Source organism: Vulpes vulpes, chromosome 7 (assembly GCF_048418805.1).
Source record: "Vulpes vulpes isolate BD-2025 chromosome 7, VulVul3, whole genome shotgun sequence".
Lineage (NCBI taxonomy): Eukaryota > Metazoa > Chordata > Mammalia > Carnivora > Canidae > Vulpes > Vulpes vulpes.
The window spans coordinates 17,741,958-18,859,345 of record NC_132786.1 but is presented as its reverse complement, the minus strand read 5'-3'; the positions used below and the strand labels follow the sequence as shown (position 1 = coordinate 18,859,345).

The 1,117,388-nt window shown below is 47.4% G+C and overlaps 10 protein-coding genes, 3 long non-coding RNA genes, 2 other non-coding genes and 6 pseudogenes across 64 annotated transcripts; 7 read left to right on the top strand and 14 right to left on the bottom strand.

The window, feature by feature from the left end:
* Window positions 1–27,944: 27,944 nt before the first annotated feature.
* TRNAC-GCA (transfer RNA cysteine (anticodon GCA)) lies at window positions 27,945–28,016 on the bottom strand. Its single transcript has one exon. It is a non-coding gene; the product is annotated as a tRNA-Cys (tRNA).
* A 1,196-nt stretch (window positions 28,017–29,212) lies between these two features.
* Window positions 29,213–29,284, bottom strand: TRNAC-GCA (transfer RNA cysteine (anticodon GCA)). Its single transcript has one exon. It is a non-coding gene; the product is annotated as a tRNA-Cys (tRNA).
* A 3,928-nt stretch (window positions 29,285–33,212) lies between these two features.
* ZNF783 (zinc finger protein 783) lies at window positions 33,213–57,718 on the bottom strand. 2 transcript variants are annotated; one of them, XM_072764976.1, is made up of 8 exons: window positions 57,512–57,681; window positions 53,908–54,309; window positions 53,698–53,824; window positions 53,404–53,532; window positions 45,017–45,145; window positions 43,862–43,954; window positions 41,491–42,153; window positions 33,213–36,301 (listed from the first exon to the last, which is right to left on the bottom strand). In XM_072764976.1, the coding sequence occupies exons 1-8, from the start codon at window positions 57,533–57,535 to the stop codon at window positions 36,234–36,236; spliced, it is 1,635 nt and encodes a 544-aa protein (XP_072621077.1). In that variant the 5' UTR covers window positions 57,536–57,681; the 3' UTR covers window positions 33,213–36,233. The 2 variants fall into 2 exon arrangements, with proteins under 2 accessions (XP_072621077.1, XP_072621075.1); XM_072764974.1 differs by lacking the exon at window positions 33,213–36,301 and having other exon boundaries at window positions 38,889–42,153; window positions 57,512–57,718.
* A 6,564-nt stretch (window positions 57,719–64,282) lies between these two features.
* Window positions 64,283–125,479, bottom strand: LOC112916239 (zinc finger protein 212). Of its 9 annotated transcripts, none has more exons than XM_072764963.1 (14): window positions 125,360–125,479; window positions 116,353–116,528; window positions 114,694–115,493; window positions 112,285–112,704; window positions 103,789–103,915; window positions 103,142–103,261; window positions 101,327–101,446; window positions 98,503–98,619; window positions 97,270–97,383; window positions 80,116–80,479; window positions 70,068–70,455; window positions 69,818–69,944; window positions 67,702–67,791; window positions 64,283–66,852 (listed from the first exon to the last, which is right to left on the bottom strand). In XM_072764963.1, the coding sequence occupies exons 3-14, from the start codon at window positions 114,856–114,858 to the stop codon at window positions 65,990–65,992; spliced, it is 3,015 nt and encodes a 1,004-aa protein (XP_072621064.1). In that variant the 5' UTR covers window positions 114,859–115,493; window positions 116,353–116,528; window positions 125,360–125,479; the 3' UTR covers window positions 64,283–65,989. The 9 variants fall into 9 exon arrangements, with proteins under 9 accessions (XP_072621064.1, XP_072621067.1, XP_072621065.1 ...); XM_072764966.1 differs by having other exon boundaries at window positions 64,283–66,849; XM_072764964.1 differs by having other exon boundaries at window positions 70,071–70,455.
* ZNF398 (zinc finger protein 398) lies at window positions 122,842–160,351 on the bottom strand. Of its 2 annotated transcripts, XM_072764973.1 has the most exons (7): window positions 160,059–160,350; window positions 159,268–159,489; window positions 156,481–156,876; window positions 141,074–141,200; window positions 140,402–140,515; window positions 128,422–128,535; window positions 122,842–126,942 (listed from the first exon to the last, which is right to left on the bottom strand). In XM_072764973.1, the coding sequence occupies exons 4-7, from the start codon at window positions 141,105–141,107 to the stop codon at window positions 125,789–125,791; spliced, it is 1,416 nt and encodes a 471-aa protein (XP_072621074.1). In that variant the 5' UTR covers window positions 141,108–141,200; window positions 156,481–156,876; window positions 159,268–159,489; window positions 160,059–160,350; the 3' UTR covers window positions 122,842–125,788. The 2 variants fall into 2 exon arrangements, with proteins under 2 accessions (XP_072621074.1, XP_025849651.1); XM_025993866.2 differs by lacking the exon at window positions 159,268–159,489 and having other exon boundaries at window positions 160,059–160,351.
* An 18,880-nt stretch (window positions 160,352–179,231) lies between these two features.
* Window positions 179,232–194,343, top strand: ZNF425 (zinc finger protein 425). 2 transcript variants are annotated; one of them, XM_025993868.2, is made up of 4 exons: window positions 179,232–179,361; window positions 180,562–180,688; window positions 183,883–184,038; window positions 188,149–194,343. In XM_025993868.2, exons 1-4 carry the CDS (start codon window positions 179,344–179,346, stop codon window positions 190,146–190,148), a joined length of 2,301 nt encoding a protein of 766 aa, XP_025849653.1. In that variant the 5' UTR covers window positions 179,232–179,343; the 3' UTR covers window positions 190,149–194,343. The 2 variants fall into 2 exon arrangements, with proteins under 2 accessions (XP_025849653.1, XP_025849655.1); XM_025993870.2 differs by lacking the exon at window positions 183,883–184,038 and having other exon boundaries at window positions 179,250–179,361.
* ZNF786 (zinc finger protein 786) lies at window positions 180,615–220,640 on the top strand. 3 transcript variants are annotated; one of them, XM_072764972.1, is made up of 4 exons: window positions 180,615–180,688; window positions 202,906–203,032; window positions 213,295–213,447; window positions 216,504–220,640. In XM_072764972.1, exons 1-4 carry the CDS (start codon window positions 180,668–180,670, stop codon window positions 218,585–218,587), a joined length of 2,385 nt encoding a protein of 794 aa, XP_072621073.1. In that variant the 5' UTR covers window positions 180,615–180,667; the 3' UTR covers window positions 218,588–220,640. The 3 variants fall into 3 exon arrangements, with proteins under 3 accessions (XP_072621073.1, XP_072621072.1, XP_025849656.2); XM_072764971.1 differs by lacking the exon at window positions 180,615–180,688 and adding an exon at window positions 183,934–184,038; XM_025993871.2 differs by lacking the exon at window positions 180,615–180,688 and adding an exon at window positions 195,746–195,842.
* Window positions 220,641–271,340: 50,700 nt separating this feature from the next.
* On the top strand, window positions 271,341–802,421 carry LOC140599793 (adenylate cyclase type 1-like). 25 transcript variants are annotated; one of them, XM_072765016.1, is made up of 14 exons: window positions 298,624–298,704; window positions 299,117–299,175; window positions 300,881–300,957; window positions 345,506–345,633; window positions 350,025–350,183; window positions 351,806–351,895; window positions 352,624–352,879; window positions 363,196–363,272; window positions 451,659–451,735; window positions 491,884–492,011; window positions 504,649–504,725; window positions 505,268–505,380; window positions 510,480–510,633; window positions 514,448–515,409. In XM_072765016.1, the coding sequence occupies exons 1-5, from the start codon at window positions 298,694–298,696 to the stop codon at window positions 350,119–350,121; spliced, it is 372 nt and encodes a 123-aa protein (XP_072621117.1). In that variant the 5' UTR covers window positions 298,624–298,693; the 3' UTR covers window positions 350,122–350,183; window positions 351,806–351,895; window positions 352,624–352,879; window positions 363,196–363,272; window positions 451,659–451,735; window positions 491,884–492,011; window positions 504,649–504,725; window positions 505,268–505,380; window positions 510,480–510,633; window positions 514,448–515,409. The 25 variants fall into 25 exon arrangements, 15 of the variants coding, with proteins under 15 accessions (XP_072621120.1, XP_072621121.1, XP_072621117.1 ...); XM_072765019.1 differs by lacking the exons at window positions 298,624–298,704; window positions 299,117–299,175; window positions 351,806–351,895; window positions 352,624–352,879 and adding exons at window positions 271,354–271,652; window positions 292,053–292,129 and having other exon boundaries at window positions 514,448–515,404; XM_072765020.1 differs by lacking the exons at window positions 298,624–298,704; window positions 299,117–299,175; window positions 351,806–351,895; window positions 352,624–352,879 and adding exons at window positions 289,694–289,829; window positions 292,053–292,129 and having other exon boundaries at window positions 514,448–515,404.
* Window positions 303,052–306,318, top strand: LOC140599780 (integrator complex subunit 4 pseudogene; annotated as a pseudogene).
* On the top strand, window positions 326,422–337,526 carry LOC140599789 (uncharacterized). Of its 2 annotated transcripts, none has more exons than XM_072764978.1 (2): window positions 326,422–326,613; window positions 328,061–337,526. In XM_072764978.1, exon 2 carries the CDS (start codon window positions 334,036–334,038, stop codon window positions 335,122–335,124), a length of 1,089 nt encoding a protein of 362 aa, XP_072621079.1. In that variant the 5' UTR covers window positions 326,422–326,613; window positions 328,061–334,035; the 3' UTR covers window positions 335,125–337,526. The 2 variants fall into 2 exon arrangements, with proteins under 2 accessions (XP_072621079.1, XP_072621078.1); XM_072764977.1 differs by having other exon boundaries at window positions 326,422–327,005.
* LOC140599800 (uncharacterized) lies at window positions 430,005–435,439 on the bottom strand. Its single transcript, XR_012002802.1, has 3 exons — window positions 435,356–435,439; window positions 430,669–431,167; window positions 430,005–430,075 (listed from the first exon to the last, which is right to left on the bottom strand). It is a non-coding gene; the product is annotated as an uncharacterized lncRNA (long non-coding RNA).
* On the bottom strand, window positions 506,089–508,810 carry LOC112912754 (uncharacterized). 2 transcript variants are annotated; one of them, XR_012002794.1, is made up of 4 exons: window positions 508,580–508,810; window positions 507,809–507,987; window positions 506,743–507,019; window positions 506,089–506,586 (listed from the first exon to the last, which is right to left on the bottom strand). It is a non-coding gene; the product is annotated as an uncharacterized lncRNA (long non-coding RNA). The 2 variants fall into 2 exon arrangements; XR_012002795.1 differs by having other exon boundaries at window positions 506,099–506,586; window positions 507,928–507,987.
* Window positions 566,284–829,453, bottom strand: LOC140599530 (uncharacterized). The gene is made up of 15 exons (XM_072762686.1): window positions 829,405–829,453; window positions 823,964–824,075; window positions 790,890–791,344; window positions 770,777–770,853; window positions 761,924–762,000; window positions 662,051–662,127; window positions 617,386–617,544; window positions 592,995–593,077; window positions 580,193–580,259; window positions 578,213–579,824; window positions 574,530–577,598; window positions 573,945–574,088; window positions 568,491–568,660; window positions 567,698–567,826; window positions 566,284–567,316 (listed from the first exon to the last, which is right to left on the bottom strand). The coding sequence occupies exons 1-5, from the start codon at window positions 829,451–829,453 to the stop codon at window positions 761,995–761,997; spliced, it is 699 nt and encodes a 232-aa protein (XP_072618787.1). The 3' UTR covers window positions 566,284–567,316; window positions 567,698–567,826; window positions 568,491–568,660; window positions 573,945–574,088; window positions 574,530–577,598; window positions 578,213–579,824; window positions 580,193–580,259; window positions 592,995–593,077; window positions 617,386–617,544; window positions 662,051–662,127; window positions 761,924–761,994.
* On the bottom strand, window positions 657,071–659,918 carry LOC140599641 (integrator complex subunit 4 pseudogene; annotated as a pseudogene).
* On the top strand, window positions 669,161–673,169 carry LOC140599787 (elongation factor 1-alpha 1 pseudogene; annotated as a pseudogene).
* Window positions 756,550–759,902, bottom strand: LOC140599781 (integrator complex subunit 4 pseudogene; annotated as a pseudogene).
* An 11,071-nt stretch (window positions 829,454–840,524) lies between the features above and the next one.
* Window positions 840,525–845,198, top strand: LOC140599529 (adenylate cyclase type 1-like). The gene is made up of 4 exons (XM_072762685.1): window positions 840,525–840,715; window positions 840,854–840,951; window positions 844,338–844,943; window positions 845,090–845,198. The coding sequence occupies exons 1-4, from the start codon at window positions 840,647–840,649 to the stop codon at window positions 845,196–845,198; spliced, it is 882 nt and encodes a 293-aa protein (XP_072618786.1). The 5' UTR covers window positions 840,525–840,646.
* Window positions 840,948–1,112,563, bottom strand: LOC140599790 (adenylate cyclase type 1-like). Of its 11 annotated transcripts, none has more exons than XM_072764981.1 (8): window positions 1,057,297–1,057,692; window positions 1,056,025–1,056,241; window positions 985,922–985,998; window positions 948,510–948,637; window positions 943,969–944,126; window positions 887,545–887,621; window positions 876,653–876,828; window positions 840,948–841,287 (listed from the first exon to the last, which is right to left on the bottom strand). In XM_072764981.1, the coding sequence occupies exons 2-7, from the start codon at window positions 1,056,071–1,056,073 to the stop codon at window positions 876,787–876,789; spliced, it is 531 nt and encodes a 176-aa protein (XP_072621082.1). In that variant the 5' UTR covers window positions 1,056,074–1,056,241; window positions 1,057,297–1,057,692; the 3' UTR covers window positions 840,948–841,287; window positions 876,653–876,786. The 11 variants fall into 11 exon arrangements, with proteins under 11 accessions (XP_072621082.1, XP_072621085.1, XP_072621083.1 ...); XM_072764984.1 differs by lacking the exon at window positions 840,948–841,287 and adding an exon at window positions 877,641–877,818 and having other exon boundaries at window positions 875,400–876,828; XM_072764982.1 differs by lacking the exons at window positions 840,948–841,287; window positions 985,922–985,998; window positions 1,056,025–1,056,241; window positions 1,057,297–1,057,692 and adding exons at window positions 1,083,243–1,083,319; window positions 1,092,110–1,092,186; window positions 1,112,261–1,112,554 and having other exon boundaries at window positions 875,400–876,828.
* Window positions 967,840–976,981, bottom strand: LOC140599802 (uncharacterized). Its single transcript, XR_012002804.1, has 2 exons — window positions 976,356–976,981; window positions 967,840–976,048 (listed from the first exon to the last, which is right to left on the bottom strand). It is a non-coding gene; the product is annotated as an uncharacterized lncRNA (long non-coding RNA).
* LOC140599795 (integrator complex subunit 4-like) lies at window positions 980,505–984,876 on the bottom strand (annotated as a pseudogene).
* LOC140599779 (integrator complex subunit 4 pseudogene) lies at window positions 1,077,773–1,081,215 on the bottom strand (annotated as a pseudogene).
* Window positions 1,112,564–1,117,388: the final 4,825 nt, after the last annotated feature.

The window sequence follows — 1,117,388 nt, the reverse complement described above, 5'->3', positions numbered from 1 at the left end:
GAAAGAAGGGGCAGCCACATGCGTGTTGAAGCACCAACCCTAGGGAGGTACTGACCCACCTGCTCGGCCCTCCTCTAGCCCTGGGGCTGCAGGGTGTGTGTGTGTGGGGGGTAATCTCTGGTCACCCCTCTCCCTCACTGCAATCTCCAGTTCAATCCAAACTCTGTGTTTAATTGATCCAATGACACACCACATGCTTGTTTAGTTCTCTGATGGGACACTGGGTTCCTTAAGCTCATTTCTTCCTTTTAGGTTATATGCCGGTCTATCCTCTATAACCTCCACATTACCGGGCAGATGTTCTCATCAGGCAGTGGCAAGTCCCCGCAAAATCTAGCAAAGTGACACTCTCCAAGAATCCCTGGAAGGCGAGGGGGAAATAGCACAGATGTCCAGAAAAGCCCTGTCAGAAGCTACAAGGATCCCCAAAGTTATTTTTAGAGCACCCGCCTGCACTGTGAAGGCAAGAGGAGATCCAGGTGCACCGTGCACCTGCAGGCTCCTGGGCCACACAAGGTGGCAGTGGGCAGCTTTGAGGGTCACCCGGCTCCTCGGGGCTCCCCCCGGGGCCCTGTGCAGGCCTGCAGCTGGCGATCGGTGCACATGTACCCCATGTTCCCAGGGGTGAGCTGTTCTTCCCCAAACCAAGGCTGGCCCACGCGGGATACTCAATAAATGTAGAGTGATAGGGTGAAGGCGGCACAGGTGACTGCGGGCAGGCAGGAAACCCAGGTAAAACCCGCAGTCTCTGCTCCATCGGGCAGACCATTTTTGTTCATTGAAGCTAATCCAAGCCCTTTCAAAGATATCGTTTAAAAATGTATGTTATCATTCCCTCCGATATTTCAGCCCCAGTGTTAGGTAGGGCCCCCGGGTCACTGCCGCAGTCCCGGGGTGCCTAGGGCGACGACTGAAGTCCTCTGGGCCGCCCTGCCTTGGAAAGCGGGTCACCCCGCTCCCTCCCCCGCCCAAGGGCCCGCGGCAGCAGAGCCGGACTAGCGGGGAGAGGGGGCCGTCCGCGCCTCCCCGGCAGCCCGGGGCCCCCCAGCGTCCCGCGGCCGGCTGCGAGCCGACCCGGGCGTCCGTCCGTCTGCAGCGGCCCGCGGCCCCCCGAGGCTCTCCGGCTTGGATCCGGCGGGCTCTGCGATGCCGTCCCGTCGTCCGCGGCCTCAGCCCGGGGGAGCCGCCCCCGGCCCGCCGCGCTGCCCTCCGCCCCAGCCCCGGCCCCGGGCGCCGCCGCCCGCCCGGCCCCCGCGCCGGCCTCGGCTCCCGCCCTCCCCGCCGAGCCCTCCCGGCCCCCAGCAGGCCGGGCCCCGAGCGCGCCTGGGAAACCGGGCCCGGCGCTCCGGCCGCGCGGCGAGCTGTGGAGCAGCCGGAAGCCTACACTCTTTAACCTCACAACGTTATGTCTACGGATTCCCTTTAAATCAATGTATGTGCGTTTTGTACCCTTAATCTTTAATGACGTGAGTTTTTAAAATGGCTCGGCCGGGGCGGCCGCCCGCCCAGCGTCCCCCGAGGCCGGCCCGGGCCCTCGGCCTCGCTGCCCGCGCCCCCGCCACGTGGGGCGGCCGCGGCCGTGCTGCCCCCTGCCGGCTGGAGCCTGGGGCCTGGAGGCGGCGGCGCGCACCTGGCCGCCCGCGGCCGCTCTAGGAAGCCGGGCCTCTCGGTGGTGGCGCGGGCGGCCGGCCCCAGAAGCGCGGGGACCCTGCCTGCCGGGCGCCCCTGCCGCGGCCCGTCCCCTGGGGCCCAGCCCTGGCTCGCGCGCTCGTCTCCCCGCCCGCCCGGCCCCGGCCCCGGCCCCGACCCCCGAGCTTCGTGGGGCCCTTTCTTTGTGCAGAACACAAAGGGGCGGCCTCGGGGTTCGGCGCGCGGCGGCGGCGCAAACGCGGGCCCAGCTCCCCCGAGGCCTGCAGCTGCTGCGGGGAGAGCGGGAAGGGAGGCGCGGGGGGCCGCGGGGGAGGGCCGGGCCGAGCCGCAGCGACCCTGCCGCGGGCCGCATCCCTTGCCCGCTGTCCGCGAGCTCCAGTCGCTGCTGCAGCCGGTGTGCACCGCGCGGAGGTGGACCTGGAGAAGCGCCCTGACGATGGGCTGGACTTTTTGTTTGTTCTTTCATACGTTTTCAAGTATTTGTCTAGTTATTTCCAAGAGGTGGAATTGCCCTATCGAAGGCGATGGACTTTTTTTTTTTTTTTTTTTAAGACTTTCGATGCATATTGCCAAACCTTTTTTCCAGAATGCCCACCAGTTTCTGCTCGTTATCTGCGGGAAGTAGATCGGGTACCTGCAGGCGGGCACCTGCAGGCGGGGCTGGGCAGGGCGAGGCCGGCTCCTGCGGGGAGGGGAGGGAGGTTAACCGCCTGGCGTCGGAGGAACAGCCTGTGTGGTTCCGCGTAACCAAGCAAGGCTCTGGAGCCGTGACTGAGTCCTTGGGGGGCCGGACTCCCAATGCATTGAGCAGCTGGAGGGAATCTCTGACAATGCAGATTTGCCCATGGCCTGCCTTTGCACCCTAAGAGCAGTGGTTCCCCATTGCTCTTGGGGTAAAATCCAGAATCCCGACAGGGCCCACGAGGCCCTGCCTACTCTGCCGCCCTATCTGGGGCTGGGTATCAGCTTCCTAGAACTGCCATAACAAAGTACCACAAACTGGGTGGCTTTACACAACAGAAGTTGAGGGGGAATCTGTTCCTCACTTCTAGCTTCTGGGGGTTGCCAGCGTTCCTTGGCATCCCCTGGCTTATAGACGCTTTGCTCCAATGTCTGCCTCTGGGATCACATGGCATCCTGCATGGTTGTGTGTGTGTGTGTGTGTGTCTTCACGGGGTGTTCTCTCCGTGTCACTCTTTTTTATAGTCGGATTAGATTAAGGACCCACCCTAATCCAGTATGATCCCCTCTCAATTTAACTAATTATATATGCAATGACTGTATTTCTTTTTTTTTAAAGATTTTATTTATTTTATTTTTAAAGATTTTTATTTATCCATGAGAGACAGACAGAGACAGAGAGAGGCAGAGTCACAGGCAGAGGGAGAAGCAGGCTCCACACAGGGAGCCCGATGTGGGACTCCATCCCCGGTCTCCAGGATCACATCCTGGGCTGAAGGTGGAGTTAAACTGCTTAGCCACCCCGGCTGCCCAATGACGGTATTTCTAAATAATGCAACATCCGGAGGTCCCTGGAAGGACATGACTTTGCGGGGACGCTACTCACCCCACAGGAGGTGTTCTCCCCTGACTCAGGCAGGCATCCTGGCCTTCTCTCCACTCTTTGGCTCAGGCCTCCACCTGAGCCAGGCTCCTCCTGGATCACCCATTCCGCCTAACTTCCCTTTCTCCCACACAGTGTTATGGGGTTGTCACTGCCTCAGAGAAGCCCTTCGGAGCCCCTCCACAAACTAGGGTCACCCTGACCCATTTATGGGCTCATGGCAATCCTCATGGTCACCTGGGTGACAGTGTGTCTCCTGGGGACGTGTGTGGCTCCTCCACTGGAAAATCCCCTCCGAGAGAACAGGACCCAGGTGGACAGAACAATAACAAACTGAAATTCATGGACTGACCCAGGGAAGCCTATTCCAACAGGACAGGCCAGAGGCGCCAGGCCCTGTGTTGAGTCACTGCAGAGAGCCGGTGAGGGGCACAGTGGCTCCTGTGCACCGAGACAAACCGCATTCAGTGCAGGCCCACCTTGCCTCAGGTGGCCCAGGGAAACAAAGCCACCATCTGACCTGCCCTACCTCGCTGACCTCTCCTTGGACCCCCGTCTGTGTTCCCTGTCCCTGAGCTGCAGCCACACTGGCACTGTTCACACCGCTGCCTGCTGCCCAGCTAGTCCCTGTGGGTGGGTGTTGTACCCCCAGCACTGAGTGCTCAGCATCCACCGTTTACCCTCTGGCTTATTCGCACCTTGGCTCAAATTGTCACCTGACAACCTCCTTTCGTCTCCCATCATCTTCTATCACATCACCCTGCTTCGTGTTCCTGTGGTGCCTTCCATATCTGCCACAATCTTCCTTTGTCTGTGTTCTTGTCTGTCACCCCACACCTCTCAGGACCCATGTTCCTCCAGGGCAGGGACCATGTTTGCCTTGTTCACTGTTGAGCCCCGGTGCTAGCCTGGAACCTGGAACAGAGTGGGCGCTTACTAAGTATTCATTAAAGGATTGAAAGTTCTTTAAACCCCCCTAGTTTCTGCTTTTTCATCTCCAGAACGGGGGTAATCTTGGCTACTCACAGGAGATAATAACTGTACCCACCCTGAAGGGTCCTTGGAAGAATTAAATGGGAAAAGAGGTATGAGCAGTGCCTCTGACGTAGCAAACACTCCACATTACTAATATCTTAGATGGACACACAGCCTAACCACGGAGGAGGGCGAGATGGAGGAGAGGTGGTAAGTCTCCCAGACCCCCAGTGAGTCCACCCTCATGTTCTTCCAGTTGCCCAACCTTTACCACAAATAGATGGAAGCAGTGTGGTACTGTGGAACTAGCCATGGACTTGGACAGGGAGGCCTGGAAATTGAGTCTCTTGGAAACTTTCTGAAGCTGTGTCCTCCTCTTTAAAATGGAAGAACCTATTCCTAAAAAAGCTTAAATGAATTATATATAAATTTGTAATGCAAATTTCCCAAATGAATATTCCATTGATTTTTTTGATCTTAAAGCAATTACTTATTAATTATGTCAATAAGAAATGGTCTTATAATTACTAGAAGGAAATAATTTTTTTTTTGAGAGAGAGAGAGAGAGATCATGCAGAAGTGGTGATGGGGGGCAGGGGTAAGGAGCAAGAGGGAGAGAGTCCTAAGCAGGCTCCTACCCAAGCACAGAGCCCGACCCAGGGCTCGACCCCAGCACCCTGAGATCATGACCTCAGCTGAAATCAGGAGTTGGACACTTAACCAACTGAGCAACCAAGTGCCCCTAGAAGGGAATATTCTTTTTTTAAAAAAAGATTTTGGGGATCCCTGGGTGGCTCAATGGTTTAGCGCCTGCCTTTGGCCCAGGGCGTGATCCTGGAGTCGCGAGATTGAGTCCCGTGTCGGGCTCCCGGCATGGAGCCTTCTTCTCCCTCCTCCTGTGTCTCTGCCTCTCTCTCTCTCTCTCTCTCTCTCTCTGTCTGTCTATCATAAATAAATCTTTAAAATAAAATTTAAAAAGATTTTATTTATGTATTTATTTGGGAGGAGGTTGGGGGAGGAGCAGAGGGAAGGGGACAAGCAGACTCCATGCTGAGCACAGAGCCCAATGTGGGGCTCGATTCCACAACCCTGAGATTATGACCTCAGCTAAAATCAAGAGTCGGAGGCCAATCGAGCCACCCAGGTCCCTCTAGAAAGGAATATTCTTAAAATGTATATTATTTATTGGTTTGGGGGTGCCTGGGTGGCTCAGTCAGTTAAGTGTCTTGGGCTCAGGTGGTGATCTCCAGGTGGGATCCAAGCCCACATTGGGCTTCTTGCTCAGTGAGGAGTCTGCTTCTCTCTCTCTCTCTCTGCCCCTCCCCACTGCTCATTATGTCTCTCAAATAAATAAAATCTTTTTTAAAATATTGGTTTTTCTTATTTTGAAAGTAATACATTTTATTGCAGAAAATTTTTTCTAATTTGATAGCTGAAAAATATTATAATGTTTCAATTTGTATTTCTTTGGTTTTACCAAGATTTATTCTGATTTACTGAGATTGAACGCATCCTTGATGGCCTTTGTCATAATCTGTGGGCTCTTTACATGTAGAGGATATTAATTTGTAATATGGTGTCTATCATAAATTATGAGAATATTTTCCCAAGTTGCTGTTAACCTTTTGATTTTGTTCACATTTCTAACTTTTAATGCTTTTCTAGCCAAATATATTGCTATATTCTATTGCGATTTCTTTCACTGAAATGCTTTCCTTGCAGTTCCAAAATCAGTTAGATATTCATTTATATTCTTTTACTTTTATTTATTTAAGATTGATTGATTGATTGATTTGAAAGAGAAAGAGCAAGCACACCACAGTGAACACGGTTGAGGAGGTTAGGGGGGTAGAGGGAGAGGGGAAAGCAGATGCTGAGTCCCATGTGAGGCTCTATCCCAAGACCCCCCCCAGTCATGACCTGAGCCACCCAGGCACCCGCTTACTTTTATTTATTTATACACAATGCTTTAATCCACTTGGACTTTGTTTTGATGCACAAGGAGAAGTTCAGGGGCACCTGGGTTGTTCAGCGGTTGAGTGCCTGCCTTTGGCTCAGGTCCTGATCCTGGGGTCTCAGGATTGAGTCCCACATCCGGCTCCCCACAGAGAGCCTGCTTCTCCCTCTGCCTGTGTCTCTGCCTTTCTTTCTATCTCATGAATAAATAAATAAAATCTTAAAAAATAAAAATAAAAAAAATTTGAAGAAGTTTAGTTGCTACTTGAATACTTTTTCAGAAACAGCCAATTGAATTGTCCCAGTTCATAATTTACATAAATGGCTTTTTCTTTCTGAGCATCTATGACCCCTGTACTATCAGGCAGTAAAACCCAGTGGTTTGTTGTGTGGGCAAGCCAGACTGCTTGGGTTTGTGACCCCACTTTCTAATCATTGCAGGTTAGACTACTTATGTAAGATCTGGGTACCTCAGTTTTCTCATCTGTAAAATGGGCTTAACGATCATAGCCCCATGGTTTGGGGTTGTCACCAGTGGAATGACTGCTGATAAACCCTTGTGATTATTCTCCTACACTGGTCGATCTCCCCTGGCAGTTCCCCATGTCTGGCATTCGGGTGTTCTGTCTTTAGGCTGTTTACAGCTGTGTGTTTGAGTAAACGTCCTCAGATTTCCCAGGACAAGCCCTGCAACATAGCTCCTGTCGTTGTCACAATTCTCATGGCTTAGGGCACCTATTGTTTCATTCCCTGGGCCTGGTCTCGCAGGTACAGCGCAGGCCAGGAGAGGAGAGTGGAGCGAGGGCCCTGGGTGACACCGAGGAACAGGGGGAAGAGGAGGAGGAGGAGGGCGGAGGGGAGAAAGGGCCCCAGGGGGCAGATGAGAGTAGATGCTGGACGGAAAACCAGGTGGCGCATGCTCCAGAGCCAGTGTGCTGAGCAAGGCGAGGGGCTCCAGGAGGCTGGGTCGCCACGTCTAGGGAAGGAGAGGGTCCCCGCACCTCTGCTGCCTCTGCCTGTGGGCACCAGACCCAGCGATCCATCCAGCTTGGGTAAGGGAGCCAGCTGGCGTTCAGAACAGAAAGGCCAGTTCAGAAGGGAGCTGGAGGCACGGAGGCCACGGAGGCTGGCAGGCCCGGGTCGGTTGTGTGGGTAGAAGACTGTGCGAGAGACATAAAACAAGTGTACCTGGGGTATAGCTCAGGGTCAGAACACTTGACTGCAGATCTAGAGGTCCCTGGTTCAAGTCCAGGTGCTCCCTGCAAGGGCTGCATGTTTTAGCCCACATTCTGGCTGCAAAGCAGGTCAGAAAGCACCACCCTGGTCCATTCTGCCCTGTCCTGCCCCCACCCGTAAGGTCTAGCCCAGTAGCCACGTGAAATAAAGCAGAGCTCAAATGGCTGAAGAGAGTCAACAGGTACACACTTCAGCTATAAGTCGGTCCTGGGGTGTAAAGTAGAGCGTGGTGGCTGTAGAGAATAGAATTTCTTTTCCTCAAAGATTCTATTTATTTATTTATTTATTCATTCATTCATTTACAGAAAGCCTACAAGGGGGGGAGGGGCAGAGGAAGAGAGTGAGAGAATCCCAAGCAGACTGCACTCTAGGGGCTGGAGGAGGGTCTCCAACCACCACCAGATCATGACCTGAGATGAAATCTAGAGTTGGGAGCCCAACCAACTGAGCCATCCAGGCTCCCCTAAGAGAATAGATCTTAAAAGTACTCGCCACAAGGAAAAAGTGTATATAACTATATAGCTATATATTTTTATGGGTGATGGATGTTATAGTTGATGGATGGATAGTTACAGGAGCTGGATGTAACTAGACTTATTGTGGTGCTCATTTCACAGTATATACAAATATTTCATTATTATATCATACACCCTAAACTAACACAGTGTTATATCGATTATATTTCAACAAAAGTTGGAAAACTTTTAATTTTCAAATTTTAAAAATATAAATAAAACATGCATTTTAAAAATATAATAAATAAAAATATATAATTTTAAAAATATAAATAAAATGTATAAGTAAAATAAAATCTTTATAAATAAAATAAATTTAAGATAAAAATAATTTTTAAATGAAAATAAATTCAAAAACAAATAAAAATTTATAAATAAAAAGAAATTAGTGAAACTGATTTCCATATTTTATTTTTTAAAATTTTTATTTATTTATGATAGTCACAGAGAGAGAGAGAGAGAGAGGCAGAGACACAGGCAGAAGGAGAAGCAGGCTCCATGCACCAGGAGCCCGATGTGGGATTCGATCCCGGGTCTCCAGGATCGCACCCTGGGCCAAAGGCAGGCACCAAACCGCTGCGCCACCCAGGGATCCCTGATTTCCATATTTTAATGCAATATATCCAAAACACTATCATTTCAACATGTAATCAGTATAAACATTTATAAACATGTAATCAATATAAACATTTATAAACATTATAAATTTGATACTATATGTTTTGTGGAACTTTTGGACTCTTTGAAATCTGGTATTCAGTTTCTTCCTAAAGCACCTGTCAATCCAGACCAGCCACCTGTAGATGATAGGCAACCTCCTTGTCTTCTTGCAGTTTCGAGGGGACAGGTGGCTGTGGGTATGGGTGTGCTGGTCAGGGTACAAAGAGGCTCCTCTTGCTCCCCAGAGTGTGGTGGGCTGCTCCACCAATTACAGAAAAGAGATTGCAGTAGGCAGGTGGCTCTGGGAGGGGGTAGGAAAACCCAATGAAAATGCTTTGATACAACTGCTGAGGTGACTGGTAAGCTTGAAGCAAACTATGCTAATTAAAGAGTATTCTTTGTGCTAAATTTTTTTGTATTGCAATTTGTAAGTATTTTAGTCACAAGATTTTCATAGGTATTGTCTCTTTGCTTCCATTCAAAGTACATTTCTTCCACGCGATATTCATAAGACAAATATTTCCACAAAAATATTTATAATACAAAGCTCTTCAAATGAGTATGATGTAGGAGCATGAGTACAGTGGTGGCTAACTCTTATTCTATCACTTACTCTGGAATTTGGGACAAGTTGCTTAATCCCTTGTGTCACTGTCATGCTCCATGAGGATGGTGATACTGGTGGTGAGGATAGTACTGCCACAAATGGTTTTTAAATTACATATATAGGGATCTCTGGGTGGCTCAGCGGTTTAGTGCCTGCCTTTGGCCCAGGGCATGATCCTGGAGTCCCAAGACAGGCTCCTGGCATGGAGCCTGCTTCCCCCTCCTCCTGTGTCTCTGCCTCTCTCTCTCTCCCTATGTCTATCATAAATAAATGAATCTTTAAAAAATAAATAAATAAATTACATATATATGTGTGTATGTTATATATATAACATATATATATATATATATATATATAGAGAGAGAGAGAGAGAGAGAGAGAGAGAGAGAGAGCTCTTAGAATAGTTTAGTACATTAGAAGTGTTCAATGAACATTAAGTCTAGTTCTCCCAGGCGGCTTGGGTATAGCTACCAAAGTGAAAGTCCTGAGCAGGTCTGTTAGCCCAGGCAGGGAGCATAGCCCAGGGGTAGAGCACTTGCCTCTGGATTGCAAGGTCCCTGGTTCAAGTCCAGAAGCTCTCTATGATTATCCCAAAATTCCTTCTAGCCTGTTGTTGTCTAGCACACAGCCTGACATGTGTGCAGAGACTTTGGGTCTTGGGCTCCAGGATTGCCTTTCTCCAAGGACTGGGGGAGGAGAGTTCTCTTCTTATAGAGAGAAATGGTTGCAGGCAAGTAAATGCCATTATTTATATTAAATTACCTGAAAAAGCAAGTGTGTGTAGGTTATGCTACCATTTGTGTTAATAAAGTCTGAGAGAGCCTATGTGCTAATTACTCACGGGTACAGACTATGGAAGATCGTGAAAGAAACTGTTAGTCTGGCTTTCCTCCAAGCACCAGAAGAGGGAGGTTGTCAGATGAGTAAGCAGGAGAATCTTGACTGCCTACATTTTTCACATTTTATTCTTTCAATCTATTTATTTATCCTTTTGTATTTCTGGAGGGGGCTCCTGGGGGGCTCAGTTGGTTAAGCCGCAGCCTTCAGCTCAGGTCATGACCTCAGGGTCCTAGGATGGAGCCCTCCACGGTGGGGCTCTCTGCTCCTCGGATGTCTGCTTCTCCCCCTCCCTCTGTCCCTCTACCTGGCTCATTCTCTGTCTCTGTCTCTCTCTATCAAATAAATAAATAAAATCTTTAAATTATAAAATATATCTATTTTTTTAATATATCTATTTCTAGTTTTAGGTTCATAGCAAAATTGAGAGGAAGGTACAGGAATTTCCCACACACCCCTGCATTCTGCTCCTCCCCCAGACACCCCCACCATCCATATCCCCCACCAGCACCCCGCGTCTGTGAGAATGATGCCCATATGGTGACACGTCATAATCACCCATGGGTTTGGACAAACATACGATGACACACATCCGTGGTTACAGTACCATGCAGCGTACTTTCACCCCTTAAAAGTCCCCTCTCCCTGCTGATCTCTCCTCACCCCCAGATCCCCTGGGACCACTGAACTTTTTACCCACTCCATAGTTTTGCTTTTTTTGGGAAGCCATTCAGTTTGCAGCTTTTTCAGACTGGCATCTTCACTTAGTAATAGGCATGTAAGCTTTCTCCACATCTTTTCCTGGCCTGTGAGCTCATTTCTTTTTGGGACTGAGTAATAATCCCATTGTGTGGATGTACCACAGTTTATTTATCCACTCGCTTCCTGGGGGACAATTGCTTCCAACTGCATACTTTTTTTTTTTTTAAGACTTTATTTATTTATCCATGAGAGACACAGAGAGAGAGGCAGAGACACAAACAGAGGGAGAAGCAGGCTCCATGCCGGGAGCCCAACGTGGGACCCAATCCTGGGTCTCCAGGATCACGCCCTGGGCTGAAGGTGGACCTAAACCACCGAGCCATTCAAGCTGTCCCCAACTGCATACTTTTTGAACATTGCATCAAGTGAATTCTGCAACTTCAGTATTTATCTTTTTAAAATAAAATTTACAACTTAAAAAGAAATTATATGAGGTCTCACCCACCAACATCGGTGGTGAATCCAGCAGGGGTCTCTTGGAATGTCCTCCCTGTTTTTGCTGTGTTTTGCCAGGATCCCCAGTGTGGACAATCTGCACCGAGGTCGACTCCTCAGCCAGGTCTGCTCTGGCCTCTTCCAGGCAAGCAGCTCCTGTGGGGCTTCCCTCCCTAAGACCTGAGCCCTGGTGCTGCCCAGCTCTCACTAGTCAAATCCGGAGGTTGCTAAGGCATGGATTCGTTATTCTGAAAATTCATGAGGAAAAGGAAATAATCAAGCATTTGTTCTATACCTTTGCTATTAAATATGTTCCAACAGAACCAAATAGCTGATAAAAGATACCTTTCCTTACAGAAGAATTTGAGCTAAGAGGTAGAGAATTGGAATAAAATCACTTGCAGCTCCTAATGATATAGATGCTAAAACCATGAGATAGGGGTACCTGGGTGGCTCAGCGTTGAGCATCTGCCTTCCTCTCAGGGCATGATCTTAGGATCGAGTCCTATAGGGCTCCCCACAGGGAGCCTGCTTCTCCCTCTGCCTGTCTCTGCCTCTCTCTGTGTGTCTCTCATGAATAAATAAATAAAATCTTTTAAAATAAAACCATGAGATAAATGTTTGATGGGGAAATTGACAAGGTTAACAACACCTCAACACACCAGTTAATCCTGACTTCACAAATAGAGAAACAAGCAGACACAAGAGCATCCCTATACAAAGGAAGAATACAGTTCTTCCAGTGACATCTTCTTAGACTCCTATCAAGCCTCCATCTCTAAAGAGCTTGGCCATGTTGAAAATTGTTAAAGCTGAATACGATGGTCAGTTTTATGTCAACTGACTGGGTCACAAGGGACATAGATATTTAGATAGGTATTATTTTTGGGTGTGCTTGTGATGTATTTCCAGATGACATTAGCATTTGGATCAGTCAAACCCAAGTGAAGCCAACCCCCCACCCCCACCCCAGGGCCCATGAGCATCATGCGATCCGTTGGGGGCCTGAATAGAACAAAGAGGCAGAGGCAGGGCAAGTCATCCTCTCCCTATTTAAGCTGGAACACTGACTTCTCCTGCCTCAAACTAGAACTTACATCAGCAGCTCTCTAGTTCTACAAAGGCCTCACTTCCTCGCCTGTGGGCTTGGACTAGAACCCCATCACCAGCCTTCCTGTGTCTGTAGTTTGCAGATGGGCAATCATGGTTATCTCAGCCTCCCACATCACGTGAACCAATTCCTGATAATAAACCTCTCTCTCTCTCTCTACCTCCACACCCCCCACCCCATTGCTTCTGTTTCTCTGTCTCTGTGGAGACCCCTGACCAGTACATGGAATGATGGGTGTCCCTGCTTTTGTATATATTTGAGATTTTCCATAATAAAAAATTAAAAATTCCTCTCCATAGGAACCATAGGAAGATAAGTATTTTTAAATGACACAGAGGGAAATGAATTATGCTCCCCAATTTTAAAAAAATACTCTTTTCATCTTCTGGTTCTGGTTAGGTTTCGTATCTTCCATTAATAAACGGTGAACTGGCGTGTGAGGAGGGAGGACAACTATATTCCTCTTGGCACCATGGAGATAGGCTGACTTCTCAAAAGGAGCTTTGCTGAAAAGCAAGGGGAAGTGTGGAAGCATGTTTCTAGAACCAGTCACTATGGTTTCAGACTCATTAGCAGTGCCAGGAGCATCACTAGCAACGCAGGACGAGGTAACAAGTGGATGGACAGGTCGATGAGTGCTGGCCACTCTAAGTCCCCGCAGCCAGCTGGGCTCCTGCCTCGGGGGTGATGAAGTGACTCATCTTGCCCACAGATTAGGGGGGAAAGCACTTCCCTCCTGCTCCCAGGACCCATCCCACTTTGGTTTATACTTAGGATGGTGATACCCCTAAAACTTGAAGAGAGTATCACCCCAGGAAAGTGAAATTAGAATCAGTGCGCAATGGATGGGACTGGCCATGGGTAGAAGTGACCCCAAGAGACATGTTTTTGAGAAGGAACACTCGATGTGACTTCTTTTTTTTTTTAATTTTTATTTATTTATGATAGTCATCACAGAGAGAGAGAGAGGCAGAGACACAGGCAGAGGGAGAAGCAGGCTCCATGCACCAGGAGCCTGACGTGGGATTCGATTCCAGGTCTCCAGGATCACGCCCTGGGCCAAAGGCAGGTGCTAAACCGCTGCGCCACCCAGGGATCCCTCGATATGACTTCTTGAGACGGGAGGGAGTATCAGTAAAAGGGAGCTATGATCTCAGTAAGTGCATCAGAGCCTAGCAGCCTGCAGTAGCAGGTGATGAGCTGGTATCTCCCAAATATTTCAGGAGAGAAATCACACAGGAAGGAATGGCTGATGTTTTACCTAGCCCTGACATGCAGAGACACGATTCACTCTGTGCTTTAAAAAAAAAAAAAAAAAAAGAAAAAGAAAAATCTTGGGACACATAGGTGGCTCAGTGGTTGAGTATCTGTCTTTGGTCCAGGGAGTAATCCCAGGGTCCTGGGATCGAGTCCCGCATCGGGCTCCCTGCAGGGAGCCTGCCTCTCCCTCTGCCTGTGTCTCTGCCTCTCACTCTGTGTCTCTCATGAATAAGTAAATAAATAATCTTAAAAAAATAAAAAATTAAATTTAAAAACCTTGCAATGTGGTTAGAAGCTTTAGTCTCAGAGTTAGAGTGGCTGGACCCCTGAATTTCTCTAAGCTTTAGTTTCTTCATCTGCAGAATGGGGGTAATAATTGTACCTAGCTCAGAGTTGACATGAAGCCAAAAGACGACAATTCACAGAATCTATTCCCCTCTGAGTCACAGGAAGACCCCTGCCAGAGCTGTCTTGTCAGAATGAGGAGTCATGGGGTCAGTGGAGGGGAGACAGACAGCTCACAGTCTTCCTATGGTTCAGGTGTGGCTGGTCATAATGGAGATGGTAACCAGGATTTCCTGCCCCTCTGGCCCCTATCCCCCCCTGCTACCGCCCCCCTGCCCCAGGCAGCCAGGGAGAACTTGTGTCCTTTGTACCAGAGGGAAGGGATGAGCCCTACCTTTCTAATTCCAGCAGTCTGGGCCCTGGGGGATCCAGAGAAGAAAGATCAGCACTAGAGCAGCTGACTGTGTCCCAGCATGGGAGACCCACATGGCCATGGTGGCCAGGACCGGGGAACCAAGGAGAAGATGCAGAGGGGATCAGCATGGGATCAGAAGGTTCCTGTGCTCACCATACAGCCAAGACCATGGGGCAGACCAGATGGCCCTCCACCCCTGCCCCAAAGGCCAAAGTACTCTAAAAGCCCCTTCAGAAGGTAGGTTCAGCACAGGGGAAGTGGTCAGGGACCTCAGAGTCGAGGGGTTAAATTTCTGTCATTCAGCAGGATGGGACACAAAAGAGAGATCAAATTGTTTTGTAGAAAAATGCAGTTACGTATCCTGGAGCCCTCAGTGTGGACCAAGATGCACACACCCTTAGCAGGTCACAGGGTTGAGGCGCGAGATGGAGAAGGAGTGCATGTGTTCAGGGGATGGGGTGACAAGGACTCAGCCACCCAGTGAGGGTGACCAAGGACATGCCGAGATGCCCACTGCAATGGATGTGAGTATTCTGGCCTCTGGAGAAGGGACAGTACTCTGGACTCGGAATAGAACACGAAAATGTTCTGCGGCCTGCGCAAAAACCCTCCAGAGCATCCAATTCCATTTGCTTTGATTGCAGCCTCACTCAGCAACCTTCTGACAGTTCACTTGGTTTCCGGGGGAACCTGGAGGGCTTCTGGCTTACGGAGGGAGCACCCTTCTTTGAGAGTCTGATTCCAGAGGGCTCGGGAGCAGGTTAAATCAGGTTGCGTGTACAAGTTCAGGTCTCTGCTGTGCACGTCTGGGAGCCAAGCTGCGTACCTTGGTGGCCTCACTGAGGCCCACCAGTTGTCAGCGCTCAGGTGAGGGGCAGAGTCCCTGCCATGACCAGGCAGGACCAGGGGAAGGAAGCGAAGGGGGAACACATGACAGCTGCCTGCCGGGAGTGCTCCCGGGAAGGGCTGCCCTGGGCTGCTTCACCGAGCCACGTCCTTGAAGCCTGACATTTCACTTTTAGGAATCGTGAGAAGCAGGCAAATGTGTGCTTATGTGCATCAAAGCCTTGTTTATAATCCTGGGGGGAAACATCATCCGCTTAACAACACTCTTGACTCTTATTTCTTTTTAAAAAAGGCAGACTGCCGCAGGTAGCAGCTCACTTGTATGTGTCTGGAGTCCTGGGAGCTTGACTAGCCTACATCCTCCTACAGACGGAGCCGAGCCCTGGTTTGGGGGTTCTAGCACAGGGAGCTCGGATGCCCTCGAGCAAGGAGCCATCCTCCTCTATGGCGAAGGCCAGTCTCACTCCAGAATCATCTCAGTACAAGTGTAGAAAACCCCATCCAGTCGTACAGGACAATGTAACTGAGAAAGACTCAAACAGAAATGCAACGATGGCTCAATATTCGAAATGCATCAGCCATGGAGCAGGGGCTCTTTTTTTTTTTTTTTTTTTAAGATTGTATTTATTTATTCATGAGAGACAGAGAGACAGAGAGAGAGAGGAAGAGACACAGGCAGAGGGAGAAGCAGGCTCCACGCAGGGAGCCCGACTCGGGACTCGATCTGAGCAGGGGCTCTTTGGGAGTGAGCACCCTGTGCCCAACCCCAGGCCCTCCCGCCTGCTGACGACCAAACTTTGGGACTGCAGCTTTCTTGGCCAGGTGCCTCCCCTGGAGTAAGCCAAGCCCTGAGAGCCTCTGATTAGTCTCAGGTCTCAGTCCCTGGGAAACAAAAGCAAAACGGAGCGAGAGATGCAGAAAAAGAAAAGAAAGCAAGCATCTTAGATGTGGAGGGAATGGGTAGAACCCATCCTGTACCCAGTAATCACCACCAGCGTCATCGTCACTGTCATCACCCAGAAAGAGGGGTGGGTGTTCAAGTGGACACAGGTGCGCAGATGGAAGATGGGCAGCAGCATCTTTTTTTTTTTTTTAAGCTTTTATTTATTTATTCATGAGAGACAGAGAGAGAGAGAGAGGCAGAGACACAGAGGGAGAAGCAGGCTCCACGCAGGGAGCCCGATGCGGGACTCGATCCCAGGACCCTGGGATCACGCCCTGGGCCGAAGGCAGATGCTCAACTGCCGAGCCACCCAGGCGCCCCTGGGCAGCAGCCCCTGACAAGTGTGGAGGTGGGTGCCCAGAGAAGGTGCTCAGGCAGCTTCCCAGGAGACACGACAATGTGGGAGCACAGCTCAGGGTGGGAGTAGAGCTCAGGGGTGGAGCATTTGAGTGCAAACCAATAGGTGCTGGGTCCAGATCCCGGTGTCTCTACGCAGTGGACCGACCGCTCCGGCGGAAGGACAGCCTTGAGACCCGCCAGGCCCAGCCTCCTGGAGTCTACATTCCCAACAAGTAGTAGAGACTCCAGTGTGTTCTGTTTACCTCCTCAGCCACGCTCATTTCCTGAAGGGAGAGAGGAAATCTGCCGTAGGCTTTTTCGGTGCTTCCCTTGTGCCTAATTATTACCATCCTGGTTTTATTTGTTTACGCCAAGCTAGCTTCAAAAAAATTGAATCGGAGGCAGCTTGCAATAAAAGGTACCATAAAAGTCCAACCGGTCAAACAAGGATAAACAGGACTGGTTTCCATGAAGTAGCCAAAATCATGGTGACAAGAAGTGGAAGGATGGGTGTCAGGGGCAGGGGGTAAGGAGTCATTGATTAATGGGGTTTCAGCTTGGAAAGATGAAGGAGATCAGGAGATGGGTGGTGTTGCACAATCGTGTGAAGGTACTTGAGGCCCCTGAACGGTACACTTCAACATGGATAAGGCAATACATGTTATGTTATGTATCTTTTACCATGGATTTTTCAAATCGAAGGGGAGAAAAAGGCAAGGGCTGAACATTTAGGAGAGGAAGTAAGTGATTATTCCTGGGAGCCCAGGTTCGGAGAAGTGACTCTAGCTGAATATAAAACTCATCTCCAAGCTTCCTCTAATCAAACAGGAGTGGAAACAGACCAACTTACCAACAGGGTGAAATATTTCATTAGCTCTGAAAAAACAGCAGGTATTCATAGGATAGGTCTTGATAGATGGAACGCTGGAGAGATGGTTATTGACAGGGCAGCCACGTACGGACGCACAGGTTGTGTACTATACAACTCCGCCAATTACATAGGACCCTGCAGATATGCAATATAGTGACCTAGATATTGGCCACATTTTATCCCCTTTACAAAAAAGAAAAAAAAAAAGTAGAAACTGTGAAACACATACATATGTATAAATGTGCAAGTGTGTATGTATGCGTGTAAGTGTGCATGTGTGTGTGGAAGGGGGCAGAGCTCGCCAGTTAACTAGCCGATATACATCCTTCCCTCTTTTATACCTGGTTTTATACCAAGCAGTTATGTCCCACCCAAAAGACCACATTTCATGGCCTCTCTTTGGCTAAGGGAGACAAAGAGGGATAAAATACAGTCATTGGACAAGACTTCTGAGAAAATTTTAGAAAAGGACAAACAGGTCATGTCCCTTTTTTGACCTTTATTCCTGCTTCCTACTTGGAGCATAGATGTGATGACTGGAGCACCAGCTGCCAACATGTACCATGGATCAACCTTGAGGATGGGATCCACATTTTAAGAAAGGCTGACCAGAGAGAGCTAAAAGGAGCCTGTGTCCCTAAAGACACCCTGGAGTGGCCATGCCAGTCCTGGTCTGCTCATCTCCACACCCCCTTTACAAAAGAAAAGTGTGTGTGCCTAGCTTGTTTACACCACAAAGGAGATGTGTTTATACCACAAATCAAGATGAGTCAGAAGGCTCAGGCCCTTTCCCTATCAATGACCAACAAGACCAATGAGTACTAGCTCAGTGTAGGTCTGAGTTACTCATTAGAAGGAGGCTCTTCTAACGAGGCCATGTCCTTGACCAGGAACTACCCCTGGTGCAGTCACCCGGGTGCTCCCAAGGCCTTCCCAGTGCTCCCATGACAATGTATGGCAGCACAAGGAAATATCCTTCCAAGGGCGCACTTTCTGTGGTGCACCCGGCTCTGCCTGGTCCAAGCCCACCTCTCTATGGAATAGAGAGAGCTCAGGGGCACTGTGCATCGGGCTGCTTCCTTGCCTGTGAGCTCTCCCAGGAACTCCCTGTCTTTCCCACTAGAAATGCACGGTACTGTAGTGAGTCTATACCATCCGGCACAATGACACTCTTGTTTCTGGCCCGTTGCTAAGCCACTGAACGCAGCTGCTAACTGGTGGGGTAGGATTCTCCTGCCGGCTGGAAAAGGCAGCTGTACAGCGGGGCTCACATAACTATCATCACAGAGTCAGAAAGTCATCCCTGTATTCCGGAGGAGTTCATGGTCAGCACATCCTTGAGGCTAGTGCCCATCAGTATAAGAGCTGCCAAAGTGAGCAAGAGCCTGGTGCCCTTCAAAGTGTTGTCTGGGGCCTCTCCCTCTGCCTGTGTCTCTGACTCCTTCATGTGTCTCTCATGAATAAATAAATAAAATCTTAAAAAAAAATCGGGCATGCCTGGGTGGCTCAGTGGTTGAGCGTCTGCCTTGGGCTCAGGGAGTGATCCCGGGATCCTGAGATCGAGTCCTGCATTGGGCTCCCCACAGGGAACCTGCTTCTCCCTCTGCCTGTGTCTCCGCCTCTCTCTGTCTCTCGTGAATAAATAAAATCTTAAAAAAAAAAAAAGTGTCCATAAGCTCTCTGTTGCTGCTTGGAGATTCTTCAACAATCAAGTGTTCACCAGCTCTGGCACTGTGGGTCTCAATGTCCACAAGCCCAATGCACGGGTATTGAGCCACGATAGATTTTAAGAAAAGAAAAATACAACTGATCCCTCACTGCAGAGAGTAGGAAAAGCTTCACTCGGAGATGCATTTGTCAGCAGGGTGGGACAGAAGGCACTTCAGGATTTAGCTCCCTGTGTCAGTCAGAGCCCTTCAGGTCCAGCCACAGAAGCCAGATGGAGTCTCAGATGTTCGTTACAAATATATGTCACCGAGGAAGAGGCATGGAAAAGGAGTCTCCAAGCTCACCTTCTAGGAACAATGCCCCAAAGCAAGCTGCGCCCTTGGCAGACTGAGGAAACCACCATGACCCCTGGCACTGCCCAGCACTAGGCGCCAATCTGTTTCCACCACAAACCAGCACATGCACCAACATCTGTCCCAAATGCTCAAGGCCCGAAAGGCAGACACTGGCACATCCTGACACCATCCTGACACAGCCCCCAAATCATACACTATAAAGGATCAATCTGATTATATCAAAATGTAAACTTTAATATGACAAATTGAAAGGCTGGTGATGAACATTCTAGTCATTGCCCAGCAAGCACCAACTTACCCCTGAGCTTCATGTTCAGCCTGAAAACTAAGCCAGGTACAGATGTCATGGTCTCAGATGGAAACTTCAGTGATCTTCCGAGCTGATGCCAAGAAGCGATGGTGCCTTTCTGGGAAAGGAGGATAGTTATGGCATGAGAGGGTGCATTTATAGTTGCACAGAACCAGCAGTCCTGTGGAAGTGTAAGGAGTTTATTAATTACACACCCTTTTTAGCATGAGCAAGTATAGCTTAGTGGTAGAGCATCTGACTGTAGGTCAAGAGGTCCCTGGTTCAAGTCCAGGTGCCCCCTTTGAAAAACCTCCTTTTTCCTCCTTTATCCAAAATGACAAAATCGAGTTGTATAGACACCACCCTCTCGATCCCCAAACAGGTCGAGGCTGGCTTGGCCTATGAACCTGTACACACTTTCAGCCATTCTGTAGATCCAAGTTCCAATCGGGCCCTCAGCACCGCCTTGAAGATCAAGGACAAGACCGAATCCATCCCAAATGTCCTCTTTGAGGGTCTGTTTCCCCAGAGCCACAATGGTACCAATTCAGTATCATCCAGGGTCCAGTCCAGGGACAAAAGCTGCCTCTGTTATTTTAATAGAGAATTTAGTATAAATAATCATCAATGAGTGTATCAGTTTCTTAAAGCTGCTGTAACAAAGCACCACAAGCTGAGTGTTTAAAACAACAGAACTTTATTGTCGCAGAGCTCTGGGGAGTCTGAAATCAAGAGATGCACAGGGCAGTGCTCTCTCAGAAGAGGAGGGTCCTCCCTGTGCCTCTAGCTTCTGGTGTCCGGTGACAACCCTTGACTTCCCTTGTAGATGAGGCACCCGTGCAGCCTCTGCCTCTGTCTTCACAAGGCTGTCTCTCCCCGAGTGTGTCTCCTCTCCTCCTACCAGGACCCCATCACACTGTGTCCTGCCCAACGCCGCCGTGACCTCATCCCACCTCGCTGTCTCTCCAGTGACCCAATCCAAGTGCTACTGAGGGAGATTTCAGCAGATCTTTTTGGCGATTCAACCCTTCATAAAGACAAAAAGGAGGGACCAAGTCTCACGGGGGTAGTACCTGTGAAAAGTTGGGAGAACACAGGAGGAGGACGAACTTGGGAACTCTTGCAGGTTTGGGGAGTTCCTCTGTGGATCCCAGCCTCAGATCTCTAGGGAGGCACTGGTGTCCCCAAAGAGTTGTGACAAGGCTGGTCCTGTGAGCACCAAACCACAGGCGGCAATCGCTATTGCTCCTGGGACGAGCTGTTGCTGCTAGGTGACAGTGGCAGAAACCAGAGCAGGCAGAGCAGGTGCTTTGTCCCGCTCCGACCTTCCAGTCTCCTTCTGAGAGCCCTACTGGGAACCAACTAGGAAGCCACTTGGCAAAGGACAAACGTGGGGTACAGAGTCCCAGAGCCAGCATCACAGAGTGGAGCACAGAAAGGGGGACTTGGAGCCTAAGGACAATCATTTCTTCGGGTGGCTCATCTCACCCAGTGGGCTAAGGGTTGAAGTCATGGAGATCTGAGGCAATGAGAGCGGGCTCTGCTTGCATCCGAGGGTGCAGCAATGCGTACAGAGCTCTGACCCATCCCCAGTCTGTGCATCTTCTGCCTTTTAAGGGGTGCATCCTGGGCCAGCCACTGGGCCTTGTGAGTCTGTGTTTTCAGGTGCTGAGCACAAAAACCACAATACAGAGGTTACAATAGAGCCTTCCAGCCTTCAGGGAATGCATCCCAAGCTGCTGCCCTTACCTGGGAACTGAAGATGGAGACCTTGCAGAGCAGTGGTGAGAAAGCAACCTGTTGCTGCTTCTTCTGAGGCAGGGAGATGAGGTAGCTGTAAAGCAGGTCTGGCGACTCAGCCAACTGTGCTGAAGGGGCATCTAGGGTAGAAGCTCTGGGTGTGGCTGCTCAGGGAAAGGGTACTAATTGGATTTCACTGGTATAGCAGGGGTTATAGCTCAGGGGTAGAGTATTTGACTGCAGCTCAAGAGGTCCTTAGTTCAAATCTGGATGCCTCCTAGCATTTTAGCCACTAGAGATGATAAGGAAGTTCCAATGTCCTCTCCTCTTTGCTGAATCTGGTTTCTGAGTTTTCTTGTAAACTGCAGCAGGCAGCTCTGCTCAGGTGTTGTGTTTTTCCCCTCCTCTGATCTCCCCACACTCCCCTCCCCTGGTCCCTGCACTCACCAGTGTGTACTTAGTCTCCAGGTTGAGGGTGAGGACTCTGTCCCTTGAAGGTAGCCAGAAGGAAATCTGAGATCATCTATAAAAGGATGATATTTCAGCTGCCATATGACTTATCAACAGTTGCAAAGGAAGCCAGAAAGCAGTACAATATAATATTCCGTATGTTGAGAGGAAATCACAGACAGCTTTGAATTCTATTCCCAGCCAAACTCTTCTTCAAGAACAGACAAAAGTTGAGAGAGTTTTCTGCTAACAGACACTCACTAAAGCAATTTTTAAAAATATACTTTATTTTTTTTAAAGATTTTATTTATTTATTCATGAGAGAGAGAGAGAGAGAGAGAGAGAGAGGCAGAGACACAGGCAGAGAGACACATGGAGGCTCCCTCCATGCAGGGAGCCCAACGTGGGACTCCATCCTGGGTCTCCAGGATCACACCCTGGGCTGAAGGCCGCGCTCAACCGCTGAGCCACCCGGGGCTACCCTAAAAATATACTTTAGAGGAAAGAAAAATGATCCCAGAATGGGAGATCTGAGACACAAAAAGGAGCATTGAACAAAGAAAATATAGGATATGTAAATAAATCTAAAAATCATTGACAATATTCGTATCTAATTTATAAAGTTTTTTTAAAGATAAAACTAAAATACTAACAACAACATATAAGGAACAGAATGGTAAGAGTTGAGGTGTCTATGTAATTTGTGAGGAGGATAAAAATATCGATTAACATTAGAATTTTAAGATTTGAAAGTAGAAATTTCTACTGTATCACTTCAAAAGTTATGATTTTGTCATGCAAAAGGGGATAAGAGAATGGAGGGTATATGCTTGCCATCTCGCTAAACACCCATTAATTCTAATAATTTCTTTGTTGATTCTTTGGATTTCCTATGTGTATGCTCACACTAAGTAGTCGGCAAATTTTATTTCCCTTGTTCCAAATCGTATAGATTTTATCTTTTTCTTACCTTACTGTGCTGACTAGACCTCCATCGTAATGTTGAATGAGGGTGTTGATAGTAGATACCTTGACTCATTCTGATTTCAAATGAAAAGCTGTCAGCATTTCATCAGTAAGTACATATCATGAACTATGCTTTTTGTAAGTGGTTTTTATTAAATTAATGAAATTTTCTTCAATTTCTAGTTTGCAAAAATATTTTTTATCATGGATGGATGTGAAATTTTATCAAACCCCCTTTTTGCTTCTATTGAGAATCATATGGTTTTCCTCTTTTAGTCTAGTTACATGGTAAATTACACTCATTGCTTTTTGTAAAATTAAACATACTTTGCATTCCATTTACAAATCCAACTTGGTGATGTCCTATCCTTTATATATATTAGTGAATTCAGTTAGATAATAATTTATTTAATTTTTTCTACCTATGGGGACGCCTAGGTGGCTCAGTGGTTAAACATCTGCCTTTGGCTCAGGGCGTGATCCTTGGGTCCCAGGATTGAGTCCCGCATCAGACTCCCCACAGGGAGCCTGCTTCTCCCTCTGCCTATCTCTCTGCCTCTCTCACTGTGTCTCTCATGAATAAATAAACAAAATCTTCAAAAAAATTTTTTCTACCTATGTTTATGAGTGAGATTGGCCTTTGCATTCTTTATACTGTCTTTGTTGGGTTTTGGTATCAAGATGGTGCTAGTCTCACAAAAGGAGTTGTAGAAGATACATATCCTTTCTATTAGATTTTTATGTAAAAATACCTATTGCTTATTTAAAGTATGAGACAAAACTCACCAGTAAAACCATCCTGTCTCAATTTTTTTTGTGAAAATTTTCAAATAACAGTTTAAATAAAATAACTATTTAAAACTTAGAGGACTATTCAGCTTCTCTATTTTTCTTTTGTCAGTTTTGTTAAGTTATAGTATTTTTAAGTTCTTGCTCAATTTCAGGATAGCATGGTGACAAAGTCCTTGAACTCTTAAGACATAACGCAGGAGTTCAAATTATGGGTTCTAATTGAGTGGCCTCAGCGAAATTGATTAACTCCCTCAGCTTCAGTTTTGCCATATATAAAATGGGCATGATGATAGAAATGAGAACAAGGATAGTGCCTAGTTTGTAAAGACGCTACACAAATTAAATACATTAATATTTTTAAAGTATGTAAAATCATGCCTGCCACACAGTTAGTTCTTTGTTTGTTTGATTTTAAATTTTTTGTATATTAATTTTCATAATGTTAAATAATCGTTATTTTAAAGTCTAAAGAATCTATAGTTTTTCTTTTTGATTTCTGATATAGGTTTATTTGTTTCTCCTTTCTTATTTTTCTTATCAGTTTCACCAGATGTTAGTCAATAATTTCTTTTCAAAAACCAACTTTTGGCTTTGTTAATCCTCTCTATAGCATTTGTTTTCTATTTCTTTTTTTGTTTGTTTGTTTTGTTTTGTTTTCTATTTCATTAATTTCTGCTCTTTTTTCGTCTCTCATAGTATTCTTTTATCCAGTTTTTCTAACTTCTTGAGATGGATTCTTAGTTTATTTCTATTCTTCTTTTTCAGCATATTGTTCAAAGCTCTAAGTATTTCTCTAAATGCTGATTTACACATAGATCAATGGAACAGAATAGAGAATCCAGAAATGGGCCCTCAACTCTATGGTCAACTAATATTCGACAAAGCAGGAAAGACTATCCACTGGAAAAAGGACAGTCTCTTGAATAAATGGTGTTGAGAAGGGATCCCTGGATGGCTCAGTGGTTTAGTGCCTGCCTTTGGCCCAGGGTGTGATCCTGGAGTCCTGGGATCAAGTCCCATGTCAGGCTCCCAGCATGGAGCCTGCTTCTCCCTCTGCCTCTCTCTCTCTCTCTCTCTCTCTCTCTCTCTCTCTCATGTCTATCATAAATAAATAAATCTTTTTAAAAAATGAAGGCAAGAGAAACAAAAGCAAAAATGAACTATTGTGACTTAATCAAGATAAAAAGCTTCTGCACAGCAAAAGAAACCATCAACATAACTAAAGGACAGCCTAGAGATTGGGAGAAGATGTTTGTAAATGACATATCAGATAAAGGGCTAGTATCCAAGATCTATAAACAACTTATTCAACTCAACAGCAAAGAAACCAACAATCCAATCATGAAATGGGCGAAAGACATGAACAGAAATCTCACAGAGGAAGACATAGACATGGCCAAGAAGCACATGAGAAAATGCTCTGAAAAAAAAAAAAAAAAAAAGAAAATGCTCTGCATCACTTGCCATCAGGAAAATACAAATCAAAACCACAATGAGGTACCACCTCACACCAGTGAGAATGGGGAACATTAACAAGACAGGAAACAACAAATGTTGGAGAGGATGTGGAGAAAGGGGAACCCTCTTGCACTGTTAGTGGGAATGTGAACTGGTGCAGCCACTCTGGAAAACTCTGTTGGGGTTCCTCAAAGAGTTAAAAATAGAACTTCCCTATGACCCAGCAATTGCACTGCTGGGGATTTATCCCAAAGATACAGATGCAGTGAAACGCTGGGACACCTGCACCCCAATGTTTATAGCAGCAATGTCTACAACAGCCAAACTGTGGAAGGAGCCTCGGTGTCCATCAAAAGATGAATGGATAAAGAAGATGTGGTTTATGTATACAATGGAATATTACTCAGCCCTTAGAAACAACAAACACCCACCATTTGCTTCGACGTGATGGAACTGGAGGGTATTATGCTGAGTGAAATAAGTCAATCAGAGAAGGACAAACATTACATGGTCTCATTCATTTGGGGAATATAAAAAATAGTGAAAGGGAATAAAGGGGAAAGGAGAGAAAATGAGTGGGAAATACCAGAGAGGGTGACAGCACATGAGATTCCTAACTCTGGAAGGGAAGGTGGGTGGGGGGATGGGGTGACTGAGTGACAGGCACTGAGTGGGGCACTTGGCGGGATGAGCACTGGGTGTTATACTATGTGTTGGCAAATCGACTCTACTAAAAAAATACAAAATATACCAAAAAATGCTGATTTAGTGTCCATCAATGGATGAATAAAGAAAGTGGCACACACACACACACACACACACACACACACACACAGAGTGGAATATTATTCAGCCATTAGAAAGAAGGAAATTCTGCCATTGGTAACAACATGGGTGAAACTGGAGGGTATTATTAAATACCCAGGCACCCCTCATCCCAACGTTCTAATTCACCTATTTTCTCTTTGGCTGAAACCATTCACTGACTGTAACATGGAAATACTCTCTGAGTTTTAAATTTTAGCTATCATTTTTTAGATAACATAGATTCCTATGTTCTCTTTTCACATCTTCTTAGTTACTGCTTATGCTTTCCAGCTTCCTATTGAAATTTTCAAGTTTTTCTCTTATTTTCTTGAAAATAGCAAGCACTGTTTTCTTACAGTGTGTTTCTGGCAGCTCTAGTACAAAAGGTCCCTGTGTTTAGTTCTATGGTCTGTTGTTTCTATTGATTTTCATTGATGGTTTTTGCCTCCTTGTGTGCATAGTTATTTTGACTACATATTGAACATTGTATTTAAAAATGTATTTTTTAGGAGTAATTTGAAGGCCAGTCGAGATAATAATATCCTTTATTTGCTTTTTCCAATATCTGAGGGACTCTAGCAGTCAGGACACCTTGATATAATATAAAGGCTTGAGTTCTCTGGGCCATCCAAATATCACAGAGACCAGCCACAAATTCTTGCAGAGACTGTTTTCATTCAGTTCACCCTTTCTCCTCAGGGTCCTAGCCAAAAGCCAGAGATGGTTTTACCCATGTCCCTACTCTAGGTGAGCCCAGAATTCTGATTTCTATCCACCTGGTCCTGAGAGACTTCCAGAAAGTCACTTAGCCTCTCCACTGCCTCTTCTGGACTGAATATCATGGTCAGGGCCACAGCAGCCTCTCATGGGAGCTTTTATCTTTCTGTTTCCCATGTGTTTTAAATTTCCACCTTATTTCCTATCTAACTAGTTTGCTTTTTGAGAGCTATCTATCATCTATCTATCTATCTATCTATCTATCTATCTATCTATCATTTATTTATTTATTTATTTATTTATTTATTTATGAGAGACACAGAGGGAGAGAGGCAGAGACACAGTCAGAGGGAGAAGCAGACTCCCTGTGGGGAACCCGATGCAGGACTCCATCCCAGGACCCCGGGATCACACCACAAGACAAAGGCAAATGCTCAACCACTGAGCCACTCACATGTCCCTCTTTTAGGTTTTCTTTTTTTTTTTTTTTTTTTTTCCCTCTTTTAGGTTTTCAATGAGATGTTGTAATATTTTCCCAGCTTTTTTATTTGTCCACCTAGGAAAGATTAGTTCAAATTATCTTCTTCATTAAGGAACGTGGAGATTCCTCTGCAGGATTCTCTATACCCGTTTTATGTTTTAAATATTTTGACTAAATTAAAAAAAAATTTTATATAAATTAGGGTCTACTTCTAGGCATTCTCACCAAGGAGATACTGATGCAGGTTAAAAAACAAAGAGCAGGGATCCCTGGGTGGCGCAGCGGTTTGGCGCCTGCCTTTGGCCCAGGGCGCGATCCTGGAGACCTGGGATCGAATCCGTCGGGCTCCCGGTGCACGGAGCCTGCTTCTCCCTCTGCCTGTGTCTCTGCCTCTCTCTCTCTGTGTGTGACTATCATAAATAAATAAAAATTAAAAAAAAAACAAAAACAAAGAGCAGTAGGAGAGAAAAGGGAGAATCAAGTGGTCTAAGCCTGTGGTGGAGGCAGCCCCTCTGAGAGATTCCCAGGGAGAGGACAGAGGCTCTGCTTTTGATATGCATTCTGACTCCAATGGCCACTTCTGGGAACTAGGAAGATGCATATCCATACCTCACAAGTGGTAGCAGTAGGAACAAAGCAATAGCCTTCTCTCTGGAGATTATGAGAAGGTTGAGAAAATGAGACATTAAGAGAAAGGAAGTGAAGGCTCCCCGCAGGCCAAGGAAGGCAAGAGTCTCTCCACGGAAGGTAGGAGTGTACTGAGCCAACCTCTTAAGTGAAATGTGATCCCTGTAGCTATTGTCTAGATGATACTCAGGGAAAGATTCTTGGAACTGGTCCTGGTGCAGAGCCTAAATTTCTATCCCAAGGCAAAGAGCATTAATTTTAGTGATTATATGTGGGGAGAAGAGGCAGGATGCCAGGACCTGCTTCAGTAATTTAAAACATAAGGAAGGGGGCACCTGGATTTGAACCAGGGACCTCTTGATCTGCAGTCAAATGCTCTACCCCTGAGCTATACCCCCTACCTGCTTATAGCTTTGAATTATCACCTTTCACCCATGCATTGCACTCAGGCTCTCTCTGTCCATATTTTGCTGGGGTTTTTCTGCATGTCCAGGAGGTGGCAAGTCTCCTCCACTATATTCCACTTTTCCATCTTTCCCCTTTCAACCTTAAGGGGTCCTCTTCTCTCCTGATCTCTGCCTCAGGCTGTAGCAACGGCATCAACCTTTACACCTGAAAAGATCATTTAAGTCTGTACTAGTCTTTCTCCCTAGGCTGGCACATAGTCATCAGAACAGGAGTGGTCGTTTCTGGGTCTTAAGTGAACCTTACACTCAGCCCAAGGAGAGCCTCTTCCATACTCGAAGCCTCAGGAGCGTGCTCATCGTTTTGCTCATTCATTCATTCATTCATTCATTCATTCAACAAACACTCTTGGAGCATGATAGGTGCTAGGCTCTGTCATTCATGTTGAGGACACAGACTAGCAAAACATTATCCCTGTTCCTCAAAGAGTCCAAGTAGGAGACAAACCCACGAACCAAAGTATTTCCACAGAGTGGCAGTGGAAGTCCACTCGGAGAGCTGTGGGAGCAGGGAGTAAGAAGCTCTGCTGCTAGGAAGTCAGGAGGGGCTTTCTGGAGGAGATGGACAAGGAGGAGCCTGCTAAAACAAAGAAGCTGGGGAGGCCAAGGAGGGATAAGGCCAGGGAAGGAGTAAGAAGAAAAATGTTCTTAAAAAGTGGATCAGGGGGCAGTGGGTAGCCCAGTGGTTGAACATCTGCTTTTGGCTAGCCCAGTGGTTGAACATCTGCTTTTGGCTCAGGTCGTGATCCTGAAGTCCGGGGATCAAGTCCCCCATCAGGCTCCCTGCGGGGAGCCTGCCTTTCCCTCTGCCTGTGTCTCTGCCTCTCTCTGTGTCTCTCATGAATAAAGAATTATAATCTATTTTTTTAAAAAGTGGGTCAGGTGTGTCTGGAGATTGGTGAGGCTTAAGACGGAGGAAGGTGTGCTCAGCCGGCCAGGAAGCATCTTGGAAGTCTGGATTCCTGCTAATGTGTGGTTGGGGAAAGCTGTGACACAACACAGCATGACTAGCTGTGGCCTCAAGGAACCCTCACAACCACCCTCCCTGGTGTCCAAGTCCTAGAGAGGAGTGAGGACAGAATAGAACCCAGGCTTTACTACTTCCTGGCCAAAAGTGACATCAGCCAGCCAGGGGGCACCCGGATTTGAACCAGGGACCTCTTGATCTGCAGTCAAATGCTCTACCCCTGAGCTATACCCCCATACCTGCCTTTGAGCCTTAATTGCACCTCTTGAACCATGTCATTGGCTTGTCGCCTGGATTTCCAAGGCCATGTTCCTGGAAGCAGGCAGGCTGGTCCATGACAGCCCAGCCCTCCCTATCACCCTGCGCTCACTCGTCCCTGTCCTCGTATCAACACCTACTGAGCAGCTTCTCCATGCCAGGCTCAGCCTTCCTTCTCTTTCCACTTCTTCATCCCTCTGGCTCCTGACCATTGCCACCCTCGATCCATCTTGGCTGCGATGGCCCGTCATCGACTGGCCCATCTGAGCGGAACATGGGTCCTCTCCTCCCTCCCTGCACAGATCGAGGAGCAGGCCTGGGACAAGAACCTGGTCCTGACACCACACCCTGAGACCCAGAGGACCCCCCTTCTCCCTTTCCACCAGAGGCTCATCCACTCCACCTACTGAATACTGCAGAGGAACCCGGTGAACCAGTTCCAGATTCCCGCTCCAGGAGGAAAGGACTCTGGGGAGGTTGGGGAGCTTGCTCCTGAGCCCCCAGGGCATGGCAAGGCGGGGGCGGGGGGGGGGGGGGGTGTGAGTTCCAAGGCCGCAGAGCAGATGCAGGAAGCAGGAAGGAGGAGGCGGCCGGGATGGGCTGCCCTCTCATCTGAAGTCTGGGCGCTGGTGGAGGCCATGGCCAAAGAAGGTGCCTCCCACCCCACCCCCACCCGTTGATGGAGAAGCTGAAAGAGGGTCTGAGGCCCTGTCAACCCTCCCCGGTGCGCCCCCCACACACCGCCCCGTCCCATAGAGCACTCTTCCATACCATCTACGCTGCTCACAGGGCTTTGGGGAAGCAGCTCTTTTGTCCAGAAATACTGACAAAGGCCCTGGAGCCTGGGGTGCTGGGCCAAGGTACCTAGCACCTGAAGTGATGTCACACTTGCTGGGCTCTCCTTTTTTCTCCAGGCCTCCAGGACACACCAAAATTGACCACAACCCCTTCCGTTGGGCCCACTGGTCCACTGGCCTGAGGGGGTGATATTTTTAGTTCTGATGGTAGAGGACGGAGGTGGAGAGCAGTGAGCTGGTGCAGCTGATGGAGCGGGAACTGGTCCCTGACTGGGGGCCCTGGGGCCCAGCCTCCTGCCTCTGCCCAGCCTGTGTGCACCCTCCCCCCACCCCGAAGAAACCTGGCAGTGAGGGTGCTGGCTGGGCCCTGCTCCACATCCGACTCCCACCCTTCAGACCCCCTCCCACACCTGCGATGCTGAGAGCCACTCCTGTCCCCTCTGCGAGGAGGCTTGTTTGAGCAGCTGTGCCTGGAACCGGGCCTGAGGGGCTGAAGCAGCCAAGGGTGTGTGTCCTGGGGTCGGCAGGACAGGGACGCACAAGGAGCTAGTACCCATCCAGGGCAGAGAAGCTTCTTGTGGGCCTTGGCCCCTCGGGAGGTGGCCAGAAAGGGAGACAATCAGGGAGAGGCCGAGTTGCTGAGGCCCCGGGGCTGGGAAGGGACGGTTCTCTGACACTGTTTTCATGAACTGAGGTCACTTAGAAAGAAACTGTAAGTGGGGCGCCTGGGGGCCTCAGCAGTTGAGCATATGTCTTTGGCCCAGGGCGCGATCCTGGAGTCCTGGGATCGAGTTCTGCCTCGGGCTCCTGCGTGGAGCCTGCTTCTCCCTCTGCCTGTGTCTCTGCCTCTCTCTCTGTGTCTCGTGAATAATAAATAAAATCTTGAAAGAAACCATAAGTAAAAATAGCCAAAATGTTAAATTTATCAGGAAAGCAAAAAATGTAGGTTCTAAGCGGTGCAGGGCTGTGCAGTTTTCAACTTGATGAAGTGAATTCTGGCAGAACGGGGTCACAGCAGCAGCAGGGACAGAGGACAGGATGAGAGGCTCCCTGACCTGTTTGTTACACACAATGTTCAAATCCTGCTGCATCATGTTGAGAAGGAACTGGCAACTTTTACACTGTCAGACCCAAAATTAAAAATATTTGGCCTTTCACGTAGAAAATTTCATAACATTTTTACTGATATGTCATATTGCCAATCATTAAAGGAAACTGGTTTCTTTCTGAGATTGAGGGGTGGTAGCGTGACTTCAAGATAGGCAAAAATTTCTTAAATATGACACCAAAAGTTCACTTGATAAACTGGACTTCATCAAAATTAAGAACTTGTACTCTTTGAAAGACACTGTTAAGACAATGAAAAAGCAAGTCACAGACAGAGAGGAAGGATTTGCCAGCCGCATATCTGGTACAGGACTTGCACCTGTACACAGAAAGAACTTTCAAAAGTCAATCATAAGAAAACGAACAAGCCAAATGAAAAAAATAGACAAAGGATCCGAATAGATACTTCACCAAAGAAAACATCTGATGGCAGTAAGCACATACAAAATATCCTGGACATCATTAGTAATGAGAGAAATAATAAAAAAAATTAAAACCACAATGAGATTCTACATGATGTTAGAATTCAAATCAGAAAGACTGACTGTGGGACACCTGGATGGCTCATTGGTTGAGCATTTGCCTTTGGCTCACGTCCTGATCCCAGTGTTCTGGGATCGAGTCCCGCATCAGGCTCCCTGCATGGAGCCTGCTTCTCCCTCTGCCTGTGTCTCTGCCTCTCTGTGTGTCTCTCGTGAATAAATCAATAAAATATTAAAAAAGAAGAAGCTGCCAGACCAAAAACAAACAAAAAGAGGTGGGGAGGGGGGAGAGGACATATGCTATGATTCCATTTATATAAAATTCTGGAAAATGAAACCTAGTCTGCGAACACAGAAACCTGATCAGAGGTTGCCTGGGGTGGTGGCGATATTTTAAAGGCCTAGTGGCAGAGGGGTGTGGGTTCTGGGCTCTGGTCCTGTCCTGCCTTCCCCGCCTTCCCAGGGCTCTGCACCCCCTCAGCCCTCTGTGGGCCGCAGCCCCTTGCTCTCTCTCCATCAGGGGCACTAGCAGCAGAGCATTTACTTTCACACCTGAAAGGGGTGTTCGCTGCTCCTAGACCCCTCATCTTGTCTGGGGAAACAACTGATTCACTCGCACCCCAGGAGTCCAGGGTGGTTGTGTGATGCGTGGCCCCACCTCCCCGGGCCTCTCAGAAGTGCCCTGAGCAGTTGACATCCACAGCCCTCTCGTCTGACTGCTTGTTAAGTTTACGTGACAGTCTGTAGGCAGGTCCTTCTCACTCCCAGGACATGACCCCACCCGCCGTGCTCCCTCTGGCTGTGTTCCTCCTCCTTAAATCCTGGCGCTCCCCCTTGCACAACCTGCCTCCTAGCCTTGTGGCCCAGCCGCCTGCAGGATGCTTCCCCGATGATGGCTTAGGCCTCAGCTCCACTCTCTGCTTGTGCCCAGAGACCTGTGCCTCCACATTGATGAGCATCCCCCTCCCTGGTCCTCCAGCGCCTTGACCTCGGCTCCTCTTTGACCAGAGGATACAGCTGGGACCTGGCTGGTACTACAAAGCGCCCACCTCCAGAAGTCTGAACTCTGGAGTTCCTCATCCTCAGAGTAACGTCTAACCCCCCCTTCGCCACATCAACTCTCCCCTCTGTCCTCTCCTCCCCTCCCTCCCCCCCAACAGTTCAGCTCTTCCCCACCACCTTTCACCCTCCTCCCCAGTACTGATGCCACCGTGTGCAGCTTCCTTGGATGTTCTCATGGGGTCCCGCAGGGCTAGGGCAATGGGGACCAAGGCTGCTAAAAGTTCCAGACTCTGGGAGAGCCTGGATTAAACATATTTTTAAAAATTTTCCGGACAGGGATGCCTAGGTGGTTCAGTGGTTGAGCCTTCTGCCCAGGGCGTGATCCTGGAGACCCAGGATTTAGTCCCATGTCAGGTTCCCCGCATGGAGCCTGCTTCTCCCTCTGCCTGTGTCTCTCATGGGTAAATAAATAAAATCTTTGATTAATTAATTAATTAATTTTCTGTACAAGTCTGTCTCAGTTTATCGCACTTTGCTTTATAGTGCTTCACAGATACTGTTTTTTACAAAGTGATGATTCAGGACGTCAGTGGAGGAAGTCACTGCACGTGTGGTGGAAACAGCGAGAGAACCGGCGAGGAGTGGAGCCGAGGGACTGAACGGACGAGCAGGTGCTTCTCAGGGACGAGCCAAGAAAGTGGTTTCCCGAGTTGGCCTCTTCCTGGTGGACACACCGTGAAGACGGTTGACACGACAACCAAGGATTGGGAACAGGACAGCAGCTTAGCTGGTGGAGCCCCGCGGGCCCGAGGATGGACTGTTCTGAAGGCGGCTCTCCGGGGGGTGCAGTGCCACCGAGCAGCACCGCCGGCTGCAGGGAAACCGTTCGTGCCGGGAGAGCCATCGATGCGGCAAACTGCACGGTTGGCTTGTTTTAAGGAATAAAACGAGACACAGCCGCCCGGCCTCCAGCGCCCAACCACCCTGATGGGTCAGCCCCCGGCGGCGCCAAGACCCTCCACCAGCAGAAAGATCAGGACTCGCTGAGAGCTCAGATGGCGGTCAGCGGGTTTCAGCAATAAAGTGTCTTTCGATGAAGGCGTGTAGGTTGTTGTTTCAGACACGATGCTGTTGCACACCGCACAGACTGCGGCATCGTGTGCACGTGACCTACATGCACTGGGAAACCACAGCTTTCCTTTGACCCCCTTTATTGCAACATTAGCTCTACTGCAGTGGTCCGGACCCGAACCCGTAGTATATCCCAGGTGGGCCTGTCGTGGGGATTTCTGAGGACAGACATTGGTGTCGTGGTGGAAAGAGGCCTGAGCAAGTTGTCAGGAGAGCCAGGAGGGATGGGGAACCTGTGGTCCGGGACAGGGAGTGAGGCACGCGTGGGGTCAACTCTGCTTGCACACCCCACAGGGCAGACCTGCCACAGCTCTACCTCCCACAGGCACCGCTGTAACCCCGGAGCTTGGCATCCTCCCCCAGCCCGCGGCCTTGCAGCACACGGGGACCATCTTCTGGGAGAGGATAATCTGTGGCCAGGCAAAGGAAAGGAAGGTGCCCTGCTCTGGGCTTCAGCCTCCCAACTGGGGTGAGTGGACCAAAAAAATGAACTGCTTAGTGGGAGAACTCAGGTGTGCAAGTGGAGGCAGGATGGGAGTGTGGCAGCTACAAAATCTGTTAATCGTTCTCACACAAACACGCAAGCACACACACCCTGGCTCTTTATCTACAGCCTGAAGAACTTCATGGTCCGGGCCTCAACCTCGTTTTCTGGGCCTGGGGTATCCCTGAAAAGATGCTCACATATAGCCTTCATCCGGCAGTTTCTGGAGAACTCACAGTGTGCGGAGTACAGCTGAGTCCTAGAAGTGCAAATACAAATTAGGGGAGGCCTCAGCTCACCAGAAATAAACAGGCTGGCAGGTGAGAGAAGATGTGGGGGTAAGAGCTGCCCCTGGTGCCACAGGAAGGGCAGTACAGTGAGGAGCAGGTGCCAATTCACAATCAGTCTCCATGAGACCGTGGGCATGTCATTTACCCCCTGCATTTCATTTCATTTCAGTAAATCTAACATGGGCATTAAGTATATCTTCTTCCTGCTTGAAGACAGCTGATCAAATAATCTCAAAGCGCTTTCTGTTCTCAAATCCGAGAGGCTCATTTGATTCAATAAAGGAATAAAGCTGAGGACTTTGAGCCTGGCAGCCCCGAGGAGCCAGCCTCTTACCCAGGAGACCAGAGTCCCATGATTTCCCTTCATGTGCTTGCCAAGCCCCTTGTGCCAGTCCTCCAGGCTGCACCCCCACCCACCCACTCAGAGAGCCACACAGCCACACCTTCTGTCTTCACGACCTGGAAGTACAGGTCCCCCACGCTAATGTGAGTCAGAGCCATTTCAGAGAACAGTTAGGACCAGCTCCAGCCTCCTCTCCCCACCCCGAAACTTCTGGGAAAATGCAACCTCCATCACATCTGCTTCAGATCAGAGCAGGGACCAGTGGCCAGAAGGATTCAGGGTCAACGCTCCTGGGTTCTCGTCCCCTCTCCCAGGTTCACACATACCTTCTGTGATTTCCCGGCCTCTTGCTCAGAGCTCATTCTGGAGTAGCGAGCACAACCACAGCACTCCCAGCCAGCCCACGCCATCTGCCACACAGCCATCTCTGCTGGGTCACACTTTTCTTCTGAGATTTTTCTTTTTTTTTTTTTTTTTTGAAAGATTTTATTTATTCATGAGAGACACAGAGAGAGGCAGAGACACAGGCAGAGGGAGAAGTAGGCTCCATGCATGGAGCCCAGTGCAGAACTCGATCCTGGGACTCCAGGATCACGCCCTGGTCCTAAGGCAGGCACTAAACCGCTGAGCCACCTAGGCTTCCCTCTTCTGAGATGTTTCAAGCCCTTTAAAGTCAACTGGCGATTGGTATTAAGAGCCAAGAGGTCCAGGGCCACCTGGGTGGTATGGTCAGTTAGGCATCTGACTATTGGTTTCAGCTCAGGTCACGATCTCAGGGTCATGAGATGGAGCCCCACGTCAGGCTCCACATTTGACATGGAGTCTCTCTCCCTCTCCCTCTGCTCCACCACTGCCATGTTCTTTCTCTAAAATAAATAAATCTTAAAAAAAAAAAAAAAAAAAAGTGCCAAGAGGTCAAGTTTTGGCAGACATGGCGCTCCCTCCACTCTGGGTCTGAGGACCCTGCTGAAGCCACGCAAGCCCTCTCCACCTGCACCAAGTTCCTGTATCTTGGGGACCTTCCCCTTGCTGCCTGGTGGCAATCACAGCACCCAAAAGTTGCTGTTTCTCAGCAAGTTCTTTATGTTCTCCAGTCACCTCTGCAGCAACCTGTACTCCTGCAGCAGGGTCCCCAGCACGGCCCACTTGCCCTCCAGTTGGTTCCCGAACTCCACAGCCATCTTCTCACAGTTGTTTAACTTCTTCTCAGCTGTCTCTGCCTTTCCTAGCTCTGAGGTTGGCAGCCCTGGGACTCCATGATCTCCACAATCCAAATGGTAACCAAGATGGCTAGAAAAGAGATCTCTGCAGACTGAATTGGGGGCCTCTCATGGGAGGCCAGTCCCCATGGGCCATTCCTGCAACCAGACACAAGGAGATGAATCAGCCTCCATAAGAGAGGGTACCAGAGTCATTCCCAGCTACAGGGTCCCTTGGAATGGGGGAAACTTGTTCTGGGTACCAGAAGACCTCATTGGTCAGACCCGCAAACAGACCCTAGCTGGCAGACTTTCAAAGACAGCAGACACTGGACACCACAGAGCCCCCAAGGGAAGAATCTTGAACCAAGACCCAGGGGCAATGGAAAATGAATAACAAAGCTTTACCATCATGAATGGACAGAGTGCAATGGGTTTGAATCATAGCTCTACCACATAATAGTGATGTGAGCTTAGCCAATTAACTTTTTTCCTCAAGCTGGGAACACAGCTCAGCAGAAGTTAGGAAGTGAGTGGTCCGGAAAACTTCCCAGGGGACCAATGCACACTCAGAATGGTATTTCAGGCAAGTGTTGTAGAGCAAACCCACTCCCATTACTCTGGTCTCAGAGGTAAGGTTGTCGTTCTGGCTTTGGCATCTCTAATGCCCTCCCACCCTGACATTCACTGGCACGTGACTTCCTGACCTGTTAGGGCCCTGTGACCCAGGTGCCTTGTTCACCAGCCCCAGAGAGGCCTCCACACTAGGACGCCAGGTCCTAGCTGCCAGGAAGTGGAGCCAAAGAATTGAAAGCCAGCACTTAAGAGTAGTAAGCACAAGGAAATGTTTCAAAAAATATCTTGCCCCAGGACATGGAAAATTGATCATTTATTACTAGAAGTAATAAAACAAGAAATTCAGGAATGGCTCTCTGGAGACAGCCAAGGTATAATGGAAACATTCCTGGAAATGGAACTTTACTAGAACTTGACTCAATACCTCTCCTGCCATTTGAATCCTGCATGTTTTGGGGGTAGTTGTGAGGATGAAGTGAACTAAAAGCGTGGAAATGCACTTAGCATCTATTACTGGCACATGTTATTATTAAAACAAACATTAAAAAAAACAAATATAGTTTGGGCTGCCAATCAGAATGTGTTATGAACCAAAACCCGATTATCCCAATCTTGTGCAACTGAGGTTCCTCGAATACCTCCTCCAAAGCACTTCGCAAAATGTCCAACACATACTGGGTATTGGTCTTCAGATACCTGTCCTTCCCTCCTACTCTCAAGGGACAACTGTTCCATCTCTGACTCTGGCCCCTGATCAGTACAAGGTAAGCCTGGAGGAGGAAGATCTCATCTGTACAGATTAAGGATGAACATCTTCCCTTCCTGTAAGGCCCTGTGGCAAATCTGGTGCTCAGGAATGTATCTAAAACCATTTCAAAACTATTTCTACCAGGAGATGACACTTCTACCTTCAGAGACATGGAAAAGTCTGGTGTTGATAGTTCTTGTCACACAGGCCAGGGACAGACTAAGTCAAATCTGAGCCTGAAACACATAATCAAAAGTCCTCTATAATGTAGACCCCTCCCAACAGCAATAGGAAGGACTTCTTGGGGACTTTTGGAAGAGCAAGCAGGCACTCAAATGCATCCTGACAGAAATCAGAGTCCAGGCCCAGAAGAGTTTCAGGGGATCCTCACAGTCAGGTGCAAAACCACTGCACAGGAGAAAAGCGAGGGCCCAGACAGTAGTAACCTCTCAGCATGGAAAGGGGGTGACAGTAGGGTGATGGTCTCCCTAAGGTGTCAGTTTTGGGGGCGGGGTGGGTGAGCTGAAGGACAGGTACAAAAAGGAAAGCCCCGAGGGTCTCTAGAGTGAGGACGCTTAGGGTCCATCCTCCTCTCCCACCCCCAGGACCCACAGGGCTGGCTCCAATAAAGGTCAGGGCTGCCTGGGACCTGGGAAATCTTGCGGCTAAGTCTTCACACTGGCAAGGTGCGGCCAAGAAAGGAGAAGGGACTTTATCGTTGACCTCAGCACCCCTTGCCCACTGTGCCCTGGTGGACGTCATTGCTCCACTCAGGCTGTGCCTCCCCAATTCCTGGGCACCCTCCCAGAGGGCCGCCCTTACCGGCCCAGGCCCTGCAAGGCTTCCCGACTCTCCAGTGCCCGTCAGTCCCGACCTGCAAGAGGCACATGAGGCTGTGGAACACACGGGGCTGGGGACACGCAGAGCTACGGGACACAAGGGCTGGGGGGACAGGCGGGGCTGGGGGACACACAGGACTGGGAGGACACGCGGGAGTAGGGGGACACACGAGGCTGAGGGATTCGCAGGGCTGCGGGGACACGCGAGGCTGGGGGGACACGAAGGGCTGGAGACACACAAGTAGATGCAGGCACATGCAGCGGCCGAGCAGGGTTGCGGCGTCGTGGTAGGCCCGGCAGGCGGCAGCCCTGCAGGGAGTGGACCCGCCCCGCAAACAGGAGCCCATTCCCCATTGGTCAGCCCGGGAAAGCTCCGCCCCCAAACCGCGCACCGCACCCGCATCCAGGAGCCCTCGCCCATTGGCCGGCCCGAGACCCCGCCTCCGCAGCGGACGCGCAGGTGGGCGTGGCCGGCGGCCGAATGCAGCTGATGAGGACGCGGCCCAGGACCCCGGACTGTGCGGGGCGACAGCTCACTGGGACCACCTCCCGGAGGGCAGGAAGCAGGTCGCGCGCATACTCGTTCAGTCCAACATATTTATTGAGCACCGACGAAGGCTAAGGGCCGCCCCCGTCACAGTTCTTAGGAGCCTCTAGCACCAGGACCCCACCCTTTCTTGTTTACAAATGAGGAAGCCAAGACCCGGAGCTAGGAGCGAGTCTTTAAGGCCAAACCAGGTTCTAGCCTCCAGGGTGCCGGGGCACAGCTCTGCTCCTGCACCACGCTGCATCCGTGGAGTCATTTCAGTGTCAAGAATGTTCTTTTCCCCCTTCACCCTCTGCCTGTGTCTCTGCCTTTCTGTGTCGCTCATGAATAAATAAATTTTAAAAAAAATGTTCTTTGACCACTTGAGTGCCAAGCAAACTCACAAGCCCTAACTGGACCTGGCGCTTTGCCATAAAGCCGATGGCCTGTGCCGCCCTGCAATCACTCCTGGTTTGTGCTGTAGTACCTGTATTTACACAGGGCATTTAGCATTAGAAAGGTCTACGAACTTTGAGCCTTGAGGCCCCCCCACCCCCACCCCAGGAAACACCTGAAACTAGCTCTTGCAGCAAAGGGATAAGCACAGAGCAGCTACATTTGCACCACATCCTGTCTGAACACTTGCTGACAGCCGGGCCCTGCTTGTGGGGCCCCTGGTGAGGGCTGGGGATGCCAGAGCAGACAAGCAGAATGCACAGCTGGGGAGGATGGCACCTCTTCTCCCCAAGCCCAGGAGAGCTTGGCTGGGCTCTCACCAACTTGGATACTTAACTTTTGCCCCAGAGATAAGGGCCCATTTGCCCCCAACTCTGCCCCTGACTTTGGGAGAGGTGTGAGGGTCAGAGGGGGCAACAGGAAGTAGCACAGCCAGGCACCCAGCACCTGGAAGCAGGTCTGAACGCTGGCCACTTCACACAGTACCAAGGCAAGTAAGACAACAATCAAAACAGCTGAGGATCCAGTCCTCCAGTTTAAAATCACCCAAACCAAGGGTTGGTCTGCAGGCAGCACCCGAAGTGGTGTGACTAAGAGGCACAAGACGCTAGCTGCCAAAAAGGCTTCTCTAGAAGGCCTGATGCTACTGCCCGAATTTCCACGGTTTGAACCTCATTGCTTTGGTAAGAATTTGTTCCATTGAAGTACAAAGGGCTCCTTGGGGATGTGGCCCAATGGGAAAGTCTCACCTGGCTCTGCACCCAAGGGGTCTTCCATGTGCTCCAGAAAATAAAGGTCCTTCCTGAGGGATTGATGGGTGCGAAGGGCTGGAGATCAATGTGGAATAAAAAAGGAGGCCCTGAACTGGAAAAGGAGGACAAAACCTGGCTTTCTGTTTGTCCCACTGCCTCTGAATCATTTATGACCCTGAAAACCCTAAAGTGAGGTAGGATGCACTGGGGTCACTACCCCCTTTGACAGGTGAGGAACATGAGGCCCGAGGAAGTTAAAAAACTTCATTCACATCTCCTGGCCTATCTCTGCTACCAGCCCCGAGTTCTTGGACACACACCTCTCCTTTAACGTGAAACCTGAGGCCTTGGAGCCCAGGAGTCCTGGTTGGCTGGCCAGCCTCACTCACATCAGGATCTTCCTCTCTGGGAGGGGCTTCCTGGGCTGGGTCTGCATCTCCCTCACCCCCCAAGGTGTTCTATGGGGTCCAGTCCTGGAAGTGTGCATACCCATAATACTGAGACCCTGGGGAAAGGGTCATCCACCCCGGGCCTATTTCCCCCTCTCAACTAATAACCAAAATCAACCACGGATGTTGGGATATTGGGAATCACTCCAGGCCAAAGAAAGCATAACTGGGAAGAACCTGGTGTCCAGGGCAGCAGCCAAGCACCTCCACTAACTCCTAGGCTGTACTGGACAGCCTCTCTACCATCCCCACACACAAAGAGGTTAGCAGAGTACTTTCTGCCTCTCAGAGCTCCTGGTCCCCTTTGCAACCACATATAACACAAAAGCACTAGAAAAGCTCCAAAAAGAGAAAAAAATTTCAGAATAACACAGTAGGAAACTCGAATTTCCAGTGCCTACTCTCCAAACTGTCCATTCTGCTGTGACCTGTGTACAATGTCCAAACTGCGGGCCCTCAATGTCTCTATTGCCCCCTCCTGGAAGGGCCACTAACTCCAGGCCTCTTGCCTATCTCAGATACCTGCCAAAGACTCTCACCAAAATTTGGCATCCTCTAAGCCTTAAGGGATCCTTTATAAGTCAGGAATGTAGAGAAGGCAGCAAAGAGTGACAAACTTAGGAAACAGGAAATTGAGGCATCTGGTCACACACACACTGTCACCAAAAAGGCCACTGCTTCCCATCTGAATGAAAAAAAAGATCTCTCCAAAGCTATTCCAGAACGAAGAACCAGCATCAGGCACAAGTGGAAAGGCCTGAAGGTGGACAGAGGTCCTGCCGGGGTGCCCCAGGAGAGCTGGAGGGTACCCCTGCAGGTTCTTGCCCAGTCAGCCCTCCTCGGTGTGGCTGGGCCGTGGTAGGGGTGGACTCCCAGGGAGGGCAGAGGGAGCTGGGAAGTGTGGGCCCGCCTGGCCACGGGCGTGAGTCTGCATGTGGACAGCCAGGTGGTGGTTCCGGTTGAAGGCCCGGCCACACTGGGGACACTGGTAGGGCCGCTCACCAGTGTGGATGCGCTGGTGACGGAAGAGGTCAGAGGGCCGGCGGAAGGCCTTGCCGCAGTAGGGACAAGCTGGCCAGCCCTGGCTGTTGCCTGTGTGCAGGCGCTGGTGCAGCAGCAGGCTCTTCCGCTGCTGGAAGAAGCGCAGGCACTCACTGCAGTGGTACACCTTGGTGGCCGCTGGCCTCCGCCCCATGAAGGAGCGGCCTGCCAGGGAGCGGTGGCCTCCAGGCTCCTCAGGGAGCCAGCGGATGACAGGGCCAGGCACCACCACCTCCCCGGGCTCCAGAGTGGAGTGGGCCTCCCCCCAGCCAGGTGGGCTCCCTGAAGTCTCCCTGTGCTCCTCCTCCACATGGGTCCGCTGGTGAATGGTCAGGTTAATCTTCAAGCGGAAACTCTGCCCGCAGTCAGGGCAGGGGAAGGTCCGCTCTCGCCGTCGAGGGAGAACACGGGGTGGCTCTCCAACGGAACCTGGTGGCCGTGCGTCCCCTGCCCGCACACATGGCATTCCTGCAGCATGAAGCTGGCTGGGGCCCCCAGTCCCACTCCTCAGCCCCTTGGACATTCTGCACATGGTCTGGCTCCGGGACTCCTCCAGGAAGAGCTGCTCAGGCATCATCTGGTCCTCAGATTGTGCTTCTGTCTTGATGACCACACCACCACCACCTGGAGAAAGGAATCTCCATTGATTTCAAGTGGGCCACATTAACCCCCACCCAGGCCACTGCACCCAGTCCTGGCCTCCAGCACATCTCTAGTCGCATCTGCACCCACCCTCTGCTCCTGTCTTCCCAGAGTCCTTTCTCTTCTGAGCGCTCACAGCACAGATCAGGGACCCAATTCACTTGGCCCTACCAAGCAGACACTGCCTCCTAACATCATCCAGTCTGTTAATTGTCATGTGGCCCAGATGCTCCAATGGCCCATTCCTGGAGGTCAAGCTATGGACATCAGGATAGAGGAGACAAAGCTTCAAAAATAGGAGCCAAGGAGCCAGCGGGGTCAGAGGTCAGATGGAGTGAAAGACAACAGGTGGAAGGGTACAGGGGAGACCCTGGACCCTGAGATACTCTGGCTGCACAGGATCCCCGAGAGTTCTGACAACGTTAGTCCCTAATGAGCCCTGGAGTCGTCAGACTAGGTAAGAAACCTCAGGCCTGGAGGTGGTAGCGGTCTTAGCCATACTCTGAGCTGCTCATCCACATAACAAATCTACACTGAGCACCCCCATTATTGGTTTCTCTGACCTCCCCCGGTGTCCAGCAGCTCCGCTGTTGCAGCAGAAGGTTTGTTCAAAGACTGACAGTGGACCTTACCCTCTGCCTATTAAAACAGAACCTGTAGCCCTTTACAAGCAATTTCCAAGGTCTAGGGCAGAACGATTTCTATCTATTCTTGCTGAAGCATGAACTTAAATTCCCAGGAGACTGCTGCCGAGGAGTGAACCCCTACCTGCTGAACCCTCTGGGCCAGCACCTGATGTCAGGACCCCAGGGGTCTTTGCTCAGTGCAGCTGCCCGGCAACCCTCACAAATAACTCCTGACGGAACTTTATGTCTATGTTAGAAATGACCCAGCTATTTGTATTTGGTCCTAGAGTTACAGCATCAGTTAAGAGTCTATAAGAATCATCTAAACTTTCCATCTAAATTGTTGCACTTAAAAAATAATAAATAAATAAATAAATAAATAAATAAATAAATAAATAGTTGCACTTAATGGGCTCCCGTGCTATTCCTAAACTTAGGGAGGAGTGTGGGTCCTGGGCCGCACTCCATGGAAGACCAAGGTTCCCAGACCTCTCCGTGGGAGGCCCATCTCCAGCTTGGGACTCCCACCACACCACAACCCCACGGTGGGCCCACCCCTCACCTCTGCCTACCCTCAGAGCTGGTACCAGGATGGAACCAGGGGAGAACAGGATTCCTTTCTATGAGGACAGAAAAATACCCCAAAGCCAGAATGAGCAGTAACTGCTTTCTTTTTTCCTGCTCATCAGAGTGTGAGTCTGGTTTTATGAACTCCAGGCGGGGAAACTAAATTTAAATCACAGGCCACCACATACAAACTGCAAGACATTGGAGGCTGTGCACCTGGACCACTCCACAGGGTTGCTGTGAGGCCTGTCACCAGACCACAAACCTGGTGCATGCAGCTTGTTTTCAAGCAGCACCTTGCCACCAAGCCAGACATGACAGAGGAGGACCAGGACCTAGATGGTCTGGGCCTCCAAGAGCCCCAGGGAACAGTATCTGGGAATTCAGGAGGAAGCCCCTCCTCAGGGCCCCCTGAGCCACCTCCCAACCCGCTCCCAAGGGCCCCTGGGCTCCTTTGAAGTGCTGCTGTGGCCACAGGGCCTCCTCCCATTACTCACCTGGCCCCAAGCTGGGCAGGTTGTTCCTGAGAGAGGAGGTTGGAGACTCCTCACCTGAAGATTCTTCCTCCTGTTTAACTGAGGCTGGAGGCCCTGTGAGAGAGACTCTGTGAGGGCCTTTCCTGACACCAGGCTCTTGCAGGATGCCACCGGCATCTCTAAGCAGAGCCCAGGCATGCTCAAATGCCCACCAGGAAGAGGGGGCCCAGGGCTCTGCCCAGAGGACTGCCCACTCCCCGGCCTCCGCTTCGGAGGTGAGAGGAGAGCTGCGAAGGCCAAGCCCCCAGGTCCCATCTGGGCCAGTGCTGACCACTCCCATCACCCTGATGGATCTCAAAAGGACAGAGGGTTTGGGGAGGCCCCTGAGGAACAGCTCCAGGTCTGCAATGGAGCAGAGACAGTGAGAAGAAGGTCCTCTCTCCTTACAGACTGGGAAGGAGGGACAGGGGTGGGGACCAGGAGGATCATCCTCACCCTCAGGGAGCTCATGTTCACTGGGGGAGATTCACAGAAATAGCTGGAGAGAAAGACTGCAAAGTCAAGCCTCTAGGAAGGAGGAGAACAGGGGGCAGAAGAAGCCAAGCTAGCAGAGTGCAGACAAGGCTCTGTACCACGTGATGGGCTAAATGCTCTCGGAGTTATACTCTATTTTCATGACAGGATAGACAGGAACTTCCTTTACACACAAGCAGACAGAGCTCACTGGAAGGGAGGATTGAAGCCACAGAGCCCCTCACAGGCCTCCAGAAAGAGGACATTTACTGAGGAATGTACACGCCAGCACTGTTCGAGGCAAACAACACAGACTGTCCAGTTAACAGAACCATCGTAGGAAACCTGAGGAGGCCCAGTGCCTGGCCCCGTGTGCCTGGCCCCTCACTGCAGCCAGGCCAGAGTGCCTGGTTCCCAGCCTCAGGGACCCACACTTTTGCTCAGACCATTTTCTCCTGCTGAAAATGCCTTGTTCCCATGCAGCATCTACCATTCCTCTAAGGCCCATCTCAGGGGTCCCCTTCCCAGGAAGCCTGTCCAGCTCAGCCAAGCCTTGTCCCCAACCACCCCTTCCACCTTCAAGCTTTAGCACTTGCTCCAGTGGCACCTGCCTGCCACTGTTGTTGATGCTATTCACAATGCCGCCTGGCAGCTCTCACTTACCAGTGCTCGCTCCAGGTAGGGTTACCCTTGTTTCTGAATCTTGCTGATGCTTGGAGGCCTGCCCTTCTTTTGGCTCCTCCTGGGCAGGGATGATGGGGCTGAGGATGTGCTCTGGGTGTGGAGGGAGGCCTGGAAAATGCACATCAATGACACTAAGGACAACACAGAGATGCCCCCTGAGGCAGGAGCCTGTGAGGAATGGCCAACTGTAATCAATGGGACTGGGGTGGAGGCATCGGGTCAAAGACAAGTTTTGATACTTAAGTGAACTTCACTGATCCTTAGTGGATAAAAGAGAAGGAAAAGGTACAGCACAGAAACATCTGATCATACAGACAAGTCATGACATGGCAGGGCTAAGGATGTGGCTTTTTAGGGCTTCCCAACTCAGAACAACACAACAGTAGCTTCCAGTCCAAAGTCCTATACCAGGCTGATATATATAGATCCCCTTGGAAGCACCCCAAGATTCTCACTGTAGTTCTGGGTAGGCCTAGGAAGTATGCATTTTTTTAAAGATTTTAATTTTGGGGCACCTGGGTGGATCAGCAGTTGAATGTCTCTTTGGCTCAGGTCGTGATCCTGGGGTCCTGGGATCAAGTCCCACATCAGGCTCCCCACAGGGAGCCTGCTTCTCCCTCTGCCTATGTCTCTGCCTCTGTGCATCTCTCATGAATAAATAAAATCTTAAAAAAATTTTTTTTTTTTTATTTGAGAGAGAGAGGAAGATAGAGGTGGGGGGTGCAGAAATGGAGAAGCAAACACTCTGCTGAGCAAGTTGTTCAATCCCAGGACCCCAGGATCACAACCTAAGCTGCAGGCAGCCGCCTAACCAACTGAGCCACCCAGGCACCCATTAGTATACATTTCAAAAAAGCTTCCTAGGTCAAAGAGATGAACAAAGAATTCACAGAATAAGAAATTTAAATGGTCCATAAACAGAAAGATACTCAACCACACACATATAAGAGAGGTAATGTTAAAAAAAAAAAAACACTGTTGCCAGGGTGCCTGGGTGGCTCAGTTGGTTAAGCAGCTGCCTTTGGCTCAGGTCCTGGGATCAAGCCCCACCTCCAGGCTTCCTGCTTAGTGGCGAATTTGCCTCTTACACTCCCTCTGCCAGCAGGCCCCCTCATGCTCTCTCTCTAATAAACAAATGAAATATTAAAAAAAAAAAAAAAAAAAAAAAAAAAAAAAGCAGGGGAGGATTAAACACCATAACCAAGTGGAGTGTATTCTTGGAATGCAAGGCTGGTTCAACATATAAACTAGATCAATGGAATATACCACATTAACAGGATGAAGGAAAACACCCCCTGATCATCTCAATTGATGCAGAAAAAGCATCTGACAAAATTTAACACCCTTTCATGATAAAACCACTCAATAGACTAGACACAGAAAGAAACTATCTCAACATAATAAAAGCCATATTTGAAAAACCAACAGTGAACATAACATTCAATGGTCAAAGAATGAAAGCTTTTCCTCTAAGATTAGGAACAAGGCAAAGATATCCACTTTTAAAACTATCTATTCAACAAAGGACTCAAAGTCCTGGCCAGAGCAAGCAAGCAAGAAACAGAAATAAAAAACATCCAAATTGGAAAGGAAGTAAAATTATCTCTTCAAAGATGATATATGCAGAAAACCCTAGAGATTCCACAATGAACTGTAAGAACTAGCAAATGAGTTAAGCAAATAAGCAGGATAAACATCAACATACAAAAATCAGTTGTATACACTAATAATAAGCAATCTGAAAAGGAAATTACAAAAGCAATTCCACTTATAATAGTATCATAAAGAATGAAATACTCAGGAATTTAACCAAGGAGGTAAAAGACTTTTTTTTTTAATTTTTATTTATTTTTTATTTTATGATAGTCAGAGAGAGAGAGAGAGAGAGAGAGAGAGAGGGAGGCAGAGACATAGGCAGAGGGAGAAGCAGGCTCCATGCACCAGGAGCCCGACGTGGGATTCGATCCCGGGTCTCCAGGATCGCACCCTGGGCCAAAGGCAGGTGCCAAACCGCTGCGCCACCCAGGGATCCCGGTAAAAGACTTTTATAATGAAAACAAAACACTGGGATGCCTGGGGGCTCAGCAGCTGGGCATCTGCCTTTGGCTCAGGGCATGATCCTGGGTCTGGAGATCTAGTCCCACATCAGGTTCCCTGAGAGGAGCCTGCTTCTCTCTCTGCCTGTGTCTCTGTCTCTCTCTCATGAATGATAAATAAGTCTTTAAAAAAAAAAACTACAAAAAAATAATAAAAAATAAAAATAAAATAAAAATAAACTACAAAACACTACAGAAAGAAATTAAAGTAATAAATAAATGGAAATATAGCATGCTCATGAATTGGAAGGCTTAATATTGTTACGGTGTTGATACTACCAAACTGACCTACAGATTCAATGCAATTTCTATCAAAGTCTAAATGACATTTTTTTAGAGAAATAGAAAAACCCATCTTAAAATTCATATGGAATCTCAAGGGACCCCAAAGAGCAAAAATAGTAGAACAAAGTTGAAGGACTTCCTGATTTCAAAACTTACTATTAAAGGTCACCATAATCATAACAGTGTGGTAGTGCTGGCATAGATAGAATTAATAAATAGAACCAAGACATAAACTTTCACATATCTGGTCAAATGATATTTGAGAAGGGTCCCAAGACCACTTAATGAGGAAAGGACTGTCTTTTCCACAAATGGTGGTGGGAAAACTGCATATCCACATACAAAAGAATAAAGTTGGATCCTTATCTAACTCCATATACAAAAACGAACTCAAGGGGTGCCTGGATGGCTCAGCAGTTGAGCATCTGCCTCGGATCAGGTTGTGATCCCGGGGTCCTGGGATGGAGTCCCATATTGAGCTCCCCACAGGGAGCCTGCTTCTCCCTCTGCTTCTGTCTCTGCCTCTGTGTGTGTGTGTCTCTCATGAATGAATGAATAAATCTTTAAAAAAAAAAAGCCCAACTAACTCAAAATGAATCAAAGACCTATGCGTAAAACATAAAACTCTTAGACTAGATTTGACATGGATTTCTTGGATAGGACACCAAAGACACAGGTAACAGAAGAAAAAAATAGACAAACGGACTCCATGAAAACTTTAAATTTGTGCATCAAAACACACTATCATCAGTAAAGAGGCAATCCACAGAATGGGAGAGATATTTGTGAGTCACATATCTGATAAGGGATTAATACCCAGGATATGCAGAGAGCTACTAAAACTCAGTAACAGGAAAATGAACAACTCTACTCAAAAATGGGCAAAGGACTTGAATAAATGTTTCTCCAAACAAGATGTACACATGTGCCAAAAAGCACAGGTAAAGATGCTCAACGTCACTCATCATTAGGGAAATGCAACTCAAAACTACAATGAGATACCACTTCACACTCATTATGATGGTTACCATTAAAAAGAAACAACAGAAAATAGTAAGTGTTGGCAAAAATGTAGAGAAACTGGAACCCTTGTACACTGCTGGTGAGATTATAAAATGGTACAGTCACTGTGGAAAACAGCATAATGGTCCTCAAAAAATTAAAAATAGAATTACCATGATCCAGCAATTCCACTTATTTTTATTGTTTTTCCCCCCACTTCTAAGCCAAAAAGAAATGAAGGCAGTGTCTCTTAAGAGGTATTTGTGTGTCCATGATCATAAGCAGCGTTATTCACAACAGCTAAAACACAGAAACAACCCATGTATCCATTGACAAATGATGGATAAGCAAAATGTGGTATTCACATACAGTAGAATATTTAGACTAAAAAAGGAAAGAAGTTTTGACACCTGCTACAATACGGATGAAACTTAAGAACACTACGCTGAATGAAAGAAGCCAGTCATGAAAAGACAAATGCTGTGCGATTCCACTTCTATGAGGTACTTGGAGTAGGCAAAATCAGAGACAGAAAGAACTGTGGTTGTCAGGGGCTTTGGAATGGGGCAGATGAGGATTACCATTTAATGAGTATAGAGTTTCAGTTTTATAAGATGAAAAGAATTCTGGAGATGGATGGTGGTGATGGGAGGGGGGGACTGCAGGACATTATGATGTATCTAATACCACCAAACAGTACACCTAAAAATGGCTAAGATGGCAACTTTTATGTTATGTGTATTTGACTACGATAAGGAAAAGAGAAAACAAAACAGAAATGAAATATTGATACACACGGATGAACCCTGAAAACATTACGCTAAGGGAAAGAAGCCAGAGTCAAAAGACCATGTATTGTAAATTCCATTTCTATGAAGCATCCAGGCTCGGCAATTATATAGCCAGGAAGACTTGTTATCGCTTACAGCTGGAGAGTTAGGAAGGGGCTGGTGGTGACAGCCAGACGGTACAGCGTTTGTTTTGGAGGTGATGAAAGTGTTATAAAATTGACTGTGGGGTTTACTGGTTGCACGTATCGATGAATAAGCTAGAAACCACTCGACTGTACAGGTTAAATGGGAGAGTTGTACAGTGACTTAATTATAGCTAATAAAGCTGTTACTTAAAGCTACACAGAAATATTAAGCAGACATATTCTTACATATTAGGCAGACAAAAATTCCACAAGTTTGACCACATTCTCTTTGGCAAGGCCAGGCCTTCTTTCAGAACACTGAAGGAGATGCAAATGATATAACCTCCATGGAGGGGTATTTGGTGATAAATTTTCAAAAATTTACATATTTATCTCTGAACCTTAACTGTAGCTTCTAGAAATCTATCCCAAAGATACATTGGCAAAAATATGAACTGCCTTACGCACAAAGTAGTCACTACAACATTATTTATATCACCAAAATATTGGAAGTATGCCAAGTGTCCACCAGTAGGGACTGGTTAAACAAACTATGGTATACGACACCATGGAACAATTCTGCATCCACAAAAAAAGGGAGGAAGATCTCTACATACATGTATGAAGTGATCTCCAGGAGAAACTGTGTGAGACAGGGATGGGTGGAGACACATGTACCTGTGTTACTGATCTTTGCAAAAGGAAACACCAGAATTATAAAGAAGAAACTAATAAGAATGGTTATCCATAGGTACAAGAAGGGGATGAGAATGGAAATAAGACTTCCCTGAATGTATTCTGTTAAACCATTTTGACTTTGCAAACACAACATGGCTTATATATTCAAAATGTTAAATGAAAAGGTAAAAAGAGCCACTTCTAAGAATCTAAAAATAGAGGCACCTGAGTGGCTCAGTTGGTTAAGTGTCTGCCTTCAGCTTAGGTCATGCTCCCAGGGCCCCACGTGGGGCTCCCTGCTCAGCGGGGAGTCTGCTTCTCCCTCTCCCTCTGCCCCTCCCCCATCATGCAGGCTAAATAAATAACATCTTTTAAAAACAGATTTTTTTAAAAAACCGAAAAATACATAGAAACAAATAAACTTAACTGTATATTGAGTTGGTGACATAACCACATAGAGATAATAATTATTTCAAGTGACTTTAAGTGGTAGAATTTCGTCTGTAAGTCCTGAATGGAATGCATTCAGAGGACAAAAAGAGCTTGCAAAGAAACTCAGCCTTCAGTCAGAAGTCTAATTGTTTAAGATTTCCATGTAAAAGAAAAGAGATTGGGGGGTGGGGGTGACTGGGTGGCGGGCACTTGACAGGATGAGCACTGGGTGTTATTCTGTATGTTGACAAATTGAACACCAATAAAAAATAAATCTATTTTAAAAATAAATAAATAAAATAAAAGAGATATACAAGTATAAGATCAAAGAACATGGGACACCTGGGTGGCTCAACTTTGAGCATCTGCCTTCCACTCAGGGCGTGATCCTAGGGTCCTGGGATTGAGTCCCACATTGGGCTCCCTGCGTGGAACCTGCTTCTCCTTCTTGCCTGTGTCTCTGCCTCTCTCTCGCTCTCTGTGTCTCTCATGAATAAATAAAATCGTTAAAAAAATTAAATTTGAATGAGAAATAGCACTATGGACTCAATTTTTTCCTTTTCAAAAATACATATTTTCTAAAAAAATTTTTTTTTAATTCTGAAAAAACCCTAGAAGTAATGGCAAAAATGAGCAACTACCAGCACTCATATTGTGGTCTCCAAATAGCATTCGTTGCTGAAAGGAATCAAAACTCCTTGGAGAAATCTGTATTCTGGGTCTGGGGCAAGAACTATGCTAGATGATTCCAGAACATCTTATGGTATCTGAAAGCCACAGAAGTCACATCAAAATGGCCTACGGGCCAACTTGAAGGCGCTCCCATGAGCTAAACATGGGACAAGTTAAGCACAAAAAATAATGGCTGTGAAAGACTGGCATATATAAAATATTCAACAGTCTATGAAGTCATTAAAAAAAAGAAAAAAAAAAAAAAGCCCAAGTATCGGTCACCTTTGAAGGCTTCTAAGGTAGTAACTCTTCATTCTGAAAACTGATGAAGGAAAAGAATTAAGCTTTTATCCTGCCTTTTCTGTACAGACTGTATTTCAGGGTAACTAAGAGTTGATCAGGGAAATTCTTCTTTATAAAAGAATTTCAGCTATTCTGTGCGTAAGTAGGACAGACTCTTAACATTCTGCAACCCCTCATAGAGTAACAAATCTGGGCAACAATGTTCAATGACTATTACAATCATTAGGTGAGAAGGTGACAGGGAGCTTTGTAAGGACAGGGCTCAGGATCCAGAGAAGGCAGGCAGGCAGGGGCTAGCAGGGAGTACACAGCCCCACCTCTGAAGTCATCCTGCCCATAAAGTTCAGCCGAAATCTAAAGAAGCCTCTTGATCTACCAGTTTATAGGAAATGCAAGAAACAGAAGAATAAATGACACCACATCCAAAATATGGGAAGTAACGGCATTTAAAAAGATAAATGGTGTAAGAACGTCAACAAATAAAGGACATGGAAGGAGATCTGAGGATGGTCAATCACCTGAGGAGCGGAGCAACAAAATGTGGTGAATGCGGTGTACCCACACAGATATGGACGCAGGCACAATGTGCATAAACCTAAACACACATTCAGTGAAAAGAGGCTGACACAAAAGGTCACACACAGTATGACTCCATTTAAGTGAAATGTCTAGGGACACTCGGGTAGCTCAGTGGTTGAGCATCTGCCTTGGGCTCAGGTCATGATCCTGGAGACCTGGGATCAAGTCCTATGTCAGGCTCCCCGCAGGAAGCCTGTTTCTCCTTCTGCTTGTGTCTCTGACTCTGTGTGTCTCTCATGAATAAATAAAATCTTAAAAAAAAAAATAAGTGAAATGTCTAGAACAGGCAAAGCTAAGACACACGGAATAGATCAGTAGCTGCTTAGCTAGCTGCCTAGCTAGCTGCTACGGAGCAGGGGGAGGGAAAAGGGAAGTTAACTCCCGTGACTACAGGTTTCTCTCTGGTGGGCAAGAGAGGTTCTAAGAACAGCTTATGGTGATGGTCAAAAAACTGTGAATACAGTAAAACACCGAGCAGTATACTTTAATTATTGAATTGGATGGTCTGTTAACTAAATCTCAATAAAGCTGTTAAACCTGGCATTGGGGGGAGGTTTTCACAGGCTTCATAACAGACTTTTTATAAACCGAATACAACAGGTGGACTCTGGTATACTAGAATTAGGACCCAGCACCTGCAGAAAACAGTTTTGAGACAACTGGGGAAAAGAGAACGTGGGCTAGGGATTAGATGTTAATCTGCTGGGTGTGACAGTGATATCTGGGTTGTTTAGAGAAAGGGAAGAGACAGTGAAGCCAGTGTAGCCAACCCCTGGTCACTGTTGAATGTGTGTGACGATCACTTGGAGGCTCACTGTACTCTTCTACTTCCATTTATTTTTTAAAACTTAAAAAAAAAAAAAAAAAAACAGCCCAGAAGACTCTGATGGGCTGCCAACTTTGGAACCACTGTCCCATACCTTACTAGCTCTCAGGATGAAGTTGGCTTGGCTGCTCCCCTGAGAGGGCCATTTCCACAAAGGGAAGCCAGTACACAACAGGCCTTAGAGCTCCAGGTTCAAGTTGGGGAGCTGAGGTGGAAGGGGCAGGCAAGAGGGGCAGCAATAATGCTGCTGCTAGCAGTATCACTGTCAGTAATAAGCCCCCACTTACATAATGCTCAATAAGTATGAGCTTTACGTCTGCCGTGTCATGCAGTCCTCACAACAACCAACCACACGACACCAGGACTGCTGGCCACTCACTCAGAAGCAGAAACAGTACAGCTCAAAGACAAAAGCTCTGCACCCGCCCCGACCAGGCTGGCCTAAGACAGAGTGGGCCCCACTTTGGGTTAAGGGCTTGTGATCCCTTCCTGGCCTCACAGCACATCTGGAAAGCCCAGGAGAGCAGGACTACGATTCAGTGTGCCCCGCTCACTCCCCCACCTCACCCCCACTCACCAAGGCTTGGCCTCCTTGGGCATGCTGCCTCCCTCTTATTTCCCTCCTCCTGGCCCCATGGGCCTTCAGGACAAGGCTCCTCTCCCCTCTCCATCTGGGTCAGGATGTCTGGTTTGGAGATGGCATAATCTGCACACAGAATGGAAAGAGAGCTGGGTCAAGACTGGACACCTGCCACCCAGCTACTCAGAGAGATGGAGAGACACTGAGAAAAACAGCACTGAAAGCAAAGACACAGACTTCTGGAGGCCAATCTGTGGACGCAGACCCAGATCCCCACCTATGCAGCCTTACCCAGGGACACCAGCATCTCATAGTTGCCCCGCATCACGTGCTTGTAGAGCTCCTTCTGCCAATTATCCAGCTTGCCCCACTCCGGCTCAGAGAAATACACGGCCACATCATCAAAGGTCACGGGCACCTGGAACAGTGTCACGCACGCTCACCCACACACTTACAGGCACCACCCCTCAGGCCATCCCACCCCAAGTGCCCAAAAGATACCTTAGGGACCTCCCCTTTGCTGCCTGGCGGAAGCCGCAGGATCCAGAAATTTCGATTTTTCAGCAGGTTCTCCATGTTCTCCAGCCGCCTCTGCAGCAGCCCGTACTCCTGCAGCAGGGTCCCCAGCACAACCCACTTGCCCTCCAGCTGGTTCCCAAACTCCATGGCCGTCTTCTCACAGTCCGCCAGTTTCTTCTCGGCCGTCCCCGTCCGCCCCTCCAGGGTCAGCAAGCGGGCCAGGCAGGAGTCCACCTTCTTCTCCAAGGCCTGGATGGCGGCCACCACGGTCCACAGTGTGATCTCCGTGGAGTATAGGTATGAGTTCTTCTCAGCTGCTGGCTGGGGTGACAAAGAAGGCGTCGAAGGGCTTTCGTCCTCTGTTTGCTTGTCCCTCTCTGGAGCCTGTCCACAAGAAGAGAAAGGGGAGATATTATCAGAATGATACAATCAAAACACATACTTCAGAAAGAAGCCTCAGCTGTTCCGGCAAAGCCCCACGTGGGATCCTAAGGGCCAGTCAGGCAGCAGTGTGGGACGGGAGGCAGGGACATCAGTTAGGAGTGCAGCCTCAGGACCGGAAACACTGGCGGGACCAAGGTGTTAGCAAGTGGAAAGTGGGAGAAAATATCTGCAGTTCTCAGGTGGGCTTCCATGTTGGGTCCTAGTCTCCTGTCTCACACCCAGAGGCCGGGTTCAACCAGCAACTCTGCTGCTCCCAAGCTGGCTGGCTCGGGGAAGGTTTTTCACACACCCTTCAATTTCACTTCCACATCTAGAAAATGGTACTTACGTGGGAGGATTGTGAGAATTTCTTTTTTTAAGATTTTATTTATTCATGAGAGACACAGAGAGAGAGAAGAGAGGCAGACACAGGCAGAGGGAGAAGCAGGCTCCTTGCAGGGAGCCAATGTGGGACTTGATCCTGGGACTCCAGGATCACACCCTGGGCCGAAGGCAGGCGCTAAACCACTGAGCCACCCAGGGATCCCCAGGATTGTGAGAATTAATGACACAATCCTCACCAGTGTCTAGCGTGTGGGAAATACTCAATGCACACAAAGCCCCATGTTGATTTGATTAAGATGATAATGATGTTGACAATGCTGATGATGATGGTTCTGGCTCAGGGACTCAGCAAGAAAGAGTTCACATGGGCTTTTCTCCTCCACCTCTTTCATTCCCTCACCTTTAGGCACCTTGGAAAGAGCTTCTAAAGTGCCTCAGCTCACACCAGTGCCTGGTGCATGAGCCAGAGTGTGTGCAACGGCCTGGTCCCAAGTACCTTGTACTAAAAGCCTTTTTGGAAGAATGAAGTGACCTCTCACCTGTCCCCTTCACTCACTCTTCATGGTCAGACCACCTCAAGTTCTCTCTGACTTCCAAAATTATCTCAAATCCATCCTCTTCTCCACTGTCATCACTTGGTCCCAGCCGCAGCAATGCCCCCTAACTCCCCCACTTCACCTCCTCCTCCTCAGTACACTTTCCCAGAGCAGTCAGGAAGTGTTTAAAAATACAGGCTAGGGATCCCTGGGTGGTGCAGCGGTTTGGCGCCTGCCCAGGGCGCGATCCTGGAGACCCGGGATCGAATCCCACATCAGGGTCCCGGTGCATGGAGCCTGCTTCTCCCTCTGCCTATGTCTCTGCCTCTCTCTCTATGACTATCATAAATAAATAAAATAAAAATACAGGCTAGATCATTTTAGGCCCCTGCTTAAAACTCTTCAGTAGCTTGCCAGCATACTTCGAGCAGAATCCACACCACTTCTTGTACCTCCACCTGCCTCTCTAACCTTATATATACTACACTCCAGCCACCTCGGCCTCCCTGGATTCCTAACACGCACCTCACTCTCCTCCATGCATGTGTTAGTTCCACCCCACCCCACCTAGCTACCTACCTACCTCTCTGTGCATCTGGCTTCCTCTTATTTTTAAGGCTCCGGCAACTCAAAGCCTTCTAGAAACCTTCACTGACTGGCAAAGCTGAAAGAGGACCTTGTGAGTCCCTTCTTTGACAGCACTAAGGACTCAAGACAAGTCCATGTGTGGTTTGTTTCCTGCAAAACCCAAGTTCTCCAAGGGTCACTGTTGTATTCTCAGCTTCTAAAAGAGTGCCTCAATCACTGCAGATGCTCAATGAATACCTACTGAATGAATGAATAACCTCACAACATTCATTCAGTACCAACTACTGAACACCTGCCTTGTAAAGGTGCAATAGGGGAATGCAGAAAAAATTATGTGGTTCTTCCTTTTCCAGGAGAAAAATTCTGTATAGAAACAGTCATGATAAACCACAGTATGATATGATGGGCTGACAAGAGTTGGGGGCACATCTGTTCTGTTTGGGGAGTTTCTCGGGAATCTCAGGTACTCTAATTAAAGACCGCAGAAGGGAAGGAGTGTATGGATAGGAATAGCCAGAGAAAGTCCTGGGGAGTGGTCCTGGGCTAGGTGGAAGCTGATGATGTCACCAGTGCAGTTACAGAAATGGCTTGGGGGGTATTCCCCAGGGGACAGGGCCACAAACTGCAGTACTCCCCACCCCCCTTCTTTCCCTAGCACTCCGGGAATCCTAAGGGAAGGACACACCAAACTCATTAAAGGAAAGGGACGGGAAGTTCCTCCTTCAAAAGGATCCCCCAAGATCAAGGTTTCAGAAACTTCACTAAGATGTATTAATAATAACAGAAGGCACCTATTGAGCGTTGTATGCAAGTGATTTTCTATAGCCAAAGGATTCTTTTCTCCAAATTGGGCATACTGCCCATTACCGGCCAACATTATAAAGTCATCCAAATAATTCAATCCAACACGCTAATCTCAAAAAAAAAAAGGGGGGGGGGGACACCTGGGTGGCTTGGCGGTTGAGTGTCTGCCTTGGGCCCAGGGCGTGATCCCAGGATCCAGGATGGAGTCCCACATCGGGCTCCTTGCATGGAGCCTGCTCCTCCCTCTGCCTGTCTCTGCCTGTCTCTCTCTCTCTCTCTCTGTGTGACTATCATATATTTAAAAAAAAAAAAAAAAAGTCCCTACACTCCCTCTCGTAAGCAGCATTCAGCACCTTTCTCTTAGGTAAAAGTACAACACTGGGTACCTTCACCGGGATGCAATCCCGAAGTTCTGGCCTAGACGTCGGGCTGCTGGGCCGTGGCCCCGACCAGGTGAGCGACCTTGGGCCGGTCCCTTCCCCGAGCCCGACCGGCTGTCAGAACCGCAGGGGCCTGGCGACCTGTCCGCCCTGCGTGCCTCCAACGAGACAATGGACGGGGGCACAGCCGCTCTGCTCCAACCACGGCCTGTCATCGGAAGCGCCGCGGAGAAGCCTGGCCAGTCCCCCGCCGTCGGGGCCGCCTCCCCTGCCGTTTGGGCCGCCCGGTCGGTCGGTCGTCCCGAAAGCCGGGCCCGGACGCAAACCGGGGCGGCGGGGCGGACAGGGCAGGCGCGGCGGGGCGGGCGGCGGCCTGGGCGGAGGCGGCGGGCAGGGAGGCCGCGCGGCGGGGCCGCTCCACGCCGGCCGGGCGGAGACCCTCACGGGCCCTCGCGGCGGCTGAGGCGGCGGCCCTGGCCCGTCTGGGCGTCCGCGCGCCGGGGCGCTTACCCGGGCGGGCGCCGCTTCGGCCATGGCTGCTCGCGTCCCTCTGTCGGCGGCTCTGCTCGGCCGGGCCTGGCGGGCCTGGCGCAGCGCGCAGGCGGAGGCGGAGCGGAGCCGCCCAGCTTCGGAGCTCCTGCCGGGAGGCCGCGAGCTGCGTCCGAGCCACGTGCCCCGTCGGCCCTTTAAACAAGAGCTGCGCTCGCGGCCGGGCCCGAGGGTGCGCACAGCGCCCCCTGCAGCCCGAAGGACCGCACGCCCGCGGCCCGCGGCCCTCCGCGCGCCCCCGCGGGTCCTCGCGGCCTCGGGGGTCAGCCCGGGGGAGGCCGGCCGCCCACCCCGGCCTAGGCCGCGGGAGTGGACGCCGGTGGCAGACTCCCCGCGGGCCCCTCCAGCTGGGCCCCCGCCGGGAGGGGAGCAGGGGCAGCGTGGTAGGCTCACGGGGGCGGGGGGCAGCGGCCCACTGGGGGGAACTCGGTCAGGGAGCTCATGAAGCAGGGGTGCGGTTTCCCCGTGTAGGGGAGGGGCAGTCCTCGCCGGGGAATCGGAAGTTTACGTCGATTGACCGTTTTAACGCCTGCAATGGACCGAAAGTGACTTGGTTTGGTTATACACGTTATTCCCGGCAGTGGGGTAGGGCGGGACAGATAAAGGTCTGAAAGCTACTTGTTTAACTTTACAGAACACAGAGACATCAGGAAAAATTTATTTCATTAAAAAATAATAAAGCTCTCTCTCCCTTCCCCAAATCCCCGTTGGGACTCCTGGGTCTCCTCTACCTTCCCTGGGGCCTACTACCCCAGCAGACACTCCCCTCAAGCATGCTTTTGCAGAGCCCTCTGGAGCCTTCTATGCCACACCCAGTCTTCACTTGTCCATCAGCCACCAGTCAGGAATCTTCTGTGGCTTGGGCTCCAGGCTGGGCGAGCAGCAGGAGTAAAGGCAACACAATTCAGATCCTACACATTTGAATAAACTACTCATGCTCATACCCATCTTCCTTGACTGTAACCCAAGAACCTTACTTTGGAAAAATCAGAGTTAACCACTGAATATAAAGTAAAATGTGCTGTATGCAGGTTTTACCTTCTATCTTTTCTGCATTTCCCATTCATCCTAGTCTTTGTCCAACAAGCCTACAAACTCTTCCCGGTAGAAATTATTCTGCAGGGGTTTTTATTTTTAGTATTTTCTCTTTTTGGAGGGAGGGGAGATTATTTGCCCATATATTTGATCTAAGCGAAAGTGTGGTCAACTGACATATAATAAACAAACAGATACCTTCTCCAAGTAAGGTGCATCCCTAGACTTTGGGGGCAAGCTGAGGAAGTTCAGTAAGAAAATCAACATCTCACATCATTCATCGTGGAGATCTTTGTTGAAATAACCCAATAACTTGCAAATGTGTGATGAAACCTTTAACAAAATCCTTAGGATCTCATCAGGGGTTGATCAGACCCATATACTAAGGATTATAAAATACTGGTAAATTGTGAGCTTCTAAGATTTAATGCAAACACAAAGAGCCTGAGAAATGGATTGCAAAGGAAGAAAACATTACTATTTAACAAACTGTTCAAGGGTAGCCCAGGGGACTCAGCAGTTTAGCCCCACCTTCAGCCCAGAGCCTGATATTGGAGATCCTGGACTGAGTCCTAAATCGGGCTCCTTGCATGGAGCCTACTTCTCCCTCTGCCTGTGTCTCTCTCTCTCTCTCATAAATAAATAAAATCTTAAAAAAAAAAAAAAAAAAACTGTTCAGGGCAGAGTGCTCTAATTTTTGACAGCTTAGATTTTTTTTTAAATTTTTATTTATGATAGTCACAGAGAGAGAGAGAGAGAGAGAGGCAGAGACACAGGCAGAGGGAGAAGCAGGCTCCATGCACCGGGAGCCCGATGTGGGATTCGATCCCGGGTCTCCAGGATCGCGCCCTGGGCCAAAGGCAGGCGCCAAACCGCTGCGCCACCCAGGGATCCCGGTCTTAGATTTTTATAGAAACTTTTGGGATCCCTGGGTGGCGCAGCAATTTGGCACCTGCCTTTGGCCCAGGGTGCGATCCTGGAGACCTGGGATCGAATCCCACATCGGGCTCCCGGTGCATGGAGCCTGCTTCTCCCTCTGCCTGTGTCTCTGCCTCTCTCTCTCTCTCTCTCTCTCTCTGTGACTATCATAAATAAATAAAAATTTAAAAAAAAATTCTGTGATTTAAAAAAAAAGAAAAACTTTTGTAAATCGGTGGTACTCAGACTTTAGCATGCATCACAGTCTCGTGGTGTGCCTGTTAACAGACTGCTGGGCACCATTATCAGAGTGTCCAGGTCTGAGGCTGGATGGAGTGGCAGTGGCCAGGATTTGCATTTCTAACTAGTTCCCAGGTGATGCAGATTCTACCACATGGTGATCACAGTGAGAAACACTGCATGTTTATCAGGTTCCTACAGCTGCCTCCCATTCCCCTGCTCTGATTTTACAAATATATTAAACAAAAAGCACAAAACCTTTACACCACGACTTGGTTTGCTGAGCAGACCAGCCTGGTATAGCTTGAATATTAACTACAATTACCCACATTCTTAATTATTGTTTCCTGTGTTTGCTTTTTTTGGGATCAGACCTCTTGGACCTGAATCCCTCTTGGTGAGCTGGCACTGGATTTCCAAAATAGAGGGGCAACCCCTGGAGGAATGGGGTGGGGGGGGCCTCTGCCAAGGTGCAGGTCACTGAAACAGCCCATCAAGACTCTCCTGCAGGTAGATCATCTTAAGTTGAGGGCCAAGAAAATACCACCTAGGGTCACTCAAGTGGGGTCAAGATATTCAAGGGTTAGTGTCCCCACCAGCCCATTCTCAAGAGATAGAGGCACCTCAGAGAAAGAATCCCTATGACAAACACATCCCCAGTTTCCAAGCATGTAATTTAGATTAGAAAGTAGACCCAACCAGAATTATACAGCATTATGAAGAGAAGTATTGGCAGAGGGAGACCAGAAGTATAACCAAGTCCCCCTTCCTCCACAGAGCTTCCCCTAGTTCAGGCAATACTGAGCCACCTATTCTGTGAATACCCATTATACATGTTCATCCAACAAATGTGGTGAGCACCTATGGTGCTCAGAGCTGTGGAGTCTGGTCCCTGTCTTCAAAAAGCATCACATCCTGTTGATTTCTGCCTTGGCGGTATCGTCCATCCATCCTTGTCCATGGCTCTCTTCCTACTGCAGCTGCACCCAATCAGGTCCTCATTGGCTCGTTTGTCTCACCGGAATCCTCCTAACATCCCCCATCCCAACCAAAAACAAACCAAAAAACCCACATAACTCTCAGTAGGTTAATATTCCCAAATCCCAGCTAGAATCAGGTCACCCTTTGGCTCAAACTCTCAGCTCCCCATTACTAACTCAATAAAATCCAAAATCCTTAGTCTGAACCCAACCTACCTTTCCAAACACATCCTCCACTACTCCCCTTCTCACATCCTCCAGCCAAATTAAATGAATGATTTGTATATGCCCCATAACATCTCCCCTTTTGCTCCTGTTGATCCAACTACAATGTCCTTCTCATCTTTACAGGTCCAGTTCAAAAATCACCTCTAATAGTCTTCCCCAATGCCTCACAACGAAATATAAATTGTTCTCTTGAATTCTTAGACCTTCAACATCACTTGGGACATAGAATTCTCTAATTATAGTAGATTCCCTTAGCCTGTAAACCAAAGAGCAAGATCTCTGATTTAACCAAGTAGCCTCCGCAAATCTTGCACATGGAGGGTACTTAGATACTTGTAAGTGAACACTCAGGGCAGCCCCGGTGGTGCAGTGGTTTAGGGTCGCCTGCAGCCCAGGGTGTGATCCTGGAGACCCGGGATCGAGTCCCACGTCGGGCTCCCTGCATGGAGCCTGCTTCTCCCTCTGCCTGTGTCTCTGCCTCTCTATGAATAAATAAATAAAATCTTAAAAAAAACTATTGAGGCTTTTAATAATAATAATAATAAAAAATAAGTGACTCAACCAGAATGGAATCTTGCACTAGTCTGGGGAAGGGTTATGCAAACATGTAGCACAGGCAGGAGACAAGATTTTTATAGCGTGTAAATTCAACTAGAGCAAAGATGTTTTGTACACTTATGTATCCCAAGTATTTAAAACAGAGCCTAAGCACCTGTGGGGCTCAGTCAGTTAAGGGCCTGCCTTCAGCTCAGGTCATGATCCCAGGAGGATCCCAGGATTGAGCCCTGTAGAGGGAGGAAGGTCCCTGTTCAGCAAGGAGCCTGCTTCTCCCACTCCCCTGCTTGTGGTTTTCTCTAGGTGCTTAGGTACTATGTGTTTGATATATATATATATGTGTGTGTGTGTGTTAAAATAAAAATAAGGGAAGCGTTCATAGAAAGGGGCTTATAAACTGAGCAGTGAGAAGTAAATTTGGTTCAGAGAAGGGAATTCCTGGAAAACAGAAGACAGAAGACATGGCTTATTCACTAAATGGCAGGATGCCCAACGCAGTAGCAGCAGATAATTTAAAGTGAAAGGTGAAGAAACTCGGAGCAGGGATGCCTGGATGGCTCAGGGGTTGAGTGTCTGCCTTTGGCTTAGGGTGTGATCCCAAAGTCCTGGGATTGAGTCCCACATTGGGCTTCCTGCATGGAGCCTGCTTCTCCCTCTGCCTGTCTCTGTGTGTCTCTCATGAATAAATAAAATCTTAAAAAAAAAATAAGAAAGAAACTCGGAGCAGGTCTGTCAAAGCCTTACGTTCTATACTAAAAAGCTTGCTCTTTACCAGTAGCCAGTCACATCCTTACGAGTCTTAGAGGAAGGCCCATGACCAATTCATGTGCCAGGACAGTAACTCTGGTAGTAAAAAGGATATGGTTAAAGGACAGAGCAGTTAGGTTATTGGAAAGTTTAAGTGGGCAATGATCAGGACCCTACCTGCAGGAACAGGAAGGAAAGATAGATTAGTGACTAATGTTTGCCATTTAATTCTTATGTGTTGATTTAATCTAATTTCATGAACCCGGGATCCCTCGGTGGCGCAGCGGTTTGGCGCCTGCCTTTGGCCCAGGGCGCGATCCTGGAGACCCGGGATCGAATCCCATATCAGGCTCCCGGTGCATGGAGCCTGCTTCTCCCTCCGCCTGTGTCTCTGCCTCTCTCTCTCTCTCTCTCTCTGTGACTATCATAAATAAAAAAAAATAAAATAAAATAAAAATTAAAAATAAAAAAATTAATTTCATGAACCCTTCAGAGAGCTCTGTTTCTTATCTCCTTCTCAGAGCAAGCTTTTGATGGACAGTTGAAGCAGGTACAAGGTTGATACTCTATCACTCAAGAAGGTATTTCTGTGTACAGAGACTGACCTGAAGATCTTGTTAAAATCTCCAGATTCTGATTCAGTGGGTCTGAGTCTGCATTTCTACCAAGTTCCCAAGAGATACCGATACTGCTGGTACAGGGTTCCATACCTTCCATAACAAGGACTCAGAAACCAGCCTGGACCCAAAGTGCTTGATTTTGGTCAACCAGGAGAAAAAGCATCCATGGTCAAGTGTGTGGGATCTGAAGCAAGATGGCCTGGGTTCCTAGCTGCTACTTTCACCTCTCAGAAGGTTTCCCACATCTCCTGTGTAAAATGGAGTATAATCATACCCGTCACAGAGGGTTAAGTTCATTTATGAGTGCCTCACACACTGAGTGCCCAGGAATATTAATAATATTAGCCATTATTACCATAGTCCAACTGCTTCATATAATTATCCTCCTGTCTCAAGGAAAATTTAACATTACCAGAGAACCAGACTCCTATCCGGTACTTTTTTTTCCCACAATGCAAAACAAAAACTGGTCACACATTAAAACATTCAATTGAAGGGCACCATGGTAGCTCAATCGGCAGGGAAGTCTGCTTCTTCCTCTGCCCCTCTTCCACTGCTCTTACTCATTCACTCTCTCTCAAATAAATAAATCTGGGCAGCCCAGGTGGCTCAGCGGTTTAGTGCCGCCTTCAGCCCAGGGCGTGATCCTGGAGACCCGGGATCGAGTCCCACGTCAGGCTCCCTGCATGGAGCCTGCTTCTCCCTCTGCCAGAGTCTCTGCCTCTCTCTCTCTCCTTGTGTCTCTCATAAATAAACAAACAGGGCAGCCCCAGTGGCACAGCGGTTTGGTGCCGCCTACAGTCTGGGGTGTGATCCTGGAGACCTGGGATAGAGTCCCACATCAGGCTCCCTGCATGGAGCCTGCTTCTCCCTCTGTCTGTGTCCCTGCCCCTCTCTCTCTGTGTCTATGAATAAATAAATAAAATCTTAAATAAAATCTTTTAAATATATATATATCTTTAAAAAAATAAATAAATAAAAACTTCAACTGGGGGATCCCTGGTGGCTCAGTTGGTTGGGCATCTGGCTCTTTGGTTTTGGTTCAGGTAGTAAGATTGAGCCCCATAGCAGGCTCCACACTCAGCATGTAGTCTGCTTGAGATTCTTTCTCCCTCTTCCTCACCCTCTTTTCCCACTCATGCTCTCTACATACATACATACATACATACATTCATACATATACACATACACACCACTCAATCTGGAGGTAAAAATAATCAAGGATGGAGTATAAGGAAATCTATGATGCAAAAGCTTAAGGGCAAGGGAGACTAGAAAGAATTTAAGAGAGCAGCAGCTCCTGAGGTTTTCCTACATATAACAAAGCTGAGCACCTCAGTTGAGCATGGCGCCTGCTCTATGACAACTTCCACGTTGTTTCTACACCAAGACAATCCAAGACAATCCTATACTTTATAGTGAGCCAAGTTTATTTTTATCTATTTCTTTCTTTTTATCCCCATATCCCACTCATTGCTCCCACAAGCAGCTGTAATGCGTTTAAGGTATAAGTCTGCATTTCCAAGTGTTCTTGTCAAATGTTTTGTGTACATGCATTTTTAATGTACATAAACTGTACTGTTATAAACCTCATTCAATCTCTAACATCTTCCCACTCAGCATTATACGCTGCTCTAAGCCAATGTCCCTAAGTGCTACCCAGTAGAGGCTGGCACACCTATCTTACCTGCCCTGTCTTCCTGCCATCTCCAAAAATCAATATGCAGGTTGTCTCCAGCCCTCAACCACCACACAGGGTCCCATGGATATTCTCATACATGCCCTCTGTCTGTCCTAGGTTTAAGTAAAAATGCAGGCCAGGCTGTGACTTCAGGCCTCTGTCACTGCTCCAGGTCAGCCACCTCCTACCTTGATGTTCTTGACAAAGGGAGAAAAATATCCAACATGGGGTTTTTCTTTTTGTTTTTGTTCTTGTTTTTTTGCTAGTAGCAAGTTTTATTCTAGGCAACTGCAAATCATCAAAGGAGACATTCACATATAGGAACCCGGGAGCCCAGTCCCATCTCCCCAAACAACAGTGGGGCAGGCATTCAACACTCCTAAGAAGCATTTTTGTGCTTTTTCTCCATCATCTCTGAACAGTCAATCCCAGAACTAATTTGAAAAACGTGTAATCTACACAATCTCAAGAAACAACTGGTGTAATAAGAACAAACTCCAATTCCCACTGGAACAAGTCAGACAACTGTAAGTAACAAAATAGTCTTCTAACCTGGGTGGCTGCAGAAACCAGCAAGGACCATGTTGGAAGAGGATTATGGTGAAAAACCTAGATTCCCAAGCAGCATCATGCTCTGGGCTCCGTCACAAGACTCTTCATTCCCAGCAGGGATTCTGAGGTTTACCTCTACCACTCTCCTCCTCTTGCTCCTCTAGATTCAGTTAGCCCCTTATGAGCAAAGACTCCCCCCCCCAAAAGAGGGAGCTCAGCACTCTGCCACCTGATCTCTGACCTTACTAAGTGTGGGTGGGCTAAAAGACCCCCATAAACAAATCCCTCCTAGAGGGTAGGCCCAGTCCCCATGTTAGGAACAACTTCTACAACACTGGAAATTTTTTAAAAAACAAGGATCAAGACTTTTTTGTTTTTTAAATCAACTAAACTCTAATTCCAAAAAAGTTTCCTCAAAACTTCTACTTGTTTTTAACAAAGAGACTACAAAAGAAGAGGAAAGAGAAGGTTAGGTCCCAGAACTCTCCCACACACCTGGTTTCTCCACTGGCCCAACCCAACCTCACAGGGAAGACCTAAAATGCTGGGACAGGACCTGGAACCAGCCACCAGTCCCTGGGGGGTCAGAGCCCACCGCAGCTCGCCACAAGCATCAGCCATGATGGGAAAACCAGAGCTTTGAAGGTGCCAGAGACGACAAGCTCCACAGCAGGGAGAGATGGCAGGGAGAGGAGTGGCCCTGGACTCCTCCTCTTCCACAGTTTTCAGGAGAGCCTCTGGGCTTGGCCTGGTGCTTGGCCAAGGGAAGGCAATCAAAGCAACTCTTCTCAGGAAAAAGTCCCTGACTCTGCACAGTGTCTCTTTGGGGGGACCAATGCCAGCCCCTTCTGTACCCCCCGGGACCGACGAGGGGCTGGCACCCTTAAAGCAGGCCATTGGGTCTCCCAGGCTCCAGAGCCAGCCCTCCCCGCTCCCGCTGGTGGATCTTCTGGTGCTGCAGAAGGTGCTGCTTCTGGACAAAGCTCTTCTCACACTCTGAGCAGCTGTAGGGCCGTTCTCCCGTGTGGATACGCTGGTGCCGCACTAGATCAGATGGGTGGCTGAAGCTCTTGCCACAGTAACCGCAGATGAGGGAACTCCGGCTTTTCCTCCAAGGGATGTGGCCGGGCAGGGCAACCAGGCTGTTAGGTGAGAACCTCTCCTGGACATAGTGGCCAGCACTAGGCCCCTCCTGCAGGTGGCAGCGCTGGTGGGTTACCAGGCTCACCCTGCAGCTGAAGCTCCTCATGCACACATCACATTGATGAAGCTTTGTCCTCTTGGACTGGGGCTTCAGTTGTGGCCTGGGTCTAAGGCTCTCCTCTGGCTCCGAAGCTGTGTAAGTCCCCCACCCTGAGTGGGTCTGCAGATGCGTAGCTAGCTGCTGCTTATAATGGAAGCTGATCTCGCACTCAGAACATTCATAGGGACCAGAGGTGTCCCTCTTCAGCTTTAGGCCCTGCCCACATTCCTGACCCAGGTGCACCTGCCTACTAGATTTCTGCTTCGGGGGACAGCTCAGAGTTCTGCCACTGCTAGAATCTCTACTGCCCTCAGTGGGATCCTCCAGATTAGTGTCCCCGGAGCTCGAATCCAAGAGGATAGAACCACCCTGACCATCCCAGAGTTCAGCATGCTCTGGGCTCAGGAAAGCCTGCTCTTCAGCAATGCCTGAGAACTCTCCAGGAAGATCCGCAGAGCCTTCCTGAGTGTACTGTATCTCCTGCTTGATCAGAACCCCTTCTGCTGCCGAGAGAAAGACCAACAAAAAAGATCACATTCTAGCACCTTCGGTTTCTTCAGAGCTAAACAAACATATGTGAATTTCAGAAGGGCTCAAATCAAAGTACCCCAGGATTAAGGGGATCAGGACAATTTGGAGAAGACGACTGGGTTCTAAGACTGAAAAACCAAACCTATATTCAGGTAGAGAAATCTGAATAGATTACTTTTCTAGAACAATGTTATAAATGGTAATTCTCTAAGCTTGTTCATAAATTTATACTCCATTCCTGTGAAAAATGACAAAATATACTATAACTAATTTAAGAGTGTTAAAGTAATAAATATGAATTATTTTAAAAAATCAACCACTCTTAAACCTAATATTCATTCATGTACCCAGCCTGTTTTCCTGCACATTCCCCCCCAAATAGCTGACTTATAAATGCTCTGCATGCCTCTCACCCAGACAGCTCCACTCCTAATATCTGACCAATCCTATCCTCAACCTCGAGGGTTTTCACTAGAGCTATTATGTACTCTACTCTGTATAGTAGAGAGGCATGAGGTAGAATATAGTCACAACACTTAACACTTAAGGATTCTCCACAGCAGTAATAACTGAAGACGCACATCTAATTAGATGAACTAACGAAAATTATAAAGAAATCTAAAATAATATCAGATGAGGTTGCTGATAATCAGCATTTGGCAGTTTAGCAGTTGGAAAACTTGTTATATTCAATAAAAAGAATATATATATATATATATATATATATATATATATATATATATATATATATTTAAAAAAGAAAGAAAGAAAGCTCGTTATAGGCTGTAGGGAGAGGGATGGAATATTCTGGATCCACTTACCTGGGTGGATATCACCAGGGCCTTCCTCCTCCAAGTCACCCAGCATCCCTGCACCCAATTCTGCTTCTCCTTCTGGCTGGCCAAGGACCTCTGGGTTGGAATAAGCACAGTGTGAGCCCAGGAGAGAGTAAAAGCTCACTGCACACTGGTCAACTGCCAATGAACACGGTAATCAATGTCAGGGCTGATATTAAAAGTTCAAAAGATTAAAAGGCTACTGTTCTTCCCACTTTCCCATCAGTGGCAGCTTGGGACAACTGGAAAATTATAGCCAGTTTGAAAAATCTATTCAGTCAGCTGCCTTCAGTGCTCCTTCATTAGTCACTGTGGCTCAGGCAGTCAGGCTCCAGAAATCCACTCCCCTTCTTCCCCACCCTGCCCTCACTTGTACACGGTCTCAAGTGCTGCCTCCTTTCAGCATATCTAACTTCATCTAGGCTGACACACTGCAAGGCAAAGCGGGGCACCATTATCCCCAGCTGGGACAGACAAGCAAGCAGCCACTAGCAGAGCAGAGAACTCAGCCCAGGTCATGCAGTCCCCTCTCACCCATCTGCTCCACACTCTGCTCCAGTTACACTGGCCTTTTTGACACAACTCTATGGACTTCAGTTTGAAAATATTTTGTCAGGGGCACCTAGGTGGCGCAGTAGGTTGAGCGTCTGACTTTTGGTTTTGGTTCAGGTCATGATCTCAGGGTCATGAGATCAAGCCCCGAGTCAGGCTCTGCACTCAGCTAGGAGTCTGCTTGTCCCTCTCCCTTTGCTCCTCTTTCTGCTCTCTAATAAATGAATAAAATCTTAAAAAAAAAAAAAAAAAAAAAAGGGCAGCCCCGGTGGCGCAGTGGTTTAGCGCCGCATGCAGCCTGGGGTTTGATCCAGGGGATCCTGGATCGAGTCCCACATCAGGCTCCCTGCATGGAGCCTGCTTCTCTCTCTGCCTGTGCCTCTGCCTCTCTCTCAATCTCTGTGTTTCTATGAATAAATAAATAAAAGCTTTAGAAAAAAATTTTGTCTACCAAAACCTACTTAATAATAGCTAATATTTTATATATAAGAATGTGTATCTATTAAGCAGCACTTCTAATTAACACAAAATAGACACTGAGCTCACAGGGACTGAATAGAATTCCAGCCAAATGCCAAGAAAAAAATTTGGTTAGCCTATGCTGCCTGGCTCATCTCAGATAACAAAGGATTTCTTTGTCACAAAGTTTGAAGTATGAAAAATAGCATGAGGAACCCTGGCCACATTATACCATAATGATGAAATCTTCTCTATTGGTAAATATTATCAAGAACTATGTGACCATAGACAAGAAATATAAAATACTCAACACCAAGACCTTTCCAAAAATCTTTATGGACTCCCATTTCTTTTCTTTTTCATTTTTCAAATTTTTTATTTAAATTCGAGTTAGTAACATATAGCATAATACTGTTGTTGCTTTTTTTAGATTTATTTGTTTATTTATTAAGATTTTATTTATTCATGAAAGACAGAGAGAGAGAGAGAGAGAGGGAGAGAGGCAGAGACACAGGCAGAGGGAGAAGCAGGCTCCATGCAGGGAGCCCAACATGGGTGGTACTAAACCGCTGAACCAACCGGGCTGCCCATAATATTGTTTCTAGGAGTAGGATTTAGTGATTCATCACTTACATTTAACACTCAGTATTCAACACAAGTGCGCTCCTGGGCAGCCCCAGTGGCTCAGCGGTTTAGCACCGCCTTCAGCCCCGGGATCAAGTCCCACGTCAGGCTCCCTGCGTGGAGCCTGCTTCTCCCTCTGCCTGTGTCTCTGCCTCTCTCTCTCTATCTCTCATGAATAAATAAATAAAATATATATATATTTTAAAAAGTGTCCTCCTTAATGCCTGTCATACATCTAGCCTAACACCTAACCTATCTCCCTCCATCAACTCTATTTGTTCTCTACTGTTAAGTGTCTCTTACATTCTCTCTCTCTTTTTTGGAGACTCCCATTTCTCAACCCAGCATGGACCAACAGATGAGCCAAAGCCACCTAGAATTATAGGTGTAATCCGAGTCACAAGCTACTTGGCCAGGGATATAAAGATACCTGAAAGAGAATTCCCGGGAGAAAAGTGCTACTTACTCAGAGAGACCAGAGTCTCATAGTTGCTCTTCATCACATTTCTGTAGACCTCTTTCTGCCAGTCATCCAGATTCTCCCACTCCTGCTCTGAGAAACAGACTCCATCATTTTCAAGTGACCTGGACACCTGAAATCACAAATAGTACACAATGAATGCCTCCAGTCGTAGCCACAAGGGAAAAGCCAGCAATTCAGAATAAAGGGCTTGGATCCCCATCTAGTCTGACTCTTAACCCCCAAGGGGACTGACTACCTTTGGAACTTCTCCATTGCTGCCCGGCGGCAGCCGCAACACCCAAAAGTTGCTGTTCCTCAGCAGGTTCTCCATGTTCTCCAGCCGCCTCTGCAGCAGCCCGTACTCCTGCAGCAGGGTTCCCAGCACAGCCCACTTGCCCTCCAGTTGGTTCCCAAACTCCACGGCGGTCTTCTCACAGTTTGCCAGCTTCTTCTCGGCCGTCCCCGTCCGCCCCTCCAGACTCTGTAGCCGGGCAGACTGGGCCTCCATCTTCTTCTCCACAGCTTGGATGGCGGCCACCACAGTCCAGAGAGAGAGCTCTGTAGTCTGCGGGTAAGAGCTTTTCTCTGTCGCTTGTGGGGGTGGCGTGGAAGAAGTCAAAGGTGTGGAACGGCGTTTCCTCCTGTGCTGAATGAAGAATCAGACCCAGGGTCAGTCAGTGTCAGTTCCAAATGTAAGGAAAGAAAACAATGGGTCCAAGAGTCATTAGAGCTACCTAGTTTCTACCTTTAAAAAAAAAAAAAAAAAAAAAAGTTTGTCCCACAAAGGTGAAATCATATTACACATAACATCTTACTATCTGCACTTCACACTTGACATTATTCTATAGTCTCTAAAACCAACAAAGACAATTCCTCAGCAAGACCTACTACAGGGCTCAACTCATTTACCTTTGCACCTGAGCAGCTAGTACAATGGATGACACCGACTAAATCCTTCATAAATGTTTATGGGCGTGATTTGATGAAGCCTACTGACATATTCCTTATGTGGTTCATTTTCATGATCTGTCCCTAACCAGGAAAACCACTACAGCTGACGCTCAACATTACTAAAGTCAACATATGGGAAGTCTCCCCACAGCCCCTGCTGACCCCATTTATATGCCATACACTTTCTTCAAGGCAGCTGCTCTATCCACAAGGACGACACTGAGAAGAAATAGCTTTGAAAGAATTGCAGTGGCAAGGACTTAGGGTCTGGAAAAGAAGGGACAAAATGAACATAAGTATCACAGAAATGAACATGTAAGCTTGGCCATGACCGACTCTAGTTACTCAACTCAGTTCTGATTGAATATGTGGGTTTAAAGCCTAACTGTGCCCCCTAAAAAAAGACTTAAAAGCTTAATGTAAAAAATAAATACAAATGAAACAAACAGGACACGTGACCTTTGGAGAGGCTCATTTTGTCCCATATTCTGCTTTTCACTTTCAGTGGCTCATCTAGCTTTCTGGAGCCTCCCCCTGCCTTTCTGAGGTCTGGCATTTTCTTGCTTGCTTAGCACTCTGTGCAAACAGGAAGGTGAGTCAAGATCTGAGCACTGAATAATTCCTCTCCACTTCCACATAGCAAAAGGCTGAAAAGAGGTGGTTTTTGTTTTGAACCACCTATCGAGATGGAAACAATTCAAATGTCCATCGACTGGTGAATCGATAAACTATGTTCCATCCATATGCTTTGTGATGAATTTTGTTGCCCCCCCCCCGCCCAAAAAAAGTTGAAGTCTCTACCCCCACTATTTTAGAATATGATCTGATCTGGAGAGAAGAATCTTTACAGAGGCAATCAAATTAAATTAGGTCATCCGATGGGCTATAATCAAATATGATGTGGTATCCTTATAAAATAGGGGAGATCTGGACAGACACAGATGTACACTTAGGGGAAATGATGTAGAGACACACATAGGAAGAACCATCCCATGACAATGGAGGTAGAGGTCGGAGTTCTGTTGCCACAAGCCAAGAAAATGCACGAGGGGCCACCAGAATCTAAGAGAAAAGCCTGGAACAGATTCTCTGTCATGGTAGTCCTCAGAAGGCACCAAGTCTGTGGACACCTTGATTTCAGACTTCCAGACTCCAGAACTGTAAGACAATACACCTTTGTGTAAGCCCCAATTTGCAATACTTTGATAGAGAAGCCTTAGAGTACTAATACACCATATAATAAAATACCGTTATATTATTAACACATTAAAGCTAATTCTATGTTAGTGATAAAAAGGGAACAAACTACTGATTCACCTAACAACATGGATGTCAAAATCATGCTACATCAAGGAAGCAAGACACAAATGCCACTTGACATGACATTCAGGAAAGGCAAAACTCGGACGCCTGGGTGGCTCAGTGGTTGAGCACCTGCCTTCAGCTCAGGTCGTGATCCTGGAGTCCCAGGATCAAGTCCCAAATCCGGCTCCCCATGGGGAGCCTGCTTCTCCCTCTGCCTATGTCTCTGCCTATGTCTCTGCCTCTGTGTGTCTGTCATGAATAATTAAAATCTTAAAAAAAAAAAAACTTAAAAAAGGGGGGAGGGGGACACACCTGGGTGGCTCAGTGGCTGAGCATCTGCCTTTGACTTAGGGAGTGATCCTGGAGTTCTGGGATCAAGTCCTACATCGAGCTTCCAGCATGAAGCCTGCTTATCCCTCTGCCTATATCTCTGCCTCTCTCTCTCTCTCATGAATAAATAAAATCTTTAAAAAAAAAAAAAAAGGAAAGGCAAAACTCTAAGGACAGAAATCAGATCAGAGGTTGCTAAGGGCTCGGGTTGGAGCAAGGAGAGTGAATGCAAAGAACACTTTCTGGGATGATGGAAATATTCTCTAATCTGGTAACATGATGATGGTTGCACATTTGTCAAAACTCAATTATATGCCTGAAGACTGAATTTTATTCTATGTACAAAAATTATCTCAATAAGCACAACTTAATATAGATACAGAGTATAGATCGAAGAAAATGTTAGCTGCCATGAACGATGCCATAAGCGTAAGTACAAAAAAACATGAGAATAGAAATAGAGTATGAAGGGGAAGAAAAATAATAATCCCAAACAAAACTGCAAACTAAGTAATTATGAGAGCAGAAATGCAGGTGGTTGGGGCACCTGGGTGGCTCAGTTGGTTAAGCATCTGCCTTAGCTCAGATCAAGATCCCAGGGTCCTGGGATTGAGCTCCTTGATGACTGGGGGAGACTGCTTCTCTCTCCTCCCCACTCAAACTCTCTCTTGCTATCTCTCTCAAATAGAAGAAATGCAGGTGGTCAAGAAGCAGTCAGGAGTACAAATACAACAAAGGGAAACCACTTTTTACCCACCAGGTTGACACACTTGAAAAAGAGGGCTAAGGAAGTACATTTGGAGCTGTCTAGAATATAAAACTGGGTACTTTTTTTTTTTAACTGGGCAGTTTTATAACACTCCTAGAGGGAATGAAAAATACTACAAATTTTATGGAAGAAAATCTCAGGGACGCCCAGGTGGCTCAGCAGTTAAGCACCGGCCTTGAGCTCAGAGCATGATCCTGGAGTCCCGAGGTCGAGTCCCATTATCAGGCTTCCCGCATGAAGCCTGCTTCTCCTCTGCCTATGTCTCTGTCTCTGTGTGTGTCTCATGAATAAAGTCTTAAAAAAAAAAAAAAAAGAAAATCTCATAAAAGTCACTCAAAACCCTTTCACCAGGATCCCTGGGTGGCTCAGCAGTTTAGCGTCTACCTTCGGCCCAGGACATGATCCTGGAGTCCCAAAATCGAGTCTCACATCGGGCTCCCTGAGTGGAACCTGCTTCTCCCTCTGCCTGTGTCTCTGCCTGTCTCTCTCTCTGCATCACTCATGAATAAATAAAATCTTAAAAAAACAAAAACAAAAACTAGCAATCCCACTCATGGTATTCTCTTATAAAAGCAAGTGGTATTATTTACTGACATCCATACAAAGATGATTACTGGTAATAGTCTTTGGAATAGTTAAAGCCTGGAAATAATCTAGAGGACTATTCATAAAAGAATGGTTAAATAAACTATGGCACAATCAAAAATGACACTATACTACCTTTAAAAATGAGTTAGACCTATACATATGGTTTGGAAGAGTTTTTCATCATACCCTACTAGCTAAAAATCCAACTTTTAGGGAAATATATTTATTATGATCCCACTTTCCTAAACAGAAAATTTGTGAGTATATGTTTTGTTTCACCCCACAGAAAGGTCTAGAAAGATATTCACCAAACTAAATTGTTAATATGACATCCTCAGGGAGAGGAGAGGAAGAGATTTTAATCTTTCCTTGTAAACTATTGCTTGACTTCTTCAATAAACATGTATTTTTTCATAATTTATTTTTTACATAAATTCCATTATTTAAGAATATTCCTGATCGCAGTGAAAAATACAAAAAGTGCCTTACAATGCCCATGCTTCTGGATTTTCTGGGGCATTTCTGTTTGGGTATTCTATCATACTGTCAGATCAAGTATACAATGGGCCTGCATCTGAAACCTGTTGCCATTAAGTATAAGACCGGTCCCTGTACCTAAGGAAGCTTCAATCTGCTTGAGTGAAACACAAAACAAATAACATTGTTTTTAAAGATTTTATTTATTTATTCATCAGAAACAGAGAGAAAAGCAAAGACAAAGGCAGAGGGAGAAGCAGGGTCCCTGTGGAGCACCTGATGTGGGAATCAATCCCGGGACCCAGGGATCACAACCCAAGCCGAAGACCCAAGTCAAACACAGAAGCTCAACCACTGAGGCACCCAGGAGCCCCAGAACAAGTAACATTCTAAAGTAGCATCTATCTAAGGTTGACTAGATAATATTTAAGAGGTCACCTCCAACTGAGATACCATGACTTTTTTTTTTTAAGATTTTATTTATTTTTTCATGAGAATACACAGACAGGAGAGAGAGAGGTAGAGACACAGGCAAAGGGAGAGAAGCAGGCTCCATGCAGGGAAGGGAGCCTGATGTGGATTCGATTCCGGGTCTCAAGATCACGCCCTGGACTGAAGGTGGCACTAAACCGCTGAGCCACAGGGGCTGCCCAATACCAGGACTTTTTAATAATGAATAGTTTAAAAAGAAAAACTTGATACATAAGATGTATAAGGTACTGGCAACAAATCTCCAGTAACTACCACTCAGTTATATAAATATTGCCTCTGAGGTCCTTTGTATGACTCCCTAAAGTAACTACTATTCTGAATTTAAATTTTCACTAGTAATTGTCTTTTTTTACATTATCACCAATTTTTTTCCCCAAAACAATACATGTTCTTTAACTTTGCCTATCTTAGGACTTTATATAAATGGAATCCAGGGACGCCTGGGTGGCTCAACAGTTTAGCACCTGCCTTTGGCCCAGGGCATGATCCTGGAGTCCCAGGATCGAGTCCCGCATCTCTTCCTATGTCTCTGCCTCTCTGTTGTCTCTCATGAATAAATAAATAATATCTTTTAAAAAAAAAAGGAGAGATCCCTGGGTAGCTCAGCGGTTTAGCACTGCTTTCAGCCCAGGACATGATCCTGAAGACCCGGGATCAAATCCCACGTCAGGCTCCCTGCATGGAGCCTGCTTCGCCCTCTGCCTCTCTCTCTCTCCACGTCTGTCATGAATAAATAAATAAAATCCTAAAAAAAAAAAAAAAAAAAAAAAAGGAATCCTTATTCCACAACTCCTCGAAATATCCTATTGTAGCAGATGGCTGTAATTTTCACTTCATAATATTCCAGTGTGACCATACCATTTACTTTTCCATTCCATTAATGATGTGTCTCCACAAACAGAGCCACAAAAAAAAAAAAAAAAAAGGGGGGGGGGTGGGGATCCCTGGGTGGCGCAGCAGTTTGGCGCCTGCCTTTGGCCCAGGGCGCGATCCTGGAGACCCGGGATCGAATCCCATATCGGGCTCCCGGTGCATGGAGCCTGCTTCTCCCTCTGCCTGTGTCTCTGCCTCTCTGTCTCTCTCTCTGTGACTATCATAAATAAATAAAAATTAAAAAAAAAAAAAAAACCGGAGCCACAGTGAACAAGACTGTACGTGGCTCCTAGCAGCATGGGTAAGTTTCCCGAGGATATAGTCCCAGGAAGGAATTGCTGGCTAATAGGGTATATACATATCTTGGACTTCAATAAATAATACCAAATGTTTTCTAAAGTAGCTGTATCAATTTCCTCCTGTCAGAAGTATGTTAAGTATTCTGGATGTTCCCCAACTATATCAACACTTGGTACTGTCAGACTAAAATTGTTCCTCCTGTTGGTCTGAAATATGTCATCATGGTTTCCAGCTACACTTTCCTTGATTACAATGATAAAGGTAAGCATCTTTTCAATGTTTATTGTCCATTCAAATTCCTTCAGTGAATTACCTGCTCAAGTCTTCTAACCATTTATCTTTTGGGTTATCTGACTTCCTCACTATCTCAGAATTTCTCTGAAAATTCTAGGTACGAATCTTTATCCACACTATACACACTGTAAACATTTTCTCCTTACTTGTGCATTTTAAAAATTCACCTTATTGGGCAGCCCAGTGGCTCAGCGGTAGACACTCAGCTCAGAGAGAACGAGAGGCAGAGACACAGGCAGAGGGAGAAGCAGGGTCCATGCAGGGAGCCCGATGTAGGACGTGGGACTCAATCCCAGGTCTCCAGGATCACACCCTGGGCCAAAGGTGGCGCTAAACTGCCAAGCCACCCAGGCTGCCCAAGAATCTGCAATTGAAGAAGGGTTTGTTTAAAAAAAAAAAAAAAAAGAAGGGTTGTCAAGGACAGTTGTTTTTTTTTTTACTCTACTCCATGTCAAATGGAGCAAATAATTGGCAGGGGGCTCTGGAAAACACATGAGGGATCCCAAGCCCCATGGAGATATTCTGTTCAAGAGCCCTACCGAAGGTCCCAGTCAACAGTCACCATCAACTGCCAGAACACATTCTCATTTCTATCGAGACTCTTTTACTCTCTTCATTTTTTCTTCATTAATCTCTCTATAATGGCGTACCTTAGAAACATTGCAAATTTAGGGCAGCCAGGTGGCTCAGCGGTTTAGCGCTGCCTTTAGCCCAGGGTGTGATCCTGGAGACCTGGGATCGAGTCCCACATCAAGTTCCCTGCATGGAGCTTGCTTCTCCCTCTCCCTGTGTCTCTGCCTCTCTTTCTGTGTCTCTCATGAATAAATAAAACCTTTAAAAAAAATTGCAAATTTAGTTCCAGAATACCACAATAAAGCAAATATCATAATGAAGTAAAATTTTGGTTTCCCAGTGCATATAAATCTACACTATACTGTAATTTAAGTAAACAATAGCATTATTTCTAGTAGAACCATGAGAGACTCCTAACTCTGGGAAACAAAGGGTTGTAGAAGGGGAGGGGGGATGGCGGACGGGATAACTGGGTGATGGGCACTAAGGAGGGCACTTGAAGGGATGAGCACTGGGTGTTAGACTATATGTTGGCAAACTGAATTTAAATAAAATATTTTTGGGGATGCCTGGTGGCTTAGCAGTTGAGCGTCTGCTTTTGGCTCAGGGCATGATCCTGGAGTCCCAGGATCAAGTCCCACATCAGGCTCCCTGCATGGAGCCTGCTTCTCCCTCTGCCTGTATCTCTGCCTCTGTGTGTGTGTGTGTGTGTGTGTGTGTCTGTCTCATGAATAAATAAAGAAAATCTTAAAAAAAAAAAAACTGTATTGCAAAAAAAAAAAAAAAAAAAAAGGCTGTCACCTGAGTTTTTAGCAAATCATAATTACTGGTCACAGAACAACGTAACAAATACAACAATAATGAAAAACTTTAAAATACTGTAAGAATTACCATTGTGTGACACAAAGTGAGCAAATGCTGTTGGAAAAATGGAAGCTGAGGGATCCCTGGGTGGCTCAGCGGTTTAGCGCCTACCTTTGGCCCAGGGCATGATCCTGGAGTCCCTAGATCGAGTCCCATGTCGGGCTCCCTGCATGGAGCCTACTTCTCCCTCTGCCTGTGTCTTTGCCTCTCTGTGTGTGTCTCTCATGAATAAATAAATAAAATCTTAAAAAAAAAAAAAGAAAAAGAAAAATGGCAGCTGAGATGTGACACAGTTGCCACAAACCTTCAATTTGTAAGAAAATACAGTATTCTGCATTTAGTATTGAGCAAAGCTCAATTGAGGTATGCTATACCCTGGTATTATATGTTGACAGATATATGGATAAAAAAGTAACTAAAAAAAAAAAAAATCTGTATCTGTGCTGTCCAACAGCCACTAGAAACATATGGCTACTTAAATCTATATTAATTATAACTGAATTAAATTCAGTTCCTCAGCCATACTACCTACATTTCAAGTGCTTAATAGCCATAATAGCCATGTAGTTCTAGTGACTATTTGAACAGTGCAAAGCAGAATATTTCCATAACCTCAGAAAGTTCTATCAGATGCATTACAGCCTAATTACTTTTTGGTTTGATAAAAACTAAGGTTTTCTTACAGTCTTCTACTATGAGAGTTTTCCTTATAGTTCTTTCAGTTTCGCTTTACATATTTTTAAGCTATGTAATTAGTTGCAAAATATTAAAAATGTCGTATCAAGGTGGTTAACTGAGTCTCACTACTATTAAAAATAGTAGCCCTCCAACTCCAGCAATATTAATATAGGTGAGGAAATTTCAGATTCTTTTATGTTTAACTGTTTCTGTAGCTTAATCTTTTTTTTTTTTTTTTAATTTATTTATTTATTCATGAGAGACCTAGGCAGAGGGAAAAGCAGGCTTCCTACGGAGACTCCAATACAGGACTCAATCCCCAACCAGGTTCACACCTTGGAACCCTTGAGTGGAGCTGCGCGAAAAGGCAGACACTCAACCAGCCACCCAGGCATCCCTGTAGCTTTTGTCTTTTAGTTGTATCTCTTACAAACCATATAGCAGGATTTTTTTTTTCCATTCTGACAACCTTTTGCCTTTTACTTAGAACATTTAGTCCATTTACATTTATTGTAATTGTTGGTATATTTCAATTTACTTTTTACCTTTCTTGTACTATTTATTCTCTTTTCATTGTCTTTCTCGCCTTCTTTTAGGTGATTTCTCTTATTCTATTATTTCCCCTTCTAACTTGTAACTTTTCTTTTCTTTTTTTATGATAGTCACACACAGAGAGAGAGAAGCAGAGACACAGGCAGAGGGAGAAGCAGGCTCCATGCACCGGGAGCCCGACGTGGGATTCGATCCCGGGTCTCCAGGAACGCGCCCTGGGCCAAAGGCAGGCGCCAAACCGCTGCACCACCCAGGATCCCTCCCCTTCTAACTTGTAAGCTTTCTAGCCAAGACTAGAAAGTCTTTTAGCAAGTACCCCAGTATTACGGGAAACATACTTATAAAGACCTTCAAACAACTGAATTCTGATCTCCTGTTTTTACATCAACGCTGCATGTATTTTAATTTGCTTTTGTTTTTAACCTCACGAAAGATTATTAGTTTCCCTCAATGTTCAGATTTACCCATTTCCACAGATCGCCATACGTTCTTGCATTTTCAGACTTTCCATTGGGAATAGTTTCCGTTTACCCGAAGTATATCCTTTACATTTTCCAGCTCCTAAGTGGACCAGTCAGTTAAACCAGTAACCCTTTATTTAGGCTCAGGTCACGATCTCAGGGTCAGGAGCTGGAGCCCCGCTTCCGGCTCCATGGTGGGCGTGGAGCCTACTTAACGTTTTCCCTCTCCCTCTGCCCCTCCCCCACCCCCACCGCGCGCTCGCTCTCTCAAAAGACTTTCTGCCCCTCCCCCTCTCTTGGGCTCTTAAAAAATAAATCTCTCGCCCTCTCCCTCAACGCTCGCGCTCTCTCGCGTAAAAAAAAAAAGTCTCTCCCTCTCCTCCTGCCCCTCCTCCCGCCCTCTCTCACCTCTTTTTTTTTTTTCCTCTCACCTCTTAAAAAAAAAAAACCCACAACTCTCCCTCTGCCCCCTCCCCCAGCTCGTGCGCGCGCGCTCTCAAAAAAACAACAACCCCCCCCCACACACACACACACACAAACAAAACACGAAACAAGCCTCGGAGAAGTTTCTCGGCGACGGTGTGTGGCGCCGGCGCTCCGGCCCGAAGACGAAGGAGCCCGAGAAGGGGAAGACAGAGCTTTGAGGGCGTGGGAGGGGGGCGGCGTTCGTCAGGAGCAGCCGGGGAAGTCCCGAGCCCCCCAGCACCACGGGAGTCCGGACCTCGAAGCCCCGCCCTGGCCAGGAGCTCCGCCATCCCGAACGCGGCCGCGACCCGTGCCGGGGGGACCCTTACCCGAGCAGGCGCCGACTCCGCCATGGCTGCCAGTCGCCCCTCAACACCCGAGCCCCGCCTGATACCCCTCTCGCTGCGCCCCGGTCCGCTGGACACCCCCTACCCCACCTCCAAGGCACCACCAGTGCCGTGTTGATACAAGGTGCATTGTGGGAGTTCGGCCCTCCCGCGCCAAGAGCGGCTCCAGCGGCTCGTCCTAACCCCGCGGGATTTCGAGACCGCCCCCAAGCGGCAGGAGGATGAACAGCAGCTCGGCGCTCGGGCCAGAGGGCTTGGTTCCTCCAAGTCAAGGGCAGATTCAGACTCCCAAGGCAAACGCTGGCCTTTGTGTGTCTTCTAGGTGCGCAGCGCTCCGCGAGGTGCTCTAAAAGAATAAAAAATGTATACAAATCAGAGATTGCTCTGAGGGAAGAATAAATTTAGTTGGGGAAAGGAGATGTGGCCCCAACTGGCATGTCGTTTTATTCCACTAGGTCAGCTGTTACTTGGCTTTCTAGAAACTAGAAAGCCACATCAACTTTCCACATCAACAGCGGTGGTCAAGGTTCCCAGACCAACTCACTGTGTCCTTTGAATTAGGGTAATCAGGGCAGCCCGAGTGGCTCAGTGGTTTAGTGCTGCCTTCAGCCCAGGGTGTGATCCTGGAGACCTGGGATCCAGTCCCACATCCAGCTCCCTGCATGGAGCCTGCTTCTCCCTCTGCCTGTGTCTCTGCCTCTGTGTGTGTGTGTTTCTCATGAATAAATAAGTAAAAAGTCTTTTAAAAAAAAATCCAAGATAGCCCTGATTTCAAATGTTTAATCCAGCCCACATGTTACTGTTGGATGATGAGTTTGGAGTTTTGATTTAGAAAGCATGGTTGCATTTCCATTTGATCACCCGATACAAAACACTACTGCAACCATACTAGCCTAATTTGTACCACATGGTCTCTGTAGAGATAGGCAATGAACTTCCACTTTGAATAACAGTCTCAAAGCACTTCCTCAGAGAACTAAACCCAAGATCAACAGACTGGCTCCTTCTTAGCATGCAGGGCTCAGTTCAGACTTTTCCTCCTCAGAGAGACATTCCCTGTCCATCCCGGCTACCGCCCAACACCCTTCCCATCCCAACACTCAATCTTGACACCCTGATAGACATTTTCACAGCATTATCACTAACCAAAATGACTTCATTTTTTATTAGTTTATATGGTAATTATGTGTCTTTTTTTTAAAGGTTTTTTTAAAATTTATTTATTCATAGAGACACAGCTAGAGAGAGAGGCAGAGACACAGGCAGAGGGAGAAGCAGGCTCCATGCAGGGAGCCCGATGTGGGACTTGATCCTGGGACTCCAGGATCACGCCCTGGGCCGAGGCAGGCACCAAACTACTGGGCCACCGGGGCTGCCCAATTATGTGTCTTTTTTACTAAAAATGTCCCTCCATGGTATACACCATTTCTTGCACACAGAGGTGCCTATAAATATGTCTGAATGATTGAATGGCAAATCAGAGAATAAGGATAGGTAAAGTCACCTCCAAGAGAAGGCATGAATTCCACGGCAATCAGATCAGCAGGAAACTGACTGAATCATGAACACATCTAAAGAAAGGGTGGGTCAAGCTGAGGAAACCAATCAGCTATTGAGATATGTCTAGGGTCTGATTGACTTTCTCAGACCAATAAAAACTTACTGTCAGACACAGAAAAAAATGTATCATGACTGTGGGGACAGACATGTCGGGACACAGGATACTGGGCACAGATGTTACCAAGTGATTCAGTTCTAGAATCCTCTGTTCTGTTTCTGTGTTCATCAGGTAGTCTGATTATGCAGGTTCCCATATAGCTACTGGGAGGCAACATGCAGGTGAGGCTGATACAAATGTCCAGTCCACTTCTGGAAATTATTAAACTGATGCTCTAGGGGGAATCCCTGGGTGGCTCAGCGGTTTAGCACCGCCTTCAGCCCAGGGCGTGATCCTGGAGACCTGGGATCAAGTCCACGCATGGAGCCTGGTTCTCCCTCTGCCTGTATCTCTGCCTCTCTCTCTGTGTCTCTCATGAATAAATAAAAATCTTTAAAAAATAATAAATAAGTAAATAAAATAAACTGATGCTCTGGCTTATCCACCAGTCTCTTGAGAGTCACTATGGTTTGTTCAACACCCCTGACTCTGAGCCTGGAACAGTGGGAAAATATTTAGATCAAATTTCCAGAGTGCTGGGGTACCTAGGTGGCTAAGTCAGTTAAGTGTCTGCCATTAGCTCAGGTCATGATCTCCAAGTCCTGGGATCGAGGCCCATGTCGGGCTCCCTGCTTAGAGGGGAGTCTGCTTCTCCCTCTACCTGTCACCTGCCCACCCCCATGTGTGCCTGCTCTCTCTCTCAAATAAATAAATAACATTTTAGAAAAAAAAGCACCCTGATCACTATTATTCTTTGTATCCTGGCTCCTTCACTGGTGACATATTCTCACTATGCTTCAGTGTCTTCCCACTGAGAATATATCACATTCTAGCAGTGTTGATGGGATTAAAAGAAATAATATGTCTAAGTAAAGTGCTTGTGTACCCGAATGCTTGGCATATAACAAGCACTCAATGACAGGCGATTTCTCGTTTTTGTGTTTTTGCTGTGGCAACGTCCTCCAAGCTTGTGCTGGGATGAATCCACCAACATAAATGTCACTTTGTTATGTCCCTTAGAAGCTGCTCATTTGTCCTTTCCCAATGACACTCAGATCTTGATGCAGGCTTTTTTTTTTTTTTTAATTTTTATTTATTTATGATAGTCACACAGAGAGAGAGGCAGAGACACAGGCAGAGGGAGAAGCAGGCTCCATGCACCGGGAGCCCGACGAGGGATTCGATCCCAGGTCTCCAGGATCGCACCCTGGGCCAAAGGCAGGCGCCAAACCGCTGCGCCACCCAGGAATCCCTTGATGCAGGCCTTTAAATAAACTTTCCAATAAGGCTCATGATTATTCCAATTGGTGGCAGTGGTATTACAGGAATCAAGAAAATAGACTTAGTGCCTTTAATCTGTCATCTGTGTCTGTAAAATATTAACGTAACATGCAGAGCTGAAAGTGACCTTAGACATTATCTCACCCACATCCTCATTTCTAGTGACAAAGAAGTATCCTTTGAACCACATATATTACAAGTTTAAAATAATGCTTTAAAACTATCTTGTCCTTTAAATTTTCTATTGTGCATGATTTATAGCATACATATTAACATGTGTATATACATATATGTATGCCCAAACATATTTTTACTTGAAAAAGTTTATAGATCATGGCTTTATTCCACTTAGTTGAGACCCTTTCTATTCTGTTCCCCTTACTATCCCGAAATCTTTAGATGACAGAGACCAGGTCTTTTGTGCTCCTTCTCTCAAATAATCTTCTGGGGGAATGCCTGGGTGGCTCAGTGGTTGAGCATCTGCCTTTGGCTCAGGTCATGATCATGGGGTCCTGAGATCAAGTCCCACATCGGGCTCCCTGCATGTAACCTGCTTCTCCCTCTGCCTCTCTCTCTTTGCCTCTCATGAATAAATAAAATCTTCAGGGGCGCCTGGGTGGCTCAGTGGTTGAGCATCTGCCTTCAGCTCAGGGCATGATCCCAGAGTTCCAGGATAGAGCTCTGTACTGGGCACTGGGTGGGGGTCCCTGTGGGGAGCCTGCTTCAGTTTTGTTCATCCCCCATTTTTTGGAGTAAGTTGGTCTGAAAGAATGATCCCAACATACAGAAAGGAGCAGAAATGAGAGACACAGTTTTGCCTCTGTCCAGGATTGACTGTTCAACTGTTCCTTTGACTCTGTGAATGATTCCAGCTTCCTTCCAGAATCTTCTCCGTTCTCCAGTTGACTAGTCAGCTTCAGGTAGAGGAACCGGGTGACTGGGTGACGAGTTGTTTTCTGCACATCCTTTTATCCATTTTGAATTTTGCGTGTATTAAGATAAGATCTATTTGAAACTCCATAAATGGATTAAAACATAATGCAGAATTTCTTAGAGTGCAGTGTTTTGTTTCACAAATTTTGCCATTTTAATCGGGGAAAAATAGGCCCCAGGAATGGCTTGGAAGGGAGAAGGTGAGGAACAAAATTCAATTGGTCCCCTAATAAATGAGGATTTGGGTATTTCCTTGGATACTCTGGGAGGGGGGAATGAGAGATCTCAGAAAGGGGGAGAAGAGCTAGTCTTTAGAGGGGCAGGTAAGATACCAGATCAAGAATGGAAAATGGTGAATTCTGAGAAATTCCTGGCAAAAGTTCTCCAACATCTTAAGAACAGAGATAGTGGGGCACATGGGTGGCTCAGTGGCTGAGCGTCTGCCTTTGGTTCAGGTCGTGATCCCAGGGCCCTGGGATTGAGTACTGCATTAAGCTCCCCTCAGGGAGATTGCCTCTCTCTGTGGGTTTCTCAAGAGTAAATAAGTAAAACCTTAAAAAAAGAAGAGACAGTAAATACTTCAGGCCTAATTTTGGGTCGTTAGCTGTGCTGAGACCCTCTAAAATCTCCAAAGGATAAAAATCTACTACTGCACATAAAATCTGATCTGGCGGGCAGCCCCGGTGGCTCAGCAGTTTAAGCGCCGCCTTCAGTCCAGGGCATGATCCTGGAGACCTGGGATCAAGTCCCACATCAGGCTCCCTGCATGGAGCCTGCTTCTCCCTCTGCCAGTGTCTCTGCCTCTGTCTCTCTCTCTCTGTCTGTGTCTCTCATGAATAAATAAAACCTTAAAAAAAAAAAATCTGATCTGGGGAAAACTAAGAAAAGGCAAAAGAGCTGTCTGGGTTAATGCAGAGCTGAGAGCAGACACAAGCGAATTTGCAAATTCAGGAAGCAGGAGCCAACAAAGGACAAGGAACCAGTCCTCATCTCCACAGGGGAGATGTGGGGTGGGGGCTACTGCTTTTGACACTATTTGTAGGATGGGGACTCAAGTCCTTTTATGGTTAAAGGATATTGGCCCCATAGGGATGGAAGTTGTGGGGACACCCAGGTAACCAACACAGGCTTTCAGTTCTGACTGGGTAAGGATCTCCCTTGAATCTTGAATGGGATACAAACCAAGGTCAGTTTTCTCTTATAACAGGACAGCAAATCTATAGAAATTCCAATGCTGGAGGACGATGTTGATTTAAAGTACATCTCAAGAGATTTGACTAGAGGTTCTTAACCTTAGTGACACAGTGCCAGCATCATACTATTAGATTCTTGTGGAAGGGGACCTAGGGGTACCTCATGGGGTGGTGTGGGTAGGGAGAGGGGAGTGAGATTCTCACACCTAAGAATCCTCTTCTCAAGAATTACTTTTAGAATTATCTCTGCACAATGGCTCCCCGAATCAATGGCAGATGGAATGGCAGCCATGGCCTCCCCCAAATGGTCCTGCTCTCAGGGCCTCAGGCTGATAGGATGCCCCTATTGCACATTTTTCTAACAATCCAATAAACCAATACTGTTAAATAGTCATAAGCTGATTCATCTTGAGCCCAGTATGAGGTTTCCTCCTTCCCCTTACTCACCAACATCCAATATCCTTGGACCAGATCTCAGAGGGTCAATTATGGTGCCCAAAAGCTTGAATATAATTATTGTTCACTTGTCATTGTTTCCAGTGGTGTCTTATTTAAATTTGCTGTCTCAAGACTTCCATTTCTACGGTGTCTGACCTCTCAGAGCAATACACTCTAGGCTTCTAAAGATTTTTAAAGTAACCTTTACACCCAACATGGGGCTTGACTCCAAAATCAAGAGTCACATGCTCTATGGACTGACCCAGCAAGGTACCTCTGGGCTTCTAAAGGTTCTTACGGCACAGCGGATCCCAGGCTATGAAATAGTCTTGGCATACAAGGCCCTTTATGGTCCGGCCTTAATTTACCTTGAAACCTACAACTTCTTCACAACCTATGACCAGGCCAGTCTCCCCCCCTTATAATCCCAATTCCTGCCTCCCTGCCGAGTTTCATCCCCCATTGCCTCCCACATCCTCTCCCCCAGCTCCATCCATCTCATCCTCCAAGCCTTGACTTCTCAGGCTCTGGAAGGACATAAAAGCTCTTGGCAGTGGATATCTCTCACCAGGGAGTCTGGTAGGAAAGAGCTTTACTCTTTTTGTTGTTGTTTCTTTTTACCATTTAAATTTTTACTGCATGCATTTTTAAATTAAAATAGTTAATTTTAATTAACACATTATCAGAAGGAAAATAAAAATCCACCTTAAAAGCAAGACCTTTATCCTGCTTCAGTAAGTGGACTCCAAGAGTCCACAGTGAGGACCCCTGCTGCTTGGTAGAGGTCCACACTGAGCGTCACCTTTGATCAGCTCCAAGGAGTTCATTCTAGGACATGCCTGAGGCCAGTGCTAGGAGACTGTGGTGTCACCGAGGGGGGACTTGGTGCAGTGGCTTCCGTCAGACCAGGATGCGGGAACCAGACACCCCCTCTCACTGGCGTAGTCAGTAACCCTCTTTGGGAATCAGCTCCTTGAGTTTAAAATAGAGGGACTCCAGCTGTATATTCAGGTGTCCCAAACCCATGTCTCAAAAGTGATTTCTTCCCCTTCTTCACACTCTCAACAGCCAAAAAAAAAGAGAGAGAGAGAAAAAAGTTGGTCTTATTCTCCATGATTTAGATTATGAAAATACTGATTTTCTGCATGTACTTTTTAAAGCAGAACATTGCCTCCTCCCAACCAAAACACTGGACTAGAGTGTTCCCTTCTGTTCTAAAACAAACTCCTTTGAACTTGTCTGTTTAACTTCTCATCTCTTCTTAGAAAGCAGAAGGAAGGAAAAAAAAAAAATACCAGTTAGTTGGATTCCAGTTCAAGGCTTTACTGTATTAAGCCATGCTGCAGAATCCCCTGGCCTTGTGAAAATGCAGTCTGCAATCTGGACACCTTTTATTTAATTTTGAGAATTCCCTTTGCATGGCAAAAAGGGGTCTGAGGAAAGCAGAGTGGCACAGATGAGGGGAAGGGCGGAAGCAGAATGCTCACAAAGGTGGTGCCGGCTGTGGGCTGCCCACTGTGCTCCCCACTGGGAGAGAAGCCGGGTCAATGGGGGGAGCAGGAAAAGTCATTCTTGACACAAACAAGGGTCTTCCAGGGAAACCACCCCATCCCAGTGCCTGGTCATGCAAAACGCAGATATGGAGACTATGGCCCCTCAGGACCACGGAGCAGATGCACCAACTCAAGGGAGTCCTTTGGGTGCCTCCCGAGGCACCTGCAGGGTCTGGGGCAGAGTAGGGTCTGTGTCCATGTCCATGAGCATGGTCAGTTAACAGATAGCACCAGTTGGGAGGCTCAGGGCAGGAGACTGAGACTCTCAGACTCTAGCACCCACTTGCCCGGCTCTCCTGGGAAGAGACTCATTTTCTTGATGGCTGCTCCAGCAGCAGGAGCCTCTCCCTCACCCCTTTGCCCTGGGGAAACTGGAATAAATCAACAAAGTGAGGTCTGACTCAGGGCACCAGCTGCCTCTGGAGGGCCGGGTCACTACTGGGCAGTGAAAAGATGCTGCACCAGTTTGAAGGACTCAGGTGGGAAGGACAGGCTGGGGGAGGGGACCTAAGGCCCAGAAGAGCCTACACAGGAAGAGCCTTTCAGATGCACAACCCAGGGCATTGTGTAAGCTGATGGGTTCCCCACCCCCAGTAACCCTCCTTGCTTCTGAGTTTTGGTGGCTCGGGAAGGAGGCAGGAGAGAGACCAAGAGAGGCCAGGCGGGAGAAGTCTCTGGGACATGGGAGGTAGGCAGTGTGTGTGGTGGGGGACACTGCACTGGGGTCAGGAGAGCCCTGGTCCCAGCCCTACTGCTCTCTTCTTGTGTGATCCTGGTAAAGTATCCACCTGGGGCTCTCATCTCAGTGATCAAGTAGGAACAATCCTACCCCACGTACCTTCGAGGGACAGGCTAAGGGTGAAAACGGATAACGGATAGAAAACATGTTTAAAAAAGTATAAAGCGCTATTTAAACGCAAGGCAGTGCTGTCATCAGAGATGTTACCCCTTAGCTCATCCCTCATTTCCCGTCACACTTCCGCTTCCTTACTCATTATCTCTTAACCATAGGACCTTATTTCTTTATCTCAGAAGGCTTCTGAGACTCCCTAGTTGCTTCCCCTGATCACAAACTGTGACCTCAGTGGCCAAACGGGCATGCTAGGTGTCTGAGGGAGATGCCCGAAGGCTCTTGCCTCCTCACTGTGTTCTAGCACTTTCCCTGGGGGAAGACGCTCAGCCGGCCCCCTGGTCCACCCTATGAGATGAACTGGCCCAGTCCATTCAGGCAGGACAGATCTAGGAGCCCCCTGCCCAGCCCTTGGGGGACCCTGTGTGGAGTGCAATTCCTCTTCCCAATTTCCAACAGGAGGCAGGTCGAGGGAGGGAAGGCGCCCCGAGAACCCCGGGCAGGATCAGGGGCACTCTGGTCAACCCCCACCCCCTGCTCCTGCCGCCGGGCCCTCCCCTCCCCCAGCCCAGCCCTAGTCGTGCTCCGGCGGTGCCTGGAGCGGCCGAGGGGCGCCGAGCCCCGGGCCGCCGCTGTGCACGCGCAGGTGGTCCTTGAGCGACTCCTTGTAGCGGAAGCTCTTGCCGCACTCGCCGCACGTGTAGGGCCGCTCGCCCGTGTGGATGCGCTGGTGCTTGAGCAGGTTCTGCTTGCGGATGAAGCTCTTGCCGCAGAGCGCGCACTGGAAGGGCCGCTCGCCCGTGTGCAGCCGCTGGTGGTTCTGCAGGTGCTCCTTGCGGCTGTAGGTCTTCTCGCACTCGGAGCACTTGTAGGGCCGCTCGCCGCGGTGCGTCATCTGGTGGCGGATGAGGCCCGAGTGGCAGTTGAAGCTCTTCTCGCACTCGGCGCACTCGTACGGCCGCTCCTTGGTGTGGCTGCGGTGGTGGATGATGAGGCTCTTGCGCACGCCAAAGCTCTTGCCGCACTCGGGGCACGAGTAGGGCTTGCTGCGCGCGCCGTGCAGGAGCAAGTTCCGCCGCAGGCCGCCAGGGCAGCAGCTGCCGCAGCCTCCCCCGCCCCCTCCGGGCCCCCCCGCGCCACCCCCGGCCCCTCCCCCGCCGCTGCACGCGCCTCCAGCCTGCGACCCGGCCAGCGCGGGGAAACCCTCCTCCGGGGGCCCGCCGCCCGTGTTCTCAGCCGCCGGGAGCACCGGCAGGCTCTGCGGAGGCGGCTGCGGCTGCGGCTGCGGCTGAAGTTGCGGCTGCGGCTGCGGCTGCTGCGGGGCAGGGGGCGGGTTCTTCACTAGCAGCAGGCTGTCGCCTGGGGAGGAGAAGACACGGAGAAGTGACATGCTGACAGCGCTATGGTCGCTGCCCACCCCACCCCGTCCCCACAGGGACTTGAGTCCTTCACTGATTTGCTGAGTGGCAACGTGCGAGTTGCGGGCTATCTGGGCCTCAGTTTCTCTGAAAAAATGAGGGGATTGAGCAAGGCCAGAGGTCATGTTCCCTATGGCTCTGGGGCTCCTTGACCCTCTGACCTGCCCAAAGCCCCTGAAGCGGGTTGAGCAGGTATAGCAGCAGGTATAGCACGCAGTGAGGAGAGAAAATACCTCTGGAAAGCAGAAGCGGGTTTGGGGGGTGGGGGTGGGGTATGCAGAAACCGCGATGGAAGGCAGAACTGGCAGGAAATAATAAGGGTTAATTGCATTCTGATGTTCAATGCTGATTTATCTAAGGAGAGTCTCTCTCTCCTGTCTCTCTCTCTCTCTCTCTCTCTCTCTCTCTCTCTCTCTCTCTCTCGACTGGGGGGAAAGAATTTACCAGAAATTCTCCAAGGTAAAAGCCTATCTGGAGGCCTAGAGAAATGAAATGCAGGGAGTGGGGACCAGCACCATGCTATGATCTTCAGTTGTGTCTCCTATAAGTGAAGGGCCTTCAGACATAAACAGCAGCATGGTCCCTGGCACACTCTGGCATCAGACCCCACCTGGGCCCTGACTCCACGGCCGGGGCTCTCTGTGTCCTGTGTGGAAGCAGCTGCCCTGCCAGCCTCCCCAGAAAGTGCTGAGGCCTTCTCCTTGTACCCTTGGGTGCTCTGCCACTTTGGCAGTCAGTGAACCCTCAGGTCCAAGCTCTGAGCAGCACAGCAGCACACCCAGGCCCAGGTCTCTAGACTTCTGTTTGAAGAACTAGTTTGTATGCCCACAGGATTCAGGGCTCTTCTTGTTCAGTCACTTCCTCCCCACCCCCACCTCAGAGGCCCATTCAGTCCTCTCTCCCATGAGAGCACCCCCTCCCTGCAGGGCAGGTAGCTAGTGGAAGAACAGTACAGAATCCCTGTCCCCACCTCTTGCTGGCATCCTCTGCGCATGTCCCAATCTGCTCCCTGGTGGCCATTTCTCACATCTGCCACCCTTCTACCTGACCCATGCTCATCAATGTCTGACTGAGGCCTGTCTTCTTTACATGACACCCAAAAGCACCCCAGGCTGCCCTCTCCCTCCCCATGAACACTGAGCAGGCTGAGAGCCATCTCCATAGGACACTGGCCAGCAGCCCAGTATAAAGTGGTTCTCAGGCCTCAACCCAGGGTGCCAGGCCTTCAATCCTGGGGGACTGCTGGTGGGCCCTGTTGCTCCTTCTACCCAATCTGCTGCTCTCATCCCTTCATAGCTGTTATTCTCAGGAGAACCCCAAGGAAACATCACATGCACAGGAGCCTCTACCCCAGGGGCTGTTTCCCAGGAAACCTGGCCTGAAACTGTCCTAATTCTTTTTTTTTTTTTTTAAAGATGTTATTTAGGGATGCCTGGGTGGCTCAGTGGTTGAGCTTCTGCCTTTGGCTCAAGACATGATTCTGGAATCCGGCATCGAGTCCCACATCAGGCTCCCTGCAAGGAGCCTGCTTCTCCCTCTGTCTGTGCCTCTGCCTCTGTGTCTCTCTCATGAATAAATAAATAAAATCTTAAAAAAATAAATAAAGATGTTATTTATTCATGAGACACACAGAGAGAGGCAGACATAGGTAGAGGGAGAACCAGGCTCCCTGTGGGGAGCCTGATGTGGGGACTCCATCCCAGGATCGTAGGTTCACGACCTGAGCCAAAGGCAAATGCTCAATCACTGAGCCACCCAGGTGCCCCAAAACTGTCCTAATCCTACTGATAACTCTGCAAACTCAGTGTGCACATCGATCTGCTTTCCTTACCCTTTGTTTGTTCTCCCTTCCTGACCCAGCCTGGCTCCTGTGGTCAGCCCTGGGGTCATTAGCCATGAAACACCCTTTATGCCTCTGCTCCTGTTTCTGCCCTGCTTGCCCAACTGTACTCAAGTAGCTGAGGACAGCTGAAGAAAACTGCATGTATCTCAACCCCCCGCCCCCACAGCCTGGCACCCCTACCACACTCCTCAATGTCCCTACTTTTCCATCGTCTGTGAGAATGTCATCATTCTCCTCCAGCCTCCGACGTGAGGACTTCTACAGACCTCACAGATTCAGACATAAGCATATGACCTCAGTCTGGCTGATGACACGGGGGGAGGCTTCTGGGATCTGATGACACGGGAGGAGGCTTCTGGGAGTTTCCAGCAGGGAAGAGGATGGTCTTTCCCTTCCCTCTAGTCTGGATGTGACTGCTTAGATCAGCCACAGCAAAGCTGAGCTGAGAGCTGCAAAGAACCTGGGGCCTGGATAATGTAGCCTCCTCCTGCAATCTACTGAGGGTGAATCAACTGCCTCTGTTACATAAATGAATGTCTTTGTTCCTCAAGGCAGTCTGAATCAGGGTTTTTTTTTTTACAGATTTTATTAATTTGACAGGGAGAGAAGCGAGCTTGTGAGGGAGCCCAAGCAGGGGGAGGGGCAAAGGGAGAGGGAGAAGCAGACTCCCCACTTGAGCAAGGAGCTGGACAGGGGTCTGGATCCCAAGACCCCAGGATCATGACTTGAGCCAAAGGCAGACATGTAAACAACCGAGCCACCCAGGGGGCCCTGAATCAGGGTTCTAAAGCAGTGGAGAGGAGCCTACCAGACACAGTGGTCTACTTACCCCCCAACTTAAAAGAACACTCTTTTCGGCTCCAAGTACCCCAACACTCCTCTCTGTTCCTTTCATACCAATATTCTGGAGGAGTTCTCTATCCTGGGTTTTCCCGTTCGCTTTCAAACTCTGACATCAGGCAGGAGTCCCAGCACACCACCGAAACAACTTTTGTCGAGGTCATCAACAAGCCTCTGCCTTGTCTGGCACATCCAACCCCTCATTGTCTTTGATATAGCTGACCCCTCTTCTCTTGAGTCTCTTCTCTTTGCTTCAGTGAAGCTTTGCTCCTCTGCATTTCCTCCAGGCTCACACCCAGGCCTCTTTCATTTTTTTTTTTAAGATTTTATTTATGCATGAGAGAGAGAGAGAGAGAGAGAGAGAGAGACAGAGACACAGGCAGAGGGAGAAGCAGACTCCACGCAGGGAGCCTGACGTGAGACTTGATCATGGGTCTCCAGGATCAGGCATGGGGCTGAAGGCGGTGCTAAACCGCTGAGCCACTGGGGCTGCCCCTTTCATTCTTTACACAAAGATCTTGCCCCTAGATCTCAGAGTGAGATCTGTGTAATAACAGACCAGCCTTAAAACAGCCTATGTGTAATAAGGGAGCAGGCGGTTGTCCTTGGTTCCTAGGCTGTAGCCTCTACATCCTGGGGGAATTTCCAGGGCGATAAGAGTGTCTTTGTTATTCATGGTAGGCTCTGAGGTTTATGCTGATGAGGTAATTCATGGTCCTTGCTTCAACAGTTTAAGCTAACAAGAGGACTCCGGAAGGGAGCTGAGTGTGCCAGAAACACCATCCACATGATTAGAGGGTTGGGGCTTTGGGCCCAAACTCTGGAGAAGGGACAGGCTAAGAGGGTGAGTTCCACCTCATGGTCAGTAGGTTCAAGCAATCATAAGTATGTAAAGAAACTCCAGTAAAAGCTCTGGACACAGACAGAAGTTTGGCTGAGCTTCCCTTGGTGGGCAACACTCTGCGAATTGTCACACATCACTGTCCTGGCACAGTTTGACACTTCTGATCCCACAGGGAGCAGACAACCGAAGTTTCATGGTTAGGACTCTTCCAGAATTGGTCCCATGGAACTCTCCTTTTGGCTATTTCTGATTTGAATCCTTTTGCTCTGATAAAACTAATTATAAGTATAGATGCTTTCCTGAGCCCCGTGAGCTCTTCTAGTGGACAGCTGAACCCCCGGGATTAGTGGAAACCCCTGGATTTGTAACCAGCTGGTTACAAATGAGTGGGCAGGAGACCTGCGAACTTGCAGCTGGTGTCTGAAATGAGGGCAGTCTGGTGGAGGAGGGCCCTTCACCTGTGAAGTTCGGTCTAATTCCAGGTAGTTACTGTTAGGAGTCATCATAAATTAAGCTCCCACATTAACCCAGCCCCGAGCTCTCTCTTGAACCTCAGGCTCTTTGTTCATCTGCCCACGTGGATGCCATCTCAGATCTAACAGGACCAAAGGAGAGCACTTGGTTTATACAGTAAACTGGTTCTTTCCCAGGACTCGGCATTTCCAGTAAAGGGCACCATAGCTCTTCTGGTTCTTCAGGAGAGCCTAGGTGTCACTCTTGACCACTTGCCCATCACACTATCCCTCAGCTACATGTCCAGAGTCCGTCCTGAATCTGTCCCCTTCTCTCCCCGGGCACTGCGACCATCCCAACTCTGCCTGACTGTCCTCCTTTCACCTGGTCTGTACCAACTATGGTAGCTTCCTAAATGGCTTCCCTGCTTCCAGCTCATGGTCCCCACCCCACTCCATTCCATTCCTGAACTTATCTTTTCAAAATGTAAACTAGGGGGCGCCTGGATGGCTCAGTTGGTTAAGCGTCTAAGTTTTGACTTTGGATCAGGTCATGATTTCAGGGTTGTGAGCCCTGCTTTGGGCTCCATGATGGGCAGGGAGCCTGCTTAAAATTCTTTCTCTCCCTCTCCCTCTACTTCCCCCCACCCAGTAGCAAGTACAAGTGCTCTTGCGCTCTCTCTCTCAAAAAAAAAAAAAAAAAAAAGTAACCAGATCATGTCACTAACCTACTTTAAATCCTTTGTTGGTCAGCTTTCCTAGAATGAAATCCAAATGTCCCATAGATCATGTGGGCTGAGGATCCTCCACCCTCATCCCCCAAAGCCTCAAGGCCTCTGCCCCTACTCTTCCCTTCCCTGACATCTCCAAAATCAGCTCCTTCTCACTGTCTAGGACATACTCAAGTGTTTTCCTCCCCAGGGAGGCCTTTCCTACCTTAGCCCTCCTGTGGCCACTTCTACCCTCCTCCTTTCCCCAAGTCAGGGCATGGACTATCCCTGACTTTATCTTGTTTGCTTGTTGACTTGCTTACGTTCCATCACATTTCCACATAAGGAAAGGTCCCTGGTTCTTCTTTGCTGCTTTTCCCAAGTTCTTGTAATACTGCATAGCACAGAGTAGGCACTAAGTAAATATTTATTAAATGACAGAAACAAGTGGTGCCTGGGTGGCTCAAGAGGTTAAACGTCTGCCTTTGGCTCAGGTCATGATCTCAGGGTCCTGGGATGGAGCCCTGCATCAGGCTCCCTGCTCAGCGGGGAGTCTGCTTCTCCCTCTCCCTCTGCCCCTCTCCCCCTGCTCATGCTCTCTCGCTCTCTCAAATAAATAAAATCTTAAAAAAACAAAAACAAAAACAAAAACAAAAAACCCAGAGTCTTTAATATCTAACTGAGGAATCCCTTTGACTAAAATGTAATATCCAGTTGGGCTGATGTCAAACAAGACATCAGGTCTTTCATGCCTACCCCCAGGGCTGGGGGAGGAGTATGGCACAGACAGATACCCTATAGTTCTGTTTTACCCTCTACTCCCACTACCCTCTCCCCTTCCAAATGCTCTCCAGAGACATGAGAATCATGTCTTTAAACCTCAACGAAATCACAGGTGAGATACAAATTTCAACACTAACAAGCAGAAGGCAGGCCCACTTTGGGAGAAAGACAAGGGGCTCTGTTGACTGGGCCAGTAGGAGCATTTCCAGATGCTCCTATCTCCCCAGACTCTGGGCACAGCTTCCCAAATGCTAAGGTTGAAGGCCTCCCAGAGAAAAAACAACATGAAGCAAATCGTTCTATGACTCAGCATATCCCAACTGTGGAGGTAAGATGGTACGGTCATTCGTAAAACCTTGCGACCTTCGTACAGACTTCACTAGACCCGTTCCCACAACCACACAGGGCCTCCAGGGAAAGGCTTCATCCCCGCCCAAGTACTCCTAGCCAACATGGAAAATCAGACAGTAGCACCGAGGGACAAAGGTCTGGGCAGAATTTCTGGCACAAGAGTTGATGAACTAGTACCTATCAAGGTCAGAAATAGTGGCCTGAGTGCCATCAAGAATGAAGTGGAAATGGCTGGCACTTTTTCCTGTCCTCACGGATGGTGCCCTGGCTTGCCCTGTCCTATCCCACCCCAGCAGCAGGTCAGAAGAGGACCACTTTAAGTTCTATTTAAAACAAGGGCATACACTGGTCCTCTCCTACTCCCTCCCCATTCCTCCAGCCCCAGGTAGTCGTTCTAGACTGGATGAAATCTGTCTCAGACAGTGGGATCCACTTACCTGACTTTCATTTTTATTTTATTTTATTTTATTTTTTTTAATTTTTATTTATTTATGATAGTCACACACAGAGAGAGAGGCAGAGACATAGGCAGAGGGAGAAGCAGGCTCCATGCACTGGGAGCCCGACGTGGGATTCGATCCTGGGTCTCCAGGATTGCACCCTGGGCCAAAGGCAGGCGCCAAACCGCTGCGCCACCCAGGGATCCCCTATTTTTATTTTTTTTAAAGATTTTATTTATTTATTCATGAGAGACACAGACAGAGGCAAAGACACAGGCAGAGGGAGACGTAGGCTTCATGCAGGGAGCCTGATGCAGGACGCGATCCCGGGATTGCGGGATCACGACCTGAGCCAAAGACAGATGCTCAACTACTGAGCCATCCAGGCTTCCCCTTACTTGAGTATTTAATGGCCTTCCAGATTAGAAATAATCTATGTCCTCAGCTGTCACCTGGATTTTAAGCTCCTGGAGGGTCCCAGGAGTGTGGACAAGGAACGTACTGTCTAGGTGCTCCTCAAAACTCATCAGCAGACACTAAGTCAGCCGTTTTGAGAGCAAGGAGATGGTACTGGGTCTGGCAAGGAATGCCAGCCAGATGCTGAGTGTTTAATAACCTACGAACATGTGTCTAAGGTCACTGGCCAATAAGTGGAACTTCAAAAAAGACGCATAAGACCCAAGTCAGGTCAGACGTTCTGTCCCATACCTGTCGTGGAGGGAAAAAAAAAATCCCTTCTCCCTATTGGAGCATCAGTATCTTCACCAATTACTGTGTCAGCTCAGGGCTGGCTTGGGACTCTGGCCAGTGTTTTCTGATATGTGAACCACCTGCCGCCATCGATTCCTGCTCAGGCACCTGTGTTTCAGCTCTCTCCCAGCTGAACTACACTCCCCCTGAAAGATATGTTGAAATCCAGACCCCCAGTACTGCAGAAAGTGACCTTATTTGGAAATAGGCTCTTCTCAGATCTAAGTTCAGATGAGGTCATATTGGATGAGGGTGGGCCCCGATTCTGACTTATGTCTCTAAAGGAACACACACACACACACACACACACACACACACACACACACACACAGGCAAGCCACAGGTGAAGACAGAGATATGCAGGCAGAAGGCCATGGGAGACAAAAGCAGAGATGGAGCAATGCACCTACAAGCCAAGGAACACTAACTATTGCCACAAACCCTAGAAGCTAGGAATAGGCAAGAAAGGGTTCCCCTACAGCTTGCAGAGAGGGCACACCCCTGCCAACCCCTTATTTTTTGTACTGCTGGTCTCCAGAACTAAGAGACAATTCATTTCTATTGTTTTAAGCCACTCACTGTGGGCTACTCTTAAGACAGAACAAGGAAACAAACACCTGCCACCCCCCCAAAAGGGAAGGGGATAGTGCTTTGATACAGACGGGTGAAGGATACAGACGGGTGAAGGCTGCCACAACAGAACATCACCCTATGGGGGTGGGGTGTGGGAAGGGTGGCTGAGGCAAGCAATCATCACCATGGACGAAATACCCAGGGGCCCCAAGGGGTGCATTACTCACTGGGGCCAGAATCTAATCCGAGCTCTCCTTCCATTGAGTCTCGTGGGCCCCATGGGTATGGCTGCTCCTCCTGCTTGATCCATGACAAAATGTCATGTGCTGAGATCAGAGACTCTGTTCACAGAAAGAAGGCAGTCTTAGATGCTGTTCATTTCCACCAAGCCTGCCATCAAAGGTTAGAAAACCATCACATGCAAAGGCCATGGCTCGTGCTCATACAGCACACGGCAGCTGTGGTCTCTTTGTTTCATTACTGGCCATCCTCACCAACCCAATTCCCCTTAGGCTCACTTGTGTTCACTTCATCTGGAGTTGGCCAGGGAGGAGGAGGCTCGACCCAAAGTTTGTGCAGACACAGAACCAAGATCAGATCCTGCGTCTTCCAGCTCTGACCACTGAGCCCCAGACCCCAGAGGGAAGCCTGGTGTCTGACAGCCCAAGGGACCAAAGGATGAGTAGTAGGACTTAAGAACCAGCAGTGGCCGAAGCGGTAAACAAAGGTCTCTCAAGAACCGTACTACAGACTGCTGACTCTTTATCGGAAGGGTCAGCCTTCCCCTCTGGCCTGGATCCCTTCAATTTCTCCAGGGTTGAAACAAGAAGGAATGTTAGATTTTTATGTCTGCTCTTCTCTTTCTGGTATGCAGGGTAGGATGAGACTCTGGGGTCATAACCAAATGGGAGGATGCTGGACTTTGCCAGTATTGCAAGCACATGTGAACACACACACACACACACGTGCGCCTTGCACATGCGTGCACACACACACACACCCAGGCACACACATGTGTGCAGGCCCCAGACAGATGGAGCTTTTTCATTGTTTCATACGTCTGGACCCTACCCAGAAGTTTCTTGGAAGATATTTATCTAGTCTTCACCCACGAAAAATTGCAGAAAATGTAAATTCCTTTCTTTCTGTCACAGAAATATACAGAACTTTTAAAAGCCTTTCTCGTTATAGTTCTTGTTCAAAAACTGTCATTGCTCAAATAATTTTAGTATCAGTTATTGACATGATAAATTATCAATTTAATGATTCTCTTAGAAAAGTCCTCTGTACTTTACAAATGGTTAGACTGCAAATCTGTATGATGTTGCTGAGGAACACACTAGTTTATTCTCTGAGCCTTTCATTAGCCTTTAACCAAAAGTGACCAGATTGATTTCCCAGCAATTATACAACCCAATAAGGGTCCTTGTCCTTGACATTCATCCTGGTAACTTGCTCACCTGAATTGGGGTCCGTTGGAATATCTCTCTCTGCCAGATCCTGCTGATCCCATACACATGGGTGCTCCTCCTGTTTAATTCGGGACAAGAGGTCCTGGGCAGAGGCCGGTGAGTCTGCTTGTGGGAACAGAGCAATGACAGTGTCAGGGGACACAAAATGCCTGCAAGTTTGTGCTCTGAGTAAATCTCTCATTTCCTACTATTCTTTCTTTTCCCTAAAATTCAGGAATAATTAAATTATGCTAATTAATTAAAGGTTTAAGTTGGCTGGGCCCCAACTAATGGAGTTTTTGCTATAAATAAGTGTGTACTATAGGGGAGTGTTACTCATGGTGACACTTCAAGAGAGTCTTTCTTTTCCTTTCTATTTTTTTTAAGATTTTATTTATTTATTTGAGAGAGAGCATGAGAGAGAGAGAACATGAGCTAGGGAGGAGGAATAGTGGGAGAAGCTGACTCCCCTCTGAGCAAAGAGCCCGATGCAGAGATATGGCCCTTCAGGCGCCTGAAGGGCCTCAGGACCGAGATCACAAACCAAGTTGAAGGCAGATGCTTAGCTGACTGAGCCATCCAGGCGCCCCTACGAGGGTCTGTGCTACAGGCACTTCAGTCGTTAGAGTGAAACTCGGCTTGAGTATAGAGCACCACTACTGACAGAGATAGTCCTTCTGCGGGGATTTTCCAGGACACGATGCCTTCCATGAAGCCACTGAAATCCACCATTTTATTGGGATTTTTAGTTTTTTTTTTTTTTTTAGATTTATTTATTTAGAGAGAGAGAGAGAGCAAGTGAGCATGTGAGCAAAGGGAGGGTGGAGAGGGAGACAGATTCTTAAGCAGATTTCCTGTTGAGCACGGGAACCCCACACAGGGCTCGATCTCACAACCCTGAGATTGTGACCTGGGCCAGAACCAAGAGTCAGTCACTTCACTGACAGTGCCTCCCAGGAGCCTCTTACTGGGATTTTTCTAAGATGTGTGCTACATCTTCTTTCTTCTGTGGTCTATTAAACCTCATTTAACTTTATTGCCTTCTTATCTCTTACAGATTTCTTTGAAAACAGTTATATTGTGCCACTGTCCAGAGTACACCTGATGGACAGGGAGCGGCCTTTCCCCGGTCAGATGCTACTATCACTTACCTGAGGGTGGTAAGGCTCTGACTAAGGAGGGCTAAGATTTGGGGAGCTCTAAGCTGTAGATAAGTATGTTACTAGATCTGGTGAGGGGTAATTTTGTGACAGCCAGGCCACAGTACCTACATATTTGCCCAGACATTATTCTAGATGTTTCTGTAAAAGGATTTTTTTTCTTAAAGATTTATTTATTTATTTATGATAGACACAGACACAGAGAGAGGGGCAGAGACACAGGCAGAGGGAGAAGCAGGCTCCATGCTGGGAGCCTGATGCGGAACTCGATCCCGAGGTGGGACTCGATCCCGAGACTCCAGGACCGTGCCCTGGGCCAAAGGCAGGCGTCAAACCGCTGAGCCACCCAGGGATCCCCCAGGATTTTTTTTTTTCAAGAGAAGATTAATATTATTTATTTATTTATTTATTTTAAAAGATTTTATTTATTTATTCACAATAGACATAGAGAGAGAGAGAGAGAGAGAGAGGCAGAGACACAGGCAGAGGAAGAAGCAGGCTCCATGCCAAGAGCCTGACGTGGGACTCGATCCCGGGACTCCTGGATCGCACCCTGGGCCAAAGGCAGGCGCCAAACTGCTGAGCCACCCAGGGATCCCCCAATGTTTTTTTTTTTTTTTTTAAGATTTTATTTATTTATTCATGAGAGACACAGGCAGAGGGAGAAGGAGGCTCCATGCAGGGAGCTCAACATGGGACTCGATCCTGGGTCTCCAGGATCACACCCTGGGCTGAAGGCAGGTGCCAAACTGCTGTGCCACCTTGGCTGCCTGAGAAGATTAATATTTAAATCGGTAGCCCTGGGACACCTGGGTGGCTCAGTAGTTGAGCATCAGCCTTTGGCTCAGGTCATGATCCTGGGGTCCTGGGATCAAGTTCTGCACTGAGCTCCCTGCAGGGTTCTTGCTTCTCCCTCTGCCTATGTCTCTGCCTCTCTGTGTGTCTCTCATGAATAAATAAAATCTTATAAAATATATATATAAAAAAATTAATTGGTAGCCCTTGCCTTCCATAATGCAGGTGGGCCTCAGCCCAACAGGTGAAGGCTTCCATAGAAAAAGACAGACCACCCCCAAGGCAGAGGAAAACCAGCCAGAAGATTCCTGGGTCTCCAGCCTGCTGGCTTACCCTGCAGATCCTGGACACACGAGCCTCTACAACCACTGAAGCCAGTTCCTTAAAACCAGTCTGTCTGTGTCTCTCCACACGTGGGCACATAAACACGTTCTCTGGAGAACCCTAATGCTCTAAGAGGGTTCTCACACACAGAGTCCAGCGAAAGGGCCTTCAAGGAGGAGCCCCCCGGACCCTCCCCTCCCCAGCACAGAGGCAACAGACTGTGAATACTTGTATACTTGTTGAGAACAATGAAAGCTCTTCCTGCTCAGGAGCAGGTCCTGTGGAGTGATATATTTATTCCCTGACCATAGCCTCTCATCATGAGGTTTCTTTACACTTAGTACCTCTGCCCTGATGCTCCTTTTCAAGGGAAAGAAGGAATAGTTAAGAATGGATTTAAAAAAAGAGAGGAAACAAGACAAGCTACACCCAGATGTGTGGCAAATCATTAATGCCATTTTCAGTGCTGGTCCGTGGATATCAGCACGGGCCTGTAGGCCATGCTGGACCTTTCCTCTCCGTCCCTGGCTGGGGGAGCTCTGGGGCTCACTCACCAGTAATGGACTCCGCGGGGATGGCTCTTTCCTCCAAGCTCCGCTGATTCCGGACACACAGGGCTTCCTCTCGCTTCACCTGAGAGGACGAATCCTGTGCAGGCACCAGGGGCTCTGCTTCTGGGGAGAGAGAAGTATGGCCATTTGGTGTTTTTTTCTGAACAATCAATCATCACCCAGATGTTCTTTGGGTGATGAACGCAGCTGACAGCACCTGTCAGCACAGGGGCCTCGGGTTCTTGGCAGGGGGTCACCCCTAAGAGGCAGAAGGTCCTGGGAGCAGAGATATAATCAGAATTCAGGACAAAGGGGTAACTCAAGCTGTAGGATGAAGTGTAATAAGGCTGGGAGAGAGCTCCAGAAACTGCCCCACCTGGGTTTGGGGCTAATCAGGACTAGGCCAGAAGTTTGATCTCTGTGTACAAGATGTTCATTTTCATTTTTCACCCCAGTCAGAAAGAAATACACACATACAGACAGACACAGCAGACACACACATGCACACACACACACACACACACACACACACACACCACATATTATGAACAAGCTTTCCGACTGGCCCATTCTGGGTGGATAACGCACAGCACCCTTATGCACACGAGACAATGACATATCCTCTCTGGGATCCCAAGCTGTGACAAATTGGTGTACCCTTCTGAGGTTCCATGGTGATGCACTAGCCCTGGCAGTGGGAAGCTCAGGTGGCAGGGGGATGATTAGAGAAGGAACCGAAGGACTCGGATCCTGGTTTCCACTCTATTCTCAGCCCAGCAGGTGAGTCATCCGGCCTCTCTGGCTCTCAGCCTGCTCATTCCTCCCATAGCACGGACACAGCGGTCACTGTCCCAGCTCATGCACGGGGATGGATGACAACAAGGTGAAACTGCTGAGGGCTTCACACGTGAAAGGCCGCCACAGCACTGACCTCAGCACCTGTGGTGCTTGAAGACCAGGAAGGGGTCGTTCAGATGAAGCGTCCACAACAGGCAAATACACAGTAGAGAGAGTCCATCAATGGGGACCAGGGGGTGGGGCGTGGGAGTGCCTGCTCATGGGCCCAGGGTTTCCTGTGATGAAGATGTTCTGGAACTAGATTATAGGGGTGGTTGCACACCTTTGTGAACCACTGAATTATACACTTTAAAAGGGTGACTTTATTTATGGCACATGAATTACATCCCAATGAAGAGAAAACACTGGAAAGGAGGGGGCCGCCTCTGGACAACCTTCTAAGGAAGAGCAGAGTTTGTACAGTATGGCAGAGAACATGGCTCAGGCTCAGCTGTTCACAGGGCAGCATGACTCAGGAGAGCTGAGGCCCTGGGGAAAGGTGTCCAGGGCCCTCCCGGGACTAGAGCCTAGCACTTTCCATCCCAGGGAGAGCTGACCAGGTACAGCGCTGTCAGGAACTAGGTCTCCTCGGGGACTGAATGTCCCCTTCTTGAGAAAGGCCCGAGGGTGAGTCTGTCTGTGACGTGGCCCCAGCAGAACCAAGTATCCAGGCAGGCCCCACTGCCCATCCACCCTCCTGGGGCCAAGCCCGGGCCACTCCCAGGTCTTCAGCCCCCACTGCAGGCTGAGCTCAGGCCTGAGAGGCTATAAGCCTGCTCCTCCCCTCCTCTCTGTCCAGCTCACCTGGGCCTCCAGAGCTGTTGCCTGGTTCTGACCCAATAGATACACAAGCCCAGGGCGCTCCTGGGCAGAACCAGCCTCACAAACAACCCGACAGACCCCTCTCGAGCTCATGCAGGGATGGCAAGGCTCCTCTCCTGCCCGGCCCCCGGCCCCGGGGCTCTTTTCAACTGCCATCACCTGTGTCTGGGTCCATTAGGATTTCTCTCTCTTCTGGGTCACGCTGCTCCCACACACAAGGCTCTTCCCTGGGCTCAACCTGGGAAGGAGCATCTGGCTTGGGCCCTGCACCCTCAGGGTCTGCAACGAGTTGGAGGGGAAGGAAGGACACAGTGAGGATGAGCAATGGATCCCGATCAAGGGTAGCAGCAGAAGTCTCCCCCACCCCACCGGCCCTCCCCAGCAGAGCCCCTCTAGTTGCGAACCATGATATATGTCAGCTGATCTCTTCGGAGGAACCCTGAAAACAACAGATACCCAACTTCTGGTGTGGAAATAGCTGGACCCTGAAAGCCAACGACAGACTGTGGCTCATCCAAGGCTAGCGGGATGTCGCACGTAGTCCCGTGCCAATGACGCAGAGTGGCCGTGCTCCAGAACATAAGCAGCACAGCCCTCAATGCTATAATGACAGGCCCGTTACTGGGTTTTTATCTATCACCTTGTTAGAATCACTTTATCTTTAGAGCATTGGAAGCAGACAGTTTCTTGTGTTTCCATTAGGGATAAATATGACACTCTGCCCGGGTGGTGGGCACGCGGGTTGATGAGCATTTCACTGCCCTCTGCAAAAACTGCCCATCCCATAGGAGGAAAGGCACTCTTACCCAGGGACATCAGGGTTTTATAGTTCTCCTTCACAAGGTTGTTGTAAAGCTCCTTCTGCCATTCATCCAAGTTCTTCCACTCATCCTCAGAGAAGTAAACGGCAATGTCGACAAACGTCACGGGAACCTGGACCAACAGAAGTCATTGTCAGGCACCTGCTTGCTTCTCCCCACAGCTTCCCCTCGACAGGCCTCGGGCCCTTCCTGCCTCAGAGCTTGGCTTTGGCTCCCAGGGCTCCCCATCCCCCCCAGTCCCAGCCCAGTGTATTGCAGTGCAGTCAGCCCACTCTATTCTTATCTTTTGGTGCTTCTAAAACGAGGATAGTTGAGACTGCCTGCCTGCCTTTCTTTTTCTTTTCTTTCTTTCTTTCTTTCTTTCTTTCTTTCTTTCTTCCTTCCTTCCTTCCTTCCTTCCTTTTCTTTCCTTTTCTTTTCCTTCCTTCCTTCCTTCCTTCCTTCCTTCCTTCCTTCCTTCCTTCCTTCCTCTTTCTCTCTCTTTCCTTTCTTTTTCCTTTTCCTTTTCCTTTTCCCTTTCCCTTTCTCCTTTCCTCTCCTTTCCTTTCCTTCCGTCTCTCTCCCTCTCTCTTTCTTTCTAGCATTTAACCATATCCTCTGTATTGTTACTTTTAGGGAAACCAGGTACCTGAAGGTAAAGCCCAAGTCAATGTGCTGCTTTTGGCACTTGGGGTAACAGAGGTGTGGAAGGTTCTCTCAGCATGGGTATCGGTGAGCCAAGTACAGTAAAACGCGGTTATAAAACCTGTATTTGGGCAGCCTGGGTGGCTCAGCAGTTTAGCACCGCCTTCAGCCCAGGGCGTGATCCTGGAGACCCGGGATCGAGTCCCATGTCGGGCTTCCAGCACGGAGCCTGCTTCTCCCTCTGCCTGCCTCTCTCTCTCTGTCTCAAGAATAAATAAATAAAATCTTTAAAAAATTTATTTAAAAAAACCCCCTGTATTTCCAGTCAGGTTACCCCAGTAAGGCATACAGTTACATCTTTATCATTAGAACATGTAAATCTAAGGGCATGTGCTAACGCTCCAGGATAGCAATCTGTGTGGTTCCCCGCTATATCCAAGCATCTAGAGGCACAGAGCTCGGAGCCAGTAAATATTTGTTGATTGTACGGAATGGCTGTTGCCAATACTAGGAAGTTTCACCGCAGCCTGAGTCATCCGTCGCCAGATGCCAGTCCCTTATTATTCTAGGCAGTCTCGTCTGTTCTATGAAATTGTTGCTTTGGTTTGACAAGGGTCCTTGCCTGTACTCATCTCAGATGCTCACCAGCATGTCCTCGCCTTGGATCGAATCGTTCAAACTGGTTTCCCTTCATGGCTTTAATACCTGAACTACCCTTCTCAGACATACAGCCCTCCCACCCCATCCCCCACTCTCGCACCCATGGGACCAGCCCTCTGCTCGCATTCTCAAATCCAACCCCTCTATTCTCCTCGGTCCTAATTCCAGTCTTTGAACCTGTACACTAGGCCAAAGCTGGCCTATGTGGCCTCTTTGCACACGTTCCTTCGGGCACTGGGCCCATTGGTGCAGAGCTTGGTGAGTGGGCAGCGCCTTTGCATAAATTAGAAATGTCTGTTCTCACATCAGGTGCTCATATCCCCGAGGGCATCCTGTGCAGGTGTGCTGAGCACACCTGTCTGCCACCCACTGACAGCTTACCTACCACCCACTATTAAAGACAGAACTGAACTTTCAATTTCCTGGGCCTTACAAGAGCCTTGGGCAAACCCCCCCCTAACCTGCGAAAACTGATACAGACCACTTTCTTCTTTTCATGTCCTGCCCCTAGACAAAAGTCACAAGATTCTACAGGTGATATCCACCATACATTCCCACTACTAGTCCCAACGCTGGGACTAGTCTCAAGGCTGCTTTGGAAGCCTCTGGTGGATCTTGTTGAGCTTTCCTGTGCTCCTGGGGGCTTCTTTCAAACTCTTCTCTCTCCCCAGCCCTCCCCGTCCTCTCCATCTGGCCTGGATCCTGATCACAGGTAGAGTTGGCAAGCTCCCTTGCCCTTTTCACCAAGCCAACCCCCTGCTAATGTGCCCTTCATTTCTCCTCCATCTCCTGTCCATGAAACTCAACCCGAACAAACTTTTCTCTTTGGCATCTCAGGCTCTCCCTCTCCAATGGCTTTCCCCTAAGGGTCATCCGACCTAAGATGAACTGCCACTCAACTCTGCTGTATCAAGTGACTCTACTCTCCCTCTTCACTTGAAACACCCCAAGAGACCCGATTTATGTTTTCTTCTTCACAATCCATGCATCCCTCAACCTCTTAAAATCTGTCTATGACCCCCCAGCTGCCTCTCCCTCTCAAACCACATCCTGGAAGTCCGCCAGTGGCCTCTTGTTAACCCTTACTCTTTCAGTCCTCTTTGCAAAGTCAGATCACCTTTCTGGAATCATCTTCTGCTTGGTTTCCACGACTCTGCTTCCTCCTGTCACCCAGCTCACTGCTTTCTCTTCTTCCCCCAATCCCAAGGCTCTGCTCTTCCCCTTCTCTGTTCCTTCATTTTTTCCTTGGCAAGTTCATTCTTTGTACCACTTCAGTGGTTACCTCTTTGCAGATGATACTCTTCAGTTTTCCTTGCTTCCTTCAGAGTTCAGATTTCAACAGCCCTTTGAGTGACTCCATTTAATCACCTTTTAAGTACCTCAAACTAGATAAATCCAAAACCAAGTTCATCACCTTTTCCAACATGCCAACTCCTCTGCATCACCCTACCACTTCTACGCACAATTCTGGAATCATACTCTCACAGTTGGAAATAGACATCACTACATAAAAACTTCCCTGTGCCAGGATACAGCAGAAGTCTGAGACAGGCCAGAGACCGCAGGGAGCCTACAGCCTAGCTGGACAGAAAAGACTGCCTGTGAATTGTCTGTCAACCAATTAACAGACACAATGGAATCCAAGAGGCACGAAGGATCTGAGAGACAACAGCCTTCCTTGATTGCGACAAAGAGGATGCATTTAGAATGGTCAATAGTACACAAGGAGTTATAACTATCACAAGCAACGTTTATTAACTTTTTCATGGTGCTTCACGGCTTGGTTTTAAAATATGTCCACAGGGGAAAAAAAAAATGTCCACAGGGCACCTCAGTGGCTCAGTCATTTGGGTGTCTGCCTTCGGCTCAGGTCATGATCAAGCCCTGCATAGGGATCCCTACTCAGTGGAGATTCTGCTTCTGCTCCTCCCCACTGCTTGTGCTCTCTCTCTCTCTCTCTTTCTCTTTTGCTCTCTCTCAAAGAAATAAAAATCTTTTTATTTTTTAACTTAAAAAAATTATTTTTTAAAGATTTTTTAAAAAATTTATTTATTCATGAGTGAATAAAGAGAGAGAGTGAATAAGAGAGAGAGAGAGGCAGAGACACAGGCAGAGGGAGAAGCAGGCTCCATGCAGGGAGCCCAATGTGGGACTCGATCCCAGGACTCCAGGATCATGCCCCAGGCGAAGGCAGGAGCTAAACTGCTGAGCCACCCAGGCTACCCCCTAAAAATCTTTTTAAAAATAAAATAAAATATGTCCACAAATTCTCTGACAACCCCTTCAAAAAGTAGATCCTAATTCTTCTCCCCTTGAGTGTGGGCAGGATTTAGTGACTGGCTTCTTCTTCTTCTTCTTTTTTTTTTTTTTAAGATTTTATTTATTTATGAGAGACACAGAGAAAGAGAGAGGCATAGACACAGGCAGAGGGAGAAGCAGGCTCCATGCAGGGAGCCTGATGTGGGACTCCATCCCAGGTCTCCAGGATCATGCCCTGGGCTGAAGGTGGCGCTAAACTGCTGAGCCACCCGGGCTGCCCTAGTGACTGGCTTCTAACAAATAAATTACAGCTCCAACCTGATCTCTCTTGCATAACGCATTCCGCAAGATGCAAGGTGGCCAGCCACCATTTTGTGAGGACACTCAAGCGGCCATGCTGGGAGGTGGGGACTTGAGGCTTTGCCAACAGCCAACTTGAGGCTTTGCCAACAGCTGAGTGAGTGGGCCATGCTGGAGGCCAATCTTCAAGCCTCAGCCAAGCCTTCAGATGGCCATAAACTCAGCCAATAGCTTGCTTATAACTTCTTAAGACTGAGCCAGAACCACTCAGCCAAGCTGCTCCTGAATTCCTAACTCACAGAAACTGGAAGGTGGTAAATAATAACTTTTTTTAGGCTACTAAGTTTGGGGTAATTTGATATACAGCAATAGATAACTAAAACAACGGGCTAAAAAATAAATAAATAAAACAATGGGCTACTTAGTGCTGTTCATCAACAAAATCAGTGAATCCTCACAACCCATGTCCTAAATGTGTTACCATCTTCATCTTACAGAGGAGAACACAGAAACACAGAAGGGCCAGCTGGGTACTTACTCACGAAATTATTTACTTATACTTCACTTCTTTCAAAAGAGGGACTAAGGAGGTTCAGAGATGACCAAAAACATACTTGACCAGTTGTGGGAAGACAGTTCATGGCAAAGCCAAGATTCAAACCCTAGTCCTCGGGGCACCTGGGAGTCTCGGCGGTTGAGCATCTGCCTTTGGCTCAGGTTGTGATCTCGGGATCCTGGGATCAAGTATCACACTGGGCTCCCTGTAGGGAGCCTGCTTCTCTCTCTGCCTATGTCTCTGCTTCTCTCTGTCTCTCATGAATAAATAAAGTATTTATTTATTTATTTATTTATTTAAAAGATTTTATTTATTTATTCATGAAACAGAGAGAGGCAGAGACACAGGCAGAGGGAGAAGCAGGCTCCATGCAGGGAGCCTGACATAGGACTTGATCCCGGGTCTCCAGGATCACACCCTGGGCTGCAGGCGGCACTAAACCGCTGCACCACCAGGGCTGCCCCAAATAAAGTCTGTAAAACAAGCCAACCAACCCTAGTCCCCTGATTCCAGGTCCATAACTATTCTATCATTCCGTAAGGACTCATGTCAACTCAGAATTCCTAATGCCTGATCCTGTGCATGGGACACAAAGAAGTGCCACGTGAGGACACAGCACTGAATTAAAACATGCAGTACAGGGATCCCTGGGCGGCACAGCGGTTTGGCGCCTGCCTTTGGCCCAGGGAGCGATCCTGGAGACCTGGGATCGAATCCCATGTCAGGCTCCCGGTGCATGGAGCCTGCTTCTCCCTCTGCCTGTGTCTCTGCCTCTCTCTCTCTCTCTCTGTGTGTGACTATCATAAATAAATAAAAATAAAAAAATATAATAATAAAAAACATGCAGCACCGATAGGAGGAGAGGGCAGCATGTAAGGAGATGCTGATTGGGCCAGAGAACCAATATGCCAAACCATACCAAACAGGAATCTCTGTGGCTGCAGTGGGAGGGGAGGTTCTAGGGAGGAACCAGACCACTATTACAAGTCAATTCTATGAGGCCTCAATAAATCACCACCAAACAACTCTACTGGCCAAGTCACTGGCAGATAAAGAGACCTAGAAGATCTGGTCCCTCATGTGGAAGCGTGAGCTCTCCAGCTAGACAGTCACTCGGCAAATACTTTTTGGATACTAGCTAAAAGTCAGTACTGAGGGACACCTGGGTGGCTCAGCGGTTGGGCGTCTGCCTTCAGCTCAGGTTGTGATCCCAGGTCCCGGGATTGAGTCCCACATCAGGCTCTCTACAGGGAGCCTGCGTCTCTGCCTCTCTCTGTCTCTCATGAATAATAAATAATAAAATCTTAAAAAAAAAAAAAAAGTCAGTATTGACTAATCAAGTCAAGTATTTCTGCTTGGCTCAGTGGTGAGCCAAGCAGAAATTACATTCTGGTCAGGGAAAACCAACCAAGAAGACAAAACAAGAAGCAAATATTTAAGGTGCCCGATGGCACAGTGCCTTAGAGAAAATGAGAGCAGGGACGGGGAAAAGAGTGTGTTGGGATTGGGGGACGTGGTTCTTTTGTGGTGAGCGGCCATGGAAGGGCAGACCCCTAATGGAAGTGATGGGGAGGGAGCCGGGCAGGTACCCAGGGAGAGAGCTTAACAGCGAAGGGAAGTCCCTGAGGTTGAGACTGTGGCTGGAAAGGAGTGCATGAAAGGGGCAGAGGGGAGATGAGGTCAGAAAGAGTGGGCTGCAGATGAGGTCCCTAACGGAATAGGGGCATTTATGCTGCATGGGGTGGGAAGCCCTTTGGGGATTTTAAGCAGAGGTTAACTGATTTATATTTTTAAAGGACTGCTCTCTGGCTGCTCTGTTTCTCAACAGAGTTGAGAATCTCTATATAGGGTAAACTCTGTATACACTGTATAGGGTGAGGGACAAGGACAGAAACAAGGAGACCAGGCAAGAGGCCACGGCAATAGAGGTGAGGTGATGGTGGCTCTCATCAGATGATGGTGGGAGCGGTGTAGGTGGAAAGGAGTGGTCAGACTATGGACAGGATCTTGAAGAAAACTCAGTGTTTCCTAATATATTGGAAGGAGGGTTGAGAAAGAGAAGAAGCAAACATAACCCCAAAGGTTTCAGCTGGAGCAACTGGAAGGGTAGAGCTGTCTTCACAGAGACGAGGATGGAGAAGAACAGGTTTCAGGCAGAAGATGGGAGATCAATTTGGTAGTGTTAAACCTAAGATATTTACTGAATCCTGCTGCAGTAGCAGGTGAGCATGTGAATCTGGCATTCAAGAAGGGAATCTGGGCAAGAGAGAGAGAGTGGGCGGGGGAGACGAGACTGCTTTGGGAGCTGACAGCACATGGGCTGCATTTAAACTTGGTGCCTGAATGAAATCAGGAGGGAGCAAGTGTAGAGGATGAACCGAAGGTCAACACCCAGTGCTGGACCACTCCAAACCTAAGAGGTGAAACCAGTGAAGAAGATGGAGCAGGAGCTACTCACAGAGAGGTAACCTGGATCACACAGAAAGGTATTTCAAAGAGGGCGTGGCCACCTGCCTACAATGCCACCTGCAGGGCAGAGAGGATGAAGGCAGAACTAAGTGTGGACACCATGAGGACTCTGGTGAGACTAACAGGATGGAAAGGTGGGAACAAAAGCTTGATTGGCAGAAGTATCCAGGACAATGATCCAATCACCAATTTACTAGAATACTGAGAATAGGGGCACAAGTTCAATGAGACGATGGACACAAGGGCAGAATCCCGACAGCCAGAACGCCACGAGGACGCATGGCCTAGCTTCTTCTATAGACAGATTTCAAGGAGAAAGTGAAAGAAATGGAGGAGGAACCAAGAAATTCCACAAGACCTAAAACATATATCACCTTCTTAAAGTTCTGATTCAAACAAACTAACAGAAAACAAACTAAAACGTGTTTGGAAGAAAAGAACATTTGAACACTGACTGGCTACTTGAGTAGGCTACGGCTTTTTTGTGGTGATAGTGACATCAAAGTTTCACTTCAGAAAAAGGGTCTTTACCTTTTAGACCTATGCGCTGAAATATTACCAAAAAGAAATAAAGAAAAAAAGACTGATGTCTGGGGTTGGCTTCAAAATAAAATGGGAGAGGGATGCCTGAGTGGCTCAGTGGCTGAGCGTCTGCCTTCGGCTCAGGGTGTGATCCCAGGGTCCTGGGATCAAGTCCTGCATCGGGCTCCCTGCATGGAGCCTGCTTCTCTTCCCTCTGCCTATGTCTCTGCCCCTCTCTCTGTGAATAAATAATTAAAATCTTTAAAATAAAATAAATAAGTAAGTAAGTAAGTAAAATGGGATGTGGGTGGGGCCTTAGGGGAAACAAGACTAGCCGAGAGCCGACAGCTGTTGCAGCTAGATGATGGGCACATGATGGTCCATCACACTGTTCTACCTACTTGTGTGTTTGGGTTTTCTACAATAAAAAGGTTAAAAAGGAGAGGGAGGGAAGGAACTGGAGACAGCAACTATGACGTGTTTAAGGAAATCTGCTCTAAAGAGGAGCAGAGAGATGAGGCACTTGCTGGAAGAGGCAGAGCCTAGGGAGGTTTTCATCACAGAGATGGGTGATGTTCTAGAACACCTAGACCGATCGGTAGGGGGAAGAGTTGATGACACACAGAAGAAGAGAAGGCCAGGGTGAGCTGGGGGGGTCAGTGAAGGGTGAACTGGCGAGGCCGCAGGAATCTGGAAGGCAGCGTTGGGTGGATGTAGCAGCTGCACGAGTGCTTCTCACAGTGATGTCCATGTTCTCAGTGGATCACAAGGTTGTGTCATCAATGGACACTGTAGTGTTGATGATCCGGGGCTGGGGACTGGGGAATGGGGGCAGGTGCAGTAGAGGGAATGGAAGGGTGAAATGGAGCATGAATTCTGAGGTATAAGAAAGGCCCGCAGAGGCAATGGTCACAAATTTCTAGCAATTCCAGTTAGCATGGTTTGCCTCGACTGCATTCAGATGAGAGAGAGAAAGAGACGCTGAAATCCTGCAAGATGGAGAGAGAGTTTTCTGGCCAAATGAAATCAAGAGTTTTGTTCACATGTGCTGGTTCTCAATTCTACCCCTGTCCCTTGGGACCGCCACGTACCTTAGGGACTTCCCCTTTGCTGCCCGGTGGCAGCCGCAGCACCCAGAAGTTCCTATTCCTCAGCAGGTTCTCCATGTTCTCCAGCCGCCTCTGCAGCAGCCCATATTCCTGCAGCAGGGTCCCCAGCACGGCCCACTTGCTCTCCATGTGGTTCCCGAATTCCACGGCAGTCTTCTCGCAGTCCGCCAGCTTCTTCTCGGCTGTCCCTGTCCGCCCCTCCAGATTTAGCAGCTGGCTGGCCTGGGCATCCACCTTCCTCTCCACGGCCTGAATGGCAGCCACCACGGTCCAGAGAGAGATCTCTGCCGTAGGCAGCTGGGGCTCTCTCATCATGCGGTCAGGGAAGACAGGTGCCCTATCCGGAAAGGGCGGGAACTGAAAAGGCATCGGTCGCCGGGCATCCATGTCCCACTCTTGAGCCTGTGTGCAGAGGGAGAAAGTGACAGCCTGGGATGAGACCCTGTGTGAGAGGGGAGGGGGTTCTGAGGTCAGGGAACAACTAATCGGATGCCACAGATTCTTGCTCTCCTGCCATGCTCCCACGGCACCGGGCTCTGGTGTTCATTTCTGTTCCCAATAAGAGCCTAAGGAGCCACTGGCCAACCTTCCCATTTCCCGCCTGCAGGCGTCAAAATGGTCACTCATTTGCCCACCTGACCTTTTGCAGGTCTACAATGTCACATACCACTTTCACAGAACAGCCACTTTCTTCAGGGGCTAGACTCGATGATCAAATATCTCTAGAGTTGCCTAGTGCCTTCTGGTTCAACGTAAGAATTCTCTTGTAAGTCATCTGACCCTAATCTTCCCTGCAATCTCTAAGCAGGTTAGGGCAAGAATGATTATCTCTGCTTTAAAGATGATGGAATTGAGGCACAGAGACGTGGCTAGTCATTCTACAGCTCCTGGTTTCACTGGCAACTGGAGCAGCCCTAAGTGCTGCTACTAACAAAAACACAGTGCAGGTAAATGCTGCTGCCACCATACCTGGCAGAGCCGTGACCAAGGGAGACCCCAGAGAGCCTGAGTGAGCAGATGAGCAGCCTTTCTTCCATATACAAGTCCTTATTCCTATGTTCTAAAATGAAAACAGGTTGGCAGGGACAGGCCTGCCAACTGCCCTAACTCAGGGCAGCTGTGACAGCCACAGAGAAACACTCCACAGCTCCCAGGAAATCACTCTGCTCCGCAACATGGGGTCAAGGGGAGCAGGGCGCTGGGTGCCAGACCTGTTAAGTGAAGAGGTGATGTTTCTTCCATCGAAGCCATCCATCTGAGCTCATAGAGGCTTCACTCCTCCCCACCCACAGAAGTTTACAGAGCTGACACTGGAAGTTAAGAGAACCACTGGGCCCAAAAGACTTTTGTAAGGTTTGGAGATGTAAGGCTGAAAAATGATCTCACACAACACAGCACAGCAACTCCTGGCTAACTTCTCAGAGCCAGGGTGAGCAGCAGGCCGAGGGCAGGGGGGGTGGGGCTGCTTCTGCGGGGTCAGCCCCCGGCCCCACTCTCGGCCCCACTCTCCCGGGAGCGCTACTCAGGTCTCCTCCGCACCACCTCGGCCCTTCACACAGTACACAACCCCAAAGCACCGGCTCTCAAACTCGTGCACACTGGGATTCTCAGGGAGCTTCAAGAGCTGACTGGTGTCTACTCTCGACCCAGAGACGCCGATTGCACGGGTTGGGGACCAAGTGGAGCATCAGGAGTCTTAAACGCTGCTCGGGTGACTCCAAAGTGCAGCCAAGTTTGCCACCGGCTGAAAAGAAGGCAAAGTCACCTCTCAATGGCCCCTTTCCTCCGTCACAGCCGGTGCACGGGAAAAGTGAATTACTCGTTATACTCCGCGAGAGACGGCAATACGACACCGAAAAAAATCTTCTTGTCAAAGTGGCTACGGCGTCAAGCTGACGGGGTGCCCCGCTGCGTCCCCGGGGCGCGCACACCGCGGGCCGGGGCACGAGGGCCGCGGACGGGAGCCCGGGCCGGGGTAGGCGCGGCGGTCGCCGCTCCGCTGGGTCCCTGCCCCCCTCCCCGCGGGGCCTGCTCTGGGCGCCCGCACCGGGCCCGGCCCGCACGCGGCCTCGGGGCCTGCTGCTCGGCGGCGCGCGCGGGCCGGGCCTGCTCGGAGGACGCCGGGGGGCGCAGGACTCGCGGCCGGGCCTGCTCGGGGCCGCTGCGCCCCGCCGGCCGCGCCAGTCCGTCCGCGCCCCGGCCCACCCGCCCCCCGGGCCTGAGCTCCGGCGCCCGCACGCCCAGGGCCCTCCGGCCGCGAGGCGCCCCCGCCCCGCTCCCCTCGGCGCCCCGCGCCCGCACCCCGCGCCCGCACCCCGGGTCCCGCAGCCCCGCGCCCCGCCCCCACGGCCAGGCGGCGCGGCCATGGCGCTGGGCGGGGGCTGCACCCACCTGCATGGGCGGCATTCCCTCGGCCATTTCCCCGCGCAGCGCCGGCTCCTGGTGGCAGACCTCCTCCGGGGGCAGAGCCTGGGCCCAGCTCCAGCTCCCGCTGTCCAGCCCCAGGCCCTGGATGCCCAGCTGCTGAGGCTGCGGCCGTGTTGACACAAACTGCATCCTGGGAGTCCTGTTCCCCGCTCGGGCCGGCCAGGGAGAAGAAGAACGTTTTCCAGGCGCCTTCCCCCTCGCCGGGGCCGGACAGCTCCATCTACAGCCCGTAGGAGCAAACAGTCCCCTTCGGCGGCGCCCCCGCCCCTGCGCAGCCAGCTCGCCAGCCAATGGCCTCCGAGCTCCTGCCCGCCCGCCGGGACCGGCGGGGGCCACTTCGCGGCCCGGGCCACGCCCCCCCCCCCCCCCCCCCCCCCCGCCGAGGGTTCCTGGGAGGAGACGCTCGGCGGACCCTCGGTGTGGGATGGCCTGCCCTGAAGTCCCGAACAATGCCAGCTTCTGGTTTCTGCTAATCCTGCAAATATGTATTGGGCATCCCAAGGGAAAATGGGGCCTGACCTTTTTGGAAATTTTGCGAGATTAATAATTGTGTCCGCAGACTCCATCTTCTGGCCTTTGCCCTTCCCTCATGGCAGGCTCTACCTCCCACTCTCCCTCCCCAGTCCACATTTACCAGGACCAATTCCAGGCCTTTGCGTTGGTCTGGATGATGCAGAAGTGATCTGGGCTAATGTGTCAGAAGAGGGCCAAGCTCTTCCTCCCAGGTCAGGACACCGCACTTTAACAACAGCCTCTTCCAAAACCTTAAAACATAATGTCAACATTACTTTGAAACATCAAGCCAGGTCAGAGGAGGAATCAGGGGAAGGCCCAGGTAGGCAGATAGAGAAGACAGGATGAGGATGGGAAATTTACTTATTCCACAGATATTTACTGAGCAGCTACCATGTGCCAGATACTGCTTAGGCGGAGGGTGGGCTTTGCAGCTGGATATACCTGCGTTTAAGTTCCAAAAATCACAGCTCTCTAGCTATGAGCAATTTAACTTCTCTGAGCTTCCCTCAGTCTCTTCAAATAGAGATGAAGCAAATAATGTGTGCTCCACAGTTGTAAAGTCAAATGAGATCAGTACTTAGCACATAGTAGGCACCCAACAAAGATAACTCTTACAATTATCCTTAAATTATCCTATAATTATCCTTTTGTCTTCCTAAATAACTAGTTCCTATCTTCTTAAGACAGGGATCTCCAGAACTACTTACTCTCCTGTGTAGAGGCAGTCTTGCCACAGAATTATCCCAGACTGGTACCCTTTTGTCCCACTGCACTTAGTAAAATAAAGGGCATTATCGGCCCAAGTGACACATGTGCTTAGAGCATCATATTCAGAACAATTACCAAGTGCTTTCTCTGTTAGCTACCCTTTTCAGGTACAGAGTGAGTATCTGTGGACCAGCCTATCCTCCAGGAGCTTACAGGCTAGTGAAGATAATGTTCCTGGAAGTCTGTGATCTCTTTCCCTCCATTCCCTGGCCGCAAGCTGCCTCTTGATTGTAAATATGTCCACTGTTGTTAGAGGAACCAGACAAGCAGAGTCTGGAAAGCCACAGTAAACACATTTCCACTAGTGAGACATATTTCAGAGCACATATTCTGACCCACCAATCATTGATCATCAGGCCTCCTGGGTGGCTCAGTGGTTGAGCATCTGCCTTGGGCTCAGGGCATGATCCTGGGGTCCCAGGATGGAATCCCGTTGGGCTCCCTGTGGGGAGCCTGCTTTTTCCTCTGCCTATGTCTCTGCCTCTCTTTCTGTGTCTCTCAAGAGAAAATAAAATCTAAAAAAAAAAAAAAAAAAAAAAGAAAGCGGTTATCTTCCTGCCTTCCTAAAGGTGGGAAAGCGAGGCTGGGTTAGTCCCAAAGGTTTAAGCCATCTTTTCAGTAAAAACAGTTAAAACTACTTCCCTTAAGCATTAGACTAGTTACAATAACTGGCTTACACAATAAGTGACCATCATAGTACATCCACGTCATGTTTCTCCTTCACAGAGTGTAGATTTTCACAAAGCCAGCCACACTTTAGACCCTTGCAGCTGGGGTGGCTGCCCAGGGCCAAAAGTACAGTTCACTGCCCACTGTCATGATATGCGCAAAGCGACTCCATTCAAACAGAATTTAAACGCACAGGTTTCATTGTACTAGTGTTGTTTCCTAATGGCCATGCTTAGCCACCATAGGCCACAAAAACCTGGTAGTGGCTACAGCAGGGGGGAAGTGAAGGAGGGGCTCAGGGAGGGGATCCTCCCAGAAGACAAACAATAAGGGTGTGAGGAGGGGGCTGCTGTAGCAGCACTGGCCATGGACCCTCTGATGGGTACTCTAGGGAATGATGGGCCGACAGGGCTGGGAGCTCTGCTGGGGTGGGAGAGATCCTGTATTGGGAGAGCTGTTTGGTCACTAGGCTCGCATCTCTGAATCATTGGGTTAACTGTGAGGCAGTTATCTAAGTTACTGAGGAGCAGAGTGAGCAGCTGGGTAATGTGGATTCTAAAATGCCAAGTATGGGGCAGCCCCGGTGGCGCAGCGGTTTAGCGCCGCCTGCAGCCCAGGGTGTGATCCTGGAGACCTGGGATCGAGTCCCATGTCAGGCTCCCTGCGTGGAGCCTGCTTCTCCCTCTGCCTGTGTCTCTGCCTCTCTCTTCTCTGTGTATCTCATGAATAAATAAATAAAGTATTTAAAAAAATAAAATGTCAAGTATCGTTATTAATAAGCATCTCTTGAAAGAGAAGGACCCAGGACTGGCCCCACGGTCCCTTGGGTGGGAGCTGTTTTCATCTCCTCTCTAGGAATTCTATAGCTACTGTTCTGGACAGGGTATGATAGATGCCGAACCGGAAGATGTGGGAGAGGCCAAAGGAGAGGAGATGCATGTGTCGTGATGGTTAATTTTAAGCCTCACCTGAATGGGGCCAAGGAATGACCAGATAGCTGGTAAAAAACCTTTTTCTGGGTGTGCCTGTGAGGGTGTTTCCGGAAGAAATTAGCATTTGAATCAGTAGGCTGATTTGAGAGGATGCCCTTACAAATGTGCGTGAGCACCATCCAATCCCTTGAGGGTCTGAAGAGAAAAGTGGAGGAGGGGCAGATTAGCTCTTTCTTTGGGCTGGGACATATATCTTCTCCTATCCTCATATGTTGACTGTCCTGGTTCTTGGGCATTTGGACTGAGAATGAATTCCACCACTGGGCTTTCCTGGTTTTCCAGCTTGCAGATGGCAGATCATGGTTCTTCTTCTTTCTTCTTCTTCTTCTCTTCTTCTTTCTTCTTCTTTTTTAACATTTTATTATTTATTCATGAGAGATACAGGCAGAGGGAGAAGCAGGTCTCATGCAGAGAGCCTGATGTGGGACTCAATACCTGGACTCCAGGATCATGCCCTGGGCCAAAGGCAGGTGCTAAACCGCTGAGCCATCCAGGCATCCCAGATCATAGAACTTCTTGACCTCCACAATTACAGAAATTGATTCCTAGAATAAGCCTCTTTTCACATATCTCTCTATATCCTTCCAGGTCTGTTTCTCTGGAGAATCCCAATACATGTTTCCACCATTTCCAAGACATTGGTGGTTCTCCTGTGTGCTCCATGCCCCTTCAACAACTACCAGCTTTATTTGAGGAAGGAAACCTCCAGATTCCCTCAGCTAAGGTAACAGGGTAATCAGATTTGCACTTTTATCTTGGGGTCTCCCCACGCCCAATTCAACAAGCAGGCTTAAGGACGACAAAATAATCCATGGGAAGGAGAAAGGTGAGCACCCGCAGCTCCCCTCACCCACAGACAGGTCGGTGGTTACAACTTCCTGTCTTCACTTGAGGATCTAGCTATGCCAGCCTCCAAAGGAAGGGGAACCTGTAGGTGTCCAAATCACTGGTCACCTAAGTGTGACAAATCAGAGGTGGAGCTCATGGAGGAGAGCACACCATGTGAAAGAGTCAGAAAGTGGGATGCTTGAGTGGCTCAGTTAAGTGCCTGCCTTTCAGCCCAGGGCCTGATCCTGGAGTCCTTGGATCAATTCCCACATCAGGCTTCCTGCATGGAGCCTGCTTCTCCCTCTGCCTCTCTCTGTGTGTCTCATGAATAAAATAAATAAATAATCTTTAAAAAAAAAAAAAAAAGGCAGAAAGTGTTGCTGTGGGGATCACAGAAAAATATTTTCTAGCACCCAGTTTTAAGGTCGGCTGCCTCCTGTTTTCAGCATGTTTGCCTTTTCCAATCTACCTTTTGCCATTTTCATTCAAGCTTAAGCATGCACACACACACTTTCCCTCTTTTTCACTTACTTCTGAAAGATTCCTGCTTTTCAGAAAGTTTAGAGAAAATGCTTTTTCCCCTCCTTTCTCAGCCTACTTCAAATAGGCATTTATTTCATCACCTTCTTTACAAGTCTTGACACAGTAGACAGTGAAGTTGGTTGGCTTTTCTTCAGTACTTAATGACTGTGTGCTACTTTGCTCAGTCTTAATAAACATGTAATTGCTTGGGTGACTAAGTGAGTTAGCTACTCAACAGTTCGACTGCAACAGGTACCTACCTAGGGTTTAGAAAACCTGTAGATGCAGAAGACAGGTTTTGTGTCAGGAATTAACAATTGCAGTATGTTTCCTTGAATCTTCTCAGTGGGGTGTCCCTTTCATTTTTAAATGTGGATTTGATTACTAAAAATGGTCAAAATTCATTCCAAATGAAGTCCAGAGTGCATACAGAATAATACTGGTTTTTCTAAATGCAACAAATAGGGTGTGAAACCACCTGTTATGTTAAATCCGAGCTGGTAATGACATCACCATGGTCCCTTTTCATTCTTCAGCAAATGCTAGCGTCATAGCAGAAGTCTGGGTACAAGACAGGCACCCATCAGGTTCCCATCTGCGCTCATCTAGGATCCTGCCCATGTTTCATATACCAGGTCTCTGGACGGAGACTGCAGTGGGCACAGCTGAAGTGAATGCTGCTTTTCCCACAGCCTCTAGAGGTCCTAACCTACAGGGATCAGTCAATTTTTCCAACAATTCTCATAGCCTTATTTCCTACTAAATTATGACGTCCCCCATTATGGATTCATCTGCACTTTATTAATCTGCAGTCCACAGTACCTAGCTCCACTAAAGCAGGCTCACTGGTCATTTCCAGTCCAATAATTCACTTTCTCATTCTATGATCTTCTATTTTTTTTTTTTTACAAAGATTTTATTTATGAGAGACAGAGAGAGAGAGGCAGAGACAGAAGCAGGCTCCATGCAAGGAGCCCCATGTGGGACTCGATCCTGGGACTCTGGGATCACTCCCTGGGCCAAAGGCAGACGCTAAACCACTGAGGCACCCAGGGATCCCTCATTCTATGATCTTCTAAACTTGCAGGTACGTGGGGGAACTTCAAAAAACAAAACACCCAGGCTCCACCCCGCAAATTAGATCATGCCATTTATGCCTGGCATAAATATTTCTTTCAAGTACCCGAAGTTATTCTAATGTCCAGCCAAGAAGAAACCAGTGTAATAGTCTCCCTCCACATGTGCTTGTCTCAGCTCACAGAATCACCATGTGGAGATGAATGTCCTGAATTATTATTTAGTGGCTAATAAATACAGGATTGATTTAATTATTGTTCCCTGGTTACTCAGTGAGGTTGGCTTGCAGATCCTGTTTTTCCGACACAATTTTTTTAAACTTTAATTCAAAGCCAATAACTGACATATTTTTTTTTCTTTCCTATTTTCTGGTTGCTGAACCCAATATCTCCAGTAATGTACCTGCCTATAATTCCTCATGTACATAAAACTGGTTATCCTGTATAAATTGCTGGTAGAAGTCAACGCATTAAATAGGTCGACCTGACACTTTCTGCAGCAAACTTTGTCTTCAGCCTCTGCTCACACATACTGTTGTCCCACTGCTCCCCAAATGCAATCTCAGGCTAGCTTCTCCCCAGCACAGGCAAGCCAACCGCAAGCGAAGAAATGACTACCGCCCAGTCTTGAATGAAGAGAAGCACCAACAACATCCAGGAAATTGTTTAACTAGTCAACAAGTAATTCTGCATCTACTATGTCAACACTTTCTTAGGCCTGAAATGTTTCAAAGCACTTCTGAAGACCTTCCCTTGTCTGAGTATCCAACATCTATGTAAAGTTGGTAAAGTGGGTATTATCCTCATACTAGGATAGAGAAAACCAGGGCAAGATTAAAACTCTGGCCTCCTGACTTCCTTTCCAAGAACTTTTCCATTCCAATAATTCTTATTCTTATAAAAGCATTATAAATGCTGTATAAAAATATTTTACATTATAAACACTTGGAGGGAAAAATAACCACACTGAATGACCTGAGTACCCTAAAACCATCATTACTGTTTTGGTATGTCTTTTTATTTTCTTAGGTTTAAAAAAAATGCAATCAAATGCCTACTGTGTATTTAAAATTTTATAGTTTTGCTAGAACTTTGTCAGTTTGTATGGCTTTGGAGTAATTATATGGTTAGAATGAGATTCTAAGAACGCATACCTCTCGGAGGTGTTTGTTCTGCTGTGTCAAAGCAGTCTCTCAATAGGGCAGAATGTAGGGAGAAACCAGACAAGGAAAACAGGACCCATATGAAAAATTCTGTGGTCTTGGACTTGGAAGGGAGTTTATATTACCATTGTGTTCTGACTGAATTAGGAAAGTGAGATCTGCACAAATTAAGTGGCTTACTCCTTATCAAGTAGGTAGACAGTGTTTAGCTAGGACCAGACTCCAGTTTCTCACCCCTACCCAGGTGGTCTTACCCCTAGTAACTTCCCTATCCTAGTAGTACTAGAAGTGCATTTGCCATTCCCAAGTAAATCTACCAGGCCCACAGACTTTGGTGTTGGGAACACAGGATCTTTCCTCTGGAGTACAGCTGACAGAATCTAGATGAGCATGTAATCAAGGGCAGCCAATCCAAGGGTTGGCTGGAAACTTGCATGGCCTGGTATGGGAAGAGGAGCTGAGCCAGATCCCACACTTCAGAATCTGAAGGGCAAAAAGAATCAGAGCCACATGGTGTCACGGTACACAGAAACTTATGGGAGTCAAAAGGTACAGAAAAGATAGAATATGCGAACAGGTTAAATGGAAGCAAAAGATGGCAGGCAAAAAGCTGAGACATCAATCATGTGCTTCCATAGAACAGTGCAGGTTTGACCCTCCATTTCTGGTTGGTCCTGTACACCTTTCTTGGTAGTTGCTGTACTGATGCCTTTGGTGTGTCAGGCTCCGTGCTAAGACTCTCACACTGGCTTCCTTTCCCTCTGAGCCTGAACACCTCTGAAACACAGATATCATTCTATTTTACAGATAAGGAAACTAGGCTTATGATGGTTAAGTAACATATGTTCTGATGATGCCAGGACCCGAATACAGGTCTGACTCACAGTCTATGCCCATTAAGCTATACTCACCCACGTGTGTCCTTAAGTTAAGGTTCTGTGCACTCCCCCATCCTCCTCCCTCCTCCACTCCCTGCCAGTTTGACCTAACTTGAGGTCCTTTCGCTTGTAAGAGCCTGACACTTCCCTCTTCTAAGAATGTCTTGTATGTAGACTCTGTGAGAAGTGAATTCCGTTGTAGAGTGAACAGAATAGGGTCGAGGTATCCACCAAACATCTGATGATAAGGGTTCCTCATCTGTAAGCCATTATGGGAAAGACTGGCTTTTACTTATTGCTACTGATCAACCCTCAGACAGCTTTTTGTTGTCTAAGGGGCTACGATATAGGGAGGGGGAGGGGGGTGAGGGGATATGGGGAGGAGGGTGGCAGAGGACAGGGGTGTTCTGACTCTCCTCAGAGAAAATATGAGCACAAACTGGGTTCTCCATCCCATTTGGAGTGAATAAAGGAACTGAAACAATGAACATCTGTTATTCCCCAGTAAGCCAGAGGGTCTAGTTGAGATAGGCATGGTCACCTGGCTTTCTCCAAAATGCTCCAAAAAGAAGCCCAGCAGCCTCCAAGGAACTCTGCAATCCTTATTACTAATGATGAGAAAGTTATGTAAAGACTGCTCTAGCCAGAGCCTAGCTTTGGTGTTTCCAATATCAAATATCCAGCAAAAAGGATCAGAGACTTTTCTCACTTTCTAGACAAGCAATCAACTTCCATTTATTTTCACATCTGTGGCTGAAACAGAGGCTCATCTAATGGTGACAATGAAATACTTAGTAAGCAAAGAGTGAATCTGGTTATAGTCCATATCTCGATCTACTCCGAGGAGATATGCTTATTTGTGTGTGACAGATGTCTTAGCCCAGGGGGCAGACTGATGAAGAGCACACTTCTGGGTTCTCCTGTCTTGTCTGGTCATGACAACGAATCCTCAGGTACGTCAACTGCAGTTAAATGCACAGTTTCTCTCAGGAACCCTCGATGGACCAAGTTTCTCCACTCATTGAAACCTTCCCATTGGACTTAACTTTTCCACCGAGGGCATTTTATGGATCCACTCTTGAATCTTAAGCAAACAAAATCTAGAGCTGGCCTGGAGTTCTACCTTGTAGAGGATAGGTGGAGGGAAAGGAGACCAGAATGCACACTTGAAAACTCCTGGTGTGTTCTCCTGAGGATTAGGAGAACACCTACTTCCATCTCTCTGGCATGGCCCTGCCTGTTACCTTTCACTCAGATTCATGGCTCTTGCCTCATTGGTATTTGAACCGTGTTCACTTCTTGCTGAAGTTTGGGCTCCTGCTGGCTACAGTTCCTTGCAGAGAGGACCATGGGATCTATCTGCAGCATTTTAACCCACAGCTCTCCTTCATTAACAAGCTCTGTGTTCCCATTAAATCTTTGAGTAAAAAAAAGAATTTCTGATGTTATCTAGACCAACATCACACTTAATGTAGGAATCCCTTTCAAGCACACCCTGGCAAACGTTTAAATGCTACCAGAAAAGGGAGCTCACCACCTAAAGACAGTATTTTGATTCTTCTCCTTTTTAATTAGGAGGCCAAGGTGTAAACCAGGTCTCACACTAAGTTTCAACCAAGTCAGCGGTGAAGCTGGAACCTTGACTTTGGGAGCCCCAGAACCCCCACATTTACCCATAGTAAGGGTTTAGATTCTAGCTAGAAAGCTCTTAATCCCAATATGCCAGGGCTCTGTTCATCTGTTGTCTTGGTTTGTTCTATACTGGGTTTTTTTCATCGCCTTCAGACTACAAATTATGGCAGCAGACTAGGTCTTACATACATTTCTGAAGTCTCCCGTGACCCCTGATATTGTGAATGTCACAGAGCAGATGTTCCATAAATGCAATCATCCTAAAGAGCAGCATGTTCAAACAGAGCTTTCCCAGGAGCAAAGCTAGCTAGGGTAACACATTTTCCTAGTGTGCTTAGGTAAAGCTAGGCTGGGTTAAGTGATAAGGAAAAAATGGGTCTCTCCTTTATCATTTCATCAAGAAAGTGTTCTAAGTACTTGCAGACCTTGTTTCCAGGCATCTTGGAAAGATTCAGGGGGAAGAGAGTGTAGGAATAAACAGCCCTACTGCCCAAGACTTAGGGCAATCTCTATCTCCCACTTCAGTCACCCAGCAAGAGTAAAACAGATTGAGCTCAGTCAAGTTTCAACAAGAATGTCTCTGCTTTGATTTGGGGGATCTTATTTGGCTTTTCTTGGATAGAAGCCAGAGATATGACAAAAGAAATGTATCACAAGTTTTATGATTTTGTTTTGTTTTGAATTTCTAGAGGCTCACTTTTTTCCTTTCACTAGCCTCATCTTGCAGATGAAAATCTGCAATCTGTAAAGGGCAAGGGTCTTATGTCCAACTGCAAAGCCACTGAGGAGTAGGACCATGCTCAGATGCTCTCCCCGGACTGAATGTCCTCAATGAAAAGGACACATGGTAGCCAAGGTTCCTAAAAGCAGAACAAGCAGCAGGAGGCTGACCATGTCTGTATGCTCAGGGATCTACAAAGTTCCTCAACCTGCCCCTTGCCAATGGGACAGTCAGAGGGGTGAACATACAGGCTGATGGCTCAAGAAAGCTGCATTATAGCACCACTGTCTCACTACTGAAGAAAGGAAAGCTGAGATCCACTGGCAATTTCTGAAGCTCCATAATGCTTCTGGAAAGTGGTATGGTCTTTTCTGCTGAGGACTGTCAAGAATATGACACTAGGAATGGGAAAATCAGCCTATTGGCTTGAATGAAAATAAGGAAAAATTTGACGTGAATGACTCCTTATTGAGAAACATAGTTCAGGCACAAATTTTAGTCTGTTCTGTCATTTCTCTGGGTTCTCTAGATTTTAAAGCTAGGGCTGAGAACACTGCTCCCACTTTTTTTAGCCAGGACCTCGGCAAATGTTCCTAGTGGTTTAAATGCCATTAAGAGCTTGAATTCTTCAAATCAAACTATTCAAAGAACTGTTCTCCTTAAGAAGCTTTTAAAGTCAGACTTCTTGCTCCCCTAATATTAAACAAAATGTATTAGAATTAATCTAGGAAACCTAGGAAGGCAGTCTTGAGTTATCATTTTGGGAGAGGCAGAACATGAACACATGAGCAGACTTTAGTTCTTATCAGGGAGAAGCAGTACCACGGCCTGAGGCTCCAGCATTTTCTTCTAACAACCATCTTACCATCAAGGAATGAATGAGGTTCAATTAAACATCCCCAGGCCCCATGATGGGGTTCAAACTCTGGAGGCTCTTCCCATGCACCTGTCTCTACTTAGAGCATCAATCATTAACAACTTATCACCCTGTGATGGATTGACGGAGGCCAAATCTTGCTTTGCAACCTCTCTCTCTGCAACATTCTTATATAACTTCTGCTTAGGTAATACTTTTGTAAAGATTGGGATGCTGGGCTCCTTTCCAGGTCTCTCTGGGTTTCAAAATGTGGTGTTCTTGTGATGTTGCCAAGGTCCCAAATTCCAGCATGTCTTTAGTCAAGGGTATAAGATCCCAAACTCATCGACGTGCCACACGGTGACTGCTGCAGGGGGGTTGAGGGGTTCGCGGGCATAGATAACCGGAGAGCACAGATAACCATGAAACGAGCGAGGTTTACAAAACTCCTCCTCCACTCCCTTCCCCATACCACTGATTGGCCTCTAGACCTTCGGTGTTAACAGCTAGGCCAGAGGTTTCGAGCCCCGTTAGGAGGGGCCCCGGGGGGTCAGGCGGCTGTCCGGAGTGGTTGCTGTCACCCCCGCAGCCTCCACTGTGGCCGGAGCGCAGATGGTCCTTGAGTGTCTGTTTGTAGCGGAAGCTTCTGCCACAGTAGGCGCAGGGGTAGGGCCGCTCGCCCGTGTGGATGCGCTGGTGCTTCATGAGGTGGTGCTTGCGGATGAAGCTCTTGCCGCAGTGCGCGCAGCTGAAGGGCCGCTCGCCCGTGTGCAGCCGCCGGTGGTTCAGCAGGTGCTCCTTGCGCATGAAGCTCTTGCTGCAGTCAGTGCACGGGTATGGCCGCTCGCCCGTGTGGATCATCTGGTGGCGGATCAGAGCTGAGTGGCCATTGAAGTCAATGCCGCACTGCGGGCAGGAGAAGGGCCGCTCCTGTGCATGCCCCCGCTGGTGGAGCAGGAGGCTGATTTTCAGGCTGAAGCTCCGGCCGCACTGGGCGCAGCGGAAGGGCCGCTCGCTGGCGTGAGCTCGCCGGTGGCTGCTGAGCCGGGCCTGGTCGGCGAAGCGCTTGGGGCAGTCAGGGCAGGGGAAAGGGCGCTCGGTGCTGTTATGCACCCGAAGGTGGTAGGTGAGTCTGGAAGGGTGAGTGAAAGTTCTGGCGCAGTGTGGACAGGTGGGGGGCGTCTCGCTAGCATGGGGCTGGGAGCTGCTGCCCAGGTCGGCCTGCTGGGGGAAGTGTTTTGGGCACTGGGCACAGGGTAACGGGTTCTCACCCGTGTGGCTACACTGGTGGGTCAGCAGCATGTCTTGGCTGAGGCTCTTGCCACAGTGGTGGCATGAGAAGACCTGCTCTCCAGCTGGAGGTGGCAGGGGGTAGCTACCCAACTGAGTAAAAGTCACTTGTCCCTCAGAGGCTTCAGCCAGGTCGGCAGCCGGACGCCCGAAAGGTGCCATGGATGCAGAGGGCTGACCTTTGAAAGTCACATCTGAAAAAGTATCCTTTGCTGCTGGTGGTGGAGAAGAGAAGGTGACTGGAACCTCTGGGCACAAGGAGGCTCTGGCAAGGCTTTCAGCTTTGATGACAAGTTCTTCATCTGAAAGAAAGGACTCAGAGTCACACCTGTCAACAGCTGTCTCAGGGCAACTCCCAGTAATCCTACCCACGAGCTCTAGCAGACTGCTCTGAGCTCTTAATTGGCTCAGATAGGAAGCTCAGTGGAGGTCTGAGATAATCATCAAAGCACATACAGTCCCCGCGGCACATCATCAGAGAGCTCACTGCTGTGCCTCTTCAATGCTCCCTGTTCGGGAAAGGAGAAACCCTGCCATCAACCTTGCCAGCGCTACTTCCATTAGGTCTCTCCTCTGCTCCCGGACTTTGATTCTGTGGCCTTTTGTGACAGGTCCTAAAATTACACATTCATGTACTCCTATTTCTCTTCAGTCTGCTAGATGAATCCTTTCTGATAGCTCTCTTCACTTTCCTTGAAAATCAAGTCTGTGTTTCTGCCTCTGTGTCTCTGCTCATTCTGCACCCCCCTCTTGCCATCTTTCCAAATTATGCCCAACCTTATCACACGAGTCTTGTCAGGCTCAATTCTGGCTCCACAGTCTGCTGTGGGCCTTATCTAGACACCTAAGCTAAAACTGACATATGTATGTTCTCTAAACCCCTCATTTCTTTTATAGAAGTTGCCCATCCCACTCACCCTGGAGAGTTAACAGTAGGCATGCCCAGTACTGATGCATGTGTGCCTGATATAAATATCCCGAGGAGCAGAAATGGTTATTTTTTATTTCTGTTTCCTAGAGTCTAAAAGAACACAGGGAATAGAAGATGTTTAAAAATAGGTTGCATTGGGCAGCCCCGGTGGTGCAGCGGTTTAGCACCGCCTGCAGCCCAGGGCGTGATCCTGGAGACCCTGGATCGAGTCCCACGTCAGGCTCTCTGCGTGGAGCCTGCTTCTCCCTCTGCCTGTGTCTCTGCTACTCTCTCTCTCTCTGCATCTCTTTGAATGAATAAATAAATAAAATCTTTAAAAAAAAATAGGTTGCATTAAGTCATATAAATGACTGGGTTCCTTCAGGCCTTAAGCGTCTCTTCTACAATTCAGATGGCAAAATATAGAAGGTGCTAAGGATTTTGCAAGGAAGCTTTTTGCTTCTTCTGCCACCACTGTTTGTCCTGAGGGAGAGCTCTTGTCAACATTCTCGCCTTTCCAAGGACACTCTTGTCACTACGGCTTGTCTCCTCCTATTTCTGTTCTGTCCTTTCTACATGATCCTCAAATGCTTGTCTCCATTCTTATGCTTTGAGCACCCTGTGCGCACTTATTTTTCCTCCTCTAACAAATCTACTTTGTCTTTACACTTAAAAAGAATGTTTTCTCACTTAAACATTCATCCTTAGTTTGATTTCATTTTCATCTCTAACTTACTTGAGCCTGTCTTTTCTCCCTTTTCCCCATTCTTCTTCCACTTCTTGCCTCTACATCCCCTCTCATCTGTCGCTTCCTCTGTGAGTCATGGCTTAAATGTGTCCTGGGTGTGAGCATCTCCCATTCCTCACTCACCAGCATAGGTGCCCTTGTGCATGTCACTGTCCTTGGTCTCCTGTGGGGCCCCAACCTGGGGCTCTTCCTCTTGTTTGATCCAAGACAGAATATCTGATGTTGAAATGCCAGGCTCTATATGGGGGAAAAAAGAGAATGACCTTCAGGTCTTGACTCAGAAAGTGAAAATGATTGTGTTAGCTTGTTGAATAGTCTTGCCCAAATATTTCTAACTACAAAACCAAAACTGAACCAGTCTTAAAAAAAAAAAAAAAAAAAAAAAAAAAGCATACCACATCTAGAGAACCAGTTCCAAATGAAGCCTAATTTATGTTTTTTTATATGATATATTCTACTTGATTCACTATTTACATTTTATTTAAATTTTTTCTTATTTTTAAAGATTTTATTTATTCATGAGAGACATAGAGAGAGAGGCAGAGACATAGGCAGAGGGAGAAGCAGACTCCTCAAAGGGAGCCCGATTCGGGACTCAATCCCCAGCCTGGGATCACACCCTGAGCCAAAGGCAGACACTCAACTGCTGAGGCATCCCTCACTGTTTTCATTTTTTCTTTATTTTTATTTCATTTTTATTTTTTTAAGATTTATTTATTTACTTATGATAAACAGAGAGAGAGAGAGGCAGAGACACAGGCAGAGGGAGAAGCAGGCTCCATGCCGGGAGCCCAACGCGGGACTCGATCCTGGGACTCTAGGATCGTGCCCTGGGCCAAAGGCAGGCACCAAAACGCTGAGCCACCCAAGGATCCCCTCATTTTAAAACAACGCACAGGGGGATCCCTGGGTGGCTCAGCGGTTTAGCGCCTGCCTTCGTCCAGGGCATGATCCGGGAGTCCTGGGATCAAGTCCTGCGTCGGGCTCCCGGCATGGAGCCTGCTTCTCCCTCTGCCTGTGTCTCTGCCTCTCTCTCTCTCTCTCTCTCTCTCTCTCTCTATGTCTATCATGAATAAATAAATAAAATCTTTAAAAAAAAAATAAAACAACTCATAGGTTTTATTTTGGAGAGGACGATGCCCTGACATACATCTAGAATCAGCAGTGCCTTCCATTTTGTTAGCACTCTTACTTCCGAAATGTTTTTACTTTCACAGCTTTTTAAATTTTTATTTTATTAATTTTTTTCACAGCTTTTTTTTAAATGAAATAATGAAGCAGGGAATATTTTCTCCATTTTGGTAGAGAGGGCCCTCAGAGGGTTAAATACATTGTCAGTAAGGAAATATTTATGGTAAAATGCCATATTATCAAATGTTTGCTTTAAAACATAGCAGGAAAAAAGCAGAAGAAACCAAGATTGACCAAAAAAGTTTTTCTTAGAGGTTAACTAAAAAACATAATCCAAAAAAAAAAAAAAAAACAAAACAAAACATAATCCCAGAAGTACAAAGTCAGGTCCATTTAAACACAGGTCGGACTCCTCAGAAATATACTTTTCAGGTTTCTGGGCTCCAAAAGATCATACTACTTCTGCCTATTAAAGGATACAGCTCATTGTTTCCTGAGCCCCCAGGAGTGGGGAGAATAGTCTTTGGGAGTCCCTTAGGCCTGGAAGGGGCGGGGAGGTTCTTCTGGAAGGAAAGAAGAACAGCCTCTAAAAGCTGTGCACATAACATGGCTCATTTGGTCAGCACAGAAACAGCTGTACGTGCTAGCCCAGCCAAGGCCTAGATGGCCTTTTTTTTTTTGGCCTAAAGGGACAAGCTGACAAGCTGACAAGGTGCAGACAGTAAATTCTAACTATATTATTTCTCAAAAAAGCCTTGTAGGTAGGCTCTGGGTTTATGTGTAGCAAATAAGCAGAACTCACTGTTAGAGACCCCTGAAATCTGAAGGTGTGCCAGCAGAAATATGAGGTTGGAGAAGACCGAGGCCCAGAAGGTGGTCAGGTTATGCAGTGAGACTGGGAAGACACAGGCTTTAGCCTGTGGGGCAGGCTGCCTTTCCAACTCCCTAAACTACAGGATGAAATGTATTAAACATAGTCCTACTGTATCTTTCTTTTCCCTCATATTTTATACCCACACACATATATAAAGAGAAAAGCAGGGGGATCCCTGGGTGGCTCAGCAGTTCAGCACCTGCCTTTGGCCCAGGGCATGATCCTGGAAGATCCGGGATCGAGTCCTGCGTTGGGCTCCGGGCATGGAGACTGCTTCTCCCTCTGCCTGTGTCTCTGCCTCTCTCTCTCTCTCTCTCTCTCTCTCTATGCCTATCATGAATGAATAAAAAAAATCTTAAAAAAAAATAAATAAAGAGAAAAGCAGATGGAGACAGACTGGGTTTAAGGAATCCAGAGGATGAACTTTCTATTCATCAAAACTATAAGACTTTTATTTATTTATTTTTTAAAGATTTTATTTATTTATTCATGAGAGACACAGGCAGAGGGAGAAGCAAGCTCCATGCAGGGGAGCCCAATGCGGGACCGATCCCAGGACCCCAGGATCACACCCCGGGCCCAAGGCAGGTGCTAAACCGCTAAGCCACCCAGGAATCCTCACTATAATAAGACGTAAAATACTTAATTGCCCCTCTTCATCAATTTCCTGAAGGAGTTAGTGCTCTAGAAACCTCCAAGTGTCATTCAAGTGGTTTTGACTTTTTTTTTTTTTTTTTTTTGGTTTATCATTAAGAAGCCACAGGATGTTTCAGTCCATTGCTCAAATTGTCCCTTCTTTGGCCAGCAGGCCCTTCTTCAGAGAAGTTCTATGTCTTTTCATATCATCAAAATCTAGTTTCCTTTATTTCTGGTGTGACTGACTATCCCAGGTTCATCTTGTACATTTTTTTTTTAAAAGATTTTATTCATTCATTCATGAAAGACAGAGAGAGGCAGAGAAACAGCCAGAGGCAGAAGCAGGCTCCATGCAAGGAGCCTGACGCGAGACTTGATCCTGGGACTCCAGGATCATGCCCTGGGCCGAAGGCAGGCACCAAACTGCTGAGCCACCCAGGGATCCCCATCCTGTACATTTCCTGTTCCATGCATACAATCACTGATCTGAGAAATGGAATTTAGAGACTGCAATCTGGATGATAAGGATGCCAACTGCTCATAGGTTGTTGTTGCTTCTAGCTCTTTTCCATGGACAGTGCTATTAAAATACATACCTTTTAGAAAAAGTATCAAGACTTTATACTAATATTTATGATTCATATTTAAGATTACAGGGTTTTAATTAAATCCTTTGATGTTATACTTGTATCTTTTCTCCCTTACCGTGACAAGTTTGGTTCCTGATGACATTAATATAACTTTTTTTAAAGGATTTTATTTATTTATTCATGAGAGACAAAGAAAGAGAGAGGCAGAGACACAGGCAGAGGGAGAAGCAGGCTCCATGCAGGGAACCCGATGTGGGACTCAATCCAGGATCACACCCTGGGCCAAAGGCGACGCCAATCCACTGAGCCACCCAGGCTGCCCGACATTAATATAGCTTTATTTGAATACTTGTGTCAAAATAATACCAATATTATAAACAAAAATATGAACTCAATCTAAGATTATTTTGTGCTTCTTTTAGGCTTAAGGATATATCCTCTCTAGGGATATATAGTTAAAATACCTCCTCTAGGGATATATACTTAAAATATTATGTTTTAGTCACTTGGAAGAAATCTATGTATTTATGTTACACACATATATACAGTTTAATTATTTCAGCCTGATACTTTTTTATTTATTAAAGATTTATTTATTTATTCATGAGAGACACAGAGAGAGACAGAGGCAGAAACACAGGCAGAGGGAGAAGCAGGCTCCATGAAGGGAGCCTGACATGGGACTCGATCCCTGATCCCAGGATTATGCCCTGAGCCTAAGGCAGACACTCAACCATTGAGCCACTCAGACATCACTGATCTTTTTTTTTTAAGATTTTATTTATTCATGAGAGACACACAGAGAGAGGCAGAGACATAGGTAGAGGTAGAAGCAGGCTCCACGCAGGAGGCCCAATGTGGGACTTGATCCCGGGACTTTAGGATCACGCCCTAAGCCAAAGGCAGACACCCAACTGCTGAGCCACCCAGGCATCCCTGGTTTTTGTGTTAATCTTTCATTGTTTCTTTGTGAAAATACAAGCAAATATATATACATCTTCACTTTTATCCCTCTTTATATGGCATACTACTCAAACTGTTCTGGACTCCAATTTTTTACTTGACACTATATTCTGGGCATCTGCATATAACAGTATGCAGAGATCTTCTTTCTTTCTTTTTTTTCTTTTTAAAGAGATCTTTCTCATTCCTTTTTATAGCTGTACTATGTAGCGGTACCATTGTTTATTCAAGAGTGCCCTATTGATGGGAATTTGGATTCTTTCCAATCTTTTGTTACATTAGTCAGCAGCCAATCATAAAAGCTATGGAAGGGTAAAAAAAAAAAACCCCAGTTCTCCAGAAATGTAAGCGGCTGTTGGTATTAGAACCCACTGGCTAAGTATATCTTCACTGAACTTGGGAAATCCCAGGAAGCAGGAAGCTATAACCCCATCATTAATAATGATGCTGCTTAAAAAAAAAAAAAAAAAGTTCCTAAAAGTGCTAAAAGTTCCTCTGGTCTTTTTTTTTTTTTTTTTTTTTGTTCCTCTGGTCATTTAACTAGATTAGTGTAACTAAGGAAATTTTGATTTTATTAAGTAACTGGGTGTTGGCACTGTCATAGAAGACACAGAATATTGTAGTGTCTACTATAATTTGGTGGGAGTGGTGGCAGTACAGCCTGAGGACCTTTTGGATGTGAAATGAAAGGAGCAGGAGAACCTGAATACTGTGATGGCCTGATAAAGACACCTGCATGGTGACTATATGCCAACTGCTGGCCAGGCCACCACAACAGTTCCAAAAGCACATTCTTCACAGGCCTAAGAAATCCCAACAGTGGATACTTAAACATAGAATAAAAGTAAAATTATGGGTTCATGCTGGCAGTAGGCTTTGGAAAATGCCAGAGGACAGGGAAAAACTGAATACTAGTCAAGTAGGAGGAAATAGAAAAATGCTAAGGTTCTAGGTTTGAGAGGAAGTTAAAAATAGAAAAGCTGAGGGGCGCCTGGGTGGCTCAGTGGGTTTCGACTCTTGGTTTTGGCTCAGGTCATGACCTCAGGGTCATGAGATAAAGCCTCCTGTAGGAGGGTCTATGCTCAGTGGGGAGTCTGCTTGAGATTCTCTCCCTCTCCCTCTGCCCCTACCCCTGCTCTAGCTCTCTCTCTAAAATAAGTAAAAATCTTAAAAAAAAACAAACAAACAAAAAAAAAGAGGGCAGCCCTGGTGGCGCAGCAATTTAGCGCTGCCTGCAGCCTACAGCGTGATCCTGGAGACCCTGGATAGAGTCCCACGTCAGGCTCTCTGTATGATACCTGCTTCTCCCTCTGCCTGTGTCTCTGCCTCTCTCTCCTTTTCTATGAATAAATAAATAAAATCTTTAAAAAAATAAAAAATAGAAAAGCTGATCACAATATAAAAATTTAATGTCTACACTGGTTGAATGTTAGTTTAACCATGAGGAAATCTGATTTTTGTGTTTTATTTTTTAAAATTTTTTTTTTTAAATTTTTTTTTAAAGATTTTATTTATTTATTCATAGAGATGCAGAGAGAGAGAGAGAAAGAGAGAGGCAGAGGGAGAAGCAGGCTCCATGCAGAGAGCCTGACATGGGACTCGATCCTGGGACTCCAGGATCATGCCCTGGGTTGCAGGCGGCGCCAAACCGCTGCGCCACCGGGGCTGCCCTTTTTTTAAAATTTTTTAAAGATTTTATTTATTTATTCATGAGAGACCCAGAAAGAGAGGCAGAGATATAGACAGAGGGAGAAGCAGGCTCCATGCAGGGAGCCTGACATGGGACTCGATCCTGGGACTCCAGGATCATGCCCTGGGCCGAAGGCAGACACTCAACCGCTGAGCCACCCAGGCGTCCATATGTGTGTGTTTTAAACAGGGTAAGGACTCATGCTGTCTGAAAAGAAGCTGGAACCTTGAAGTTCTGAGATATGTATAAAGGTATTATAAACGAAGTTAAAATCGTCCTGAGATTGGACTTTTTAAGCAGACAACAAACAATACCTGAGAAATGAAACAATCATTGGTAAAAATATAAAAACTTTTTCTTTAAACCAAGTTAAAATTGTCCTGAGATTGGACTTTTTGAGCAGACTACAAACAATACCTAAGATATGAAACAACCATTGGTAAAAATATAAAAACTTTTTTTGAAAATTTCTGTGAAATAGGTGTGGGATTGAAACGTTGCCAGGTGACTGTGTTAAGTACTTGTGTAGTAAGTTAAAACCTTAAAGTTTTATCATTCCCAGGATGATTCTTGTTCTCACATAGGATAAACTAAAATAAAAGGGTTATCACATTGCCTTAATCACATGTTTGTTTGTTTTTTAAATCACATGCTCTTAATCACTGATTTAGTTTAGGAAAATATGGCTTTGCTGGACTAGAGAAAACAGGTGCAGACAGGGCATCATGGCAATGCACCTTAAACAATGACCATGAAGTCTCCCTGGGACTGCAAGATTTAGAAATGAATCTGCTTTGTTTTGGAGTCTTCTACAATCTTGGTTTGAATTCATGGCTTCTGAACTAGAAGAAGGGCAAAGATAATGGACTTTCAGTAATTATTCCATTTGAACTTCCTGGGTCAAATTTTTCTCCAAAGAATTCTAAAAAGTTGGGAGATCAATATTCAAACCATTAGCGAGTGACCAAATAGTGGCTGCACACACATAGCTGGTCTGCACTTGGCCCTAGTGATACAATTAAAGAAGAACTACAGAAAATCTCAAGATTATATTTTTGTCTTCTTTCATTCACTGCTATTCTCCACTAATTTTTTTTTATTTTCCACTAATTGTATGCAATTTTACCCAAGACAGTGGGCATCAATGACTATTCCCTCAAGAGATATGATAATTTCTCTTTTCCTTCATCGGATTCAGACGATGGTGATAAAGACAGAATGTAAAATTAATTCCCAGATATTTGGACATAAAAAGGAAGGGGTACCATAAAAAGGATGGTACCATTACCATCCTCAAATCCACTCTACCCATTCAAACTATATATTTAATTAAAATGCACAGCTCTTCTAAAGCTCTAAAATGAAATACAATAATAAACTATGGGCTTTATAAGAAATATGGATAAAATCCAATGGTACTTTAGAAAATTAAGGTTTCTAAAAGTACATCAATATTCCAATATAAACACATGGGGGCCTAAGAACAAATTACATGGTATACGAAAATTGACTTTTGAAAATATGATGTTGTTTTAGAGAAGTGAAGCTGCTTGCTGAAAAGTGAAGAAAATAAAAAGAGAGAGAGATTCTTTGGGTGTAAAGCTAAAAAAAAGAACCCTAAATGGAGAATAATCTATCGAAAAGATATTTTATTATATACATCAGTAAAGTGGCCTAAAATGAGTACCTCTGCCTAATATTTGTGTGGAACAATCTGTTTTGGCCTCTAATAACCAGACAGTTTATTATTCTCCATTGAAAGGAATAAGGATTTTTTCGTGTGTCTGAGGGTAAAGAAAATCTAAGATAGGTAGTCTGAGACCACCTATTCCCAGAAGGACTGCCTGTGAGCTTTCTTTCTCTCTCTCTCTCTCTTTTTAGATTTTATTTATTTATTTATTCATGAGAGACACAGGGAGAGAGAGGCAGAGACACAAGCAGAGGGAGAAGCAGGCTCCATGCAGGGAGCCCAACGCAGGACTCGATCCCGGGTCTCCAGGATCAGACCCTGGACTGAAGGCGGTGCTAAACTGCTAAGCCACCCAGGCTGCCTGCCTGTAAGCTTTCTATCCCTCTGCTGATAGAAAAATTCCCCTAAATGTCAGGACTGCTTCACCAGACCTAAACTGTGCAGTGCAGTTTATGCTGAACATTTGTCTTCCTTCCGGGAGTCCAGAATTTCGGTATGTGTGAGGCAAAGAATGGCTATGTGACCAGCTCACAGTGAAACCCCTGGATGCTAAGTCTTTCATGAGCTTCCCTGGGAGACAACACTCTGCACATATCACAACTCACTGCTGGAGGAACGGCATGTTTCTTGCGAGACTGTACTTTAAGAGGATTCTGAAAGGTAATCCCTGGTTCCCTCCAGACTTTGCCTGTGTGACTTTTATCTTTGCTAGTTTGGCTCTGTGTCCTTTTGCTGTAATAAACCTTAACCCTAAGCATGACTTTATGCTGAATCCTGTGTGTCCTTCTAGTGAAGGACCACATGTGGAGGTGGCCTTTGGGACCCCCAGCACAGCCTAGAGCGCGCACACGCACACAGTATACACACACACACACACACACACATACACACACACACACACTTTTAAGATTTTATTTATTTATTTGAGAGACAGAAAGCAAGAGACAGAACAGGAAGGGAGGGAGAGGAGACACAGGCTCCTTGTTGAGCACAGAGCTCAACTTGGGCTTGATCCCAGGATCCTGAGATCATGACCTAAGCCAAAGTCAGACACTTAACCAACTGAGCCACCCAGGTGCTCCTGGAGCATATTTTAAAAGAAAATAAGTACTGAGGGACTCCTGTATGGCACAGTCCATTTAGTGTCCAATTCTTGATTTTGGCTCAGGTGGTGATCTCAGGGAGGTGAGACTGTACCTTGTGTTGGGCTGTGCTCAGTGGGGAATCTGCCTGAGATTCTCTCTTTCCTTCTCCTACCCCTGCCCCCACCTCCTATCCTGGCACACTGTCTCTCAAATAAATAAATGTTTTAGAAAAAGAAATAAAATAGGAGTGCCTAGGTGGCTCAGTTGGTTAACTGTCTGACTCTTGATTTTGGCTCAGGTCATAATCTTGGAGTTGTGGGATCAAGTCCCACATCAGGCTCCTTCCTCAGCGCAAGGTCTGCTGTTCCTCCTCCTGCTGTCTCCCTCTCTCTCAAATAAGTATATAAAATCTTTTTAAAAATGCTATATATTGATTAGTCCAAATCATTTGAATCCTGTCCTCAACTTTTTTTTTTTTTTTTTTTTTTTATGATAGTCACAGAGAGAGAGAGAGAGAGAGGCAGAGACACAGGCAGAGGGAGAAGCAGGCTCCATGCACCGGGAGCCCGACGTGGGATTCGATCCCGGGTCTCCAGGATCACGCCCTGGGCCAAAGGCAGGCGCCAAACCGCTGCGCCACCCAGGGATCCCCTCTGTCCTCAAGTTCTAGTAAATATCTAGGCTGATAATGAGCAATGTAAACTAAAACTACACAGAATCAACCCAGAGCATTAAATAAATTCAGTGCTTACACTGCTTGCTTTAATTTTATATATTATATTATATTATATTATATTATATTATATTAACATATATTAACATATTTGGGAGCAGCCCCAGTGGCTTAGCGTTTTAGTGCCGCCTTCAGCCCAGGGTGTCTCTGCCTCTCTCTCTCATGAATAAATAAATAAATAAAATCTTAAAAACAAACAAACAAAAAAAGCCATATTTGGTTGACCAACCACAAAGGGAGTCTTAAAAGCCACAGTAAAAATAAAAAAATTAAAAAAAAAATAAAAAAAAAAGTAAAAGAAAAAAGCCACAGTAAAACTGAACTGTCAAGATGGCAGCTAAATGAAACTTTCATGTATCATACAAAAACAAGTTACTTTACATCTCTGCCATTTGTCCCCCAAAATAAAATGACACACTGATTTATATTAGCTGAAAAATATGTTAGATAACTGTTTTTTTTTTCAGATAACTAATTGTAAACCAAGGAGTAATTTCTTTTTTTTTTTTTTTTTGTTTTGTTTTTTTTTTTAGTAATTTCTAATAATTACTATAATCAAGTCACCTATCTTTGTGATATGATTTTAGATTATTTATATCTATGATATAAAAGTTAATTAATTATTATTATTATTAATTTTTTAAAGATTTTATTTAGTCATGAGAGTCACAGAGAGAGAGGCAGAGACATAGACAGAAGGAGAAGCAGGCCCCATGCAGGGAGCCTGATGTGGGACTCGATCCCGGGACTCTAGGATCATGCCCTGAGCCAAAGGCAGGTACTCAACTGCTGAGCCACCCAGGCGTCCCAAAGTTAATCAAACTAAACCTGTTATACTGCTTAATAGAATCACCCACACATTTTTTTTTTTTTTTAAAGATTTGTTTATTTATTCATGAGAGACACAGGGAGAGAGAGAGAGGCACAGACACAGGCAGAGAAGCAGGCTCCATGCAGGGAGCCTGATGTGGGACTTGATCCCAGGTCTCCAGGATCACACCCTGGGCTGAAGGTGGCGCTAAACCACTGAGCCACCTGGACTGCCCTCACCCACACATTCTTAAAATATGTTTAGGGGTGCCTGGGTCGCTCAGTCAGTTAAGCGCTTGCCTTCAGCTCAGGTCATAAAGTTTTGAGGTAGAGCCCCACCTTGGGCTCCCTACTCAGAAGGGAGTCTGCTTGTCCTCTCTCTCCCCCTGTCTGCCCCTGCCCCTCCCCTTCTGCTTATGCTCTGTCTCTTGCTTTCTTTCTCTCAAATAAATAAAACCTTTAAAAAATTATCTTTTTTTAAAAAATATTTTATTTATTTATTCATGAGAGCCACAGAGAGAAAGGCAGAGACACAAGCAGAGGGAGAAGCAGGCTCCATGCAGACAGCCCGATGTGGGACTTGATCCTGGGTCTCCAGGATCATGCCATGGGCTGAAGGCGGCACTAAACCGCTGAGCCACCCGGGCTGCCCTAAAAAATTATCTTTAAAAAATAATATGTTTGGCAAACACATGCATTCTTTGTAAGTAAGGGAATGTTAAGATCTGAGCAGTTCATTGTATGTTCAATTGACCTCAAAAGAAAAAATATTAAACTCTAGGTTAATGATATTCATATGGAACTATTTATGGGGAAGTATATTAATGTTTTGATTTGGAAATGAACTGAAAATAGGATGGATTCACAGGGATTCAGAGATGGGATAAATACATGATAACGAAGTAAAGTAAAATATTAGTGGTAGAATTTAGGTGGTTAGGTATCTAGGTGTTCATTGCAAAATTATTCCAACTTTTCTGTTTGGAAATTTTCATAATACATGTTAGAAGAAAAATAACAGTGTATGGGAGAGGGGATGGGTTGTAAGAAAAGTTTATCTAATAGAGCTGTCTGAAGGATGAACTTTCTGTGAGTTTTCTATCCAGCAAAGAACAAAATGATGAGCTTTTTCTGATAGCAGAAGGAAGACTTGAGAGAAACAGTACAACGAGACTTGGGTGAGCAGTGTTTCCCACACAATACCAAGTAGCTACCAACCAAATAAACTAAAGAGAGGTCATTAATGATAGTTGGCTCCCAAACCAGGCAAAGTCCACTTTGCCCAGGTAGACATCACTGGGCTCTGCTGGTTAAGTGTGTCTCTGAGGAACCAATGTCCCAAGCATTTCTTTTTTAAGATTTTATTTATTTATTCATGAGAGAGAGAGAGAGAGACAAAGACAGAGACAAAGACAGAGACACAGGCAGAGGGAGAAGCAGGCTCCATGTAGGGAGCCTGACATGGGACTTGATTCCGGGTCTCCAGGATCACGCCCTGGGCTGAAGGTGGCCCTAAACCACTGAGCCACTCAGGCTGCCCTGCCCCCAGCATTTCTGAACAGCAGTGTGTGTATTCACTGAAGCCACTTCCCCCCATATGAGCATAACTGCTTCCCCTGCCATCTAAGGACATGTTTATCTTACTAAAAACTTAAATCTCAAAACTTTTGTCATGGAATACCATTAATAGCCCTCAGATGCATGGTACTGATGGAAGAAGGTAAAGGACCAGCAATCTCTAAGTATTCTCTCCTATTTAAATGTTTGAGGATCCATTCACAGTCTAGCTGCTTTAGTATGGAGAAGCTCTAGGAGTCCCAAGCCCTGCTTACTCAGTTCTGAGCCACTGTCTCTGACCAGGAAAGGGAGATAACCAGTGGATAATCTCTTCTGTTACTTACCTTCACTGGGGTCTGTGGGAATCTCACTTTCCTCTGGTCCTGCCTGGTCCTCTGTAGTATGTTCTCTTTCTGGCTGAATCTGAGATAAGACATCAGGTTGATTCATGGCATAATCTAGGAGAGGAAGAAAGCAAAGACGGTATGAAAAAGAGATCAATGAAGATGACAACTAATTAACTGCCATTAAGGCTGAACTGTAGGTTTTAAGGTTCATGGTCCCAGAGGATTTCTATTAGCATCTTTATCACTTTGCCCCAACCATTCACTTCCGATAATATCTATCTGGAAAGCATGTAAGAGGAGAGGTAATGTGTGGGAATGGCATGTGTGCTACTGTAGCACTGCCCGCCTGCTACTTTCACTGAGTAACAGTAACAGTGTGCTTCAAGGGCGAGAGCAAGACCCTTTCAAAGTGAAGGATACCCACAGAAACCATCCCGCTGGCACACCCAGAACCCTGAGCTGTATTCTCTGTCCTGCGAATTGGCAGAAGGAGAGATGATGATTTCCCATTTAGCTAGAGTGAACTGGAAATCTTTGCTCGTGACCAGAATGTGAAGTGAGGATAGAGTAAAAATGAGGACTTCTGGTGGACAAGGGACTGTTCAAAGCCCCCTTGGAGCTGCGGTCACCCCTTGGAGCAATCAAAGAAAGGTGACAGCTTAGCCTCACCCATGGAGATGAGAGACTCGTAGTTGCCCTTCATGATATTCTTGTAAAGTTCTTTTTGCCATTCTTCCAATTTTTCCCACTCCGGAGTGGAAAAATAGATGGAGATATCATCAAATGTCACAGGCACCTGAAATTATAATCACACTGGGGTTAGTCCCTCCTGCTACAACTCAGGCATTCAGTAAATCTTACTGAGAACCTACTTGTCATAAAAAAAAAAAACTGTGTAAGTTGCTGGGAGGATACAGAAAAAAACTTAAGGCACAGATCCAACCTCCAGGAGTTGAAGATGGTTTCAAAGAGAAAGGCAATCAACTTTAGGGCTACGAGTTTTGGGAGGTTAGAGAATATTACTTGTAAACAAACAGTCTCGCATAGAGACAGGCACAAATGCAAAGCAGTACTTAATTCATGTAATACAAATATTCCGAATATCCATTAAGTACAAGGCTTATCCTAATTGCCAAGATTATTTTAAAAAATGGTTTCAAAAAAAAAAAAATGGTTTCTGCCCAAAATAAGCATATGATTATATTCAAAATGAGACATGGACAAGAAATTCTGGATATTGAGTTGTAATGGGGCTAGGATGAAATCTAGAAGAGGTAGGGCTCTGGTTAGTCCTAAAAGACAGGCAGGTTAAAAACAGGCCTGATGGGAATGGGAAAACACGTGGAAGGCATGGAAGACTGGACAGTACTTTCAGAGGACAATTATGAAGCCTGCCTAATTGGAGTTTAGGCTTCATATAGGGAACAGTCATATGCAGAACAGAATCCCCTTGCCCTCTGGCATTATTTGGTCTAAAGCTCAGTACTTTTCCCAGGGCAAAAACTGGAAGGTTCTTCTGTAAAGAAATAAAAGAGTTGCCTCCCCAGGAACCTAGCATAAAGCTCTCCTCATCCTGGTGTTTAGCTGTTCATCACATAAGGCTAGTTTACCCTCCTATCACTGGTCAGCTTTCTACAGTTCAACTTTTTTTTTTTTTTTTTTTTTAAGATTTATTTGTTCATGAGAAACACACACACAGAGAGAGAGAGAGAGAGAGAGAGAGCAAGAGAAGCAGAGGGAGAAGCAGGCTTCATGCAGGGAGCCTGACGTGGGACTCAATCCTGGGTCTCCAGGATCAGGCCCTGGACTGAAGGCGGCACTAAACCGCTGAGCCAACTGGGCTGCCCTACAGTTCAACTCTTAAACATGAGCTAAGCACGAACTATCAAGGACCATTTAGAAAACCCCGCCGCATGAATAAGAAAGACTAAAATAAGGGAAGAAACTGTGGAAAAAACAGAAATACCTTGGATTTTGAAAAACAAAACATACCATGATTACTTCCTAATTAGTACCCCCACAAAAATTTGAGATATTACACCATCCATAAAATAAAACAAGATTCTATGAAGAAAAGAAAATCAGAGAACAAGAAAGACTCTTGGAAACTACTATACACACACATACTCACACTTCTTCCCAAAAATTAAAAAATTCAATAAGAATACCCACTTGTTTTCATAAACTTAACATACCATTAAGAATCAAAGGTCTATACGATACTATGAGGCAACTGGCTTTATTTTCCAATTGCTTCATTTGTGGAATTTCTTTTTCCCTCCAACTAGGAACTTTGTTCTTAGGGGCCAGAACTATAAATTACTCATTTTACATTTTGCTCAGCATCTAAAGCCATGGTGGGGGCAAGTGTAGGCTCTCAACAGCATATTTTCATCTAATGTCACTACACAAGAGATTTGTGATATGTTACAACAGAAACATATGATACAATAATGATAAAAATAAAGGATCAGGATGGGTTTCTGGTTCAAGAATATGAACTAAGGGGATCCCTGGGTGGCGCAGCGGTTTGGCGCCTGCCTTTGGCCCAGGGCGCGATCCTGGGGACCCGGGATCGAATCCCACGTTGGGCTCCCGGTGCATGGAGCCTGCTTCTCTCTCTGCCTCTCTCTCTCACTGTGTGCCTATCATAAATAAATAAATTTAAAAAAAAAAAAAAAAAGAGTATGAACTAAAGCACATATATATTTCTCTTTCCTCCCAGAGCTCTACTGAAATGACTGTAAATAAGATCAGCAAGGACTAGAGAGGAGGGGCAAGATGGCGGAAGAGTAGGGTCCCCAAATCACCTGTCCCCACCAAATTACCTAGATAACCTTCAAATCATCCTGAAAATCTATGAATTCGGCCTGAGATTCAAAGAGGGAACAGCTGGGGATCCCTGGGTGGCGCAGCGGTTTGGCGCCTGCCTTTGGCCCAGGGCGCGATCCTGGAGACCCGGGATCGAATCCCACGTCAGGCTCCCGGTGCATGGAGCCGGCTTCTCCCTCCGCCTGTGTCTCTGCCTCTCTCTCTCTCTCTGTGACTATCATAAATAAAAAATAAAATAAAGTAGGCATGTGAATATACAAATCACAGATTTATAAAAAAAAACAAAACAAAACAAAAAAAAAACAAAGAGGGAACAGCTGAAATGCTACAGTGAGAAGAGTTTGTGCTTCTATCAAGGTAGGAAGACGGGGAAAAAGAAATAAAGAAACAAAAGGCCTCCAAGGGGGAGGGGCCCTGCGAGGAGCCCGGCTAAGGCGGGGGCGAGTGTCCCCAGGGCAGGAGAGCCCCGTCCCAGGAGAAGCAGGAGCTGCAGAAAGGCGCCCGCAGGGAGTTAGAGCAGGACCCCAAGAGGGCGGGGATGCCCTCAGGTTCCCTGGGACACTAACAGACACCTGTGCCCCCTGAGAGTGCGCCGAGCTCCCTAAGGGCTGCAGCGTGCACGGCGGGACCCGGAGCAGCTCCGAGGGGCTCGGGCGGCGGCTCCGCGGAGGGGGCTGCGGGGCGGGAGCGCGAATCCAACAGCGCAGACCGGGAGCACAGGGCGCCGGGACACAGCCCAGGATCCGGCCAACCCCGGGACAGGCAGAGGCCGGGAGGGCCCAGGACAGCAAGGACGCTCCTGCCCCGAGCTGAGCAGATCAGCGGCCCCGCCCCGGAGCCCCCAGGCCCTGCAGACCAAGAGCCCCAGAGTTACTGCGGGGGCTGAATCCAGGTTTCCAGAGCTGGCCCCGCCACTGGGGTTGTTCCTCCTGGGGCCTCACGGGTAAACAACCCCCACGGAGCCCTGCACCAGGCTGGGGCAGAGCAACTCCCGCAAGTGCTAACACCTGAAAATCAACCCCCAGAAGACCAGCTAGACGGACAAGTTCCAGGGGAAGCCAAGGGACTTAAAGTATACAGAATCAGAAGATATTCCCCCGTGTTTTTTTTTTTTTTTTGATTTCTGATTGCTTCCCCCACCCTTTTTTCCCCTTTCTTTTTTTCTTTCTTTTTGTTCTTTTTTCCTTCCTTTTATCTTTTTTCTTTTTCTCTTTTCTTTCCTTCTTTCTCTCTTTTTCTCCTTTTCCCAATATAACTTGTTTTTGGCCACTCTGCACTGAGCAAAATGACTAGAAGGAAAACCTCACCTCAAAAGAAAGAATCAGAAACAGTCCTCTCTCCCACAGTTACAAAATCTGGATTACAATTCAATGTCAGAAATCCAATTCAGAAGCACTATTATACAGCTACTGGTGGCTCTAGAAAAAAGCATAAAGGACTCAAGAGACTTCATGACTGCAGAATTTAGATCCAATCAGGCAGAAATTAAAAATCAATTGAATGGGATGCAATCCAAACTAGAAGTCCTAATGACGAGGGTTAACAAGGTGGAAGAACGAGTGAGTGACACAGAAGACAAGTTGATGGCAAAGAGGGAAACTGAGGAAAAAAGAGACAAACAATTAAAAGACCATGAAGACAGATTAAGGGAAATAAACGACAGCCTGAGGAAGAAAAAACTACGTTTAATTGGGGTTCCCGAGGGCGCCAAAAGGGACAGAGGTCCAGAATATGTATTTGAACAAATCATAGCTGAACACTTTCCTAATCTGGGAAGGGAAACAGGCATTCAGATCCAGGAAATAGAGAGATCCCCCCCGCCCCCCCTAAAATCAATAAAAACCGTTCAACACCTCGACATTTAATAGTGAAGCTTGCAAATTCCAAAGATAAAGAGAAGATCCTTAAAGCAGCAAGAGACAAGAAATCCCTGACTTTTATGGGGAGGAGTATTAGGGTAAGAGCAGACCTCTCCACAGAGACCTGGCAGGCCAGAAAGGGCTGGCAGGATATATTCAGGGTCCTAAATGAGAAGAACATGCAACCAAGAATACTTTATCCAGCAAGGCTCTCATTCAAAATGGAAGGAGAGATAAAGAGCTTCCAAGACAGGCAGGAACTGAAAGAATATGTGACCTCCAAACCAGATCTGCAAGAAATTTTAAGGGGACTCTTAAAATTCCCCTTTAAGAAGAAGTTCAGTGGAACAATCCACAAAAACAAGGACTGAATAGACATCATGATGACACTAAACTCATATCTGTCAATAGTAACTCTGAACGTGAACGGGTTTAATGACCCCATCAAAAGGCGCAGGGTTTCAGACTAGATAAAAAAGCAGGACCCATCTATTCGCTGTCTACAAGAGATTCATTTTAGACAGAAGGACACCTACAACCTGAAAATAAAAGGTTGGAGAACCATTTACCATTCAAATGGTCCTCAAAAGAAAGCAGGGGTAGCCATCCTTATATCAGATAAACTGAAATTTACCCCGAAGACTGTAGTGAGAGATGAAGAGGGACACTATATCATACTTAATGGATCTATCCAACAAGAGGCCTTAACAATCCTCAATATATATGCCCCGAAAGTGGGAGCTGCCAAATATTTAAACCAATTAATAACCAAAGTGAAGAAATACTTAGATAATAATACACTTATACTTGGTGACTTCAATCTAGCTCTTTCTACCTCAATAGGTCTTCTAAGCACAACATCTCCAAAGAAACGAGAGCTTTAAATGATACACTGGACCAGATGGATTTCACAGATATCTACAGAACTTTACATCCAAACTCAACTGAATACACATTCTTCTCAAGTGCACATGGAACTTTCTCCAGAATAGACCACATACTGGGTCACAAATCGGGTCTGAACCGATACCAAAAGATTGGGATCGTACCTTGCATATTCTCAGACCATAATGCCTTGAAATTAGAACTAAATCACAACAAGAAGTTTGGAAGGACCTCAAACACGTGGAGGTTAAGGACCATCCTGCTAAAAGATGAAAGGGTCAACCAGGAAATTAAGGAAGAATTAAAAAGATTCATGGAAACAAATGAGAATGAAGATACAACCATTCAAAATCTTTGGGATGCAGCAAAAGCAGTCCTAAGGGGGAAATACATCGCAATACAAGCATCCATTCAAAAACTGGAAAGAACTCAAATACAAAAGCTGTCCTTACACATAAAGGACCTAGAGAAAAAACAGCAGATGGACCCTACACCCAGCAGAAGAAGAGAGTTAATTAAGATTCGAGCAGAACTGAACGAAATCGAGACCAGAAGAACTGTGGAACAGATCAACAAAACCAGGAGTTGGTTCTTTGAAAGAATTAATAAGATAGATAAACCATTAGCCAGCCTTATTAAAAAGAAGAGAGAGAAGACTCAAATTAATAAAATCATGAATGAGAAAAGAGAGATCACTACCAACACCAAGGAAATACAAACTATTTTAAATACATATTATGAACAGCTATATGCCAATAAGTTAGGCAATCTAGAAGAAATGGACATATTCCTGGAAAGCCACTACCTACCAAAACTGGAACAGGAATAAATAGAAAACCTGAACAGGCCAATAACCAGGGAGGAAATTGAAGCAGTCCTCAAAAACCTCCCAAGACACAAGAGTCCAGGGCCAGATGGCTTCCCAGGGGAATTCTATCAAACGTTTAAAGAAGAAACCATACCTATCCTACTAAAGCTGTTTGGAAAGATAGAGAGAGATGGAGTACTTCCAAATTATTTCTATGAAGCCAGCATCACCTTAATTCCAAAACCAAAGACCCCACCAAAAAGGAGAATTACAGACCAATATCCCTGATGAACATGGATGCAAAAATTCCCAACAAGATACTAGCCAATAGGATCCAACAGCACATTAAGAAAATTATTCACCATGACCAAGTAGGATTTATCCCCGGGACACAAGGCTGGTTCAACACTCGTAAAACAATCAATATGATTCATCATATCAGCAAGAGAAAAACCAAGAACCATATGATCCTCTCATTAGATGCAGAGAAAGCATTTGACAAAATACAGCATCCATTCCTGATGAAAACTCTTCAGAGGGTAGGGATAGAGGGAACATTCCTCAACATCTTAAAAGCCATCTACAAAAAGCCCACAGCAAATATCATTCTCAATGGGGAAGCACTGGGAGCCTTTCCCCTAAGATCAGGAACAAGACAGGGATGTCCACTCTCACCACTGCTATTCAACATAGTACTGGAAGTCCTCGCCTCAGCAATCAGACAACAAAAAGACATTAAAGGCATTCAAATTGGCAAAGAAGAAGTCAAACTCTCCCTCTTCGCCGATGACATGATACTCTACATAGAAAACCCAAAAGCCTCCACCCCAAGATTGCTAGAACTCATACAGCAATTTGGTAGCGTGGCAGGATACAAAATCAATGCCCAGAAATCAGTGGCATTTCTATACACTAACAATGAGACTGAAGAAAGAGAAATTAAGGAGTCAATCCCATTTCCAATTGCACCCAAAAGCATAAGGTACTTAGGAATAAACCTAACCAAAGAGGTAAAGGATCTATACCCTAAAAACTATAGAACACTTCTGAAAGAAACTGAGGAAGACACAAAGAGAAGGAAAAATATTCCATGCTCATGGATTGGAAGAATTAATATTGTGAAAATGTCAATGTTACCCAGGGCAATTTACACGTTTAATGCAATCCCTATCAAAATACCATGGACTTTCTTCAGAGAGTTAGAACAAGTTATTTTAAGATCTGTGTGGAATCAGAAAAGACCCCGAGGGGATCCCTGGGTGGCGCAGCGGTTTAGCGCCTGCCTTTGGCTCAGGGCGCGATCCTGGAGACCCGGGATCAAATCCCACGGTGGGCTCCCGGTGCATGGAGCCTGCTTCTCCCTCTGCCTATGTCTCTGCCTCTCTCTCTCTCTCTGACTATCGTAAATAAATTAAAAAAAAAATAAATAAATAAATTAAAAAAAAAAAAAGAAAAGACCCCGAACAGCCAGGGGAAATTTAAAAAAGAAAACCATAGCTGGGGGCATCACAATGCCAGATTTCAGTTTGTACTACAAAGCTGTGGTCATCAAGACAGTGTGGTACTGGCACAAAAACAGACACATAGATCAATGGAACAGAATAGAGAACCCAGAAGTGGACCCTGAACTTTATGGTCAACTAATATTCGGTAAAGGAGGAAAGACTATCCATTGGAAGAAAGACAGTCTCTTCAATAAATGGTGCTGGGAAAATTGGACATCCACATGCAGAAGAATGAAACTAGACCACTCTCTTTCACCATACACAAAGATAAACTCAAAATGGATGAAAGATCTAAACGTGAGACAAGATTCCATCAAAATCCTAGAGGAGAACACAGGCAACACCCTTTTTGAACTCGGCCACAGTAACTTCTTGCAAGATACATCCACGAAGGCAAAAGAAACAAAAACAAAAATGAACTATTGGTTCTTCATCAAGATAAGAAGCTTTTGTACAGCAAAGGATACAGTCAATAAAACTCAAAGACAACCTACAGAATGGGAGAAGATATTTGCAAAGGATGTATCAGATAAAGGGCTAGTTTCCAAGACCTATAAGGAACTTCTGACGTATCGGATAAAGGGCTAGTTTCCAAGATCTATAAAGAACTTATTAAACTCAACACCAAAGAAACAAACAACCCAATCATGAAATGGGCAAAAGACATGAAGAGAAATCTCACAGAGGAAGACATAGACATGGCCAACATGCACATGAGAAAATGCTCTGCATCACTTGCCATCAGGGAAATACAAATCAAAACCACAATGAGACACCACCTCACACCCCTGAGAATGGGGAAAATTAACAAGGCGGGAAACCACAAATGTTGGAGAGGATGCGGAGAAAAGGGAACCTTCTTACACTGTTGGTGGGAATATGAACTGGTGCAGCCACTCTGGAAAACTGTGTGGAGGTTCCTCAAAGAGTTAAAAATAGACCTGCCCTACGACCCAGCAATTGCACTACTGGGGATTTACCCCAAAGATACAGATGCAATGATACGCCGGGACACCTGCACCCCGTGTTTATAGCAGCAATGTCCACAATAGCCAAACTGTGGAAGGAGCCTCGGTGTCCATCAAAAGATGAATGGATAAAAAAGATGTGGTTTATGTATACAATGGAATATTACTCAGCCATTAGAAACGACAAATACCCACCATTTGCTTCAACGTGGATGGAACTGGAGGATATTATGCTGAGTGAAGTAAGTCAATTGGAGAAGGACAAACATTATATGGTCTCATGCATTTAGGGAATATAAATAATAGTGAAAGGGAATATAAGGGAAGGGAGAAGAAATGTGTGGGAAATATCAGAAAGGAAGACAGAACATAAAGACTCCTAACTCTGGGAAATGAACTAGGGGTGGTAGAAGGGGAGGAGGGCGGGGGGTGGGGGGTGAATGGGTGATGGGCACTGAGGGGGGCACTTGATGGGATGAGCACTGGGTGTTATTCTGTATGTTGGTAAATTGAACACCAATAAAAAATAAATTTATTTAAAAAAAAAAAAGAAAAAAAAAAGATCAGCAAGGACTAAATCTAAAGTGGTGGCAAGAATGAGGAGTAGCCATCACTGGACCAGAATTTTTGATAAGTTTCTCACTGAGACACAGAGGACAGGCATGTGCTAGGGCCCAAGGCGTGTAAGGAAGCTGCAGCTCTGTGATACGCACAGGAGGGACTACAGTTGAGGAATCCAGAGAATTCCAAGCTCAAAGCTGGCAGACACATGGAGCAGGAATAAAAGTGATGACAGCTGCAGTTTGAAGGTCTGTCTTTGGAAGAGCAGGGATCCCTCTGCTGTCATCCCAGAAGCAGAGTGACGATTTACCCAAAAGCTGACACCATACATATCACCTCTAAGGAAATGGAATAGCTTCCTGGAGACGTTCTGTGAACCCAGGGTGGGTGTTGACAACACAGAACTGCCTTACTCTGGCATCTTGGTGGTCCTTGTGCTCCCTACTAGCTCGTTGCCACGGTAACTCAAAGCAAAGCCCACCTACATCTAGCATCAGTAGAGACAGCTCTCTCTTATTAAGAAAAGGTCTTTTGATTAAAGAGACTCACATGGTGGCAGAGAAAACAGGCCTCCTATAATTGACCTATTAATCAGTTGAATCCTTCACTTATCAATATACAATCTAACAATACTCAGTGTTTAAAAAAAAATTACAGCACCAAGATGAACAAACACTACAAACTATCCTAGAAGGAAAAAACCACAATGAACTAACAAATCAAACAGACCTCTAATATGTATTCCCAGAGAAATTCAAATATTGCATCCATTAAAAAAAACTCAGGCTACTCAAAAAAAAGGAGCTAGAAATATTCTTGAAAATTAAATATGTAAAAAAAAAGAGAAAAAAAAGAAAATTAAATATGTATTAAAATGATTAGAAAGACTGGAAAGAAAGATTAGGGAACTCTAAAAAGGTGAATAACAAGAAGAGAAAGTTAGAGACAAAGATGATGATCCATCTTTCCAGAAAGGGGAAATGAGGATGAAATACTATAAAAATGGAATTATGGAAGAAAAGTTCCCAGAGCTGGAAAGACCCATTTTCTGACTGAAAGATCATACCAAGCACCTGACACAAATATTAAAAAACCTACCTCCAGACACACCCTCAACACATTTTAGAAAAACAAGTACAAATGGAAGATGAAAACTTCTAGATGGGATCCCTGGGCGGCTCAGCAGTTTTAGTGCCTGCCTTTGGCCCAGGTCGTGATCCTGGAGTCCTGGGATCGAGTCCCACGTCAGGCTCCCTGCATGGAGCCTGCTTCTCCCTCTGCCTATGTCTCTGCCTCTCTCTCTGTGTCTTTCATGAATGGAAAAATAAAATCTTAAGAAAAGAAAGAAAAAAGAAAAGAAAAGGAAAAGAAAAGAAAGGAAACTTCTAGAGAGAAGAAAATTGATTTCTTACAAATGGGTTTGATATTCATTTGGAATACAAAAATATTAATTTGGAATTGATTTGGCATAAAGGTTTTTATCAATGGTATTTCATGTTATGAGACAAAGGATCAATCCCTTTCAAATTCTGCAAGAGGGATGCCTGGGTGGCTCAGGGCTTGATCCCACAATCCTGGGATCGAGTTCCACATCGGCTTCCCTGCATGGAGCCTGCTTCTCCTTCTTCTTGCCTGTATCTCTGCCTCTCTCTGTGTGTCTCTCATGAATAAATAAATAAAATCTTAAAAAAAAAAAAAATCTTAGAGGGCAGCCCCGGTGGCGCAGCAGTTTAGTGCCACCTGCAGCCCGGATGTGATCCTGGAAACCCGGGATCGAGTCCCATGTTGGGCTCCCTGCATGGAGCCTACTTCTCCCTCCGCCTTTGTCTCTGCCTCTCTCTCTCTCTCTCTGAATGAATAAGTTAAAAAGAAAAACAAAATTAAAAAAAAAAAGACCATAGGTCCTAAAATTTCTAAGATAAAAAAAAAAAAAATCTTAGAGAAATGGAGTATCATTCAGCCTTAAAATGGAAATGCTGACACACTGTAACACAGGTGAACCTGAAGGGTGTTATGCTGAGTGGAATAAGTCAGTCACAAAGGGACAAACAGTGTAGAATTTCACTCATATGAGGTCCCAAGAATAGTCAAATTCACAGAGATAGAAAGCAGAAGGTTGGCCCCAGGGGCTGGGGCAGGAGGCTTAGGACTCCTTAGGGCTGGGGCTTAGTGTTTGATGGGGATGGAGTTTCAGTCTGGGAAGTTCTGAAGATGGACAGTGGGGATGGTGGTCACACTTTACATGAATGTACTTAATGCCACTAAACTGTACATTAAACATTGCAAAAATGGTAACTTTTATGTTGTATTTATTTTACCACAATTTTTTTTTAAAGATTTTGTTTGAGGGGGGAGAGAGAGAGCACGAGCAGCAGGGAGGGGCAGATGGAGAGGGAGAGGAAAGGCAGGCTCCCCACCAAACAGGGAGATAGGTCCTCGGGCATGGGACGCAATCCCAGGATCCTGAGATCATCACCTGAGCCTTGGGCAGGCTTTTAACCAACTGAACCACCCAATTTTTTTTACCACAATTTAAAAAATTGAAACTGGGGTGTCTGGGTGGCTCAGCAGTCAAGCATCTGCCTTCGGCTCAGGGCCTGGTCCCGGGGTCCTAGGATGGAGTCCCACATCGGGGATGATCTCTACCAGCAGAGAGCCTGCTTCTCTGTCTGTGTCTCTGCCTCTTTTTCTGTGTCTCTCATGAACACATAAATAAAATCTTTAAAAAAAATTAAATTAAAAATTAAAAAATTGGGATCCCTGGGTGGCGCAGCGGTTTGGTGCCTGCCTTTGGCCAGGGCACGATCCTGGAGACCCGGGATCGAATCCCACGTCAGGCTCCCGGTGCATGGAGCCTGTTTCTCCCTCTATGTCTCTGCCTCTCTCTCTCTCTCTCTCTCTGTGTGACTATCATAAAAAAAAAAAAAAAAAATTGAAAATTGAAACTAAGAAGAAAGCTGTGGAAAAATTATTCTGATCTTGGCCCTCAAAAGGACAGAGTAAGAACATTTTCAACAAAGCAAAGACACAAACTTTACTTCCCACATTTAAAGCCAGTTAATCTTCAGTATATTCTAATTTCATGAAGAAATCTTTAAGAGGGACACTGGGTGGCTCAGTGTTGAGTGTCTGCCTTCAGCTCAGGGTGTGATCCTGGGGTCCTTGGATTCAATCTCTGCAGGGAACCTACTTCTCCTTCTGCCTATGTCTCTCTCTCTCCCTGGATCTCTCATGAATAAATAAATAAAATCTTTAAAAAACACCTTTAAAAAACATCACATTGGGGATCCCTGGGTGGCGCAGCGGTTTGGCGCCTGCCTTTGGCCCAGGGCGCGATCCTGGAGACCCGGGATCGAATCCCACATCGGGCTCCCCGTGCATGGAGCCTGCTTCTCCCTCTGCCTGTGTCTCTGCCTCTCTCTCTCTCTCTCTCTGTGACTATCATAAATAAATAAAAGTTTAAAAAAATTAAAAAAAAAAAAAACATCACATTATTTTATATATGATTTCGGAGTTTAAAATGGAGAGGTTACATATTTTTTTTTTTTAAGATTTTATTTATTTGGGATGCCTGGGTGGCTCGGTGGTTGAAAGTCTGCCTTTGGCTCAGGTTATGATTCTGGAGTCCTGGGATCAAGTCCCACATTGGGCTTCCTGCATGAAGTGTTTATCCCTCTGTCTATTTCTCTGCCCACCCCCCCACCCCCCCCGTGTGTGTGTCTCTCATGAATAAATAAATAAAATCTTAAAAAACAAAAAAAGATCTTATTTTTGGGGGGGAGGAGCAGAAGGGGAGGGAGAGAGGCAGACAGAGATGGGGAAGGAGACTTTCAAGCAGACTCCCCACCGAGCACAAAGCCTGACATGGGGCTCCATCTCATGACCTGAGCCAAAACCCGAGAATCTAAATGTTAAGACATTATTATGTCTTATTAAGGTAAGATAATGGATACACACTTTAACTTACCTTCTCTGCTAATTTTGTGGCAAATACTAGTCTAAATTGTCCCACAGAAGTCCCAGAGAGGCTGCAGACACACAAGTGAAACACACTGGGGAAGGTTCTCTGTCGGATGTGAGCTGATGTCCCTCCCTGCATGCCTGGACAGAGGCATCGGTCATCCTTCTCTCTTCCCACTCACTCTTCAATTTGCCCCCTTTCAGATTTCTATACCCCCCTCCCCCCCATCCTCACCCTCCCCACAGGGCAAGAGAACTCTTGGCAAGGTCACCAGCTAGGTCTCTGTTGCCAAATCATACTCTGTCCTCATCTTTCTAGACCTCTTAGTAACATGAACCAAAACGACAACTCTCTCCTCAAATGCTTTTCCTTGTTCTGTGACCCCACATACTTTCCAGTCTTGTTCCCACCTCAGTGACCATTCCTTTTCAGCCTTCTTTGCTGGCTCTTCCTGCTCCGGGGCATGGTCTTTGGACTCTTTCTCCTGCTTCTCCACTTTCTCGCCCGAGGCAATCACTTCCAGCCTCATGACTTACAACATGATCTGTGCACCAATGACTGCCAAATATTTCTCATCTTTGAGCGGCAGAGACCACTTACCATCATATGTCACAGTCATCTCAAACCTACTGCTGCCAAAAGAGAAGTCCTCATTCCCTCCCACTCCTCAAGACATATCCCATCTCAGTAAATGCCACCACATTCCAGCCGGTTCTTCAAGCCAAAAGCCTGAGTCAGTAAACTTGAGGTAGGAAAAGCATATGCTCTGGAGCCAAATGGGTAACGATATCACTCTATTATTTGTATTTCTGAACTATATGATCTTGGGCAAGTTAGGTTTCTTATGAAAATAACTAAAGCACTGAGAACATTAAGTTCTAGGTGCATTATCATAGAGTAAATTTACAAAGATCATTGTCCTTCGTTCCCCATTTGCTAATTCCCATCAGTAACTCCAAACCCATCAATTCCACCAAAGGTCCTGAACCTGTCCACTGCTCGTCTCTACCACTGCTACCCTCACCCAACCTACTCTCATCCCTCCCACTATTACAGCTGCCTACTGCTTCTGTTCTTACCACCTTGACCCACTCTCCACAGAGCAGCCAACGTGATTTGTTCAAAATATAAACCAGATAGAGCTCCTTTGCTTAAAACCTTCAATTTCTTAAAAAAAAAAAAAAAAAACCTTCAATTTCTTTTTTTTTTTTAAAGATTTTATTTATTTATTCATGAGAGAGACAGAGAGAGAGAGAGAGAGAGAGAGACACAGGCAGACCCTCTGCCTGTGTCTCTCATGAATAAATAAATAAAATCTTAAAAAAAACAAACAACACTTCACTTTCTTTCCATTACACCTACAATAAAACCAATTGTTCTCCTTGGCCTCCAGATCCTCTACACATCAGTGACTCACATCCCCAATCGCATATTAGACTCCACTATGGAGCTGTAAATACTATTAATGTTTAGGCCCCATCTGGGACCCACTAAATTCGAATCTCTAGTTGTGATACCCACCAAAATGTAAAGTCAGGGCTGAAAAACACTGCCCTGAATGACCTGACCCCTACCCACTTAAATAGGCATATGCCTATCTGTTCACTACATACCAGTTAATGGGCCTTTCCACATGCCCTTCAGGACTTTGCACTGGGCGTTTGTTCTGCCTAGAAAGCTTTTCCTAGATCTTCTCACAGCTGGGTCCTTCCTGTCATTCAGTCTCAGCCTAAATATTAGCATCTTTATGATAGCTTCTCTGAAATCCCACATAAAATAAATCACCAAATAGCACTTTTATTTTTTATCTACACACTTAAATGTATTTATTTTATCTTTCTTTCTCCACTAAAATACAAGCTCCAGGGACTCTTAAATGAATTGTTCAATGCTGTGCCTTTAGGATACAGATATGGAGCAAACAGTATGTGCTTAAGGAAACTAGCTGCCACAAAGCTGTACTCCATGGCTTAAGAATACATGGCTTAAGAATTCCATGGCTTTTGGTTTGTGGGCTACTCCCTCCAGCAGGGCCAGGCCCTAGCACCACAGCAAACTTCTGTAAAAGATGCTAAGGGACAGATCACGTTAATCCTAGATCTACAGAGAGCCCCAAACCCTTATATTTACTCTACAGCTCTTCCCTCTTCCTCCTTTTTTTCACCAGAACTAGAACAGATTCAGACAAGCTGATTTAAATGATACTTAGTTTCCACATCAAGGTTGTGGCAAGCAGGTTAACAAAGAAAAAAGTGACTCCGCAGTAAAGAGTAGGAAAAAACGTAAGAGGAAAAAATCTATCTGCCAGGTAGTCAACTTTGAGTTGGAAAGAGTTTTCCACTGGTGCCTGGGTGGCTCAGCCAGTTAAGCAATTGCCTTCAGCTCAGGTCATGATCTCAGGGTCCTGGATCGAGCCCCAAGTCAGCAGGGAACTTGCTTCTCCCTCCTCCTCCCCCCACCCCCACTCTCATGATCATATTTGTTCTCATTCTCTCTCTCAAATAAGTAAATTTTTTTTTTAAAGGAAAGAATTTGACACTTCAAATTATCGCTACACTGAATGCTACACAAAATGCTTCCCAAATCGGTAAACAAAAGCCACCTCACCTTTCCTTTAGCCAGATTGGCCAACACCGTCCCTTCCTCCCAGTCCAAGGACTAGGGGCACCACTTTCCATCAACAAGTGAGGGAATTACCTTCGGGATATCTCCTTTAATGCCGGGTGGCAGCCGCAGAATCCAGAAGTTCCTGTTCCTCAGCAGGTTCTCCAAGTTCTCCAGCCGCCTCTGCAGCAGTCCATACTCCTGCAGCAGGGTCCCCAGCACAGCCCACTTGCCCTCCAGTTGGTTTCCAAGGTCAGCCACCGTCTTTTCACAGCTGGCTAGCTTCTTCTCTGCTGTCCCCGTCCGTCCTTCTAGGTGCAAGAGTCGCCGGCTGTGGACCTCCACCTTTCTTTCGATAGCCTGCACAGCTGCCACCACTGTCCACAGGGAGATGGCCGCAGTCTGCAGGTGTGACTCATTTGCTGCTGGGGGCGTGGGAAGAGGAAGGGGCTGCAGCGACGTAAGGCATTCGGAGTCCCATTCAGAAGTCTACATGCAGTGGAGAGATGAGACAAGGCATTGAGTGTCGGAAGGAGCTCTAATGCAAACTGAAATCAAAGGAGGACTGGTTAACCGGTTAACCAACTGAGATTACTCTAAATATCGTTTTCGCACTGCCTCCATAAGCTTCATCTTAATGGGACTCATCAGCATCGAAAGCCAAGAGAACTGCTTTGGTGGTTCAGCGATGAATTAAGTAAGTAAATGAATGAAACTGGATCAAGAACCAGCCTGGCATATTCCCTGGGATGCCAGGCCCTAGAGCCAACTGTCTGGAGGCTCAGGTTGCTGCTGTACCCTCTATTTCTGGAAAAGGCCTAAGGGCACCAGATCTTTCCAGGTTTCACTGAACTCACTGCCCTCTGATAAGCCCTTTATTGATTTATGCTCTGGCCCTGTCCACCACCCTGCTTACAAACCACAATCATACCACTCAGTAATAGTTAATTAAGTTGAGAATGCTGGGTATGAAGAAAACATGATGGCTATTGTCAAATATTTGATGGCTATAAAACAGAAGGCAGAACAGACTTGTTTAATATTATACTGCCTTTACTCCAGAGGGCAGAACTAGAAACAACATGGAATTTTCAGGCAGGCAAACTCTGGCCTATATAAATAATTTTTGAAACTAGATCTCTCCAAGAACATTACAGGCTGTCCCGTCACTGAAAATGCTACTAAACAAAAAGTATATTAAAAATAAATTCCAACAACAAATAGGAGGTTGGACCAGAATGACCTCTACAGAGCCTTCCAACTCCATGCATCTGAGAACATCCTCCTGACCACAACCTCCCATCTCTCCAGCCCACTAGCTACTTGCTCTGACCATGTCTTTTGCTCCAGGCTGGCAAGCCTGTTCCAGGCTTTCTTTTCTTCCTCAGCTGATCATTTCAACCACCTTCAACCCCTTCTGTCTCACAGGCTCCAGCTCTGAAACGATCTAACTGTTCTTTCTCTCTTCCTGTAAGCAGGCTGCTAAACCGTACTAAAGAAAGTACCACAGCAGAGAGAACCAGTGTCACCAAACACCACTGGTTTCTGGGCTCAGCAGGAATTCAGTGCTGCCTGGTTCCCCCCAAGCTTCTCTTCCCATTCCATAACATGGCCACTACAAACCCCCAGCACACTCCTTAAACTTCTAGTACAGTGCTTCTCAAACTAATGTGCAATAAAAATCATCTGGAGATTTTGCTAAAAGGCAGACTTTGATCCAGGAGGTCTGGGAGGAGAATCGAGATTCTGTGTTTTGATGCTGCTGGTGTGGGGAGCATACATGAACACTCAGGCTCTGGTCCACTGCAGAATCCCTCAATTCTGGGGGGACAGGCCTCCTCCTTTGAGAAGAAAACTGGAGTAATGAGACTGAAACTCTTTTAACTTTCTCCATTTTCCCCCACACCCGTTCCCACTTCAAACTTGTCACTGACTTAATCCATGCTTTCTCCCTTCCCACAGGAACGTTTCACCCTGTTTATTTTTTTTTTATTTATGATAGTCACAGAGAGAGAGAGAGAGAGAGAGAGAGAGAGGCAGAGACACAGGCAGAGGGAGAAGCAGGCTCCATGCACCGGGAGCTGGACGTGGGATTCGATCCTGGGTCTCTAGGATCGCGCCCTGGGCCAAAGGCAGGTGCTAAACCACTGCGCCACCCAGGGATCCCGTTTCACCCTGTTTTAAAAAATTTTTTTTAAATTTTTATGGTAGTCACACACAGAGAGAGAGAGAGAGAGAGAGGCAGAGACAGACGCAGGCTCCATGCACCGGGAGCCCGACGTGGGATTCGATCCCGGGTCTCCAGGATCGCGCCCTGGGCCAAAGGCAGGCGCCAAACCGCCGCGCCACCCAGGGATCCCTCTCACCCTGTTTAAAACGAATCTCTCCACTTATGCTCTGAATGCCAACTCCTTCCACGTTTTTAGGGACATTGTTCTTTTCTCTTATTTTATGGTATTTCAATCTCTCCTGATTCTTGTAAGACAGACCAGCACTATTCATTAGGGTGGCCACGTGTGGCTACTGAGCACTTGAAATGTGGTTATTTTGATTGGGATGTGCAGTTAGGGTAAAGTACACACCAGATTTTGCACACTTAGTATGGGGGAAAATGTAAAATTTCATTAAGTTCTTCATATTGGTTACCCACTGAAATATTTCGTAACCATTGGGTTAAATAAAATACATTAAGACTAATTCCAACAATTCCTTACTTTTCGAATGTGACTACTAGAAAATTTAAAGTTCTATTTGTAGTTTCCATCATATTTCTTAGATAAGGTTGGTATAGAGACGTGATCATCTCTACCATATTAAAAATCGGAAAAAAAGGAAAACAGGTCCCAGGGCAAAGGCGGTGTTCCCCTCTGCTCTACTCACCTCACTGCTACTGTTCCCTCTTTTCCCTTCCTTCTCATTCCAGGCACTCCTCAACTGCCCATTCGGGCCCCTGACCCCCTGAAGCGGCTCTCCTTGGGGTGACCAAAGGCTTCCTTCCTAGCTGACAATCCCACGGCATGCTCCGTGGCTCCCGTGCGCAGGGCCTCTCTCGGGCGTCTGTGCGGCCCCAGCAGCTGGGAGACCGCCTGGCAGGCTGCGGGCCTGCGGGAAACAGCCGCGGAATGAATAAACACACGGAAGCTGCTCCCACCCTCGGAACCCGCGCCGCTCGGGCACAGCGGCCTCCGGCCTGGCGGGCACGGTCAGACCCCCGGCGCTCCCGCAGGCCCTCCTCCCGCCGGCGGCATCTGCGGCTGCGCGAGGCTCAGGTGCAGCACCCACCGGGATGTTCCGCCGGGACTCCGCGCCGAGTATGGCCGAGCCAAACACCAGACCGAGCGTCTGGCCCGGGCCGCGGCCGTAGGGGGGCCGAGCCCCTCTGCTCTCACTCCTTTTTGATGAGCGGAACATGCGCTCTCCGCCCCACACGTCCAAACGGGGAGGGGGCGCCCTGGGGCTCGCACCCGCCGCGCGGGGACTTGGCGATGGGGGAGGGGGCGCCCTCCCAGCCGCGAGCTCGGCGTCCGCGTCCCCCCCGGAGCCTCGGGCCCCTCCCGCTCAGCGGGACCCCGCAGCGCCGGTGCTCCGGGGCCCTGCGGGTCCGCGGCGCAGCGCCCTTAGCGCCCCGCCGGCCCCGGGCTCGCAGCGCTCGGCACCAGGGCCGCCCTTACCGGAGCCGGGGCCGCCTCGGCCATGGCCCCGCGCTGTCCCGCCCGGAGTCTCCGGAGTCGCTGGAGTCGTCGCCGCTGCCGCCGCGCGGCCCCACGCAGGCCGACCCCCGCCTCTCGGCCCTGCCTTCCCCGCCCGGGCTCGCGCGGCTGCTCGGGGCGCGGGGACGCAGCGGAGGCACGGCGGCGGCCGGTGGAACCAGGGGGCGGGCAGGCTTAGCGGCGCTCGGCCCGCAGCGGCCCCTCAGCTGGCGCTGTATGGGCACCGAGCGCGCCCTGGGAACGGCTCCGGCCTAGACGCCCCGCAGGCCCGCCCGCCCGCCGCCGCCGCAGCGCGCCCCCTGCCGGCCCGGCGGCCGCTTCCGCCCCGGCGGTGGTTGCGCCGCGCCCGAGGGCTGTTTGGTCACCCACCCGCCCCGCCTCCCCCAGCCTTGAGCGGAACGGGGCTTGGGGCCCAGCCCCCAACCCGGGCTCTTTCTGGGGGAGCGCGTTTCTTCCTGAAGGCCCGGTGAGCGGGCACCGCCCGAAGGGAGGCGCTCCGGCGGGAGGGCGCCCGGCTTGCAAAGGGGGCAATGGGCGGAGTGCGAGTGCTCAACCGGCGGGGGAGGGCTGGTGCATTGTGCTAGGGGCCCAGTCTGTGACGGAGAGACGTTCGTCTTTTGCAGAAGTAGCAAATGTGGCTAGCGAGGCGAAGACCCGCCTGGCCCGGTTGGGACCAAAACTTAAATCGACAGTCGTCTTCACCCCTCGGATTATTGAAGTTGTGGCTTGCTGGGTCTGTGCTAGTGCGCAGGAGAGAGCGAGCCGAGCGAGCGTTAAGTTACCTCTGGAGGTTGCGTGTTTCAGGTTGACAAAACCAGTGTGTGCTTGCAGCTACGATAACCACATAACCCTGAGTTTCTAGCACAGTCCTCCTTTCAGCTCAACAGGAGTGGAAATCCTCCCAAGCCTGTACTTCAACAAGTGAATCAAGCCCATGTCCATCACAGCCAAAGTAACAAATCACAAAAGTATGAGAACCATCCTGGTGGGGCACCTGCTCTGAGCACGCAAGCTGTTTCTTATTTTAGACTGCTAGCTATACCGGTAGTTTGAAGTCAGCCTGAAAATATATTTTGGCCAAATGATGAAAGTGTGCTAGTTAAAAATTGCTATTTTCTAAATGCAAATGTTACCATAACAAAATGAACTTGTAGAAAGAAAAGAAAAAAAACCCCACAAACCTTCTTAGAAAGCAAATTCATTTCTATGATTTTATTGTTAAAAACGCAGTAGTTAAAATATTAAAGTTTGACCTTCTAAGACAGGAACAGTGATGTCTCAACTCTGGCGACTACTGGAGGCTTTTAAGGCCATTAAACCGGCTCATTTGCATTACTAAATAAAATATTTTCAAAAAAATAAATAAATTAATTAAATAAATAAAATATTTTCAACTGAGCTTCATGGTAGTAAGGCTACTTCTGCTGGCATGATATGGTAGTGCTGCCACCAATTTATTGTGTTTCTTCCTCTAATAGGAAATTATGATACTTTGTTCCTTTTTAATTCTTTTTTTTTTTTTTTTTTTTTTTAAGATTTTACTTATTTATTCATAGACACAGAGAGAGAGGCAGAGACACAGGGAGAGGGAGAAGCAGGCTCCATGCAGGGAGCCTGATGTGGGACTTAATCCCGTGTCTCCAGGATCACACCCCAGGCTGCAGGCGGCACCAAACCGCTGCGCCACCAGGGCTACTCCCCTTTTTAATTCTTGACCTTGATAACTTCTTAGGCCATGACAAGATTCCATTGAAACAATTTCATCCACTGAAGTTTTGTGTACTTTCGAGAAGATACATGATATTTTCAGAAGCAGATTTAAGATGGTTGTATTTGTATTTTTAAATTCTAATATTCTGGTCTGTTCTTGATACACAATCACTACAGAAAAATTTGTCCTTAAAGTTTGGATCTAGAAATACAACACTGAAGCAATTTAAATTTACTTTTCAAGTTAAGAAAGTAACCAAAGTTTCCATCTGTATCTTAGCTTTCCTTGTATGCACACCAATTTCAGCGTCTTCCCTGGAGTAGAATCGAAGGAAGATGTTTTCAGCAGGAATAGTCTTGCAGGGCAGCCCTGGTGGCTCAGCGGTTTAGCGTCGCCTTCACCCCAGGGCCTGATCCTGGAGACCCAGGATTGAGTCCCATGTCGCGCCCCCTGCATGGAGCTTGCTTCTCCCTCTGCCTGTGTCTCTGCCGCTCTCTCTCTCTCTCTCTCATGCATTAAAAAAAAAAAAAAAAAAAAAAAGGAATAGTCTTGCAGGAAACACTCTTTTTAAAAACAAATATTTTAGGGTCCCTGGGTGGCGCAGCGGTTTGGCGCCTGCCTTTGGCCCAGGGCGCGATCCTCCTGGAGACTCGGGATCGAATCCCACGTCGGGCTCCCGGTGCATGGGGCCTGCTTCTCCCTCTGCCTATGTCTCTGCCTCTCTCTCTCTCTCTCTCTGTGTGACTATCATAAATAAATAAAAAAAAATAAAAACAAATATTTTATCGGACAGCCCCGTGGCTCAGCGGTTTAGCGCCATCTTCAGCCCAGGGCCTGATCCTGGAGACCCGGGATCCAGTCCCACGTTGGGCTCCCCACATGGAGCCTGCATTTTTTTTTTTTAAGCAAATTCTTAGCTTTATTTTTTTTTATTTTTAATAATAAATTTATTTTTTATTGGTGTTCAATTTGCCAACATATAGAATAACACCCAGTGGAGCCTGCACTTTTTAAATACTTTATTTATTTATTCACGAGAGACAGAGAGAGAGAGAGGCAGAGACACAGGCAGAGGGAGAAGCAGGCTCCATGCGGGGAGCCCGATGTGGGACTCTGGGATCTTGCCCTGAGCCGAATGCAGACGCTCAACCACTGAGCCACCCAGGCGTCCCAATACTTACACTCTTAAGGCACATCAATTTATTCAGCAAGTTCCAATAAACAAACCGCTTTCTATGTAACCAGCTATTGGTTATTAACAGGTCTTGTTATGTTGGTAATGTTCTCTGAGAAATACAAAATTAAGGCCTTATCGATCAACCTTTGAGAGATATAATAGCTACTTTCCACCTTGTTTAAATATCTTGTATATATATATATGCATGTGGCAATTTCACAATCTCTTGTGTATTGTATAATTTGACATTGGCTGTAGAAAAATTATGGAAGTAGTCTACAACCTTTCTGCTTGCAGCCCGTCATTTTTTTTTTTAATTTTTATTTATTTATGATAGTCACAGAGAGAGAGAGAGAGAGAGAGGCAGAGACACAGGCAGAGGAAGAAGCAGGCTCCATGCACCGGGAGCCCGACGTGGGATTCGATCCAGGGTCTCCCGGATCGCGCCCTGGGCCAAAGGCAGGCGCCAAACCGCTGCGCCACCCAGGGATCCCAGCCTGTCATTTTTTATTACAACTTTTTAAAAAAGGTTTTACTTATTTGACAGAGAGTGAGAGAGAGCACAAGCAGGGGGAGCAGGAGAGGGAGGAGCAGGCTTCCTGCTCGGTGCAGAGCTCCATCCCAGAATCTTGAGATCAGGACCTGAGTGGAAGGTAGATGCTTAACTGACTGACCCACCTAGGAGCCCCATTATTACAACTTTTAAAGCTATAGCCATTTTCTAAATATAAAACTGGGGATCCCTGGGTGGCGCAGCGGTTTGGCGCCTGCCTTTGGCCCGGGGCGCGATCCTGGAGACCCGGGATCGAATCCCACGTCGGGCTCCCGGTGCATGGAGCCTGCTTCTCCCTCTGCCTGTGTCTCTGCTTCTCTCTCTCTCACTGTGTGCCTATCATAAATAAATAAAAAATTAAAAAAAATAAATATAAAACTGAAGGATGTAAACAAACTACAACATGTTTGTGCTCATAGCCTTTACCATATTTGTTGTATAGTCAATGATAATTTTGTGCCTTTGTCTACTGATTTTATATTCCATAAATATTTCTCATGGTCAGATTCACTGTGTGAGACACAAGAATCTTTCATCAAGTAAGGAAGGTTATCTTCTGTATTGTTACACCTAAAAAATCAAGGTTAATTGTTCCAATCTTGTGTCCAAATGTCACACCGTATATTTTGGGAATACATTTAACATTTTCATGAATCTTTTTGTGCATAACAAAATATAAACCAGGAAAAAGGTTTTGGGAATGTTTTCTTAAATAAATCAATATTTAGAATCCATAGCTTAGGGCAACCCTCTCGGCTTTCCTCCCTCTTTGGGAACTTTGTACTATCACTCAATAAACTTTGCTTCACTATCATTCAATAATCCTTGCTTTGCTACCATTAACAGCAACAAAAAAATAGAATCCATAGCTTTGGCAAATTTCAAAAATCCTTTCTCTTCCACTACTGAAATGGTGGAAGATAATCTATTACAATCATTTCTAAAAGCTTTAAAAAGCATTAGCTTTCACAGATACCAAACTACGAGGTAGTTTTGTAAAAAGAATTCTTGAAAAGTTCATTGTTTTTTTTTTTTTTAATAATACCTTTTTAAAAAGGATTTTATTTATTTATTCATGAGAGAGAGAAAGAGAGAGAGAGAGGCAGAAACACAGGCAGAGGGAGAAGCAGGCTCTATGCAGAGGGCCTGATGTGGGACTCCATCCTGGGTCTCCAGGATCAGGCCCTAGACTGAAGGTGGTGCTAAACCACTGAGCCACCTGGCTGCCCTGTTTTTTGTTTTTTGTTTTTTTAAGACTTTATTTATTTATTCATGAGTGACACAGATAGAGAGAGGCAGAGACACAGGCAGAGGGAGAAGCAGGCCCCATGTAGGAAGCCTGATGTGGAACTCGATTCCGGGACTTGATGCCGGGACTCCAGGATTATGCCCTGGGCCGAAGGCAGGTGCCAAACCACTGCGCCACCCAGAAATCCCGGAAAAGTTCATTGTTTAGAGAGAAAAAAAATGTATTTTGGATGTCTCATGTTATCTAAATGTTCTTTTTTTTTATGCTGTCTCTATATTTTGAGTCATGATTCAAAGATGATTTATCATATATGTGTTGTACATGAGGTTTTTAAATTTATTTTTTAAATAAATTTATTTTTTATTGGTGTTCAATTTACCAACATACAGAATAACACCAGTGCTCATCCCATCAAGTGCCCCCCTCAGTGCCCGTCACCCAGTCATCCCCACCCCCCGTCCTCCTCCCCTTCCACCACCCCAGGTTCGTTTCCCAGAGTTAGGAGTCTTTATGTTCTGTCTCCCTTTCTGATATTTCCAACACATTTCTTCTCCCTTCCCTTATATTCCCTTTCACTATTACTTATATTCCCCAAATGAATGAGAACATACACTGTTTGTCCTTCTCCGATTGACTTACTTCACTCAGCATCATACCTTCCAGTTCCATCTACATTGAAGCAAATGGTGGGTATTTGTCATTCCTAATGGCTGAGTAATATTCCATTGTATACATAGACCACAGCTTCTTTATCCATTCATCTTTCGATGGACACCGAGGCTCCTTCCACAGTTTGGCTATTGTGGACATTGCTGCTATAAACATCGGGGTGCAGGTGTCCCGGCGTTTCATGGCATCTGAATCTTTGGGGTAAATCCCCGAGTTTTTAAAATATTTTTTTATTGAAGTTCAGTTTGCCAACATATAGTATAACATCCAGTGCTCATCTCATCAAGTGCCCACCTCAGTGCCCATCACCCAGTCACCCCATCCCCCTGCCTGCCTCCCCTTCCACTACCCCTTGTTCGTTTCCCAGAGTTAGGTGTCTCATGTTTTGTCACCCTCTCTAATTTTTCCTGCTCATTTTCCCTCCTTTCCCTTATAACCCCTTTCCCTATTTATTATAATGTACATGAGTTTGTCTTTGTGGAATTTTGAGGTAGTTATATTAACATCTGCTTTTTTTTCTTTTTTAATATTTATTTATTTGACAGAGACAGTACAAGCAGGGAAGCTGCAGGCAGAGGGCAGAGGGAGAAGCAGACTTCCCACTGAGCAGGGAGCCTGATGTGTGCTTGATCCCACAATGTCAGGATCATGATCTGAGCCGAAGGCAGACACTTAATGGACTAAGCCACCCTGGTGACCATCTTGTGTTTTTTATTTTAGCCATTCTCACTGGTGTGAAGCGATATCTTATTGTGGTTTTGATTTGCATTTCCCTGATGATGAGTGATGATGAGCATCTTTTCATTTGTCTGTTGTCTGTATGTCTTTTTTGGAGAGATGTCTGTGCATGTCTTCTGAGCATTTTTAATTGAATTATTTGCTTTGTGTTTTTGGGTGTTGAGTTTTATAGGTTCTTTATATATTTTGGATACTAACCATTTATTTGAAATATCATTTGCAAATCTCTTCTTCCATTCAGTAGGCTGCCTTTTGGTTTTGTTGATTGCTTTCCTTCTGTGTGGAATCTTTTTATTTTGATATAGTCCTAATATTTTTTCCCAATATTTATTTTTGATTGGGTAATATCAGAAAATTACTGCTTGTGTTCTTTTCCAGGATTTTGTGGCTTCAGGTATAACATGTAGGTCTTTAATCCATTTTGAATTTATTTTTGTGTATGGTGTAAGAAAATGGCCCAGTTATATTCTTTCGCATGTTGCTGTCTAGTTTTCCCAACATCATTTTTGGAGACTGTCTTTTTCCCGTGGGATATTCATTCCTGCTTTGTCAAAGATTAATTGACCATATAATTGTGGGTTTATTTCTGGGTTTTCTATTCTGTTCTATTGATCTATGTATCTATTTTTGTGCCAATGCCATACTGTTTTGATTACTCCAGTTTTGTAATATAATTTGAAGTATGGAATTGTGATGCCTCTAGCTTTTCTTTCTTTCTTTCTTTCTTTCTTTCTTTCTTTCTTTCTTTCTTTCTTTTTTTTAAGTTTTATTTATTTATTCATGAGACACACATAGAGAGAGAGGCAGAGACACAGGCAGAGGGAGAAGCAGGCTCCATGCAGGGAGCCCAACTTCGGACTTGATCCCGGGTCTCCACGATCACGCCCTGGGCTGAAGGTGGCACTACACCACTAAGCCACCGGGGCTCCCTGGCATATAGTTTTTCATACTATTCTTGTAACGATTGTTTGTATTTCTCTGGTATTGGTCATTATTTCTTCTCTTAATTGTGATTTTATTTAACTCTTTTTTCTTTTTTTCTTGATAAGTCTGACTAGAGGTTTATCAATTTTCTTGACTTTTTCAAAGAACCAGCTCCTGATTTCATTGATCTGCTCTATTGTTTTTGTTGTTGTTTTTATACCATTTATTTGTGCTCTAATCTTTATTATTTCCTTACTTCTGTTAGTTTTAGGTTTTAGTGTTCTTTTTCTAGCTCCTTTAGGTTAGTTTATTTGAGATTTTTCTTCTTGAGGGAGGCCTGTATTGCTATAAATTTCCTTCTTAGCACTGCTTTTGTTGCATCCCAGAGGTTTTGAACCATTCTGTTTTCATTTTCATTTGTTTCCATGTACTTAAAAAAAATTCTTCTTTTATTTCCTGCTTGACTCATTTATTATTTAATAGCATATTATTTATTTATAAAATATTTTATTTATTTATTCATGAGAGACACTGATAGAGAGAGAGAGAGGCAGAGACACAGGCAGAGTGAGAAGCAGGCTCCATGCAGGGAGCTTGACGTGGGACTCAATCCCGGGACTCCAGGATCATGCCTTGGGCTGAAGGCGGCACTAACTCATGAGCCACCCAGGCTGCCCCTAGCATATTATTTAACCACCATCTATTTGTGGTCTTTCCCAATTTTTTCTTGTAGTTGACTTCTAGTTTCATAGCATTGTGGTCAGAAAAGATGCATGGTATGACTTTGATCTTTCTTTAATTTATTGGGGCATGGGGATCCCTGGGTGGCGCAGCGGTTTGGCGCCTGCCTTTGGCCCAGGGCGCGATCTGGAGACCCGGGATCGAATCCCACGTCAGGCTCCCGGTGCATGGAGCCTGCTTCCCCTCTGTCTGTGTCTCTGCCTCTCTCTCTCTCTCTGTGACTATCATAAATAAATAAAAAATTAAAAAAAATTGGTACTCAGAAGCTATTTACATCAATAATAAAACATTTTAAAAATAAAAAATAAAAAAAATTTATTGGGGCATGATTGATAGCCTAATATATGATCTATTTGGAGAATGTTCCATGTGCACCTGAAAAGAATGTATATTCTTTTTTTGGATGGAATATTCTGAATACATCTGTTTTAAACATCTGGTTCATTGTGTCATTCAAAGCCATTGTTTCCTTGTTGATTTTCTGTTTAGATGATCTGTCCATTGATATAAATGGGGTATAAAGTCCACTACTATTACTATATTATTTTCGATCAGTTCCTTTATGTTTACTAACTTTTATGTATTTCAGTGCTTCCAAGTTGGTGCATAAATATTTACAATTGTTATATCTTCTTATTGGATTGTCCCCTTCATTATTGTATAGTGTCCTTTGTCTCTTGTAGTTTTTGTTTTGTTGTTTACTTATTTATTTACTTTTTTTTATTTTTTAAAACAATTTATTTATTTATTTTTTTATGATAGTCACAGAGAGAGGCGCAGAGACATAGGCAGAGGGAGAAGCAGGCTCCATGCACCGGGAGCCCGACGTGGGACTCGATCCCAGGTCTCCAAGATCGCGCCCTGGGCCAAAGGCAGGCGCGAAACCGCTGCGCCACCCAGGGATCCCCTATTTACTTTTATATTTAAAATAGGCTCCATGCACAGTGTGGAGCCCAACACAAGGCCTGAACTTAGAACTGTGAGATCAAGACCTGAGCTAATATCAAGAGTTGGATGCTTAACTAACTGAGCTGCGCAGGCACCCCTATAGTCTTTGTTTTATTTTTTTATTTTTTATTTTTATTTATTTATTTATTTTTAAGATTTTATTTATTTATTCATAGAAACACACAGAGAGAAGCAGAGACACAGGCAGAGGGAGAAGCAGGCTCCATGCAGGAAGCCTGACGCGGGACTCGATCCCAGGTCTCTGGGATCAGACCCTGGGCTGCAGGTGGCGCTAAACCGCTGCGCCACCGGGGCTGCCCTATTTTTTTATTTTTTAAAGATTTTACTTATTTATTCGTGAAAGACACAGAAGAGAGAGAGAAAGAGGCAGAGACACAGGCAGAGGAAGAAGCACGCTCCATACAGGGAGCTCGACGTGGGACTCGATCCCAGGGCTCCAGGATCACACCCTGGGCCAAAGGCTGGCGCTAAACCACTGAGCCACCCAGGGATTCCCTAGTCTTTGTTTTAAAGTCTATTTTGTCCAATAAAAGTATTTCTACTCCAGCTTTCTTTTGACATCCACTTGCATGATAAATAATTCTTTATTCCCTCACTATCTGCAGGTATGTTTAGGCCTCTAAATGATCTCTTGTACAAGGCAGCATATAGATGGATCTCGGTTGTTGTTGCTTTTTCCATCCTGTCATCCTATGTCTTTTGACTGGAGCATTTAGTCCATTTATTTATTTATTTAATTTTAAAAGATTTTATTTATTCATGAGAGAAACACACACACAGAGAGAGAGGGGCAGAGAGACACAGGCAGAGGGAGAAGCAGGCTCCATGCAGGGAGCCTGATGTGGGACTCAATCCCAGGTCTCCAGGATCAGGCCCTGGGCTGAAGGTGGCGCTAAACTGCTGAGCCACCTGGGCTGCCCCATTTAGTCCACTTATATTCAAAGTAATTATTTATAGATACATATTTTTTAAAGATTTTATTTATTTATTCATGAGAGACACACAGAGAGAGAAGCAGAGACATAGGCAGAGAGAGAAGGAGACTTCCCACAGGGAGCCTGATGCGGGATTTGATTCCACGACCCTGGGATCACAATCCAAGCCAAAGGCAGATGCTCAACCACTGAGCCCCCCAGGTGTCCCTGGTAGATACGTATTTATTGCCATTTTATTACTTGTTTTGTGGTTTCTGAAGATTTTCTCTGATCTTTTTTGTCTTTCTTTCATGGTTTGTTGGGTTTGTTAAGTGATATATTTGGATTTCTTTCTCTTTATTCTTTGCGTATTTATTAGTGGTTTTTGACTTGTGATTACCATTAGGTTTGTATATAACATCTGCATATAGCAGTCTCTATTAAGTTGATGATCATTTAAGTTCGAACCCATTCTTTACTTCTCCCCACATTTTAGGTATATGGTGTCATATATTACATCATTTTATTTTGTGAGTTCCCTGAATGATTTTTTCAGAAATATTCATTGTTACTGCTTCTGTGTTTCCTACCTTCATTTCTGTCATGTTGGTTTTTCCTTTCCACTCAAAGAGTCCCCTTTAATAATTCTTTCAGGGCTGGTTTTGTGGTCATGAACTCGTTTAGTTTTTGTTTGGGAAACCCTTTATCTCTCCATCTATCCTGAATGATAGCCTTGCTAAATATTATTGGCTGCAGATTTTTCTCATTCAGCACTTTGAATATATCATGCCACTCCTTTCTGGCTTGGAAGGATTATGCTGAAAAATCTGCTGATAGTCTTATGTGGTTCCTTTTATGTAATTGTTTTTTGTCTTGCTCCTTTTAGGACTTTTTATTACTATATTTTGTCATTTTAGTTACAATATGTCTTTAAAAAAAGATTTTCTTTATTTATTCATAAAAAACACAGAGAGAGTCAGAGACATAGAGGGAGAAGTAGGCTCCCTGCAGTGAGCTCGATGTGGAACTCATCCCAGGATCCTGGGATCACGCCCTGAGCCGAAGGCAGATACCCAGGTGTCCCGAGTTATAATATGTCTTGGTATGGATCTGCTTTTATCGATTTTGTTGGGGGTTCTCTGTGTCTCCTGAATCTGATTATCTGTTTCCTTCCCCCAGATGTGGGAAGTTTTCAGCTTTTATTTCTTCAAATAAATTCTCTGCTCCCTTTTTTCTCTTCTTCTGGGACTCCTATAATATGAATGTTTTTACAGTTGATGAAATCACTAAGTTCCCTAAATCTGTTCTCATTTTGCATAATTATTTTTTTCCTCTCTTTTGTTTTACTTTCCATTTCTCTGTCTTCTAGGTCATTAATTCATTCTCTGCTTCCTCCACTCTGCTGTTCATTCTATCAAGCATGTATTCATTTTTTTTTATTGAGCCCTTTATCTCTACTATTTTATTCCTTATCTCTATGTTAATGATCTGACTGATGTTCTCCTCTCTTTTCTCAAGTCCAGTGAGTATCCTTATGATCATTGCTTTAAGTTCTCCATCAGGCATGTTACTTATATCTGTTTTGCTCAGATCTCCTGCCATGGCCTTGTCCTATTCTTTCATTTGGGACAAATTCCTCTGTCTTTTCATTTTGTCTAAGTCTTTGTGCCTGTTTCTGTATGTTAGGAAAGTCTGCTATGTCTCCTGTTCTTTTTTTTTTTTTAATATTTTATTTATTTATTCATGAGAGACAGAGAGAGAGAAAGGCAGAGACACAGGCAGAGGGAGAAGCAGGCCCCATGCAGGGAGCCTGATGTGGGACTCGATCCTGGGTCTCCAGGATCACACCCTGGACTGAAGTTGGCGCTAAACCCCTGAGCCACTGGGGCTGCCCATGCCTCCTGTTCTTAAGGGTAATTTCTTATGAAGAAAAGGTCCTGGAGTGCCCTACTTTGTAGTGTTGTCTGTTCTTTGGGGCCTGGCACTTCTGGGAGAACCTCCAAAGGGTTCTGTGTACTCTCTCCTGTTGTGTCCTAGCCACTCTATCCTTCAGGACAGTCATCTGTAGAGGTTCTTTCTGCCTGTCATAGGCAAGTTTTGGTTCTTGGCCTGAATGTGGCATGTTTTGCACTAGATGTGCTTGTGAATTGAGACTCGTTGTACCACCACCAGAACTAAGGCCTTGTAAAATTCCTGGTTGTGAGACTCGGTGTTGGCAGGGGTTTGGGTTGCCTCAGCGGGCCCACTGCACTGGAACTGGGAAGAGTGGTTCCACCAGAGTTTGGAGAGGGTCAGGGTTTGGTATAGCAAGTTAAGTAGTGAGTGTTTGCCCTATGTTTATATGTAATGACGACCAGTGGAGGGAAATGGCTCCTGACAGTTTCTTTGTTCCTGGAGGGGTCTCTTGAGAATGCTGCCTCTTTGGGGCATGCTCTGAGATGAGTAACTAACATCCCCACTGTGTGCCCCATCCACTCTTCATATTGCTGTTTCCATTCTGTATGTCTGTGGGCTATTTACCCCGACTTCTCTCCAAAAGCAGCCCTAATGTCCTCCAAGCTCTCCCACAGCCAAGCATGCTGATCTTTAAAACTTCAGGCTTTTTTTTTTTTTTTTAATTATTTTATTTGAGAGAGAAGGAGAACACAACTAGGGGGAGGAGCGGAGGGAGAAGAACAGATTCCCCACTGGGCAGGGAGCCCAATGTAGGGCTTGATCCCAGAACTCTGGGATCATGACCTGAGCTCAACATACTTAACTAACTGAGCCACTTAGGCACCCCAAAATTCCAGGCTTTAATCCCCTCTCACTTTCCAAGCCAATTGCTATGTGGATTCATTTTCTCTATATACTTCCCTGTGTGCTAGTTTGTCTCTTGTGCTTCTCCAAGTGTGCAGCTGTCTCCTCATTGCAGCACCCAGGATCCATTTCTTTTCCTTTCTTTTTATTTTTAGATTTTATTTATTTATTCATGAGAGACAGAGAGCGAGAGAGAGAGGGAGAGACACAGGCAGAGGGAGAAGCAAGCTCCATGCAGGGAGCCCGATGTGGGACTCAATCCTTGGACTCCAGGATCACGCCCCAAGCCAAAGGCAGGCGCCAAAACGCTGAGCCACCCAGGCATCCCCCAGGATCCATTTCTTATCCCAAGTTACAACTCTTTTCCTATCTTCTATTTGGCCTCTTCTCTACCTTCAGTTGTGGAATTTGTTCTGTCTTCAGATCAATTCCTGGTGTATTTGGGATGATTTGATAGTTATCTAGTTGTATTGGTGTTATGAGAAGAGCCTAGAGTCCTCCTACTCCACCACCATTTCCCTTCCACTGAGTTGTTGATATTTTTAAGTTGCATGAGCTCTTTATATAGTACATAAATTAAACACTTGTTTTTTTTTTTTTAAACAATTTTTTAAAATTTATTTATGATAGTCACAGAGAGAGAGAGGCAGAGACACAGACAGAGGGAGAAGCAGGCTCCATGCACCGGGAGCCCGATGTGGGATTCGATCCCGGGTCTCCAGGATCGCGCCCTGGGCCAAAGGCAGGCGCCAAACCGCTGCGCCACCCAGGGATCCCAACACTTGTTTTTCACATAATATATACTTTACCTAGAAAGAATATCTGCCATTTAGCATCTTGCCAAATAGAAATTTAAAATTTTTATATGAACATGTTCAGTGTTTTATGACTTTTGGTTTTGGCATCTTGCTTAGAAAGGCTCTCCTCTCTCTGTTTTTTTTTTTTTTTTTTTTTTTAATCCTTCACAGTTTTTGAAGAAATCTTCATGAAAGAAACAATAATGCCTCAAAACTTCAGCCTGGCTTTGGAAGCATTTTGTATCTTTTTTTTTTTTTAAGATTTTATTTATTTATTCATTCATGATAGTCACACACAGAGAGAGAGAGAGGCAGAGACACAGGCAGAGGGAGAAGCAGGCTCCATGCACCAGGAGCCCGACGTGAGATTCGATCCCAGGTCTCCAGGATCGCGCCCTGGGCCAAAGGCAGGCGCTAAACTGCTGCGCCACCCAGGGATCCCATTTTGTATCATTTTTAAGATACTTTTGGTTCACTGGCATTTTCTTTTTTCTTTCTTTTTTATTTTTTTAAAGATTTTATTTATTTATTCATAGAGACAGAGAGAGAGAGAGAGAGAGAGAGAGGCAGAGGCACAGGCAGAGGGAGAAGCAGGCTCCATGCAGGGAGCCTGACATGGGACTCCATCCAGGGTCCCCAGGATCAAACCCCGGGCTACAGGCAGCGCTAAACTGCTGCTCCACCAGGGCTGCCCGGTTCACTGGCATTTTCACAGCACAAAGTACTTACTAAATTGGCACACTTGTGGAATTTCTCAGCATTGGCACAGTAGAGGCTGTTTTGAGATTTATCAGAGGAAACTTTTGACCATGTCTGGGGGGTTGCAAATCCCAAAGGAACACTCTCTGTTACTTCCAAAATGAGACTTTCACACTGGATTTCTCCAAGTTTCACTGTCCAAGAAATACAAATTTTCACACCATGAAAGCAAAAAATATAGCCAGGACAACAAAGGTCATTTAATTCGATAAGATGATGAGCAACAACAAGTTTCCAAGGCTTCCAATGATCACTTTTTTCAAATCCACATTTTACAAATTCGTATATGCCTCTAAGGGAGTTTTTTCAGGAACTCTCTATCTGGATTATTATTACATTTTCTCCAACAGTCACAGGCAGAGAGCTTTGAATTAACTTATTTTTTCTTATGTTCACTGTAACTGGAAAAGCTTCCTTGATGTAAGATTAGGAGGGCCAGATCTTTAGAAAGGAAAAGGTAATCTGACTACCAAGTGATGCATTTTTGCCCATTACAGCTGGTAGGCCTAACTAATACGGTTTCCAAACAAAACACTATGACAGAGATCTGTTAATGTGCAACCAGGGACCAAGCTGCCACATTCTCCCCAAATTCCTGCATTCAATATAGACTCCCCCATTCATTCCTGTTTGGAAAACAGGATTTTGTCTCCTGCTTATTAAGGAGAAAACAGCAATATTTGCCTCTATTTAGTGATGCAAATCAGACTTCAAACTTGATAAGTGTAACCATTACAGTCTTAACTGCAGCTTAGAGTGTTTTCTCTTTGGGAATTAATATACATCTATCTCCTTATTTCTAGCACCTACTGGACCTAAGAACAGTGAACAATGAATCCCAGTAACTTGAACAGATCCTGGCTTAGTAACCCCTGGAGAGAAAAAGTAGAAATAAAACATTAGAGTAGCATAGGTAAGTGTAGGTAAGATTCTCCCTCCTTATATGAGAGTATGTGTGATTTTTCAGAATCTTGGTTTCTCTCTTTTTTTTTAAAGACTTATTTATTTATTCATTCAGAGAGAGAGAGAGAGAGAGAGAGAGAGAGAGGCGGAGACACAGGCAGAGGGAGAAGCAGGCCCCATGCAGGAAGCCCGATGCGGACTCGATCCTGGGTTTCCAGGATCATACCCCAGGCTGCAGGCGGCACTAAACCTCTGCGCCACCAGGGCTGCCCAGAATCTTGGTTTCTCTTAACCACATATTTAAAAAGGGCTGGTCATATATATTTTCATTTCAGTGTAAACAGTGCTTCTCTCTCTCTATCTCTCTTTTTTTTATGGTGCTTCGCAGTGAAATGAGAAAGGCAGTTTTCCACCTGGTTCTGGGATTTGACATCCTTTATTTGCTTCTTTTCAAGAAGGTAATAAAAACAATTGTTAACTTATGTTAAATGCTTACTGTATGCCAAGCACTGTGTGAATAAACACAAACACAATAGCTTTTAGTTCTCATAGCGTTCCCTTGTGATAGATACTTCTTAAGTTACATCCTGTGTCAGTGGAGTAATCCTCTCACTGAAGAAGTTTACTGACTATGTTAAGGTTATAGAGATTTAACATTACTATGGAATGGAGTAAGCACAATAGGCAAGCAGCAACACTTTCTTCTACATTTGTTGATTCACTCACTACCTCCAGAGATTTGATGAATATTTTAGAGGCAGAATGGTTTGAATGTATAGATATCTACTAATGGAATTTCATTTTCTTCCTTTGATCTAAGCTAGTGGTTCTGAAACATTAGCATGTGTAAGAATTGCTGTACAGAGTTGCATAAAACCATTTTACCGTACTTTTTATACTTGAGGAGCAACTTAAGAGATGTTCAAGGTGATTTTGACTATATGTGGTTTTTGCCTAATATGTTGGCTTTATGCTGAATCATTTGCAGGGAAATAACATAGGACTAAGAGATTCAGGCTAGGAGAGAAAAGAAGACTCTGAGAGAAGAGAACCAAGGAGACTTCCAGGTAGGATGAAAGAATACCTATCAGTATACTGGACAATCAAAGATTGAGGGAGGTGGGAAGGAAGCAAGGCCAGGAGGAATGAATGCCTGATACTGTGGTAAAAGTTATTTATCTGTGTTATCTCAATTATTAGAGCAACCCTTCAGATATGGAAACTTAAGTTATGGGTGCTCAAATGACTTGCCTGGTGTCACAAAGATGGCAGATGGTTGAGTCAACATCCAAACCTGGGTCCTCTTACCATATTTGGCTTCCTTATGGGTTAGGATTTCCTGAAGTCAGCCAGAAAGAACTCTGGGGAATGGAGATATGTTGTCCTAAAGCTTGGGGCAAGATTCTTATAAGGCCATGTAGGGAAATATCTTCATTCCTCATGTAGAACAAAGAGGCTGACCTGGCATGGATAGTTAAGGAAACTAAGCAGAATTTTATGAAAATTCCTGCATCCTTGCCTATTCATAATTTCTTTCTTTCTGAAAATACGGAAGTGACATCAAAACACTGGGCTTTCATGTACACAGCAAGTGTGTAACATGTAATGGTGTTCTTAAAATGCTTACTTCTCTGGTCCCCTCAGAATATAATTTGAGTATCCCAGTAAAAGAAATTGTAAACCCAGAAGCCAGACCTTACTTAGGCTGAAAACTGTAATCACTCTAGAAAAAAAAACATGCCCCCAACTTTGAGGATCACTAGGAGCTTTAGAAGAAATAGCCACTGGCTCTCTTTCTCTCTCTGTGTGTCAAATAAATCAGTAAAATCTTTTTAAAATTTAAGAAAATTTAATCTTTTAAAAAAATTTAAAAATCCAGTGAGTCATGTTACTAAGTCAAGAAAATATGAGAAAAATCACTAGATTTTTGTGAGGTGACTGTGACATAATGTGATAGGAAGTTTGTATAAATATGTAAGATCTTTTTCTAGGATCCACCAGTGAATTATCAAATAAGAAATGAAAAAAGAGTTTACAGAGAAGAAAAAAAGAATTAATGCATAGAAAAGACTATAGCCTCATAAAACTAAATACACACACATAAACACACACACACGAGTACCAGTAAACATGGCTCTCTGTATTATTTCTTATAACTCCATGAGAATCTATACTTATATGACTACATTTTTCTATTTAGAAAAGTTTACAGCCTCAATAGTGATTGAATAAATACAAATCAAAACAAAATTAAGTTCTAGCTGCATAACATGGATTTCAGAGGAAATGAAAAATGTTGGCAGGGGTGCCTGGCTGGCTCAGTCAGTGAAGCATGCAACTCTTGATCTCGGGGTTGTGAGTTCAAGCCCCATGTTGGGTGTAGAGATTACTTAAAAATAAAATCTTTTTTTTTTAAATGTTGCAAAAAGTTGGGAAACATGTTATGCTCTTACATTGTTAATAACAGTACAAGTCAGTTCAAGTAGTTCTGAAACAATCAGAGTTTTGAGTTTTCTACAGTTTTATATAGGTCATTGTGCAATTCTTTTTCCTTGGATTTTTGTATTTTGAAAGTCCTGCATGCTTCTTTTAATACGGGGAAGTGAGGGAAGGTAAGGGAGTAATGAGAACTCTCTGTACTTAATATTCATTTCTCTGTACATTTAAAACTGATTTTAAAAAGTCTATTAATTAAAAAAGAATGGTGGCTCAGTAGTTGAGTATCTGCCTTTGTCTCAGGGCATGACCCTGGAGTCCCAGGATCAAGTCCCACATTGGGCTTCCTGCATGGAGCCTGCTTCTCCCTCTGCCTGTGTCTCTGCCTCTCTGTCTTTGTGTCTCTCACGAATAAATAAATAAAATCTAAAAAATAAATTAAAAAAGAAAAAAAAGCTGTGAATATACTAAAGTCACTCAACTGTATGCTTTAAATTGGGGAACTGTATGGTATATTCATTATATCCCCATAAAGGTGCTTTCTTTAAAAAATAAAAGAAAATGAAATGTGTATTTTGTAATTCCTAAAGCAACCAGAAAATAAAACATAAAAAGATACAGTGAAAATTATAATAAGTAAATTAAAGTGCAATACTAAAACAGGTTCAACTAACTCAGAAGAGGGAACAGAAATGAAAAACAGAGATAAGCAGAGGACTAATAATACAATGACTGATGTAAATCCAAATATATCAACAACTACATTTAGTGTAAATGACCTAAATACAAAATAAGAGATTATCAGAGTAATTGAGCAAATTGCTAGCAGCTCTACTGTTAAGAATGGGAATTCTGAGGTTTGAGTTCCTCACCTGTGACACAAACACATCATATGTGCAGCATTCTCCTGGGTCACCCCATATCGTTCCCATGGGACTTGGGGGCAAGTGAATGATGTGAACATATAGCTCATGCTGCCTGTGACCCATGAGTCACATCTATGAAACTATGGCAGGGTGATTTTTAGCCTGTTAGAGGGTCGGCATTTCAGACCCTCCATAGTTTCTGCTGTGAGGTTTATGGCAGGAATGCAAGGTTGGTTCAATGTTCAGAAATCAATCCCACCTAATCAGTCTGTTAATTGCTTAAGGGAAAAAACTATACAATAATAGAAATCTATGCATAAAAAGCATTGGAAAAAAACAAAACACTCACTCATAGTATAAATTCTCAGCAAACTAGTAATAGAATAGACCATCCTCAACCTCAGAAGATGTATCTACAAAAACCTGCAGTTAAACATCAACTCTGCCTGCATCCAAGGTAGACCAGAAGTGACTTCAGTGTAGAAGGGCAGGATTTGGTGGATGAATCCCGGCCCCTGGCGGGAGGATTCTGAGCGGGGTTCTGCACACTCTGGGTGCCCGGCGAGACAGACTCCCCAGAGCCCGTGGCAGGGACCTGCTCCTTGACCCCCTTGGCCGGCTCCCCTCCCTCGCTTTGCCCCCCGGGATGGCCTCACAGAAGATCCTATCCTGGGTTGGGGTCCCCTTCGGGTTGGAACTAATCCTCTCGCTCTCCCTGTCTCCAGCGCCTTTCAGCGTTTCTGGGTCTGGGTCTTCCTGGTTTGGAGACTCCCGCAGAGCGCGAGGACCCACCACCCACCTCGCTGTTGCTGCAGGTGCAGGAAGGCAAGCCTGGGCGGCGGCGGCGACTCAAGCAGCTCCTCCCGGGCGCAGGGGGCGCTGTGGGGCGGGGCCGCGATCGAGTCCCAGGGTGCCCCGCGCGGGGGCGGGGCCTGCGGGGCTGGGGGGTGCGGGAGGGCGCGCGCTAGGGGAGGTGCTGGCCGCCCTGGGGATCGGGGTTCGGTTTCTCCGGGCGGGAGCCAAGCGGGGGCGCGAAGGGCCATGGCCGAGGCAGTTCCGGTAAGGGGGACCCTGGGGGATGCGGGCCTTATCGCGATTCGTCCGTGTCGGGGTTTGGCGTGGGGTCCGAATCGGGGAGCGAGGCAGCGCGGGGATGCCCGTGATCCAGGATGGGCTCTGAGCCCCGGGCCGGTGGAGGCGCGGTTTAGGCTCGACTGATTCTGCGGTTGAGCCGCTGAGAGGGGCCACCTGGAGAAATCCAGGGTCTTGCTCGGGCTCTCGGGCTCTCGGGCTCTCGGGCTCTCGGGTCACCGGCCGTTCCCTCCCAGTGTCGGGGCCTTTGAACACCCTAATTTCTCTTCTGCGCTCTGCTGGTGAATGTAGCCTCGGAGGAGCTCGTCTGTATAAACGATGAAAAAAGTTAGGGGAAGAAAGACTGGAAATGGGAGGAACTGGAGATTGCTCCCTCCAGGAAGTGAGAGAAAACTTGAAACTAGTTGGGGTTATTATTATTATTATTTTTTTAATTTTTGATAGTCACAGAGAGAGAGAGAGAGAGAGGCAGAGACACAGGCAGAGGGAGAAGCAGGCTCCATGCACCAGGGGCCCGACGTGGGACTCGATTCCGGGTCCCCAGGATCGCGCCCTGGGCCAAAGGCAGGCGCCTAACCGCTGCGCCACCCAGGGATCCCCCAGTTGGGGTTATTAATGGAAAATTTGAACACTGGTTTTAGAGTTTAAAAGGCGTATCCTGAGCTTAATCCGGGAAACTGTTAAATTCAATGAAGTATAATCTGCCTACGTATGCAAGTTTTCCTTCTACTTTACTGAAATTCCATTTCTAATAATCTTACTAGTGGAATGCATTTTCTTCCCTTCTGCTGCTCACTCCCCCCCCCCCCCCCCCCAATAGGTTCAGGATACAGGGAAGCTTTCTGTACTGTACCATCTTTGCAACTTCCTATGAGTCCACAATTATTTCAAAATAAGTTTTTTTGAAAGTCTCACATAGCAATAATTGGTTGCTGCTAAGTAGAGGATCCCCCTCCAGATGGTGTATGTGCTCAAAGGTCTCCCCGTCATTCATTCACTATGTGGGTCCAGTAGACTTCTGTGACCCCTTAATTATGTCCTTCATGGCATCATCCAGAGAGATCGAGACTTTATAGTTTTTTTTTTTTTTTGACTTTTAAGGACATAGATGTTCAAAGACAGTAGCTTGAAAGTGAAAAAATATGTATGTGCTGTTTGTGATTCCAGGTAACGATGACATTTGATGATGTGGCCTTATATTTTTCTGAGCAAGAGTGGGAGATCCTGGAGAAGTGGCAGAAGGAAATGTATCAGCAAGTGATGAAGAACAATTATGAGACTCTTGATTCCCTGGGTAAGATGGGCTTCAAAGGAACCATTTGGGGAACCAACCTAATACCAATAGTCTTTCTGCTCTGTGTTACGTATTGACTGGTTGAACGTGATTCTGTGCCTAATTTACACTCAGAATATGTCCTTCCTGTTACAGTCTGGGAATATTTAACTTGTCCTTTTTTATGTAGTGGTATTTGCACTCCTCACTCTTACTAACTCTGCAGTCTTTCACCCAAACCTTCTCGTTTCTCCCACAGTTAGAATTACTAAATAACATTAAAAAAAAAAAGATTTTATTTATTTATTCATGAGAGACAGAGAGAGAGAGAGGCAGAGACACCGGCAGACGGGAAGCAGGCTCCCTGCAGGGTGCCTGATACAGGACTCAATCCCAGGACCCTGGGCAGCTCCCGTGGCTCAGCGGTTTAGTGCCACCTTCAGCCCAGGGCCTGATCCTGGAGATCCTGGATCGAGTCCCATGTCGGGCTCCCTTCATGGAGCCTGCTTCTCCCTCTGCCTGTGTCTCTGCCTCTCTCTGTGTTTCTCATGAATAAATAAATAAAATCTTTTAAAAAAAAAACAAAAAAACCAGGACCCTGAGGTCACGACTTGAGCCAAAGGCAGACTCTCAACCACTGAGCCACTTAAGGTGCCCTGAATTACTAAATAATCTAATTGTCTTTTTTTATTTATTTTATTTTATTTTTCTCAATTTTTTTTTTTTTTATTTATGATAGTCACAGAGAGAGAGAAAGGCAGAGACACAGGCGGAGGAAGAAGCAGGCTCCATGCACCGGGAGCCTGATGTGGGATTCGATCCTGGGTCTCCAGGATCGCGCCCTGGGCCAAAGGCAGGCGCCAAACCGCTGCGCCACCCAGGGATCCACCTAATTGTCTTTTTTTAAAAATGTACTCTTTTATTTTTTAAGTGATGCCTACTTATGTTGCCTAAATGAGATGAATTTTCTATTTTTATAAGAACTGGGATGAAAGTTCCCTGGTAGAGGGAGAAGGAGCAGTGGAATGGGACATTTAGGTTTTCCAGAGAAATACTCAGGGCCGACTTGAAGAGAAATTTGAGGAGATACACCTTGCTGTTTATCCCACTTGCTCTAATTCATTCTTGTATCATTAAAGCCATTTCTACTGTTATCACTTTAATGAGTGATCTCAGTATAGCCTGTGGCATTGTCTTCCTCCTTTGGGGTTTATAACTTCTCCCATCTGAGATATGAAGGACAAGATGAGTCAATTGTATGAAATCAGGGGGACGAGAATTCTAAGCAGAGGAGGGACTTGTGCAGAAGTTCAAGGGTTGTAATACAAGAGCTCAGTGTGTCAGTGTGTGGTGGGAGCCATGGGAAGACTACCGTAACACATGTGTAGAACTCTAGGAGAAGGAGACAGTGGTACCAGAAGAGGAATGGCCTCTAGGATTTTATTCTAGACAAAAGGAAGATCATGAGAGGATTTACGTAGGAGTAATATGTCAAAATTAGTTTTAACAATTAATTACTTGGGTTGCTATATGAATGGTAGTGCACAGCAATGGAGGGAGAGACACCAGCCAAGAACCTTAGCAGTGCCGGTGAGGCTTTATGGCAGCTGAACCAGGTAGTTAGTAATAAAAATAGAAATAAACAAGATCTGGATGTCTTCTGGAGGTAACATCCCAGATTTTGCTAGTGGATTGGATGTGGAGCCTCAAGGTAAAAGAAGAATCAATTCCCAGATTTTTGACTTGAGTATGTTGAAGGAAATGGTTTTATTTACTGACATGACAAAGGATTGGGGATGCTTATTAGACGTTTATATGGAAATATGTATAATTAGGCATGTGAGACTGAATTCCAAGTGAAGATCAGGACTGGATTCACAAATCTGCTGTTTTTGTTTTTTAAGATTTTATTTATTTATTTGACAGAGCACAGGCAGGGTGAACTGCGAGTAGAGGGAGAAGCCGACTCCTCACTGAGCAGTGAGACTGATGTGGGGCTTGATCCCAGAACCCTGGGATCATGGACTGAGCTTAAAGCAGCTGCTTAACCAACTGAGCTACCTGGGCAGCCCACAAATCTGGTGTTTTAAACCTCAGGGCTACACAGCATCATCTAGGGAGAATATGTAGATAGGATAGAGCACGAGGACACCTCAGCATTTGGAGGTCAAGCTAAGCAGTCTGAGGCCAGTAAGGTACACCAGAAACTAGAGCCATGTGCTGATCCATTGTTGAGTTTGGCATTATCACAGGTAGTGTCCACAGCTAGACTGGAAAAATCCAGTCTGATTTTCCCACATGGTAAAACCCAAAGGGCATTATTTACAGATGATTTTTTTTAATAGGACATCCAGGTATCAGCCCCCTAAATGAGATTAGGATTTAGCAGGTCCAGCCTCAGGTCATGAATCTACGTTTTTAACAAGCACTTCAGGTCCCTGCCAGATTACTTTTCTTAAGAGCAATAACTGGGAGGGACAGAGGGAGAGAAGAGAAATCTTAAGCAGGCTCCATGCCCTGTATAGATCCTGACACAAGGGGTCACAGGCTCGATCTCATGACCCTGAGATCATGACCTCATGATGCTGGTGATACTTAGCAGATGCTTTTTTTTTTTTTTTTAATGTATTTATTTATTTATTCATAGAGACACAGAGAGAGAGAGAGAGAGAGAGAGAGAGAGAGGCAGAGACACAGGCAGAGGGAGAAGCAGGCTCCATGCAGAGAGCCCGACGCGGGACTCGATCCTGGGTCTCCAGGATCAAGCCCCGGACTGAAGGTGGTGCTAAACCGCTGAGCCACCCGGGCTGCCCTCAAATTTTTTTTTTTTTTTAAATAATCTATTACTGATAGTTTTCCTTTCACAACAAGACTTTTTTTTTTTTTTTTAAAGATTTTATTTATTTATTCATGAGAGACACAGGGAGAGAGAGAGAGGCAGAGACACAGGCAGAGGGAGAAGCAGGCTCCATGCAGGGAGCCTGATGTGGGACTCGATCCTGGGTCTCCAGGATCGCGCCCTGGGCTGAAGGCGGTGCCAAACCGCTGAGCCACCCGAGCTGCCCTGCCCTCAATTTTTTTTAACTTAACTTTGATGTCCTATCTTAAGGAATTTTGATGTCCTATCTTCAGGAATCAAAGTTAACTGTGAAAAATCACATTTAGTGAAGTACTCAGGTAAACCCAAACTGAATCTATGTGGACTCTCTTTGTAGGTCGTGTTTTTTCCAAGCCAGATCTGATCATCTGGATAGAACAAGGGAGAATGCTGTTAATCAGAGACCAGGGACCCTTAGAGAAAAGAATGGCATGTAGCCCTTCTACTGATGAGCAGTGGGACTTGCAGGGGACTGGAAAGTTGCTGTATTTTGGTGAGTATGATGGATTTAGGGTCATAACTGATTTCATTTTCCTGAATCTGGATGGTCAGCTGGACATAGTGAATAAGAAGCATTATTTTGATGGAGAATGTTAGGTTTTTTTAGTCAAGTGGGAAGCAAATTTAGGACTGTATTAATTAAAAAAAAGAATATTATTTTTATAAAGAGGGATGTTGTGTATGTTTCATGAAAAAACAAAACAAAACAAAACAAAACCCTGGAAAGAATTACCTGTAAAAGAGCAAGTAAAGGACCCACTTGTGAAGTCCTGAGGAGCAAACTGCCTTCTCTGTCACAGTGTTGTGTCCATTTGAGTATGGAGAAATGGAAAACTAAAAAAAAAAAAAAAAAAAAAAAGGGAGAGAAATGGAAAACTGTCCAATTTGGTATTATAATGATTATTTTTTTATCGTACAGATTTTTAGAATGTGGGTGTTCGTTTCTTTTAATTCCTTTTGAAGAATTCCTTTTTATTTTATTTAATTAATTTTTTAAAGAATTTCTTTTTAAATTGCTTATATCATAAGAAAAACATTGGAAACGCTTTAATACTTAGGGAAAGTTTAATTTTTAGATTATGCTAATGTTTTATTAAATGGAGATCTTCTAAGTTCCTGGAAGTTAAAGGATTCTCCTGAAGAGGAGGGGATTTGGACTCGGGATGTTTGGCTAGGTCCATCAAAAGAGTAAAAGAATTCCCAAGGACTTCATTTCATTGCCACCGCCTCTTATTTCATTCATCTAACGAATATTTGAGTCCTATGTTCATAGGACGGTTAGTTATTACTTAGGCTAGGGGGTGGATCGAGATATCTATATATCTAGATGTACATATATTCTCCTGTAGGAGTTTATTGTCTTACTGACTTGACACGGCAGTTAAGTTAGTCGATTATATTGAACTGTGGGACTAGTCATCTATAAAACTGGACTGTATGCAATTTAATAAAATAATAAGTGGCAGTGGTAGTAGTATAGATATAAATATCTATAGATATTTAGAGGAGAATGAGTGGAGTAGAAATAGTAGTTTCCCAGGAGGACTTTTAAGGAATTAAGATTTGTTTATTTATTTAAAAAAAAAAAGATTTATTTATTTATTTATTTGATGGAGACAGAGAGCACGAGCAGGGCGGGAGAGGGAGAAACCTGCTCCCTGCTGAGCAGGGAGCCCAATGCCGGGCTCAATGCCAGGACCCTGAGATCATGACCTGAGCCCAGAGGCAGATGCCCAAAGGACTGAGCCCCCCAGGTGCTCCTAAGGAATTAGGATTGAAATAGCAAAGAATAGGCAGATTTGGTTAGAGAAGATCATCATGGGTTGTACGTGAATTGAGGCTCAGAGGTGGGAACAGGCCCATTGTATTTAGAAAATGTATAGCTGAATGTTATTCTTGAGATAGTATGGGAGATGGAGAAGAGGAAACAAATTAATGGCAGATTATCTGAGGCTAGGAATGCCAACGTGGATATGTGACTTCATCCCGTAGAAAGGGAGGACCTAAAGAGGTTTCTGAGTACCAAAGAATGAGCAACTTTAGTGACTAGCCTTGTGTGCCTGGTGGTACTTTCCCAATAATCACAACTGTTCTGCCTGGAATAATTAGTAAGTGATAAGAAATAGGATTCAAAGAGATAGGTAAGTATAATTGAGACATCAGCTATCAAACACGAACTTACTAAATGAGATCACTTGGTAGGAAACATAAATCTATATTGTTGTTAAGATGACCTCAGAGCAGGGACGCCTGGATGGCTCAGCGGTTGGGCGCCTGCCTTTGGCTCAGGGTGAGATCCTGGGGTCCTGGGATCGAGTCTTGCATCAGGTTCCCTGTGGGGAGTCTGCTTCTCCCTCTTTGTCTCTGCCTCTCTCTATGCCTTACATGAATGAATAAATAAAATCTTAAAAAAAAAAACAACAACAAAACAAAAACAAAACATGACCTCAGAGCCTAATCAGATTCCTCCTCTGGGGGAAGGCCTACCCTTCCTGACAGGTGATGTTTCTTCCTGTGTTAAGAGACTTAAAAAGGAGGGCCCTTAGGCCCAGTTCAACAGGTGGGAGAAAAAGCAGTTCTGAAATACAGAGGCTAAGGCTAGCTTCTGGAATTGTCCTCTCCAGTTTTTGTGGGTGAGAATAAGGAGCTAACTCAGTTTCCTGTCATCATGGTTTTACTTTGGGAACAACAGTGACTATACTTATATTAATGCCTTTCTTAAAATGCAGTTTCTCGGGAAAGGGAATTATCTTCATAGTATTCTTTGTGAATTTAGTAAATTGCCATTTGACATTCATAAGAAAGATACTTTCTATTAGCATTGCTTCCAGAAACCTTTTCCTGAAATCTGTGGTAGAAGGGGCAAGAATATGATCCAAAGCCTTCTTCTTTTTTTTTTTTTTAATTTATTTTTAATTTTTTTTTATTGGAGTTCAATTTGCCACCATATAGCATAACACCCGGGGCTCATCCCACCAAGTGCCCCCCTCAGTGCCCATCACCCAGTCACCCCAACCCCCCGCCCACCTCCCCTTCCACTACCCCTTGTTCATTTCCCAGAGTTAGGAGTCTCTCATGTTTTGTCACCCTCAATGATATTTTCACTCATTTTCTCTCCTTTCCCTTTATTCCCTTTCACTAATTTTTATATTACCCAAATGAATGAGACCATATAATGTTTGTCCTTTTCCGATTGACTTATTTCATTCAGCATAATACCCTTCAGGTCCCTCCACGTCGAAGCAAATGGTGGGTATTTGTCGTTTCTAATGGCTGAGTAATATTCCATTGTATACATAAACCACATCTTTATCCATTCATCTTTCGATAGACACCGAAGCTCCTTCCACAGTTTGGCTATTGTGGACATTGCTGCTATAAACATTGGGGTGCAGGTGTCTCGGCGTTTCACTGCATCTATATCTTTGGGGTAAACCCCCAGCAAAGCCTTCTTTTTTTTTTTAAATTTTTATTTATTTATGATAGTCACAGAGAGAGAGAGAGGCAGAGACATAGGCAGAGGGAGAAGCAGGCTCCATGCACCGGGAGCCCGACGTGGGATTCGATCCTGGGTCTCCAGGATCGTGCCCTGGGCCAAAGGCAGGCGCTAAACCACTGCGCCACTGCGCCACTGCGCCAGGGATCCCAAAGCCTTCTTTTTAAAAAGATTTTATTCATTTTTGTGACAGAACATGAAAGACTCCTAACTCTGGGAAACGAACAAGGGGTAGTGGAAGGGAGGTGGGTGGGGGGTTGGGGTGACAGTGTGACGGGCACTGAGGGGGGCACTTGATGGGATGAGCACTGGATGTTATGCTATATGTTGGCAAATTGAACTCCAATAAAAATAAATTAAAAAAAAGATTTTATTCATTATTTATGAGAGACACACAGAGAGAGGCAGAGACACAGGCAGGGGGAGAAGCAGGTTCCCTGTAGGGAGCCTGATGTGGGACCCGATTCTAGGACCCCAGGATCATGCCCTGAGCTGATGGCAGGCACTAAACCGCTGAGCCACCCAAGGATCCCTGATCCAAAGCCTTCATACTTAAATATGGTGCAATTTATGTCACAGATTTAAGGAAATAGAATAGAATGTTCATATTCCCAGACTAATTCATTTTTTAAAAAAAATTTATTCATGAGACACACAGAGAGAGAGAGAGAGGCAGAGACACAGCCAGGGGGGGAAGCAGGATCCCTGTGGGGAACCTGACATGGGACTCGATCCTGGGTCTCTAGGATCACACCCCCAGCCGGAGGCGGCACTAAACCACTGAGCCACTGGGTCTGGCCAGACTAATTCATTTTTATTTTCTTTCAACTTCTGCTTACCCTCTGAGGGTCATCCATAAGTTCACAAGATAAATTAGCCTGCAATTTTTTTCCCCACACTAAGCCATTTTTTCACAACATAATGGGCAGATTTGCATGTCAAAGTTAAACTTAAATATAATTTACCTGTGTTAGGCAGATGCACAAAAGTCATCAAAATCAATGAGATTCTTTTTTTGGTGCTATTAAAGATATAAAGACAATTCTTGACCCCATCATTGCACAGACACATTACTGGTAAGGGTGGGTCTTCTTTTTTTCTCTCCAGGTGACCAAGGAACTCTTGGGGCAAAAGAGGAAGAAGGCCATTTAGATGGTCTCCTAAAGCAGGGTTCGTGTGCTACCTTACCAGGGGAGGAAGGAAAGATCTTACCAGATCAAAGAGCCACCTTACAGCATCCAAGTCGTCAAGAAATGGGGAGTATACATAAAAACTTCGACCTCAGAGCATCTAATCAGGATAAGAACAATCCATGGCATAAGGTGATAGGTACCACCGGTCACTTGGAAATTCCCCCAGGACCAAGATTTTATTCCTGCTTTGTCTGTAGAAAGGTCTTTGAGCTAAAGAGCGACTTGGTCAAGCACACAAGAAACCACTCCAAGAGCCCGCCCTGTAAATACTTAAAGTACAAAAACAAATCCAGAGGAAACTCTGAATTCAGGTGGAACCGGATGATCCTGTGTAAGAAGAAGCGTTTCCAGTGTGGTAAGTGCGAGAAGAGCTACTATCTCAAATGCAGCCTGATCACTCACCGCCGGCTTGTTCACATGGGGCAGCGGCCCTTGCCATGCCCTGAATGTGACAAGACCTTCCAGTGTAAAGCCACTCTGAGGAAGCATCTGTGTTTGCACAAAAGGGAGAAACTATTTTCCTGCGAGCAGTGTGGCAAGGATTTCATCCAGCAGTGCAGGCTCACTAAGCACCTCAGGGTGCACACCGGGGAGAAGCCTTTCCAGTGTCCAGAGTGCAACAGAAGCTTCCGCCTGCAGAGCAGTTTGAAGGCCCACCTTTGCCAGCACAGTGGGAAGAAGCCCTTCCATTGTCCAGAATGTGGCAGAAGCTTCTCTCAGAAGGCTGCCGTGAAGGCCCACCAGAGGATACACAGTGGAGAAAAGCCGTTTTCTTGTGACCAGTGTGGGAGGAAATTCACACACAAGACAAAACTCACGGAACACATCAGAGTTCATACGGGAGAGAAGCCCTTCCAGTGCCCTGAGTGTAAGAAAAGTTTCCGCCTGAAGAGAAGCCTCAAAGCCCATCTGTTTCAGCACAGCGGGAAGAAGCCCTTCCAGTGTCCGCAGTGTGACAGGAGCTTCTCTTGGAAGAACGCCATGAAGGCCCACCAGCGTTTACATAGTGAGGAGAAGCCCTTCTCCTGTGCCGAGTGTGGCAAGAGGTTCACCCGGCCCTCGAAGCTCGCCCGTCACGGCCGAGTCCATAGCAGGCAGAAGGAATTCTCGTGTGGCGAGTGCACGAAGACCTTTCCCCGGCAGTCGAGGCTCACAGAGCACCTCAAGGTCCACACCAAAGAGAAGCCGTTCTCCTGTTCCGAGTGCAGCCGGAGCTTCAGCCGACACTCGCACCTCACCGAGCACAGGAGACTTCACAGCGGGGAGGAGCCTTTCCAGTGTCCCGACTGTGACAAGAGCTTCTTCTGGAAGGCCTCCATGAAGTTCCACCAGCGGATACACAGCGGAGAGAGGCCCTTTGCCTGCAGTGAGTGCGGTAAGACCTACACTCAGCAGTCTCAGCTCACGGAACATGAGAGAATCCACAGTGGGGAGAAACCCTTCCAGTGTCCTGAATGCAATAAAAGTTTCCGTCTCAAAGGGAATTTGAAGAGCCACCTGCTCCAGCACAGCGACAAAAAGCCATTCTCCTGTGCCAAATGTGGTAAAAGTTTCACTCAGCAGTACAGGCTCATGGAACACATTCGTGTCCATAGTGGTGAGAAGCCCTTCCAGTGTCCGGAGTGCGACAAGAGCTACTGCATAAGGGGGAGTTTGAAGGTCCATCTGCACACGCACAGTGGAGAGAAGCCCTTCAGGTGCTCCGAATGTGGCAAGGGGTTTCTCCAGAAGAGGAGCCTGAAGACCCACCTGCACCGTCACAGAGGGGAGAGGCCTTTCTCTTGTGATGAGTGTGGAAGGAGCTTTACATACATGGGGGCCCTCCACACTCACATTGCGGCGCACGCCAGAGAAAACCCTTCGGTGTCTAGGTCAAACCTTTCTGTGAGGAAAGGAAGCAGCGACAGCTTTTAGGTGGAGCTAGCCCTTCTTTTGGATCCATGGCGTAAGCTGGATGAAGAATTCACAAGACTCCGGCTTCGGATACGCCGGCCAGATGCACAAGCAGGCAGGGTGCACAAAGGTTCCAAATAATCCAGACACTAAGGAAGAGGCATCTCCCCTCTGTGATTCCCACGGGCAAGAGCTGCCCATCACGGAAGGAACATTTTCCTTCTGCTTCCTGTTACCAGGCCTCCTTATTTAAATTTTGTTTACATTTATCAGTTTTCTCTCAGAGCGAATTTTCGTTTTCTCTCACATGCTGAGAGAACATCTGGGTCTCAGGAGAATTTCTCTCTGTTGCCAAAAATAAACGTCGTCTCCCATCTCCTTTGTTAACAGTGATGCAATAACTGTCATTTCCCTCTGAGTTAATTTAAATCACCTAAAAATCCACCATGGTGAGTAACAAGCAATGATTTGTAACCCCCCTGCATTTTCAATAGTGTATGTCAGTTCTCCAAGAAACATACTTGCCTTAATGTTGGAGTCTCTTAGGTAAAATCCAAAGGAAAAACTATTGCTGGTCCACGGCATCACTCCCATTTTTTTGTTCTGTGGCTTAATCTGTCATTGTAAGGTGATTTTTCTAGCCTGTTCTAGCAAACCTTCCCCTGTCTCTCGGGCTGTCAATCTTTTAACATCATTCCTACAAAAATGTGTAGATTTGCTTCCTTAGGGAATTTTGGGGCCTATATAAGTTTTCCATTTTTGTTGTACATGGTATGGTGGTCACGGATGACCTGAATCAGCTGGAACCAAGGCTGCCCTACTAATCAGTGTTTATACAGATAGGAAAGGTGCCATGTCCAGTTGGTATGTTCCTGTGGGAACAAGCCTCTTGGTGAGTCAGTGGTGCTTTTGTGCAAGAAAAACTTTCCCTAACCTGTGCCAGGGTACCTGTGGGCTGCATGTCAACCTTGGCTGGCCTCTGTCTTCACCAGCGTACCTCAGGACAACTCCGTGCCTTTGCCTGGGATACATGTTGAAAATGTAGGCCCTGGGGACCCTCCCCAGGTGTACTGAGTGACGATCTTTTCAAGTGAAATTGTTTGGAAAGTTTTAGAACATTTCATCTAGTGAGCAGAGAAACTGGAAGAAGGAAAACAAAGCATTCTGGTCATCCTGTGAAATTGGAGTTAGAGCTTTTCTTTTAAACTTTTCTCTTCTCCATCTTGTAATAAAGCTTCCTGTGATAAAAGTTTCTTACATTATGGGTGTATTAGCTCAGGCTGCCTTAACAAAATGCTACAGACTGTGGAGCTTAAGCCACAGAAACTTATTTTCTTACAGTTCTAAAGGCTACAAGTCTAAGACCAAGGTGCCAGCAGGGTTGGTGTCTGATGAGAACTGGCTTCCCTGGTCCTCATATGACCTTTCCCCTGGGTACAAAGTGGGGGTGGGTGATCTCTGGTGTTTCTTCCTCTTATTAGGACACTGATCCTATGACCTCATTTAGCCTTAACTAAATATCGGAGAACCTGGTGATCTACACTAGACTTGAGCAAAGTGAATGAGGAAGCACAGAGATTGGGAGTGCTGTGCTGTGCTTTCCCAAATGGAAAAAAATACCAAGAATGGGGAAGAAGCACCACCCCCCACTGCCAAAACCAATAGCTAGCTGTATGTGTCTGCCCATCTCTCTCTTGCTACCCTCACCTGTTATCTCTTAGGTGCTGATAACTTCAAATCTACAAATCCATATCCATAGTCAAGTTTCTCCTGAATATTTCTGGCTTCCACAGGCATCTCAAACACAAAATGCCCAGAATAAGACTCCTCACTCTGTACCTCTTCCTTACACTCTCTTGTATTTCCCACCTCTAAAGTTATACTAACTAATCTCCAAAGCTGTAAATCTGATAATGATCTAGGTTTTCTTGTACCCAACTTGCCTCCCAAATTGCTCCCAAACAAATGCCCTTCTTTATCTCAGCTATCACCACTAACTTGAGCCAACTTAAAAAAAATTTTACAGTGTTCTTATTAACAGTTTTTCCTGCAGTGCATTTATCATTCTTGTAACAGAGTGCTTCTCCTAAAATGCAATTCTAATGTTATTCTCAAAAAATATTTTCAGTGGGACGCCTGGGTGGCTCAGTGGTTGGGCGTCTTTCATTGGCCCAGGGCATGATTCCGGGATTCCGGATCGAGTCCCACATTGGGCTCCTTGCAGGGAGCCTGCTTCTCCCTTTGCCTATGTCTTTGCCCCTCTGTGTCTCTCATGAGTAAATAAATAAAATCTTAAAAAGGATTTTTTTAGAAGTTCCCGATTTTTCTCAAACATTTATTTATTTATTCATGAGAGACACACACAGAGAGGCAGAGACATAGGCAGAGGGAGAAGCAGGCTGAGAAGGAGCCTGATTCAGGACTCAATCCCAAGACCCTAGGATCACGACCTGAGTCAAAGGCAGGTGCTCAAACATTGAGCCACCCAGGTGCCCCCCAAAGGCAGTTTTCAGTGAACTTTTCCTCTGGAGATAGCTAACTGATAACTTCCCTGGTGCTCTTGTAGTGCTTCATACTTTCCTCTGTTAATAGTATTATAAGGGCAGCCTGGGTGGCTCAGCGGTTTAGTGCCGCTTTCGGCCCAGGCTGTGATCCTGGAGACCCAGGATCAAGTCCCATCTCAGGCTCCCTGCATGGAGCCTGCTTCTCCCTCTGTGTCTCTGTGCCTCTCTCTCTCTGGAGCAAATTTAAAAAAATTACTGTTTTGACATTGTTTTTTTTACAGCCTGTGTCTTTCCCCATGAGATAGCAAAACTCAATGATGACTTTATTTATTTTTTATTTTTTGACTTAATTTATTTAAATGTATCTTGCAATGTTAAAGATACTCAGAAAGTGTAAAGAATGTTCACCTGTGAGCCCTTGGCTCAGTAATGTCATTAGCAGTACAGATCTGTAACTTAGATTGGGGTTACATCCCAGTAAACCTATTGTAAGTTGAAAATAATGTTTGAAACACCTAAACCTACTGAGCATCATAGCTTAACCCAGCCAACCTTGAATATACTCAAGGCACTTCATTAATCTACAATTGGGCAAACCACCAAACACAAGTCTAGTTTATAATAAAGTGTTGACTATCTCATGTAATGTATTGAATATTGTATGGAAAGTGACAAACAATGGCGGTGTGGGTACCAATGGTTGTAAGAGTATTGGGTTTTGCCCCTTAATGAATGCAGGGCTGATTGGGAACTGTAGCTCTCCAGCATCAAGAGAGAGGATCCTCCAGCATATCACCAGCCCAGGAAAAGATCAAAGAATAGTTTCTACTGAATGTATAGTGCTTTCACACCACCGTAAAGTTAAGAAATCCTAAGTGGTACCGTCACAAATTGGGGGTCATCTGTACTGGCAGAGCACCTGTATAGCCTTGGTTTTGATCTTCTCCTCCTCACTGCTTCCCCATCCCAGCTCCCACAGATTACTATTCCATTGAGTATTTGTTTCTGTACAAATGTCAGTATGCTTTTCCTATATATTACTTCTAAATATCTAGTGCTATTTTATATGTTCTAAAGTTTCTGTAAGAGGTACCATACTGTATGTAATCTGCAACATGCGTTTTTATTCAACATTATATTAATGCTATTCGTGTATGCTGTTTTTAGCTATAGTTCATTACTTTTGCTACTAGTTTGCAGTGTATGGGGAAAAACCCCCACAAGATACCCATCCTCTGGGTGATAGACATTTACATTGCTCACCTGTTTTTGCCCTTAAAACAGTGTTGCTGTAGAGTTTCTTAAATATGGCTCCTATGTAAATAATGCAAAAATAGCACCAAGGTAAGACTTGCTGGGTGATAGGATATGCACATCTTCCTAAGTAGATGCTGCATTTCCCTGACTAACAAGATAGAACATTTTTGTGTATTTATTGCCTATTCATTTTCCCCCTACTTGTGAATTCAGTGTTCGGTATTTTTCACATTTTCCTCCGGGTAGTCTTTTGATATTTAGAAGTTAATCTATATTCTCTGGATGCTTTTCCTTGTTGCAAATATCTTTTCCCAGTCTGACCTGATTTTGGCTATGCTATTGTGTTTTTTGATGTTAAAAAGTTTTAAATGTTAATCTAATTTAATGTATTGGTCTTTACTTTGTACTTTTGGTATTTTAAGACTTATGTATATGAAAGTATTCAAGCAGCATTATTTATGGCCACATTTCTTCTTAAACTGCCCCTAATAATTTCATACTACCTTACCTCCTATGGGCTATGTTCTCCCAAAACTCATATGTTGGAGTCAGGACAGGACTGTATTTGGACACAGGGCCTTTAGAGAGGCAATTGAGGTAAAATGAATTCATTATGGGTGGGCCCTAGTCCAATATGGAAAGATTAGTAGGGCACTGAACACCTAGAGAGAGGAACAACTTTGGGAGGACTCAGGAAGAAGGTGCCCATCTGCTAACCAAGGAGAGTCCTCCTAGGAAAGCAGCTCTGCTGACATCCTGATCTCAGACTTCTGGCCTCCAGAACTTAAGAAAGTTAATTTCTGTCTTTAACCTGCCCAGTCTGTGGTGCTTTGTTAGGGCAACGCTAGCAGATTAATGTTACCTTGAATTATATCCATTTAAGAATATAGTTGTAAAATAATGAGAAACACGGAACACTTTGATGTGGTAAGTGAAAAACAAAAAGTATGTGTGTCTCAGAACCATATAAAAAGTACATGTCTGTGGACAGGGACTGGAGATTTATATGAGGAAATAGAGCATTTCCATGAAAGTACCAGAATTATAAACAACTTTTATTTATTTTCAAATTTGCTTCATTGTTAAATTTCATACATTTTAAAAAAATTTATTAAAGAAAACCTGTAAGGTGGGGTAGCAATTACATATATCTCAGCACTTCAACCACGCAGGGTGCTTAAGAGTGAAAGACGGGTAAATTTAAGGTCCATTTCACATATAGATTATAAGACAATTTCTCTGATTTTAGAGACCGTAAATCCATGGGGTCAGCGATGCCAGGTGTCTGTCTGACTCCCTGAGAATGAATTCCCAACCTCCCGGGCCCCTGGCGGAAGGATTCTGAGACACACTCTGCACATTCAGCGTGCCCGGCAGGACAGACTCCCCATTCCGCACTGCGGGGAGCTGCTCCTTGACCCCCGTGGCCGGCTCCCCTCCCGCGCCTTGTCCCCGGGATGGCCTCACAGACCATCCTACCCTGGCCTGGGGTCCCCTTAGGGTAAGAACCAATCAATCCCCGCATCCCCTTTCCGTCCCGGGCTCAGGGAAGAGCAAGTCTCTTCCCCACTTGCAGCTCCCTCTGCACGTCCACCTGTCGCTCTCCCTCTCTCCAGAGCCTTTTAGCGCTTCTGGGTCTGGGTCTCTCTGGTTTGGAAACTCCCGCAGGGCGCCAGGACCCACCACCCACCTCGCTGCTGCTGCTGCTGCTGCAGGAAGCCGAGCCTAGGCGGCTGCGGCGGCAACCAAGGGCTCCTCCGGGGCGCTGGGGGCGCTGTGGGGCGGGGCCGCGCTCAAGTCCCGGCGTGCCCCGCGCAGGGGCGGGCCTGCGGGGCTGGGCGGGGCGAGAGGCCGCGCGCCGAGGGAAGGTGTCGCGGGCCGCCGGGGGTGTCGGTTGGGCGACTCGGAGCGGGAGCCGGGCGGGGCGCGGAGGGCCATGGCCGAGCCGGCTCCGGTAAGAAAGGCTACCCGCGCGGACGCCGGGGTCGGGGCGGGTCTTGGGGCTCCGGCTTGGCGGGCACCCATGGGGTCCTCGCAGGGCGGCAGCGGAGGGCGGGGGAACGGAGTCTGGGTGCCGCGCGAGGCTGCGCGTGTCAGGAGCTGGGGGCCCCCGCGTCTGGGGCTCGGCGGCGGACGGGGGACGGGGGAGAATCTGGCCAGAGCCCGCGGTGCGTGTCAGCGCTGCCACTTTTACATCGCAGTTACTGAATTCACAACGAATGTTTTGAAAGATTTAAGATTCTGAGGGTTGAGGTGATTGTCCGTCCGCGGCTCGAATAAGATAATTCAGCCGCTAACTTTGTGCTGAGTGTAAGCAGGAAGGAAGACGGCTTGGAGGGAGTAGGATAGGATGTAGAAACCTAGGCAGAGTGCGCGTACTTGATTATTTAATGTCTGTTGTACTCGAGGTTTACAGGGTTGGCCCTTACGGTTTTTGTTTTTTTTTTTTTTTTTTTAATTAGACACTTGTCTATTGACCATTTTTCCTGACTGCTAAACGAATTGCTAGTTATTTATTTCCAAATAGCGTTAACAGTCTCCACTAAGAAAACATAATATCTAGGATTGAATATTCAAAGGATATGCAACACCTTTGTGGAGAAATTCTAAATAAATGGGAAATAACCAGGCCTACAGATGGAAAGACTGAATACAGTAAAAATGATACTTTTCTTCCAAGTTAATATGTAGGTTTACTGCAGTTTTATTAAAATGGCAGATTTTTGTGAATTTAGACAAACGTTCTAAATTTCATCTGGAAAAATAAAGGTCAAAAGTATGATCCTGAAAAAAAGAACAATGAAAGGCGAATTGCCCTACCAGGTAATAAAACTTACTATAAGGCCATAGAATTATTACAGTGCTGTTTTGTGCAGGAGTAGACACACAGAGCAGTGGAAACCCAAAGAGAATCCAGATGCAGACTATACTGGGTTGAATAGTGTCTCCCCAAAATCCGTTCTTTCTGGAACTTCAGATTGTGACCTTATCAGAAGTAAGTTTGTTGCAGATTTAATTGGTTAAAATGAGACGATATCAGAATAGGGTTGGTTATTAATCCAGTGTGACTGGTATCTTTATAAGCAGGGATACAGAGACTCAGACATGCAAAGTGAGAATAGCCTGTTACAGTAGAGACAAAGATTGGAATTATGCACCTTTGAATCAAGAAATGCCAAGCATTGGGATCCCTGGGTGGCGCAGCGGTTTGGCGCCTGCCTTTGGCCCAGGGCGCGATCCTGGAGACCCAGGATCGAATCCCGCATCGGGCTCCCGGTGCATGGAGCCTGCTTCTCCCTCCGCCTGTGTCTCTGCCTCTCTCTCTGTCTCTCTCTGTGACTATCATAAATAAATAAAAATTAAAAAAACAAAAAAAAGAATTTCATTAAAAAAAAAAAAAAAGAAAGAAATGCCAAGGATGTGGCCAGCCACTACCAGAAGCTAAGGGAAAGCCTTGGAACAGATTCTCCCCTAGAGGCTTAGAGACAGCATGGGCCTGCTGACACCTTGATGACAGACTGCTAGCCACTAGAACTATAAGAGAATGTATTTTATTATTTTAAACCACCCAGTTGGGGTACTTTGTTACGGCAGCTTTCAGAAAGTAATACAGAGAACTTCAAAGCCAATGTTGGGACAACTGACTTTTCCAGTTGGAAAAAAGCATTAGGGGATCCCTGGGTGGCGCAGCGGTTTAGCGCCTGCCTTTGGCCCAGGGCGCGATCCTGGAGACCTGGGATCGAGTCCCACATCGGGCTCCCGGTGCATGGAGCCTGCTTCTCCCTCTGCCTGTGTCTCTGCCTCTCTCTCTCACTGTGTGCCTATCATAAATAAATAAAAAAATTAAAAAAAAAAAAAAGAAAAAAGCATTAAAGTAGATTACCACTGTATACCATAAAATATTATATTCTAGATAAATTTAAAATCTAAACATGAAAAGCAAAACTTAAGCCTATTGGAAGAAAATTGTAGAATATCTTTGTAACCTAGATAAAGAAAAATTTTTTAAAACAGAAAGCAAAATGACCTAAGGAAAGATTGATACCTTTGCATTGAAACCAAAAATTTATGTACAATATAAGCATAAGTAAACGGCTATACATAAGGAGAAAATATTTGTAACCTAGTTTGCTCAACAGTTAATCAGTATCAAATTACATAAAGGGGGAACCTGGGTGGTTCAGTTGGTTTGGCATCCAGCTCAGTTTCAGCTAAGGTCTTAATCCCAGGGTCATGAGATCAAGCCCCAAGTCAGGCTCTGAGCTTAGCACAGAGTCTGCTTAAGACTTTCGCTCCCTCTCTCCCCCCATCAAATAAATCATTTTAAAAAATTACATAAAGTAAGTCCCAGAAATGGAATGACAAGTGACCCATTAAAAACATAGGCAAAGGATCTGAACATGCAGTTAAGAGATCTGAAAACAAATGGTCAATCGGTAAAAGAATGGATTAAAAATTGTGACATATTCAGCCGATGGAACATGACACAAAGTTAAATCAGTTCTCTGTATATCAACATGAACAGATCTCAAAATGTTGAGTGAAAAATGCAAGCTGCAGTATAATAAAGGATTTGTGCATAAAAGACAAAGCAATACTTATTTATAGTTACTTAGGTGTATGTAAAAATTAAAAACACACACTGAAAAGTTACATGCATAATAATGTTTGCTTCTTGGAAGAAAAAATAGGACTGAGTATAAAAACTGTTGTGGGATCCCTGGGTGGTTCAGCAGTTTAGCGCCTGCCTTTGGCCCAGGGCGTGGTCCTGGAGTCCCGGGATCGAGTCCTGCGTTGGGCTCCCAGCATGGAGTCTGCTTCTCCCACTGCTGGTGTCTTTGCCTCTCTCTCACTAAGTCTATCATGAATAAATACATAAAATCTAAACAAACAAACAAACAAAAAAACAGTGTTGATGAGGGACTAAAATGAACTTGAGTTTCTTTTTTTTTTTTTTTAAGATTTTATTTATTTATTCATAAGAGAGAGAGAGAGGCAGAGACATAAGCAGAGGGAGAAGCAGGCACCCCGCGGTGAACCTGGGGCAAGACTCAATCCCAGGACCATGGGATCACCACCTGAGCCGAAGGCAGAAGCTCCAGCTACCCTCAGTTTGTCTCCTAGAGTTGAGTCTTATGGTTTGCCTCCATCTCTTTATCTTATTTTTTCTTCTGTCAGTGACATGTTACGAAGTAAAGAACTTAATTAAAGCACAGTTTTATGCATGTTAAATTATTAAAAAATAAACTATCTTGAAAACTACCTGAAATTTGCTAATGGAATTGGGTACAAGGAGTAGTGCTTGTGAATTATTGTGAAGTGGAAGGACCATTATCTGAAATCAGTTGGAAAGTTGTAACACCAGGTGTGGATAGGTAGGGTTTATAAAACAAGGTACTCTGAGGTAGCTCGGAGATTCTTCAAGAGTATGCATACGTATATTCCCACTTGGCTCTCTTTGTTCAGCTAGCACAGTTTGTTACCCTTGCCACTACTGGCATTCTGTACTGGATAATTTTGTGTTGTGGGGGGCTTATCTTGTGCATTGTAGGATGTTTATTGGCATCCTTGGCTTCTCCCTATTAGATGCAAGTAGCAGTCCCTACCCAATCATGACAAAAATGTCCCTAGATTTTGCCAAATGGCCCCTCAGGTAAAATTGTCCCTAGGTAGAACTGACCTCAAGTTTCTCACAGACAAAATTGCATATAAGCAAGTGAAAAATTTTGTGGCAAATTATTCCCTATGTTAATCAATCATGTTAGAGCAAATTCACATTTTTAAAAACAGTAGAAATGACTTTCACTAAACTTAAAATAATTTCTTTTTTTTCTTAAAATAATTTCTAATTTAAATGTAAAGGAATTATTTAAAAACATAAATCCAAGTTTCATATTGAATATAACAAAGTGAATAAAAATAAAAGTTAACACAGGCTGTACTTTAGTACCCAAGAAAAATAAACACATGGCAAAACATTTGGAGTTAAATCCGATTTAAAGAAAACAATAGGGGTGCCTGACTGGCTCAGTTGGTAGTGCATGTTACAACTCTTGATCTTGGAGTTGTGAGTTCAAGTCCCACATTGGGTGTAGAGATTACCTAAAAGAATGAAAAACTTTTTAAAAAGTGTATTTTGAAAAAAGCCAAGTAATTAGAGTACTTTAACAAATATATAGTTTACATATTTCTAGTTACATACCTTAGAAAGTGTTCAATTTATCCAAGGCCATCACAATAAAAAATAAAAATGTTTTATATTTATTTTTTTAAAGATTTTATTTATTCATGAGAGATACACAGAGAGGCAGAGACATAGGTAGAGGGAGAAGCAGGCTCCTCACAGGGATCCCAGTGTGGGTTTTTTTGTTTTGTTCTGTTTTAATGTTTTAAACACATTTGCATGCATTATTTTTTCTAATGCATTGTTTTGAAAAGTAGTGAAATTCAAAACCAATTCTTGATAAACTCTTAGTATTCTAGAAACAAGAGACATCGGGATGCCTGGGTGGCTCAGCAGTTGAGTATCTGCCTTTGGCTCGGGTTGTGATCCAGGAGTTCGGGGATTGAGTCCCACATTGGGCTCCCTGCATGGAGTCTGCTTCTCCTTTTGCCTATGTTTCTTCCTCCCTCTGTGTGTCTCTCATGAATAAATAAATAAAATCTTTAAAAGGGGGGGGCACCTGGATGGCTCAGTGGTTGGGTGTCTGCCTTCAGTTCAGGGCATGATCCCAGAATCTGGGATCAAGTCCCACATCAGGCTCCTTACGGGCAGCCTTCTTCTCCCTCTGCCTGTGTCTCTGCCTCTCTCTCTGTCTCTCATAAATATATAAATAAATAAAATATTTTTAAAAAGAGGCATCTTGGTGTTAATAAGTCAAAGGAAACCAAAAAATATTACTTGTAAACCACTACAAACACTTCCTTTGAAGAATAAGATGCATACTATCATCACTATTACTTGATATCATTCCAGCCAGTACAGTAAGAAAGTCAGGCTTAAATCATTAAAAGAAGTGTTAATTTGTAGATCTCCTTCTCTATGTAGACAATCCAAGGCAGTCAATTGAAAGTGTTAGCCAACAAGGGAATTCATTTCCAAAATAAACATAAAAATTAACTTTCCAAGCTTTCATAATTAGAAAATTTAGTGGGATAAACCCCTCAAACATGGTAACAACAACAAAACCCCTCTACAGTCCCTAGGAATTAACGTATCAATTATATAAGGTCTATATGAAGAAAGCTAAATTTAACTGAAGCACATAAAAATGTCTAATAAATGAGATGTCTCTGGGTGGAAAGATCCCATATTTTAGAGGTCCAGTTCTTCCAAAATTAACATGTTAGGCATATTCCTAAATCCCAATAGAATTTGTATACGTTTGACAAAATAATATCTTTGCTTATGTATATTGAAAACAGACAAATTCAAGACACTTTCCCTGTGGAAAATGATGGAGGTGATGGTGGATGACTGTGTCCTCTTAAATAGTAAAATATCTGATAAAACTATAAGAATTAAACTGTGCAGTACTGGAGCAAAAAATAGATGCATTCACCAGTAGAACAAGAATATATCCAAGTATAAATGGAAGTCTAGTTAATGAAAAACTATCCCAAATCAATGATAAAAGAATATTCAATGAATTTTATAACAAGCTGAATATCCACTTATGAAAAGAATTCTATCCTTTCTTGTTATGATATGCAGAAATAAGCTCCAGATGGAAAAAAGTCTAATTCTAATAAAAGTTGTACGAATGGTATGAAGAATTTAGGAGAATATTTTATAATTTTAGAATAAGAAGTCTTCCAAACAAGATACTAAACCCTGAAGCCACAAAAGAGGTTCTTCTGAAAAGTATAATACAAGAAAAAAGCAGTGTGAGGGGTGCCTGAGTAGACAGACATGCACAAAGATGTGGAATGCCCCCCCACTGAAAGTATGAAAAGGATGCTAGGCCTCACAAATTAATGCAAATTAAAATAATGAATACAGTTTTTTTACCCATCACATTGGCAAAAAAAAAAAAAAAAAGTGTAAGAACAACCTGTGCTGGCAAAGGTGTAAAGAGAGAAGTCTCATTAACAACAGCAGAAATGCCGAATTCTTTTTGGAAGGCAATCGGATGGTATTTATTAAACAACATGTTTAATACCTTTTGATTTAGTAGTTCTCCTTTTTAGGTTTTATCTTACAGAGGTGAAAGCATTAATATATCAGGGAGCATATCAGAGCATTGTTTGTAATTTATAAAGGAAATGGAAACAATGTATGTACCATCACAGGGTGGGGTGTGGGGTGGTGGTGGTGGTGTATATATACCCACCTCATGAAATATAATGCAATTTACAAAAACCTGGTTTTGCCTATACACATTGACCTGGAAAGATACCTGTAATATATTAAGTGAAGGAAGTTATGCAGTGATTTATTCACCCTTTTTAAATTTATTTTTTATTTTAAAGATTTTATTTATTCATGAGAGAGAGAGAGAGGCAGAGACACAGGCAGAGGGGGAAGCAGGCTCCATGCTGGGAGCCCGATGTGGGACTCAATCCCGGGTCTCCAGGATCACGCTCTGAAGATGGCACTAAACTGCTGAGCCACCCAAGCTGCCTTCAACCTTGTTTAAAAAAAAGAAAAGAAAAATTCTTTACTATCCATATGTGTATATAGTTTGAACAAGCATCAAGAGCTCTGGGCAGTGTAGTGGTTAACAGCAGAACCACATGGCTGCAGTGGGGGCAGGAGTAGTTCCCAAGGAAGAAGTTGCTAAATAGACAAAAACAGTGTCCACTACTAAAGTTATTTTTTTAAATTGAGGAGGAGGAGCACTTGGCTGGCTCAGGGATAGAGCATATGACTCGATCTCAAGGTTGTGAGTTCGAGCCTCACCTTGGAGATAAGAGTTTACCTTTAAACAAAAAGAAGCAAAAATAACTTGATGAGAAGGGGTTGAAGTCCTTTTGAAGTACTAATGCCTATATATGTATTATGTCTATAATTTCAGCTACCCCTGACTTTTGAGGATGTTGCTATTTATTTCTCTGAGCACGAATGGCCGAATCTAGATGCATGGCAGAAGGAGCTTTACAAGCATGTAATGAGAACCAATTATGAGATTCTTGTTTCTCTAGGTAAGAAGTGTTCAATTTTGTGGGTAAGTCCTAGAACTGGGTCTGGGAGAGGTGTCAGTCACTTGGTGCTACTGTTTGTTATGTCAGATTTCTCAGAAATTAACTCAGAAAGGTATTTTTTACCCGCTTTACCCGCGAGTCCTGTTTGTTAATACCTTGTAAGCACTGCTAATCCTACTCAGGGGTAGACATTGTGATGTGAGAATATTCAAGACTGTGTGATGTGTATTGTGGTCAGAAGTAACTAAGTCAGGGCTTTTAGTCACCAAGACTGGTTGCTGTGATTTCCATATGGGAGCACTCCTGGCTCATGTCCATAATGTGCCTGTATATCTTTACCCTAGGATGTCCCTACCTATCAGTTTTTACAGTGGGGTCTGTATAACTCAGGAAAGCTAGAATATTTCCCTGCAAAGAGATTTTGTAAGGCTATACCCTGAAATGTTTAACAGCAGTTGTCTCATCATGGTTATGGTAATAGGTTCTTTTTAGCTTTCTTGCTTACTTGGTCTTTGTGTGTGTGTGTGTGTGTGTGTGTGTGTGTGTGTATCTTATATATATAATATATATAATATATGTTATATATTATATGTGTATATAATATAATAATAATATATAGACAGAGGAGGGGCAAGATGGCGGAAGAGTAGGGTCCCCAAGTCACCTGTTCCCACCAGATTACCTAGATAACTCAAATCATCCTGAAAACCTATGAATTCAGTCTGAGATTTAAAGAGAGAACAGCTGGAATGCTATAATGAGAAGAGTTCACAATTCTATCAAGGTAGGAAGATGGAAAAAAATAAATAAAAAGCATCCAAGGGGGAGGGGCCCCGCCAGGAGCCGGGCTAAGGCCCTGTGCTAAGGCCGTGTGTTAAGTGCCCCCAGGACAGGAGAGCCCAGGCCTGCAGGAGCAGGAGCTTCACCAAACTTCCCAGACGGAAAGGCACAGGGAGCTCAGGCAGGACCCAGGAGGGGCGGGGATGCCCTCAGGCTCCCAGGGACACCAACAGAGGACCTGCACCCCAGGGAGAGCGCCCCACACCCTGCTGCCGAACTCCCTAAAGGGCTGCAGCACGTGCCCCGCAGGGCCTCGGGAGCAGCTCGGAGGGGCTCGGGTGGAGTCTCTGCCTGAAGGGGGCTGCGTGGCCAGTGAGTGGGATTCCAGCAACGCAGGCCGCAGAGCCCGGGGTGCTGGGGCCCAGGATTAGGCGCTCCCTCTGGGACATGAGGAGGCCAGGAGGACACAGGGCAGCAAGGACGCTCCTGCCGCAGGAGCGGGCCCTGAGCTATGCAGATCCTCGGCCCCGCCCCCGGAGCATCCAGGCCCCTGCAGACTGAGAGCTGTGGCAGTTACTACGGAAGCTGACTCCAGAGCTGGAGAGCTGGCCACTGTTTTTGTTCCTCCTGGGGCCTCACAGGATAAACAACCCCACTGAGCCTCACAGTGGCCTCACAGTATAAACAGGATAAACAACTCCCACTAAGCCTTGTACCAGGCAGGGGCTGAGCAGCTACCCCAGGTGCTCACACCTGAGAATCAGCACAGAGGCCCCTCCCCCAGAAGACCAGCTAGATGGACAGGGGAAAAGAAATTATTGACCAAGCAGCACTGGAAAGTTCCAGGGGAAGTCGAGGGATTTACAGTATATAGAATCAGAGGATACTCCACCTTTTTTGTTTTCTGTTTGCTCCTCCCCCCCTTTTTTTCTCTTCTTTTCTTTTTTCTCTTCTCCCTTTTTCTCCTTTTCCCAGTACAACTTGTTTTTGGCCACTCTGCACTGAGCAAAATGACTGGAAGGAAAAATTCACCTCAAAAGAAAGAATCAGAAACAGTCCTCTCTCCCACAGAGTTACAAAATTTGGATTATAATTCAGTGTCAGAAAGCCAATTCAGAAGCACAATTATAAAGCTACTGGTGGCTCTAGAAAAAATCATAAAGGACTCAAAGAGACTTAATGACTGCAGAATTTAGATCTAATCAGGCAGAAATTAAAAATCAGTTAAATGAGATGAAATCCAAACTAGAGGTCCTAACAACAAGGGTTAACGAGATAGAAGAACAAGTGAGTGACATAGAAGACAAATTGATGGCAAAGAGGGAAAATGAGGAAAAAAGAGGAAAACAAAAGATTGTGAAGATAGGTTAAGGGAAATAAATGACAGCCTCAGAAGGAAAAATCTATGTTTAATTGGGGTTCCCAAGGGTGCCAAAAGGGACAGAGGTCCAGAATATGTATTTGAACAAATCATAGCTGAACACTTTCCTAATCTGGGAAGGGAAACAGGCATTCAGATCCAGAAAATACAGCAATCCCCACCCCCCCCCCCAAAAAAAACGCTCAACACCTCGACATTTAATAGTGAAGCTTACAAATGCCAAAGATAAAGAAAAGATCCTTAAAGCAGCAAGAGACAAGAGATCTAACTTTTATGGGGAGAAATATTAGATTAACAGCAGACCTCTCCACAGAGACCTGGCAGGCCAGAAAGGGCTGGCAGGACATATTCAGGGTCCTAAAAGAGAAGAACATGCAGCCAAGAATACTTTATCCAGCAAGGCTCTCATTCAGAATAGAAGGAGAGATAAAGAGCTTCCAAGATAGGCAGAAACTGAAAGAATATGTGACCACAAAGCCAGCTCTGCAACAAATACTAAGGGGGATTCTGTAATAGAGGAAGTCCAAGGGAACAATCCACAAAAACAGAGACTGAATAGGTATCATGATGACACTAAATTCATATCTTTCAATAGTAACTCTGAACGTGAATTGGCTTAATGACCCCATCAAAAGGCACAGGGTTTCAGACTCAATAAAAAAGCAAGACCCATCTATTTGCTGTCTACAAGAGACTCATTTTAGACAGAAGGACACCTACAGCCTGAAAATAAAAGGTTGGAGAACCATTTACCATTCAAATGGCCCTCAAAGGAAAGCAGGGGTAGCCATCCTTACATCAGATAAACTAAAATTTATCCCGAAAACTGTAGTGAGAGATGAAGACACTATATCATACTTAAAGGATCTATCCCACAGGATGACATAACAATCATCAATATTTATGCCCTGAATGTGGGAGCTGCCAAGTATATCAATCAATTAATAACCAGTTAAGAGATAATTAGATAATAATACACTTTTACTTGGTGACTTGAACGTAGCGCTTTCTACAATTGACAGGTATTCTAAGCACAACATCTCCAAAGAAACAAGAGCTTTAAATGATACACTGGACCAGATGGATTTCACAGATATTTACAGAACTTTACATCCAAATGTAATTGAATACACATTCTTCTCAAGTGCACATGGAACTTTCGCCAGAATAGACTACATACTGGGTCACAAATCAGGTCTTTTTTTTTTTTTTTTTTTTTTTTTTTTTTTTAATAAATCAGGTCTTAACCGATACCAAAAGATTGGGATCGTCCCCTGCATATTTTCAGACCATAATGCTTTGAAATTAGAACTAAATCACAAGAAGAAGTTTGGAAGGATTTCAAGCACGTGGAAGTTAAGGACCATCCTGCTAAAAGATGAAAGGGTCAACCAGGAAATTAGAGAAGAATTAAAAAGATTCATGGAAACTAATGAGAATGAAGATACAACCATTCAAAATATTTGGGATACAGCAAAAGCAGTCCTGAGGAGGAAATACATCGCAATACAAGCATCTATCCAAACACTGGAAAGAAAAAGACAAAAGCTAACCTTGCACCTAAAGGAGCTGGAGAAAAAACAGCAAATAGATCCTACACCCAGGAGAAGAAGAGATTTAATAAAGATTTGCGGAGAACTCCATGAAATAGAGACCAGAAGAACTGTTGAACAGATCAACAAAACCAGGAGGTGGTTCTTTGAAAGAATTAATTAGATAAACCATTAGCCAGCCTTATTAAAAAGAAGAGAGAAAAGACTCAAATTAATAAAATCATGAATGAGAAAGGAGAGATCACCACGAACACCAAGGAAATACAAACGATTTAAAAAACATACTATGAGCAGCTATACGCCAATAAATTAGGCAAACTACCAAAACTGGAACAGGAAGATATAGAAAACCTGAACAGGCCAATAACCAGGGAGGAAATTGAAGCAGTCATCATCAAAAACCTCCCAAGAGGGGCATCCCTGGGTGGCTCAGCAGTTTGGCGCCTGCCTTTGGCCCAGGGTGCGATCCTGGAGTCCCGGGATCGAATCCCACGTCGGGCTCCCGGCATGGAGCCTGCTTCTTCCTCTGCCTCTCTCTCTCTCTCTCTCTTTCTCTCCTCTGTGTCTATCATAAATTAATAAATCTTAAAAAAAATAAGCAAGAATGACCAAAATATTAAAAACAAACAAACAAAAAAACTCCCAAGACACGAAAGTCCAGGGTCAGATGGCTTCCCTGGGGAATGCTGTCAAACGTTGAAAGAAGAAACCATACCTATTCTACTAAATCTCTTCCGAAAGATAGAAAGAGATGGAATACTTCCAAACTCGTTCTATGAGGCCAGCATCACCTGAATTCCAAAACCAGACAAAGACCCCACCAAAAAGGAGAATTATAGGCCAATATCCCTGATGAACATGGATGCAAAAATTCTCAACGAGATACTAGCCAATAGGATCCAATAGTACATTAAGAAGATTATTCACCATGACCAAGTGGGATTTATCCCCGATTTGCAAGGCTGGTTCAACACTTGTAAAGCAATCAATGTGATTGATCAGATCAGCAAGAGAAAAAGCAAGAACCATAGTATCCTCTCAATAGATTCAGAGAAAGCATTTGACAAAATATAGCATCCATTCCTGATCAAACTCTTCAGAGTGTAGGGATAGAGGGAACATTCCTCAACATCTTAAAAGCCATCTATGAAAAGCCCACAGTAAATATCATTCTCAGTGGGGAAGCACTGGGAGCCTTTCCCCTAAGATCAGGAACAATACAGGCATGTCCACTCTCACCACTGCTATTCAACATAGTACTGGAAGTCCTCGCCTCAGCAATCAGACAACAAAAAGACATTAAAGGCATTCAAATCGGCAAAGAAGAAGTCAAACTCTCCCTCTTTGCAGATGACATGATACTCTACATAGAAAACCCAAAAGCCTCCACCCCAAGATTGCTAGGACTCATACAGCAATTTGGCAGTGTGGCAGGATACAAAATCAATGCCCAGAAGTCAGTGGCATTTCTATACACTAACAATGAGACTGAAGAAAGAGAAATTAAGGAGTCAATCTCACAATTGCACCCAAAAGCATAAAATACCTAGGAATAAATCTAACCAAAGAAGTAAAGGATCTATACCCTAAAAACTACAGAACACTTTTGAAAGAAATTGAAGAAGATACAAAGAGAAGGAAAAATATTCCATGCTCATGGATTGGAAGAATTAATATTGTGAAAATGTCAATGTGACCTAGGGCAATTTACGCGTTTAATGCAATCCTATCAAAATACCATGGACTTTCTTCAGAGAGTTAGAACAAATTATTTTAAGATTTGTGTGGAATCAGAAAAGACCCCGAATAGCCAGGGGAATTTTAAAAAAGAAAACCATAGCTGGGGGCATCACAATGCCAGATTTCAGGTTGTACTACAAAGCTGTGGTCATCAAGACAGTGTGGTACTGGCACAAAAACAGACACATAGGTCAATGGAACAGAATAGAGAACCCAGAGGTGGACCCTGAACTTTATGGTCAACTAATATTCGATAAAGGAGGAAAGACTATCCATTGGAAGAAAGACAGTCTCTTCAATAAATGGTGCTGGGAATATTGGACAGCCACATGCAGAAGAATGAAACTAGACCACTCTTTTTCAGCATACACAAAGATAAACTCAGAATGGATGAAAGATCTAAATGTGGGACAAGATTCCATCAAAATCCTAGAGGAGAACACAGGCAACACCCTTTTTGAACTCAGCCACAGTAACTTCTTGCAAGATACATCCATGAGGCAAAAGAAACAAAAGCAAAAATGAACTATTGGGACTTCATCAAGATAAGAAGCTTTTGCACAGCAAAGGATACAGTCAACAAAACTCAAAGACAACCTACAGAATGGGAGAAGATATTTGCAAATGATGTATCAGATAAAGGGCTAGTTTCCAAGATCTATAAAGAACTTATGAAACTAAACAGCAAAGAAACAAACAATCCAATCATGAAATGGGCAAAAGACATGAAGAGAAATCTCACAGAGGAAGACATAGACATGGCCAACAAGCACATGAGGAAATGCTCTGCATCACTTGCCATCAGGGAAACACAAATCAAAACCACAATGAGATACCACCTCACACCAGTGATAATGGGGAAAATTAACAAAGCAGGAAACCACAAATGTTGGAGAGGATGTGGAGAAAGGGGAACCCTCCTGCACTGTTGGTGGGAATGTGAACTGGTGCAGTCACTCTGGAAAAATGTGTGGAGGTTCCTCAAATAGTTAAAAATAGACCTGCCCTACGACCCAGGAATTGCACTGCTGGGGATTTACCCAAAAGATACAGATGCAATGAAACACTGGGACACCTGCACCCCAATGTTTATAGCAGCAATGTCCACAATAGCCAAACAGTGGAAGGAGCCTCGGTGTCCATCGAAAGATGAATGGATAAAGAAGATGTGATTTATGTATACAATGGAATATTACTCAGCCATTAGAAATGACAAATACCCACCATTTCCTTTGACGTGGTTGGAACTGGAGGGTATTATGCTGAGTGAAATAAGTCAGTCGGAGAAGGACAAACATTATATGGTCTCATTCATTTGGGCCATATAGAAAATAGTGAAAGGGAATATAGGGGAAAGGAGGAAAAATGAGTGGGAAATATCAGAAAGGGAGACAGAACATGAGAGATTCCTAAGTCTGGGCAACGAACTAGGGGTGGTAGAAAGGGAGGTGGGTGGGGAGTTGGGGTGACTGGGTGACGGGCCCTGAGGGGGGCACTTGAGGGATGAGCACTTGGTGTTATTCTATATGTTGGCAAATTGAACACCAATAAAAACTAAATTTATAAAAAAGGTAAAAAAATATAATAATATATACATATATATTACATGTGTATATATACACATGTATATACAATATACACATATATACATATATGTATGTACATATATACTATATATACAAATATACAAATATATATATACATTTTATGTATCAATGAATGATAGTCTTTGCTTCCTTCTCACTCCTGCACTTGTTAATTGCCCAAGGCCACCATTGTTAACCTTTTTTGTTTTAGTTCTTACTGTGCTTGTCTCCAATCTATCATGCTTACATCCCTATTACTTGATTTATCAAGTTTAGCAGCATTACTTATTACTATGAAAAATGAGGCATTAACTCACTTAAACTTTCTGCTATCTCCTTTTTTCCATTTTTCCTTAATTTTGTTTTTTTTTTTCATGCCTCTATTGGATACATTTATAATTCAAATTTCTAGATCAAGTTCCATCAACTTTATATCTCTTGTTTCCTTCAGTGTATGAAGAGAATGCAGTTAGTTCTTCTGTGCTTCCTGCCACCTCTCTGGCTACCTCCTCGTGGCCATATGACTTCCTTTATATTGCAAGGTTTCTAATACTTTATATCTATTCCATTGCCATAAGTAAGTTTTCCAGTCTTTATGGATACAGTGTTGTTTCTAAAACACAATCCAAGACATTATGTATTTTTATTGTTGCCAAAGAACCAATTAAAGTAATTGAATCTGTAGAGAAAGAAATATAATCCTATATTGTTAATCCTGTTCCACCCCAATATTATGTCCCAAACATCAGGATCAAATGGATTCAAATTGGTATATCATTGTGGGTTTAATTTAAATTTCCTTAATAATTAATGATGGTGAGCATCTTTTCATTTAAATATTTTCTTAGGAGAAATGTCTATTCAAATACTTTGCCCATTTTTAAATTGGTATATTTGTCTTTTTGTTATTTTTAAGAGTTCTCTGTTTGTTCTGGATACCAGAACATTATCAGATATATGATTCACAGGTACTTTCTCCCATTCTGTGGGTTGTCTCTTCACTTTCTTGATGGGTATCCTTTGAAGCACAGAAGTTTTTAATTTTTATGAAGTCCAGTTTCTTTTCTCTTGTGTTGCTTGAGCTTTTGGTGTCATACTTAAGAAACCATTGCCTGATCCAGTTACAAAGATTTACTTTTATGTTTTCTTCTAAGAGACTTATTGTTTCAGTGCTTACATTTAGGTCTTTGATCCATTGTCAGTTAATTTTTATATATGGTGTGAGGTAGGGATCCAACTTCTTTTGTATATGGATATCTAGTTGTCCCAACAGCATTTGTTGAAAAAACTGTTCGTTTCCCCGTTGAATTCTCTTGGCATCCTTTGGGAAAATCAATTGACCATAAATGGAGAAGTTTTATTTCTGGATTCTCAATTCTGTTTCATTGATATGTGTGTTTATCTTCATGCCAATACCACACTGTTTTGATTACCATTATCAGTTTGTCAATTTCTGCAAAAAAAAAAAAAAAAAGTATGTTGGGTTTGGGGAATATTGTTATCTTAATAATGTTAAGCCTTCCTATTCATAAATGTTGAAATATCTATTTATTAATCACCTTTAAAATCTCTTTCAATAATATTTTAATTTTTACTGTATAAGTGTTACGTTTTTTTAATTTAGTTTATTCTTTAGTGTGTTATTCTTTCTGGTGTTAATGTAAATTGAATTATTTTCTTGGTTTTATTTATATATTTTTTATTTTTATTATTTTAAAAGATGCTGGGATTTCAACAGATGAAGACTGAGAATAGGTATATGGATTTAAATAAAAGATAGTGATTCCTTTTCTCATGAATTCTTGGAAATTGAAGGCAGATTTCAGAGGGCAAGGAGGAATCTAGAACAGTGATCAGTCTCCACATGTACTATATCACTTTGACATTTTAACCCTGAGGCATTACCTGGCTGACCCGCTTTCTCTGATATGAACTATACACTGATCTCCCTTTAACAATCTATGAAGCATACTTTAGGTTCTGTTAAATAGACATTATTTTTAAAAAGTTTTACTTGAAAATATGTAAAATAAACATTTCTTATAGGGAAATGGGGTCACATATTAGAGAATCTTGTAACTATTTTCATTTGCTTATTTCATTGTTTGCAACACTTCATTACAACACTTTTTTATTCTAACAGAACTCCACCATGTTTGTGGTTGTGATTAACACTGTAACCAGTGGACTTCTGACAATATTTCAGCTGTAAAGCTACCTACTTTGAAATTATCTAGGACAGGCATTCCAGTTTTTAAAAAAATTTTATTTATTTATTCATGAGAGACAGAGAAAGAGAGAGGCAGAGACACAGGCAGAGGGAGAAGGAGGCTCCCTGCAGGGAGCCCTATGGGACTTGATCCTGGGTCCCCAGGATCACGTCCTGGGCTGAAGCCAGTGCTAAACCACTAAGCCACCCAGGCATCCCAAGGCATTCCAGTTCTTATTTTCACAACCCCCCCCCCCCTTTTTTTTTCACAAACCTTTGGAGTTCAATTTGCCAACATATAGCATAACACCCAGTGCTCATCCTGCCAAGTGCCCCTCTCATTGCCCATCACCCAATCACCCCAGTCCCCCCCGCCCACTTCCCCTTCCACTACCCCTTGTTCATTTCCCAGAGTTAGGTGTCTCATGTTTTGTCACCCTCGCTGGTATTTTCACTCATTTTCTCTCCTTTCCCTTTATTCCCTTTCACTAATTTTTATATTCCCCAAATGAATGAGACCATATAATGACAAACACTCTTTCTTCCCATGGTATCTGCAGTACTATTCCACCATTCTCAAAGCATGCTAATAGTGAGTTTTATGAAACCCATGACAATACATACTGCTAGGCATATGGGGACCAAGACAGGATTTAAATAGTACAACTGATTTAACAGGTCCAGATAGATTAGGAAGTACAGTTAGGATGTGTGGGCAGTTTTGCTCCTCCTTGCATAAACCTGTAATCTATTTTTTGACATCTTGTCTCATACATTTTCCCAGGAGTATATTTTTTAATAAATTTATTTTTTATTGGTGTTCAATTTGCCAACATATGGAATAACACCCAGTGCTCATCCTGTCAAGTGCCCACCTCAGTGCCTGTCACCCAGTCACCCCCATCCCCTGCCCACCTCCCCAGGAGTACATTTTGAAACATAAAAGCAACTCCGTGTGTTTTAAACTTAGTGCTGAAAGAAACCAAAGTACCCTGTCTGACTTCTTTGTGCAGATGGCAGACTTCCCAAACCAGAACTAATATCCTGGATTGAACAGGGGAGAGAGTTCTTCAAGAACTGGGGAGAATCACAGAAATCAGGAAACATAATTTGCCCTTCTGCTGATTTGCAATTTGATCCAGTTATCGGGGGACATCTGCTTTGGGGTGAGTATTAAGAATGTAGGGCCCTATCCTTAAGACATCACAATGTGTATCTTTGTTCAGTTCTCTGATCTCATCTTCCTGCTTGGCTGGGCTGAAGCTTGACATCTGTGTATTCTAGAGAAACACAAAGTATAGTAGTTAGGAGTACGGGTTCTAGAGTCTGTGTCTGGATCTTGTCTTTTCTGGGTCACCTTGGACAAGTTGTTCAACCTGTCTATATTTCAATTTCCTGACCTATAAGATGAAGATAATAAATAAAAGTACCTATATTCTAGGACTATATACGTTACATATGTAAAGTGTTAAAGTGATACATGAAACACAGTAAGAGCTCAGTAAATGTAAGCTATTGCTAGTAGTAGGGAGGGCGAGGGGGACAGTGGCAGGAATCAGAGACTGGTTATCCAAATTCTAGGAAGCAAAATTGCTTCCTTCCTATCTGAAGACTGTTGACTCTACTTGAATACCTAAAATTAGGTCTCCTCTGTTTTTTCTTGGTATGATGGGAGAGTCTGGGATTTTTGGATTCTTTTAAAAAAAATATTTATGTTAGGGACACCTGAGTGGCTCGGTGGTTGGGCGCCTCCCTTCGGCCCGGGGAATGATCCTGGGGTCCCAGAATCAAGTCCTGCATTGGGCTCCCTGCATGGGGTCTGCTTCTCCCTCTGTCTGTGTCTCTCCCTCTCTGTGTGTGTCTCTCATGAATAAATAATTAAAATCTTTAAAAATATATTTATTTCATTTATTTGAGAGAGAGAGAGAGAGAGAGAGAGAACAAGCGGGGTGGGACACAGGGCAAAGGCAGAGGGAGAGAATCTCAAGCAGACTGCCTGCTGAGTGTAGAGCCTGACTCGGGGCTCGATCTTACAACCCCAAGATCATGACCTGAGCCAAAACCAAGAGTTGGTTGCTCAACCAACAGAGCCACCCAGGTGCCCCTGAGATTCTTGGATTCTTAAAAGTCAGCATTAAAGTATGGAATGACAAAGCCAATGGGAGCATCATTCCAAGAAATGTCAACAGTTTGTTTAGTTTTTTGCTGCTTCTTTCTGGAAATAATGGAGTTTTGCTCCACAAGTTATTTCAATTTTTACCCCCTGTTATCAGTTCTTCCAGAAAACCTTTTTAAAAGGTTTTTGGGGGATCCCTGGGTGGCGCAGCGGTTTGGCGCCTGCCTTTGGCCCAGGGCGTGATCCTGGAGACCTGGGATCGAATCCCACATCAGGCTCCCAGTGCATGGAGCCTGCTTCTCCCTCTGCCTGTGTCTCTGCCTCTCTCTCTCTCTCTCTCTGTGACTATCATAAATAAATAAAAATTAAAATATATTAAAAAAAAAAAAAAAAGGTTTTGGGCATAGGGATGAGGAGCAGAGACCAGAACCTAGGCCCTGCTGCCTGGCCTTAGGGACAGCCCTTTGGTCACATGAAACTGTGGTGGTAGGGCCTATTAGTGACAGTGCTGCCATGACTTCTTGACTCCAGGAATGTCTGCACATCCAAATGGCACAAGTCTGGGATCTCTGGGTGGCGCAGCGGTTTAGCGCCTGCCTTTGGCCCAGGGCGCGATCCTGGAGACCCGGGATTGAATCCCACGTTGGGCTCCCGGTGCATGGAGCCTGCTTCTCCCTCTGCCTGTGTCTCTGCTTCTCTCTCTGTGTGTGACTATCATAAATAAATAAAAATTTAAAAAAAATGGCACAAGTCTGATGGTCCTGTAGTCATGGTGGTGATGAGCACTTACAGGTGCTTGTGGTATGCCAGGCACATGCGCAGCACCATACATGCGGGAAGTCACTTTATAATCATGACCACCATTTGTCCTGTTGCTTCCCTGTGTCTGTCCCTGTGTCTACAGAAGAAGGAACGAAAGCCAAGAGAACTTAGCTTGACAAAGGCTACACAGTAGAGAGATGGGATTTGAACCCAGACAGTCTGATTCCAGAGCTTTGGCCCTATGTTTAGGCCCTGTATTTTCTTTTCTTTTCTTTCTTTTTTTTTTTTTTTTAAGATTTTATTTATTTATTCATGAGAAACAGAGAGACAGAGAGGTAGAGACACAGGCAGAGGGAGAAGCAGGCTCCGTGCAGGGAGCCCGATGTGGGACTCAATCCCAGGTCCCCAAGTTCATGCCCTGGGCCGAAGGTGGTGCTAAACTGCTGAGCCACCTAGGCTGTCCTTCTTTCCTTTTTTAAAGTCTTATTTATTTATTTATTTATTTATTTATTAAAATAAATTTATTTTTTATTGGTGTTCAATTTGTCAATATACAGAATAACACCCAGTGCTCATACCATCAAGTGCCCACCTCAGTGCCCGTCACCCAGTAACCCCCACCCCCCGCCCACCTCCCCTTCCATCACCCCTAGTTCATTTCCCAGAGTTAGAGTAAGAGTTACTTCTGATATTTCCCACTTATTTTTTCTCCTTTCCCCTTTATTCCCTTTCACTATTTTTTATATTCCCCAAATGAATGAGACCATAGAATGTTTGTCCTTCTCCGATTGACTTATTTCACTCAGCATAATACCCTCCAGTTCCATCCATGTCGAAGCAAATGGTGGGTATTTGTCGTTTCTAATGGCTGAGTAATATTCCATTGTATACATAAACCACATCTTCTTTATCCATTCATCTTTCGATGGGCACCGAGGCTCCTTCCACAGTTTGGCTATTGTGGACATTGCTGCTATAAACATCGGGGTGCAGGTATCCTGGCGTTTCATTGTAAAATTTTATTTAAGTAATCTCTACACCCAGTGTGGGGCTTGAACTCATGACTGTGACATAAGAGTCACATGCTCTTTCAACCTAGCCAGCCAGGTACCCCTATATTTTCTTCTTTAAAGATACATATTTTTTCAGTTTAGTTTTAGTGCTCTCACTAAACTCTCAGCCATGAAATAGAACCACATTGAAATGTCCCTGGTTGTGGAGCTCAGTGGGAGCTGGGTTCCCAGGTCCCCAGAGGTCACCATCACCTCTCCCTTTCCTGGTGACATAAGCCTTTAGTCATGCCACAGACAGGAATACTGACTGAATTTTTGTTTCCCATTTCAGGAAGCCAACAAGCTGTGAATTCAGTAGAAGCTAAGTGCCTTTTCCAAGTAGATCCACTAGAGGGCCAGTGCTTCTCTAAACCTTCAGAAGGAGTAGGAGGTATTTCCTTCAGGCCTGACCAAAGCATGGCCCTCATGAATCCACACAGACATGACACGCAGGCTCCATTTCCAGTAGTCCACAGTTCCAGGGAGCCTACCCAAGGAGAAGGAATCTCAAGTCCTAGAACTCTGGGTCTCACTGGCTTCCAGGAAGTTCCCTCCTGGGAGGGCACCCAGCACCCTTGCACTGTCTGTGGAGAAAGCTTTTGGAAGAAGGACCACTTAGAGAAGCACGAGGGGAGCCACCTGAAAGACCAGCCACGTAGGTCCTGGAAGAAGTTCCGCAAACAAGCTGAGCCACAGCAACAGCGGAGCCTCCCTCAGTGTCAGAGGCGCTTCCCGTGTCATGATTGTGGGAGGAGCTTCCGCCTGAAGCAGTATTTGCTTAGACATCTGGCTGTCCACGCAGGGAAGAGTCCCCTGCAGTGCCCTGAATGTAAAATGTGCCTCCCGCACAAGCAGACACTTCTCAGCCACCGCCTGTGGCACAAGGAGAGGCCTTCCCAGGGCCCCGGATATGACAAGAGCTTTCTCCCAAAGAGCAGCGTGCAGGCCCCGCCCAGCCAGCCCAGCGGGGAGAGGTTAGTCTGTGGTGGAGAAGGCGAGGGGGCCCTGTCCGGGGAGGCTAAGCTGGCCCGTGTGCCGTCGGGAGGGAAGCCAGACCCCGGGTGGGCCGGTGACGAGTGCCACCACGCTGAGAGGCCCGCGGAGGCCCTGCAGCGCCACCCCGAGAGGCCGTTCGTTTGCGTGGAGTGTGGTAAGCGCTTCACCGCACGGTCCAGGCTGGCCATCCACAGCAGGATACATACGGGAGAGAAGCCCTTCCAGTGCCCCGAGTGTGACAAGAGTTTCCGCCTGCGCGGCCTGCTGAGGGCCCACCAGCGTGCGCACGGTGGCGAGAGCCCTTTCTCCTGCAGGAAGTGTGGCAAGGGCTTTGCCAAGCAGTGTAAGCTCGCGGAGCACGCCCGCATGCATAGCGGGGAGAAGCCGTTCTGGTGTGCGGCGTGCGGCAGGAGCTTCCGCCAGAGGGGCCAGCTGCTAAGGCACGAGCGCCTGCACACAGACGAGAAGCCCTTCCAGTGCCCCGAGTGCGAACTGAGCTTCCGGCTGAAGAGCATGTTGAGGGCACACCGGCTGTGCCACGGCGGGCAGAGGCCATTCTCCTGCGCGGAGTGCGGCCGTGGCTTCACGCACCAGTGCAAGCTTCGCGAGCACCTGCGGGTGCACAGTGGCGAGAGGCCCTTCCAGTGCCCCGAGTGTGACAAGAGCTTCCGCCTGAAGGGCATCCTGCAGGCGCACCGGCGCACGCACAGCAAGGAGCGGCCCTTCTCGTGCGGGGAGTGCGGCAAGGGCTTCACCCGCCAGTCCAAGCTCACCGAGCACTTCCGCGTGCACAGTGGGGAGAGGCCGTTTCAGTGCCCTGCCTGCGACCGGAGCTTCCGCCTGAAGGGGCAGCTGCTGAGCCACCAGCGCCTACACACCGGGGAGAGACCCTTCCAGTGCCCTGAGTGCGGCAAGAGCTACCGAGTCAAGGCGGACATGAAGGCGCACCAGCTGCTGCACGGCGGGGAGATGCCCTTCTCCTGTGAGTGCGGCAAAGGCTTTGCCAAGCAGTCCAAGCTCATCGAACACGTCAGGACGCACACGGGGGAGAAGCCTTTCCAGTGTCCCAAATGTGACAAGAGCTTCCGCCTAAAGGCCCAGCTGCTCAGCCACCAAGGCCTGCACACCGGGGAGAGGCCTTTCCGCTGCCCCGAGTGTGGTAAGAACTTCCGGGAGAAGGGACACATGCTGCGGCACCAGCGCATCCATAGGCCTGAGAGGCCGTTTGCCTGTGGCGACTGTGGGAAGGGCTTCATTTATAAGTCCAAACTCGCGGAACATGTCAGAGTGCACACAAAATCCTACAGTGCTCCCAGTGAGCCTGACATTAAGAAAAGGCTTAGCCAGCTATTTGCAATGATAGAGGCTGACTGGAGTTGAGGCCAGGTAGGGCATCCAGAGCCTTCAGCAGAGTTGATGTTGCCGCCTGGGAAGCCACAGCAGCCATGGCCAGACCAACTAGGGGACAGAGTTTAGGAACAGAGGTCCTTTTTTTTTTTTTTCTTTTCTAATAATAAATTTATTTTTTATTGGTGTTCAATTTGCCAATATACAGAATAACACCCAGTGCTCATCCCGTCAAGTGCCCCCCTCAGTGCCCGTCACCCATTCACCCCCACCCCCCTGCCCTCCTCCCCTTCCACCACCCCTAGTTTGTTTCCCAGAGTTAGGAGTCTTTTTTTTTTTTTTGCATTCTTTTTTTAATTTTAATTTTAATTATTTTATTTATTTATGATAGTCACAGAGAGAGAGAGAGAGAGGCAGAGGAAGAAGCAGGTTCCATGCACTGGGAGCCCGACGTGGGATTCGATCCCAGGTTTCCAGGATCGCGCCCTGGGCCAAAGGCAGGCGCCAACCGCTGTGCCACCCAGGGATCCCGAGTTAGGAGTCTTTATGTTCTGTCTCCCTTTCTGATATTTCCCACTCATTTCTTCTCCCTTCCCTTATATTCCCTTTCACTATTATTTATATTCCTCAAATGAATGAGAACAGACAATGTTTGTCCTTCTTCGACTGACTTACTTCACTCAGCATAATATCCTCCAGTTCTGTCCACGTTGAAGCAAATGGTGGGTATTTGTCATTTCTAATGGCTGAGTAATATTCCATTGTATACATAAACCACATCTTCTTTATCCATCATCTTTCGATGTACACCGAGGCTCCTTCCACAGTTTGGCTATTGTGGCCATTGCTGCTAGAAACATCGGGTGCAGGTGTCTTGGCGTTTCATTGCATCTGAATCTTTGGGGTAAATCCCCAACAGTGCAATTGCTGGGTCATAGGGCAGGTCTATTTTTAACTCTTTGAGGAACCTCCACACAGTTTTCCAGAGTGGCTGCACCAGTTCACATTCCCACCAATAGCACACAGGATTTTCTCAAACGGATCACCAATTATACTTCCTACCCATTGATAAAAGAATTATCTATTCTTCCTACCATCCTGAGTGGTAAACACCCACCCCCACCCCCTCTCCCCCCGCCCGCCAAATGCTAAGCTAGCTCTGAAATCCCAGTTTGAACTAAGTCCCTCCAGTATTGTTCTCAGAGCTGAGTGGCTCTTAAATGCCCACTTGACTTTTTCACAGTATGGTCCTCAATTGGGGGATTTAAATCCAGTGAATTTTGTCGCAGGCCTGATATGATGTTGGGTTTGGTTTTCATTCATTTATTTTGAAACTGATAGCAATAAAATGAATTCTCTGAATCCCAGTCTGTGTGAATGCTGAGGTCTCACGGCACATCCATGGGGGTGCATAGCTCCCCCTAAGGAAAAGCTGATAATTTCAGCCAAGTTTTGGCTCAGCTGAGTTGAAGAAAAATAAAAGCAGGGGTGCTAAGATGTTTGGGACTAGAATTTAGATAAGAGAGGGATTGGGACAGGAAGTATGGGTTTGGGAACTGCAAAACAGAGACGCTGTTCAAAGCCAAGACAGTGAATGAGATGCCCAAGAGGGACTAAGTGGTGACTAAATCTGAGTGAAGAGAAAATAACAAAACCAAGGGGCGCCTGGCTGGCTCAGTGGGTAGGGCATGTGACTGTTGATCTCAGGGTTGTGAGTTCGAGCCCCACATTGGGTGTGGAGATTACTTAAAATCCTTGGGAAAACAAATTAATAAAACCAAACAGCTTTGTCATGCAGCTCTGCAGGCAACAACAGTTTAGGTGGAGAATTGTCAAGCGTATGTTAAAAGTAAACATAATAACAAGTGGAAGTCCAGGAAACTACCCTGTTTGTTACATGAGGTGAAGGTTGTATGAGCACAGAGTATTTGTACTTCAGGGACAGAAGTGTGCTTCATGACTTTGAGAGGGTTCATGTTTCATGTAAAAGACCTGAAATTCTGAGGGATGACAGAAAATGAGACTGTTGCTAAACTGTAACAGATGTTACAATAAAACAATGTCTTATGCATTGTGTCCTCTGGAACACTATCTCTAAAGATTCTTTTTTTAAAAAAGGAAAAGGGTCACCTGGGTGGCTCAGTTGGTTAGTGTCTGACTTGATTTTGTCTTGGGTCATGATCTCCAGGTTGTGAGATTGAGCCCTGCATCAGGCTCCATGCTGGGCAAAGAGCCTGTTTAAGATTCTCTCTCACACTCTCCCTCTCTAAAAAAAAAAAAAAAAAAAATTAGTGTTAAGGAAAGAAGTACAATTAAAGTAAAATAGTTATCCCCCATCATTACCCCCCCCTACACACAGTCTGTGGCTCACCTAAGAGGAAGACCTGATATGTCATATATTCTTATATTGGGAATATATTTGACCTTGGGGTTCTTTCTTTTTCGAAAACATTTACTATGATCTTGTAGACACAGAGTTCTGCAGGATTCACTTTGAAAAACATGACTGAAGAGCAAGCACGCTTGGCCCCAGCAAAGCTGCCTTTTGTCTGTTAAGAAGAATGAGAATCCAGGGCACCTGAGTGGCTCAGTAGTTGAGTGTCTGCCTTTGGCTTGGGTCATGATCCTGGGGTCCTGGGATCAAGTCCCACATCGGGCTCCCTGCAGAGAGCCTGCCTCTCCTTCTGCCTATATCTCTGCTTCTGAGTATCTCTCGTCAATAAATAAATAAAATCGTTAAAAAAGGAATGAGAATCCAAGGAAGTGGGGTCTTCAGTGTTAGGGGACAAAGAGAATGGACGTGTAAGGCACAGTAAATCCTTACTTGGTTTTAGAGCACCCTCTTTCCTAAGTGGTGGGACACTCACAAATGTGACAGATAACATCAAGGGATGATATCATTTAGACAGGTTTATGGTCACTCAGAGTCACAGGGACATCTGTGGCGTTCATGGGACAGCCAGCCTCACAAAGTGTGGAGTTGGGCTCAACACAAGAAAGGGATGGTGGCCATGTTGCAGGTGGGTGTGGTGGACAAGATGTGATCATGAACCCAGCAGGGGTTTCAAGGGAAACTGGAGGCCAGAGCTTCTAGTTCATTATTCTTATGTATTGCCTGGTACAACTGCAGGATCTCAGAGATGGTAAAAGATCCAGGGTGTTAAATGCTAAAAACTGACAGTGTTTTGGAGGAAGTGGAGAAGTGCCACATACCCTAGCCTGTTCACACTCAACATGAAAAACAGGTAGGGGTGGTACGTAAGGAACAGAGTGACTCCTGGAAAAGAAGGTATTATAAACACAGGTCCACAAACTTCCTTTTCTATCCTGCCCAAAATACTAAAAAGAGAAATCCTGCTGAGATATCTTGCAGAAATCCTTGAATTTCAAGAATAAGGAAAGATGCCCAGAAGTATCCAAAAAATAATCCTATCACCTCCAAAAGAATAATATATATGGCTGACTCAACAATGGAGATCATAATTTTTTTTTTTAATTCCCATTAGGGTCAAGAAAGCAATGGTCTCTGCTGAGCCATTAACTTGACATTATGGAATACACTCTATCATCATATACCTGGATCATCCAAGGGACTTACCCAAATATCTATTACAAATAAGAAAAATATCCTATTCACAAAAGCTCAGTCACTGTCTTGACTCAAGAACTCACATTGTATGCTCACATTGTCTTCCGCCCCTGGATATCCCATTAATATTACAGTAAAGGAATTTTTTAAGGCTATAAATCCACAACCATGAAGAGGATTCAGAGGAAATCATTAGTGGACAAGAAATTTAAACAGATTTGAGGAAGTTATTGGCAGATTGGTATCTAACAAAGGGAAGCAGAGCACCACAAGCAGGAAGAAGCAGACGGGACTGAGCGGCGTGACTCATTGAGCAGGTGCAGGAGCCATGCAGGAGCTGGGCAGGATGGATGCCCAAGACCAGGGCAATTGACTGAAAGTCTGTCAGCAACGAGTCAGGCCTTCCTTCCACTACTGTCCACTTCCAGCACCAGGAAGGCCTAGCAGCTGGTATTTACCTTGCACGAGAAAACAAGGAAAATTGAACAAATCATCTAGAAATAATTATTGTAGATGTTGTCTGGGAGAAAAGCCCTCCTCCTTCTGGCACTTAGAGGACTCCCAAACAACCAGTCACCCCAGAGGAAACTGTCACACAAGCCCCACCTGTATGCACAAAGACCTTGATTAAATTCTCCACTGCTGCATTCTTTTTTTTTTTTTTTTTTTAATTTATTTATGATAGTCACACAGAGAGAGAGAGAGAGAGGCAGAGACACAGGCAGAGGGAGAAGCAGGCTCCATGCACCGGGAGCCCGACGTGGGATTCGATCCTGGGTCTCCAGGATCGCGCCCTGGGCCAAAGGCAGGCGCCAAACCCCTGCGCCACCCAGGGATCCCTCCACTGCTGCATTCTTAAGTATGAACCTGCAAGGATTATCAAACACTTGGAAAAAAAAACTCATATGGGAAAGAGAGAGATCAAGATGAATAATAGTAACAAAAATATCCCAGACATCATGGATAATTCAGGAAATAAAAGCTAAAATTTAAAATCTCTAATTAAGGGGTGTCTGGGTGGCTCAGTTGGTTAAGCATCATTCTCTTGATCTCACTCAGGTCATATCGCACGGTTGTGAGATCGAGCCCTGGATCAGGCTCTATACCGGGCAATGGATTCTCTCTCTTTCTGCCCCACCCTCCACTCCAGCACATACTCTCTCTCTCTCAAAATATATACATAGATGTGTATCTTGCCTGATTATATCACTACCCTCACTGATCTTCCAGTTCCTCCCCTTACCTGCCATGGTCCGTTCTCTGAAGAGCAGTCAGATTGATCCTTTTTATAAAAAAGTCAGGGGTGCCTGGGTGGCTCAGTCTGTTAAGCATCTGCCTTCAGGTCATGATCCTGGAGTTCCAGGGTTGGGCCCCACATCACGCTCCCTGCTCAGTGGGGAGCCTGCTTCTGCTCATTCTCTCTCGCAAATAAATAAAATATTTTAAAAAAGAAAAGTCATATCATGTCATTTTCCTGTTCAAAACCTTCCTACAGTTTTCTTTATTCAAAGGCAAAGGCAAAGATGCAAGTGGAGTTGCTTAACAGATTTGTGAGTCTAGAGCTCAGAGCAATCGTCTGGACTGGAGAGAGAAACTTGGTCATCAGCATTAAATATTTAACTTCCCTGGCTGTGAGATCACCGAGGGTAGAGAACGGAGAACCACGTCCTCAGTAACCCTAGCAATTTCAGGGTCAACATATTTGGAGAAGTAGGGAAAGGGAACAAAAAGGAAGGAAGTATGAGACAGGAGGGACGGTAGGAGGGAGTGGTGCCCCAACAGCCAAGCGAGGAGAATACTGCAAGAAGCAGAACAACAGAGATGAGTGCTGCTGAGAAGTCAGGTGCTAAGAAAAGGCCAGAAGATTTGGCAGGATCGAGATAGATATTGACTTAGAGAACACTTTTCCTTTGTGTTTGAGCAGAAAGGCAGATCTTGGTTGGCTGGTGCACAGTGTGAATAGGGAATTGGACACAGGCTATACAGAGAACTCTTTCCACAGGTTTAAAGTGGAGCAGAGGGCAGCCCCGGTGGCGCAGCGGTTTGGCCCCGCCCACAGCCTGGGGTGTGATCATGGATGCCTGGGATCTAGTCCCACATCGGGCTCCCTGCATGGAGCCTGCTTCTCCCTCTGCCTGTGTCTCTGCTACTCTCTCTGTGTCTATGAATAAATAAATTAAAAAAAATAAAGTGGAGCAGAGAAGCTGACAGTAGCCAGTAAAGTCACTGTTACTGATACTAGAGCAAATCTGCCTGCTAATAGGGAAGGACTCTCAAAAAGGAGGACAGTGAAGATGTAGCAGAGAGAGGAAGCCAAACAAGTGGAGGAGTTGGCCTTTTCCCAAGTAACTAGAGGATAGGAGAGGGCTGCTGCTACAAATATTGACCTGGTTGTAGAACGGACAGTTCACATCTGATGGCTTTTTCATTAGCTAAGCTAGAATAGGGGAAATTAGAGGAAAAATATGAAAATAGGGGTCACCTGAATCCTTGCAAAATTGACCAGTTGGGACTACATTACTGCCAGAAGCACCTAGTAGGATGTCTGACATTGAGCACACTTGGTAAGTCTTTATGAGTATCTCAAGGCAATCTGGACCTTTCTGACTGGTGTGGAAATTTGAACAGAAATTTGCACAGCAAATGCCCAAAATTTATGAGAGAAGGGAGACAGTTTGAAAAGTTAGTATTTTAAGGACAAGAGGAAGTGTTTTGTTTTTACCAAAGTCTTTATCTTAGAGGCATAAGCAAAACATAGAAATGGAAATTTATGTGGCTGAATTGGTGAATGTCACAGTAGAAGGCTTCTAGGAGAAACTAGAATATGCCTAACTTCCAAAGTCTGTGACAAGTTAGGTAAGATGTTCCTCAAGGAACCCTTCCCTTTCTGTTGCCCAAGGCAGCCCAAACCTTTCCCAAAATGCCGAAGCAATAGAGACCAGCTTGGTGACCAGGTGAGTGGGGGAGGGGTGGACGCAGTAGTGAATGGCTGTGCGATGACTCACAATTTCATTTTGAAGAGATGCAATGGGGGCAGCAAAAATTGCAGTAGGAAAGGGAATGTTACACAAGATTCAATTCCCTGACTTATATGCTCATCAACTCTAGATCTAACCTTGGGTAGCCCTCAAAAGAGAAAGCGTCAGAGCTGTGGAGTCTGGTGCAATTCATGTTTTCCCAGTCCAGAGAGCAGGAGAGGGAGGTCCCGATGCTGGTAAAGGGTGCACACACCCGCCAGATGCCGCCAGAGCAATCTGCTCCTCCTGCCCGCAGGCGGCGCTGTGGGGGCCGAGTTCACGCGCTGGAAAGGCAACGTTCCCAGGATGCCCTGCGTATCTCCATGGCGACGGCTGCCGCGGGGCGGGGACTGCGGGGCGGGCTGCCGGGCGCAGGCCCTGCCGGCGGAGCGGCTCTTAGACCGCCGGGACCTCCCCAGCCGCACTACGCCGGCTCGCCCGGGGGAAGGGACAACACCCGCCCTGCCTCCCCACAGAAGCAGGACCGGCGGCCCAGCCCGGGGTCTTGGACTACGCGGACGCCGCAGGTGCCATCGGGTGTGAGCGGTCGAGGGGCGGCCCGCGGTCGCAGGTGACATCTGCGTCCTTGGTCCAGCGGGCCACCTGAGCTCGGGCTCTGGGGTCTGCAGGGGGCCGGGCAGGCACGCGCAGCCCTGGACTAAGCTCCAGGAAGCAGAGACGGATATTTTTCTCCGGTTCCCCACCCAGTGTGCGGCGGCAGTGGGCGCGCTCCGGACGCTTGTTGACTCAGCCCATGAATTAATAAATGAAAGAGTCCGCACTTAGCCACTGATTCTGCGGTCAGCCCCGGGCTTTCTGGCTGTTGCAGTTTCCCTGAAGCTCAGCTTGCATGTTGCTGAGTTGCAGAATGGGAGAAAGTAGAGCAGAGGAGGTTATGGCTGAGAAAAGGAAATAAGTCCCGCAGGGGGACAATTCTAAATTGCAGTCATAGGGACTGTCACTTTAACAGCAGTTGTTCAGAAAATGCTTATGATGGCCCCAACTCTTATTTTAAATTTTTTCAAAGACCCCCCCCCCCCCAGGGGTGACAGTAGCTCAGTTTCCTGATTCTTAGACTAATTTGAAACAGTGTTTCCCAAGAAATGTGATAATTTCTTACTGCCTTTTTTCACCAAGGCAAAACAAAAACAAAACAAGTTACAGAATTAGAAAAAAATTAGAATACATACACCAGATGAAAGAGTTGTATGCAAAGTATAGCACAACTCTTAAACCTCAGCAGAAAGGACACGCACAAAAAGAATATTTTAAAAATATGGGTGAAGGTCTGTACTGACTCCTCATCTGTGCAGATATGCAGATGGGAAGCCAGCTGGTAAGAAGTGTCCTCTGTCATTGTAAGCTGCATCATCAAGCAACAATGAGACACTACAACAAAACCATTTGAGGGGCTAAAACAAAAATAAGTAAACACACAAACCCCACCAAAACAGACACTACTGATTGCTGATGAGGCTGCAGAGCAACAACAACCATCTATTCATGGCTGGGGGTGTGAAGGAATGCAAAACGGCACCACCACTTGTAAGGTAGCTTCATCATTTAATCAAAGCTGAACCTAATACTGACCATCCAATCCTTCTATCACACTCCCAGAGATTTACCCAAATGAGTTGCAGACTTTTGTCCACGCAGAAAGCTGCACCCACATGTTTGTAGCTGCTATTCTCATAAAACTGCCACATTGGAAGCCACTAAGATGTTCTTCAAGAACTGGATGTGTGCATGGAACATCATACAACAGAACACCGATCAGTAGTAAAAAGAAATGAGCTACCATACCATGAAAAGACACAGAAAATGAAAGAAGTCCATGTGAAAGGCCACATACTGTGTGACTCCGACATGACACTGGAAAAGACAAGCCTATAGGGACAGTGAGAATGTCAGTGGTTGGCAGAGGTTGGGAGACAGAGGAGGAAAGAAAGAAAGAAAGAAAAGAAAGAAGAAAGAAAGAAAAGAAAGAAAAGAAAAAAGAAAGAAAGGAAAAGAAAGAAAGAAGAAAAGAAAAAAAAGGAAAGGAAAGGAAAGAAAAGAAAGAAAAGAAAAGAAAAAAGAAAAGAAAAGAAAAGAAAAGAAAGAAAAGAGGGATCCCTGGGTGGCGCAGTGGTTTGGTGCCTGCCTTTGGCCCAGGGCGCGATCCTGGAGACCCGGGATCGAATCCCACGTCGGGCTCCCGGTGCATGGAGCCTGCTTCTCTCTCTGCCTGTGTCTCTGCCTCTCTCTCTCTCCCTCTCTCTCTCTCTCTGTGACTATCATGAATAAATAAAAATTAAAAAGAAAAAAAAAGAAAAGGAAGAAAGAAAGAAAAAGATGAAAGAAAGAAGAAAGAAAAGAAGAAAGAAAAGAAGAAAGAAAGAAAGAAAGAAAGAAAGAAAGAAAGAAAGAAAGAAAGAAAGAAAACTGAACTGGACCCAAATGTATGAAGTGCATGAAGCCACATCTGTGAAGATGGCCTGTGTGTGGACCCAAGTAGTTTTCGAAATGACCAGAGAGGCCATTCTGTTCCCTGCCCTGCATGGCCAGCTGTCCCTGAACAGCTTAGCTGGCCCATCGGGTTCTGTGCTCCTCCTGGATTCCACCGAACAGCCCAATGTTGCTGGTCAGGGCACAAGGCACATAGGGCGCCAGGGCTGAGGCTTGCTTTAGAGGCTACACAGCAAGGCTTGGATCATAGTGGCCACGAGGTGCCTTCAAATGAGTAATATTCACTTCTAGTCAACCAGATAGCCTGTCATTCTCAAATGAGTATAGCAAAGGCCATTTATTTAGAGCTTGTCACAGTAAGATGAACAGTCCCCATTGCTGTGTTTCCCAAAGACTCAAAGATGGGCAGGGGATGGGGAGAGCTTTACAGAGGAGAGAAGGGGATGCTCGGAGGCCCTCGGGGAAGCCACAGGACTGAAGAAACTGGAATGTTACCAGAAGTGGAGGGTACCTCCTCAGTAGTTAGAGGAGCCTATTTGCCTTCTTTTTGTTGGTCCGAAATTGGAAGTCAGGACAAATTTTAGGAAGCTGTCAGCTACTAATCAAGACTTGATTGCTGGGTTGATTGGTACAGGGATAACGATCACTGTTTAGTTTCCTGGACTGTCACTCAAGACAGACTCCCTGCACATATGACTTAGAGATAACAGGCTGGTTTCCTGGCCTGGTGAGCTGAGAGACGGGGTGGGCCCTGGGCAGGCTGCAGCCGATTGTGGGGGTCAGAGGTCTATTTTTTTAAAGATTTTATTTATTTATTCAGAGAGAGAGAGAGAGAGAGGCAGAGACACAGGCAGAGGGAGAAGCAGCCTCCATGTAGGGAGCCTGATGTGGGACTCGATCTTAGGACTCCAGGATCACACCCTGGGCTGCAGGCGGCCCTAAACCGCTGCACCACCAGGGCTACCAGAGGTCTATTTTTTTTTCCAGAGTTCTATTTTTATATGTGGCCTCTCCATTGTCTATTTGTATAGTCTTATATCTCTGTATGACAGCATGTGGAGAGAGAGGAAGAGGAGAGAGAAAAAAAAGGGGAGGGGGAGGGATGGCAGGAGGCCCTCAGTGGCTGGCAGGCCCTCCCAGCCTTCTATGGGGACAGTGACCCGCATTCAAGGTCTCCAGCCCAGGACCCCAGGAAAAGTAGACGTGTTCTGAGTGCACGGACTTCATAACTGAATACAATAAAGGTCATTTCAGAAAACAACAGAAAAACTGTCCAACATTTTGTCTTTCCAGACAAATCTTTATCTTGTACACGTGAAACAATTCAACTTTAGAGTCTGTCCTCCGTCTCCGGGAGCATTTGGAGCCAGCAAGACACATGTCCCATCTCCGATGTGAGCAGAGGCCCTGGGCTGTCACACATGGAAGCATTTGAACCCCAAATATAGTGGCTGTCAGTGTGTATACATGGGGCGGCTGCCGGGGCCCTGGTGCACACAGTTTCTCATGGAATAATGCATGTTGCCTCAGGTCCGAAGTTCATCCACATTAATTTGTTGTTGCACGTTTGGGGGAAAAAACTCTGTAAATAATCAAATCTCTTGCAAAATGCCTCTGTATATTCAAGAGTCAGTTGTAAAATGTTTCTGTTTTGTGCTAAAAATATATGATTAAAGGCACTTCTACCATAAATGGACTTACGGTGGTGACATTTATACTATATCTAGATATTTTCTTTTTTTAAAGATTTTATTTATTTATTAGACAGAGAGAGAGAGAGATACAGAGACAGAGAGAGGCAGAGGGAGAAGCAGGCTCCATGCAGGAAGCCTGATGTGGGACTCAATCCCGGGTCTCCAGGATCACGCCCTGGACTGAAGTCGGCGCTAAACCGCTGAGCCACCTGGGCTGCCCCTATATCTAGATATTTTCTATAAAAAGTCTTTTGATCATGAAAATGAGCTTTATGCTATTCGTTGGTATATTTACTACCTAATGACCAACATCAACAATAGTTTTCTTTTTAATACTATTTTAAAATAAAAGGAAAAAATATCCTTGGCAGGGGGTGGGAAATAATTTCGAATCTGCATATGAATTACAAATTAGAGATAATTAAAAATGTTTTTGTGGCTGTATTTTGGGGACAGTGCTTGCCACTGGATGTCCAACTTGCGCCCGGATGCACGCAGGCCTCTGCTGGCTTTCCCAGGAATGAGAACTGACTTCCTGCCACCAGCCACACTCTCTGTCCAGAATCCTCCAAGACATTTTCCTCGCTCTTTCTGTGGCCCTTGAGAAGACTGACCCATGCCTCCATGTTGAGTACAGCCCAACACTGTTTCTGGGATTCCTTTCCAACCTGTGACCTCTCAGAAGCACTGGGTTTATATTTCTGGATTGTCTATAGCTGAATGGGTTTTCAAGACAAGTCTGTAGGGTTTCACAGGCCAGAAGATGGGTCCTGGCGCCCATGGTGGGTGCTGTGAGCCAAGTCGGGGTCCAGAGAGTAGAGGGTCTGGAGGCTGCACCCCCGAATGGTTTCAATTCAACAAATGAAGTGCCAGGTATGATAGAACATCATTCTCTTAGCGGAGGGCTCAGAAATATGGGGAGATACAGCCCGAGGACTTCCAGGCCAGCCCGGGGAGCAGAGGGTGTGAGACTGTCAGAGGGCTGCATGCACAATGGGTGGTGGAAGGTCCAGGGACAGATAATGGACATGTAGGAAGAGGTTGGCCTTCATGGAAGGCAGGTGCAGGAAGTGGAACTTCCATGGGTGGGATGGATGATTGGGTTGAAAGATTGGCTTCAGAACCATCCAGCTAACCATAGTAGAACCTAAAGATGCTGGATGAAAATCGGTTGGTCCCACTCATATTGCATTGGATGACTCTTTGGGGAAACATGACCTTCTCTGTTAACTATGTGTTTTGATGAATTCTTTCCTTTATTGCATGTTTGTCTGCAGAACACTCACCCTGAGTCAGATCCTGCTCCAGGCCTTAGGGGCACATAAGTGGATAAAACAAGACTTACCTGCTTTCTCAAGATGTGGATTCCAAGAGGGAAGTAGATATGTAAATAAAAGGTAATATAAAAATATCTTTGAGGGAGACCTGGGTGGCTCAGTGGTTGAGCATCCCAGGTCATGACCCCGGGGTCCCGGGATCGAGTCCCACATCGGGCTCCCTGCATGGAGCCTGCTTCTCCCTCTGCCTGTGTCTCTGCCTCTCTCTCTCTCTCTGTGTCTCTCATGAATAAATATTTAAAAAATATACCTTTGGACTTGTCTCCATCTTCACCTGGTGGAGATAGGAATTAAGAGAAATGCATTAACATCGGTCATGTGCTTGTTACATGCCCAGGACCCTGACTGTACACACCTTTGTGCAATTTACAGCTGGTGGAAATGGCAGATGCTGCTGTTCTGACTTGCTGTAGAGAAACCACACGAAGTGCAGCTCAGGCAAGGGTGTTAATCTAGAAACTGCTCATGAGGGTGACTGGAGATGGGACCAACATGAGAAGATGTGGGAACAGGAGAGGCACCACTTACCACGGGTGGACCCAGGAATCTTAGTAACAAAGTGTTTGCAAAAAACACTATGGAGAAAATTTACAGAATGTCTCTGGAGAATTTATAGGGTAAGTCGACCCTCCACCGTGGGGAGAGTCAAGGTCACAAACGTGTCACTGAGTCCTACATCGGTGTAGGATTCTAAACATTTCCAAATGAGTAGTGGGGATTAGAATGCATGCCTCTGGGATCGCGCTCAGAACAGAAACACTCAGAGAAGGAATGAGAAGTTTATGACAAAGATAAAGGAGAAGATGGACTGATGTACGTCAAGAGTCTTTCAAGGCTCTAATGAGATTAATCTGGAGGTTGACACATGCATCAACAAAACAGAGAAGCAAGGCCAAGATTGTGTGGATGTGTAAATATATATAATAAATATAGAAATAGATGTATTAATATGTTCATTTATGCCAAACTTCTCATAGAATGTTTAGAAATACACTTCACGATCTCTTGAAAAAGAAGGGCTGACTTGGACAACAATATGACAGACACACCTCAGAGAGAAAGAGAAGGAAAAATCAGTCCAGACCAAATCTAAAACTTCTCTTTGAGGAACACGCTGTAAAGAAAGCTGAGAGAGCCGTGGCAGGTTGCCGTTTGGGAAAAGACATCTGTGTCATACATGACGGAGGGATCAGTATCCAAAATACTGAAAGAACTTGAGGAAATTAATTGGAAAACAAGCAGCCCCATAGATAAATTGTCAAAGTGTGAACAAGAGTTTCACATGCCAGAAATCCTGAAGGAGTAACAGGAAGAGTCCCAGCCTCGCTGTGAGCAGCGGTGTGGGAGCGCGGCGGCCCCGAGAGTGTCCCCTTGTCATCAGACAGGCAGGAGGACAGCGAGGTGCTAATTCTGGGGCAGCTGAGTCCAGGGGCGGGTATGCCGCCGGCTCCAGGGCTGCACACGGTACAGCGGGGAGAAGCAGTGAGGAAATGGCCAGCAAGTTCGGAAGGGCACAGTCCCTCCACCGGGCACGTCCACCTGCAAAGTCACCCCCAGTGAGTCCAGCTGGTGGCAGTACCGACGCTGGGTGACGTCTCTGCGAGGGGAACCTTGGGAGCAATCCCAGCGCCCAACGCTGGAGAACAGGTCTGTGTGTGACCTTAGGAAGCAGTGTGCTTGTGCATCATGTGGCGTTTGTCTCCTTGTGACCGGGCCATGTCACTCATGGAAGGCACAGCTCCCGGCGACTGCACGTGGGGTGGGGGAAGGACCCAGTGTGCCGGAGTGGATGAGACTCCTCCGGGGCGAGGGCTCTGTCCACCGTGCGGCTGCCTGCCTGATGGTTTTGTGTTGGGGTTAACAGGTGATGGGCGGGTTAGGGATGCTCAGGGGAAGGTGATGAAGTCAGGTCCCAAGGGCTGCTCTTCAGAGACCCACGTGTCTCCTGGAGACTTCCAGCAGGCACTTGACTCTGTGGGTCTGGAGCTCAGCAGAAAGGCCGGACACACAGGTCAAGTGTGGGAATCTGTAGCTCGTGAGAGTGTACAGGTGGTCATTGGAGGTTCTGGATTGAAACGGTTGCAAGGTATATCAGCTTTCACGTCTGCGTCCTGGGGAGAGACCGTGCCGTCTTGATGGGTCTCCCAGCTTTGCCTTTTGGGCCCAGTTCCTAAGGCTTGATCCCTTTCCATCCTGGCTCCCTGCTCTCCGCCTCTGCAGGTGGCGGCCACGTAAAGGCCAAGCGTCCCGCTGTGCCCACACTGTGCAAAATGTGAACATGAGGGCTTTGAAGAGCAGTCACAGAAATGCCCGCTCAGCGGCCGCTCCAGCCTCCCCACACCCCACAGACTCAGCTCCAGAGGAGTGAGTTTGGGGACTTGAGTAATTAATTGAATGGAAAAGAACCCAAACTGGTTAGGGATGAATTTGAAGTTAGCTTCTAAGTTGTGGCCAGTTACTGGGCACGGGACGGGGGGTGCTGAGGGGGTGGTGGAAGAAATATCTTAAGCATGAAGTTTTATACAAAAAAAAAAAAATCCATACAAAGTCAAGTTTAACTTCTGAAAATGAAGGAAAAGGCAAGGGGTATGAGTGTGTCCCCTGCATGCTGAAGTCACCATGACACCTTGCAACTTTGAGGAAGAGCAATGTTTCATTATGGGTGAAAAGAAGCCACTTCAAACACCCCCTGGTTGAGCGCTGAGCCCAGAAGACTCGGCCGATGTAGCCCTGGGGGCTTACCTCCTGCAGAGTAAGGGCTTCCCTGGCGGAGGGTCTTGGGACAGGTGGGGCGGGGAGTCAGGAGGACTGGCTCTCAGGCTCAGCTCCACCCCACCTGGACAGGTGCTGTGCCCTTGGTTTGGTGTTTTCCGTGAGATTCACAGGCTGGGAGCGCGAGATGTCTGCATGTCAAGAACTGGATCTCGCTGAGCACCTGCAAAGCCGATGTGCGTCCTGTGGGGACGGACACTCAGCTCTGCCGTGGGCTGGGCACCGTCGTGCTGTTTCTGTTTCTTTCTATCCCTTCGCTGTCTGTGTGTTTGGGGACTAAGCACCACATGCAGAGCGGGTAGTGGCCCAGATGCTCTCCGGGGTAATCGGAGCTTCCAGAGGGTGGCCCTCAGATGGCTGCCAACCATCGGATCCCAGATGTCTGCCTGGCCTGAGGTCACTGACTGAAACAGCCCCGGGGCTGGACTGCTGCCTTCCCGGCACCCCAGCAGCCCAGGACAAGGAGGTTGTCACTGAGGCTAACTGTCCTAAATTAAGTGCTTGTGAGCTGTTCAAGTTGTATTCCATGAAAACAGGGTCATGAAATTAGGGCTTCCTCAGGGAAAGCCACATGAGCACAGACCGACTAACCGTGGGTGTGGAGCACACCAGGCCGCCACGTGTCTGCTGTCCAGCTCCCCGAGTCCTTGGGTAAGGGACACATGACCTGTGAGTCCACACATGTGGATTTTCATGACAAGACCCGGGGGGAGGACGCTTTGGGGACTGGCGAACGACGCAGTTGTGTTGGTAGGGCAGGGCAAATATATACAGTCTGTATTCCTTATTTGTAATATGTATTTTTATTTATTAATGCTTAAGTGCTGTTTGGTAAGTTTTCTTAATAAAATTATTCCTGATTTTACTTTAAAAAAAAAAAGATTTTATTTATTTATTTGAAAGGGAGAGAGAGAGAGCATGAGCAGGGGTGGGGGGTCAGAGGGAGAAGCAGACCCCTCGCTGACTGGGGAGCCCGACATGGGGCTTGATCCCAGGACCCTGTGATCATGACCTGAGTCGAAGGCCAAGGTTTCACGGACTGAGCCCCCCCAGACGCCCCTCACTTTGTATTTTAACAGTGGGAACATCCGGAGACCTAACATGTGATCCTCATTCTTACTGACATTAAAATAGAAATGAAGAGTCACCTTTGGGGCAGGTGCCCAGTGCCAGGCCCGGCGCTCACGGCTTGTCCCTGCCGTCACCGGCCCCACACGACCGTGCGGTGAAGTGAGTGCCTTGGGCCAGGTGTGCAAACAAGCACACAGGACAGCAGGTCAGAGGGGAGTTTCCAATGAACAGCACCTCACATTTGCGTAGGAGCACCCCGGGCTGTGTTAGCACGACTCAGAAACAGAGGTGCCTCAGGCCCCGGCCACCCGTCCTCCACCTCTGACGTCGGAAACTGCGCCCGTGAGCTTCATCTCATCTTCCTGCGTGTTGTCTACGAGCTCACTATCTCTCACACTCCAAGTTCATTCCACATGTCCTTTCTTCTTCCCTAAGCTATGAAATAATATTTTTTCCAATAGCCTTTGATGATTACATCAAAAACAATAGATGTTCTGAAAATAAGAAATTCCGTGCAAGGGTGGGTCAGCCTTGGCCCCAGGGTTTGTGGGCTGCAAATATTCATGCTGGGAGGGAGGTAGGGTCAGTGCAACCCCGAGGGGAGACCTGGACGCCAGTTTCCTGGAGTCTCGTGATGGGAGTTTTGAACCCTTTTGTAAAAATGTGTACTGGCAAGTTGTTTAACTAGATAGACTTCTCAAGCTTGATGTCTTCTTTCTTTTCAGCTATTTGCCTCCCATGGCCCAGTGTAGACCAGACACTTCTGAGAATTTTGCTTTGGGGGGAATGAGGTGGCATTGACAGAGGTGTTTTACTGGAGTGTTTTGTACGGCTTTGTGGCTGTGCCCCAAATCACCTCCCAACTCCCCAGCGAGATTGTGGAGAGGGGCCTTTGGGAGATGATGACGTCTAAGTGAGTCATACAGTGGGACCCCATCCACTAGGCCTGGTGTCCCCATAGGAAGCATCACCAGCAAGCTTTCCCTTCCTCTCTCACTCTCCCCACCGAGGAGGACGGTGTTGGGTCGGGGGAGCACTTACCAGGAACCAGACTGTCAGCATCTCCATCTGGACTTCACCAACCACCAGCAGGCTCCTGGCGCATCAGCCCGGGACCTGGCGGTGCGCCTTGGGGAGCCGGGCAGGCTCACATCTGCTGTCTTGTCCGCTGGCATCGCACAAGCCCTGTGAGAGTAGGTTCTCGACATTTTATCCTACTCATGACTCTATCTGCATCTGACAGTCTCATCCTTAGGCTGAGTCTCTGTGTGAAGACCACACAGATCTACTTCTTTACTCAGTTTTTTTTATCTGTGTCTTCTTGTCTCTGAGAGATGTCTGTTGGGCTCCACTCACTGTTAGGCACTGTGCTTCCTTGTGGCTTTAGCTACAAAGGGAATAAGGTCTGTCATTTGTGAAACACTACAAGGGCCACAGTCTGAGTTCTGTGTTCCACACATGGAGTTAATTAATCCTTCCCAATAACCAAGAAAGATCTCGGTATCGCAATTCCTTTTTATTGGTGATAAAACTGAGGTCTACTGACTCAAAAATAGCATTTATTGGAGCCAGGATGAGAACCCGATGTGAATGACTCCACGTTCTCCTATGGAAGAGACCAGCATCCAGATGTAAAGCAATGCCTCCCACAGAGGAGGGGACAGAGCGTGGACAGAGGAGAGGTTTCTGTAATTCCCTTTTATCTTCCTGCCAAGAGCCACCCTGACTAGCCCAAGAGGGCAGGACAGAGAGAGGGGAGCTTCGTGTCATCCTCCGGGGCCCCCATGCTCCCTGCGTGAGTCCTCCAGGGGTGGACACGGGAAGGCCCCGCAGGGCCAGCGCCACCATGCCCAGCTCCACCTCACATGCCCTTCTCAGGCTGCCTCCTCTGTCCATCTCCCAGGTTCTCTCCGTCCACTCAGATGTCCCTGCTGATCTTGGTTGCCCATCTCATCTGCAGTGTGAATCCATCCCCTTCCTTCCATGGCCCTACGGTGACCCACTGCCTGGCCCCCACATGCTTTCCAAATACACTTGGAGCATTTGGAAGGCGTGGAGCAGTGGGCAGGGGCTGCAGCAGGGGCCTGTCTGTGCCTGTGAACACCTCCACACCCACCACTCCTGCACTTTCCTGGCCCCTGACATCTAGTCAGCCCTCCCATGCCTGCCTGTTCTGGTCAGTCTGTGGCTCACTGGGGACCCTCTGATTTCCTCTTCCACTGGACAGGCCTCATCTCCATGGGACAGCCTCTGAGACCACCCTTGATGAGAGGAAAAGTGAATAATCTCAGTGATGTCGTACTTTGCATTGAAAGAACGTCAAATGCCAGATAAGTCTCTTAAAGTAACTCTTTGTATGACCTGTGCCTCATCCACACGCTGTCCTTTCCATTCTTGTACTGCCTTGTTGCATTAAATCTTCCCACATAGCACGCAATTGAAATTAAAATAATACCCATTTCTCAGATGAAGAGACTTAGGCATAAAGGAAATGCATTATTTTTTGTTTGTCTTATTTTTCCTTGTTTGTTTTGTTTCTTAAATTCCACACATGAGCAAAATTGTATGGTATTTGTCTTTCTCTGACTTGTTTCACTTAGCATAATACCCTCTAGATGCATCCATGTCATTGCAAACGGCAGGACTTCACTTTTTTTTATGACTGAGGAATATTCCACTGTATGTATAGACCACATCTTCTTTATCCATTCATCAGTCCGTGGACACCTGGGCTGCTTCCATAACTGGTGGCATGGCCCAGGTCCTGCCTTCACTCTGCATCCTTCCTCCCCTGTCCCGTATTTGGCTAAAATGAGGCTGGTAGCACTCTGTGCGCCTTCTGTTACCTCCTCCACTGCAGAGGGCACTGTCTTCTGTCCTGGTGGCTTCCATGACATCGCAAGTGTGGCTCACACAGCTTTCTCCCAACCAAGGCTCTGTGCTCCTCGATGGCACCAATGTCCCTCACTCCTCATTATCCCCAGGGCCTCAGACAGGGCCAGGCCCTGCAGTGACTCAGATGTTGCTAGCCACAGCCTCCCCTCCGCTCCCCCCATCTCCCCACCCAGGGACAAGCAGCCTGCCAGGTTTGCACCTGCTGAGTGCCGCCCGCTCTCCAAAACAGCGCCACCACAGCCGTGGGTGAGACAAAGCCCAGTTTATTTATTTTTTATCATGGAAAGGGAAACTCACCTCAACTGAGTAATTTTCTTTAAAGAGCTTATTTATTTATTTTGAGAGACACACAGAGAGAGGTAAAGACACAGGCAGGGGGAGAAGCAGGCTCCCTGCGGGGAGCCCGATGTGGGACTCGATCCCGGGACCGGGACCACGCCCAGAGCCAAAGGCAGACGCTCAACCACCGAGCCACCAGGCGTCCTTCCTCAACTGAGTCTTGAAGACACCTCAGAGGGGAAAAGTGAAGTCAGGATGTTTATTGAGATTTTGTGGTCTGGGCTGAGATGGGTCTTTCATGTTCGGGTTCGTTCAGATTTGGTCAATGACCACAGGATAATGGTTGAGGAGAGGCGGGCACAGCAGAAAGGGTCTAAGAGTCTTGGATAGAAACTCTCAGCCAACGCTTGTATTGAAGAGAGATCCTTCTGGAAGCTCCTGGAGTGGACAATCAAGTTATTCACACGTGAATCTTCTGCAGTAGGAGTTTTTTTTAAATTTTTTTATTCATTTATGATAGTCACAGAGAGAGAGAGAGAGAGAGAGAGGTAGAGACATAGGCAGAGGGAGAAGCAGGCTCCATGCACCAGGAGCCCGACTTGGGATTCGATCCCGGGTCTCCAGGATCGCACCCTGGGCCAAAGGCAGGCGCTAAACCGCTGCGCCACCCAGGGATCCCTGCAATAGGAGTTTTATCGAATAATGACGTTGTGCTGCTGAAGATGCCAGTGGTCCCCACCAGTCATGTTCTTATGGAGAGGATGCCACGTGGAGTTCTTGGTTCCAGCCCTCACGCTGAAAGTGTATCACAGAGGCACACTGCAAAGTGTCTTCCAGGGGTTCACATCGCTCATCTGATTGAAGAAATTATCAGGAAGTTATTAACATTTCCAGTAGGAATGGCCACATGGCCAACCTGTGACCACAATTTCTCTCATATTCAGTTCAGAAATGAAGGGGATAGGGCCAGCACAGGAAGAAGTAAGGTAAAAAGATCGTTGTGTTTTCCCTTACAATGGAATCCTTCCATATGGTAAACCCGGCCAGGTTGTTCCCATAAGTAAAAACCATGCCACACAGCTCACAACCATCACTGTCATGATAAGGGTAAAATCCAGGCTCTAGCAGGCACTGGTGCTCCTTCAGGCTTGGCTTTGCTGAGTGGGCCATGTGTCCTCCCCCATCCTCCCCAAAGGGAATATGTGCCTCTGTGCCTGTGGGCTGTAGGATGCAATGGGTCCCCTCTGCATTCCTGTCTCCTGTCCCTCCTGCAGGTGTCCATTTCAGCTGGATCCTTGCCATCTCTGTGGAGAGCAGCTCCCTCCCTCCCACTGCCATGCACTCCATATTTGTGCCTATCATCATCATCATCGTGACACGGTCACAGTGAGACAGCTGGGTATCTTCCCAGCCATGCCAGGGTGAGCTCACTCACTCAGGAGCCCTGGGTCAAAAGGAAATGATATCTGTTCTGGATCTCAAAGGATAAGCAGGAGTTGGCCATGACAATGAAAGGGTGGTGGATGAAATTTGAGGTAGATCCCTCTGTGTGTGCAGAGGAACGAGCATGGGCCCTTTGGGAAATGTGGGTTCCTTCTAGGGCCTTGAGTATGTGAGAAGAGTCCCTGATTTTGTAGGGCCCTGTAGTGACATGCTGAGACCTTAAGGCTTCTCATGTGAGAAGACAGAACTGCCACGAGTACACAGAAGGACAGCTCTGGGAGAGGATTTTGCTGGGCTAAGCATCATGAAGTGGCTTGTTCCACACCATTACCAGCAATACCCTGACTCAGGCTGGTGCAAGTCTGAGGGATGAAATCACAGTGGATCACAGGGTCACTCCCAGAATTTCTTGCCCCATAATCTTACAGTTGATCTTCACAATAATAACGCTAACTTCTGTCCCTGGGTCGCTCGCTCTGTGTGTCAGGTATCGTGTCAGACACCAATGTTACAAGGTGAGAAGTTCTGGGTCCCTGGCTGTGGTGTCTAACGTCGTTCACGGTCATGAAAGTAGCCCCCGGGGGACACACACAGAGGTCCTTCAACCCTGTGTGGAGGCCCCAGTCCATGTGCCCAGCTGCATCCTGAGGCCCAAGGGGCAAGGAAGTGTATGTAGAGGAAAGAGAGCTTTCCTGAAACGTGTAAAAGAGCACAGGCTGTTGTGTTAAGAAGTCCAGGCGTGCCTCTGTGGATCGGTATTTTTCGGTTGCTCTTGTTAACCCTCGCGGAGTCAAGAGGAGAGGTTAGTGGGCCAGGACAAGACTCAAAATAAAAGAGGCTGCGAGGGAATACAACACAGTGGAAGGGAAGAAGTCAAAGGGCTGCGCAAGGAGTAAGCTTGCAAGCATCGCTTTGTGAATGTCGTGTTTCGGTTTGCACGTCTGCGTGTTTCAGCGTCCACACCTACACGCCCCACGTCTGCCTGTCTGCACATGTTTGGCCTGGAGGTGGCAGGAAGAGCTGAGACAGGACTTGCATTTTCGGAAGATCACTTTCCAGGCTCTGTAGGCGTGGCAGAGATTTTGAAGATCATGTGATGTATTCTTGGTTTGAAGACAGATGTACGATCTAGAGGAAACCTTCCTGTAACCCAACTGGAGAGGGGCTCTTTCTTAGCAGTTGGCGGAGAGCAGTGAGTCCTACCTTGGACATGGCGGAGAGCAACATGATTCCTACCTTGATGCCTCCCTTAGGTCACAAAGGTGCTGCTATGAGCCACAGTACCATAACTTAATGTGGTAAAAGTCTGTTAAAAACACTGATTTCCATTTGGGATGGTCATGAAGTGTCGGTTTTAGAGTAGTTTTCCCAAATGATGACTCTGCTGGGTCTGCCCTGCCCTGTGCTGTCTGCCCCATGCAATTCTTTCTGCGAGACAGACACATTTAGTGGTCAAGGAGGGGAAACAGAGTCATCACTGCTTTCAAAGATATAAGATTCCCTCTCATGGTTAATTCCCATTATCCAGGAGCCCATTTGCCACTCTTAAAATTTTAGCATGCGTTGGAGTTACAGGAAAGTTTCAGTCTGGACCAGAAGAACTGTGACTCTCAGGGTCCAGAAGACGGGACGCTCACTGAGTCATTCAGGAGACAATCCATGAATGCCTCAAGGCACGAGGAGCTACTCGTGTGAAGAGATACAACAACAAAAAAAGAGAGGGCAGAAAACACAGTTTTTCTCAGAGGGGGTAAAGGCTCTAGGAAAGATACAGAAAAGCAGGTTCTAACAGCTGGAGAGAGCCAGATCTGGGGTGGGGTGGCCGCTCCAGGTAGTGAGGTCAGAGCTGTTCTTATTTTTAAGTGGACGTTGAAGCAGACGTCTGGGAGAGGGAGGGAAGCTTTCTGAGACCAAAATGATTCCAAAGGGATGCAAGTAGGAAGACCCTCTTTGCGGAGGTGGCACAGGCAGGGGTCTCTAGGGAGATGAAGTTGCAGGGGAGACTCAGGTGTCGTAGGGCCCCCTGGGAAGGCCAGGCCTCTGGGGTCCAGTGCCGAGAACGTGGCATGAGTAGGAGACTCTGCTTTTCCTTCTACCTCTGAAATCCTGGCAGGCTGTACTCTCATTCAGGCATCATATAACATCAATGTGGAAAATCTGAATGCACCAGTTCCTTGGGGACTATCCAGGTCTCCAGTTCCAGTACCGGGTGTGAAAAAATAAAGCCTTCTGTAATGCCCATGTCACGCAGGCCGAGTCTCACATGGATTCACGAGGGCAGATTCGACATTTTATCCTTAAAACCACAATAATCCTGTACAGTCCTATTCACTTTTTCCATGGAAACCATACAAAGTTCTGCACAAATACCCTTTATCCGAATCAACGGGCTCCATAACAGTTACCTCTGCTTCAGGAATCAAGGCAGATCAAGCAGTATTTACAAGAAAAAGATAAAGAGGGTGTGGTTTGCTGGTTTAAGTGAAACCTTCCTGCAACTGTTTACTTGCTCACGAGGTCTGTGGGTTAACGATGTTGTTCATAAGTTTTGGGGAACTATTCCTTTAAAATGATATGTACTTGGGGACGGTGGGATTCCAGGAAGCCATGGAGGCACCACTAAATCGCCTTGACCTTAACCCAACCCGGAGAGTTCAAAACAAAGCCTAGTACAGATCAGAGACTTCTCAGACCCCCGCGTCTCCAGTGGGAGGCAGGTCTAGAAACCCCTGTTGCAGTTGGTCCTCGAGTAGAGTAGAGGTTCCCACACTGGCCACAGAGTGGTCACGCAGGCTTCTTGAACCTTTGTCTAAAGGGAGAACCTCCTGAGAAATCCCATGTTTAGGGTGGCCTTTCTGAGGAGTCAGGGTGGAGTTGAGAAGAGCTGTGATTGCGCAGGTGTTTGGACTGGCTACCCAGGGACCAGCTCCGTCACGTCCAACAGGTTACAGAGCACTCGGCTCTCCTGAGAGCCACAGAGAAGGCATGTATCACCGCACACATACTTGTGCACACAAACATGCACATTCCTGAACACATAGGCACACTCATGCGCGTGCATATGCCACAGCACAGATGCACACTCCTGTACACACACATGCTACACACATGTACACATCACAAGTGCACACTCTTGTGCACATGTGCACACACTACACACATGTGCACACGTAGGCATCATGCATGCACACTCAGCATGTACATATACACACTTACACACATATGCACACACCACATAAACATCCATACACATGCACTCACACATATGCACATGCATATGTATCACTCTGCACATGCTTAGAATCATACATTACACTCAAACACATGCACACACATCCCACACATATGCACACATGTAATCAGACAGCACACACAGAAACATGGACTAGTTCCATGTTGTGTGTGCAGCGCGTACTTGACAAGGAGCTCACGTGCCAGGACGGTGTCTCTCTCCCCACGGGGTCTGCAGGGAGGGAGGAGGGTTTGGGACACAGGAGCACGTGGTGGCAGTATTGGGTATGGCCCTGGAGGAAGAAGCCCCATGGAGACTCCGTGCCCTGAGGCTGTTCTAACCTGGTCCTATGTCACTGTTGGTTTTATGAGCTGGGAAGTAAAGCCAGTTAATTCTACCACACAACTGTCACTAAGCTGTTAGATCACACAGTTGACAATACATGGAATGTGAAATAGGTTCCCACCCTCTCCAACAGCCTGTGGATGGGAAGAGTCTGGGTGGCTTCACTGCTCACCCTCTTATCTGTGTAACTATGTGACCCTTGCCCTCAATCTTGTGGCAGAAATGGTGCCTGGACACAGTGGTAAACAAGACAGATGTCTCCTGTGACCTCCTGGGCCGAGGTGACGGATGTTCTCTGTCTGACAGCGGGGTCTCTTCATAGTTCAACGATGTGTCCACTCCCATCACCTCCCCTTCTGGGCAGGGATTATTATGGCCTCTTAGGCTGGTGGGTTAGGATCAAGCCAGTCCATACAGGCACGGCTGGCCAGGCTGTATTACATTTCCAAATTCAGACATGCCACATCCTGAACCTTATGCTAAGAGGACCCAAGGGCTGAGTCTCACTTCTACCTGTGGGATTTGAATTTGAGGAGGTGCCTCTATGATGGCACAGAGAGCCTGATGCCAAGCCATGTGGGTGCTCTGGACATAGAGAAGCACTAGCGTTGGTTAGGAGCCAGAGGGACAAAGACTAGAGCGTAGACTAGAGTCTTTACTTGGGTTTCCTAGGAAAAGCAAGTCGGGCAAGAGTAAACAATTTGGTACTGGCTAGTTTGAATAATTCCAGTGGGCTTTGGGCCATAGGGGCAACCTCTAGTTGTCTGGATTTAGGGTAGGGGGTACTGGCTTGGTGTGTGAGGGTCAGATAAGGAGGTGAGTATGGGCTTGGCCTTGTATCTGCCAGCTTGCACAGGAAAGATGAATCCTAGGCAAGCTGACTACAGAAAACAAGTAAATACTCTGGCCTGTGATAAAGGATGCCCAGGAGTCATTAAAAAAATCTAAGAAAACACAGGAGAAATGAATTTAGAGAATATGTTTCAGATTGCAGCTACAGGTGGGCCATACAGAGGGTGGTGCCAGAAGGTCTCTGGAAGTGCAGGTCTGGGGTCTGAGCCGGGCGGAGATGCAGTGGGGATGAGCTGTGTGCTTGCACTGCACACAGTGGATGAGCTCTAGAACACGTGCACAGGAGGAGCTGCTGCTTTAGTGTGAACCTGCCCTGAAGGTGTCTCGGACCTTACACGGCATTGTGTGAAGTGACCACAGCTCTTCTGCAAAATGCCTCTGCTCTGGTTTATTGTCCTTGTCCAGCATAAATCATGCCACGGGGGCAGCAGTTATGGGCCTCAGAAAAAATTAGCAGAGTGCCTTAAAAATGTGTATTCTTGTTTGGTGTTTGGGCACACTGGGCACGTGTTGCCTACTTGTTCATGTTGGTCTTTCTGTAGATGATTGATTGCTTCTGTTGCTGAGGAAATGTCAGGCAGGGAAACCGAGGGCTAGTGCCACATGTGCCAGGCGCAGGCAGCCAGCAGGTGCAGACATGGTGCAGGAGAGGGGCACTCTCAGGCCCTGTCCTCTGGGTCCCTGAGGATGCTGCAGGGCGCGACCCCCTTTGTGGACGGCTTTGGGTCCATTCTGCTCCCTTCTTGTCCTGCAGCTCCTACAGGACACTGGGCTGGATCTCCCCACGCACTGGCTGCTCTCCCGGGGGACATAGGGCGGGCTCTCTTGCGGGACACAGGGCTGGGTGTCCCATGGGACATGGGGCTGGGTCTCCACACACAGGGGCTGGGGCTCCATGCGCACTGCTTACACTTCCCCGTCCTGATGGCAGGCTCCGCTTGACATGTTAAACCATTTTTGCTGCCCTTTCTTCAGAGGAAAAGGCATGACCACCCCAAGAAGTGCTGTGGGTTCCACACAATTTTCATATTTCTTGCTTTCCTCTTGCCTTTCTGCCTATTTCCATGTCCTCCCACGCAGGCTGTTCAACCCTAGGGATCTTCTCCCTCATATACGCAGGGGTGACTCCTCTATATTTGGTGACCCACCAGGACATTCTTTCAAGATCAAATGGCCACTCTACACTCTACTTCCACCTGCTAACTCCTGCCTGTTGTCCATTCTTCCGTTTCCTTCAGAATGGTGATTATAAAACAGTTTCTAGATACTACTGCGGTAGGCACACAAATTTCCCTGTAAATTGTTCATTTTACCCATCAGGTTATGATCTCTTTATGACTTTGGGAACTTAAGAAGATAACTTTAAAAATATATATACTCTTCCAATTTCTTCATATCTCTTAAATGTGCAATAGGCTTCTATAGACTAACCTCAAGTGCTATTTTTCAGTACTAAAAATTATCCTCCATGACCCTCAGTAAGATTCTGAGATTGTGAGTGTTAGCAATGTCATCACCAACTCCAATCAGGTGTTAGAATTATCTTACAGAGGTTTTAAAGATTTTATTTGTTTATTCATGAGAGACAAAGAGGGAGAGACAGAGAGAGAGACAGAGAGAGAGAGAGAGAGAGAGAGAGAGAAGCAGAGTTCCCACTGAGCAGGGAGCCCAATGTAGAACTTGATCCCAGGATGGTGGGATCATGACCTGGGCTGAAGGCAGGTGCTTAACAAGACTGAGCCACCAGGTGCTCTGATAGAGGTTTTTAAGCAGCTCTCAAAAATGCCTGACAATTTATCAGAGAGACTCTTCAAACAAATACACAAAGTAAAATAAAGAATTTAGCAAGGAAATAAAATAGGTAAAAAGACTCAAATGAAATTATAGGAATTAAACAAGCAATTACTGAAATAAAATAAAAGCCTCCCTTGCTGGTTCCAAGGTGAAGACAAGAGGGGCAGAATTGGTGAACTTAGGGCACTTTGTTAGGATCGAAGCAGTCTGAACAGCAGACTAGAATCTAAACAGAACCTCAGGGGCAGAGGGAAATCACAGAAGGGCCCCATCATTGGTGCCAGAAGGACAGGAAGTGGAGCAGGCCCAGGAGACTCTTGAGTCTTGAGTTTCTTGAAGCTGAACACCTCCCAAATTTTGCAAAGGAAACACACTTCTAAAAGCTGGAAGCTGAGTAAACCCCAAATTGGAAGAATCTAAAGAAATGTACACCAAAGCACTTCATAATTAAAATCCTAAAAGCTTGAAAGCAACCAAAGAGGATGCTGCCGCATGTGACCTACAGGGAACAGTGATTCAAAGGGTATCAGATTTTTCATGGAAAATGTTGAGGGGAGGAGGAAAGTGGCACAATATCCTCTGTTAAGTGTTGAAGGGAAAGGAGTATCAACTGTGATTCTATGTCCAGTAACCATTCTTCAGGAATGAAAGGGAAGGGAGCAATCTCAGGTGGAAGGAACTAAAGGAATCAGCAGCCCTGGCCTCCAAGATGGCTAAAGGACATTCTTCCACAGGGAGGACATGGGCCTGGAAGGCACGGGGAGCGTCAGCAAGCAGCAGGGCACAGTGGAGAGCATGCAATGCAGGCGAGTTGGGCAAACTGTCCTTAGGCGCTCATGCTCCCTCAACCACAGGATGATCTAAGCACCATCTGATACCCATGATGATGATATGTTGAATGGGGAAGGCAAAGGGAGCTAAATAGAAGTGAGTTGTCTCCACTTTCTTTGAAGTGGTAAAATACTGATTATCAATAGAATATTACAAGCTATATGCATATCTTACAATTCCCAGAGCAACCACTGTGACCACCCTGTGGAGCGATACACTCAAAAATTATAAATAAATCAAGGTCGATTCCTACAAATATTAAGTGACTTACAGGAGACCAAGGAAAGAGAAAGTGAGGAATGATAATGAGAGAAAATAGGTAATAAAATGCGAGACCTGAGCACTATCATATCAAAACTTAAGTGAAATGCAATTGGTCTAAATACACCAGCTAAAGGGCAGAGTAGATTAAACCATACAAGATCCTTGGGTGGCGCAGCGGTTTGGCGCCTGCCTTTGGCCCAGGGCTTGATCCTGGAGACCTGGGATCGAATCCCACGTCGGGCTCCTGGTGCTTGGAGCCTGCTTCTCTCTCTGCCTGTGTCTCTGCCTCTCTCTCTATCTCTCTGTGACTATCATAAATAAATAAAATTAAAAAAAAAACCATACAGAAACAACAACAACAAAAACAACTCACCTACAGGAGCCTTAAATTCACACCTAATTCAGCAACAGAGATCGTTGGAAAGTAATGCAACTTAGAACATGGACCTCGCAAGCATTAATCCGAAAAAAGCAGGGTGACTATGTGTAGAGCTGTTGGAGAAGAAAGTGACGGAGACAAAGCAGACATCACCTATGTCGATGCCAGGTGCGTACACATTCGCACCAACCACCAAAGCCTCACACAGGGAACAAGGCTGTCAGAAGTAACAGTAGAAATAGATCAATCTACAGCTGGGGAATCGAACATCTTCCTCTCAGCAATCAACAGAGCTACCAGCAAGAAGGTAGGGGAGTCGAACACATAACCAACCAACAGCACCTGACTGACCTACAGAGTGCTCCACACAACAAAGCAGGGCAGACATCTCCCTCTACTCCAGGGATTACCAAGATAGACCATATCTTGAACTGTTAAACAAATCTCAACACAATTTAAATAGCTGAAATCCTACATAATGTGTTTTTTGACCAAACTAGAAATCAATAGCAAAGCAAAAACAAAAATAAAAACACAAGAAAACCCCTAAACATGTGGAAAATAAACATCATACTTTTAAAGAACCCATGATTCATAAAATATGAAAAATAATTAAAAATACATCCAGTTGACGGGCACCTGGGTGGCTCAGTCAGTTAGGTGTCTGACTCCTGATTTCAGCTCAGGTCATGATCTCAGGGTTGTGAGATCAAGCCTCACGTTGGGCTCCATGCTCAATGGGGAGACTGCTTGGGATTCTCCTCCCTCTCTCTCTCTGCCCCTCTCACTAGTTCTCTCTTTCTTAAACAAACAAAACAAACAAACAAAAATACAAGGAGTTGAATGGAAATGAAGCTACACATATCATAATTTGTGGAATATGCAGGGCAGTATTGACAGATTTATTTTTTCTTTTTTTTATAAATTTATTTTTTTTTTATTTATTTATGATAGTCACAGAGAGAGAGAGAGGCGCAGAGACACAGGCGGAGGGAGAAGCAGGCTCCATGCACCGGGAGCCTGATGTGGGATTCGATCCTGGGTCTCCAGGATCGCGCCCTGGGCCAAAGGCAGGCGCCAAACCGCTGCGCCACCCAGGGATCCCTATAAATTTATTTTTTATTGGTGTTCAATTTGCCAATATACAGAATAATACCCAGTGCTCATCCCATCAAGTGCCCACCTCAGGGCCCGTCACCCAGTCACTCCCATCTCCCACCTCCCACCTCCCCTTCCACCACCTCTAGTTCGTTTCCCAGAGTTAGGAGTCTCTCATGTTCTGTCTCCCTTTCTGATATCCCCCACTTATTTTTTCTCCTTTCCCCTTTCACTATTCCCTTTCACTATTTTTTTTTATATTCCTCAAACGAATGAGACCATATAGTGTTTGTCCTCCTCCAATTGACTTATTTCACTCAGCATAATACCCTCCTGTTCCATCCACGTCGAAGCAAATGGTGGGTATTTCTTGTTTCTAATGGCTGAGGAATATTCCATTGTATACATATACCACATCTTCTTTAGACAGATAAATTTATAGCATTGAATGTTTACATAAGAAATGAGGAAAGTCTCAAATTAATAACTGAAGTTCTTACCTCGAGAAAGCAGGAAAAGAAGAACAAAATAAACGAAAAGCGAGCAGAAAAAAGGAAATAATAAAAATAAGAGCAGAGATTAGTAAATTTTAAAACAGAAACATGATAGAGAATAATCAATGAAGCAAAGAGCTGATTCTTCAATAATATTAATAAAATGGGGATCCCTGGGTGGCACAGCGGTTTGGCGCCTGCCTTTGGCCCAGGGCGCGATCCTGGAGACCCGGGATCGAATCCCATATCAGGCTCCCTGTGCATGGAGCCTGCTTCTCCCTCCGCCTGTGTCTCTGCCTCTCTCTCTCTCTCTCTGTGACTATCATAAATAAATAAAAATTAAAAAAATAATATTAATAAAATGGACACATCTCTAGCACAGTTGACAAAGGAGAAAGAGAAAAGACACAGATTATAGAAATCAGGAATGAAAGAGGACTATCATGAGAGATCATGTAGACATAATGAAGGCACACTCTGATGGACATCATATTTAAGTTTAATTGAAGACCCAGCTCTCAAGACTCACACAAGGAGGAACAGATAAATTAAATATGCCTACATCTATTAAAATTAAGTCAATAATTAATACAGTTTTAAAAAGCACTAAGGTGAAATGATTTCACTTGTGAATCCTCCCAAAGATACAAGGAAGAAATCATATGCATTCTACACAGTTGCTTCCAGAAAGTAAAAGTAGACAAAACGCTGTCTCATCCTAAAAGATCAGCATTATCCTAATCCAAACACAAGATAAAGACATTACAGAAATATAAAACTGCAGACCAAAGTTTCTCATAAACATAGATAAAAAATCAAAATAGTAGCAAATCAAATGCAATAATATATAAAAAGAATTACACACGACCAAGTGGAATTATTCCAAGCCTGTAAGGCTAGTTCAACACTAGAAACAGGTACTGTAATCCTACAGATCAATGAAAGAAGCAAAAATCGCATGATCCCATCAGTTGATACAGAAAGAGCATTTGACAAAATCTAAAATCCATCCATGGTGAAAACTGTCAGCAAGTAAGTTCTGGGGGCAGGGATTACCACAACTTGATAAAGTGTGCTTTACAAAATGCTACAGCAAATATCACACTTAATATCAAAGACAGAAGGCTTCTCTCTAAGACTGGAAACAAAACAACAATGTCTACTCTCGTCGCCTTTCCTCAATATAGTACTGGTATCAGTATAGTATTTTATCACCACAATAAGGTGATAAAAACATATCTTTATTTGCAGATGGCACAATTGTTTAAATAGAAAGTCACAAAAACTCTAAAAAAAATACTTGTAGGACTAGTGAGTGAATTTAGCAAAGTTGCAGGATACCAGATAAACATAAGAAAACCCATTGCATTTCTATGAAATGAACACATGGGTGCTGAGATATAAAAGAATATAACCATATTTATAATTACACAAAAAGCGAGGAATACTTAGATGCAAATATAATAAAACATGCTGACTTTTATGCTGAAAACTGCAACATCATGATGAAAGCAATCAAAGACCATCTAAAGAACATACTTATTGACTAGAAGACTCAACATAGTGAAGACGTAAATTCCTCCCGCAAATGGTCTATAGACAATGCTATTTCTATAAATATCCCAATCAGAACTTTTGTAGATGGAGATAAGCAATCTATTTTATATTGAAAGCCACAGGCAATCCTGACAAGAGAGATATAAGTGGGAGAGTCACCATACTCAGTATTAAGGCTTGTTGTCTCCCCGTAATACCTCAGACAGCGTGGTGGGGAACAATGCGGGGGAGGGAAGGAGGCACAGAGGAGACAGTGTTCAAGTAGAGAGACCAGGGGGGTTATAGGATAGATGTGGCAAATCCAGGTGTGGCCAAGTGTGGAGTGTAAGATGGGGGAGTCCTGCTAGAGCAGTAGACCAGAATTAAAAAGTATACCACTGGGGGCAACTGGCAAAAGTGTAATATAAAGGATCTTTCTGTATTATTTCTTAAAACTGCTGTGAATCTATAATCATCTCTACAAAAATTTTAATTAAACTACTACCACTTGATCCCAATATGTAGACACTAGCTAGATCCTGAAGTTGTAATGACCTAGCATGACATTCTGCATTTAACAGATGACCCTGACCTCCCTCGTCATTCTGCCTCTTGCCACCTGCTGTCCTGAGCCCTGGCTCAGATGTGGGGATCATACGTTTGTAGGTCTCAGGTGCACACAGCTTCCCTTCACCTCTGCTTCTACTTGGAGATTCATTCCTCACGGGTGAAACTGCAAGTCCTTCAAGGACCTACCCCAGATGGTGTCTCCTCTGTATACCCTCATTTTGAATGCCTTGGAAGGCATTCAGTGCTCTCAGTCAATCAGTGGAAACTCCTTGGTGAGTGTTTCTTATTGTCTTTGGAGCTGTTCGTGATTTAGAGGCAACACAGAGGTTCAGTGTGCAAAGAACATGCTGTCTGATAGACAGGCACCCAACTAAGCTGAAAATTTAGATGTGGAGGATGAGCAACACAAGAAGATAAGCTCAGAAGACCAAGGGAGCCACAGAATGTTTTTGCCATTGGTACAGAGGGTCGGAGAAGGCTGTGAAAATATTCCAGACCCTGAAGCAATGTGGTCCAATTATTTATTAATGTGGCTTCCTCTCCGTCTTTCCTGGGGAGCCCCTCAAGAATGTGGCTCTTCTTTTCTTCATGTGGGTGCCACTAATGCTTAGAATCTTTCTTGGAAGCTGGTAGGATTCCGGAAGAACTCAGGAATATTTGTTGAGGCAATGTGGAACCATTGGTAATTGGACATTTCAGAATAAAGACTCGATCGTCGGAGGCAGCATCTGGTGCCATTGCCATCAATTGTCCTGGGAAGTTTTAGCTTCTGATTCTCCAGTCTTTGCCAGAATCCCAGTATCCTGAAAATCATCACCTCCAGTGCTGATATCTCTACTGCGGGGCACTACTTATTTATACCGTCATCTCATGAAATCCGATAAGACCTTCTAGTAGGTTCTGGGGCTACACAACTCCAGTCTAGCTCTCTTCCATATAACAACCTTTAAACTATTTTAAGAAAACTATTTGGATCTTTGTCCTGACCAGGCTGTATTCCCAAAATCATTGTTTATAGGGACAGAAAGTAAAACAAAACAAAACAAAACAAAACCTAAAACAAAATAAAAGCATCAAGCCTTTGTTTTTTTTTTTCGTTTGACATATATCCAAAATACAAAATAGATTGGAACTGCTTATGTAGTGGGTCCATTTCCAGAGAAATCCTGCTAAGTTGCAGGAACGTCACCCTCCAGAAGCATTGTTGGTGGCTGAATAGTTAAACCTTCTTGCACAGAGCCAAGACAGTTATATACTGTTTTATTTTCTCCTTCTATGTTGTGACCCTAGATCCCAGAGCTGAACTAGGGCAGTGTTCCTTATTCTTGTCCTTGTTGTGTTGGAAAAAACCTCCAGAGACAATAGGACACGTTCTCTGATTTTACAAATGAGGAATACAAATTCCGGGAAGTGTCTTGAGGTAACTGTAGGAAGGCTCTGCTAATAATTTATAATATTGAATGACATGCTCATTATCTTCTCCCCAATAAGGAGTTCATCCTGATTCCACATACGTAACTGAAAACAATTAAATAACATTGGAAACGGTCATCAAGATGCTATTTTCTCAATTATCTCTGCTAATGTCAAATTAAGGAGTTTTCAGGTTTAGGCTATGAGATCGGACAATGGAAAAGCAATGTTGAAAGCTATATAAACTTTCTGACTGGGGAGATTTGTAGGGCAGGCTGCTCAGTATTGCAGTGCTGCTTTTCATGCAAAACGCTGCTGTTTCAGTCTAGCCAGATGGAGTCCCAGGATCTATTCCTACTGAAGTGAAGCACTTTGGCCATGATTACTTGCCTTCTTGCCAGTCTACTTTGTTTTGTTTTTAGCTTATTTCTTTTGGTAAAAATTAGAGTCTGTATTTATCTTAAAAACTCAAACTAAAACGGGTAGGAAATATCAGAAAGGGAGACAGAACACGAAGACTCCTAAATCTGGGAAACGAACTAGGGGTGGTGGAAGGGGAGGAGGGCGGGGGGGTGGGGGTGAATGGTGACGGGCACTGAGGGGGGCACTTGACGGGATGAGCACTGGGTGTTATTCTGTATGTTAGCAAATTGAACACCAATAAAAATAAATTTATTTTTTTTTAAAAAACAACTCACACCAGGGTTACGTTTTCATGATATAATTTGTACCTAACTGAAATATATTGAAGCTGAAATTCATACTGACTAATAAATCAAAACAATTGAAAACTGTTTGGAAATGTTACTATGGAAAAAGAGACAAAAAATTTTTTTCCCAAACCCCCTGTCTGCTGGGTTCGCCCTTTTTCCAGGGGCTAGGTGACACCTCTTGTCTGTGGGATGTCCTGAGCCCACCACATTGTTTCCTAGGGTCCCAGCCAGAACAGTTGTTTACATCCTCCTGTGTCCTCCAGCCCCACGGGCCAGGGCTGAATTGGAGCTCAGTGACCCAGCTCCTTCTGGCTGTCCCAGCAATCTCTAGTTACCTCCAAGTGAGGACATGACCTTAGTCTGTGCTCCAGGGGCTTTTACTAATTCAAAATTGTGTAGTTGCACAAAAATGTGCAAATAGCTTGTACATCACTTAAAAATGGAATTAAAGGGATCCCTGGGTGGCGCAGCGGTTTGGCGCCTGCCTTTGGCCCAGGGCGCGATACTAGAGACCCGGGATCGAATCCCACATCAGGCTCCCGGTGCATGGAGCCTGCTTCTCCCTCTGCCTGTGTCTCTGCCTCTCTCTCTTTCTCTCTGTATGACTATCATAAATAAATAAAAAAAATTTAAAAAAAATGAAATTAAATTAAAGTAACCATTATAATTTTGAGGGCAGACCTCACAGTGGCTACATTTGTCAGCCATGATCCCTGTAGGGGGCCGATTTCAACAGTGTTAGTCTATCTCCCTGTCTGCTCAGGCTCACTCACTGCCAATTACCAATGTAGAAGCCTCCCCCTACCTTTTTTCTTCATTCTCAAGTATTCTTAAATCTCCTCTCTGAGCGACTTATTTCACTTAGCATCATCCTCTTTAGCTCCACCCACATGGCTGCAAATGGCAGGATCTCATTCTTTCTGATGGCTGAGTAATATTCCATTCCGGACATGGACCCACATCCTCTTTATCCATTCATCTGTCAAAGGACATCTGAGCTCTTTCCATAATTTGGCTATTGTACATAATGCTGCAGTAAATGGCGGGGAGCATATAGCTTTTCAAATTAAGCATTATTGTATTGGGGGGCTAAATACCTAGTAGTGCAATTACTGGATCATCGGGTAATTCTATTTTAAAATGTTTGAGTACCCTCCATACTGTTTTCCACAGTGGCTGCCCCAGTGTTTGGACCCCACCAACAGTGCACCTGGGGTCCACATTCTCCTCATCCTCACCAACACCTGTTCTTTCCTGTTGTCATTTTAGCCATCCTGACAGGTGTGAGGTGATATGTCATTGTGGCTTTGATTTGCATTTCCCTGATGACAGGTGACGTTGAGCATCTTTTCAAGTGTCTCACGGCCGTCTGATATCTTCTCTGGAGAAATATCTGTTCATGCCTTCTGCTTATTTTTAAACTGGATTATTTGGTTTGAGGGTATTGTATAAGTTCTTTATAGATTCTGGATACTAACCCTTTATCAGTTATATCATTTGCAAATATCGTCTCCTACAGTGCATTGCCCTTTAGCTTTGTTGACTATTTCCTTTGCTGTGCAGAAGTTTTTTATTTTGATGAAGTCCTATTAGTTTATTTTTGTTTTTGTTTTCCTTGCCTCAGGAGACATATCTAGGAAAATATTGCTATGGCCAATGTCAGAGAAATTACTGCCTGTGCTCTCTTCCAGGAATCTTTTTGGTTTCAGGGCTCCTCATATTTAGGTCTTTATTCTCTTTTGAGTTTATTTCACCCATATGTGGAATTTATGTACTTTTTTTTTTTTTTTTTAGAATTCACAGAACAGAAGTCGTCACAGGAAACACCTTCTGCACTATGAGGGTGCAGAGAGGGTGGTCTGCCTTCGACAGGTGACTGGATGGAGACCACCAGCGATGGGGGGTGGGGTAGGATTAGCACATTTACCAGCAGGTACTAAATCTCTCTGATACCATCTTCCTTTTCTCGTGATCAAATAAATATGTGTTTGCCCTAAATCGAGGGGCAAGGATGGGGAGCCATGGGAACTGGGGGGGGGGTCACAGGGGAATCAGGCGTCGAGCAACACATGCCATCCACCACGGGGAGAGCAGAGGGTGGGGGGCCCAGAAAGGGGTGCTCAGACACCCTCCGTCCTTGGGGAAGTGGGGGCACAGCCTCAGCTATGGTCTCTGATGACCCTTTCTAGGGGGCTCACCCCACATCTCAGGAGGGCAGAGTGAGAAGCTCACCATTTGCTGGGATGGCACGGGGTACAGATTACTGGCCTGATGCTGCTTCCAAAAGGTGTGACCCTCACAGGGGACAACTTTCCTAGGATCCTGGACTGTCATTCTGCCCGTTACTGTTGCACGTTTTCACATCTCCCTGTGGAACAATCATGGCACCAGATGTCAAGCTGGCTGATTTCTATTGGTTGTGGCGATGTGCCAGAATCAGGCTGTTTGGGTCATGTAGACCCAGCCCCGTATGTGAGAGATGGCCCCCACACCCCCTGCCCTCACGCCTCCCCACATTGATATTCTGGAGAAAGGCTCTACTAGCTCTAGTTTTGGGTTCCTACCAATTGAATACGATCTACATTTAATCAGGTCATAGTCCTCTAAAATTACATTAAAGCACCCACCTGGTATTAAAATACGGTCCAGATTCCTCGGGGATACCTCCTAATCCCAAAGGCTGGTCCCTGGTTAGTGTCCTGTCCTCATTTCAACATGTGATGAATACACAGGTCCTAAATACCCGCCAGAACCAAGTTTCGTCCGTGCCCTCCCTGACCACTTGAGCCGTGCTACCTCCTCTCAGACTCCCAGAACACATGGTCTTCTTTATTTCAGACTCTGGCTTTCTGCTCTATGAGACGTCAGGATCCTGGAGACAGCAGAATCATCCCATATCGACTGGCGTTTACTGGATTTCACTGGATTCTACTCCTGCCAGCAGTGGCACAGTGAGCGCCGCCTGCAGAGCTGCTTGTCAGTGACTCTTGAACTTGACAGAGCATCGGACTCCGCGAGTGCCCAGTCCCTGCCAGAGGCCCCTATTCAGCAGGTTTGGAACAGACCCGGGGGTCTGCACATCTAACCAGCTTTCAGCAGATGCCGGAGCCCCAGGCTGTTGCAGTGAGGCCTTGGCTTTGGACCCCATCTGCCCAGGCACCTCCCACCTCTTCTGGTTTGTGTGTCCGGGTCGTTTACCCTTTCTCACATCATAATCAAGCCACATCACTATTTCCTGAACTCCCTCGTTTGCCATTTACTGGTTATCTGACTCGTGCTTCATGCTAGGCTACACTCCAGGAGACAAAGTCAAGGAGGAGCTTTGAGCCGTTCAGGAGCCGGTGTCTAGACAGATACACCACCGTGGAACAGCCTTGAGCTGCCTTGGGGCTGATGACTCCGGGAAGCCCATGTGTTGATGTTGATGGGATGTAGTTGGATGAAGACGAAGGGGATTAGGACACAAAATAAACACAAATATAAACTGCGTATTATTAATTAATCCCTTGCTTAATTAATTAATCCTGTGCTTAATTAACAAGCACGTTCACAGTGCCCGCTCTGTATGTAGGCCTTCACTAGGTGCTGGGATCTAAGGAAAGCAGTAGAGTGAAGCTCCGATCCCAGTGGGGCTCCTTAAAGCCAATGAGCGATTTCAATCAGTCTAGCAGGTGTCACCATCGACGCATGCCCCGGGAGCCCCGGGAGCCCTGGGAGCTGGACATTTGGGGTCCAGACAGTCCCGGGGCCAGTGGCTCCACTGCTGTGCTGACTTGCTGGGCTCCCCATCATCCTGGGCGGGCAAGGGTGAGGTAGGGGGTGTAGCTCTTAAGGGCACCCTCTCTGGCCTTTCCTGCTGCTCTCCCAAGTGACCCTGTTTGCTCATCTCTCTGGTGGGGAATAGGGAAGCGGCCCCCTCCATCCACTGGTGATGCAATGGCTGAGAAGCTCAGAAAATGAGGCCAAACTAAAAAACAATTATTTGGAAATTCATTTTTCCATAAAGGAGAAACAGACTGATAGCTGCTACTTTTTGGGTGGGAGGAAAAGAAAGGCGTGGGACCGGCAGGGGGTACAGAGAGGCCCTCACGAGGGCAGAGCAACACTGGTTCAGTGTTCTGCTCACCAGGTGACGTACTGGCGTCTGTTTCATCAGTGTTTAAACCGGAGCATATGATTTATGTGTTCTATAAGGCTTTTATACGCGGCTTATATATCACACAAGCTATATATTCCGTATAGTTTTGTGTGTGCGTTTCGTAATAAGGTAAAACAACCGAAGGCGCAGGAGATGTGAACTAGAGAACAGAGAACACGTACAGAACACAGAGGAAACTGAACACGGTGGCCCCCAAACCGATTGTGAAGGTTAATCAAGGATACACCTCTAGTCCCACAGAACCCGCTTTGTGGATCATTGGGTAAATGGTACCGTAGTATCACTGTTAGTAAGGGAGGTCACACACTCGTGGAAACGTGAATTTTCTCACCAAAGAACACAACCAAGCTGTCCCAGGGTATCTGGGAAGCTGGTGTTTGGGTGGCTGGAAGGATACGGGGTTTGGGCGGGCTCTCTGCCGAGCGCTGAGCATCAGGTGTGCACAGCACAGGCGGTCGGAAGCCCCTACCTGAGAAGCCCAGACGGGCACAAGCCAAGAACAGAAATGTGTATTTATGACTGCAGAGCATCGCACTGAGCAGCCTGTCTTACTCTGAGGTCCTTGTAAGGCATGGGAGAGGGGGGTTAATGAAAGCAGGTATTCAGTATATTTTAAGTTAAAATGACGATAATGACACATGCTGGCCTGGGAGAAACCCTGAAAATTTCTGAAACTGGAAATCAGAAATTCTTCTTTTCACGGAAAGTGATTCCTAGTCATGATCTCTATTTAGTTCTCCGCACACTGTCTGCTTTCCTGTTTTTGTCATCCTTTGTTGACTCAAGTATTTTTGTGCACATTTAGCCTAGGTTTAGCATCAGCTACTCCAAGAAAGAGGAAATTAGCTCGACTTTGTGCTTTTCAGGAGCCTTACACATGCCTGTCCATGTAAATAATTTTACTGTGCCACCTATGAAAAGACAACCTCCTGTGCTTAAATCCCAGGGAACAGATTAATGTAACAGCATGTGTCCCAAGCATTGCTTAACATTTAACATTCGCCATTTGGTTTAATCTCCACAGCCATGCTGTGGAAGCTATCATGGCCCTCATGTGAGAAACGAGGAAAAGATTAGCAGCTTTTAAAAGATATAGAAGCAGAGGCGCCTGGCTGGCTCAGTGGTTGAGCGTCTGCCATTGGCTCAGGGCGTGATCCTGGGGTCCTGGGATCAAGTCCCTCGTCACGCTACCTGCATGGAGCCTGCTGCTCCTCTGCCTGTCTCTGCCTCTCTCTCTGTGTCAGGAATAAATAAATAAAATCTTTAAACAAGACAGAGAGAGAGAGAACCAGTAGCTGAGACTGGATTTGAACCCAGGACCTCTTTGCTCTAAGGCAACACTTCTAACTAATTAGGCACTTAGGATTAAAAAGACAGGTCCGCACAGCTGTGTTCATTGTGCCTTGTTCTGAGTCCTGCCCCCTCGCCCCTGTTGCATGCTTCCTGACCCAGACCTCTAGAGCTGGGGCCCGTGCTAACTCGGTTTCCCTGGCATGAAGGGGGTCTTCCAAAGCCCTACACCTCTCTCCAGGTTTTTCTAGTAAGAGCTTCCACCATTTCCCACCAGCGGACAGAAGGCAGAGCAAGATTCCACGACACCAATAGGCTCAGCTCCCCTCCCCACGGCCCTTCCACCTGCTGCCCCTCCCACCAGAGGTCAGGGTGGGAGACCCACACTCCACAGCGCCCTGTGTGGGAAATAGCTGTGATATGGGCATAGAATTTCTTGTTGTGAACACGGTTATGGTTTTAGTCTCAGAAGGCTTTTCTTACCTTTTAAAAAATATGTTTGTATTGCAAATTATTGTACATAAAGATCAATACAAGTTCGTTGAATTATTATTACTCCATTGTTGCCAAGAAAACCATCTTTTCTCATTATCTGAGGGCTAGTTAGGAGTCCATACTCCTCTGAAAGCCGCGGAGGAGAATTCAGCATCTTTATTCCAAGAATAAAGTCATCCAAATGTGGCATTACTTGAACCCTTATCTGAGCCAGGACATCTATCATAATGCACAATTTATTTTTATTAAGTGTTTGTTGGGATCCCTGGGTGGCGCAGCGGTTTAGCGCCTGCCTTTGGCCCAGGGCGCGATCCTGGAGACCCGGGATCCAATCCCACGTCGGGCTCCCAGTGCATGGAGCCTGCTTATGTCTCTGCCTCTCTCTCTCTCTCTCTCTCTCTCTCTCTGTGACTATCATAAAAAAAAGTGTTTGTTGATTTTTAGTTGATTTTTTTAATTGAAGTAATTGGTTAGCCTTAAAAAATTAAATTAAAAATATATCCATTATACCACTGTATTAACAGGAAAAAAGTATCATTTACGTGTTACTCTGTCCACATATGTTCATAAATTTAGAATTATATATTTTACTTGATATTGTTCTATTGTTTTAGTACTGAAATAAAATACTACATAGTTTTGAATTTTCTACTATGTAATATATATATGTAATAGTACATGTATACTTATTAGTAATAGTATATGTAATATATATATTAATAACATTACATTATATATATATATGTAATAGTCTAGCTTATGGTGATGCCCCGTATTTTATACATTTCATATTATGTCAGAATATGTTTATTTTTCTTATTTAAATACATGGAGAACTCAGAACCCTCGTGCACTCTTGCTTGGAGTGTAAAACAGTGCAGCTACCAATGGTACAGAATTTCTCTAGAAATTAAAACTGTAGCTATCATAGGATCCAGTAGTCCCACTTCCAAGTATCTGTCCATAACAGATGAAATCAGGATCTCAAAGAGTTACCTTCTCTCTCACATCCACTGCAGCACTGTGCACAACAGACAAGATGTGGAAGGGTAGAGAAAATGTGGGGTAGATGTAGAGTGGAGTATGATTCACCCTTACACGAGAAGGAAATCCTGCCAATTGAGATATGCATATGCACAGATGCACACGCGGACGTACATGCACACAGAGACGTGCATACATACATGCACACACATGCACAACCATGTACATACACCTATGCATACTTATAGGCACATGCACACACGAGCACACACATACATACACAGATATGCGCACACACAGGCATGCATACACCATGAAATACATGCACATACAGACACAGACATTCATACATAAGGCATATATACATGCACATGCATATACACAGGCATGCACACACATATACAGAGATATGCACACAGAGACATGCATACATGCATGCACACATATGCACACAGGCATGCATGCACACATATACATGTGAGCATGCATGTGCACACACAGATATGCACACACTCACACAGACACACCCATACACAAATGCATACACACAAACATATACACATGCTGACTCCCAGCATGGAACCAACACAGGACTCCATCTCACAACACTGAGACCAGGACCTGAGCCGAAATCAAGAGTCAGACACTTAACTGACTGAGCCACCAGGTGCCCCAAGAATCTGTTTTGTGATGACAAGGAGCCATGCAAGTTTTGGGAGAGCATCCGTACCCTTCCAAAGAGCAGAAGAAACAGTGCAAGACACAGGACTTACAATTCTCCAAGTAAACAACTGGTTTATTAATGCCAGAAGAAGAAGAGTACAGCCCATGATTGACCAGTCAAATCAAGCAGTGAGCCAAGGAGCTGCATATAGTCCAGAGGGTCAGCCCATGGGGAGCTTTGTGTTGGATGGTCAGCAACACATGGGAATCCGGCCTGCAGGTTTGCAGAGCATGCCAGGGGACTACGTTTCTCAGGGTGGTCCTATGGGAATGAGTATGGCACAGCCAAGTTACCCTCCTCCCCAGCTGACCGCACACCCTACTCAATTAAGACATGGACCCCCAATGCATTCATATTTGCCAAGTCATCCCCACCACCCAGCCATGATGATGCACAGAGGACCCCCTACCCACCCTGGAATGACTATGTCAGCACAGAGTCCCACAGTGTTAAATTCTGTAGATCTCAATGTTGGTGGACAGGTCATGGACATTCATGCCCAGTAGTATAAGGGAACTCAAGGAAAAAGGAAACACACACAAAAACTATTTTAGGACCTTCTGAACTTTGACCAGATGTTGACACTTCATATGAAATCCAGACAGCTGTGATTATTTTTTACTTTTGTAATTTTTCATCAAGCAACAGAGGACCAAGGAGACCAGAACACAAATGTGAAACCATGGGCTCACTGAGACGATTCTGTCCATGTAAAGATCCTCTGGAAAAAGACTCCGAGAGTTATAACTACTGTAGTATAAATATAGGAACTAAGTTAAACCTTGTACATTTCTGTTGATCACTCTGTTACGTTGCCTCAAATAGTTTTAGAAGAGAAAAAAATATATATCCTTGTTTTCCACACTATGTGTGTTGTTCCCAAAAGAATGACTGTTTTGGTTCATCAGTGCATTCACTATCCAGGAGAGACTGTGGTCTGTTTTAAACCTGTTGGGCCAATGAGAAAAGAAGCACGCCGGAGACCATGGTGAATGTCTGGCTGAACCTCATCCCTTGGACTCCAGCTTCCAGAATGTGTTTTCATGCCCGGCCTTTGTTCCTCCAGAAATGTGTCCTTTAGTTTCCAACAGATCTTTATAGTTTGTGCTTCATAAGCCAATTCTTCTTATTATTTTGGGGGACTCTTCTTCAAAGAGCTTGCCAGTGAAGATTTAAAGATGGAGCAGGAGCTTCTTCCAAGAGTTCTAAGCCTTGGCTGTGGACAAAACAATCTCAAGTTGGGCAGCTTTCCTCAACACAAGAAAGTTATTAATGGTCATAGCACCACAACTAGGACTTTATCAGGAACTCAAAGCTTGGAGGAGAAAAAGGAGCAAGAGAATATTGTAACAAACTTCGTACAGAGTTTGGTCTATTGATTGTTTCATGTTAGATATTCTATGTGTTTACCTCAATTGAAAAAAAAAAAGAATGTTTTTGCTAGTATCAGATCGGCTGTGGAATTGGTATTGTATGTCCATGAATTCTTTTCTCAGCACGTGTTCCTCACTAGAAGAAAATGCTGTTACCTTTAAGCTTTGTCAAATTTACATTAACATACTTGTATGAGGACTGTGACGTTACGTAAAAAAAAAGGTGTTAAGTCACAAAATGCGGTAATAAATATTTCATTTTTGAAAAAAAATATACACATGCCTACACGGAGACATATATACACATACATATGCGCAGACATGCACACGAACATCCACAGACATGCACACACATCCACAGAGACACACAGAGCTATTCTCCTAGTAACTAAGATAATGCTGTTTTATAGTTTTGCATATCAAAAACAAATCAAAGTAACTTTCACACATACTGGATAATGTGTGATATGCAGTATTTGCTTAACAGTTTTCAGAGATCGTTGGATAAAAGCAAAACCAACAGTCCTCCTCCTTCCCCCCGATTGCCTCCCCTGGCTACTCATTATAGGAAGATAGGGGGACGAAATGTCCCCCGCTTTGAAAGGAGCCTGTTAAATTTGCCAAACATTGTGCATGTCTACAGCTAGCTAATTTACATGCCTCCGAACATTTCAGAGCATGAATGGAAGGTCACATTTTTCGAAACTCAGAACCTTGTTTCATAGAACAGCTAAGCTTTCGGGTCCACAAGATGAAAGGGTTTTTGGTTTTGGTTTTGTTCTTGTTTTTTTTATAATAAATTTATTTTTTATTGGTGTTCAATTTGCCAACATACAGAATAACACCCAGTGTTCATCCCATCAAGTGTCCCCCTCAGTGCCTGTCACCTATTCACCCCCAACCCCTGCCCTCCTCCCCTTCCACCACCCCTAGTTTGTTTCCCAGAGTTAGGAGTCTCTCAAGTTCTGTCTCCCTTTCTGATGTTTCCTACCCATTTCTTCTCCCTTCCCTTCTGTTCCCTTTCACTATTATTTATATTCCCCAAATGAATGAGACCATATAATGTTTGTCCTTCTCCGATTGACTTACTTCACTCAGCATAATACCCTCCAGTTCCATCCAAGTCGAAGCAAATGGTGGGTATTTGTCATTTCTAATGGCTGAGTAATATTCCATTGTATACATAAACCACATCTTCTTTATCCATTCATCTTTCGATGGACACCGAGGCTCCTTCCACAGTTTGGCTATTGTGGACATTGCTGCTATAAACATCGGGGTGCAGGTGTCCCGGCGTTTCATTGCATCTGTATTTTTGGGGTAAATCCCAAAGATACAGATTTTAAAGGCTCTTCACCACTGTCTTCCAGCTTTCCATGTGGTCTTTGAAAAGTTTGATTCCATCTAACTCTTAGTCTTTTATATCTGACTTGTTCAGCTTCTCTTTAGAGGTGTTAAGGATGGCTAGTTCCCTTGTATTCCTTTTTTTTTTTTGTTCCCTTGTATTCTACATAGCCGCCCCCTCTTCTCTCCTCTTGCTCCATTTCAAGTGTGCGCATGCACACTTCCTTCCATTCCCAATGATGGCAGCTAAGACTTGGCTGGAACATTTGATAAGACTTTCCTAAATGCTTAATGATTTCAGGATGGAATTTTAACACATCAGGCTAAATGTTTTGTATTTATCATTCTTGACCCGTAGTGTCAATTCAGTTTACAACTTTACACCACGATAACCATAATGTCACTTTTCTGACAAGTCATTTTTCCAGTATAGCATATTTTCACTCAAAAACATTAAACAAATATTCTATAAGCAGCAGTATTTTAATATTATCATTTTAGACAAAGACTCACTTGCCAATTCACTTGACACAATTTCTAGGTAAAGAGTATCATGTGGAACAGATCCTAAGTGTGTGCTATGTTTAACTTGTACTGTGTCTGTTTTTCACACGCATTAAGTGAGAGGAATTCTTCAGTGTGTTTGAAGTGATTTTCTGGTTAGCATTCATTTTGTCCTAAAGGGTTTTTTTTTTGTATTGTGACTTTATTTTTAAGAGCATCGCAAGTACAAAATAGTATGAGCCTCCAAAAGCTCAAGTATTGGTGGAAAGGAAATGGTACAGAAAGAAGAATGAGAAACCTAGGTATTCAAAAAAGATGGGTGTGATAAACAGAATGAAAAGGGAGAAAAAATAAGATACTTTGAATGTTTTAAAAGGAGAGTTCATCATATTGTATATAAAGTTTTTGCAAATTATGAGAAGATAAAGAAAAATTCTGAATCAGTCATATATTTTGGGAAATTGATCATGCCCACAAAAGAAGCTGCTTCTGGTTGTAGTCTCAAGAAAGAGAAAGTTATCAAGTGTGTCTCACTCTGACCCAGAATGTCTGGCTGAAAGTCCATTAGATTCCCCCCCTTCCTCCTCCTCCACCCACCACCAGGTCTTAATTCATCTTTGGCAAATACAGTTAACCTTCATTACATTAGGTTTTACATGCAAATCATGTTTGTTTATTTTCAAATTATCACTTGTTACTTAGACACATTTGTATTATTTAGTTGTTATATTTTTCTGCAAAAATTATATAAGATCTTGGGCTGGGATTTAAGGCATCATAATTCTTCCCATTAAAATTAGTGAAAATTATTTTTTTGAAAATGGATTTTTAATTAACACTGTATTTAGGAGAATGAATTAAAGATATTAAACAAGAGGATAGTTGAATGTGGTGTTTCTCAAACTCTGTAGGTCCAAATCTCAACTGGGGTCTTATACTAAGGAGTCCCTGAGCCTGACCACAAGCCAGAGGACAGTTTACTGCTCCATAAGAGTGCCCTTGAGCTAGAATAACCAAATATATATTGTGCAAAGTAGACACTTTCAGCAGTGAAAGCGGAGCTATTAATACCTACATCGGGAAAACTGCAGTCTAATGAGACTGTCCCAGGCAAATGAGGACTGTGTTTGACTCTTTTAGCTAGAGTCAGTAATGTGCCTGTAGATGATTAACAACTAGCTCTCTAGGGGGAGAGAGGCCCATTTCAGTGTTTGCTTCTACCTGCTAGAAAAAGCCCATTGCGACGTTTGCTTCTATCTGATAGATTTCCATAGTATAAATACTTCCACCAGGGCCAATTTTAAGCTACTAATAGTCTAACAACCAGCTTGGGAGATTCTTGAAAACTTGGTAATCAGTTTTTGCCAGCCAAGAACCAACATAACACAACAAGCCAGCTCCAGTCCAACAGTCCTGGAGTGTAGATATTAATTATTTGCAGTTCAGAGTAGAATTCGGCTTTCCTTCCTCAATATCCTATATTCCTGTTTCTTCTCTGTGGATAGAATTCTTCCCAGCAGACTAGAAATTCTACTACTGGGATGCCTGGGTGGCTCAGCAGTTTAGCGTCTGCCTTTGCACCCAGAACATGATCCTGGAGTTCCAGGGAGGAGTCCCACATCAGGCTCCATGCAGGGAGCTCCATGCTTCTCTCTCTGTGTCTCTGCCTCTTTCTCTCTGTGTCTCTCATGAATAAATAAATAAAATCTTTTAAAAAAGATTAAATAAAGTATGTTTGGAGGAATTAGGATTGGGATTCTTCTGAAGGTAGTAGAACTTTCTTTTAATATCTTATTTATTTAATCATGAGAGACAGAGAGAGAGAGAGAGAGAGGGGCAGAGAGACATAGGCAGAGGGAGAAGCAGGCTCTATGCAGGGAGCCTGATGTGGGACTCAATCCCGGGACTCCAGGATCCCACCCTTGGCAGAAGACAGATGCTCAACTGCTGAGCCCACCTAGGTGTGCCATATTTAATCTTCTCAAGAAATATTTCATGTGTTTTCAGCATGCTATGTATTGTGGTATACAAGAATACAGCCACCCAATATCACTAGTGTCGTTAGAGTCCAGGATAGTCCATCTTGAATAAAACCATGTGCTATCAACAGGCCAATCAGCGTCAAATAGCACCAAAATCAGCACAGTTCCATGAAGAGATGACCAGGCTTACATATTATTTCAGCAATCTTCAGGGTCTTTTAATTTCCCGTAGGCAACTAAGAGTATAAATGGTGTAACTACAGATATGGCCCAAGAATATGCAGATGTAATTACACAGGATGGTTGGAATCTAGGAAGCAAACATTTCTCTGAATGAGGATTTAGAGGAAACATAATATTCAGATACACAGTTCTTTCTAGCATGAAGACAAATGTCATAGAACTACGAAGAGTACTTTAGCTCCTAGACCACAGCTCCATTCCAAAAAGGTTATTTTGCATTTACACAACTAAAGCAGAGTTAGGTTTACCTGGAACTCAGGGATGGTTTGCCTCCACATATATCAAGTGTCTCCTTTTAGGAGGCAGATGCTTGTTTATATATTTTAAGTGATGATATTTTCAGTTTTCAGTGTCTACTCCTGCTAGATCCCAGTCTCAATATAGGTCACCTTCTTCTTTATCAAAATCAGCTTTTTCTCTCTCCTTAATGGTATCCCAAATTTTGGGCTGTATTCTTGACACCAAGCTGCAAAGAGAAGTGAACACAATACTGTCCCCAGGAAGTTCACATTTCAGTTGGGGAGAGATACAATTATATATACCATTAACTATAACAAAAATAAGAGATAGAGGTACAGACCAAAGACGGAATTAATCGTTAAACTAAGAACATAAGGATCATAAATTCATTTTCTAGTAGCCATTAGCATCTACGTGCTGTCTGCTTTGACTATTTTCCAGCGTGCCCACATACACTTTGAATTTTGCATCAGACCCATGTGTTTCCTGTTCAAAAATACTTAATTTCATTTTTACAAGTCACCATTAGATTTTTTTTAAAGAACTTGACAAACTGATCACAAAATATACATGGATAGTGATGCGGTATTTCTCTGTTTAAAGTTTACATTATAGATTCTGACTAGAATATATATGATCGTGCAAAAAAAAAAAGTACTTGTATTCCTATTCAAATTGCTTCTGAGAAGCAAATCTCTAAATATATTATGGAAGGCAATAAAGATATTTTGTTTCCTTATGAAAAAAAATATATAGAATAGTAAATATATAAGAATATTCTAAACAATTTGAAACGAGAAATAAAAGGGAAAGTAGACTTACACTTAGATAGCAAGACATAGAGATATAGAAATCAAAAGAATGTCAGAAAGAGACAAATCAATTAATTAAACAGTATCTGAAGCAGATCCATGCATATATGGAAATCTGGTAACAGTTACAGGTAGCATTTCAAATTGGGAAGAAATAGGTGAACCATTTAATGAAAGTTGTTGGTACCACTGATCATCCCTATGGAAACAAGAAAAAAAATTGGTTTTCCTTTCCTTCCTCCCTCTAAAAAACAAATGTTCACATCACAGAGCTGTTACTCTATTACGTGGTTGTTATCAGGAATGAAGTACATTTATGTGTAAAAATTTGAAATGATCTTCAGACTGTAAAGTAAAAAAAAGCAAGTTATAGAAACAATCTATACAGCATAATCTTATTCACGTGTGTTTGTGTAAGGGAGGGGAGTGAGAAACCGAAAATCCCAAATATTCATGTATATATGAATATGCATGAAACCCCCAATGTACATGTATGTATGAAGACACACAAAACCCCCAGTATACATGTATATGTGAATACACATGAACAGAAAAAGTATATACATGCCACAAACTGCTACCGTGGTGACCACGAGGAGGAGTGTTAGAGCCAGGTGGGAGTATATGTGGGAGTATATTAGTCTTCATTCCAAACTCCATAATTGCTTAATTCAAAAAGAAATAATACTATGGACAGTCACATGGAAAGGGTTGTAAAAATTATAAGTCACTAAATAAGTACATAATTATTTAATAAATGAATCTGTTCAGCGAGCTTTCATGAAGTCTTCTTCCTGCTAGTCATGGGCTGGCTCAGTGGTTTTCCAAATGTGGTCTGGGAACTCCTCAAGTTTTCTAATGCTATCTCAGGGGGTCCATGAGGTCAAAGGAATACTAATATGTTTGAGAAAAGCTGGTAGGAAAGGAATAACTTGGAAAAGGTAAGGAAGGGCCAGGTTGCCTAGAGTTTGCCCTTCCTCGTTGCCATTTTTTCTTCCAGGATCATTTCAATTTTAACAAGGCTTTTTCTGAACCCCCCACCCTCAATTCCACTTTCCTCAAAGGTCCAGCACTACTTCATTTGTTACTTAAAAATGCCACTTCCATAGAATTTTTTTTACACGTGTGTACAAAAGTCTTGTTTCCCCACCCCGTTTCTATACTTCAAGCTCCTTAAAAGTTTGGGTTTTGTTTTTATTTTTAAGTAGTCTCTACACTCAACATGGGGATTGAACTCACAATCCAGAGATCAAGAGTCACATGCTCCACCGACTGAGCCAGCCCGGCACCCCCAAGTCTGGCCATTTGTTTGAGTGAAAACTGTTGGGCTGGCGGGATCAAGGGGCATTGGGAGGCACCAACAAAGTGGCGGTGGACCCTCCGTCTTGTCACCCTCGCCTCGGGATTTTCCTGCCACCAGCAGACCCTCCGAGGACACATCCTCTCGGGAAAACAGGACCTATGCAGGAAACTGGAACCACACCTTATCCAAACCCCCATATAAGGGCATAAGCAGTTCTCGCCCCATACCGATTCCCCCCCAGTAACAGGCCCTAATACCTATCACCCCATTGGGACACAGCCTCTTACCCCTCCCCTTAAAAAGCTCGCCTTGGGCAGCCCCGGTGGCTCAGCAGTTTAGCGCTGCCTTCCACAGGGCGTGATCCTGGAGACCCAGGGGGTGATCCTGGAGACAGGGGTGGGGGTGTGGGGGTGTATGTGATCCTGGAGACCCCAGGCATGATCCTGGAGACTCCGGGTATGATCCTGGAGACCCAGGGGGTGATCTTGGAGGCCCGGGGTGGGGTGGGGGGGTCGGTGATCCTGGAGACCCCGGGCATGATCCTGAAGACCGGGGATGGAGTCCCAGGTCGCGCTCCGTGCTTGGAGCCTGCTTCTCCCTCTGCCTGTGTCTCTGCGCCTCTCTCTCTCATGAATAAATAGAAGAAATCTTAAAAAAAAAAAAAAAAAGCTCGCAGGTACTCCCTTTGGGCGCGACTTCCCCAGCTGTGCTGCCTTGTCTGAGAGCGCATCCCAGAGCGCTTGCCTCCACCCACCATTGCTGGGCCTGTTTCATTTCACTACCAACCAGATCAAACCTATTATGAAAAACACGTAACACGTGTGTACCTTCTACCTGGAAGCATGTGCACCTTGCGAGGGGGGGTGGGGGGTGGGGGGTGGGATGAGGGTGAGGGGGGGTTGGGGGATGGAAAAAGTCATTGAAGGAATTACTTGGACATCCTTAAGGCCTGACAATTCATTCGTTTCTCCAACTGCTGTCCTATTTATGCAATAAAGAAAACTTTCTGACAATCTTAACCTATTAGTCTCTCGGAGACAGAACTATCTCTCCTCGTTTAAAAAGTAAATCGCCGACTTTAAAAATCGATTTCACCTTTTTTTTTCCCCCACTGGTGGTGGTGGTGGAATTATTTAAACACTTCCAAGGCTCAAGAGAACATCAGTCCTTCCGCATCAGGTTCCATCATTCATGAGAGCGAGGAGCGAACTCAGGTGGCAAGCCCACGCTGCCCCCACGATGTCCCATCCACACGTTTCTCCACCTATAAAATTCCTCGCTTGCTAGCTCTTCACAGTCTCCATCCACTTGGTCATCCTTTGACCCTCCGCCGTATTCACCCTACCTACGGGACCCCGATCCTCTGCAGGAAAACGAGACTTCTGCAAGCAAGTTACTTAATTTTTTTTTGTAACAGCTTTATTGAGATATAATTCACATATCATATAATTCAGTATATAGTTCAATGACTTTTGGCATATTCACAGAGTTATGCATCCATCGCCATAATCAATTTTACAAATTTTCATCACCCTAAACAGAAATCCTGTATCCCGTAGTCATTACCTGACAATCTTCCATTGCCCATTCCCAGCCCTAAGCAATGACGAATCTAGTTTCTGGACATTTCATATAAATGGAATCACACAATATGTGGGCTTCTTTCACTTAGCATATGTTCTCAGGGTTCATCTATGTTGAGGTTTGTATCAGCATTTCATCCTTTTTTATGGCTGAGTAATATTACATTGTATAGACAAGCCATATCTTGTTTATGCACTCATCAGTTCATGGACATTGGGATCATTTCCATTTATTTTAGTTATTATGAATAATGCTGCAATGAACATTTGTTGTTTTAATAAATTTATTTTTTATTGGTGTTCAATTTGCCAAGATATAGAGTAACACCCAGTGCTCATCCCGTCAAGTGCCCCCCTCAGTGCCCATCACCCAGTCCCCCCCACCCCCCGCCCTCCTCCCTTTCCACCTCCCCTAGTTCCTTTCCCAGAGTTAGGAGTCTTCATGTTCTGTCTCCCTTTCTGATATTTCCCACACATTTCTTCTCCCTTCCCTTCTATTCCCTTTCACTATTATTTATATTCCCCAAATGAATCAGACCATATGTTTGTCCTTGTCCGATTGACTTACTCCACTCAGCATAATACCCTCCAGTTCCATCCATGTTGAAGCAAACGGTGGGTATTTGTCATTTCTAATGGCTGAGGAATAGTCCATTGTATACATAAACCACATCTTCTTTATCCATTCATCTTTCGATGGACACCGAGGCTCCTTCCACAGTTTGGCTATTGTGGACATTGCTGCTAGAAACATCGGGGTGCAGGTGTCCCGGCGTTTCATTGCATCTGTATCTTTGGGGTAAATCCCCAGCAGTGCAATTGCTGGGTCGTAGGGCAGGTCTATTTTTAACTCTTTGAGGAACCTCCACACAGTTTTCCAGAGTGGCTGCACCAGTTCACATTCCCACCAGCAGTGTAAGAGGGTTCCCTTTTCTCCGCATCCTCTCCAACATTTGTGGTTTCCTGCCTTGTTAATTTTCCCCATTCTCAAGGGTGTGAGGTGGTGTCTCATTGTGGTTTTGATTTGTATTTCCCTGATGGCGAGGGATGCAGAGCATTTTCTCGCGTGCATGTCGGCCATGTGTATGTCTTCCTCTGTGAGATTTCTCTTCATGTCTTTTGCCCATTTCATGATTGGATTGTTTGTTTCTTTGCTGTTGAGTTTCATAAGTTCTTTATAGATCTTGGAAACTAGCCCTTTATCTGATACGTCATTTGCAAATATCTTCTCCCATTCTGTAGGTTGTCTTCTAGTTTTGTTGACTGTATCCTTTGCTGTGCAAAAGCTTCTTATCTTGATGAAGTCCCAATAGTTCATTTTTGCTTTTGTTTCTTTTGCCTTCGTGGATGTATCTTGCAAGAAGTTACTGTGGCCGCGTTCAAAAAGGGTGTTGCCTGTGTTCTCTAGGATTTTGATGCCAGTTACTTAATTAACCGCGCTGAGCGCCCGGCGGCGGAGCTCCGCCCCCCGTGGGCGGGGCTAACGCAGGCGGACCGATTAGCCGGTCCGTCATTAACAAATGATCCCTGAATCTTCCTAGGGGAGCGCAACGCACAGCAAGGCCCAATCAGAGGCCGCGGCTGGGGAGGGGGCGGGGCTGGGCAAGCGCCTTCCCACCTCCCAGCCTCCCGCCGCGGCCGTGGGGCGGCGCGCTCCTCGCCGTCGCCTCAGTTGCTGGGAGAGGGAGGGCGGGGGCGGGGCCTGAGGTGGGCCGGGACCGGGGCGGGCGGGGCGGGGGGCACCGGAGAGAACGGCGGGGAGGCGAGGGCCGGCTGGGCGCCTTCGACGAGCGCCGAGGCGGTTGGCGAGGCGGACGGGGCGCAGCCTTCCCGGTGCGGGGAAGCTCCGGAGCCGGCGCCCAAGCTGCCGCCCCGCCCGCGCTTCTGCCAGCGCCACCTCATGCTGCCCCGCCCGTGCTGGGCTCGGCCGAGACCCCGCCGCCCGTCCCCGCCCCCGGCTCGCCGGTCAGCGGCTCTTCGCGGTTCGCCACGCAAGGTGAGAGGCGGCCAAGGTGGGCGCGCGGGGGGAGGGGAGCCTGAGGAGCCTGAGGAGCGGCCCCCCCCGGACCTGCTGTCGCGTCGCCGCCGCCGGGGGTGCGCGGCGGGGGAGGGGCGCGGAGGAGGGTCCGTGTCGGCGGCGGCGGCTCCGCGTTCTCCTCCGGGGCTGGAGGAGCGCGCCCCGCACTTTGGAAAACCTCGGCCGGAGCGGGCTGCGCTGTGTAGCTCGCGGCTGCTTGGCCCGCTGCATCCGGTTACCTGCTCCGCCCTCTGCCTCCCCCGGAGCTTCGTCCCGGGTCCGCACGGCCCGAATCACCCGGTTCGGACCCACGTTATTGGAGCCGGGGGTGGTGGGCGGTGGGTGAGGACGGAGCGACGGGGACTCTTCTGCGGGGAGGCGTGTGCAGATCCGGATGCTGTTTTCTGTCCTGCACGGAGGTTTCGGGCTCTAACGCGTTCCCCGATTTCTCTCCCTTCTGCTCGGGACAAAGAACCAAGAGACGGTATTTTGGTTGTGTGTGTGTGTGTGTGTGTGTGTGTGTGTGTGTTTGCATTGGAAGGTTTTCTTTCGCTACGGTAAAGGGTAAAGAGAAATAGAAGGGAGTGATTGTTTTGGGGGGGGGGCGCAGGATTTTCTTGTATTTTGTAGACGACGGCTGGATGATGTGGAAGTTGCTGTTCTCTTTGGTGGTGCATTTGTTACTGGGCAATGAGACTTTTGACAGGTAGTTCCCATTGCGAGCGTTAACAGGTTTGAGACCTTTAAAAAGTCCAAGTAAGCGCAGTAATCATCCTAGGAGAATGAGGATTGTAAATTGTGACTTTGCCAATACGGGAGCACCTCCTTTTTAAAAGTAGAAGGTAATTAGAAACGGGAATGATTCGTTTTTGATGGATACTTTCAGAGGGTCTGGTTGATGACGTTTGAGATAAAATGCTAATTAAGTAATTGAGCCTATGTAAGGGGTGTATGAAATCGGTGCTATAGATAGACAGTAGTGTTAGACTCTTCATTTGGTTCTGTGTTTGGAACAGTATCTGGCCTAGGGAGCCAGTTTTCCAGCGGTCTCTCAGTTTCTGCAGGTCGTGCCAGGGAGGTACTGTGACTGCCCTTGGTTTCTGCTTTTGAAAGATGTTTGTATAAGGATCAGCCTTGGAAGATAGAGATAGTGTCTTCCACCGGAGCAAAGAGCAGGCCTGCGTGTGGTCCAGTGTGGTGTCCCCCGGAGTTAAAGACAGGCGTGCTTAGTACCCACGATACAAGATTGGGGTGCTCTAAGCTTAGGTTTCTTCTGGTGTAACACAATCCATTGCCTGTGCAGGTGTCAGCTGGCCCTTTGACCTTGCCTGCTGGGAACTGGGGTTCCGGGAAGGAGAGCAAAAATGTTGATGCTTCGGTTTATGCTAGCTTTGGCCTACGTTATTATTGTGAGTAGCTAATAAACGTCCCTGGTCTCTCAGCCATGAGTCTGCCTTCCACCATGGTAAGCTAGCCTGCAAATAGGCTGAAGTCTCAGATCTTTCACTCTTGTTTTCTCTCATGTGGCCCACCTGTTGGAAATTCAGTACAGGTGAAACAAATATTAGTTCTTAATGTTTAGACACAGTCTAAGGTCTCTTTTATTTGCATTTTAATTGGTTAAATAGGCTAGTAGTCAATCGGGATCTGAATTTTGCGTAATTCTAGAATTAAGGTTTATCATGTGCCTGGCCATGACATTCAGACCTGAATGAATGAGAACAGGGGGAATAAAAGCTCCGAAACTAAACTCTGAGACAGGTTTTAAGTTCCAGATTTCTCAAAATGTTCTATGCGATTCTAGTCTAAATATATTTTATCTTGGTGTTTGTATAAGCAGCAAGAATTCAAGAAAGCATATAAATTGGAAGGTAATGGTTTTGTTTTTATACTGAGAAAGACAGAGTCTCTAACAAATGATTCTTTAAATACACTGTTACAAAAGAGGGTCATTTTCTATAAATTAAAAATACTACCTATCCTGAATCTTATTAACTTGAATATGTTCTTCCTTCCTCTCTCTCCTTGTGAACTTACTCTAATACTAGCTGAGATAAAACTTTAGCCAGCACGTTTCATAAATAAATAGGGTTCATTTCATCATCTCTGTTCTTCATTCTCCTAATGAACTTGTGGGTACAGTCATCATGGATGAAACTATATAATCCCTACAGGAGCTAAGCTAGTTATATGAGTTGGAGAACTATGAGTTGGAGGTGAGGAGTGAAAGGGAGGCGGGCAGCAAACTCAGCTCTTGCAGATTGTCATGTAAGAGAAGAGAGGGCCAGTATTTTTTTAAGATTTTATTTATTTATTTATTCATGAGAGATCAGAGACACAGAGACACAGGCAGAGGGAGAAGCAGGCTCCCTGCAGGGAGCTGGATGTGGGACTCTATCCCAGGACCTGGATCATGACCTGAGCCAAAGGCAGATGCTCAATCGCTGAGCCACCCAGGTGCCCTCAGAGGGCCAGTATTGAAGGATGTGTGTGTGTGTGTGTGTGTGTGTGTGTATATATATCCTATATATTGAAGGATATATATATATATATATATATATAAAATATATATCCTATATATTGAAGGATATATATATATATAAAATATATATCCTATATATTGAAGGATATATATATATATATATATATATATATATATATAGTATTTCTTTTAATGAGAAGTCTGGAGCCCAGATTTTTGTGTGAGCTTTCTCTAGTATTAGATAATGGCAAGTAAATTAAAACACACACACACACACACACACGCACACACAGGCCCATTCTTTAGGCCAAACAAAACAAGTTTTGTTGAGGCCACAATCATGTTGCAGTTATACTTGTCCCTTTTAGATAGTGGTTTTCATTTAGCTCTACTAGAGGCACTGGTATACTTATTAGACTTTTAGGGGTATCTGGATGGCTCATTTGGTTTAGCGTTGTCTACCTTCCGCTCAGGTCGTTATCTCACAATCCTGGGATCCCAGGATCAGAGCCCCAAAGGCAGGCTCCCTGCTGAGCAGGGAGCCTACTTTTCCCTCTCCCTCTGCCTCTCCTCCCTGCTCATTCTCTCTCTCAAATAAAGAAATAAAATCTTTAAAAAAAATTAGATTTCTAAGCCTAGCCCTCCAGAGAGCCCAACTTGGCATAGTTTTAGAATTCTAGAGTATAATATTAAATTCTAGTGTTTCATTAGGTCAAGCCATGTTATATTCCAAAACAAAATTGATCATAGGAGGATTCCTTAGGAAATTAAGACCAACATTCAGGGTATAGAATAATAGTTTTCAGCATTATCAAACCTGATATTTCTATAAACCATTTTTGGTGTTCTCTGTTACCCTAATTGGAATTCATAGAAAATCTTCTGAAATGTTTTTATGCAAAAGAAATAAAGCTAATTTATAATGAAAAAGAATGTATTATTTATAAATGCTCAGATACAATTACAGTAACTACCAAGACCCCATTGAGAACATGGGTCAAAACTGTCCTTTGATAAGGCTGCCTGCCAGTTGGAAGGAATGAGGATGAGTGACCACATGCTAAAGTTGGATGAGCTACCTCAGGTATGACTGCCATTTTCTTAGTGTGCAGTTATATCCAGGAAAGAGGGAAGGATGTAGAAAACAGATTTTCTTTAGGTACATTATAGGTACCTGAAGTCAGAAAACAAACTGATCTTGGAGAAATGGTACAACATTGTACAATATTTTGTAGTGTATTCAGCAAAAGAGTAGCAAACTCTAAGCTGTTTTGAAAAGAGTACTGAGCATACCCTTGAAAAGGGTCACATTATTTATCCAGGGAAGAGTAAAAAATAAGAACCCATCAATTTTTTTTAGACTTCTTTACTAACTGGCAGTCTGTAAAATGTAACTGTCGATTTTGGGATTTGATTGCTTTGGGTTCTTGGTGAGAAGTGTAAATCACCTTGTGAGTACAAGATACAGTGTCAAGGAATTAATAGTATTTAAGATTGATCCATATTGTCTACCAGTTTTATATACAAACAGTTCTATATACAATATTCACCTTGTTAATGGAAATCATACTGTTGTTTTCAATTTGTGGCTATTAGGAATAAAACTGTTATAAATATTTGTGGACAAGTGTTTATGTAGTATGTTATCATTTCCTTGGGTAAATACTAAAAATTGGAATTTCTTCTTTGTGTCATAAATGTATATTTATACTGGTTGTACTGTTCTGCATTCCCTCCAGCGATGTATGAGAGTTCTAGTTGGTTCATATCTTTGCCAGTTTGGGTGTCATTAGTCTTTAATTTTAGTCTTTCTAGGATGTGCAAAGGGGAGTCTCATGGTTTTAATTTTCATTTCCCCGATGAATAACGAGAGTCTTTTCTTGTGCTTATTTGCTATTATAGCTTTTTGGTATAATTTCAGTTTTTCTTTTGCAGAGTTTTAAAGTTAAGTAATTGGTTAATTATTGATAAGTAAATATTCTTTATATACGTTCTATATCCTGGTCCTTTGTTAGATACAGTTTTTTTTTTATAATTTTTATTTATTTATGATAGTCACAGAGAGAGAGAGAGAGGCAGAGACACAGGCAGAGGGAGAAGCAGGCTCCATGCACCGGGAGCCCGACGTGGGATTCGATCCCGGGTCTCCAGGATCGCGCCCTGGGCCAAAGGCAGGCGCCAAACCGCTGCGCCACCCAGGGATCCCTAGATACAGTTTTATACATATTTAACTCCTGTAGCTTGCCCGTTCATTTTCTTTCTTTCTTTTTTTTTTTTTTTGCCCATTCATTTTCTTAATGGTGTCTTTTGAAGAGCTTAAGTTTTATTTTATTTTATTATTTTATTTTATTTTATTATTTTATTTTATTTTTTTAATTTAATTTAATTTAATTTAATTATTTTTTATTTATGATAGTCAGAGAGAGAGAGAGAGAGAGAGAGAGAGAGAGAGGCAGAGACACTGGCAGAGGGAGAAGCAGGCTCCATGCACCGGGAGCCCGACATGGGATTCGATCCCGGGTCTCCAGGATCGCCTCCCGGGCCAAAGGCAGGCACCAAACTGCTGCACCACCCAGGGATCCCAGAGCTGAAGTTTTAAATTTTGATTGCCTGATTTATCCATTTTTTCTTTTATACTTAGTAATTTTTGCGTTTTTTTTTTTTTTTAAGATTTGTTTAATTTATTTATTCATGAGAGAGAGAGAGAGAGAGAGAGAGAGAGGCAGGCAGAGACACAGGCAGAGGAAGAAGCAGGCTCCATGCAGGTAGCGAGATGTGGGACTTGATCCCGAACCCCCAGGATCACGCCCCGGGCCAAAGGCAGGCGATGAACAGCTGAGCTACCCAGGGATCCTCCTGTGTGTGTGTGTGTGTGTGTGTGTGTGTGTGTGTGTGTGTGTGTGTTTGTGTGTGTTTAAATATTTTATTTATTTATTCATGAGAGACACAGAGAGAGGCAGAGACACAGGCAGAGGGAGAAGTGGGCTCCATGCAGGAAGCCCGATGTGGGACTTGACCCCGGGACTCCAGGATCACACCCTGGGTGGAAGGCAGGCGCTAAACCGCTGAGCCACCCAGGGGTCCCCGTAATTTTTGTGTTCTAATAGTTCTTTGCCTACCCTAAGTTTACCAAGATTTTGTCTTTTCAGTATTTTTATAGTTTTAGTCATTGTATTTAGATCTGTAATCTATTTTGAGTGATTTTGTATGAGGGTTGAGGTTCATGTTTTCAACCATATGTTAAAGTACTGTTTATTGAAGAGAGTACTTTCCCTTATATCACTTTGTGGCATTTTTGTAAAAAGACATTAGTTGAACATAAATCTTTATTTTTATACTTTTCTGTTCTGTTGATCTATTCAGTAGTAAAGTGTTTTTTTTGTATTGATGTAGCTTTTAAAGCAAATTTTGAATTGGACAGTTTTGTTCTTTTTCAAAATTGTTTTGCTCTTTGAAGTCATTTGCAATTCTTCATAAATTTTAGAATCAGCTTGTTAATCTCTACATGAAAGTCTGCTATGATTTTGATGAGAATTGCATTAAGTCCAGATACCACTTTGGGGAGAATGATTGAACAACATTGACTATTCCTACCTATAAACCTTTTATTTCCTGTTTATCTAGATCTTTAATTTCTCTCAGCACTATTTGATCATATTAGTCTTGTACAGTATTTGTGAAGTTTATATTCCAAACTATTTTACGATAATGTTGCTTAATGATATTGGTGTTTTTAAAAATATCATTTCCAACTGTTGCTAGTTGCAATACAATCAACTCTTGTATAGTGATTGTATCCCATTATCTTGCTAAATTCAGTGATTAAATCTTAGTAGTTTTTTGTGTATTCCTTAAGATTTTCTATGTAGCCTATCCTATTGCTTACAGGTAGGTAGTTTCAACTTTTCTTTCAATTCCTAATTGTCATTTTTTCCCCTTACTGTGCTAGGTAGGACCTCCAGTACAATATTGAGTAGAAGTTTAATTTCACTATTAAATGAGAGATGGCATCCTTGCCTTATTCTTGATCTTAGGAAGATGATGTTAGTTGCTCACCATTTATATGTTAGATCTATGAGCTTTTTACAGATGCCCATTATCGAAATTAAGATCTTTTCTATTCCTAGTCTGCTGGGTATTTTAATCGTTTTGGATGATGAATTTTGTCAAATGCGTTTTCTGTATCTATTAAAATGATCGTGTGGGTTTTCTCCTTTTTTCTCTTAATGTGGTAAATTATGTTGACTTTCAGATGTTAAACTTATCTTGCATTCTGAGGATATGCTGTACTTGGTCACCTTTATGTGTATTTCTGGACTTGGTTTGCTAATATTTTGAGGACTTTTTTATGTTTATGAGGAATATTGGTGATGGTTTTCTCATATGTTTATCTGATTTTAGTATCAAGGTAAAACTGGCCTCAAATGTGTAAAGTGTTCCATCTAATTTTCTGAAAGACGTTTTGTAAAATTAGTATTAGTTCTTCTTTAAACATTTGACAGAATTCAGTGAATCCATCTGTGCTTAGAGTTTTCTTTATGAGAAGGTTTTTGATTAGGGATTCAGTGTCTTGATCAGGGCGATTCAATTTTTATATTTCTTCATGAATCCATTTTGGTAAATTGAAGAAAATTTTCTGTTTCATCTAATTGGTACATTTTTAGTATATGTTTGTTCACAGTATTCCCCAAACCCTTTTAATGTTTTCGGGGCCTGAGCAATGTCCCAGACCTCTTTTGTTTCTGTTTGTAATGTGTATTCTTTTTCTTGCTTGCTATTATTGAGGGCTTACCAACTAACTTTTGGCTTTGTTAATTTTATTTATTGTTTGTCTCTGCTTTTTTTAAAGGTATAATTTTCTCGCTAAGCATATGTTGCCACCTCAAATAAATTGTTTTAATTAACATCCTATTAAAATATTTAAAAATTTTTCTTCTGATTTCTTTTGGGTTGCTTAGAAATGTATTAAAGATACATGGGGATTTTCTGGATAGCTTATTCCATTGTAGTAAAAAAAAGACAACTCTAAGACATAAATCTTTTTTTTTTTCCTTAGAGTATTTATTTATTCATTCATGAGAGACACAGAGAGGCGTACATAGGCAGAGGGAGAAGCAGGCTCCAGGCAGGGAGCCCAACATGGGACCTGATCCCAGGATCCTGGGATCACTCCCTGAGCCAAGACGTAGATCTTTCAAAGTTATTGAGACATTTTATGTCCTAACATATTGTCTATCTTGGTGACCATTTACGTGTATTTAAAAAGAAATTAAATTCTATCTACAGTTGTTCTGTGTAGTATTCTGTAAATGTTAGGTGAAGTTGGTTGATAGTGTTGTAAAAATGTTTATTTTATTGGTTTGGTTTTCTTTTTCTTTCTTTTTCTTTCTTTTTTTTTTTTCCGGTGTACTCGTTCTATCAGTTACAGAGAGAAGAATGTTAAAATCTTCTATCATGATTGTTGACTTACCTTTTATTCCTTTACTCCTGGTTAGTTTTTGCTACAGATATTTTGAAGCTTTATCTTATTGATTAATTGCCTGCCCTTTTTAACTCTCTGAAATGTTGTTTATCTCTTGTACTACTGTTTCATGAAGTCTACATTGTTTTTACATTAATACAGCTACACCAGTCTTCTTACCTCTACTTGAATGGTATATTTTTTCCATTCTTTTACTTTTAACCGTTCTATTTAAAGTAGGTCTCTTGTAGATAGTGAATAGTGGTGTCTTGGTTTTTTACCCAACCTGTAAATTTTTGTTTTTAATGGTTTAATTCATTTACATGTTAAGTAATTATTAGTATGGTCGAGTTTAAGACTACTTCTTAAAAATTTGTTTTCTCTTTCTTCCTGCTGGGCCTCTAGTATGTTTGCTTTTCTCCATCCCTTGGCAGCTGTTCTCTGGTAAGCGTCCCAAAGTCTTGCTGTGCACCTGCATGTTAGCCTTCAGCGAAGGCCTTGGAGAAGCCCTAGAGAGACTACTGGCACCCTCACTCTTTGCAGCTCTCTTCTCTCCAGTGCTTAATTTGCTTCAAGCCCCAAATTCTCTGGCTTTTTAAGCTGTGTTCTACTTAAGCTCTAGTTCCCTGAATTGTGGCTGAGAGATAGTCCCCAGGTAGAGAATCAAGACCTATTAGGGTTTACCTCCTGAATTTCCCTTTTTTCTTCAGGGAATCACAGTCCTCACTGCCTGTTGTTCAATGCCCAAAGATAGTTGCCTCATATATCTATCCCCGTTACATGTAGTTGTACGTGGCAGGCAAACTTGTCTTGGTACTGGTTACTCTGTCCTGGTAGGAAGTTGATGTCAAATACTATTATTACATTGCATTGCACCTTTTTAATATGCTCACATGTGGGTAATTTGGTTCTCGATCTCTAGATTTTTTTTTTTAAGATTTTATTTATTCATTCACAAGAGACACAGAGACACAGGCAGAGGGAGAAAAAGGCTCCTGGTGGGGAGCCCAATGTGGGACTCGATCCTAGGACTCCAGGATCACGCCCTGGGCCAAAGGCGGATGCTCAACTGCTGAGCCACCCAGGTGTCCCAGATCTCTAGATTTTTGTCTGATTTTTCTTAGAGAACTCACCAAGTTAAACTATCAAGCTACTTGCATGAGCCCTACATTTCTTCCTAAAACCTTGACCCCCCCCCCTTTTTCAAATTTACTCCTGCATTTTCAAGTACGTAGTAGACCAGTAGTCTCCAAAATGGGATATATGTGTCCCACATTACGAGGTAACATAATTTATTGAGTTGAGGGGAAAACATTAGAATTTAAGTTAAAGTACTTTGATAAGTAGATTGTCATTAATAAGCATGTCAAATGGCTGCATTTCACATATGGTATACAAAGCATTCTAAGAGTGGGGGAATTGAGGCTGCTGTAAGTCTAAAAGTTACTTTGTCTGATTTTGGAATATGTGTTCACTTGTCACCTGTAGTAACAAGGATTACATGCCTTAGGAAGTGGAATGCATATTAATCCCCATTTGCCCTCTTAAATTAAGTAGTCCCTTGTGCTGCACAACCTGTCAAACTGTACACAGCTGCGAGGGAAGGAATAGGATTTCTATACTGCAGACCCTATTGTGACACTCCCCCCTCCAATCCACCCCTAGCTTGCTGGTGCATACACATACATACGTATTGTAATACAATTTACATGTTCTTGGATAAGTTGGCTTATGGGTTGTAGACTCTGATTTTAACTAAAATGACTGAAAAATTGAAGATCATGGTAGGCCATTATGAGGACCCGGACATAAAGCCCTGGGATCTCAGTTCCTAGGGAATTCCCATATGGAAGCCACTCATGAAAGTGCCTCAGTTTCAGCAGCCTGGAGAGTCCCTTAGTTATAGGTTGTAGGGTATGTGTAATAATTATAAAAAGTGATCCTTAACTCCAATTAATAGCATAGAGAGTTGTATTTAAGTCTGTCATCAAGGTTGGATGCTAATAGCTCAGCTCCTCCCAAGTTTCGGAAAATATGGAAAGCTGCTCAGGGCTCTTCATATCTGATGACTTCTTTAGTGTTATGTAGAGGGATAGATACTTGTCATTTCCTGGCACCTGAATATGCAGTCAGTGGTAGATTAGCCAGCAAGATCTCTATTCTATGGAAAGCTGTAATTGTTGCTGTTCCATTGTTTATTGTATCAGGTATATGGAGTGATGGATTTTCCAACCAGCCCTAAATTATTTGAATCTTTGAAGTCTCATTTTTTTTTAAGCTATGATAAAGATAATACTAATTTGTAAGCTAACAGCATTAGAGTGGTAGAACTGATACTTCATAGGCTCTTTATCAGTCTTTTATTTTTTTATTTTTTCTTTATCAGTCTTATTGTGAGGTTAACATAAGTGATTTTCTAACCAAATCTAATACGTGCCTAAAAGTTTCAAAATTACCAAAAACCCTCTTTGAAATTGACATCCTCTGAATTAATGATGAACTATGCCTTAAATGTATATTACATCTTGGACCATTAGAGGATAGTGGTATGAAGCTATCATGACTAGCAAAACATTTAAAAATATTTTACCCTGATTTTGTTCTTTCAGAATGTCTTGTATATGTGATTTGTTATATACAGGGTACTCTAGTACTATAGTATATGCACATAATATATACATAGGTGCATATTTAAACACGTGTTTAAAACAACACGTGAACATAAGTGTCAGCTGAATTGCCTCAGTGTTTTTCCGTGTTTACCTTGTCTTTCAAAAATGGTTTTCAAATCCTCTTCTAAGTTGTAAAAATACAGGATTCTTCAAAGAACTTTGGTCTAATTTCTTCTAAAACACATTGTCCATAGGTACTCTGGTCACAATACAATAAATTTATTTATTTATTTTATTTATTTATTTTTATTTATTTATTTATTTATTTATTTACATTTTTATTTATTTATGATAGTCTCACACACACACACACACACACACACACACACACAGAGAGAGAGAGAGAGAGAGAGAAGCAGAGACATAAGCAGAGGGAGAAGCAGGCTTCATGCACCGGGAGCCCGACATGGGATTCGATCCCGGGTCTCCAGGATCGCGCCCTGGGCCAAAGGCAGGCGCTAAACCGCTGCGCCACCCAGGGATCCCTTATTTTTATTTTTAAAAGATTTTATTTATTTACTCATGAAAGAGAGAGGCAGAGACACAGGCAGAGGGAGAAGCAGGCTCTATGCAAGGAGCCTGACTTGGGACTCAATCTGGGGACTCCAGGATCACGCCCTGGGCCGAAGGTGGCGCTAAACCATTGAGCCACCTTGGCTGCCCTACAATAAATTTAAAAGTGGGACTCCTGGGTGGCTCAGAGTTTTAGCGCCACCTTTGGCCCAGGGAGCTGTACTGGAGACCCGGGATCCAGTCCCATGTCAGGCCTTCCTGCATGGAGCCTGCTTCTCCATCTGCGTTTGTCTCTGCCTCTCTCTCTCTCTCTCTTTCTCTCTCTCTCTCTGTCGGTCTCTGACGAATAAATAAAATATTAAAAAAAACCCAATAAATTTAAAAGAAAAATGTCATATATAGTAATTGGGATTTATAACTGCTGGAAGATCTTTTTTTTATCTTCCTTATGAATGAATAGTCTTTCTGGGATCTCTTGACTGTCTGTATTCAACATTAAGGATAACCAGGAGAAGAGCCTATAGCACATGACGTTAGTATCTGCCTTTTGTACTGGTGCATGTGGATTTATGTTTCTTCTGTTCCTTATCTTCTAGACTTGACTTGTGTGTCACATGCCTTAACTTGCTTTTACTACCCTCAGCTCATTTCCCCACCCATCTTTTGGTATTAAGGCTTCCATTCCATTTCTCTGACCCTTCCTTTTTGGTGTCCTGTTGTCCTCCCTGTGTTTCTTTCTTTTCTACTCTAGAGATTAGAGTGAGGAGATCACCTAGGACAAGGCCTTAGGTATTTGGACATGTTATGGGTGTGTAGGATGGAAACCTAGAAAGGACACTGAGAAGAGGTAGGAGAAAGCCAGGAAAATGTAGTGTCACGGAAGCCAAGCAAAGAAAGTCTTAACAAAGTGGTGGTTCACAGTGTCGCATTCACGCAAGGTCAAATAAGAGCGGCCAAAAACATTTTAGTGTTAGAAACATGACAGTCGTGCAAAGCATATTTTGATGGAGAAGTAGTAGTGGAAACTCTGTTGGGGTTATACAATGGGTAGAAGTAAAGAGATGTGGATAGTTAAGACAACTCTAGAGAATTAAAGGAATTATGCAGTAGTTGGAGAGAGAAATGGAGTTATTATTGCTTTTTTGTAAACGGGAAAGGCTTAAGCATGTTTGTTATATGAAAGAAGAGTTCAATTAAATGAGCTATCAAATATACCAAAGAAGGGATTTGTGAGGTGTTCTGAGAAAGCAGGATTGATTGATCGAAGGCATAGATGGAAAGATTGGTGACTTTGAATAGAGGGAGAGACATTTTGTTACCAACAGGAGAGAAGGTAAGAGTAGGTACACACACACACACACACACACAGGGTTTGTCTACATGTGTGCAAAGTGGATTGCATTTCCCGGTAAAATGTATTATAACTGCAGATCTTGTTGAGGCCCACTTGCTACTGGAGATCATACATTTATAGTGATACCTGTCTGCCTTACTGTGCCACTCAGCACTCTCTGAAAAAAAGCAAAGTATTTTAGGGAGTGCTATTCAAAATGTGGTTCAGAAACTTCTAATAGGGTCTGAAATGAGATCGTTTGCCACAGGAAAGTATGAGGGAGCAGGGACAGCCTGGTTCCTGAGATTCTTAGAAATATTCAGGAAGCGAACAGAGCCCCACACTGAAAAGAAACTGCTGCAAATAAAAGTTGATGAGAGTAGGAACTTAAGGGTAAAGAGGAGAATAGACACAGATACATGTGGGAGGGGGCACTGGAGGAGGCAGATCTCAGAAAGTATTAGGGAAGTGGTCACACTTAAGTACCTTAGGTTTAAATACTTTGTGGTAACAATATAAGAGGAAACCTTTGAACTCTGAATCTAGGAAAGCCTTCTCAGTCTGTTTACAAATCTTACATAGGAAACTTAAAAGTATAGGAAAAGCCATCCAACTATAATAAGGTTTATAGAAGGTATTGTAATTTTATGTCATTGGAAGATAGTATAAGAAAAAGGACAGTAGTCCTATGAATAACAGATCTAAAGAGGTGAAGATAGCAGTATACTTTGTCTTAAAGCACAGATATAATTTCTACAAAATAAGCTGGAAAAATAAAACAGTATGTTATGAAAAAACAAAATAAACTGAATTAGAAAAGTTTGTAAATGAACTCCTATGTTATAGGAGATCATGAAAAACTGACAAGACTTGAGGAACGAATGAGAAATATTTCAGAAATGAAGATAAACCAGAAAGTTCTTGAATGAGCAGACACTCTAGAAGGTACCACAAAAGAAAGAAATGATGGAAAAAGACAAGTGAAAACAAATCAAGTAAAGAGCTGAAAGAAATTCATACAGTGAGAAGAAGATCTTATATGCATGTGCACATAAGTATATGGACATTAATAAAAGTGCCCGGACTGACAAAAGAAACAGGAAAAAAACAAAAGCAAGAAAATGCCGTTAAAAGATGAACATCTATATTATAAGGGTTCATCATGTGCTTAGGAAAATTGAAACAACAGCCACCACTGAAATGTGTTCTAGGGCTTTTAAAGGAAAAAAAAAAAACAAACTTTGGGCACCTACACAAAAAGACTACATCACTTAGGTGGAAAGAATGCCAGATTATCATTAGACTCTCCAGCATTAGTACTTAAATCTGGAAGACTGGAGTAAAGATTTTTAAGATTTTTCATAGAAAAAAAATGTGAATTGAGGCACACATCCAGCCAACTGATGTTTAAGCATAAAGACCACATATAAGAGCTTTAAAAGTATTGTTCCTATGAGCCCTTCCTAAGGATACTAGATTTTGTTGCATTTTATTTCTCACTTTGGTATGCTTGGTGATATATATATATATATATATATATATATTTTTTTTTTTTTTTTTACTTATTTGGGAGGAGTGTAGACATGACCCTTAGCCCCAAACATAGATTCTCTTTTTTAAAAGGTTATTTGTTTATTTTTTAGCTTTACTGAGATAAGATTAACATACAGAAAGCTGCACATATTTAAATGTACTGTTTGATGAGTTTTGGTATATGCAAGGATAATCCCCTATAACTGCAGTATAATTAAATTAAGGGAATTTGACATTAGTACAGTGCTATTATCTAACTACATGATCTATATTCAAATTTTGTCAGTTGTCACAATAATGTCCTTCACAGCAGCTTTTTCACCCCCTTTGATGGTGGGGGAAATCCAGGACACAGATTGCCAGCACGTACTATGGAATAGATTTGTGGACAAGTTCCAGAGGGTGAATTTCCAGCAAATCCCACTGGTACAGCACCAAAGTGTGAGTGATGGCTGTTATCTTTTCTAACAAGGTCTGACTATTGAGCTCTGAAGGGAAAATTCTTCCTTGGGTACTCTGTCCTAGCCTTAGCAGGAGTGGCTATTTTGTATCATATTTATGACATCTGCTGCTGTTATATTCTTGAGCACTGTCTCAGCTTCTTACTGGCCACTCCTACTTATCCCAGTTCCTTGAGGTAGTTAATAATTATTTCTGTCAAATGTTGTTTTTTCAAACTTAATGTTTGATTTCTCTCCTTATTCATCATTTTTGGCAAAAGTAATGCGTCCTCTTCAGTGCTTTACATTAGGAAACCATGATGTCCTCTTGTCCCATTGCTGTTGTTTGGCTTTCATCATCACTAGTTTGAACTGCCAGATTTCTCCACTTTTCCCCCTTTGTAATTAATAACTTCCTGTGAGATACTTTGGGTCTCTGTCAGTGTTCTGTTCCCAAAAACTGTAGATAGCATCCACTGCTGATTCTTCCCTTCATCATTTATTATTGTGATGTTGCAAAATGGTGATTTTTCTGTCCCTCTCAGCTTAATAGCTGATACTGTACTGTATGAATGAGACTTTCCTTTTCCATTTATTACTGTGGGCTTGTGAAATTTTGTTATATTATGAACCATTCCTTTCATTATTTTGATAACCACATTGTTCCAATTTGGGCAGTAGGAACCCCTTCAAGTTGAAATCTTGTCCTTTGACATACACCTATTGATTGTTGAATACTTCTAACTTTCTGGCAAACCAGATAGTTTCTAGGCTTATCTTCTACTTTTACTGATACAGCCTTGGTTTTTCTCTAAGGAGCCCCAATTCCCTTTTTAGTGAAGTCCAACTTGTCTTGTATGAATTTTTCTTTTGTTTGGTATTAAGAAATCTTTACCTAACATGTTTTCCTCTTGAAGTTTCCAAGCTTTAAGTTTTACATTTAGATCTATGATCCATTTTGAGTTAATTTTCATGTGTGATATGAGGTATGGATCCAAGTTCATTTTACTTATGGATATTTAATTTTTCCACCACTGCTGTCGAAAAAGCCATCCTTTCTCCTACTGCACTGCCTTTGTCAAGTATCAGTTGTCCACGTATGTCTGGGTTTATTTTAGGGCTTTCTGTTCCATCGATCAGTTTGTTATTACACCAATACCATGCTGTTGAGTCTTGATATTAATGCCAAGAGATCTTTTAGCAGGAAAACAATAGCAGGATGTTCTGCAGGGAATTTTTTTTTTTATTTTTAAATTTTAATTCCAGTATAGTTAACATACTGTGTTATATTAGTTTCAGGAGTACAATATAGTGATTTAGCGTTTCTATACATTATTCAGTGCTCATCATGATAAGTATACTCTTTAATATCTATCAGCTATTTCACCCACCCCCTACTCATCTCTTTCTGGTAGCCATCAGTTTGTTCTCTATAGTTGAGTCTGTTTTTTGGTTTGCCTCTTGTTTTTTTTCTTCATTTGTTTTCTTAAATTTCACAAGTGAAATCATATGATAATTTGTCTTCCTCTGACTTCTTTCACTTAGCATTATAACCTCCAGATCCCATCCATGTTATTGCAAATGGCAAGCTTCATTCTTTTTATGGCTGAGTAATTTTCGTGTGTGTGTACAGGTGTACACACCACCTCCTCTTTATCCATTTGTTGATTGATGGACACTTGGGCTGCTTCTATAATTTGGCTATTGTAAATAATGCTTCAGTAAATGTAGAGTTCCATGTATCCTTTCAAATTAATGTTTTTGAGTTGTTTGGGTAAATATCCGGTAGTAGAATTACTGGATCATAGGGTAATTCTGTTTCAAAATTTTTAAACAACCTCCATACTGTGTTCCACAGTTAGTTTTTCCCACCAACAGAGCACAAATGTCCCTTTTTCCTCTACATCCTTGTCAACACTTGTGGTTTTGATTTTAGCCATTCTGACAGGTGTGAAATAATATCTTAATGTGATATTGGTTTCTGTTTACCTGATGATGAGTGACATGGAGCATCTTTTCATGTGTCTATTGGCTATCTGGATGTCTTCTTTGGAGAAATGTCCATTCATCTCTTCTGCCCATTTTTTAATTGGATTTCTTTCTTTCTTTCTTTCTTTCTTTCTTTCTTTCTTTCTTTCTTTCTTTCTTTCTTTCTTTTGTATTGAGTTCTTATATTTTGGATACTAACCCTGTATCATGTATGTTTTTTACAAATATCTTCTCCCATTCCCTACATTGCCTTTCAGTCTTGTTGATTGTTTGCTCTGATGTACACAAGCTTTTTATTATGATGTAATCTCAGTAATTTATTTTTGCTTTTGTTTTCTTTGCCTCAGGAGACATACCTTAGAAAAATATTGTTAGGGTTGATGTCAGAGAAATTACTGCCTGTACTCTCTTGTCGGATTTTTTTATGGTTTCCGGTCTCCCATTAGGTCTTTAATCCATTTTGAGTTTATTTTTGTGTATGGTCTAAAAAGCGGGCCTGTTTTCATTCTTTTGCACATAGCTGTCCAATTTTCCCAACACCATTTTTTGAAGAAACTGTCTTTATTCCATTGGATATTTTTTCCTCATTTGAAGATTAGTTAACCACAGAGATGAGGGTCCATTTCTGAGTTCTCTATTTTGTTCCATTGATTTATGTGTCTATTTTTGTGCCCGTACCCATACTGTCTTGATGATTGCAACTTTGTATTGTGGTGCCTCTGGTTTTGGTTAACCTTTTCAACATTTCTTTTTTTTATTTTTTTATTTTTTCAGTCTCAAATCTATTATATTTAATTTAATTTAATTTTTTTTAAATAATAAATTTATTTTTTATTGGTGTTCAGTTTGCCAATATACAGAATAACACCCAGTGCTTATCCCGTCAAGTGCTGCCCTCAGTGCCCGCCACCCAGTCACTCAGTGCCCCCCACCCCCCGCCCTTCTCCCCTTCCACCACCCCTAGTTCGTTTCCCAGAGTTAGGAGTCTTTCATGTTCTGTCTCCCGTTCTGATATTTCCCACTCATTTCTTCTCCTTTAAATATATAATTAAATATATAAATAATATATAATTTATAATATTAAAAATAATTAAATATATAAATAATATAAACAATAATAAAAAATTATATATAAATAATATTCTAAAAGTATAAAGAGCTTATACAACTCAATACTAAAACACCCCAAAAATAATCCAATTAAAAAATGGGCATGGGACCTGAATAGACACTCTTCAAAGAAAGATACACAGATGGGGCAGCTCCAGTAGCTCAGCAGCTTAGTGCCCAGGGCCCAGGGTATGATCCTGGAGACTCCGGATCGAGTCCCACTTCGGGCTCCCCGCATGGAGCTTGCTTCTCCCTCTGCCTGTGTCACTGCCTCTCTCTCTGTGTGTCTCTCATGAATAAATTAAAAAAAAAAAAGATATGCAGATGGCCAACAGACCTAGGGGGCCCCTCTAGGCTCCCCGGAGGGCGGGCCTCTGTGTGGGGGGCGCGGCCTGGAGCCTGCCCAGCACCTGACCCCGAGCGTGATCTGAAGGGGGCCAGGGCGTGGCCACGGGAGGAGCTGGGCCTTGATGGGGCCACCCGCCCCGCCCCGCCCCGCCCCGCCCCGCCCTGACCATCCCCGTGGCAGGAGGTTGGGCTGCTGCGCCACCGCTCCAGGCCCGCGGTTCCTGGCGCTGCGGGCTCCCGGCAGCGGCTCTGCAGGCCTCGGCCCCGGCGCGCAGGTGGGCGTGGGCCCCGGGAGGCGTGAGGGGCCCCGGGGTGGCTGTGCCAGAGGCATCTGGCCCTTGCGTGTGGCGCGACGGGTGTCTGGGAGGGACTGCGCGGGGGACAGCGGGCCTCGGGGGCCGCATGGAGGCGCCCCCGTGGCGAGGGCCGCCAGGGTGCCGGGCAGAGGGCTGCGCGGGGGAGGCGGGGCGGGACCTGTTGGCCGAGGGGGGTGGCGGTGGGGCCTCCTCCTGGCGGCTCAGGGAGGGTGCGGGGCCCCTCCCCCGGGGCTCAGGGAGGGTGCCGCGGAACCCATGCGCGCGCTCAGAGGGCTTAGGGTGCAGGCACCGTCCACCCTCAGGGCACGGCCTTGGGGCGGCAGCTTGAGGGCCTGGGCTGCTGGGCCCCGGGAGCCCCCCCAAGGCCCTGGCTCTTGTCCCCGCTCTCAGGTGCCTCCTGAGCGCCCCAGCCTGGCCGGGAGCCCGCCCCCCGCCTTGGTCCCTATCAGGTGAGTAAGGCTCCCTCTGACACTGTTGAATTTTGAAAGCGTTCCCCTTTCTGCGCATCCTGTCCAACGTTTGGTGTTTCCTGTCTGGCCAGTGCTGCCCATTCTCACCGCTGTGAGGTGGGATCTCATTGTGGCTTTGATCTGTATTTCTCTGATGCAAATGCAGTGATGTGGGCACTTTCTCATGGGCTTGTCGGCCACGTCTGTGTCTTGCTCTGTGCCGTTTCCATTGGTGTCTTTTGCCCATTTCCGGATTGGATGGTTGGTTTCTCTGCTGTGGAGTTGAATAGGTTCTTTCGAGATCTCGGATGCTGGCCCTTTATCCGAAGGGTCGTTTGCACCTATCTTCTCCCAGTCTGGAGGTTGTCTTTCAGTTTTGTTGAGTTTTTCTTTGGCTGTGCAGAAACAGCTCCTCTTCATGACGTCCCGACGTTCCATTTCGCTCTTGTTTCCCTGGCCTTCGTGGCTGATGTAATTTGCAAGAAGTTGCTGTGGCCCAGTTCAAGAAGGGTGTTGTTGCCTGTGTTCTCCCGGAGGGTTTTGATGGAATCTTGTCTCACATTTAGATCCTTCCTCCATTTTGAGTTTATCCTTGTGTTTGGCATGAGAGGAATGGTCCAGTGTCATTCCTCTGCACGTGGCTGTCCAGTGTTCCCAGCAGCCTTTATCGAAGAGACTGTCTTTTATTCCCCCGTGGATGGTCTTTCCTGCCTGGCCGAATATTAGTTGCCCGTAGAGTTGAGGGTCCACATCTGGATGCTCTCCTCTGTTCCATTGATCCGTGTGTCCGTTTTTGTGCCAGTACCACACCGTCTTGATGGTCACAGCTTTGTGGCACACCCTGAAATCGGGCATTGTGCTGCCCCCCCCCCCCCCCCCGCAGTGGGTTTCTTGGCTACTATTCCCGTGGCTGTTCGGGGTCTTTTCTGATTCCACACAAGTCTTCAGATGATTTGTTGCAGCTCTCTGAAGAGAGTCCGTGGTATTTCTGACAGATTTTGCACTAGTTGTGTAAATTGCCCTGGGTCACGTTGACATTTTCCCCAATATTAATTCTTCCAACCCAGGAGCATGGAACCTTTTTCCATCTCTTTGTGTCTTCCTCAGTTTCTTTCAGACGTGTTCTGCAATGTTTCGGGTAGAGATCCTTTACCCCTTTGGTTAGGTTTCTTTCTAGGTAGCTCATGCTTTTTTTTGGGTGCTGTGGTTGTATAAATGGGATTGGCCCCTTCCTCGATGTCCCTTTCCTCGGTCTCATTGTTCACGTACAGAAAGGCCACTGGTTTCTGGGCCCTGAGTTTGTATCCCGCCACACTGCCGAACTTGCTGTAGGAGTTCCAGCAATCTTGGGGTGGAGTCTTTTGGGTTTTCTAGGTACGGTATCATGTCATCTGCGAAGAGGGAGAGTTTGACTTCCCCTTTGAGGGTTTGAATGCCTTTTATTTCTTTTTGTTGCCTGATTGCTGAGGCCGTGACGTCTCGTACTATGTTGAGAATAGTAGTGGTGAGAGTGGACATCCCCGTCTCGTGCCTGGTCTTTGGGGAAAGGCTCCCAGTGTCTCCCCATTGGGAATGATAATTTGCCAGGGGCTTGTCATAGGTGGCTTTGAAGATGCTGAGGGACTTTCCCTCTGTCTCTATACTCTGAAGCGTTTGGATCAGGAATGGATTTTGTCAAATGCTTTCTCTGTCTCTTGAGAGGATCATCTGGTTCTTGTTTTTTCTCTTGCAGATCTGATGAGTCACACGGAGTGCTTGCCGAGTGTTGAACCAGCCTTGCGTCCCGGGGATAAATGCCACCTGGTCACGGTGAGTAACTTCTCAATGTGCCATTGGATCCTGTTGGCTCGTATCTTGTGGAGAATGTCTGCATCCGTGTTCGTGAGGTCTGTGGGTCTGTAACTCTCCTTCGTTGGTTGGGTCTTTGTCTGCTTTTGGACTTAAGGTGATGCTGGCCTCCAAGAACGAGTTTGGAAGTATTCCATCTCTTGTCTATCTTTCGGAACCACTTTAGTCGAAATAGGTACGGTTTCTTCTTTAGACTTTTGATAGCATTCCCCAGGGAAGGCATCTGGCCCTGGGCTTTTGTGTCTCGGGAGGTCTTTGACGATGACTGCTTCAGTTTCGTCCCTGGATATTGGCCTGTTCGGGTTTTCTGTGTCTTCCTGTTCCGGTTTCAGTAGTTTGTGGTTTTCCGGAAATGGGTCCGTTTCTTCTCGATTGCCCAATTTATTGGCGTATAGCTGCTCAGGATGAGTTTTTAAGATCGTTTGTATTTCCTTGGTGGTGGTGGTGATCTCTACTTTCTCATTCATGATTTTATTCATTGGAGTCTTTTCTCTCTCTCTTTTTTTTTTCATAAGGCTGGCTTAATGGTTTCTCTCTTATTGGTTCTTTCAAAGATCCACCTCCTGGTGTTGTGGATGTGTTTCCCCAATTCCTCTGCTCTCTATTTCATTGAGTTCTGCTCGAATTCTTATTAACCGTCGACTTCTGCTGGGTGAAGGTTTCATTTGTCGTTCCTTCTCCAGCTCCTTTAGGTGCAAGGTTAGCTTTTGTATTTCAGTTCTTTCCAGTGTTTGGATGGACGCTTACATTGGGATGTATTTCCCCTATGTGGGACCGCTTTTGCCATATCCCAAAGATTTGGAACAGGTTTGTTGTATCTTCATTCTCGTTGGTTTTTGTGAATCTTTTTAATTCTTCTCTAATGTCCTGGTTGACCCTTTCTTTCGTCTTTTAGCAGGATGGTCCTTAACCTGCACGTGTTTGAAATCCTTGCAAACTTCTTCTTGTGGTTGAGTTCTAGTTTCAGAGCATTATGGTCTGAAAATACACAGGGGACGATCCAGTCTTTTGGTATCGGTCACGACCTGATTTGTGACCCAGTATATGGTCTCTTCTGGACAAAGTTCCACGTGCACTGAGAAGAATGTGAATTCAGTTGCATTTGGATGTAAAGTTTTGTAAACAGCTGTGAGATCCATCTGGTCCGATGTATCCTTTAGTGCCCTTGTTTCTTTGGAGATGCTGTGCCTGGAAGATCTATCAATCCTAGAAAGCACCGTGTTCGTGTCTGCCAAGTAAAAGTGTATTATTATCTAAGTACGTCTTAACTTTGCTTCGCAACTGATTGGTATCCGTGGCAGCTCCCACATTCGGGGCACAGATACCCACGATTGTTAGGTCGTCTTGTTGGATAGATCCTTTAGGTACGACCTAGTGACTGTTTGAGGTTTTCCACGTAGAGTGTCATGTCCTCTGTGAAGAGTGATAGTTTGACTTCTTTGCCCATCGGGATGCCTTTTCTTTCTGTTTCGGAATGTCACTGCGAAAGCTAGGACCGCTACTACTGTGCCCAAGGACAGCGTTGAGGGTGGACACCCTGTCGTGTTCCTGACCTTAAGTTAAAAGCTCCAGGATTTTCCCAATGAAGAGGACATTCCCTCTGGGTCTTTTGTAGATGGGTTTTATGAGAATTGAGGTTTGTTCCCAGTATCCGTACCAGGTGGAAGGTTTTCATGAGGAAAGGATGGTCTGTTTGGTCAAATGCTTTTTCTGCATCTATTGAGAGAATTCTACGGTTGTCATCCTTTCTTTGATTGACATGGAGAGGGAAGGAGAGACAGAGAACCGGAGGGACGGACAGACACAGGGAGGTGGACACAGACAGGGAGGGAGAGATAGGGGAGGGGAGGGAGAGACAGTGAGATGGCGAGGGAGAGACCGAGACAAGGAGGGAGACTGAGGGAGGGAGGAAGAGAGCCAGACACGGAAGGAGAGTCAGAGAGACAGGGAGGGAGAGACAGAGACAGAGAGGGAGACACCAAGAGACAGGGAGGAAGAGACAGAGAGACAGGGAGGGAGACCAAGACACAGTGAGGGGGACACAGAGACAGGATGGAGAGAACGAGACAGGGCGTGAGAGACCGGGAGACCCAAAGGGAGACACACAGAGACTGGCGGAGAGATAGAGACGCAAGGAGAGACAGAGACACAGGGAGGGAGAGCCGGTGAGATACGGAGCGAGAGTCAGAGAGAGGGAGGGAGAGAAGGAGACGGGCCGGGGGGGGCGGCCGAGATTGGGCGGCGAGCAGAGACAGACACAGAGATAGGGAAGGAGAATCAGAGAGACAGGGACGGAGAGACAGAGACGTTGAGGCAGAGACTGAAAGACAGGGAGGGAGAGGCAGGGAAACAGGTAGGGAGACGCCGAGAGACTGGGAGGGAGAGACCGAGACACAGAGAGGGAGACACGGAGACAAGGATAGTGATAACTAGACAGCATGGGAGAGACAGAGAGGGAGGGAGACCCAGAGACAGGGAGGTAGAGACAGAGAGACAGGGAGGGGAGACCCAGAGACAGGGAGGGAGAGACTGGGAGACAACGGGCTGCACGGTGGGGGAGTGGTGGGACCTGTTCGCGGAGGGGGCTGGTGGTGGGGCCTCCTACGGGTCAGGTCTCCTCCGGACGACTCAGAGAGGGTGTGGGGCCCCTCCACCGGGGCTCAGAGAGGGTGCCAAGCCCATCCGGGCATGCTCAGAGGGGTTTGGATGCAGGCACCATCCACCTTCAGGGCACGGCCTTGGGGCGGTGGCTTGAGGGCCTGGGTGGCTGGGCCCCAGGAGCGCCCCCAAGGCCCTTGGCTCTTCCTCCTCTCCCCTCCTCCCCTCCCCCCCCTCCGCCCCTGCTCACCTTCCCCCCCTTGCCCCTTCAGCCCCCGCCCCACTTCCCCCCTTCCCCCATTCCCAAGCTCCCCAGGCTCGCCAGGAGCACGCCCGCCCCCCCCCCCCCCTTCGTCCATATCAGATGAGTATGGCGATTTCTGAAACTTTTGAATTTTGAAAGCATTCCCCTTTCTCCACATCCTCTCCAACATTTGTTGTGTCCTGTCTGGTTCTTGTTCCCCATTCTCACAGGTGTGAGGTGGTATCTCATTGTGCTTTTGCTATTTCCCTGACGGCCGGCGTGCGGAGCATCGTCTCGTGTGCTTGTTGGCCACGTCTGTGTCTTCCTGTGTGACGTTTCTGTTGGTGTCTTTTGCCCCTTTCAGGGTGGCACTCTTGGTTTCTCTGCTGTTGAGTTGAAAAAGTTCTTTAGAGATCTTGGATAACTGGCCCTTTATCGGACGGGTCATTTGCACATATCTTCTTCCATTCTGGAGGTTTGTCTTTTAGTTTTGTTGAGCGTTTCTTTTGCTGTGTGGAAGCTCCTCATCTTGATGAAGTCCCAGTGATTCATTTTGGCTCTGTTTCCCTGGCCTTCATGGATGTGTCTTGCAAGAAGTTGCTGTGGCCAAGTTCAAGAAGGGCGTTGCCTGTGTTCTCCCCTAGGAGTTTGATGGAATCCTGTCTCACATTTAGATCTTTCATCCATTTTGAGTTTCTCTTTGTGTACGGTGGTGTGAGAGAATGGTCCAGTTTCATTCCTCTGTGTGTGGCTGTCCAACGTGCCCAGCAGCCTTTACTGAAGAGACTGTGTTTTTTCCAGTGGATGGTCTTTCGTGCTTCGTCGAATGTACGGTCTTGACGGTAGAGTTGAGGGTCCACTTCTGGATTTGTCTCTTCTGTGCCATTGACCTGTGTGTCTGTTTTTGTGCCAGTACCACACTGTCTTGATGAGCACAGCTTTGTAGCACGACCTGAAGTCCGGCATTGTGATGCCGCCAGCTGTGGTTTTCTTTTCTCATATTGCCCTGGGCATTCGGGGTCTTTTCTGATGATTCCACACACTAATCTTCCGATGATTTGTTCCAGCTCTCTGAAGAGAGCCCGTGGTATTTCTGATGATAGGGATTGCGTTCCATGTGTAAATTGCCCTGGGTCACGTGGACATTTTCCCAATATATGAATTCTTCCAATCCAGGAGCTTGGAATGGTTTTCCATCACTTTGTGTCTTCCTCAATTTCTTTCAGACGTGCTCTGTAGTTTTTTGGGTAGGGATCCTTTACCTCTCTGGTTAGGTGTATTCCTAGGTATCTCATGCTTTTGGGTGCAATTGTCACTGGGACCGACTCCTTCATTTCTCTTTCTTCAGTCTCATCGTTGGCGTAGGGAGAGGCCAGTGATTTCTGGGCATTGATTTGGTATCCTGCCACGCCGCCGATTTTGCTGCTGTTTGAGTTCTGGCAATCTTGGGGTGGAGTCTTTTGCGTTTTCCAGGTAGGACATCATGTTTTCAGCGAAGAGGGAGAGTTTGTCTACTTCTTTGTGGATTTGAATGCCTTTTGTTTCTTTTTGTGGCCTGATTGCTGAGGCTGTGACGTCTAGCTGTATGTTGAGTAGCCGTGGTGAGGGTGGAAGTCCCTGTCTCGTTCCCAATCTACGGGAAAGGCTCCCAGTGTTTCCGCATTGAGGATGATTATTTGCCACGGGCTTTCCTTTCCGTCGATGGCTTTGGAGATGCTGAGGAACGTTCTCTCTGTCCCTACACTCTGACGCGTTTGGATCAGGAAAGGATGCCGTATTTTGTCAAATGCTTCCTGTGCATCTCTTGAGAGGATTTTCTGGGACGGGGACACAGACAGGGAGGGAGAGATAGGGATGGGGGAGACACAGCGAGTGAGAGACAGAGAGACAGCATGGGAGAGACCGAGACAAGGCGGGGAGACTGAAGGAGGGAGGGAGGGAGGGACAGACACAGAAGTAGAATCCATGAGCCAGGGAGGGACACACTGAGAGACAGTGAGGAAGATAGAGAGAGACAGAGAGACCCAGAGACGGGGAGGGAGACCGTGACACAGTGAGGGACACAGAGACAGGATGGAGAGAGAATGAGACAGGGAGGGAGAGACCGAGAGACAGGGAGCGAGAGGCACGGAGGGAGACACAGAGAGACTGGCGGAGAGATAGAGACGGGGAGAGAGACAGAGACACACACAGGGAGGGAGAGGTGGCGAGACAGGGAGCAAGAGTCAGAGAGAGGGAGGGACAGAGCCAGACGGGGAGGAGAGACCGAGATGGGGCGGCGTGGAGAGACAGACACAGACACAGGGAAGGAGAGTCAGAGAGACAGGGACGGAGAGACAGAGACGGTGAGGGAGAGACTGAAAGACAGGGAGGGAGAGGCAGGGAAACAGGTAGGGAGGCGCCGAGAGACAGGAAGGGAGAGACCAAGACACAGAGAGGAAGACACAGAGACAAGGAGGGTGAGATCTAGACAGTGTGGGAGAGATAGAGAGGGAGGGAGACACAGAGACAGGGAGGGAGAGACAGAGAGACAGGGAGGGACAGACCCAGAGACAGGGAGGGAGAGACCGTGAGACAGGGAATGAGAGCCAGAGCCAGGGAGGGAGACCGAGACACAGTGAGGGAGAGACCGAGAGCCAGGGTGAGAGAGCCAGGGAGGGATAGACAGAGACAGGGATGGAGACACACAGACAGGGAGGGACAGACCGAGGCAGGGAAGGGTAGACAGAAGTGGAGGGATGGACAGAGACAGGGAGGGAGCCCCCAGACAGGGAGGGAGAGATAGATAGAGATGGGCGGGGAGACAGGGAGGGAGAGAGAGATGGAGACAGGGAGGAGCGACTGAGAAGAGGGGGGTGAGAGATCGAGACAGGGGCAGAGACACAGGACAGGGATGGAGGGATCCAGAGACAGGGAGGGAGGGACAGACAGACCAAGAGACAGGAAGGGAGAGATGGGACAGAGGGGAGAGACCACGGTGCAGGGAGGGAGACCCAGAGACAGGAGGGGAGACTGAGACAGGGAGGGAGAGTCAGAGACAGGGAGGGAGGAGAGACTGAGACAGAGATGGGATGGAGAGAATGAGACAGGGAGGGAGACAAGTGAGAGACCGAGAGACAAGGAGGTAGACACAGAGACAGGGACAGGCCAAGATAGGGAGTGAGAGAAGAAAGACTGGGAGGGAGAGAGAGAGACAGACAGGGGTGGAGGGGAGTGGGAGAGAGACAGGGCCAGACCCCAGACCGGGAGGGAGAGACAGAGACCAGGTCAGAGGGACAGGGAGGGAGACACAGAGCCAGAGAGAGGCTTCGTGCCTCCCTGAGCAGGAGTCCCTCGGGACTGAGCCGGGGGCGCAAGGCCTCGGACCCCGGTGCCCCGACCAGACTAGCCGGGGGAGGCAGAGGCGGTCTCTGGTCCCCTCTAGGCTCCAGGGAGGGCCGGCTGCTGTGTGGGGGGGCTTGGCCGGGGGCTTGGCCAGGGCGTGGCCGGGGCGTGGCCGGAGCTTGCCCCAGCACCTGACCCGGAGCATGGCCTGAGGGGGGCCAGGGCGTGGCGACCCAACTGGACCAGATGGACCCCACCCAGCCGTCCCCGTGGCAGGAGGTTGCGCTGCCCTGCCGCCGCTCCAGGCCAGTGGTTCCCGGCGCTGCGGGCTCCCGGCAGCGGCTCTGCAGGCCTCGGCCATGGCGCGCAGGTTGGCATGGGCCCCGGGAGGTGTGAGGGGCCCCGGGGTGGCTGTGCGAGAAGCATCTGGCCCTCGCGTGTGGCGCGGCGGGTGCCTGGGAGGGACCTCGCGGGGGACAGCGGGCCTTGGGGGCTGCACGGAGGCGCCCCCATGGCAAGGTACGCCAGGGTGCGGGGCAGAGGGCTGCGCCGGGGGGGGGGGGGGGGGGGGGAGGGGGGGAGGCGGGGCGGGACCTGTTGGCGGAGGGGGTGGCGGTGGGGCCTCCTCCGGTGCCACGGAACCCATGCGCGCGCGCTCAGAGGGCTTAGGGTGCAGGCACCGTCCACCGTCAGGGCACAGCCTTGGGGCGGCGGCTTGAGGGCCTGGGCTGCTGGGCCCCGGGAGCCCCCCCAAGGCCCTGGCTCTTCCTCCCTGCTCTCAGGTGTCTCCTGAGCGCCCCAGCCTGGCCGGGAGCCCGCCCCCCGCCTTGGTCCCTATCAGGTGAGTATGGCTACCTCTGACACTGTTGAATTTTGAAGCGTTCCCCTTTCTGCGCATCCTGTCCAACGTTTGGTGTTTCCTGTCTGGCCAGTGCTGCCCATTCTCACCGCTGTGAGGTGGGATCTCGTTGTGGCTTTGATCTGTATTTGCCTGATGGAAATACAGTGATGTGGGCACTTTCTCATGGGCTTGTCGGCCACGTTTGTGTCTTGCTCTGTGCCGTTTCCATTGGTGTCTTTTGCCCATTTCCGGATTGGATGGTTGGTTTCTCTGCTGTGGAGTTGAATAGGTTCTTTCAAGATCTTGGATGCTGGCCCTTTATCTGAAGGGTCAATTGCACAAAGCTTCTCCCATTCTGGAGATGGTCTGTTGGTTTTGTTGAGTGTCTCTTTGGCTGTGCGGAAGCTTCTCATCCTGGTGAAGTCCCAGTAGTTCATCTTTCCTTTTGTTTTCTGGCCTTTATGGGTGTATCTTGCAAGAAGTTGCTGTGGCCAACTTTTGGATGGGCGTTGCCTGTGTTCTCCCCCAGGGTTTTGATGGAATTTCCTCTCACATTTAGATCTTTCATCCATTTTGAGTTTATCTTTGTGTCTGGTGTGAGACAGTGGTCCAGTTTCCCTCCTCTGCATGTGGCTGTCCAGCGTTTCCAGTGGCATTTATGGAGGAGACTTGTCTTTTTTCCAGTGGATGGTCTCTCAGGCTTGGTCGAATATATGGTCTTGACCAGACGAGTTGAGGGTCCACTTCTGGATTCCTCTTCTGTTCCATTGGTGGCTGTGTCTGTTTTTGTGCCTGTACCACACTGTCTTGGTGAGCACAGCTTTGCAGCACAACCCGAAATCCGGCATTGTGCTGCCCCCCGCTGTGGTTTTCTTGGCTACTATTCCCGTGGCCATTCGGGGTCCTTTCTGATTCCACACAAATCTTCAGATGATCTGTTCCAGCTCTCTGAAGAGAGTCCGTGGTATTTTTGATCGTGATTGCGTTAATTGTGTAAATTGCCCACATTGACGTTTTCCCAATATTCATTCTCCGGATCCATGAGCATGGAATAGTTAGCCATCTCTTTGTCTTCCTCAGTCTCTTTCAGACGTGTTCTGTCGTTTTTCGGGTTGAGATCCTTTACCTCTTTCGTTAGGTTTATTCCTAGGTAGCTCATGCTTTTGGGTGCCATCGTAAATGGGGTCGACTCCTTGATTTCTCTTTCTTCAGTCTCATCGTTAGCGTCTAGAAAGGCCACTGACTTCTGGGCATTGATTTTGTACTCTGCCACACTGCCGAATTTGCTGTATGAGTTCTAGCAGTCTTGGGGTGGAGTCTTTTGGGTTTTCTAGGTGTACGGTATCATGTCATCTGCGAAGAGGGAGAGTTTGACTTGTTCTAGGCCGATTTGAATGCCTTTTAGTTCTTTTTGTTGCCTGATTGCTGAGGCTACGGATGTCTAGTGTTATGTTGAATAGCAGTGGTGAGAGTGGACATCCATGTCTCCTTCCTCATCTTCTTTGGGGAAAGGCTCCCAGTGTTTCCCCCTTGGGAATGATAATTTTCTGTGGGCTTTTCATAGACGGCTTTGAAGATGCTGAGGAACGTTCCCTCTATCCCTATACTCTGAAGCGTTTGGATCAGGAATGGATGCCGTATTTTTTCAAATGCTTTCTCTGGATCTATTGAGAGGATCACCTGGTTCTCGTTATTTCTCTTGCAGATCTGATCAGTCACATGGAGTGTTTGACGAGTGTAGACCCAGCCTTGCGTCCCAGGGATAAATGCCACCTGGTCACCGTGAGTAACTTCTCAATGTACTGTTGGATCCTATTGGCTCGTATCTTTTTTTTTTAATTTTTTTAAATTTATTTATGATAGTCACACACAGAGAGAGAGAGAGAGAGAGAGAGGCAGAGACACAGGCAGAGGGAGAAGCAGGCTCCATGCACTGGGTGTCCGACGTGGGATTCGATCCCGGGTCTCCAGGATCGCGCCCTGGGCCAAAGGCAGGCGCCAAACCGCTGCGCCACCCAGGGATCCCTATTGGCTCGTTTCTTGTTGAGAACTTTTGCATCCGTGTTCATTGGGGACATCGGTTTATAACTCTCCTTTTTGGTGCGGTGGGGTCTTCTTCTGCTTTTGGACATAAGGTGATGGTGGCCTCATAGAACGAGTTTCGACGTATTCCATCTCCAGAAGCTTCAGCTGGCCTCACTGTAGTCTCTGTGGCAGGCTCTTGATTGGGTTCAGGATGTGGCTCAGTGGCCAAAGTCGTTCGCTCCACTGAGGTAGGTGGCAGGTCCGGCATGTGCGGGAACCCGAAAGCATGCACCTGGGCGTGCTCTTCCTCCAGGGTGGCCACGGGTACAGGTAGCTCTTGCATGTCGGCACAGTGAGTCAGAGGTGTTACCACCACGTGCATTGGTTTGGTCTCAGCAGCCTGGCTTCTCGGCTCGAGCCGTGACCAGCTCGATCACCTCTGGCCCTGAAGCTTAAAAGGCTGCGAGGTAGGAGCTGGGGCCGGTTGTTGAGGTGGTTCAGGATATTGCACAGGGGCGGACACTAGTTGCTCCACTGATCTGGGTGGCCGCACTGGCATGTGGCGGACCCTGATAGCATGCGCCGGGACATCATCTACCGCGAGGGTGGCCAAGATTGCAGGTGGGTCCTCCTTGTGGGGAGAGTGAATCAGAGGTGTGACCACCTCGTGCATTGGCTTCGACTCCTCAGCTGGCATCTGCACTCTGGCCAAGCACTCAGGACCGACAGCCCTGCCCAGCTCGATCACCTCAAGCCCAGACGCTTCATTAAGCCCCACCTTCGGAGCTGGGGTGGGTGCTGACATGGTTCATGATGTTGTTCAGGGGCCGAAGCTGGTTGCTGCACTGAGGCAGGTGACTCCTTTGGCAAGGCATGCCAGGGGCATTGATAGTGGGTGCCCGGGGTAGCTCTTCTTGCAGGGTGGCCAAGTGTGCAGGTGGCTCCTCCAGGTCGGGACAGTGAATCAGAGGTGTGACTGCCATGTAAATTGTCTTGGCCTCAGCAGCTGGCATCTCGGCTCGGGCCAAGCACTCAGCACCAACTGCCATGCCCGGCTCGAACTGCTCAGGCCCATAAGCTTCAGCTCGCCCCCTTGTTGTAGTTCTGGCGGGCTCTTGATTTCGTTAAGGATGTTGCTCAGTGGCCGAAGTCGGTTGTTCCACTGAGTCAGGTGGCTGCTCCATCATGTGGGGGATCCCGATAGCATGCCCCTTGGCGTGCTCTTCCTCCAGGGTGGCCGTGGGAACAGGTACTTTTTCACATTTCAAATACATTATTGCATATTTCCTTATGTTAAAAAAATAACTGAGTCCATGGCTTAAAAATTCTTATTTACTGATGCATTTAAATCTTTCTCATAACGATCTATGGCATTTAATGTATTAGTGAAATTGTTCATATCGATGCCTCCGGCAGCTTTTCCTTCTGTACTTGTGGTGTTCCTGATTATATCATTCGGATACCTTTGAAAAACAATTACATTCCTTAGAACCCTGAAGATTTCTCCGGTGTTGTTTTTTTTTTTTTTTTTAGTGTCATATATTTCCATTTATTGGACCTACTGAATACATCAGTTAAATGTTTGCTTATTTTAAATAAGCCCTTTTCTTTGTTTTGAATTTTTAATTTTTTATTGGAATTCAGTTTGTCCACATATCCCACAACACCCAGTGCTCATCCCGCCAAGTGCCTCCTTCATTGCCCATCACCCAGTCACCCCACCCCCCCACCCACTTCCCCTTCCACTACCCCTTGTTTATTTCCCAGAATTAGGTGTCTCCTGTTTTGTCACCCTCACTGATACTTTCACTCATTTTCTCTGCTTTGCCTTTATTCCCTTTCACTAATTTTTATAGTTCCCAAATGAATGAGACCACATAATGTCAGTCCTTCTCCGATTGACTGTTTTCACTCAGCATAATGCCCGGGACAGCTGCACCCCAATGTTTATAGCAGCAATGTCCACAGTAGGCAAACTGGAAGGAGCCTCGGTGTCCATCGAAAGATGATGGATCAAGAAGCTGTGGTGTGGCGGGCAGTCATGGCGGCTCACCTAAAGAAATGAGTGTACGAGGACTTCACTGAGGTGGTCCAGCAACAACAGGAGGAAATTGCAACCAAGAAACTGTGATTGACAAAACCAAGGAGATCTGCAGCACTCCTCGTAGATCTGTGTAAAGCTCCCTCCCCAATGGATGCTTTGCAGTATCTACTCCAGTTTTCCAGAAAGCCTGTTGAAGCAGAAAGTGTGGAAGGAGTAGTCAGGATTCTCTTGGAACATTATTACAAGGAGAATGATCCATCTGTGAGACTGAAAATTGCATCATTGTTGGGTTTATTATCAAAGACTGCAGGATTTTCACCAGACTGCATTATGGATGATGCCATTAACATCCTGCAGAATGAAAAGTCTCATCAAGTCCTTGCTCAACTGTTGGACACCTTGCTTGCAATTGGCACCAAACTCCCAGAGAATCAAGCTATCCAGATGGGATTAGTTGATGTAGCCTGCAAGCACCTCACAGATACGTCTCATGGTGTAAGAAATAAGTGCCTGCAATGACTTGGCAATCTTGGCTCTTTGGAGACAAGTGTGACAAAAGATGGAGAAGGCCTAGCTGTCAGAGATGTCCAGAAGATTATAGGGGATTACTTCAGTGACCAAGACCCACGTGTCAGAACAGTGGCTATAAAAGCCATATTGCAGCTTCATGAAAGAGGAGTGAAATTACACCAAGCAATTTATAAGCAGGCCTGTAAATTGTCGTCTGATGACTATGGACAAGTGCGCAGTGCTGCAGTCCAACTTATCTGGGTTGTCAGTCAGCTCTATCCTGAAAGCATTGTCCCCATTACTTCTTGTAATGAAGAAATTCGCTTAGTTGATGAGCATTTGGAAAAATTTGTCCCATGGTCCGTGATGGCTCCTGGGTGGTTCGAGTACAGGCTGCAAAGCTATTGGGCTCAATGGAACAAGTCAGTTCTCATTTCTTGGAGCAGACGCTCGACAAGAAGCTCATGTCAGATCTCAGGAGAAAATGCACTGCACATGAACGTGCCAAGGAACTTTACAGGTCAGGAGAGTTTTCCAGTGGCAGAAAGTGGGTAGGTGATGCTCCCAAAGAAGAAATAGATACAGGAGCTGTGAACTTGATTGAGTCAGGAGCTTGTGGAGCCTTTTTTCATGGATTGGAAGATGAGATGTATGAGGTCCGCATTGCTGCCGTGGAGGCTCTCTGCATGCTGGCCCAATCTTCACCTTCTTTTGCGGAGAAGTGCCGCCCTGATTTCCCGGTTGACATGTTTAATGATGAAATTGAGGAAGTACGTCTGCAGTCCATACACGGCCTGAGAAAAATTTCTAATAATATCACTCTCCGAGAGGATCAGCTTGACCGTGTCCTGGCTGTGTTAGAGGATTCGTCCGGAGATATTCGAGAGGCTGGCTCTTCACGAACTTTTATGCTGTACTAATGTTTCGACTAAAGAAGGGATTCATCTTGCACTGGCGGAGCTGCTGAAAAATTTAACCAAGTACCCTACTGATAGGGACTCTATATGGAAGTGCTTGAAGTTTCTGGGAAGTCTGCATGCAACCCTGGTGCTTTCCTTGGTGCCAGAGCTCCTGAGCACCCATCCATTTTTTGACACAGCTGAACCAGACATGGATGACCCAGCTTACATTGCAGTTTTGGTTTGTATTTTTAATGCTGCTACAATCTGTCCAACAATGCCGGCGGTGTTCTCAGATGATACCTTCAGGCATTATTCCTCCCTCCACGACAGTCTTTCTCATCTTGTTCCTGCCTTAAGGTTACCAGGTAGAAAACTAGTGTCATCGGCCGTTTCTCCCGGTATTGCGCCCCATGAGGACCCGTCCCATCAGTTCCTGCAGCAGAGCCCTGAAAGGGTGTACAGTCTTCAGAGCACCGGGACCCTCAGGGAACCCAGAAGCTGCTGGAGTTCACCATCCGGGATCTGCAAAGACTTGGAGAACTTCAGTCTGAACTAGCAGGAGTTGCTGACTTCTCGGCTACCTATCTTCGGTATCAGCTTCTGCTCATCGAGGCCTTGCAAGGAAAGCTGTGGAATGTGGCTGCCCCTTTATATTTGAAGCAGAGTGACTTGGCCTCCGCAGCAGCAAAACAGATCATGGAAGAGACCTACAAAATGGAGTTGATGTACAGTGGTGTGGAGAAGAAACAGGTGGTGATTATACATCACCTGAGGCTGCAGGCCAAAGCCTTGCAACTTATAGTAACAGCACGGACTACTTGAGGAGTTGACCCCTTATTTGCGATGTGTGAAAACTTTTTACAGGAAGTGGACTTTTTTCAGAGGTGTTTTATTGCTGATTTGTCCCCACTTACAGGACAGCTTTGTGGAGAAACGTGTTGACCTTATGCCCCGACTCATGACATCCAAACCTGTGGAAGGGGTCAAAATTCTACAGACCATGCTGAGGCAGAGTACCTTCTTGCACCTCCCCCTTCCAGAGCAGATCCACACACTTCAGCCATCATCATTGAGCCAGCAGGCGAGTCAGACAACCCTTTGCCTTTTACATCTGGATTGGTTGTGGCCCTGGATGTCAATGCGACCCTGGAACATGTGCAGGCCCCTGAGAGTGCTGTGAAGGTCCAGGTCTTCTATCCAGATGGCCAGGCTCAGAGGATTCATCCTAAGCTGGCAGACTTGCGGAATCCTGGCCCAGGGCGCCACCGGCTTATCACTCAGGTGTACCTCTCCCATACTGCCTGGACAGAACCATGCCAGGTGGAAGTGAGGCTGCTACTGGCCCACAACTCCAATTCCCGCATTCCAAAATCCCCCTGGATTGAAGGTGGCAAAGTGTCACCCCAGGTGGAAACCAGCATCGAGGGCACCATCCCCTTCAGCAAGTCTGTGAAAGTTTACATACTGCCCAAACCCGCAAGGCACTGAGTCACAAGCATTGTGTAGAGCTGAAGCTGAGACAGACCTTCTCAGGTAGCAGAGTGAGCCCGAAGCCTAGAGCACTTCACCTGGAGCCGGCGTATGGGCATGAACACCATCACCTTTATCGTCTCACCTGGTATCAAACACAAAATAAATTACTTTGCATTAAAAAATCAAAAACCTTCAAGTCCACACCTCTTCCTTCCCTGACTCCCCCCCCATACCTCTTTAAATTTGAGAAAACAACAACAACAACAAAAGAAGCTGTGGTCTATGATACAATGGAATATTACTCAGCCATTAGAAACGACAAACGCCGTGTAAGGAGAGTGACGTTTGGTTCTACTTGTTGGGTTCATGTTGTTGTACGTGTGTGTGCAGCCAACCAGCAGTGCTCGTTAGGTACCAGATCATCTACTAAGAAGGGTCTTTTACTCAAAACCAGGAAAGAGGAGAGAGAAAGAACTAGTTTTGAGAGCTTTTTGATTTGGAAAAAGCATTCCAAATATCACGATTTTCATTATACAGTAAGGGAGTAGCTTCCTTTCTGTGTTCATTCTCGTGAGGATTAACGATAGAGGGAGTCCTGGGAAATGAAGACCACTTTGTATTCCAATTTAATTCCTGGAATTTCTTAATTGTTTCTTTCTTTCTTTCTTCCTTTTTTTTTTTTTGTTTTTACTGACATTTGAAAAACTGAAAAACTTCTAGCTCATAACTTTGTTGCATTTCAGGTCCCCTGCAGCAACGAAAGGAAATCGTCGTATTCGGACTAGAAGGTTAAATGAGTCCTAAAGTATTGGAAGAAAATTCTAACATATACATTGAAGTTCTACAAGGAAAAGGTTGAGTTTAAACAAAAGAGCCTGAGCTAATTCTTCCAGAAGGTTTGTTACCTTGAATTCAGAGCCCTTTTACGACTATATTAGAAAAATAAGTAGTCCCACAGTATCAGTCGATTCATGTATTAAGGAGAAGAGAGCTAACATTAATGAAACTAACTCTAAAGCAGTTGACTGCCAAGCTGATTGTTAAATTGGTTATTATGGAAACAGGAGAACCAACTCACACAGTTAGAAATGAGGTCCCAGACTGGAAGCACTGGTAAATGTAGCTGCTCATAATGTAAGTTAAATAATTCCTTGACAATCTGAGTAGATCTATATCAACATGGCGGTCTTCTATGTTATTTAGGGTGTTTAGTAGGAAATTATCGAATGGACTTCATGATTCCCTAGAGCTTATTTTTGAGAGGTGCTAGTGAATCAGGCGGGAAAAAAATGAATGCTCAAAAAAGTCCTGTTTCCATCTTACACATTTGGGGAAACTGTAAGAATATGTCCAAAGAATCTTGGTCTTCAAGTTTTATATACAGTAATAACTAACACCATAAAATAGCACTTATTTAGATAGAATTGATCTAGACGTGGCAGTACCACATCCTTTTCTACAATGTCTGAGCGCTTGTAGTACTTCAGACCTTTCCATCAGGCGTCAACATTAAATATAGAATACCTCTAGAAAGTGTGAAAATAATTTTGTCTTTGGAAGTAGATAACGTGACGTTTTTCCGTGTGTCCCATTGGACTTTTCTAGTGATGATCCTCCTAGGATGATGCTTTATCAGTCGGTGTCTGGATTTTATGGACTAAAAACCTGATATTTTCTTTTACAGTTGAAATCTGTAAATTATCTTTATACTTAATTTTCTATGTCTTTTTGTAGCAAAAAGTAAGCAAAATATGCCAAGACAAAGAATGATGGTCCCCCCACCAAACCTTGAGCATAACCGTTGAGGAACAAGAACTGTCGGAGATCTATGTGTGTGTATCTGTACGTACATCCATGCACACATGGCAAGATTTAACAGAAATCACAATTCCGACATCATCTGTGGTTTATGTCACAGCTCTTCTCTGTCGTCAGCCTCTGTTTTTCTCTTTGGGCTTTCGTTGAAAAATACTCAGCCTCATGTCTTTCGCTCTGAGACTTTAACTGTAATCCTTGAAATCTTAATTTCAGTTCAGAACCCCTAGACTTAGAACTCATGAGTCTCCAGATTTCCATGACTGTCACCAAAAGTTGAAAATCCTATCGGTTTGCCCTTTTGTTTTTTTTTTTAAACTAAAGACTTAAAAGAAAGAAAAGAAAAAAAATGCTTCTTTCTGTCTTGACAAACATGAGGAAGAAACTGCAAACAGGAATACAGGTGGTAGCAACTCCTTCCGTAGCCTCCCCTTGTACTTTTATTTTTTATTTTTATTTTTTTTTTAAACGCATTTTTTTTAAATTTTTTTTGTTTTTTGTTTTTTATTATTTATTTATGATAGTCATACAGAGAGAGAGAGAGAGGCAGAGACATAGGCAGAGGGAGAAGCAGGCTCCATGCACCGGGAGCCCGATGTGGGATTCGATCCCGGGTCTCCAGGATCGCGCCCTGGGCCAAATGCAGGCGCCAAACCGCTGCGCCACCCAGGGATCCCTCCCCTTGTACTTTTAAAAGAGCTTTGTTATGTGGTTAATGATGGAGAAAGTTGACAACATGCACTGTAAGTGTCTGCTGTCCGCAAATTGTATTGTGTGACCGTATATTTTCCCCAGTCATTGAAAGGATTCTCCCAGTGTGATACCTCTTAATTTTAAAAAAGTGGTTTTTTCTCCTTTATAATAGTCATCATTTGGTTCTGGATGTATTACGCTGTGTGAAGTAAGTCAATCGGAGAAGGACAAACATTGTAATGTCTCATTCATTTGGGGCATATAAAAATAGTGAAAAGGAAGAAAGGGGAAAGGAGAACAAATGAGTGGGAAATATCAGAAAGGGAGACCGAACGTGAGAGACTCCTCACTCTGGAAAACGAACAAGGGGTGGAAGAAAAGGAGGTGGGCTGGGGGTGTGGGGTGACTGGGTAATGAGCATTGAGGGGGCCACTTGATGGGATGAGCCGCTGGGTGTTATGCTGTATGTTGGCAAACTGAACTCCAATAAAAAATCATCATTATTTTATGACATTTATAAAATGCAATAAAAGATAAGGAAACCATCCTGAGAGGCAGGATGCCTGTCTCATTTGACCATCTTTTTAACATGTTTTACTTATTTTCCTCCCTTATTATTTAAGGCTTTTTTGGATGTATGCACTGACTTTTTTTATCAGCTATGTTTTTGAGGAATAAGCTCCTCAATTTACAGGTGCTGTATCTTTTATAGTCATAAAGTCATTGGTTTCTAGAAAGACACATTTGCTTCCATGTATCCATTAGAGTGCAACAATACTGAACTCCTATGGGATTTTCCACTGATGAAAGTTGTTTTTATACTTACCTGTTTTATTGAAGCAGGTCTGAAGACCAGGAAGAAAGCTGACTAGTGATCTGAATTGCAAAATGTTGAGAACTAACCAGTGGGTTGTCATGGTGCCTCATGACTCTGTGTGTGTGTGTGTGTGTGTGTGTGTGTGCGCATGCGCGTGCCTAATGACTCTTACGTACAAAGGAAGTTTATTAATTATTTGAAGTAAAGACAACACAGTCATTTGTAGGAGATCCTTAGGTAGAAGGTGTTGATATTCTTTGAAGAAATCAATACAACAAAACCTTCGAAAGTGTTAGAAGAAGTTACCAAAAAATCAAAACCTGAGCTGCAGAAAAGAATAGTCTTGTATCTGAGGTGACAAACATAAGGGATGCAATTTATGTGCAGGAAAGCTGGAAGCTCTCGATTGGTTGGGGCCATAGAGAGTTTTGACAAGACAACAGGATGTGCCACTTTTGTTTTGTAGGGAAGTGTCTTTTGTGACCATCATATTTGTAATTGGGTTTTCCGTTGGTTTTGGCGGCAACAATGTTTGCCACTCCTCTGGTCTAACTGGACAGAGACATACCTCGCTCCTTTTACCACTAGTCCATGTGTGCAGTGCTGTTGTTTGGCTTTGGAAATGTGAACTTTGTGGATAAAACAGGGAAGCTTCTCTGGCATCGAGTGGAAAACAAAGAGCCCACACAAGGCTCTGTAGGGATGGTGTGTGTGCATGCGTGCGCACGAGATACTCTCATAACAGGAAAGATACAGTACTCAATTTCATCAACAGTAGCTCAAATTTAGTTACTGGAGCAGTGGTTTCAGTGAACACTGTATTCTCTGCTTCAGGTTTTTGTAGAAGCGACTAATTTGGAAAGTGTAGTTCCGTGAAGAACTACAAATTCATTAGAATATAGCTGACCTCCCCACAACGTGGGGATTAGGGGTCTCGACAGCATCCCCCAGCACAGGTGAAAATCCATGTATGATTTTTGATTCTGCCAAAACTGGACTGTTAGTAGTAGCCCACTGTTGATTGGAACCTTACCGATGATATAAACAGTAGACTAATATGTATCTTACAATGAAGTGAGCAGGGGAGATGAAAATGTTATTAAAATCATAAGGAAGCGGGGCGCCTGGGTGGTGCAGTCATTGGGTGCATGGGCGATGCTGTCAGTTAAGTGCCTGACTCTTGGTTTTGGCTCAGGTCATGATCTCATGGTCTCTGGATGAAGCCCTGCATCGGGATTCATGCTCAGCAGTGAGTCTACTTGGAATTCTCTCCCTCTGCCCCTCCAACTTGTGTACACACTCTTTCTCATTCTCTCTTAAATAACTAACTAAATCTTTAAAAAAAGAAAATCATGGGAGTAAAGACATGTATGGTGCTGTACTGTATAAAGAAGTGGACCCACGCAATGCAAACACATGTTGTTCAAGGAACAACTGTACTCTTACCTTTTATATATATATCTCCCACTTACTAAACTGTGATCGTTAGACAGCCATCAGCAGTTGTCCCTAAGGCTAATGACCTCTTTTTTTTCTCTCTCCTACTCCTAGTCTGCAGAACAGGAATGCTGCCCCTCTCTACTGCATTAGTGAGAAAAGATCTCTGAGGGCAATTTAGAAGACCTGGTGTCTGTTTCCACGCTTGCCCTTTCCAAGCTGGGTCACCTGTCCTCACTCCACGGGGCCTTTGTTCTGTTACGTGTGCTTGAATAGTAGATGGTGGTCAAGGAGTCTCATACAGTACAATCGAGTTGGAAACCGCTGAGCGCACGACTTACACGAGAGCCAGCCCGCCCCGGGTCCCCTGCCCTGCGTGCCCGCTCTTTGTGGTGCTCACCACCTTGTGACATGTTACAGATTTATTCAGTCATTGTCTCTTCCACCCCCCGAGGAAGACCAAACCCTGTGGATGGGGGCAGACGCCTGATGTGTTTTGCCCATCGCTGTGTCATCAGCGCCTATGTCAGAGCATGTCAGAAACCACATGAGGCTCACGGTGAATGTTTCTGGAGTGAATTAGTTATTAGGATCCAGACTGTATTTCTGGGTAATAATTTAGAGATCACTACAACCTAAGTTCCTATGATAAGGGTTTTATGTGTCTGTCAGCCGGCTTTATGACGTTCTTTGGTTTGCATGAAAAACTCTATTCCTCCTACAGGATAGAATTCGAAGAGCAATTTATATTTAGAAGATGTTTATAATAAGCCTTATGGGCTCGGTTTATCGTAGTGGTCTCTTGTTATTCAAATGCTATATTTTCTCAAATGTAGATTGTACAGTTGTGCCTGGGAGGCGTGTGCACTGCATGAAAGTAGGATCTGTGAGGCACTCTAGCCATCGTCACAGCGTATGGTATTCCTGTAGACACTTACTTAAACCACAAAATATTGGCACATTGCTTTCTTTCTTAGCAGGTAGAAAATGTACATGATAATAAAAATGTTACCTGATTGAAGAAATTTAATTTATTCGTTTCACAATGAAGAGTCTGACGATGAGAGATGTGTCCTAAATGGCTACCTACTTATGCCTCATGCTTATTATATGTGTCAGATTGAAATATTTCCCATCATCCTGGTAAGTTGAGGAGTAAGGCCCCCCTGAGTGCGAGCCGAACACAAGGGCATGAGGCTTTGCTCGAGGTGTGGTGCATGGCAATTAGTCCTTTCTGTTTACAGTCACTCCGGGGTGGGGTTCGGGTCTGGAGTGATATCCTCTCCTGCCCTGCCTTCTGTGCTGTTTGTAGGTGGACACATCCCACATTTGTCATTCTCCCACTGAATTGTATATCCAACTACTCATGTAACCTCTCCTCCAGTTTCTGCAAAGAAACATGATCTCACCAACTCCCCCCGAACACACTCATCTGTTTTCTTCACCCCTATGACTTGACTGCAAGGCTGTCTTCCCAGTTACTCAGCCTCCAGACCTCAGACGTGTCTTTAATTCCTTGCTGTCTTTCAAACCCCCATCCAGTGCATCAGCAAAATACCTTTTATCTTGACCTTCAATATAGATCCAGAATCCAGCTGTTTTCTATTATCTCCACTGCTAGATCCCAATTCAAGAGACCATCTTCTCTTGCCTGAATTCTTCAGAAGCCTTTTGTGGGGTTTTCCTGCCTTTCCCCATGCCCCGCTGTAAGATTCTACACGGAGCAGCCATCTCGATCCACTTAAAGCAAAAGTAAGATCCTATAACTCTTCTGATACCATTTGAAGGCTCACCCAGCTCAGTCACTGTAAAAGCCAAAGTGAGGATGGTGGTCAGAAGGCCTGCGTGACCTGTCTGCCCTTCCTTGTCTCTTTTATCACAACCTCTATGTCTGCCTTCCTGACCACTCTGTGTCTTCCTTTACTGTTTCTCAGAAACCCATACAAGTGCCCACTCTTGGACTCATTCTAGCCGGTTCCCTCGCCTAGAAAATTCTTTGTCTCGAATTTCTCTCAGAAAGCCTTCACTTGCTTCAAGTCTGTTCCCAGAGGTAAACTGTTCATGAAGGCCTACATTGATCATTTATTCTAACTGTAAATCCCATCTCCCTGGCACCCCTCATTTCCGTTGTCCTGCTCCATTTTTTCTTTGCTACACGTCTCTTTCTAAAATGCGATGTGATGTTTTGTATTCGTTGCTAATTACTGGTTTCCCACTCTAGAAGCATCACCAGAGCAGGAACTTTTGCATCTTTCTGTCTCTGCTCTACCCAATGAGCTGAAGACCGTGCTTTACACAAGATAATAGCTTATTGAATAATTGAACAAATAAACTATAAGATACAGAATTTCCACTCACTCATTGGACAGATATATTGAGTGCCAACGATGTGCCAGTCCCTGTACCAGCCATTGCCATACAGTAGAAAGCAAAAGTCCCTTGTACCCACGGAGCGTGCTCACGGCCTATCCAGAGGACAGTCACTTTAGAAATATTCATACAAACAAGTGGCTCCAGGAAAAGTGGGAAAGGTGCTATGAAAGAAAATGACAATGTACCATAAAATATCATAATGGAGAGAAGTAGCTTAAATTGGAGGTTCAGGGAAGACCTCGTTAAAGAAGTAACATATCTGATGAACATTGTAAGGCTAAGTTCCTACATAGGAAATCTTAATAGCAATTGAGATGTTGAAGAATGTAAAAAAAAAATGTTGATGGGAGTCTCCAAAATTGAGAAAGATTGAAAAATGGTCAGGGCAGGTGGAACATAATTAATAGATAGGAGAGCAGCATTAGATGTGACTAAAGAAGTCAGCATGGACTAGATCACACCAGGCTTTATTGGCTCAGAGGGTTTTGATTTCATCCAAGGTGCAAGGAGAAGACTTTGAAGAGAACTAATAAGCAAAGTAACAACATAATGATGTTTGGGGCTTTGCACTATTAGGCTACCTGTTGTGGGTTTGGGAATGATTCAGAAAAGAACAGAGTTAGGGATACCTGTTGTGTGTGGGGGGCTCAGTCGGTTGAGCCTTTGCCTTTTGGCTCAGGTCAGGATCCCAGGGTCCTGGGATCCGCCCTGCGTCAGGATCCCTGCCCAGTGGGGCATCTGCTTCTTCCTCTCCCTCTGCCCCTCCCTGCCCCGACTCATGCACTCTCTCTCATCCTCTCTCTAGGAGATAAAAGTCGTCTTTAAAAAAATTGAAAGACTTGAGTTACAAGTTGGAAGGCCACCCAGAATGCAAAGATATTAGTTCTAGTGAGAGATGACAGTGGGACATACAAATGTGACCTGGGTGCTGACTATAGAGAAGAAAATAATAAGATGGATGTAAAGTATATTTTAAATTAGAACGGTCATGGGTTAGATGTAGAAAGAGATATGGCTGCCTGGTTTCAGTCATAAGCAAATGGATGGATTCAGGTAGATAGAAATGTTGGGGTGAGAAACAGATAATAACATAATGAATCATTGACCACCTTTGTGGGGAGATGGGGATTAGGAATCAGATGATGGGGATCCCTGGGTGGCTCAGCGGTTTGGCTACTGCCGTTGGCCCAGGGCACGATCCTGGCATCCCGGGATCGAGTCCCACGTCAGGCTCCCAGCATGGAGCCAGCTTCTCCCTCCTCCCGTGTCTCTGTCTCTCTCTTTCTCTCTCTATATCTATCATGAATAAATAAATAAATCCTTAAAAAAAAGGAGATAAAAAAATTATGTCCATTGTTTGAGGTTAATCGGGTTCATTTTGGTGATCATCCCATAGTTTATACATGTTGTCCCGTATTGTCCCAGAAGGCTCTGAAAGAGTGCCTGAGTCTCACAGTTTTGCACGGAATGAACACAACGGGCTAGATACTTAAGGCACGGAAAGCTTGTGAGATGTTGTGTAATATGCGTCATCCTGAGTATCTCTTTTCATCCTCACAACAGTAAATGTAGAGTCCGTCTTCCTCAGTTCTTGTCTTCAGGGTCTGGGCTTGGAAAAATCTCCACCTGCTCTTCCTTTATTTTCACTGTGGGTTGTGATTTTTTTTTTTTTTTGAGTCTGGGTAGACCAGATGGGACCAGGTGAGGAGCAAGGATTTGGCCTACAGCAAAGCTTGGGAAGGAATGTAAATATCTGTAAATATCGCGAGCCCTGAGAGGACAACGCCCACAGCAGAATGTCCATGTGAATGAATCACCGACACGGCAAGCCTGGGCACAGGACAAGGGTAGGTATTCTAGGGGTCCAAACTTGGCAGGGGACACAATGAGAAACGGGGAAAGCATGCAGCTGTGAAAGGTGTCCCCACAACAGGACAGCCACAGGCGAAGGTGGTATTCAAGAGTTCGGATAAAGGTTGGCACCTCATTGTTTTGGAGAAACACACTGAGAATGCAGTTTGGGTAGCTAGGATTGTTAAGAGGCCCATGTGATGGAACAATCAGAATATCCTTGCAGAGCCGTTTCATCACTAGTGTTCAGTGCCCTTCTTGAATTCCTGGGTGAGACCAACAGATGTGCACCAGATGAAGCCGAGCCAAGCCCGAGGCAGTGACGTGTACAGACTGTCGATTATGGTATAGAATGATTCCTCCGGTGAGCCTTCACTCACACCTACTCCTGGGTCGAGCAGTTTCTTGTTGCCTCTGCTGCATTGTTAAGTTTGACACCGCATGGACTGGTGGTCTCATCATCGTCTTTAGAGTTCGAAGACTCAGCCAAATGCATAGGTAACATTCTACTTGCTCTTCTCTTACTTTTAATCATAGAAGTTGCCTAAAAATGTGACTAATGTATTCAAGGCCTTGAAGAGTCATTACTGAGAAACTGAAACAAAGGTGAAGATCCAGAAAGACCGTAACTTTCTGCTTCAAATTCCGCGTGTCTGTTTCTCATTGACTTTGCGTGCTATCAAATCACAATGACTGAGGCTCCCGGGAACCATTGAGCAAAGTATCGTGTGTCATCTAAGCTGGGATGTATTTAAAACACTGCATTATCACTTCGCTAAATAAGATAAGATGTCTTTTTTTCCACATCTGAAGCTAGATGTGGTCAGATTCGTCTACAAATTCCAAAGAACATAGCCTAATACCAGGTACTATGAGCCCGTTTCAAAGCCAAGGGTGAATGATGTCTGGAATTTATGTCCCTGCCAGTTTCACACATCTTGGAACGATATAGTTCCTAACAAGGTAGAGATTAGCTGTCACAGCCTTTAAGTGGCAGTTTGGTACAAAAGGACCATGGTTTTTGTCAGGTTTAATCTGATCGGTAGTGAACTGGAAGAGAGGCCAGTCAAAAGTTGGTCGAAACAGGCTTTCATTTTTATTTATTTATTTTTGTTGAAACCGGCTTTTAATGGGCTGCGCTCTCTGGCTAGATTATGCACCCGCAGGCAAGGGAGAGAGCAAGGGGTGGGGGTGTCGCACCCATGCCAACTGCAGTGAGGTCTCTAAAGAGTTTTTTGTGGTAAGATGGGGGCAGGGCGGCATTCCAATTAGGGCAAGGGTTACAGGTCTTGGTGTGCTAAGTTAGGGTTGGGCAGCAAGGTGGCCTTATTGGGAGGTTGCTGGCCTGGGGTCGGCCGTTTTGAGGTTCCCAGTCTCGCTGGCCCAACATTCAGATCTTTTTGTTATGTTATAATGGGGCGACGATTCAGATCCGGCTGCTTCCTGCTGATTTTGGGGCGTCGTGGTGCCTGTCGGAGGTGGGCAGGCCAGCGGGCAGGGATATAAAACAAGTTAGTTGATTGATAACTGAGATATTTCGTGGATTCCTTCCTTGATGATTCGGAGAAAGCAAGGGGCCACCATTAATAGTATGCCAAGGATCAGGAGTGGGCTTAGAGAGAGGAGGAGCCATGTGGTTAGTGGGGTCTGCCACCATTGGGGTGTAGTTGGGCCGACAGGGTGATACTGTGTTTGGAGAGACTCCCGACCTTTGGCGAGGATGTGGAGATTGGTTTCCACTCCACCTGTTTCGTTGATGTAGTAGTAGCGATCTTCATTGAGACACGTACAAGTTCCTCCTTTCTCGGCCGTGAGGAGGTCCAAGAGACATCGGTTCTGTAGAGCTACCTGGGCCACCGGGTTTATTTGGCGTTGTCGGGAAGCAAAAGACTCTGCCGGAGCTTCGATAGCCATCTGAGGCCTCTCGGATAGGTCCCTGGAGGAATCTGCAGACTGGAATAAGGGCCCCGTACCCAGTGGCCACCAGGGTTGAGGCCAGGGAGACCCCGACAACCAGTGGGAGAAAGATCACTCGTTTCTGCTTTTCCGGGGTGGGGGGGGGCTGGTGAGGAGGGCTACTTCTGCCTGACTATAGATGGTTAATCGCGGAACTTGGGAGACAGGCAGACAGGAGGGAGGCAGAGGTATTGAGAGATTTAGATATGGAGCCCTGGCACCAAAAGAATCGGCCAATAGCAGCATGATGAGAGGTGACTTTTGACCGGGTGACGTTGCACAGGGATGAGTTAGGGGCGGAATAACAGAAGGGGAATTGATGGTTGAGAGGGTCAATAAATAGGGCAAGATTAGTGAGAGAGGGATGAGGCAGGCGCTGGAGGTGTGTTTGCGGGTCTGGTGCAGCTGAATGCACTTGGGGAGGGGAATGGCCACAAGGGGAGTTTTGCCTAAAGAGGCACAGATGAAACGGTGGGACAGATTGCCCATGCAGGAAAGGCTGGCGAGGGAAGTGCCTTGTTGGATAAGTTTTATCCAGGAGAAGGGGCCCTGGTCCTGAGTTGGGTAGGCCTGTAGGTGGGTGCTCCTGGAGTACGGGTGACTGAATCCACATGGGCCCGCAGGAGGGCTCTTAGACGAGTTAGGGAAGGTAGGTAAGTAAGACAGGAGAGGAGGAGGTGATGTTGGAAGATTTTAAGGGAGCAGGAAGGGCCGCCCCGTAGAGAAGCTCAAAGGGACTAGGCCCGACGGCCCTCTAGGGGTGGCTCTGAGCCTTCTTAAAGCCAGCGGGAGGAGGGTCGGCCAGGACAGGTGGGGATTCAAGAGTAAGTTTGGTGAGATGTTCCTTGAGAAGGCCGTTAGCCCACCCTAGGTTACCCGAAGACTGGGGGTGATATGGGATATGGAGTTTCCAGGTAATATTTAGGCTCTTGGAGTCTTGCCTGGTGATGCTGGAGATGAAAGCTGGGCCGTTGTCAGATTGTAGGATCTCCAGGAGGCTGAATCTCGGAATGTTGTGTTTGGTGAGTATGGTGGCCGCCACATCCGCCATCTCCCGAGCTGTGGGGAAAGCCTCTGCCCACCCTGTAAAGGCGTCCACTGAGGTTAATAGGTAGCGAAAGGATTTATTGGGCGGCATGTGAGAAAAGTCTGTTGGACCCTTGCTCACGGGTGCCAACGTGTCCCGGTGGACGCCCCAGAGACTCAGACCACAGACAGGCAGATGCAACAAGCAAGAGGGTTTATTGAACGTTTGCGCAAACGGGCTCTCATCCTCAGAGGGGGCAGAGCGCCGATTAGCAATTACAGGCATCTTTTAAAGGCAAAGAAAACGCGGGAGTAGCATAGCATTCAGGTTATGACGTGATTGATTTCTTTGAAGGTCAACATGACCATGTTCAGGGACTTTTCCAGTCAGGGCGAGGTGGGGGATAGTTTTCCTATCTCAGAAAAACAGAATGTTTTTGTTGCTTGAATTTATGGGAGGCACCTGGATGGGCTGTCTCAGGGTTAGGCCTGGTCCCACTCCCGGGGACGGGGGTGTGGGGTTTCTTCAGTCCAGCTGCCAGTCCTTGCCAGGTTGGTAGCTGTGGAGCTGGTGATTGGGTCTTGGCCTGCGAATTCCCCCTTGAGCATTTACAGTGGAGCAGGTTTTGCAAGACTAATCCACCTCTCTAATTACCTTTTGGAGATGTGGGTAGTAGAAAAGGGGTCCTGGGAACTGGTGTAAGGCCTTGGGACCTATGTGTAGGGATTGGCGCATGTCTGAAATGATCATAGGAGCTAAATGGTTTGGAAGAGCGAGTTTCTTCTGAATGAGGATCCAGTCTTTTTCCCCGGCTATTCTTCCCATCTCTTTTAGTGTGTGAGTTTCCTCATCTGTGTAAGTGGGGGGAATGTGGTGTGTTGAGGAAGAGGAGGGGAGCTGGTGAGGAGCCTAAGGCAGTGGCTTGGGCAGTTGAGTCGGCTTTGTTGTTGGCCCGGGACACCGGGTCCTTGGAGGATTGGTGTCCATGACAGTGGACAATGGCTACTTCAGTGGGAAGGCTGAGGGCCCCTAGTAGTTTTGAAATGAGGGGCCCATAGATTATGGGGCTTCCCTTGGTTGGAAGAAGCCTTTCCTCTTGCCATAGGACAGAATGTGTATGTGTGCTGAGGGAGGGATATTTGGAGTCCGTGTCTATGGTAGCTCGTTGCCCTTTGGACAGGCGAGGAGCCCTGGTGAGAGCTCTAAGTTCTGCCTTCCGAGAGCTTGTCCCGAGGAGGAGGGAACTGCCTCTAGGATGGCGTCTAGGGTAACGACGGCCTATGCTGTGTGTCTCTGGCCACAAAGAGTATTTGGTCAGGGTTAGGGAAGGGCTGATTGGAAAGTCCTGGATGTGGAGGAGTCAGCTCTTCCAGGAGTTGAGAGCAGGGATGGCAGGGTTCCGGGTTAGCAGAGGGGGTAGCTAGGAGGGTAGCAGGACTTAGCCGAGGAGAAGCTGATAGATAGATGTCAGGATTTTCGACGAAGAGGAGCTGGGCAGGAAGGGATTCTAAGGAAGGAACGTGAGGCGGAGAACCCATCCAGGCTGCAAGAGAGGAGGGGGGCAGTCCGTGGAATAGAGGAGGTGCCATCAGTTCCCATCACCGCTACTGGAGAGGGGAAGCTGGTCACCGAGTAGGAAGGCACAATGGAATAGGTCGCCCCCGTGTCCAACAGGAAAGAGATGGGCTTCCCCGCTCCCTGGAGCAGGACCCTGGGCTTGGCCTGGGTTAGGGGGTGTCCGAGTCTGGGCCCCGTCAGTCATCGTCCAATCCGAGTCGTTGAAAGGCTGGACTTCCCGGCTCAGGGTTTCCTCTGTGTGGAGGCGCCGAGGATCCCCCGAGACCCGGGCAGGCGGATTTCCAGTGGCCCATCGTTCGACATTGAGGGCATTGCTGCGTTGGCTCCTTGGGATTGGGACATTGAGGGGCCATTGTCCCTCGGTGCCGCATCTGAAGCAAGCCCCAGGCAGGGTTCGGTTGGTTCCTGCATTCTGCAGGCTCATGGAGCCCGCTGGCCGCAGGGCTCCCCCCGAGGCTTGGGTCTGGAGTTGGACCTTCTGCTGGAGCCTGGCCTGCCTCTTAAGTTCAGCCACTTCCTCTCGGGTGTTAAGGACTTTAAATGTCATTTTCACCAGGTCGGGCTTGGGAGTTTGAGGACCCTCCTCGGTCTTTAGTTTTCTTCGGATATCGGAGGAGGACTGATAACCACTGCAGTGGTAATCCATTTTAGCGCATCTGTAAGGACCAGTGCGGGGGGGATCAGGGTGAGACTCCTGAACAGTCCGCGTGGGAAAAACATGACTCATGATGCTGGGAGTGGCATGCACACGGAGATTTTCTTACCCTTTAAGTTTCGTGGCAGAAGTCTCTCTTTTTATTCGGGTCTGATTCATAAAACACAACCCACTACGTAAATTTCTCATGAGAAACTTTCCATGAAATGGTATAAGGAAAGAGGTCTTCCTGGTGTTTCTCCTGCAACTTCTGAAGTTCTGCGTTTTCAAGCGTGACCTGTGGTGGTTGATTTTTCTTCTGTTTTCCTTATGAGGAGAACATTTTTAAAGGAGACTGCATGATTCAGAGCTGTTTTATGAAAGTTCCTTAAGAACGACAAAATGAAAAGAAGGAAACCATTTCCTGTAGCTTCACTCTGAGGGACACAACCCCCCTGTCTCTGGCTTGTGACGCTTCCACGGCGCACTCCTGCAAGGATGGGAGCTTGCTGTCTTCTCGCTGGTCTGTGGTGGGATTAGGGATGACCCCCGTGTGAATCTGACAGCGGGAAAGCTCTCGTAAGCCCTGGTTTTAATCTGGTTCTGAGTTCACCTGTGGAGTCGTGCCGAAACGCAGGTTTCGTTCTCAGCTTTGTTCTAGGGGTTCACTAGCTCATGACAGAGTTCAGGAACTGGGTGAGTAGTAGTAAGGAAGCCGTCTCTGTTGGATGAAAAGCGTCTTTATGATCTCCTATCTATGGGCTCATTTTCTAACTTACGAAGCACCGTCAGGGAGTCTTGTGGGCTCTCAACCTTCAATCCGTTTTCACGTAAGAACGACTTTTGCTCTGAACTCCCAGAAGAATGACAGGACGTTTGGAATTTCTGTTTAGATTTCCATAGTGTTGCTGCTTTCAAAGCAATTTTTATTCCTTACTCGGCCTAATGGTTTCTACTTTTTCTTACATATGCAATTGAATTTAAAGTTTTTTTTTTTTTATTTTTTTATTTATTTATGAACTCACAGAGAGAGAGAGAGAGAGAGAGAGAGAGAGAGAGAGACAGGCAGAGGGAGAAGCAGGCTCCATGCCCCGGGAGCCTGACGTGGGATTCGATCCCGGGTCTCCAGGATCGCGCCTTGGGCCAAAGGCAGGCGCTAAACCGCTGGGCCACCCAGGGATCCCTGCAATTGAATTTAATATAGGAATGCAGTTGACATCCAATCATAATGCTCATTTGTTAGTTAAAGGCTATTTCAGTCTATAACACTTTGATCCCTAGGAATTTAGCTGTGGTTTTATGAGTTTTCCCATATGATTGCCCACAAATTTATATGTTGACTAAAATTGTAACAGGTTTAAACTGTCCAAACAAATTACTTAGCAATTAAACCTCCAGCAAAATTGTAATTCATTTTAAATTTATCACAGAGGTTTGATGCTCTTTCCGAGCAAAACAACGGGACATAAGGGTGACATACAGAAATTCGGTATTTTGCGTGAACTGTTCCCGACAGGACAAAAACATTCCCAGCACTGGGCACAGCAAAGCCTTCCACTAATGTGAATTAATTTTGTAGCGAGGGATCACTTGGGAGGATTCCTGCTTTTGAGTTTTATTCAGGTTTCATTCTCTGAAGCACCCTTTCCATAAATTTGTGTTTTATTCCTAATTTGTCGTACTTCACCTTTTGATATTTAAACGATTCACATGCAGCTAACTGAAGTCGCGGTGGTATTGGCTTCTATATCAGGTTATCACCTGCTACGTTGAGAATTGCAAAGCCAGAGCACATTACAAAGAGTCAGTTGGACTTTGATACCCAAAATTGCATTTACGAGGTTCACACTCCTTTGTATTTCACCAGATAGAGACAGCAACAGTGTTCTCATGTAATGTGTGCTTCAGCCTCTGTGCCAGAATTTATAGTGTCTGGATTTTAATATGTAGTGTTGATCTGTTAACCAAAGTTGTTTTGTTTGGTTTAGTTTGGTTTGGTTTGGTTTGGTTTGGTTTGGTTTGGTTTGGTTTGGTTTTGTCCACAGAGGCATGGACACCTGCTTCTGGTGAGTCTTTACGCTGAATATACATACTCAGTTTGTCGCTATGTATGTATGTATGTCACTTTGAGGTTCTCTCTCGCCAGTGTTACCATTCTTGACAAAAAAGACAGTCTTTGTGTTTGATGTCCTTTCTGGTTTGTTAGCCAGGGTCTACCAAAACCATTACTTTTTGATGACACTTCAGTTTTGGCCCAGAATGTCACAGTCTGCATTGAATGCCTCATTTCATCGATCCCTCGTGGCTTTTAATTAAGTTTAGCAGCATTTGAAGATTTTCTTTCACTAAGGGGATTCAGAGGAATCAGAGTCTTTCTCTACATTTTTTAAGTCATTCCATAAAAATATTCTTGTGACATAACCTGAACTCAAAACGCATTTCGTCAAAAGGGAGAATTAATCCGGTTTGATGAGCAAGTTCCGAATTCGATATGCTTTGTTTGATACTTGGTCCCGATGCTACGCGTCCCGTCTTTCTGTTGTAGTTTTGTGTTCCCGTGCTAATTTTGCATACATCCTTGCTCAGGAGTCTGGGGATTAGACTGCATTCTATCCCTGTTATATGTCAGCTGGTATTTTCATTATTTTCATCTTGCTTGCTTTCAGATTTTCCCCTCCTTCCCCAACTTTTCCAATTGTTGAGGCCTTTTATCTTTTTTTCTTGCCTGCTTTCTGGGAGTTTTGTTTAAGGGAAATGAACCTCTTGCTTCTTACAATTTATGTTTTCCTAGCCATCTTATGGCCTTCCTCATTACTTAATTTTCTTAGGAAGATGAGCAGTTAAAAAGAAAACAAGATAAATATATGTTTTTGTTACTGTGATAGGGAAAAATCTTTATCATTTCTTGTCGAAAGCATTCTTCCACCCCAAGCATTTTACATACTAAAATGAATCTGTTGCCTATACGGAATGGAAGCCTAGCATAGCAGTAAATGTTTCCCTCAGAAATACAGTTTTTTACTGATTGTTAGCCATTTTGATTTCATTTATTAATGACTTTGTCACTGATCAGAAAACGTTGAGGTAGTATTTCTGTTTACTACTTTGGGAAAAAAATAATTAGGATCATTATTTGTAACTCCAACATAGCTTGTTAATTTTCAAGTTCATCGTACCAGAATATGCGCATGCGTGTTTGTTTGCAATCGTATTGATGTTTCAGAGTGTCTTCCTAAAAATTTACAATGTCTATAGATAGCTATTTCAACATTTTGTGAGGTCTTACTTTTCTTTGTTCTTTTATTACAATAACAGCCAGTAAATAGCCCATACTTTTGGTTGTGTCCTATAAGAATTTCTGCTTGGAATACTTGGAAAGAATAATGCTAGTGTTCTACGAATTTTGTCTTAATCATCAATTATCAACTATTTTTTAAACGATTTTTATCTTGAGTATGATAAATATCATGTAGTCAAAGACTGTTTAGTTTAAACATATAATATTCTTCGGTCGATAGTTTATGAGATTCATTTCATAGAACTGTCTTTATGTTTCCTTTTTGTGCTCAGTGTCCTTTTGTAGAAATCCAGATTGACTACTTTACACTGTGCATATATTTAGAGCATCACAAATGTGGGCCATGAAAAGGATAATTTCATGGTATCGGTGAAACTCTGGATAGAATTTTCTGTCCTATCATCTGTCAGAACTTTAATGTGTTAACTTTACATTTCCTAAGTGTACTCAGTTATATCCTGAACCGGAAAGGTCGTTGAATATATGACACCTGTAAGTCCATACCTATTGAAACTGTAATTAAGATGCACTTTGCCATTTTGACCAAAATGTCATAACAGCAGAGGCACGCCTAAGTCTCTTAGTGGGTTAGTGCTTGATGTCATTGAGAGCAGTATAGTCGAGAGTAACCCTGGTCCCTGAGCCTCACATGAAAACACATTCTGTACCAGAGGGTGGAGTACCTTTCACTTCTTCTCGACACCTCTTTTATTTTTTTAAAGATTTTTATTTATTTATTCATAGAGACACACACACACACAGAGAGGGAGAGAGGGGCAGAGACACAGGCAGAGGGAGAAGCAGGCTCCATGCAGAGAGCCCGACCTGGGACTCGATCCAGGGTCTCCAGGATCGCGCCCTGGGCTGCTGGCAGCGCTAAACCACTGTGCCACCGGGGCTGCCCTCGATACCTCTTAATATGGTGCTACTCACTGCAGAAATGACAGAATGAGCATGGGACTACTCTGTAGGCACAGTGAACATATCCCAAAGTCTTCAAAGTGCACAGTCCCTTCAGGGTAGTAGACTAGCTGTGTTGTGTTACCTTGGGACTGTATGTGTCAGTCGGCGGTAAATGACTGAGATCATGCGGTTTTCATCAATATTAATACTTATCAATCAGTAATTTCAGAAAGCAGTGGGTACTGTGGAGGAATGATGTTGGGTGACAGGCAAGGAAGTGATGAAGGGTAGGGGGGAGTCATGGCAGAGGTTAGCAGTTGCAGATAGATCTTTTGCAGAAGGCAGCCCCTGAGCGTTTTGTAAAGACTTTTCTTTGAGATAGTCGTGGGCTCCCATGCAGTTATAAGAAATGACACAAAATATGACCATGCAGAGTACCGTAATACACACATAACCAAACTGAAAGTCCGAGCATTCTTTCTGAGGCATTTAGAGTCGAATTTTGAATGGTGAGAGGGATTATGTCAAAGAGCATTCCAGGTGGAGGGAATAGAGAGGTGCCGATTCTGAAGTGGGAAGACATTGGGGCGTTGGCTTCACTGAGCAGGGCCACTGTGGCTGTGACCCTTGCATGAGGGAACGAGGGCTTTATGAAAGGTTGAGCAGCCAAGCCCCTGTGTCTTGCAGGGTCGTGACGGTGGTGGTGTGAGCCTTGTGTTCTTTGTGCAAGCAATCACACTGGTTGTGCTTCAGCAGAGTGCTCAAGATCTCCCTCCATAATTTGTCAAAACTGTCACTCCCTCCCCATTTTTAAATTGGACCTCAAACATTTTCATCTCAAGTATCAATAGTACAGGATGGAGTTTCTGGTGGATGGGAACAGTTGACCTTGTAAAAGTATGTTATATCTCATTGAATATGTATCCAATAGAACGTTACTACCATGATAATTTGATGCTATTATCCCTTTGAACTTTACCTGAGCTCTCCGTTTTCACTGTCAGAACAATTATATTTGCTTTTCTTCTTGAACTCCTGTCTCTTTCATTTCCTCCATAGATTTTATTTTATGGCTTTTATAATGGGAAGATGTTTTAATAAGTATCTGGTCATTTTCCTGTGTGTATGTGTGTACATGTACAGACCCGTATATATACACATGGAAGTAAGGTTTCTAAAGTTTTAGTGTCTTTGGCTACAGTATGCTAAGTGTGAAAATCGGTCAGAACGAATTGTTATCCTAAATAGTACTGATGCACAATTGATATAAGCGGCAAAATTAATAGTATGATTGGTAATTTTTAAACATGAAATATAATGCCATTGGGATGCCTCTCTTAGGAAGATGGAGAGAGAGTTTATAAAATTTCAGTTCATGTACCCATGAATGAATTCTATGACCAGGGTGATGTTAAGTCTGGTGGAAATTAATAGTAAACATAAATGATATGCTGTGGGGCTTCGAAATGAAGTTTGAATGATTATTAGGTATGTTGTTTGTATATTATAAATGTGTATAGTATGTCTTTACAGTAGGATGAATTACACTGTTTTCGAAGTTCATGTAATGTTAACAAGGGCATGCTAGGAATGAATAAGCAGGAAGGTGCTTACCTTCCTGATGAGGGGGTAGATATATGGGCTTAGTAAAAATCTATAGTACCCGATATTCTTTGTGTAAAAACTTAATGATACTGTTCCTCTAAGTTTGAATAAACGTTTAAGAAAAGATATATCTTATGTTATATAATATTAAATATATGTGTGTGTGTGTGTATATATATATATATATATATATATATATATATATATATATAATCAGTTCTGAGAAAGGGTTCTTTTACTGACTTAAAATTGGTTTACTGGAAATTCATGTAGCATCTTTCACCTCTTCCTCCTTGCAATATCACAGAAAATACATAACTGAGACAGACCGAGGCATGTGTGAGTGGGCGGGCTCTGGCTCCTGACTCAGCATTGTGACTTTGTAGATAGCGTGTGTGAATTATTTCCCAGGATTCTTTTCTTCTTTTTAAAGCAAAACCTGAGGTAATTTCATGCTTCGAGACAGTATAGGTCTTTGCAGTGAGCTTTCTGCCTCGGTGAGTTGAGTTTCCGCTGTCTCCAGCCTTTCTTTCCTGTTCTCTTTGTGCGTGGCTCCCAGTCAGCCTGATGCCCTTCCCTGATGATCCTTCGGGATTGAGGAGGCAGGATCTCTCAGCAGGAACCGCCACCACTCTCACCATCCCATCTTCACTGTCCCTGAATTTAGGGCAGATGAATTTAGGCCAGGTGGCGTGTGTCTGCTGTCATGCTCCTCTTTTTATGGAAATGAACGCAAAGGAGGAGACTGGATGTTCTGTCCCAGGCTCAGTGACGCCTTGACTTTAGAAAGGCTTTGTGGTTAACAGGGGATTCTGTGGTGTTCCAGTGTCTTTTACCACTCACTGTGGAGCACAGTACAGGAGGAGCAAGGGGGGAGGCCTTCGTTCTGGTAAGTGACAGAAAAGCGGTGATGGGGTAGGATGTGGTGAAGGCGAAATGGCATCGGGTGCTACCTCAGGAGCTTTGGTCAGCTTTCAGGGACAGGAAGGACTAGCTGAGCCAGGGATCAGGAATCGACAGCTGTAAACCATCTGGACCTACCTGCTGTCTTTCAAAATTCTTCACGTGCCCTAAGAGTGTGTGGAGGTCATGGTCTGAGTCGGAAGGTCGTGGCAGAGGGAACGCACTGGAGCAGGGAGAGCGCTGAAAACATCTCGTTCCAGGAAGAGATGATGGTGGTGTGGACCCAGGTGCTAAGAGTGGCCAGGCAGACGGTCAACCCTGAAGGCACAGCCGACGGCCCGGCCTGAAGGATGGATTGTGGGATGGGAGAGGGGGAGGGATCAGGAAAGAAGTGGGCTGAGGGCATGTGGGTACCTTTAAGGGACGTGAAAAAGACAGCCTTCGGGAACTGAGAGATAGATGATGGGTTGGCAATACTCTCAGGTAGATGTCCAGGTGGAGGTGTGGACGGGGAAGGAAGTACTTGCGGAAGGAAAGGCAGAGGCCCGGCCTGAAGGTACGCCTTCGAGAGGTGTGGTGGCCTGTAGCTGCAGCCTGCACCTCCGGCGGGTGTGGAGACGGGGTGCGAGGTAGAGGAGCAAGCCTTTGGCGGTCCTCCTGCAGGTCAGGTGAAAAGGACGGAGGCCGCAGCGGCATCCCCGAGGGCAGCTTGTCAGGGCAAACGGTGGACTGCGGACGTCTTAACTCTGAGTAACAAAGGGCTTCAAGGAGGGACTTAATATTCGTGTCCAGGATTATCTGTAACATCAAGACAGATTTAGGCAGTCACATTCATAGCGAGCTTGAATTGGAGTTTGTTGAACTGGATGGTTTTGGGAGATTCCATCGTCTCCTGATCCCTGATGTTCTGTAATGTCAGAAGCACGTGTCCAGATGGTGCCTGGGCCGTGTCCCACGAGGTTTGGTCATTGTGGCTTTTCTTTTACTAGTCTGAGGAACCCGCAAGTCTCTTTTCCTCTGTCTGTCCTCTCCTCTGTCCAGTCTATCCACAGGTCATTTGGATGGAGCAGGTTAATCAGGACCAGCCGCATTTACGTTTCCTCACATGAGCTACTAGGGTGCGAGTGAATCTCGAACCCCCTGCAGTGTGCTGCTCTTGCGTATTGTGACGGGTTCGGTGCCTGGGTCCGATGGTTGAGGCCCTGCTACGTGACTTCAGGACTATTTCCCTTGGGTGGTCTCTTCTATGATCCTCCCGGTAAGAGCTGTTTTTCCAGTCTCTTCCTGCCAACATATTCTTACATGTTTATGGCTTGGAGGTAGTTTAAAATAATGAAGCCTTTATTCCATGATTTATCCTCTATTTTTATATATTTAAAAGATGCTCATTTCACGGTTGGTATTTTGTGCATCATGAACTCTCATAGTTACTCATTTGGGAATTTGAGATTTTTTGTATTTCAGTATATAGTTTCGTAGTTTTTTAATCCATTGCAATGTTGATGAAATTGTCATAGTTATTCACTTGTTTTATCATTTAACTATTAAAAAAGATTTATATTTTTTCTATTAGTGATCTCACCACTTGATCTACTGAGTTGTCTTCAGAGAATTCATTAAGATTATGCAATGAAACCCCATACGTGTTTTAAAGTCTAATCGTATTGTATCATTATATCCGTGGTCTTAAACTGTTAGCAGAGTGAGAGAAAAAGTAAATAGTGTGATTTGATCAAATGCCGTGTTTCCATCGCTCTCGCTCACTGCGTCGAGCAAGCGTGGTTCACGGTTTTCCTGTTTACTTGTCACTTTAACTTGGTTACACCGCTTTATTCTCTGTCCCCTGCAGCTTTGAGTTGGTCCCCACCCCCTTTATTTTCTGGTCTTTAATCTTTGCATATTATAACTCTTCCATCATTCCACAAGTGCTCACGCCTCCTTCTCTTTGCATGAAGCACTATGGTAGCAGAGTGTTTGCCAGCATCACCGTTGTTTCAGACCGCTCTGGGCCTGTGTCTTCGTTCCGTGATTTGGGAATTGTGAGGCCTTTGGCAAGGAGCTTAGAGTTTCTATGTGTAAAAGGAAGTAATAATAATATTTAGTTCAGAAAGTTGTGAAATTTAAATAACGTGTCGTAAATTTTTGAATGCTTAGCTGACTACTCAATGCGTTACCTAAATGGTTTTTTAAAAATCTGATTCAAATATGCTATTTTCTTCCAGTCTCGCTCCAAACCCCAAATGGCCAGAACTTGATTTTCCCCTATTGTGTTTCTACACGACGTACTGTTCTTTTGAAGGCGGTGTCTCTTCCCAACCCTCACCCCCCGCCACAGCTGCTTTTCGGATTTCCCTTTTGTTTTTGTTTTTCTGTATTTTGATGATCACGTGACCTGTGTGTGATGCGTGCCTGTGTGTACATGTGCACGCGTGTGCTGTGTGTGCCTGTAAGCGCACATGTGTTTTCATTCTGCCTCTTGAATATGGGGGTTGGTGTCTTTCTTCAGTTTGGGATCCTTGGCAGTTCTCTCTCTGGATGTTGCTTCTGTCTCTGTCCCTCTTTCCCTGGGACCTCAAGTACAAGTATGATGGGCCTTTTGCAGTGGACCGTGTGTCTTCTGTTCTTTTCATTGCTTCTTCTGCTTGCTCTCCGGTTTTGGTATTGTCTGTGTGCTCTGTGTCAGAACCCACCAATCTTGTCCTTTCCTGTGCTCCGAGTTTTCTGTTAAGCCATCGATGAATGCTTGATGAAAGATAGTTTATTTCATAGGTCTAGAATATCCATGTGATTTCTTCATATGCATTACACTCTTCTCATTCAGTTCTCCATCTGTTGCATCCACTTCTGTCCATCTTGTTACCTGTTTCTCTTACCAAGATGATCTTACTTACTTGACAGTCTTTGCTTATTTTTATTCTGAATTATTGGTTGCATTTTCCTTCCCATGTACGTTTCTGGTAATTCTTTGGATGTGTGCCTAACACGGTGAATGAAAGAACGTCGAGGGCCAGATGGTTTATTTGGTTGGTCGATAGTCCCTTCTTCTCTTTGGTGCATTGAGCTGGCCGTCGTAGCCCCTGTAATTTGTCCCTGTTTTACCCCTGTGGACACTCTGTGTTTTGATTGAGACCCACTAGGCAGAAGCAGGTTCTTTGTCCTCAGCACTGGAAGGCCTCACAAGCACTAGCTAGTCCTTTCAGGGATTTGGAGCGTCATACTTAGTCTTCTGCCCCATGCAGCTCAGTCGTCTGGCAGCTCCCACGTGGGCGGGTCTGTGCTTGTGGGAGACCCGTTCTCGCTAGCAGAGGCTCATCCCATCCCGTAGGTACTGCGAGGCCACGGTAAGCTTCGCTCGGTCCCGTCCCCTTCACCTCCCACCTTGCCAAAGTCCTATGGGAACGTCAGCGTTGCATCTGGGCCTCCTTGAGTTTCCAGTGTGTCACTGTATGGTGGTGGTGTCCTCTTATCCCAGTGGAGCTGATGTCCTGAGCTGGAATCGGCAAGTGGCCTGGGGACAGAATGGTGCCCCATCATCAGCCTCCCCAGGGAAGGGCTCTCTGTCCTCTGCACGGATCCTTTACCTAGCTCTGGTCATCTGACAGCTTCCTGACTATCGCCAGGAGCACATCTGTGCGTAACCAGCCTTTTCTGGTTGTTAGGATGGAGGCTTTGGCTTGCACCATGTAAGTATGTGTGTATCTTCTCAGGAAGCATAAGTCCCTGATTTAATAAAAAGCTTAGAAATTGTGATTTGTTAATACCTGAAAGATGGTGGTGAGCAAGTTCTTGGTAACTGATGATGCACATAGCGAGTGCCCCATTCCTGCTTTTTTAATTGGATGCAGAGTTCTTTGTTCACTGTACACAAGAATGTGTGATTTTTTCATTCTTTCTTTTAGATTGTGTTCAAATTCCAGTCAGTTAACATATAGTGTAGTATGAGATTCAGGGGTAGAATGGAGTGATTGATCAGTTGCATATAACACCTAGTGCTCATCACTTCACATGCCCTCCTTAATGCCCATCCCCCAGGTACCCCATCCCCCACCCACCTCCCCTCGGGTGACTCTCACTTTGTTTCCTGGGATTAAGAGTCTCTTATGGTTTGCCTCCCGCTCTGTTTTTATCTCATTGTATTTTTCCTTCTCTTCCCCATGCCCATCAGTTTCGTTTCTTGAATTCCACATATGAGTGACCCAGAGGGCTGACACACCCAGCCAGAGAAGCAGGGCGCCCGGGGCGCAGGGCAGCCCTGAGCCAGCAGGTATCCCCAGGACTTTACAGCAGCTGCTGTGGGAGGCTGAGGTCCAGGGTGTGGGGAGGCAGGAGGCGCGGCCGAGTCCTGGCACCTTCCCCACCAGAGGCCGTCTCCCTACATGCAATGTCGGGCTGCCCCAAACCCTACACGCAACATGTTCGCCAGATGCCCATGCGCCTGGGGGTTGAAATGGCAGGGGTCCGGAGCACCCTGGGTGAAGGAGGACCCCAGAGCTGTGTGGGGCCCCACGTGGCCCCTCTCCCGCAGCCTTGTGGCTGCTTCTGCAGCAGAGCTCCTCTTCCCTGGGAACCCGCCCCCCAGACCAACAGACATCTGACAGGTGGCCCCCGGGGCTCCTACGCCTTTGAGCTCGAGCACGAGCTCCTGCTTGGCAGCCCCTCCATGGCACCTGCCAACCCAGACCCTCTGCAGGCCAGGCACATGATGGAGGGCTCCTAGGCCCCTGCTGCGGGCTGCCAGGAGACCCCGCCCCAGGCCACGCGATGGCCCTGACCTGGGAAGCTTCCCAACCACCGGCCCTGCAGGAGAGCCTGCCCCAGACCACCAGCTGCCCCACCGCTATACCCATACCAGGACCCGTCCTCGGGGAGAAGCGCCTGGGCTGTTGGGGATCGGTCGGCAAATGACGCCAGGGGCCTACCCCCCGCCCTGCAGAGCGTCTGCTGGTACCAGTCCTGTGCCACACGGATGGCAGAGGCAGGGAGGCGCCACTGGAGCAGCGTGCGGGGCGGGGGGGGGCAGTCCAACTCCAGCCTCAGGGTCATGCCTTCCTCTGTGGCCCTCACACCGTATTTGCATGTAAACGTCCCCGAGTGCATCCGCCTCTGGCTAAACCGCGTTGGAAGCAGCATGATGGAGAAGGCGGGAGGCCCGGCCTGGTTTCCTCCTCCATGCTAGCCAGACGGGAGACCACCCAGCCGGGACAGCCCCGCCAGGCTGCTGTGCCTGCCGGCCTGGCGGGGTGACACTCACCACGTACCCCCCTCAGCTTGGGCTCCAGTATCCGTGGGCCTGGTCCCCTCAGGGCTATTGGAACACACAAGGCTGTACCCAGGTCCGGGCTCAGCGGCAGAGGGCAGGCCAGGGCAGCTGTCGGGCTGCACGCATGCCGACCTCTGGAGGCCAGCCAGCCCTCAAGAATCACATCCAGGAAAGGAAGTCGGGGTGGGGGAAGGGAAGGTGGGCGGGGGGTGGGGGTGACGGGGTGACGGGCACTGATGGGGGCACTTGATGGGGTGAGCACTGGGTGTTATTCCATATGTTGGCAAATTGAACACCAATAAAAAGTCAATTTACAAAGGAAAAAGAAAGGAACTGACACGTTTCCTAACTGATGGGAATGCTAAATCCCAGTTAGATATTAGCAAAAATTCAAGATATAACATTTTTCCCATCGATGTTCCAAAGAAAAAAAAAAAGAATGACACCCAGGGAGAGCCCCTGGTGCTTGAGCAGATGGCTGAGCGGGGAGCAGAGCCTGAAATGATGGTGTTACCCCCCCACTCTCCGAGGCTGGGACAGGTGCCAGCGGGAGGCCCATGGGAGCGCCAGCCTGCCTGTGGGGCAGACCCGGGTGGCTGTGGGTCTGTCCTCAGGTGGGCAGTCCTGGGCTCACTCCTCTCCACACCAGAACTGCCGCCTCCCGGACACTTCCTTTCTACATAGAACATGGAGACTGTTCTCCCTCCCACACGTTTTGGGGCAAACTGTTGAAAGATGGGACCTCTCCTCCCTGGCAGATAATCTTTGGTCCTAATGCCAGCACGCATCCTCCATTCACTTGAGAAGCGTCGCCAGAGCCTGCCCATGAGCACGGTCCCCGGGACTGGAGTGCAGCCGAAGTGCTGTGCCTGGGGGGGTGCAGGCAGATGGGTGAGCCTGGCACCGCAGGGCGAGACTCGCTCCACAGGGTGCCGGGGTGGGGTGTCCTCTGGCTGAAGCTTCGGGATCCTGTGCTCAGTTCAGCTTTTCAGAACCTGCTGGAGACCTGTGTCAGCTCTGCAACGACAATCCTTTTTTCTTGAAAGCTCATGAGATTTCTGAAAACCACAGGTTAGAGCAGACACAGTTCAGAAGACACTGAGGAATCCCCGACTTTGGCGTCTGCTTTGTCCGTGAGCCAGGGACCTCGTGGCTGGAGTTCCGGAAACGCACACACGCAGAGAAGAGTCTTGGAAGCAAGTGACACACATGGACGCCGAAGTGCTTAAATACAGATTTATTGCAAACCGTCACTGGAGAGGGGACTTCGCGGGCGGGCACCCTGGTCTCCGCGGACCTCGGCTGACGGAGCTCAGTGGCCAATCTGAGGCGGCCGCATCTGAAGTGAGAAAACACGCAGGCTGCGCCGGCTCCAGGGCCCAGGCCGGCAGCAATGGGCAGAGGACACCCACGAGGACGGCCCGCCATCCGCCGCATCGCCTGGTGCCCCAGCCCGCCACTCTGACGCTGGTGAGCCGCTGCCACGGCAGGCGGGGTGGGCCAAAACACAACACTGAAAATGACGTCAGATAGAGAAGACGACGGGCCATGGCGTCCATGGCTCCCCAGTCTCCCGAGTAGATGGGGTACGGTGCACGTCCCCCGTCGTCACACCAGGAGACCCCGACGAGACCATCGAGACCGGTTCTCACACACGTGCGTGCCATGAGAGCCCTGGGACGTGGGACAGGTTGGCAAATCCTGGGACCCTGAGGATGGGGTCTCAGCAGCTCCAGCAACAGGCTCTGGCCCAAGTATGGGGGCAGAGCTCTGCGCCGCCTTGGCCATTCTCCTCCCAGCCACCTGGTGTCTACACCTCCTTCGATGGCACGAGAGCCACCCGATGCTTCCCAGGGGCTGCTTCGGACATACTCAGGAATCCCCACCCATTCCTGGCCACCTCGAGCCACAAACCTGCCCCCACACAACCGACGAGTCAGCTCCCGCCTACTCAAGCCCTTTGAAGGGGGCCATTTCTGGAGGAACCATCGCCTTGAAAGGAGTCCTCCTCAGCCCCCAGGACAGCCCCCGAGGGAAGGTCCCAGGAAACCTGCCAGCTGACAGCCCCAAGGAGCAGCGCGAACGCGGCCTGCGGGCCTGGGGTGGATCAGGCCCCACGGGCAGAGCAGAGGCAGGAGGAAAGGCCGCGGCTGTGTCTCCCGAGGGCATCCGGTCGGCTCCCCGACAAGGACCAGGCCCCACAGAGGACGTGGGAGGACAGTTCCTGCTGCGTCTGTGGCCTACTCGGGAAGGTGTCCCCACATCCGGCAGCGCCGACCAAGAGCCCCAGTCTGGTCTCCCCGACGGGGCTGAGCAGCCGGCAGACTCACACACACACAAAACACACACGAAGCGAGAGCACAAGCATGGGTGTGCAAGAGAGATGAAGGCCAGGGCCCCCGCGCCCCCCTCGGCAGCAGCCGGCCCAGAACCCACTCCCCGGGCCCAGCACATGGAAGCAGAGCCCACGCAGTTGCAGCAGCAAGAGGAGAGCGGGTGGCCTGCGTCCCGCTTGCCCCATGCTGCTCCCCAAGTGTGGAGACGCAGGGCCGGGCGCCGCGGGTTCACCCTTCTTTTTCAAACGATTTTTTTTTTATTGGAGTTCAGTTTGCTGTCATGTAGCATAACACCCAGTGCTCGTCCCAACAACTGCCTCCCTCAGTTCCAATCACCCAGTCACCCCAACCCCCCACCCACTTCCCTTCCACTACCCCTTGTTCTTTTCCCACAGTTAGGTGTCTCTCATGCTTTGTCACCCTCTCCGATATTTTCACTCCTTTTCTCTCCTTTCCCTTTATTCCCTGTCACTAATTTTTATATTCCCCAAATGAATGAGACCATGTAATGTTTGTCCTTCTCCCATTGACTTATTTCACTCAACATAATACCCTCTAGGTCCCTCCACGTCGAAGCAAATAGGGGGTATTTGTCATTTCTATTGGCTGAGTAATACTCCATTACATAGGTAGAACACATCTTCTTTATGCATTCATCTGTCGGTGGGCACCGAGGCTCCTTCCACAGTGTGGCTATTGTGGACATTGCCGCTATAATCATCGGGGTGCAGGTGTCCCGGCGTTTCACTGCGTCCGTATCTTTGGGGTAAATCCCCAGCAGTGGAATTGCTGGGTCGCACGGCAGCTCTATTTTGAAGTCTTTGAGGAAGCCCCACCCACAAAGTTTTCCAGAGTGGCTGCACCAGTTCACATTCCCACCAGCAGTGCAGGAGGGTTCCCCTTTCTCCACATCCTCTCCAACATTTGTGGTTTCCTGTCTGGCTAATGTTCACCATTCTCACTGGTGTGAGGTGGGATCTCATTGTGCTTTTGAGTTGTGTTTCCCTGATGGCCAGTGATGCGGAGCATTGTCTCATGTGCTTGGTGGCCACGTCTATGTCTTCCTCTGTGACATTTCTGTTCATGTCTTTTGCCCATTTCATGATTGGATTGTTGGTTTCTTTGCTGTAGAGTAGAATGAGTTCTTTAGAGATCTTGGACACTGGCCCTTTATCTGACGGTCATTTACAAATATCTTCTCCCATTCTGTGAGTTGTCTTTTAGTTTTGTTGAGCATTTCTGTTGTTGTGCGGAAGCTCCTCATCTTGATGAAGTCCCAGTGATTCATTTTGGCTCTTGTTTCCCTGGCCTTCATGGATGTATCTTGCAAGAAGTTGCTCTGGCCAGGTTTCAGAAGGGTGTTGCCTGTGTTCTCCTCTCGGATTTTGATGGCTTCCTGTCTCACATTTAGATATTTCATCCATTTTGAGTTTCTCTTTGTGTTCGGTGGTGTGAGAGAATGGTCCAGTTTCATTCCTCTGCGTGTGGCTGTCCAATGTTCCCAACAGCATTTATTGAAGAGACTGTCTTTGTTCCGGTGGATGGTGTTTCTTGCTTTGTCGAATATTAGTTGACCATAGAGTTGAGGGTCCACTTCTGGATTCTCCGTTCTGTTCCATTGACCTATGTGTCTGTTTTTGTGCCAGGACCACACTGTCTTGATGAGCACAGCTTTGTAGTACAACTTGACATCCAGCATTGTGATGCCCCGGCTCTGGTTTTCTTTTTTCATATTCCCCTGGCTACTTGGGGTCTTTTCTGATTCCACACTAATCTTCAGATGATTTGTTCCAACTCTCTGAAGAAAGGCCATGGAATTTCGATAGGGATTGCGTTCCATGTGTAAATTGCCCTGGGTCACGTGGACATTTTCAATATATATATATATATGAATTCTTCCAATCCAGGAGCATGGAATAGTTTTCCATGTCTCTGTGTCTTCCTCAGTTTCTTTCAGACGTGCTCTGTAGTTTTTTGGGTAGGGATCCTTTACCTCTCTGGTTAGGTGTATTCCTAGGTATCTGATGCTTTTGGGTGCAATTGTCAATGGGACTGACTCCTTAATTTCCCTTTCTTCAGTCTCATTGTTAGTATATAGAAATGCCACTGATTTCTGGGCATTGATTTCGTATCCTGCCACGCTGCCGAATTTCCTGTATGAGTTCTAGCAATCTTGGGGTGGAGTCTTGGGTTTTCTAGGTACAGTATCATGTCATCTGCGAAGAGGGAGAGTTTGACCTCTTCTTTGCCAATTTGAATGCCTTTTATTTCTTTTTGCTGCCTGATTGCTGAAGCTAGGACTTGTAGTAGTATGTTGAGTAGCCGTGGTGAGAGTGTACGTCCCTGTCGTGTTCCTGATCTTAGGGGAGAGGCTCCCAGCGTTTTCCCATCGGGAATGATATTTGCTATGGGCTTTTCATAGATGGCTTTGAAGATGCTGAGGAATGTTCTGTCTATCACTACAGCGTCAAGAGTTTTGATCAGGAATGGATGCTGTATTTTGTCAAATGCTTTCTCTGCATGTATTGAGAGGATCATCTGGTTCTTGTTTTTTCTCTTGTTGATGTGATCCATCCCACTGACTGCTTTACGAGTGTTGAACCAGCCTTGCATCCCGGGGATAAATCCACTTGGTCATGGCGAGTAATCTTCTTTATGTACTGTTGGATCCTGTCGCCTCGTATCTTGTTGAAAATGTTTGCATCCGTGTTCTTCGGGGATATCGGTCTGTAATTCTCCTTTTTGGTGGGGTCTTTGTCTGGTTTTGGAATTAAGGTGATGCTGGCCTCATAGAACGAGTTTGGAAGTATGAATGGACCTAAAGTACCACGATGTATAATTTAAAAGCATCAGAGTCAATTTTGTACAAAGTTAACTTACCCTTTATTACAAATAAAATTCATGAAGCAATTATAGAGGTTTATGAAAAACACAAAATACAGAAACAGCACAATGAAAGGGGCGGGGAAGGCTTCAGTTGTGCTGCAGCCATCACGAGCTGCTGCTCGGGGGCCGAGGCTGGTGGCTTCACTGAGGCAGGTGACAGCTCCGGCCCTTCGATGAACTCGAGATGAACTCGAGAGCCAGCACCGGGACCTGCTCCTCCTTCTGGGGTGGCCAAGAAGCATGTGGCTCCTCCAGATCGGGACAGTGAATCAGAGGTATGACCACCAGGTACCTTGGCTTGACCTCAGCAGCCAGCATCTTGGCCCAGGCCTAGCTGTCAGCACCAGCAGCCGGGACCGGCTCGATCACCTCAGGCCCAGGAGCTTCAGCAGGCCCCACAGTCGGCCTTGGGCGGGCTCTTGCTGCGGTGGTTCAGGGTGTTGCTCGGGGTCCGAAGCGGGTTGCTCCCCTGAGTGAGGCGGCTGCTCTGGCACATCGATGACCTCCATAGCAGGTGGTGGGGCCCGTTCGGCCTCCAGGGCTCCCAAGGGTGCAGGTGGCTCTACCAGGTCAGGACAGGGATTCAGAGGTCTGACCACCACGTGTCTCGTCTTGAACACAGCAGCTGGCATCCCGGCTCAGGCCAAGCCCTCAGCACCAGCAGCCGGGACCGGCTCGATCACCTCAATTCCAGGAGCCTCAGCAGGCTCTACTGTCGGCCTCGGGCGGGCTCTTGCCGCGGTGGTTGAGGGTGTTGCTCGGGGTCCGAAGCCCGTTGCTCCCCTGAGTGAGGCGGCTGCTCCGCCACATTGATGACCTCGATCGCCGGTGGTAGGGCCCGTTCGGCCTCCAGGGCTCCCAAGGGTGCAGGTGGCTCTTCCAGCTCAGGCCAGGGATTCAGAGGTCTGACCACCACGGGTCTTACCTTGTACACAGCAGCTGACGTCAGGCCTCGGGCCGAGCACTCAGCTCCCCCAGCCGGGACCAGCTCCTTCCCCTGAGTCCCGGAAGGTGCAGCAGGCCCCACAGTCGGGGATCGGGCGGGCTCTTGCGGTGGTTCAGGTTGTTGCTCGGAGTCCGAAGCCGGTTGCTCCACTGGCACATCGATGACCTCCATAGCCGGTGGTGGGGCCCGTTCGGCCTCCAGGGCTCCCAAGGGTGCAGGTGGCTCTTCCACCTCAGGCCAGGGATTCAGAGGTCTGACCGCCACGTGTCTTACCTTGTACACAGCAGCTGACGTCAGGCCTCGGGCCGAGCGCTCAGCTCCAGCAGCTGGGACCAGCTCCATCCCCTGAGACCCTGAGGGTGCAGCAGGCCCCACCGTCGAAGCCCTGGCATGCTCTTGGGGTGGTTCAGGGTGTTGCTTGGGGTCCGCAGACAGAGTATCATCTCCAAGAAGACAAAGTATCATCACCAGGATGGACTTTCCACGTCCCTCTCAAATCAAGGACACGCTTCCCACCGCTCAACGTGTGTGAGTGCAAGAGCCCTGGGAGGTCTCCCCAAACTGCAGTCCATGGGCATGGGGTGTGAGCCTATCCAGTGCTCCCGGCCCAGCAGCATGGAGGCTTGATCTGTGTGGCCCACCCTGTCCCCAACTCAGCCACCCCAGTCCTCCTCACCTCCACCCTCAAACTCCACTTGATGGAGTTTTACAAAACGGCAAAGGTAACGCTCCACACGACAGTCGAGCACTGAGCCTGGCACATATTGCCCTGTGAATTTCAGCAGCTTTGTCAGGGCAGGAAATTCTGGGGGATCGTGGAAGTCCTCCTCATAGTAGTCCAGCCAGATGGTCAGGAAGGAGGTCATGGCGCTGGGGAGGGACAGGTGGGCATAGGCGTCAGAAGACAGGGCTCCTCACACAGAGGTGTCCCGGGGAAGCCCTGCAGGAACCGGGGCCCTCGGCCTCCAGCATGGGGCTGTCGGAGGCCAGTGCTGCTCCTTGTCCACCTGCCACCTGGCGGTCCTACCTGCCACAGCCCTGCTCACTGAGGAGGGGCTGGCACGAAGCCTCTGTGCATGGGAGCCCATGACCAGCAGTGTGACCATCACTGTCTTTCCCGGGGAACCTTCCCTCCTGTGGGTCTGCCCAGCCTCACTCACGAGGGGCCCCCAGGGGGTGTCCTTCCACTGACTCTAATCTCCCACGGGCGGGGGCCGTCTGGTCCGTGAGCCCTCACTGGCTCTCCTGAGCACCTGCCGTGCACCCGGGTCCAGGTGCCACCAGATTGGTGAGTGCGATGCTCCCCATACCCTCTGCTCTGGGTCCCAGGTGTGGGGCAGACAGAGGGTTGGGGGAATGGGCATGGAGGAGGTCCCTTTGGCGTCCCAGTGCTCTCCCACAAAGCCCGCACCCCACCCACGGCTCTCCTTTGCTCTTTCCCTGACGGGGCCTCAGACCTCTACCCTGTCACAGGAATTGAAGACGTGTGCGATGAGGGGTCCAGCAGAACCCTCCGACCCACAGCCCCCTCGTGGCCCTCCTGGAGAGGGAAGGCTCCCCTGCATGAGCCAGAGCTCACTCACATTTCCCACTGGTCCCGGATTCCTTCCTTCTTGCAGGAAGCTACGATGCATCGATATCTAGAGGAGGGCGGGGGGCATCACATGAATCGTCCTGTGGACCCAACCTCTCCTCATAGGTGCTGTCACCCTCTGAACCCCAACTAGTCCAGAACCCTGGGGGGCCGTCAGCTCTGTGCATTGGGCCACGGGCAGCTCCTGGAGAAGTACCTGCACCCGCTGGCACTTTCTGAATGATTAAGGAATGAAAGGGCTTCGGCCAGGCCCATGGCCGATATCCAAGTGGGCCTGGGTGCCCAGGTGTCCCCGGGGACCCCTACTCCGCTCCAAATGCCCCAGGATACAGATCCCAGGTGGACTCCGTTTCAATGGCAAAAGAGGCCAGCTCAAGACCCTGGTGACGGTGGGGAGGCGGCACAGGCTTTGTCATGGGGAGAGAACGAAGACTGCTGAGCACAAGCACAGCCCCTCTAGCCGACCTGCCACAGGCCAGGCCCCGGGGGCTGCCCTACAGGACCCAACTAGGCCCTGTGTGACTCTACTCCAGTCGGAGCAGCAGCCCCAGGGGCCAGGAAGTTCAGCCACGTTCCCCAAGACTCCCAACCAGTAGGTATCCCATCCCCCTGGGCTGTGGAGGGTCAGGGAGCTCACTTTGCAAACAGCAGGTCCAGCACCTCTTCAGGGGTGCCATACTCTTCCACAACATTTAAAAAGTTAAATAGAGACAGATTGTGCAAGCGCAGCAAGGCAGGCACCAGTTCTTCTACCTCCTGCTGCAGCCGCTCCCTCCGGCTGGGGGTGGTCGGGCAGATCCGATTCCTTTTCAGGGCTGAGGCCCTTTCAGCCTGAGGTGGGACAGAGGGGACGTGCAGCCTGCACTGTAGCCTCCAGACCACCTGGGAGTTGGAGCGCAGGCCAAAGCCCGAGCTCTCAGTGGCTGCGGGGGATGGGGGGGGGCAGAAGTGCCCACAGCAGGAACACGGGGCTTGACACCTGCAGCTCAGTCACTTAGCATCTGACTCTGGGTTGTGGCTCAGGTCATGGTCTCAGCATCCTGAGATCCCGCCCCTGGCAGGCTCTGCCCTTGGGGCAGAGTGTGCTTGAGGAGACTGTGTCTCCCTCTTCTGCTCCCTGCTCTCTGTCTGTCTCTTAAACGGACAAGCTATCCAGTAAAGAAATAATCTTAGAGGATAAATTAAAAAAAAATATGGATCAATGCAAGGATCTCAAGTGGGAGGGGTCAGTATCCCAGGGCCACTGTCAGCTGAGTATTGACAGCACCTCCCTGCATTAACGGCTTCACCCCTTGAATTTGACCACACGTCCCTGTCTCCAGGTGCCCACACGGAGACCTTTCCTTGGGTGGGAGGGCCCAGGGCCTGAGGGCTGCAGGATGTTCAGCGCCGTACTGTGATTTGGCAACAGAAGGGAATCGCATCGAAGTCCGGCATCAGTGAAGGGCTCAGTGGCTGTGGGAACCAACTGGCCTTCTGACATGTTGTGCAGCACACGAGGCCCCTGTGCCTGACCCCGGGACGGGGGGCAGGGATGCGCTCCTTCAAAACCTAACTGCAGAGCGATAGACATAATACAGTGAGCCCCGTGTCCCTTTGGGGAAAAGTCTCCCAACTCACCAGGACCATGCTCCAGCCTTGGAGAAGGTAGGAAAGGACGTCAGGCCAATGGGGCCTCCTGGGAGCACCAGTTAGGAGAAAGCATAGCACAGTGCAAACTACTGGAGACCGCGTGCGATGAGACATGGTGTGTCTCTTTTTCAAAAGTTTTTGTGGGCAGCCCGGGTGGCTCAGTGGTTTAGCACTGCCTTCAGCTCAGGGCGTGATCCTGGGGACCCAGGATCCAGTCCCACATCAGGCTCCCTGCATGGAGCCTGCTTCTCCCTCTGCTTGTGTCTCTGCCTCTCTCTCTCTGTCTCTCGTGAATAAATAAATAAAATCTTTAAAAAGAGTTAATTATAAAAAAAAGTTGTTATTCATTCATGACACACACACACAGAGAGAGAGGGGGGGGTAGACACACAGAGGTAGAAGCAGTCCCCATGCAGAGAGCCCGAGGTGGGACTTGATCCCGGGTCTCCAGCATCAGGGCCTGGGCAGAAGGCAGGCGCTAAACCACTGGGCGACCAGGCATCCCCTGAAGGCTCTATTCTGATATTCCTACAATTCTGTGTACAGGGACTCTGCATGCATCTGGCCCAGGCAGGGGCAGGGCCATGGGGGCACGTTTGGGGAGGAGGGGAATCCAGACTCCTGTCGCAGCAGAAGTCTAGGGGGTAGCGCAGGGGAGCAGAGGCTGGCTTCTGGGACCCGGGGCCCTTCCTGCTGCATCGGGGCCCTAGGTGTCAGGTGGCCCCAGCCCCTGCACTCACCTTGAACTCTTGCAGGCCTCCGTAAGATGTGTTGGGCTCCTTCCAGATCACCACCAGGGTGTCAGAGATGTCCTCTTCCTCCTGCCTCCGCCGCCTCCCGTTGTCCCATGTGCAGCTCTGTATGTCCCGTGTGGAGCTCTGTATGTCCTGTGTGGAGCTCTGTATGTCCCGTGTGGAGCTCTGTAAAGACAGTGTGGGGCAGCCAGGCAGGAGGCCTCAGCGCCCGGTCTGGCCGCCTCGGTCGGGCCGCACACCCAGCTGACTCCATTGCAGACACACCACATCACAGTGGGCACACACCTCCCCCAAGGAGAGCAAAGGGATGCGGATGCAGGGCCTTGGGTTAACTCCGAGTCGGGTAAGAGGGCACCTCAGGAATCCTGTTTCCACCCTGCCCACCGTGACCTCAGGGTGACCCTGAAGGGATCACCGGGGAACCTGCTGCCCTGCACGGTCCTCCATCCTGGATGCGACCTGCCCACACATCCCTGGTTCCCTGAAGAGGAGGGGATGGGGCTGCCCCGGATGGCTGGCACAGGTGGCCTGGCCTGGCCTGGCCTGCTCTGTATTACCCTACGGCGCCTCCTGAAAAACTCCCTGAGGCGTTGAGTTTGACGGTGGCACCAACGTCTCCAGCATTCGAAGCAGCCGCATCCCTGGGGTTCCTGGGGTTCGTCGGAACTGGGAAAGTGATTAGGGAACATCTTTCAGTAGCAGAAGTCTCCTGAAAGTGAGCCTGAGGTGGGGCTGCACTAGAATGTGGGGGCCCGGGTGCAGGGTTCCAAGTTCTGTTGGCCTCTGTTGTGAAAGAAGTGACCTCACTGCCTGGGACCCCCTCCCTGAGTCCACTCCTAGAGGAAGCTTCAGGAGCAGCGCTCCGGGCTGCCGATGGTCCCCCCCCCCCGCCGTGGGCAATGGGCTGTGTGCACACAGTGACACAAGCGCACCCCTCTCCACAGGCCCCAGGGAAGGGCTGTGTGCAGCCAGGGCCCCAGCCTGGAAACGCACCTGGGGTCAGACACAACTTTCCATTCTTCCCAGGTTTCCACCCCAGAGAAGCCTTTGTGCCCATCGGGGATGGTCTGCCTTGCATGTGGGTTAGGGATTATCCTAGCAGGTGCTTTCTCCAGACGTCCCCAGGCCACTGTGGTATCATATCTATGATATTCGGGGCGGGTGTCCCATGCCGGAAATACCTCCCACCACATGTTCTTCCTTGGTGTGTACATGCGTCCTGGCCCACAAGGTCCCTGTGTGCACACACGTGGGCACCGGTACCAGCATTCTGGAGGCCCAGAAGATGACAGTGCCACCAGAGCAGGGATGGGCAATAGCCTCCCAAGATCCTAGGCTCCTGAATCCAAGGCAAACCCTACAGTAGGTGTGGGAGTCTTGGCGTAGAAGGTTTGAGGCCGTCCTTATCCTGAAACCCTGCAGCCCCGGGCTGATCGCTGGGAGAACGTCCTGACGCCCAGGACACGGGTGAGGCTTGGCGGTGGCGTCTGGTGCCATCCCTGGGCCCCAGGCCTGGGGACAGGGGACGTTGGGAGAGGGCTCCCTGTCCTTGGCCTGCATGGGCGTCCTGGCCTGCCTGCCCACTGGGGACGATGGGGACGGTGGGGCAAGAGCCCGGAGAGAGCCCAGGGCTGCCTGCTGGCGGGAGGCTTGGCGAGCGTGGCTGAGGAATGCGGGCCAGCTGACTCCCAGGGGCCCGGCCCTCGGCTCCCTCGAGGGGGCGTCTGCCTCCGGCCATCTGGCTCCGGCTCCCCAACACCAGCAGAGGACAGGCCGCCACCGGCCCGACCTTCCCGCGGGACACCCGGGAGCTCCTTTCCACAGGCAAGGAGCCCGGCAGGGTCCTAACAGGTGGCTGCCACGGTCCCCCGGAGAGCTGAGTGGTCAGAACCGGACGTCCCTGTGGCCAGCTTGCAGTCCACGGGGGAGCCCCAGGGGGCCGGGCAGGCGCCCTGTCCTCTGACGTGGGACGTGGGTGGGGTTACAGGAGGCGGGAGCTGAGGGCTCTCACGGTGAATTCTCAGGTCAACGGGCACCCGGAGGGGTCGGTCCTTCTGGGCAGACGGAGGGCAGCATGAGCAGAAGCCGGGGGATGTGCTCTCAGTGGGGCTGCAGTCGCCCGTGGGCCCAGGGCGCCCGCGACACTCCCCGTGTGATCACAGCCACGCTTCTTACTGCTTGTGTTCATTCTGGAAAAGGTCATCGTTTTTCGTGAAGTTTGCAACTTCCGTTCACGTGTAGCAGGCTTGCTGTCCCCTCTGAACGAACGCGTGAATACGTTTTGGAGAGCGTCTCCGTCGTATCTCGTGGTCACACCCGTGGACCTGAGCCACTCGCGGGAAGGAGTTTTGTGAGGCCGTCTGCTATTTTAGGGACGTTGAGGGGAGTTTTACGGAAGTGTCCGAGGATGATCACAGCCGAGAGCGGCGGGTCAGCGTGTGACAGGTGCTAGGAAGTCTGCCCCCGGGCGACGGCGAGGTGGGTGCGACACTCTTACTGTTGCAAAGTGCCAGAGTGGCAGTTCTGAGATGACCCTGGGTGGCGAGGTCAGGGTGCAGACCCTGGTGCGCCCCTTGCGGCTCGGACCCCGGCAGTTGACTCTTCATGCATAGCCGCCCACACATCCCGTGGAGGCCAGTCGTGAGGACTCAGGTGTGTGCACCTGCCCTTCAGGGGCCGGTGTCGGGGGTGTCTGGCACGATGCACAGGGGCCAGCAGGTGACCGTCTGAGGTAGTGGTCAGGAGGGAAGCAGTGCTGGTCCCCATGGAAGAGAGAGCTGGCTCCAGGCTGGGGCTGTGTGGGTGTGCCAGCTGGGCCGCGGGGCGGGCAGAGTGGGGCCCTGCGTGGGAACCGGGCTGAGTGCAGGTGTAGGGCCGGGTGGGTGCCCCAGGGTGCCCTGACCACAGCCCTGGGGGCCGCTCACCTTCCTGAGGCTGCCCTGGGCTCCCAGCGGTCCCCTGCCTGTCGTGCTGCACGCTCTGTGGTCTCTGGCACCTGGTGGTGAAAGTGCAGGTGCCCAGGCCCCGGGCGGGTCACTAACCTGGGATTTCTCCTGTCGCCCCCCCTCCCCCTCCAGGAGAACCACTGTCGCCACATGAAGATCCTCGGAGACTGTTATTACTGCGTGTCCGGCCTCACCCAGCCGAAGACCAACCATGCCCACTGCTGCGTGGAGATGGCCCTGGACATGATCGATACCATCACGTGAGTGCCCCGCGGCGACCGTCCCCGCGGCGACCGCCCCCGCGCTGTCCCGTCCACTCTCCGAGAGCCAGGCCGCATGGCGAGGCGCGTGTGCCTCTGGGACCCCCTCCTCTGCATTTTGCTGGGACGGCATTTCTTCAACCGTGGCCATCCAGGGCATTGTCGGGATGGCGTTAGTGGGGCGGGAAGAAATACGCTTTGTCGCGTAGCCTGGCCGGGCATCCAGGGAGTCAGCCGGGTTCCGCTTGAAGGAATTGCCCGTGCTCAGCCTTGCGCGCCTTGGCATCCAGGTGTCCCGTGCCGAGGGGCCTTCGAGGGAACAGGTGCGCGTCGCCTGGACACCGCGGGCTGGCCGTGTCCACTTCTCAGCCAGCCTATCTCGTCCCATCAGGCAGCAGGATGAAGAGTTAGGGACCCTTGGTCGGGGTAGGAACGGCGTGGGGCTGGGAGGCTGCGCTGGTGGCTGTAGCACCCCTGTGCCCACGTCTCAGCAGCTCAGAGGGGTGGGTGCAGCCCCGCAGGGCGGGCTTAATTCACAGGGAGCACTGTCAGCATCCACACTCGGAGCTGAGAAGTGGCGGCAGCAGCGTTGTCTGGGGAACAAGAAAGGGGAGAGAGAGAGATGCAAACGAGGAGGCTCCGAAGTGTGGACGAGTGTGGAGGTGCGGCTTCCCGGAGCCGGGCAGCGCCCTCGGGGACAGGGTGGGGGCTCTGCGGGCAGTGGGTCCCTGTGCCAGTGGTGGCGGGTCTGCGCCCGCACCAGGGTTGGGGGCGGGAGAGGCCCCGGTGAGGCCAGCGTGCATCCAGACACTGGAGCCTCTGCCCTCGAGGGGGAGCTGCGCTGGGGCAAGCGGGCAGGGCCAGGCAGGAAGCACAGGTGCGTCTCCCAGAGGGTTCCGAGGCTCCCCCTCGCGACGGCATCTTCTCGTGTCCCCGGCCACGTCCCAGCCATCAGAGCTCCGGGCACCACGTGCCACGAATACGCCTGCGATTCACATCGCGTCCTTTGTCAGCATGTGACGTATGCCCTGTCGCGCGTCACCCCTCGTGTCACAGCCCGTGCTGTCTTATGTGACGTCGCATGGGGCTCACGCCCAGCAGTTCTCACGTCGCGGCCACATCAGTTTGGAGCATGGCCTGGATCACGTCCTGTGTCGTTCTGGGACCTCCTGGGCCAAAGTGAGGTTGTGCAGGGGGAGGTGCGGGGAGGCAGGTGTCCACTCCGTCGTCAGCCAGTCAGGGGCGTGTCCCCAGCAGGGCCTCGCCAGGCTGCCGCCAACGGCTCGTGCCGTTGATGTCCCTGAGGGCGGTACACTGGCCGCCCCTGCTGGAAGCCTCCTGGGGGGACCTGGTGCCCCTGCTGCCCCCAGGGCTCCTTGGGTGGAAAGGCTCCCGGAGGCGTACCTGGGACGCCTGGCTGCTCACGCGGGCTCTGGGCCTGCCCTGGTGCGCCCCACCATCGCCGCACCTGGGCAGCCTCGGAGGGATTTCTGTGACGATCTCTTGGCTGCCCCAGCCCGGAGTTCTGCACCTCCCCTCGGCGTGTCTGCTTCTGTGCCATGTGGAGAGGTTGATCGGCCACCTGTCTGCCCCTGCTCCGTTCACTCTGGGCAGTGGGGGCCCCTTGGCTGTGTCTCCTGTCCGCTGAGGCTGAGCTCCAGGCTCCCCGACCCTGTCGGCCCTGAGACCCCGCCTTGGCTTCGGAGGCCGCCCACCCCGGGGCCAGTGGGCATCTTCCTTGGCCTCCAGGGCTGCCGTCTGCATCGGCTCCATATCCCCAGAGGCTTCCATGGCCTCCTGAGATTCCGGGGCCCGGTCTCTGTCTCCACAAACTGGGAGCATGGGCTGGGCGCCGTCCCGGTTGTGGACAGGGGCGAGGGCCACCAGAGCCACAGCTCGGAGCCGGCCTCCTGCCCATGATGAGCCCCTCTTCCCTTCTCTGGGGGCCCCAGCGCAGGGTGCCGCCTGTGTGCGTCTGCCACATGGTGGGCCTCACGCAGGGACGGGCTCCTGGGGGGCCACTCCTGGCCTGCCGGTGGCCTCCCTCACCTGCCGCACCGCCCCCGTCTGACACAGAAACGTGCACAAACGTGTGTATTTGTGTTTAGCCTGGAACTCTGTAAGCACGAACCTTGCCCGAGAAGAAGCGAGTAGCAGTGGCCAGGGTGGGTGTCTGGCCTCTGGCCGGGCTGTGTGCTGCTGTGCGTTGGGCCCGCGGCACCCGGGGAGGACGGCGGCTTCCTTCTGGGCAGGGCCTGTCAGTCTTCTCCCTCGGAGCCCCGGAGGCGCAGCATCCCTGAGGCCCCGCCGCGGTCCGGATGGCTAGAGTGAGCTGTGGGCGACCGGCAGGAAGGTGGTGCTTGCAGACGCCCCTCGACCGCCGACGGCTCCGCGGCCTGGCTCCAGCTGGGGGTCCTCGGCACACGGGGGAGACCCAGAGCCGGGGGCTGGTTTGGGTCGGTTGTAGGATTCTTAGAGTATCTGCTGCAGACCCTGTGTGCAGTTCCAGGGTGCTCAGGGTTGGGGATGCTGCTCCCTCGCCCTGAGGGTGTTGCCTCTCTGGCAGTACACCCAGTCGGGGTGCAAACGCGAAAGTCCCTGGACTTGTGAGCTCAGGACAGGCGTGTGAGGGGCTGGGTGTTTGCTGCCCCTGCATGAACACGGTCACGGTGATGGACGGCCTCTCCTCAAGGGCAGGTGGGTGCAGGCCCTGGCCGCCAGGGTTCTGAGCTCTCCTGAGGCTAGGGGGTGGTGGTGGGGGGGTGGCGGGAGGACATGTGTGTTCCTGGTGCATCGGGTGGGGGCGATCTTGTGCTCCACTCCATGGGAGGCAGGTTCGCGTCGGAGTAACAGGCGGGAACGTTGGCACACTCTGTGTTCAAGACCGTGCAGGGCACTGATGTGGAAGCAGAGGCCCAGGGCTTCCTCCTTGCGGGGTGGGCGCCGCTGCTGGGGTTGGGGGCTCTCCAGTCGGGCCGGCCCTCGTCCTCTGCTGGGTCCCCATCAGCCGGAGCCTCAGTGCCCCCCCTCCACGGCTCCTCTGCCCCGGCCCCTGAGGCTACAGAGCGTCGGGTCGCACAGCCACCAGCAAGCGGGTGCCGCTGTGGTGCCAAGGAGACATTAGCCGGACACGCTTTGCCCCGGCTCTGGTGTTTGGGGTTACGTCTCCGTGAGACCTTCCCTGACGCGCCTTTTACTGAGAAGTGAGTGTCTCGGTGACTGCATCTGTTGGCAGATGTTTGAGGCAGAGCTTTCCAGAGCAGGTGAGGGTGTGTGGGTTGTGGGATTTGGTGGGCGGCTGGCTGGGGTGCTGCGTGCCGCAAGTGGGTCCCCGCCTCCCCGTCCCTGGGCCCCTTCCTGGCTGCAGAGGCGGAAATGTTAAAAACGCTCAAATGGACCGTGTCCTGCTTTTCTCATTCAGGTTTCTCTGTCTTCCTTTCTGTTTGCAAATTTCCAAACAAAAAAACAAAACAGTTAAAAATAACCCAACCCAAATTTTAACCTCATTTTGTTTGTCTTGGGGCCTCTCGTTGGAGGTTGGGAAACGAGTGATAAAGTTAAAATTGAGAGAAACTACGTTCATCACGTGTAAAAGTCAATAGGTATCGAGGACACATCCATTCAGACTCCCAAGTAACCCGTGGTGGCACGCGGACTTCTGGACGTGCACCGGGCGCCCCGGACCCGACGCGAAACACTGGTTCTGGGGGCTGGGCCCTCGGTGGGCACAAGGGGGCGCGATGATTGGCGCCCCGCCACAGAAGGCTGGGCCAAGGGGGACGTGGTCCTCACGGGCTGGGGGAGGGGGTTCCTGCAAGGGCAACTGGCACCCAAAGGCCCTGGAGATGGGCCCTGGGGGATGGAGGTGAGGGCCTGGGAGGACTCCCTGGAGGCTGCGTCTCAGCTGGGCCAAGTCGTACTAGGAAGAAGGTGGGCGCACAGGAATCAACCGCAATTTTGAAGCAGGAGGGAGGTTGGTCTCTGAGCTCACGGGCCCCCTGCTGTGCTGGGCGGGTGGGGGTCTGCCCCGGGCTGGGCGCTGGTGGGTTTGGCTCCAGGGTGGCGGCCTGGTGGCCCTGCATGTCTGTGGTTTTCCTTGGGGAGACTTGCTAACCACGCGGCCACCTTGTCCTGGGCCATTGCTCGGACTCCTGGTGTGGTTGGGCTTTGCCGCTCATGTGGAAGGCCCATTGGACACACCTGCCATGGGGGCCACCTGTGGACAGACCAGGGTGGCAGAGGGGCTGGTCACCTGGCTCAGCGCTCCCTCTGGCACCTGACTGTGGCCATGCGTCCCAGAGCCGGGCGGGGACCCCATGCTCCCACCTGTCCGGGCTCCCTCACGGGTGTACACAAGGGCCCAGCTCATGCCCGTGACCTGTTTCTTGCAGGTCAGTGGCCGAGACCACTGAGGTGGACCTGAGCATGCATGTGGGGCTGCACACCGGCAGGATCCTCTGCGGGGTCCTCGGCCTGCGCAAGTGGTAGTACGACGTGCGGTCCAACGACGTGACCTTGGCCAACGTCATGGAGGCCGCTGGCCTGCCCAGGTGAGTCAAGGGGAGGCGATGCGCTCCCGGCCAAAGGACTGGTGCACGTGCTTCTCGGAGCCACCTGGGAGGGGCCTGCGGGGGGCCCCCAAGACCCCCGGCCTCTGCCGGAGCCGCAGTGGAGAGAGAGGAGGTCCGAGGCTCGCACCGCCTGGTGCTGTCGCTTCTCTCTGCTTGTCCCCTGCCAGACTGGAGGAGCCACGGGGGCAGATTGTGTCCCCCGTTCAGCATCGTCGTAGGAACCCGCCACCGCTTGGCCAGTTGGCTGCCAAATGGGAACAGGGTATCCACCCCCCAGCCGCCCCTGCCTCTGAGCCCCGCCTGCACACTCCAGGCCGCCTCCCGCTTCAGCCTCCGTGCACTCCGGGCACAGCTTGCTGAGCGTCGGCCAGTGGCCCTCCAGTCACCAGAGGCCACCAGAGGCCAGGCCTGGGCAGTGCCCCCAAGGGGCTCCTGATGTCCACAGCGGGAGGAGCCCCTCACCCCCCCGTGTTTGCTGAGCGAATGCGTGAGCTGCGTGTGCCTTGTTGGCCGGGCGAGAGTCCGCAGGCACATCTCAGTCCTGGCTGGGGGCGGACCCGAGATTGGACAGGGAGGGAGGTGGCCAGCGCCAGGTGTGAGCAGTCGGGGCTGGCGCCACTGCAGGGGGCTCCTCTCCCCGAGATCTGGGGGCCCAGTGTGTCTGCGCGGCGTGGGAGCATCGGGCTCAGGAATCCCGAATGGAATCTGGAACCAAGGCTGGGCCTTGGGAGCTGCGTAGGACGTGGAAGGCCAGCTGGTGAGGATAGGAGAGTCGGGACTTCCCCAGGGTAGGGCCGCGGAGGGGGCCGGCCCTGGTTGGCTGCGGGTCTTGTCAGCGTCTTGTGCCGGGTCCCTGCGGTCTTTATTTTAGTTTTTGTTTTGAATTTCGCGAGCGTGAATCTAAAAAGGACTTTGTGCTTTTATCCACGAAGGTACGTGTTGACTATTGCAAAATGTATTTAAGCTGCCTTTTTTCTTTTAAAAAGATTTTATTTATTTGAGAGAGAGCAAGAAAGCACAATTTCGGGGATGGGCAGAGGGAGTGGGAGAAGCAGACTCCTTGCCGAGCGGGGAGCCTGACGTGGGACTCGGTCCCTGGACCCTGAGATCATGACCTGAGCTGCCCAGGTTCCCCCAAAGAGATTTAAAATAAAATTTCTAGTAACAAAACAGCGTAAAACCTATGTGAATAACCTAGAACTTAAAGTACCTAAAAAAGACACAAGGACGTGTCAATACTTGTTATTTAATATAATAAATAACAACATATAAACTTAAAAAATACATAACATAGTAAGGATTTAATGCAGTAAAAATATCAAATTAATCCCTTCATTCCAGTGCCAGAGTCACAGCGTGGGGCACAGGGTGGCAGGTGTGGTTGTTTTTCACTGAAAGACAGTAGTTTTTGTTTCTTTTAATTTTGGCAGCTTCGACCTGGGAGAGGAAGCCTGGGCATAGCTGAGATGTGTGGAGGGGGGGCCTGGGTGGGAAGCCAGCGGCACCAGGGCGCGCGGCCCATTCTGTGCTGTGACCGTTCCTGCGACCCGAACCAACTCTAAGAAACGCCTGTGTTCACAGTAATATGTTTTATTGTCCAGTGTTTTCCCGGATGCCTGACCCTCCAGATCCACAACATCTTGTGTATTTTCATAGTGGTCTTGATCTACTCCATGGCCCAAGGATGTGTGGTGAGCATGTCCACAGGCGGCAGGGTGTAGCAGGGGGAGCCCTGCGAGGTGTGCGGGGCTGAGGGGGGCTGACTCCGGGTGAAGGGACACCCAGCCCCTCCCCAGTGCACAGTAGAAGCTGAGGCAGGAGTCAGGGCAGGGGGTGGGGCGCTGAGTACCAGGAGGGAGGCAGGGCCGCAGTGACAATAGGGGAGCCTGAGAGGGCACGGGTGGTGTGGGGGGGCGAGGGGGTCTCTTGCTTCTTCCAGCATACACTGGGGGGAGCCTTGAGGGCAGAGCAAGGGGCGGTCGGGCGGCACCTGGGGGCATCCCCTCCTTCCCACAGGAAGCTCTAGCAGCAGGTGGGCGGTGCAGGTGGGGCTGAGGGCAGCTGGTCCTGAGCCCCAGTCTCCCTGCCACCCCTGCCCCTGTCTCAACACCCCTGCCCCTCCACCCCTGCTCTTCTGCCCCTGCCCCCTCTGCCCCTGCCCCCTCCACTCCTGCCCCTGCTGCCTCCACTCCCCACCATCCCCTCCACCCCTGCCTCTTCTTGACCCTGTGTCCCCTCTGCCCCTGTCTCTTCCACCCCTGCCTCCTCTGCTCCCTCCCCCCCCCGCCCCTTCTCCCCTGTCCCCTCTACCCCTGCTTGCTCTGGCCCTGCTTTCTCTGCTCCTCCTCCCCCTTCACCCCCGCCCCCTACGCCCCCTCCCCCTCCACCCCTGCCCCCTCCACCCCTCCACCCCCTCCAGGTGGGCTGTCTGCCCTGGGCCTGGAGCTCCAGCCCCAACAGGACCCTGGTGGTCCTGATGCCCGGTGGCCAGAGCGCACTGCTGCCCGCTGTACCCTGCGAGTCTGCGCCCACTCCCTGCTCTGCGGCCTGGTGGGCACGCTCCTACTGGCCATCTTCCGGCGAGTGTCCTCCCTGCCCAAAATGATCCTACTCCTCGTGCTCACTGCGTCCTACATCCTGGTCCTGGAGCTCAGCAGCTACACCCGGGCCTCGGGGTAGGTGCGCTGCTGCCGTGCCCCCTGGACGCACATGTCGGGCGCTGCCTGATTCCGCGGCTTCTCCGTGTGTCCATTTGGCCAACGAGGCCTCGGTTTGGACGGGAAGTGCTGCAGCCGGGCAGGTGGCAGGTGCTGCAGACTGGTCTGCCCCGGGGGCACGTGGATGGGTCTTGGGCCCTCTGTACTGAAGAGGTTTACCTCCTCCCCTCCCCCACCTCCCCCTGGGGCAACGCGGTGTCCGGGCTCAGCTTCGAGCCCATCATGGCCATCCTGCTGTTCTCTTGCACGCTGGCCCTGCACGCCCGGCAGGTGGACGTCAAACTGCGGCTGGACTAGCTCTGGACGGCACAGGCAAGAGGCCCTCCGTGTGCTCCACGGAGGGTGGGGTGCGGCAAAGGAGCCCCTGGGGAGGGGCCGTGCGGGTGGAGGGGCTAGTGCTGGGGCAGGACGGGGACCAGGGGAAGCTGAGCACAGCCACATGAGCCCCGCCTGACAGGCACAGGAGTTTGGTGGCATCCTGAGCAGTGAGCTCCCCATCCCCAGAGGGGTCTGGCAGTAGGGCTGCCGCGCAGAGTGGCTCAGCCTTTGCTGCGCTGCACGGGACAGTGGGTCTCCCCAGGGTCATGGGAGTGTACAGAAAACGCTGACTCTTGCACCGCCCACCCATGTTAGTAGGTGTGCGGGTGCAGGTATGCGAGCTGTCGGCCCCGAGCCCGGGGAGGGAGGGGATGACTACCGGAGGCGTGGGCTGTGCACCTGCCAGGTGACCAGCACACCGGTGCACGTCTGGGCCAGCCGGGCATGCGCGAGGTGCCCCCCTCGTCCCCTGCTGTGTCCCTTGTCTCTGGATGGGGAGGCCTTCCGGCCTGCTGGACAAGTCCACCTGTGCCACTTGCAGACGTCTGGACCCTGGGTGGAGAGCCTCCCTTGGCTTCCCTGGCTAGAAGTGGGCAGGGGGCGCGCCCTAGAACAGAGTCGGTGGATGCGAGCTCTCGGGAGCTTTCTAATCCTGATGTATTACAAAGCCGCTCTCTATCATCCGAGGCATTTAATTGTGTCTGGTCTTCATGGCAGCCCTGCCCAGGGCATGAGCCTGCAGGTGGGGAGCAGGGCAGCGATGTGAGGTGCTCCGGCCCGGGCAGCTGGTACATGGCCCAGCGGGGAGGAGCCAGGGTCTGAGTGGTGTCCGGAGCAGGGGGGCAGTCGCCTCATCCTGGGAGCCCCGTGTCCAGCCTGGGGCCCCCCTGGGGGCCAGGATGCAGGGAGAGCCAGTGTTCGATGCCAGACAGGTGGAGCCCAGAGGATTGGGGGGTGAGGTCGCCCTCGCCGAAGAAGACCATGGGCTGCAGAGACCAGCACGGACACCTGGAAGTGATGTTTGGTGGCCGTGTGGGCGTCCTGTGGCCTGGTCCGGGTGACACATAAAACCTCCAGCCTGGGTGAGGATACAGTGACTAGTTCCCCACCAGGACGGGCTTGGCGGCGGGCCTGGCGCGCAATAAGCCCTCAGTGCGGCTGGCTGGCCTCCGGACGCCGCCTTGTTCACCTCTTGGGACGCTCCACCCGCAGGAGGCCAGTCTGATACTTCTCTGGTTTTGTTAACCTGGGAAAGACAGGTCCCGGCTAAGGATGTCCGGGCAGGACGCGTGTTCGGGACCATGAAGGGTGATCCTGTTCCTCCGGGTAGACAGAGGAGGGAAGACCCGTGTGCGTGCGCGTTTGCGTACCTGAGTACATAGGTGGTCTGCACACACGTCCGTATGCCGGGGAACAACATAGCCTAATTATTCTTTTCTGCGTAACACCGCACTGAGGTTAAAACCGCTCTCTTCACGCTTCATTCCTGTAAAGTATGCGGTTCAGTGGTTTCCAGTGTATTTACCGACTTGGGCTGCCGTCGCAATGGTCAGTGTTAGAGCATCTTCACGTTCCCAGAGAGCCCTGTCCCCAGCAGCGGTCACTCCCTATGTCTGCTGCCCCATCCCCGTGGATGCGTGCTTCTGCTCACTGCTCATTGCCCATCCCGTGTCTACTCTGGGCAGCCCACGCCCCCGAGTCCTGGGGAGACCCCTGATCTGAGGGGCTTGCTGCCTGGTGCCGTCTTCACCGTACACCTGGATTCTGGGTTCTGGGTGGGCAGAGGCCCTGGAATGCTGAGCCCTCTGGACCCCTGTCCAAGGGGCTGGGACGCCCTAGGGGGCGGGTGTACAGTGTTGGCTGGAGTCTCCCTGCAGACCGGGGAACGCACCCGATGCTGGCTCTGTCCCAGAAGGGACTTGAGCTGCCACCGTCATCCCACGTGAGGGCCCGATCACAACCTGGATTGGGTGGGTCAGGGGTAGGACCCTCAGCTCACCTGAGATGGGCTGGTCTAGGGCCACTGCAGGTGCCCCGAAGCAGGCCACCAGACAAGACTCAGGGCCTTCAGCCAAGGGACCCGGCCGGCCCTCTGTGACCGTGCCGGGAGGGGTCCAGCCGCGTTCTCCCTGCGCCTGCTGATGCTCCGCCCTAGCCAAGCCCGGAGGTGTCAGGTCGGAGCCGCTTCCAGACAGGCGGCCACATACGTGGGCTCCCAGAAGGGAGACCCGACCGCTGCTGTTTGCCACCGCCTCACCAGGTGATGGAGCACAGCGTCTCTCGTGGGCTGTGCCAGGGGACTCAGGGGACCCTTGTCTGGCTGCAGCTGGCTGTCCAGGGGCACGGGGCTGGCTGGTCCCTAGAGGTGCCCAACCCGCGGTCAGCTGGCCCGTCTGGTTTCAGGTCTTTAGTTGCGATTAGCTACTCAGCTTGAGGAGAGCAGTCAGGGTGTGCTGGAGAGTCGGGTTGGCCTGGCGTGTGCGCATCTGGCTTCCGGCTTGTTCACCAGGCACCTGCCATGCGGCCAGCGCCACAGGCAGAGGCTGCGGTGCCCCGTCTGGGTTGGCAGGCGCTCTTCTCGGTGCCCCTTTAGATGTTGTAAGCCCAGTGTTTGGGCCTGCCCTGGGGTTCCCCACTGACAACACCCCGGGCCCCCACCTCTCGGTGAGTTTTCCGGGGAGCTCAGTGGCAGGGAGACCCTCCACGTGTCACTGGGAAGGGGTCCTACATGCGATGCACTGACATATTTTCCCAAGGATGTGTAACAGGAAAGGCCACCTCACCTTCCTGTAAACCCAGCAAAACAAGGACATTTCTCGACTTTTCCCGCTTGCCCTGTGGGTCCATAAGCCTGTCACGCAGACATCACGGTGTCTCACACCGTTGTGGAACGGTCAGGCCAGGCCTGGGGGCTAATTATTTTCAGACCCCGGGTGGTCACAGGAGCCTGCATGCTTGAGCTTCCTCCTCCTTTGTGGCCACTGCAATGCCTGTGTTCCAGAGCCGTGTTTCCTTTGGATTCCGCAGACAATCGGGACGCCGACCTCAGTTTGGATGATAGTAGGGCAACTTGTTCCTGCACAGGGAATGCCTGTCTCGGGAGGGTGATTCCCATCGGTGGTGGCGCCATAGTGGCGGGACTCGGAGGGAAGGTGGCCTGGCTGCGGCTTGCCTGTCATGCGGGTACGGTTCTGTGAGTTGTTGGATTCGCTTTGCCAAAATGTGGTAAGGGGATTTGCGTCGGCGCTCATGAATAATGTAGTTCTCTCATTGTCTTTTATACATTCATTCATTCATTCATTTATTTCTGTAAATTTATTTTTTATTGGTGTTCAGTTTGCCAACATATAGGTTGTTCTCTCATTTTCTAGGCCAGACAAGGCTTTGAGGTCAGAGCGAAGCAGGCCTCACCAGTGGGGACCTGTTCCTTCCTTTGCGGGTTTCTGGAAGAGTTCGTAGAATTGGTACCATTTCTTCCTCAGACGTTCTGGGTAGTGAAGCCCTTCGGCTTGGATTTGTATGTCTGTCTTTAGAGTAGGAAGGTTTTAACTAAAATGAGCTTCTCTAAAGATAAAGGGCCATAAGGCTTTCCTTCTTTTTTTTCTTTTTTGAGGTAGCTTTTGGAATTTATGTCATTGCCTGAACGTTGTTCATTCGATTATCACAAACTTGTTTTTACTATTCCCTTCTTACCCACTTTACCATTTGTAGGATTTGTGGTGACATCCCCTCTCTCCTGATGTAGGATTGTGTAGACTCTTTTTTTTTTTTTTATCAATGTGACTAGAAGTTGATACATTTTATTCATCTCAAGAAATAGCTTTTGGTCTTTTTGCCTTTCTCTGTTATTTTGAGTTTCCAATTTCATTGAATTCTACTCTGATTTTTATTTTCTTCTGATAACTTTGGGGTTAATTTACTCATGTTCTCTAGTTTCTCAGGATGATTTGTACTTTCTCTAACTCAGGGGTTTTAGTGTACATTTTCCTCCAAGTCCTGCTTAATTCACAAATTTTGACATTAAATGTTATTTCATTATCCTTTGGCTCAGAGATCTTTGTTGCTGTTGCTGTTGTTGTTGTTGTTATTGTTCTTCTTCTTTCTTCTTTCTTCTTCCCATGAGTTATGAAGACATACATTCTTTTGTTGAAGATTTCCCAGGGATCTTTCTGTTACTCACTTCTCCTTAGTTATACTGTGGTCAGAGATTATACCTTGAATTCTTTTAGATTTCTTGAGAAAGAGGGGCACGTGGGTGGCTCGGTTAAGCTACTGAACTGATTCTTGAGAATTCTATCATCCCTGTCCAATTTTGTGGCTGTTGGATGGTGTGGGTTTTTTAAATTTATTTAAATTTTTAAATTTTTTTATTTTTTTTGATGGTGTGTTTCATGAATGCCAATGAGGCCACCCTGGCCGAGGATGCTCATAGGTCTTCTATGCCCAAATGGACTTTATGCCCAAATATTCTACCAATTTTTGAGAGAATGATGTTGAAATCTCCCGTTGTACCCGTAGACAGAATTTTGTGTGGTTCTACCAATTTTTCCTTTATGTATTTTGGCAATTCATTATTAGGTGCATAATAAATGTTTAGGATGAGGATGTCCTCTTGGTAAGTTGAAACCTTTGTCCCCTTTATTACTATGGAAAGAGCTGCTTTTCCCAGGTAATGTCCTTGGCTCTGCAGTATACTTTACATGATATTATATAGGTAATCCTGCTCCCTTTATATATTTTTCATCATTTTACTTTTAACTTATTTATGTATTTTTACCTAAGGTGGGTTTCTCATAAGCAAAACGCAATTGGACCAACATACAATTGGACCTTGCCTTCTTTTTTTTTTTAATTTTTTTTTTAATTTTTATTTATTTATGATAGTCACAGAGAGATAGAGAGAGAGGCAGAGACACAGGCAGAGGGAGAAGCAGGCTCCATGCACCGGGAGCCCGACGTGGGATTTGATCCCGGGTCTCCAGGATCGCGCCCTGGGCCAAAGGCAGGCGCCAAACCGCTGCGCCACCCAGGGATCCCCTGGACCTTGCCTTCTTATCCAACTTATAAATCTCTGCTTTTTAAATTGAGCTGTTCAGACCATTTATAAGTAATATGATTATTGATGCATTGGATTTTAATTTTTATCTTGCTGTCTCCTATTTGTCATGTCTGCCCATCTGTTCTTTGTGGTTTTTTTCCCCTCTTTTTCTGCCTGCTTTGGATTAAATATTTTTGTTATTCTATTAAAATATATAACAGCATTTAATGTTCCATTTGTAATGAGTATTGATTACTTTATTAATAGTAGTAATTCATTTGTCTCTCTTGCTCTCCCTCTTTTTTTTCTCTTCCTCTTTTTGTTAGCTGCATTCTTTGTTGTATTATTGCTTTAGGTTTCAAGTTTTTATATAAATTCGATGGCTAACATATAGCTATTATTACTTTCAAGGGTACTTTTTAGTGATCCATCACTTACACATAATGCTCAGTGCTCATCACAGGTGCCCTCCTTAATACCCACTCCCTCTCTCCCCTCGCCTCAGCAACTGTCAGCGTGTTCTCTGTAGTTAAAAATCTGTTTCCTGGGGATCCCTGGGTGGCGCAGCGGTTTGGCGCCTGCCTTTGGCCCAGGGCACGATCCTGGAGACCCGGGATCGAATCCCATATCAGGCTCCCGGTGCATGGAGCCTGCTTCTCCCTCCGCCTGTGTCTCTGCCTCTCTCTCTCTCTGTGACTATCATAAATAAATAAAAAAATTAAAAAAAATCTGTTTCCTGCTTTGCGTCTCTCTCTTTTCTCTCCCTGTGTTCATCTGTTTCATTTCTTAAATTCCATACATGACTGAAATTATATGGTGTTTGTCTTTCTCTGACTGACTTATTTCACTTAGCATAATACGCTCTAGCTCCAACCAGGATGTTGCAAATGGCAAGATTTCATTCTTTTTTGATGGCCAAGTAGTATTCCATTGTATATATAGACCACATCTTTTTTGTTTTTGTTTTTACGTTTGTTTTTATTAAAATTCAATTTTCCACCATATAGTATAACATCCAGTGGTTGTCCAACCAAGTGCCCTCCACAGTCACCCAGTTACCCCATCCCCCCACCCACCTCCCGTTCTGCAACCCTTTGTTTCCCAGAGTTAGGAATCTCTCATGGTTTGTCTCCCTCTCTAATTTTTCTCGCTCAGTTCCCCTCCTTTTCCTTATAATCCCTTTCACTATTTCTTACATTCCACGTATGAGTGAAACCATATGATGATTGTTTCTGCAGTTGACTTTTTCACTCATCATAATACCTTCCAGTTCCTGGAGGGTATTATGCTGAGTGCAGTAAGTCAATCGGTGAAGGACAAACCGTGTATGTCCTCATTCATTTGGGGAATATAAATAATAGTGAAAGGGAATATAAAGGAAGGGAGAAGAAATGTGTGGGAAATATCAGGAAGGGAGACAGAACATAAAGACTCCTAACTCTGGGAAACGAACTAGGGGTGGTGGAAGGGGAGGAGGGCGTGGGGTGGGGTGAAGGGTGATGGGCACTGAGGGGGACACTTGACGGGATGAGCACTGGGTGTTATTCTGTATATTGGTAAACTGAACACCAATAAAAATTAATTTATTAAAAGAATAATAAAAAAATAAAATAAAGAAAAAAAATACCTTCCAGTTCCATCCACATCAAAGCAAATGGTGGGTATTTGTCCTTTCTGATGGCGGAATAATATTCCATTGTATACATAGACCGCATCTTTATCCATTCTTCTGTTGAAGGATATCTCGGCTCCTTCCACAGTGTGGCTATTGTGGACATTGCTGCTATAAACATTGGGGTGCAGGTGTTCTGGCATTTCACCGCATCTGTATCTTTGGGGTAAATTCCCAGCAGTGCACTTGCTGGGCCGTTGGGTAGCTGTATTTTTAACTGCTTGGGGAGCCTCCACACAGTTTTCCAGAGTGGCTGCACCAGTTCACGTTTCCACCAACAGTGCAGGAGGGTCCCCCTTTCTCTACATCCTCTCCAACAGGTGTTGTTTCCTATCTTGTTAATTTTCACCATTCTCACTGGGGTGAGAACACATCTTTATCCTTGCACATTGATAAATGTTTAGGCTCTCTTGGTAGTTTGGCTATTGTTGATAATGCTGCTATAAACATCAGGGGGCATATACCCCTTCGAATCAGTATTTTTGTATCTTTTGGGTAAATACCTAGTAGTGCATTTGCTGGATCTTAGGGTAGTTCTATTTTAACTCTTTGTGGAAACTCCATACTGTTTTCCAGAGTGGCTGTACCAGTTTTCATTTGCACCAGCAATGAAAGAGGGTTCTCCTTTCTTTACCTACTCACCGACACTTGGTGCTTCTTGTGTTGTTAATTTTGGCCATTCTGACAGGTGTGAGATGATGTCTCATCATGGTTTGATTTGTATTTCCCTGATGATGAGTGATGTTGAATATCTTGTCATGTGTCTGTTGGCCATCTGTGTGGCTTATTTGGAAAAATGTCTATTCGTGTCTTCTGCCTATTTCCTAGCTGGATTATTTGTGTTTTTGGGTGTTGAGTTTGATAAGTTCTCTATAGATTTTGGATCCTAACCCTTTATCAGATATGTCATTTGTAAACCTCTTGTTCCATTCTGTAGGCTGCCTTTTCGTTTCATTGATTGTTTCCTTCATTGTGCAGAAGATTTTTATCTTGATGAAGTCCCAAGAGTTCACTTTTAGCTTTGTTTCCCTTTCCTCTGGAGACATGTCTAGGAAGAAATTACTATGGCCAATATCAGGGAGGTTACTCTGTGTGTCTTCTGGGATTTTTATGGTTTCGAATTTCTTTTGAATAAATTAATTGGTCTGTAGTATGTAAGAAAGTGGTCCAGTTTCATTCTTCTGCATGTGGCTGTCCTTACACCATTTGTTGAAGAGGCAGTCTTTTTTTTCCCATCGGATATTGTCTCTTGCTTTGTTAAGGATTAATTGACCGTAGAGTTGAGGATCCATTTCTGGGCTCTCAATTCTGTTCCGCTGATCTGTGTGTCTGTTTTTGTGCCAGTACCATAGTGTGTGGATCACAGCTTTGTAATACAGCTTGAAGTCCAGAATCGTGATGCCTCCCACTTTGCTTTCTTTTTCAAGATTGCTTTAGCTATTTGGGCTTTTTTGTGGTTCCATACAAATTTGGGGATTGTTTGTTCTAGCTCTGTAAAAAGGGCTGGAGGCATTTTGATCCGAATTACATGACATGTGTGGATTGCTTTGGGTAGTATAGATATTTTAACCGTATGTGTTCTTCAAATCCACGAGCATGGAATCTTTTCCATTCTCTGGTGTTCGCTTCAATTTCTTTCCTGAGTGTTCTATAGCTTTAGGAGTATAGATCTTCTACCTCTTTGGTTAGGTTTATTGCTGGGGGCGGGCCTGTCTGTGGCAGCTCTGTGGGGGGCGTGGCCGGGGCGTGGCCAGAGCTTCCATGGCCAGAGCTTGCCTGGCCAAGTTTTGGATGGGCGTTGCCTGTGTTCTCCCCCAGGGTTTTGATGGAATCTCGTCTCACATTTACATCTTTCATCCATTTTGAGTTTATCTTTGTGTCTGGTGTGAGACAGTGGTCCAGTTTCCCTCCTCTGCATGTGGCTGTCCAGCATTTCCAGTGGCATTTATGGAAGAGACTTGTCTTTTTTCCAGTGGATGGTCTCTCCTGCTTGGTCGAATATATGGTCTTGACCATCGAGTTGAGGGTCCACTTCTGGATTCCTCTTCTGTTCCATTGGTGGCTGTGTCTGTTTTTCTGCCTGTACCATACTGTCTTGGATTGCACAGCTTTGCAACGCAACCCGAAATCCGGCATTGTGCTGCCCCCCGCTGTGGTTTTCTTGGCTACCGTTCCCGTGGCCATTCGGGGTCCTTTCTGATTCCACACAAATCTTCAGATGATGTGTTCCAGCTCTCTGAAGAGAGTCCGTGGTATTTTTGATAGGGATTGCGTTCTTTGTGTAAATTGCCCACGTTGACGTTTCCCAATATTCATTCTTCGGATCCATGAGCATGGAATAGTTTGCCATCTCTTTGTCTTCCTCAGTCTCTTTCAGACGTGTTCTGTCGTTTTTCGGGTTGAGATCCTTTACCTGTTTGGTTAGGTTTATTCCTAGGTAGCTCATGTTTTTGGGTGCCATGGTAAATGGGGTCGACTCCTTAATTTCTCTTTCTTCAGTCTCATCGTTAGTTCACCACTGCTGAACTCATTTCTGGGTCTGGACTGCAGCCAGCCTTGGGTGGCTAAAATCTCCTCAATGCTGGGTTAATCAGGACATCTGGCCCTCCTTCTGCCTTGTCCTCCACTGTCTTCCCCATGATCTACGCTATTCCCCTCTGAGTCTCAAATCAGAGCAGCCTTCAGTGCCCCCACTTATCTTAATCAGATGAGAATAATGGGAGAGATGACGTATTTGAAGAAGCCTTGCGGGAACAATTGCAAATAGCAATAGAAAGGCCACTGACTTCTGGGCATTGATTTTGTACCCTGCCACACTGCCGAATTTCCTGTATGAGTTCTAGCAGTCTTGGGGTGGAGTCTTTTGGGTTTTCTAGGTGTCCGGTATCACGTCATCTGCGAAGAGGGAGAGTTTGACTTCTTCTAGGCCGATTTGAATGCCTTTTAGTTCTTTTTGTTGCCTGATTGCTGAGGCTACGATGTCTAGTGTTATGTTGAATAGCAGTGGTGAGAGTGGACATCCTTGTCTCCTTCCTGATCTTCTTCGGGGAATAGCTCCCAGCGTTTCCCCCTTGGGAATGATAATTTGCTGTGGGCTTTTCATAGACGGCTTTGAAGATGCTGAGGAACGTTCCCTCTATCCCTATACTCTGAAGCGTTTGGATCAAGAATGGATGCTGTATTTTGTCAAATGCTTTCTCTGCATCTATTGAGAGGATCACCTGGTTCTCGTTTTTTCTCCTGCAGATCTGATCAGTCACATGGAGTGTTTGACGAGTGTAGAACCAGCCTTGCGTACGAGGGATAAATGCCACCTGGTCACTGTGAGTAACTTCTCAATGTACCGTTGGATCGTATTGGCTCGTATCTTGTTGAGAATCTTTGCATCCGTGTTTATTGGGGACATCGGTCTATCACTCTCCTTTTTGGTGCGGTGGGGTCTTTGTCTGCTTTTGGACTTGAGGTGATGGTGGCCTCGTAGAACGAGTTTGGAAGTAATCCGTCTCCAGAAGCTTCAGCTGGCCTCACTGTAGTCTCTGTGGCAGGCTCTTGATGGGGTTCAGGATGTTGCTCAGTGGCCAAAGTCGTTCGCTCCACTGAGGCAGGTGGCAGGTCCGGCATGTGCGGGAACCCGAAAGCATGCACCTGGGCGTGCACTTCCTCCAGGGTGGCCACGGATACAGGTAGCTCTTGCATGTCGGCACAGTGAGTCAGAGGTGTTACCACCCACGTGCATTGGTTTGGTCTCAGCAGCCTGGCTTCTCGGCTCGAGCCGTGACCAGCTCGATCACCTCTGGCCCTGAAGCTTAAAAGGCTGCGAGGTAGGAGCTGGGGCCGGTTGTTGAGGTGGTTCAGGATATTGCACAGGGGCGGACACTAGTTGCTCCACTGATCCGGGTGGCCGCACTGGCATGTGTTGGACCCTGATGGCATGCGTCGGGACATCATCTACCGCGAGGGTGGCCGAGATTGCAGGTGGGTCCTCCTTGTCGGGAGAGTGAATGAGAGGTGTGACCACCTCGTGCATTGGCTTCGACTCCTCAGCTGGCATCTGCGCTCTGGCCAAGCACTCAGCACTGACAGCCCTGCCCAGCTCGATTACCTCAAGCCCAGAAGCTTTATTAGGCCCCATCTTCGGAGCTGGGGTGGGCTGCTGACATGGTTCATGATGTTGCTCAGGGGCCGAAGCTGGTTGCTGCACTGAGGCAGGTGACTCCTTTGGCAAGGCATGCCGGGGACATTGATAGTGGGTGCCCGGGGTAGCTCTTCTTGCAGGGTGGCCAAGTGTGCAGGTGGCTCCTCCAGGTCGGGACAGTGAATCAGAGGTGTGACTGCCATTACTCATTTCTGGGTAATAATTTAGAGATCACTACAACCTAAGTTCCTATGATAAGGGTTTTATGTGTCTGTCAGCCGGCTTTATGACGTTCTTTGGTTTGCATGAAAAACTCTATTCCTCCTACAGGATAGAATTCGAAGAGCAATTTATATTTAGAAGATGTTTATAATAAGCCTTATGGGCTCGGTTTATCGTAGTGGTCTCTTGTTATTCAAATGCTATATTTTCTCAAATGTAGATTGTACAGTTGTGCCTGGGAGGCGTGTGCACTGCATGAAAGTAGGATCTGTGAGGCACTCTAGCCATCGTCACAGCGTATGGTATTCCTGTAGACACTTACTTAAACCACAAAATATTGGCACATTGCTTTCTTTCTTAGCAGGTAGAAAATGTACATGATAATAAAAATGTTACCTGATTGAAGAAATTTAATTTATTCGTTTCACAATGAAGAGTCTGACGATGAGAGATGTGTCCTAAATGGCTACCTACTTATGCCTCATGCTTATTATATGTGTCAGATTGAAATATTTCCCATCATCCTGGTAAGTTGAGGAGTAAGGCCCCCCTGAGTGCGAGCCGAACACAAGGGCATGAGGCTTTGCTCGAGGTGTGGTGCATGGCAATTAGTCCTTTCTGTTTACAGTCACTCCGGGGTGGGGTTCGGGTCTGGAGTGATATCCTCTCCTGCCCTGCCTTCTGTGCTGTTTGTAGGTGGACACATCCCACATTTGTCATTCTCCCACTGAATTGTATATCCAACTACTCATGTAACCTCTCCTCCAGTTTCTGCAAAGAAACATGATCTCACCAACTCCCCCCGAACACACTCATCTGTTTTCTTCACCCCTATGACTTGACTGCAAGGCTGTCTTCCCAGTTACTCAGCCTCCAGACCTCAGACGTGTCTTTAATTCCTTGCTGTCTTTCAAACCCCCATCCAGTGCATCAGCAAAATACCTTTTATCTTGACCTTCAATATAGATCCAGAATCCAGCTGTTTTCTATTATCTCCACTGCTAGATCCCAATTCAAGAGACCATCTTCTCTTGCCTGAATTCTTCAGAAGCCTTTTGTGGGGTTTTCCTGCCTTTCCCCATGCCCCGCTGTAAGATTCTACACGGAGCAGCCATCTCGATCCACTTAAAGCAAAAGTAAGATCCTATAACTCTTCTGATACCATTTGAAGGCTCACCCAGCTCAGTCACTGTAAAAGCCAAAGTGAGGATGGTGGTCAGAAGGCCTGCGTGACCTGTCTGCCCTTCCTTGTCTCTTTTATCACAACCTCTATGTCTGCCTTCCTGACCACTCTGTGTCTTCCTTTACTGTTTCTCAGAAACCCATACAAGTGCCCACTCTTGGACTCATTCTAGCCGGTTCCCTCGCCTAGAAAATTCTTTGTCTCGAATTTCTCTCAGAAAGCCTTCACTTGCTTCAAGTCTGTTCCCAGAGGTAAACTGTTCATGAAGGCCTACATTGATCATTTATTCTAACTGTAAATCCCATCTCCCTGGCACCCCTCATTTCCGTTGTCCTGCTCCATTTTTTCTTTGCTACACGTCTCTTTCTAAAATGCGATGTGATGTTTTGTATTCGTTGCTAATTACTGGTTTCCCACTCTAGAAGCATCACCAGAGCAGGAACTTTTGCATCTTTCTGTCTCTGCTCTACCCAATGAGCTGAAGACCGTGCTTTACACAAGATAATAGCTTATTGAATAATTGAACAAATAAACTATAAGATACAGAATTTCCACTCACTCATTGGACAGATATATTGAGTGCCAACGATGTGCCAGTCCCTGTACCAGCCATTGCCATACAGTAGAAAGCAAAAGTCCCTTGTACCCACGGAGCGTGCTCACGGCCTATCCAGAGGACAGTCACTTTAGAAATATTCATACAAACAAGTGGCTCCAGGAAAAGTGGGAAAGGTGCTATGAAAGAAAATGACAATGTACCATAAAATATCATAATGGAGAGAAGTAGCTTAAATTGGAGGTTCAGGGAAGACCTCGTTAAAGAAGTAACATATCTGATGAACATTGTAAGGCTAAGTTCCTACATAGGAAATCTTAATAGCAATTGAGATGTTGAAGAATGTAAAAAAAAAATGTTGATGGGAGTCTCCAAAATTGAGAAAGATTGAAAAATGGTCAGGGCAGGTGGAACATAATTAATAGATAGGAGAGCAGCATTAGATGTGACTAAAGAAGTCAGCATGGACTAGATCACACCAGGCTTTATTGGCTCAGAGGGTTTTGATTTCATCCAAGGTGCAAGGAGAAGACTTTGAAGAGAACTAATAAGCAAAGTAACAACATAATGATGTTTGGGGCTTTGCACTATTAGGCTACCTGTTGTGGGTTTGGGAATGATTCAGAAAAGAACAGAGTTAGGGATACCTGTTGTGTGTGGGGGGCTCAGTCGGTTGAGCCTTTGCCTTTTGGCTCAGGTCAGGATCCCAGGGTCCTGGGATCCGCCCTGCGTCAGGATCCCTGCCCAGTGGGGCATCTGCTTCTTCCTCTCCCTCTGCCCCTCCCTGCCCCGACTCATGCACTCTCTCTCATCCTCTCTCTAGGAGATAAAAGTCGTCTTTAAAAAAATTGAAAGACTTGAGTTACAAGTTGGAAGGCCACCCAGAATGCAAAGATATTAGTTCTAGTGAGAGATGACAGTGGGACATACAAATGTGACCTGGGTGCTGACTATAGAGAAGAAAATAATAAGATGGATGTAAAGTATATTTTAAATTAGAACGGTCATGGGTTAGATGTAGAAAGAGATATGGCTGCCTGGTTTCAGTCATAAGCAAATGGATGGATTCAGGTAGATAGAAATGTTGGGGTGAGAAACAGATAATAACATAATGAATCATTGACCACCTTTGTGGGGAGATGGGGATTAGGAATCAGATGATGGGGATCCCTGGGTGGCTCAGCGGTTTGGCTACTGCCGTTGGCCCAGGGCACGATCCTGGCATCCCGGGATCGAGTCCCACGTCAGGCTCCCAGCATGGAGCCAGCTTCTCCCTCCTCCCGTGTCTCTGTCTCTCTCTTTCTCTCTCTATATCTATCATGAATAAATAAATAAATCCTTAAAAAAAAGGAGATAAAAAAATTATGTCCATTGTTTGAGGTTAATCGGGTTCATTTTGGTGATCATCCCATAGTTTATACATGTTGTCCCGTATTGTCCCAGAAGGCTCTGAAAGAGTGCCTGAGTCTCACAGTTTTGCACGGAATGAACACAACGGGCTAGATACTTAAGGCACGGAAAGCTTGTGAGATGTTGTGTAATATGCGTCATCCTGAGTATCTCTTTTCATCCTCACAACAGTAAATGTAGAGTCCGTCTTCCTCAGTTCTTGTCTTCAGGGTCTGGGCTTGGAAAAATCTCCACCTGCTCTTCCTTTATTTTCACTGTGGGTTGTGATTTTTTTTTTTTTTTGAGTCTGGGTAGACCAGATGGGACCAGGTGAGGAGCAAGGATTTGGCCTACAGCAAAGCTTGGGAAGGAATGTAAATATCTGTAAATATCGCGAGCCCTGAGAGGACAACGCCCACAGCAGAATGTCCATGTGAATGAATCACCGACACGGCAAGCCTGGGCACAGGACAAGGGTAGGTATTCTAGGGGTCCAAACTTGGCAGGGGACACAATGAGAAACGGGGAAAGCATGCAGCTGTGAAAGGTGTCCCCACAACAGGACAGCCACAGGCGAAGGTGGTATTCAAGAGTTCGGATAAAGGTTGGCACCTCATTGTTTTGGAGAAACACACTGAGAATGCAGTTTGGGTAGCTAGGATTGTTAAGAGGCCCATGTGATGGAACAATCAGAATATCCTTGCAGAGCCGTTTCATCACTAGTGTTCAGTGCCCTTCTTGAATTCCTGGGTGAGACCAACAGATGTGCACCAGATGAAGCCGAGCCAAGCCCGAGGCAGTGACGTGTACAGACTGTCGATTATGGTATAGAATGATTCCTCCGGTGAGCCTTCACTCACACCTACTCCTGGGTCGAGCAGTTTCTTGTTGCCTCTGCTGCATTGTTAAGTTTGACACCGCATGGACTGGTGGTCTCATCATCGTCTTTAGAGTTCGAAGACTCAGCCAAATGCATAGGTAACATTCTACTTGCTCTTCTCTTACTTTTAATCATAGAAGTTGCCTAAAAATGTGACTAATGTATTCAAGGCCTTGAAGAGTCATTACTGAGAAACTGAAACAAAGGTGAAGATCCAGAAAGACCGTAACTTTCTGCTTCAAATTCCGCGTGTCTGTTTCTCATTGACTTTGCGTGCTATCAAATCACAATGACTGAGGCTCCCGGGAACCATTGAGCAAAGTATCGTGTGTCATCTAAGCTGGGATGTATTTAAAACACTGCATTATCACTTCGCTAAATAAGATAAGATGTCTTTTTTTCCACATCTGAAGCTAGATGTGGTCAGATTCGTCTACAAATTCCAAAGAACATAGCCTAATACCAGGTACTATGAGCCCGTTTCAAAGCCAAGGGTGAATGATGTCTGGAATTTATGTCCCTGCCAGTTTCACACATCTTGGAACGATATAGTTCCTAACAAGGTAGAGATTAGCTGTCACAGCCTTTAAGTGGCAGTTTGGTACAAAAGGACCATGGTTTTTGTCAGGTTTAATCTGATCGGTAGTGAACTGGAAGAGAGGCCAGTCAAAAGTTGGTCGAAACAGGCTTTCATTTTTTTTTATTTATTTTTGTTGAAACCGGCTTTTAATGGGCTGCGCTCTCTGGCTAGGTTATGCAGCCCGCAGGCAAGGGAGAGAGCATGGGGTGGGGGTGTCGCACCCATGCCAACTGCAGTGAGGTCTCTAAAGAGTTTTTTGTGGTAAGATGGGAGCAGGGCGGCATTCCAATTAGGGCAAGGGTTACAGGTCTTGGTGTGCTAAGTTAGGGTTGGGCAGCAAGGTGGCCTTATTGGGCCTGGGGGTCGGCCGTTTTGAGGTTCCCAGTCTCGCTGGCCCAACATTCAGATCTTTTTGTTATGTTATAATGGGGCGACGATTCAGATCCGGCTGCTTCCTGCTGATTTTGGGGCGTCGTGGTGCCTGTCGGAGGTGGGCAGGCCAGCGTAGGGATATAAAACAAGTTAGTTGATTGATAACTGAGATATTTCGTGGATTCCTTCCTTGATGATTCGGAGAAAGCAAGGGGCCACCATTAATAGTATGCCAAGGATCAGGAGTGGGCTTAGAGAGAGGAGGAGCCATGTGGTTAGTGGGGTCTGCCACCATTGGGGTGTAGTTGGGCCGACAGGGTGATACTGTGTTTGGAGAGACTCCCGACCTTTGGCGAGGATGTGGAGATTGGTTTCCACTCCACCTGTTTCGTTGATGTAGTAGTAGCGATCTTCATTGAGACACGTACAAGTTCCTCCTTTCTCGGCCGTGAGGAGGTCCAAGAGACATCGGTTCTGTAGAGCTACCTGGGCCACCGGGTTTATTTGGCGTTGTCGGGAAGCAAAAGACTCTGCCGGAGCTTCGATAGCCATCTGAGGCCTCTCGGATAGGTCCCTGGAGGAATCTGCAGACTGGAATAAGGGCCCCGTACCCAGTGGCCACCAGGGTTGAGGCCAGGGAGACCCCGACAACCAGTGGGAGAAAGATCACTCGTTTCTGCTTTTCCGGGGTGGGGGGGGGCTGGTGAGGAGGGCTACTTCTGCCTGACTATAGATGGTTAATCGCGGAACTTGGGAGACAGGCAGACAGGAGGGAGGCAGAGGTATTGAGAGATTTAGATATGGAGCCCTGGCACCAAAAGAATCGGCCAATAGCAGCATGATGAGAGGTGACTTTTGACCGGGTGACGTTGCACAGGGATGAGTTGGGGCGGAATAACAGAAGGGGAATTGATGGTTGAGAGGGTCACTAAATAGGGCAACATTAGTGAGAGAGGGATGAGGCAGGCGCTGGAGGTGTGTTTGCGGGTCTGGTGCAGCTGAATGCACTTGGGGAGGGGAATGGCCACAAGGGGAGTTTTGCCTAAAGAGGCACAGATGAAACGGTGGGACAGATTGCCCATGCAGGAAAGGCTGGCGAGGGAAGTGCCTTGTTGGATAAGTTTTATCCAGGAGAAGGGGCCCTGGTCCTGAGTTGGGTAGGCCTGTAGGTGGGTGCTCCTGGAGTACGGGTGACTGAATCCACATGGGCCCGCAGGAGGGCTCTTAGACGAGTTAGGGAAGGTAGGTAAGTAAGATAGGAGAGGAGGAGGTGATGTTGGAAGATTTTAAGGGAGCAGGAAGGGCCGCCCCGTAGAGAAGCTCAAAGGGACTAGGCCCGACGGCCCTCTAGGGGTGGCTCTGAGCCTTCTTAAAGCCAGCGGGAGGAGGGTCGGCCAGGACAGGTGGGGATTTAAGAGTAAGTTTGGTGAGATGTTCCTTGAGAAGGCCGTTAGCCCACCCTAGGTTACCCGAAGACTGGGGGTGATATGGGATATGGAGTTTCCAGGTAATATTTAGGCTCTTGGAGTCTTGCCTGGTGATGCTGGAGATGAAAGCTGGGCCGTTGTCAGATTGTAGGATCTCCAGGAGGCTGAATCTCGGAATGTTGTGTTCGGTGAGTATGGTGGCCGCTACATCCGCCATCTCCCGAGCTGTAGGGAAAGCCTCTGCCCACCCTGTAAAGGCGTCCACTGAGGTTAATAGGTAGCGAAAGGATTTATTGGGCGGCATGTGAGAAAAGTCTGTTGGACCCTTGCTCACGGATGCCAACGTGTCCCGGTGGACGCCCCAGAGACTCAGACCACAGACAGGCAGATGCAACAAGCAAGAGGGTTTATTGAACGTTTGAGCAAACGGGCTCTCATCCTCAGAGGGGGCAGAGCGCCGATTAGCAATTACAGGCATCTTTTAAAGGCAAAGAAAACGCGGGAGTAGCATAGCATTCAGGTTATGACGTGATTGATTTCTTTGAAGGTCAACATGACCATGTTCAGGGACTTTTCCAGTCAGGGCGAGGTGGGGGATAGTTTTCCTATCTCAGAAAAACAGAATGTTTTTGTTGCTTGAATTTATGGGAGGCACCTGGATGGGCTGTCTCAGGGTTAGGCCTGGTCCCACTCCCGGGGACGGGGGTGTGGGGTTTCTTCAGTCCAGCTGCCAGTCCTTGCCAGGTTGGTAGCTGTGGAGCTGGTGATTGGGTCTTGGCCTGCGAATTCCCCCTTGAGCATTTACAGTGGAGCAGGTTTTGCAAGACTAATCCACCTCTCTAATTACCTTTTGGAGATGTGGGTAGTAGAAAAGGGGTCCTGGGAACTGGTGTAAGGCCTTGGGACCTATGTGTAGGGATTGGCGCATGTCTGAAATGATCATAGGAGCTAAATGGTTTGGAAGAGCGAGTTTCTTCTGAATGAAGATCCAGTCTTTTTCCCCGGCTATTCTTCCCATCTCTTTTAGTGTGTGAGTTTCCTCATCTGTGTAAGTGGGGGGAATGTGGTGTGTTGAGGAAGAGGAGGGGAGCTGGTGAGGAGCCTAAGGCAGTGGCTTGGGCAGTTGAGTCGGCTTTGTTGTTGGCCCAGGACACCGGGTCCTTGGAGGATTGGTGTCCATGACAGTGGACAATGGCTACTTCAGTGGGAAGGCTGAGGGCCCCTAGTAGTTTTGAAATGAGGGGCCCATAGATTATGGGGCTTCCCTTGGTTGGAAGAAGCCTTTGCTCTTGCCATAGGACAGAATGTGTATGTGTGCTGAGGGAGGGATATTTGGAGTCCGTGTCTATGGTAGCTCGTTGCCCTTTGGACAGGCGAGGAGCCCTGGTGAGAGCTCTAAGTTCTGCCTTCCGAGAGCTTGTCCCGAGGAGGAGGGAACTGCCTCTAGGATGGCGTCTAGGGTAACGACGGCCTATGCTGCGTGTCTCTGGCCACAAAGAGTATTTGGTCAGGGTTAGGGAAGGGCTGATTGGAAAGTCCTGGATGTGGAGGAGTCAGCTCTTCCAGGAGTTGAGAGCAGGGATGGGAGGGTTCCGGGTTAGCAGAGGGGGTAGGTAGGAGGGTAGCAGGACTTAGCCGAGGAGAAGCTGATAGATAGATGTCAGGATTTTCGACGAAGAGGAGCTGGGCAGGCAGGGATTCTAAGGAAGGAACGTGAGGCGGAGAACCCATCCAGGCTGCAAGAGAGGAGGGGGGCAGTCCGTGGAATAGAGGAGGTGCCATCAGTTCCCATCACCGCTACTGGAGAGGGGAAGCTGGTCCCCGAGTAGGAAGGCACAATGGAGTCGGTCGCCCCCGTGTCCAACAGGAAAGAGATAGGCTTCCCCGCTCCCTGGAGCAGGACCCTGGGCTTGGCCTGGGTTAGGGGGTGTCCGAGTCTGGGCCCCGTCAGTCATCGTCCAATCCGAGTCGTTGAAAGGCTGGACTTCCCGGCTCAGGGTTTCCTCTGTGTGGAGGCGCCGAGGATCCCCCGAGACCCGGGCAGGCGGATTTCCAGTGGCCCGTCGTTCGACATTGAGGGCATTGCCGCGTTGGCTCCTTGGGATTGGGACATTGAGGGGCCATTGTCCCTCGGTGCCGCATCTGAAGCAAGCCCCAGGCAGGGTTCGGTTGGTTCCTGCATTCTGCGGGCTCATGGAGCCCGCTGGCCGCAGGGCTGCCCCCGAGGCTTGGGTCTGGAGTTGGACCTTCTGCTGGAGCCTGGCCTGCCTCTTAAGTTCAGCCACTTCCTCTCGGGTGTTAAGGACTTTAAATGCCATTTTCACCAGGTCGGGCATGGGAGTTTGAGGACCCTCCACGGTCTTTAGTTTTCTTCGGATATCGGAGGAGGACTGATAACCACTGCAGTGGTAATCCATTTTAGCGCATCTGTAAGGACCAGTGCGGGGGGGATCAGGGTGAGACTCTTGAACAGTCCGCGTAGGAAAAACATGACTCATGATGCTGGGAGTGGCATGCACACGGAGATTTTCTTACCCTTTAAGTTTCGTGGCAGAAGTCTCTCTTTTTATTCGGGTCTGATTCATAAAACACAACCCACTACGTAAATTTCTCATGAGAAACTTTCCATGAAATGGTATAAGGAAAGAGGTCTTCCAGGTGTTTCTCCCGCAACTTCTGAAGTTCTGCGTTTTCAAGCGTGACCTGTGGTGGTTGATTTTTCTTCTGTTTTCCTTATGAGGAGAACATTTTTAAAGGAGACTGCATGATTCAGAGCTGTTTTATGAAAGTTCCTTAAGATCGACAAAATGAAAAGAAGGAAACCATTTCCTGTAGCTTCACTCTGAGGGACACAACCCCCCTGTCTCTGGCTTGTGACGCTTCCACGGCGCACTCCTGCAAGGATGGGAGCTTGCTGTCTTCTCGCTGGTCTGTGGTGGGATTAGGGATGACCCCCGTGTGAATCTGACAGCGGGAAAGCTCTCGTAAGCCCTGGTTTTAATCTGGTTCTGAGTTCACCTGTGGAGTCGTGCCGAAACGCAGGTTTCGTTCTCAGCTTTGTTCTAGGGGTTCACTAGCTCATGACAGAGTTCAGGAACTGGGTGAGTAGTAGTAAGGAAGCCGTCTCTGTTGGATGAAAAGCGTCTTTATGATCTCCTATCTATGGGCTCATTTTCTAACTTACGAAGCACCGTCAGGGAGTCTTGTGGGCTCTCAACCTTCAATCCGTTTTCACGTAAGAACGACTTTTGCTCTGAACTCCCAGAAGAATGACAGGACGTTTGGAATTTCTGTTTAGATTTCCATAGTGTTGCTGCTTTCAAAGCAATTTTTATTCCTTACTCGGCCTAATGGTTTCTACTTTTTCTTACATATGCAATTGAATTTAAAGTTTTTTTTTTTTAATTTTTTTATTTATTTATGAACTCACAGAGAGAGAGAGAGAGAGAGAGAGAGACAGGCAGAGGGAGAAGCAGGCTCCATGCCCCGGGAGCCTGACGTGGGATTCGATCCCGGGTCTCCAGGATCGCGCCTTGGGCCAAAGGCAGGCGCTAAACCGCTGCGCCACCCAGGGATCCCTGCAATTGAATTTAATATAGGAATGCAGTTGACATCCAATCATAATGCTCATTTGTTAGTTAAAGGCTATTTCAGTCTATAACACTTTGATCCCTAGGAATTTAGCTGTGGTTTTATGAGTTTTCCCATATGATTGCCCACAAATTTATATGTTGACTAAAATTGTAACAGGTTTAAACTGTCCAAACAAATTACTTAGCAATTAAACCTCCAGCAAAATTGTAATTCATTTTAAATTTATCACAGAGGTTTGATGCTCTTTCCGAGCAAAACAACGGGACATAAGGGTGACATACAGAAATTCGGTATTTTGCGTGAACTGTTCCCGACAGGACAAAAACATTCCCAGCACTGGGCACAGCAAAGCCTTCCACTAATGTGAATTAATTTTGTAGCGAGGGATCACTTGGGAGGATTCCTGCTTTTGAGTTTTATTCAGGTTTCATTCTCTGAAGCACCCTTTCCATAAATTTGTGTTTTATTCCTAATTTGTCGTACTTCACCTTTTGATATTTAAACGATTCACATGCAGCTAACTGAAGTTGCGGTGGTATTCGCTTCTATATCAGGTTATCACCTGCTACGTTGAGAATTGCAAAACCAGAGCACATTACAAAGAGTCAGTTGGACTTTGATACCCAAAATTGCATTTACGAGGTTCACACTCCTTTGTATTTCACCAGATAGAGACAGCAACAGTGTTCTCATGTATTGTGTGCTTCAGCCTCTGTGCCAGAATTTATAGTGTCTGGATTTTAATATGTAGTGTTGATCTGTTAACCAAAGTTGTTTTGTTTGGTTTAGTTTGGTTTGGTTTGGTTTGGTTTGGTTTGGTTTTGTCCACAGAGGCATGGACACCTGCTTCTGGTGAGTCTTTACGCTGAATATACATACTCAGTTTGTCGCTATGTATGTATGTATGTCACTTTGAGGTTCTCTCTCGCCAGTGTTACCATTCTTGACAAAAAAGACAGTCTTTGTGTTTGATGTCCTTTCTGGTTTGTTAGCCAGGGTCTACCAAAACCATTACTTTTTGATGACACTTCAGTTTTGGCCCAGAATGTCACAGTCTGCATTGAATGCCTCATTTCATCGATCCCTCGTGGCTTTTAATTAAGTTTAGCAGCATTTGAAGATTTTCTTTCACTAAGGGGATTCAGAGGAATCAGAGTCTTTCTCTACATTTTTTAAGTCATTCCATAAAAATATTCCTGTGACGTAACCTGAACTCAAAACGCATTTCGTCAAAAGGGAGAATTAATCCGGTTTGATGAGCAAGTTCCGAATTCGATATGCTTTGTTTGATACTTGGTCCCGATGCTACGCGTCCCGTCTTTCTGTTGTAGTTTTGTGTTCCCGTGCTAATTTTGCATACATCCTTGCTCAGGAGTCTGGGGATTAGACTGCATTCTATCCCTGTTATATGTCAGCTGGTATTTTCATTATTTTCATCTTGCTTGCTTTCAGATTTTCCCCTCCTTCCCCAACTTTTCCAATTGTTGAGGCCTTTTATCTTTTTTTCTTGCCTGCTTTCTGGGAGTTTTGTTTAAGGGAAATGAACCTCTTGCTTCTTACAATTTATGTTTTCCTAGCTATCTTATGGCCTTCCTCATTACTTAATTTTCTTAGGAAGATGAGCAGTTAAAAAGAAAACAAGATGAATATATGTTTTTGTTACTGTGATAGGGAAAAATCTTTATCATTTCTTGTCGAAAGCATTCTTCCACCCCAAGCATTTTACATACTAAAATGAATCTGTTGCCTATACGGAATGGAAGCCTAGCATAGCAGTAAATGTTTCCCTCAGAAATACAGTTTTTTACTGATTGTTAGCCATTTTGATTTCATTTATTAATGACTTTGTCACTGATCAGAAAACCTTGAGGTAGTATTTCTGTTTACTACGTTGGGAAAAAAATAATTAGGATCATTATTTGTAACTCCAACATAGCTTGTTAATTTTCAAGTTCATCGTACCAGAATATGCGCATGCGTGTGTGTTTGCAATCGTATTGATGTTTCAGAGTGTCTTCCTAAAAATTTACAATGTCTATAGATAGCTATTTCAACATTTTGTGAGGTCTTACTTTTCTTTGTTCTTTTATTACAATAACAGCCAGTAAATAGCCCATACTTTTGGTTGTGTCCTATAAGAATTTCTGCTTGGAATACTTGGAAAGAATAATGCTAGTGTTCTACGAATTTTGTCTTAATCATCAATTATCAACTATTTTTTAAACGATTTTTATCTTGAGTATGATAAATATCATGTAGTCAAAGACTGTTTAGTTTAAACATATAATATTCTTCGGTCGATAGTTTATGAGATTCATTTCATAGAACTGTCTTTATGTTTCCTTTTTGTGCTCAGTGTCCTTTTGTAGAAATCCAGATTGACTACTTTACACTGTGCATATATTTAGAGCATCACAAATGTGGGCCATGAAAAGGATAATTTCATGGTATCGGTGAAACTCTGGATAGAATTTTCTGTCCTATCATCTGTCAGAACTTTAATGTGTTAACTTTACATTTCCTAAGTGTACTCAGTTATATCCTGAACCGGAAAGGTCGTTGAATATATGACACCTATAAGTCCATACCTATTGAAACTGTAATTAAGATGCACTTTGCCATTTTGACCAAAATGTCATAACAGCAGAGGCACGCCTAAGTCTCTTAGTGGGTTAGTGCTTGATGTCATTGAGAGCAGTATAGTCGAGAGTAACCCTGGTCCCTGAGCCTCACATGAAAACACATTCTGTACCAGAGGGTGGAGTACCTTTCACTTCTTCTCGACACCTCTTTTATTTTTTTAAAGATTTTTATTTATTTATTCATAGAGACACACACACACACAGAGAGGGAGAGAGGGGCAGAGACACAGGCAGAGGGAGAAGCAGGCTCCATGCAGAGAGCCCGACCTGGGACTCGATCCAGGGTCTCCAGGATCGCGCCCTGGGCTGCTGGCAGCGCTAAACCACTGTGCCACCGGGGCTGCCCTCGATACCTCTTAATATGGTGCTACTCACTGCAGAAATGACAGAATGAGCATGGGACTACTCTGTAGGCACAGTGAACATATCCCAAAGTCTTCAAAGTGCACAGTCCCTTCAGGGTAGTAGACTAGCTGTGTTGTGTTACCTTGGGACTGTATGTGTCAGTCGGCGGTAAATGACTGAGATCATGCGGTTTTCATCAATATTAATACTTATCAATCAGTAATTTCAGAAAGCAGTGGGTACTGTGGAGGAATGATGTTGGGTGACAGGCAAGGAAGTGATGAAGGGTAGGGGGGAGTCATGGCAGAGGTTAGCAGTTGCAGATAGATCTTTTGCAGAAGGCAGCCCCTGAGCGTTTTGTAAAGACTTTTCTTTGAGATAGTCGTGGACTCCCATGCAGTTATAAGAAATGACACAAAATATGACCATGCAGAGTACCGTAATACACACATAACCAAACTGAAAGTCCGAGCATTCTTTCTGAGGCATTTAGAGTCGAATTTTGAATGGTGAGAGGGATTATGTCAAAGAGCATTCCAGGTGGAGGGAATAGAGAGGTGCCGATTCTGAAGTGGGAAGACATTGGGGCGTTGGCTTCACTGAGCAGGGCCACTGTGGCTGTGACCCTTGCATGAGGGAACGAGGGCTTTATGAAAGGTTGAGCAGCCAAGCCCCTGTGTCTTGCAGGGTCGTGACGGTGGTGGTGTGAGCCTTGTGTTCTTTGTGCAAGCAATCACACTGGTTGTGCTTCAGCAGAGTGCTCAAGATCTCCCTCCATAATTTGTCAAAACTGTCACTCCCTCCCCATTTTTAAATTGGACCTCAAACATTTTCATCTCAAGTATCAATAGTACAGGATGGAGTTTCTGGTGGATGGGAACAGTTGACCTTGTAAAAGTATGTTATATCTCATTGAATATGTATCCAATAGAACGTTACTACCATGATAATTTGATGCTATTATCCCTTTGAACTTTACCTGAGCTCTCCGTTTTCACTGTCAGAACAATTATATTTGCTTTTCTTCTTGAACTCCTGTCTCTTTCATTTCCTCCATAGATTTTATTTTATGGCTTTTATAATGGGAAGATGTTTTAATAAGTATCTGGTCATTTTCCTGTGTGTATGTGTGTACATGTACAGACCCGTATATATACACATGGAAGTAAGGTTTCTAAAGTTTTAGTGTCTTTGGCTACAGTATGCTAAGTGTGAAAATCGGTCAGAACGAATTGTTATCCTAAATAGTACTGATGCACAATTGATATAAGCGGCAAAATTAATAGTATGATTGGTAATTTTTAAACATGAAATATAATGCCATTGGGATGCCTCTCTTAGGAAGATGGAGAGAGAGTTTATAAAATTTCAGTTCATGTACCCATGAATGAATTCTATGACCAGGGTGATGTTAAGTCTGGTGGAAATTAATAGTAAACATAAATGATATGCTGTGGGGCTTCGAAATGAAGTTTGAATGATTATTAGGTATGTTGTTTGTATATTATAAATGTGTATAGTATGTCTTTACAGTAGGATGAATTACACTGTTTTCGAAGTTCATGTAATGTTAACAAGGGCATGCTAGGAATGAATAAGCAGGAAGGTGCTTACCTTCCTGATGAGGGGGTAGATATATGGGCTTAGTAAAAATCTATAGTACCCGATATTCTTTGTGTAAAAACTTTATGATACTGTTCCTCTAAGTTTGAATAAACGTTTAAGAAAAGATATATCTTATGTTATATAATATTAAATATATGTGTGTGTGTGTGTATATATATATATATATATATATATATATATATATATATATATAATCAGTTCTGAGAAAGGGTTCTTTTACTGACTTAAAATTGGTCTACTGGAAATTCATGTAGCATCTTTCACCTCTTCCTCCTTGCAATATCACAGAAAATACATAACTGAGACAGACCGAGGCATGTGTGAGTGGGCGGGCTCTGGCTCCTGACTCAGCATTGTGACTTTGTAGATAGCGTGTGTGAATTATTTCCCAGGATTCTTTTCTTCTTTTTAAAGCAAAACCTGAGGTAATTTCATGCTTCGAGACAGTATAGGTCTTTGCAGTGAGCTTTCTGCCTCGGTGAGTTGAGTTTCCGCTGTCTCCAGCCTTTCTTTCCTGTTCTCTTTGTGCGTGGCTCCCAGTCAGCCTGATGCCCTTCCCTGATGATCCTTCGGGATTGAGGAGGCAGGATCTCTCAGCAGGAACCGCCACCACTCTCACCATCCCATCTTCACTGTCCCTGAATTTAGGGCAGATGAATTTAGGCCACGTGGCGTGTGTCTGCTGTCATGCTCCTCTTTTTATGGAAATGAACGCAAAGGAGGAGACTGGATGTTCTATCCCAGGCTCAGTGACGCCTTGACTTTAGAAAGGCTTTGTGGTTAACAGGGGATTCTGTGGTGTTCCAGTGTCTTTTACCACTCACTGTGGAGCACAGTACAGGAGGAGCAAGGGGGAGGCCTTCGTTCTGGTAAGTGACAGAAAAGCGGTGATGGGGCAGGATGTGGTGAAGGCGAAATGGCATCGGGTGCTACCTCAGGAGCTTTGGTCAGCTTTCAGGGACAGGAAGGACTAGCTGAGCCAGGGATCAGGAATCGACAGCTGTAAACCATCTGGACCTACCTGCTGTCTTTCAAAATTCTTCACGTGCCCTAAGAGTGTGTGGAGGTCATGGTCTGAGTCGGAAGGTCGTGGCAGAGGGAACGCACTGGAGCAGGGAGAGCGCTGAAAAGATCTCGTTCCAGGAAGAGATGATGGTGGTGTGGACCCAGGTGCTAAGAGTGGCCAGGCAGACGGTCAACCCTGAAGGCACAGCCGACGGCCCGGCCTGAAGGATGGATTGTGGGATGGGAGAGGGGGAGGGATCAGGAAAGAAGTGGGCTGAGGGCATGTGGGTACCTTTAAGGGACGTGAAAAAGACAGCCTTCGGGAACTGAGAGATAGATGATGGGTTGGCAATACTCTCAGGTAGATGTCCAGGTGGAGGTGTGGACGGGGAAGGAAGTACTTGCGGAAGGAAAGGCAGAGGCCCGGCCTGAAGGTACGCCTTCGAGAGGTGTGGTGGCCTGTAGCTGCAGCCTGCACCTCCGGCGGGTGTGGAGACGGGGTGCGAGGTAGAGGAGCAAGCCTTTGGCGGTCCTCCTGCAGGTCAGGTGAAAAGGATGGAGGCCGCAGCAGTATCACCGAGGGCAGCTTGTCAGGGCAAACGGTGGACTGCGGACGTCTTAACTCTGAGTAACAAAGGGCTTCAAGGAGGGACTTAATATTCGTGTCCAGGATTATCTGTAACATCAAGACAGATTTAGGCAGTCACATTCATAGCGAGCTTGAATTGGAGTTTGTTGAACTGGATGGTTTTGGGAGATTCCATCGTCTCCTGATCCCTGATGTTCTGTAATGTCAGAAGCACGTGTCCAGATGGTGCCTGGGCCGTGTCCCACGAGGTTTGGTCATTGTGGCTTTTCTTTTACTAGTCTGAGGAACCCGCAAGTCTCTTTTCCTCTGTCTGTCCTCTCCTCTGTCCAGTCTATCCACAGGTCATTCGGATGGAGCAGGTTAATCAGGACCAGCCGCATTTACGTTTCCTCACATGAGCTACTAGGGTGCGAGTGAATCTCGAACCCCCTGCAGTGTGCTGCTCTTGCGTATTGTGACGGGTTCGGTGCCTGGGTCCGATGGTTGAGGCCCTGCTACGTGACTTCAGGACTATTTCCCTTGGGTGGTCTCTTCTATGATCCTCCCGGTAAGAGCTGTTTTTCCAGTCTCTTCCTGCCAACATATTCTTACATGTTTATGGCTTGGAGGTAGTTTAAAATAATGAAGCCTTTATTCCATGATTTATCCTCTATTTTTATATATTTAAAAGATGCTCATTTCACGGTTGGTATTTTGTGCATCATGAACTCTCATAGTTACTCATTTGGGAATTTGAGATTTTTTGTATTTCAGTATATAGTTTCGTAGTTTTTTAATCCATTGCAATGTTGATGAAATTGTCATAGTTATTCACTTGTTTTATCATTTAACTATTAAAAAAGATTTATATTTTTTCTATTAGTGATCTCACCACTTGATCTACTGAGTTGTCTTCAGAGAATTCATTAAGATTATGCAATGAAACCCCATACGTGTTTTAAAGTCTAATCGTATTGTATCATTATATCCGTGGTCTTAAACTGTTAGCAGAGTGAGAGAAAAAGTAAATAGTGTGATTTGATCAAATGCTGTGTTTCCATCGCTCTCGCTCACTGCGTCGAGCAAGCGGGGTTCACGGTTTTCCTGTTTACTTGTCACTTTAACTTGGTTACACTGCTTTATTCTCTGTCCCCTGCAGCTTTGAGTTGGTCCCCACCCCCTTTATTTTCTGGTCTTTAATCTTTGCATATTATAACTCTTCCATCATTCCACAAGTGCTCACGCCTCCTTCTCTTTGCATGAAGCACTATGGTATCAGAGTGTTTGCCAGCATCACCGTTGTTTCAGACCGCTCTGGGCCTGTGTCTTCCTTCCATGATTTGGGAATTGTGAGGCCTTTGGCAAGGAGCTTAGAGTTTCTATGTGTAAAAGGAAGTAATAATAATATTTAGTTCAGAAAGTGTGAAATTTAAATAACGTGTCGTAAATTTTTGAATACTTCGCTGACTACTCAATGCGTTACCTAAAAGGTTTTTTAAAAATCTGATTCAAATATACTATTTTCTTCCAGTCTCCCTCCAAACCCCAAATGGCCAGAACTTGATTTTCCCCTATTGTGTTTCTACACGACGTACTGTTCTTTTGAAGGCGGTGTCTCTTCCCAACCCTCACCCCCCGCCACAGCTGCTTTTCGGATTTCCCTTTTGCTTTTGTTTTTCTGTATTTTGATGATCACGTGACCTGTGTGTGATGCGTGCCTGTGTGTACATGTGCACGCGTGTGCTGTGTGTGCCTGTAAGCGCACATGTGTTTTCATTCTGCCTCTTGAATATGGGGGTTGGTGTCTTCAGTTTGGGATCCTTGGCAGTTCTCTCTCTGGATGTTGCTTCTGTCTCTGTCCCTTTTTCCCTGGGACCTCAAGTACAAGTATGATGGGCCTTTTGCAGTGGACCGTGTGTCTTCTGTTCTTTTCATTGCTTTTTCGGCTTGCTCTCCGGTTTTGGTATTGTCTGTGTGCTCTGTGTCAGAACCCACCAATCTTGTCCTTTCCTGTGCCATCCGAGTTTTCTGTTAAGCCATCGATGAATGCTTGATGAAAGATAGTTTATTTCATAGGTCTAGAATATCCATGTGATTTCTTCATATGCATTACACTCTTCTCATTCAGTTCTCCATCTGTTGCATCCACTTCTGTCCATCTTGTTACCTGTTTCTCTTACCAAGATGATCTTACTTACTTGACAGTCTTTGCTTATTTTTATTCTGAATTATTGGTTGCCTTTTCCTTCCCGTGTACGTTTCTGGTAATTCTTTGGATGTGTGCCTAACACGGTGAATGAAAAGAACATCGAGGCCCAGATGGTTTATTTGGTTGGTCGATAGTCCCTTCTTCTCTTTGGTGCATTGAGCTGGATGTCGTTGCCCCTGTAATTTGTCCCTGTTTTACCCCTGTGGACACTCTGTGTTTTGATTGAGACCCACTAGGCAGAAGCAGGCTCTTTGTCCTCAGCACTGGAAGGCCTCACAAGCACTAGCTAGTCCTTTCAGGGATTTGGAGCGTCATACTTAGTCTTCTGCCCCATGCAGCTCAGTCGTCTGGCAGCTCCCACGTGGGTGGGTCTGTGCCTGTGGGCGCCCCGTTCTCGCTAGCAGAGGCTCATCCCATCCCGTAGGTACTGCGAGGCCACGGTGAGCTTCGCTCGGTCCCGTCCCCTTCACCTCCCACCTTGCCAAAGCACACGTCCTATGGGAACGTCAGCGTTGCATGTGGACCTCCTTGAGTTTCCAGTGTGTCACTGTATGGTGGTGGTGTCCTCTTATCCCAGGGGAGCTGATGTCCTGAGCTGGAATCGGAAGTGGCCTGGGGACAGAATGGTGCCCCATCATCAGCCTCCCCAGGGAAGGACTGTCTGTCCTCTGCACGGATCCTTTACCCAGCTCTGGTCATCTCACAGCTTCCTGACTATCGCCAGGAGCACATCTGTGCGTAACCAGCCTTTTCTGGTTGTTGGGATGGAGGCTTTGGCCTGCACCATGTAAGTATGTGTGTATCTTCTCAGGAAGCATAAGTCCCTGATTTAATAAAAAGCTTAGAAATTGTGATTTGTTAATACCTGAAAGATGGTGGTGAGCAAGTTCTTGGTAACTGATGATGCACATAGCGAGTGCCCCATTCCTGCTTTTTTAATTGGATGCAGAGTTCTTTGTTCACTGTACACAAGAATGTGTGATTTTTTCATTCTTTCTTTTAGATTGTGTTCAAATTCCAGTCAGTTAACATATAGTGTAGTATGAGATTCAGGGGTAGAATGGAGTGATTGATCAGTTGCATATAACACCTAGTGCTCATCACTTCACATGCCCTCCTTAATGCCCATCCCCCAGGTACCCCATCCCCCACCCACCTCCCCTCGGGTGACTCTCACTTTGTTTCCTGGGATTAAGAGTCTCTTATGGTTTGCCTCCCGCTCTGTTTTTATCTCATTGTATTTTTCCTTCTCTTCCCCATGCCCATCAGTTTCGTTTCTTGAATTCCACATATGAGTGACCCAGAGGGCTGACACACCCAGCCAGAGAAGCAGGGCGCCCGGGGCGCAGGGCAGCCCTGAGCCAGCAGGTATCCCCAGGACTTTACAGCAGCTGCTGTGGGAGGCTGAGGTCGGGAGTGCTGGGAGGCAGGAGGCGCGGCCGAGTCCTGGCACCTTCCCCACCAGAGGTCTTCTCCCTACATGCAACGTCGGGCTGCCCCAAACCCTACACGCAACATGTTCGCCAGATGCCCATGCGCCTGGGGGTTGAAATGGCAGGGGTCCGGAGCACCCTGGGTGAAGGAGGACCCCAGAGCTGTGTGGGGCCCCACGTGGCCCCTCTCCCGCAGCCTTGTGGCTGCTTCTGCAGCAGAGCTCCTCTTCGCTGGGGACCCGCCCCCCAGACCAACAGACAGCTGACAGGTGGCCCCCGGGGCTCCTACGCCTTTGAGCTCGAGCACGAGCTCCTGCTTGGCAGCCCCTCCGTGGCACCTGCCAACCCAGACCCTCTGCAGGCCAGGCACATGATGGAGGGCTCCTAGGCCCCTGCTGCGGGCTGCCAGGAGACCCCGCCTCAGGCCACGCGATGGCCCTGACCTGGGAAGCTTCCCAACCACCGGCCCTGCAGGAGAGCCTGCCCCAGACCACCAGCCGCCCCACCGCTATACCCATACCAGGACCCGTCCTCGGGGAGAAGCGCCTGGGCTGTTGGGGATCGGTCGGCAAATGACGCCAGGGGCCTACCCCCCGACCTGGAGAGCGTCTGCTGGTACCAGTCCTGTGGCACACAGATGGCAGAGGCAGGGAGGCCCCACTGGAGTAGCGTGCGGGGGGGTGCAGTCCAACTCCAGCCTCAGGGTCATGCCTTCCTCTGTGGCCCTCACACCGTGTTTGCATGTAAACGTCCCCGAGTGCATCCGGCTCTGGCTAAACCGCGTTGGAAGCAGCATGATGGAGAAGGCGGGAGGCCCGGCCTGGTTTCCTCCTCCATGCTAGCCAGACGGGAGACCACCCAGCCGGGACAGCCCCGCCAGGCTGTTGTGCCTGCCGGCCTGGCGGGGTGACACTCACCACGTACCCCCCTCAGCTTGGGCTCCAGTATCCGTGGGCCTGGTCCCCTCAGGGCTATTGGAACACACAAGGCTGTACCCAGGTCCGGGCTCAGCGGCAGAGTGCAGGCCAGGGCAGCTGTTGGGCTGCACGCATGCCGACCTCGGTAGGCCAGCCAGCCCTCAAGAATCACATCCAGGAAAGGAAGTCGGGGTGGGGGAAGGGGAGGTGGGCGGGGGGTGGGGGTGACGGGGTGACGGGCACTGATGGGGGCACTTGATGGGGTGAGCACTGGGTGTTATTCCATATGTTGGCAAATTGAACACCAATAAAAAGTCAATTTACAAAGGAAAAAGAAAGGAACTGACACATGTTTCCTAACTGATGGGAATGCTAAATCCCAGTTAGATATTAGCAAAAATTCAAGATATAACATTTTTCCCATCGATGTTCCAAAGAATAAAAAAAAAAGAATGACACCCAGGGAGAGCCCCTGGTGCTTGAGCAGATGGCTGAGCGGAGAGCAGAGCCTGAAATGACGGTGTAACCCCCCCCCCCCACTCACCGAGGCTGGGACAGGTGCCAGCGGGAGGCCCACGGGAGCGCCAGCCTGCCTGTGAGGCAGACCCGGGTGGCTGTGGGTCTGTCCTCAGGTGGGCAGTCCTGGGCACACTCCCCTCCAAACCGCAACTGCCGCCTCCCACACACTTCCTTTCTACGTAGAACATGGAGACTGTTCTCCCTCCACACGTTTTGGGGCAAACTGTTGAAAGATGGGACCTCTCCTCCCTGGCAGATAATCTCTGGTCCTGGGCACTTGTGCGCTAATGTCACCAGGCATCCTGCATTCACTCGAGAAGCGTCGCCAGAGCCTGCCCACAAGCTAGGTCCCCGGTACTGGGGTGCAGCCGAAGTGCTGTGCCCGGGAGGGGCGGTGCAGGCAGATGGGTGAGCCCAGCACTGCAGGGCAAGACTCCTTCCACCGGGTGCCGGAGGGGTGGGGTGTCCTCTGGCTGAAGCTTCGGGATCCTGTGCTCACTTCAGCTTTTCAGAACCTGATGGAGACCTATGTCAGCTCTGCAACGACAATCCTTTTTTCTTGAAAGCTCATCAAATTTCTGAAAACCACAGGTTAGAGCAGACACAGTTCATAAGACACTGAGGAATCCCCTACTTTGGCGTCTGCTTTGTCCATGAGCCAGGGACCTTGTGGCTGGAGTTCCGGAAACGCACACACGCAGAGGAGAGTCTCGGAAGCAAGTGACACACATGGATGCCGACGTGCTTAAATACAGATTTATTGCAAACCAACACTGGAGAGGGGACTTCGCGGGTGGGCACCCTGGTCTCCGCGGACCTCGGCTGACGGAGTTCAGTGGCCAATCTGAGGCGGCCGTGTCTGGAGAGAGAAAACACGCAGGCTGCACCGGCTCCAGGGCCCAGGCCAGCAGCAATGGGCAGAGGACACCCACGAGGTTGGCCCGCCATCGGCCGCATGGCCCAGTGCCCCAGCCCGCCACTCTGACGCTGGTGAGCTGCTGCCACGGCAGGTGGGGTGGGCCAAAACGCAACACTGAACACCACGTCAGATAGAGAAGACGACGAACCACGGAGTCCATGGCTCCCCAGTCTCCCGAGTAGATGGGGTACGGTGCACGTCCCACCTAGTCACACCAGGAGACCCCGACGAGACCATCGAGACCGGTTCTCACTCACGTGCGTGCCATAAGAGCCCTGGGATGTGGGACAGGTTGGCAAATAATGGGGACCCTGAGGATGGGGTCTCAGCAGCTCCAGCAACAGGCTCCGTTCCATCTATGGGGGCAGAGCTCTGCGCCCCCTTGGCGACGCTCCTCTCAGCCATCTGGTGTCTGCACCTCCTTCGATGGCACGAGAGACACCCGATACACCCGATGCTTCCCAGGGGCTGCTTCGGACATACTCAGGAATCCCCACCCGTACCTGGCCACCTCAAGCCACAAACCTGCCCCCACAGATCTGACGAGTCAGCTCCCGCCTACTCAAGCCGTTTGAAGGGGGCCGTTTCTGGAGGAACCATTGCCTAGAAAGGAGTCCTCCTCAGCCCCCAGGACAGCCCCCGAGGGAAGGTCCCAGGAAACCTGCCAGCTGACAGCCCCACAGAGCAGCGGGCATGCGGCCTGTGGGCCTGGGATGGCTCAGGCCCCACGGGCAGAACAGAGGCAGGAGGAAAGGCCGCGGCTGTGTCTCCCAGGGGGACCTGGTCAGCTCCCCGACAGGGACCAGGCCCCACAGAGGACATTGGAGGACAGTTCCTGGTGCGTCTGTGGCCTACTTGGGAAGGTGTCCCCACATCCGGCAGCGCTGACCAAGAGCCCCAGTCTGGTCTCCCCGATGGGGCTGAGCAGCCGGCAGAAGCATGCACACACCCCCCAAGCGAGAGCACAAGCATGGGTGTGCAAGAGAGATGACGGCGAGGGCCTCCTAAACCCCCCTCGGCAGCAGCCGGCCCAGAACCCGCTCCCCGGGCCCAGCACGAGGAAAGGAAGCAGAGCCCACGCGGCAGCAGCAGCAGGAGACTGGGTGGCCGGCGTCCCACTCACCCCACGCTGCTCCCCAAGTGTGGAGATGCAGGGTCGGGCGCCGCGGGTTCACCGTTTTTTTAAAAAGATATGTGTATTGGAGTTCAGTTTGCTGTCATGTAGCATAACATGCAGTGCTCATCCCACCATGTGCCCCCCTCAGTTCCAATCACCCAGTCACCCCAACCCCCCACCCACTTCCCCTTCCACTACCCCTTGTTCATTTCCCACAGTTAGGTGTCTCTCATGCTTTGTCACCCTCACCGATATTTTCACTCATTTTCTCTCCTTTGCTTTTATTCCCTTTCACTAATTTTTATATTCCCCAAATGAATGAGACCATATAATGTTTGTCCTTCTCACATTGACTTATTTCACACAACGTAATACCCTCTAGGTCCCTCCACATAGAAACAGATGGTGTGTATTCATCCTTTCGGATGGCTGAGGAATATTCCATTGTATACATAAACCACATCTTCTTTATCCATTCATCTGTCGGTGGGCACCGAGGCTCCTTCCACAGTGTGGCTATTGTGGACATTGCCGCTGTAATCATCGGGGTGCAGGTGTCCCGGCGTTTCACTGCGTCTGTATCTTTGGGGCAAATCCCCAGCAGTGGGATTGCTGGGTCGCAGGGCAGCTCTATTTTTAACTCTTTGAGGAAGCTTCACACAGTTTTCCAGAGTGGCTGCACCAGTTCACGTTCCCACCAACAGTGCACGAGGGTTCCCCTTTCTCCACATCCTCTCCAACATTTGTGGTTTCCTGTCTGGCTAATGTTCACCATTCTCACTGGTGTGAGGTGGTATCTCATTGTCCTTCTGAGTTGTGTTTCCCTGATGGCCAGTGATGCGGAGCATTGTCTCATATGCTTGGTGGCCACGTCTATGTCTTCCTCTGTGACATTTCTGTTCATGTCTTTTGCCCATTTCATGATTGGATTGTTGGTTTCTTTGCTGTAGAGTTGAATGAGTTCTTTAGAGATCTTGGACACTGGCCCTTTATCTGACAGGTCATTTAGAAATATCTTCACCCATTCTGTGGGTTGTCTTTTAGTTTTGTTGAGCATTTCTATTGTTGTGCGGAAGCTTCTCATCTTGATGAAGTCCCAGTGATTCATTTTGGCTCTTGTTTCCCTGGCCTTCATGGATGTATCTTGCAAGAAGTTGCTCTGGCCACGTTCCAGAAGGGTGTTGCCTGTGTTCTCCTCTAGGATTTTGATGGCTTCCTGTCTCACATTTAGATCTTTCATCCATTTTGAGTTTCTCTTTGTGTTCGGTGGTGTGAGAGAATGGTCCAGTTTCATTCCTCTGCGTGTGGCTGTCCAATGTTCCCAACAGCATTTATTGAAGAGACTGTCTTTGTTCCGGTGGATGGTGTTTCTTGCTTTGTCGAATATTAGTTGACCATAGAGTTGAGGGTCCACTTCTGGATTCTCCGTTCTGTTCCATTGACCTATGTGTCTGTTTTTGTGCCAGGACCACACTGTCTTGATGAGCACAGCTTTGTAGTACAACTTGACATCCAGCATTGTGATGCCCCGGCTCTGGTTTTCTTTTTTCGTATTCCCCTGGCTACTTGGGGTCTTTTCTGATTCTACACTAATCTTCAGATGATTTGTTCCAACTCTCTGAAGAAAGTCCATGGTATTTCGATAGGGATTGCGTTCCATGTGTAAATTGCCCTGGGTCACGTGGATATTTTCCCAATATATGACTTCTTCCAATCAGGAGCATGGAATCGTTTTCCATCTCTCTGTGTCTTCCTCAGTTTCTTTCAGACCTGCTCTGTAGTTTTTCGAGTAGGGATCCTTTACCTCTCTGGTTAGGTGTGTTCCTAGGTATCTGATGCTTTTGGGTGCAATTGTCAATGGGAGTGACTCCTTAATTTATTTTTCTTCAGTCTCATCGTTAGTGTCTAGAAATGCCACTGATTTCTGGGCATTGATTTGGTATCCTGCCACACTGCCGAATTTCCTGTATGAGTTCTAGCAATCTTGGGGTGGAGTCTTGGGTTTTCTAGGTACAGTATCATGTCATCTGCAAAGAGGGAGAGTTTGACCTCTTCTTTGCCAATTTGAATGCCTTTTATTTCTTTTTGCTGCCTGATTGCTGAAGCTAGGACTTGTAGTAGTATGTTGAGTAGCCGTGGTGAGAGTGTACGTCCCTGTCGTGTTCCTGATCTTAGGGGAGAGGCTCCCAGTTTTTCCCCATCGGGAATAATATTTGCTATGGGCTTTCCTTAGATGGCTTTGAAGATGCTGAGGAATGTTCCGTCTATCAGTACAGCGTCAAGAGTTTTGATCAGGAATGGATGCTGTATTTTGTCAAATGCTTTCTCTGCGTGTATTGAGAGGATCATCTGGTTCTTGTTTTTTCTCTTGTTGATGTGACCCATCCCATTGACTGCTTTAAGAGTGTTGAACCAGCCTTGCATCCCGGGGATAAATCCTACTTGATCATGGCGAGTAATCTTCTTTATGTACACTTGGATCCTGTCGGCTCGTATCTTGTTGAGAATGTTTGCATCCGTTTTCATCGGGGATATTGGTCTATAATTCTCCTTGTTGGTGGGGTCTCTGTCTGTTTTTGGAATTAAGGTGATGCTAACCTCATAGAAGGAGTATGAATGGACCTAAAGTACCACGATGTATAATTTAAAAGCATCAGAGTCAATTTTGTACAAAGTTAACTTATCCTTTTTAACAAATAAAATTCATGAAGCAATTATAGAGGTTTATGAAAAACACAAAATACAGAAACAGCACAATGAAAGGGGAGGGGAAGGCTTCAGTTGTGCTGCAGCCATCACGAGCTGCTGCTCGGGGGCCGAGGCTGGTGGCTCCACTGAGGCAGGTGGCAGCTCCAGCCCTTGGATGAACTCGAGAGCCAGCACCGGGACCTGCTCCTCCTTCTGGGGTGGCCAAGAAGCAGGTGGCTCCTCCAGGTCAGGTCAGTGAATCAGAGGTATGACCACCAGGTACCTTGGCTTGACCTCAGCAGCCGGCATCTCGGCCAGGCCTAGCTCTCAGCACCAGCAGCCGGGACCGGCTTGATCACCTCAGGCCCAGGAACTTCAGCAGGCCCCATAGTCGGCCTCAGGCAGGCTCTTTCCGCAGTGGTTCAGGGTGTTGCTCGGGGTCCGAAGCCGGTAGCTCCCCTGAATGAGGCGGCTGCTCCGCCACATCGATGACCTCGATCGCTGGTGGTGGGGCCTGTTCGGCCTCCAGGCCTCCCAAGGGTGCAGGTGGCTCTTCCAGGTGGGACAGGGATTCAGAGGTCTGACCACCATGTGTCTTGCCTTGTACATAGCAGCTGGCATCAGGGCTCGGGCCCAGCCCTCAGCTCCAGCAGCCCGGACCAGCTCCTTCGCCTGAGACCCTGCAGGTACAGCAGGCCCCAGAGTCAGGGCTCGGGCGGGCTCTTGCGGTGGTTCAGGGTATTGCTTGGGGTCAGAAGCCGGTTGCTCCCCTGAGTGACGTGGCTTGCTCCAGCACATTGATTAGCTGGTGGTGGGGCGCGTTAGGCCTCCTGGGCTCCCAAGGGTGCAGGTGGCTCTTCCAGGTCAGGACAGGGATTCAGAGGTCTGACCACCACGTGTCTTGCCTTGTACAAAGCAGCTGGCATCAGGGCTTGGGCCAAGCTCTCAGCTCCAGCAGCTGGGACCAGCTCCATCCCGTGAGACCCTGAAGGTTCAGTAGGCCCCACCGTCAAAGCTCGGGCGCGCTCTTGGGGTGGTTCAGGGTGTTGCTCGGGGTCCGAAGACAGAGTATCATCTCCAAGAAGACAAAGTATCATCACCAGGATGGACTGTCCACGTCCCTCTCAAATCAAGGACACTCTTACCACCGCTCAACGTGTGTGAGTGCAAGAGCCCTGGGAGGTCTCCCCAGACTGCAGCCCGTGGGGATGGGGTGTGAGCCTACCCAGTGCTCCTGGCCCAGCAGCATGGAGGCTTGATCTGTGTGGCCCACCCTGTCCCCAACTCGGCCACCCCAGTCCTCCTCACCTCCACCCTCAAACTCCGCTTGATGCAGGTTTATGAAACGCCAAAGGTAACGCTCCACACGACAGTCGAGCACTGAGCCTGGCACTTACTGCCCTGTGAATTTCAGCAGCTTTGTCAGGGCAGGAAATTCTGGGGGATCGTGGAAGTCCTCCTCATAGTAGTCCAGCCAGATGGTCAGGAAGGAGGACATGGCGCTGGGGAGGGACAGGTGGGCAGAGGCGTCAGAAGACAGGGCTCCTCACACAGAGGTGTCCCGGGGAAGCCCTGCAGGAACCAGGGCCCTCGGCCTCTCGTGCGGGGCTGTCGGAGGCCAGTGCTGCTCCTTGTCCACCTGCCACCTGGCGGTCTTACCTGCCACAGCCCTGCTCACTGAGGAGGGGCTGGCACGAAGCCTCTGTGCGTGGGAGCCCATGACCAGCGGTGTGACCATCACTGTCTTTCCCGGGGAACCTTCCCTCCTGTGGGTCTGCCCAGCCTCACTCACGAGGGGCCCCCAGGGGGTGTCCTTCCACTGACTCTAATCTCCCACGGGCGGGGGCCGTCTGGTCCCTGAGCCCTCACTGGCTCTCCTGAGCACCTGCTGTGCACCCGGGTCCAGGTGCCACCCGATTGGTGAGTGCGATGCTCCCCACACCCTCTGCTCTGGGTCCCAGGTGTGGGGCAGACAGAGGGTTGGGGGAATGGGCATGGAGGAGGTCCCTTTGGCGTCCCAGTGCTCTAGCACAAAGCCTGCACCCCACCCACGGCTCTCCTTTCCTGTTTTCCTGAAGGGGCCTCAGACCTTTACCCTGTCACAGGAATTGCAGATGTGTGGGGTGAGGGTCCAGCAGCCCCTCTGACCCACAGCCCCCTCGCGGCCCGCCCTCCTGGAGAGGGAAGGCTCCCCTGCATGAGCCAGAGCTCACTCACATTTCCCACTGGTCCCAGATTCCTTCCTTCTTGCAGGAAGCTACGATGCATCGATATCTAGAGGAGGGCGGGGGGCATCATATGAATCATCCTGGGGACCCGACCTCTCCTCATACCTGCTGTCACCCTCCGACCTCCGACTAGTCCGGAGCCCTGGGGCGCCGTCCGCTCTGTGCGTGGGGCCACGGGCAGCTCCTGGAGAAGTACCTGCACCTGCTGGCACTTTCTGAATGATTGAGGAATGAAAGGGCTCCAGCCAGGCCCTGGCCGATATCCAAGTGGGCCTGGGTGCCCAGGTGTCCCCGGGGACCCCTACTCCAAATGCCCCAGGATACAGACCCCAGATGGACTCCCTTTCAATGGCAAAACAGGCCAGCTCAAGACCCTGGTGACGGTGGGGAGGCGGCACACGCTTTGTCATGGGGAGAGAACGAAGACTGCTGAGCACAAGCACAGCCCCTCTAGCCGACCTGCCACAGGCCAGGCCCCGGGGGCTGCCCTACAGGACCCAACTAGGCCCTGTGTGACTCTACTCCAGTCGGAGGAGCAGCCCGAGGGGCCGGGAAGTTCAACCACATTCCCCAAGACTCCCAACCAGTAGTTAGCCCATCCCCCTGGGCTGTGGAGGGTCAGGGAGCTCACTTTGCAAACAGCAGGTCCAGCACCTCTTCAGGGGTGCCATACTCTTCCACAACATTTAGAAATTCAAATAGGGACAGATTGTCCAAGCGCAGCAAGGCAGGCACCAGTTCTTCTACCTGCTGCTCCAGCAGCTCCCTCCGGCTGGGGGTGGTCGGCAGATCCGATTCCTTCTCAGGGCTGAGGCCCTTTCAGCCTGAGGTGGGACAGAGGGGACGTGCAGCCTGCACTGTAGCCTCCAGACCACCTGGGAGTTTGACCGCAGACCGAAGCCCGAGCTCAGTGGCTGGTGGGGGCAGGGGGGGTAGGAGTGCCCACAGCAGGAACTCGGGGCTTGACGCCTGCAGCTCAGTCACTTAGCATCTGACTCTGGGTTGTGGCTCAGGTCATGGTCTCAGCATCCTGAGATCCCGCCCCTGGCAGGCTCTGCGCTTGGGGCAGAGTGTGCTTGAGGAGACTGTGTCTCCCTCTTCTGCTCCCTGCTTCTCTGCCTGTCTCTTAAACTATCCAACAAAGAAATAATCTTAGAGGATACATTTTTTTAAAAATATGGATCAATACAAGGATCTCAAGTGGGAGGGGTCAGTATCCCAGGGCCGCTTGTCAGCTGAGTATTAACAGCACCTCCCTGCATTAACGGCTTCACCCCTTGAATTCTACCACATGTCCCTCTCTCGAGGTGCCCACACGGAGACCTTTCCTTGGGTGGGAGGGCCCAGGGCCTGAGGGCTGCAGAATGTTCAGCGCCACCCTGTGATTTGGCAACAAAAGGGAATCACATCGAAGTCCTGCATCAGTGAAGGGCTCAGTGGCTGTGGGAACCAACTGGCCTTCTGACATGTTGTGCAGCACACGAGGCCCCTGTGCCTGACCCCGGGAGGGGGGGCAGGGATGCGCTCCTTCAAAACCTAACTGCAGAGCGATAGACATAATACAGTGAGCCCCGTGTCCCTTTGGGGAAAAGTCTCCCAACTCACCAGGACCATGCTCAAGCCTTGGAGAAAGAGGGGAAGGACGTCAGGCCAATGGGGCCTCCTGGGAGCACCAGTTAGGAGAAAGCATAGCACAGTGCAAACTACTGGAGACCACGTGCGATGAGACACGATGTGTCTCTTTTTCAAAAGTTTTTATGGGCAGCCCGGGTGGCTCAGTGGTTTAGCACTGCCTTCAGCCCAGGGCGTGATCCTGGGGACCCAGGATCCAGTCCCACATCAGGCTCCCTGCATGGAGCCTGCTTCTCCCTCTGCTTGTGTCTCTGCCTCTCTCTCTCTGTCTCTCGTGAATAAATAAATAAAATCTTTAAAAAGAAAGCATTATAAAAAAGTTATTATTTATTCTCGAGACACGGGGGTGGGGGCAGACCCACAGACAGAGGTAGAAGCAGTCCCCATGCAGAGAGCCCGAGGCGGGACTCGATCCCGGGTCTCCAGGATCAGGGCCTGGGCAGAAGGCAGGCGCTAAACCACTGGGCGACCAGGCATCCCCTGAAGGCTCTATTCTGATATTCCTACAAATCTGTGCACAGGGACTCTGCATCTGGCCCAGGCAGGGGCAGGGCCATGTGGGCAAGTTTGGGGAGGAGGGGAATCCAGACCCCTGTAGCAGCAGAAGTCTAGCGGGGAGCCCAGGGAAGCAGCAGGCTGGCTTCTGGGACCCGGGGCCCTTCCTGCTGCATCGGGGTCCTGGGTGTCGGGTGGCCCCAGCCCCTGCACTCACCTTGAACCCTTGCAGGCCTCCATTAGCTGTGCTGGGCTCCTTCCTGATCACCACCGGGGTGTGGGGGATGTCCTCTTCCTCCCGCCTCCGCCGCCACCCATTGTCCCATGTGGAGCTCTGTAAAGTCAGTGCGGGGCAGCCAGGCAGGAGGCCTCAGCACCCGGTCTGGCCGCCTCGGCCGGGCCGCACACCCTGCTGACTCCATTGCAGACACACACAGCCGGCACACACCTCCCCCAAGGAGAGCAAAGGGGTGCTGCTGCAGGGCCTTGGGTTAACTCTGGGGCGGGTAAGAGGCGCCTCGGGAATCCTGTTTCTACCCTGCCCACCGTGACATCAGGGTGACCCTGAAGGGATCACCGGGGACCCTGCTGCCCTGCAAGGTCCTCCAGCCTGGATGTGACCTGCCCACACATCCCTGGTTCCCTGAAGAGGAGGGGATGGGGCTGCCCAGGATGGCTGGCACAGGTGGCCTGGCCTGGCCTGGCCTGCTCTGTATTACCCTCCGGCGCCTCCTGAAAAACTCCCTGAGGCGTTGGGTTTGACGGTGGCACCAACGTCTCCAGCATTCGAAGCAGACGCATCCCTGGGGTTCCTGGCGTTGCTCGAAACTGGGAAAGCCAGAAGGGAACATCTTTCAGTAGCAGAAGTCTCCTGAAAGTGAGCCTGAGGTGGGGATCACTAGACTGTGGGGGCCCGGGTGCAGGGATTCCCAGTTCTGTTGGCCTCTGTTGTGAAAGAAGTGACCTCACTGCCTGGGATCCCCTCCCTGAGTCCACTCCTGGAGGAAGCTTCAGGAGCAGCGCTTGGGGCTGCCGACGGCTCCCCCTTCCCTGCAGGCACAAAGATACTTTTTATGTACAAAAACTTGTACATAAGTGATCTTGATCCACGGTATTCAAATGTTTATGATTTCGAATGATTTATATGGTCAAAATATAGGACCAAACCACATAAATGCTTGCACATAGAGGATATTCATTTACAATAACAGAAAACTGTAAATCATCCAAATGTCTATTAGCAAGCAAAGGGTTAAAAAGTTGTGTTATGTTTATACAATGGAATAATTCGCAGCGGTAAGCAGGAATGAGCTGCTTATGCACGCAACCACACAAACGAACGTCAGAAATAGGAAAATAATGAAAAATGAAAAAAAGAAAGAATGGAAAATAAAAACTTGTTACAGAAGAGTAAATGCTCTAGAATTCCCATTTATATGAATCTCTAGAAAGATAAAGATTTAGTGACAGGAAACAGCAACGATTGCCTTCCCCTGGGGCTGAAGTGAGAAAATGATTTGGAAAAGACTGAGAAAACATGATAGGAATAATGTAAAGATCCTACATCTTTTTTTCCCTTTTATTATTTTTTTATAAATTTATTTTTTATTGGTGTTCAATTTGTCAACATGTAGAATAACACCCAGTGCTCATCCCGTCAAGTGCTCACCTCAGTGCCCGTCACCCACTCACCCCCACCCCACCCCGCCCTCCTCCCCTTTCCTCACCCCTATTTCGTTTCCCAGAGTTAGGAGTCTCTCATATTCTGTCTCCCTTTCTGATATTTCCCACTCATTTTTTCTCCTTTCCCCTTTATTCCCTTTCACTATTTTTTATATTCCCCAAATGAAATAGACCATATAATGTTTGTCCTTCTCCGATTGACTTATTTCACTCAGCATCGTACCCTCTGGTTCCATCCACGTCGAAGCAAATGATGGGTATTTGTCGTTTCTTTGATCGTTGTACTGGTTCCCAGGTGTATAAATTTGTCAAAACTCACCAAATTTACCCTAGGTGAAATTCAGTACATTTTATTGTTTGTAAATGACATCTCAGTAGAGTTGATTGAGAAACAATAGAATGCACAAAAATGTCAGTATTTAAGACTGATAAAATAGTAAATTGTCTTGAATGAAAATGAGACCCAGCGGCCCAGATTGATTTGGTAGCAACGGAGAAAAAAAGGATTGTGATTTATTGAGTACCTACTAGGTATAAAGCAATCTGCTAAGCACTAGAATGTGCTATTTTATTTTATGTTTTTAAATTAACCCAGAGCGTAGTAGTATTAATCCAGTTTACAGGTGAAGAAACTAATACTTAGGGAGTTTATGTTCCTAGACCACGTGCCTGTTCTCACACCCAGTTAAGTGGTCACGCCAGGCCCCAACTCCAGCCGCGTGGGACTCTAAACTACTCCTATTTTTCTGCCATCTTCGTTATATTTCCTAAAGAACAGGAATAGAAGTCAAGAAGAACAAAAAAAATCTTAGAAGGATATTATATTTAGAAATAACTGTACAATTGAGAAACTAAGATCACATTCCACATAGTTTTGGTATTGCTTAAGGATTGCTAAGAGTTTGGAATCCCTTGCTAATAAACATCTGCTCTCTGTCTCAGCTCACGCCAGCAGATGAGACATACACAGCACAAAGAAGTGTTGTAGTACAAACTCCAGACCTCAGAGTTCCAAAAGGAAGGTGATCTCCCTCAGAGCCCATTAAAACTGCCCTCACTTGAGCGGCATGCATGCAGCGGGGTGGTTTCCATGCCTCAGATGCTCCTCCGGCTTCAGAACCACAGGGAGCAGGAATTCAAGTTGGCCTTCTCCAGTAGCTCTACCCCCATTGATTCAGTGGTGGCTGCCTTGAGGTCCTGCCTCAGTTCCCTTTAACCCTGAACCCGCCCCAACTTCCTGAAATTCCTTTAGGTCAGTGAATTATCTAGAACCAGGATTGACCTTCAGAGTTGTTTGGAACACACCTGAATCTACAATTAAGCACAACCTTGCTATTTTTTCCTCTAGTTTCTAATAGAATATGGCTGCACAGTATTTTACTACTATTCAGAAGACTATAGATATAGATGTATCTATCTTGTTCTTCTCGTTCTATTACTCGACTCCAGATAATTTCAAAATTAATTACCTCGCTGATGAAATGACTTTAGAATTAGAATATTGTGTGTCATAACTGTAGGATTGTTAATTTGGTTTTAACCAAAGAATTTTGACTTCTCTTACTGGACAATTACTTGTTTATTAACAATAGTAAAACATGAGGCCTTTATGGGATTTTTTTAAAAATTTCTATGAGGAAAAATCATTACCCCTTCAGAAAATTTCTGGTTAAGTTTCCAGTAAAAAATAAAACAAACAAACAAACAAACAAAAAAAACCACCCATTTTAAAACAGATTCATTATATTCAGACCCATAATGGGCTATGAAGAAAATTCTTTTCTCAGATCTTTGAACACTGAAGTGCCCCAGGGCTCAGGCCCTGGTCCTTTCTGTTTACAGTCACCACTCCGGGGTCCGGGTCCGGGTCCGGAGTGGTATCATCTCCTGTCCTGCCGTTCAGTGCTGTTTATAGGTGGACACCTCCCACATTCATCATTCTCCCACTGAATTGTAATATCCAACTACTCATTTAACCTCTTCTCATTTCTGCAAATAAACATGATCTCACCCAACTCCACCCAAACAATATTCATCTGTAGTCTTCACCCCTATGACTTGATTGCAAGGCTGTCTTCCCAGTTACTCAGCCCCCAGACCTCAGAGTTGTCTTTAATTCCTTGCTGTCTTTCAAACCCCCATCCAGTGCATCAGCAAAATACCTTTTATCTTGACCTTCAGTATAGATCCAAAATCCAGCTGTTTTCTATTATCTCCACTGCTAGATCCTAATTCAAGTGACCATCTTCTCTTGCCTGAATTCTTCTGAAGTCTTTTGTGGGGTTTTCCTGCCTTTCCCCATGGCCCACTGTAAGATTCTACACAGAGCAGCCATTTCGATCCACTTAAAGCAAAAGTAAGATCCTATAACTCTTCTGAAACCATTTGAAGGCTCACCCAGTCCAGTCAGTATAAAAGCCAAAGTGAGGATGGTGGTCAAAAGGCCTATGTGATCTGTCTGCCCTTCCTTGTCTCTTTTATCACAACCTCTATGTCTGCCTTCCTGACTACTCTGTATCTTCCTTTACTGTTTCTCAGAAACCCATACAAGTGTCCACTCTTGGACTCATTCTAGCTCGTTCCCTCGCCTAGAAAATTCTTTGTCTAGAGTTTCTCTTAGAAAGCCTTCTCTTGCTTCAAGTCTGTTCCCAGAGGTACCTGTTCATGAAGGCCTACACTGATCATTTATTCAAACAAATATTCAAAGTAAATCCCATCTCCGTGGCACTCCTCATTTCCGTTGTCCTGCTCCATTTTTTCGTTGCTACACGTCTCTTTCTAAAACGCAATATGATGCTTTGTATTCTAATTACCGGCTTCCCACTCTAGGAGCTTCACCAGAGCAGGAACTTTTGTATCTTTCCGTCTCTGCTCTACCCAACGAGGTGAAGACAGTGCTTTACATAAGATAATAGCTTATTGAATAATTGAACAAAGTATGAGGTATGGGTGGTATGGCCATAGACTTTCAGAGTAAAAATCAAAGTCCAAAGGTTACAATCAGGGTCCTACATATTCTGGCCCCGGAATGCTCTCTAAACTGCACCTCGATGGAGTCCATTAAAGTCATGCTCCTCCTTCATGGGCCCTCTGAGACCCAGTTATCTCTGCTGCGGGACAGTTATCTCACTTTGTAACTCTCTGTAATTCATTCATGTGATTTTTTTTCTTTCAAGATTTGATTTGAACTCAAGTTAATTACCAATTAGTGTAGTATTAGTTTCAGGGGTAGAATTTAGTGATTTTTCACTTGCATAGAACACCCAGAGTGTACATTACATGACGTGCCCTTCTTAATTTAATGCCCATCATTCATTTACCCCACCCCCCTCCGCACCTCCCCTGAGCAACTCTCAGTTTGTTCCCCAGAGATAAGAGTCTCTTGCGGTGTGCCTCCCTGTCTGATTTCTTGATCAATGTCTGTCTCTGCACCATAAGCTTCAGGAGACTGGGTTCTTTGTTTGGTTTTGTTAATAATCATTTTCCCTGTACCAACCATATTTCTGGCTCAATAAAAATGTGAATGAATCATGGATGGATGGATGGATGGATGGATGAATAAACAAAAGTAATGAGTAAGTTTTATGTCCAGATTCAAAGAATAGTATTAAATCAAAGTATAGTTTGAGGAGGGTGACTGGGTCCAATTGAGGCCATTCAGACACGTGTCTTTGATGCTGTAACTTAAGGATAGATTTTTTTTTCTTGATAGAAAAAGCGATTTATTGATACAGATATTGACATCACATAAGTGGTTTTTGTTGTGCCCAAGATTTCATATCCGAGAAACCACCAAGGAGCCGACACCAAAGCAAACACACGAGGGTTTATTTAGAAGTTCGAGCTTGGGTCCAAGTATACCCGACACAGGGGAGCAGGGACTTGGACCCCGAGGTGGGTTCCAGCTTAGTTTTATGGGCTGGTCTAGGGAACCTCCAGAAGGGGTGGAGGAATTTTTCAAGTTCTGTTTACATTCTGATATGGGGCTTTCAAGGGCCTTGAGCTCTGTTCTCATTCTAATATGGGCCTTTCTAGGGCATTAAGCTGTAAGCTGGGTTTTTTTTCCTGTAACTGAAGTAATGTCAAGTTCAGCTCTGATTCCCAGGGCCTGGGATGGCCGTACCTGTGCTAACGCTGAACTTAACGTGGAATGGCCTTATTTTCTCCGCCTCCACAGTTTTCTGTAAGGATTACAACTTAAAGCAATTTTAGGAGCTAACAGAAAATTCTAGGTAGGCTGCTTCTATGTAGGGCTGCAACTAGTATAAGACCGATGTCTATAGATCAGAATAGCTGGCCATCAGGAAGAAAAGCTAGTCATGGGAACCCTGGGTGGCGCAGCGGTTTGGCGCCTGCCTTTGGCCCAGGGCGCGATCCTGGAGACCCGGGATCGAATCCCACGTCAGGGTACCAGTGCATGGAGCCTGCTTCTCCCTCTGCCTGTGTCTCTGCCTCTCTCTCTCTCTCTCTCTCTCTGTGTGTGTGTGTGACTATCATAAATAAATAAAAATTAAAAAAAAAAAAGAAAAGCTAGTCATTAGTGGGCAAGAGCCAGGGCAAACCAGTCCATGGAACTGAAATTAAAATAACATAAACTGTCTGACTCTGGCTGGGAGCTGAGGTAGAGTCAATTATTTGCTTATCAATTTTTTTTTAAGAATAGATTTTAAAACCAGTAGAAAAGAATGAAATACATACCTGTCAGTCAATCCTCTGAAAGTATTTTGTTCACAACCAAAATGTTAATAGGTGCTGAGCAACTGTCCATTTAGAATATAATCTCTAACATGTTTTAAGTGTATTAACATAAAACATTGCAATGTTTTAACATGTGTTAAACATTAAATGTGAGGTTTTGATTGTTACTTGGGTGATTTTCTATGACTCTCAATTGAGTCATTGAAAAATATCACTATGTAAAGACACTTTGATTTAACTGTCCCACCTGTAATATGGGGGTGGGGGTCAAGATTTCCTGAAAAGGATTCTAGGAGGTTGTTTCCAAAGCAGGGCTCATTATTTCAGAGGATAACATGTAAAGGGAAATAATAAGTTGTAATTATATAAATGATGGATGTCCCCTTCTAGCTGCATTGGTACCTTTCAGAAGTAGGATTTTTTCAGGTAAATAACCTCAGCTCATGTTAAGAGAAGTTTGTATTTTGACCGAAGGGCAAATTCAACCTGAAAAAAAATGTAGTGTTCCGAGTTTGGTTTCCTCCAAGTGCCCTATCCTGGAAATCTCACCAACTTTTCTCAACTATTTATGAATTCTTATCATTACAAGGGGGGAAAAAAGTCGACATTTGTAACACTTGTCACTCTTGGTGGCTTGAGAAAAGTGCAAAAACAGTTGAACTCCTTCCCAGTTAAGTGAAAAAGTCAAGAGAAGGTTCAAAAAAGAAGAAGGAGGAGGAGGAGGAGAAGAAGAAGAAAAGAGGAAGAGGGTACTTCATGTATTTCACACAGTGGGGATTCGAGGAAAGAATTCTGGGTTGAGTGTAACTGACATGTTGTATAGTAAAGATGTCTCTTAGCAGTGGAAACTTAATAGATTTAGCGAAATGGTAATACCTTCCAGAGCCTAGATTGCTTACTGAGGCAGGACTACATAAAGTGATGTCGGAGGGAGGGATTTATCTAAAAACTAGCTTTGTCCTGGGTCACTGAGTTTCGGCATGATCTTGCAAAAAACAAGGGGAAAAATGATTTTGTATGACTATAAACTTTCTGACCCGTGATGAAGTATAGAGAAGGCATAAAAATGAGAGATGAAAATAGAAGGGAATCAAAAAATCACCAGGATGAGGTCACTTTTGCTGGGAACTATGAAAGGAAGCACACACACTTCCAGTGTGCTTCCTGCCGTTTTGTTCATAAACAGCAGAACCACTTTAAGAAAAATGTGTTTGTCTCTGTTACCTTCCTGCGGCCTCTCTGTACTTTCTGCATCCCATCTCTGTCCATATCGCTGAGAACTGGGATGATGCTCCCTTGGACCCATGGATGGTGAGTAGGGAAGGAAGCTCAGAGGTGAGCATAGTCCCTCTGCTCTATAACTGCCATCTGTGTGTCAGAAACAGCATGGTTTGGGATTTTTCGCTACCTGAAGGTGACAAGCTAGCCTGTTCCTGTTTCACAGATGCCAGCAGAAGACACAAGGCTTCTGGGTCAGTGGCCTAAGACTTGGTTACCTATGGCAGAAGCATCCAGAGCTTCAGGTCGGTTCATGTTGGTTCTCATGCCTACCTCGTTCCACAGGAACATCGCAAAGACCTCAGCATGCAGCCTGTACACTCATGAGTGTGTTCCCAGAGAGGAAAACTGAGTTTTAGAGCAAGAGCAGACAGGCCGGCTCTGTGTCTAGGAGGAAACGTCTCCTCATCCCTCAAAGTTACTCAGGACAAATACAATCCTGAGGGGTGGCCCCAGATAGAGCGTGGTCAGGACTTTGCATTTCTTGTAGGTACAAGGAGTACATTTAGGGACACTTGTGGCCAATGGCAGGTTACCTCTCCCCATGCTCGGACAAAGACCCACTCCTGCCACTCATATGGCTCAGCTACTCTTCAGGTTACACACCTCAGTCCCTAAATCCATAGGTCCTGGGTGTAAACCCCAGTTTTACCAGTTATTAGCTTCAAACAAGTTATTTAACCACTTTGTGCCTTGGTTTCCCATCAATGAATAGGACAATAATGAAACCACTTGCTAGGATTAAATGAGTTAACACACGTATTGCACTTAGAACAGGTCCTAGTCCGCAGTAAGTAGTATTTCTGTCTCATCATGTATTTCGCTTCTAACTTTCCAGTGACCGTTTGGATAATTTCATATTTTTTCATTCTAATTCCTCAACCAGGATTTCATGAGAAAATTAAGCCCTCATGCCCCCACACCTGCATCATAAGCAATGACTTAATTTCTCCCCTATGCTTCTAGGACGTTAGCTATCGACCCTCCTAAAAGAATTGAGAAAATGATGACTTGAATTAGGTTCCATGGTCTATCCTTCAGATTGGAATCCCAGGGTTAAAATTTAATTTTTGAGGTCCCTGGGTAGCTCAGTGGGTTGAGCAACCGACTCTTGGTTTCTGCTTGGGTCACAATTTTGGGGTCCTGGGATCAAGCCCCAAATCAGGCTCTGAGCTCAGTGGGACATCTGCTTGAGGTTCTGTCCTCCTCCCTCTCCCCCTCATGCTCCCTATCTCTTTTTCTGTCTCTCTAAAAAATAAATAAATCTTTTGAGATAAAAAGCTTTTTTTTTTTTTTTTTGCCCTTAATGGACAGACCTCAGTGTAGGCTACCATATATCTATCTCCCTTGCCATTCCGTAGGGGCCACAGTTCTTCTAGTCAGGGGCTCTCCTTCGATCAGGGAACAATCTAGTGCTGTTGGCCTCTGCAGCCCATCCCATTCGTCACTGTGTGGCTGGACCTACTACCACTAAGTCTGACACCAGTCGATACAGCAAAATGATTTATTTAATCAGTCAATGAAGGGTGTAGCCAGGACCATCATCGATAGCTTATTCCCCCTTCCCCGACTCTATTTTTTTCTTGAATTTGAATCCTAGTATGAATGACTTTAAGGGGAATTTCTTTTATTTCTTCCACTTAGTTCTGTAAGAAGTAAACTGGAAGATGCGGTACATCATCTGCAGATAAATACACTTTCCAATGTCTTTTAGAATACCCTCAGCTCACTTTTGCAACAAGGCTAACAGAAGATAGTTTATACATACCCAGGAGATTTTGGAAAATATGCTCCAGGCACATTGCTTTCTGGTGATAAAGATTAGAAAATCTAGGAAAACAAGAGTGTTTGACAGATCCTAGACGGTTTCCCTCCAAAATCCTATATCTCACATAGACTGTCAGGAAATACTGGATCACATTCAGTGCAGATCTGGAGGTTCTGACAGGAGACTCATATGCTTCAAATATCAGGCTGGCAGAAGACAGAATGCCATTGCATTGCACAGGTTTTGGCACTTGACAAATTATTGGTCCTGGGAGCTATCGCACTTCCATCTGAGATCGGCCACAGGCTGTCTGAAAATAAAAGTAGTTCCCCAAAAGAGATCTTAAGATATTTGGACTCAGATAAATTCCGGTTGAGACCCCAGAATTCTTACCATATTGATTTCATTTTGAAAAAAATTTTTTTATTTATAAATTTATATTTTATTGGTGTTCAATTTGCCAACATATAGCATAACACCCAGTGCTCATCCCATCAAGTGCCCCCCTCAGTGCCCATCACCTAGTCACCCCCACCCCTCAACCATCTCCCCTTCCACCACCCCTAGTTCGTTTCCCAGAGTTAGGAGTCTCTCATGTTCTGTCTCCCTCCCTGATATTTCCCACTCATTTTTTTCTCCTTTCCCCTTTATTCCCTTTCACTATTTTTTATAGTCCCCAAATGAATGAGACCATATAAGGTTTGTCCTTCTCCAATTGTCTTATTTCACTCAGCAGAATACCCTCCGGTTCCATCCATGTCAAAGCAAATGGTGGGTGTTTGTCGTTTCTAATGGCTGAGGAATATTCCATTGTATACAGGGACCACACCCTCCTTATCCATTCATCTTTCGATGGACACCAAGGCTCCTTCCACAGTTTGGCTACTGTGGACATTGCTGCTAGAAACATCAGGGCGCAGGTGTCCCGGCATTTCATTGCATCTGTATCTTAGGGGTAAATCCCCAGCAGTGCAACTGCTGGGTCATAAGGCAGATCCATTTTTAACTCTGGGGATCCTCCACAGAGTTTTCCAGAGTGGCTGTACCAGTTCACATTCCCACCAACAGTGCAGGAGGGTTCCCCTTTCCCACATCCTCTCCAACATTTGTGGTTTCCTGCCTTGTTAATTTTCCCCATTCTCATGGTGTGAGGTGGGATCTCCTTGTGGTTTTGATCTGTATTTCCCTGATGGCCAGTGATGCGGAGCATTTTCTCATGTGCTTGTTGGCCACGTCTATGTCTTCCTCTGTGAGATTTCTGCTTATATCTTTTGCCCATTTCATGATTGTATTGTTTGTTTCTTTGCTGTTGAGTTGAATAAGTTCTTTTTAGACCTTGTATACTTGCCCTTTATCTGATATGTCATTCGCAAATATCTTCTCCCATTCTGTAGGCTGTCTTTGAGTTTTGTTGACGGTATCTTTTGCTGTGCAAAAGCTTCTTATCTTGATGAAGTCCCAGTAGTTCATTTTTGCTTTTGTTTCTCTTGCCTTCATCGATGAATCTTCAAGAAGTTACTGTGGCCACGTTTGAAAAGGGTGTTGCCTGTGTTCTCCTCTGGGATTTTGATGGATTCTTGCCTCACATTTAGATCTTTCATCCATTTATCTTTGTGTATGGTGTGAGAGAGTGGTCCAGTTTCATTATTCTGCATGTGGCTGTCCAATGTTCCCAGCACCATTTATTGAAGAGACTGTCTTTCTTCCAGCGGATAGTCTTTCCTTCTCTGTCGAATATTAGTTGACCATCGAGTTGAGGGTCCACTTTTGGATTCTCTATTCTGTTCCATTGAACTATGTGTCTCCTTTTGTGCCTATACCACACTGACTTGGTGAGCACAGCTTTGTTGCGCAACCTGAAATCCGGCATTGTATTGCCCCCAGCTGTCGTTTTCTTTTCTAATATTCCCCTGGCCATTCAAGGTCTTTTCTGATTCCACACAAATCTTAAAATAATTTGTTCCAACTCTCTGAAGAAACTCCTTGGTATTTTGAGAGGGATTGCATTAAGTGTGTAAATTGCCCTGTGTCATGTTGACATTTTCCCAATATTCTTCGAATCCATGAGCATGGAATATTTTTCCATCTCTTTGTGTCTTCCTCAGTCTCTTTCAGAAGTGTTCTGTCATTTTTTGGGTAGAGATCCTTTACCTCTTTGGTTAGGTTTATTCCTAGGTAGCGCATGCTTTTGGGTGCCATTGTAAATGGGGTTGACTCCTTAATTTCTCTTTCTTCAGTCTCATTGTTAGCGTCTAGAAAGGCCACTGATTTCTGGGCATTGCTTTTGTACCCTGCCACACTGCCAAATTGCTGTATGAGTTCTAGCAATCTTGGGGTGGAGTCTTCTGGGTTTTCTATGTAGAGTATCATGTCATCTGCGAAGAGGGAGAGTTTGACTTTGCTGATTTGAATGCCCTTTATTTCTTTTTGTTGTCTGATTGCTGAGGCTAGGACTTCCAGTAGTATGTTGAATATGGTGAGAATGGACATCCCTATCTTGTTCCTGATCTTAGGGGAAAGGCCCCCAGTGCTTCCCCATTGAGAATTATATTTGCTGTGGGCTTTTGTAGATGGCTTTTAAGATGCTGAGGAATGTTCCCTCTATCCGTACACTCTGAAGAGTTTTGATCAGGAATGGATGCTGTATTTTGTCAAAAGCTTTCTCTGCATCTCTTGAGAGGATCATATGGTTCTTGTTTTTTCTCTTGTTGATATGATCAATCACATTGATTGTTTTACGAGTGTTGAACCAGCCTTGAATCACAGGGATAAATCCTACTTGGTCATGGTGAATAATCTTCTTAATGTATTGCTGTATCCTATTGGCTAGCACCTTGCTGAGAATTTTTGCGTCTATGTTTATCAGAAATATTGGTCTAAAATTCTCCTTTTTCGTGGGGTTTTTGTCTGGTTTTGGAATTAAGGTGATGCTGGCCTCAAAGAACGAGTTTGGAAGTATTCCATCTCTTTCTATCTTTTCGAACAACCATAGTAGAAGAGGTATGATTTCTTCTTTAAACGTTTGATGGCATTTCCCAGGGAAGCCATCTGGCCCTGGACTTTTGTGTCTTGGGAGGTTTTTGATGACTGCTTCAATTTCCTCCCTCGTTATTGGCCTGTTCAGGTTTTCTATTTGTTCTGTTCCAGTTTTGGTAGTTTGTGGTTTTCCAGAAATGTGTCCATTTCTTGTAGATTGCCTAATTTATTGGCGTATAGCTGCTCATAATATGTTCATAAAATCATTTGAATCTCCTTCGTGTTGGTAGTGATCTCTCCTGTCTCATTCATGATTTTATTAACTTGAGTCTACTCTCTCTTCTTTTTAATAAGGCTGGCTCATGGTTTATCGATCTTATTAATTCTTTCAGAGAACCAATTCCTGGTTTTGTTGATCTGTTCCACAGTTTCCTGGTCTCTATATTCATTGAGTTCTGCTTGAATCTTTATTAACTTCTTCTGCTTGGAATAGGATCTGTTTGCAGTTTTTTCTCTAGCTCCTTTAGGTGCAAGGTTAGCTTTTGTATTTGAGTTCTTTCCAGTTTTTGGATGGCTGCTTGTATTGTGATGTATTTCCCCCTCAGAACTGCTTTTGCTGTATCCCAAATATTTTGAATGGTTGTATCTTCATTAGTTTCCATGAATCCTTTTAATTCTTCCTTAATTTCCTGGTTGACCCTTTCACCTTTTAGCAGGATGGTTCTTAACCTCCACGTGTTTGAAATCCTTCCAAACTTCTTCTTGTGATTTAGTTCTAATTTCAAGGCATTATGGTCTGAGAATATGCAGGGGATGATCCCAATCTTTTGGTATCAGTTAAGACCTGATTTGTGACCCAGAATGTGGTCTCTTCTGGAGAAAGTTCCATGTCCACTTGAGAAGAATGTGTATTCAGTTGCGTTTGGATGTAAAGATCTGTAGATATCTGTGATATCCATCTGGCCCGTGTATCATTTACAGCTCTCGTTTCTTTGGAGATGTGCTTAGACGACCTATCGAGTGTAGAAAGTGCTACATTGAAGTCATCAAGTATAAGTGTATTGTTATCTAAGTATGTCTTAACTTTGTTATTAATTGATTATTATATTTGGCAGCTCCCACATTCGGGGCATATATATTGATGATTGTTAAGTGATCTTCTTGGATAGGTCCTTTAAGTATGATATAGTGTCCCTCGCTCACTACAGTCTTCGGGATAAACTTTAGTTTCTCTATATAAGGATGGCCACCTCTGCTTTCTTTGAGGACCATTTGAATGGTACATGGTTCTCCAACCTTTTATTTTCAGGCTGTAGGTGTCCTTCTGTCTAAAATGAGTCTCTTGTAGACAGCAAATAGATGGGTCCTGCTTTTTTATCCAGTCTGAAACCCTGCGCCTTTGATGGGGTCATTAAGCCCATTCACATTCAGAGTTACTATTGAAAGATATGATTTTAGTGTCATCATGATACCTATTCAGTCCCTATTTTTGTGGATTGTTCCATTGGACTTCCTCTTAAAGAGGAATTTTGTGAGTCTCCCTTAAAATTTCTTGCAGAGCTGGTTTGGTGGTCACATATTCTTTCAGTTCCTGCCTATCTTGGAAGCTCTTCATCTCTCCTTCTACTCTGAATCAGAGCATTGCTGGATAAAGTATTCTTGGCTGCATGATCTTCTTATTTAGGACCCTGAATATATCCTGTCAGCCCTTTCTGGCCTGCCACGTCTCTGTGGAGAGGTCTGCTGTTAATCTAATATTTCTCCCCATAAAAGTTCTCTTGCTGCTTTAAGGATCTTCTCTTTATCTTTCGAATTGCACGCTGCACTCTTAATTGTTGAGGGGTTGACTGACTTTTATTGATTTTAGGGGGCAGTTCTCTCTATTTTCTGGATCTGAATACCTGTTTCTCTTCCCAGATTAGGAAAGTTTTCAGCTATGATTTGTTCAAATACATATTCTGTTCCTTCAGGAACCCCAATTAAATGTAGATTTTTCTTCCTCAGACTGTCATTTATTTCCCTTAATCTATCCTCATGATCTTTTAATTGTTTGTCTCTTTTTCCTCAGTTTCCCTCTTTGCCATGAACTTGTCTTCTATGTCACTCACTTGTTCTTCCACCTCATTAACCCTTGTCGTTAGGACCTCTGGTTTGGATTGCATCTCATTTAATTGATTTTTAATTTCTGCCTGATTAGATCTAAATTCTGCAGTCATGAAGTCTCTTGAGTCTTTATGCTTTTTTCTAGAGCCACCAGTAGCTTTACAATAGAGCTTCTTAATTGGCTTTCTGACATTGAATTGTAATCCGTTTTTTGTAACTCTGTAGGAGAGAAGACTGTTTCTGATTTTTTCTGTTGAAGTGAGTTTTTCCTTCTAGTCACTTTGCTCACTACAGAATGGCCAAAAAAAAGTGAATTGGGAAAAGGAGAGAAAGAGAGAATATAAGAAAAGAAAAAGGAAAAAAAGGGGAAAAATAAAGGAAAAAAGAAAAGAAAAAAGGGGGGGAAGCAACAGAAATCAACAAACAAAAAACAAGGGGGAGTATCCTCTGATTCTGTATACTGTAGATCCCTTGACTTCGCATGGAAATTTCCAGGGCTGCTTGGTCAATAATTTTTTTTTCCACCTGGACGCAGGAGTGTCCTTGCTGTCCTGTGCCCTCCTGGCTTCTGCCTCACCCGGGGGGAGACGACGGACCTTGCGCTATATCCCTGGTGCCCTGTACTCCCAGGCTTGCCCTGCTGGAGTCACGATTCCGGGCCCGCAGCCGCCTCCACACACAGCCTGTGACAGAACCCACCCCATGCTGATCCCAGGGCTGCACAGCCTCTTCCACCTAGAATGCACTGAGTACTGTCAGCTGAGCCTCTCCCACATTTCTGGACAGGATCTTGTGGGGATGCTTTGGAACAGGACTTGACGGTGTAGCTTTCTTCTTGGTTCCCGGGGTTCCTTGGTGTGTTGCCTGACCCTCCCCTGGAGCCAGAAATAGGACTGAAGCCAACAGCTCCCGAGTGCTCAGTACCTACATTTGGGCTTCCTTCCTCGCTCACTACCTGAGATGCCCAACTGCATGTCAGGTGAGTTAGGAGACTCTTGTGTCCTTGCCCTTCCCCTTGTCTGATGTAGCAGTTCTCTCTGCTTATTATTCTTGGGTTTTTTGACCATCACCCAAATCATCAGCCCCTTTGGTCCTATATTCTGTCCTGTACTCTTATCCCCATCATATTCTGCTTGTGCTTCCTTGGCCCAATATCCATATCCTTGCGTACTTCAGCCAACCATCCATTGCATTCCTTAAGAGGTCCAGCTGCATGCCTGGAAAACTTCCTGTTTCCTTAGACGGTTTCTTGATTTCCTGTCTTGAATCTCCTGGCTTGAACTGTAACCTGGATTTTCCATGAAAATACTGCTTCCTTTGTATATATCTTAAAGAGGGACCGTTCCTGCCAAACTGTACCGTTCTTCTTCGAGGTGGGGATGTAGAGTATTTTCCTTGTTCCTTCTGACTCCTTCAAACCATTATTCCTCTTCCTCATCTGAAAGTCTCTAATTCCATAGAAACTTTGCTACTAACCATTTCCCTGACACTCCAGATCTAGATATGCTTCTTTTGTTTTTTTTCTGGAAAAAAAGTAGCGATAATCTAAAAGTCTTAGAGTCCATCATCTTTTGTAATTAAAAAATATTTATTTACTTGAGAGAGCGAGAGAGAGAGAGAGAGAGAGAGAGAGAGAGAGAGGAAGAGGAAAGAGAGAGAGAGAGAGAGAGGAAGAGGAAGGGGAAGTGGAAAGAGAGAGAGAGAGAGAGAGAGAGAGAGAGAACAAGCTGGGGTAGGGGCAGAGGGAGAAGTAGAAGCAGATTTCCCACTAGTCGTGGAGTCTGACATGGGGTTAGATACCAGGACTCCAGGATCATGATCTGGAGCAAAGGCAGATGCTCAATACACTGAGCAACCCAGGGACCCCTTGAGTCCTTCATCTTGAGTGACGTCAGTGTCCATGTAGATGATCCCATCGGATCCATAGTGTCCATGTAGATTCAATGCTTTGGCTTCTCCTTTGATTTCTTTATCAATAATATCCACCCATCCATTCGACTTCAGCTGCTTGTGGCCTGCCTGGTCTTTTCGAGGACCCAAGAATTATCCCACGTCTGAAATCATGTATTCATACATTGCATTTTCTGGCTACTACTTCCTGAACTTACACTGTAATCACTGAATTGTTCCTACTTCACTGGGGCCTACAAACCACTGACTCTTTCTTCTTATTAGTTCTGATTCCTGTTATCTTGTTTTCTCTCCTCACCCACTTCAGAATCTAGGATTCATAATGTCATTGATTTTCTTACCATAGTCTATGCTCTCTTGACGGATCTTTTTATTCCGCTTTCCTGGGCGTTAAATCCCCAGTATGAGAGATTCCAACAATTTGACTTTCTGATGTTGATGAATGCTGCTGAAAAAAAAATTCATACAACCAGGAAGATACAAAACAATACCCATAATTCTCAATACCTGTAAGACTATTCGTGGTGATGTTTTGTATGAGAGTTAGAGAAATATGCAAGACAACCTTAATGCATGTAAGTAAGGATTCAGGCAAATTATGGTGCAGCCAATCCTAGATAACGAAAAGGAAATGTCCAGATGTAAAACATAAGGATAGATAATAAGCACTTGAGGTGATGTTAATGGCAGTCTAGGATGGGGTGGTGTGCAGATTATTAAATTTGGCTAGGGGCTTGGGTTTTGCTGCTTATCCGGGACAAAACAACTATCATCACAAAGAATTGGAAAGGTCTCTGACTGGGATCTGAGTTAACAGAAGTTTCCCTTGAGATGTTAAAATCCTGTGCCTGGGATGCCTGGGTGGCTCAACACCTGTGCATCTGCCTTTGGATCAGGGCTTGATCCTGGGGACCTGGGATTGAGTCCTGCATCGGGCTCCCTCCCTGCAAGGAGTCTGCTTCTCCCTCCCTGTGTCACTGCCTTTCTCTGTGTCTCTCGTGGGGAAATAAAATCTTAAAACAAAATCAGAGAAATCCTGTGCCTACCGCTTGCCCCAGTTTTGAGTCCAAAATGTGAACTGTGTTATATAGAAATCCACAGCCAAGAATGAAACTGGTTTTAGGTCAGTGTTACCTCTGAGATGTTAGATACAAAATCTGTCATGCTGTAGGAACACCACCATGGTCCAGGGTCACAAGGAAAGCCCTGCTGAAGATGAGTTCACAATCCAAAATTAGAAAACACACGAGCAAACAATCCATGTGAGGGATGGTCAACAGGTATGAAAAAGGGCATATTTACACAAACACTTCACCAACACTTTCATGTAATTAAAGGCATAGAACAAGAAATTGAAATTCTATTAAAAATACAAGATACTGCAGAACAGATGCCCAAACAAACGCCCAAACAAACAAATAAACAACAAAACCAACCCCAGAATGAGAAATAGAGTCACTGAAATAAAGAGCTCAGTGGGAAGTATGCACTTCAGATGGACACTACGTACTTTTGAAAGATTTTATATATTGAGTCATGAGAGACACACAGAGAGACAGGGAGAGACAGGGGCAGGGGGAGAAGCAGGCTCCATGCGGGGAGCCCGATGTGGGGTTCGACCCTGGGACTCCAGGATCATGCATGCCCTGGGCCGAAGGCAGTGCTAAACCGCTGGGCCACCCAGGGATTCCCAAGATGAAGGACTTGAGCCAGGGCGTGCGGGCAGAAGAATGTGAGACTCCACAACGCAAAGGTCAGACTGACGCTGGAAAGTCATCTTTATTTATCCACACAGCCCACAGGCTGGGTTTCAGGGACGAGGCCGAGGTGGGCGCTGAATACGACGCGTGGCGATCATCTTCTCGCCAGCTCCACACTGTAGCCTTGTGGGGCGCGATGTCACTGTGCACCCTGACACGGTTCAGCCTGCGCTCGTCACGTTCCGGGCTGACCCAGAGAGGAGATCGGGGGCATCAGAAGGCAGCCCCCGGGGAGGGAGGGCGACCTGGGTTCAGAGTCCGCGGGGCCTGGGCCAGCGCACCCCAGGGGCTCGCACACGTTCCTGGGATGAAAGGATGGACGTGGTCGACGTGGTTACACGGAGAAGCAACAGTGACCGCTGACACTTACGACTTAGAGAAGTTGTAAGATTAACCTTCACAATTGCCTGAAAGGATACATTTTTTCCTCAATTTACCAGGAGGGCAGAAGTTGGAGGTATTTGAGTGTGGCTTCCCCAGTGTCCCCACGTTGGGACTGGGGTTGTCTGCGTGTCCCGGGCGAGGTCAGCTCTGGGCCGGGGGGCACGGAGCCCAAACCTCCACTGGGGCTGATGGAGCTCTCTCAGGCTCAGCAACGCTTGTGGGGGTGGGGCTTCCCTGCTGGACCCTTTGGTCACCCAGTCTGCCCTCCCCGGGGTGCCGGCCCACAGACAAAGAGAAGCTGGAGTAAATGAGCAGCTGTTTCCTACACGCTTCCTTCCTCCCTCTCTCCTCCTTCCTTCCCTGCCTCCCTCCTCCCTTCCTGCCCTCCCTTCTTCCTCCACCCTTCCTTTCTCTTGCCTGCCCTTCGAACCCCCTCCCTCCCTCCCTTCCTTCATTAGAACTGAGCTATTCACCCCAATCCCCCTGCAGCCGCCCTGTGGCAGAGACACATGCCCTAGACAGGAGCTGTAGAAAGGGGTAGGAAGGCCGGGCCACGCGGTAGAAAGGTAGAAAGGCAAGAGCTGAGGATGTGGGCCGTCCTTGGGAAGGCTGCACCCACAGCAGAGGAAGACAACTGGGATCAAACCAAGGGGCCGGGACAAGCCCGTGACTGGTCTGTGGCCGGGCTCTGAGCTCTCCTTTCCATTCCTCCTCAGGCCCCACAGCCCCAAAGGGCGGTAGCTGGGATCTGAACTCAAGCTGTCTGGCTCCAGAGCCACCATGTTCCATTGATAATGGAATCGGGCTGAATGGTGGGGGGCAGGAGGCACGCAATGACCCAGAGGAACACGGGCAAGGTGCCCTAATCTGCCGGGTGGAGGGCACGGGGCACACGTTCCTTAACGGGACCTTATAAGCAGGGGACTCCTGGCTGCTCCCGAAGGATGAGCAGGACCTCCCCGAGGAGTAGAGGCTGGGCGTCAGGAGGAGGCTGAGGAGCAGGAAGCCCAAGGAGATGGGGGGGGGGGGGCGTGTGCGTGCCAGAACTCTGTGCCTTGGAGGGAGGGAAGGAAGTTCTGAGCCAGCTGAGCATCAGCGTCTCCAGCTTCACCTCAGGGGCAAAAGGCACGGATGGCCTAAAAGCCACGGGTTCAGAAGACACGCCGACTTGAGGAGAAGCCCAAAAGGAAAGCCAGTCGTGTTGCTCCTCTGGACGTTGCAGGCTTTGCTAAGCAAGGCACAGCGCCCAGACCCCGGGATGGAAAAGCCCGGCACATCTGACTACTTCAAAACGGAAACCTTCCTTGTGACGAAGACGGGAGCAACACGAGAGACTAGTGTGGCAGGAAGTTCTTGGGAACGTCTGAGCACCAGAAGCCCTATGTCATCTCGGGAGGGACTGTGCTGACGATTGCGTTTCCCGGGCTCCTCACCGCTCCTGGAGCCTCTCCAATCAAAGGGGGTGCGTTTTGCTGTGGGTTAGGCCTGCTCTGGGCACCGTGCACACACGACCTCATGCTGTACTATCTCCATTTTTGCTCCACTGCGGAAACGCAATCACTAAAGACCTTCGATGACTCCCCCAAGGTCACACAGCTAGTAAGGGGTAGCCAGGGTTCAAAGCCAGGCGGTCTGGCCTCCGATACCGTTCTCTTAGCCACAGCCTCTGTTGCCCCTGGGCCTCCCCAAGGCAAGGAGCCACGCTCACCTAGGCCTCAGAGTCCCGTCCAGTTTCTGGGCTTTCTGTTTGCGTGTCTGGGTATCTCTTCCATGGCCCCTGAGCGGCCTGGTGGATAAGACTTAGGAACCTGGCTGGGAGAAGAGGCATGAGTCATGAGGGAAGCAGGCTTTGGGGCCGAGAATTCCTGGGTCCTTTGGCCCGGCCTCAGCAGCTGGCCTCAGGGGCCTGCCAAGGCCCTGCAACCCTCATCTCGCAACGCATATCTGTTGAGCACGATCTCTGTGCCAGGCACTCTCCTGGACCCCGCAAGTAGAGCAGAGCGTGGCAGGCACGGTCCCTGCTCTCCTGGAGCTGGTGGTCTGGCTGGGGGGACAGAGAACACACTACACGAGGGGACAAGCGAACCCAATGGTGAGGTACAGGCAGGGCTGGCAACTCTAGACCGGGACCGTGAGGGGAGGCGTCTCCCGATGCCAAGCAGCAGCCAGCCTCAGGCAGAGGCAGACAGAAGCCCCGGACAGGAAGCAAGAGCCAAGGCACTGAGGCAGGAGCAAGCGGGGCCAATGTGGCCATGACGGAGTGCGGGGGAGGGTTGTAAGAGGCCACATCCTCCCTCCTGCAAGAGCTGGGGCTGCCAAGCCCACGCGTGCCTGTCACTCCCTAGTTTAAAATCCAGTGTAAATTTTATACCTTACAGCGCATCTCCAGTGCTCAATAGCCATTGATGACCAGAGCGATCCTACCCCATTTGTTTTTGCTCTTTCACATTTAGATGTATTTTTCACCTGAAGTGGAGTTTTGAGTGTGCTTATGTCATAGGAATCTAGCTTAATTTTTTTTCCCTATAAGTATCCAATTGACCAAGAACCAATGTGTTGCAAACACAGTCCATCCGCATCGTTCTGCTATGATACTTTTGTCTTCAGTCGAGTGTCCACGTAGGTGTGAACCTGGGTCTGGACTCTTCTTGTCACTTGTCTATTTGTTTATGCTGGCACTACTACTGTGCGATCTTAATCACTACAATTTTTGTGGTAAGTCCTGGTGTCTGGCAGGAAAATTACTCCTACCAGTTCTTAAGGGAGTCTTGGATATTCTTGGGTCTTTGGCCTGTCCGTGCAAATGATAATCAGCTTGTCAAGTTTCCAAATATATGCGTTAGAATTTTGATTGAGATTCCACTGAATCTGTACATTGGTTTAAGAGAACTTTAAATATATATAATAGATGCATATATATTATATTAACTATCATGTTAATTATGTTAATTTATTATAATGAATGTATATATATATATGTATACACACACACACACACACACACACACACACACACACACATACACACACGCCATAAGTTTATCTGATGCTATCACCTGGAGAGGATATGGATGTGTCCTTGCCTTCTAGGTTTGGTACCTGCCATTTTCTGGGATCCAGAGGTTCAACCCTCAGAGCTTTGATGACAAGATAATGGGAGGTGCCCCCCCCCCCCGCACCCCGCACCTTTTTGCAGGAGGCATTTCTCAGAGACAGAAAATCCCTAGTACGCTTCTACAAGTCCTGGGGTACATGACAATAGAGTCTTGGGGGAAGCAGACCAAGGAACCTTGAATCCTTGTATGTCTACAATAGGGGTCTTGTGCCCTGTGTGTGAGTTCTTAGGGGTCACCCATTCTCACATTCACTTTCATCCAGGGCAGATCAATAGGACTCACCCGTGTAGAGATCAGATGAGATGTTTTCCACTCACTCTTCTCTACCTTGTGTCCCTGGTCTTGGTGTTTGCTCTGTGGTCACAGACCAAATTCCATGGAGAAACGAGTTATAAATGTAGAATTCATTCAGGCTGGCTAATTGGGAAAGAGAGGAAAGAAACAGGTTTTCTGGGAAAAAGAGGATCTTGCTAAAGGTATCTCTGGCATCTGAAGGCGATTTCCAAGGATGAAGGTACCATACAGAGAATAGTATGATAACCGTGTTATGGGTGAAAACGCCATCATGGAAAAGGCTTACCCTCCGAGCTAAATGTTGACTGGCATTGTCTTGAGTTCCCAGCCTTCACCAAGTCAAGCTCCTGGGGATCGACTGTTCTGGCAGTTCCGGATGTTATCAGGACCGTCCCCCTCACAGGGAAATCATCTCTCCAGGATAGGATTTGTGAATCACAGAAGTCTGTTTGGAGTTGGCTGGAAGGTTGGGGAGGATAAGACTTTAAAGTCTACAAGGGGCTGAGAGGGGGAGTAGGAGGAAAGTAGACAGTGGGGAAACAGGGAACAGGAGCGAGACAAAAACAGCGGGGGCTGGACCTTTTGGAAGGAATAGAGCAAGGATTGCGTGGGGAAACCTGTAGGTTAGCGCGGCAAGAAAGGAAAGCACTAGGAACAGGAGGGAAAGAGGTAGGCCTGTGAGTTGAGAGAGGTGGACAACGCTGGGGAGTGTTGAGGGCGTAAAGGGACACAAGAGGAAGCGGCTTTGGACGACGAGATGAGGAAGGACAACGAGCGGAGGGAGGAATAAGGTAGGCAGGTGGAGCGCGGGGTCCAGAGGAGGAAGGAATAGAGCAGGCAGGTGGAGCGCGGGGTCCAGAGGAGGAAGGAATAGAGCAGGCAGGTGGAGCGCGGGGTCCAGAGGAGGGAGGAATAGAGCAGGCAGGTGGAGCGCGGGGTCCAGAGGAGGAAGGAATAGAGCAGGCAGGTGGAGCGCGGGGTCCAGAGGAGGAAGGAATAGAGCAGGCAGGTGGAGCGCGGGGTCCAGAGGAGGAAGGAATAGAGTAGGTAGGTGGAGCCTGGGGTCGAGAACAAGAAATCCGAGGCAGCTTTTTGGTCATTTCTCCAAAGGGCGTTTGGCTAGTTACTCATCTTGACCAAATGAGTAACTGGACAAAAGCTCAGACTTACCCCAGTCTTTATGTCCCACGCCAGCCCCGCATCATCCCCTGGCTCAATGCCCATTATGAAATGTGTGTGCCCCTCCCTCCGGGCATGTCAGCGGGCTCACCAGCCAGGGACAGGGCCCCGGGTGCGAGGTTGGAGAGTGATCCCAGGAAATAGCAGACAGAAGAAATGTCACAGGAGTCCCTAGGCCTTGGGATAACCTGTAGTTTTGCCCCTTACTAGGCAAAGATCGGTCAAAGGGCTGTGCTGCAGTCAGGGGCTGCGCACCAAGAGGATGGATCTGAAGCAGGTGTGGGCAAAGTGGGAAGTGCATGCCTCCGGCTGGTTCACTTACTACACTCTCCAAAGCCCTTGTGCATCACTTAGGTCCCTCCATGAACATGGAGTGGTCAGTGATATTATGTCTATTTTTCCCGTAAGGATACTGTAGGCCAGACAGGGAAGTAGATAGGCAGGCAGCGGGTTCCAAACCTGTGTGACTGACACTTGAGCCAAAACTTGGGGTGTCGCAGGCAGGCCTGCAGGACGGTGCACAGAATGCACAGAGTACTGTCGGCTGAGCCTCTCCCACATTTCTGGACAGGATCTTGTGGGGATGCTTTGGAACAGGACTTGACGGTGTAGCTTTCTTCTTGGTTCCCGGGGTTCCTTGGTGTGTTGCCTGACCCTCCCCTGGAGCCAGAAATAGGACTGAAGCCAACAGCTCCCGAGTGCTCAGTACCTACATTTGGGCTTCCTTCCTCGCTCACTACCTGAGATGCCCAACTGCATGTCAGGTGAGTTAGGAGACTCTTGTGTCCTTGCCCTTCCCCTTGTCTGATGTAGCAGTTCTCTCTGCTTATTATTCTTGGGTTTTTTGACCATCACCCAAATCATCAGCCCCTTTGGTCCTGTATTCTGTCCTGTACTCTTATCCCCATCATATTCTGCTTGTGCTTCCTTGGCCCAATATCCATATCCTTGCGTACTTCAGCCAACCATCCATTGCATTCCTTAAGAGGTCCAGCTGCATGCCTGGAAAACTTCCTGTTTCCTTAGACGGTTTCTTGATTTCCTGTCTTGAATCTCCTGGCTTGAACTGTAACCTGGATTTTCCATGAAAATACTGCTTCCTTTGTATATATCTTAAAGAGGGACCGTTCCTGCCAAACTGTACCGTTCTTCTTCGAGGTGGGGATGTAGAGTATTTTCCTTGTTTCTTCTGACTCCTTCAAACCATTATTCCTCTTCCTCATCTGAAAGTCTCTAATTCCATAGAAACTTTGCTACTAACCATTTCCCTGACACTCCAGATCTAGATATGCTTCTTTTTTTTTTTTTCTGGAAAAAAAGTAGCGATAATCGAAAAGTCTTAGAGTCCATCATCTTTTGTAATTAAAAAATATTTATTTACTTGAGAGAGCCAGAGAGAGAGCCAGAGAGAGAGAGAGAGAGAGAGAGAGAGAGAGAGACGGAACAAGCTGGGGTAGGGGCAGAGGGAGAAGTAGAAGCAGATTTCCCACTAGTCGTGGAGTCTGACATGGGGTTAGATACCAGGACTCCAGGATCATGATCTGGAGCAAAGGCAGATGCTCAATACACTGAGCAACCCAGGGACCCCTTGAGTCCTTCATCTTGAGTGACGTCAGTGTCCATGTAGATGATCCCATCGGATCCATAGTGTCCATGTAGATTCAATGCTTTGGCTTCTCCTTTGATTTCTTTATCAATAATATCCACCCATCCATTCGACTTCAGCTGCTTGTGGCCTGCCTGGTCTTTTCCAGGACCCAAGAATTATCCCACGTCTGAAATCATGTATTCATACATTGCATTTTCTGGCTACTACTTCCTGAACTTACACTGTAATCACTGAATTGTTCCTACTTCACTGGGGCCTACAAACCACTGACTCTTTCTGCTTATTAATTCTGATTCCTGTTATCTTGTTTTCTCTCCTCAGCCACTTCAGAATCTAGGATTCATAATTTTTTTAACATTTTTTTTAATCTTTATTTATTCATGATAGTCACAGAGAGAGAGAGAGAGGCAGAGACACAGGCAGAGGAAGAAGCAGGCTCCATGGACCGGGAGCCCGATGTGGGATTCGATCCCGGGTCTCCAGGATCGCGCCCTGGGCCAAAGGCAGGCGCCAAACCACTGCGCCACCCAGGGATCCCTAGGATTCATAATTTAATTGGTATTCTTACCATAGTCTATGCTCTCTTGCCAGATCTTTTTATTCTGCTTTCCTGGGCGTTAAATCCCCAGTATGAGAGATTCCAACAATTTGACTTTCTGATGTTGATGAATGCTGCTGAAAAAACATTCATTCACCAGGAAGATACGAAACAATACCCACAATTCTCAATACCTGTAGGCCTATTCGTGGTGATATTTTTTATGAGAGTTAGAGAAATATGCGAGACAACTTTAATGCACGTAAATAAGTATTCAGGCAAATTATGGTGCAGCCAATCCTAGATAATGAACAGGAAATGTCCAGTTGAAGAAAAGAAGGAGAGATAAGCACTTGAGGTGATATTCATGTCAGTCTAGGATCGGTTGGTGTGCAGATTGTTAAATTTGTTAACTGCTAGGAGCTTAGGTTTTGCTGCTTTTTTATATGGATCTAAAACAACTGTTATCAGAAAGAAATGGCAAGGCCTCCTACTGAGATCTGAGTTTTAAAAGAAAAAATTATCCTGAGATATTAAAATCCTGTGCCTGGAATGCCAGTGTGGCTCAAGAGCTGAGCATCTGCCTTAGTCTCAGAGGGTGATCCTGGCATCCTGGGATTGAGTACTGTGTCGGGCTCTCTGCAGGGAACCTGCTTCTTCCTTTGCCTGCTTCAGTGCCTCTCTCTCTCTCTCTCTCTCTCTCTCTCTGCCTGTGTGTGTGTCTCTCATGGGTAAATAAATAAAATATTAAAAAAAAAAGATTTCTGTGCCTACCTCTTGCCCCTGTTTTGAGTCCAAAATGTGAACTATGTGATACAGAAATCCACAGCCAAAAATTAAACTGTTTTTAGGTCAGTGTTACCTCTGAGGTGTTAGATACAAAGTCTTCACTCTGTGGGAACACCACCATAGTCCAAGTCACAAGGAAAGCCCTGCTGAAGGGGAGCTCAGAATCCAAAATTAGAAAACATATGAGCAAACAATCCGTGTGAGGGATGGTCAGCAGGTATAAAGAAGGGCATATTTACACAAACACTTCACCAATAATGTCATGTAATTAAAGGCATAGAACAAAAACTTGAAATTCTGTTAAAAAGCACAAGATACTGCAGAACAGATGCCAAAACAAACAAACAACAAAACCAACACCAGAATGAAAAATAGAGTCATTGAAGTAAACTCAGTGGGTAGTATACACTTCAGAATGGACACTATTTTCTTTTTTTAAGATTTTATTTATTGATTCATGAGAGACAGAGAAAGAGAGAGAGAGAGAGAGAGAGAGAGAGAGGCAGAGAAGCAGGCTGCATGCAGGGAGTCCAAAGTGAAATCGATCATGGGACCAGGACTCCGGGATCATGCCCTGGGCCAAAGGCAGGCGCTCAACTGCTGAGCCACCCAGGTGTCCCTGGACACCATTTTCTAATAGCAGCTTGAAAAATATGATCATTGAAATAATAATGTCAGTGAACAAGATGAACTTGACATTAGATGGCACTGAAGAGAGAAAGGATGATGTGAGGGAATTATCAAGAGACAGCACAAAGAGATGAAAGAAGGAAACAATCTGTGATATTTTTATTTATATGAAATATATATTTGGCCATTCAGATGACCAAAATATATTTCTCATTTATTTGGCCCTTGTCCACAGCTCCTGGCTCATAGCTCCCGATACCCTGGGAATTTTCTGAGCAATAAGAGCAAGGGGAGCATCCTTTGTCATAACACTTGGTCTCTTGTTCTCAGTTCCTGAAATCACCTCAGAGACATAAAGGTTACTGAGTGTCTTATTACTTATAACAAGCCCCTTCCCACTACCACCACAACTGCGTTTATGGTAGTGAGGTGACTTGGATAGCACCTAAGGATGGGGCTGGTTGTCGGGGGAACCGACCAAGAATAAAGGGTGGGAACTTCTAGTCCCACCCCCTGACCTCTGAGGAAGGGAGAGGGGCTGGAGGTTTGAATGAATCACCAATGGCCAACGATTTAATCAATCATGCTTCCCTAATGAGGCTTCCGTAAAACCCCCAAAGGATAGCACTGAGAAAGCTTCTGGGTTGGTAGACACATGGCCGGTGCTGGGAGAGTGGCCTGCCAGAGAGGTCGTGGAAGCCCCGTGTCTCTTGCCACATAACTTGCCCTGTGCATATCTTCCATCTGGCTGTTCTTGAATTATATCCTTTTATAATACACCAGTAATCTAAGTTTCTCTGAGTTCTATGACCAGCTCTATCAAATCAATCCCACCCAAGGAAGGGGCCCTGGGAACCTCTGATTCATAGTCAGAATCACAAGTCAACCAGGCTGTGACTGGTATCTGAAGTGGGGGGCAGTCTTGTGGTACTGAACCCTTAACGTGTGGAATCTGAAGCTATCTCTAGGTGAGGAGTGTCAGAATGGAGTTGAATGGTCGCATACCCAGTTGATGTTGAAGAACTGCTTGGTGGTATGGGGAAACCACCCCACACACAAACGCACACATTGGAATTTGGTGATCAAACCCATTTAATGTGAAAGTAAGGTTAAGAAGAATGTAAAATAGAATTTAAGAGTGCAACATCTGAGGGGGGGGCACTTGATGGGATGAGCACTAGGTGTTATGCTGTATGTTGGCAAATTGAACTCAAAAAAATTTTTTTTTTAAAAAGAGTGCAACATATGTCTGATAAAAGTATAAGATGCAGAAACTAGAGAAAATAAGGAAGAGGAAATATTTAAGTGATAATAACTGAATTTGTTCCAGAAATGATAAAACACATTAGTCCTCAGAATCAGGACACATTATGAAATCTCACAGAAACAAGAAATCCACATCTAGCTCTAACAGAGAGAAACTGTGAACATTAAGGATTAAAGAGACCTTAAACGCAGTAAGAGAGGGGCACCTGGGTGGCTCAGTGGTTGAGCATCTGCTTTTGGCTCAGGTCGTGATCCCAGGGTCCTGGGATTAAGTTCTCATCAGGCTCTCCACAGGGAGCCTGCTTCTCCCTCTGCCTGTGTCTCTCTGTGTCTCTCATGAATAAACAAGAGAAAAAAGGCCTCCGAGTGGGGGGGGGGGCGGCGAGGAGCCGGGCTAGGGCCGCGGCGAGAGCCCCCAGGACAGGAGAGCCCGGCCCGGAGGAACAGGAGCTTCCCCAACCTTCCCGGGCAGAAAGGCGCTCGCAGGGAGGTGGAGCAGGACTCCAGGAGGGCGGGGATGCGCTCTGGCTCCCCGGGGCACCAACAGGAGCTGCGCCCTGGGGAGAGCGCCCACACCCCGCGGCCGAGCTCCCTAAAGGGCTGCAGCACACACGGCTGGACCCGGGAGCACAGGGTGCCGGGGACACAGCCCAGGAACCGATGCTCCCCCCCCGGGACAGGCAGAGGGCCAGGAGGGCCCAGGACAGCAAGGACACTCCTGCAGCCGGGTGGCCCCGAGCTGAGCAGATCAGCGGCCCCCCTCGGGAGCATCCAGGCACCTGTAGGCTGAGAGCTCCGCAGTTACTGCAGGTGCTGACTCCAGGGCTGCAGAGCTGGCCCCGCCACTGTGGCTGTTCCTCCTGGGGCCTCACGGAGTAAACAACCCCCACGGAGCCTCACTGTGTCCTCACAGGATGAACAGGTTAAACAACCTTCACTGCGCCCTGCACCAGGCAGGGCGCTGAGCAGCTCCTCCAAGTTCTCACACCTGAGAATCAGCACAGCAGACCCCTGCCCCAGAAGACCAGCTAGACGGACAGGGGGAAAACAATTGACCAAGCAGCACTGGAAAGTTCCAAGGGAAGTCGAGGGATTTACAGTATACACAACCAGAAGATACTCCCCCTTGTTTTTTGTTTTTCGATTTCTGCTGCTTCTCCCCCCTTTTTTGCTTTTCTTCTCTTTTTTTTATTTTTTCCTTTTTTTCTTTTCTTTTTCTTTTCTTCCTTATCTTCTCTCTTTTTCTCCTTTTCCCAATACAACTTGTTCTTGGCCACTCTGGCACTAAGCAAAATGACTGGAAAAAAAAACTCACCTCAAAAGAAAGAATCAGAAACAGTCCTCTCTCCCACAGAGTGACAAAATCTGGACTACAATTCAATGTCATGAAGCCAGTTCAGAAGCACTATTACACAGCTACTGGTGACTGTAGAAAAAAGCATAAAGGACTCGAGAGACTTCATGACTGCAGAATTTAGATCTAATCAGGCAGATATTAAAAATCAATTAAATGAGATGCAATCCAGACTAGACGTCCTAACGACGAGGGTTAACGAGGTGGAAGAACGAGTGAGTGACATAGAAGACAAGTTGATGGCAAAGAGGGAAACTGAGGAAAAAAGAGACAGGCAATTAAAAGACCATGAAGACAGATTAAGGGAAATACACGACAGCCTGAGGAAGAAAAACCTACGTGTAATTGGGGTTCCCGGGGCGCCAAAAGGGCCAGAGGGCCGGAATATGTATTTGAACAAGTCATTGCTGAAATCTTTCCTAATCTGGGAAGGGAAACAGGCATTCAGATCCAGGAAATAGATCCGCCCCCTAAAATCAGAAGGAGCCACATGCAATGAATACTTGATAAGATAGTTGAAGAGAAAACACGAAAAAGAGGTGCCATTGGTTTTAGAGAAGTGGGATCCTCTATCTCCCCGACGTTCAGGATGCAGTCCTAACACGATATTGACTGGGGCTTTCCCTGTTGTATCCACTTTCTCGAAGAGGCTCAATGAGTGCTAGACGCACAGCAGTCCTGTGATCGTCGCCCATCATCGTGCACTGGTAGACTGCATGAAAAGACTTGAAACGGGAAAGGGAGTTTCATTACATAGGAGAGTGTGTGTCGGCTTTGTGCTATGGGAGCCTAAGGTCCTCTTCTCCTCCCCTTCCAGCGAGGGAGAGGAATGGTACTCCTTGGTCCCTCACCCATCAAGTGAGGGAAGCTCTAAGAGAGCGAATGGTCAGAGAAGCTGGCAGAAAGAGATTTGTGCTGAAGCTGTAGCAAATGTAGGTCTCCTCTCCACCCTGGCCCGAGAATGCAGTCAGACGGTGCACCATGAGCAACTGGGAGACCGACATGTGTCCCTGGAGTTTTGGGGATGAGTAACATTGGCGCCTCCTTCCCACCTGGGCATACTTAAGGCAGGAGGCTGACAAGAGGCCCCTGAAGGCAGGGAGAGGAGCCGGCAGCAGCAATGCCTGCACTTCTGTTTGGTGTTGCAAGGATGTGTGTAGCATGGGCTAGCTGGATGCTGCACGTACATCCTCCCAATTTGGCTGGTGCTATGAAACTGGACTTTGCTCCTTGGTCTCTGCGTTCATGGATGCTATACTCTAAGGGCAGACAGTAGTCAAAGACTCACATACATAAATATAAATCTAGTTGTCAGAAGTACTAACCTAGAAGGTACATGGTGCTACAAGAGCATTTAATAGGTATATCAGTCTAGTTAGATCTGGGAAGCTTTCCTTGAGGAAGTGATATATGAGATCCCAAAGTAAGAGTTAACCAGAGGGGGATCCCTGGGTGGCACAGCGGTTTGGCGCCTGCCTTTGGCCCAGGGTGCGATTCTGGAGACCCGGGATCGAATCCCATGTCGGGCTTCCGGTGCATGGAACCTGCTTCTCCCTCTGCCTATGTTTCTGCCTCTCTCTCTCTGTGTGTGTGACTATCATAAATAAATAAAAATTAAAAAAAAAAAGAGTTAACCAGAGGAACCCTAGGCGGGGAGGGTTGACAGCATTTCGAGGGGGAGAGAACACCTTGTACCAGCTTCCTAATGCCAGCAGGTGCAAGGCACATGCAAGCACCAGAAAGAAGGCCAGTTAGGCCGAAAGCCAGGGAGAAGTGTGTGGAGAGGTGCGGAGCCAAACTGGAAACGCATTAAACAATTTAAAGCTTGGAACGATCTTCTGAGACTCCTATTTTGAATGGTTCGTCCTGGCTACAATGAGGAGAACACATTTTCAAGGGGATACGTGCAGGTGTAGACCTCTTTCATTAGTTTTCCCTAGAATATTGTGGGGCATTTTGATCTTCAGAGCATTTCTCTTTGAGATTCAGAAAGGTCTCTTATACTTTGGGATATTGCCTCTGATCCACTTACCATTTCCTTCTTTGGAAATTCTTTAATACTCGCAGGTTGGATCTTTGCAACTCACCTTCATTCTGTAATCATAATTTTCTTTCCTTTCCCCTGTATTTGTATTCTACAAATATTTAAATTTTTGTGCAAGGTCCTCTGTTCCAGCTACTGTCTCCTGTTCAGGCTATATTTGATGACTGTGTTCACTTCATTTGAATGGACTTAATGCATTCTTTTTTTTTTTTTTTTTTTTTTTTTTTAAATTTTTATTTATTTATGATAGGAACACAGTGAGAGAGAGAGGCAGAGACACAGGCAGAGGGAGAAGCAGGCTCCATGCACCGGGAGCCCGACGTGGGATTCGATCCCGGATCTCCAGGATCGCGCCCTGGGCCAAAGGCAGGCGCCAAACCGCTGCGCCACCCAGGGATCCCGACTTAATGCATTCTTATGTCAGCCTCTTCTCTTTGACAGGGAGGGAGAGACAGAGACAGACACAGGATGGAGAGAGAGAATGAGACAGGGAGGGAGACGAGTGAGAGACCGAGAGACAGGAAGGTAGACACAGAGACAGGGAGAGAGACAGGGAGGGACAGGCCGAGGTGTAGGGATTGAGGGAAGAAAGACTGGGAGGGACACAGAGACTGGGAGGGAGAGAGAGAGACGGGGACGTGGAGACAGGGAGGGAGACACAGAGCCAGAGAGAGGCTTCGTGCCTCCAGGAGCGATTGGGGCGTCTGCTCCCCTCAGGACTGAGCCTGGGTGCCCCGACGCCCCAACTAGACTAGCGGGTGGAGGCCCTCTCGGGTCCCCTCTAGGCTCCGTGGAGGGCGGGCCTGTCTGTGGACACTCCCCCGGGGCCTGGCGGGGAGCATGACCCTGAGGAAAGTGTGATTCTCTAGGGACCAAGAGAAGTCACACCTGGGGGATCCCTGGGTGGCGCAGCGGTTTAGCACCTGCCTTTGGCCCAGGGCGCAATCCTGGAGTCCCAGGATCAAATCCCACGTCGGGCTCCCGGCATGGAGCCTGCTTCTCCCTCCTCCTGTGTCTCTGCCTCTCTCTCTCTCTCTCTCTATCATAAATAAATAAATAAATAAACCTTTAAAAAAAATCACACCTGGAGCTAACCTTGGGCTGCAAAACAAGCAGGACACATCATTCGGGCTGGTGGGTACCTGTGCATTTCCTCACCTGCAGGGATTGTTTTGTGACGTGCACTTCTACCAAGACTCGGGAAACCGTGCACTTTGATCTAGGGAAGTTGTGATTACATAGTTATACTTGGAACCCGGAAGAACACCTAGAGACGCACACACCCAGGAGCCAAGGCCTCTGTAATTAATGCTACGAAATCCTTCAGCAGTACTACCGTGTCCACACGAGGGTTCCCGCGAGGCCCGGAGAATTGGATGCTGTAGCATGAGTTAATACCTAAGGGACCCGGGGTAGTGGGAAGCTAGAAGTTAACATATTGAAGAGATATTTACTCTCCAGGTTCCTTCTTGATATTCTCTGTCTTTTTTTGAATCGTCGTCAGTTTCTGGCGTCTTACGTATTCGGTCCACGTCCCACCCCTTACCTTGGCAACCACGTATATGTTTTCTGTATCAGAGTTCAGGCCATTGTGTTTTTGTTGTCTTGTAGTTTGTTTGCCGGGGGGGGGGGTTCTATGTTTTAGATTCCACGTATACCTGTACTCATGCGACGCTTGTCTTTTCTCTCTCTGATTCACGTCCCCTAGCATGCCCCCGTTGGCTATCATGAAACCTGTGTTGATGAGAACGGGCGTGCGTGTGTATCGTAAGTGACCAGTTTCAGGCCTGGGGGACCCAACCGCGTGCAACGGGCAGTTATTCCTAGGTAGAAGGCAAATGTCCTCTTTTCTCTCTATGGGAATCCTCATTTTATTAAGTAAATACCATCTGTCTGAAACCTTAAGGAACCATTTACTTTTTTACCTGACACATTACACCGGGGAACCTATCCTGGACAATGGAAACATTTCATTTGGGGCTTCACATGATCTTTGTTCCCTCAGCCTCAAAATGACATGTTTCTTAACTACTGGGAAAACGAGGAGTCACTCTCGTGTCTGCGGCAGAGACAGGAGGCCACACCAAGTACACCAGGTACACGCACATCCCAGAGGACGAAAGGCCACAGAGACAGAGAGAAAGGCAGGGGCTGCAGGGACAGCAGGGAGGGCGTGGGCACGACGGTCAGTAGTCGGCTGTCTGTGTGGTGGAAATGTGGCCCAGGTGCCTTCTGGCCTCGCCTGTGCGACACTGGGAATGGACCTAAAGTACCACGATGTATAATTTAAAAGCATCAGAGGAAACTCATGACGCAATCATAGAGGTTTATGACAACCACAAAAATAGAAACCGTGCAGTGAGGGGCAGGGGAAGCCTTCCGTCGGGCTGCAGCCATCACGAGCTGCTGCTCCAGGGCCGAGGCCGGTGGCTCCACTGAGGCAGGTGGCTGCTCCGGCACTTCCGGGAGCTTGATTGCAGGCTCTGGGGCCTGCTCCTCCTCCAGGTCAACCAAGGGTGCAGGTGGCTCCTCCAGGTCGGGACACTGAGTCAGAGGTTTGACCACCACGTGCATTGGCTTTGACTCAGCAGCTTGCATCTTGACTCGGGCGAAACACTCACCTCCAGCAGCCGTGCCTGGCTCGAACAGATCAGGCCCGGAAGCTTCAGCAGGCCCCACAGTCAGAGCTGGGGTGGGCTCCTGAGGTGGGTCAGGGTGTTGCTCGGGGTCCGAAGCTATAGCCCGAAGAAGACAAAGTATCATCACCAGGACGCACTTTCCACGTCCCTCTCAAATCAAGGACACTCTTCCCACCGTCCAATGTGTGTGAGGGCAAGCGCCCTGGGAGGTCTCCCCAGACTGCAGCCCGTGGGGATGGGGTGTGAGCCTACCCTGTGCTCCCAGCCCAGTTGCACAGAGGCTGGGTCTGTGTGGCCCACCCTGTCCCCAGCTCGGCCACCCCAGTCCTGGGCCTGGTTTTCCAGGTCTGAGCCTGGCATGTTGATCCCCATGAATGCCAGCAGCTTCCTCAGGGTGAGAAATTCCGGTGGCTGATGAAAATCCTCCTGATAGTAGTCCAGCCGGATGTCCAGGATGCAGGAGATGGAGCTGGAGGTACGGATGGGCAGAGGCATTGGATGACAGGGCTCCCTCACACCAAGGTGTCCCGGGGAAGCCCTGCAGGAACGGCCCCCGGACTCCCGCTCGGGGCTATCGGAGGCCAGTGCTGCTCCTTGTCCACCTGCCACCTGGCGGTCCTGCCTGCCACAGCCGTGCTCACTGACGAGGGGCTGGCACGAAGCCTCTGTGCGTGGGAGCCCATGACCAGCGGCGTGACCATCACTGTCTTTCCTGGGGAAGTGGGACTCACTCCTCAGCCTGGCTCCCTGCCCACTTGCCCCTTGAATCCACTGGCAGGTGTCCGGGGAAGGGGGCGTCGGCCTGTCATCGCCCTCACTGCACAGACTATCCCTCTGGGAATGTCCAAGCGGGGAGGGTGTGGGCTCTGTGTCCTGCTAGGCCTTGCCGGGAACCGCCCGGTACCACCGCCTTCCCTCCTGTGGCTCTGCGCTGCATACTCATGAGGGGCCCCCAGGGGGTGTCCTTCCACTGACTCTAATCTGACAGGGCGGGGGCCGTCTGGTCCCTGAGCCCTCACTGGCCCTCCTGAGCACCTGCCGTGCACCCGGGTCGAGGTGCCACCAGATTGGTGAGTGCGATGCTCCCCACACCCTCTGCTCTGGGTCCCAGGTGGCGGGGAGACAGAGGGCTTTGAGGGGGGCAGGTGTGGAGAAGGACTCCATTAGGGGTCCCAGTGCTCTCCCACAAAGCCCGTATCCCATCCACAGCCCTCCTTTCCTCTTTTCTCAAAGGACCCATTAGACCTTCACCCTGTCACAGGAATTGCAGATGTGTGGGGTGAGGGTCCAGCAGCCCCTCCAGGCCACAGCCCCCTCGCGGCCCTCCTGGAGAGGGAAGGCTCCCCTGCATGAGCCAGAGCTCACTCACATTTCCCACTGGTCCCGGATTCCTTCCTTCTTGCAGGAAGCTACGATGCATCGATATCTAGAGGAGGGCGGGGGGCATCACATGAGTCATCCAGTGGACGCGACCTCTCCTCATAGCTGCTGTCACCCTCTGACCTCCGACTAGTCCGGAGCCCTGGGGGGCCGTCCGCTCTGTGCCTGGGGCCAGGGGCAGCTCCTGGAGAAGCGCCTGCACCTGCCGGTGCTTCCTGAATGCTTGAGGAGTGAAAGGGCTCCGGCCAGGCCCTGGCCGATATCCGAGTGGGCCGGGGCCCCCAGGTGTCCCCGGGGACCCCTACTCCGAATGCCCCAGGATACAGACCCCAGATGGACTCAAAACTCCCTTTCAATGGCAAAACAGGCCAGCTCAAGACCCTGGCGACGGTGGGGAGGCGGCACACGCTTCGTCATGGGGAGGGAACGATGATGACTGCTGAGCACAAGCACAGCCCCTCTAGCCGACCTGCCACAGGCCAGGCCCCGGGGGCTGCCCTACAGGACCCGACCAGGCCCTGTGTGACTCTACTCCAGTCGGAGCAGCCGCCTGAGGGGCCGGGAAGTTCAGGAACATTCCCCAAGTCTCCCAACCAGTAGGTGGCCCATCCCACTGGGCTGTGGAGTCAGGGAGCTCACTTTGCAAACAGCAGGTCCAGCACCTCTTCAGGGGTGCCATATTCCTCCAAAAACATTTAGGAACTCAAATATGGACAAGTAGTCAATGCTCAGCAAGGTGGGCACCAGTTCTTCTACCTCCTGCTCCAGCAGCTCCCTCCGGCTGGGGGTGGTCGGGCAGATCCGATTCCTTCTCAGGGCTGAGGCCCTTTCAGCCTGAGGTGGGACAGAGGGGACGTGCAGCCTGCACTGTAGCCTCCAGACCACCTGGGAGTTGGAGCGCAGGCCAAAGCCCGAGCTCTCAGTGGCTGTGGGGGGTGGGGGTGGGGGGCAGGAGTGTCCACAGCAGGGACAAGGGGCTTGACGCCTGCGGCTCTGTCACTTAGCATCTGACTCTTGGTTGTGGCTCAGGTCATGACCTCAGCATCCTGGGAACCCGCCCCTGGCAGGCTCTGTGTTTGGGGCAGAGTGTGCTTGAGGAGCCTGTGTCTCCCTCTCCTGCTCCCTGCTCTCTGCATGTCTGTTAAACAAAAAATCCAATAAAGAAATAATCTTAGAGGATAAATTTTCAAAAAATTTGGATCAATACAAGGACCTAGTGGGAAAGGTGAGTGTCCCAGGTCCGCTTGTCAGCTGACTTCTGGCAGCACCTCCCTGCATTAACGGCTTCACCCCTTGTCAAACCCCAAATCTTAAAACTTCTCTGTCATATTTTTAAAAGTATTTTAAAATAAAAGTTTTGAAAATACACCAAGATAAGTTTCTTCTCACATCCAACTAAATGTTTTGATATTTTACATGTCTCCTCTCACTACATCTTTACAAAAGCAAGCAACATTGATAATCCTTCATTTCAATTGCAAATTGACTCCCTGTCAAAACATTTTCAAAAACTACAAGAACTTTCATAGTGGTGACATAGAATATCAAATGTCAAGTTGAATTTGAACACTATGTGCCTCGTAAGTGGAACTTCACAACAATATTCTAGGCTTGATTATTTATTAAGAGAACTTAGAATCCCATATAAGGCTAATGTTCTGGTCATTGCCCTACAAGTCATGACTACACTAATGTCCCTTTTTGCTCCAAAGTACATTTCAATGTGTGTGTGTGCGTGGGTGTGTGTGCATGCATATGTGTGTATGTATGTTAATATATAATTTTAAAAATACAGTCAACCCTTAATTTACTCTTGATGATGATGTTAAATTAAGTTAAAATGAAAGGAATGTGGTCTGGTCTTGACTCTTTCAATGTGTTGCTATTTCATAGTTCCTAACACATTAACTGTGCTGAAATGAGCTTCCCACATTACTTAAGAGGGCAAATATTTGGATCCAGATTACCTTAAAAATTTGCAAAATTTATAAAGGATATATAAAGCTTGTTAAAATAATTTGTAAATTATTATATTTCATAAAAATACAAATTCCAAAATAATAAAATAGGCTTGAAACTAGAAAATAGTAAAGAAACTTTTGTCTGCCTTGATACTTATAGTTAGAGAACATGAAGCCTGATATTGCTAGGACTAACAAACAGCTGGATCACCACGCTGACTATTCCCTTTGAAAGGTTATCCTGACTTTGGAATGGCATTAGTCAGACTCTAAAGGAGAATAAGTGTCTCTGAGGACGTTCAGATATGAGCACCAAGAAGGTAATGAGTCTGGAAATCCTCTGATACACAGAAAAGTAATAAGAATTGGGGAAAATCTTAAATGAAAAAATTATGTGTATCCAACCTGAAACTATTTAAAAAGCTCTCATCTAAAGAAAGTTTATAAAGAGCCTCATTCGGTTTATGAAACAAAAATAGAAATGATGGCAGGGATTTTATGAGAAAGCACATTCTAATCAATCTAAGAAATAACATTCTAACAGCAATATTTTATTTTTGGAGTTAGTAGTTTATTATCCTCCAAATCAGATGAAGTTAGTGGAGATGGCTTTCAGTGAATTTGTGCTCTTGGTGAGATGCTGGACTCAGAGAAGTATTGAGGTTCCTTCCATTTCTAGGGTTTCTTTTTTAAGTACTGATACCACAAAAAGTGTTAACGAATTTCCATAGTTCTCTCTAACTTTCAAATAGAGAACATATCAGGCTACATGATACCTACTTACTTAATATTTTATATGTGCATCTTATTTTTTTTATTAAAGTTACAGACCAGAATATGTCATCTATCTCTATGCATGGAGATATAAAGATACATTCATACACTATATCCATCTATAGACCAGAATATGTCATCTATCTCTATGTATGGAGATATAAAGATACAATCACATACTATATCCATCTATAGACCAGAATATGTCATCTATCTCTATGTATGGAGATATAAAGATACAATCACATACTATATCCATCTATAGACCAGAATATGTCATCTATCTCTATCTATAGATATGGTATGCAGCTATATCTATATCTACATATCCATATCTATATCTATATCTCCATACGTAGAGATAGATGACATATTCTGGTCTATATCCTTAATGCCAGAAAATCAGGATTAATTTTTTCCGATAAATTGTTTGACTTTGGCAGACAATAAAGAATGACCTTAAAAAACATTAAATATCTCAAAAAACATAATGGAGAAAAATAAAAATGGCTCATTATTCCACTTCCCAGAGATAACCACCATTAATATGTTGGTTCATATCCTTTTCCCTCTTTCTGTTGATAATAGACTAGTCAAAATATATTAGTGTCTTTTCACACACATGGAATAATCCTATTAATACTAAAACCATGTTTTTCAAAGTATTTCTTGCCTCTACTTCCACATAGATTGATCTTATTCTTTTGAGTGACTCTGTTGTATTCTATTCAATGTACCTACGTTTATTTATCCGATATCCCAGTTGAATAAGGGGCTTGTTTTGAGACCTTTATTATAAATGATGCTGCATAATATTTATAACAATATTATCTTCATTACAAAGACTAATAAACATCTCTCAAGTACTTATGAGGTGCCAAACACTTTCTTACACACTTTATAGACATCATTTCATTAATTCTCAAAGGATAGTGAAATCTAGACATGCTATGTAACTTGCCTAAGCTCACATATCTAGAAAGTAATGCCATTAGAAACGACAAATACCCCCCCATTTGCCTCGACATGGATGGACCTGGAGGGCATTATGCTGAGTGAAAGAAGTCAGTCGGTGAAGAACAAATATTATATGGTCTCATTCATTTGGGGAATATAAAACAATAGTGAAAGGGAATAAAGGGGAAGGGAGAGAAAATGAGTGAGAAATATCAGAGAGGGAGACAGAACCTGAGAGACTCCTAACTCTGGAAAGGAACAAGGGAAAGTGGAAGGGGAGGTGGGCGGGGGGCATGGGGTGATGGGGTAATGGGCACTGAGGGGGGCACTTGATGGGAGGAGCACTGGGTGTCATACTATATGTTGGCAAATCGAACTCCAATAAAATATATATATATATATTTAAAAAAGAAAGTAATGAAGTGGTAATTGCAATTCAGGTCTATCTGATTCTAGAGCAAAAGCTCAACACTCACTCAGCAAATACTTCTCTGCATACATTTTTGTATGACTTGTGTTAGTACACACATGGTACATTTATAAACATAGTATCGCTGAGTCAAAGGTTATGCAATATTTGAACCTCAAGATGTATTTTCAAAGTAATTTCCAAAAAGCTTTACCGATTAGCACTACTGCAGAAAATCAGAGCACTACTTTCTCCATACTCTTACCAGCATTGTGTAGTATTTATCTCCCCCCCCCCATATGATAGGCAAAATAATTAGTGTTATTAGTGCTGTTTCAATTTTCATTTCGTTAATAACTTACTGTTTTAGTAATAAGATGTATATTTAAATATCATTCTTGTCATCAGCTGTTGCATTATACCTCATATGCCTATCATCTCTGTTTTGGAGAAGTGGCATAAGATTCCCAAGAAAGCTTTTTTTTGTGCATTTGTTTGTGTGTGTGTGTGTGTGTGTGTGTGTGTGTGTGTGCAGTACATTATTCATTCTCTGTGTCACCACATGTATCCAAATTCCTTGTTTTTTTGTTTTGTTTTGGTTTGGTTTGGTTTGGTTTTTTTTCTGTCCTTTGGAATTTGTTTCTGGGTTAAGCACAGCCAGTTGCCATGCTACCAGCAAGTTCCCATTATTCAACAGTTAAGGTTTTTTTTTTTTTTTTTAGGATTTTATTGATTTATTCATGAGAGACACAGAGAGAGAGAGAGAGGCAGAGACACAGGCAGAGGGAGAAGCAGGCTCCCCCAGGGAGCCCGACGCGGGACTCAATCCCGGGATTCTAGGATCACTCCCTGGTCCAAAGGCAGCCACCCAACCGCTGAGCCACCCAGGGATCCCTCAGTTAAGGTTTCAGGACTTGGGCAAGGTAACTGACTAGAGAATAGGAGCACACCGTTTTAAGTTGCTTCTTTTTTCTCATAAAAATGATGGCAGTTATGGAAAGAGAGAAGAAAAACTTTTTGAAAACTAACGTGATATGAATTAATACATGTATACACACATGCATATGTACGTGTTCTTTTAAAAGAGCGAAGAGTTCAAGGGAAAAATAACATTAAAAGAAGAGCTGCTCAAAAATTATCTTAACTTTTAAAAGTCCTTCAGAAAATAAAAAGTGATTAAAGAGTTTGAGGTCAAGAATTCTTAGAAATTAAGAAATCAACTCACCATTTACATTTCTTTTTGTGTCCCTCTATAGGAGCACCTGAGTGGCTCATGGATGAGCATCTGCTGCTTTTGGCTCAGGTCGTGACTCTGTGATCCCAGGGCCTGGGATCGAGTTCTGGATGGGCCTCCCCATAGGGAGCCTGCTTCTCCCTCTGCCCGTGTCTCTGCCTCTCTCTCTCTGTGTCTCAGGAATAAATAAACAAAGTCTTTAAAAAAATAAAAATAAAAAAATAAATTCCCTCTATACACTCCAACAAGTGCATATCACATTGCAGAAAAATGCACCGGAGTCCACCAAATGCTACCAAGTGTAGGAAGCAGTCAGGGTTAACATTTATTCCAAGTGGAAAAACGTGGCACTCAGCTACATCTAATGGCATGAAGATCAACTAAGGCACACAAAAGCACTTGTTTTTTTGTAATATATTCAAAGGTACAGCCATTTGCTGTGCTTAGCATTCTCAAGACGATAGTTTTGTCAATGGTAATAAGAGTAAGTATGAGTATGTTATAGAATTATCATCAATAAAAACAAAGGTGTCATAAGTGGTGTCCTTAAACTTGGAACCAATTAGCAGCACCTGTAATCATTCTCCTTAATTATTCTCATTTTCTTAGAGGAGAAGAGAGGAGAACTTAATGTGTATCAGGTTAAGTGTTTCCTCCCTAAAGTTAAATACTTTTTTCTATAATAATCTCTAATGAATGCATGTTTGATGTTTTATACTTCTTTTCTTTTGCATGAGCAGACCTACTGACGTTTTTCACCCTGTTCAAGCAAAAATGAAAAAGAATGCTAAGTAATTACAATGTGGAAGTAGCCTTTTTCTTTTTCTGAGTGTTGCTTGGAAGAATGCATCTTGCTACAAAGCCAGTATTTTTTCTTCAATTAATATAAATAAGAAATGGGACAGATTAAGGGATTGGGTATGTGGTTTATCTCTGGTCTGTAATTTGTTTAAAAAGGAACTCTTATTTCTTTTCTAACCTGTTCATTTCTCTCCTCTACATAGCTTAAAAAAGAAAAAAAGACCACCTACATCCACACAATATCATGTCCCCCAAAGCCAAACTTAAAAAAAAAGGAAGCATCAGTAAAATATTTATTTAACTTTTCTGCTCTAACAGACAAATGTAACACAAAAGGCAGCAAAATCTACATTATGATTTCATGATTATTAATTTGAATATGAATGGCAATGCCCGATTCCAAAGCTCGTTTGAACTGCAAAAGTAAAATACTGTGTTGTAAGTCATTTTTTCCCCAATTATATGGTGAAATCATTAAAAATAATGATTAAGTTCACTCAAAATGACATTGTAAAGCTTGTAGAAATATAAAAGCAGAATCTTTACATATATGTGCATGTGTATATATATATATATATATTTCATTTTTTTATCGTGATTCATACCGCAAAGATTTTAAGGAGATTGACTTTTATCTTAGAATTCCTATTGATAAGGAGGATAACTACCTAAAAGAAACCAAATTGACCAACCTATCAATGGAATACTACATATTAATTTCATTATTGGTTATGTACATTGTATTATGAACATGTTTTTTCAATTGCAGAAATGTCTTCTTTACAATGAGTATTGTTTATTTGAAAAAAGAGAGATTAGACAATCTATAGCCAGAAAAAAAATGAGTGAGAAAAAATTTATTTTATTTTTTATATATCTGATTTCTTTATTTATTATTCATTTCAGAGAGAGAGAGAGAGAGAGACAGAGAGCATGAGCGATGGGAGTTGGTGAACAGAGGGAGAGGGAGGGAGGATGCCATGTGGAATCCTTGCTGAGCACAGAGCCTGTTCTGCAGCTCAATCCCAGGACCAGAGATCATGACCTGAGCAGAAATCAAGAGCTGGACGCTGAACACACTTAGCTTGTTTACTTTACTCCATTATCCTATTATAATAGTAAATTACCACTACCTGTTCACATGTTATGGCAGAGAGTCTAACTCTTGAGTCCATTTTCTCTCCTACCCAGACACATAGCCCATACAGCATTCCCCAGCCTCCTCTGCAGCAAAATGTGTCTTGTAACTGAGAATAGACACGATATGATCCAAACCCAGGCCTAGTGATCCTCCATGTTCTTTCCCTTGCCACATAAGATGATTTCAGCCCATATTAATCAGAAATGTGGCTTCAGTGAAGAGAGACACAACTTGCTGTGACAGTGACAGGTACAAGGTAAGGTCAGTAGGATGCTGGTGGCATGAAAAAAGAAGGATCAGTGTTGGGTGGAGTTCCTGAAGGAAGGAAAGCTTCTCACGGTACATAAGATGAAAAACAGGTAGATCACCCATAAAGAATTATGTTGTTGTTTTTTTTTCCCCCAGCTGGAAAGTTCTTTCCAGGAGCTTCAGTACAACTTACAGATAAGGAAAACATTTAGTAGCTGAGAAAAGACAAGTAGCAAAGTCCTTGGTTTCTTTTCAGGAAAAAAGCAAATTCCTATATTAGTATAAAGTGTTTGACTTTGTTTTCATTAATCGTCCTTCAAAAACATTGTACACATCTATTAAGCTAGGGCTATTCTTACGTACAGTAAGAGGTTGTTTGGCACATGGTAGAGTCATAAATGTTTCCTGGAAACAACTGGCCCAGCGTTTAAAGTGTTCGCTGAGGTAATAAATAATGCTGAAATATGAAATTACTTCCTTCTACATTAAGAATGAGCTTCCTCATTAAAATTATTTAAAAGACCCTCAACTTGCAATGGCTCTAGTAATAGCTTTAGTTTGAGCTTTAAGTAGGAAATCCCATCTCCAACCTCTGCCTACACTGCCAAAAAAACAAAACAAAACAACAACAACAACAAAAAAACACTTCGGAAGCAAAAGCAACAATTTAGGCTGTCAGCTGCTTTGGGAAGCCCTCTGTTAAGGCACATTTCAAGTAGAAAAATGGTCATTTTATTTATTTTATTTTAGGATTTTACTTATTTGAGAGACAGAGCATGAGCGAGGGGAGGGGCAGAGAGAGAGAGGAGAGGGAGAAGGAGACTCCCCACTGAGTGTGACCTGGCACAGGGCTCTATCCCAGGACCCTGAGATCATGACCTGAGCAGAAGTCAGATGTTTAATCAGCTGAGTCACCCAGGCGCCATAACAATGGTCATTTTAAAGAAGCCCCTTACATAGCCTAATACTTAATATAAATTGTTCCTAAGATACAAAATGATAAACTCCCAGCATTTGATCTATCATCACACCTGTGATTCACCAAGTTTGTGAAAATATACCCATTTTACCCATGCCCTACAACCCATGCAGCATAAAGGGAGAGAGAGCTTGAGGTCGTGATCTACAGTAATCCTCGAGCAGTAGCTGACAAGTTGCGCCACTGGTAAGGGACTTAAAAGAACCCAATTGAAAAAAAAAAAAAGTTGATGACAAGAAGTTCTGATAAAGTATAGGAGTGGTCCCCTTCGAAAGAGCATAAAATATGGATATTCATGTCCCATTTAATCTTTTAGAGAAGGCTGACGCTGCAGAGGGACCTCAATAATCAGACGCACAAAATTACCTATTCTATAGCTATTAGTCTTCATTTTCATTAATCCAAGTGTTTTCTCAATGGGAAAGATACTAGTAGGCCAGGATAACACAAGGGGCCAGGTTTGACAACATGAAATTCTCTTCACACACACACACACACACACACACACACACACACACACACACACACAATTCTCTTTACAGTTGATACAGTTATGGCCAACCAGTGTGCTGATAGCAGAAGACAACACAAAGCATTTCATATGGCACCTTCTGTCTAACTGGTATGACATTGTTTCTACTTGACTCCTTTTATCACTATGGGGAAATATGTTTTCTTGCAGGAAGAGACATATACGGAATCTTTCTTCTTTGGTCACAATTCTGTCAGCATCATGACTTGTATGTAGGCTTACAAAATCCTTATTTTCTTTGGATCTGACGTAATCTTACCTCAGACAAAGGGAAGTAGTTTGCAACAAAAGAAATGTGTCCATGGGCTTACCCCAAAATCCACTGGTCTCAACATCTACAAGTAGCAGATCTGATAGAATGGAATAATCTGCTAAAGACTGTTGTAGCATCTTTCGGGAGACAAAATCTTGTGGATCTGGGATGGCGTCCCACCAGATGTTACAGACCTTACACCATTATCCAACACATGCCATCTCTCCTGCTGTCAAAATGCACAAATCCAGAAACCAAGGAAGGCAGTGAGAGTAGCTTCTTTCAGCAAATAGGTAGAAGTGCCCTAGTTTACACAGAAGAAATGCTTCCCCTAGACAACACAATCTCTGTTAAATTGGAAAGTAAGTATGCCCTCGGGCCATCGTAAACCCCTCAAGCTCTTAAACTTACTGGCAGAGAAAGGGACTACAATCATGGTTGAGGTGACTGATGTTATTTAACAATAGGAAATCAGATTGCTGCCGCACAATGGAGGCAAGAACCCTTTCTAGAACCTAGAGGTTTCTCTGGATTGCCTCACTTCTATAAAAGGTCAGGTAACAGAAGAATGAAGCAATCCAATCAAGGCAGAAGCAATCAAAGGCTTATACCACAAGATCATATCACCAGATAAAGAATACTATAGCCCAGTCACTGACAGAGCTTAGAATACACATTGAATGGATGTAGCTAGAAGAATATAGAATTGTCATTTAAGGTCCTATGAGAGGTTACACAAGTTACGGGACTATGGCAGCTATATTTTATGTTAATTGAGAATTTCTTCTCTCACTTTTCCCCCTAGATTATCTTACATAAAGCTGGCATACTGAGGTTTGCCAACATTATAGATTTTATTTGGGAATATGACTGAACTGACATCAGGTCATAAGGTTATAGTAGGTGATGGGATTCATGTATCCCTTGTATTAGAGACACCTTTTTTTCGTCTGGAAAAGAAAAGATGCCAAGAATAAAGAGGAGTGGAATGCAGGAAATTTTCAATTTTTTCTTGCATATCCACACTCCGCTCTCTTTCTCAATGCCAAGGAGGCTGTCCTGTATGGACTACATCTGTGCACTTCCTTCTCTGGCTTCAGATTGGATCCGGCCAATGGGAGGAACCAGGAAGAGTTTGGAGGTTGGCAAAAAGTAAAGTCAAGATATCTACTCCCTTGGTTCTTCCTTGGAGAGTAGACATCATCTGTCCCCAAAAAAGGCCACAGTCTCTGTCAGGTGACCCTCTGCAAAAAGGTATTTTTTTATGAGCTCATATAATTGCCTTCTCCCTTTCTATTTAAGGTCTAGGAATAGTGATGACTTAACCGCTGATTACTAGCCCAGTGTACAACCAACTATTCCTTGTTTTATCTAAACTCTATTGACTCCTGTATAAGTAGTTCTCGTATTACATTTTCCTTGGCTACCTCCTGAAGTGTACATCTGTTTCCTGCTGATACAAATTTTTAGAAATGTAAGTGAGAACTGTAGCAGATACCCCACTCACATGATAAAGTTGATAGTTAAACCACTCTGATAAGCACTTAACCCAACATTTTCTCTATATTCAATTCTAGTTTTCAGTTAAACTCCCTAACATGCTTTCCTAAAAGTCTTCAACATTTTTTTGGTGTCATATTCTTCAACCAGTTAAAAAATATATGACGATATATCTGTAATATATCATGATTCTCTGTTCATGTTTAATAAAGGTATTACAGGAAACGAAAAGTAGAAAACTTAAAGGTAAAAAATAATAAAATAATTCTAATACTCTCTTTTTCTACCCCAGTAAAGTAACTTATGCATCCTTGAGGTGGATATAGTACATTCTGGAAACCATTGCCAATAAATAAATCATAGCATGCATTTCTTCTTGCTGTCAAAAATGGTTGTTCGTTGACATTGTTGGTTGATTGGCTGTTATACAGATACTATTTCATTTTGGTATTCACCTCACAGTGCTGAACGTGGGGTTGATTCTCTTACTGATTATTCTTAATGGTATAATATCAAGAAAAAGGAAAAGTTAATGGATAGGATTTCTTAGGTCAAAAATACGGATTAGGTTCAAGTGGTAGATGTGCATTGTGATCATAACATTGTCACATTTCATGGAAAAAGGTATGTTAAGGTATATATATGTGTGAACTGTACATATATTTGAATTCTGATGAGGTGTAGTAAGTGGGGTTGGGTGGAATACAGAATCTGGAAAAGGAAGTTTAGAATAGTGAGACACATAGAGTGGAATCATGAAAGCACAATTTGTTTTATTCTAAATATTAATCAGAATGTATTCCTTCAAGTCAGGTTAAAATACTGCAAGTTTCTATGATACTAAAAGCTTCGTTAGGTTAATGAAGGTTTGTAAGGTTTACAGTTCTGAATGATCAGATATTATCCTGAAAGAAAGCTTATATGATTCATCAGTAAACTTATAAAAATGAAATTATATCAGTTCTTCAATTTAGCTGTCCAGTAATGGACCCAGATTTCCTATTTCCTAACTTATTCCTTCATCTTTAAATCAGATCCTTTTCAGAAGCTCTAGCAATAATTTCAGTACATCAAAATTAAATAATGTAAATTTGCTACAAGGGGCCCCATCATGTGAAATGTATCATTTTGATAATTATTCTATTCATAGAGGAAATTTCTACCGGAAGAAAAAAAGGTCCAATGTTCTACACAAACTAAAAGCTAACCTCAGCCATCCCATATTTAATCACTACCTGCCTCCTACTGCCACCCCTTATGTTCATATGTTTTGGACGTTCAACATTTTATTGCCCATCTTTGTAAACCAGCTGCTGATCTTTGTATTTATTCATAGTTATTATAAATTTTATTGCTTAACATTAATTTAACTGAATTTTTATTTTCTACTACCTTTGGGCAATAATAAGAGCAACCAGGATATAAATAATGTGCTATAATAAAGGAAGATTTCATATTAATAGTCAAAAAAATAAATGGAATGTTAGCTGAATAGTGTAAATATGTCATTAAAATTTCAGAAACCCATAATATATATATATGTGTATATATATATATACACACACCTTTGTCCTTTTTAATAAGGACAACTTATCAACTCAGTTGTCCAACTTATCAACTCAGAAACTCAACCATTCAAAATACCCAAGACCCAAGTCAATACTCAGTAAGCATTTACCGTCTGTGCCAAATATACATGATAATTCTAATATTTAAATGTCATAAAAATCAAGATGCTCAACTTTTAGCAAGGTACATGTCTAAATGAACATCTTTTTAAAAATTCATCAGAACTACATGAAATATTGTCAAGTAGAACCTGGCTTTTATTATCTAAGCCTTGTTTTTATTTGTTTTTTAAAGGGACTTTTGGTTACATCATAAGGTTAAAGGCATATTGTGGATACTTCCCTAGATGAGCTACAGATTAAATTAGTGAACCTATGTAAAATAACAGTCTTTTGAGTCTGAGGATAAGCAATACTCTATTTCTTCTTCTTTATAGTTTCCTCTTAAAATCCTTCACATTCTACCTGTTTATGTAATAAGTATATATATGCACATATATGCACATATGTATGCTTATGCTTATGCAAAAAATTATATAAACACACACGTACACATACCAATATATAGACTTTTTGTGTAATATTTAAAATATCTTTAAAAAATAAAAATAAAATATCTTTATTGATACTACTATTTTCTTTCATATTTGATGATTTCATCTTCACCTTTTTATAACTACATATGAAACAGTTTAATTAAGTATGCATTGCTAATTTAAATTGTGTACTACATAAACCTATCACAATAGGTTAAATTTATTGATATCAAGATTATGCACTTAAATTGGATTTTCCAGATAACTATGAACCTTTTGAGGTATTTTTTAGAATTTATTTTAACCTGAAGAAAAAAGTAGTTTACTCTGACATAGTTCACTGCCGATGTTTAGGAATAAATCTGTTTTTCTATAGGAATAATTACTAGTAGTCAGTTTAGGAAACGGATCTAAAACCTCTTTATATTAGGGGTTTTGTCATCCAATAGGTAATTCCATTGCAATTTATGGTTAATAGCTCTTTATTCATGCTACTGGGAAGGGACAACTAATTTAGTATCTATCATTATGTTCTTATATTTTCACAGTTATTTTATATTTAGTCTTCTGTATCACTGAACTAATATAAGAGGAGTGTTCTTTTAGAAGTGGCCTTTAAGATTGCTTATTGATCAAATTTTAGTTCATCTTCCATTACAGCATAGCGAAAGCATTTCACTTTTTAGAGATTTCACGTTTCACTCTTAGACATTGTTTCCTTCAGCTCCGTTTCTTCACTCTGGCCCCGTTTTTCCCATGTACTGTCCTATTTCATGAACTCTCCAATGAGAGATCAGTTGGGTGAAAAGACAGGTAATATGCATGGCCATATTAACTTGCATTCATCAAGGCCCACACCCCTGCATCTCTTCTAAAATTATAGACTCACAACATACCAAGATTGGGAATTCAGTTTTGCCTGAATGCACAAGAGTTTTGAATAGAGAATTGCTTAGACCCAGAATATCTCTCTTTGCATTAGCTGTTTACAAAATCAAGTTGAGTTCAGTGTGCAAGTCAGTCTTGCAAATCAGCCATGGTCTCACCAACAGTTCATGATAACCTAAAGAGTAAGAATATGTGTCTCAGGCAAAACAGACTAATGGGAGAATAGAAAAGGTAGAACAATGCTGTAAAGTTCCTTTTCATAGGAAGTATCACAGGAAAGTAAACAGAATCACATGATAGTAGCAACTTGCTCTAGTCCCTTTCCCATTAACTGACATAATTGGCTCACTCACTGAGGAGCAGTCAGGGATGCTCAGCTTGAGGTGTTGAAGAAGGTACATTATCTCTTTTGTAATGAAGCATCTGGGGCCATTATGTAAAGCCATTCTGCTCATGTAAAAAGGTGTTCCTAAGACTTTAAAGCAAGCTGTATATGGACGCCCAAGGCAGAATTAAAAGTTTAGTTTTCATGATAATCATTTCGTGAACTTCCATTCATATTGGTCATCTTTTAACCATATAGGCTAGCAAAGAGGAAGGGAGGAAGATGAAACCAAATTTTGTCAAGTTTAACTGTGCAAGGTTCAGTGTGATACGTTCCTCATAGAGTAGAACTAAGGAATTCCCTGATCAACAAAAACTTGTTTCCTTAGAGTTTTTCCATTTCCTCCCATTTTTTCTCAACTAAGGTAAATTATTGCCATCTTCTTTTAGTCTTATCAGATGACTTTGGCTTATCATCAAGGCCTTTTGTAGCCTTTTTTCCTACTTGCAAATTATCTACTTCATGCAGATTTCATTTTTCAAGTTTGGGACAGTAGTTCATGAAATAATTTCAAATTCTATTCCCATGTGCATTACATGTTGAGCTGTAGATGTTCACATGTAATGGAATGTTTAATTTTCATAAGTGTTGGACATGCGGGAATTGTATCTTCATGTCCATGCTGATTCAACTCAACAAACATCTATTGACTTCTCTATGCCAGACTTTATTTGGGATACTTGGCCTATATCAGTGAACAAGAGAGAAAAAAATTCTTACTCTAGTGCTTCTTACATCTTATAATATACATTCTCTAGTTCTGCTCTGCCCACCAAAAGTTTCCATTTCCTTCCATGTTATTCATTCTTATAAGTACTACTAGAAAGTTTCCAATGAAAACTTGTGCTAATGTCCAATAAAAACAATAAAAAAAGCAAACAGGTAGTACTTAAATTGTATTCATGTGTTATGCACTGTTCTCAACTTGTTACATATATTAAGTCATTTAATCTGCATAACAAGTATACGGGGTGGACACTGTTTATTATCATCATCCACACTATTGAATATATCAGTAGTCATTTCTCCTGAGTAAAATATCTAGGAAGTAATTGCTGGATGGTATGGGAAGTATATTTTTAACTTCATAAGAGATTGCAAATTTTCCTCTAAATCACATTCCTATCATCAATGCCTGACAGACCCAGTTGCTCTCCATCCGTGCACTGCTAGATAATGTCATCCATTCTGATTTGGTCCTAAAGATGATATGTAGTAATAGCTCATTACAGCCTTTTTTGAAGGATAAAAATATTTTGATAGTTTTCTATACATTTGTATAGAAACAGATTGCCAGCAAGTACTATGGAATAGATTTGTGGACAAGTTCCAGAGGGTGAATTTCCAGCAAATCCCACTGGTACAGCACCAAAGTGTGAGTGATGGCTGTTATCTTTTCTAACAAGGTCTGACTATTGAGCTCTGAAGGGAAAATTCTTCCTTGGGGACTCTGTCCTAGCCTTAGCAGTAGTGGCTATTTTGTATCATATTTATGACATCTGCTGCTGTTATATTCTTGAGCACTGTCTCAGCTTCTTACTGGCCACTCCTACTTATCCCAGTTCCTTGAGGTAGTTAATAATTATTTCTGTCAAATGTTGTTTTTTCAGACTTAATGTTTGATTTCTCTCCTTATTCATCATTTTTGGCAAAAGTAATGTGTCCCCTTCAGTGCTTTACATTAGGAAACCATGATGTCCTCTTGTCCCATTGCTGTTGTTTGGCTTTCATCACTAGTTTGAACTGCCAGATTTCTCCACTTTTCCCCCTTTGTAATTAATAACTTCCTGTGAGATACTTTGGGTCTCTGTCAGTGTTCTGTTCCCAAAAACTGTAGATAGCATCCACTGCTGATTCTTCCCTTCATCATTTATTATTGTGATGTTGCAAAATGGTGATTTTTCTGTCCCTCTCAGCTTATTAGCTGATACTGTACTGTATGAATGAGACTTTCCTTTTCCATTTATTACTGTGGGCTTGTGAAATTTTGTTATATTATGAACCATTCCTTTCATTATTTTGATAACCACATTGTTCCAATTTGGGCAGTAGGAACCCCTTCAAGTTGAAATCTTGTCCTTTGACATACACCTATTGATTGTTGAATACTTCTAACTTTCTGGCAAACCAGATAGTTTCTAGGCTTATCTTCTACTTTTACTGATACAGCCTTGGTTTTTCTCTAAGGAGCCCCAATTCCCTTTTTAGTGAAGTCCAACTTATCTTGTATGAATTTTTCTTTTGTTTGGTATTAAGAAATCTTTACCTAACATGTTTTCCTCTTGAAGTTTCCAAGCTTTAAGTTTTACATTTAGATCTATGATCCATTTTGAGTTAATTTTCATGTGTGATATGAGGTATGGATCCAAGTTCATTTTACTTGTGGATATTTAATTTTTCCACCACTGCTGTCAAAAAAGCCATCCTTTCTCCTACTGCACTGCCTTTGTCAAATATCAGTTGTCCACGTATGTCTGGGTTTATTTTAGGGCTTTCTGTTCCATCGATCAGTTTGTTATTACACCAATACCATGCTGTTGAGTCTTGATATTAATGCCAAGAGATCTTTTAGCAGGAAAACAATAGGCAGGATGTTCTGCAGGGAATTCTTTTTTCATTTTTAAATTTTAATTCCAGTATAGTTAACATACTGTGTTATATTAGTTTCAGGTGTACAATATAGTGATTCAGCGTTTCTATACATTATTCAGTGCTCATCATGATAAGTATACTCTTTAATATCTATCAGCTATTTCACCCACCCCCTACTCATCTCTTTCTGGTAGCCATCAGTTTGTTCTCTATAGTTGAGTCTGTTTTTTGGTTTGCCTCTCCTTTTTTTCTTCATTTGTTTTCTTAAATTTCACAAGTGAAATCATATGATAATTTGTCTTCCTCTGACTTCTTTCACTTAGCATTATAACCTCCAGATCCCATCCATGTTATTGCAAATGGCAAGCTTCATTCTTTTTATGGCTGAGTAATTTTCGTGTGTGTGTACAGGTGTACACACCACCTCCTCTTTATCCATTTGTTGATTGATGGACACTTGGGCTGCTTCTATAATTTGGCTATTGTAAATAATGCTTCAGTAAATGTAGAGTTCCTTGTATCCTTTCAAATTAATGTTTTTGAGTTGTTTGGGTAAATATCCGGTAGTAGAATTACTGGATCATAGGGTAATTCTGTTTCAAAATTTTTAAACAACCTCCATACTGTGTTCCACAGTTAGCTATTCCCACCAACAGAGCACAAATGTCCCTTTTTCCTCTACATCCTCGTCAACACTTGTGGTTTTGATTTTAGCCATTCTGACAGGTGTGAAATAATATCTTAATGTGATACTGGTGTCTGTTTACCTGATGATGAGTGACATGGAGCATCTTTTCATGTGTCTATTGGCTATCTGGATGTCTTCTTTGGAGAAATGTCCGTTCATCTCTTCTGCCCATTTTTTAATTGGATTTCTTTCTTTCTTTCTTTCTTTCTTTCTTTCTTTCTTTCTTTCTTTCTTTCTTTCTTTCTTCTTTTTCTTTTCTTTTCTCTTTCTTTCTTTCTTTCTTTCTTTCTTTCTTTCTTTCTTTCTGTATTGAGGTCTTATATTTTGGATACTAACCCTGTATCAGGTATGTTGTTTACAAATATCTTCTCCCATTCCCTACATTGCCTTTCAGTTTTGTTGATTGTTTGCTCTGATGTACACAAGCTTTTTATTTTTATTTATTTATTTATTTTTTAAAATTTTTTTTATTTATGATAGTCACAGAGAGAGAGAGAGAGGCAGAGACACAGGCAGAGGGAGAAGCAGGCTCCATGCACCGGGAGCCCGATGTGGGATTCAATCCCGGGTCTCCAGGATCATGCCCTGGGCCAAAGGCAGGCGCCAAACCGCTGCGCCACCCAGGGATCCCCCACAAGCTTTTTATTATGATGTAATCTCAATAATTTATTTTTGCTTTTGTTTTCTTTGCCTCAGGAGACATACCTTAGAAAAATATTGTTGGGGTTGATGTCAGAGAAATTACTGCCTGTACTCTCTTGTAGGATTTTTTTATGGTTTCCGGTCTCACATTAGGTCTTTAATCCATTTTGAGTTTATTTTTGTGTATGGTCTAAAAAGCGGGCCTGTTTTCATTCTTTTGCACATAGCTGTCCAATTTTCCCAACACCATTTTTTGAAGAAACTGTCTTTATTCCATTGGATATTCTTTCCTCATTTGAAGATTAGTTAACCACAGAGATGAGGGTCCATTTCTGAGTTCCCTATTTTGTTCCATTGATTTATGTGTCTATTTTTGTGCCCGTACCCATACTGTCTTGATGATTGCAAGTATGCATTGCGGTGCCTCTGGTTTTGGTTAACCTTTTCAACATTTCTTTTTTTAATTTTTTTATTTTTTCAGTCTCAAATCTATTATATTTAATTTAATTTAATTTTTTTTAAATAATAAATTTATTTTTTATTGGTGTTCAGTTTGCCAATATACAGAATAACACCCAGTGCTCATCCCGTCAAGTGCTGCCCTCAGTGCCCGCCACCCAGTCACTCAGTGCCCCCCACCCCCCGCCCTTCTCCCCTTCCACCATCCCTAGTTCGTTTCCCAGAGTTAGGAGTCTTTCATGTTCTGTCTCCCGTTCTGATCTTTCCCACTCATTTCATCTCCTTTAAATATATAATTAAATATATAAGTAATATATAATTTATAATATTAAAAATAAATATATAAATAATATAAACAATAATAAATTATATATAAATAATATTCTAAAAGTATAAGGAGCTTATACAACTCAATACCAAAAACCCCCCAAAAATAATCCAATTAAAAAATGGGCATGGGACCTGAATAGACACTCTTCAAAGAAAGATATACAGATGGGGCAGCTCCGGTAGGTCAGCAGCTTAGTGCCCAGGGTATGATCCTGGAGACTCCGGATCGAGTCCCACTTCGGGCTCCCCGCATGGAGCTTGCTTCTCCCTCTGCCTGTGTCACTGCCTCTCTCTCTGTGTGTCTCTCATGAATAAATTAAAAAAAAAAAAGATATGCAGATGGCCAACAGACCTAGGGGGCCCCTCTAGGCTCCCCGGAGGGCGGGCCTCTGTGCAGGGGGCGCGGCCTGGAGCCTGCCCAGCACCTGACCCCGAGCGTGACCCGAAGGGGGCCAAGGGGTGGCCGCGGGAGGAGCTGGACCCCGATGCGTTGACCCGACACGACCCGACCATCCCTGTGGCAGGAGGTTGCGTGGCTGCGCCGCCGCTCCAGGCCCGCGGTTCCCGGCGCTGCGGGCTCCCGGCAGCGGCTCTGCAGGCCTCGGCCCCGGCGCGCAGGTCGGCGTGGGCCCCGGGAGGTGTGAGGGGCCCCGGGGTGGCTGTGCCAGAGGCATCTGGCCCTTGCGTGTGGCGCGGCGAGTGTCTGGGAGGGACCGCGCGGGGGACAGCGGGCCTCGGGGGAGGCGGGGCGGGACCTGTTGGTGGAGGGGGTGGCGGTGGGGCCTCCTCCGGGCGGCTCAGGGAGGGTGCGGGGCCCCTCCCCCGGGGCTCAGGGAGGTGCCGCGGAACCCATGCGCGGGCGCTCAGAGGGCTTAGGGTGCAGGCACCGTCCACCGTCAGGGCACGGCCTTGGGGCGGCGGCTTGAGGGCCTGGGCTGCTGGGCCCCGGGAGCCCCCGAAGGCCCTGGCTCTTCCTCCCAGCTCTCAGGTGCCTCCTGAGTGCCCCAGCCTGGCCGGGAGCCCGCCCCCCGCCTTGGTCCCTATCAGGTGAGTAGGGCTCCCTCTGACACTGTTGAATTTTGAAGCGTTCCCCTTTCTGCGCATCCTGTCCAGGGTTTGGTGTTTCCTGTCTGGCCAGTGCTGCCCATTCTCACCGCTGTGAGGTGGGATCTCGTTGTGGCTTTGACCTGTATTTGCCTGATGGAAATACAGTGATGTGGGCACTTTCTCATGGGCTTGTCGGCCACGTTTGTGTCTTGCTCTGTGCCGTTTCCATTGGTGTCTTTTGCCCATTTCCGGATTGGATGGTTGGTTTCTCTGCTGTGGAGTTGAATAGGTTCTTTCGAGATCTCGGATGCTGGCCCTTTATCTGAAGGGTCAATTGCACAAAGCTTCTCCCATTCTGGAGATGGTCTGTTGGTTTTGTTGAGTGTCTCTTTGGCTGTGCGGAAACTTCTCATCCTGGTGAAGTCCCAGTAGTTCATCTTTCCTTTTGTTTCTCTGGGCTTCATGGGTGTATCTTGCAAGAAGTTGCTGTGGCCAACTTTTGGATGGGCGTTGCCTGTGTTCTCCCCCAGGGTTCTAATGGAATCTCCTCTCACATTTAGATCTTTCATCCATTTTGAGTTTATCTTTGTGTCTGGTGTGAGTCAGTGGTCCAGTTTCCCTCCTCTGCATGTGGCTGTCCAGCGTTTCCAGTGGCATTTATGGAGGAGACTTGTCTTTTTTCCAGTGGATGGTCTTTCCTGCTTGGTCGAATATATGGTCTTGACCAGACGAGTTGAGGGTCCACTTCTGGATTCCTCTTCTGTTCCATTGGTGGCTGTGTCTGTTTTTGTGCCTGTACCACACTGTCTTGGTGAGCACAGCTTTGCAGCGCAACCCGAAATCCGGCATTGTGCTGCCCCCCGCTGTGGTTTTCTTGGCTACTATTCCCGTGGCCATTCGGGGTCCTTTCTGATTCCACACAAATCTTCCAATGATCTGTTCCAGCTCTCTGAAGAGAGTCCGTGGTATTTTTGATCGTGATTGCGTTAATTGTGTAAATTGCCCACGTTGACGTTTTCCCAATATTCATTCTTCGGATCCATGAGCATGGAATAGTTAGCCATCTCTTTGTCTTCCTCAGTCTCTTTCAGACGTGTTCTGTCGTTTTTCGGGTTGAGATCCTTTACCTCTTTCGTTAGGTTTATTCCTAGGTAGCTCATGCTTTTGGGTGCCATCGTAAATGGGGTTGACTCCTTAATTTCTCTTTCATCAGTCTCATCATTAGCGTCTAGAAAGGCCACTGACTTCTGGGCATTGATTTTGTACCCTGCCACACTGCCGAATTTGCTGTATAAGTTCTAGCAGTCTTGGGGTGGAGTCTTTTGGGTTTTCTAGGTGTACGGTATCATGTCATCTGCGAAGAGGGAGAGTTTGACGTGTTCTAGGCCGATTTGAATGCCTTTTATTTCTTTTTGTTGCCTGATGCTGAGGCTACGATGTCTAGTGTTATGTTGAATAGCAGTGGTGAGAGTGGACATCCATGTCTCCTTCCTCATCTTCTTTGGGGAAAGGCTCCCAGTGTTTCCCCCTTGGGAATGATAATTTTCTGTGGGCTTTTCGTAGACGGCTTTGAAGATGCTGAGGAACGTTCCCTCTATCCCTATACTCTGAAGCGTTTGGATCAGGAATGGATGCCGTATTTTTTCAAATGCTTTCTCTGGATCTATTGAGACGATCACCTGGTTCTCGTTTTTTCTCTTGCAGATCTGATCAGTCACATGGAGTGTTTGACGAGTGTAGACCCAGCCTTGCGTCCCAGGGATAAATGCCACCTGGTCACCGTGAGTAACTTCTCAATGTACTGTTGGATCCTATTGGCTCGTATCTTTTTTTTTTTAATTTTTTTTTTAATTTATTTATGATAGTCACACAGAGAGAGAGAGAGAGAGAGAGGCAGAGACACAGGCAGAGGGAGAAGCAGGCTCCATGCACTGGGATTCCCACGTGGGATTCGATCCCGGGTCTCCAGGATCGCGCCCTGGGCCAAAGGCAGGCGCCAAACCGCTGTGCCACCCAGGGATCCCTATTGGCTCGTATCTTGTTGAGAACTTTTGCATCTGTGATCATTGGGGACATCGGTTTATAACTCTCCTTTTTGGTGCGGTGGGATCTTCTTCTACTTTTGGACTTAAGGTGATGGTGGCCTCATAGAATGAGTTTGGAAGTATTCCGTCTCCAGAAGCTTCAGCTGGCCTCACTGTAGTCTCTGTGGCAGGCTCTTGATTGGGTTCAGGATGTGGCTCAGTGGCCAAAGTCATTCGCTCAACTGAGGCAGTTGGCAGGTCCGGCATGTGCGGGAACCCGAAAGCATGCACCTGGGCGTGCTCTTCCTCCAGGGTGGCCATGGGTACAGGTAGCTCTTGCATGTTGGCACAGTGAGTCAGAGGTGTTACCACCACGTGCATTGGTTTGGTCTCAGCAGCCGGGCTTCTCGGCTCGAGCCGTGACCAGCTCGATCACCTCTGGCCCTGAAGCTTAAAAGGCTGCGAGGTAGGAGCTGGGGCCGGTTGTTGAGGTGGTTCAGGATATTGCACAGGGGCGGACACTAGTTGCTCCACTGATCCGGGTGGCCGCACTGGCATGTGGCGGACCCTGATAGCATGCGCCGGACATCATCTACCGCGAGGGTGGCCGAGATTGCAGGTGGGTCCTCCTTGTCGGGAGAGTGAATGAGAGGTGTGACCACCTCGTGCATTGGCTTCGACTCCTCAGCTGGCATCTGCGCTCTGGCCAAGCACTCAGCACCGACAGCCCTGCCCAGCTCGATCACCTCAAGCCCAGAAGCTTCATTAGGCCCCACCTTCGGAGCTGGGGTGGGCTGCTGACATGGTTCATGATGTTGTTGTTCAGGGGCCGAAGCTAGTTGCTGCACTGAGGCAGGTGACTCCTTTGGCAAGGCATGCCAGGGACATTGATAGTGGGTGCCCGGGGTAGCTCTTCTTGCAGGGTGGCCAAGTGTGCAGGTGGCTCCTCCAGGTCGGGACAGTGAATCAGAGGTGTGACTGCCATGTAAATTGTCTTGGCCTCAGCAGCTGGCATCTCGGCTCGAGCCAAGCACTCAGCACCAACTGCCATGCCCGGCTCGAACTGCTCAGGCCCATAAGCTTCAGCTCGCCCCCTTGTAGTAGCTCTGGCGGGCTCTTGATTTCGTTAAGGATGTTGCTCAGTGGCCGAAGTCGGTTGTTCTACTGAGTCAGGTGGCTGCTCCGTCATGTGGGGGATCCCGATAGCATGCCCCTTGGCGTGCTCTTCCTCCAGGGTGGCCGTGGAAACAGGGACTTTTTCACATTTCAAATACATTATTGCATATTTCCTTATGTTAAAAAAATAACTGAGTCCATGGCTTAAAAATTCTTATTTACTGATGCATTTAAATCTTTCTCATAACGATCTATGGCATTTAATGTATTAGTGAAATTGTTCATATCGGTGCCTCCGGTAGCTTTTCCTTCTGTACTTGTGGTGTTCCTGTTTATATCATTCGGATATCTTTTGAAAATCAATGACATTCCTTAGAACCCTGAAGATTTCCCCGGTGTTGTGTTTTTGTTTTGTTTTTTTTTTTAGTGTCATATATTTCCATTTATTCGACCTACTGAATACATCAGTTAAATGTTTGCTTATTTTAAATAAGCCCTTTTCTTTGTTTTGAATTTTTAATTTTTTATTGGAATTCAATTTGTCCACATATAGCACAACACCCAGTGCTCATCCCGCCAAGTGCCTCCTTCATTGCCCATCACCCAGTCACCCCACCCCCCCACCCACTTCCCCTTCCACTACCCCTTGTTTGTTTCCCAGAGTTAGGTGTCTCCTGTTTTGTCACCCTCACTGATACTTTCACTCATTTTCTCTGCTTTGCCTTTATTCCCTTTCACTAATTTTTATATTTCCCAAATGAATGAGACCACATAATGTCAGTCCTTCTCCGATTGACTGTTTTCACTCAGCATAATGCCCGGGACAGCTGCACCCCAATGTTTATTTTTTTTTTATTTTTTTAAATTTTATTTTATTTATTTATGATAGGCACACAGTGAGAGAGAGAGATAGGCAGAGACACAGCCAGAGGGAGAAGCAGGCTCCATGGACCGGGAGCCTGACGTGGGATTCGATCCCGAGTCTCTAGGATCGTGCCCTGGGCCAAAGGCAGGCACCAAACCGCTGCGCCACCCAGGGATCCCTGCACCCCAATGTTTATAGCAGCAATGTCCACAGTAGGCAAACTGTGGAAGGAGCCTCGGTGTCCATTGAAAGATCATGGATCAAGAAGCTGTGGTGTGGCGGGCAGTCATGGCGGCTCACCTAAAGAAATGAGTGTACGAGGACTTCACTAAGGTGGTCCAGCAACAACAGGAGGAAATTGCAACCAAGAAAGGAGAAGAGAGCTAACATTAATGAAACTAACTCTAAAGCAGTTGACTGCCAAGCTGATTGTTAAATTGGTTATTATGGAAACAGGAGAACCAACTCACACACTTAGAAATGAGATCCCAGACTGGAAGCACTGGTAACTGTAGCTGCTCATAATGTAAGTTAAATAATTCCTTGACAACCTGAGTAGATCTATATCAACATGGCGGTCTTCTATGTAATTTAGGGTGTTTAGTAGGAAATTATTGAATGGACTTCATGATTCCCTAGAGCTTATTTTTGAGAGGTGCTAGTGAATCAGGCGGGATAAAAATGAATGCTCAAAAAAGTCCTGTTTCCATCTTACACATTTGGGGAAACTGTAAGAATATGTCCAAAGAATCTTGGTCTTCAGTAGTTTTATATACAGTAATAACTAACACCATAAAATAGCACTTATTTAGATAGAATTGATGGTAGACGTGGCAGTACTACATCCTTTTCTACAATGTCTGAGCGTTTGTAGTACTTCAGACCTTTCCATCAGGCGTCAACATTAAATATAGAATACCTCTAGAAAGTGTGAAAATAATTTTGTCTTTGGAATTAGATAACGTGACGTTTTTCCGTGTGTCCCATTGGACTTTTCTAGTGATGATCCTCCTAGGATGATGCTTTATCAGTCGGTGTCTGGATTTTATGGACTAAAAACCTGATATTTTCTTTTACAGTTGAAATCTGTAAATTATCTTTATACTTCATTTTCTATGTCTTTTCGTAGCAAAAAGTAAGCAAAATATGCCAAGACAAAGAATGATGGTCCCCCCACCAAACCTTGAGCATAACCGTTGAGGAACAAGAACTGTTGGAGATCTATGTGTGTGTATCTGTACGTACATCCATGCACACATGGCAAGATTTAACAGAAATCACAATTCCGACATCATCTGTGGTTTATGTCACAGCTCTTCTCTGTCGTCAGCCTCTGTTTTTCTCTTTGGGCTTTCGTTGAAAAATACTCAGCCTCATGTCTTTCGCTCTGAGACTTTAACTGTAATCCTTGAAATCTTAATTTCAGTTCAGAACCCCTAGTCTTAGAACTCATGAGTCTCCAGATTTCCATGACTGTCACCAAAAGTTGAAAATCCTATCGGTTTGCCCTTTTTTTTAAAAAAAAACTACAGACTTAAAAGAAAGAAAGAAAAAATGCTACTTTCTGTCTTGACAAACATGAGGAAGAAACTGCAAACAGGAATACAGGTGGTAGCAACTCCTTCCGTAGCCTCCCCTTGTACTTTTAAAAGAGCTTTGTTATGTGGTTAATGATGGAGAAAGTTGACAACATGCACTGTATGTGTCTGCTGTCCGCAAATTGTATTGTGTGACCATATATTTTTCCCAGTCATTGAAAGGATTCTCCCAGTGTGATACCTCTTCATTTTAAAAAAGTCGTTTTTTCTCCTTTATAATAGTCATCATTTGGTTCTGGATGTATTACACTGAGTGAAGTAAGTCAATCGGAGAAGGCAAACATGGTAATGTCTCATTCATTTGGGGCATATAAAAATAGTGAAAAGGAAGAAAGGGGAAAGGAGAACAAATGAGTGGGAAATATCAGAAAGGGAGACAGAACGTGAGAGACTCCTCACTCTGGAAAACGAACAAGGGGTGGAAGAAAAGGAGGTGGGGTGGGGGTGTGGGGTGACTGGGTGATGAGCATTGAGGGGGGCACTTGATGGGATGAGCGCTGGGTGTTATGCTGTATGTTGGCAAACTGAACTCCAATTAAAAAAATCATCATTATTTTATGACATTTATAAAATGCAATAAAAGATAAGGAAACCATCCTGAGAGGCAGGATGCCTGTCTCATTTGGCCATCTTTTTAACATGTTTTACTTATTTTCCTCCCTTATTATTTAAGGCTTTTTTGGATGTATGCACTGACTTTTTTTATCCGCTATGTTTTTGAGGAATAAGCTCTTCAATTTACAGGTGCTGTATCTTTTATAGTCATAAATTCATTGGTTTCTAGAAAGACACATTTGCTTCCATGTATCCATTAGAGTGCAACAATACTGAACTCCTATGGGATTTTCCACTGATGAAAGTTGTTTTTATACTTACCTGTTGTATTGAAGCAGGTCTGAAGACCAGGCAGAAAGCTGACTAGTGATCTGAATTGCAAAATGTTGAGAACTAACCAGTGGGTTGTCATGGTGCGTAATGACTGTGAGTGTGTGTGTGTGTGTGTGTGCGCGCGCCTAATGACTCTTAAGTCCAGAGGAAGTTTATTAATTATTTGAAGTAAAGACAACACAGTCAGTTGTACGAGATCCTTACCTAGAAGGTGTTGATATTATTTGAAGAAATCAATACAACTAAACCTTCGAAAGTGTTAGAAGAAGTTACCAAAAAATCAAAACCTGAGCTGCAGAAAAGAAAAGTCATGTATCTGAGGTGACAAACGTAAGGGAAGCAAGTAAGTGCAGGAAAGCTGGAAGCTCTCGATTGGTTGGGGCCACAGAGAGTTTGGACAAGACAACAGGATGTGCCACTTTTGTTTTGTAGGGAAGTGTCGTTTGTGACCATCATATTTATAAATGGGTTTTCCGTTGGTTTTGTCGGCAACAATGTTTGCCACTCCTCTGGTCTAACTGGACGGAGACATGCCTCGCTCCTGTTACCACTAGTCCATGTGTGCAGTGCTGTTGTTTGGCTTTCGAAATGTGAACTTTGTGGATAAAACAGGGAAGCTTCTCTGGCATCGAGTGGAAAACAAAGAGCCCACACAAGGCTCTGTAGGGATGGTGTGTGTGCATGCGTGCGCACAAGATACTCTCATAACAGGAAATATACAGTACTCAATTTCATCAACAGTAGCTCAAATTTAGTTACTGGAGCAGTGGTTTCAGTGAACACTGTATTCTCTACTTCGGTTTTTGTAGAAGCGACTAATTTGGAAAGTGTAGTTCCGTGAAGAACTACAAATTCATTAGAATATAGCTGACTTCCCCACAACGTGGGGATTAGGGGTCTCGACAGCATCCCCCAGCACAGCTGAAAATCCATGTACGATTTTTGATTCTGCCAAAACTGGACTGTTACTAGTAGCCCACTGTTGATTGGAACCTTACCGATGATATAAACTGTAGACTAATATGATTTTACAATGAAGTGAGCTGGGGAAAAGAGAATGTTATTTAAATCATAAGGAAGCGGGGCGCCTGGGTGGTGCAGTCATTGGGCGCCTGGGCGATGCCGTCAGTTAAGTGCCTGACTCTTGGTTTTGGCTCAGGTCATGATCTCATGGTCTCTGGATGAAGCCCTGCATCGGGATTCATGCTCAGCAGTGAGTCTACTTGGAATTCTCTCCCTCTGCCCCTCCAACTTGTGTACACACTCTTTCTCATTCTCTCTTAAATAACTAACTAAATCTTTAAAAAAAGAAAATCATGGGAGTAAAGACATGTATGGTGCTGTACTGTATAAAGAAGTGGACCCACGGATGCAAACACATGTTGTTCAAGGAACAACTGTACTCTTACCTTTTATGTATATATCTCCCACTTACTAAACTGTGATCGTTAGACAGCCATCAGCAGTTGTCCCTAAGGCTAATGACCTCTTTTTTTTCTCTCTCCTACTCCTAGTCTGCAGAACAGGAATGCTGCCCCTCTCTTCTGCATTAGCAGGAAAAGATCTCTGAGGGCAATTTAGAAGACCTGGTGTCTGTTTCCACGCTTGCCCTTTCCAAGCTGGGTCACCTGTCCTCACTCCACGGGGCCTTTGCTCTGTTACGTGTGCTTGAATAGTAGATGGTGGTCAAAGAGTCTCATACAGTACAATCGCGTTGGAAACTGCTGAGCGCACGACTTACAGGAGAGCCACCCCGCCCCGGGTCCCCTGCCCTGCGTGCCCGCTCTTTGTGGCGCTCACCACCTTGTGACATGTTACAGATTTATTCAGTCATTGTCTCTTCCACCCCCCGAGGAAGACCAAACCCTGTGGATGGGGGCAGACGCCTGATGTGTTTTGCACATCGCTGTGTCATCAGCGCCTGCGTCAGAGCGTGTCGGAAACCACATGAGGCTCGCGGTGAATGTTTCTGGAGTGAATTAGTTATTAGGATCCAGACTGTATTTCTGGGTAATAATTTAGAGATCACTACAACCTAAGTTGCTATGATAAGGGTTTTATGTGTCTGTCAGCCGGCTTTATGACGTTCTTTGGTTTGCATGAAAAACTCTATTCCTCCTACAGGATAGAATTCGAAGAGCAATTTATATTTAGAAGATGTTTATAATAAGCCTTATGGGCTCGGTTTATCGTAGTGGTCTCTTGTTATTCAAATGCTATATTTTCTCAAATGTAGATTGTACAGTTGTGCCTGGGAGGCGTGTGCAGTGCATGAAAGTAGGATCTGTGAGGCACTCTAGCCATCGTCACAGCGTATGGTATTCCTGTAGACACTTACTTAAACCACAAAATGTTGGCACATTGCTTTCTTTCTTAGCAGGTAGAAAATGTACATGATAATAAAAATGTTACCTGATAGAAGAAATTTAATTTATTTGTTTCACAATGAAGAGTCTGACGATGAGGGATGTGTCCTAAATGGCTACCTACTTATGCCTCATGCTTATTATATGTGTCAGATTGAAATATTTCCCATCATCCTGGTAAGTTGAGGAGTAAGGCCCCCCTGAGTGCGACCCGAACACAAGGGCATGAGGCTTTGCTCGAGGTGTGGTGCATGGCAATTAGTCCTTTCTGTTTACAGTCACTCCGGGGTGGGGTTCGGGTCTGGAGTGATATCCTCTCCTGCCCTGCCTTCTGTGCTGTTTGTAGGTGGACACATCCCACATTTGTCATTCTCCCACTGAATTGTATATCCAACTACTCATGTAACCTCTCCTCCAGTTTCTGCAAAGAAACATGATCTCACCAACTCCCCCCGAACACACTCATCTGTTTTCTTCACCCCTATGACTTGACTGCAAGGCTGTCTTCCCAGTTACTCAGCCTCCAGACCTCAGACGTGTCTTTAATTCCTTGCTGTCTTTCAAACCCCCATCCAGTGCATCAGCAAAATACCTTTTATCTTGACCTTCAATATAGATCCAGAATCCAGCTGTTTTCTATTATCTCCACTGCTAGATCCCAATTCAAGAGACCATCTTCTCTTGCCTGAATTCTTCAGAAGCCTTTTGTGGGGTTTTCCTGCCTTTCCCCATGCCCCGCTGTAAGATTCTACACGGAGCAGCCATCTCGATCCACTTAAAGCAAAAGTAAGATCCTATAACTCTTCTGATACCATTTGAAGGCTCACCCAGCTCAGTCACTGTAAAAGCCAAAGTGAGGATGGTGGTCAGAAGGCCTACGTGATCTGTCTGCCCTTCCTTGTCTCCTTTATCACAACCTCTATGTCTGCCTTCCTGACCACTCTGTGTCTTCCTTTACTGTTTCTCAGAAACCCATACAAGTGCCCACTCTTGGACTCATTCTAGCCGGTTCCCTCGCCTAGAAAATTCTTTATCTCGAATTTCTCTCAGAAAGCCTTCACTTGCTTCAAGTCTGTTCCCAGAGGTAAACTGTTCATGAAGGCCTACATTGATCATTTATTCTAACTGTAAATCCCATCTCCCTGGCACCCCTCATTTCCGTTGTCCTGCTCCATTTTTCTTTGCTACACGTCTCTTTCTAAAATGCGATGTGATGTTTTGTATTCGTTGCTAATTACTGGTTTCCCACTCTAGAAGCTTCACCAGAGCAGGAACTTTTGCATCTTTCTGTCTCTGCTCTACCCAATGAGGTGAAGACCGTGCTTTACACAAGATAATAGCTTATTGAATAATTGAACAAATAAACTATAAGATACAGAATTTCCACTCACTCCTTGGACAGATATATTGAGTGCCAACGATGTGCCAGTCCCTGTACCAGCCATTGCCATACAGTAGAAAGCAAAAGTCTCTTGTACCCACAGAGCGTGCCCACGGCCTATCCAGAGGACAGTCACTTTAGAAATATTCATACAAACAAGTGCCTCCAAGAAAATTGGGAAAGGTGCTATGAAAGAAAATGACAATGTACCATAAAATATCATAATGGAGAGAAGTAAATTGGAGGTTCAGGGACGACCTCGTTAAAGAAGTAACATATCTGATGAATATTGTAAGGCTAAGTTCCTACATAGGAAATCTTAATAGCAATTGAGATGTTGAAGAATGTAAAAAAAAATGTTGATGGGAGTCTCCAAAATTGAGAAAGATTGAAAAATGGTCAGGGCAGGTGGAACATAATTAATAGATAGGAGAGCAGCATTAGATGTGACTAAAGAAGTCAGCATGGACTAGATCACACCAGGCTTTATTGGCTCAGAGGGTTTTGATTTCATCCAAGGTGCAAGGAGAAGATTTTGAAGAGAACTAATAAGCAAAGTAACAACATAATGATGTTTGGGGCTTTGCACTATTAGGCTACCTGTTGTGAGTTTGGGAATGATTCAGAAAAGAACAGAGTTAGGGACACCTGTTGTGTGTGGGGGGCTCAGTCGGTTGAGCCTTTGCCTTTTGGCTCAGGTCAGGACCCCAGGGTCCTGGGATCCGCCCTGCGTCAGGATCCCTGCCCACTGGGGCGTCTGCTTCTTCCTCTCCCTCTGCCCCTCCCCGCCCCGACTCATGCACTCTCTCTCATCCTCTCTCTAGGAGATAAAAGTCGTCTTTAAAAAAATTGAAAGACTTGAGTTACAAGTTGGAAGGCCACCCAGAATGCAAAGATATTAGTTCTAGTGAGAGATGACAGTGGGACATACAAATGTGACCTGGGTGCTGACTATAGAGAAGAAAATAATAAGATGGATGTAAAGTATATTTTAAATTAGAACGGTCGTGGGTTAGATGTAGAAAGAGATATGGCTGCCTGGTTTCAGTCATAAGCAAATGGACGGATACAGGTAGATAGAAATGTTGGGGTGAGAAACAGATAACAACATGATGAATCATTGACCACCTTTGTAGGGAGATGGGGATTAGGTATCAGATGATCGGGATCCCTGGGTGGCTCAGCGGTTTGGCGACTGCCTTTGGCCCAGGGCGCGATCCTGGCATCCCAGGATCGAGTCCCACGTCAGGCGCCCAGCATGGAGCCAGCTTCTCCCTCCTCCCGTGTCTCTGTCTCTCTCTTTCTCTCTCTATATCTATCATGAATAAATAAATCCTTAAAAAAAAGGAGATAAAAGAATTATGTCCATTTTTTGAGTTTAATCGGGTTCATTTTGGTGATCATCCCATACTTTATACATGTTGTCCCGTATTGTCCCAGAAGGCTCTGAAAGAGTGCCTGAGTCTCACAGCTTTGCATGGAATGAACAATGGGCTAGATACTTAAGGCACGGAAAGCTTGTGAGATGTTGTGTAATATGCATCATCCTGAGTATCTCTTTTCATCCTCACAACAGTAAATGTAGAGTCCGTCTTCCTCAGTTCTTGTCTTCAGGGTCTGGGCTTGGAAAAATCTCCACCTGCTCTTCCTTTATTTTCACTGTGGGTTGTGATTTTTTTTTTTGAGTCTGGGTAGACCAGATGGGACCAGGTGAGGAGCAAGGATTTGGCCTACAGCAAAGCTTGGGAAGGAATGTAAATATCTGTAAATATCGCGAGCCCTGAGAGGACAACGCCCACAGCAGAATGTCCATGTGAATGAATCACCGACAGGGCAAGCCTGGGCACAGGACAAGGGTAGGTATTCTAGGGGTCCAAACTTGGCAGGGGACACAATGAGAAACGGGGAAAGCATGCAGCTGTGAAAGGTGTCCCCACAACAGGACAGCCACAGGCGAAGGTGGTATTCAAGAGTTCGGATAAAGGTTGGCACCTCATTGTTTTGGAGAAACACACTGAGAATGCAGTTTGGGTAGCTAGGATTGTTAAGAGGCCCATGTGATGGAACAATCAGAATATCCTTGCAGAGCCGTTTCATCACTAGTGTTCAGTGCCCTTCTTGAATTCCTGGGTGAGACCAACAGATGTGCACCAGATGAAGCCGAGCCAAGCCCGAGGCAGTGACGTGTACAGACTGTCGATTATGGTATAGAAGGATTCCTCCGGTGAGCCTTCACTCACACCTACTCCTGGGTCGAGCAGTTTCTTGTTGCCTCTGCTGCATTGTTCAGTTTGACACCGCATGGACTGGTGGTCTCATCATCGTCTTTAGAGTTCGAAGACTCAGCCAAATGCATAGGTAACATTCTACTTGCTCTTCTCTTACTTTTAATCATAGAAGTTGCCTAAAAAGGTGACTAATGTATTCAAGGCCTTGAAGGTCATTAGTGAGAAACTGAAACAAATGTGAAGATCCAGAAAGACCGTACCTTTGTGCTTCAAATTCCGCGTGTCTGTTTCTCATTGACTTTGCGTGCTATCAAATCACAACGACTGAGGCTCTGGGAACCATTGAGCAAAGTATCGTGTGTCATCTAAGCTAGGATGTATTTAAAACACTGCATTATCACTTCGCTAAATAAGATAAGATGTCTTTTTTTCCACATCAGAAGTAGATGTGGTCAGATTCGTCTACAAATTCCAAAGAACATAGCCTAATACCAGGTACCATGAGCCCGTTTCAAGCCAAGAGTGAATGATCTCTGGAATTTATGTCCCTGCCAGTTTCACACATCTTGGAACAATATAGTTCCTAACAACGTAGAGATTAGCTGTAACAGCCTTTAAGTGGCAGTTTGGAACAAAAGGAACACGGTTTTTGTCAGGTTTAATCTGATTGGTAGTGAACTGGAAGAGAGGCCAGACAAAAGTTGGTCGAAACAGGCTTTCATTTTTATTTATTTATTTTTGTTGAAACCAGCTTTTAATGGGCTGCACTCTCTGGCTAGATTATGCACCCGCAGGCAAGGGAGAGAGCAAGGGGTGGGGGTGTCGCACGCAAGCCAACTGCAGTGAGGTCTCTAAAGAGTTTTCTGTGGGAAGATGGCAGGGCGGCATTCCAATTAGGGCAAGGGTTACAGGTCTTGGTGTGCTAAGTTAGGGTTGGGCAGCAAGGTGGCCTTCTTGGGAGGTTCCTGGCCTGGGGTCGGCCGTTTTGAGGTTCCCAGTCTCTCTGGCCCAACATTCATATATTTTTGTTATGTTATAATGGGGCGACGATTCAGATCCGGCTGCTTCCTGCTGATTTTGGGGCGTCGTGGTGCCTGTTGGAGGTGGGCAGGCCAGCGTAGGGATATAAAACAAGTTAGTTGATTGATAACTGAGATATTTCGTGGATTCCTTCCTTGATGATTCGGAAAAAGCAAGGGGCCACCATTAATAGTATGCCAAGGATCAGGAGTGGGCTTAGAGAGAGGAGGAGCCATGTGGTTAGTGGGGTCTGCCACCATTGGGGTGTAGTTGGGCCGACAGGGTGATACTGTGTCTGGAGAGACTCCCGACTTTTGGCGAGGATGTGGAGATTGGTTTCCACTCCACCTGTTTCGTTGATGTAGTAGTAGCGATCTTCATTGAGACACGTACAAGTTCCTCCTTTCTCGGCCGTGAGGAGGTCCAAGAGACATCGGTTCTGTAGAGCTACCTGGGCCACCGGGTTTATTTGGCATTGTCGGGAAGCAAAAGACTCTGCCGAAGCTTCGATAGCCATCTGAGGCCTCTCGGATAGGTCCCTGGAGGAATCTGCAGACTGGAATAAGGGCCCCGTACCCAGTGGCCACCAGGGTTGAGGCCAGGGAGACCCCGACAACCAGTGGGAGAAAGATCACTCGTTTCTGCTTTTCTGGGGGGGGGGTGCTGGTGAGGAGGGCTACCTTCTGCCTGACTATAGATGGTTAATCGCGGAACTTGGGAGACAGGCAGACAGGAGGGAGGCAGAGGTATTGAGAGATTTAGATAGGGAGCCCTGGCACCAAAAGAATCGGCCAATAGCAGCATGATGAGAGGTGACTTTTGACCGGGTGACGTTGCACAGGGATGATTTAGGGGCGGAATAACAGAAGGGGAATTGCTGGTTGAGAGGGTCACTAAATAGGGCAACATTAGTGAGAGAGGGATGAGGCAGGCGCTGGAGGTGTGGGTGCGGGGCTGGTGCAGCTGAATGCACTTGGGGAGGGGAATGGCCACAAGGGGAGTTTTGCCTAAAGAGGCACAGATGAAACCGTGGGACAGATTGCCCATGCAGGAAAGGCTGGCGAGGGAAGTGCCTTGTTGGATAAGTTTTATCCAGGAGAAGGGGCCCTGGTCCTGAGTTGGGTAGGCCTGTAGGTGGGTGCTCCTGGAGTACGGGTGACTGAATCCACATGGGCCCGCAGGAGGGCTCTTAGACGAGTTAGGGAAGGTAGGTAAGTAAGATAGGAGAGGAGGAGGTGATGTTGGAAGATTTTAAGGGAGCAGGAAGGGCCGCCCCGTAGAGAAGCTCAAAGGGACTAGGCCCGACGGCCCTCTAGGGGTGGCTCTGAGCCTTCTTAAAGCCAGCGGGAGGAGGGTCGGCCAGGACAGGTGGGGATTCAAGAGTAAGTTTGGTGAGATGTTCCTTGAGAAGGCCGTTAGCCCACCCTAGGTTACCCGAAGACTGGGGGTGATATGGGATATGGAGTTTCCAGGTAATATTTAGGCTCTCGGAGTCGTGCCCGGAGATGCTGGAGATGAAAGCCGGGCCGTTGTCAGATTGTAGGATCTCCAGGAGGCTGAATCTCGGAATGATGTGTTCGGTGAGTATGGTGGCCGCCACATCCGCCATCTCCCGAGCTGTAGGGAAAGCCTCTGCCCACCCTGTACAGGCGTCCACTGAGGTTAATAGGTAGCGAAAGGATTTATTGGGCGGCATGTGGGAAAAGTCTGTTGGACCCTTGCTCACGGGTGCCAACGTGTCCCGGTGGTCGCCCCAGAGACTCAGACCCCAGTCAGGCAGATGCAACAAGCAAGAGGGTTTATTGAACGTTTGCACAAACGGGCTCTCATCCTCAGAGGTGGCAGAGCGCCGATTAGCAATTACAGGCATCTTTTAAAGGCAAAGAAAACGCGGGAGTAGCATAGCATTCAGGTTATGACGTGATTGATTTCTTTGAAGGTCAACATGACCATGTTCAGGGACTTTTCCAGTCAGGGCGAGGGGGGGGATAGTTTTCCTATCTCGGAAAAACAGAATGTTTTTGTTGCTTGAATTTATGGGAGGCACCTGGATGGGCTGCCTCAGGGTTAGGCCTGGTCCCACTCACGGGGGCGGGGGTGTGGGTTTTCTTCAGTCAAGCTGCCAGTCCTTGCCAGGTTGGTAGCTGTGGAGCTGGTGATTGGGTCTTGGCCTGCGAAATCCCCCTTGAGCATTTACAGTGGAGCAGGTTTTGCAAGACTAATCCACCTCTCTAATTACCTTTTGGAGATGTGGGTAGTAGAAAAGGGGTCCTGGGAACTGGTGTAAGGCCTTGGGACCTATGTGTAGGGATTGGCGCATGTCTGAAATGATCATAGGAGCTAAATGGTTTGAAAGAGCGAGTTTCTTCTGAATGAAGATCCAGTATTTTTCCCCGGCTATTCTTCCCATCTCTTTTAGTGTGTGAGTTTCCTCATCTGTGTAAGTGGAGGGAATGTGGTGTGTTGAGGAAGAGGAGGGGAGCTGGTGAGGAGCCTAAGGCAGTGGCTTGGGCAGTTGAGTCGGCTTTGTTTTTGGCCCGGGACACCGGGTCCTTGGAGGATTGGTGTCCATGACAGTGGACAATGGCTACTTCAGTCGGAAGGCTGAGGGCCCCTAGTAGTTTTGAAATGAGGGGCCCATAGATTATGGGGTTTCCCTTGGTTGTAAGAAGCCTTTGCTCTTGCCATAGGACAGAATGTGTATGTGTGCTGAGGGAGGGATATTTGGAGTCCGTGTCTATGGTAGCTCGTTGCCCTTTGGACAGGCGAGGAGCCCTGGTGAGAGCTCTAAGTTCTGCCTTCCGAGAGCTTGTCCCGAGGAGGAGGGAACTGCCTCTAGGATGGCGTCTAGGGTAACGACGGCCTATGCTGCATGTCTCTGGCCACAAAGAGTATTTGGTCAGGGTTAGGGAAGGGCTGATTGGAAAGTCCTGGATGTGGAGGAGTCAGCTCTTCCAGGAGTTGAGAGCAGGGATGGGAGGGTTCCGGGTTAGCAGAGGGGGTAGGTAGGAGGGTAGCAGGACTTAGCCGAGGAGAAGCTGATAGATAGATGTCAGGATTTTCGACAAAGAGGAGCTGGGCAGTTAGGGATTCTAAGAAAGGAGCGTGAGGCGGAGAACCCATCCAGGCTGCAAGAGAGGAGGGGGGCAGTCCGTGGAATAGAGGAGGTGCCATCAGTTCCCATCACCGCTACTGGAGAGGGGAAGCTGGCCCCCGAGTAGGAAGGCACAATGGAGTCGGTCGCCCCCGTGTCCAACAGGAAAGAGATGGGCTTCCCCGCTCCCTGGAGCAGGACCCTGGGCTTGGCCTGGGTTAGGGGGTGTCCGAGTCTGGGCCCCGTCAGTCATCGTCCAATCTGAGTCGTTGAAAGGCTGGACTTCCCGGCTCAGGGTTTCCTCTGTGTGGAGGCGCCGAGGATCCCCCGAGACCTGGGCAGGCGGATTTCCAGTGGCCCATCGTTCGACATTGAGGGCATTGCCGCGTTGGCTCCTTGGGATTGGCACATTGACGGGCCATTGTCCCTCGGTGCCGCATCTGAAGCAAGCCCCAGGCAGGGTTCGGTTGGTTCCTGCATTCTGTGGGCTCGGGGAGCCCGCCGGCCGCAGGGCTGCCCCCGAGGCTTGGGTCTGGAGTTGGACCTTCTGCTGGAGCCTGGCCTGCCTCTTAAGTTCAGCCACTTCCTCTCGGGTGTTAAGGACTTTAAATGTCATTTTCACCAGGTCGGGCTTGGGAGTTTGAGGACCCTCCTCGGTCTTTAGTTTTCTTCGGATATCGGAGGAGGACTGATAACCACTGCAGTGGTAATGCATTTTAGCGCCTCTGTAAGGACCAGTGCGGGGGGGATCAGGGTGAGACTCTGGAACAGTCCGCGTAGGAAAAACATGACTCATGATGCTGGGAGTGGCATGCACACGGAGATTTTCTTACCCTTTAAGTTTCGTGGCAGAAGTCTCTCTTTTTATTCGGGTCTGATTCATAAAACACAACCCACTACGTAAATTTCTCATGAGAAACTTTCCATGAAATGGTATAAGGAAAGAGGTCTTCCAGGTGTTTCTCCCGCAACTTCTGAAGTTCTGCGTTTTCAAGCGTGACCTGTGGTGGTTGATTTTTCTTCTGTTTTCCTTATGAGGAGAACATTTTTAAAGGAGACTGCATGATTCAGAGCTGTTTTATGAAAGTTCCTTAAGATCGACAAAATGAAAAGAAGGAAACCATTTCCTGTAGCTTCACTCTGAGGGACACAACCCCCCTGTCTCTGGCTTGTGACGCTTCCACGGCGCACTCCTGCAAGGATGGGAGCTTGCTGTCTTCTTGCTGGTCTGTGGTGGGATTAGGGATGACCCCCGTGTGAATCTGACAGCGGGAAAGCTCTCGTAAGCCCTGGTTTTAATCTGGTTCTGAGTTCACCTGTGGAGTCGTGCCGAAACCCAGGTTTCGTTCTCAGCTTTGTTCTAGGGGTTCACTAGCTCATGACAGAGTTCAGGAATTGGGTGAGTAGTAGTAAGGAAGCCGTCTCTGTTGGATGAAAAGCGTCTTTATGATCTCCTATCTATGGGCTCATTTTCTAACTTACGAAGCACCGTCAGGGAGTCCTGTGGGCTCTCAACCTTCAATCCGTTTTCACGTAAGAACGACTTTTGCTCTGAACTCCCAGAAGAATGACAGGACGTTTGGAATTTCTGTTTAGATTTCCATAGTGTTGCTGCTTTCAAAGCAATTTTTATTCCTTACTCGGCCTAATGGTTTCTACTTTTTCTTACATATGCAATTGAATTAAAATATAGGAATGCAGTTGACATCCAATCATAATGCTCATTTGTTAGTTAAAGGCTATTTCAGTCTATAACACTTTGATCCCTAGGAATTTAGCTGTGGTTTTATGAGTTTTCCCATATGATTGCCCACAAATTTATAAGTTGACTAAAATTGTAACTGGTTTAAACTGTCCAAACAAATTACTTAGCAATTAAACCTCCAGCAAAATTGTAATTCATTTTAAATTTATCACAGAGGTTTGATGCTCTTTCCGATCAAAACAACGGGACATAAGGGTGACATACGGAAATTCGGTATTTTGCGTGAACTGTTCCCGATAGGACAAAAACATTCCCAACACAGGGCGCAGCAAAGCCTTCCACTAATGTGAATTAATTTTGTAGTGAAGGATCACTTGGGAAGATTCCTGGTTTTGAGTTTTATCCAGGTTTCATTCTTTGAAGCACCCTTTCCATAAATTTGTGTTTTATTCCTAATTTGTCGTACTTCACCTTTTGATATTTAAACAATTCACATGCAGCTAACGTAAGTCGCGGTGGTATTCGCTTCTATATCAGGTTATCACCTGCTACGTTGAGAATTGCAACTCAAGAGCACATTACAAAGTTTCAGTTGGACTTTGATACCCAAAATTGCATTTACGAGGTTCACACTCCTTTGTATTTCACCAGATAGAGACAGCAACAGTGTTCTCATGTAATGTGTGCTTCAGCCTCTGTGCCAGAATTTATAGTGTCTGGATTTTAATATGTAGTGTTGATCTGTTAACCAAAGTTGTTTTGTTTGGTTTGGTTTGGTTTGGTTTGGTTTTGTCCACAGAGGCATGGACACATGCTTCTGGTGAGTCTTTACGCTGAATATACATACTCAGTTTGTCGCTATGTATGTATGTATGTCACTTTGAGGTTCTCTCTCGCCAGTGTTACCATTCTTGACAAAAAAAAAAAAAAAGTCTTTGTGTTTGATGTCCTTTCTGGTTTGTTAGCCAGGGTCTACCAAAACCATTACTTTTTGATGACACTTCAGTTTTGGCCCAGAATGTCACAGTCTGTATTGAATGCCTCATTTCATCGATCCCTCGTGGCTTTTAATTAAGTTTAGCAGCATTTGAAGATTTTCTTTCACTAAGGGGATTCAGAGGAATCAGAGTCTTTCTCTACATTTTTAAAGTCATTCCATAAAAATATTCCTGTGACGTAACCTGAACTCAAAACGCATTTCGTCAAAAGGGAGAATTAATCCGGTTTGATGAGCAAGTTCCGAATTCGATATGCTTTGTTTGATACTTGGTCCCGATGCTACGCGTCCCGTCTTTCTGTTGTAGTTTTGTGTTCCCGTGCTAATTTTGCATACGTCCTTGCTCAGGAGTCTGGGGATTAGACTGCATTCTATCCCTGTTATATGTCAGCTGGTATTTTCATTATTTTCATCTTGCTTGCTTTCAGATATTCCCCTCCTTCCCCAACTTTTCCAATTGTTGAGGCCTTTTATCTTTTTTTCTTGCCTGCTTTCTGGGAGTTTTGTTTAAGGGAAATGAACCTCTTGCTTCTTACAATTTATGTTTTCCTACCCATCTTATGGCCTTCCTCATTACTTAATTTTCTTAGGAAGATGAGCAGTTAAAAAGAAAACAAGATGAATATATGTTTTTGTTACTGTGATAGGGAAAAATCTTTTTCATTTCTTGTCGAAAGCATTCTTCCACCCCAAGCATTTTACACACTAAAATGAATCTGTTGCCTATACGGAATGGAAGCCTAGCATAGCAGTAAATGTTTCCCTCAGAAATACAGTTTTTTACTGATTGTTAGCCATTTTGATTTCATTTATTAATGACTTTGTCACTGATCAGAAAACCTTGAGGTAGTATTTCTGTTTACTACTTTGGGAAAAAAATAATTAGGATCATTATTTGTAACTCCAACATAGCTTGTTAATTTTCAAGTTCATCGTACCAGAATATGCGCATGCGTGTGTGTTTGCAATCGTATTGATGTTTCAGAGTGTCTTCCTAAAAATTTACAATGTCTATAGATAGCTATTTCAACATTTTGTGAGGTCTTACTTTTCTTTGTTCTTTTATTACAATAACAGCAAGTAAATAGCCCATACTTTTGGTTGTGTCCTATAAGAATTTCTGCTTGGAATACTTGGAAAGAATAATGCTAGTGTTCTACGAATTTTGTCTTAATCATCAATTATCAACTATTTTTTAAACGATTTTTATCTTGAGTATGATAAATATCATGTAGTCAAAGACTGTTTAGTTTAAACATATAATATTCTTCGGTCGATAGTTTATGAGATTCATTTCATAGAACTGTCTTTATGTTTCCTTTTTGTGCTCAGTGTCCTTTTGTAGAAATCCAGATTGACTACTTTACACTGTGCATATATTTAGAGCATCACAAATGTGGGCCATGAAAAGGATAATTTCATGGTATCGGTGAAACTCTGGATAGAATTTTCTGTCCTATCATCTGTCAGAGCTTTAATGTGTTAACTTTACATTTCCTAAGTGTACTCAGTTATATCCTGAACCGGAAAGGTCGTTGAATATATGACACCTATAAGTCCATACCTATTGAAACTGTAATTAAGATGCACTTTGCCATTTTGACCAAAATGTCATAACAGCAGAGGCACGCCTAAGTCTCTTAGTGGGTTAGTGCTTGATGTCATTGAGAGCAGTATAGTCGAGAGTAACCCTGGTCCCTGAGCCTCACATGAAAACACATTCTGTACCAGAGGGTGGAGTACCTTTCACTTCTTCTCGACACCTCTTTTATTCTTTTTAAGATTTTTATTTATTTATTATTCATAGAGACACACACACAGAGAGAGAGAGGGAGAGAGGGGCAGAGACACAGGCAGAGGGAGAAGCAGGCTCCATGCAGAGAGCCCGACCTGGGACTCGATCCAGGGTCTCCAGGATCGCGCCCTGGGCTGCTGGCAGCGCTAAACCACTGTGCCACCGGGGCTGCCCTCGATACCTCTTAATATGGTGCTACTCACTGCAGAAATGACATAATGAGCATGGGACTACTCTGTAGGCACAGTGAACATATCCCAAAGTCTTCAAAGTGCACAGTCCCTTCAGGGTAGTAGACTAGCTGTGTTGTGTTACCTTGGGACTGTATGTGTCAGTCGGCGGTAAATGACTGAGATCATGCGGTTTTCATCAATATTAATACTTATCAATCAGTAATTTCAGAAAGCAGTGGGTACTGTGGAGGAATGATGTTGGGTGACAGGCAAGGAAGTGATGAAGGGTAGGGGGGAGTCATGGCAGAGGTTAGCGGGTGCAGATAGATCTTTTGCAGAAGGCAGCCCCTGAGCGTTTTGTAAAGACTTTTCTTTGAGATAGTCGTGGACTCCCATGCAGTTATAAGAAATGACACAAAATATGACCATGCAGAGTACCGTAATACACACATAACCAAACTGAAAGTCCGAGCATTCTTTCTGAGGCATTTAGAGTCGAATTTTGAATGGTGAGAGGGATTATGTCAAAGAGCATTCCAGGTGGAGGGAATAGAGAGGTGCCGATTCTGAAGTGGGAAGACATTGGGGCGTTGGCTTCACTGAGCAGGGCCACTGTGGCTGTGACCCTTGCATGAGGGAACGAGGGCTTTATGAAAGGTTGAGCAGCCAAGCCCCTGTGTCTTGCAGGGTCGTGACGGTGGTGGTGTGAGCCTTGTGTTCTTTGTGCAAGCAATCACACTGGTTGTGCTTCAGCAGAGTGCTCAAGATCTCCCTCCATAATTTGTCAAAACTGTCACTCCCTCCCCATTTTTAAATTGGACCTCAAACATTTTCATCTCAAGTATCAATAGTACAGGATGGAGTTTCTGGTGGATGGGAACAGTTGACCTTGTAAAAGTATGTTATATCTCATTGAATATGTATCCAATAGAACGTTACTACCATGATAATTTGATGCTATTATCCCTTTGAACTTTACCTGAGCTCTCCGTTTTCACTGTCAGAACAATTATATTTGCTTTTCTTCTTGAACTCCTGTCTCTTTCATTTCCTCCATAGATTTTATTTTATGGCTTTTATAATGGGAAGATGTTTTAATAAGTATCTGGTCATTTTCCTGTGTGTATGTGTGTACATGTACAGACCCGTATATATACACATGGAAGTAAGGTTTCTAAAGTTTTAGTGTCTTTGGCTACAGTATGCTAAGTGTGAAAATCGGTCAGAACGAATTGTTATCCTAAATAGTACTGATGCACAATTGATATAAATGGCAAAATTAATAGTATGATTGGTAATTTTTAAACATGAAATATAATGCCATTGGGATGCCTCTCTTAGGAAGATGGAGAGAGAGTTTATAAAATTTCAGTTCATGTACCCATGAATGAATTCTATGACCAGGGTGATGTAAAGTCTGGTGGAAATTAATAGTAAACATAAATGATATGCTGTGGGGCTTCGAAATGAAGATTGAATGATTATTAGGTATGTTGTTTGTATATTATAAATGTGTATAGTATGTCTTTACAGTAGGATGAATTACACTGTTTTCGAAGTTCATGTAATGTTAACAAGGGCATGCTAGGAATGAATAAGCAGGAAGGTGCTTACCTTCCTGATGAGGGGGTAGATATATGGGCTTAGTAAAAATCTATAGTACCCGATATTCTTTGTGTAAAAACTTTATGATACTGTTCCTCTAAGTTTGAATAAACGTTTAAGAAAAGATATATATTATGTTATATAATATTAAATATATGTGTGTGTGTGTGTATATATATATATATATATATATATATATATATATATATAATCAGTTCTGAGAAAGGGTTCTTTTACTGACTTAAAATTGGTCTACTGGAAATTCATGTAGCATCTTTCACCTCTTCCTCCTTGCAATATCACAGAAAATACATAACTGAGACAGACCGAGGCATGTGTGAGTGGGCGGGCTCTGGCTCCTGACTCAGCATTGTGACTTTGTAGATAACGTGTGTGAATTATTTCCCAGGATTCTTTTCTTCTTTTTAAAGCAAAACCTGAGGTAATTTCATGCTTCGAGACAGTATAGGTCTTTGCAGTGAGCTTTCTGCCTCGGTGAGTTGAGTTTCCGCTGTCTCCAGCCTTTCTTTCCTGTTCTCTTTGTGCGTGGCTCCCAGTCAGCCTGATGCCCTTCCCTGATGATCCTTCGGGATTGAGGAGGCAGGATCTCTCAGCAGGAACCGCCACCACTCTCACCATCCCATCTTCACTGTCCCTGAATTTAGGGCAGATGAATTTAGGCCAGGTGGCGTGTGTCTGCTGTCATGCTCCTCTTTTTATGGAAATGAACGCAAAGGAGGAGACTGGATGTTCTGTCCCAGGCTCAGTGACGCCTTGACTTTAGAAAGGCTTTGTGGTTAACAGGGGATTCTGTGGTGTTCCAGTGTCTTTTACCACTCACTGTGGAGCACAGTACAGGAGGAGCAAGGGGGAGGCCTTCGTTCTGGTAAGTGACAGAAAAGCGGTGATGGGGTAGGATGTGGTGAAGGCGAAATGGCATCGGGTGCTACCTCAGGAGCTTTGGTCAGCTTTCAGGGACAGGAAGGACTAGCTGAGCCAGGGATCAGGAATCGACAGCTGTAAACCATCTGGACCTACCTGCTGTCTTTCAAAATTCTTCACGTGCCCTAGGAGTGTGTGGAGGTCATGGTCTGAGTCGGAAGGTCGTGGCAGACGGAACGCACTGGAGCAGGGAGAGCGCTGAAAAGATCTCGTTCCAGGAAGAGGTGATGGTGGTGTGGACCCAGGTGCTAAGAGTGGCCAGGCAGACGGTCAACCCTGAAGGCACAGCCGACGGCCCGGCCTGAAGGATGGATTGTGGGATGGGAGAGGGGGAGGGATCAGGAAAGAAGTGGGCTGAGGGCATGTGGGTACCTTTAAGGGACGTGAGAAAGACAGCCTTCGGGAACTGAGACATAGATGATGGGTTGGCAATACTCTCAGGTAGATGTCCAGGTGGAGTTGTGGACGGGGAAGGAAGTACTTGCGGAAGGAAAGGCAGAGGCCCGGCCTGAAGGTACGCCTTCGAGAGGTGTGGTGGCCTGTAGCTGCAGCCTGCACCTCCGGCGGGTGTGGAGACGGGGTGCGAGGTAGAGGAGCAAGCCTTTGGCGGTCCTCCTGCAGGTCAGGTGAAAAGGATGGAGGCCGCAGCGGCATCCCCGAGGGCAGCTTGTCAGGGCAAATGGTGGACTGCGGACGTCTTAACTCTGAGTAACAAAGGGCTTCAAGGAGGGACTTAATATTCGTGTCCAGGATTATCTGTAATATCAAGACAGATTTAGGCAGTCACATTCGTAGCGAGTCTGAATTGGAGTTTGTTGAACTGGATGGTTTTGGGAGATTACATCGTCTCCTGAGCCCTGATGTTTTATAATGTCAGAAGCACGTGTCCAGATGGTGCCTGGGCCATGTCCCACCAGTTTTGGTCATTGTGGCTTTTCTTTTACGGTCTGAGGAACCCACAAGTCTCTTTTCCTCTGTCCGTCCTCTCCTCTGTCCAGTCTGTCCACAGGTCATTCGGATGGAGCAGGTTAATCAGGACCAGGCGCATTTAGGTTTCCTCACATGAGCTACTAGGGTGCGAGTGAATCTCGAACCCCCTGCAGTGTCCTGCTCTTGTGTATTGTGACGGGTTCGGTGCCTGGGTCCGATGGTTGATGCTGTGCTACGTGACTTCAGGACTATTTCCCTTGGGTGGTCTCTTCTATGATCCTCCCGGTAAGAGCTGTTTTTCCAGTTTCTTCCTGCCAACATATTCTTACATGTTTATGGCTTGGAGGTAGGTTAAAATACTGAAGCCTTTATTCCATGATTTATCCTCTATTTTTATATATTTAAAAGATGCTCATTTCACGGTTGGTATTTTGCGCATCATGAACTCTCATAGTTACTCATTTGGGAATTTGAGATTTTTTGTATTTCAGTATATAGTTTCGTAGCTTTTTAATCCATTGCAATGTTGATGAAATTGTCATAGTTATTCACTTGTTTTATCATTTAACTATTAAAAAAGATTTATATTTTTTCTATTAGTGATCTCACCACTTGATCTACTGAGTTGTCTTCAGAGAATTCATTAAGATTATGCAGTGAAACCCCATACGTGTTTTAAAGTCTAATCGTATTGTATCATTATATCCCTGGTCTTAAACTGTTAGCAGAGTGAGAGAAAAAGTAAATAGTGTGATTTGATCAAGTGCCGTTTTTCCATCGCTCTCGCTCACTGCGTCGAGCAAGCGGGGTTCACGGTTTTCCTGTTTACTTGTCACTTTAACTTGGTTACACCGCTTTATTCTCTGTCCCCTGCAGCTTTGAGTTGGTCCCCACCCCCTTTATTTTCTGGTCTTTAATCTTTGCATATTATAACTCTTCCATCATTCCACAAGTGCTCACGCCTCCTTCTCTTTGCATGACACACTATGGTAGCAGAGTGTTTGCCAGCATCACCGTCGTTTCAGACCGCTCTGGGCCTGTGTCTTCATTCCGTGATTTGAGAATTGTGAGGCCTTTGGCAAGGAGCTTAGAGTTTCTATGTGTAAAAGGAAGTAATAATAATATTTAGTTCAGAAAGTTGTGAAATTTAAATAATGTGTCGTAAATTTTTGAATACTTCACTGACTACTCAATGCGTTACCTAAAAGGTTTTTTAAAAATCTGATTCAAATATACTATTTTCTTCCAGTCTCCCTCCAAACCCCAAGTGGCCAGAACTTGATTTTCCCCTATTGTGTTTCTACACGACGTACTGTTCTTTTGAAGGCGGTGTCTCTTCCCAACCCTCACCCCCCGCCACAGCTGCTTTTCGGATTTCCCTTTTGTTTTTGTTTTTCTGTATTTTGATGATCACGTGACCTGTGTGTGATGCGTGCCTGTGTGTACATGTGCACGCGTGTGCTGTGTGTGCCTGTAAGCGCACATGTGTTTTCATTCTGCCTCTTGAATATGGGGGTTGGTGTCTTTCTTCAGTTTGGGATCCTTGGCAGTTCTCTCTCTGGATGTTGCTTCTGTCTCTGTCCCTCTTTCCCTGGGACCTCAAGTACAAGTATGATGGGCCTTTTGCAGTGGACCGTGTGTCTTCTGTTCTTTTCATTGCTTCTTCTGCTTGCTCTCCGGTTTTGGTATTGTCTGTGTGCTCTGTGTCAGAACCCACCAATCTTGTCCTTTCCTGTGCCATCCGAGTTTTCTGTTAAGCCATCGATGAATGCTTGATGAAAGATAGTTTATTTCATAGGTCTAGAATATCCATGTGATTTCTTCATATGCATTACACTCTTCTCATTCAGTTCTCCATCTGTTGCATCCACTTCTGTCCATCTTGTTACCTGTTTCTCTTACCAAGATGATCTTACTTACTTGACAGTCTTTGCTTATTTTTATTCTGAATTATTGGTTGCCTTTTCCTTCCCGTGTACGTTTCTGGTAATTCTTTGGATGTGTGCCTAACACGGTGAATGAAAGAACATCGAGGGCCAGATGGTTTATTTGGTTGGTCGATAGTCCCTTCTTCTCTTTGGTGCATTGAGCTGGCCGTCGTTGCCCCTGTAATTTGTCCCTGTTTTACCCCTGTGGACACTCTGTGTTTTGATTGAGACCCACTAGGCAGAAGCAGCTCTTTGTCCTCAGCACTGGAAGGCCTCACAAGCACTAGCTAGTCCTTTCAGGGATTTGGAGCGTCATACTTAGTCTTCTGCCCCATGCAGCTCAGTCGTCTGGCAGCTCCCACGTGGGTGGGTCTGTGCTTGTGGGAGACCCGTTCTCGCTAGCAGAGGCTCATCCCATCCCGTAGGTACTGCGAGGCCACGGTAAGCTTCGCTCGGTCCTGTCCCCTTCACCTCCCACCTTGCCAAAGCACACGTCCTATGGGAACGTCAGCGTTGCATCTGGGCCTCCTTGAGTTTCCAGTGTGTCACTGTATGGTGGTGGTGTCCTCTTATCCCAGTGGAGCTGATGGCCTGAGCTGGAATCGGCAAGTGGCCTGGGGACAGAATGGTGCCCCATCATCAGCCTCCCCAGGGAAGGGCTCTCTGTCCTCTGCACGGATCCTTTACCTAGCTCTGGTCATCTGACAGCTTCCTGACTATCGCCAGGAGCACATCTGTGCGTAACCAGCCTTTTCTGGTTGTTGAGATGGAGGCTTTGGCTTGCACCATGTAAGTATGTGTGTATCTTCTCAGGAAGCATAAGTCCCTGATTTAATAAAAAGCTTAGAAATTGTGATTTGTTAATACCTGAAAGATGGTGGTGAGCAAGTTCTTGGTAACTGATGATGCACATAGCGAGTGCCCCATTACTGCTTTTTTAATTGGATGCAGAGTTCTTTGTTCATTGTACACAAGAATGTGTGATTTTTTCATTCTTTCTTTTAGATTGTGTTCAAATTCCAGTCAGTTAACATATAGTGTAGTATGAGATTCAGGGGTAGAATGGAGTGATTGATCAGTTGCATATAAGACCTAGTGCTCATCACTTCACATGCCCTCCTTAATGCCCATCCCCCAGGTACCCCATCCCCCACCCACCTCCCCTCGGGTGACTCTCACTTTGTTTCCTGGGATTAAGAGTCTCTTATGGTTTGCCTCCCGCTCTGTTTTTATCTCATTGTATTTTTCCTTCTCTTCCCCATGCCCATCAGTTTCGTTTCTTGAATTCCACATATGAGTGACCCAGAGGGCTGACACACCCAGCCAGAGAAGCAGGGCACCCGGGGCGCAGGGCAGCCCTGAGCCAGCAGGTATCCCCAGGACTTTACAGCAGCTGCTGTGGGAGGCTGAGGTCCAGGGTGTGGGGAGGCAGGAGGCGGGGCCGAGTCCTGGCACCTTCCCCACCAGAGGCCGTCTCCCTACATGCAACGTCGGGCTGCCCCAAACCCTACACGCAACATGTTCGCCAGATGCCCATGCGCCTGGGGGTTGAAATGGCAGGGGTCCAGAGCACCCTGGGTGAAGGAGGACCCCAGAGCTGTGTGGGGCCCCATGTGGCCCCTCTCCCGCAGCCTTGTGGCTGTTTCTGCAGCAGAGCTCCTCTTCACTGGGGACCCGCCCCCCAGACCAACAGACAGCTGACAGGTGGCCCCCGGGGCTCCTACGCCTTTGAGCTCGAGCACGAGCTCCTGCTTGGCAGCCCCTCCGTGGCACCTGCCAACCCAGAACCTCTGCAGGCCAGGCACATGATGGAGGCCTTCTAGGCCCCTGCTGCAGGCTGCGAGGAGACCCCGCCCCAGGCCACGCGATGGCCCTGACCTGGGAAGCTTCCCAACCACCGGCCCTGCAGGAGAGCCTGCCCCAGACCACCAGCCGCCCCACCGCTATACCCATACCAGGACCCGTCCTCGGGGAGAAGCGCCTGGGCTGTTGGGGATCGGTCGGAAAATGACGCCAGGGGCCTACCCCCCGACCTGCAAGCGTCTGCTGGTACCAGGCCTGTGCCACACGGATGGCAGAGGCAGGGAGGCCCCACTGGAGCAGCGTGCCGGGGGGGGGGGGGGGGCAGTCCAACTCCAGCCTCAGGGTCATGCCTTCCTCTGTGGCCCTCACACGGTGTTTGCATGTAAACGTCCCCGAGTGCATCCGCCTCTGGCTAAACCGCGTTGGAAGCAGCATGATGGAGAAGGCGGGAGGCCCGGCCTGGTTTCCTCCTCCATGCTAGCCAGACGGGAGACCACCCAGCCGGGACAGCCCCGCCAGGCTGCTGTGCCTGCCGGCCTGGCGGGGTGACACTCACCACGTACCCCCCTCAGCTTGGGCTCCAGTATCCGTGGGCCTGGTCCCCTCAGGGCTATTGGAACACACAAGGCTGTACCCAGGTCCGGGCTCAGCGGCAGAGGGCAGGCCAGGGTAGCTGTCGGGCTGCACGCATGCCGACCTCTGGAGGCCAGCCAGCCCTCAAGAATCACATCCAGGAAAGGAACTCGGGGTGGGGGAAGGGGAGGTGGGCGGGGGGTGGGGGTGACGGGGGACGGGCACTGATGGGGGCACTTGATGGGGTGAGCACTGGGTGTTATTCCATATGTTGGCAAATTGAACACCAATAAAAAGTCAATTTACAAAGGAAAAAGAAAGGAACTGACACATGTTTCCTAACTGATGGTAATGCTATCCCAGTTAGATATTAGCAAAAATTCAAGATATAACATTTTTCCCATCGATGTTCCAAAAAAAAAAAAAGAATGACACCCAGGGAGAGCCCCTGGTGCTTGAGCAGATGGCTGAGCGGGGAGCAGAGCCTGAAATGATGGTGTTACCCCCCCACTCTCCGAGGCTGGGACAGGTGCCAGCGGGAGGCCCACGGGAGCGCCAGCCTGCCTGTGGGGCAGACCCGGGTGGCTGTGGGTCTGTCCTCAGGTGGGCAGTCCTGGGCTTACTCCTCTCCACACCAGAACTGCTGCCTCCCGGACACTTCCTTTCTACATAGAACATGGAGACTGTTCTCCCTCCCACACGTTTTGGGGCAAACTGTTGAAAGATGGGACCTCTCCTCCCTGGCAGATAATCTTTGGTCCTGGGCACTTGTGCACTAATGCCAGCACGCATCCTGCATTCACTCGAGAAGCGTCGCCAGAGCCTGCCCATGAGCACGGTCCCCGGGACTGGAGTGCAGCCGAGGTGCTGTGCCCGGGGGGGTGCAGGCAGATGGGTGAGCCTGGCACCGCAGGGCGACACTCGCTCCACGGGGTGCCGGGGTGGGGTGTCCTCTGGCTGAAGCTTCGGGATCCTGTGCTCAGTTCAGCTTTTCAGAACCTGCTGGAGACCTGTGTCAGCTCTGCAACGACAATCCTTTTTTCTTGAAAGCTCATGAGATTTCTGAAAACCACAGGTTAGAGCAGACACATTTCAGAAGACACTGAGGAATCCCCGACTTTGGCGTCTGCTTTGTCCGTGAGCCAGGGACCTCGTGGCTGGAGTTCCAGAAACGCACACACGCAGAGAGGAGTCTTGGAAGCAAGTGACACACATGGACGCCGAAGTGCTTAAATACAGATTTATTGCAAACCGTCACTGGAGAGGGGACTTCGCGGGCGGGCACCCTGGTCTCTGCGGACCTCGGCTGACGGAGCTCAGTGGCCAGTCTGAGGCGGCCACATCTGAAGTGAGAAAACACGCAGGCTGCGCCGGCTCCAGGGCCCAGGCCGGCAGCAATGGGCAGAGGACACCCACGAGGACGGCCCGCCATCCGCCGCATGGCCTGGTGCCCCATCCCGCCACTCTGACGCTGGTGAGTCGCTGCCACGGCAGGCGGGGTGAGCCAAAACACAACACTGAATGACATCAGATAGAGAAGACGACGGGCCATGGCGTCCATGGCTCCCCAGTCTCCCGAGTAGATGGGGTACGGTGCACGTCCCCCGTCGTCACACCAGGAGACCCCGACGAGACCATCGAGACCGGTTCTCACACACGTGCGTGCCATGAGAGCCCTGGGACGTGGGACAGGTTGGCAAATCCTGGGACCCTGAGGATGGGGTCTCAGCAGCTCCAGCAACAGGCTCCGGCCCAAGTATGGGGGCAGAGCTCTGCGCCGCCTTGGCCATTCTCCTCCCAGCCACCTGGTGTCTACACCTCCTTCGATGGCACGAGAGCCACCCGATGCTTCCCAGGGGCTGCTTCGGACATACTCAGGAATCCCCACCCATTCCTGGCCACCTCGAGCCACAAACCTGCCCCCACACAACCGACGAGTCAGCTCCCGCCTACTCAAGCCCTTTGAAGGGGGCCGTTTCTGGAGGAACCATCGCCTTGAAAGGAGTCCTCCTCAGCCCCCAGGACAGCCCCCGAGGGAAGGTCCCAGGAAACCTGCCAGCTGACAGCCCCAAGGAGCAGCGCGAACACGGCCTGCGGGCCTGGGGTGGCTCAGGCCCCACGGGCAGAGCAGAGGCAGGAGGAAAGGCCGCGGCTGTGTCTCCCGAGGGCATCCGGTCGGCTCCCCGACAAGGACCAGGCCCCACAGAGGACGTGGGAGGACAGTTCCTGCCGCGTCTGTGGCCTACTCGGGAAGGTGTCCCCACATCCGGCAGCGCCGACCAAGAGCCCCAGTCTGGTCTCCCCGACGGGGCTGAGCAGCCGGCAGACTCACACACACACAAACACACACGAAGCGAGAGCACAAGCATGGGTGTGCAAGAGAGATGAAGGCCAGGGCCCCGGCGCCCCCCTCGGCAGCAGCCGGCCCAGAACCTACTCCCCGGGCCCAGCACATGGAAGCAGAGCCCACGCAGCAGCAGCAAGAGGAGAGCGGGTGGCCTGCGTCCCGCTTGCCCCATGCTGCTCCCCAAGTGTGGAGACGCAGGGCCAGGCGCCGCGGGTTCACCCTTCTTTTTCAAACGATTTTTTTTATTGGAGTTCAGTTTGCTGTCATGTAGCATAACACCCAGTGCTCATCCCAACAACTGCCTCCCTCAGTTCCAATCACCCAGTCACCCCAACCCCCCACCCACTTCCCTTCCACTACCCCTTGTTCTTTTCCCACAGTTAGGTGTCTCTCATGTTTTGTCACCCTCTCCGATATTTTCACTCCTTCTCTCCTTTCCCTTTATTCCCTGTCACTAATTTTTATATTCCCCAAATGAATGAGACCATGTAATGTTTGTCCTTCTCCCATTGACTTATTTCACTCAACATAATACCCTCTAGGTCCCTCCACGTCGAAGCAAATAGGGGGTATTTGTCATTTCTATTGGCTGAGTAATACTCCATTACATAGGTAGAACACATCTTCTTTATGCATTCATCTGTCGGTGGGCACCGAGGCTCCTTCCACAGTGTGGCTATTGTGGACATTGCCGCTATAATCATCGGGGTGCAGGTGTCCCGGCGTTTCACTGCGTCCGTATCTTTGGGGTAAATCCCCAGCAGTGGAATTGCTGGGTCGCACGGCAGCTCTATTTTGAAGTCTTTGAGGAAGCCCCACCCACACAGTTTTCCAGAGTGGCTGCACCAGTTCACATTCCCACCAGCAGTGCAGGAGGGTTCCCCTTTCTCCACATCCTCTCCAACATTTGTGGTTTCCTGTCTGGCTAATGTTCACCATTCTCACTGGTGTGAGGTGGTATCTCATTGTGCTTTTGAGTTGTGTTTCCCTGATGGCCAGTGATGCGGAGCATTGTCTCATGTGCTTGGTGGCCACGTCTATGTCTTGCTCTGTGACATTTCTGTTCATGTCTTTTGCCCATTTCATGATTGGATTGTTGGTTTCTTTGCTGTAGAGTAGAATGAGTTCTTTAGAGATCTTGGACACTGGCCCTTTATCTGACGGTCATTTACAAATATCTTCTCCCATTCTGTGGGTTGTCTTTTAGTTTTGTTGAGCATTTCTGTTGTTGTGCGGAAGCTCCTCATCTTGATGAAGTCCCAGTGATTCATTTTGGCTCTTGTTTCCCTGGCCTTCATGGATGTATCTTGCAAGAAGTTGCTCTGGCCACGTTCCAGAAGGGTGTTGCCTGTGTTCTCCTCTCGGATTTTGATGGCTTCCTGTCTCACATTTAGATCTTTCATCCATTTTGAGTTTCTCTTTGTGTTCGGTGGTGTGAGAGAATGGTCCAGTTTCATTCCTCTGCGTGTGGCTGTCCAATGTTCCCAGCAGCATTTATTGAAGAGACTGTCTTTGTTCCGGTGGATGGTGTTTCTTGCTTTGTCGAATATTAGTTGACCATAGAGTTGAGGGTCCACTTCTGGATTCTCCGTTCTGTTCCATTGACCTATGTGTCTGTTTTTGTGCCAGGACCACACTGTCTTGATGAGCACAGCTTTGTAGTACAACTTGACATCCAGCATTGTGATGCCCCGGCTCTGGTTTTCTTTTTTCATATTCCCCTGGCTACTTGGGGTCTTTTCTGATTCCACACTAATCTTCAGATGATTTGTTCCAACTCTCTGAAGAAAGGCCATGGAATTTCGATAGGGATTGCGTTCCATGTGTAAATTGCCCTGGGTCACGTGGACATTTTCAATATATATATATATATGAATTCTTCCAATCCAGGAGCATGGAATAGTTTTCCATGTCTCTGTGTCTTCCTCAGTTTCTTTCAGACGTGCTCTGTAGTTTTTTGGGTAGGGATCCTTTACCTCTCTGGTTAGGTGTATTCCTAGGTATCTCATGCTTTTGGGTGCAATTGTCAATGGGACTGACTCCTTAATTTCCCTTTCTTCAGTCTCATTGTTAGTATATAGAAATGCCACTGATTTCTGGGCATTGATTTGGTATCCTGCCACACTGCCGAATTTCCTGTATGAGTTCTAGCAATCTTGGGGTGGAGTCTTTTGGGTTTTCTAGGTACAGTATCATGTCATCTGCGAAGAGGGAGAGTTTGACCTCTTCTTTGCCAATTTGAATGCCTTTTATTTCTTTTTGCTGCCTGATTGCTGAAGCTAGGACTTGTAGTAGTATGTTGAGTAGCCGTGGTGAGAGTGTACGTCCCTGTCGTGTTCCTGATCTTAGGGGAAAGGCTCCCAGCATTTTCCCATCGGGAATGATATTTGCTATGGGCTTTTCATAGATGGCTTTGAAGATGCTGAGGAATGTTCCGTCTATCACTACAGCGTCAAGAGTTTTGATCAGGAATGGATGCTGTATTTTGTCAAATGCTTTCTCTGCATGTATTGAGAGGATCATCTGGTTCTTGTTTTTTCTCTTGTTGATGTGATCCATCCCATTGACTGCTTTACGAGTGTTGAACCAGCCTTGCATCCTGGGGATAAATCCACTTGGTCATGGCGAGTAATCTTCTTTATGTACTGTTGGATCCTGTCGCCTCGTATCTTGTTGAGAATGTTTGCATCCGTGTTCTTCGGGGATATCGGTCTGTAATTCTCCTTTTTGGTGGGGTCTTTGTCTGGTTTTGGAATTAAGGTGATGCTGGCCTCATAGAACGAGTTTGGAAGTATGAATGGACCTATAGTACCACGATGTATAATTTAAAAGCATCAGAGTCAATTTTGTACAAAGTTAACTTACCCTTTATTACAAATAAAATTCATGAAGCAATTATAGAGGTTTATGAAAAACACAAAATACAGAAACAGCACAATGAAAGGGGCGGGGAAGGCTTCAGTTGTGCTGCAGCCATCACGAGCTGCTGCTCGGGGGCCGAGGCTGGTGGCTCCACTGAGGCAGGTGACAGCTCCGGCCCTTCGATGAACTCGAGATGAACTAGAGAGCCAGCACCGGGACCTGCTCCTCCTTCTGGGGTGGCCAAGAAGCAGGTGGCTCCTCCAGATCGGGACAGTGAATCAGAGGTATGACCACCAGGTACCTTGGCTTGACCTCAGCAGCCAGCATCTTGGCCCAGGCCTAGCTCTCAGCACCAGCAGCCGGGACCGGCTCGATCACCTCAGGCCCAGGAGCTTCAGCAGGCCCCACAGTCGGCCTCGGGCGGGCTCTTGCTGCGGTGGTTCAGGGTGTTGCTCGGGGTCCGAAGCGGGTTGCTCCCCTGAGTGAGGCGGCTGCTCTGGCACATCGATGACCTCCATAGCAGGTGGTGGGGCCCGTTCGGTCTCCAGGGCTCCCAAGGGTGCAGGTGGCTCTACCAGGTCAGGACAGGGATTCAGAGGTCTGACCACCACGTGTCTCGTCTTGAACACAGCAGCTGGCATCCCGGCTCGGGCCAAGCCCTCAGCACCAGCAGCCGGGACTGGCTCGATCACCTCAATCCCAGGAGCCTCAGCAGGCTCTACTGTCGGCCTCGGGCGGGCTCTTGCCACGGTGGTCCAGGTTGTTGCTCGGAGTCCGAAGCCGGTTGCTCCACTGGCACATCGATGACCTCCATGGCCGGTGGTGGGGCCCGTTCGGCCTCCAGGGCTCCCAAGGGTGCAGGTGGCTCTTCCAGCTCAGGCCAGGGATTCAGAGGTGTGACCGCCACGTGTCTTACCTTGTACACAGCAGCTGACGTCAGGCCTCGGGCCGAGCGCTCAGCTCCAGCAGCTGGGACCAGCTCCATCCCCTGAGACCCTGAAGGTGTAGCAGGCCCCACCGTCGAAGCCCTGGCGTGCTCTTGGGGTGGTTCAGGGTGTTGCTTGGGGTCCGCAGACAGAGTATCATCTCCAAGAAGACAAAGTATCATCACCAGGATGGACTTTCCACGTCCCTCTCAAATCAAGGACACGCTTCCCACCGCTCAACGTGTGTGAGTGCAAGAGCCCTGGGAGGTCTCCCCAAACTGCAGTCCATGGGGATGGAGTGTGAGCCTATCCAGTGCTACCAGCCCAGCAGCATGGAGGCTTGATCTGTGTGGCCCACCCTGTCCCCAACTCAGCCACCCCAGTCCTCCTCACCTCCACCCTCAAACTCCACTTGATGGAGTTTTACAAAACGGCAAAGGTAACGCTCCACACGACAGTCGAGCACTGAGCCTGGCACATATTGCCCTGTGAATTTCAGCAGCTTTGTCAGGGCAGGAAATTCTGGGGGATCGTGGAAGTCCTCCTCATAGTAGTCCAGCCAGATGGTCAGGAAGGAGGTCATGGCGCTGGGGAGGGACAGGTGGGCAGAGGCGTCAGAAGACAGGGCTCCTCACACAGAGGTGTCCCGGGAAAGCCCTGCAGGAACCGGGGCCCTCGGCCTCCAGCGTGGGGCTGTCGGAGGCCAGTGCTGCTCCTTGTCCACCTGCCACCTGGCGGTCCTACCTGCCACAGCCCTGCTCACTGAGGAGGGGCTGGCACAAAGCCTCTGTGCATGGGAGCCCATGACCAGCAGTGTGACCATCACTGTCTTTCCCGGGGAACCTTCCCTCCTGTGGGTCTGCCCAGCCTCACTCACGAGGGGCCCCCAGGGGGTGTCCATCCACTGACTCTAATCTCCCACGGGCGGGGGCCGTCTGGTCCGTGAGCCCTCACTGGCTCTCCTGAGCACCTGCCGTGCACCCGGGTCCAGGTGCCACCAGATTGGTGAGTGCGATGCTCCCCGCACCCTCTGCTCTGGGTCCCAGGTGTGGGGCAGACAGAGGGTTGGAGGAATGGGCATGGAGGGGGTCCCTTTGGCGTCCCAGTGCTCTCCCACAAAGCCCACACCCCACCCACGGCTCTCCTTTGCTCTTTCCCTGACGGGGCCTCAGACCTCTACCCTGTCACAGGAATTGAAGACGTGTGCGATGAGGGGTCCAGCAGAACCCTCCGACCCACAGCCCCCTCGTGGCCCTCCTGGAGAGGGAAGGCTCCCCTGCATGAGCCAGAGCTCACTCACATTTCCCACTGGTCCCGGATTCCTTCCTTCTGCAGGAAGCTACGATGCATCGATATCTAGAGGAGGGCGGGGGGCATCACATGAATCGTCCTGTGGACCCAACCTCTCCTCATAGGTGCTGTCACCCTCTGAACCCCAACTAGTCCAGAACCCTGGGGGGCCGTCAGCTCTGTGCATTGGGCCACAGGCAGCTCCTGGAGAAGTACCTGCACCCGCTGGCACTTTCTGAATGATTAAGGAATGAAAGGGCTCCGGCCAGGCCCATGGCCGATATCCAAGTGGGCCTGGGTGCCCAGGTGTCCCCGGGGACCCCTACTCCACTCCAAATGCCCCAGGATCCAGATCCCAGGTGGACTCCGTTTCAATGGCAAAAGAGGCCAGCTCAAGACCCTGGTGACGGTGGGGAGGCGGCACAGGCTTTGTCATGGGGAGAGAACGAAGACTGCTGAGCACAAGCACAGCCCCTCTAGCCGACCTGCCACAGGCCAGGCCCCGGGGGCTGCCCTACAGGACCCGACTAGGCCCTGTGTGACTCTACTCCAGTCGGAGCAGCAGCCCCAGGGGCCAGGAAGTTCAGCCACGTTCCCCAAGACTCCCAACCAGTAGGTATCCCATCCCCCTGGGCTGTGGAGGGTCAGGGAGCTCACTTTGCAAACAGCAGGTCCAGCACCTCTTCAGGGGTGCCATACTCTTCCACGACATTTAAAAAGTTAAATAGAGACAGATTGTGCAAGCGCAGCAAGGCAGGCACCAGTTCTTCTACCTCCTGCTGCAGCCGCTCCCTCCGGCTGGGGGTGGTCGGGCAGATCCGATTCCTTCTCAGGGCTGAGGCCCTTTCAGCCTGAGGTGGGACAGAGGGGACGTGCAGCCTGCACTGTAGCCTCCAGAGCACCTGGGAGTTGGAGCTCCGGCCAAAGCCTGAGCTCTCAGTGGCTGCGGGGGGGCGGGGGGGGCAGAAGTGCCCACAGCAGGAACTCGGGGCTTGACACCTGCAGCTCAGTCACTTAGCATCTGACTCTGGGTTGTGGCTCAGGTCATGGTCTCAGCATCCTGAGATCCCGCCCCTGGCAGGCTCTGCCCTTGGGGCAGAGTGTGCTTGAGGAGACTGTGTCTCCCTCTTCTGCTCCCTGCTCTCTGTCTGTCTCTTAAACGGACAAGCTATCCAGTAAAGAAATAATCTTAGAGGATAAATTAAAAAAAAAATATGGATCAATGCAAGGATCTCAAGTGGGAGGGGTCAGTATCCCAGGGCCGCTGTCAGCTGAGTATTGACAGCACCTCCCTGCATTAACGGCTTCACCCCTTGAATTTGACCACACGTCCCTGTCTCCAGGTGCCCACACGGAGACCTTTCCTTGGGTGGGAGGGCTCAGGGCCTGAGGGTTGCAGGATGTTCAGCGCCGTACTGTGATTTGGCAACAGAAGGGAATCGCATCGAAGTCCGGCATCAGTGAAGGGCTCAGTGGCTGTGGGAACCAACTGGCCTTCTGACATGTTGTGCAGCACACGAGGCCCCTGTGCCTGACCCCGGGAGGGGGGGCAGGGATGCGCTCCTTCAAAACCTAACTGCAGAGCGATAGACATAATACAGTGAGCCCCGTGTCCCTTTGGGGAAAAGTCTCCCAACTCACCAGGACCATGCTCCAGCCTTGGAGAAGGTAGGAAAGGACGTCAGGCCAATGGGGCCTCCTGGGAGCACCAGTTAGGAGAAAGCATAGCACAGTGCAAACTACTGGAGACCGCGTGCGATGAGACATGGTGTGTCTCTTTTTCAAAAGTTTTTATGGGCAGCCCGGGTGGCTCAGTGGTTTAGCACTGCCTTCAGCTCAGGGCGTGATCCTGGGGACCCAGGATCCAGTCCCACATCAGGCTCCCTGCATGGAGCCTGCTTCTCCCTCTGCTTGTGTCTCTGCCTCTCTCTCTCTGTCTCTCGTGAATAAATAAATAAAATCTTTAAAAAGAGTTAATTATAAAAAAAAGTTGTTATTCATTCATGACACACACACAGAGAGAGAGGGGGGGGTGGCAGACACACAGAGGTAGAAGCAGTCCCCATGCAGAGAGCCCGAGGTGGGACTTGATCCCGGGTCTCCAGCATCAGGGCCTGGGCAGAAGGCAGGCGCTAAACCACTGGGCGACCAGGCATCCCCTGAAGGCTCTATTCTGATATTCCCACAATTCTGTGCACAGGGACTCTGCATGCATCTGGCCCAGGCAGGGGCAGGGCCATGGGGGCAAGTTTGGGGAGGAGGGGAATCCAGACTCCTGTCGCAGCAGAAGTCTAGGGGGTAGCGCAGGGGAGCAGAGGCTGGCTTCTGGGACCCGGGGCTCTTCCTGCTGCATCGGGGCCCTGGGTGTCGGGTGGCCCCAGCCCCTGCACTCACCTTGAACTCTTGCAGGCCTCCGTAAGATGTGTTGGGCTCCTTCCAGATCACCACCGGTGTGTCGGGGATGTCCTCTTCCTCCTGCCTCCGCCGCCTCCCGTTGTCCCATGTGCAGCTCTGTATGTCCCGTGTGGAGTTCTGTATGTCCCGTGTGGAGCTCTGTAAAGACAGTGTGGGGCAGCCAGGCAGGAGGCCTCAGCGCCCGATCTGGCCGCCTCGGTCGGGCCGCACACCCAGCTGACTCCATTGCAGACACACCACAGCACAGCGGGCACACACCTCCCCCAAGGAGAGCAAAGGGATGCGGCTGCAGGGCCTTGGGTTAACTCCGAGTCGGGTAAGAGGGCACCTCAGGAATCCTGTTTCCACCCTGCCCACCGTGACCTCAGGGTGACCCTGAAGGGATCACCGGGGAACCTGCTGCCCTGCACGGTCCTCCATCCTGGATGCGACCTGCCCACACATCCCTGGTTCCCTGAAGAGGAGGGGATGGGGCTGCCCCGGATGGCTGGCACAGGTGGCCTGGCCTGGCCTGGCCTGCTCTGTATTACCCTACAGCGCCTCCTGAAAAACTCCCTGAGGTGTTGAGTTTGACGGTGGCACCAACGTCTCCAGCATTCGAAGCAGCCGCATCCCTGGGGTTCCTGGGGTTCGTCGGAACTGGGAAATTGATTAGGGAACATCTTTCAGTAGCAGAAGTCTCCTGAAAGTGAGCCTGAGGTGGGGCTGCACTAGAATGTGGGGGCCCGGGTGCAGGGTTACAAGTTCTGTTGGCCTCTGTTGTGAAAGAAGTGACCTCACTGCCTCGGACCCCCTCCCTGAGTCCACTCCTGGAGGAAGCTTCAGGAGCAGCGCTCAGGGCTCCCAATGCCCCCCCCGCCCGCAGGCAATGGGCTGTGTGCACACAGTGACACAAGCGCACCCCTCTCCACAGGCCCCAGGGAAGGGCTGTGTGCAGCCAGGGCCCCAGCCTGGAAATGCACCTGGGGTCAGACACAACTTTCCATTCTTCCCAGGTTTCCACCCCAGAGAAGCCGTTGTGCCCATCGGGGATGGCCTGCCTTGTCTGTGGGTTAGGGATTATCCTAGCAGGTGCTTCCTCCAGGCGTCCCCAGGCCACTGTGGTATCATATCTATGATATTCGGGGCGGGTGTCCCATGCAGGAAATACCTCCCACCACGTTCTTCCTTGGTGTGTACATGCGTCCAGGCCCACAAGGTCCCTGTGTGCACACTCGTGGGCACCGGTACCCTCATTCTGGAGGCCCAGAAGATGACAGTCCCACAGGGGCAGGGATGGGGAATAGCCGCCCAAGATCCTAGGCTCCTGAATCCAAGGCAAACCCTACAGTAGGTGTGGGAGTCTTGGCGTAGAAGGTGTGAGGCCGTCCTTATCCTGAAACCCTGCAGCCCCGGGCTGATCGCTGGGAGAACGTCCTGACGCCCAGGACACGGGTGAGGCTTGGCGGTGGCGTCTCGTGCCATCCCTGGGCCCCAGGCCTGCGGACAGGGGACGTTGGGAGAGGGCTCCCTGTCCTTGGCCTGCATGGGCGTCCTGGCCTGCCTGCCCACTGGGGACGATGGGGACGGTGGGGCAAGAGCCCGGAGAGAGCCCAGGGCTGCCTGCTGGCAGGAGGCTTGGCGAGCATGGCTGAGGAACGCAGGCCAGCTGACTCCCAGGGGCCCGGCCCTCGGCTCCCCCGGGGGGGTGTCTGCCTCCGGCCATCTGGCTCCGGCTCCCCAACACCAGCAGAGGACAGGACGCCACCGGCCCGACCTTCCCGCGGGAAACCCGGGAGCTCCTTTCCACAGGCATGGAGCCCAGCAGGGTCCTAACAGGTGGCTGCCACGGTCCCCTGGAGGCTGAGTGGTCAGAACCGGACGTCCCTGCGGCCAGCTTGCAGTCCACGGGGGAGCCCCAGGGGGCCGGGCAGGCGCCGTGTCCTCTGACGTGGAACGTGGGTGGGGTTACAGGAGGCGGGAGCTGAGGGCTCTCACGGTGAATTCTCAGGTCAACCTGTAGCACCGGAGAACACCAGGAGGGGTCGGTCCTTCTGGGCAGGCAGAGGGCAGCATGAGCAGAAGCCGGGGGATGTGCTCTCAGTGGGGCTGCAGTCGCCCGTGGGCCCAGGGCACCCGCGACACTCCCCGTGTGACCACGGCCACGCTTCTTACTGCTTGTGTTCATTCTGGAAAAGGTCATCGTTTTTCGTGAAGTTTGCGACTTCCGTTAACGTGTAGCGGGCTTGCTGTCCCCTCTGAACAAACGCGTGAATGCGTTTTGGAGAGCATCTCCGTCGTATCTCGTGGTCACACCCGTGGACCTGAGCCACTCGCGGGAAGGAGTTTTGTGAGGCCGTCTGCTATTTTAGGGACGTAGAGGGGAGTTTTACGGAAGTGTCCGAGGATGATCACAGCCGAGAGCGGCGGGTCAGCGTGTGACAGGTGCTAGGAAGTCTGCCCCCGGGCGACGGCGAGGTGGGCGCGACACTCTTACTGTTGCAAAGTGCCAGAGTGGCAGTTCTGAGATGACCCTGGGTGGCGAGGTCAGGGTGCAGACCCTGGTGCGCCCCTTGCAGCTCGGGCCCCGGCAGGTGACTCTTCATGGACAGCCGCCCACACATCCCGTGGAGGCCAGCCGCGAGGACTCAGGTGTGTGCACCTGCCCTTCAGGGGCCGGTGTCGGGGGTGTCTGGCACCATGCACAGGGGCCAGCAGGTGATGGTCTGAGGTGGTGGTCAGGAGGGGAGCAGTGCTGGTCCCCCTGGAAGAGAGAGCTGGCTCCAGGCTGGGGCTGTGTGGGTGTGCCAGCTGGGCCGCGGGGCGGGCAGGGTGGGGCCCTTGCGTGGGAGCCAGGCTGAGTGCAGGTGTAGGGCCAGGTGAGTGCCCCAGGGTGACCCTAACCACGGCCCTGGGGGCCGCTCACCTTCCTGAGGCTGCCCTGGGCTCCCAGGGGTCCCCTGCCTGTCGTGCTGCACGCTCTGTGGTCTCTGGCACCTGGTGGTGAAAGTGCAGGTGCCCAGGCCCCGGGCGGGTCACTAACCTGGGATTTCTCCTGTCGCCCCCCCTCCCCCTCCAGGAGAACCACTGTCGCCACATGAAGATCCTCAGCGACTGTTATTACTGCGTGTCCGGCCTCACCCAGCCGAAGACCAACCATGCCCACTGCTGCGTGGAGATGGGCCTGCACATGATCGATACCATCACGTGAGTGCCCCACGGCGACCGTCCCCGCGGCGACCGCCCCCGCGCTGTCCCGTCCACTCTCCGAGAGCCAGGCCGCATGGCGAGGCGCGTGTGCCTCTGGGACCCCCTCCTCTGCATTTTGCTGGGACGGCATTTCTTCAACCGTGGCCATCCAGGGCATTGTCGGGATGGCGTTAGTGGGGCGGGAAGAAATACGCTTTGTCGCGTAGCCTGGCCGGGCATCCAGGGAGTCAGCCGGGTTCCGCTTGAAGGAATTGCCCGTGCTCAGCCTTGCGCGCCTTGGCATCCAGGTGTCCCGTGCCGAGGGGCCTTCGAGGGAACAGGTGCGCGTCACCTGGACACCGCGGGCTGGCCGTGTCCACTTCTCAGCCAGCCTATCTCGTCCCATCAGGCAGCAGGATGAAGAGTTAGGGACCCTTGGTCGGGGTAGGAACGGCGTGGGGCTGGGAGGCTGCGCTGGTGGCTGTAGCACCCCTGTGCCCACGTCTCAGCAGCTCAGAGGGGTGGGTGCAGCCCCGCAGGGCGGGCTTAATTCACAGGGAGCGCTGTCAGCATCCACACTCGGAGCTGAGAAGTGGCAGCAGCAGCGTTGTCTGGGGAACAAGAAAGGGGAGAGAGAGAGATGCAAACGAGGAGGCTCCGAAGTGTGGACGAGTGTGGAGGTGTGGCTTCCCGGAGCCGGGCAGCGCCCTCGGGGACAGGGTGGGGGCTCTGCGGGCAGTGGGTCCCTGTGCCAGTGGTGGCGGGTCTGCGCCCGCACCAGGGTTGGGGGCGGGAGAGGCCCGGGTGAGGCCAGCGTGCATCCAGACACTGGAGCCTCTGCCCTCGAGGGGGAGCTGCGCTGGGGCAGGCGGGCAGGGCCAGACAGGAAGCACAGGTGCGTCTCCCAGAGGGTTCCGAGGCTCCCCCTCGCGACGGCGTCTTCTCGTGTCCCCGGCCACGTCCCAGCCATCAGAGCGCCGGGCACCACGTGCCACGAATCCGCCTGCGGTTCACATCGCTTCCTTTGTCAGCATGTGATGTACACCCCGTCACGCGTCACCCCTCGTGTCACAGCCCGTGCTGTCTTATGTGACGTCGCATGGGGCTCACGTCCAGCAGCTCTCAGGTCGCGGCAACATCAGTGTGGAGCATGGCCTGGGGTCACGTCCTGTGTCGTTCTGGGACCTCCTGGGCCAAAGTGAGGTTGTGCAGGGGGAGGTGCGGGGAGGCAGGTGTCCACTCCCCCGTCAGCCGGTCGGGGCGTGTCCCCGGCAGGGCCTGGCCAGGCTGCCGCCAACGGCTCGTGCCGTTGATGTCCCTGAGGGGGGTGACACCGGCCGCCCCTGATGGGGGCCTCCTGGGGGGACCTGGTGCCCCTGCCGCCCCCAGGTCTCCTTGGGGGGAGAGCGGCCCGGAGGCGTGCTTGGGACGCCTGGCTGCTCTCACGGGCTCTGGGCCTGCCCTGGTGCACCCTACCTTCGCTGCACTTGGGCGGCCTCGGAGGGATTTCTGTGACCGTGTCTTGGCTGCCCCAGCCCGGAGTTCTGCGCCTCCCCTCGGCGTGGCTGCTGCTGTGCCATGTGGAGAGGTGGATCGGCCACCTGTATGCCCCTTCTCCGTTTACTTGGGGCGGTGGGGGCCCCTTGGCTGTGTCTCCTGTCCGCTGAGGCTGAGCTCCAGGCTCCCCGACCCTGTCGGCCCTGAGACCCCGCCTTGGCTTCGGAGGCCGCCCACCCCGGGGCCAGTGGGCATCTTCCTTGGCCTCCAGGGCTGCCGTCTGGGTCGGCTCCGGATCCCCAGAGGCTTCCATGGCCTCCTGAGATTCCGGGGCCCGGTCTCTGTCTCCACAAACTGGGAGCATGGGCTGGGCGCCGTCCCGGTTGTGGACAGGGGCGAGGGCCACCAGAGCCACAGCTCGGAGCCGGCCTCCTGCCCACGATGAGCCCCTCTTCCCTTCTCTGGGGGCCCCAGCGCAGGGTGCCGCCTGTGTGCGTCTGCCACATGGTGGGCCTCACGCAGGGACGGGCTCCTGGGGGGCCACTCCTGGCCTGCCGGTGGCCTCCCTCACCTGCCGCACCGCCCCCGTCTGACACAGAAACGTGCGCAAATGTGTGTATTTGTGTTTAGCCTCGAACTCTGTTAGCACGAACCTTGCCCGAGAAGAAGCGAGGAGCAGTGGCCAGGGCGGGTGTCTGGCCTCTGGCCGGGCTGTGTGCTGCTGTGCGTTGGGTCCGCGGCACCCGGGGAGGACGGCGGCTTCCTTCTGGGCAGGGCCTGTCAGTCTTCTCCCTCGGAGCCCCAAAGGCGCAGCATCCCCGAGGTCCCGCCGCGGCCCGGATGGCTAGAGTGAGCTGTGGGCGACCGGCAGGAAGGTGGTGCTTGCAGACGCCCCTCGCCAGGCCGCGGAGTGGTCGGCTCCAGCTGGGGGTCCTCGGCACACGGGGGAGACCCAGAGCCGGGGGCTGGTTTGGGCCGGTTGTACGATTCTTACAACATCTGCTGCAGACCCTGTGTGCGGTTCCAGGGTGCTCAGGGTTGGGGATGCTGCTCCCTCGCCCTGAGGGTGTTGCCTCTCTGGCAGTACACCCAGTCGGGGTGCAAACGCGAGAGTCCCTGGACTTGTGAGCTCAGGACAGGCGTGTGAGGGGCTGGGTGTTTGCTGCCCCTGCATGAACACGGTCACGGTGATGGACGGCCTCTCCTCAAGGGCAGGTGGGTGCAGGCCCTGGCCGCCAGGGTTCTGAGCGCTCCTGAGGCTGGGGGGTGGTGGAGGTGGCGGGAGGACATGTGTGTTCCTGGTGCAGCGGGTGGGGGCGATCTTGTGCTCCACTCCATGGGAGGCAGGTTCGCGTCGGAGTAACAGGCGGGAACGTTGGCACACTCTGTGTTCAAGACCGTGCAGGGCACTGATGTGGAAGCAGAGGCCCAGGGCTCCCTCCTTGAGGGGTGGGCGACGCTGCTGGGGTTGGGGGCTCTCCGGTCGGGCCGGCACTCGTCCTCTGCTGGGTCCCCATCAGCCGGAGCCTCTGTGCCCCCCTCCACGGCTCCTCTGCCCCGGCCCCTGAGCCTGCAGAGCGTCGGGTCACACAGCCACCAGCAAGCAGGTGCCGCTGTGGTGCCAAGGAGACATTAGCCGGACACGCTTTGCCCCGGCTCTGGTGTTTGGGGTTAGGTCTCCATGAGACCTTCCCTGACGCGCCTTTTACTGAGAAGTGAATGTCTCGGTAACTGCATCTGTTGGCAGATGTTTGAGGCAGAGCTTTCCAGAGCAGGTGAGGGTGTGTGGGTTGTGGGATTTGGTAGGCGGCTGGCTGGGGTGCTGCGTGCCACAAGTGGGTCCCCGCCTCCCCGTCCCTGGGCCCCTTCCTGGCTGCAGAGGCAGAAATGTTAAAAACGCTCAAATGGACCGTGTCCTGCTTTTCTCATTCAGGTTTCTCTGTCTTCCTTTCTGTTTGCAAATTTCAAAAACAAAAAACAAAACAATTAAAAAAAAACCCAACCCAAATTTTAACCTCATTTTGTTTGTCTTGGCGCCTCTCGTTGGAGGTTGGGAAACGAGTGATAAAGTTAAAATTGAGAGAAACTACGTTCATCACGTGTAAAAGTCAATAGGTATCGAGGACACATCCGTTCAGACTCCCAAGTAACCCGTGGTGGCACGCGGACTTCTGGACGTGCACCGGGGACCCCGGACCCGATGCGAAACACTGTGGTTCTGGGGGCTGGGCCCTCGGTGGGCACAAGGGGGCGCGGTGATTGGCGCCCTGCCACAGAAGGCTGGGCCAAGGGGGACGTGGTCCTCACGGGCTGGGGGAGGGGGTTCCTGCCAGGGCAACTGGCACCCAAAGGCCCTGGAGATGGGCCCTGGGGGATGGAGGTGAGGGCCTGGGAGGACTCCCTGGAGGCTGCGTCTCAGCTGGGCCAAGTCGTACTAGGAAGAAGGTGGGCGCACAGGAATCAACCGCAATTTTGAAGCAGGAGGGAAGTTGGTCTCTGAGCTCACGGGCCCCCTGCTGTGCTCGGCGGGTGGGGGTCTGCCCCGGGCTGGGCGCTGGTGGGTTTGGCTCCAGGGTGGTGGCCTGGTGGCCCTGCATGTCTGTGGTTTTCCTTGGGGAGACTTGCTAACCACGCGGCCACCTTGTCCTGGGCCATTGCTTGGCCTCCTGGTGTGGTTGGGCTTTGCCGCTCATGTGGAAGGCCCATTGGACACACCTGCCATGGGGGCCACCTGTGGACAGACCAGGGTGGCAGAGGGGCTGGTCACCTGGCTCAGTGCTCCCTCTGGCACCTGACTGTGGCCATGCGTCCCAGAGCCGGGCGGGGACCCCATGCTCCCACCTCCGTGCTCCCTCACGGGTATACACGAGGGCCCAGCTCATGCCCGTGACCTGTTTCTTGCAGGTCAGTGGCCGAGGCCACTGAGGTGGACCTGAGCATGCATGTGGGGCTGCACACCGGCAGGATCCTCTGCGCACGTGTGCGTGCGCGTGTCTGTACCCGAGTACATAGGTGGTCTGCGCACCCGTCCGTATGCTGGGGAACAGCATAGCCTAATTATTCTTTTCTGCGTAACCGCACTGAGGTTAAAACCACTCTCTTCACGCTTCATTCCTGTAAAGTATGTGGTTCGGTGGTTTCCAGTGTATTTACCGACTTGGGCCACCGTCGTAATGGTCAGTGTTAGAGCATCTTCACGTTCCCAGAGAGCCCTGTCCCCAGCAGCGGTCACTCCCTATGTCTGCCGCTCCATCCCCGTGGATGCGTCCTTCTGCTCACTGCTCATTGCCCATCCCATGTCTACTCTGGGCAGCCCACGCCCCCGAGTCCTGGGGAGACCCCTTATCTGAGGGGCTCGCTGCCCAGTGCCGTCTTCACCGTGCACCTGGATTCTGGGTTCTGGGTGGGCAGAGGCCCTGGAATGCTGAGCCCTCTGGACCCCTGTCCAAGGGGCTGGGACGCCCTGGGGGACGGGTGTACAGTGTTGGCTTGAGTCTCCCTGCAGACCGGGGAACTCACCCGATGCTGGCTCTGTCCCACAAGGGACTTGAGCTGCCACTGTCATCCCACGTGAGGGCCCGACCACAGCCTGGATTGGGTGGGTAAGGGGTAGGACCCTCAGCTCACCTGAGATGGGCTGGTCTAGGGCCACTGCAGGCACCCCGAGGCAGGCCACCAGACAAGACTCAGGGCCTTCAGCTAAGGGACTCGGCCGGCCCTCTGTGACCGTGCCGGGAGGGGCCCAGCCGCGTTCTCCCCGGGCCTGCTGATGCTCTGCCCTGGCCAAGCCCGGCGGTGTCAGGTTGGAGCCGCTTCCAGACAGGCGGCCGCATACGTGGGCTCCCAGAAGGGAGACCCGACCGCTGCTGTTTGCCACAGCCTCACCAGGTGATGGAGCACAGCGTCTCTCGTGGGCTGTGCCAGGAGACTCAGGGGACCCTTGTCTGGCTGCGGCTGGCTGTCCAGGGGCACGGGGCTGGCTGGTCCCTAGAGGTGCCCATCCCGCGGTCAGCTGGCCCGTCTGGTTTCAGGTCTTTCGTTGCGATTAGCTACTCAGCTTGAGGAGAGCAGTCAGGGTGTGCTGGAGAGTCGGGTTGGCCTGGCGTGTGCGCATCTGGCTTCCGGCTTGTTCACCAGGCACCTGCCATGCGGCCAGCGCCACAGGCAGAGGCTGCGGTGCCCCGTCTGGGTTGGCAGGCGCTCTCTTCGGTGTCCCTTTAGATGTTGTAAGCCCAGTGTTTGGGCCTGCCCTGGGGTTCCCCACTGACAACATCCCAGGCCCCCACCTCTTGGTGAGTTTTCCGGGGTGCTCAGTGGCAGGGAGACCCTCCACGTGTCAGTGGGAAGGGGTGCCTACATGCGACGCACTGACATATTTTCCCAAGGAAAGGCCACCTCACCTTCCTGTAAACCCAGCAAAACAAGGACATTTCTCGACTTTTCCCGCTTGCCCTGTGGGTCCGTAAGCCTGTCATGCGGACATCACGGTGTCTCACTCCGTTGTGGAACGGTCAGGCCAGGCCTGGGGGCTAATTATTTACGGACCCCGGGTGGTCACAGGAGCCTGCATGCTTGAGCTTCCTCCTCGTCTGTGGCCACCGCAATGCCTGTGTGCCAGAGCCGTGTTTCCTTTGGATTCCGCAGACAATCGGGACGCCGACCTCAGTTTGGATGATAGTAGGGCAACTTGTTCCTGCACAGGGAATGCCTGTCTCGGGAGGGTGATTCCCATCGGTGGTGGCGCCGTGGTGGCGCCGTAGTGGCGGGACTCGGAGGGAAGGTGGCCTGGCTGCGGCTTGCCTGTCACGCGGGTACGGTTCTGTGAGTTGTTGGATTCGCTTTGCCAAAACGTGGTAAGGGGATTTGCGTCGGCGCTCATGAATAATGTAGTTCTCTCATTGTCTTTCATTCATTCATTCATTCATTCATTTCTGTAAATTTATTTTTTATTGGTGTTCAGTTTGCCAACATATAGGTTGTTCTCTCATTTTCTAGGCCAGACAAGGCTTTGAGGTCAGAGCGAAGCAGGCCTCACCAGTGGGGACCTGTTCCTTCCTTTGCGGGTTTCTGGAAGAGTTCGTAGAATTGGTACCATTTCTTCCTCAGATGTTCAGGGTAGTGAAGCTCTTCGGTTTGGATTTGTATGTCTGTCTTTAGAGTAGGAAGTTTTTAACTAAAATGAGCTTCTCTAAAGATAAAGGGCCATAAGGCTTTCCTTCTTTTTTTTCTTTTTTGAGGTAGCTTTGGGAATTTATGTCATTGCCTGAACGTTGATTTTACTATTCCCTTCTTACCCACTTTACCATTTGTAGGATTTGTGGTGACATCTCCTCTCTCCTGATGTAGGATTGTGTAGACTCTCTTTTTTTTTTAATCAATGTGACTAGAAGTTGATACATTTTATTGATCTCAAGAAATAGCTTTTGGTCTTTTTGCCTTTCTCTGTTATTTTGAGTTTCCAATTTCATTGAATTCTACTCTGATTTTTATTTTCTTCTGATAACTTTGGGGTTAATTTCCTCATGTTCTCTAGTTTCTCAGGATGATTTGTGCTTTCTCTAACTCAGGGGTTTTAGTGTACATTTTCCTCCAAGTCCTGCTTAATTCACAAATTTTGACATTAAATGTCATTTCATTGTCCTTTGGCTCAGAGATCTTTGTTGCTGTTGTTATTGTTCTTCTTCTTTCTTCTTTCTTTCTTCTTTCTTCTTTCTTCTTCCCAAGAGTTATGAAGACATACATTCTTTTGTTGAAAATTTCCCAGGGATCTTTCTGTTACTGACTTCTCCTTAGTTATACTGTGGTCAGAGATTATACCTTGAATTCTTTTAGATTTCTTGAGAAAGAGGGGCTCGTGGGTGGCTCGGTTAAGCTGCTGAACTGATTCTTGAGAATTCTATCATCCCTGTCCAATTTTGTGGCTGTTGGATGCTGTGGGTTTTTAAAATTTATTTTAATTTTTTAATTTGTTATTTTTTTCGATGGTGTGTTTCATGAATGCCAATGAGGCCACCCTGGCCGAGGATGCTCATAGGTCTTCTATGCCGTAATGGACTTTATGCCCAAATATTCTACCAATTTTTGAGAGAATGAGGTTGAAATCTCCCGTTGTACCCGTAGGCAGAATTTTGTGCGGTTCTACCAATTTTTCCTTCATGTATTTTGGCAATTCATTGTTAGGTGCATAATAAATGTTTAGGATGAGGATGTCCTCTTGGTAAGTTGAATCCTTTGTCCCCTTTATTACTATGGAAAGAGCTGCTTTTCCCAGGTAATGTCCTTGGCTCTGCAGTATACTTTACATGATATTATATAGGTAATCCTGCTCCCTTTATATATTTTTCATCATTTTACTTTTAACTTATTTATATATTTTTACCTAAGGTGGGTTTCTCATAAGCAAAACGCAATTGGACCAATATACAATTGGACCTTGCCTTCTTATCCAACTTATAAATCTCTGCTTTTTAAATTGAGCTGTTCAGACCATTTATAAGTAATATGATTATTGATGCATTGGATTTTAATCTTTTATCTTGCTGTCTCCTATTTGTCATGTCTACCCATCTGTTCTTTGTGGTTTTTTTCCTCTTTTTCTGCCTGCTTTGGATTAAATATTTTTGTTATTCTATTAAAATATATAACAGCATTTAATGTTCCATGTACAATGAGTATTGATTACTTTATTAATAGTAGTAATTCATTTGTCTCTCTTGCTCTCCCTCTTTTTTTTTCCCTTCCCCTTTTTGTTAGCTGCATTCTTTGTTGTATTATTACTTTAGGTTTCAAGTTTTTATATAAATTCGATGGCTAACATATAGCTATTATTACTTTCAAGGGTAGTATTTAGTGATCCATCACTTACACATAATGCTCAGTGCTCATCACAGGTGCCCTCCTTAATACCCACTCCCTCTCTCCCCTCGCCTCAGCAACTGTCAGCATGTTCTCTGGAGCTAAGAATCTGTTTCCTGGTGTGCATCTCTCTCTTTTCTCTCCCTGTGTTCATCTGTTTCATTTCTTAAATTCCATACATGAGTGAAATTATATGGTGTTTGTCTTTCTCTGACTGACTTATTTCACGTAGCATAATACGCTCTAGCTCCAACCAGGATGTTGCAAATGGCAAGATTTCATTCTTTTTTGATGGCCAAGTGGTATTCCATTGTATATATAGACCACATCTTTTTTGTTTTTGTTTTTACGTTTGTTTTTATTAAAATTCGATTTTCCACCATATGGTATAACATCCAGTGGCCGTCCAACCACGTGCCCTCCTCAGTCACCCAGTTACCCCATCCCCCCACCCACCTCCCCTTCTGCAACCCTTTGTTTGTTTCCCAGAGTTAGGAATCTCTCAGGGTTTGTCTCCCTATCTAATTTATCTCGCTCAGTTCCCCTCCTTTTCCTTATAATCCCTTTCACTATTTCTTACATTCCACATATGAGTGAAACCATATGATGATTGTCTTTCTGCAGTTGACTTTTTCACTCATCATAATACCTTCCAGTTCCTGGAGGGTATTATGCTGAGTGCAGTAAGTCAATCGGAGGAGGACAAACCGTGTATGTCCTTATTCATTTGGGGAATATAAATAATAGTGAAAGGGAATATATAGGAAGGGAGAAGAAATGTGTGGGAAATATCAGGAAGGGAGACAGAACATAAAGACTCCTAACTCTGGGAAACGAACTAGGGGTGGTGGACGGGGAGGAGGGCGTGGGGTGGCGTGAATGGGTAACGGGGACTGAGGGTATACTTGACTGGATGAGCACTGGGTGTTATTCTGTATATTGGTAAACTGAACACCAATAAAAATTAATTTATTTTAAAAAAATTAAAAAAATAAAAAAAATACCTTCCAGTTCCATCCACATCGAAGCAAATGGTGGGTATTTGTCCTTTCTGATGGCTTAGTAATATTCCATTGTATAAATATACATTCTTTATCCATTCATCTGTTGAAGAACATCTCGGCTCCTTCCACAGTGTGGCTATTGTGGACATTGCTGCTATAAACATTGGGGTGCAGGTGTCCCAGCGTTTCACCACATCTGTATATTTGGGGTAAATCCCCAGCAGTGCACTTGCTGGGCCGTAGGGTAGCTGTATTTTTAACTTCTTGGGGAGCCTCCACACAGTTTTCCAGAGTGGCTGCACCAGTTCACGTTCCCACCAACAGTGCAGGAGGGTCCCCCTTTCTCTACATCCTCTCCAACGTGTGTTGTTTCCTGTCTTGTTAATTTTCACCATTCTCACTGGGGTGAGAACACATCTTTATCCTTGCACATTGATAAATTTTTAGGCTCTCTTGGTAGTTTGGCTATTGTTGATGATGCTGCTATAAACATCAGGGGGCATATACCCCTTCGAATCAGTATTTTTGTATCTTTTGGGTAAATACCTAGTAGTGCATTTGCTGGATCTTAGGGTAGTTCTATTTTAACTCTTTGAGGAAACTCCATACTGTTTTCCAGAGTGGCTGTACCAGTTTTCATTCGCACCAGCAATGAAAGAGGGTTCTCCTTTCTTTACCTACTCACCGACACTTGGTGCTTCTTGTGTTGTTAATTTTGGCCATTCTGACAGGTGTGAGATGATGTCTCATCATGGTTTGATTTGTATTTCCCTGATGATGAGTGATGTTGAATATCTTGTCATGTGTCTGTTGGCCATCTGTGTGGCTTATTTGGAAAAATGTCTATTCGTGTCTTCTGCCTATTTCCTAGCTGGATTATTTGTGTTTTTGGGTGTTGAGTTTGATAAGTTCTCTATAGATTTTGGATCCTAACCCTTTATCAGGTATGTCATTTGTAATCCTCTTGTCCCATTCTGTAGGCTGCCTTTTCGTTTCATTGATTGTTTCCTTCATTGTGCAGAAGATTTTTATCTTGATGAAGTCCCAGTAGTTCACTTTCAGCTTTGTTTCCCTTTCCTCTGGAGACACGTCTAGGAAGAAATTACTATGGCCAATATCAGGGAGGTTACTCTGTGTGTCTTCTGGGATTTTTATGGTTTCGAATTTCTTTTGAATAAATTAATTGGTCTGTAGTATGTAAGAAAGTGGTCCAGTTTCATTCTTCTGCATGTGGCTGTCCTTACACCATTTGTTGAAGAGGCAGTCTTTTTTTTCCCATCGGATATTGTCTCTTGCTTTGTTAAGGATTAGTTGACCGTAGAGTTGAGGATCCATTTCTGGGCTCTCAATTCTGTTCCGCTGATCTGTGTGTCTGTTTTTGTGCCAGTACCATAGTGTGTGGATCACAGCTTTGTAATACAGCTTGAAGTCCAGAGTCGTGATGCCTCCCACTTTGCTTTCTTTTTCAAGATTGCTTTAGCTATTTGGGCTTTTTTGTGGTTCCATACAAATTTGGGGATTGTTTGTTCTAGCCCTGTGAAAAGGGCTGGTGGTATTTTGATACGAATTACATGACATGTGTGGATTGCTTTGGGTAGTATGGATATTTTAACCGTATGTGTTCTTCAAATCCACGAGCATGGAATCTTTTCCATTCTCTGGTGTTCGCTTCAATTTCTTTCCTGAGTGTTTTATAGCTTTAGGAGTATAGACCTTCTACCTCTTTGGTTAGGTTTATTGCTGGGGGCGGGCCTGTCTGTGGCAGCTCTGTGGGGGGCGTGGCCAGGGCGTGGCCGTGGCGTGGCCAGAGCTTCCATGGCCAGAGCTGCCTGGCCAAGTTTTGGATGGGCGTTGCCTGTGTTCTCCCCCAGGGTTTTGATGGAATCTCGTCTCACATTTACGTCTTTCATCCATTTTGAGTTTATCTTTGTGTCTGGTGTGAGTCAGTGGTCCAGTTTCCCTCCTCTGCCTGTGGCTGTCCAGCGTTTCCAGTGGCATTTATGGAAGAGACTTGTCTTTTTTCCAGTGGATGGTCTCTCCTGCTTGGTCGAATATATGGTCTTGACCATCGAGTTGAGGGTCCACTTCTGGATTCCTCTTCTGTTCCATTGGTGGCTGTGTCTGTTTTTCTGCCTGTACCATACTGTCTTGGATTGCACAGCTTTGCAACGCAACCCGAAATCCGGCATTGTGCTGCCCCCCGCTGTGGTTTTCTTGGCTACCGTTCCCGTGGCCATTCGGGGTCCTTTCTGATTCCACACAAATCTTCAGATGATGTGTTCCAGCTCTCTGAAGAGAGTCCGTGGTATTTTTGATAGGGATTGCGTTCTTTGTGTAAATTGCCCACGTTGACGTTTCCCAATATTCATTCTTCGGATCCATGAGCATGGAATAGTTAGCCATCTCTTTGTCTTCCTCAGTCTCTTTCAGACGTGTTCTGTCGTTTTTCGGGTTGAGATCCTTTACCTGTTTGGTTAGGTTTATTCCTAGGTAGCTCATGTTTTTGGGTGCCATGGTAAATGGGGTCGACTCCTTAATTTCTCTTTCTTCAGTCTCATCGTTAGTTCACCACTGCTGAACTCATTTCTGGGTCTGGACTGCAGCCAGCCTTGGGTGGCTAAAATCTCCTCAATGCTGGGTTAATCAGGACATCTGGCCCTCCTTCTGCCTTGTCCTCCACTGTCTTCCCCATGATCTACGCTATTCCCCTCTGAGTCTCAAATCAGAGCAGCCTTCAGTGCCCCCACTTATCTTAATCAGATGAGAATAATGGGAGAGATGACGTATTTGAAGAAGCCTTGCGGGAACAATTGCAAATAGCAATAGAAAGGCCACTGACTTCTGGGCATTGATTTTGTACCCTGCCACACTGCCGAATTTCCTGTATGAGTTCTAGCAGTCTTGGGGTGGAGTCTTTTGGGTTTTCTAGGTGTACGGTATCATGTCATCTGCGAAGAGGGAGAGTTTGACTTGTTCTAGGCCGATTTGAATGCCTTTTAGTTCTTTTTGTTGCCTGATTGCTGAGGCTACGACGTCTAGTGTTATGTTGAATAGCAGTGGTGAGAGTGGACATCCCTGTCTCGTTCCTGATCTTCTTCGTGGAAAGGCTCCCAGCGTTTCCCTCTTGGGAATGATAATTTGCTGTGGGCTTTTCTTAGACGGCTTTGAAGATGCTGAGGAACGTTCCCTCTATTTCTATACTCTGAAGTGTTTGGATCAGGAATGGATGCCGTATTTTGTCAAAAGCTTTCTCTGCATCTCTTGAGAGGATCATCTGGTTCTTGTTTTTTGTCTTGCAGATCTGATCAGTCACATGGAGTGTTTGCCAAGTGTTGAACCAGCCTTGCGTCCCGGGGATAAATGCCACCTGGTCACTGTGAGTAACTTCTCAATGTACCGTTGGATCCTATTGGCTCATATCTTGTTGAGAATGTTTGCATCCGTGTTCATCGGGGACATTGGTCTGTAATTCTCCTTTTTTGGTGGGGTCTCTGTCTGCTTTTGGACTTAAGGTGATGCTGGCCTCATAGAACGAGTTTGGAAGTATTCCATTTCTTTCTATCTTTCAGAACAGCTTTAGTAGAATAGGTACAGTTTCTTCTTTCAATGTTTGATAGCATTCCCCAGGGAAGCCATCTGGCCCTGGACTTTTGCGTCTTGGGAGGTGTCTGATGATGACTACTTCAGTTTCCTCCCGGGTTATCAGCCTGTTCCGGTTTTCTATTTCTTTCTGTTCCAGTTTTGGTAGTTTGTGGTTTTCTAGAAATGTATCTGTTTCTTCTAGATTGCATAATTTATTGGCGTATAGCTGCTCATAATAAGTTTTTTAAATCGTTTGTATTTCTTCGGTGTTGGTGGTGATCTCTCTTTTCTCACTCATGATTTTATTAATTTGAGTCCTTTATGCTTTTTTTCTAGAGTCACCAGTAGCTTTATAATAGTGCTTCTGTATTGGGTTTCTGACATTGAATTGTAATCCAGAGGTTGTAACTCTGTGGGAGAGAGGAATGTTTCTGATTCTTTCTTTTGAGGTGAGTTGTTCCTTCTAGTCATTTTGCTCAGTGTGGAGTACACAAAAACAAATTATACTGGAAAAAGGAGCAGAAGAGAAAAAAAAGAAAAAATAAAAAAGAATAAAAAAAGGGGGTGGGGAAACAACAGAAACAAACAGGAAAGAAAAAACAAGGGGGGAGTATCCTCTGATTCTATATACTGTAAATCCCTCAACTTCTCCTAGAACTTTCCAGTGCTGCTTGGTCAATACTTGGCTTCCCCTGTCCTTCCAGCTGGTCTTCTGGGGGTAGGGGCCTGCTGTGCTGATTCTCAGGTGTGTGCTGCTGGGGGAGCTGCCCCGCCCCCTGCCAGGTGCCAGGCTCAGTGGGTGCTGTTTATCCAGTGAGGCCCCTGCTCAGTCCCAGGCACAGGGGACACCAGGAGGAACAGCCACACTGGTGGCGGCGGCCAGCTGTCCAGCCCTGGAGTCAGCTCCCACAGTAACTACCACAGCTCCCAGGCCGCAGGGGCCTGGATGCTCCGGGGATGGGGGGCGCCGATTCGACCAGCTCAGGGCCGCCCAGTGATACGAGCGTCCTTGCTTTCCTGTGCCCTCCCGGCCTCTGCCTGTCCTGGGGGGAGCACCAGATCTTGGGCTGTGTCCCCCAGTGCCCTGGGCTCTGGGGCCTGTGACACTGAATGGACCTAAAGTACCACGATGTATAATTTAAAAGCATCAGAGTAAATTTTCTGCCGTTAACTTATCTTTTATTACAAATAAAATTCATAAGCCATTATAGAGGTTAAAGAAAAACAAAATATGGAAACAGCGCAATGATGGGGAGGGAAGCCTCCGTTGGGCTGCAGCTATCACGAGCCCTGCGGTAGGAGCTGAGGTGGCTCCTGAGGTGGTTCAGGGGGTTGCTCAGGGGTCAAAACCAGTTGCTCCAGAGGCAGGTGGCGGCCCTGGCACTTTGGGGACCCTGACTGCAGGCGCCAGGGCCTACTCCTCCACCGGGTGGCTGAGGGTGCAGGTGGCTCCTCATCAGGGTGGGGAATCATAGGTGCCAAAACCATGCGCATTGACTTGAACTCAGCAGCCGGCATCTCAGCTTGGGCCAAGCCCTCACCTCCAGCAGCCGGGACTGGCTCGGTCACCTCAGGCCCTGAAGGTGCCGCAGGCCACACAGTCGGAGCTGGGGTGGGCTCCTGAGGTGGGTTAGGGTGTTGCTCCGGGGCCGAAGCTGTAGACCCAAGAAGACAAAGTATCATCACCAGGACGGACTTTCCACATCCCTCCCAAATCAAGGACACTCTTCCCACCGCTCAGCGTGTGTGAGTGCAGAAGCCCTAGGAGGTATCCCCAGACTGCAGCCCGTGGGGATGGGGTGTGAGCCTACCCACTGCTCCTGGCCCAGCTTCACGGAGGTTGGGTCTGTGTGGCCCACCCTGTCCCAAGCTCGGCCACCCCCAGTCCTCCTCATCCTCATCGTCTAATTCCACGAGCTCCAGGTAGCTGAATCGTTCCAGGTAACGCTGGGCCCAGTTTTCCAGGTCTGAGCCTGGCATGTTGAGCCCCATGAATTCCAGCAGCTTCCTCAGGGAGAGAAATTCTGGTGGCTGATGAAAATCCTCCTGATATACTCCAGCCAAATGTCCACGATGCAGGAGATGGCCCTGGGGAGGGACAGGTGGGCAGAGGCGTCAGAAGACAGGGCTCCCTCACACCAAGGTGTCCCGGGGAAGCCCTGCAGGAATGGGGCCCCAGGCCTTCCGCTCAGGGCTGTCGGAGGCCAGTGCTGCCCCTTGTCCACCTGCCACCTGGCGGTCCTGCCTGCCACAGGCCTGCTCACTGAGGAGGGGCTGGCACGAAGCCTCTGTGCATGGGAGCCCATGACTAGTGGTGTGACCATCACTGTCTTCCCTGGGGAAGCGTGACTCCCTCCTCAGCCTGGCTCCCTGCCCACTTGCCCCTTGAATCCACTGGCAGGCGTCCGGGGAAGGGGGGCGTCTGGCCTGTCATTGCCCTCACTGCACACACTGTCGCTCTGGGAATGTCCAAGTGGGGAGGGCTTGGGCTCTGTGTCTTGCCAGGCCTTGCCAGGAGCTGCCCGGTATTGCCGCCTTCCCTCCTGTGGCTCTGTGCTGCCTCACTCACGAGGGGCCCCCAGGGATTGTCCTTCCACTGACTGTAATCTCCCAAAGGGCAGGGGCCGTCTGGTCCGTGAGCCCTCACTGGCTCTCCTGAGCACCTGCTGTGCACCTGGGTCCAGGTGCCACCAGATTAGTGAGTGCGATGCTCCCCACACCCTCTGCTCTGGGTCCCAGGTGGGGGGAGACAGAGGGCTTTGAAAAGGGCAGGTGTGAAGAAGGACTTCATTAGGGCTCCCAGTGCTCTCCCACAAAGCCCGCACCCCATCCACAGCTCTCATTTCCTCTTTTCTCAAAGGACCCATTAAACCTTACCCTGTCACAGGAATTGCAGATGTGTGGGGTGAGGGTCCAGCAGCCCCTCCAGGCCACAGCCCCCTCGCTGCCCTCTTGGGAGAAGGAAGGCCCTCCTGCATGAGCCAGAGCTCACTCACACTTTGCACTGCTCCGGGGATCCCACGATGTCATCATTCAGATATTTGTTGCATCCATATCTAGAGGAGGGCGGGGGGCATCACATGAAAGTTCCTGTGGACACGACCTCTCCTCATAGGTGCTGTCACCCTCTGACCCTTGACTAGTCCGGAGCCCTGGGGGGCCATCCGAACTGTGGGTGGGACCACGGGCAGCCCCTGGAGAAGCGCCTGCACCTGCTGGGTCCTCCTGAATGCTTGAGGAATGAAAGGGCTCTGGCCAGGCCCATGGCCGACATCCGAGTGGGCCTGGGCATCCCGGTGTCCCCGGGGTCCCCTACTCTGGTTGCCCCAGGACACAGACCCCAGATGGACTCTCAAACCTCCCTTTCCATGGGAAAACAGGCCAGCTCAAACCCTGGTGATGGTGGGGACGTGGCACAGGCTTTGTCATGGGGAAAGAATGACAGCTGATGAGCACAATCACAGCCCCTCTAGCCGAATTGCCACAGGCCAGGCCCCCGGGGGCTGCCCTACAGGACCCCCTAGGCCCCGTGTGACTCTGCTCCAGTCGGAGGAGCAGCCCGAGGGGCTGGGAAGTTCAGGAACATTCCCAAGACTCCCAACCAGTAGGTGGCCCATCCCCTGGGCTGTGGAGGGTCAGGGTGCTCACTTTGCAAACAGCAGGTCCAGGACCTCTTCGGTGGTGCCAAATTCAATATATGTTTCCATAAATTCAAAAATGGTCCAAGCACAGCAAGGCAGGCACCAGTTCTTCTACCTCCTGCTGCAGCCGCTCCCTCCGGCTGGGGGTGGTCGGGCAGATCCGATTCCTTCTCAGGGCTGAGGCCCTTTCAGCCTGAGGTGGGACAGAGGGGACGTGCAGCCTGCACTGTAGCCTCCAGACCACCTGGGAGTTGGAGCCCAGGCCAAAGCCCGAGCTCTCAGTGGCTGCGGGGGGGCGGGTGGAGGGCAGGAGTGCCCACAGCAGGGACACGGGGGCTTGATGCCTGCGGCTCAGTCACTTAGCATCTGACTCGGTTGTGGCTCAGGTCATGGTCTCAGCATCCTGAGATCCCACCCCTGGCAGGCTCTGCGCTTGGGGCATAGTGTGCTTGAGGAGCCTGTGTCTCCCTCTTCCGCTCCCTGCTCTCTGCCTGTCTCTTAAACAAACTATCCAATAAAGAAATAATCTTAGAGGATAAATTTTCAAAAAAAATTGGATCAATACAAGGACCTAGTGGGAAAGGTTAGTGTCCCAGGTCCCTTGTCAGCTGAGTTTTGGCAGCACCTCCCTGCATTAACGGCTTCACCCCTTGTCAAACCCCAAATCTTAAAACTTCTGTCATATTTTTAAAAATATTTTATTTATTTATTCATGAGAGACACACACACAGAGAGGCAAAGACACAGGGAGAGGGAGAAGCAGGCTCCACAGAGGGAGCCCGACATGGGACTCGATCCCTGGACTCAGGGATCACGACCTGAGCCAAAGGCAGTGGCTCAACCGCTCAGCCACCCAGGCATCCCATCTGCCATATTTTTTAAAATAAAATTATTAGAGAAGGGATGAGCTTGGATATAGGGCAGACAAAGCTGTACAAAATAAAAGAGAACTTTTGAAAATACACCAAGGTAAGTTCTCACATCCAACTAAATGTTTTGATATTTTACATGTCTCCTCCCACTACATCTTTATAAAAGCAAGCTACATTGATAATCCTTCATCTCAATTGTAAATTGACTCCCTGTCAAAGCATTTTGAAAAAATACAAGAACTTTCATAGTGGTGACATAGAATATCAAATGTCAAGTTGAATTTGAACACTATGTGCCTCGTAAGTGGAACTTCACAACAATATTCTAGGCTTGATTATTTATTAAGGGAACTTAGGATCCCATATAAGGCTAATGTTCTGGTCATTGCGCTACAAGTCATCACTACGCTAATGTCCCTTTTTGCTCCAAAGTACATTTCAATGTGTGTGTGTGTGTGTGTGTGTGCATGCATATGTGTGTATGTATGTTAATACATAATTTTAAAAATCCAGTCAACCCTTAATTTACTTTTCATGATGATGTTAAATTAAAATGAAAGGAATGTGGTCTGTTCTTGACTCTTTCAATGCATTGCTATTTCATAGTTCCTAACACATTAATTGTACTCAAATGAGCTTCCCACATTACTTAAGAGGGCAAATTTTGGATCCAGATCACCTTAAAAATTTGCAAAATTTATAAAGGATATATAAAGCTTGTTAAAATAATTTGTAAATAGGGATCCCTGGGTGGCGCAGCGGTTTGGCGCCTGCCTTTGGCCCAGGGCGCGATCCTGGAGACCCGGGATCGAATCCCACGTCAGGCTCCCGGTGCATGGAGCCTGCTTCTCCCTCTGCCTGTGTCTCTGCCTCTCTCTCTCTCTCTGTGTGACTATCATAAATAAATAAAAATTTAAAAAAAAAATAATAATTTGTAAATTATTATATTTCATAAAAATACAAATTCCAAAATAATAAAATAGGCTTGAAACTAGAAAATAGTAAAGAAACTTTTGTCTGCCTTGATACTTACAGAACATCAAGCCTGATATTCCTAGGACTAATAAACAGCTGGATCACCAAGCTGACTATTCCCTTTGAAAGGTTATCCTGACTTTGGAATGGCATCAGTCAGACTCTAAAGGAGAAGAAGTGGTTCTGAGGACATTCAGATATGAGCACCAAGAAGGTAATGAGTCTGGAAATCCTCTGATACACAGAAAAGTAAGAAGAACTGGGGAAAATTTTAAATGAAAAAATTGTGTGTATCCAACCTGAAACTATTTAAAAAGCTATCATCTAAAGAAAGTTTATAAAGAGCCTCATTCAGTTTATGAAACAAAAATAGAAATGATGGCAGGGATTTTATGAGAAAGCACATTCTAATCAATCTAAGGAATAACATTCTAACAGCGATATTTTATTTTTGGAGTTCGTAGTTTATTATCCTCCAAATCAGATGAAGTTAGTGGAGATGGCTTTCAGTGAATTTGTGCTCTTGGTGCGATGCTGGACTCAGAGAAGTATTGAGGTTCCTTCCATTTCTAGGGTTTCTTTTTTAAGTACTGATACCACAAAAAGTGTTAATGAGTTTCCATAGTTCTCTCTAACTTTCAAATAAAGAACATATCAGGCTACATGATACCTACTTACCATTAATATCTTATATGTGTATCTTATATTTTTTATTAAGGTTACAGACCAGAATATGGCATCTATCTCTATGTATGGAGATATAAAGATACAATCACATACTATATCCATCTACAGACCAGAATATGTCATCTATCTCTATCTATAGATAGATATGGTATGCAGCTATATCTATATCTACATCACTATATCTATATCTCCATACATAGAGATAGATGACATATTCTTTTTTTTTTTTTTTAGATGGCATATTCTGGTCTATATCCTTACTGCCAGAAAAGCAGGATTAATTTTTTCTGATAAATTTTTTTACTTTAGCAGATAATAAAGAATGACCTTAAAAAACATTAAATATCTCAAAAAATATAATAGAGAAAAATAAAAATGGCTCATTATTCCACTTCCCAGAGATAACCACTATTAATATGTTGGTTCATATTCTTTTCCCTCTTTCTGTTGATACAGACTAGTCAAAATATATTAGTGTCTTTTCACACACATAGAATAATACTATTAATACTAAAACTTTGTTTTTCAAAGTATTTCTTGCCTCTACTTCCACATAGATTGATCTTCTTCTTTTGGGGGATTCTGTTGTATTCTATTCAATGAACCTAAGTTTATTTAACCGATATCCCAGTTGAATAAGGGGCTTGTTTTGAGACCTTAACTATTATAAATGATGCTACATAATATTTATAACAATATTATCTTCATTACAAAGACTAATAAACATCTCTCAAGTACTTATGAGGTGCCAAACACTTTCTTACACACTTTATAGACATCATTTCATTTAATTCTCAAAGGACAGTGAAATCTAGACATGCTATATAACTTGCCTAAGCTCACATATCTAGAAAGTAATGCTATTAGAAACGACAAATACCCACCATTTGCTTCGACGTGGATGGACCTGGAGGGTATTATGCTGAGTGAAATAAGTCAGTCAGTGAAGGACAAACATTATATGGTCTCATTATTTGGGGAATATAAAAAAATAGTGAAAGGGAATAAAGGGGGAAGGAGAGAAAATGAGTGGGAAATGTCAGAGAGGGAGACAGAACATGAGAGACACCTAACTCTGGAAAGGAACAAGGGAAAGTGGAAGGGGAGGTGGGGGGGGGCATGGGGTGATGGGCACTGAGGGGGGCACTTGATGGGAGGAGCACTGGGTGTCATACTATATGTTGGCATATCAAACTCCAATAAAATATATATATATATATATATATATATATATATATATATATATATATATATATATATATTAAAAAAAGAAAGTAATGAAGTGGTAATTGCAACTCAGGTCTGTCTGATTCTAGAGCTCAACACTCACTCAGCAAATACTTCTGTGCATACATTTTTGTATGACTTGTGTTAGTACACACATGGTACATTTATAAACATAGTATCGCTGAGTCAAAGGTTATGCAATATTTGAACTTCAACATGTATTTTAAAATTAATTTCCAAAAAGTTTTACCAATTAGCACTCATTATTGCAGAAAATCAGAGCACTACTTTCTCCATACTCTTGCCAGCATTGTGTAGTATTTATCTTCCCCCCCCCACATGATAGGCAAAATAATTAGTGTTATTAGTGTTGTTTCAATTTTCATTTCTTTAATAATTTACTGTTTTAGTAATAAAATGTATATATTTAAATATCATTCTTGTCATCAGCTGTTGCATTATACCTCATATGCCTATCATCTCTGTTTTGGAGAAGTGGCATAGAATTCTCAAGAAATTTTTTTTTGTGCGTTTGTTTATGTGTGTGTGTGTGTGTGTGCAGTACATTATTCATTCTCTGTATCACCACATATATCCAAATTCATTGTTTTTCTTTTTTTTTCTGTTCTTTGGAATTTGTTTCTGGGTTAAGCACAGTCAGTTGCCATGCTGCCAGCAAGTTCCCATTATTCAATTCAACAATCAGTAAAGGTTTCTTTTTTAAAAAAAAAGAATTTTATTTATTTATTCAGGAGATACACACACACACAGAGAGAGAGAGAGAGAGAGAGGCAGAGACACAGGCAGAGGGAGAAGCAGGCTCCCTCAGGGAGCCTGACCCGGAACTTGATCCCGGGACTCGATCCCAGGACCCCAGGATCACTCCCTGGTCCAAAGGCAGCCACCCAACCGCTGAGCCACCCAGGGATCCCTCAGTTAAGGTTTCAGGACTTGGGCAAGGTAACTGACTAGAGAGTAGGAACACACCATTTAAAGATGCTTTTTTTCTCATAAAAATGATGGCAGTTATGGAAAGAGAAGAAAAACTTTTTGAAAACTAACGTGATATGAATTAATACATGTATACACACATGCATATGTACATGTTCTTTTAAAAGAGCGAAGAGTTCAAGGGAAAAATAGCATTAAAAGAAGAGCTGTTCAAAAATTTTCTTAAATTTTAAAAGTCCTTCAGAAAATAAAAAGTGATTAAAGAATTTGAGGTCAAGAATTCTTAGAAATTAAGAAATCAACTCACCATTTACATTTCTTTTTTAAAAATAGATTTTCTTGAACAAATCTTTATTCACTTGCTGTGTGCCCTTTTTTTATAATAAATTTATTTTTTATCGGTGTTCAATTTACCAACATACAGACCATTTATATTTCTTTTAGAGTCCCTCTATAGGAGCACCTAAGTGGCTCATGGATGACCATCTGCTTTTGACTCGGGTCATGGTCCTGTGATCCCAGGGCCTGGGATCGAGTTCTGGATGGGCCTCGCCTTAGGGAGCCTGCTTCTCCCTCTGCCTGTGTCTCTGCCTCTCTCTCTGTGTCTCATGAATAAATAAATGGAGTCTTTAAAAAAATAAAAAAATAAATTCCCTCTATACACTCCAGCAAGTGTATAACGCATTGCAGAAAAATGCACCGGCGTCCACCAAATGCTACCAAGTCTAGGAAGCAGTCAGGGTTAACATTTATTCCAAGTGGAAAAACGTGGCACTCAGCTACATCTAATGGCATGAAGATCAACTAAGGCACACAAAAGTACTTGTTTTTTGTAATATATTCAAAGGTACAGCCATTTGCTTTGCTTAGCATTCTCAAGACGATAGTTTTGTCAATGGTGATACGAGTAAGTATGATTATGTTATGGAGTTATCATCAATAAAAACAAAAGTGTCATAAATGCTGTCCTTAAACTTGGTACCAATTAGCAGCACCTATAATCATTCTCCTTAATTATTCTCATTTTCTTAGAGGAGAAGAGAGGAGAACTTAATGTGTATCAGGTTAAGTGTTTCCTCCCTAAAGTTAAATACTTTTTTCTATAATAATCTCTAATGAATGCATGTTTGATATTTTATACTTCTTTTCTTTTGCATGAGCAGACCTACTGACGTTTTCCACCTTGTTCAAGCAAAAATGAAAAAGAATGCTAAGTAATTACAATGTGGAACTAGCCTTTTTCTTTTTCTGAGTGTTACTTGGAAGAATGCATCTTACTACAAAGCCAGTATTTTTTCTTCAATTAATATAAATAGGAAATGGGACAGATTAAGGAATTGGGTATGTGGTTTATCTCTGGTCTGTAATTTGTTTAAAAAGCAACTCCTATTTCTTTTCTAACCTGTTCATTTCTCTCCTCTATGTAGCTTAAAAAAGAAAAAAAGACCACCTACATCCACACAATATCATGTCCCCAAAAGCCAAACTTTAAAAAAAAAAAAAAGGAAGCATCAGTATTTATGTAACTTTTCTGCTCTAACAGGCAAATGTAACACAAAAGGCAACAAAATCTACATTATGATTTTATGATTATTAATTTGAATATGAGTGGAAATGCCCAATTCCAAAGCTGGTTTAAACTGCAAAATTAATATACTGTGCTGTGAGTCATTTTTTTCCCTAATTATATGGTGAAATCATTAAAAAATAATGATTAAGTTCACTCAAAATGACATTGTAAAGCTTGTAGAAATATAAAGGCAGAATCTTTACATATATGTGCATGTGTGTATATATATATATATACATATATATATATATAAATTTCACTTTTTTATCATAGTTCATACTGCAAAGATTTTAAGGAGATTGACTTTTATCTTAGAATTCCTACTGATGAGGATAACTACCTAAACATAAACAAACAAACTGACCAATCTGTCAATGGAATACTACATATTAATTTCATTATTGGTTATGTACATAGTATTATGAACATGTTTTTACAATTGCAGAAATGTCTCCTTTACAATGAACATTGTTTATTTGAAAAAAGAGAGATTAGACGATCAATAGCTAGAAAAAAAAACTGAGAAAAAATTGTTTATTTTATTTTATATATATCTGATTTATTTATTTATTTATTTATTTATTTATTTATTTATTTATTTATTTATTTCAGAGAGAGAGAGAGAGAGAGAGAGAGAGCATGAGCGATGGGAGTTGGTGAACAGAGGGAGAGGGAGAGAGAATCCCATGTGGAATCCTTTCTGAGCACAGAGCCTGTTCCGCAGCTCAATCCCAGGACCCAGAGATCATGAGCAGAAATCAAGACCTGGAAGCTTAAAAGACTGAGCCACCCAGGTGATCCTTAAGTTGATTTTATTTATTTATTAATAGAGAATTGCTTAGAGCCAGAGTATCTCTCTTTGCATTAGCTGTTTACAAAATCAAGCTGAGTTCAGTGTGTAAGTCAATCTTGCAAATCATCCATAGTCTTACCAATAGTTCATGATAACCTAAAGAGTAAGAATATGTGTCTCAGGAAAAACAGACTCATGGGAGAATAGAAAAGATAGAACAATGCGGTAAAGTTCCTTTTCATAGGAAGTATCACAGGAAACTAAACAGAATCACATGATAGTAGCAACTTGCTCTAGTCCCTTGCCCATTAACTGACATAATTGGCTCACTCACTGAGGAGCAGTCAGGGATGCTCAGCTTGAGGTGTTGAAGAAGGTACATTATCTCGTTTGTAATGAAGCATCTGGGGCCATTATGTAAAGCCATTCTGCTCATGTAAAAAGGTGTTCCTAAGACTTTAGAGCCAGCTATATATGGAGGCCCAAGGCAGAATTAAAAGTTTAGTTTTCATGATAATCATTTCGTGAACTTCCATTCATATTGGTCATCTTTTAACCATACAGACTAGCAAAAAGGAAGGGAGGAAGATGAAACGAAATTTGGTCAAGTTTAACTGTGCAAGGTTCAGTGTGAACCGTTCCTCATAGAGTAGAACTAAGGAATTCCCTGATCAACAAAAACTTGTTTCCTTAGAATTTTTCCATTTCCTCCCATTTTTTCCTCAGCTAATTAAATTATTGCCATCTTCTTTTAGTCTTATCAGATGACTTTGACTTATCATCAAGGCCTTTTGTAGCCTTTTTTCCTACTTGCAAATTATCTACTTCATGCAGATTTCATTTTTCAAGTTTGGGACAGTAGTTCATGAAACAATTTCAAATTCTATTCCCATGTGCATTACATGTTGAGCTGTAGATGTTCACATGTAATGGAATGTTTAATTTTCATAAGTGTTGGACATGCGGGAATTGTATCTTCATGTCCATGCTGATTCAGTTCAACAAGCATCTATTGACTTCTCTATGCCAGACTCTATTTGGGATTCTTGGCCTATATCGGTGAACAAGAGAGAAAAAAATTCTAACTTTAGTGCTTCTTACATCTTATAATATACATTCTCTAGTTCTGCTCCGCCCACGAAAATTTTTCCATTTCCTTCCATGTTATTCATTCTTATAAGTACTACTAGAAAGTTTCCAATGAAAACTTGTGCTAATGTCCAATAAAAACAATAAAAAAAGCAAACAGGTAGTACTTAAATTGTGTTCATGTGTTATGCACTGCTATAAACTTGTTACATATATTAAGTCATTTAATCTGCATAACAAGTATACGGCGTGGAGACTGTTTATGATCATCATCCATACTACTGAATATATCAGTAGTCATTTCTCCTGAGTAAATACCTAGAAAGCAATTGCTGGATGGTATGGGAAGTATATTTTTAACTTCATAAGAGATTGCAAGTTTTCCTCTAAATCTCATTCCTACCATCAATGCCTGACAGACCCAGTTGCTCTCCATCTGTGCACTGCTAGATATTGTCATCCATTCTGATTTGGTCCTAAAGATGATATGTAGTAATATCTCATTATAGCCTTTTTTGAAGGATAAAAATATTTTATTTAAGAGTTTTCTATACATTTATACCTCGTAAATATTTAGACATAGGAGATAGTAACTACCCTTCTCTATCTGACAAATGTGTGGAGGGGAGCCGTTTCAATAGTCCCTGCCCATAAGCAGTTGTAAAGACGGCATACTTCTTATGAACCAACTCTGATTCACAAAAAGAGTATTTGTCTCTTTTCTCCACCCTACCAATTATGCTAGCTTGATATGTTCCAGAAGCAGAAGCCAGAAGTGAAGGAACAGAGTTAGGGGACTGAGGTTTAGAGGGATGAAAAACACTCCCTAGAACCTGTGATTTTATTTTATTTGAATATGTTACATAAATTCCACCGGAAGACTTAAAATTCTATTTTGAGATCTGCCCTACGACCCAGCAATTGCACTGCTGGGGATTTACCCCAAAGATACAGATGCAATGAAACACCGGGACACCTGCACCCCGATGTTTCCAGCAGCAATGTCCACAATAGCCAAACTGTGGAAGGGGCCTCGGTGTCCATCGAAAGATGATGGATAAAGAAGCTGTGGTCTATGTATACAATGGAATATTCCTCAGCCATTAGAAACGACAAATACCCATTTGCTTCGAGGTGGATGGACCTGGAGGGAATGATGCTGAGTGAAGTAAGTCAATCAGAGACGGACAAACATTATATGGTCTCATTCATTTGGGGAATATAAATAATAGTGAAAGGGAATAGAGGGGAAGGGAGAAGAAACAGGTAGGAAATATCAGAAAGGGAGATAGAACATGGAAGACTCATAACTCTGGGAAACAAACTAGCGGTGGTGGAAGGGGAGGTGGGCGGGGGGGGGGTGACTGGGTGGTGGGCACTGAGGGGGGCACTTGATGGGATGAGCACTGGGTGTTATTCTGTATGTTGGCAAATTGAACACCAATAAAAAATAAATTTATTATTAAAAAGAATAAAATTCTGTTTTGATTTGTTTGTCCAAAAAATACGTATTTTAATACCAGTGATAACTTAAAAATAAATATAATTCTTCCTTACTATATAGACAGTAAGAATACACAGACCAGATAACCTGTTCTTCAAGCTACAAGGACCTTCCAATCATTATCTTGTCTAACACCATGCTAGTAAGAACACGTTATCAACTATGATGTTTAGAAAGGTTACCTAGGGAGAATAAAACCAGTTATTTTAACCTATATATTTTGTGGTTCAGGCGCTGATCAATGCACTTTGAAAATAACAATACTCAAGTGATAAGAGTTTATGCTTAATTCTTAAATCTTTCACAAGGTACAAGCTCAAAACCATTATACTCAATATTACAAATATGAAAGCCAGTGTCTTTTAAATTATGTAAGTTAATTTCTTAAAACGTATCCAGATGAAATTACGCAAATTATAACTTATCCTATAAATAATCCATGTTATACTCACATCTTTTTAAATCTACAATTCGTATGTCTTACAAAAATTCTCGCCATTGTCTGCTAAACTTGTAGAAATTTAGAAGATGGAAAGAATTTTAATTTTGTGGCCACAATCATAGAGTCCATGAGGGTTCGGGTAATATCAGGGGCCTTAGCACGTTCCTTAGGGCCCTACCTCGGGACCTGGACAGCGGGGCGCGGAGCAGCGGTGGGGGTGAGCGGGGAACCCGGCCTGGCCAGTCCCGCTGCAGCCCAGGGGCGACCCGGGGCCTCCCCCGCCGCGCCCCCCCCCCAGCATCCCGGGCCCCTGCCTGCCCCCCGCGACCCCGCCGGGCTCAGGTCCCGCCCTCCCCGCTGGGGGTCCCTCCCGGCCCCCCAGGCTCCTTGGCCCAAGCCCCCCCCTCCCCACCTCCCAGCTCCAGGGCCCCTGCCCGCCCCCCCCCCGCCCCGCCCGGCCTCAGGTCCCGCCCCCCGCGGGCCGCCCTCAGCCCCCCATCGCGCAGTGGGGCGCTGCTTACCTCAGGCCGAGTGCGGGTCAGAGCCCTGCCCCAGCGTGGAGCCGCCCCTGTGGGTCCCGCTCCAGGCCGCGGCTTCCCCAACGCCCGCCCGCTCGGGTCACCCCCAGACTGATGCGCCTCTGCCCCCCGCGCCTCCTTCCGTTAAGGCCGTTGGAGCCCCGAGCGCGCGCCGCGGGGGCCTGGCCTGGGCGGGGCGCCCGGCGGGGGAGCCCGGGGCGCGCGCTGCTGCTTGGCCACTTTGGGCTTTAACCTTCGCTCCTCGCTGTGGGCTGTCGGGTTTTCTAATTACAGGAAACTAGAGGACTTGAGCGGGCTGAAGCCACTGCTGTCACTGCCACATTCTTTTTTAGGTATGACAGGGCCTTGGATCTATAGACCAGCTTCTTGTTCACCAGGAGCACCCCCGGAATGTGCATTTTCGTGTCGTATCCACAGACAAATGCCTGTTTTTATTTTTTTTTATTTTTTTTTTATTTTTATTTTTTTATGATAGTCACACAGTGAGAGAGAGAGAGAGGCAGAGACACAGGCAGAGGGAGAAGCAGGCTCCATGCACCGGGAGCCCGACGTGGGATTCGATCCCGGGTCTCCAGGACCGCGCCCTGGGTCAAAGGCAGGCGCTAAACCGCTGCGCCACCCAGGGATCCCCAAATGCCTGTTTTTAAATACTTCATGCACATGTTTTTAGCAGAGAGTCAAGTTTTAGTTCTATGATTATGCTTATTTCTGTCTGTACGGTTGCTTTTGTAATGAATTAGCACTTACATACACCTCTACTAGGCAATCATGGAGTTGGCACCCCAAAAGAAAGGTAATTTTCGGTCATTTTTAAAAATGTAACAAATAGAATTATATTTGCATTTTAGGCCTCGTTTAATGATGTCACTTCTAGAATGCTTATCAAATCAGTTCATCATGTTTTTTTATTTTATTTACTTATTCATGATAGACACAGAGAGAGAGGCAGAGACACAGGCAGAGGGAGAAGCAGGCTCCCTGCAGGCAGCCGGTGGCGGGACTGGACCCAGGTCTCCAGGATCAGGCCCTGGGCTGAAGGTGGCCTAAACCGCTGAGCCACGGGAGCTGCCCAGTTCCTCATGTCTTGCGTTTGTGGTGCTCCGTCCTTGAATAGGACGTTTCAGGCCACTCTGCCACAAACATTTAATGTCCTTCTAATTCTGAAAATTCTGTTCTAAAAATATTTGCAACAATTTGAAGAACTTTGAATTTGTGAAATTGTGAAATAAAGTTGAAACAGTAGAAAAGTTTATTCGGAGGGGATTGACCTCTGCACATGTGTTTGAGTTAAAATAATGATGTAAAAGTAAACTTTGTGTATTTCTTCCTGTATTTTAAACAGTATTTTCAGATTCTCAGTGTAGAATTAAGCATTGCTGATACTACAAAAGAAATACATCTTGGGTCTTCCCCCAAGTAATACTATGGTTGCCCTGTCATGAGAAATGACACCACAGTGATTATGTCCTCAACTGCCAGGCTTTTGCTTTTTTCTTTTTCTCTCCTGCTACCGTATCATAATTAGCTTCACCACATGGACTGAGTTCTATTAGCTGAGCAGAGATAGAGCAATGTCAGCTCTCAGGTGAGTATGGCGACTTCTAAACTTTTTGAATCTACAAAATGTACAACTCAGAGCTAGTGAAAATTCCTCTCTCTTTCTTTCAAAGACAGAGGATATTTACCCCCGGATCCTCTGGGGTGGTATCTGACACTCTGTAGACACTCCTGGAAACTTTAGGTTTTTAGTACTTTTTTAAGTTGTCAGTAATGAAAAAAAAAAAAAAAGTTGTCAGTAATGATGCAGTTTGTTGTACAAGTCTGCAGCTTAGGACCTCCAAGGACCTCTTCCTTATTTACAAATGTTTCATTGCCTTTTTAAAAAATGTAAAATGCTCTTACCAATATTTTCTGTGTTTACAAGCAGTTTGGCTTGACTCTTCTATTGCAGGCCTAGTATTTTCTCTAGCACGTTAGTTTGGACGTGACTATTTGTCAAAGTACTGAGCGTTATGTATGCCTACTCCTTATATTTTGATGTCTGGTGCTTCTCTTTGCAGCATTATATTTAATTGGAGCCAAACTCTATGTATTTAACATATCCTGAACGCATTATTCTTCAAATTCAACAAATTCTTTATCACTTAAATTCTAATTTGGAACTTGTCAAAGTTTTGTTTCATGAGTCTATAAGGAAGTGGAAGCAAAACATTTGTAATGCTGTGTTTTTGTTGCTTTCACATGCATGATCTCAGTAATCACTCTGAGGTGTTATTAGCAGTGCAGCAGTATTCCAGGTTTTTAGATCTAAGGACTGAGATTGAGGAATGTGTAGTGACTTACTCAGTGTTTTTTTTTTTTTTTTGTATTATTCAGTGTTTTTTATTAATGAATATTAGAATTGTTTATTTCTGACTCTAATCCGTTGTCCTTTCTTGTACTAATGATCTCCCCTTGAGAATCTTTACATATAGGTACTTCGTATATTTTGTTCCCCAAATAAATTTTGAATGAAAACAGATCAGATGATTTCTGAAAAGAAAATCCTTCCCCTCCTGTGTAACTAGTATATGTTTTGAACTCAAATGTATCATTTTGCTTTTTATTTAGGAATTTTTAAAATGTATATATATATATATCTTTTTTATTTATTTATGCTAAATAAAAGAGAGAGAGAGAGAGAGAGAGGCAGAGACACAGGCAGAGGGAGAAGCAGGCTCCATGCACCAGGAGCCAGACGTGGGACTTGATCCCAGGTCTCCAGGATCGCGCCCTAGGCCAAAGGCAGGCGCCAAACCAGTGCGCCACTCAGGAAACCCTTATTTAGGAATTTAAAAAGGTTAAATAAGTTTTCACATCATTTTATACAATGAATAATTCATTACCTGATACATATTTTTATCCTCCAAGGACTTAAATACAGTAGACACCTCTTGTGTATTATGACAGGAGGGGGAAGAGCCCACATGTACTGTTTGGTTCCCATGACCTTTTCTGTATCCTCCAGGGACACTTGCTGGTGTCCACTCATTTCCTCCCTTAACACGTAGAGGGAGGCCACACTGAGGCAAGAGAAGCATAGCATGTCTTTCTACCCTTTGAGAGGTGCTAGGCTTTTTCTCTGGCATTAATCTGGTTTTGCTACTAAATCAGGAAAGGAACCTCAAGAGGGAAAATACACCATCTTCTGGGTCCTGACCCCCATGTAGTCCAGGCTGTTGAGTTCCTCTCAACTGAGCATCTTCCATTGAATTGTTATTTCAAAGATCTCTGTGTTTCAGAAGCCTTCTGGTTTAGGACACCTGTTTCTGGGGCGCTCCCTCTCTCTGCACAAAAATACCAAGTCGGAAGGCCCAGAGCCCCACAGCAGTGTCCTCTCCCAGTAGACCTGCTTAGCTGGGGAGAGTCACAGTCAAGTAGCAAAGCCAGTGCCAAAGGGCTCCCATTCCACCCTCCTTCCTACCTCAGAGAGGGAATTGAGGCCTTTTCATGGTATCTGGAAACAAAGGAACTCTTCATCAGCAGGTTGAACCTTCCCTTTGGGCACAACTGTTCTTTAAATTAAGGTATTGTTTTTTTTTTTTTTTTACCTATTTAAAACATTAATGCCTTGGCTCTAATTTTGTCAGCTTGCTGTATTTTAATTTCTCCAGGACAAAGTAATCGGTTTACATTTTTAGGTTTTCAATTTGATTCTTATGCATTGCATATGAAAACAAATAGTAATAGAACTTAGCCAAATAGGCTGTGACAATTTTCTTTATTGGAGTTCAATTTGCAACATATGGCATAACACCCAGTGCTCATCCCGCCAAGTGCCCCCCTCAGTGCCCATCACCCAGTCACCCAACCCCCCACCCATCTCCCCTTCCACTACCCCTTGTTCGTTTCCCAGACTTAGGTGTCTCTCATGTTTTGTGACAATTCAATTAATAATTCATTTTGGTTGCAAGTGTTTAGGCCTTGTGTTTTGACTGATAAATGCAAAAATGATAATTTATTACAAATAAATTCATATACTTGCACTATAGTTTGATGAACCAGTAAATTTTGTCTGCATGACTGTCATTAGACAGAAAGTTAGATCATTTCAAATATATATGTTTGACTTCAAGAACACCTGAAATGACGGCTCGCGTAAGAACATGTTTTTGTTTTTGTTTTTGTTTTTGTCCCTAAATTTGTATGAACTTACTTTAAGGTACTAAGTACACTCCTGTATTTCTGAAGTCTTGTACACTTAAATATAAAGAACTAAATATGACCACATTCGATTCACATTCCAAAATAATAGACTCCAATTAATTTGCAAGTTCATTCTAAAGTCTTTCTTATTTTAAAGGAGTAATTCTGTTTGTAATATAGTAAGCCAAAGTATCTTTATGAGTTTGCTCATAGGAATCGAGAAAATGAGCCTCCGCACAATGACCACCGCTGAAACAGCCCTGCTACGTTTCTCTCCTGTGGGAGTCAGGCGCATATTCTAATAGAAGGAGATGGATTCCTAGTTCCCTGTGTGGAGGTCAGCTGGGCTCTGAGTGACTAAATAGCAGGAGGGGAAAAGGCTCACTGGAAATCCGAGTTTGTGGTGTCCAGGGGCCAGCAAAGTTCTCTGCCCTGACAGCATCTCAGGGGGGCTTTAACGCCCCAACCACCTTTTCCACTAGAAGATTTTAAATTGGATCCACGGGCCAGAGAGTCTAAGACCTAAATAATTTCATAACATGGGAAATGTACCTGTTTCTTTCAAGTTGTTAATTAATGAATAACAACCTCGATAAAAACCTTAGTATTTCCTCAGTGAAGAATTTGGGAGGCATCAACTCAGGGTGTAAAACTCAGAGAGTGTGTGGTGGTTGACATGGGGAGTCTTTAGGCCCCAGGGCGAGCCCAGGATTGGTCAGGGCTTTTGTTCAGGTGAATGGGCTTTCCCTAGGCCTGTTTCAGATCCCTGAGCTCTTTTCATGGATGCTGGCTCTGTCTCCTTTTTACCAGACACTTGGGATTTGTGATTTGTCATCTTCCTTTCATAGTATCTTTGGTCTTATTGATAAGTAAAATCTTGCCCCCCCCCCATTTTTATCCATACCAGGTGTTACCTAGACCCACTGTGCAGTAGACATCCTGGCAGCTCTGCTACTTGGTTCTGGTTTGCTGTAAACCGTTAGGAACCAGACGACCAGACGTGATACCCTATAGGGTTTGGGGGTCTTGCTTGTCTCCTTTCCTTTCTCTCATTTTTCAGAAATGCTTGTATTGCAATGTTAAAATTTTATGAAAGGATCATTGTTCCCTGCTTTTCGGTTTAGATGGAAACATAACTCTTTTTCTGAAAACATGAAAGTATCCCAAACCTAAACATTCCTAGAAAAAAGCATACCAATGTGCACATGCAGTTGTCTTTGCAACTTTGCTAACAGTAATTTGGGTTGATTTGAAACTTCACTGACATTTATTTATTGAAATATTTTGTTAATCAGAGAGAGAGAGTATACCAGGGAAGAGGGGCAGAGAGAGAGGGAGAGGGAGAAGCAGGCTCCCCGCTGAGCAGGGAGCTCAAAGTGGGGCTGGATCCCAGGACCCTGGGATCATGACCTGAGCTGAAGGGAGACACTTCACTGACTGAGCCATGCAGGCACCCCAAAACCTTAGGTTACCTTTAAATGAGAGGATAATACAGTTTATAAATATTCTGAATTACATTCATCTAAAGAGATTCAAAATTTTCCTATCAGAAGAGTATGAGCTTAACTCCTGGAATTGTCACTTGATTGTCCGTTTGAAAGAACTGTGTTCCTTTGGCTAAGTTGTCATCATTACTTTCACTTTCTGTATTAAAAGATCATCATCAGGGTGTCTGGGGGGCTCACTGGATTAAGCCTCAGACTCTTGCTTTCTGCTCTTGATCTCAGGGTCTTGAGTTCAAACCCCACATTGGGTTCCATGCTGGGTGCTGGACATGGAGTCTACTTAAAAAAAAAAAAGGTTCGTCATCTTCCTCAGTGTTTATTCCTTATGAATGTCTGTAGGGTAAATACCGTTTTCTGTTCTACCACTGAAATGGGTACCTTATTCTCATGGATGCATTGAGATATTTTCCTCTGTGTTGAGTGACCATCGTGTGATGTCTGTGGAGTGTTCTTGGTAAAACTTGTTGGTCACTTTATTCCTGCTGGCCTCAGGCTCACTGTCACCATGACTCGCCCACTGCTTATTGGTCTTCCCCTCTCATTTCTTCTCTTACCCCGATGGTTAGCAGTATTTTTTCCCTTTCTATCTTTTTTTTTAATGTGGCCCATTTTAAGAAAAATAGTGCTTATAGGCTCTTTTTTTGTTGTAAAAAATATATATTTATACCAGAAATAACTCTCGAGCCAAAATGGAGGAAAACATATCTTCTTTAAACCTCGGCTTGCTTATGTTAAGGAGCGAGAGGTTGTCCTATGTTATTGCCTCAGTGTTGCATGAGCTCAGGACTCTGTTTCTTCTGTCTTTTCCCATTTCTCCATCTGCAGACAATATCCAGGGTAGAATAGAATTAATATCTCGTGATCATTTGCCACGGTTTAATTGTGAACAAGTAGGATCGAACAGACATATAGCCCTGCTAAATTATCACTTCTATGTGGAAAGACAGAAGTCACATCAATTCATCTAAAACCAAGGTTATTTATTATTTCTAGAAAATTTCCTTTTATATGTTACTGGTTTAAACTGACAACTTATTAAGGTGCCCACAGAGATAAGTGTATATCTTCCACGAAGCTATCTTGTCAGTGTCTAGGAAATATTTCCCAATTAAGTGGGTAATTTCAATGTTCTTTGGTCGCTTCCTGACAAGTGTTTTCTTGCTGAAATGGGTGTTTCCTAACTGCGACTTGATGAACGTTCCTGGTGGAAGTGAACAGAGGTGTCAGTGGTCCAGAAGGTCGGGTTCTCAGATCCTCGTGTGTTGGCTGAAGTTTCCACCTTACTTTCTTGGCAAGGGATTTGGACCCCATTAGAGTTCATTCTCGGGGCTCGTCCGCAAGGGGATGGAAATCCCTCTCTCCGGCTCCCGCCTGCCTCTGGCCCCGCAGCCTCCCTGGAGCAGCGGCCGCCCTGCTCCTCCTGCGGCCCAGTGCTCGGGAGCTGCGAGGGGCTCCGGCCTCTGGGCCTCTGTGCAGCGGTTGCCCTGCAGGCCAGAGCGCACGGTCCTGGCCTTCCCTTCCTCCTGTGCTTCCACTCCCCCTTGCCTTAGCACCTCGCAGGAGAGCCCCTTGCCCTCCCTGCCTTGCTTTTGTTTTCTTTTCTGTCTTCTTTTTTTTTTAATAATAAATTTATTTTTTATTGCTTTTGTTTTCTAAGGCGGAATGGACTTCCCAGTGTTTGTGCTAATGACGTGCACTTAAGGATGTTTAAAGAAGTGGCCTTATAACATGCATCTCTGTATTATTAAGAATGTGCTCAGGTTGCCGCTCCGGAAAATAGGTCAGATCTTCCTGTGAGATCCCGGGGCCGGTTTCTCCCTGGTCTTAATTCCAGGAAAGGTTGTGCTTTTCTGAAACAAGTTGTCATTTTGGTCTTAATTACCAGCACATCCTCTATCTAAGTGAGTTTTCCTCTTTCCGTTTACTGCTGTGTGTTATTTTCTTTTTGAAAATAATCTTAATTTCCTTATGGTTATTTGTAATTTTATCCATTGTAGAGAAAGCCTTTGTGCGGTACCGAGTATGCTAGAACTGTCATCCAAATAATGATATATTTTTCTAGACTGAAGAAATCTAGATGTATTATTGTGTTTCATATCTTTAATACTTGACTGGCTTTAAGCAAAATAAATAGCTTTTCATGCATGATTGATAGGGTTTTAGTTTTTGTCACCCAGACAAAATGGCTTGTGGATTAGCCATAGGTCATCATCAGTTTAAAGAGAGGAAAATGCACTTGTTTTAATATCTGTGTGATCGAGATACCAAGCTACATTTTCCTCTCTAGCAGAGATGTGTCACACGAGGTTGTAGCTGTGTTCAGTGTAGTCCTGTGGATGGATGCAAAATGGAGGGAAACGTTCCAGTCTGAAGCATTGTCATCTTTTCTCCTAATGAGCCTAAAATTCTAACAAACAATGCACTTTTGGTTTGTTTTGTATTGTTTTTTTTTTCAGCAGGTATATATATGCTTTCATTTTATTCATATGATAGTTTACCCAGTACAGCTCTAGGCTCCAATACCTTAAAAAATAACTCTCCTTTCCATACAAATATCACATCAAAATTCAGGTCCAGATTAATTTCACACACATTAACCTCCAACAGTTAAGCAACTATTTCCTCTGAGATACTTGCTACTCTCATTTCACAATGGATTTGGTTCATAGAAATTGGTGAAGACAATAGAAAAGAAAAGAAATGAAACGAAAAGTGTTTTCTGGACTTAGGTGATTTTGCTTTGGTTTTTAGTAAAACCTAAATGCATTTGTTAAGTTTGTGGTGTCTTGGGAAGACCAGAGACAATCCAGTTACACATTCTTTTTTTATTTATTTTTTGTATCGTTTTCAGTTGTTTGATACTGTTTATTACATGGTTCAGATATTTGACTGCTCTGGTTGAAAATGGTTAAATCTTCTGAAGCTTTTTGAGGACATTAATTCTCTTCTTACTTCTCCTGTCTACCGCTGAGCCCAGCACACTGTCTCCATGTGGTGGTTTCAGATATCCGGTCGACTGATTTTTTTTTTTTTTTTTTTTTTTTTAATAAACTGACACCAAGAGGTTATAAGCTGTAACTTTATAATTTGTAGGACAAAAGCTCTGGACTTTGAAGGGAAGCCATGATCACTGCTCGGTCCCTGCCCACCCCAAACTCTTAGGCCCCAGATGCAGCCACTCTGGACGCTTTGAGATGCTTGTCTGTTCTCCACGTCCTTGTATCTGAAGAATGAGTATCTGCTGCAACTTCTTGGTTTCCAAGCTCCGGTTCTGTCCGCGTTCCTGCGTGGAAGGGACAGATTGGCGCCCCCTCGCATTCCTCCCCACGCACAAACTCAAGCCTCCTCCCACCCGCGGTGCAGACACGGCTCTGCCGCAGAATCAGACCGATGGCCAGCGAGGGTGTTTCCTAACACGTAAGCACCAGGTGCAGCTCGGGAACCTGGGAGGCTCTCTTGCCATTTCCAGGCTCGCACAAGTTTTCATTTCTGGAAATTATGGTTCGTGAAGCAGGATGAGGCCTAATCAACAGGTCCGCGTGTGACTCTGGCTTAACAGTGCGGGTGTCGCTGGCCAACAGACCCCTCGCGGTCTGGAAAGCCAGCCGTGTGAGTCAGGGAGAAACAGAGCCAACTGGAGGTAAGTGTGTAAATAGATCTACTTTAAGGAGTTGGCTCACACGATGCTGGAGACCTGGTGACTCCAAAATCTGCCGGGGGGAGGCCGGCAGCTGGAGGCCCAGGAAGAGCAGACTTCTCCCTTGCTCAGGGGAGTCAGCCTTTGTTCTAGGCAGGCCTTCACCTGATTGGACGAGGCCCACCCACATTATGGAGGGTGACTTGCTTTACTCAAAATTGCCTGATTAATTTTTTTTTAATTTTTATTTATTTATGATAGTTACAGAGAGAGAGAGAGAGGCAGAGACATAGGCAGAGGGAGAAGCAGGCTCCATGCACCAGGAGCCCGACGTGGGATTCGATCCTGGGTCTCCAGGATGGAGCCCTGGGCCAAAGGCAGGCACTAAACCGCTGCGCCACCCAGGGATCCCGCCTGATTTAAATGTTAATCTCACCCAAAGCCACCCTCAGAGGAGCAGCCAGAAAAGTGTTTGACCGGCTCTCTGAGACCACACTCCAGGCGACCTGACACATCAGATTAACCATCACACCATCAGAAATTCATCCTTGAGTGGAAAAATCTCCTCCTAATACACTCAAATCACAGCAGGTGTTGTGGCGAATACTGTCGGTCTCGCAGGCATCTCTCCTGCTCCGTGGACAGACAAGCCCCTTTCCCAAGACTCGGTCTTGGGAAATTCTTCACCCCTCTCCTGTTTGCTCTCTGACTGGTGGAACTCCTGTCTTTTTCTTTCTTTCTTGGTTTGCTTCCTTAGTTTTGGTGGTTTGCTGAGACGTATTTTGAAAATATTGTCTTTCCGTCTGTGGCTTGTCTTTTTATTCTTTATAAGAACAGAAGTTGTACATTTTCATGAAGATTAATTTATCATTTTTTTGTGTTTATGGATCATATTTATGTTGTATCTGAGAAATCTTAGTCCAACATAAAATAGACATTTTCTTATATTTTCTTGTGGAAGTGTGATGTTTCAGGCTGTACATTTAGGACCGTGGTTAACTTTATTTTTGTATATGATGCAATTTATCAATTTCTTATTTCTTCCTTCCTTTCTTTCTTTCTTTCTTTCTTTCTTTCTTTCATTTCTTTCTTCTTCTTTCTTCTTTCTTTCCTTTTCTTTCTTCTTCTAGTTCCTTTTTTTGGTATTTATCTATCTCTAGCTATTATCTATTATCTATCTCTAGCTATTATCTATAGCTATTATCTAGCTATTTATCTATTTCTAGCACAGATTTGCTGAAAAGACTTTTCTTTCTCTGCTCCCTTTTATTTCTTTTTCCTGTCTTACTGAAGTGGCTGGAACCGCATATGAATGTCACACAGAAGAGTGAAAAGTGGAGGCCTTGTCCTGTCACTGATCTCAGAGGGAAAGTGTCTGCTGCTCTTCTGTCAATGTGATGTTAGCTATGGCGTTTTTGTACATGACTTTAATCAGTTTGAAAATGTTCCCTTCTGTTTTTACTTTGCTGGGAATGGATGCTGCTTTTTCTGCATTGACGTGACATGTGCATTTTCCTTTCTGCCTATTAATATGGTGGATTATACTAGTTAATTTAATTTGATTATTTAGAAAAGATTTTGTTTACTTATTCATGAAAGACACACACAGAGAGAGGCAGAGACATAGGCAGAGGGAGAAGCAGGCTTCCTGCAGGGACCCCGATGCAGGACTCGATCCTGGGCCCTGGGATCATGACCTGAGCTGAAGGCAGACGCTCAACCATGGAGCCACCCAGGCATCCCCAATAAACCAACCTTGCATTGAACCTCAGTTGGTTGTGATTTATCTTTTTAAATATTGTTAGCTTCAATTTATTAACATTATGTTGAGAATGTTCACACCCATGCTTGTGAAAGATATTATATATTATTTTATTTTATTTTATTTTGGGGCAATGTCTTTGTCTGGTTTTGGTAGCAGAGACTTCCGGCCACTGTGGGCAGGCCCTCGTCCACTTCTCTGCACAGTTTGTCTAGAATTGGTTTGATCTTTTTTTTCTTGATTTTATTTATTTATTTGAGTGAGTGAGAGAGAGCGAGAGCGAGTGCAGGCATGAGTGGGGGGAGGGGCACAGGCAGAAGGAGAAGCGGACTCCCCGCTGAGCAGGGAGCCCAACGTGAGGGTCGAATCCAGGACCCTGAGATCATGACCTGAGCTGACGGCAGTTGCATCACCGACTGAGGTACCCAGGTGCCCTATTTTATTTCTTAAATATTCGGTGGATTCCCCCAGTGGAGCTCCCTGGGCCTGGAATTTTATCTGTCCCTTGGTTTTTACTTCGAATTCAATTTTGTTAACAGACATAAGGCTGTTTGTCTTCTTTTCTTGAGTGAGCTTCGGTAGTTTGTCATCCAAGGACCTTGCCCACTTTGTCTTAGTTGTCAGAATTACTGGCATGTGTCTGTCCACAATAGGCCCTTATTATGCTCTTAATATCTATATCACCTGAAGGGCTGCCACTTCTCACTCCTGCTGTCCGTGACTTTTTGTTCACTTGGTTTTCCTGGTCAATCTAGCCAAAGACTTATTCATTACATCAATTTTCTGAGGAACCAGCTTTCCTCATTTTTTTTTTTTTTACTATTGTTTTGCTTTTTTTTTTTTCATGGATTTCCATTCTCATCTGAATGATTTTTGTTTCCTTCTCGTACAATGTTGATTTTTATTTGCTTCCCCCGCCCGCCCCAGTTTCCTAAGATGGAAGATGGAAGTTGGAATTGTTGTTTTCTTTTCTAGGGTAGGTGCTAAGTGATATGTGTTTCCCTCCAGACGCTGCTCCAGCGGCAGCCTGCACGTGTTGATACAGAGCATTTCATTGTCACTCAGTTCAAAACCCTTTCTACTTTCTTCTTAAAGTTTCTTCTTTGTTCAATGTCTTATTTGGAAACATTTTATTTAGTTACTAAACATTCAAAGATTTTCTAGGCGTGTTTCTAGTATGATTTACAACCTAATTTCATTCCGTGATTGGAGAACATATCTTTCTGACTGAAATCCTTCACAATTTGTTAAGATTTGTTTCATGGCCCGGACTATGGATTATCTTGACAAATATTCCATTTGCACTTGGAAAGAATGTATGTTCTGCTGCTGCCAAGTATCGTGTTCTTCTGGAATGTCCCTCAGGTCAGGTCCTCGGTGTTGTCACTGATGGGCTGTCTACATCCGCCATCAATTTCCTGAGAGGGATATTGAAATCCGTGACTCTACTGTTTCTACCTCCTTGTCTTTATCATGTTTGCTTCATGTATCCTGAAGCTCTGTTAGGTACATAAGCACTTAGGACTTTTGTCATGTCCTCTTGATGATCGGACATCTATTTCTTCTCGACATAGTTCTGTGTCTCCCCTGTAACAGTCTGGGTCTGAAATCAACCTTGTCAGACATTAACGTGCGACTACTTGCTTTTGATTAGTATGGAATATCTTTTTGCATCCTTGACATTTAACTTATGTGTGTCTTTGCATTTAAAGTCACTTTCTCGGGGCGCCTGGGTGGCTCAGTAGGTTGGGTGTCTGCCTTTGGCTTGGGCCATGGACTTGGAGTCCTGGGATAGAGTCCCGAGTCAGGCTCCCTGCTCAGCTTCTCCTTCTACCTCCGCTGCTCTGCCTGCTTGTTCTCTCACTCTCTCTCTCAAATAAATAAATAAAACCTTAAAAGAAATAAAGTCATTTTTCTGGTGGGTATCATGTGCTTGTGCTGTGGTTTTTCATTGGATCTGACAATCTCTAACTTTTAAGTGGGTTTTGGACCATTTATACTGAGTGTGATTACGGACATGGTTGAGTCTAATTCTATCCACTTGCTACTTGTTTTCTACTGTCCCGTTTGTTTGTTCTCTTTTTCTTGTTTCTCTACTTTCTCTTGGATTCATTGACTATTTCTTTTTTATAATTCCATATCATTTATGTTGCTACATTATTGGCTATTTTTTTATTGTGATACTTTAGTGGTTTATTTAGTTTTTTAGAGTTCATGATATAAATCTTTAATTGACCTGCCTTTGAGCAAGATCGTGCCCCTTCCCATATAGTGAATGCAACTTACAATATGCTCCTACTTCTTCCTTTCTGTTCTTTGTGCTATTATTGTAACGTATTTTACTTTTACATATGTTATACATTCCACAATATAGTCTTCTCATTGTTGCTCTAAACATTCAGCTATCTTTTACAAAGGTTAATTCATTTTTAAGTCTTCATAATTTCCCATCTACTTATCATTTCTGATGCTCTGCATTCCTTTACTTTGGTCCAGATTTCCATCTGGTGTAATTTTTCTTCTGTTTGCTGGAGGTAAGTTCTTCTGGCTATAGTATGGATGGAAAATATTTTATTTTACTTTCATTTTTGGAAAGATATTCTTTTTGGGTAAAGAATTCTAGGTTTACAGTTATTTTTCTTCAAATGGTAAAGAAATTTCTTCATTGTCTTCAACGAGAAGACTTCATGAGAAGTTAGCACTCGCCCTTACCTTCATCCTTCTCTGTGTAGTTGTCTTATTTCTCTGCTGCTTTTAAGATTTTCTCTTTGTTTGTGGTTTTGGGCAAAATGGCACGACATGTAGTTTTTGTCATGATTCTTGTGATTGGGGTTCAATGAGCCTCTTTAATATATGGGATTATACTTTTGTAATATAAGTTTTAGGAAAGTGGGTCTGGATGGCTATGGGAGGACTGGGTTTGGGAAGGCTGCTCTGGATAGTCCTGGAGGGACTTTGAGAAGGTTGGCTCTGGGTGGCTGTCTCAGATGGCGCCATGGCGGAGAGCAGGGAAGTCACAGGTGCTTTAGGGCAGCCTATCACTCTCAGACTCTGTCTTGTCCAGATTCCCCTTCCTAGTGTGGGTTTCTCTAACTCCCCAGGCCAATATGGGACCCTCACATAGGTTTCCTTTGCACTGGGAAGTTGTCCCTCTAGTGTTTTCTATTGTTTAATTATGTTTAGTACTTCTCCAGTTTGGGTCTTTCTATGGATCCTAAGGATCCATGAGAGCCTCTGACATTCTGTGTGGCTCAAAGTCACTACTCAAGGATTGCTGAATTAGTGAGAGAAGGACCAGGTGAATGAGCTGTGTGCTGCTGTTCCCCACCATTTAAGTCTTCAGTTTATCATTTCGTCCACAGCTTCAGGTTCTACTAACCCCAAGTCTCTGACCATTTAGAAACTCTGTTCCAGGAGGTTTTGAGGAAAGCGAGGTGCCAGACTTTCTGGGGAATGTGTCTGGAAGGAGGGACCTGGGGGTTGAGGTGTCCAATAGCTGTTCACACACCACTAGGGGTTTCCAGATGTGCTGCCACCAGCTCCATACTCCTCGTGTCCCATCTACAAAGTGCTGCATCTCTAACCACACGTTGAAAACTGAGCATTTGGTTGTGGGGGTGTAGCAGGATTAGAACACTAATTATAGTGCTCTCTGGGGGAGTCTGGAGCACTGGAGTCATGGTTACGATTCAGGTCTATGTGGGATTAATTGAGTTCTTTTTTTTTTTCCTTTTATTTCTACACTTGGTGTGACAATAGATTTACATAATGAATATGTGTCAAGGGTTTCAAGTCATAGCTTTTCTAGGCTTCCATCATTTCTTGAAAGAAGATAGATTTTTGATGTTTTTTGAATTTTGCAACAATGTGGGCTGGTCTACATGGACAATTGGTATGTTGTGAGGATTGAAGCTCATTCACGTATCATGTATCGCATCTGGAAGCCCTGAAACAACACCCGGGGCTGATGGTGTTGGGGTCCCTTAACGATCTGAATTGTCATGCTGTTCAATTGTTTGAAAACTTGTCTTTGAGAGTCATTATAGCACAAAAGATGCAGAGGGAGAATTAGGATGAAAGACGTGAGTTTGAACCAAAGATCTGCTACACAAAAATAATACAGTGAGGCCTCCAGCCTGGACATGGTAGAGTAGACCTGCTTCTCCATATTCCTCTTTGCCCTGTAAATAAAGCAAGAGGCAGCGAGAGGAAGGAGGAGGGTAGGCTACCGTGGGACCCGAGGGATGAACAGCAATTCAGTGGTGGGGATCTTACACTCCCCAACCCAACAGAGGGAGGTGGTCCAGGCCCTGAGGCTGGCAACAGGGGATAAGGGAGTCTTTCCATCAAAGCAGTGGAAAGAAACATCCACGGGAGGGACTGACCAGGGACCCCATTCAGTGATGAGTGGCTGGTGGGGAGGTCATCCCTTTCCTGCTAGATCCTAGACTCCTTCCCCACCCTAGACACCGACCAGCTGGCTGGCTCTGGTAGAAAGAGTCCTGCCCTGGGTCACATGTTGTCATGGTGGGATTGAGGTTCCTTTCCTTGGCTCAGCGACACTGGGGAGTGTGTCTTGCTCTGCAAACTGTAGGCTGTGGTAAGCCTTAGGTAGCTACTGTAACCAGGACAGTGTGGTATCGGGGGATGATAGACACAGACTGATGAACAAAACAGAGAATCTGGCCATGGACCCACACAAAGGAGCCCAACCGACTTTCAACAAACATGCAAGAGCGCTTAAGTGGAGGAAGGCAGGTCTAACAACAAGTTGTGCTGGAGCCGTTGGACATCCACAGGCACACTCAGAAAACGAAACCTGACCTACACTTTACACCTTGAAATGAACTCTAAGTAGGTCCTGCACTTAAGTGTAAAGTGGAAAACAACAACTTTTGGGGGAAAAAAAGGGAAGTTCTTCAGGGTCTAGGGCCAGAGTTCTTAGGCTTGACACCAAAAGCACAGTCCATTAAAGGAAGATGGATAAATTGGACCTCAGTGGAATCAAAAACTCAAATCGTGCTCTGTGCAGGACCACGTGACCAGGATGAAAAGATTACAGGCTGGGAGAAAAAAATTGCAAACCATATGTTCCAAAGAGAACTAGTATCTAGAATAGATAAAACCTTACAAGTTAACAGTAATGGGCGATCCAATCACAAAATGGGCAGAGACGGCAGTCAGTCTCTTGACAAGGAGGTAGGGATGGCAGCGAAGCACAGGAGGTGATGCCCAGCAACACAGCCGTCAGGGACGGGTTATGGAAACCACAGTGGGACATCACTGCACAGCTCTCAGAACGGTAACAAGTGACCTCTCTGTTGGCTGGACATGGGCCCCTGCACTCGTGGAGGGCAGGTGAGATCCAAGACACAGGAGGCCCCTCCTGGCTGGTGGGTGGCAAGTTGAATAGGCAAAGGAACGTACTTGCCAGGCTGGTCGTGGGTGGCTGCGTGACCAGTGCGTCTCCGTCCCTGCCCGCTGGAATCTTGCGAGTTAAGGAGCGAGCCTGACGGGTCTTGTCACATGCGCCATCCAGGTGGCCCAGCTGCATGCACAGTCTGGCAGCTGCACCCCATGGGAGCAGCGGGCAGAGCTGGGACCCGAGGGTGGGAGGGGATGGGCAGCCCCTGCCAGCTGATGGCCTCGTGGGTCCAGCGGCCGTCACCCCTCTCTGAGCTCCTCCTGCAGCCACCAAACGTCGGGGGAACCTGGATCTCTCCTCCATGCTGGCCGTGGTTAGATGGCACAGGCGCTGAGAGACCAGTCTGGTGGCTTCTCCTAAACTAAACGTACAGGGGACCCCTGGGTGGCTCCGTGGTTAAGCACCCTCCTGCGGGACCCCGGGGTCCTAGGATTGAGTCCCGCATCGGGCTCCCTGCATGGAGCCTGCTTCTCCCTCTGCCTGGGTCTCTGCTTCTCTCTCTCTCTCTCTCTCTCTCTCTCTCTCTGTGTCTCTCATGAATAAATAAAATCTTCTTTTTTTTTTTTAAACTAAATGTGCAGCTACCGTGTGACCTAGAAACTGCACCTCTGGGCATGCATCCCAGAAAAATGGAATTATTTTCCCTGGAAACCTGTCCATGAATAGTCAAAGCAGTTTTGTTGGTAAGAGCCCCTGACCTGGGAGCAGCCCGGGTGCCCTGCAGTGGGCAGTGGTCCCGCGGGCTGGGCCCATCCCCTGGGAGCAGCTCTCAGCTCCTAAAGTGAACAAGTTATTGCTTCACAGGACGTGGCGATGTTCCCGAGGCTCACGCTGTCGCTGGGTCACTGTGGGGTTCCATCTGTAGCACATTCGTGAAGTGACAAAAGCTTGGAAATGGGGAGCAGAATTTTGGTGCCCGCAGTCAGGGCCGGGGGGCCGGGAAGGGGTGGGATCTGCTGGGATGGACGGTCTCGTCCTGCCCGTGGGGGGCACCGCAGGAACCCACGGAATCGCACAGAACAGGATGGCCTAGAACTAACCCCCCACGCAGCAGAAGCAGCAAACCTGGGGCCCCTGGTGTCCGGGCCCTTCCTGGTGGCGGCTCGTGTGGGCTCTGGGCACCTGCCACCGGGTGGGGGCCTGGGCCCTGTGGGCTCCTGCAGCTGCGGCCGAAGCTCCAGGTTCTCCCCACGACGACCTCGGCTGGGGAACAGGTGACGAGCCCTGTGGGGCTTCTCTCTTTCCGTGAAGAGTCTAGAGGAAGGTGAGCCTCGGGCCGGCGGGGGCCGAGCTGGGGGCCGAGCCCAGCTCCTCTGCACCCCACGTGCCCCTCTCACGCCATCCTGGCCACTCCTGGCTTCCCCCATGACAGACACCGAGGCCTCAGTTTACCCAGACTTCTGAGATTGGGGTGAGGTGTCAAGTGCAGTTCCCATGGGAGGTTAGTGGGGGACACAGGTGCTGCCCCAGGGAGCTCTCAGGTCAGCACAGAAATCGGTCCCGTTTCCCAGACAATGAGGCCCGCTTCTTCCCTGGAAGCTTCTGGGCGCCCAGAGGCCGGCGGGGGGCGGGGGGAGCAGAGGGGAGCCCGGGCCCCTGAGTCCTGCAAACAGCGGCCCGGGGCCAGAACGAGCGAGGAGGGGCCAGGCTGGCGGCCCACGGGAGAGGCTCGGCCGTTGCTGCACCTGCCGCCAGCGTCCTCCACTGCCCGAGGGGAGCCAGGCCTTCACCTGCCCGGTCGCCCCCTTCCGCCCTCTGCGCACTGGCTTCGGCCGCCTCGGTGGCATCCTTTACAGGGTTCTACTCCCCCGCTCCCGGAGGGCGCCCGTCTCTGCAGCTCCCACCCCACTGTCCCCTGCCGGGATCTCCACTGGGTGACCCAAGGGACGTGGGGCGGCGGTTCTGCCAAGTCCTTGGCCACACCAAGCACACTGGCTTCTTGGAACTGGCGTCCAGACCCCAGCTCGGCCTGTGCCCCTGACCCCACAGCCTCATCTGGGGCCAGCGCAGAGCTCCGGGGCCTGGGGAACGCATCCAATGGTGGTCCTGAGACCCGGCACACTTCTGCTCACTGAGTGGGAAAGGTTCTGGGCCAATTCCAACAGGTGTTTGTGTGTGTGTGTGTGTGTGTGTGTTGGGGGGGGTTGTCCTCCCCCCAAGAACTTTCCACGACACCAGCTGGATGTCCTACAATTCACCTGGATTTTGACAGTATTTGGAAACAGCATTTGACCTCACAGGTAAGTGCCCAGACCTGGAAGATAGTCCTGTGTCCCATCCTCCATCTGGCCCCTGACTACCCACCCCAACACCCCAACACCCACCCTGTGTCCCAACCTCAGGCTCTCACCGGTGCTTCTGACCAACCAGCTGCAGATTGGAGGCTCTGGGGACCCCCTCCTTGGGGCCAGGTAATTTGCTGCAGCAGCTCACAGAAACAAGAGAGACACGGGCGTTTTCCAGCTTGCTGAAGGATGTGATAACTTTATCATGTATACAGGTGCACAGCCAGAAGGGAGAGCTGCCGGGGGTGGGGTGGGGGGGCCATTGTCTTCCCAGGCCCCCAGGGCCCATGGTCCCCATATCACCTGCTCACCAGCCCGGGAGCTCCCCAGACCCCATCCTTGTGGAGGTTTCTGGGGCTTCATCCCAAGGACGGGATTGATGAAATCACCAGTCATGGGTGTGGGTTCACCCTGCAGCCCAGCCCCTCCCGAGGGCAGAGGCTGGGGGTGGGGCTGGTGCTGGGAGGTCCCACCTGTAAGCACGTGGTCAGCCCCCTGGCAACCAGCCCCCCATCAGGTGTTTTCCTAACCTCACCTCCTTAGCATAACAGGAGACACCTGAGCTCCCGCCTTAGGGAATCCGGAAGGGCTTGGGGGCTCCATGCTGGGAATGCACCAGAGACCAAGTCTGTCCTTCTCACCGGGAATCACAGGAACTTATGTCACTTTATGGTTTTTGAAAACCCTTCATTCTCTGACCTTGGTTCTCTCTTTCCCCAGAGATTCCTGATGTGCTCACTGGTCTCACTGAAAACAAGTTTGAGTCTGAGGGTGGACGAGAGTCTCAACAACCTGACACGGATGCCCAGGGGACCTGGGGTTGATGAATAACTACGGAAGGACAGGACAAAATGTTCCCTACATCTGGTTTTTTGTCTGCCTTCAGGGCTTGGCTCACAGGCTACCCTGCAGACCAGCCTGCCCCCCACCCAGGCCCAAACTGCTCCTCCCTGCGATATCACCTGTCACCTTGTCCCAGTGTGCCATCGTGCTCCTCTGCGTGAGGTCCGTGGCCCAGAGGGAGGGGGCCACCTGTGCTGTCCTCGCTTATAGCACTGGGCTCACCTTGCCAAAGGCTGACACTCAAGTGTCTGTCGGGAAACACCAGAATCTTATTCCTGGATGTATATGACTTGTTGAGTGGATGAAGGAATGATGGATAGTGACGTCCCATGTGTCCAGGAGCCGCCAGTGTCCGTGCCAGGGACTGTCTGCCACCAGGGGCGTCTGAGACCGATGGGGGGGCGCCCGGCCAGCACAAGGCCTCACACTCGCTCCCATCCTGGTGTGTGAGTCCCCACTTCCAGGTGCACGGGGAAGTCATCCGTGGGAGGGTCCTCTGGGGGGGCCAGGACTCCGCACCCCCCACCCTCCAACTCAGGGGTGGAATCCACCGTGGAAACAGGAAACGTTGTCAGGAGCAGAGGGACGGCAGCACAGGGACCCCCGTAGACACCCCCATCCCGGAAAGCGGGTCGATAAGGCCACCTTCAGAACCGCCCTGAGCTCCACCCGCCGTCCTGCAGACGTGCCCAGCCGGCCTTCAAGGGCACAGCCCTGCACAGCACACGGCAGCCAAAATGCACGGGGCACGTGCTCTGCCCCTGGCGCCTTCCTAAGCACCTGTTGTCCTGATGGCAACAGCGTGGCCCATGTGACGGGGGCCCAGAGCCATGGGCGGGGAAGGACATTGCTGCACCAGCGCCGATGAGCGGCAGGAGGTGTGCACAGCTCGGGGCGTGGGGCTCAGATCTGAGCCTGAACCTCCAGCCCCGCAGACCCTGGCCGCGACCCTACTATACATCCTGTCTGAAAGGACGGGCCGTGTGGCCAGAACCTCTCACTTTTTTCGAGAATATTATTCATTCATTCATTCATTCATTCATTCATTTAAGAGAGACAGAGCTTGCACAGAGTTGGGCGGTGTGCAGAAGCAGCAGGAGACAGAGAATCCCAAGCAGACGCCCCACTGAATGTGGAGCCTGACCTGGGCCTGGCTCTCATGACCCAGAGATCTGAGTGGAAATCAAGAGTCTGAGGCTCAAGCCACCTGAGCCACCCAGGAGCCCCTGCTTTCACATATTTTAAAGGAATAGATCCATACAAAGTATGTTTTCAGGCCATAATGAAATTAAACTAGAAATAAAGAGCAGAAAGATAGCTGAAAAATCTTCACATATTTGCTAATTTAAACAACACATTTAAAAAAAAAAAAAAACCCGGGATCCCTGGGTGGCGCAGCGGTTTGGCGCCTGCCTTTCGCCCAGGGCGCGATCCTGGAGACCCGGGATCGAATCCCACGTCGGGCTCCCGGTGCATGGAGCCTGCTTCTCCCTCTGCCTGTGTCTCTGCCTCTCTCTCTCTCTCTCTGTGACTATCATAAATAAATTTAAAAAAAATTAAAAAAAAAACCCTATAGACCAAAGAAGAAGTCTTGAGAGAAAATACATTTCTTATAATATCTTACCTGGTTTTGGTATTGGGTATTGGTGTAGTGCTGGGAAGTGTGTCTGCTTCCTTTATGGGGGCTAAAGCTCTGGAAAATTCAACTTATCAAAATTTGTGAAATGCAGCTAATGCAGTTGGTGAAGGGGAATGTACGGCATGGAAATGCACATATGAGAAAACGAGGATCTAAAGCTGGTCATCTGAACTTCCGCTGTGGGAAATGGAGTAAGACGAACAATTTAGGGCTCGTGCAAGCGGGACGGAGTACATCATAACAATTAGGCCAAGAGTCAACAACATTGAAAACAGGTACACAATAAATAAAATCAACAAAATGAAAAACTGGGTCCTTGGAAAATTAGTAAAATTGAGCAATCTCTAGCCACAGATGTGGAAAAAATATTTGTAAATCACTTTCCTGGTAAAGGCCGTGCATCCAGAATATACAAAGAACTCTCACAACTCAATAATAAAGAGCAAGCAGCTCGATTAAAAAATAGACAATGGATCTGGTTGGCCGTTGCCCTAAAAGCAATACACAGACCTTGAGTGAGGATGCACGGATTCCGGACATCACCTGTCACTATACGGGGCCACGGCATTGAGATGTGACCAGAGCTTGTCAGAACGACTGGAATGGGGGCACCTGGGTGGCTCAGTTGGTTGAGCATCTGCCTTTGGCTCAGGTCATGATCGCAGGGTCCTGGATCAAGTCCCTCATGGGGCTCCCAGCTCAGAGGGACTCTGCTTCTCCCTCTGCCTCTGCCCCTCATACTCTCTCTTGCTCGTGCATACTCTCTGTTTCAAATAAATAAAATCCTTTTAAAAAAAAGAATGACTGACACGTGAAAATGGTTTTATACCAATTTCTGGCAAGGATATGGAGCAGCAGGAGCTCTCATTCACTGCGGGTGGGAATGCGAAATGGCACAGCCGCCTTGGAAGACCGTTCAAAGTCTTGGATAACACTAAACAGCCTTACTGAATGATCCAGTAATTGTGCTTCTGGGTAGTTTTCAACAGATTTAAAAAATGATATCCATACAAAAAGCTGCATATGAAGCACCCTTATTCACAGTCACCCCAGTGGGAAGCAATGACGCTGGGCTTCGGTAGGTGAATGGGTACACCAACTGGTCATGAGTATGGTGGGATGCCACTCGGTGATGAAAAGGAGTGAGCGACCCTACCGGCATGGGTCTGAGCTGGATATTGAGAAGTGAGAGGCTACGTGGTGTTGATTCAATTGATAGGACATTCTGGAAGAGGCCAAAGTGTAGAAATATAACAGTGTTGGTAGACAGGTTGCTCTCAGTGGCTCAAGGATGTTCATGAGCTGGGAGGTTGGAATGCTCAAAGCACCAGGGAGCTTTAGGCAGTGACGCTTGGATGGTGGATACATGACCCTGGGTGTTTGGGAACACAGGACCTCACAGCACAGAGTGAACCTTCATGCACACAACTTAAAAACTCACACGGGAGTTTGGGGATCCCAGGTGGAAAACAGACTGAGAAAGAGCCGTCACAAGTGTGTGAAGGAGCTTCATGAAAAGGGTGGGGGTGAGGCGGTGGCCCTCGTAACTTCGGAGATGAGCAGAGGCCATAGGCTAACGGTGTGAGGACCAGTTCACAGCACCGTCCTCCAGCCAAGGAGCTGCTTCTCGAGGTGGAAGAGGGGACAGCTCTGGAACTGCCGCGTGGACTGGGCACTGCGCAACCAGGCGAATGGATGTGGGCGGTGGGAGCGGACTACCCACTGTGACAGAGGGAGCCCACAGACAAGCAAGGGAGGAGGGAGCAGTGGACTGAGAGTATTGGGTGAAAGTCTGGGACCAGTTCGAGTTCACACTCGTGTTCAGCTAGTGTAGACTCAGATGGCGCATGTAGCAGTGGCTACCGATGTGTGTGTTCACGTGGGTTAGCACACACATGTTCTGTTTCCCTGGGAGCCGGGGGCCTGGAGGCTGTGAGGCCTCATCACGACCTGTGCTCAGCACTTGATTCTCCCCTCCTCTGGGAAAGGGCCCCACGGCTGCTGGGAGGACCGGCTGGTTCTGGGCCCATCAGAGAACATAGGAGGTGAGTGTGGAGCACCTGGTGGCACTAGGACAGGGGGTGTCTGAAGAAACAGGACGATGCCGCGGAGACAGAGGAGCCGCACGAAAGACGCGCCCGTGGCCAGAGCTGGGGCAGGTATGGCAACACATGAAATAAGGTAGTAATTGGTTGACAACCCATAGAATAGAATAAATATGCATGAATGTGCTATAAATAAATGGAAGACTAGACAAATCTCTCACACAGAAGAATTCAAGGAGGTGGAACACGGCTTCCCATCCTTCAAATGTGGGCTGTGCACAGCGCCTTCTCTCCGAAGCGCCCAGCATGCAAAGGGGAGAAACCTCGCAGACATGACCTCAGCCCCGTGATCCCAGTGACCACACCAGGAAATGAGTCCTGCTGGTGGCACGTGCCCTGGCTCTGATGGCCAGGGGCGCTCTTCCTCTGTGGTCTTCCTCCTGAGAGCCCATAAGCCCAGTGTAATCGCTGGAGAACATCAAACACTCCCAAGTTTGCAGAAATTATGCAAAACACCTGACCAAGATTTCTCAGAACTGTAAAAATCATCCAAAACAAGAAAAAGTTTGAGAAATGGTTACAGCCAAGAAGAGTCTAGGGACACGTGGCAACTGAATGTCATATAGTGTCGGGGTGGGGGGGAAGAGGGGACCTGGAGCAGAAAGGACAGGAATACAAAACTTTATCAACGTTAGTTGATAATGATCTGTCGATATTGATTTATCAGCGGAACCATACTAAGATAAGGTGTGGGCTCTAACTCTGGAAAACTGTGTGGAGGTCCCCAAAGAGTTAACAATAGATCCGCCCTACGACCCAGCAATTGCACTGTTGGCGATTTACCCCAAATATACAGATGCAATGAAACGCCGGGACACCTGCACCCGATGTTTCTAGCAGCAATGTCCACAATAGCCAAACTGTGGAAGGAGCCTCGGTGTCCATCGAAAGATGAATGGATAAAGAAGATGTGGTTTATGTATACAATGGAATATTCCTCAGCCATTAGAAACGACAAATACCCATCATTTGCTTCAACATGGATGGACCTGGAGGGTATGATGCTGAGTGAAGTAAGTCAATCCGAGAAGGACAAACATTATATGGTCTCATTCATTTGGGGAATATAAATAATAGTGAAAGGGAATAGAAGGGAAGGGAGAAGAAATGTGTGGGAAATATCAGAAAGGGAGACAGAACATAAAGACTCCTAACTCTGGGAAACGAATTAGGGGTGGTGGAAGGGGAGGAGGGCGGGGGGGGGGGGGGTGAATGGGTGACGGGCACTGAGGGGGGCACGTGACGGGATGAGCACTGGGTGTTATTCTGTATGTTGGTAAATTGAACACCAATAAAAAATAAATTTATTATAAAAAAATAAAATAAAAAAAGGTGTGGGCTCTAATTTAATAATACACACCACATATAGGTCAATAAATAATATAATCGTTATTGCATGTGGTGTAGGGTATATGAGAATTGTGCCATGTTCCCACTTTTCTGTAAATCTAATACTATTCTAGAATAAAAAGTTTGTTTAAAAATGATCTCCTTTTGTAATAAATGTCTCCAAAAATAGAAACCACTCAGATAATTGAATTAATCAAATCATTCTTGCTTATTATTCAATATTAGTAATCCATGTTTCACTGAATGGAGAGAAATGAATGTTTGTTTACAAAACCACAATACAGTTATAGATTGCTCCTTTAACTTCCTATTTTTAGTTAATAAATTGAAATCAAATCGCTTTTTGTAACCTCCAAAGGACTCAGTGATTACCTGATGAGGAGGAGATTTTAGGCTCTTGTTTTATAAATGAACAGATGAATCCCTAAGGATTATTTTGATTGGTGGGAATTAAGGTTTCAGCAGTTTAAAAAGGTTTAAAGGGGACCCAAATCAATAGGGGCTTTCTATTTGTGAATAGTTACAACCTCTTATTTATATTGCGTATGTGAGGAAACATTGTCTCCACTAAACACTCAGGGCATTTTGGCACAATTTCACATCTGGATAAAAGTATATTTATTATGATCTCTTGGGGAATGTAAATATCGCATTGCTTAATACCTCTGGGTCCCCTCTTTCTAAAGTATTTTGTGTTCGAATTTAGTAAAACACACAAAGTGGTTGATCGCCTAGATGGTTTTTAATTCCTTCTATTTCTGTTAGGTTACTGAGTAATTCCAGATTCACCCCATCCTATCTGATAAATCAGTGCAAGTGACTTGGGTTTGTCTTATGAGTGGTTTTTTACAATAAACGTAAATAGGAAAGAAGGAAGAGCCGGAGCTAAAAAGCAAACTGATCCTTTAAAATATTGATTTTACACACATTTTATTTCCCATTTGAATACCAAGCATTCTGGCAATTGTTTTCCTTCTTAATTAGAAAATTAAAACCTGAAAGCTCAGCGCTCTGAAAACGAGTGTGTGCGGCACGGAGCTGCGACAACACTGTGCCCGTGTCTCTGCGCACGGCTGTCTCCCTCTGCCAGCCACTTCTCACTCTGCTTGGTTTCCTGGGAGCACCCAGGGACTCTCCAACTCATGGACAGCAAGGTGGCTGCACTCTGTGATCTTTAACCCTCTGCCTCTGTCCTACCTCGGTTTCCTCACACTTTCTTCTCTTTCACCCTCAGTGGGAGGGTTTTCACCAAATTGATTGTGAAAGACAGGCTCTCTGCTTGTCTGGTGACTCCTGGAAGATCACTTGTGTGATTAAGCTTCTCCTTGCTTTGTCCTGTTGTGTTCGGAAGTCCATCTGTCCTCAGGGGCAGGTTACCCAGTTTTCAAAATTGTAAATGGTTGACCTGGACTGTCCCACATATTTGAGAGCTCCAAGGTAATGTGAACCGCGCCCCCGATATGTGCTTGCTGTTCTAGGGGCTTGGCCTAAGCAAGGTCACTGGATCCGCACACAGCCTTAGACTCGGCATGGCTCTTGCAGACGTGGAAAGGGCACCCAGGTGTGCCCCCGTGGGGTCTGGACACTTACATATGCCCAGCACTGTAGAAGCACTAATCATAGTGTATCTGCTTCCTCCACACATAAGATGCCAGCGGGTTCAACATGCTTCCAGCTGTCATGTATCAAAACAAACATATTTTTATGGCACATTACAGGAATCATACACCATGATCAAATGAGATCTATTCCAGGGATGCGAGGATGGTTCAACTTCTGCAAATCAGTCAATGTGATCTCAGTAGATGTAGAAAAGGCGTTTGACAAAATGCAATTCCAGTCATGATAAAAACTCAGTGAACGGGGTTTAGAGGGAACATTCCTCAACCTAGTAAAGACATAAGGACAAGCTCACAGTCAATATTATACTCAATGGTGAGAAGCTGAAAGCTTTTCCTCTAAGATCAGGAACAGGACAAGGATGCCCACTCTTGCTGCTTCTGTTCAGCAGAGTACTGGAAGTCGTGGCCACAGCAATCAGGCAAGAAAAGGAAATAAACAGCATCCAAATTGGAAAGGAAGAAGTAAACTCTCACTGAGCATCATGTCCTTAAGGACCATCCATGCTGTCAGAAAGGTAGGATTCTCTTCTTTTTAATGGCAGAACAATATTTTAGTCCGAGTGTGTATGTATTACACTTTCAATCCATTCATCCACCGAAAGACACTTGGGTTGTTTCCATATCTTGGCTGCTGTAAATAATGCTGCAATAAACATGGAGGTGTCAATATCTCTTCAAGATAGTGATTTCAGGGGTGTCTGGATGGCTCAGTTGGTTGAGCACCTGACTCTTGATCTCAGCTCAGGTCTGGATCTCAGGGTCATGAGTTTGAGCCCTGCATTAGGCTGCATGCTGGGCAGGGAGCCTGCTTAAATTGGATATACACCCAGAAGTGGGATTGCTGCTCAAATGGTATTTCTACTTCCGATTTTTTGGGAACCCTCTGTAGTGTTTCATACAGTGGTTGCACCAACTTACAGTCCCACCAACTGTGCACGAGGGCTCCCTTCTCTCCCAGTCCTCACTGACATTTGTTCTCTGCTGTCCTTCTGATAACAGCCTTTCTAACACAGGTGAGGTGACATCTTATCGTGACTTTGATTTGCATTTCCCTGATGACTAGTGATGTGGAGCATCTTTTCATGTACCTGTTCATTATTTGTAGGTCTTCTTTGGGAAAATGTCATTTTTTAAAAAAATCCACTTTTTAATTGGATTATTATTAGTTTTTTGCTCTTGAGCTCTGTGAGTTCCTTATATATTTTGAATACCAACCCCTTACCATGTTTGTGGTTCGCAAATGTTTTTCCTTTGCTGTATTTGCCTTTTCACTGTGCCCATGGTTTCTCTGCTGGGCGGAGCCCTTTAATTCGATGTCCTTCCACTTAGTGAATTTTGCTCTCATTGCTTGTGTTTTTAGTGTCATATGCAAACAATCATTGCCAAGACCAATGCCAAGGAACTTTCCCCCTATATTTTTCTTTTTGGAATTTTACAGGTTTAATTGTTATGTTTAAGTCTTTAATCCGTTTCAAGTTAATTTTTGTGAGTGGCCCAGTTTCACCCTCCCACTGGGCAGGCTCCACAGCCCTCCCCAGGCCTGGATGAACCACCTGCCCAGACTTTCCTCCCCATCCCTTCTCTTGTTTTCTGCCATCTCCTCCCCACTCCTTCCTCCCCTCCTCCTTCCTCCCTCCCCTTCTCCTCTTCCTCCTCCTCCTTGCTCCTCCCCTTTCCCTTCCCTCCTCCCCTCTCCTCCTCCCCTCCTCTGGTCTCTCCCACTCTCCACCTCTCCCCCTCCCCACTCTCCTTCTCCTCTGCTTGGCTGTTCCTACAGAGCCCTTAGGACTGCATTCTCCTGGATGCAGCAATCTCACCACTAGGAAATTATCCTGGGGATTCCCTGTGACACTGGAGGAACTCGATCGCGTGAGGATGTTCACTGCAGCATTGTCTGCAGTTCGGAAAGCATGAGCTCTCAAGAGAAGGCTGATTAAATCATGAAAATGCCAAACAAGCCAAAGTCCTGTGGTCCTTAGGGGTGAGGACGGGGGGGCCGTGTTTACCGGCACAATCACGGTGAGAACACAAGGCGACAGCCCTCTGATGGGACGGGAATCTGTGTTTCCTGCATGTGTTTGAGTCCACAAGGGGGGCTGCCCCAGAGACGGGACTGATCCCCTGTGGGCGGGGGCGGCGGCCTTCTGAGGTTCTCCAGGGAACACAGTTTGCTTTTGTAAAATGAACAGGTTCGGTGGGCACAGAAGGGCTTCTGGGAACACAGTCACCACAGGACTGTGCTGGTGGAAGGCAGAGCTTGACGGCGAGGAGAGAGGGCCTGTGGGGTCGGAGGTGGCATCGGGCCGGGCAGGGAAACAAGAAGGCCTCTGGTTCGCATCGGGACACGAATGGCGCTTGAGGAGGAAAAGACGGGCGGTGGCACCGGGAGTGGGCAGGACAAGCCACCGCGTCCAAGTCTCCAAGTAAATGAACGTGTGCCGTGTGGTCCCCAGGTGCAGAAGCTGCGCCACAGAACACCCGCCTACAGCCAGCACCCCCTGACGGTGCCAGAGCCCCAGGGCTTGCAGCCCCCCCTTCCCCGTGTTCCATCCTGTATCTGGTGCGGACTCACCGGCCGCGGCGGGGGCTGCTCCTGGGGGGCGCGCAGATGGGGTGCTCTCCGCCCGCAGAGTCCTAATGGCTCAGGCAAAACAGACCTTTCACAGGGACTGAGAATGCCGCGGGAGGCCGAGGGGGTCTTCACCGGGCGTTCAGGCAGATGGGGAGGCGGGCCCCACACTCCCTGGGCTTGCTCGGTTCCAAGAGAGAGGACAAAGTCCTGGAAGATTTTCAAGATTTCCCAAGAGGAGGGGCTCGGAACAGAGAACTAGATGGGGGCTGTGCCCGGGGGCTTCCCCCGGGTCTGGGGCCACCACCGGCTCCTCATCCCTCCCTGGTCCTCCACCCTCCCTTCCACTTTGGCTGTGAATTGATCCTCCTGCCTAGCCCCACCCGGCGGGGGTCCTACCCGGGCGCTGCCCCCTCGGTGGGCCTGTCGGGGTCTCCGCCCCCACTGCCTGCTACCTGCTGGAGTTGGCGGCCCCTCTCTGCGTGTCCATCGAGGAGTGACACCCTTCATGCTTCAAGACGCTCGGGCTGTTCCCACTCCGGGCCTTTCCCGGCTGTGGGGCTGTGGCCCACGCGGAGGCAGCTTTGCGGGGCTCCCCGAAGTCTACTGCACCCAACGTCTCACCCACATCCCTGGGTGCTCAGAAGCCGGGAAGGTGGACCTGGTCGGGAGGGGCCCTCTCGAGCTGCAGGCTGGGCCGTCCCGGTGCCCACCCCATCCGACCGGCCGAAACTGGGCTCCTGATTAGGCCATGGTTGATTCTTGTCAAATCACAGAAACTGGTGTGCGTTTATGGACTCTGTCCCCATCGCTCTGCATCGTGTCCTCCTTCACCCCGGACTCCAGAGGGAGACAGCAGGCCTGTGGCCCGGGGGGCCTAAGCGACTTCATTAGTCACTTCTTTTATTGCCTGGCCATCATTTCTTTGGGGTCACCGTCCTTCCCAACATGTGCTCCGTTTGCCAATGTCAGCCTGGAGTTGGGCACATGCCTTGGGGCTGGCCAGTGAGAGTACCAGGCTTCTTGGCCACAGCGACCGGCAGAGGGACGAACCATGACCCAGGCAGGGCCATCACAGCCGCCCCCAGGATGCTGCTGGGAGCACCGGGCCGTGGGCTCCTCTCTCCTCCACAGACAGCGGAGCTAAGGACCTAGGAAGCCAGAGCCTCACGGGAGTGTCCTTGTCAGCAGGGGATGAATGCCACCCCTGGGGCTGGAAACGCATGGCCAGGCGCCACAGGCCCCAGTGCGGGGCTCTGCAGCCTCTGCCTTAAGCTCCCTCCCCCACTGGGCTCTTCTCTGCTCTGCTCTTGTACAAACTCATTTAAATTCAAGCTTTTTGTGGAATAGCTTCAGTCAACAAGCCCTATTTTAATTTTCCTCAAGTGAAAAAGAAGGCCCAGACGAAAAGCATTCTATCTGCTTCTGTGCCTTAGTTCAGTGGCTCACACCCCCTGGGCTATGAATGCCCAGACTCAGTGTGTCCTCATGCTGGGGGCCTCACGGGGCCTGCCTGGTTCCAGCAGCCACACTCAGGCGTCCCTTTCCTGCACCACTCGGCAGGGCTGGCAGGGCTGGCCCTCCCCGGGGTCTGTGCCAGCCACGCACTGGGTCTCAAGTTGGTGATGGAACTGCCTGGTCCTAATGCAGGTGCAGCCTCTGGTTGATTTTCCTGCCCTCCCCAACTAGAGCTTCTACCCCCCCCCCCCCCGCCCCGAGCTTCTGCCTCCGTCCCCAGCACCTCTGTGGTCAGCGGTGGACATAACGGGGGGTAGGGTGGGAAGCCATGCCCGAAGTTCCTGCACTTGCATGGGGTCCAGAGGATACTGTCTCTGCCCAGCGCCTTGCCTCTAGAGGTTTGTCCCCTGGGTCCTGTCATCCCCTGGGCTGGCCCTTGGGGCAGGGTCTATGGTGACCCCATGCCAGATTTTTTTTTTAATTTTAAATTATTTATTTAAAACTCATGTAAATCCCAAAACTCATTCCGTGGGGTGACCCCCACTCCACCTCAGCTCCCTTCCATGCCCTCCTGGGTGGGTGTTTATGGGGACATCACCCCTTTGAAGACATTGCCTGGAAGGCAGAAGCTTCCAGCAAGCTTGGTGCTTGAGAAGCTCCCTAGCTCGTGGATCTGGGCCTGCCTCTGACCCCACTGCTTGGCCTGTTGTCAAAAAGCCTCCCCTGCCCATCCAGGTGGGAGCACCTCTGCCTGACGTATCGCCCCCTCCGTCTCGTGTGGCATCGGGGGAGGCCCGGCTTTCCAGAAAGGTCTTCTTTAAATGAGTCTTTCTGTGACAGCAGCTGACACAGCAGATTTTTCAGTCTTTGATTTCCTTCTTCACATATTGAGAGCAAATCTTTTAGCTTGGACACTCTCTGAGAGATTTATTCCTCTGCCTGCTTGTGTTAAAAGCTTCCTTCATAAATTCAACCATTTTTGTCAAACTCTGTAAAAGATTTATCAGTTTTTATTTTCACAGACAGCTCCTCCAACATCTGGTCTACCTCTTATTTTAAGGCACAGGGTCCGAGGCTCCCTCTGAAAGGAGCTCCCCAGAAGATGAGGGCTCCCTGGGTGACAGGCCACCAAGACACATCGGTCTCAGGCCAGAGGACAGCCCAACGTGGGGACTGCACTCTGAGTGGCTCCAAACACATTATTTCCAATTTCTGCACCATCATCCCGTCGAATGGACATTGCATATAGTTCATTTAATCAATACCGTATTGCTTAGAATTGATGAGAAATTCTTCACTTGGGATATTTCATTATCTGATGGAAATCTTCAAGTGCACACTTCCAAACACACCTGGTGGCAGACAGTCCCCGGCACGGACTCTGCGGCTCCAGGACACAGGGGGCGTCACCGTCCATCATTCCTCCATGATGTGAGCCTGCATTGCACAGGGCCGTGTGGCAGGCACGGCGCTGGATGGGGGCAGGCCGACCCCTGCTCCACGGATTGCACATTCTAAAGGGCAGAGGGAGACGCCAGAGGCACGTGGTGTCAGGTGCCCGACATGGCAGTAGGCAGAGCAGGATAAGGTGACGGCAGGCAGGAGCCGGAGAGGGAGAAGGGATGGAGAGAGAGGGCGGTCTGGGGCCAGCAGACCCCCAGAAGGCCGCATCCCCATCCTCGGCCTGCAGAGAGGATGGGGGGCTGGCCGCAGGGCAGGCACGGGGAGCTCAGGTTGGGCGGGGCTGATCTGCAGACTGAGCTGGAGCCGCTGCAGGGTTTGGGGCGCAGGAACGACGGGGTCCTGGGGAGCTGGCAAGTGGGTGGCTGGGCTGCAGGAGCACTTGAGTGCTGCGGCGGGTGCACTGCAGGCACACGTGGCTTGCTGGCACATCACACGTCGGGTGTGAATAAACAGGGTGCCACGTTCGTCTCTGCAGCCCTGACCCCAAGGCCCCTGCTGAGCTGCCCTTAGGGGGTGAGCATGTCTGCAGGAGGTGGGCGTGGAGGGCTGAGATCCACACGGATGAGCATCCACATCCGCGGTGTGTTTCACACTTGCAGTGTAGGTGGCACACAGGCTGCTGCGGCTGAAGCTGGGAGAGTCAGGATCTGGGGACGGCTGGGCGCTGACTTCAGGGGGTGGGTCAGAGGAATGGGGGGCAGGGGCGGCTCACCTAACCGAGAGGTGGAGCCTCGTCCCTGGTCAATGCTCTGAAACCCGCTGTTCCCGGAGGAGGATGGAGGCGGGAACGGACTCCCGGCGTTCCGGGCCTGTGGGGGGCCCGCAGGGAGGGGGGGCTGACGACCCACAGGTCGTGCTCCCGGGTTGCGCACACGTGGGTGAGCCTCATGGTTCACACAATTAGCTGCCAGGCTTGCTCCCAGCCGCTGGCGGAGCCGAGTCCGCTGGCGCCCACGGGGAGGGTGGACATGCTGTCCACCACCCGCGCTGCTCCTTCTGCAATGACGTGTGGAGGCGGATGTGGGTCGCTCACAGCTGCTCAGGGTGACGAGGAGTCACGGCTGGAAAGACATACGGCCCAGCGTGGTCTGCGCCCGGCAGTGGCGGCCTTGTCATCCGTCTGGGGACCGGCCGCTCTGGAGGGCAGCGCCGCACGGACCCCGCGCTGTTGGGCCGAGCAGCGACCGCCTCCTGCGTGGCTGTGGTCCAGGGGGAGGTGTTTCCACGAGCCTCCGCGCCAGCCCCGTCCACGGACCACTCAGGCGCTTGGCCTCTGTCCACTGAGCCTTCCAGGCCCGGCCTCCCCGGCTCTCGTAGCTCCTCGTACCCCCGTCCCTTCTGCAGAGCCTGGGCCTGCAGGGTCATGCCTCAGCCCTCCCCAGACCCACCTTCTTTGGGGTACTGAAGGGCTGGACGGTGGGGGCCACGTGGGGTCCAGCTCCCTGCTTCCAGCACGAGGCTCGGAGCTCCGTCTGTGCGTTGAACGCGCAAATGAGTGAAGAATGAGTGGACGGTTCTTGCCAAGGCACGTCTTGTCCAGGGGAGCTGACGCCGTGACGGCAGGGGAAGACACTGACCCCAGCTCCCCCGTGTCCAAAGGGCGCAACGGCCCTGGCTTCGCTGGCGCCATGGGGTCAAGCAGCGATGTCTGCGCATCACCCGGTCCTTGCTACTCCAGCCTCAGAGAGAACGGCCGGATCCACGCGGGACTCCGAGCGGTCCTCAGCGACTCGCCCAGGGATGACAGGAGGGCCGCTCGGGGGCAGGCGACTCAGGTATCTTGTGAGTCGCCGAGGAGACAGGGGGCCCTGGACACGCGGACTCTGCAAGCCGCCCCGTCCCCGCGCACACGTGTCTTTCCTCTCGCCTCCTGCGACTTTCCTTGAGGACTCAGGGAAGACTCAGCCCGCGGGGCGTGGGAGCCGAGGGTCAGTGTCCGCTGCCTCCGGGGCGGCTGGCTCCACGGCCCCGCTTGGCTCCAGACACCCCGGAGCCCCGCTCAGGGAAGGGCTGCTAAGGGAAGGGACCCGCCTTCCTCCACGGTGGTTGCGGGCGACCCGCCTTGGCGCTCCAGGCCTGGGGGCTGTGCCCCGCGGCCACCTCCCTCCTCCCGCTGAGCATCCCTGGGAAATGCTCTTCCTGGAATTTGTGTTTGATGAAGACAGGGAGACAGCGGCTCTTGGAGGCAGGAACTGAGCTGCGGCCTGGGCGCACCCTGGGAGGGGACGGGGCCGAGGTCTTCCAGGCCTGGCCAGTGCGACGTGCACCTGCCCCAGGAGGGAGGAGGAGGCCCGGGGCGCCCCTGCGTGTCTCAGGCGCTCGGTGCGCAGGACTCAGGACTAGCAGCTCTGAGCTGGCGCCCGATGGCGGCTGGGCTGGGAGGAGGCGGGGGCCACGCACCCGGGGTGGGACCGGAGGCCCCGGGAAGCACCGTTGCCTCCCCGCAGTGGCAGCGGGCGGCTCCAGCCAGTTGGTGCCTTAACTTTTTATTAGGTTATTCCTCGGAGCTTTAATGTCAGTGAGAACAAGTGCGCTCGGGCTGACCTGAGCCTGGAAGGGCTCCCCCCACCCCAGGCTCCTGCGGCTGGTCGCCCCGCTGAGACGGCCGAGTCTGGCAGCCAGCCAGGGCCACCAAGGCCGGCGGTGGATCCGTGGGAAGCCCACCCCTGTGTCCAGGGTCACGATGGGGGAGAGGGGAGTGTCCTCGTCTCTGTGTGGGGAGATGCAGCCCGGCGGGTCCTTGGCTGCTGGCCCGACTGGCTTCAGGATGGGGGTCCTCGGACACCCTCAGGGGAGCCAAGCGGGGTGAAGCTGTCAGGGCGGGCGGTCACTGGCGGCCCCCGGGGGTCAGCACACACACAGTGAGGCCACCTTCCTCCTCCTGTTGCTCCTTGTCCCTGAGACCCCGGGGGCAGGGAGCAGAGGCTGCACTAGTCAGGGCGATGGACAGCACCCATGTGTCACTCTTCTGGGCCCGAGGGAGGGGGCGTTACAAGTCCCCTCCTGACACCAGAAGGACCCTCTGGACCGGCTGAGAGCAGGCCAAGTCAGGACCCCCAGCACCTCCCACCTGTGAGGGGGCCCAGCCCAGCGGTGCTCTGCCCTGGGCCGTCCTGCCACCCCCTGCGCTGTAGGACCCCTAGGACCCCCGTCCCGCCCCGATGCTCAGGCTGCCTCTTGGGGGCAGGGCAGGAGCATGGTTTCCATTTTGCAGATGGGCCAACAGAGGCTGCATCTGGGCTTCCTCTCCCTCCCTGGGGGCCTGGGGGAGGTGGAGGGAGGAAGCAGGTGGGGCGGGGGTGGCAGGCGGCCTCCCTGGGGCCCTGCTCAGGGGAGGCAAGGAGCCCGCAGGCCTCAAGTGGCCACGTGATGCTTGCGACCAGCGGCTCTGTCATTGCCCATTACTGTACTTGTTTTGAAAGACGCTCTGAGGGATCCCCCCGCGGGCGGTGCAGAGGGGCCCAGCCCAGAGCGCGGGGGGGGGGGGGGGGGGGGGGGGGGGTGGCGCAGCCGAGAGTGGGTCTGCAGAGAGGCCGGTCCCAGCATGGGGTCTGCGGTGAACGTGTTACTAAAAGCACGAACTATTTCAGACATTCTGGCCTAATTCACAAATGTTTCAATTACTTACAGGCAGCAAGCACGCCCCGAGTGGTCCCTCGGGCCCTCCCGGATCCCAGAAGTCAGTTTCCACCTTCATTTGAGAACCTAGAAATAGGGAAGACCCCACATGTCTGCTGTGTAGCTGGAGAATGTCCCTGTAGCCTATGTTCCCGAAGCAAGACGGCCCCCTGGGCTCCAGGGCTGGGCAGGCCTCGGCAGCCCCCTCACGCCACCTCTGCCTCGGGGTCGGGGGCAGGAGCGGATGGCCGTGTGTGTAGAGGATGGACAGGCCACACCAGGGCTCCGAGGACTCGGGGGGTTTGTGTTAAACGTGACAGGAGAAAGGACAGAGCCCTGGGGCCAGTCTGGGTGTGGCCAGCTCGGCCCTCACTGGGGACACATGGTGCAGTGGCCGTCCATTGCCTTCTGCTCACAAGCCGCGCCGGTGGCAGGTGATCTAACGATTATGGGCTCTGGGAAGACAAGTGTGGGGGCCACCCAGCCCCGCTCACACCCCAGGATTGCACCCTCAGGGGGCTCCCTGAGATCCCTACATGTCTGCCTGACCCCCAGTCCTCAGCCTGCCCTGGGGGCAGCGAGTCATGTGGCTCCCACAGGACAGTGTAGACGGAGGAACGGCCTCCTCCACCCAGCCCCTCCCGGGCCCACTATGGAAGGGGTCCGTGGCTGTAGCCGAGCTCAGAGTCCCTCAGGCGACGAAGTCCAGGGGGCTCAGGCTCCCCACCCCCCTCCCCCCGGGAGGACCCAGCACCTGGCAGCCAGCTCTGCCTCGGCTCCGTGCACAAGTGGGTTCAGCTGACCTGTTTTCACTAACAGAGGCTGGGAAAGGTAAACGAGGTCACCGGTTTTAAACCAGGTCCCCACCCGTGGTCACGGCCAGCCACCGCGTGTTCCCAGCATGATGACTCACGGGTCCAGAAACGGGTTATTTGAATCATGATCACTTATGCTTCAAACACTGTCACCGCGTGGGTCTGTCTGCTACGTGGCCTCATCGGGACAACGCACTGAGGCACACATGTCACCAGGTGGCTCTGTGTCCTGAGGAAATGCTAGTGGAGGACTTAGCCCCTCCACACTCCAGGGTCACCCTCACCCACCCATGGGGCTGGGGCAGGGGTCTGTACCCGGCTGGTGGGGTTGTGTGAGGCTGGCTCTGTGCCGGGGCCCTGCAGGGCAGTGGGGGGATGCCCTGCAGGGAGGGTGGGTGGGGAGGACCCCACAGGGACCGAGGGCTCAGGGAGCCTGGGAGACGGTGGGCCGTCCTGCAGGGCCAGCTGCCTCTGAGCCGTCTGGAGGCCGTGGCGGCCGGGGACTTGGCTGGAAGGTGACAAGGCCCCGGCCCACATGTCACACACGGGGACCTGCCTGCTGCCACCGCCCTGGTTCAGAATGACCGCTCAGCTCTCCACCCTCACTAGCTGGCCAGGGGACAGCAGCCTGAAGCTGGGGGAGGCAATCACAATCCCCCTTTTGCAGAATACGTCTCGGGATGGACACACAGACTTGGGAACCCCAGCGCCCGCAGCTCTGGTCCTGCTCACAGAGGGGTGTGCAGAAGGCAGGGTGAGGCACACGGGGGGTGGGGTGCCCTCAGGTCCCACCAGATCCACCCCTTTCCACTCGGTGTACAATCCCATCTCTGGAACAGGAGAAATCTTGCAGAGAAGAGGCAGAGATACATTGAAAAAACATGGAAAAGGCAAAGTCACGTGTTGGGTGAGCTGTTCTAGAAGGAGCATCCACTGGCATCGTGGGCCGCACCTGCAGGGATGGGACCCTGCCTCATAGGGTGCCGCAGGCAGTGGCAGGGCCTGGGTGAAGCCACCTGTGCAAGGACCAGAGCTTTCCGCCAAGGTAGCCATGGACAGGGCTGGGCCCGCCTGGGGTTTCAGCCCTGAAGACCGCCTGCTACTTGCAAACACTTGAGCACCCCTAAACACAAAGCCCGGAGCCTGGTGAGCTCAGCCTGTGGAGCCAGTGACTCTTGATCTCAGGGCTGTAAGCTTGAACCCCATGTTGGGTGGAGAGAATACCTCGAAATAAAAAATCTTTTAAAAAATTCCAAATACAAATATGTTTTCTCAATTTACTTTTGACTTGGGATCCATGGCTTGGGTTTATAATGGGGCCATGTCTCCTTGTTCTTGTGTCCTCTGGGGGCATCTTCACTTTGTAAGACCTTCAAGAGGGTCCGAAAACACAGAGTTGCCAGGCCAGTACTGGTGAATGTGGGCAGCCTGTCCCAGAACCGCATGGCCTGCAAAAGGCCTGGGGCACCCTGCTGGGGGCTGGGGGACTGCTGGGGCGCCTGCCAGACTTGGCTGCGTGCTCTGCAGGACACAGGATATAGTCCATGTCCGTGGACAAAGGATAAAGTCCATGGATGGGCGCTTGGCCTCGCACACAGCACAGACCGCCAATCTTCAGGGGCAAAAGTCTGCTGAGAAGCCGTCAGCTTGTGCTTCAAAAGTTAGCAGTTATTTTAAGAAAATAATTCGTAAAGGTGAGGAATTAAGATGTACAACGTCAGAGGCTGCATTTAGCAATTGCTTTGAGAGGCATGACTTTTTGGATCAAATGACTGTCATTGTTCATTAGTTTTTTTCACTTTTATTTCTGGATTTTCTGCATGTGTCAAAAAGGAAAGCTGTATCTGTTAATATGTGGCCTCCACGCCCAAAAATAGAACTTGAAGATCAGTTGAATAACATCAGTTTTTGTGGGAGTCATTAGATCCTTTAAAGTAGAAAATAAGTCAAGTAAAATTGTGTCAAGGTCTTCATTCAATGCTTGGGGTCAGCAGAAAACTTTCAGAGGTTTGTCTCATGGACAGTGACATATCTGACGTAATTCTGGATGCTACCGTAAGTTTAGTCTCAAAGTGGATGTTGAAGATGAAATGAGTTGTCTGTGGTGCTAATATAAGCACGCTCTCGCCAAGCGCAGGCCATGGAGGAGTAGTGCTTGTATGGACTGAAGAGACCACAGCCTGGAATGTTCTTACTGGAAATGTGAAGATGCGGGAGCCCGTGACCCACAGTCCAGGAAACCGAGTCTCTGAGCACAGACTTGCAGAGGGTGTGGGTGCGTGACGCCGGGGTGCTGGGATCGAGTCCCACGTCGGGCTCCCTGCATGAAGCCTGCTTCTCCCTCCGCCTGTGTCTCTGCCTCTTTCTGTGTGTCTCATGAATAAATAAATAAAACTCTTTAAAAATAAAGTCAACGTAATATAAAAGGCAAAACTGTCAACACCGTGTTTGGGGATGATGGTATTTTATTTTATTTTATTTTTTATTTTTTATTTTTTTTTAAGGGGATGATGGTATTTTAAAGTGGAATATGCACCCACAGAAGCCAGGAGGACGGAGGGTTTTCTGGGGCGGATGCTGTTAAGGCAAGGCGTGCTGCGGGAAGTAGGGACGGCTGTGCATTGCACGCTGCAGGGTGGTCCCTAACACGTAACACAGACACGTGTGGCTGGAGGGCTAACGATCTTGTGTTTTACGGGACTCTGTGGCCAGGAATCTTTTACAAGCCCATCATGTTGAAGCCGACCTGTCAGTCAAAAAAAACATATCTCAAGAAATTATGTAATCCAATGAGCTCCGCACCTTTCCTTCGTCCTTAAGGGTTCCTCGGAGCGGCATTTCAGTGAGAGCGCTCCATGCTGCACGGGGCGAGGAACAGCAGCCTTTTCGCGTGCGGCTTCGCTCACCTGTCTGACACATTCCCCGGGTTGGGTCCCAGGGAAGCACCACACTGAAGAATGTGGACGTGTACGAATTTTCCTTTATTTATTTATTTTTGGCCAAATGCTAAATGAACAGTTTTAAAAATATGATCAAGTTTCAAACGGGAAGTTCCTAAGCAAATCTGTGATTTAACCAAGCGCAAGGGGTAGACTGAGGGTCAGGGCTCGTCCGCTGATGCAGGCCACTGGGGGAGGCAGGCCGTGTGCCCGCACGTCCAGGGCACCAGCCATAGGGCCACCAACGCCCATGCCCGGCCCACCTGCTCCTGGGACAGACGCTTGTGCGCAGCCACCTCCTGCCCGGTGGCAGGGCCCAGCCGTGCCGTCGGGGTGTCCCCAAGGCATGGTCTGCTCCTGTCCTCCCGTTTCTGGTTTCCGCGGGGACAGCACTGCAGGCCTCCGTGTCACACCTGGGTGCGTGATGTTCGGGCGCACAAGAGACGCCACGGTGGTGAAATCAGCCTCCCCGTAAGGGATGATGGTAAAGAAAATTTAGGTCCCAGCAGAATGACAGACGCTCCATGTTCTATCTTCATGGAGAAACCGTCTACTTCTTTCAAATACGTCTCCTGGCGGCTCCTTCCCAGGATTTTCTGAACTTTGCCGACTTCCGACTGCAGGTTCCACGTCCTCCTGGTGGCAGAAGAGTTGGGGCAACACCTGCAGCTCTCTGTGGGGTTCCTGTACCTAAACTAGGCTCGCCATCACCTTTCTTTCTTTCTTTCTTTCTTTCTTTCTTTCTTTCTTTCTTTCTTTCTTTCTTTCTTTTCTTTCTTTCTTTTTCTTTCTTTCTTTCTTTCTTTCTTCTTTTTTTCTTTTTCTTCTTCTTCTTCTTCTTCTTCTTCTTCTTCTTCTTGTTCTTCTTCTTCTTCTTCTTCTTGTTCTTCTTCTTCTTCTTCTTCTTCTTGTTCTTCTTCTTCTTCTTCTTCTTCTTCTTCTTCTTCTTCTTCTCCTTCCTTCCTTCCTTCCTTCCTTCCTTCCTTCCTTCCTTCCTTTTAAAATTTTTATTTAAATTCTGGTACAGGGGATCCCTAGGTGGCTCAGTGGTTTAGCGCCTGCCTTCGACCCAGGGTGAGACCCTGGAGTCCCGGGATCGAGTCCCACGTCGGGCTCCCTGCATGGAGCCTGCTTCTGCCTCTCTCTCTCTCTCTCTCTCTCTCTGTCTCTCTCTCTGTCTCTCATGAATAAATAAATAAAATCTTTTTAAAAAATTCCATGTGAGTGGGATCATATGGTGTTTGTCCTTCTCTGACTGACTTGTCTCGCTGAGCGTAATGCCCTCTAAGTCCATCCACGCTGTGGCGAATGGCAGGACTTCCTTCTGAGGGCTGAGCGATCGTCCACTGTGTACATATCCTGTCTTCTTCACCCGTTCATCCGTCCACGGACATCTGGGCTCTTTCCCTACTTTGGCTATTGTGGACCTGGCTGCTGTGAACCCCAGGGAGCAGGTGCCTCTTTGGATCTATATTTTTGTATTTTTTTTAAAGATCCCATTCATTTATTCACGAGAGACACAGAGAGAGGCAGAGACACAGGCTGCGGGAGAAGCAGGCTCCACGCAGGGAGCCCGACCTGGGACTCGATCCCGGGTCTCCAGCATCATGCTCTGGGCTGAAGGTGGCACTAAACCCCCAAGCCACCCAGGTGTCCCTATTTTTGTATTCTTTAGGTAAACACCTTGCTGGGCAGTTACTGGGTCGTAGGGCAGCTCTGTGTTTAATTTTTCTGACGAACCTCCACACTGTTTCCCAGTGTGGCTGCACCGGTTTGCACTCCCACCAACAATGCACGAGGGCTCCCCTTTCTACACACCCTCATCAAACCTGGTGTTTCTTGTATTGTTAATTTTAGCCATTGCGACAGGTGTGAGGTAGTAACTCAGCATGAGTTTTAAAATTTTTATTTATTTGTTTATTTATTTTTGCGAGAGAGAAGGAGAGAACAAACATGTACGAGCTGGAAGCAGGGCCAGAGGGAGAGACAGGGTCCCCGCCAGCAGGGACCTGACATGGGGCTCCTTCCGAGGACCCCGAGATCATGACCTGAGCCGAAAGCAGACGTGTAACCCACTGAGCACCCCAGGCGCCCTCATTGTAGTTTTGGTTTGTGTTTCCCTAATGATGAGTGATGTTGAGCATCTTTTCTTTTTTAAAAGATTTTATTTATTCATGAGAGATGCACAGAGAGAGGCAGAGACACAGGCAGAGGGGCAGGCTCCCTGCGGGGAGCCCAGTGCTATACTCGATCCCAGGGCCCTGGGGTCATGATCTGAGCCGAAGGCAACGCTCAGCCACCCAGGCCCCCAGGCGCTCGCTGAGCATCTTTCCTGGGGGCCACCTGGATCTCTTCTTTGGGGAAATACCTCTTCACATCCTGCCCATCTTTACATTGTATTATTTAGTTTTGTTGTTGTTGAGCTTTATGAAGTTCTTTACATATTTTGGATATTTAAGCCTTTATCGGATCTGTCACTTTACTCCATGCGGGGACTTCCACGGCACTTCCGCCCTCCTTCCTGCAGGATGATCCTAGCATGTGACCGGGTCTTGCGTGAAAAGCAGTGCATGAGCGGACCTGAGAGGGAGCTGTGGGCGTCAGGAAGAGGCCCTGCGGCCAGGGCAGGGGCGTCCCACGTCTCCTCCGTAGTCCCTTCAGCAGCACGCGTGCTTGCTGGGCCCCAGACAGGGCCTGGTCAGAGGCCTCTGCCTCCCCAGGGTCACCACTGCCTCTCTGTGTGCACCCCAGCTCTCGTATTTCAGACTGGTTCACCGGCCGGAGCGTCAAGGGGTCCCAACCCGCAGGTTCACTGCTTCCCGGGGGAGAAGCAACCCTTGGCCTGTTTATGGACTAATTCCCCCACCCAGTCACTCAACAAATATGTGCCAAGCGCTGTCCTGCTCCCAGCACCCCCGGAGGAGCCCTCGGACGGCCGTGCAGCCTGAGGACCGTGGTGTGACCTGCCCTCTGGCCCCTGGCAGGTCTCCCTCCAAAGATAAAGGATCGTGCTCTCCACTCGGACTGTTGGAAAGAATATTGGGGTCATTGCCACTGACTTCTCCTTACAGTTCATATAAATTGACTCCTTAAAAAAATAATTGATACATATATGTATAATAACAAAGAAAGTGTAACAACCAGAGTTAAATCATGTTTAGGAGAGACACCGCCACGTTAGACCTGAATTGAAAATATTGGTCTAAATCTGTGCTTTCAACAAAAGCGACCCTGTCCTACTCCGCCAGCTGGAATGGTCTTGTGGCAATGCGACGGGAAGTGGTCCCTGGCGCCTCCCTCCGACGCACGGCAGAGGGGAGACGTGTGCCTGGGATACATCTTTGTGTCATAAAGCAAGGAGAAATGGGAGATTAAAGATTTAAAAATAATGAAGGATTAAGAGACACAAGAGCCAGCCTACATGGGTTGTGAAGCCAACATTGTGGCGATTTGGCCACCAGACGGAGAGTGATGACAGTGATGGAAAAAGCCTAAGTATATAAAAAGCCATCAGGCCCCTGGGGGAGGGAAGGGGTTTTCAGTGGGAGCAGAGTTTCTGTTTTGCACGAGGAGGAAGTTGTAGGAGTCTGACGTGAGGCATGACTTCAGTTAGCTCGACTGTCTTGTACCCTTAAACGTGGATTATGTGGCAAAATTTATGGGATGTGTATTTCTTTTTAAAGATTTTATGTATTTATTCATGAGAGACACACACAGAGAGACGCAGAGACCCAGGCAGAGCGAGAAGCAGGTGCCCTGCAGGGAGCCCTACACGGGACTCCATCCTGGGTCTCTGGGATCATGTTCTGGGCTGATGGCAGGTGCTAAACTGCTGAGCCACCCGGGCTGCCCCTGTGGGATGTGTATTTTAAAAAGATTGTATCTATTTATTTGAGAGAGAGAGAGAGAGGGAAAGAGAGCGCATGAGCGGGGAGGAGAGGCAGAGGGAGAAGCAGACACCCCGCCGAGCAGGGAGCCTGATGCGGAACTCGATCCCAGGACCCTGCGATCATGACCTGAGCTGCAGGCAGACACGTGACCAACTGAGCCCCCCAGGTGTCCCTATGGGGTGTGTTTTTACCATAATTTTCTAAAAAGAAGGCTTAGAGTTCAGAGAAGGAAGAGTGTCTGGGTGGGAAGAGCGGCAGAGCCTGGTGAGCTCGGCTGGGGCAAACCCCAGAGGAGTCGTGGTGGCTCTCCATGTAGGCGGCGAGATGCTGGGCACGGTGGCGTTTTTCGCACGAGGGTGGTAATGGGGCCGTGACATTGGTGAGCGGTCCCCGGTGGCTGTCGTGCTGAGTCCTGGGTGCCTGTGGGCTGCGCAGAGAAACCACCAGGGGAGCGCCGCCGCCACCGTGCTCAGGACCTCAGGATGCACCCTGTGAAATGTGCGCGTGCCTGGAGGAAGGCAGGTGGACACGTGGGGGGCAGGAAGCGGGAAGCACAGGGTTAGTGATCCACGGCGGCCTGGAGCCCTACCAGGGTCTCGGGTGGAGCGGACGGCGGGTCGGCTGCACCCACGGCCCAGCGGGACTCCCCGCAGACGCGCTGGCCCAGGCCGGTGGGGCCGAGCCCGCAGCACCCCAGGCTCCAGCGCCCCTCCACGGCGGCCACGGGGCTTGGCCGTGATCACTATGGAGACCAGACCCCAGAGCAGAGACAAGCGCTAGAGACAGGGAGGGACGGGTCACATAAATGTCATGCAAGGACCTGGTTGGGGCAGATGATACGCCTTGTGGTGACACAGGACGGGGCGGTGATCGAGGGGAAGGCCCCGATGGGCTGGGGTGTCCGGGAGTGTGGGTGCCCACCAGGTGAACCTGGTGGTTCAGTGCAGTCCCAGGGAGACCACCTATGGTTACTTTTTATGGAAAACAAGCTGGTTCTGAACTTCCCACAGAAATTCAAAGGGTTGCTAAGGACCAAGACGCTTTCAAGAAAGCAAAGTGGGGGTTTGGAGTAACAGGCCCACAGCACTGAACACGGAGCGAACCGGGGTAGGGGCGTGGACACACGGATGCCCAGGATAACAAAACTCAACTGGGCACGGGGGGGGAGGGGCTCAGCGGTGGAGCGTCTGCCTTGGGCTCAGGTCATGACCCCGGGGTCCCGGGATCGAGTCCCGTGTCGGGCTCCCTGCATGGAGCCTGCTTCTCCCTCTGCCTGGGTCTCTGCCTCTCTCCGTGTCTCTCAGGAATAAATAAATTAAATAATGGCCCCTGCAGGGGTCAATGACAAAAGGGAAATTATTGTTCATATATCTCCCTGGGTTGGTCCCCCTGCGGGGGAAGCCATGAGAGCGACGTTGCCCAGCTAATAAGTGTGTTTGCTGCACAGAATAAAGCCGGGGAGCAAGTTTGCACTGTCAGGACCACTTCTCTCCAGCTGGTCGGGTTCCAGGTGACTTGCCTTCCTTTCTCTTTCCCATGTATTTCAGGATTCACCACCTAAGTCAGACTTTTTACTTTTTAAAGATTTTATTAAAAAAAAATTTACATGTGCTGCTTTCTGGAAAAGAAGGACAATTTTATCATTCACATTTTTTTTTTCCCTAACTGATAAAGTTACATGTGGTTTTTCTTTTTGTGCCAATCGCCAAGTTCTGGTGTCTCTGCAGGATAGTAGCTGGCATGAAAATTGCTTCTCGGATTTCACTTTAAAAATGCATTAGGAGACATTCTACATAAATTCTGTAAAGAGAAGCTGCATCTCATTCAAATAAACATCCCCCTTTCTGTGCTGTGATTCGGAATAATAGAGTCTCATGGGAATGAAAAGAAAATTGCCCCAGACGTCTGGCCGATAAAATACAAGTGATGATAAGCATCACGATAAACAGCAGAATCGACGTGGCTGGGGTTTTACTATAATACGGCCCTGGACAAACGTTCTGTCCCGAGTCCTTGAAGACGCAGGAAAGATGGGTGCTAATATGAAGATCGGGTGGTGACCCCTCAGGCTCATTAGATCCATCTCCACTGCCGCAAGAGCGGCTGGGGTGGGGACCCAGGGCTGCAGAGATCACATCCTCAGGGCTCCAGACACCTGGCTTTCACGCCCCTCCCTGAGATCCGCCCACAGACTGGCCACAGGCCCGGCAGGTGGGACCTGGGGTTCCCCAAAGTCGGACGCGACCCGAGTGACTCACGGGGGTGAAAGTGGGGCGGCTGGGGCCCCCTTGCAGACGGAGGGCTCACGGGCCAGGTTCTCGTGTCTCGGGGACACCAGAGGCTCCAGGACTGCGTGGGCGGTGGGGCAGGAGCTCACCCTGACCTCAGGCACTTCCCGGGGCAGACATGCAACCCGGAGGCAGGCGGGGGGGGGGGGGGGCGGGGGGGGCGGGTGGCGGCAGCTGCAGGGCCCAGCAACCCCTCCTCATCTCTCCAGGGCCTTGGGCCCCAGGCTGGGGCCGCCCCCCCCCCAGCTCTGCTTCAGACTCAAGATGCCCTGCGAGCTCCCTGCCGCCGCCCAGGCCCCAGCTTGGACATGCTTCCTCCCACCTGGCCGCTGGGAGATGCTGCCTACTTGGCCTCCGGTCCATTGCTGGCCCGTGGACGCGGGGCCGTGCCCCTTGCCCCCACGCAGCCAACCCAGGCCAGATGTGCTAGTTTTTTCCCAGCTCAGAGCTGACCCTGTCCCCACCTGCCCAGGGCCACCCGCCAGCCTGCCCGCCCCCACCCCATCCTGGGCCCTGGGGCACCTCGGGGAGCTCCTTCTGGCTTCCACAGCCTGCTCCCCCGCTCCGGTCACCCCGGCTTGGCTCCCTATGACCCCCCCCAGCACGGGGCCTGCGGGGACCGTCCACTTGTCCAGGAACACGTGCGTTTACTGCGTGCGGGGTGCCGGTGCGGGGGGCCCGGGGGCATGAGGCTCCCTGGGCAGCGGGGTAATGAGCGTGTGGCCCACGACCTGCTGCTCTCCCACCGCGACAGGACCTCTGGGGCGTCAGAGGACGTCCCCAGTGCGTGGACAGCCAGCCTCGGCCCTGAGTGCGGGTGCTGGTGTGCAGCCCTCGCTCCCACCTGCGGGCAGCGCCTGCAGACCCCGAAGGGCTGGGGGCAAGTGGCTCCTGCTCCAAGAGCCGCAGGCTCCTGTCACCACTTCCCACTGCGCCACAGCCGGAAGTCAGCAGTGAGCACCAAGGCCCCTGTGTCTCTGGGCCAATAAAACTTGGTTCAGGTTCACGGAATCCGCATCCCATGCGGTGCTCACGCTCCAGGAAGCAGTCTTCTCTGTGGATTTTCTTCAACCTTCTAAAGCCGTAGAGACACTCTTCATCCCCGGGCTGCGTGGCAAGGTGGTGGTGAGCTCAGCTGAGCCTGTCCTGTGATGACCCCCGCCCCTGCCCACCTCGTGGGAGGTCAGAGGGGGGCCCAGCCCCATCCCCAGGAGCCTGCTCACACCCCACTGGGCTGCGTCTGCCATAGCTGTGCAACCTGCGGAGCAAAGCAGGGGATCTGGGGGGCTCAGTGACACCGGGGCCACCTCATCTCCTGCGGGGCTTGGTGTGACCTGGCTCCTGACCTCTCTTCAGAGGCCTGGCTATCCCTCCAGCCAGCAGTCTTCGATGACACAGGCTTCCACATTCTCATCAGGATCTTCGAAAGCTGTGACGCAGGACAGAAGGGCGACGCTCCCCAGCCAGCTGGTAGGGTCCTCCGGGCAGGACCCCTGTCCCATCGGGTGCTTCTGGGCATGCTCCCCAGGAGACCCCAGGCCCCTGGGTGGCAGGCAGTGCCCCTCCTCCCGCAGTGATGCTCACAGCTGCGGCAGCCAGTGACTGGGCCTCGGGAGCAGATGACCCCTGTCCCCGGCACGAGAAGGGGCCACCAGCCGTCTCATTCCAGTGCTTGCTCTGTTACGCATTCAACAGACCTTTATTGGGTGCCTCCCATTGCCCACCCTAGGGGCACAGATTGGTGAAGCACACAAACATCTCTACCCCACAGCGTTTGTGTTCTAGAATCTTCCTCCACACTGTGGCAGGAAAACCTGGCTTCTCAAGGCACCGAGGACCTATGCTGGTGCTCATTAAATCCCTTGCCCACCCACCCAGCTGCAGCGGGGCTCCAGCGTCACCCTCCCCACCCGGGACACAGTTCGGGTCTCCTTGCAGGGTCCCTGAGGGTGTCCCGTGGCCCGTCACTCCATGGCCCTCCCCCGTCCCCCATGCTGGCCCATGTCTTTGCTCCCTGCCCGCGTCCTTCCCTGTCAAATCCCAGTGTAATGAACCAGGCCAAGCACAGCCAACCGCCAAGCACCCCCCACCCCCACCCAGGCAGGCCCTGCCTAGGCTCCCAGCTCCATCCGGGTCTTCGATGTGCCAGTGGACACCTGGGCAGACCCCAGGGTGTGTGGTCGACGGTGGCCGCCTGGCAAGACACGCTGAGTTATTTGCTTTCTGCGGCCGGGCCTCTACCGGCAAGTGAGACACAGCTCAGACTCACGCCTGCAGAGCTCAGTTTGATCAGCTTTTTCTTGGTGGATGATAAATACTGAACTAATTTAAATCAAATCAAACTGTGAATGTGTGTGGAACTTCATTAGCATCCAGGTGACTTGCCAGGCCTGATGGGAACTGCGAAGATCAATGAGACGTGGTTACTGGTCTCAGGGGAGCGGCAGCCACACTGCCAGCTTGTTACTCCGTGACTAGTTAGCGTCAGTCCTATGCCCAGGGCAACGGCGACAGGTGGTACCTGGACCAGGGTACGGGAGCCTGTCCACATGCAGGAGGGACGGCGTGGGGAGATGAGGCGTGCTGTTTCTGCACCAACGGGCCCCGTGCAGTTCTCGGGGCTCCCAGAATGTCTTGGGGCTGGGGCTGGACGAGCCACGGGGCAGGATGCACGTCTGGAAAATGCACCTATCCTTCTGAGTATAAGAATAGAAAATAAAGCAAAAAAAAATCTAAGGAACGTTTAACTTGTCAATAATATTTCCACCCAGAGATAACCATAGTTACCAGTTTTGTCTTTTTCCTGCTTTTCAAAAATTTTATGTAGCATGTAGAATTTTCACGTATTAAAGCCTGCTCTAAAGGATAACGTCACTGACTGCACAGCATGCGTGGCCACTGTGCCACAGTGCCTTTGCACACCCATCTGTTGATGGGCATTTACACCCATCTGTTGATGGGCATTTACATTGTTGAATTCTATTCCGACAATTCACACTTGTGAGAACTTCCTCCTACAGAAACATTTCCTCTCACTTTCACTTTCTCCTCGAATAAACTCCCAGAAGTGGGATTACCTGTCAAAGCTGAGGGCAAAACTCTTTTCCATTTGGCGCTTGCTTCCCATGTAGGAAATACCAGGTGTCTCCTCCAAACAGGTGTGGAGGTCTCTTCTGGTTTGAATCACCAGCGTTGAACATCGGCACCTGCGTGTGTGTGAAAGCATGTGTGTGTGAGTTTGAGTTCCTGAGTGCGAGTTTGTGTTCATGAATGTGTGTGCACATGCACGTGTGAGAGCTTGCGCATGTGTGCATCTGTGTGTGCATGTGTGAACATGTGCACAAGTGCATACATATGAGCATGTGCACGAGTCTGCATGCACATGTGTGCATTTGGGTGTGTGAGCATATGCATGTGAGCACATGCAGGTAAGCATGTGTGTGCAAGCATGTGAGTGCATGCAAGCATGTGCACATGGAAGCACGTGAGTGTGTACACATGTGTGAGAGCATTGTGTGTATGCACAGTTATGTGCACGCACGTGAGCATATGCATGAGTGGTGAGTGGGTGCATGTGAGCATGTGCATGCGAGTGCGTGCAGGAGTGTATGAGTGAGCCAAAAGGAATCGCAGAACAGGATGCACATGACCCCGCTCTGCAGAGACCGCGGGGGACTGAGCTGTTCTGTGGTCCTTTCCCAATGCCAAAAATCCACCTCCCCTCTGTCCGCGAGGTCATCACGTGTAGACAGTGACATGACTCCAGTGACGCTGACGTACTGGGGCTTGGGTCACTCTCCTCGCGCACCCTACACCCCGGCTGCTCCTGAAGTTCGGGAGAACACTGCAGATCCGATCCTGGCTGCTAACCTGCCCGGTGCCTCCTGTGCCTGCCTCCCCCTGCGTCTCTGGACTTAATGCCGCTCTGGCGTCACCTGTACAGGGTCTCGGTCGGTCACGTCACAGTCGTTTCTGTAACTGAGTTGCAGGCTGCCTTCTTTCTAATAGGTCATGACAGTTAAAAACCAGTAAGCGAGTACCTGTAGGTCAACATGGCAAAGCAAATTTGTGCTTTAAAATCCTCTGTTCTCGCAACAGAAGAACTCGGACGTGTAAGAGGGAGAGCAAGACGGAACAAGCCTCCACAGACAGGCGTGTGTCTCTGTGGACAAGAAGAGAGCCCGCTGGGGGGCATTTCTAGTGACTGCTGGGCCCAGGGGTCGCTGGGCACCAGTGGGGGCAGCCCGTGCGGGCTGGGCCTCGGCCTCCCCCTGCTCGTGCTCCGGGCAAGAGGGGCTGCACCGCGCACCCAGGGCCTGGGGGGGGGTGCTCAGCACCGCCGGCCCGCGGGGGAGCCACGTCGTCACCAGGTTGCGTGGGCCAAGGGGACCGGCTGACGGCCAGAACCCCGAGATCCCTACGTGGGCTGGCGGAGGTGGCTGAGGGCACGTGATCACAGGAGGAGAGAGAGAAAAATACCCGCCCTCACCAGCTGTGCCCGAAAACCCAAGCTCCGGGCTGTGTGAAGGGACCAACCCTCACAAATGCGGCAGCAGGTGCTGTAAATCACAGGCCTGGGGGGTGCGCGGCCAGATGGGCTCTTTCCTCACACTCCATCGGGTGTGCAAAATCGGGCGTGTTGCAATTTGCGTTGTGCATTCTGTTCTTTCCAGGGGTAACATGGTAGTACATGCGAGGGGCTGAACCGTGTCCCCCAGGACCCACCTCGGGAAGCCCGAACCCCCGGACCTCAGGTATGACGGTTTGCAGATGGGGTCAGTGATGGAGGTACAATGAGGCCACTGGGGTGGGCTCTAATCCCATAGGACTGGCGTCCTCGTGGGAAGGGGACATCAGGACACAGACCAGCAGAGAGGACAGCCACGTGGGGACACAGGGAAGACACGGGCCCATGAGAGGCCCGAGAGACCAGCTGGAGCCAGCGGGACACCTGGGGACCCAGCCAAGGGCAGCCGAGGGCCTCGGGTTCTTGCTTTCTCTCTTTGGCTTTTTCTTCTGTTGCTGCAGACCATTTTCAAGTAACTTCCAAGAAAGGTGCAAACCCAGATGCTTCTGGAAGCTTCTGTGCGTCTGGCGGTCCCACGGCGGGCCCTCAGTGTGGCTCCTGCCCGGGTGCAGAGCTCCGCCTGGGCCTCCCTAGGAGTCCAGAATTTCCAGGGACCCTTCGGCTGTCTGCTCAGGTCTAGGCCCTCTGCCAGCGACCTGCGTGTTTTCGTGGAAGCTCCTAGAATCCTGCCTTTATCCTTGGCATCTCCCAGGCAGTTACACAAGAGGTGGACTCTGTGGGTCTCTTCCCATCAGTGCCGTCACCTCCGGGTGGCCTCCAGGACTTCAGCTTCTCCGTGTTACCCCAGGGACTGAGCAGACCCCCTCTGTCCAGCTGAGGCCGTCCTGCCCCGACGTTCTGTCTGGTTTTAGCCTCCCCTCTCGTACTTTCTCGGGCAGCTCTCAGACCCGTTTTTACCCGAACACTTGGTTTCTTTTCCAAAAGGTCGCTCTCATTCTCCGAGTGTCCCTTTGTGTGGTATCTGGTTTTTATGTCTCTTCCTCTTCCCAAATAGCTCTGAAAGCACAAACTCAAGATGCTTTGGGAAGAGCTCTTCTGTCGCCGAGCAGTGGAGGGGGGTCCCTCCTGGCCTCACCCTCTGCTGTGGGCTCTCCCCCGGGTCCCTCCCGAGCCATGAATGGCCTCCTTCGGGCCATGAGAGCACAGGCCCAGCTTCCAGAGGCCCTGGAGTTCCCCACAAGCTCCATTCTTTGGCGGCGGGGGGGGGGGGCCTTCTGGTTCTGCCTTTTGGTGAGGGGGTCCGGTAGGCCCAACCTGTCAGGGCACCAGGGTGACAGGGTGACAGCACGGGGAGACACTGAGGGACCTGACGGCATGGTTGCTGGCGCCGCTGCTGGGTGTTTGTGCCACCCCATGCCTGGCTTCAGTATTTGCACTGACCTTGACCTCCATGTGCCCACCTTGACCTCCGCGTGCCCACCTTGACCTCCGTGTCCCGGGCAGACCTCCAGCTTCTCCTGCTGTGACTCACCTCCCTCTGTCCCTGTGCACATGCACCCGTCAGCTTGCCTCAGGCCACCCACTCGCCTGGGCACACCTTTCCTTCCCTCTTTGCTGGGTGTGTTCTCTTTGCTGTGCAGCCAGGGGGCGAGGTGGCACCGTCCCCAGAGGAATGAAGGCATAGGCATGTGGGCCTTTGCTGCCTCGAGTACAGATGACAAAACAGCATCTCCTCGGGGCTCCAGTTTACATGTCTCGGCTCACTTTGCTTCCCATCTGTGCCGGTCACCTGTATCCCCTTGGGATAGGACGCTTTGCACCCTGGCTTCATGATTTTCTTGACTTGTATGAGCTCTTTACATGTAGAAAGCCGTTCACCCCTCTCCCCTTATTTGCCGCCAATGCTGTTCACGGTGTGACTTAGGAATATGAAGGAGAGAAAACCCGTGGTGACAACTGCGCCCTGACCAGTCCCTGCCTTATTTGTGCCTCAGCCAGGACCCCAAAGCCGTTCACGGATCCCCTTGAACTTAACCCGAATGTCTCCTGCAAACCATTTTGGGAGCCCCACCTGGCCTCCTCCCACCTCTGCAGAGTAGAACAGAAGCCAGGTCGGCCCTGGGGGCATCCAGATGCCCAGGGGACAATGGCCTGTGCTCCCTGGAATTACCGTGACTTGAAACTTGATGTTTTTGTATCTGTAAGAATCAGGTGGAGCCAACCTGCTTCTCGGGAAAGCCACTTGACGGCCTTCCGTGTGACTGCATGTGGGCCGCCTACATGAACCAGCTACGTGTCTGCCCAGCGGAGCTTTGAAAGCGGCTCCGACTCCTTCAGTTGTTCTCTACAAGCAAACAGAACTATGCCCAGAAAGCCCACCAGCCTAAAGTACTCCCGATGTCACCACAGCACGATGGTCAGCTTTCTGCCCTTAGAGCCCACCTGCGAGCGTTGTCATCCTGTGTGTCAAGTGGGTCTGCACCACCTCCCTCCCAGTTACCAGGCGGATCCAACGAGGCGGCCCCGGCATCTGGCAGCTCGGGCCCCTTCACCGGGCACTGGGGGCCAGCAGCTGGAACAGCATCCATCGTCCCCTGGTGCTGGACATCCGAGATCCAAGTGGGGGGGGGGGTCCCTCCCGCGGTCTCCCCTGGGCAAGCGGACGGTCATGTCCTCCCCAGGTCCTCCCGGGGTCGTCCCTCAGTGCAGGTCTGCGTCCTGACATCCTCTTCTGATGAGGACGTGGTCACACTGGAGCAGGGCCCACCCTAGTGACCTCGTTTACCTCATCACCTCCTTAAAGACCCCTCTCCACATACAGACCCATTCTGAGGTCCTGAGAGGTAGAGAGGAGACACGATCCAGCCCCCCACGCCTGTGTAGGTACCTCCTAGGATTTAGTGTGCCATATGTGCCTTCTACCTGCCTGCAGGTATCTGGAAAGAGTCCCCAAAGGGGTGATGTAAGGGAAACAGGGTATCCAGGTCCCCGTCCCCAGAGCTGGTGACCATCAGAGCAAGGGCTGCGGTCGGTGTGCTCGTGGCCCAGGAGCCAGGCCTGTAGCACCTGGCAACATGGTCCCCCTTCCCCCGGAGCGCTCGGCATCAATATTTGCTGCTGCTGAATCATCACGGGGCTGTGGTGCCCCTTGGAGCAGATTTCCCCAATCTTCCCTAAAACAGCAGCAGGCTGGCGACTCATGAAGTTTTGTAACTGAGGGCCTGTCAGGTTTTGTAACTGAGGGCCAAGCTGGGGTTGGAGGGGCTGCTGCTGGCCCACACGCTTAGAGGGAGCAGGGCCTCGGCTTACCCAGCCCGTGGCTCTGGCTCCCGGAGCCTCGCACGCCTGCTCTGCCTTCGTCGTGGCGGCCCCGTGCTGCCCTGGCCTCAGTGAGCGTCGGAACACACCAGGGCCCAGGGAGGATTCTGGCCCCGACCCCTCGCTGTCTTGCTGTGTGACCACAGGGGGGGTCCCTGCCAGCAGGAGCCTTGGGGTCCCCGCCAGGGAAACAGGGAAGCTGGCCTCTGAGGGCTTGTGGGGTTGCTGCCCAGGAGAGTGGCGTTGGCGCCAGCCCTGCCCCTCCCCGGTGGGCAGAAGCGGGGTCTGGGGTGATGCTGGGTCTCGAGACTGGGAGTTTACTTGGGTCCCCTTCGTACTGGGAGCTCGGCAATTGTCTCAGGGGACAAAGCCTTGAAATCCTTGAGGAAACTCCTTCTGAGTGAATGAGTTGCCTTCCTCTCCAATTTTGTTCAGCGGTAAGGGAATGTTGTCCGTGTGAGGAGAACTTGGCTTCAGGGGGGTCTGTCTCTGGGGCCTGCAGATGAGGGCTCCTCGTTTCTCCTGTAAAAGCGGCATGTGGTGCCTCGCAGGGGGCGGCCGGGCCGGCTGAGCTCAGGGTGGCGAGCCACGTGATTGTCCTACCCCTGGTCTCTGGGGCCCCTCCACACTGTGTCCCAGGGTGGCACTCCCAGCAAGCACGGGGCCGCCCCTGTCTCTGCATTTCCGCCAGCACCAACCTGGTGACCTTCTAGAGGCCGGCCATCTGACACGTGTGAAGGGACATCTGTGCGTTTGATTTGCGTTTCCCTGGTGGTGAGTGATGTTGAGAGTCTTTTCACGGGCCCATGGGCCATCTGGATTGGCTGTCTTCTTTCTAGGCACTTTGCCCATTTGTAAATGCTTTTTGTTTGTTTGCTATTAAATTATATAATTTCCTTACATATTCCAGATATCATCCACTTATTAAATGTATGGTTTGCAAATATTTTCTCCCCTTCCACCGGCTGCCTTTTCGTTCTGTTGCCTGCGCTGTGCAGAAGCTTTCTCGTGTGATATAGTCCCACTTGTTTATTTTTGCTTTCGTTGCCTTTGCTTTTGGTGTCAGATCCAAGAAATCACTGCCAAGACCGATGTCGAGGAGTTTTTCCCGATATGTTCTTCTATGAGCTTTATGGTTTCAGGTTTCACGTTCAAGTCTTTAATCCATTTCGAATAGATTTTTATGTGTGATACACCCCACGTTTGCTGTAGGTTTGTCCACAATCGCCAAGATATGGAAACAGCCTGAGCATCCATTGACGGGCAAATGGATAAGGAAACTGGTCCATGTACTACTAAGTATGATAGAAAACACATATGTGATGGGATGTAGTCACCCATATAAAGAAGGAAATCCTACCGTTTGCAACAACGTGGATGAACCCAGGGGTATTATCCTCAGCGTAGGAAGCCAGAGAAGGGTAAACCCTGCCTCGGGTCACTTACACGTAGAATCTAGATAAAAAGGTTGAACTCACAGAGGCAGTATAACCGTGGTTGCCTCGGGCTGGGGGTGGTGGAAGGGGGGTGTCGGCCAAAGGAAACCAACTTCCAGTCACAAAGTCAGCATGTGGGGGAGACGGTGCAGCACGGTGACCACGGCCAGCAGCGTGTGCTACACCCTGGAAATGGGTAGAGGAAGTGGATCGGGGATGTTACCACCAAGAGAAAAAAAGAAGGTGACGCTGTGAAGTGATGTGTTAATTAACCTGCTTGTTGTGATTATTTCAGCGTGTAAGTCTATCAAATCATCACAGCGTACACTTTAAATAGATTACAATTTTGTCAATTATACCTCAATAAAGCTGGAAAAAAACAGCAACGTCAACAGACACTCAAACTTCATCACTTTCTAATTATGTTATCACTTCTTACTATTTTCTTGAGGGTATTTCTGCAGCAATTGCATCCATAGGGCGAACATGCTCTACAAAGGCGCTATGTACGTTCTTTTATCCCTGTTATTCTTTCTGAGAGGTGATTGTGAAGCTTTTACAAGTGCACAGCTGATTCTACTCTTAAAACACCGTAGGTCATTGAAAAAAAAAAAGAAAAAAACCCACCTTAGGTCGCTTTCTTGCTTGGGAATTGTCATCGGCCTTTCTCTGCTACGAGGGGAGCAGTCAATCTTGGTGGATCATCCGGGAACCCCTGTACAATGGCCCCAGCTCCTTGCCCTCTGCTACCATCCGTAAATGTTTTCTTCTCCGCATATATGTTCATTCCAGTCCCATGAAAGTCTAATGGATGATAACTTCTAGCCCTGCCCCCACTCAAGGGCTAATTGCTGTAGTACAGCTGCTACTATCTTAAGTTGAGGATTAAGGAGACGTGTACGGGTGCCCAGTGGTGAGGGTTAATTTTATGTAGCTTGGCTAGGATATGATGCTGTTTTGGTTAAAAAAAATATATATATATTGCTGTGAAGATATTTTTTAGATGTGGTTAACAGGTACATCATGCACTCTGCTCCTGAGTAGAGCAACGAGCCGTCCTCAATGTGGGAGGGCCTGGTCCAGTGAGGTGAAGGCCCTCAGAGCACAGACCTAGGTCTCCTGCAGCAGAAGAAGCCCTGCCTGAGGTTCCTGCTCACTGACCCACTGTGCAGACCTGGGTAGAGCCACACTCACAGGAGCCAATTCCTGAAAATCTCTCTCTGGCTGCCGACATCCTGTTAGTTCTGCTTTTCTGGAGAACCGTGATGAATACATCAAGGAAAGCTCACTGAGCTGCACAGGGAAACGATGGAGGAAGAAAGAGGCAGAAGCGCTGGACAGTGTCAATGTGTGAAACGTGTGTGCCTGGACCACCAAACGCAGAATTCCGTATCTGGAGAAGTAATCCTCTAAAATGGAAGGACAAGTAGGTAATTTCTAAGACAAAGTGGAGGGAACCCATTGCCACCAGCCACGGCAGGAGAATGTTAGAAGGGATCCTCCAGGTAGCAGATCATCAGATCCTCGCCTCCTCGTGGTGTCGGGAAGGCTGCTGGACAGGCTGTGGCTCAAGGCGTTGTTCTTAGGTGATCTGAAGACTAATTGTTTTTCAAACCAATAGCAACAATGTGTAGGGTGACTAAGTGAAAGAAATGATATCAAGGCAAAGGGACAATTTGGGGACAGGCAGCGCCTCTGTGCGCGTGGAGCTGTAGGGTATCACTTTGAAGGTGAGCTAGGATTAGTTAAAACTGCACAGTGTAATCTCTAAGGCAACAACTCAAATTATAAAAAGAAGTATAAATGCAATGCTAAGAAAATATAATACCCAACCCTATAAAATGCTCGCAAAACCACAAAAGGCACAATATGAAGGGGGGAAAAGAGGACGTAAGCAATAATATGAATAAAAACTGTCATGAAGATAGTAGATATCGATCCAACCATGTTGATAATCATTTTTTTTTGTTTTTTTGATAAAAAAAACATGAAAAGTCTAATGGATGATAAAAAAAAAAGAAAAAAAACCACCTTAGGTCGCTTGATTGAGACAATTTGGAGACAGAGATTCACAGAGTGAACTGCCGGAACCCAACTGTATATTGTCTGCGGGAGATCCTTATTAAAGTAGATATTTAGGTTGATTTAAAGAAAGACACGGAGAAAGAACTGCCATCCTGCTCATCAGACACTGATCGAAAGAAAGCTGGGGGAACTGTATTAATTTCAGACAATATTGACTTTAGAACAAGAAACAGGATCAAGGATGAAGAGCAACATAAGGATAAAGGAGCTGATCCTCCCAGAAGCCACAGTAGCACTAAACACATATGCACCCAACAATCTGTGAAAAGTACATCAGAACACATAAGGCAAACAGAACCGTGTGGAGAGGTGTGCAGACCCACACCTGCGGTTGGAGACCCAATGCCCTCTGACTGATGCAGCAGTCGGGCCAGGGTGCGTCCAGTGCAGAGGCCTGCAGAGCAGTGACCACCTGGGTCTGACTGACACCTACGGAGTTCTCCACCCAACAGCGGAACATGTGGAGCGCTCAGCGCAACAAACCACATTCTGGGCCATACAACACACCTTAGCTGATTTAAAAGACTAGAAACCAAACCAAGTAGGTGCTCAGACAACAGAGGAATTAAACTTGAAGTGAATAACAGGGAAATGGATGGAAAAATCCCCAAATATATGGAGAGTAAGGAACGTGCTTTCAATAATCCATAAATCAAAGAAAACTCCAGAGAAACTGCAAAATATTTCAAACCAAATGAAAATGAAAATTATCAAAATTTGTTGGAAGCAGTGAGAACAGTGCTTACTGGGAGATTTTTCATATAGGAGAAAAGTCTTAAATCAATAATCTGAGCCACAGGACTCAAGCTCAAGAACCTACAACCAAAGAGCAAAATGACCCGAGAGCAAGCAGAAGGAGGTAGAAACGACAAGAACAGAAATCAGTGAAATGAAAACTATAAAAGCAACAGGGAAGGCATCCCCCACATACACAATGCACACCCACAACCACATACATGCATGTGCACACCCACCCACATGCGTGCACACACGCATGCGCACACCCCCAACCACACACACATGCACACACACAACCACATGCATGCATGCGCACACCCACACCCACATACACGTATGCACACCCATGTGCACACCCACAACCATGTATGCTCACACATGCATGCCTACACACCCATGGCTCACTAGACCCACATGCATATACCCACACCCTCCACTCCCCCAACACATGCACACACAACCTACACCCCCACACACAGACACCTGCACTCACACCCCACTTATACACATGTGTGCACACAGACCCTTGCACATCCTGCTCTCCTCTGGCCTTCCAAGAGCTGGGATTCCTTGCAGTCCTCTGGCATCTCCCCTTCCCACCACGTGGAGGTTCTGCTTGGAAGGACCAGGCTCTTCTCTGTTGCACCGGAGCTGGAGGGCCCTGTGTCCAGAGCAGTGTGGGTTTGGAAAGCGGAGGGCAGGGCAGTCCTGAGGAGCCTGTGTGCTGAGGCCGCGGGCGTGGGGCAGGTGTTCGGAGGCCAGAAGCTCAGGGCTGCAGAGTGTGCAGCAGTCCCTTCAGCCCGGGGCCGCACGTCCTGAGCGCTGCTGTGTCCGTTGGTGGCAATGACCATGGGGGCAGCGAGGACCAGTAACCTGCCGGGAACCCCTGTGATTGTGCAGCCAGGTGCCACCGCTCTGCAGGTGGTGACTGGGGCAGTGGGCCGAAAGCGGCCAGGGCAGGGGCCTTGCTCCCTGGGACCCCTGCCTGGAGCCCCCCTGGGGGATCGCTGCAGCAAGGGAGGCCAGAGCATGGTGCGTGAGGGGTGTGGACGCCCTGCTCCTGTGGCTTGGCCCAGCCTGCGCCAGGTGCCAGGTGGGGCAGCAGTGGGCATGGCTGCTCTGACGTGGCTGTGGAGCAACGAGGAGGGCAGCGCCGGGGGCCCGAGTGGGCAGCGGGATGGGGCGGCCGCGAGGGCTGGGTTTCCTCACGGGGGGAGGGCGATGGCACGGGCGAGCAGGGTTTCGGGCCGCCCTCCTCCACAGGCCGGCCTCCTGGCGGGGACCCAGAGGCCCGATGAGAGAGGCAGCAGATTATGCCGGGCCCTCCCTGGCCGGCCCTGTGGCTCCTGCCCCCTGCCCTGTGGCCCTGCCAACCTGTGGGCCTTGGAGTGCTCATCTGGACCCTGATACGCCCTGCCCCAGCCCAGGTGGGGTGTCTCCCACCCCCCGCAGTTCCCCATGCGAACTCCCCCCATCCCCGGTCATACCTGTCGGCATGTGACCTCCGGGCATCACCCCCATCACTGGTGGCTGGTTAGGTGGCCGACGCTGAGGGTGCCCTGCGGCCCGCTGGGGAGGGCTGTGCCTGACCACGGGGTGTGGGCGATGCCAGGAGGGAGGGGAGCGCCGGCCGGCAGGTGGGGGTGCGGGGAGGCCCCGGGCCGGGTGTATGCAGAGCGCCAGGCAGAGGAGCACCCCCGCCGGCCCGCTGGACACGGACTCCTCCTGCACGCGGGCAGCTTCACCAGCGCTCACGGGGCTGACCAGCCAGGGGGCCTCAGTTTCCCAGGGTGGATCATAGTGGCGGGGGGGAAGGGAAGGAGTGATTAGGTGCGTGTAGGGCGGTAACCTGGGCCCCGCCGCTCTGCTGTCCACTTCTCCCCTGGCCCGACGGACTCCTGCTGGCCCGTGTTCCACCTCTGGCCCAGGGCAGGGCAGCCCGTGGGGTCCCGACCTCCCACTCTGTGCCTCTGAGCGGGGTGCCCACATGGGGGCTGTGGGGCGCCGGGCTGGGGGGGCGCGTGGCTCGCCGGTCCCCTTGCTGCCAAACACATGGTTGTGGCTGGGCGGGGGCATGGGGAGGCCAGACGGGTCGTGTGTCAGCCCGGAAAAGACGTGTGCTCCGCGCGGGGACCTGTCAGCGTGTGGGGGGGGTGGGAAGGCGCCCACGACGGCACCCGGGGCACGTGAAGGAGCACCTTAACCTTGCAGAACCCCATCCGTGCCCTCTCGCACCCGTGCTACCTGCCGCCCCCGACTCGTGGCTTCAGGAACAACTGGCACGAGCTGAGCCCCGTCTGAGCAGGTGGCCTGAGCAGACGCCCCAGGACGCGGCACGGGCCCCCGAGGGCCGCGCCGCCCCTGCTGCCCCGGGCCCGGTGGGAGGCTGCTGCAGGCTCACGGCACCTGGGAGGTGCTTCTGTGGGAGGTGCTTCTCCCCACCCCGTGTCCCCCTGCTGCCCCGGGCCCGGTGGGAGGCTGCTGCAGGCACCACAAAAGCACCTCCCCGGTGCCGTGAGCCTGCTTCAGGCTAGGAGCGCTCCAGCGAGGGCTCAGTGGTGGGCTCCCAGGACTGGAGATGACCAGGGTCGCATCAGCTCGGCCGGGCCGGTCACAGGGCAGGGAGCGGGTCACACGGGGACTCAGGTGGCTTCCGGGGACCCTCGCGGGACAGCGGTTTTCTGGCTGCGTGGTGTGTAGGAGGCGCCGTCCCGGTGCCGGGTGGAGAGCGCGGCAGGTGAGCCTGGCTCTGGGGACAGAGAGCTCCCTTTGTGCTGTGCTGCGACCGCATGAGGCAGCCCACTCGGGACGAGGGGTGCACCTGCCGCCCCGGCTCCTGGTCCGGGAAGCAACGTCGCCAGCACCCGCGGCCACCTGGGCAGTGCCGTGGGGACACGGGCTGGGTGTGGAGGCTGAGGAGCCCCGCCGAGCTCGCGCCCCCGCGTAGGGTGCCCTGTGCTCTCTCCCTTCCAGCTCGGAGCCAACGCCCTGCTTTTCCTCAGCGTGAACATGTACGGGGTCTTCGTGAGGGTCCCGGCCGAGCGCTCCCAAAGGAAAGCCTTCCTGCAGGCCCGCAGCTACGTTGAAGACCGGCTGAGGCTGGAGGACAAGAACGAGAAGCAGGTGGGTGCGGGGGGCTCTCACCTGCAGGGGCACGGGGCCAGCGGGGGAGACGGGGTGGGGAGCACAGCTGGGGGCATGGGGCAGGGTGGGGGGTGCGGACAGTGGAGTGTGGGCCCGGGGTGCAGGGCCGAGAGCACCCAGCAGGGAGCACGGAGCTCCGGGTGGAGATGCTCAGGGGCCTCAGGCAAGAGGAGACAGGGCAGCGGCAGTGGGGACTCCGTAGACGTGGAGGGGGAGGACCTGCCACCTCCTGTGGCCCCAGCCTCAGTCTCCCCATTGGTCAGACGGTGTGCCCAGGTGACACTGTATGGCTGGGAGGGGGCAGGGAGAGCTGCAGAGCTCACCTCGTGGGTTTGTTGCCCTGCAGGGGCTGAGCTGCTCCAAGGCCTGCACGGGGGGCGGGGGTTTCACCTGTGGGGGGGAGGTTGGGTGGGATCCAGCTGGCATCCACTCCCTTGGAGCCGGGGTGGTGGTGGGGTGGTGAGGCAGGTCCTGACCGGCCCCTGGCACAGGTGTGGTGGGCCCTGACCCACTTGCCAGAGGGTAAAGCTCCGCGGACCCAAGGGTGTCCCCATGACAGTGGTCGTCACGGTAACCCTGGCCAGCAGCTCGGCTGTGAACCTGGGGGGCCCTCTTCCTAGCCCCTGCCACAGCCTGCTGGGGCCGCGGGACCACCTACCCCCACCTAGACGGCGAGCCGGACCGGTGCGCACTGCCCGGAGTCCCCGGGCTCATCCCCGTCAGGGGTGCCGGGTGGGCTGGGAGCCCCAGGCGAGGATTCCCCGCAGTGTCGGTGCTGAGCCTTGTTTCTGTGGGGTGGCGGGTGGGATTGCTCCGTACGTGAGAACCCACTCTATGGCAGATGCAGGGTGTGGGGTATGGGCTGTCCTTCTAAAACGTGCACACGCGTGTGTTTATTTATAGATACTCTAACGATACCTAGTGTTTACAGTGAAGGTAGGTTGTGGTTTAGAAGCAGATGACGTACGTATGCTTAGATTGTGTGTGCGAATCTGGATGGATTTGTCTGTGGGAGATCCACGTCTGTGTGCATACGTACGTGCACATGCGTGGTATGCATGTGTGTGGGCCACATGTGCGGAAACGTGTGCATTTGTGTCTGTACACACGTGTATGTGTATATGTGGAGCATGTGTGCAAGTGTCCATGTCTGTGTATGTCTACGCGTGTGGATTTGCATTCGTGTGGACTCTGTGCATGCCAGTGTGTACGTGAGTGTGTGCATGTGTGTACATGTATGTGGGGATACGTGAACATATGCATGCAAACGTCAGGTGTGTGCATATATGTGTGGATGTGTGCATAACTGCACATGTGTGGATGCGTGTGCAGATGTGAGTGTGTGTGCGCATGTGTGCAGACGAGTGTGTGGCTGAGCGTGCGTGTGCATGCACACACGTGCGTACGATCCGGAGTCCCCGGGGCTGGTCCCTGAGCGCCTCCTCCGACATCAGCCCTGCCAACTGAGGGTCTCTTGGCCGTTTTTGAGACGCTTGCACGTGGAACCCCCCTTGCATGCTTCCCCCGACATCCTTGAAGAAGCGACGTCTGGGGGCCGCCGCTGTGTCTTTCTCTTCTGAATTTTCCTTTGCTCTTCCTCCTGACTTCCATCTCCTCTGCGTTTCCTTTCGGATGTCTTTCTTTCCGTGCTCGGTGTGTGTCTGTCTTCATCTCCTCTTCCCGTGGCTGCCTTTCCCGACGACCACGTGAGGCTCTGGGCCTGTTGGGTCCCCGAGCTTGGGGTCGGCCGCGTGCGATGCTGCAGTGGTGGCCGCGGCGTGGACCGCACGTGCATGCAGACTCCCAGGCCTGCTCTCTCACCGCACCCCCGGCCCCGGCCCCAGGGGCCAGCGGTCACATGCACTCCTACCATCACGGGGCCACTCTGTGTGCTCCTGGCAGCTCCGCCAGCAAGGGTTCATCCCACAGAGGGGGGAGCCCAGACACCGGGAGGCTCAGGGCCAGCGTGTGGGCGCAGCAACTCTGTAAGATGGCAGATGTCACCCCGACCCGTCAGCCCGGTGACTGCTGTTACCGTGTTGTCACTCTGGGTCTGGATAGTTAGATTTTCTTCATTTTCCCACGGACGGATCCACCGGTGCTTTGAATGTAACTTGAGGCCGCTGTGCCTTCCTCCCCGGCGTGCGCGTGGGACTTTGTGTTCTCGGCCCCGAGGTTTAGACTCCGTGTTTTGAAAACGTGACTCCTCCCGGGCATCCTTGTTCATCACCTGGGAGCAGGCCTCAGCTGTGTCGTCGGGAGAGCAGATGCGACTTCGCGCCTCGCCCTGGCTCCGGGGGGCCTCCCGGTTACGCCGTGTTCCATGTTCTCCTTCGAAGTTATCCGCGATCGGGCGTGGCTCCGGTAGCGGTGGCCTCTGAGCGGGGGCCCGGGGCCCGCCAGTCATGGGGGCCGGCTGAGGCGGGCCTGGTGGTCGGGGGCCCGGCGTGCGTCCCGGAGAGGAGTCTGGTCTTCTTTGTCCATCCTCCACTTCCCGGCGGGCCTTGCTGTGCCTCCTGGCCCTCACTGACGTGGGAGGGCCTCTCTCCACACGGCTGCCCTTCGTATTTCTTTGTGGCATATGTGTTTGACCCCTCCTGGCCCACGCTCTGCCCCCGTGGGTGCGAACGGGCCGCTCACCGTGGAGAGGCCGGTGTCGCCTCCGGGGTGGTCCCCGTGTCCCCACGTTGTTTCTCTCGCCTTCTCTTGGTGTAAAAATTCAATAGTTCCATATTTCAGACCTTTCAGTCATTTCTCTTGGTGGTTCACACGGTGCTTTTGGAACAGGAGGGTGAGGGTCATGTCCATGCATCTCTGGCTGGCCCAAGAGCGGGCGAGTCTGGACTTTGACCTGCCATGTCTTCTCTGTTGGGGCCTGGGGGTCGGGTCTGTCACACGGGAGTAGGCCTGGCACACGGCGAGGGCTTGCGGGCCCCGGGGGTCAGATACTCCAAAGGGACTTGGAGGGTCTTTCACTTCCAGAACAAAGACGCCCAACCTTAGGTCTTCGAAACGGGAAAGCCTTAGAGCAGCTGATCAAGAAGAAAGAATGGGCATAAGGCGGGTGTTAGGGACGGAAGGCTCGGTGGCAGATAGAGCCGTGCTAAAAGCAGACACAAGGGAAACACTCAGGATTCGTCACTAGCAGGAGATTTGAAAACTCTTGAGATGCACCAGTTCCCGCACAGTTTCCAGGATCGAAACTGATTCGAGAAGCAAATAGAGGGCTCGGAAAGCCTGTGGCCACCTAAATGTTGACTTAGCAGTGACCGTCGTCTCCGGGCCTGGTGTCACCCATGAGCCATGTGGGCGTCCAGGGAAGGTGCCATTCCCGCTCCCGCTTGTCCCGGGGATGTGGGCGCAGGGTGACTCTCCAGAGTCGCCGACGTGCAAGTTGCACACACAGGTGGGGAGTGGCCCCTGCTCCTGGCGCTGTGCTCCTGGGCGGTCACCCCCAGGCCCTTCCTGGCGCTGAGCGGGGAGCGGGTTTTGTCTGGACGCCTTGGCGCATCCATGTGCCACGTGTGGGGCTCTGCAGGGGCTGCTGCTACCCCATGTGTTGTCATCCCCATGATTGCCTGGACACTGTGGAAGCAGAGCTGACAAAGTTTTCTTTTTTTTTTTTTTTAAATCTTATTTATTTAGTCATGAGAGAGAGAAAGAGGCAGAGACCCAGGCAGAGGGAGAAGCAGGCTCCATGCAGGGAGCCCAACGGGGGACTCGATCCCGGGTCTCCAGGGTCACGCCCTGGGCCGAAGGCAGGCGCTAAACCGCTGGGCCACCCAGGGATCTCCCTGACAAAGTTTACTTTTTGTCTTGATCCAGTTTTGGTATCAGATAATATTGACTTTATATAAGGAGTTGGGGTGTGTTCCCTGGGGTAAGGTGGTATCTCTTTGTGGTTTTGACTTGCATTCCCCAGAGGATTAATGATGTTGAGCATCTTTTCATGCACCTGTTGGCCATCTGGATGTCTTTTTTTGAGAAAAGCATATTCAGATTTTCTGCCCGTTTTTTAATTGCATAATTTGGGTTTCTGATGTGGAGTTGTCTAGGTTCTTTATATATCTTGGATACTAACCGCTTATTGAATCTACCATTTGCAGATACCTTCTCCCATTCAGTAGGTTTCATTTCTTTTTCATTTTGTTAATTATTTCCTTTGCTGTTTAAAAGCTTTTTATTTCGTACAGCCCCAATAATTTATTTTTGCTTTTGCTTCACTCACATGAGGAGACATATCTAGAAAAGTCTTGCTAAGGCTGATATTTTCTGGAAAATTTTAGGTAGAATTGGTGTTAAATTTTCTTCAGTGCTTGGCAGGCATATCTAGTAAAACCATCAGGATCTGGAGATTTCTTCTATATGAATTTTATTTTTTTTTTATTTCTTAATTTCTTTATTTTTTATTGGTATATGAATTTTACAATTAAGAATTCAGTTTACTTAATAGGTTACAGAGCTATTCAGATGTCTTATTCACAGTATTTATATCTTACTGCGTGAGTTGTAGTGGCTTGTGCTTTTTTGAGAAGCTTGTCCGTATCTTTGAAATGGTCAAATTCATGTGTGAAGTGTTACTACTGTTCCCTTTATCTTTTCGGTTTCTGTAGGGTCTGTAATGATAACGTTTCCTTCCTGATTTTGTTAATTATGTCATATCAGTCTCTCTCACTCGTTTTGCTAGAGGATTGCATATTTTATTTGCTATATTTAAAGGATCACATTTTTGTTTCATTGATTTTGGTTTTTTTTTTTTTCCTGTTTTCAGTTTCTTTGATTTTTTACTTGTATTTATTATGCTCTTCCCTCCTCTAAATTTGCTTTACTTTGTTCTTCTTTTTGCAGATTATTTAAATGGAAACTTAGATTATTTGACAACTTTCTCTTTTTTAGTATGAGCAAATAGTCTCATAGATTTCCCTTTCAGAGCTGCGCGCCACCGATATTGGTGTGTGGTATTCTCACTTTCATTCGGTTCTGTGTATTTTTAAAACTTTCCTTTGACATCTCCTTTCAACTCCTGGATTGCTTAGAATCGTTTTGCTTAGTTTCTCAATACTTGGAGATTTTTCTGCTGTTTTCTGCTACCGATTTTTAGTTTGAGTCCGTGATTTTCAAAGACCATGCTCTAGAATTTGAATTCTTGTAAATACGCTGAAGTTTGTGTCATGGCCCAGGATATGGCCTGTCTTGGTGTGAGTTCTATGGGTGCTTGAAGACAACGTGTTTTCTGCACTTCTTGGGCGAGGTGTTTTATACCTGTTGTTGACATACTGTTGGCTGATGGTCTTCTCGAGTGCTCTGTATCATTGCTAATCTTTGTCCAGATTTTCTATCATTTATTTTTCTTCTCAAAAATTTTTTAAAAAAAGAGTTTACTTATTCATGAGAGAGACACACACACAGATGCAGAGACACAGGCAGAGGGAGAAGCAGGCTCCCCCTGGGGAGCCTGATGCAAGACTCGATCCCAGGACCCTGGGATCACGCCCTGAGCCAAAGGCAGATGCTCAACCGCTGAGCCACCTGGGCGTCCCTGGGTCATACTTGTTAAAAATCACTCTGCCGATGTCTCTCTTTTGTATGTTTAGAACGCTTGTCTTTCATGTAATTATTGTCAGAGCATCAACCTGTCATTTTATGTTTTGTTTCTTTTTCCTGCTTTCCTCTGTGTTAGTCGAACGCGTTTTTAGAATTCAGCTTTGATATATCATTGTGCCCATGAGTGCGTATCTTTCTCAGTGCTGCTTGAGGTTTTATACTAAAGACACGTAATGTCACATTCTACTGTTGTCGACATGTTACCGGATAGGGCGAAGTGCAGAAACCCCACCTCCGTGGCCTTCAGCCTCACCTGCGACAACACAGTCTTAAATATTTCTTCTGCATACATTTGAGCCACACCAGGCAGTGCTGTATGGCTTGCGTCAACCAGCACATAGCAGAGAAGGGAAGTCAACTTTATTCATGGATATTTTTGTTTATGTTATGTCACTTCTTCCTCCCCTATGCCCAGATGCTTCCTTTTCTCCTTTTCTTTCTGGTTACAGGTCTTTCTCTTGGGGCAGGTCTGTTGGTGACAAGGCCTGCTACTTTTCCCTCTTGATTTCTTTCATTCCCGAAGGGCTCTGGGTAGACAGTTCTTTTCTCTTGCACTCGAAAAGCCGGCCACCGTCTCATGGCCTCCACGATCCCCGATGAGAAATCTGTGGTGATTCAAACCGTGTTTCTCATGGGAGAGGCACCGTTACTCCCCCGTTGCTCTCTGGCCTCGTCCGCTGTCGTGACGTTTCTGAGGTTTGACTGTGTTGTGTCCTGGTGTGGATTTCTTCGGTTTGTCTACACTGGGGTCTTTCCAGTTTCCTGAGTGTGGAGATTTAGGTCTTTTGTCAAATTTGGGGTCTTTTTATCCACTAATTCTCTGAAATTTTCTAGCTATTTTCTTACCCTTCTTTGGTGACTCCGTGGACATGAATGTGGGATCTTTTGTTACGGTCCCACGGGTCACTGTATTTTTGGGATTTCCTCCCCAGTCTCTGCTCTGTTTTATCCGTGTGGGCAATCTCTGTCATTCCGCCTGCAAGGTCACTAGGCTCTCCTCTGTTCTCTGCCACCTGTCGAGCTTTTTATTTCATTTTTTTTTCAGCTCCAACATTTGTATTTGAGTCTCTTTTGTATCTTTTATCTCTTTGCTGGAGTTCCTTTTTCTTCTTTCATTTTTTTCAGGTGTGTTTGTGGCTGTTTATCAAATGATTCTTACAATAGCTGCTTTAGAATCTCGTTACATATGGTGATTATTCTGTTAATCGTGCTGTTGCTGTCTATTGATTGTCTTTATTCATTTGTTGAGATTGTTCTGGTTCTCTTGTGCTGCGTGATTTTTCTTTTTTTAAGATTTTATTTGTGTATTTATTCATGAGAGACACAGAGAGAGGCAGAGACAGAGGCAGAGGGAGAAGCAGGCTCCTTGCAGGGAGCCCGCCCGATGCAGGACTTGATCCCAGGACCCCAGGGTCACACCCCGGGTGGAAGGCAGACGCTCAACCACTGAGCCACCCAGGCGTCCCTAATACATTTACCTTAAGTCACGTTTTGGTGTTTGTAGGATGCTGGGAGACTTTGTAGGATCCACGTTCATGAGTTTGTCCTTTGGATTTCTGGCTTTGTGTTTTATTTTGCTGGTCAGAACACATCAGGCTTGTCGGCTCCTGATGCAGTGTTTACTGCTGCTTGGGGCTTTCGGGCTGGGTCTGAGATTGGACGTGGATTGCAGGTAATATCTTTATGATGTCAGAAAACTACTTTGTTCCAGGTTTTGCTGTTTTTAATAGGGGATGGGTGCTTGATCTTGCCAGATGGCGCTTTGCTCCCTATGGGAAAGTTGTGTGCTTTTACTCTTGGTTCTGTGTGTCGGCTTTAGGTACCATCCCTAATATCGTGGGCGCAGCTGATGCTGAGCCCCTGGTCAGAAGTACAGCCACAGCCTGTCCTTAGGAATTTCATATGACAGTGGCTTTTGCAAGTGTGAGCACTCTTTCCCCTTCGTGTGCGGGTTCCAGGGAGCCTCTTTATGGCTGAGGTGGCAGGGCTGATCCATGCAGCCCTTCCAGCCCAGTCTCCATCTCTTCACTGGTCTGCCACTGCTGGTGTGTGGCCCTCGTCCTCGTGAATCAAGATGGTAGGTAGAGGGCTGGACATCAAGACCATGTCCCCAGCAACAGAGGGACAAAGGGAAGAATAGGCTGTCTTTAAGAGCCATTCCAGAAGCTCTCACATGACCTTTCACCCCCTGTCTCCTGGGCCACATCTAGCTACAAGAGCAGGCTGGATAACGGGGTGTTTATCTTAGGTCTCTGAGCCCCAGATGAAAGTAAGGGGCTAAACGGTTGTGCTAGTGGTGACGAAGGGATGTGGGAACAGCGGCCAGCTCTGCCCTGGCCTCACTTCCAGCACCAGATGCCACTCCCCAGCATTCCCAGCATGGTGCTCTCCTGTGGTCTATGGCTGACTCAGTTTCCCTGTCCTAACTCCACGGTGCAGGGCAGCTGACGGGATGGAGAGACCAGGTCCTGGAGGTGTGCCCTTAGCTGGGGTCCTTGGAGAGGGAGGGGTTCCAGGGCATTAGGAGAATACTGAACGGGGAGGAGGGTGTGCTGGGCACGGCGGGTGGTGGGGGGCAGCCTCCCTTGTTTGATCTGATGTAGCGTATTTGTAGGTGCAGGTGAGGGATTTAAGACCTGAGCCCTGAGCAGTGGGAATTGGAGGTGTGGCAGGCAAAGGGGGAGCAGGGTCTGGGGGGCAATGACCTCCTCACAGAGCACCTGCTGAGGACGCTGTGCGCCTGTCTCCCTGTCTGGTGTGATGGAATTCAGACAGGGCAGAGGTGCGATGCAAGGCCAGGCCACCGTGCACTTCTCCAGGGACCCTCCGTGCGGGGCACACTGGTGCAGGAGCCACCCCCGAGCCCCTAACCGCAGCTCGGCAGCCCAGGCGGCCCAGGGTCATGGGCCCTGTGAGCTGGGTCTTCCTAGGAGAGCGTGAAGCCCCATGTGTGTTCTGGGGCAGCATTCTGTCATGTCCCGGCCTCGTGCCTCAAGGCATTTCCAGCAGCTTCCAGGTGTGTTCGTGTTGTTCATGCTGCCCTTGGCCTGTCCGCGAGGTGGCCTGGGTGAGGCCCTGCCCAAGCTCCCTCCCCCGCCCGCACAGTCTGGTACCCTCTGCCTGTGTCTCAGCCTCACCCCAGAGGCCCCCCGGCCAAGGCAGGGGTCGGGGTCTACTGGCCAGGCACCAGTCACACAGCAGCTCCCACACCCGTGCGCTGGGGCTGCCCCTCACATGTCAGCCTGGACGTGTCCATGCATGGCGTCCGTGTGCTCCCCAGCACTCAGAGCCTCTCTCCCAGGGGTCCCAGTGCTGAGAGTGGTCACAGGCCATGGCAGTAGCGTGAGGTCCCGCCGTGGCACTGCAGTCTGTCCATTTGGCTGCCGTGGGGGTGGGTCTCAGGGCAGAGCCAGGCCTCACTCGGGCCACATGGCTCCGGGCACAGGCTCCAGGCCTGGGACTCAGGTTGGCCTCGTCTGTCTGCTTGGCTCCACGCAGCATCTAGCGGCGCTTGGCTGGCCTTCCCCTCTGCGGTTTACGTGGAGACGCATGACCTGGGGAGGCTCCTGAGGGGTGTGGGCTCCATGAGTTAGGCCTGTGACGTGCTCTGTGGAATCCAGAGCAGACTGCTGAAGCCCTCACACCCCTGCCCCAGGCCTCCGAGGCCATCTCCCAGAGGCCCCCTGGGTTCCGGGAGACTCTTGTCACTGTGCCGCTCTCATCATCTTCCTGAGGTCATCACGTGGGACGTGGCCTCACGGAATGGGGCTGTGGTCCAGGAGGCCACCCGATGCCTGCTGTGGGCTGGGGGATGCCAGGGGTCGAGGGCTTCACTAGAGCTGCTGCGTTGATGGGACAGGCTGCAGCTGAGGGCAGGGGGCCCAGAGCAGAGCCTGGCACTGGAGGGATGGAGTGAGGGAGCGGCTTCCCTTGCCCAGTCTCTGCCGTGTTTGCTCTTCTGAGCAGGCTTCCTTCCTCAGTCTACTCGGATTTCAATGTAATCTCTTTGCTTCCCGAAGCAGGCTGGGAAGGGGAGTGAGAGGCCCTGAGGGGAGGGCCTCAGATGCAGGTGTGGCCAGCTGTGGTCACGGGCCAGGGGGCTTGGCGGCGGGTGAGGATCCCTGGGAAGAGGAGAGGCAGAATGAGGCAGGTGGGGAAACTGAGTCCCCGGAAGAGGGATGGAGTCTCCTGTGCAGCAGGGCACCTCTGGAAAAGCCTAGATGTTTATTCTATTCTCTGAGAGGGAAGAAAACATCTGATCCCCAGAGAGAAGGAAGAAATCGGAAGATAGGACTGGGGGGAAATGTGACGTTGTGTACCGATCTCTGTGAGGTCACGGGACTCCCGTCTGTCCAGGGGGGGCGGGTTTTACGGCCCATCTGGAGGTTCCTCTCGGGGCCGTGTTAGGCAGTGGGATGCGGAGGCCTGGCCATCCTGGTTGGGGCCGGTGGCGTTTCCTCCCTGTGACCTCTGCTCGGTGAAGCGGGGGCACACGGGTGGGTGGACGGTGGGTGAAGGTTGTTGTGGTGGCCCGGGTGTCGTGGAGGTGATGCAGGCCCCTTGCCAGTGCTCTGGGAGCGAGTTTCCTGTGTAATGCCACTCCAGGCCTGGGCACAGGCTGCAGGGGCCGAGGGGCCAGGCACGGTCTGTAGCACCAGGCCACCTGCTGCCCGTGAGGAGGGTCTGCAGCCCCTTGTGCAGGGCAGCTCCTCAGCACCACCTCGGTGGGGTGATCGAGGACTCGCAGGGGAGTCCTGCTGCATCACACAGACCTGTCTCTCCTGTCCAGGAGCGGCTGCTTATGAGCCTTCTGCCCCGGAATGTTGCCATGGAGATGAAGGAGGACTTCCTGAAGCCCCCCCCCCAAAGGATTTTCCACAAGATTTACATCCAGTGGCATGACAATGTGAGGTAGGGCTGATGCACCCGGCCCGGGTGCTGGGCCTTGGGGAGCTCAGATGAAGATGATGGAGGTGGAGATGGAGGCAGTGGAGGTGGAGACGGCAGAGGAGGGGGGGAGGGGGGGAGGACGAAGTGGTGGAAGTGGTGGAGGAGGAGGCGAAGAGGTGGAAGAGAAGGAGGAGGAGTAGAGAAGGAGGTGGAAGAAGTGGAGGAGTGGAGGGGAGGCAGTACAGATGGAGGAGGAGGAGGAGGAGGAGTGGAGGTGGAGAAGGGGGAGAAGGGATGGAGAAAGAGGAGGGGGAAGAGGTGGAGGAGGAGGAGGAGGAGGAAGGTGGAGGAGGAGGAGGAGGAAGGTGGAGGAGGTGGATGTTGAAGTGGTGGAGGTGATTGCCGGGGTGGGCATAATGGAGACAGTGAGGGTGATTGTGGGAAGTGATGGAAGTGGAGGTGATGGATATGGGGGCTGTGAGGGTTGGTGAGGAGGGGATTGAGATGGGAGGTGATGTGGGAGGTTGCAGAGGAGGTGGTGAGCGTAAGGGTGAGAGATAATGGAAGTGACCGTGATGGAAATGGGAGGCGCTGGTGGAGGTGGAGGTGATGCAGGAGGTGAGGAGTAAGTGTGCAGCGCAGGTAGTGGCAGAGGTGGGAGGCCTTGGGCAGGTGGGGGTGGAAGGCCTCAATGTGAGGGGAGGAGGGAGCGGGTGTGCGTCAGGAGGCCCAGGTGAGCACCTGCAGGCTTGGAAGCAGGTCCCATGGAGGGGGGGGTGGCGAACTCTTGGGTGATAGGTGTCACAGCTGCTCTTTCCCGCTGTTCCTCATCTCCCATGTCCTGTGTGGGCCGGAGAGGGTTGGCACTCTGTCTCTGAACTGGTTTGGGTGGTGGCATTTGAGCTGGATCTTGGCCCATGTCAGGATAACAGCTGAGCAATATTCCACTTGGTGCCAGGGCCTGGGGTAGGCATCCTCTTCCTCCCCCGTTCCTCTCATGGCAGCCCCAGGAGGTAGGGATTGTTCCCGTTTTACAGGTGACAAAGCAGCTTGCCCCAGACATGCTCTGAGGTTTGCTTGTTTTTACAAATCCTATCACAAAGAATTTTATTCTACTACATCATACATTCCCTTTTAAAGTACTTAGACTAGGGACGCCTGGGTGGCTCAGAGGTTGAGCGTCTGCCTATGGCTCAGGGCGTGATCCCAGAGTCCCGGGATCGAGTCCTACATCGGGGTCCCCACATGGAGCCTGCTTCTCCCTCTGCCTGTGTCTCTGCCTCTCTCTCTCTCTGTGTCTCTCATGAATAAGTAAATAAAATCTTAAAAAAAATAAAGTACTTAGACTAGCTGAATATTGCCCTTTATGTAAGCGTCACTCAGGCTGGTGATGGTGGTTGAGGCCCGGAAGCACCCTCCACCCCTGATATTCTTTGCTGGTCCTTCTGGTTGGTGTCATGCCTACCTGCCACTGGGCCTTTGCAGACACAACAGGATAAAAACTCCCTCTGTTTGTGTTGAGTGCTGTGGACTGAGTCTCTGCAAGCTGGTGGTTGTCTGTCTAGGCTGAGCGAAGGACTGCTGTTGCCGCCGGCCCCTCCTCATCAGGGCCCCAGCCATCCCTGTGTGCGAGCCAGTGTGGCTAGCCGCTGTCTGGTGAGCATGCTCACTCCCACTGCTGTGCCTCTTGCTGAGGACTAGTGCTGTCCTCCTGTGGAGGATACTGAGCCCAGTGGGGTTAAGGCCCCAGTGTGTGGGGCCAGCATTCCAGCCCAGGCAGCCCAGGCACTGTCACCTCCACTTGGAGGTGGAGCCAGTGAGTGGTGGGGCTGGGGCAGCCTGGGATTGGCTGATGCTGATATCCACCTAGACTTCCCATTCACCCACTGCCTCTCCTCAGTGGGTAAGGAGGTGGCACAGTGACCCAGCCCCCTGATGAGACCAGATCACCAGAACAATCCAGGGAGTGCCCAGGGGGAGGGGTGTGGAGTGTCTGCACATGACAGGGCAGGCATCAGATGTCAAGAACTTCCTGGGGCAGCGGGTGGAGGTGAGCATGGTGTGTGGTGCCCATGTGCCTCCCCCCTCTTTTCTGACTTGAGACAACAGACACAGGTGTGGAAAGTCACCATTTCCCTCTGATGTGAAAAATCTCCGCCCACATCCCCCGGCGGATGCCTCATTCCTAGCAGGTGCACGTGTGACGATGCTGAGATAGGAGAGGGAGCTGAGGCCGGCTCCCTGTCCCTGATGGCACCAGCTCCACCATGGCTCCCTGGCCACGCTTCAACAGCGTCAAAGGTGGCTTTGTAGAGCCCAGATGTGATCAGCTCACTGTCTTCCTCACCATCCTCATTAGAGTCACTCTCTGGTTCCCCATCATCCAGGATTAGAATCCTGAGTCAGTACACCATTCAGAACTAATAGGCTGATGTCATCAGGAACGGTGGAGTAAAGACATCTGAAAATCCTCAACTCCATAGAAACAATGACAATACTGACAAAAACTGAGTCAACATTGTCAGAACACTGGAAATTAAGCAAAGCCTTGCAAGAATCCAAGAGTGTTTATTTATGAAAAACAGCTGGATCTTGGTAAAAAACAGCAAGCTTTGTAGAGTTCTAACTTACCCTGTTTCACTGTCTTTAGCTCCATGATAGCGTTGAAAACCAGCAGCTGCTATTACAGTGAAAACCTGTCCACTGACAGCCACCTGAGGGGACAGAATGGGGTCAGGACTTTGAAAAACTCTCAGAGAACTGTCATCATTTGACTGCCTGGGAATTCCCTGGGAAACCTTGCTCACAGGCTTGTCTTTATTTGACCTGACTCAACACTCAGTTGGAACAGCTTTTGCCCTGGGACATTTGTTAAGAACAATCAGTGGCAAGTGTTTAACATCATAGCTGTCAGAGGCAATGGTAACAGCTGAGGCAAGCAGTAGGGCACTAAAAACTTAAAACTAGGGAGTGAGATGTCTGTCAGGTGCTTTGAAAGGCTCTGGGAATGTTTCTGGGAATCAGAAGATCCTGCACACAGGTCGGGTGACGTGCATGTTCAGAAAAGACCATGATGACCCTGGGCTGTCCTTAGGTCTTGAGGCTGACCTTGAGGATGTGTGCAAGCAGGAAGAGCAGACTGAGACAGTTGGAATCTGCCTGGCTGAGTGTCCATCATCAAAGACTGAGAGACTTACTGGCTTGAGGAATGGGAGGAAATTTCTGTCTGGTCATTAGCTGACCACTAGCTTAACCAACCACAGACTTTAATGGCCCCATATGAGAGGGGAAACAGACTTTACAGAGTTTGTCAGAAAAGTCACTGAACAAATAACAACACAAACAGCAACAAGAACAACTTCAATCCTGGGGTGGGGGTGGGGTTCTGATTTTCAGAGTTGCCACAGTGTATTATCTGATTTCCTGTGAAAATATATGCAGCGTGCAAGAAAGCATGAATGTATAGCTCACATGGGAATGAAAATGCAGTCCCAGAGGGAGCCCACACGTTGGACTTCTAGACAAAACTTTAAGTCACATACATACATTTTTAAAGATTTTATTTATTTATTTGAGAAAGAGAAACAGAGAGAACATGAGCAGCGGGAGGGGCAGAAGGAGAGAGAGAAGCAGACTCCCCTGCTGAGCAGGGAGCCCGACCCAGGGCACAGGGCTCCATCCCACGATCTCGGGATCATGATCTGAGTCGAAGGTAGATGCTTGACCCCCTGAGTCCCCCAGGCGCCCCTAAATCACCTATTTGAAATACTCTCAAAGAACAAATTGTGTCTAAATAAAGGAGAGCATGAGAAAGACTTCTCGTCAAGTAGACCATACCAATAAAAAGGTCGAGATTATAAAAAACCAACCAAACAGAAATTCCAGCTTTGAAAAATACAGTGACCAAAATAAAAAGTTCACTAGAGGGTTGGGGTGGGGGTTCCACATTGAGCAGATCTGAGCAGGTTGTGGAAAGACTCGGGGAACTTGAAGACAGCCACGTGAGATCATGGAGCCTGATGGATGGAGAGAGAACAGAGGCTGGGGGTCTCGAGGGACGCCGGCTGCTGCGACAGCACCCCCAGGATGAGTCTCAGAGGAGAGGAAAGGAGGAGAGGGAGAGAGTCTTTGAAAAAGTAGGACTCAAAAGGTCTGAAATTTCATGGAAAACAGTAACGTACACATTGCAGAAGCCGTGTCAGGACCCGCACGAAGCCCCCCACGTGGTCGTTGAACCGTAAGGGCCAGAGATTAGGAGAGGAGTGGGACAGAAGTGATGGCCAGCAAGACCAGCGTGGGATTTTTCACCGGGGATGGTGGAGGTGGGGGCTGGTGTGATGTGTTCAGGGAGGAACGAAACAGGCAGGAATTCGGTATCCAGCATAAATGGCGGTGACAGCAGCTCGGTGCGGCCGTGTGCCTCACACTGTGGCGTCCGGGGAGGAGGCTGTGCAGGTGGCGGGCGCCGTTGTTTAGACCCGCCCCGTTCCGTAGTAAGCGGACGCTCATGTGGCAGACTTCCGTCCCGCGAGGTGAGGCCCTGTCCCGCTGCAGGACCGAGGTGGCCCGTCCACGAGGCGCGGGGGTCCGCAGCGGGGCTCCAGGGCTGTCCCTCTGTCACCTGTCAGCCTGCTGGGGCCGCAAGAGCTGAGGAGGGCCATCTGGGGCTGGGGGCAGGTCTGGTGGCTGTGGAGCTGTGCCCTGCCCGTGTCCTGGGGGGTCAGCAGGAGCTCTGACGCCCCCCGTGGTGGCGAGGGCCACCCCTGCTTCCCCAGCCGCTGCTGCTGCCACCTGTCAAACAGGATAGACCCTTCCCTCCCTGGCTGGCCCGCGGAATAACCAGGGAGGTTTATTTTGGGGTGCTCACAAGGCCGCTCTGGGAACCGCATACCTGTGGAGGAGGCAGCCTGGTGCGTTTCTCTTGCAGCATCCTCTTCGCGGACATCGTGGGCTTCACGGGCTTGGCGTCACAGTGCACCGCGCAGGAGTTGGTCAAGCTCCTCAACGAGCTCTTCAGCAAGTTTGACGTACAGCCCCGTCGCCCGGCCCAGCCAGCCTGCCTCTGGACGCAGAGGGGTCCTGGGCAGATGGCTGGGGGGAGGGAGTTCGCAGACTGAGAACTCTTCACCCAGGGAAAGAACTTGGTAGAAAGAGTGGACGGATGTCCCTGTGATGAAGGAGGGGGAGGAGCGGTCCCCGGGCCAGCGTGCCTTGTACAGTGGAGTCCTGAGGATGTCCCACGTGCGTGCAGGGCTGGGGGAGGGTATCCTGTGGGCTGCAGAGCGCTGGGCGCCAGCATTCGCCCTTGACCCGCAGTTGGAGTGGGTGGCTGTCACACGGGCTGTGCCTGGCTGTAGTTTTGGGACCGAGTCAGGAGGAGAGCACTGGGCCGCGGGGGCGGCGGCATGCGGCCCTTGGACACTGCCCCCCGCCCTCCACCCAGAGTGTCCTGGAGGCTGGTTGGGATCTTGAGATGCCCAGTTGGGAGTTCACCGCTTGGTCCGACTGGGCTGGTGCTGGAGGCCTTTCTCCTGGGGCACCCGCTGGTGTCCCGGGCCGGGGCTCTGCGGGACCCGTGTGGGGAAGGCTGCTGGGTCTTTCCTGAGGATGAAGTAGGGGGGATCGGCTCTCTGTCCGTTGTGGGTGCTGCCGGGCCATAGGTGCCCTGGCAGCCTGGATGCGGGGGTGCTGGCCTTGTGCCCTGGGGAGCAGCTGAGGCCGGCCTCCGGGGCCTCCTCCCTACCTGACACCTGTGGTTTTGGGGAAGCATGATGGAGGAGTCAGGCTGACGAGTTCCGTGTGGCGTGTGGGGCTCACGGACACGGCCTCCCATATAAGGGTCAGAACGTGTGTTTTGTCCGAAGCCGGGGTGCCTGGTGGCCCGGGGCTTTCTGGGTGCTGCTCTGAGCTTTCCGGGGCCTGCGCCTTTCCCCTGCCCCTCTACGAGGAAGCTTCTGGATGAGGATTCACTGGCCCCCGGGGCTCTCTGAGGACAGGCTGCTGATGTGAGGGGTGTGCCCTCCCCCCACTGTCCGGATCTGTCTTTCCTGGTCCCGGAGGGGACGTGTTCCCTCAGTGACTCAGTGGTCAGCAGTGCCACCAGCCTACCGCCAACCCCCGCCCCTGCTTGGGTCGCTTACAACAGCCCCCGCCCCCCGGGTGACAGGAGTCTGTAGAGTCTTAGCTTGTCCTTCCGCGGGTACACGGTTGGCAGATGTCTTCTCCCTGGCTTCAGCCAGTTTACTTACGTGGCGTGTGACTCTGCGTGCAGCCCACTTCTCAGTGTCCTCTCGTGTGGACCGTGGCAACCTCAGAGTGAGGGCGGGGTGTGCTGGCTGGCCCACTTCTGCTCGGGGTGGGGGCGACAGATGTGGGCCTCCCCTGACCGCAGGGTGGAGGGCAGAGAGGCTGTCCCCGGGATGCATGGTCTGGGTCTTGTTCTCGGCATGAAATGTGTGGTGCGGGGGCTCGCTGTCCTGTCCCCTTCTTTCTTCATCAGCTCAGGATACATCGGGCTCACCTGGGCCCAGGCGGGGCCTCCCGGGCTTGCACCCCAGCTGCGATGTCACCATCCCTTTCCATCGGCACCCCACTCGGGGCTCACGTGGTGGACATCTGCTGGGCCTGCTCTGGGGACAGGACATGTTCCAAACACCTCTCAAGTCATCAGATTTGCCTTCCTGTTTTTGTTCATTGAATTTATTCCTGGGTATTTTATTCCCTTTGATGCAGTTGTAAATACAGTTATTTTCTCCGCTTTTCTGAGCATTCATTGTTTGTGTGCAGAAACACCACAGATTTCTGCGTGTTAATTTCACATCCTGAATTTGCTGAATTCAGTTATTAGTTCTGACAGGTTCTTGGTGGCATCTTTAGGGTTTTCTGTAGATATTAAGCCATTTGCAGAGAGAGATAGTGTGTGATTTTCTTTCCGTGCCTGGTTGCTGAGGCTGGCACTTATGCTGTTGGATGGGAGTGGCCTCCCTGTCCACTCCTGACCCTGCAGGGGAAGCTTTCCTGTTCTCACTGTCGGGGCCAATGTGTGCCGTGGGCTTGGCATCCCTGGCCCTCACTGTGTCGAGAAACGTGCCCTCTGCACCTGCCGTGTGGGGAGTTTTTATCCCGAAGGGATGTTGCGTACTGTCAAATGCTTGTTGTGCATCTGCTGAGATGCTCATGTATTTCTACCCTTTCTTCGGTTAAAGCGATGCATCACATCAATCGATTTGTGGATATCGAACCACCCTAGCATCCTGGGAACAAATCCCACTTGGTTGTGGTGTCCAATCCCTTTAATGTACTGTTGGAAGTGGCTTGCTCATGTTTGTTTGGGGGGATTTCTGCATCTGTGATCATTGGGGGTATTGGTATTAGTAAAAGATCCTCGTCTTTTCTGGTCAGGTCCAGTGGTTTTAGGTTCAGGGTAATGCTAGCCCCATAGAGTGAATTTGGGAGCTTTCTTAGAGCTTAAGAAGTATTGGTGATCTTCAAACGTTTGGCAGAGGTCACTAGTGAAGCCATCCGGTCCTGGGCTTTTCTGTGTCGGGGGCTTTTGATCACTGCTTCAGTCTCTGTACTAGAAATGTCTGCAGATTTTCTGTTTCTTTATGATTCGGTCTTGGTAGGTTGAGTGTTCATAGGGATTTATTCATTTCTTCTAGGTTCTCAGGTTTGCTGGTGTATAAGATGTGTCCCTTTTTATTCACTACTTGGCTCTTTCATGAGGACACGTGATTGTGTCGGCTGCAGTGGGACATGGTGGGACATGTCCATGTAGCTGTGTGTGTGTGGGGGGGCATGCACGTGTGTATGGATATCTGCGAGTGCATTGCACACATGCATGAGACCGTGTGCGTATGCAGTTGTGCACATACACATGTGCATATGGACACGCTTGTTCACGTATATGTGTGCAGGCGTCCTTGTGTGAGTGTGTGCATGTGGGCTAAAATTTGTTTTAGATGTCTTCCTGTTATGTTTCTGAAGGATGCTGTTCTATGGCTTTCTTTCCTTATGTCGTCTTCATGTGGAATCTTGGTCAGGCTGGTCTCCTGGAAGAGTTTGGGCATGTTTCCTCCTGTTCCACTTTCTGGAGATTTTCTTTCTGAAACTTTTAAACAATTCTTAAGAAAATTTATGTATTTGAGAGAGAGAGAGAGAGAGAGAAAGAGAGAGACAGAGCGTGAGAGAGCACAAGTAGGCTGGAAAAGGAGAAGCATGCTCCCCACTGAGTGGGGAACCCAACTGGGGGCTCCCTCCCAGCACCCTGAGATCACGACCTGAGTGGAAGGCAGACGCTTAACAGACTGAGCTGCCCAGGCGCCCCTGGAAGTTTTTATGTACAGGTTCAGTTTTTAAAAATAGGGCTATTATATATATGTCTATAAAATCAGGGCTTTTAAAAAAAAGATTATATTCATTCATGAGAGACACACAGAGAGAGAGAGAGAGGCAGAGACACAGGCAGAGGGAGAAGCAGGCTCCCTGCAGGGAGCCCAACGCGGGATTTGATCCTGGGCCTCCAGGATCATGCCCTGGGCCAAAGGCAGGCACTCAACCACTGAGCCACCCAGCAGTCCCATTCTGTTTTTTTAGAGACAGAGCCTGTGTGTGCGTGTGAGCCCGGAGAGGAGCAGAGGGAGAGCTAAAACCAAGAGTCAGATGCTCAACCTACTGAGCCACCCATGCTCCCCTAATTAGCTCTATTTTCATGAAGAAATGCCCCTCGTTCCCTGGAGACCTAACGTCCTGCGTGAGCATAGCCGTTCCAGCTTTCCTTTGATTATTGCTGGGAAGCATGTCTTTTCCATCCCCCTTTCTTTTCCCCCAAGGGGTTCATGTCTTTTTCTCTAACGGGCTGGGTTTGTCTTTTCTCCCTTGAATCCGACCGTCTGCGTTTGCTGTGCTTTGCCGTCGGCCCAGGTTTGGTTTGTCCCATCTGTTCTGTGTCGTGGTTTTACTTTTCCTGCCATTCTGTGGGTGTAGGGGGTGCGTTCTGTGACTCTGTCCTCGCACCTCTGCTGGCTCATGAGTGTGCACCGTTGGCTCTGGCACTGGGCTGGCTGCTCCGGGGTCTGCGGCAGGTTCCTGGATGTCATCCGAGGATCTCGCGGACGCGGCTCCTCACGCACCTCCCTTCCTGGCCTGTGTGAGGTTGCTGCTGTGTGTGTTCCACTTGTTGTTATAAACTCTATTCTGCATTGTTGCCATTTATGTTTGGGCAAACGAGCTGTTCCCTTTAGAAGAGAGAAGGTGGGGTGCAGCCTGTGCGGGTCGCCAGCGGGTCTGCGGTGGGTGCTCTGCAGGGAGGAGGGCAGCCAGCCGGCGAGGAACCCGCTCCGTCTCTGTGTTTCTGAGAAGGGTCTTCATTTTGCCTTTATCTTTGGAAATTCTTTTCACCCATTCCTTACAGGCCTGTGAGTCACTGGGTCGTGCTGTCCAAGGACGCCGCTCTGGTCCTCCGTACGCAACGGGGAAGATGTCTGTTTCCTCTGACTGCTTTTAAGATTTTCTCTTCATCGCCGGCTTCAAGCAGTTCGACTCTGATGTGCCTCCATGAGGTTTTCCTCATGGATTTTGGGCTTCCTGCATCGGTGGGTTTATGGTTTGATCATCTGGGGGAGAAAGCCCTCGAATGCTCCTCACACATCCCCCCTTCTTTCAGGGACCCCGGTTTACCCGTGTGTGGATCTTGATGTCCCACAGCTCACTGATGATCCTTTTTCATTTTGGCCTCTTTTTCCGTTTTTTTCATTCCGGATGGTTTGTGCTGCTGAGCTGTCCAGGTGACTGGCGAGGTGTGACCTGCTGTCCATCTGTCCGCCCATCTGTCCAGCACCGCGTCGTCTCAGAGATTATGTTTCCATCTCTGGAACTTCAGCATGAACCCCCACACACTGCCAGCCGCCCTGTCAAGGTCATCGCCAGGCAGCTGAGGATGACGACCCTCTGTTCTTTAGTGCTCCGAGGGTGTTGGGTGTGTTTAAAACCTACGTCCCATCCGCTTGAGCCCAGCTCCGAGGAGACGCGTCTGTGTGCAGGACGCGGGAGCCCCGTGAGTGCGCCTGCACATGGTCACCCAGACACACCCCGCCTTAGCAGGGTCCCTGTGGCAGTGAGACCCGAGGGTGAGCGTGTTGGCTTGGTCTCCACGGTCTCTGGAGGTTTATTGACCCTTGTGCCCGGCAGACCGAGATGGACGCAGTATTTATTGCTTGAGCCATGTTATGTTTACATCTGCTCTGACCACAGGTCTCTTCTCTGGATGTGGGGAGAGCAGCCCCGCTGGGAGAAGCAGACCACGTTCCACACGCATGCGGGCTCCGTGGGGAGGCCCAAACTCTGCCTGTGCTGGCTGCGGCGGCAGCTGGGTCGGGTCGGGTCGGGTCCAGCATCCAGGCCCAGCTCCTCCTGCCGCCATGCCCTGAGGCCTTCGGGTCACGCTCTGGGTCAGGGGCCGGGCAAGCTCCGGCCATGCCCCCCGCAGACCTGCCACAGAAGGCCCGCCCCCAGCAATAAACCTAACCAAAGAGGTAGAAGGTCTATACTCCTAAAGCTATAGAACGCTCAGGTAAGAAATTGAAGCGAACACCAAAGAATGGAAAAGATTCCATGCTCATGGATTTGAAGAACACATACGGTTAAAATATCTATACTACCCAAAGCAATCCACACATGTCATGTAATTCGGATCAAAATGCCACCAGCCCTTTTCACAGAGCTAGAACAAACAATCCCCAAATTTGTATGGAACCACAAAAAAGCCCAAATAGCTAAAGCAATCTTGAAAAAGAAAGCAAAGTGGGAGGCATCACGATTCTGGACTTCAAGCTGTATTACAAAGCTGTGATCCACACACTATGGTACTGGCACAAAAACAGACACACAGATCAGCGGAACAGAATTGAGAGCCCAGAAATGGATCCTCAACTCTACGGTCAACTAATCTTAACAAAGCAAGAGACAATATCCGATGGAAAAAAAAAGACTGCCTCTTCAACAAATGGTGTAAGGAAAACTGGACAGCCACATGCAGAAGAATGAAACTGGACCACTTTCTTACATACTACAGACCAATTAATTTATTCAAAAGAAATTCGAAACCATAAAAATCCCAGAAGACACACAGAGTAACCTCCCTGATATTGGCCATAGTAATTTCTTCCTAGACATGTCTCCAGAGGAAAGGGAAACAAAGCTGAAAGTGAACTATTGGGATTTCATCAAGATAAAAATCTTCCGCACAATGAAGGAAACAATCAATGAAACGAAAAGGCAGCCTACAGAATGGGACAAGAGGATTACAAATGACATATCTGATAAAGGGTTAGGATCCAAAATCTATAGAGAACTTATCAAACTCAACACCCAAAACCACAAATAATCCAGCTAGGAAATAGGCAGAAGACACGAATAGACATTTTTCCAAATAAGCCACACAGATGGCCAACAGACACATGACAAGATATTCAACATCACTCATCATCAGGGAAATACAAATCAAACCATGATGAGACATCATCTCACACCTGTCAAAATGGCCAAAATTAACAACACAAGAAGCACCAAGTGTCGGTGAGTAGGTAAAGAAAGGAGAACCCTCTTTCATTGCTGGTGCGAATGAAAACTGGTACAGCCACTCTGGAAAACAGTATGGAGTTTCCACAAAGAGTTAAAATAGAACTACCCTAAGATCCAGCAAATGCACTACTAGGTATTTACCCAAAAGATACAAAAATACTGATTCGAAGGGGTATATGCCCCCTGATGTTTATAGCAGCATCATCAACAATAGCCAAACTACCAAGAGAGCCTAAAAATTTATCAATGTGCAAGGATAAAGATGTGTTCTCACCCCAGTGAGAATGGTGAAAATTAACAAGACAGGAAACAACACACGTTGGAGAGGATGTGGAGAAAGGGGGACCCTCCTGCACTGTTGGTGGGAACGTGAACTGGTGCAGCCACTCTGGAAAACTGTGTGGAGGCTCCACAAGAAGTTAAAAATACAGCTACCCTACGGCCCAGCAAGTGCACTGCTGGGGATTTACCCCAAATATACAGATGTGGTGAAACGCTGGGACACCTGCACCCCAATGTTTACAGCAGCAATGTCCACAATAGCCACACTGTGGAAGGAGCCGAGATGTTCTTCAACAGATGAATGGATAAAGAATGTATATGTATACAATGGAATATTACTCTGCCATCAGAAAGGACAAATACAAAGAAAAAAAGGACAAATACCCACCATTTTCTTCGATGTGGATGGAACTGGAAGGTATGTTTTTCCTTTATTTTTTTATTATTTATTAAATAAATTAATTTTTATTGGTGTTCAGTTTACCAATATACAGAATAACACCCAGTGCTCATCCCGTCAAGTGTCCCCCTCAGTGCCCGTCACACATTCACCCCACCCCACGCACTCCTCCCCTTCCACCACCCCTAGTTCGTTCCCCGAGTTAGGAGTCTTTATGTTCTGTCTCCCTTCCTGATATTTCCCACACATTTCTTCTCCCTTTCTTTATATTCCCTTTCACTATTATTTATATTCCCCAAATGAATGAGGACATACACGGTTTGTCCTTCTCCGATTGACTTACTGCACTCAGCATAATACCCTCCAGGAACTGGAAGGTATTATGATGAGTGAAAAAGTCAACTGCAGAAAGACAATCATCATATGGTTTCACTCATATGTGGAATATAAGCAATAGTGAAAGGGATTATAAGGAAAAGGAGGGGAACTGAGGGAGAAAAATTAGAGAGGGAGACAAACCGTGAGAGATTCCTAACTCTGGGAAACAAACAAAGAGTTGCAGAAGGGGAGGTGGGTGGGGGGATGGGGGTAACTGGGTGACTGAGGAGGGCACTTGGTTGGACAACCACTGGATGTTATACTATATGGTGGAAAATCGAATTTTAATAAAAACAAACGTAAAAACAAAAACAAAAAAGATGTGGTCTATATATACAATGGAATACCACTTGGCCATCAAAAAAGAATGAAATCTTGCCATTTGCAACATCCTGGTTGGAGCTAGAGCGTATTATGCTAAGTGAAATAAGTCAGTCAGAGAAAGACAAACACCATATAATTTCACTCATGTATGGAATTTAAGAAATGAAAGAGATGAACACAGGGAGAGAAAAGAGAGAGACACAAACCAGGAAACAGATTCTTAGCTACAGAGAACACGCTGACAGTTGCTGAGGCGAGGGGAGAGAGGGAGTGGGTATTAAGGAGGGCACCTGTGATGAGCACTGAGCATTATGTGTAAGTGATGGATCACTAAATACTACCCTTGAAAGTAATAATAGCTATATGTTAGCCATCGAATTTATATAAAAACTTGAAACCTAAAGTAATAATACAACAAAGAATGCAGCTAACAAAAAGAGGAAGGGAAAAAAAGAGGGAGAGAAAGAGAGACAAATGAATTACTACTATTAATAAAGTAATCAATACTCATTATACATGGAACATTAAATGCTGTTATATATTTTAATAGAATAACAAAAAAATTAATCCAAAGCAGGCAGAAAAAGAGGGAAAAAACCACAAAGAACAGATGGGCAGACATGACAAATAGGAGAGAGCAAGATAAAAGATTAAAATCCAATGCATCAATAATCATATTACTTATAAATGGTCTGAACAGCTCAATTTAAAAAGCAGAGATTTATAAGTTGGATAAGAAGGCAAGGCCCAATTGTATATTGGTCCAATTGCGTTTTGCTTATGAGAAACCCACCTTAGGTAAAAATATATAAATAAGTTAAAAGTAAAATGATGAAAAATATATAAAGGGAGCAGGATTACCTATATAATATCATGTAAAGTATACTGCAGAGCCAAGGACATTACCTGGGAAAAGCAGCTCTTTCCATAGTAATAAAGGGGACAAAGGTTTCAACTTACCAAGAGGACATCCTCATCCTAAACATTTATTATGCACCTAATAATGAATTGCCAAAATACATGAAGGAAAAATTGGTAGAACCGCACAAAATTCTGTCTATGGGTACAACGGGAGATTTCAACCTCATTCTCTCAAAAATTGGTAGAATATTTGGGCATAAAGTCCATTAGGGCATAGAAGACCTATGAGCATCCTCGGCCAGGGTGGCCTCATTGGCATTCATGAAACACACCATCGAAAAAAATAACAAATTAAAAAATTAAAATAAATTTTAAAAACCCACAGCATCCAACAGCCACAAAATTGGACAGGGATGATAGAATTCTCAAGAATCAGTTCAGCAGCTTAACCGAGCCACCCACGTGCCCCTCTTTCTCAAGAAATCTAAAAGAATTCAAGGCATAATCTCTGACCACAGTATAACTAAGGAGAAGTGAGTAACAGAAAGATCCCTGGGAAATCTTCAACAAAAGAATGTATGTCTTCATAACTCTTGGGAAGAAGAAAGAAGAAAGAAGAAAGAAGAAAGAAGAAGAACAATAACAACAGCAACAAAGATCTCTGAGCCAAAGGATAATGAAATGACATTTAATGTCAAAATTTGTGAATTAAGCAGGACTTGGAGGAAAATGTACACTAAAACCCCTGAGTTAGAGAAAGCACAAATCATCCTGAGAAACTAGAGAACATGAGGAAATTAACCCCAAAGTTATCAGAAGAAAATAAAAATCAGAGTAGAATTCAATGAAATTGGAAACTCAAAATAACAGAGAAAGGCAAAAAGACCAAAAGCTATTTCTTGAGATCAATAAAATGTATCAACTTCTAGTCACATTGATTAAAAAAAAAAAAAGAGTCTACACAATCCTACATCAGGAGAGAGGAGATGTCACCACAAATCCTACAAATGGTAAAGTGGGTAAGAAGGGAATAGTAAAATCAACGTTCAGGCAATGACATAAATTCCCAAAGCTACCTCAAAAAAAAAAAAAAAAAAAAAAGAAGGAAAGCCTTATGGCCCTTTATCTTTAGAGAAGCTCATTTTAGTTAAAACCTTCCTACTCTAAAGACAGACATACAAATCCAAGCCGAAGGGCTTCACTTCCCGAAACGTCTGAGGAAGAAATGGTACCAATTCTACGAACTCTTCCAGAAACCCGCAAAGGAAGGAACAGGTCCCCACTGGTGAGGCCTGCTTCGCTCTGACCTCAAAGCCTTGTCTGGCCTAGAAAATGAGAGAACAACCTATATGTTGGCAAACTGAACACCAATAAAAAATAAATTTACAGAAATGAATGAATGAATGAATGAATGAATGAATGAATAAAAGACAATGAGAGAACTACATTATTCATGAGCGCCGACGCAAATCCCCTTACCACGTTTTGGCCAAACGAATCCAACAACGCACAGAACCGTACCCGCATGACAGGCAGGCCCACGCCGGGCCACCTTCCCTCCGAGCGCCGCCACTACGGCGCCACCACCGATGGGAATCACCCTCCCGAGACAGGCATTCCCTGTGCAGGAACAAGTTGCCCTACTATCATCCAAACTGAGGTCGGCGTCCCGATTGTCTGCGGAATCCAAAGGAAACACGGCTCTGGCACACAGGCATTGCGGTGGCCACAGACGAGGAGGAAGCTCAAGCATGCAGGCTCCTGTGACCACCCGGGGTCCGTAAATAATTAGCCCCCAGGCCTGGCCTGACTGTTCCACAATGGCGTGAGACACCGTGATGTCCGCGTGACAGGCTTAGGGACCCACAGGGCAAGCGGGCAAAGTCGAGAAATGTCCTTGTTTTGCTGGGTTTACAGGAAGGTGAGGTGGCCTTTCCCGGTACACGTCCTTGGGAAAATATGTCAGTGCGTCGCATGTAGGACCCCTTCCCAGTGACACGTGGAGGGTCTCCCTGCCACTGAGCTCCCCGGAAAACTCACCGAGAGGTGGGGGCCCGGGGTGTTGTCAGTGGGGAACCCCAGGGCAGGCCCAAACACTGGGCTTACAACATCTAAAGGGGCACCGAGAAGAGCGCCTGCCAACCCAGACGGGGCACCGCAGCCTCTGCCTGTGGCGCTGGCCGCACGGCAGGTGCCTGGAGAACAAGCCGCATACTTTTTGGGAATGAAGCGTGAAGAGAGCGGTTTTAACCTCAGTGCGGTTCGCAGAAAAGAATAATTAGGCTATGTTGTTCCCCGGCATACGGACGTGTGTGCAGACCCCCTATGTACTGGGGTACGCACATGCGCACGCACACGGGTCTTCCCTCCTCTATCTACCCGGAGGAACGGGATCACCCTTCATGGTCCCGAACACGCGTCCTGCCCGGACATCCTTAGCCGGGACCTGTCTTTCCCAGGTTAACAAAACCAGAGAAGAAGTATCAGACTGGCCTCCTGCGGGTGGAGCGTCCCAAGAGGTGAACAAGGCGGCGTCCGGAGGCCAGCCAGCCGCACCGAGGGCTTACTGCGCGCCAGGCCCGCCGCCAAGCCTGTCCTGGTGGGGAACTAGTCACTGTATCCTCACCCAGGCTGGAAGGTTTTATGTGTCACCCGGACCGGGCCACAGGGCGCCCACACGGCCACCAAACATCACTTCCAGGTGTCCGTGCTGGTCTCTGCAGCCCATGGTCTTCTTCGGCGAGGGCGACCTCACCGCCCAATCCTCTGGGCTCCACCTGTCTGGCATCGAACACTGGCTCTCCCTGCATCCTGGCCTCCAGTGGGCCCCCAGGCTGGACACGGGGCTCCCAGGATGAGGCGACTGCCCCCCTGCTCCGGACACCACTCAGACCCCGGCTCCTCCCCGCTGGGCCATGTACCAGCCGCCCGGGCCCGAGCACCTCACATCGCTGCCCTGCTCCCCACCTGCAGGCTCATGCCCTGGGCAGGGCTGCCATGAAGACCAGACACAATTAAATGCCTCGGATGCTAGAGAGCAGCTTCGTAATACATCAGGATTAGAAAGCTCCCGAGAGCTCGCATCCACCGACTCTGTTCTAGGGCGCGCCCCCTGCCCACTTCTAGCCGGGGAAGCCAAGGGAGGCTCTCCACCCAGGGTCCAGACGTCTGCAAGTGGCACAGGTGGACTTGTCCAGCAGGCCGGAAGGCCTCCCCATCCAGAGACGAGGGACACAGCAGGGGACGAGGGGGGCCCCTCGCGCATGCCCGGCTGTCCCAGACGTGCACCGGTGTGCTGGTCACCTGGCAGGTGCACAGCCCACGCCTCCGGTAGTCATCCCCTCCCTCCCCGGGCTCGGGGCCGACAGCTCGCATACCTGCACCCGCACACCTACTAACATGGGTGGGCTGTGCAAGAGTAGCGTTTTCTGTACACTCCCATGACCCTGGGGAGACCCACTGTCCCGTGCAGCACAGCAAAGGCTGAGCCACTCTGCGTGGCAGCCCTACTGCCGGACGCCTCTGGGGATGGGGAGCTCACTGCTCAGGATGCCACCAAACTCCTGTGCCTGTCAGGTGGGGCTCATGCGGCTGTGCTCAGCTTCCCCTGGTCCCCGTCCTGCCCCAGCACTAGCCCCTCCACCCGCATGGCCCCTCCCCAGGGGCTCCTTTGCCGCACCCCAGCCTCCGTGGAGCATACAGAGCGCCTCTTGCCTGTGCCGTCCAGAGCTAGTCCAGCCGCAGGACGTCCACCTGCCGGGCGTGCAGGGCCAGCGTGCACGAGAACAGCAGGATAACCATGATGGGCTCGAAGCTGAGCCCGGACACTGCGTTGCCCCTGGGGGAGGTTGGGGGGGGGTGAGGAGGTAAACCTCTTCAGTACGGAGGGCCCAAGACCCATCCACGTGCCCCCAGGGCAGGCCAGTCAGTAGCACCTGCCACCGGCCCGGCTGCAGCACCTCCCGCCTGAACCGAGGCCTCACTGACCCTGGGCCCAAATGGACACACGGAGAAGCCGCGGAAGCAGACAGCGCCTGACGTGTGTATCCGGGGGGCCCGGCAGCAGCGCACCTACCCCGAGGCCCGGGTGTAGCCGCTGAGCTCCAGGACCAGGATGTAGGACGTGGTGAGCATGAGGAGCGGGATCATTTTGGGCAGGGAGGACACTCGCAGGAAGATGGCCAGTAGGAGCGTGCCCACCAGGCCGCAGAGCAGGGCGCGGGGTACAGACTCGCAGGGTGCAGTGCGCAGCAGTGTGCTCTGGCCGCCGGGTGTCAGGACCACCAGGGTCCTGTTGGGGCTGGAGCTCCAGGCCCAGGGCAGACAGCCCACCTGGAGGGGGCAAGGAGTGGAGGGGACAGGGGCAGAGGGGAAGGGGGCAGAGGGGGCAGGGGTGAAGGGGGAGGAGGAGCAGAGAAAGCAGGGCCAGAGGAGGCAGGGGCAGAGGGGGCAGGGGAGGAGGGGCAGGGGGGAAGGGGCAGAGGAGGCAGCGGTGGAGGAGACAGGGGTGGAGGAACATAGGAAGAGGGGGCGCTGGGTGCAGAGGAGGCAGGGTTGGAGGGGGCAGAGGAGCAGAAGGAGCAGGGGCTGATGGGGTGGTGGGGGTAGAGAAGGGGGGGTGGAAGAGGCAGGGGTGGAGGAGGCAGGGGCAGAGGGAACACAGGGTCAAGAAGAGGCAGGGGTGGACGGGATGGTGGGGAGTGGAGGCAGCAGGGGCAGGAATGGAGGGGGCAGGGGCAGAGGGGTCAGGGGCAGAAGAGCAGGGGTGGAGGGGCAGTGGAGGAGGAGCCAGAGGCAGAAGAGCAGGGGTGGAGGGGCAGGGGTGTTGAGACAGCGGCAGGGGTGGCAGGGAGATGGGGGCTCAGGACCAGCGGGCCTCAGACCCACCTGCACCGCCAACCTGCTGCTACAGGTTCCTGTGGGAAGGAGGGGATGCCCCCAGGTCTGCTTCTCCCTCTCCCTCTGCCTGTCCCCAAAATTGTGCTTTCTTGCTCTCTCTCAAATAAATAAAATCTTTTTAAAAGAACGAAGGCGGCTTAAATACATTCTGCAATAGTCAACACGTACCTTCATGGATAAAAGCACAAAGTTCTTTTTAGATTCACACTCGTGAAATTCGAAACAAAAACTAAAATAAAGACCGCAGGGACCCGGCACAAGACGCTGACGAGACCCGCAGCCAGCCAGGGCCGGCCCTCTGGGGAAGTCCCGACCCTCCTGTCCCCACCAGCTGGCCTTCCGCGTCCTACGGGGCTCCCATGGCACAGCCTCGGTTCCAGATTCCGTTCGGGATAACTGAGCCTGAGGCTCCCGCGCCGCGCAGACACACTGGGCCCCCAGATCTCGGGGAGAGGAGCCCCCTGCAGCGGCGCCAGCCCCGACTGCTCACACCTGGCGCTGGCCACCTACCTCCCTGTCCAATCTCGTGTCCACTCCCGGCCGGAACTGAGATGTGCCTGCGGACTTTCGCCCGGCCGACAAGGCACACGCAGCTCACCCATTCGCTCAGGAAACGGGGGGAAAGGGGTTCCTCCTGCTGTGGACATCAGGAGCCCCTGGGGGCACTGCCCAGGCCTGGCCTCTGGTGGCCTCTGGTGACTGGAGGGCCACCGGCCGACGCTCAGCAAGCTGTGCCCGGAGTGCAGGGAGGCTGAAGCGGGAGGCGGCCTGGAGTGTGCAGGTGGAGCTCAGAGGCGGGGGCGGCCTGGGGGGTGGATGCGCCGTTCCCATTTGGCAGCCAACCGGCCAAGCGGTGGCGGGTTCCAACGACGATGCTGAACGGGGGACACAATCGGCCCCTGTGGCCCTCCAGTCTGGCCCTCCCTCCGCGCTCTACTCACTGAAGGGCATATGCGGCGGGCGCTAGCCGCTCCCGGATGTCCTACGGCCGGGCAGGGACTTATGAGTCCTGGATGCACTCACGCAGGACAGCTCTGATCCCACCGCCCACGTGTCAGCGCCACACAACGCTCCGCGGAAACGAGAGCGCCAGCGAGCCGCCGGGGGTTGGCCTCGGTCACCTCCGACCCTGGGCACCCAATGAGCGCCTGTCACACCGTCCACACTGCGGGCAGCCCGGTTCCACTCCCTCCGCTGCCCGGGCACCAGCTCCCCCGCACTCAGTCCACAGCGCACGGTGACATACAGGGATCCGGTGTCTTGGGACCCAGGCCTCGGGGCCACTGAGCACAGCGGAGTGCACAGGGCCGGACACACCGCCTCGCCGGGTACAGAAAACATGCCAGGGCTAGGACGCGGGCCCACAGGAACCACGGGGCGCTGTCATCCTCCTCGCCGGCCCTGCTCAGGGTCGCGGACCCCTGGCAGAAGGACCTGCCCGGCAGGGTCACCCAACAGCCACCTCCCCAGCTGCCCAGCTGGCATGCTGACCCAGCCTCGGTGCCTGTCCCCTGCCCTTCAAAACCACCGGCCTTGTCACTGCCCCGTCTCCACCCCGGGGGCGACCCCCAAGGTGGGAGGCCAGGACCCGCTGTCCCCGGCAAACAGACAAAGGACCAGAATCGGCAGGTGCGCACTGCCCCATCTGGGAGGCATCCCGCGCTGCAGAGGTTCAGGGGTCAGGGACTGGGCCAGGATTCAGGGACGCGGCTCTGTGCTGCCAGGAGGGGCAGGAATCCAGCAGCGACATAGACGACAGGGAGGGAGGGAAGGGCCGGCATGCACGTCCACAGGCACGCATTCTCGTGCACACACGGCCATGCACACGCATGGACACTCACAGAGGCACAAGAACATGGTAAGAAAGGGATGCTGCCAGGGGCCCTCAGGACTTGGGAACCCAGGCCGGGCAGGTGGCAGATGCACCCAGGGAGGTCGCGGAGCCCGTCATCCTAACTGCAGCCATGCAGGGCCTGAGCGAGATGGGCAGGAAGCTTCCCCCAAAACCCCACCAGTAAGGACCTACATGGGGAGACCCTGCCCCCCATGGGGGGGGCGGTGAGGACCACCCTCTCAGACCTGGCTTCGCACTGACGGGACCCTTTCCCAGGAACACTCGTGCACATGCCTGCCTGTCTGGGATGTCCAAACCCACCGGCCACACATGTGAAGCCCCCGAGTATCGGGGGGTGCGGGGAGTCAGTGTTGATGGAATTCACATCCCAGCAAAATTGTCACAAACGTGACATCACGGCCAAATCCACAAAAACCCTTAGAGGCCATAAACCCCTGGGAGTGCCAGCCAGCAGAATCTGGCTTCTTCCTGAAAAGCCCCTAAAACTGCGGGCTGGGGCCAAGCAAGGTGTGCCCGATAAATGCCCACGATTCCAACCCCCGACCTCTCCACCAAGTCCCTTTCTGTCTTCCCCCCAACTCCTAACCAGCGAGGCCCATGGAGAGGTCCTCCCTCATGGAGGACCTAGCGCTGGGCACTGCCCTCCTGGGCCAAGTCATCTGGGAGCAGATTTTCTAGGAAAAGCTCAATTCCCACACGGGGCCATCAGGTGGTAGCCCTGTTTATAGCATCTGGGGACAGAGCAGCTTCCTGTGCTTTCTGGAAACTCTGGAAACCAAAGGAGAGCCACTCCACCAGGGTGTCTAAGAAACTGGCCTCTCTGGAAGGAAAGTGGACGTTCCTCCTGAAAACAAACACTGCCAAACTCTCCTTGACTTTGGGTAACTGATTATTACTAAATTACTACGTTTCTCTTCCTTTCCAGAGGCCACTATTTCTCACTTTAACACATCTGAAGATGACGTGCACCTAGAAATCAACGTCCCTCGAAATCTGTCCTGAAGTCAAGGGTACACGTTGGGCGGATGGAAAGGCGCTGAAAATATCTTGTGTCTTAGAACTGTGTAAACGACACATGAGAACCTGAGCGTGAGCGACCAACATGTGTGCCAGAGAGGGCCTGCCTGATGGCTGACTGCAACCAGGGGACAACGGGATGTGGCTCGTGCGGTCCCGGTGCCAGGGACCACGGGGGCAACGAGCAGACGAGGAAGGACCTCCAGCGCCATCCTGCCCCGACGGCCAGGCCCGTCACACTTACTGCGGGATGATGGGAAGCTAGACGAGGCCGAACAGGGCGGTGAGGATGAGCGCCAGCACAACGGCACTGGTGAAATACTCGTCCTGGAGCAACTCTGCTCCTCCCCCTGCTTGTGCACTCTCATTCTCTCTCTCTAAAAATAAGTGTATTTCTTAAACTAATAATCAGCATGTGAAGACCAAAGTTAAAATTCAGTGCCATATGTACTCATGGAGAAAAACGAAGTACTAGCTACAAATCTAACACATACACAACTTGTATGCTGAAGACTAGATGATACTGATGAAAGAAATCAAAGATTTCAATGAACAGAGGGACACACGTGCTCATCGATAAGAAGACAGGACACAGTAAAGCTGTCGATTCTCCTCATATTGATGTGCACAGGTCCTTAAAAAAAAAAGATTTTATTTGCTTATTCATGAGAGACAGAGAAAGAGGCAGAGACCCAGGCAGAGGGACAAGCAGGCTCCATGCAGGGAGCCCAGTGTGGGACTCCATCCCAGAACCCCGGGTCAGGGCCTAAGCTGAAGACAGATGCTCAACCAATGAACCACCCAGGTGCCCCGCGGTGCATGGGTTTAATGTAATTCTTATCAAAATCCTAACAGGAATTTTTTCATAGATAGACAGGCTTATCTTAAATATAAATGGAAAGGGAAGGGGATGAGAATAGCTCATTTTTCTCAAAATCACTCAACCCAAGGTTAAGACTGATTGTGTAGCTACCTACCATGGTGGGAGCAGTACACCGCTGGTGACAGGGGAGACACAGAGATCTACAGAATAGAGAGTCCAGAAACTGCCTCACACCAGTATGGTCAATGATTTTTGACTAAATGCAAAAGTAATTCAATGGAAGAGGATAGTCTTGTCAACAAAGGGTGCTGGACCAACTGGTCATCCCTGTGCAAAAAAGGAAATCTCGACCTAAACCTCACATGTTATAAAAAGAACTTATCAAACTCAACACCCAAGAAACAAACAATGTAATCTTGAAATGGGCAAAAGACATGAACAGAAATCTCACAGAGGAAGACATAGACGTGGCCGACAAGCACATGAGACAATGCTCTGTCCGCATCACTGTATTTCCATCAGGGAAATACAGATCAAAACCACAACGAGATCCCACCTCACACCAGTGAGAATGGAGAACACTGGCCAGACAGGAAACCACAAATGTTGGAGAGGATGTGGAGAAAGGGGGACCCTCCCGCACTGTTGGTGGGAATGTGAACTGCTGCAGCCACTCTGGAAAACTGTGTGGAGGTTCCTCAAAGAGTTAAAAATAGATCTGCCCGACGACCCGCTGGGGATTTACCCCAAAGATACAGATGCAGGGAAACGCCAGGACACCTGCACCCTGAGGTTTCTAGCAGCAATGTCCACAAGAGCCAAATTGTGGAAGGACCTCGGTGTCCACGAAAAGATGATGGATAAAGAAGATGTGGTCTCTGTATACAATGGAATATTCCACAATCCTTAGAAACGACAAATACCCACCATTTGCTTCGATGTGGATGGAACCGGAGGGTATTATGCTGAGTGAAGTGAGTAATCGGAGAAATATGGTTTCACTTATATGGGGAATATAAGAAATAGTGAAAGGGAATAAAGGGGAAAGGAGAGAAAATGTGTGGGAAAAATCAGAGAGGGAGACAAACCACAAGCGACCCCTAACTCTGGGAAACGAACAAGGGGTGGAAGAAAGGGAGGTGGGTGCGGGGTGGGGGTGACTGGGTGATGGGCACGGAGGGGGGCACTTGCCGGGATGAGCACTAGGTGTTATTCTGTATGTTGGCAAATCTAACTTAAATTTAAAATTGTGATAAAATATATGTATCTATAAAAGATTAACTCAAAATGCACCATAAGTTTAACCAGAAAACATATAAGTATAAACTTTTAGAAGAAACATGATCATCTTTATGGTTTCGGCTACATCGAAAATTCTTAGAACACCAGAAACACAGTCCATAAGGAAAAAATATCAGTAAATCAGACATCTTTGAAATTTGAAACCTCTGTCCTGGAAAAGACACTGTGAACGGGACAAAAAGACAAGCCACATGTATGACAGTAGGATCAGATCCCGGATTGATCGAGAGTTCCGAAAAGTCAACAGTACCCAAGAAAAACAAAACCACTGCAATTACAAAGCAGACAGACATTTTGCCAACAAAGAAGAGAAAATATATGGACAGAAACAAGGACTTGAACAGGTGGCTGGCATGACGAGCCACCTGGGAGATGCCAATAAACGCAAGTCACTAAACATGTGTTGGAACAGCCAAATTTTTCTAAAAAGAGACCACACAAAGCTGGCTGGATGCAGAGAAGCTGCGTCTCGCACACGGGGCTGCCGGGAACGTGGTATGGGACGGTCTTTCCGGAAACAGTTTGGCGGTTTCTTAAAAAAAACCAAAAACCAAAAACAAGTCCCATCCGCGGCACAGCTGGGCGTCTGTCCCAGATAATAAGCATTTACGTCCTCACGAAAGAGAACGCGAGCGAATGTTGCGGTTTTATTTTTAACAGTCACGGTCGGGAACAAGCTAAACGTCCTTCAACGGGTCCCGCAAACGGTGGCCCGCCCGCCCCGTGGAATGCCAGCCGGCCACGGGGGACGGGCGACCCGGGGCTCCGTCCCGAGGGAGGAGGAGCCAGGGTCACGCGTCCAGGATGACCTCAGTGCTAGGTCAGCACAGAGAGCCTTCCGTGGGGGGCCCGGGGGGTGGGAGCGGGCAGTGTGGCACAGCAGAAGGGGGATCGTGGTGTGAGGGAACGTTCCGGGCCCCAAGTGTGGCCTCCAGGATGACCCGGGGCACAGCTACACGCACCATCCAGCGGTGCCCGTCTCTAGCTCAGGTGCACACGTCCTGGGGAGCTGCGACCTCGGGGAGCCTGCCGAGGGCCCCAGTGTGCACACTGCGTGGCGCCACTGTGGACGTGCGTGCGGCCAGGGTGGTGCATCACTGCCCCCCTCCGGAACGCGGCGAGAAAGTGGAACGGGTTGGGACAGAGCCGTCACCCACGACCCCTGCTGGGCAGGTTGCTCCCACGCGACCAGCAGCGAGTGCAACCGTGCTCCTCCCGGGCCCGGCTCCTTCGAGGGCAGAACCTCCACTGCGCCCCCCCAGCTCCCGTGCCCCGTGGCGAGGCCTCGCTTTCCCTCTTTGTCGTTCTTCCCTGGACTTTCCACAACAATCATGTTTCCTCGGAAAACAAGTCAGAGCCAAGGTCACAAGGAAACGTGCCCATTTTGGTGCAGACTCTGGCCGCCTGGGCCTGTTTCTTGACCTGCCGGAGGGCAGGCTCAAGGCCTGGGTGCAGAGCCCTGGGTGCGGGCCAGCTGTGCAGCCCTGAGGGCACCCCTGACCTCTCTGCTCCAGCTTCCCGGTCTGTGACCCACAACGATGGGGGGCACGGCGTGCTGCCCGCGGGAAGCATCGGAATCCACGCAGAGACCCAGGTGAGGCAGAGCCGCTGGGAGCAAGAGGCCCTTGCGGGAAGTCGGGAGGCCGGGCTGGGCCGGCTGACCCAGGGCAGGAGGTGACCCGGACCCGCTCTGCTCGCCACCAGGCCTTGCGGGGACATGGGGGGAACGGGGCTGTGCGGGCAGGAGACCCAGCTTGGGGGCCGACATGGACTTGCCTGCTCTGCGTCCTTCCCGCCAGCTGAAATGAGGATGCAATGACCGGAGCCCCAGCATCCCGGCTGGGCCACGTGGCGATGATGGCAGGCAGGCAGGCAGGCAGGCCGGAACAGGGTCACGGGTCTGGCTCAAGGTGATCATGAAGCTGCCACGTGGGCCCCCACCTGCCTGCTCTCTGGGTTCACTTTAAGCATAAGAAAGCTAACCTGTCTCCTGGTCAAGACCCACGACCGCGGGCTTGTACAACAGCACGATGCCCACGCTGACTCACAGCGGCCCTGAGCGCACACACGTACGACAGGCATTTGGGGGGCTCAGCGGTTGAGCGTCTGCATTCAGCTCAGGGCGTGACCCCAGGGTCGCGGGATTGAATCCTGCATCGGGCTCCTGCAGGGAGCCTGCTTCTTCTCCCTCTGCCTGTGTCTCTGTCTCTCTCTCATTGTGTTTCTCATAAATAAATAATTAAACCTAATAATAATAGTAGTAGTAGTAATAATAATAATAATAATTATAGTAATAATAATACAGAGTGGAAAAGAGGCACCAAAGTCATAGCTACAACCATTCGTCCAGAAAACCGAGAGAGCCAGCCCTGGCCACACATGAGGGCCCCTGAACAGGACTCAGTCCTGGACATGAACGACCGGGACACAGGGCCAGTGAGAGACTCCATCTCAACGGGGACATGGACCCTGGGGGTCAGTGGGGACAGTGCCCGTGGGCAGAAGGGCCTGCCTGGAAGGGTCACCCAACAGCCTCCTCCCCAGCTGTCCAGGTGGCATGCTTGCCCGGCCTTGGTGCCTGTCCCCCGCACTTCGGAACCCTGGGCCTTGTCACTCCCCATCTCCACCCCGGGGGCGACCCCAAAGGTGGGAGGCCAAGACCCGCTGTCCCTGGCAAACAAAGGACCAGAGTTGGCAGGTGCCCACGGCCCCACCTGGGAGGCATCCCGCACTGCAGAGGTTCAGGGGTCAGGGGCTGGGCCAGGATTCAGGGACGCGGCCCTCTGCTCCAGGAAGGGCAGCAATCCAGCAGCGACATCAGACGACAGGGACAGAGGGAAGGACCGGCACGCAAGTGCACAGGCATGCGTTCTCATGCACACACGGCCATGCACACGCATGGACACTCACGCAGGCACACAGAGGCACAAGAACGTGGTAAGAAAGGGAAGCCGCCAGGGGCCCTCAGGACATGGGAACCCAGGCCGGGCAGGTGGCAGATGCACCCAGGAAGCTAGCGGAGCCCGTCATCCTAACTGCAGCCACGCAGGGCCTGAGCGAGATGGGCAGGAAGCTTCCCCCCAAAACCCCACCAGTAAACCCCGACATGGGTGAGCACAGGGGATGAGCAGAGAGAAGCGACAGCACCAGGCGGTCCGAGCCTCAGACCTCCTCTCTGTCCACTGCGGCTCCTGCAGAGGCCGGGGGTCCTGGGGGCCCCCCACAGGCCCCTCCCATGTGGCTCCGAGAAGCAGCTGCACCAGTCCTTTGGCCTGGAGCGCATCACCTTCCCTCGAATCACTCGGGCAGGCCGGCAGCCTCCATGACGTTGGCCAGGGTCATGTCGTTGGACCGCACGTCGTACTGCCACTTGCGCAGGCCGAGGACCCCGCAGAGGATCCTGCCGGTGTGCAGCCCCACATGCAAGTTCAGGTCCACCTCAGTGGCCTTGGCCACCGACCTGCAAGAAACAGGTCACGGGCATGAGCTGGGCCCTAGAGTACACCCGTGAGGGGAGCCCGGACAGGTGGGAGCATGGGGTCCCCGCCCGGCTCTGGGACACACGGCCACAGTCAGGTGCCAGAGGGAACACTGAGCCAGGTGACCAGCCCCTCTGCCACCCTGGTCTGTCCACAGGGGGCCCCCACAGCAGGTGTGTGCAACGGGCCTTCCGCATGAGCAGCAAAGCCCAACCACACCAGGAGGCCGAGCCATGGCCGAGGACACGGTGGCCCCGTGGTTAGCAAGTCTGCCACAAGGGAAACCACAGACATGCAGGGCCACCAGGCCGCCACCCTGGAGCCAAACCCACCAGCGCCCAGCCCGGGGCAGACCCCCACCCGCCCAGCGCAGCAGGGGGCCCGTGAGCTCAGAGACCAACCTCCCTCCTGCTTCAAAATTGCGGTTGATTCCTGTGTGCCCACCTTCTGCCTAGTACGACTTGGGCCAGCTGAGACGCAGCCTCCAGGGAGTCCTCCCAGGCCCTCACCTCCATCCCCCAGGCCCATCTCCAGGGCCTTTGGGTGCCGGTTGCCCTTGCAGGAAACCCCTCCCCCAGCCCGTGAGGACCACGTCCCCCTTGGCCCAGCCTTCTGTGGCGGGACGCCAATCACCGCGCCCCCTTGTACCACCGAGGGCCCAGCCCCCAGAACCACAGTGTTTCGCGTCGGGTCCGGGGTCCCCGGTGCACGTCCAGAAGTCCGCGTGCCACCACGGGTTACTTGGGAGTCTGAACGGATGTGTCCTCGATACCTATTGACTTTTACACGTGATGAACGTAGTTTCTCTCAATTTTAACTTTATCACTCGTTTCCCAACCTCCAACGAGAGGCGCCAAGACAAACAAAATGAGGTTAAAATTTGGGTTGGGTTTTTTTTTAATTGTTTTGTTTTTTGTTTTTGAAATTTGCAAACAGAAAGGAAGACAGAGAAACCTGAATGAGAAAAGCAGGACACGGTCCATTTGAGCGTTTTTAACATTTCCGCCTCTGCAGCCAGGAGGGGGCCCAGGGACGGGGAGGCGGGGACCCACTAGTGGCACGCAGCACCCCAGCCAGTCGCCCACCAAATCCCACAACCCACACACCCTCACCTGCTCTGGAAAGCTCTGCCTCAAACATCTGCCAACAGATGCAGTCACCGGGACACTCACTTCTCAGTAAAAGGCGCGTCAGGGAAGGTCTCACGGAGATGTAACCCCAAACACCAGAGCCGGGGCAAAGCGTGTCCGGCTAACGTCTCCTTGGCACCACAGCGGTACCCGCTTGCTGGTGGCTGTGCGACCCGACGCTCTGCAGCCTCAGGGGCCGGGGCAGAGGAGCCGCGGAGGGGGGCACTGAGGCTCCGGCTGATGGGGACCCAGCAGAGGACAAGGGCCGGCCCGACCGGAGAGCCCCCAACCCCAGCAGCAGCGCCCACCCCGCAAGGAGGGAGCCCTGGGCCTCTGCTTCCACATCAGTGCCCTGCACGGTCTTGAACACAGAGTGTGCCAAGATTCCCGCCTGTTACTCCGACGCGAACCTGCCTCCCATGGAGTGGAGCACAAGATCGCCCCCACCCGCTGCACCAGGAACACACATGTCCTCCCGCCACCTCCACCACCCCCCAGCCTCAGGAGCGCTCAGAACCCTGGCGGCCAGGGCCTGCACCCACCTGCCCTTGAGGAGAGGTCGTCCATAACCGTGACCGTGTTCATGCAGGGGCAGCAAACACCCAGCCCCTCACACGCCTGTCCTGAGCTCACAAGTCCAGGGACTCTCGCGTTTGCACCCCGACTGGGTGTACTGCCAGAGAGGCAACACCCTCAGGGCGAGGGAGCAGCATCCCCAACCCTGAGCACCCTGGAACTGCACACAGGGTCTGCAGCAGATGTTGTAAGAATCGTACAACCGGCCCAAACCAGCCCCCGGCTCTGGGTCTCCCCCGTGTGCCGAGGACCCCCAGCTGGAGCCGACCACTCCGCGGCCTGGCGAGGGGCGTCTGCAAGCACCACCTTCCTGCCGGTCGCCCACAGCTCACTCTAGCCATCCGGGCCGCGGCGGGGCCTCGGGGATGCTGCGCCTTCGGGGCTCCGAGGGAGAAGACTGACAGGCCCTGCCCAGAAGGAAGCCGCCGTCCTCCCCGGGTGCCGCGGGCCCAACGCACAGCAGCACACAGCCCGGCCAGAGGCCAGACACCCGCCCTGGCCACTGCTCCTCGCTTCTTCTCGGGTAAGGTTCGTGCTAACAGAGTTCCAGGCTAAACACAAATACACACGTTTGTGCACGTTTCTGTGTCAGACGGGGGTGGTGCTGCAGGTGAGGGAGGCCACCGGCAGGCCAGGAGTGGCCCCCCAGGAGCCCGTCCCTGCGTGAGGCCCACCATGCGGTGGACGCACACAAGCAGCGCCCTGCGCTGGGGACCCCGGAGAAGGGAAGAGGGGCTCATCGTGGGCAGGAGGCCGGCTCCGAGCTGTGGCTCTGGTGGCCCTCGCCCCTGTCCACAACCGGGACGGCGCCCAGCACACACTCCCAGTTTGTGGAGACAGAGACCGGGCCCTGGAATCCCAGGAGGCCATGGAAGCGTGGGATTCCACGCTGTGGGGATCCGGAGCCGACCCAGACGGCAGCCCTGGAGGCCAAGGAAGATGCCCACTGGCCCCGGGGTGGGCGGCCTCCGAAGCCAAGGCGGGGTCTCAGGGCCTACAGGGTCGGGGAGCCTGGAGCTCAGCCTCAGCGGACAGGAGACACAGCCAAGGGGCCCCCACTGCCCCGAGTGAACGGAGCAGGGGCAGACAGGTGGCCGATCCACCTCTCCACATGGCACAGAAGCAGCCACGCCGAGGGGAGGTGCAGAACTCCGGGCTGGGGCAGCCAAGAGATCGTCACAGAAATCCCTCCGAGGCTGCCCAGGTGCAGCGATGGTGGGGCGCACCAGGGCAGGCCCAGAGCCCGCATGAGCAGCCAGGCGTCCCAAGCACGCCTCCGGGCGCCTTTCCACCCAAGGAGCCCTGGGGGCAGCGGGGGCACCAGGTCCCCCCAGGAGGCTCCCAGCAGGGGCGGCCAGTGTACCGCCCTCAGGGACATCAACGGCACGAGCCGTTGGCGGCAGCCTGGCGAGGCCCTGCCGGGGACGCGCCCCTGACTGGCTGACGGGGGAGTGGACACCTGCCTCCCCGCACCTCCCCCTGCACAACCTCACTTTGGCCCAGGAGGTCCCAGAACGACACAGGACGTGACCCAGGCCATGCTCCACACTGATGTGGCCGTAACGTGAGAGCTGCTGGGCGTGAGCCCCAAGCGACGTCACATAAGACAGCACGGGCTGTGACACGAGGGGTGACGCGCGACGGGGTGTACATCACATGCTGACAAAGGACGCGATGTGAACCGCAGGCGGATTCGTGGCACGTGGTGCCCGGTGCTCTGATGGCTGGGACGTGGCCGGGGACACGAGAAGATGCCGTCGCGAGGGGGAGCCTCCGAACCCTCTGGGAGACGCACCTGTGCTTCCTGCCTGGCCCTGCCCGCCTGCCCCAGCGCAGCTCCCCCTCGAGGGCAGAGGCTCCAGTGTCTGGATGCACGCTGGCCTCACCGGGGCCTCTCCCGCCCCCAACCCTGGTGCGGGCGCAGACCCGCCACCACTGGCACAGGGACCGACTGCCCGCAGAGCCCCCACCCTGTCCCCGAGGGCGCTGCCCGGCTCCGGGAAGCCGCACCTCCACACCCGTCCACGCTTCGGAGCCTCCTCGTTTGCATCTCTCTCTCTCCCCTTTCTTGTTCCCCAGACAACGCTGCTGCCGCCACTTCTCAGCTCCGAGTGTGGATGCTGACAGTGCTCCCTGTGAATTAAGCCCGCCCTGCGGGGCTGCACCCACCCCTCTGAGCTGCTGAGACGTGGGCACAGGGGTGCTACAGCCACCAGCGCAGCCTCCCAACCCCACGCCGTTCCTACCCCGACCAAGGGTCCCTAAGTCTTCATCCCGCTGCCTGACAGGACGAGACAGGCTGGCTGAGAAGTGGACACGGCCGGCCCGCGGTGTCCAGGCGACGCGCACCTCTTCCCTCGAAGGCCCCTCGGCATGGGGCACCTGGACGCCAAGGCGCAAGGCCAAGCACGTGCAATTCCTTCAAGCAGAACCCGGCTGACTCCCTGGATGCCCGGCCTGGCTACGCGACAAAGCGTATTTCTTCCCGCCCCACTAACGCCATCCCGACAATGCCCGGGACAGCCACGGATGAAGAAATGCCGTCCCAGCAAAAGGCAGAGGAGGGGGTCCCAGAGGCACACGCGCCTCGCCATGCGGCCTGGCTCTCGGAGAGTGGACGGGACAGCGCGGGGGCGGTAGCCGCGGGGACGGTCGCCGTGGGGCACTCACGTGACAGCCTCACACCTTCTACGCCAAGACTCCCACACCTACTGTAGGGTTTGCCTTGGATTCAGGACCCTAGGATCTTGGGAGGCTATTGCCCATCCCTGCCCCTGTGGGACTGTCATCTTCTGGGCCTCCAGAATGAGGGTACCGGTGCCCACGAGTGTGCACACAGGGACCTTGTGGGCCTGGACGCATGTACACACCAAGGAAGAACATGTGGTGGGAGGTATTTCCTGCATGGGACACCCGCCCCGAATATCATAGATATGATACCACAGTGGCCTGGGGACGTCTGGAGGAAGCACCTGCTAGGATAATCCCTAACCCACAGACAAGGCAGGCCATCCCCGATGGGCACAACGGCTTCTCTGGGGTGGAAACCTGGGAAGAATGGAAAGTTGTGTCTGACCCCAGGTGCGTTTCCAGGCTGGGGCCCTGGCTGCACACAGCCCTTCCCTGGGGCCTGTGGAGAGGGGTGCGCTTGTGTCACTGTGTGCACACAGCCCATTGCCCGCGGCGGCGGGGGGACCATCGGCAGCCCCGAGCGCTGCTCCTGAAGCTTCCTCCAGGAGTGGACTCAGGGAGGGGGTCCGAGGCAGTGAGGTCACTTCTTTCACAACAGAGGCCAACAGAACTAGGAACCCCGCACCCGCCCCCCACATTCTAGTGCAGCCCCACCTCAGGCTCACTTTCAGGAGACTTCTGCTACTGAAAGATGTTCCCTAATCACTTTCCCAGTTCCGATGAACCCCAGGAACCCCAGGGATGCGGCTGCTTCGAATGCTGGAGACGTTGGTGCCACCGTCAAACTCAACGCCTCAGGGAGTTTTTCAGGAGGCGCCGTAGGGTAATACAGAGCAGGCCAGGCCAGGCCAGGCCACCTGTGCCAGCCATCCGGGGCAGCCCCATCCCCTCCTCTTCAGGGAACCAGGGATGTGTGGGCAGGTCGCATCCAGGATGGAGGACCGTGCAGGGCAGCAGGTTCCCCGGTGATCCCTTCAGGGTCACCCTGAGGTCACGGTGGGCAGGGTGGAAACAGGATTCCTGAGGTGCCCTCTTACCCGACTCGGAGTTAACCCAAGGCCCTGCAGCCGCATCCCTTTGCTCTCCTTGGGGGAGGTGTGTGCCCGCTGTGCTGTGGTGTGTCTGCAATGGAGTCAGCTGGGTGTGCGGCCCGACCGAGACGGCCAGACCGGACGCTGAGGCCTCCTGCCTGGCTGCCCCACACTGTCTTTACAGAGCTCCACACGGGACATACAGAGCTCCACACGGGACATACAGAACTCCACACGGGACATAGAGAGCTGCACATGGGACAACGGGAGGCGGCGGAGGCAGGAGGAAGAGGACATCCCCGACACACCGGTGGTGATCTGGAAGGAGCCCAACACATCTAACGGAGGCCTGCAAGGGTTCAAAGTGAGTGCAGGGGCTGGGGCCACCCGACACCCAGGGCCCCGATGAGCAGGAAGGGCCCCGGGTCCCAGAAGCCAGCCTCTGCTCCCCTGCGCTGCCCCCTAGACTTCTGCTGCGACAGGAGTCTGGATTCCCCTCCTCCCCAAACTTGCCCCCATGGCCCTGCCCCTGCCTGGGCCAGATGCATGCAGAGTCCCTGTGCACAGAATTGTAGGAATATCAGAATAGAGCCTTCAGGGGATGCCTGGTCGCCCAGTGGTTTAGCGCCTGCCTTCTGCCCAGGCCCTGATGCTGGAGACCCGGGATCAAGTCCCACCTCGGGCTCTCTGCATGGGCACTGCTTCTACCTCTGTGTGTCTGCCCCCCCCACTGTCTCTGTGTGTGTGTGTGTGTCATGAATGTATAACTTTTTTTTATAATTAACTCTTTTTAAAGATTTTATTTATTTATTCACGAGAGACAGAGAGAGAGAGGCAGAGACACAAGCAGAGGGAGAAGCAGGCTCCATGCAGGGAGCCTGATGTGGGACTGGATCCTGGGTCCCCAGGATCACGCCCTGAGCTGAAGGCAGTGCTAAACCACTGAGCCACCCGGGCTGCCCACAAAAACTTTTGAAAAAGAGACACACCATGTCTCATCGCACGCGGTCTCCAGTAGTTTGCACTGTGCTATGCTTTCTCCTAACTGGTGCTCCCAGGAGGCCCCATTGGCCTGACGTCCTTTCCTACCTTCTCCAAGGCTGGAGCATAGTCCTGGTGAGTTGGGAGACTTTTCCCCAAAGGGACACGGGGCTCACTGTATTATGTCTATCGCTCTGCAGTTAGGTTTTGAAGGAGCACATCCCTGCCCCCCCTCCCGGGGTCAGGCACAGGGGCCTCGTGTGCTGCACAACATGTCAGAAGGCCAGTTGGTTCCCACAGCCACTGAGCCCTTCACTGATGCCGGACTTCGATGCGATTCCCTTCTGTTGCCAAATCACAGTACGGCGCTGAACATCCTGCAACCCTCAGGCCCTGGGCCCTCCCACCCAAGGAAAGGTCTCCGTGTGGGCACCTGGAGACAGGGACGTGTGGTCAAATTCAAGGGGTGAAGCCGTTAATGCAGGGAGGTGCTGTCAATACTCAGCTGACAAGCGGCCCTGGGATACTGACCCCTTCCACTTGAGATCCTTGCATTGATCCATATTTTTTTTTAATTTATCCTCTAAGATTATTTCTTTACTGGATAGGTTGTCCGTTTAGGAGACAGACAGAGAGCAGGGAGCAGAAGAGGGAGACACAGTCTCCTCAAGCACACTCTGCCCCAAGGGCAGAGCCTGCCAGGGGCGGGATCTCAGGATGCTGAGACCATGACCTGAGCCACAACCCAGAGTCAGATGCTAAGTGACTGAGCTGCAGGTGTCAAGCCCTGAGTTCCTGCTGTGGGCACTTCTGCCCCCCCCCCCCGTCCCCCCGCAGCCACTGAGAGCTCGGGCTTTGGCCTGCGCTCCAACTCCCAGGTGGTCTGGAGGCTACAGTGCAGGCTGCACGTCCCCTCTGTCCCACCTCAGGCTGAAAGGGCCTCAGCCCTGAAAAGGAATCGGATCTGCCCGACCACCCCCAGCCGGAGGGAGCGGCTGCAGCAGGAGGTAGAAGAACTGGTGCCTGCCTTGCTGCGCTTGCACAATCTGTCCCTATTTGACTTTTTAAATGTCGTGGAAGAGTATGGCACCCCTGAAGAGGTGCTGGACCTGCTGTTTGCAAAGTGAGCTCCCTGACCCTCCACAGCCCAGGGGGATGGGATACCTACTGGTTGGGAGTCTTGGGGAACGTGGCTGAACTTCCTGGCCCCTGGGGCTGCTGCTCCGACTGGAGTAGAGTCACACAGGGCCTAGTCGGATCCTGTAGGGCAGCCCCCGGGGCCTGGCCTGTGGCAGGTCGGCTAGAGGGGCTGTGCTTGTGCTCAGCAGTCTTCGTTCTCTCCCCATGACAAAGCCTGTGCCGCCTCCCCACCGTCACCAGGGTCTTGAGCTGGCCTCTTTTGCCATTGAAACGGAGTCCACCTGGGATCTGTATCCTGGGGCATTTGGAGCGGAGTAGGGGTCCCCGGGGACACCTGGGCACCCAGGCCCACTTGGATATCGGCCATGGGCCTGGCCGGAGCCCTTTCATTCCTTAATCATTCAGAAAGTGCCAGCGGGTGCAGGTACTTCTCCAGGAGCTGCCCGTGGCCCAATGCACAGAGCTGACGGCCCCCCAGGGTTCTGGACTAGTTGGGGTTCAGAGGGTGACAGCACCTATGAGGAGAGGTTGGGTCCACAGGACGATTCATGTGATGCCCCCCGCCCTCCTCTAGATATCGATGCATCGTAGCTTCCTGCAAGAAGGAAGGAATCCGGGACCAGTGGGAAATGTGAGTGAGCTCTGGCTCATGCAGGGGAGCCTTCCCTCTCCAGGAGGGCCACGAGGGGGCTGTGGGTCGGAGGGTTCTGCTGGACCCCTCATCGCACACATCTTCAATTCCTGTCACAGGGTAGAGGTCTGAGGCCCCGTCAGGGAAAGAGCAAAGGAGAGCCGTGGGTGGGGTGCGGGCTTTGTGGGAGAGTACTGGGATGCCAAAGGGACCTCCTCCATGCCCATTCCCCCAACCCTCTGTCTGCCCCACACCTGGGACCCAGAGCAGAGGGTGTGGGGAGCATCGCACTCACCAATCTGGTGGCACCTGGACCCGGGTGCACGGCAGGTGCTCAGGAGAGCCAGTGAGGGCTCACGGACCAGACAGCCCCCGCCCGTGGGAGATTAGAGTCAGTGGAAGGACACCCCCTGGGGGCCCCTCGTGAGTGAGGCTGGGCAGACCCACAGGAGGGAAGGTTCCCCGGGAAAGACAGTGATGGTCACACTGCTGGTCATGGGCTCCCATGCACAGAGGCTTCGTGCCAGCCCCTCCTCAGTGAGCAGGGCTGCGGCAGGTAGGACCGCCAGGTGGCAGGTGGACAAGGAGCAGCACTGGCCTCCGACAGCCCCACGCTGGAGGCCGAGGGCCCCGGTTCCTGCAGGGCTTCCCCGGGACACCTCTGTGTGAGGAGCCCTGTCTTCTGACGCCTCTGCCCACCTGTCCCTCCCCAGCGCCATGACCTCCTTCCTGACCATCTGGCTGGACTACTATGAGGAGGACTTCCACGATCCCCCAGAATTTCCTGCCCTGACAAAGCTGCTGAAATTCACAGGGCAATATGTGCCAGGCTCAGTGCTCGACTGTCGTGTGGAGCGTTACCTTTGCCGTTTTGTAAAACTCCATCAAATGGAGTTTGAGGGTGGAGGTGAGGAGGACTGGGGTGGCTGAGTTGGGGACAGGGTGGGCCACACAGATCAAGCCTCCATGCTGCTGGGCCGGGAGCACTGGATAGGCTCACACCCCATCCCCATGGACTGCAGTTTGGGGAGACCTCCCAGGGCTCTTGCACTCACACACGTTGAGCGGTGGGAAGCGTGTCCTTGATTTGAGAGGGACGTGGAAAGTCCATCCTGGTGATGATACTTTGTCTTCTTGGAGATGATACTCTGTCTGCGGACCCCAAGCAACACCCTGAACCACCCCAAGAGCACGCCAGGGCTTCGACGGTGGGGCCTGCTACACCTTCAGGGTCTCAGGGGATGGAGCTGGTCCCAGCTGCTGGAGCTGAGCGCTCGGCCCGAGGCCTGACGTCAGCTGCTGTGTACAAGGTAAGACACGTGGCGGTCACACCTCTGAATCCCTGGCCTGAGCTGGAAGAGCCACCTGCACCCTTGGGAGCCCTGGAGGCCGAACGGGCCCCACCACCGGCCATGGAGGTCATCGATGTGCCAGTGGAGCAACCGGCTTCGGACTCCGAGCAACAACCTGGACCACCGCGGCAAGAGCCTGCCCGAGCCCCGACTGTGGGGCCTGCTGCACCTTCCAGGGCTCAGGGGAAGGAGCTGGTCCCGGCTGGGGGAGCTGAGTGCTCAGCCCGAGGCCTGACGTCAGCTGCTGTGTACAAGGTAAGACCCGTGGTGCTCAGACCTCTGAATCCCTGGCCTGAGCTGGAAGAGCCACCTGCACCCTTGGGAGCCCTGGAGGCCGAACGGGCCCCACCACCGGCGATCGAGGTCATCGATGTGGCAGAGCAGCCGCCTCACTCAGGGGAGAAACGGGCTTCGGACCCCGAGCAACACCCTGAACCACCGTGGCAAGAGCCCGCCCGAGGCCGACAGTAGAGCCTGCTGAGGCTCCTGGGATTGAGGTGATCGAGCCGGTCCCGGCTGCTGGTGCTGAGGGCTTGGCCCGAGCCGGGATGCCAGCTGCTGTGTTCAAGACGAGACACGTGGTGGTCAGACCTCTGAATCCCTGTCCTGACCTGGTAGAGCCACCTGCACCCTTGGGAGCCCTGGAGACCGAACGGGCCCCACCACCTGCTATGGAGGTCATCGATGTGCCAGAGCAGCCGCCTCACTCAGGGGAGCAACCCGCTTCGGACCCCGAGCAACACCCTGAACCACCGCAGCAAGAGCCCGCCCGAGGCCGACTGTGGGGCCTGCTGAAGCTCCTGGGCCTGAGGTGATCGAGCCGGTCCCGGCTGCTGGTGCTGAGAGCTAGGCCTGGGCCAAGATGCTGGCTGCTGAGGTCAAGCCAAGGTACCTGGTGGTCATACCCCTGATTCACTGTCCCGATCTGGAGGAGCCACCTGCTTCTTGGCCACCCCAGAAGGAGGAGCAGGTCCCGGTGCTGGCTCTCGAGTTCATCTCGAGTTCATCGAAGGGCCGGAGCTGTCACCTGCCTCAGTGGAGCCACCAGCCTCGGCCCCCGAGCAGCAGCTCGTGATGGCTGCAGCACAACTGAAGCCTTCCCCGCCCCTTTCATTGTGCTGTTTCTGTATTTTGTGTTTTTCATAAACCTCTATAATTGCTTCATGAATTTTATTTGTAATAAAGGGTAAGTTAACTTTGTACAAAATTGACTCTGATGCTTTTAAATTATACATCGTGGTACTATAGGTCCATTCATACTTCCAAACTCGTTCTATGAGGCCAGCATCACCTTAATTCCAAAACCAGACAAAGACCCCACCAAAAAGGAGAATTACAGACCGATATCCTCGAAGAACACGGATGCAAACATTCTCAAGATACGAGGAGACAGGATCCAACAGTACATAAAGAAGATTACTCGCCATGACCAAGTGGATTTATCCCCGGGATGCAAGGCTGGTTCAACACTCGTAAAGCAGTCAATGGGATGGATCACATCAACAAGAGAAAAAACAAGAACCAGATGATCCTCTCAATACATGCAGAGAAAGCATTTGACAAAATACAGCATCCATTCCTGATCAAAACTCTTGACGCTGTAGTGATAGACGGAACATTCCTCAGCATCTTCAAAGCCATCTATGAAAAGCCCATAGCAAATATCATTCCCGATGGGAAAACGCTGGGAGCCTTTCCCCTAAGATCAGGAACACGACAGGGACGTACACTCTCACCACGGCTACTCAACATACTACTACAAGTCCTAGCTTCAGCAATCAGGCAGCAAAAAGAAATAAAAGGCATTCAAATTGGCAAAGAAGAGGTCAAACTCTCCCTCTTCGCAGGTGACATGATAGTGTACCTAGAAAACCCAAAAGACTCCACCCCAAGATTGCTAGAACTCATACAGGAAATTCGGCAGTGTGGCAGGATACCAAATCAATGCCCAGAAATCAGTGGCATTTCTATATACTAACAATGAGACTGAAGAAAGGGAAATTAAGGAGTCAGTCCCATTGACAATTGCACCCAAAAGCATGAGATACCTAGGAATACACCTAACCAGAGAGGTAAAGGATCCCTACCCAAAAAACTACAGAGCACGTCTGAAAGAAACTGAGGAAGACACAGAGACATGGAAAACTATTCCATGCTCCTGGATTGGAAGAATTCATATATATATATATTGAAAATGTCCACGTGACCCAGGGCAATTTACACATGGAACGCAATCCCTATCGAAATTCCATGGCCTTTCTTCAGAGAGTTGGAACAAATCATCTGAAGATTAGTGTGGAATCAGAAAAGACCCCAAGTAGCCAGGGGAATATGAAAAAAGAAAACCAGAGCCGGGGCATCACAATGCTGGATGTCAAGTTGTACTACAAAGCTGTGCTCATCAAGACAGTGTGGTCCTGGCACAAAAACAGACACATAGGTCAATGGAACAGAACGGAGAATCCACAAGTGGACCCTCAACTCTATGGTCAACTAATATTCGACAAAGCAAGAAACACCATCCACCGGAACAAAGACAGTCTCTTCAATAAATGCTGCTGGGAACATTGGACAGCCACACGCAGAGGAATGAAACTGGACCATTCTCTCACACCACCGAACACAAAGAGAAACTCAAAATGGATGAAAGATCTAAATGTGAGACAGGAAGCCATCAAAATCCTAGAGGAGAACACAGGCAACACCCTTCTGGAACGTGGCCAGAGCAACTTCTTGCAAGATACATCCATGAAGGCCAGGGAAACAAGAGCCAAAATGAATCACTGGGACTTCATCAAGATGAGGAGCTTCCGCACAACAACAGAAATGCTCAACAAAACTAAAAGACAACCCACAGAATGGGAGAAGATATTTGTAAATGACCGTCAGATAAAGGGCCAGTGTCCAAGATCTCTAAAGAACTCATTCTACTCTACAGCAAAGAAACCAACAATCCAATCATGAAATGGGCAAAAGACATGAACAGAAATGTCACAGAGGAAGACATAGACGTGGCCACCAAGCACATGAGACAATGCTCCGCATCACTGGCCATCAGGGAAACACAACTCAAAAGCACAATGAGATCCCACCTCACACCAGTGAGAATGGTGAACATTAGCCAGACAGGAAACCACAAATGTTGGAGAGGATGTGGAGAAAGGGGAACCCTCCTGCACTGCTGGTGGGAATGTGAACTGGTGCAGCCACTCTGGAAAACTGTGTGGGTGGGGCTTCCTCAAAGACTTCAAAATAGAGCTGCCGTGCGACCCAGCAATTCCACTGCTGGGGATTTACCCCAAAGATACGGACGCAGTGAAACGCCGGGACACCTGCACCCCGATGATTATAGCGGCAATGTCCACAATAGCCACACTGTGGAAGGAGCCTCGGTGCCCACCGACAGATGAATGCATAAAGAAGATGTGTTCTACCTATGTAATGGAGTATTACTCAGCCAATAGAAATGACAAATACCCCCTATTTGCTTCGACGTGGAGGGACCTAGAGGGTATTATGTTGAGTGAAATAAGTCAATGGGAGAAGGACAAACATTACATGGTCTCATTCATTTGGGGAATATAAAAATTAGTGACAGGGAATAAAGGGAAAGGAGAGAAGGAGTGAAAATATCGGAGAGGGTGACAAAACATGAGAGACACCTAACTGTGGGAAAAGAACAAGGGGTAGTGGAAGGGAAGTGGGTGGGGGGTTGGGGTGACTGGGTGATTGGAACTGAGGGAGGCAGTTGTTGGGACGAGCACTGGGTGTTATGCTACATGACAGCAAACTGAACTCCAATAAAAAAAATCGTTTGAAAAAGAAGGGTGAACCCGCGGCGCCCGGCCCTGCGTCTCCACACTTGGGGAGCAGCATGGGGCAAGCGGGACGCAGGCCACCCGCTCTCCTCTTGCTGCTGCTGCGTGGACTCTGCTTCCTTGTGCTGGGCCCGGGGAGTGGGTTCTGGGCCGGCTGCTGCCGAGGGGGGCGCGGGGGCCCTGGCCTTCATCTCTCTTGCACACCCATGCTTGTGCTCTCGCTTCGTGTGTGTTTGTGTGTGTGTGAGTCTGCTGGCTGCTCAGCCCCGTCGGGGAGACCAGACTGGGGCTCTTGGTCGGCGCTGCTGGATGTGGGGACACCTTCCCGAGTAGGCCACAGACGCGGCAGGAACTGTCCTCCCATGTCCTCTGTGGGGCCTGGTCCTTGTCGGGGAGCTGACCGGATGCCCTCGGGAGACACAGCCGCGGCCTTTCCTCCTGCCTCTGCTCTGCCCGTGGGGCCTGAGCCACCCCAGGCCCGCAGGCCGCGTTCGTGCTGCTCCTTGGGGCTGTCAGCTGGCAGGTTTCCTGGGACCTTCCCTCGGGGGCTGTCCTGGGGGCTGAGGAGGACTCCTTTCAAGGTGATGGTTCCTCCACAAACAGCCCCCTTCAAAGGGCTTGAGTAGGCGGGAGCTGACTCGGTTGTGTGGGGGCAGGTTTGTGGCTCGAGGTGGCCAGGAATGGGTGGGGATTCCTGAGTATGTCCGAAGCAGGCCCTGGGAAGTATCGGGTGGCTCTCGTGCCATCGAAGGAGGTGTAGACACCAGGTGGCTGGGAGGAGAATGGCCAAGGCGGCGCAGAGCTCTGCCCCCATAGTTGGGCCGGAGCCTGTTGCTGGAGCTGCTGAGACCCCATCCTCAGGGTCCCAGGATTTGCCAACCTGTCCCACGTCCCAGGGCTCTCATGGCATGCACGTGTGTGAGAACCGGTCTTGATGGTCTCGTCGGGGTCTCCTGGTGTGACGACGGAGGACGTGCACCGTACCCCATCTACTCGGGAGACTGGGGAGCCATGGACGCCATGGCCCGTCGTCTTCTCTATCTGACGTCATTTTCAGTGTTGTGTTTTGGCCCACCCCGCCTGCCGTGGCAGCGGCTCACCAGCGTCAGAGTGGCGGGCTGGGGCACCAGGCCATGCGGCCGATGGCGGGCCGTCCTCGTGGGTGTCCTCTGCCCATTGCTGCCGGCCTGGGCCCTAGAGCTGGCGCAGCCTGCGTGTTTTCTCACTTCTGATGTGGCCGCCTCAGATTGGCCACTGAGCTCCGTCAGCCGAGGTCCGCGGAGACCATGGTGCCCGCCCGTGAAGTCCCCTCTCCAGTGACGGTTTCCAATAAATCTGTATTTAAGCACTTCGGCGTCCATGTGTGTCACTTGCTTCCAAGACTCTTCTCTGCGTGTGTGCGTTTCCGGAACTCCAGCCACGAGGTCCCTGGCTCACGGACAAAGCAGACGCCAAAGTCAGGGATTCCTCAGTGTCTTCTGAACTGTGTCTGCTCTAACCTGTGGTTTTCAGAAATCTCATGAGCTTTCAAGAAAAACGGATTGTCCTTGCAGAGCTGACACAGGTCTCCAGCAGGTTCTGAAAAGCTGAACTGAGCACAGGATCCTGAAGCTTCAGCCAGAGGACACCCCACCCCGGCACCCCGTGGAGCGACTCTCGCCCTGCGGTGCCAGGCTCACCCATCTGCCTGCACCCCCCCGGGCACAGCACTTCGGCTGCACTCCAGTCCCAGGGACCGTGCTCGTGGGCAAGCTCTGGCGATGCTTCTCGAGTGAATGGAGGATGCGTCCTGCCATTAGTGCACAAGTGCCCAGGACGAGAGATTATCTGCCAGGGAGGAGAGGTCCCATCTTTCAACAGTTTGCCCCAAAACGTGTGGGAGGGAGAACAGTCTCCATGTTCTATGTAGAAAGGAAGTGTCCGGGAGGGGGCAGTTCTGGTGCGGAGAGGAGTGTGCCCAGGACTGCCCACCTGAGGACAGACCCACAGCCACCCGGGTCTGCCCCACAGGCAGGGTGGCGCTCCCGTGGGCCTCCCGCTGGCACCTGTCCCAGCCTCGGAGAGTGGGGGGGTAACACCATCAATTCAGGCTCTGCTGCCCGCTCAGCCATCTGCTCAAGCACCAGGGGCTCTCCCTGGGTGTCATTGTTTTTTTCTTTGGAACATCGATGGGAAAAATGTTATATCTTGAATTTTTGCTAATATCTAACTGGGATTTAGCATTCCCATCAGTTAGGAAACATGTGTCAGTTCCCTTCTGTTTCCTTTGTAAATTGACTTTTTATTCTGTTCAATTTGCCAACATATGGAATAACACCCAGTGCTCACCCCATAAAGTGCCCCCATCAGTGCCCGGCACCCCGTCACCCCCACCCCCCGCCCACCTCCCCTTCCCCCACCCCGACTTCCTTTCCTGGATGTGATTCTTGAGGGCTGGCTGGCCTACCGAGGTCGGCATGCGTGCAGCCCGACAGCTGCCCTGGCCTGCCCTCTGCCGCTGAGCCCGGACCTGGGTACAGCCTTGTGTGTTCCAATAGCCCTGAGGGGACCAGGCCCACGGATACTGGAGCCCAACCTGAGGGGGGTACGTGGTGAGTGTCACCCCGCCAGGCCGGCAGGCACAGCAGCCTGGCGGGGCTGTCCCGGCTGGGTGGTCTCCCGTCTGGCTAGCATGGAGGAGGAAACCAGGCCGGGCCTCCCGCCTTCTCCATCATGCTGCTTCCAACGCGGTTTAGCCAGAGGCGGATGCACTCGGGGACGTTTACATGCAAACACGGTGTGAGGGCCACAGAGGAAGGCATGACCCTGAGGCTGGAGTTGGACTGCCCCCCCCCCCCGCACGCTGCTCCAGTGGGGCCTCCCTGCCTCTGCCATCCGTGTGGCACAGGTCTGGTACCAGCAGACGCTCTGCAGGTCGGGGGGTAGGCCCCTGGCGTCATTTGCCGACCAATCCCCAACAGCCCAGGCGCTTCTCCCCGAGGACGAGTCCTGGTATGGGTATAGCGGTGGGGCGGCTGGTGGTCTGGGGCAGGCTCTCCTGCAGGGCCGGTGGTTGGGAAACTTCCCAGGTCAGGGCCATCGCGTGGCCTGGGGCGGGGTCTCCTCGCAGCCTGCAGCAGGGGCCTAGAAGGCCTCCATCATGTGCCTGGCCTGCAGAGGTTCTGGGTTGGCAGGTGCCACGGAGGGGCTGCCAAGCAGGAGCTCGTGCTCGAGCTCAAAGGCGTAGGAGCCCCGGGGGCCACCTGTCAGCTGTCCGTTGGTCTGGGGGGCGGGTCCCCAGCGAAGAGGAGCTCTGCTGCAGAAGCAGCCACAAGGCTGCGGGAGAGGGGCCAGGCGGGGCCCCACGCAGCTCTGGGGTCCTCCTTCACCCAGGTTGCTCCGGAACCCTGCCATTTCAACCCCCAGGCGCATGGGCATCTGGCGAACATGTTGCCTGTAGGGTTTGGGGGCAGCCCGACGTTGCATGTAGGGAGATGACCTCTGGTGGGGAAAGTGCCAGGACTCGGCCCCGCCTCCTGCCTCCCCACACCCTGGACCTCAGCCTCCCACAGCAGCTGCTGTCCTGGGGATACCTGCTGGCTCAGGGCTGCCCTGCGCCCCGGGTGCCCTGCTTCTCTGGCTGGGTGTGTCAGCCCTCTGGGTCACTCATATGTGGAATTCAAGAAATGAAACTGATGGGCATGGGGAAGAGAAGGAAAAATACAATGAGATAAAAACAGAGCGGGAGGCAAACCATAAGAGACTCTTAATCCCAGGAAACAAAGTGAGAGTCACCCGAGGGGAGGTGGGTGGGGGATGTGGTACCTGGGGGATGGGCATTAAGGAGGGCATGTGAAGTGATGAGCACTAGGTGTTATATGCAACTGATCAATCACTCCATTCTACCCCTGAATCTCATACTACACTATATGTTAACTGACTTGAATTTGAACACAATCTAAAAGAAAGAATGAAAAAAATCACACATTCTTGTGTACAGTGAACAAAGAACTGTGCATCCAATTAAAAAAGCAGTAATGGGGCATTCGCTATGTGCATCATCAGTTACCAAGAACTTGCTCACCACAATCTTTCAGGTATTAACAAATCAAAATTTCTAAGCTTTTTATTAAATCAGGGACTTCCGCTTCCTGAGAAGATACACACATACTTACATGGTGCAAGCCAAAGCCTCCATCCCAACAACCAGAAAAGGCTGGTTACGCACAGATGTGCTCCTCGCTATAGTCAGGAAGCTGTCAGATGACCAGAGCTAGGTAAAGGATCCGTGCAGAGGACAGAGAGCCCTTCCCTGGGGAGGCTGATGATGGGGCACCATTCTGTCCCCAGGCCACTTGCCGATTCCAGCTCAGGACATCAGCTCCACTGGGATAAGAGGACACCACCACCTTACAATGGCACCCTGGAAACTCAAGGAGGCCCAGATGCAACGCTGACGTTCCCACAGGACGTGTGCTTTGGCAAGGTGGGAGGTGAAGGGGACGGGACCGAGCGAAGCTTACCGTGGCCTCGCAGTACCTACGGGATGGGATGAGCCTCTGCTAGCGAGAACGGGTCTCCCACAAGCACAGACCCACCCACGTGGGAGCTGCCAGACGACTGAGCTGCATGGGGCAGAAGACTAAGTATGACGCTCCAAATCCCTGAAAGGACTAGCTAGTGCTTGTGAGGCCTTCCAGTGCTGAGGACAAAGAGCCTGCTTCTGCCTAGTGGGTCTCAATCAAAACACAGAGTGTCCACAGGGGTAAAACAGGGACAAATTACAGGGGCAACGACGGCCAGCTCAATGCACCAAAGAGAAGAAGGGACTATCGACCAACCAAATAAACCATCTGGCCCTCGATGTTCTTTCATTCACCGTGTTAGGCATACATCCAAAGAATTACCAGAAACGTACACGGGAAGGAAAATGCAACCAATAATTCAGAATAAAAATAAGCAAAGACTGTCAAGTAAGTAAGATCATCTTGGTAAGAGAAACAGGTAACAAGATGGACAGAAGTGGATGCAACAGATGGAGAACTGAATGAGAAGAGTGTAATGCATATGAAGAAATCACATGGATATTCTAGACCTATGAAATAAACTATCTTTCATCAAGCATTCATCGATGGCTTAACAGAAAACTCGGATGGCACAGGAAAGGACAAGATTGGTGGGTTCTGACACAGAGCACACAGACAATACCAAAACCGGAGAGCAAGCCGAAAAAGCAATGAAAAGAACAGAAGACACACGGTCCACTGCAAAAGGCCCATCATACTTGTACTTGAGGTCCCAGGGAAAGAGGGACAGAGACAGAAGCAACATCCAGAGAGAGAACTGCCAAGGATCCCAAACTGAAGAAAGACACCAACCCCCATATTCAAGAGGCAGAATGAAAACACATGTGCGCTTACAGGCACACACAGCGCACGCGTGCACATGTACACACAGGCACACATCACACACAGGTCACGTGATCATCAAAACACAGAAAAACAAAAACAAAAGGGAAATCCGAAAAGCAGCTGTGGTGGGAGGTGAGGGTTGGGAAGAGACACCGCCTTCAAAAGAACAGTACGTCGTGTAGAAACACAGTAGGGGAAAATCAAGTTCTGGCCATTCGGGGTTTGGAGGGAGACTGGAGGAAAATAGTATATTTGAATCAGATTTTTACGGAGTAAAAAACTACGAAACTATATACTGAAATACAAAAAATCTCAAATTCCCAAATGAGTAACTATGAGAGTTCATGATGAGCAAAATACCAACCGTGAAATGAGCATCTTTTAAATATATAAAAATAGAGGATAAATCATGGAATAAAGGCTTCATTATTTTAACCTACCTCCAAGCCATAAACATGTAAGAATATGTTGGCAGGAAGAGACTGGAAAAACAGCTCTTACCCGGAGGATCATAGAAGAGACCACCCAAGGGAAATAGTCCTGAAGTCACGTAGCACGACTTCAACCATCGGACCCAGGCACCGAACCCGTCACAATACGCAAGAGCAGCACACTGCAGTGGGTTCGAGATTCACTCGCACCCTAGTAGCTCATGTGAGGAAACATAAATGCGGCTGGTCCTGATTAACCTGCTCCACCGAATGACCTGTGGACAGACTGGACAGAGGAGAGGACGGACAGAGGAAAAGAGACTTGCGGGTTCCTCAGACCGTAAAAGAAAAGGCACAATGACCAAACCTCGTGGGACACGGCCCAGGCACCATCTGGACACATGGTTCTGACATTACAAAACATCAGGGCTCAGGAGACGATGGAATCTCCCAAAACCATCCAGTTCAACAAACTCCAATTCAGACTCGCTACGAATGTGACTGCCTAAATCTGTCTTGATGTTACAGATAATCCTGGACACGAATATTAAGTCCCTCCTTGAAGCCCTTTGTTACTCAGAGTTAAGACGTCCGCAGTCCACCGTTTGCCCTGACAAGCTGCCCTCGGGGATGCCGCTGCGGCCTCCATCCTTTTCACCTGACCTGCAGGAGGACCGCCAAAGGCTTGCTCCTCTACCTCGCACCCTGTCTCCACACCCGCCGGAGGTGCAGGCTGCAGCTACAGGCCACCCCACCTCTCGAAGGCGTACCTTCAGGCCGGGCCTCTGCCTTTCCTTCCGCAAGTACTTCCTTCCCCGTCCACACCTCCACCTGGACATCTACCTGAGAGTATTGCCAACCCATCATCTATATCTCAGTTCCCGAAGGCTGTCTTTTTCACGTCCCTTAAAGGTACCCGCATGCCCTCAGCCCACTTCTTTCCTGATCCCTCCCCCTCTCCCATCCCACAATCCATCCTTCAGGCCGGGCCGTCGGCTGTGCCTTCAGGGTTGACCGTCTGCCTGGCTACGCTTAGCACCCGGATCCTCACCACCATCACCTCTTCCTGGAACGAGATCTTGTCAGCGCTCTCCCTGCTCCAGTGCGTTCCGTCTGCCATGACCTTCCGACTCAGACCATGACCTCCACACACTCTTAGGGCACGTGAAGAATTTTGAAAGACAGCAGTTAGGTCTAGATGGTTTACAGCTGTCGATTCCTGATCCCTGGCTCAGCTAGTCCTTCCTGTCCCTGAAAGCTGACCAAAGCTCCTGAGGTAGCACCCGATGCCATTTCGCCTTCACCACATCCTACCCCATCACCGCTTTTCTGTCACTTACCAGAACGAAGGCCTCCCCCTTGCTCCTCCTGTACTGTGCTCCACAGTGAGTGGTAAAAGACACTGGAACACCACAGAATTCCCTGTTAACCACAAAGCCTTTCTAAAGTCAAGGCGTCACTGAGCCTGGGACAGAACATCCAGTCTCCTCCTTTGCGTTCATTTCCATAAAAAGAGGAGCATGACAGCAGACACACGCCACCTGGCCTAAATTCATCTGCCCTAAATTCAGGGACAGTGAAGATGGGATGGTGAGAGTGGTGGCGGTTCCTGCTGAGAGATCCTGCCTCCTCAATCCCGAAGGATCATCAGGGAAGGGCATCAGGCTGACTGGGAGCCACACACAAAGAGAACAGGAAAGAAAAGCTGGAGATAGCGGAAACTCAACTCACCGAGGCAGAAAGCTCACTGCAAAGACCTATACTGTTTCGAAGCATGGAATTACCTCAGGTTTTGCTTTAAAAAAAAAAAAAGAAAGGAAGAAAAGAATCCTGGGAAATAATTCACACACACTATCTACAAAGTCACAATGCTGAGTCAGGAGCCAGAGCCCGCCCACTCACACATGCCTCGGTCTGTCTCAGTTATGTATTTTCTGTGATATTTCAAGGAGGAAGAGGTGAAAGATGCTACATGAATTTCCAGTAGACCAATTTTAAGTCAGTAAAAGAATCCTTTCTAAGAACTGATTATATATATATATATATATACACACACACATATATATTTAATATTATATAACATAAGATATTACTTTTCTTTTTTTTCTTTTTTTTTTTAAGATATTACTTTTCTTAAACGCTTATTCAAACTTAGAGGTACAGTATCATTAAGTTTTTACACAAAGAATATCGGGTACTATAATTTTTTACTAAGCCCATATATCTACCCCCTCATCAGGAAGGTAAGCACCTTCCCGCTTATTCATTCCTAGCATGCCCTTGTTAACATTACATGAACTTCGAAAACAGTGTAATTCATCTTACCGTACAGACATACTATAAACATATATAATACACAAACAACATACCTAATAATCATTCAAACTTCATTTCGAAGCCCCACAGTGTATCATTTATGTTTACTATTAATTTCCACCAGACTTTACATCACCCTGGTCATAGTATTCATTCATGGGTACACGAACTGAAATTTTATAAACTCTCTCTCCATCTTGCTAAGGGAGGCATCCCAATGGCATTATATTTCATGTTTAAAAATTACCAATCATACTATTAATTTTGCCGTTTATATCAATTGTGCATCAGTACTATTTAGGACAACAATTCTTTCTGACTGATTTTCACACTTAGCATACTGTAGCCAAAGACACTAAAACTTTAGAAACCTTACTTCCATGTGTATATATACGGGTCTGTACATGTACACACATACACACAGGAAAATGACAGGATACTTATTAAAACATCTTCCCATTATAAAAACCATAAAATAAAATCTATGGAGGAAATGAAAGAGACAGGAGTTCAAGAAGAAAAGCAAATATAATTGTTCTGACAGTGAAAACGGAGAGCTCAGTCAGGTAAAGTTCAAAGGGGTGATAGTGAGCATCAAATTATCACGGTAGTAACGTTCTATTGGATACATATTCAATAGTGAGATATAACATACTTTTACAAGGTCAACTGTTCCCATCCACCAGAAACTCCATCCTGTACTATTGATACTTGAGATGAAAATGTTTGAGGTCCAATTTAAAAATGGGGAGGGACTGACAGTTTTGACAAGTCATGGAGGGAGTTCTTGAGCACTCTGCTGAAGCACAACCAGTGTGATTGCTTGCACAAAGAACACAAGTCTCGCACCACCTCCGTCACGGCCCTGCAAGACACAGTGGCTTGGCTGCTCAACCTTTCATAAAGCCCTCATTCCCTCATGCAAGGGTCACAGCCACAGTGGCCCTGCTCAGTGAAGCCAACGCCCCCATGTCTTCCCACTTCAGAATCGGCACCTCTCTATTCCCTCCTCCTGGAATGCTTTTTGACATAATCCCTCTCATCATTCAAGATTCAACTCTAAATGCCTCAGAAAGAATGCTCGGACTTTTAGTTGGATTATGTGTGTATTACGGTACTCTGCATGGTAATATTTTGTGTCATTTCTTATAACTGCATGGGAGTCCACGACTATCTCAAAGAAAAGTCTTTACAAAACGCTCAGGGGCTGCCTTCTGCAAAAGATCTATCTGCAACCGCTAACCTCTGCCATGACTCCCCCCTACCCTTCGTCACTTCCTTGCCTGTCACCCAACATCATTCCTCCATAGTACCCACTGCTTTCTGAAATTACTGATTGGCTCACTCCTCTATTTCCTGAGACCCCACAAGGAAGTCAGCTCCAGAAATACAGGGTCCTTGTCTTGCTCATCACTCTCCCCCAGAACTTAAAATGTGGCTGGGCCTCAGGAAGCTTTCACTAGATGAAAATGCACGAGGCAGAGGTGATACCCAGTGACAGGACAGAAAGGCCTGACGTCACTCTGCTGTCACATGTTATGTACTTAACCTCACGTAGTTCACTCCTTATGAGAATTCTGGAAGAAAGAGTGATTCTCCATATTTGTAGTTGAGTGAATGGAGCTTAAGAGGTTAAATAACTTGGCCGATGCTGCATCAGGTCGGCCATTAGGAAGTACTGATGAAGTACTTCGTCAGGAAGTAATGGTGTTGTTCAAAGTCAGGTACTAGAGATTAATAAGCCTACACAGAGCTTTCCTCACCACAAGCCACTCACAGGGCTTTCCATTTATTGCCTCAATTGATCCTCACGATAGTTTACACCTGATCGCATCAGGGGTTCAGATCACGAAACCAGGCTCGGAGAGTCAAGGAGGTTTGTTCAAGCAAGTACAGCTGCTGAGGAACACAGGGAACGCGGGGGCTGCGACCCCAGCTCCAGCTCCCCCGGAATCCCATGCGTGCACAGATGAGAGACAGAGATTTAAAGGAATGCACACAAGGTCACGCAGCTGGATGGACAAAAGGCTGAATTAAGAGTAGGCCAACCACCTATTAGTCAAATGAGCTTTCCAGCCTGGTGTATCGTGCCGCTGTCAAACACTTGAAAGTTTACATTTATTACAGACTTTCACAGATAAGATCAAGATTTTATAATGAACATTAGCCATGCTACTGAAAACATAAGTAGACCGAGGTAAGAGACAGCCGACACGGAATACATGTGCTTATGGCCACCGTACACCATGCGTACTCACTGCTCCGGAATATGACAAAAATCTAAATGCAGGCATGCTGGGCTTTGGTCTCCACAAGGTATAATCTTACTTAGGAATATTTAGTGTTATTTCATAACATTTTACTATCTACGGACAAACAGACCATTACAAATCAGGATGAAAACTGTTCATGATCCCCAAAGCTCTACATCTCTAGGGGAAGAAAAAGTGCGTCAGAAACAGAAAAATCACATATACTGTATGTATCCATGTGCTTTCTGATAAATACAAAAGATTTTCTGACCAAAAGAGCACGACACTTCAATGTACTTGCACAAGGCTCACATATGCCTTAAAATAATGAACAATCAGAAACTGAAGAACAATAGTAAGTTCCAACAAAAATAACAGATAACAGCGTGTATCTGACTTTACTTTGTCTCTACCAATACTGGGGGGGAACACTCTTTAATGGGGTGGCCGTTTCCCAGTTAACATTGTTCAAACCCGTACAGCAAAACTTTGGTTGAACACCCAAGTCAGGTCTCTACCCTAGAGGATCATAAAATGTTAATGATAGGAAGTTTTCTATTTTCCTTCCCTCATCGCAGAAATAAAAAGTTGTGAGGAAAACAAAAGATATTTATGGTATCCAAAACTCGGATAATGCTAGATTTAACAGTATGCTTATGTTGCTGTCTGCAACTAAAACAATTTGCATTGAAAATGTTAGGTAGGTATTTCTCTCTATCACTATAACTATAAACAGGACAGGATAAATCAGACCACTGTGACAGTTCAAGTGGAGAATTTAGGAGCAGAAAGAGGAAAGATTTTCAGCAATATATGACAAGTTCAATTATTTTAGACTTAAATCTGGTAAAAAAAATGTAATTAAATTTAAAACATGCAATCAAATAGCACATATATATATATTCCTATATAGCACAAGATGATGAAAGATAAGATAATTTTCCTAATGGAGATTCCAACCTAAGCCCAAATGAAAAGAAAAAAGAAACCTGTCTTCATCATGGCAGGTGACTATGTCCTAAGAAAAGATCCTTGCATCATACAAAAATGCAACTCCTATAACATAACATAACAGAACTTTAACATGGGGGAAAACGAGGTCATTTTTTAAAGTTAACTGCTGTTGCAAGGTAACTTTTAATTTGCGCACATAATGTAAATTGCTACGGTCAGCGCATCTCGGGTCACGGAAACAACGGCAGCTGGATCCAGAGGTGCCGGGGCAGCCCAGGTGTTCAGGCAAAGTGCCGTGAACAGTGAGGATCGATGATCTCCTCAAAGTGTCAGGGCCAGATCCTCGGCAGGGTGGCTGGAGGGCGATATTCAGAGAGCAAGCACATGCTTAGTGTTACACTTTAAATTGATGCTGACATTTTCGATTGCGAAAAGAAAGTTTTTCCTAAGTAATATAGGAAACCACCCAGCTAACCTTCTGGAGGATATCAGATAATCATGGTAGGTTGTTGTGTAAGAGCTAACTTCTCAGAAACATGAGCACATATGAAATACAAACAAGCAGCCGTTGCGGAGATTTACTATACTGATCAACATTTTAATTACTTTCTGTTTTCTTCGATGTACAGGACTATTGCGATGAATATTCGCTCCATGTACAAACAAAGCAGTATTTTTAGCCTGGTATTTGTATTTGGTGGCAGAAAACTCCCACAACGGTACGAATAACCACGAGTCATGTGCTGATTAATCCGAGACTTCTCGAGTCACGCGTTAATTAAAGGAACTAATATGATCTTTGTTGGTAACGCTATACATTTGTCACACGGCATGCAGAGAACGACTTATTGGATGGTCAGATTTCAAACAAATCTCCAACCCTGCAAATACGGAGAGGATTTTCTCGAATCACTGCTGATGGTGACTCAACAAAAACCGAGGGCCTAAATATGAAAACAAGCTCCTACCAGAAAGTCGCTAGGCCAGTCTACACATGTGTGATGACTGACGAATAACTCGAGTGTGCAAAGAAGTGTTCTCCACATAAGAGAAAGGAGGACCACAATGGAAGGTGCGCGACACAGACAGAGCCGCAAAAGAGAAAGGAGGACCACAATGGAAGGTGCGCGATGCAGACCGAGCCGAAAAAGAGAAAGGACGACGACAATGGAAGGTGTGCGAAGCAGACCGAGCTGCATCCTCAGCCTGGAGCCTGCTTCTCCCTCTGCCTGTGTGTCTCTGCCTCTCTCTCTCTCTCTCTCTCTGTCTCTCTATGAAAAAATAAGTAAAAATCTTTAAAAAAAAAATAAAACAGGTGTCGAGAAGAAGTGAAAGGTACTCCACCCTCTGGTACAGAATGTGTTTTCATGTGAGGCTCAGGGACCAGGGTTACTCTCGACTATACTGCTCTCAATGACATCAAGCACTAACCCACTAAGAGACTTAGGCGTGCCTCTGCTGTTATGACATTTTGGTCAAAATGGCAAAGTGCATCTTAATTACAGTTTCAATAGGTATGGACTTATAGGTGTCATATATTCAACGACCTTTCCGGTTCAGGATATAACTGAGTACACTTAGGAAATGTAAAGTTAACACATTAAAGCTCTGACAGATGATAGGACAGAAAATTCTATCCAGAGTTTCACCGATACCATGAAATTATCCTTTTCATGGCCCACATTTGTGATGCTCTAAATATATGCACAGTGTAAAGTAGTCAATCTGCATTTCTACAAAAGGACACTGAGCACAAAAAGGAAACATAAAGACAGTTCTATGAAATGAATCTCATAAACTATCGACCGAAGAATATTATATGTATAAACTAAACAGTCTTTGACTACATGATATTTATCATACTCAAGATAAAAATCGTTTAAAAAATAGTTGATAATTGATGATTAAGACAAAATTCGTAGAACACTAGCATTATTCTTTCCAAGTATTCCAAGCAGAAATTCTTATAGGACACAACCAAAAGTATGGGCTATTTACTGGCTGTTATTGTAATAAAAGAACAAAGAAAAGTAAGACCTCACAAAATGTTGAAATAGCTATCTGTAGACATTGTAAATTTTTAGGAAGACACTCTGAAACATCAATACGATTGCAAACACACACGCATGCGCATATTCTGGTACGATGAACTTGAAAATTAACAAGCTATGTTGGAGTTACAAATAATGATCCTAATTATTTTTTTCCCAAAGTAGTAAACAGAAATACTACCTCAAGGTTTTCTGATCAGTGACAAAGTCATTAATAAATGAAATCAAAATGGCTAACAATCAGTAAAAAACTGTATTTCTGAGGGAAACATTTACTGCTATGCTAGGCTTCCATTCCGTATAGGCAACAGATTCATTTTAGTATGTAAAATGCTTGGGGTGGAAGAATGCTTTCGACAAGAAATGATAAAGATTTTTCCCTATCACAGTAACAAAAACATATATTCATCTTGTTTTCTTTTTAACTGCTCATCTTCCTAAGAAAATTAAGTAATGAGGAAGGCCATAAGATGGCTAGGAAAACATAAATTGTAAGAAGCAAGAGGTTCATTTCCCTTAAACAAAACTCCCAGAAAGCAGGCAAGAAAAAAAGATAAAAGGCCTCAACAATTGGAAAAGTTGGGGAAGGAGGGGAAAATCTGAAAGCAAGCAAGATGAAAATAATGAAAATACCAGCTGACATATAACAGGGATAGAATGCAGTCTAATCCCCAGACTCCTGAGCAAGGACATATGCAAAATTAGCACGGGAACACAAAACTACAACAGAAAGACGGGACGCGTAGCATCGGGACCAAGTATCAAACAAAGCATATCGAATTCGGAACTTGCTCATCAAACCGGATTAATTCTCCCTTTTGACGAAATGCGTTTTGAGTTCAGGTTACGTCACAGGAATATTTTTATGGAATGACTTTAAAAATGTAGAGAAAGACTCTGATTCCTCTGAATCCCCTTAGTGAAAGAAAATCTTCAAATGCTGCTAAACTTAATTAAAAGCCACGAGGGATCGATGAAATGAGGCATTCAGTGCAGACTGTGACATTCTGGGCCAAAACTGAAGTGTCATCAAAAAGTAATGGTTTTGGTAGACCCTGGCTAACAAACCAGAAAGGACATCAAACACAAAGACTGTCTTTTTTGTCAAGAATGGTAACACTGGCGAGAGAGAACCTCAAAGTGACATACATACATACATAGCGACAAACTGAGTATGTATATTCAGCGTAAAGACTCACCAGAAGCAGGTGTCCATGCCTCTGTGGACAAAACCAAACCAAACCAAACCAAACCAAACCAAACCAAACCAAACTAAAGCAAACAAAACAACTTTGGTTAACAGATCAACACTACATATTAAAATCCAGACACTATAAATTCTGGCACAGAGGCTGAAGCACACATTACATGAGAACACTGTTGCTGTCTCTATCTGGTGAAATACAAAGGAGTGTGAACCTCGTAAATGCAATTTTGGGTATCAAAGTCCAACTGACTCTTTGTAATGTGCTCTGGCTTTGCAATTCTCAACGTAGCAGGTGATAACCTGATATAGAAGCGAATACCACTGCGATTTCAGTTAGCTGCATGTGAATCGTTTAAATATCAAAAGGTGAAGTACGACAAATTAGGAATAAAACACAAATTTATGGAAAGGGTGCTTCAGAGAATGAAACCTGGATAATACTCAAAAGCAGGAATCCTCCCAAGTGATCCCTCGCTACAAAATTAATTCACATTAGTGGAAGGCTTTGCTGTGCCCAGTGCTGGGAATGTTTTTGTCCTGTCGGGAACAGTTCACGCAAAATACCGAATTTCTGTATGTCACCCTTATGTCCCGTTGTTTTGATCGGAAAGAGCATCAAACCTCTGTGATAAATTTAAAATGAATTACAATTTTGCTGGAGGTTTAATTGCTAAGTAATTTGTTTGGACAGTTTAAACCTGTTACAATTTTAGTCAACATATAAATTTGTGGGCAATCATATGGGAAAACTCATAAAACCACAGCTAAATTCCTAGGGATCAAAGTGTTATAGACTGAAATAGCCTTTAACTAACAAATGAGCATTATGATTGGATGTCAACTGCATTCCTATATTAAATTCAATTGCAGGGATCCCTGGGTGGCGCAGCGGTTTAGCGCCTGCCTTTGGCCCAAGGCGCGATCCTGGAGACCCGGGATCGAATCCCACGTCAGGCTCCCGGGGCATGGAGCCTGCTTCTCCCTCTGCCTGTCTCTCTCTCTCTCTCTCTCTCTCTCTCTCTGTGAGTTCATAAATAAATAAAAAAATTAAAAAAAAAACTTTAAATTCAATTGCATATGTAAGAAAAAGTAGAAACCATTAGGCCGAGTAAGGAATAAAAATTGCTTTGAAAGCAGCAACACTATGGAAATCTAAACAGAAATTCCAAACGTCCTGTCATTCTTCTGGGAGTTCAGAGCAAAAGTCGTTCTTACGTGAAAACGGATTGAAGGTTGAGAGCCCACAAGACTCCCTGACGGTGCTTCGTAAGTTAGAAAATGAGCCCATAGATAGGAGATCATAAAGACGCTTTTCATCCAACAGAGACGGCTTCCTTACTACTACTCACCCAATTCCTGAACTCTGTCATGAGCTAGTGAACCCCTAGAACAAAGCTGAGAACGAAACCTGCGTTTCGGCACGACTCCACAGGTGAACTCAGAACCAGATTAAAACCAGGGCTTACGAGAGCTTTCCCGCTGTCAGATTCACACGGGGGTCATCCCTAATCCCACCACAGACCAGCGAGAAGACAGCAAGCTCCCATCCTTGCAGGAGTGTGCCGTGGAAGCGTCACAAGCCAGAGACAGGGGGGTTGTGTCCCTCAGAGTGAAGCTACAGGAAATGGTTTCCTTCTTTTCATTTTGTCGTTCTTAAGGAACTTTCATAAAACAGCTCTGAATCATGCAGTCTCCTTTAAAAATGTTCTCCTCATAAGGAAAACAGAAGAAAAATCAACCACCACAGGTCACGCTTGAAAACGCAGAACTTCAGAAGTTGCGGGAGAAACACCTGGAAGACCTCTTTCCTTATACCATTTCATGGAAAGTTTCTCATGAGAAATTTACGTAGTGGGTTGTGTTTTATGAATCAGACCCGAATAAAAAGAGAGACTTCTGCCACGAAACTGAAAGGGTAAGAAAATCTCCGTGTGCATGCCACTCCCAGCATCATGAGTCATGTTTTTCCTACCAGGACTGTTCCAGAGTCTCACCCTGATCCCCCCCGCACTGGTCCTTACAGATGCGCTAAAATGGATTACCACTGCAGTGGTTATCAGTCCTCCTCCGATATCCGAAGAAAACTAAAGACCGAGGAGGGTCCTCAAACTCCCACGCCCGACCTGGTGAAAATGGCATTTAAAGTCCTTAACACCCGAGAGGAAGTGGCTGAACTTAAGAGGCAGGCCAGGCTCCAGCAGAAGGTCCAACTCCAGACCCAAGCCTCGGGGGCAGCCCTGCGGCCAGCGGGCTCCATGAGCCCGCAGAATGCAGGAACCAACCGAACCCTGCCTGGGGCTTGCTTCAGATGCGGCACCGAGGGACAATGGCCCCTCAATGTCCCAATCCCAAGGAGCCAACGCGGCAATGCCCTCAATGTCGAACGATGGGCCACTGGAAATCCGCCTGCCCGGGTCTCGGGGGATCCTCGGCGCCTCCACACAGAGGAAACCCTGAGCCGGGAAGTCCAGCCTTTCAACGACTCGGATTGGACGATGACTGACGGGGCCCAGACTCGGACACCCCCTAACCCAGGCCAAGCCCAGGGTCCTGCTCCAGGGAGCAGGGAAGCCCATCTCTTTCCTGTTGGACACGGGGGCGACCGACTCCATTGTGCCTTCCTACTCGGGGACCAGCTTCCCCTCTCCAGTAGCGGTGATGGGAACTGATGGCACCTCCTCTATTCCACGGACTGCCCCCCTCCTCTCTTGCCTCCTGGATGGGTTCTCCGCCTCACGTTCCTTCCTTAGAATCCCTTCCTGCCCAGCTCCTCTTCGTCGAAAATCCTGACATCTATCTATCAGCTTCTCCTCGGCTAAGTCCTGCTACCCTCCTACCTACCCCCTCTGCTAACCCGGAACCCTCCCATCCCTGCTCTCAACTCCTGGAAGAGCTGACTCCTCCACATCCAGGACTTTCCAATCAGCCCTTCCCTAACCCTGACCAAATACTCTTTGTGGCCAGAGACACGCAGCATAGGCCGTCGTTACCCTAGACGCCATCCTAGAGGCAGTTCCCTCCTCCTCGGGACAAGCTCTCGGAAGGCAGAACTTAGAGCTCTCACCAGGGCTCCTCGCCTGTCCAAAGGGCAACGAGCTACCATAGACACGGACTCCAAATATCCCTCCCTCAGCACACATACACATTCTGTCCTATGGCAAGAGCAAAGGCTTCTTACAACCAAGGGAAGCCCCATAATCTATGGGCCCCTCATTTCAAAACTACTAGGGGCCCTCAGCCTTCCCACTGAAGAAGCCATTGTCCACTGTCATGGACACCAATCCTCCAAGGACCCGGTGTCCCGGGCCAACAACAAAGCCGACTCAACTGCCCAAGCCACTGCCTTAGGCTCCTCACCAGCTCCCCTCCTCTTCCTCAACACACCACATTCCCCCCACTTACACAGATGAGGAAACTCACACACTAAAAGAGATGGGAAGAATAGCCGGGGAAAAAGACTGGATCTTCATTCAGAAGAAACTCGCTCTTCCAAACCATTTAGCTCCTATGATCATTTCAGACATGCGCCAATCCCTACACATAGGTCCCAAGGCCTTACACCAGTTCCCAGGACCCCTTTTCTACTACCCACATCTCCAAAAGGTAATTAGAGAGGTGGATTAGTCTTGCAAAACCTGCTCCACTGTAAATGCTCAAGGGGGAATTCGCAGGCCAAGACCCAATCACCAGCTCCACAGCTACCAACCTGGCAAGGACTGGCAGCTGGACTGAAGAAACCCCACACCCCCGTCCCCGGGAGTGGGACCAGGCCTAACCCTGAGACAGCCCATCCAGGTGCCTCCCATAAATTCAAGCAACAAAAACATTCTGTTTTTCCGAGATAGGAAAACTATCCCCCCCCTCGCCCTGACTGGAAAAGTCCCTGAACATGGTCATGTTGACCTTCAAAGAAATCAATCACGTCATAACCTGAATGCTATGCTACTCCCGCGTTTTCTTTGCCTTTAAAAGATGCCTGTAATTGCTAATCGGCGCTCTGCCCCCTCTGAGGATGAGAGCCCGTTTGCGCAAAAGTTCAATAAACCCTCTTGCTTGTTGCATCTGCCTGTCTGTGGTCTGAGTCTCTGGGGCGTCCACCGGGACACGTTGGCACCCGTGAGCAAGGGTCCAACAGACTTTTCTCACATGCCGCCCAATAAATCCTTTCGCTACCTATTAACCTCAGTGGACGCCTTTACAGGGTGGGCAGAGGCTTTCCACACAGCTCCGGAGATGGCGGATGTGGCGGCCACCATACTCACCGAACACATCATTCTGAGATTCAGCCTCCTGGAGATCCTACAATCTGACAACGGCCCGGCTTTCATCTCCAGCATCACCAGGCAAGACTCCAAGAGCCCAAATATTACCTGGAAACTCCATATCCCATATCACCCCCAGTCTTCGGGTAACCTAGGGTGGGCTAACGGTCTTCTCAAGGAACATCTCACCAAACTTACTCTTGAATCCCCACCTGTCCTGGCCGACCCTCCTCCCGCTGGCTTTAAGAAGGCTCAGAGCCACCCCTAGAGGGCCGTCGGGCCTAAGTCCCTTTGAGCTTCTCTACAGGGTGGCCCTTCCTGCTCCCTTAAAATCTTCCATCATCACCTCCTCCTCTACTATCTTACTTACCTACCTTCCCTAACTCTTCTAAGAGCCCTTCTGCGGGCCCATGTGGATTCAGTCACCCATACTCCAGGAGCACCCACCTACAGGCCTACCCAACTCAGGACCAGGGCCCCTTCTCCTGGATAAAACTTATCCAACAAGGCACTTCCCTCGCCAGCCTTTCCTGCATGGGCAATCTGTCCCATGGTTTCATCTGTGCCTCTTTAGGCAAAACTCCCCTTGTGGCCATTCCCCTCCCCAAATGCATTCAGCTGCACCACCCCGCACCCACACCTCCAGCGCCTGCCTCATCCCTCTCTCACTAATGTTGCCCTATTTACTGACCCTCTCAACCATCAATTCCCCTTCTGTTATTCCGCCCCTAACTCATCCCTGTACAACGTCACCCGGTCAAAAGTCACCTCTCATCATGCTGCTATTGGCCGATTCTTTTGGTGCCAGGGCTCCCTATCTAAATCTCTCAATACCTCTGCCTCCCTCCTGTCTGCCTGTCTCCCAAGTTCCGCGATTAACCATCTATAGTCAGGCAGAAGGTAGCCCTCCTCACCAGACCCCCCCACCCCGGAAAAGCAGAAACGAGTGATCTTTCTCCCACTGGTTGTCGGGGTCTCCCTGGCCTCAACCCTGGTGGCCACTGGGTACGGGGCCCTTATTCCAGTCTGCAGATTCCTCCAGGGACCTATCCGAGAGGCCTCAGATGGCTATCGAAGCTCCGGTAGAGTCTTTTGCTTCCCGACAACGCCAAATAAACCCGGTGGCCCAGGTAGCTCTACAGAACCGATGTCTCTTGGACCTCCTCACGGCCGAGAAAGGAGGAACTTGTACGTGTCTCAATGAAGATCGCTACTACTACATCAACGAAACAGGTGGAGTGGAAACCAATCTCCACATCCTCGCCAAAGGTCGGGAGTCTCTCCAAACACAGTATCACCCTGTCGGCCCAACTACACCCCAATGGTGGCAGACCCCACTAACCACATGGCTCCTCCTCTCTCTAAGCCCACTCCTGATCCTTGGCATACTATTAATGGTGGCCCCTTGCTTTCTCCGAATCATCAAGGAAGGAATCCACGAAATATCTCCGTTATCAATCAACTAACTTGTTTTATATCCCTACGCTGGCCTGCCCACCTCCGACAGGCACCACGACGCCCCAAAATCAGCAGGAAGCAGCTGGATCTGAATCGTCGCCCCATTATAACATAACAAAAAGATCTGAATGTTGGGCCAGCGAGACTGGGGACCTCAAAACGGCCGACCCCAGGCCAGCAACCTCCCAAGAAGGCCACCTTGCTGCCCAACCCTAACTTAGCACACCAAGACCTGTAACCCTTGCCCTAATTGGAATGCCGCCCTGCCCCCATCTTCCCACAGAAAACTCTTTAGAGACCCCACTGCAGTTGGCATGGGTGCGACACCCCCACCCCTTGCTCTCTCCCTTGCCTGCGGGCTGCATAACCTAGCCAGAGAGTGCAGCCCATTAAAAGCCGGTTTCAACAAAAATAAATAAATAAAAATGAAAGCCTGTTTCGACCAACTTTTGCCTGGCCTCTCTTCCAGTTCACTACCGATCAGATTAAACCTGACAAAAACCATGGTCCTTTTGTACCAAACTGCCACTTAAAGGCTGTGACAGCTAATCTCTACCTTGTTAGGAACTATATCGTTCCAAGATGTGTGAAACTGGCAGGGACATAAATTCCAGACATCATTCACTCTTGGCTTGAAACGGGCTCATGGTACCTGGTATTAGGCTATGTTCTTTGGAATTTGTAGACGAATCTGACCACATCTAGCTTCAGATGTGGAAAAAAAGACATCTTACCTTATTTAGCAAAGTGGTAATGCAGTGTTTTAAATACATCCTAGCTTAGATGACACACGATACTTTTCTCAATGGTTCCCGGAGCCTCAGTCGTTGTGATTTGATAGCACGCAAAGTCAATGAGAAACAGACACGCGGAATTTGAAGCACAAAGGTACGGTCTTTCTGGATCTTCACATTTGTTTCAGTTTCTCACTAATGACCTTCAAGGCCTTGAATACATTATTCACCTTTTTAGGCAACTTCTATGATAAAAAGTAAGAGAAGAGCAAGTAGGATGTTACCTATGCATTTGGCTGAGTCTTCGAACTCTAAAGACGATGATGAGACCACCAGTCCATGCGGTGTCAAACTGAACAATGCAGCAGAGGCAACAAGAAACTGCTCGACCCAGGAGTAGGTGTGAGTGAAGGCTCACCGGAGGAATCATTCTATACCATAATCGACAGTCTGTACACGTCACTGCCTCGGGCTTGGCTCGGCTTCATCTGGTGCACATCTGTTGGTCTCACCCAGGAATTCAAGAAGGGCACTGAACACTAGTGATGAAACGGCTCTGCAAGGATATTCTGATTGTTCCATCACATGGGCCTCTTAACAATCCTAGCTACCCAAACTGCATTCTCAGTGTGTTGCTCCAAAACAATGAGGTGCCAACCTTTATCTGAACTCTTGAATACCACCTTCGCCTGTGGCTGTCCTGTTGTGGGGACACCTTTCACAGCTGCATGCTTTCCCCGTTTCTCATTGTGTCCCCTGCCAAGTTTGGACCCCTAGAATACCTACCCTTGTCCTGTGCCCAGGCTTGCCCTGTCGGTGATTCATTCACATGGACATTCTGCTGTGGGCGTTGTCCTCTCAGGGCTCGCGATATTTACAGATATTTACATTCCTTCCCAAGCTTTGCTGTAGGCCAAATCCTTGCTCCTCACCTGGTCCCATCTGGTCTACCCAGACTCAAAAAAAAAAAAAAATCACAACCCACAGTGAAAATAAAGGAAGAGCAGGTAGAGATTTTTCCAAGCCCAGACCCTGAAGACAAGAACTGAGGAAGACGGACTCTACATTTACTGTTGTGAGGATGAAAAGAGATACTCAGGATGATGCATATTACACAACATCTCAGAAGCTTTCCGTGCCTTAAGTATCTAGCCCGTTGTTCATTCCTGTAAAACTGTGAGACTCAGGCACTCTTTCAGAGCCTTCTGGGACAATACGGGACAACATGTATAAAATATGGGATGATCAACAAAATGAACCCGATTAAACTCAAACAATGGACATAATTTTTTATCTCCTTTTTTTTATTATAATTTTTTTATTTATTTATGATAGTCACAGAGAGAGAGAGAGAGGCAGAGACACAGGCGGAGGGAGAAGCAGGCTCCATGCACCCGGAGCCTGATGTGGGATTCGATCCCGGGTCTCCAGGATCGCGCCCTGGGCCAATCAGGCGCCAAACCGCTGCGCCACCCAGGGATCCCTATCTCCTTTTTTTTTTAAGGATTTATTTATTTATTCATGATAGATATAGAGAGAGTTAGAGAGAGACAGAGACATGGGAGGAGGGAGAAGCTGGCTCCATGCTGGGAGCCTGACGTGGGACTCGATCCCGGGATGCCAGGATCGCGCCCTGGGCCAAAAGCAGTCGCCAAACCGCTGAGCCACCCAGGGATCCCCATCATCTGATTCCTAATCCCCATCTCCCTACAAAGGTGGTCAATGATTCATTATGTTATTATCTGTTTCTCACCCCAACATTTCTATCTACCTGTATTCATCCATTTGCTTATGACTGAAACCAGGCACCCATATCTGTTTCTACATCTAACCCATGACCGTTCTAATTTAAAATATACTTTACATCCATCTTATTATTTTCTTCTCTATAGTCAGCACCCAGGTCACATTTGTATGTCCCACTGAAATCTCTCACTAGAACTAATATCATTGCATTCTGGGTGGCCTTCCAACTTGTAACTCAAGTCTTTCAATTTTTTTAAAGACGACTTTTATCACTTTGAGAGAGAGCATGAGAGAGAGTGCATGAGTCGGGGCGGGGAGGGGCAGAGGGAGAGGGAGAAGCAGACGCACCACTGGGCAGGGATCCTGACGCAGGGCGGATCCCAGGACCCTGGGATCCTGACCTGAGCCAAAAGGCAAAGGCTCAACCGACTGAGCCCCCACACACAACAGGTGTCCCTAACTCTGTTCTTTTCTGAATCATTCCCAAACCCACAACAGGTAGCCTAATAGTGCAAAGCCCCAAACATCATTATGTTGTTACTTTGCTTATTAGTTCTCTTCAAAGTCTTCTCCTTGCACCTTGGATGAAATCAAAACCCTCTGAGCCAATAAACCCTGGTGTGATCTAGTCCATGCTGACTTCTTTAGTCACATCTAATGCTGCTCTCCTATCTATTAATTATGTTCCACCTGCCCTGACCATTTTTCTATCTTTCTCAATGTTGGAGACTCCCATCAATATATTTTTTTTACATTCTTCAACGTCTCAAATGCTATTAAGATTTCCTACGTAGGAACTTAGCCTTACAACGTTCATCAGATATGTTACTTCTTTAACGAGATCTTCCCCGAAACTCTAATTTAAGCAACTTCTCTCCATTATGATACTTTATGGTACATTGTCATTTTCTTTCATAGCACCTTTCCCACTTTTCTTGGAGGCACTTGTTTGTATGAATATTTCTAAAGTGACTCTCCTCTGGATAGGCCGTGAGCACGCTCCGTGGGAACATGGGTCTTTTGCATTCTACTGTATACCAATGGCTAGTACAGGGACTGGCACATCGTTGGCACTCAATATATCTGTCCAAGGAGTGAGTGGAAATTCTGTATCTCAAAGTTTATTTGTTCAATTATTCAATAAGCTATTATCTTGTGTAAAGCACGGTCTTCACCTCATTCGGTAGAGCAGAGACAGAAAGATGCAAAAGTTCCTGCTTTGGTGAAGCTTCTAGGGTGGGAAACCAGTAATTAGCAACGAATACAAAACATCACATCGCATTTTAGAAAGAGACGTGTAGCAAAGAAAAATGGAGCAGGACAACGGAAATGAGGGGTGCCAGGGAGATGCGATTTACAGTTAGAATAAATCATCAATGTAGGCCTTCATGAACATTTTACCTCTGGGAACAGACTTGAAGCAAGTGAAGGCTTTCTAAGAGAAATTCGAGATAAAGAATTTTCTAGGCGAGGGAACGGGCTAGAATGAGTCCAAGAGTGGACACTTGTATGGGTTTCTGAGAAACAGTAAAGGAAGACGCAGAGTGGTCAGGAAGGCAGACATAGAGGTTGTGTGATAAAAGAGACAAGGAAGGGCAGACAGATCACGCAGGCCTTTTGACCACCATCCTCACTTTGGCTTTTACGGTGACTGAGCTGGGTGAGCCTTCAAATGGTTTCAGACGGCACTGACGGCATCACCCAGGCGCCCAATGACTGCACCACCCAGGCGCCCCACTTCCTTATGATTTTAATAACATTCTCTTTTCCCCACCTCACTTCATTGTAAAATACATATTAGTCTACTGTTTATATCATCGGTAAGGTTCCAATCAACAGTGGGCTACTACTAACAGTCCAGTTTTGGCAGAATCAAAAATCATACATGGATTTTCAGCTGTGCTGGGGGATGCTGTCGAGACCCCTAATCCCCACGTTGTGGGGAGGTCAGCTATATTCTAATGAATTTGTAGTTCTTCACGGAACTACACTTTCCAAATTAGTCGCTTCTACAAAAACCTGAAGCAGAGAATACAGTGTTCACTGAAACCACTGCTCCAGTAACTAAATTTGAGCTACTGTTGATGAAATTGAGTACTGTATATTTCCTGTTATGAGAGTATCTCGTGCGCACGCATGCACACACACCATCCCTACAGAGCCTTGTGTGGGCTCTTTGTTTTCCACTCGATGCCAGAGAAGCTTCCCTGTTTTATCCACAAAGTTCACATTTCCAAAGCCAAACAGCAGCACTGCACACATGGACTAGTGGTAACAGGAGCGAGGCATGTCTCCGTCCAGTTAGACCAGAGGAGTGGCAAACATTGTTGCCGACAAAACCAACGGAAAACCCATTTACAAATATGATGGTCACAAACGACACTTCCCTACAAAACAAAAGTGGCACATCCTGTTGTCTTGTCCAAACTCTCTGTGGCCCCAACCAATCGAGAGCTTCAAGCTTTCCTGCACTTACTTGCTTCCCTTACGTTTGTCACCTCAGATACATGACTTTTCTTTTCTGCAGCTCAGGTTTTGATTTTTTGGTAACTTCTTCTAAAACTTTCAAAGGTTTAGTTGTATTGATTTCTTCAAATAATATCAACACCTTCTAGGTAAGGATCTCGTACAACTGACTGTGTTGTCTTTACTTCAAATAATTAATAAACTTCCTTTGGACTTAAGAGTCATTAGGCGCGCGCGCGCGCGCGCGTGCGCACACACACACACACACACACACACACAAATAGTCATTACGCACCATGACAACCCACTGGTTAGTTCTCAACATTTTGCAATTCAGATCACTAGTCAGCTTTCTGCCTGGTCTTCAGACCTGCTTCAATAAAACAGGTAAGTATAAAAACAACTTTCATCAGTGGAAAATCCCATAGGAGTTCAGTATTGTTGCACTCTAATGGATACATGGAAGCAAATGTGTATTTCTAGAAACCAATGAATTTATGACTATAAAAGATACAGCACCTGTAAATTGAAGAGCTTATTCCTCAAAAACATAGCGGATAAAAAAAGTCAGTGCATACATCCAAAAAAGCCTTAAATAATAAGGGAGGAAAATAAGTAAAACATATTAAAAAGATGACCAAATGAGAGAGGCATCCTGCCTCTCAGGATGGTTTCCTTATCTTTTATTGCATTTTATAAATGTCATAAAATAATGATTTTTTTAATTGGAGTTCAGTTTGCCAACATACAGCATAACACCCAGCGCTCATCCCATCAAGTGCCCCCCTCAATGCTCATCACCCAGTCACCCCACACCCCCACCCCACCTCCTTTTCTTCCACCCCTTGTTCGTTTTCCAGTGAGGAGTCTCTCACGTTCTGTTTCCCTTTCTGATATTTCCCACTCATTTGTTCTCCTTTCCCCTTTCTTCCTTTTCACTATTTTTATATGTCCCAAATGAATGAGACATTATCATGTTTGTCCTTCTCCGATTGACTTACTTCACTCAGTGTAATACATCCAGGCCTGCACATGTTCCAGGGTCGCATCGACATCCAGGGCCACAACCAATCCAGATGTAAACCGCAAAGGGTTGTCTGACTCGCCTGCAGGCTCAATGATGGTGGCTGAAGTGTGTGGATCTGCTCTGGAAGGGGGAGGTGCAAGAAGGTACTCTGCCTCAGCATGGTCTGTAGAATTTTGACCCCTTCCACAGGTTTGGATGCCATGAGTCGGGGCATAAGGTCAACACGTTTCTCCACAAAGCTGTCCTGTAAGTGGGGACAAATCAGCAATAAAACACCTCTGAAAAAAGTCCACTTCCTGTAAAAAGTTTTCACACATCGCAAATAAGGGGTCAACTCCTCAAGTAGTCCGTGCTGTTACTATAAGTTGCAAGGCTTTGGCCTGCAGCCTCATGTGATGTATAATCACCACCTGTTTCTTCTCCACACCACTGTACATCAACTCCATTTTGTAGGTCTCTTCCATGATCTGTTTTGCTGCTGCGGAGGCCAAGTCACTCTGCTTCAAATATAAAGGGGCAGCCACATTCCACAGCTTTCCTTGCAAGGCCTCGATGAGAAGAAGCTGATACCGAAGATAGGTAGCCGAGAAGTCAGCAACTCCTGCTAGTTCAGACTGAAGTTCTCCAAGTCTTTGCAGATCCCGGATGGTGAACTCCAGCAGCTTCTGGGTTCCCTGAGGGTCCCGGTGCTCTGAAGACTGTACACCCTTTCAGGGCTCTGCTGCAGGAACTGATGGGACGGGTCCTCATGGGGCGCAATACCGGGAGAAACGGCCGATGACACTAGTTTTCTACCTGGTAACCTTAAGGCAGGAACAAGATGAGAAAGACTGTCGTGGAGGGAGGAATAATGCCTGAAGGTATCATCTGAGAACAGTGCCGGCATTGTTGGACAGATTGTAGCAGCATTAAAAATACGAACCAAAACTGCAGTGTAAGCTGGGTCATCCATGTCTGGTTCAGCTGTGTCAAAAAATGGATGGGTGCTCAGGAGCTCTGGCACCAAGGAAAGCACCAGGGTTGGATGCAGACTTCCCAGAAACTTCAAGCTCTTCCATATAGAGTCCCTATCAGTAGGGTACTTGGTTAAATTTTTCAGCAGCTCCGCCAGTGCAAGATGAATCCCTTTAGTCGAAACATTAGTACAGCATAAAAGTGCGTGAAGAGCCAGCCTCTCGAATATCTCTGGACGAATCCTCTAACACAGCCAGGACATGGTCAAGCTGATCCTCTCGGAGAGTGATATTATTAGAAATTTTTCTCAGGCCGTGTATGGACTGCAGACCTACTTCCTCAATTTCATCATTAAACGTGTCAACCGGGAAATCAGGGCGGCACTTCTCCGCAAAAGAAGGTGAAGATTGGGCCAGCATGCAGAGAGCCTCCACGGCAGCAATGCGGACCTCATACATCTCATCTTCCAATCCATGAAAAAAGGCTCCACAAGCTCCTGACTCAATCAAGTTCACAGCTCCTGTATCTATTTCTTCTTTGGGAGCATCACCTCCCCACTTTCTGCCACTGGAAAACTCTCCTGACCTGTAAAGTTCCTTGGCAGGTTCATGTGCAGTGCATTTTCTCCTGAGATCTGACATGAGCTTCTTGTCGAGCGTCTGCTCCAAGAAATGAGAACTGACTTGTTCCATTGAGCCCAATAGCTTTGCAGCCTGAACTCGAACCACCCAGGAGCCATCACGGACCAAATTTTTCCAAATGCTCATCAACTAAGCGAATTTCTTCATTACAAGAAGTAATGGGGACAATGCTTTCAGGATAGAGCTGACTGACAACCCAGATAAGTTGGACTGCAGCACTGTGCACTTGTCCATAGTCATCAGACGACAATTTACAAGCCTGCTTATAAATTGCTTGGTGTAATTTCAGTCCTCTTTCATGAAGCTGCAATATGGCTTTTATAGCCGCTGTTCTGACACGTGGGTCTTGGTCACTGAAGTAATCCCCTATAATCTTCTGGACATCTCTGACAGCTAGGCCGTCTCCATCTTTTGTCACACTTGTCTCCAAAGAGCCAAGATTGCCAAGTCATTGCAGGCACTTATTTCTTACACCATGAGACGTATCTGTGAGGTGCTTGCAGGCTACATCAACTAATCCCATCTGGATAGCTTGATTCTCTGGGAGTTTGGTGCCAATTGCAAGCAAGGTGTCCAACAGTTGAGCAAGGACTTGATGAGACTTTACATTCTGCAGGATGTTAATGGCATCATCCATAATGCAGTCTGGTGAAAATCCTGCAGTCTTTGATAATAAACCCAACAATGATGCGATTTTCAGTCTCACAGATGGATCATTCTCCTTGTAATAATGTTCCAAGAGAATCCTGACTACTCCTTCCACACTTTCTGCTTCAACAGGCTTTCTGGAAAACTGGAGTAGATACTGCAAAGCATCCATTGGGGAGGGAGCTTTACACAGATCTACGAGGAGTGCTGCAGATCTCCTTGGTTTTGTCAATCACAGTTTCTTGGTTGCAATTTCCTCCTGTTGTTGCTGGACCACCTTAGTGAAGTCCTCGTACACTCATTTCTTTAGGTGAGCCGCCATGACTGCCCGCCACACCACAGCTTCTTGATCCATCATCTTTCGATGGACACCGAGGCTCCTTCCACAGTTTGCCTACTGTGGACATTGCTGCTATAAACATTGGGGTGCAGCTGTCCCGGGCATTATGCTGAGTGAAAACAGTCAATCGGAAAAGGACTGACATTATGTGGTCGTTCATTTGGGAAATATAAAAATTAGTGAAAGGGAATAAAGGCAAAGCAGAGAAAATGAGTGAAAGTATCAGTGAGGGTGACAAAACAGGAGACACCTAACTCTGGGAAACAAACAAGGGGTAGTGGAAGGGGAAGTGGGTGGGGGGGGTGACTGGGTGATGGGCAATGAAGGAGGCACTTGGCAGGATGAGCACTGGGTGTTGTGCTATATGTGGACAAATTGAATTCCAATAAAAAATTAAAAATTCAAAACAAAGAAAAGGGCTTATTTAAAATAAGCAAACATTTAACTGATGTATTCAGTAGGTCCAATAAATGGAAATATATGACACTAAAAAAAAAAAAAAAAAAACAACACCGGGGATATCTTCAGGGTTCTAAGGAATGTCATTGATTTTCAAAAGATATCCGAATGATATAAACAGGAACACCACAAGTACAGAAGGAAAAGCTACCGGAGGCACCGATATGAACAATTTCACTAATACATTAAATGCATAGATCGTTATGAGAAAGATTTAAATGCATCAGTAAATAAGAATTTTTAAGCCATGGACTCAGTTATTTTTTTAACATAAGGAAATATGCAATAATGTATTTGAAATGTGAAAAAGTCCCTGTTCCCACGGCCACCCTGGAGGAAGAGCACGCCAAGGGGCATGCTATCAGGATCCCCCACATGACATAGCAGCCACCTGACTCAGTGGAACACCCGACTTCGGCCACTGAGCAACATCCTTAACGAAATCAAGAGCCTGCCAGAGCTACTACAAGGGGGCGAGCTGAAGCTTATGGGCCTGAGCAGTTCGAGCCGGGCATGGCAGTTGGTGCTGAGTGCTTGGCCCGAGCCGAGATGCCAGCTGCTGAGGCCAAGACAATTTACATGGCAGTCACACCTCTGATTCACTGTCCCGACCTGGAGGAGCCACCTGCACACTTGGCCACCCTGCAAGAAGAGCTACCCCGGGCACCCACTATCAATGTCCCTGGCATGCCTTGCCAAAGGAGTCACCTGCCTCAGTGCAGCAACTAGCTTCGGCCCCTGAACAACATCATGAACCATGTCAGCAGCCCACCCCAGCTCCGAAGGTGGGGCCTAATGAAGCTTCTGGGCTTGAGGTGATCGAGCTGGGCAGGGTGTTGGTGCTGAGTGGTTGGCCAGAGCGCAGATGCCAGCTGAGGAGTCAAAGCCAATGCACGAGGTGGTCACACCTCTGATTCGCTCTCCCGACAAGGAGGACCCACCTGCAATCTCGGCCACCCTCGCGGTAGATGATGTCCCGGCGCATGCTATCAGGGTCCGCCACATGCCAGTGCGGCCACCCGGATCAGTGGAGCAACTAGTGTCCACCCCTGTGCAATATCCTGAACCACCTCAACAACCGGCCCCAGCTCCTACCTCGCAGCCTTTTAAGCTTCAGGGCCAGAGGTGATCGAGCTGGTCACGGCTCGAGCCGAGAAGCCCGGCTGCTGAGACCAAACCAATGCACGTGGTGGTAACACCTCTGACTCACTGTGCCAACATGCAAGAGCTACCTGTACCCATGGCCACCCTGGAGGAAGAGCACGCCCAGGTGCATGCTTTCGTGTTCCCGCACATGCCGGACCTGCCAACTGCCTCAGTTGAGCGAATGACTTTGGCCACTGAGCCACATCCTGAACCCAATCAAGAGCCTGCCACAGAGACTACAGTGAGGCCAGCTGAAGCTTCTGGAGACGGAATACTTCCAAACTCATTCTATGAGGCCACCATCACCTTATGTCCAAAAGTAGAAGAAGATCCCACCGCACCAAAAAGGAGAGTTATAAACCGATGTCCCCAATGAACACGGATGCAAAAGTTCTCAACAAGATACGAGCCAATAGGGATCCCTGGGTGGCGCAGCGGTTTGGCGCCTGCCTTTTGCCCAGGGCGCGATCCTGGAGACCCGGGATCGAATCCCACGTCGGACTCCCAGTGCATGGAGCCTGCTTCTCCCTCTGCCTGTGTCTCTGCCTCTCTCTCTCTCTCTCTCTGTGTGACTATCATAAATAAATTAAAAACAATTAAAAAAAAAAAAGATACGAGCCAATAGGATCCAACAGTACACTGAGAAGTTACTCACGGTGACCAGGTGGCATTTATCCCTGGGACGCAAGGTTGGTTCTACACTCGTCAAACACTCCGTGTGACTGATCAGATCTGCAAGAGAAAAAACGAGAACCAGGTGATCCTCTCAATAGATCCAGAGGAAGCATTTGAAAAAATACGGCATCCATTCCTGATCCAAACGCTTCAGAGTATAGGGATAGAGAGAACGTTCCTCAGCATCTTCAAAGCCGTCTACGAAAAGGCCACAGAAAATTATCATTCCCAAGGGGGAAACACTGGGAGCCTTTCCCCGAAGAAGATGAGGAACGAGACATGGATGTCCACTCTCACCACTGCTATTCAACATAACACTAGACATTGTAGCCTCAGCATCAGGCAACAAAAAGAAATAAAAGGCATTCAAATCGGCCTAGAACAAGTCAAACTCTCCCTCTTCGCAGATGACATGATACCGTACACCTAGAAAACCCAAAAGACTCCACCCCAAGACTGATAGAAATCATACAGCAAATTCGGCAGTGTGGCAGGGTACAAAATCAATGCCCAGAAGTCAGTGGCCTTTCTAGACGCTAATGATGAGACTGATGAAAGAGAAATTAGGGAGTCGACCCCATTTACGATGGCATGAGCTACCTAGGAATAAACCTAACGAAAGAGGTAAAGGATCTCAACCCGAAAAATGACAGAACACGTCTGAAAGAGACTGAGGAAGACAAAGAGATGGCTAACTATTCCATGCTCATGGATCCAAAGAATGAATATTGGGAAAATGTCAACGTGGGCAATTTACACAATTAACGCAATCACGATAAAAAATACCACGGACTCTCTTCAGAGAGGTGGAACAGATCATCGGAAGATTTGTGTGGAATCAGAAAGGACCCCGAATGGCCACGGGAATAGTAGCCAAGAAAACCACAGCGGGGGGCAGCACAATGCCGGATTTCGGGTTGCGCTGCAAAGCTGTGCTCACCAAGACAGTGTGGTACAGGCACAAAAACAGACACAGCCACCAATGGAACAGAAGAGGAATCCAGAAGTGGACCCTCAACTCGATGGTCAAGACCATATATTCGACCAAGCCTGAGAGACCATCCACTGGAAAAAAGACAAGTCTCCTCCATAAATGCCACTGGAAACGCTGGACAGCCACATGCAGAGGAGGGAAACTGGACCACTGTCTCACACCAGACACAAAGATAAACTCAAAATGGATGAAAGATCTAAATATGAGAGGAGATTCCATTAAAACCCTGGGGGAGAACACAGGCAACGCCCTTCCCGAACTTGGCCACAGCAACTTCTTGCAAGATACACCCATGAAGGCCAGAGAAACAAAAGGAAAGATGAACTACTGGGACTTCACCAGGATGAGAAGCTTCCGCACAGCCAAAGAGACACTCAACAAAACCAACAGACCATCTCCAGAATGGGAGAAGCTTTGTGCAATTGACCCTTCGGATAAAGGGCCAGCATCCGAGATCTCGAAAGAACCTATTCAACTCCACAGCAGAGAAACCAACCATCCAATCCGGAAATGGGCAAAAGACACCAATGGAAACGGCACAGAGCAAGACACAGACGTGGCCGACAAGCCCATGAGAAAGTGCCCACATCACTGCATTTGCATCAGGGAAATACAGATCAAAGCCACAACGAGATCCCACCTCACAGCGGTGAGAATGGGCAGCACTGGCCAGACAGGAAACACCAAACGTTGGACAGGATGCGCAGAAAGGGGAACGCTTCAAAATTCAACAGTGTCAGAGGGAGCTGTACTCACCTGATAGGGACCAAGGCGGGGGGCGGGCTCCCGGCCAGGCTGGAGCGCTCAGGAGGGACCTGAGAGCGGGGAGGAAGAGCCAGGGCCTTGGGGGGGCTCCCGGGACCCAGCAGCCCAGGCCCTCAAGCCGCCGCCCCAAGGCCGTGCCCTGAGGGTGGACGGTGCCTGCACCCTAAGCCCTCTGCGCGCCCGTGCATGGGTTCCGCGGCACCTCCCTGAGCCCAGGGGGAGGGGCCCCGCACCCTCCCTGAGCCGCCAGGGGGAGGCCCCACCGCCACCCCCTCCGCCAATAGGTCCAGCCCCGCCTCCCCCGAGGCCCGCTGTCCCCCGCGCGGTCCCTCCCAGACACCCGCCGGGCCACACGGGAGGGCCAGATGCCTCTCGCACAGCCACCCCGGGGCCCCTCACGCCTCCCGGGGCCCAAGCCGACCTGCGCGCCGGGCCGAGGCCTGCAGAGCCGCTGCCGGGAGCCCGCAGCGACGGGAACCGCGGGCCTGGAGCAGCGGCGCAGCCACGCAACCTCCTGCCACAGGGACGGTCGGGTCGTGTCGGGTCAACGCATTGGGGTCCAGCTCCTCCCGCGGCCTCGCCCTGGCCCCCTTCGGGTCACGCTCGGGGTCAGGTGCTGGGCAGGCTCCAGGCCGCGCCCCCCGCACAGAGGCCCGCCCTCCGGGGAGCCAGGAGGGGCCCCCTAGGTCTGTTGGCCATCTGCATATCTTTTTTTTTTAATTTATTCATGAGAGACACACAGAGAGAGGCAGTGACACAGGCAGAGGGAGAAGCAAGCTCCATACCGGGAGCCCGAAGTGGGACTCGATCCGGAGTCTCCAGGATCATACCCTGGGCACTAAGGTGCTGAGCTACCGGAGCTGCCCCATCTGTATATCTTTCTTTGAAGAGTGTCTATTCAGGTCCCATGCCCATTTTTTAATTGGATTATTTTTGGGGGGTTTTTGGTATTGAGTTCTATAAGCTCCTTATACTTTTAGAATATTATTTATATATAATTTTTTATTATTGTTTATATTATTTATATATTTAATTATTTTTAATATTATAAATTATATATTACTTATATATTTAATTATATATTTAAAGGAGATGAAATGAGTGGGAAAGATCAGAACGGGAGACAGAACATGAAAGACTCCTAACTCTGGGAAACGAACTCGGGGTGGTGGAAGGGGAGAAGGGCGGGGGGTGGGGGGCACTGAGTGACTGGGTGGCGGGCACTGAGGGCAGCACTTGACGGGATGAGCACTGGGTGTTATTCTGTATATTGGCAAACTGAACACCAATAAAAAATAAATTTATTATTTAAAAAAATTAAATTAATTTAAATATAATAGATTTGAGACTGAAAAAATAAAAAAATTAAAAAAAGAAATGTTGAAAAGGTTAACCAAAACCAGAGGCACCGCAATGCAAACTTGCAATCATCAAGACAGTATGGGTACGGGCACAAAAATAGACACATAAATCAATGGAACAAAATAGAGAACTCAGAAATGGACCCTCATCTCTGTGGTTAACTAATCTTCAAATGAGGAAAGAATATCCAATGGAATAAAGACAGTTTCTTCAAAAAATGGTGTTGGGAAAATTGGACAGCTATGTGCAAAAGAATGAAAACAGGCCCGCTTTTTAGACCATACACAAAAATAAACTCAAAATGGATTAAAGACCTAATGTGAGACCGGAAACCATAAAAAAATCCTACAAGAGAGTACAGGCAGTAATTCCTCTGACATCAACCCCAACAATATTTTTCTAAGGTATGTCTCCTGAGGCAAAGAAAACAAAAGCAAAAATAAATTATTGAGATTACATCATAATAAAAAGCTTGTGGGGGATCCCTGGGTGGCGCAGCGGTTTGGCGCCTGCCTTTGGCCCAGGGCATGATCCTGGAGACCCGGGATTGAATCCCACATCGGGCTCCCGGTGCATGGAGCCTGCTTCTCCCTCTGCCTGTGTCTCTGCCTCTCTCTCTCTCTCTGTGACTATCATAAATAAAAAAAATTTTTTTAAAAAAAATAAATAAATAAAAATAAAAAGCTTGTGTACATCAGAGCAAACAATCAACAAAAGTGAAAGGCAATGTAGGGAATGGGAGAAGATATTTGTAAACAACATACCTGATACAGGGTTAGTAACCAAAATATAAGAACTCAATACAGAAAGAAAGAAAGAAAGAAAGAAAGAAAGAAAGAAAGAAAGAAAGAAAGAAAAGAGAAGAGAAGAAAAGAAAAGAAAAGAAAAGAAAAGAAAAGAAAAGAAAGAAAGAAAGAAAGAAAGAAAGAAAAGAAAGAAAGAAAGAAATCCAATTATAAAATGCGCAGAAGAGATGAACGGACATTTCTCCAAAGAAGACATCCAGATAGCCAATAGACACATGAAAAGATGCTCCATGTCACTCATCATCAGGTAAACAGACACCAAAATCACATTAAGATATTATTTCACACCTGTCAGAATGGCTAAAATCAAAACCACAAGTGTTGACGAGGATGTAGAGGAAAAAGGGAAATTTGTGCTCTGTTGGTGGGAAAAACTAACTGTGGAACACAGTATGGAGGTTGTTTAAAAATTTTGAAACAGAATTACCCTATGATCCAGTAATTCTACTACCAGATATTTACCCAAACAACTCAAAAACATTAATTTGAAATGATACATGGAACTCTACATTTACTGAAGCATTATTTACAATAGCCAAATTATAGAAGCAGCCCAAGTGTCCATCAATCAACAAATGGATAAAGAGGAGGTGGTGTGTACACCTGTACACACACACGAAAATTACTCAGCCATAAAAAGAATGAAGCTTGCCATTTGCAATAACATGGATGGGATCTGGAGGTTATAATGCTAAGTGAAAGAAGTCAGAGGAAGACAAATTATCATATGATTTCACTTGTGAAATTTAAGAAAACAAATGAAGAAAAAAAGGAGAGGCAAACCAAAAAACAGACTCAACTATAGAGAACAAACTGATGGCTACCAGAAAGAGATGAGTAGGGGGTGGGTGAATTAGCTGATAGATATTAAAGAGTATACTTATCATGATGAGCACTGAATAATGTATAGAAACGCTGAATCACTATATTGTACACCTGAAACTAATATAACACAGTATGTTAACTATACTGGAATTAAAATTTAAAAATGAAAAAAAAAATTCCCTGCAGAACATCCTGCCTATTGTTTTCCTGCTAAAAGATCTCTTGGCATTAATATCAAGACTCAACAGCACGGTATTGGTGTAATAACAAACTGATCGATGGAACAGAAAGCCCTAAAATAAACCCAGACATACGTGGACAACTGATATTTGACAAAGGCAGTGCAGTAGGAGAAAGGATGGCTTTTTCGACAGCAGTGGTGGAAAAATTAAATATCCACAAGTAAAATGAACTTGGATCCATACCTCATATCACACATGAAAATTAACTCAAAATGGATCATAGATCTAAATGTAAAACTTAAAGCTTGGAAACTTCAAGAGGAAAACATGTTAGGTAAAGATTTCTTAATACCAAACAAAAGAAAAATTCATACAAGACAAGTTGGACTTCACTAAAAAGGGAATTGGGGCTCCTTAGAGAAAAACCAAGGCTGTATCAGTAAAAGTAGAAGATAAGCCGAGAAAGTATCTGGTTTGCCAGAAAGTTAGAAGTATTCAACAATCAATAGGTGTATGTCAAAGGACAAGATTTCAACTTGAAGGGGTTCCTACTGCCCAAATTGGAACAATGTGGTTATCAAAATAATGAAAGGAATGGTTCATAATATAACAAAATTTCACAAGCCCACAGTAATAAATGGAAAAGGAAAGTCTCATTCATACAGTACAGTATCAGCTAATAAGCTGAGAGGGACAGAAAAATCACCATTTTGCAACATCACAATAATAAATGATGAAGGGAAGAATCAGCAGTGGATGCTATCTACAGTTTTTGGGAACAGAACACTGACAGAGACCCAAAGTATCTCACAGGAAGTTATTAATTACAAAGGGGGAAAAGTGGAGAAATCTGGCAGTTCAAACTAGTGATGAAAGCCAAACAACAGCAATGGGACAAGAGGACATCATGGTTTCCTAATGTAAAGCACTGAAGGGGACACATTACTTTTGCCAAAAATGATGAATAAGGAGGGAAATCAAACATTAAGTCTGAAAAAACAACATTTGACAGAAATAATTATTAACTACCTCAAGGAACTGGGATAAGTAGGAGTGGCCAGTAAGAAGCTGAGACAGTGCTCAAGAATATAACAGCAGCAGATGTCATAAATATGATACAAAATAGCCACTCCTGCTAAGGCTAGGACAGAGTCCCCAAGGAAGAATTTTCCCTTCAGAGCTCAATAGTCAGACCTTGTTAGAAAAGATAACAGCCATCACTCACACTTTGGTGCTGTACCAGTGGGATTTGCTGGAAATTCACCCTCTGGAACTTGTCCACAAATCTATTCCATAGTACGTGCTGGCAATCTGTTTCTATACAAATGTATAGAAAACTATCAAAATATTTTTATCCTTCAAAAAAGGCTGTAATGAGCTATTACTACATATCATCTTTAGGACCAAATCAGAATGGATGACATTATCTAGCAGTGCACGGATGGAGAGCAACTGGGTCTGTCAGGCATTGATGATAGGAATGTGATTTAGAGGAAAATTTGCAATCTCTTATGAAGTTAAAAATATACTTCCCATACCATCCAGCAATTACTTCCTAGATATTTTACTCAGGAGAAATGACTACTGATATATTCAATAGTGTGGATGATGATAATAAACAGTGTCCACCCCGTATACTTGTTATGCAGATTAAATGGCTTAATATATGTAACAAGTTGAGAACAGTGCATAACACATGAATACAATTTAAGTACTACCTGTTTGCTTTTTTTATTGTTTTTATTGGACATTAGCACAAGTTTTCATTGGAAACTTTCTAGTAGTACTTATAAGAATGAATAACATGGAAGGAAATGGAAACTTTTGGTGGGCAGAGCAGAACTAGAGAATGTATATTATAAGATGGAAGAAGCACTAGAGTAAGAATTTTTTTCTCTCTTGTTCACTGATATAGGCCAAGTATCCCAAATAGAGTCTGGCATAGAGAAGTCAATAGATGTTTGTTGAGTTGAATCAGCATGGACATGAAGATACAATTCCCGCATGTCCAACACTTATGAAAATTAAACATTCCATTACATGTGAACATCTACAGCTCAACATGTAATGCACATGGGAATAGAATTTGAAATTGTTTCATGAACTACTGTCCCAAACTTGAAAAATGAAATCTGCATGAAGTAGATAATTCGCAGGTAGGGAAAAAAGCTACAAAAGGCCTTGGTGATAAGTCAAAGGCATCTGATAGGACTAAAAGAAGATGGCAATAATTTAATTAGCTGAGGAAAAAATGGGAGGAAATGGAAAAATTCTAAGGAAATAAGTTTTTGTTCATCAGGGAATTCCTTAGTTCTACTCTATGAGGAACGTATCACACTGAACCTTGCACAGTTAAACTTGACCAAATTTGGTTTCATCTTCCTCCCTTCCTTTTTGCTAGCCTATATGGTTAAAAGATGACCAATATGAATGGAAGTTCACCAAATGATTATCATGAAAACTAAACTTTTAATTCTGCCTTGGGCGTCCATATACAGCTTGCTTTAAAGTCTTAGGAACACCTTTTTACATGAGCAGAATGGCTTTACATAATGGCCCCAGATGCTTCATTACAAAAGAGATAATGTACCTTCTTCAACACCTCAAGCTGAGCATCCCTGACTGCTCCTCAGTGAGTGAGCCACTTATGTCAGTTAATGGGCAAGGGACTAGAGCAAGTTGCTACTATCATGTGATTCTGTTTACTTTCCTGTGATACTTCCTATGAAAAGGAACTTTACAGCATTGTTCTACCTTTTCTATTCTCCCATTAGTCTGTTTTGCCTGAGACACATATTCTTACTCTTTAGGTTATCATGAACTGTTGGTGAGACCATGGCTGATTTGCAAGACTGACTTGCACACTGAACTCAACTTGATTTTGAAAACAGCTAATGCAAAGAGAGATACTCTGGGTCTAAGCAATTCTCTATTCAAAACTGTTGTGCATTCAGGCAAAACTGAATTCCCAATCTTGGTATGTTGTGAGTCTATAATTTTAAAAGAGATGCAGGGGTGTGGGCCTTGATGAATGCAAGTTAATATGGCCATGCATATTACCTGTCTTTTCACCCAACTGATCTCTCATTGGAGAGTTCATGAAATAGGACAGTACATGGGAAAAACGGGGCCAGAGTGAAGAAACGGAGCTGAAGGAAACAATGTCTAAGAGTGAAACGTGAAATCTCTAAAAAGTGAAATGCTTTCGCTATGCTGTAATGGAAGATGAACTAAAATTTGATCAATAAGCAATCTTAAAGGCCACTTCTAAAAGAACACTCCTCTTATATTAGTTCAGTGATACAGAAGACTAAATATAAAATAACTGTGAAAATATAAGAACATAATGATAGATACTAAATTAGTTGTCCCTTCCCAGTAGCATGAATAAAGAGCTATTAACCATAAATTGCAATGGAATTACCTATTGGATGACAAAACCCCTAATATAAAGAGATTTTAGATCCATTTCCTAAACTGACTACTAGTAATTATTCCTATAGAAAAACAGATTTATTCCTAAACATCGGCAGTGAACTATGTCAGAGTAAACTACTTTTTTCTTCAGGTTAAAATAAATTCTAAAAAATACCTCAAAAGGTTCATAGTTATCTGGAAAATCCAATTTAAGTGCATAATCTCGATATCAATAAATTTAACCTATTGTGATAGGTTTATGTAGTACACAATTTAAATTAGCAATGCATACTTAATTAAACTGTTTCATATGTAGTTATAAAAAGGTGAAGATGAAATCATCAAATATGAAAGAAAATAGTAGTATCAATAAAGATATTTTATTTTTATTTTTTAAAGATATTTTAAATATTACACAAAAAGTCTATATATTGGTATGTGTACGTGTGTGTTTATATAATTTTTTGCATAAGCATAAGCATACATATGTGCATATATGTGCATATATATACTTATTATATAAACAGGTAGAATGTGAAGGATTTTAAGAGGAAACTATAAAGAAGAAGAAAGAGAGTATTGCTTATCCTCAGACTCAAAAGACTGTTATTTTACATAGGTTCACTAATTTAATCTGTAGCTCGTCTAGGTAAGTATCCACAATATGCCTTTAACCTTATGATGTAACCAAAAGTCCCTTTAAAAAACAAATAAAAACAAGGCTTAGATAATAAAAGCCAGGTTCTACTTGACAATATTTCATGTAGTTCTGATCAATTTTTAAAAAGATGTTCATTTAGACATGTACCTTGCTAAAAGTTGAGCATCTTGATTTTTATGACATTTAAATATTAGAATTATCATGTATATTTGGCACAGACGGTAAATGCTTACTGAGTATTGACTTGGGTCTTGGGTATTTTGAATGGTTGAGTTTCTGAGTTGATAAGTTGGACAACTGAGTTGATAAGCTGTCCTTATTAAAAAGGACAAAGGTGCTTTTTCGCAACGGGTTTGCCGCCAGAACACAGGTGTCGTGAAAACCACCGCTAAACCTAAACCAAAATGGGAAAGGAGAAGACTCACATCAACATCGTCGTCATTGGACACGTAGATTCGGGCAAGTCTACCACTACTGGCCATCTGATCTACAAATGTGGTGGAATCGACAAAAGAACTATCGAGAAATTTGAGAAGGAGGCTGCTGAGATGGGAAAAGGCTCCTTCAAGTATGCCTGGGTCTTGGATAAACTGAAAGCTGAACGTGAACGTGGTATCACCATTGATATCTCCCTGTGGAAATTCGAGACCAGCAAGTATTATGTGACCATCATTGATGCCCCAGGACACAGAGACTTTATCAAAAACATGATTACAGGCACATCTCAGGCTGACTGTGCTGTCCTGATTGTTGCTGCTGGTGTTGGTGAATTTGAAGCAGGTATCTCCAAGAATGGGCAGACCCGTGAGCATGCCCTTCTGGCTTACACACTGGGTGTAAAACAACTAATTGTTGGTGTTAACAAAATGGATTCCACTGAACCACCTTACAGCCAGAAGAGATACGAGGAAATCGTTAAGGAAGTCAGCACCTACATTAAGAAAATTGGCTACAACCCCGACACAGTAGCATTTGTGCCAATTTCTGGTTGGAATGGTGACAACATGCTGGAGCCAAGTGCTAACATGCCTTGGTTCAAGGGATGGAAAGTCACCCGTAAAGATGGGAATGCCAGTGGAACCACACTGCTTGAAGCCCTGGATTGCATTCTGCCACCAACTCGTCCAACTGATAAGCCCCTGCGTCTGCCTCTCCAAGACGTCTACAAGATTGGTGGTATTGGAACTGTCCCAGTGGATCGAGTGGAGACTGGTGTTCTTAAGCCTGGTATGGTGGTCACCTTTGCTCCAGTCAATGTTACAACTGAAGTAAAGTCTGTTGAAATGCACCATGAAGCTTTGAGTGAGGCTCTTCCTGGGGACAATGTGGGCTTCAATGTCAAGAACGTATCTGTCAAAGATGTTCGTCGTGGCAACGTGGCTGGTGACAGCAAAAATGACCCACCAATGGAAGCAGCTGGCTTCACAGCTCAGGTGATTATCCTGAACCATCCAGGCCAAATCAGTGCTGGATATGCACCTGTGCTGGATTGTCACACAGCTCACATTGCTTGCAAGTTTGCTGAGCTGAAGGAAAAGATAGATCGTCGTTCCGGAAAGAAGCTGGAAGATGGTCCCAAGTTCTTGAAATCTGGGGATGCTGCCATTGTTGATATGGTTCCTGGCAAACCTATGTGTGTTGAGAGCTTCTCTGACTATCCTCCTCTGGGTCGTTTTGCTGTTCGTGACATGAGACAGACGGTTGCTGTGGGTGTCATCAAAGCAGTGGACAAGAAGGCAGCTGGAGCTGGCAAAGTCACCAAGTCTGCCCAGAAAGCTCAGAAGGCTAAATGAATATTATCCCCAATACCTGCCACCCCAGTCTTAATCAGTGGTGGAAGAACGGTCTCAGAACTCTTTGTGTCAATTGGCCATTTAAGTTTAATAGTAAAAGACTGGTTAATGATAACAATGCATCGTAAAACCTTCAGAAGGAAAGGAGAATGTTTTGTGGACCATTTGTTTTTTTTTTTTTTTTTTGTGCGTGTGTGGCAGTTTTAAGTTATTAGTTTTTAAAATCAGTACTTTTTAATGGAAACAACTTGACCAAAAATCTGTCACAGAATTTTGAGACCCATTAAAACAAAAGTTTAATGAGAAAAAAAAAAAAAAAAGGACAAAGGTGTGTGTGTATATATATATATATATATATACATACATATATATATATTATGGGTTTCTGAAATTTTAATGACATATTTACACTATTCAGCTAACATTCCATTTATTTTTTTGACTATTAATATGAAATCTTCCTTTATTATAGCACATTATTTATATCCTGGTTGCTCTTATTATTGCCCAAAGGTAGTAGAAAATAAAAATTCAGTTAAATTAATGTTAAGCAATAAAATGTATAATAACTATGAATAAATACAAAGATCAGCAGCTGGTTTACAAAGATGGGCAATAAAATGTTGAACGTCCAAAACATATGAACATAAGGGGTGGCAGTAGGAGGCAGGTAGTGATTAAATATGGGATGGCTGAGGTTAGCTTTTAGTTTGTGTAGAACATTGGACCTTTTTTTCTTCCGGTAGAAATTTCCTCTATGAATAGAATAATTATCAAAATGATACATTTCACATGATGGGGCCCCTTGTAGCAAATTTACATTATTTAATTTTGATGTACTGAAATTATTGCTAGAGCTTCTGAAAAGGATCTGATTTAAAGATGAAGGAATAAGTTAGGAAATAGGAAATCTGGGTCCATTACTGGACAGCTAAATTGAAGAACTGATATAATTTCATTTTTATAAGTTTACTGATGAATCATATAAGCTTTCTTTCAGGATAATATCTGATCATTCAGAACTGTAAACCTTACAAACCTTCATTAACCTAATGAAGCTTTTAGTATCATAGAAACTTGCAGTATTTTAACCTGAATTGAAGGAATACATTCTGATTAATATTTAGAATAAAACAAATTGTGCTTTCATGATTCCACTCTATGTGTCTCACTATTCTAAACTTCCTTTTCCAGATTCTGTATTCCACCCAACCCCACTTACTACACCTCATCAGAATTCAAATATATGTACAGTTCACACATATATATACCTTAACATACCTTTTTCCATGAAATGTGACAATGTTATGATCACAATGCACACCTACCACTTGAACCTAATCCGTATTTTTGACCTAAGAAATCCTATCCATTAACTTTTCCTTTTTCTTGATATTATACCATTAAGAATAATCAGTAAGAGAGTCAACCCCACGTTCAGCACTGTGAGGTGAATACCAAAATGAAATAGTATCTGTATAACAGCCAATCAACCAACAATGTCAACGAACAACCATTTTTGACAGCAAGAAGAAATGCATGCTATGATTTATTTATTGGCAATGGTTTCCAGAATGTACTATATCCACCTCAAGGATGCATAAGTTACTTTACTGGGGTAGAAAAAGAGAGTATTAGAATTATTTTATTATTTTTTACCTTTAAGTTTTCTACTTTTCGTTTCCTCTAATACCTTTATTAATCATGAACAGAGAATCATGATATATTACAGATATATCGTCATATATTTTTTAACTGGTTGAAGAATATGACACCAAAAAAATGTTGAAGACTTTTAGGAAAGCATGTTAGGGAGTTTAACTGAAAACTAGAATTGAATATAGAGAAAATGTTGGGTTAAGTGCTTATCAGAGTGGTTTAACTATCAACTTTATCATGTGAGTGGGGTATCTGCTACAGTTCTCACTTACATTTCTAAAAATCTGTATCAGCAGGAAACAGATGTACACTTCAGGAGGTAGCCAAGGAAAATGTAATACGAGAACTACTTATACAGGAGTCAATAGAGTTTAGATAAAACAAGGAATAGTTGGTTGTACACTGGGCTAGTAATCAGCGGTTAAGTCATCACTATTCCTAGACCTTAAATAGAAAGGGAGAAGGCAATTATATGAGCTCATAAAAAAATACCTTTTTGCAGAGGGTCACCTGACAGAGACTGTGGCCTTTTTTGGGGACAGATGATGTCTACTCTCCAAGGAAGAACCAAGGGAGTAGATATCTTGACTTTACTTTTTGCCAACCTCCAAACTCTTCCTGGTTCCTCCCATTGGCCGGATCCAATCTGAAGCCAGAGAAGGAAGTGCACAGATGTAGTCCATACAGGACAGCCTCCTTGGCATTGAGAAAGAGAGCGGAGTGTGGATATGCAAGAAAAAATTGAAAATTTCCTGCATTCCACTCCTCTTTATTCTTGGCATCTTTTCTTTTCCAGACGAAAAAAAGGTGTCTCTAATACAAGGGATACATGAATCCCATCACCTACTATAACCTTATGACCTGATGTCAGTTCAGTCATATTCCCAAATAAAATCTATAATGTTGGCAAACCTCAGTATGCCAGCTTTATGTAAGATAATCTAGGGGGAAAAGTGAGAGAAGAAATTCTCAATTAACATAAAATATAGCTGCCATAGTCCCGTAACTTGTGTAACCTCTCATAGGACCTTAAATGACAATTCTATATTCTTCTAGCTACATCCATTCAATGTGTATTCTAAGCTCTGTCAGTGACTGGGCTATAGTATTCTTTATCTGGTGATATGATCTTGTGGTATAAGCCTTTGATTGCTTCTGCCTTGATTGGATTGCTTCATTATTCTGTTACCTGACCTTTTATAGAAGTGAGGCAATCCAGAGAAACCTCTAGGTTCTAGAAAGGGTTCTTGCCTCCATTGTGCGGCAGCAATCTGATTTCCTATTGTTAAATAACATCAGTCACCTCAACCATGATTGTAGTCCCTTTCTCTGCCAGTAAGTTTAAGAGCTTGAGGGGTTTACGATGGCCCGAGGGCATACTTACTTTCCAATTTAACAGAGATTGTGTTGTCTAGGGGAAGCATTTCTTCTGTGTAAACTAGGGCACTTCTACCTATTTGCTGAAAGAAGCTACTCTCACTGCCTTCCTTGGTTTCTGGATTTGTGCATTTTGACAGCAGGAGAGATGGCATGTGTTGGATAATGGTGTAAGGTCTGTAACATCTGGTGGGACGCCATCCCAGATCCACAAGATTTTGTCTCCCGAAAGATGCTACAACAGTCTTTAGCAGATTATTCCATTCTATCAGATCTGCTACTTGTAGATGTTGAGACCAGTGGATTTTGGGGTAAGCCCATGGACACATTTCTTTTGTTGCAAACTACTTCCCTTTGTCTGAGGTAAGATTACGTCAGATCCAAAGAAAATAAGGATTTTGTAAGCCTACATACAAGTCATGATGCTGACAGAATTGTGACCAAAGAAGAAAGATTCCGTATATGTCTCTTCCTGCAAGAAAACATATTTCCCCATAGTGATAAAAGGAGTCAAGTAGAAACAATGTCATACCAGTTAGACAGAAGGTGCCATATGAAATGCTTTGTGTTGTCTTCTGCTATCAGCACACTGGTTGGCCATAACTGTATCAACTGTAAAGAGAATTGTGTGTGTGTGTGTGTGTGTGTGTGTGTGTGTGTGTGTGTGTGAGAAGAGAATTTCATGTTGTCAAACCTGGCCCCTTGTGTTATCCTGGCCTACTAGTATCTTTCCCATTGAGAAAACACTTGGATTAATGAAAATGAAGACTAATAGCTATAGAATAGGTAATTTTGTGCGTCTGATTATTGAGGTCCCTCTGCAGCATCAGCCTTCTCTAAAAGATTAAATGGGACATGAATATCCATATTTTATGCTCTTTCGAAGGGGACCACTCCTATACTTTATCAGAACTTCTTGTCATCAACTTTTTTTTTTTTTCAATTGGGTTCTTATAAGTCCCTTACCAGTGGCGCAACTTGTCAGCTACTGCTCGAGGATTACTGTAGATCACGACCTCAAGCTCTCTCTCCCTTTATGCTGCGTGGGTTGTAGGGCATGGGTAAAATGGGTATATTTTCACAAACTTGGTGAATCACAGGTGTGATGATAGATCAAATGCTGGGAGTTTATCATTTTGTATCTTAGGAACAATTTATATTAAGTATTAGGCTATGTAAGGGGCTTCTTTAAAATGACCATTGTTATGGCGCCTGGGTGACTCAGCTGATTAAACATCTGACTTCTGCTCAGGTCATGATCTCAGGGTCCTGGGATAGAGCCCTGTGCCAGGTCACACTCAGTGGGGAGTCTCCTTCTCCCTCTCCTCTCTCTCTCTGCCCCTCCCCTCGCTCATGCTCTGTCTCTCAAATAAGTAAAATCTTAAAATAAAATAAATAAAATGACCATTTTTCTACTTGAAATGTGCCTTAACAGAGGGCTTCCCAAAGCAGCTGACAGCCTAAATTGTTGCTTTTGCTTCCGAAGTGTTTTTTTGTTGTTGTTGTTGTTTTGTTTTTGTTTTGTTTTTTTTGGCAGTGTAGGCAGAGGTTGGAGATGGGATTTCCTACTTAAAGCTCAAACTAAAGCTATTACTAGAGCCATTGCAAGTTGAGGGTCTTTTAAATAATTTTAATGAGGAAGCTCATTCTTAATGTAGAAGGAAGTAATTTCATATTTCAGCATTATTTATTACCTCAGCGAACACTTTAAACGCTGGGCCAGTTGTTTCCAGGAAACATTTATGACTCTACCATGTGCCAAACAACCTCTTACTGTACGTAAGAATAGCCCTAGCTTAATAGATGTGTACAATGTTTTTGAAGGACGATTAATGAAAACAAAGTCAAACACTTTATACTAATATAGGAATTTGCTTTTTTCCTGAAAAGAAACCAAGGACTTTGCTACTTGTCTTTTCTCAGCTACTAAATGTTTTCCTTATCTGTAAGTTGTACTGAAGCTCCTGGAAAGAACTTTCCAGCTGGGGGAAAAAAAAAAACAACAACATAATTCTTTATGGGTGATCTACCTGTTTTTCATCTTATGTACCGTGAGAAGCTTTCCTTCCTTCAGGAACTCCACCCAACACTGATCCTTCTTTTTTCATGCCACCAGCATCCTACTGACCTTACCTTGTACCTGTCACTGTCACAGCAAGTTGTGTCTCTCTTCACTGAAGCCACATTTCTGATTAATATGGGCTGAAATCATCTTATGTGGCAAGGGAAAGAACATGGAGGATCACTAGGCCTGGGTTTGGATCATATCGTGTCTATTCTCAGTTACAAGACACATTTTGCTGCAGAGGAGGCTGGGGAATGCTGTATGGGCTATGTGTCTGGGTAGGAGAGAAAATGGACTCAAGAGTTAGACTCTCTGCCATAACATGTGAACAGGTAGTGGTAATTTACTATTATAATAGGATAATGGAGTAAAGTAAACAAGCTAAGTGTGTTCAGCGTCCAGCTCTTGATTTCTGCTCAGGTCATGATCTCTGGTCCTGGGATTGAGCTGCAGAACAGGCTCTGTGCTCAGCAAAGATTCCACATGGCATCCTCCCTCCCTCTCCCTCTGTTCACCAACTCCCATCGCTCATGCTCTCTGTCTCTCTCTCTCTCTCTCTCTGAAATGAATAATAAATAAAGAAATCAGATATATAAAAAATAAAATAAATTTTTTCTCACTCATTTTTTTTTCTAGCTATAGATTGTCTAATCTCTCTTTTTTCAAATAAACAATACTCATTGTAAAGAAGACATTTCTGCAATTGAAAAAACATGTTCATAATACAATGTACATAACCAATAATGAAATTAACATGTAGTATTCCATTGATAGGTTGGTCAATTTGTTTTTTTTTAGGTAGTTATCCTCCTTATAAATAGGAATTCTAAGATAAAAGTCAATCTCCTTAAAATCTTTGCGGTATGAATCACGATAAAAAAATGAAATATATATATATATATATATATATATATACACACATGCACATATATGTAAAGATTCTGCTTTTATATTTCTACAAGCTTTACAATGTCATTTTGAGTGAACTTAATCATTATTTTTAATGATTTCCCCATATAATTAGGGAAAAAAATGACTTACAACACAGTATTTTACTTTTGCAGTTCAAACGAGCTTTGGAATCGGGCATTGCCATTCATATTGAAATTAATAATCATGAAATCATAATGTAGATTTTGCTGCCTTTTGTGTTACATTTGCCTGTTAGAGCAGAAAAGTTAAATAAATATTTTACTGATGCTTCCTTTTTTTTTAAGTTTGGCTTTGGGGGACATGATATTGTGTGGATGTAGGTGGTCTTTTTTTCTTTTTTAAGCTATGTAGAGGAGAGAAATGAACAGGTTAGAAAAGAAATAAGAGTTCCTTTTTAAACAAATTACAGACCAGAGATAAACCACATACCCAATCCCTTAATCTGTCCCATTTCTTATTTATATTAATTGAAGAAAAAATACTGGCTTTGTAGCAAGATGCATTCTTCCAAGCAACACTCAGAAAAAGAAAAAGGCTACTTCCACATTGTAATTACTTAGCATTCTTTTTCATTTTTGCTTGAACAGGGTGAAAAACGTCAGTAGGTCTGCTCATGCAAAAGAAAAGAAGTATAAAACATCAAACATGCATTCATTAGAGATTATTATAGAAAAAAGTATTTAACTTTAGGGATGAAACACTTAACCTGATACACATTAAGTTCTCCTCTCTTCTCCTCTAAGAAAATGAGAATAATTAAGGAGAATGATTACAGGTGCTGCTAATTGGTTCCAAGTTTAAGGACACCACTTATGACACCTTTGTTTTTATTGATGATAATTCTATAACATACTCATACTTACTCTTATTACCATTGACAAAACTATCGTCTTGAGAATGCTAAGCACAGCAAATGGCTGTACCTTTGAATATATTACAAAAAACAAGTGCTTTTGTGTGCCTTAGTTGATCTTCATGCCATTAGATGTAGCTGAGTGCCACGTTTTTCCACTTGGAATAAATGTTAACCCTGACTGCTTCCTACACTTGGTAGCATTTGGTGGACTCCGGTGCATTTTTCTGCAATGTGATATGCACTTGTTGGAGTGTATAGAGGGAATTTATTTTTTTATTTTTATTTTTTTAAAGACTTTGTTTATTTATTCCTGAGACACAGAGAGAGAGAGGCAGAGACACGGGCAGAGGGAGAAGCAGGCTCCCTATGGGGAGGCCCATCCAGAACTCGATCCCAGGCCCTGGGATCACAGAGTCACGACCTGAGCCAAAAGCAGCAGATGCTCATCCATGAGCCACTCAGGTGCTCCTATAGAGGGACACAAAAAGAAATGTAAATGGTGAGTTGATTTCTTAATTTCTAAGAATTCTTGACCTCAAACTCTTTAATCACTTTTTATTTTCTGAAGGACTTTTAAAAGTTAAGATAATTTTTGAGCAGCTCTTCTTTTAATGTTATTTTTCCCTTGAACTCTTCGCTCTTTTAAAAGAACACGTACATATGCATGTGTGTATACATGTATTAATTCATATCACGTTAGTTTTCAAAAAGTTTTTCTTCTCTCTTTCCATAACTGCCATCATTTTTATGAGAAAAAAGAAGCAACTTAAAACGGTGTGCTCCTATTCTCTAGTCAGTTACCTTGCCCAAGTCCTGAAACCTTAACTGAGGGATCCCTGGGTGGCTCAGCGGTTGGGTGGCTGCCTTTGGACCAGGTAGTGATCCTAGGGTCCCGGATTGAGTCCCGCGTCGGGCTCCCTGGGGGAGCCTGCTTCTCCCTCTGCCTGTGTCTCTGCCTCTCTCTCTCTCTCTGTGTCTCTCATGAATAAATCAATAAAATCCTAAAAAAAAAAAAAAAAAAAAAAAAAAAAAAACAACCTTAACTGATTGTTGAATAATGGGAACTTGCTGGTAGCATGGCAACTGGCTGTGCTTAACCCAGAAACAAATTCCAAAGGACAGAAAAAAAAAAAAAAAAAAAAAAACAAGGAATTTGGATACATGTGGTGACACAGAGAATGAATAATGTACTGCACACACACACACACACACACACACACACAAACAAATGCACAAAAAAAAGCTTTCTTGGGAATCTTATGCCACTTCTCCAAAACAGAGATGATAGGCATATGAGGTATAATGCAACAGCTGATGACAAGAATGATATTTAAATATATACATCTTATTACTAAAACAGTAAGTTATTAACGAAATGAAAATTGAAACAGCACTAATAACACTAATTATTTTGCCTATCATATGGGGGGGGGAGATAAATACTACACAATGCTGGGAAGAGTATGGAGAAAGTAGTGCTCTGATTTTCTGCAATAGTGCTAATCGGTAAAGCTTTTTGGAAATTACTTTGAAAATACATCTTGAGGTTCAAATATTGCATAACCTTTGACTCAGCGATACTATGTTTATAAATGTACCATGTGTGTACTAACACAAGTCATACAAAAATGTATGCAGAGAAGTATTTGCTGAGTGAGTGTTGAGCTTTAGCTCTAGAATCAGACAGACCTGAATTGCAATTACCACTTCATTACTTTCTTTTATATATATATATATATATATATATATATATATATATATATATATATATATATATATTTTATTGGAGTTCGATTTGCCAACATATAGTATGACACCCAGTGCTCCTCCCATCAAGTGCCCCCCTCAGTGCCCATTACCCCATCACCCCATGCCCCCCGCCCACCTCCCCTTCCAGTTTCCCTTGTTCCTTTCCAGAGTTAGGAGTCTCTCAGGTTCTGTCTCCCTCTCTGATATTTCTCACTCATTTTCTCTCCCTTCCCCTTTATTCCCTTTCACTATTGTTTTATATTCCCCAAATGAATGAGACCATATAATATTTGTTCTTCACCAACTGACTTCTTTCACTCAGCATAATGCCCTCCAGGTCCATCCATGTCGAGGCAAATGGGGGGGTATTTGTCGTTTCTAATGGCATTACTTTCTAGATATGTGAGCTTAGGCAAGTTACATAGCATGTCTAGATTTCACTATCCTTTGAGAATTAATGAAATGATGTCTATAAAGTGTGTAAGAAAGTGTTTGGCACCTCATAAGTACTTGAGAGATGTTTATTAGTCTTTGTAATGAAGATAATATTGTTATAAATATTATGCAGCATCATTTATAATAAAGGTCTCAAAACAAGCCCCTTATTCAACTGGGATATCGGATAAATAAACGTAGGTACATTGAATAGAATACAACAGAGTCACTCAAAAGAATAAGATCAATCTATGTGGAAGTAGAGGCAAGAAATACTTTGAAAAACATGGTTTTAGTATTAATAGGATTATTCCATGTGTGTGAAAAGACACTAATATATTTTGACTAGTCTATTATCAACAGAAAGAGGGAAAAGGATATGAACCAACATATTAATGGTGGTTATCTCTGGGAAGTGGAATAATGAGCCATTTTTATTTTTCTCCATTATGTTTTTTGAGATATTTAATGTTTTTTAAGGTCATTCTTTATTGTCTGCCAAAGTCAAACAATTTATCGGAAAAAATTAATCCTGATTTTCTGGCATTAAGGATATAGACCAGAATATGTCATCTATCTCTACATATGGAGATATAGATATAGATATGGATATGTAGATATAGATATAGCTGCATACCATATCTATAGATAGAGATAGATGACATATTCTGGTCTATAGATGGATATAGTATGTGATTGTATCTTTATATCTCCATACATAGAGATAGATGACATATTCTGGTCTATAGATGGATATAGTATGTGATTGTATCTTTATATCTCCATACATAGAGATAGATGACATATTCTGGTCTATAGATGGATATAGTATGTGATTGTATCTTTATATCTCCATACATAGAGATAGATGACATATTCTGGTCTATAGATGGATATAGTATGTGATTGTATCTTTATATCTCCATACATAGAGATAGATGACATATTCTGGTCTATAGATGGATATAGTATGTGATTGTATCTTTATATCTCCATACATAGAGATAGATGACATATTCTGGTCTATAGATGGATATAGTGTATGAATGTATCTTTATATCTCCATGCAAAGAGATAGATGACATATTCTGGTCTGTAACTTTAATAAAAAAAATAAGATGCACATATAAAATATTAAGGAAGTAGGTATCATGTAGCCTGATATGTTCTCTATTTGAAAGTTAGAGAGAACTATGGAAATTCGTTAACACTTTTTGTGGTATCAGTACTTAAAAAAGAAACCCTAGAAATGGAAGGAACCTCAATACTTCTCTGAGTCCAGCATCTCACCAAGAGCACAAATTCACTGAAAGCCATCTCCACTAACTTCATCTGATTTGGAGGATAATAAACTACTAACTCCAAAAATAAAATATTGCTGTTAGAATGTTATTTCTTAGATTGATTAGAATGTGCTTTCTCATAAAATCCCTGCCATCATTTCTATTTTTGTTTCATAAACTGAATGAGGCTCTTTATAAACTTTCTTTAGATGAGAGCTTTTTAAATAGTTTCAGGTTGGATACACATAATTTTTTCATTTAAGATTTTCCCCAATTCTTATTACTTTTCTGTGTATCAGAGGATTTCCAGGCTCATTACCTTCTTGGTGCTCATATCTGAACGTCCTCAGAGACACTTATTCTCCTTTAGAGTCTGACTCATGCCATTCCAAAGTCAGGATAACCTTTCAAAGGGAATAGTCAGCTTGGTGATCCAACTGTTTGTTAGTCCTAGCAATATCAGGCTTGATGTTCTCTAACTATAAGTATCAAGGCAGACAAAAGTTTCTTTACTATTTTCTAGTTTCAAGCCTATTTTATTATTTTGGAATTTGTATTTTTATGAAATATAATAATTTACAAATTATTTTAACAAGCTTTATATATCCTTTATAAATTTTGCAAATTTTTAAGGTGATCTGGATCCAAATATTTGCCCTCTTAAGTAATGTGGGAAGCTCATTTCAGCACAGTTAATGTGTTAGGAACTATGAAATAGCAACACATTGAAAGAGTCAAGACCAGACCACATTCCTTTCATTTTAACTTAACATCATCATCAAGAGTAAATTAAGGGTTGACTGGATTTTTAAAATTATATATTAACATACATACACACATATGCATGCACACACCCACGCACACACACACATTGAAATGTACTTTGGAGCAAAAAGGGACATTAGTGTAGTCATGACTTGTAGGGCAATGACCAGAACATTAGCCTTATATGGGATTCTAAGTTCTCTTAATAAATAATCAAGCCTAGAATATTGTTGTGAAGTTCCACTTACGAGGCACATAGTGTTCAAATTCAACTTGACATTTGATATTCTATGTCACCACTATGAAAGTTCTTGTAGTTTTCGAAAATGTTTTGACAGGGAGTCAATTTGCAATTGAAATGAAGGATTATCAATGTTGCTTGCTTTTGTAAAGATGTAGTGAGAGGAGACATGTAAAATATCAAAACATTTAGTTGGATGTGAGAAGAAACTTATCTTGGTGTATTTTCAAAACTTTTATTTTAAAATACTTTTAAAAATATGACAGAGAAGTTTTAAGATTTGGGGTTTGACAAGGGGTGAAGCCGTTAATGCAGGGAGGTGCTGCCAGAAGTCAGCTGACAAGCGGACCTGGGACACTCACCTTTCCCACTAGGTCCTTGTATTGATCCAAATTTTTTGAAAATTTATCCTCTAAGATTATTTCTTTATTGGATTTTTTGTTTAACAGACATGCAGAGAGCAGGGAGCAGGAGAGGGAGACACAGGCTCCTCAAGCACACTCTCCCCCAAACACAGAGCCTGCCAGGGGCGGGTTCCCAGGATGCTGAGGTCATGACCTGAGCCACAACCAAGAGTCAGATGCTAAGTGACAGAGCCGCAGGCGTCAAGCCCCTTGTCCCTGCTGTGGACACTCCTGCCCCCCCCACCCCCCACAGCCACTGAGAGCTCGGGCTTTGGCCTGCGCTCCAACTCCCAGGTGGTCTGGAGGCTACAGTGCAGGCTGCACGTCCCCTCTGTCCCACCTCAGGCTGAAAGGGCCTCAGCCCTGAGAAGGAATCGGATCTGCCCGACCACCCCCAGCCGGAGGGAGCTGCTGGAGCAGGAGGTAGAAGAACTGGTGCCCACCTTGCTGAGCATTGACTACTTGTCCATATTTGAGTTCCTAAATGTTTTTGGAGGAATATGGCACCCCTGAAGAGGTGCTGGACCTGCTGTTTGCAAAGTGAGCTCCCTGACTCCACAGCCCAGTGGGATGGGCCACCTACTGGTTGGGAGTCTTGGGGAATGTTCCTGAACTTCCCGGCCCCTCAGGCGGCTGCTCCAACTGGAGTAGAGTCACACAGGGCCTGGTCGGGTCCTGTAGGGCAGCCCCCGGGGCCTGGCCTGTGGCAGGTCGGCTAGAGGGGCTGTGCTTGTGCTCAGCAGTCATCATCGTTCCCTCCCCATGACGAAGCGTGTGCCGCCTCCCCACCGTCGCCAGGGTCTTGAGCTGGCCTGTTTTGCCATTGAAAGGGAGTTTTGAGTCCATCTGGGGTCTGTATCCTGGGGCATTCGGAGTAGGGGTCCCCGGGGACACCTGGGCGCCCCGGCCCACTCGGATATCGGCCCCGGGCCTGGCCGGAGCCCTTTCACTCCTCAAGCATTCAGGAAGCGCCGGCAGGTGCAGGCGCTTCTCCAGGAGCTGCCCGTGGCCCCAGGCACAGAGCGGACGGCCCCCCAGGGCTCCGGACTAGTCGGAGGTCAGAGGGTGACAGCAGCTATGAGGAGAGGTCGCGTCCACTGGATGACTCATGTGATGCCCCCCCGCCCTCCTCTAGATATCGATGCATCGTAGCTTCCTGCAAGAAGGAAGGAATCCGGGACCAGTGGGAAATGTGAGTGAGCTCTGGCTCATGCAGGGGAGCCTTCCCTCTCCAGGAGGGCCGCGAGGGGGCTGTGGCCTGGAGGGGCTGCTGGACCCTCACCCCACACATCTGCAATTCCTGTGACAGGGTGAAGGTCTAATGGGTCCTTTGAGAAAAGAGGAAAGGAGGGCTGTGGATGGGATACGGGCTTTGTGGGAGAGCACTGGGACCCCTATGGAGTCCTTCTCCACACCTGCCCCCCTCAAAGCCCTCTGTCTCCCCGCCACCTGGGACCCAGAGCAGAGGGTGTGGGGAGCATCGCACTCACCAATCTGGTGGCACCTGGACCCGGGTGCACGGCAGGTGCTCAGGAGGGCCAGTGAGGGCTCAGGGACCAGACGGCCCCCGCCCTGTCAGATTAGAGTCAGTGGAAGGACACCCCCTGGGGGCCCCTCATGAGTATGCAGCGCAGAGCCACAGGAGGGAAGGCGGTGGTACCGGGCGGTTCCCGGCAAGGCCTGGCAGGACACAGAGCCCACACCCTCCCCGCTTGGACATTCCCAGAGGGATAGTCTGTGCAGTGAGGGCGATGACAGGCCGACGCCCCCTTCCCCGGACACCTGCCAGTGGATTCAAGGGGCAAGTGGGCAGGGAGCCAGGCTGAGGAGTGAGTCCCACTTCCCCAGGAAAGACAGTGATGGTCACGCCGCTGGTCATGGGCTCCCACGCACAGAGGCTTCGTGCCAGCCCCTCCTCAGTGAGCACGGCTGTGGCAGGCAGGACCGCCAGGTGGCAGGTGGACAAGGAGCAGCACTGGCCTCCGACAGCCCCGAGCGGGAGTCCGGGGGCCGTTCCTGCAGGGCTTCCCCGGGACACCTTGGTGTGAGGGAGCCCTGTCATCCAATGCCTCTGCCCATCCGTACCTCCAGCTCCATCTCCTGCATCCTGGACATCCGGCTGGACTACTATCAGGAGGATTTTCATCAGCCACCGGAATTTCTCTCCCTGAGGAAGCTGCTGGCATTCATGGGGATCAACATGCCAGGCTCAGACCTGGAAAACCAGGCCCAGGACTGGGGTGGCCAAGCTGGGGACAGGGTGGGCCACACAGACCCAGCCTCTGTGCAACTGGGCTGGGAGCACAGGGTAGGCTCACACCCCATCCCCACGGGCTGCAGTCTGGGGAGACCTCCCAGGGCTCTTGCCCTCACACACGTTGGACGGTGGGAAGAGTGTCCTTGATTTGAGAGGGACGTGGAAAGTGCGTCCTGGTGATGATACTTTGTCTTCTTCGGGCTATAGCTTCGGACCCCGAGCAACACCCTGACCCACCTCAGGAGCCCACCCCAGCTCTGACTGTGGGGCCTGCTGAAGCTTCCGGGCCTGATCTGTTCGAGCCAGGCACGGCTGCTGGAGGTGAGTGTTTCGCCCGAGTCAAGATGCAAGCTGCTGAGTCAAAGCCAATGCACGTGGTGGTCAAACCTCTGACTCAGTGTCCCGACCTGGAGGAGCCACCTGCACCCTTGGTTGACCTGGAGGAGGAGCAGGCCCCAGAGCCTGCAATCAAGCTCCCGGAAGTGCCGGAGCAGCCACCTGCCTCAGTGGAGCCACCGGCCTCGGCCCTGGAGCAGCAGCTCGTGATGGCTGCAGCCCGACGGAAGGCTTCCCCTGCCCCTCACTGCACGGTTTCTATTTTTGTGGTTGTCATAAACCTCTATGATTGCGTCATGAGTTTCCTCTGATGCTTTTAAATTATACATCGTGGTACTTTAGGTCCATTCCCAGTGTCGCACAGGCGAGGCCAGAAGGCACCTGGGCCACATTTCCACCACACAGACAGCCGACTACTGACCGTCGTGCCCACGCCCTCCCTGCTGTCCCTGCAGCCCCTGCCTTTCTCTCTGTCTCTGTGGCCTTTCGTCCTCTGGGATGTGCGTGTACCTGGTGTACTTGGTGTGGCCTCCTGTCTCTGCCGCAGACACGAGAGTGACTCCTCGTTTTCCCAGTAGTTAAGAAACATGTCATTTTGAGGCTGAGGGAACAAAGATCATGTGAAGCCCCAAATGAAATGTTTCCATTGTCCAGGATAGGTTCCCCGGTGTAATGTGTTAGGTAAAAAAGTAAATGGTTCCTTAAGGTTTCAGACAGATGGTATTTACTTAATAAAATGAGGATTCCCATAGAGAGAAAAGAGGACATTTGCCTTCTACCTAGGAATAACTGCCCGTTGCACGCGGTTGGGTCCCCCAGGCCTGAAACTGGTCACTTACGATACACACGCGCGCCCGTTCTCATCAACACAGGTTTCATGATAGCCAACGGGGGCACGCTAGGGGACGTGAATCAGAGAGAGAAAAGACAAGCGTCGCATGAGTACAGGTATACGTGGAATCTAAAACATAGAACCCCTCCCCCCCGGCAAACAAACTACAAGACAACAAAAACACAATGGCCTGAACTCTGATACAGAAAACATATACGTGGTTGCCAAGGTAAGGGGTGGGACGTGGACCGAATATGTAAGACGCTAGAAACTGACGACGATTCAAAAAAAGACAGAGAATATCAAGAAGGAACCTGGAGAGTAAATATCTCTTCAATATGTTAACTTCTAGCTTCCCACTACCCCGGGTCCCTTAGGTATTAACTCATGCTACAGCATCCAATTCTCCGGGCCTCGCGGGAACCCTCGTGTGGACACGGTAGTACTGCTGAAGGATTTCGTAGCATTAATTACAGAGGCCTTGGCTCCTGGGTGTGTGCGTCTCTAGGTGTTCTTCCGGGTTCCAAGTATAACTATGTAATCACAACTTCCCTAGATCAAAGTGCACGGTTTCCCGAGTCTTGGTAGAAGTGCACGTCACAAAACAATCCCTGCAGGTGAGGAAATGCACAGGTACCCACCAGCCCGAATGATGTGTCCTGCTTGTTTTGCAGCCCAAGGTTAGCTCCAGGTGTGATTTTTTTTAAAGGTTTATTTATTTATTTATTTATGATAGAGAGAGAGAGAGAGAGGCAGAGACACAGGAGGAGGGAGAAGCAGGCTCCATGCCGGGAGCCCGACGTGGGATTTGATCCTGGGACTCCAGGATTGTGCCCTGGGCCAAAGGCAGGCGCTAAACCGCTGCGCCACCCAGGGATCCCCCAGGTGTGACTTCTCTTGGTCCCTAGAGAATCACACTTTCCTCAGGGTCATGCTCCCCGCCAGGCCCCGGGGGAGTGTCCACAGACAGGCCTGCCCTCCACGGAGCCTAGAGGGGACCCGAGAGGGCCTCCACCCGCTAGTCTAGTTGGGGCGTCGGGGCACCCAGGCTCAGTCCTGAGGGGAGCAGACGCCCCCATCGCTCCTGGAGGCACGAAGCCTCTCTCTGGCTCTATGTCTCCCTCCCTGTCTCCACGTCCCCGTCTCTCTCTCTCCCTCCCAGTCTCTGTGTCCCTCCCAGTCTTTCTTCCCTCAATCCCTACACCTCGACCTGTCCCTCCCTGTCTCTCTCCCTGTCTCTGTGTCTACCTTCCTGTCTCTCGGTCTCTCACTCGTCTCCCTCCCTGTCTCATTCTCTCTCTCCATCCTGTGTCTGTCTCCGTCTCTCCCTCCCTGTCAAAGAGAAGAGGCTGAGATAAGAATGCATTAAGTCCATTCAAATGAAGTGAACACAGTCATCAAATATAGCCTGAACAGGAGACAGTAGCTGGAACAGAGGACCTTGCACAAAAATTTAAATATTTGTAGAATACAAATACAGGGGAAAGGAAAGAAAATTATGATTACAGAATGAAGGTGAGTTGCAAAGATCCAACCTGCGAGTATTAAAGAATTTCCAAAGAAGGAAATGGTAAGTGGATCAGAGGCAATATCCCAAAGTATAAGAGACCTTTCTGAATCTCAAAGAGAAATGCTCTGAAGATCAAAATGCCCCACAATATTCTAGGGAAAACTAATGAAAGAGGTCTACACCTGCACGTATCCCCTTGAAAATGTGTTTTCCTCATTGTAGCCAGGACGAACCATTCAAAATAGGAGTCTCAGAAGATCGTTCCAAGCTTTAAATTGTTTAATGCGTTTCCAGTTTGGCTCCGCACCTCTCCACACACTTCTCCCTGGCTTTCGGCCTAACTGGCCTTCTTTCTGGTGCTTGCATGTGCCTTGCACCTGCTGGCATTAGGAAGCTGGTACAAGGTGTTCTCTCCCCCTTGAAATGCTGTCAACCCTCCCCGCCTAGGGTTCCTCTGGTTAACTCTTTTTTTTTTAAATTTTTATTTATTTATGATAGTCACACACACAGAGAGAGAGAGGCAGAAACATAGGCAGAGGGAGAAGCAGGTTCCATGCACCGGAAGCCCGACATGGGATTCGATCCCGGGTCTCCAGAATCGCACCCTGGGCCAAAGGCAGGCGCCAAACCGCTGTGCCACCCAGGGATCCCCCTCTGGTTAACTCTTACTTTGGGATCTCATATATCACTTCCTCAAGGAAAGCTTCCCAGATCTAACTAGACTGATATACCTATTAAATGCTCTTGTAGCACCATGTACCTTCTACGTTAGTACTTCTGACAACTAGATTTATATTTATGTATGTGAGTCTTTGACTACTGTCTGCCCTTAGAGTATAGCATCCATGAACGCAGAGACCAAGGAGCAAAGTCCAGTTTCATAGCACCAGCCAAATTGGGAGGATGTACGTGCAGCATCCAGCTAGCCCATGCTACACACATCCTTGCAACACCAAACAGAAGTGCAGGCATTGCTGCTGCCGGCTCCTCTCCCTGCCTTCAGGGGCCTCTTGTCAGCCTCCTGCCTTAAGTATGCCCAGGTGGGAAGGAGGCGCCAATGTTACTCATCCCCAAAACTCCAGGGACACATGTCGGTCTCCCAGTTGCTCATGGTGCACCGTCTGACTGCATTCTCGGGCCAGGGTGGAGAGGAGACCTACATTTGCTACAGCTTCAGCACAAATCTCTTTCTGCCAGCTTCTCTGACCATTCGCTCTCTTAGAGCTTCCTTCACTTGATGGGTGAGGGACCAAGGAGTACCATTCCTCTCCCTCGCTGGAAGGGGAGAAGAGGACCTTAGGCTCCCATAGCACAAAGCCGACACACACTCTCCTATGTAATGAAACTCCCTTTCCCGTTTCAAGTCTTTTCATGCAGTCTACCAGTGCACGATGATGGGCGACGATCACAGGACTGCTGTGCGTCTAGCACTCATTGAGCCTCTTCGAGAAAGTGGATACAACAGGGAAAGCCCCAGTCAATATCGTGTTAGGACTGCATCCTGAACGTCGGGGAGATAGAGGATCCCACTTCTCTAAAACCAATGGCACCTCTTTTTCGTGTTTTCTCTTCAACTATCTTATCAAGTATTCATTGCATGTGGCTCCTTCTGATTTTAGGGGGCGGATCTATTTCCTGGATCTGAATGCCTGTTTCCCTTCCCAGATTAGGAAAGATTTCAGCAATGACTTGTTCAAATACATATTCCGGCCCTCTGGCCCTTTTGGCGCCCCGGGAACCCCAATTAAACGTAGGTTTTTCTTCCTCAGGCTGTCGTGTATTTCCCTTAATCTGTCTTCATGGTCTTTTAATTGCCTGTCTCTTTTTTCCTCAGTTTCCCTCTTTGCCATCAACTTGTCTTCTATGTCACTCACTCGTTCTTCCACCTCGTTAACCCTCGTCGTTAGGACGTCTAGTCTGGATTGCATCTCATTTAATTGATTTTTAATATCTGCCTGATTAGATCTAAATTCTGCAGTCATGAAGTCTCTCGAGTCCTTTATGCTTTTTTCTACAGTCACCAGTAGCTGTGTAATAGTGCTTCTGAACTGGCTTCATGACATTGAATTGTAGTCCAGATTTTGTCACTCTGTGGGAGAGAGGACTGTTTCTGATTCTTTCTTTTGAAGTGAGTTTTTTTTTCCAGTCATTTTGCTCAGTGCCAGAGTGGCCAAGAACAAGTTGTATTGGGAAAAGGAGAAAAAGAGAGAAGATAAGGAAGAAAAGAAAAAGAAAAGAAAAAAAGGAAAAAATAAAAAAAAGAGAAGAAAAGCAAAAAAGGGGGGAGAAGCAGCAGAAATCGAAAAACAAAAAAAAAGGGGGAGTATCTTCTGGTTGTGTATACTGTAAATCCCTCGACTTCCCTTGGAACTTTCCAATGCTGCTTGGTCAATTGTTTTCCCCCTGTCCGTCTAGCTGGTCTTCTGGGGCAGGGGTCTGCTGTGCTGATTCTCAGGTGTGAGAACTTGGAGGAGCTGCTCAGCGCCCTGCCTGGTGCAGGGCGCAGTGAAGGTTGTTTAACCTGTTCATCCTGTGAGGACACAGTGAGACTCCGTGGGGGTTGTTTACTCCGTGAGGCCCCAGGAGGAACAGCCACAGTGGCGGGGCCAGCTCTGCAGCCCTGGAGTCAGCACCTGCAGTAACTGCGGAGCTCTCAGCCTACAGGTGCCTGGATGCTCCCGAGGGGGGCCACTGATCTGCTCAGCTCAGGGCCACCCGGCTGCAGGAGTGTCCTTGCTGTCCTGGGCCCTCCTGGCCCTCTGCCTGTCCCGGGGGGGAGCATCGGTTCCTGGGCTGTGTCCCCGGCACCCTGTGCTCCCGGGTCCAGCCGTGTGTGCTGCAGCCCTTTAGGGAGCTCGGCCGCGGGGTGTGGGCGCTCTCCCCAGGGCGCAGCTCCTGTTGGTGCCCCGGGGAGCCAGAGCGCATCCCCGCCCTCCTGGAGTCCTGCTCCACCTCCCTGCGAGCGCCTTTCTGCCCGGGAAGGTTGGGGAAGCTCCTGTTCCTCCGGGCCGGGCTCTCCTGTCCTGGGGGCTCTCGCCGCGGCCCTAGCCCGGCTCCTCGCCGCCCCCCCCCCACTCGGAGGCCTTTTTTCTCTTGTTTATTCATGAGAGACACAGAGAGACACAGGCAGAGGGAGAAGCAGGCTCCCTGTGGAGAGCCTGATGAGAACTCAATCCCAGGACCCTGGGATCACGACCTGAGCCAAAAGCAGATGCTCAACCACTGAGCCACCCAGGTGCCCCTCTCTTACTGCGTTTAAGGTCTCTTTAATCCTTAATGTTCACAGTTTCTCTCTGTTAGAGCTAGATGTGGATTTCTTGTTTCTGTGAGATTTCATAATGTGTCTTGATTCTGAGGATTAATGTGTTTTATCATTTCTGGAACAAATTCAGTTATTATCACTTAAATATTTCCTCTTCCTTATTTTCTCTAGTTTCTGCATCTTATACTTTTATCAGACATATGTTGCACTGTTTTTAAAAAAAATTTTTTTTGAGTTCAATTTGCCAACATACAGCATAACACCCAGTGCTCATCCCATCAAGTGCCCCCCTCAGATGTTGCACTCTTAAATTCTATTTTACATTCTTCTTAACCTTACTTTCACATTAAATGGGTTTGATCACCAAATTCCAATGTGTGCGTTTGTGTGTGGGGTGGTTTCCCCATACCACCAAGCAGTTCTTCAACATCAACTGGGTATGCGACCATTCAACTCCATTCTGACACTCCTCACCTAGAGATAGCTTCAGATTCCACACGTTAAGGGTTCAGTACCACAAGACTGCCCCCCACTTCAGATACCAGTCACAGCCTGGTTGACTTGTGATTCTGACTATGAATCAGAGGTTCCCAGGGCCCCTTCCTTGGGTGGGACTGATTTGATAGAGCTGGTCATAGAACTCAGAGAAACTTAGATTACTGGTGTATTATAAAAGGATATAATTCAAGAACAGCCAGATGGAAGATATGCACAGGGCAAGTTATGTGGCAAGAGACACGGGGCTTCCACGACCTCTCTGGCAGGCCACTCTCCCAGCACCGGCCATGTGTCTACCAACCCAGAAGCTTTCTCAGTGCTATCCTTTGGGGGTTTTACGGAAGCCTCATTAGGTAAGCATGATTGATTAAATCGTTGGCCATTGGTGATTCATTCAAACCTCCAGCCCCTCTCCCTTCCTCAGAGGTCAGGGGGTGGGACTAGAAGTTCCCACCCTTTATTCTTGGTCGGTTCCCCCGACAACCAGCCCCATCCTTAGGTGCTATCCAAGTCACCTCACTACCATAAACGCAGTTGTGGTGGTAGTGGGAAGGGGCTTGTTATAAGTAATAAGACACTCAGTAACCTTTATGGCTCTGAGGTGATTTCAGGAACTGAGAACAAGAGACCAAGTGTTATGACAAAGGATGCTCCCCTTGCTCTTATTGCTCAGAAAATTCCCAGGGTATCGGGAGCTATGAGCCAGGAGCTGTGGACAAGGGCCAAATAAATGAGAAATATATTTTGGTCATCTGAATGGCCAAATATATATTTCATATAAATAAAAATATCACAGATTGTTTCCTTCTTTCATCTCTTTGTGCTGTCTCTTGATAATTCCCTCACATCATCCTTTCTCTCTTCAGTGCCATCTAATGTCAAGTTCATCTTGTTCACTGACATTATTATTTCAATGATCATATTTTTCAAGCTACTATTAGAAAATGGTGTCCAGGGACACCTGGGTGGCTCAGCAGTTGAGCGCCTGCCTTTGGCCCAGGGCATGATCCCGGAGTCCTGGTCCCATGATCAATTTCACTTTGGACTCCCTGCATGCAGCCTGCTTCTCTGCCTCTCTCTCTCTCTCTCTCTCTCTCTCTCTCTCTCTCTTTCTCTGTCTCTCATGAATCAATAAATAAAATCTTAAAAAAAGAAAATAGTGTCCATTCTGAAGTGTATACTACCCACTGAGTTTACTTCAATGACTCTATTTTTCATTCTGGTGTTGGTTTTGTTGTTTGTTTGTTTTGGCATCTGTTCTGCAGTATCTTGTGCTTTTTAACAGAATTTCAAGTTTTTGTTCTATGCCTTTAATTACATGACATTATTGGTGAAGTGTTTGTGTAAATATGCCCTTCTTTATACCTGCTGACCATCCCTCACACGGATTGTTTGCTCATATGTTTTCTAATTTTGGATTCTGAGCTCCCCTTCAGCAGGGCTTTCCTTGTGACTTGGACTATGGTGGTGTTCCTACAGAGTGAAGACTTTGTATCTAACACCTCAGAGGTAACACTGACCTAAAAACAGTTTAATTTTTGGCTGTGGATTTCTGTATCACATAGTTCACATTTTGGACTCAAAACAGGGGCAAGAGGTAGGCACAGAAATCTTTTTTTATATTTTATTTATTTACCCATGAGACACACACACACACAGGCAGAGAGAGAGAGAGAGAGAGAGAGAGAGAGAGAGAGAGAGGCACTGAAGCAGGCAAAGGAAGAAGGAGGTTCCCTGCAGAGAGCCCGACACAGTACTCAATCCCAGGATGCCAGGATCACCCTCTGAGACTAAGGCAGATGCTCAGCTCTTGAGCCACACTGGCATTCCAGGCACAGGATTTTAATATCTCAGGATATTTTTTTCTTTTAAAACTCAGATCTCAGTAGGAGGCCTTGCCATTTCTTTGTGATAACAGTTGTTTTAGATCCATATAGGAAAGCAGCAAAACCTAAGCTCCTAGCAGTTAACAAATTTAACAATCTGCACACCAACCGATCCTAGACTGCCATGAATATCACCTCAAGTGCTTATCTCTCCTTCTTTTCTTCAACTGGACATTTCCTGTTCATTATCTAGGATTGGCTGCACCATAATTTGCCTGAATACTTATTTACGTGCATTAAAGTTGTCTCGCATATTTCTCTAACTCTCATAAAAAATATCACCATGAATAGGCCTACAGGTATTGAGAATTGTGGGTATTGTTTCGTATCTTCCTGGTGAATGAATTTTTTTTCAGCAGCATTCATCAACATCAGAAAGTCAAATTGTTGGAATCTCTCATACTGGGGATTTAACGCCCAGGAAAGCAGAATAAAAAGATCTGGCAAGAGAGCATAGACTATGGTAAGAATACCAATTAAATTATGAATCCTAGGGATCCCTGGGTGGCGCAGTGGTTTGGCGCCTGCCTTTGGCCCAGGGCGCGATCCTGGAGACCCGGGATCGAATCCCACATCGGGCTCCAGGTCCATGGAGCCTGCTTCTTCCTCTGCCTGTGTCTCTGCCTCTCTCTCTCTCTCTGTGACTATCATAAATAAATAAAGATTAAAAAAAATGTTAAAAAATTTATGAATCCTAGATTCTGAAGTGGCTGAGGAGAGAAAACAAGATAACAGGAATCAGAATTAATAAGCAGAAAGAGTCAGTGGTTTGTAGGCCCCAGTGAAGTAGGAACAATTCAGTGATTACAGTGTAAGTTCAGGAAGTAGTAGCCAGAAAATGCAATGTATGAATACATGATTTCAGACGTGGGATAATTCTTGGGTCCTGGAAAAGACCAGGCAGGCCACAAGCAGCTGAAGTCGAATGGATGGGTGGATATTATTGATAAAGAAATCAAAGGAGAAGCCAAAGCATTGAATCTACATGGACACTATGGATCCGATGGGATCATCTACATGGACACTGACGTCACTCAAGATGAAGGACTCAAGGGGTCCCTGGGTTGCTCAGTGTATTGAGCATCTGCCTTTGCTCCAGATCATGATCCTGGAGTCCTGGTATCTAACCCCATGTCAGACTCCACGACTAGTGGGAAATCTGCTTCTACTTCTCCCTCTGCCCCTACCCCAGCTTGTTCCGTCTCTCTCTCTCTCTCTCTCTCTCTCTCTCTCTCTCTGTCTCTCTCTCTGGCTCTCTCAAGTAAATAAATATTTTTTAATTACAAAAGATGAGGGACTCTAAGACTTTTAGATTATCGCTACTTTTTTTCCAGAAAAAAAAAAAAAAAAGAAGCATATCTAGATCTGGAGTGTCAGGGAAATGGTTAGTAGCAAAGTTTCTATGGAATTAGATACTTTCAGATGAGGAAGAGGAATAATGGTTTGAAGGAGTCAGAAGAAACAAGGAAAATACTCTACATCCCCACCTCGAAGAAGAACGGTACAGTTTGGCAGGAACGGTCCCTCTTTAAGATATATACAAAGGAAGCAGTATTTTCATGGAAAATCCAGGTTACAGTTCAAGCCAGGAGATTCAAGACAGGAAATCAAGAAACCGTCTAAGGAAACAGGAAGTTTTCCAGGCATGCAGCTGGACCTCTTAAGGAATGCAATGGATGGTTGGGTGAAGTACGCAAGGATGTGGATATTGGGCCAAGGAAGCACAAGCAGAATATGATGGGGATAAGAGTACAGGACAGAATACAGGACCAAAGGGGCTGATGATTTGGGTGATGGTCAAAAAACCCAAGAATAATAAGCAGAGAGAACTGCTACATCAGACAAGGGGAAGGGCAAGGACACAAGAGTCTCCTAACTCACCTGACATGCAGTTGGGCATCTCAGGTAGTGAGCGAGGAAGGAAGCCCAAATGTAGGTACTGAGCACTTGGGAGCTGTTGGCTTCAGTCCTATTTCTGGCTCCAGGGGAGGGTCAGGCAACACACCAAGGAACCCCGGGAACCAAGAAGAAAGCTACACCGTCAAGTCCTGTTCCAAAGCATCCCCACAAGATCCTGTCCAGAAACGTGGGAGAGGCTCAGCCGACAGTACTCTGTGCATTCTGTGCACCGTCCTGCAGGCCTGCCTGCGACACCCCAAGTTTTGGCTCAAGTGTCAGTCACACCGGTTTGGAACCCGCTGCCTGCCTATCTACTTCCCTGTCTGGCCTACAGTATCCTTACGGGAAAAATAGACATAATATCACTGACCACTCCATGTTCATGGAGGGACCTAAGTGATGCACAAGGGCTTTGGAGAGTGTAGTAAGTGAACCAGCCGGAGGCATGCACTTCCCACTTTGCCCACACCTGCTTCAGATCCATCCTCTTGGTGCGCAGCCCCTGACTGCAGCACAGCCCTTTGACCGATCTTTGCCTAGTAAGGGGCAAAACTACAGGTTATCCCAAGGCCTAGGGACTCCTGTGACATTTCTTCTGTCTGCTATTTCCTGGGATCACTCTCCAACCTCGCACCCGGGGCCCTGTCCCTGGCTGGTGAGCCCGCTGACATGCCCGGAGGGAGGGGCACACACATTTCATAATGGGCATTGAGCCAGGGGATGATGTGGGGCTGGCGTGGGACATAAAGACTGGGGTAAGTCTGAGCTTTTGTCCAGTTACTCATTTGGTCAAGATGAGTAACTAGCCAAACGCCCTTTGGAGAAATGACCAAAAAGCTGCCTCGGATTTCTTGTTCTCGACCCCAGGCTCCACCTACCTACTCTATTCCTTCCTCCTCTGGACCCCGCGCTCCACCTGCCTGCTCTATTCCTCCCTCCTCTGGACCCCGCGCTCCACCTGCCTGCTCTATTCCTTCCTCCTCTGGACCCCGCGCTCCACCTGCCTGCTCTATTCCTTCCTCCTCTAGACCACGCGCTCCACCTGCCTACCTTATTCCTCCCTCCGCCCGTTGTCCTTCCTCATCTCGTCGTCCAAAGCCGCTTCCTCTTGTGTCCCTTTACGCCCTCAACACTCCCCAGCGTTGTCCACCTCTCTCAACTCACAGGCCTACCTCTTTCCCTCCTGTTCCTAGTGCTTTCCTTTCTTGCCGCGCTAACCTACAGGTTTCCCCACGCAATCCTTGCTCTATTCCTTCCAAAAGGTCCAGCCCCCGCTGTTTTTGTCTCGCTCCTGTTCCCTGTTTCCCCACTGTCTACTTTCCTCCTACTCCCCCTCTCAGCCCCTTGTAGACTTTAAAGTCTTATCCTCCCCAACCTTCCAGCCAACTCCAAACAGACTTCTGTGATTCACAAATCCTATCCTGGAGAGATGATTTCCCTGTGAAGGGGATGGTCCTGATATCATCCGGAATTGCCAGAACAGTCGATCCCCAGGAGCTTGACTTGGTGAAGGCTGGGAACTCAATACAATGCCAGTCAACATTTAGCTCGGAGGGTAAGCCTTTTCCATGATGGCGTTTTCACCCATAACACGGTTATCATACTATTCTCCGTATGGTACCTTCATCCTTGGAAATCGCCTTCAGATGCCAGAGATAACTTTAGCAAGATCCTCTTTTTCCCAGAAAACCTGTTTCTTTCCTCTCTTTCCCAATTAGCCAGCCTGAATGAATTCTACATTTATAACTGGTTTCTCCATGGAATTTGGTCTGTGACCACAGAGCAAACACCAAGACCAGGGACACAAGGTAGAGAAGAGTGAGTGGAAAACATCTCATCTGATCTCTACACGGGTGAGTCCTATTGATCTGCCCCGGATGAAAGTGAATGTGAGAATGGGTGACCCCTAAGAACTCACACACAGGGCACAAGACCCCTATTGTAGACATACAAGGATTCAAGGTTCCTTGGTCTGCTTCCCCCAAGACTCTATTGTCATGTACCCTAGGACTTGTAGAAGCGTACTAGGGATTTTCTGTCTCTGAGAAATGCCTCCTGCAAAAAGGTGCGGGGTGCGGCGGGGGGGCACCTCCCATTATCTTGTCATCAAAGCTCTGAGGGTTGAACCTCTGGATCCCAGAAAATGGCAGGTACCAAACCTAGAAGGCAAGGACACATCCATATCCTCTCCAGGTGATAGCATCAGATAAACTTATGGCGTGTGTTTATGTGTGTGTGTGTGTGTGTGTGTGTGTGTGTGTGTATACATATATATATATACATTCATTATAATAAATTAACATAATTAACATGATAGTTAATATAATATATATGCATCTATTATATATATTTAAAGTTCTCTTAAACCAATGTACAGATTCAGTGGAATCTCAATCAAAATTCTAACGCATATATTTGGAAACTTGACAAGCTGATTATCATTTGCATGGACAGGCCAAAGACCCAAGAATATCCAAGACTCCCTTAAGAACTGGTAGGAGTAATTTTCCTGCCAGACACCAGGACTGACCACAAAAATTGTAGTGATTAAGATCGCACAGTAGTAGTGCCAGCATAAACAAATAGACAAGTGACAAGAAGAGTCCAGACCCAGGTTCACACCTACGTGGACACTTGACTGAAGACAAAAGTATCATAGCAGAACGATGCGGATGGACTGTGTTTGCAACACATTGGTTCTTGGTCAATTGGATACTTATAGGGAAAAAAAATTAAGCTAGATTCCTATGACATAAGCACACTCAAAACTCCACTTCAGGTGAAAAATACATCTAAATGTGAAAGAGCAAAAACAAATGGGGTAGGATCGCTCTGGTCATCAATGGCTATTGAGCACTGGAGATGCGCTGTAAGGTATAAAATTTACACTGGATTTTAAACTAGGGAGTGACAGGCACGCGTGGGCTTGGCAGCCCCAGCTCTTGCAGGAGGGAGGATGTGGCCTCTTACAACCCTCCCCCGCACTCCGTCATGGCCACATTGGCCCCGCTTGCTCCTGCCTCAGTGCCTTGGCTCTTGCTTCCTGTCCGGGGCTTCTGTCTGCCTCTGCCTGAGGCTGGCTGCTGCTTGGCATCGGGAGACGCCTCCCCTCACGGTCCCGGTCTAGAGTTGCCAGCCCTGCCTGTACCTCACCATTGGGTTCGCTTGTCCCCTCGTGTAGTGTGTTCTCTGTCCCCCCAGCCAGACCACCAGCTCCAGGAGAGCAGGGACCGTGCCTGCCACGCTCTGCTCTACTTGCGGGGTCCAGGAGAGTGCCTGGCACAGAGATCGTGCTCAACAGATATGCGTTGCGAGATGAGGGTTGCAGGGCCTTGGCAGGCCCCTGAGGCCAGCTGCTGAGGCCGGGCCAAAGGACCCAGGAATTCTCGGCCCCAAAGCCTGCTTCCCTCATGACTCATGCCTCTTCTCCCAGCCAGGTTCCTAAGTCTTATCCACCAGGCCGCTCAGGGGCCATGGAAGAGATACCCAGACACGCAAACAGAAAGCCCAGAAACTGGACGGGACTCTGAGGCCTAGGTGAGCGTGGCTCCTTGCCTTGGGGAGGCCCAGGGGCAACAGAGGCTGTGGCTAAGAGAACGGTATCGGAGGCCAGACCGCCTGGCTTTGAACCCTGGCTACCCCTTACTAGCTGTGTGACCTTGGGGGAGTCATCGAAGGTCTTTAGTGATTGCGTTTCCGCAGTGGAGCAAAAATGGAGATAGTACAGCATGAGGTCGTGTGTGCACGGTGCCCAGAGCAGGCCTAACCCACAGCAAAACGCACCCCCTTTGATTGGAGAGGCTCCAGGAGCGGTGAGGAGCCCGGGAAACGCAATCGTCAGCACAGTCCCTCCCGAGATGACATAGGGCTTCTGGTGCTCAGGCGTTCCCAAGAACTTCCTGCCACACTTGTCTCTCGTGTTGCTCCCATCTTCGTCACAAGGAAGGTTTCCGTTTTGAAGTAGTCAGATGTGCCGGGCTTTTCCATCCCGGGGTCTGGGCGCTGTGCCTTGCTTAGCAAAGCCTGCAACGTCCAGAGGAGCAACACGACTGGCTTTCCTTTTGGGCTTCTCCTCAAGTCGGCGTGTCTTCTGAACCCGTGGCTTTTAGGCCATCCGTGCCTTTTGCCCCTGAGGTGAAGCTGGAGACGCTGATGCTCAGCTGGCTCAGAACTTCCTTCCCTCCCTCCAAGGCACAGAGTTCTGGCACGCACACGCCCCCCCCCCCCATCTCCTTGGGCTTCCTGCTCCTCAGCCTCCTCCTGACGCCCAGCCTCTACTCCTCGGGGAGGTCCTGCTCATCCTTCGGGAGCAGCCAGGAGTCCCCTGCTTATAAGGTCCCGTTAAGGAACGTGCGCCCCGTGCCCTCCACCCGGCAGATTAGGGCACCTTGCCCGTGTTCCTCTGGGTCATTGCGTGCCTCCTGCCCCCCACCATTCAGCCCGATTCCATTATCAATGGAACATGGTGGCTCTGGAGCCAGACAGCTTGAGTTCAGATCCCAGCTACCGCCCTTTGGGGCTGTGGGGCCTGAGGAGGAATGGAAAGGAGAGCTCAGAGCCCGGCCACAGACCAGTCACGGGCTTGTCCCGGCCCCTTGGTTTGATCCCAGTTGTCTTCCTCTGCTGTGGGTGCAGCCTTCCCAAGGACGGCCCACATCCTCAGCTCTTGCCTTTCTACCTTTCTACCGCGTGGCCCAGCCTTCCTACCCCTTTCTACAGCTCCTGTCTAGGGCATGTGTCTCTGCCACAGGGCGGCTGCAGGGGGATTGGGGTGAATAGCTCAGTTCTAATGAAGGAAGGGAGGGAGGGAGGGGGTTCGAAGGGCAGGCAAGAGAAAGGAAGGGTGGAGGAAGAAGGGAGGGCAGGAAGGGAGGAGGGAGGCAGGGAAGGAAGGAGGAGAGAGGGAGGAAGGAAGCGTGTAGGAAACAGCTGCTCATTTACTCCAGCTTCTCTTTGTCTGTGGGCCGGCACCCCGGGGAGGGCAGACTGGGAGACCAAAGGGTCCAGCAGGGAAGCCCCACCCCCACAAGCGTTGCTGAGCCTGAGAGAGCTCCATCAGCCCCAGTGGAGCTTTGGGCTCCGTGCCCCCCGGCCCAGAGCTGACCTCGCCCGGGACACGCAGACAACCCCAGTCCCAACGTGGGGACACTGGGGAAGCCACACTCAAATACCTCCAACTTCTGCCCTCCTGGTAAATTGAGGAAAAAATGTATCCTTTCAGGCAATTGTGAAGGTTAATCTTACAACTTCTCTAAGTCGTACGTGTCAGCGGTCACTGTTGCTTCTCCGTGTAACCACGTCGACCACGTCCATCCTTTCATCCCAGGAACGTGTGCGAGCCCCTGGGGTGCGCTGGCCCAGGCCCCGCGGACTCTGAACCCAGGTCGCCCTCCCTCCCCGGGGGCTGCCTTCTGATGCCCCCGATCTCCTCTCTGGGTCAGCCCGGAACGTGACGAGCGCAGGCTGAACCGTGTCAGGGTGCACAGTGACATCGCGCCCCACAAGGCTACAGTGTGGAGCTGGCGAGAAGATGATCGCCACGCGTCGTATTCAGCGCCCACCTCGGCCTCGTCCCTGAAACCCAGCCTGTGGGCTGTGTGGATAAATAAAGATGACTTTCCAGCGTCAGTCTGACCTTTGCGTTGTGGAGTCTCACATTCTTCTGCCCGCACGCCCTGGCTCAAGTCCTTCATCTTGGGAATCCCTGGGTGGCCCAGCGGTTTAGCACCTGCCTTCGGCCCAGGGCATGCATGATCCTGGAGTCCCAGGGTCGAACCCCACATCGGGCTCCCCGCATGGAGCCTGCTTCTCCCCCTGCCCCTGTCTCTCCCTGTCTCTCTGTGTGTCTCTCATGACTCAATATATAAAATCTTTCAAAAGTACGTAGTGTCCATCTGAAGTGCATACTTCCCACTGAGCTCTTTATTTCAGTGACTCTATTTCTCATTCTGGGGTTGGTTTTGTTGTTTGTTTGTTTGTTTGTTTGGGCGTTTGTTTGGGCATCTGTTCTGCAGTATCTTGTATTTTTAATAGAATTTCAATTTCTTGTTCTATGCCTTTAATTACATGAAAGTGTTGGTGAAGTGTTTGTGTAAATATGCCCTTTTTTATACCTGTTGACCATGCCTCACATGGATTGTTTGCTCGTGTGTTTTCTAATTTTGGATTGTGAACTCATCTTCAGCAGGGCTTTCCTTGTGACCCTGGACCATGGTGGTGTTCCTACAGCATGATAGATTTTGTATCTAACATCTCAGAGGTAACACTGACCTAAAACCAGTTTCATTCTTGGCTGTGGATTTCTATATAACACAGTTCACATTTTGGACTCAAAACTGGGGCAAGCGGTAGGCACAGGATTTCTCTGATTTTGTTTTAAGATTTTATTTCCCCACGAGAGACACAGAGAAAGGCAGTGACACAGGGACGGAGAAGCAGACTCCTTGCAGGGAGGGAGCCCAATGCGGGACTCAATCCCAGGTCCCCAGGATCAAGCCCTGATCCAAAGGCAGATGCACAGGTGTTGAGCCACCCAGGCATCCCAGGCACAGGATTTTAACATCTCAAGGGAAACTTCTGTTAACTCAGATCCCAGTCAGAGACCTTTCCAATTCTTTGTGATGATAGTTGTTTTGTCCCGGATAAGCAGCAAAACCCAAGCCCCTAGCCAAATTTAATAATCTGCACACCACCCCATCCTAGACTGCCATTAACATCACCTCAAGTGCTTATTATCTATCCTTATGTTTTACATCTGGACATTTCCTTTTCGTTATCTAGGATTGGCTGCACCATATTTTGCCTCAATCCTTACTTACATGCATTAAGGTTGTCTCGCATATTTCTCTAACTCTCATACAAAACATCACCACGAATAGTCTTACAGGTATTGAGAATTATGGGTATTATTTTGTATCTTCCTGGTTGTATGAATTTTTTTTTCAGCAGCATTCATCAACATCAGAAAGTCAAATTGTTGGAATCTCTCATACTGGGGATTTAACGCCCAGGAAAGCAGAATAAAAAGATCCGTCAAGAGAGCATAGACTATGGTAAGAAAATCAATGACATTATGAATCATAGATTCTGAAGTGGGTGAGGAGAGAACACAAGATAACAGGAATCAGAACTAATAAGAAGAAAGAGTCAGTGGTTTGTAGGCCCCAGTGAAGTAGGAACAATTCAGTGATTACAGTGTAAGTTCAGGAAGTAGTAGCCAGAAAATGCAATGTATGAATACATGATTTCAGACGTGGGATAATTCTTGGGTCCTTGAAAAGACCAGGCAGGCCACAAGCAGCTGAAGTCGAATGGATGGGTGGATATTATTGATAAAGAAATCAAAGGAGAAGCCAAAGCATTGAATCTACATGGACACTATGGATCCGATGGGATCATCTACATGGACACTGACGTCACTCAAGATGAAGGACTCAAGGGGTCCCTGGGTTGCTCAGTGTATTGAGCATCTGCCTTTGCTCCAGATCATGATCCTGGAGTCCTGGTATCTAACCCCATGTCAGACTCCACGACTAGTGGGAAATCTGCTTCTACTTCTCCCTCTGCCCCTACCCCAGCTTGTTCTCTCTCTCTCTCTCTTTCCACTTCCCCTTCCTCTTCCTCTCTCTCTCTCTCTCTCTCTCTCTGTCTCTCTCTTTCCTCTTCCTCTCTCTCTCTCTCTCTCTCTCTCAAGTAAATAAATATTTTTTAATTACAAAAGATGATGGACTCTAAGACTTTTAGATTATCGCTACTTTTTTTCCAGAAAAAAAAAAAAAAAAGAAGCATATCTAGATCTGGAGTGTCAGGGAAATGGTTAGTAGCAAAGTTTCTATGGAATTAGAGACTTTCAGATGAGGAAGAGGAATAATGGTTTGAAGGAGTCAGAAGAAACAAGGAAAATACTCTACATCCCCACCTCGAAGAAGAACGGTACAGTTTGGCAGGAACGGTCCCTCTTTAAGATATATACAAAGGAAGCAGTATTTTCATGGAAAATCCAGGTTACAGTTCAAGCCAGGAGATTCAAGACAGGAAATCAAGAAACCGTCTAAGGAAACAGGAAGTTTTCCAGGCATGCAGCTGGACCTCTTAAGGAATGCAATGGATGGTTGGGTGAAGTACGCAAGGATATGGATATTGGGCCAAGGAAGCACAAGCAGAATATGATGGGGATAAGAGTACAGGACAGAATACAGGACCAAAGGGGCTGATGATTTGGGTGATGGTCAAAAAACCCAAGAATAATAAGCAGAGAGAACTGCTACATCAGACAAGGGGAAGGGCAAGGACACAAGAGTCTCCTAACTCACCTGACATGCAGTTGGGCATCTCAGGTAGTGAGCGAGGAAGGAAGCCCAAATGTAGGTACTGAGCACTCGGGAGCTGTTGGCTTCAGTCCTATTTCTGGCTCCAGGGGAGGGTCAGGCAACACACCAAGGAACCCCGGGAACCAAGAAGAAAGCTACACCGTCAAGTCCTGTTCCAAAGCATCCCCACAAGATCCTGTCCAGAAACGTGGGAGAGGCTCAGCTGACAGTACTCAGTGCATTCTAGGTGGAAGAGGCTGTGCAGCCCTGGGATCAGCATGGGGTGGGTTCTGTCACAGGCTGTGTGTGGAGGCGGCTGCGGCCCCGGAATCGTGACTCCAGCAGGGCAAGCCTGGGAGTACAGGGCACCAGGGATATAGCGCAAGGTCCGTCGTCTCCCCCCGGGTGAGGCAGAAGCCAGGAGGGCACAGGACAGCAAGGACACTCCTGCGTCCAGGTGGAAAAAAAAATTATTGACCAAGCAGCCCTGGAAATTTCCATGCGAAGTCAAGGGATCTACAGTATACAGAATCAGAGGATACTCCCCCTTGTTTTTTGTTTGTTGATTTCTGTTGCTTCCCCCCCTTTTTTCTTTTCTTTTTTCCTTTCTTTTTCCCCTTTTTTTTCCTTTTTCTTTTCTTATATTCTCTCTTTCTCTCCTTTTCCCAATTCACTTTTTTTTGGCCATTCTGTAGTGAGCAAAGTGACTAGAAGGAAAAACTCACTTCAACAGAAAAAATCAGAAACAGTCTTCTCTCCTACAGAGTTCCAAAAAACGGATTACAATTCAATGTCAGAAAGCCAATTAAGAAGCTCTATTGTAAAGCTACTGGTGGCTCTAGAAAAAAGCATAAAGACTCAAGAGACTTCATGACTGCAGAATTTAGATCTAATCAGGCAGAAATTAAAAATCAATTAAATGAGATGCAATCCAAACCAGAGGTCCTAACGACAAGGGTTAATGAGGTGGAAGAACAAGTGAGTGACATAGAAGACAAGTTCATGGCAAAGAGGGAAACTGAGGAAAAAGAGACAAACAATTAAAAGATCATGAGGATAGATTAAGGGAAATAAATGACAGTCTGAGGAAGAAAAATCTACATTTAATTGGGGTTCCTGAAGGAACAGAATATGTATTTGAACAAATCATAGCTGAAAACTTTCCTAATCTGGGAAGAGAAACAGGTATTCAGATCCAGAAAATAGAGAGAACTGCCCCCTAAAATCAATAAAAGTCAGTCAACCCCTCAACAATTAAGAGTGCAGCGTGCAATTCGAAAGATAAAGAGAAGATCCTTAAAGCAGCAAGAGAACTTTTATGGGGAGAAATATTAGATTAACAGCAGACCTCTCCACAGAGACGTGGCAGGCCAGAAAGGGCTGACAGGATATATTCAGGGTCCTAAATAAGAAGATCATGCAGCCAAGAATACTTTATCCAGCAATGCTCTCATTCAGAATAGAAGGAGAGATGAAGAGCTTCCAAGATAGGCAGGAACTGAAAGAATATGTGACCACCAAACCAGCTCTGCAAGAAATTTTAAGGGAGACTCACAAAATTCCTCTTTAAGAGGAAGTCCAATGGAACAATCCACAAAAATAGTGACTGAATAGGTATCATGATGACACTAAAATCATATCTTTCAATAGTAACTCTGAATGTGAATGGGCTTAATGACCCCATCAAAGGCGCAGGGTTTCAGACTGGATAAAAAAGCAGGACCCATCTATTTGCTGTCTACAAGAGACTCATTTTAGACAGAAGGACACCTACAGCCTGAAAATAAAAGGTTGGAGAACCATGTACCATTCAAATGGTCCTCAAAGAAAGCAGAGGTGGCCATCCTTATATAGAGAAACTAAAGTTTATCCCGAAGACTGTAGTGAGCGAGGGACACTATATCATACTTAAAGGACCTATCCAAGAAGATCACTTAACAATCATCAATATATATGCCCCGAATGTGGGAGCTGCCAAATATAATAATCAATTAATAACAAAGTTAAGACATACTTAGATAACAATACACTTATACTTGATGACTTCAATGTAGCACTTTCTACACTCGATAGGTCGTCTAAGCACATCTCCAAAGAAACGAGAGCTGTAAATGATACACGGGCCAGATGGATTTCACAGATATCTACAGATCTTTACATCCAAACGCAACTGAATACACATTCTTCTCAAGTGGACATGGAACTTTCTCCAGAAGAGACCACATTCTGGGTCACAAATCAGGTCTTAACTGATACCAAAAGATTGGGATCATCCCCTGCATATTCTCAGACCATAATGCCTTGAAATTAGAACTAAATCACAAGAAGAAGTTTGGAAGGATTTCAAACACGTGGAGGTTAAGAACCATCCTGCTAAAAGGTGAAAGGGTCAACCAGGAAATTAAGGAAGAATTAAAAGGATTCATGGAAACTAATGAAGATACAACCATTCAAAATATTTGGGATACAGCAAAAGCAGTTCTGAGGGGGAAATACATCACAATACAAGCAGCCATCCAAAAACTGGAAAGAACTCAAATACAAAAGCTAACCTTGCACCTAAAGGAGCTAGAGAAAAAACAGCAAACAGATCCTATTCCAAGCAGAAGAAGTTAATAAAGATTCAAGCAGAACTCAATGAATACAGAGACCAGGAAACTGTGGAACAGATCAACAAAACCAGGAATTGGTTCTCTGAAAGAATTAATAAGATCGATAAACCATGAGCCAGCCTTATTAAAAAGAAGAGAGAGTAGACTCAAGTTAATAAAATCATGAATGAGACAGGAGAGATCACTACCAACACGAAGGAGATTCAAATGATTTTATGAACATATTATGAGCAGCTATACGCCAATAAATTAGGCAATCTACAAGAAATGGACACATTTCTGGAAAACCACAAACTACCAAAACTGGAACAGAACAAATAGAAAACCTGAACAGGCCAATAACGAGGGAGGAAATTGAAGCAGTCATCAAAAACCTCCCAAGACACAAAAGTCCAGGGCCAGATGGCTTCCCTGGGGAATGCCATCAAACGTTTAAAGAAGAAATCATACCTCTTCTACTATGGTTGTTCGAAAAGATAGAAAGAGATGGAATACTTCCAAACTCGTTCTTTGAGGCCAGCATCACCTTAATTCCAAAACCAGACAAAAACCCCACGAAAGAGGAGAATTTTAGACCAATATTTCTGATAAACATAGACGCAAAAATTCTCAGCAAGGTGCTAGCCAATAGGATACAGCAATACATTAAGAAGATTATTCACCATGACCAAGTAGGATTTATCCCTGTGATTCAAGGCTGGTTCAACACTCGTAAAACAATCAATGTGATTGATCATATCAACAAGAGAAAAAACAAGAACCATATGATCCTCTCAAGAGATGCAGAGAAAGCTTTTGACAAAATACAGCATCCATTCCTGATCAAAACTCTTCAGAGTGTAGGGATAGAGGGAACATTACTCAGCATCTTAAAAGCCATCTACAAAAGCCCACAGCAAATATAATTCTCAATGGGGAAGCACTGGGGGCCTTTCCCCTAAGATCAGGAACAAGATAGGGATGTCCATTCTCACCATATTCAACATACTACTGGAAGTCCTAGCCTCAGCAATCAGACAACAAAAAGAAATAAAGGGCATTAAAATCAGCAAAGTCAAACTCTCCCTCTTCGCAGATGACATGATACTCTACATAGAAAACCCAGAAGACTCCACCCCAAGATTGCTAGAACTCATACAGCAATTTGGCAGTGTGGCAGGGTACAAAAGCAATGCCCAGAAATCAGTGGCCTTTCTAGACGCTAACAATGAGACTGAAGAAAGAGAAATTAAGGAGTCAACCCCATTTACAATGGCACCCAAAAGCATGCACTACCTAGGAATAAACCTAACCAAAGAGGTAAAGGATCTCTACCCAAAAAATGACAGAACACTTCTGAAAGAGACTGAGGAAGACACAAAGAGATGGAAAAATATTCCATGCTCATGGATTCGAAGAATATTGGGAAAATGTCAACATGACATAGGGCAATTTACACACTTAATGCAATCCCTCTCAAAATACCAAGGAGTTTCTTCAGAGAGTTGGAACAAATTATTTTAAGATTTGTGTGGAATCAGAAAAGACCGTGAATGGCCAGGGGAATATTAGAAAAGAAAACGACAGCTGGGGGCAATACAATGCCGGATTTCAGGTTGCGCAACAAAGCTGTGCTCACCAAGTCAGTGTGGTATAGGCACAAAAGGAGACACATAGTTCAATGGAACAGAATAGAGAATCCAAAAGTGGACCCTCAACTCGATGGTCAACTAATATTCGACAGAGAAGGAAAGACTATCCGCTGGAAGAAAGACAGTCTCTTCAATAAATGATGCTGGGAACATTGGACAGCCACATGCAGAATAATGAAACTGGACCACTCTCTCACACCATACACAAAGATAAATGGATGAAAGATCTAAATGTGAGGCAAGAATCCATCAAAATCCCAGAGGAGAACACAGGCAACACCCTTTTCAAACGTGGCCACAGTAACTTCTTGAAGATTCATCGATGAAGGGAAGAGAAACAAAAGCAAAAATGAACTACTGGGACTTCATCAAGATAAGAAGCTTTTGCACAGCAAAAGATACCGTCAACAAAACTCAAAGACAGCCTACAGAATGGGAGAAGATATTTGCGAATGACATATCAGATAAAGGGCAAGTATACAAGGTCTAAAAAGAACTTATTCAACTCAACAGCAAAGAAACAAACAATACAATCATGAAATGGGCAAAAGATATAAGCAGAAATCTCACAGAGGAAGACATAGACGTGGCCAACAAGCACATGAGAAAATGCTCCGCATCACTGGCCATCAGGGAAATACAGATCAAAACCACAAGGAGATCCCACCTCACACCATGAGAATGGGGAAAATTAACAAGGCAGGAAACCACAAATGTTGGAGAGGATGTGGGAAAGGGGAACCCTCCTGCACTGTTGGTGGGAATGTGAACTGGTACAGCCACTCTGGAAAACTCTGTGGAGGAACCCCAGAGTTAAAAATGGATCTGCCTTATGACCCAGCAGTTGCACTGCTGGGGATTTACCCCTAAGATACAGATGCAATGAAATGCCGGGACACCTGCGCCCTGATGTTTCTAGCAGCAATGTCCACAGTAGCCAAACTGTGGAAGGAGCCTTGGTGTCCATCGAAAGATGAATGGATAAGGAGGGTGTGGTCCCTGTATACAATGGAATATTCCTCAGCCATTAGAAACGACAAACACCCACCATTTGCTTTGACGTGGATGGAACCGGAGGGTATTCTGCTGCGTGAAATAAGACAATTGGAGAGGGACAAACCTTATATGGTCTCATTCATTTGGGGACTATAAAAAATAGTGAAAGGGAATAAAGGGGAAAGGAGAAAAAAATGAGTGGGAAATATCAGGGAGGGAGACAGAACATGAGAGACTCCTAACTCTGGGAAACGAACTAGGGGTGGTGGAAGGGGAGATGGTTGAGGGGTGGGGGTGACTAGGTGATGGGCACTGAGGGGGGCACTTGATGGGATGAGCACTGGGTGTTATGCTATATGTTGGCAAATTGAACACCAATAAAATATAAATTTATAAATAAAAAAAATTTTTTCAAAATGAAATCAATATGGTAAGAATTCTGGGGTCTCAACCGGAATTTATCTGAGTCCAAATATCTTAAGATCTCTTTTGGGGAACTACTTTTATTTTCAGACAGCCTGTGGCCGATCTCAGATGGAAGTGCGATAGCTCCCAGGACCAATAATTTGTCAAGTGCCAAAACCTGTGCAATGCAATGGCATTCTGTCTTCTGCCAGCCTGATATTTGAAGCATATGAGTCTCCTGTCAGAACCTCCAGATCTGCACTGAATGTGATCCAGTATTTCCTGACAGTCTATGTGAGATATAGGATTTTGGAGGGAAACCATCTAGGATCTGTCAAACACTCTTGTTTTCCTAGATTTTCTAATCTTTATCACCAGAAAGCAATGTGCCTGGAGCATATTTTCCAAAATCTCCTGGGTATGTATAAACTATCTTCTGTTAGCCTTGTTGCAAAAGTTAGCTGAGGGTATTCTAAAAGACATTGGAAAGTGTATTTATCTGCAGATGATGTACCGCATCTTCCAGTTTACTTCTTACAGAACTAAGTGGAAGAGATAAAAGAAATTCCCCTTAAAGTCATTCATACTAGGATTCAAATTCAAGAAAAAAATAGAGTCGGGGAAGGGGGAATAAGCTATCGATGATGGTCCTGGCTACACCCTTCATTGACTGATTAAATAAATCATTTTGCTGTATCGACTGGTGTCAGACTTAGTGGTAGTAGGTCCAGCCACACAGTGACGAATGGGATGGGCTGCAGAGGCCAACAGCACTAGATTGTTCCCTGATCCAAGGAGAGCCCCTGACTAGAAGAACTGTGGCCCCTACGGAATGGCAAGGGAGATAGATATATGGTAGCCTACACTGAGGTCTGTCCATTAAGGGCAAAAAAAAAAAAAAAAAAGCTTTTTATCTCAAAAGATTTATTTATTTTTTAGAGAGACAGAAAAAGAGATAGGGAGCATGAGGGGGAGAGGAGGAGGACAGAACCTCAAGCAGATGTCCCACTGAGCTCAGAGCCTGATTTGGGGCTTGATCCCAGGACCCCAAAATTGTGACCCAAGCAGAAACCAAGAGTCGGTTGCTCAACCCACTGAGCTACCCAGGGACCTCAAAAATTAAATTTTAACCCTGGGATTCCAATCTGAAGGATAGACCATGGAACCTAATTCAAGTCATCATTTTCTCAATTCTTTTAGGAGGGTCGATAGCTAACGTCCTAGAAGCATAGGGGAGAAATTAAGTCATTGCTTATGATGCAGGTGTGGGGGCATGAGGGCTTAATTTTCTCATGAAATCCTGGTTGAGGAATTAGAATGAAAAAATATGAAATTATCCAAACGGTCACTGGAAAGTTAGAAGCGAAATACATGATGAGACAGAAATACTACTTACTGCGGACTAGGACCTGTTCTAAGTGCAATACGTGTGTTAACTCATTTAATCCTAGCAAGTGGTTTCATTATTGTCCTATTCATTGATGGGAAACCAAGGCACAAAGTGGTTAAATAACTTGTTTGAAGCTAATAACTGGTAAAGCTGGGGTTTACACCCAGGACCTATGGATTTAGGGACTGAGGTGTGTAACCTGAAGAGTAGCTGAGCCATATGAGTGGCAGGAGTGGGTCTTTGTCCGAGCATGGGGAGAGGTAACCTGCCATTGGCCACAAGTGTCCCTAAATGTACTCCTTGTACCTACAAGAAATGCAAAGTCCTGACCACGCTCTATCTGGGGCCACCCCTCAGGATTGTATTTGTCCTGAGTAACTTTGAGGGATGAGGAGACGTTTCCTCCTAGACACAGAGCCGGCCTGTCTGCTCTTGCTCTAAAACTCAGTTTTCCTCTCTGGGAACACACTCATGAGTGTACAGGCTGCATGCTGAGGTCTTTGCGATGTTCCTGTGGAACGAGGTAGGCATGAGAACCAACATGAACCGACCTGAAGCTCTGGATGCTTCTGCCATAGGTAACCAAGTCTTAGGCCACTGACCCAGAAGCCTTGTGTCTTCTGCTGGCATCTGTGAAACAGGAACAGGCTAGCTTGTCACCTTCAGGTAGCGAAAAATCCCAAACCATGCTGTTTCTGACACACAGATGGCAGTTATAGAGCAGAGGGACTATGCTCACCTCTGAGCTTCCTTCCCTACTCACCATCCATGGGTCCAAGGGAGCATCATCCCAGTTCTCAGCGATATGGACAGAGATGGGATGCAGAAAGTACAGAGAGGCCGCAGGAAGGTAACAGAGACAAACACATTTTTCTTAAAGTGGTTCTGCTGTTTATGAACAAAACGGCAGGAAGCACACTGGAAGTGTGTGTGCTTCCTTTCATAGTTCCCAGCAAAAGTGACCTCATCCTGGTGATTTTTTGATTCCCTTCTATTTTCATCTCTCATTTTTATGCCTTCTCTATACTTCATCACGGGTCAGAAAGTTTATAGTCATACAAAATCATTTTTCCCCTTGTTTTTTGCAAGATCATGCCGAAACTCAGTGACCCAGGACAAAGCTAGTTTTTAGATAAATCCCTCCCTCCGACATCACTTTATGTAGTCCTGCCTCAGTAAGCAATCTAGGCTCTGGAAGGTATTACCATTTCGCTAAATCTATTAAGTTTCCACTGCTAAGAGACATCTTTACTATACAACATGTCAGTTACACTCAACCCAGAATTCTTTCCTCGAATCCCCACTGTGTGAAATACATGAAGTACCCTCTTCCTCTTTTCTTCTTCTTCTTCTCCTCCTCCTCCTTCTTCTTTTTTGAACCTTCTCTTGACTTTTTCACTTAACTGGGAAGGAGTTCAACTATTTTTGCACTTTTCTCAAGCCACCAAGAGTGACAAGTGTTACAAATGTCGACTTTTTTCCCCCCTTGTAATGATAAGAATTCATAAATAGTTGAGAAAAGTTGGTGAGATTTCCAGGATAGGGCACTTGGAGGAAATCAAACTCGGAACACTACATTTTTTTTCAGGTTGAATTTGCCCTTCGGTCAAAATACAAACTTCTCTTAACATGAGCTGAGGTTATTTACCTGAAAAAATCCTACTTCTGAAAGGTACCAATGCAGCTAGAAGGGGACATCCATCATTTATATAATTACAACTTATTATTTCCCTTTACATGTTATCCTCTGAAATAATGAGCCCTGCTTTGGAAACAACCTCCTAGAATCCTTTTCAGGAAATCTTGACCCCCACCCCCATATTACAGGTGGGACAGTTAAATCAAAGTGTCTTTACATAGTGATATTTTTCAATGACTCAATTGAGAGTCATAGAAAATCACCCAAGTAACAATCAAAACCTCACATTTAATGTTTAACACATGTTAAAACATTGCAATGTTTTATGTTAATACACTTAAAACATGTTAGAGATTATATTCTAAATTGACAGTTGCTCAGCACCTATTAACATTTTGGTTGTGAACAAAATACTTTCAGAGGATTGACTGACAGGTATGTATTTCATTCTTTTCTACTGGTTTTAAAATCTATTCTTTTTTTTTTTTAATTTTTTATTTATTTATGATAGGCACACAGTGAGAGAGAGAGAAGCAGAGACACAGGCAGAGGGAGAAGCAGGCTCCATGCACCGGGAGCCCGACGTGGGATTCGATCCCGGGTCTCCAGGATCGCGCCCCGGGCCAAAGGCAGGCGCCAAACCGCTGCGCCACCCAGGGATCCCTTAATATCTATTCTTAAAAAAAATTGATAAGCAAATAATTGACTCTACCCTAGCTCCCAGCCAGAGTCAGACAGTTTATGTTATTTTAATTTCAGTTCCATGGACTGGTTTGCCCTGGCTCTTGCCCAATAATGACTAGCTTTTCTTTTTTTTTTTAATTTTTATTTATTTATGATAGTCACACACACACACAGAGAGAGAGAGAGAGAGAGAGAGGCAGAGACACAGGCAGAGGGAGAAGCAGGCTCCATGCACTGGTAGCCTGACGTGGGATTCGATCCCGGGTCTCCAGGATCGCGCCCTGGGCCAAAGGCAGGCGCCAAACCGCTGCGCCACCCAGGGTTCCCATGACTAGCTTTTCTTCCTGATGGCCAGCTATTCTGATCTATAGACATCGGTCTTATACTAGTTGCAGCCCTACATAGAAGCAGCCTACCTAGAATTTTCTGTTAGCTCCTAAAATTGCTTTAAGTTGTAATCCTTACAGAAAACTGTGGAGGCGGAGAAAATAAGGGCATTCCACGTTAAGTTCAGCGTTAGCACAGGTACGGCCATCCCAGGCCCTGGGAATCAGAGCTGAACTTGACATTACTTCAGTTACAGGAAAAAAAACCCAGTTTACAGCTTAATGCCCTAGAAAGGCCCATATTAGAATGAGAACAGAGCTCAAGGCCCTTGAAAGCCCCATATCAGAATGTAAACAGAACTTGAAAAATTCCTCCACCCCTTCTGGAGGTCCCCTAGACCAGCCCATAAAACTAAGCTGGAACCCACCTCGGGGTCCAAGTCCCTGCTCCCCTGTGTCGGGTATACTTGGACCCAAGCTCGAACTTCTAAATAAACCCTCGTGTGTTTGCTTTGGTGTCGGCTCCTTGGTGGTTTCTCGGATATGAAATCTTGGGCACAACAAAAACCACTTATGTGATGTCAATATCTGTATCAATAAATCGCTTTTTCTATCAAGAAAAAAAAATCTATCCTTAAGTTACAGCATCAAAGACACATGTCTGAATGGCCTCAATTGGACCCAGTCACCCTCCTCAAACTATACTTTGATTTAATACTATTCTTTGAATCTGGACAAAAAACTTACTCATTACTTTTGTTTATTCATCCATCCATCCATCCATCCATGATTCATTCACATTTTTATTGAGCCAGAAATATGGTTGGTACAGGGAAAATGATTATTAACAAAACCAAACAAAGAACCCAGTCTCCTGAAGCTTATGGTGCAGAGACAGACATTGATCAAGAAATCAGACAGGGAGGCACACCGCAAGAGACTCTTATCTCTGGGGAACAAACTGAGAGTTGCTCAGGGGAGGTGTGGAGGGGGGTGGGGTAAATGAATGATGGGCATTAAATTAAGAAGGGCACGTCATGTAATGTACACTCTGGGTGTTCTATGCAAGTGAAAAATCACTAAATTCTACCCCTGAAACTAATACTACACTAATTGGTAATTAACTTGAGTTCAAATCAAATCTTGAAAGAAAAAAAAAATCACATGAATGAATTACAGAGAGTTACAAAGTGAGATAACTGTCCCGCAGCAGAGATAACTGGGTCTCAGAGGGCCCATGAAGGAGGAGCATGACTTTAATGGACTCCATCGAGGTGCAGTTTAGAGAGCATTCCGGGGCCAGAATATGTAGGACCCTGATTGTAACCTTTGGACTTTGATTTTTACTCTGAAAGTCTATGGCCATACCACCCATACCTCATACTTTGTTCAATTATTCAATAAGCTATTATCTTATGTAAAGCACTGTCTTCACCTCGTTGGGTAGAGCAGAGACGGAAAGATACAAAAGTTCCTGCTCTGGTGAAGCTCCTAGAGTGGGAAGCCGGTAATTAGAATACAAAGCATCATATTGCGTTTTAGAAAGAGACGTGTAGCAACGAAAAAATGGAGCAGGACAACGGAAATGAGGAGTGCCACGGAGATGGGATTTACTTTGAATATTTGTTTGAATAAATGATCAGTGTAGGCCTTCATGAACAGGTACCTCTGGGAACAGACTTGAAGCAAGAGAAGGCTTTCTAAGAGAAACTCTAGACAAAGAATTTTCTAGGCGAGGGAACGAGCTAAAATGAGTCCAAGAGTGGACAGTTGTATGGGTTTCTGAGAAACAGTAAAGGAAGATACAGAGTAGTCAGGAAGGCAGACATAGAGGTTGTGATAAAAGAGACAAGGAAGGGCAGACAGATCACATAGGCCTTTTGACCACCATCCTCACTTTGGCTTTTATACTGACTGGACTGGGTGAGCCTTCAAATGGTTTCAGAAGAGTTATAGGATCTTACTTTTGCTTTAAGTGGATCGAAATGGCTGCTCTGTGTAGAATCTTACAGTGGGGCATGGGGAAAGGCAGGAAAACCCCACAAAAGACTTCAGAAGAATTCAGGCAAGAGAAGATGGTCACTTGAATTAGGATCTCGCAGTGGAGATAATAGAAAACAGCTGGATTTTGGATCTATATTGAAGGTCAAGATATAAGGTATTTTGCTGATGCACTGGATGGGGGTTTGAAAGACAGCAAGGAATTAAAGACAACTCTGAGGTCTGGGGGCTGAGTAACTGGGAAGACAGCCTTGCAATCAAGTCATAGGGGTGAAGACTACAGATGAATATTGTTTGGGTGGAGTTGGGTGAGATCATGTTTATTTGCAGAAATGAGAAGAGGTTAAATGAGTAGTTGGATATTACAATTCAGTGGGAGAATGATGAATGTGGGAGGTGTCCACCTATAAACAGCACTGAACGGCAGGACAGGAGATGATACCACTCCGGACCCGGACCCGGACCCCGGAGTGGTGACTGTAAACAGAAAGGACCAGGGCCTGAGCCCTGGGGCACTTCAGTGTTCAAAGATCTGAGAAAAGAATTTTCTTCATAGCCCATTATGGGTCTGAATATAATGAATCTGTTTTAAAATGGGTGGTTTTTTTTGTTTGTTTGTTTGTTTGTTTGTTTTATTTTTTACTGGAAACTTAACCAGAAATTTTCTGAAGGGGTAATGATTTTTCCTCATAGAAATTTTTTAAAAAATCCCATAAAGGCCTCATGTTTTACTATTGTTAATAAACAAGTAATTGTCCAGTAAGAGAAGTCAAAATTCTTTGGTTAAAACCAAATTAACAATACCTACAGTTATGACACACAATATTCTAATTCTAAAGTCATTTCATCAGCGAGGTAATTAATTTTGAAATTATCTGGAGTCGAGTAATAGAACGAGAAGAACAAGATAGATACATCTATATCTATAGTCTTCTGAATAGTAGTAAAATACTGTGCAGCCATATTCTATTAGAAACTAGAGGAAAAAATAGCAAGGTTGTGCTTAATTGTAGATTCAGGTGTGTTCCAAACAACTCTGAAGGTCAATCCTGGTTCTAGATAATTCACTGACCTAAAGGAATTTCAGGAAGTTGGGGCGGGTTCAGGGTTAAAGGGAACTGAGGCAGGACCTCAAGGCAGCCACCACTGAATCAATGGGGGTAGAGCTACTGGAGAAGGCCAACTTGAATTCCTGCTCCCTGTGGTTCTGAAGCCGGAGGAGCATCTGAGGCATGGAAACCACCCCACTGCATGCATGCCGCTCAAGTGAGGGCAGTTTTAATGGGCTCTGAGGGAGATCACTTTCCTTTTGGAACTCTGAGGTCTGGAGTTTGTACTACAACACTTCTTTGTGCTGTGTATGTCTCATCTGCTGGCGTGAGCTGAGACAGAGAGCAGATGTTTATTAGCAAGGGATTCCAAACTCTTAGCAATCCTTAAGCAATACCAAAACTATGTGGAATGTGATCTTAGTTTCTCAATTGTACAGTTATTTCTAAATATAATATCCTTCTAAGATTTTTTTTGTTCTTCTTGACTTCTATTCCTGTTCTTTAGGAAATATAACGAAGATGGCAGAAAAATAGGAGTAGTTTAGAGTCCCACGCGGCTGGAGTTGGGGCCTGGCGTGACCACTTAACTGGGTGTGAGAACAGGCACGTGGTCTAGGAACATAAACTCCCTAAGTATTAGTTTCTTCACCTGTAAACTGGATTAATACTACTACGCTCTGGGTTAATTTAAAAACATAAAATAAAATAGCACATTCTAGTGCTTAGCAGATTGCTTTATACCTAGTAGGTACTCAATAAATCACAATCCTTTTTTTCTCCGTTGCTACCAAATCAATCTGGGCCGCTGGGTCTCATTTTCATTCAAGACAATTTACTATTTTATCAGTCTTAAATACTGACATTTTTGTGCATTCTATTGTTTCTCAATCAACTCTACTGAGATGTCATTTACAAACAATAAAATGTACTGAATTTCACCTAGGGTAAATTTGGTGAGTTTTGACAAATTTATACACCTGGGAACCAGTACAACCATCAAAGAAACGACAAATACCCATCATTTGCTTCGACGTGGATGGAACCAGAGGGTACGATGCTGAGTGAAATAAGTCAATCGGAGAAGGACAAACATTATATGGTCTATTTCATTTGGGGAATATAAAAAATAGTGAAAGGGAATAAAGGGGAAAGGAGAAAAAATGAGTGGGAAATATCAGAAAGGGAGACAGAATATGAGAGACTCCTAACTCTGGGAAACGAAATAGGGGTGAGGAAAGGGGAGGAGGGCGGGGTGGGGTGGGGGTGAGTGGGTGACGGGCACTGAGGTGAGCACTTGACGGGATGAGCACTGGGTGTTATTCTACATGTTGACAAATTGAACACCAATAAAAAATAAATTTATAAAAAAATAATAAAAGGAAAAAAAAGATGTAGGATCTTTACATTATTCCTATCATGTTTTCTCAGTCTTTTCCAAATCATTTTCTCACTTCAGCCCCAGGGGAAGGCAATCGTTGCTGTTTCCTGTCACTAAATCTTTATCTTTCTAGAGATTCATATAAATGGGAATTCTAGAGCATTTACTCTTCTGTAACAAGTTTTTATTTTCCATTCTTTCTTTTTTTCATTTTTCATTATTTTCCTATTTCTGACGTTCGTTTGTGTGGTTGCGTGCATAAGCAGCTCATTCCTGCTTACCGCTGCGAATTATTCCATTGTATAAACATAACACAACTTTTTAACCCTTTGCTTGCTAATAGACATTTGGATGATTTACAGTTTTCTGTTATTGTAAATGAATATCCTCTATGTGCAAGCATTTATGTGGTTTGGTCCTATATTTTGACCATATAAATCATTCGAAATCATAAACATTTGAATACCGTGGATCAAGATCACCTATGTACAAGTTTTTGTACATAAAAAGTATCTTTGTGCCTGCAGGGAAGGGGGAGCCGTCGGCAGCCCCAAGCGCTGCTCCTGAAGCTTCCTCCAGGAGTGGACTCAGGGAGGGGATCCCAGGCAGTGAGGTCACTTCTTTCACAACAGAGGCCAACAGAACTGGGAATCCCTGCACCCGGGCCCCCACAGTCTAGTGATCCCCACCTCAGGCTCACTTTCAGGAGACTTCTGCTACTGAAAGATGTTCCCTTCTGGCTTTCCCAGTTTCGAGCAACGCCAGGAACCCCAGGGATGCGTCTGCTTCGAATGCTGGAGACGTTGGTGCCACCGTCAAACCCAACGCCTCAGGGAGTTTTTCAGGAGGCGCCGGAGGGTAATACAGAGCAGGCCAGGCCAGGCCAGGCCACCTGTGCCAGCCATCCTGGGCAGCCCCATCCCCTCCTCTTCAGGGAACCAGGGATGTGTGGGCAGGTCACATCCAGGCTGGAGGACCTTGCAGGGCAGCAGGGTCCCCGGTGATCCCTTCAGGGTCACCCTGATGTCACGGTGGGCAGGGTAGAAACAGGATTCCCGAGGCGCCTCTTACCCGCCCCAGAGTTAACCAAAGGCCCTGCAGCAGCACCCCTTTGCTCTCCTTGGGGGAGGTGTGTGCCGGCTGTGTGTGTCTGCAATGGAGTCAGCAGGGTGTGCGGCCCGGCCGAGGCGGCCAGACCGGGTGCTGAGGCCTCCTGCCTGGCTGCCCCACACTGACTTTACAGAGCTCCACATGGGACAATGGGTGGCGGCGGAGGCGGGAGGAAGAGGACATCCCCCACACCCCGGTGGTGATCAGGAAGGAGCCCAGCACAGCTAATGGAGGCCTGCAAGGGTTCAAGGTGAGTGCAGGGGCTGGGGCCACCCGACACCCAGGACCCCGATGTAGCAGGAAGGGCCCCAGGTCCCAGAAGCCAGCCTGCTGCTTCCCTGGGCTCCCCGCTAGACTTCTGCTGCTACAGGGGTCTGGATTCCCCTCCTCCCCAAACTTGCCCACATGGCCCTGCCCCTGCCTGGGCCAGATGCAGAGTCCCTGTGCACAGATTTGTAGGAATATCAGAATAGAGCCTTCAGGGGATGCCTGGTCGCCCAGTGGTTTAGCGCCTGCCTTCTGCCCAGGCCCTGATCCTGGAGACCCGGGATCGAGTCCCGCCTCGGGCTCTCTGCATGGGGACTGCTTCTACCTCTGTCTGTGGGTCTGCCCCCACCCCCGTGTCTCGAGAATAAATAATAACTTTTTTATAATGCTTTCTTTTTAAAGATTTTATTTATTTATTCACGAGAGACAGAGTGAGAGAGGCAGAGACACAAGCAGAGGGAGAAGCAGGCTCCATGCAGGGAGCCTGATGTGGGACTGGATCCTGGGTCCCCAGGATCACGCCCTGGGCTGAAGGCAGTGCTAAACCACTGAGCCACCCGGGCTGCCCATAAAAACTTTTGAAAAAGAGACACATCGTGTCTCATCGCACGCGGTCTCCAGTAGTTTGCACTGTGCTATGCTTTCTCCTAACTGGTGCTCCCAGGAGGCCCCATTGGCCTGACGTCCTTTCCTACCTTCTCCAAGGCTGGAGCATGGTCCTGGTGAGTTGGGAGACTTTTCCCCAAAGGGACACGGGGCTCACTGTATTATGTCTATCGCTCTGCAGTTAGGTTTTGAAGGAGCGCATCCCTGCCCCCCCTCCCGGGGTCAGGCACAGGGGCCTCGTGTGCTGCACAACATGTCAGAAGGCCAGTTGGTTCCCACAGCCACTGAGCCCTTCACTGATGCAGGACTTCGATGTGATTCCCTTTTGTTGCCAAATCACAGGGTGGCGCTGAACATTCTGCAGCCCTCAGGCCCTGGGCCCTCCCACCCAAGGAAAGGTCTCCGTGTGGGCACCTCGAGAGAGGGACATGTGGTCAAATTCAAGGGGTGAAGCCGTTAATGCAGGGAGGTGCTGTTAATACTCAGCTGACAAGCGGCCCTGGGATACTGACCCCTCCCACTTGAGATCCTTGTATTGATCCATATTTTTAAAAAAATGTATCCTCTAAGATTATTTCTTTGTTGGATAGTTTAAGAGACAGGCAGAGAAGCAGGGAGCAGAAGAGGGAGACACAGTCTCCTCAAGCACACTCTGCCCCAAGCGCAGAGCCTGCCAGGGGCGGGATCTCAGGATGCTGAGACCATGACCTGAGCCACAACCCAGAGTCAGATGCTAAGTGACTGAGCTGCAGGTGTCAAGCCCCGAGTTCCTGCTGTGGGCACGCCTGCCCCCCCCGCCCCCCCCCAGCCACTGAGCTCGGGCTTCGGTCTCCGGTCAAACTCCCAGGTGGTCTGGAGGCTACAGTGCAGGCTGCACGTCCCCTCTGTCCCACCTCAGGCTGAAAGGGCCTCAGCCCTGAGAAGGAATCGGATCTGCCCGACCACCCCCAGCCGGAGGGAGCTGCTGGAGCAGCAGGTAGAAGAACTGGTGCCTGCCTTGCTGCGCTTGGACAATCTGTCCCTATTTGAATTTCTAAATGTTGTGGAAGAGTATGGCACCCCTGAAGAGGTGCTGGACCTGCTGTTTGCAAAGTGAGCTCCCTGACCCTCCACAGCCCAGGGGGATGGGCTAACTACTGGTTGGGAGTCTTGGGGAATGTGGTTGAACTTCCCGGCCCCTCGGGCTGCTCCTCCAACTGAAGTAGAGTCACACAGGGCCTAGTTGGGTCCTGTAGGGCAGCCCCCGGGGCCTGGCCTGTGGCAGGTCGGCTAGAGGGGCTGTGCTTGTGCTCAGCAGTCATCGTTCTCTCCCCATGACAAAGCGTGTGCCGCCTCCCCACCGTCACCAGGGTCTTGAGCTGGCCTGTTTTGCCATTGAAAGGGAGTCCATCTGGGGTCTGTATCCTGGGGCATTTGGAGTAGGGGTCCCCGGGGACACCTGGGCACCCAGGCCCACTTGGATATCGGCCAGGGCCTGGCTGGAGCCCTTTCATTCCTCAATCATTCAGAAAGTGCCAGCAGGTGCAGGTACTTCTCCAGGAGCTGCCCGTGGCCCCACGCACAGAGCGGACGGCCCCCCAGGGCTCCGGACTAGTCGGAGGTCAGAGGGTGACAGCAGGTATGAGGAGAGGTCGGGTCCCCAGGATGATTCATATGATGCCCCCCGCCCTCCTCTAGATATCGATGCATCGTAGCTTCCTGCAAGAAGGAAGGAATCCGGGACCAGTGGGAAATGTGAGTGAGCTCTGGCTCATGCAGGGGAGCCTTCCCTCTCCAGGAGGGCGGGCCGCGAGGGGGCTGTGGGTCAGAGGGGCTGCTGGACCCTCACCCCACACATCTGCAATTCCTGTGACAGGGTAAAGGTCTGAGGCCCCTTCAGGAAAACAGCAAAGGAGAGCCGTGGGTGGGGTGCAGGCTTTGTGCTAGAGCACTGGGACGCCAAAGGGACCTCCTCCATGCCCATTCCCCCAACCCTCTGTCTGCCCCACACCTGGGACCCAGAGCAGAGGGTGTGGGGAGCATCGCACTCACCAATCGGGTGGCACCTGGACCCGGGTGCACAGCAGGTGCTCAGGAGAGCCAGTGAGGGCTCAGGGACCAGACGGCCCCCGCCCATGGGAGATTAGAGTCAGTGGAAGGACACCCCCTGGGGGCCCCTCGTGAGTGAGGCTGGGCAGACCCACAGGAGGGAAGGTTCCCCGGGAAAGACAGTGATGGTCACACCGCTGGTCATGGGCTCCCACGCACAGAGGCTTCGTGCCAGCCCCTCCTCAGTGAGCAGGGCTGTGGCAGGTAAGACCGCCAGGTGGCAGGTGGACAAGGAGCAGCACTGGCCTCCGACAGCCCCGCACGAGAGGCCGAGGGCCCTGGTTCCTGCAGGGCTTCCCCGGGACACCTCTGTGTGAGGAGCCCTGTCTTCTGACGCCTCTGCCCACCTGTCCCTCCCCAGCGCCATGTCCTCCTTCCTGCCCATCTGGCTGGACTACTATGAGGAGGACTTCCACGATCCCCCAGAATTTCCTGCCCTAACAAAGCTGCTGAAATTCACAGGGCAGTAAGTGCCAGGCTCAGTGCTCGACTGTCGTGCGGAGCGTTACCTTTGGCGTTTCATAAACCTGCATCAAGTGGAGTTTGAGGGTGGAGGTGAGGAGGACTGGGGTGGCCGAGTTGGGGACAGGGTGGGCCACACAGATCAAGCCTCCATGCTGCTGGGCCAGGAGCACTGGGTAGGCTCACACCCCATCCCCACGGGCTGCAGTCTGGGGAGACCTCCCAGGGCTCTTGCACTCACACACGTTGAGCGGTGGTAAGAGTGTCCTTGATTTGAGAGGGACGTGGACAGTCCATCCTGGTGATGATACTTTGTCTTCTTGGAGATGATACTCTGTCTACGGACCCCGAGCAACACCCTGAACCACCCCAAGAGCGCGCCCGAGCTTTGACGGTGGGGCCTGCTGAACCTTCAGGGTCTCAGGGGATGGAGCTGGTCCCAGCTGCTGGAGCTGAGAGCTTGGCCCAAGCCCTGATGCCAGCTGCTTTGTACAAGGCAAGACACGTGGTGGTCAGACCTCTGAATCCCTGTCCTGACCTGGAAGAGCCACCTGCACCCTTGGGAGCCCAGGAGGCCTAACGCGCCCCACCACCGGCTAATCAATGTGCTGGAGCAAGCCACGTCACTCAGGGGAGCAACCGGCTTCGGACCCCGAGCAATACCCTGAACCACCGCAAGAGCCCGCACGAGCCCTGACTCTGGGGCCTGCTGTACCTGCAGGGTCTCAGGCGAAGGAGCTGGTCCGGGCTGCTGGAGCTGAGGGCTGGGCCCGAGCCCTGATGCCAGCTGCTATGTACAAGGCAAGACACATGGTGGTCAGACCTCTGAATCCCTGTCCCACCTGGAAGAGCCACCTGCACCCTTGGGAGGCCTGGAGGCCGAACAGGCCCCACCACCAGCGATCGAGGTCATCGATGTGGCGGAGCAGCCGCCTCATTCAGGGGAGCTACCGGCTTCGGACCCCGAGCAACACCCTGAACCACTGCGGAAAGAGCCTGCCGGAGGCCGACTATGGGGCCTGCTGAAGTTCCTGGGCCTGAGGTGATCAAGCCGGTCCCGGCTGCTGGTGCTGAGAGCTAGGCCTGGCCGAGATGCCGGCTGCTGAGGTCAAGCCAAGGTACCTGGTGGTCATACCTCTGATTCACTGTCCAGACCTGGAGGAGCCACCTGCTTCTTGGCCACCCCAGAAGGAGGAGCAGGTCCCGGTGCTGGGTCTCGAGTTCATCGAAGGGCTGGAGCTGCCACCTGCCTCAGTGGAGCCACCAGCCACGGCCCCCGAGCAGCAGCTCGTGATGGCTGCAGCACAACTGAAGCCTTCCCCTCCCCTTTCATTGTGCTGTTTCTGTATTTTGTGTTTTTCATAAACCTCTATAATTGCTTCATGAATTTTATTTGTTAAAAAGGATAAGTTAACTTTGTACAAAATTGACTCTGATGCTTTTAAATTATACATCGTGGTACTTTAGGTCCATTCATACTCCTTCTATGAGGTTAGCATCACCTTAATTCCAAAAACAGACAGAGACCCCACCAAAAAGGAGAATTATAGACCAATATCCCCGATGAAAACGGATGCAAACATTCTCAACAAGATACGAGCCGACAGGATCCAACAGTACATAAAGAAGATTACTCGCCATGATCAAGTAGGATTTATCCCCGGGATGCAAGGCTGGTTCAACACTCTTAAAGCAGTCAATGGGATGGGTCACATCAACAAGAGAAAAAACAAGAACCAGATGATCCTCTCAATACACGCAGAGAAAGCATTTGACAAAATACAGCATCCATTCCTGATCAAAACTCTTGACGCTGTACTGATAGACGGAACATTCCTCAGCATCTTCAAAGCCATCCAAAGAAAGCCCATAGCAAATATTATTCCCGATGGGGAAAAACTGGGAGCCTCTCCCCTAAGATCAGGAACACGACAGGGACGAACACTCTCACCACGGCTACTCAACATACTACTACAAGTCCTAGCTTCAGCAATCAGGCAGCAAAAAGAAATAAAAGGCATTCAAATTGGCAAAGAAGAGGTCAAACTCTCCCTCTTTGCAGATGACATGATACTGTACCTAGAAAACCCAAGACTCCACCCCAAGATTGCTAGAACTCATACAGGAAATTCGGCAGTGTGGCAGGATACCAAATCAATGCCCAGAAATCAGTGGCATTTCTAGACACTAACGATGAGACTGAAGAAAAATAAATTAAGGAGTCAGTCCCATTGACAATTGCACCCAAAAGCATCAGATACCTAGGAACACACCTAACCAGAGAGGTAAAGGATCCCTACTCGAAAAACTACAGAGCAGGTCTGAAAGAAACTGAGGAAGACACAGAGAGATGGAAAACGATTCCATGCTCCTGATTGGAAGAATTCATATATTGGGAAAATATCCACGTGACCCAGGGCAATTTACACATGGAACGCAATCCCTATCGAAATACCATGGACTTTCTTCAGAGAGTTGGAACAAATCATCTGAAGATTAGAGTAGAATCAGAAAAGACCCCAAGTAGCCAGGGGAATACGAAAAAAGAAAACCAGAGCCGGGGCATCACAATGCTGGATGTCAAGTTGTACTACAAAGCTGTGCTCATCAAGACAGTGTGGTCCTGGCACAAAAACAGACACATAGGTCAATGGAACAGAACGGAGAATCCAGAAGTGGACCCTCAACTCTATGGTCAACTAATATTCGACAAAGCAAGAAACACCATCCACTGGAACAAAGACAGCCTCTTCAATAAATGCTGTTGGGAACATTGGACAGCCACACGCAGAGGATGAAACTGGACCATTCTCTCACACCACCGAACACAAAGAGAAACTCAAAATGGATGAAAGATCTAAATGTGAGACAGGAAGCCATCAAAATCCTAGAGGAGAACACAGGCAACACCCTTCTGGAACGTGGCCAGAGCAACTTCTTGCAAGATACATCCATGAAGGCCAGGGAAACAAGAGCCAAAATGAATCACTGGGACTTCATCAAGATGAGGAGCTTCCGCACAACAATAGAAATGCTCAACAAAACTAAAAGACAACCCACAGAATGGGTGAAGATATTTCTAAATGACCCGTCAGATAAAGGGCCAGTGTCCAAGATCTCTAAAGAACTCATTCAACTCTACAGCAAAGAAACCAACAATCCAATCATGAAATGGGCAAAAGACATGAACAGAAATGTCACAGAGGAAGACATAGACGTGGCCACCAAGCACATGAGACAATGCTCCGCATCACTGGCCATCAGGGAAACACAACTCAGAAGGACAATGAGATACCACCTCACACCAGTGAGAATGGTGAACATTAGCCAGACAGGAAACCACAAATGTTGGAGAGGATGTGGAGAAAGGGGGACACTCCTGCACTGCTGGTGGGAACGTGAACTGGTCCAGCCACTCTGGAAAACTGTGTGAAGCTTCCTCAAAGAGTTAAAAATAGAGCTGCCCTGCGACCCAGCAATCCCACTGCTGGGGATTTGCCCCAAAGATACAGACGCAGTGAAACGCCGGGACACCTGCACCCCGATGATTACAGCGGCAATGTCCACAATAGCCACACTGTGGAAGGAGCCTCGGTGCCCACCGACAGATGAATGGATAAAGAAGATGTGGTTTATGTATACAATGGAATATTCCTCAGCCATCCGAAAGGATGAATACACACCATCTGTTTCTATGTGGAGGGACCTAGAGGGTATTACGTTGTGTGAAATAAGTCAATGTGAGAAGGACAAACATTATATGGTCTCATTCATTTGGGGAATATAAAAATTAGTGAAAGGGAATAAAGGCAAAGGAGAGAAAATGAGTGAAAATATCGGTGAGGGTGACAAAGCATGAGAGACACCTAACTGTGGGAAATGAACAAGGGGTAGTGGAAGGGGAAGTGGGTGGGGGGTTGGGGTGACTGGGTGATTGGAACTGAGGGGGGCACATGGTGGGATGAGCACTGCATGTTATGCTACATGACAGCAAACTGAACTCCAATACACATATCTTTTTAAAAAAACGGTGAAGCCGCGGCGCCCGACCCTGCATCTCCACACTTGGGGAGCAGCGTGGGGTGAGTGGGACGCCGGCCACCCAGTCTCCTGCTGCTGCTGCCGCGTGGGCTCTGCTTCCTTTCCTCGTGCTGGGCCCGGGGAGCGGGTTCTGGGCCGGCTGCTGCCGAGGGGGGTTTAGGAGGCCCTCGCCTTCATCTCTCTTGCACACCCATGCTTGTGCTCTCGCTTGGGGTGTGTGTGCATGCTTCTGCCGGCTGCTCAGCCCCATCGGGGAGACCAGACTGGGGCTCTTGGTCAGCGCTGCCGGATGTGGGGACACCTTCCCAAGTAGGCCACAGACGCAGCAGGAACTGTCCTCCAACGTCCTCTGTGGGGCCCGGGCCCTGACGGGGAGCTGACCAGGTCCCCCTGGGAGACACAGCCGCGGCCTTTCCTCCTGCCTCTGTTCTGCCCGTGGGGCCTGAGCCATCCCAGGCCCACAGGCCGCATGCCCGCTGCTCTGTGGGGCTGTCAGCTGGCAGGTTTCCTGGGACCTTCCCTCGGGGGCTGTCCTGGGGGCTGAGGAGGACTCCTTTCTAGGCAATGGTTCCTCCAGAAACGGCCCCCTTCAAACGGCTTGAGTAGGCGGGAGCTGACTCGTCAGATCTGTGGGGGCAGGTTTGTGGCTTGAGGTGGCCAGGAACGGGTGGGGATTCCTGAGTATGTCCGAAGCAGCCCCTGGGAAGCATCGGGTGTATCGGGTGTCTCTCGTGCCATCGAAGGAGGTGCAGACACCAGATGGCTGAGAGGAGCGTCGCCAAAGGGGCGCAGAACTCTGCCCCCATAGATGGAACGGAGCCTGTTGCTGGAGCTGCTGAGACCCCATCCTCAGGGTCCCCATTATTTGCCAACCTGTCCCACATCCCAGGGCTCTTATGGCACGCACGTGAGTGAGAACCGGTCTCGATGGTCTCGTCGGGGTCTCCTGGTGTGACTAGGTGGGACGTGCACCGTACCCCATCTACTCGGGAGACTGGGGAGCCATGGACTCCGTGGTTCGTCGTCTTCTCTATCTGACGTGGTGTTCAGTGTTGCGTTTTGGCCCACCCCACCTGCCGTGGCAGCAGCTCACCAGCGTCAGAGTGGCGGGCTGGGGCACTGGGCCATGCGGCCGATGGCAGGCCAACCTCGTGGGTGTCCTCTGCCCATTGCTGCTGGCCTGGGCCCTGGAGCCGGTGCAGCCTGCGTGTTTTCTCTCTCCAGACACGGCCGCCTCAGATTGGCCACTGAGCTCCGTCAGCCGAGGTCCGCGGAGACCAGGGTGCCCACCCGCGAAGTCCCCTCTCCAGTGTTGGTTTGCAATAAATCTGTATTTAAGCACGTCGGCATCCATGTGTGTCACTTGCTTCCGAGACTCTCCTCTGCGTGTGTGCGTTTCCGGAACTCCAGCCACAAGGTCCCTGGCTCATGGACAAAGCAGACGCCAAAGTAGGGGATTCCTCAGTGTCTTATGAACTGTGTCTGCTCTAACCTGTGGTTTTCAGAAATTTGATGAGCTTTCAAGAAAAAAGGATTGTCGTTGCAGAGCTGACATAGGTCTCCATCAGGTTCTGAAAAGCTGAAGTGAGCACAGGATCCCGAAGCTTCAGCCAGAGGACACCCCACCCCTCTGGCACCCGGTGGAAGGAGTCTTGCCCTGCAGTGCTGGGCTCACCCATCTGCCTGCACCGCCCCTCCCGGGCACAGCACTTCGGCTGCACCCCAGTACCGGGGACCTAGCTTGTGGGCAGGCTCTGGCGACGCTTCTCGAGTGAATGCAGGATGCCTGGTGACATTAGCGCACAAGTGCCCAGGACCAGAGATTATCTGCCAGGGAGGAGAGGTCCCATCTTTCAACAGTTTGCCCCAAAACGTGTGGAGGGAGAACAGTCTCCATGTTCTACGTAGAAAGGAAGTGTGTGGGAGGCGGCAGTTGCGGTGTGGAGGGGAGTGTGCCCAGGACTGCCCACCTGAGGACAGACCCACAGCCACCCGGGTCTGCCTCACAGGCAGGCTGGCGCTCCCGTGGGCCTCCCGCTGGCACCTGTCCCAGCCTCGGAGAGTGGGGGGGTAACACCATCATTTCAGGCTCTGCTCTCCGCTCAGCCATCTGCTCAAGCACCAGGGGCGCTCCATGGGTGTCATTCTTTTTTTTTTATTCTTTGGAACATCGATGGGAAAAATGTTATATCTTGAATTTTTGCTAATATCTAACTGGGATTTAGCATTCCCATCAGTTAGGAAACATGTGTCAGTTCCTTTCTTTTTCCTTTGTAAATTGACTTTTTATTGGTGTTCAATTTGCCAACATATGGAATAACACCCAGTGCTCACCCCATCCAGTGCCCCCATCAGTGCCCGTCACCCCGTCACCCCCACCCCCCGCCCACCTCCCCTTCCCCCACCCCGAGTTCCTTTCCTGGATGTGATTCTTGAGGGCTGGATGGCCTACCGAGGTCGGCATGCGTGCAGCCCAACAGCTGCCCTGGCCTGCCCTCTGCCGCTGAGCCCGGACCTGGGTACAGCCTTGTGTGTTCCAATAGCCCTGAGGGGACCAGGCCCACGGATACTGGAGCCCAAGCTGAGGGGGGGTACGTGGTGAGTGTCACCCCGCCAGGCCAGCAGGCACAGCAGCCTGGCGGGGCTGTCCCGGCTGGGTGGTCTCCCGTCTGGCTAGCATGGAGGAGGAAACCAGGCCGGGCCTCCCGCCTTCTCCATCATGCTGCTTCCAACACGGTTTAGCCAGAGCCGGATGCACTCGGGGACGTTTACATGCAAACACGGTGTGAGGGCCACAGAGGAAGGCATGACCCTGAGGCTGGAGTTGGACTGCACCCCCCCGCACGCTACTCCAGTGGGGTCTCCCTGCCTCTGCCATCTGTGTGCCACAGGACTGGTACGAGCAGACGCTCTGCAGGTCGGGGGGTAGGCCCCTGGCGTCATTTGCCGACCGATCCCCAACAGCCCAGGCGCTTCTCCCCGAGGACGGGTCCTGGTATGGGTATAGCGGTGGGGCGGCTGGTGGTCTGGGGCAGGCTCTCCTGCAGGGCCGGTGGTTGGGAAGCTTCCCAGGTCAGGGCCATCGCGTGGCCTGAGGCGGGGTCTCCTGGCAGCCCGCAGCAGGGCCCTAGGAGCCCTCCATCATGTGCCTGGCCTGCAGAGGGTCTGGGTTGGCAGGTGCCACGGAGGCGCTGCCAAGCAGGAGCTCGTGCTCGAGCTCAAAGGCGTAGGAGCCCGGGGGCCACCTGTCAGCTGTCTGTTGGTCTGGGGGGCGGGTCCCCAGCGAAGAGGAGCTCTGCTGCAGAAGCAGCCACAAGGCTGCGGGAGAGGGGCCACGTGGGGCCCCATACAGCTCTGGGATCCTCCTTCACCCAGGGTGCTCCGGACCCCTGCCATTTCAACCCCCAGGCGCATGGGCATCTGGCGAACATGTTGCGTGTAGGGTTTGGGGCAGCCCGACATTGCATGTAGGGAGACAACCTCTGGTGGGGAAGGTGCCAGGACTCGGCCGCGCCTCCTGCCTCCCAGCACTCCGGACCTCAGCCTCCCACAGCAGCTGCTGTAAAGTCCTGGGGATACCTGCTGGCTCAGGGCTGCCCTGCGCCCCGGGCGCCCGGCTTCTCTGGCTGGGTGTGTCAGCCCTCTGGGTCACTCATATGTGGAATTCAAGAAACGAAACTGATGGGCATGGGGAAGAGAAGGAAAAATACAATGAGATAAAAACAGAGCGGGAGGCAAACCATAAGAGACTCTTAATCCCAGGAAACAAAGTGAGAGTCACCCGAGGGGAGGTGGGTGGGGGATGGGGTACCTGGGGGATGGGCATTAAGGAGGGCATGTGAAGTGATGAGCACTAGGTGTTATATGCAACTGATCAATCACTCCATTCTACCCCTGAATCTCATACTACACTATATGTTAACTGACTGGAATTTGAACACAATCTAAAAGAAAGAATGAAAAAATCACACATTCTTGTGTACAGTGAACAAAGAACTCTGCATCCAATTAAAAAAGCAGGAATGGGGCACTCGCTATGTGCATCATCAGTTACCAAGAACTTGCTCACCACCATCTTTCAGGTATTAACAAATCACAATTTCTAAGCTTTTTATTAAATCAGGGACTTATGCTTCCTGAGAAGATACACACATACTTACATGGTGCAAGCCAAAGCCTCCATCCCAACAACCAGAAAAGGCTGGTTACGCACAGATGTGCTCCTGGCGATAGTCAGGAAGCTGTCATATGACCAGAGCTAGGTAAAGGATCCGTGCAGAGGACAGAGAGCCCTTCCCTGGGGAGGCTGATGATGGGGCACCATTCTGTCCCCAGGCCACTTGCCGATTCCAGCTCAGGACATCAGCTCCCCTGGGATAAGAGGACACCACCACCATACAGTGACACACTGGAAACTCAAGGAGGCCCAGATGCAACGCTGACGTTCCCATAGGACGTGTGCTTTGGCAAGGTGGGAGGTGAAGGGGACGGGACCGAGCGAAGCTTACCGTGGCCTCGCAGTACCTACGGGATGGGATGAGCCTCTGCTAGCGAGAACGGGTCTCCCACAAGCACAGACCCACCCACGTGGGAGCTGCCAGACGACTGAGCTGCATGGGGCAGAAGACTAAGTATGACGCTCCAAATCCCTGAAAGGACTAGCTAGTGCTTGTGAGGCCTTCCAGTGCTGAGGACAAAGAGCCTGCTTCTGCCTAGTGGGTCTCAATCAAAACACAGAGTGTCCACAGGGGTAAAACAGGGACAAATTACAGGGGCAACGACGGCCAGCTCAATGCACCAAAGAGAAGAAGGGACTATCGACCAACCAAATAAACCATCTGGGCCTCGATGTTCTTTTCATTCACCGTGTTAGGCACACATCCAAAGAATTACCAGAAACGTACACGGGAAGGAAAATGCAACCAATAATTCAGAATAAAAATAAGCAAAGACTGTCAAGTAAGTAAGATCATCTTGGTAAGAGAAACAGGTAACAAGATGGACAGAAGTGGATGCAACAGATGGAGAACTGAATGAGAAGAGTGTAATGCATATGAAGAAATCACATGGATATTCTAGACCTATGAAATAAACTATCTTTCATCAAGCATTCATCGATGGCTTAACAGAAAACTCGGATGGCACAGGAAAGGACAAGATTGGTGGGTTCTGACACAGAGCACACAGACAATACCAAAACCGGAGAGCAAGCAAAAGAAGCAATGAAAAGAACAGAAGACACACGGTCCACTGCAAAAGGCCCATCATACTTGTACTTGAGGTCCCAGGGAAAGAGGGACAGAGACAGAAGCAACATCCAGAGAGAGAACTGCCAAGGATCCCAAACTGAAGAAAGACACCAACCCCCATATTCAAGAGGCAGAATGAAAACACATGTGCGCTTACAGGCACACACAGCACACGCGTGCACATGTACACACAGGCACGCATCACACACAGGTCACGTGATCATCAAAATACAGAAAAACAGAAACAAAAGGGAAATCCGAAAAGCAGCTGTGGCGGGGGGTGAGGGTTGGGAAGAGACACCGCCTTCAAAAGAACAGTACGTCGTGTAGAAACACAATAGGGGAAAATCAAGTTCTGGCCATTTGGGGTTTGGAGGGAGACTGGAAGAAAATAGTATATTTGAATCAGATTTTTAAAAAACCTTTTAGGTAACGCATTGAGTAGTCAGCGAAGTATTCAAAAATTTACGACACGTTATTTAAATTTCACAACTTTCTGAACTAAATATTATTATTACTTCCTTTTACACATAGAAACTCTAAGCTCCTTGCCAAAGGCCTCACAATTCCCAAATCACGGAACGAAGACACAGGCCCAGAGCGGTCTGAAACAACGGTGATGCTGGCAAACACTCTGCTACCATAGTGCTTCATGCAAAGAGAAGGAGGCGTGAGCACTTGTGGAATGATGGAAGAGTTATAATATGCAAAGATTAAAGACCAGAAAATAAAGGGGGTGGGGACCAACTCAAAGCTGCAGGGGACAGAGAATAAAGCGGTGTAACCAAGTTAAAGTGACAAGTAAACAGGAAAACCGTGAACCCCGCTTGCTCGACGCAGTGAGCGAGAGCGATGGAAACACGGCATTTGATCAAATCACACTATTTACTTTTTCTCTCACTCTGCTAACAGTTTAAGACCACGGATATAATGATACAATACGATTAGACTTTAAAACACGTATGGGGTTTCATTGCATAATCTTAATGAATTCTCTGAAGACAACTCAGTAGATCAAGTGGTGAGATCACTAATAGAAAAAATATAAATCTTTTTTAATAGTTAAATGATAAAACAAGTGAATAACTATGACAATTTCATCAACATTGCAATGGATTAAAAAACTACGAAACTATATACTGAAATACAAAAAATCTCAAATTCCCAAATGAGTAACTATGAGAGTTCATGATGCACAAAATACCAACCGTGAAATGAGCATCTTTTAAATATATAAAAATAGAGGATAAATCATGGAATAAAGGCTTCATTATTTTAAACTACCTCCAAGCCATAAACATGTAAGAATATGTTGGCAGGAAGAGACTGGAAAAACAGCTCTTACCGGGAGGATCATAGAAGAGACCACCCAAGGGAAATAGTCCTGAAGTCACGTAGCAGGGCCTCAACCATCGGACCCAGGCACCGAACCCGTCACAATACGCAAGAGCAGCACACTGCAGGGGGTTCGAGATTCACTCGCACCCTAGTAGCTCATGTGAGGAAACGTAAATGCGGCTGGTCCTGATTAACCTGCTCCATCCGAATGACCTGTGGATAGACTGGACAGAGGAGAGGACGGACAGAGGAAAAGAGACTTGCGGGTTCCTCAGACTAGTAAAAGAAAAGCCACAATGACCAAACCTCGTGGGACACAGACCAGGCACCATCTGGACATGTGCTTCTGACATTACAGAACATCAGGGCTCAGGAGACGATGGAATCTCCCAAAACCATCCAGTTCAACAAACTCCAATTCAAGCTCGCTATGAATGTGACTGCCTAAATCTGTCTTGATGTTACAGATAATCCTGGACACGAATATTAAGTCCCTCCTTGAAGCCCTTTGTTACTCAGAGTTAAGACGTCCGCAGTCCAACGTTTGCCCTGACAAGCTGCCTTCAGGGATGCCGCTGCGGCCTCCGTCCTTTTCACCTGACCTGCAGGAGGACCGCCAAAGGCTTGCTCCTCTACCTCGCACCCCGTCTCCACACCCGCCGGAGGTGCAGGCTGCAGCTACAGGCCACCACACCTCTCGAAGGCATACCTTCAGGCCGGGCCTCTGCCTTTCCTTCCGCAAGTACTTCCTTCCCCGTCCACACCTCCACCTGGACATCTACCTGAGAGTATTGCCAACCCATCATCTATGTCTCAGTTCCCGAAGGCTGTCTTTTTCACGTCCCTTAAAGGTACCCACATGCCCTCAGCCCACTTCTTTCCTGATCCCTCCCCCTCTCCCATCCCACAATCCATCCTTCAGGCCGGGCCGTCGGCTGTGCCTTCAGGGTTGACCGTCTGCCTGGCCACTCTTAGCACCTGGGTCCACACCACCATCATCTCTTCCTGGAACGAGATCTTTTCAGCGCTCTCCCTGCTCCAGTGCGTTCCCTCTGCCACGACCTTCCGACTCGGACCATGACCTCCACACACTCTTAGGGCACGTGAAGAATTTTGAAAGACAGCAGGTAGGTCCAGATGGTTTACAGCTGTCGATTCCTGATCCCTGGCTCAGCTAGTCCTTCCTGTCCCTGAAAGCTGACCAAAGCTCCTGAGGTAGCACCCGATGCCATTTCGCCTTCACCACATCCTGCCCCATCACCGCTTTTCTGTCACTTACCAGAACGAAGGCCTCCCCCTTGCTCCTCCTGTACTGTGCTCCACAGTGAGTGGTAAAAGACACTGGAACACCACAGAATCCCCTGTTAACCACAAAGCCTTTCTAAAGTCAAGGCATCACTGAGCCTGGGACAGAACATCCAGTCTCCTCCTTTGCGTTCATTTCCATAAAAAGAGGAGCATGACAGCAGACACACGCCACCTGGCCTAAATTCATCTGCCCTAAATTCAGGGACAGTGAAGATGGGATGGTGAGAGTGGTGGCGGTTCCTGCTGAGAGATCCTGCCTCCTCAATCCCGAAGGATCATCAGGGAAGGGCATCAGGCTGACTGGGAGCCACGCACAAAGAGAACAGGAAAGAAAGGCTGGAGACAGCGGAAACTCAACTCACCGAGGCAGAAAGCCTATGCAAAGACCTATACTGTTTCGAAGCATGAAATTACCTCAGGTTTTGCTTTAAAAAGAAGAAAAGAATCCTGGGAAATAATTCACACACGCTATCTACAAAGTCACAATGCTGAGTCAGGAGCCAGAGCCCGCCCACTCACACATGCCTCGGTCTAAGTTATGTATTTTCTGTGATATTGCAAGGAGGAAGAAGTGAAAGATGCTACATGAATTTCCAGTAGACCAATTTTAAGTCAGTAAAAGAACCCTTTCTCAGAACTGATTATATATATATATATATATATATATATACACACACACACACACATATATTTAATATTATATAACATAAGATATATCTTTTCTTAAACGTTTATTCAAACTTAGAGGAACAGTATCATTAAGTTTTTACACAAAGAATATCGGGTACTATAGATTTTTACTAAGCCCATATATCTACCCCCTCATCAGGAAGGTAAGCACCTTCCTGCTTATTCATTCCTAGCATGCCCTTGTTAACATTACATGAACTTCAAAAACAGTGTAATTCATCCTACTGTAAAGACATACTATACACATTTATAATATACAAACAACATACCTAATAATCATTCAAACTTCATTTCGAAGCCCCACAGCATATCATTTATGTTTACTATTAATTTCCACCAGACTTAACATCACCCTGGTCATAGAATTCATTCATGGGTACATGAACTGAAATTTTATAAACTCTCTCTCCATCTTCCTAAGAGAGGCATCCCAATGGCATTATATTTCATGTTTAAAAATTACCAATCATACTATTAATTTTGCCGTTTATATCAATTGTGCATCAGTACTATTTAGGATAACAATTCGTTCTGACCGATTTTCACACTTAGCATACTGTAGCCAAAGACACTAAAACTTTAGAAACCTTACTTCCATGTGTATATATACGGGTCTGTACATGTACACACATACACACAGGAAAATGACAGGATACTTATTAAAACATCTTCCCATTATAAAGCCATAAAATAAAATCTATGGAGGAAATGAAAGAGACAGGAGTTCAAGAAGAAAAGCAAATATAATTGTTCTGACAGTGAAAACGGAGAGCTCAGGTAAAGTTCAAAGGGATAATAGCATCAAATTATCATGGTAGTAACGTTCTATTAGATACATATTCAATGAGATATAACATACTTTTACAAGGTCAACTGTTCCCATCCACCAGAAACTCCATCCTGTACTATTGATACTTGAGATGAAAATGTTTGAGGTCCAATTTAAAAATGGGGAGGGAGTGACAGTTTTGACAAATTATGGAGGGAGATCTTGAGCACTCTGCTGAAGCACAACCAGTGTGATTGCTTGCACAAAGAACACAAGGCTCACACCACCACCGTCACGACCCTGCAAGACACAGGGGCTTGGCTGCTCAACCTTTCATAAAGCCCTCGTTCCCTCATGCAAGGGTCACAGCCACAGTGGCCCTGCTCAGTGAAGCCAATGCCCCAATGTCTTCCCACTTCAGAATCGGCACCTCTCTATTCCCTCCACCTGGAATGCTCTTTGACATAATCCCTCTCCCCATTCAAAATTCGACTCTAAATGCCTCAGAAAGAATGCTCGGACTTTCAGTTTGGTTATGTGTGTATTACGGTACTCTGCATGGTAATATTTTGTGTCATTTCTTATAACTGCATGGGAGTCCACGACTATCTCAAAGAAAAGTCTTTACAAAACGCTCAGGGGCTGCCTTCTGCAAAAGATCTATCTGCAACCGCTAACCTCTGCCATGACTCCCCCCTACGCTTCGTCACTTCCTTGCCTGTCACCCAACATCATTCCTCCACAGTACCCACTGCTTTCTGAAATTACTGATTGATAAGTATTAATATTGATGAAAACCGCATGATCTCAGTCATTTACCGCCGACTGACACATACAGTCCCAAGGTAACACAACACAGCTAGTCTACTACCCTGAAGGGACTGTGCACTTTGAAGACTTTGGGATATGTTCACTGTGCCTACAGAGTAGTCCCATGCTCATTCTGTCATTTCTGCAGTGAGTAGCACCATATTAAGAGGTATCGAGGGCAGCCCCGGTGGCACAGTGGTTTAGCGCTGCCAGCAGCCCAGGGCGCGATCCTGGAGACCCTGGATCGAGTCCCAGGTCGGGCTCTCTGCATGGAGCCTGCTTCTCCCTCTGCCTGTGTCTCTGCCCCTCTCTCCCTCTGTGTGTGTGTGTGTGTCTCTATGAATAAATAAATAAAAATCTTTAAAAAAATAAAAGAGGTGTCGAGAAGAAGTGAAAGGTACTCCACCCTCTGGTACAGAATGTGTTTTCATGTGAGGCTCAGGGACCAGGGTTACTCTCGACTATACTGCTCTCAATGACATCAAGCACTAACCCACTAAGAGACTTAGGCGCGCCTCTGCTGTTATGACATTTTGGTCAAAATGGCAAAGTGCATCTTAATTACAGTTTCGATAGGTATGGACTTATAGGTGTCATATATTCAACGACCTTTCCGGTTCAGGATATAACTGAGTATACTTAGGAAATGTAAAGTTAACACATTAAAGCTCTGACAGATGATAGGACAGAAAATTCTATCCAGAGTTTCACCGATACCATGAAATTATCCTTTTCATGGCCCACATTTGTGATGCTCTAAATATATGCACAGTGTAGTCAATCTGGATTTCTACAAAAGGACACTGAGCACAAAAAGGAAACATAAAGACAGTTCTATGAAATGAATCTCATAAACTATCGACCGAAGAATATTATATGTTTAAACTAAACAGTCTTTGACTACATGATATTTATCATACTCAAGATAAAAATCGTTTAAAAAATAGTTGATAATTGATGATTAAGACAAAATTCGTAGAACACTAGCATTATTCTTTCCAAGTATTCCAAGCAGAAATTCTTATAGGACACAACCAAAAGTATGGGCTATTTACTGGCTGTTATTGTAATAAAAGAACAAAGAAAAGTAAGACCTCACAAAATGTTGAAATAGCTATCTATAGACATTGTAAATTTTTAGGAAGACACTCTGAAACATCAATATGATTGCAAACACACACGCATGCACATATTCTGGTACGATGAACTTGAAAATTAACAAGCTATGTTGGAGTTACAAATAATGATCCTAATTATTTTTTTCCCAACGTAGTAAACAGAAATACTACCTCAAGGTTTTCTGATCAGTGACAAAGTCATTAATAAATGAAATCAAAATGGCTAACAATCAGTAAAAAACTGTATTTCTGAGGGAAACATTTACTGCTATGCTAGGCTTCCATTCCGTATAGGCAACAGATTCATTTTAGTATGTAAAATGCTTGGGGTGGAAGAATGCTTTCGACAAGAAATGATAAAGATTTTTCCCTATCACAGTAACAAAAACATATATTCATCTTGTTTTCTTTTTAACTGCTCATCTTCCTAAGAAAATTAAGTAATCAGGAAGGCCATAAGATGGCTAGGAAAACATAAATTGTAAGAAGCAAGAGGTTCATTTCCCTTAAACAAAACTCCCAGAAAGCAGGCAAGAAAAAAAGATAAAAGGCCTCAACAATTGGAAAAGTTGGGGAAGGAGGGGAAAATCTGAAAGCAAGCAAGATGAAAATAATGAAAATACCAGCTGACATATAACAGGGATAGAATGCAGTCTAATCCCCAGACTCCTGAGCAAGGACGTATGCAAAATTAGCACGGGAACACAAAACTACAACAGAAAGACGGGACGCGTAGCATCGGGACCAAGTATCAAACAAAGCATATCGAATTCGGAACTTGCTCATCAAACCGGATTAATTCTCCCTTTTGACGAAATGCGTTTTGAGTTCAGGTTACGTCACAGGAATATTTTTATGGAATGACTTAAAAAATGTAGAGAAAGACTCTGATTCCTCTGAATCCCCTTAGTGAAAGAAAATCTTCAAATGCTGCTAAACTTAATTAAAAGCCACGAGGGATCGATGAAATGAGGCATTCAATGCAGACTGTGACATTCTGGGCCAAAACTGAAGTGTCATCAAAAAGTAATGGTTTTGGTAGACCCTGGCTAACAAACCAGAAAGGACATCAAACACAAAGACTGTCTTTTTTGTCAAGAATGGTAACACTTGGGATCCCTGGGTGGCGCAGCGGTTTGGCGCCTGCCTTTGGCCCAGGGCGTGATCCTGGAGACCCGGGATCGAATCCCACGTCGGGCTCCCGGTGCATGGAGCCTGCTTCTCCCTCTGCCTATGTCTCTGCCTCTCTCTCTCTCTGTGACTATCATAAATAAATAGAAATTAAAAAAAAAAAACTTTAAATAAAAAAAAGAATGGTAACACTGGCGAGAGAGAACCTCAAAGTGACATACATACATACATAGCGACAAACTGAGTATGTATATTCAGCGTAAAGACTCACCAGAAGCAGGTGTCCATGCCTCTGTGGACAAAACCAAACCAAACCAAACCAAACTAAACCAAACAAAACAACTTTGGTTAACAGATCAACACTACATATTAAAATCCAGACACTATAAATTCTGGCACAGAGGCTGAAGCACACATTACATGAGAACACTGTTGCTGTCTCTATCTGGTGAAATACAAAGGAGTGTGAACCTCGTAAATGCACTTTTGGGTATCAAAGTCCAACTGACTCTTTGTAATGTGCTCTGGCTTTGCAATTCTCAACGTAGCAGGTGATAACCTGATATAGAAGCGAATACCACCGCGACTTCAGTTAGCTGCATGTGAATCGTTTAAATATCAAAAGGTGAAGTACGACAAATTAGGAATAAAACACAAATTTATGGAAAGGGTGCTTCAGAGAATGAAACCTGGATAAAACTCAAAAGCAGGAATCCTCCCAAGTGATCCCTCGCTACAAAATTAATTCACATTAGTGGAAGGCTTTGCTGTGCCCAGTGCTGGGAATGTTTTTGTCCTGTCGGGAACAGTTCACGCAAAATACCGAATTTCTGTATGTCACCCTTATGTCCCGTTGTTTTGCTCGGAAAGAGCATCAAACCTCTGTGATAAATTTAAAATGAATTACAATTTTGCTGGAGGTTTAATTGCTAAGTAATTTGTTTGGACAGTTTAAACCTGTTACAATTTTAGTCAACATATAAATTTGTGGGCAATCATATGGGAAAACTCATAAAACCACAGCTAAATTCCTAGGGATCAAAGTGTTATAGACTGAAATAGCCTTTAACTAACAAATGAGCATTATGATTGGATGTCAACTGCATTCCTATATTAAATTCAATTGCAGGGATCCCTGGGTGGTGCAGCGGTTTAGCGCCTGCCTTTGGCCCAAGGCGCGATCCTGGAGACCCGGGATCGAATCCCACGTCAGGCTCCCGGGGCATGGAGCCTGCTTCTCCCTCTGCCTGTCTCTCTCTCTCTCTCTCTCTCTCTCTCTCTGTGAGTTCATAAATAAATAAAAAAATTAAAAAAAAAACTTTAAATTCAATTGCATATGTAAGAAAAAGTAGAAACCATTAGGCCGAGTAAGGAATAAAAATTGCTTTGAAAGCAGCAACACTATGGAAATCTAAACAGAAATTCCAAACGTCCTGTCATTCTTCTGGGAATTCAGAGCAAAAGTCGTTCTTACGTGAAAACGGATTGAAGGTTGAGAGCCCACAAGACTCCCTGACGGTGCTTCGTAAGTTAGAAAATGAGCCCATAGATAGGAGATCATAAAGACGCTTTTCATCCAACAGAGACGGCTTCCTTACTACTACTCACCCAATTCCTGAACTCTGTCATGAGCTAGTGAACCCCTAGAACAAAGCTGAGAACAAAACCTGCGTTTCGGCACGACTCCACAGGTGAACTCATAACCAGATTAAAACCAGGGCTTACGAGAGCTTTCCCGCTGTCAGATTCACACGGGGGTCATCCCTAATCCCACCACAGACCAGCGAGAAGACAGCAAGCTCCCATCCTTGCAGGAGTGCGCCGTGGAAGCGTCACAAGCCAGAGACAGGGGGGTTGTGTCCCTCAGAGTGAAGCTACAGGAAATGGTTTCCTTCTTTTCATTTTGTCGTTCTTAAGGAACTTTCATAAAACAGCTCTGAATCATGCAGTCTCCTTTAAAAATGTTCTCCTCATAAGGAAAACAGAAGAAAAATCAACCACCACAGGTCACGCTTGAAAACGCAGAACTTCAGAAGTTGCGGGAGAAACACCTGGAAGACCTCTTTCCTTATACCATTTCATGGAAAGTTTCTCATGAGAAATTTACGTAGTGGGTTGTGTTTTATGAATCAGACCGGAATAAAAAGAGAGACTTCTGCCACGAAACTGAAAGGGTAAGAAAATCTCCGTGTGCATGCCACTCCCAGCATCATGAGTCATGTTTTTCCTACGCGGACTGTTCAAGAGTCTCACCCTGATCCCCCCCGCACTGGTCCTTACAGATGCGCTAAAATGGATTACCACTGCAGTGGTTATCAGTCCTCCTCCGATATCCGAAGAAAACTAAAGACCGAGGAGGGTCCTCAAACTCCCATGCCCGACCTGGTGAAAATGGCATTTAAAGTCCTTAACACCCGAGAGGAAGTGGCTGAACTTAAGAGGCAGGCCAGGCTCCAGCAGAAGGTCCAACTCCAGACCCAAGCCTCGGGGGCAGCCCTGCGGCCAGCGGGCTCCATGAGCCCGCAGAATGCAGGAACCAACCGAACCCTGCCTGGGGCTTGCTTCAGATGCGGCACCGAGGGACAATGGCCCCTCAATGTCCCAATCCCAAGGAGCCAACGCGGCAATGCCCTCAATGTCGAACGATGGGCCACTGGAAATCCGCCTGCCCGGGTCTTGGGGGATCCTCGGCGCCTCCACACAGAGGAAACCCTGAGCCGGGAAGTCCAGCCTTTCAACGACTCGGATTGGACGATGACTGACGGGGCCCAGACTCGGACACCCCCTAACCCAGGCCAAGCCCAGGGTCCTGCTCCAGGGAGCGGGGAAGCCCATCTCTTTCCTGTTGGACACGGGGGCGACCGACTCCATTGTGCCTTCCTACTCGGGGACCAGCTTCCCCTCTCCAGTAGCGGTGATGGGAACTGATGGCACCTCCTCTATTCCATGGACTGCCCCCCTCCTCTCTTGCAGCCTGGATGGGTTCTCCGCCTCACGTTCCTTCCTTAGAATCCCTTCCTGCCCAGCTCCTCTTCGTCGAAAATCCTGACATCTATCTATCAGCTTCTCCTCGGCTAAGTCCTGCTACCCTCCTACCTACCCCCTCTGCTAACCCGGAACCCTCCCATCCCTGCTCTCAACTCCTGGAAGAGCTGACTCCTCCACATCCAGGACTTTCCAATCAGCCCTTCCCTAACCCTGACCAAATACTCTTTGTGGCCAGAGACACGCAGCATAGGCCGTCGTTACCCTAGACGCCATCCTAGAGGCAGTTCCCTCCTCCTCGGGACAAGCTCTCGGAAGGCAGAACTTAGAGCTCTCACCAGGGCTCCTCGCCTGTCCAAAGGGCAACGAGCTACCATAGACACGGACTCCAAATATCCCTCCCTCAGCACACATACACATTCTGTCCTATGGCAAGAGCAAAGGCTTCTTACAACCAAGGGAAGCCCCATAATCTATGGGCCCCTCATTTCAAAACTACTAGGGGCCCTCAGCCTTCCCACTGAAGAAGCCATTGTCCACTGTCATGGACACCAATCCTCCAAGGACCCGGTGTCCCGGGCCAACAACAAAGCCGACTCAACTGCCCAAGCCACTGCCTTAGGCTCCTCACCAGCTCCCCTCCTCTTCCTCAACACACCACATTCCCCCCACTTACACAGATGAGGAAACTCACACACTAAAAGAGATGGGAAGAATAGCCGGGGAAAAAGACTGGATCTTCATTCAGAAGAAACTCGCTCTTCCAAACCATTTAGCTCCTATGATCATTTCAGACATGCGCCAATCCCTACACATAGGTCCCAAGGCCTTACACCAGTTCCCAGGACCCCTTTTCTACTACCCACATCTCCAAAAGGTAATTAGAGAGGTGGATTAGTCTTGCAAAACCTGCTCCACTGTAAATGCTCAAGGGGGAATTCGCAGGCCAAGACCCAATCACCAGCTCCACAGCTACCAACCTGGCAAGGACTGGCAGCTGGACTGAAGAAACCCCACACCCCCGTCCCCGGGAGTGGGACCAGGCCTAACCCTGAGACAGCCCATCCAGGTGCCTCGCATAAATTCAAGCAACAAAAACATTCTGTTTTTCCGAGATAGGAAAACTATCCCCCACCTCGCCCTGACTGGAAAAGTCCCTGAACATGGTCATGTTGACCTTCAAAGAAATCAATCACGTCATAACCTGAATGCTATGCTACTCCCGCGTTTTCTTTGCCTTTAAAAGATGCCTGTAATTGCTAATCGGCGCTCTGCCCCCTCTGAGGATGAGAGCCCGTTTGCGCAAACGTTCAATAAACCCTCTTGCTTGTTGCATCTGCCTGTGGTCTGAGTCTCTGGGGCGTCCACCGGGACACGTTGGCACCCGTGAGCAAGGGTCCAACAGACTTTTCTCACATGCCGCCCAATAAATCCTTTCGCTACCTATTAACCTCAGTGGACGCCTTTACAGGGTGGGCAGAGGCTTTCCCCACAGCTCGGGAGATGGCGGATGTGGCGGCCACCATACTCACCGAACACAACATTCCGAGATTCAGCCTCCTGGAGATCCTACAATCTGACAACGGCCCAGCTTTCTTCTCCAGCATCACCAGGCAAGACTCCAAGAGCCTAAATATTACCTGGAAACTCCATATCCCATATCACCCCCAGTCTTCGGGTAACCTAGGGTGGGCTAACGGCCTTCTCAAGGAACATCTCACCAAACTTACTCTTGAATCCCCACCTGTCCTGGCCAACCCTCCTCCCGCTGGCTTTAAGAAGGCTCAGAGCCACCCCTAGAGGGCCGTCGGGCCTAGTCCCTTTGAGCTTCTCTACGGGGCGGCCCTTCCTGCTCCTTTAAAATCTTCCAACATCACCTCCTCCTCTCCTATCTTACTTACCTACCTTCCCTAACTCGTCTAAGAGCCCTCCTGCGGGCCCATGTGGATTCAGTCACCCGTACTCCAGGAGCACCCACCTACAGGCCTACCCAACTCAGGACCAGGGCCCCTTCTCCTGGATAAAACTTATCCAACAAGGCACTTCCCTCGCCAGCCTTTCCTGCATGGGCAATCTGTCCCACCGTTTCATCTGTGCCTCTTTAGGCAAAACTCCCCTTGTGGCCATTCCCCTCCCCAAATGCATTCAGCTGCACCACCCCGCACCCACACCTCCAGCGCCTGCCTCATCCCTCTCTCACTAATGTTGCCCTATTTACTGACCCTCTCAACCATCAATTCCCCTTCTGTTATTCCGCCCCTAACTCATCCCTGTACAACGTCACCCGGTCAAAAGTCACCTCTCATCATGCTGCTATTGGCCGATTCTTTTGGTGCCAGGGCTCCCTATCTAAATCTCTCAATACCTCTGCCTCCCTCCTGTCTGCCTGTCTCCCAAGTTCCGCGATTAACCATCTATAGTCAGGCAGAAGGTAGCCCTCCTCACCAGACCCCCCCACCCCGGAAAAGCAGAAACGAGTGATCTTTCTCCCACTGGTTGTCGGGGTCTCCCTGGCCTCAACCCTGGTGGCCACTGGGTACGGGGCCCTTATTCCAGTCTGCAGATTCCTCCAGGGACCTATCCGAGAGGCCTCAGATGGCTATCGAAGCTCCGGTAGAGTCTTTTGCTTCCCGACAACGCCAAATAAACCCGGTGGCCCAGGTAGCTCTACAGAACCGATGTCTCTTGGACCTCCTCACGGCCGAGAAAGGAGGAACTTGTACGTGTCTCAATGAAGATCGCTACTACTACATCAACGAAACAGGTGGAGTGGAAACCAATCTCCACATCCTCGCCAAAGGTCGGGAGTCTCTCCAAACACAGTATCACCCTGTCGGCCCAACTACACCCCAATGGTGGCAGACCCCACTAACCACATGGCTCCTCCTCTCTCTAAGCCCACTCCTGATCCTTGGCATACTATTAATGGTGGCCCCTTGCTTTCTCCGAATCATCAAGGAAGGAATCCACGAAATATCTCCGTTATCAATCAACTAACTTGTTTTATATCCCTACGCTGGCCTGCCCACCTCCGACAGGCACCACGACGCCCCAAAATCAGCAGGAAGCAGCTGGATCTGAATCGTCGCCCCATTATAACATAACAAAAAGATCTGAATGTTGGGCCAGCGAGACTGGGGACCTCAAAACGGCCGACCCCAGGCCAGCAACCTCCCAAGAAGGCCACCTTGCTGCCCAACCCTAACTTAGCACACCAAGACCTGTAACCCTTGCCCTAATTGGAATGCCGCCCTGCCCCCATCTTCCCACAGAAAACTCTTTAGAGACCCCACTGCAGTTGGCATGGGTGCGACACCCCCACCCCTTGCTCTCTCCCTTGCCTGCGGGCTGCATAACCTAGCCAGAGAGTGCAGCCCATTAAAAGCCGGTTTCAACAAAAATAAATAAATAAAAATGAAAGCCTGTTTCGACCAACTTTTGCCTGGCCTCTCTTCCAGTTCACTACCGATCAGATTAAACCTGACAAAAACCATGGTCCTTTTGTACCAAACTGCCACTTAAAGGCTGTGACAGCTAATCTCTACCTTGTTAGGAACTATATCGTTCCAAGATGTGTGAAACTGGCAGGGACATAAATTCCAGACATCATTCACTCTTGGCTTGAAACGGGCTCATGGTACCTGGTATTAGGCTATGTTCTTTGGAATTTGTAGACGAATCTGACCACATCTAGCTTCAGATGTGGAAAAAAAGACATCTTACCTTATTTAGCAAAGTGGTAATGCAGTGTTTTAAATACATCCTAGCTTAGATGACACACGATACTTTTCTCAATGGTTCCCGGAGCCTCAGTCGTTGTGATTTGATAGCACGCAAAGTCAATGAGAAACAGACACGCGGAATTTGAAGCACAAAGGTACGGTCTTTCTGGATCTTCACATTTGTTTCAGTTTCTCACTAATGACCTTCAAGGCCTTGAATACATTATTCACCTTTTTAGGCAACTTCTATGATAAAAAGTAAGAGAAGAGCAAGTAGGATGTTACCTATGCATTTGGCTGAGTCTTCGAACTCTAAAGACGATGATGAGACCACCAGTCCATGCGGTGTCAAACTGAACAATGCAGCAGAGGCAACAAGAAACTGCTCGACCCAGGAGTAGGTGTGAGTGAAGGCTCACCGGAGGAATCATTCTATACCATAATCGACAGTCTGTACACGTCACTGCCTCGGGCTTGGCTCGGCTTCATCTGGTGCACATCTGTTGGTCTCACCCAGGAATTCAAGAAGGGCACTGAACACTAGTGATGAAACGGCTCTGCAAGGATATTCTGATTGTTCCATCACATGGGCCTCTTAACAATCCTAGCTACCCAAACTGCATTCTCAGTGTGTTGCTCCAAAACAATGAGGTGCCAACCTTTATCTGAACTCTTGAATACCACCTTCGCCTGTGGCTGTCCTGTTGTGGGGACACCTTTCACAGCTGCATGCTTTCCCCGTTTCTCATTGTGTCCCCTGCCAAGTTTGGACCCCTAGAATACCTACCCTTGTCCTGTGCCCAGGCTTGCCGTGTCGGTGATTCATTCACATGGACATTCTGCTGTGGGCGTTGTCCTCTCAGGGCTCGCGATATTTACAGATATTTACATTCCTTCCCAAGCTTTGCTGTAGGCCAAATCCTTGCTCCTCACCTGGTCCCATCTGGTCTACCCAGACTCAAAAAAAAAAAAAAAATCACAACCCACAGTGAAAATAAAGGAAGAGCAGGTAGAGATTTTTCCAAGCCCAGACCCTGAAGACAAGAACTGAGGAAGACGGACTCTACATTTACTGTTGTGAGGATGAAAAGAGATACTCAGGATGATGCATATTACACAACATCTCACAAGCTTTCCGTGCCTTAAGTATCTAGCCCGTTGTGTTCATTCCGTGCAAAACTGTGAGACTCAGGCACTCTTTCAGAGCCTTCTGGGACAATACGGGACAACATGTATAAACTATGGGATGATCACCAAAATGAACCCGATTAACCTCAAACAATGGACATAATTTTTTTATCTCCTTTTTTTTTAAGGATTTATTGATTTATTCATGATAGATATAGAGAGAGAAAGAGAGAGACAGAGACACGGGAGGAGGGAGAAGCTGGCTCCATGCTGGGAGCCTGACGTGGGACTCGATCCCGGGATGCCAGGATCGTGACCTGGGCCAACGGCAGTAGCCAAATCGCTGAGCCACCCAGGGATCCCCATCATCTGATTCCTAATCCCCATCTCCCCACAAAGGTGGTCAATGATTCATTATGTTATTATCTGTTTCTCACCCCAACATTTCTATCTACCTGAATCCATCCATTTGCTTATGACTGAAACCAGGCAGCCATATCTCTTTCTACATCTAACCCATGACCGTTCTAATTTAAAATATACTTTACATCCATCTTATTATTTTCTTCTCTATAGTCAGCACCCAGGTCACATTTGTATGTCCCACTGTCATCTCTCACTAGAACTAATATCTTTGCATTCTGGGTGGCCTTCCAACTTGTAACTCAAGTCTTTCAATTTTTTTAAAGACGACTTTTATCTCCTAGAGAGAGGATGAGAGAGAGTGCATGAGTCGGGGCAGGGAGGGGCAGAGGGAGAGGAAGAAGCAGATGCCCCACTGGGCAGGGATCCTGACGCAGGGCGGATCCCAGGACCCTGGGATCCTGACCTGAGCCAAAAGGCAAAGGCTCAACCGACTGAGCCCCCCACACACAACAGGTATCCCTAACTCTGTTCTTTTCTGAATCATTCCCACACCCACAACAGGTAGCCTAATAGTGCAAAGCCCCAAACATCATTATGTTGTTACTTTGCTTATTAGTTCTCTTCAAAGTCTTCTCCTTGCACCTTGGATGAAATCAAAACCCTCTGAGCCAATAAAGCCTGGTGTGATCTAGTCCATGCTGACTTCTTTAGTCACATCTAATGCTGCTCTCCTATCTATTAATTATGTTCCACCTGCCCTGACCATTTTTCAATCTTTCTCAATTTTGGAGACTCCCATCAACATTTTTTTTTACATTCTTCAACATCTCAATTGCTATTAAGATTTCCTATGTAGGAACTTAGCCTTACAATGTTCATCAGATATGTTACTTCTTTAACGAGGTCTTCCCTGAACCTCCAATTTAAGCTACTTCTCTCCATTATGATATTTTATGGTACATTGTCATTTTCTTTCATAGCACCTTTCCCACTTTTCCTGGAGCCACTTGTTTGTATGAATATTTCTAAAGTGACTGTCCTCTGGATAGGCCGTGAGCACGCTCCGTGGGTACAAGGGACTTTTGCTTTCTACTGTATGGCAATGGCTGGTACAGGGACTGGCACATCGTTGGCACTCAATATATCTGTCCAATGAGTGAGTGGAAATTCTGTATCTTATAGTTTATTTGTTCAATTATTCAATAAGCTATTATCTTGTGTAAAGCACGGTCTTCAGCTCATTGGGTAGAGCAGAGACAGAAAGATGCAAAAGTTCCTGCTCTGGTGAAGCTTCTAGAGTGGGAAACCAGTAATTAGCAACGAATACAAAACATCACATCGCATTTTAGAAAGAGACGTGTAGCAAAGAAAAAATGGAGCAGGACAACGGAAATGAGGGGTGCCAGGGAGATGGGATTTACAGTTAGAATAAATGATCAATGTAGGCCTTCATGAACAGTTTACCTCTGGGAACAGACTTGAAGCAAGTGAAGGCTTTCTGAGAGAAATTCGAGACAAAGAATTTTCTAGGTGAGGGAACCGGCTAGAATGAGTCCAAGAGTGGGCACTTGTATGGGTTTCTGAGAAACAGTAAAGGAAGACACAGAGTGGTCAGGAAGGCAGACATAGAGGTTGTGATAAAAGAGACAAGGAAGGGCAGACAGATCACGCAGGCCTTCTGACCACCATCCTCACTTTGGCTTTTACAGTGACTGAGCTGGGTGAGCCTTCAAATGGTATCAGAAGAGTTATAGGATCTTACTTTTGCTTTAAGTGGATCGAGATGGCTGCTCCGTGTAGAATCTTACAGCGGGGCATGGCGAAAGGCAGGAAAACCCCACAAAAGGCTTCTGAAGAATTCAGGCAAGAGAAGATGGTCTCTTGAATTGGGATCTAGCAGTGGAGATAATAGAAAACAGCTGGATTCTGGATCTATATTGAAGGTCAAGATAAAAGGTATTTTGCTGATGCACTGGATGGGGGTTTGAAAGACAGCAAGGAATTAAAGACACCTCTGAGGTCTGGAGGCTGAGTAACTGGGAAGACAGCCTTGCAGTCAAGTCATAGGGGTGAAGAAAACAGATGAGTGTGTTCGGGGGGAGTTGGTGAGATCATGTTTCTTTGCAGAAACTGGAGGAGAGGTTACATGAGTAGTTGGATATACAATTCAGTGGGAGAATGACAAATGTGGGATGTGTCCACCTACAAACAGCACAGAAGGCAGGGCAGGAGAGGATATCACTCCAGACCCGAACCCCACCCCGGAGTGACTGTAAACAGAAAGGACTAATTGCCATGCACCACACCTCGAGCAAAGCCTCATGCCCTTGTGTTCGGGTCACACTCAGGGGGGCCTTACTCCTCAACTTACCAGGATGATGGGAAATATTTCAATCTGACACATATAATAAGCATGAGGCATAAGTAGGTAGCCATTTAGGACACATCTCTCATCGTCAGACTCTTCATTGTGAAACGAATAAATTAAATTTCTTCAATCAGGTAACATTTTTATTATCATGTACATTTTCTACCTGCTAAGAAAGAAAGCAATGTGCCAATATTTTGTGGTTTAAGTAAGTGTCTACAGGAATACCATACGCTGTGACGATGGCTAGAGTGCCTCACAGATCCTACTTTCATGCAGTGCACACGCCTCCCAGGCACAACTGTACAATCTACATTTGAGAAAATATAGCATTTGAATAACAAGAGACCACTACGATAAACCGAGCCCATAAGGCTTATTATAAACATCTTCTAAATATAAATTGCTCTTCGAATTCTATCCTGTAGGAGGAATAGAGTTTTTCATGCAAACCAAAGAACGTCATAAAGCCGGCTGACAGACACATAAAACCCTTATCATAGCAACTTAGGTTTTAGTGACCTCTAAATTATTACCCAGAAATACAGTCTGGATCCTAATAACTAATTCACTCCAGAAACATTCACCGTGAGCCTCATGTGGTTTCTGACATGCTCTGACATAGGCGCTGATGACACAGCGATGGGCAAAACACATCAGGCGTCTGCCCCCATCCACAGGGTTTGGTCTTCCTCGGGGGGTGGAAGAGACAATGACTGAATAAATCTGTAACATGTCACAAGGTGGTGAGCACCACAAAGAGCGGGCACGCAGGGCAGGGGACCCGGGGCGGGCTGGCTCTCGTGTAAGTCGTGCGCTCAGCGGTTTCCAACTCGATTGTACTGTATGAGACTCCTTGACCACCATCTACTATTCAAGCACACGTAACAGAACAAAGGCCCCGTGGAGTGAGGACAGGTGACCCAGCTTGGAAAGGGCAAGCGTGGAAAGAGACACCAGGTCTTCTAAATTGCCCTCAGAGATCTTTTCTCACTAATGCAGTAGAGAGCGGCAGCATTCCTGTTCTGCAGACTAGGAGTAGGAGAGAGAAAAAAAAAGAGGTCATCAGCCTTAGGGAAAACTGCTGATGGCTGTCTAACGATCACAGTTTAGTAAGTGGGAGATATATATATAAAAGGTAAGAGTACAGTTGTTCCTTGAACAACATGTGTTTGCATTGCGTGGGTCCACTTCTTTATACAGTACAGCACCATACATGTCTTTACTCCCATGATTTTCTTTTTTTAAAGATTTAGTTAGTTATTTAAGAGAGAATGAGAAAGAGTGTGTACACAAGTTGGAGGGGCAGAGGGAGAGAATTCCAAGTAGACTCACTGCTGAGCATGAATCCCGATGCAGGGCTTCATCCAGAGACCATGAGATCATGACCTGAGCCAAAACCAAGAGTGAGGCACTTAACTGACGGCATCGCCCATGCACCCAATGACTGCACCACCCAGGCGCCCCGCTTCCTTATGATTTTAATAACATTCTCTTTTCCCCACCTCACTTCATTGTAAGATACATATTAGTCTACTGTTTATATCATCGGTAAGGTTCCAATCAACAGTGGGCTACTACTAACAGTCCAGTTTTGGCAGAATCAAAAATCATACATGGATTTTCAGCTGTGCTGGGGGATGCTGTCGAGACCCCTAATCCCCACGTTGTGGGGAGGTCAGCTATATTCTAATGAATTTGTAGTTCTTCACGGAACTACACTTTCCAAATTAGTCGCTTCTACAAAAACCTGAAGCAGAGAATACAGTGTTCACTGAAACCACTGCTCCAGTAACTAAATTTGAGCTACTGTTGATGAAATTGAGTACTGTATATTTCCTGTTATGAGAGTATCTCGTGCGCACGCATGCACACACACCATCCCTACAGAGCCTTGTGTGGGCTCTTTGTTTTCCACTCGATGCCAGAGAAGCTTCCCTGTTTTATCCACAAAGTTCACATTTCCAAAGCCAAACAACAGCACTGCACACATGGACTAGTGGTAAAAGGAGCGAGGTATGTCTCTGTCCAGTTAGACCAGAGGAGTGGCAAACATTGTTGCCGCCAAAACCAACGGAAAACCCAATTACAAATATGATGGTCACAAAAGACACTTCCCTATAAAACAAAAGTGGCACATCCTGTTGTCTTGTCAAAACTCTCTATGGCCCCAACCAATCGAGAGCTTCCAGCTTTCCTGCACATAAATTGCATCCCTTATGTTTGTCACCTCAGATACAAGACTTTTCTTTTCTGCAGCTCAGGTTTTGATTTTTTGGTAACTTCTTCTAACACTTTCGAAGGTTTTGTTGTATTGATTTCTTCAAAGAATATCAACACCTTCTAGCTAAGGATCTCCTACAAATGACTGTGTTGTCTTTACTTCAAATAATTAATAAACTTCCTTTGTACTTAAGAGTCATTAGGCACGCGCATGCACACACACACACACACACACACACACACACACACACACACACAGAGTCATGAGGCACCATGACAACCCACTGGTTAGTTCTCAACATTTTGCAATTCAGATCACTAGTCAGCTTTCTTCCTGGTCTTCAGACCTGCTTCAATAAAACAGGTAAGTATAAAAACAACTTTCATCAGTGGAAAATCCCATTGGAGTTCAGTATTGTTGCACTCTAATGGATACATGGAAGCAAATGTGTCTTTCTAGAAACCAATGACTTTATGACTATAAAAGATACAGCACCTGTAAATTGAGGAGCTTATTCCTCAAAAACATAGCTGATAAAAAAAGTCAGTGCATACATCCAAAAAAGCCTTAAATAATAAGGGAGGAAAATAAGTAAAACATGTTAAAAAGATGGTCAAATGAGACAGGCATCCTGCCTCTCAGGATGGTTTCCTTATCTTTTATTGCATTTTATAAATGTCATAAAATAATGATGATTTTTTATTGGAGTTCAGTTTGCCAACATACAGCATAACACCCAGCGGCTCATCCCATCAAGTGGCCCCCTCAATGCTCATTACCCAGTCACCCCACACCCCCAGCCCACCTCCTTTTCTTCCACCCCTTGTTCGTTTTCCAGAGTGAGGAGTCTCTCACGTTCTGTCTCCCTTTCTGATATTTCCCACTCATTTGTTCTCCTTTCCCCTTTCTTCCTTTTCACTATTTTTATATGCTCCAAATGAATGAGACATTACAATGTTTGTCCTTCTCCGATTGACTTACTTCACACAGCGTAATACATCCAGAACCAAATGATGACTATTATAAAGGAGAAAAAACCACTTTTTTAAAATTAAGAGGTATCACACTGGGAGAATCCTTTTAATGACTGGGGAAAATATACGGTCACACAATACAATTTGTGGACAGCAGACACATACAGTGCATGTTGTCAACTTTCTCCATCATTAACCACATAACAAAGCTCTTTTAAAAGTACAAGGGGAGGCTACGGAAGGAGTTGCTACCACCTGTATTCCTGTTTGCAGTTTCTTCCTCATGTTTGTCAAGACAGAAAGAAGCATTTTTTTTTCTTTTCTTTCTTTTAAGTCTTTAGTTTAAAAAAAAAAAAGGGCAAACCGATAGGATTTTCAACTTTTGGTGACAGTCATGGAAATCTGGAGACTCATGAGTTCTAAGACTAGGGGTTCTGAACTGAAATTAAGATTTCAAGGATTACAGTTAAAGTCTCAGAGCGAAAGACATGAGGCTGAGTATTTTTCAACGAAAGCCCAAAGAGAAAAACAGAGGCTGACGACAGAGAAGAGCTGTGACATAAACCAGAGATGATGTCGGAATTGTGATTTCGGTTAAATTTTGCCACGTGTGCATGGATGTACATACAGATACACACACATAGATCTCCGACAGTTCTTGTTCCTCAACGGTTATGCTCAAGGTTTGGTGGGGGTACCATCATTCTTTGTCTTGGCATATTTTGCTTTCTTTTTGCTACGAAAAGACATAGAAAATTAAGTATAAAGATAATTTACAGATTTCAACTGTAAAAGAAAATATCAGGTTTTTAGTCCATAAAATCCAGACACCGACTGATAAAGCATCATCCTAGGAGGATCATCACTAGAAAAGTCCAATGGGACACACGGAAAAACGTCACGTTATCTACTTCCAAAGACAAAATTATTTTCACACTTTCTAGAGGTATTCTATATTTAATGTTGACGCCTGATGGAAAGGTCTGAAGTACTACAAGCGCTCAGACATTGTAGAAAAGGATGTGGTACTGCCACGTCTAGATCAATTCTATCTAAATAAGTGCTATTTTATGGTGTTAGTTATTACTGTATATAAAACTTGAAGACCAAGATTCTTTGGACATATTCTTACAGTTTCCCCAAATGTGTAAGATGGAAACAGGACTTTTTTGAGCATTCATTTTTTTCCCGCCTGATTCACTAGCACCTCTCAAAAATAAGCTCTAGGGAATCATGAAGTCCAATCGATAATTTCCTACTAAACACCCTAAATAACATAGAAGACCGCCATGTTGATATAGATCTACTCAGATTGTCAAGGAATTATTTAACTTACATTATGAGCAGCTACATTTACCAGTGCTTCCAGTCTGGGACCTCATTTCTAAGTGTGTGAGTTGGTTCTCCTGTTTCCATAATAACCAATTTAACAATCAGCTTGGCAGTCAACTGCTTTAGAGTTAGTTTCATTAATGTTAGCTCTCTTCCCCTTAATACATGAATCGACTGATACTGTGGGACTACTTATTTTTCTAATATACTCGTAAAAGGGCTCTGAATTCAAGGTAACAAACCTTCTGGAAGAATTAGCTTAGGCTCTTTTGTTTAAACTCAACCTTTTCCTTGTAGAACTTCAATGTATATGTTAGAATTTTCTTCCAATACTTTAGGACTCACTTAAACTTCTAGCCCGAATACGACGATTTCCTTTCATTGCTGCAGGGGACCTGAAATGCAACAAAGTTATGAGCTAGAAGTTTTTCAGTTTTTCAAATGTCAGTAAAAACCAAAAAAAAAGGAAGAAAGAAAGAAACAACTAAGAAATTCCAGGAATTAAATTGGAATACAAAGTGGTCTTCATTTCACAGGACTCCCTCTATCGTTAATCCTCACGAGAATGAACACAGAAAGGAAGCTACTCCCTTACTGTATAATGAAAATCGTGATATTTGGAATGCTTTTTCCAAATCAAAAAGCTCTCGAAACTAGTTCTTTCTCTCTCCTCTTTCCTGGTTTTGAGTAAAAGACCCTTCTTAGTAGATGATCTGGTACCTAACGAGCACTGCTGGTTGGCTGCACACACACGTACAACAACATGAACCCAACAAGTAGATCCAAACGTCACTCTCCTTACACGGCGTTTGTCATTTCTAATGGCTGAGTAATATTCCATTGTATCATAGACCACAGCTTCTTTTGTTGTTGTTGTTGTTTTCTCAACTTTAAAGAGGTGGGGGGGCTAGTCAGGGAAGGAAGAGGTGTGGACTTGAAGGTTTTTGATTTTTTAATGCAAAGTAATTTATTTTGCGTTTGATACCAGGTGAGACGATAAAGGTGATGGTGCTCATGCCCATACGCCGGATCCAGGTGAAGTGCTCTAGGCTTCGGGCTCACTCTGCTACCTGAGAAGGTCTGTCTCAGCTTCAGCTCTACACAATGCTTGTGACTCAGTGCCTTGCGGGTTTGGGCAGTATGTAAACTTTCACAGACTTGCTGAAGGGGATGGTGCCCTCGATGCTGGTTTCCACCTGGGGTGACACTTTGCCACCTTCAATCCAGGGGGATTTTGGAATGCGGGAATTGGAGTTGTGGGCCAGTAGCAGCCTCACTTCCACCTGGCATGGTTCTGTCCAGGCAGTATGGGAGAGGTACACCTGAGTGATAAGCCGGTGGCGCCCTGGGCCAGGATTCCGCAAGTCTGCCAGCTTAGGATGAATCCTCTGAGCCTGGCCATATGGATAGAAGACCTGGACCTTCACAGCACTCTCAGGGGCCTGCACATGTTCCAGGGTCGCATCGACATCCAGGGCCACAACCAATCCAGATGTAAAAGGCAAAGGGTTGTCTGACTCGCCTGCTGGCTCAATGATGGTGGCTGAAGTGTGTGGATCTGCTCTGGAAGGGGGAGGTGCAAGAAGGTACTCTGCCTCAGCATGGTCTGTAGAATTTTGACCCCTTCCACAGGTTTGGATGTCATGAGTCGGGGCATAAGGTCAACACGTTTCTCCACAAAGCTGTCCTGTAAGTGGGGACAAATCAGCAATAAAACACCTCTGAAAAAAGTCCACTTCCTGTAAAAAGTTTTCACACATCGCAAATAAGGGGTCAACTCCTCAAGTAGTCCGTGCTGTTACTATAAGTTGCAAGGCTTTGGCCTGCAGCCTCAGGTGATGTATAATCACCACCTGTTTCTTCTCCACACCACTGTACATCAACTCCATTTTGTAGGTCTCTTCCATGATCTGTTTTGCTGCTGCGGAGGCCAAGTCACTCTGCTTCAAATATAAAGGGGCAGCCACATTCCACAGCTTTCCTTGCAAGGCCTCGATGAGAAGAAGCTGATACCGAAGATAGGTAGCCGAGAAGTCAGCAACTCCTGCTAGTTCAGACTGAAGTTCTCCAAGTCTTTGCAGATCCCGGATGGTGAACTCCAGCAGCTTCTGGGTTCCCTGAGGGTCCCGGTGCTCTGAAGACTGTACACCCTTTCAGGGCTCTGCTGCAGGAACTGATGGGACGGGTCCTCATGGGGCGCAATACCGGGAGAAACGGCCGATGACACTAGTTTTCCACCTGGTAACCTTAAGGCAGGAACAAGATGAGAAAGACTGTCGTGGAGGGAGGAATAATGCCTGAAGGTATCATCTGAGAACAGTGCCGGCATTGTTGGACAGATTGTAGCAGCATTAAAAATACAAACCAAAACTGCAATGTAAGCTGGGTCATCCATGTCTGGTTCAGCTGTGTCAAAAAATGGATGGGTGCTCAGGAGCTCTGGCACCAAGGAAAGCACCAGGGTTGCATGCAGACTTCCCAGAAACTTCAAGCACTTCCATATAGAGTCCCTATCAGTAGGGTACTTGGTTAAATTTTTCAGCAGCTCCGCCAGTGCAAGATGAATCCCTTCTTTAGTCGAAACATTAGTACAGCATAAAAGTTCGTAAAGAGCCAGCCTCTTGAATATCTCCGGACGAATCCTCTAACACAGCCAGGACACGGTCAAGCTGATCCTCTCGGAGAGTGATATTATTAGAAATTTTTCTCAGGCCGTGTATGGACTGCAGACCTACTTCCTCAATTTCATCATTAAACATGTCAACCGGGAAATCAGGGCGGCACTTCTCCGCAAAAGAAGGTGAAGATTGGGCCAGCATGCAGAGAGCCTCCACGGCAGCAATGCGGACCTCATACATCTCATCTTCCAATCCATGAAAAAAGGCTCCACAAGCTCCTGACTCAATCAAGTTCACAGCTCCTGTATCTATTTCTTCTTTGGGAGCATCACCTACCCACTTTCTGCCACTGGAAAACTCTCCTGACCTGTAAAGTTCCTTGGCACGTTCATGTGCAGTGCATTTTCTCCTGAGATCTGACATGAGCTTCTTGTCGAGCGTCTGCTCCAAGAAATGAGAACTGACTTGTTCCATTGAGCCCAATAGCTTTGCAGCCTGAACTCGAACCACCCAGGAGCCATCACGGACCATGGGACAAATTTTTCCAAATGCTCATCAACTAAGCGAATTTCTTCATTACAAGAAGTAATGGGGACAATGCTTTCAGGATAGAGCTGACTGACAACCCAGATAAGTTGGACTGCAGCACTGCGCACTTGTCCATAGTCATCAGACGACAATTTACAAGCCTGCTTATAAATTGCTTGGTGTAATTTCACTCCTCTTTCATGAAGCTGCAATATGGCTTTTATAGCCACTGTTCTGACACGTGGGTCTTGGTCACTGAAGTAATCCCCTATAATCTTCTGGACATCTCTGACAGCTAGGCCTTCTCCATCTTTTGTCACACTTGTCTCCAAAGAGCCAAGATTGCCAAGTCATTGCAGGCACTTATTTCTTACACCATGAGACGTATCTGTGAGGTGCTTGCAGGCTACATCAACTAATCCCATCTGGATAGCTTGACTCTCTGGGAGTTTGGTGCCAATTGCAAGCAAGGTGTCCAACAGTTGAGCAAGGACTTGATGAGACTTTTCATTCTGCAGGATGTTAATGGCATCATCCATAATGCAGTCTGGTGAAAATCCTGCAGTCTTTGATAATAAACCCAACAATGATGCAATTTTGAGTCTCACAGATGGATCATTCTCCTTGTAATAATGTTCCAAGAGAATCCTGACTACTCCTTCCACACTTTCTGCTTCAACAGGCTTTCTGGAAAACTGGAGTAGATACTGCAAAGCATCCATTGGGGAGGGAGCTTTACACAGATCTACGAGGAGTGCTGCAGATCTCCTTGGTTTTGTCAATCACAGTTTCTTGGTTGCAATTTCCTCCTGTTGTTGCTGGACCACCTCAGTGAAGTCCTCGTACACTCATTTATTTAGGTGAGCCGCCATGACTGCCCGCCACACCACAGCTTCTTGATCCATCATCTTTCGATGGACACCGAGGCTCCTTCCAGTTTGCCTACTGTGGACATTGCTGCTATAAACATTGGGGTGCAGCTGTCCCGGGCATTATGCTGAGTGAAAACAGTCAATCGGAGAAGGACTGACATTATGTGGTCTCATTCATTTGGGAAATATAAAAATTAGTGAAAGGGAATAAAGGCAAAGCAGAGAAAATGACTGAAAGTATCAGTGAGGGTGACAAAACAGGAGACACCTAATTCTGGGAAATAAGGGGTAGTGGAAGGGGAAGGGGGTGGGGGGGTGGGGTGACTGGGTGATGGGCAATGAAGGAGGCACTTGGCGGGATGAGCACTGGGTGTTGTGGGATATGTGGACAAACTGAATTCCAATAAAAAATTAAAAATTCAAAACAAAGAAAAGGGCTTATTTAAAATAAGCAAACATTTAACTGATGTATTCAGTAGGTCCAATAAATGGAAATATATGACACTAAAAAAAAAAAAAAAAACAACACCGGAGAAATCTTCAGGGTTCTAAGGAATGTAATTGTTTTTCAAAAGATATCCGAATGATATAATCAGGAACACCACAAGTACAGAAGGAAAAGCTGCCGGAGGCATCGATATGAACAATTTCACGAATACATCAAATGCCATAGATCGTTATGAGAAAGATTTAAATGCATCAGTAAATAAGAATTTTTAAGCCATGGACTCAGTTATTTTTTCAACATAAGCAAATATGCAATAATGTATTTGAAATGTGAAAAAGTACCTGTTCCCACGGCCACCCTGGAGGAAGAGCACGCCAAGGGGCATGCTATCGGGATCCCCCACATGATGGAGCAGCCACCTGACTCAGTGGAACAACCGACTTCGGCCACTGACCAACATCCTTAACGAAATCAAGAGCCCGCCAGAACTACAACAAGGGGGCGAGCTGAAGCTTATGGGCCTGAGCAGTTCGAGCCGGGCATGGCAGTTGGTGCTGAGTGCTTGGCCCGAGCCGAGATGCCAGCTGCTGAGGCCAAGACAATTTACATGGCAATCACACCTCTGATTCACTGTCCCGACCTGGAGGAGCCACCTGCACACTTGGCCACCCTGCAAGAAGAGCTACCCCGGGCACCCACTATCAATGCCCCTGGCATGCCTTGCCAAAGGAGTCACCTGCCTCAGTGCAGCAACCAGCTTCGGCCCCTGAACAACATCATGAACCATGTCAGCACCCACCCCAGCTCCGAAGGTGGGGCTTAATGAAGCGTCTGGGCTTGAGGTGATCGAGCTGGGCAGGGCTGTCGGTGCTGAGTGCTTGACCAGAGCGCAGATGCCAGCTGAGGAGTCGAAGCCAATGCACGAGGTGGTCACACCTCTGATTCACTCTCCCCACAAGGAGGACCCACCTGCAATCTCGGCCACCCTGGCGGTAGATGATGTCCTGGCGCATGCTATCAGGGTCCGCCACATGCCAGTGCGGCCACCCGGATCAGTGGAGCAACTAGTGTCCGCCCCTGTGCAATATCCTGAACCACCTCAACAACCGGCCCCAGCTCCTACCTCGCAGCCTTTTAAGCTTCAGGGCCAGAGGTGATCGAGCTGGTCACGGCTCGAGCCGAGAAGCCAGGCTGCTGAGACCAAACCAATGCACGTGGTGGTAACACCTCTGACTCACTGTGCCGACATGCAAGAGCTACCTGTACCCGTGGCCACCCTGGAGGAAGAGCACGCCCAGGTGCATGCTTTCGGGTTCCCGCACATGCTGGACCTGCCACCTACCTCAGTGGAGCGAACGACTTTGACCACTGAGCCACATCCTGAACCCAATCAAGAGCCTGCCACAGAGACTACAGTGAGGCCAGCTGAAGCTTCTGGAGACGGAATACTTCCAAACTCGTTCTATGAGGCCACCATCACCTTATGTCCAAAAGCAGAAGAAGACCCCACCGCGCCAAAAAGGAGAGTTATAAACCGATGTCCCCAATGAACACAGATGCAAAAGTTCTCAACAAGAAACGAGCCAATAGGGATCCCTGGGTGGCGCAGCGGTTTGGCGCCTGCCTTTGGCCCAGGGCGCAATCCTGGAGACCCGGGATCGAATCCCACGTCGGACTCCCAGTGCATGGAGCCTGCTTCTCCCTCTGCCTGTGTCTCTGCCTCTCTCTCTCTCTCTCTCTGTGTGACTATCATAAATAAATTTTAAAAAATTAAAAAAAAAGATACGAGCCAATAGGATCCAACAATACATTGAGAAGTGACTCACGGTGACCAGGTGGCATTTATCCCTGGGACGCAAGGCTGGGTCTACACTCGTCAAACACTCCATGTGACTGATCAGATCTGCAAGAGAAAAAACGAGAACCAGGTGATCCTCTCAAGAGATCCAGAGAAAGCATTTGAAAAAATACGGCATCCATTCCTGATCCAAACGCTTAAGAGTATAGGGATAGAGGGAACGTTCCTCAGCATCTTCAAAGCCGTCTAGAAAAGCCCACAGAAAATTATCATTCCCAAGGGGGAAACACTGGGAGCCTTTCCCCAAAGAAGATGAGGAAGGAGACATGGATGTCCACTCTCACCACTGCTATTCAACATAACACTAGACATCCGTAGCCTCAGCAATCAGGCAACAAAAAGAACTAAAAGGCATTCAAATCGGCATAGAACAAGTCAAACTGTCCCTCTTCGCAGATGAAATGATACCGTACACCTAGAAAACCCAAAAGACTCCACCCCAAGACTGCTAGAACTCATACAGCAAATTCGGCAGTGTGGCAGGGTACAAAATCAATGCCCAGAAGTCAGTGGCCTTTCTAGACGCTAACGATGAGACTGAAGAAAGAGAAATTAAGGAGTCGACCCCATTTACGATGGCACCCAAAAGCATGAGCTACCTAGGAATAAACCTAACGAAAGAGGTAAAGGATCTCAACCCGAAAAATGACAGAACACGTCTGAAAGAGACTGAGGAAGACAAAGAGATGGCTAACTATTCCATGCTCATGGATCCGGAGAATGAATATTGGGAAAATGTCAATGTGGGCAATTTACACAATTAACGCAATCACTATCAAAAATACCACGGACCCTCTTCAGAGAGCTGGAACAGATCATCGGAAGATTTGTGTGGAATCAGAAAGGACCCCGAATGGCCACGGGAATAGTAGCCAAGAAAACCACAGCGGGGGGGCAGCACAATGCAGGATTTCGGGTTGCGCTGCAAAGCTGTGCTCACCAAGACAGTGTGGTACAGGCACAGAAACAGACACAGCCACCAATGGAACAGAAGAGAAATCCAGAAGTGGACCCTCAACTCGATGGTCAAGACCATATATTCGACCAAGCAGGAGAGACCATCCACTGGAAAAAAGACAAGTCTCCTCCATAAATGCCACTGGAAACGCTGGACAGCCACATGCAGAGGAGGGAAACTGGACCACTGACTCACACCAGACACAAAGATAAACTCAAAATGGATGAAAGATCTAAATGTGAGAAGAGATTCCATTAAAACCCTGGGGGAGAACACAGGCAACGCCCATCCAAAAGTTGGCCACAGCAACTTCTTGCAAGATACACCCATGAAGGCCAGAGAAACAAAAGGAAAGATGAACTACAGGGACTTCACCAGGATGAGAAGCTTCCGCACAGCCAAAGAGACACTCAACGAAACCAACAGACCATCTCCAGAATGGGAGAAGCTTTGTGCAATTGACCCTTCAGATAAAGGGCCAGCATCCGAGATCTCGAAAGAACCTATTCAACTCGACAGCAGAGAAACCAACCATCCAATCCGGAAATGGGCAAAAGACACCAATGGAAACGGCACAGAGCAAGACACAAACGTGGCCGACAAGCCCATGAGAAAGTGCCCACATCACTGTATTTCCATCAGGCAAATACAGATCAAAGCCACACCGAGATCCCACCTCACAACGGTGAGAAGGGGCAGCACTGGCCAGACAGGAAACACCAAACGTTGGACAGGATGCGCAGAAAGGGGAACGCTTCAAAATTCAACAGTGTCAGAGGGAGCCGTACTCACCTGATAGGGACCAGGGCGGGGGGGCGGGCTCCCGGCCAGGTTGGGGCGCTCAGGAGGCACCTGAGAGCAGGGAGGAAGAGCCAGGGCCTTGGGGGGGCTCCCAGGGCCCAGCAGCCCAGGGCCTCAAGCCGCCGCCCCAAGGCCGTGCCCTGACGGTGGAAGGTGCCTGCACCCTAAGCCCTCTGAGCGCGCGCGCATGGGTTCCGCGGCACCGTAGGAGGCCCCACCGCCACCCCCCTCGTCCAACAGGTCCCGCCCCGCCTCCCCCCCTTCCCCCCCCCCCCCCCCCCCGCGCAGCCCTCTGCCCCGCACCCTGGCGGACCTCGCCATGGGGGTGCCTACGTGCGGCCCCCAAGGCCCGCTGTCCCCCGCGAGGTCCCTCCCAGGCACCCGCCGCGCCACACGCGAGGGCCAGATGCTTCTCGCACAGCCACCCCGGGGCCCCTCACGCCTCCCGGGGCCCACGCCGACCTGCGCGCCATGGCCGAGGCCTGAAGAGCCGCTGCCGGGAGCCCGCAGCGCCGGGAACCACCGGCCTGGAGCAGCGGCAGGGCAGCGCAACCTCCTGCCAGGGGGACGGCTGGGTCGGGTCCATCTGGTCCAGTCGGGTCGCCATGTCTGGGCCCAGCTCCTCCCGCGGCCACGCCCTGGCCCCCCTCAGGCCATGCTCCAGGTCAGGTGCTGGGGCAAGCTCCGGCCACGCCCCGGCCACGCCCTGGCCAAGCCCCCCCCCCACACAGCAGCCGGCCCTCCCTGGAGCCTAGAGGGGGACCAGAGACCGCCTCTGCCTCCCCCCGCTAGTCTGGTCGGGGCACCGGGGTCCGAGGCCTTGCGCCCCCCAGCTCAGTCCCCAGGGACTCCTGCTCAGGGAGGCACGAAGCCTCTCTCTGGCTCTGTGTCTCCCTCCCTGTCCCTCCGACCTGGTCTCTGTCTCTCCCTCCCGGTCTGGGGTCTGGCCCTGTCTCTCTCCCACTCCCCTCCACCCCTGTCTGTCTCTCTCTCTCCCTCCCAGTCTTTCTTCTCTCACTCCCTATCTTGGCCTGTCCCTGTCTCTGTGTCTACCTCCTTGTCTCTCGGTCTCTCACTTGTCTCCCTCCCTGTCTCATTCTCTCCATCCCATCTCTGTCTCAGTCTCTCCTCCCTCCCTGTCTCTGACTCTCCCTCCCTGTCTCAGTCTCCCCTCCTGTCTCTGGGTCTCCCTCCCTGCACCGTGGTCTCTCCCCTCTGTCCCATCTCTCCCTCCCTGTCTCTTGGTCTGTCTGTCCCTCCCTCCCTGTCTCTGGATCCCTCCATCCCTGTCCTGTGTCTCTGCCCCTGTCTCGATCTCTCACCCCCCTCTTCTCAGTCGCTCCTCCCTGTCTCCATCTCTCTCTCCCTCCCTGTCTCCCCGCCCATCTCTATCTATCTCTCCCTCCCTGTCTGGGGGCTCCCTCCCTGTCTCTGTCCATCCCTCCACTTCTGTCTACCCTTCCCTGCCTCGGTCTGTCCCTCCCTGTCTGTGTGTCTCCATCCCTGTCTCTGTCTATCCCTCCCTGGCTCTCTCACCCTGGCTCTCGGTCTCTCCCTCACTGTGTCTCGGTCTCCCTCCCTGGCTCTGGCTCTCATTCCCTGTCTCTCGGTCTCTCCCTCCCTGTCTCTGGGTCTGTCCCTCCCTGTCTCTCGGTCTCTCCCTCCCTGTCTCTGTGTCTCCCTCCCTCTCTATCTCTCCCACACTGTCTAGATCTCACCCTCCTTGTCTCTGTGTCTTCCTCTCTGTGTCTTGGTCTCTCCCTTCCTGTCTCTCGGCGCCTCCCTACCTGTTTCCCTGCCTCTCCCTCCCTGTCTTTCAGTCTCTCCCTCACCGTCTCTGTCTCTCCGTCCCTGTCTCTCTGACTCTCCTTCCCTGTGTCTGTGTCTGTCTCTCCACGCCGCCCCATCTCGGTCTCTCCTCCCCGTCTGGCTCTGTCCCTCCCTCTCTCTGACTCTTGCTCCCTGTCTTGCCACCTCTCCCTCCCTGTGTGTGTCTCTGTCTCTCTCCCCGTCTCTATCTCTCCGCCAGTCTCTCTGTGCCTCCCTCCGTGCCTCTCACTCCCTGTCTCTTGGTCTCTCCCTCCCTGTCTCATTCTCTCTCCATCCTGTCTCTGTGTCCCTCACTGTGTCACGGTCTCCCTCCCCATCTCTGGGTCTCTCTGTCTCTCTCTATCTTCCTCACTGTCTCTCAGTGTGTCCCTCCCTGGCTCATGGATTCTACTTCTGTGTCTGTCCCTCCCTCCCTCCCTCCTTCAGTCTCCCCGCCTTGTCTCGGTCTCTCCCATGCTGTCTCTCTGTCTCTCACTCGCTGTGTCTCCCCCATCCCTATCTCTCCCTCCCTGTCTGTGTCCCCCTCCCAGAAAATCCTCTCAAGAGATGCACAGGAAGCATTTGACAAAATACGGCATCCATTCCTGATCCAAACGCTTCAGAGTGTAGGGACAGAGAGAACGTTCCTCAGCATCTCCAAAGCCATCGACGGAAAGGAAAGCCCGCGGCAAATAATCATCCTCAATGCGGAAACACTGGGAGCCTTTCCCGTAGATTGGGAATGAGACAGGGACTTCCACCCTCACCACGGCTACTCAACATACAGCTAGACGTCACAGCCTCAGCAATCAGGCCACAAAAAGAAACAAAAGGCATTCAAATCCACAAAGAAGTAGACAAACTCTCCCTCTTCGCTGAAAACATGATGTCCTACCTGGAAAACGCAAAAGACTCCACCCCAAGATTGCCAGAACTCAAACAGCAGCAAAATCGGCGGCGTGGCAGGATACCAAATCAATGCCCAGAAATCACTGGCCTCTCCCTACGCCAACGATGAGACTGAAGAAAGAGAAATGAAGGAGTCGGTCCCAGTGACAATTGCACCCAAAAGCATGAGATACCTAGGAATATACCTAACCAGAGAGGTAAAGGATCCCTACCCAAAAAACTACAGAGCACGTCTGAAAGAAATTGAGGAAGACACAAAGTGATGGAAAACCATTCCAAGCTCCTGGATTGGAAGAATTCATATATTGGGAAAATGTCCACGTGACCCAGGGCAATTTACACATGGAACGCAATCCCTATCATCAGAAATACCACGGGCTCTCTTCAGAGAGCTGGAACAAATCATCGGAAGATTAGTGTGTGGAATCATCAGAAAAGACCCCGAATGCCCAGGGCAATATGAGAAAAGAAAACCACAGCTGGCGGCATCACAATGCCGGACTTCAGGTCGTGCTACAAAGCTGTGCTCATCAAGACAGTGTGGTACTGGCACAAAAACAGACACACAGGTCAATGGCACAGAAGAGACAAATCCAGAAGTGGACCCTCAACTCTACCGTCAAGACCGCACATTCGACGAAGCACGAAAGACCATCCACTGGAAAAAACACAGTCTCTTCAGTAAAGGCTGCTGGGCACGTTGGACAGCCACACACAGAGGAATGAAACTGGACCATTCTCTCACACCACCGTACACAAAGAGAAACTCAAAATGGATGAAAGATCTAAATGTGAGACAGGATTCCATCAAACTCCTAGGGGAGAACACAGGCAACGCCCTTCTTGAACTTGGCCACAGCAACTTCTTGCAAGACACATCCATGAAGGCCAGGGAAACAGAGCCAAAATGAATCACTGGGACTTCATCAAGATGAGGAGCTTCCACACAGCAAAAGAAACGCTCAACAAAACTAAAAGACAAACCTCCAGAATGGAAGAAGATATGTGCAAATGACCCGTCCGATAAAGGGCCAGTTATCCAAGATCTCTAAAGAACTTTTTCAACTCAACAGCAGAGAAACCAAGAGTGCCACCCTGAAAGGGGCAAAAGACACCAACAGAAACGTCACACAGGAAGACACAGACGTGGCCAACAAGCACACGAGACGATGCTCCGCACGCCGGCCGTCAGGGAAATAGCAAAAGCACAATGAGATACCACCTCACACCTGTGAGAATGGGGAACAAGAACCAGACAGGACACAACAAATGTTGGAAAGGATGTGGAGAAAGGGGAATGCTTTCAAAATTCAAAAGTTTCAGAAATCGCCATACTCGTCTGATATGGTCGAAGGGGGGGGGGCGGGCGGGCTCCTGGCGAGCCGGGGGAGCTTGGGAATGGGGGAAGGGGGGAAGTGGGGCAGGGGCTGAAGGGGCAAGGGGGGGAAGGTGAGCAGGGGCGGAGGGGGGGGAGGGGAGGAGGGGAGAGGAGGAAGAGCCAAGGGCCTTGGGGGCGCTCCTGGGGCCCAGCCACCCAGGCCCTCAAGCCACCGCCCCAAGGCCGTGCCCTGAAGGTGGATGGTGCCTGCATCCAAACCCCTCTGAGCGTGCCCGGATGGGCTTGGCACCCTCTCTGAGCCCCGGTGGAGGGGCCCCACACCCTCTCTGAGTCGTCCGGAGGAGACCTGACCCGTAGGAGGCCCCACCACCAGCCCCGTCCGCGAACAGGTCCCACCACTCCCCCACCGCGCAGCCCGTTGTCTCCCAGTCTCTCCCTCCCTGTCTCTGGGTCTCCCCTCCCTGTCTCTCTGTCTCTACCTCCCTGTCTCTGGGTCTCCCTCCCTCTCTGTCTCTCCCATGCTGTCTAGATATCACTATCCTTGTCTCCGTGTCTCCCTCTCTGTGTCTCGGTCTCTCCCTCCCAGTCTCTCGGTGTCTCCCTACCTGTTTCCCTGCCTCTCCCTCCCTGTCTTTCAGTCTCTGCCTCAACGTCTCTGTCTCTCCGTCCCTGTCTCTCTGATTCTCCTTCCCTATCTCTGTGTCTGTCTCTGCTCGCCGCCCAATCTCGGCCGCCTCCCCCCCCCCCCCGCCCCGTCTCCTTCTCTCCCTCCCTCTCTCTGACTCTCGCTCCGTATCTCACCGGCTCTCCCTCCCTGCGTCTCTGTCTCTCCTTGCGTCTCTATCTCTCCGCCAGTCTCTGTGTGTCTCCCTTTGGGTCTCCCGGTCTCTCACGCCCTGTCTCGTTCTCTCCATCCTGTCTCTGTGTCCCCCTCACTGTGTCTTGGTCTCCCTCCCTGTCTCTCTGTCTCTTCCTCCCTGTCTCTTGGTGTCTCCCTCTCTGTGTCTGTCTCTCCCTCCCTGTCTCTCTGACTCTCCTTCCGTGTCTGGCTCTCTTCCTCCCTCCCTCAGTCTCCCTCCTTGTCTCGGTCTCTCCCTCGCCATCTCGCTGTCTCTCCCTCCCCTCCCCTATCTCTCCCTCCCTGTCTGTGTCCACCTCCCTGTGTCTCTCCGTCCCTCCGGTTCTCTGTCTCTCCTTCCCTCTCCATGTCAATCAAAGAAAGGATGACAACCGTAGAATTCTCTCAATAGATACAGAAAAAGCATTTGACCAAACAGACCATCCTTTCCTCATGAAAACCTTCCACCTGGTACGGATACCGGGAACAAACCTCAATTCTCATAAAACCCATCTACAAAAGACCCAGAGGGAATGTCCTCTTCATTGGGAAAATCCTGGAGCTTTTAACTTAAGGTCAGGAACACGACAGGGTGTCCACCCTCAACGCTGTCCTTGGGCACAGTAGTAGCGGTCCTAGCTTTCGCAGTGACATTCCGAAACAGAAAGAAAAGGCAACCCGATGGGCAAAGAAGTCAAACTCTCACTCTTCACAGAGGACATGACACTCTACGTGGAAAACCTCAGTCACTAGATCGTACCTAAAGGATCTATCCAACAAGACGACCTAACAATCGTGGGTATCTGTGCCCCGAATGTGGGAGCTGCCACGGATACCAATCAGTTGCGAAGCAAAGTTAAGACGTACTTAGATAATAATACACTTTTACTTGGCAGACACGAACACGGTGCTTTCTAGGATTGATAGATCTTCCAGGCACAGCATCTCCAAAGAAACAAGGGCACTAAAGGATACATCGGACCAGATGGATCTCACAGATGTTTACAAAACTTTACATCCAAATGCAACTGAATTCACATTCTTCTCAGTGCACGTGGAACTTTGTCCAGAAGAGACCATATACTGGGTCACAAATCAGGTCGTGACCGATACCAAAAGACTGGGATCGTCCCCTGCGTATTTTCAGACCATAATGCTCTGAAACTAGAACTCAACCACAAGAAGAAGTTTGCAAGGATTTCAAACACGTGCAGGTTAAGGACCATCCTGCTAAAAGACGAAAGAAAGGGTCAACCAGGACATTAGAGAAGAATTAAAAAGATTCACAAAAACCAACGAGAATGAAGATACAACCAACCTGTTCCAAATCTTTGGGATACGGCAAAAGCGGTCCCACATAGGGGAAATACATCCCAATGCAAGCGTCCATCCAAACACTGGAAAGAACTCAAATACAAAAGCTAACCTTGCACCTAAAGGAGCTGGAGAAGGAACGACAAATGAAACCTTCACCCAGCAGAAGTCGACGGTTAATAAGAATTCGAGCAGAACTCAATGAAATAGAGAGCAGAGGAATTGGGGAAACACATCCACAACACCAGGAGGTGGATCTTTGAAAGAACCAATAAGAGAGAGAGAAACCATTAAGCCAGCCTTATGAAAAAAAAAGAGAGAGAGAAAAGACTCCAATGAATAAAATCATGAATGAGAAAGTAGAGATCACCACCACCACCAAGGAAATACAAACGATCTTAAAAACTCATCCTGAGCAGGTATACGCCAATAAATTGGGCAATCGAGAAGAAACGGACCCATTTCCGGAAAACCACAAACTACTGAAACCGGAACAGGAAGACACAGAAAACCCGAACAGGCCAATATCCAGGGAGGAAACTGAAGCAGTCATCGTCAAAGACCTCCCGAGACACAAAAGCCCAGGGCCAGATGCCTTCCCTGGGGAATGCTATCAAAAGTCTAAAGAAGAAACCGTACCTATTTCGACCAAAGCGGTTCCGAAAGATAGACAAGAGATGGAATACTTCCAAACTCGTTCTTGGAGGCCAGCATCACCTTAAGTCCAAAAGCAGACAAAGACCCAACCAACGAAGGAGAGTTACAGACCCACAGACCTCACGAACACGGATGCAGACATTCTCCACAAGATACGAGCCAACAGGATCCAATGGTACATTGAGAAGTTACTCACCGTGACCAGGTGGCATTTATCCCCGGGACGCAAGGCTGGTTCAACACTCGGCAAGCACTCCGTGTGACTCATCAGATCTGCAAGAGAAAAAACAAGAACCAGATGATCCTCTCAAGAGACAGAGAAAGCATTTGACAAAATCCATTCCTGATCCAAACGCTTCAGAGTATAGAGACAGAGGGAAAGTCCCTCAGCATCTTCAAAGCCACCTATGACAAGCCCCTGGCAAATTATCATTCCCAATGGGGAGACACTGGGAGCCTTTCCCCAAAGACCAGGCACGAGACGGGGATGTCCACTCTCACCGCTACTATTCTCAACATAGTACGAGACGTCACGGCCTCAGCAATCAGGCAACAAAAAGAAATAAAAGGCATTCAAACCCGCAAAGGGGAAGTCAAACTCTCCCTCTTCGCAGATGACATGATACCGTACCTAGAAAACCCAAAAGACTCCACCCCAAGATTGCTGGAACTCCTACAGCAAGTTCGGCAGTGTGGCGGGATACAAACTCAGGGCCCAGAAACCAGTGGCCTTTCTGTACGTGAACAATGAGACCGAGGAAAGGGACATCGAGGAAGGGGCCAATCCCATTGATACAACCACAGCACCCAAAAAAAAGCATGAGCTACCTAGAAAGAAACCTAACCAAAGGGGTAAAGGATCTCTACCCGAAACATTGCAGAACACGTCTGAAAGAAACCGAGGAAGACACAAAGAGATGGAAAAAGGTTCCATGCTCCTGGGTTGGAAGAATTAATATTGGGGAAAATGTCAACGTGACCCAGGGCAATTTACACAACTAGTGCAAAATCTGTCAGAAATACCACGGACTCTCTTCAGAGAGCTGCAACAAATCATCTGAAGACTTGTGTGGAATCAGAAAAGACCCCGAACAGCCACGGGAATAGTAGCCAAGAAACCCACTGCGGGGGGGGGGGGGGGCAGCACAATGCCCGATTTCAGGGTGTGCCACAAAGCTGTGACCATCAAGACGGTGTGGTACTGGCACAAAAACGGACACATGGATCAATGGAACAGAGGAGAGCATCCAGATGTGGACCCTCAACTCTACGGGCAACTAATATTCAGCCAGGCAGGAAAGACCATCCACGGGGGAATAAAAGACAGTCTCTTCGATAAAGGCTGCTGGGAACACTGGACAGCCACGTGCAGAGGAATGACACTGGACCATTCCTCTCATGCCAAACACAAGGATAAACTCAAAATGGAGGAAGGATCTAAATGTGAGACAAGATTCCATCAAAACCCTCCGGGAGAACACAGGCAACAACACCCTTCTTGAACTGGGCCACAGCAACTTCTTGCAAATTACATCAGCCACGAAGGCCAGGGAAACAAGAGCGAAATGGAACGTCGGGACGTCATGAAGAGGAGCTGTTTCTGCACAGCCAAAGAAAAACTCAACAAAACTGAAAGACAACCTCCAGACTGGGAGAAGATAGGTGCAAACGACCCTTCGGATAAAGGGCCAGCATCCGAGATCTCGAAAGAACCTATTCAACTCCACAGCAGAGAAACCAACCATCCAATCCGGAAATGGGCAAAAGACACCAATGGAAACGGCACAGAGCAAGACACAAACGTGGCCGACAAGCCCATGAGAAAGTGCCCACATCACTGCATTTGCATCAGGGAAATACAGATCAAAGCCACAACGAGATCCCACCTCACAGCGGTGAGAATGGGCAGCACTGGCCAGACAGGAAACACCAAACGCTGGACAGGATGCGCAAATAGGGGAACGCTTCAAAATTCAACAGTGTCAGAGGGAGCTGTACTCACCTGATAGGGACCAAGGCGGGGGGCGGGCTCCCGGCCAGGCTGGGGCGCTCAGGAGGCACCTGAGAGCGGGGAGGAAGAGCCAGGGCCTTGGGGGGGCTCCCGGGGCCCAGCAGCCCAGGCCCTCAAGCCGCCGCCCCAAGGCCGTGCCCTGAGGGTGGACGGTGCCTGCACCCTAAGCCCTCTGAGCGCGCGCGCATGGGTTCCGCGGCACCTCCCTGAGCCCCGGGGGAGGGGCCCCGCACCCCCGCACCCTCCCTGAGCCGCCAGGAGGAGGCCCCACCGCCAACCCCTCCGCCAACAGGTCCCGCCCCGCCTCCCCCGAGGCCCGCTGTCCCCCGCGCGGTCCCTCCCAGACACTCGCCGCGCCACACGCAAGGGCCAGATGCCTCTGGCACAGCCACCCCAGGGCCCCTCACACCTCCCGGGGCCCACGCCGACCTGCGCGCCGGGGACGAGGCCTGCAGAGCCGCTGCAGGGAGCCCGCAGCGCCAGGAACCGCGGGCCTGGAGCGGCGGCAAGGCCTTGCAACCTCCTGCCACAGGGATGGTCGGGGCGGGGCGGGGCGGGGCGGGGCGGGTGGCCCCATCGAGGCCCAGCTCCTCCCGTGGCCACGCCCTGGCCCCCTTCAGGTCATGCTCCGGGTCAGGTGCTGGGCAGGCTCCTGGCCGCGCCCCCTGCACAGAGGCCCGCCCTCCGGGAAGCCTAGAGGGGCCCCCTAGGTCTGTTGGCCATCTGCATATCTTTTTTTTTTTAATTTATTCATGAGAGACACACAGAGAGAGAGGCAGTGACACAGGCAGAGGGAGAAGCAAGCTCCATGCGGGGAGCCCGAAGTGGGACTCGATCCGGAGTCTCCAGGATCATACCCTGGACACTAAGCTGCTGAGCTACTGGAGCTGCCCCATCTGTATATCTTTCTTTGAAGAGTGTCTATTCAGGTCCCATGCCCATTTTTTAATTGGATTATTTTTGGGGGTGTTTTAGTATTGAGTTGTATAAGCTCTTTATACTTTTAGAATATTATTTGTATATAATTTTTTATTATTGTTTATATTATTTATATATTTAATTATTATAAATTATATATTATTTATATATTTAATTATATATTTAAAGGAGAAGAAATGAGTGGGAAATATCAGAACGGGAGACAGAACATGAAAGACTCCTAACTCTGGGAAACGAACTAGGGGTGGTGGAAGGGGAGAAGGGCGGGGGGTGGGGGGCACTGAGTGACTGGGTGGCGGGCACTGAGGGCAGCACGTGACGGGATAAGCACTGGGTGTTATTCTGTATATTGGCAAACTGAACACCAATAAAAAATAAATTTATTATTTAAAAAAATTAAATTAAATTAAATATAATAGATTTGAGACTGAAAAAATAAAAACATAAAAAAAAGAAATGTTGAAAAGGTTAACCAAAACCAGAGGCACCACAATACAAAGTTGCAATCATCAAGACAGTATGGGTACGGGCACAAAAATAGACACATAAATCAATGGAACAAAATAGAGAACTCAGAAATGGACCCTCATCTCTGTGGTTAACTAATCTTCAAATGAGGAAAAAATATCCAATGGAATAAAGACAGTTTCTTCAAAAAATGGTGTTGGGAAAATTGGACAGCTATGTGCAAAAGAATGAAAACAGGCCCGCTTTTTAGACCATACACAAAAATAAACTCAAAATGGATTAAAGACCTAATGTGAGACCGGAAACCATAAAAAAATCCGACAAGAGAGTACAGGCAGTAATTTCTCTGACATCAACCCTAACAATATTTTTCTAAGGTATGTCGCCTGAGGCAAAGAAAACAAAAGCAAAAAGAAATTACTGAGATTACATCATAATAAAAAGCTTGTGTACATCAGAGCAAACAATCAACAAAACTGAAAGGCAATGTAGGGAATGGGAGAAGATATTTGTAAAAAACATACATGATACAGGGTTAGTATCCAAAATATAAGAACTCAATACAAAAGAAAGAAAGAAAGAAAGAAAGAAAGAAAGAAAGAAAGAAAGAAAGAAAGAAAGAAAGAAATCCAATTAAAAAATGGGCAGAAGAGATGAACGGACATTTCTCCAAAGAAGACATCCAGATAGCCAATAGACACATGAAAAGATGCTCCATGTCACTCATCATCAGGTAAACAGACACCAAAATCACATTAAGATATTATTTCACACCTGTCAGAATGGCTAAAATCAAAACCACAAGTGTTGACGAGGATGTAGAGGAAAAAGGGAAATTTGTGCTCTGTTGGTGGGAATAGCTAACTGTGGAACACAGTATGGAGGTTGTTTAAAATTTTTGAAACAGAATTACCCTATGATCCAGTAATTCTACTACTGGATATTTACCCAAACAACTCAAAAACATTAATTTGAAAGGATACATGGAACTCTACATTTACTGAAGCATTATTTACAATAGCCAAATTATAGAAGCAGCCCAAGTGTCCATCAATCAACAAATGGATAAAGAGGAGGTGGTGTGTACACCTGTACACACACACGAAAATTACTCAGCCATAAAAAGAATGAAGCTTGCCATTTGCAATAACATGGATGGGATCTGGAGGTTATAATGCTAAGTGAAAGAAGTCAGAGGAAGACAAATTATCATATGATTTCACTTGTGAAATTTAAGAAAACAAATGAAGAAAAAAAACAAGAGGCAAACCAAAAAACAGACTCAACTATAGAGAACAAACTGATGGCTACCAGAAAGAGATGAGTAGGGGGTGGGTGAAATAGCTGATAGATATTAAAGAGTATACTTATCATGATGAGCACTGAATAATGTATAGAAACGCTGAATCACTATATTGTACTCCTGAAACTAATATAACACAGTATGTTAACTATACTGGAATTAAAATTTAAAAATGAAAAAAAAATTCCCTGCAGAACATCCTGCCTATTGTTTTCCTGCTAAAAGATCTCTTGGCATTAATATCAAGACTCAACAGCATGGTATTGGTGTAATAACAAACTGATCGATGGAACAGAAAGCCCTAAAATAAACCCAGACATACGTGGACAACTGATACTTGACAAAGGCAGTGCAGTAGGAGAAAGGATGGCTTTTTCGACAGCAGTGGTGGAAAAATTAAATATCCACAAGTAAAATGAACTTGGATCCATACCTCATATCACACATGAAAATTAACTCAAAATGGATCATAGATCTAAATGTAAAACTTAAAGCTTGGAAACTTCAAGAGGAAAACATGTTAGGTAAAGATTTCTTAATACCAAACAAAAGAAAAATTCATACAAGACAAGTTGGACTTCACTAAAAAGGGAATTGGGGCTCCTTAGAGAAAAACCAAGGCTGTATCAGTAAAAGTAGAAGATAAGCCTAGAAACTATCTGGTTTGCCAGAAAGTTAGAAGTATTCAACAATCAATAGGTGTATGTCAAAGGACAAGATTTCAACTTGAAGGGGTTCCTACTGCCCAAATTGGAACAATGTGGTTATCAAAATAATGAAAGGAATGGTTCATAATATAACAAAATTTCACAAGCCCACAGTAATAAATGGAAAAGGAAAGTCTCATTCATACAGTACAGTATCAGCTAATAAGCTGAGAGGGACAGAAAAATCACCATTTTGCAACATCACAATAATAAATGATGAAGGGAAGAATCAGCAGTGGATGCTATCTACAGTTTTTGGGAACAGAACACTGACAGAGACCCAAAGTATCTCACAGGAAGTTATTAATTACAAAGGGGGAAAAGTGGAGAAATCTGGCAGTTCAAACTAGTGATGAAAGCCAAACAACAGCAATGGGACAAGAGGACATCATGGTTTCCTAATGTAAAGCACTGAAGGGGACGCATTACTTTTGCCAAAAATGATGAATAAGGAGAGAAATCAAACATTAAGTCTGAAAAAACAACATTTGACAGAAATAATTATTAACTACCTCAAGGAACTGGGATAAGTAGGAGTGGCCAGTAAGAAGCTGAGACAGTGCTCAAGAATATAACAGCAGCAGATGTCATAAATATGATACAAAATAGCCACTCCTGCTAAGGCTAGGACAGAGTCCCCAAGGAAGAATTTTCCCTTCAGAGCTCAATAGTCAGACCTTGTTAGAAAAGATAACAGCCATCACTCACACTTTGGTGCTGTACCAGTGGGATTTGCTGGAAATTCACCCTCTGGAACTTGTCCACAAATCTATTCCATAGTACGTGCTGGCAATCTGTGTCCTGGATTTCCCCCACCATCAAAGGGGGTGAAAAAGCTGCTGTGAAGGACATTATTGTGACAACTGACAAAATTTGAATATAGATCATGTAGTTAGATAATAGCACTGTACTAATGTCAAATCCCCTTAATTTAATTATACTGCAGTTATAGGGGATTATCCTTGCATATACCAAAACTCATCAAACAGTACATTTAAATATGTGCAGCTTTCTGTATGTTAATCTTATCTCAGTAAAGCTAAAAAATAAACAAATAACCTTTTAAAAAAGAGAATCTATGTTTGGGGCTAAGGGTCATGTCTACACTCCTCCCAAATAAGTAAAAAAATATATATATAAATATATATCACCAAGCATACCAAAGTGAGAAATAAAATGCAACAAAATCTAGTATCCGTAGGAAGGGCTCATAGGAACAATACTTTTAAAGTTCTTATATGTGGTCTTTATGCTTAAACATCAGTTGGCTGGATGTGTGCCTCAATTCACATTTTTTTTCTATGAAAAATCTTAAAAATCTTTACTCCAGTCTTCCAGATTTAAGTACTAATGCTGGAGAGTTTATTGATAATCTGGCATTCTTTCCACCTAAGTGATGTAGTCTTTTTGTGTAGGTGCCCAAAGTTGGTTTTTTTTTTCCTTTAAAAGCCCTAGAACACATTTCAGTGGTGGCTGTTGTTTCAATTTTCCTAAGCACATGATGAACCCTTATAATATAGATGTTCATCTTTTAACGGCATTTTCTTGCTTTTGTTTTTTTTCCTGTTTCTTTTGTCAGTCCGGGCACTTTTATTAATGTCCATATACTTATGTGCACATGCATATAAGATCTTCTTCTCACTTTATGAATTTCTTTCAGCTCTTTACTTGATTTGTTTTCACTTGTCTTTTTCCATCATTTCTTTCTTTTGTGGTACTTTCTAGAGTGTCTGCTCATTCAAGAACTTTCTGGTTTATCTTCATTTCTGAAATATTTCTCATTCGTTCCTCAAGTCTTGTCAGTTTTTCATGATCTCCTATAACATAGGAGTTCATTTACAAACTTTTCTAATTCAGTTTATTTTGTTTTTTCATAACATACTGTTTTATTTTTCCAGCTTATTTTGTAGAAATTATATCTGTGCTTTAAGACAAAATATACTGCTATCTTCACCTCTTTACATCTGTTATTCAGAGGACTACTGTCCTTTTTCTTATACTATCTTCCAATGACATAAAATTACAATACCTTCTATAAACCTTATTATAGTTGGATGGCTTTTCCTATACTTTTAAGTTTCCTATGTAAGATTTGTAAACAGACTGAGAAGGCTTTCCTAGATTCAGAGTTCAAAGGTTTCCTCTTATATTGTTACCACAAAGTATTCAAACCTAAGGTACTTAAGTGTGACCACTTCCCTAATACTTTCTGAGATCTGCCTCCTCCAGTGCCCCCTCCCACATGTATCTGTGTCTATTCTCCTCTTTACCCTTAAGTTCCTACTCTCATCAACTTTTATTTGCAGCAGTTTCTTTTCAGTGTGGGGCTCTGTTCGCTTCCTGAATATTTCTAAGAATCTCAGGAACCAGGCTGTCCCTGCTCCCTCATACTTTCCTGTGGCAAACGATCTCATTTCAGACCCTATTAGAAGTTTCTGGACCACATTTTGAATAGCACTCCCTAAAATACTTTGCTTTTTTTCAGAGAGTGCTGAGTGGCACAGTAAGGCAGACAGGTATCACTATAAATGTATGATCTCCAGTAGCAAGTGGGCCTCAACAAGATCTGCAGTTATAATACATTTTACTGGGAAATGCAATCCACTTTGCACACATGTAGACAAACCCTGTGTGTGTGTGTGTGTGTGTGTGTGTGTACCTACTCTTACCTTCTCTCCTGTTGGTAACAAAATGTCTCTCCCTCTATTCAAAGTCACCAATCTTTCCATCTATGCCTTCGATCAATCAATCCTGCTTTCTCAGAACACCTCACAAATCCCTTCTTTGGTATATTTGATAGCTCATTTGATTGAACTCTTCTTTCATATAACAAACATGCTTAAGCCTTTCCCGTTTACAAAAAAGCAATAAACAATAACTCCATTTCTCTCTCCAACTACTGCATAATTCCTTTAATTCTCTAGAGTTGTCTTAACTATCCACATCTCTTTACTTCTACCCATTGTATAACCCCAATAGAGTTTCCCCTACTACTTCTCCATCAAAATATGCTTTGCACGACTGTCATGTTTCTAACACTAAAATGTTTTTGGCCGCTCTTATTTGACCTTGCGTGAATGCGACACTGTGAACCACCACTTTGTTAAGACTTTCTTTGCTTGGCTTCCGTGACACTACATTTTCCTGGCTTTCTCCTACCTCTTCTCAGTGTCCTTTCTAGGTTTCCATCCTACACACCCATAACATATCCAAATACCTAAGGCCTTGTCCTAGGTGATCTCCTCACTCTAATCTCTAGAGTAGAAGAGAAAGAAACACAGGGAGGACAACAGGACACCAAAAAGGAAGGGTCAGAGAAATGGAATGGAAGCCTTAATACCAAAAGATGGGTGGGGAAATGAGCTGAGGGTAGTAAAAGCAAGTTAAGGCATGTGACACACAAGTCAAGTCTAGAAGATAAGGAACAGAAGAAACATAAATCCACATGCACCAGTACAAAAGGCAGATACTAACGTCATGTGCTATAGGCTCTTCTCCTGGTTATCCTTAATGTTGAATACAGACAGTCAAGAGATCCCAGAAAGACTATTCATTCATAAGGAAGATAAAAAAAAAAAGATCTTCCAGCAGTTATAAATCCCAATTACTATATATGACATTTTTCTTTAAAATTTATTGGGTTTTTTTTAAGATTTTATTTATTCGTCAGAGACCGACAGAGAGAGAGAGAGAAAGAGAGAGAGAGAGAGAGGCAGAGACAAGGCAGATGGAGAAGCAGGCTCCATGCAGGAAGGCCTGACATGGGACTGGATCCCGGGTCTCCAGTACAGCTCCCTGGGCCAAAGGTGGCGCTAAACCTCTGAGCCACCCAGGAGTCCCACTTTTAAATTTATTGTAGGGCAGCCAAGGTGGCTCAATGGTTTAGCGCCACCTTCGGCCCAGGGCGTGATCCTGGAGTCCCCGGATTGAGTCCCAAGTCAGGCTCCTTGCATAGAGCCTGCTTCTCCCTCTGCCTGTGTCTCTGCCTCTCTCTTTCATGAGTAAATAAATAAAATCTTTTAAAAATAAAAATAAGGGATCCCTGGGTGGTGCAGCGGTTTAGCGCCTGCCTTTGGCCCAGGGCGCGATCCTGGAGACCCGGGATCGAATCCCATGTCGGGCTCCCGGTGCATGAAGCCTGCTTCTCCCTCTGCTTATGTCTCTGCTTCTCTCTCTCTCTCTCTCTCTCTCTCTGTGTGTGTGTGTGTGTGTGTCTGTGTGTGTGACTATCATAAATAAATAAAAATGTAAATAAATAAATAAATAAATAAATAAAATAAATAAATAAATTTATTCTATTGTGACCAGAGTACCTATGGACAATGTGTTTTAGAAGAAATTAGACCAAAGTTCTTTGAAGAATCCTGTTTTTTTACAACTTAGAAGAGGATTTGAAAACCATTTTTGAAAGACAAGGTAAACACGGAAAAACACTGAGGCAATTCAGCTGACACTTATGTTCACGTGTTGTTTTAAACACAAGTGTTTAAATATGCACCTATGTATATATTATGTGGATATACTATAGTACTAGAGTACCCTGTATATAACAAATCACATATACAAGACATTCTGAAAGAACAAAATCAGGGTAAAATATTTTTAAATGTTTTGCTAGTCATGATAGCTTCATACCACTATCCTCTAATGGTCCAAGATGTAATATACATTTAAGGCATAGTTCATCATTAATTCAGAGGATGTCAATTTCAAAGAGGGTTTTTGGTAATTTTGAAACTTTTAGGCACGTATTAGATTTGGTTAGAAAATCACTTATGTTAACCTCACAATAAGACTGATAAAGAAAAAATAAATAAAAAAATAAAAGACTGATAAAGAGCCTATGAAGTATCAGTTCTACCACTCTAATGCTGTTAGCTTACAAATTAGTATTATCTTTATCATAGCTTAAAAAAAATGAGACTTCAAAGATTCAAATAATTTAGGGCTGGTTGGAAAATCGAGACTCCATCACTCCATATACCTGATACAATAAACAATGGAACAGCAACAATTACAGCTTTCCATAGAATAGAGATCTTGCTGGCTAATCTACCACTGACTGCATATTCAGGTGCCAGGAAATGACAAGTATCTATCCCTCTACATAACACTAAAGAAGTCATCAGATATGAAGAGCCCCGAGCAGCTTTCCATATTTTCCGAAACTTGGGAGGAGCTGAGCTATTAGCATCCAACCTTGATGACAGACTTAAATACAACTCTCTATGCTATTAATTGGAGTTAAGGATCACTTTTTATAATTATTACACATACCCTACAACCTATAACTAAGGGACTCTCCAGGCTGCTGAAACTGAGGCACTTTCATGAGTGGCTTCCATATGGGAATTCCCTAGGAACTGAGATCCCAGGGCTTTATGTCCGGGTCCTCATAATGGCCTACCATGATCTTCAATTTTTCAGTCATTTTAGTTAAAATCAGAGTCTACAACCCATAAGCCAACTTATCCAAGAACATGTAAATTGTATTACAATACGTATGTATGTGTATGCACCAGCAAGCTAGGGGTGGATTGGAGGGGGGAGTGTCACAATAGGGTCTGCAGTATAGAAATCCTATTACTTCCCTCGCAGCTGTGTACAGTTTGACAGGTTGTGCAGCACAAGGGACTACTTAATTTAAGAGGGCAAATGGGGATTAATATGCATTCCACTTCCTAAGGCATGTAATCCTTGGTACTACAGGTGACAAGTGAACACATATTCCAAAATCAGACAATTCCCCCACTCTTAGAATGCTTTGTATACCATATGTGAAAGGCAGCCATTTGACATGCTTATTAATGACAAACTACTTATCAAAGTACTTTAACTTAAATTCTAATGTTTTCCCCTCAACTCAATAAATTATGTTACCTCGTAATGTGGGACACATATATCCCATTTTGGAGACTACTGGTCTACTACGTACTTGAAAATGCAGGAGTAAATTTGAAAAAGGGGGGGGGGTCAAGGTTTTAGGAAGAAATGTAGGGCTCATGCAAGTAGCTTGATAGTTTAACTTGGTGAGATCTCTAAGAAAAATCAGACAAAAATCTAGAGATCTGGGACACCTGGGTGGCTCAGCAGTTGAGCATCCGCCTTTGGCCCAGGGCGTGATCCTGGAGTCCTAGGATCGAGTCCCACATTGGGCTCCCCACCAGGACCCTTTTTCTCCCTCTGCCTGTGTCTCTGTGTCTCTTGTGAATGAATAAATAAAATCTTAAAAAAAAAAATCTAGAGATCGAGAACCAAATTACCCACATGTGAGCATATTAAAAAGGTGCAATGCAATGTAATAATAGTATTTGACATCAACTTCCTACCAGGACAGAGTAACCAGTACCAAGACAAGTTTGCCTGCCACGTACAACTACATGTAACGGGGATAGATATATGAGGCAACTATCTTTGGGCATTGAACAACAGGCAGTGAGGACTGTGATTCCCTGAAGAAAAAAGGGAAATTCAGGAGGTAAACCCTAATAGGTCTTGATTCTCTACCTGGGGACTATCTCTCAGCCACAATTCAGGGAACTAGAGCTTAAGTAGAACACAGCTTAAAAAGCCAGAGAATTTGGGGCTTGAAGCAAATTAAGCACTGGAGAGAAGAGAGCTGCAAAGAGTGAGGGTGCCAGTAGTCTCTCTAGGGCTTCTCCAAGGCCTTCGCTGAAGGCTAACATGCAGGTGCACAGCAAGACTTTGGGACGCTTACCAGAGAACAGCTGCCAAGGGATGGAGAAAAGCAAACATACTAGAGGCCCAGCAGGAAGAAAGAGAAAACAAATTTTTAAGAAGTAGTCTTAAACTCGACCATACTAATAATTACTTAACATGTAAATGAATTAAACCATTAAAAACAAAAATTTACAGGTTGGGTAAAAAACCAAGACACCACTATTCACTATCTACAAGAGACCTACTTTAAATAGAACGGTTAAAAGTAAAAGAATGGAAAAAATATACCATTCAAGTAGAGGTAAGAAGACTGGTGTAGCTGTATTAATGTAAAAACAATGTAGACTTCATGAAACAGTAGTACAAGAGATAAACAACATTTCAGAGAGTTAAAAAGGGCAGGCAATTAATCAATAAGATAAAGCTTCAAAATATCTGTAGCAAAAACTAACCAGGAGTAAAGGAATAAAAGGTAAGTCAACAATCATGATAGAAGATTTTAACATTCTTCTCTCTGTAACTGATAGAACGAGTAGACCGGAAAAAAAAAAAAAGAAAAAGAAAGAAAAAGAAAACCAAACCAATAAAATAAACATTTTTACAACACTATCAACCAACTTCACCTAACATTTACAGAATACTACACAGAACAACTGTAGATAGAATTTAATTTCTTTTTAAATACACGTAGATGGTCACCAAGATAGACAATATGTTAGGACATAAAATGTCTCAATAACTTTGAAAGATCTACGTCTTGGCTCAGGGAGTGATCCCAGGATCCTGGGATCAGGTCCCATGTTGGGCTCCCTGCCTGGAGCCTGCTTCTCCCTCTGCCTATGTACGCCTCTCTGTGTCTCTCATGAATGAATAAATAAATACTCTAAGGAAAAAAAAAAGATTTATGTCTTAGAGTTGTCTTTTTTTTACTACAATGGAATAAGCTATCCAGAAAATCCCCATGTATCTTTAATACATTTCTAAGCAACCCAAAAGAAATCAGAAGAAAAATTTTTAAATATTTTAATAGGATGTTAATTAAAACAATTTATTTGAGGTGGCAACATATGCTTAGCGAGAAAATTATACCTTTAAAAAAAGCAGAGACAAACAATAAATAAAATTAACAAAGCCAAAAGTTAGTTGGTAAGCCCTCAATAATAGCAAGCAAGAAAAAGAATACACATTACAAACAGAAACAAAAGAGGTCTGGGACATTGCTCAGGCCCCGAAAACATTAAAAGGGTTTGGGGAATACTGTGAACAAACATATACTAAAAATGTACCAATTAGATGAAACAGAAAATTTTCTTCAATTTACCAAAATGGATTCATGAAGAAATATAAAAATTGAATCGCCCTGATCAAGACACTGAATCCCTAATCAAAAACCTTCTCATAAAGAAAACTCTAAGCACAGATGGATTCACTGAATTCTGTCAAATGTTTAAAGAAGAACTAATACTAATTTTACAAAACGTCTTTCAGAAAATTAGATGGAACACTTTACACATTTGAGGCCAGTTTTACCTTGATACTAAAATCAGATAAACATTTGAGAAAACCATCACCAATATTCCTCATAAACATAAAAAAGTCCTCAAAATATTAGCAAACCAAGTCCAGAAATACACATAAAGGTGACCAAGTACAGCATATCCTCAGAATGCAAGATAAGTTTAACATCTGAAAGTCAACATAATTTACCACATTAAGAGAAAAAAGGAGAAAACCCACACGATCATTTTAATAGATACAGAAAACGCATTTGACAAAATTCATCATCCAAAACGATTAAAATACCCAGCAGACTAGGAATAGAAAAGATCTTAATTTCGATAATGGGCATCTGTAAAAAGCTCATAGATCTAACATATAAATGGTGAGCAACTAACATCATCTTCCTAAGATCAAGAATAAGGCAAGGATGCCATCTCTCATTTAATAGTGAAATTAAACTTCTACTCAATATTGTACTGGAGGTCCTACCTAGCACAGTAAGGGGAAAAAATGACAATTAGGAATTGAAAGAAAAGTTGAAACTACCTACCTGTAAGCAATAGGATAGGCTACATAGAAAATCTTAAGGAATACACAAAAAACTACTAAGATTTAATCACTGAATTTAGCAAGATAATGGGATACAATCAATATACAAGAGTTGATTGTATTGCAACTAGCAACAGTTGGAAATGATATTTTTAAAAACACCAATATCATTAAGCAACATTATCGTAAAATAGTTTGGAATATAAACTTCACAAATACTGTACAAGACTAATATGATCAAATAGTGCTGAGAGAAATTAAAGATCTAGATAAACAGGAAATAAAAGGTTTATAGGTAGGAATAGTCAATGTTGTTCAATCATTCTCCCCAAAGTGGTATCTGGACTTAATGCAATTCTCATCAAAATCATAGCAGACTTTCATGTAGAGATTAACAAGCTGATTCTAAAATTTATGAAGAATTGCAAATGACTTCAAAGAGCAAAACAATTTTGAAAAAGAACAAAACTGTCCAATTCAAAATTTGCTTTAAAAGCTACATCAATACAAAAAAAACACTTTACTACTGAATAGATCAACAGAACAGAAAAGTATAAAAATAAAGATTTATGTTCAACTAATGTCTTTTTACAAAAATGCCACAAAGTGATATAAGGGAAAGTACTCTCTTCAATAAACAGTACTTTAACATATGGTTGAAAACATGAACCTCAACCCTCATACAAAATCACTCAAAATAGATTACAGATCTAAATACAATGACTAAAACTATAAAAATACTGAAAAGACAAAATCTTGGTAAACTTAGGGTAGGCAAAGAACTATTAGAACACAAAAATTACGGGGACCCCTGGGTGGCTCAGCGGTTTAGCGCCTGCCTTCCGCCCAGGGTGTGATCCTGGAGTCCCGGGGTCAAGTCCCACATCGGGCTTCCTGCATGGAGCCCACTTCTCCCTCTGCCTGTGTCTCTGCCTCTCTCTGTGTCTCTCATGAATAAATAAATAAAATATTTAAACACACACACACAAACACACACACACACACACACAGGAGGATCCCTGGGTAGCTCAGCTGTTCATCGCCTGCCTTTGGTCCGGGGCGTGATCCTGGGGGTTCGGGATCAAGTCCCACATCTCGCTACCTGCATGGAGCCTGCTTCTTCCTCTGCCTGTGTCTCTGCCTCTCTCTCTCTCTCTCTCTCTCTCTCTCTCTCTCATGAATAAATAAATTAAACAAATCTTTAAAAAAAAAAACGCAAAAATTACTAAGTATAAAAGAAAAAATGGATAAATCAGGCAATCAAAATTTAAAACTTCAGCTCTGGGATCCCTGGGTGGTGCAGCGGTTTGGCGCCTGCCTTTGGCCCGGGAGGCGATCCTGGAGACCCGGGATCGAATCCCACGTCGGGCTCCGGGCTCCCGGTGCATGGAGCCTGCTTCTCCCTCTGCCAGTGTCTCTGCCCCTCTCTCTCTCTCTCTCTCTCTCTCTCTGACTATCATAAATAAAAAATAATTAAATTAAATTAAATTAAATTAAATTAAATTAAATTAAAAAAAATAAAATAAAATAATAAAATAAAATAATAAAATAAAATAAAACTTAAGCTCTTCAAAAGACACCATTAAGAAAATGAACGGGCAAAAGAAAAAAAAAAAAGAAAGAAAGAAAATGAACGGGCAAGCTACAGGAGTTAAATATGTAGAAAACTGTATCTAACAAAGGACCAGGATATAGAACGTATATAAAGAATATTTACTTATCAATAATTAACCAATTACTTAACTTTAAAACTCTGCAAAAGAAAAACTGAAATTATACCAAAAAGCTATAATAGCAAATAAGCACAAGAAAAGACTCTCGTTATTCATCGGGGAAATCAAAATTAAAACCATGAGACTCCCCTTTGCACATCCTAGAAAGACTAAAATTAAAGACTAACGACACCCAAACTGGCAAAGATATGAACCAACTAGAACTCTCATACATCGCTGGAGGGAATGCAGAACAGTACAACCAGTATAAATATACATTTATGACACAAAGAAGAAATTCCAATTTTTAGTATTTACCCAAGGAAATGATAACATACTACATAAACACTTGTCCACAAATATTTATAACAGTTTTATTCCTAATAGCCACAAATTGAAAACAACAGTATGATTTCCATTAACAAGGTGAATATTGTATATAGAACTGTTTGTATATAAAACTGGTAGACAATATGGATCAATCTTAAATACTATTAATTCCTTGACACTGTATCTTGTACTCACAAGGTGATTTACACTTCTCACCAAGAACCCAAAGCAATCAAATCCCAAAATCGACAGTTACATTTTACAGACTGCCAGTTAGTAAAGAAGTCTAAAAAAAAATTGATGGGTTCTTATTTTTTACTCTTCCCTGGATAAATAATGTGACCCTTTTCAAGGGTATGCTCAGTACTCTTTTCAAAACAGCTTAGAGTTTGCTACTCTTTTGCTGAATACACTACAAAATATTGTACAATGTTGTACCATTTCTCCAAGATCAGTTTGTTTTCTGACTTCAGGTACCTATAATGTACCTAAAGAAAATCTGTTTTCTACATCCTTCCCTCTTTCCTGGATATAACTGCACACTAAGAAAATGGCAGTCATACCTGAGGTAGCTCATCCAACTTTAGCATGTGGTCACTCATCCTCATTCCTTCCAACTGGCAGGCAGCCTTATCAAAGGACAGTTTTGACCCATGTTCTCAATGGGGTCTTGGTAGTTACTGTAATTGTATCTGAGCATTTATAAATAATACATTCTTTTTCATTATAAATTAGCTTTATTTCTTTTGCATAAAAACATTTCAGAAGATTTATTTTCTATGAATTCCAATTAGGGTAACAGAGAACACCAAAAATGGTTTATAGAAATATCAGGTTTGATAATGCTGAAAACTATTATTCTATACCCTGAATGTTGGTCTTAATTTCCTAAGGAATCCTCCTATGATCAATTTTGTTTTGGAATATAACATGGCTTGACCTAATGAAACAGTACAATTTAATATTATACTCTAGAATTCTAAAACTATGCCAAGTTGGGCTCTCTGGAGGGCTAGGCTTAGAAATCTAATTTTTTTTTAAAGATTTTATTTCTTTATTTGAGAGAGAGAATGAGCAGGGAGGAGAGGCAGAGGGAGAGGGAAAAGTAGGCTCCCTGCTCAGCAGGGAGCCTGCCTTTGGGGCTCTGATCCTGGGATCCCAGGATTGTGAGATAACGACCTGAGCGGAAGGTAGACAACGCTAAACCAAATGAGCCATCCAGATACCCCTAAAAGTCTAATAAGTATACCAGTGCCTCTAGTAGAGCTAAATGAAAACCACTATCTAAAAGGGACAAGTATAACTGCAACATGATTGTGGCCTCAACAAAACTTGTTTTGTTTGGCCTAAAGAATGGGCCTGTGAGTGCGTGTGTGTGTGTGTGTGTGTTTTAATTTACTTGCCATTATCTAATACTAGAGAAAGCTCACACAAAAATCTGGGCTTCAGACTTCTCATTAAAAGAAATACTATATATATATATATATATCCTTCAAAATATAGGATATATATTTTATATATATATATATATCCTTCAATATATAGGATATATATTTTATATATATATATATATATATATCCTTCAATATATAGGATATACACACACACACACACACACACACACACCCTTCAATACTGGCCCTCTGAGGGCACCTGGGTGGCTCAGCAATTGAGCATCTGCCTTTGGCTCAGGTCATGATCCAGGTCCTGGGATAGAGTCCCACATCCAGCTCCCTGCAGGGAGCCTGCTTCTCCCTCTGCCTGTGTCTCTGCGTCTCTGATCTCTCATGAATAAATAAATAAATAAAATCTTAAAAAAAAAAAATACTGGCCCTCTCTTCTCTTACATGACAATCTGCAAGAGCTGAGTTTGCTGCCCGCCTCCCTTTCACTCCTCACCTCCAACTCATAGTTCTCCAACTCATATAACTAGCTTAGCTCCTGTAGGGATTATATAGTTTGATCCATGATGACTGTACCCACAAGTTCATTAGGAGAATGAAGAACAGAGATGATGAAATGAACCCTATTTATTTATGAAACGTGCTGGCTAAAGTTTTATCTCAGCTAGTATTAGAGTAAGTTCACAAGGAGAGAGAGGAAGGAAGAACATATTCAAGTTAATAAGATTCAGGATAGGTAGTATTTTTAATTTATAGAAAATGACCCTCTTTTGTAACAGTGTATTTAAAGAATCATTTGTTAGAGACTCTGTCTTTCTCAGTATAAAAACAAAACCATTACCTTCCAATTTATATGCTTTCTTGAATTCTTGCTGCTTATACAAACACCAAGATAAAATATATTTAGACTAGAATCGCATAGAACATTTTGAGAAATCTGGAACTTAAAACCTGTCGCAGAGTTTAGTTTCGGAGCTTTTATTCCCCCTGTTCTCATTCATTCAGGTCTGAATGTCATGGCCAGGCACATGATAAACCTTAATTCTAGAATTACGCAAAATTCAGATCCCGATTGACTACTAGCCTATTTAACCAATTAAAATGCAAATAAAAGAGACCTTAGACTGTGTCTAAACATTAAGAACTAATATTTGTTTCACCTGTACTGAATTTCCAACAGGTGGGCCACATGAGAGAAAACAAGAGTGAAAGATCTGAGACTTCAGCCTATTTGCAGGCTAGCTTACCATGGTAGAAGGCAGACTCATGGCTGAGAGACCAGGGACGTTTATTAGCTACTCACAATAATAACGTAGGCCAAAGCTAGCATAAACCGAAGCATCAACATTTTTGCTCTCCTTCCCGGAACCCCAGTTCCCAGCAGGCAAGGTCAAAGGGCCAGCTGACACCTGCACAGGCAATGGATTGTGTTACACCAGAAGAAACCTAAGCTTAGAGCACCCCAATCTTGTATCGTGGGTACTAAGCACGCCTGTCTTTAACTCCGGGGGACACCACACTGGACCACACGCAGGCCTGCTCTTTGCTCCGGTGGAAGACACTATCTCTATCTTCCAAGGCTGATCCTTATACAAACATCTTTCAAAAGCAGAAACCAAGGGCAGTCACAGTACCTCCCTGGCACGACCTGCAGAAACTGAGAGACCGCTGGAAAACTGGCTCCCTAGGCCAGATACTGTTCCAAACACAGAACCAAATGAAGAGTCTAACACTACTGTCTATAGCACCGATTTCATACACCCCTTACATAGGCTCAATTACTTAATTAGCATTTTATCTCAAACTTCATCAACCAGACCCTCTGAAAGTATCCATCAAAAACGAATCATTCCCGTTTCTAATTACCTTCTACTTTTAAAAAGGAGGTGCTCCCGTATTGGCAAAGTCACAATTTACAATCCTCATTCTCCTAGGATGATTACTGCGCTTCCTTGGACTTTTTAAAGGTCTCAAACCTGTTAACGCTCGCAATGGGAACTACCTGTCAAAAGTCTCATTGCCCAGTAACAAATGCACCACCAAAGAGAACAGCAACTTCCACATCATCCAGCCGTCGTCTACAAAATACAAGAAAATCCTGCGCCCCCCCCCCAAAACAATCACTCCCTTCTATTTCTCTTTACCCTTTACCGTAGCGAAAGAAAACCTTCCAATGCAAACACACACACACACACACACACACACACACACAACCAAAATACCGTCTCTTGGTTCTTTGTCCCGAGCAGAAGGGAGAGAAATCGGGGAACGCGTTAGAGCCCGAAACCTCCGTGCAGGACAGAAAACAGCATCCGGATCTGCACACGCCTCCCCGCAGAAGAGTCCCCGTCGCTCCGTCCTCACCCACCGCCCACCACCCCCGGCTCCAATAACGTGGGTCCGAACCGGGTGATTCGGGCCGTGCGGACCCGGGACGAAGCTCCGGGGGAGGCAGAGGGCGGAGCAGGTAACCGGATGCAGCGGGCCAAGCAGCCGCGAGCTACACAGCGCAGCCCGCTCCGGCCGAGGTTTTCCAAAGTGCGGAGGAGAACGCGGAGCCGCCGCCGCCGACACGGACCCTCCTCCGCGCCCCTCCCCCGCCGCGCACCCCCGGCGGCGGCGACGCGACAGCAGGTCCGGGGGGGGCCGCTCCTCAGGCTCCTCAGGCTCCCCTCCCCCCGCGCGCCCACCTTGGCCGCCTCTCACCTTGCGTGGCGAACCGCGAAGAGCCGCTGACCGGCGAGCCGGGGGCGGGGACGGGCGGCGGGGTCTCGGCCGAGCCCAGCACGGGCGGGGCAGCATGAGGTGGCGCTGGCAGGAGCGCGGGCGGGGCGGCAGCTGGGGCGCCGGCTCCGGAGCTTCCCCGCACCGGGAAGGCTGCGCCCCGTCCGCCTCGCCAACCGCCTCGGCGCTCGTCGAAGGCGCCCAGCCGGCCCTCGCCTCCCCGCCGTTCTCTCCGGCGCCCCCCGCCCAGCCCGCCCCGGTCCCGGCCCACCTCAGGCCCCGCCCCCGCCCTCCCTCTCCCAGCAACTGAGGCGACGGCGAGGAGCGCGCCGCCCCACGGCCGCGGCGGGAGGCTGGGAGGTGGGAAGGCGCTTGCCCAGCCCCGCCCCCTCCGCAGCCGCGGCCTCTGATTGGGCCTTGCTGTGCGTTGCGCTCCCCTAGGAAGATTCAGGGATCATTTGTTAATGACGGACCGGCTAATCGGTCCGCCTGCGTTAGCCCCGCCCACGGGGGGCGGAGCTCCGCCGCCGGGCGCTCAGCGCGGTTAATTAAGTAACTGGCATCAAAATCCTAGAGAACACAGGCAACACCCTTTTTGAACGCGGCCACAGTAACTTCTTGCAAGATACATCCACGAAGGCAAAAGAAACAAAAGCAAAAATGAACTATTGGGACTTCATCAAGATAAGAAGCTTTTGCACAGCAAAGGATACAGTCAACAAAACTAGAAGACAACCTACAGAATGGGAGAAGATATTCGCAAATGACGTATCAGATAAAGGGCTAGTTTCCAAGATCTATAAAGAACTTATGAAACTCAACAGCAAAGAAACAAACAATCCAATCATGAAATGGGCAAAAGACATGAAGAGAAATCTCACAGAGGAAGACATACACATGGCCGACATGCACGCGAGAAAATGCTCTGCATCCCTCGCCATCAGGGAAATACAAATCAAAACCACAATGAGACACCACCTCACACCCTTGAGAATGGGGAAAATTAACAAGGCAGGAAACCACAAATGTTGGAGAGGATGCGGAGAAAAGGGAACCCTCTTACACTGCTGGTGGGAATGTGAACTGGTGCAGCCACTCTGGAAAACTGTGTGGAGGTTCCTCAAAGAGTTAAAAATAGACCTGCCCTACGACCCAGCAATTGCACTGCTGGGGATTTACCCCAAAGATACAGATGCAATGAAACGCCGGGACACCTGCACCCCGATGTTTATAGCAGCAATGTCCACAATAGCCAAACTGTGGAAGGAGCCTCGGTGTCCATCGAAAGATGAATGGATAAAGAAGATGTGGTTTATGTATACAATGGACTATTCCTCAGCCATTAGAAATGACAAATACCCACCGTTTGCTTCAACATGGATGGAACTGGAGGGTATTATGCTGAGTGGAGTAAGTCAATCGGACAAGGACAAACATATGGTCTGATTCATTTGGGGAATATAAATAATAGTGAAAGGGAATAGAAGGGAAGGGAGAAGAAATGTGTGGGAAATATCAGAAAGGGAGACAGAACATGAAGACTCCTAACTCTGGGAAAGGAACTAGGGGAGGTGGAAAGGGAGGAGGGCGGGGGGTGGGGGGGACTGGGTGATGGGCACTGAGGGGGGCACTTGACGGGATGAGCACTGGGTGTTACTCTATATCTTGGCAAATTGAACACCAATAAAAAATAAATTTATTAAAACAACAAATGTTCATTGCAGCATTATTCATAATAACTAAAATAAATGGAAATAATCCCAATGTCCATGAACTGATGAGTGCATAAACAAGATATGGCTTGTCTATACAATGTAATATTACTCAGCCATAAAAAAGGATGAAATGCTGATACAAACCTCAACATAGATGAACCCTGAGAACATATGCTAAGTGAAAGAAGCCCACATATTGTGTGATTCCATTTATATGAAATGTCCAGAAACTAGATTCGTCATTGCTTAGGGCTGGGAATGGGCAATGGAAGATTGTCAGGTAATGACTACGGGATACAGGATTTCTGTTTAGGGTGATGAAAATTTGTAAAATTGATTATGGCGATGGATGCATAACTCTGTGAATATGCCAAAAGTCATTGAACTATATACTGAATTATATGATATGTGAATTATATCTCAATAAAGCTGTTACAAAAAAAAATTAAGTAACTTGCTTGCAGAAGTCTCGTTTTCCTGCAGAGGATCGGGGTCCCCGTAGGTAGGGTGAATACGGCGGAGGGTCAAAGGATGACCAAGTGGAGACTGTGAAGAGCTAGCAAGCGAGGAATTTTATAGGTGGAGAAACGTGTGGATGGGACATCGTGGGGGCAGCGTGGGCTTGCCACCTGAGTTCGCTCCTCGCTCTCATGAATGATGGAACCTGATGCGGAAGGACTGATGTTCTCTTGAGCCTTGGAAGTGTTTAAATAATTCCACCACCACCACCAGTGGGGGAAAAAAAAGGTGAAATCGATTTTTAAAGTCGGCGATTTACTTTTTAAACGAGGAGAGATAGTTCTGTCTCCGAGAGACTAATAGGTTAAGATTGTCAGAAAGTTTTCTTTATTGCATAAATAGGACAGCAGTTGGAGAAACGAATGAATTGTCAGGCCTTAAGGATGTCCAAGTAATTCCTTCAATGACTTTTTCCATCCCCCAACCCCCCCTCACCCTCATCCCACCCCCCACCCCCCACCCCCCCTCGCAAGGTGCACATGCTTCCAGGTAGAAGGTACACACGTGTTACGTGTTTTTCATAATAGGTTTGATCTGGTTGGTAGTGAAATGAAACAGGCCCAGCAATGGTGGGTGGAGGCAAGCGCTCTGGGATGCGCTCTCAGACAAGGCAGCACAGCTGGGGAAGTCGCGCCCAAAGGGAGTACCTGGGAGCTTTTTTTTTTTTTTTTTTTTTAAGATTTCTTCTATTTATTCATGAGAGAGAGAGAGGCGCAGAGACACAGGCAGAGGGAGAAGCAGGCTCCAAGCACGGAGCGCGACCTGGGACTCCATCCCCGGTCTTCAGGATCATGCCCGGGGTCTCCAGGATCACCGACCCCCCCACCCCACCCCGGGCCTCCAAGATCAACCCCTGGGTCTCCAGGATCATACCCGGAGTCTCCAGGATCATGCCTGGGGTCTCCAGGATCACATACACCCCCACACCCCCACCCCTGTCTCCAGGATCACCCCCTGGGTCTCCAGGATCACGCCCTGTGGAAGGCAGCGCTAAACTGCTGAGCCACCGGGGCTGCCCACAGGCGAGCTTTTTAAGGGGAGGGGTAAGAGGCTGTGTCCCAATGGGGTGATAGGTATTAGGGCCTGTTACTGGGGGGGGAATGGGTATGGGGCGAGAACTGCTTATGCCCTTATATGGGGGTTTGGATAAGGTGTGGTTCCAGTTTCCTGCATAGGTCCTGTTTTCCCGAGAGGATGTGTCCTCGGAGGGTCTGCTGGTGGCAGGAAAATCCCGAGGCGAGGGTGACAAGACGGAGGGTCCACCGCCACTTTGTTGGTGCCTCCCAATGCCCCTTGATCCCGCCAGCCCAACAGTTTTCACTCAAATGGCCAGACTTGGGGGTGCCGGGCTGGCTCAGTCGGTGGAGCATGTGACTCTTGATCTCTGGATTGTGAGTTCAATCCCCATGTTGAGTGTAGAGACTACTTAAAAATAAAAACAAAACCCAAACTTTTAAGGAGCTTGAAGTATAGAAACGGGGTGGGGAAACAAGACTTTTGTACACACGTGTAAAAAAAATTCTATGGAAGTGGCATTTTTAAGTAACAAATGAAGTAGTGCTGGACCTTTGAGGAAAGTGGAATTGAGGGTGGGGGGGTCAGAAAAAGCCTTGTTAAAATTGAAATGATCCTGGAAGAAAAAATGGCAACGAGGAAGGGCAAACTCTAGGCAACCTGGCCCTTCCTTACCTTTTCCAAGTTATTCCTTTCCTACCAGCTTTTCCCAAACATATTAGTATTCCTTTGACCTCATGGACCCCCTGAGATAGCATTAGAAAACTTGAGGAGTTCCCAGACCACATTTGGAAGACCACTGAGCCAGCCCATGACTAGCAGGAAGAAGACTTCATGAAAGCTCGCTGAACAGATTCATTTATTAAATAATTATGTACTTATTTAGTGACTTATAATTTTTACAACCCTTTCCATGTGACTGTCCATAGTATTATTTCTTTTTGAATTAAGCAATTATGGAGGTTTGGAATGAAGACTAATATACTCCCACATATACTCCCACCTGGCTCTAACACTCCTCCTCGTGGTCACCACGGTAGCAGTTTGTGGCATGTATATACTTTTTCTGTTCATGTGTATTCACATATACATGTATACTGGGGGTTTTGTGTGTCTTCATACATACATGTACATTGGGGGTTTCATGCATATTCATATATACATGAATATTTGGGATTTCGGGTTTCTCACTCCCCTCCCTTACACAAACACACGTGAATAAGATTGTGCTGTGTAGATTGTTTCTATAACTTGCTTTTTTTTACTTTACAGTCTGAAGATCATTTCAAATTTTTACACATAAATGTACTTCATTCCTGATAACAACCACGTAATAGAGTAACAGCTCTGTGATGTGAACATTTGTTTTTTAGAGGGAGGAAGGAAAGGAAAACCAATTTTTTTTCTTGTTTCCATAGGGATGATCAGTGGTACCAACAACTTTCATTAAATGGTTCACCTATTTCTTCCCAATTTGAAATGCTACCTGTAGCTGTTATCAGATTTCCATATATGCATGGATCTGCTTCAGATACTGTTTAATTAATTGATTTGTCTCTTTCTGACATTCTTTTGATTTCTATATCTCTATGTCTTGCTATCTAAGTGTAAGTCTACTTTCCCTTTTATTTCTCGTTTCAAATTGTTTAGAATATTCTTATATATTTACTATTCTATATATTTTTTTCATAAGGAAACAAAATATCTTTATTGCCTTCCATAATATATTTAGAGATTTGCTTCTCAGAAGCAATTTGAATAGGAATACAAGTACTTTTTTTTTTTGCACGATCATATATATTCTAGTCAGAATCTATAATGTAAACTTTAAACAGAGAAATACCGCATCACTATCCATGTATATTTTGTGATCAGTTTGTCAAGTTCTTTAAAAAAAATCTAATGGTGACTTGTAAAAATGAAATTAAGTATTTTTGAACAGGAAACACATGGGTCTGATGCAAAATTCAAAGTGTATGTGGGCACGCTGGAAAATAGTCAAAGCAGACAGCACGTAGATGCTAATGGCTACTAGAAAATGAATTTATGATCCTTATGTTCTTAGTTTAACGATTAATTCCGTCTTTGGTCTGTACCTCTATTTATCTCTTATTTTTGTTATAGTTAATGGTATATATAATTGTATCTCTCCCCAACTGAAATGTGAACTTCCTGGGGACAGTATTGTGTTCACTTCTCTTTGCAGCTTGGTGTCAAGAATACAGCCCAAAATTTGGGATACCATTAAGGAGAGAGAAAAAGCTGATTTTGATAAAGAAGAAGGTGACCTATATTGAGACTGGGATCTAGCAGGAGTAGACACTGAAAACTGAAAATATCATCACTTAAAATATATAAACAAGCATCTGCCTCCTAAAAGGAGACACTTGATATATGTGGAGGCAAACCATCCCTGAGTTCCAGGTAAACCTAACTCTGCTTTAGTTGTGCAAATGCAAAATAACCTTTTTGGAATGGAGCTGTGGTCTAGGAGCTAAAGTACTCTTCGTAGTTCTATGACATTTGTCTTCATGCTAGAAAGAACTGTGTATCTGAATATTATGTTTCCTCTAAATCCTCATTCAGAGAAATGTTTGCTTCCTAGATTCCAACCATCCTGTGTAATTACATCTGCATATTCTTGGGCCATATCTGTAGTTACACCATTTATACTCTTAGTTGCCTACGGGAAATTAAAAGACCCTGAAGATTGCTGAAATAATATGTAAGCCTGGTCATCTCTTCATGGAACTGTGCTGATTTTGGTGCTATTTGACGCTGATTGGCCTGTTGATAGCACATGGTTTTATTCAAGATGGACTATCCTGGACTCTAACGACACTAGTGATATTGGGTGGCTGTATTCTTGTATACCACAATACATAGCATGCTGAAAACACATGAAATATTTCTTGAGAAGATTAAATATGGCACACCTAGGTGGGCTCAGCAGTTGAGCATCTGTCTTCTGCCAAGGGTGGGATCCTGGAGTCCCGGGATTGAGTCCCACATCAGGCTCCCTGCATAGAGCCTGCTTCTCCCTCTGCCTATGTCTCTCTGCCCCTCTCTCTCTCTCTCTCTCTCTGTCTCTCATGATTAAATAAATAAGATATTAAAAGAAAGTTCTACTACCTTCAGAAGAATCCCAATCCTAATTCCTCCAAACATACTTTATTTAATCTTTTTTAAAAGATTTTATTTATTTATTCATGAGAGACACAGAGAGAAAGAGGCAGAGACACAGAGAGAGAAGCATGGAGCTCCCTGCATGGAGCCTGATGTGGGACTCCTCCCTGGAACTCCAGGATCATGTTCTGGGTGCAAAGGCAGACGCTAAACTGCTGAGCCACCCAGGCATCCCAGTAGTAGAATTTCTAGTCTGCTGGGAAGAATTCTATCCACAGAGAAGAAACAGGAATATAGGATATCGAGGAAGGAAAGCCGAATTCTACTCTGAACTGCAAATAATTAATATCTACACCCCAGGACTGTTGGACTGGAGCTGGCTTGTTGTGTTATGTTGGTTCTTGGCTGGCAAAAACTGATTACCAAGTTTTCAAGAATCTTCCAAGCTGGTTGTTAGACTATTAGTAGCTTAAAATTGGCCCTGGTGGAAGTATTTATACTATGGAAATCTATCAGATAGAAGCAAACGTCGCAATGGGCTTTTTCTAGCAGGTAGAAGCAAACACTGAAATGGGCCTCTCTCCCCCTAGAGAGCTAGTTGTTAATCATCTACAGGCACATTACTGACTCTAGCTAAAAGAGTCAAACACAGTCCTCATTTGCCTGGGACAGTCTCATTAGACTGCAGTTTTCCTGATGTAGGTATTAATAGCTCCGCTTTCACTGCTGAAAGTGTCTACTTTGCACAATATATGTTTGGTTATTCTAGCTCAAGGGCACTCTTATGGAGCAGTAAACTGTCCTCTGGCTTGTGGTCAGGCTCAGGGACTCCTTAGTATAAGACCCCAGTTGAGATTTGGACCTACAGAGTTTGAGAAACACCACATTCAACTATCCTCTTGTTTAATATCTTTAATTCATTCTCCTAAATACAGTGTTAATTAAAAATCCATTTTCAAAAAAATAATTTTCACTAATTTTAATGGGAAGAATTATGATGCCTTAAATCCCAGCCCAAGATCTTATATAATTTTTGCAGAAAAATATAACAACTAAATAATACAAATGTGTCTAAGTAACAAGTGATAATTTGAAAATAAACAAACATGATTTGCATGTAAAACCTAATGTAATGAAGGTTAACTGTATTTGCCAAAGATGAATTAAAGACCTGGTGGTGGGTGGAGGAGGAGGAAGGGGGGGAATCTAATGGACTTTCAGCCAGACATTCTGGGTCAGAGTGAGACACACTTGATAACTTTCTCTTTCTTGAGACTACAACCAGAAGCAGCTTCTTTTGTGGGCATGATCAATTTCCCAAAATATATGACTGATTCAGAATTTTTCTTTATCTTCTCATAATTTGCAAAAACTTTATATACAATATGATGAACTCTCCTTTTAAAACATTCAAAGTATCTTATTTTTTCTCCCTTTTCATTCTGTTTATCACACCCATCTTTTTTGAATAGCTAGGTTTCTCATTCTTCTTTCTGTACCATTTCCTTTCCACCAATACTTGAGCTTTTGGAGGCTCATACTATTTTGTACTTGCGATGCTCTTAAAAATAAAGTCACAATACAAAAAAAACCCCTTGGGATCCCTGGGTGGCGCAGCGGTTTGGCGCCTGCCTTTGGCCCAGGGCGCGATCCTGGAGACCCGGGATCGAATCCCACGTCGGGCTCCCGGTGCATGGAGCCTGCTTCTCCCTCTGCCTGTGTCTCTGCCTCTCTCTCTCTCTGTGACTGTCATAAATAAATTAAAAAAAATTAAAAAAAAAAACCCTTTAGGACAAAATGAATGCTAACCAGAAAATCACTTCAAACACACTGAAGAATTCCTCTCACTTAATGCGTGTGAAAAACAGACACAGTACAAGTTAAACATAGCACACACTTAGGATCTGTTCCATATGATACTCTTTACCTAGAAATTGTGTCAAGTGAATTGGCAAGTGAGTCTTTGTCTAAAATGATAATATCAAAATACTGCTGCTTATAGAATATTTGTTTAATGTTTTTGAGTGAAAATATGCTATACTGGAAAAATGACTTGTCAGAAAAGTGACATTATGGTTATCGTGGTGTAAAGTTGTAAACTGAATTGACACTATGGGTCAAGAATGATAAATACAAAACATTTAGCCTGATGTGTTAAAATTCCATCCTGAAATCATTAAGCATTTAGGAAAGTCTTATCAAATGTTCCAGCCAAGTCTTAGCTGCCATCATTGGGAATGGAAGGAAGTGTGCATGCGCACACTTGAAATGGAGCAAGAGGAGAGAAGAGGGGGCGGCTATGTAGAATACAAGGGAACAAAAAAAAAAAAGGAATACAAGGGAACTAGCCATCCTTAACACCTCTAAAGAGAAGCTGAACAAGTCAGATATAAAAGACTAAGAGTTAGATGGAATCAAACTTTTCAAAGACCACATGGAAAGCTGGAAGACAGTGGTGAAGAGCCTTTAAAATCTGTATCTTTGGGATTTACCCCAAAAATACAGATGCAATGAAACGCCGGGACACCTGCACCCCGATGTTTATAGCAGCAATGTCCACAATAGCCAAACTGTGGAAGGAGCCTCGGTGTCCATCGAAAGATGAATGGATAAAGAAGATGTGGTTTATGTATACAATGGAATATTACTCAGCCATTAGAAATGACAAATACCCACCATTTGCTTCGACTTGGATGGAACTGGAGGGTATTATGCTGAGTGAAGTAAGTCAATCAGAGAAGGACAAACATTATATGGTCTCATTCATTTGGGGAATATAAATAATAGTGAAAGGGAACAGAAGGGAAGGGAGAAGAAATGGGTAGGAAATATCAGAAAGGGAGACAGAACTTGAGAGACTCCTAACTCTGGGAAACAAACTAGGGGTGGTGGAAGGGGAGGAGGGCAGGGGGTGGGGGTGAATAGGTGACACGCACTGAGGGGGACACTTGATGGGATGAACACTGGGTGTTATTCTGTATGTTGGCAAATTGAACACCAATAAAAAATAAATTTATTATTAAAAAAACAAGAACAAAACCAAAACCAAAAACCCTTTCATCTTGTGTACCCGAAAGCTTAGCTGTTCTATGAAACAAGGTTCTGAGTTTCGAAAAATGTGACCTTCCATTCATGCTCTGAAATGTTCGGAGGCATGTAAATTAGCTAGCTGTAGACATGCACAATGTTTGGCAAATTTAACAGGCTCCTTTCAAAGCGGGGGACATTTCGTCCCCCTATCTTCTTATAATGAGTAGCCAGGGGAGGCAATCGGGGGGAAGGAGGAGGACTGTTGGTTTTGCTTTTATCCAACGATCTCTGAAAACTGTTAAGCAAATACTGTATATCACACATTATCCAGTATGTGTGAAAGTTACTTTGATTTGTTTTTGATATGCAAAACTATAAAACAGCATTATCTTAGTTACTAGGAGAATAGCTCTGTGTGTCTCTGTGGATGTGTGTGCATGTCTGTGGATGTTCGTGTGCATGTCTGCGCATATGTATGTGTATATATGTCTCCGTGTAGGCATGTGTATATTTTTTTTCAAAAATGAAATATTTATTACCGCATTTTGTGACTTAACACCTTTTTTTTTACGTAACGTCACAGTCCTCATACAAGTATGTTAATGTAAATTTGACAAAGCTTAAAGGTAACAGCATTTTCTTCTAGTGAGGAACACGTGCTGAGAAAAGAATTCATGGATATACAATACCAATTCCACAGCAGATCTGATACTAGCAAAAACATTCTTTTTTTTTTTCAATTGAGGTAAACACATAGAATATCTAACATGAAACAATCAATAGGCCAAACTCTGTACGAAGTTTGTTACAATATTCTCTTGCTCCTTTTTCTCCTCCAAGCTTTGAGTTCCTGATAAAGTCCTAGTTGTGGTGCTATGACCATTAATAACTTTCTTGTGTTGAGGAAAGATGCCCAACTTGAGATTGTTTTGTCCACAGCCAAGGCTTAGAACTCTTGGAAGAAGCTCCTGCTCCATCTTTAAATCTTCACTGGCAAGCTCTTTGAAGAAGAGTCCCCCAAAATAATAAGAAGAATTGGCTTATGAAGCACAAACTATAAAGATCTGTTGGAAACTAAAGGACACATTTCTGGAGGAACAAAGGCCGGGCATGAAAACACATTCTGGAAGCTGGAGTCCAAGGGATGAGGTTCAGCCAGACATTCACCATGGTCTCCGGCGTGCTTCTTTTCTCATTTGCCCAACAGGTTTAAAATAGACCACAGTCTCTCCTGGATAGTGAATTCACTGATGAACCAAAACAGTCACTCTTTTGGGAACAACACACATAGTGTGGAAAACAAGGATATATTTTTTTTTCTCTTCTAAAACTATTTGAGGCAACGTAACAGAGTGATCAACAGAAATGTACAAGATTTAACTTAGTTCCTATATTTATACTACAGTAGTTATAACTCTCGGAGTCTTTTTCCAGAGGATCTTTACATGGACAGAATCGTCTCAGTGAGCCCATGGTTTCACATTTGTGTTCTGGTCTCCTTGGTCCTCTGTTGCTTGATGAAAAATTACAAAAGTAAAAAATAATCACAGCTGTCTGGATTTCATATGAAGTGTCAACATCTGGTCAAAGTTCAGAAGGTCCTAAAATAGTTTTTGTGTGTGTTTCCTTTTTCCTTGAGTTCCCTTATACTACTGGGCATGAATGTCCATGACCTGTCCACCAACATTGAGATCTACAGAATTTAACACTGTGGGACTCTGTGCTGACATAGTCATTCCAGGGTGGGTAGGGGGTCCTCTGTGCATCATCATGGCTGGGTGGTGGGGATGACTTGGCAAATATGAATGCATTGGGGGTCCATGTCTTAATTGAGTAGGGTGTGCGGTCAGCTGGGGAGGAGGGTAACTTGGCTGTGCCATACTCATTCCCATAGGACCACCCTGAGAAACGTAGTCTCCTGGCATGCTCTGCAAACCTGCAGGCCGGATTCCCATGTGTTGCTGACCATCCAACACAAAGCTCCCCATGGGCTGACCCTCTGGACTATATGCAGCTCCTTGGCTCACTGCTTGATTTGACTGGTCAATCATGGGCTGTACTCTTCTTCTTCTGGCATTAATAAACCAGTTGTTTACTTGGAGAATTGTAAGTCCTGTGTCTTGCACTGTTTCTTCTGCTCTTTGGAAGGGTACGGATGCTCTCCCAAAACTTGCATGGCTCCTTGTCATCACAAACCAGATTCTTGGGGCACCTGGTGGCTCAGTCAGTTAAGTGTCTGACTCTTGATTTCGGCTCAGGTCCTGGTCTCAGTGTTGTGAGATGGAGTCCTGTGTTGGTTCCATGCTGGGAGTCAGCATGTGTATATGTTTGTGTGTATGCATTTGTGTATGGGTGTGTCTGTGTGAGTGTGTGCATATCTGTGTGTGCACATGCATGCTCACAAGTATATGTGTGCATGCATGCCTGTGTGCATATGTGTGCATGCATGTATGCATGTCTCTGTGTGCATATCTCTGTATATGTGTGTGCATGCCTGTGTATATGCATGTGCATGTATATATGCCTTATGTATGAATGTCTGTGTCTGTATGTGCATGTATTTCATGGTGTATGCATGGCTGTGTGTGCACATATCTGGGTATGTATGTGTGTGCTCGTGTGTGCATGTGCCTATAAGTATGCATAGGTGTATGTACATGGTTGTGCATGTGTGTGCATGTATGTATGCACGTCTCTGTGTGCATGTACATCCGCGTGTGCATCTGTGCATATGCATATCTCAATTGGCAGGATTTCCTTCTCGTGTAAGGGTGAATCATACTCCACTCTACATCTACCCCACATTTTCTCTACCCTTCCACATCTTGTCTGTTGTGCACAGTGCTGCAGTGGATGTGAGAGAGAAGGTAACTCTTTGAGATCCTGATTTCATCTGTTATGGACAGATACTTGGAAGTGGGACTACTGGATCCTATGATAGCTACAGTTTTAATTTCTAGAGAAATTCTGTACCATTGGTAGCTGCACTGTTTTACACTCCAAGCAAGAGTGCACGAGGGTTCTGAGTTCTCCATGTATTTAAATAAGAAAAATAAACATATTCTGACATAATATGAAATGTATAAAATACGGGGCATCACCATAAGCTAGACTATTACATATATATATATATATATAATGTAATGTTATAATATATATATTACATATACTATTACTAATAAGTATACATGTACTATTACATATATATATTACATAGTAGAAAATTCAAAACTATGTAGTATTTTATTTCAGTACTAAAACAATAGAACAATATCAAGTAAAATATATAATTCTAAATTTATGAACATATGTGGACAGAGTAACACGTAAATGATACTTTTTTCCTGTTAATACAGTGGTATAATGGATATATTTTTAATTTAATTTTTTAAGGCTAACCAATTACTTCAATTAAAAAAATCAACTAAAAATCAACAAACACTTTTTTTTTTATGATAGTCACAGAGAGAGAGAGAGAGAGAGAGAGAGAGAGAGAGAGAGAGGCAGAGACATAGGCAGAGGGAGAAGCAGGCTCCATGCACTGGGAGCCCGACGTGGGATTCGATCCCGGGTCTCCAGGATCGCGCCCTGGGCCAAAGGCAGGCGCTAAACCGCTGCGCCACCCAGGGATCCCAACAAACACTTAATAAAAATAAATTGTGCATTATGATAGATGTCCTGGCTCAGATAAGGGTTCAAGTAATGCCACATTTGGATGACTTTATTCTTGGAATAAAGATGCTGAATTCTCCTCCGCGGCTTTCAGAGGAGTATGGACTCCTAACTAGCCCTCAGATAATGAGAAAAGATGGTTTTCTTGGCAACAATGGAGTAATAATAATTCAACGAACTTGTATTGATCTTTATGTACAATAATTTGCAATACAAACATATTTTTTAAAAGGTAAGAAAAGCCTTCTGAGACTAAAACCATAACCGTGTTCACAACAAGAAATTCTATGCCCATATCACAGCTATTTCCCACACAGGGCGCTGTGGAGTGTGGGTCTCCCACCCTGACCTCTGGTGGGAGGGGCAGCAGGTGGAAGGGCCGTGGGGAGGGGAGCTGAGCCTATTGGTGTCGTGGAATCTTGCTCTGCCTTCTGTCCGCTGGTGGGAAATGGTGGAAGCTCTTACTAGAAAAACCTGGAGAGAGGTGTAGGGCTTTGGAAGACCCCCTTCATGCCAGGGAAACCGAGTTAGCACGGGCCCCAGCTCTAGAGGTCTGGGTCAGGAAGCATGCAACAGGGGCGAGGGGGCAGGACTCAGAACAAGGCACAATGAACACAGCTGTGCGGACCTGTCTTTTAATCCTAAGTGCCTAATTAGTTAGAAGTGTTGCCTTAGAGCAAAGAGGTCCTGGGTTCAAATCCAGTCTCAGCTACTGGTTCTCTCTCTCTCTGTCTTGTTTAAAGATTTTATTTATTTATTCCTGACACAGAGAGAGAGGCAGAGACAGGCAGAGGAGCAGCAGGCTCCATGCAGGTAGCGTGACGAGGGACTTGATCCCAGGACCCCAGGATCACGCCCTGAGCCAATGGCAGATGCTCAACCACTGAGCCAGCCAGGCGCCTCTGCTTCTATATCTTTTAAAAGCTGCTAATCTTTTCCTCGTTTCTAACATGAGGGCCATGATAGCTTCCACAGCATGGCTGTGGAGATTAAACCAAATGGCGAATGTTAAATGTTAAGCAATGCTTGGGACACATGCCGTTACATTAATCTGTTCCCTGGGATTTAAGCACAGGAGGTTGTCTTTTCATAGGTGGCACAGTAAAATTATTTACATGGACAGGCATGTGTAAGGCTCCTGAAAAGCACAAAGTCGAGCTAATTTCCTCTTTCTTGGAGTAGCTGATGCTAAACCTAGGCTAAATGTGCACAAAAATACTTGAGTCAACAAAAGATGACAAAAACAGGAAAGCAGACGGTGTGCGGAGAACTAAATAGAGATCATGACTAGGAATCACTTTCCGTGAAAAGAAGAATTTCTGATTTCCAGTTTCAGAAATTTTCAGGGTTTCTCCCAGGCCAGCATGTGTCATTATCGTCATTTTAACTTAAAATATACTGAATACCTGCTTTCATTAACCCCCCTCTCCCATGCCTTACAAGGACCTCAGAGTAAGACAGGCTGCTCAGTGCGATGCTCTGCAGTCATAAATACACATTTCTGTTCTTGGCTTGTGCCCGTCTGGGCTTCTCAGGTAGGGGCTTCCGACCGCCTGTGCTGTGCACACCTGATGCTCAGCGCTCGGCAGAGAGCCCGCCCAAACCCCGTATCCTTCCAGCCACCCAAACACCAGCTTCCCAGATACCCTGGGACAGCTTGGTTGTGTTCTTTGGTGAGAAAATTCACGTTTCCACGAGTGTGTGGCCTCCCTTACTAACAGTGATACTACGGTACCATTTACCCAATGATCCACAAAGCGGGTTCTGTGGGACTAGAGGTGTATCCTTGATTAACCTTCACAATCGGTTTGGGGGCCACCGTGTTCAGTTTCCTCTGTGTTCTGTACGTGTTCTCTGTTCTCTAGTTCACATCTCCTGCGCCTTCGGTTGTTTTACCTTATTACGAAACGCACACACAAAACTATACGGAATATATAGCTTGTGTGATATATAAGCCGCGTATAAAAGCCTTATAGAACACATAAATCATATGCTCCGGTTTAAATACTGATGAAACAGACGCCAGTACGTCACCTGGTGAGCAGAACCCTGAACCAGTGTTGCTCTGCCCTCGTGAGGGCCTCTCTGTACCCCTTACCGGTCCCACGCCTTTCTTTTCCTCCCACCCAAAAAGTAGCAGCTATCAGTCTGTTTCTCCTTTATGGAAAAACGAATTTCCAAATAATTGTTTTTTAGTTTGGCCTCATTTTCTGAGCTTCTCAGCCATTGCATCACCAGTGGATGGAGGGGGCCGCTTCCCTATTCCCCACCAGAGAGATGAGCAAACAGGGTCACTTGGGAGAGGAGCAGGAAAGGCCAGAGAGGGTGCCCTTAAGAGCTACACCCCCTACCTCACCCTTGCCCGCCCAGGATGATGGGGAGCCCAGCAAGTCAGCACAGCAGTGGAGCCACTGGCCCCGGGACTGTCTGGACCCCAAATGTCCAGCTCCCGGGGCTCCCGGGGCATGCGTCGATGGTGACACCTGCTAGACTGATTGAAATCGCTCATTGGCTTTAAGGAGCCCCACTGGGATCGGAGCTTCACTCTACTGCTTTCCTTAGATCCCAGCACCTAGTGAAGGCCTACATACAGAGCGGGCACTGTGAACGTGCTTGTTAATTAAGCACAGGATTAATTAATTAAGCAAGGGATTAATTAATAATACACAGTTTATATTTGTGTTTATTTTGTGTCCTAATCCCCTTCGTCTTCATCCAACTACATCCCATCAACATCAACACATGGGCTTCCCGGAGTCATCAGCCCCAAGGCAGCTCAAGGCTGTTCCACGGTGGTGTATCTGTCTAGACACCGGCTCCTGAACGGCTCAAAGCTCCTCCTTGACTTTGTCTCCTGGAGTGTAGCCTAGCATGAAGCACGAGTCAGACAACCAGTAAATGGCAAACGAGGGAGTTCAGGAAATAGTGATGTGGCTTGATTATGATGTGAGAAAGGGTAAACGACCCGGACACACAAACCAGAAGAGGTGGGAGGTGCCTGGGCAGATGGGGTCCAAAGCCAAGGCCTCACTGCAACAGCCTGGGGCCCCGGCATCTGCTGAAAGCTGGTTAGATGTGCAGACCCCCGGGTCTGTTCCAAACCTGCTGAATAGGGGCCTCTGGCAGGGACTGGGCACTCGCGGAGTCCGATGCTCTGTCAAGTTCAAGAGTCACTGACAAGCAGCTCTGCAGGCGGCGCTCACTGTGCCACTGCTGGCAGGAGTAGAATCCAGTGAAATCCAGTAAACGCCAGTCGATATGGGATGATTCTGCTGTCTCCAGGATCCTGACGTCTCATAGAGCAGAAAGCCAGAGTCTGAAATAAAGAAGACCATGTGTTCTGGGAGTCTGAGAGGAGGTAGCACGGCTCAAGTGGTCAGGGAGGGCACGGACGAAACTTGGTTCTGGCGGGTATTTAGGACCTGTGTATTCATCACATGTTGAAATGAGGACAGGACACTAACCAGGGACCAGCCTTTGGGATTAGGAGGTATCCCCGAGGAATCTGGACCGTATTTTAATACAAGGTGGGTGCTTTATTGTAATTTTAGAGGACTATGACCTGATTAAATGTAGATCATATTCAATTGGTAGGAACCCATAACTAGAGCTAGTAGAGCCTTTCTCCAGAATATCAACGTGGGGAGGCATGAGGGCAGGGGGTGTGGGGGCCATCTCTCACATACGGGGCTGGGTCTACATGACCCAAACAGCCTGATTCTGGCACATCGCCACAACCAACAGAAATCAGCCAGCTTGACATCTGGTGCCATGATTGTTCCACAAGGAGATGTGAAAACGTGCAACAGTAACGGGCAGAATGACAGTCCAGGATCCTAGGAAAGTTGTTCCCTGTGAGGGTCACACCTTTTGGAAGCAGCATCAGGCCAGTAATCTGTACCCCGTGCCATCCCAGCAAATGGTGAGCTTCTCACTCTGCCCTCCTGAGATGTGGGGTGAGCCCCCTAGAAAGGGTCATCAGAGACCATAGCTGAGGCTGTGCCCCCACTTCCCCAAGGACGGAGGGTGTCTGAGCACCCCTTTCTGGGCCCCCCACCCTCTGCTCTCCCCGTGGTGGATGGCATGTGTTGCTCGACGCCTGATTCCCCTGTGACCCCCCCCCCCCAGTTCCCATGGCTCCCCATCCTTGCCCCTCGATTTAGGGCAAACACATATTTATTTGATCACGAGAAAAGGAAGATGGTATCAGAGATTTAGTACCTGCTGGTAAATGTGCTAATCCTACCCCACCCCCCATGGCTGGTGGTCTCCATCCAGTCACCTGTCGAAGGCAGACCACCCTCTCTGCCCCCTCGTAGTGCAGAAGGTGTTTCCTGTGATGACTTCTGTTCTGTGAATTCTAAAAAAAAAAAAAAAAAAAAAAAAATTACATAAATTCCACATATGGGTGAAATAAACTCAAAAGAGAATAAAGACCTAAATATGAGGAGCCCTGAAACCAAAAAGATTCCTGGAAGAGAGCACAGGCAATAATTTCTCTGACATTGGCCATAGCAATATTTTCCTAGATATGTCTCCTGAGGCAAGGAAAACAAAAACAAAAATAAACTAATAGGACTTCATCAAAATAAAAAACTTCTGCACAGCAAAGGAAATAGTCAACAAAGCTAAAGGGCAATGCACTGTAGGAGACGATATTTGCAAATGATATAACTGATAAAGGGTTAGTATCCAGAATCTATAAAGAACTTATACAATACCCTCAAACCAAATAATCCAGTTTAAAAATAATCAGAAGGCATGAACAGATATTTCTCCAGAGAAGATATCAGACGGCCAACAGACACTTGAAAAGATGCTCAACGTCACCTGTCATCAGGGAAATGCAAATCAAAGCCACAATGACATATCACCTCACACCTGTCAGGATGGCTAAAATGACAACAGGAAAGAACAGGTGTTGGTGAGGATGAGGAGAATGTGGACCCCAGGTGCACTGTTGGTGGGGTCCAAACACTGGGGCAGCCACTGTGGAAAACAGTATGGAGGGTACTCAAACATTTTAAAATAGAATTACCCGATGATCCAGTAATTGCACTACTAGGTATTTAGCCCCCAAATACAATAATGCTTAATTTGAAAAGCTATATGCTCCCCGCCATTTACTGCAGCATTATGTACAATAGCCAAATTATGGAAAGAGCTCAGATGTCCTTTGACAGATGAATGGATAAAGAGGATGTGGGTCCATGTCCGGAATGGAATATTACTCAGCCATCAGAAAGAATGAGATCCTGCCATTTGCAGCCATGTGGGTGGAGCTAAAGAGGATGATGCTAAGTGAAATAAGTCGCTCAGAGAGGAGATTTAAGAATACTTGGGATCCCTGGATGGCGCAGTGGTTTGGCGCCTGCCTTTGGCCCAGGGCGCGATCCTGGAGACCCGGGATCGAATCCCACGTCGGGCTCCCGGTGCATGGAGCCTGCTTCTCCCTCTGCCTGTGTCTCTGCCTGTTTCTCTCTCTCTGTATGACTATCATAAATAAATAAAAATTAAAAAAAAAAAAAAAGAATACTTGAGAATGAAGAAAAAAGGTAGGGGGAGGCTTCTACATTGGTAATTGGCAATGAGTGAGCCTGAGCAGACAGGGAGATAGACTAACACTGTTGAAATCGGCCCCCTACAGGGATCATGGCTGACAAATGTAGCCACTGTGAGGTCTGCCCTCAAAATTATAATGGTTACTTTAATTTAATTTCATTTTTTTAAATTTTTATTTATTTATTTATGATAGTCATACAGAGAGAAAGAGAGAGAGGCAGAGACACAGGCAGAGGGAGAAGCAGGCTCCATGCACCGGGAGCCTGATGTGGGATTCGATCCCGGGTCTCCAGGATCGCACCCTGGGCCAAAGGCAGGCGCCAAACTGCTGCGCCACCCAGGGATCCCTTTAATTTCATTTTTAAGTGATGTACAAGCTATTTGCACATTTTTGTGCAACTACACAATTTTGAATTAGTAAAAGCCCCTGGAGCACAGACTAAGGTCATGTCCTCACTTGGAGGTAACTAGAGATTGCTGGGACAGCCAGAAGGAGCTGGGTCACTGAGCTCCAATTCAGCCCTGGCCCGTGGGGCTGGAGGACACAGGAGGATGTAAACAACTGTTCTGGCTGGGACCCTAGGAAACAATGTGGTGGGCTCAGGACATCCCACAGACAAGAGGTGTCACCTAGCCCCTGGAAAAAGGGCGAACCCAGCAGACAGGGGGTTTGGGAAAAATTTTTTTTGTCTCTTTTTCCATAGTAACATTTCCAAACAGTTTTCAATTGTTTTGATTTATTAGTCAGTATGAATTTCAGCTTCAATATATTTCAGTTAGGTACAAATTATATCATGAAAACGTAACCCTGGTTTGAGTTTTTTTTTTAAAAAAATAAATTTATTTTTATTGGTGTTCAATTTGCTAACATACAGAATAACACCCAGTGCTCATCCCGTCAAGTGCCCCCCCAGTGCCCGTCACCATTCACCCCCACCCCCCGCCCTCCTCCCCTTCCACCACCCCTAGTTCGTTTCCCAGAGTTAGGAGTCTTCGTGTTCTGTCTCCCTTTCTGATATTTCCTACCCGTTTTAGTTTGAGTTTTTAAGATAAATACAGACTCTAATTTTTACCAAAAGAAATAAGCTAAAAACAAAACAAAGTAGACCGGCAAGAAGGCAAGTAATCATGGCCAAAGTGCTTCACTTCAGTAGGAATAGATCCTGGGACTCCATCTGGCTAGACTGAAACAGCAGCGTTTTGCATGAAAAGCAGCACTGCAATACTGAGCAGCCTGCCCTACAAATCTCCCCAGTCAGAAAGTTTATATAGCTTTCAACATTGCTTTTCCATTGTCCGATCTCATAGCCTAAACCTGAAAACTCCTTAATTTGACATTAGCAGAGATAATTGAGAAAATAGCATCTTGATGACCGTTTCCAATGTTATTTAATTGTTTTCAGTTACGTATGTGGAATCAGGATGAACTCCTTATTGGGGAGAAGATAATGAGCATGTCATTCAATATTATAAATTATTAGCAGAGCCTTCCTACAGTTACCTCAAGACACTTCCCGGAATTTGTATTCCTCATTTGTAAAATCATAGAACGTGTCCTATTGTCTCTGGAGGTTTTTTCCAACACAACAAGGACAAGAATAAGGAACACTGCCCTAGTTCAGCTCTGGGATCTAGGGTCACAACATAGAAGGAGAAAATAAAACAGTATATAACTGTCTTGGCTCTGTGCAAGAAGGTTTAACTATTCAGCCACCAACAATGCTTCTGGAGGGTGACGTTCCTGCAACTTAGCAGGATTTCTCTGGAAATGGACCCACTACATAAGCAGTTCCAATCTATTTTGTATTTTGGATATATGTCAAACGAAAAAAAAAAACAAAGGCTTGATGCTTTTATTTTGTTTTAGGTTTTGTTTTTTTTTGTTTTGTTTTACTTTCTGTCCCTATAAACAATGATTTTGGGAATACAGCCTGGTCAGGACAAAGATCCAAATAGTTTTCTTAAAATAGTTTAAAGGTTGTTATATGGAAGAGAGCTAGACTGGAGTTGTGTAGCCCCAGAACCTACTAGAAGGTCTTATCGGATTTCATGAGATGACGGTATAAATAAGTAGTGCCCCGCAGTAGAGATATCAGCACTGGAGGTGATGATTTTCAGGATACTGGAATTCTGGCAAAGACTGGAGAATCAGAAGCTAAAACTTCCCAGGACAATTGATGGCAATGGCACCAGATGCTGCCTCTGACGATCGAGTCTTTATTCTGAAATGTCCAATTACCAATGGTTCCACATTGCCTCAACAAATATTCCTGAGTTCTTCCGGAATCCTACCAGCTTCCAAGAAAGATTCTAAGCATTAGTGGCACCCACATGAAGAAAAGAAGAGCCACATTCTTGAGGGGCTCCCCAGGAAAGACGGAGAGGAAGCCACATTAATAAATAATTGGACCACATTGCTTCAGGGTCTGGAATATTTTCACAGCCTTCTCCGACCCTCTGTACCAATGGCAAAAACATTCTGTGGCTCCCTTGGTCTTCTGAGCTTATCTTCTTGTGTTGCTCATCCTCTACATCTAAATTTTCAGCTTAGTTGGGTGCCTGTCTATCAGACAGCATGTTCTTTGCACACTGAACCTCTGTGTTGCCTCTAAATCAAGAACAGCTCCAAAGACAATAAGAAACACTCACCAAGGAGTTTCCACTGATTGACTGAGAGCACTGAATGCCTTCCAAGGCATTCAAAATGAGGGTATACAGAGGAGACACCATCTGGGGTAGGTCTTTGAAGGACTTGCAGTTTCACCCGTGAGGAATGAATCTCCAAGTAGAAGCAGAGGTGAAGGGAAGCTGTGTGCACCTGAGACCTACAAACGTATGATCCCCACATCTGAGCCAGGGCTCAGGACAGCAGGTGGCAAGAGGCAGAATGACGAGGGAGGTCAGGGTCATCTGTGAAACGCAGAATGTCATGCTAGGTCATTACAACTTCAGGATCTAGCTAGTGTCTACATATTGGGATCAAGTGGTAGTAGTTTAATTAAAATTTTTGTAGAGATGATTATAGATTCACAGCAGTTTTAAGAAATAATACAGAAAGATCCTTTATATTACACTTTTGCCAGTTGCCCCCAGTGGTATACTTTTTAATTCTGGTCTACTGCTCTAGCAGGACTCCCCCATCTTACACTCCACACTTGGCCACACCTGGATTTGCCACATCTATCCTATAACCCCCCTGGTCTCTCTACTTGAACACTGTCTCCTCTGTGCCTCCTTCCCTCCCCCCCATTGTTCCCCACCACGCTGTCTGAGGTATTACGGGGAGACAACAAGCCTTAATACTGAGTATGGTGACTCTCCCACTTATATCTCTCTTGTCAGGATTGCCTGTGGCTTTCAATATAAAATAGATTGCTTATCTCCATCTACAAAAGTTCTGATTGGGATATTTATAGAAATAGCATTGTCTATAGACCATTTGCGGGAGGAATTTACGTCTTCACTATGTTGAGTCTTCTAGTCAATAAGTATGTTCTTTAGATGGTCTTTGATTGCTTTCATCATGATGTTGCAGTTTTCAGCATAAAAGTCAGCATGTTTTATTATATTTGCATCTAAGTATTCCTCGCTTTTTGTGTAATTATAAATATGGTTATATTCTTTTATATCTCAGCACCCATGTGTTCATTGCATAGAAATGCAATGGGTTTTCTTATGTTTATCTGGTATCCTGCAACTTTGCTAAATTCACTCACTAGTTCTACAAGTATTTTTTTTTTAGAGTTTTTGTGACTTTCTATTTAGACAATTGTGCCATCTGCAAATAAAGATATGTTTTTATCACCTTATTGTGGTGATAAAATACTATCCTGATACCAGTACTATATTGAGGAAAGGCGATGAGAGTAGACATTGTTGTTTTGTTTCCAGTCTTAGAGAGAAGCCTTCTGTCTTTGATATTAAGTGTGATATTTGCTGTAGCATTTTGTAAAGCACACTTTATCAAGTTGTGGTAATCCCTGCCCCCAGAACTTACTTGCTGACAGTTTTCACCATGGATGGATTTTAGATTTTGTCAAATGCTCTTTCTGTATCAACTGATGGGATCATGCGATTTTTGCTTCTTTCATTGATCTGTAGGATTACAGTACCTGTTTCTAGTGTTGAATTAGCCTTACAGGCTTGGAATAATTCCACTTGGTCGTGTGTAATTCTTTTTATATATTATTGCATTTGATTTGCTACTATTTTGATTTTTTATCTATGTTTATGAGAAACTTTGGTCTGCAGTTTTATATTTCTGTAATGTCTTTATCTTGTGTTTGGATTAGGATAATGCTGATCTTTTAGGATGAGACAGCGTTTTGTCTACTTTTACTTTCTGGAAGCAACTGTGTAGAACGCATATGATTTCTTCCTTGTATCTTTGGGAGGATTCACAAGTGAAATCATTTCACCTTAGTGCTTTTTAAAACTGTATTAATTATTGACTTAATTTTAATAGATGTAGGCATATTTAATTTCTCTGTTCCTCCTTGTGTGAGTCTTGAGAGCTGGGTCTTCAATTAAACTTAAATATGATGTCCATCAGAGTGTGCCTTCATTATGTCTACATGATCTCTCATGATAGTCCTCTTTCATTCCTGATTTCTATAATCTGTGTCTTTTCTCTTTCTCCTTTGTCAACTGTGCTAGAGATGTGTCCATTTTATTAATATTATTTTTTTAAATTTTTATTTATTTATGATAGTCACAGAGAGAGAGAGAGAGAGAGAGAGGCAGAGACACAGGCGGAGTGAGAAGCAGGCTCCATGCACCGGGAGCCTGATATGGGATTCGATCCCGGGTCTCCAGGATCGCGCCCTGGGCCAAAGGCAGGCACCAAACCGCTGCGCCACCCAGGGATCCCCATTTTATTAATATTATTGAAGAATCAGCTCTTTGCTTCATTGATGATTCTCTATCATGTTTCTGTTTTAAAATTTACTAATCTCTGCTCTTATTTTTATTATTTCCTTTCTTCTGCTTGCTTTTCGTTTATTTTGTTCTTCTTTTCCTGCTTCCTCGAGGTAAGAACTTCAGTTATTAATTTGAGACTTTCCTCATTTCTTATGTAAACATTCAATGCTATAAATTTATCTGTCTAAAGAAGATGTGGTATATGTATACAATGGAATATTCCTCAGCCATTAGAAACAAGAAATACCCACCATTTGCTTCGACGTGGATGGAACAGGAGGGTATTATGCTGAGTGAAATAAGTCAATTGGAGGAGGACAAACACTATATGGTCTCATTCGTTTGAGGAATATAAAAAAAAAATAGTGAAAGGGAATAGTGAAAGGGGAAAGGAGAAAAAATAAGTGGGGGATATCAGAAAGGGAGACAGAACATGAGAGACTCCTAACTCTGGGAAACGAACTAGAGGTGGTGGAAGGGGAGGTGGGAGGTGGGAGATGGGAGTGACTGGGTGACGGGCCCTGAGGTGGGCACTTGATGGGATGAGCACTGGGTATTATTCTGTATATTGGCAAATTGAACACCAATAAAAAATAAATTTATAAAAAAAAGAAAAAATAAATCTATCTGTCAATACTGCCCTGCATATTCCACAAATTATGATATGTGTAGCTTCATTTCCATTCAACTCCTTGTATTTTTGTTTGTTTGTTTTGTTTGTTTAAGAAAGAGAGAACTAGTGAGAGGGGCAGAGAGAGAGAGGGAGGAGAATCCCAAGCAGTCTCCCCATTGAGCATGGAGCCCAATGTGAGGCTTGATCTCACAACCCTGAGATCATGACCTGAGCTGAAATCAGGAGTCAGACACCTAACTGACTGAGCCACCCAGGTGCCCGTCAACTGGATGTATTTTTAATTATTTTTCATATTTTATGAATCATGGGTTCTTTAAAAGTATGATGTTTATTTTCCACATGTTTAGGGGTTTTCTTGTGTTTTTATTTTTGTTTTTGCTTTGCTATTGATTTCTAGTTTGGTCAAAAAACACATTATGTAGGATTTCAGCTATTTAAATTGTGTTGAGATTTGTTTAACAGTTCAAGATATGGTCTATCTTGGTAATCCCTGGAGTAGAGGGAGATGTCTGCCCTGCTTTGTTGTGTGGAGCACTCTGTAGGTCAGTCAGGTGCTGTTGGTTGGTTATGTGTTCGACTCCCCTACCTTCTTGCTGGTAGCTCTGTTGATTGCTGAGAGGAAGATGTTCGATTCCCCAGCTGTGGATTGGTCTATTTCTACTGTTACTTCTGACAGCCTTGTTCCCTGTGTGAGGCTTTGGTGGTTGGTGCGAATGTGTACGCACCTGGCATCGACATAGGTGATGTCTGCTTTGTCTCCGTCACTTTCTTCTCCAACAGCTCTACACATAGTCACCCTGCTTTTTTCGGATTAATGCTTGCGAGGTCCATGTTCTAAGTTGCATTACTTTCCAACGATCTCTGTTGCTGAATTAGATGTGAATTTAAGGCTCCTGTAGGTGAGTTGTTTTTGTTGTTCTTGTTTCTGTATGGTTTTTTTTTTAATTTTTTTTTTATTTATTTATGATAGTCACAGAGAGATAGAGAGAGAGGCAGAGACACAGGCAGAGAGAGAAGCAGGCTCCAAGCACCGGGAGCCCGACGTGGGATTCGATCCCAGGTCTCCAGGATCGCGCCCTGGGCCAAAGGCAGGCGCCAAACCGCTGTGCCACCCAGGGATCTTGTATGGTTTAATCTACTCTGCCCTTTAGCTGGTGTATTTAGACCAATTGCATTTCACTTAAGTTTTGATATGATAGTGCTCAGGTCTCGCATTTTATTACCTATTTTCTCTCATTATCATTCCTCACTTTCTCTTTCCTTGGTCTCCTGTAAGTCACTTAATATTTGTAGGAATCGACCTTGATTTATTTATAATTTTTGAGTGTATCGCTCCACAGGGTGGTCACAGTGGTTGCTCTGGGAATTGTAAGATATGCATATAGCTTGTTATATTCTATTGATAATCAGAATTTTACCACTTCAAAGAAAGTGGAGACAACTCACTTCTATTTAGCTCCCTTTGCCTTCCCCATTCAACATATCATCATCATGGGTATCAGATCGTGCTTAGATCATCCTGTGGTTGAGGGAGCATGAGCGCCTGAGGACAGTCTGCCCAACTCGCCTGCATTGCATGCTCTCCACTGTGCCCTGCTGCTTGCTGACGCTCCCCGTGCCTTCCAGGCCCATGTCCTCCCTGTGGAAGAATGTCCTTTAGCCATCTTGGAGGCCAGGGCTGCTGATTCCTTTAGTTCCTTCCACCTGAGATTGCTCCCTTCCCTTTCATTCCTGAAGAATGGTTACTGGACATAGAATCACAGTTGATACTCCTTTCCCTTCAACACTTAACAGAGGATATTGTGCCACTTTCCTCCTCCCCTCAACATTTTCCATGAAAAATCTGATACCCTTTGAATCACTGTTCCCTGTAGGTCACATGCGGCAGCATCCTCTTTGGTTGCTTTCAAGCTTTTAGGATTTTAATTATGAAGTGCTTTGGTGTACATTTCTTTAGATTCTTCCAATTTGGGGTTTACTCAGCTTCCAGCTTTTAGAAGTGTGTTTCCTTTGCAAAATTTGGGAGGTGTTCAGCCTCAGGAAACTCAAGACTCAAGAGTCTCCTGGGCCTGCTCCACTTCCTGTCCTTCTGGCACCAATGATGGGGCTCGTCTGTGATTTCCCTCTGCCCCTGAGGTTCTGTTTAGATTCTAGTCTGCTGTTCAGACTGCTTCGATCCTAACAAAGTGCCCTAAGTTCACCAATTCTGCCCCTCTTGTCTTCACCTTGGAACCAGCAAGGGAGGCTTTTATTTTATTTCAGTAATTGCTTGTTTAATTCCTATAATTTCATTTGACTCTTTTTACCTATTTTATTTCCTTGCTAAATTCTTTATTTTACTTTGTGTATTTGTTTGAAGAGTCTCTCTGATAAATTGTCAGGCATTTTTGAGAGCTGCTTAAAAACCTCTATCAGAGCACCTGGTGGCTCAGTCTTGTTAAGCACCTGCCTTCAGCCCAGGTCATGATCCCACCATCCTGGCATCAAGTTCTGCTTTGGGCTCCCTGCTCAGTGGGAACTCTGCTTCTCTCTCTCTCTCTCTCTCTCTCTCTCTCTCTCTCTGTCTCTCTCTCTGTCTCTCCCTCTTTGTCTCTCCTGAATAAACAAATAAAATCTTTAAAACCTCTGTAAGATAATTCTAACACCTGATTGGTGTTGGTGATGACATTGCTAACACTCACAATCTCAGAATCTTACTGAGGGTCATGGAGGATAATTTTTAGTACTGAAAAATAGCACTTGAGGTTAGTCTATAGAAGCCTATTGCACATTTAAGAGATATGAAGAAATTGGAAGAGTATATATATTTTTAAAGTTATCTTCTTAAGTTCCCAAAGTCATAAAGAGATCATAACCTGATGGGTAAAATGAACAATTTACAGGGAAATTTGTGTGCCTACCGCAGTAGTATCTAGAAACTGTTTTATAATCACCATTCTGAAGGAAACGGAAGAATGGACAACAGGCAGGAGTTAGCAGGTGGAAGTAGAGTGTAGAGTGGCCATTTGATCTTGAAAGAATGTCCTGGTGGGTCACCAAATATAGAGGAGTCACCCCTGCGTATATGAGGGAGAAGATCCCTAGGGTTGAACAGCCTGCGTGGGAGGACATGGAAATAGGCAGAAAGGCAAGAGGAAAGCAAGAAATATGAAAATTGTGTGGAACCCACAGCACTTCTTGGGGTGGTCATGCCTTTTCCTCTGAAGAAAGGGCAGCAAAAATGGTTTAACATGTCAAGCGGAGCCTGCCATCAGGATGGGGAAGTGTAAGCAGTGCGCATGGAGCCCCAGCCCCTGTGTGTGGAGACCCAGCCCCATGTCCCATGGGACACCCAGCCCTGTGTCCCGCAAGAGAGCCCGCATTATGTCCCCCGGGAGAGCAGCCAGTGCGTGGGGAGATCCAGCCCAGTGTCCTGTAGGAGCTGCAGGACAAGAAGGGAGCAGAATGGACCCAAAGCCGACCACAAAGGGGGTCGCGCCCTGCAGCATCCTCAGGGACCCAGAGGACAGGGCCTGAGAGTGCCCCTCTCCTGCACCATGTCTGCACCTGCTGGCTGCCTGCGCCTGGCACATGTGGCACTAGCCCTCGGTTTCCCTGCCTGACATTTCCTCAGCAACAGAAGCAATCAATCATCTACAGAAAGACCAACATGAACAAGTAGGCAACACGTGCCCAGTGTGCCCAAACACCAAACAAGAATACACATTTTCAAGGCACTCTGCTAATTTTTTCTGAGGCCCATAACTGCTGCCCCCGTGGCATGATTTATGCTGGACAAGGACAATAAACCAGAGCAGAGGCATTTTGCAGAAGAGCTGTGGTCACTTCACACGATGCCGTGTAAGGTCCGAGACACCTTCAGGGCAGGTTCACACTAAAGCAGCAGCTCCTCCTGTGCACATGTTCTAGAGCTCATCCACTGTGTGCAGTGCAAGCACACAGCTCATCCCCACTGCATCTCCGCCCGGCTCAGACCCCAGACCTGCACTTCCAGAGACCTTCTGGCACCACCCTCTGTATGGCCCACCTGTAGCTGCAATCTGAAACATATTCTCTAAATTCATTTCTCCTGTGTTTTCTTAGATGTTTTTAATGACTCCTGGGCATCCTTTATCACAGGCCAGAGTATTTACTTGTTTTCTGTAGTCAGCTTGCCTAGGATTCATCTTTCCTGTGCAAGCCGGCAGATACAAGGCCAAGCCCCCACTCACCTCCTTATCTGACCCTCACACACCAAGCCAGTACCCCCTACCCTAAATCCAGACAACTAGAGGTTGCCCCTATGGCCCAAAGCCCACTGGAATTATTCAAACTAGCCAGTACCAAATTGTTTACTCTTGCCCGACTTGCTTTTCCTAGGAAACCCAAGTAAAGACTCTAGTCTACGCTCTAGTCTTTGTCCCTCTGGCTCCTAACCAACCCTAGTGCTTCTCTATGTCCAGAGCACCCACATGGCTTGGCATCAGGCTCTCTGTGCCATCATAGAGGCACCTCCTCAAATTCAAATCCCACAGGTAGAAGTGAGACTCAGCCCCTGGGTCCTCTTAGCATAAGGTTCAGGATGTGGCATGTCTGAATTTGGAAATGTAATACAGCCTGGCCAGCCATGCCTGTATGGACTGGCTTGATCCTAACCCACCAGCCTCTCTAAGAGGCCGTAATAATCCCTTGCCCAGAAGGGGAGGTGATGGGAGTGGACACATCGTTGAACTATGAAGAGACCCCGCTGTCAGACAGAGAACATCCGTCACCTCGGCCCAGGAGGTCACAGGAGACATCTGTCTTGTTTACCACTGTGTCCAGGCACCATTTCTGCCACAAGATTGAGGGCAAGGGTCACATAGTTACACAGATAAGAGGGTGAGCAGTGAAGCCACCCAGACTCTTCCCATCCACAGGCTGTTGGAGAGGGTGGGAACCTATTTCACATTCCATGTATTGCCAACTGTGTGATCTAACAGCTTAGTGACAGTTCTGTGGTAGAATTAACTGGCTTTACTTCCCAGCTCATAAAACCAACAGTGACATAGGACCAGGTTAGAACAGCCTCAGGGCACGGAGTCTCCATGGGGCTTCTTCCTCCAGGGCCATACCCAATACTGCCACCACGTGCTCCTGTGTCCCAAACCCTCCTCCCTCCCTGCAGACCCCGTGGGGAGAGAGACACCGTCCTGGCACGTGAGCTCCTTGTCAAGTACGCACTGCACACACAACATGGAACTAGTCCATGTTTCTGTGTGTGCTGTCTGATTACATGTGTGCATATGTGTGGGATGTGTGTGCATGTGTTTGAGTGTAATGTATGATTCTAAGCATGTGCAGAGTGATACATATGCATGTGCATATGTGTGAGTGCATGTGTATGGATGTTTATGTGGTGTGTGCACATGTGTGTAAGTGTTGTGTATATGTACATGCCGAGTGTGCATGCATGATGCCTACGTGTGCACATGTGTGTAGTGTGTGCACATGTGCACAAGAGTGTGCACTTGTGATGTGTACATGTGTGTAGCATGTGTGTGTATAGGAGTGTGCATCTGTGCTGTGTGCATATGCACGCGCATGAGTGTGCCTATGTGTTCAGGAATGTGCATGTTTGTGTGCACAAGTATGTGTGCGGTGATACATGCCTTCTCTGTGGCTCTCAGGAGAGCCGAGTGCTCTGTAACCTGTTGGACGTGACGGAGCTGGTCCCTGGGTAGCCAGTCCAAGCACCTGCGCAATCACAGCTCTTCTCAACTCCACCCTGACTCCTCAGAAAGGCCCCCCTAAACATGGGATTTCTCAGGAGGTTCTCCCTTTAGACAAAGGTTCAAGAAGCCTGCGTGACCACTCTGTGGCCAGTGTGGGAACCTCTACTCTACTCGAGGACCAACTGCAACAGGGGTTTCTAGACCTGCCTCCCACTGGAGACGCGGGGGTCTGAGAAGTCTCTGATCTGTACCAGGCTTTGTTTTGAACTCTCCGGGTTGGGTTAAGGTCAAGGCGATTTAGTGGTGCCTCCATGGCTTCCTGGAATCCCACCGTCCCCAAGCACATATCATTTTGAAGGAATAGTTCCCAAAAACTTATGAACAACATCGTTAACCCACAGACCTCGTGACCAAGTAAACAGTTGCAGGAAGGTTTCACTTAAACCAGCAAACCACACCCTCTTTATCTTTTTCTTGTAAATACTGCTTGATCTGCCTTGATTCCTGAAGCAGAGGTAACTGTTATGGAGACCGTTGATTCGGATAAAGGGTATTTGTGCAGAATTTTGTATGGTTTCCATGGAAAAAGTGAATAGGACTGTACAGGATTATTGTGGTTTTAAGGATAAAATGTCGAATCTGCCCTCGTGAATCCATGTGAGACTCGGCCTGCGTGACATGGGCATTACAGAAGGCTTTATTTTTTCACACCCGGTACTGGAACTGGAGACCTGGATAGTCCCCAAGGAACTGGTGCATTCAGATTTTCCACATTGATGTTATATGATGCCTGAATGAGAGTACAGCCTGCCAGGATTTCAGAGGTAGAAGGAAAAGCAGAGTCTCCTACTCATGCCACGTTCTCGGCACTGGACCCCAGAGGCCTGGCCTTCCCAGGGGGCCCTACCACACCTGAGTCTCCCCTGCAACTTCATCTCCCTAGAGACCCCTGCCTGTGCCACGTCCGCAAAGAGGGTCTTTCTACTTGCATCCCTTTGGAATCATTTTGGTCTCAGAAAGCTTCCCTCGGTCTCCCAGACGTCTGCTTCAACGTCCACTTCAAATAAGAACAGCTCTGACCTCACTACCTGGAGCGGCCACCCCACCCCAGATCTGGCTCTCTCCAGCTGTTAGAACCTGCTTTTCTGTATCTTTCCTAGAGCCTTTACCCCCTCTGAAAAAAACTGTGTTTTCTGTCCTCTCTTTTTTTGTTGTTGTATCTCTTCACACGAGTAGCTCCTTGTGCCTTGTAGGCATTCATGGATTGTCTCCTGAATGACTCCATGAGCGTCCCATCTTCTGGACCCTGAGAGTCACAGTTCTTCTGGTCCAGACTGCAACTTTCCTGTAACTCCAACGCATGCTAAAATTTTAAGAGTGGCAAATGGGCTCCTGGATAATGGGAATTAACCATGAGAGGGAATCTTATATCTTTGAAGGCAGTGATGACTCTGTTTCCCCTCCTTGACCACTAAATGTGTCTGTCTCGCAGAAAGAATTGTATGGGGCAGACAGCGCAGGGCAGGGCAAAGCCAGCAGAGTCGTCATTTGGGAAAACTACTCTAAAACTGACACTTCGGGATCCCTGGGTGGCGCAGCGGTTTGGCGCCTGCCTTTGGCCCAGGGCGCGATCCTGGAGACCCGGGATCGAATCCCACGTCGGGCTCCCGGTGCATGGAGCCTGCTTCTCCCTCTGCCTGCTTCTGTCTCTGCCTCTCTTTCTCTGTGACTATCATAAAAAAAAATTATTTAAAAAAAATTAAAAAAAATAAAACCGACGCTTCATGACCTTCCCAAATGGAAATCAGTGTTTTTAACAGACTTTTACCACATTAAGTTATGGTACTGTGGCTCATGGCAGCACCTTTGTGACCTAAGGAAGGCATCAAGGTAGGACTCACTGCTCTCCGCCAACTGCTAAGAAAGAGCCCCTCTCCAGTTGGGTTACAGGAAGGTTTCCTCTAGATCGTATACCTGTCTTCAAACCAAGAATACATCACATGATCTTCAAAATCTCTGCTACGCCTACAGAGCCTGGAAAGTGATCTTCCGAAAATGCAAGTCCTGTCTCAGCTCTTCCTGCCACCTCCAGGCCAAACATGTGCAGACAGGCAGACGTGGGGCATGTAGGTGTGGACGCTGAAACACGCAGACGTGCAAACCGAAACACGACATTCACAAAGCGATGCTTGCAAGCTTACTCTTTGCGCAGCCCTTTGACATCTTCCCTTCCACTGTGTTGTATTCCCTTGCAGCCTCTTTTATTTTGAGTCTTGTCCTGGCCCACTAACCTCTCCTCTTGACTCCGCGAGGGTTAACAAGAGCAACCGAAAAATACCGATCCACAGAGGCATGCCTGGACTTCTTAACACAACAGCCTGTGCTCTTTTACAAGATTCAGGAAAGCTCTCTTTCCTCTACATACACTTCCTTGCCCCTTGGGCCTCAGGATGCAGCTGGGCACATGGAATGGCATGGAGGCCCCTGGCTCTGGGGCCTCCACACAGGGTTGAAGGACCTCTGTGTGTGTCCCCCGGGGGCTACTTCCATGACCGTGAACGACGTTAGACACCACAGCCAGGGACCCAGAACTTCTCACCTTGTAACATTGGTGTCTGACACGATACCTGACACACAGAGCGAGCGACCCAGGGACAGAAGTTAGCGTTATTATTGTGAAGATCAACTGTCAGAATATGGGGCAAGAAATTCTGGGAGTGACCCTGTGATCCACTGTGATTTCATCCCTCAGACTTGCACCAGCCTGAGTCAGGGTATTGCTGGTAATGGTGTGGAACAAGCCACTTCATGATGCTTAGCCCAGCAAAATCCTCTCCCAGAGCTGTCCTTCTGTGTACTCGTGGCAGTTCTGTCTTCTCACATGAGAAGCCTTAAGGTCTCAGCATGTCACTACAGGGCCCTACAAAATCAGGGACTCTTCTCACATACTCAAGGCCCTAGAAGGAACCCACATTTCCCAAAGGGCCCATGCTCGTTCCTCTGCACACACAGAGGGATCTACCTCAAATTTCATCCACCACCCTTTCATTGTCATAGCCAACTCCTGCTTATCCTTTGAGATCCAGAACAGATATCATTTCCTTTTGACCCAGGGCTCCTGAGTGAGTGAGCTCACCCTAGCATGGTTGGGAAGATACCCAGCTGTCTCACTGTGACCGTGTCACGATGATGATGATGATAGGCACAAATATGGAGTGCATGGCAGTGGGAGGGAGGGAGCTGCTCTCCACAGAGATGGCAAGGATCCAGCTGAAATGGACACCTGCAGGAGGGACAGGAGACAGGAATGCAGAGGGGACCCATTGCATCCTACAGCCCGCAGGCACAGAGGCACATATTCCCTTTGGGGAGGATGGGGGAGGACACATGGCCCACTCAGCAAAGCCAAGCCTGAAGGAGCACCAGTGCCTGCTAGAGCCTGGATTTTACCCTTATCATGACAGTGATGGTTGTGAGCTGTGTGGAATGGTTTTTACTTATGGGAACAACCTGGCCGGGTTTACCATATGGAAGGATTCCATTGTAAGGGAAAACACAACGATCTTTTTACCTTACTTCTTCCTGTGCTGGTCCTATCCCCTTCATTTCTGAACTGAATATGAGAGAAATTGTGGTCACAGGTTGGCCATGTGGCCATTCCTACTGGAAATGTTAATAACTTCCTGATAATTTCTTCAATCAGATGAGCGATGTGAACCCCTGGAAGACACTTTGCAGTGTGCCTCTGTGATACACTTTCAGCGTGAGGGCTGGAACCAAGAACTCCACGTGGCATCCTCTCCATAAGAACATGACTGGTGGGGACCACTGGCATCTTCAGCAGCACAACGTCATTATTCGATAAAACTCCTATTGCAGGGATCCCTGGGTGGCGCAGCGGTTTAGCGCCTGCCTTTGGCCCAGGGTGCGATCCTGGAGACCCGGGATCGAATCCCACGTCGGGCTCCCGGTGTATGGAGCCTGCTTCTCCCTCTGCCTATGTCTCTGCCTCTCTCTCTCTCTCTCTCTCTCTCTCTCTCTCTCTCCCTGTGACTATCATAAATGAATAAAAAAATTAAAAAAAAAAAAACTCCTTCTGCAGAAGATTCACGTGTGAATAACTTGATTGTCCACTCCAGGAGCTTCCAGAAGGATCTCTCTTCAATACAAGCATTGGCTGAGAGTTTCTATCCAAGACTCTTAGACCCTTTCTGCTGTGCCCGCCTCTCCTCAACCATTATCCTGTGGTCATTGACCAAATCTGAACGAACCCGAACATGAAAGACCCATCTCAGCCCAGACCACAGAATCTCAATAAACATCCTGACTTCACTTTTCCCCTCTGAGGTGTCTTCAAGACTCAGTTGAGGAGGGACGCCTGGGTGGTTCGGTGGTTGAACGTCTGCCTTTGGCTCTGGGCGTGGTCCTGGTCCTGGGATCGAGTCCCACATCGGGCTCCCCGCAGGGAGCCTGCTTCTCCCTCTGCCTGTGTCTTTACCTCTCTCTGTGTGTCTCTCAAAATAAATAAATAAGCTCTTTAAAGAAAATTACTCAGTTGAGGTGAGTTTCCCTTTCCATGATAAAAAATAAATAAACTGGGCTTTGTCTCACCCACGGCTGTGGTGGCGCTGTTTTGGAGAGCGGGCGGCACTCAGCAGGTGCAAACCTGGCAGGCTGCTTGTCCCTGGGTGGGGAGATGGGGGGAGCGGAGGGGAGGCTGTGGCTAGCAACATCTGAGTCACTGCAGGGCCTGGCCCTGTCTGAGGCCCTGGGGATAATGAGGAGTGAGGGACCTTGGTGCCATCGAGGAGCACAGAGCCTTGGTTGGGAGAAAGCTGTGTGAGCCACACTTGCGATGTCATGGAAGCCACCAGGACAGAAGACAGTGCCCTCTGCAGTGGAGGAGGTAACAGAAGGCGCACAGAGTGCTACCAGCCTCATTTTAGCCAAAGACGGGACAGGGGAGGAAGGATGCAGAGTGAAGGCAGGACCTGGGCCATGCCACCAGTTATGGAAGCAGCCCAGGTGTCCACGGACTGATGAATGGATAAAGAAGATGTGGTCTATACATACAGTGGAATATTCCTCAGTCATAAAAAAAAGTGAAGTCCTGCCGTTTGCAATGACATGGATGCATCTAGAGGGTATTATGCTAAGTGAAACAAGTCAGAGAAAGACAAATACCATACAATTTTGCTCATGTGTGGAATTTAAGAAACAAAACAAACAAGGAAAAATAAGACAAACAAAAAATAATGCATTTCCTTTATGCCTAAGTCTCTTCATCTGAGAAATGGGTATTATTTTAATTTCAATTGCATGCTATGTGGGAAGATTTAATGCAACAAGGCAGTACAAGAATGGAAAGGACAGCGTGTGGATGAGGCACAGGTCATACAAAGAGTTACTTTAAGAGACTTATCTGGCATTTGACGTTCTTTCAATGTAAAGTACCACATCACTGAGATTATTCACTTTTCCTCTCATCAAGGGTGGTCTCAGAGGCTGTCCCATGGAGATGAGGCCTGTCCAGTGGAAGAGGAAATCAGAGGGTCCCCAGTGAGCCACAGACTGACCAGAACAGGCAGGCATGGGAGGGCTGACTAGATGTCAGGGGCCAGGAAAGTGCAGGAGTGGTGGGTGTGGAGGTGTTCACAGGCACAGACAGGCCCCTGCTGCAGCCCCTGCCCACTGCTCCACGCCTTCCAAATGCTCCAAGTGTATTTGGAAAGCATGTGGGGGCCAGGCAGTGGGTCACCGTAGGGCCATGGAAGGAAGGGGATGGATTCACACTGCAGATGAGATGGGCAACCAAGATCAGCAGGGACATCTGAGTGGACGGAGAGAACCTGGGAGATGGACAGAGGAGGCAGCCTGAGAAGGGCATGCGAGGTGGAGCTGGGCATGGTGGCGCTGGCCCCGCGGGGCCTTCCCGTGTCCACCCCAGGAGGACTCACGCAGGGAGCATGGGGGTCCCGGAGGATGACACGAAGCTCCCCTCTCTCTGTCCTGCCCTCTTGGGCTAGTCAGGGTGGCTCTTGGCAGGAAGATAAAGGGGAATTACAGAAACCTCTCCTCTGTCCACGCTCTGTCCCCTCCTCTGTGGGAGGCATTGCTTTACATCTGGATGCTGGTCTCTTCCATAGGAGAACGTGGAGTCATTCACATCGGGTTCTCATCCTGGCTCCAATAAATGCTATTTTTGAGTTAGTAGACCTCAGTTTTATCACCAATAAAAAGGAATTATGATACCGAGATCTTTCTTGGTTATTGGGAAGGATTAATTAACTCCATGTGTGGAACACAGAACTCAGACTGTGGCTCTTGTAGTGTTTCACAAATGACAGACCTTATTCCCTTTGTAGCTAAAGCCACAAGGAAGCACAGTGTCTAACAGTGAGTGGAGCCCAACAGACATCTCTCAGAGACAAGAAGACACAGATAAAAAAAACTGAGCAAAGAAGTAGATCTGTGTGGTCTTCACACAGAGACTCAGCCTAAGGATGAGACTGTCAGATGCAGATAGAGTCATGAGTAGGATAAAATGTCGAGAACCTACTCTCACAGGGCTTGTGCGATGCCAGCGGACAAGACAGCAGATGTGAGCCTGCCCGGCTCCCCAAGGTGCACCGCCAGGTCCCGGGCTGATGCGCCAGGAGCCTGCTGGTGGTTGGTGAAGTCCAGATGGAGATGCTGACAGTCTGGTTCCTGGTAAGTGCTCCCCCGACCCAACACCGTCCTCCTCGGTGGGGAGAGTGAGAGAGGAAGGGAAAGCTTGCTGGTGATGCTTCCTATGGGGACACCAGGCCTAGTGGATGGGGTCCCACTGTATGACTCACTTAGACGTCATCATCTCCTAAAGGCCCCTCTCCACAATCTCGCTGGGGAGTTGGGAGGTGATTTGGGGCACAGCCACAAAGCCGTACAAAACACTCCAGTAAAACACCTCTGTCAATGCCACCTCATTCCCCCCAAAGCAAAATTCTCAGAAGTGTCTGGTCTACACTGGGCCATGGGAGGCAAATAGCTGAAAAGAAAGAAGACATCAAGCTTGAGAAGTCTATCTAGTTAAACAACTTGCCAGTACACATTTTTACAAAAGGATTCAAAACTCCCATCACGAGACTCCAGGAAACTGGCGTCCAGGTCTCCCCTCGGGGTTGCACTGACCCTGCCTCCCTCCCAGCATGAATATTTGCAGCCCACAAACCCTGTGGGCCAAGGCTGACCCGCCCTTGCATGGAATTTCTTATTTTCAGAACATCTATTGTTTTTGATGTAATCATCAAAGGCTATTGGAAAAAATATTATTTCATAGCTTAGGGAAGAAGAAAGGACATGTGGAATGAACTTGGAGTGTGAGAGATAGTGAGCTCGTAGACAACACGCAGGAAGATGAGATGAAGCTCACGGGCGCAGTTTCCGACGTCAGAGGTGGAGGACGGGTGGCCGGGGCCTCAGGCACCTCTGTTTCTGAGTCGTGCTAACACAGCCCGGGGTGCTCCTACGCAAATGTGAGGTGCTGTTCATTGGAAACTCCCCTCTGACCTGCTGTCCTGTGTGCTTGTTTGCACACCTGGCCCAAGGCACTCACTTCCCTGCACGGTCGTGTGGGGTCGGTGACGGCAGGGACAAGCTGTGAGCGCTGGGCCTGGCACTGGGCACCTGCCCCAAAGGTGACTCTTCATTTCTATTTTAATGTCAGTAAGAATGAGGATCACATGTTAGGTCTCCGGATGTTCCCACTGTTAAAACACAAAGTGAGGGGCATCTGGGGGGGCTCAGTCCGTGAAACCTTGGCCTTCGACTCAGGTCATAATCACAGGGTCCTGGGATCAAGCCCCATGTCGGGCTCTCCAGTCAGCGAGGGGTCTGCTTCTCACTCTGACCCCCCCACCCCTGCTCATGCTCTCTCTCCCTTTCAAATAAATAAATAATATCTTTTTTTTAAAAAAAAGTAAAATCAGGAATAATTTTATTAAGAAAACTTACCAAACAGCACTTAAGCATTAATAAATAAAAATACATATTACAAATAAGGAATACAGACTGTATATATTTGCCCTGCCCTACCAACACAACTGCGTTGTTCGCCAGTCCCCAAAGCGTCCTCCCCCCCAGGCCTTGTCATGAAAATCCACATGTGTGGACTCACAGGTCATGTGTCCCTTACCCAAGGACTCGGGGAGCTGGACAGCAGACACGTGGCGGCCTGGTGTGCTCCACACCCACGGTTAGTCGGTCTGTGCTCATGTGGCTTTCCCTGAGGAAGCCCTAATTTCATGACCCTGTTTTCATGGAATACAACTTGAACAGCTCACAAGCACTTAATTTAGGACAGTTAGCCTCAGTGACAACCTCCTTGTCCCGGGCTGCCGGGGTGCCGGGAAGGCAGCAGTCCGGCCCCGGGGCTGTTTCAGTCAGTGACCTCAGGCCAGGCAGACATCTGGGATCCGATGGTTGGCAGCCATCTGAGGGCCACCCTCTGGAAGCTCCGATTACCCCGGAGAGCATCTGGGATACACACACAGCGAAGGGATAGAAAGAAACAGAAACAGCACGACGGTGCCCAGCCCACGGCGGAGCTGAGTGTCCGTCCCCACAGGACGCACATCGGCTTTGCAGGTGCTCAGCGAGATCCAGTTCTTGACATGCAGACATCTCGCGCTCCCAGCCTGTGAATCTCACGGAAAACACCAAACCAAGGGCACAGCACCTGTCCAGGTGGGGTGGAGCTGAGCCTGAGAGCCAGTCCTCCTGACTCCCCGCCCCACCTGTCCCAAGACCCTCTGCCAGGGAAGCCCTTACTCTGCAGGAGGTCTAAGCCCCCAGGGCTACATCGGCCGAGTCTTCTGGGCTCAGCGCTCAACCAGGGGGTGTTTGAAGTGGCTTCTTTTCACCCATAATGAAACATTTCACTTCCTCAAAGTTGCAAGGTGTCATGGTGACTTCAGCATGCAGGGGACACACTCATACCCCTTGCCTTTTCCTTCATTTTCAGAAGTTAAACTTGACTCTGTATGGATTTTTTATTTATTTTTTGTATAAAACTTCATGCTTAAGATATTTCTTCCACCACCCCCTCAGCACCCCCCGTCCCGTGCCCAGTAACTGGCCACAACTTAGAAGCTAACTTCAAATTCATCCCTATCCAGTTTGGGTTCTTTTCCATTCAATTAATTACTCAAGTCCCCAAACTCACTCCTCTGGAGCTGAGTCTGTGGGGTGTGGGGAGGCTGGAGCAGCCGCTGAGCGGGCATTTCTGTGACTGCTCTTCAAAGCCCTCATGTTCACATTTTGCACAGTGTGGGCACAGCGGGACGCTTGGCCTTTACGTGGTCGCCACCTGCAGAGGCGGAGAGCAGGGAGCCAGGATGGAAAGGGATCAAGCCTTAGGAACTGGGCCCAAAAGGCAAAGCTGGGAGACCCATCAAGACGGCACGGTCTCTCCCCAGGACGCAGACGCGAAAGCTGATATATCTTGCAACCGTTTCAATCCAGAACCTCCAATGACCACCTGTACACTCTCATGAGCTACAGATTCTCACACTTGACCTGTGTGTCCGGCCTTTCTGCTGAGCTCCAGACCCACAGAGTCAAGTGCCTGCTGGAAGTCTCCAGGAGACACGTGGGTCTCTGAAGAGCAGCCCTTGGGACCTGACTTCATCACCTTCCCCTGAGCATCCCTAACCCGCCCATCACCTGTTAACCCCAACACAAAACCATCAGGCAGGCAGCCGCACGGTGGACAGAGCCCTCGCCCCGGAGGAGTCTCATCCACTCCGGCACACTGGGTCCTTCCCCCACCCCACGTGCAGTCGCCGGGAGCTGTGCCTTCCATGAGTGACATGGCCCGGTCACAAGGAGACAAACGCCACATGATGCACAAGCACACTGCTTCCTAAGGTCACACACAGACCTGTTCTCCAGCGTTGGGCGCTGGGATTGCTCCCAAGGTTCCCCTCGCAGAGACGTCACCCAGCGTCGGTACTGCCACCAGCTGGACTCACTGGGGGTGACTTTGCAGGTGGACGTGCCGGGTGTAGGGACTGTGCCCTTCCGAACTTGCTGGCCATTTCCTCACTGCTTCTCCCCGTTGTACCGTGTGCAGCCCTGGAGCCGGCGGCATACCCGCCCCTGGACTCAGCTGCCCCGGAATTAGCACCTCGCTGTCCTCCTGCCTGTCTGATGACAAGGGGACACTCTCGGGGCCACCGCGCTCCCCACCGCTGCTCACAGCGAGGCTGGGACTCTTCCTGTTACTCCTTCAGGATTCCTGGCATGTGAAACTCTTGTTCACACTTTGACAACTTATCTATGGGGCTGCTTGTTTTCCAATTAATTTCCTCAAGTTCTTTCAGTATTTTGGATACTGATCCCTCCGTCATGTATGACACAGATGTCTTTTCCCAAACGGCAACCTGCCACGGCTCTCTCAGCTTTCTTTACAGCGTGTTCCTCAAAGAGAAGTTTTAGATTTGGTCTGGACTGATTTTTCCTTCTCTTTCTCTCTGAGGTGTGTCTGTCATATTGTTGTCCAAGTCAGCCCTTCTTTTTCAAGAGATCGTGAAGTGTATTTCTAAACATTCTATGAGAAGTTTGGCATAAATGAACATATTAATACATCTATTTCTATATTTATTATATATATTTACACATCCACACAATCTTGGCCTTGCTTCTCTGTTTTGTTGATGCATGTGTCAACCTCCAGATTAATCTCATTAGAGCCTTGAAAGACTCTTGACGTACATCAGTCCGTCTTCTCCTTTATCTTTGTCATAAACTTCTCATTCCTTCTCTGAGTGTTTCTGTTCTGAGCGCGATCCCAGAGGCATGCATTCTAATCCCCACTACTCATTTGGAAATGTTTAGAATCCTACACCGATGTAGGACTCAGTGACACGTTTGTGACCTTGACTCTCCCCACGGTGGAGGGTCGACTTACCCTATAAATTCTCCAGAGACATTCTGTAAATTTTCTCTATAGTGTTTTTTGCAAACACTTTGTTACTAAGATTCCTGGGTCCACCCGTGGTAAGTGGTGCCTCTCCTGTTCCCACATCTTCTCATGTTGGTCCCATCTCCAGTCACCCTCATGAGTGGTTTCTAGATTAACACCCTTGCCTGAGCTGCACTTCGTGTGGTTTCTCTACAGCAAGTCAGAACAGCAGCATCTGCCATTTCCACCAGCTGTAAATTGCACAAAGGTGTGTACAGTCAGGGTCCTGGGCATGTAACAAGCACATGACGGATGTTAATGCATTTCTCTTAATTCCTATCTCCACCAGGTGAAGATGGAGACAAGTCCAAAGGTATATTTTTTAAATATTTATTCATGAGAGACACACACAGAGAGAGAGAGAGAGAGAGAGAGAGAGAGAGAGAGGCAGAGACACAGGCAGAGGGAGAAGCAGGCTCCAGGCAGGGAGCCCGATGTGGGACTCAATCCCAGGACCCTGGGGTCATGACCTGGGATGCTCAACCACTGAGCCACCCAGGTCTCCCTCAAAGATATTTTTATATTACCTTTTATTTACATATCTACTTCCCTCTTGGAATCCACATCTTGAGAAAGCAGGTAAGTCTTGTTTTATCCACTTATGTGCCCCTAAGGCCTGGAGCAGGATCTGGCTCAGGGTGAGTGTTCTGCAGACAAACATGCAATAAAGGAAAGAATTCATCAAAACCCAGTTAACAGAGAAGGTCATGTTTCCCCAAAGAGTCATCCAATGCAATATGAGTGGGACCAACCGATTTTCATCCAGCATCTTTAGGTTCTACTATGGTTAGCTGGATGGTTCTGAAGCCAATCTTTCAACCCAATCATCCATCCCACCCATGGAAGTTCCACTTCCTGCACCTGCCTTCCATGAAGGTCAACCTCTTCCTACATGTCCATTATCTGTCCCTGGACCTTCCACCACCCATTGTGCATGCAGCCCTCTGACCGTCTCACACCCTCTGCTCCCCGGGCTGGCCTGGAAGTCCTCGGGCTGTATCTCCCCGTATTTCTGAGCCCTCCGCTAAGACAATGATGTTCTATCATACCTGGCGCTTCATTTGTTGAATTGAAACCATTTGGGGGTGCAGCCTCTAGACCCTCTACTCTCTGGACCCCGACTTGGCTCACAGCACCCACCATGGGTGCCAGGACCCTTCTTCTGGCCTGTGAAACCCTACAGACTTGTCTTGAAAACCCATTCAGCTATAGACAATCCAGAAATATAAACCCAGTGCTTCTGAGAGGTCACAGGTTGGAAAGGAATCCCAGAAACAGTGTTGGGCTGTACTCAACATGGAGGCATGGGTCAGTCTTCTCAAGGGCCACAGAAAGAGCGAGGAAAATGTCTTGGAGGATTCTGGACAGAGAGTGTGGCTGGTGGCAGGAAGTCAGTTCTCATTCCTGGGAAAGCCAGCAGAGGCCTGCGTGCATCCGGGCGCAAGCTGGACATCCAGTGGCAAGCATTGTCCCACAGCCACAAAAACATTTTTAATTATCTCTAATTTGTAATTCATATGCAGATTCGAAATTATTTCCCACCCCCTGCCAAGGATATTTTTTCCTTTTATTTTAAAATAGTATTAAAAAGAAAACTATTGTTGATGTTGGTCATTAGGTAGTAAATATACCAACGTATAGCATAAAACTCATTTTCATGATCAAAAGACTTTTTATAGAGAATATCTAGATATAGTATAAATGTCACCACAGTAAGTCCATTTATGGTAGAAGTGCCTTTAATCATATATTTTTAGCACAAAACAGAAACATTTTACAACTGACTCTTGAATATACAGAGGCATTTTGCAAGAGATTTGATTATTTACAGAGTTTTTTCCCCCAAACGTGCAACAACAAATTAATGTGGATGAACTTCGGACCTGAGGCAACATGCATTATTCCATGAGAAACTGTGTGCACCAGGGCCCCGGCAGCCGCCCCATGTATACACACTGACAGCCACTATATTTGGGGTTCAAATGCTTCCATGTGTGACAGCCCAGGGCCTCTGCTCACATCGGAGATGGGACATGTGTCTTGCTGGCTCCAAATGCTCCCGGAGACGGAGGACAGACTCTAAGGTTGAATTGTTTCACGTGTACAAGATAAAAATTTGTCTGGAAAGACAAAATGTTGGACAGTTTTTCTTTTGTTTTCTGAAAGGACCTTTATTGTATTCAGTTATGAAGTCTGTGCACTCAGAGCACGTCTACTTTTCCTGGGGTCCTGGGCTGGAGACCTTGAATGCGGGTCACTGTCCCCATAGAAGGCTGGGAGGGCCTGCCAGCCACTGAGGGCCTCCTGCCATCCCTCCTCCTCCCCTTTTTTTTCTCTCTCCTCTTCCTCTCTCTCCACATGCTGTCATACAGAGATATAAGACTGTACAAATAGACAATGGAGAGGCCACATATAAAACTAGAACTCTGGAAAAAAAAATAGACCTCTGGTAGCCCTGGTGGTGCAGCGGTTTAGCGCCTCCTGCAGCCCGGGGTGTGATCCTGGAGTCCTAAGATCGAGTCCCACATCAGGCTCCCTACATGGAGCCTGCTTCTCCCTCTGCCTGTGTCTCTGCCTCTCTCTCTCTCTCTCTCTCAGGGCCTCTGGCGGCTTCCCTTTCTTACCACGTTCTTGTGCATCTGTGTGCCTGCGTGAGTGTCCATGCGTGTGCATGGCCGAGTGTGCACGAGGACGCATGCCTCTGCACGTGCGCACCGGCCCTTCCCTCCCTCCCTGTCGTCTGATGTCACTGCTGGATTCCTGCCCCTCCTGGAGCAGAGGGCTGCGTCCCTGAATCCTGGCTCAGCCCCTGACCCCTGAACCTCTGCAGTGCGAGATGCCTCCCAGGTGGGGACGTGGGCACCTGCCAACTCTGGTCCTTTGTCTGTTTGCTGGGGATAGCGGGTCCTGGCCTCCCACCTTGGGGGTCGCCCCCGGGGTGGAGACGGGGAGTGACAAGGCCGGTGGTTCCGAAGGGCGGGGGACAGGCACCGAGGCCGGGCCAGCATGCCAGCTGGACAGCTGGGGAGGTGGCTGTCGGGTGACCCTTCCGGGCAGGCCCTTCTGCCCACGGGCACTGTCCCCACTGACCCCCAGGGCCCGTGTCCCCGTTGAGATGGGGTCTGTCACTGGTCCTGTGTCCCGGTCCTCCATGTCCAGGACTGAGTCCTGTGCAGGGGCCCTCGTGTGTGGCCAGGGCTGGCTCTCTCGGTTTTCTGGACGAATGGTTGTAGCTATGACTTTGGTGCCTCTTTTCCACCCTGTATTATTATTATTATTATTATTATTATTATTATTATTACTACTACTATTATTATTAGGTTTAATTATTTATTTATGAGAAACACAATGAGAGAGAGACAGAGACACAGGCAGAGGGAGAAGAAGCAGGCTCCCTGCAGGAGCCCGATGCAGGACTCAATCCCGCGACCCTGGGGTCACGCCCTGAGCTGAAGGCAGACGCTCAACCGCTGAGCCCCCCAAATGCCTGTCACACGTGTGTGCACTCAGGGCCGCTGTGAGTCAGCGTGGGCATCGTGCTGTTGTACAAGCCCGCGGTCGTGGGTCTTGACCAGGAGACAGGTTAGCTTTCTTATGCTTAAAGTGAACCCAGAGAGCAGGCAGGTGGGGGCCCACGTGGCAGCTTCATGATCACCTTGAGCCAGACCCGTGACCCTGTTCCGGCCTGCCTGCCTGCCTGCTGTCATCGCCACGTGGCCCAGCCGGGATGCTGGGGCTCCGGTCATTGCATCCTCGTTTCAGCTGGCAGGAAGGACGCAGAGCAGGCAAGTCCATGTCGGCCCCCAAGCTGGCTCTCCTGCCCGGACAGCCCCGTTCCCCCCATGTCCCTGCAAGGCCTGGTGGCAAGCAGAGCAGGTCCGGGTCACCTCTCCTGCCCGGGGTCAGCCGGCCCAGCCCGGCCTCCCGACTTCCCGCAAGGGCCTCTTGCTCCCGGCGGCTCTGCCTCACCTGGGTCTCTGCGTGGATTCTGATGCTTCCCGCTGGCAGCACGCCGTGCCCCCCATCGTTGTGGGTCGCAGCCCGGGAAGCTGGAGCAGAGAGGTCAGGGGCGCCCTCGGGGCTGCACAGCTGGCCCGCACCCAGGGCTCTGCACCCAGGCCTCGAGCCTGCCCTCCGGCAGGTCAAGAAACAGGCCCAGGCGGCCAGAGTCTGCACCAAAACGGGCACGTTTCCTTGTGACCTTGGCTCTGACTTGTTTTCCGAGGAAACATGATTGTTGTGGAAAGTGCAGGGAAGAACGACAAAGAGGGAAAGCGAGGCCTCGCCACGGGGCACGGGAGCTGGGGGGGCGCAGTGGAGGTCCTGCCCTCGAAGGAGCCGGGCCCGGGAGGAGCACGGTCGCGCTCGCTGCTGGTCGCGTGGGAGCAACCTGCCCAGCAGGGGTCGTGGGTGACGGCTCTGTCCCAACCCGTTCCACTTTCTCGCCGCGTTCCGGAGGGGGGCAGTGATGCACCACCCTGGCCGCACGCACGTCCGTGGTGGCACCACGCAGTGTGCACACTGGGGCCCCTGGGGGGCTCCCCGAGGTCGCAGCTCCCCAGGACGTATGCACCTGAGCTAGTGACGGGCACCGCTGGGTGGTGCGTGTGGCTGTGCCCCGGGTCATCCTGGAGGCCACACTTGGGGACCGGAACGTTCCCTCACACCACAATCCCCCTTCTGCTGTGCCACACTGCCCGCTCCCACCCCCCGGGCCCCCCACGGATGGCTCTCCTTGCTGACCTAGCACTGAGGACATCCTGGACTCGTGACCCTGGCTCCTCCTCCCTCGGGACGGAGCCCCGGGTCCCCCGTCCCCCGTGGCCGGCTGGCATTCCGCGGGGCGGGCGGGCCACCGTTTGCGGGACCCTTGAAGGACGTTTAGCTTGTTCCCGACCGTGACTGTTAAAAATAAAACCGCAACATTCGCTCGCGTTCTCTTTCGTGGGGACGTAAATGCTTATTATCTGGGACAGACGCCCAGCTGTGCCGCGGATGGGACTTGTTTTTGGTTTTGGGTTTTTTTAAGAAACCGCCAAACTGTTTCCGGAAAGACCGTCCCATACCACGTTCCCGGCAGCCACGTGTGCGAGACGCAGCTTCTCTGCATCCAGCCAGCTTTGTGTGGTCTCTTTTTAGAAAAATTTGGCTGTTCCAACACATGTTTAGTGACTTGCGTTTATTGGCATCTCCCAGGTGGCTCGTCATGCCAGCCACCTGTTCAAGTCCTTGTTTCTGTCCATATATTTTCTCTTCTTTGTTGGCAAAATGTCTGTCTGCTTTGTAATTGCAGTGGTTTTGTTTTTCTTGGGTACTGTTGACTTTTCGGAACTCTCGATGAATCCGGGATCTGATCCTACTGTCATACGTGTGGCTTGTCTTTTTGTCCCGTTCACAGTGTCTTTCCCAGGACAGAGGTTTCAAATTTCAAAGATGTCCGATTTACTGATATTTTTTCCTTTCTGGACTGTGTTTCTGATGTTCTAAGAATTTTCGATGTAGCCGAAACCATAAAGATGATCATGTTTCTTCTAAACGTTTATACTTATATGTTTTCTAGTTAAACTTATGGTGCATTTTGAGTTAATCTTTTATAGATACATATATTTTATCACAATTTTAAATTTAAGTTAGATTTGCCAACATACAGCATAACACCCAGTGCTCATCCCGGCAAGTGCCCCCCTCCGTGCCTGTCACCCAGTCACCCCCACCCCGCACCCACCTCCCTTTCTTCCACCCCTTGTTCGTTTCCCAGAGTTAGGGGTCGCTTGTGGTTTGTCTCCCTCTCTGATTTTTCCCACACATTTTCTCTCCTTTCCCCTTTATTCCCTTTCACTATTTCTTATATTCCCCATATAAGTGAAACCATATTTCTCCGATTACTCACTTCACTCAGCATAATACCCTCCGGTTCCATCCACATCGAAGCAAATGGTGGGTATTTGTCGTTTCTAATGGTTGTGGAATATTCCATTGTATACAGAGACCACATCTTCTTTATCCATCATCTTTCGGTGGACACCGAGGCTCCTTCCACAATTTGGCTCTTGTGGACATTGCTGCTAGAAACCTCGGGGAGCAGGTGTCCTGGCGTTTCCCTGCATCTGTATCTTTGGGGTAAATCCCCAGCAGGGCAATTGCTGGGTCGCCGGGCAGATCTATTTTTAACTCTTTGAGGAACCTCCACACAGTTTTCCAGAGTGGCTGCACCAGTTCACATTCCCACCAAGAGTGCGGGAGGGTCCCCCTTTCTCCACATCCTCTCCAACATTTGTGGTTTCCTGTCTGGCCAGTGTTCTCCATTCTCACTGGTGTGAGGTGGGATCTCGTTGTGGTTTTGATCTGTATGCGGAGCATTGTCTCATGTGCTTGTCGGCCACGTCTATGTCTTCCTCTGTGAGATTTCTGTTCATGTCTTTTGCCCATTTCAGGATTGGATTGTTTGTTTCTTGGGTGTTGAGTTTGATAAGTTCTTTTTATAACATGTGAGGTTTAGGTCGAGATTTCCTTTTTTGCACAGGGACGACCAGTTGGTCCAGCACCCTTTGTTGACAAGACTATCCTCTTCCATTGAATTACTTTTGCATTTAGTCAAAAATCATTGACCATACTGGTGTGAGGCTGTTTCTGGACTCTCTATTCTGTAGTTCTCTGTGTCTCCCCTGTCACCAGCAGTGTACTGCTCCCACCAGGGGAGGTAGCTACACAATCAGTCTTAACCTTGGGTTGAGTGATTTTGAGAAAAATGAGCTATTCTCATCCCCTTCCCTTTCCATTTATATTTAAGATAAGCCTGTCTATCTATGAAAAAATTCCTGTTAGGATTTTGATAAGAATTACATTAAACCCATGCACCACGGGGCACCTGGGTGGCTCATTGGTTGAGCATCTGTCTTCGGCTTAGGCCCTGACCCGGGGTTCTGGGATGGAGTCCCACACTGGGCTCCCTGCATGGAGCCTGCTTGTCCCTCTGCCTGGGTCTCTGCCTCTTTCTCTGTCTCTCATGAATAAGCAAATAAAATCTTTTTTTTAAGGACCAGTGCACATCAATATGAGGAGAATTGACAGCTTTACTGTGTCCTGTCTTCTTATCGATGAGCACGTGTGTCCCTCTGTTCATTGAAATCTTTGATTTCTTTCATCAGTATCATCTAGTCTTCAGCATACAAGTTGTGTATGTGTTAGATTTGTAGCTAGTACTTCGTTTTTCTCCATGAGTACATATGGCACTGAATTTTAACTTTGGTCTTCACATGTTGATTATTAGTTTAAGAAATACACTTATTTTTAGAGAGAGAGAATGAGAGTGCACAAGCAGGGGGAGGAGCAGAGGGAGAAGGAGAAGCTCAAGCAGATTACCTGCTGAGCAGGGGGCCCAATGTGAGGCTTCATCCCAGGACCCCGAGATCATGCCCAGAGCTGAAACCAAGACTCAGACGCCCAACTGACTGAGCCACCCAGGTGCCCCAAGAAATACCTTTTTTATGTTCATCTTGTATCCAGTGACCTTATGGAATTCATTTGTTCTAGAGTTGTTTCCTCCCCTACATAGAATTTTCTACATACACCATTGTGGCATTTGCAAAGGGCCAGTTTTCTGATGTTCTTTTTTTTTCTTTTTCTTGCCCTATTGCAATGGCTGGGGTTGCTGAAAGCACTCCATCTTTCACCAGCAAGTACGATAGTAGCTGTCAGTATTCTGTAGATCTTCATCAAGTTGGAGAACTTCCCCTCCCTCCCTAGTTTTCTGATCTTGTTTATCAAGAATGAGTGTTGAATTTTGTCAGATTCAACTGTCAAATTTTTCTGTGTCAATTGACACAACTATGGGATTTTTTTCTGTGGTGTATTGCATCGATGTGCAGATGTGTAAAAGGATCTGCATCTCTATTCATGGTCATGGTGCGTGCTTCTGTTCTTAGGCTGCCGAATTCTATTTGCTGTTTTGTTAAGGATTGTAGCATCGGTATTGAAAGAGATGGCCTGTCGTGTTCCTTTTTTTGTCTTGTCTCGGTCTGACTTTGGTATCAGGATGATTCCGAGTTTATAAAGTGAGTTGGAAGGTGTTACCTTTTCTGTTTTCTGGAAGAGTTGATGCAGAATTGGTGTTAATTCTTATTTAAATGTTGAGTAAAATTCTCCAGTGAAGCCACCTGGAGCTGGAGATTCATTTTTCGGGAACTTTACATTTATGAGTTGAATTTCTTTAGTAAATTACAGGGCTAATCTCATAATCTTTCATGTTAGGTGAGTTGTGGTAGCGTGTGTGTTCCGAGTCGTTCATTGGTCTGAGTCGTCAAATTAAGGTGTGTAATTGTTCACAGTATTTCCTTATTGCCTTTTTGACGTCAGCAGAGTCTATAGTAGAATTGTTTCATCCCCAGGTTTGTTAGTCTCTCTTTCTTTTTTTTGTTGTCATGCCTGCTGGAGATCTGTCAATTTTATTGATATTTTTTAAGAACCAACTCCTGTTTTCTTGCTCTGTGCTTGGTTCCGCCCACATCCACACGGAGTGCCACATGAACGTCGTGTGCCTGTATTTGCAGACGCAGGCGTCTCAGGGCCAGTGATGCACTAAGTCACCTGGGACCTCAGGTGGTGGAGGCACGACCTCATCTCGGCCCCGCACCTGCCCTGCCAGACAGCAGGCTGAGGGAGTGGAAGAGCTTTTTCTTAAATGAGTGGAGGATTTGACATTTGTTTTTTTCCCTCCATGGTGGCAGCGGAGGGCATTGAGAACCGCATCGGAGAAACTCAGAAACCGCTCATCGTTCTCTGCGAACGTCGTCTACACCACACCGGGCACGCGCGTCAACAGGTACATCGGCCGCCTCCTAGAAGCACGCCAGATGGAGCTGGAGATGGCAGACCTGGACTTCTTCACCCTGAAGTACAAGCAGGCTGAGCGCGAGCGCAAGGTAGGTGGCAGGGGCCCCGGGAGCCGCCCGCGACCCGTCTCCAGGCGGCATGGTCCTCGGGTCTCGGGTGTCCCTGCGGGGACCCTGCATATGTCCTGGCAGCTGCAGCCGCTGATGGGTGGTCTCCGTGTCTCCCAGTACCACCAGCTCCAGGACGAGTATTTCACCAGTGCCGTTGTGCTGGCGCTCACCCTCACCGCCCTGTTCGGCCTCGTCTACCTTCCCATCATCCCGCAGTAAGTGTGACGGGCCTGGCCGTCGGGGCAGGAGGGCGCCGGAGGTCCTTCCTCGTCTGCTCGTTGCCCCCGTGGTCCCTGGCACCGGGACCGCACGAGCCACAGCCCGTTGTCCCCTGGTTGCAGTCACCCGTCAGGCAGGCCCTCTCTGGCACACGTGTGGGACGCTCACGCTCAGGTTCTTGTGTGTCGTTTACACAGTTCTAAGACACAAGATATTTTCAGCGCCTTTCCATCCGCCCAACGTGTACCCTTGACTTCAGGACAGATTTCGAGGGACGTTGATTTCTAGGTGCACGTCATCTTCAGATATGTTAAAGTGAGAAATAGTGGCCTCTGGAAAGGAAGAGAAACGTAGTAATTTAGTAATAATCAGTTACCCAAAGTCAAGGAGAGTTTGGCAGTGTTTGTTTTCAGGAGGAACGTCCACTTTCCTTCCAGAGAGGTCAGTTTCTTAGACCCCCTGGTGGAGTGGCTCTCCTTTGGTTTCCAGAGTTTCCAGAAAGCACAGGAAGCTGCTCCGTCCCCAGATGCTGTAAACACGGCTACCACCTGATGGCCCCGTGTGGGGATCAAGCTTTTCCTAGAAAATCTGCTCCCAGATGACTTGACCCAGGAGGGCAGTGCCCAGTGCTAGGTCCTCCATGAGGGAGGACCTCTCCATGGGCCCCACTGATTAGGAGTTGGGGGGAAGACAGAAAGGGACTTGGTGGAGAGGTTGGGGGTTGGAATCGCGGGCATTTGTCAGTCACACCGGGGTTGGCCCCAGCCCGCAGTTTTAGGGGCTTTTCAGGAAGAAGCCAGATTCTGCTGGCTGGCACTCCCAGGGGTTTATGGCCTCTAAGGGTTTTTGTGGATTTGGCCGTGAGGTCACATTTGTGATGATTTTGCTGGGATGTGAATTCCATCAACACTGACTCCCCACACCCCCCCCAAACTCGGGACTTCACGTGTGTGGCCGGTGGGTTTGGACATCCCAGGCGGGCAGGCATGTGCACGAGTATTCCTGCGAGTGGGTCCCGTCGGTGCAAAGCCAGGTCTGAGAGCGTGGTCCTCACCGCCCCCCCACGGGGGGCAGGGTCTCCCCATGTCTGTGCTTACTGGTGGGGTTTTGGGGGGAAGCTTCCTGCCCATCTCGCTCAGGCCCTGCGTGGCTGCAGTTAGGATGACGGGCTCCACAAGCTCCCTGGGTGCATCTGCCACCTGCCCGGCCTGGGTTCCCACGTCCTGAGGGCCCCTGGCGGCTTCCCTTTCTTACCACGTTCTTGTGCATCTGTTAGTGTGCCTGCGTGAGTGTCCATGCGTGTGCATGGCCGTGTGTGCATGAGAACGCATGACTGTGCACTTGCGCGCCGGCCCTTCCCTCCCTCCCTGTCGTCTATGTCGCTGCTGGATTCCTGACCCTCCTGGAGCACAGGGCAGCATCCCTGAATCCTGGCCCAGCCCCTGACCCCTGAACCTCTGCATGCGGGATGCCTCCCAGCTGGGGCCGTGCGCACCTGCCGATTCTGTTCCTTTGTCTGTTTGCTGGGGACAGCGGGTCCTGGCCTCCCACCTTGGGGGTCGCCCCCGGGGTGAAGACGGGGCAGTGACAAGGCCGAAGGTTCTGAAGGGCAGGGGACAGGCACCGAGGCCGGGCCAGCATGCCAGCTGGGCAGCTGGGGAGGTGGCTGTCAGGTGACCCTGCCAGGCAGGCCCTTCTGCCAGGGGTCCGCGACCCTGAGCAGGGCCGGCGAGGAGGATGACAGCGCCCCGTGGTTCCTGCGGGCCCGCGTCCTAGCCCTGGTGTGTTTTCTGTACCCGGTGGGTCGGTGTGTCCGGCCTTGTGCACTCCGCTGTGCTCAGTGGCCCCGAGGCCTGGGTCCCAAGACACCGGATCCCTGTATGTCACCGTGTGCTGTGGACGGAGTGCGGGGGAGCTGGTGCCCGGGCAGCACAGGGAGTGGAACCGGGCTGCCCGCAGTGTGGACGGTGTGACAGGCGCTCATTGGGCGCCCCGGGTCGGAGGTGACCGAGGCCAACCCCCGGCGGCTCGCTGGCGCTCTCGTTTCCGCGGAGCGTCGTGTGGCGCTGGCACGTGGGCGGTGGGATCAGAGCTGTCCTGCGTGAGTGCATCCAGGACTCATAAGTCCCTGCCCGGCCGTAGGACATCCGGGAGCGGCTAGCGCCCGCCGCATATGCCCTTCAGTGAGTAGAGCGCGGAGGGAGGGCCAGACTGGAGGAGCCACAGGGGCAGATGGTGTCCCCCATTCAGCATCGTCGTTGGAACCCGCCACCGCTTGGCCGGTTGGCTGCCAAATGGGAACGGCGCATCCACCCCCCAGGCCGCCCCCGCCTCTGAGCTCCACCTGCACACTCCAGGCCACCTCCTAGTTCAGCCTCCCTGCACTCCGGGCACAGCTTGCTGAGCGTCGGCCTGTGGCCCTCCAGTCACCAGAGGCCACCAGAGGCCAGGCCTGGGCAGTGCCCCCAGGGGTTCCTGATGTCCACAGCGGGAGGAACCCCTTTCCCCCCGTGTTTCCTGAGCGAATGCGTGAGCTGCGTGTGCCTTGTCGGCCGGGCGAGAGTCCGCAGGCACATCTCAGTTCCGGCCGGGGGTGGACACGAGATTGGACAGGGAGGGAGGTGGCCAGCGCCTGGGGTGAGCAGTCGGGGCTGGCGCCACTAGAGGGGGCTCCTCTCCCCGAGATCTGGGGGCCCAGTGTGTCTGCGTGGAGCAGGAGCATCAGGCTCAGTTATCCCAAATGGAATCTGGAACCGAGGCTGTGCCATGGGAGCCCCGTAGGACGCGGAAGGCCAGCTGGTGGGGACAGGAGGGTCGGGACTTCCCCAGAGGGCCGGCCCTGGCTGGCTGCGGGTCTCGTCAGCGTCTTGTGCCGGGTCCCTGCGGTCTTTATTTTAGTTTTTGTTTCGAATTTCACGAGCGTGAATCTAAAAAGAACTTTGTGCTTTTATCCACGAAGGTACGTGTTGACTATTGCAGAATGTATTTAAGCCGCCTTCTTTCTTTTAAAAAGATTTTATTTATTTGAGAGAGAGCAAGAAAGCACAATTTTGGGGACGGGCAGAGGGAGAGGGAAAAGCCGACCTGGGAGCATCCCCTCCTTCCCACAGGAACCTGTAGCAGCAGGTGGGCGGGGCAGGTGGGGCTGAGGGCGGCTGGTCCTGAGCCCCCATCTCCCTGCCACCCCTGCCGCTGTCTCAACACCCCTGCCCCTCCACCCCTGCTCTTCTGCCCATGACCCCTCTGCCCCTGCCCCCTCCACTCCTGCCCCTGCTGCCTCCACTCCCCACCATCCCCTCCACCCCTGCCTCTTCTTGACCCTGTGTTCCCTCTGCCCCTGCCTCCTCCACCCCTGCCTCTTCCACCCCCAACGCCCCATCAGCCCCTGCTCCTTCTGCTCCTCTGCCCCCTCCAACCCCGCCTCCTCTGCACCCAGCGCCCCCTCTTCCTATCTGTTCCTCCACCCCTGTCTCCTCCACCGCTGCCTCCTCTGCCCCTTCCCCCCCGCCCCTCCTCCCCTGCCCCCTCTGCCCCTGCCTCCTCTGGCCCTGCTTTCTCTGCTCTTCCTCCCCCTTCACCCCCGCCCCCTCCGCCCCTTCCCCTCTGCCCCTGTCCCCTCCACTCGTCAGCCCCCTCCAGGTGGACTGTCTGCCCTGGGCCTGGAGCTCCAGCCCCAACAGGACCCTGGTGGTCCTGACACCCGGCGGCAAGAGCACACTGCTGTCCACTGCGCCCTGCGAGTCTGTGCCCCGCGCCCTGCTCTGCGGCCTGGTGGGCACGCTGCCACTGGCCATCTTCCTGCGAGTGTCCTCCCTGCCCAAAATGATCCTGCTCCTCGTGCTCACCGCGTCCTACATCCTGGTCCTGGAGCTCAGCGGCTACACCCGGGCCTAGGGGTAGGTGCACTGCTGCGGGGCCCCCGGGACACACACGTCAGGCGCTGTCTGTTTCCGCAGCTTCTCCGTGTGTCCATTTGGGCCCAGGGCCAGTGAGGCCTCAGTTCGGGCGGGAGGTGCTGCAGCCGGGCCGGTGGCAGGTGTTGCCGACTGGCCTGACCTGGGGGCACGTGGATGGGTCTTGGGCCCTCCGTACTGAAGAGGTTTCCCCCCTCCCCCCTCCCCCCACCTACCCCAGGTGCAACGCGGTGTCCGGGCTCAGCTTCGAGCCCATCATGGTTATCCTGCTATTCTCGTGCACGCTGGCCCTGCATGCCCGGCAGGTGGACGTCCTGCGGCTGGACTAGCTCTGGATGGCACAGGCAAGAGGTGCTCTGTATGCTCCACGGAGGGTGGGGTGCGGCAAAAGAGCCCCTGGGGAGGGGCCATGCGGGTGTAGGGGCTAGTGCTGGGGCAGGACAGGGACCAGGGGGAGCTGAGCACAACCGCATGACCCCACCTGACAGGCAGAGGAGTTTGGTGGCATCCTGAGCAGTGAGCTCCCCATCCCCAGAGGCGTCTGGCAGTAGGGCTGCCACGCAGAGTGGCTCAGCCTTTGCTGCGCTGCACGGGTCAGCGGGTCTCCCCAGGGTCATGGGAGTGTGCAGAAAACGCTACTCTTGTACCGCCCACCCAAGTTAGTAGGTGTGCGGGTGCAGGTATGCGAGCTGTCGGCCCCGAGCCTGGGGAGGGAGGGGATGACTACTGGTGGCGTGGGCTGTGCACCTGCCAGGTGACCAGCACACCAGTGCTCATCTGGACCAGCCGGGCATGCCCGAGGGGCCCCCCTCGTCCCCTGCTGTGTCCCTCGGCTCTGGATGGGGAGGCCTTCCGGCCTGCTGGACAAGTCCACCTGTGCCACTTGCAGACGTCTGGACCCTGGGTGGAGAGCCTCCCTTGGCTTCCCTGGCTAGAAGTGGGCAGGGGGCGCACCCTAGAACAGAGTCGGTGGATGCGAGCTCTCGGGAGCTTTCTAATCCTGATGTATTACGAAGCTGCTCTCTATCATCCGAGGCATTTGTGTCTGGTCTTCATGGCAGCCCTGCCCAGGGCATGAGCCTGCAGGTGGGGAACAGGGCAGCGATGTGAGGTGCTCGGGCCCGGGCAGCTGGTACATGGCCCAGTGGGGAGGAGCTGACGTGTGAGTGGTGTCTGGAGCAGGGGGGCAGTCGCCTCATCCTGGGAGCCCCGTGTCCAGCCTGGGGCCCCCCTGGGGGCCAGGATGCAGGGAGAGCCAGTGTTCGATGCCAGACAGGTGGAGCCCAGAGGATTGGGGGGTGAGGTTGCCCTCCCCGAAGAAGACCATGGGCTGCAGAGACCGGCACGAACACCTGGAAGTGATGTTTGGTGGCTGTGTGGACGCCCTGTGACCCGGTCCGGGTGACACATAAAACCTTCCAGCCTGGGTGAGGATACAGTGACTAGTTCCCCACCAGGACGGGCTTGGCGGCGGGCCTGGCGCCCAGTAAGCCCTCGGTGCGGCTGGGCGGCCTCCGGACGCGGCCTTGTTCATCTCTTGGGACGCTCCACCCGCAGGAGGCCAGTCTGATACTTCTTCTCTGGTTTTGTTAACCTGGGAAAGACAGGTCCCGGCTAAGGATGTCCGGGCAGGACGCGTGTTCGGGACCATGAAGGGTGATCCCGTTCCTCCGGGTAGATAGAGGAGGGAAGACCCGTGTGCGTGCGCATGTGCGTACCCCAGTACATAGGGGGTCTGCACACACGTCCGTATGCCGGGGAACAACATAGCCTAATTATTCTTTTCTGCGTAACCGCACTGAGGTTAAAACCGCTCTCTTCACGCTTCATTCCCAAAAAGTATGCGGCTTGTTCACCAGGCACCTGCCGTGTGGCCAGCGCCACAGGCAGAGGCTGCGGTGCCCCGTCTGGGTTGGCAGGCGCTCTTCTCGGTGCCCCTTTAGATGTTGTAAGCCCAGTGTTTGGCCCTGCCCTGGGGTTCCCCACTGATAACACCCCGGGCCCCCGCCTCTCGGTGAGTTTTCTGGGGAGCTCAGTGGCAGGGAGACCCTCCACATGTCACTGGGAAGGGGTCCTACATGCGACGCACTGACATATTTTCCCAAGGATGTGTACCGGGAAAGGCCACCTCACCTTCCTGTAAACCCAGCAAAACAAGGACATTTCTCGACTTTGCCCGCTTGCCCTGTGGGTCCCTAAGCCTGTCACGCGGACATCACGGTGTCTCACGCCGTTGTGGAACGGTCAGGCCAGGCCTGGGGGCTAATTATTTACGGACCCCGGGTGGTCACAGGAGCCTGCATGCTTGAGCTTCCTCCTGTCTGTGGCCACCGCAATGCCTGTGTGCCAGAGCCGTGTTTCCTTTGGATTCCGCAGACAATCGGGACGCCGACCTCAGTTTGGATGATAGTAGGGCAACTTGTTCCTGCACAGGGAATGCCTGTCTCGGGAGGGTGATTCCCATCGGTGGTGGCGCCGTAGTGGCGGCGCTTGGAGGGAAGGTGGCCCGGCGTGGGCCTGCCTGTCATGCGGGTACGGTTCTGTGCGTTGTTGGATTCGTTTTGCCAAAATGTGGTAAGGGGATTTGCGTCGGCGCTCATGAATAATGTAGTTCTCTCATTGTCTTTCATTCATTCATTCATTCATTCATTCACTCATTTATTTCTGTAAATTTATTTTTTATTGGTGTTCAGTTTGCCAACATATAGGTTGTTCTCTCATTTTCTAGGCCAGACAAGGCTTTGAGGTCAGAGCGAAGCAGGCCTCACCAGTGGGGACCTGTTCCTTCCTTTGCGGGTTTCTGGAAGAGTTCGTAGAATTGGTACCATTTCTTCCTCAGACGTTTCGGGAAGTGAAGCCCTTCGGCTTGGATTTGTATGTCTGTCTTTAGAGTAGGAAGGTTTTAACTAAAATGAGCTTCTCTAAAGATAAAGGGCCATAAGGCTTTCCTTCTTTTTTTTCTTTTTTGAGGTAGCTTTGGGAATTTATGTCATTGCCTGAACGTTGTTCATTCGATTATCACAAACTTGTTTTTACTATTCCCTTCTTACCCACTTTACCATTTGTAGGATTTGTGGTGACATCCCCTCTCTCCTGATGTAGGATTGTGTAGACTTTTTTTTTTTTTTTTTGATCAATGTGAATAGAAGTTGATACATTTTATTGATCTCAAGAAATAGCTTTTGGTCTTATTGGTCTTTCTCTGTTATTTTGAGTTTCCAATTTCATTGAATTCTACTCTGATCTTTATTTTCTTCTGATAACTTTGGGGTTAATTTACTCATGTTCTCTAGTTTCTCAGGATGATTTGTACTTTCTCTAACTCAGGGGTTTTAGGGTACATTTTCCTCCAAGTCCTGCTTAATTTACAAATTTTGACATTAAATGTCATTTCATTTTCCTTTGGCTCAAAGATCTTTGTCGCTGTTGTTGTTGTTGTTGTTGTTCTTGTTCTTCTTTCTTCTTTCTTCTTTCTTCTTCCCAAGAGTTATGAACACATACATTCTTTTTAAGCGTGTGGGCCAGCAGCAGCCCCTCCCACCCCAGCTTGGCCCTCAGTTACAAAACCTGACAGGCCCTCAGTTACAAAACTTCATGAGTCACCAGCCTGCTACTGTTTTAGGGAAGATTGGGGAAATCTGCTCCAAGGGGCACCACAGCCCCGTGATGATTCAGCAGCAGCAAATATTGATGCCAAGCGCTCCGGGGGAAGGGGGACCATGTTGCCAGGTGCTACAGGCCTGGCTCCTGGGCCACGAGCACCCCGACCGCAGCCCTTGCTCTGATGGTCACCAGCTCTGGGGACGGGGACCCGTATACCCTGTTTCTCTTACATCACCCCTTTGGGGACTCTTTCCAGATACCTGCAGGCAGGTAGAAGGCACATATGGCACACTAAATCCCAGGAGGCACCTACACAGGCGTGGAGGGCTGGATCGTGTCTCCTCTCTACCTCCCAGGACCTCAGAATGGGTCTGTATGTGGAGAGGGGTCTTTAAGGAGGTGATGAGGTAAACGAGGTCACTAGGGTGGGCCCTGCTCCAGTGTGACCACGTCCTCATCAGAAGAGGACGTCAGGATGCAGACCTGCACTGAGGGACGACCCTGGGAGGACCCGGGGAGGACATGACCGTCCGCTTGCCCAGGGGAGGCCTCGGGAGGGACCCCCCCCCCCAACCTGGATCTCGGATGTCCAGCACCAGGGGACGACGGATGCTGTTCCAGCTGCTGGCCCCCAGTGCCCGGTGAAGGGGCCCGAGCTGCCAGATGCCGGGGCCGCCTCGTTGGATCCGCCTGGTAACTGGGAGGGAGGTGGTGCAAACCCACTTGACACACAGGATGACAACGCTCGCAGGTGGGCTCTAAGGGCAGAAAGCTGACCATCGTGCTGTGGTGACATCGGGAGTCCTTTAGGCTGGTGGGCTTTCTGGGCATAGTTCTGTTTGCTTGTAGAGAACAACTGAAGGAGTCGGAGCTGCTTTCAAAGCTCCGCTGGGCAGACACGTAGCTGGTTCATGTAGGCGGCCCACATGCAGTCACACGGAAGGCCGTCAAGTGGCTTTCCCGAGAAGCAGGTTGGCTCCACCTGATTCTTACAGATACAAAAACATCAAGTTTCAAGTCACGGTAATTCCAGGGAGCACAGGCCATTGTCCCCTGGGCATCTGGATGCCCCCAGGGCCGACCTGGCTTCTGTCCTACTCTGCAGAGGTGGGAGGAGGCCAGGTGGGGCTCCCAAAATGGTTTGCAGGAGACGTTCGGGTTAAGTTCAAGGGGATCCGTGAACGGCTTTGGGGTCCTGGCTGAGGCACAAATAAGGCAGGGACTGGTCAGGACGCAGTTGTCACCACGGGTTTTCTCTCCTTCATATTCCTAAGTCACACCGTGAACAGCATTGGCGGCAAATAAGGGGAGAGGGGTGAACGGCTTTCTACATGTAAAGAGCTCATACGAGTCAAGAAAATGATGAAGCCAGGGTGCAAAGTGTCCTATCCCAAGGGGATACAGGTGACCGGCACAGATGGGAAGCAAAGTGAGCCGAGACATGTAAACTGGAGCCCCGAGGAGATGCTGTTTTGTCATCTGTACTCAAGGCAGCAAAGGCCGACATGCCTACGCCTTCATTCCTCTGAGGACGGTGCCACCTCGCCCCCTGGATGCACAGCAAAGAGAACACACCCAGCAAAGAGGGAAGGAAAGGTGTGCCCAGGCGAGTGGGTGGCCTGAGGCAAGCTGATGGGTGCGTGTGCGCAGGGACAGAGCAAGGTGATTCACAGCAGGAGAAGCTGGAGGCCTGCCCGGGCCACGGAGGTCAAGGTGGGCACGCGGAGGTCAAGGTGGGCACACAGAGGTCAAGGTCAGTGCAAATACTGAAGCCAGGCATGGGGTGGCACAAACACCCAGCAGCGGCACCAGGAACCATGCCGTCAGGCCCCTCAGTGTCTCCCCATGCTGTCACCCTGTCACCCTGGTGCCCTGACAGGTTGGGCCTACCTGACCCCCTCACCAAAAGGCAGAACCAGAAGCCCCCCCTGCCAAAGAATGGAGCTTGTGGGGAACTCCAGGGCTTCTGGAAGCTGGGCCTGTGCTCTCATGGCCCGAAAGAGGCCATTCATGGCTCGGGAGGGACCCGGGGGAGAGCCCACAGCAGAGGGTGAGGCCAGGAGGGACCCCCCTCCACTGCTCGGCGACAGAAGAGCTCTTCCCAAAGTATCTTGAGTTTGTGCTTTCAGAGCTATTTGGGAAGAGGAACAGACATAAAAACCAGATACCACACAAAGGGACACTCGGAGAATGAGAGCGACCTTTTGGAAAAGAAACCAAGTGTTCGGGTAAAAACGGGTCTGAGAGCTGGCCGAGAAAGTACGAGAGGGGAGGCTAAAACCAGACAGAGTGTCAGGGCAGGACTGCCTCAGCTGGACAGAGGGGGTCTGCTCAGTCCCTGGGGTAACACGGAGAAGCTGAAGTCCCGGAGGCCACCTGGAGGTGATGGCACTGATGGGAAGAGACCCAAAGAGTCCACCTCTTGTGTAACTGCCTGGGAGATGCCAAGGATAAAGGCAGGATTCTAGGTGCTTCCACGAAAACACGCAGGTCGCTGGCAGAGGGCCTAGACCTGAGCAGACAGTCGAAGGGTCCCTGGAAATTCTAGACTCCTAGGGAGGCCCAGGCGGAGCTCTGCACCCGGGTAGGAGCCACACTGAGGGTCTGCCGTGGGACCACCAGACGCACAGAAGCTTCCAGAAGCATCTGGGTTTGCACCTTTCTTGGAAGTTACTTGAAAATGTGCCACAGCAACAGAAGAAAAAGCCAAAGAGAGAAAGCAAGAACCCGAGGCCCTCGGCTGCCCTTGGCTGGGTCCCCAGGTGTCCCGCTGGCTCCAGCCGGTCTCTCGGGCCTCTCATGGGCCCGTGTCTTCCCTGTGTCCCCACGTGGCTGTCCTCTCTGCTGGTCTGTGTCCTGATGTCCCCTTCCCACGAGGACGCCAGTCCTATGGGATTAGAGCCACCCCAGTGGCCTCATTGTACCTCCATCACTGACCCCATCTGCAAACCGTCATACCTGAGGTCCGGGGGTTCGGGCTTCCCCAGGTGGGTCCTGGGGGACACGGTTCAGCCCCTCGCATGTACTACCATGTTACCCCTGGAAAGAACAGAATGCACAACGCAAATTGCAACACGCCCGATTTTGCACACCCGATGGAGTGTGAGGAAAGAGCCCATCTGGCCGCGCACCCCCCAGGCCTGTGATTTACAGCACCTGCTGCCGCATTTGTGAGGGTTGGTCCCTTCACACGGCCCGGAGCTTGGGTTTTCGGGCACAGCTGGTGAGGGCGGGTATTTTTCTCTCTCTCCTCCTGTGATCACGTGCCCTCAGCCACCTCCGCCAGCCCACGTGGGGATCTCGGGGTTCTGGCCGTCAGCCGGTCCCCTCGGCCCAGGCAACCTGGTGACGACGTGGCTCCCCCGCGGGCCGGCGGTGCTGAGCCCCCCCCCCCCCCAGGCCCCGGGAGCGCGGTGCAGCCCCTCTTGCCCGGAGCACGAGCAGGGGGAGGCTGAGGCCCAGCCCGCACGGGCTGCCCCCACTGGCGCCCAGCGACCCCTGGGCCCAGCAGTCACTAGAAATGCCCCCCAGCGGGCTCTCTTCTTGTCCACAGAGACACACGCCTGTCGTGTGGAGGCTTGTTCCGTCTTGCTCTCCCTCTTACACGTCCTAGTTCTTCTGTTGCGAGAACAGAGGATTTTAAAGCACAAATTTGCTTTGCCATGTTGACCTACAGGTACTCGCTTACTGGTTTTTAACTGTCATGACCTATTAGAAAGAAGGCAGCCTGCAACTCAGTTACAGAAACGACTGTGACGTGACCGACCGACACCCTGTACAGGTGACGCCAGAGCGGCATTAAGTCCAGAGACGCAGGGGGAGGCAGGCACAGGAGGCCCCGGGCAGGTTAGCAGCCAGGATCGGATCTGCAGTGTTCTCCCGAACTTCAGGAGCAGCCGGGGTGTAGGGTGCGCGAGGAGAGTGACCCAAGCCCCAGTACGTCAGCGTCACTGGAGTCATGTCACTGTCTACACGTGATGACCTCGCGGACAGAGGGGAGGTGGATTTTGGCATTGGGAAAGGACCACAGAACAGCTCAGTCCCCCGCGGTCTCTGCAGAGCGGGGTCATGTGCATCCTGTTCTGCGATTCCTTTGGGCTCACTCATACACTCCTGCACGCACTCGCATGCACATGCTCACATGCACCCACTCACCACTCATGCATATGCTCACGTGCGTGCACATAACTGTGCATACACACAATGCTCTCACACATGTGTACACACTCACGTGCTTCCACGTGCACATGCTTGCATGCACTCACATGCTTGCACACACATGCTTACCTGCATGTGCTCACATGCATATGCTCACACACCCAAATGCACACATGTGCATGCAGACTCGTACACATGCTCATATGTATGCACTTGTGCACATGTTCACACATGCACACACAGATGCACACATGCGCAAGCTCTCACACGTGCATGTGCACACACATTCATGAACACAAACTCGCACTCAGGAGCTCACACTCACACACACATGCTTTCACACACACGCAGGTGCCGATGTTCAACGCTGGTGATTCAAACCAGAAGAGACCTCCACGCCTGTTTGGAGGAGACACCTGGTATTTCCTACATGGGAAGCAAGCGCCAAAGGGAAAAGAGTTTTGCCCTCAGCTTTGACAGGTAATCCCACTTCTGGGAGTTTATTCGAGGAGAAAGTGAAAGTGAGAGGAAATGTTTCTGTAGGAGGAAGTTCTCACAAGTGTGAATTGTTGGAATAGTATTCAATGATGTAAATGCCCATCAACAGATGGGTGTGCAAAGGCACTGTGGCACACTGGCCACGCATGCTGTGCAGTCAGTGACGTTATCCTTTAGAGCAGGCTTTAATATGTGAAAATTCTACATGCTACATAAAATTTTTGAAAAGCAGGAAAAAGACAAAACTGGTAACTATGGTTATCTCTGGGTGGAAGTATTATTGGCAAGTTAAACGTTCCTTAGATTTTTTTTGCTTTATTTTCTATTCTTATACTCAGAAGGATAGGTGCATTTTCCAGACGTGCATCCTGCCCCGTGGCTCGTCCAGCCCCAGCCCCAAGACATTCTGGGAGCCCCGAGAACTGCACAGGGCCCGTTGGTGCAGAAACAGCACGCCTCATCTCCCCACGCCGTCCCTCCTGCATGTGGACAGGCTCCTGTCACCCTGGTCCAGGTACCACCTGTCGCAGTTGCCCTGGGCATAGGACTGACGCTCACTAGTCACGGAGTAACAAGCTGGCAGTGTGGCTGCCGCTCCCCTGAGACCAGTAACCACGTCTCATTGATCTTCGCAGTTCCCATCAGGCCGGGCAAGTCACCTGGATGCTAATGAAGTTCCACACACATTCACAGTTTGATTTGATTTAAATTAGTTCAGTATTTATCATCCACCAAGAAAAAGCTGATCAAACTGAGCTCTGCAGGCGTGAGTCTGAGCTGTGTCTCACTTGCCGGTAGAGGCCCGGCCACAGAAAGCAAATAACTCAGCGTGTCTTGCCGAGCGGCCACCGTCGACCACACACCCTGGGGTCTGCCCAGGTGTCCACTGGCACATCGAGGACCCGGATGGAGCTGGAAGCCTAGGCAGGGCCTGCCTGGGTGGGGGTGGGGGGTGCTTGGCGGTTGGCTGTGCTTGGCCTGGTTCATCACACTGGGATTTGACGGGGAAGGACGCGGGCAGGGAGCAAAGACATGGGCCAGCATGGGGGACGGGGGAGGGCCGTGGAGTGACGGGCCACGGGACACCCTCAGGGACCCTGCAAGGAGACCCGAACTGTGTCCCGGGTGGGGAGGGTGACGCTGGAGCCCCGCTGCAGCTGGGTGGGTGGGCAAGGGATTTAATGAGCACCAGCGTAGGTCCTCGGTGCCTCGAGAAGCCAGGTTTTCCTGCCACAGTGTGGAGGAAGATTCTAGAACACAAACGCTGTGAGGGCAGAGATGTTTGTGTGCTTCACCAATATGTGCCCCTCGGGTGGGCAATGGGAGGCACCCAATAAAGGTCTGTTGAATGCGTAACAGAGCAAGCACTGGAATGAGACGGCTGGTGGCCCCTTCTCGTGCTGGGGACAGGGGACAGGGGTCATCTGCTCCCGAGGCCCAGTCACTGGCTGCCGCAGCTGTGAGCATCACTACGGGAGGAGGGGCCCTGCCTGCCACCCAGGGGCCTGGGGTCTCCTGGGGAGCATGCCCAGAAGCACCCAATGAGACAGGGGTCCTGCCCCGAGGACCCTACCAGCTGGCTGGGGAGCATCGCCCTTCTGTCCTGCGTCACAGCTTTCGAAGATCCTGATGAGAACGTAGAAGCCTGTGTCATCAAAGACTGCTTGCTGGGGGGATAGCCAGGCCTCTGAAGAGAGGTCAGGATCTGGGTCACACCAAGCCCCGCAGGAGACGAGGTGGCCCCGGTGTCACTGAGTCCCCCAGATCTCCTGCTTTGCTCTGCAGGTTGCACAGCTACGGCAGACGCAGCCCAGTGGGGTGTGAGCAGGCTCCTGGGGATGGGGCTGGGCCCCCCTCTGACCTCCCACGAGGTGGGCAGGGGCGGGGGTCATCACAGGACAGGCTCAGCCGAGCTCACCACCACCTTGCCACACAGCCCGGGGATGAAGAGTGTCTCTACGGCTTTAGAAGGTTGAAGAAAATCCACAGAGAAGACTGCTTGCTGGAGCGTGAGCACCGCATGGGATGCGGATCCCGTGAACCTGAACCAAGTTTTATTGGCGCAGAGACATGGGGCCTTGGTGCTCACTGCTGACTTCCGGCTGTGGCGCAGTGGGAAGTGGTGACAGGAGCCTGTGGCTCTCGGAGCAGGAGCCACTCGCCCCCAGCCCTTCAGGGTCTGCAGGCGCTGCCCACAGGTGGGAGCGAGGGCTGCACACCAGCACCCCCACTCAGGGCCGAGGCTGGCTGTCTACGCGCTGGGGACGTCCTCTGACGCCCCAGAGGTCCTGTCGTGGTGGGAGAGGAGCAGGTCGCGGGCCACACGCTCATTAGCCCCGTTGCCCAGGGAGCCTCATGCCCCCGGGCCCCCCGCACCGGCACCCCGCACGCAGTAAACGCACGTGTTCCCGGACAAGTGGACGGTCCCCGCAGGCCCCGTGCTGGGGGGGGGGGTCAGAGGGAGCCAAGCCGGGGTGACCGGAGCGGGGGAGCAGGCTGTGGAAGCCAGAAGGAGCTCCCCGAGGTGCCCCAGGGCCCAGGACGGGGTGGGGGCGGGCAGGCTGGCGGGTGGCCCTGGGCAGGTGGGGACAGGGACAGCTCTGAGCTGGGAAGGAACTAGCACATCTGGTCTGGGTTGGCTGCGTGGGGGCAAGGGGCACGGCCCGGCGTCCACGGGCCAGCAATGGACCGGAGGCCAAGTAGGCAGCATCTCCCAGGGGCCAGGTGGGAGGAAGCACGTCCAAGCTGGGGCCTGGGTGGTGGCAGGGAGACCGCAGGGAATCTTGAGTCCGAAGCAGAGCTGGGGGGGCAGCCCCAGCCTAGGGCCCGAGGCCCTGGAGAGATGAGGAGGGGCTGCTGGGCCCTGCAGCCACCACCACCCGCCCACCCCTCCCGCCACCCCCCGCCTGGCTCCGGTTGCACGTCTGCCCTGGGAAGTGCCTGAGGTCAGGGTGAGCTCCTGCCCCACCGCCCACGCAGTCCTGGAGCCTCTGGTGTCCCCGAGACACGAGAACCTGGCCCGTGAGCCCTCCGTCTGCAAGGGGGCCCCAGCCGCCCCACCTTCACCCCCATGAGTCACTCGGGTCACGTCCGACTTTGGGGAACCCCAGGTCCCACCTGCCAGGCCTGTGGCCAGTCCGTGGGCGGATCTCGGGGAGGGGCGTGAAAGCCAGGTGTCTGGAGCCCTGAGGATGTGATCTCTGCAGCCCTGGGTCCCCACCCCAGCCGCTCTTGCGGCAGTGGAGATGGATCTAATGAGCCTGAGGGGTCACCACCCGATCTTCATATTAGCACCCATCTTTCCTGCGTCTTCAAGGACTCGGGACAGAACGTCCCAGACACACTGTCCAGGGCCGTATTGTAGTAAAACCCCAGCCGCGTCGATTCTGCTGTTTATCGTGATGCTTATCATCACTTGTATTTTATCGGCCAGACGTCTGGGGCAATTTTCTTTTCATTCCCATGAGACTCTATTCTTCCGAATCACAGCACAGAAAGGGGGATGTTTATTTGAATGAGATGCAGTTTCTCTTTACAGAATTTAGGTAGAATGTCTCCTAATGCATTTTTAAGTGAAATCCGAGAAGCAGTTTTCATGCCAGCTACTATCCTGCAGAGACACCAGAACTTGGCGATTGGCACAAAAAGAAAAACCACATGTAACTTTATCAGTTAGGGAAAAAAAAATTTGAATGATAAAATTGTCCTTCTTTTCCAGAAAGCAGCACATGTAAATTTTTTTAAATAAAATCTTTAAAAAGTAAAAAGTCTGACTTAGGTGGTGAATCCTGAAATACATGGGAAAGAGAAAGGAAGGCAAGTCACCTGGACCCGACCAGCTGGAGAGAAGTGGTCCTGACAGTGCAAACTTGCTCCCCGGCTTTATTCTGTGCAGCAAACACACTTATTAGCTGGGCAACGTCGCTCTCATGGCTTCCCCCAGCAGGGGGACCAACCAAGGAGATATATGAACAATAATTTCCCTTTTGTCATTGACCCAGGGGCCATTATTTAATTTATTTATTCCTGAGAGACACGGAGAGAGGCAGAGGGAGAAGCAGGCTCCATGCAGGGAGCCCGACGAGGGACTCAATCCCGGGACCCCAGAGTCCCGCCGTGGGCTGCAGGCGGGTGCTTAACCACGGAGCCACCCAGGGGTCCCCTATACGTTTAGTTTAGAAGAAGCCACCAGACTGGTCTCCCAGCGCCTGTGCCATCTAACCACGGCCAGCCGTGGAGGAGAGATCTAGGTTCCCCCGACGTTTGGTGGCTGCAGGAGGAGCTCAGAGAGGGGTGACGGCCGCTGGACCCACGAGGCCATCAGCTGGCAGGGGTTGCCCATCCCCTCCCGCCCTCCGGTTGCAGCTCTGCCCGTTGCTCCCATGGGGTGCAGCTGCCAGACTGTCCATGCAGCTGGGCCACCTGGATGGCGCATGTGACAAGACCCGTCAGGCTCGCTCCTTAACTCGCAAGATTCCAGCGGGCAGGGACGGAGACGCACTGGTCATGCAGCCACCCACGACCAGCCTGGCAAGTACGTTCCTTTGCCTATTCAACTTGCCACCCACCAGCCAGGAGGGGCCTCCTGTGTCTTGGATCTCACGTGCCCTCCACGAGTGCAGGGGCCCATGTCCAGCCAACAGAGAGGTCACTTGTTACCGTTCTGAGAGCTGTGCAGTGATGTCCCACTGTGGTTTCCATAACCCGTCCCTGACGGCTGTGTTGCTGGGCATCACCTCCTGTGCCTCGCTGCCATCCCTACCTCCTTGTCAAGAGACTGACTGCCGTCTCTGCCCATTTTGTGATTGGATCGCCCATTACTGTTAACTTGTAAGGTTTTATCTATTCTAGATACTAGTTCTCTTTGGAACATATGGTTTGCAATTTTTTTCTCCCACCCTGTAATCTTTTCATCCTGGTCACGTGGTCCTGCACAGAGCACGAGTTTGAGTTTTTGATTCCACTGAGGTCCAATTTATCCATCTTCCTTTAATGGATCGTGCTTTTGGTGTCAAGTCTAAGAACTCTGACCCTGAAGAACTTCCCTTTTCCCCCAAAAGTTGTGGTTTAACACTTTACACTTAAGTGCAGGACCTACTTAGAGTTCATTTCAAGGTGTAAAGTGTAGGTCAGGTTTCTGTTTTCTGAGTGTGCCTGTGGATGTCCAACGGCTCCAGCACAACTTGTTGTTAGACCTGCCTTCCTCCACTTAAGCGCTCTTGCATGTTTGTTGAAAGTCGGTTGGGCTCCTTTGTGTGGGTCCATGGCCAGATTCTCTGTTTTGTTCAGCAGTCTGTGTCTATCATCCCCTGATACCACACTGTCCTGGTTACAGTAGCTACCTAAGGCTTAACACAGCCTACAGTTTGCAGAGCAAGACACACTCCCCAGTGTCGCCGAGCCAAGGAAAGGAACCTCAATCCCACCATGACAACATGTGACCCGGGGCAGGACTCTTTCTACCAGAGCCAGCCAGCTGGTCGGTGTCTAGGGTGGGGAAGGAGTCTAGGATCTAGCAGGAAAGGGACGACCTCTCCACCAGCCACTCGTCACTGAATGGGGTCCCTGGTCAGTCCCTCCCATGGATGTTTCTTTCCACTGCTTTGATGAAAAGACTCCCTTATCCCCTGTTGCCAGCCTCAGGGCCTGGACCACCTCCCTCTGTTGGGTTGGGGAGTGTAAGATCCCCACCACTGAATTGCTGTTTGTCCCTCGGGTCCCACGGTAGCCTACCCTCCTCCTTCCTCTCACTGCCTCTTGCTTTATTTCCAAGGCAAAGAGGAACATGGAGAAGAAGGTCTACTCCAGTATGTCCAGGCTGGAGGCCTCACTCTATTATTTTTGTGTAGCAGATCTTTGGTTCAAACACACGTCTTTCACCCTATTTCTCCCTCTGCATCTTTTGTGCTATAATGACTCTCAAAGATAAGTTTTCAAACAAATGAACAGCATGACAATTCAGATCGTTAAGGGATTCCATCACCATCAGTCCCTGAAGTTGTTTCAGGGCTTCCAGATACGATACGTGATACGTGAATGAGCTTCAATCCTCACAACATACCAACTGTCCATGTAGACCAGCCCACATTGTTGCAAAATTCAAAAAACATCAAAAATCTGTTTTCTTTCAAGAAAAGATGGAACCCTAGAAAAACTATGACTTGAAACCCTCGACACATATTCATTATGTAAATCTATTGTCACACCAAGTGTAGAAATAAAAGAAAAAAAAAAGAACTCAAGTAAATCCCACATAGACCAGAATCATAACCATGACTCCAGTGCTCCAGGCTCCCCTAGAGAGCACTATAATTAGTGTTCTAATCCTGCTACACCCCCACAACCAAATGCTCAGTTTTCACCATGTGGTTAGAGAGGCAGCACTTTGTAGATGGGACACGAGGAGTATGGAGCTGGTGGCAGCACATCTGGAAACCCCTAGTGGTGTGTGAACAGTTATTGGACACTTCAATCCCCAGGTCCCTCCTCCCAGACATTCCCCAGAAAGTCTGGCACCTCGCTTTCCTCAAAACCTCCTGGAACAGAGTTTCTAAATGGTCAGAGACTTGGGGTTAGTAGGACCTGAAGCTGTGGACGAAATGATAAACTGAAGACTTGAATGGTGGAGAACATCAGCACACAGCTCATTCACCTGGTCCTTCTCACTAATTCAGCAATCCTTGAGTAGTGACTTTGAGCCACACAGAATGTCAGAGGCTCTCATGGAGCCTTAGGATCCATAGAAAGACCTAAACTGAAGAAGTAGTAAACATAATTAAACAATAGAAAACACTAGAGGGACAACTTCCCAGTGCAAAGGAAACCTATGTGAGGGTCCCATATTGGCCTGGGGAGTTAGAGAAACCCACACTAGGAAGGGGAATCTGGACAAGACAGAGTCTGAGAGTGATCGGCTGCCCTAAAGCACCTGTGACTTCCCTGCTCTCAGCCATGGCGCCATCTGAGCAGCCACCCAGAGCCAACCTTCTCAAAGTCCCTCCAGGACTATCCAGAGCAGTCTTCCCAAACCCAGTCCTCCCATAGCCATCCAGACCCACTTTCCTAAAACTTATATTACAAAAGTATAATCCCATATATTAAAGAGGCTCATTGAACCCCAATCACAAGAATCAAAACAAAAACTACATGTCGTACCATTTTGCCCAAAACCACAAACAAAGAGAAAATCTAAAAAGCAGCAGAGAAATAAGACAACTACACAGAGAAGGATGAAGGTAAGGGCGAGTGCTAACTTCTCGTGAAGTCTTCTCCTTGAAGACAATGAAGAAATTTCTTTACCATTTGAAGAAAAATAACTGTAAACCTAGAATTCTTTACCCAAAAAGAATATCTTTCCAAAAATGAAAGTAAAATAAAATATTTTCCATCCATACTATAGCCAGAAGAACTTACCTCCAGCAAACAGAAGAAAAATTACACCAGATGGAAATCTGGACCAACGTAAAGGAATGCAGAGCATCAGAAATGATAAGTAGCTGGGAAATTATGAAGACTTAAAAATGAATTAACCTTTGTAAAAGATAGCTGAATGTTTAGAGCAATAATGAGAAGACTATATTGTGGAATGTATAACATATGTAAAAGTAAAATACGTTACAATAATAGCACAAAGAACAGAAAGGAAGAAGTAGGAGCATATTGTAAGTTGCATTCACTATATGGGAAGGGGCACGATCTTGCTCAAAGGCAGGTCAATTAAAGATTTATATCATGAACTCTAAAAAACTAAATAAACCACTAAAGTATCACAATAAAAAAATAGCCAATAATGTAGCAACATAAATGATATGGAATTATAAAAAAGAAATAGTCAATGAATCCAAGAGAAAGTAGAGAAACAAGAAAAAGAGAACAAATAAACGGGACAGTAGAAAACAAGTAGCAAGTGGATAGAATTAGACTCAACCATGTCCGTAATCATACTCAGTATAAATGGTCCAAAACCCACTTAAAAGTTAGAGATTGTCAGATCCAATGAAAAACCACAGCCCAAGCACATAATACCCACCAGAAAAATGACTTTATTTCTTTTAAGGTTTTATTTATTTATTGAGAGAGAGAGTGAGAGAACAAGCAGGCAGAGCAGCGGAGGTAGAAGGAGAAGCTGAGCAGGGAGCCTGACTCGGGACACTATCCCAGGACTCCAAGTCCATGGCCCAAGCCAAAGGCAGACACCCAACCTACTGAGCCACCCAGGCGCCCCGAGAAAGTGACTTTAAATGCAAAGACACACATAAGTTAAATGTAAAGGATGCAAAAAGATATTCCATACTAATCAAAAGCAAGTAGTCGCACGTTAATGTCTGACAAGGTTGATTTCAGACCCAGACTGTTACAGGGGAGACACAGAACTATGTCGAGAAGAAATAGATGTCCGATCATCAAGAGGACATGACAAAAGTCCTAAGTGCTTATGTACCTAACAGAGCTTCAGGATACATGAAGCAAACATGATAAAGACAAGGAGGTAGAAACAGTAGAGTCACGGATTTCAATATCCCTCTCAGTAAATTGATGGCGGATGTAGACAGCCCATCAGTGACAACACCCAGGACCTGACCTGAGGGACATTCCAGAAGAACACGATACTTGGCAACAGCAGAACATACATTCTTTTCAAGTGCAAATGGAATATTTGTCAAGATAATCCATAGTCCGGGCCATGAAACAAATCTTAACAAATTGTGAAGGATTTCAGTCAGAAAGATATGTTCTCCAATCACGGAATGAAATTAGGTTGTAAATCATACTAGAAACACGCCTAGAAAATCTTTGAATGTTTAGTAACTAAATAAAATGTTTCCAAATAAGACATTGAACAAAGAAGAAACTTTAAGAAGAAAGTAGAAAGGGTTTTGAACTGAGTGACAATGAAATGCTCTGTATCAACACGTGCAGGCTGCCGCTGGAGCAGCGTCTGGAGGGAAACACATATCACTTAGCACCTACCCTAGAAAAGTTTGTTTAAAACCAACAATTCCAACTTCCATCTTCCATTTTAGGAAACTGGGGGGGGAGAAAAGCAAATAAAAATCAACATTGTACGAGAAGGAAACAAAAATCATTCAGATGAGAATGGAAATCCATGAAAAAAAAAAAAAGGAAAACAACAGTAAAAATCAATAAAACAGAAAGCTGGTTCCTTCAGAAAATTGATGTAATGAATAAGTCTTTGGCTAGATTGACCAGGAAAACCAAGAGAACAAAAAAGTCACGGACAGCAGGAGTGAGGAGTGGCAGCCCTTCAGGTGATATAGATATTAAGAGCATAATAAGGGCCTATTGTGGACAGACACATGCCAGTAATTCTGACAACTAAGACAAAGTGGGCAAGGTCCTTGGATGACAAACTACCGAAGCTCACTCAAGAAAAGAAGACAAACAGCCTCATGTCTGTTAACAAAATTGAATTTGAAGTAAAAACCAAGGGACAGGTAAAATTCCAGACCCAGGGAGCTCCACTGGGGGAATCCACCAAATATTTAAGAAATAAAATGGGGCACCTGGGTACCTCAGTCGGTGATGCAACTGCCGTCAGCTCAGGTCATGATCTCAGGGTCCTGGATTCAACCCTCACTTGGGCTCCCTGCTCAGCGGGGAGTCCGCTTCTCCTTCTGCCTGTGCCCCTCCCCCCACTCATGCCTGCACTTGCTCTTGCTCTCTGTCACTCACTCAAATAAATAAATAAAATCAAGAAAAAAAAATCAAACCAATTCTAGACAAACTGTGCAGAGAAGTGGATGAGGGCCTGCCCACAAGTGGCCGGAAGTCTTTGCTACCCAAACCAGACAAAGACATTCCCCCAAAATAAAATAAAATAATATATAATATCTTTCACAAGCATGGGTGTGAACATACTCAACATAATGTTAATAAATTGAAGCTAACAATATTTAAAAAGATAAATCACAACCAACTGAGGTTAAATGCAAGGTTGGTTTATTGGGGATGCCTGGGTGGCTCCATGGTTGAGCGTCTGCCTTCAGCTCAGGTCATGATCCCAGGGTCCCAGGATCGAGTCCTGCATCGGGGTCCCTGCAGGAAGCCTGCTTCTCCCTCTACCTATGTCTCTGCCTCTCTCTGTGTGTGTCTTTCATGAATAAGTAAACAAAATCTTTTTTAAATAATCAAATTAAATTAACAACTAGTATAATCCACCATATTAATAGGCAGAAAGGAAAATGCACATGTCACCTCAATGCAGAAAAAGCAGCATCCATTCCCAGCAAAGCAAAAACAGAAGGGAACATTTTCAAACTGATTAAAGTCATGTACAAAAACGCCATAGCTAACATCACATTGACAGAAGAGCAGCAGACACTTTCCCTCTGAGATCAGTGACAGGACAAGGCTTCCACTTTTCACTGTTCTGCGTGACATTCATATGCGGTTCCAGCCACTTCAGTAAGACAGGAAAAAGAAATAAAAGGGAGCAGAGAAAGAAAAGTCTTTTCAGCAAATCTGTGCTGAAACAGCTAGAGATAGATAAATACCAAAAAAGGAATGAGAAGAAGAAAGAAAAGAAAGAAAAGGAAAGAAAGAAGAAAGAAGAAAGAAAGAAAGAAAGAAAGAAAGAAAGAAAGAAAGAAAGGAAGGAAGAAAAAAGAAATTGATAAATTGCATCATATACAAAAATAAAGTTAACCATGGTCCTAAATGTACAGCCTGAAACATCACACTTCCACAAGAAAATATAAGAAAATGTCTTTTTATTTTATGTTGGACTAAGATTTCTCAGATACAACATAAATATGATCCATAAACACAAAAAAATGATAAATTAATCTTCATGAAAATGTATAACTTCTGCTCTTATAAGAATAAAAAGACAAGCCACAGATGGAAAGACAATATTTTCAAAAAACGTCTCAGTAAACCACCAAAACTAAGGAAGCAAACCAAGAAAGAAAGAAAAAGACAGGAGTTCCACCAGTCAGAGAGCAAACAGGAGAGGGGTGAAGAATTTCCCAAGACCGAGTCTTGGGAAAGGGGCTTGTCTGTCCACGGAGCAGGAGAGAAGCCTGCGAGACCGACAGTATTCGCCACAACAGCTGCTGTGATTTGAGTGTATTAAGAGGAGATTTTTCCACTCAAGGATGAATTTCTGATGGTGTGATGGTTAATCTGATGTGTCAGGTCACCTGGAGTGTGGTCTCAGAGAGCCGGTCAAACACTTTTCTGGCTGCTCCTCTGAGGGTGGCTTTGGGTGAGATTAACATTTAAATCAGGCGGGATCCCTGGGTGGCGCAGCGGTTTAGTGCCTGCCTTTGGCCCAGGGCTCCATCCTGGAGACTTGGGATCGAATCCCACGTCGGGCTCCCGGTGCATGGAGCCTGCTTCTCCCTCTGCCTATGTCTCTGCCTCTCTCTCTCTCTCTCTGTAACTATCATAAATAAATAAAAATTAAAAAAAATTTAAATCAGGCAATTTTGAGTAAAGTAAGTCACCCTCCATAATGCCGGTGGGCCTCGTCCAATCAGGTGAAGGCCTGCCTAGAACAAAGGCTGACTCCCCTGAGCAAGGGAGAAGTCTGCTCTTCCTGGGCCTCCAGCTGCCGGCCTCCCCCCGGCAGATTTTGGAGTCACCAAGTCTCCAGCATCGTGTGAGCCAACTCCTTAAAGTAGATCTATTTACACACTTACCTCCAGTTGGCTCTGTTTCTCCCTGACTCACACGGCTGGCTTTCCAGGCCACGAGGGGTCTGTTGGCCACCGACACCCGCACTGTTAAGCCAGAGTCACACGCGGACCATGTTGATTAGGCCTCATCCTGCTTCACGAACCATAATTTCCAGAAATGAAAACTTGTGCGAGCCTGGAAATGGCAAGAGAGCCTCCCAGGTTCCCGAGCTGCACCTGGTGCTTACGTGTTAGGAAACACCCTCGCTGGCCATCGGTCTGATTCTGGGGCAGAGCCGTGTCTGCACCGCGGGTGGGAGGAGGCGTGAGTTTGCGCGTGGGGAGGAATGCGAGGGGGCGCCAATCTGTCCCTTCCACGCAGGAACGCGGACAGCACCCGAGCCTGGAAACCAAGAAGTTGCAGCAGATACTCATTCTTCAGAGACAAGGACGCGGAGAACAGACAAGCATCTCAAAGCGTCCAGAGTGGCTGCATCTGGGGCCTAAGAGTTTGGGGTGGGCAGGGACCGAGCAGTGATCACGGCTTCCCTTCAAAATCCAGAGCTTTTGTCCTACAAATTATAAAGTTACAATTTATAACCTCTTGGTGTCAGTTTATTAAAAAAAAAAAAATCAGTCGACCGGATATCTGAAACCACCACATGGAAGACACTGTGCTGGGCTCAGCGGTAGACAGGAGAAGTAAGAAGAGAATTAATGTCCTCAAAAAGGGGATCCCTGGGTGGCGCAGCGGTTTGGCGCCTGCCTTTGGCCCAGGGCGCGATCCTGGAGACCCGGGATCGAATCCCATATCAGGCTCCTGGTGCATGGAGCCTGCTTCTCCCTCCGCCTGTGTCTCTGTCTCTGTCTCTCTCTCTCTCTCTCTGTGACTATCATAAATAAATAAATAAATATTTAAAAAAAAAATGTCCTCAAAAAGCTTCAGAAGATTTAAGCATTTTCAACCAGAGCAAATATCTGAAGCATGTAATAAACAGTATCAAACAACTGAAAACACTAAAAGTGATACAAAAAAAAAAATGTGTAACTGGATTGTCTCTGGTCTTCCCAAGACACCACAAACTTAGGTTTTACTAAAAACCAAAGCAAAATCTCCTAAGTCCAGAAAACTCTTTTTGTTTCATTTCTTTTCTTTTCTGTTGTCTTCACCAATTTCTATGAACCAAATCCATTGTGAAATGAGAGTAGCAAGTATCTCAGAGGAAATAGTTGCTTAACTGTTGGAGGTTAATGTGTGTGAAATTAATCTGGACCTGAATTTTGATGTGATATTTGTATGGGAAGGAGAGTTATTTTTTAAGGTATTGGAGCCTAGAGCTGTACTGGGTAAACTATCATATGAATAAAATGAAAGCATATATATACCTGCTGAAAAAAAAAACAATACAAAAAAACCCAAATGCATTGTTTGTTAGAATTCTAGGCTCATTAGGAGAAAAGATGACAATGCTTCAGACTGGAACGTTTCCCTCCATTTTGCATCCATCCACAGGACTACACTGAACACAGCTACAACCTCGTGTGACACATCTCTGCTAGAGAGGAAAATGTAGCTTCGTATCTCGATCACACAGATATTAAAACAAGTGCATTTTCCTCTCTTTAAACTGATGATGACCTATGGCGAATCCACAAGCCTATTTCACTGGGTGACAAAAACTAAAACCCTATCAGTCATGCATGAACAGCTACTTATTTTGTTTAAAGCCAGTCAAGTATTAAAGATATGAAACACAATAATACCTCTAGATTTCTTCAGTCTAGAAAAATATATCATTATTTGGATGACAGTTCTAGCATACTCGGTACCGCACAAAGGCTTTCTCTACAATGGATAAAATTACAAATAACCATAAGGAAATTAAGATTATTTTCAAAAAGAAAATAACACACAGCAGTAAACGGAAAGAGGAAAACTCACTTAGATAGAGGATGTGCTGGTACTTAAGACCAAAATGACAACTTGTTTCAGAAAAGCACAACCTTTCCTGGAATTAAGACCAGGGAGAAACCGGCCCCGGGATCTCACAGGAAGATCTGACCGATTTTCCGGAGCGGCAACCTGAGCACATTCTTAATAATACAGAGATGCATGTTATAAGGCCACTTCTTTAAACATCCTTAAGTGCACGTCATTAGCACAAACACTGGGAAGTCCATTCCGCCTTAGAAAACAAAAGCAATAAAAAATAAATTTATTATTAAAAAAAAGAAGACAGAAAAGAAAACAAAAGCAAGGCAGGGAGGGCAAGGGGCTCTCCTGCGAGGTGCTAAGGCAAGGGGGAGTGGAAGCACAGGAGGAAGGGAAGGCCAGGACCGTGCGCTCTGGCCTGCAGGGCAACCGCTGCACAGAGGCCCAGAGGCCGGAGCCCCTCGCAGCTCCCGAGCACTGGGCCGCAGGAGGAGCAGGGCGGCCGCTGCTCCAGGGAGGCTGCGGGGCCAGAGGCAGGCGGGAGCCGGAGAGAGGGATTTCCATCCCCTTGCGGACGAGCCCCGAGAATGAACTCTAACGGGGTCCAAATCCCTTGCCAAGAAAGTAAGGTGGAAACTTCAGCCAACACACGAGGATCTGAGAACCCGACCTTCTGGACCACTGACACCTCTGTTCACTTCCACCAGGAACGTTCATCAAGTCGCAGTTAGGAAACACCCATTTCAGCAAGAAAACACTTGTCAGGAAGCGACCAAAGAACATTGAAATTACCCACTTAATTGGGAAATATTTCCTAGACACTGACAAGATAGCTTCGTGGAAGATATACACTTATCTCTGTGGGCACCTTAATAAGTTGTCAGTTTAAACCAGTAACATATAAAAGGAAATTTTCTAGAAATAATAAATAACCTTGGTTTTAGATGAATTGATGTGACTTCTATCTTTCCACATAGAAGTGATAACTTAGCAGGGCTATATGTCTGTTCGATCCTACTTGTTCACAATTAAACCGTGGCCAATGATCACGAGATATTAATTCTATTCTACCCTGGATATTGTCTGCAGATGGAGAAATGGGAAAAGACAGAAGAAACAGAGTCCTGAGCTCATGCAACACTGAGGCAATAACATAGGACAACCTCTCACTCCTTAACATAAGCAAGCCGAGGTGTAAAGAAGATATGTTTTCCTCCATTTTGGCTCGAGAGTTATTTCTGGTATAAATATATATTTTTTACAACAAAAAAAGAGCCTATAAGCACTATTTTTCTTAAAAGGGCCACATTAAAAAAAAAAAAAGATAGAAAGGGAAAAAATACTGCTAACCATCAGGGTAAGAGAAGAAATGAGAGGGGAAGACCAATAAGCAGTGGGCGAGTCATGGTGACAGTGACCCTGAGGCCAGCAGGAATAAAGTGACCAACAAGTTTTACCAAGAACTCTCCACAGACATCACACGATGGTGATGGTCACTCAACACAGAGGAAAATATCTCAATGCATCCATGAGAATAAGGTACCCATTTCAGTGGTAGAACCGAAAACGGTATTTACCCTACAGACATTCATAAGGAATAAACACTGAGGAAGATGACGAACCTTTTTTTTTTTTAAGTAGACTCCATGTCCAGCACCCAGCATGGAGCCCAATGTGGGGCTTGAACTCAAGACCCTGAGATCAAGAGCAGAAAGCAAGAGTCTGAGGCTTAATCCAGTGAGCCCCCCAGACACCCTGATGATGATCTTTTAATACAGAAAATGAAAGTAATGATGACAACTTAGCCAAAGGAACACAGTTCTTTCAAACGGACAATCAAGTGACAATTCCAGGAGTTAAGCTCATACTCTTCTGATAGGAAAATTTTGAATCTCTTTAGATGAATGTAATTCAGAATATTTATAAACTGTATTATCCTCTCATTTAAAGGTAACCTAAGGTTTTGGGGTGCCTGCGTGGCTCAGTCAGTGAAGTGTCTCCCTTCAGCTCAGGTCATGATCCCAGGGTCCTGGGATCCAGCCCCACTTTGAGCTCCCTGCTCAGCGGGGAGCCTGCTTCTCCCTCTCCCTCTCTCTCTGCCCCTCTTCCCTGGTATACTCTCTCTCTCTGATTAACAAAATATTTCAATAAATAAATGTCAGTGAAGTTTCAAATCAACCCAAATTACTGTTAGCAAAGTTGCAAAGACAACTGCATGTGCACATTGGTATGCTTTTTTCTAGGAATGTTTAGGTTTGGGATACTTTCATGTTTTCAGAAAAAGAGTTATGTTTCCATCTAAACCGAAAAGCAGGGAACAATGATCCTTTCATAAAATTTTAACATTGCAATACAAGCATTTCTGAAAAACGAGAGAAAGGAAAGGAGACAAGCAAGACCCCCAAACCCTATAGGGTATCACGTCTGGTCGTCTGGTTCCTAACAGTTTACAGCAAACCAGAACCAAGTAGCAGAGCTGCCAGGATGTCTACTGCACAGTGGGTCTAGGTAACACCTGGTATGGATAAAAATGGGGGGGGGGGTCAAGATTTTACTTATCAACAAGACCAAAGATACTATGAAAGGAAGATGACAAATCACAAATCCCAAGTGTCTGGTAAAAAGGAGACAGAGCCAGCATCCATGAAAAGAGCTCAGGGATCTGAAACAGGCCTAGGGAAAGCCCATTCACCTGAACAAAAGCCCTGACCAATCCTGGGCTCGCCCTGGGGCCTAAAGACTCCCCATGTCAACCACCACACACTCTCTGAGTTTTACAACCTGAGTTGATGCCTCCCAAATTCTTCACTGAGGAAATAGTAAGGTTTTTATCGAGGTTGTTATTCATTAATTAACAACTTGAAAGAAACAGGTACATTTCCCATGTTATGAAATTATTTAGGTCTTAGACTCTCTGGCCCGTGGATCCAATTTAAAATCTTCTAGTGGAAAAGGTGGTTGGGGCGTTAAAGCCCCCCTGAGACGCTGTCAGGGCAGAGAACTTTGCTGGCCCCTGGACACCACAAACTCGGATTTCCAGTGAGCCTTTTCCCCTCCTGCTATTTAGTCACTCAGAGCCCAGCTGACCTCCACACGGGGAACTAGGAATCCATCTCCTTCTATTAGAATATGCGCCTGACTCCCACACGAGAGAAACGTAGCAGGGCTGTTTCAGCGGTGGTCATTGTGCGGAGGCTCATTTTCTCGATTCCTATGAGCAAACTCATAAAGATACTTTGGCTTACTATATTACAAACAGAATTACTCCTTTAAAATAAGAAAGACTTTAGAATGAACTTGCAAATTAATTGGAGTCTATTATTTTGGAATGTGAATCGAATGTGGTCATATTTAGTTCTTTATATTTAAGTGTACACCACTTCAGATATACAGGAGTGTACTTAGTACCTTAAAGTAAGTTCATACAAATTTAGGGCCAAAAACAAAAACAAAAACAAAAACATGTTCTTACGCGAGCCGTCATTTCAGGTGTTCTTGAAGTCAAACATATATATTTGAAATGATCTAACTTTCTGTCTAATGACAGTCATGCAGACAAAATTTACTGGTTCATCAAACTATAGTGCAAGTATATGAATTTATTTGTAATAAATTATCATTTTTGCATTTATCAGTCAAAACACAAGGCCTAAACACTTGCAACCAAAATGAATTATTAATTTAATTGTCACAAAACATGAGAGACACCGAAGTCTGGGAAACGAACAAGGGGCAGTGGAAGGGGAGATGGGTGGGGGGTTGGGTGACTGGGTGATGGGCACTGAGGGGGGCACTTGGCGGGATGAGCACTGGGTGTTATGCCATATGTTGCAAATTGAACTCCAATAAAGAAAATTGTCACAGCCTATTTGGCTAAGTTCTATTACTATTTGTTTTCATATGCAATGCATAAGAATCAAATTGAAAACCTAAAAATGTAAACCGATTACTTTGTCCTGGAGAAATTAAAATACAGCAAGCTGACAAAATTAGAGCCAAGGCATTAATGTTTTAAATAGGTAAAAAAAAAAAAAAAAAAAAAAAAAAACAATACCTTAATTTAAAGAACAGTTGTGCCCAAAGGGAAGGTTCAACCTGCTGATGAAGAGTTCCTTTGTTTCCAGATACCATGAAAAGGCCTCAATTCCCTCTCCGAGGTAGGAAGGAGGGTGGAATGGGAGCCCTTTGGCACTGGCTTTGCTACTTGACTGTGACTCTCCCCAGCTAAGCATGTCTACTGGGAGAGGACACTGCTGTGGGGCTCTGGGCCTTCCGACTTGGTATTTTTGTGCAGAGAGAGGGAGCGCCCCAGAAACAGGTGTCCTAAACCAGAAGGCTTCTGAAACACAGAGATCTTTGAAATAACAATTCAATGGAAGATGCTCAGTTGAGAGGAACTCAACAGCCTGGACTACATGGGGGTCAGGACCCAGAAGATGGTGTATTTCCCTCTTGAGGTTCCTTTCCTGATTTAGAAGCAAAACCGGATTAATGCCAGAGAAAAAGCCTAGCACCTCTCAAAGGGTAGAAAGACATGCTATGCTTCTCTTGCCTCAGTGTGGCCTCCCTCTACGTGTCAAGGGAGGAAATGAGTGGACACCAGCAAGTGTCCCTGGAGGATACAGAAAGGGTCATGGGAACCAAACAGTACGTGTGGGCTCTTCCCCCTCCTGTCATAATACACAAGAGGTGTCTACTGTATTTAAGTCCTTGGAGGATAAAAATATGTATCAGGTAATGAATTATTCATTGTACAAAATGATGTGAAAACTTATTTAACCTTTTTAAATTCCTAAATAAGGGTTTCCTAGGTGGCCCAGCGGTTTGGCGCCTGCCTTTGGCCTAGGGCGTGATCCTGGAGACCTGGGATCGAGTCCCACGTCAGGCTCCCGGTGCATGGAGCCTGCTTCTCCCTCTGCCTGTGTCTCTGCCTCTCTCTCTCTCTCTCTCTTATTTATCATAAATAAATAAAATATATGTATATATATATATATATATACATTAAAAAAATTCCTAAATAAAAAGCAAAATGATACATTTGAGTTCAAAACATATACTAGTTACACAGGAGGGGAAGGATTTTCTTTTCAGTAATCATCTGATCTGTTTTCATTCAAAATTTATTTGGGGAACAAAATATACGAAGTACCTATATGTAAAGATTTTCAAGGGGAGATAATTAGTACAAGAAAGGACAACGGGATTAGAGTCAGAAATAAACAATTCTAATATTCATTAATTAAAAACACTGAGTAATAAAAAAAACCAAAACACTGAGTAAGTCACTACACATTCCTCAATCTCAGTCCTTAGATCTAAAAACCTGGAATACTGCTGCACTGCTAATAACACCTCAGAGTGATTACTGAGATCATGCATGTGAAAGCAACAAAAACACAGCATTACAAATGTTTTGCTTCCACTTCCTTATAGACTCATGAAACAAAACTTTGACAAGTTCCAAATTAGAATTTAAGTGATAAAGAATTTGTTGAATTTGAAGAATAATGCGTTCAGGATGCAAATATAATTGTATTTGTTACATTTTTTAAAATGACCGAAAATTACCTTTCATGTGGGGTGCCAACTCCATGATTGCCTAGTAGAGGTGTATGTAAGTGCTGATTCATTACAAAAGCAACCGTACAGACAGAAATAAGCATAATCATAGAACTAAAACTTGACTCTCTGCTAAAAACATGTGCATGAAGTATTTAAAAACAGGCATTTGGGGATCCCTGGGTGGCGCAGCGGTTTAGGGCCTGCCTTTGACCCAGGGCGCGGTCCTGGAGACCCGGGATCGAATCCCACGTCGGGCTCCCGGTGCATGGAGCCTGCTTCTCCCTCTGCCTGTGTCTCTGCCTCTCTCTCTCTCTCACTGTGTGCCTATCATAAAAAAATAAAAATAAAAAAAATAAAAATAAAAATAAAAATAGAAAAAAATAAAAACAGGCATTTGTGGATACGACACGAAAATGCACATTCCGGGGGTGCTCCTGGTGAACAAGAAGCTGGTCTATAGATCCAAGGCCCTGTCATACCTAAAAAAGAATGTGGCAGTGACAGCAGTGGCTTCAGCCCGCTCAAGTCCTCTAGTTTCCTGTAATTAGAAAACCCGACAGCCCACAGGGAGGAGCGAAGGTTAAAGCCCAAAGTGGCCAAGCAGCAGCGCGCGCCCCGGGCTCCCCCGCCGGGCGCCCCGCCCAGGCCAGGCCCCCGCGGCGCGCGCTCGGGGCTCCAAGGGCCTTAACGGAAGGAGGCGCGGGGGGCAGAGGCGCATCAGTCTGGGGGTGACCCGAGCGGGCGGGCGTTGGGGAAGCCGCGGCCTGGAGCGGGACCCACACGGGCGGCTCCACGCTGGGGCAGGGCTCTGACCCGCACTCGGCCTGAGGTAAGCAGCGCCCCACTGCGCGATGGGGGGCTGAGGGCGGCCCGCAGGGGGCGGGACCTGAGGCCGGGCGGGGTGGGGGGGGGCGGGCAGGGGCCCTGGAGCTGGGAGGTGGGGAGGGGGGGGCTTGGGCCAAGGAGCCTGGGGGGCCGGGAGGGACCCCCAGCGGGGAGGGCGGGACCTGAGCCCGGTGGGGTCGCGGGGGGCAGGCAGGGGCCCGGGATGCTGGGGGGGGGGCGCGGCGGGGGAGGCCCCGGGTCGCCCCTGGGCTGGCTGCAGCGGGACTGGCCAGGCCGGGTTCCCCGCTCACCCCCACCGCTGCTCCGCGCCCCGCTGTCCAGGTCCCGAGGTAGGGCCCTAAGGAACGTGCTAAGGCCCCTGATATTACCCGAACCCTCATGGACTCTATGATTGTGGCCACAAAATTAAAATTCTTTCCATCTTCTAAATTTCTACAAGTTTAGCAGACAATGGCGAGAATTTTTGTAAGACATACGAATTGTAGATTTAAAAAGATGTGAGTATAACATGGATTATTTATAGGATAAGTTATAATTTGCGTAGTTTCATCTGGATAAGTTCTAAGAAATTAACTTACATAATTTAAAAGACACTGGCTTTCATATTTGTAATATTGAGTATAATGGTTTTGAGCTTGTACCTTGTGAAAGATTTAAGAATTAAGCATAAACTCTTATCACTTGAGTATTGTTATTTTCAAAGTGCATTGATCAGCGCCTGAACCACAAAATATATAGGTTAAAATAACTGGTTTTATTCTCCCTAGGTAACCTTTCTAAACATCATAGTTGATAACGTGTTCTTACTAGCATGGTGTTAGACAAGATAATGATTGGAAGGTCCTTGTAGCTTGAAGAACAGGTTATCTGGTCTGTGTATTCTTACTGTCTATATAGTAAGGAAGAATTATATTTATTTTTAAGTTATCACTGGTATTAAAATACGTATTTTTTGGACAAACAAATCAAAACAGAATTTTATTCTTTTTAATAATAAATTTATTTTTTATTGGTGTTCAATTTGCCAACATACAGAATAACACCCAGTGCTCATCCCATCAAGTGCCCCCCTCAGTGCCCACCACCCAGTCACCCCCACCCCCCCCGCCCACCTCCCCTTCCACCACCGCTAGTTTGTTTCCCAGAGTTATGAGTCTTCCATGTTCTATCTCCCTTTCTGATATTTCCTACCTGTTTCTTCTCCCTTCCCCTCTATTCCCTTTCACTATTATTTATATTCCCCAAATGAATGAGACCATATAATGTTTGTCCGTCTCTGATTGACTTACTTCACTCAGCATCATTCCCTCCAGGTCCATCCACCTCGAAGCAAATGGGTATTTGTCGTTTCTAATGGCTGAGGAATATTCCATTGTATACATAGACCACAGCTTCTTTATCCATCATCTTTCGATGGACACCGAGGCCCCTTCCACAGTTTGGCTATTGTGGACATTGCTGCTGGAAACATCGGGGTGCAGGTGTCCCGGTGTTTCATTGCATCTGTATCTTTGGGGTAAATCCCCAGCAGTGCAATTGCTGGGTCGTAGGGCAGATCTCAAAATAGAATTTTAAGTCTTCCGGTGGAATTTATGTAACATATTCAAATAAAATAAAATCACAGGTTCTAGGGAGTGTTTTTCATCCCTCTAAACCTCAGTCCCCTAACTCTGTTCCTTCACTTCTGGCTTCTGCTTCTGGAACATATCAAGCTAGCATAATTGGTAGGGTGGAGAAAAGAGACAAATACTCTTTTTGTGAATCAGAGTTGGTTCATAAGAAGTATGCCGTCTTTACAACTGCTTATGGGCAGGGACTATTGAAACGGCTCCCCTCCACACATTTGTCAGATAGAGAAGAGTAGTTACTATCTCCTATGTCTAAATATTTACGAGGTATAAATGTATAGAAAACTCTTAAATAAAATATTTTTATCCTTCAAAAAAGGCTATAATGAGATATTACTACATATCATCTTTAGGACCAAATCAGAATGGATGACAATATCTAGCAGTGCACAGATGGAGAGCAACGGGGTCTGTCAGGCATTGATGGTAGGAATGTGATTTAGAGGAAAACTTGCAATCTCTTATGAAGTTAAAAATATACTTCCCATACCATCCAGCAATTGCTTTCTAGGTATTTACTCAGGAGAAATGACTACTGATATATTCAGTAGTATGGATGATGATCATAAACAGTCTCCACCCCGTATACTTGTTATGCAGATTAAATGACTTAATATATGTAACAAGTTTATAGCAGTGCATAACACATGAACACAATTTAAGTACTACCTGTTTGCTTTTTTTATTCTTTTTATTGGACATTAGCACAAGTTTTCATTGGAAACTTTCTAGTAGTACTTATAAGAATGAATAACATGGAAGGAAATGGAAAACTTTTCGTGGGCGGAGCAGAACTAGAGAATGTATATTATAAGATGTAAGAAGCACTATAGTAAGAATTTTTTTCTCTCTTGTTCACTGGTATAGGCCAAGTATCCCAATTAGAGTCTGGCATAGAGAAGTCAATAGATGCTTGTTGAACTGAATCAGCATGGACATGAAGATACAATTCCATATGTCCAACACTTATGAAAATTAAACATTCCATTACATGTGAACATCTACAGCTCAACATGTAATACACATGGGAATAGAATTTGAAATTGTTTCATGAACTACTGTCCCAAACTTGAAAAATGAAATCTGCATGAAGTAGATAATTTGCAAGTAGGAAAAAAGGCTACAAAAGGCCTTGATGATAAGCCAAAGTCATCTGATAAGACTAAAAGAAGATGGCAATAATTTACATTAGTTGAGAAAAAATGGGAGGAAATGGAAAAACTCTAAGGAAACAAGTTTTTGTTGATCAGGGAATTCCTTAGTTCTACTCTATGAGGAACGGTTCACACTGAACCTTGCACAGTTAAACTTGACCAAATTTGGTTTCATCTTCCTCCCTTCCTTTTTGCTAGTCTGTTTGGTTAAAAGATGACCAATATGAATGGAAGTTCACGAAATGATTGTCATGAAAACTAAACTTTTAATTCTGCCTTGGACCTCCATATATAGCTGGCTCTAAAGTCTTAGGAACATCTTTTTACATGAGCAGAATGGCTTTACATAATGGCCCCAGATGCTCCGTTACAAACGAGATAATGTACCTTCTTCAACACCTCAAGCTGAGCATCCCTGACTGCTCCTCAGTGAGTGAGCCAATTATGTCAGTTAATGGGGAAGGGACTAGAGCAAGTTGCTACTATCATGTGATTCTGTTTAGTTTCCTGTGATACTTCCTATGAAAAGGAACTTTACCGCATTGTTCTACCTTTTCTATTCTCCCATGAGTCTGTTTTTCCTGAGACACATATTCTTACTCTTTAGGTTATCATGAACTATTGGTAAGTCTATGGATGATTTGCAAGATTGACTTACACACTGAACTCAGCTTGATTTTGTAAACAGCTAATGCAAAGAGAGATACTCTGGCTCTAAGCAATTCTCTATTAATAAATAAATAAAATCAACTTAAGGATCACCTGGGTGGCTCAGTCTTTTAAGCGTCCAGGTCTTGATTTCTGCTCATGATCTCTGGGTCCTGGGATTGAGCTGCGGAACAGGCTCTGTGCTCAGAAAGGATTCCACATGGGATTCTCTCTCCCTCTCCCTCTGTTCACCAACTCCCATCGCTCATACTCTCTCGCTCTCTCTCTCTCTGAAATAAATAAATAAATAAATAAATAAATAAATAAGTCAGATATATACAAAATAAAATAAACAAATTTTTTCTCAGTTTTTTTCTAGCTATAGATCGTCTAATCTCTCTTTTTTCAAATAAACAATGTTCATTGTAAAGCAGACATTTCTGCAATTGTAAAAACATGTTCATAATACAATGTACATAACCAATAATGAAATTAATATGTAGTATTCCATTGACAGATTGGTCAGTTTGTTTGTTTATGTTTAGGTAGTTATCCTCATCAATAGGAATTCTAAGATAAAAGTCAATCTCCTTAAAATCTTTGCAGTATGAACTATGATAAAAAAGTGAAATTTATATATATATATATATATACACACATGCACATATATGTAAAGATTCTGCTTTTATATTTCTACAAGCTTTACAATGTCATTTTGAGTGAACTTAATCATTATTTTTTAATGATTTCACCATATAATTAGGGGAAAAAATGACTCACAGCACAGTATATTAATTTTGCAGTTTAAACCAGCTTTGGAATTGGGCATTTCCATTCATATTCAAATTAATAATCATAAAATCATAATGTAGATTTTGTTGCCTTTTGTGTTACATTTGCCTGTTAGAGCAGAAAAGTTACATAAATACTGATGCTTCCTTTTTTTTTTTTTTAAAGTTTGGCTTTTGGGGACATGATATTGTGTGGATGTAGGTGGTCTTTTTTTCTTTTTTAAGCTACATAGAGGAGAGAAATGAACAGGTTAGAAAAGAAATAGGAGTTGCTTTTTAAACAAATTACAGACCAGAGATAAACCACATACCCAATTCCTTAATCTGTCCCATTTCCTATTTATATTAATTGAAGAAAAAATACTGGCTTTGTAGTAAGATGCATTCTTCCAAGTAACACTCAGAAAAAGAAAAAGGCTTGTTCCACATTGTAATTACTTAGCATTCTTTTTCATTTTTGCTTGAACAAGGTGGAAAACGTCAGTAGGTCTGCTCATGCAAAAGAAAAGAAGTATAAAATATCAAACATGCATTCATTAGAGATTATTATAGAAAAAAGTATTTAACTTTAGGGAGGAAACACTTAACCTGATACACATTAAGTTCTCCTCTCTTCTCCTCTAAGAAAATGAGAATAATTAAGGAGAATGATTATAGGTGCTGCTAATTGGTTCCAAGTTTAAGGACAGCATTTATGACACTTTTGTTTTTATTGATGATAACTCCATAACATAATCATACTTACTCGTATCACCATTGACAAAACTATCGTCTTGAGAATGCTAAGCAAAGCAAATGGCTGTACCTTTGAATATATTACAAAAAACAAGTACTTTTGTGTGCCTTAGTTGATCTTCATGCCATTAGATGTAGCTGAGTGCCACGTTATTCCACTTGGAATAAATGTTAACCCTGACTGCTTCCTAGACTTGGTAGCATTTGGTGGACGCCGGTGCATTTTTCTGCAATGCGTTATACACTTGCTGGAGTGTATAGAGGGAATTTATTTTTTTATTTTTTTAAAGACTCCGTTTATTTATTCATGAGACACAGAGAGAGAGGCAGAGACACAGGCAGAGGGAGAAGCAGGCTCCCTATGGGGAGGCCCATCCAGAACTCGATCCCAGGCCCTGGGATCACAGGACCATGACCCGAGTCAAAAGCAGATGGTCATCCATGAGCCACTCAGGTGCTCCTATAGAGGGACTCTAAAAGAAATATAAATGGTCTGTATGTTGGTAAATTGAACACCGATAAAAAATAAATTTATTATAAAAAAAGGGCACACAGGGATCCCTGGGTGGCGCAGCGGTTTGGCGCTTGTCTTTGGCCCAGGGCGCGATCCTGGAGACCCGGGATCGAATCCCACATCAGGCTCCCGGTGCATGGAGCCTGCTTCTCCCTCTGCCTATGTCTCTGCCTCTCTCTCTCTCTGTGACTATCATAAATAAATAAAAAAAAAAAAAATTAAAAAAAAAAAAAAAGGGCACACAGCAAGTGAATAAAGATTCGTTCAAGAAAATCTATTTTTAAAAAAGAAATGTAAATGGTGAGTTGATTTCTTAATTTCTAAGAATTCTTGACCTCAAATTCTTTAATCACTTTTTATTTTCTGAAGGACTGTTAAAATTTAAGAAAATTTTTGAACAGCTCTTCTTTTAATGCTATTTTTCCCTTGAACTCTTCGCTCTTTTATTTATTTATTTTTTTAATTTATTTGTGATAGTCACAGAGAGAGAGAGAGAGAGAGAGGCAGAGACATAGGCAGAGGGAGAAGCAGGCTCCATGCACTGGGAGCCCGACGTGGGATTCGATCCCGGGTCTCCAGGATCGCGCCCTGGGCCAAAGGCAGGCGCCAAACCGCTGCGCCACCCAGGGATCCCTCTTCGCTCTTTTAAAAGAACATGTACATATGCATGTGTGTATACATGTATTAATTCATATCACGTTAGTTTTCAAAAAGTTTTTCTTCTCTCTTTCCATAACTGCCATTATTTTTATGAGAAAAAAAGCAACTTTAAATGGTGTGTTCCTACTCTCTAGTCAGTTACCTTGCCCAAGTCCTGAAACCTTAACTGAGGGATCCCTGGGTGGCTCAGCGGTTGGGCGGCTGCCTTTGGACCAGGGAGTGATCCTGGGGTCCCGGGATCGAGTCCCGGGATCAAGTTCCGGGTCAGGCTCCCTGAGGGAGCCTGCTTCTCCCTCTGCCTGTGTCTCTGCCTCTCTCTCTCTCTCTCTCTGTGTGTGTGTATCTCTTGAATAAATAAATAAATTTCTTTTTTTAAAAAAAGAAACCTTAACCGATTGTTGAATTGAATAATGGGAACTTGCTGGCAGCATGGCAACTGACTGTGCTTAACCCAGAAACAAATTCCAAAGAACAGAAAAAAAAAAGAAAAACAATGAATTTGGATATATGTGGTGATACAGAGAATGAATAATGTACTGCACACACACACACACACACATAAACAAACGCACAAAAAAAAATTTCTTGAGAATTCTATGCCACTTCTCCAAAACAGAGATGATAGGCATATGAGGTATAATGCAACAGCTGATGACAAGAATGATATTTAAATATATACATTTTATTACTAAAACAGTAAATTATTAAAGAAATGAAAATTGAAACAACACTAATAACACTAATTATTTTGCCTATCATATGGGGGGGAAGATAAATACTACACAATGCTGGCAAGAGTATGGAGAAAGTAGTGCTCTGATTTTCTGCACTAATGAGTGCTAATTGGTAAAACTTTTTGGAAATTAATTTGAAAATACATGTTGAAGTTCAAATATTGCATAACCTTTGACTCAGCGATACTATGTTTATAAATGTACCATGTGTGTACTAACACAAGTCATACAAAAATGTATGCACAGAAGTATTTGCTGAGTGAGTGTTGAGCTCTAGAATCAGACAGACCTGAGTTGCAATTACCACTTCATTACTTTCTTTTTTTAAATATATATATATATATATTTTATTGGAGTTTGATATGCCAACATATAGTATGACACCCAGTGCTCCTCCCATCAAGTGCCCCCCTCAGTGCCCATCACCCCATCCCCCCATCCACCTCCCCTTCCACTTTCCCTTGTTCCTTTCCAGAGTTAGGTGTCTCTCATGTTCTGTCTCCCTCTCTGATATTTCCCACTCATTTTCTCTCCTTTCCCCTTTATTCCCTTTCACTATTTTTTATATTCCCCAAATAATGACACCATATAATGTTTGTCCTTCACTGACTGACTTATTTCACTCAGCATAATACCCTCCAGGTCCATCCACGTCGAAGCAAATGGTGGGTATTTGTCGTTTCTAATGCCATTACTTTCTAGATATGTGAGCTTAGGCAAGTTATATAGCATGTCTAGATTTCACTGTCCTTTGAGAATTAAATGAAATGATGTCTATAAAGTGTGTAAGAAAGTGTTTGGCACCTCATAAGTACTTGAGAGATGTTTATTAGTCTTTGTAATGAAGATAATATTGTTATAAATATTATGTAGCACCATTTATAATAGTTAAGGTCTCAAAACAAGCCCCTTATTCAACTGGGATATCGGTTAAATAAACTTAGGTTCATTGAATAGAATACAACAGAGTCACCCAAAAGAAGAAGATCAATCTATGTGGAAGTAGAGGCAAGAAATACTTTGAAAAACATAAAGTTTTAGTATTAATAGTATTATTCCATGTGTGTGAAAAGACACTAATATATTTTGACTAGTCTGTATCAACAGAAAGAGGGAAAAGAATATGAACCAACATATTAATAGTGGTTATCTCTGGGAAGTGGAATAATGAGCCATTTTTATTTTTCTCTATTATATTTTTTTGAGATATTTAATGGTTTTTTTGAGATATTTAATGTTTTTTAAGGTCATTCTTTATTATCTGCTAAAGTCAAAAAATTTATCAGAAAAAATTAATCCTGCTTTTCTGGCAGTAAAGATATAGACCAGAATATGCCATCTAAAAAAAAAAAAAATATGTCATCGATCTCTATGTATGGAGATATAGATATAGTGATGTAGATATAGATATAGCTGCATACCATATCTATCTATAGATAGAGATAGATGACATATTCTGGTCTGTAGATGGATATAGTATGTGATTGTATCTTTATATCTCCATACATAGAGATAGATGACATATTCTGGTCTGTAACCTTAATAAAAAAAATAAGATACACATATAAGATATTAATGGTAAGTAGGTATCATGTAGCCTGATATGTTCTTTATTTGAAAGTTAGAGAGAACTATGGAAACTCATTAACACTTTTTGTGGTATCAGTACTTAAAAAAGAAACCCTAGAAATGGAAGGAACCTCAATACTTCTCTGAGTCCAGCATCTCACCAAGAGCACAAATTCACTGAAAGCCATCTCCACTAACTTCATCTGATTTGGAGGATAATAAACTACTAACTCCAAAAATAAAATATTGCTGTTAGAATGTTATTTCTTAGATTGATTAGAATGTGCTTTCTCATAAAATCCCTGCCATCATTTCTATTTTTGTTTCATAAACTTAATGAGGCTCTTTATAAACTTTCTTTACATGATAGTTTTTTAAATAGTTTCAGGTTGGATACACACAATTTTTTCATTTAAAATTTTCCCCAGTTCTTCTTACTTTTCTCTGTATCACAGGATTTCCAGACTCATTACCTTCTTGGTGCTCATATCTGAATGTCCTCAGAACCACTTCTTCTCCTTTAGAGTCTGACTCATGCCATTCCAAAGTCAGGATAACCTTTCTCAAAGAGAATAGTCAGCTGGGTGATCCAGCTGTTTATTAGTCCTAGCAATATCAGGCTTGATGTTCTCTAAGTATCAAGGCAGACAAAAGTTTCTTTACTATTTTCTAGTTTCAAGCCTATTTTATTATTTTAGAATTTGTATTTTTATGAAATATAATAATTTACAAATTATTTTAACAAGCTTTATATATCCTTTATAAATTTTGCAAATTTTTAAGGTGATCTGGATCCAAATATTTGCCCTCTTAAGTAATGTGGGAAGCTCATTTGAGTACAATTAATGTGTTAGGAACTATGAAATAGCAACGCATTGAAAAAGTCAAGAACAGACCACATTCCTTTCATTTTAACTTAACATCATCATGAACAGTAAATTAAGGGTTGACTGGATTTTTAAAATTATGTATTACATACATACACACATATGCATGCACACACACACACACACACACACACACATTGAAATGTACTTTGGAGCAAAAAGGGACATTAGTGTAGTGATGACTTGTAGGGCAATGACCAGAACATTAGCCTTATATGGGATTCTAAGTTCTCTTAATAAATAATCAAGCCTAGAATATTGTTGTGAAGTTCCACTTACGAGGCACATAGTGTTCAAATTCAACTTGACATTTGATATTCTATGTCACCACTATGAAAGTTCTTGTATTTTTTGAAAATGCTTTGACAGGGAGTCAATTTACAATTGAGATGAAGGATTATCAATGTTGCTTGCTTTTATAAAGATGTAGTGGGAGGAGACATGTAAAATATCAAAACATTTAGTTGGATGTGAGAACTTACCTTGGTGTATTTTCAAAAGTTCTCTTTTATTTTGTACAGCTTTGTCTGCCCCATATCCAAGCTCATCCCTTCTCTAATAATTTTATTTTAAAAAATATGGCAGATGGGATGCCTGGGTAGCTGAGCGGTTGAGCCACTGCTTTGGCTCAGGTCGTGATCCCTGAGTCCCAGGATCGAGTCCCACGTCGGGCTCCCTGTGTGGAGCCTGCTTCTCCCTCTCCCTGTGTCTTTGCCTCTCTCTGTGTGTACCTCTCATGAATAAATAAATAAAATATTTTAAAAAATATGACAGAGAAGTTTTAAGATGTGGGGTTTGACAAGGGGTGAAGACGTTAATGCAGGGAGGTGCTGCCAAAACTCAGCTGACAAGGGACCTGGGACACTAACCTTTCCCACTAGGTCCTTGTATTGATCCAAATTTTTTTGAAAATTTATCCTCTAAGATTATTTCTTTATTGGATAGTTTGTTTAAGAGACAGGCAGAGAGCAGGGAGCAGAAGACAGAGACACAGGCTCCTCAAGCACACTCTGCCCCAAGGGCAGAGCCTGCCAGGGGCGGGATCTCAGGATGCTGAGACCATGACCTGAGCCACAACCCAGAGTCAGATTCTAAGTGACTGAGCTGCAGGTGTCAAGCCCCGAGTTCCTGCTGTGGGCACTCCTGCCCTCCCTGCCCCCCCCAGCCACTGAGCTCGGGCTTTGGTCGGCGGTCCAACTCCCAGGTGGTCTGGAGGCTACAGTGCAGGCTGCATGTCCCCTCTGTCCCACCTCAGGCTGAAAGGGCCTCAGCCCTGAGAAGGAATCGGATCTGCCCGACCACCCCCAGCCGGAGGGAGCTGCTGGAGCAGGAGGTAGAAGAACTGGTGCCTGCCTTGCTGCGCTTGGACAATCTGTCCCTATTTGAATTTCTAAATGTGGTCGAGGAGTATGGCACCCCTGAAGGTGCTAGACCTGCTGTTTGCAAAGTGAGCTCCCTGACCCTCCACAGCCCAGGGGGATGGGCTAACTACTGGTTGGGAGTCTTGGGGAATGTGGTTGAACTTCCCGGCCCCTCGGGCTGCTCCTCCGACTGGAGTAGAGTCACACAGGGCCTAGTTGGGTCCTGTAGGGCAGCCCCCGGGGCCTGGCCTGTGGCAGGTCGGCTAGAGGGGCTGTGCTTGTGCTCAGCAGTCATCGTTCTCTCCCCATGACAAAGCGTGTGCCGCCTCCCCACCGTCACCAGGGTCTTGAGCTGGCCTGTTTTGCCATTGAAAGGGAGTCCATCTGGGGTCTGTATCCTGGGGCATTTGGAGTAGGGGTCCCCGGGGACACCTGGGCACAGAGGCCCACTTGGATATCGGCCAGGGCCTGGCTGGAGCCCTTTCATTCCTCAATCATACAGAAAGTGCCAGCAGGTGCAGGTACTTCTCCAGGAGCTGCCCGTGGCCCCACGCACAGAGCGGACAGCCCCCCAGGGCTCCGGACTAGTCGGAGGTCAGAGGGTGACAGCAGCTATGAGGAGAGGTCGGGTCCCCAGGATGATTCATGTGATGCCCCCCGCCCTCCTCTAGATATCGATGCATCGTAGCTTCCTGCAAGAAGGAAGGAATCCGGGACCAGTGGGAAATGTGAGTGAGCTCTGGCTCATGCAGGGGAGCCTTCCGTCTCCAGGAGGGCGGGCCACGAGGGGGCTGTGGGTCAGAGGGGCTGCTGGACCCTCACCCCACACATCTGCAATTCCTGTGACAGGGTAAAGGTCTGAGGCCCCTTCAGGAAAACAGCAAAGGAGAGCCGTGGGTGGGGTGCGGGCTTTGTGGGAGAGCACTGGGACGCCAAAGGGACCTCCTCCATGCCCATTCCCCCAACCCTCTGTCTGCCCCACACCTGGGACCCAGAGCAGAGGCTGTGAGGAGCATCGCACTCACCAATCTGGTGGCACCTGGACCCGGGTGCACGGCAGGTGCTCAGGAGAGCCAGTGAGGGCTCAGGGACCAGACGGCCCCCGCCCGTGGGAGATTAGAGTCAGTGGAAGGACACCCCCTGGGGGCCCCTCGTGAGTGAGGCTGGGCAGACCCACAGGAGGGAAGGTTCCCCGGGAAAGACAGTGATGGTCACACCGCTGGTCATGGGCTCCCACGCACAGAGGCTTCGTGCCAGCCCCTCCTCAGTGAGCAAGCCAGTGGCAGGTAAGACCGCCAGGTGGCAGGTGGACAAGGAGCAGCACTGGCCTCCGACAGCCCCGCACGGGAGGCCGAGGGCCCTGGTTCCTGCAGGGCTTCCCCAGGACACCTCTGTGTGAGGAGCCCTGTCTTCTGACGCCTCTGCCCACCTGTCCCTCCCCAGCGCCATGACCTCCTTCCTGCCCATCTGGCTGGACTACTATGAGGAGGACTTCCACGATGCCCCAGAATTTCCTGCCCTGACAAAGCTGCTGAAATTCACAGGGCAGTACCAGTGCCAGGCTCAGTGCTCGACTGTCGTGCGGAGCGTTACCTTTGGCGTTTCATAAACCTGCATCAAGCGGAGTTTGAGGGTGGAGGTGAGGAGGACTGGGGTGGCCGAGTTGGGGACAGGGTGGGCCACACAGATCAAGCCTCCATGCTGCTGGGCCAGGAGCACTGGGTAGGCTCACACCCCATCCCCACGGGCTGCAGTCTGGGGAGACGTCCCAGGGCTTCTGCACTCACACACGCTGAGCGGTGGTAAGAGTGTCCTTGATTTGGGAGGGATGTGGAAAGTCCGTCCTGGTGATGATAATTTGTCTTCTTGGGTCTACAGCTTCGGCCCCGGAGCAACACCCTAACCCACCTCAGGAGCCCACCCCAGCTCCGACTGTGGGTCCTGCGGCACCTTCAGGGCCTGAGGTGACCGAGCCACTCCTGGCTGCTGGAGGTGAGGGCTTGGCCCAAGCTGAGATGCCAGCTGCTGAATCCAAGTCAATGTACATGGTTTTGGCACCTATGATTCCCCACCCTGATGAGGAGCCACCTGCACCCTCAGCCACCCGGTGGAGGAGTAGGCCCTGGCGCCTGCAGTCAGGGTCCCCAAAGTGCCAAAGGGTTGGGGGAATGGGTCCGCCACCTGCCTCTGGAGCAACTGGCTTTGACCCCTTAGCAACCCCCTGAACCACCTCAGGAGCCACCTCAGCTCCTACCGCAGGGCTCGTGATAGCTGCAGCCCAACAGAGGCTTCCCTCCCCGTCATTGCACTGTTTCCATATTTTGTTTTTCTTTAACCTCTATACTGGCTTATGAATTTTATTTGTAATAAAAGATAAGTTAACGGCAGAAAATTTACTCTGATGCTTTTAAATTATACATCGTGGTACTTTAGGTCCATTCACAGTGTCACAGGCCCCAGAGCCCAGGGCACTAGGGGACACAGCCCAAGATCTGGTGCTCCCCCCAGGACAGGCAGAGGTTGGGAGGGCACAGGAAAGCAAGGACGCTCCTACCACTGGGCGGCCCTGAGCTGGTCGGATCGGCGCCCCCCATCCCCAGAGCATCCAGGCCCCTGCAGCCTGGGAGCTGTGGTAGTTACTGCGGGAGCTGACTCCAGGGCTGGATAGCTGGCCGCCACCAGTGTGGCTGTTCCTCCTGGTGTCCCCTGTGCCTGGGACTGAGCAGGGGCCTCACTGGATAAACAGCACCCACTGAGCCTGGCACCTGGCAGGGGGCGGGGCAGCTCCCCCAGCAGCACACACCTGAGAATCAGCACAGCAGGCTCCTACCCCAGAAGACCAGCTGGAAGGACAGGGGAAGCCAAGTATTGACCAAGCAGCACTGGAAAGTTCTAGGGGAAGTTGAGGGATTTACACTATATAGAATCAGAGGATACTCCCCCCTTGTTTTTTCTTTTCTGTTTGTTTCTGTTGTTTCCCCACCCCCTTTTTTTATTCTTTTTTATTTTTTCTTTTTTTTTCTCTTCTGCTCCTTTTTCCAGTATAATTTGTTTTTGTGCACTCCACACTGAGCAAAATGACTAGAAGGAACAACTCACCTCAAAAGAAAGAATCAGAAACAGCCCTCTCTCCCACAGAGTTACAAACTCTGGATCACAATTCAATGTCAGAAACCCAATACAGAAGCACTATTATAAAGCTACTGGTGACTCTAGAAAAAAAGCATAAAGGACTCAAATTAATAAAATCATGAATGAGAAAAGAGAGATCACCACCAACATCAAGGAAATACAAACAATTTTAAAAACTTATTATGAGCAGCTATATGCCAATAAATTATGCAATCTAGAAGAAACAGATACATTTCTGGAAAACCACAAATTACCAAAACTGGAACAGAAAGAAATAGAAAACCGGAACAGGCTGATAACCCGGGAGGAAACTGAAGTAGTCATCATCAGAAACCTCCCAAGACACAAAAAAGTCCCGGGCCAGATGGCTTCCCTGGGGAATGCTATCAAACGTTGAAAGAAGAAACTGTACCTATTCTACTAAAGCTGTTCTGAAAGATAGAAAGAAATGGAATACTTCCAAACTCGTTCTATGAGGCCAGCATCACCTTAAGTCCAAAAGCAAACAGAGACCCCACCAAAAAGGAGAATTACAGACCAATGTCCCCGATGAACACGGATGCAAACATTCTCAACAAGATATGAGCCAATAGGATCCAACGGTACATTGAGAAGTTACTCACCGTGACCAGGTGGCATTTATCCCTGGGACGCAAGGCTGGTTCAACACTCGGCAAACACTCCATGTGACTGATCAGATCTGCAAGAGAAAAAACAAGAACCAGATGATCCTCTCAATAGATCCAGAGAAAGCTTTTGACAAAATACGGCATCCATTCCTGATCCAAACGCTTCAGAGTATAGAAATAGAGGGAACATTCCTCAGCATCTTCAAAGCCGTCTACGAAAAGCCCACAGAAAATTATCATTCCCAAGGGGGAAACGCTGGGAGCCTTTCCACGAAGAAGATCAGGAACGAGACAGGGATGTCCACTCTCACCACTGCTATTCAACATAACACTAGTCGTCGTAGCCTCAGCAATCAGGCAACAAAAAGAACTAAAAGGCATTCAAGTCGGCCTAGAAGAAGTCAAACTCTCCCTCTTCGCAGATGACATGATACCGGACACCTAGAAAACCCAAAAGACTCCACTCCAAGACTGCTAGAACTCATACAGCAAATTCGGCAGTGTGGCAGGGTACAAAATCAATGCCCAGAAGTCAGTGGCCTTTCTAGACGCTAACGATGAGACTGAAGAAAGAGAAATCAAGGAGTCGACCCCATTTACGATGGCACCCAAAAGCATGAGCTACCTAGGAATAAACCTAATGAAAGAGGTAAAGGATCTCAACCCGAAAAACGACAGAACACGTCTGAAAGAGACTGAGGAAGACACAAAGAGATGGAAAACTATTCCATGCTCATGGATCCGAAGAATCAATATTGAGAAAATGTCAATGTGACCCAGGGCAATTTACACAATTAACGCAATCCCTATCAAAAATACCACAGACTCTCTTCAGGGAGCTGGAACAGATCATCTGAAGATTTGTGTGGAATCAGAAAGGATCCCGAATGGCCACGGGAATAGTAGCCAGGAAAACCACAGCGGGGGGCCGCACAATGCCGGATTTCGGGTTGCGCTGCAAAGCTGTGCTCACCAAGACAGTGTGCTACAGACACAAAAACAGACACAGCCACCAATGGAACAGAAGAGGAATCCAGAAGTGGACCCTCAACTCGATGGTCAAGACCATATATTCGACCAAGCAGGAGAGACCATCCACTGGAAAAAAGACAAGTCTCCTCCATAAACGCCACTGGGAACGCTGGACAGCCACATGCAGAGGAGGGAAACTGGACCACTGTCTCACACCAGACACAAAGATAAACTCAAAATGGATGAAAGATGTAAATGTGAGGCGAGATTCCATCAAAACCCTGGGGGAGAACACAGGCAACGCCCTTCCCGAACTTGGCCACAGCAACTTCTTGCAAGATACACCCATGAAGGCCAGAGAAACAAAAGCAAAGATGAACTATTGGGACTTCATCAGGATGAGGAGCTTCCGCACAGCCAAAGAGACACTCAACAAAACCAACAGACCATCTCCAGAATGGGAGAAGCTACTTGCAAATGACCCGTCGGATAAAGGGCCAGCATCCAAGATCTCTAAAGAACCTATTCAACTCCACAGCAGAGAAACCAACAATCCAATCCAGAAATGGGCAAAAGACATGAACCGAAATGGCAAGAGCAAGACATAGACGTGGCCGACAAGCCCATGAGAAAATGCTCCGCATCACTGTATTTCCATCAGGGAAATACAGATCAAAACCACAACGAGATCCCACCTCACACGGGTGAGAATGGGCAACATTGGCCAGACAGGAAACAACAAATGTTGGACAGGATGCGCAGAAAGGGGAACCCTCCTGCACTGTTGGTGGGAATGTGACCTGGTGCAGCCACTCTGGGAAACTGTGGAGGGTCCTCAAAGAGTTAACAATGGATCTGCCTTATGACCCAGCAATTGCACTGCTGGGGATTTACCCCAAAGATACAGATGCAATGAAACACCGGGACACCTGCACCCCGATGTTTCCAGCAGCAATGTCCACAAGAGCCAAACTGGGGAAGGAGCCTCGGTGTCCACCGAAAGATGAATGGAAAAAGATGTGGTCTCTGGATACAATGGAATATTCCTCAGCCATTAGAAACGACAAATAACCATCATTTGCTTCGACGTGGATGGAACTGGAGGGTATGATGCTGAGTGAAGTGAGTCAATCAGAGAAGGACAAACATTATATGGTCTCATTCATTTGGGGAATATAAAAGATAGTGAAAGGAAATAAAGGGAAAAGAGAATATGATTGGGAAATATCAGAGAGGGAGACAGAACATGAGAGACTCCTAACTCTGGGAAACGAACAAGGGGTGGTGAAAAGGGAGGTAGGCGGGCGGTGACAGGGTGACGGGCACTGAGGGGGGCACTTGATGGGTTGAGCACTGGGTGTTATGCTATATGTTGGCAAATTGAACTCCAACAAAAAATAAATTAATTAAAAATAAGTAAGATCTAACTGTTGGGGTGCCTGGCTGGCTCCGGTGGTGGTGCATGCGATTCTTTGTCTCAGGGTTGTGGCTTCGAGCCCCACCTTGGGTGTGGGGATTACTTAGAAATAAAACTTTAAAAAAATAATAAAGCACTTTTTAGCACGTATGCAGAGGATTACCTTTGGTCCTTTAGTTTATGAAAAATGTGGCATAAATATAGGAATGTGAAATGATCTGGTAATATCAAAAGTAAAAATTTTTAAGAAGTTTTAACTTTTACTATAGATCAACACCGAAAAATATTTGAAAAATAAAATCTCTTTTAAAGAAGCTAAATGTTGGTATTCTAGTTTTCTCTTTGTAGATCCAGGTCTGTACTTCCGGGCATGTGGGTTAGAGACTCATCAGGACTCTGAGTCTCCCCTTTCTCCAAAGGCCCCTTCCATACAACTCAGCTCCACTTAGTCCAACTTCGCATCACCATGGTCTGTCTGCCTTAATGCCCTGGCGGTGGCACAAGGGTCACCTTCAGCCCCACTTGCCAGGTTTCTCAGAAGGTCATGGCCCTGGTCAGATGGGGTCAGACAGGCACTATCAAAGATATCCAGTAAAGACTTTTGGTGGCCCTCAGCCTTTGTCTCTGCTACTGGAAGCAACCTGGTGCCAGAGAGACAGGCAGCTTTTCTCTTTCAGTCTCCGGAAATCTCTTTGTATTTTGTCTCCAAACTTCTGAATTGAGCTAAGAGTAGGAGAAAAAGTTTATTTTGTGACCACAGTCTATATATTATTATTAAGGTAATTCCTGAGTTATGCATCCTCCAGTCACCTTAGATAGCACCATGGCTGTTCACCACCCCACCCCCACAGACCAGAAAATAGGTTTAGGTATTTTATCCTACTGGAGCCCTATCAGCCATCACTTAAGCTGTTTTGTTTTGTTTAAATAATTAGTGCAAAGTACTTTCCCCCTGAGTGAAATACACATTCTCACAGAGGGGATTTCCCTAGGGATTCCCGTGCTGCGGCCCCAAGGCTTGGAAATGTTTTCCCTCAACCAAAACCAGGACTGAACTTAAACATCAAGGGGAAATACTCCAAGGAGTCCTGAGCTGACCTGTACTCTTGCCAAACTAGCAAAATCCTAAAACCATGGGCTAGAGACCAAGTAAATGAGCACATCCCTGGTTGAAACTGATACATCATTTTTAAAAAATCTCCTCCAATGATTCTATGGGACAGTTAGGGTAGAAACACACTGTCAAGTCATGTGTGAGGATGATGAGCAACCAATTCTATTGTCTGACTAAGGCAATACATGTCCTACTCCCAAGTTCTAGTTGTATTGAACTGTAATTCTGGGAAACCACTTTATTAGAGACCCATCTGGTGGCCCAGCCAGGAATCGCACAGGGTGTCTCCAGGAAGGAAGGGGCCAGTCCTGGGGCCTCTGCTGGTCCTAGGACCCCTAAGATTCATGCACACACTCCCTTCTCAGAGGAGGCCCCGTTCTGGTAGGATTATCTCCACTGACCCATGGATGTGTGTTGGGCAGTTGTGCTGAGATCGAGGGACTTCAGCAAAGGGCTGATAATGTATAATTATATAATCACACAACGAGACTTATTTGGATGGCACGCTGACAGCTTAATTGAATGGAGAGGTCCCTCACAGGATATCTTTCAGTGGCAACAGTATAGGGCCACCACCCAGAAAGCTAGGATAGAAAAGAAACTCCCCAGAGGAGAGGGATTGAGGAAGGGCTTACTTAGTGAGATGATGTCTCGCATCGGGATATGGAGTCTCTGAGCCAGGGAATTATGAATGGATGACAGGATCTTAGGGACACCAATATTCATGATTTATCTTATCTACTGTTGGTAGATTCAGGTGGTGATCCACAGGATATGCACAGAAGATATGGCTAAGCTATAATTGGCTTAACCTCTACCAATCTGGGCTATGTTTAAATCCATTCAGTGTGTAAAAATTTGAGGTTGGTGACAGTGGTTTTTTGAGTTAAAGGTCTCTGCCTGCTGTGAAAAAATAAACAGAGGTCTGCTATGCAAAGATCATCTTTGGCTCATCCATAAACCTTGACTGATCATTTCAAATGATTTGTCTTTATGTTCATGGATTAGTTTTCCTCTTGATCAAATCCAATGCTAGAACCCTCTTTTTATATAGATTTTTTTCATTTCAACTATTGTACTTTTCAACTCCAGAATTTTTAACTCCATTTTAAAATCTATCACGATGTATTGAAACTCTTGATTTGGTAAAAATGAATCCTTTCTGGTTTCATTTTTTAGGAGGGAGAGAAGGAAAAGAGGAAGAGAGAATCTTAAGCAGGCTCCACACTAAGCATGGAGCCCATGGAGGGCTCGATCTCATGACTTGAGCCAAAATCAAGAGTCAATTTACCAACTGAGCCACCTAGGGGCTCCCCACCCCTAGGTTTCATTTCTTAGGCATCACTGAAATAGTTCTTTTAAAGCCACTTCCTTAGGAGCATGGTCCTCAGTTTCATTACCAATCCCTGCCCACTCCCATGAACGGTACTTCCTTTCCTTGAGTGACTGCCATCTTCTGTTGTTGAATATTGACATTTCGAATATCACAGATGGTAATTTTGGAAACGGCACTCTTCTGCCTTTTCTGGGTTTGTTTGTTTGTTTACAACTTGTGTGGATGGTGTCACTTGTTTAATGCTTTTCTCAACTTTTTGTAAAGGGTCTTTGTTAGGAGTGCCCTGAAGTCTCTTCTGTTAGCCTAGCGGTCACCTTGTGACTAAGAGCGAGCCCCTTAAACGCCGGGAGCAAGCCACCACGAAGCACTCTGCTGGTCACTGCAGACGCCCCTGCACTGCGCCCCACAGGGCGCAGGCAGGGAGTTAACTCTGTCTTCCCTTCCCTTGCTGTTGCCCTGGTGCTGAAGGCAAACTCATGTGGTCCTCTCAAGGGTTTTCTAAGAATATGTCCAGCCACGGGCATCAGCATGGCCCTTGGATTGCCTGGCACACAGCAGATTTTCGGTGTCCTTCGCCCCTTGATAATCTCCAGCATCTTCCTTCCCAGGTGTTTCGGTCTGCCTGCCTCTGGCCTCTCTGGTTGGCCCCTTGCCCAGACAGGTGTGGCTAGTATGTTCACTGACATGCTCTTGGCAGTGTCACCCAGGAGCTCCTAAAAGCTCTGAGGCAGTTTGAAACTGCCTCAAACAAATGAAAGACCCTGAGTCAGTGCTTCTTGGAGTCCCCAAGGAGGTCAGAATACACAACCACAATCCTCTGAGAACAATCAGTCTTGCTGGCATGAGCACACTGTCCCAGGAAAGTAGACCACTGTCCTCATGGTGACCACAGAGCTGGGGAGTGTGGCATGGTAGGTGGTTAAGTTAAAATGTCAGACTGTTTTACTGAAATTCAGTACCCTTTTCTTTTTTTTCTTTTAAGCCCTTCCCCAGGTTTTGTGTTTTTTAGAAGTCAGAAAAAGTTGATTCCAATAGTTTTTGTCAGCTTGATCATTGCCTTCATGAAGGGATGGTGTGTCGGAGTTACTTACACTAGCATTTTAGGTGACATCATTCAACCTATTTTATTTATTTTATTTAATTTTTAAAGATTTTATTTATTTATGAGAGACAGAGAGACAGAGAGGGAGAGAAATGGGGGTCAGAGACCCAGGCAGAGGGAGAAGCAGGCTCCATTCAGGGAACCCAATGTGGGACTCAATCCTGGGTCTCCAGGATCATGCCCTGGGCTGAAGGCAGCGCTAAACCACTGAGCCACCCGGGCTGCCCTAATCAACCTATTTTAATTGTACATTCCTTTTCAAAGGTGATACTAGTAGGTCTCACCTGAGCATTCATACATTTTCAATTTATTTTTTTCCTTTTGTTTAATGTCAAATTTGGAAAACATACGTATACATCTTGTTCAAGTTTTGTGTTCATCAACATATTGTCAAAGATAGATACTTGCTCTTGTTTGTAATAACCAAAGGGTCAGCTTTATAAGCATGCAGCTTTATAAAATATCAAGATGTTTCACTCGAGAGCTTTATTAACTTACTTCAGATTGTTCAAAATGTCACACCACAGTGATTAGTTGAAAAAGCATTGTGATCCATTTGCATGAATATGCTTTTGATTTACACATATACTTTGATTTTGTCATAGAATTGCTTTCTGTAATCTATCTCTTAGTCCTCAAAAGGACCTCATAAAGACAATATTATTCTGGTGGAGTTTAGGCTTTAAGTAGGCCACAAAGAGCGTTAATACTAGAGGTTGAGGCAGTAGGGTTCAAAGAAGAGAATCTAGAGAAGGTACAGTATGTTTACAGAGTACGCAGCTTATTTTCATTGGGGTGAAGTAAACTCAGACAAATCATGTAAATTCCCAGAACCAAATTAAATTTTCTAAACGTCTAGAATATTTATTCACATGGTTGTAAAAAGCTCCTAAATTCCAAGGTAAAAAATGATGCTTACTTCAGCTCATGAACTTGAATGTATGACATTGAAGGTAGACCCACTACTCACTAATCAGTCACTTAAACATGCATGCAGCAGCTCATTCTGGATCTCACGTTGCTTGCTTTCTTCTTTATAATTTTATTTAAATTCAATTAACATATAGCATATTATTAATTTCAGGGGTAGAGATCAGTGATTCATCAGGTGCATGTAACACCCAATGCTCATTACATCACGAGCCCTCCTTGATGCCCATCACCCAGTTACCCCATCCCCCCACCCACCTCCCCTCCAGCAGATTCAGTTTGTTTCCTAGAGTTAAGAGTCGCTTATGTTTTTTTCTCCCTCTCTGATTTCTGCTTATTTTATTCTCCCTCCCTTCCCCATTACCCTATTTTGTTTATTAAAATATGAGCAAAGACCTCCAGGAACTTGCAGCGGAGTGGGCAAATAACCGAGGCCCTCCCGGCTGCCCGATGCTCGCACTGCGTAGAGGCGCAGGCAGGTGGAACCCCAGCGCATCAACTGGGAGGAGGACGGGGCCCAGTGACACCCCCCGGGACCGAAGGACTGCACAAAGGACTCGTCGGGAGGAGACTCGCAGCTGTGAGAGAAAGAATTAATAAGATAGATAAACCATTAGCCAGCATTATTAAAAAGAAGAGAGAGAAGACTCAAATTAATAAAATCATGAATGAGAAAGGAGAGATCACTACCAACACCAAGGAAATACAAACGATTTTAAAAACATATTATGAACAGCTCTATGCCAATAAATTAGGAAATCTAGAAGAAATGGACGCATTCCTGGAAAGCCGCAAACTACCAAAACTGGAGCAGGAAGAAATAGAAAACCTGAACAGGCCAATAACCAGGGAGGAAATTGAAGCAGTCATCAAAAACCTCCCAAGACACAAAAGTCCAGGGCCAGATGGCTTCCCAGGGGAATTCTATCAAACGTTTAAAGAAGAAAACATACCTATTCTCCTAAAGCTGTTTGGAAAGATAGAAAGAGATGGAGCACTTCCAAATTCGTTCTGAGGCCAGCATCACCTTAATTCCAAAACCAGACAAAGACCCCACCAAAAAGGAGAATTACAGACCAACATCCCTGATGAACATGGATGCTAAAATTCCCAACAAGATACTAGCCAATAGGATCCAACAATAAATTAAGAAAATTATTCACCAAGACCAAGTAGGATTTATTCCCAGGACACAAGGCTGGTTCAACACTCGAAAACCATCAATGTGATTCATCATGTCAGCAAGAGAAAAACCAAGAACCATATGATCCTCTCATTAGATGCAGAGAAAGCATTTGACAAAATACGGCATCCATTCCTGATCAAAACTCTTCAGAGGATAGGGAAAGAGGGAACATTCCTTGACATCTTAAAAGCCATCTACGAAAAGCCCACAGCAAATATCATTCTCAAAGGGGAAGCACTGGGAGCCTTTCCCCTAAGATCAGGAACAAGACAGGGATGTCCACTCTCACCACTGCTGTTCAACATAGTACTGGAATTCCAAGCCTCAGCAATCAGACAACAAAAAGACATTAAAGACATTCAAATTGGCAAAGAAGAAGTCAAACTCTCACTCTTCGCCGATGACATGATACTCTACATAGAAAACCCAAAAGCCTCCACCCCAAGGTTGTTAGAACTCATACAGCAATTTGGCAGCATAGCAGGATACAAAATCAATGCCCAGAAATCAGTGGCATTTCTATACACTAACAATGAGACTGAAGAAAGAGAAAGTAAGGAGTCAATCCCATTTACAATTGCGCCCAAAAGCATAAGATACCTAGGAATAAACCTAACCAAAGAGGTGAAGGATCTATACCCTAAAAACTATAGAACACTTCTGAAAGAAATTGAGGAAGACACAAAGAGATGGAAAAATATTCCATGCTCATGGATTGGCAGAATTAATATTGTGAAAATGTCAATGTTACCCAGGGCAATTTACACGTTTAATGCAATCCCTATCAAAATACCATGGACTTTCTTCAGAGAGTTAGAACAAATTATTTTAAGATTTGTGTGGAATCAGAAAAGACCCCGAATAGCCAGAGGAATTTTAAGAAAGAAAACCATAGCTTGGGGCATCACAATGCCAGATTTCAGGTTGTACTACAAAGCTGTGGTCATCAAGACAGTGTGGTACTGGCACAGAAACAGACACATAGATCAATGGAACAGAATAGAGAACCCAGAAGTAGACCTTGAACTTTATGGTCAACTAATATTCGATAAAGGAGGAAAGACTATCCACTGGAAGAAAGACAGTCTCTTCAATAAATGGTGCTGGGAACATTGGACAGCCACATGCAGAAGAATGAAACTAGACCACTCTCTTTCACCATACACAAAGATAAACTCAAAATGGATGAAAGATCTAAATGTGAGGCAAGAGTCCATCAAACTCATAGAAGAGAACACAGGCAACACCCTTTTTGAACTCAGCCACAGTAACTTCTTGCAAGATACATCCACAAAGGCAAAAGAAACAAAAGCAAAAATGAACTATTATAGGGACGTCATCAAGATAAGAAGCTTTTGCACAGGAAAGGATACAGTCAACACAACTAAAAGACAACCTACAGAATGGGAGAAGATATTTGCAAAGGACGTATCAGATAAAGGGCTAGTTTCCAAGATCTATAAAGAACTTATTAAACTCAACACCAAAGAAACAAACGATCCAATCATGAAATGGGCAAAAGACATGAGAAATCTCACAGAGGAAGACATAGACATGGCCAACATGCACATGAGAAAATGCTCGGCATCACTTGCCATCAGGGAAATACAAATCAAAACCACAATGAGATACCACCTCACACCAGTGAGAATTGGGAACATTAACAAGGCAGGAAACCACAAATGTTGGAGAGGATGCGGAGAAAAGGGAACCCTCTTACACTATTGGTGGGAATGTGAACTGGTGCAGCCACTCTGGAAAACTGTGTGGAGGTTCCTCAAAGAGTTAAAAATAGACCTGCCCTATGACCCAGCAATTGCACTGTTGGCGATTTACCCCAAAGATTCAGATGCAATGAAATGCCGGGACACCTGCACCCCAATGTTTATAGTGGCAATGTCTACAATAGCCAAACTGTGGAAGGAGCCTCGGTGTCCATCGAAAGATGAATGGATAAAGAAGATGTGGTTTATGTATACAATGGACTATTACTCAGCCATTAGAAATGACAAATACCCACCATTTGCTTCAACATGGATGGAACTGGAAGGTATTAAGTCAATCGGAGAAGGACAAACGTTGTATGTTCTCATTCATTTGGGGAATATAAATAATAGTGAAAGGGAATAGAAGGGAAGGGAGAAGAAATATGTGGGAAATATCAGAAAGGGAGATAAAACATAAAGACTCCTAACTCTGGGAAACGAACTAGGGGTGATGGAAGGGGAGGAGGGCGGGGGGTGAGGGTGAACGGGTGACGGGCACTGAGGGGGGCACTTGATGGGATGAGCACTGGGTGTTATTCTGTGTGTTGGTAAATTGAACACCAATAAAAAATCAATTTATTATTATTTTTAAAAAGGCCAAAGAACTTATGGATACTTATTCTGACTTGTGTATTCTGCACAGAAGAATAAAAAATCTTCCTTCTCTTTCCTCCTTAGATTCTTTATCACACTCAGATCTCTTACCAGCAGCAGACAGCTTCTGAGATGCCTCTGTTGACCCTTGAGGATGAAATAGAGGCCAATCTCTTGACCCTACAGAGGTCTAGCTGTAGGGTCAGATGTTCTCTTAATGAACCAACTAGTTATGGGCAACTCAGAGTACAAATTAGTGGGAACTTGGTACTAAAAAAGGGGGGGGGGCCTCCAAGACACTTACAATATAAGTGTATAATATAAGAAATTATATTTCTTACAGTGTAAGAAAAGGTTTATAATGAAAATAAGAACTGCCTTGCAGAGAAAAAAGACCAATAAGCTATACACATTAATAGCCCTGGTCCCATAGTTCAAGCCACAAGGGAATTTTCTAAACATTTAATCTGGACTCCAATATCCAAATAGGTAATATATAAACAGTTATACTTAGCTATGTGTTCTAAACAAGATTGCAATAATGAAATATGGAAACCACTATGGAAATGAATAGTTTAAGACATACCTTAAACATTAAAGAGAAATACACAGAAATTTATTAGTAAAAGACTATATTCACAATAAAAATGTAAACTAAACAGAATAAGTAAATATCCAGGACCAAAGGAATAAGTAAATGCTTACTATCTAAAAACAAATTTTCTAGTAGAATATCTACCAAGACAGGGGTGCTTGGCTGGCTCAGTCAGTTAAGCATCAGATTCTTGATTCTTGATTTCAGCTCATGTCATGGTCTTATGGTCCTGGGATCAAGTCTCACATCAGCTCTGTGCTCAGAGGGGTGTCTGCTGGAGATTCTCTCTCCCTCCCCTTCTGCCCCTGCATGTTCGCTTTCTCTCAAATAAACAAATAAATCTTTAGATAATGATAATAATAATATAAAAAGAATATCCACCAAGAAAATCAAGGAATAATCTTTTCTATCCTGGATGCACAGGCCACTTTTAAATATTATTTGCATTAGATTCTCTAGAGAGAGAAATTCATTTTCCTTCTGCCCAGGAAGGACTCAATTCAAATGTGTTTTCTCATCCTTTCTTAGGAATGCATATAGTTACAAGTGAAAGCAAAGGAAGAGATAAGTTCCTGTAAAGAACAAAATAAGTATTATAGCAATTTCTCAAAGAAATAAAATGAATTATGAATTCAATGAATTATCAGTAAGGTGCTCAAAAAAGATAATTATCTGTCAGAATTCTAAAGTTAATGAAAAGTCCTTTAAAAACAGAATTAAATACATTTTCATTTAAGAACAAACATAATGCTTTCTACAGAAAAGCATTATCTTCAGATAAATGATAGTGATCCCAGGTGCAGGAAGCCTAAAGAATCAGGAAAGGAGAAAGAAAACAAAAAAAAGCAAATTTCAGGTAATTAAAAAATAAGCAAGTAGTGTACAGCAATGCTAATTTTATAAAAAGTCATATATGGCATATAAACACATACACGCACTAATATATATAACTTTTTAAAATTTTTTATTTATTCATGATAGTCACAGAGAGAGAGAGAGAGGGAGAGAGAGGGAGAGAGAGAGAGGCAGAGACACAGGCAGAGAGAGAAGCAGGCTCCATGCACCGGGAGCCCGAAGTGGGATTCGATCCCGGGTCTCCAGGATCGCGCCCCGGGCCAAAGGCAGGTGCCAAACCACTGCGCCACCCAGGGATCCCCGCACTAATATATATATAGGCAGAGCTAACTAATGGAGAAAATATATTATATATATAGAGAGAGATAAATTATATTATATACATAATTTATATATTTAAATACATATATATATACTTAGTTTATACATTTAAATACATATATTTATATATTTAAATACATATATTTAAATAAACTAATACACTAGTATCATAGTACACAAGCCATAAAGGTAAAAATTAGTTAAAGCCCAAAGACACATAAAATACTAGTTCATTCTTGACATTAGTCTTTAGTAAGTCAAGGTTGTAAGTTTTCCTTTTTGAATATTACTTTATTTTTTTAAATTAATTTTTATTGGTGTTCAATTTACCAAAATACAGAAAAACACCCAGTGCTCATCCCGTCAAGTGTCCACCTCAGTGCCCGTCACCCATTCCCCTCCAACACCCGCCCTCCTCCCCTTCCATCACCCCTAGTTCGTTTCCCCCAGTTAGGAGTCTTCATGTTCTGTCTCCCTTCCTGATATTTCCCAACATTTCTTTTCCCTTCCTTTATATTCCCTTTCACTATTATTTATATTCCCCAAATGAATGAGGACATACACTGTTTGTCCTTCTCCGATTGACTTATTTCACTCAGCATAATACCCTCCAGTTCCATCCACATTGAAGCAAATGGTGGGTATTTGTCGTTTCTAATTGCTGAGTAATATTCCATTGTATACATAAACCACATCTTCTTTATCCATTCATCTTTCGATGGACACCGAGGCTCCTTCCACAGTTGGGCTATAGTGGCCATTGCTGATAGAAACATCGGGGTGCAGGTGTCCCGGCGTTTCATTGCATCTGAATCTTTGGGGTAAATCGCCAACAGTGCAATTGCTGGGTCGTAGGGCAGGTCTATTTTTAACTCTTTGAGGAACCTCCACACAGTTTTCCAGAGTGGCTGCACCAGTTCACATTCCCACCAACAGTGTAAGAGGGTTCCCTTTTCTCCGCATCCTCTCCAACATTTGTGGTTTCCTGCCTTGTTAATGTTCCCAATTCTCACTGGTGTGAGGTGGTATCTCATTGTGGTTTTGATTTGTATTTCCCTGATGGCAAGTGATGCCGAGCATTTTCTCATGTGCATGTTGGCTATGTCCATGTCTTCCTCTGTGAGATTTCTCTTCATGTCTTTTGCCCATTTCATGATTGGATCGTTTGTTTCTTTGGTGTTGAGTTTAATACGTTCTTTATAGATCTTGGAAACTAGCCCTTTATCTGATATGTCCTTTGCAAATATCTTCTCCCATTCTGTAGGTTGTCTTTTAGTTGTGTTGACTGTATCCTTTGCTGCGCAGAAGCCTCTTATCTTGATGAAGTCCCTATAATAGTTCATTTTTGCTTTTGTTTCTTTTGCCTTTGTGGATGTATCTTGCAAGAAGTTACTGTGGCTGAGTTCAAAAAGGGTGTTGCCTGTGTTCTCTTCTATGAGTTTGATGGACTCTTGTCTCACATTTAGATCTTTCATCCATTTTGAGTTTATCTTTGTGTATGGTGAAAGAGAGTGGTCCAGTTTCATTCTTCTTCATTGGTCTGTAATTCTGCATGTGGCTGTCCAATGTTCCCAGCACCATTTATTGAAGAGACTGTCTTTCTTCCAGTGGATAGTCTTTCCTCCTTTATCGAATATTAGTTGACCATAAAGTTCAAGGTCTACTTCTGGGTTCTCTATTCTGTTCCATTGATCTATGTGTCTGTTTCTGTGCCAGTACCACACTGTCTTGATGACCACAGCTTTGTAGTACAACCTGAAATCTGGCATTGTGATGCCCCAAGCTATGGTTTTCTTTCTTAAAATTCCTCTGGCTATTCGGGGTCTTTTCTGATTCCACACAAATCTTAAATAATTTGTTCTAACTCTCTGAAGAAAGTCCATGGTATTTTGATAGGGATTGCATTAAACGTGTAAATTGCCCTGGGTAACATTGACATTTTCACAATATTAATTCTGCCAATCCATGAGCATGGAATATTTTTCCATCTCTTTGTGTCTTCCTCAATTTCTTTCAGAAGTGTTCTATAGTTTTTAGGGTATAGATCCTTCACCTCTTTGGTTAGGTTTATTCCTAGGTATCTTATGCTTTTGGGTGCAATTGTAAATGGGATTGACTCCTTACTTTCTCTTTCTTCAGTCTCATTGTTAGTGTATAGAAATGCCATTGATTTCTGGGCATTGATTTTGTATCCTGCCACGCTACCAAATTGCTGTATGAGTTCTAGCAACCTTGGGGTGGAGGCTTTTGTGTATTCTATGTAGAGTATCATGTCATCAGCGGAGATGGTAGAGTTTGACTTCTTCTTTGCCAATTTGAATGTCTTTAATGTCTTTTTGTTGTCTGATTGCTGAGGCGAGGACTTCCAGAACTATGTTGAACAAGAGTGGTGAGAGTGGACATCCCTGTCTTATTCCTGATCTTAGGGGAAAGGCTCCCAGTGCTTCCCCATTGAGAATGATATTTGCTGTGGGCTTTTTGTAAATGGCTTTTAAGATGTCGAGGAAAGTTCCCTCTATCCCAACACTCTGAAGGGTTTTGATCAGGAATGGATGCTGTATTTTGTCAAATGCTTTCTCTGCATCTAATGAGAGGATCATATGGTTCTTAGTTTTTCTCTTGCTGACATGATGAATCACATTGATGGTTTTACGAGTGTTGAACCAACCTTGTGTCCCGGGGATAAATCCTACTTGGTCATGGTGAAAAATTTTCTTAATGTGTTGTTGGATCCTATTGGCTAGTATCGTGTTGGGAATTTTAGCATCCATGTTCATCAGGGATATTGGTCTGTAATTCTCCTTTTTGGTGGGGTCTTTGTCTGGTTTTGGAATTAAAGTGATGCTGGCCTCATAGAACGAATTTGGAAGTGCTCCAGCTCTTTCTATCTTTCCAAACAGCTTTAGGAGAATAGGTATGATTTCTTCTTTAAACGTTTGATAGAATTCCCCTGGGAAGCCATCTGGCCCTGGACTCTTGTGTCTTGGGAGGTTTTTGATGACTGCTTCAATTTCCTCCCTGGTTATTGGCCTGTTCAGGTTTTCTATTTCTTCCTGCTCCAGTTTTGGTAGTTTGTGGCTTTCCAGAAATGCGTCCATTTCTTCTAGATTTCCTAATTTATTGGCATAGAGCTGTTCATAATATGTTTTTAAAATCGTTTGTATTTCCTTGGTGTTGGTAGTGATCTCTCCTTTCTCATTCATGATTTTGTTAATTTGAGTCTTCTCTCTCTTCTTTTTAATAAGGTTGGCTAATGGTTTATCTATCTTATTAATTCTTTCAAAGAACCAACTCCTGGTTCTGTTGATCTGTTCCACAGTTCTTCTGGTCTCGATATCATTTAGTTCTGCTCGAATTTTAATTAACTGTCTTCTTGTGCTGGGGGTGGGGTCTATTTGTTGCTTTTTCTCTAGTTCCTTTATGTGTAAGGTGAGCTTTTGAATTTGAGTTCTTTCCAGTTTTTGAATGGATGCTTGTATTGTGATGTATTTGCCCCTCAGGACTGCTTTTGCTGCATCCCAAAGATTTTGAACGGTTGTATCTTCATTCTCATTAGTTTCCATGAATCCTTTTAATTCTTTCTTAATTTCCTGGTTGACCTTTTCATCTTTTAGCAGGATGGTCCTTAACCTCCACGTGTTTGTGGTCCTTCCAAACTTCTTGTTGTGATTAAGTTCTAATTTCAAGGCATTATGGTCTGAGAATATACAGGGGACTATCCCGATCGTTTGGTATCGGTTCAGACCCGATTTGTGACCCAGTATGTGGTCTATTCTGGAGAAAGTTCCATGTGCACTTGAGAAGAATGTGTATTCAGTTGAGTTTGGATGTAAAGTTCTGTAGATATCTGTGAAATCCATCTGGTCCAGTGTATCATTTAAAGCTCTCATTTCTTTGGAGATGTTGTGCTTAGAAGACCTATCGAGGGTAGAAAGAGCTAGATTGAAGTCACCAAGTATAAGTGTATTATTATCAAAGTATTTCTTCAGTTTGGTTATTAATTGGTTTAAATATTTGGCAGCTCCCACATTCAGGGCATATATATTGAGGATTGTTAAGTCCTCTTGTTGGATAGATCCTTTGAGTATGAGATAGTGTCCCTCTTCATCTCTCACTATAGTCTTCAGGGTAAATTTTAATTTATCTGATATAAGGATGGCAACCCCTGCTTTCTTTTGAGGACCATTTGAATGGTAAATGGTTCTCCAACCTTTTATTTTCAGGTTGTAGGTGTCCTTCTGTCTAAAATGAGTCTCTTGTAGACAGCAAATAGATGGGTCCTGCTTTTTTATCCAGTCTGAAACCCTGCACCTTTTGATGGGGTCATTAAGCCCGTTCACGTTCAGAGTTACTATTGAGAGATATGAGTTTAGTGTCATCACATCTATTCAGTCCTTGTTTTTGTGGATTGTTCCACTGAACTTCTTCTTAAAGGGGAATTTTAAGAGTCCCCCTTCAAATTTCTTGCAGAGCTGGTTTGGAGGTTACATATTCTTTCAGTTCCTGCCTGTCTTGGAAGCTCTTTATCTCTCCTTCCATTTTGAATGAAAGCCTTGCTGGATAAAGTATTCTTGGTTGCATGTTCTTTTCATTTAGGACCCTGAATATATCCTGCCAGCCCTTTCTGGCCTGCCAGGTCTCTGTGGAGAGGTCTGCTGTTACCCTAATATTCCTCCCCATAAAAGTTAGGGACTTTTTTTCTCTTGCTGCTTTAAGGATCTTCTCCTTATATTTGGAATTTGCAAGCTTCACTATTAAATGTCGAGGTGTTGAACGGTTTTTGTTGATTTTAGGGGGGGATCTCTCTATTTCCTGGATCTGAATGCCTGTTTCCCTTCCCAGATTAGGAAAGTTTTCAGCAATGACTTGTTCAAATACATATTCCGGCCCTCCGGCCCTTTTGGCGCCCCGGGAACCCCAATTAAACGTAGGTTTTTCTTCCTCAGGCTGTCGTGTATTTCCCTTAATCTGTCTTCATGGTCTTTTAATTGCCTGTCTCTTTTTTCCTCAGTTTCCCTCTTTGCCATCAACTTGTCTTCTATGTCACTCACTCGTTCTTCCACCTCGTTAACCCTCGTCGTTAGGACTTCTAGTCTGGATTGCATCTCATTTAATTGATTTTTAATATCTGCCTGATTAGATCTAAATTCTGCAGTCATGAAGTCTCTCGAGTCCTTTATGCTTTTTTCTACAGTCACCAGTAGCTGTGTAATAGTGCTTCTGAACTGGCTTCATGACATTGAATTGTAGTCCAGATTTTGTCACTCTGTGGGAGAGAGGACTGTTTCTGATTCTTTCTTTTGAAGTGAGTTTTTTTTTCCAGTCATTTTGCTCAGTGCCAGAGTGGCCAAGAACAAGTTGTATTGGGAAAAGGGGAAAAAGAGAGAAGATAAGGAAGAAAAGAAAAAGAAAAGAAAAAAAGGAAAAAAGAAAGAAAAAAAAAGAGAAGAAAAGCAAAAAAGGGGGGAGAAGCAACAGAAATCGAAAAACAAAAAACAAGGGGGAGTATCTTCTGGTTGTGTATACTGTAAATCCCTCGACTTCCCTTGGAACTTTCCAGTGCTGCTTGGTCAATTGTTTTTCCCCCTGTCCGTCTAGCTGGTCTTCTGGGGCAGGGGTCTGCTGTGCTGATTCTCAGGTGTGAGAACTTGGGGGAGCTGCTCAGCGCCCTGCCTGGTGCAGGGATCAGTGAAGGTTGTTTAACCTGTTCATCCTGTGAGGACACAGTGAGGCCCCAGGAGGAACAGCCACAGTGGCGGGGCCAGCTCTGCAGCCCTGGAGTCAGCACCCGCAGTAACTGCGGAGCTCTCAGTCTGCAGGGGCCTGGATGCTCCCGCGGGGGGCCGCTGATCTGCTCAGCTCGGGGCCACCCGGCTGCAGGAGTGTCCTTGCTGTCCTGGAACCTCCTGGCCTCTGCCTGTCCCGGGGGGGGAGCGCCGGTTCCTGGCCTTGTCCCCGGCACCCTGTGCTCCCGGGTACAGCCATGTGTGCTGCAGCCCTTTAGGGAGCTTGGCCGCGGGGTGTGGGCGCTCTCCCCGGGGCGCAGCTCCTGTTGGTGCCTCCGGGAGCCGGAGCGCATCCCTGCCCTCCTGGGGTCCTGCTCCACCTCCCTGCGAGCGCTTTTCTGCCCAGGAAGGTTGGGGAAGCTCCTGCTCCTCCGGGCCGGGCTCTCCTGTCCTGGGGGCTGTCGCCGCGGCCCTAGCCCGGCTCCTCGCCCCCACCCCCCCACTCGGAGGCCTTTTTTCTCTTGTTTATTCATGAGAGACACAGAGAGACACAGGCAGAGGGAGAAGCAGGCTCCCTGTGGAGAGCCTGATGAGAACTCAATCCCAGGACCCTGGGATCACGACCTGAGCCAAAAGCAGATGCTCAACCACTGAGCCACCCAGGTGCCCCTCTCTTACTGCGTTTAAGGTCTCTTTAATCCTTAATGTTCACAGTTTCTCTCTGTTAGAGCTAGCTGTGGATTTCTTGTTTCTGTGAGATTTCATAATGTGTCCTGATTCTGAGGATTAACGTGTTTTATCATTTCTGGAACAAATTCAGTTATTATCACTTGAATATTTTCTCTTCCTTATTTTCTCTAGTTTCTGCATCTTATACTTTTACCAGACATATGTTGCACTCTTTTAAAAAAAAAATTTTTTTTTTTTTGGAGTTCAATTTGCCAACATACAGCATAACACCCGGTGCTCATCCCATCAAGTGCCCCCCTCAGATGTTGCACTCTTAAATTCTATTTTACATTCTTCTTAACCTTACTTTCACATTAAATGGGTTTGATCACCAAATTCCAATGTGTGCGTTTGTTTGTGGGGTGGTTTCCCCATACCACCAAGCAGTTCTTCAACATCAACTGGGTATGCGACCATTCAACTCCATTCTGACACTCCTCACCTAGAGATAGCTTCATATTCCACACGTTAAGGGTTCGGTACCACAAGACTGCCCCCCACTTCAGATACCAGTCACAGCCTGGTTGACTTGTGATTCTGACTGACTATGAATCAGAGGTTCCCAGGGCCCCTTCCTTGGGTGGGACTGATTTGATAGAGCTGGTCATAGAACTCAGAGAAACTTAGATTACTGGTGTATTATAAAAGGATATAATTCAAGAACAGCCAGATGGAAGATATGCACAGGGCAAGTTATGTGGCAAGAGACACGGGGCTTCCACGACCTCTCTGGCAGGCCACTCTCCCAGCACCGGCCATGTGTCTACCAACCCAGAAGCTTTCTCAGTGCTATCCTTTGGGGGTTTTATGGAAGCCTCATTAGATAAGCATGATTGATTAAATCATCGGCCATTGGTGATTCATTCAAACCTCCAGCCCCTCTCCCTTCCTCAGAGGTCAGGGGGTGGGACTAGAAGTTCCCACCCTTTATTCTTGGTCGGTTCCCCCGACAACCAGCCCCATCCTTAGGTGCTATCCAAGTCACCTCACTACCATAAACGCAGTTGTGGTGGTAGTGGGAAGGGGCTTGTTATAAGTAATAAGACACTCAGTAACCTTTATGGCTCTGAGGTGATTTCAGGAACTGAGAACAAGAGACCAAGTGTTATGACAAAGGATGCTCCCCTTGCTCTTATTGCTCAGAAAATTCCCAGGGTATCGGGAGCTATGAGCCAGGAGCTGTGGACAAGGGCCAAATAAATGAGAAATATATTTTGGTCATCTGAATGGCCAAATATATATTTCATATAAATAAAAATATCACAGATTGTTTCCTTCTTTCATCTCTTTGTGCTGTCTCTTGATAATTCCCTCACATCATCCTTTCTCTCTTCAGTGCCATCTAATGTCAAGTTCATCTTGTTCACTGACATTATTATTTCAATGATCATATTTTTCAAGCTGCTATTAGAAAATGGTGTCCAGGGACACCTGGGTGGCTCAGCAGTTGAGCGCCTGCCTTTGGCCCAGGGCATGATCCCGGAGTCCTGGTCCCGGGATCGAATTTCACTTTGGACTCCCTGCATGCAGCCTGCTTCTCTGCCTCTCTCTCTCTCTCTCTCTCTCTTTCTGTCTCTCATGAATCAATAAATAAAATCTTAAAAAAAAAGAAAATAGTGTCCAATCTGAAGTGTATACTACCCACTGAGTTTACTTCAATGACTCTATTTTTCATTCTGGTGTTGGTTTTGTTGTTTGTTTGTTTTGGCATCTGTTCTGCAGTATCTTGTGCTTTTTAACAGAATTTCAAGTTTTTGTTCTATGCCTTTAATTACATGACATTATTGGTGAAGTGTTTGTGTAAATATGCCCTTCTTTATACCTGCTGACCATCCCTCACACGGATTGTTTGCTCATATGTTTTCTAATTTTGGATTGTGAGTTCCCCTTCAGCAGGGCTTTCCTTGTGACTTGGACTATGGTGGTGTTACTACAGAGTGAAGACTTTGTATCTAACACCTCAGAGGTACACTGACCTAAAAACAGTTTAATTTTTGGATGTGGATTTCTGTATCACATAGTTCACATTTTGGACTCAAAACAGGGGCAAGAGGTAGGCACAGAATTCTTTTTTTTTAAATATTTTATTTATTTACCCATGAGAGACACACAGACATGCAGAGAGAGAGAGAGAGAGAGAGAGAGAGAGGCAGTGAAGCAGGCAAAGGAAGAAGCAGGTTCCCTGCAGGGAGCCCGACACAGGACTCAATCCCAGGATGCCAGGATCACCCTCCGAGACGAAGACAGATGCTCAGCTCTTGAGCCACCCTGGCATTCCAGGCACACGATTTTAATATCTCAGGAAAATTTTTCTTTTTAAACTCAGATCTCAGTAGGAGGCCTTGCCATTTCTTTGTGATAACAGTTGTTTTAGATCCATATAGAAAAGCAGCAAAACCTAAGCTCCTAGCACTTAACAAATTTAACAATCTGCACCCCAACCGATCCTAGAATGCCATGAACATCACCTCAAGTGCTTATCTCTCCTTCTTTTCTTCAACTGGACATTTCCTGTTCATTATCTAGGATTGGCTGCACCATAATTTGCCTGAATCCTTATTTACATGCATTAAAGTTGTCTCACATATTTCTCTAACTCTCATAAAAAATATCACCACGAATAGGCCTACAGGTATTGAGAATTGTGGGTATTGTTTCGTATCTTCCTGGTGTATGAATTTTTTTTTCAGCAGCATTCATCAACATCAGAAAGTCAAATTGTTGGAATCTCTCATACTGGGGATTTAACGCCCAGGAAAGGAAAATAAAAAGATCTGGCAAGAGAGCATAGACTATGGTAAGAATAGCAATGAAATTACGAATCCTAGATTCTGAAGTGGGTGAGGAGAGAAAACAAGATAACAGGAATCAGAATTAATAAGAAGAAAGTAAGAGTCAATGGTTGTAGGCCCCAGTGAAGGAGGAACTTCAGTGATTACAGTGTAAGTTCAGGAAGTAGTAGTCAGAAAATGCAATGTATGAGTACATGATTTCAGGGGAGGGATAATTCTTGGGTCCTGGAAAAGACCAGATAGGCCACAAGCAGCTGAAGTCGAATGGATGGGTGGATATTATTGATAAAGAAATCAAAGGAGAAGCCAAAGCATTGAATCTACATGGACAATATGGATCCGATGGGATCATCTACATGGACACTGACGTCACTCAAGATGAAGGACTCAAGGGCTCCCTGGGTTGCTCAGTGTATTGAGCATCTGCCTTTGCTCCAGATCATGATCCTGGAGTCCTGGTATCTAGCCCCATGTCAGACTCCACAACTAGTGGGAAATATGCTTCTACTTCTCCCTCTGCCCCTACCCCAGCTTGTTTCTCTCTCTCTCTCTCTCTCTCTCTCTCTCTCTCTCTCTGGCTCTCTCAAGTAAATAAATATTTTGATGATGGACTCTAAGACGTTTAGATTATCGCTACTTTTTTTCCAGAAAAAAAAAAAAAAGAAGCATATCTAGATCTGGAGTGTCAGGGAAATGGTTAGTAGCAAAGTTTCTATGGAATTAGAGACTTTCAGATGAGGAAGAGGAATAATGGTTTGAAGGAGTCAGAAGAAACAAGGAAAATACTCTACATCCCCACCTCGAAGAAGAACGGTACAGTTTGGCAGGAACGGTCCCTCTTTAAGATATATACAAAGGAAGCAGTATTTTCATGGAAAATCCAGGTTACAGTTCAAGCCAGGAGATTCAAGAAACAGGAAATCAAGAAACCGTCTGAGGAAACACGAAGTTTTCCAGGCATGCAGCTGGACCTCTTAAGGAATGCAATGGATGGTTGGGTGAAGTACGCAAGGATATGGATATTGGGCCAAGGAAGCACAAGCAGAATATGATGGGGATAAGAGTACAGGACAGAATACAGGACCAAAGGGGCTGATGATTTGGGTGATGGTCAAAAAACCCAAGAATAATAAGCAGAGAGAACTGCTACATCAGACAAGGGGAAGGGCAAGGACACAAGAAAAAAAAAGGGGGGGCATCTGCATGCAGTTGGGCATCTCAGGTAGTGAGCGAGGAAGGAAGCCCAAATGTAGGTACTGAGCACTCGGGAGCTGTTGGCTTGAGTCCTATTTCTGGCTCCAGGGGAGGGTCAGGCAACACACCAAGGAACCCCGGGAACCAAGAAGAAAGCTACACCGTCAAGTCCTGTTCCAAAGCATCCCCACAAGATCCTGTCCAGAAACATGGGGGAGGCTCAGCTGACAGTACTCAGTGCATTCTAGGTGGAGGAGGCTGAGCAGCCCTGGGATCAGCGTGGGGGGGGGGTTCTGTCACAGGCTGTGCGTGGAGGGGGCTGCGGGCCCGGAAGCGTGACTCCAGCAGGGCAAGCCTGGGAGTACAGGGTACCAGGGATACAGCGCAAGGTCCGTCGGCTCCCCCCGGGTGAGGCAGAAGCCAGGAGGGCACAGGACAGCAAGGACCCTCCTGCGTCCAGGTGGAAAAAAAAAAATTATTGACCAAGCAGCCCTGGAAATTTCCATGCGAAGTCAAGGGATCTACAGTATACAGAATCAGGATACTCCCCCTTGTTTTTTGTTTTTTGATTTCTGTTGCTTCCCCCCCTTTTTTTCTTCTCTTTTTTCCTTTCTTTTTTCCCTTTTTTTTCCTTTTTCTTTTCTTATATTCTCTCTTTCTCTCCTTTTCCCAATTCAACTTTTTTTTGGCCATTCTGTACTGAGCAAAATGACTAGAAGGAAAAACTCACTTCAAAAGAAAAAATCAGAAACAGTCTTCTCTCCTACAGAGTTACAAAAAACGGATTACAATTCAATGTCAGAAAGGCAATTAAGAAGCTTTACTGTAAAGCTACTGGTGGCTCTAGAAAAAAGCATAAAGACTCAAGAGACTTCATGACTGCAGAATTTAGATCTAATCAGGCAGAAATTAAAAATCAATTAAGTGAGATGCAATCCAAACTAGAGGTCCTAACGACAAGGGTTAATGAGGTGGAAGAACAAGTGAGTGACATAGAAGACAAGTTGATGGCAAAGAGGGAAACTGAGGAAAAAGAGACAAACAATTAAAAGATCATGAGGATAGATTAAGGGAAATAAATGACAGTCTGAGGAAGAAAAATCTACATTTAATTGGGGTTCCTGAAGGCCTGAAAGGGACAGAGGTCCAGAATATGTATTTGAACAATCATAGCTGAAAACTTTCCTAATCTGGGAAGAGAAACAGGTATTCAGATCCAGAAAATAGAGAGAACTGCCCCCTAAAATCAATAAAAATCAGTCAACACCTCAACAATTAAGAGTGCAGCGTGCAAATTCGAAAGATAAAGAGAAGATCCTTAAAGCAGCAAGAGAACTTTTATGGGGAGAAATATTAGATTAACAGCAGACCTCTCCACAGAGACGTGGCAGGCCAGAAAGGGCTGACAGGATATATTCAGGGTCCTAAATAAGAAGATCATGCAGCCAAGAATACTTTATCCAGCAATGCTCTCATTCAGAATAGAAGGAGAGACGAAGAGCTTCCAAGATAGGCAGGAACTGAACGAATATGTGACCACCAAACCAGCTCTGCAAGAAATTTTAAGGGAGACTCACAAAATTCCTCTTTAAGAGGAAGTCCAATGGAACAATCCACAAAAATAGGGACTGAATAGGTATCATGATGACACTAAAATCATATCTTTCAATAGTAACTCTGAATGTGAATGGGCTTAATGACCCCATCAAAGGCGCAGGGTTTCAGACTGGATAAAAAAGCAGGACCCATCTATTTGCTGTCTACAAGAGACTCATTTTAGACAGAAGGACACCTACAGCCTGAAAATAAAAGGTTGGAGAACCATGTACCATTCAAATGGTCCTCAAAGAAAGCAGAGGTGGCCATCCTCATATAGAGAAACTAAAGTTTATCCCAAAGACTGTAGTGAGCGAGGGACACTATATCATACTTAAAGGACCTATCCAAGAAGATCACTTAACAATCATCAATATATATGCCCCGAAAGTGGGAGCTGCCAAATATAATAATCAATTAATAACAAAGTTAAGACATACTTAGATAACAATACACTTATACTTGATGACTTCAATGTAGCACTTTCTACACTCGATAGGTCGTCTAAGCACATCTCCAAAGAAACGAGAGCTGTAAATGATACACGGGCCAGATGGATTTCACAGATATCTACAGAACTTTACATCCAAACGCAACTGAATACACATTCTTCTCAAGTGCACATGGAACTTCCTCCAGAAGAGACCACATTATGGGTCACAAATCAGGTCTTAACTGATACCAAAAGATTGGGATCATCCCCTGCATATTCTCAGACCATAATGCCTTGAAATTAGAACTAAATCACAAGAAGAAGTTTGGAAGGATTTCAAACACGTGGAGGTTAAGAACCATCCTGCTAAAAGGTGAAAGGGTCAACCAGGAAATTAAGGAAGAATTAAAAGGATTCATGGAAACTAATGAAGATACAACCATTCAAAATATTTGGGATACAGCAAAAGCAGTTCTGAGGGGAAAATACATCACAATACAAGCAGCCATCCAAAAACTGGAAAGAACTCAAATACAAAAGGTAACCTTGCACCTAAAGGAGCTAGAGAAAAAACAGCAAACAGATCCTATTCCAAGCAAAAGAAGTTAATAAAGATTCAAGCAGAACTCAATGAATATAGAGACCAGAAAAACTGTGGAACAGATCAACAAAACCAGGAATTGGTTCTCTGAAAGAATTAATAAGATCGATAAACCATGAGCCAGCCTTATTAAAAAGAAGAGAGAGTAGACTCAAGTTAATGAAATCATGAATGAGACAGGAGAGATCACTACCAACACGAAGGAGATTCAAATGATTTTAAAAACATATTATGAGCAGCTATACGCCAATAAATTAGGCAATCTACAAGAAATGGACACATTTCTGGAAAACCACAAACTACCAAAACTGGAACAGAACAAATAGAAAACCTGAACAGGCCAATAACGAGGGAGGAAATTGAAGCAGTCATCAAAAACCTCCCAAGACACAAAAGTCCAGGGCCAGATGGCTTCCCTGGGGAATGCCATCAAACGTTTAAAGAAGAAATCATACCTCTTCTACTATGGTTGTTCGAAAAGATAGAAAGAGATGGAATACTTCCAAACTCCTTCTTTCAGGCCAGCATCACCTTAATCCCAAAACCAAAAACCCCACCAAAAAGGAGAATTTTAGACCGATATTTCTTTTTTTTTAAAAGATTTTATTTATTTATTCTTGAGAGATAGAAGGAGAGACAGAGCCAAAGACACAGGCAGAGACAGAGCCAGAGACACAGGCAGAGGGAGAAGCAGGCTCCATGCACCGGGAGTCCAACGTGGGATTTGATCCCGGGTCTCCAGGATCGCGCCCTGGGCCAAAGGCAGGCGCCAAACCGCTGCGCCACCCAGGGATCCCCTAGACCAATATTTCTGATAAACATAGACCCAAAAATTCTCAGCAAGGTATTAGCCAGTAGGATACAACAATACATTAAGAAGATTATTCACCATGACCAAGTAGGATTTATCCCTGTGCTTCAAGGCTGGTTCAACACTCGTAAAACAATCAATGTGATTGATCATATCAACAAGAGAAAAAACAAGAACCATATGATCCTCTCAAGAGATACAGAGAAAGCCTTTGAGAAAATACAGCATCCATTCCTGATCAAAACTCTTCAGAGTGTAGGGATAGAGGGAACATTCCTCAGCATCTTAAAAGCCGTCTACAAAAGCCCACAGCAAATATAATTCTTAATGGGGAAGCACTGGGGGCCTTTCCCCTAAGATCAGGAACAAGATAGGGATGTCCATTCTCACCATATTCAACATAGTACTGGAAGTCCTAGCCTCAGCAATCAGACAACAAAAAGAAATAAAGGGCATTCAAATCAGCAAAGTCAAACTCTCCCTCTTCGCAGATGACATGATACTCTACATAGAAAACCCAGAAGACTCCACCCCAAGATTGCTAGAACTCATACAGCAATTTGGCAGTGTGGCAGGGTACAAAAGCAATGCCCAGAAATCAGTGGCCTTTCTAGACGTTAACAATGAGACTGAAGAAAGAGAAATTAAGGAGTCAACCCCACTTACAATGGCACCCAAAAGCATGCACTACCTAGGAATAAACCTAAACAAAGAGGTAAAGGATCTCTACCCAAAAAATGACAGAACACTTCTGAAAGAGACTGAGGAAGACACAAAGAGATGGAAAAATATTCCATGCTCATGGATTCGAAGAATATTGGGAAAATGTCAACATGACACAGGGCAATTTACACACTTAATGCAATCCCTCTCAAAATACCAAGGAGTTTCTTCAGAGAGTTGGAACAAATTATTTTAAGATTTGTGTGGAATCAGAAAAGACCGTGAATGGCCAGGGGAATATTAGAAAAGAAAATGACAGCTGGGGGCAATACAATGCCGGATTTCAGGTTGTGCAACAAAGCTGTGCTCACCAAGTCGGTGTGGTATAGGCACAAAAGGAGACACATAGTTCAATGGAACAGAATAGAGAATCCAAAAGTGGACCCTCAACTCGATGGTCAACTAATATTCGACAGAGAAGGAAAGACTATCCACTGGAAGAAAGACAGTCTCTTCAATAAATGGTGCTGGGAACATTGGACAGCCACATGCAGAATAATGAAACTGGACCACTCTCTCACACCATACACAAAGATAAATGGATGAAAGATCTAAATGTGAGGCAAGAATCCATCAAAATCCCAGAGGAGAACACAGGCAACACCCTTTTCAAACGTGGCCACAGTAGCTTCTTGAAGATTCATCGATGAAGGCAAGAGAAACAAAAGCAAAAATGAACTACTGGGACTTCATCAAGATAAGAAGCTTTTGCACAGCAAAAGATACCATCAACAAAACTCAAAGACAGCCTACAGAATGGGAGAAGATATTTGCGAATGACATATCAGATAAAGGGCAAGTATCCAAGGTCTAAAAAGCACTTATTCAACTCAACAGCAAAGAAACAAACAATACAATCATGAAATGGGCAAAAGATATAAGCAGAAATCTCACAGAGGAAGACATAGACGTGGCCAACAAGCACATGAGAAAATGCTCCGCATCATTGGCCATCAGGGAAATACAGATCAAAACCACAAGGAGATCCCACCTCACACCATGAGAATGGGGAAAATTAACAAGGCAGGAAACCACAAATGTTGGAGAGGATGTGGGAAAGGGGAACCCTCCTGCACTGTTGGTGGGAATGTGAACTGGTACAGCCACTCTGGAAAACTCTGTGGAGGATCCCCAGAGTTAAAAATGGATCTGCCTTATGACCCAGCAATTGCACTGCTGGGGATTTACCCCAAAGATACAGATGCAATGAAATGCCGGGACACCTGCACCCTGATGTTTCTAGCAGCAATGTCCACAGTAGCCAAACTGTGGAAGGAGCCTTGGTGTCCATCGAAAGATGAATGGATAAGGAGGGTGTGGTCCCTGTATACAATGGAATATTCCTCAGCCATTAGAAACGACAAACACCCACCAATTGCTTCGACATGGATGGAACCGGAGGGTATTCTGCTGAGTGAAATAAGACAATCGGAGAAGGACAAACCTTATATGGTCTCATTCATTTGGGGACTATAAAAAATAGTGAAAGGGAATAAAGGGGACAGGAGAAAAAAATGAGTGGGAAATATCAGGGAGGGAGACAGAACATGAGAGACTCCTAACTCTGGGAAACGAACTAGGGGTGGTGGAAGGGGAGGTGGGTGAGGGGTGGGGGTGACTAGGTGATGGGCACTGAGGGGGGCACTTGATGGGATGAGCACTGGGTGTTATGCTATATGTTGGCAAATTGAACACCAATAAAATATAAATTTATAAATAAAAAATTTTTTTTCAAAATGAAATCAATATGGTAAGAATTCTGGGGTCTCAACCGGAATTTATCTGAGTCCAAATATCTTAAGATCTCTTTTGGGGAACTACTTTTATTTTCAGTCAGCCTGTGGCCGATCTCAGATGGAAGTGGGATAGCTCTCAGGACCAATAATTTGTCAAGTGCCAAAACCTGTGCAATGCAATGGCATTCTGTCTTCTGCCAGCCTGATATTTGAAGCATATGAGTCTCCTGTCAGAACCTCCAGATCTGCACTGAATGTGATCCAGTATTTCCTGACAGTCTATGTGAGATATAGGATTTTGGAGGGAAACCATCTAGGATCTGTCAAACACTCTTGTTTTCCTAGATTTTCTAATCTTTATCACCAGAAAGCAATGTGCCTGGAGCATATTTTCCAAAATCTCCTGGGTATGTATAAACTATCTTCTGTTAGCCTTGTTGCAAAAGTTAGCTGAGGGTATTCTAAAAGACATGGTCTTGGAAAGTGTATTTATCTGCAGATGATGTACCACATCTTCCAGTTTACTTCTTACAGAACTAAGTGGAAGAGATAAAAGAACTGCCCCTTAAAGTCATTCATACTAGGATTCAAATTCAAGAAAAAAATAGAGTCGGGGAAGGGGGAATAAGCTGTCGATGATAGTCCTGGCTACACCCTTCATTGACTGATTAAATAAATCATTTTGCTGTATCGACTGATGTCAGACTTAGTGGTAGTAGGTCCAGCCACACAGTGACAAATGGGATAGGCTGCAGAGGCCAACAGCACTAGATTGTTCCCTGATCGAAGGAGAGCCCCTGACTAGAAGAACTGTGGCCCCTACGGACTGGCAAGGGAGATATATGGTAGCCTACACGGAGGTCTGTCCATTAAGGGCAAAAAAAAAAAAAAAAGCTTTTTATCTCAAAAGATTTATTTATTTTTTAGAGAGACAGAAAAATAGATAGAGAGCATGAGGGGGAGAGGGAGGAGGAGAGAACCTCAAGCAGATGTCCCACTGAGCTCAGAGCCTGATTTGGGGCTTGATCCCAGGACCCCAAAATTGTGACCCAAGCAGAAACCAAGAGTCGGTTGCTCAACCCACTGAGCTACCCAGGGACCTCAAAAATTAAATTTTAACCCTGGGATTCCAATCTGAAGGATAGACCATGGAACCTAATTCAAGTCATCATTTTCTCAAATCTTTTAGGAGGGTCGATAGCTAACGTCCTAGAAGCATAGGGGAGAAGTTAAGTCATTGCTTATGATGCAGGTGTGGGGGCATGAGGGCTTAATTTTCTCATGAAATCCTGGTTGAGGAATTAGAATGAAAAAATATGAAATTATCCAAAGGGTCACTGGAAAGTTACAAGCGAAACACATGATGAGACAGAAATACTACTTACTGCGGACTAGGACCTGTTCTAAGTGCAATACGTGTGTTAACTCATTTAATCCTAGCAAGTGGTTTCATTATTGTCCTATTCATTGATGGGAAACCAAGGCACAAAGTGGTTGAATAACTTGTTTGAAGCTAGTAACTGGTAAAACTGGGGTTTACACCCAGGACCTATGGATTTAGGGACTGAGGTGTGTAACCTGAAGAGTAGCTGAGCCATATGAGTGGCAGGAGTGGGTCTTTGTCCGAGCATGGGGAGAGGTAACCTGCCATTGGCCACAAGTGTCCCTAAATGTACTCCTTGTACCTACAAGAAATGCAAAGTCCTGACCGCCCTCTATCTGGGGCCACCCCTCAGGATTGTATTTGTCCTGAGTAACTTTGAGGCATGAGGAGACGTTTCCTCCTAGACACAGAGCCGGCCTGTCTGCTCTTGCTCTAAAACTCAGTTTTCCTCTCTGGGAACACACTCATGAGTGTACAGGCTGCATGCTGAGGTCTTTGCAAAGTTCCTACTCACCATCCATGGGTCCAAGGGAGCATCATCCCAGTTCTCAGCGATATGGACAGAGATGGGATGCAGAAAGTACAGAGAGGCCGCAGGAAGGTAACAGAGACAAACACATTTTTCTTAAAGTGGTTCTGCTGTTTATGAACAAAACGGCAGGAAGCACACTGGAAGTGTGTGTGCTTCCTTTCATAGTTCCCAGCAAAAGTGACCTCATCCCGGTGATTTTTTGATTCCCTTCTATTTTCATCTCTCATTTTTATGCCTTCTCTATACTTCATCACGGGTCAGAAAGTTTATAGTCATACAAAATCATTTTTCCCCTTGTTTTTTGCAAGATCATGCCGAAACTCGGTGACCCAGGACAAAGCTAGTTTTTAGATAAATCCCTCCCTCCGACATCACTTTATGTAGTCCTGCTCAGTAAGCAATCTAGGCTCTGGAAGGTATTACCATTTCGCTAAATCTATTAAGTTTCCACTGCTAAGAGACATCTTTACTATACAACATGTCAGTTACACTCAACCCAGAATTCTTTCCTCGAATCCCCACTGTGTGAAATACATGAAGTACCCTCTTCCTCTTTTCTTCTTCTCCTCCTCCTCCTCCTCCTTCTTCTTTTTTGAACCTTCTCTTGACTTTTTCACTTAACTGGGAAGGAGTTCAACTGTTTTTGCACTTTTCTCAAGCCACCAAGAGTGAGAAGTGTTACAAATGTCGACTGTTTTCCCCCCTTGTAATGATAAGAATTCATAAACAGTTGAGAAAAGTTGGTGAGATTTCCAGGATAGGGCACTTGGAGGAAACCAAACTCGGAACACTACATTTTTTTTTCAGGTTGAATTTGCCCTTCGGTCAAAATACAAACTTCTCTTAACATGAGCTGAGGTTATTTACCTGAAAAAATCCTACTTCTGAAAGATACCAATGCAGCTAGAAGGGGACATCCATCATTTATATAATTACAACTTATTATTTCCCTTTACATGTTATCCTCTGAAATAATGAGCCCTGCTTTGGAAACAACCTCCTAGAATCCTTTTCAGGAAATCTTGACCCCCACCCCCATATTACAGGTGGGACAGTTAAATCAAAGTGTCTTTACATAGTGATATTTTTCAATGACTCAATTGAGAGTCATAGAGAATCACCCAAGTAACAATCAAAACCTCACATTTAATGTTTAACACATGTTAAAACATTGCAATGTTTTATGTTAATACACTTAAAACATGTTAGAGATTATATTCTAAATTGACAGTTGCTCAGCACCTATTAACATTTTGGTTGTGAACAAAATACTTTCAGAGGATTGACTGACAGGTATGTATTTCATTCTTTTCTACTGGTTTTAAAATCTATTCTTAAAAAAAACATTGATAAGCAAATAATTGACTCTACCTCAGCTCCCAGCCAGAGTCAGACAGTTTATGTTATTTTAATTTCAGTTCCATGGACTGGTTTGCCCTGGCTCTTGCCCACTAATGACTAGCTTTTCTTCCTGATGGCCAGCTATTCTGATCTATAGACATCGGTCTTATACTAGTTGCAGCCCTACATAGAAGCAGCCTACCTAGAATTTTCTGTTAGCTCCTAAAATTGCTTTAAGTTGTAATCCTTACAGAAAACTGTGGAGGCGGAGAAAATAAGGCCATTCCACGTTAAGTTCAGCGTTAGCACAGGTACGGCCATCCCAGGCCCTGGGAACCAGAGCTGAACTTGACATTACTTTAGTTACAGGAAAAAAAACCCAGCTTACAGCTTAATGCCCTAGAAAGGCCCATATTAGAATGAGAACAGAGCTCAAGGCCCTTGAAAGCCCCATATCAGAATGTAAACAGAACTTGAAAAATTCCTCCACCCCTTCTGGAGGTCCCCTAGACCAGCCCATAAAACTAAGCTGGAACCCACCTCGGGGTCCAAGTCCCTGCTCCCCTGTGTCGGGTATACTTGGACCCAAGCTCGAACTTCTAAATAAACCCTCGTGTGTTTGCTTTGGTGTCGGCTCCTTGGTGGTTTCTCGGATATGAAATCTTGGGCACAACAAAAACCACTTATGTGATGTCAATATCTGTATCAATAAATCGCTTTTTCTATCAAGAAAAAAAATCTAGGGATCCCTGGGTGGCGCAGCGGTTTGGCGCCTGCCTTTGGCCCAGGGTGCGATCCTGGAGACCTGGGATCGAATCCCACGTCGGGCTCCCGGTGCATGGAGCCTGCTTCTCCTTCTGCCTGTGTCTCTGCCTCTCTCTCTCTCTCTCTGTGTGACTATCATAAATTAAAATAAACAAATAAATAAAAATATTTAAAAAAAAAAAGAAAAAAAATCTATCCTTAAGTTACAGCATCAAAGACACGTGTCTGAATGGCCTCAATTGGACCCAGTAACCCTCCTCAAACTATACTTTGATTTAATACTATTCTTTGAATCTGGACAAAAAACTTACTCATTACTTTTGTTTATTCATCCATCCATCCATCCATGATTCATTCACATTTTTATTGAGCCAGAAATATGGTTGGTACAGGGAAAATGATTAACAAAACCAAACAAAGAACCCAGTCTCCTGAAGCTTATAGTGCAGAGACAGACATTGATCAAGAAATCAGACAGGGAGGCACACCGCAAGAGACTCTTATCTCTGGGGAACAAACTGAGAGTTGCTCAGGGGAGGTGCGGAGGGGGGTGGGGTAAATGAATGATGGGCATTAAATTAAGAAGGGCACGTCATGTAATGTACACTCTGGGTGTTCTATGCAAGTGAAAAATCACTAAATTCTACCCCTGAAACTAATACTACACTAATTGGTAATTAACTTGAGTTCAAATCAAATCTTGAAAGAAAAAAAAAATCACATGAATGAATTACATAGAGTTACAAAGTGAGATAACTGTCCCGCAGCAGAGATAACTGGGTCTCAGAGGGCCCATGAAGGAGGAGCATGACTTTAATGGACTCCATTGAGGTGCAGTTTAGAGAGCATTCCGGGGCCAGAATATGTAGGACCCTGATTGTAACCTTTGGACTTTGATTTTTACTCTGAAAGTCTATGGCCATACCACCCATACCTCATACTTTGTTCAATTATTCAATAAGCTATTATCTTATGTAAAGCACTGTCTTCACCTCGTTGGGTAGAGCAGAGACAGAAAGATACAAAAGTTCCTGCTCTGGTGAAGCTCCTAGAGTGGGAAGCCGGTAATTAGAACACAAAGCATCATATTGCGTTTTAGAAAGAGACGTGTAGCAACGAAAAAATGGAGCAGGACAACGGAAATGAGGAGTGCCACGGAGATGGGATTTACTTTGAATATTTGTTTGAATAAATGATCAGTGTAGGCCTTCATGAACAGGTTACCTCTGGGAACAGACTTGAAGCAAGAGAAGGCTTTCTAAGAGAAACTCTAGACAAAGAATTTTCTAGGCGAGGGAACGAGCTAGAATGAGTCCAAGAGTGGACACTTGTATGGGTTTCTGAGAAACAGTAAAGGAAGATACAGAGTAGTCAGGAAGGCAGACATAGAGGTTGTGATAAAAGAGACAAGGAAGGGCAGACAGATCACATAGGCCTTTTGACCACCATCCTCACTTTGGCTTTTATACTGACTGGACTGGGTGAGCCTTCAAATGGTTTCAGAAGAGTTATAGGATCTTACTTTTGCTTTAAGTGGATCGAAATGGCTGCTCTGTGTAGAATCTTACAGTGGGGCATGGGGAAAGGCAGGAAAACCCCACAAAAGACTTCAGAAGAATTCAGGCAAGAGAAGATGGTCACTTGAATTAGGATCTAGCAGTGGAGATAATAGAAAACAGCTGGATTTTGGATCTATATTGAAGGTCAAGATAAAAGGTATTTTGCTGATGCACTGGATGGGGGTTTGAAAGACAGCAAGGAATTAAAGACAACTCTGAGGTCTGGTGGCTGAGTAACTGGGAAGACAGCCTTGCAATCAAGTCATAGGGGTGAAGACTACAGATGAATATTGTTTGGGTGGAGTTGGGTGAGATCATGTTTATTTGCAGAAATGAGAAGAGGTTAAATGAGTAGTTGGATATTACAATTCAGTGGGAGAATGATGAATGTGGGAGGTGTCCACCTATAAACAGCACTGAACGGCAGGACAGGAGATGATACCACTCCGGACCCGGACCCCGGAGTGGTGACTGTAAACAGAAAGGACCAGGGCCTGAGCCCTGGGGCACTTCAGTGTTCAAAGATCTGAGAAAAGAATTTTCTTCATAGCCCATTATGGGTCTGAATATAATGAATCTGTTTTAAAATGGGTGTGTTTTTTTAAATTTTTTACTGGAAACTTAACCAGAAATTTTCTGAAGGGGTAATGATTTTTCCTCATAGAAATTTAAAAAAAAATCCCATAAAGGCCTCATGTTTTACTATTGTTAATAAACAAGTAATTGTCCAGTAAGAGAAGTCAAAATTCTTTGGTTAAAACCAAATTAACAATACCTACAGTTATGACACACAATATTCTAATTCTAAAGTCATTTCATCAGCGAGGTAATTAATTTTGAAATTATCTGGAGTCGAGTAATAGAACGAGAAGAACAAGATAGATACATCTATATCTATAGTCTTCTGAATAGTAGTAAAATACTGTGCAGCCATATTCTATTAGAAACTAGAGGAAAAAATAGCAAGGTTGTGCTTAATTGTAGATTCAGGTGTGTTCCAAACAACTCTGAAGGTCAATCCTGGTTCTAGATAATTCACTGACCTAAAGGAATTTCAGGAAGTTGGGGCGGGTTCAGGGTTAAAGGGAACTGAGGCAGGACCTCAAGGCAGCCACCACTGAATCAATGGGGGTAGAGCTACTGGAGAAGGCCAACTTGAATTCCTGCTCCCTGTGGTTCTGAAGCCGGAGGAGCATCTGAGGCATGGAAACCACCCCGCTGCATGCATGCCGCTCAAGTGAGGGCAGTTTTAATGGGCTCTGAGGGAGATCACTTTCCTTTTGGAACTCTGAGGTCTGGAGTTTGTACTACAACACTTCTTTGTGCTGTGTATGTCTCATCTGCTGGCGTGAGCTGAGACAGAGAGCAGATGTTTATTAGCAAGGGATTCCAAACTCTTAGCAATCCTTAAGCAATACCAAAACTATGTGGAATGTGATCTTAGTTTCTCAATTGTACAGTTATTTCTAAATATAATATCCTTCTAAGATTTTTTTTGTTCTTCTTGACTTCTATTCCTGTTCTTTAGGAAATATAACGAAGATGGCAGAAAAATAGGAGTAGTTTAGAGTCCCACGCAGCTGGAGTTGGGGCCTGGCGTGACCACTTAACTGGGTGTGAGAACAGGCACGTGATCTAGGAACATAAACTCCCTAAGTATTAGTTTCTTCACCTGTAAAGTGGATTAATACTACTACGCTCTGGGTTAATTTAAAAACATAAAATAAAATAGCACATTCTAGTGCTTAGCAGATTGCTTTATACCTAGTAGGTACTCAATAAATCACAATCCTTTTTTTCTCCGTTGCTACCAATCAATCTGGGCCGCTGGGTCTCATTTTCATTCAAGACAATTTACTATTTTATCAGTCTTAAATACTGACATTTTTGTGCATTCTATTGTTTCTCAATCAACTCTACTGAGATGTCATTTACAAACAATAAAATGTACTGAATTTCACCTAGGGTAAATTTTGGTGAGTTTTGACAAATTTATACACCTGGGAACCAGTACAACGATCAAAGAAACGACAAATACCCATCATTTGCTTCGACGTGGATCGAACCAGAGGGTACGATGCTGAGTGAAATAAGTCAATCGGAGAAGGACAAACATTATATGGTCTATTTCATTTGGGGAATATAAAAAATAGTGAAAGGGAATAAAGGGGAAAGGAGAAAAAATGAGTGGGAAATATCAGAAAGGGAGACAGAATATGAGAGACTCCTAACTCTGGGAAACGAAATAGGGGTGAGGGAAGGGGAGGAGGGCGGGGTGGGGTGGGGGTGAGTGGGTGACGGGCACTGAGGTGAGCACTTGACGGGATGAGCACTGGGTGTTATTCTACATGTTGACAAATTGAACACCAATAAAAAATAAATTTATAAAAAAATAATAAAAGGAAAAAAAAAGATGTAGGATCTTTACATTATTCCTATCATGTTTTCTCAGTCTTTTCCAAATCATTTTCTCACTTCAGCCCCAGGGGAAGGCAATCGTTGCTGTTTCCTGTCACTAAATCTTTATCTTTCTAGAGATTCATATAAATGGGAATTCTAGAGCATTTACTCTTCTGTAACAGGTTTTTATTTTCCATTCTTTCTTTTTTTCATTTTTCATTATTTTCCTATTTCTGACGTTCGTTTGTGTGGTTGAGTGCATAAGCAGTTCATTCCTGCTTACCGCTGCGAATTATTCCATTGTATAAACATAACACAACTTTTTAACCCTTTGCTTGCTAATAGACATTTGGATGATTTACAGTTTTCTGTTATTGTAAATGAATATCCTCTATGTGCAAGCATTTATGTGGTTTGGTCCTATATTTTGACCATATAAATCATTCGAAATCATAAACATTTGAATACCGTGGATCAAGATCACCTATGTACAAGTTTTTGTACATAAAAAGTATCTTTGTGCCTGCAGGGAAGGGGGAGCCGTCGGCAGCCCCAAGCGCTGCTCCTGAAGCTTCCTCCAGGAGTGGACTCAGGGAGGGGATCCCAGGCAGTGAGGTCACTTCTTTCACAACAGAGGCCAACAGAACTGGGAACCCCTGCACCCGGGCCCCCACAGTCTAGTGCAGCCCCACCTCAGGCTCACTTTCAGGAGACTTCGGCTACTGAAAGATGTTCCCTTCTGGCTTTCCCAGTTTCGAGCAACGCCAGGAACCCCAGGGATGCGTCTGCTACGAATGCTGGAGAAGTTGGTGCCACCGTCAAACCCAACACCTCAGGGAGTTTTTCAGGAGGCGCTGGAGGGTAATACAGAGCAGGCCAGGCCAGGCCAGGCCACCTGTGCCAGCCATCCTGGGCAGCCCCATCCCCTCCTCTTCAGGGAACCAGGGATGTGTGGGCTGGTCGCATCCAGGCTGGAGGACCTTGCAGGGCAGCAGGGTCCCCGGTGATCCCTTCAGGGTCACCCTGATGTCACGGTGGGCAGGGTGGAAACAGGATTCCCGAGGCGCCTCTTACCCGCCCCAGAGTTAACCCAAGGCCCTGCAGCAGCACCCCTTTGCTCTCCTTGGGGGAGGTGTGTGCCAGCTGTGCTCTGGTGTGTCTGCAACGGAGTCAGCAGGGTGTGCGGCCCGGCCGAGGCGGGCACACCGGGCGCTGAGGCCTCCTGCCTGGCAGCCCCGCACTGACTTTACAGAGCTTCACATGGGACAATGGGTGGCGGCGGAGGCGGGAGGAAGAGGACATCCCCCACACCCCGGTGGTGATCAGGAAGGAGCCCAGCACAGGTAACGGAGGCCTGCAAGGGTTCAAGGTGAGTGAAGGGGCTGGGGCCACCCGACACCCAGGGCCCCGATGCAGCAGGAAGGGCCCCGGGTCCCAGAAGCCAGCCTGCTGCTTCCCTGGGCTCCCTGCTAGACTTCTGCTGCTACAGGGGTCTGGATTCCCCTCCTCCCCAAACTTGCCCCCATGGCCCTGCCCCTGCCTGGGTCAGATGCAGAGTCCCTGTGCACAGATTTGTAGGAATATCAGAATAGAGCCTTCAGGGGATGCCTGGTCGCCCAGTGGTTTAGCGCCTGCCTTCTGCCCAGGCCCTGATCCTGGAGACCCGGGATCGAGTCCCGCCTCGGGCTCTCTGCATGGGGACTGCTTCTACCTCTGTCTGTGGGTCTTCCTGCACCCCCGTGTCTCCAGAATAAATAATAACTTTTTTATAATGCTTTCTTTTTAAAGACTTTATTTATTCACGAGAGACAGAGAGAGAGAGGCAGAGACACAAGCAGAGGGAGAAGCAGGCTCCATGCAGGGAGCCTGATGTGGGACTGGATCCTGGGTCCCCAGGATCACGCCCTGGGCTGAAGGCAGTGCTAAACCACTGAGCCACCCGGGCTGCCCATAAAAACTTTTGAAAAAGAGACACATCGTGTCTCATCGCACGTGGTCTCCAGTAGTTTGCACTGTGCTATGCTTTCTCCTAACTGGTGCTCCTAGGAGGCCCCATTGGCCTGACGTCCTTCCCCTCTTTCTCCAAGGCTTGAGCATGGTCCTGGTGAGTTGGGAGACTTTTCCCCAAAGGGACACGGGGTTCACTGTACTATGTCTATCGCTCTGCAGTTAGGTTTTGAAGGAGCGCATCCCTGCCCCCCCTCCCGGGGTCAGGCACAGGGGCCTCGTGTGCTGCACAATATGTCAGAAGGCCAGTTGGTTCCCACAGCCACTGAGCCCTTCACTGATGCAGGAGTTCAATGTGATTCCCTTCTGTTGCCAAATCACAGGGCGGCGCTGAACATTCTGCAGCCCTCAGGCCCTGGGCCCCCCTACCCAAGGAAAGGTCTCCGTGTGGGCACCTCGAGAGACGGACATGTGGTCAAATTCAAGGGGTGAAGCCGTTAATGCAGGGAGGTGCTGCCAAAACAGCTGACAAGGGGCCCTGGGATACTGACCCCTCCCACTTGAGATCCTTGTATTGATCCATATTTTTTAAAAAATCTATCCTCTAAGATTATTTCTTTGTTGGATAGTTTAAGAGACAGGCAGAGAAGCAGGAGGCGGAAGAGGGAGACACAAGCTCCTCAAGCACACTCTGCCCCAAGCGCAGGGCCTGCCAGGGGCGGGATCTCAGGATGCTGAGACCATGACCTGAGCCACAACCCAGAGTCAGATGCTAAGTGACTGAGCAGCAGGCGTCAAGCCCCGAGTTCCTGCTGTGGGCACTCCTGCCCCCCCTGGCCCCCCCCAGCCACTGAGCTCGGGCTTTGGTCTGCGGTCCAACTCCCAGGTGGTCTGGAGGCTACAGTGCAGGCTGCACGTCCCCTCTGTCCCACCTCAGGCTGAAAGGGCCTCAGCCCTGAGAAGGAATCGGATCTGCCCGACCACCCCCAGCCGGAGGGAGCTGCTGGAGCAGCAGGTAGAAGAACTGGTGCCTGCCTTGCTGCGCTTGGACAATATGTCCCTTTTTGAATTTCTAAATGTTGTGGAAAACAGCAAAGCAGAGCCGTGGGTGGGGTGCGGGCTTTGTGGGAGAGCACTGGGACGCCAAAGGGACCTCCTCCATGCCCATTCCCCCAACCCTCTGTCTGCCCCACACCTGGGACCCAGAGCAGAGGCTGTGAGGAGCATCGCACTCACCAATCTGGTGGCACCTGGACCCGGGTGCACAGCAGGTGCTCAGGAGAGCCAGTGAGGGCTCAGGGACCAGACGGCCCCCGCCCGTGGAAGATTAGAGTCAGTGGAAGGACACCCCCTGGGGGCCCCTCATGAGTGAGGCTGGGGAGACCCACAGGAGGGAAGGTTCCCCGGGAAAGACAGTGATGGTCACACCGCTGGTCATGGGCTCCCACGCACAGAGGCTTCGTGCCAGCCCCTCCTCAGTGAGCAAGCCAGTGGCAGGTAAGACCGCCAGGTGGCAGGTGGACAAGGAGCAGCACTGGCCTCCGACAGCCCCGCACGGGAGGCCAGGGCCCCGGTTCCTGCAGGGCTTCCCCAGGACACCTCTGTGTGAGGAGCCCTGTCTTCTGACGCCTCTGCCCACCTGTCCATCCCCAGCGCCATGTCCTCCTTCCTGACCATCTGGCTGGACTACTATGAGGACTTCCACGATGCCCCAGAATTTCCTGCCCTGACAAAGCTGCTGAAATTCACAGGGCAGTAAGTGCCAGGCTCAGTGCTCGACTGTCGTGTGGAGCGTTACCTTTGGCATTTCATAAACCTGCATCAAGCGGAGTTTGAGGGTGGAGGTGAGGAGGACTGGGGTGGCCGAGTTGGGGACAGGGTGGGCCACACAGAACAAGCCTCCATGCTGCTGGGCCAGGAGCACTGGGTAGGCTCACACCCCATCCCCACGGGCTGCAGTCTGGGGAGACCTCCCAGGGCTCTTGCACTCACACACGTTGAGCGGTGGTAAGAGTTTCCTTGATTTGAGAGGGACGTGGAAAGTCCATCCTGGTGATGATACTTTGTCTTCTTGGAGATGATACTCTGTCTTCGGACCCCGAGCAACACCCTGAACCACCCCAAGAGCGCGCCTGAGCTTTGACAGTGGGGCCTGCTGCACCTTCAGGGTCTCAGTGGATGGAGCTGGTCCCAGCTGCTGGAGCTGAGTGCTTGGCCCAAGCCCTGATGCCAGCTGCTGTGTACAAGGCAAGACACGTGGTGGTCAGACCTCTGAATTCCTGGCCTGAGCTGGAAGAGCCACCTGCACCCTTGGGAGCCCAGGAGGCCTAACGCGCCCCACAACTGGCTAATCAATGTGCTGGAGCAGCCACGTCACTCAGGGGAGCAACCGGCTTCGGACCCCGAGCAATACCCTGAACCACCGCAAGAGCCCACCCGAGCCCCGACTCTGGGGCCTGCTGTACCTGCAGGGTCTCAGGCGAAGGAGCTGGTCCCGGCTGCTGGAGCTGAGGGCTGGGCCCGAGCCCTGATGCCAGCTGCTGTGTACAAGGCAAGACACGTGGCGGTCAGACCTCTGAATCCCTGTCCCACCTGGAAGAGCCACCTGCACCCTTGGGAGGCCTGGAGGCCGAACGGGCCCCACCACCAGCGATCGAGGTCATCGATGTGGCGGAGCAGCCGCCTCATTCAGGGGAGCAACCGGCTTCGGACCCCGAGCAACACCCTGAACCACTGCGGAAAGAGCCTGCCTGAGGCCGACTATGGGGCCTGCTGAAGTTCCTGGGCCTGAGGTGATTAAGCTGGTCCCAGCTGCTGGTGCTGAGAGCTAGGCCTGGGCCGAGATGCCGGCTGCTGAGGTCAAGGTACCTGGTGGTCATACCTCTGATTCACTGTCCTGACCTGGAGGAGCCACCTGCTTCTTGGCCACCCCAGAAGGAGGAGCAGGTCCCGGTGCTGGGTCTCGAGTTCATCGAAGGGCTGGAGCTGCCACCTGCCTCAGTGGAGCCACCAGCCACGGCCCCCGAGCAGCAGCTCGTGATGGCTGCAGCACAACTGAAGCCTTCCCCTCCCCTTTCATTGTGCTGTTTCTGTATTTTGTGTTTTTCATAAACGTCTATAATTGCTTCATGAATTTTATTTGTTAAAAAGGATAAGTTAACTTTGTACAAAATTGACTCTGATGCTTTTAAATTATACATCGTGGTACTTTAGGTCCATTCATACTCCTTCTATGAGGCTAGCATCACCTTAATTCCAAAACCAGACAGAGACCCCAACAAAAAGGAGAATTATAGACCAATATCCCCGATGAAAACGGATGCAAACATTCTCAACAAGATACGAGCCGACAGGATCCAACAGTACATAAAGAAGATTACTCGCCATGACCAAGTGGGATTTATCCCCGGGATGCAAGGCTGGTTCAACACTCTTAAAGCAGTCAATGGGATGGGTCACATCAACAAGAGAAAAAACAAGAACCAGATGATCCTCTCAATACATGCAGAGAAAGCATTTGACAAAATACAGCATCCATTCCTGATCAAAACTCTTGACGCTGTAGTGATAGACGGAACATTCCTCAGCATCTTCAAAGCCATCTAAGGAAAGCCCATAGCAAATATTATTCCCGATGGGGAAAAACTGGGAGCCTCTCCCCTAAGATCAGGAACACGACAGGGACGTACACTCTCACCACGGCTACTCAACATACTACTACAAGTCCTAGCTTCAGCAATCAGGCAGCAAAAAGAAATAAAAGGCATTCAAATTGGCAAAGAAGAGGTCAAACTCTCCCTCTTCGCAGATGACATGATACTGTACCTAGAAAGCCCAAGACTCCACCCCAAGATTGCTAGAACTCATACAGGAAATTCGGCATTGTGGCAGGATACCAAATCAATGCCCAGAAATCAGTGGCATTTGTAGACACTAACGATGAGACTGAAGAAAAATAAATTAAGGAGTCAGTCCCATTGACAATTGCACCCAAAAGCATCAGATACCTAGGAACACACCTAACCAGAGAGGTAAAGGATCCCTACCCGAAAAACTACAGAGCACATCTGAAAGAAACTGAGGAAGACACAGAGAGATGGAAAACTATTCCATGCTCCTGGATTGGAAGAATTCATATATTGGGAAAATGTCCACGTGACCCAGGGCAATTTACACATGGAACGCAATCCCTATCGAAATACCATGGACTTTCTTCAGAGAGTTGGAACAAATCATCTGAAGATTAGTGTGGAATCAGAAAAGACCCCAAGTAGCCAGGGGAATATGAAAAAAGAAAACCAGAGCCGGGGCATCACAATGCTGGATGTCAAGTTGTACTACAAAGCTGTGCTCATCAAGACAGTGTGGTCCTGGCACAAAAACAGACACATAGGTCAATGGAACAGAACGGAGAATCCAGAAGTGGACCCTCAACTCTATGGTCAACTAATATTCGACAAAGCAAGAAACACCATCCACTGGAACAAAGACAGCCTCTTCAATAAATGCTGCTGGGAACATTGGACAGCCACACGCAGATGAATGAAACTGGACCATTCTCTCACACCACCGAACACAAAGAAAAACTCAAAATGGATGAAAGATCTAAATGTGAGACAGGAAGCCATCAAAATCCGAGAGGAGAACACAGGCAACACCCTTCTGGAACTTGGCCAGAGCAACTTCTTGCAAGATACATCCATGAAGGCCAGGGAAACAAGAGCCAAAATGAATCACTGGGACTTCAAGATGAGGAGCTTCCGCACAGCAAAAGAAACGCTCAACAAAACTAAAAGACAACCCACAGAATGGGAGAAGATATTTCTAAATAACCCATCAGAAAAAGGGCCAGTGTCCAAGATCTCTAAAGAACTCATTCAACTCTACAGCAAAGAAACCAACAATCCAATCATGAAATGGGCAAAAGACATGAACAGAAATGTCACAGAGGAAGACATAGACGTGGCCACCAAGCACATGAGACAATGCTCCGCATCACTGGCCATCAGGGAAACACAACTCAGAAGCACAATGAGATACCACCTCACACCAGTGAGAATGGTGAACATTAGCCAGACAGGAAACCACAAATGTTGGAGAGGATGTGTAGAAAGGGGGACACTCCTGCACTGTTGGTGGGAACGTGAACTGGTGCAGCCACTCTGGAAAACTGGGTGAAGCTTCCTCAGAGTTAAAAATAGAGCTGCCCTGCGACCCAGCAATCCCACTGCTGGGGATTTCCCCAAAGATACAGACGCAGTGAAACGCCGGGACACCTGCACCCCGATGATTACAGCGGCAATGTCCACAATAGCCACACTGTGGAAGGAGCCTCGGTGCCCACCGACAGATGAATGGATAAAGAAGATGTGGTTTATGTATACAATGGAATATTCCTCAGCCATCCGACAGGACGAATACACACCATCTGCTTCTACGTGGAGGGACCTAGAGGGTATTACGTTGTGTGAAATAAGTCAATGTGAGAAGGACAAACATTATATGGTCTCATTCATTTGGGGAATATAAAAATTAGTGAAAGGGAATAACGGCAAAGGAGAGAAAATGAGTGAAAATATCGGTGAGGGTGACAAAGCATGAGAGACACCTAACTGTGGGAAATGAACAAGGGGTAGTGGAAGGGGAAGTGGGTGGGGGGTTGGGGTGACTGGATGATTGGAACTGAGGGGGGCACTTGGTGGGATGAACACTGCGTGTTATGCTACATGACAGCAAACTGAACTCCAATACAAATATCTTTTTAAAAAACGGTGAACCCGCGGCGTCCGGCCCTGCATCTCCACACTTGGGGAGCAGCGTGGGGTGAGTGGGACGCCGGCCTCCCAGTCTCCTGCTGCTGCTGCCGCGTGGGCTCTGCTTCCATTCCTCGTGCTGGGCCCGGGGAGCGGGTTCTGGGCCGGCTGCTGCCGAGGGGGGTGTAGGAGGCCCTCGCCTTCATCTCTCTTGCACACCCATGCTTGCGCTCTCGCTTGGTGTGTGTGTGCGTGCGTCTGCCGGCTACTCAGCCCCATCGGGGAGACCAGACTGGGGCTCTTGGTCAGCGCTGCCGGATGTGGGGACACCTTCCCGAGTAGGCCACAGACGCAGCAGGAACTGTCCTCCCACGTCCTCTGTGGGGCCTGGTCCCTGTCGGGGAGCTGACCAGGTCCCCTTGGGAGACACAGCCGCGGCCTTTCCTCCTGCCTCTGCTCTGCCCGTGGGGCCTGAGCCACCCCAGGCCCACAGGCCGCATGCCCGCTGCTCTGTGGGGCTGTCAGCTGGCAGGTTTCCTGGGACCTTCCCTCGGGGGCTGTCCTGGGGGTGAGGAGGAGGACTCCTTTCTAGGCGATGGTTCCTCCAGAAACGGCACCCTTCAAACGGCTTGATTAGGCGGGAGCTGACTTGTCAGTTGTGTGGGGGCAGGTTTGTGGCTTGAGGTGGCCAGAAACGGGTGGGGATGCCTGAGTATGTCCGAAGCAGCCCCTGGGAAGCATCGGATGGCTCTCCTGCCATCGAAGGAGGTGCAGACACCAGATGGCTGAGAGGAGCGTCGCCAAGGGGGCGCAGAGCTCTGCCCCCATAGATGGAACGGAGCCTGTTGCTGGAGCTGCTGAGACCCCATCCTCAGGGTCCCCAGGATTTGCCAACCTGTCCCACGTCCCAGGGCTCTCATGGCACGCACGTGAGTGAGAACTGGTCTCGATGGTCTCGTCGGGGTCTCCTGGTGTGACGAGGTGGGACGTGCACCATACCCCATCTACTCGGGAGACTGGGGAGCCATGGACTCCGTGGTTCGTCGTCTTCTCTATCTGACGTGGTTTTCAGTGTTGCGTTTTGGCCCACCCCACCTGCCGTGGCAGCAGCTCACCAGCGTCAGAGTGGCGGGCTGGGGCACCGGGCCATGCGGCCGATGGCGGGCCGTCCTCGTGGGTGTCCTCTGCCCATTGCTGCCGGCCTGGGCCCTGGAGCCGGTGCAGCCTGCGTGTTTTCTCTCTCCAGACGCGGCCGCCTCAGATTGGCCACTGAGCTCCGTCAGCCGAGGTCCGCAGAGACCAGGGTGCCCGCCCGTGAAGTCCCCTCTCCAGTGTTGGTTTGCAATAAATCTGTATTTAAGCACGTCGGCATCCATGTGTGTCACTTGGTTCCGAGACTCTCCTCTGCGTGTGTGCATTTCCGGAACTCCAGCCACAAGGTCCCTGGCTCATGGACAAAGCAGACGCCAAAGTAGGGGATTCCTCAGTGTCTTATGAACCGTGTCTGCTCTAACCTGTGGTTTTCAGAAATCTGATGAGCTTTCAGAAAAAAGGATTGTCGTTGCAGAGCTGACATAGGTCTCCATCAGGTTCTGAAAAGCTGAACTGAGCACAGGATCCCGAAGCTTCAGCCAGAGGACACCCCACCCCTCCGGCACCCGGTGGAGGGAGTCTTGCCCTGCAGTGCTGGGCTCACCCATCTGCCTGCACCCCCCCGGGCACAGCCTTCGGCTGCACCCCAGTACCGGGGACCTAGCTTGTGGGCAGGCTCTGGCGACGCTTCTCGAGTGAATGCAGGATGCCTGGTGACATTAGCGCACAAGTGCCCACGACCAGAGATTATCTGCCAGGGAGGAGAGGCCCCATCTTTCAACAGTTTGCCCCAAAACGTGTGGGAGGGAGAACAGTCTCCATGTTCTACATAGAAAGGAGTGTATGGGAGGCGGCAGTTGCGGTGTGGAGAGGAGTGTGCCCAGGACTGCCCACCTGAGGACAGACCCACAGCCACCCGGGTCTGCCTCACAGGCAGGCTGGTGCTCCCGTGGGCCTCCCGCTGGCACCTGTCCCAGCCTCGGTGAGTGGGGGGGTTTACACCGTCATTTCAGGCTCTGCTCTCCGCTCAGCCGTCTGCTCAAGCACCAGGGGCTCTCCCTGGGTGTGATTCTTTTTTTTTTTTTTTTTGGAACATCGATGGGAAAAATGTTATATCTTGAATTTTTGCTAATATCTAACTGGGATTTAGCATTCCCATCAGTTAGGAAACGTGTCAGTTCCTTTTTTTTTCCTTTGTAAATTGACTTTTTATTGGTGTTCAATTTGCCAACATATGGAAAAACACCCAGTGCTCACCCCATCAAGTGCCCCCATCAGTGCCCGTCACCCCCAACCCAGCCTACCTCCCCTTCCTCCACCCCGAGTTCCTTTCCTGGATGTGATTCTTGAGGGCTGGCTGGCCTCCAGAGGTCAGCTTGCGTGCAGCCCGACAGCTGCCCTGGCCTGCCCTGTGCCGCTGAGCCCGGACCTGGGTACAGCCTTATGTGTTCCAATAGCCCTGAGGGGACCAGGCCCACGGATACTGGAGCCCAAGCTGGGGGGGTACGTGGTGAGTCTCACCCCGCCAGGCCGGCAGGCACAGCAGCCTGGCAGGGCTGTCCCGGCTGGGTGGTCTCCCGTCTGGCTACGGGTCTGTACATGTACACACATACACACAGGAAAATGACAGGATACTTATTGAAACATCTTCCCATTATAAAAGCCATAAAATAAAATCTATGGAGGAAATGAAAGAGACAGGAGTTCAAGAAGAAAAGCAAACATAATTATTCTGACAGTGAAAACGGAGAGCTCAGGTAAAGTTCAAAGGGATAATAGTGAGCATCAAATTATCATGGTAGTAACGTTCTATTGGATACATATTCAATAGTGAGATATAACATACTTTTACAAGGTCAACTGTTCCCATTCACTAGAAACCCCATCCTGTACTATTGGTACTTGAGATGAAAATGTTTGAGGTCCAATTTAAAAATGGGGAGGGAGTGACAGTTTTGACAAATTATGGAGGGAGATCTTGAGCACTGGCTGAAGCACAACCAGTGTGATTGCTTGCACAAAGAACACAAGACTCACACCACCACCGTCACGACCCTGCAAGACACAGTGGCTTGGCTGCTCAACCTTTCATAAAGCCCTCGTTCCCTCATGCAAGGGTCACAGCCACAGTGGCCCTGCTCAGTGAAGCCAACGCCCCAATGTCTTCCCACTTCAGAATCGGCACCTCTCTATTCCCTCCACCTGGAATGCTCTTTGACATAATCCCTGTCACCATTCAAGATTCGACTCTAAATGCCTCAGAAAGAATGCTTAGACGTTTAGTTTAGTTATGTGTGTATTACGGTACTCTGCATAGTAATATTTTGTGTCATTTCTTATAACTGCATGGGAGTCCATGACTATCTCAAAAAAAGTCTTTACAAAACGCTCAGGGGCTGCCTTCTGCAAAAGATCTATCTGCAACCGCTAACCTCTGTCATGACTCCCCCCTACCCTTCATCACTTCCTTGCCTGTCACCCAACATCATTCCTCCACAGTACCCACTGCTTTCTGAAATTACTGATTGATAAGTATTAATATTGATGAAAACCGCATGATCTCAGTCTCATTTACCGCCGACTGACACATACAGTCCCAAGGTAACACAACACAGCTAGTCTACTACCCTGAAGGGACTGTGCACTTTGAAGACTTTCGGAAATGTTCACTGTGCCTACAGAGTAGTCCCATGCTCATTCTGTCATTTCTGCGGTGAGTAGCACCATATTAAGAGGTATCGAGGGCAGCCCCGGTGGCACAGTGGTTTAGCGCTGCCAGCAGCCCAGGGCGCGATCCTGGAGACCCTGGATCGAGTCCCAGGTCGGGCTCTCTGCATGGAGCCTGCTTCTCCCTCTGCCTGTGTCTCTGCCCCCCTCTCTCTCTGTGTGTGTGTGTGTGTGTCTCTATGAATAAATAAATAAAAATCTAAAAAAAAATTAAAGAGGTGTCGAGAAGAAGTGAAAGGTACTCCACCCTCTGGTACAGAATGTGTTTTCATGTGAGGCTCAGGGACCAGTAGTGGGTTACTTTCGACTATACTGCTCTCAATGACGTCAAGCACTAACCCACTAAGAGACTTAGGCGTGCCTCTGCTGTTATGACATTTTGGTCAAAATGGCAAAGTGCATCTTAATTACAGTTTCGATAGGTATGGACTTATGGGTGTCTTATATTCAACGACCTTTCCAGTTCAGGATATAACTGAGTACACTTAGGAAATGTAAAGTTAACACATTAAAGCTCTGACAGATGATAGGACAGAAAATTCTATCCAGAGTTTCACCGATACCATGAAATTATCCTTTTCATGGCCCACATTTGTGATGCTCTAAATATATGCACAGTGTAAAGTAGTCAATCTGGATTTCTACAAAAGGACACTGAGCACAAAAAGGAAACATAAAGACAGTTCTATGAAATGAATCTCATAAACTATCGACCGAAGAATATTATATGTTTAAACTAAACAGTCTTTGACTACATGATATTTATCATACTCAAGATAAAAATCGTTTAAAAAATAGTTGATAATTGATGATTAAGACAAAATTCGTAGAACACTAGCATTATTCTTTCCAAGTATTCCAAGCAGAAATTCTTATAGGACACAACCAAAAGTATGGGCTATTTACTGGCTGTTATTGTAATAAAAGAACAAAGAAAAGTAAGACCTCACAAAATGTTGAAATAGCTATCTATAGACATTGTAAATTTTTAGGAAGACACTCTGAAACATCAATACGATTGCAAACACACACGCATGCGCATATTCTGGTACGATGAACTTGAAAATTAACAAGCTATGTTGGAGTTACAAATAATGATCCTAATTATTTTTTTCCCAAAGTAGTAAACAGAAATACTACCTCAAGGTTTTCTGATCAGTGACAAAGTCATTAATAAATGAAATCAAAATGGCTAACAATCAGTAAAAAACTGTATTTCTGAGGGAAACATTTACTGCTATGCTAGGCTTCCATTCCGTATAGGCAACAGATTCATTTTAGTGTGTAAAATGCTTGGGGTGGAAGAATGCTTTCGACAAGAAATGATAAAGATTTTTCCCTATCACAGTAACAAAAACATATATTCATCTTGTTTTTTTTTTAACTGCTCATCTTCCTAAGAAAATTAAATAATGAGGAAGGCCATAAGATGGCTAGGAAAACATAAATTGTAAGAAGCAAGAGGTTCATTTCCCTTAAACAAAACTCCCAGAAAGCAGGCAAGAAAAAAAGATAAAAGGCCTCAACAATTGGAAAACTTGGGGAAGGAGGGGAAAATCTGAAAGCAAGCAAGATGAAAATAATGAAAATACCAGCTGACATATAACAGGGATAGAATGCAGTCTAATCCCCAGACTCCTGAGCAAGGACGTATGCAAAATTAGCACGGGAACACAAAACTACAACAGAAAGACGGGACGCGTAGCATCGGGACCAAGTATCAAACAAAGCATATCGAATTCGGAACTTGCTCATCAAACCGGATTAATTCTCCCTTTTGACGAAATGCGTTTTGAGTTCAGGTTACGTCACAGGAATATTTTTATGGAATGACCTAAAAAATGTAGAGAAAGACTCTGATTCCTCCGAATCCCCTTAGTGAAAGAAAATCTTCAAATGCTGCTAAACTTAATTAAAAGCCACGAGGGATCGATGAAATGAGGCATTCAATACAGACTGTGACATTCTGGGCCAAAACTGAAGTGTCATCAAAAAGTAATGGTTTTGGTAGACCCTGGCTAACAAACCAGAAAGGACATCAAACACAAAGACTTTTTTTTTTTTTTTTTTTTGTCAAGAATGGTAACACTGGCGAGAGAGAACCTCAAAGTGACATACATACATACATAGCGACAAACTGAGTATGTATATTTAGCATAAAGACTCACCAGAAGCAGGTGTCCATGCCTCTGTGGACAAAACCAAACCAAACCAAACGAAACAAAACAAAACAACTTTGGTTAACAGATCAACACTACATATTAAAATCCAGACGCTATAAACTCTGGCACAGAGGCTGAAGCACACATTACATGAGAACACTGTTGCTGTCTCTATCTGGTGAAATACAAAGGAGTGTGAACCTCGTAAATGCAATTTTGGGTATCAAAGTCCAACTGACTCTTTGTAATGTGCTCTGGCTTTGCAATTCTCAATATAGCAGGTGATAACCTGATATAGAAGCGAATACCACTGCGACTTCAGTTAGCTGCATGTGAGTTGTTTAAATATCAAAAGGTGAAGTATGACAAATTAGGAATAAAACACAAATTTATGGAAAGGGTGCTTCAAAGAATGAAACCTGGACAAAACTCAAAAGCAGGAATCCTCCCAAGTGATCCTTTGCTACAAAATTAATTCACATTAGTGGAAGGCTTTGCTGTGCCCAGTGCTGGGAATGTTTTTGTCCTATCGGGAACAGTTCACGCAAAATACCGAATTTCCGTATGTCACCCTTATGTCCCGTTGTTTTGCTCGGAACGAGCATCAAACCTCTGTGATAAATTTAAAATGAATTACAATTTTGCTGGAGGTTTAATTGCTAAGAAATTTGTTTGAACAGTTTAAACCAGTTAAAATTTTAATCAACACATAAATTTGTGGGCAATCATATGGGAAAACTCATAAAACCACAGCTAAATTCCTTGGGATCGAGTGTTATAGCCTGAATTAGCCTTTAACTAACAAATGAGCATTATGATTGGATGTCAACTGCATTCCTATATTTTAATTCATTTGCATATGTAAGAAAAAATAGAAAACCATTAGGCCAAGGAAAGGACTAAAAATTGCTCTGAAAGCAGCAACACTATGGAAATCTAAACAGAAATTCCAAACGTCTTGTCATTCTTCTGGGAGTTCAGAGCAAAAGTCCTTCTTACGTGAAAACGGATTGAAGGTTGAGAGCCCACAGGACTCCCTGACGGTGCTTCGTAAATTAGAAAATGAGCCCATAGATAGGAGATCATAAAGACGCTTTTCTTCCAACAGAGACGGCTTCCTTACTACTACTCACCCAGTTCCTGAACTCTGTCATGAGCTAGTGAACCCCTAGAACAAAGCTGAGAACGAAACCTGCGTGTCGGCACAACTCCACAGGTGAACTCAGAACCAGATTAAAACCAGGGCTTAGGAGAGCTTTCCCGCTGTCAGATTCACACGGGGGTCATCCCTAATCCCACCACAGACCAGCGAGAAGACAGCAAGCTCCCATCCTTGCAGGAGTGCACCTTGGAAGCGTCACAAGCCAGAGACAGGAGGGTTGTGTCCCTCAGAGTGAAGCTACAGGAAATGGTCTCCTTCTTTTCATTTTGTCGATCTTAAGGAACTTTCATAAAACAGCTCTGAATCACGCAGTCTGCTTTAAAAATGTTCTCCTCATAAGGAAAACAGAAGAAAAATCAACCACCAAAGGTCACGCTTGAAAACGCAGAACTTCAGAAGTTGCGGGAGAAACACCTGGAAGACCTCTTTCCTTATACCATTTCATGGAAAGTTTCTCATGAGAAATTTACGTAGTGGGTTGTGTTTTATGAATCAGACTCGAATAAAAAGAGAGACTTCTGCCACGAAACTTAAAGGGTAAGAAAATCTCCGTGTGCATGCCACTCCCAGCATCATGAGTCATGTTTTTCCCACGGAGACTGTTCCAGAGTCTCACCCTGATCCCCCCCCCACTGGTCCTTACAGATGCGCTAAAATGGATTACCACTGCAGTGGTTATCAGTCCTCCTCCGATATCCGAAGAAAACTAAAGACCGAGAAGGGTCCTCTAACTCCCATGCCCGAACTGGGGAAAATGGCATTTAAAGTCCTTAACACCAGAGAGGAAGTGGCTGAACTTAAGAGGCAGGCCAGGCTCCAGTAGAAGGTCCAACTCCAGACCCAGGCTGGCGGGCTCCACGAGCCCGCAGAATGCAGGAACCAACCGAACCCCACCTGGGGCTTGCTTCAGATGCAGCACCGAGGGACAATGGGCCCGTCAATGTCCCAATCCCAAGGAGCCAACGCGGCAATGCCCTCAATGTCGAACGATGGGCCACTGGAAATCCGCCTGCCCGGGTCTCGGGGGATCCTCGGCGCCTCCACACAGAGGAAACCCTGAGCCGGGAAGTCCAGCCTTTCAACGACTCGGATTGGACGATGACTGACAGGGCCCAGACTCGGACACCCCCTAACCCAGGCCAAGCCCAGGGTCCTGCTCCAGGGAGCGGGGAAGCCCATCTCTTTCCTGTTGGACACGGGGGCGACCGACTCCGTTGTGCCTTCCTACTCGGGGGCCAGCTTCCCCTCTCCAGTAGCGGTGATGGGAACTGATGGCACCTCCTCTATTCCACGGACTGCCCCCCTCCTCTCTTGCAGCCTGGATGGGTTCTCCGCCTCACGCTCCTTCCTTAGAATCCCTTCCTGCCCAGCTCCTCTTCCTCGAAAATCCTGACATCTATCTATCAGCTTCTCCTCGGCTAAGTCCTGCTACCCTCCTACCTACCCCCTCTGCTAACCCGGAACCCTCCCATCCCTGCTCTCAACTCCTGGAAGAGCTGACTCCTCCACATCCAGGACTTTCCAATCAGCCCTTCCCTAACCCTGACCAAATACTCTTTGTGGCCAGAGACACGCAGCATAGGCCGTCGTTACCCTAGACGCCATCCTAGAGGCAGTTCCCTCCTCCTCGGGACAAGCTCTCGGAAGGCAGAACTTAGAGCTCTCACCAGGGATCCTCGCCTGTACAAAGGGCAACGAGCTACCATAGACACGGACTCCAAATATCCCTCCCTCAGCACACATACACATTCTGTCCTATGGCAAGAGCAAAGGCTTCTTACAACCAAGGGAAGCCCCATAATCTATGGGCCCCTCATTTCAAAACTACTAGGGGCCCTCAGCCTTCCCACTGAAGTAGCCATTGTCCACTGTCATGGACACCAATCCTCCAAGGACTCCAAGGGCCAACAACAAAGCCGACTCAACTGCCCAAGCCACTGCCTTAGGCTCCTCACCAGCTCCCCTCCTCTTCCTCAACACACCACATTCCCCCCACTTACACAGATGAGGAAACTCACACACTAAAAGAGATGGGAAGAATAGCCGGGGAAAAAGACTGGATCTTCATTCAGAAGAAACTCGCTCTTTCAAACCATTTAGCTCCTATGATCATTTCAGTCATGCGTCAATCCCTACACATTGGTCCCAAGGCCTTACACCAGTTCCCAGGACCCCTTTTCTACTACCCACATCTCCCAAAGGTAATTAGAGAGGTGCATTAGTCTTGCAAAACCTGCTCCACTGTAAATGCTCAAGGGGGAATTCACAGGCCAAGACCCAATCACCAGCTCCACGGCTACCAACCTGGCAAGGACTGGCAGCTTGACTTTTCCCACATGCCGCACAATAAATCCTTTCGCTACCTATTAACCTCAGTGGACGCCTTTACAGGGTGGGCAGAGGCTTTCCCTACAGCTCGGGAGATGGCGGATGTGGCGGCCACCATACTCACCGAACACATCATTCCGAGATTCAGCCTCCTGGAGATCCTACAATCTGACAACGGCCCGGCTTTCATCTCCAGCATCTCCGGGCATGACTCCGAGAGCCTAAATATTACCTGGAAACTCCATATCCCATATCACCCCCAGTCTTCGGGTAACCTAGGGTGGGCTAACGGCCTTCTCAAGGAACATCTCACCAAACTTACTCTTGAATCCCCACCTGTCCTGGCCGACCCTCCTCCCGCTGGCTTTAAGAAGGCTCAGAGCCACCCCTAGAGGGCCGTCGGGCCTAGTCCCTTTGAGCTTCTCAAAGGCCCCGACAGGGCCCTTCCTGCTCCCTTAAAATCTTCCAACATCACCTCCTCCTCTCCTATCTTACTTACCTACCTTCCCTAACTCGTCTAAGAGCCCTCCTGCGGGCCCATGTGGATTCAGTCACCCGTACTCCAGGAGCACCCACCTACAGGCCTACCCAACTCAGGACCAGGGCCCCTTCTCCTGGATAAAACTTATCCAACAAGGCACTTCCCTCGCCAGCCTTTCCTGCATGGGCAATCTGTCCCACCGTTTTATCTGTGCCGCTTTAGGCAAAACTCCCCTTGTGGCCTATTCCCCTCCCCAAGTGCATTCAGCTGCACCAGCCCCGCACCCACACCTCCAGCGCCTGCCTCATCCCTCTCTCACTAATGTTGCCCTATTTATTGACCCTCTCAACCATCAATTCCCCTTCTGTTATTCCGCCCCTAACTCATCCCTGTGCAACGTCACCCGGTCAAAAGTCACCTCTCATCATGGTGCTATTGGCCGATTCTTTTGGTGCCAGGGCTCCCTATCTAAATCTCTCAATACCTCTGCCTCCCTCCTGTCTGCCTGTCTCCCAAGTTCCGCGATTAACCATCTATAGTCAGGCAGAAGTAGCCCTCCTCACCAGCCCCCCCTCACCCCGGAAAAGCAGAAACGAGTGATCTTTCTCCCACTGGTTGTCGGGGTCTCCCTGGCCTCAACCCTGGTGGCCACTGGCCTCGGGGCCCTTATTCCAGTCTGCAGATTCCTCCAGGGACCTATCCGAGAGGCCTCAGATGGCTATCGAAGCTTCGGCAGAGTCTTTTGTTTCCCGACAACGCCAAATAAACCCGGTGGCCCAGGTAGCTCTACAGAACCGATGTCTCTTGGACCTCCTCACGGCCGAGAAAGGAGGAACTTGTACGTGTCTCAATGAAGATCGCTACTACTACATCAACGAAACAGGTGGAGTGGAAACCAATCTCCACATCCTCGCCAAAGGTCGGGAGTCTCTCCAAACACAGTATCACCCTGTCGGCCCAACTATACCCCAATGGTGGCAGACCCCACTAACCACATGGCTCCTCCTCTCTCTAAGCCCACTCCTGATCCTTGGCATACTATTAATGGTGGCCCCTTGCTTTCTCTGAATCATCAAGGAAGGAATCCACGAAATATCTCAGTTATCAATCAACTAACTTGTTTTATATCCCTACGCTGGCCTGCCCACCTCCGACAGGCACCATGACGCCCCAAAATCAGCAGGTAGCAGCCGGATCTGAATCGTCGCCCCATTATAACATAACAAAAAGATATGAATGTTGGGCCAGCGAGACTGGGGACCTCAAAACGGCCGACCCCCAGGCCCAATAAGGCCACCTTGCTGCCCAACCCTAACTTAGCACACCGAGACCTGTAACCCTTGCCCTAATTGGAATGCCGCCCTGCCCCCATCTTCCCACAGAAAACTCTTTAGAGACCCCACTGCAGTTGGCTTGGGCACGACACACCCACCCCTTGCTCTCTGCCTTGCCTGCGGTGCATAACCTAGCCAGAGAGTGCAGCCCATTAAAAGCCGGTTTCAACAAAAATAAATAAATAAAAATGAAAGCCTGTTTCGACCAACTTTTGACTGGCCTCTCTTCCAGATCACTACCAATCAGATTAAACCTGACAAAAACCATGGTCCTTTTGTACCAAACTGCCACTTAAAGGACTGCTCACACCTGGCGCTGGCCACCTCCCTCCCTGTCCAATCTCGGGTCCGCCCCCAGCCAGTACTGAGAGGTGCCTGCGGACTCGCCCGGCCGACAAGGCACACGCAGCTCACGCATTCGCTCAGCAAACACGGGGGGGTGGGGGGCTCCTCCCGCTGTGGACATCAGGAGCCCCCGGGGGCACTGCCCAGGCCTAGCCTCTGGTGGCCTCTGGTGACTGGAGGGCCACTGGCCGACGCTCAGCAAGCTGTGCCCGGAGTGCACGGAGGCTGAAGTGGGAGGCGGCCTGGAGTGTGCAGGCGGGGCTCAGAGGCAGGGGCGGCCTGGGGGGTGGATATGCCGTTCCCATTTGGCAGCCAACTGGCCAAGCGGTGGCGGGTTCCTACGACGATGCTGAACGGGGGACACAATCTGCCCCCGTGGCTCCTCCAGTCTGGCAGGGGACGAGCAGCGAGAACCGACAGCACCAGGCGGTCCGAGCCTCGGACCTCCTCTCCATCCACTGCGGCTCCTGCAGAAGCCGGGGGTCCTGGGGGCCCCCCGCAGGCCCCTCCCAGGTGGCTCCGAGAAGCACCTGCACCAGTCCTTTGGCCCGGGGCGCATCGCCTCCCCTTGACTCACCTGGGCAGGCCGCGGCCTCCATGACGTTGGCCAGGGTCACGTCGTTGGACTGCACGTTGTACTGCCATTTGCGCAGGCCGAGGACCCCGCAGAGGATCCTGCCGGTGTGCAGCCCCACATGCATGCTCAGGTCCACCTCAGTGGCCTCGGCCACCGACCTGCAAGAAACAGGTCACGGGCATGAGCTAGGCCCTCGTGTACACCCGTGAGGGGAGCCCGGACAGGTGGGAGCATGGGGTCCCCGCCCGGCTCTGGGACGCATGGCCACAGTCAGGTGCCAGAGGGAGCGCTGAGCCAGGTGACCAGCCCCTCTGCCACCCTGGTCTGTCCACAGGTGGCCCCCATGGCAGGTGTGTCCAATGGGCCTTCCACATGAGCGGCAAAGCCCAACCACACCAGGAGGCCGAGCAATGGCCCAGGACAAGGTGGCCGCGTGGTTAGCAAGTCTCCCCAAGGGAAACCACAGACATGCAGGGCCACCAGGCCGCCACCCTGGAGCCAACCCCACCAGCGCCCAGCCCGGGGCAGACCCCCACCAGCCCGGCACAGCAGGGGGCCCGTGAGCTCAGAGACCAACCTCCCTCCTGCTTCAAAATTGTGGTTGATTCCTGTGCGCCCACCTTCTTCCTAGTACGACTTGGCCCAGCTGAGACGCAGCCTCCAGGGAGTCCTCCCAGGCCCTCACCTCCATCCCCCAGGGCCCATCTCCAGGGCCTTTGGGTGCCAGTTGCTCTTGCAGGAACCCCCTCCCCCAGCCCGTGCGGACCACGTCCCCCTTGGCCCAGCCTTCTGTGGCGGGGCGCCAATCACCGCACCCTCTTGTGCCCACCGAGGGCCCAGCCCCCAGAACCAGTGTTTCGCGTCGGGTCCGGGGCGCCCGGTGCACGTCCAGAAGTCCGCGTGCCACCACGGGTTACTTGGGAGTCTGAACGGATGTGTCCTCGATACCTATTGACTTTTACACGTGATGAACGTAGTTTCTCTCAATTTTAACTTTATCACTCGTTTCCCAACCTCCAACGAGAGGCGCCAAGACAAACAAAATGAGGTTAAAATTTGGGTTGGGTTATTTTTAATTGTTTTGTTTTTTTGTTTTGAAATTTGCAAACAGAAAGGAAGACAGAGAAACCTGAATGAGAAAAGCAGGACACGGTCCATTTGAGCATTTTTAACATTTCCGCCTCTGCAGCCAGGAAGGGGCCCAGGGACGGGGAGGCGGGGACCCACTTGCGGCACGCAGCACCCCAGCCAGCCGCCCACCAAATCCCACAACCCACACACCCTCACCTGCTCTGGAAAGCTCTGCCTCAAACATCTGCCAACAGATGCAGTCACCGAGACACTCACTTCTCAGTAAAAGGCGCGTCAGGGAAGGTCTCACAGAGACGTAACCCCAAACACCAGAGCCGGGGCAAAGCGTGTCCGGCTAATGTCTCCTTGGCACCACAGCGGCACCCGCTTGCTGGTGGCTGTGCGACCCGACGCTCTGTAGCCTCAGGGGCCGGGGCAGAGGAGCCGCGGAGGGGGGCACTGAGGCTCCGGCTGATGGGGACCCAGCAGAGTAGGAGGGCCGGCCCGACTGGAGAGCCCCCAACCCCAGCAGTGGCGCCCACCCCGCAAGGAGGGAGCCCTGGGCCTCTGCTTCCACATCAGTGCCCTGCACGGTCTTGAACACAGAGTGTGCCAACGTTCCCGCCTGTTACTCCGACGCGAACCTGCCTCCCATGGAGTGGAGCACAAGATCGCCCCCACCCGTTGCACCAGGAACACACATGTCCTCCCGCCACCCACCCCCCCACCACCCCCTAGCCTCAGGAGAGCTCAGAACCCTGGCGGCCAGGGCCTGCACCCACCTGCCCTTGAGGAGAGGCCGTCCATAAACGTGACCGTGTTCATGCAGGGGCAGCAAACACCCAGCCCCTCACACGCCTGTCCTGAGCTCACAAGTCCAGGGACTTTCGCGTTTGCACCCCGACTGGGTGTACTGCCAGAGAGGCAACACCCTCAGGGCGAGGGAGCAGCATCCCCAACCCTGAGCACCCTGGAACCGCACACAGGGTCTGCAGCAGATGGTCTAAGAATCCTACAACCGGCCCAAACCAGCCCCCGGCTCTGGGTCTCCCCCGTGTGCCGAGGACCCCCAACTGGAGCCGACTGCTCCGCGGCCTGGCGAGGGGCGTCTGCAAGCACCACCTTCCTGCCGGTCGCCCACAGCTCACTCTAGCCATCCGGGCCGCGGCGGGGCCTCGGGGATGCTGCGCCTTCGGGGCTCCGAGGGAGAAGACTGACAGGCCCTGCCCAGAAGGAAGCCGCCGTCCTCCCCGGGTGCCGCGGGCCCAACGCACAGCAGCACACAGCCCGGCCAGAGGCCAGACACCCACCCTGGCCACTGCTCCTCGCTTCTTCTCGGGCAAGGTTCGTGCTAACAGAGCTCCAGGCTAAACACAAATACACACGTTTGTGCACGTTTCTGTGTCAGACGGGGGCGGTGCAGCAGGTGAGGGAGGCCACCGGCAGGCCAGGAGTGGCCCCCCAGGAGCCCGTCCCTGCGTGAGGCCCACCATGCGGCAGACGCACACAGGCGGCACCCTGCGCTGGGGCCCCCAGAGAAGGGAAGAGGGGCTCATCGTGGGCAGGAGGCCGGCTCCGAGCTGTGGCTCTGGTGGCCCTCGCCCCTGTCCACAACCGGGACGGCGCCCAGCCCATGCTCCCAGTTTGTGGAGACAGAGACCGGGCCCCGGAATCTCAGGAGGCCATTGAAGCCTCTGGGGATATGGAGCCGATGCAGACGGCAGCCCTGGAGGCCAAGGAAGATGCCCACTGGCCCCGGGGTGGGCGGCCTCCGAAGCCAAGGCGGGGTCTCAGGGCCGACAGGGTCGGGGAGCCTGGAGCTCAGCCTCAGCGGACAGGAGACACAGCCAAGGGGCCCCCACTGCCCAGAGTGAACGGAGCAGGGGCAGACAGGTGGCCGATCCACCTCTCCACATGGCACAGAAGCAGCCACGCCGAGGGGAGGTGCAGAACTCCGGGCTGGGGCAGCCAAGAGATCGTCACAGAAATCCCTCCGAGGCTGCCCAGGTGCGGCGATGGTGGGGCGCACCAGGGCAGGCCCAGAGCCCGCGTGAGCAGCCAGGCGTCCCAGGCACGCCTCCGGGCGCCTTTCCACCCAAGGAGCCCTGGGGGCAGCGGGGGCACCAGGTCCCCCCAGGAGGCTCCCAGCAGGGGCGGCCAGTGTACCGCCCTCAGGGACATCAACGGCACGAGCCGTTGGCGGCAGCCTGGCGAGGCCCTGCCGGGGACGCGCCCCTGACTGGCTGACGGGGGAGTGGACACCTGCCTCCCCGCACCTCCCCCTGCACAACCTCACTTTGGCCCAGGAGGTCCCAGAACGACACAGGACGTGACCCCAGGCCATGCTCCACACTGATGTTGCCGCGACCTGAGAGCTGCTGGACGTGAGCCCCATGCGACGTCACATAAGACAGCACGGGCTGTGACACGAGGGGTGACGCGCGACGGGGTGTACATCACATGCTGACAAAGGAAGCGATGTGAACCGCAGGCGGATTCGTGGCACGTGGTGCCCGGCGCTCTGATGGCTGGGACGTGGCCGGGGACACGAGAAGACGCCGTCGCGAGGGGGAGCCTCGGAACCCTCTGGGAGACGCACCTGTGCTTCCTGCCTGGCCCTGCCCGCCTGCCCCAGCGCAGCTCCCCCTCGAGGGCAGAGGCTCCAGTGTCTGGATGCACGCTGGCCTCACTGGGGCCTCTCCCGCCCCCAACCCTGGTGCGGGCGCAGACCCGCCACCACTGGCACAGGGACCCACTGCCCGCAGAGCCCCCACCCTGTCCCCGAGGGCGCTGCCCGGCTCCGGGAAGCCGCACCTCCACACCCGTCCACGCTTCGGAGCCTCCTCGTTTGCATCTCTCTCTCTCCCCTTTCTTGTTCCCCAGACAACGCTGCTGCCGCCACTTCTCAGCTCCGAGTGTGGATGCTGACAGCGCTCCCTGTGAATTAAGCCCGCCCTGCGGGGCTGCACCCACCCCTCTGAGCTGCTGAGAGGTGGGTACCGGGGTGCTCCAGCCACCAGCACAGCCTCCCAGCCCCACGCCGTTCCTACCCCGACCAAGGGTCCCTAACTCTTCATCCTGCTGCCTGATGGGACGAGATAGGCTGGCTGAGAAGTGGACACGGCCGGCCCGCGGTGTCCAGGCGACGCGCACCTGTTCCCTCGAAGGCCCCTCGGCACGGGACACCTGGATGCCAAGGCGCGCAAGGCTGAGCACGGGCAATTCCTTCAAGCGGAACCCGGCTGACTCCCTGGATGCCCGGCCAGGCTACGCGACAAAGCGTATTTCTTCCCGCCCCACTAACGCCATCCCGACAATGCCCTGGATGGCCACGGTTGAAGAAATGCCGTCCCAGCAAAATGCAGAGGTCCCAGAGGCACACGCGCCTCGCCATGCGGCCTGGCTCTCGAAGAGTGGACGGGACAGTGCGGGGGCGGTCGCCACGGGGACGGTCGCCGCGGGGCACTCACGTGATGGTATCGATCATGTGCAGGCCCATCTCCACGCAGCAGTGGGCATGGTTGGTCTTCGGCTGGGTGAGGCCGGACACGCAGTAATAACAGTCTCCGAGGATCTTCATGTGGCGACAGTGGTTCTCCTGGAGGGGGAGGGGGGGCGACAGGAGAAATCCCAGGTTAGTGACCCGCCCGGGGCCTGGGCACCTGCACTTTCACCACCAGGTGCCAGAGACCACAGAGCGTGCAGCACGACAGGCAGGGGACCCCTCGGAGCCCAGGGCAGCCTCAGGAAGGTGAGCGGCCCCCAGGGCTATGGTCAGGGACACCCTGGGGCACCCACCCGGCCCTACACCTGCACTCAGCCCGGTTCCCACGCAGGGGCCCACTCTGCCCGCCCCGCGGCCCAGCTGGCACACCCACACAGCCCCAGCCTGGAGCCAGCTCTCTCTTCCATGGGGACCAGCACTGCTTCCCTCCTGACCACTACCTCAGACCGTCACCTGCTGGCCCCTGTGCATGGTGCCAGACACCCCCCACACCGGCCCCTGAAGGGCAGGTGCACACACCTGAGTCCTCGCGGCTGGCCTCCACGGGATGTGTGGGCGGCTGTCCATGAAGAGTCACCTGCGGGGGCCCGAGCCGCAAGGGGCGCACCAGGGTCTGCACCCTGACCTCGCCACCCAGGGTCATCTCAGAACTGCCACTCTGGCACTTTGCAACAGTAAGAGTGTCGCACCCACCTCACCGTCGCCCGGGGGCAGACTTCCTAGCACCTGTCACACGCTGACCTGCTGCTCTCCGCTGTGATCATCCTCGGACACTTCCGTAAAACTCCCCTCTACATCCCTAAAATAGCAGACGGCCTCACAAAACTCCTTCCCGCGAGTGGCTCAGGTCCACGGGTGTGACCACGAGATACGACGGAGACGCTCTCCAAAACGCATTCACGCGTTCGTTCAGAGGGGACAGCAAGCCCGCTACACGTTAACGGAAGTCGCAAACTTCACGAAAAACGATGACCTTTTCCAGAATGAACACAAGCAGTAAGAAGCGTGGCCGTGGTCACACGGGGAGTGTCGCGGGTGCCCTGGGCCCACGGGCGACTGCAGCCCCACTGAGAGCACATCCCCCGGCTTCTGCTCATGCTGCCCTCCGCCTGCCCAGAAGGACCGACCCCTCCGGGTGTTCTCCGGTGCTACAGGTTGACCTGAGAATTCACCGTGAGAGCCCTCAGCTCCCGCCGCCTGTAACCCCACCCACGTCCCACGTCAGAGGACAGGCGCCTGTCCGGCCCCCTGGGGCTCCCCCGTGGACTGCAAGCTGGCCGCAGGGACGTCCGGTTCTGACCACTCAGCCTCCGGGGGACCGTGGCAGCCACCTGTTAGGACCCTGCCGGGCTCCCTGCCTGTGGAAAGGAGCTCCCGGGTTTCCCGCGGGAAGGTCGGGCCGGTGGCGTCCTGTCCTCTGCTGGTGTTGGGGAGCCGGAGCCAGATGGCCGGAGGCAGACGCCCCCCCGGGGGAGCCGAGGCCCGGGCCCCTGGGAGTCAGCTGGCCTGCGTTCCTCAGCCATGCTCGCCAAGCCTCCTGCCAACAGGCAGCCCTGGGCTCTCTCCGGGCTCTTGCCCACCGTCCCCATCGTCCCCAGTGGGCAGGCAGGCCAGGACGCCCATGCAGGCCAAGGACAGGGAGCCCTCTCCCATCGTCCCGTCTGCAGGCCTGGGGCACAGGGATGGCACGAGACGCCACCGCCAAGCCTCACCCGTGTCCTGGGCGTCAGGACGTTCTCCCAGCGATCAGCCCGGGGCTGCAGGGTTTCAGGATAAGGACGGCCTCACACCTTCTACGCCAAGACTCCCACACCTACTGTAGGGTTTGCCTTGGATTCAGGAGCCTAGGATCTTGGGAGGCTATTCCCCATCCCTGCCCCTGTGGGACTGTCATCTTCTGGGCCTCCAGAATGAGGGTACCGGTGCCCACGAGTGTGCACACAGGGACCTTGTGGGCCTGGACGCATGTACACACCAAGGAAGAACGTGGTGGGAGGTATTTCCTGCATGGGACACCCGCCCCGAATATCATAGATATGATACCACAGTGGCCTGGGGACGTCTGGAGGAAGCACCTGCTAGGATAATCCCTAACCCACAGACAAGGCAGGCCATCCCCGATGGGCACAAAGGCTTCTCTGGGGTGGAAACCTGGGAAGAATGGAAAGTTGTGTCTGACCCCAGGTGCGTTTCCAGGCTGGGGCCCTGGCTGCACACAGCCCTTCCCTGGGGCCTGTGGAGAGGGGTGCGCTTGTGTCACTGTGTGCACACAGCCCATTGCCCGCGGGCGGGGGAGGGGGGCATTGGGAGCCCTGAGCGCTGCTCCTGAAGCTTCCTCCAGGAGTGGACTCAGGGAGGGGGTCCTAGGCAGTGAGGTCACTTCTTTCACAACAGAGGCCAACAGAACTTGGAACCCTGCACCCGGGCCCCCACATTCTAGTGCAGCCCCACCTCAGGCTCACTTTCAGGAGACTTCTGCTACTGAAAGATGTTCCCTAATCACTTTCCCAGTTCCGACGAACCCCAGGAACCCCAGGGATGCGGCTGCTTCGAATGCTGGAGACGTTGGTGCCACCGTCAAACTCAACGCCTCAGGGAGTTTTTCAGGAGGCGCCGTAGGGTAATACAGAGCAGGCCAGGCCAGGCCAGGCCACCTGTGCCAGCCATCCGGGGCAGCCCCATCCCCTCCTCTTCAGGGAACCAGGGATGTGTGGGCAGGTCGCATCCAGGATGGAGGACCGTGCAGGGCAGCAGGTTCCCCGGTGATCCCTTCAGGGTCACCCTGAGGTCACGGTGGGCAGGGTGGAAACAGGATTCCTGAGGTGCCCTCTTACCCGACTCGGAGTTAACCCAAGGCCCTGCAGCCGCATCCCTTTGCACTCCTTGGGGGAGGTGTGTGCCCGCTGTGCTGTGGTGTGTCTGCAATGGAGTCAGCTGGGTGTGCGGCCCGACCGAGGCGGCCAGACCCGGCGCTGAGGCCTCCTGCCTGGCTGCCCCACACTGTCTTTACAGAGCTCCACACGGGACATACAGAACTCCACACGGGACATACAGAGCTGCACATGGGACAACGGGAGGCGGCGGAGGCAGGAGGAAGAGGACATCCCCGACACCCTGGTGGTGATCTGGAAGGAGCCCAACACATCTTACGGAGGCCTGCAAGAGTTCAAGGTGAGTGCAGGGGCTGGGGCCACCCGACACCCAGGGCCCCGATGCAGCAGGAAGGGCCCCGGGTCCCAGAAGCCAGCCTCTGCTCCCCTGCGCTACCCCCTAGACTTCTGCTGCGACAGGAGTCTGGATTCCCCTCCTCCCCAAACTTGCCCCCATGGCCCTGCCCCTGCCTGGGCCAGATGCATGCAGAGTCCCTGTGCACAGAATTGTAGGAATATCAGAATAGAGCCTTCAGGGGATGCCTGGTCGCCCAGTGGTTTAGCGCCTGCCTTCTGCCCAGGCCCTGATGCTGGAGACCCGGGATCAAGTCCCACCTCGGGCTCTCTGCATGGGGACTGCTTCTACCTCTGTGTGTCTGCCCCCCACCCCTCTCTGTGTGTGTGTGTGTGTCATGAATGAATAACAACTTTTTTTTATAATTAACTCTTTTTAAAGATTTTATTTATTTATTCACGAGAGACAGAGAGAGAGAGGCAGAGACATAAGCAGAGGGAGAAGCAGGCTCCATGCAGGGAGCCTGATGTGGGACTGGATCCTGCGTCCCCAGGATCACGCCCTGAGCTGAAGGCAGTGCTAAACCACTGAGCCACCCAGGCTGCCCACAAAAACTTTTGAAAAAGAGACCCACCATGTCTCATCGCACGCGGTCTCCAGTAGTTTGCACTGTGCTATGCTTTCTCCTAACTGGTGCTCCCAGGAGGCCCCATTGGCCTGACGTCCTTTCCTACCTTCTCCAAGGCTGGAGCATGGTCCTGGTGAGTTGGGAGACTTTTCCCCAAAGGGACACGGGGCTCACTGTATTATGTCTATCGCTCTGCAGTTAGGTTTTGAAGGAGCGCATCCCTGCCCCCCCTCCCGGGGTCAGGCACAGGGGCCTCGTGTGCTGCACAACATGTCAGAAGGCCAGTTGGTTCCCACAGCCACTGAGCCCTTCACTGATGCCGGACTTCGATGCGATTCCCTTCTGTTGCCAAATCACAGTACGGTGCTGAACATCCTGCAACCCTCAGGCCCTGGGCCCTCCCACCCAAGGAAAGGTCTCCGTGTGGGCACCTGGAGACAGGGACGTGTGGTCAAATTCAAGGGGTGAAGCCGTTAATGCAGGGAGGTGCTGTCAATACTCAGCTGACAAGCGGCCCTGGGATACTGACCCCTCCCACTTGAGATCCTTGCATTGATCCATATATTTTTTTAATTTATCCTCTAAGATTATTTCTTTACTGGATAGCTTGTCCGTTTAAGAGACAGAGAGCAGGGAGCAGAAGAGGGAGACACAGTCTCCTCAAGCACTCTCTGCCCCAAGAGCAGAGCCTGCCAGGGGCGGGATCTCAGGATGCTGAGACCATGACCTGAGCCACAACCCAGAGTCAGATGCTAAGTGACTGAGCTGTAGGCCTCAAGCTCCGTGTTCCTGCTGTGGGCACTTCTGCCCCCCCCATCCCCCGCAGCCACTGAGAGCTCGGGCTTTGGCCTGCGCTCCAACTCCCAGGTGGTCTGGAGGCTACAGTGCAGGCTGCACGTCCCCTCTGTCCCACCTCAGGCTGAAAGGGCCTCAGCCCTGAGAAGGAATCGGATCTGCCCGACCACCCCCAGCCGGAGGGAGCGGCTGCAGCAGGAGGTAGAAGAACTGGTGCCTGCCTTGCTGCGCTTGCACAATCTGTCCCTATTTGTATTTTTAAATGTCGTGGAAGAGTATGGCACCCCTGAAGAGGTGCTGGACCTGCTGTTTGCAAAGTGAGCTCCCTGACCCTCCACAGCCCAGGGGGATGGGATACCTACTGGTTGGGAGTCTTGGGGAACGTGGCTGAACTTCCTGGCCCCTGGGGCTGCTGCTCCGACTGGAGTAGAGTCACACAGGGCCTAGTCGGGTCCTGTAGGGCAGCCCCCGGGGCCTGGCCTGTGGCAGGTCGGCTTGAGGGGCTGTGCTTGTGCTCAGCAGTCTTCGTTCTCTCCCCATGACAAAGCCTGTGCCGCCTCCCCACCGTCACCAGGGTCTTGAGCTGGCCTCTTTTGCCATTGAAACGGAGTCCACCTGGGATCTGTATCCTGGGGCATTTGGAGTGGAGTAGGGGTCCCCGGGGACACCTGGGCACCCAGGCCCACTTGGATATCTGCCATGGGCCTGGCCGGAGCCCTTTCATTCCTTAATCATTCAGAAAGTGCCAGCGGGTACAGGTACTTCTCCAGGAGCTGCCCGTGGCCCAATGCACAGAGCTGACGGCCCCCCAGGGTTCTGGACTAGTTGGGGTTCAGAGGGTGACAGCACCTATGAGGAGAGGTTGGGTCCACAGGACGATTCATGTGATGCCCCCCGCCCTCCTCTAGATATCGATGCATCGTAGCTTCCTGCAAGAAGGAAGGAATCCGGGACCAGTGGGAAATGTGAGTGAGCTCTGGCTCATGCAGGGGAGCCTTCCCTCTCCAGGAGGGCCACGAGGGGGCTGTGGGTCGGAGGGTTCTGCTGGACCCCTCATCGCACACATCTTCAATTCCTGTGACAGGGTAGAGGTCTGAGGCCCCGTCAGGGAAAGAGGAAAGGAGAGCCGTGGGTGGGGTGCGGGCTTTGTGGGAGAGCACTGGGACGCCAAAGGGACCTCCTCCATGCCCATTCTCCCAACCCTCTGTCTGCCCCACACCTGGGACCCAGAGCAGAGGGTGTGGGGAGCATCGAACTCACCAATCTGGTGGCACCTGGACCCGGGTGCACGGCAGGTGCTCAGGAGAGCCAGTGAGGGCTCAGGGACCAGACGGCCCCCGCCCGTGGGAGATTAGAGTCAGTGGAAGGACACCCCCTGGGGGCCCCTCGTGAGTGAGGCTGGGCAGACCCACAGGAGGGAAGGTTCCCCGGGAAAGACAGTGATGGTCACACTGCTGGTCATGGGCTCCCATGCACAGAGGCTTCGTGCCAGCCCCTCCTCAGTGAGCAGGGCTGTGGCAGGTAGGACCGCCAGGTGGCAGGTGGACAAGGAGCAGCACTGGCCTCCGACAGCCCCACGCTGGAGGCCGAGGGCCCCGGTTCCTGCAGGGCTTCCCCGGGACACCTCTGTGTGAGGAGCCCTGTCTTCTGACGCCTCTGCCCACCTGTCCCTCCCCAGCGCCTTGACCTCCTTCCTGACCATCTGGCTGGACTACTATGAGGAGGACTTCCACGATCCCCCAGAATTTCCTGCCCTGACCAAGCTGCTGAAATTCACAGGGCAATATGTGCCAGGCTCAGTGCTCGACTGTCGTGTGGAGCGTTACCTTTGCCGTTTTGTAAAACTCCATCAAGTGGAGTTTGAGGGTGGAGGTGAGGAGGACTGGGGTGGCTGAGTTGGGGACAGGGTGGGCCACACAGATCAAGCCTCCATGCTGCTGGGCCGGGAGCACTGGATAGGCTCACACCCCATCCCCATGGACTGCAGTTTGGGGAGACCTCCCAGGGCTCTTGCACTCACACACGTTGAGCGGTGGGTAGCGTGTCCTTGATTTGAGAGGGACGTGGAAAGTCCATCCTGGTGATGATACTTTGTCTTCTTGGAGATGATACTCTGTCTGCGGACCCCAAGCAACACCCTGAACCACCCCAAGAGCATGCCAGGGCTTCGACGGTGGGGCCTGCTGCACCTTCAGGGTCTCAGGGGATGGAGCTGGTCCCAGCTGCTGGAGGTGAGCACTCGGCCCGAGGCCTGACGTCAGCTGCTGTGTACAAGGTAAGACACGTGGCGGTCACACCTCTGAATCCCTGGCCTGAGCTGGAAGAGCCACCTGCACCCTTGGGAGCCCTGGAGGCCGAACGGGCCCCACCACCGGCTATGGAGGTCATCAATGTGCCAGTGGAGCAACCGGCTTCGGACTCCGAGCAACAACCTGAACCACCGCAAGAGCCCGCCCGAGCCCCGACTGTGGGGCCTGCTGCACCTTCCAGGGCTCAGGGGAAGGAGCTGGTCCCAGCTGGGGGAGCTGAGTGCTCGGCCTGAGGCCTGACGTCAGCTGCTGTGTACAAGGTAAGACCCATGGTCGTCAGACCTCTGAATCCCTGGCCTGAGCTGGAAGAGCCACCTGCACCCTTGGGAGCCCTGGAGGCCGAACGGGCCCCACCACCGGCGATCGAGGTCATCGATGTGGCGGAGCAGCCACCTCACTCAGGGGAGCAACGGGCTTCGGACCCCGAGCAACACCCTGAACCACCGCTCTCATAAAGAGCCCGCCCGAGGCCGACAGTAGAGCCTGCTGAGGCTCCTGGGATTGAGGTGATCGAGCCGGTCCCGGCTGCTGGTGCTGAGGGCTTGGCCCGAGCCGGGATGCCAGCTGCTGTGTTCAAGACGAGACACGTGGTGGTCAGACCTCTGAATCCCTGTCCTGACCTGGTAGAGCCACCTGCACCCTTGGGAGCCCTGGAGGCCGAACGGGCCCCACCACCTGCTATGGAGGTCATCGATGTGCCAGAGCAGCCGCCTCACTCAGGGGAGCAACCCGCTTCGGACCCCGAGCAACACCCTGAACCACCGCAGCAAGAGCCCGCCCGAGGCCGACTGTGGGGCCTGCTGAAGCTCCTGGGCCTGAGGTGATCGAGCCGGTCCCGGCTGCTGGTGCTGAGAGCTAGGCCTGGGCCAAGATGCTGGCTGCTGAGGTCAAGCCAAGGTACCTGGTGGTCATACCTCTGATTCACTGTCCCGATCTGGAGGAGCCACCTGCTTCTTGGCCACCCCAGAAGGAGGAGCAGGTCCCGGTGCTGGCTCTCGAGTTCATCTCGAGTTCATCGAAGGGCTGGAGCGGTCACCTGCCTTAGTGGAGCCACCAGCCTCGGCCCCCGAGCAGCAGCTCGTGATGGCTGCAGCACAACTGAAGCCTTCCCCGCCCCTTTCATTGTGCTGTTTCTGTATTTTGTGTTTTTCATAAACCTCTATAATTGCTTCATGAATTTTATTTGTAATAAAGGGTAAGTTAACTTTGTACAAAATTGACTCTGATGCTTTTAAATTATACATCGTGGTACTTTAGGTCCATTCATACTTCCAAACTCGTTCTATGAGGCCAGCATCACCTTAATTCCAAAACCAGACAAAGACCCCACCAAAAAGGAGAATTACAGACCGATATCCCCGAAGAACACGGATGCAAACATTCTCAAGATACGAGGAGACAGGATCCAACAGTACATAAAGAAGATTACTCGCCATGACCAAGTGGATTTATCCCCGGGATGCAAGGCTGGTTCAACACTCGTAAAGCAGTCAATGGGATGGATCACATCAACAAGAGAAAAAACAAGAACCAGATGATCCTCTCAATACATGCAGAGAAAGCATTTGACAAAATACAGCATCCATTCCTGATCAAAACTCTTGACGCTGTAGTAATAGACGGAACATTCCTCAGCATCTTCAAAGCCATCTATGAAAAGCCCATAGCAAATATCATTCTCGATGGGAAAATGCTGGGAGCCTTTCCCCTAAGATCAGGAACACGACACGGACGTACACTCTCACCACGGCTACTCAACATACTACTACAAGTCCTAGCTTCAGCAATCAGGCAGCAAAAAGAAATAAAAGGCATTCAAATTGGCAAAGAAGAGGTCAAACTCTCCCTCTTCGCAGATGACATGATACTGTACCTAGAAAACCCAAAAGACTCCACCCCAAGATTGCTAGAACTCATACAGGAAATTCGGCAGCGTGGCAGGATACCAAATCAATGCCCAGAAATCAGTGGCATTTCTATATACTAACAATGAGACTGAAGAAAGGGAAATTAAGGAGTCAGTCCCATTGACAATTGCACCCAAAAGCATGAGATACCTAGGAATACACCTAACCAGAGAGGTAAAGGATCCCTACCCAAAAAACTACAGAGCACGTCTGAAAGAAACTGAGGAAGACACAGAGACATGGAAAACTATTCCATGCTCCTGGATTGGAAGAATTCATATATATATATATATATTGAAAATGTCCACGTGACCCAGGGCAATTTACACATGGAACGCAATCCCTATCGAAATACCATGGACTTTCTTCAGAGAGTTGGAACAAATCATCTGAAGATTAGTGTGGAATCAGAAAAGACCCCAAGTAGCCAGGGGAATATGAAAAAAGAAAACCAGAGCCGGGGCATCACAATGCTGGATGTCAAGTTGTACTACAAAGCTGTGCTCATCAAGACAGTGTGGTCCTGGCACAAAAACAGACACATAGGTCAATGGAACAGAACGGAGAATCCAGAAGTGGACCCTCAACTCTATGGTCAACTAATATTCGACAAAGCAAGAAACACCATCCACCGGAACAAAGACAGTCTCTTCAATAAATGCTGTTGGGAACATTGGACAGCCACACGCAGAGGAATGAAACTGGACCATTCTCTCACACCACCGAACACAAAGAGAAACTCAAAATAGATGAAAGATCTAAATGTGAGACAGGAAGCCATCAAAATCTGAGAGGAGAACACAGGCAACACCCTTCTGAAACGTGGCCAGAGCAACTTTTTGCAAGATACATCCATGAAGGCCAGGGAAACAAGAGCCAAAATGAATCACTGGGACTTCATCAAGATGAGGAGCTTCCGCACAACAACAGAAATGCTCAACAAAACTAAAAGACAACTCACAGAATGGGAGAAGATATTTGTAAATGACCGTCAGATAAAGGGCCAGTGTCCAAGATCTCTAAAGAACTCATTCAACTCTACAGCAAAGAAACCAACAATCCAATCATGAAATGGGCAAAAGACATGAACAGAAATGTCACAGAGGAAGACATAGACGTGGCCACCAAGCACATGAGACAATGCTCCGCATCACTGGCCATCAGGGAAACACAACTCAGAAGGACAATGAGATACCACCTCACACCAGTGAGAATGGTGAACATTAGCCAGACAGGAAACCACAAATGTTGGAGAGGATGTGGAGAAAGGGGAACCCTCCTGCACTGCTGGTGGGAATGTGAACTGGTGCAGCCACTCTGGAAAACTGTGTGGGTGGGGCTTCCACAAAGACTTCAAAATAGAGCTGCCGTGCGACCCAGCAATTCCACTGCTGGGGATTTACCCCAAAGATACGGACGCAGTGAAACGCCGGGACACCTGCACCCCGATGATTATAGCGGCAATGTCCACAATAGCCACACTGTGGAAGGAGCCTCGGTGCCCACCGACAGATGAATGCATAAAGAAGATGTGTTCTACCTATGTAATGGAGTATTACTCAGCCAACAGAAATGACAAATACACCCTATTTGCTTCGACGTGGAGGGACCTAGAGGGTATTATGTTGAGTGAAATAAGTCAATGGGAGAAGGACAAACATTACATGGTCTCATTCATTTGGGGAATTAAAAATTAGTGACAGGGAATAAAGGGAAAGGAGAGAAAAGGAGTGAAAATATCGGAGAGGGTGACAAAACATGAGAGACACCTAACTGTGGGAAAAGAACAAGGGGTAGTGGAAGGGAAGTGGGTGGGGGGTTGGGGTGACTGGGTGATTGGAACTGAGGGAGGCAGTTGTTGGGATGAGCACTGGGTGTTATGCTACATGACAGCAAACTGAACTCCAATAAAAAAAATCGTTTGAAAAAGAAGGGTGAACCCGCGGCGCCCGGCCCTGGGTCTCCACACTTGGGGAGCAGCATGGGGCAAGCGGGACACAGGCCACCCGCTCTCCTCTTGCTGCTGCTGCGTGGGCTCTGCTTCCTTGTGCTGGGCCCGGGGAGTGGGTTCTGGGCCGGCTGCTGCCGAGGGGGGCGCGGGGGCCCTGGCCTTCATCTCTCTTGCACACCCATGCTTGTGCTCTCGCTTCGTGTGTGTTTGTGTGTGTGTGAGTCTGCCGGCTGCTCAGCCCCGTCGGGGAGACCAGACTGGGGCTCTTGGTCGGCGCTGCCGGATGTGGGCACACCTTCCCGAGTAGGCCACAGACGCAGCAGGAACTGTCCTCCCACGTCCTCTGTGGGGCCTGGTCCTTGTCGGGGAGCCGACCGGATGCCCTCGGGAGACACAGCCGCGGCCTTTCCTCCTGCCTCTGCTCTGCCCGTGGGGCCTGAGCCACCCCAAACCCGCAGGCCGCGTTCGCGCTGCTCCTTGGGGCTGTCAGCTGGCAGGTTTCCTGGGACCTTCCCTCGGGGGCTGTCCTGGGGGCTGAGGAGGACTCCTTTCAAGGTGATGGTTCCTCCAGAAATGGCCCCCTTCAAAGGGCTTGAGTAGGCGGGAGCTGACTCGTCGGTTGTGTGGGGGCAGGTTTGTGGCTCGAGGTGGCCAGGAATGGGTGGGGATTCCTGAGTATGTCCGAAGCAGCCCCTGGGAAGCATCGGGTGGCTCTCGTGCCATCGAAGGAGGTGTAGACACCAGGTGGCTGGGAGGAGAATGGCCAAGGCGGCGCAGAGCTCTGCCCCCATACTTGGGCCGGAGCCTGTTGCTGGAGCTGCTGAGACCCCATCCTCAGGGTCCCAGGATTTGCCAACCTGTCCCACGTCCCAGGGCTCTCATGGCACGCACGTGTGTGAGAACCGGTCTCGATGGTCTCGTCGGGGTCTCCTGGTGTGACGACGGGGGACGTGCACCGTACCCCATCTACTCGGGAGACTGGGGAGCCATGGACGCCATGGCCCGTCGTCTTCTCTATCTGACGTCATTTTCAGTGTCGTGTTTTGGCCCACCCCGCCTGCCGTGGCAGCGGCTCACCAGCGTCAGAGTGGCGGGCTGGGGCACCAGGCCATGCGGCGGATGGCGGGCCGTCCTCGTGGGTGTCCTCTGCCCATTGCTGCCGGCCTGGGCCCTGGAGCCGGCGCAGCCTGCGTGTTTTCTCACTTCAGATGCGGCCGCCTCAGATTGGCCACTGAGCTCCGTCAGCCGAGGTCCGCGGAGACCAGGGTGCCCGCCCGCGAAGTCCCCTCTCCAGTGACGGTTTGCAATAAATCTGTATTTAAGCACTTCGGCGTCCATGTGTGTCACTTGCTTCCAAGACTCTTCTCTGCGTGTGTGCGTTTCCGGAACTCCAGCCACGAGGTCCCTGGTTCACGGACAAAGCAGACGCCAATGTCGGGGATTCCTCAGTGTCTTCTGAACTGTGTCTGCTCTAACCTGTGGTTTTCAGAAATCTCATGAGCTTTCAAGAAAAAAGGATTGTCGTTGCAGAGCTGACACAGGTCTCCAGCAGGTTCTGAAAAGCTGAACTGAGCACAGGATCCCGAAGCTTCAGCCGGAGGACACCCCATCCCGGCACCCCGTGGAGCGAGTCTCGCCCTGCGGTGCCAGGCTCACCCATCTGCCTGCACCCCCCCGGGCACAGCACTTCGGCTGCACTCCAGTCCCGGGGACCGTGCTCATGGGCAGGCTCTGGCGACGCTTCTCGAGTGAATGGAGGATGCGTGCTGGCATTAGTGCACAAGTGCCCAGGACCAAAGATTATCTGCCAGGGAGGAGAGGTCCCATCTTTCAACAGTTTGCCCCAAAACGTGTGGGAGGGAGAACAGTCTCCATGTTCTATGTAGAAAGGAAGTGTCCGGGAGGCGGCAGTTCTGGTGTGGAGAGGAGTGTGCCCAGGACTGCCCACCTGAGGACAGACCCGCAGCCACCCGGGTCTGCCCCACAGGCATGCTGGCGCTCCCGTGGGCCTCCCGCTGGCACCTGTCCCAGCCTCGGAGAGTGGGGGGGTAACACCATCATTTCAGGCTCTGCTCCCCGCTCAGCCATCTGCTCAAGCACCAGGGGCTCTCCCTGGGTGTCATTCTTTTTTTTTTTTTTTTGGAACATCGATGGGAAAAATGTTATATCTTGAATTTTTGCTAATATCTAACTGGGATTTAGCATTCCCATCAGTTAGGAAACATGTGTCAGTTCCTTTCTTTTTCCTTTGTAAATTGACTCTTTATTGGTGTTCAATTTGCCAACATATGGAATAACACCCAGTGCTCACCCCATCAAGTGCCCCCATCAGTGCCCTTCACCCCGTCACCCCCACCCCCAACCCACCTCCCCTTCCCCCACCCCGAGTTCCTTTCCTGGATGTGATTCTTGAGGGCTGGCTGGCCTCCAGAGGTCGGCATGCGTGCAGCCCGACAGCTGCCCTGGCCTGCCCTGTGCCGCTGAGCCCGGACCTGGGTACAGCCTTATGTGTTCCAATAGCCCTGAGGGGACCAGGCCCACGGATACTGGAGCCCAAGCTGAGGGGGGTACGTGGTGAGTGTCACCCCGCCAGGCCGGCAGGCACAGCAGCCTGGCGGGGCTGTCCCGGCTGGGTGGTCTCCCGTCTGGCTAGCATGGAGGAGGAAACCAGGCCGGGCCTCCCGCCTTCTCCATCATGCTGCTTCCAACGCGGTTTAGCCAGAGGCGGATGCACTCGGGGACGTTTACATGCAAACACGGTGTGAGGGCCACAGAGGAAGGAATGACCCTGAGCCTGGAGTTGGACTGCCCCCCCCCCCCCGCACGCTGCTCCAGTGGGGCCTCCCTGCCTCTGCCATCCGTGTGGCACAGGACTGGTACCAGCAGACGCTCTGCAGGGCGGGGGGTAGGCCCCTGGCGTCATTTGCCGACCGATCCCCAACAGCCCAGGCGCTTCTCCCCGAGGACGGGTCCTGGTATGGGTATAGCGGTGGGGCGGCTGGTGGTCTGGGGCAGGCTCTCCTGCAGGGCCGGTGGTTGGGAAGCTTCCCAGGTCAGGGCCATCGCGTGGCCTGGGGCGGGGTCTCCTGGCAGCCCGCAGCAGGGGCCTAGGAGCCTTCCATCATGTGCCTGGCCTGCAGAGGGTCTGGGTTGGGAGGTGCCACGGAGGGGCTGCCAAGCAGGAGCTCGTGCTTGAGCTCAAAGGCGTAGGAGCCCCGGGGGCCACCTGTCAGCTGTCTGTTGGTCTGGGGGGCGGGTCCCCAGCGAAGAGGAGCTCTGCTGCAGAAGCAGCCACAAGGCTGCGGGAGAGGGGCCACGTGGGGCCCCACACAGCTCTGGGGTCCTCCTTCACCCAGGGTGCTCCGGACCCCTGCCATTTCAACCCCCAGGCGCATGGGCATCTGGTGAACATGCTGCGTGTAGGGTTTGGGGCAGCCCGACGTTGCATGTAGGGAGACGGCCTCTGGTGGGGAAGGTGCCAGTACTCGGCCCCGCCTCCTGCCTCCCCACACCCTGGACCTCAGCCTCCCACAGCAGCTGCTGTAAAGTCCTGGGGATACCTGCTGGCTCAGGGCTGCCCTGCGCCCCGGGCGCCCTGCTTCTCTGGCTGGGTGTGTCAGCCCTCTGGGTCACTCATGTGTGGAATTCAAGAAACGAAACTGATGGGCATGGGGAAGAGAAGGAAAAATACAATGAGATAAAAACAGAGCGGGAGGCAAACCATAAGAGACTCTTAATCCCAGGAAACAAAGTGAGAGTCACCCGAGGGGAGGTGGGTGGGGGATGGGGTACCTGGGGGATGGGCATTAAGGAGGGCATGTGAAGTGATGAGCACTAGGTGTTATATGCAACTGATCAATCACTCCATTCTACCCCTGAATCTCATACTACACTATATGTTAACTAACTGGAATTTGAACACAATCTAAAAGAAAGAATGAAAAAATCACACATTCTTGTGTACAGTGAACAAAGAACTCTGCATCCAATTAAAAAAGCAGGAATGGGGCACTTGCTATGTGCATCATCAGTTACCAAGAACTTGCTCACCACCATCTTTCAGGTATTAACAAATCACAATTTCTAAGCTTTTTATTAAATCAGGGACTTATGCTTCCTGAGAAGATACACACATACTTACATGGTGCAAGCCAAAGCCTCCATCCCAACAACCAGAAAAGGCTGGTTACGCCCAGATGTGCTCCTGGCGATAGTCAGGAAGCTGTCAGATGACCAGAGCTAGGTAAAGGATCCGTGCAGAGAACAGAGAGCCCTTCCCTGGGGAGGCTGATGATGGGGCACCATTCTGTCCCCAGGCCACTTGCCGATTCCAGCTCAGGACATCAGCTCCACTGGGATAAGAGGACACCACCACCATACAGTGACACACTGGAAACTCAAGGAGGCCCAGATGCAACGCTGACGTTCCCATAGGACGTGTGCTTTGGCAAGGTGGGAGGTGAAGGGGACGGGACCGAGCGAAGCTTACCGTGGCCTCGCAGTACCTACGGGATGGGATGAGCCTCTGCTAGCGAGAATGGGTCTCCCACAAGCACAGACCCACCCACGTGGGAGCTGCCAGACGACTGAGCTGCATGGGGCAGAAGACTAAGTATGACGCTCCAAATCCCTGAAAGGACTAGCTAGTGCTTGTGAGGCCTTCCAGTGCTGAGGACAAAGAGCCTGCTTCTGCCTAGTGGGTCTCAATCAAAACACAGAGTGTCCACAGGAGTAAAACAGGGACAAATTACAGGGGCAACGACGGCCAGCTCAATGCACCAAAGAGAAGAAGGGACTATCGACCAACCAAATAAACCATCTGGCCCTCGATGTTCTTTCATTCACCGTGTTAGGCACACATCCAAAGAATTACCAGAAACGTACATGGGAAGGAAAATGCAACCAATAATTCAGAATAAAAATAAGCAAAGACTGTCAAGTAAGTAAGATCATCTTGGTAAGAGAAACAGGTAACAAGATGGACAGAAGTGGATGCAACAGATGGAGAACTGAATGAGAAGAGTGTAATGCATATGAAGAAATCACATGGATATTCTAGACCTATGAAATAAACTATCTTTCATCAAGCATTCATCGATGGCTTACCAGAAAACTCGGATGGCACAGGAAAGGACAAGATTGGTGGGTTCTGACACAGAGCACACAGACAATACCAAAACCGGAGAGCAAGCAGAAGAAGCAATGAAAAGAACAGAAGACACACGGTCCACTGCAAAAGGCCCATCATACTTGTACTTGAGGTCCCAGGGAAAGAGGGACAGAGACAGAAGCAATATCCAGAGAGAGAACGGCCAAGGATCCCAAACTGAAGAAAGACACCAACCCCCATATTCAAGAGGCAGAATGAAAACACATGTGCGCTTACAGGCACACACAGCACACGCGTGCACATGTACACACAGGCACGCATCACACACAGGTCACGTGATCATCAAAATACAGAAAAACAAAAGCAAAAGGGAAATCCGAAAAGCAGCTGTGGCGGGGGGTGAGGGTTGGGAAGAGACACCGCCTTCAAAAGAACAGTACGTCGTGTAGAAACACAATAGGGGAAAATCAAGTTCTGGCCATTTGGGGTTTGGAGGGAGACTGGAAGAAAATAGTATATTTGAATCAGATTTTTGAATCAGATTTTTAAAAAACCTTTTAGGTAACGCATTGAGTAGTCAGCTAAGTATTCAAAAATTTACGACACGTTATTTAAATTTCACAACTTTCTGAACTAAATATTATTATTACTTCCTTTTACACATAGAAACTCTAAGCTCCTTGCCAAAGGCCTCACAATTCCCAAAACATGGAACGAAGACACAGGCCCAGAGCGGTCTGAAACAACGGTGATGCTGGCAAACACTCTGCTACCATAGTGTGTCATGCAAAGAGAAGGAGGCGTGAGCACTTGTGGAATGATGTCAGAGTTATAATATGCAAAGATTAAAGACCAGAAAATAAAGGGGGTGGGGACCAACTCAAAGCTGCAGGGGACAGAGAATAAAGCGGTGTAACCAAGTTAAAGTGACAAGTAAACAGGAAAACCGTGAACCCCGCTTGCTCGACGCAGTGAGCGAGAGCGATGGAAACACGGCATTTGATCAAATCACACTATTTACTTTTTCTCTCACTCTGCTAACAGTTTAAGACCACGGATATAATGATACAATACGATTAGACTTTAAAACACGTATGGGGTTTCATTGCATAATCTTAATGAATTCTCTGAAGACAACTCAGTAGATCAAGTGGTGAGATCACTAATAGAAAAAATATAAATCTTTTTTAATAGTTAAATGATAAAACAAGTGAATAACTATGACAATTTCATCAACATTGCAATGGATTAAAAAACTACGAAACTATATACTGAAATACAAAAAATCTCAAATTCCCAAATGAGTAACTATGAGAGTTCATGAGGCGCAAAATACCAACCGTGAAATGAGCATCTTTTAAATATATAAAAATAGAGGATAAATCATGGAATAAAGGCTTCATTATTTTAAACTACCTCCAAGCCATAAACATGTAAGAATATGTTGGCAGGAAGAGACTGGAAAAACAGCTCTTACCGGGAGGATCATAGAAGAGACCACCCAAGGGAAATAGCCCTGAAGTCACGTAGCAGGGCCTCAACCATCGGACCCAGGCACCGAACCCGTCACAATACGCAAGAGCAGGACACTGCAGGGGGTTCGAGATTCACTCGCACCCTAGTAGCTCATGTGCAGAGGAGAGGACGGACAGAGGAAAAGAGACTTGCGGGTTCCTCAGACCAGTAAAAGAAAAGCCACAATGACCAAACCTCGTGGGACACGGCCCAGGCACCATCTGGACACGTGGTTCTGACATTACAGAACATCAGGGCTCAGGAGACGATGGAATCTCCCAAAACCATCCAGTTCAACAAACTCCAATTCAAGCTCGCTATGAATGTGACTGCCTAAATCTGTCTTGATGTTACAGATAATCCTGGACACGAATATTAAGTCCCTCCTTGAAGCCCTTTGTTACTCAGAGTTAAGACGTCCACACTCCACCGTTTGCCCTGACAAGCTGCCCTCGGTGATGCAGCTGCGGCCTCCATCCTTTTCACCTGACCTGCAGGAGGACCGCCAAAGGCTTGCTCCTCTACCTCGCACCCCGTCTCCACACCCGCCGGAGGTGCAGGCTGCAGCTACAGGCCACCACACCTCTCGAAGGCGTACCTTCAGGCCGGGCCTCTGCCTTTCCTTCCGCAAGTACTTCCTTCCCCGTCCACACCTCCACCTGGACATCTACCTGAGAGTATTGCCAACCCATCATCTATGTTTCAGTTCCCGAAGGCTGTCTTTTTCACGTCCCTTAAAGGTACCCACATGCCCTCAGCCCACTTCTTTCCTGATCCCTCCCCCTCTCCCATCCCACAATCCATCCTTCAGGCCGGGCCGTCGGCTGTGCCTTCAGGGTTGACCGTCTGCCTGGCCACTCTTAGCACCTGGGTCCACACCACCATCATCTCTTCCTGGAACGAGATCTTTTCAGCGCTCTCCCTGCTCCAGTGCGTTCCGTCTGCCACGACCTTCCGACTCCGACCATGACCTCCACACACTCTTAGGGCACGTGAAGAATTTTGAAAGACAGCAGGTAGGTCCAGATGGTTTACAGCTGTCGATTCCTGATCCCTGGCTCAGCTAGTCCTTCCTGTCCCTGAAAGCTGACCAAAGCTCCTGAGGTAGCACCCGATGCCATTTCGCCTTCACCACATCCTACCCCATCACCGCTTTTCTGTCACTTACCAGAACGAAGGCCTCCCCCTTGCTCCTCCTGTACTGTGCTCCACAGTGAGTGGTAAAAGACACTGGAACACCACAGAATCCCCTGTTAACCACAAAGCCTTTCTAAAGTCAAGGCGTCACTGAGCCTGGGACAGAACATCCAGTCTCCTCCTTTGAGTTCATTTCCATAAAAAGAGGAGCATGACAGCAGGCACACGCCACGTGGCCTAAATTCATCTGCCCTAAATTCAGGGACAGTGAAGATGGGATGGTGAGAGTGGTGGCGGTTCCTGCTGAGAGATCCTGCCTCCTCAATCCCGAAGGATCATCAGGGAAGGGCATCAGGCTGACTGGGAGCCACGCACAAAGAGAACAGGAAAGATAGGCTGGAGACAGCGGAAACTCAACTCACCGAGGCAGAAAGCTCACTGCAAAGACCTATACTGTCTCGAAGCATGAAATTACCTCAGGTTTTGCTTTAAAAAAAAAAAAAAGAAGAAAAGAATCCCGGGAAATAATTCACACACGCTATCTACAAAGTCACAATGCTGAGTCAGGAGCCAGAGCCCGCCCACTCACACATGCCTCGGTCTGTCTCAGTTATGTATTTTCTGTGATATTGCAAGGAGGAAGAGGTGAAAGATGCTACATGAATTTCCAGTAAACCAATTTTAAGTCAGTAAAAGAACCCTTTCTCAGAACTGATTATATATATATATATATATACACACACACATATATTTAATATTATATAACATAAGATATATCTTTTCTGAAACGTTTATTCAAACTTAGAGGAACAGTATCATTAAGTTTTTACACAAAGAATATCGGGTACTATAGATTTTTGTTAAGCCCAAATATCTACCCCCTCATCAGGAAGGTAAGCACCTTCCTGCTTATTCATTCCTAGCATGCCCTTGTTAACATTACATGAACTTCGAAAACAGTGTAATTCATCCTACTGTAAAGACATACTATACACATTTATAATATACAAACAACATATCTCATAAACATTCAACCTTCATTTCGAAGCCCCACAGCATATCATTTATGTTTACTATTAATTTCCACCAGACGTTACATCACCCTGGTCATAGAATTCATTCATGGGTACATGAACTGAAATTTTATAAACTCTCTCTCCATCTTCCTAAGAGAGGCATCCCAATGGCATTATATTTCATGTTTAAAAATTACCAATCATAATATTACTTTTGCCGTTTATATCAATTGTGCATCAGTACTATTTAGGATAACACTTCGTTCTGACCGATTTTCACACTTAGAATACTGTAGCCAAAGACACTAAAACTTTAGAAACCTTACTTCCATGTGTATATATACGGGTCTGTACATGTACACACATACACACAGGAAAATGACAGGATACTTATTAAAACATCTTCCCATTATAAAGCCATAAAATAAAATCTATGGAGGAAATGAAAGAGACAGGAGTTCAAGAAGAAAAGCAAATATAATTGTTCTGACAGTGAAAACGGAGAGCTCAGTCAGGTAAAGTTCAAAGGGGTGATAGTGAGCATCAAATTATCACGGTAGTAACGTTCTATTGGATACATATTCAATAGTGAGATATAACATACTTTTACAAGGTCAACTGTTCCCATCCACCAGAAACTCCATCCTGTACTATTGATACTTGAGATGAAAATGTTTGTGGTCCAATTTAAAAATGGGGAGGGAGTGACAGTTTTGACAAATTATGGAGGGAGACCTTGAGCACTCTGCTGAAGCACAACCAGTGTGATTGCTTGCACAAAGAACACAAGGCTCACACCACCACCGTCACGACCCTGCAAGACACAGGGGCTTGGCTGCTCAACCTTTCATAAAGCCCTCGTTCCCTCATGCAAGGGTCACAGCCACAGTGGCCCTGCTCAGTGAAGCCAACGCCCCAATGTCTTCCCACTTCAGAATCGGCACCTCTCTATTCCCTCCACCTGGAATGCTCTTTGACATAATCCCTCTCACAATTCAAAATTCGACTCTAAATGCCTCAGAAAGAATGCTCGGACTTTCAGTTTGGTTATGTGTGTATTACGGTACTCTGCATGGTCATATTTTGTGTCATTTCTTATAACTGCATGGGAGTCCACGACTATCTCAAAGAAAAGTCTTTACAAAACGCTCAGGGGCTGCCTTCTGCAAAAGATCTATCTGCAACCGCTAACCTCTGCCATGACTCCCCCCTACGCTTCGTCACTTCCTTGCCTGTCACCCAACATCATTCCTCCACAGTACCCACTGCTTTCTGAAATTACTGATTGATAAGTATTAATATTGATGAAAACCGCATGATCTCAGTCATTTACCGCTGACTGACACATACAGTCCCAAGGTAACACAACACAGCTAGTCTACTACCCTGAAGGGACTGTGCACTTTGAAGACTTTGGGATATGTTCACTGTGCCTACAGAGTAGTCCCATGCTCATTCTGTCATTTCTGCAGTGAGTAGCACCATATTAAGAGGTATCGAGGGCAGCCCCGGTGGCACAGTGGTTTAGCGCTGCCAGCAGCCCAGGGCGCGATCCTGGAGACCCTGGATCGAGTCCCAGGTCGGGCTCTCTGCATGGAGCCTGCTTCTCCCTCTGCCTGTGTCTCTGCCCCTCTCTCCCTCTCTCTGTGTGTGTGTGTCTCTATGAATAATAAATAAATAAAAATCTTAAAAAGAATAAAAGAGGTGTCGAGAAGAAGTGAAAGGTACTCCACCCTCTGGTACAGAATGTGTTTTCATGTGAGGCTTAGGGACCAGGGTTACTCTCGACTATACTGCTCTCAATGACATCAAGCACTAACCCACTAAGGGACTTAGGCGTGCCTCTGCTGTTATGACATTTTGGTCAAAATGGCAAAGTGCATCTTAATTACAGTTTCGATAGGTATGGACTTATAGGTGTCATATATTCAACGACCTTTCCGGTTCAGGATATAACTGAGTACACTTAGGAAATGTAAAGTTAACACATTAAAGCTCTGACAGATGATAGGACAGAAAATTCTATCCAGAGTTTCACCGATACCATGAAATTATCCTTTTCATGGCCCACATTTGTGATGCTCTAAATATATGCACAGTGTAAAGTAGTCAATCTGGATTTCTACAAAAGGACACTGAGCACAAAAAGGAAACATAAAGACAGTTCTATGAAATGAATCTCATAAACTATCGACCGAAGAATATTATATGTTTAAACTAAACAGTCTTTGACTACATGATATTTATCATACTCAAGATAAAAATCGTTTAAAAAATAGTTGATAATTGATGATTAAGACAAAATTCGTAGAACACTAGCATTATTCTTTCCAAGTATTCCAAGCAGAAATTCTTATAGGACACAACCAAAAGTATGGGCTATTTACTTGCTGTTATTGTAATAAAAGAACAAAGAAAAGTAAGACCTCACAAAATGTTGAAATAGCTATCTATAGACATTGTAAATTTTTAGGAAGACACTCTGAAACATCAATACGATTGCAAACACACACGCATGCGCATATTCTGGTACGATGAACTTGAAAATTAACAAGCTATGTTGGAGTTACAAATAATGATCCTAATTATTTTTTTCCCAAAGTAGTAAACAGAAATACTACCTCAAGGTTTTCTGATCAGTGACAAAGTCATTAATAAATGAAATCAAAATGGCTAACAATCAGTAAAAAACTGTATTTCTGAGGGAAACATTTACTGCTATGCTAGGCTTCCATTCCGTATAGGCAACAGATTCATTTTAGTGTGTAAAATGCTTGGGGTGGAAGAATGCTTTCGACAAGAAATGATAAAGATTTTTCCCTATCACAGTAACAAAAACATATATTCATCTTGTTTTTTTTTTAACTGCTCATCTTCCTAAGAAAATTAAGTAATGAGGAAGGCCATAAGATGGCTAGGAAAACATAAATTGTAAGAAACAAGAGGTTCATTTCCCTTAAACAAAACTCCCAGAAAGCAGGCAAGAAAAAAAGATAAAAGGCCTCAACAATTGGAAAACTTGGGGAAGGAGGGGAAAATCTGAAAGCAAGCAAGATGAAAATAATGAAAATACCAGCTGACATATAACAGGGATAGAATGCAGTCTAATCCCCAGACTCCTGAGCAAGGACGTATGCAAAATTAGCACGGGAACACAAAACTACAACAGAAAGACGGGACGCGTAGCATCGGGACCAAGTATCAAACAAAGCATATCGAATTCGGAACTTGCTCATCAAACCGGATTAATTCTCCCTTTTGACGAAATGCGTTTTGAGTTCAGGTTACGTCACAGGAATATTTTTATGGAATGACTTAAAAAATGTAGAGAAAGACTCTGATTCCTCTGAATCCCCTTAGTGAAAGAAAATCTTCAAATGCTGCTAAACTTAATTAAAAGCCACGAGGGATCGATGAAATGAGGCATTCAATGCAGACTGTGACATTCTGGGCCAAAACTGAAGTGTCATCAAAAAGTAATGGTTTTGGTAGACCCTGGCTAACAAAACAGAAAGGACATCAAACACAAAGACTGTCTTTTTTGTCAAGAATGGTTAACACTGGCGAGAGAGAACCTCAAAGTGACATACATACATACATAGCGACAAACTGAGTATGTATATTCAGCGTAAAGACTCACCAGAAGCAGGTGTCCATGCCTCTGTGGACAAAACCAAACCAAACCAAACCAAACCAAACCAAGCTAAACCAAACAAAACAACTTTGGTTAACAGATCAACACTACATATTAAAATCCAGACACTATAAATTCTGGCACAGAGGCTGAAGCACACATTACATGAGAACACTGTTGCTGTCTCTATCTGGTGAAATACAAAGGAGTGTGAACCTCGTAAATGCAATTTTGGGTATCAAAGTCCAACTGACTCTTTGTAATGTGCTCTGGCTTTGCAATTCTCAACGTAGCAGGTGATAACCTGATATAGAAGCGAATACCACCGCGACTTCAGTTAGCTGCATGTGAATCGTTTAAATATCAAAAGGTGAAGTACGACAAATTAGGAATAAAACACAAATTTATGGAAAGGGTGCTTCAGAGAATGAAACCTGGATAAAACTCAAAAGCAGGAATCCTCCCAAGTGATCCCTCGCTACAAAATTAATTCACATTAGTAGAAGGATTTGCTGTGCCCAGTGCTGGGAATGTTTTTGTCCTGTCGGGAACAGTTCACGCAAAATACCGAATTTCTGTATGTCACCCTTATGTCCCGTTGTTTTGCTCGGAAAGAGCATCAAACCTCTGTGATAAATTTAAAATGAATTACAATTTTGCTGGAGGTTTAATTGCTAAGTAATTTGTTTGAACAGTTTAAACCTGTTACAATTTTAGTCAACATATGAATTTGTGGGCAATCATATGGGAAAACTCATAAAACCACAGCTAAATTCCTAGGGATCAAAGTGTTATAGACTGAAATAGCCTTTAACTAACAAATGAGCATTATGATTGGATGTCAACTGCATTCCTATATTAAATTCAATTGCATATGTAAGAAAAAGTAGAAACCATTAGGCCGAGTAAGGAATAAAAATTGCTTTGAAAGCAGCAACACTATGGAAATCTAAACAGAAATTCCAAACGTCCTGTCATTCTTCTGGGAGTTCAGAGCAAAAGTCGTTCTTACGTGAAAACGGATTGAAGGTTGATAGCCCACAAGACTCCCTGACGGTGCTTCGTAAGTTAGAAAATGAGCCCATAGATAGGAGATCATAAAGACGCTTTTCATCCAACAGAGACGGCTTCCTTACTACTACTCACCCAGTTCCTGAACTCTGTCATGAGCTAGTGAACCCCTAGAACAAAGCTGAGAACGAAACCAGCGTTTCGGCACGACTCCACAGGTGAACTCATAACCAGATTAAAACCAGGGCTTACGAGAGCTTTCCCGCTGTCAGATTCACACGGGGGTCATCCCTAATCCCACCACAGACCAGCGAGAAGACAGCAAGCTCCCATCCTTGCAGGAGTGCGCCGTGGAAGCGTCACAAGCCAGAGACAGGGGGGTTGTGTCCCTCAGAGTGAAGCTACAGAAAATGGTTTCCTTCTTTTCATTTTGTCGTTCTTAAGAAACTTTCATAAAACAGCTCTGAATCATGCAGTCTCCTTTAAAAATGTTCTCCTCATAAGGAAAACAGAAGAAAAATCAACCACCACAGGTCACGCTTGAAAACGCAGAACTTCAGAAGTTGCGGGAGAAACACCTGGAAGACCTCTTTCCTTATACCATTTCATGGAAAGTTTCTCATGAGAAATTTACGTAGTGGGTTGTGTTTTATGAATCAGACCCGAATAAAAAGAGAGACTTCTGCCACGAAACTTAAAGGGTAAGAAAATCTCCGTGTGCATGCCACTCCCAGCATCATGAGTCATGTTTTTCCTATGCGGACTGTACAAGAGTCTCACCCTGATCCCCCCCTTACAATGTTCATCAGATATGTTACTTCTTTAACGAGGTCTTCCCTGAACCTCCAATTTAAGCTACTTCTCTCCATTATGATATTTTATGGTACATTGTCATTTTCTTTCATAGCACCTTGCCCACTTTTCCTGGAGCACCTGTTTGTATGAATATTTCTAAAGTGACTGTCCTCTGGATAGGCCGTGAGCACGCTCCGTGGGGACAAGGGACTTTTGCTTTCTACTGTATGGCAATGGCTGGTACAGGGACTGGCACATCGTTGGCACTCAATATATCTGTCCAAGGAGTGAGTGGAAATTCTGTATCTTATAGTTTATTTGTTCAATTATTCAATAAGCTATTATCTTGTGTAAAGCACGGTCTTCACCTCATTGGGTAGAGCAGAGACAGAAAGATGCAAAAGTTCCTGCTCTGGTGAAGCTTCTAGAGTGGGAAACCAGTAATTAGCAACGAATACAAAACATCACATCGCATTTTAGAAAGGGACGTGTAGCAAAGAAAAAATGGAGCAGGACAACGGAAATGAGGGGTGCCAGGGAGATGGGATTTACAGTTAGAATAAATGATCAATGTAGGCCTTCATGAACAGTTTACCTCTGGGAACAGACTTGAAGCAAGTGAAGGCTTTCTGAGAGAAATTCGAGACAAAGAATTTTCTAGGCGAGGGAACCGGCTAGAATGAGTCCAAGAGTGGGCACTTGTATGGGTTTCTGAGAAACAGTAAAGGAAGACACAGAGTGGTCAGGAAGGCAGACATAGAGGTTGTGATAAAAGAGACAAGGAAGGGCAGACAGATCACGTAGGCCTTCTGACCACCATCCTCACTTTGGCTTTTACAGTGACTGAGCTGGGTGAGCCTTCAAATGGTATCAGAAGAGTTATAGGATCTTACTTTTGCTTTAAGTGGATCGAGATGGCTGCTCCGTGTAGAATCTTACAGTGGGGCATGGGGAAAGGCAGGAAAACCCCACAAAAGGCTTCTGAAGAATTCAGGCAAGAGAAGATGGTCTCTTGAATTGGGATCTAGCAGTGGAGATAATAGAAAACAGCTGGATTCTGGATCTATATTGAAGGTCAAGATAAAAGGTATTTTGCTGATGCACTGGATGGGGGTTTGAAAGACAGCAAGGAATTAAAGACACATCTGAGGTCTGGAGGCTGAGTAACTGGGAAGACAGCCTTGCAGTCAAGTCATAGGGGTGAAGAAAACAGATGAGTGTGTTTGGGGGGAGTTGGTGAGATCATGTTTCTTTGCAGAAACTGGAGGAGAGGTTACATGAGTAGTTGGATATACAATTCAGTGGGAGAATGACAAATGTGGGATGTGTCCACCTACAAACAGCACAGAAGGCAGGGCAGGAGAGGATATCACTCCAGACCCGGACCCCACCCCGGAGTGACTGTAAACAGAAAGGACTAATTGCCATGCACCACACCTCGAGCAAAGCCTCATGCCCTTGTGTTCGGGTCGCACTCAGGGGGGCCTTACTCCTCAACTTACCAGGATGATGGGAAATATTTCAATCTGACACATATAATAAGCATGAGGCATAAGTAGGTAGCCATTTAGGACACATCTCTCATCGTCAGACTCTTCATTGTGAAACTAATAAATTAAATTTCTTCAATCAGGTAACATTTTTATTATCATGTACATTTTCTACCTGCTAAGAAAGAAAGCAATGTGCCAATATTTTGTGGTTTAAGTAAGTGTCTACAGGAATACCATACGCTGTGACGATGGCTAGAGTGCCTCACAGATCCTACTTTCATGCAGTGCACACGCCTCCCAGGCACAACTGTACAATCTACATTTGAGAAAATATAGCATTTGAATAACAAGAGACCACTACGATAAACCGAGCCCATAAGGCTTATTATAAACATTTTCTAAATATAAATTGCTCTTCGAATTCTATCCTGTAGGAGGAATAGAGTTTTTCATGCAAACCAAAGAACGTCATAAAGCCGGCTGACAGACACATAAAACCCTTATCATAGGAACGTAGGTTTTAGTGATCTCTAAATTATTACCCAGAAATACAGTCTGGATCCTAATAACTAATTCACTCCAGAAACATTCACCGTGAGCCTCATGTGGTTTCTGACACGCTCTGACATAGGCGCTGATGACACAGCGATGGGCAAAACACATCAGGCGTCTGCCCCCATCCACAGGGTTTGGTCTTCCTCGGGGGGTGGAACAGACAATGACTGAATAAATCTGTAACATGTCACAAGGTGGTGAGCACCACAAAGAGCGGGCACGCAGGGCAGGGGACCCGGGGCGGGCTGGCTCTCGTGTAAGTCGTGCGCTCAGCGGTTTCCAACTCGATTGTACTGTATGAGACTCCTTGACCACCATCTACTATTCAAGCACACGTAACAGAACAAAGGCCCCGTGGAGTGAGGACAGGTGACCCAGCTTGGAAAGGGCAAGCGTGGAAAGAGACACCAGGTCTTCTAAATTGCCCTCAGAGATCTTTTCTCACTAATGCAGTAGAGAGGGGCAGCATTCCTGTTCTGCAGACTAGGAGTAGGAGAGAGAAAAAAAAAAAGAGGTCATTAGCCTTAGGGAAAACTGCTGATGGCTGTCTAACGATCACAGTTTAGTAATTGGGAGATATATATATATAAAAGGTAAGAGTACAGTTGTTCCTTGAACAACATGTGTTTGCATTGCGTGGGTCCACTTCTTTATACAGTACACCACCATACATGTCTTTACTCCCATGATTTTCTTTTTTTAAAGATTTAGTTAGTTATTTAAGAGAGAATGAGAAAGAGTGTGTACACAAGTTGGAGGGGAAGAGGGAGAGAATTCCAAGTAGACTCACTGCTGAGCATGAATCCCGATGCAGGGCTTCATCCAGAGACCATGAGATCATGATCTGAGCCAAAACCAAGAGTGAGGCACTTAACTGACGGCATCGCCCAGGCGCCCAATGACTGCACCACCCAGGCGCCCCGCTTCCTTATGATTTTAATAACATTTTCATCTCCCCTGCTCACTTCATTGTAAGATACATATTAGTCTACTGTTTATATCATCGGTAAGGTTCCAATCAACAGTGGGCTACTACTAACAGTCCAGTTTTGGCAGAATCAAAAATCATACATGGATTTTCACCTGTGCTGGGGGATGCTGTCGAGACCCCTAATCCCCACGTTGTGGGGAGGTCAGCTATATTCTAATGAATTTGTAGTTCTTCACGGAACTACACTTTCCAAATTAGTCGCTTCTACAAAAACCTGAAGTAGAGAATACAGTGTTCACTGAAACCACTGCTCCAGTAACTAAATTTGAGCTACTGTTGATGAAATTGAGTACTGTATATTTCCTGTTATGAGAGTATCTCGTGCGCACGCATGCACACACACCATCCCTACAGAGCCTTGTGTGGGCTCTTTGTTTTCCACTCGATGCCAGAGAAGCTTCCCTGTTTTATCCACAAAGTTCACATTTCCAAAGCCAAATAACAGCACTGCACACATGGACTAGTGGTAAAAGGAGCGAGGTATGTCTCTGTCCAGTTAGACCAGAGGAGAGGCAAACATTGTTGCCGCCAAAACCAACGGAAAACCCAATTACAAATATGATGGTCACAAAAGACACTTCCCTACAAAACAAAAGTGGCACATCCTGTTGTCTTGTCAAAACTCTCTATGGCCCCAACCAATCGAGAGCTTCCAGCTTTCCTGCACATAAATTGCATCCCTTATGTTTGTCACCTCAGATACAAGACTTTTCTTTTCTGCAGCTCAGGTTTTGATTTTTTGGTAACTTCTTCTAACACTTTCGAAGGTTTTGTTGTATTGATTTCTTCAAAGAATATCAACACCTTCTAGCTAAGGATCTCCTACAAATGACTGTGTTGTCTTTACTTCAAATAATTAATAAACTTCCTTTGTACTTAAGAGTCATTAGGCACGCGCATGCACACACACACACACACACACACACACACACACACACACACACACAGAGTCATGAGGCACCATGACAACCCACTGGTTAGTTCTCAACATTTTGCAATTCAGATCACTAGTCAGCTTTCTGCCTGGTCTTCAGACCTGCTTCAATAAAACAGATAAGTATAAAAACAACTTTCATCAGTGGAAAATCCCATAGCAGTTCAGTATTGTTGCACTCTAATGGATACATGGAAGCAAATGTGTCTTTCTAGAAACCAATGACTTTATGACTATAAAAGATACAGCACCTGTGAATTGAGGAGCTTATTCCTCAAAAACATAGCTGATAAAAAAAGTCAGTGCATACATCCAAAAAAGCCTTAAATAATAAGGGAGGAAAATAAGTAAAACATGTTAAAAAGATGGTCAAATGAGACAGGCATCCTGCCTCTCAGGATGGTTTCCTTATCTTTTATTGCATTTTATAAATGTCATAAAATAATGATGATTTTTTATTGGAGTTCAGTTTGCCAACATACAGCATAACACCCAGCGGCTCATCCCATCAAGTGGCCCCCTCAATGCTCATTACCCAGTCACCCCACACCCCCAGCCCACCTCCTTTTCTTCCACCCCTTGTTCGTTTTCCAGAGTGAGGAGTCTCTCACGTTCTGTCTCCCTTTCTGATATTTCCCACTCATTTGTTCTCCTTTCCCCTTTCTTCCTTTTCACTATTTTTATATGCCCCAAATGAATGAGACATTACAATGTTTGTCCTTCTCCGATTGACTTACTTCACACAGCGTAATACATCCAGAACCAAATGATGACTATTATAAAGGAGAAAAAACCACTTTTTTAAAATGAAGAGGTATCACACTGGGAGAATCCTTTCAATGACTGGGAAAAATATACGGTCACACAATACAATTTGCGGACAGCAGACACATACAGTGCATGTTGTCAACTTTCTCCATCATTAACCACATAACAAAGCTCTTTTAAAAGTACAAGGGGAGGCTATGGAAGGAGTTGCTACCACCTGTATTCCTGTTTGCAGTTTCTTCCTCATGTTTGTCAAGACAGAAAGAAGCATTTTTTTTTCTTTTCTTTCTTTTAAGTCTTTAGTTTAAAAAAAAAAAAGGGCAAACCGATAGGATTTTCAACTTTTGGTGACAGTCATGGAAATCTGGAGACTCATGAGTTCTAAGACTAGGGGTTCTGAACTGAAATTAAGATTTCAAGGATTACAGTTAAAGTCTCAGAGCGAAAGACATGAGGCTGAGTATTTTTCAGCGAAAGCCCAAAGAGAAAAACAGAGGCTGACGACAGAGAAGAGCTGTGACATAAACCAGAGATGATGTCGGAATTGTGATTTCGGTTAAATTTTGCCACGTGTGCATGGATGTACATACAGATACACACACATAGATCTCCGACAGTTCTTGTTCCTCAACGGTTATGCTCAAGGTTTGGTGGGGGTACCATCATTCTTTGTCTTGGCATATTTTGCTTTCTTTTTGCTACGAAAAGACATAGAAAATTAAGTATAAAGATAATTTACAGATTTCAACTGTAAAAGAAAATACAGGTTTTTAGTCCATAAAATCCAGACACCGACTGATAAAGCATCATCCTAGGAGGATCATCACTAGAAAAGTCCAATGGGACACACGGAAAAACGTCACGTTATCTACATCCAAAGACAAAATTATTTTCACACTTGCTAGAGGTATTCTATATTTAATGTTGACGCCTGATGGAAAGGTCTGAAGTACTACAAACGCTCAGACATTGTAGAAAAGGATGTGGTACTGCCACGTCTAGATCAATTCTATCTAAATAAGTGCTATTTTATGGTGTTAGTTATTACTGTATATAAAACTATTGAAGACCAAGATTCTTTGGACATATTCTTACAGTTTCCCCAAATGTGTAAGATGGAAACAGGACTTTTTTGAGCATTCATTTTTTTCCCGCCTGATTCACTAGCACCTCTCAAAAATAAGCTCTAGGGAATCATGAAGTCCAATCGATAATTTCCTACTAAACACCCAAAATTACATAGAAGACCGCCATGTTGATATAGATCTACTCAGATTGTCAAGGAATTATTTAACTTACATTATGAGCAGCTACATTTACCAGTGCTTCCAGTCTGGGACCTCATTTCTAAGTGTGTGAGTTGGTTCTCCTGTTTCCATAATAACCAATTTAACAATCAGCTTGGCAGTCAACTGCTTTAGAGTTAGTTTCATTAATGTTAGCTCTCTTCTCCTTAATACATGAATCGACTGATACTGTGGCACTACTTATTTTTCTAATATACTTGTAAAAGGGCTCTGAATTCAAGGTAACAAACCTTCTGGAAGAATTAGCTCAGGCTCTTTTGTTTAAACTCAACCTTTTCCTTGTAGAACTTCAATGTATATGTTAGAATTTTCTTCCAATACTTTAGGACTCACTTAAACTTCTAGTCCGAATACGACGATTTCCTTTCGTTGCTGCAGGGGACCTGAAATGCAACAAAGTTATGAGCTAGAAGTTTTTCAGTTTTTCAAATGTCAGTAAAAACCAAAAAAAAAAAAAAGGAAGAAAGAAAGAAAGAAACAATTAAGAAATTCCAGGAATTAAATTGGAATACAAAGTGGTCTTCATTTCACAGGACTCCCTCTATCGTTAATCCTCACGAGAATGAACACAGAAAGGAAGCTACTCCCTTACTGTATAATGAAAATCGTGATATTTGGAATGCTTTTTCCAAATCAAAAAGCTCTCGAAACTAGTTCTTTCTCTCTCCTCTTTCCTGGTTTTGAGTAAAAGACCCTTCTTAGTAGATGATCTGGTACCTAACGAGCACTGCTGGTTGGCTGCACACACACGTACAACAACATGAACCCAACAAGTAGATCCAAACGTCACTCTCCTTACAGGGCGTTTGTCGTTTCTAATGGCTGAGTAATATTCCATTGTATCATAGACCACAGCTTCTTTTGTTGTTGTTGTTGTTTTCTCAACTTTAAAGAGGTGGGGAGGGGGAGTCAGGGAAGGAAGAGGTGTGGACTTGAAGGTTTTTGATTTTTTAATGCAAAGTAATTTATTTTGTGTTTGATACCAGGTGAGACAATAAAGGTGATGGTGCTCATGCGCATACGCCGGCTCCAGGTGAAGTGCTCTAGGCTTCGGGCTCACTCTGCTACCTGAGAAGGTCTGTCTCAGCTTCAGCTCTACACAATGCTTGTGACTCAGCGCCTTGCGGGTTTGGGCAGTATGTAAACTTTCACAGACTTGCTGAAGGGGATGGTGCCCTCGATGCTGGTTTCCACCTGGGGTGACACTTTGCCACCTTCAATCCACGGGGATTTTGGAATGCGGGAATTGGAGTTGTCGCCAGTAGCAGCCTCACTTCCACCTGGCATGGTTCTGTCCAGGCAGTATGGGAGAGGTACACCTGAGTGATAAGCCGGTGGTGCCCTGGGCCAGGATTCCGCAAGTCTGCCAGCTTAGGATGAATCCTCTGAGCCTGGCCATCTGGATAGAAGACCTGGACCTTCACAGCACTCTCAGGGGCCTGCACATGTTCCAGGGTCGCATCGACATCCAGGGCCACAACCAATCCAGATGTAAACCGCAAAGGGTTGTCTGACTCGCCTGCTGGCTCAATGATGGTGGCTGAAGTGTGTGGATCTGCTCTGGAAGGGGGAGGTGCAAGAAGGTACTCTGCCTCAGCATGGTCTGTAGAATTTTGACCCCTTCCACAGGTTTGGATGTCATGAGTCGGGGCATAAGGTCAACACGTTTCTCCACAAAGCTGTCCTGTAAGTGGGGACAAATCAGCAATAAAACACCTCTGAAAAAAGTCCACTTCCTGTAAAAAGTTTTCACACATCGCAAATAAGGGGTCAACTCCTCGAGTAGTCCGTGCTGTTACTATAAGTTGCAAGGCTTTGGCCTGCAGCCTCATGTGATGTATAATCACCACCTGTTTCTTCTCCACACCACTGTACATCAACTCCATTTTGTAGGTCTCTTCCATGATCTGTTTTGCTGCTGCGGAGGCCAAGTCACTCTGCTTCAAATATAAAGGGGCAGCCACATTCCACAGCTTTCCTTGCAAGGCCTCGATGAGAAGAAGCTGATACCGAAGATAGGTAGCCGAGAAGTCAGCAACTCCTGCTAGTTCAGACTGAAGTTCTCCAAGTCTTTGCAGATCCCGGATGGTGAACTCCAGCAGCTTCTGGGTTCCCTGAGGGTCCCGGCGCTCTGAAGACTGTACACCCTTTCAGGGCTCTGCTGCAGGAACTGATGGGACGGGTCCTCATGGGGCGCAATACCGGGAGAAACGGCCGATGACACTAGTTTTCTACCTGGTAACCTTAAGGCAGGAACAAGATGAGAAAGACTGTCGTGGAGGGAGGAATAATGCCTGAAGGTATCATCTGAGAACAGTGCCGGCATTGTTGGACAGATTGTAGCAGCATTAAAAATACGAACCAAAACTGCAATGTAAGCTGGGTCATCCATGTCTGGTTCAGCTGTGTCAAAAAATGGATGGGTGCTCAGGAGCTCTGGCACCAAGGAAAGCACCAGGGTTGCATGCAGACTTCCCAGAAACTTCAAGCTCTTCCATATAGAGTCCCTATCAGTAGGGTACTTGGTTAAATTTTTCAGCAGCTCCGCCAGTGCAAGATGAATCCCTTCTTTAGTTGAAACATTAGTACAGCACAAAAGTGTGTGAAGAGCCAGCCTCTCGAATATCTCCGGACGAATCCTCTAACACAGCCAGGACACGGTCAAGCTGATCCTCTCGGAGAGTGATATTATTAGAAATTTTTCTCAGGCCGTGTATGGACTGCAGACCTACTTCCTCAATTTCATCATTAAACATGTCAACCGGGAAATCAGGGCGGCACTTCTCCGCAAAAGAAGGTGAAGATTGGGCCAGCATGCAGAGAGCCTCCACGGCAACAATGCGGACCTCATACATCTCATCTTCCAACCCATGAAAAAAGGCTCCACGAGCTCCTGACTCACTCAAGTTCACAGCTCCTGTATCTATTTCTTCTTTGGGAGCATCACTTCCCCACTTTCTGCCACTGGAAAACTCTCCTGACCTGTAAAGTTCCTTGGCACGTTCATGTGCAGTGCATTTTCTCCTGAGATCTGACATGAGCTTCTTGTCGAGCGTCTGCTCCAAGAAATGAGAACTGACTTGTTCCATTGAGCCCAATAGCTTTGCAGCCTGAACTCGAACCACCCAGGAGCCATCACGGACCATGGGACAAATTTTTCCAAATGCTCATCAACTAAGCGAATTTCTTCATTACAAGAAGTAATGGGGACAATGCTTTCAGGATAGAGCTGACTGACAACCCAGATAAGTTGGACTGCAGCACTGCGCACTTGTTCATAGTCATCAGACGACAATTTACAGGCCTGCTTATAAATTGCTTGGTGTAATTTCAGTCCTCTTTCATGAAGCTGCAATGTGGCTTTTATAGCTGCTGTTCTGACACGTGGGTCTTGGTCACTGAAGTAATCCCCTATAATCTTCTGGACATCTCTGACAGCTAGGCCATCTCCATCTTTTGTCACACTTGTCTCCAAAGAGCCAAGATTGCCAAGTCATTGCAGGCACTTATTTCTTACACCATGAGACGTATCTGTGAGGTGCTTGCAGGCTACATCAACTAATCCCATCTGGATAGCTTGATTCTCTGGGAGTTTGGTGCCAATTGCAAGCAAGGTGTCCAACAGTTGAGCAAGGACTTGAAAAGTCTCACACCATCTCACACACTTTTCACACATGAAAAGTCTCATGACTTTTCATTCTGCAGGATGTTAATGGCATCATCCATAATGCAGTCTGGTGAAAATCCTGCAGGTTTTGATAATAAACCCAACAATGATGCAATTTTCAGTCTCACAGATGGAGCATTCTCCTTGTAATAATGTTCCAAGAGAATCCTGACTACTCCTTCCACACTTTCTGCTTCAACAGGCTTTCTGGGAAACTGGAGTAGATACTGCAAAGCATCCATTGGGGAGGGAGCTTTACACAGATCTACGAGGAGTGCTGCAGATCTCCTTGGTTTTGTCAATCACAGTTTCTTGGTTGCATTTTTCCTCCTGTTGTTGCTGGACCACCTTAGTGAAGTCCTCGTACACTCGTTTCTTTAGGTGAGCCGCCATGACTGCCCGCCACACCACAGCTTCTTGATCCATCATCTTTCGATGGACACCGAGGCTCCTTCCACAGTTTGCCTACTGTGGACATTGCTGCCATAAACATTGGGGTGCAGCTGTCCCGGGCATTATGCTGAGTGAAAACAGTCAATCGGAGAAGGACGGACATTATGTGGTCTCATTCATTTGGGAAATATAAAAATTAGTGAAAGGGAATAAAGGCAAAGCAGAGAAAATGAGTGAAAGTATCAGTGAGGGTGACAAAACAGGAGACACCTAACTCTGGGAAACAAACAAGGGGTAGTGGAAGGGGAAGTGGGTGGGGGGGTGGGGTGACTGGGTGATGGGCAATGAAGGAGGCACTTGGCGGGATGAGCACTGGGTGTTGTGCTATATGTGGACAAATTGAATTCCAATAAAAAATTAAAAATTCAAAACAAAGAAAAGGGCTTATTTAAAATAAGCAAACATTTAACTGATGTATTCAGTAGGTCCAATAAATGGAAATATATGACACTAAAAAAACAAAACAAACAAACAAAAAAACAACACCGGGGAAATCTTCAGGGTTCTAAGGAATGTCATTGATTTTCAAAAGATATCCGAATGATATAAACAGGAACACCACAAGTACAGAAGGAAAAGCTACCGGAGGCACCGATATGAACAATTTCACTAATACATTAAATGCCATAGATCGTTATGAGAAAGATTTAAATGCATCAGTAAATAAGAATTTTTAAGCCATGGACTCAGTTATTTTTTTAACATAAGGAAATATGCAATAATGTATTTGTAATGTGAAAAAGTCCCTGTTCCCACGGCCACCCTAGAGGAAGAGCACGCCAAGGGGCATGCTATCGGGATCCCCCACATGACGTAGCAGCCACCTGACTCAGTGGAACAACCGACTTCGGCCACTGAGCAACATCCTTAACGAAATCAAGAGCCCGCCAGAGCTACTACAAGGGGGCGAGCTGAAGCTCATGAGCCTGAGCAGTTCGAGCCGGGCATGGCAGTTGGTGCTGAGTGCTTGGCCCGAGCCGAGATGCCAGCTGCTGAGGCCAAGACAATTTACATGGCAGTCACACCTCTGATTCACTGTCCCGACCTGGAGGAGCCACCTGCACACTTGGCCACCCTGCAAGAAGAGCTACCCCGGGCACCCACTATCAATGTCCCTGGCATGCCTTGCCAAAGGAGTCACCTGCCTCAGTGCAGCAACTAGCTTCGGCCCCTGAACAACATCATGAACCATGTCAGCAGCCGACCCCAGCTCCGAAGGTGGGGCCTAATGAAGCTTCTGGGCTTGAGGTGATCGAGCTGGGCAGGGCTGTCGGTCCTGAGTGCTTGGCCAGAGCGCAGATGCCAGCTGAGGAGTCGAAGCCAATGCACGAGGCGGTCAAACCTCTGATTCACTCTCCCGACAAGGAGGACCCACCTGCAATCTTGGCCACCCTCGCGGTAGATGATGTCCCGGCGCATGCTATCAGGGTCCGCCACATGCCAGTGCGGCCACCCAGATCAGTGGAGCAACTAGTGTCCGCCCCTGTGCAATATCCTGAACCACTTCAACAACCGGCCCCAGCTCCTACCTCGCAGCCTTTTAAGCTTCAGGGCCAGAGGTGATCGAGCTGGTCACGGCTCGAGCCGAGAAGCCAGGCTGCTGAGACCAAACCAATGCACGTGGTGGTAACACCTCTGACTTACTGTGCCGACATGCAAGAGCTACCTGTACCTGTGGGCACCCTGGAGGAAGAGCACGCCCAGGTGCATGCTTTCGGGTTCCCGCACGTGCCGGACCTGCCAACTGCCTCAGTTGAGCAAATGACTTTGGCCACTGAGCCACATCCTGAACCCAATCATGAGCCTGCCACAGAGACTACAGTGAGGCCAGCTGAAGCCTCTGGAGACGGAATACTTCCAAACTCATTCTATGAGGCCACCATCACCTTAAGTCCAAAAGCAGAAGAAGATCCCACCGCACCAAAAAGGAGAGTTATAAACCGATGTCCCCAATGATCACGGATGCAAAAGTTCTCAACAAGAAACGAGCCAATAGGGATCCCTGGGTGGCGCAGAGGTTTGGCGCCTGCCTTTGGCCCAGGGCGCGATCCTGGAGACCCGGGATCGAATCCCACGTCGGACTCCCAGTGCATGGAGCCTGCTTCTCCCTCTGCCTGTGTCTCTGCCTCTCTCTCTCTCTCTCTCTCTCTGTGACTATCATAAATAAATTTTAAAAAATTAAAAAAAAAAAGATACGAGCCAATAGGATCCAACAGTACATTGAGAAGTTACTCACGGTGACCAGGTGGCATTTATCCCTGGGATGCAAGGCTGGTTCTACACTCGTCAAACACTCCGTGTGACTGATCAGATCTGCAAGAGAAAAAACGAGAACCAGGTGATCCTCTCAAGAGATCCAGAGAAAGCATTTGAAAAAATACGGCATCCATTCCTGATCCAAACGCTTCAGAGTATAGGGATAGAGGGAACGTTCCTCAGCATCTTCAAAGCCGTCTACGAAAAGCCCACAGAAAATTATCATTCCCAAGGCGGAAACACTGGGAGCCTTTCCCCGAAGAAGATGAGGAACGAGACATGGATGTCCACTCTCACCACTGCTATTCAACATAACACTAGACATCGTAGCCTCAGCATCAGGCAACAAAAAGAAATAAAAGGCATTCAAATCGGCCTAGAACAAGTCAAACTCTCCCTCTTCGCAGATGACATGATACCGTACACCTAGAAAACCCAAAAGACTCCACCCCAAGACTGCTAGAACTCATACAGCAAATTCGGCAGTGTGGCAGGGTACAAAATCAATGCCCAGAAGTCAGTGGCCTTTCTAGACGCTAATGATGAGACTGATGAAAGAGAAATTAAGGAGTCGACCCCATTTACGATGGCACCCAAAAGCATGAGCTACCTAGGAATAAACCTAACGAACCAGGTAAAGGATCTCAACCCGAAAAACGACAGAACACGTCTGAAAGAGACTGAGGAAGACAAAGAGATGGCTAACTATTCCATGCTCATGGATCCGAAGAATGAATATTGGGAAACGTCAACGTGGGCAATTTACACAATTAACGCAATCACTATCAAAAATACCACGGACTCTCTTCAGAGAGCTGGAACAGATCATTGGAAGATTTGTGTGGAATCAGAAAGGACCCCGAATGGCCACGGGAATAGTAGCCAAGAAAACCACAGCGGGGGGCAGCACAATGCCGGATTTCGGGTTGCGCTGCAAAGCTGTGCTCACCAAGACAGTGTGGTACAGGCACAAAAACAGACACAGCCACCAATGGAACAGAAGAGGAATCCAGAAGTGGACCCTCAACTCGATGGTCAAGACCATATATTCGACCAAGCCTGAGAGACCATCCACTGGAAAAAAGACAAGTCTCCTCCATAAATGCCACTGGAAACGCTGGACAGCCACATGCAGAGGAGGGAAACTGGACCACTGTCTCACACCAGACACAAAGATAAACTCAAAATGGATGAAAGATCTAAATGTGAGAGGAGATTCCATCAAAACCCTGGGGGAGAACACAGGCAACGCCCATCCAAAAGTTGGCCACAGCAACTTCCTGCAAGATACACCCACGAAGGCCAGAGAAACAAAAGGAAAGATGAACTACTGGGACTTCACCAGGATGAGAAGCTTCCGCACAGCCAAAGAGACACTCAACAAAACCAACAGACCATCTCCAGAATGGGAGAAGCTTTGTGCAATTGACCCTTCAGATAAAGGGCCAGCATCCAAGATCTCGAAAGAACCTATTCAACTCCACAGCAGAGAAACCAACCATCCAATCCGGAAATGGGCAAAAGACACCAATGGAAACGGCACAGAGCAAGACACAAACGTGGCCGACAAGCCCATGAGAAAGTGCCCACATCACTGTATTTCCATCAGGCAAATACAGATCAAAGCCACACCGAGATCCCACCTCACAGCGGTGAGAAGGGGCAGCACTGGCCAGACAGGAAACACCAAACGCTGGACAGGATGCGCAGAAAGGGGAACACTTCAAAATTCAACAGTGTTAGAGGGAGCTGTACTCACCTGATAGGGACCAAGGCGGGGGGCGGGCTCCCCGGCCAGGCTGGGGCGCTCAGGAGGCACCTGAGAGCGGGGAGGAAGAGCCAGGGCCTTCGGGGGCTCCCGGGGCCCAGCAGCCCAGGCCCTCAAGCCGCCGCCCCAAGGCCGTGCCCTGACGGTGGACGGTGCCTGCACCCTAAGCCCTCTGAGCGCGCGCGCATGGGTTCCCCGGCACCTCCCTGAGCCCAGGGGGAGGGGCCCCGCACCCTCCCTGAGCCGCCAGGAGGAGGCCCCACCGCCACCCCCTCCGCCCACAGGTCCCGCCCCGCCTCCCCCGAGGCCCGCTGTCCCCCGCGCGGTCCCTCCCAGGCACCCGCAGCGCCACACGCGAGGGCCAGATGCCTCTGGCACAGCCACCCCGGGGCCCCTCACCCCTCCCGGGGCCCACGCCGACCTGCGCGCCTGGACCGAGGCCTGCAGAGCCGCTGCCAGGAGCCCGCAGCGCCGGGAACCGCGGGCCTGGAGCAGCGGGGCAGCAGCGCAACCTCCTGCCACGGGGATGGTCAGGTCGTGTCGGGTCAATGCATCGAGGCCCAGCTCCTCCCGCGGCCACGCCCTGAGGCCTTCGGGTCACGCTCGGGGTCAGGTGCTGGGCAGGCTCCAGGCCGCGCCCCCCGCACAGAGGCCCGCCCTCCGTGGAGCCTAGAAGGGCCCCCTAGGTCTGTTGGCCATCTGCATATCTTTTTTTTTTTAATTTATTCATGAGAGACACACAGAGAGAGAGGCAGTGACACAGGCAGAGGGAGAAGCAAGCTCCATGCGGGGAGCCCGAAGTGGGACTTGATCCGGAGTCTCCAGGATCATACCCTGGGCACTAAGCTGCTGAGCTACTGGAGCTGCCCCATCTGTATATCTTTCTTTGAAGAGTGTCTATTCAGGTCCCATGCCCATTTTTTAATTGGATTATTTTTGGGGGGTTTTTGGTATTGAGTTGTATAAGCTCTTTATACTTTTAGAATATTATTTATATATAATTTTTTATTATTGTTTATATTATTTATATATTTAATTATTTTTAATATTATAAATTATATATTACTTATATATTTAATTATATATTTAAAGGAGAAGAAATGAGTGGGAAATATCAGAACGGGAGACAGAACATGAAAGACTCCTAACTCTGGGAAACGAACTAGGGGTGGTGGAAGGGGAGAAGGGTGGGGGGTGGGGGGCACTGAGTGACTGGGTGGCGGGCACTGAGGGCAGCACTTGACGGGATGAGCACTGGGTGTTATTCTGTATATTGGCAAACTGAACACCAATAAAAAATAAATTTATTATTAAAAAAAATTAAATTAAATTAAATATAATAGATTTGAGACTGAAAAAATAAAAAAATTAAAAAAAGAAATGTTGAAAAGGTTAACCAAAACCAGAGGCACCGCAATGCAAACTTGCAATCATCAAGACAGTATGGGTACGGGCACAAAAATAGACACATAAATCAATGGAACAAAATAGGGAACTCAGAAATGGACCCTCATCTCTGTGGTTAACTAATCTTCAAATGAGGAAAGAATATCCAATGGAATAAAGACAGTTTCTTCAAAAAATGGTGTTGGGAAAATTGGACAGCTATGTGCAAAAGAATGAAAACAGGCCTGCTTTTTAGACCATACACAAAAATAAACTCAAAATGGATTAAAGACCTAATGGGAGACCGGAAACCATAAAAAAATCCTACAAGAGAGTACAGGCAGTAATTTCTCTGACATCAACCCCAACAATATTTTTCTAAGGTATGTCTCCTGAGGCAAAGAAAACAAAAGCAAAAATAAATTATTGAGATTACATCATAATAAAAAGCTTGTGGGGGATCCCTGGGTGGCGCAGCGGTTTGGCGCCTGCCTTTGGCCCAGGGCATGATCCTGGAGACCCGGGATTGAATCCCACATCGGGCTCCCGGTGCATGGAGCCTGCTTCTCCCTCTGCCTGTGTCTCTGCCTCTCTCTCTCTCTCTCTGTGACTATCATAAATAAAAAAAATTTTAAAAAATAAATAAATAAATAAATAAAAATAAAAAGCTTGTGTACATCAGAGCAAACAATCAACAACACTGAAAGGCAATGTAGGGAATGGGAGAAGATATTTGTAAACAACATACCTGATACAGGGTTAGTATCCAAAATATAAGAACTCAATACAGAAAGAAAGAAAGAAAGAAAGAAAGAAAGAAAGAAAGAGAAAGAAAAGAAAAGAAAAGAAAAGAAAAGAAAGAAAGAAAGAAAGAAAGAAAGAAAGAAAGAAAGAAAGAAAGAAAGAAAGAAAGAAATCCAATTAAAAAATGGGCAGAAGAGATGAACGGACATTTCTCCAAAGAAGACATCCAGATAGCCAATAGACACATGAAAAGATGCTCCATGTCACTCATCATCAGGTAAACAGACACCAATATCACATTAAGATATTATTTCACACCTGTCAGAATGGCTAAAATCAAAACCACAAGTGTTGACGAGGATGTAGAGGAAAAAGGGACATTTGTGCTCTGTTGGTGGGAAAAACTAACTGTGGAACACAGTATGGAGGTTGTTTAAAAATTTTGAAACAGAATTACCCTATGATCCAGTAATTCTACTACCGGATATTTACCCAAACAACTCAAAAACATTAATTTGAAAGGATACATGGAACTCTACATTTACTGAAGCATTATTTACAATAGCCAAATTATAGAAGCAGCCCAAGTGTCCATCAATCAACAAATGGATAAAGAGGAGGTGGTGTGTACACCTGTACACACACACGAAAATTACTCAGCCATAAAAAGAATGAAGCTTGCCATTTGCAATAACATGGATGGGATCTGGAGGTTATAATGCTAAGTGAAAGAAGTCAGAGGAAGACAAATTATCATATGATTTCACTTGTGAAATTTAAGAAAACAAATGAAGAAAAAAAGGAGAGGCAAACCAAAAAACAGACTCAACTATAGAGAACAAACTGATGGCTACCAGAAAGAGATGAGTAGGGGGTGGGTGAAATAGCTGATAGATATTAAAGAGTATACTTATCATGATGAGCACTGAATAATGTATAGAAACGCTGAATCACTATATTGTACTCCTGAAACTAATATAACACAGTATGTTAACTATACTGGAATTAAAATTTAAAAATGAAAAAAAAATTCCCTGCAGAACATCCTGCCTATTGTTTTCCTGCTAAAAGATCTCTTGGCATTAATATCAAGACTCAACAGCATGGTATTGGTGTAATAACAAACTGATCGATGGAACAGAAAGCCCTAAAATAAACCCAGACATACGTGGACAACTGATATTTGACAAAGGCAGTGCAGTAGGAGAAAGGATGGCTTTTTTGACAGCAGTGGTGGAAAAATTAAATATCCACAAGTAAAATGAACTTGGATCCATACCTCATATCACACATGAAAATTAACTCAAAATGGATCATAGATCTAAATGTAAAACTTAAAGCTTGGAAACTTTAAGAGGAAAACATGTTAGGTAAAGATTTCTTAATACCAAACAAAAGAAAAATTCATACAAGACAAGTTGGACTTCACTAAAAAGGGAATTGGGGCTCCTTAGAGAAAAACCAAGGCTGTATCAGTAAAAGTAGAAGATAAGCCTAGAAAGTATCTGGTTTGCCAGAAAGTTAGAAGTATTCAACAATCAATAGGTGTATGTCAAAGGACAAGATTTCAACTTGAAGGGGTTCCTACTGCCCAAATTGGAACAATGTGGTTATCAAAATAATGAAAGGAATGGTTCATAATATAACAAAATTTCACAAGCCCACAGTAATAAATGGAAAAGGAAAGTCTCATTCATACAGTACAGTATCAGCTAATAAGCTGAGAGGGACAGAAAAATCACCATTTTGCAACATCACAATAATAAATGATGAAGGGAAGAATCAGCAGTGGATGCTATCTACAGTTTTTGGGAACAGAACACTGACAGAGACCCAAAGTATCTCACAGGAAGTTATTAATTACAAAGGGGGAAAAGTGGAGAAATCTGGCAGTTCAAACTAGTGATGAAAGCCAAACAACAGCAATGGGACAAGAGGACATCATGGTTTCCTAATGTAAAGCACTGAAGGGGACACATTACTTTTGCCAAAAATGATGAATAAGGAGGGAAATCAAACATTAAGTCTGAAAAAACAACATTTGACAGAAATAATTATTAACTACCTCAAGGAACTGGGATAAGTAGGAGTGGCCAGTAAGAAGCTGAGACAGTGCTCAAGAATATAACAGCAGCAGATGTCATAAATATGATACAAAATAGCCACTCCTGCTAAGGCTAGGACAGAGTCCCCAAGGAAGAATTTTCCCTTCAGAGCTCAATAGTCAGACCTTGTTAGAAAAGATAACAGCCATCACTCACACTTTGGTGCTGTACCAGTGGGATTTGCTGGAAATTCACCCTCTGGAACTTGTCCACAAATCTATTCCATAGTACGTGCTGGCAATCTGTTTCTATACAAATGTATAGAAAACTATCAAAATATTTTTATCCTTCAAAAAAGGCTGTAATGAGCTATTACCACATATTATCTTTAGGACCAAATCAGAATGGATGACATTATCTAGCAGTGCACGGATGGAGAGCAACTGGGTCTGTCAGGCATTGATGATAGGAATGTGATTTAGAGGAAAATTTGCAATCTCTTACGAAGTTAAAAATATACTTCCCATACCATCCAGCAATTACTTCCTAGATATTTTACTCAGGAGAAATGACTACTGATATATTCAATAGTGTGGATGATGATAATAAACAGTGTCCACCCCGTATACTTGTTATGCAGATTAAATGACTTAATATATGTAACAAGTTGAGAACAGTGCATAACACATGAATACAATTTAAGTACTACCTGTTTGCTTTTTTTATTGTTTTTATTGGACATTAGCACAAGTTTTCATTGGAAACTTTCTAGTAGTACTTATAAGAATGAATAACATGGAAGGAAATGGAAAACTTCTCGTGGGCGGAGCAGAACTAGAGAATGTATATTATAAGATGTAAGAAGCACTAGAGTTAGAATTTTTTTCTCTCTTGTTCACTGATATAGGCCAAGTATCCCAAATAGAGTCTGGCATAGAGAAGTCAATAGATGTTTGTTGAGTTGAATCAGCATGGACATGAAGATACAATTCCCGCATGTCCAACACTTATGAAAATTAAACATTCCATTACATGTGAACATCTACAGCTCAACATGTAATGCACATGGGAATAGAATTTGAAATTGTTTCATGAACTACTGTCCCAAACTTGAAAAATGAAATCTGCATGAAGTAGATAATTCGCAGGTAGGGAAAAAGGCTACAAAAGGCCTTGGTGATTAGTCAAAGGCATCTGATAGGACTAAAAGAAGATGGCAATAATTTAATTAGCTGAGGAAAAAATGGGAGGAAATGGAAAAATTCTAAGGAAATAAGTTTTTGTTCATCAGGGAATTCCTTAGTTCTACTCTATGAGGAACGTATCACACTGAACCTTGCACAGTTAAACTTGACAAAATTTGGTTTCATCTTCCTCCCTTCCTTTTTGCTAGCCTATATGGTTAAAAGATGACCAATATGAATGGAAGTTCACGAAATGATTATCATGAAAACTAAACTTTTAATCCTGCCTTGGGCATCCATATACAGCTTGCTTTAAAGTCTTAGGAACACCTTTTTACATGAGCAGAATGGCTTTACATAATGGCCCCAGATGCTTCATTACAAAAGAGATAATGTACCTTCTTCAACACCTCAAGCTGAGCATCCCTGACTGCTCCTCAGTGAGTGAGCCAATTATGTCAGTTAATGGGCAAGGGACTAGAGCAAGTTGCTACTATCATGTGATTCTGTTTACTTTCCTGTGATACTTCCTATGAAAAGGAACTTTACAGCATTGTTCTACCTTTTCTATTCTCCCATTAGTCTGTTTTGCCTGAGACACATATTCTTACTCTTTAGGTTATCATGAACTGTTGGTGAGACCATGGCTGATTTGCAAGACTGACTTGCACACTGAACTCAACTTGATTTTGAAAACAGCTAATGCAAAGAGAGATACTCTGGGTCTAAGCAATTCTCTATTCAAAACTGTTGTGCATTCAGGCAAAACTGAATTCCCAATCTTGGTATGTTGTGAGTCTATAATTTTAAAAGAGATGCAGGGGTGTGGGCCTTGATGAATGCAAGTTAATATGGCCATGCATATTACCTGTCTTTTCACCCAACTGATCTCTCATTGGAGAGTTCATGAAATAGGACAGTACATGGGAAAAACGGGGCCAGAGTGAAGAAACGGAGCTGAAGGAAACAATGTCTAAGAGTGAAACGTGAAATCTCTAAAAAGTGAAATGCTTTCGCTATGCTGTAATGGAAGATGAACTAAAATTTGATCAATAAGCAATCTTAAAGGCCACTTCTAAAAGAACACTCCTCTTATATTAGTTCAGTGATACAGAAGACTAAATATAAAATAACTGTGAAAATATAAGAACATAATGATAGATACTAAATTAGTTGTCCCTTCCCAGTAGCATGAATAAAGAGCTATTAACCATAAATTGCAATGGAATTACCTATTGGATGACAAAACCCCTAATATAAAGAGATTTTAGATCCATTTCCTAAACTGACTACTAGTAATTATTCCTATAGAAAAACAGATTTATTCCTAAACATCGGCAGTGAACTATGTCAGAGTAAACTACTTTTTTCTTCAGGTTAAAATAAATTCTAAAAAATACCTCAAAAGGTTCATAGTTATCTGGAAAATCCAATTTAAGTGCATAATCTCGATATCAATAAATTTAACCTATTGTGATAGGTTTATGTAGTACACAATTTAAATTAGCAATGCATACTTAATTAAACTGTTTCATATGTAGTTATAAAAAGGTGAAGATGAAATCATCAAATATGAAAGAAAATAGTAGTATCAATAAAGATATTTTATTTTTATTTTTTAAAGATATTTTAAATATTACACAAAAAGTCTATATATTGGTATGTGTACGTGTGTGTTTATATAATTTTTTGCATAAGCATAAGCATACATATGTGCATATATGTGCATATATATACTTATTATATAAACAGGTAGAATGTGAAGGATTTTAAGAGGAAACTATAAAGAAGAAGAAAGAGAGTATTGCTTATCCTCAGACTCAAAAGACTGTTATTTTACATAGGTTCACTAATTTAATCTGTAGCTCGTCTAGGTAAGTATCCACAATATGCCTTTAACCTTATGATGTAACCAAAAGTCCCTTTAAAAAACAAATAAAAACAAGGCTTAGATAATAAAAGCCAGGTTCTACTTGACAATATTTCATGTAGTTCTGATCAATTTTTAAAAAGATGTTCATTTAGACATGTACCTTGCTAAAAGTTGAGCATCTTGATTTTTATGACATTTAAATATTAGAATTATCATGTATATTTGGCACAGACGGTAAATGCTTACTGAGTATTGACTTGGGTCTTGGGTATTTTGAATGGTTGAGTTTCTGAGTTGATAAGTTGGACAACTGAGTTGATAAGCTGTCCTTATTAAAAAGGACAAAGGTGTGTGTGTGTATATATATATATATATATATATATATATATATATATACACATATATATATATTATGGGTTTCTGAAATTTTAATGACATATTTACACTATTCAGCTAACATCTTTTTTTTGACTATTAATATGAAATCTTCCTTTATTATAGCACATTATTTATATCCTGGTTGCTCTTATTATTGCCCAAAGGTAGTAGAAAATAAAAATTCAGTTAAATTAATGTTAAGCAATAAAATTTATAATAACTATGAATAAATACAAAGATCAGCAGCTGGTTTACAAAGATGGGCAATAAAATGTTGAACGTCCAAAACATATGAACATAAGGGGTGGCAGTAGGAGGCAGGTAGTGATTAAATATGGGATGGCTGAGGTTAGCTTTTAGTTTGTGTAGAACATTGGACCTTTTTTTCTTCCGGTAGAAATTTCCTCTATGAATAGAATAATTATCAAAATGATACATTTCACATGATGGGGCCCCTTGTAGCAAATTTACATTATTTAATTTTGATGTACTGAAATTATTGCTAGAGCTTCTGAAAAGGATCTGATTTAAAGATGAAGGAATAAGTTAGGAAATAGGAAATCTGGGTCCATTACTGGACAGCTAAATTGAAGAACTGATATAATTTCATTTTTATAAGTTTACTGATGAATCATATAAGCTTTCTTTCAGGATAATATCTGATCATTCAGAACTGTAAACCTTACAAACCTTAACCTGAATTGAAGGAATACATTCTGATTAATATTTAGAATAAAACAAATTGTGCTTTCATGATTCCACTCTATGTGTCTCACTATTCTAAACTTCCTTTTCCAGATTCTGTATTCCACCCAACCCCACTTACTACACCTCATCAGAATTCAAATATATGTACAGTTCACACATATATATACCTTAACATACCTTTTTCCATGAAATGTGACAATGTTATGATCACAATGCACATCTACCACTTGAACCTAATCCGTATTTTTGACCTAAGAAATCCTATCCATTAACTTTTCCTTTTTCTTGATATTATACCATTAAGAATAATCAGTAAGAGAGTCAACCCCACGTTCAGCACTGTGAGGTGAATACCAAAATGAAATAGTATCTGTATAACAGCCAATCAACCAACAATGTCAACGAACAACCATTTTTGACAGCAAGAAGAAATGCATGCTATGATTTATTTATTGGCAATGGTTTCCAGAATGTACTATATCCACCTCAAGGATGCATAAGTTACTTTACTGGGGTAGAAAAAGAGAGTATTAGAATTATTTTATTATTTTTTACCTTTAAGTTTTCTACTTTTCGTTTCCTGTAATACCTTTATTAATCATGAACAGAGAATCATGATATATTACAGATATATCGTCATATATTTTTTAACTGGTTGAAGAATATGACACCAAAAAAATGTTGAAGACTTTTAGGAAAGCATGTTAGGGAGTTTAACTGAAAACTAGAATTGAATATAGAGAAAATGTTGGGTTAAGTGCTTATCAGAGTGGTTTAACTATCAACTTTATCATGTGAGTGGGGTATCTGCTACAGTTCTCACTTACATTTCTAAAAATCTGTATCAGCAGGAAACAGATGTACACTTCAGGAGGTAGCCAAGGAAAATGTAATACGAGAACTACTTATACAGGAGTCAATAGAGTTTAGATAAAACAAGGAATAGTTGGTTGTACACTGGGCTAGTAATCAGCGGTTAAGTCATCACTATTCCTAGACCTTAAATAGAAAGGGAGAAGGCAATTATATGAGCTCATAAAAAAATACCTTTTTGCAGAGGGTCACCTGACAGAGACTGTGGCCTTTTTTGGGGACAGATGATGTCTACTCTCCAAGGAAGAACCAAGGGAGTAGATATCTTGACTTTACTTTTTGCCAACCTCCAAACTCTTCCTGGTTCCTCCCATTGGCCGGATCCAATCTGAAGCCAGAGAAGGAAGTGCACAGATGTAGTCCATACAGGACAGCCTCCTTGGCATTGAGAAAGAGAGCGGAGTGTGGATATGCAAGAAAAAATTGAAAATTTCCTGCATTCCACTCCTCTTTATTCTTGGCATCTTTTCTTTTCCAGACGAAAAAAAGGTGTCTCTAATACAAGGGATACATGAATCCCATCACCTACTATAACCTTATGACCTGATGTCAGTTCAGTCATATTCCCAAATAAAATCTATAATGTTGGCAAACCTCAGTATGCCAGCTTTATGTAAGATAATCTAGGGGGAAAAGTGAGAGAAGAAATTCTCAATTAACATAAAATATAGCTGCCATAGTCCCGTAACTTGTGTAACCTCTCATAGGACCTTAAATGACAATTCTATATTCTTCTAGCTACATCCATTCAATGTGTATTCTAAGCTCTGTCAGTGACTGGGCTATAGTATTCTTTATCTGGTGATATGATCTTGTGGTATAAGCCTTTGATTGCTTCTGCCTTGATTGGATTGCTTCATTATTCTGTTACCTGACCTTTTATAGAAGTGAGGCAATCCAGAGAAACCTCTAGGTTCTAGAAAGGGTTCTTGCCTCCATTGTGCGGCAGCAATCTGATTTCCTATTGTTAAATAACATCAGTCACCTCAACCATGATTGTAGTCCCTTTCTCTGCCAGTAAGTTTAAGAGCTTGAGGGGTTTACGATGGCCCGAGGGCATACTTACTTTCCAATTTAACAGAGATTGTGTTGTCTAGGGGAAGCATTTCTTCTGTGTAAACTAGGGCACTTCTACCTATTTGCTGAAAGAAGCTACTCTCACTGCCTTCCTTGGTTTCTGGATTTGTGCATTTTGACAGCAGGAGAGATGGCATGTGTTGGATAATGGTGTAAGGTCTGTAACATCTGGTGGGACGCCATCCCAGATCCACAAGATTTTGTCTCCCGAAAGATGCTACAACAGTCTTTAGCAGATTATTCCATTCTATCAGATCTGCTACTTGTAGATGTTGAGACCAGTGGATTTTGGGGTAAGCCCATGGACACATTTCTTTTGTTGCAAACTACTTCCCTTTGTCTGAGGTAAGATTACGTCAGATCCAAAGAAAATAAGGATTTTGTAAGCCTACATACAAGTCATGATGCTGACAGAATTGTGACCAAAGAAGAAAGATTCCGTATATGTCTCTTCCTGCAAGAAAACATATTTCCCCATAGTGATAAAAGGAGTCAAGTAGAAACAATGTCATACCAGTTAGACAGAAGGTGCCATATGAAATGCTTTGTGTTGTCTTCTGCTATCAGCACACTGGTTGGCCATAACTGTATCAACTGTAAAGAGAATTGTGTGTGTGTGTGTGTGTGTGTGTGTGTGTGTGTGTGTGTGTGTGTAGAGAATTTCATGTTGTCAAACCTGGCGCCTTGTGTTATCCTGGCCTACTAGTATCTTTCCCATTGAGAAAACACTTGGATTAATGAAAATGAAGACTAATAGCTATAGAATAGGTAATTTTGTGCGTCTGATTATTGAGGTCCCTCTGCAGCGTCAGCCTTCTCTAAAAGATTAAATGGGACATGAATATCCATATTTTATGCTCTTTCGAAGGGGACCACTCCTATACTTTATCAGAACTTCTTGTCATCAACTTTTTTTTTTTTCAATTGGGTTCTTATAAGTCCCTTACCAGTGGCGCAACTTGTCAGCTACTGCTCGAGGATTACTGTAGATCACGACCTCAAGCTCTCTCTCCCTTTATGCTGCGTGGGTTGTAGGGCATGGGTAAAATGGGTATATTTTCACAAACTTGGTGAATCACAGGTGTGATGATAGATCAAATGCTGGGAGTTTATCATTTTGTATCTTAGGAACAATTTATATTAAGTATTAGGCTATGTAAGGGGCTTCTTTAAAATGACCATTGTTATGGCGCCTGGGTGACTCAGCTGATTAAACATCTGACTTCTGCTCAGGTCATGATCTCAGGGTCCTGGGATAGAGCCCTGTGCCAGGTCACACTCAGTGGGGAGTCTCCTTCTCCCTCTCCTCTCTCTCTCTGCCCCTCCCCTCGCTCATGCTCTGTCTCTCAAATAAGTAAAATCCTAAAATAAAATAAATAAAATGACCATTTTTCTACTTGAAATGTGCCTTAATAGAGGGCTTCCCAAAGCAGCTGACAGCCTAAATTGTTGCTTTTGCTTCCGAAGTGTTTTGTTGTTGTTGTTGTTGTTTTGTTTTTGTTTTGGTTTTGTTTTTTTTTGGCAGTGTAGGCAGAGGTTGGAGATGGGATTTCCTACTTAAAGCTCAAACTAAAGCTATTACTAGAGCCATTGCAAGTTGAGGGTCTTTTAAATAATTTTAATGAGGAAGCTCATTCTTAATGTAGAAGGAAGTAATTTCATATTTCAGCATTATTTATTACCTCAGCGAACACTTTAAACGCTGGGCCAGTTGTTTCCAGGAAACATTTATGACTCTACCATGTGCCAAACAACCTCTTACTGTACGTAAGAATAGCCCTAGCTTAATAGATGTGTACAATGTTTTTGAAGGACGATTAATGAAAACAAAGTCAAACACTTTATACTAATATAGGAATTTGCTTTTTTCCTGAAAAGAAACCAAGGACTTTGCTACTTCTCTTTTCTCAGCTACTAAATGTTTTCCTTATCTGTAAGTTGTACTGAAGCTCCTGGAAAGAACTTTCCAGCTGGGGGAAAAAAAAAAACAAACAACATAATTCTTTATGGGTGATCTATCTGTTTTTCATCTTATGTACCGTGAGAAGCTTTCCTTCCTTCAGGAACTCCACCCAACACTGATCCTTCTTTTTTCATGCCACCAGCATCCTACTGACCTTACCTTGTACCTGTCACTGTCACAGCAAGTTGTGTCTCTCTTCACTGAAGCCACATTTCTGATTAATATGGGCTGAAATCATCTTATGTGGCAAGGGAAAGAACATGGAGGATCACTAGGCCTGGGTTTGGATCATATCGTGTCTATTCTCAGTTACAAGACACATTTTGCTGCAGAGGAGGCTGGGGAATGCTGTATGGGCTATGTGTCTGGGTAGGAGAGAAAATGGACTCAAGAGTTAGACTCTCTGCCATAACATGTGAACAGGTAGTGGTAATTTACTATTATAATAGGATAATGGAGTAAAGTAAACAAGCTAAGTGTGTTCAGCGTCCAGCTCTTGATTTCTGCTCAGGTCATGATCTCTGGTCCTGGGATTGAGCTGCAGAACAGGCTCTGTGCTCAGCAAGGATTCCACATGGCATCCTCCCTCCCTCTCCCTCTGTTCACCAACTCCCATCGCTCATGCTCTCTGTCTCTCTCTCTCTCTCTCTCTGAAATAAATAATATATAAATAAATCAGATATATAAAAAATAAAATAAATTTTTTCTCACTCATTTTTTTCTAGCTATAGATTGTCTAATCTCTCTTTTTTCAAATAAACAATACTCATTGTAAAGAAGACATTTCTGCAATTGAAAAAACATGTTCATAATACAATGTACATAACCAATAATGAAATTAACATGTAGTATTCCATTGATAGGTTGGTCAATTTGGTTTTTTTTAGGTAGTTATCCTCCTTATCAATAGGAATTCTAAGATAAAAGTCAATCTCCTTAAAATCTTTGCGGTATGAATCACGATAAAAAAATGAAATATATATATATATATATATATATATATATATATATATATATATATACACATGCACATATATGTAAAGATTCTGCTTTTATATTTCTACAAGCTTTACAATGTCATTTTGAGTGAACTTAATCATTATTTTTAATGATTTCACCATATAATTAGGGAAAAAAATGACTTACAACACAGTATTTTACTTTTGCAGTTCAAACGAGCTTTGGAATCGGGCATTGCCATTCATATTCAAATTAATAATCATGAAATCATAATGTAGATTTTGCTGCCTTTTGTGTTACATTTGTCTGTTAGAGCAGAAAAGTTAAATAAATATTTTACTGATGCTTCCTTTTTTTTTAAGTTTGGCTTTGGGGGACATGATATTGTGTGGATGTAGGTGGTCTTTTTTTCTTTTTTAAGCTATGTAGAGGAGAGAAATGAACAGGTTAGAAAAGAAATAAGAGTTCCTTTTTAAACAAATTACAGACCAGAGATAAACCACATACCCAATCCCTTAATCTGTCCCATTTCTTATTTATATTAATTGAAGAAAAAATACTGGCTTTGTAGCAAGATGCATTCTTCCAAGCAACACTCAGAAAAAGAAAAAGGCTACTTCCACATTGTAATTACTTAGCATTCTTTTTCATTTTTGCTTGAACAGGGTGAAAAACGTCAGTAGGTCTGCTCATGCAAAAGAAAAGAAGTATAAAACATCAAACATGCATTCATTAGAGATTATTATAGAAAAAAGTATTTAACTTTAGGGATGAAACACTTAACCTGATACACATTAAGTTCTCCTCTCTTCTCCTCTAAGAAAATGAGAATAATTAAGGATAATGATTACAGGTGCTGCTAATTGGTACCAAGTTTAAGGACACCACTTATGACACCTTTGTTTTTATTGATGATAATTCTATAACATACTCATACTTACTCTTATTACCATTGACAAAACTATCGTCTTGAGAATGCTAAGCACAGCAAATGGCTGTACCTTTGAATATATTACAAAAAACAAGTGCTTTTGTGTGCCTTAGTTGATCTTCATGCCATTAGATGTAGCTGAGTGCCACGTTTTTCCACTTGGAATAAATGTTAACCCTGACTGCTTCCTACACTTGGTAGCATTTGGTGGACTCCGGTGCATTTTTCTGCAATGTGATATGCACTTGTTGGAGTGTATAGAGGGAATTTATTTTTTTATTTTTATTTTTTTAAAGACTTTGTTTATTTATTCCTGAGACACAGAGAGAGAGAGGCAGAGACACGGGCAGAGGGAGAAGCAGGCTCCCTATGGGGAGGCCCATCCAGAACTTGATCCCAGGCCCTGGGATCACAGAGTCACGACCTGAGCTAAAAGCAGCAGATGCTCATCCATGAGCCACTCAGGTGCTCCTATAGAGGGACACAAAAAGAAATGTAAATGGTGAGTTGATTTCTTAATTTCTAAGAATTCTTGACCTCAAACTCTTTAATCACTTTTTATTTTCTGAAGGACTTTTAAAAGTTAAGATAATTTTTGAGCAGCTCTTCTTTTAATGTTATTTTTCCCTTGAACTCTTCGCTCTTTTAAAAGAACACGTACATATGCATGTGTGTATACATGTATTAATTCATATCACGTTAGTTTTCAAAAAGTTTTTCTTCTCTCTTTCCATAACTGCCATCATTTTTATGAGAAAAAAGAAGCAACTTAAAACGGTGTGCTCCTATTCTCTAGTAAGTTACCTTGCCCAAGTCCTGAAACCTTAACTGAGGGATCCCTGGGTGGCTCAGCGGTTGGGTGGCTGCCTTTGGACCAGGGAGTGATCCTAGGGTCCCGGGATTGAGTCCCGCGTCGGGCTCCCTGGGGGAGCCTGCTTCTCCCTCTGCCTGTGTCTCTGCCTCTCTCTCTCTCTCTGTGTCTCTCATGAATAAATCAATAAAATCCTAAAAAAAAAAAAAAAACCTTAACTGATTGTTGAATAATGGGAACTTGCTGGTAGCATGGCAACTGGCTGTGCTTAACCCAGAAACAAATTCCAAAGGACAGAAAAAAACAAAAAACAAACAAACAAAAAAAAAAAAACAAGGAATTTGGATACATGTGGTGACACAGAGAATGAATAATGTACTGCACACACACACACACACACACACAAACAAATGCACAAAAAAAAGCTTTCTTGGGAATCTTATGCCACTTCTCCAAAACAGAGATGATAGGCATATGAGGTATAATGCAACAGCTGATGACAAGAATGATATTTAAATATATACATCTTATTACTAAAACAGTAAGTTATTAACGAAATGAATATTGAAACAGCACTAATAACACTAATTATTTTGCCTATCATATGGGGGGGGGGAGATAAATACTACACAATGCTGGCAAGAGTATGGAGAAAGTAGTGCTCTGATTTTCTGCAGTAGTGCTAATCGGTAAACCTTTTTGGAAATTACTTTGAAAATACATCTTGAGGTTCAAATATTGCATAACCTTTGACTCAGCGATACTATGTTTATAAATGTACCATGTGTGTACTAACACAAGTCATACAAAAATGTATGCAGAGAAGTATTTGCTGAGTGAGTGTTGAGCTTTAGCTCTAGAATCAGACAAACCTGAATTGCAATTACCACTTCATTACTTTCTTTTTTAAATATATATATATATATATATTTTATTGGAGTTCGATTTGCCAACATATAGTATGACACCCAGTGCTCCTCCCATCAAGTGCCCCCCTCAGTGCCCATTACCCCATCACCCCATGCCCCCTGCCCACCTCCCCTTCCACTTTCCCTTGTTCCTTTCCAGAGTTAGGAGTCTCTCAGGTTCTGTCTCCCTCTCTGATATTTCTCACTCATTTTCTCTCCTTTCCCCTTTATTCCCTTTCACTATTGTTTTATATTCCCCAAATGAATGAGACCATATAATATTTGTTCTTCACCGACTGACTTATTTCACTCAGCATAATGCCCTCCAGGTCCATCCATGTCGAGGCAAATGGGGGGGTATTTGTCATTTCTAATGGCATTACTTTCTAGATATGTGAGCTTAGGCAAGTTACATAGCATGTCTAGATTTCACTATCCTTTGAGAATTAATGAAATGATGTCTATAAAGTGTGTAAGAAAGTGTTTGGCACCTCATAAGTACTTGAGAGATGTTTATTAGTCTTTGTAATGAAGATAATATTGTTATAAATATTATGCAGCATCATTTATAATAAAGGTCTCAAAACAAGCCCCTTATTCAACTGGGATATCGGATAAATAAACGTAGGTACATTGAATAGAATACAACAGAGTCACTCAAAAGAATAAGATCAATCTATGTGGAAGTAGAGGCAAGAAATACTTTGAAAAACATGGTTTTAGTATTAATAGGATTATTCCATGTGTGTGAAAAGACACTAATATATTTTGACTAGTCTATTATCAACAGAAAGAGGGAAAAGGATATGAACCAACATATTAATGGTGGTTATCTCTGGGAAGTGGAATAATGAGCCATTTTTATTTTTCTCCATTATGTTTTTTGAGATATTTAATGTTTTTTAAGGTCATTCTTTATTGTCTGCCAAAGTCAAACAATTTATCGGAAAAAATTAATCCTGATTTTCTGGCATTAAGGATATAGACCAGAATATGTCATCTATCTCTACGTATGGAGATATAGATATAGATATGGATATGTAGATATAGATATAGCTGCATACCATATCTATAGATAGAGATAGATGACATATACTGGTCTATAGATAGATATAGTGTATGAATGTATCTTTATATCTCCATGCATAGAGATAGATGACATATTCTGGTCTGTAACTTTAATAAAAAAAATAAGATGCACATATAAAATATTAAGTAAGTAGGTATCATGTAGCCTGATATGTTCTCTATTTGAAAGTTAGAGAGAACTATGGAAATTCGTTAACACTTTTTGTGGTATCAGTACTTAAAAAAGAAACCCTAGAAATGGAAGGAACCTCAATACTTCTCTGAGTCCAGCATCTCACCAAGAGCACAAATTCACTGAAAGCCATCTCCACTAACTTCATCTGATTTGGAGGATAATAAACTACTAACTCCAAAAATAAAATATTGCTGTTAGAATGTTATTTCTTAGATTGATTAGAATGTGCTTTCTCATAAAATCCCTGCCATCATTTCTATTTTTGTTTCATAAACTGAATGAGGCTCTTTATAAACTTTCTTTAGATGAGAGCTTTTTAAATAGTTTCAGGTTGGATACACATAATTTTTTCATTTAAGATTTTCCCCAATTCTTATTACTTTTCTGTGTATCAGAGGATTTCCAGGCTCATTACCTTCTTGGTGCTCATATCTGAACGTCCTCAGAGACACTTATTCTCCTTTAGAGTCTGACTCATGCCATTCCAAAGTCAGGATAACCTTTCAAAGGGAATAGTCAGCTTGGTGATCCAGCTGTTTGTTAGTCCTAGCAATATCAGGCTTGATGTTCTCTAACTATAAGTATCAAGGCAGACAAAAGTTTCTTTACTATTTTCTAGTTTCAAGCCTATTTTATTATTTTGGAATTTGTATTTTTATGAAATATAATAATTTACAAATTATTTTAACAAGCTTTATATATCCTTTATAAATTTTGCAAATTTTTAAGGTAATCTGGATCCAAATATTTGCCCTCTTAAGTAATGTGGGAAGCTCATTTCAGCACAGTTAATGTGTTAGGAACTATGAAATAGCAACACATTGAAAGAGTCAAGACCAGACCACATTCCTTTCATTTTAACTTAATTTAACATCATCATCAAGAGTAAATTAAGGGTTGACTGTATTTTTAAAATTATATATTAACATACATACACACATATGCATGCACACACACCCACGCACACACACACATTGAAATGTACTTTGGAGTAAAAAGGGACATTAGTGTAGTCATGACTTGTAGGGCAATGACCAGAACATTAGCCTTATATGGGATTCTAAGTTCTTTTAATAAATAATCAAGCCTAGAATATTGTTGTGAAGTTCCACTTACGAGGCACATAGTGTTCAAATTCAACTTGACATTTGATATTCTATGTCACCACTATGAAAGTTCTTGTAGTTTTTGAAAATGTTTTGACAGGGAGTCAATTTGCAATTGAAATGAAGGATTATCAATGTTGCTTGCTTTTGTAAAGATGTAGTGAGAGGAGACATGTAAAATATCAAAACATTTAGTTGGATGTGAGAAGAAACTTATCTTGGTGTATTTTCAAAACTTTTATTTTAAAATACTTTTAAAAATATGACAGAGAAGTTTTAAGATTTGGGGTTTGACAAGGGGTGAAGCCGTTAATGCAGGGAGGTGCTGCCAGAAGTCAGCTGCCAAGCGGACCTGGGACACTCACCTTTCCCACTAGGTCCTTGTATTGATCCAAATTTTTTGAAAATTTATCCTCTAAGATTATTTCTTTATTGGATTTTTTGTTTAACAGACATGCAGAGAGCAGGGAGCAGGAGAGGGAGACACAGGCTCCTCAAGCACACTCTCCCCCAAACACAGAGCCTGCCAGGGGCGGGTTCCCAGGATGCTGAGGTCATGACCTGAGCCACAACCAAGAGTCAGATGCTAAGTGACAGAGCCGCAGGCGTCAAGCCCCTTCTCCCTGCTGTGGACACTCCTGCCCCCCCCCTACCCCCCACAGCCACTGAGAGCTCGGGCTTTGGCCTGCGCTCCAACTCCCAGGTGGTCTGGAGGCTACAGTGCAGGCTGCACGTCCCCTCTGTCCCACCTCAGGCTGAAAGGGCCTCAGCCCTGAGAAGGAATCGGATCTGCCGGACCACCCCCAGCCGGAGGGAGCTGCTGGAGCAGGAGGTAGAAGAACTGGTGCCCACCTTGTTGAGCATTGACTACTTGTCCATATTTGAGTTCCTAAATGTTTTTGGAGGAATATGGCACCCCTGAAGAGGTGCTGGACCTGCTGTTTGCAAAGTGAGCTCCCTGACTCCACAGCCCAGTGGGATGGGCCACCTACTGGTTGGGAGTCTTGGGGAATGTTCCTGAACTTCCCAGCCCTTCAGGCGGCTGCTCCGACTGGAGTAGAGTCACACAGGGCCTGGTCGGGTCCTGTAGGGCAGCCCCCGGGGCCTGGCCTGTGGCAGGTCGGCTAGAGGGGCTGTGCTTGTGCTCAGCAGTCATCATCGTTCTCTCCCCATGACGAAGCGTGTGCCGCCTCCCCACCGTCGCCAGGGTCTTGAGCTGGCCTGTTTTGCCATTGAAAGGGAGTTTTGAGTCCATCTGGGGTCTGTATCCTGGGGCATTCGGAGTAGGGGTCCCCGGGGACACCTGGGCGCCCCGGCCCACTCGGATATCGGCCAGGGCCTGGCCGGAGCCCTTTCACTCCTCAAGCATTCAGGAAGCGCCGGCAGGTGCAGGCGCTTCTCCAGGAGCTGCCTGTGGCCCCAGGCACAGAGCGGACGGCCCCCCAGGGCTCCGGACTAGTCGGAGGTCAGAGGGTGACAGCAGCTATGAGGAGAGGTCGCGTCCACTGGATGACTCATGTGATGCCCCCCGCCCTCCTCTAGATATCGATGCATCGTAGCTTCCTGCAAGAAGGAAGGAATCCGGGACCAGTGGGAAATGTGAGTGAGCTCTGGCTCATGCAGGGGAGCCTTCCCTCTCCAGGAGGGCCGCGAGGGGGCTGTGGCCTGGAGGGGCTGCTGGACCCTCACCCCGCACATCTGCAATTCCTGTGACAGGGTGAAGGTCTAATGGGTCCTTTGAGAAAAGAGGAAAGGAGGGCTGTGGATGGGATATGGGCTTTGTGGGAGAGCACTGGGACCCGTAATGGAGTCCTTCTCCACACCTGCCCCCTTCAAAGCCCTCTGTCTCCCCGCCACCTGGGACCCAGAGCAGAGGGTGTGGGGAGCATCGCACTCACCAATCTGGTGCCACCTGGACCAGGGTGCACGGCAGGTGCTCAGGAGGGCCAGTGAGGGCTCAGGGACCAGACGGCCCCCGCCCTGTCAGATTAGAGTCAGTGGAAGGACACCCCCTGGGGGCCCCTCATGAGTATGCAGCGCAGAGCCACAGGAGGGAAGGCGGTGGTACCGGGCGGTTCCAGGCAAGGCCTGGCAGGACACAGAGCCCACACCCTCCCCGCTTGGACATTCCCAGAGGGATAGTCTGTGCAGTGAGGGCGATGACAGGCCGACGCCCCCTTCCCCGGACACCTGCCAGTGGATTCAAGGGGCAAGTGGGCAGGGAGCCAGGCTGAGGAGTGAGTCCCACTTCCCCAGGAAAGACAGTGATGGTCACGCCGCTGGTCATGGGCTCCCACGCACAGAGGCTTCGTGCCAGCCCCTCCTCAGTGAGCACGGCTGTGGCAGGCAGGACCGCCAGGTGGCAGGTGGACAAGGAGCAGCACTGGCCTCCGACAGCCCCGAGCGGGAGTCCGGGGGCCGTTCCTGCAGGGCTTCCCCGGGACACCTTGGTGTGAGGGAGCCCTGTCATCCAATGCCTCTGCCCATCCGTACCTCCAGCTCCATCTCCTGCATCCTGGACATCCGGCTGGACTACTATCAGGAGGATTTTCATCAGCCACCGGAATTTCTCTCCCCGAGGAAGCTGCTGGCATTCATGGGGATCAACATGCCAGGCTCAGACCTGGAAAACCAGGCCCAGGACTGGGGTGGCCGAGCTGGGGACAGGGTGGGCCACACAGACCCAGCCTCTGTGCAACTGGGCTGGGAGCACAGGGTAGGCTCACACCCCATCCCCACGGGCTGCAGTCTGGGGAGACCTCCCAGGGCTCTTGCCCTCACACACGTTGGACGGTGGGAAGAGTGTCCTTGATTTGAGAGGGACGTGGAAAGTGCGTCCTGGTGATGATACTTTGTCTTCTTCGGGCTATAGCTTCGGACCCCGAGCAACACCCTGACCCACCTCAGGAGCCCACCCCAGCTCTGACTGTGGGGCCTGCTGAAGCTTCCGGGCCTGATCTGTTCGAGCCAGGCACGGCTGCTGGAGGTGAGTGTTTCGCCCGAGTCAAGATGCAAGCTGCTGAGTCCAAGCCAATGCACGTGGTGGTCAAACCTCTGACTCAGTGTCCCGACCTGGAGGAGCCACCTGCACCCTTGGCTGACCTGGAGGAGGAGCAGGCCCCAGAGCCTGCAATCAAGCTCCCGGAAGTGCCGGAGCAGCCACCTGCCTCAGTGGAGCCACCAGCCTCGGCCCTGGAGCAGCAGCTCGTGATGGCTGCAGCCCGACGGAAGGCTTCCCCTGCCCCCTCACTGCACGGTTTCTATTTTTGTGGTTGTCATAAACCTCTATGATTGCGTCATGAGTTTCCTCTGATGCTTTTAAATTATACATCGTGGTACTTTAGGTCCATTCCCAGTGTCGCACAGGCGAGGCCAGAAGGCACCTGGGCCACATTTCCACCACACAGACAGCCGACTACTGACCGTCGTGCCCACGCCCTCCCTGCTGTCCCTGCAGCCCCTGCCTTTCTCTCTGTCTCTGTGGCCTTTCGTCCTCTGGGATGTGCGTGTACCTGGTGTACTTGGTGTGGCCGCCTGTCTCTGCCGCAGACACGAGAGTGACTCCTCGTTTTCCCAGTAGTTAAGAAACATGTCATTTTGAGGCTGAGGGAACAAAGATCATGTGAAGCCCCAAATGAAATGTTTCCATTGTCCAGGATAGGTTCCCCGGTGTAATGTGTCAGGTAAAAAAGTAAATGGTTCCTTAAGGTTTCAGACAGATGGTATTTACTTAATAAAATGAGGATTCCCATAGAGAGAAAAGACGACATTTGCCTTCTACCTAGGAATAACTGCCCGTTGCACGCGGTTGGGTCCCCCAGGCCTGAAACTGGTCACTTACGATACACACGCGCGCCCGTTCTCATCAACACAGGTTTCATGATAGCCAACGGGGGCATGCTAGGGGACGTGAATCAGAGAGAGAAAAGACAAGCGTCGCATGAGTACAGGTATACGTGGAATCTAAAACATAGAACCCCTCCCCCCCGGCAAACAAACTACAAGACAACAAAAACACAATGGCCTGAACTCTGATACAGAAAACATATACGTGGTTGCCAAGGTAAGGGGTGGGACGTGGACCGAATACGTAAGACGCCAGAAACTGACGACGATTCAAAAAAAGACAGAGAATATCAAGAAGGAACCTGGAGAGTAAATATCTCTTCAATATGTTAACTTCTAGCTTCCCACTACCCCGGGTCCCTTAGGTATTAACTCATGCTACAGCATCCAATTCTCCGGGCCTCGCGGGAACCCTCGTGTGGACACGGTAGTACTGCTGAAGGATTTCGTAGCATTAATTACAGAGGCCTTGGCTCCTGGGTGTGTGCGTCTCTAGGTGTTCTTCCGGGTTCCAAGTATAACTATGTAATCACAACTTCCCTAGATCAAAGTGCACGGTTTCCCGAGTCTTGGTAGAAGTGCACGTCACAAAACAATCCCTGCAGGTGAGGAAATGCACAGGTACCCACCAGCCCAAATGATGTGTCCTGCTTGTTTTACAGCCCAAGGTTAGCTCCAGGTGTGATTTTTTTTAAAGGTTTATTTATTTATTTATTTATGATAGAGAGAGAGAGAGAGAGAGAGGCAGAGACACAGGAGGAGGGAGAAGCAGGCTCCATGCCGGGAGCCCGACGTGGGATTTGATCCTGGGACTCCAGGATTGTGCCCTGGGCCAAAGGCAGGCGCTAAACCGCTGCGCCACCCAGGGATCCCCCAGGTGTGACTTCTCTTGGTCCCTAGAGAATCACACTTTCCTCAGGGTCATGCTCCCCGCCAGGCCCCGGGGGAGTGTCCACAGACAGGCCCGCCCTCCACGGAGCCTAGAGGGGACCCGAGAGGGCCTCCACCCGCTAGTCTAGTTGGGGCGTCGGGGCACCCAGGCTCAGTCCTGAGGGGAGCAGACGCCCCCATCGCTCCTGGAGGCACGAAGCCTCTCTCTGGCTCTGTGTCTCCCTCCCTGTCTCCACGTCCCCGTCTCTCTCTCTCCCTCCCAGTCTCTGTGTCCCTCCCAGTCTTTCTTCCCTCAATCCCTACACCTCGGCCTGTCCCTCCCTGTCTCTCTCCCTGTCTCTGTGTCTACCTTCCTGTCTCTCGGTCTCTCACTCGTCTCCCTCCCTGTCTCATTCTCTCTCTCCATCCTGTGTCTGTCTCCGTCTCTCCCTCCCTGTCAAAGAGAAGAGGCTGAGATAAGAATGCATTAAGTCCATTCAAATGAAGTGAACACAGTCATCAAATATAGCCTGAACAGGAGACAGTAGCTGGAACAGAGGACCTTGCACAAAAATTTAAATATTTGTAGAATACAAATACAGGGGAAAGGAAAGAAAATTATGATTACAGAATGAAGGTGAGTTGCAAAGATCCAACCTGCGAGTATTAAAGAATTTCCAAAGAAGGAAATGGTAAGTGGATCAGAGGCAATATCCCAAAGTATAAGAGACCTTTCTGAATCTCAAAGAGAAATGCTCTGAAGATCAAAATGCCCCACAATATTCTAGGGAAAACTAATGAAAGAGGTCTACACCTGCACGTATCCCCTTGAAAATGTGTTCTCCTCATTGTAGCCAGGACGAACCATTCAAAATAGGAGTCTCAGAAGATCGTTCCAAGCTTTAAATTGTTTAATGCGTTTCCAGTTTGGCTCCGCACCTCTCCACACACTTCTCCCTGGCTTTCGGCCTAACTGGCCTTCTTTCTGGTGCTTGCATGTGCCTTGCACCTGCTGGCATTAGGAAGCTGGTACAAGGTGTTCTCTCCCCCTCGAAATGCTGTCAACCCTCCCCGCCTAGGGTTCCTCTGGTTAACTCTTTTTTTTTTAATTTTTATTTATTTATGATAGTCACACACACAGAGAGAGAGAGGCAGAAACATAGGCAGAGGGAGAAGCAGGTTCCATGCACTGGAAGCCCGACATGGGATTCGATCCCGGGTCTCCAGAATCGCACCCTGGGCCAAAGGCAGGCGCCAAACCGCTGTGCCACCCAGGGATCCCCCTCTGGTTAACTCTTACTTTGGGATCTCATATATCACTTCCTCAAGGAAAGCTTCCCAGATCTAACTAGACTAATATACCTATTAAATGCTCTTGTAGCACCATGTACCTTCTACGTTAGTACTTCTGACAACTAGATTTATATTTATGTATGTGAGTCTTTGACTACTGTCTGCCCTTAGAGTATAGCATCCATGAACGCAGAGACCAAGGAGCAAAGTCCAGTTTCATAGCACCAGCCAAATTGGGAGGATGTACGTGCAGCATCCAGCTAGCCCATGCTACACACATCCTTGCAACACCAAACAGAAGTGCAGGCATTGCTGCTGCCGGCTCCTCTCCCTGCCTTCAGGGGCCTCTTGTCAGCCTCCTGCCTTAAGTACTGCCCAGGTGGGAAGGAGGCGCCAATGTTACTCATCCCCAGAACTCCAGGGACACATGTCGGTCTCCCAGTTGCTCATGGTGCACCGTCTGACTGCATTCTCGGGCCAGGGTGGAGAGGAGACCTACATTTGCTACAGCTTCAGCACAAATCTCTCTCTGCCAGCTTCTCTGACCATTCGCTCTCTTAGAGCTTCCCCCACTTGATGGGTGAGGGACCAAGGAGTACCATTCCTCTCCCTCGCCGGAAGGGGAGGAGAAGAGGACCTTAGGCTCCCATAGCACAAAGCCGACACACACTCTCCTATGTAATGAAACTCCCTTTCCCGTTTCAAGTCTTTTCATGCAGTCTACCAGTGCACGATGATGGGCGACGATCACAGGACTGCTGTGCGTCTAGCACTCATTGAGCCTCTTCGAGAAAGTGGATACAACAGGGAAAGCCCCAGTCAATATCGTGTTAGGACTGCATCCTGAACGTCGGGGAGATAGAGGATCCCACTTCTCTAAAACCAATGGCACCTCTTTTTCGTGTTTTCTCTTCAACTATCTTATCAAGTATTCATTGCATGTGGCTCCTTCTGATTTTAGGGGGCGGATCTATTTCCTGGATCTGAATGCCTGTTTCCCTTCCCAGATTAGGAAAGATTTCAGCAATGACTTGTTCAAATACATATTCCGGCCCTCTGGCCCTTTTGGCGCCCCAGGAACCCCAATTAAACGTAGGTTTTTCTTCCTCAGGCTGTCGTGTATTTCCCTTAATCTGTCTTCATGGTCTTTTAATTGCCTGTCTCTTTTTTCCTCAGTTTCCCTCTTTGCCATCAACTTGTCTTCTATGTCACTCACTCGTTCTTCCACCTCGTTAACTCTCGTCGTTAGGACGTCTAGTCTGGATTGCATCTCATTTAATTGATTTTTAATATCTGCCTGATTAGATCTAAATTCTGCAGTCATGAAGTCTCTCGAGTCCTTTATGCTTTTTTCTACAGTCACCAGTAGCTGTGTAATAGTGCTTCTGAACTGGCTTCATGACATTGAATTGTAGTCCAGATTTTGTCACTCTGTGGGAGAGAGGACTGTTTCTGATTCTTTCTTTTGAAGTGAGTTTTTTTTTCCAGTCATTTTGCTTAGTGCCAGAGTGGCCAAGAACAAGTTGTATTGGGAAAAGGAGAAAAAGAGAGAAGATAAGGAAGAAAAGAAAAAGAAAAGAAAAAAAGGAAAAAATAAAAAAAAAGAGAAGAAAAGCAAAAAAGGGGGGAGAAGCAGCAGAAATCGAAAAACAAAAAACAAGGGGGAGTATCTTCTGGTTGTGTATACTGTAAATCCCTCGACTTCCCTTGGAACTTTCCAGTGCTGCTTGTTGAATTGTTTTCCCCCTGTCCGTCTAGCTGGTCTTCTGGGGCAGGGGTCTGCTGTGCTGATTCTCAGGTGTGAGAACTTGGGGGAGCTGCTCAGCGCCCTGCCTGGTGCAGGGCGCAGTGAAGGTTGTTTAACCTGTTCATCCTGTGAGGACACAGTGAGGCTCCCTGGGGGTTGTTTACCCCGTGAGGCCCCAGGAGGAACAGCCACAGTGGCGGGGCCAGCTCTGCAGCCCTGGAGTCAGCACCCGCAGTAACTGCGGAGCTCTCAGCCTACAGGTGCCTGGATGCTCCCGCGGGGGGCCGCTGATCTGCTCAGCTCGGGGCCACCCGGCTGAAGGTGTGTCCTTGCTGTCCTGGGCCCTCCTGGCCCTCTGCCTGTCCCGGGGGGGAGCATCGGTTCCTGGGCTGTGTCCCCGGCACCCTGTGCTCCCGGGTCCAGCCGTGTGTGCTGCAGCCCTTTAGGGAGCTCGGCCGTGGGGTGTGGGCGCTCTCCCCAGGGCGCAGCTCCTGTTGGTGCCCCGGGGAGCCAGAGCGCATCCCCGCCCTCCTGGAGTCCTGCTCCACCTCCCTGCGAGCGCCTTTCTGCCCGGGAAGGTTGGGGAAGCTCCTGTTCCTCCGGGCCGGGCTCTCCTGTCCTGGGGGCTCTCGCTGCGGCCCTAGCCCGGCTCCTCACCACCCCCCCCACTCGGAGGCCTTTTTTCTCTTGTTTATTCATGAGAGACACAGAGAGACACAGGCAAAGGGAGAAGCAGGCTCCCTGTGGAGAGCCTGATGAGAACTCAATCCCAGGACCCTGGGATCACGACCTGAGCCAAAAGCAGATGCTCAACCACTGAGCCACCCAGGTGCCCCTCTCTTACTGCGTTTAAGGTCTCTTTAATCCTTAATGTTCACAGTTTCTCTCTGTTAGAGCTAGATGTGGATTTCTTGTTTCTGTGAGATTTCATAATGTGTCTTGATTCTGAGGATTAATGTGTTTTATCATTTCTGGAACAAATTCAGTTATTATCACTTCAATATTTCCTCTTCCTTATTTTCTCTAGTTTCTGCATCTTATACTTTTATCAGACATATGTTGCACTCTTTTTAAAAAAAATTTTTTTTGAGTTCAATTTGCCAACATACAGCATAACACCCAGTGCTCATCCCATCAAGTGCCCCCCCTCAGATGTTGCACTCTTAAATTCTATTTTACATTCTTCTTAACCTTACTTTCACATTAAATGGGTTTGATCACCAAATTCCAATGTGTGCGTTTGTGTGTGGGGTGGCTTCCCCATACCACCAAGCAGTTCTTCAACATCAACTGGGTATGCGACCATTCAACTCCATTCTGACACTCCTCACCTAGAGATAGCTTCAGATTCCACACGTTAAGGGTTCAGTACCACAAGACTGCCCCCCACTTCAGATACCAGTCACAGCCTGGTTGACTTGTGATTCTGACTATGAATCAGAGGTTCCCAGGGCCCCTTCCTTGGGTGGGATTGATTTGATAGAGCTGGTCATAGAACTCAGAGAAACTTAGATTACTGGTGTATTATAAAAGGATATAATTCAAGAACAGCCAGATGGAAGATATGCACAGGGCAAGTTATGTGGCAAGAGACACGGGGCTTCCACGACCTCTCTGGCAGGCCACTCTCCCAGCACCGGCCATGTGTCTACCAACCCAGAAGCTTTCTCAGTGCTATCCTTTGGGGGTTTTACGGAAGCCTCATTAGGGAAGCATGATTGATTAAATCGTTGGCCATTGGTGATTCATTCAAACCTCCAGCCCCTCTCCCTTCCTCAGAGGTCAGGGGGTGGGACTAGAAGTTCCCACCCTTTATTCTTGGTCGGTTCCCCCAACAACCAGCCCCATCCTTAGGTGCTATCCAAGTCACCTCACTACCATAAACGCAGTTGTGGTGGTAGTGGGAAGGGGCTTGTTATAAGTAATAAGACACTCAGTAACCTTTATGGCTCTGAGGTGATTTCAGGAACTGAGAACAAGAGACCAAGTGTTATGACAAAGGATGCTCCCCTTGCTCTTATTGCTCAGAAAATTCCCAGGGTATCGGGAGCTATGAGCCAGGAGCTGTGGACAAGGGCCAAATAACTGAGAAATATATTTTGGTCATCTGAATGGCCAAATATATATTTCATATAAATAAAAATATCACAGATTGTTTCCTTCTTTCATCTCTTTGTGCTGTCTCTTGATAATTCCCTCACATCATCCTTTCTCTCTTCAGTGCCATCTAATGTCAAGTTCATCTTGTTCACTGACATTATTATTTCAATGATCATATTTTTCAAGCTGCTATTAGAAAATGGTGTCCAGGGACACCTGGGTGGCTCAGCAGTTGAGCGCCTGCCTTTGGCCCAGGGCATGATCCCGGAGTCCTGGTCCCATGATCGATTTCACTTTGGACTCCCTGCATGCAGCCTGCTTCTCTGCCTCTCTCTCTCTCTCTCTCTCTCTGTCTCTCATGAATCAATAAATAACATCTTAAAAAAAGAAAATAGTGTCCATTCTGAAGTGTATACTACCCACTGAGTTTACTTCAATGACTCTATTTTTCATTCTGGTGTTGGTTTTGTTGTTTGTTTGTTTTGGCATCTGTTCTGCAGTATCTTGTGCTTTTTAACAGAATTTCAAGTTTTTGTTCTATGCCTTTAATTACATGACATTATTGGTGAAGTGTTTGTGTAAATATGCCCTTCTTTATACCTGTTGACCATCCCTCACATGGATTGTTTGCTCGTGTGTTTTCTAATTTTGGATTGTGAACTCATCTTCAGCAGGGCTTTCCTTGTGACCCTGGACCATGGTGGTGTTCCTACAGCATGACAGATTTTGTATCTAACATCTCAGAGGTAACACTGACCTAAAACCAGTTTCATTCTTGGCTGTGGATTTCTATATAACACAGTTCACATTTTGGACTCAAAACTGGGGCAAGCGGTAGGCACAGGATTTCTCTGATTTTGTTTTAAGATTTTATTTCCCCACGAGAGACACAGAGAAAGGCAGTGACACAGGGAGGGAGAAGCAGACTCCTTGCAGGGAGGGAGCCCGATGCGGGACTCAATCCCAGGTCCCCAGGATCAAGCCCTGATCCAAAGGCAGATGCACAGGTGTTGAGCCACCCAGGCATCCCAGGCACAGGATTTTAACATCTCAAGGGAAACTTCTGTTAACTCAGATCCCAGTCAGAGACCTTTCCAATTCTTTGTGATGATAGTTGTTTTGTCCCAGATAAGCAGCAAAACCCAAGCCCCTAGCCAAATTTAATAATCTGCACACCACCCCATCCTAGACTGCCATTAACATCACCTCAAGTGCTTATTATCGATCCTTATTTTTTACATCTGGACATTTCCTTTTCATTATCTAGGATTGGCTGCACCATAATTTGCCTGAATCCTTACTTACATGCATTAAGGTTGTCTCGCATATTTCTCTAACTCTCATACAAAACATCACCACGAATAGTCTTACAGGTATTGAGAATTATGGGTATTGTTTTGTATCTTCCTGGTTGTATGAATTTTTTTTTTCAGCAGCATTCATCAACATCAGAAAGTCAAATTGTTGGAATCTCTCATACTGGGGATTTAACGCCCAGGAAAGCGGAATAAAAAGATCCGTCAAGAGAGCATAGACTATGGTAAGAAAATCAATGACATTATGAATCATAGATTCTGAAGTGGGTGAGGAGAGAAAACAAGATAACAGGAATCAGAACTAATAAGAAGAAAGAGTCAGTGGTTTGTAGGCCCTAGTGAAGTAGGAACAATTCAGTGATTACAGTGTAAGTTCAGGAAGTAGTAGCCAGAAAATGCAATGTATGAATACATGATTTCAGACGTGGGATAATTCTTGGGTCCTGGAAAAGACCAGGCAGGCCACAAGCAGCTGAAGTCGAATGGATGGGTGGATATTATTGATAAAGAAATCAAAGGAGAAGCCAAAGCATTGAATCTACATGGACACTATGGATCCGATGGGATCATCTACATGGACACTGACGTCACTCAAGATGAAGGACTCAAGGGGTCCCTGGGTTGCTCAGTGTATTGAGCATCTGCCTTTGCTCCAGATCATGATCCTGGAGTCCTGGTATCTAACCCCATGTCAGACTCCACGACTAGTGGGAAATCTGCTTCTACTTCTCCCTCTGCCCCTACCCCAGCTTGTTCCGTCTCTCTCTCTCTCTCTCTCTCTCTCTCTCTCTGTCTCTCTCTCTGGCTCTCTCAAGTAAATAAATATTTTTTAATTACAAAAGATGATGGACTCTAAGACTTTTCGATTATCGCTACTTTTTTTCCAGAAAAAAAAAAAAAAGAAGCATATCTAGATCTGGAGTGTCAGGGAAATGGTTAGTAGCAAAGTTTCTATGGAATTAGAGACTTTCAGATGAGGAAGAGGAATAATGGTTTGAAGGAGTCAGAAGGAACAAGGAAAATACTCTACATCCCCACCTCGAAGAAGAACGGTACAGTTTGGCAGGAACGGTCCCTCTTTAAGATATATACAAAGGAAGCAGTATTTTCATGGAAAATCCAGGTTACAGTTCAAGCCAGGAGATTCAAGACAGGAAATCAAGAAACCGTCTAAGGAAACAGGAAGTTTTCCAGGCATGCAGCTGGACCTCTTAAGGAATGCAATGGATGGTTGGGTGAAGTACGCAAGGATATGGATATTGGGCCAAGGAAGCACAAGCAGAATATGATGGGGATAAGAGTACAGGACAGAATACAGGACCAAAGGGGCTGATGATTTGGGTGATGGTCAAAAAACCCAAGAATAATAAGCAGAGAGAACTGCTACATCAGACAAGGGGAAGGGCAAGGACACAAGAGTCTCCTAACTCACCTGACATGCAGTTGGGCATCTCAGGTAGTGAGCGAGGAAGGAAGCCCAAATGTAGGTACTGAGCACTCGGGAGCTGTTGGCTTCAGTCCTATTTCTGGCTCCAGGGGAGGGTCAGGCAACACACCAAGGAACCCCGGGAACCAAGAAGAAAGCTACACCGTCAAGTCCTGTTCCAAAGCATCCCCACAAGATCCTGTCCAGAAATGTGGGAGAGGCTCAGCCGACAGTACTCTGTGCATTCTGTGCACCGTCCTGCAGGCCTGCCTGCGACACCCCAAGTTTTGGCTCAAGTGTCAGTCACACCGGTTTGGAACCCGCTGCCTGCCTATCTACTTCCCTGTCTGGCCTACAGTATCCTTACGGGAAAAATAGACATAATATCACTGACCACTCCATGTTCATGGAGGGACCTAAGTGATGCACAAGGGCTTTGGAGAGTGTAGTAAGTGAACCAGCCGGAGGCATGCACTTCCCACTTTGCCCACACCTGCTTCAGATCCATCCTCTTGGTGCGCAGCCCCTGACTGCAGCACAGCCCTTTGACCGATCTTTGCCTAGTAAGGGGCAAAACTACAGGTTATCCCAAGGCCTAGGGACTCCTGTGACATTTCTTCTGTCTGCTATTTCCTGGGATCACTCTCCAACCTCGCACCCGGGGCCCTGTCCCTGGCTGGTGAGCCCGCTGACATGCCCGGAGGGAGGGGCACACACATTTCATAATGGGCATTGAGCCAGGGGATGATGCGGGGCTGGCGTGGGACATAAAGACTGGGGTAAGTCTGAGCTTTTGTCCAGTTACTCATTTGGTCAAGATGAGTAACTAGCCAAACGCCCTTTGGAGAAATGACCAAAAAGCTGCCTCGGATTTCTTGTTCTCGACCCCAGGCTCCACCTACCTACTCTATTCCTTCCTCCTCTGGACCCCACGCTCCACCTGCCTGCTCTATTCCTCCCTCCTCTGGACCCCGCGCTCCACCTGCCTGCTCTATTCCTTCCTCCTCTGGACCCCGCGCTCCACCTGCCTGCTCTATTCCTTCCTCCTCTGGACCCCGCGCTCCACCTGCCTGCTCTATTCCTTCCTCCTCTGGACCCCGCGCTCCACCTGCCTGCTCTATTCCTTCCTCCTCTGGACCACGCGCTCCACCTGCCTACCTTATTCCTCCCTCCGCTCGTTGTCCTTCCTCATCTCGTCGTCCAAAGCCGCTTCCTCTTGTGTCCCTTTACGCCCTCAACACTCCCCAGCGTTGTCCACCTCTCTCAACTCACAGGCCTACCTCTTTCCCTCCTGTTCCTAGTGCTTTCCTTTCTTGCCGCGCTAACCTACAGGTTTCCCCACGCAATCCTTGCTCTATTCCTTCCAAAAGGTCCAGCCCCCGCTGTTTTTGTCTCGCTCCTGTTCCCTGTTTCCCCACTGTCTACTTTCCTCCTACTCCCCCTCTCAGCCCCTTGTAGACTTTAAAGTCTTATCCTCCCCAACCTTCCAGCCAACTCCAAACAGACTTCTGTGATTCACAAATCCTATCCTGGAGAGATGATTTCCCTGTGAGGGGGACGGTCCTGATATCATCCGGAACTGCCAGAACAGTCGATCCCCAGGAGCTTGACTTGGTGAAGGCTGGGAACTCAAGACAATGCCAGTCAACATTTAGCTCGGAGGGTAAGCCTTTTCCATGATGGCGTTTTCACCCATAACACGGTTATCATACTATTCTCTGTATGGTACCTTCATCCTTGGAAATCGCCTTCAGATGCCAGAGATACCTTTAGCAAGATCCTTTTTCCCAGAAAACCTGTTTCTTTCCTCTCTTTCCCAATTAGCCAGCCTGAATGAATTCTACATTTATAACTCGTTTCTCCATGGAATTTGGTCTGTGACCACAGAGCAAACACCAAGACCAGGGACACAAGGTAGAGAAGAGTGAGTGGAAAACATCTCATCTGATCTCTACACGGGTGAGTCCTATTGATCTGCCCTGGATGAAAGTGAATGTGAGAATGGGTGACCCCTAAGAACTCACACACAGGGCACAAGACCCCTATTGTAGACATACAAGGATTCAAGGTTCCTTGGTCTGCTTCCCCCAAGACTCTATTGTCATGTACCCCAGGACTTGTAGAAGCGTACTAGGGATTTTCTGTCTCTGAGAAATGCCTCCTGCAAAAAGGTGCGGGGTGCGGGGGGGGGGGGGGCACCTCCCATTATCTTGTCATCAAAGCTCTGAGGGTTGAACCTCTGGATCCCAGAAAATGGCAGGTACCAAACCTAGAAGGCAAGGACACATCCATATCCTCTCCAGGTGATAGCATCAGATAAACTTATGGCGTGTGTGTGTGTGTGTGTGTGTGTGTGTGTGTGTGTATACATATATATATATACATTCATTATAATAAATTAACATAATTAACATGATAGTTAATATAATATATATGCATCTATTATATATATTTAAAGTTCTCTTAAACCAATGTACAGATTCAGTGGAATCTCAATCAAAATTCTAACGCATATATTTGGAAACTTGACAAGCTGATTATCATTTGCATGGACAGGCCAAAGACCCAAGAATATCCAAGACTCCCTTAAGAACTGGTAGGAGTAATTTTCCTGCCAGACACCAGGACTTACCACAAAAATTGTAGTGATTAAGATCGCACAGTAGTAGTGCCAGCATAAACAAATAGACAAGTGACAAGAAGAGTCCAGACCCAGGTTCACACCTACGTGGACACTTGACTGAAGACAAAAGTATCATAGCAGAATGATGCGGATGGACTGTGTTTGCAACACATTGGTTCTTGGTCAATTGGATACTTATAGGGAAAAAAAATTAAGCTAGATTCCTATGACATAAGCACACTCAAAACTCCACTTCAGGTGAAAAATACATCTAAATGTGAAAGAGCAAAAACAAATGGGGTAGGATCGCTCTGGTCATCAATGGCTATTGAGCACTGGAGACGCGCTGTAAGGTATAAAATTTACACTGGATTTTAAACTAGGGAGTGACAGGCACGCGTGGGCTTGGCAGCCCCAGCTCTTGCAGGAGGGAGGATGTGGCCTCTTACAACCCTCCCCCGCACTCCGTCATGGCCACATTGGCCCCGCTTGCTCCTGCCTCAGTGCCTTGGCTCTTGCTTCCTGTCCGGGGCTTCTGTCTGCCTCTGCCTGAGGCTGGCTGCTGCTTGGCATCGGGAGACGCCTCCCCTCACGGTCCCGGTCTAGAGTTGCCAGCCCTGCCTGTACCTCACCATTGGGTTCGCTTGTCCCCTCGTGTAGTGTGTTCTCTGTCCCCCCAGCCAGACCACCAGCTCCAGGAGAGCAGGGACCGTGCCTGCCACGCTCTGCTCTACTTGCGGGGTCCAGGAGAGTGCCTGGCACAGAGATCGTGCTCAACAGATATGCGTTGCGAGATGAGGGTTGCAGGGCCTTGGCAGGCCCCTGAGGCCAGCTGCTGAGGCCGGGCCAAAGGACCCAGGAATTCTCGGCCCCAAAGCCTACTTCCCTCATGACTCATGCCTCTTCTCCCAGCCAGGTTCCTAAGTCTTATCCACCAGGCCGCTCAGGGGCCATGGAAGAGATACCCAGACACGCAAACAGAAAGCCCAGAAACTGGACGGGACTCTGAGGCCTAGGTGAGCGTGGCTCCTTGCCTTGGGGAGGCCCAGGGGCAACAGAGGCTGTGGCTAAGAGAACGGTATCGGAGGCCAGACCGCCTGGCTTTGAACCCTGGCTACCCCTTACTAGCTGTGTGACCTTGGGGGAGTCATCGAAGGTCTTTAGTGATTGCGTTTCCACAGTGGAGCAAAAATGGAGATAGTACAGCATGAGGTCGTGTGTGCACGGTGCCCAGAGCAGGCCTAACCCACAGCAAAACGCACCCCCTTTGATTGGAGAGGCTCCAGGAGCGGTGAGGAGCCCGGGAAACGCAATCGTCAGCACAGTCCCTCCCGAGATGACATAGGGCTTCTGGTGCTCAGACGTTCCCAAGAACTTCCTGCCACACTAGTCTCTCGTGTTGCTCCCGTCTTCGTCACAAGGAAGGTTTCCGTTTTGAAGTAGTCAGATGTGCCGGGCTTTTCCATCCCGGGGTCTGGGCGCTGTGCCTTGCTTAGCAAAGCCTGCAACGTCCAGAGGAGCAACACGACTGGCTTTCCTTTTGGGCTTCTCCTCAAGTCGGCGTGTCTTCTGAACCCATGGCTTTTAGGCCATCCGTGCCTTTTGCCCCTGAGGTGAAGCTGGAGACGCTGATGCTCAGCTGGCTCAGAACTTCCTTCCCTCCCTCCAAGGCACAGAGTTCTGGCACGCACACGCCCCCCCCCCATCTCCTTGGGCTTCCTGCTCCTCAGCCTCCTCCTGACGCCCAGCCTCTACTCCTCGGGGAGGTCCTGCTCATCCTTCGGGAGCAGCCAGGAGTCCCCTGCTTATAAGGTCCCGTTAAGGAACGTGCGCCCCGTGCCCTCCACCCGGCAGATTAGGGCACCTTGCCCGTGTTCCTCTGGGTCATTGCGTGCCTCCTGCCCCCCACCATTCAGCCCGATTCCATTATCAATGGAACATGGTGGCTCTGGAGCCAGACAGCTTGAGTTCAGATCCCAGCTACCGCCCTTTGGGGCTGTGGGGCCTGAGGAGGAATGGAAAGGAGAGCTCAGAGCCCGGCCACAGACCAGTCACGGGCTTGTCCCGGCCCCTTGGTTTGATCCCAGTTGTCTTCCTCTGCTGTGGGTGCAGCCTTCCCAAGGACGGCCCACATCCTCAGCTCTTGCCTTTCTACCTTTCTACCGCGTGGCCCGGCCTTCCTACCCCTTTCTACAGCTCCTGTCTAGGGCATGTGTCTCTGCCACAGGGCGGCTGCAGGGGGATTGGGGTGAATAGCTCAGTTCTAATGAAGGAAGGGAGGGAGGGAGGGGGTTCGAAGGGCAGGCAAGAGAAAGGAAGGGTGGAGGAAGAAGGGAGGGCAGGAAGGGAGGAGGGAGGCAGGGAAGGAAGGAGGAGAGAGGGAGGAAGGAAGCGTGTAGGAAACAGCTGCTCATTTACTCCAGCTTCTCTTTGTCTGTGGGCCGGCACCCCGGGGAGGGCAGACTGGGAGACCAAAGGGTCCAGCAGGGAAGCCCCACCCCCACAAGCGTTGCTGAGCCTGAGAGAGCTCCATCAGCCCCAGTGGAGCTTTGGGCTCCGTGCCCCCCGGCCCAGAGCTGACCTCGCCCGGGACACGCAGACAACCCCAGTCCCAACGTGGGGACACTGGGGAAGCCACACTCAAATACCTCCAACTTCTGCCCTCCTGGTAAATTGAGGAAAAAATGTATCCTTTCAGGCAATTGTGAAGGTTAATCTTACAACTTCTCTAAGTCGTACGTGTCAGCGGTCACTGTTGCTTCTCCGTGTAACCACGTCGACCACGTCCATCCTTTCATCCCAGGAATGTGTGCGAGCCCCTGGGGTGCGCTGGCCCAGGCCCCGCGGACTCTGAACCCAGGTCGCCCTCCCTCCCCGGGGGCTGCCTTCTGATGCCCCCGATCTCCTCTCTGGGTCAGCCCGGAACGTGACGAGCGCAGGCTGAACCGTGTCAGGGTGCACAGTGACATCGCGCCCCACAAGGCTACAGTGTGGAGCTGGCGAGAAGATGATCGCCACGCGTCGTATTCAGCGCCCACCTCGGCCTCGTCCCTGAAACCCAGCCTGTGGGCTGTGTGGATAAATAAAGATGACTTTCCAGCGTCAGTCTGACCTTTGCGTTGTGGAGTCTCACATTCTTCTGCCCGCACGCCCTGGCTCAAGTCCTTCATCTTGGGAATCCCTGGGTGGCCCAGCGGTTTAGCACCTGCCTTCGGCCCAGGGCATGCATGATCCTGGAGTCCCAGGGTCGAACCCCACATCGGGCTCCCCGCATGGAGCCTGCTTCTCCCCCTGCCCCTGTCTCTCCCTGTCTCTCTGTGTGTCTCTCATGACTCAATATATAAAATCTTTCAAAAGTACGTAGTGTCCATCTGAAGTGCATACTTCCCACTGAGCTCTTTATTTCAGTGACTCTATTTCTCATTCTGGGGTTGGTTTTGTTGTTTGTTTGTTTGTTTGGGCGTTTGGGCGTTTGTTTGGGCATCTGTTCTGCAGTATCTTGTATTTTTAATAGAATTTCAATTTCTTGTTCTATGCCTTTAATTACATGAAAGTGTTGGTGAAGTGTTTGTGTAAATATGCCCTTTTTCATACCTGTTGACCATCCCTCACATGGATTGTTTGCTCGTGTGTTTTCTAATTTTGGATTGTGAACTCATCTTCAGCAGGGCTTTCCTTGTGACCCTGGACCATGGTGGTGTTCCTACAGCATGACAGATTTTGTATCTAACATCTCAGAGGTAACACTGACCTAAAACCAGTTTCATTCTTGGCTGTGGATTTCTATATAACACAGTTCACATTTTGGACTCAAAACTGGGGCAAGCGGTAGGCACAGGATTTCTCTGATTTTGTTTTAAGATTTTATTTCCCCACGAGAGACACAGAGAAAGGCAGTGACACAGGGAGGGAGAAGCAGACTCCTTGCAGGGAGGGAGCCCGATGCGGGACTCAATCCCAGGTCCCCAGGATCAAGCCCTGATCCAAAGGCAGATGCACAGGTGTTGAGCCACCCAGGCATCCCAGGCACAGGATTTTAACATCTCAAGGGAAACTTCTGTTAACTCAGATCCCAGTCAGAGACCTTTCCAATTCTTTGTGATGATAGTTGTTTTGTCCCAGATAAGCAGCAAAACCCAAGCCCCTAGCCAAATTTAATAATCTGCACACCACCCCATCCTAGACTGCCATTAACATCACCTCAAGTGCTTATTATCTATCCTTATGTTTTACATCTGGACATTTCCTTTTCGTTATCTAGGATTGGCTGCACCATAATTTGCCTGAATCCTTACTTACATGCATTAAGGTTGTCTCGCATATTTCTCTAACTCTCATACAAAACATCACCACGAATAGTCTTACAGGTATTGAGAATTATGGGTATTGTTTTGTATCTTCCTGGTTGTATGAATTTTTTTTTTCAGCAGCATTCATCAACATCAGAAAGTCAAATTGTTGGAATCTCTCATACTGGGGATTTAACGCCCAGGAAAGCGGAATAAAAAGATCCGTCAAGAGAGCATAGACTATGGTAAGAAAATCAATGACATTATGAATCATAGATTCTGAAGTGGGTGAGGAGAGAAAACAAGATAACAGGAATCAGAACTAATAAGAAGAAAGAGTCAGTGGTTTGTAGGCCCCAGTGAAGTAGAAACAATTCAGTGATTACAGTGTAAGTTCAGGAAGTAGTAGCCAGAAAATGCAATGTATGAATACATGATTTCAGACGTGGGATAATTCTTGGGTCCTGGAAAAGACCAGGCAGGCCACAAGCAGCTGAAGTCGAATGGATGGGTGGATATTATTGATAAAGAAATCAAAGGAGAAGCCAAAGCATTGAATCTACATGGACACTATGGATCCGATGGGATCATCTACATGGACACTGACGTCACTCAAGATGAAGGACTCAAGGGGTCCCTGGGTTGCTCAGTGTATTGAGCATCTGCCTTTGCTCCAGATCATGATCCTGGAGTCCTGGTATCTAACCCCATGTCAGACTCCACGACTAGTGGGAAATCTGCTTCTACTTCTCCCTCTGCCCCTACCCCAGCTTGTTCTCTCTCTCTCTCTCTCTCTCTCTCTCTTTCCACTTCCCCTTCCTCTTCCTCTCTCTCTCTCTCTCTCTTTCCTCTTCCTCTCTCTCTCTCTCTCTCTCTCTCTCTCTCGCTCTCTCAAGTAAATAAATATTTTTTAATTACAAAAGATGATGGAGTCTAAGACTTTTAGATTATCGCTACTTTTTTTCCAGAAAAAAAAAAAAAAGAAGCATATCTAGATCTGGAGTGTCAGGGAAATGGTTAGTAGCAAAGTTTCTATGGAATTAGAGACTTTCAGATGAGGAAGAGGAATAATGGTTTGAAGGAGTCAGAAGGAACAAGGAAAATACTCTACATCCCCACCTCGAAGAAGAACGGTACAGTTTGGCAGGAACGGTCCCTCTTTAAGATATATACAAAGGAAGCAGTATTTTCATGGAAAATCCAGGTTACAGTTCAAGCCAGGAGATTCAAGACAGGAAATCAAGAAACCGTCTAAGGAAACAGGAAGTTTTCCAGGCATGCAGCTGGACCTCTTAAGGAATGCAATGGATGGTTGGGTGAAGTACGCAAGGATATGGATATTGGGCCAAGGAAGCACAAGCAGAATATGATGGGGATAAGAGTACAGGACAGAATACAGGACCAAAGGGGCTGATGATTTGGGTGATGGTCAAAAAACCTAAGAATAATAAGCAGAGAGAACTGCTACATCAGACAAGGGGAAGGGCAAGGACACAAGAGTCTCCTAACTCACCTGACATGCAGTTGGGCATCTCAGGTAGTGAGCGAGGAAGGAAGCCCAAATGTAGGTACTGAGCACTCGGGAGCTGTTGGCTTCAGTCCTATTTCTGGCTCCAAGGGAGGGTCAGGCAACACACCAAGGAACCCCGGGAACCAAGAAGAAAGCTACACCGTCAAGTCCTGTTCCAAAGCATCCCCACAAGATCCTGTCCAGAAACGTGGGAGAGGCTCAGTTGACAGTACTCAGTGCATTCTAGGTGGAAGAGGCTGTGCAGCCCTGGGATCAGCATGGGGTGGGTTCTGTCACAGGCTGTGTGTGGAGGCGGCCGCGGGCCCGGAATCGTGACTCCAGCAGGGCAAGCCTGGGAGTACAGGGCACCAGGGATATAGCGCAAGGTCCGTCGTCTCTCCCCGGGTGAGGCAGAAGCCAGGAGGGCACAGGACAGCAAGGACACTCCTGCGTCCAGGTGGAAAAAAAAATTATTGACCAAGCAGCCCTGGAAATTTCCATGCGAAGTCGAGGGATCTACAGTATACCGAATCAGAGGATAGTCCCCCTTGTTTTTTGTTTGTTGATTTCTGTTGCTTCCCCCCCTTTTTTCTTTTCTTTTTTCCTTTATTTTTCCCTTTTTCCTTTTTCTTTTCTTATATTCTCTCTTTCTCTCCTTTTCCCAATTCACTTTTTTTTGGCCATTCTGTAGTGAGCAAAGTGACTAGAAGGAAAAACTCACTTCAACAGAAAAAATCAGAAACAGTCTTCTCTCCGACAGAGTTACAAAAAACGGATTACTATTCAATGTCAGAAAGCCAATTAAGAAGCTCTATTGTAAAGCTACTGGTGGCTCTAGAAAAAAAGCATAAAGACTCAAGAGACTTCATGACTGCAGAATTTAGATCTAATCAGGCAGAAATTAAAAATCAATTAAATGAGATGCAATCCAAACCAGAGGTCCTAACGACAAGGGTTAATGAGGTGGAAGAACAAGTGAGTGACATAGAAGACAAGTTCATTGCAAAGAGGGAAAATGAGGAAAAAGAGACAAACAATTAAAAGATCATGAGGATAGATTAAGGGAAATAAATGACAGTCTGAGGAAGAAAAATCTACATTTAATTGGGGTTCCTGAAGGAACAGAATATGTATTTGAACAAATCATAGCTGAAAACTTTCCTAATCTGGGAAGAGAAACAGGTATTCAGATCCAGAAAATAGAGAGAACTGCCCCCTAAAATCAATAAAAGTCAGTCAACCCCTCAACAATTAAGAGTGCAGCGTGCAATTTGAAAGATAAAGAGAAGATCCTTAAAGCAGCAAGAGAACTTTTATGGGGAGAAATATTAGATTAACAGCAGACCTCTCCACAGAGACGTGGCAGGCCAGAAAGGGCTGACAGGATATATTCAGGGTCCTAAATAAGAAGATCATGCAGCCAAGAATACTTTATCCAGCAATGCTCTGATTCAGAATAGAAGGAGAGATGAAGAGCTTCCAAGATAGGCAGGAACTGAAAGAATATGTGACCACCAAACCAGCTCTGCAAGAAATTTTAAGGGAGACTCACAAAATTCCTCTTTAAGAGGAAGTCCAATGGAACAATCCACAAAAATAGGGACTGAATAGGTATCATGATGACACTAAAATCATATCTTTCAATAGTAACTCTGAATGTGAATGGGCTTAATGACCCCATCAAAGGCGCAGGGTTTCAGACTGGATAAAAAAGCAGGACCCATCTATTTGCTGTCTACAAGAGACTCATTTTAGACAGAAGGACACCTACAGCCTGAAAATAAAAGGTTGGAGAACCATGTACCATTCAAATGGTCCTCAAAGAAAGCAGAGGTGGCCATCCTTATATAGAGAAACTAAAGTTTATCCCGAAGACTGTAGTGAGCGAGGGACACTATATCATACTTAAAGGACCTATCCAAGAAGATCACTTAACAATCATCAATATATATGCCCCGAATGTGGGAGCTGCCAAATATAATAATCAATTAATAACAAAGTTAAGACATACTTAGATAACAATACACTTATACTTGATGACTTCAATGTAGCACTTTCTACACTCGATAGGTCGTCTAAGCACATCTCCAAAGAAACGAGAGCTGTAAATGATACACGGGCCAGATGGATATCACAGATATCTACAGATCTTTACATCCAAACGCAACTGAATACACATTCTTCTCAAGTGGACATGGAACTTTCTCCAGAAGAGACCACATTCTGGGTCACAAATCAGGTCTTAACTGATACCAAAAGATTGGGATCATCCCCTGCATATTCTCAGACCATAATGCCTTGAAATTAGAACTAAATCACAAGAAGAAGTTTGGAAGGATTTCAAACACGTGGAGGTTAAGAACCATCCTGCTAAAAGGTGAAAGGGTCAACCAGGAAATTAAGGAAGAATTAAAAGGATTCATGGAAACTAATGAAGATACAACCATTCAAAATATTTGGGATACAGCAAAAGCAGTTCTGAGGGGGAAATACATCACAATACAAGCAGCCATCCAAAAACTGGAAAGAACTCAAATACAAAAGCTAACCTTGCACCTAAAGGAGCTAGAGAAAAAACTGCAAACAGATCCTATTCCAAGCAGAAGAAGTTAATAAAGATTCAAGCAGAACTCAATGAATACAGAGACCAGGAAACTGTGGAACAGATCAACAAAACCAGGAATTGGTTCTCTGAAAGAATTAATAAGATCGATAAACCATGAGCCAGCCTTATTAAAAAGAAGAGAGAGTAGACTCAAGTTAATAAAATCATGAATGAGACAGGAGAGATCACTACCAACACGAAGGAGATTCAAATGATTTTATGAACATATTATGAGCAGCTATACGCCAATAAATTAGGCAATCTACAAGAAATGGACACATTTCTGGAAAACCACAAACTACCAAAACTGGAACAGAACAAATAGAAAACCTGAACAGGCCAATAACGAGGGAGGAAATTGAAGCAGTCATCAAAAACCTCCCAAGACACAAAAGTCCAGGGCCAGATGGCTTCCCTGGGGAATGCCATCAAACGTTTAAAGAAGAAATCATACCTCTTCTACTATGGTTGTTCGAAAAGATAGAAAGAGATGGAATACTTCCAAACTCGTTCTTTGAGGCCAGCATCACCTTAATTCCAAAACCAGACAAAAACCCCACGAAAAAGGAGAATTTTAGACCAATATTTCTGATAAACATAGACGCAAAAATTCTCAGCAAGGTGTTAGCCAATAGGATACAGCAATACATTAAGAAGATTATTCACCATGACCAAGTAGGATTTATCCCTGTGATTCAAGGCTGGTTCAACACTCGTAAAACAATCAATGTGATTGATCATATCAACAAGAGAAAAAACAAGAACCATATGATCCTCTCAAGAGATGCAGAGAAAGCTTTTGACAAAATACAGCATCCATTCCTGATCAAAACTCTTCAGAGTGTAGGGATAGAGGGAACATTCCTCAGCATCTTAAAAGCCATCTACAAAAGCCCACAGCAAATATAATTCTCAATGGGGAAGCACTGGGGGCCTTTCCCCTAAGATCAGGAACAAGATAGGGATGTCCATTCTCACCATATTCAACATACTACTGGAAGTCCTAGCCTCAGCAATCAGACAACAAAAAGAAATAAAGGGCATTCAAATCAGCAAAGTCAAACTCTCCCTCTTCGCAGATGACATGATACTCTACATAGAAAACCCAGAAGACTCCACCCCAAGATTGCTAGAACTCATACAGCAATTTGGGAGTGTGGCAGGGTACAAAAGCAATGCCCAGAAATCAGTGGCCTTTCTAGACGCTAACAATGAGACTGAAGAAAGAGAAATTAAGGAGTCAACCCCATTTACAATGGCACCCAAAAGCATGCGCTACCTAGGAATAAACCTAACCAAAGAGGTAAAGGATCTCTACCCAAAAAATGACAGAACACTTCTGAAAGAGACTGAGGAAGACACAAAGAGATGGAAAAATATTCCATGCTCATGGATTCGAAGAATATTGAGAAAATGTCAACATGACACAGGGCAATTTACACACTTAATGCAATCCCTCTCAAAATACCAAGGAGTTTCTTCAGAGAGTTGGAACAAATTATTTTAAGATTTGTGTGGAATCAGAAAAGACCTTGAATGGCCAGGGGAATATTAGAAAAGAAAACGACAGCTGGGGGCAATACAATGCCGGATTTCAGGTTGTGCAACAAAGCTGTGCTCACCAAGTCAGTGTGGTATAGGCACAAAAGGAGACACATAGTTCAATGGAACAGAATAGAGAATCCAAAAGTGGACCCTCAACTCGATGGTCAACTAATATTCGACAGAGAAGGAAAGACTATCCGCTGGAAGAAAGACAGTCTCTTCAATAAATGGTGCTGGGAACATTGGACAGCCACATGCAGAATAATGAAACTGGACCACTCTCTCACACCATACACAAAGATAAATGCATGAAAGATCTAAATGTGAGGCAAGAATCCATCAAAATCCCAGAGGAGAACACAGGCAACACCCTTTTCAAACGTGGCCACAGTAACTTCTTGAAGATTCATCGATGAAGGCAAGAGAAACAAAAGCAAAAATGAACTACTGGGACTTCATCAAGATAAGAAGCTTTTGCACAGCAAAAGATACCGTCAACAAAACTCAAAGACAGCCTACAGAATGGGAGAAGATATTTGCGAATGACATATCAGATAAAGGGCAAGTATACAAGGTCTAAAAAGAACTTATTCAACTCAACAGCAAAGAAACAAACAATACAATCATGAAATGGGCAAAAGATATAAGCAGAAATCTCACAGAGGAAGACATAGACGTGGCCAACAAGCACATGAGAAAATGCTCCGCATCACTGGCCATCAGGGAAATACAGATCAAAACCACAAGGAGATCCCACCTCACACCATGAGAATGGGGAAAATTAACAAGGCAGGAAACCACAAATGTTGGAGAGGATGTGGGAAAGGGGAACCCTCCTGCACTGTTGGTGGGAATGTGAACTGGTACAGCCACTCTGGAAAACTCTGTGGAGGATCCCCAGAGTTAAAAATGGATCTGCCTTATGACCCAGCAGTTGCACTGCTGGGGATTTACCCCTAAGATACAGATGCAATGAAATGCCGGGACACCTGCGCCCTGATGTTTCTAGCAGCAATGTCCACAGTAGCCAAACTGTGGAAGGAGCCTTGGTGTCCATCGAAAGATGAATGGATAAGGAGGGTGTGGTCCCTGTATACAATGGAATATTCCTCAGCCATTAGAAACGACAAACACCCACCATTTGCTTTGACATGGATGGAACCGGAGGGTATTCTGCTGAGTGAAATAAGACAATTGGAGAAGGACAAACCTTATATGGTCTCATTCATTTGGGGACTATAAAAAATAGTGAAAGGGAATAAAGGGGATAGGAGAAAAAAATGAGTGGGAAATATCAGGGAGGGAGACAGAACATGAGAGACTCCTAACTCTGGGAAACGAACTAGGGGTGGTGGAAGGGGAGATGGTTGAGGGGTGGGGGTGACTAGGTGATGGGCACTGAGGGGGGCACTTGATGGGATGAGCACTGGGTGTTATGCTATATGTTGGCAAATTGAACACCAATAAAATATAAATTTATAAATAAAAAAATATTTTTCAAAATGAAATCAATATGGTAAGAATTCTGGGGTCTCAACCGGAATTTATCTGAGTCCAAATATCTTAAGATCTCTTTTGGGGAACTACTTTTATTTTCAGACAGCCTGTGGCCGATCTCAGATGGAAGTGCGATAGCTCCCAGGACCAATAATTTGTCAAGTGCCAAAACCTGTGCAATGCAATGGCATTCTGTCTTCTGCCAGCCTGATATTTGAAGCATATGAGTCTCCTGTCAGAACCTCCAGATCTGCACTGAATGTGATCCAGTATTTCCTGACAGTCTATGTGAGATATAGGATTTTGGAGGGAAACCGTCTAGGATCTGTCAAACACTCTTGTTTTCCTAGATTTTCTAATCTTTATCACCAGAAAGCAATGTGCCTGGAGCATATTTTCCAAAATCTCCTGGGTATGTATAAACTATCTTCTGTTAGCCTTGTTGCAAAAGTTAGCTGAGGGTATTCTAAAAGACATTGGAAAGTGTATTTATCTGCAGATGATGTACCGCATCTTCCAGTTTACTTCTTACAGAACTAAGTGGAAGAGATAAAAGAAATTCCCCTTAAAGTCATTCATACTAGGATTCAAATTCAAGAAAAAAATAGAGTCGGGGAAGGGGGAATAAGCTATCGATGATGGTCCTGGCTACACCCTTCATTGACTGATTAAATAAATCATTTTGCTGTATCGACTGGTGTCAGACTTAGTGGTAGTAGGTCCAGCCACACAGTGACGAATGGGATGGGCTGCAGAGGCCAACAGCACTAGACTGTTCCCTGATCCAAGGAGAGCCCCTGACTAGAAGAACTGTGGCCCCTACGGAATGGCAAGGGAGATAGATATATGGTAGCCTACACTGAGGTCTGTCCATTAAGGGCAAAAAAAAAAAAAAAAGCTTTTTATCTCAAAAGATTTATTTATTTTTTAGAGAGACAGAAAAAGAGATAGGGAGCATGAGGGGGAGAGGGAGGAGGACAGAACCTCAAGCAGATGTCCCACTGAGCTCAGAGCCTGATTTGGGGCTTGATCCCAGGACCCCAAAATTGTGACTCAAGCAGAAACCAAGAGTCGGTTGCTCAACCCACTGAGCTACCCAGGGACCTCAAAAATTAAATTTTAACCCTGGGATTCCAATCTGAAGGACAGACCATGGAACCTAATTCAAGTCATCATTTTCTCAATTCTTTTAGGAGGGTCGATAGCTAATGTCCTAGAAGCATAGGGGAGAAATTAAGTCATTGCTTATGATGCAGGTGTGGGGGCATGAGGGCTTAATTTTCTCATGAAATCCTGGTTGAGGAATTAGAATGAAAAAATATGAAATTATCCAAACGGTCACTGGAAAGTTAGAAGCGAAATACATGATGAGACAGAAATACTACTTACTGCGGACTAGGACCTGTTCTAAGTGCAATACGTGTGTTAACTCATTTAATCCTAGCAAGTGGTTTCATTATTGTCCTATTCATTGATGGGAAACCAAGGCACAAAGTGGTTAAATAACTTGTTTGAAGCTAATAACTGGTAAAACTGGGGTTTACACCCAGGACCTATGGATTTAGGGACTGAGGTGTGTAACCTGAAGAGTAGCTGAGCCATATGAGTGGCAGGAGTGGGTCTTTGTCCGAGCATGGGGAGAGGTAACCTGCCATTGGCCACAAGTGTCCCTAAATGTACTCCTTGTACCTACAAGAAATGCAAAGTCCTGACCACGCTCTATCTGGGGCCACCCCTCAGGATTGTATTTGTCCTGAGTAACTTTGAGGGATGAGGAGACGTTTCCTCCTAGACACAGAGCCGGCCTGTCTGCTCTTGCTCTAAAACTCAGTTTTCCTCTCTGGGAACACACTCATGAGTGTACAGGCTGCATGCTGAGGTCTTTGCGATGTTCCTGTGGAACGAGGTAGGCATGAGAACCAACATGAACCGACCTGAAGCTCTGGATGCTTCTGCCATAGGTAACCAAGTCTTAGGCCACTGACCCAGAAGCCTTGTGTCTTCTGCTGGCATCTGTGAAACAGGAACAGGCTAGCTTGTCACCTTCAGGTAGCGAAAAATCCCAAACCATGCTGTTTCTGACACACAGATGGCAGTTATAGAGCAGAGGGACTATGCTCACCTCTGAGCTTCCTTCCCTACTCACCATCCATGGGTCCAAGGGAGCATCATCCCAGTTCTCAGCGATATGGACAGAGATGGGATGCAGAAAGTACAGAGAGGCCGCAGGAAGGTAACAGAGACAAACACATTTTTCTTAAAGTGGTTCTGCTGTTTATGAACAAAACGGCAGGAAGCACACTGGAAGTGTGTGTGCTTCCTTTCATAGTTCCCAGCAAAAGTGACCTCATCCCGGTGATTTTTTGATTCCCTTCTATTTTCATCTCTCATTTTTATGCCTTCTCTATACTTCATCACGGGTCAGAAAGTTTATAGTCATACAAAATCATTTTTCCCCTTGTTTTTTGCAAGATCATGCCGAAACTCAGTGACCCAGGACAAAGCTAGTTTTTAGATAAATCCCTCCCTCCGACATCACTTTATGTAGTCCTGCCTCAGTAAGCAATCTAGGCTCTGGAAGGTATTACCATTTCGCTAAATCTATTAAGTTTCCACTGCTAAGAGACATCTTTACTATACAACATGTCAGTTACACTCAACCCAGAATTCTTTCCTCGAATCCCCACTGTGTGAAATACATGAAGTACCCTCTTCCTCTTTTCTTCTTCTTCTCCTCCTCCTCCTCCTTCTTCTTTTTTGAACCTTCTCTTGACTTTTTCACTTAACTGGGAAGGAGTTCAACTGTTTTTGCACTTTTCTCAAGCCACCAAGAGTGACAAGTGTTACAAATGTCGACTTTTTTCCCCCCTTGTAATGATAAGAATTCATAAATAGTTGAGAAAAGTTGGTGAGATTTCCAGGATAGGGCACTTGGAGGAAACCAAACTCGGAACACTACATTTTTTTTCAGGTTGAATTTGCCCTTCGGTCAAAATACAAACTTCTCTTAACATGAGCTGAGGTTATTTACCTGAAAAAATCCTACTTCTGAAAGGTACCAATGCAGCTAGAAGGGGACATCCATCATTTATATAATTACAACTTATTATTTCCCTTTACATGTTATCCTCTGAAATAATGAGCCCTGCTTTGGAAACAACCTCCTAGAATCCTTTTCAGGAAATCTTGACCCCCACCCCCATATTACAGGTGGGACAGTTAAATCAAAGTGTCTTTACATAGTGATATTTTTCAATGACTCAATTGAGAGTCATAGAAAATCACCCAAGTAACAATCAAAACCTCACATTTAATGTTTAACACATGTTAAAACATTGCAATGTTTTATGTCAATACACTTAAAACATGTTAGAGATTATATTCTAAATTGACAGTTGCTCAGCACCTATTAACATTTTGGTTGTGAACAAAATACTTTCAGAAGATTGACTGACAGGTATGTATTTCATTCTTTTCTACTGGTTTTAAAATCTATTCTTAAAAAAAATTGATAAGCAAATAATTGACTCTACCTCAGCTCCCAGCCAGAGTCAGACAGTTTATGTTATTTTAATTTCAGTTCCATGGACTGGTTTGCCCTGGCTCTTGCCCACTAATGACTAGCTTTTCTTTTATTTTTTTTTAATTTTTATTTATTTATGATAGTCACACACACACACAGAGAGAGAGAGAGAGAGAGAGAGAGGCAGAGACACAGGCAGAGGGAGAAGCAGGCTCCATGCACTGGGAGCCTGACGTGGGATTCGATCCCGGGTCTCCAGGATCGCGCCCTGGGCCAAAGGCAGGTGCCAAACCGCTGCGCCACCCAGGGTTCCCATGACTAGCTTTTCTTCCTGATGGCCAGCTATTCTGATCTATAGACATCGGTCTTATACTAGTTGCAGCCCTACATAGAAGCAGCCTACCTAGAATTTTCTGTTAGCTCCTAAAATTGCTTTAAGTTGTAATCCTTACAGAAAACTGTGGAGGCGGAGAAAATAAGGCCATTCCACGTTAAGTTCAGCGTTAGCACAGGTACGGCCATCCCAGGCCCTGGGAATCAGAGCTGAACTTGACATTACTTCAGTTACAGGGAAAAAAACCCAGCTTACAGCTTAATGCCCTAGAAAGGCCCATATTAGAATGAGAACAGAGCTCAAGGCCCTTGAAAGCCCCATATCAGAATGTAAACAGAACTTGAAAAATTCCTCCACCCCTTCTGGAGGTTCCCTAGACCAGCCCATAAAACTAAGCTGGAACCCACCTCGGGGTCCAAGTCCCTGCTCCCCTGTGTCGGGTATACTTGGACCCAAGCTCGAACTTCTAAATAAACCCTCGTGTGTTTGCTTTGGTGTCGGCTCCTTGGTGGTTTCTCGGATATGAAATCTTGGGCACAACAAAAACCACTTATGTGATGTCAATATCTGTATCAATAAATCGCTTTTTCTATCAAGAAAAAAAAATCTATCCTTAAGTTACAGCACCAAAGACACGTGTCTGAATGGCCTCAATTGGACCCAGTCACCCTCCTCAAACTATACTTTGATTTAATACTATTCTTTGAATCTGGACAAAAAACTTACTCATTACTTTTGTTTATTCATCCATCCATCCATCCATCCATCCATGATTCATTCACATTTTTATTGAGCCAGAAATATGGTTGGTACAGGGAAAATGATTATTAACAAAACCAAACAAAGAACCCAGTCTCCTGAAGCTTATGGTGCAGAGACAGACATTGATCAAGAAATCAGACAGGGAGGCACACCGCAAGAGACTCTTATCTCTGGGGAACAAACTGAGAGTTGCTCAGGGGAGGTGCGGAGGGGGGTGGGGTAAATGAATGATGGGCATTAAATGAAGAAAGGCACGTCATGTAATGTACACTCTGGGTGTTCTATGCAAGTGAAAAATCACTAAATTCTACCCCTGAAACTAATACTACACTAATTGGTAATTAACTTGAGTTCAAATCAAATCTTGAAAGAAAAAAAAAATCACATGAATGAATTACAGAGAGTTACAAAGTGAGATAACTGTCCCGCAGCAGAGATAACTGGGTCTCAGAGGGCCCATGAAGGAGGAGCATGACTTTAATGGACTCCATCGAGGTGCAGTTTAGAGAGCATTCCGGGACCAGAATATGTAGGACCCTGATTGTAACCTTTGGACTTTGATTTTTACTCTGAAAGTCTATGGCCATACCACCCATACCTCATACTTTGTTCAATTATTCAATAAGCTATTATCTTATGTAAAGCACTGTCTTCACCTCGTTGGGTAGAGCAGAGACGGAAAGATACAAAAGTTCCTGCTCTGGTGAAGCTCCTAGAGTGGGAAGCCGGTAATTAGAATACAAAGCATCATATTGCGTTTTAGAAAGAGACGTGTAGCAACGAAAAAATGGAGCAGGACAACGGAAATGAGGAGTGCCACGGAGATGGGATTTACTTTGAATATTTGTTTGAATAAATGATCAGTGTAGGCCTTCATGAACAGGTACCTCTGGGAACAGACTTGAAGCAAGAGAAGGCTTTCTAAGAGAAACTCTAGACAAAGAATTTTCTAGGCGAGGGAACGAGCTAGAATGAGTCCAAGAGTGGACACTTGTATGGGTTTCTGAGAAACAGTAAAGGAAGATACAGAGTAGTCAGGAAGGCAGACATAGAGGTTGTGATAAAAGAGACAAGGAAGGGCAGACAGATCACATAGGCCTTTTGACCACCATCCTCACTTTGGCTTTTATACTGACTGGACTGGGTGAGCCTTCAAATGGTTTCAGAAGAGTTATAGGATCTTACTTTTGCTTTAGGTGGATCGAAATGGCTGCTCTGTGTAGAATCTTACAGTGGGGCATGGGGAAAGGCAGGAAAACCCCACAAAAGACTTCAGAAGAATTCAGGCAAGAGAAGATGGTCACTTGAATTAGGATCTAGCAGTGGAGATAATAGAAAACAGCTGGATTTTGGATCTATATTGAAGGTCAAGATAAAAGGTATTTTGCTGATGCACTGGATGGGGGTTTGAAAGACAGCAAGGAATTAAAGACAACTCTGAGGTCTGGGGGCTGAGTAACTGGGAAGACAGCCTTGCAATCAAGTCATAGGGGTGAAGACTACAGATGAATATTGTTTGGGTGGAGTTGGGTGAGATCATGTTTATTTGCAGAAATGAGAAGAGGTTAAATGAGTAGTTGGATATTACAATTCAGTGGGAGAATGATGAATGTGGGAGGTGTCCACCTATAAACAGCACTGAACGGCAGGACAGGAGATGATACCACTCCGGACCCGGACCCGGACCCCGGAGTGGTGACTGTAAACAGAAAGGACCAGGGCCTGAGCCCTGGGGCACTTCAGTGTTCAAAGATCTGAGAAAAGAATTTTCTTCATAGCCCATTATGGGTCTGAATATAATGAATCTGTTTTAAAATGGGTGGTTTTGTTTGTTTGTTTGTTTGTTTGTTTGTTTTATTTTTTACTGGAAACTTAACCAGAAATTTTCTGAAGGGGTAATGATTTTTCCTCATAGAAATTTAAAAAAAAATCCCATAAAGGCCTCATGTTTTACTATTGTTAATAAACAAGTAATTGTCCAGTAAGAGAAGTCAAAATTCTTTGGTTAAAACCAAATTAACAATACCTACAGTTATGACACACAATATTCTAATTCTAAAGTCATTTCATCAGCGAGGTAATTAATTTTGAAATTATCTGGAGTCGAGTAATAGAACGAGAAGAACAAGATAGATACATCTATATCTATAGTCTTCTGAATAGTAGTAAAATACTGTGCAGCCATATTCTATTAGAAACTAGAGGAAAAAATAGCAAGGTTGTGCTTAATTGTAGATTCAGGTGTGTTCCAAACAACTCTGAAGGTCAATCCTGGTTCTAGATAATTCACTGACCTAAAGGAATTTCAGGAAGTTGGGGCGGGTTCAGGGTTAAAGGGAACTGAGGCAGGACCTCAAGGCAGCCACCACTGAATCAATGGGGGTAGAGCTACTGGAGAAGGCCAACTTGAATTCCTGCTCCCTGTGGTTCTGAAGCCGGAGGAGCATCTGAGGCATGGAAACCACCCCGCTGCATGCATGCCGCTCAAGTGAGGGCAGTTTTAATGGGCTCTGAGGGAGATCACTTTCCTTTTGGAACTCTGAGGTCTGGAGTTTGTACTACAACACTTCTTTGTGCTGTGTATGTCTCATCTGCTGGCGTGAGCTGAGACAGAGAGCAGATGTTTATTAGCAAGGGATTCCAAACTCTTAGCAATCCTTAAGCAATACCAAAACTATGTGGAATGTGATCTTAGTTTCTCAATTGTACAGTTATTTCTAAATATAATATCCTTCTAAGATTTTTTTTGTTCTTCTTGACTTCTATTCCTGTTCTTTAGGAAATATAACGAAGATGGCAGAAAAATAGGAGTAGTTTAGAGTCCCACGCGGCTGGAGTTGGGGCCTGGCGTGACCACTTAACTGGGTGTGAGAACAGGCACGTGGTCTAGGAACATAAACTCCCTAAGTATTAGTTTCTTCACCTGTAAACTGGATTAATACTACTACGCTCTGGGTTAATTTAAAAACATAAAATAAAATAGCACATTCTAGTGCTTAGCAGATTGCTTTATACCTAGTAGGTACTCAATAAATCACAATCCTTTTTTTCTCCGTTGCTACCAAATCAATCTGGGCCGCTGGGTCTCATTTTCATTCAAGACAATTTACTATTTTATCAGTCTTAAATACTGACATTTTTGTGCATTCTATTGTTTCTCAATCAACTCTACTGAGATGTCATTTACAAACAATAAAATGTACTGAATTTCACCTAGGGTAAATTTGGTGAGTTTTGACAAATTTATACACCTGGGAACCAGTACAACCATCAAAGAAACGACAAATACCCATCATTTGCTTCGACGTGGATGGAACCAGAGGGTACGATGCTGAGTGAAATAAGTCAATCGGAGAAGGACAAACATTATATGGTCTATTTCATTTGGGGAATATAAAAAATAGTGAAAGGGAATAAAGGGGAAAGGAGAAAAAATGAGTGGGAAATATCAGAAAGGGAGACAGAATATGAGAGACTCCTAACTCTGGGAAACGAAATAGGGGTGAGGAAAGGGGAGGAGGGCGGGGTGGGGTGGGGGTGAGTGGGTGACGGGCACTGAGGTGAGCACTTGACGGGATGAGCACTGGGTGTTATTCTACATGTTGACAAATTGAACACCAATAAAAAATAAATTTATAAAAAAATAATAAAAGGAAAAAAAAGATGTAGGATCTTTACATTATTCCTATCATGTTTTCTCAGTCTTTTCCAAATCATTTTCTCACTTCAGCCCCAGGGGAAGGCAATCGTTGCTGTTTCCTGTCACTAAATCTTTATCTTTCTAGAGATTCATATAAATGGGAATTCTAGAGCATTTACTCTTCTGTAACAAGTTTTTATTTTCCATTCTTTCTTTTTTTCATTTTTCATTATTTTCCTATTTCTGACGTTCGTTTGTGTGGTTGCGTGCATAAGCAGCTCATTCCTGCTTACCGCTGCGAATTATTCCATTGTATAAACATAACACAACTTTTTAACCCTTTGCTTGCTAATAGACATTTGGATGATTTACAGTTTTCTGTTATTGTAAATGAATATCCTCTATGTGCAAGCATTTATGTGGTTTGGTCCTATATTTTGACCATATAAATCATTCGAAATCATAAACATTTGAATACCGTGGATCAAGATCACTTATGTACAAGTTTTTGTACATAAAAAGTATCTTTGTGCCTGCAGGGAAGGGGGAGCCGTCGGCAGCCCCAAGCGCTGCTCCTGAAGCTTCCTCCAGGAGTGGACTCAGGGAGGGGATCCCAGGCAGTGAGGTCACTTCTTTCACAACAGAGGCCAACAGAACTGGGAACCCCTGCACCCGGGCCCCCACAGTCTAGTGATCCCCACCTCAGGCTCACTTTCAGGAGACTTCTGCTACTGAAAGATGTTCCCTTCTGGCTTTCCCAGTTTCGAGCAACGCCAGGAACCCCAGGGATGCGTCTGCTTCGAATGCTGGAGACGTTGGTGCCACCGTCAAACCCAACGCCTCAGGGAGTTTTTCAGGAGGCGCCGGAGGGTAATACAGAGCAGACCAGGCCAGGCCAGGCCAGGCCACCTGTGCCAGCCATCCTGGGCAGCCCCATCCCCTCCTCTTCAGGGAACCAGGGATGTGTGGGCAGGTCACATCCAGGCTGGAGGACCTTGCAGGGCAGCAGGGTCCCCGGTGATCCCTTCAGGGTCACCCTGATGTCACAGTGGGCAGGGTAGAAACAGGATTCCCGAGGCGCCTCTTACCCGCCCCAGAGTTAACCCAAGGCCCTGCAGCAGCACCCCTTTGCTCTCCTTGGGGGAGGTGTGTGCCGGCTGTGTGTGTCTGCAATGGAGTCAGCAGGGTGTGCGGCCCGGCCGAGGCGGCCAGACCGGGTGCTGAGGCCTCCTGCCTGGCTGCCCCGCACTGACTTTACAGAGCTCCACATGGGACAATGGGTGGCGGCGGAGGCGGGAGGAAGAGGACATCCCCCACACCCCGGTGGTGATCAGGAAGGAGCCCAGCACAGCTAATGGAGGCCTGCAAGGGTTCAAGGTGAGTGCAGGGGCTGGGGCCACCCGACACCCAGGACCCCGATGCAGCAGGAAGGGCCCCGGGTCCCAGAAGCCAGCCTGCTGCTTCCCTGGGCTCCCCGCTAGACTTCTGCTGCTACAGGGGTCTGGATTCCCCTCCTCCCCAAACTTGCCCACATGGCCCTGCCCCTGCCTGGGCCAGATGCAGAGTCCCTGTGCACAGATTTGTAGGAATATCAGAATAGAGCCTTCAGGGGATGCCTGGTCGCCAGTGGTTTAGCGCCTGCCTTCTGCCCAGGCCCTGATCCTGGAGACCCGGGATCGAGTCCCGCCTCGGGCTCTCTGCATGGGGACTGCTTCTACCTCTGTCTGTGGGTCTGCCCCCAACCCCGTGTCTCGAGAATAAATAATAACTTTTTTATAATGCTTTCTTTTTAAAGATTTTATTTATTTATTCACGAGAGACAGAGAGAGAGAGGCAGAGACACAAGCAGAGGGAGAAGCAGGCTCCATGCAGGGAGCCTGATGTGGGACTGGATCCTGGGTCCCCAGGATCACGCCCTGGGCTGAAGGCAGTGCTAAACCACTGAGCCACCCGGGCTGCCCATAAAAACTTTTGAAAAAGAGACACATCGTGTCTCATCGCACGTGGTCTCCAGTAGTTTGCACTGTGCTATGCTTTCTCCTAACTGGTGCTCCCAGGAGGCCCCATTGGCCTGACGTCCTTCCCCTCTTTCTCCAAGGCTTGAGCATGGTCCTGGTGAGTTGGGAGACTTTTCCCCAAAGGGACACGGGGCTCACTGTATTATGTCTATCGCTCTGCAGTTAGGTTTTGAAGGAGCGCATCCCTGCCCCCCCTCCCGGGGTCAGGCACAGGGGCCTCGTGTGCTGCACAACATGTCAGAAGGCCAGTTGGTTCCCACAGCCACTGAGCCCTTCACTGATGCAGGACTTCGATGTGATTCCCTTTTGTTGCCAAATCACAGGGTGGCGCTGAACATTCTGCAGCCCTCAGGCCCTGGGCCCTCCCACCCAAGGAAAGGTCTCCGTGTGGGCACCTCGAGAGAGGGACACGTGGTCAAATTCAAGGGGTGAAGCCGTTAATGCAGGGAGGTGCTGTTAATACTCAGCTGACAAGCGGCCCTGGGATACTGACCCCTCCCACTTGAGATCCTTGTATTGATCCATATTTTTAAAAAAATGTATCCTCTAAGATTATTTCTTTGTTGGATAGTTTAAGAGACAGGCAGAGAAGCAGGGAGCAGAAGAGGGAGACACAGTCTCCTCAAGCACACTCTGCCCCAAGCGCAGAGCCTGCCAGGGGCGGGATCTCAGGATGCTGAGACCATGACCTGAGCCACAACCCAGAGTCAGATGCTAAGTGACTGAGCTGCAGGCGTCAAGCCCCGAGTTCCTGCTGTGGGCACTCCTGCCCCCCCTGCCCCCCCCAGCCACTGAGCTCGGGCTTCAGTCTGCGGTCAAACTCCCAGGTGGTCTGGAGGCTACAGTGCAGGCTGCACGTCCCCTCTGTCCCACCTCAGGCTGAAAGGGCCTCAGCCCTGAGAAGGAATCGGATCTGCCCGACCACCCCCAGCCGGAGGGAGCTGCTGGAGCAGCAGGTAGAAGAACTGGTGCCTGCCTTGCTGCGCTTGGACAATCTGTCCCTATTTGAATTTCTAAATGTTGTGGAAGAGTATGGCACCCCTGAAGAGGTGCTGGACCTGCTGTTTGCAAAGTGAGCTCCCTGACCCTCCACAGCCCAGGGGGATGGGATACCTACTGGTTGGGAGTCTTGGGGAATGTGGTTGAACTTCCCGGCCCCTCGGGCTGCTCCTCCGACTGGAGTAGAGTCACACGGTGCCTAGTTGGGTCCTGTAGGGCAGCCCCGGGGCCTGGCCTGTGGCAGGTCGGCTAGAGGGGCTGTGCTTGTGCTCAGCAGTCATCGTTCTCTCCCCATGACAAAGCGTGTGCCGCCTCCCCACCGTCACCAGGGTCTTGAGCTGGCCTCTTTTGCCATTGAAAGGGAGTCCATCTGGGGTCTGTATCCTGGGGCATTTGGAGTAGGGGTCCCCGGGGACACCTGGGCACCCAGGCCCACTTGGATATCGGCCAGGGCCTGGCTGGAGCCCTTTCATTCCTCAATCATTCAGAAAGTGCCAGCAGGTGCAGGTACTTCTCCAGGAGCTGCCCGTGGCCCCACACACAGAGCGGACGGCCCCCCAGGGCTCCGGACTAGTCGGAGGTCAGAGGGTGACAGCAGGTATGAGGAGAGGTCGGGTCCCCAGGATGATTCATATGATGCCCCCCGCCCTCCTCTAGATATCGATGCATCGTAGCTTCCTGCAAGAAGGAAGGAATCCGGGACCAGTGGGAAATGTGAGTGAGCTCTGGCTCATGCAGGGGAGCCTTCCCTCTCCAGGAGGGCGGGCCGCGAGGGGGCTGTGGGTCAGAGGGGCTGCTGGACCCTCACCCCACACATCTGCAATTCCTGTGACAGGGTAAAGGTCTGAGGCCCCTTCAGGAAAACAGCAAAGGAGAGCCGTGGGTGGGGTGCAGGCTTTGTGCTAGAGCACTGGGACGCCAAAGGGACCTCCTCCATGCCCATTCCCCCAACCCTCTGTCTGCCCCACACCTGGGACCCAGAGCAGAGGGTGTGGGGAGCATCGCACTCACCAATCGGGTGGCACCTGGACCCGGGTGCACAGCAGGTGCTCAGGAGAGCCAGTGAGGGCTCAGGGACCAGACGGCCCCCGCCCGTGGGAGATTAGAGTCAGTGGAAGGACACCCCCTGGGGGCCCCTCGTGAGTGAGGCTGGGCAGACCCACAGGAGGGAAGGTTCCCCGGGAAAGACAGTGATGGTCGCACTGCTGGTCATGGGCTCCCACGCACAGAGGCTTCGTGCCAGCCCCTCCTCAGTGAGCAGGGCTGTGGCAGGTAAGACCGCCAGGTGGCAGGTGGACAAGGAGCAGCACTGGCCTCCGACAGCCCCGCACGAGAGGCCGAGGGCCCTGGTTCCTGCAGGGCTTCCCCGGGACACCTCTGTGTGAGGAGCCCTGTCTTCTGACGCCTCTGCCCACCTGTCCCTCCCCAGCGCCATGTCCTCCTTCCTGCCCATCTGGCTGGACTACTATGAGGAGGACTTCCACGATCCCCCAGAATTTCCTGCCCTGACAAAGCTGCTGAAATTCACAGGGCAGTAAGTGCCAGGCTCAGTGCTCGACTGTCGTGCGGAGCGTTACCTTTGGCGTTTCATAAACCTGCATCAAGTGGAGTTTGAGGGTGGAGGTGAGGAGGACTGGGGTGGCCGAGTTGGGGACAGGGTGGGCCACACAGATCAAGCCTCCATGCTGCTGGGCCAGGAGCACTGGGTAGGCGCACACCCCATCCCCACGGGCTGCAGTCTGGGGAGACCTCCCAGGGCTCTTGCACTCACACACGTTGAGCGGTGGTAAGAGTGTCCTTGATTTGAGAGGGACGTGGACAGTCCATCCTGGTGATGATACTTTGTCTTCTTGGAGATGATACTCTGTCTTCGGACCCCGAGCAACACCCTGAACCACCCCAAGAGCGCGCCCGAGCTTTGACGGTGGGGCCTGCTGAACCTTCAGGGTCTCACGGGATGGAGCTGGTCCCAGCTGCTGGAGCTGAGAGCTTGGCCCAAGCCCTGATGCCAGCTGCTTTGTACAAGGCAAGACACGTGGTGGTCAGACCTCTGAATCCCTGTCCTGACCTGGAAGAGCCACCTGCACCCTTGGGAGCCCAGGAGGCCTAACGCGCCCCACCACCAGCTAATCAATGTGCTGGAGCAAGCCACGTCACTCAGGGGAGCAACCGGCTTCGGACCCCAAGCAATACCCTGAACCACCGCAAGAGCCCGCCCGAGCCCTGACTCTGGGGCCTGCTGTACCTGCAGGGTCTCAGGCGAAGGAGCTGGTCCGGGCTGCTGGAGCTGAGGGCTGGGCCCGAGCCCTGATGCCAGCTGCTATGTACAAGGCAAGACACATGGTGGTCAGACCTCTGAATCCCTGTCCCACCTGGAAGAGCCACCTGCACCCTTGGGAGCCCTGGAGGCCGAACAGGCCCCACCACCAGCGATCGAGGTCATCGATGTGGCGGAGCAGCCGCCTCATTCAGGGGAGCTACCGGCTTCGGACCCCGAGCAACACCCTGAACCACTGCGGAAAGAGCCTGCCTGAGGCCGACTATGGGGCCTGCTGAAGTTCCTGGGCCTGAGGTGATCAAGCCGGTCCCGGCTGCTGGTGCTGAGAGCTAGGCCTGGCCGAGATGCCGGCTGCTGAGGTCAAGCCAAGGTACCTGGTGGTCATACCTCTGATTCACTGTCCTGACCTGGAGGAGCCACCTGCTTCTTGGCCACCCCAGAAGGAGGAGCAGGTCCCGGTGCTGGGTCTCGAGTTCATCGAAGGGCTGGAGCTGCCACCTGCCTCAGTGGAGCCACCAGCCACGGCCCCCGAGCAGCAGCTCGTGATGGCTGCAGCACAACTGAAGCCTTCCCCTCCCCTTTCATTGTGCTGTTTCTGTATTTTGTGTTTTTCATAAACCTCTATAATTGCTTCATGAATTTTATTTGTAATAAAGGGTAAGTTAACTTTGTACAAAATTGACTCTGATGCTTTTAAATTATACATCGTGGTACTTTAGGTCCATTCATACTCCTTCTATGAGGTTAGCATCACCTTAATTCCAAAAACAGACAGAGACCCCACCAAAAAGGAGAATTATAGACCAATATCCCCGATGAAAACGGATGCAAACATTCTCAACAAGATACGAGCCGACAGGATCCAACAGTACATAAAGAAGATTACTCGCCATGACCAAGTGGGATTTATCCCCGGGATGCAAGGCTGGTTCAACACTCTTAAAGCAGTCAATGGGATGGGTCACATCAACAAGAGAAAAAACAAGAACCAGATGGTCCTCTCAATACACGCAGAGAAAGCATTTGACAAAATACAGCATCCATTCCTGATCAAAACTCTTGACGCTGTACTGATAGACGGAACATTCCTCAGCATCTTCAAAGCCATCTAAGGAAAGCCCATAGCAAATATTATTCCCGATGGGGAAAAACTGGGAGCCTCTCCCCTAAGATCAGGAACACGACAGGGACGTACACTCTCACCACGGCTACTCAACATACTACTACAAGTCCTAGCTTCAGCAATCAGGCAGCAAAAAGAAATAAAAGGCATTCAAATTGGCAAAGAAGAGGTCAAACTCTCCCTCTTTGCAGATGACATGATACTGTACCTAGAAAACCCAAGACTCCACCCCAAGATTGCTAGAACTCATACAGGAAATTCGGCAGTGTGGCAGGATACCAAATCAATGCCCAGAAATCAGTGGCATTTCTAGACACTAACGATGAGACTGAAGAAAAATAAATTAAGGAGTCACTCCCATTGACAATTGCACCCAAAAGCATCAGATACCTAGGAACACACCTAACCAGAGAGGTAAAGGATCCCTACTCGAAAAACTACAGAGCAGGTCTGAAAGAAACTGAGGAAGACACAGAGAGATGGAAAACGATTCCATGCTCCTGATTGGAAGAAGTCATATATTGGGAAAATATCCACGTGACCCAGGGCAATTTACACATGGAACGCAATCCCTATCGAAATACCATGGACTTTCTTCAGAGAGTTGGAACAAATCATCTGAAGATTAGTGTAGAATCAGAAAAGACCCCAAGTAGCCAGGGGAATACGAAAAAAGAAAACCAGAGCTGGGGCATCACAATGCTGGATGTCAAGTTGTACTACAAAGCTGTGCTCATCAAGACAGTGTGGTCCTGGCACAAAAACAGACACATAGGTCAATGGAACAGAACGGAGAATCCAGAAGTGGACCCTCAACTCTATGGTCAACTAATATTCGACAAAGCAAGAAACACCATCCACTGGAACAAAGACAGCCTCTTCAATAAATGCTGTTGGGAACATTGGACAGCCACACGCAGAGGAATGAAACTGGACCATTCTCTCACACCACCGAACACAAAGAGAAACTCAAAATGGATGAAAGATCTAAATGTGAGACAGGAAGCCATCAAAATCCTAGAGGAGAACACAGGCAACACCCTTCTGGAACGTGGCCAGAGCAACTTCTTGCAAGATACATCCATGAAGGCCAGGGAAACAAGAGCCAAAATGAATCACTGGGACTTCATCAAGATGAGGAGCTTCCGCACAACAATAGAAATGCTCAACAAAACTAAAAGACAACCCACAGAATGGGTGAAGATATTTCTAAATGACCCGTCAGATAAAGGGCCAGTGTCCAAGATCTCTAAAGAACTCATTCAACTCTACAGCAAAGAAACCAACAATCCAATCATGAAATGGGCAAAAGACATGAACAGAAATGTCACAGAGGAAGACATAGACGTGGCCACCAAGCACATGAGACAATGCTCCGCATCACTGGCCATCAGGGAAACACAACTCAGAAGGACAATGAGATACCACCTCACACCAGTGAGAATGGTGAACATTAGCCAGACAGGAAACCACAAATGTTGGAGAGGATGTGGAGAAAGGGGAACCCTCCTGCACTGCTGGTGGGAACGTGAACTGGTGCAGCCACTCTGGAAAACTGTGTGAAGCTTCCTCAAAGAGTTAAAAATAGAGCTGCCCTGCGACCCAGCAATCCCACTGCTGGGGATTTGCCCCAAAGATACAGACGCAGTGAAACGCCGGGACACCTGCACCCCGATGATTACAGCGGCAATGTCCACAATAGCCACACTGTGGAAGGAGCCTCGGTGCCCACCGACAGATGAATGGATAAAGAAGATGTGGTTTATGTATACAATGGAATATTCCTCAGCCATCCAAAAGGATGAATACACACCATCTGTTTCTATGTGGAGGGACCTAGAGGGTATTACGTTGTGTGAAATAAGTCAATGTGAGAAGGACAAACATTATATGGTCTCATTCATTTGGGGAATATAAAAATTAGTGAAAGGGAATAAAGGCAAAGGAGAGAAAATGAGTGAAAATATCGGTGAGGGTGACAAAGCATGAGAGACACCTAACTGTGGGAAATGAACAAGGGGTAGTGGAAGGGGAAGTGGGTGGGGGGTTGGGGTGACTGGGTGATTGGAACTGAGGGGGGCACATGGTGGGATGAGCACTGCATGTTATGCTACATGACAGCAAACTGAACTCCAATACACATATCTTTTTAAAAAAACGGTGAACCCGCGGCGCCCGACCCTGCATCTCCACACTTGGGGAGCAGCGTGGGGTGAGTGGGACGCCGGCCACCCAGTCTCCTGCTGCTGCTGCCGCGTGGGCTCTGCTTCCTTTCCTCGTGCTGGGCCCGGGGAGCGGGTTCTGGGCCGGCTGCTGCCGAGGGGGGTTTAGGAGGCCCTCGCCGTCATCTCTCTTGCACACCCATGCTTGTGCTCTCGCTTGGGGTGTGTGTGCATGCTTCTGCCGGCTGCTCAGCCCCATCGGGGAGACCAGACTGGGGCTCTTGGTCAGCGCTGCCGGATGTGGGGACACCTTCCCAAGTAGGCCACAGACGCAGCAGGAACTGTCCTCCAACGTCCTCTGTGGGGCCCGGGCCCCGTCGGGGAGCTGACCAGGTCCCCCTGGGAGACACAGCCGCGGCCTTTCCTCCTGCCTCTGTTCTGCCCGAGGGGCCTGAGCCATTCCAGGACCACAGGCCGCATGCCCGCTGCTCTGTGGGGCTGTCAGCTGGCAGGTTTCCTGGGACCTTCCCTCGGGGGCTGTCCTGGGGGCTGAGGAGGACTCCTTTCTAGGCAATGGTTCCTCCAGAAACGGCCCCCTTCAAACGGCTTGAGTAGGCGGGAGCTGACTCGTCAGATCTGTGGGGGCAGGTTTGTGGCTTGAGGTGGCCAGGAACGGGTGGGGATTCCTGAGTATGTCCGAAGCAGCCCCTGGGAAGCATCGGGTGTATCGGGTGTCTCTCGTGCCATCGAAGGAGGTGCAGACACCAGATGGCTGAGAGGAGCGTCGCCAAGGGGGCGCAGAGCTCTGCCCCCATAGATGGAACGGAGCCTGTTTCTGGAGCTGCTGAGACCCCATCCTCAGGGTCCCCATTATTTGCCAACCTGTCCCACATCCCAGGGCTCTTATGGCACGCACGTGAGTGAGAACCGGTCTCGATGGTCTCGTCGGGGTCTCCTGGTGTGACTAGGTGGGACGTGCACCGTACCCCATCTACTCGGGAGACTGGGGAGCCATGGACTCCGTGGTTCGTCGTCTTCTCTATCTGACGTGGTGTTCAGTGTTGCGTTTTGGCCCACCCCACCTGCCGTGGCAGCAGCTCACCAGCGTCAGAGTGGCGGGCTGGGGCACTGGGCCATGCGGCCGATGGCGGGCCAACCTCGTGGGTGTCCTCTGCCCATTGCTGCTGGCCTGGGCCCTGGAGCCGGTGCAGCCTGCGTGTTTTCTCTCTCCAGACACGGCCGCCTCAGATTGGCCACTGAACTCCGTCAGCCGAGGTCCGCGGAGACCAGGGTGCCCACCCGCGAAGTCCCCTCTCCAGTGTTGGTTTGCAATAAATCTGTATTTAAGCATGTCGGCATCCATGTGTGTCACTTGCTTCCGAGACTCTCCTCTGCGTGTGTGCGTTTCCGGAACTCCAGCCACAAGGTCCCTGGCTCATGGACAAAGCAGACGCCAAAGTAGGGGATTCCTCAGTGTCTTATGAACTGTGTCTGCTCTAACCTGTGGTTTTCAGAAATTTGATGAGCTTTCAAGAAAAAAGGATTGTCGTTGCAGAGCTGACATAGGTCTCCATCAGGTTCTGAAAAGCTGAAGTGAGCACAGGATCCCGAAGCTTCAGCCAGAGGACACCCCACCCCTCCGGCACCCGGTGGAAGGAGTCTTGCCCTGCAGTGCTGGGCTCACCCATCTGCCTGCACCGCCCCTCCCGGGCACAGCACTTCGGCTGCACCCCAGTACCGGGGACCCAGTTTGTGGGCAGGCTCTGGCGACGCTTCTCGAGTGAATGCAGGATGCCTGGTGACATTAGCGCACAAGTGCCCAGGACCAGAGATTATCTGCCAGGGAGGAGAGGTCCCATCTTTCAACAGTTTGCCCCAAAACGTGTGGAGGGAGAACAGTCTCCATGTTCTACGTAGAAAGGAAGTGTGTGAGAGGCGGCAGTTGCGGTTTGGAGGGAAGTGTGCCCAGGACTGCCCACATGAGGACAGACCCACAGCCACCCGGGTCTGCCTCACAGGCAGGCTGGCGCTCCCGTGGGCCTCCCGCTGGCACCTGTCCCAGCCTCGGTGAGTGGGGGGGGGGGTTACACCGTCATTTCAGGCTCTGCTCTCCGCTCAGCCATCTGCTCAAGCACCAGGGGCTCTCCCTGGGTGTCATTCTTTTTTTTTTATTCTTTGGAACATCGATGGGAAAAATGTTATATCTTGAATTTTTGCTAATATCTAACTGGGATTTAGCATTCCCATCAGTTAGGAAACATGTGTCAGTTCCTTTCTTTTTCCTTTGTAAATTGACTTTTTATTGGTGTTCAATTTGCCAACATATGGAATAACACCCAGTGCTCACCCCATCAAGTGCCCCCATCAGTGCCCGTCACCCCGTCACCCCCACCCCCCGCCCACCTCCCCTTCCCCCACCCCGACTTCCTTTCCTGGATGTGATTCTTGAGGGCTGGCTGGCCTACGGAGGTCGGCATGCGTGCAGCCCAACAGCTGCCCTGGCCTGCCCTCTGCCGCTGAGCCCGGACCTGGGTACAGCCTTGTGTGTTCCAATAGCCCTGAGGGGACCAGGCCCACGGATACTGGAGCCCAAGCTGAGGGGGGTACGTGGTGAGTGTCACCCCGCCAGGCCGGCAGGCACAGCAGCCTGGCGGGGCTGTCCCGGCTGGGTGGTCTCCCGTCTGGCTAGCATGGAGGAGGAAACCAGGCCGGGCCTCCCGCCTTCTCCATCATGCTGCTTCCAACGCGGTTTAGCCAGAGCCGGATGCACTCGGGGACGTTTACATGCAAACACGGTGTGAGGGCCACAGAGGAAGGCATGACCCTGAGGCTGGAGTTGGACTGCACCCCCCCGCACGCTACTCCAGTGGGGCCTCCCTGCCTCTGCCATCTGTGTGCCACAGGACTGGTACCAGCAGACGCTCTCCAGGTCAGGGGGTAGGCCCCTGGCGTCATTTGCCGACCGATCCCCAACAGCCCAGGCGCTTCTCCCCGAGGACGGGTCCTGGTATGGGTATAGCGGTGGGGCGGCTGGTGGTCTGGGGCAGGCTCTCCTGCAGGGCCGGTGGTTGGGAAGCTTCCCAGGTCAGGGCCATCGCGTGGCCTGGGGCGGGGTCTCCTGGCAGCCCGCAGCAGGGGCCTAGGAGCCCTCCATCATGTGCCTGGCCTGCAGAGGGTCTGGGTTGGCAGGTGCCACGGAGGGGCTGCCAAGCAGGAGCTCGTGCTCGAGCTCAAAGGCGTAGGAGCCCGGGGGCCACCTCTCAGCTGTCTGTTGGTCTGGGGGGCGGGTCCCCAGCGAAGAGGAGCTCTGCTGCAGAAGCAGCCACAAGGCTGCGGGAGAGGGGCCCGTGGGGCCCCACACAGCTCTGGGGTCCTCCTTCACCCAGGGTGCTCCGGACCCCTGCCATTTCAACCCCCAGGCGCATGGGCATCTGGCGAACATGTTGCGTGTAGGGTTTGGGGCAGCCCGACGTTGCATGTAGGGAGAAGACCTCTGGTGGGGAAGGTGCCAGGACTCGGCCGCGCCTCCTGCCTCCCAGCACTCCCGACCTCAGCCTCCCACAGCAGCTGCTGTAAAGTCCTGGGGATACCTGCTGGCTCAGGGCTGCCCTGCGCCCCGGGCGCCCTGCTTCTCTGGCTGGGTGTGTCAGCCCTCTGGGTCACTCATATGTGGAATTCAAGAAACGAAACTGATGGGCATGGGGAAGAGAAGGAAAAATACAATGAGATAAAAACAGAGCGGGAGGCAAACCATAAGAGACTCTTAATCCCAGGAAACAAAGTGAGAGTCACCCGAGGGGAGGTGGGTGGGGGATGGGGTACCTGGGGGATGGGCATTAAAGAGGGCATGTGAAGTGATGAGCACTAGGTCTTATATGCAACTGATCAATCACTCCATTCTACCCCTGAATCTCATACTACACTATATGTTAACTGACTGGAATTTGAACACAATCTAAAAGAAAGAATGAAAAAAATCACACATTCTTGTGTACAGTGAAGAAAGAACTCTGCATCCAATTAAAAAAGCAGGAATGGGGCACTCGCTATGTGCATCATCAGTTACCAAGAACTTGCTCACCACCATCTTTCAGGTATTAACAAATCACAATTTCTAAGCTTTTTATTAAATCAGGGACTTATGCTTCCTGAGAAGATACACACATACTTACATGGTGCAAGCCAAAGCCTCCATCCTAACAACCAGAAAAGGCTGGTTACGCACAGATGTGCTCCTGGCGATAGTCAGGAAGCTGTCAGATGACCAGAGCTAGGTAAAGGATCCGTGCAGAGGACAGAGAGCCCTTCCCTGGGGAGGCTGATGATGGGGCACCATTCTGTCCCCAGGCCACTTGCCGATTCCAGCTCAGGACATCAGCTCCACTGGGATAAGAGGACACCACCACCATACAGTGACACACTGGAAACTCAAGGAGGCCCAGATGCAACGCTGACGTTCCCATAGGACTTTGGCAAGGTGGGAGGTGAAGGGGACGGGACCGAGCGAAGCTTACCGTGGCCTCGCAGTACCTACGGGATGGGATGAGCCTCTGCTAGCGAGAACGGGTCTCCCACAAGCACAGACCCACCCACGTGGGAGCTGCCAGACGACTGAGCTGCATGGGGCAGAAGACTAAGTATGACGCTCCAAATCCCTGAAAGGACTAGCTAGTGCTTGTGAGGCCTTCCAGTGCTGAGGACAAAGAACCTGCTTCTGCCTAGTGGGTCTCAATCAAAACACAGAGTGTCCACAGGGGTAAAACAGGGACAAATTACAGGGGCTACGACGGCCAGCTCAATGCACCAAAGAGAAGAAGGGACTATCGACCAACCAAATAAACCATCTGGCCCTCGATGTTCTTTCATTCACCGTGTTAGGCACACATCCAAAGAATTACCAGAAACGTACATGGGAAGGAAAATGCAACCAATAATTCAGAATAAAAATAAGCAAAGACTGTCAAGTAAGTAAGATCATCTTGGTAAGAGAAACAGGTAACAAGATGGACAGAAGTGGATGCAACAGATGGAGAACTGAATGAGAAGAGTGTAATGCATATGAAGAAATCACATGGATATTCTAGACCTATGAAATAAACTATCTTTCATCAAGCATTCATCGATGGCTTAACAGAAAACTCGGATGGCACAGGAAAGGACAAGATTGGTGGGTTCTGACACAGAGCACACAGACAATACCAAAACTGGAGAGCAAGCAGAAGAAGCAATGAAAAGAACAGAAGACACACGGTCCACTGCAAAAGGCCCATCATACTTGTACTTGAGGTCCCAGGGAAAGAGGGACAGAGACAGAAGCAACATCCAGAGAGAGAACTGCCAAGGATCCCAAACTGAAGAAAGACACCAACCCCCATATTCAAGAGGCAGAATGAAAACACATGTGCGCTTACAGGCACACACAGCACACGCGTGCACATGTACACACAGGCACGCATCACACACAGGTCACGTGATCATCAAAATACAGAAAAACAAAAACAAAAGGGAAATCCGAAAAGCAGCTGTGGCGGGGGGTGAGGGTTGGGAAGAGACACCGCCTTCAAAAGAACAGTACATCGTGTAGAAACATAATAGGGGAAAATCAAGTTCTGGCCATTTGGGGTTTGGAGGGAGACTGGAAGAAAATAGTATATTTGAATCAGATTTTTAAAAAACCTTTTAGGTAACGCATTGAGTAGTCAGCGAAGTATTCAAAAATTTACGACACGTTATTTAAATTTCACACTTTCTGAACTAAATATTATTATTACTTCCTTTTACACATAGAAACTCTAAGCTCCTTGCCAAAGGCCTCACAATTCCCAAATCATGGAAGGAAGACACAGGCCCAGAGCGGTCTGAAACAACGGTGATGCTGGCAAACACTCTGCTACCATAGTGCTTCATGCAAAGAGAAGGAGGCGTGAGCACTTGTGGAATGATGGAAGAGTTATAATATGCAAAGATTAAAGACCAGAAAATAAAGGGGGTGGGGACCAACTCAAAGCTGCAGGGGACAGAGAATAAAGCGGTGTAACCAAGTTAAAGTGACAAGTAAACAGGAAAACCGTGAACCCCGCTTGCTCGACGCAGTGAGCGAGAGCGATGGAAACACGGCATTTGATCAAATCACACTATTTACTTTTTCTCTCACTCTGCTAACAGTTTAAGACCACGGATATAATGATACAATACGATTAGACTTTAAAACACGTATGGGGTTTCATTGCATAATCTTAATGAATTCTCTGAAGACAACTCAGTAGATCAAGTGGTGAGATCACTAATAGAAAAAATATAAATCTTTTTTAATAGTTAAATGATAAAACAAGTGAATAACTATGACAATTTCATCAACATTGCAATGGATTAAAAAACTACGAAACTATATACTGAAATACAAAAAATCTCAAATTCCCAAATGAGTAACTATGAGAGTTCATGATGCACAAAATACCAACCGTGAAATGAGCATCTTTTAAATATATAAAAATAGAGGATAAATCATGGAATAAAGGCTTCATTATTTTAAACTACCTCCAAGCCATAAACATGTAAGAATATGTTGGCAGGAAGAGACTGGAAAAACAGCTCTTACCGGGAGGATCATAGAAGAGACCACCCAAGGGAAATAGTCCTGAAGTCATGTAGCAGGGCCTCAACCATCGGACCCAGGCACCGAACCCGTCACAATACGCAAGAGCAGCACACTGCAGGGGGTTCGAGATTCACTCGCACCCTAGTAGCTCATGTGAGGAAACGTAAATGCGGCTGGTCCTGATTAACCTGCTCCATCCGAATGACCTGTGGATAGACTGGACAGAGGAGAGGACGGACAGAGGAAAAGAGACTTGCGGGTTCCTCAGACTAGTAAAAGAAAAGCCACAATGACCAAACCTCGTGGGACACGGCCCAGGCACCATCTGGACACGTGGTTCTGACATTACAGAACATCAGGGCTCAGGAGACGATGGAATCTCCCAAAACCATCCAGTTCAACAAACTCCAATTCAAGCTCGCTATGAATGTGACTGCCTAAATCTGTCTTGATGTTACAGATAATCCTGGACACGAATATTAAGTCCCTCCTTGAAGCCCTTTGTTACTCAGAGTTAAGACGTCCGCAGTCCACCGTTTGCCCTGACAAGCTGCCCTCGGTGATACTGCTGCGGCCTCCATCCTTTTCACCTGACCTGCAGGAGGACCGCCAAAGGCTTGCTCCTCTACCTCGCACCCCGTCTCCACACCCGCCGGAGGTGCAGGCTGCAGCTACAGGCCACCACACCTCTCGAAGGCGTACCTTCAGGCCGGGCCTCTGCCTTTCCTTCCGCAAGTACTTCCTTCCCCGTCCACACCTCCACCTGGACATCTACCTGAGAGTATTGCCAACCCATCATCTATGTCTCAGTTCCCGAAGGCTGTCTTTTTCACGTCCCTTAAAGGTACCCACATGCCCTCAGCCCACTTCTTTCCTGATCCCTCCCCCTCTCCCATCCCACAATCCATCCTTCAGGCCGGGCCGTCGGCTGTGCCTTCAGGGTTGACCGTCTGCCTGGCCACTCTTAGCACCTGGGTCCACACCACCATCATCTCTTCCTGGAACGAGATCTTTTCAGCGCTCTCCCTGCTCCAGTGCGTTCCCTCTGCCACGACCTTCCGACTCGGACCATGACCTCCACACACTCTTAGGGCACGTGAAGAATTTTGAAAGACAGCAGGTAGGTCCAGATGGTTTACAGCTGTCGATTCCTGATCCCTGGCTCAGCTAGTCCTTCCTGTCCCTGAAAGCTGACCAAAGCTCCTGAGGTAGCACCCGATGCCATTTCGCCTTCACCACATCCTGCCCCATCACCGCTTTTCTGTCACTTACCAGAACGAAGGCCTCCCCCTTGCTCCTCCTGTACTGTGCTCCACAGTGAGTGGTAAAAGACACTGGAACACCACAGAATCCCCTGTTAACCACAAAGCCTTTCTAAAGTCAAGGCGTCACTGAGCCTGGGACAGAACATCCAGTCTCCTCCTTTGCGTTCATTTCCATAAAAAGAGGAGCATGACAGCAGACACACGCCACCTGGCCTAAATTCATCTGCCCTAAATTCAGGGACAGTGAAGATGGGATGGTGAGAGTGGTGGCGGTTCCTGCTGAGAGATCCTGCCTCCTCAATCCCGAAGGATCATCAGGGAAGGGCATCAGGCTGACTGGGAGCCACGCACAAAGAGAACAGGAAAGAAAGGCTGGAGACAGCGGAAACTCAACTCACCGAGGCAGAAAGCCTATGCAAAGACCTATACTGTCTCGAAGCATGAAATTACCTCAGGTTTTGCTTTAAAAAGAAGAAAAGAATCCTGGGAAATAATTCACACACGCTATCTACAAAGTCACAATGCTGAGTCAGGAGCCAGAGCCCGCCCACTCACACATGCCTCGGTCTAAGTTATGTATTTTCTGTGATATTGCAAGGAGGAAGAAGTGAAAGATGCTACATGAATTTCCAGTAGACCAATTTTAAGTCAGTAAAAGAACCCTTTCTCAGAACTGATTATATATATATATATATATATATATATATATACACACACACACACACATATATTTAATATTATATAACATAAGATATATCTTTTCTTAAACGTTTATTCAAACTTAGAGGAACAGTATCATTAAGTTTTTACACAAAGAATATCGGGTACTATAGATTTTTACTAAGCCCATATATCTACCCCCTCATCAGGAAGGTAAGCACCTTCCTGCTTATTCATTCCTAGCATGCCCTTGTTAACATTACATGAACTTCAAAAACAGTGTAATTCATCCTACTGTAAAGACATACTATACACATTTATAATATACAAACAACATACCTAATAATCATTCAAACTTCATTTCGAAGCCCCACAGCATATCATTTATGTTTACTATTAATTTCCACCAGACTTAACATCACCCTGGTCATAGAATTCATTCATGGGTACATGAACTGAAATTTTATAAACTCTCTCTCCATCTTCCTAAGAGAGGCATCCCAATGGCATTATATTTCATGTTTAAAAATTACCAATCATACTATTAATTTTGCCGTTTATATCAATTGTGCATCAGTACTATTTAGGATAACAATTCGTTCTGACCGATTTTCACACTTAGCATACTGTAGCCAAAGACACTAAAACTTTAGAAACCTTACTTCCATGTGTATATATACGGGTCTGTACATGTACACACATACACACAGGAAAATGACAGGATACTTATTAAAACATCTTCCCATTATAAAGCCATAAAATAAAATCTATGGAGGAAATGAAAGAGACAGGAGTTCAAGAAGAAAAGCAAATATAATTGTTCTGACAGTGAAAACGGAGAGCTCAGGTAAATTTCAAAGGGATAATAGCATCAAATTATCATGGTAGTAACGTTCTATTAGATACATATTCAATGAGATATAACATACTTTTACAAGGTCAACTGTTCCCATCCACCAGAAACTCCATCCTGTACTATTGATACTTGAGATGAAAATGTTTGAGGTCCAATTTAAAAATGGGGAGGGAGTGACAGTTTTGACAAATTATGGAGGGAGATCTTGAGCACTCTGCTGAAGCACAACCAGTGTGATTGCTTGCACAAAGAACACAAGGCTCACACCACCACCGTCACGACCCTGCAAGACACAGGGGCTTGGCTGCTCAACCTTTCATAAAGCCCTCGTTCCCTCATGCAAGGGTCACAGCCACAGTGGCCCTGCTCAGTGAAGCCAATGCCCCAATGTCTTCCCACTTCAGAATCGGCACCTCTCTATTCCCTCCACCTGGAATGCTCTTTGACATAATCCCTCTCCCCATTCAAAATTCGACTCTAAATGCCTCAGAAAGAATGCTCGGACTTTCAGTTTGGTTATGTGTGTATTACGGTACTCTGCATGGTAATATTTTGTGTCATTTCTTATAACTGCATGGGAGTCCACGACTATCTCAAAGAAAAGTCTTTACAAAACGCTCAGGGGCTGCCTTCTGCAAAAGATCTATCTGCAACCGCTAACCTCTGCCATGACTCCCCCCTACGCTTCGTCACTTCCTTGCCTGTCACCCAACATCATTCCTCCACAGTACCCACTGCTTTCTGAAATTACTGATTGATAAGTATTAATATTGATGAAAACCGCATGATCTCAGTCATTTACCGCCGACTGACACATACAGTCCCAAGGTAACACAACACAGCTAGTCTACTACCCTGAAGGGACTGTGCACTTTGAAGACTTTGGGATATGTTCACTGTGCCTACAGAGTAGTCCCATGCTCATTCTGTCATTTCTGCAGTGAGTAGCACCATATTAAGAGGTATCGAGGGCAGCCCCGGTGGCACAGTGGTTTAGCGCTGCCAGCAGCCCAGGGCGCGATCCTGGAGACCCTGGATCGAGTCCCAGGTCGGGCTCTCTGCATGGAGCCTGCTTCTCCCTCTGCCTGTGTCTCTGCCCCTCTCTCCCTCTGTGTGTGTGTGTGTGTCTCTATGAATAAATAAATAAAAATCTTTAAAAAAATAAAAGAGGTGTCGAGAAGAAGTGAAAGGTACTCCACCCTCTGGTACAGAATGTGTTTTCATGTGAGGCTCAGGGACCAGGGTTACTCTCGACTATACTGCTCTCAATGACATCAAGCACTAACCCACTAAGAGACTTAGGCGCGCCTCTGCTGTTATGACATTTTGGTCAAAATGGCAAAGTGCATCTTAATTACAGTTTCGATAGGTATGGACTTATAGGTGTCATATATTCAACGACCTTTCCGGTTCAGGATATAACTGAGTATACTTAGGAAATGTAAAGTTAACACATTAAAGCTCTGACAGATGATAGGACAGAAAATTCTATCCAGAGTTTCACCGATACCATGAAATTATCCTTTTCATGGCCCACATTTGTGATGCTCTAAATATATGCACAGTGTAGTCAATCTGGATTTCTACAAAAGGACACTGAGCACAAAAAGGAAACATAAAGACAGTTCTATGAAATGAATCTCATAAACTATCGACCGAAGAATATTATATGTTTAAACTAAACAGTCTTTGACTACATGATATTTATCATACTCAAGATAAAAATCGTTTAAAAAATAGTTGATAATTGATGATTAAGACAAAATTCGTAGAACACTAGCATTATTCTTTCCAAGTATTCCAAGCAGAAATTCTTATAGGACACAACCAAAAGTATGGGCTATTTACTGGCTGTTATTGTAATAAAAGAACAAAGAAAAGTAAGACCTCACAAAATGTTGAAATAGCTATCTATAGACATTGTAAATTTTTAGGAAGACACTCTGAAACATCAATATGATTGCAAACACACACGCATGCACATATTCTGGTACGATGAACTTGAAAATTAACAAGCTATGTTGGAGTTACAAATAATGATCCTAATTATTTTTTTCCCAACGTAGTAAACAGAAATACTACCTCAAGGTTTTCTGATCAGTGACAAAGTCATTAATAAATGAAATCAAAATGGCTAACAATCAGTAAAAAACTGTATTTCTGAGGGAAACATTTACTGCTATGCTAGGCTTCCATTCCGTATAGGCAACAGATTCATTTTAGTATGTAAAATGCTTGGGGTGGAAGAATGCTTTCGACAAGAAATGATAAAGATTTTTCCCTATCACAGTAACAAAAACATATATTCATCTTGTTTTCTTTTTAACTGCTCATCTTCCTAAGAAAATTAAGTAATCAGGAAGGCCATAAGATGGCTAGGAAAACATAAATTGTAAGAAGCAAGAGGTTCATTTCCCTTAAACAAAACTCCCAGAAAGCAGGCAAGAAAAAAAGATAAAAGGCCTCAACAATTGGAAAAGTTGGGGAAGGAGGGGAAAATCTGAAAGCAAGCAAGATGAAAATAATGAAAATACCAGCTGACATATAACAGGGATAGAATGCAGTCTAATCCCCAGACTCCTGAGCAAGGACGTATGCAAAATTAGCACGGGAACACAAAACTACAACAGAAAGACGGGACGCGTAGCATCGGGACCAAGTATCAAACAAAGCATATCGAATTCGGAACTTGCTCATCAAACCGGATTAATTCTCCCTTTTGACGAAATGCGTTTTGAGTTCAGGTTACGTCACAGGAATATTTTTATGGAATGACTTAAAAAATGTAGAGAAAGACTCTGATTCCTCTGAATCCCCTTAGTGAAAGAAAATCTTCAAATGCTGCTAAACTTAATTAAAAGCCACGAGGGATCGATGAAATGAGGCATTCAATGCAGACTGTGACATTCTGGGCCAAAACTGAAGTGTCATCAAAAAGTAATGGTTTTGGTAGACCCTGGCTAACAAACCAGAAAGGACATCAAACACAAAGACTGTCTTTTTTGTCAAGAATGGTAACACTTGGGATCCCTGGGTGGCGCAGCGGTTTGGCGCCTGCCTTTGGCCCAGGGCGTGATCCTGGAGACCCGGGATCGAATCCCACGTCGGGCTCCCGGTGCATGGAGCCTGCTTCTCCCTCTGCCTATGTCTCTGCCTCTCTCTCTCTCTGTGACTATCATAAATAAATAGAAATTAAAAAAAAAAAACTTTAAATAAAAAAAAGAATGGTAACACTGGCGAGAGAGAACCTCAAAGTGACATACATACATACATAGCGACAAACTGAGTATGTATATTCAGCGTAAAGACTCACCAGAAGCAGGTGTCCATGCCTCTGTGGACAAAACCAAACCAAACCAAACCAAACTAAACCAAACAAAACAACTTTGGTTAACAGATCAACACTACATATTAAAATCCAGACACTATAAATTCTGGCACAGAGGCTGAAGCACACATTACATGAGAACACTGTTGCTGTCTCTATCTGGTGAAATACAAAGGAGTGTGAACCTCGTAAATGCAATTTTGGGTATCAAAGTCCAACTGACTCTTTGTAATGTGCTCTGGCTTTGCAATTCTCAACGTAGCAGGTGATAACCTGATATAGAAGCGAATACCACCGCGACTTCAGTTAGCTGCACGTGAATCGTTTAAATATCAAAAGGTGAAGTACGACAAATTAGGAATAAAACACAAATTTATGGAAAGGGTGCTTCAGAGAATGAAACCTGGATAAAACTCAAAAGCAGGAATCCTCCCAAGTGATCCCTCGCTACAAAATTAATTCACATTAGTGGAAGGCTTTGCTGTGCCCAGTGCTGGGAATGTTTTTGTCCTGTCGGGAACAGTTCACGCAAAATACCGAATTTCTGTATGTCACCCTTATGTCCCGTTGTTTTGCTCGGAAAGAGCATCAAACCTCTGTGATAAATTTAAAATGAATTACAATTTTGCTGGAGGTTTAATTGCTAAGTAATTTGTTTGGACAGTTTAAACCTGTTACAATTTTAGTCAACATATAAATTTGTGGGCAATCATATGGGAAAACTCATAAAACCACAGCTAAATTCCTAGGGATCAAAGTGTTATAGACTGAAATAGCCTTTAACTAACAAATGAGCATTATGATTGGATGTCAACTGCATTCCTATATTAAATTCAATTGCAGGGATCCCTGGGTGGCGCAGGGTTTAGCGCCTGCCTTTGGCCCAGGGCGCGATCCTGGAGACCCGGGATCGAATCCCACGTCAGGCTCCCGGCGCATGGAGCCTGCTTCTCCCTCTGCCTGTCTCTCTCTCTCTCTCTCTCTCTCTCTCTCTGTGAGTTCATAAATAAATAAAAAAATTTAAAAAAAAAACTTTAAATTCAATTGCATATGTAAGAAAAAGTAGAAACCATTAGGCTGAGTAAGGAATAAAAATTGCTTTGAAAGCAGCAACACTATGGAAATCTAAACAGAAATTCCAAACGTCCTGTCATTCTTCTGGGAGTTCAGAGCAAAAGTCGTTCTTACGTGAAAACGGATTGAAGGTTGAGAGCCCACAAGACTCCCTGACGGTGCTTCGTAAGTTAGAAAATGAGCCCATAGATAGGAGATCATAAAGACGCTTTTCATCCAACAGAGACGGCTTCCTTACTACTACTCACCCAATTCCTGAACTCTGTCATGAGCTAGTGAACCCCTAGAACAAAGCTGAGAACGAAACCTGCGTTTCGGCACGACTCCACAGGTGAACTCAGAACCAGATTAAAACCAGGGCTTACGAGAGCTTTCCCGCTGTCAGATTCACACGGGGGTCATCCCTAATCCCACCACAGACCAGCGAGAAGACAGCAAGCTCCCATCCTTGCAGGAGTGCGCCGTGGAAGCGTCACAAGCCAGAGACAGGGGGGTTGTGTCCCTCAGAGTGAAGCTACAGGAAATGGTTTCCTTCTTTTCATTTTGTCGTTCTTAAGGAACTTTCATAAAACAGCTCTGAATCATGCAGTCTCCTTTAAAAATGTTCTCCTCATAAGGAAAACAGAAGAAAAATCAACCACCACAGGTCACGCTTGAAAACGCAGAACTTCAGAAGTTGCGGGAGAAACACCTGGAAGACCTCTTTCCTTATACCATTTCATGGAAAGTTTCTCATGAGAAATTTACGTAGTGGGTTGTGTTTTATGAATCAGACCCGAATAAAAAGAGAGACTTCTGCCACGAAACTTAAAGGGTAAGAAAATCTCCGTGTGCATGCCACTCCCAGCATCATAAGTCATGTTTTTCCTACGCGGACTGTTCCAGAGTCTCACCCTGATCCCCCCCGCACTGGTCCTTACAGAGGCGCTAAAATGGATTACCACTGCAGTGGTTATCAGTCCTCCTCCGATATCCGAAGAAAACTAAAGACCGAGGAGGGTCCTCAAACTCCCATGCCCGACCTGGTGAAAATGGCATTTAAAGTCCTTAACACCCGAGAGGAAGTGGCTGAACTTAAGAGGCAGGCCAGGCTCCAGCAGAAGGTCCAACTCCAGACCCAAGCCTCGGGGGCAGCCCTGCGGCCAGCGGGCTCCATGAGCCCGCAGAATGCAGGAACCAACCGAACCCTGCCTGGGGCTTGCTTCAGATGCGGCACAGAGGGACAATGGCCCCTCAATGTCCCAATCCCAAGGAGCCAACGCGGCAATGCCCTCAATGTCGAACGATGGGCCACTGGAAATCCGCCTGCCCGGGTCTCGGGGGATCCTCGGCGCCTCCACACAGAGGAAACCCTGAGCCGGGAAGTCCAGCCTTTCAACGACTCGGATTGGACGATGACTGACGGGGCCCAGACTCGGACACCCCCTAACCCAGGCCAAGCCCAGGGTCCTGCTCCAGGGAGCGGGGAAGCCCATCTCTTTCCTGTTGGACACGGGGGCGACCGACTCCATTGTGCCTTCCTACTCGGGGACCAGCTTCCCCTCTCCAGTAGCGGTGATGGGAACTGATGGCACCTCCTCTATTCCACGGACTGCCCCCCTCCTCTCTTGCAGCCTGGATGGGTTCTCCGCCTCACGTTCCTTCCTTAGAATCCCTTCCTGCCCAGCTCCTCTTCGTCGAAAATCCTGACATCTATCTATCAGCTTCTCCTCGGCTAAGTCCTGCTACCCTCCTACCTACCCCCTCTGCTAACCCGGAACCCTGCCATCCCTGCTCTCAACTCCTGGAAGAGCTGACTCCTCCACATCCAGGACTTTCCAATCAGCCCTTCCCTAACCCTGACCAAATACTCTTTGTGGCCAGAGACACGCAGCATAGGCCGTCGTTACCCTAGACGCCATCCTAGAGGCAGTTCCCTCCTCCTCGGGACAAGCTCTCGGAAGGCAGAACTTAGAGCTCTCACCAGGGCTCCTCGCCTGTCCAAAGGGCAACGAGCTACCATAGACACGGACTCCAAATATCCCTCCCTCAGCACACATACACATTCTGTCCTATGGCAAGAGCAAAGGCTTCTTCCAACCAAGGGAAGCCCCATAATCTATGGGCCCCTCATTTCAAAACTACTAGGGGCCCTCAGCCTTCCCACTGAAGTAGCCATTGTCCACTGTCATGGACACCAATCCTCCAAGGACCCGGTGTCCCGGGCCAACAACAAAGCCGACTCAGCTGCCCAAGCCACTGCCTTAGGCTCCTCACCAGCTCCCCTCCTCTTCCTCAACACACCACATTCCCCCCACTTACACAGATGAGGAAACTCACACACTAAAAGAGATGGGAAGAATAGCCAGGGAAAAAGACTGGATCTTCATTCAGAAGAAACTCGCTCTTCCAAACCATTTAGCTCCTATGATCATTTCAGACATGCGCCAATCCCTACACATAGGTCCCAAGGCCTTACACCAGTTCCCAGGACCCCTTTTCTACTACCCACATCTCCAAAAGGTAATTAGAGAGGTGGATTAGTCTTGCAAAACCTGCTCCACTGTAAATGCTCAAGGGGGAATTCGCAGGCCAAGACCCAATCACCAGCTCCACAGCTACCAACCTGGCAAGGACTGGCAGCTGGACTGAAGAAACCCCACACCCCCGTCCCCGGGAGTGGGACCAGGCCTAACCCTGAGACAGCCCATCCAGGTGCCTCCCATAAATTCAAGCAACAAAAACATTCTGTTTTTCTGAGATAGGAAAACTATCCCCCACCTCGCCCTGACTGGAAAAGTCCCTGAACATGGTCATGTTGACCTTCAAAGAAATCAATCACGTCATAACCTGAATGCTATGCTACTCCCGCGTTTTCTTTGCCTTTAAAAGATGCCTGTAATTGCTAATCGGCGCTCTGCCCCCTCTGAGGATGAGAGCCCGTTTGCGCAAACGTTCAATAAACCCTCTTGCTTGTTGCATCTGCCTGTCTGTGGTCTGAGTCTCTGGGGCGTCCACCGGGACACGTTGGCACCCGTGAGCAAGGGTCCAACAGACTTTTCTCACATGCCGCCCAATAAATCCTTTCGCTACCTATTAACCTCAGTGGACGCCTTTACAGGGTGGGCAGAGGCTTTCCCCACAGCTCGGGAGATGGCGGATGTGGCGGCCACCATACTCACCGAACACAACATTCCGAGATTCAGCCTCCTGGAGATCCTACAATCTGACAACGGCCCAGCTTTCATCTCCAGCATCACCAGGCAAGACTCCAAGAGCCTAAATATTACCTGGAAACTCCATATCCCATATCACCCCCAGTCTTCGGGTAACCTAGGGTGGGCTAACGGCCTTCTCAAGGAACATCTCACCAAACTTACTCTTGAATCCCCACCTGTCCTGGCCGACCCTCCTCCCGCTGGCTTTAAGAAGGCTCAGAGCCACCCCTAGAGGGCCGTCGGGCCTAGTCCCTTTGAGCTTCTCTACGGGGCGGCCCTTCCTGCTCCCTTAAAATCTTCCAACATCACCTCCTCCTCTCCTATCTTACTTACCTACCTTCCCTAACTCGTCTAAGAGCCCTCCTGCGGGCCCATGTGGATTCAGTCACCCGTACTCCAGGAGCACCCACCTACAGGCCTACCCAACTCAGGACCAGGGCCCCTCCTCCTGGATAAAACTTATCCAACAAGGCACTTCCCTCGCCAGCCTTTCCTGCATGGGCAATCTGTCCCACCGTTTCATCTGTGCCTCTTTAGGCAAAACTCCCCTTGTGGCCATTCCCCTCCCCAAGTGCATTCAGCTGCACCAGCCCCGCACCCACACCTCCAGCGCCTGCCTCATCCCTCTCTCACTAATCTTGCCCTATTTATTGACCCTCTCAACCATCAATTCCCCTTCTGTTATTCCGCCCCTAACTCATCCCTGTGCAACGTCACCCGGTCAAAAGTCACCTCTCATCATGCTGCTATTGGCCGATTCTTTTGGTGCCAGGGCTCCATATCTAAATCTCTCAATACCTCTGCCTCCCTCCTGTCTGCCTGTCTCCCAAGTTCCGCGATTAACCATCTATAGTCAGGCAGAAGTAGCCCTCCTCACCAGCCCCCACCCCCACCCCGGAAAAGCAGAAACGAGTGATCTTTCTCCCACTGGTTGTCGGGGTCTCCCTGGCCTCAACCCTGGTGGCCACTGGGTACGGGGCCCTTATTCCAGTCTGCAGATTCCTCCAGGGACCTATCCGAGAGGCCTCAGATGGCTATCGAAGCTCCGGCAGAGTCTTTTGCTTCCCGACAACGCCAAATAAACCCGGTGGCCCAGGTAGCTCTACAGAACCGATGTCTCTTGGACCTCCTCACGGCCGAGAAAGGAGGAACTTGTACGTGTCTCAATGAAGATCGCTACTACTACATCAACGAAACAGGTGGAGTGGAAACCAATCTCCACATCCTCGCCAAAGGTCGGGATCTCTCCAAACACAGTATCACCCTGTCGGCCCAACTACACCCCAATGGTGGCAGACCCCACTAACCACATGGCTCCTCCTCTCTCTAAGCCCACTCCTGATCCTTGGCATACTATTAATGGTGGCCCCTTGCTTTCTCCGAATCATCAAGGAAGGAATCCACGAAATATCTCAGTTATCAATCAACTAACTTGTTTTATATCCCTACGCTGGCCTGCCCACCTCCGACAGGCACCACGACGCCCCAAAATCAGCAGGAAGCAGCCGGATCTGAATCGTCGCCCCATTATAACATAACAAAAAGATCTGAATGTTGGGCCAGCGAGACTGGGAACCTCAAAACGGCTGACCCCAGGCCAGCAACCTCCCAATAAGGCCACCTTGCTGCCCAACCCTAACTTAGCACACCAAGACCTGTAACCCTTGCCCTAATTGGAATGCCGCCCTGCCCCCATCTTACCACAAAAAACTCTTTAGAGACCTCACTGCAGTTGGCATGGGTGCGACACCCCCACCCCTTGCTCTCTCCCTTGCCTGCGGGCTGCATAACCTAGCCAGAGAGCGCAGCCCATTAAAAGCCGGTTTCAACAAAAATAAATAAAAAAAAATGAAAGCCTGTTTCGACCAACTTTTGACTGGCCTCTCTTCCAGTTCACTACCGATCAGCTTAAACCTGACAAAAACCATGGTCCTTTTGTACCAAACTGCCACTTAAAGGCTGTGACAGCTAATCTCTACCTTGTTAGGAACTATATCGTTCCAAGATGTGTGAAACTGGCAGGGACATAAATTCCAGACATCATTCACCCTTGGCTTTGAAACGGGCTCATAGTACCTGGTATTAGGCTATGTTCTTTGGAATTTGTAGACGAATCTGACCACATCTAGCTTCAGATGTGGAAAAAAAGACATCTTATCTTATTTAGCGAAGTGATAATGCAGTGTTTAACATACATCCCAGCTTAGATGACACACGATACTTTGCTCAATGGTTCCCGGGAGCCTCAGTCGTTGTGATTTGATAGCACGCAAAGTCAATGAGAAACAGACACGCGGAATTTGAAGCAGAAAGTTACGGTCTTTCTGGATCTTCACCTTTGTTTCAGCTTCTCAGTAATGACTCTTCAAGGCCTTGAATACATTAGTCACATTTTTAGGCAACTTCTATGATTAAAAGTAAGAGAAGAGCAAGTAGAATGTTACCTATGCATTTGGCTGAGTCTTTGAACTCTAAAGACGATGATGAGACCACCAGTCCATGCGGTGTCAAACTGAACAATGCAGCAGAGGCAACAAGAAACTGCTCGACCCAGGAGTAGGTGTGAGTGAAGGCTCACCGGAGGAATCCTTCTATACCATAATCGACAGTCGGTACACATCACTGCCTCGGGCTTGGCTCGGCTTCATCTGGTGCACATCTGTTGGTCTCACCCAGGAATTCAAGAAGGGCACTGAACACTAGTGATGAAACGGCTCTGCAAGGATATTCTGATTGTTCCATCACATGGGCCTCTTAACAATCCTAGCTACCCAAACTGCATTCTCAGTGTGTTTCTCCAAAACAATGAGGTGCCAACCTTTATCCGAACTCTTGAATACCACCTTCGCCTGTGGCTGTCCTGTTGTGGGGACACCTTTCACAGCTGCATGCTTTCCCCGTTTCTCATTGTGTCCCCTGCCAAGTTTGGACCCCTAGAATACCTACCCTTGTCCTGTGCCCAGGCTTGCCGTGTCGGTGATTCATTCACATGGACATTCTGCTGTGGGCGTTGTCCTCTCAGGGCTCGCGATATTTACAGATATTTACATTCCTTCCCAAGCTTTGCTGTAGGCCAAATCCTTGCTCCTCACCTGGTCCCATCTGGTCTACCCAGACTCAAAAAAAAAAAAAATCACAACCCACAGTGAAAATAAAGGAAGAGCAGGTGGAGATTTTTCCAAGCCCAGACCCTGAAGACAAGAACTGAGGAAGACGGACTCTACATTTACTGTTGTGAGGATGAAAAGAGATACTCAGGATGATGCATATTACACAACATCTCACAAGCTTTCCGTGCCTTAAGTATCTAGCCCGTTGTGTTCATTCCGTGCAAAACTGTGAGACTCAGGCACTCTTTCAGAGCCTTCTGGGACAATACGGGACAACATGTATAAACTATGGGATGATCACCAAAATGAACCCGATTAACCTCAAACAATGGACATAATTTTTTTATCTCCTTTTTTTTTAAGGATTTATTTATTTATTCATGATAGATATAGAGAGAGAAAGAGAGAGACAGAGACACGGGAGGAGGGAGAAGCTGGCTCCATGCTGGGAGCCTGACGTGGGACTCGATCCCGGGATGCCAGGATCGTGACCTGGGCCAACGGCAGTAGCCAAACCGCTGAGCCACCCAGGGATCCCCATCATCTGATTCCTAATCCCCATCTCCCCACAAAGGTGGTCAATGATTCATTATGTTATTATCTGTTTCTCACCCCAACATTTCTATCTACCTGAATCCATCCATTTGCTTATGACTGAAACCAGGCAGCCATATCTCTTTCTACATCTAACCCATGACCGTTCTAATTTAAAATATACTTTACATCCATCTTATTATTTTCTTCTCTATAGTCAGCACCCAGGTCACATTTGTATGTCCCACTGTCATCTCTCACTAGAACTAATATCTTTGCATTCTGGGTGGCCTTCCAACTTGTAACTCAAGTCTTTCAATTTTTTTAAAGACGACTTTTATCTCCTAGAGAGAGGATGAGAGAGAGTGCATGAGTCGGGGCAGGGAGGGGCAGAGGGAGAGGAAGAAGCAGACGCCCCAATGGGCAGGGATCCTGACGCAGGGCGGATACCAGGACCCTGGGATCCTGACCTGAGCCAAAAGGCAAAGGCTCAACCGACTGAGCCCCCCACACACAACAGGTGTCCCTAACTGTTCTTTTCTGAATCATTCCCAAACCCACAACAGGTAGCCTAATAGTGCAAAGCCCCAAACATCATTATGTTGTTACTTTGCTTATTAGTTCTCTTCAAAGTCTTCTCCTTGCACCTTGGATGAAATCAAAACCCTCTGAGCCAATAAAGCCTGGTGTGATCTAGTCCATGCTGACTTCTTTAGTCACATCTAATGCTGCTCTCCTATCTATTAATTATGTTCCACCTGCCCTGACCATTTTTCAATCTTTCTCAATTTTGGAGACTCCCATCAACATTTTTTTTTTACATTCTTCAACATCTCAATTGCTATTAAGATTTCCTATGTAGGAACTTAGCCTTACAATGTTCATCAGATATGTTACTTCTTTAACGAGGTCTTCCCTGAACCTCCAATTTAAGCTACTTCTCTCCATTATGATATTTTATGGTACATTGTCATTTTCTTTCATAGCACCTTTCCCACTTTTCCTGGAGCCACTTGTTTGTATGAATATTTCTAAAGTGACTGTCCTCTGGATAGGCCGTGAGCACGCTCCGTGGGTACAAGGGACTTTTGCTTTCTACTGTATGGCAATGGCTGGTACAGGGACTGGCACATCGTTGGCACTCAATATATCTGTCCAAGGAGTGAGTGGAAATTCTGTATCTTATAGTTTATTTGTTCAATTATTCAATAAGCTATTATCTTGTGTAAAGCACGGTCTTCACCTCATTGGGTAGAGCAGAGACAGAAAGATGCAAAAGTTCCTGCTCTGGTGAAGCTTCTAGAGTGGGAAACCAGTAATTAGCAACGAATACAAAACATCACATCGCATTTTAGAAAGAGACGTGTAGCAAAGAAAAAATGGAGCAGGACAACAGAAATGAGGGGTGCCAGGGAGATGGGATTTACAGTTAGAATAAATGATCAATGTAGGCCTTCATGAACAGTTTACCTCTGGGAACAGACTTGAAGCAAGTGAAGGCTTTCTGAGAGAAATTCGAGACAAAGAATTTTCTAGGCGAGGGAACCGGCTAGAATGAGTCCAAGAGTGGGCACTTGTATGGATTTCTGAGAAACAGTAAAGGAAGACACAGAGTGGTCAGGAAGGCAGACATAGAGGTTGTGATAAAGAGACAAGGAAGGGCAGACAGATCACGTAGGCCTTCTGACCACCATCCTCACTTTGGCTTTTACAGTGACTGAGCTGGGTGAGCCTTCAAATGGTATCAGAAGAGTTATAGGATCTTACTTTTGCTTTAAGTGGATCGAGATGGCTGCTCCGTGTAGAATCTTACAGCGGGGCATGGCGAAAGGCAGGAAAACCCCACAAAAGGCTTCTGAAGAATTCAGGCAAGAGAAGATGGTCTCTTGAATTGGGATCTAGCAGTGGAGATAATAGAAAACAGCTGGATTCTGGATCTATATTGAAGGTCAAGATAAAAGGTATTTTGCTGATGCACTGGATGGGGGTTTGAAAGACAGCAAGGAATTAAAGACACGTCTGAGGTCTGGAGGCTGAGTAACTGGGAAGACAGCCTTGCAGTCAAGTCATAGGGGTGAAGAAAACAGATGAGTGTGTTCGGGGGGAGTTGGTGAGATCATGTTTCTTTGCAGAAACTGGAGGAGAGGTTACATGAGTAGTTGGATATACAATTCAGTGGGAGAATGACAAATGTGGGATGTGTCCACCTACAAACAGCACAGAAGGCAGGGCAGGAGAGGATATCACTCCAGACCCGAACCCCACCCCGGAGTGACTGTAAACAGAAAGGACTAATTGCCATGCACCACACCTCGAGCAAAGCCTCATGCCCTTGTGTTCGGGTCGCACTCAGGGGGGCCTTACTCCTCAACTTACCAGGATGATGGGAAATATTTCAATCTGACACATATAATAAGCATGAGGCATAAGTAGGTAGCCATTTAGGACACATCTCTCATCGTCAGACTCTTCATTGTGAAACTAATAAATTAAATTTCTTCAATCAGGTAACATTTTTATTATCATGTACATTTTCTACCTGCTAAGAAAGAAAGCAATGTGCCAATATTTTGTGGTTTAAGTAAGTGTCTACAGGAATACCATACGCTGTGACGATGGCTAGAGCGCCTCACAGATCCTACTTTCATGCAGTGCACACGCCTCCCAGGCACAACTGTACAATCTACATTTGAGAAAATATAGCATTTGAATAACAAGAGACCACTACGATAAACCGAGCCCATAAGGCTTATTATAAACATCTTCTAAATATAAATTGCTCTTCGAATTCTATCCTGTAGGAGGAATAGAGTTTTTCATGCAAACCAAAGAACGTCATAAAGCCGGCTGACAGACACATAAAACCCTTATCATAGCAACTTAGGTTTTAGTGACCTCTAAATTATTACCCAGAAATACAGTCTGGATCCTAATAACTAATTCACTCCAGAAACATTCACCGTGAGCCTCATGTGGTTTCTGACATGCTCTGACATAGGCGCTGATGACACAGCGATGGGCAAAACACATCAGGCGTCTGCCCCCATCCACAGGGTTTGGTCTTCCTCGGGGGGTGGAACAGACAATGACTGAATAAATCTGTAACATGTCACAAGGTGGTGAGCACCACAAAGAGCGGGCACGCAGGGCAGGGGACCCGGGGCGGGCTGGCTCTCGTGTAAGTCGTGCGCTCAGCGGTTTCCAACTCGATTGTACTGTATGACACTCCTTGACCACCATCTACTATTCAAGCACACGTAACAGAACAAAGGCCCCGTGGAGTGAGGACAGGTGACCCAGCTTGGAAAGGGCAAGCGTGGAAAGAGACACCAGGTCTTCTAAATTGCCCTCAGAGATCTTTTCTCACTAATGCAGTAGAGAGGGGCAGCATTCCTGTTCTGCAGACTAGGAGTAGGAGAGAGAAAAAAAAAGAGGTCATCAGCCTTAGGGAAAACTGCTGATGGCTGTCTAACGATCACAGTTTAGTAAGTGGGAGATATATATATAAAAGGTAAGAGTACAGTTGTTCCTTGAACAACATGTGTTTGCATTGCGTGGGTCCACTTCTTTATACAGTACAGCACCATACATGTCTTTACTCCCATGATTTTCTTTTTTTAAAGATTTAGTTAGTTATTTAAGAGAGAATGAGAAAGAGTGTGTACACAAGTTGGAGGGGCAGAGGGAGAGAATTCCAAGTAGACTCACTGCTGAGCATGAATCCCGATGCAGGGCTTCATCCAGAGACCATGAGATCATGACCTGAGCCAAAACCAAGAGTCAGGCACTTAACTGACGGCATCGCCCATGCACCCAATGACTGCACCACCCAGGCGCCCCGCTTCCTTATGATTTTAATAACATTCTCTTTTCCCCACCTCACGTCATTGTAAGATACATATTAGTCTACTGTTTATATCATCGGTAAGGTTCCAATCAACAGTGGGCTACTACTAACAGTCCAGTTTTGGCAGAATCAAAAATCATACATGGATTTTCAGCTGTGCTGGGGGATGCTGTCGAGACCCCTAATCCCCACGTTGTGGGGAGGTCAGCTATATTCTAATGAATTTGTAGTTCTTCACGGAACTACACTTTCCAAATTAGTCGCTTCTACAAAAACCTGAAGCAGAGAATACAGTGTTCACTGAAACCACTGCTCCAGTAACTAAATTTGAGCTACTGTTGATGAAATTGAGTACTGTATATTTCCTGTTATGAGAGTATCTCGTGCGCACGCATGCACACACACCATCCCTACAGAGCCTTGTGTGGGCTCTTTGTTTTCCACTCGATGCCAGAGAAGCTTCCCTGTTTTATCCACAAAGTTCACATTTCCAAAGCCAAACAACAGCACTGCACACATGGACTAGTGGTAACAGGAGCGAGGTATGTCTCTGTCCAGTTAGACCAGAGGAGTGGCAAACATTGTTGCCGCCAAAACCAACGGAAAACCCAATTACAAATATGATGGTCACAAAAGACACTTCCCTACAAAACAAAAGTGGCACATCCTGTTGTCTTGTCAAAACTCTCTATGGCCCCAACCAATCGAGAGCTTCCAGCTTTCCTGCACATAAATTGCATCCCTTATGTTTGTCACCTCAGATACAAGACTTTTCTTTTCTGCAGCTCAGGTTTTGATTTTTTGGTAACTTCTTCTAACACTTTCGAAGGTTTTGTTGTATTGATTTCTTCAAAGAATATCAACACCTTCTAGCTAAGGATCTGCTACAAATGACTGTGTTGTCTTTACTTCAAATAATAAACTTCCTTTGTACTTAAGAGTCATTAGGCACGCGCATGCACACACACACACACACACACACACACACAGAGTCATGAGGCACCATGACAACCCACTGGTTAGTTCTCAACATTTTGCAATTCAGATCACTAGTCAGCTTTCTTCCTGGTCTTCAGACCTGCTTCAATAAAACAGGTAAGTATAAAAACAACTTTCATCAGTGGAAAATCCCATAGGAGTTCAGTATTGTTGCACTCTAATGGATACATGGAAGCAAATGTGTCTTTCTAGAAACCAATGACTTTATGACTATAAAAGATACAGCACCTGTAAATTGAGGAGCTTATTCCTCAAAAACATAGCTGATAAAAAAAGTCAGTGCATACATCCAAAAAAGCCTTAAATAATAAGGGAGGAAAATAAGTAAAACATGTTAAAAAGATGGTCAAATGAGACAGGCATCCTGCCTCTCAGGATGGTTTCCTTATCTTTTATTGCATTTTATAAATGTCATAAAATAATGATGATTTTTTATTGGAGTTCAGTTTGCCAACATACAGCATAACACCCAGCGGCTCATCCCATCAAGTGGCCCCCTCAATGCTCATTACCCAGTCACCCCACACCCCCACCCCACCTCCTTTTCTTCCACCCCTTGTTCGTTTTCCAGAGTGAGGAGTCTCTCACGTTCTGTCTCCCTTTCTGATATTTCCCACTCATTTGTTCTCCTTTCCCCTTTCTTCCTTTTCACTATTTTTATATGCTCCAAATGAATGAGACATTACAATGTTTGTCCTTCTCCGATTGACTTACTTCACACAGCGTAATACATCCAGAACCAAATGATGACAATTATAAAGGAGAAAAAACCACTTTTTTAAAATTAAGAGGTATCACACTGGGAGAATCCTTTTAATGACTGGGGAAAATATACGGTCACACAATACAATTTGTGGACAGCAGACACATACAGTGCATGTTGTCAACTTTCTCCATCATTAACCACATAACAAAGCTCTTTTAAAAGTACAAGGGGAGGCTACGGAAGGAGTTGCTACCACCTGTATTCCTGTTTGCAGTTTCTTCCTCATGTTTGTCAAGACAGAAAGAAGCATTTTTTTTTCTTTTCTTTCTTTTAAGTCTTTAGTTTAAAAAAAAAAACAAAAGGGCAAACCGATAGGATTTTCAACTTTTGGTGACAGTCATGGAAATCTGGAGACTCATGAGTTCTAAGACTAGGGGTTCTGAACTGAAATTAAGATTTCAAGGATTACAGTTAAAGTCTCAGAGCGAAAGACATGAGGCTGAGTATTTTTCAACGAAAACCCAAAGAGAAAAACAGAGGCTGACGACAGAGAAGAGCTGTGACATAAACCACAGATGATGTCGGAATTGTGATTTCTGTTAAATCTTGCCATGTGTGCATGGATGTACGTACAGATACACACACATAGATCTCCGACAGTTCTTGTTCCTCAACGGTTATGCTCAAGGTTTGGTGGGGGGACCATCATTCTTTGTCTTGGCATATTTTGCTTTCTTTTTGCTACGAAAAGACATAGAAAATTAAGTATAAAGATAATTTACAGATTTCAACTGTAAAAGAAAATATCAGGTTTTTAGTCCATAAAATCCAGACACCGACTGATAAAGCATCATCCTAGGAGGATCATCACTAGAAAAGTCCAATGGGACACACGGAAAAACGTCACGTTATCTACTTCCAAAGACAAAATTATTTTCACACTTTCTAGAGGTATTCAATATTTAATGTTGACGCCTGATGGAAAGGTCTGAAGTACTACAAACGCTCAGACATTGTAGAAAAGGATGTGGTACTGCCACGTCTAGATCAATTCTATCTAAATAAGTGCTATTTTATGGTGTTAGTTATTACTGTATATAAAACTTGAAGACCAAGATTCTTTGGACATATTCTTACAGTTTCCCCAAATGTGTAAGATGGAAACAGGACTTTTTTGAGCATTCATTTTTTTCCCGCCTGATTCACTAGCACCTCTCAAAAATAAGCTCTAGGGAATCATGAAGTCCAATCGATAATTTCCTACTAAACACCCTAAATAACATAGAAGACCGCCATGTTGATATAGATCTACTCAGATTGTCAAGGAATTATTTAACTTACATTATGAGCAGCTACATTTACCAGTGCTTCCAGTCTGGGACCTCATTTCTAAGTGTGTGAGTTGGTTCTCCTGTTTCCATAATAACCAATTTAACAATCAGCTTGGCAGTCAACTGCTTTAGAGTTAGTTTCATTAATGTTAGCTCTCTTCTCCTTAATACATGAATCGACTGATACTGTGGGACTACTTATTTTTCTAATATACTCGTAAAAGGGCTCTGAATTCAAGGTAACAAACCTTCTGGAAGAATTAGCTCAGGCTCTTTTGTTTAAACTCAACCTTTTCCTTGTAGAACTTCAATGTATATGTTAGAATTTTCTTCCAATACTTTAGGACTCACTTAAACTTCTAGTCCGAATACGACGATTTCCTTTCGTTGCTGCAGGGGACCTGAAATGCAACAAAGTTATGAGCTAGAAGTTTTTCAGTTTTTCAAATGTCAGTAAAAACCAAAAAAAAAAAAGGAAGAAAGAAAGAAAGAAACAATTAAGAAATTCCAGGAATTAAATTGGAATACAAAGTGGTCTTCATTTCACAGGACTCCCTCTATCGTTAATCCTCACGAGAATGAACACAGAAAGGAAGCTACTCCCTTACTGTATAATGAAAATCGTGATATTTGGAATGCTTTTTCCAAATCAAAAAGCTCTCGAAACTAGTTCTTTCTCTCTCCTCTTTCCTGGTTTTGAGTAAAAGACCCTTCTTAGTAGATGATCTGGTACCTAACGAGCACTGCTGGTTGGCTGCACACACACGTACAACAACATGAACCCAACAAGTAGATCCAAACGTCACTCTCCTTACAGGGCATTTGTCGTTTCTAATGGCTGAGTAATATTCCATTGTATCATAGACCACAGCTTCTTTTGTTGTTGTTGTTGTTTTCTCAACTTTAAAGAGGTGGGGGGGCGAGTCAGGGAAGGAAGAGGTGTGGACTTGAAGGTTTTTGATTTTTTAATGCAAAGTAATTTATTTTGCGTTTGATACCAGGTGAGACGATAAAGGTGATGGTGCTCATGCCCATACGCCGGCTCCAGGTGAAGTGCTCTAGGCTTCGGGCTCACTCTGCTACCTGAGAAGGTCTGTCTCAGCTTCAGCTCTACACAATGCTTGTGACTCAGTGCCTTGCGGGTTTGGGCAGTATGTAAACTTTCACAGACTTGCTGAAGGGGATGGTGCCCTCGATGCTGGTTTCCACCTGGGGTGACACTTTGCCACCTTCAATCCAGGGGGATTTTGGAATGCGGGAATTGGAGTTGTGGGCCAGTAGCAGCCTCACTTCCACCTGGCATGGTTCTGTCCAGGCAGTATGGGAGAGGTACACCTGAGTGATAAGCCGGTGGCGCCCTGGGCCAGGATTCCGCAAGTCTGCCAGCTTAGGATGAATCCTCTGAGCCTGGCCATATGGATAGAAGACCTGGACCTTCACAGCACTCTCAGGGGCCTGCACATGTTCCAGGGTTGCATCGACATCCAGGGCCACAACCAATCCAGATGTAAACCGCAAAGGGTTGTCTGACTCGCCTGCAGGCTCAATGATGGTGGCTGAAGTGTGTGGATCTGCTCTGGAAGGGGGAGGTGCAAGAAGGTACTCTGCCTCAGCATGGTCTGTAGAATTTTGACCACTTCCACAGGTTTGGATGTCATGAGTCGGGGCATAAGGTCAACACGTTTCTCCACAAAGCTGTCCTGTAAGTGGGGACAAATCAGCAATAAAACACCTCTGAAAAAAGTCCACTTCCTGTAAAAAGTTTTCACACATCGCAAATAAGGGGTCAACTCCTCGAGTAGTCCGTGCTGTTACTATAAGTTGCAAGGCTTTGGCCTGCAGCCTCATGTGATGTATAATCACCACCTGTTTCTTCTCCACACCACTGTACATCAACTCCATTTTGTAGGTCTCTTCCATGATCTGTTTTGCTGCTGCGGAGGCCAAGTCACTCTGCTTCAAATATAAAGGGGCAGCCACATTCCACAGCTTTCCTTGCAAGGCCTCGATGAGAAGAAGCTGATACCGAAGATAGGTAGCCGAGAAGTCAGCAACTCCTGCTAGTTCAGACTGAAGTTCTCCAAGTCTTTGCAGATCCCGGATGGTGAACTCCAGCAGCTTCTGGGTTCCCTGAGGGTCCCGGTGCTCTGAAGACTGTACACCCTTTCAGGGCTCTGCTGCAGGAACTGATGGGACGGGTCCTCATGGGGCGCAATACCGGGAGTAACGGCCGATGACACTAGTTTTCTACCTGGTAACCTTAAGGCAGGAACAAGATGAGAAAGACTGTCGTGGAGGGAGGAATAATGCCTGAAGGTATCATCTGAGAACAGTGCCGGCATTGTTGGACAGATTGTAGCAGCATTAAAAATACAAACCAAAACTGCAATGTAAGCTGGGTCATCCATGTCTGGTTCAGCTGTGTCAAAAAATGGATGGGTGCTCAGGAGCTCTGGCACCAAGGAAAGCACCAGGGTTGCATGCAGACTTCCCAGAAACTTCAAGCACTTCCATATAGAGTCCCTATCAGTAGGGTACTTGGTTAAATTTTTCAGCAGCTCCGCCAGTGCAAGATGAATCCCTTCTTTAGTCGAAACATTAGTACAGCATAAAAGTTCGTGAAGAGCCAGCCTCTTGAATATCTCCGGACGAATCCTCTAACACAGCCAGGACACGGTCAAGCTGATCCTCTCGGAGAGTGATATTATTAGAAATTTTTCTCAGGCCGTGTATGGACTGCAGACCTACTTCCTCAATTTCATCATTAAACATGTCAACCGGGAAATCAGGGCGGCACTTCTCCGCAAAAGAAGGTGAAGATTGGGCCAGCATGCAGAGAGCCTCCACGGCAGCAATGCGGACCTCATACATCTCATCTTCCAATCCATGAAAAAAGGCTCCACAAGCTCCTGACTCAATCAAGTTCACAGCTCCTGTATCTATTTCTTCTTTGGGAGCATCACCTACCCACTTTCTGCCACTGGAAAACTCTCCTGACCTGTAAAGTTCCTTGGCACGTTCATGTGCAGTGCATTTTCTCCTGAGATCTGACATGAGCTTCTTGTCGAGCGTCTGCTCCAAGAAATGAGAACTGACTTGTTCCATTGAGCCCAATAGCTTTGCAGCCTGAACTCGAACCACCCAGGAGCCATCACGGACCATGGGACAAATTTTTCCAAATGCTCATCAACTAAGCGAATTTCTTCATTACAAGAAGTAATGGGGACAATGCTTTCAAGATAGAGCTGACTGACAACCCAGATAAGTTGGACTGCAGCACTGCGCACTTGTCCATAGTCATCAGACGACAATTTACAAGCCTGCTTATAAATTGCTTGGTGTAATTTCACTCCTCTTTCATGAAGCTGCAATATGGCTTTTATAGCCTCTGTTCTGACACGTGGGTCTTGGTCACTGAAGTAATCCCCTATAATCTTCTGGACATCTCTGACAGCTAGGCCTTCTCCATCTTTTGTCACACTTGTCTCCAAAGAGCCAAGATTGCCAAGTCATTGCAGGCACTTATTTCTTACACCATGAGACGTATCTGTGAGGTGCTTGCAGGCTACATCAACTAATCCCATCTGGATAGCTTGATTCTCTGGGAGTTTGGTGCCAATTGCAAGCAAGGTGTCCAACAGTTGAGCAAGGACTTGATGAGACTTTTCATTCTGCAGGATGTTAATGGCATCATCCATAATGCAGTCTGGTGAAAATCCTGCAGTCTTTGATAATAAACCCAACAATGATGCAATTTTGAGTCTCACAGATGGATCATTCTCCTTGTAATAATGTTCCAAGAGAATCCTGACTACTCCTTCCACACTTTCTGCTTCAACAGGCTTTCTGGAAAACTGGAGTAGATACTGCAAAGCATCCATTGGGGAGGGAGCTTTACACAGATCTACGAGGAGTGCTGCACATCTCCTTGGTTTTGTCAATCACAGTTTCTTGGTTGCAATTTCCTCCTGTTGTTGCTGGACCACCTCAGTGAAGTCCTCGTACACTCATTTCTTTAGGTGAGCCGCCATGACTGCCCGCCACACCACAGCTTCTTGATCCATCATCTTTCGATGGACACCGAGGCTCCTTCCAGTTTGCCTACTGTGGACATTGCTGCTATAAACATTGGGGTGCAGCTGTCCCGGGCATTATGCTGAGTGAAAACAGTCAATCGGAGAAGGACTGACATTATGTGGTCTCATTCATTTGGGAAATATAAAAATTAGTGAAAGGGAATAAAGGCAAAGCAGAGAAAATGACTGAAAGTATCAGTGAGGGTGACAAAACAGGAGACACCTAATTCTGGGAAATAAACAAGGGGTAGTGGAAGGGGAAGGGGGTCGGGGGGTGGGGTGACTGGGTGATGGGCAATGAAGGAGGCACTTGGCGGGATGAGCACTGGGTGTTGTGGGATATGTGGACAAACTGAATTCCAATAAAAAATTAAAAATTCAAAACAAAGAAAAGGGCTTATTTAAAATAAGCAAACATTTAACTGATGTATTCAGTAGGTCCAATAAATGGAAATATATGACACTAAAAAAAAAAAAAACAACAACACCGGAGAAATCTTCAGGGTTCTAAGGAATGTAATTGTTTTTCAAAAGATATCCGAATGATATAATCAGGAACACCACAAGTACAGAAGGAAAAGCTGCCGGAGGCATCGATATGAACAATTTCACTAATACATTAAATGCCATAGATCGTTATGAGAAAGATTTAAATGCATCAGTAAATAAGAATTTTTAAGCCATGGACTCAGTTATTTTTTCAACATAAGCAAATATGCAATAATGTATTTGAAATGTGAAAAAGTACCTGTTCCCACGGCCACCCTGGAGGAAGAGCACGCCAAGGGGCATGCTATCGGGATCCCCCACATGATGGAGCAGCCACCTGACTCAGTGGAACAACCGACTTCGGCCACTGAGCAACATCCTTAACCAAATCAAGAGCCCGCCAGAACTACAACAAGGGGGCGAGCTGAAGCTTATGGGCCTGAGCAGTTCGAGCCGGGCATGGCAGTTGGTGCTGAGTGCTTGGCCTGAGCCGAGATGCCAGCTGCTGAGGCCAAGACAATTTACATGGCAGTCACACCTCTGATTCACTGTCCCGACCTGGAGGAGCCACCTGCACACTTGGCCACCCTGCAAGAAGAGCTACCCCGGGCACCCACTATCAATGCCCCTGGCATGCCTTGCCAAAGGAGTCACCTGCCTCAGTGCAGCAACCAGCTTCGGCCCCTGAACAACATCATGAACCATGTCAGCACCCACCCCAGCTCCGAAGGTGGAGCTTAATGAAGCGTCTGGGCTTGAGGTGATCGAGCTGGGCAGGGCTGTCGGTGCTGAGTGCTTGGCCAGAGCGCAGATGCCAGCTGAGGAGTCGAAGCCAATGCACGAGGTGGTCACACCTCTGATTCACTCTCCCCACAAGGAGGACCCACCTGCAATCTCGGCCACCCTCGCGGTAGATGATGTCCTGGCGCATGCTATCAGGGTCCGCCACATGCCAGTGCGGCCACCCAGATCAGTGGAGCAACTAGTGTCCGCCCCTGTGCAATATCCTGAACCACCTCAACAACCGGCCCCAGCTCCTACCTCGCAGCCTTTTAAGCTTCAGGGCCAGAGGTGATCGAGCTGGTCACGGCTCGAGCCGAGAAGCCAGGCTGCTGAGACCAAACCAATGCACGTGGTGGTAACACCTCTGACTCACTGTGCCGACATGCAAGAGCTACCTGTACCCGTGGCCACCCTGGAGGAAGAGCACGCCCAGGTGCATGCTTTCGGGTTCCCGCACATGCTGGACCTACCACCTACCTCAGTGGAGCGAACGACTTTGGCCACTGAGCCACATCCTGAACCCAATCAAGAGCCTGCCACAGAGACTACAGTGAGGCCAGCTGAAGCTTCTGGAGACGGAATACTTCCAAACTCGTTCTATGAGGCCACCATCACCTTATGTCCAAAAGCAGAAGAAGACCCCACCGCGCCAAAAAGGAGAGTTATAAACCGATGTCCCCAATGAACACGGATGCAAAAGTTCTCAACAAGAAACGAGCCAATAGGGATCCCTGGGTGGCGCAGCGGTTTGGCGCCTGCCTTTGGCCCAGGGCGCGATCCTGGAGACCCGGGATCGAATCCCACGTCGGACTCCCAGTGCATGGAGCCTGCTTCTCCCTCTGCCTGTGTCTCTGCCTCTCTCTCTCTCTCTCTCTCTGTGTGACTATCATAAATAAATTTTCAAAAATTAAAAAAAAAGATACGAGCCAATAGGATCCAACAGTACATTGAGAAGTGACTCACGGTGACCAGGTGGCATTTATCCCTGGGACGCAAGGCTGGGTCTACACTCGTCAAACACTCCATGTGACTGATCAGATCTGCAAGAGAAAAAACGAGAACCAGGTGATCCTCTCAAGAGATCCAGAGAAAGCATTTGAAAAAATACGGCATCCATTCCTGATCCAAACGCTTCAGAGTATAGGGATAGAGGGAACGTTCCTCAGCATCTTCAAAGCCGTCTAGAAAAGCCCACAGAAAATTATCATTCCCAAGGGGGAAACACTGGGAGCCTTTCCCCAAAGAAGATGAGGAAGGAGACATGGATGTCCACTCTCACCACTGCTATTCAACATAACACTAGACATCCGTAGCCTCAGCAATCAGGCAACAAAAAGAACTAAAAGGCATTCAAATCGGCCTAGAACAAGTCAAACTCTCCCTCTTCGCAGATGAAATGATACCGGACACCTAGAAAACCCAAAAGACTCCACCCCAAGACTGCTAGAACTCATACAGCAAATTCGGCAGTGTGGCAGGGTACAAAATCAATGCCCAGAAGTCAGTGGCCTTTCTAGACGCTAACGATGAGACTGAAGAAAGAGAAATTAAGGAGTTGACCCCATTTACAATGGCACCCAAAAGCATGAGCTACCTAGGAATAAACCTAACGAAAGAGGTAAAGGATCTCAACCCGAAAAATGACAGAACACGTCTGAAAGAGACTGAGGAAGACAAAGAGATGGCTAACTATTCCATGCTCATGGATCCGGAGAATGAATATTGGGAAAACGTCAATGTGGGCAATTTACACAATTAACGCAATCACTATCAAAAATACCACGGACCCTCTTCAGAGAGCTGGAACAGATCATCGGAAGATTTGTGTGGAATCAGAAAGGACCCCGAATGGCCACGGGAATAGTAGCCAAGAAAACCACAGCGGGGGGGCAGCACAATGCAGGATTTCGGGTTGCGCTGCAAAGCTGTGCTCACCAAGACAGTGTGGTACAGGCACAAAAACAGACACAGCCACCAATGGAACAGAAGAGGAATCCAGAAGTGGACCCTCAACTCGATGGTCAAGACCATATATTCGACCAAGCAGGAGAGACCATCCACTGGAAAAAAGACAAGTCTCCTCCATAAATGCCACTGGAAACGCTGGACAGCCACATGCAGAGGAGGGAAACTGGACCACTGACTCACACCAGACACAAAGATAAACTCAAAATGGATGAAAGATCTAAATGTGAGAGGAGATTCCATTAAAACCCTGGGGGAGAACACAGGCAACGCCCATCCAAAAGTTGGCCACAGCAACTTCTTGCAAGATACACCCATGAAGGCCAGAAAAACAAAAGGAAAGATGAACTACAGGGACTTCACCAGGATGAGAAGCTTCCGCACAGCCAAAGAGACACTCAACAAAACCAACAGACCATCTCCAGAATGGGAGAAGCTTTGTGCAATTGACCCTTCAGATAAAGGGCCAGCATCCGAGATCTCGAAAGAACCTATTCAACTCCACAGCAGAGAAACCAACCATCCAATCCGGAAATGGGCAAAAGACACCAATGGAAACGGCACAGAGCAAGACACAAACGTGGCCGACAAGCCCATGAGAAAGTGCCCACATCACTGTATTTCCATCAGGCAAATACAGATCAAAGCCACAAGGAGATCCCACCTCACAACGGTGAGAAGGGGCAGCACTGGCCAGACAGGAAACACCAAACGTTGGACAGGATGCGCAGAAAGGGGAACGCTTCAAAATTCAACAGTGTCAGAGGGAGCCGTACTCACCTGATAGGGACCAGGGCGGGGGGGCGGGCTCCCCGCCAGGTTGGGGCGCTCAGGAGGCACCTGAGAGCAGGGAGGAAGAGCCAGGGCCTTGGGGGGGCTCCCAGGGCCCAGCAGCCCAGGGCCTCAAGCCGCCGCCCCAAGGCCGTGCCCTGACGGTGGAAGGTGCCTGCACCCTAAGCCCTCTGAGCGCGCGCACATGGGTTCCGCGGCACCGTAGGAGGCCCCACCGCCACCCCTTCGGCCAACAGGTCCCGCCCCGCCTCCCCCCCTTGCCCCACCCCCCCCCCCCCCCCCCGCGCAGCCCTCTGCCCCGCACCCTGGCGGACCTCGCCATGGGGGTGCCTACGTGCGGCCCCCAAGGCCCGCTGTCCCCCGCGAGGTCCCTCCCAGGCACCCGCCGCGCCACACGCGAGGGCCAGATGCTTCTCGCACAGCCACCCCGGGGCCCCTCACGCCTCCCGGGGCCCACGCCGACCTGCGCGCCATGGCCGAGGCCTGCAGAGCCGCTGCCGGGAGCCCGCAGCGCCGGGAACCACTGGCCTGGAGCAGCGGCAGGGCAGCGCAACCTCCTGCCAGGGGGACGGCTGGGTCGGGTCCATCTGGTCCAGTCGGGTCGCCATGTCTGGGCCCAGCTCCTCCCGCGGCCACGCCCTGGCCCCCCTCAGGCCATGCTCCGGGTCAGGTGCTGGGGCAAGCTCCGGCCACGCCCCGGCCACGCCCTGGCCAAGCCCCCGGCCAAGCCCCCCCCCCACAGCAGCCGGCCCTCCCTGGAGCCTAGAGGGGACCAGAGACCGCCTCTGCCTCCCCCCGCTAGTCTGGTCGGGGCACCGGGGTCCGAGGCCTTGCGCCCCCCAGCTCAGTCCCCAGGGACTCCTGCTCAGGGAGGCACGAAGCCTCTCTCTGGCTCTGTGTCTCCCTCCCTGTCCCTCCGACCTGGTCTCTGTCTCTCCCTCCCGGTCTGGGGTCTGGCCCTGTCTCTCTCCCACTCCCCTCCACCCCTGTCTGTCTCTCTCTCTCCCTCCCAGTCTTTCTTCTCTCATTCCCTATCTTGGCCTGTCCCTGTCTCTGTGTCTACCTCCTTGTCTCTCGGTCTCTCACTTGTCTCCCTCCCTGTCTCATTCTCTCCATCCCATCTCTGTCTCAGTCTCTCCTCCCTCCCTGTCTCTGACTCTCCCTCCCTGTCTCAGTCTCCCCTCCTGTCTCTGGGTCTCCCTCCCTGCACCGTGGTCTCTCCCCTCTGTCCCATCTCTCCCTCCCTGTCTCTTGGTCTGTCTGTCCCTCCCTCCCTGTCTCTGGATCCCTCCATCCCTGTCCTGTGTCTCTGCCCCTGTCTCGATCTCTCACCCCCCTCTTCTCAGTCGCTCCTCCCTGTCTCCATCTCTCTCTCCCTCCCTGTCTCCCCGCCCATCTCTATCTATCTCTCCCTCCCTGTCTGGGGGCTCCCTCCCTGTCTCTGTCCATCCCTCCACTTCTGTCTACCCTTCCCTGCCTCGGTCTGTCCCTCCCTGTCTGTGTGTCTCCATCCCTGTCTCTGTCTATCCCTCCCTGGCTCTCTCACCCTGGCTCTCGGTCTCTCCCTCACTGTGTCTCGGTCTCCCTCCCTGGCTCTGGCTCTCATTCCCTGTCTCTCGGTCTCTCCCTCCCTGTCTCTGGGTCTGTCCCTCCCTGTCTCTCGGTCTCTCCCTCCCTGTCTCTGTGTCTCCCTCCCTCTCTATCTCTCCCACACTGTCTAGATCTCACCCTCCTTGTCTCTGTGTCTTCCTCTCTGTGTCTTGGTCTCTCCCTTCCTGTCTCTCGGCGCCTCCCTACCTGTTTCCCTGCCTCTCCCTCCCTGTCTTTCAGTCTCTCCCTCACCGTCTCTGTCTCTCCGTCCCTGTCTCTCTGACTCTCCTTCCCTGTGTCTGTGTCTGTCTCTCCACGCCGCCCCATCTCGGTCTCTCCTCCCCGTCTGGCTCTGTCCCTCCCTCTCTCTGACTCTTGCTCCCTGTCTTGCCACCTCTCCCTCCCTGTGTGTGTCTCTGTCTCTCTCCCCGTCTCTATCTCTCCGCCAGTCTCTCTGTGTCTCCCTCCGTGCCTCTCGCTCCCTGTCTCTCGGTCTCTCCCTCCCTGTCTCATTCTCTCTCCATCCTGTCTCTGTGTCCCTCACTGTGTCACGGTCTCCCTCCCCGTCTCTGGGTCTCTCTGTCTCTCTCTATCTTCCTCACTGTCTCTCAGTATGTCCCTCCCTGGCTCATGGATTCTACTTCTGTGTCTGTCCCTCCCTCCCTCCCTCCTTCAGTCTCCCCGCCTTGTCTCGGTCTCTCCCATGCTGTCTCTCTGTCTCTCACTCGCTGTGTCTCCCCCATCCCTATCTCTCCCTCCCTGTCTGTGTCCCCCTCCCAGAAAATCCTCTCAAGAGATGCACAGGAAGCATTTGACAAAATACGGCATCCATTCCTGATCCAAACGCTTCAGAGTGTAGGGACAGAGAGAACGTTCCTCAGCATCTCCAAAGCCATCGACGGAAAGGAAAGCCCGCGGCAAATAATCATCCTCAATGCGGAAACACTGGGAGCCTTTCCCGTAGATTGGGAACGAGACAGGGACTTCCACCCTCACCACGGCTACTCAACATACAGCTAGACGTCACAGCCTCAGCAATCAGGCCACAAAAAGAAACAAAAGGCATTCAAATCCACAAAGAAGTAGACAAACTCTCCCTCTTCGCTGAAAACATGATGTCCTACCTGGAAAACGCAAAAGACTCCACCCCAAGATTGCCAGAACTCAAACAGCAGCAAAATCGGCGGCGTGGCAGGATACCAAATCAATGCCCAGAAATCACTGGCCTCTCCCTACGCCAACGATGAGACTGAAGAAAGAGAAATGAAGGAGTCGGTCCCAGTGACAATTGCACCCAAAAGCATGAGATACCTAGGAATACACCTAACCAGAGAGGTAAAGGATCCCTACCCAAAAAACTACAGAGCACGTCTGAAAGAAATTGAGGAAGACACAAAGTGATGGAAAACCATTCCAAGCTCCTGGATTGGAAGAATTCATATATTGGGAAAATGTCCACGTGACCCAGGGCAATTTACACATGGAACGCAATCCCTATCATCAGAAATACCACGGGCTCTCTTCAGAGAGCTGGAACAAATCATCGGAAGATTAGTGTGTGGAATCATCAGAAAAGACCCCGAATGCCCAGGGCAATATGAGAAAAGAAAACCACAGCTGGCGGCATCACAATGCCGGACTTCAGGTCGTGCTACAAAGCTGTGCTCATCAAGACAGTGTGGTACTGGCACAAAAACAGACACACAGGTCAATGGCACAGAAGAGACAAATCCAGAAGTGGACCCTCAACTCTACCGTCAAGACCGTACATTCGACGAAGCACGAAAGACCATCCACTGGAAAAAACACAGTCTCTTCAGTAAAGGCTGCTGGGCACGTTGGACAGCCACACACAGAGGAATGAAACTGGACCATTCTCTCACACCACCGTACACAAAGAGAAACTCAAAATGGATGAAAGATCTAAATGTGAGACAGGATTCCATCAAACTCCTAGGGGAGAACACAGGCAACGCCCTTCTTGAACTTGGCCACAGCAACTTCTTGCAAGACACATCCATGAAGGCCAGGGAAACAGAGCCAAAATGAATCACTGGGACTTCATCAAGATGAGGAGCTTCCACACAGCAAAAGAAACGCTCAACAAAACTAAAAGACAAACCTCCAGAATGGAAGAAGATATGTGCAAATGACCCGTCCGATAAAGGGCCAGTTATCCAAGATCTCTAAAGAACTTTTTCAACTCAACAGCAGAGAAACCAAGAGTGCCACCCTGAAAGGGGCAAAAGACACCAACAGAAACGTCACACAGGAAGACACAGACGTGGCCAACAAGCACACGAGACGATGCTCCGCACGCCGGCCGTCAGGGAAATAGCAAAAGCACAATGAGATACCACCTCACACCTGTGAGAATGGGGAACAAGAACCAGACAGGACACAACAAATGTTGGAAAGGATGTGGAGAAAGGGGAATGCTTTCAAAATTCAAAAGTTTCAGAAATCGCCATACTCGTCTGATATGGTCGAAGGGGGGGGGGGCGGGCGGGCTCCTGGCGAGCCGGGGGAGCTTGGGAATGGGGGAAGGGGGAAAGTGGGGCAGGGGCTGAAGGGGCAAGGGGGGGAAGGTGAGCAGGGGCGGAGGGGGGGGGGAGGGGAGGAGGGGAGAGGAGGAAGAGCCAAGGGCCTTGGGGGCGCTCCTGGGGCCCAGCCACCCAGGCCCTCAAGCCACCGCCCCAAGGCCGTGCCCTGAAGGTGGATGGTGCCTGCATCCAAACCCCTCTGAGCGTGCCCGGATGGGCTTGGCACCCTCTCTGAGCCCCGGTGGAGGGGCCCCACACCCTCTCTGAGTCGTCCGGAGGAGACCTGACCCGTAGGAGGCCCCACCACCAGCCCCCTCCGCGAACAGGTCCCACCACTCCCCCACCGCGCAGCCCGTTGTCTCCCAGTCTCTCCCTCCCTGTCTCTGGGTCTCCCCTCCCTGTCTCTCTGTCTCTACCTCCCTGTCTCTGGGTCTCCCTCCCTCTCTGTCTCTCCCATGCTGTCTAGATATCACTATCCTTGTCTCCGTGTCTCCCTCTCTGTGTCTCGGTCTCTCCCTACCAGTCTCTCGGCGTCTCCCTACCTGTTTCCCTGCCTCTCCCTCCCTGTCTTTCAGTCTCTGCCTCAACGTCTCTGTCTCTCCGTCCCTGTCTCTCTGATTCTCCTTCCCTATCTCTGTGTCTGTCTCTGCTCGCCGCCCAATCTCGGCCGCCCCCCCCCCCGCCCCGTCTCCTTCTCTCCCTCCCTCTCTCTGACTCTCGCTCCGTATCTCACCGGCTCTCCCTCCCTGCGTCTCTGTCTCTCCTTGCGTCTCTATCTCTCCGCCAGTCTCTGTGTGTCTCCCTTTGGGTCTCCCGGTCTCTCACGCCCTGTCTCGTTCTCTCCATCCTGTCTCTGTGTCCCCCTCACTGTGTCTTGGTCTCCCTCCCTGTCTCTCTGTCTCTTCCTCCCTGTCTCTTGGTGTCTCCCTCTCTGTCTCTGTCTCTCCCTCCATGTCTCTCTGACTCTCCTTCCGTGTCTGGCTCTCTTCCTCCCTCCCTCAGTCTCCCTCCTTGTCTCGGTCTCTCCATCGCCATCTCGCTGTCTCTCCCTCCCCTCCCCTATCTCTCCCTCCCTGTCTGTGTCCACCTCCCTGTGTCTGTCCGTCCCTCCGGTTCTCTGTCTCTCCTTCCCTCTCCATGTCAATCAAAGAAAGGATGACAACCGTAGAATTCTCTCAATAGATACAGAAAAAGCATTTGACCAAACAGACCATCCTTTCCTCATGAAAACCTTCCACCTGGTACGGATACCGGGAACAAACCTCAATTCTCCTAAAACCCATCTACAAAAGACCCAGAGGGAATGTCCTCTTCATTGGGAAAATCCTGGAGCTTTTAACTTAAGGTCAGGAACACGACAGGGTGTCCACCCTCAACGCTGTCCTTGGGCACAGTAGTAGCGGTCCTAGCTTTCGCAGTGACATTCCGAAACAGAAAGAAAAGGCAACCCGATGGGCAAAGAAGTCAAACTCTCACTCTTCACAGAGGACATGACACTCTATGTGGAAAACCTCAAACAGTCACTAGATCGTACCTAAAGGATCTATCCAACAAGACGACCTAACAATTGTGGGTATCTGTGCCCCGAATGTGGGAGCTGCCACGGATACCAATCAGTTGCGAAGCAAAGTTAAGACGTACTTAGATAATAATACACTTTTACTTGGGAGACACGAACACGGTGCTTTCTAGGATTGATAGATCTTCCAGGCACAGCATCTCCAAAGAAACAAGGGCACTAAAGGATACATCGGACCAGATGGATCTCACAGCTGTTTACAAAACTTTACATCCAAATGCAACTGAATTCACATTCTTCTCAGTGCACGTGGAACTTTGTCCAGAAGAGACCATATACTGGGTCACAAATCAGGTCGTGACCAATACCAAAAGACTGGATCGTCCCCTGTGTATTTTCAGACCATAATGCTCTGAAACTAGAACTCAACCACAAGAAGAAGTTTGCAAGGATTTCAAACACGTGCAGGTTAAGGACCATCCTGCTAAAAGACGAAAGAAAGGGTCAACCAGGACATTAGAGAAGAATTAAAAAGATTCACAAAAACCAACGAGAATGAAGATACAACAAACCTGTTCCAAATCTTTGGGATATGGCAAAAGCGGTCCCACATAGGGGAAATACATCCCAATGCAAGCGTCCATCCAAACACTGGAAAGAACTCAAATACAAAAGCTAACCTTGCACCTAAAGGAGCTGGAGAAGGAACGACAAATGAAACCTTCACCCAGCAGAAGTCGACGGTTAATAAGAATTCGAGCAGAACTCAATGAAATAGAGAGCAGAGGAATTGGGGAAACACATCCACAACACCAGGAGGTGGATCTTTGAAAGAACCAATAAGAGAGAGAGAAACCATTAAGCCAGCCTTATGAAAAAAAAAGAGAGAGAGAAAAGACTCCAATGAATAAAATCATGAATGAGAAAGTAGAGATCACCACCACCACCAAGGAAATACAAACGATCTTAAAAACTCATCCTGAGCAGGTATACGCCAATAAATTGGGCAATCGAGAAGAAACGGACCCATTTCCGGAAAACCACAAACTACTGAAACCGGAACAGGAAGACACAGAAAACCCGAACAGGCCAATATCCAGGGAGGAAACTGAAGCAGTCATCGTCAAAGACCTCCCGAGACACAAAAGCCCAGGGCCAGATGCCTTCCCTGGGGAATGCTATCAAAAGTCTAAAGAAGAAACCGTACCTATTTCGACCAAAGCGGTTCCGAAAGATAGACAAGAGATGGAATACTTCCAAACTCGTTCTTGGAGGCCAGCATCACCTTAAGTCCAAAAGCAGACAAAGACCCAACCAACGAAGGAGAGTTACAGACCCACAGACCTCACGAACACGGATGCAGACATTCTCCACAAGATACGAGCCAACAGGATCCAATGGTACATTGAGAAGTTACTCACCGTGACCAGGTGGCATTTATCCCCGGGACGCAAGGCTGGTTCAACACTCGGCAAGCACTCCGTGTGACTCATCAGATCTGCAAGAGAAAAAACAAGAACCAGATGATCCTCTCAAGAGACAGAGAAAGCATTTGACAAAATCCATTCCTGATCCAAACGCTTCAGAGTATAGAGACAGAGGGAAAGTCCCTCAGCATCTTCAAAGCCACCTATGACAAGCCCCTGGCAAATTATCATTCCCAATGGGGAGACACTGGGAGCCTTTCCCCAAAGACCAGGCACGAGACGGGGATGTCCACTCTCACCGCTACTATTCTCAACATAGTACGAGACGTCACGGCCTCAGCAATCAGGCAACAAAAAGAAATAAAAGGCATTCAAACCCGCAAAGGGGAAGTCAAACTCTCCCTCTTCGCAGATGACATGATACCGTACCTAGAAAACCCAAAAGACTCCACCCCAAGATTGCTGGAACTCCTACAGCAAGTTCGGCAGTGTGGCGGGATACAAACTCAGGGCCCAGAAACCAGTGGCCTTTCTGTACGTGAACAATGAGACCGAGGAAAGGGACATCGAGGAAGGGGCCAATCCCATTGATACAACCACAGCACCCAAAAAAAAGCATGAGCTACCTAGAAAGAAACCTAACCAAAGGGGTAAAGGATCTCTACCCGAAACATTGCAGAACACGTCTGAAAGAAACCGAGGAAGACACAAAGAGATGGAAAAAGGTTCCATGCTCCTGGGTTGGAAGAATTAATATTGGGGAAAATGTCAACGTGACCCAGGGCAATTTACACAACTAGTGCAAAATCTGTCAGAAATACCACGGACTCTCTTCAGAGAGCTGCAACAAATCATCTGAAGACTTGTGTGGAATCAGAAAAGACCCCGAACAGCCACGGGAATAGTAGCCAAGAAACCCACTGCGGGGGGGGGGGGGCAGCACAATGCCCGATTTCAGGGTGTGCCACAAAGCTGTGACCATCAAGACGGTGTGGTACTGGCACAAAAACGGACACATGGATCAATGGAACAGAGGAGAGCATCCAGATGTGGACCCTCAACTCTACGGGCAACTAATATTCGGCCAGGCAGGAAAGACCATCCACGGGGGAATAAAAGACAGTCTCTTCGATAAAGGCTGCTGGGAACACTGGACAGCCACGTGCAGAGGAATGACACTGGACCATTCCTCTCATGCCAAACACAAGGATAAACTCAAAATGGAGGAAGGATCTAAATGTGAGACAAGATTCCATCAAAACCCTCCGGGAGAACACAGGCAACAACACCCTTCTTGAACTGGGCCACAGCAACTTCTTGCAAATTACATCAGCCACGAAGGCCAGGGAAACAAGAGCGAAATGGAACGTCGGGACGTCATGAAGAGGAGCTGTTTCTGCACAGCCAAAGAAAAACTCAACAAAACTGAAAGACAACCTCCAGACTGGGAGAAGATAGGTGCAAACGACCCTTCGGATAAAGGGCCAGCATCCGAGATCTCGAAAGAACCTATTCAACTCCACAGCAGAGAAACCAACCATCCAATCCGGAAATGGGCAAAAGACACCAATGGAAACGGCACAGAGCAAGACACAAACGTGGCCGACAAGCCCATGAGAAAGTGCCCACATCACTGCATTTGCATCAGGGAAATACAGATCAAAGCCACAACGAGATCCCACCTCACAGCGGTGAGAATGGGCAGCACTGGCCAGACAGGAAACACCAAACGCTGGACAGGATGCGCAAATAGGGGAACGCTTCAAAATTCAACAGTGTCAGAGGGAGCTGTACTCACCTGATAGGGACCAAGGCGGGGGGCGGGCTCCCGGCCAGGCTGGGGCGCTCAGGAGGCACCTGAGAGCGGGGAGGAAGAGCCAGGGCCTTGGGGGGGCTCCCGGGGCCCAGCAGCCCAGGCCCTCAAGCCGCCGCCCCAAGGCCGTGCCCTGACGGTGGACGGTGCCTGCACCCTAAGCCCTCTGAGCGCCCGCATGGGTTCCGCGGCACCTCCCTGAGCCCCGGGGGAGGGGCCCCGCACCCTCCCTGAGCCGCCAGGAGGAGGCCCCACCTCCACCCCCTCCGCCAACAGGTCCCGCCCCGCCTCCCCCGAGGCCCGCTGTCCCCTGCGCGGTCCCTCCCAGACACTCGCCGCGCCACACGCAAGGGCCAGATGCCTCTGGCACAGCCACCCCGGGGCCCCTCACACCTCCTGGGGCCCACGCCGACCTGCGCGCCGGGGACGAGGCCTGCAGAGCCGCTGCCGGGAGCCTGCAGCGCCAGGAACCGCGGGCCTGGAGCGGCGGCAAGGCCTTGCAACCTCCTGCCACAGGGATGGTCGGGGCGGGGCGGGGCGGGGCGGGGCGGGTGGCCCCATCGAGGCCCAGCTCCGCCCGTGGCCACGCCCTGGCCCCCTTCAGGTCATGCTCCGGGTCAGGTGCTGGGCAGGCTCCCGGCCGCGCCCCCTGCACAGAGGCCCGCCCTCCGGGAAGCCTAGAGGGGCCCCCTAGGTCTGTTGGCCATCTGCATATCTTTTTTTTTTTAATTTATTCATGAGAGACACACAGAGAGAGAGGCAGTGACACAGGCAGAGGGAGAAGCAAGCTCCATGCGGGGAGCCCGAAGTGGGACTCGATCCGGAGTCTCCAGGATCATACCCTGGACACTAAGCTGCTGAGCTACTGGAGCTACCCCATCTGTATATCTTTCTTTGAAGAGTGTCTATTCAGGTCCCATGCCCATTTTTTAATTGGATTATTTTGGGGGGTGTTTTAGTATTGAGTTGTATAAGCTCTTTATACTTTTAGAATATTATTTGTATATAATTTTTTATTATTGTTTATATTATTTATATATTTAATTATTATAAATTATATATTATTTATATATTTAATTATATATTTAAAGGAGAAGAAATGAGTGGGAAATATCAGAACGGGAGACAGAACATGAAAGACTCCTAACTCTGGGAAACGAACTAGGGGTGGTGGAAGGGGAGAAGGGCGGGGGGTGGGGGGCACTGAGTGACTGGGTGGCGGGCACTGAGGGCAGCACGTGACGGGATAAGCACTGGGTGTTATTCTGTATATTGGCAAACTGAACACCAATAAAAAATAAATTTATTATTTAAAAAAAATTAAATTAAATTAAATATAATAGATTTGAGACTGAAAAAATAAAAAAATAAAAAAAAGAAATGTTGAAAAGGTTAACCAAAACCAGAGGCACCACAATACAAAGTTGCAATCATCAAGACAGTATGGGTACGGGCACAAAAATAGACACATAAATCAATGGAACAAAATAGAGAACTCAGAAATGGACCCTCATCTCTGTGGTTAACTAATCTTCAAATGAGGAAAAAATATCCAATGGAATAAAGAGAGTTTCTTCAAAAAATGGTGTTGGGAAAATTGGACAGCTATGTGCAAAAGAATGAAAACAGGCCCGCTTTTTAGACCATACACAAAAATAAACTCAAAATGGATTAAAGACCTAATGGGAGACCGGAAACCATAAAAAAATCCGACAAGAGAGTACAGGCAGTAATTTCTCTGACATCAACCCTAACAATATTTTTCTAAGGTATGTCTCCTGAGGCAAAGAAAACAAAAGCAAAAAGAAATTACTGAGATTACATCATAATAAAAAGCTTGTGTACATCAGAGCAAACAATCAACAAGACTGAAAGGCAATGTAGGGAATGGGAGAAGATATTTGTAAAAAACATACATGATACAGGGTTAGTATCCAAAATATAAGAACTCAATACAAAAGAAAGAAAGAAAGAAAGAAAGAAAGAAAGAAAGAAAGAAAGAAAGAAAGAAAGAAAGAAAGAAATCCAATTAAAAAATGGGCAGAAGAGATGAACGGACATTTCTCCAAAGAAGACATCCAGATAGCCAATAGACACATGAAAAGATGCTCCATGTCACTCATCATCAGGTAAACAGACACCAATATCACATTAAGATATTATTTCACACCTGTCAGAATGGCTAAAATCAAAACCACAAGTGTTGACGAGGATGTAGAGGAAAAAGGGACATTTGTGCTCTGTTGGTGGGAATAGCTAACTGTGGAACACAGTATGGAGGTTGTTTAAAATTTTTGAAACAGAATTACCCTATGATCCAGTAATTCTACTACTGGATATTTACCCAAACAACTCAAAAACATTAATTTGAAAGGATACATGGAACTCTACATTTACTGAAGCATTATTTACAATAGCCAAATTATAGAAGCAGCCCAAGTGTCCATCAATCAACAAATGGATAAAGAGGAGGTGGTGTGTACACCTGTACACACACACGAAAATTACTCAGCCATAAAAAGAATGAAGCTTGCCATTTGCAATAACATGGATGGGATCTGGAGGTTATAATGCTAAGTGAAAGAAGTCAGAGGAAGACAAATTATCATATGATTTCACTTGTGAAATTTAAGAAAACAAATGAAGAAAAAAAACAAGAGGCAAACCAAAAAACAGACTCAACTATAGAGAACAAACTGATGGCTACCAGAAAGAGATGAGTAGGGGGTGGGTGAAATAGCTGATAGATATTAAAGAGTATACTTATCATGATGAGCACTGAATAATGTATAGAAACGCTGAATCACTATATTGTACTCCTGAAACTAATATAACACAGTATGTTAACTATACTGGAATTAAAATTTAAAAATGAAAAAAAAATTCCCTGCAGAACATCCTGCCTATTGTTTTCCTGCTAAAAGATCTCTTGGCATTAATATCAAGACTCAACAGCATGGTATTGGTGTAATAACAAACTGATCGATGGAACAGAAAGCCCTAAAATAAACCCAGACATACGTGGACAACTGATACTTGACAAAGGCAGTGCAGTAGGAGAAAGGATGGCTTTTTCGACAGCAGTGGTGGAAAAATTAAATATCCACAAGTAAAATGAACTTGGATCCATACCTCATATCACACATGAAAATTAACTCAAAATGGATCATAGATCTAAATGTAAAACTTAAAGCTTGGAAACTTCAAGAGGAAAACATGTTAGGTAAAGATTTCTTAATACCAAACAAAAGAAAAATTCATACAAGATAAGTTGGACTTCACTAAAAAGGGAATTGGGGCGCCTTAGAGAAAAACCAAGGCTGTATCAGTAAAAGTAGAAGATAAGCCTAGAAACTATCTGGTTTGCCAGAAAGTTAGAAGTATTCAACAATCAATAGGTGTATGTCAAAGGACAAGATTTCAACTTGAAGGGGTTCCTACTGCCCAAATTGGAACAATGTGGTTATCAAAATAATGAAAGGAATGGTTCATAATATAACAAAATTTCACAAGCCCACAGTAATAAATGGAAAAGGAAAGTCTCATTCATACAGTACAGTATCAGCTAATAAGCTGAGAGGGACAGAAAAATCACCATTTTGCAACATCACAATAATAAATGATGAAGGGAAGAATCAGCAGTGGATGCTATCTACAGTTTTTGGGAACAGAACACTGACAGAGACCCAAAGTATCTCACAGGAAGTTATTCATTACAAAGGGGGAAAAGTGGAGAAATCTGGCAGTTCAAACTAGTGATGAAAGCCAAACAACAGCAATGGGACAAGAGGACATCATGGTTTCCTAATGTAAAGCACTGAAGGGGACGCATTACTTTTGCCAAAAATGATGAATAAGGAGAGAAATCAAACATTAAGTTTGAAAAAACAACATTTGACAGAAATAATTATTAACTACCTCAAGGAACTGGGATAAGTAGGAGTGGCCAGTAAGAAGCTGAGACAGTGCTCAAGAATATAACAGCAGCAGATGTCATAAATATGATACAAAATAGCCACTCCTGCTAAGGCTAGGACAGAGTCCCCAAGGAAGAATTTTCCCTTCAGAGCTCAATAGTCAGACCTTGTTAGAAAAGATAACAGCCATCACTCACACTTTGGTGCTGTACCAGTGGGATTTGCTGGAAATTCACCCTCTGGAACTTGTCCACAAATCTATTCCATAGTACGTGCTGGCAATCTGTGTCCTGGATTTCCCCCACCATCAAAGGGGGTGAAAAAGCTGCTGTGAAGGACGTTATTGTGACAACTGACAAAATTTGAATATAGATCATGTAGTTAGATAATAGCACTGTACTAATGTCAAATCCCCTTAATTTAATTATACTGCAGTTATAGGGGATTATCCTTGCATATACCAAAACTCATCAAACAGTACATTTAAATATGTGCAGCTTTCTGTATGTTAATCTTATCTCAGTAAAGCTAAAAAATAAACAAATAACCTTTTAAAAAAGAGAATCTATGTTTGGGGCTAAGGGTCATGTCTACACTCCTCCCAAATAAGTAAAAAATATATATATATATAAATATATATCACCAAGCATACCAAAGTGAGAAATAAAATGCAACAAAATCTAGTATCCGTAGGAAGGACTCATAGGAACAATACTTTTAAAGTTCTTATATGTGGTCTTTATGCTTAAACATCAGTTGGCTGGATGTGTGCCTCAATTCACATTTTTTTTCTATGAAAAATCTTAAAAATCTTTACTCCAGTCTTCCAGATTTAAGTAACTAATGCTGGAGAGTTTATTGATAATCTGGCATTCTTTCCACCTAAGTGATGTAGTCTTTTTGTGTAGGTGCCCAAAGTTGGTTTTTTTTTTCCTTTAAAAGCCCTAGAACACATTTCAGTGGTGGCTGTTGTTTCAATTTTCCTAAGCACATGATGAACCCTTATAATATAGATGTTCATCTTTTAACGGCATTTTCTTGCTTTTGTTTTTTTTCCTGTTTCTTTTGTCAGTCCGGGCACTTTTATTAATGTCCATATACTTATGTGCACATGCATATAAGATCTTCTTCTCACTTTATGAATTTCTTTCAGCTCTTTACTTGATTTGTTTTCACTTGTCTTTTTCCATCATTTCTTTCTTTTGTGGTACTTTCTAGAGTGTCTGCTCATTCAAGAACTTTCCTGTTTATCTTCATTTCTGAAATATTTCTCATTCGTTCCTCAAGTCTTGTCAGTTTTTCATGATCTCCTATAACATAGGAGTTCATTTACAAACTTTTCTAATTCAGTTTATTTTGTTTTTTCATAACATACTGTTTTATTTTTCCAGCTTATTTTGTAGAAATTATATCTGTGCTTTAAGACAAAATATACTGCTATCTTCACCTCTTTACATCTGTTATTCAGAGGACTACTGTCCTTTTTCTTATACTATCTTCCAATGACATAAAATTACAATACCTTCTATAAACCTTATTATAGTTGGATGGCTTTTCCTATACTTTTAAGTTTCCTATGTAAGATTTGTAAACAGACTGAGAAGGCTTTCCTAGATTCAGAGTTCAAAGGTTTCCTCTTATATTGTTACCACAAAGTATTCAAACCTAAGGTACTTAAGTGTGACCACTTCCCTAATACTTTCTGAGATCTGCCTCCTCCAGTGCCCCCTCCCACATGTATCTGTGTCTATTCTCCTCTTTACCCTTAAGTTCCTACTCTCATCAACTTTTATTTGCAGCAGTTTCTTTTCAGTGTGGGGCTCTGTTCGCTTCCTGAATATTTCTAAGAATCTCAGGAACCAGGCTGTCCCTGCTCCCTCATACTTTCCTGTGGCAAACGATCTCATTTCAGACCCTATTAGAAGTTTCTGGACCACATTTTGAATAGCACTCCCTAAAATACTTTGCTTTTTTTCAGAGAGTGCTGAGTGGCACTGTAAGGCAGACAGGTATCACTATAAATGTATGATCTCCAGTAGCAAGTGGGCCTCAACAAGATCTGCAGTTATAATACATTTTACTGGGAAATGCAATCCACTTTGCACACATGTAGACAAACCCTGTGTGTGTGTGTGTGTGTGTGTGTGTGTGTGTGTACCTACTCTTACCTTCTCTCCTGTTGGTAACAAAATGTCTCTCCCTCTATTCAAAGTCACCAATCTTTCCATCTATGCCTTCGATCAATCAATCCTGCTTTCTCAGAACACCTCACAAATCCCTTCTTTGGTATATTTGATAGCTCATTTGATTGAACTCTTCTTTCATATAACAAACATGCTTAAGCCTTTCCCGTTTACAAAAAAGCAATAAACAATAACTCCATTTCTCTCTCCAACTACTGCATAATTCCTTTAATTCTCTAGAGTTGTCTTAACTATCCACATCTCTTTACTTCTACCCATTGTATAACCCCAACAGAGTTTCCCCTACTACTTCTCCATCAAAATATGCTTTGCACGACTGTCATGTTTCTAACACTAAAATGTTTTTGGCCGCTCTTATTTGACCTTGCGTGAATGCGACACTGTGAACCACCACTTTGTTAAGACTTTCTTTGCTTGGCTTCCGTGACACTACATTTTCCTGGCTTTCTCCTACCTCTTCTCAGTGTCCTTTCTAGGTTTCCATCCTACACACCCATAACATATCCAAATACCTAAGGCCTTGTCCTAGGTGATCTCCTCACTCTAATCTCTAGAGTAGAAGAGAAAGAAACACAGGGAGGACAACAGGACACCAAAAAGGAAGGGTCAGAGAAATGGAATGGAAGCCTTAATACCAAAAGATGGGTGGGGAAATGAGCTGAGGGTAGTAAAAGCAAGTTAAGGCATGTGACACACAAGTCAAGTCTAGAAGATAAGGAACAGAAGAAACATAAATCCACATGCACCAGTACAAAAGGCAGATACTAACATCATGTGCTATAGGCTCTTCTCCTGGTTATCCTTAATGTTGAATACAGACAGTCAAGAGATCCCAGAAAGACTATTCATTCATAAGGAAGATAAAAAAAAAAGATCTTCCAGCAGTTATAAATCCCAATTACTATATATGACATTTTTCTTTAAAATTTATTGGGGTTTTTTTAAGATTTTATTTATTCGTCAGAGACCGACAGAGAGAGAGAGAGAAAGAGAGAGAGAGAGAGAGGCAGAGACAAGGCAGATGGAGAAGCAGGCTCCATGCAGGAAGGCCTGACATGGGACTGGATCCCGGGTCTCCAGTACAGCTCCCTGGGCCAAAGGTGGCGCTAAACCTCTGAGCCACCCAGGAGTCCCACTTTTAAATTTATTGTAGGGCAGCCAAGGTGGCTCAATGGTTTAGCGCCACCTTCGGCCCAGGGCGTGATCCTGGAGTCCCCGGATTGAGTCCCAAGTCAGGCTCCTTGCATAGAGCCTGCTTCTCCCTCTGCCTGTGTCTCTGCCTCTCTCTTTCATGAGTAAATAAATAAAATCTTTTAAAAATAAAAATAAGGGATCCCTGGGTGGTGCAGCGGTTTAGCGCCTGCCTTTGGCCCAGGGCGCGATCCTGGAGACCCGGGATCGAATCCCATGTCGGGCTCCCGGTGCATGAAGCCTGCTTCTCCCTCTGCTTATGTCTCTGCTTCTCTCTCTCTCTCTCTCTCTCTCTCTCTCTGTGTGTGTGTGTGTGTCTGTGTGTGTGACTATCATAAATAAATAAAAATGTAAATAAATAAATAAATAAATAAATAAATAAAAATAAATAAAATAAATAAATAAATTTATTGTATTGTGACCAGAGTACCTATGGACAATGTGTTTTAGAAGAAATTAGACCAAAGTTCTTTGAAGAATCCTGTATTTTTACAACTTAGAAGAGGATTTGAAAACCATTTTTGAAAGACAAGGTAAACACGGAAAAACACTGAGGCAATTCAGCTGACACTTATGTTCACGTGTTGTTTTAAACACAAGTGTTTAAATATGCACCTATGTATATATTATGTGCATATACTATAGTACTAGAGTACCCTGTATATAACAAATCACATATACAAGACATTCTGAAAGAACAAAATCAGGGTAAAATATTTTTAAATGTTTTGCTAGTCATGATAGCTTCATACCACTATCCTCTAATGGTCCAAGATGTAATATACATTTAAGGCATAGTTCATCATTAATTCAGAGGATGTCAATTTCAAAGAGGGTTTTTGGTAATTTTGAAACTTTTAGGCACGTATTAGATTTGGTTAGAAAATCACTTATGTTAACCTCACAATAAGACTGATAAAGAAAAAATAAATAAAAAAATAAAAGACTGATAAAGAGCCTATGAAGTATCAGTTCTACCACTCTAATGCTGTTAGCTTACAAATTAGTATTATCTTTATCATAGCTTAAAAAAAATGAGACTTCAAAGATTCAAATAATTTAGGGCTGGTTGGAAAATCGAGACTCCATCACTCCATATACCTGATACAATAAACAATGGAACAGCAACAATTACAGCTTTCCATAGAATAGAGATCTTGCTGGCTAATCTACCACTGACTGCATATTCAGGTGCCAGGAAATGACAAGTATCTATCCCTCTACATAACACTAAAGAAGTCATCAGATATGAAGAGCCCCGAGCAGCTTTCCATATTTTCCGAAACTTGGGAGGAGCTGAGCTATTAGCATCCAACCTTGATGACAGACTTAAATACAACTCTCTATGCTATTAATTGGAGTTAAGGATCACTTTTTATAATTATTACACATACCCTACAACCTATAACTAAGGGACTCTCCAGGCTGCTGAAACTGAGGCACTTTCATGAGTGGCTTCCATATGGGAATTCCCTAGGAACTGAGATCCCAGGGCTTTATGTCCGGGTCCTCATAATGGCCTACCATGATCTTCAATTTTTCAGTCATTTTAGTTAAAATCAGAGTCTACAACCCATAAGCCAACTTATCCAAGAACATGTAAATTGTATTACAATACGTATGTATGTGTATGCACCAGCAAGCTAGGGGTGGATTGGAGGGGGGAGTGTCACAATAGGGTCTGCAGTATAGAAATCCTATTCCTTCCCTCGCAGCTGTGTACAGTTTGACAGGTTGTGCAGCACAAGGGACTACTTAATTTAAGAGGGCAAATGGGGATTAATATGCATTCCACTTCCTAAGGCATGTAATCCTTGGTACTACAGGTGACAAGTGAACACATATTCCAAAATCAGACAAAGTAACTTTTAGACTTACAGCAGCCTCAATTCCCCCACTCTTAGAATGCTTTGTATACCATATGTGAAAGGCAGCCATTTGACATGCTGATTAATGACAATCTACTTATCAAAGTACTTTAACTTAAATTCTAATGTTTTCCCCTCAACTCAATAAATTATGTTACCTCGTAATGTGGGACACATATATCCCATTTTGGAGACTACTGGTCTACTACGTACTTGAAAATGCAGGAGTAAATTTGAAAAAGGGGGGGGGGGGTCAAGGTTTTAGGAAGAAATGTAGGGCTCATGCAAGTAGCTTGATAGTTTAACTTGGTGAGATCTCTAAGAAAAATCAGACAAAAATCTAGAGATCTGGGACACCTGGGTGGCTCAGCAGTTGAGCATCAGCCTTTGGCCCAGGGCGTGATCCTGGAGTCCTAGGATCGAGTCCCACATTGGGCTCCCCACCAGGACCCTTTTTCTCCCTCTGCCTGTGTCTCTGTGTCTCTTGTGAATGAATAAATAAAATCTTAAAAAAAAAATCTAGAGATGGAAGAACCAAATTACCCACATGTGAGCATATTAAAAAGGTGCAATGCAATGTAATAATAGTATTTGACATCAACTTCCTACCAGGACAGAGTAACCAGTACCAAGACAAGTTTGCCTGCCATGTACAACTACATGTAACGGGGATAGATATATGAGGCAACTATCTTTGGGCATTGAACAACAGGCAGTGAGGACTGTGATTCCCTGAAGAAAAAAGGGAAATTCAGGAGGTAAACCCTAATAGGTCTTGATTCTCTACCTGGGGACTATCTCTCAGCCACAATTCAGGGAACTAGAGCTTAAGTAGAACACAGCTTAAAAAGCCAGAGAATTTGGGGCTTGAAGCAAATTAAGCACTGGAGAGAAGAGAGCTGCAAAGAGTGAGGGTGCCAGTAGTCTCTCTAGGGCTTCTCCAAGGCCTTCGCTGAAGGCTAACATGCAGGTGCACAGCAAGACTTTGGGACGCTTACCAGAGAACAGCTGCCAAGGGATGGAGAAAAGCAAACATACTAGAGGCCCAGCAGGAAGAAAGAGAAAACAAATTTTTAAGAAGTAGTCTTAAACTCGACCATACTAATAATTACTTAACATGTAAATGAATTAAACCATTAAAAACAAAAATTTACAGGTTGGGTAAAAAAGCAAGACACCACTATTCACTATCTACAAGAGACCTACTTTAAATAGAACGGTTAAAAGTAAAAGAATGGAAAAAATATACCATTCAAGTAGAGGTAAGAAGACTGGTGTAGCTGTATTAATGTAAAAACAATGTAGACTTCATGAAACAGTAGTACAAGAGATAAACATTTCAGAGAGTTAAAAAGGGCAGGCAATTAATCAATAAGATAAAGCTTCAAAATATCTGTAGCAAAAACTAACCAGGAGTAAAGGAATAAAAGGTAAGTCAACAATCATGATAGAAGATTTTAACATTCTTCTCTCTGTAACTGATAGAACGAGTAGACCGGAAAAAAAAAGAAAAGAAAAAGAAAGAAAAAGAAAACCAAACCAATAAAATAAACATTTTTACAACACTATCAACCAACTTCACCTAACATTTACAGAATACTACACAGAACAACTGTAGATGGAATTTAATTTCTTTTTAAATACACGTAAATGGTCACCAAGATAGACAATATGTTAGGACATAAAATGTCTCAATAACTTTGAAAGATCTACGTCTTGGCTCAGGGAGTGATCCCAGGATCCTGGGATCAGGTCCCATGTTGGGCTCCCTGCCTGGAGCCTGCTTCTCCCTCTGCCTATGTATGCCTCTCTGTGTCTCTCATGAATGAATAAATAATACTCTAAGGAAAAAAAAAAAAAGATTTATGTCTTAGAGTTGTCTTTTTTTTTACTACAATGGAATAAGCTATCCAGAAAATCCCCATGTATCTTTAATACATTTCTAAGCAACCGAAAAGAAATCAGAAGAAAAAATTTTAAATATTTTAATAGGATGTTAATTAAAACAATTTATTTGAGGTGGCAACATATGCTTAGCGAGAAAATTACACCTTTACAAAAAGCAGAGACAAACAATAAATAAAATTAACAAAGCCAAAAGTTAGTTGGTAAGCCCTCAATAATAGCAAGCAAGAAAAAGAATACACATTACAAACAGAAACAAAAGAGGTCTGGGACATTGCTCAGGCCCCGAAAACATTAAAAGGGTTTGGGGAATACTGTGAACAAACATATACTAAAAATGTACCAATTAGATGAAACAGAAAATTTTCTTCAATTTACCAAAATGGATTCATGAAGAAATATAAAAATTGAATCGCCCTGTATCAAGACACTGAATCCCTAATCAAAAACCTTCTCATAAAGAAAACTCTAAGCACAGATGGATTCACTGAATTCTGTCAAATGTTTAAAGAAGAACTAATACTAATTTTACAAAACGTCTTTCAGAAAATTAGATGGAACACTTTACACATTTGAGGCCAGTTTTACCTTGATACTAAAATCAGATAAACATATGAGAAAACCATCACCAATATTCCTCATAAACATAAAAAAGTCCTCAAAATATTAGCAAACCAAGTCCAGAAATACACATAAAGGTGACCAAGTACAGCATATCCTCAGAATGCAAGATAAGTTTAACATCTGAAAGTCAACACAATTTACCACATTAAGAGAAAAAAGGAGAAAACCCACACGATCATTTTAATAGATACAGAAAACGCATTTGACAAAATTCATCATCCAAAACGATTAAAATACCCAGCAGACTAGGAATAGAAAAGATCTTAATTTCGATAATGGGCATCTGTAAAAAGCTCATAGATCTAACATATAAATGGTGAGCAACTAACATCATCTTCCTAAGATCAAGAATAAGGCAAGGATGCCATCTCTCATTTAATAGTGAAATTAAACTTCTACTCAATATTGTACTGGAGGTCCTACCTAGCACAGTAAGGGGAAAAAATGACAGTTAGGAATTGAAAGAAAAGTTGAAACTACCTACCTGTAAGCAATAGGATAGGCTACATAGAAAATCTTAAGGAATACACAAAAAACTACTAAGATTTAATCACTGAATTTAGCAAGATAATGGGATACAATCACTATACAAGAGTTGATTGTATTGCAACTAGCAACAGTTGGAAATGATATTTTTAAAAACACCAATATCATTAAGCAACATTATCGTAAAATAGTTTGGAATATAAACTTCACAAATACTGTACAAGACTAATATGATCAAATAGTGCTGAGAGAAATTAAAGATCTAGATAAACAGGAAATAAAAGGTTTATAGGTAGGAATAGTCAATGTTGTTCAATCATTCTCCCCAAAGTGGTATCTGGACTTAATGCAATTCTCATCAAAATCATAGCAGACTTTCATGTAGAGATTAACAAGCTGATTCTAAAATTTATGAAGAATTGCAAATGACTTCAAAGAGCAAAACAATTTTGAAAAAGAACAAAACTGTCCAATTCAAAATTTGCTTTAAAAGCTACATCAATACAAAAAAAACACTTTACTACTGAATAGATCAACAGAACAGAAAAGTATAAAAATAAAGATTTATGTTCAACTAATGTCTTTTTACAAAAATGCCACAAAGTGATATAAGGGAAAGTACTCTCTTCAATAAACAGTACTTTAACATATGGTTGAAAACATGAACCTCAACCCTCATACAAAATCACTCAAAATAGATTACAGATCTAAATACAATGACTAAAACTATAAAAATACTGAAAAGACAAAATCTTGGTAAACTTAGGGTAGGCAAAGAACTATTAGAACACAAAAATTACGGGGACCCCTGGGTGGCTCAGCGGTTTAGCGCCTGCCTTCCGCCCAGGGTGTGATCCTGGAGTCCCGGGGTCAAGTCCCACATCGGGCTTCCTGCATGGAGCCCACTTCTCCCTCTGCCTGTGTCTCTGCCTCTCTGTGTGTCTCTCATGAATAAATAAATAAAATATTTAAACACACACACACAAACACACACACACACACACACACACAGGAGGATCCCTGGGTAGCTCAGCTGTTCATCGCCTGCCTTTGGTCCGGGGCGTGATCCTGGGGGTTCGGGATCAAGTCCCACATCTCGGTACCTGCATGGAGCCTGCTTCTTCCTCTGCCTGTGTCTCTGCCTCTCTCTCTCTCTCTCTCTCTCTCTCATGAATAAATAAATTAAACAAATCTTTAAAAAAAAAACGCAAAAATTACTAAGTATAAAAGAAAAAATGGATAAATCAGGCAATCAAAATTTAAAACTTCAGCTCTGGGATCCCTGGGTGGTGCAGCGGTTTGGCGCCTGCCTTTGGCCCGGGAGGCGATCCTGGAGACCCGGGATCGAATCCCACGTCGGGCTCCGGGCTCCCGTTGCATGGAGCCTGCTTCTCCCTCTGCCAGTGTCTCTGCCCCTCTCTCTCTCTCTCTCTCTCTCTCTCTCTCTCTGACTATCATAAATAAAAAATAATTAAATTAAATTAAATTAAAAAAAATAAAATAAAATAATAAAATAAAATAATAAAATAAAATAAAACTTAAGCTCTTCAAAAGACACCATTAAGAAAATGAACGGGCAAAAGAAAAAAAAAAGAAAGAAAGAAAATGAACGGGCAAGCTACAGGAGTTAAATATGTAGAAAACTGTATCTAACAAAGGACCAGGATATAGAACGTATATAAAGAATATTTACTTATCAATAATTAACCAATTACTTAACTTTAAAACTCTGCAAAAGAAAAACTGAAATTATACCAAAAAGCTATAATAGCTAATAAGCACAAGAAAAGACTCTCGTTATTCATCGGGGAAATCAAAATTAAAACCATGAGACTCCCCTTTGCACATCCTAGAAAGACTAAAATTAAAGACTAACGACACCCAAACTGGCAAAGATATGAACCAACTAGAACTCTCATACATCGCTGGAGGGAATGCAGAACAGTACAACCAGTATAAATATACATTTATGACACAAAGAAGAAATTCCAATTTTTAGTATTTACCCAAGGAAATGATAACATACTACATAAACACTTGTCCACAAATATTTATAACAGTTTTATTCCTAATAGCCACAAATTGAAAACAACAGTATGATTTCCATTAACAAGGTGAATATTGTATATAGAACTGTTTGTATATAAAACTGGTAGACAATATGGATCAATCTTAAATACTATTAATTCCTTGACACTGTATCTTGTACTCACAAGGTGATTTACACTTCTCACCAAGAACCCAAAGCAATCAAATCCCAAAATCGACAGTTACATTTTACAGACTGCCAGTTAGTAAAGAAGTCTAAAAAAAAATTGATGGGTTCTTATTTTTTACTCTTCCCTGGATAAATAATGTGACCCTTTTCAAGGGTATGCTCAGTACTCTTTTCAAAACAGCTTAGAGTTTGCTACTCTTTTGCTGAATACACTACAAAATATTGTACAATGTTGTACCATTTCTCCAAGATCAGTTTGTTTTCTGACTTCAGGTACCTATAATGTACCTAAAGAAAATCTGTTTTCTACATCCTTCCCTCTTTCCTGGATATAACTGCACACTAAGAAAATGGCAGTCATACCTGAGGTAGCTCATCCAACTTTAGCATGTGGTCACTCATCCTCATTCCTTCCAACTGGCAGGCAGCCTTATCAAAGGACAGTTTTGACCCATGTTCTCAATGGGGTCTTGGTAGTTACTGTAATTGTATCTGAGCATTTATAAATAATACATTCTTTTTCATTATAAATTAGCTTTATTTCTTTTGCATAAAAACATTTCAGAAGATTTATTTTCTATGAATTCCAATTAGGGTAACAGAGAACACCAAAAATGGTTTATAGAAATATCAGGTTTGATAATGCTGAAAACTATTATTCTATACCCTGAATGTTGGTCTTAATTTCCTAAGGAATCCTCCTATGATCAATTTTGTTTTGGAATATAACATGGCTTGACCTAATGAAACAGTACAATTTAATATTATACTCTAGAATTCTAAAACTATGCCAAGTTGGGCTCTCTGGAGGGCTAGGCTTAGAAATCTAATTTTTTTTTAAAGATTTTATTTCTTTATTTGAGAGAGAGAATGAGCAGGGAGGAGAGGCAGAGGGAGAGGGAAAAGTAGGCTCCCTGCTCAGCAGGGAGCCTGCCTTTGGGGCTCTGATCCTGGGATCCCAGGATTGTGAGATAACGACCTGAGCGGAAGGTAGACAACGCTAAACCAAATGAGCCATCCAGATACCCCTAAAAGTCTAATAAGTATACCAGTGCCTCTAGTAGAGCTAAATGAAAACCACTATCTAAAAGGGACAAGTATAACTGCAACATGATTGTGGCCTCAACAAAACTTGTTTTGTTTGGCCTAAAGAATGGGCCTGTGTGTGCGTGTGTGTGTGTGTGTGTGTGTGTGTGTTTTAATTTACTTGCCATTATCTAATACTAGAGAAAGCTCACACAAAAATCTGGGCTTCAGACTTCTCATTAAAAGAAATACTATATATATATATATATATATATATATATATATATCCTTCAATATTAGGATATATATTTTATATATATATATATCCTTCAATATATAGGATATATATATACACACACACACACACACACACACACACGCACACATCCTTCAATACTGGCCCTCTGAGGGCACCTGGGTGGCTCAGCAATTGAGCATCTGCCTTTGGCTCAGGTCATGATCCAGGTCCTGGGATAGAGTCCCACATCCAGCTCCCTGCAGGGAGCCTGCTTCTCCCTCTGCCTGTGTCTCTGCGTCTCTGATCTCTCATGAATAAATAAATAAATAAAATCTTAAAAAAAAAAATACTGGCCCTCTCTTCTCTTACATGACAATCTGCAAGAGCTGAGTTTGCTGCCCGCCTCCCTTTCACTCCTCACCTCCAACTCATAGTTCTCCAACTCATATAACTAGCTTAGCTCCTGTAGGGATTATATAGTTTCATCCATGATGACTGTACCCACAAGTTCATTAGGAGAATGAAGAACAGAGATGATGAAATGAACCCTATTTATTTATGAAACGTGCTGGCTAAAGTTTTATCTCAGCTAGTATTAGAGTAAGTTCACAAGGAGAGAGAGGAAGGAAGAACATATTCAAGTTAATAAGATTCAGGATAGGTAGTATTTTTAATTTATAGAAAATGACCCTCTTTTGTAACAGTGTATTTAAAGAATCATTTGTTAGAGACTCTGTCTTTCTCAGTATAAAAACAAAACCATTACCTTCCAATTTATATGCTTTCTTGAATTCTTGCTGCTTATACAAACACCAAGATAAAATATATTTAGACTAGAATCGCATAGAACATTTTGAGAAACCTGGAACTTAAAACCTGTCTCAGAGTTTAGTTTCGGAGCTTTTATTCCCCCTGTTCTCATTCATTCAGGTCTGAATGTCATGGCCAGGCACACGATAAACCTTAATTCTAGAATTACGCAAAATTCAGATCCCGATTGACTACTAGCCTATTTAACCAATTAAAATGCAAATAAAAGAGACCTTAGACTGTGTCTAAACATTAAGAACTAATATTTGTTTCACCTGTACTGAATTTCCAACAGGTGGGCCACATGAGCGAAAACAAGAGTGAAAGATCTGAGACTTCAGCCTATTTGCAGGCTAGCTTACCATGGTGGAAGGCAGACTCATGGCTGAGAGACCAGGGAAGTTTATTAGCTACTCACAATAATAACGTAGGCCAAAGCTAGCATAAACCGAAGCATCAACATTTTTGCTCTCCTTCCCGGAACCCCAGTTCCCAGCAGGCAAGGTCAAAGGGCCAGCTGACACCTGCACAGGCAATGGATTGTGTTACACCAGAAGAAACCTAAGCTTAGAGCACCCCAATCTTGTATCGTGGGTACTAAGCACGCCTGTCTTTAACTCCGGGGGACACCACACTGGACCACACGCAGGCCTGCTCTTTGCTCCGGTGGAAGACACTATCTCTATCTTCCCAGGCTGATCCTTATACAAACATCTTTCAAAAGCAGAAACAAAGGGCAGTCACAGTACCTCCCTGGCACGACCTGCAGAAACTGAGAGACCGCTGGAAAACTGGCTCCCTAGGCCAGATACTGTTCCAAACACAGAACCAAATGAAGAGTCTAACACTACTGTCTATCTATAGCACCGATTTCATACACCCCTTACATAGGCTCAATTACTTAATCAGCATTTTATCTCAAACTTCATCAACCAGACCCTCTGAAAGTATCCATCAAAAACGAATCATTCCCGTTTCTAATCACCTTCTACTTTTAAAAAGGAGGTGCTCCCGTATTGGCAAAGTCACAATTTACAATCCTCATTCTCCTAGGATGATTACTGCGCTTACTTGGACTTTTTAAAGGTCTCAAACCTGTTAAGGCTCGCAATGGGAACTACCTGTCAAAAGTCTCATTGCCCAGTAACAAATGCACCACCAAAGAGAACAGCAACTTCCACATCATCCAGCCGTCGTCTACAAAATACAAGAAAATCCTGCGCCCCCCCCCCCAAAAAATCACTCCCTTCTATTTCTCTTTACCCTTTACCGTAGCGAAAGAAAACCTTCCAATGCAAACACACACACACACACACACACGCACACACACAACCAAAATACCGTCTCTTGGTTCTTTGTCCCGAGCAGAAGGGAGAGAAATCGGGGAACGCGTTAGAGCCCGAAACCTCCGTGCAGGACAGAAAACAGCATCCGGATCTGCACACGCCTCCCCGCAGAAGAGTCCCCGTCGCTCCGTCCTCACCCACCGCCCACCACCCCCGGCTCCAATAACGTGGGTCCGAACCGGGTGATTCGGGCCGTGCGGACCCGGGACGAAGCTCCGGGGGAGGCAGAGGGCGGAGCAGGTAACCGGATGCAGCGGGCCAAGCAGCCGCGAGCTACACAGCGCAGCCCGCTCCGGCCGAGGTTTTCCAAAGTGCGGGGCGCGCTCCTCCAGCCCCGGAGGAGAACGCGGAGCCGCCGCCGCCGACACGGACCCTCCTCCGCGCCCCTCCCCCGCCGCGCACCCCCGGCGGCGGCGACGCGACAGCAGGTCCGGGGGGGCCGCTCCTCAGGCTCCTCAGGCTCCCCTCCCCCCGCGCGCCCACCTTGGCCGCCTCTCACCTTGCGTGGCGAACCGCGAAGAGCCGCTGACCGGCGAGCCGGGGGCGGGGACGGGCGGCGGGGTCTCGGCCGAGCCCAGCACGGGCGGGGCAGCATGAGGTGGCGCTGGCAGGAGCGCGGGCGGGGCGGCAGCTTGGGCGCCGGCTCCGGAGCTTCCCCGCACCGGGAAGGCTGCGCCCCGTCCGCCTCGCCAACCGCCTCAGCGCTCGACGAAGGCGCCCAGCCGGCCCTCGCCTCCCCGCCGTTCTCTCCGGCGCCCCCCGCCCCGCCCGCCCCGGTCCCGGCCCACCTCAGGCCCCGCCCCCGCCCTCCCTCTCCCAGCAACTGAAGCGACGGCGAGGAGCGCGCCGCCCAACGGCCGCGGCGGGAGGCTGGGAGGTGGGAAGGCGCTTGCCCAGCCCCGCCCCCTCCCCAGCCGCGGCCTCTGATTGGGCCTTGCTGTGCGTTGCGCTCCCCTAGGAAGATTCAGGGATCATTTGTTAATGACGGACCGGCTAATCGGTCCGCCTGCGTTAGCCCCGCCCACGGGGGGCGGAGCTCCGCCGCCGGGCGCTCAGCGCGGTTAATTAAGTAACTGGCATCAAAATCCTAGAGAACACAGGCAACACCCTTTTTGAACGCGGCCACAGTAACTTCTTGCAAGATACATCCACGAAGGCAAAAGAAACAAAAGCAAAAATGAACTATTGGGACTTCATCAAGATAAGAAGCTTTTGCACAGCAAAGGAGACAGTCAACAAAACTAAAAGACAACCTACAGAATGGGAGAAGATATTTGCAAAGGACATATCAGATAAAGGGCTAGTTTCCAAAATCTATAAAGAACTTATGAAACTCAACAGCAAAGAAACAAACAATCCAATCATGAAATGGGCAAAAGACATGAAGAGAAATCTCACAGAGGAAGACATACACATGGCCGACATGCACGCGAGAAAATGCTCTGCATCCCTCGCCATCAGGGAAATACAAATCAAAACCACAATGAGACACCACCTCACACCCTTGAGAATGGGGAAAATTAACAAAGCAGGAAACCACAAATGTTGGAGAGGATGCGGAGAAAAGGGAACCCTCTTACACTGCTGGTGGGAATGTGAACTGGTGCAGCCACCTGGAAAACTGTGTGGAGGTTCCTCAAAGAGTTAAAAATAGACCTGCCCTACGACCCAGCAATTGCACTGCTGGGGATTTACCCCAAAGATACAGATGCAATGAAACGCCGGGACACCTGCACCCCGATGTTTATAGCAGCAATGTCCACAATAGCCAAACTGTGGAAGGAGCCTCGGTGTCCATCGAAAGATGAATGGATAAAGAAGATGTGGTTTATGTATACAATGGACTATTCCTCAGCCATTAGAAATGACAAATACCCACCGTTTGCTTCAACATGGATGGAACTGGAGGGTATTATGCTGAGTGGAGTAAGTCAATCGGACAAGGACAAACATATGGTCTGATTCATTTGGGGAATATAAATAATAGTGAAAGGGAATAGAAGGGAAGGGAGAAGAAATGTGTGGGAAATATCAGAAAGGGAGACAGAACATGAAGACTCCTAACTCTGGGAAAGGAACTAGGGGAGGTGGAAAGGGAGGAGGGCGGGGGGTGGGGGGGACTGGGTGATGGGCACTGAGGGGGGCACTTGACGGGATGAGCACTGGGTGTTACTCTATATCTTGGCAAATTGAACACCAATAAAAAATAAATTTATTAAAACAACAAATGTTCATTGCAGCATTATTCATAATAACTAAAATAAATGGAAATAATCCCAATGTCCATGAACTGATGAGTGCATAAACAAGATATGGCTTGTCTATACAATGTAATATTACTCAGCCATAAAAAAGGATGAAATGCTGATACAAACCTCAACATAGATGAACCCTGAGAACATATGCTAAGTGAAAGAAGCCCACATATTGTGTGATTCCATTTATATGAAATGTCCAGAAACTAGATTCGTCATTGCTTAGGGCTGGGAATGGGCAATGGCAGATTGTCAGGTAATGACTACGGGATACAGGATTTCTGTTTAGGGTGATGAAAATTTGTAAAATTGATTATGGCGATGGATGCATAACTCTGTGAATATGCCAAAAGTCATTGAACTATATACTGAATTATATGATATGTGAATTATATCTCAATAAAGCTGTTACAAAAAAAAATTAAGTAACTTGCTTGCAGAAGTCTCGTTTTCCTGCAGAGGATCGGGGTCCCCGTAGGTAGGGTGAATACGGCGGAGGGTCAAAGGATGACCAAGTGGATGGAGACTGTGAAGAGCTAGCAAGCGAGGAATTTTATAGGTGGAGAAACGTGTGGATGGGACATCGTGGGGGCAGCGTGGGCTTGCCACCTGAGTTCGCTCCTCGCTCTCATGAATGATGGAACCTGATGCGGAAGGACTGATGTCCTCTTGAGCCTTGGAAGTGTTTAAATAATTCCACCACCACCACCAGTGGGGGAAAAAAAAAAGGTGAAATCGATATTTAAAGTCGGCGATTTACTTTGTAAACGAGGAGAGATAGTTCTGTCTCCGAGAGACTAATAGGTTAAGATTGTCAGAAAGTTTTCTTTATTGCATAAATAGGACAGCAGTTGGAGAAACGAATGAATTGTCAGGCCTTAAGGATGTCCAAGTAATTCCTTCAATGACTTTTTCCATCCCCCAACCCCCCCTCACCCTCATCCCACCCCCCACCCCCCACCCCCCCTCGCAAGGTGCACATGCTTCCAGGTAGAAGGTACACACGTGTTACGTGTTTTTCATAATAGGTTTGATCTGGTTGGTAGTGAAATGAAACAGGCCCAGCAATGGTGGGTGGAGGCAAGCGCTCTGGGATGCGCTCTCAGACAAGGCAGCACAGCTGGGGAAGTCGCGCCCAAAGGGAGTACCTGCGAGCTTTTTTTTTTTTTTTTTTAAGATTTCTTCTATTTATTCATGAGAGAGAGAGGCGCAGAGACACAGGCAGAGGGAGAAGCAGGCTCCAAGCACGGAGCGCGACCTGGGACTCCATCCCCGGTCTTCAGGATCATGCCCGGGGTCTCCAGGATCACCGACCCCCCCACCCCACCCCGGGCCTCCAAGATCACCCCCTGGGTCTCCAGGATCATACCCGGAGTCTCCAGGATCATGCCTGGGGTCTCCAGGATCACATACACCCCCACACCCCCACCCCTGTCTCCAGGATCACCCCCTGGGTCTCCAGGATCACGCCCTGTGGAAGGCAGCGCTAAACTGCTGAGCCACCGGGGCTGCCCACAGGCGAGCTTTTTAAGGGGAGGGGTAAGAGGCTGTGTCCCAATGGGGTGATAGGTATTAGGGCCTGTTACTGGGGGGGAATCGGTATGGGGCGAGAACTGCTTATGCCCTTATATGGGGGTTTGGATAAGGTGTGGTTCCAGTTTCCTGCATAGGTCCTGTTTTCCCGAGAGGATGTGTCCTCGGAGGGTCTGCTGGTGGCAGGAAAATCCCGAGGCGAGGGTGACAAGACGGAGGGTCCACCGCCACTTTGTTGGTGCCTCCCAATGCCCCTTGATCCCGCCAGCCCAACAGTTTTCACTCAAATGGCCAGACTTGGGGGTGCCGGGCTGGCTCAGTCGGTGGAGCATGTGACTCTTGATCTCTGGATTGTGAGTTCAATCCCCATGTTGAGTGTAGAGACTACTTAAAAATAAAAACAAAACCCAAACTTTTAAGGAGCTTGAAGTATAGAAACGGGGTGGGGAAACAAGACTTTTGTACACACGTGTAAAAAAAATTCTATGGAAGTGGCATTTTTAAGTAACAAATGAAGTAGTGCTGGACCTTTGAGGAAAGTGGAATTGAGGGTGGGGGGGTCAGAAAAAGCCTTGTTAAAATTGAAATGATCCTGGAAGAAAAAATGGCAACGAGGAAGGGCAAACTCTAGGCAACCTGGCCCTTCCTTACCTTTTCCAAGTTATTCCTTTCCTACCAGCTTTTCCCAAACATATTAGTATTCCTTTGACCTCATGGACCCCCTGAGATAGCATTAGAAAACTTGAGGAGTTCCCAGACCACATTTGGAAAACCACTGAGCCAGCCCATGACTAGCAGGAAGAAGACTTCATGAAAGCTCGCTGAACAGATTCATTTATTAAATAATTATGTACTTATTTAGTGACTTATAATTTTTACAACCCTTTCCATGTGACTGTCCATAGTATTATTTCTTTTTGAATTAAGCAATTATGGAGGTTTGGAATGAAGACTAATATACTCCCACATATACTCCCACCTGGCTCTAACACTCCTCCTCGTGGTCACCACGGTAGCAGTTTGTGGCATGTATATACTTTTTCTGTTCATGTGTATTCACATATACATGTATACTGGGGGTTTTGTGTGTCTTCATACATACATGTACATTGGGGGTTTCATGCATATTCATATATACATGAATATTTGGGATTTCGGGTTTCTCACTCCCCTCCCTTACACAAACACACGTGAATAAGATTGTGCTGTATAGATTGCTTCTATAACTTGCTTTTTTTTACTTTACAGTCTGAAGATCATTTCAAATTTTTACACATAAATGTACTTCATTCCTGATAACAACCACGTAATAGAGTAACAGCTCTGTGATGTGAACATTTGTTTTTTAGAGGGAGGAAGGAAAGGAAAACCAATTTTTTTTCTTGTTTCCATAGGGATGATCAGTGGTACCAACAACTTTCATTAAATGGTTCACCTATTTCTTCCCAATTTGAAATGCTACCTGTAGCTGTTACCAGATTTCCATATATGCATGGATCTGCTTCAGATACTGTTTAATTAATTGATTTGTCTCTTTCTGACATTCTTTTGATTTCTATATCTCTATGTCTTGCTATCTAAGTGTAAGTCTACTTTCCCTTTTATTTCTCGTTTCAAATTGTTTAGAATATTCTTATATATTTACTATTCTATATATTTTTTTCATAAGGAAACAAAATATCTTTATTGCCTTCCATAATATATTTAGAGATTTGCTTCTCAGAAGCAATTTGAATAGGAATACAAGTACTTTTTTTTTTTTGCACGATCATATATATTCTAGTCAGAATCTATACTGTAAACTTTAAACAGAGAAATACCGCATCACTATCCATGTAT

Bases quoted from the DNA above. Each gene is read 5' to 3' on its own strand.
- ZNF786 (XM_072764971.1), top strand. From the start codon at position 183,994: ATGAGCAGTGGGACTTGCAGGGGACTGGAAAGTTGCTGTATTTTG. The intron at 184,039-202,905 runs GTGAGTATGATG...CTATAATTTCAG, and splicing joins TGGAAAGTTGCTGTATTTTG to CTACCCCTGACTTTTGAGGA. The intron at 203,033-213,294 runs GTAAGAAGTGTT...TTCTTTGTGCAG, and splicing joins TGAGATTCTTGTTTCTCTAG to ATGGCAGACTTCCCAAACCA.
- LOC140599530 (XM_072762686.1), bottom strand. From the start codon at position 829,453: ATGTCTGCATGTCAAGAACTGGATCTCGCTGAGCACCTGCAAAGCCGA. The intron at 824,076-829,404 runs GTGCGTCCTGTG...TCCCTCCTGCAG, and splicing joins TGAGCACCTGCAAAGCCGAT to GTGTCCATTTCAGCTGGATC. The intron at 770,854-790,889 runs GTGAGAGGCGGC...TTTCTCTTGCAG, and splicing joins TTCGCGGTTCGCCACGCAAG to ATCTGATGAGTCACACGGAG.
- LOC140599793 (XM_072765007.1), top strand. From the start codon at position 351,817: ATGCCTGACCCTCCAGATCCACAACATCTTGTGTATTTTCATAGTGGT. The intron at 351,896-352,623 runs GTGAGCATGTCC...CACCCCCTCCAG, and splicing joins CCATGGCCCAAGGATGTGTG to GTGGGCTGTCTGCCCTGGGC. The intron at 352,880-363,195 runs GTAGGTGCGCTG...TTTCTCCTGCAG, and splicing joins AGCTACACCCGGGCCTCGGG to ATCTGATCAGTCACATGGAG.
- LOC112916239 (XM_072764963.1), bottom strand. From the start codon at position 114,858: ATGCAGTTTGTGTCAACACGGCCGCAGCCTCAGCAGCTGGGCATCCAG. The intron at 103,262-103,788 runs GTAAGAGTGCCT...AACTCGTTGCAG, and splicing joins TAAAACCCTGATGTCCCTGG to ACCCTGAGGGTGCAGGGCCC. The intron at 70,456-80,115 runs GTAAGGGTCCCC...CATTCAGCACAG, and splicing joins CGGAGTCGGCGCCTGCTCGG to GAGGAAACGCCGTTCCACAC.
- LOC140599529 (XM_072762685.1), top strand. From the start codon at position 840,647: ATGGAGCTGGAGATGGCAGACCTGGACTTCTTCACCCTGAAGTACAAG. The intron at 840,716-840,853 runs GTAGGTGGCAGG...CGTGTCTCCCAG, and splicing joins AGGCTGAGCGCGAGCGCAAG to TACCACCAGCTCCAGGACGA. The intron at 844,944-845,089 runs GTGAGGCCTCAG...CACCTACCCCAG, and splicing joins TCCATTTGGGCCCAGGGCCA to GTGCAACGCGGTGTCCGGGC.
- ZNF425 (XM_025993868.2), top strand. The intron at 180,689-183,882 runs GTAAGATGGGCT...CTCTCTTTGTAG, and splicing joins TGAGACTCTTGATTCCCTGG to GTCGTGTTTTTTCCAAGCCA. The intron at 184,039-188,148 runs GTGAGTATGATG...TTTTCTCTCCAG, and splicing joins TGGAAAGTTGCTGTATTTTG to GTGACCAAGGAACTCTTGGG.
- ZNF398 (XM_025993866.2), bottom strand. From the start codon at position 160,082: ATGGCCGAGGCGGCCCCGGCTCCG. The intron at 141,201-156,480 runs GTAATTCCCTCA...TTATAATTTCAG, and splicing joins TTAAAGGAGATATCCCGAAG to GTGCCTGTGACATTTGATGA. The intron at 128,536-140,401 runs GTAAGTAACAGA...TCCCCCATATAG, and splicing joins TCCCACAGACCCCAGTGAAG to AGCCTGGCATTTCAACATCA.
- LOC140599789 (XM_072764978.1), top strand. From the start codon at position 334,036: ATGGGGGCAGAGCTCTGCGCCGCCTTGGCCATTCTCCTCCCAGCCACC.
- LOC140599790 (XM_072764981.1), bottom strand. From the start codon at position 1,056,073: ATGACTTCAGGACTATTTCCCTTGGGTGGTCTCTTCTATGATCCTCCC. The intron at 985,999-1,056,024 runs GTAAGAGCTGTT...TTTCTCTTGCAG, and splicing joins TCTCTTCTATGATCCTCCCG to ATCTGATCAGTCACACGGAG. The intron at 944,127-948,509 runs GTGAGTGCCCCG...TGTTTCTTGCAG, and splicing joins CACATGATCGATACCATCAC to GTCGGTGGCCGAGGCCACTG.
- ZNF783 (XM_072764974.1), bottom strand. From the start codon at position 57,535: ATGGCCGAAGCGGCGCCCGCCCGG. The intron at 53,533-53,697 runs GTAAGGCTGCAT...TTCTGTGTGCAG, and splicing joins TGAGATGCTGGTGTCCCTGG to ATTATGCCATCTCCAAACCA. The intron at 45,146-53,403 runs GTGAGTGGGGGT...TGCATTTTCCAG, and splicing joins CCCAAGGAGGCCAAGCCTTG to GCCTCCCTCCACACCCAGAG.